The sequence below is a fragment of the Lynx canadensis genome, chromosome E2 (assembly GCF_007474595.2).
Source record: "Lynx canadensis isolate LIC74 chromosome E2, mLynCan4.pri.v2, whole genome shotgun sequence".
Lineage (NCBI taxonomy): Eukaryota > Metazoa > Chordata > Mammalia > Carnivora > Felidae > Lynx > Lynx canadensis.
This window is the reverse complement of record NC_044317.1, coordinates 18,789,394-19,923,959: the sequence shown is the minus strand read 5'-3', so window position 1 is coordinate 19,923,959 and position 1,134,566 is coordinate 18,789,394. Positions and strand designations below refer to the sequence as shown.

Here is a 1,134,566-nt window from a genome sequence, read left to right as displayed (position 1 = left end):
TGGAGCAGCACTGGCCTGTGTAAGTAGCTGCAGTTATTACCATTATCATTATCACTGTCACTTTTAGCAGAACGACAAGGTCAAGGGTCAGTGGGAGGGTGCCCCTGCCCACCCAAAGCCTCTTTGGTGATGAAACCACCTCCGCACAGACCACAAAAGGTATCTGGCAGCATGGGCAGACCTTAATGCCAAAGGCCAGACCCACCTTGAGGCTTAAGTCAAGTAAGCCACCCAAGGCGCTCACCCGCTTTTCAGAACCACAGCTTGAAGGAATCGCCTGATCCTAGGGGCCGTCGATGGCCTTCCCTCCTTGAAGGTGTCCACACGGAGACAACACGACCCTCTCTGAAAAACAGGGAAAGGTCTCCACCCGTGGTGGCCAGGCTGTGTCCTGAGCTACTGAGGCAGAGAAGCCCGGTGGGTGTGGGAAAGCAGGGCAGGTATTAGCTGTGCCGCACTGGGTGCCACAGAGGCTGGGCCACCACACGGAGACCGGGGCCCTGTACGAACTCAGAAGAGCACTTGCCCCAAGAGACAGAACGCAGCAGCAAGGTGAATTTCCACGTTACACATTATCTTCGAAACTCATCTCCTTAAAAAAAATAAAATAAAATAAAATAAAATAAAATAAAATAAAATAAAATAAAAAATAAAAATAAAAAAAAAAAAAGAAACTCATCTCCTTAATTCGGAAGGATTGAAAGTCAAATCTCCTTTTCCAGTGTCTCTGAGAGCCCTCGGACAGGGGTTCTTTCCTCAAAGGGGAGAAATAAAATTAAAACCTTGCCTTCTCCTGCCAAAGCCCATACTTTCTTCCATTCAGGAGCCCCGCTGACCATATTCCCCCAAATACCCTTAGAAAATCAAGTCAGCTGTGCCAGCAGGCGATGACGGGACACCTGGCAGGTGAGGTCAAGGCTACTTCACCCAGGCACTTTGTGACCCAACCGGGTATCTCCATGTTTGGAAGAGCTTCTCTCCCTCTGCCCTTTTCTTAAAGACAATAACAGTAACAGCACAATCCAAACTTTGTTTTGTTGGAGGTCAGTCTGTTTACTGAACAAAGGTCTAGGTTTGGGAATACCTGGACACTGTGGGTAAAGAAGGATGTGGAGTTCTGTGGGCTTTTATTTATTTACTTGTTTAGACAGACAGAGAGAGAGAGAGAGAGAGCTCAAAAGCAGGGGAGGGGCTGAAAGAGAGGGAGAGAGAGAATCCCAAGCAGGCTCCGAGATACCACCACAGAGCCTGACTCGGGGCTTGAACTCATGAACCGTGAGATCATGACCTGAGCCAAAATCAAGAATCAGACACTAAACTGAATGAGTCACCCAGGTGCCCCTGGAGTTTTTGTTTTTTTAAAGTCTTGGGAGCTTTGCTACCAGGCCAGGGGGCTCACAGCACCAGGATCATGTCAGAATCACCGGGGCAGCCTTAAGAAATACCAATACCTGACTCCATGCCAGGCAATGAAATTGGAATCTCTGGGCATGTGATGGAGGGCAGATAAATCAACCAAACCCTGGCTCTCCCGATATCAGGTGACAGGAACAGTTACAGCCTTCCCCACCCATATAATGGGGGAAGCAATGTGCCAATCTCATAGGGCCATTGCAAAGATTAAATAAGTCAGCTCGTGGGAAGTGCTTAATAGCATGCGCCCAGCTCTTCCCAAGACCGTGAGGGGGATGAGTGCTAATACTGGGCTGTGTGCAACACCTTGACATCATCGCATAGGTGGGAAGCTCTCTCAAGCTCAGCAGTGTAAAGCGGGGGCCCGTGCCTGAGTCCCAGCGTCCTCACCTGTGAAATGGGGTAATGACCCCCAGAAAGTCATTCCGAAGATTAGGTGACACGAGTTATGGAAAGTTTAAGACACGCACAGCCCAGTGCACACCAACACACGTTGGCTCTCACTGTTGCAAAAGGTGACGTACCACCTGGAAGTGCCCCATTATGGAGATGCTGGGTTGAGGGACTGGCCAAAGGTCACCAACTGAGAAACAGAACACCCAAGATCTGAACCTCAGACTGTCTTTTCTCCAAAGTCCACATTTCCCCTCCTTGTCAATCTCCGCTCTTACAGTGGGTTGGTCGCTTCTTGCACAAGAGCTTCAGCCCTCAGGCTGGCATTCGAGGCCTTTGAGGTTGGGCTCCAACCAGCCTTCCCAATCCTACCTGCACTCACATCCGCTGTTCCTGGAATGTGCACTGCGCACCGTCGCCCTGGGGCCTCAAGTCCTACTTCTGTGCATGCCTCTTCCAGAGCCTGGTCCAGACGCCTGCCCCCCAATGATCTGCCTGCCAGCATGTGCTTCTCCCTCCGCTGAGGTCCCTTGTCAATTATTTTAGTGTTTCGGATACATTGCATGTCGCTTACAGGCATATCTGTCCTACTGGACTGTGGGCTCTCAGGACTGGAATTTGTCCTTATTTCTGTTCTGGCCGCTGCCTCCAGTAATCCAACCTAATGCCTTCGGTTTTCAAATGGGGGTTGAGGGAAACATGTTGTCATAAACTGACCCATCTGATTCACAAGAGATGTCACAGACATACTTAACACTATTAATTTTCCGTGAGGTTTGGCTGTGAGGCGTTTGGCAAACTGTCCATGATGAGTATTTGACAGCCAGTCATGCTGGGAATTCGGGGCGGCAGATGTGGTGGGTTGGCAGCATATGGCTGAGTGTAGGTTCGGTGTTTATGCATTTTTACAAACTATGACTTTATATTTAAGCGTAAAGAAGGGAAAGAATTCAAAATTAAGTTGTGCATTTTGAGGAGTTGTGTTCATGCTTTTAAATGAGAAGCAAGTTTAGGGATACACACAGGATCGCTCTCTGGGACCATCATGGAGGGGAAAAGCTTTGAATGTTCTTGCCTCAGAATGACCTCTGGTGCTGATAAGGGGCCTACCTGATTGAGTCCCTATATTTTCTGGATTCATTGGACAGACAGATTCTAAACTCTTTCCAATAAGGAACACATTGCCCCATAGGATCTGGGCTTTGGGGGGAAAAGATTAGATTCCATTTGTTTTACAGAAATACATCCAGACCTCAGCTACCTTTTAACTCCAAGAGGGAGTATTAAATCTTGACTTTTGGAGATCAGCCTATCCAACAACTGCCTTGTTCTATGGATTGGGAGAGTGAGCCCAGGAAGGGCAGTGACTTACCCAAGGTCACTACCCAAGGTGGGTAGAGCTGGGGCAAGGATCCTCTTCTCTTAGTTCAGGCGACCACCTCCCTGCACACACTGTGCTGTGTAACTGAATGTAGCATGGCTGGGGTTGGGAAAGACCCTGAGCCATCTTGGGAGGGGGGTTTGGATACAGAGCCACATGAACCCTTCGTCCCATCTCTCCTGGGTCAAGCAGGTCAGAGCTGAGGGGCATTGGAGAATGTCTAGCCCCGTGTTGTGTTCCCAGGCTGGAAGGAGGAGGCAGTGAGCCAGGAGCAAGAAAATCCCAAGCCCAATAATGTTGAAGGTGCTAATGACATTTTTTGGGGGGGGAAGCCTTTGGGAAGTAATTAGGGTCAGATGAGGTCACGAGGTAGGATCCTCAGGATGAGAGCCACGCCTGGATAAAAAGAGGAGGAGACATGGAATGTTGCTCAATGCTCTCTACCATATGAGGACACAACAGGAAGACGGCCATCTGCAGGCCAAGGAAAGTGCTCTCTCCAGGTCCTTGATCTGCTAGGGCCCTGATTTTGGACTTCCAGCTGCCAGAACTGTGAGCAGTCAATATTTGCTATTTAAGTCACCCAGGATATGGTAACTTGTTATAGAAGCCTGAGCTGAAACACTAATCTCATACAACCTCTTCATTTTATAAATGAATAGACCGAAGCCAGACAGGGTAAGTGACTTTTTCAAAGCCACACAAGACCCAGGACATTCAGCCAAACCACACGTTTGTCTTTCTGCCCCACACCCTTGCTAAAGGGTCAGAAAATTCTCCACCCTTATGGGTACATCCAGAAAAGGCTAGAACCATTCCACACATCCTCTGAGGCGTTAGAATGCTCAAGTCAGGAGGACTTGAAAGATTTCCTGTTTTTAAAAAACTCAAATCGAAAAGTGCTGTCATTTTCCTTAAATACATTCTTTTGAATAAAACATCTATTCTTGATGCCAGCAGCAGGCTTCGAAACATGTTCAAGATGACATGATTGATAACAAGAAGGCTTTTTCAAGATGTTTCTAATTTCATCTTCCTGGTTAAAGAATGCGAACTTTCTCACATGATGTATGGTCTAATAAGAAGGTGTGCTTGAACCAAAGTTATTTATTTATGCTTCCATCTTTGACAGATGAATATTAACTACTGAGAAAATTGTAAAGCCAATTAGTAAAAGCTGAATAACGTCCATATGAGAATGTGAGCACACAAAACACCGGTTACTTGGCTTCCAAATGCGGAGCCACAGACATTCCCTGCCTTCCTCTGGGAGGCAGTAGCCCTGCAGGGCACGGTGGCCCTCTCCCCCCACCCCCCCAGTGCCCTTGGGTTGGCCTTGATGACGCCCAATCCGAGAGCTCATTCTGGGATGCACAAGGGAGGGGCACCCGTGCCGTTGAATTTCCTCCACGCAGGAGCTGCAGAAAAATCACACTGCTCAGCCACTGACCCCCAGCACCGCAGGCAGATGAGCGAGAACAAAGAGAAGCTCCAGAGATGAGCTCTGCTCTCCTCTGCCTCCGGGAGGGAGTCTGCAGGGGGGAAATGGGGGTCACAAGCTGTCTCACCCACTCACCTCCTCCTAGTCTGGTCTGGTCTGCTCTTCATGAAGAGCTTGCTCCCAGGAGCTTGGCGTGCTACGAGCATTTACTGAGCACCCACGATGTGCCAGGCACCAGAAACACAAAACAGACACAGTCCCTGCTCTCATGGGGCTTCCAGTCCAGAAGACAGTGAGACAGTAGTATTGCAATACCCGGGGACCCCATGAGAGAGCTCTGAGGCAGGCGGGGACAGGGTCGTTCCGCACCCCCCTGCACACCCCTCTCATGGCTGAAGCTGAGAAAGGGAGGGGAGGACAGCAGCTTCCAACATTAACAAAAGGTTAATTTATCCAATACGTGCTGCAAATGTTGTGTTGTGCTTCCAGAAGTGCAGAACAAACAACCTGAGATTTCACTTGAAGGCTGTAAATTATTCTTTCCCCCAGCACCCCGGGCACCAATCTGTCATCCTGCATTTCCTCGGTCCATTGCTAATTTTTAATAATTTCTTGACAACTGCTTGCTCCGTATCAACATCACAATACCACGTTGCAGTTCAAAAAAGCAGTGTAGCAGGACACCCCCCCTTCAGTCATCCCCTCAATGCCCCGCCTATTTAGCCAATGATCAGATCTGCCCACAGACTGACCTGCATGCTTTTTTCCATTACAAGCACCCTGTCTTTAAAGGAAAAGGCCTTTCTCCAACCTGAACCACCAGTGGTAATTAAAAACCCAGCAGAGCTACCATTTCGCTCCGTCCCCTGACTCTCCTTGTCTTGTCTGGGGCCCTCACTAAAGTATGGGAATGAATTTTCCATTAAGGATCCCTTGCCTGCTTGATGAGTCCCAGATGATACAGTGGACTCTGCAAGAAGGAACAGAGATCAGACCTAGGGTTGTAGACTCCTAGCCTATCTGAACGGAGAGGAACCTTGGGGCTATTCCCATCCTAACCCTTGATTTTTTTTTTCCCTTGTCCAGAGAAGGACAGTGCCTCTATCCACAGAGGAATGTCACACACACAAGAATGTCAGGCCTGGGGCATTAACACCGCTCTTGGCCATTACTAGATCACTCTGACCAAAGCACACTGCTACTCCCCATTCAGCCGTGTCCACCTCCTCGCCCCAATTCATCTTCCTGGGATTTGACACCCTAAATAAACTACATGAAATTCCCAGCAGCTCGTTAAGAATCCAGTCCCATGTGTGTGATGGAAAACACTAGCAATTGTGAACAAGGCGTTTGCACGTTTGATTATGTATAGCAGTTTCTCAGCCCCCTCTGGACTAAAATCTCTGGTGTTCCAGAGGAGAGTACATGGAATTTCAATTTCTCCCTGGGCTTAAGTACAGAACGTGCAAAGTCACAAACTGCTTTTCATGGCCAAATTGATTAGCTTCTCTACATCCTCACCTAAGGAAATGCAAGGGGTCCAAGCGCTCAGTTTCAGCACAGAATCTATCCTTAAGTTAAATGCAAACGTTGTTCGTCATTACTCAGCTGGCTCTTCTTTGAGAGGAATTTCATTGTAATACGATTGGACAAACCCGTGGAATAATATTAAAACCATAAACTATATAGAAGTACATATGATGGCAGGCAGAGGGGATAAGTCAGGAACTCTGAAAAGTTATTATCATGCTCCAAATTGAGTGTCACAGCATCTAACTACAACTCATAATGTTAACTCTCAGACTCTTTAGACATCTTTATTTCTTGTCGGGGAAGTTATCATTTGTCATGTTGGACCGCCTGAGTATCCATTTTATATCAAAGACAACAAAAATATGTAATTTTATATGTTCCTGTACCCATCATTTTAGCACAAAAGGACTTTATACTCAAATTAATACACTTGTGCAGAATGCTAGTTTTGAAAACCACAGCACAGCAGTAAATGAAGAACATTACATGACACATGCAACTCCTTCTGCCATTTTTTTTAGATAAGACAGAAGGAGAGGAAAAGGGAGTGTGTATCATTATAAGTCACTTCCTAAAGTGTAGAAATCTCCTTTTCATCACTGTCATTTGGTGATCAGCTTCATTAACATGTAATTATCTGTTAGTGGGAGGTGAGACTTTTTTTTTTTCTGTCATGGGATTTGCAAAGAAATATACCAGCCCCACCCAAGTTCCGGGTGCCCTGCGCGTCTTCTGGATTTGGGCTTTGGTGGTGCATCAGGACCAGAGAAATGGGGTAATGAGGAAACAAGACAGAGAAAGACAAATACTGTATGTTGTCACCCACATGTGGAATCTTAAAAAGCCGAACTCATAGAAACAGAGACCAGAATGGTGGTTTCCAGGGGCTGCAGAGTTGGGGGAAGTGGGGAGATGTCAGTCCAAAGGTACAAACTTCAGTTATAAGATGAGTCGGTTCTGGGATCTATCGTACAGCATAATGATTAGAGTTCGCAATACTGTATTGTACACTTGAAAGCTTCTAAGAGAGTAGCTTTTAAATGCTTTCATCACAAAAAGAAATGGTAATTATGTGAGGTGATGGAGGTGTTAACTAACCCTATTGTGGTGATGATTTCACAACATAAACATGTATCAAATCATTATGTACACCTTAAATTTACACCACGTTGCATGCCAATTATATCTCGGTAAAGCTGGGGGGGGGGGGCGGTAGCTTGTTTTTTTAAGAAGATACAGAGGTGAGAGTCACATGACAAGGCTAAGTGAAGAAATGAGGTCGAGATAGGCACTGACCTTAGAGAACTTACTTCTACTAGTTCCACCACAGTCCTATAACTTGTGGTAGCTTACCTAATACCTTCCTGAGCCTCTTATTCCTCATTTGTAAACCCAGGATAATCATTTCACCTCCTCCATAGCAGTGCGGAAGTAAATGACTGGAAAACCTTCATCGACAGCCGGGATCATAGTAAGTGCTCAATAATGTTAGCTGTTCATCCCTTGCTAACACCTGAGAAATTCTTTCCTTATGTCTCTTAATCTCTCTTTAATACCTTCTCCTTTTGCCTTCCAAGCATGAAAGTACCCGAATTTCATGAAACTGTTGGGTCGAAATCTACATGCCTTGTTGATTTCACTAACGGTTCCAAATTGCCCCTTCAAAAACACTAGTATATTTTGCATTTGGCATTCACACGATGCTGACAAGAGAAACCAATAAGTGATTTCAAGACCATGAGAAAGTTACTAAGTGTGTAGAAGCTTCTGAGGTGTATTTATTTTCGATCAAAGAACATAGTCATCTTGATAGCTAAGAGAGGTGTTTCTGTATAAATGGAAATAAACTATTCTTGCTCACATAACTCAAAAACATAGAATAAATGGGGTGACAATGCCAATGCCCCCCCACCTCTCTCCATTCACTCCTTTGTCCTGACCTTGCCTATATCTCCCTGAAAAACTAAAGGCATTAACCAAGCTCATGAATCATCCCTTACCATCCCCTTGAGCTGGTCCACCTCCCCTCCCCTCCCTCATTTCACAGCTCAAAAGAGGCTCTCAACTTCCCACAGACCAGTCACTCCGTGTGTGTCTGGACTCTAGCCTCTAATCTGTCTTCAAATTTTCACACGTCCAATCTTCCCTCCTGGATCATCCATTCTGCACCACCCACCACCGCCTCACCCCCTGAGCGTTCCCATCAGTGCAAAAGCACGCTCCTAAGTCTCCCATCTGGGGACAGAACGCTGTCTCCTGACCCCAGGCTCCCACCTGCTTCACTCAGGAGATGTCCTCATGTCAGTTCCGCTCCTATTGCTTGTCTGTCAGCAACTCCCTCCACTGGGGCTTCTCTGCGCCCACCCCTCCACGGAAACTGCCCCCTCTGAAGTCACCCGGACCTCCTCCCCTCACTCAGATCTGAGAGCTGGCATGCCCTGGGGTCCCACCTTCTCTCCCTATTCCCTCAGCACTACCACACTGAGCAAGCAGACCCAATGGCTTCAACTACAAGCACCTGGCTATGCTGGTGGTGGACTTTTCTGGGCACTGGAGCATGCTCAGCTCACACAGGAGACCAGAAGCCCCGGGGAGTTAGCACTTCCTCGAAGCAGCCCTTCACCCATGACTGCCAGGATCCAGGGGGTAAACAGCCCAGCTCCCTCACCTTTCGTGGGGGATAACCTTGAGGCATATTTTTACATTATCTCTAGAATTCCCAGGCTAGGCTGAGCCCCCAGTGTGCTGATTATGGTCAGAGGTTGCTATGGATTGAATTGTGCCCTCCCAAAATTCCTATGCCAAAGCCCTAATCCTCTCTCACTCTCTTTCACTCTCCCCAGCCCCACTAGGTGAGGCCACAGCAAGGAGATAGTCGTCTGCAACACAGGAAGAGGAGCTCCCCATAACCTGCTCGTGCTGGCCCCTTGATCTCAGGTGTCCAGCCCCCAGAACTACGAGAAATAAAGGACTGATGAGCAAGCTTCCCCCTCCCCGCCCCCGCCATCTGTGGCATTTTATTATGGGAGCCTGGACTCATACAGGCGTTATATGATTAGAACTGACAGACACCGAAGCCGGCTGATTCAAGGGCGAGGTCCAGGCTGGAGATACAAACCCAGGAGGCCTCAGCACGCGGACAAGTTAGTACAACAAAAGGGGGGTAATATACTTCCTACCTCACAGGTGGCTGTGAGGACTGAAACAGATACTTCACATGGCCTGCTTAGCACTGTGGTAGGGCACGTACGAAAGCTTGGTAAATGGGACTGTTACCTGCAGAAGATCACACAAGGATATGCTCTTGGAATCACAGAATTCTGGATAGATTCTCTAGCTCCAAAACCTTAATTTGTAGCTAGGGAAACTAAGCTAAGCCAAGATTATTGACTTGCCTGGCATTTTTCTACCATTAACGATTGTTTTTTTTAAGATTTACAGACCCAGCCATAAAGGAGGAAGGTGAAGTTTAACCGTACCTTGATATTCAATTAGACAGAAGGGTACCAATAAACCTTGGAAATGCCAACGCCAAAGAGCACTCTTTAGTCCTGATTTTGTGACTCCTTCTTCATCCAATGCTGCTGGCCAGTCTCCTAATTTGGTTTCCATGAAATGATGCTCTCTCGATTTCCTGAAGAGAATTCTAGAGAGGGAAAGAGGAAACATTAAAAGGCAAAAGGGAAAGCGACTGGGGTTGCATCCCCTGGAAGCAGAGCCCATGACAGGATTGTAGGGTCCTGAGTCAGTGAAGGAAGCAGCACGGGGCAGTGCGGGTACCAAGAAGGATGTGACCTCAAGTGGAGACGAGCCTCGTCTCCCGGGCAGCTCCAGAGTAGGAACTGCACCAGAAGTGGGTCCCACCTGGCGGAAGGAGAGCAGCTGCGCGCGCTCGCATTGGTCAGTCAATGGAATGGGCAGTCAGGGCAGCGAGGGCGCATTCCAGGGCGGGTTGTTCATAGGCAGCCCCTGTCTCACTGAGGGCAATTCTGCGGGAAGGGGGCGGCTGTGAATTAGCCTCCAACACTCACAGCAGCTAGAAGGTGGGTGCACCTGCTCCCCAGAAAGGGGATCTGGGTAGAGACCCCATTATGCCCACCACGGAGACAGGGAGGGCAGAAGGAAGGACCGCTGTATTCACCGATCATCAGAGAAGTGCCCTAGAGGCTTCATTCTCATGACTGCCATCCTTCCTAAAACCCAACAAGGTCAGTGCGTAGGCGTTACTAATTCCAGCTTATTGATGAGGAAAAAGGGAGCGTTTGTCCAAAATTTCGAAGGAACAATGAAGTGACCCCCCACCCCCAGAAAACAACCAACCAATGTGAGAAAGTGTCAAATTATTCACTTTTAAAGACCAGCCCACAGGTCCCAGAAGGACCTCAAAACCTCAATTCTAGGATTAGGGAGAAGGCTTCAGACATCGATTTCCTATACTGCTTAAATTTTCCAGGCCCCAAGTTCCAAGTCTGTCAAATGGGCATGGCATTAACGGACTGTGGTAGGCTGAGTAATCGTCTCCAAAGATTCCTACAGCCTACTTTTGGGAACCTGTGAATGTTACCTTACATGGCACAGGGGATTTTACAGATGTGATTAAAGTAAGGGTCTTGAGGTGGAAATTATCCTGGATTATCTGGTGAATTCTAAATGTAGTCACAAATGTCCTTAGAGAGAGAAGCAGAGAGAGACTGGCAACAGAAAAGAAGAAGGCCATGTGACAACAGAAGCAGATTCAGAGAAAGAAGATGCCAAGCCTCTGGCTTTGAAGATGAAGAAGGGGCCCACGAGCCAAGGAATACTCTAGAAGCAACAAACGTAAGGAAATGGGACTCTCCTGGAGCCTCCAGAAGGAACTAGCCAATACTTTTATTTTAGCCCCGTAAGACTCTCTTTGAACTTCTGACTTCCAGAATTGAGGATAAATCTGAATTATTCCAAGCCACTGAGTCTGTGATCATCTGTAACAGCAGCAAGAAGAAAACAAATACACTGGATGTCAGTTCACTCTTAGGAAAATCATGCACCTGGCTGGCTCACAGACTAGTGCTCTCAAGGCCTGGGGCAGGGCCAGGGGAGACGGGGAAAGGGGTTGTAGATCCAGTTCCCCCGATCCACAGCTGCTGGACTCCCCTGCCTCGCTTGGGGGCTCCCTGGGTGTTCCCACTGCACAGCCTCCCCTCAGCCAGGAGCCGGGCAGGAGAAGGACTTTAAGGCACGTCTGCTGAGTGACTGAGTTCTGGGTGTTTGCAGCTCAGGCGGCCTGGGCACGAATGAGGCCAGGTTCGAGCTGGACCAGCAGCAGGAGTTGTGCACCCACAGAAAGGCGTGCAGGCCTGCAGAATGAATGAGCGCAGCCCCGATGAACAAGGCCAGAACAACACTCAGGCTCCCTCAGGGCCCTCAGAGACCCAGCTGAGAGCAGGACACGGAGCCGGAGCCGAACGGAGGGATACTGTCCAACCCCCTCTGCCACCGATGTGCCCGTGACTTCAGACAACGTCTCCCCCGACCCCTGCTCGCTGGGCCCCATCTCCCAGCCTGTGGGCAGCGTGCGAGCTGGGTGACGCCCAAGGAGCCAGCCCGCTCTGATGCTGGGTAGCCCCAGACTCCAGCCAGGCTGACCCCAGTGGACACTCAGCACTTGGAGTTCACAGAGTCAAAGGCTCGGGGAGAGCACATCCCAGACCTGCAAAAGCCAGGTGAAAGAGGCAATGCCAGGAATGCACCGTCAAAATGTTTTGTCTAAAAACGGGCCGACGCAGCCTGCAAAATGCCTATTGTACATGGATCCTAAACCAACAGAGACTGAACGGAGCATGCCAGATAAATGTACAGAAAACGGGAGCGGCCCACTGTGGGCAGAAAACACATGAACCGGTTCCTAGGAGAGAAAGGTGGCTGAGAAGGGGCCCAGGGCTCTGGGCTCTGGGCTCTTCTCAGTGACAGCACTGACCAAGAATCTTCCAAGACTCCCTCTCAACCGCCTGGGAAGAGAGAGGCCTCTTAACCAGCACGGAGTGAGCTGGTGTGTTATTTGCATTTATGGTAATCCCCTGTGGCCGGTTAGGGAGCTGAACTCGGAGAGGAAAGGCACCTGCTCAAGGTCAGAAGGCTACAAAGTGGCTGAAATAGGATTCAACACCACGGCTGTTGAACCCCAAACCCCAAAGCTTTTAGCCACTAGGCAAACTACAGAGATGAAGTAAGACAATGTTTCCCACAGTAGACCATCCCGGACCACTAACAGAAAGTTTTGGAGGTTACAGCACATGCCTAAGCTTTGGAGTGGTCATGGGAAAGGAAGTGATCACGCTTGTCCAACAAACAAATGTCCATCACTCTATCAAGGACACAAACAAGGACAAAAGGACTGAGCATGGTATGGGATTGTCCCTCAGGAACCCCCGAGGCCACCAGTGGGCACTGGCTTGCTCTCAGAAAGGACTTTACTATGGGTCAGAGCTGAAGGTGGAATGGGCCCCCAGAGGTAGTGAGCTTCCCATCACAAGGGATGTTCACAGAAAACCTTTCCGGGGTGCCCGGGTGGCTCAGTCGGTTAAGCGTCCGACTTCGGCTCAGGTCATGAGTTCCAGCCCCGCATCGGTCCTCTGTGCTGACAGCTCAGAGCCTGGAGCCTCCTCAGATTCTATGTCTCCCTCTCTCTCTGCCCCTCCCCAGCTTGCTCCTCTCTCTCTCTCTCTCTCCCTCTCTCTCTCTCTCTCTCTCTCTCTCTCCCAAAAATAAACATTTAAAAAAAAAACCTTTTTTTAAAGAAAACCTTTCCAAAACACAGACTTGACACTATCTGCCTCATCCGCGGTGTTACAGGCTCTTCCCAGTCTCACACACATCCCTTTGCCACCAGCCTATTCTCTACACACTGGAACCTCTTACCAAGTTCAGGCCTCTCAGCCCTCAACCACACTGCCCCTCTGCTGAAACATCCGTGAGCCCTTCTGACTCCTCCAGACTCCACAGTTTTTATGGATCTGCTCAAACACCGCTCCTTGGCCAGCCACACCGCAAGCAGGTCTGGGGACACGATGTCTACGCTCCCGTAAAATCAACTTCCTATTTGCCTCCTTCCCCACCTCTCTGGTGGTCATCCAACAGCAGTAACTTTGCTCCCATTACCTACCACCACGCCTAACTCTAAGTCGGCCCCTATTAATGTTTTTGCATGACAGTAACTGGCTTATGGTTTGCACCCCTAAGCCAGGCTTGCTGCCTTCCCGTCTTCCTGGAGAGAAAAGCCAGCACGCCCACAGCGCTGCTCCTGAAAGCTCTGAACTCAGAGTGAAAGCCGGCTCTGCTCTGCCGGGAAGCCTGCGGCTGGGTAGCTAATCAGGTCATCTATGAAGCTGAGACCACAACAATTTTATTTAAAAAAATTAAAAAGCTCAAGGAAGAAATAATCAAGGAGCTCAATTAGGGACATCTGGGCTCAGAAATCATAAAAGTCAGTGATATTTTACAAATAAGAAGGCTTTCCCGATTCTCAAGGGACACACCAAGGTTCGTCGGTGTCCAACCATTTGCACCTCCTCCCTCATGGAGATTAAGACACATCTCCCCAGCCTCTCTCTGCATCTCTGCTGTTTCAACACTGAAGACAATCCTCTGGCACACGGCCGTATGGGCCAGATGGTTAGCACTTCTTCAGGCAGGATACAGTTCCATTCCTTCCTCACGACGGGAATGTGGGGGCTGGCTCTTGGTGGAACCCACTGACGGACGGAAGCAACAGTCCCCTCTCTTCCAATGAAATGTGCGTGGAGAGCCACCCAGGGCCCTGACATCAGCCAATTCCAATTCAATGTCTCTGACCAAGTCATCCCATGGAATACCCCAGTAAGCTCTCATGGGAACACATGGGCACAATCAGGGGTGACCTTCAAGCGGACAGCATCGGACTCAATAATATTTCAAACCCTCCATGCTTGTACAGACCTTTGTTATTTGCAAATGGCTTGTGCACACCCCGTTTCATTCAGCGGCCCCAGAATGTTCAGAGAAGATGCCACCGGTCTCTCCCTGTTGCACATACGGAGCCCAAGTCCCAGAGAAGGGAAGAGACTTTCCCAGACTGTTTCCTGATTTCTAACTCCAAGGTCTCCTTATGGTGCCTTCACCATCTCTGCAGCACAGAGTAAGAGATCAGTAAGTGTTTTCAGTTTAATTGTATTTCTGCACTGAAACAACGAAAAGATGGCTCTTGGTGTTGGTGTGGATCTATTTTAGGGAGCACGGGATAAGGTGTTCAAATGGTGGGGGTGCATCCTGAGTGCCCCACTCACGACCCAGCAGAGACATTCACACATCTCATGAACCGAGCCAATGCACTCTCGTGGCCCAGAACAATCCACCCTCCCCCTGGGGATCACACGGCTGCCAGGGGGCAAGAGCAAGTTTTGAACCCAAGCTGCCCGACCACAAAGTCCCTGCATCACCTCCCAGAGGAGGCTTGACTTATTGCCCATCCCGGCCACCAATCTCCTCTTTCAGTGTCCCTTTTGACTCCTGAGGCTCTGTCGCTCAGATTTTTGGCATTTGTATCTTGTGGCTCACCTCCACTGACATAGTGGGGTGTTGAATGACTCTATATTTGTCACCTATACCTTAAGAGAAACGACTGTGGGTCACACATCAGCTCCTTCAGGAGGACCAGGGTTTTCTACCGTCTTCTCCGGTGATCCCTTGCATAGGGAACCAGAGAGTCGCCAGGGAGGGGTGTTCGGGTCTGGGCCCTTCTCTGGCGGCCCTGCCCCGGAAGCACACCTGTGGATTTGGCAGGGAGCAGGTGCAGAGGAGTTTCTGCCAGGCCACCTCGAGGGAGTGCAGTTTCAAATTCCTCATGAACACTGATCCTCGGGAGTCACTTGGAAGTTCACACTGCAAGATGCATGAACAGCCCACTCTTTGCAGAGAACTAGGTGGGGGCAGTTCAGGCAGAGGACCAACTGGTTCCAAAGAAGTGGTGCACAGCTGCAATCTGGGCCCTGGTCTGTGCAGCCTCCCACACATCCCAATCCTTCCAGTCGGAGGGAGGAGGGTGCTGGGTCTGCCTGCTCTCATCACTCCACTGGACAAAATCGTCCTCCTTTGCCCTCTCTTCTCCCTCTCCAGGTGACAAGGCAGAAGGCCATTTGCCACCCACGGTGTCGCCACACCGGGGCCGGCCCACGCGTAGCAGTCAGGAGAAGCCAGGTTGTGTCACTGCGACAACTGGCCCCCACTCAGTGGCTTCTCCCCACGCACGGTTTGTCACTTGCACGTATGCGCAGGGCAGAGTTTGTCCTCACCCCTCCCGTGGCAGGAGAAGCAAACGTAGCAAAGCATACTCCAGCCCTGAGAACTTCTGTCCAGGGTGATACACACATTTTTCCTTATGTTTCATTGGCTCCAAGCAAGCCGGAGGCGATGCCTAATTTTAATGGATCAGAAGTATGGTTCTACCACTTGCCCAGAGGCGAACGGCAAATATTGGGTGAACAGCATGAAGGACTACCACACCGTGATAGCAGAAACAATAACAATGATAAAATATTAAAAGAAGCTGACATTTATTGGTATTTACCATACACCAGGCATTGGGCTAAGTGCTTTGTATCCTTTATTTCATTTAATATTTACAACAAGGTGGATGTTAATATAAAGCCTGAATTTATAGGTGAAGAAATGGAGGCTCGTGACTCCAAGGGACTTGCCCAAGGTCAGCTGGTACGTAATGGCCTGGGACTTAAACCCAGGACCCTGAGGCGCTAAGACCATGATGTTAATCTCTCCGCCACCCCTGCGCCCACACATATTTAGGGACACTTGGAATGGGCAAAAGACAACCACGCTGACTTTGAGGGAATAGTCAGAAACACTGCTTTTTCATCTTACTCTCAAGCCACGGAGCCCTGTCACATGTAGCAGGTGGCTTCAAGGCCCAGGAGGAAAGCACCCTTCTTGAATCAAAGCAGTTCAGATTTGCTGATCATCCAATCAGCTTGCCATGGTGTGCCAGGACCCACACCCGGCAGCTATGTGACTCCTCGCTCATCGAATTCTCGTGCCTCTGACAGGTAAGTCTCACTGGCCCCATTTTGCAACTGAGAAATCCAAGGCCCACAGCTAATCAGAACAGGTCGTGAACCCAGATCTGCTGGCTCTAAGGCTTGTGATGACCAAGGAAGATCTTTTTGTGGGGAGGCCAGCCCAGGGGCGTGTGTGACTGGAGAGGACCAGCTCAGGGAAGGAGTCCCTGAGTCCGTACAAATGTGGGTATGCTTCTCCAAGCCAGCCCCTTCCTTTCTCAGACTCGGAGGAAGGCCTGAGGAAGAAGGTGGCCCTGGACAGGGCGGCCTCTGGGTGATTGGTAAGCCCCCACTGGAGACACCTTCCTCTTAGTGAAAGGCACCTGTGCCTCTGGGAGTCCTCCTGGGAAGGCAAACAGGAAGTCCCTGCCAGGCAGTTCAGTGCAATGAAAGCAGATGGCTTTGGAGTCCAGGGCAGATACCATCTCTACCGCTTGAAAGCTGTGTGACTCCGGGCAAGTCACTTAACCTCTCTGAGCCCTGGTTTCCACAAAACAACAGAGTGGGGCAGGATCTTCCTGAGGGTTTCATCCTTGGTCTTGTTTCAGGAACCAACTATTCTCTGATGAACTCAAGCAAAGGCCCTGGGGCAACAAAAGGTAAGTGGGAGAGTCAGTGAATGGAACTCCACGGGATGGCGGGAGGTAGCTAACGCTTATGAGCCACTTCAGCGTGCAAGGGGTGGCCCTGAGCGCACTCCCCTCATTAGCACCTACGACTCTCTCTACCGCCCTGTGAGAAGAGCTCTTGTGATCCAGCGTGCCAGGCAGGAATCACTAGAAGCAGGATGAGTCCCCAGACCTGCAAAGGCCAGAGTGTGTGTGTTGGGGGTATTAACAGCGCGTATGAGAGTGTGATTGCAGGGGCGCCTGGGTGGCTCAGTTGGTTGAGTGTCTGGCTTTTGGTTTCAGCTCAGGTCATAATCTCACGGTTTTGTGGGTTTGGGCCCCGTGTCGAGCTCTGCGCTGGCAGAGAGAAGCCTGCTTGGAATTCTCTGTCTCCTCTCTCTTTAATGCTCCACCACTCATGCTGTCTCTGTCTCTCTCAAAATAAACAAATACACTTAAAAAAAAAAAAAAGTGTGATTGTAGGGGAAGAGTATGAAGGGATATTTTTTTCCAATTATTTTGGTTTTTAGTCTGATCACAAAAATAATTTAAACCCATGACAAATTCAAACAATACAGAAACGTACAAGATACCACTGGGTGTCTCATCCCTTCTCAGCCACTTCTACCCCAAACAGGCAGTCACTCTGTTAACATTTTCATGAAGTTCCTTCCAAATATTCTCTATGCTTCTATGTGATATCTTACAAAGTAGGATTCACTCATCATTTCTTTATGGCCTGCTGACAACAGTAAGAGTAGCCACATTTATAGAGCACTTCCTGGGGCCAGGTTCCATCCCAGGTGCTGGGGACAGCTGTGAACAAGGGGCATGGCCCCTGCTCTGCTGGGACATCAGCAACACTGTGCCACTCACTTCACCCCCCACCTACGAACACATCACGGACTATCACCCAAATCATCACCGATAAATCCACTATGCTTTTCTAAAATGGGAAGTTTTGTTGCATTTTGTAAGTATATCGCCTTTGATTCGACCAATCCCCTACTGATAGTTATTTCCGATTTTTTGCTCTTACCAAAAAAGAGTGCATCTTTCACGCACACGTGCTAGTATTTACATAAATTTTACAGATTCCTCAGATGTAAATTTTTATTTTATCCAGACAATGCCAACCTCCTTTCCAAAAAGAAGTGTGGCCCAATGCACTCTCCCACAGATAGTAGACAAGAATGTCATTTTGTAGCAGCCTTGACAGCACTGGGTTTTATTAATTTTTTGGATTTTGCCAATCATTTAGGGGAAAAAACAAATCTCATTTTTGTTTTAATGTGAAGGGTTCCTTAATACCAAACTCAGTCCTTTCATAGAGAGAAGCAGGATGTGGTGAAGGTTTGTGGTGAGGATGACAGGTTCCAGGCAGGATTTGGGGGACACCCTACCCCTCTGTGTACTAGGCAGGAAAAGCAGCTGTGGTTCTCTCTTTCCTTCTCTGCAGAACTGAACTCTTAATAGAAAGGGCACATATTGACGTTGCAAATCCCCCTTTCTGCTTTCCCATTAAGGGACACATCATCTGCTAATCAGGATTAATGGCCTCCATCCATCGCAACGATGAGGAAAGCATAACGAAGGAGAATCAGGCTGAGGTGCAAGACAAACGACACAAAGTGCTGGAGCTGCTGCCCTGGGGGCCCCACCTCCTGAGGCTCATGACACCCAAAGCCAGCTCCTGGGTCCCTGAGGGCAAGGCTCAAGGCTGGCATGTGTGTTGCCCCCACGAGCCATTACCCTGAGACGGACCACACTGTTGGCGCTCAATCAATATTCGTTGCAACAGCCCGGTTCCTGGCAAGCGTTACTAACACCTCAAATTCACAAATGGCGGCTGGGCCCCTGAAATGGACCACTCTCCCCAAGGAAGGGACATGGGATCCTGCTAGACAGAGAGAGCAAATCGGGGGTTGATGGGAGAACTTCCCACTGTTGGAGCGGTCTGGGGAGGCATTCTGGAACAAGTGAGACCGGAGGTTAGACTGGGGAAGGGGGAAGATTTGAATAAACACAGACCAGAGGAGAGAGCACGCCAGGCAGGGGAGGACGCGGACAAAGACAGAAGTCTTCAAGCGGTGCCAGGCGCCCTGTGAGAGCTACGCAGCGATGGGCCAGAGTCACTGCTGCCACTCATCGACAGCCATTGCTGAGTATTCCGAGTGCCGCCAGCAGAAGGCTGCAGCCTGAAACAGTGGGAATCTTTACACCACGGCAATCAGCAAATACAATAAAATCGGGACTTTTCTTTTTCCGCTGGTTTGCCAGCACATGACAGTTTATAGATAGATGTACGCTATTATTATGGGGAAGCACAAGAGGGTTTAAGTGGGAGGATGACTCGGGTCAGGTTTGCATTTGTGGAAGGGTCACTCCGGGGCCAGCGTGGGAGGGACAGTTGGGGACAGGAGGAGAAGCAGAGAAACAGCCAGAAGTCTCCTCCCGTTATCCAGGCGAGTGATGCGGAAAGGAGCCAAGGGATAGATTCTATTGAAGGAGGAGGATTGATGCCTTGGAGACTGGAGGGGCGTGGGGGAGGGGAAAAGGGAAGAGCAAAGGCTATTTGAGCTTTTAAAGGATAAAAAGCCTTTCTCAACTTGGCAAACGTCTGACCTCCTCTATCTGATCTCCCGTCTACCCAAAGAAGAAAGGAGACATGTAGAATGGGTTCTAGAAAACCCAGAGGGGCTGGTCCCGTGCGGGCTAGCAAGAGAAAGGAAGCAATCCCCCTCTATCTCCTCTTTTCCTCCCTCCTCCTCCACTTCCTCCCTACTCCTACTCCGCTAACAAAGCCCTCTCATCTGAAGGATAAATATCGCAGCTGCCTTAGCTCTTGTGGTCCACCCCCACCATTTACGTCTCCACTGGAAACCCTGAGTCTCAGACACAAACGCCCAAGGTTTACGATCAGTGCCTGCCATTAAAAATACATTCCTGAAATACTCCTCTCCCTGTGCTGTCTGCTTTGGGATATAAAAGAGGAAAGTTTAGGAAAAGGGAATACGCCGGCTATCCAGATAGACTGGATACAGAGTCACAGCGACCTAGGGCCAGAGCTTGGATCTGTCCCTGGAACCTCTCAGAACCTCAATCTCCTCATCTGAAAAGGGAAAGTGCATTCTCCAGCTTAGAGGATCTTTGTGAGAACAAAATGCAGAGGGGAGGGGAGAGGAGGGGAGGGGAAGGGATGGAAGGGGAGGGGAGGGGAGGGATGCCCCACTGTCACTACCACCACCACCACCACCGCACACAGAGCCTGACAACAGCAGGCACCCACTCCAGGTAGTTGGCCAGGGGAGAGAACATGGATTCAACAGAAAGATAAGCCTGGGGTCTGGCTGACTCTCTCCTGCTGGCTCTGTGCCATGCGCCTCTGGGCCATTTACCTAACTTCTCTGTACTACAATCTCCACCTTCATGGTTATTGTCTCGGGCCAGCCAACTTGCCTCAGTGATCTTGTCTGTAAAATGGGGCCATGCTGTCTGCTCATTGCAGAATTTAGGTGAGACCCAGATCCACATAAAAGCGCTTTGGGAGGCGCTCACCCTATGCAAAGGCAAGATATTATTCGAGAAATTCTTTTATATATTTTGTTTGGCCAAGGAAGGAAAAATCTGTAAAACACAGAAAACACTATTTGCTGCCGTTTCTAAGCCCCAAACGCTAATGCTTGCAAGGGTCCATCACGTCGGCACCCTAAACGAGGGTCTGCTGAACCCCTACTATGGGCCGGCGCTGTGCCAGCCAGCCACCGGATACGCAGACGTGAACGTACCGCCCCCGGATGCCGAGGGGACCCACTCCCCGGAACCACACTGACAAGCTGAGAGATTATATACCAAGCAGCAAGTCCGCCAGAGGACAGAGCCAGACGCCATGGGAGCACAGAGCAAGGCAGCCTCTGTCGGGGAAGGCTGGGCAGGAAAGCCTGAGATGAGAACCAGGTGGGAGAAGTTAGTGCTCCAGACAGAAGGAAGGAGCAGATGTGGCACAGTTTGGGATCCCCCCAGAGCAGACCCGAGATTAGAATGTGGGTGCGAAGGAGCACTTAGGGGGTGATCCCAGGAAGCTGGTGGGCGGTTGGGGCAGTAAGACAGATGTTCTACAGATGTGAGCTCAGGCTGCTATAACAAAATAGCATAGGCTGAGTGACTTAAAAACAACAGAAATGGAGTCCTCACAGCTCTGGGGGCTGGAGATCCGAGATCGGGGTCAACAGAGCCGGTGGTGGTGGGAGCCTCCTCCAGGTGGCCCACTGCTGCAGAGAACAGAAAAGGGAAGCAAGCTCCTTCAGAAACCTTAAAAGAGCACCAATCTCATCATGAGGGGGCCACCCTGCTCACTCGATCACCTCCTAAAAGCGCTGCCTCCCGGTCCCATCACGTGGCAGGTTAGAGGTTCACCATATGAATTCTGGGAGACACAAACATTCAGCCCAAACCAACAGGGAGAAGAGGAAAGCATGCGTTTATGAACAAGTGGGACACTGTAAAGGCAACTGGGGCCCAATCGCCCCGCGAACGCTCTGAGAGGCTGTGAAGGACGTGCCTCAGAGTCGTCCCATCGAGGCCCTCGAAAGCTGGTTATTTCGCCTCCAATTCCTGCTCCTCATTCACTGATTGCGGGTGGCTCCTGAGTCATCCCAATCACTCCCCCCCGCACCCTCCCACGGCTATCCTACTTGGTAAGCAGGCAGGGCATCTTCCCGAGACCAGACCAAGTCTTCAGGCAGAGACTTGCAAGTTCTTGAGGTCTGAAGCCATCTGAGACACAGAACCATCCATCACAGATGGGGGTATCTTGGGGGTAAACGGAGGCAATCAGGGCGGGGCATTGACAGTGGCTGTAACAACATGCAGACAGACAGTGTGTGGTATTGTGTGCCAGCAAGCTGTGTACCCCGCACCCCAGGGTGGAAGGGCTGAGGGAACAGAGAGTACAAGAGGGGCTGCAGAAGGTGTATATAACACCTTACAGAGTTTACAGAACTCTTTCCCAGAAGTAACTGGGAACCATGGGAGAGATTCAGGGGAGAGTCAGTGGCACGGTCAGATCTGTGATTACATGGGCCACTCTGGCTGCCTTCTGGAAAAGAGACTGCAGCCAAAAAGACTAGAGACACGAGACCAGGTAGGGGAGAGAAGAGAGAACTGGAAGACTTGAAGCCAGAGGGGACAGCACGTGTCCCCTACTGACCACCCTCCAAACCTGAAGGAAGGCCTCCCCGGCCCCTCTCTCCCTGCACCGCCCCTCCCAGGAAGCCAGGTGCTGTGCTACCTTGGAAAGTCAGGGCTCCCACTTCCGTGCCCTGTTACATGGAGTCACAACGCATCTTGCGTGGACGCCCAGAGTTGTGGGGTGAGGGGCTGCCCTCGCGGGGGGCTGACCTAGCAAAGACCTAACATGCCGCACCAGCGGGGAGTCCCCTCCTGCTCTCCCTACTGCCCCTGCCCCTGCCCAGGGCCTCGCCTCCCCTCCCCATCCCCCTCCCCCAGGGGCCTTTTGTGGGAAGCGGGGGATCCCACCTTCTGCCCATGTTCCTAGAACCCCTCTTGGCTCCAGGAAGGCACCTCGCCTTGCCGGTCCTTTCTTACCATAAAAGTCCTGCCTTTCTTTTTATCCTTTAATAAGGTTACAGCAGGACTGGGGGAGGCAAATTGAGGCCTCAGGCTACATCTGCCTTCATTTAAAACTACCCGACTCCTGAAAGGCCGAAAAAAAGTCTCTGAACCTCTCTTTTATAGTCTTTGTTAGATCCAAGTCCAGAGTTAGTCTCGCCAGCAGATTGTATCAGCCTGGATGGGGCCCATATGCCTCCAGGAACTGACCCTCTTACAGCTTACCCCCTACACTCCCAGGTACCCCAATTTCTGCCCGTCCCTGGCCCCTGGGAGTGGCCTCAACTTCTGAATGTCATTTAAGAAAACCTGGAAGCTTTTTCTCTCCGCCTGGAAGCTCCAGGATTCCTCCACTGCCCCCAAAACCCTGCATCAGCCACGTCCTCTGAATTCTCCTGTGGCGTGCAGTTCCGGATGAGAAAATGTGTTTTTATTTTCCACTAAAAATATATAGAAGGGGGAGTTTATTGTTGTTCGTAATTACACTGGGCTATTTGACAAAGAGCATCTGGACAAAGGCAATGCGTGCACACTTAAAGGGGGAAACTCTGTCATTTACAACAGAATAAAGGGAAAAAGTAAGACAGCACCTCCAACTGCTCAGCGCTCAGAGGCAGCGGCTCCTCCCCTCTCCTGGAGCTGGAGGGGCCCTGACAGTCTTCTGCTGTTACTAATTTACCAGGCTGGGCCCAGACCCCAAGGCCAGGCCTGCCTGCAGGAGAGGCAGAGCTAAAAACAGCTACAGCCTCCAGGAGGGGCCGGTGAGTTGTCTAATCGCTCAGCTTTCTCCTTGCCCTCCCCGCCAACTCTGCTCTGAGGCAGGCAGCAGAGAGCGAAGGCATGCTTTGATTTGGCAAGGAGGGAAAAAAGAAGACTGTGTGCAGGTGTAGAGACAAAATTGTCCGGGCAACCTGGGGGAAAATGCCTCTGGGCTGCCACTGGTGCGCGAGAAGCGATCGATCGGAGGAGTTGTTTGTGGGCGCAGTGAGGGGTGCGGCTTCCCGGAGCCCAGAAGCAGGGTGGGGTGTTACTAATGCATCCACATGCCCCGGTCACAAGGGGGCTGTGGCTGGGAGGTTTCTTGTTATGAAAGTTAGCCACAGTTAATGGGTTTTCTTAGATCCTTTGTATATTTTATTGGGGCCAGGATGGGGAGGGAGTGAGCATTCATTACGCACGTTTGGCTGAAAGTTGCTCAGACACTCACTCATCTAGGCAACCCCTCAGCCTACATTTATTATTAATAATAATAGCTACCATTCAGTGACATCCATTGCGGGGCAGGTGCTGCACTAAGCACTTTACCTTTGGTATCTGATTCAGGCCTCACAGCTTCCCCGTAAGACAGACATTATCGTCCCCATTTTGTCAATAATCAAGCGGGCTCAGGAAAGGACAGTGACTCGCCCCAAAGCCCGTAGCCTGTAAGAGCAGAGATTCAAAGCCAGGCCCGTCTGATTTCAAAGTCCAAGCTGTTAACTGGTACCGTATCCAGGCTCCCTGCGTGGGTCTCTATGCCTGGCCTTGGGCTGGGTGCTAGAATAAATGTTTGATGCAAGTAATGTTTCTGGAATGACAGATTACAGGTCTACCCTGAACGTATAAGTACTAAAAGCTGGGTTCTGCCTTCACCTCTCACAGCAAGACTACCCCCGGACAGAGAGGACAGCAAAGAACAGCGGGGAACTTCTCCGACCAGGCCAAGAAACGGGTAGGCTGTGGATAGGCTGTCAGCACAAGTGGCCCCAGTTCTCTGCCTCTCCTGTGACCACGCCCCATGCAATGTGACCTTGCAGCTCCCCATCCGGACACTGTCTACTGGCCCATCCCTCGATTCCAGGCTACTCTAGGGCCTTGCTCTGGTCAAAAGAATGCAAAGGAAGTGATGGCCTCAAAACGCCTGTGGCTTCGGCTTTGGAGCCCTACCATCGTCATGTGACAGCCCCCCTTCACTGGCCTACTATAGGATTTGAGACATCTAATCACATTTCTCAGTCAGCCCAATGATCCTAAGCCACAGCCAGCCAATCACCACCCAAGGAGGCCACGGTAGATCAGTCCACCTCCAGGCAAGCTGGCACACGGCCACACACGGGTGAGTGAGCCCAGACAACACCGGAACTGCCTGACGGGCCCCAAAGTGCTGACTGCAGAATCATGAGGTTCGTAAATGTTGCTGTTTAAGGGACCAGGTCTGGGGGTGGCTTGTTATGCAGCAAATGCTAACTGATACGTTGCTCATCTGTTAGCTGAGAAGCCATGTGAAGTGTGGTCACGGCCTGGAACAGCCCTGGTGCCCCGGGACCTGCCAGAATCCATCCAGGCTGCTAAAGCAAGGATATTTCTGGACAACCAGGTTTGCCCTTTGCCTGTTGTTTGTTTCTTTGCTGCCTCCTCCCTTACTGGATATAATGTGAAGGAAAGAAAATATCGCAGGCTGGGAGGCAGAGAGCAGAGGCAAAGATCTATCAGCGGATTCAGTGAGTTGAGTGTCCCAACCCCTGTAACACCCACACATGTCACATTGTGTATAACAGTTTTTTTCATGTGTGAAACATTGGCTTTTTGTAGCATATGCGTATGAGAGAAGACGCTGTGTGAGGAAGCTTTGGGAGCACAGGGAGGAGGACAAGGAAGGTCAGTGACCCCAAACACCCTGCACGTGTATCCTGCAGCCGCTGTAACAAATTACCACAAGATTGCTGGCGTAAAACATAAATATGCACTCTCACACTTCTGAGGCCAGACATCCGAAATCAAGGTGTCTATGGGAGCGGTTCCTTCTAGAGACTTTGCAGGAGGACCTCTTCCATGCCTCTTCCTAGCTTCTGGAGGCACCTGGCAATCCTCGGCACTCTTTGGCTTATAATCTCATCACTCCACCTCTGTCTTCACATGGCCTTCCTCCTGTGCTTCTGTGGGTCCACTCTTGGTCTTAGAAGGGCACCAGTGATTGGGGTTGGCACCCACCCTAAACCCAGGATGACTTCATCTTAAGATCCTTAACTAATTGTAATTGCAAAGATCCTATTTCCAAATAAGGTCACATTTGGAGGTTCTGGGTGGACACGAATTTGGGGGAATGCTGTTCCTTCCGCCTACAACAGGCCCCTCATTGTTCCTGGAGCATCGGCCTGTAGGGACGTTGCCAGAGGAGCTCCGCCCTCACCAGGCCGGCCTGTGTCCGCTCCTGAGGTGTGCTCCAGGCTCCAGGTTTTGTCTTCGGCCAACACAAGCCTGAGGTACTAGGGATGCAATCCCACCCCAGGTTTTCCCTCCTGCCCATTATACTTGAGAAGGTGGGGGTCCAAGCCAGGCCTCTCCACCCCAGGCTTGCAAAGGGCAGAAACGGAGGCTTACAACCAGGTGTTGTATGTAAGTGATGAATCACTAAATTCTATTCCTGAAATCACTGTTACATTATATGTTAACTAACTTGGGCATAGATTAAAAAAAAGAAAAAGAAATGGAGGCTTACCTATTAGCTCTCTCATTTCTAAGGAAAATGGAAACCAAGATGAAAGCTTACAACAGGGCCTGGGGTCCCCAAATACAAGAATGGTCTAGTGGACCAGCTGGAGGAGCCACAGGAAAAACCTGCCTGCTCTCCAGGGGAGGAGCGCCCCAGCGCCTCCATGGTACGCACAGGCCCTCGGCCACACGCACACGTATCTATCCTTCCACTCAGCCCCCATCGTGTGCGCATGGGCTGGAGCTGGGATGTGGTTCCTGCCCTCCCGGGACCTAAGGTCCCCAGCAGCAGAGACACACGGGACCACTGAGCATAGGGGTCGGCGGAGGGCAGCCCAGGACGGAGAGTAAGGCTTCTCGCGGAGCCGGCACCTGAGCTGGGGTGGACAGGCCTGGGAGTATACGTAGCGGGCAGCGAGGACAGGGCAGTCCTGGCAGAAGGAACAGCTTGTGCTCAGACACGGCAGGGCAGACGAACCCGGTGTCCCAGAACAGTGTGTTCTCACAGCAGAGGGTGTGAACGCTCAGGAGCAGAGCAAGAGACCATAGTGGGCGGGAAGCTTGGTAGAAGCATCATCACAGACTGGACACCCGGGGAAATAGGTGGTGGAGAGTGACAGTAACCAGGACCCATGCATGCCTTGTTCAGCCCTGCCCCTGGAGTCCTAAGTCCTGGCGGGATGTGGACTCAGCTAGAGGCTGTAAGGAGATGACACTAAGTGGTGTGGCACACCATGTAAGAGCCAGGTAACTGATTCCTTGGTTCAAACCTGAGCCTGAGAAAGACAACTTCAGAAAACAGAAGCACCGACATGGCTTCTCAAGTGCTTCTCGCTGGGTCCGTGTGTCTCCCAACCCAACACTGTGAGCACCCACTTCCAGGACGGAAGGCAGAGAGGACGGGGAGAGAAGTTGCTGGAAGCCTCATCTCTGATTCTGCCCATTCTTATTTCACGTCTTGAGCATCACCAGACATTTGGTGTGTGACACAAACCTCAAGAATTCTGAATTCTGCACTGAATTCCCACACCTGAAGTCCAACAGGCTTCTCTGCCTGCTTTCCCCACCTTGACTTCTGCTCCCAGACTTACATCTCCAAGGCCTGAGGCCTGTTTTCTTGGAGGCTGTAAGATTAGCTAGGAAAGGAAGATCCCACCTACCCTAAGAAAACAGCAGCACCTGGAGAGATAAGAGGAACGTGAAGAAAAACCTGGAAGCCTTCTGCCCAGGTTCTTTTTAACACTATGCTTGCTTGAGATTAATCACGCCATACCCCAGCTGCCTGATCCTTGTCTGAGGTTTGCTCCTACTTGGCATCATTCGCTCCAAGCTCCAGGATTCAGTTCAGCTCCAGACCTTGAACACAAGCCTGAACTATTGATGTACAAGTCAGTCACTCACCGGGCCTGAACTGTGGGGCTTGGGGGTCTTCTGGATGGAGGGGGAGCCACAGAAGAGGCAGGGCTCCTAGAGGCAGGTTAAAGTTGCACCAGAACAGGAAAAAAAGGATGACGGGGATGCCCCAATTCTGTCACCACGACCAGCCTTGGTGAGCAACACAGAAAATGGTCTTATTCATCCAGTCTGTCCTCTCCCTTTGCACATTCCAGACCCTCTGCCCAGCACTCTATACCCTCTCTACTTGAAAACCTCTCCCATCAAGTTGCAGCTTCATGGGTCCTCTAAGAAGCTGTCTTTACTCCCCCAGACCCAGTTATCTGTCCCCTCCTCTGCATTCACACCCCACACACAGCCTCCTCTATAGGAGACAACATCATTCATGTATCTGACTTTCACCCCCTGTGCTCAAGGCTGTAGACTCCTTCCCACAGGGCCTAAGACTTACTCGACTCACTCACTGTTGCATCCCGGAGATTTGTCAGGGAATCTTGCCCTTAGTAGGTGCTCAGCAAATCTGGGGAAAGGGGGAAGGAAGGAAGGAAGGAAGGAAGGAAGGAAGGAAGGAAGGAAGGAAGGAAGGAAGGAAAAGGAAGGGAAACAAAGGCAGGTAGGTAGGTGGAGAGGGGCAGGAGCAGGGAGGGAGGGACGATACATGCATTCAAATGATGAATATCTGTACTTGGAAAGGAAAGGCACATGAGCTTGTGGATGAGGAAGAATAGGAGTTCTGCAGCTTTGACCCCTTGTTAATATTTCATAGGAAGTAATATCCCCATCACTGCTGACCTGACTCTTCAGCATCTAATAGACACCCAAGGGTTCCCCTGACAGCTGCTTCCCAAGAGCATGGGCCCTGGTGAAGGCCAAGATCTCTGTAGTGTTGGCAGAGAGGTTGTCTGAGTACAAGGAGAGAAGTTAAGCCCTTGGAGGAGGCTCCCCTTGCCCCTTAGAAAGCAAGGGGGAGGCGGGGGGGGGGCGCATTGGACAGAACAGGCCACCCCCAGCTGCCTCTGTTCTCAGCAAAACAAGTCCGCCACACTCACCCAGGTCCCACCTCCAAGACTTTGAGGCCAGGGCCCAATATCACTATGATAGGGGATCCCCTCCTTCATCTGTGGTCCCTGAGGTCACCAGGGTAATGTAATGAAACAAAGACATGTCAGGCTCCCAGCACTGGGAAGCCTTTCTTAGTCCCACACTGACCACCTGTCAAACCAGGATCACCAAGGTGTTGCCTAAAGCCCAGCTCTAAGAGAAACTGGGGCAATGGCTGCATTATGTCAAAATTCTATATCCCTGTTGTAACTTTACTCCCTAGGTTTTCTCCCAGATTAGGCCCCTTTCCATCAGCAGAGCAACCCACCTCCCTGACAAGGTTCAAGGGTGTAAGTAGGGGTGATGGGATGGGGAGAACATGTAGCCTTCACAAGCAGTGCTCGTGTCCATTCAGAGGACCCCCCTGGGGATCTGGACATCCCCTGTGAGTTCTTGGCACCTTGGACCACATAGCAGCCACCCCAGGAACTGAGAAAACATCCCCACTCCTTATCCGCAAATCATCTGTTGAGTGTGATTTTACTGGACCATAGTATGCTGTTCAGGACCCCCTGCATAAAGACGTACTAGAAATCTGGAATTAAACTTTCTCTAATTAATACTTCTTCTCCGTCTCTCCTGTCCCATAAATCAAGGCTTCACTTCTCTGCCAAATGTACTCCCTGATTCATCAAGCAGTGAGACCAGATGATAACCAACTCTCCCACGGTATCTTAGCACACATTCCCTGGTTGGCGTGGAGCGTCCGCATAGTTCCAGTATATATATCTCTGACTTATTGACCCTGGACACGGAGAAATTCCCTACAAGTAATCCTCTGCTGAGATTTTAGGAAAAACCCGGATGCTTTCAAGGGGCCCCTCAGATGACAAATTCACACCAGGAGGCAAGTTCCGAGGCTCGGCATCAGAAGGTGACAAGTCTGTCCCAGTGATAAACCTACCTGGGTTTGCCCTGGTGATGTGAAGGACCCACACAGGACCAGGTCCAGGATATACTGCAGTGGCTCAAGAGGTTTCTGGGATAAACTTGAGCAAGACATCCACAGCTGATCTTTTATGCTGCTGCAATAACCTGAGACAGCCTTTCTCCTGGCGCTGTGAGACCACCCCTCCCGGGGCTCTTTCTTCTGCATTTCACTCAAAGCCTACAGAAGACATTGTCTCACTATAAAAGGGGCCCTGGCACACGTGCAAGATCCACAGTGGGTCCCCTGACAGGCATCCGTAGATAAGACAAATACCAAGATTCTGGAAGTATCCTCGAAGATTCAGAAAAAACTGCAGGGAGCCTGTTCTATGGCTGCAAAATTTCTAAGACAAACTGGGCTTTAGGTGATTGTGGCAGGCCATGGTGGCTGTCAGCAGCAAGGAAGCAGGTCCGTGCCTGACCTGGAGAACAAAGGCCGGTGGTAGGGCAGGGGGTCATGAGATCGGCCGGGGGGTCAGACCCCACTCTTGAGCAGGTGCCCGGTGCGGCCTCTGCGTTTCTGCTAGAGTGAGCCTCAGCAGGCCACTGCTCCCTCAGGCACCAGGGACAGAGAACATCACAGAGGACTCCTCAGGGATCAGGGGCCAGGTCATCTCTTCTCTTTCCATCCAAGACGGGACCTAGGGTCACTTCAACTGCTGTGCTACTGAAAAGTTGCCTGGGTTGAGGATTCAGGGCCTCGAGGTGGGCTCCTGGGGAAAGCAGGCTGGCTTTATTCTCAGGTCAACGGTTTTCAGATTGTGCTCTCAAGATTTCCTAAAGTGCCCCTCACCCAGACACACTGAAGGGGGGAGAAGGGCTGGGTGAGCAGAACTGACAGCCCCCATCCCCCTTCCACTGGTCTCCTCACTTTTCTGCATTTTACACAATTACAAACATGAATGTGTCTACAGAAGGTTTTTGTTTCAAAACTGGGTTCTACTGCCTTAAAGAAAGTTTGGAGACCACTCTTAGATTTTCAAAGCAAAACAATGAGCTGGCTCTGTCTGTTCCTTGCGCATTCGCGTTTTATAATCGCACTGTCATTTTTCTAAGTATGAAACAAGATTTTATGAAAGCTGGGCCATCAGGCCAGGCTCTGCAAACTGTTCCAAATGCAGGACTAGACTCCACAGGCTGATTTATGGTCTCGTGGTTACTTGTAACAGAACACCAGCACTGAGCTGTAGTGGCTCAGCTCTCCAGGTGCCAGGGCTGTGCAGACTGGGAGACATCTCTAACCACGTGTGTGTGTGTGTGTGTGTGTGTGTGTGTGTGTGTGTGTGTACCTGTGTGTGCATGCATGCAGGCACACATACGTGCACAGCGGAGGCAGAGAGTCAGTACTGTGGGGGCATCGACTTGGATGTCTCCCCTGCACGTCTCTGGGCTGTTCCTGAGCTCCAGCTCTCTGCATTTCAGGAAATCTGCCTTCACAATTCACGGAGCCAGTCCTGGTTTGGGAAAGTATGGTGAGGGTCCCCTGTCCACCGTCCTTGAGGGCCCACAAGACAGAACTAGGGCCACCTAGAAGCTTATGGAGGGATCCACTGAGTGTCAATGGAAGCAAGACCCTGTGACGACAGGAGTTGTTAGGGAAACAAAGGCAAGCAAGGTTCATTCGCAGAGGTCAGAGGACTCGATTACTCTCTGCTGTTGACCCAGGGCTCTACTCCATCGTCCGTGCCTGGCTGGAGGCAGAGACCGGGCTTAGGGCACACTGCTGACAGTTTAGTGAAGGGATGGGTTTGAGGAGACTCGTGTCTTTTTCAGAGCATAGGGAGGTCTGACTCTCCAGCTCAGGCTCCTGCAGACAAGAGAGCTGGGGCTAGCCTCCCCCAAGAAACAAAGGGAATGCAAGCAGATAGAGCTTCCCCCCATGCTGTCTTGAACCCAGTGTTGATGAGACTGCTCAGCACAGATCCCTTGGCCCAGGCTCCCTGCCCCAAAGTCCAATCCAGAGGCAGGCGCTGGCTCTCCAAGAACATCAGCCTTCAAGGGAAAATCCTGCAAAAGACAGGAGGTGTGAATTTTGGCAACACTGTTGTTGTGTGTGTATATATATCTGTTGTTTTCCAAAATACACAGGGTAAATGAGCCAGGATTAAAATAGATGGCAGCAAAGAAACAGAAATGATGCAGCCTCGCTTACAGGTGCAAATGACTATCGTGCAGGTTCCTTCTCAAAAAACAGAACACAACACTTCCCAGGAGGGAACAGCACTGCCACACCCAGCCTCTGACTCTAGGGAAGCCCCTCTAGGTGGAGGAACGGGGCCAGGGTGGATGCAAGACAAGAGTGGCCATGCCCTTGGTCACCAAGAAATCTGTCCCCACCTGGGGCCTGACACCAGGAAGCATAGGCTGGATTCTGCAATTCCCCAGTGTAGGCTGGCATCTCCTTTTCCTCCATGAACTGGTGAAGTGGCCTTTTTGGTTCCTAGTCTAGAGCAGAAGCCCTTTGCTAAATCCGAGACTATGGAAATAGTCATGGAATGGAGTGTTCCTGCTTGGAAATGTGGACTCTTTCCCAAACAGGAGTCCTGAAGAGCTACTACCTGAATCGAGGTCAGTGGGTCAGCATCAGCCTCAATCCTCGCTGAGATCATTAGGAAAAATGGTCTCCAGCAAACACGCTCTCATTCATTAAGTGAGACAACAGGTCCTCTTGGGACAGGAAGTAAAGGGAGTCATCCATCCACCTATGAAATACATTTACTGAAGGTCTGCTCTACCCCAGGTTCTGTGCCAGGCCTGGGTCCTTGCCCCTGGGGAGAAGGGGCAGGAGTCTAGATCCTTGGTGGATATTGGTACTATTATTCTTCTAAAGAAGAAGCCATCTTGGGAGGGGAGAGGTTGGGTCTCATCATGGACACACTGAGTTCGAAGGGCTTGTACGATGTCAAGACTAGTAAACCGTTAGGATTTGTGGTCTGGAGCAGGGCGGGAAGGACTGAGCCAGCAAGGCCTATGGAAGTCATGAGCGAGGCTGGTGGAGTCTCTGAGGTGGGTGAACATCCCTGGGGGGAACAGAGGTAAACACCAACACTCACGGGATAAAAGGGGAAGAAAAGAGTCTGAGAAGGAGCGTCCAAAGGCCAAGAGGAAACGAGAGAGGGTTCAGAGGGGGAGGAAAGGGGCATCTGAGTCCATCAGTACCAAGAGGTCAAATAAGACAGACTCACTGGAAATCCTAATGAGAAGAATGTGAGTGTCAGGCCAGGGACATGGCCGTGTTCTGGTGGACTGAGCTGTGAGTAGGGGAGACCGTGTAAGCTACAACAGTGAGGAGAGGCAACAGAGAGTGGCTGGAGGGGAAAGTGGGGTCAAGCAAGGTTTATGATTTGGTTCTGTTAGGATGCAAGGACTTAGCACGGTTCAAGGCTGTTGAGAAGGAGAGAGCAAGTTAAGAAGCAAGAGGGTCTAGCAAGAAAATGATTACGAAGCCCAGGCAGGCAGGAACACGAAGTTGAGCCCAGGGAGACTGGCCCATGGCAGGAAAAGATGCTGTCTGGCCCATACGGGAAAGGAGGAAGGGAGGGACCGCTGGGAAAGCTTCCAGATGTGCAGGCAGATCTCGCCTGTGGTCAGGAAGCATTTATCAGAAGACCTAGGACAGAGGAGCAACTGGAAGGAAAGGTCTTTAGGAGGGCAGGTGACCTGCCCACATTCGCAGAGCTAGTGAGCCACAGAGTCAGGACTCAAACTCAGATCCAGGTGTCTCCAAAATCTACACTCTTAATCCCACAGGACCAGTGAGAGGATAAAAGTAGCTTAATTTCCCCTCTGGGTCCCTTTTCTGAGTTTCCTTCTAAAAGTTACCTCTTGCTGGGGGAGAAGAAGAAGAAAAGAGAGCAAGGCTGGCTTTGTCATTTTGCTCTGGCGCTGAGAAGGGTATGAGCCCGGGGAGTGAGGGCTGCGCTTAGCCCTTCGTTGCGACAGGCGGGAGTCTTCCCGGCCTTCCCGTGAAATGATAAAGCAATTCATAAACACAAGACTTGCAGGGGAGGGCAATGAATCTCGGGGGCCCTGCTAATTAAAAAGCCCGTATTACATTACTTCCTCAAGGGCTCATCCTCTAATTTTTAGGATTATGGTACATTGATTAATTTATACAAGTTTTTAATCCCTCTGTGCTTAATGAAGTCCAGGAACATGGGAACAGGAGCATAATTGAGCTTCATATTATTTTATTAGGGAGAATTATGGCCCAACGTGTCGTGAAGAAGTTTGAGAGGGTGGGGAGGCAGTGCTCATGCTGTTAACCAGTTGCTTTCCAAATGCCAGTGGGGACATTCCCGCGGGGGCAGGCACAGAGGGAGTTCATCTGTCTAAGACCTGCTGTTCTGTGGCTCCTGGTGGCCATAAGGAAAAACACCCCATCTTTGGTATGGGGCACAGTGCCCACAATGGCAGGGCCACCTTCTCATAACTGTTCCCTCACCACCCCCCAGCACTCTGTCACCAGTTGCACAAAACCGCCCCTCCCTCAAGCCCTCCCTCTGCCCCAAATGCTCTTCTGTTCTCATCTCTTTATCTCTCTCTCTTTTAATGTATGTTTATTTTTGAGAGAGAGAGAGAGAGAGAGCAGGGGAGGGGCAGAGAGAGAAGGAGACACAGAATCCAAAGCAGGCTGCAGGCTCTGACCTGTCAGCACAGAGCCTGACGCAGGGCTCGAACTCATGAGCTATGAGATCATGACCTGAGCCTAAGTCGGACGCTTAACCGACTGAGCCACCCAGGCACCCCCCTGTTCTCGTCTCTTGATTCAGGCTCACGCGCTGTCTGGGGAGCCCTCCTCGAACCAGTCCCCTTCCAGGCAGAACCCATCTGCGGCAGAAGGCCTTGTCTCCCCCAGGCTCCCCAAGCTTTTCAAAATCAAGAGAGCTTGGGCTGAAAGACCTCCTATGTTTCCTGCAGGCCTAAGAGCCTGTGTCTCTGTCTTGGGAGCTTGCATCCCGAGGGAATTTACTTAGTTACTTAGAATGACTCAAAAGGCTAGAACGCTTCATGATAAACAAGGTGGATGAGCCAAAAGGGTAGACAGGTGGGGGAGACCTCCTCCCCAGAGCCGCGTCTCCCCGTCACCCAGGGTTTGCAAAAGGCCTGAACTGGGGGCCTTCTGACTTGGGCTCCATCCCTGGCATCCCTGCCTTCTAAGTCTCCATGTGACCTTAGTCAGTTCCCTTCTCTAAGCCTCAATTTCCCCAGCTGTGACCTCAGGGCAAGAGACCTAATGACGCCTCCTGGGGCCCTCTTCTACAGGTACTTTCAAGACTTCCAGAACTCCCCACAAATCTGCAGGATTCTGGTCCAGGGGCCCTGGAGTTTGGGTCCCACACCCTCTAGAGGCCAGAACTGGAGTTGCAGGTGTGGAACCAATGGAGAGGCTGGCCAGTTTTTCTGACTCTGGTAGATTCCAGGATAAATCCTTCACCCCAGAGAGCTGGCCCATCTCTGGTTCCTAAGGAAGCAGAGCTCAGAATCTGTGTTGCATTTTGATTCTTTCTGCCTCCATCAATTCATCGCTGCTCAAAAGCTCTCTCTCTGTGTCACGCTCCTCCCCATGGAAAGAAAGGAAGGTCCATCAAACTAGAGAGAAGGTAAAAAGGATTTTCTGGAGCTCTTGATGCCCCTAAAATCACAGCCCAGAATAAGCTCCTTGTTCATTAGGGAGACTGAGAGTGGCGCTGGTGGCCCAGCATCTCTCTCACCTCTTCTCCAAGCAAGCAATGCTGCTCTAATAGAAGTGTCCCCAGGGGATGTTTTTCAAGTAAACTGATCACTGACTAAAATTATTCTGCCATGGGATAGATAGAAAAGGGAACTTGTGCTTGAGAAAGAATCCAAATCCTGGACCATGATTCAAGGTCATATAATTCTCTACCTCTGTTGTACAGATGAGGAAACTGAGGCAGTCAGAGAGAGTCATTGTACTGGAACAGATCGAGATTCCTGACCCTCAATCCCATGCTAGACCCCCAAAACCCTGCTACCTCCCACTTCAGAAAACTTTCTAAATGGACCTTGAAATAAATCAGGCCTCCATCCACAGCATACTCTGTCCAAAGTGAAACAGAAAGGGCCAAGCAAAAGCTAGAGGGAGCATTTGTCCAGATGACCATTTTATAATCAGGGATTCAAAGTCCCCCAGGGTTCACAACGCATTCCAGGGTTTCCTGTCATCATAACAGTAAAACCGCCTGTTTTGGTTTTATTCTTAAAAAAACAATAAAGAGATTATCAGTGTCCTGTTTTCTTTCTCTTTCAAGCAGAATGGTTCATGAGTCTTCCAGGGCTGGCCAAGGGAGCCCACGCCAGGGTCAGTGGGGGTCAGCTGGCCAAGGGACTCAAAGCTCAAACACTGGGTCCTTTCGCCATGGGAAGTGGGAATTCACAGGGAAGGTACAGTGATGATGATCCTGCAAATTCCTCAGCAGACGATCTCAACAAGACCTAGAAACTGCATTCAGCTACACAGAATTCTAAAGAAGCACCTCGAGATGCCTCCAGAGCACCAAGTCACTTTCTAAAGAGAAAAGAGCAACCATTCTGTCTGATTGACACTTTATTATAAATGGAAGACACCTATGGCCCATGATGTGTTATTAGTGGGGACCGGCTCACCGTGACCTGAAACCCTCTCTCTTATGTCATTTGGAAGCAAAACACTAAATTTACTTTTAAAAGAACAGTTTTCATTTTAAGTCAAGTTTCAGACATGACAAATGTCAGGTCATGAAAACAATGCACATCTGTTTCTGCTGCTGTAATATATAGTCGAATTCTGGATCCCATTAAATATACATTTGGTCCGAAATCCAAACATGATGTCAAATGTCAATTTTTAATCTACATGCCAACAAATCACGCTTTTTCCTACTTCAGGAAGCATCATTGGTCACTTATTAATTGGAGAAAGGTCAACATTTGCCTGTTTTGATATTATAAATATTTGTAATTTTATTTAAAATGGATTTTAAGTCCAACATCAATAATACACTGATTTAATATCATTTCTTACTGAAAATCATGTTTTTAGCTTCTACCACATGAAAATGTTGTTTTCAAAAATTCTTAAGGGGTTTTCTGATTTAATTTTTTTTTAATGTTTATTCAGTTTTGAGAGAGCACAAGTGGGGCAAGGGCAGAGAGAGAGGGAGACGCGGAATGTGCAGCAGGCTCCAGGCTCTGAGCTGTCAGCACAGAACCCGATGCGGAGCTCGAACTCACAAACCGTGAGATCATAACCTGAGCCGAAGTCGAACACTTCACCGACTGAGCCACCCAGGCACCCCAGGGGTTTTCTGATTTAAGTACACCACTGTGAAGAAAATCTTCAAGCCAACAAATGTTAGGAAGCACAGGTCTGATAACCACGTATAGGTGAAACCACGAAGCTGGCTTCTCTAAATGGCCTCAAAGTTCTCCATGACGTGGGGTACACCAGCCTGAAATGTAAATGGCACGCGGTGAAGTCACCTGTTGTCCACTGGGTGCGGCCTTCCCAGGAAACGTATGACAGGGAAGGGCTTCTTCCCAACGTGAGAGCTAAAGGCAACGTGTAGGGAGTCTAGAACCCCACATCTGACCACAGACTTCAACCTTTGGGTGCCTTTGTCTGCAACCTCACTAAGTTTCCCAAACATTCAGCTGCCTGGCTGGTAGGAGCCCAAGTTGGTAGAGCCTTAAAAGCACCAAAAGCATGAACCCAATTACTATCCATCTGGGACTCTCCTAGGGAAATGACCAGATGCAGACAAATCTTCAAGCACAAAGAGTCACTGCAAGGTTTTGACAATGATACCAAATCCACAAAGAACCTATAAACATTCAAAATCAGGGGATCACTTAAGAGCATCATTGGTGCAGGCATTCACTGGACTACAGCACAGTCACATAGTGTGCAAGCCGTGTGCACACCCATTCACACTGCCAGTGACAGAATCCAAGAGCCTGTGAGCACCTTGCTTACCAATGTTTGTTTCACAAGGTAAAATGCAAGGGCATGATGTTTTGAAAAGATAGGCTCAAAATTCCATCTGTAAGTTGACATGGTGATCAAGGGCACAAACTACTGACCATGTGGCCAGAGAGCGTGGCGTCTCAGGTCCCCTCATCTACAAAACGGAGCTCATGTAGGCAGGGCCATTGTGAGCACTAAATGAGATAAAGATATTTAAAATGTTTAGGCAAAGGCTTGGTTTCTGCTGCTATTAATGCTTCCTTGTGGCATTATTATTGTTATTATCCTGCCTTGATTGCTTTTATTAAGATAACTAGATCCTTTACAGCCTATGCTGTGAATAGATGTTCTCTCTGGTTTATAAGAATCAGGACAATTTTCACTTTCTGCCTCACACTCTTCGGTAATTTCATAACTTTTTTATTTTACGAGGAACACATTTACTTCTATAACCAGGAAAAAGATGAATTTTAACTAAAAGCAGAAAGTAAGTTATTTCCCAGAGGAAAGCTCCCAAGTTTGCCTGGTCTTAGGGGAGGGCTGGTGCTCAATTTGTGACTTGGGCACTTTGATATCTCAGTTGGAATGATCCCATTTTGCAGATGAGAAAACTGGAAGGCAGAAAAGCGACAATTTTGGCCCAAGGTTACTCAGCCAATGAGTGATGGAGCCAGCACTAAAACCAGGACTCCTGACTCCCCAGCTCTGTGAACAACGAAATCAAAGATCTGCTTCCTCTATAGGTGGTGAGATCCCCATCACCTGTCAGAGACGAATGCTCATCTCTGAGAACAGCTACAGGAAAGATTCCTTCCACCTGAGTGAAGTGACCACTAAAGATTTCTCTAGTACTGTGATTCTGTAATAGAATTCTAGACAGACCAAACTTTAAAAAGCCAATCATGAGGACAATGCCTTCTAACAAAAGAGTAGAAGTTCAGAAGAGAAGAAAAAGATCTCATTTACAGTGGAGGGAAAAAGGACAGAACTGTAACACTGGCAGAGATAAACAACCTTCCCAATATGAAAAGCTCAGAAAGAAACGTGATTAAATTTTGTGCTTCCTGCCCCACCCTCCTTCCTTCATTGTGTGTGTGTGTGTGTATGTGTGTGTGTGTGTGTGTGTGTGTGTAAAGAATACTTAACATGAGATCTACCCTCTCAACAAATTTTTAAGTGTACAATATACTGTTGTTGACTATAGGTACAATGTTGTACAGCAGATCTCAAGAGCTTATTCACCTCGCTTGACTGAAACAGCACTGTTCACAATAGGCAAGATGTGGAAACTACATAAATGTCCCTGCATTGCTATTGGTGTGCGTGTTTTTTAAGGAAATGTAAGTTGCACCCTCATCTCTTCAGAACCTTGGGGGCAGGAATGGCTGCCGGCTTTTTACATGGAGGGTCCCTCTTCATGGCCACAAAAAGCAATGTAAGCAGAGCTTTAGCATTCGTAATTTTCAGATAAGGAAAGGAGCTCGGGGAGGTCAAACGACTCACCTCAAGTCGAAAGGATTTGGATCTCCAGTTACCAGGCGGTCCACTCCACGGCAATGTTAAGGGGCAGCCAGAGGGCTGAGACACAGCATCCAGGGATGTGGCGCCTTCACCTCAGAGAGGCCAGACACCTCTCAAATCCGGTCATCCTCGAACGTGCCTTGGCTTTCCAAGCCCACCTCATCCCACTGACACTTGTATGGGCAAATGGGAGCATCTGGTCCCAGGAAAGTACAACAGAAACCATCTACGGCAAGCTCTTTCTCTGCTTCCTGCCTCCTGGTCTTATGGGAGCAAAAGAGACAAGAAAAGAAGGACCATTTTAGAAAGAGGCTCTCAGTCCTGGAGGCCTGGAGCAGGGTTTCATGAGTGTGAACAGTGTAGTGATTTGAGGTGGACACCTAGACGCATCATCAAATTACACGGAATCACACAAGAGGCCCTCTCCTTTTTAAAAAAATTTTTTTAATCTTTATTCATTTTTGAGAGACAGAGCATGAGCAGGGAGGGGCATAGAAAGAGGGAGACACAGAACCCTAAGCAGGCCCCAGGCTCTGAGCGCTCATCACAGAGCCCCACGTGGGGCTGGAACCCACGAATCGTGAGATCATGACCTGAGCCGAAGTTGGACGCTCAACCAACTGAGCCTCCCAGGCACCCCGGCCCTCTCCTCTCTTGAAGTCTCTTTTATTTTGTGTTAGTTTCAAGTATATTATGAGATATTTAGATACACTAAAAGGTATATGAAATATTACCATAGTCATTCAGGTACCTACTATTCTGCTTAAAAAATGAAACCTTATTGGGGCACCTGGGTGGCTCAGTGGGTTAGGTGTCCAACTTCAGCTCAGATCATAATCTCATGGGTTATGAGTTCGAGCCCTGCATCGGGCTCTGTGCTGACAACGCAGAGCCTCGAGCCTGCTTACGATTCTGTGTCTCCCTCTCTCTCTGCCCCTCCCCTGCTTGTGCTCTAATTCTCTCTCAAAAATAAATGAGCATTGTAAAAAAGAAATAAAACCTTATTAATAGAGCTGAAGTCCCCAGAACACCCTCCCAGCTGCATCACGCTGACCTCACCCCCACCCCCAAGATGGAACTACCTTGAATTTGAGTGTTTATCATTCCCATGCGTTTTTTCATATTGTACTGTATACACTTGTGCCCCAAGCAATATGTATTTCTTGGGGTTCTCCAGAGAAACAAAACCAATAGACATACAGAAAGAGACTTATTTTGAAGAATTGGCTCATGTGATCATGCAAGCTGGAGGCCCTAGAAAGCCAGTGGTATATAGTTCCAGTCCAAATCTGAAGGCCTAAGAACTAGGGAAGCCAATGGTATTCCCAGTCCAAGTCCAAAGGTCCAAGAACCAGGAGTGTTGCTGTCCAAGGGCAGGAGAAAATGGATGTCTCAGCTCTAACCAAGATAGCAAATTACCCTGTTCTATTTATTCTATTCAGACCCTCAATGGATTAGATGATGCCCATCCACACTGATGAGGGTCTTTCTTTACTACATCTACCCATTCAAATGCTCTTCTGGAAACAGGCCCACAGTCACACCCAGTAATTTTATACCAGCTATTTGGGCATCCCTGAGTCCAGTCGGGTTGACACATAAAATTAACCACCAGACACTATTTGGTAGTTTTTGCATGTTTTTAAAGAACTTTATTAAGCGGTATCATACATATATTTTACTCTGCAACTTTTTTTGCCACTTAACCTCAAATTAACAGGATTCATCCATCTTGATATATGTCACTCTAGTGGATTCATTCTTCTCTCTGGCCAAATCCAGCTGGCCACCTGTTTTTTGTAAGCAAAGTTATAAGAACACATCCACACTTGTTCATTTAAGTATTGTCTATGACTTCATTACCATTAAAATGGCAAAACCGAATAGTTATGTTAGAGACTGCATGGCCTGCAAAGCCTAAAATATTTTCTATCTGGACCTTTCTTGATGCCTTACCATGGAGTGTTCCATTATTACTATTATCCAGCTAATTCATTCATTCTTCTCTTGATGGATATTTAGGTTGTTTCTATTTGATGGGATTACAAACTGTGGTTGTAAACTTCCTCATACACATCTGTTTGTGAGGTCACATGAGAGTTTCTCTAGGGTTTATGTCTATTGGTGGAAGCACTGGGCCTTAGGGTTTATGCCTATTAAACTTCTATGGAAATTCAAAAAATGTTTTCCTAATTGATTTTACTAATTTACATTCCCAAAAAGAATGTAAAATAGTTTTGTGGCACCAAATTCTCACCAACATGTGAGAATAGTACTGTGGCACATTTTATTGTTGTCGTTAGTCTGATCAGTATGAAATACCTTATCATAGGTTTTCATTTGCATTCTTCCGGGTTACGTGTGAGGTAGAATTATATTTGCTTATTAGCCATTTGTGCTCTTCCATCGTTTGCCCATTCACACCTTGGGCCCCCTTCCCATGATGGTGTTTGTCTTCTTCTCATTGATTTATGTCAGTTCTTTCCATGTTCTGGATACTGATCTTTTGTCGGTAATATTGCTAATATCTTCTCCCAGGCAGTTTGCTCTTCACTTTCAATGGTGTCTTTGGTTAACAGAGGTTTAAAATAAATAGTTAGGAGTAGAAATTACTGAGCTTTTTTTATGGTTTGTGCTTCTTTGTCTCAGGGAGTAAGTATATATGAAGTTTAACTTCAGGCAATAAAGATGAAATGTTTTCCAGTCTTACACCAATAGGGCAGTGTCTCAGAAAACTTATGGCCCCAGATTCATCCAATGCTAGGTATTTTCATCCTTTTAATTTGTGCCAATTGAGTGGATGAAAATGATCTCACTGTGACCTTAATTTGCATTTCCCAGACCACAGATGTTAAAGAAATGTTAAATATCTCTTTGTGTGTTTATTGGCCTTCTATACGGTATTGAATGCCAAATGTTGATTCACATCTTGTACCCATTTTTAATTTTGTTTTTGGAGTTTTCTTTTGATCTGTAAGAGCTATTTTATATTCTTAATAGTAATCCATTTCAGGCTGTGCATATTGTAAATATCTCCCCCCCAGTTCATAACTTGTCTGTTGAATAACAAAAGTTCTTAATTGTAATAAAGCCAAATTTACCAATCTTTGTTATAATGAATACATTTTATATCTTTAAGAAATCTTTTCCTGCGTCTAAGGTTACCCAAGATAAACTCTTGCAAATGTACAGCAGGAGACTATACAAAACTGTTCTTAACAGCATGGTTCAAAGAAGCAAACATCCTGGAAACAACCAAATGCCCATCACCGGGACAGTGAATCAACAAACCGGTATACTCACACATGGAATATTATAAAACAGTCAAACAAATTAACCACAGTGAGACATAATAATACAGAAAAATCTTAGCAATATAAAGTGAATAAAGTAATTCTCAGAAGATCGAAAACACCATGACACCCTTTTTAAAAAGTTAAGAACAATTCCATTAAAAACACACAGTTTTAGGAAATTTTAAGTAGAATAAAACTGTATACAAAATAAACCAGAATAATGAGCATTTAGTACAGGGATATGGTTTCCTTGTGCTGCAGAGACAAAGGGATGGGATGTAGGGAGACCACACGATTAGATATAGGCTATTATATCAAGGTCCTAGTTTTTATTTTAGGTGGTATGTTCATAAGTGCTTGCTGCGTTATTAATAATAGCTGAATATAACAAAAGCAAGCCAAAATTATGGTGAGAGTGTTCCACAAACTTATGATTATAATTAATCCAATTCTGTGTACCTAAAATTAAACAAAATAAATAACTATGGGGGTGGCTGGGTGGCTCAGCTGGTTAAGCACCCGACTTTGGCTGAAGTCATGATCTCACAGTTCGGGAGTTCAAGCCCTGCATTGGGCTCTCTGTTGTCAGCACAGAGCCTGCTTTGGATCCTCTGTCTCCTTCTTTCTGCTCCTCCCTTACTTGCTCTCTCTCTCTCTCAAAAATAAATAAATAAATAAATAAATAAATAAATATTTCCTACACTAAAGTTGTGATAATATCCTTATAAAAGATTTTCTTAGTTTTGCCTTTTAGGTGTTTAATTCACATGGAATTTATTTTTGTGTGTGAGTGAGCGAGCTGATTGTTTTCCATACAAATAATTAATTGTCCCCAAACCATTCATTAATCTGTTACATCATCTCTGTCACTAGGAGGCTTGCATAGGTGTGTGCCTGACTTCTCAATTCTGTTCTGTTCATCTATTTGTCTAGCCCCACAATAATATTACAGCTTCTTAATAACTATAGCTTTATAACAAGTCTTGATGCCTGACTGAGTGAGTCTACACCTTATTCATCTCCAAAAGTGCCCTAGCTATTCTTAGCCCTTTGTTATTCTATATCCTATATTAGGATATATCCTATATTCTATATCCTATATTCTATATCCTATATATAGAATATATATATTCTATATCTATATCTATATTTAGAATAAGCCTATCATTCTCTACCAATAACCTGTTAGGATTTTTATTGAAATTGTATTAAATTGATTAATTTGGGAAGAACCAACATCTTTTAAATATAAGGTCTACATATCCTTGAACATGGTATATCTCTGTGTTTATTTAGGTTTTCTTTTAGTATTATAATTTTCTTTCGAAGAAATCATATACAGCCTGCATTATATTTATTCCTAAGCAAGTTACTTTTGTGCTGCTATCATAAATAGTGGTTTTAATGGCTTAATGCTGATGTACAGAATACAACTGATTTATGTAGATAGATCTTATATCTAGCTAACTTAATGAGCTCTTAGTAACCCTAATTATTATTTTTAGAGTCTCTTGGATTTTCTCTGTAGATAATCATAGTTGTCCATGAAGAATAGAAGCCTTACTTCTTCTTTACAGTTCTTACCCTCCTGTTTTATACACTTCTTGTACTATGCTGGCCAACACTGCCAATGTAATATTGAAAAGAAAAGGTAAGAATAGACATCCTTGTCTCCTTCTCAACTTTAAGAGAAATGTATATTTCCTCCCTGAGTGTGAGGGGTTTTTAATATATGTTTGACACATATACTTTGTCAGGTTAAGGAAGTTTCCCATCACAAGGGTTGTACAAGTACAGAAGGTAGCATGCCTATATGTCCCAATTTGCCAAATTTATACCTGTCATCCCACGATGACAGGGGTTTAGTTTGGACAATAAATTACATGTTCCCTCTAATAGAAGGGTAATGTTACATGGCAATGATAGTGAGGCAATGTGATCTATGATTATGAGATGAATGAGAGGACCTTGGAGGTTTTTGTCAGCCTAGAAGCTCCAGCATGTTTTCTGCCTAACTGGGAAATTTCCAACCTCAAGTAACAAAGCGGTAACTACCTACTCCTTCCCTGTGCAAATTCATCAGGAGAAATGCTCTGGAGACAGCCCCAGTATTGCCCAAGTTGCCATAAGAGAAGCAAGAAACACACACAAAATGGAGTGATTATCTTATCAAAAAACCAGCACGATCGGCAATCTGAGAATGAAGCTGACAACAACCTGGCTTGTCACATGCTCTATTTTGTCACTTACATGCCCAATATAAATGCAAAAATGTGAAAACCAAGGGCGAGATTGAATGGCAATGGATCCATTCTGACGCTGGGCATGAGCCACTTATTGAAGACATAAATTATAGTGCTGTCACCATCTCCCTTCCTATTTGCAAATAAATGTTGTCATCTAATTGTACAAGACTTGGAGATTGTTTAACAAATTTCTCTGAGGAAGGGCTCACAGCAGCTCGGATTCCCTGGACACCCAGATTCTATCTTTCTACTTTGGCTGTCTCTCTGCACGTGGTTCTTTTTGTTTTGCATGACAGGCACTGTTATCCTCTCTTCTCAGCCTTTTATGGAGATACAGTTACAAAGATCTGATGTGTTTCTTGACTGATTCCATTAAGGAATCATTAAGGATGAGAGATGGAGAGAGGCAGGCTCTAAAAAAGTAGTGAAGGGAAGGTCTTCCTTGATGCAAGAGGTGATTCACCAAGCACAATCACCAAGTATGGGGACTCTGCAGAAGAAAAGCTCTTCTTGCCCTCTTTATCAAGACAGAAAAACAAGGAACACAAAGACAATCAAAGGCTGAGGATGAGGCCTGGAGTTCTAGGACGTGGGGTACGTTTCTGAGTCTGTAGACTCCCCACTTGCTACCTATGCACAAAAGGCTTCAGGAATGACAGGACAAGGGATAAGAGCAGTGACATTGGCTGGCTCCAACTCATACATTTATTCACTACCCAAGAATGGACCATTGAGCACTGGCTGGTTTGGATTCTCCCAGGAGCAGACCCTCAGGTAAGAATTCAAGTGCTAGCAGTCTGGGAGACAAAAAACAAAAACCAAAAAAACAAAACAAACAAACAAAAAACATCAGAAGAGGAGTGTGACAGTTAGTAAGAAAAAGAAAGTTCGTAATAGGGGGGCATCTGGGTGGCTCAGCTGGTTAAGTGTCCAACTCGGTTTGGCTCCTGGTTTGTGGGTCCAAGCCCCACATTCAGTTTCGCACTGACAGTGCAGAGCCTGAGTGGGACTCTCTCTCTCTCTCCTGCTCTCTCTGCCCCTCCCCTGCTCATTCTCTCTCTAAATAAATAAACAAACAAACAAACAAACACTGAAAAAAAAGAAAAAGGAATGTGGCCAATAAGGATGCATTATCAAGTTCCTCCTATGGTGACCTCTGAGATTCAGTGTGTGGCCTGTGTCTTAGACTTACCCCTTCGGGGAGGGGAGAGAGCTGGGGTATTTACACACTCTGGCATTAGCTGAAGGCTGCTTTTCCAGGGGTGTTAATTTCCCCATTTCTGGTCTTCCACACAAAAGTCTACTCTGCCTCACACCTTCAGCGGGGCGGAGCAGGCTTCAGTAACCTAAGAGAATCCGCCGGCAAAGAAGCATCGAAACTGGCAGTTGGAAAACAGGCCGAGGAACCATAAAATGGTAAGGGTTAGGAGATATGGACAGGGCATCAAGGTCTGCTACCAGATCCTACTATTCCCAAGAACTGTGCTACATGCCCTGGCTATACCCATCAACAAGTGAGAAATGGTCTCTGATCATGTGGAGCTTGCTGGAGACAGAGAGCAGGTTATGTGTCCTGCACCTCTTCTTTCCTCTTCCCAGGGCAGACAGGAGGCTGCCACAAACCTGTGCCTTGTGTGTGCTCTACGGTCATCTCTAAATTGCCTGAGTCTTTTACTTCTGCCCCGTCCTATGTCTTCATCTCCATCCCTCCCTGTCTCAGCGCCTCTAACTGAGGCTCTGAAATGTCTCCTTTCCCTTCATCCACATTATCTGATAATAACAGTGATGTTATGGTTACACCAAAAATAACAAAATACCAGGGCACGTGGGTGGCTCACTCAGTTAAGCTCTGACCCTTGATTTCAGCTCAGGTCATGATCCCACGGTTTGTGAGATCAAGCACTGTGTCAAGATTCTGTGCTGGCAGTGCAGAGCCTGCTTGGGATTCTCGTTCTCTCCCCTTCTTTCTCTGCCCCTCCCCTGCTCATTCATTCTCTCTCTCTCTCTCTCAAAATAAATAAACTTTAATAATAATAATAAAATACCTAGGAATAAACTTAACCAAGAAGATGAAAGACCTGTATATTAAAAACTATACAAATAAATGGAAAGATACTCCATGCTCATGAACTGGAAGAATTAATACTGTTGAAATGAACATACTACCCAAAGCAATCTATCGACTCAATGCAATCCTTATCAAAATTCCAATGGCATTTTCCAGAGATATAGAACGAAAAATCCTAAGATTCGTATAAAACCATAAAAGACCATTAATAGCCAAAGCAATCCTGTGAAAGAAGAACAAAGCTGGAGGCATCATACTCCCTGCTTTCAAACAATATTAAAAAGCTATAGTGAATAAGACAGAATGGTATTGGCATAAAAACACATAGATCAGTGCAAGAGAATAGAGAACCCAGAAATAAACCCACATAAAGAAGATCAATTAATTGATGACAAATGAGCAAGAATATACAAAGGAGAAAGGTCAGTCTCTTCAATAAATAGTACTGGGAAAACTGGAAAAACACATGCAAAGGAATGAAATCAGACCACTCTCTTCCACCATACACAGAAATTAACTGAAAATGGATTAAGGACATAATTGTGAGACCTGAAAGTGTTAAACTTCTAGAAGAACACAGGCAGTAAGCTCTTTAACATTGGTCTTGGTGATGGCACTTTTTTAAATTTTTAAAAATGTTTTATTTATTATTTTTGAGAGAGAGACAGAGATAGAGTATGAGCAGGGGAGGGGCACAGAGAAGGGGAGACACAGAATCCAAAGCAGGGTCCAGGCTCTGAGCTGTCAGCACAGAGCCCAAGGAGGGGCTCAAACTCACAAATGTGAGATCATGACCTGAGCCAAAGTCAGATGCTTAACCAACTGAGCCACCCAGATGTCCCTTGAGTGATGGTGTTTTGAATCTTACACCAAAAGCAAAAGCAACAGAAGCAAAAATAAATATGGAGGACTACAACAAACTAAAAAGTTTCTGCACAGCAAAGGAATCCACTAACAAAATGAAAAGACAACCTATTGAATAGGAGAAAATATTTGCAAATCATATATCTAATAAGGGGCTAATATGCAAAATGTATTAAGAACTTATATAACTCAATAGCAAAAAAATTTCAATTAAAAATGGGCAGAAGCTCTAAATAGACATTCTTTTCAAAGAAGACATAAAGTACGTGGAAAGATGCTCTACATCATTAATCATCAGGGAAAGGCAAAGCAAAACCACAATGAGATATCCCTGTTAGAATGGCTATTATCAAAAAACCAAAAAAAAAAAAAAAAAAACAAAAAAAATAGAAATAACAAGTGTTGGCAAGGATGCAGAGAAAGGGAAACCCTCATGCACTGTTCATGGGACTATAAATTGGTGCAACCACTATGGAGAACAGTGTGGAGATTCTTCACCAAAGTAAAAATACAGCTACCATATGATACAGTAATTCCACTCCTGGGTATTTAGCCAAAGAAAACAAAAACACTAACTCAAAATGGCATATGTACCCTAATATTCATTGTAGCATTATTTACAGTAGCCAAGATATGGAAACAACCCAAGTGTCCATCAATGGATGAACAGATAAAGAAATTGTGACATATATATACAATGGAATGTTATTCAGTCGTAAAAAAGAATGAAATCTTGCTATTTGCAAGAACACAGATGGATCTCAAGGGCATTATGCTAAGTGAAATAAGTCAACAGAGAAAGACAAATACCATGTGATTTGTCTCATATGGGGTTTAAAATAAAATTTTAAAAATTAAAAAAAAAAAAGCTCATAGATACAAAGGCAGTTGCCAGAGGTGGGGGTAGAGAGGTGAGAGAAATGGGTGAACTGTTTTAAGTTTGTTTGTTTGTTTAATTTAAAACAAATTGATAAATAAATAACAGTGATGAATGATACCATTTATTGAGCACATGCTATATACTAGTTAATGGGTTAACCTATGGTTATTATCTCATTTAAATCCCCTAAACAACCAGAGCCTCATGCTGATGCTCCCAACCCTGCTCCTGTCTTATTCCACCTGCTAGATGGGACCTCGTTGGAAAACAGGCATGTCCCAAATTAAGTGCAAGGTGCCCCAGGCCAACTGGTCACACTCCCTTACATGGGCGAGCCAGGCAGGGCCTGCCAAGCACTGCCTCTGTGGTCTCATGCAGCTGGAGTCCCAGCATGCCCTGCATCCTCCAGAAGGGACCTTCTGCTCCTTTCCAGTGACTCCCCATCTCCCAAGGGTAGACCATGCCCCGCATCCCCCGTGTTAGGAACTCCAGAGGCAGGAGAATGGACAAAATGGCCTCTGCAGTCCTTCTTAGTTGCTTTAGGCAGATGTCACATTTTGCCTCCCTCTCCTCTATGCTTCTATCTTTGCAGCCTGAAAATGGGGGACTTGACTAAATCAGTAATTCTCAGACCCTACTCCCATAGGACATGATTCCCCTTCTCATGGATTAATGCATTACCTTGTCCCCGATGATGCATTTTCATGGTGCTTTCTAGACACGGTGCCCTTATGATGGTTTTCATGGTAGGGATCCAGGCACAGTGGCAAGGTAGTTAGAAGAGTATCAGGAAGGGGGGTGGGAAGGGGGGGGTATAGTTGGGTGTCCCCTTGTCTGCTGGTGCAGCAAAAGAGCTCAAAGTCAGAGCCTGGGAAATTCAGGCCAAGAAGGGTCAATGACAACGAAAGGAAAGATAATCACTCTCTACTGGGGAAAAAAGCAAAAGAGGGCAGCCCTGCTTATCTTGCATTCTGGCAGAACTGCAGACCACCAGCTCGGATACTTCAAAAGACCCCTGGCTCAGCTCCCCAGCCCCTCCCCTGAGGTTCTGCAGCGAGAACATCATAATATATCTCCTCATTTTCTTCTGCACTTTTGAAGTCAAAGTGTGGTCTGGTTAATTAGATGTTAGTGGGGGCCTGGGGACACTGGAATCCAAACTCAATAAATTTCATTTCTGAAAGACAAAGAAGTCAAGAGCATATTAAATTTGAGCACCCACTGAGCTCTGCCGGGGCATTTATTTAGCCGGGCTCCTTACAGTTTAGGCAGAGAGAGAGCACCGGGCGGCTTTTGGAGGCTGGCTGGGTGCGGGGGCAGGCCTGGAAGTGTGCCCGTCTTACATTGTGGAAAAGAGGGGGGGCAAGTCATTCAAATGTTTTCAATATAAATAGCTCGGTCCCACAGTCAGAATTTGAAATTTCTGCCAATATCCGACTCCCTTCAAGAGTCTAGCCGGGTAAACAGCCTGGCCCTTCCTTTCACTTCCTGCTGAAATTAAACCCACCAGCTCCGCTGTCTCTCCGGGGGAGGCCAGCACCGAGCAGAGCCCACTCGGAGCCACTTCGAGCCCAGTGGGCCGGACACCCCCTCTTCCCACGCTCCGCTATTTCTCAAATTATCTCAGAGCCATAGCCACAGAACGGGAAGTTCTGCCGCTTAAACTCCATCCCCCCATTTCCTTGACCCCCACAACAAGGAAACATAAACACACAACTCCCCAGCTCTGTGGCTGCAAGCCTCCATGGCTCTGGGAAAACCAATTCATGCCAGATGTCCACAGGGCAAGAGACCTTGGTCCCAGCAGGAAAGTGTGGTGTGGCGCAGGCCCAGGGGCGAGACAGCGAGGTCACTCCTGGCCCCTCCGCTTGTCAACTTCTAAGCTCAGGGTGTTTCTCTAGGACTCTCCCACCTCCCGTCATGAGTGAGCACTGCCTGCTATCTTTGCCAGGATTCTGATCCGCATTCTGCCAACCTCATAAAATGCAATGGGCGACTTTCTCCGCACTTTCTAACTCAGCTACAAGTTTATAATAAAATGTGCGGAGTCTGAGGCTAAATCTTAAGGGTGCATTTTGAAATATCCCTGTTGCTTTGCTTTGTTTTGTTTGTTTTCTTCTTTCCTTTAGTGTGTTTTGATTGGGGAGCGAAGGTGTTAGTCACGCATGAGGTGTCTACATTTAGAAAATTACTGATTCGGCAGTTTAATTACATTTGGAGGCCACTGAATAGGACTGTTTCCCTTTATTTAGACAGCCTGAATCTTCTTAGTCATGATTTAGGAATGTGATAATCCAAGTGTAGCTTTATCTTGAAAACTTACCAAACCACCAGAGCAGTCTCTCCAAGCAAACAAAATGTCACGGTGAGACACTCGAGTTTGGACATCCCTAAAACCCGCTACTTAAGACTTCTCGTCTGGCAAAATCCACCAGTGCCTGCTGCAGCGCTGGGTGGGTGGTAACTGTCTCTGACTGTGGCTCTCCTCTCTATTTCTGTAGCACAGAGTCACGCAGCCACAATTATTCCTTACTTCTGCACCCCGGGCTTTCTGCTGTTTTGAGAGGGGCCCTTTTTGGTTTTAAACTTTAGCAAGAGGCAGTCTGTCGTAGTTGGAAGAGTTCCGCTGAACCTCAAGGTCTGGACCCAAGGTCTGCATTTATCACCAGCTTTAAAAATCAGAGACCCTTGGGGCGCCTGGGTGGCTCAGTGGGTGAAGCGTCCAACTTCAGCACAGGTCATGATCTCACGGTTCATGGGTTTGAGCCCCACGTCAGGCTCTGTGCTGACAGCTGGGAGCCTGGAGCCTGCTTCAGATTCTCTGTCTCCCTCTCTCTCTCTGCCCCTCCCCCACTCATTCTCTCTCTCTCTCTCCCCCCCCCCTCTCTCTCTCTCTCTCCCCCTCAAAAATAAATAAGAAATTTTTTTAAAATCAGAGATCCAGGGTAGGAAATCCCCAAGAGCTCTTTCCAGGTAAACCACCTAATATTCTTAACCAAGAAATCTGAAGAAACCATTCAGTGATGAACTTGGTGGCCTCCATCTGCCTACTTTTTGCTTCCTGAAAATAGTTTGCCAGAAATTTCAGAGCTGTGTCTGAGAGGGAGGAATATTATGAAGAAGGTTTTCAGTCAAAGAAAGTATTCCCTCCCCTGGGGGAAGTGCCAGTGATCTGGAGAAGCAGGGGCCCAGAACCTTGGGAGGCAAGAGAGCCTCAAAGAACTGTCTTCTCAATGCAGTCGAACCCTTCTCAATGCAAGCCCAGTGGGAAGTGACTCACAGCCCAGACTGAGCCTCTCCTGACACTGGGTAGGCTCCTCCCACCAAGACAGAGACTTCTCTCAGGGTAAGGCTGGGAATTCTGTAGGGTGGTACACCCCACCCAAAAGGGGAGATTCTGATCTGTCCACAGCCTGTCCCGGGAAGTTTGAATAAATTTAACTTCCTATATTAGAACTGGGAGGAGTCAGTTTCAATGTAATTAATACCCTATCCCGAAGCAGAATTCCCAGGTAGAAAGTCTGCTGTGGGCCTGTGTTCCACAGTCATGTTCAGCTACTAGCAGTAAGTGTCAGAGTCCCAAACCTCTTCTCATAAGAGCCTTGGGCGCCCACCATCGGCTGTCACCTCGCCCCTCACCTCTCCAGTTTCCTCATCTATCAAGCCCTGACCCTCTGGATTTTTTGCCTATGTCTGTGGGTTACAGGCGGTTGTGTGTGATGGCTAGGGTCTAGAAACCTGACCTCTAAATCCTCTACAGTTGGGACACCTGGGTGACTCAGTCAGTTGAGTGTCTGACTCTCGATTTCAGCTCAGGTCATGATGCCAGGGTTGTGGGGTTGAGCCCTGTGTTGGGCTCCACACTGAGCATGGAGCCTGCTTAAGATTCTCTCTCCCTCCCCACCTCGGCCCCTCTCCCCTGCTCATACTCTCGCACTTTCTCTCTCTAAAATAAATAAACAAAAATTTAAAAATAAATCATAAATCCTCTACAGTCACAGCCCCCACCCACCTCACTGAGGTCCCCTGAGGGAGATGTGTGCTCAGTGGTCAGAGATCACAAAGATGATGTATGCTTCCTACAGACTCCTGATGAACCAGGCTGAGCCACGAGGATAGCAATTCTACTATGTGAATTGTGAGAGGCAGCAAGGTAGTCACTTTTCCCTTTTCCCTTCCCTGCTCACATATCAGCCCCCTACGTCTCCGTGGCTGGGAAAAGGGAGATCAAGGAGAGCAGGAGAAAGAAGGCATTTTCTGGGGCACCTGGGTGGCTCAGTCAGTTAAGCATCTGACTTCGGCTCAGGTCATGACCTCATGGTCCGTGAGTTCGAGCCCCATGTCGGGCTCTGTGCTGACAGCTCAGAGCCTGGAACCTGCTTCGGATTCTGTGTCTCCCTCTCTCTCTGACCCTCCCCCGTTCATGCTCTGTCTCTCTCTGTCTCAAAAATAAATAAACATTAAAAAAAAAAAGAAGGCATTTTCCTGTAGTGTGCCCCAAACCAACAAGTTCTATCTGCAAACCTTACCCCATTCAGTGAACCTATGCAGTGTGCTTTTGGCTAGATAATGTGTTGAGATGTATTTCTCTTTTGAAAAAAAATATTTTCTTAAATTGTTCTTCAAAAAGTTTAAATATTAGAGTTCTTCCGCCAGCCATAACTAAGTAAATGGACAAAACATATGAAACAACTGTTTCTCCATTATTAGATAAGAGGCAATGCAGGTCTGTGATCCATGAGAGAGGGAAACACGAGCTTCACAATGCCCTGGCTTTCTGTTTGAACTTTCTGTCCAGACCATGCAAGGTGATGGAGCCCTTATAGACCAGAGTGGTTTCTGCGAGCTGAGAAGGCAAAGATCAGAGTTCTGTTGAGGCAGCTGGAATCTGTGGGTGAAATCCTGGACAGAAAGGAGCAGAACCAAAAATGAAGCTTCAGAAATAAGTATAAAGGTCCCCGTAAGTCTTTGGTCAAATGCTAACCTACATGTGCACAGGGTAAGACACCAAGAGGCTTGGCCAAAAACAACTACTGAGTAGTTGTGAGCTGAATGCTGATCCCACAGTACTGGGAGACACAGTGGTTCCAGCCACCAAGAGTTGAGATAAATCCCTGAACACCCTCGCCATCCAGCAGAGACTGCAGAGAGAACACACCTCACGCTCTAACTCAGTGTACTACTTTAAAACCACCTCGGGGCGCCTGGGTGGCGCAGTCAGTTGAGCGTCCGACTTCAGCCAGGTCACGATCTCGCGGTCCGTGAGTTCGAGCCCTGCGTCGGGCTCTGGGCTGATGGCTCGGAGCCTGGAGCCTGTTTCCGATTCTGTGTCTCCCTCTCTCTCTGCCCCTACCCCGTTCATGCTCTGTCTCTCTCTGTCCCAAAAAAAATGGATGAACGTTGAAAAAAAAAAAAAATTAAAAAAAATTAAAACCACCTCAAAAAAGTTTTTTTTTAAACCTAAGATGATTAAGTTATTTTTAAACATAAATTAATTGACTACCAGAAAACAAATCTACATTCCTTAAAGGAAAATAACAAGATCCAAAAGCTCAACAGTGTGCTATCCGTAATCTCCAGCCTATGATCAAAAATCACTAGCCATGTGATGTAACATGTGACCCATAATCAAGAGAAAAAGAAGTCAAAAGAAACAGACCAATGGGAGTAGGGAGATGGGCAAAATGGACGAAGGGGAGAAGGAGGTACAGGCTTCCAGTTACAGAATGAGTAAGTCACAGGGATAAAAGGTGCAGCACAGGGAATATAATTAATGGTATTGTAATGGTACTGTATGGTGACAGGTGGCAGCTACACTTGTGGTACACACAGCATGACACAGAGCTATCGAATCACTATGTTGTACACCTGAAACTCATGTAACATTGTATGTAAACTGTACTTCAATTTTAAAAAAAGAAAACAGACCAAGAAATAATAGATATATTGAAATTAGCACACAAGGGTTTTAAAATAACTATCATAAATACTTGCAAAGATTTAAAGGAAAATATGAGGCAACAGAAATGCAGAATTTTAATAGAGATATGGAGACTATAAAAAAGAACCAAAGAGAAATTTAAGAACCCCAAAATAAAATATCTGAATTGAAAAATTCAGTAGATTGGCATAAAAACAGATCAAACACTATAGCAGAAAAGATCAGTGCAAAAGACAGAGTAACATAAAACTATCCAAACGAAACACAGAGACCTAAAAACAAAACAAAACAAAACACAACAAAATGGCAGACACAAATACAATCAACTAATCTTCAACAAAGGAACAAAGGCAATTCAATGGAGAAGAAGTACTCTTCTCAACAAATGTAGCTAAAACAACTGGACATCTACATGCAAAGATTTAATCTAGACACACACGTTACATCTTCCACAAAAATAAACTCAAAACCATAAAAGTCCTAGACCAACGACCGGAGGAGAGAATGTTGGCAACCTTAGGTTTGGCAATGACTTTTTAAATATAATACCAAAAGCATGATCTGTGAAAGAAAAAATTGCTAAGTTGGGTTTCATTATAATTAAAAACTTCTGCTCTGTGAAAGATAATGTTAAGAGTATGAAAATACAAAACACAAACTAGGAGAAAATCACTGCAAAACACATATCTAATAAAGAATCTGTTTCTAAAATATACAAAAAACTCTTACAACTCAACAATAAGGAAACAACCCAACTTATAATTGGGTAAAAGATCTGAACAGACACTTCACCAACAAAGAGATACAGATTATGGATAAACATATGGAAAGATGCTCAACATCAGGCCATTGAAGAATTACAAATTAAAACAACGAGATACCACATCATACCTATTAGAATGGCTAAAATATAAAACACTGATAATGCCAAGGTTCTAGATCAAAAGCAACACCTATTCATTGCTGGTAGGAATGCAAAATGGTACAACCACTCTGGAAGACAGTTCGGCAGTTTCTTACAAAACTAAACATGCTTTTACCATAGGATCTACCAACCAGACTCACTGGTGTTTACCCAAAAGAGTTGAAAACTTACGTTCACAAAAAGGCTACACTTTAATGTCTACAGCAGCTTTATTCATAATTGTCGAAACCCGAAGGCAACAAAAATGTCCTTCAATAGGTGAATGGATAAATAAATCATTGTACATCCACACAATGGAATATTAGCGCTGAAAAGAGACAAACTATCAAGCCACATGGAAGAAACATAAATACGTATTGCCAAGTGAAAGAAGCCAATCTGAAAAAGTTACATACTGTATGATTCCAACTTCAAAACATTCTCAAAGGGCAAAACCATAGAGACAGTAAAAAGATCAGTGTTTGCCATAGTTTGTGGGGAGAGAGGGAGAGATGAATAGGTGGAACACAGGAATTTCTAGGATGGTGAACTATTCCGTATGACACTATAATGGTGGACACATTATTATACATTCGTCAAAATCCATAGAATGTACAACCCAGAGTATTTCCTAATGTAAACTGTGGACTTAGGATGACATTGGCACATCAACGTAGAGTCATCAGTTGTAATAAATGTACCATTCTAATGCAAGATGTTAAAAAAAGCAGAAACAGGCAAATGTGGTGGGCTATATGACAGCTCTCTGTACTTTCCATTCAATATTTCTTTAAATCGAAAACTGCTCCAGGGGCACCTGGGTGGCTCATTTGGTTAAATGTCTGACTTTAGCTCAGGTCATGATCTCGCAGTTCGTGAGTTCGAGCCCTGCTTCGGGCCCTCTGCTGTCAGAGCAGAGCCCACTTCAGATCCTCTGTCTTCTTCTCTCTCTGCCCCTCCCCTGTATGCTTGCATACTCGCTCTCTCCCTCTCTCTCTCTCAAAAATAAAATAATCTTTTAAAAACAAATAAACAAATCCAAAACTGCTCCCCAAAAAAGTCTATTAATTTTTTAAATGGACAAAGCTTCAGTGTCCTATGGGGTAAAAAACTAGAGGGCCAAAATAAGAGAGAGAGTTGGATAGAAGGAAGGAAGGAAGGAAGGAAGGAAGGAAGGAAGGAAGGAAGGAGAAAGGAAGGAAAGGAAAGGAAGGAGGGAAAGAAAGAAAGAAAGAAAGAAAGAAAGAAAGAAAGAAAGAAAGAAAGAAAGAAAGAAAGAAAGATGGAGGAAGGAAGGAAGGAAGGAAGGAAGGAAGGAAGGAAGGAAGGAAGGAAGATGGATGGAGGAAGGAAGGAAGGAAGAGGGAGGAAGGAAGGAAGGAAAGAAAAGAAAGAGAGGAAGGAAGGAAGGAAGGAAGGAAGGAAGGAAGGAAGGAAGGAAGGAAGGAAGGAAGGAAGGAAGAGGGAGGGAGGGAGGGAAAGAAACTAACAAAACATTAACGCCAAAGATTGTCCAAAATTGATGAAAAATACCAACCCACAGATACAAGATGTTCAACAAAATCCAAGCAGGATAAACTTAAAGAAAACCATACCTGGGGCGCCTGGGTGGCGCAGTCGGTTAAGCGTCCGACTTCAGCCAGGTCACGATCTCGCGGTCCGGGAGTTCGAGCCCCGCGTCAGGCTCTGGGCTGATGGCTCGGAGCCTGGAGCCTGTTTCCGATTCTGTGTCTCCCTCTCTCTCTGCCCCTCCCCCGTTCATGCTCTGTCTCTCTCTGTCCCAAAAATAAATAAACGTTGAAAAAAAAATTTAAAAAAAAAATTAAAAAAAAAAAAAAAAAAAAAGAAAACCATACCTAAACACATCATAATCAAATAGGCGAAAACCAAAGATAAAGAGAAAACCTTCAAAGGAGTCAGGTGTGGAGGAGGGTCACATGATGGTGAAGGAAACAGGACCAATCACTGACTCCTAATCAGCAACAATGCAAACCAGAAAATAATGGAACATTTTTAAAGTGGAAAAAAATAATTGTAAAGCCCTGCCAATTGCAAATTCTAAATCCAGTAAAAACATCTTTCACAATGAAAGTAAAATAAGCATTTTAAAATAAAAACTAAGAAATTTTGTCACTAGCAGACTGAACTCCAAAAAGATTTTTTTTTTCTTTAGGAAGTTATTCAGACTGAAGGAAAATGATACCAGATGAAAACTCACATCTGCACCGCAGGAAGAAAGTATGCACTGCAAACAGTAAATATGTGGTTAAATAGAAAAGACTTTTTTCTCACTTCTTAATTTCTTTAAAATTCAATTGACTATTTATAAAACTAACAACAGTGTATTTCAGGAAACATAACTTATATAAAAGTAAAATGTACGTGCACAGTAGCATGAAGAACAGGAGGGGCATATGACTATACCACTGCAAGGTTATTAAATCATTCAGTAATTGTTCCATATGACATTAACAAATAAGTCTAGGTAAAAATCCAATCCAATACACAAAATGTAACATCAAAAACAAATGCCCAATTAATTCAAAAGAAGCAAGAAAGGAGGAAAAAAAACAGGAAGACAAAGGAAAAATAAATGGAAAGATGGTAGGGTTAAATATAGTCATACAAATAATTATGTTAAATGTAAAGGCAGAGTTTTTCAGATTAAATTTTTGATTGATTGATTGATTGATTGATTTTAGAGAGAGCATGAACAGGGGAGGGAGCAGTGGAAGAGAGAAAGAATCTTAAGCAGGCTCTACTCTCAGCCCAGAGCCTGACATGGGACTCGATCCCACGCCCCTGGGATCATGACCTGAGCCGAAATCAAGAGTTGGAATGTTTGACTGAGCCACCCAGGCGCCCCCAGAATAAATTTTTAAAAGTAAACTCCAAACATATGCTGCTTACAAGGGATTCACTTTAAATATAAAGTGACAAAAAAGATGAGGAAAACGTATGCCATGCAACAACATAAATCTCCCAGTAACAGAAACAAAAGAGAGGCCATCCCTAACTATACTCCAGACGTTGAAAGGAAAAGGAGAGAATATTCTAAATGATTTTATGCCACAAAATTTGGTAATCTGATGAAACTAACAAATTTCTTGTAAAACACAAATTACCAAAATGGATACAAGAAGAAACAGGAAATATAAACAGCCCTATATCTATTTAAAAATTTAATTTAGTATAGAAAACCTTCCCACCAAGAAAACATCAGGTCCCGAATGCTTTACTATTCAATTTTATAAAACATTTAGGAAAAAATAATGCCAATTCTACATAAACTCTTCCAGAAAATAGGAGTAAAAAAACACTTCCAAACTCCTTCTTTGAGACCAACATGACTGAAACAAAACCATACGAAAGGGGAATTATAAGAAAAGAAAACCACAGACCAACATGAATATAGATATAAATGAATATAGATATAATAGATGAATATAGATATAAATGAATATAGATATAAAATCCTTAATAAAAGGATTACTAAGAAATTAATATGTAATTTAACATATTAATAGCTTAACAAGAAAATGTATATGAGCATCTCAATAGATGCAAAAAAAGTACTTGACAAAATTAAGCAAAAAAGAAGAAAGAAATGAACCTTCGTCAACCTGATAAAGGTTATCAATAGAAAATTTACAGCTGATGTCATCAATAGAAAACTTACAGATGATGAAATGAATACTGAATTCTTTCTCCCTAAGACAGAGAACAAGGCAGGGATTCCTACTCTCAATACTTCAGCATTTTACTAGATGTATTAGCCAGTGCATCAGAGCAAGGAAAAGAAATAAAAGGTAGACAGATTGGAAAGGAAGAAGTAAAATGGTCTTTATTTGCAGGTAACATACTCCTTTATGTAGAAAATCCTAAGAAAGCTACAAAAAAAAAAAAAAAAAAAGCAGTAGAGCTACAAAGTGAGTTTAGTACAGCTGCAGGATACAGGCTCAACTTACAATAATTAATTGTGTTTCCATACTCTAGCAACAAACAATTGGAAATTGTAATTTTAACCATGTTTATGATAGCACAAAATATTTATGAAATATATTTTCATGAAAACATGAAATATTTAGTGATAAATTTAACAAAATATATGCAAGAATTGCAAACAAAACTTCGAAAATATAAGGTTACCACCTAAATAAAGGGAGAGATACACCATGCACATGGATTGCAAACTCACTATTGTAAAGATGGCAATTTTACCTAGAGCTGCACTGTCCAATACAGTAGGCACAAGGGGATTGGGCACTTGAAATATGGATACTTTGATTTGAGATGTGCTATAAGTGTAAAATGCATACCATATTTCAAAGCCAATATAAACAATAATGCAAAATACCTCATAAAACATTTTTAATATCTACATTGTACATTGAAATGACAATAATCTGGATATATTGGTTAGATAAAATTAGCATTAAAATAAATTTCAACTTGTATTTTTTTTACTTCTTTTAAAGTGATTACAGGAAATTTTAAAATTATATATGTGGCTCACATTATGTTTCTAGTGAAGAGCACTGATCCATGGTTTTAGGGCATACAACAGGCTTTTTGTAGAAATTACAAGGCTAATTCTAAACTTTATGTAGACACTCAAAAGACCCAGAGCAGAACAACTTTGAAAAAGAAGAAAAAAACTGAAGGACTTACACTACCTGATTTTAAAACTTACAAGGCTACAGTAATCAAGAAAGTGTGATATTGATGTAAAATTAAACCCATAGCTGGAATCATGCAATCTGGCTTTAAATAAGGACATGAAAAAGTGCTAGACATGATGAATCACGATGAAACAGTAAGTTAACCCCAAATAACCAAATTAATGTTGAAAAAGAAAACCAAAGCTGGAGGCATCACAAGTCTGGACTTCAAGCTGTATTACAAAGCTGTAATCATCATGACAGTATGGAACTGGCACAATAACAGACACACAGATCAATGGAACAGAATAGAGAGCCCAGAAATGGACCCAAAAATGCATGGCCAACTAATCAACAAAGAAGAAAGAATATCCAAAGGCAAAAAGTCTCTTCACCAAAAGGTATTGGGAAAACTGGACAGCGACATGCAGGAGAATGAACCTGGACCACTTTCTTACACCATACACAAAAACAAACACAAAATGGATGAAAGACCTAAATGTAAGACAGGAAACCATCAAAATCCTAGAGGAGAAAACGGGCAACAACCTCTTTGACCTTGGCTGCAGCAACTTCTTACTAGATTTGTCTCCAGAGACAAGGGAAGCAAAAGCAAAAATGAACTATTGGGATCTCATCAAGACACAAAGCTTCTGCACAATGAAGGAAACAATGAACAAAACTAAAAGACAACCAATGGAATGGGAGAAGATATTTGCAAATGACATATCAGATAAAGGGTTAATATCCAAAATCTATACAGAACTTATCAAACTCAACACCCAAAAACAAATAATCCAGTGAAGAAATGGGCAAAAGACATGAACAGAAACTTTTCCAAAGAAGACATCAGATGGCTAACAGACACATGAAAAAGATGTTCAACATCACTCACCATCAGGGAAATACAAATCAAAACCACAGTGAGATACCACATCATGCCTGTCAGAATGGCTAAAATGGACAACTCAGGAAACAACATATGTTGGCTAGGATGCAGAGAAAGGGAAACCCTTTTGCACTGCTGGTGTGGATGCAAACTGGTGCAGCCACTCTGCAGAATAGTATGACGGTTCCCCAGAAAATTAAAAATAGAACTACCCTACAACCCAGCAACTGTACTACTAGGTATTCATCCAAGGGATACAAAAGTGCTGATTCAAAGGGGCACAAGCACATCAATGTTTATAGCAGCACTATCAACAATAGCCAAATTACGGAAAGAGCCCAAATGTCCGTCGACTGACAAACAGGTAAAGAAGACATGGTGTATATATACAATGGAAAATTACTCAGTGATCAAAAAGATGAAATCTTGCCGTTTGTAACAACGTGGATGGAACTAGAGTGTATTATGCTAAGCGAAATAAGTCAGGCAGAGAAAGACAAATATATGATTTCACTCATATGTGAAATTGAAGAAACACAACAGATGAACATAGGGGGAGGGAAGGAAAAATAAAATAAAAACAGAGAGAAAAGCAAACCACAAGAGACAGAGAGAACAAATACAGAGAGAACAAACTGAGAGTTGCTGAGGGGGAGGTGGGGAGGATGGCTAAATGGGCAATGGGTATTAAGGAAGGCACTTGCTAGAATGAACACTGAGTGTTATATGTAAGTGATGAATCACTAAATTCTACTCTTGAAACCATTATCACACTCTATGTTAAGTAATTTGGATTTAAATTTTTAAAAAAGGATGTGGGGATGGGGCGCCTGGGTGACTCAGTTGGTTAAGCGTCCAACTTTGGCTCACATCATAATCTCACGGTTCAAGCACAACGCTGAGCGCTGTGCTGACAGCTCAGAGCCTGAGCCTGCTTCCGATTCTGTGTCTCCCTTTCTCTCTGCCCCTCCCCCAGCCATGCTCTGTCTCTCTTTCTCTCAAAATTAAACATAAAAAAAATTTTTTAAAGAAGGTGGGGATAAAGAATATGTATATTTTGTATATATGTATGAATAAAATACCTCTGGAAATATTTTTAAATACCAAAAAATAAACTGCCTAAAAATTTCAAATAAATAAATAGATAAGTTAAAGCTATAATAAAATACTATTATATACCCAATAGACTGGCTAATACAAAGCTAATCGTGTCAAAGTGCCAGGCAAGGATGTGGCACAATCTAGAGTTTAGAAACTAAACTGGTTGTAAAATGTTACAACCAGTTTGGGAAACTTAGAGAACTAAGCATATGTCTACTCTTCAACCCAGCAATTCTGCTTCTACTTCTAGGTATTTATCCAAAAGAAGTAGAAGTACATGTACAAAAAAAAAGAAAAAAACTTGTATAAGAATCTTCATAAAAACTTGCTCATAAGAGCCAAAAACTGGTAACAACCCAAATGTCCGTCAACAGGATAATGGATAAACAGATTTTGGAATATTCATACAACGGAATGTACTCAGCATTAAAAAAGAATGGCCTACTGATGCATGTTGCAAAGTGGACGAATCTCAGAAACATTGTGTTGAGCAAAGGAAACCACACACAAAAAAGTACGCACTGTATCATACCATTTACACGAAGTTCTAAAACAGGAAAAGCTAACCTATAGTGAAAGAAATCAGAATAGTGGTTGCTTCTGGTAGAAGGAGTGACAGGGACTGCCTGAGAGGGGCGCAAAGCAGCTTAATGGGGTGTTGGAAGTGTCCTACGTCTTGATAGGGATGTGGGTTACGTGGATGTAAGCATTTGTCAAAACCAATGGAACTATCCAGTTAAGATGATATTGCACACGCCCATACTGAACTGAGCACTCAGTGAACTATACTTCAATTGCTTTAAGTTTCTTTAAAAGCTTCAAAAGTACTACATGTGCGAACAACACAGAGAATTAATAGTGCGCTCCAACTTCATTCTTCCCCCTGCATTACCCTCACCTCCCGTGTAATAAACATTAACAGCCTGGAGTGAGTTCTTCCACACTCTTCTTGCTTCTAAGACTCACAGAGTCAAATCCACATTAGGTAGGAAAGGGTGCCGGCGCTCGTTTGGGTTGTTTGTTTGTTTGTGTAATGAGTGTTCCCTATGCATGGGTTTCTGCTACCTGCTCCTGTCACTCACCATACTGCAGGCCAGAGCTACACAACATTCTATTGTACGGGCAAACCACAATTTCTCGATCTTTTCACTTATCTCTACTCCCTCCATCCCAGGGATGGGCTGTCAGCCTCACCCCACTTTTGGTCATAATAAGCAACGTTGCAAAAACTTCCCCAATCATATACCTAATCTCCCTGGTGCTTTTGTTTCTATAGGAGAATTTCCTAAAGTGGGACTGGTGAATGAAAAAGACAAGTGGGTTATTTGCTTTAATAGATATTGCAGATTACATTGTGCAAAGGGTTGTAGAAACCTCACTCAGCGTTCAGTCTGATATATTTTAAGTTTCTGCAGACTGGCTCCAGAAATGGAAATAAATTATGTACATAGCACAATAATCATTGTAGGCAACTCATCTATGCTTTGAAGGGGAAAAATTCAGCAACATATATAAGTCCACAAATAACCGAGTTATTCTATCAAAATACATTCTGGGACAGGGTGCCTGGGTGGCTCAGTCGGTGAGTGTCCGACTTTGACTCAGGTCATGATCTCATGGTTCGTGGCTTCAAGCTTCACATCAGGCTCTGTGCTGACAGTCAGCTCAGAGCCTGGGGCCTGCTTCAGATTCTGTGTCTCCCTCTCTCTCTGCCCTTCCCCCCGCCCCCACCTTCTGTCTCTCACTCTCAAAAAATGAATAAACATTAAAAAAATATTTTGTTACTACATCATGAGAGGTAGGATAGCATGATGGTTGAGAACTGAGTCAACCTTAGCTAAGGAAGTGTCCAAACCTGTCATACATCATTTCCATGACCTTGAATAAGTTACTTGACCTGTTCGTACCTGAGTTTCCTCATAAACAGAAATGTAAATAATAATAGTGCCTATATCATGAAGATGAAGTAAAGATAATATGAAGAACCCCGTACATGGAGAGTGGAAAATGTCTAATACATGGAATGAGCTTTAGAAGTGTTAGTTATTGGGGTGCCTGGGTGACTTAGTTAAGCATCCGACTTCAGCTCAGGTCATAATCTCATGGTTCGTGAGTTTGAGTCAGACTCTGTGCCAACAGCTCAGAGCCTGGAGCCTACTTCAGATCCTGTCTTTCTCTCTCTCTCTCTCTCTCTCTTCCCCGTTCACACTCTATCTCTCAAAAAGAAGTAAACATTAAAAAACTTTTTTAAGAAAGTGTTAGAAATTATTGGACAATTTGCTTAACTTCTCTGGATGTCTGTTTTCTCTTGCCTGTAAAATGGGGACAAATAGCACTATCCATCTCAAGGGCACATTAGAACAATGTATATGGCAGGTTAAGCTTTCAACACAATTACTGAATATTAAAATACAATACAAACATGAAGGAGCCAGGTTTAGGCAGAAGTATAAATGATGTGGTTGGCACGCAAACCTTCCAAAATTCAGAAGAAAGCTAAGTTCCCGCCAGGCCTGTTGATGATAGTGAATTCTTGGAAGGCCATGCAAATCTTCCAGAATGCAGAAAGAAATGGATAGGAACCCTTGGAAGACCTGTAACTGTGGCCTTCATGAGGCACACGTGCCCAGGTGAACAACGTGGCACCTGAGGCTAGCAGATGGCTCAGTGTGCAGGTGACCTGGAGCGTCAGGAGAAAGCGCATCATTCACATTACCTACACTGACTGAGCACTCGCTGTGCCACAGGGCCCAGACTCTGGACTAAAAGCGGGAACCGGGGGGGGATGCAGAGTCCCTTCCCTACGTGATGAAGCCAAGAGCCCCCCATTGGGCCACATCCACTACGGGCTGCCATTCAGTAGAGGTGCCTGTATTGTCAATTTGGGGGGTTTCAACTCTATTTATTAACTCAATTGTAGATTTTATCTATTCAAAAAAAAAAAAAAAGCCCTAAGTCAAGTCAATGTTTGTATTTGGGAAAAGCAACCATATACAAGCCCATTTTATCTCCTTCCAGGGTCAAACAAACAAATAAACTTGGCTTTGATTTACTAAAGGCTCCTAATGATGCTTTTCGCTGAAAATTAAATGTCCCTTAGCTTGGAGACAGAAATATCAGGCCAGGCAGTCAATTGGACTGCTGGTTGTTGACATGAGCCTGGTGCCTGATGCCCCTCGATGACAGGGGTAGACGAGCTATCAGCAGTGGGGTGCAGGGAAAGAGCTGTGGCTGCACAGGGCTGGACATTCAGGTTTGTCCAGGTGCCCTGAGGTGACCAGATCCCATGAAGCTCCTCAAACAGATCCCACTCACATTTCCCTGATCCCCACTGCGGAGCGGACTATCCCCACAATTGCAACACTCGTGCCTATTCCCAGAGAGCTTTAGTCCCACTATCAAGGGACCAGGGAAGCCCAGCTTGTGGCCAGCAAGTAAAGTGTGGGATCTCGACAAAGGATGATGGCTGCTCTTGGATGATATCGGACCCAGCCTGGTGATTACACCCAGGTTCATGCTCTTCTAGCATCTAATCCTTTCCCGATGGCAGGGAGGGGCCAGGTCCACCGAAGGAAAAGCATATCTGCACCCTAGGATATGGCTTTCTGCCCATGCCTGGGGCCTACAGGCCACAGGAACAGAGCTACATTTTGATTGTAGAGCTCACAGGAAACAAAATGTGATGTTTTTTCATATTTGATGCCCATAAAATTCAGTCACATTTCAATAAGCTATCTCCATGACAGGTGTTTCAAGGCTATCTCCATGACATGTGCATGATGGGGGAAGGGGCCTAGAAAAATACATCAACATGTAGGTCCTTGATTGTACTAGGAAGAAAATAGGATAAAATAAAGCCCACCAGGCAACATAAACAAGTTAAAATTAAATTGAATTAAATTAAACAAAACAAAATACATTCTCAGGTGCTTCACATGACATCAAACCTGGATCATGGCCCAGATTATCTGGCCAAAGGCTCATGAAACACAAGTGAATTGCTTATTAATTAGAAGCTGAATGATTAAAAGTCTTTTAAACAATATCCCCATCTCCTCCCTCCACCACCCTCACCAACTTGTCCTCTACACCCACTGTCAGAGTGACCTTTTAAAAATATAGTCACTCACCTGCTCGAAAGACTTCTCTAGTTTATCAGGACTACAGGGTAAAATCCAAATGTCTGAGGCACACAATTCAAGATACTACCAGTCCAATCTCTCTCCCAGGAATCCCTGCCTTACACCCTCTGCCCTAGCTGCCCCAAAGATACCTCTGTGTCTCTGAAAAGCAAGTTCACCCACCTGGTTCCACTTTCTCCATCTTGTCTACCTATCACTTAATCCCAATGTCATCCCATCCCTTGATTCTTCTACTATGCCTTTCAGAGTTTGTTCCTGTATTTCTCACATCGTGTTACAACTCCTTGTCCTCCTGTGCTTCCTGTTTTTCTTTATTCCATCTCCCCGAAAAGAGCCTGGAGTAAGTGCTAGTAAACACTGGTGGGTGGGTAGATGAGATGGATAGTTGAATGAATAGCAAACAGAGAAGGTCTAGCTAATGATAGAAAAAGACAGAGATAGATAAATAGACGGATGGATGGATGGATAAGTAGGTAGGTAGGTAGACAGACAGACAAGACAGACAGACACAACAGAATAGATAACACAGATTTCCTAGGCCTTTGCTACTCTTCCTCTGATCTCCAAATGATTCATATATTCTATTATCTAGAAAGGAAAAAAAATGTTATTTTTGTCTCAGGTAAAAATTGGTAGGATTTTTTTTGGCAAAAGAAATGGGGCACAGATAGCTGACCTAATTTCTTTTCTCTGAGTGAAACCTACTTTGGGCAAATTTCAGTTTGCAGGGAAGCTCCAGAAGACAGAAGGACCTCAGAAGAAGCCAGGCCTAGGCCTGGAGAAACACAAAAGGATTTTATGATGGAAGCCAGCATTGCCTTCGAAAAGTCTCTCACACTCCCACATAATGCATCTCAGGGACAAATCCATCAAGAGTCTTTGAATATTTCTGGAGATTTGAGTCGAGCCACACTCACTGTCCCCAGCTCTGGCCAAGCTCTGCGTTGAAGTCTGGGCTGCAAACTGAGTCAGTCTCCTACATCTGTGTGCCATTCTTCACCCGCTACTTCTCAATCATACCCCAGAAGTGGACATTTCAGTGGCCAAAGGCTATGCAGATGTCCTCATTGACAGGTTTCCATTCCTACAGGAGGCCAATAAGGTTACTGCTATTGATAACAGGCTGAGCCAGGGACCCTGTTTCATGTGCTATCATGTGAGCACAAGAGCATCGTAAGGAAGATACTAGGTGTTAGTATCTCCCCATTTTACTGATGATGACACCAAAGCATGAGAGGTTAAGTAATTTAGTCAAGGTCCACAACTAGTTAGCAGTGAGGCCGGATGCCAACCTATACAGGCCCAGCCTACGGTCTGCTCTTAAGCACTACACTGAGTAATTGAGGTAGTAAGAATGCATTTTCTCTCATAGGACTAAACTCATTTACTTTTTTTCCTACCTTTTAGAAATTCAACTCACAGATTTGTTTATTTTTCCTGATGTGTCCCTAATGCCAAGCCTCCACTGCTCGAGGCAATCCAAGAAGAGAAGTGGGCATCTAAAGGCCTCCGCAGGGTCCCCAACACACCACACCCCACCCCCAACCTTAACCTGCCTTCGAGGAGAAGAAGTATCAATGCCCATCATGTTTAAGAAAGTTGTGGTCAAAAATTAAGTATAGAAGTACCTGGGTGGCTCAGTCAGTTAAACGTCCAGCCTCGGCTCAGGTCATGATCTCATGGCTTGTGGGTTCAAGTCCCACTCTGGGCTCTGTGCTGACAGTTCAGAGCCTGGAGCCTGCCTTAGATTCTGTGTCTCCCTCTCTCCCTGCCCCTCCCCGGCTTATTCATATTCTCTCTCTCTCTCTCTCTCTCTCTCTCTCTCTCTCTCTCAAAAATAAACATTTAAAAAATTTTTAAGATAATTAAATATAGAGTTACTCTATAACACAGCAATTGCACTGCAATGCATCTTCCCAAGAGAGATGAAAACACCTGCCCACAAAAAAAAAATTTTTACATGAATGTTTGTAGCAGCATTTCTCACAATGGCCAAAATATGGAAATAACCCAAACGTCCATCAATTTATGGATTAACAAAATGTGGTATATCCATACGATGGAGTATTATTAGCTCTATAAAGGAATATAGACTAAAACATGCTTCAAAATGGATGAAACTTGACATCATTACACTAAATGGAAGAAGTCAACCAACAAAGGTCACACACTGTATGACTCCTTTTATCCAAAATGTTTAGAATAGGTAGATCCATAGGGACAGAAAGTAGAACAGTCGTTGCCAGGGACTGAGACACAGAAAAATGAGAAGCAACTGCTAATGAGCACAGAGCTTCTTTTGGGGGTGATGTAAATGGTCTCGAATTACACAGTATTGGTGCTTATACAATTTTGCCAATCAGACACTTTAAAGGGATGAATTTTACGATATGTGAATTATATCTCAATAAAAAATAAATATTTTTGAACGATTAGCAAATGCATAAAAAATGTGAATGCCCCTCAATTGTTCAGTGATCCCATGTGTAAGAAACTTGATAGATGCTTTCCTAAATTTGGTGACCTTCCTAAAAATGCACATACTATTACCAATAAAAAGTAGTAAGGCAAAAAATAAACCTGTTCTAAAGCATTAATAATAAATACATTTCGATCAGTCATGCTAGAGGAAGGACTGGATTATCATCCTCTCTAGGGAAATTATTAGAAATTCCTTGTCATATGAAGAGGCAATGACAGGATGCAGCCAAAGATTATAGGAGAAAAATATTAGAGATTGTCAAAAAATAATAAAATTATCTTATTTTTCTGAGTTTCCATCATGGTTTTTTTGCATTTGGAAGTTGTTTAAATGAGTGATTTGTTACATCTCTTCTTTTCCTAAATAAAAAACTTTTGTACCTAAAAAAGGAGGCTGGGGGTGAGGAGTCTAGTCTCTCTGGGCTGGGAGTGGCATCACCTCCCTATGCATATGGCCCCTTCTCTCTCTCTTCCTTCCATGCAACCACAGTGGCAAGACCTCCAGCAGAGCCATGGCTGGCTGTCCCTTTTGTCTGTTTTCCCTTCTCCATCAGAGCCCCGGCTCAGGTGCCACCCTAGACCAACAAGCCAGGTGGTGACAACCTGGGACAGCTCTGCCCCAGGAATGGGGCCCTCCTTCTGGTGCTGATGCTCTCAGACCATCCCTTGAGGGCCCGTGGGTGGATTCCTTTCCCTCGACAAGGGGGGCCTGCTAAGCCTGGGTCTGGTCTTAAGGCATATGGATGGACATACTACTCTGATGTCCACTTGGACCGTTGAAGAAGAGTCCTTCACAATGCCTAGCCTGGTGCACCAGAAACCCACCTTAGTTCTTGGGGTTCAACCCATATTAACAACATTTTTTTTTTCATTGTCCTGGGAATAGATTCCTCTCCTGGACATCGTAGAAGGGAGAAGAGATGGAGAACAGGATTTAGGGACCCCTGGGTCCTCTAGCTGTGGTAAAATCTTAGACTTGGCACAACTTCTCTCTCGGATAAAAGAAGAGTGTGATCCAAGATAGAGGGAAAGGATCAGACTAAATGGGTTCCTGGAAGGATGAGAACTTATCTCGACACTGTGGATGGGTAAGTCTAGAGAAGACAAAAGTGTGGTTGTAAAAATGGAAAGTGGAGAAGGGGTGCTGCTAGAAGGCTTTGAATGCCAGTAATTCTCTCCTCACAGGACTAATGAGCTTCATAGTCTAAGAGCGCCCCTTAGCAATCTATACACACACACCCAGCCAGAAATGCTAAAACCATGTCAATTTTGCACCTGCCCACCGCTCCTTACATCCGAGAGACTCAGACACAGTAATTGTGAAGAGATAGACGTCTGGGGATAAATGTCATTGGTCCCATTAATTCTCCAGGTCACTCTGCAGATCTCCTCTGTTCTGAAATGGATGGTTGGTGCTGTGTTCATAATAATGACCATCAAACCTTAGCATTTGCTTAACATTTTACAATTTATATGAACTTATTTGATCCCCACAGCTCCACGAAGCAAGTAGGACAGTATAATTCTAACATGTGTACAGACAAGAAAACTCAGACCCAGGCAAGTAAAGTGATGGCCTGGCCAAAGATTGCCAAGTTTGTAAGTATTTTAATGTCTAAAAAGTTATCTCAGTCTCTCTAATATGAATAAAAACCTCCCAGGTTTGAGAGATCAGATTGACTAACATGAGGTTTTCTTTGGGTATCTTTTATACATGGAGGGTGAGAGTTGCCTCCAATTTACAATTACTCCTTGGGGAAAAGGCCACCTCCTTGCCCTTCAGACAAAAGTACATACGTGTCTTGCATAAAATGGATCTTCAGGATCCCTGAATCAACAGAGCTCTCTCCTTTAAGGGCCATGGATTCTATAAAACCTGTTGATGGTCAGCTCTCTTTCCAGACAATAGAGTAAAATTCAGCCTTCCTCTTCAGCCTCAATCCAGCCTCAATAGATGAAAGAGAGGAGGAATACGTAAAGCACGTCACACAGGGGTGTCCGTCTGAAAGCCGGTGTGCGCTTAGCAGCAACCGATCAATACCTTCCAAGCATCCCAGCCAGTGGGCAAGGCAGGCTGTCTGGCTCTGAACTCACGCCCCTTCTCTGGCCCTGCACGAGTAGGAACTGTCCACAGGGCCGTGCCCTCCTCTGATGCTGCCATTCCTGAGCTCACCCAAACCTGGGAGGTCCTGCAGAGGCTCATCCAGGTCAAATCAGAAAAAACAAACAAACAAAAAAAAAAAACACTCAGATCCTATCAGGAGACCACGGCAGGGAAGAGAGATGAGGCCACAGGAGGTGAGCAGTCCAGCCCCAGAGCAGGAAGTGGAGTGAGTGAACTCTGAAGCTCTGAAAGAAACAGGACAAAGGGGCACTGTCCTCTACATGTGGTCCTCAAAAATATTTCCCAGACAGTCCACCTAGTCGGGGTTAATAAATTCTATTTATGAAATGTATCACAGAAGATTATGGGCTCCCACTTGCTCACCCATTAGTATCTCCTTCTCTGTCTCTGTCTCTCTCTCCCTCTCTTTCTTTCTTTTCTTTTCTATCTGTCTATCTATCATCTACCCCATTCATGCCACATGTGAGCCCTGTATCCACAGGTGTTGAGCATTCAAAGACAACACAAACCTGGAGGTGGACAGCATCTCTGACTAAAGCAAGAGGCAGAGATGCTCAATTATTCTACAAACTCATCCATCCATCTCTCCCTGCCTTTCTCCATCCATTTGTCCACTCACTTGTCCGCCAATTATCAATAATCCCCACTACATGCCAGGGCGGTTGAATCAGATCAGTACTCTTTCCCAAGAACTGGACAATCTACAGGGAGAGACAGATACATGAGCAATACAACATGACAAGCACACAGTAGGGATAAGGAGCAGCACGGAAGGCTTCTAAGAGGAGGCTACAGGTGAGCAGGGCCCTCAACGACAAGTAGGAGTCGGCCAGGAGGTCAAAGTAATCAAAAGACATTCCAGATAGAGAAAACAGCAGGCGAAAAGTCAGAGAGTCTGGGAATATCAGGGCCAAATGCAGAGTTAACCTTGGGAAGAATTCTCTTTTATTGCTGGTTTGAGCCAATAACTGAAATAAAGTTTCCCTCATTTTCCAGTCATGGGTCCTGTTTGGATTGTGGTCAAAGTTAAAACGGTAATACTAGGAGAAAGAAAAGGCATAGGAAACAACACCACAGAGGTAGGAATGAGTAGATCAAGTTCCAGGAATACTGAATGAGCAAGCCAAGTTGCTTTGGTTAATTCAACCGACCCTCCTGTCCTGTAAAGAAGATGGGAAACTTTGTCAAGTCAGTGGCTTGGATGGGAGAGACCACAGTGGCAGCCTTTCAAAATTAAAGTGTTACATTACTGACACGTTATCCCTCTTTCTGGGGTTCACTTAGAAGAAAGGGATACTGTCTTAGTCTGTTTGGGCTGCGATAACAAAATACCATAGACTGAGTGGCTTATAAACAACAGAAAGCTATTTTTGCACAGTTGTGGAGGCTGGAGAATCCACGATCGAGGTGCCAGCAGATTCAGTGTCTTGTGAGAGCCTGCCTCCTGGTGCACAGATGGCCATCTTTCTTCTGTGTCCTCATGTGGCAGAAGGGATGACGGAGCTCAGTCGGGGGTCTTTAATCAGGGCACCAATCCTGTCCATGAGGGTTCACAATCCCCTCCCAACAGCCCCATCGCCAACTACCATGAAATTAGGTTTCAACATATGAATTTGGGGTGGGGGACACAAACATTCAGCCATAGCAGCTACTGTCCCCCAGATCCAGACCACAGGAAGTACTTCCCACATCCACACCATCAAGCGGAACTTCTCTAAAGTTAACAAACTCTATTTTTAAAAATGGTAAGACCTCAGGGAACATTATGAACTATCATCTGGTTGCACCTTTGGGTAAGTTTTTAAAATCATATTGCTTTCTGGGGCACCTGGGTGGCTCAGTCGGTTAAGGGTCCAACTTCGGCTCAGGTCATGATCTCACAGTTTGTGAGTTCGAGCCCCGCATCGGGCTCTGTGCTGACAGCTCAGAGCCTGGAGTCTGCTTTGGATTCTGTGTCTCCCTCTCTCTGCTCCTCCTCCCCTCACACTCTATTTCAAAAATAAATAAAAACGTTAAAAAAAAAATTTTTAATAAATAAATAAGTAAAATCATATTGCTTTCCTAGCATAGGCATCCCTTGTAGATGAACTAGAAACCTGAGCGTGTCTGTAGGAAAAGAGGGAAAGACAATTATGAGAAAGAGGTCCTCAGCACAGAGCAAGCACAGTTCAGAGTGCAGAGGTTAGGAAAAGCCCGGAATCTGCGAAAGATAGCCAGCCCTTGGGTCAGGCAAGAGGATGATGGAGCAGGCCAATGACAAGCTTGTCCATTCTCCACGTGCTAAGTTTCAGCCATGGGAGATCAACTTTGGTGCCACTGAGTATCTTCTCCCACAATCTGTCATCAGCAAGCCACTAAATGCCTGCAGCTGAAGAAGACAGCTGTTGGATAGGATAATATTAATCATAATCGATCATGGCTGATCAGTGCTAAGCACTTCAGATGCATGTTCTCACGTCTCCACAGCGTCCCGGGAGGGAGGTGTTCTAATCCTCACTTTACAGACATGGAAATCAAGGATGTTGCCCGTCCTGGCTCACATAGCTTGCAGAGCCGGCATTCAGTCCAGGCCTGCTTTTCTGTGAGGAATCTGCTCTTCCTCACCGGTGGGGAGTGTGCCACTTTTCCCGGGACCTGGACGGAGCAGGCACATATGCAGGCTGGCCTAACTGCTATACGCTAAATATCTGAATGAGTAGGCATCACTCTTGAGAGAGTGACTGCCTCCCCCATGTGTGTGCCAAAGATAAGGAGCGCCTGGGTGGCTCAGTCGGTTGGGCGTCCAACTTCAGCTCAGGTCATGATCTCACAGCTCGTGAGTTCGAGCCCCACGTCGGGCTCTGTGCTGACCGCTCGGAGCCCGGAGCCTGCTTCGGATTCTGTGTCTTCCTCTCTCTCTGCCCCTAACCCACTCCCATTCTGTCTCTGTCTCTCTCAAAAGTAAATAAACATTTTAAAAAATTAAAAAAAAAAATAGCATGCCTTTGTCTTAATGGGGAGACTTGAGAAGCCAAGTGCTCCTCACTAAAAGCACCTTCAATTAGTTTCCTAAGGCTGTTGTAACAAAGTACCAAAAACTGCTGGCTTTAAACAACAGAAACTCACTATCTTGTGGTTCTGGAGACTAAGAACCAAGAAGTCCAAACTTGTATTGTTGCAGGGCGATGTGCGAAGCGATGCTCTCTCTCTCTCTCTCTCTGACAAATCTGGGGAAGAATCCCTCCTTGTCTCTTCTAGCTTCTGCTGTTTGCCAGCAAGCCTGGGGGGGGAGGTCCCCTGGCTTGTAGACGCATCACCCCGGTCATATAGGGGACCGTCTTCCCCATCTGTGTCTTCACACCATTTCCCTCTGTGCGCCTCTGTCTCTGTGTTCAAAGTTCTCCTTTTTATGGGGACAGCAGTCATACTGGATTAGGATCCACTCTAATGATCTCACTTTAACTTGATCCCCTCTGGAAAGACCCCATCCCCAAATAAGATCACATCCTGAAGTACTGAGAGGTAGGACTTCAACACCTCTCTTTGGGGAACCTAAGTCAACCCATAATATACCTCAACTGCTAATCCTCAGAGTTGAACTTTGATTCGTTTAACTGCCTGCCACTGGCTCCCACCTGTGCCCGACCTGACATGATGATGTCCTCCAGCCCCCCACGGTGCTGGAGGTCATCTACGGTCAAGACACCCCACCCCATCCAAGCTCCATCTCTCTTGAGCTTCCCCCAGGGTTTCTATGAGGTGCAAAGAGGCTCTTTTTTCCTGGCAATTCACTAATTTCACTTTTGTTTCCAGTTGCTAACAGCATCTGGCAGCTCAGTGCTAACGGCCCGGTGCCACTCTGTCATAATCAGCTCTTTGTCTGCTGCTTCCGGTTGGGTATTTACATGCAGCTGGGGACAGTCAGCTGTTTCCCCAAACACTATTGTGTGCTTAGGAAGAAAAACTTAAGTCCTTTTCATTAACCACCATCTTTCAACATGGAAGCCAAAAGCATATCCACTTTACCTCACTTCACCCCACAGATGTATTCCTGAGGTAATGACAATATGGTAGAGGCCGTACTGTACTATTTTTTCTAAGCACTTTCCCACCCACAATGTCTTGGAGATAAGCAGGAGGGCAGGAATCCCCACTGGGCAGATGCACTAATGGAGGTCCATCTCTGGTTAAATAACCGGCAGGTGGTCTCTTGGGCCAGGCCTCATTCTATTTTGTCACATCTCTCCTGTCCACAAAGCTGATAAAAAATCCATTATTTAAACAAACACTGAGCAAGGATGACATCTGATTTCCAAGAAGTCCCAGGCTCTTCTAGCTACACTAAGCTTTCATTTGGAGGAATTCACTAAGTTCCATTGTGCCCCTGGGCCATTGCACTTGCTGTTGCTGCTACCTGGAATGCTCTTCCCTCCAGTACTACTCCTTCGAGGGTCAGCTCATGAGTCATAGCCTAAAAGAAGCATTTCTTCCTTTTTAACTTTATTGAGGAATGACCGACAAATATAATCACATATATTTAAAGTATACAATGTTATGATTTGATACACACATATATATAGAATGATTACCAAGATCAAGGTTATGGACACAACCATGACCTCAAATGATTAACATGGTTATGTCTTTTTGTGTATGTCTGGTGAGAATGCTTAATATCTACCACCAGCAACTTTCGAGGATGTAGTACCATATTATCAATTACACTCACCATGCTATACATGAGCTCCTCAGAACTTTTTCTTCTTATAACTAAAAATTTGTATGCCCTTTGACCTATGGCTGAATGGATAAAGAAAATGTGGTGGGTGTACATATATACAATGGAATATTATTCATCCATAAAAAGATAAGGAAACCATGGCATTTGTGACAACATGGATGAATCTGGAGGACATTTATGCTGAGTAAGCTAGACAGTGAAAGATAAATACTGTATGGTATCATTTATATGTGGAATCCAAAAACAAAACACTGATTTCACAGAAATAGAGAATACAATGGTGGTAGCCGGGAGTTGGGGGGGAGGGAAAATAAGTAATATGGGTCAAAAGGTACAAATTTTCAGTTATAAGAGAAGCATTTCTTGATGTTTCAGGCAGAGTCACCCCTCTCATCACTTACTCTCATAAAACTCTCCACCTCTCCAAACATTTGTCACGAATGAAACTGGTTGACTTGCGTGATTATATATTTAACAGCATCTTCCCTTGTACACAAAGGGCAGGAACCAAGGATGTCTTGTTGATTCCTAATCCCCAATTCTGTAATCCCCCTCATCCTGTGCCTGGCATGTGGTGAGCTCAATAAATATCTGTCAGATGAATGAATGAAGGTTATCATCCCCATGAATTGTCCCCCTGCCAAACAGAGCCATCCCTTCCTTTGTAACACTCTCCTATCCCTAAGCACTTTGTTGATAACTAGAATATGATGAACATGATACTACACTTCAGATAAAAAAAAACTTGACACTCGCATGATACATGGTCTGTGCACTGAACAAGATGCTTGAAACTGGGACCAGCAGAAAAGCCTGGGACCAGCAGAAAATTCTGTGTCACAGAAGGACTGTAATTTACCACATACTAAATTGGGTTATAAGTTGGGTTATAATTTACCTCATACTAAGTTGGGTTTATTTGTCTCCTCTTTCAGACCTCCTTCAGAACTCCTGACTCCTGATAGTGACCATGCCTTACTCCTCTGTGCTCTCAGGACATAACATAGGCAACAAATGATTGTGGAAAGAGCGCATTGCTGAATGAATAAGCACACCCAGTAGTTAAAAAAGAAAATACTTTGCAAAGCCAGCAAACATTGCCCAATAAATTGGCTTGGTAATTTGGGTTGCTTTTCAACATTAGAATTTTCAGTAATAAGAGACCACTAGAAAACATGTTAGAACAAAGAATTTTCTATTCTACTTGCTGTGAGGACTTTCTCATAGCCTTACAAGTTTGGGAGCCTCATATGCTATTTTCCATTCCGATCGGTCACAAAGCATATCAGCACATTAAACCCAGAACTTACATCATAAGTAGAAATATGCACCCACTTAATATCCTTGGCCAAAACTGCTCATGACATTTGGGAATAAACCCAGTAGCCAAAGAGTGGAGGCAACATGGGGTCTTAGAAAGAGAAGAAACTTGATCTGGCTTTTTAAGGGGCCAAAGCTTCTCATATCTTTATTAATCATGGAATCACCCCGGGAGAAGAATACCTTGTTAATGTGCAGACTGGTTCCCTAGTTCTAAGGTGGGGCCTGGGAATCTGCATTTGCAACAAGCTCCAATGTGATGCTAATGATGCTGACCGTCTATCACTCTTTAAGTAGCAAGAATCTAAAATCTATTGCTTAATGGGCCCAAACCTCAAAGCCCTCACCTCTAAGATAGTATTGGTAACCCATCTATGTTAAGAGGCTGTTGTGAAATGGCATTGTGATCAATTGTGAACACCGCCCTAATTTCCTCTCCCTCCACTTTGGTGGGGTGAGGGCTCAGGTTCATAAATTCTGGAAAGGAACCCATGGGGGACTCTATTTCCTCACCATTTTATAGACTGATGAAATAGATGGAGCTCTGATGCAGGTAACTGGTCCACCTCCTGGAAGCCCACACTATCTGAAGGCAGCAAGGAGTTTCCTTTGCGTAAATGACATTATTTCCATTCAGGGCCTCTCTTAACTGTTTTATGTTCAATAGTAGATGTTGTCTACACTAAAATATAGCAAACATGTGAACAGATAAGTAAGCCGAAAAACGCATAAACAAGCGATCAAACTTAATTCAAAGTTTTTATGTCACGTGTATGTCATTCTCAAGCCTGAGACTTTACACTGTGTTTTATAGTATATAAACAAGGCTGAAATTTCTAAAAGGGGGAAGAAGAGAAAAGCTGGACCTGGATTGAGCTTTTGGGAAAACATTAAGCTCCTTGTCAGGGCATTTAAGACCACCCGTAATACAACCCCACCTGATTCTCTGGCCTCCCTTCTCACCACAGGCCCCTCCCACCATGTTCAGTCTATGCTATAGTACTTTCTAGTCCTGAACAATCTGTTCTCTCAATTCCCCACCCCCACATGGGCCTTTGCACTCTATTCCCACCGCTGAATGTTCTTTCCCACCTCCTGCCCAGGATGATATGTGCCCATCTTTTAAGACTCAGCTCAAGCACCACTTCACCAATGAAGGAAGACTTTCCTGATTCTCCTACATGAGGTGACCTCTCCCTGCTCTGGCCTGACTCACCATATCTCCTACAGATTGCCATAGCTTATATTTAATTATAATCTGTTTATATGTCTGTTTTCTGCTCCTAGACTTAGCTCCCTAAAGTAGGCACTGTGTCCTGTATCTGCAGAGGCCATACCTTTATCTTTGCAAATCTCAGTCTTCGTTGGATGAGAGAATGAATGAATCTTAGTGGCAACACTACATCAATGCTTGCTTAACTCTATCACTGCCCTAGTCACATTAAATTGCAACTTTTTGCTTAGATCTCTACTTCCCTATCAGACTGTGAGCTCCTTGAAGACAGGTTCTGGGCCCTACATTTTTAGCACCTATCAATGTTCATATTTATTTAATGAATGTGAGTTGCTCTGGATTGAAGTCAGATGAGTCTCCTTCGGAACACAAAGGATAAATGCCTGATGATAAAGATTTTAAAGGGCTGTCAAGTTCATCTGTTGATTTATGAAGCAAATTAATACAACAGCATCAACACTTCCAGCCATCCCCAATCAGTTTCAGCAATTATGTGTACCCGGGGCAGGGCACAGCTGTTTGTGAGGCATGACACGACAAAGGTCTCCCTTGGTTTACTCAAAGGTCTTCAAGATATTTTTAGTTGACAAACAACCATGTGTCACTCATCAGACATCCCATTAAACCAAATTGTACAACTTGTTAGACAGTTTCCTATATTAGCTGTGAAGGCTCTGTATGTGATTTTAATCCTGCTGGGTGCAGGGCCTCCCGCAAAGCAGGGATGATGGTGTATATGTATGTGTGTATATACACTCCCTCCGCCTCCTCTCTCTCTCTCTCTCTCTCTCTCTCTCTCTCTCTCTCTCTCTCTCACACACACACACACACACACACACACATATATGCACATACATACACAAACAACTATATATATACATATGTGTATACATATGTGTGGAGAGAGAGAGAGAGAGAGCAATAGAGCATATATGCCCTGAAAAATACTGACCCCATGGCTTCTCTTACCACCTATGGTCTTGTCCCACCCATGTCAGTATAATTTTGCAACAATTTCCACAGGGAATTAGCAACATGGAATATAATCAGCTGGCAAATTCTCTGACCCAGAACTCCTGGTAATATCTAATGTTACAGGGACTGGCTAAACTTTCTTGCCATAAGTAGATTTAGAAGTTTTATCACAACAAGAGAGACTATATAACACATATTAAATGTTGAGTTGTGTGATGCATATAGACACTGCTAATTCTGGGCCACCGGTAATGTCATGGAGACCCCATCTCTGAGTATGGGAGGAGAGGTTTGGGAAAGGGAAGTGTAGCATTTTGGTACAAATCTCACAGGTGCCTGAAGATTCCAGAAGGTCCCTGAGCAAACTGGTGTGCTGACTTCGTGGTATCCAAGCACTAACAAGGTAAAAATTCATCTTGGAATGAGGCTTCACCTTGTCACAGAGCCAGCCCTCAAATGTGGGAGAAGAGCAAAAAGTCACCCTCCCAACAAAGCTGCTCCCCCACCAACTCCAACTGTCTCCCCCATCAAGCTCTCCGTGAGAATGGACTCTCCCTCCTGCCTTCTGGAGGTAAATATTTTTAAGTGTTATAGCTTAACTTCATATACGCACAAATCAGTTGTAAAATATAGTGGGAAAAACACAGTGAAAAGCAGAACCACATTCAAAATATCTACAGCAATTACAACGCATCTAAAAATGTGTTTAACAAGAAACATGCAAGCACTTCCTATGAAAATGTACCAAATGGCATTTTTGAAAGACCTAGGATGAGAGATACGCTTGTTTGTGAAGATACACAATGTACATTTCTTTACCTTTTCCCACATCAATTCATTAATACAATGCTATTTTGATGAGAATCTAATAGCTATTTTAATTTAACAAATTGGTAATTAAAGTCACCTAGAAAACAAATATGCAAGCATAGCGAAGACATATGTAAGAGAATAATACTGAGGGGAACTTGAAAACAAGTTCCAAATGCTGAAATTTATATTAATCTAAAACAACTCAAAGAGTCCAGTATGGATCCAGTCAGAGGGTAGCCATACCAGAGACCACAGGGACCCAGGGAGCCAGGAGGAGGACCCAGGAAGTCAGAAGGATGAGCTGAAATGGCAGCCTAGGATTTACAGAGCAGATTGCCCTTACAATAAGGTCCATTTGCTGAGTCTTTTCACAGGTCTCTCATCCTATTTACATGTGTAATGGAGGAAAGGAAGGAAGGAAGGAAGGGAAGGAAGGGAAGGAAGGGAAGGAAGGAAGGAAGGAAGGAAGGAAGGAAGGAAGGAAGGAAGGAAGGAAAAGGGAGAGAAAGAGAGAGAAAGAAAGAAAGGAAGAAAGAGAGAGAGAGAGAAAAGGATGGAAGGAAAGGAAGGAAGAAAGAAGAAAAGAAATTCACAAACTCTCCCTGTCCCTTTTGGGGGGGGGGGGGCAGGAAGATGGTAACAGCAAGGAGACAGGCATAGATCAGTGTAACAGAATGTAATACAAACAACACTTATTACATACGATAATTTAATTTTTTTGAGTGCAAAGTGGCTGTTCAAATCAATGAGGAATAGACTAACACAGGGTATTAGAAAAATTGGCTTTTGGTTGGAAAGACTGATGAAAGATAGAAACAATTCATAGATAGGGTTCATACATACATATATACATACATTCCTATTTTACTTCACACATAAATGTTCAGTGGGTTAAAAATCTAAATGTAAAATAAAGAATTCTAAAACCACCAGAAGGAAATATAAGAGAATGATAATGACTTGGAGGTAAAGAAGACCTTTTTTTAAAAAATGTTACAGAAAACCCAAGAGCCATTAAAAGGGGAACGAGAATTGACAAGTCTGGCTATAAAGAAATGTAAAGCTTCTCCATGTTAAAATAAGTGCCAGATTAATGAAAAATATTTATAAAATGTATAACCAGAAAAGGATAAACATCCGTAATACGCTCAAAGTGTCTACAGATAAACAATAAAAAGATAAAAAGCACTCAACTTTAAAGGAGTCAAATTTTAAGTAGGCAATTGGCAAAAGAAAAAATAGAAATGGCCTATAAACTTGTAAAAAAGATTCTCTTTTTTGGCCAAATCTTTTTATGGTAGAATAAATATGTATCAAAACAGTATTTTCACTGAAAATAGGTTGGTGTGTTTGTGGAAAAACAGTGCTCTCATCCTTTCATGGTAGAAATTGAAACTGATGAAACCTTTTTGGAAGGCAATTATCTAATATCTATTGAAAAGCATATCCTTGAGCCTGCATTTTATTTCTAGGAATTTCCCATTCAAAAATATTTCCTCATATACTCAGGGATACGCTGCCACATGATTTGTAATAGTGAAATTTTGGGAGCAAATATATATTTATGTACATGAAAAATATAATAAATATTAAATATTAAATTATACATAGTTCCACAAACAATATTATAAATATTAAATATTAAATTATATATATACATGAACAAATTGTGGTAGAACCATATCATGGACTATTCTTCAGCCAACAGAAAGCATTAGTTACATCTAAGTAAAAATTTATACACACACACACACACACACACATATATATATATCATGTGTATGGTATGGGCATAAACCATGTGTATCCCATGGGCATGTGTATATATGCATGTACACTGACTGACACTTCCAATTTGAACTCAAGACTGGGATTTGCACACAACCACTTTTAGATTACATCTGTGTCTTCTCTCTTCCATGTGAAGAATAATTCTCAAGACCCGGGAAGTGATAAAACACAAGCAACTCATAAGTATTCATTTGCATTGTTGCATGTGACAAACATAACAATTTCAGGGTATCAGTATCAATACTGCCATCATCGATATTGAAAGTTAAAAAGAAACTGGTTTTTTTGTAGTTTAGCTACTCATTCTTCTCCCATTTTTATAGCTGGACTTTTATTTACACTGTCAGAGGATGTAGCTGCTACAGACTATTCTCCTTCTCATTAATTTTGTTATTTTTGTTAGTTCCGCAAGTAACTATATACTTAACGCCTACCACCGTTTCTTATGTTAATGTCTTGCATGTAATGTGGGCAGCCTGAAGCTCATTTGTCAGTAGAGTCCTCTCTTACGGTCTCAAAGGAGCTATATTCTCTGAGTTCTTACACACATAACAGTCCATTCTCTTTTATACTTTGAACGTCACTGTTGACGGACATAAAATCCTTGGCTCACGTGTGTTTCCTCAAGTATACTAAACACACTACTCCATTTTGTCCTGGAATGAAGAAGCACTTTCTAGAACTCTGACGATGATCTAATTGTATTTCCTTTTAAAGTTATTAGCCCTTTGGACCTAGCTACCCAAAGGATTTTTCTCTTTTTATGACACAGTAATTTTATTAGAATGTGTCTTGTGGTTGGTTGTTTTGTGCCGATATTCTCAGGAACAGGGTGTGCTCTTTCAATTTGTAGTCTTAAATCATAGTTTATTTCAGAAAAGTTGTATTGAATTATAGCTGGGGTGTTTGTTCTTTCATTCTGTTTTCTTTCTTTGTTTTTCAGCTCCAGGGCCTCCTATTGCCCCTATGTTGGATTGTCTTTCTTATCTTCACATCTGCCTCTCTCTCCTGAACGCTTTTTCTTTTTATGTTTCCATTTGTCTTTGATTTTTAATTTCTTCTTTTCACCCTCTATTTCTAATTAAGATACATGTGGTGTTTTTATTCTCTTCTGCTCCTTAGTTTAGTCTTTATTTCTATTTCTCATCCTTTCCTAGCTCCATTGCTGTGTTTCCGTTTTTCTAATTCTGATGTATAGATTTTTTTTTTTTTTTAATTTTGGGAGAGGGAGAGAGAGAGTGCGTGGAGGAGGGGAGCAAAAGGAGAGAGAGAGCTCCAGGCTCAGAGAGGAGCCCAACACAGGGCTCAATCCCACCTGGGATCATCACCTGAGCCAAAATCAAGAGTCAGATGTTCAACCTAATGAGCCACCCAGGCGCCCCTAGAATTCTTTCATAGCCTGTAGCATAATGTCTTCTACCCATTTGAAATACAGAGTTATGCTTCTGTTTTGCAGTACGTCTCTTGGTTATGCATAAATGTCCTTCTCTTCCTTATTCTCTTATGTTCTTACAACTTGATATTGGATTTGGTCTTGATTTTTTTTCTGTGGCCCATTCGTATGTGAAAGCAATCTCCCCAAACTTTTCACAGGCATCGTTCACAAGTTAGAAACATTAACCTCCTAGGGATCCTCCTTCTATTGTTTCTGCAATGTTTGTGGCTTGCTTTCTGACATCTCCTGGCCCATTCTCTCCTGCCACAGTCATCCAGACTTTCTCTGTCTTTGTCTTTAAGGTCCCCATCTTGCTCAATTTTGATTCCATAATCAACACCTTCTCAAGGGCATGGGCCCTGTTCTGGAAAAGAGTGTTGGATGGGTAGTGTTAAGAGGGATAGAAATCTAATCCTTAGGGCTTCCCTTGTGCTCTCCCACTATTGGATTGAGCATAATCTTTGCACAGCAGCTGGGTTCTCGAATCTGTCTGCTGTGTTCTCCAGTCAATACAGGAGAAAGGAGTAGCGACCCAGAGTCTTCTGAGGTTTTAGCTATGTTTGGCTTATTTCCCCCTCTTTAACTGTATCCTCTATGCATATAATCCCTGCTGTTGTTCTGAGTCTCAAGATTTGCCTGGCAACTTTGTCAGAAGGGTCAGCAGTAAGACCATGAAGACAGCTGAGATCTCATCATTCACTAGGGAAAACCACAGGGCCACCAGCATCTTATCGGCTCTGCAGCTCATTATTTAATGGCATCCCTTGGTAAGGTGACTGGGGTGACTGGGTGGCTCAGTCAGTTGAGCATCCGAGTTCGGCTCAGGTTATGATCTCGCAGTTCGTGGCTTTGAGCCCCGCACCTGTGCTGACAGCTCAGCGCCTGGAGCCTGCTTTGGTTTCTGTGTCTCCCTCTCTCTGCCCCTCCCCAGCTCACATTCATTCATTCATTCATTCATTCTCTCTCAAAACTAAACATTAAAAAACTTTTTAATAAAAAATTTTAAATAAAGAACTTGGTTTGCATATTAGGAAACACCACACCTTCAACCAAACAAGTGACTTTCTAACAGCAGGGTCTCAGCACCATGGCAGGTCAATAAAGAGATGGATGCCACGTCTGCCATCTTCTGACACTCACTGACTAAAGCCCAGGTATCCAAGCCAGATGAAGGGGTGGGGGCTGGTCTGGGCAGGAACCCCCACAGAAAGAGGGTGGAGGTTGCACGTTGGGAGCAGCGAGGACGGATGACTTGGGTGGGGGTGAAGAGTCCCGGATCCTCAACTATGGAGACAAGCAGACCATCTCTGACCTTCCAGACCAGGACAGAGATGCCTTGAAGATGGAAAAATTTGGAAAATGTCATAAAGTAAAACCAGAATCCGGCGCAGGGAGCTATGTCCACACTCTTCCGTAACCAGCTACAGGAGACTGGCCAGCAGGGGCAAGGCACAGGTCCGTTCCCAGCTGCGACTGACCCACAGGGAAATAAAAGGCAGCCAGAATTCCCTTCCTGGAGGGCAGGGGTGGGGGTGGGAAGGTTGAGAGTGGAGAGGCCCTGGGAGAGGAGGGCCTGGAAAGTAGCATATCATTACAGGGATACACTGAGCATTCTCTACCTGCCTAACACTATGTTAGCAGCTACTCATCCAGATCCGAAGGAACATCCTAAATGATGTCATCCTCACATTTAAGCTGAAGAAATAAGACTCAAAGAGGCCAAGTGACCTGCCAAGGGTCATATGATGACAACTCAGTTGGTGACAGGTTCAAATCCAAGGTGTCCTCCCGCTCCAAAGATTTCGCTTCTCACAACTGGACTTGGGTTAACTTCTAGCTCTATCACCAAGTGGCTGTGTGACCTTGTTTGATTGCTTGACTTCTTTGAACCTCAATTTCTTCGTCTCGGAAATGGAGAGAATTCACAGAATTATTTCAGAAATGAAAGGATTCATTCGCGTCCCATGTAGGTCACCTTAGGACGGTGTCTGGTGCAGGGTAAGCCCTTGGCCTCTATGTGCCAGCTCTCTGTCCATCATCAGCTGCCATCTGCGCATCATCTTTCAAGAGACCATTAATATGCTGCCATTTTCCACCTTACCTGCTTCATCCTCTTCATTAAATCTATAGAAACTGTCTCGCAGAAAGAGTTATATGGCATTCGGGGAAAATACATGGGGAAGGATTACAGTCTCATCAATGAATTCCAATGATTTCCCCCCATGACATTTCAGAGCAGGCAAGAAATTTGCTTTTCCTAGAGAGTCAAATGACATTTAGAGAATTATGTTTTCTGTCTTATCGCAGGGAGATAATCCATCTAACCCTTCAACGTCTGATAGTCAATAAACCTCAGGAAGAAACCAAGTGAAAGGTAAACCCTCCAGAACGGCCCCCAAAGCCTTGTCTAGAAATTGCACCGGAGACCTGGCTGTACTGTGGAAGGGAGAGTGTAGGAGGGACCCCTGAGGACTGTCACCAATGAATTCTCAGCCTCGGTTTGAGAGCCAGAGGGGCTCTCAGAGATGTTCTAACCCATTCTTTTGTTTTTCTGTTTTTAATTTTACTATTTATTTTGAGTGAGACAGGGACAGCGCCAGTGGGGGAGGGGCGGAGAGGGGGTGGGGAGAGAGACAGAGAATCGCAAACAGACTCTGCACTGCCAGCACAGAGCCCAGTGCAGGGCTCAGACCCATGAAGCCACAAGATCATGACCTGAGCCAACACCAAGAGTTGGACACTTAATGCACCCCTGTTCTAACCCATTTCTATACACTTCACAGATAGGGAAATTGGGACTCAGGGAGGGGAAGTAACTTGTCCAATTAACTGCTATGCCTGAAACTTGCACCCAGGTCTCCTGACTCCCAGTCTGAGGCTCATCCTGGCACATTCAGCAACCTGGCCTTTGGGAACTGGTATTGGCCCCAAATCATAAGTCCTGGCTCCACCACTTAATGGGAGAAGGAGGGGGGCCTTAGCAGGTGGTCTGGCCTTCATTCCCTCACACGGTCAAAGGGGAATGCTAAAGTCAGCCTCACAGGCTGACTGTGAACAGAGTCCTGAGGTGAAGATATGAACAGCCTGGCACAGACAGCTACAGCAGAAAGACCAGGTGAAGAAACGGAGAAAAGACGGCCACCGAGAAGCCCTTAAAAGAAAGCCAACCTGCAGATACCTTCATCTTGCCTCCAGAACTGTGAGAACAAACTTCTCTTGTCGAACCCCGGTGCCACACCCACTATTGATTGTGGTTATCTCTAGGTTTGGAAGCTCCAAGAGGTGCCCCAGTGCATCCCCTGAATTCCAGTTGTACTCTTTCCTGCCCCCATTATACAGCAACAACCCCACCTCCCTGTGGTAACCAGTCATTCCCCTGCCGGGATTACAACTCCTTTCTCTGGCAGCTGGGGTACCTATGTGAGCCCAGTGTGACCAGGCAAAGGCTGTCACTTTAGGGGAGTCCTCACTGTGCCCTGAGTCCAGGAGGGCATTAAGTTATAGGGATGGAAAGCGCACAATCCCCAGACGGCCCACTGGGAGTGATGGGGAAAGAATCCACCCCTGCTTCCACCTCCTGTCCCCAGTCCAAGAAGCCATATCATCCCCGGCTGCAACCCAGCCACCCTCTACTTATTGGTGGGTCTCACAGGCTTTGTGTCAGTGACTGAGAGTAGTTCCATGATCCGTCAGCCCCCACCTTCTTCTGTTAGCATGCCACAGATTGGGTTCGGGGAGGGAGTCAACAGCCTGAGCTGCCATCTGATCCAAAGCAGTGTTTGATGCCTTAAATAAAATATACACTGGGGGCACCTAGGTGGCCCAGTCGGTCAGGCATCCAACTTGATTTCAGCTCAGGTCATGATCTCACGGTTTGTGGGCTCAAGCCCCGCATCGGGCTCTGTGCTGACAGTGTCGAATCAGCTTGGGATTCTCTCTCTCTCTCTCTCTCTCTCTGCCCCTTCCCTGTAGCGCCCTCTCTCAAAAATAAATACAAACATTTAAAACTTTGAAAAAAATACATACTGAGAATACAAACGTGGTGGAATGGTGGACGCCCGGTGACGGACGGATGTGCTTTACAGAAGGAAGCGCCCCCACCCCATTCCCTGGGGGGCTCTGACCCACCACCGGCCCAGCTCTGCCAACTCTCTCCTCCCCGAGGCCGTCCGGACCTGGAAACTAGACAGTGATAGTCACACACTGATTGCAAAAGTAACATAAAATTACTCAGGTCTTACTCTTCTATCCAACGTGAAGCGGACGCATTTTCTCCTTTACCTGTGTGAGCTGAGCCCCTGTAGGCGAGGAAACAGTGACTTGCAGATGTGAGGTCACCTGGCCCTCAGGGGCAGACCTGAGATTGGAATGAAAGCCGTTTCCTCAGAGCCCCTGCTCCTCACATAAAAAGAGGTGAGGCAAAGGCTGCCTCCCCCTCCCCCACCCTGCTGGGTCCCCTCCCCCTTTCACTGCACCCAATGCCGTCCTACCTGTCCTTACCGGCAAAATATATGTTCAGTTTGTCTAAACATCTAAGTTGACCCCAAAACAGCCCCCACCCTGCAGAAGGACCCCTCCCTGAGCAACCAGATTTATGAAATCTGGTGCTGAAATCTGGCTTGGGGTGGGGGGCAGCCAAACTCCCCACAAATGCTCTTTCAATGTATAAACTTAAAAGTAGCTTTTAGGAAACGGGTGTTTATTCCAAACCAGAAACTAAACATTTGTTCCCCCCGCCTTCTTTTTGTATCTTTGAGACGGTAATGGCTGTGAAGGCAATTGGGGTGGCATTTACAATTATAAGCAGGTTGATGCTGTTCATCCACTGAGGGAGCACATCGGGGAACAGAAAAGAGCAGTTTCGGGGGTGACAGGATGTCATACAGCCCCATGTGGTTCCCCAGCCACTGGGTGGTGGGGGCTGCGGGAGCTCTTCGAGAACCCGAACATTGCTTCAGCACGACGCGTGACCTCTGCTCTAGCTTCACGTGGATAAAAGGATAGAGGAGATTCTGACATTCTGCCGTATTTAATGGCTTCCATAGAATACACTGCTTAACTGTCTTATGACCAAAATAAAAAAGAAACAGTGTCCTGAGAGGTGCTTAGGTGTCAGGTGAAGCACTGGAATCCTGGGGCTGGCGTGGCAATTAGATCCTCGAGCATTTTGCTGCACAAACAAAGGGATCCAGGCCTAGAGACTTTGACTGAGAAGGGGTAGGTGGGGTGGTCTAGAACTGCCCCCAGCTGGTTCCCACACTTGAAGGGGCTGGGGCTGCCTGAGGATCACGCCACTCCCCCACCCCCAGCCTCAGGGCAGCCCTTCCTCAAGGACGGCTCTTGCCTGCTGGGGCATCTCCCTGAGGATCTGGTGAAAATGCAGATTCTGATTCAGTAGTTTTAGAGGGCCTCAAAATTGGCTGGGAAGGAGAGAACACGATGAAACAAGACGCTGGGCCCAGCCAAGGTGACTGAGCACAGGTGGAGGACCACCTGACAAATGGCGGAATGAGGGGAGCTGGGGTCTGGAGGACGAGCAGATCTACACGGAGGCCCCTCTCTGCCACTTACTGGCTGTGTGACCTTGTACCAGTTACTTTCCTTCTCTGAGCTTCAGTTTCCTCTTCTGTGAACTGGGAATGGCATTACCTACCTCACAGGATCTATAAATGCCTTAGATCAGGTTCCCGAAAAGCAGACCATGAGATGAGGCTATGGATCAGTGATTTTGCAGAGAACGTCCTCAGGAAAAAGAAAGAGAGAGGGAAAGGGGAATCCGAAAGAAAGGTGAAGCAAGGATGCCGTAGCAAGGTCTTTGCTACCTGAAGTTCGGCCCAAGGATCTGCAGCAACAATCACACCTGGAGTTTGTTAGAAATGCAGAATTTCAAGGTCCACTCTAGAACTACTAAATCAGAATCTGCATTAACAAGATCCCCAGGGAATATGAAGAGCATTGGTAGAGGACAAGACCAGAGATGCCCCAGCAGGGAAGAGCCGTCCTTGAGGAAGGGCTACCCTGAGGCTGGGGGTGGGGGAGTGGCAGGAACCTCACGCAGCCCCCCTGGGCACCTCCCACCCTGGCAGCCCCTGGGCAGCCCTCTGAGGACAGGGATGCAGGTGTTGGAAGTGAAAGCAGAGGAGCAAGGGCATAGAAACAGCCACTGTGAACCAGAGGGGACAAAGTGGGACACTGACAATACCTGCCATAGGTGACCACTAAAGAGAGCAATGAATCCTTTAGGACTTCACCTCACATCTGTTCCCTGCCCTTTGTTTCCCGGTTCCTTGATGCCTTCTCTCCCTCTTTTCAGGCCATGAGCACCCAGTGGGTCAGACAGAGCCATACCGAGTACCTATTTGTCCTGGCTTCCTCCCTATGGGAGAAAGGACCACGACTGGGCTTGGCAAGTGAGGGCAAGTGGACCTCTGTTTAGGGATCATCCGTTTGGTTTGGGGTCTTATCACCCTCCTCAACTGCCTCTGCTGATGGCACCCAGCCCTCAGCCCACACTTGCAGTCTCAGGGGCTTGGAGCAGGCACCCTTCAGCTCCTTCCAGCAGGTGGCACTGGCTCCAGTCACATGGCCATGAGACAAGTCACCTGCTTCTCCCTCTCACCGGGCTTGCCAGGGCCTCTTGCCTTCACTCCTACCTCAGTTTCCCTTTCTTTCACACCATGTCGCCCCGGTGTGAAGCTCAGTCTACTGACTCAGGACCTAAATACAGTCTGCCTGGCTCTCCTAACACCCCCTGCCCGCTCTGGGCTGGATTCTGTTCTCCAGACACACACGCTGGTCAGAGCTTTCCTCCACAGAAGAACATGGTCTGAAATACCCTGCTACCTGCCCCACTTGCTCCCCAGCAGACACTGATGCTCTATTCCCTGAGCATGACCGTGGCCATGACACTTCCTTCCACCCAGGAGAAAGCTTACCACTAGGTTGCTTCCCTAATCTCAGCCCCATCTGGACGTGGCCCCCCATCCCTTCTAAGTCCTGGGGGCCTATGAAACTCCAAAGTAATAGGCAGGTCTGGCTCACGGGTGCAGAACTGACCTGTCTGGTCACACGGGGCCCTGCATTTTGGGTTGGATGTCCTGCTGTCCCCATCTTGCAAGTGTTAATTTTTATAGGGGTTTCCCATTTCCATTTTGCACTGGGCCCCCCAAATTAGCCAGCCGATCCTGATAACACATGATACCTTGCCAGACACTCCCCCAAGTGATCTAACGGACATGCTGACCCCTGGCCCAAAGCACTAGGGAGGGTGAGCATTGTGCCCCCACACTCCACACTCCCCCAGCCCTCCTCACCCCCTTGTGGCCCTGCCCCAAGAGCCCAGTAGATGACCCCTTAGCTAGGATGGCAAGATTGTCACAGGTCAAGAGTGGCCCGTGTTGGGTAGAAGAATCCATTCTGGTCCCAGTAATCTTCATCTAGAATCCCATGCATCAGAACAACTCCTTGAGATGTTTTATCCTGAAGTTTTCCCCTTTCCTACTCCCGTTCAGATGGAGAGCACTGGCTTTTAATTCCAAAGCCAAAGATGAGGGTTGCAGAGAGTTAAGAAGAGAAGGAGGGAACAGGGGCAGGGAGGCCTATGTTCTGCCCCCACCTGCTACATGTGCCTGACACTTATGCTCACTAAACTCAGGTCCCATTAATCAGGCTAAGATTCAGGGACTCTGGCAGCCACCCGCAAAGGAAATCTTGAGCAACCTAAGATTCTCAGCCAACATTTACAGCTGCATTATTGCACCCTAGAGACAGAATTCCCAGCCCTGGCTGTATGTGCACGTCACCAGGGAGCTTTCAAACATCCACCTCCACCAGGTACCCTAACTCTGTTGGGTGGAACCCAGGGATGGGGGAGTCTGAAAAGTCCCCCAGGTGATACTCAAGTGCAGCTGAAGTTAAGCGATGCTGACCCAAGGGCCACACTGGAGGCGTTCTGAGTCTCTGCCCTCCTGCCTACCCTTTCCTCCCAGCACAATTGGATCTACTTAGCTGCACTGAGCAGCCAAGCCCCATCCACACTGGGTCAGAGGTCACCCGAAGTCAGCAGACCAAGGAGCAGTCGGGGTTCTGGATGTTCTCAGGCAGCTAGTCTGTTCTGGTCACTGGTTCTACTGGGACCCTGAGGCTCAGCCCCTGCTCTGCCCCAACTCTGGTCACTGGATCCCCTGCCCTGGGTACTTCTTTCTGGAGTAGCCAGTGAGTGTGGATGGAAGAACCCAGAGGGTTGGGACAGAAGCTCTACATTCAAGCTCCTGGCCCTGCCACTTACCATGGACATTCAACAATGGGTAAGAAGATGGTGTGAGACAGCTGTTGCTTTTGCCTGGGCAGCATCCCATATGGTCTTGGTGGGACTACAGGTCAATGAGCCCCCTCCCTAGGCAGGAGGTGGACCCTTGACCCAAATGAGGCCAATCAGACTCTCTCTCCCAAGAATGTATATCTTGGGCAGAGTGACCCAATCATTTAAGACAAATTACTCTGCCTGTTCCTTCCAGCAGAGGTCTGCTGGCTAAATCCGGGGTGCCACAGCTTCTGTCCTTTCAGGGAAGTTCCTCAGGTTAGGATGGCTATCATCAAATAACATCAAGGGAATATCAGACAAGAAACAAGTGTTGGCAAGGATGTGGAGAAAAGAGAACCCTTGTGCACAGTTGGTGGGAATGTAAACTGGTGCAGCCACTGTGGAAAACAGAATGGAGGTTCCTCAAAAAATTAAAAATACAACTACCCTATGATCCAGCAATCCCACTTCTGGGAATATATCCAAAGGAAACAAAATCAGGATCTCAAAGAGATATATGCACTGCCATGTTCATTGCAGCATTAGTCACAATAGCCAAGGTATGGAGACGGCCTAGGCATCCATCTGCAGATGAATGGCTTCACACACACACACATGCACGCACATAAATACATGGAAATATTATTCAGGGGCGCCTCAGTGCATCAGTCGGTTAAGCATCTGACTCTTGATTTCAGCTCAGATCATGATCTTACAATTCATGAGTTTGAGCCCTTTGTCAAGCTCCATGCTGACAGTGTTGAGCCTTCTTGGGATTCTCTCTCTCTCCCTCTCTCACTGCCCCTCCCCTGCTTGCTCACTCTCTTTCTCAAAATGAATAAATAAACATTAAAAAAGAAAAGAAGTATTATTCAGCCATGAGAAAGAAAGGAATCCTGCCATTTGCAACAACATAGTTGGACTCTGAGGGCATTATGCTAGGTGAAATGAGTCAGACAGAGAAAGACAAATACTGTATTACTACTTACATGTGGAATCTAAAAACATAAAACACATAGAAACAGAGGAGGATGGTGGTTTTCCACGTGCTGGGGAAGAGAGGAAATGGAGAGAGGTTAGTAAAAGGGTACAAACTTTCAGCTGTAAGATGAATAAGGTCTGGGGATCTAATGTACAACATGGTGATTATAGTTAACAATATTGTATTATATACTTGAAAGTTACTAAGAGAGTAGATCTTAAATGTTCCCACCACAAAAAAAGAAATGGTAAATTTGTGAGGTGATGGAGGTATTAACGAACCCTGGCAATCATTTTGTAATATAGGTGTATGTATCAAATCATCACATTGTATCCCTTGAACTTACACAATGTTATAGGTCAATTATATCTCAATAAAGCAGAAAAAAAACAAATTAGGGCAACAGTAAAAAAACAAACAAAAAAAAAGAGGTAACACAAAACTAGAGATCATCCTTTTTTTAAAAGAAATATCTGTGACAACTGTATATAATTTTCAAGGTTAATGGCATCTTGATTCACAATAATGAAAGTCTTGTTTATCTACATATTAGTGTCCTGAAGCTAGCTTAATTTACATAATCATAAACTGCATTTCAACTGTCCTCATCAGCTTGTTCCCCATTTGATGAAAATGTAAATGGTAATTTTATTTGGGCTCAATTGCATATATACTGCATTTATGCAGCGTCAGAAAATAGCATTTTAATTTAACCAGCAAGTTGGGCTCATTACCAAAAAAAAAGAATATTGGTTAAAACACCAAGTCAGTTCCCCAAATGTCTTTGAAGGCTCTAGTCATTGTTGTATTATTACCCAGTGGGTTTTAATTGTATTTGCTCAATGCCGGAAAAAGCTAGGACTTCACAATGAAAATGTCCTGTAGACTCCAAGCTACAGGTAGCCAGTGGACCCCAGGATTCCAAGATGGCTGGCTGGAAGGAGGCCACAATCGTGCAGGTACTATAGCCGGGTACTATAGCTCAGAAGAGTGAAGCCACTGCTTAGGTCCATTTGCACAGCTCTAACAGAACAGCACAGACTGCCAGGTGTCTTAGCCCATTTGGGAAACTCTAATAGAACAGTACAGACTTGGTGGCTTATCACAAAAGAAATCTACTTCTCACAGTTCAGGATGCTGAGAAGTCCAAGATCAAGGCACTGGCAGGTTCAGGGTCTGGTGAGAGCCCATCCCTGGTTGACAGACAGCCATCCGCACTCCGTGTCCTTACTTGGCAGAAGAAACAAGGGAACTCTCCAGGATGTCTTTTTTATAAGGACACTAATCCCATTCATGAGAGCATCACCCTTCGGACCTAACCACCTTCCAAAGGCCTCACCTCAAACGCCATCTCAGTGGGGTTGGGATTTCAACATACATATCTTGGGGAGAACGCAAACATTCAGTCCATAACACCCGACCAAGGCCAGAGTGATGATGCAAGTTCAGAGGGACAGGCAGAAAGTCTTTAACGTTCACTAGGAATGTCGAGCTCGGGTTCCCAGGGAAGCAAAGGCAAAAGCAAGTTGAAAGGGTGGCCGGGGGCAGAGCTGAAGCAGGGTTCCCTGTGACACTACCCTTCACCACTGCCACCGCAGCGGGCGTTAGCCCACACGTCAGTACCTACAGCTCCCACCTCAGCTGGGGGCTTTGGCACTGCTCTCTGCCAGACGTGGTAAGAGTGTGAGAAAGGCAGAGCTCACAGGCATATCCTCAGAGCCCCCTGAGTTCACACCATCCCTGCACTCCACGGAAGTGGGACACGTTTCTTGCTAATCAAAGTTCTGCCTGACAGCTGTGTCCGACACACTGGCCACCACAACCGTATGACCCACAGCTGGGAGCAGATTGCACTACAGAGAAAACGGCCAAACGCCTGTTGGGGGCAAGGAAGCTGTTCTCGGCTGTGGACCAGCATGTGTTCCTAAGGCACAGTGGGCAAGACCAGAGGTTTCTCTAAGCACAGAGCGGGTCAAAGTGGAGAGGAGGGATGCATTTACTTACGGTGACTGTGAACAGCGCGTCGAGCCCTTTAGAGAGGATTCTCAGACTCTACGGTTCTCGGTAGACCAGAGACAAGACAGAGGCTGCAAGCCCTCACAGCTCCCACGCCTCTCCGCACACGTGAGACAGTTTTCCCATTTCACAGCGCTTTTGTGACCTGCGCACACCTATGCCTTGTTAGCACTCCACAAGGCAGGCTTTCTCAAACATGCATCTCCTGGGGAGCCTGTTAAAACCGCGGAGGCCCAGGCCCCATCCAACACCTTCTGAATCTCTGCTGCATTAACAGGCATCACAGGTGGCTCTGGGGACCCTGATGAGAAAACAGCTCTTTATCCCTTATGGCCGGCTCAGGACCCAGGACCCCAGGACCCCAGGCCCCAACCAAATTCCTAGTCCCCTTGGTGCAGAAAGCCTTTGTAATACCTTCCAAGGGCAGCTTTCTCTCCTGACTTTAAAATGACAGCAAAAAGTTCTGGTGAGCAAGATCGAGGCCACATTCTCTAAGAACTCTTTGCTGTAATTTACTCTCTCAGATTTACAGGCAAATATCTGATGAGTGAATGGGACTGGGCACTCAGTGATTTCCAAGCTCCAGCTTTTCCCTTCTAAGGACTGGTAATGACCTTAACTAGCACAGCAGGGGAGTTAGCCTCCACCTTGATCTGGTCTGCAAATGTCTGCATGAATCACATTGTTCTTGCAACAAACCCTGAGCTGGGACACTTGCTTCTTGTTCCTGGACCCCCGGATCCTGTGTGTTTACACATCTATTGCTTAGGGCAGACTGCAGAGACCTTCTAGTCACTATTCAGGTGCTTGGGGGCAGCCACGTTTCCCTGCATCTGATCTGTATTCTCTCGGCACAATCAACAGCTTCCTGGGTGCCATGGCTCAGGGCTGTGTCATCTTAACCCTGGATCCCAAACTGAAACACACGGAGGCTGTGATACTTCCCGTGTGACACCATTAAACATACCCACTAGCAATAACTCAGGGCTAACGTTACGGTAGTGAGCTCCCTGTCACCGGAGGTATCCAAGCAATAATCGATCTACCATAGATCCGGAATGCCAGCAGCCACCAGCTAAAGCATTAGACCTCTTAACCAGTGGAGTCCTTCTGACTCCAGGTGTGTTTGATTCTGTGAATTTCAAATTTGACTTCTGCCAATGCATCATTAAAAACATCCCAATTCTGCCCACACAGCTCTCTGATACTGAGACTGGTTTTGCACAAAGTGGTAAAATGCAATTTAAATATCTTCTAAGTGTCAGAACCAGGAGAAAGAAAAACAAATTAATCCACAAAGAATTCCTTTTCAGTGGTTTTCAAGCCAGCTTGTGTCTGTCACCAAACCACAGGTGAAATGCTAATAAAACTCAGCCTGCAACAACAGCATAACAATTTAAATATGGCCTATTTTTCCAAAGAAATAGAGAGAATGTATTTCCAAACATGGCCTTTTTAATGAGTGCCAACTTTCTTATAAGAAGATGATTACAAAAGAGCCAAGGTCTCCTCAAGACTGAGATGAGGTGGAGTCCACAGTGAGTGGCAGAGGGGATGACCCAAGAGGCCCGCGGGTGGGATGGAAGACCCCCCTTTAGGGGATCTAGCAGGAGGGGTCCTGAGAGAAGAGGCAACTGGCAAAACATGGTGATGAAGCCGCTACACCTTTCAGCCTAATTTGAAGAGACAGGGCCGCGGGGACCTCCCACTTTGCACACTGAGCGCTCACAGCAGCACGGGAAGGGGTGTGCTGGCTGTCCCCGTCACAGGGTCAGAGCACGCATGCGGGGTCCCGCAGCACAGACGCTGGCCGCCTGCTGCCCACATCAGCCTCCCCTATGCCCTGCACCGCCTACCCCGCCTTTCTCAAACACACAGATCTTTCTCCACTTCCCCGCTGTCACGCCTTCTCTTCTTATCTACCTCGGCCTTGCTCCAAACACAGTTTCAAAAATCACCTCCTCCGTGTCGTCTTCCGTGATTTGCTGTGTAATGTTGAATACTGCCTGCTGGGGACTTAGGAGCCTCCAAATTTGTCCTCTGCCCGCCCCTTCCTGAGGGTTCCCACTGGGATGAGGCTATTAAAAGATATGCCCAAGCAATCCAGCCATTTTCCGAAACTTGCAGAGACATGGATACTATGCTCATGGCCTGGAAGGCAAGGACCTGGGCCTGTGCTCTGGAGTCAGGCAGGGTCACAATCACAGTCCAGTGGGCACCCTGCTGTGTGATCTCCGAGTCTCAATTCCCTCAGCCGAGACACAGAGATAACAGTTCCTCCATTGAGTTGCTGAAAGGTCGTAATGAAATAAAATCGGCGGGAGCACCCAGCAGCACGGTTCTCAGTAAATGCCATTGTCTTCCCCTTCGTGCAGAGCTACCTACTGTGCGATTTTAGATCACACGGTACCTCAATCTTATCATCTGTAGAAAAGGCAGGCATGCTCTCAGCTGCTTATTTCACTGCTCAAGAGAGAAGCTTATGTAAAAAAAAAAAATTATAATGGACTTCATTTATTCCAATATTTACTGAATATTCCATTTATTCACACTATCATGTCAGTGTGAAATAGTCATCCATTCTTCCTAAACAACGCAGGAATTACCGGCTGTCATTTCTAAGAGGATTAAGAGATCGTCACCCATTAAGGACACGCTGTTAGCAGGGAAAAGCAAGGCCCCTGGAAGAGGCCTGGTTCCTGGGTGTGGGAGGAGGAAGGGCCCACACTCCTTCTGCTGCCCAGGGGTCCCCCCAGCTGTGTGTGTAAAAGGGTCTCACATAATCCCCACCACAACATTTGAGGCTGGTTGCATACTCCATTTTACAGATGAGGAAACTGAGGTTCAGAAAGGTTTGCTGGGTTCAGGCTCAGAGCTCTCGGCTCACCTCTGCCCGAGCCACTGCGGAGGGATAGCTGCACTGTAGAGAAGGTGGAGGCGCATGTGAGATTCTCCAGCGCCACACAAGGGATATGGAAGGACAGGAGTTCCTGGAGCACCCACCTCCCTCCACTTTCAGAGGGGGGAGGGGAGATGCACACAAGGAGAAAAGCGGGGCTGTTGCAAACAGCAGGACTCAAGATCAGATTCATGACACTCTCCTATAATCCTCTGCAATACTGTAGAAGCGCCAGTGTTTGAATCCACATAGGAAAGAAAAGCAAAATTCGAGTATCTTCATGCACTCATAGAAGACAATTCTCAAGGTTAAACTAGAACCGTCCCAGTTTATGCAAAATAACGGTTTACTGTTGCCCCACTTGCTCTCAAGAGTATCCAGATATATAAGATCATCCCACATCTGTGGTTCTCAACCTTGGTGACACATTACAATCACCTGGGAAGCTTTGTAAACAAGATTAAGTCAAAATCTATGGAGGTGAGATCCAGTCATTGGTCATTCTTTTTAAGCTTTTCCCAGCGATTTTAATTGTGCTGCTAAGACTGAAGGCCGCTGTCCCGGGTAGAAGAAACGACTCCCTTCTTTTGCAAAGGGGACTCAGGTGCAACGATGGCAGTTCACAGGTGGGACCCCAAGGAGCTCGGAGCTGCTCTGCCCACGGGAGAATCGGGCAGCCGAGCAGGGAGCAGGTGGCTGGGTCCAGCTGACCCCAATCAGGCTACACCTGCTGTTCATCTGCCTGATTGAATTTACTTACCTGCCTACTTCTGGAAAGATCGGAAGCTCTGTGGCGGTTCCTGTTGGGCACCAGCAGATCATTAGTGCTCACCCGGCTCCCACAGAGGCAATGCGGGAAGTCACTGGTTTCACCTTGAAGTGAAGAAGGAGGACCTGGAGAGACAGATTTTCCACACATTTTGGAGAGGTTCTGCCAGAGAATTCCATCGAGGCATGTGAAGTCAGGCTACTACTGGCAAGAGCAGCACCAGAGCCCAGGGTACAAATGTGTCCTGCACAGGGTCTCCGGAACAGATTGTCTCCAAAACTGCATCTATCCTAATTAAGGCTGCCAGGCAAGTCTCTGGCCCCTCATCCAACTCCAGGGAGGTTCTTGGGGAGAGGAGGGCTGCCCTCTCCTTGTCCCCGCCACAGAGAGCAGAGTCTGTCCTCAGGCGGCTCCCCTGGGTTTTGAATCATTTTTACAGCTCTGGCATTTGCATTCCGGACTACAAGACGTTTCCAAGAGCAGAACATAACAGGGGAGGTTTGAGAGATTTCCTCTTTCTAAAGAGGGGCAGCAAACATCACTGCAGCTAGACCCGGACGGATACATTCCAGCTACATAACACATTACACTTCTCAGTGTTTTTCAGACTGTATCCCTAACAAACTCTCTGAGAGTGTATTAGGAGGTTGTGTTCATGAAATACTATTTGGGAAGCTTCAGAGTATATGGGAAACCTTTGTCATTCATGGATGGAACACTCACAATTTTGACTCAGGAGTGAGAAACGTTACCAAATTACTTCCCCATAAAAGTAAAACAATTTATCACACACACACACACACACACACACACACACACACACATCTGTCTTGTGATTTTCAAACTTTCTGATCTTTGCCAATCTGGAAAATGAAAACGATTACCTCCATGTCATTATAACTCTCCTCTTTTATTAGCGAGACTGAGTAATTTTTCACATGCCTAAGAAACAGTTTTACTTCCTTCTCCGTGGATTCCATTTATATCCTTTGCCCACTTTTCTACTGGGCTCATAATTCTTGCTTATTTATTTGTAGACTCTCTTTCTATATGAGAGAAACCAGCCCTTCCTCTGCAGTATGCAAACAACTTTGCAGTTTGATGTCTTATTTTGATTTTATTTACGGTCCAAATAGCTGAGTCCATTTTAATGTAACTGAATGTATTGATATTTTCCTTTGTGGTTTCCGGGTTTTGAAACTTTAGAAAGTCTTATAAGGAAAACAACTTTCATTGTTTCTTTAGTATGAGATTTTGATGGGACTAAGCCAGGCCCGAAAGCATTCAGTTGAAAAATATTCAAAGAAAATCATGACCAAATGTCACTCTTTCTGTGTGTCAAGATCATGGCACCCAAAGAGAAAGCCGACAAAATACATCATCCATTATCAGATTTGGTCCACGGTGGAGCTTCCCATCTGAGGGACTATTTCCCATGAGATATCATGATCTAGAATTCCCAGCTCCTGGGCAATTAAATGCCCCTCCATACCGAGGTCCTGGTTACATTACTCTTATTTATTTGTAAGCCATTCTAGAAATTCTTCTAAGATTAGGGGGGGTCTCTTTCTATCAAACCCACAACTGCCATGTCAGTTGGGGTCTCCCAGAAGACATCAAATGTAATAACTGCATGCCACAAGTGAGACAGGGTCAACATATATACCAGGGAGACTTCTTCTGTAGGCATTTAGATGTGCTCATCTGTTTCTAGGGATTCCACTGCTCTCCTGAGTCACCAAACCCTTCTGCCTCAGTTGCCTGTTTGGTCTTCAAATACACCCCTAGACATGGATGCCTGCCCTGAGCATCGGCACGGCAGCTGGTGGTCTGACGTCAACCTGCCCCAGCCCACGCCACCCTGTCAGTCCTGCCTTCTCCCTCCAGCCAGTCCAGACTCTGGGTCAAAGAACCCCTCCTGGAGGCGTGTGAAGAAACACCCACATGTGGGGACAGGCTTTGCCCAACTGACTCTTACACTGTCATGCAGATGCTGGGGAAACTGAGGCACAGGACAGGTATGAATCTCCTGGTGGTAAGGGAGCCTAGAGCCTCTCTTCAGCATTAAAACAGAGACTCCTAGGAATGGAAACCTGGCTTTACCCTCATCACAGCACCTGTTTTCCCTTCCAAGTCCCCAGAGCCTCTGGACTTCAACCTGGGACCCAAGCATGTGACTGTGTATCCTGAACCCTTTCAAGGTCCTGCAAACAGAGCTGGTCCGTTTGCTCAGACTTCCTCGCTTGGGTCTCCAGGACACCTCCTTGCTCTTCTGAGACCTCTCCTCAAAAGTCCCTGGCCATTTCTCAAGTTTTCATGGGGTACAGAAACATCCCCACCAATTGATCTTGTGGTTAGGATAGCATAGTTCCTAAATGAGAGTACTCCTAGCCCGAGTGATCATTTATTAGTGCAGAAGAAAGCTAAAGCTTCAGAGAGGGTGAGCCTTGCCCAAGGTCAAAATCTTGTTGGCTTCCAAGCCAGAATCAGAGCCCAAGCCTGCTGATTCCCAGCCCAGTGCCACTCCACAACCCGCTGTGGCTCCCAGACCAACTGTCTCCCACTTTCTTGAGGGACTCTCCTGGTGAGAACTCTGGGGGTTTTTTTGTTTGTTTGTTTGTTTGTTTTTAATTCTATCTGGGACGAAAAGAGAACAGGTTGACTTTGTAATGTCGTCAAATATTAAGCTTGATTTCCCAGCTACTGACATCCAAATTGCCAGTGAGCTTGAAAGTCCCGGTGGAGGCTGCTGGCTGTGCTGATAGAATGAGGCTTGCAGCTAGGGAGGAGGGGAAGCATCCCTCAGCTTCAAGGGGAGACGAGCAAGAGTGAGGGGCGGGGGGTGGGGACTGCAGAGCAGGTGGCCGCCAGGAAGCCAGGGACAGGGCAGCAGCCCATTAAAACAGATCAGGGTAAGGGTCCTCCATTAAAATTTTAAGCCACAGGCACTCCATGACCACGCACACTTGAAATGCCGTCCCTGGGAGACGGAAGCCAAGAGGCTGTTAAGGTTATTGTGTGAAGTTGCCAAAAATTGAAACCATAACGCATCCCTTGTCCTTCGGAAATTTTTCGAAAGAAAAGTTCTCCACGACATGGAACACACTGTGCAAATGGAGGAAGGAAAAGAAAGTTTTTCTGAGAGTCACGCCAATGTGTCCTCATTATTTGAGAGGGCAGAGTCAGAAAAATGCCTGGAGTTAGAAAAATGGGCTCTCGACACTAGAAAACTCTGGATTTGGTCTCTGGCCTCACAAATTTGTTTACTGGGCAGGAAACAACCCCTTGGAACCTTGGTTGCCCCATTTGTAAAATGAGGCTAATAGCGCTTTCCTCCAAGGGTTGTATTGAGGCGTAAATGGACTGTGTTACAAAGCACCTGGAATGGGAGCCCACTTCATGAGCTGGTCGTGCCTCCTCTCCTTTTAGAGCTTGAAATGGCCTTTATGATGTGCTTATCTCAATGCGTTCATTTTTCATACGGGGAAACTGAGTCCCAGATGTGAAGTGACTTACCCGTGGCCCTCAGCAAGCTCCAGGCAGAATCGAAGTCAATTCTTCTGATTCTCCCGCATCAAGAAACACCTCCTCTCAAACTACCCCCTCCCTGCTTCTCCCCAGAAGTTCACCATCTCTTAAATAGTCAGCAGGAGGGAGGGGGAGACAGGTGGCTGGGTGCCACTGCCGTCTATCTTCAGCAACTGCTTTCTAAGGCAAGGCTGATAGTTAACCCTGCAACCCAAGCGATCCCTGTGTGACCGCCTCCGAGAAATCTGAGTCCAGTGAGAGGAGGCATAGAAGGAAAAGAGACAGAGGGGCAGAGGGAGGAGAGACAACGAACAGCGGGGAGCGCCAGAGGGATTCCTCGTGAGATGAAGATTCGCTCTGACATTGTTTTCAAACGAGCGCAGGGAAGAGAACCACAGACAGCGATGGCCAGATACGCAGAACCAATGAGGGAGAGTACAAATGCCCCTGAACTGAGAACACATCTTCGGAGAGGAGTCCCTGTGAGCAAACGGTGCTTGCTGACGTACAAAGGGATTGGAGGCCCGGCCAGGCTTCCAACAGTGAGTGACGTCACGGTGGAGGCGTTATCTGGAGTTGAGTAAGGCAAAGAGCTCTTGTTTTTGTTTCTTTCTGTCCTCTGTCTTGATGGAATGTTCTGATCTTTGCACTGCCACATACAAGTAGAATTTAGCTCTTTCCACACATTTTTGTGTAGCATTGGGGGTATTTCCGATAACTAAAACATTTTCTCCTCTAAGAAGCTGAGGGATGGAGTGGAGCCATGTGCCCACCACCCACCCACACCCCGATTTTACTGCCCTGCAACCTAAGTTGGCAAAACACTCCCACGTGTGTCCTCAACTACTCTCTATTACCACATTCATGACACGTCTGACACCACGTGGGGCTTTTCCATACATCAAGTGTCACAGACTATGAGTCTGGAGTTCTCTCTTGTCCAGCAAGAGAACAGAGGTAGAACTGAATATGAGAGAAGCTAATGTCTGGGAGGAGACAAAAACCCTGAACAAGGGTTTCGTCTCCATATTTATAGAGCTCACAAGATATTACCCATGTGGTGAACATGAAGAAAACAAGATCTCACACATGCGAACGTGGAGAAGACAACTGGTCATCATCAACTTGTGTGTATAAGAAGCAAAGGGTCGGGGGGCGCCTAGGTGGCTCAGTCGGTTAGGCGGCCGACTTTGGCTCAGGTCATGATCTCGCAGTTTGTGGGTTCGAGCCCCGCGTCGGGCTCTGTGCTGACAGCTCGGAGCCTGGAGTCTGCTTCTGTGTCTCCCTCTCTCTCTGCCCCTCCCCCATTTGCTCTCTGTCTGTCTCTGCCTTTCAAAAATGAATAAATGTTAAAAAAGAAAAAAAAGAAGAAGAAGAAGAAGAAGCAAAGGGTCAGGACACCTGGGTGGCTCAATGGGTTGAGCACCTGACTTCAGCTCAGGCCATGATCTCCGAGTTCAGGAGTTCAAGCCCTGCATCCGGCTCCACACTGACAGTGCGGAGCCTGCTTGGGATTCTCTCTCTCTGCCCCCACCCTGCTTGCTTGCTCTCTCTGTCTCTTTCTCTCTCACAATAAGTAAACCTAAAAATTTTTTTAAAAAAAGAATCAAAGGGTCTGGGGGGAGAGTGGAGTTTGTGATCAAAGTATAATAGTATATTGGCATCAGATGGAAAGATATTTTACTCATGATCCCATTAAATATCTCACCAGCTAACCTCGGGCGTTTTCACCCCGTGATGGCGGCTTCCCACTCTAAGTTTTTTCTAACCCATTTATGTAAGTAGAGCCTATTCCCCCCCCCCCGCCAATCGAGCACTTCTCCGACCCCAGCTGTGTATCCTGCAATTCATGTGTCCTGTGTGTCTCCCCAGAGACAGCATCAGGTCCCACAGATTAAGGACTCAGTCCCACAAGACCGACCCCACCTCAGATGCCAACTGCCAAGTCCAGGTTGCCTCCTAGACTTCTGACCAACTGGCTATAAATGGGGCTTTCTGTGACACCCCTCCCCCACCTTGGGTTCCATCATGTATTAGAACAGCTTGCAGAACTCAGAGAAACACTCACCTATGTTTATTATAAAGGATACGATAAAGGATACAGATGAACATCCAGATGAAAAGATGTATCTGAGGTACCTTTTTGACCCTTTCTGGGTCCAGAGGGTCCCGAGCATGGGAGCTTCTGTCCCCATGGAGTTGGGGTGTTCCTCCCTCTCAGCATATGGATGTGGTCACCAATCCAGAAGCTCTCTGAACGCCTTTCTTGGGATTTTTATGACAGCTTCATCACATACACACGATCAGTCATTAACTCAATCTCCAGCCCCTCTCCCCTCCCTAGAGGATGGGAGGTAAAGCTGAAAGTTCTAAGTTTCTAATCATGCTTAGTCTTTCTGGCAACCAGTCCCCATCCTGAAGCTATCCTAGAGCCCACCGAGAGTTTCCTCATTAGATAAAAGACACTCTTGGGGTGCCTGGGTGGCTCAGTTGGTTAAGCACTGACTCTTGATTTCAGCTCAGGTCATGATCTCACAGGTTCATAAGACCGAGCCTGATGCGCAGAACCTGCTTGGGATTCTCTCTCTCCCTCTCTCTCTGACCTTCCCACTTGTATGTGCTCTCTCTCTCTGTCTGTCTCTCTCTCTCTGTCTCTCTCTCAAAATAAACATTAAAAAAGAATACTCTTATCACCTAGGAAATGCCAAAGGATTTAAGAGCTCTGTGCCAGGAATCAGGGGCAGAGATAAGATATTAGATCCAAAGATGTTCCTGGTGCTCTTATCACTTGGGAAATTATAAGGCTTTTAAGAGCTCTGTGTCAGGAATCAGGGCAGAGACCAATATGTCTATTTTCTATTATTTCATGCAACCCAGACCCTGATTCCACATGTGTGAGGTATCTACTAGACCCTTCTAGGGAGGATGCTTGGCCTCACAGAGGGTACGTTTTAGCTGGAAGGCAACGAAGAGATTTGGAATAAGATTGTTTATGAATAAGAAAGAGATGATACCCAGAAAATCACGGAATGAGGGGAAAATGAGAGATCTTAGGAATAATTCAATCCAATTCTCCAATATTACAACAGACACTTAGTGGACCAGAGAGGAGAAGTGACTTTCCCGAGGTCACACAGCTAGTCTGTGATATAATGGAGACTAGAACCTGCGTGCCTCACCCAGCTTGTTCTCATTGGTGACTAAAAGGACTAGAGGGGGTTTCATCCATCTTCTTGTGCAGATAAGACTCTCCTTCTGAGCCCAGACCACCGCTCAATCAGAAAGAACCAGAATTTGCATGTGGGTTTGTCCTTGTCTGTCACAGTGAGCTAAAAAACCCTGGGCTACTCACTCTGCCTCCCCTGGTCTCTGTTTCTGCAACTGGACACCTAGGAGACTGCCACTTGGGCCACAACATGGGCAGAGTCTAGCAAGAGCTAGCACCGACCACCTCATTGTCCAATCCGAGGCACGGACTTGATTTTACTGTGTATTGCGCACTATTCTCAATGCTTGAACTTGCATGTCTTTCCATCCTTAGTACAACACTATGCAGCCGGTGCTTCTCTGACCCCCATTGTACAGTTAAAGAAACTGAGACCCAGAGAAGCCAAAAAGTCTTCCCAAGACCATGCAGCTGGCAAAGGGCAGACCCATACTTAACCTTAGTCTCGCGTGCATACTTGCTATTGACAAACTCCTAATCCTCTCCCTTATACCACGTCCCATCCATTCATCACCATGACCCACCTGGGTGGTTACTGACCCCATTTTCCAGTCACAGAAACCAGCCTCAGAAAGACTGAGTGACTCACTCAAGAACAGGAAGCTCTGGGGCGCCTGGGTGGCGCAGTCGGTTAAGCGTCCGACTTCAGCCAGGTCACGATCTCGCGGTCCGTGAGTTCGAGCCCCGCGTCGGGCTCTGGGCTGATGGCTCGGAGCCTGGAGCCTGTTTCCGATTCTGTGTCTCCCTCTCTCTCTGCCCCTCCCCCGTTCATGCTCTGTCTCTCTCTGTCCCAAAAATAAATAAACGTTGAAAAAAAAAAAAAATTTTAAAAAAAAAAAAAAAAAAAAAAAAAAAGAACAGGAAGCTCATGTCAGGCACAGTTGGGTCCAGGAATCCATACGTATGACTCTGCATCCTTGTTTTGAAGACGGCTGCCAATTCCAATGTGTTTTGATGCTGTGGCTTACTTCTGGCTACGGGGAGCGGGGGGTGGGGGGAATGGGTCAGTAAAAGTCTGAAGCTGGAGGTGAGTGTAGGATCTGCCCGGCAGAAGCGGGCAGAAGAAAACAAGGATTTGGGGACTGCAGCTCTCGACTTCCTGGTTTTGCAGCAGACATGGTATTAAGCGATAAAAGTCTGGTTGGCACATACGACAGGGTGACAAGACTCTAAATGACGCCCACGAACTAATTACCACCATGTCCCGTGTAATGTATAACTGGGTCTCACTGTGTCCGTTAAAACGCCACAATGGAGACATTGCCCACTGGACCTCACCCTGCCCTGTAAGACTGTTTGGAGGAGGGCTGGCGCTGCCCGGGCCACCTATGGTTTCATAAACCAGAGCTCCCCGATGTCGTATAAACATACGTGTTCTTGTGACCCGGCTTCATGGCTCTCACCTTTTACCTTCAACCAACGGAACCACCCCAGCCCCACTTCTGGTCTGCTGGACACTGGCCATAATAATGTCTACTGGCAATTGCAATAAGAAATATATTTTCTACATCAACTGAAATTTTGTGGTGAACCCACAAAGCATTTCTGGCATGCTGGGCCCAGGGACCTGCAAGGAATACCCTTCATCCACAGGTCCGTGACAGAGGGTGTTTTTAACAGCTGGCATTAGCACATGGGCTGGCTGGGGACTGAGGGTCCCTTCCCCTGGCGGGGGCCTTAGGACACGGATCATGCTGAAGTGGCCATGGCAGGCTGAAACCCTCCAGAAAAGACTGTCCACCAGGGGACTCTGATGATTTGTAATCAAATTGTGTTTTATTAAAGAGAAAGTATCCAGAGGTTTCCCGTGGCCGCGTTCTTGCAAATTAAAGATAATGGAGTTAACAAAGAACAACTGGAAGTCAGATGCCAACATGTGAAATGAGCCCAAGGCAGCTTCATCTCCTTGGATGCTCACGTGTGGAATGTGGGTCCTGCTCAGACAGGAGCCAGGCGGGATTCTACCTTTGTCCAAAATCACAGGCACCCATTAAAAACAACTCTGGTGCCAGCTGCCTTTGACCATAGCCGTCTCTGACTCTGAGCCAGTCTCTGACCCTGCCTCTCATCTTTAAAAGACGGAAAGTTTGTAGGGTGACCAATGTCCCATTTTGCCTAGCACTTGGGGGATGAGGAGGATTGGTTCTGGGGCACAGGATTCCGTTGCAAGAATCAGGAAACTTCTGGACAAAATAGGACAAGTTGGCCACCCTATTGGGCCTCCCACAATCCCTGACTGTGTCGACATTCTGGGATTATTATATTATGACTGACTCTAATATCTTTACATTACAGATCTGTAAGAACCCTTGAGCCTATAACAAATGTGTCATGAGCCCAGTAGAGTTTCCAGTACACAGCAGGGACTCTCAAGTGCTGTCCCCTCCTGTGTTCCTGGCCAAGCACAGTGGCCTCTGGCTATTCTGAAACCTTGGGAGTCCTGTGATGGTAAAGTCTCCAGAATGTTACCACCTGCAACCCCCACCCCAACCCCAAAGGCTGGCAAATGTCTCTGTTCCAGGTGAAGAAACAGATGCCCAAAGCAGGTGTGTGATTTGCTCGAAGCCAAATGAGCTCTGACTCCATCCTATGTCCTGTATTCTAAGCCCAGTGGCCCCTTGGCCAAACCAGGCTGCTGTGTGCCCCCTCCGCCACACACACACTCAGGTGTGAGCCCAGGGGGCTGCAGACTGGTGAGCCCTTGCCTCTATTGTGTCTGGGTTTCCCCCTACCTAGAAGCACCTGCTTACTGCCTGCTTCTTTCCTCCAGAGCACCCCACTTCCTCTGTGCCCACTCGCAACCACACGGGCACCTTGTTACCCAGTGGAGGGAGGGGTGGTCAGAGTCCCAGCAGCCCTGTGTCCAGGGATCAGCCTCACCCCACAGCAGGAAATCCAGGCCCTCCTTATGTCACCAGGAACTCAGTTCTCGCTCCCCACTCATCACCCCCCAAAACCACCCCGGAGAAAGGGAAGGGCCTGGAAGGGTAGGCAGGCAGAGGGCAGGGCAAGCAACACCCTGCCATAGACAGGGGCTCCAGGAGCATAACCGCTGCAGCTACGCATCCGCTGAGGCCCAACTGGGCTAGAGAAACCTGCAATCCCAGCCAAGAGGGATGGAGACCCAGGAGGAGCCAGGCCTGGGAGAAGGCGGCAGTGTGTGATTTTTAATTTACTTTTTCTTGCCCTGAGACAAAAATTAATTTGACTTGGGAAAAAAAAAAAGGTAACTTTTTACTTGACTTTTGAAAGTAAAATTTCTGCAACTCTTTTTCCACTTAACAGAACATTTCCTCAACTTCTGAGGCATAATGTTAATATGCGCCAAAGATGGGGAATTCCCTGAGCTCAGCTCACATATCACTGAACTGATTTTTTTCTTAATTTCCCAGTAATACTGGCTGGGTTATGCTAACAGGAGAGTTAACAGCTAATTTTGCTACAGGGAAGATAATAACAGGAAATGATCTTTAATAATGAATTAAACAGACTCCTTGGATCCCGATTCCTTTTATTAGATAAGGTCAATGGCATCTTAAATGAGCAAATCTATCCTAGGCTGGCAACAAGATACAGAGAAAATTGTCAAGCTGACTTACAGGGGAGGGCGTGAGCTCTGGAAGAGAATCTGATGCAGCAGTCAGAGCACGAGCTTCAGACACAAAACTGGACGCCAACCCACACTAGCTGTGTGACTGCCCCCACCTCTCTGAAGCTCTCTCAGCTGTTCCTGGGGACAATAATCCCCACCCTCCGGGGCTTCGTGATCATTACACACTGCGTAAAGTGTGTAAAGCCCAGCACAGTGCCCGGTGTGAACAACACCACTGTATTTGCCAGCGGGTAGAGAATGTAGTTTACAAAACCATTTCGTATGCATTCTGTACTTCAGCCTTCAGGAAAAAAATGGACCATCCGGACACAATGAACCTCATTTCAGGACAAGGAAGGTCCAACATTGCCAGAGGGAGGATCAGGATCCTAAGGCAAGTCTTCTGATTCCAATTTATGTCCTCTATGTGGTTCTCAGTCTGCCAACTACTCATCTCCTTTTTTTTTAATCATGCAGATTTCTTAGTAAAAATTTTTCTCAGGACACAGCACCAACCAGTGTTTATTTATTGGGTGTATGCATGTTCTACTCTATTGATATCACACACACTCCTCCATTCTAGAATACTCCGTTCTACTCTGTTAAAATTTTACGTATACACACACACACACACACACACACACACACACACACACACCTATGTATAGGCAAGCACACACAAAAGTAGAAGAAACAGACACCAACTATGAACTGAAGGTCTAGTGTGTTCTTGCAGGAGAGTGAAACCACTGAAAAGGATAAAGTTGAACAAAAATCAAAATGGCTGCACTAAAGCTTCAGGGAAGCTTGATTTTAAAGGAACCTTTTTCCTCCCTTCCACAAACCTCCCTCCTGCCTTCTTACACTTTTGTTTCAGGAACCTGGCACCACCCTAAGGACAGAACGAAGGCAGCTGGTACCACATACACAATTTCAGTCAAAACCAGTTAAATCCTGTATGTCCCTATAAAACCCCCCAGCCCCTTCCTCCAGGAGGGTTTGCAGGTTTTGAAGACCCTACCCTGCTGCAGCCTCCTTTGCCCTGCAAAGCAATGAAGCTATTGTTCCTCTTTATCCCAAACTCTGTCTTTGCATTACATTTCGCCTCTGAAGAACAGAGGTCGGTTTTCAACAAGAGGGAGCTGTGCATAAGCTGGAGGGAAGAAGACAGCCAGTCTAAGGTCATGGAAAGTGGCACTGCCTCGGGGCTGGGGATAGCTAGTCCTGCCTCCTTGCTGCAACAAAGAGGAAGCAGGGGTGTGGAGATTTATTAAGGGTTCGCTCAAGGTCACACAGATCTCACCTCTCCAGGCTCCCTGCCCAGTCCCCTTTCCACTGAAGACAGTGCAGTTGCTACTGATGCCAGCAAGCCCTAGGGGAGCCACTGAAGGTGTCTGAGCGAGGGGAGGGCAAGACACATCCTGCTGCTGAATGCTTACCCCAGGAACTTCCACAGGCCGGTAGTTTCGTGCCAGCCAAAGCACTGGCTCACTCTTAGCCAAAACCCACGTGTGGAGGTTCCGGTTCCCAGAAGTTTCCAAAGCGGGGGATGTAATTACAATGTTTCAAAGCAAACAAATACACACCCAAGTGGGAGAAGAGCATATTTATTTGACTAATTAGAGGGAATTCACTGAAAGGATGTACGATAACATCAGCTTCTTTTTTTTAGTAATACTAATTGACATTTTCTTTTGACATTTTACTAGTAGCTCATCTTTATTTTTATTGCGCTCTCGATAAGGTACCAAGGTGAAGCGTCATACTCTGGCAGTGAGCGAGTGTGAATCATGCACCACATAAACAGCAGGGGCTCGGGAGCTGAAGAGGCGCACGGAGCGCCAGCTATCAGCCTGCTGCAGGGAGGGGAGGGCAGCGCGCTGATCATCGCGCCCGACCGGGAGCCCTGCCAATTTGCTGCCTGGCTGCCGAGGGCGCTGGTTCTGCCCGACCCAGCTCCCAAAGGGGCCGCCGCCAGCCCTCCTGGGCTCCAAGCTGGTATCGCACCCCGATGACCAGGAAGGACATGTGAGTGTGCAGACAGCCCGCACCTCCTAGCGCTGCCCCGTGACGCTGAGCCGGGAAACTGAGGTCTCAGTTCAACACAGTTAACTCGTGTTCTCTGAGAACGTAGAGCACGCCCAGCTAAGGGGCTGGACACAGTATGGCTGAAGGGGCGATTTGGAATCCAACAGATCTGGGAGCAGGTCAGTCTCTCTGAGTTCCCATTTTCCATCCATAAGTGGGGATTAAATGCCTACCTCATGGGTTGTACTGAGAACTAAGTCAGAAAATTACACAAAGCATTTTACACAATGCCTGATGCATTCATGTGTCCCAGGAAGATTTGCTGAGGGCCGATGGAAAATACAATTATCATAGCTCGGGGAACTTCTCATCAGGACACACAAGTGCGCTGTCGGACCCCATAAAAACTCAGCGTTGGAGAGAGAGGCAGAAACAGAAATCACTGTGATATAGGGATGGCTCCAACAGGTTGGGCAATGGGGAGCCAGTGAAGTTCTTTGAGTACAGGAAGGTGATCAGAGCTGTACTAGACAGAGAACCAATGGCTACTGAGCACTTAAATATGGCTCGCCTGAACTGAGATGTGCCCCATGTGTAAAATACACCCTGGATTTCCACTTGATACAATAAAAAGAATATAAAATTACTCATTAATACTTTTCATATGGATTACTCGTTGAAATGATAGTATTTTGAATATGGTAGGTTAAATGAAATGTTATTAAAATAGAGTTTACCAACTTCCTTTGTGGCTGCTAGAAAATTTAAGACTGTATACATGAATCAGATTATGTTTCTATTGGACAGCACTGCCCAGGAGCATTTGCCGGACGTATCAGAGCAAAGAGGAGCTGGAGGCAGCAACATCTGGGCCATTTCATTCCAGCCAAAGTGCTGATGTCCTCTCAGCCTGGCCCTGCCTCTCCAGCTGCCAGTTCATGGAGTAATTAAAATGCCTTGAAGCAAAGAGCCCAGCCCTTGAGTGTGCTTGACAATGCTCAGAGTTTTGCAAAGCTGTTTCGGCAGGGAACATCCGAGCAGTGTTCTCAAACACCCCACATTATCTGGAGCAGGGATCAGGTGCCAAAGTGCCTGGCTCTCAGCCCCGGTGATCTGGTGGCCAGAGCTCACACCCAGAAGCAGCCGTTTCACAGGTAAATTAAAAAGCAACCAGCATTTTCCTCTCTAACTGGTACAAAGTGGAGTGTTTTTCTGAGAGTATTCCTCTTGTGGAGAGATCTCCAAAACCTGCAAGATTTATCCCAACAGATCCCATGCACGGTGCTCCCAGGGACAGAGAATGGACAAAGTAGATATTGCTGCCCTGCATTCAGCCTTGGTCCGTAAGCTCCAGGCTCAGACGTAAAATTAAACCAATAATGCCACTGACCTTCTGGGTGGGGACTTTGAACCTATGCCTCCACTTTTCTCCCTCGGCAAAATCTGGAAGCTGGATTGCATGGTCTAGAACATTTGGGAGGGGAGACAAAGGAAGGGGTGGGGGAGGGAGGGCCTGCCACCACCACAGTGGTTAAGTACCTGTGCTTTGCAGTGGGCAGGTCTCCGTTTAAGCACCTGCCCTGACACCTGAGGGGGGGGCGTACTGTCTGGGGAAAATTATTTAGCCAGCCTGAGCCTCTTGTTTCTGTTTTGTAAAACAGGGATATGTATAGTGGCAACCTCATGGGTTGTTGGGATAGTTAAATTAGGGATGGGGGAAAGATGCACAGTGCAATAATTGGCACCTAGGAAGCACCAAATAAAGTCATCTAGGAAACAGACCACACAGTTTGCTTTGGAAACATTAGTCCAGGCCTCAGGAGGCCTTGGTCAGCACCGGAGTTTGACATCTCTTCCAACTGCTAACTCAGCAGAGGGATTCTGATGCTTCTTCCAGTACAAAGGGTCTGCACCCAGTAGAGGCAGGGGCAGAACAGGTAAAAGTGACTCTCTTTGGAAACGGCTGTCCCGGGCAGGCACAACTGGGGCTGGAGATCAGGAAATCTGGATAAGATATGAAGTACGACCAAGATGTAGGGGGCGCTGTTGCTCATTCACTGTGGTAGGCAGAATCCAGGGGGCTCTACGATTCCCACCCCCCTGTGCGTACTCCCCCTTCTTAAATATGGGCAGAATCTGTGAATATGGTGGGGTATCACTCCCCTGACTACATTACATTATATGGCAAAGGTGAAGAGATGTTGCAGATATAAATAGGGTCCCTAGGGCACCTGGGTGGCTCAGTTGATTAAGTGGCCAACTTCGGCTCAGGTCATGACCTCACAGTTCAAGAGTTCAAGCCCCACATGGGCCCTGTGCTGACACCTCAGAGTCTGGAGGCTGCTTCAGATTCTGTCTCTCCCTCTCACTCTCTGCCCCTCTCCCACTCGTGCTCTCTCTCTCTCTCTCTCTCTCTCTCTCTGTCTCAAAAAATGAATAAGTATTTTTAAAAAGTTGTAATAAATAAATAAAGTCCCTAATATGTTGACTTTTGAGTTAATCACAAGAGAGATTTTTTTTTTGGTGGGCCTGACTTAATCAGGTGAGTGGTGAGGGTGTAGAGTCAGAGATGGGAGAAGTCCGAAGGCTGTACCCTGCTGGCCTGGAGGAAGCACACAGCTATGCTTCTGTTATGGTGCAAGAACTCGAGGACAGTCTCTCGGAGATAAGAGCAGTCTCTTGCCACAGCCAGCAAGGTAGCCGGGACCTCGGTCCTACAGCACGAGGAAATGGATTCTGCCAACCACCAGTACACTTGCAAAAGGTCCACAAGGCTTAGATTAGAACATATCCCCCGCTGACACCTTGGGTTCGGCTCTGTGAGTCCCTGAGCAGAAAACCCACCTAACCCAAACCCAGACTCCTGACCCATGGAAACTGTGAGATAGTAAATGTGTGTTGTTTCAAGCCACTAACCGTGATGATCTGTTACGAAGAAATCGAAGATGAATACTCCCAACCAGCCCATGCTGGACTCCATTCCACCTATCCCTCTTGGGTCACAGAGAACCCGTTTGGTCAACCTGATTTGCCTAAACCACTCAGCTGAATCCCATCCTGGGCGCAGGACCCAATGGGATCCCTGTGCAGCCCAGGACATCAGTTTGGTGGCTGGACGAAGAGAATCTCTCTCCTGGCTCTGAGTGGTAGAGTGGGAGGGAATGAACAGCTACGGCCCATGAGGAAGCGGGCTGGGATAGAAGCAGGCATGTGGGGAGGGCGACCGCGTCACCTCCCAGACTTGGACGCACACTGCATGTAATCCCCCCCAATTTTGGTCTCTCTGGACACGTGAGCCAATGAACCCCCTTAATTCCCCGTATCACTTAAGCCATTTTATGTTGATTTTTTCTATTCCTCACAACCTGCAACTGAACTGGTTGCAGTACAAGAGCTGGTACAAGAGCTGTGGGAGCATGCTCTATGCAGGCCCTGACTGGACCCAGCAGCTTCCTCACTCGCCCTTGGGTCCTAACAAGAATAATAATGCAGGGGCGCCTGGGTGGCGCAGTCGGTTAAGCATCCGACTTCAGCCAGGTCACGATCTCGCGGTCCGTGAGTTCGAGCCCCGCGTCAGGCTCTGGGCTGATGGCTCAGAGCCTGGAGCCTGTTTCCGATTCTGTGTCTCCCTCTCTCTCTGCCCCTCCCCCGTTCATGCTCTGTCTCTCTCTGTCCCAAAAATAAATAAAAAACGTTGAAAAAAAAATTAAAAAAAAAAAAAGAATAATAATGCCTCACGCTCTACTTTGTTCGTTCAACAAGAATTGGTTGAGGGCTTATTACATGCGCCGGAACGCAGAGCAGTGATGCGGCACCACAGTCCCTGCCCCATGCATGTCGGGGTCCAGTGGGGCTACAAATAAGCAAGCCAGCAATTGCACAAAGCCCGTGACTTTGGCCGAACGGCTGGATGTCAAAACTTGCACCTAGTCCCTGCTGAGGCTAAATGACACCATCATGGAACTTACTTCTGGGATAAAAGAACAATTCTGGCATTTTATTTTAAAAATTCACTGTTTTACAGGAGCACCTGTGTGGCTCAGTCAGTTAAGCATCCGACCCTTGATTTCGGCTCGGGTCATGATGTCATGGTCATGGGATCAAGTCCCATGTCGGGCTCTGCACTGACAGTAGAGCAGCAGAGCCTGCTTGGGATTGAGTCTCTCTTTCTTCCCCCCACCCCTCAAAATAAATAAACATTTAAAAAATAAAAAGCCATTATTTTACAATTTTCTCATTTCTGTTTTTGTAGTCGCATTTTGAACATTAGGAACAACAATTCCTCGGACTATCGGAGGTCAGGTGGCCCTGTGACCTCTTAGCTCACATCTGTGGTATTAACTAAGTGCTCCCTCCCAGCAGAAGTCGGGGGAGAAGCCAGATCTTTGAGGGCTGCCTCACCTTTTGCTTTTTCTTTATACTCTACAGTTTTTCTTTTTTGTGGGTTTTTTTTTTTTTACTTTTATTTTAGAGAGAGAGTGTGTGTGAGTGGGGTAGAGGGGCAGAGGGAGAGACAGAGAAACTAGGTCACACCCTGGATCCCCCACACATCTCCCAACCCAGGAGAAGGATGGTCAAGACCCTGGAGGCCCAGCCCGACACGTCCCTGTGCCCTCCCGTTCTCACTTTCTCCGATTTATTATAAAGTAATATGGCAATTATCACAAAGAATTTAGAAAATCCCCGAACAGAATTCCTTCTAATCCTACCACGCAGAGACAACCAGGGCTACAGACTTTTTCCTTTCATGTCTTTTTTCGATACATAATAGCCATCTTCCCCTGTGAACTTGGGATCGGGCTGGACTTGTAGTTCTGGGTCTTGATTTTTCCATCTCCACGGTTAAAGTGGCTGGCAGAGTGGCACACGGTGAGAAGCAGTTGAGGTTCAAAACCCCTCAGTGCACATGGGCAAGTAAGTTTGGCTTTCCATCTTACAGGGCTGCTACGTCCCGATCTGTAACGTGGTCATTATTCTGATATGGCACCTGCGTTCCAGGGTTGCTGCAAGGGTTGAGTCACTCCCTGCAAAGCCTTAGAGCAGTACCAGGCCCACTGTAAATTATGATGATTATTATGTTTCCATAGCAGCAAAAATGCACCTGAGCATCGTTTTAATAGATGCATACCACCATTCCATTAAACGGATGCACGATGGGTGACGTAAGTTACGTAACTACTTCTCTGTTGTTGGATACTTAGGGTCTTTCCAAAGTTCTGCTACTCTCCCCAATCTTAAACTCACACATAAATCTTTTTGAATCTGTTGATTTAGCTGACTTCCACCCTAGAAGAAAAACTGCCAGATCAAAGGGTAGGAGCTTGCTGAAATCTCAACGCACGATGCTGAATTACTCTTTAGAGAAATTGTGCCATTTTTATTCCGCGGTGGTGGGGTGAGACCATGCAGCCTGGGCATTATCAAGTACTTGTTTCATTGTTGTTAGTTTTGAATCAGTGCCAAGCAGATGGGCAAAAAATGATATGCGGTCCTCCTAGTTGCTATGTCTTCGCCTCGGCTACCTCAGTGAAGCCCTTCTGCCCCATTTCTCAGCACCCCCACCACTACCCGTGTCTTTTCTTCCCACACACCCAGCACAAACAAAACATCAGTCTCCCACTCATTGGTTGACATGTTTAAGAACAGCTGCTCCCAGGGGCCCGAGGACACTGAAGACGACCATCCTGGTTGCTCCTGGGATTGGTCAACAAGAGTGGCAGAAATCAGAAAGAAGACGACGAACAACTTTCTAAAGCACCTGGAAGAGAATCTCCTGGGATCAAAGCTCGTGATAAAACAGGACCAGTAGCCATGAGGCATGTGCTTTCACTCAGGAAAGGGGCAAATGTCACCAGGAAGATATGGGTGGACAGGCAGCCCCCTCCAGGGCTCAAAGGCCACAGGAGAACAGGAATTAGGGGCGTGACTCCTGGCCGAGAGGGGAGGTTTCCAGCTGTGGCTGCTGGGCTCCCTCGAGGCCACTTCAGAGGCTACTCTGTTTTTACCCAAATACCAATAAAAAACTACCTTTTCAAAACCATGGATATAATTAGAGTCTATTCCTGATAAGACTGAGAAAATAACCCTGCTGCATGTCCTCGGTAACAGGGACTCTCAGCAAATGTTTACAGAATAAATAAATCAACAGACTAGGGAAGATTGGTTTGGGATTTGTCAAAAGTTCTGATTGAACTGAACTCTCTTGTCAAGACTTAAGAGATCATTAACGGATGCAAAAATCATTATGTTTTCACTGGCTGTTCCGTGCAAGGCACTCAAGACACAGACACAACAGAGAAAAGAAGTGGGTCCGGCCCTCATAACTGCTCCTGGACAGGGTTGTGGTAACAACGTGCCCTTGGGTTTGAGTCTCAGCTCCCCAACTCAGTGGCTTTGGGGGTATGGACTGAAGTCTGTAAGCCTCAGCTTTCTCATCTGTGAAATGGGGCGTTAACAATGACCACCTTACAGGGCCATGTGAGATCAAGGAGCCTGGCAGTGAACACACAGCAAATGTCAGGTGCTGTTAGTCTACTTTTATGAAGAAGGAAGAGAAGGGGCTACTGCTCAGCTCTGTCCACCAGCCCCAGGTAAAGTCATGCCAGTCTCCATCAGTGACCGCACCTAGGGCCCATCCTCTTGTCTTTCATTTCACTTTCATCTGCAAAGATCCTACCTCCAGTTAGGTCTTATCAGCAGGTGCCAAGGGACGGGATTTGAATGTATCTTTGGGGGGGGAAACAAACAACAACAACTAGGAACACCCCTTCCTGTGGTATCTGCGTGGTTCACTCACTCTTTTGCTTCATTCCAGGATCGGCTCAAATGTCACCCCCTCACAGAGGCTTCTGGACCCACCTTAGCTGAGGCAGCCCTCCCCACGCCCTGCTCTGCTTCACTTTTCTCCATAGAACTTGTCACTTTCTTTTCTGTACATATTTTAATGTGTGTTGTTGGTCTCTCCCACTAGGACGCAAGCTCCCCAAGAGTAGGGCTCAGTCTAGCATATAGTTGGCACTCAATAAATGTTTCTGGAATGACTCAGACAGTGAGTGATGGCTGTTTAGTCGCTCTGCTGGGACACTGGGGGACACCCATGCTATGGCCAAACACTCTTCATTTGTTTTTAAAGTTTATTTATTTATTTTGAGGTTTGGGGGAGAAGAGAAGAGAGGGGGAGACAGAGAACCTGAAGCATGCTCTGCGCTGTCAGTGCAGAGCCCGATGCGGGGCTTGAACTCACGAAGGGTAAGATTATGACCTGAGCCAAGATCAAGAGTCAGATGCTTAACCAACTGAGCCACCCAGGTACCCCAAAGAGTCTTCATTTCAAGCTGGGTAATGCCCCCCAAAGATGTCCACATCCTAATCCCCAGAACCTGTGAAGTCCTGGAAAAAGGACTTTGCAGATGTAATTAAATTAATGCTAGCGATGGGAGATTGTCCTGGATTATCAGGCTCACAAGAGTCTGTAGAAAGGGGAGCTGTGAGGGCCAGGGACAGAGGAGACATGACAGGGGAGGCACAGGTTGGAGTCATATGCTTTGAGGATGCAGGAAGGGCTCACAAGCCAAGGAATGCAGGCCCCTCTACAAGTTACAAAAAGCAAAGAAAACAGATTCTCCCCTGGAGCCTCCAGAAAGAACACAGCTCTGCCAAAATCTCAATTTTCAGCCCAGCGAGAGCCGTGTCAGACTTCTGACCTCCAGACCTATGAGAAAGTAGTAATTTTCTATTGTTTTAAGCCACTCAGTGTGTGCTGAGTTGTTACAGCAGCAAGAGGAAACTAATACTGACACCTTGTCCTAACTCCCCAGAACAGCTCCTCCTGAGCCACGCAGGTCAGCCAGTCAGCAAGGATCTGCAGGTGAAGAACGGAGGCCCAGAAAGGTCAAGGAGCTTGCCCAGGTCACACAGCTGGGGAGTGGCCAACCCAGGATTTGAGTCCAGTTTATCTGCCTCTGAAGTCCTTGCTTTTGCCTCAGCACCAGTGCGGAGGGTATGCACGGATCTGCAGTTTCCCGTGGCCTCTCGGCCCTGCCCCAGCTCCCAACAGCCACCCCGTGGTCCACTCAGAGACAGCCATGTGAGTAGGGTTCTGTTTCTAAATGGCTTTTCCTGGTAGAGATACATTTCGAGTGTATTTGTGGACACATCTGGTCACCGTGCAGTCCAGGCTATAGCCTGATTGTTCAGGGAGCAAGGAGAGCAGCTGGTGCGATGTGCCCAGTGTCTTCACATGTGACACTCCACAGAGCCAGCCTCCAAGAACACCCTGGAGCCCGGGAGGGGCTAGAACAGGGAGGGAACGACAGGAAGCCCCCAGGGCTCATGCACCACAGAGCATCCTCCTGCCCACAGCTCCTCTGGGTCTCACAACAACCTGCAGGGGTTCTTATTACCCCATTTTACAGATCAGGAAACAGAAGCTTGAGGAGACTGCTAATCTGCCCAAGGTTACTCAGGCTTTGCCTCCAGAGCCTGAGTAACTCTCTTAGAAATAAGAGAGTTTTGGGGGAACTGGCTGGCTCGGTCGGTTAAGCATCTGACTCTTGATTTCAGCTCAGGTCATGATGTCATGGTTCATGAGATCGAGCCCCACATTGGGCTCTGTACGGACAGTGTGGAGCCTGCTTGGAATTCTCTCTCTCCCTCTCTCTCTGCCTCTTCCTTGCTTGTGCACACATGCTCTCTCGCTCTCTCAATAAAATAAATAAAAACTTAAAAAAAAAAAAGAGCCCTGGAAAGAAACAATCCCAGCTTCATACACCCATCCCTCTCTCTGTCTCTCTCTCTCTCTCTCTCTCACACACACACACACACTTACCCACACACAAATGCACACACTTATATACACACATATATACACCCTGACACAAACATATTTACACTCACAGACACACACACACCCACTTACACAGACATGTCCATACACTTACCAAGATAACCGTATGCACACGCATACACACACATACACCTGCACACATGTACACATACACATGCGCACACGTACACGTACACCCACGTACACCTGCACACACGAACACCTGCACACACGTGCACGTACACCCACGTATACCTGCACACACGAACACCTGCACACACGTACACCTGCACACACAAACACCTGCACACACGTGCACGTACACCCACGTACACCTGCACACATGAACACCTGCACACACGGGCACGTACACCCACGAACACCTGCACACACGTACACGTACACCCACGTACACCTACACACATGAACACCTGCACACACGCACACCTGCACACACAAACACCTGCACACACGTGCACGTACACCCACGAACACCACACATGTACATCTGCACACATGTACACATACACCCACGTATACCTACACACACGAACACCTACACACACGTACATGTACACCCACGGACACCCGCACACACGTACACCTGCACACATGAACACCTGCACACACGCACACCTGCACACACGAACACCTGCACACACATGCACGTACACCCACGAACACCTGCACACATGTACACCTGCACACACATACACCTGCACACACGTACACGTACACCCATGAACACCTGCACACACGAACACCTGCACACACATACACCTGCACACACGTACACCTGCACACACGAACACCTGCACACACGTACACCTGCACACACGAACACCTGCACACACGTACACATACACCCACGTACACCTGCACACACGAACACCTGCACACACATGCACGTACACCCACGAACACCTGCACACACGTACACCTGCACACACGCACACCTGCACACACGCACACCTGCACACACGAACACCTGCACACACGTGCATGTACACCCACAAACACCTGCACACATGTACACCTGCACACACGAACACCTGCACACACGTACACGTACATCCACGTATACCTGCACACACGAACACCTACACACACATACACGTACACCCACGAACACCTGCACACACGTACACCTGCACACATGAACACCTGCACACACGTACACGTACACCCACGAACACCTGCACACACGAACACCTGCACACACGTACACGTACACCCACGAACACCTGCACACACGAACACCTGCACACACATACACCTGCACACACGAACACCTGCACACACGTATACCACATACGTACACCTGCACACACGAACACCTGCACACACGTACACATACACCCACATACACCTGCACACACGAACACCTGCACACACGTGCACGTACACCCACGAACACCTGCACACATGTACACCTGCACACACGTACACGTACACCCACGTATACCTGCACACACGAACACCTGCACACACGAACACCTGCACACACGTACACGTACACACACGTACATGTGCACACATATACGCATACACCCATGTACACCTGCATACATGTACACATATGTGTATTACACGTACACTCATGTACACATACACATGTACACCTGCACACACCTACATGCCTACATTCAAAACACCATGTGCACACATGCACCTGTACATTCATAAATGACACATATGTGTAAACACGGAGACACATGCTTACGTTCTCCCCCTCACAGACACACAGACACACACATGTGCACACTCATGCATGCACACGCACACTCCCCAACACAAGCACGCACATACACAGTGGGGCCACAGCTGCTCTTCCTGATACTCACCTGCTTATTTATTCAGGAAGATGAAACAACCCTGGCCCATTGCTCACCCTCCTGGCAGAAAGACAGACTCATAAAATCCTCGGCTTAACATCATTTAATCCGGCCTCCCCACCCATCGATTCCCCTCTGATGCTGCCGTCAAGCTGTCTATTTCTGCGGGACGTGCATCTGATCTTGGAGAAATCACAAGATTAGTCACCTGGCCTTACACGCACCCCGCTTACCCCAAATGGGGCTCTCCTGGGCCCGACACCATCTCTCTGAGCCATTTTCTAGTACAGCAGGTTTTTTCCTTCTTCAGCAGGATGAGGAACAGAGGGATGTATGCACCAAGGCCAGGAGGGGGTCCACCGCTCTCTCTCCAGCCGCGACTATGGGCACAGATGCCCCAGCGTCCTTGGTTTCCCTTCTGTGACTTGGAGATAAAGATCCCTCCCCTCGGGATGGAGAAGAGGGATGAGGCAGAGATCCACTGGAGTCCAGAGAGCAGGACAGAAAATGCCAAAAAGCAGGTGGAGGAGGTTCCGGGAAAGGTGTGGATGCAGCAGAAGTAAGAGTGATGGCTGAATTTAATCCTGCATCTGGTCAGCTTTTCCAGAGCTGAGCATTTCCTGGGCAGTTCTAAAGACTTATCAAAGAGCCCTTTCACCGCCCTGGTTTCAGCCACTCTGGGGTTGACTGTCGCCACTTTGCAGCACTTGTTTCCAGGACCCACCAATACAAATTCCGGACATACACAGAAACTCGTATTTTTAAGTTAAACCATGCAAGACCTATCTGCCAATGAGGTGAAATTCTGAAGCCATGCACCCTCCTGAGATGCAGTACCATGATGGCGCTTAAAATAAATGTTCTACAACCAACCCCTAGAGCACTAGGAAGACATCCCTGGCTCCTGGAAGGATCTGGGGGCGGAGGCAGATGGATCTGAGTTCAGAGCCCAGATCTGCCACCCACCTGCCAAGTGAGTGGCCTTAAACAAGTTTTTTGCACTCTCAGTGTATCTGGCTTTCTCATCTACTAAATGGGAGCACCACCCGTTCCTACCTCACAGGGTCTTGAGAGGGCATGATGACGTGCCCTACACAAAGCACCAGCACAGGGTCTGGCACACAGTGGGTGCACGTAAAGGGGAGACCCTCTCCTCTCCTCTCCTCTGAGCACTTACCAGCCAGTCCTGGTACAGGGCTGGAGTAAAGGCCAGCTCTGAAGTCAGACACTCTCTGGGCTGGGAGCTTGGCTCTGCCCCTGGACAAGTCACTTTGCCCTATCATGCCTGGGATCCCAGGAGAGATGCTCTGTCTGTGATGCAGAACATGCCTCCGGGTCCACCCCAGCTCAGTGCCAGGACCACAGACTCTCCTGTCCTCCCCTCAGTATTACTCATCTGGTCTCTTCCTGTCTGCTGTGGCAGGGATGGAGAGAACAGAAGCTTCAACATAAGTGCCTCTAGGAAACTGTCACCGCACCTCAGCATTGCCCCCCCGGAGAGATTCCCTCACTTATTACTAACTAAGGCTTGGTTGCTCCTGGAGACAGTAGTCCCAGCACCTCTAACAGCTGGAGAACAGACACCCTCAAGAACAGAGAGCCGGGTGCTCCAGGTGGGAGGTCCCCGCTGTGTTCAGGAACTGTCCACCGAGGCTGCAGGTGACATCCAGCGGGCCAAGAAGATTAAGTGCAGAGCTGGGAGACCTGGGGTTATGGAGCTAGGCACTCCGCCGGCCCTCAGGTATCTTCTCAGGGATGCCCCTCTCTATCAGCCTGGGTCCTGACACCTGAATGGGGAGACTGAGGAATGTGTAATGAAGGGCCTTGTGTGTATTCATTTCCTAGGGCTGCCGCTAAAACAGCAGCAATTCATTAGCCCACAGCTCTGGACAGAGGCCAAAACTCCAAAATCGAGGTGTGGGCAGGACCGCAGTCCCTCTGAAGGCTCCAGGTTGAAGCCTGTACGCCTCTCCAGCTTCTGGAGCACCGGGCGCTCCGCTCAGCCTCCACTGCCACCTTCACATGGCCTCTCCCTGTGTCTCTGTGTCTCCTCCTCGTCTGGTTCTTATAAGGGGTCTTGTCACTGGGGGCTCAGCTGGACCATCCAGGATGATCTCACCTTGAGATCTTTAACTTAATTACATTTATGAAGACCCCTTTTCCAAATCAGGTCACATTCATAAGTAAAAGGGCTTAGGACACAGGCATATCTTTTGGGGGCCACTAGTCAATCCATTACAGGACAATTTACAGAGGTGCAGGCAGCCTGAAGGCGGACCAACAAGGGAGGGCAGACTTGGTAGCAGCCCTAGAGGGTGAGGGGAGGGGAAAGGACGGGGCTGTGGAAAGCATGTGAGCTGGCTGCCTGGCTCAGCCACCGCTAACCCTCAGCTTAGCAGGGAGAAGCCAGGGTTCTCCCTGGCCCCCTGCAGCTGCCCCCCACTGGCGACACTGAGCCTGAAGCCAGAGGGCAGGGGAGCCCAAGTGATGCAGGCAGATCCCCGGCACATAGCAGCGTGAAGAATTCTCTAGAAAGGCAAATGTGAATATCCTGCACACCCCAGTCTCTTGCTTCAAAGTCCTCTGGTGCAAAGTCTCCTGAATGAGCATCTCATTACAGGAGAAACATAAAAACTGGGTATCTGTTGAATTTGCATTTTCTTCAAGTTGCTCCAGACGTTACCCTCTTGTGTCAAACTCCTGAAACCCCTTCCCATGCCTGTCCTAAGTCCATGATGTCCCAGACCGGGGACCTCTCCGGGCGAGGGCAGGCCCCACCCACATCCCTGCCACACCAGACGGGGAGACCAAATGAGTAATACTGAGGGGAGGACCGGAGAGTCTGTGGTCCTAGGACTGAGTTGGGGTGGAGCCGGAGATACGTTCTGCATCACAGACAGAGCAAGGAGGCTGGAACCAGTGGAGCCCGGCCAAGCCGCTGCCAGTACCACGCACCAAGCCCATCTCTGCCCACCCTCGGGTGCCAGGGCAGCGAGGGGCTGCCAAAGATGAAGTCAATGGCCCAGGACCCGCCAGAAGTGCCACCTTCTCACCCGATGCGGAGGCACAGAATCCTAGCCCCTGGGCCGCTGGGCCCTGCTCCGATGAGCAAAACTCAACCTTGCAAATCACCTCCGCTGCTATTTCATCAAGCGCCATGAACAAAATACACTGCAGAAATCACAGGGAGCCTCTGTGGAGGGGCCGAACAGCCCTCCAATTACTGTCACATAACCTTCTCCAACTTGATCTCCCTTATCTTATCTATAATAGATAAATGCCCAGCCCCAGGGAAGGCACATATTTTTAAAAGCTGAGGATACTAAACCGGAAAAGTGCCAGCTGTCACCGGCAGGAAGCAGTGCCCATCAGTGGGCTCAGAGCAGTCTTCACGGCCTCCACCAAGCCCCTGGCCCAGGGAGAGTGCGCTCTGGAGGCCCCCTGCTCGCCAGGAAGAGCTCACTCCCAGCCAGGCCGAAGGAGAAGCGAGCGCCATGCCTGCTGTCTGCCCGCAGCTCACAGTGCGGGGGAAGACTGTGTCTGAGCTGCAAGCAGCCAGCCCACAGAAGATGTCCTTGTCGCCCCGAATGTCGTGGACACAGACCCTGCACTCTCTCTCCCCGACCTCCTGTCAGTGGCTTGGAAGGGTGCGGGCAGGCCAGCCAGCAGGAAGCTTGGCTAAATCCACCCTCTCTGCGGGAGCTGCAGAGTCTAATTTTGCCTTGGCAGAGATGGGGGCAGCCAACAGGCCTGGCCACCAAGAGGGACGACAGCACAGAGCCAGCCGCCAAGGGGGGAACGGGAGAAAAGGTGGCCAGTGAGCGCGCGCCCATCCTGCAGGCGCCTGCTCCGAGCCACCTCCTGAGCCCTTCTGTGAGGCCGGGGACTCCGGGAGTGCAGGGGGGCCTGCCAGAAGGACCGCAAGCTTGGGGGCTTCTGCCCCGAGTCCATTCTGGGCCCCCATCACCACCAGAGCTCTGCTGCTCAAATGGTGAGCGTGGGCCTTTACACGTAGCCTATCCAAGGTCCCTGTAAACCTTCCCCTCAGGCTCGGGGACACAGGAAAGAGCTGCCAGCAAGAGGGTGGCCACCTCTGGTGGCCCGGGTCCCACTCCTGACTCCATGTCTTGGACAGGTCACCTAACCTGTCTGAGCCTCAGTTGCCTTATCTGCAGAGAAGGGCAGCTAATAGGATCCACCTGAAAGAGATGAGGGGTAAAGGGAGAAGAGCTGCGGGAAGGGCACACAGTAGGCGTTAGTTAAATGGCAAATGGTAGTATCGTTACTTCTGTTTTATGACTTTCAAACGGGGAGCCAGGCGAACGATAGCCAACAACACACAGCAGGGAAGTGAGGTGCGGACCCCAACCCAGGGTGCAGAGCCAAGACCACTCCCTGCTGGCCCCAGCCGGTGCCTCCCACGATAAGGCCTCCGCACTCTGCACAGACGCAGCTCAGTCACAAAGAAGATGCATTTCCGGTCATTCTGGGGAAGCTGTCAAACAGCTTACTGGACACAGCTGAGCCCAGAGCCCTCCTGCACGGTGTCATTTCAGGGAGAATCCTGGCTGTGTGACCGCACCTCTCCAGGCTGGTTCTCCACCTACAAGGTGAGGGGGCAGAACTAGATGGCTCTGTCACTCTCTGTGACCTAACAACCAACCATCTCAATCCCAGACCCCCGTCCCCTGCCGTCCCACACCTCCCGGTCCCCAGTGAACGTGGACACCCTGGCACCACTGAATGAGGCCCTTTGCTGCCTGAGGGCAGTGTAAGAGATGTCTAGTTGCTGGAAATTTTTAAGTCATGGAAACAAATATTTCTGGGAGAGGGTGGAACACGAGCCGTTTTCAATATGTATTTTTAGGACCCTGAACAGGCCTGAAGTCCCTTTGATTAGTTTAGAACCAAAAACACGTGTGTCAGTTTTGCCTGATTTGGACGTGGGCGTGACCGGAGTAAAAACAGCTTCCCCCGCCGCGTTTTCTGATTTGTTGGGAAAAGCCAAAAGGTTCTTCAGAACAAAAAGACAGGCTTTGCCCCCCTCCTTCAGCCCATGTCCCATTCTTCTCTTTCTCCTGGCCTTCCCTGTTCTGAGGGGGTGTCTGAGGGCCCCGGGGAGGTCTCCAAAGCTGGGGTGTCCAGTCCCGCCCACAGCCCGAGCCCCGCCCGGCAGCTGGAGACCAACAGCTTCCAGATGTTGTGCGTGGGCCAGCAGCTGCCCCGCGCAAGCTGGAGAGTCTAGGGGTGAGGGCCCCCACCCGCCTGCCTCCCTGAGACATTCCTCTCAAACCCTGTCAGGAAACCTCCAGAAAGATCAGGGTATTGACCCCAGACTGTGCCGCGCCGCCCCGGAGCCCACGCCCCATCCGGCACCCTGCCCCAGGCACGCTGCATCTGATCCCCACAGGGAGGACTCCAGCCAGCTGCAGGCCTGCTCCCCTGGTCTGTCGGGAAGCACGTGCGCCCACGTCGTGTGCGTGTCCACTTCATGGCGAAGCGAGGACTGTGGGTCTGTCCAGACGGAGGCCACTAAGGCCTCCCGATCCCCACAAGGCAGCCTGGCACAGAGCCCCCTACCCGCCTTCTCTCCTTGGAGCCTTACAACTGTCCTATTCAGACATTTTTAGACCACTTCCAGATAAGCCCGGGGAGCTCAGAAATACGAAGGGGCTAGAAGGCAAGAGAGCCGGGGGGCGACCCAAGTCTGTGTCCCCCAGCTAAGTCCCCCAGCTATATGTCCCTCAAAGGCACACGTCCTGCAGGCAGATGCTGGGGCGGAGCAAGGCTAGCCAGCCACCTATGGGGCGGGCAGAGAGGGAGCCTGGGTGATGAAGGCCCCTCCCACACACACAGCTGGGGCCATGGCTGAGGGAGGTCAGGACTCAGGGACCCACCACCCCCACGCACACACGACCACACACATGCACAAACATCCTCCCACCCTCTTCTGCTTCCCGTCCTTCAAAGCGTCCCGTGGATGATTTTGAAACTTCCTGCCTGCTCCTTTACTCTAAAGGACTCTCAGCCTTTCTGGAACTGGACAGCACATAAATGATGACTACTAACATGTATTCATACCCCCAGGCAGCACATATATGGAGACCCAGATGCAGGAAGGACACAATCGCACACATACAGTTCTCACACAGGTGGACCCACAGACACACACATTCTCCCCTGCAGGGCCACCCTCCTACACCTGGGGGTAGTTCAGTCTGTGCCCCCTGGAAGGCACCAGACATCAGTCCAAAAGTACAAGGTCTAGATAAAGGGAGGGGGGACATAAGGAAAGAGACTTAGAAGGGAACAAAAGGAAAAGGAGAAGAAAAAAAGGAAGGAGGAGAGGGAAGGGAGGGAAGAAGGAAAGAGGGAGAGGGAGGAGACAGAGTGCTGGAGCAGGCCCCCTTTTGTGCCCCAGGGAGTACACAGGGTGTACCCCATTAACCTTGAGGTCTGGAATCAGATATACAATAAATCACATTTTTTTTTAGCTGTGTGATCTTATGCAACTTACTTAACATCTTTGAGTCTCAGCTTGTTTTTCTGTAAAATGAGGATAATACAGTAGCTGTATCAGAGAACAGCACACAACACAGAACAGCGCCAGGCACGTAGAAGGTACTTCATGAAGTTGAAAGAAAGACCAGACATGGTTCCTAGAAGTGCAGTGAGGCCATACACGTCCCATGCCAGGAACATGCTCACTGCTCAGAGGATATTAACTGCTGTTGTTTCTATATTATCATCACCTTTATCACATGCCAGGCACTGTTCCAGGTGCCTTTGTAGCCATTATCTCAACTGACCCTCCAACAACCTTGCAAGGTATTATATCATCATCCCTGTATTGCAGATGGGTTAGGCAGAGGCCCAAAAAGGTTGAAAAATCCTTTGTTCAAGGACACATTGCTAGCTGGCAAGTAACAAAGGCAGGACGTAAGGAGGACCCTGGACCCTGTCTCTCTTCCACAACACCACCACGGGGCAGGGCATCGTGAGTTTAAATTGTGCTTTTAAAAATTTAAAGTAGGAGCACTGGGGTGGCTCAGTGGGCTAAGCATCTGACTTCAGCTAAGGTCATTATCTTGTGGTTTGTGAGTTCAAGCCTCACGTCGGGCTCTGTGCTGACAGCTCAGAGCCTGGAGCCTGCTTTGGATTCTGTATGTGTGTGTCTCTCTCTCTGCCCCTCCCCTGCTCATACACTGTCTCTCTCTCCCTCTCTTTCTCTCTCAAGAATAAGTAAACATTTTTAAAAAATAAAAGCTCTGATTTAAAAAAAAAAAAAGTTTTTTAAGGAGGGGCTCCTGGGTGGTTCAGTCATTTGAGCATCTGACTTTGGCTCAGGTCATGATCTTGTAGTTCATTGGTTCAGGCCCCACATCAGGATCTATGCTGACAGCTCAGAACCTGGAGTCTGCTTCAAATTCTGTGTCTCCCTGTCTCTCTGCACCTCCCCTGCTTGTGCTCCGTGTCTCTCTCAAAAATAAATAAACATTAAACAATAAATAAATAAATAAATAAATAAATAAATAAATAAATAAAGGAATGATTTGATACTTAACATTTATTGAGCATTTACTGCACACAGAAGCCTATGTGGAATGTTTTTGCCCTTGAGTCTTCACAATGACCTCATGAAATAAGTATTATTATGCTTATTTTTTAAATGAGGAAACTGGAGCCCAGAATGGTTAAATAATTTGCCCAGGGTCACCAGCTAGTAAGTGAGGACCCCGATTCAAGTACAAGCAGGGTCCCCAGAGATGAGCTCCTAACTACTCAGCTGGACACAGATCAACCTCACCTAGTGATACAGAAAAGTCTCTAAAACCTTTTTTTAAATATATTTTAAGTCAAAAGCAGGGTGCAGAACAGCCTGTCTAACGTGCTGTATGTTTAAAAGGCGACAGAAGGAGGTAGACACTTTCATCTGTGCAGAGTATCTGGGAAGCCTTGTAGGAAGCTGGCCACAATTGTTGCCTCCAGAAAGAGGAACCAGGAAGCTGGGGTTGAGGATGGGGGAGATTCACACATTTGTACCCTCTACATTTTTATAGATGCCTTTAAAAGTACGAACGTGTCATTCCCCCGTTCAGAAAAAAATTTTTTATTACTTAGTCAGCTTAATGGAAATATGGTGTTAGCATGTACCTCAAGGTGGCTTGGGAAGGAGTCCCAGGCAGGGATAGAGGTGACGCCCCTGACTGGAGGCCCCCACAAAGATGAGCAGTAAAGGTGTGGCACATTCACATCCGTGTCCACAACCTCCAAATAACACTAACCACGGCTCCAGGGTCCTTCCCTGTTACCTCTGCGCCAGCCCAGGACTCAGATTACAGAGAGAGGCCCACAGACTCTCCAGTTGGAGAAATGATTTCTTCATCCTGGAGAGTACTCTAGAACTTTCTGTGGCTCACTATTGCCTTTCCCATACGAGTGGGCAGTGGGAAGACCTCTGACCAGGGGCTGCCTGCCCTTCCTCACTGTTGACCTTCACAGGACGGTTTTCCCCTCTGGGCCAGCGTCCCCACCAACAGAGTGATGACAGCCTAGGATGAGAGCTCCCTCCCAGCTGTAAAGACATTAAGGCCCAAGGACTCCAGTGCCCCCCTGCCAGCCCCAGACCCCCACAAGCACTTACTGGGGTCCACACAGACTCACACCTGATGGGCTTCCATTTAGATGTGGTTACAAGTAGCCCAGTACATATTTTCAGCCTAACCCTTCAACAGTACATTCACACACCTGTTTCAGAGGCTCATACTCTGAGTGGCCACAGGGAACTTTGAGCAGCAGCTCTCAGAGCTCAGTGTCACGGGGGCCCTTGTTCAAACTGCACATTCAGGACCCACCAGGGAGACTCAGCTTCAACCAGCGGTCTGGAGCAGGGCCCCCAAAGTCCACATTTTAACAACGCCCTCCATTCTGATGCAGGTGGTCCATGGGCTTCAGGACAGGGCAGCTCCACCCCGTTGGCTCTCAGAAGCCCCAAGGTTCTGTCCCTTCTCAGGGCTGTGGGGCTGAAACAGTCCCTGGAAGAGGGGCAGCCTTCTGGGGAAGAGTGCCAAGTCCGGCTCTGGACCCACCAAATCAAAGGCGCCTGTGGGGAGAGGGTATGGGGGCGCCAGGGAGAGGGTATGGGGGCAGCAGGACGGACGCTCCAGGGCACAGGTAAGCATCTCCTCTAAAGACAAGAAACTTCAAATCAAATCCATATTCTTCTGCGGAACCCACAGCAAGAAAGAAAGAAAGAAGAAAAGGGAGGGAGGCCAACTGCAGGGAGGAAGAAGCAGCTAGCTCTGACTGGGCGAGGGAAGGGACCAGCGTATGGTGAGCGCAGCCAGTTCCAGGGCGCAGTGACCCTCAGAACACAAACCAGAAACTAGAAGGCCTGGAGCGGAGCAGGGGCCGCCAGGGGAGCAAGCGGCGCCACCTCCAAGATGAGCAAACTGAGGCCGCAGGAAGAGCGGAGGCTCTCCCGCGGGCCCCACTTGGGGCCAGGGGCTGACGGCGGTGACGGCGTTGTGGACACGGGGCTGCAGCGGGCGGCCCGCGTAGAGCCGAGCAGGCTGCGCTCCGCTGGGTTGCGGTTCGTAAGGGCTCGGCAGCAGCACCACGGGGAGGTGGGTGTCCGGGCAGCCATGTGGCCACAGCGCCCCCTGGCGGCCATGGGGAGCAAGCAGCAGCCCCGTCTCCGTGCCGCCGCTTGGGGACAGAAGGTCGCCCGCCGCCTGTGCCCGCAGATACCCCACCCACCCCATGAGCACTGAAGTGGCTGCCTTCTGGCATCAGCCCCCGGGGAAAACAAAGTCCTCTCCTCTCTGTACACATATTTTTTTAAGGGAAAGAAGATGCCCACTGCTAACACACACACACACACACACACACACACACACACACACACACGAGAAACACACAGCAAACACCTCATCCTTCCTCAAGTGCCAGGGCTATGTAAGCACTTTCCAGGTATGCTTTTTCACATCAACCTATTATTATTCCCATATGGATGAGGCAGCTGAGGCACAGAGAGGTTAAGGAACTTGCCCGAAGTCACACAGGTAGAGGGGAAGATAGGATTTTTAACTCCAGCAGTCTTGATTCCAAAAGAGAAAGGGAAATATTAGGTGGGGGCGGTGGGTGGGAGTGAGAAAAAAGTCACTTCTAAAACAGGGCAATGCACAAATGCTTGGGGCCTCCGTTTTGTGTGTGAGTCCAGGGTGCCTCATTGAAAGTTCTCTGTCTTCAGGGATGCCCCCGGAGTGGGCTCACCCACAGTGAACTGCCCAGCCCAAGTTCTGGACAGCTAGATGGAGGGAAGGAGAGGGAGTGGAGTTCTGCCTCGCCCCCCACCCCCAGGCCTCTCTGTCCATCTCCACTAGCTGGGATGGTGCCTGAGGATGGAGAAGGAAAGAGGCTGCGGGGAAGAAGGGGACAAGGAGATTTTGCCTGTCAAAACAGTTTCTCTGAGCTCTTTCAAATGCCTGCAACACAATGGCTCACTGTGGCTTCACATTCAGCCATAGGCCTCCTCTCCCCTTCCCCAGGCCCAGGCTAGAGATGCTGGAACAGAATTCTCCCTAGGCGCCTGATTTCTCTGTCTGGCCTCAAGCACAGAGGGCTGAGGTCTATAACTTCCAGAGCTGCTTCCTCCCTGACTGAGGTCTGAAGTCTCAAAGTTTCCCCATCCAGCTGCTGTAAACCCACTCAGGTCTCCGCACGCCTCTCCCCATGGCCTGTTGTCGGCAGGCTGAAGAGCTGAGCCCAGTGGAATAGACAGGCCAGCAGGGGAGGAAGGGGGAGCTAGAGCAAGGAAGAAGGGGCCACTACAAGACTGGATCTGCTAAACTAACCAGAACCATCTCTGAGGTTGAAAAACTAACACAGGACCCACTTTCCCCCTTGTGGGTGAGTTGGAAACCAAGCAAGACCTCATGGTGCCAGCTGGGCCCCTCAGCCCCAGGAGCAAGAGATGGGAAGTTTTGGAAGGGAGGAAGACAAGCCGAGGGGGTGGGAGTAGGGTACCACTTATCCATACCATCTGTCTGATGGTTCCCTACTATTAACACTACCCTGGAGAAAGAGGCCAAATTGCACTGCTTATTCAAACAAATCACCTGAGTTTCTCTGGCCTTCTCCCTTATGGGAACTCACCCAGCAATTCCCCCCAGAACACCCCAAAATCGAAGCAGGAATTGTCACACTCAGATATACTCTCCCCTTTGTTCTAAATAGCTAAACCTTGGTGCAAGGCATGCTGGGATCTTGATTCTGTGGAGCAGTGGGGACAAACAATGTGGAACCAGCAGGACTAGAGGCCGGGGGGGGCCCTTTGATGTCTTCTTAGAACAGGCCATACTCCCCCTGCCAGCCTCAGAACCTCTGCACATGCAGCTTTCCTGTGCCTGGACTGCTTTCCACCCACCCTTCTCACCCATTAAATGATGAGTTTTTCTTCACCTGTAGGAAAAATGTCACTTTCTCAAAGAAGCTTTCCTGATACACGTCTCCCCTGAGTGCAGTGTAAACCCTCTGGGCAGCAGAAGTCAGGTGGCTTATGGGGGTTTCCAGAAGGCACAGCCTAAGACCAGGACGGGGATTCAGGTAGTTTATTTGGAAGAAGTCCCTAAGGAGCGGGTGGGAGGGAGGGAGGGTGAAAAAGACCAACAGGGGCTCTGTTGGGACCTCCAGAGAAGCAGTGAGGAGACCCCAGAATTGCCCCCTGAAGGACAGGCGCATTTATCCTCTGGTGCACTCATGAAGTGGATGCTGTAAGAGCAAAGTGACAGGGAAATGGCCGCCAGCCACCGTCACGGAGCTGAACTCCTAGCTGGCCAAGGAATGTGAGGAGCAGGTACCATGCCTTGTGCCTATCTGCTTGTTTTCCTCGCCACTGAACCCCCAGGGGCTAGCAGAATGCTGGCATCGTGTGCAGATGTAATGATTACCTTCTGAATTAATGGACTGGGTGACTGGATGAATGAACGCTGTAAGACTGAACCCCAAAAGAGAAAGACTAACAGTCCAATATAAGTCATTCCAAGGCTCCCAGTCAGTACATCAGAGGATACTATCAACAGAGTGAAAGGCAACCAACATAATGAGAGAAAATATTTGTAAATCATGTGTCTGTGGCAGGGTTGTTATCCAGAATATAGGAAGAACCCCTACACCCCAACAAACAAAAATCAAATAACCTGTTTTAAAAATGGGCAAAGGACTTGAATAGAGATTTCTCCAAAGATGACATACAAACCACCAACAAGCATATGAAAAGATGCTCAATGTTACTAATCATTACAGAAATGCAAATCAAAAACCACACTGAGTGGGCACCTGGGTGGCTTAGTCGGTTGAACGTCCGACTTTGGCTCAGGTTATGATCTCATGATTCATAAGCTCGAGACCCATGTTGGGCTCTGTGCTGACAACTCGGAGCTTGGAGCCTGCTTCGGATTCTGTGTCTCCCTGACTCTCTCTGCCCTTCCCCCGCTTGTGCTCTGTTTCTCTCACTCTCAAAAATAAATAAACATTAAACATTTTTAAAAAACACACTGAGATATCACCTCACACTTATTAGGATGGCTAGCTACTATCAGAAAAAAAAAATATATCAAGGATACTGAGAAATGGAAACCCTTGTACAAACTGGAATGTAAAATGGTGCAACCACTATGGAAAACAGTATGACAGTTCTTCAAAAAAAAAATAGATATTGCCATATGATTACCAGAAAACCCATTTCAGGGTAAATTTTCAAAAACAAATGAAAGCAAGGTGTTGAAGAGATATTTGCACCCTCATGTTCATAGCACCACCATTCACAATAGCCAAGGGTTGGAAGGAGCCCACTGACATATAAGTGGATAAATAAAGTGAGATACACACACACACACACACACACACACACACGTATACACAGGGGTATATTCAATCTTAAAAAGGCAGGAAATCGTGTCATTGGCTAAAACATGGGTGGACCTTAGGACATTATGCTAAGTGAAATAAACCAGTCACAAAAGGTCACATGCTATACGACTCCACTTATAACAAGGTATCTAATATTGCCAAATTCACAGAGACCAAAGTACAAGGGTGGTTGCCAGGAACTGGGGGGAGGGGGGCGTGGGGAGGTGTTGTTTAATGAGTGTAAAGTTTCAGTTTTGCAAGATGAAAGAGTTCTGGAGGCCTATTACACAACAATGTGAATGTATGTTACACTCCCGAACTGATGAGAATGCTTAAGATGTTAAATTTTCTGTTACACGTTTTTACCACAACTTAACAAGAGAAAGGGACCCTTGAATTACTATCCATAGACCCAGGTGAGAGGGGTTCCTGCCTCAGATCAGCTTTATAGAATGCCCCATGTTATACAAACATCAAGATATTTGTATTTGTTTTGGTCCCTTAGGACATTTTTTTTTTTTTTGAAAGTTCAGTGACCAACCATCAAATGAAGAGAATAAGAGCCAAAAGGGCCACCACGGCAGAGGGTGCCGGGCTGAGGGTGTGGGTGGGATGGCGGTGTGGGGGACCGGGGAGGGTGTGAGATAGACATGGGGATGGCATCTAGTGGGGGGGTGTAGGGTGGGGGTGGACACAGGGACTGCGTGAGGAGGGCGGCTCGGCTTGAGGGGCTGGCAGACACCGAGTAAAGGGGCCAAGGTGGGGAAGCACGGGACATGTTCAACGCCAGGCAGTCTGCCCCACCCCCGCCCCGCGCCATGTGGCAGCACCTCAAGGGCACCAGGGGAGATGCTGCTGGAAAGGAGGGTGAGGGTCAGGTGGAGAAAGACATGAGCATCAGGCTAAGGGGTGGCTGAGGTAGCCATCGCAGGTTTGGACCCTGGCGTGTGAAGCAAAGAAATGTATGCTTAGGTGAGCACCGCCCCCTGCTCATCTCATTTGGGGAACAGAGAAATTGAAGACAGCACGCAAGCTCAACTTTTGGTGCCTCGCTCACTAGCTGGACGAGTCACCCCAGCCTTGCCCCATGTGATAAGTAGAGGGTGGACAAATCACTCAAACCCTGACTTTGTATCTGGGCCCCTCCCTCTAACCCTGAGCCCCCCCAACACACACACAGCAATATCACTCACATCATTGTATGTGATGGGCATGGAAGGCTACACAGCCAAACCCCCAGATAAGGTGGGAAAAGGGGACATCACATGAGAAGAGCCATGGAGTCAAGGACTCCTGCATAGCAGAGAAGGCTTTTTCGGGTACCACTCAATTCTAGAGGCTATTTTGCCCTGAGAGAGAGAAGTGGGAGGGGAGTTGACAAATCAGGCAATGGACAATTTGCAAGGTGTGCACTGACTATTGCAGTAACCAATTAGGAACAGCAGTAGCCAGACCTGTGAGGATACTGTTGCTACACGCTCTGTACTTGAAGGGTTTTCCATCAAGAAATTGCAGATGGAGAGACTGAGCATCCCTTGTAGTTGACAGTAAAGGCTCGGACTCAGGAGAGCCAGCACTGCAATGCACCTGAGTGCGGGAAATGGATGGTGACCAACCAGCCCAACTCTTTCAAAGGCTCCAGCTCACGTGTACTCCACCCAGCATCCCTTCCTTCGTGCCTCAGCTCTGCCCCTGGGTCCCGCCCCCAAGCCCCTCTCATTTCCATCACCACCCCTTCACTCTGACCTTTCCTGTCCACTGATTCTGAATAACTCCAAGTTTCAGTTGCCAGAGCGTTTCTTCTGTGACCCCGGCTGTAATAGCCACCCAGACGTGGCTCCCGAGATACCTGTACAGGCTCCATTTCCAGGCTCTGTTCATCTAGGCGATGAGGGGAGGCAAATGGTGTGAGGAACCAGGAGAAACATCTCCCTTGGCCTCCCCACAGGTCCCTGAGACGAAGATGAGAGACAAAACTCAGGACTGTAGAGAATCGCTCCTATACTCAGTCCCCAGTCTTTCAGGCAGGTCCACACATTACTAATAAATCTTCCTGTCATCTTTGTCAGAACCCGAGTTCAGAAGGCCCCTTTGGATACTGTGATGATGGCAGGTGTATTAGTTAGCCACTGCTACATAACAAATTACCCCCAAACTCGATGACTTACAAGAACAATCAACATTCATTACCTCTCACAGTTTGTGAGTCAGGAATTCGGGAGCGGCTAAGCTGGGAGTTCTGGCAAGAGGTCTCTGCAAGGTTGCGGTCAGGATTTCATCAGGGCCTCCCCCGTCTGAAGGCCTAGAAGAGCCATTCATATGCCTGACGGGCTGGTATTGGCGGCTGGTGGGAGGCCTCAGCACCTTGCCCTGTGGGCTCCTCCACAGGGCTTCTCAGGGCTTCCCCCTGAGCGAGCCATGCATGTCCCCACCCCTACACAAGCCACCCGAGAGAAGAAAGCAGATGCTGCAACACCCATTTGAGCCTAACATCAGAAGTCGTACGTCGTCACCTGCCCCATAACCTACCAGTGATGCAGACCAGCCCAGACTCAGTGTGGAGGAGACTACGCGGGACGTGGATGCCCGGAGGACACTGGGGCCACCTTGGAGACAGGCTACCACAACAGCAGGGCAGAGCAGGAGAAGAGGCCCCTCCCAGGCCTGCCTGTCTAGGAAGGCTGCGGGTCATGGGTCCACAGCATGGGTCTTCCCAGGGCCCATTGTCTGCCTCTGGGGCATGTGTCTTGTTGGGGAGAAACTGCCCAATATTTGGGGGTTGTCAGGAGAAATCAGGAGAGACATCGTGGGCCAGGAGCCCTGAGACAAGAAAAATGGAGGTGAGCACCTAAACTGTCCTGCTTCTCATTCCAGAATTATGCAGAAATACAGCCCATAGTCCACTATTTGGTCACGTGGGACACAGCATGTGGGACCACCCAGGGGCAGAGACCACATCTCAAAGTCTTTTTATTCCTCTAACCCAGTGGTTCTCAGCTGGGAAAAGTTTTATCCCCCAGGGGGCATTTAGCAATGTCTGGAGACATCTGTGTCACAGCTTGTGGGAAGGGGAGGTTCTACTGGCATCTAGCGGGTAGAGGCCAGGGATGCTACTGAACAGTCTGTAAAGCACAGGACAGCCCCCACAACGAAGAACTATCTGGCCTAAAATGGGCCAAGATTCAGAACCCCTCACTAACCCTGCTTATAAATAGGGGCACTTGGGTGGCTCTGTCCGTTGAGCATCCAGCTTCGGCTCAGGTCACGATCTCGCGGTCCGTGAGTTCGAGCCCCGCGTCGGGCTCTGTGCCGACAGCTCGGAGCCTGGAGCCTGCTTCTGATTCTGTGTCTCCCTCTCTCTCTGCTCCTCCCCAGCTTGTGCCCTGTCTGTGTCTCTCTCTCTCTCAAAAATAAATAAACATTAAAAAAATTCTTTTATAAAAAAAGGCTGTGACCAGGTGTGGGAAAGACACTGTGGCTGGTGTACAATGAGATCTGTCCAAACACAACCAAAGCCGCCATCAGGCTCGGCTGGCCACCTGGTATGGAGGGAAGTTTCTGTGGGCAGGCAGCCCTGCAGAGCCCCCAACACAACTTTTTTTTTTAATTCTTCTCACTGAAGTACGGTTGACACACAAGGTTATACTGGTTCCAGGTGTGCGACATAGGTGATTTGACAATTCTGTCCATTATACAGTGCTCGCCGTAAGTGTGGGCACCATCTGCCACCATATAATGTTATCACAATATGGTTGACTATGTTCCCTATGCTCTGCCTTTCATCCTTGTGACTTATTTATTTCCTAACTGGAAGTCTGTACCTCTTCACCCTTCACCTTTCCCTCAGAATTGAGGGGAATGACCCTATGCCAGGAGATGAAGGCGGCCGTAAGGACGGGTTCCTGGGGGTACTGCCCAAAAGGCCCTTAAAAGCCACCATCCGGGACCCATCTCCCCAAAGGATCCCAAAGTGCGAAGCCCTAAGGAGCCAAAATATTCACGCCCATGTGATCGTTGACCTGGTTAAAGCGGGGAGAGCGTCACACCCACACGCCTACACCCGCACGGTCACAAGCGCACGGGCACATGCAGGCACACGCGGTCCCCAGGGGCAGGCCGCAGCTCCCCGCACTATTTCTATGAAGGGAACGGAGACCCAAAGGAATTACATTCCTGCACCATTCTAAGCTGTGAAATTTGTCCAGGTGGGAAAAGGGACGCTGGTACCAAGCTTCTCAGACCGACCCCCTCTCCCCAAGACCCCAGTGCTTTCCGGGCAAAGCTCCATCTGTGCCCACAGCAGGCTGAGGGCATGACTGGCCCCAGCTACTGATGCACCCAGTTCCTTCCTTCCTTTGAGAAATACTTACTGAGCTCCTGCCTCACGTCAAGCACAGTGCAGTGAACAAGGCAGAGACTGTCCCTGCTCTCAGGGGGCACACGCCTCATGATGGGGACAGAACTTCACAACTGGCCACACACACGAAAATGTCACTACCGTTGTCCTAACGGTAGCCGCCACCTGCCAGTGGGCAGCTGCTCTGTGCCCAGAACTGTGCCAGGTGAGTTACTATCCCGTTCAAACTCGTCAACGAGCCAGGTAGACCAAGGTGCCGCCCTCAGCTCCTTCCCCTCCATCAAGTCAACTGTCCTGCTGGTTTGGCTCCCACTCCTCCCCTCCCCCATCTCTCCTTCCCTCTGCCTCCCCCAGGTGCCCTGTCTCTGGTCCCACCCCCTCTAATCCAGCATGCACGCTTCAGTCAGAGGGAGCCTTTGACCATGTCACTGTCCCCCTCAACGTCTCGGTGGCTCCTATCTTCTACCCTCAGCTTGTCCTGTGCTCCACAGCTCAGCCCCTACCTCCACCGCGCTGAGCTCCCGGCAGCTCCCCAACCTGCTCCACCTTCCCCCCGACACCCCCAGTGCGGCTGCAAAGCAACGGGGCTGTGCCGCATGCACGGAGCCACAGTCCTGCAAGCAAAATGGATTTAATGGTGATTCAAATCTTCACCTGCCCCTCCCAAAGACCCAGAAGAGGCTCGAAGTCACAACTGGCCCTCCTGAGGCTTCCTCAGCTCTTCTTTCTGCTTTCCCCCTTCTCTCCAAGCCTGCAGCTGCTCAGGACTTGTGACCCCGGACCCTCAGCTCTCCCCGACGCCCTGGGGCCCTGGTCATGCCAGATCTTGTAAGGCCTCCGTCCATTTTTCTTTCTGTTCTGTCTGGTCTTCATAATAAAAGCTGAGGACCCACGGGAAAGGCCCACCTGTCCTTGGAGCACACGCCACAGGGACAGGGTGAGGTCTCTCTAGCAGGGAGGAGGCAAGCTCACACCATCCATCCCACCCTGTTTCACCAACGTCAACCCACAAGCCCTCGCTGTTGCTGCTTCCAGCTCAGGGAGTCCCTCTGAGCTCCAGGCAGGCAAGTGCCCCTCCTCCACACCCGCAGCGGCTCTGTCACAGACCTCGCCTCCCCCTCCTCAGACGGCCTGTGGGCTGTGTCCTCCTGGCCCCAGGTGAGGGCTGGGCAGGCCCTGCTCCTCCCCCCACTCACCCCACCCCATAACCTCCCCTGGGTGGACTCCACTGAAACCAACAAAGAGCCCGGCAGCACCGTGAAAGCCAAGGGAAGTGTGGGGCAGGGAGGAAGCCCCCCAGGAACACACAAGTGGCTGTCAGATGAAAGGCGTCCTCATGGGTTCCCACCATGTGGGGCCACCCATGCTACAGGCCAAGAAGGGTCATTTTCTGGCTCAGTGGAAGGAGCTTCCAAGTGATATCTGGCACCAACAGGTGTCAAAGCAAGCAAACTGGTGCATTTCTTCCCCTCTGATCTGATCTGATAAGGAAATACCTTCCTGCCTCTTCTGGGCATGAATCAGGACGTTGGCGATAGCTAAAAAATTATTATAATAAATCTTAAAAGCATATAAAAGACCTTTTCCTTAGGAGGTAGGATTTTTTTTTCCTCTCTCCCCCACAGCCATCCCCTTCTTAGGATGTGGCCCCTCCCCAGGGCTGCAGTAACAGAAGGAGGCATTTGATCAAGGCAGCAAAGGGAGCCCATGTGCCTTCAGTATCATCACATGGAGATATAAGGGAAGGCCAGTGTTGGCCAACTGAGCCCCTGCTCCCTGCACAGAAGAACCAGAGGCAGCTGCAAGCTTCAGGCCCACAGCAGAGACCGGGTTCACAAAGAGAAGAACACCAGGGACAGACGGTCAAGGAACCACAGAGCATGAGAGACAAGGAAGAAAATCCAAAGGTAAAGGGTGCCGTGGTCACATGTGGAGGTGGCCCCAAAAGCCGAGACCGGAAGACCCACACCAGCAGATGGGGAACAAGGACGGAACAATTCTGTGCTCCTCTGGGCTCTGCGTATCCCGAGCCGCTTGAGGAAAAGACGACTGGTAACGAAGCGTCTCACCCTTCTTGTCCCCAGGTAAGACTCCACTACAGGGGCCGCGTTTATACTTCTATTGATAGACAGGGGGCTGGCTCATTCTCACTGGGCTTAGTAGAGGGACAGCCTGTTTCCCAACGGCCACAGCAATATCCCTCTTCTGCAACGTGGCCTTGGCAGTTCTGCCACTGGGAAGTGGGGTCGACTTCACCCCTCTTGGAAGGAGGTTGGCAGGCAACAATGTCGACAGTGGAATACACGGAAAGGATGCTGTGCGACTTCCAAGGCTGAGTCACTATGGCCAGCAGGCTTTCCCCATATTCCCTAAGACATCCACCTTGGAGTCTTGGAGCTCTGAGCCACCATGTGAGGAGTTTTGCTACTCTGAGGCTCATGGGTGGAAGGCAGCCAAGCTACACGGAGAGGCCACAGCCAGGCGGTCTGGGTGCCAATCCTAGTCTTCTGCTCATGCCGGCCCGGCTAGTGGACAAATGAGTGAGTGAGTGAGTGAGTGAATGATCCTCCAGGTCATTCCAGACCCTGCCATCAAGTCACCCTCCACTTGGGAGTGTCCCCAGCTGACGAGCAAGCCCCGTTACTCTATCTCAACTCCAACCCAGAGAAGCTATGAATGAAATCGAAGTACTGTTTTCCACTGCTTTGTGTTGCTGTGATTTGTCACACAGCAATACTGACTGGAACAGGTTAGGTCCGGGGATGTGCCACGTAAATCAAGAGGCTGGAAAAAACCCTTGCTATTAGAACAATCACACCTACGCTCAAATTTAAGTTCACTCAGGCCAGTTGCTTTACCTCCCTGCCCTGGTTTCCTCCTCTGTCAAGTGGGAACAGCACCGTCCTTGTTGTTAGGATTTAAGTAGCTGTGAAAATTATCCCTGTGAACTCTGAGGGAGGTGGAGCCGGTGCAGATGTGAGCGCTGTTTGGATTAGGACACTCAACATCAATTTGTGGGTGACAGAGCCTGTTCTGACATTTACACTGAATTGACCCAGTTCTGTGGGTAATCAAGATTCCATGGCTTCTCAGACGAAATGAAGAACCCGGGGCATTGCCCTCATGGCAAAAATCAGCGAAATTTAATTTATCTCCTGTATGCGTTCTGCTTTAATTCTGCTGGAAATTTTTTTTAATACGTGGAGAAATTCACTGTCAAAATACAGAAAAACTGTGCACAAATAAGCTCAAGAAGCAATCATGAGATAAACTCTCCAATACAATTTTTCCAAAATGGCAACTGAACTGGTGTCGCGGTTCAGCAAAGGGGCTGCTGGAATCTTGAGACTTTGAAAATAGCATGGCCGGTGTCTCAAACTGGGGAGGGAGAGAAGGTCCCAGCCCTTGGAATGGACCTGGCAGAATGCTTGGAGCCTGTCTTTATTCCTGCCGCAGGGGGGGGGCCCACCACATGGAATCCCAAGTCCAGGTAGGAGAGGTGAGCCGGCACGGGAGCCCCCCAGGGAACAAATTCCAACACCAGGTAAGAGAGGCACTCTGCTGATTTCTGCATGCTTCACAGCATAGCGCATGGAGGACTCAGGGAATGGAGACCTTGAGGGGAGACAGCCTGATAAGCCTCAGCAGAGAGCTGTGAGCACGACACCACATTCCTGGGTGATTCCCCCAAGATGTTACGATCCGTAGATGCCAACAAGGTGGGCAGGAGCAGGAAGGAATTAAAGAGTGCCGTGACAGGGCAGAGAGGGACTCACATGACATATCGGGGCACTGAGAATCCCCAGGTGAGGTTTGAAGGTCCTACTATAGTGGATGGAGCCAAAAACTCAGAGAAATAGAAGGTGGCTGCAATCACACAAACAGACACGCCCAGGAGGCTGGGACGAGACGAGACAGTCCAGGATTTTATAGAAGGATATTAGTGGCTGCCAGAGAAGCCAGTTGGGGGACCGAACGAGAGCATTCATTCATCTGTTCACAAAATAGCTACTGAGCACCTGCAAAGTGCCAGACACAGAGCACAGCACACACATGGCCCGGCCCTCGGGGGATGGAACGATCAGGAATAGAGTAGGCTGGTTTCCTCCCCCTCCCCCAAGACCACATTCTCATCTCCTGGGACTCAGTCATTCTTCGGGATATCTGCTCCTGAAGCCGAGAAACAGGTGGAAAACGTGTTTCCTTTAATAAATAAAATAAAATCTCCTTCGCCTCACCCTTGCCTCCAGGCGGATGCTGGTAATACTAAGTCAAGTGGGTTCTGTCGTGTATGTATGTTTTAATAAATAGAAACCATCTCCCCAGCCTCATGTTAAACAAAAATCTTCTTCAGCACGATTCCATGGTGTGTTTTCGAAAACAAAAATCCACACATTTTAAGGGCCTCTGCCATCACCCAGAAGACAGAACAGTCCCTCCCGAAGCAGGGCTGATGGACGGGGTGGGGGTTCATTGAAGCGACCCCCACCCCACGCCACCCTAGAGTGCCTCACACCTGGCCGGATGACCCAGACTCACCTCCAACTGACGGCATCCACAGTGGCTTCCTCAAAGCCGTGTCCGCGGCCCTGGTGGGTCACCAAGGGCCCCTCCGTCATCTGTGTCCTTGGCACTCTCCGGCCTCCACTTCTCCCCTGGTGCCTCTGAGACTTGCAAACAATGGGGCCAGGGCTGCACCCAGTGTTTGTTGTGATTCTTCTTTAACTAGGTAAATAATATCTCAGAGGCAGACATCTATAAAATGAGCTGTTCCGCCCCACTGAGGCTTGTCGCGAATATGAGGGCTTGTTCTTTTCAAAATACTCCAACATCCCGCAGGTATGAAAAATATAATCCCCTCTCGACTGATTGACTCAGAGCGGTGTTTGAGCAGGAGCCACAGCGGCTGACTGGCGGAGCACTTCATAAAGGACACGGTCCCGGGGCCAGTCCTCCTGAAGGCCCCGCACCACGCTCCCGCTCACCCGGTGTCAACAGGCCAGCTCACTCGCACGAGGAGGCTCTGGGGGCCAGTGTCCGGGATCTCACAGCCCCAGACAGGAAGCCGCGCTGGTTGCGGGACGTGGGCTTGACCTCCTGATGCAGCCGGACACAGGTTTCCTGTCCCAGGCTGCCTGCACACCCATCAGAGAGAACGAGGGGCCTGTTTTGCAGTGGAGAAAGCATTTAATCAGCTAGCGAGTGCCCGGCCATAGCAAGGGCTGTGATGAGGAAAGTCTCCCTTAGGACAGAAAAGGAGTGATCCTGAGGGAAAGGTCCAGAATGTGCTCCACGTCGGTGAGGACTAGAAGACGATTCGTTAGCAACCACGTCACTATTGAGGAAAACCTCCACCAAAAGGAAAAAGAATTTTCAGTTCTCGTAGTGATGGAGACTAATCAAAACCAGCTTCAAGTCTGAAGTGTATTAAGGATCCAATAAATAATCTTGATTCAAGCAATTACTTAAAATTGAAATTTGCTAAGTGAGGAGAATGAGTCATTCATTAGCACCGTGACACCTGTTACGCGGCAGGAGCAGGGAGCCCTGGGGGCCGAAAGAGACGAATGGGTGGAGGTTGGAGGCTGCACGGACCTCAGTGTTTCCTTCTGCAGGACCGGACCCAGGGGCACTGACGGGAACCAGGCCCGTCACAACTCACTGCTCTCAGTCTTGCTTCTTTAGAGCCCCTGGTCACTTTTACCCTTGCACTGGGCTTTTAATCTGAAAGCTGTGCGGAGTGTATTAGTTTGATTCCCCCATCCCAGAAGAAGACCCTGAGACAAGGTTTCAGGTGCAAATGGTGTGCATGGTGGGAAGGTGACACTGAGAGAAAAGAAGAGAGCCAGTAAAGGATGTGCGGGTAACCAGTGACTACAGGGATGATGACATGGGAGGCAGACTAATGGCCCCCAAAGACGCCTGCCTCCTAATCCACAGAACCTGAGAATATACTACGCTTCCTGGGAACAGACATTTAAAGTCAGATCGCAGGTGGATTAGGCTGCTCATGAGCTTGATGTTGAGACGGGGAAATTAGCCTGGAGCAGCCAGGTGGGACCAACGGAATCGTAAGCGTCCTTACAACGTGGAAGGAGAATGGTTAGCTGAGGAGCCACTTGATATGAACAAGACGCAACTGACCATTGCCGGCCTTGAAGATGGAAAGGGAGGCCACGAGCCAAGGAATGCAGGAGGCTCCAAAAGCCAGAAAAGACAAGGAAATGGATTCCCCACCCAACCCCAGTGCCTCCCGAGAGGTCCTGCCGGCACCACGATTTTGACGCAGCAAGACCGATTTCATATTTCTGGTCTCAAGATAGTAAATCTGTGTGGTTAAGCCACTAAGTTTGTCATGATTTGTTACAGCAGCAGTGGCGAACACAAGTGACGTTAGGAAACCCTCCTGTGCTTCCTGCATCCGCGAGTGTCCTAGTAAGATCGGGCTGCTACAACAAAGGTACCGGGGACCGGGTGGCTCATAAACGTAATTGGAATTTCTTCCTCATGGTGCTGACGTCCAAGATCAAGGCACTAGAAGACTCAGTGTCTGCTAAGACCCGCTTCTTGGTCCTTAGACGGTTCTCTCTGTGTCCTCATGTGGGGGGAAGGGGTGAGGGAGTTCTGGGGGGTCTCTTTGGTAAGGACGCCAATCCCATGCATGACCTCTACCCTCACAACCCAGTCACCTCCCAAAGTCCCCACCTCCAAATACCCACCCCCCACCTTGGGGATTAGGATCAACCCAGGACTCTGGAGAGGACACAAACATTCAGTCTGTGGCATTGTGAGAACAGGAAGACACAGGATGGCCATTCCCATCTATGTGGCCATCCTGGATTCATTGGTGGGATCTAGGAACTTCCTGCAGGCCTGATGGCCAAGCTGAGTCCCCCAACCAGCTTTTACCGAAGGCCGTCACATGCTCACCCAGCTCATTAACAAGCCTTGCGTGTGACCCTCTCTCAGGCAAAATCCCAAGCCAGAGACAAACTCAGAGCTCGTGGGGTCGGGCCTGTGGCCAGGCTGCGGTGGAGCCTACAGGAACCAGGTCCAGGGCAAGGAGAGGGAGGCAAGACTCTATTAACAGCTTGTCAGAGATGTCCTTTCTGTGCCGTCTCATGATCCACACCCTCTTGATTGCTCCTCCCTAGCTGGCAGCCAGGAGGCCACTCTTAACTAACAGATGAGGGAGTATCTAAGACTGGATTTCCCGGACACGGGAAAGAATGTTTATGGCCAAGTGGGCCCGGGAGACACGCGGGGGTAGCTAGAAAGGTGGGGCTGGGCAGAGGGAGAAGGTGACCGCAATGTGGGGGGCTACACTGTGGCCACTGAGGCCTCAGCTGATTCCAGGGGAACCTTAGAGCCAGAATGGACCCTTGGAGCTATCCCAGTGAGAGGCCAGAGGGACCAGCCCTTCAGAATTGCACCCTCTCCTCCGACAGCCAGGCATTAGCTAATGGGATGAGCACCTGGGGTGAGGCAGGTTCCCATGACCGAGGGCAATTTCCAGTGAAGGGTGCAGCTGGAAGATAATCCCAGCATCTGGGGAATGGGTGTGAGGGCGCTGAAGATGCAGGGGTCTGTGCAGAAGCCCCAGCATCCACTCGAGAGGAGACAGCACGCTGGCCAAGGCAGGCAGTGGATGGGGCCTGGATGGAAGGGGTGTCCCCTTGTCACCTCCACTCCTGGCAGAGGGCCCCACAGCCCTCCACTCCTCCCAGGATCCCACAGGGGTGCTGCCTCCCCTGTCCTCGGTCCCAGGCAACCCCAGCGAGCCAGTCTGTCTCCCCCACGGAGGTGCTAACAGAGACATCAAAGCTGCGGCATTTCATTTTCAAGAAGCTTTGAACAACACTTCTGAAATGGCTGTGCCCAGGAAGATTAAAAGTCTTCCTATTGAAGAATCAGAGGGTCTCTAGCATCAGAACAGAGTGGGTGGGTGGGCTCACGGATATAGAGTGCTTTGTGCACCAGACAGTGGAACAGAAAAGCCAGAATAAGAATATGTGGAGAACCTAAGCAATAAAGTCTTAGTTCCAAAATCTCTAAAGCAGTGATCTAAGCTGGCAGGACCCCAGGTCGGGAAAGTGAGCACCTTGCCAGGAAAGAAGCAAAGCCCTGTATTAATTCACTCAATCATTCATTCATGCAGAAATGATTAATGAGCACCTACTAAGTGCCAGGCACTATGCTAGGGCCTAGGGGTACAGAAGGAATTGTAGAGACCTGCCCCTGCCCCCAAGTTGCTGACAGCCTAGTGGGGGAGCCAGACAGACAGTCAAGTGTGAAATATGCTGAGATGGGGAAGCACAGGGGCCATGGGACTCCAAAGGAATCAGGGAGGGCTTCCAGGAGGCGGCAAAGCCTGAGTGGAGCCCTAAAGGATGCATAAGAGTGAATCAGGTGAAGGGCAGTGGGGAGAAGAGAGTAGAAGTGAGGCAGGAAGGAAGGTTTGAAAGAGATGTGTGGCTGGGGTGGGGGTGGGGGTGTGTGTGATCAGAACACAGAAGGCCACGAAGAACAGACAAAAAGTGTGGAATTTTCAAGAGGGCAGTGAGGAGCCATGGAAGGGCCTTCAGCAGCAGTGACAGGATTCCATCTGGGATTAAGGCAATGAAAACAGCCCTGCCAGCCCCTGAAGACACCTCTGGGTCCATAACCCATAGCTCTGACCCAGGATTGGAGAGGCCTGGACTCATGGGGGCAGTGGGAGCTCAGAGGATATGGATCGAAGCCCTTTATAATCTTGCCCTTGTCTACAAATCCAGCCCCTCTCACACAGCTCCCTGATTTAAAAAATGTCATGCTCCACATACCTAAGTCCTCGAACCCTCCCTCAAACCGTGTTGTTCTCCTACTGTTCTACTCCTCCAGGCCTTTGCTCTGCCTCAGATCCCCTCTCCCGACCTGCCTCCCCTGGCTGACTCCTCCATGTCCTTAACCACCTGCCACAGGTAGGCCAGGCCCTTCCTCTCAGAGCCCACCCAGGCCCAGTGTGTCCCCGGGCACAATTCCCTGCTACAGCCACCTGTTTACATGTCTGTGAGTCTACCGGTCTACCTGTGTATCTACCTGTAAGAGCTGAACTCCCCAAGGGCAGGGACCTCACCAATGCAGACCCCCTAAGACACACCAGGCCCAGCTCTGCCTGGTCCTTGCAGCCCTGGAACAGGAGGAATCGTCAAAGAACGTCTTGTCCACACCACCTTTCCAAGCGAGCAGACATAGGAAGAGAACAGTGGTGCTGGGTTCCTACTGGTGCCAGGCCTTTTGTGGACACCATCTCTTGTCATCCTCAAATATGTCTGCCAGCAGGTGCTATGAGTCCTGCTCCGTGTGCTCAGGGGACAGGTACCAGCCGAAGCCACAGAGCTGGTCAAGAACAGACCAGTCACACTTGGCCCTTTGCAAATCCCGTCCTTCATCACTGTCCAACCCAGTTCTCATGGAATAGCGGGCCACATAGCCAGCAAGTAGCCTTCTGTGTATTCACATAGACTGGTCCCACGGCCTCAACAGGGCTACAGATCTTTCAATGCGACTGATTCGGGAGAGAAAGGAAAAGCCTCCCTTGGGCCATGACTGTGGTGTCCTGGGAGCACACACGCCTCATGGCCTCCCAGCAAGGAGAACTCTGCATCCTCACAAAAACCTTCCCCTATCCTTCAAGGCCTGAGGCTCACAAACCCAACCCATGACAATGTTTCCTCAAAACAAGGAAAGCGGGGCGCCTGGGTGGCTCAGTCAGTTGAGAGTCCAACTTCGGCTCAGGTCATGATCACAGGGTTTGTGAGTTCAAGCCCCGCGTTGGGCTCTGTGCTGACAGTTGGGAGCCTAGAGCCTGCTTCGGATTCTGAGTCTCCTTCTCTCTCTGCCCTTTCCCTATTTTCTCTCTCTCTCTCTCTCTCTCTCTCTTTCTCTCAAAAAATAATAAACATTAAAAAAAAAAAAAGACACAGAAAGCAAATGGAGCACTGGATAGTTCTCCGTGGTCTGTGGGACCCAGGATGGACCAGCACCCACGTGACTCAGCAGACCAGTACAGCTGCGCCTGGCCAGGGCCCTCCTTGGGGCAGCCTCTGGGCCCAAGCGAATTCTCTGCAAGAGGAGAGACATTGCCCCTTTCCATAACATTTTCCTCATGCCTGGAAAGCCACTGGGTTACAGCCAGAGGGCAAGGCCACCTCATTGGCCTAAGAAGGCCGATCAAGAACAAGAGATGAGCACTAAGAAGGCTGATGGTGACCCACGTCTTTCAAATCAGCTAACTCTGGGAACTGAAATCTGCTAACAGTCATAACCTGGGGGGAGCCTGGGAAAAGTCTTGAATCTTTACATTTAAACCCAGAGGTCACAAAGCACGGTGTGTTTTTACTCAAATTATGTAAGGGGCCTGGCCTTTCTGAACAGAAAGAGTGGGGAAGTGAGGCCAGTCTGGTCCATGAAGGCCGATCAGATGCAAGAAATATCATGTTGCGATGTGGACAGCGCATGTTGTTCTTAATTGTATTTTATTATGACTTCACGGAATGTTTTCTTACAGGTCACCTCAAATCCTTCAGGGAATAAAGCAAAGCAAACATAAATAAATACTTTAAATTAAAGCGTAGGCAAGCCAGCATTCCAGTGACAGAAGCGGGTGTTCAGGTAATCAGGGAGGGGCTTCTCGTGGAGACACTGGCCTCCGAAACAGGCAGGAGCAGCTAGTCTAGATGTGGTAATACTTGCTTAAGCCTACCAGGCGTTTCCACATTAAGTCCGTCCCCAGCACTGAAACCCAACATCCAGGCAGCCTGGGCGTACAGACACCCCCTCCGTCCGTCCTCAGCTCCCTCCAGGCCTGCACCATGCAGAAGGAGGGCCAGGAGGGTAGAGGAGTGTTTTGGAGCGTGGGGTGGGGCCCTGGAGCCCTCTGTCCCAACCCTGGCTCCATTTCTTCCAGGCTCCATGACTTTGAACACACCTCTTACCCTTCTGCTCCTGAAATGGGGTCAGTAGAGCACCTGTCTCAACAGGAGGGTTTTGAGCTCGTACACAGAAAGCGTGGAGCTGGACATATAATGAGTGCTCAACAAATCTCAGGGTTTTTTTTAATTTTTTTATGTTTATTTATTTTTGAGAGAGAGAGAGACAGAGTCCAAGTGGGGGAGGGAAAGAGAGAGAGGGAGACACAACACCCGAAGCAGGCTCTAGGCTCTGAGCTGTCAGCACAGAGCCCGATGCGGAGCTGGAACCCACAAACCTCGAGATCATGACCTGAGCTGAAGTCAGATGCTCAACCGACTGAGCCACCCAGGCACCCCAACAAATCTCAGTTCTAAGACCGGGGCCTGGCTGCTGGGAGTCAGCGTCCCCACTGGGGAATAAAGCTGTTTATAGCCTGAGACAGTGGGGGAACTCAGATGACTCAGGGCCACCGGGCCCGTGGTGGGGCCTAGACGCTAGGTATGGTGGGGTCTCAGAGCAGGAAAGGACTGGAAAGTCTCAGGAGGGTTTCACAGAGATAGGAGGGCCCAGGGTGTTTCAGAAAGTGAAGAGGAGAAGAGCAGCACCCCAGAGCATGCACAAAGGCTTGGAAACCAGAGGGCAGAGTAGGCGTAGAAGACAGTAAGGAGCCAGCCTGGCTGGGCGGTCAGGCTCAAGGCTGCCCAGGGGAAGATGGGAAGCTGGCTATCCTGCCTGAAGGTTGAAAACTAAGCAAACAGACCAACAAGATTAATGCACACAGGCAGACAACTCAAAGCAGTGTGTGTGTGTGTGTGTGTGTGTGTGTGTGTGTGTGTGACCTGGATGTTGTGTAAATACTGGAAGAAGATGAACAAGAGAAGAATTCTTTGATTGATCCAGCTGACACGGATTCTAGAATTTCTGCCTTTTGCTTGTGTTTAAAGAACTGAAATTAGGCCTTTGCCAGAGAAGGAGGCACTCCTAGTTTTGGCAAAGATGAAAATATTAGTACTCAGTATGCCCTCAATAAATACTTGTGGAAGGAAGAGAAGGAGAGAGGAGGCGGGGGGGGGGGGGGGGGGGGCGGGGGGGAGGGGAGGGGCAGGAAGGAAGGAACTGAAAGCTCATTAAAATTTTTCAGGTGCCCCCCTCCTGCCTGCAAGTTGGAAACCAATCGTAATTCTCATCAGCTGGAGCCCCCTGGCTCCCAGCGGAGACTGAGACTGTTCTCACTGGTGTGTTAATATTGAACTTCAGCATAAAATGGGGCCTCCCAGGCTAGGAACCTCCAAGGTTAACATTGCCAGGATCTTATTAGGAGCACTTGTAATTGTGAATTAAAATCTTGAAAGAAGGGAAACTGGAGTGGCAGGGCAGGGGTAGAAAGGCTCTCCAGCCGGGAGGAGAAACAGTATGGAGCCCCAGCTCCCTGTTCAAAACCAGCTCAGAGTACGATGCACTCGCCACCTGCCTTGATCTACGGGTTGGGTCATGCCGTCTGGGTTCCCTGGTCCCTCCAAGACCATTCCTCAGGCATCCCACTGCCTTCTCCCTCCACCCCCAAGGGGCATGCTCCCCTGGGCTCTGGCTTGAACTCTACGATCCCCACCACCACCCCCCCCCACCCCGCTGGAAAACAAATCATTGAGGAATGCAGTTACCAAGTTTCTACTGTGTGCCTAGCCCTGTGCTAAGTACTTTCCATGCATTATCTCTTTTGCTCCTCAGAGCAACCCTCCCAACGAGGTATTTTGAGGCCTGTTTTACAGATAAGGAAACTGAAGCGCAGAGGTCCAAGTTCACACCACTGCAAGAGTCTGAGCCAGTGCTCCCAACCCCATGAAGTGGTTCGTGTACAAGCATCGGGATGTTTGCTGTATTCACGCACCTCCTGCACTATTGTTTACTTAACATTTTTCTTTAAACAGACTCCCTTTATGTTTAACTGAAATGAACATATTCAAAGAAAACAACATATCACTGTGATATGTGTAAAAATAGTATCTCTCATCAAAAATGACCGGGAAAGAAGACAGTGGGTATGAATGGCCGCTGGATCCTGGGGCCTGCTGAAAACACCCACCTCAGCCCTCTCTTCATTCAAAAGGGAGATTCAGCAAAACTCAGAGGATTCACTGGCACCAAACTGTCTCCTTCACTGAGACAAGATGGACAGAGATCAAAGGGGTCCCCTTCTCATCCTGTGACCCAGCACTGTAAATACTGTGTCTGGGCCCTGATGACATCCCCCTAGGACCCACCTGTGGTAAAAGCTCTTCCCTCCTGTCCTAGAACCCACCGATTCCCATGGCTCTGACCCCCAACACGTGTGGACAGCCCAGACTCAGACTCCTGTGGCGAACTTCTCAACAGTCAGGTTCTGAACCCTCCCAGGGAGCACCTGAGAGCCAAGCCCACAGACAGTGAGTACTGACACGTACCTGACCACCCACACACCCAGATGACATCACCCTCAGCCCAGAGGCCCAAACTAGAAAGGAGGGGGGGTAATGTTCACCTCCTTGCTCACCCCAACATCTGTCCCGTCCCTACAGAGTGCCAGGCTGTTGTGAGCTGGGTGGGGATGGGTTAGACATACCCATCCCTGCTTGGATGGGGTTCTCCATTCAGCGACAGGTAAGTAAGAACAGTGCATCCCGGACAGCTCTAACTGGGCAAGGAGGAGGTTTGGGAAGACAGACAAGAGAATCATTGTTTAACTTGGGCGGAGGTGGGGAGGGGGTTGAGGAAGCTCACAAAAGAGGTGATGCTCACTTAGCAGTTAAGAAAGCCTCCCTTGGAGTGCCTGGGTGGCTCAGTCAGTTGAGCACCAACTTCGGCTCAGATCATGATCTCACAGTTCATGAGTTCAAGCCCCATATCGGGCTCGCTGCTGGGCTCACTGCCATGAGAAAAGAGCCTGCTTCAGATCCTCTGTGTCCCTCTCTCCTCTGCCCCTTCCCTGCTCACACCCTCTCTCTCTCTCTAAAAAAAAAAACAAAAAACAAAACAAAACAAAACCATGAAAGAAAGAAAGAAAGAAAGAAAGAAAGAAAGAAAGAAAGAAAGCAAGCAAGCAAGCAAGCAAGCCTCTCTTTTCCATCACCGTATGTGATTCTCAGAATAGGGCTGTGGCAGTGGGTAGTTTTATAGATGACTAAATAAAGACCCAGCAGGCTTAAGTAACAGTGTCATGCCCCTGACTGAAAGTCAGCCACCAACCTGGTCTCTTTTCCCCAGACTCTACTGTTTCTCAAATGGGCACTCAGGAAACATTCAGTGACTCGAATCCAATTCCTGCATCTCCAAACCGAGTGGCAAGCCCCTGAATACGAGAGCCACTCCTTATACTCTGTCTCCTCCACCATCCTCCAGTTCCCAATGGCGTCCTCACAGCACCAAGCACACAGCTAGTTCCCTGCAGATCAGAGGTGCTCTATCAAGTGGGAGTGGGGAGTGCTAAGAACAGGAAGAGAAGAGGAGGAAGCAACAGAGCACGGTCTGTGGCTTCCTTCTTGCCGTGGAACACAATGCCCAGGGACCCGGAGCAGTTCACAAGGCAGGTGCCTCTGGAAGGCCTCCCCAGAAAGGTCATTTTGAAATTGGCCGAGGGCCGTCCAAAAACGTAACTGTGCTTTTCACATTTAAGGCGGAGGCAGATTGGTGACGACGGATGGGGACATGGCTTAGAGACGACAGGGGCTCCTTCAAATACTGCCAAATATTGCACACCTCTGCCAGGCAGGTCAGCAGCCACACGGTCCCCATTCCATCCCCGCTTTGGGAATCCCGGATGGAAAAGCCAGTGATGGAGAACGCCTCCTCTGGCTTCGCGGTGTGGGAGAGCGGCCCTTTGCAGAGAACCTGGGCTCCCTCTAGTGGCCACGTGCGGCAGCGGCGCCGGGGAGGGCGCGGCTGAACTAGGATCTGAGACCTCTGGCCGGAGAAAATAGAAGGTCAGGCCCAGCCTGAGACACCTCACACCAGAGGGTGCAGAAGTCAGGGACTGAACAGCGCCCTGGATGCCCACGGAAGTTTCATTAGCCCAGCTTCTGCAAGTTGTGAAGGTTCCCCTCCTCCAAAGCGCTTTCATAACCCATGGTTTGAATACTATCTTTGAGCAGGATATTAATAACACTACTATTGACACTAAGCGGGCTTTCAAAATGCCTCCAAGAGCTTTTCCCCCAGTTTCCCATATCTAAATAACTGAAAGTTTTTAGCAGCTCTTGTTGAACCAATGGCAGCCACTTATTAAGGCACTTATCAGAGTTAGATTCTGCCTCCTTTTGCCCTGGAGGTAAGGGAGAAAGTTTTCTGGTTTTCCCTAATAACAGTGTTTTTCCAGGCAGTCTTTGCACTATTCGTGGGCCTGAGCCTCCCACCACCCTGCAGGCGGGGAGAGACAATCACAACCTGGCACAGACCTTCCCCATCGTCCACCGAGCCAAGCCGGCTCCATCCATCCCTGGTCGAGAGAACCACGCAGGTGGCCCAGTGGGTCGGGTCCTGGTGACTGCAGGCATCGCACAGGTAGGGGCAGGAAGGGCACCTCCTGGCAGGGAGTCAGCACAAATGACCCATAAAACAGCCCTCAGGGAGAAACTGCTTTTAGAATTTCAGTTCCTTAACTGCCTAGTGGGCACAGCCGGGAAAACCTGCCAGGGGGTGATGTTTATTTAACTAGAACAGGGACAGAGAGGCCTTCATCTAAAGAGGTGCAAACAACTCTTGCCAAGGCCCTACAGGTTACGGCTGTGGGTTGAGGGAGGAGGGGCCGGCGCCCTGGTGATGCATTTTCCTGGGAAACTGCTCCCACGCCTGTGCCTTGCACCAGCTGGGCACCGGAGAGCCGGCAGGGCAGGCGGCAGCACAGGGCAGCTGTAGCGGTGCCCTCTGAAGACGTCCCGGAGCCTGGCGCACATGGAGAGTAACTGCAGGCCAGATGCTTTCCTTACGCCTTAACGTGCATTTTCGCGCTTAATCCCAAATCCAAAGCAGAGGCTGTTACTAATCCTCTTTCAGAGATGAGGAGACTGTGACTTAGAGGTTAAGGGATTTATTCAAAGAGCACAGTTCCAGAGGCGGGAGGCAAACCCACGTCTGACCACACAAAACTTCCAGATGTCAGGTGCCTGGGAGGCTCAGTCAGTTTAGCATCTGACTCTTGGTTTCGGCTCAGATCATGATCTCACAGTTGTGAGATGGAGCCCCACATCGGGCTCTGTGCTGACAGCGCAGAGATTCTTGGGATTTTTCTCTCTCCCTCTCCCCCTCCCGGCTCACGTGCACTCTCTCTCTCAAAATAAATAAACTTTAGGGGCGCCTGGGTGGCTCGGTCAGTTAAGCGTCCGACTTCGGCTCAGGTTATGATCTCGTGGTCCATGAGTTCGAGCCCCGCGTCAGGCTCTGTGCTGACGGCTCGGGGCCTGGAGCCTGCTTCAGATTCTCTGTCTCCCTCTCTCTCTGCCCCTCCCCCTTCATGCTCCGTCTCTGTCTCAAAAATAAACAAACATTAAAAAACAAACAAACAGGGGCGCCTGGGTGGCTCAGTCAGTTAAGCGTCCGACTTCAGCTCAGGTCACGATCTCATGGTCTGTGAGTTAGAGCCCCGCATCAGGCTCTGTGCTGACAGCTCAGAGCCTGGAGCCCGCTTCGGATTCTGTGTCTCCCTCTCTCTCTGCCCCTCCCCTGTTCATGCTCTGTCTCTCTAAACAAACGTAAAAAAAAAAAATAAATTAAAAAAAATAAAATAAACTTAAAAAAAATTTTTTTTTCAACGTTTATTTATTTTTGGGACAGAGAGAGACAGAGCATGAATGGGGGAGGGGCAGAGAGAGAGGGAGACACAGAATCGGAAACAGGCTCCAGGCTCTGAGCCATCAGCCCAGAGCCCGACGCGGGGCTCGAACTCACGGACCGCGAGATCGTGACCTGGCTGAAGTCGGACGCTTAACCGACTGCGCCACCCAGGCGCCCCAGAATAAATAAACTTTAAAAATAAAAAGCTTCCAGATGCCAACCAGGCCCCGCCCACTCCTCCCCCACCCCCAGGCTCTCTGACACACTACACACACACACACACACACACACACACACACGTCTCGTGCCTATGCACCCAAACTCACCACTGGCTCATCCAAAGCCACCTCTGGGGCCAACATACAGACACACCTGTTCCTAATCAGATACTCAGATACCCACGGTCCTACTTGTCACCATCAAAAGGGCATGATGTTTCTCACCATTAAACTTAACAATCTGCCCTCTGTGGATGGTGATCGTATTGTGTTACGGTGACTATAACTGTGTCCTGCTTACATCATGCCAGCAGCTCACCAGGGTGGGGGAGATCTCACCCATGCTCTCTGCCCTGGGTCAGCCCTTGTCACCTCTGCCTGCACCAGCTATGGGAAGTGTCCCGCAGGCCTCATGTTAAAGCAGTCTGCCCCGTCCACTGGCTTAACGACCACCACCAACCACCACCGATGGGCTCCCGGCATTTAATCCCATGCCCCCCACATCTTCAAATCCTCCGAAAGCTCCCCATTGCTTTCAGGATAACACCCAAGTGCTTGACACTCGAAGAATCTGTGGTGAGTTAGCAGGTAGGGAGATGGCACCACCAAGGTCCACGCAGGGTGTGAGGAGGCCCAGGATGGAGTCCGTGGGGTGGGGGGAGCAGGTGAGAGTGCCCAGGCACTTGAAGACTCCCTCACCATCGTGGCTGTACCAGTAACTACAGATGAACCACACGACCTTTCTTCTTCTAGCCCTCAGTGTCTTCATCAGCAAAACAGGCTCTAACAACACAGTGTCCAATCTCTCACACCCTCCCAGAAGCTGATGAGAAACACGCGGCCCTTAGTAGGACTCACTGCTACTGGATCCAGCTTTGGGGTTGCTTCTGTGGACTGAGGCATTCTAAGGAGCTTGGTGCCAGAGGCCCGTGTTAAACTAGGCTTTCAAGGATGAGTAAAAGGTGGGAAGATGGATGGAGAGGAGAAGAAATCTGTTCTAGTCAGGGCAAGTAATCTAGGGAGACCATGGCAGGAAGGAGAAGGAGAAAAAAGGAAATAAGCCCCTTCTGAGCACCTACTATATTCCTGGTTGGTTACATTCTTATTTCACACTCCCCAGATTCATCTACAATCAAAGGCAGTCAATTTCTGGTCACCAATGCTGCCTTTACAATGAATGAATAAACCAGCCACCAACTGGGAAAAAATATCCATATGCAGAATATATAAAAGAACTCCTAGACATCAACCATAAAAAGACAACCAACCCAATGTTTTAAGTGGGCAAATGACTGGAACAGACACATCACAAAACAAAATACAGGAATGGCCAAGAGGCACATGACTAATGAGAATTATTATCCATCACGGAAATGTAGATTAGAACCAGATGAGACGCCACCACACGTCCACTAAAGTGGCTAAAATAAAAAACCAGCATCACCAAATGTTGGCAAGAATGCGGAGCAACTAGAACTCCCTTGCACTGTGAGCAGGAGTTAAAATGGTCCAGCCCCTTTAGAACGTGCCTGGCGATTAAAAAGTTAAACATACACCTACCTGTAACCCAGCAATGCTACTCCAGTATCTACTCAAGAGAAATGAAGACAGACGTCCATACAAAGCTTTGTGTGTGAATGTTCTCAGCAGCTTTGGTCATCATAGCTCCAAACTGGAAAAAACCCCCAAATGTCCATCAGTAAGGGAAAGGACTAAACATCTTGTGGTGTGTCAGTACAAATGCAATGCTACTTGGCAATAAAAGCAATTGACTTTTGATATGTGTGACAATATGGATAAATCTCAAAAACCTTGAGCTGACTGAAAGAAGCAGTTATATAAAAGTATAGACAGTAAATATGAGGAGTGTGTGGTATATAATTCCATTCCTACAAAATCCAAGAACAAAGTTGGCCTTGACAAAGTTTACCACCCAGAACAGTGGGTGCCTCCACACGGGGGTGGGCAGGGATTGACAGAGAAGAGGCATGAAGAGTGACGGAAGTATTGTATATCTCTCTTAGAGAACTAGTTACATGGGTGAATACATTGGTCAACAATCATTGAGCTGAATGCCTGAGATCTATGCATTGTGTTGTATTGTAAGTATCCCTCCATTAAAAAAAAAAAAAAAAGACTGTATAGTCAGGCCATCTAGGTTCAGATCCTAATTCCAACCCTTACAAGCTCTGTGACCCAGGCTAATCTCTGAGACTCCATTTCTCATCTATAAAATGGGGATGGTAATAGCTCTTACCTGGGCACATCTCAGCTATTAAGTGAGATAATAAATGTGTGTGAAGGGTCTGCCTCAGCGCCCTGGGACTTGGAAAAGCATGCAATACATGGGAAGTGAGTGAAAGCGGCTTGCACAAGGTCCTGCAGTGGTGCAAACAGACGCACAGGTGAGGATGACCCCAACGGGGTTGGTGGGGGGGGTGGGGAATAGTCGCAGGGACGAGGACCAGGAATAAGCCAGGTAGATTGCCCCCAGCCCATGCATTGCCTCAGGAGGGTGAGGTGAGGCCAGAAACTTTGGGGGAAAACACACAGTGCCGGGAGCCCTGTGGGCACCATGGCCCCAGACATAAATAGAGGTTGGCATTATTGTCTGTGAGTGGGTAGTGATTTCTGGGTTGTTGGAAGCTGTAAGGAGAAGACAGATAGGTGCTGTCCAATGATTTGTTGTGGGAGCTCTTGGCAGGAAGAGCAGACAGCCCAGCCCTGAAAACGGACTAGGCCACGGGACACACAGACTCGGAAAGCAGATTGGAATGCAGTGTAGGGAAACTGAGGCAGATGCACTGCCTATACATCAGGGTGAGGGTGGGGAAGTTTTCTTGCCTCGGCTTCCGTGAGCCCATGGGGTGTGACTGAGCCCAGACCCACCTGCCAAACATGCAGGGGCACCCTGTGTGACCCTAAGAGCACCCACCTCCTGCTGATGTTAATGGGGCTCACCCCTCTGCACAGCTATGAGTGCTAAGGTCAGATGCCCGTGGGCCTGGCTTGTCCTCATCAAGCCTGTCGAAGGGTCCCTCTCCGCAAAGGACACTAATTAATGTGTGATCCCCGGCAGGGGTCCGCCGCATCCTGCATCTGCCAACCTAATTATAAGATAGCTCTTCCAGGCTGGCTCACGGCCCCGGGTGATTCCAGCGCAGGCACCAACAGCTGGAGGGAACAACAATGACTACGAAAAGAAAGGATTAAAAATCAGGGCTGCTAATGATGATAACGATCACCATACTAACTTGTTTATCAAGCGCCTGTTAGGTGCCCTGTACTTTACAGATATTATCCCCAATATTCCCAGTGACCCTAAAGGTATCATCAGCGTTGTTTTCCAAACCCAGAAACTAAGATTCAGAAAGGCTACGGAATTTGTCCGAGTTCACAAAGCCAGTTAGCACCAGACCTAAGATTTGAACGCAAGGATGTCTTACTCCAGAGCTCTTGTTCTCACAGGGCAGCAGACCTCCAGAGGAGTCCCTTCCCCTATTGCTGGGGGGGCTTCAGTCTCCCCACAAGTACATGGGGTTGAGCCTGGTCCCTCAGCCCCAGCTGCAGAAACACAGCCGGGTTTACCTTCCATATCAATGGCCAGATGGGCCCCAGTGGCAACTCAGTAAGAGTCCACTTCCTAGAGACAAGATTTGGGGTCAGCACCACAGAGAACATTCTATTTCACTGACTGAGGCCATGAGGCCTCTGTCCTGCAGCCAAATGCCAGTCTTGAAAGTTACGTGTGTTCTACACCATGATCTGTGCAGCTGTGAGTAACTAAGCACCTAGTGCGCACCGGTCAGCCCCCGGGGTGCCAGGCACCACGCAGACTCGTGGAAGCGAACAGTATGGAAAAACAAACGTGGGAATGCACAAAGGTAAAAGAGGGTAGACTGAAAAGTTGCTCAGGATTCAGGACAAACTGTAGTGGGAGCATGAAAGGAGAAGGGGTTTCTTCCAGCTCGGGAAGCTGACGGCTGAAGCACGTGCACTGTGCACCTAGGACAGGGAGGAAGCACATAATCAGGGCAGGGCAAAGAGCAGAAGCAAAGGTCCAAAGAAGATGGGTCTATTCCACACAAGTGCAGGAATGATTCATTCACATGGTCAACAAATAACTGACCCAGGAAACTGAGGGCACGCGAAGGGAGAGTGAATGCCAGGCCACATGCAATCTAACCCCGGGGCCATGCAGAGTACAGAAGGGTACTGAGCAGGCGACTAGGACCGTGTAGATGTTGCATACAAGGACAAGACAGGTGGTTAGAGAAGCTGCTGGAGGGCGCAGAGGACTGGTCTAGTTAGGGTGAAGCTGAGCTTGTCATCCTGCACCCCGTCAGCCCCTGAGCACCCCCTTCTCCTTGACTACTCCCAGGCAGCGGCCCGGCCCTCGAGGCAATGGGATGGCCTACAAGCCACAGCCCCGTGGCCTACACCAGGTTTGAAGTCTTCACTTCTTAATTCCTGTAAATTATCGATTTTTTTTTCTCTCCACTCATTTACTTGATGTCTCTGACACCTGTTCAATGGAGAGAAAAAGAATCTGCAAACAGAATGGCACAGCAGCATATCATATTTGAGCATTACAAGAATAAAACTGACGCACAAAGAAAAGCTGCTTTGAAGCCAGCACGAGCATACACACTCCCTGTTTGCAGAGCCGCATTCCTCCCCTGGGAAAATAGGGGTGTCCAAGGGGGACCAACAGGAGGCTCAGAGAGTAGGAAGGGGTGTGGAAAGTGCTCTAGGGGAACAAGGTGGGCTCCGTGGCCAGAGACGGGTGGGGGGGGGCGGGTAGTTAGGAGACACGGTGAGGGAGTCTGGGATGCTCCACATTTACTGGGCACAGCCTGGCTCCTGCCTTCTCAACCCCCTGACTCTCAGATTTCAGGGACCCTCACAATCGCCTGGGCAGCTTATTGACAATGCATATTCCCAGGTTCCCAGACCTCCTCTATCCAAATCTGAGGTGGGGCCTGAGAACTGTATTTTTAACAAACTCCCCAGTTCATCCTGAATGCCCATATTGATTTGGGAAGCACACTCCAGCCCTGCCTCCCAATCAGGTTTTGCTTTCTCCTTCCTCCCTGGGCCACTTCCGGGGCCCCTGGGGGTCCCTAACTATAGCCCCCAATGCCTTATGCTGAAAGCCCTGCTCTAGGGATGAGATCCTGCCCCACAAGGTTATGGAAAATTCCATCTCTGTTTCTTAGGGTGGAGATGGGAGTGGCCTTGTGTAGGCTGGGTGGCAAGAGCCCCCTGGCCCTCAGAGCATTCTTACTACCTTGAGTTCATGGCCTGTTGTTCAACACGGGGAAGTGGGGGTAAGCTGCCTCAGGTATCCCACAAAACCCATTTCTCTTAGGTCCAGCTACCTCTCCCTTCCCCCAAAATTCTATGAGCGGTGCACTAAAAACACGATGCCCTGCCCAGTCCAAGAAATCTCCTCCCATGGGCTACACCAGTCTACTCCACTTCTACCTACCAGAATATTCTTCCCTCCATTTTCTCCTCCTCTTTCCTGGACACAGGGGTGGGCAAAGAAGACACCAAAACTGGCCAATTTTTCCTTACTGACTTACCTTTTACATGGGCATGTTTCTATTTCTTTCTCTTATTAAGGATTTCTTTTATTATTAATGAAGCTCTTCTTAATCCACCAGTTTCAAGTGAGTGACTTAAAATGCAATGCCATTAGAAAAATGAACCTGGGCCACTTTCTTACACCATACACAAAAATAAACTCAAAATGGATGAAAGACCTAAATGTAAGACAGGAAGCCATCAAAATCCTCGAGGAGAAAGCAGGCAAAAACCTCTTTGACCTTGGCCACAGCAACTTCTTACTCAACACATCTCTGGAGGCAAAGGAAACAAAAGCAAAAATGAACTACTGGGACCTCATCAAAACAAAAAGCTTCTGCACAGCGAAGGAAACAACCAGCAAAACTAAAAGGCAACCGATGGAATGGAAGAAGATATTTGCAAACAACATATCAGATAAAGGGTTAGTATCCAAAATCTGTAAAGAACTTATCGAACTCAACACCCAAAAAACAAATAATCCAGTGAAGAGATAGGCAAAACACATGAATAGACACTTTTCCAAAGAAGACATCCAGATGGCCAATCGACACATGAAAAGATGTTCAACATCACTCATCACAGGGAAATAAAAATCAAAACCAGACTGAGATACCACCTCACACCTGTCAGAATGGCTAACGTTAACAACTCAGGCAACAACAGATGTTGGTGAGGATGCAGAGAAAGAGGATCTCTTTTGCACTGCTGGTGGGATTGCAAACTGGTGCGGTCACTCTGGAAAACAGTATAGAGGCTCTTTAAAAAATTAAAAAAAGAACTACCCAGCAACTGCACTACTAGGTATTTATCCAAAGGACACAGGTATGCTGTTTCGAAGGGGCACATGCACCCCAAGATTTATAGCAGCACTACCCACAATAGCCAAAGTATGGAAAGAGCCTAAACGTCCACCGATGGATGAATGGTTAAAGAAGATGTGGAGTATATATACAGTGGAGTATTACTTGGCAATGAAAAAGAATGAAATCTTGCCATTTGCAACTACACGGATAGAACTAGAGGGTATTATGCTAAGCGAAATTAGTCAGAGAAAGACAAATATGACTTCACTCATATGAGTCCTCATATGAGGACTTTAAGAGACAAAACAGATGAACACAAGGGAAGGGAAGCAAAAATAATACAAAAACAGGGAGGGGGATAAAACATAAGAGACTCTTAAATACGGAGAACAAACAGGGCTGCTGGAGGGGTTGTGGGAGGGGGGATGGGCTAAATGGAGGGGTTGTGGGAGGGGGGATGGGCTAAGGGGTGTTAAGGAATCTACTCCTGAAATCACTGTTGCACTATATGCTAACTTGGATGTAAATTAAAAAAATAAATTTTAAATAAATTTTAAAAATGCAATGCCATTGAACACTCGTAACACAATAAGCAATAATGAAACAAGGACTCTCCTTTGTGGAAGGTCTGCCATGTGCCAAACTCTGTAACAGAAGCTTCCCATAGGAAGGAAGGACTAGTGCTTGTTCTTAGCTGCACAGTGGAATCACCTGGCAGCTTTTTTTTTTAAATGCTTCTGTCCAGATCCCATTCCCAGAAATCCTGATGAAATTGGTCCAGGTGGGACTCAGGGTGGACCCCAGCATTTGGTACTTGTTTTAATCACCCTGGTGATTCTAAATACACAACAAGGATTGAGGACCACTGGCTTGATTCTGGCCAGGGCCCTTGTTGGTGGTGTCTCCATTATGCAGATGGAGAAACTGAGGTCTTAGGAAGAGGTGGAGGTGGCAAGAGGGGATACGGAGCCAGGGGGTAACAGACTGGGTAATTGGTCCGGTGGTGGGGGTTGGGGCCGGGCATGGGGGAGCTCTGCCCCCACTCTGGCACTGTCTAAGCAGATCCTGTCTGGGGGTGAGGATGCCCTTGGACCATTCACAGCAAGTCAGTAGTAGGTGGCTGCAGGTAGGGGAAATGGGCTCCAGCCAGCAAGAAAGCAGGAAGCCTAGACAGGTGCTCCTGACTGCTTACGCATCAACCTCCCCACGGGAATGACTGGAAGTCCCCCCAGACAAGGACCAAGTGGGTTCCTCTCCTTCCCCCAGGGCCAGGCTACCACAAGAGATCACAGCTGGCTGGGTGGGGCCGGCTGAGGCGGAAAAGAAGAACAAATCTCAGATAGGAGTGAATTTTGCAATATCCAAAAAAGAAAGCAGCCCTGTGAATAAAATAACATTTGGGGACTGGGGCGGCGGGGGGAGGTGGTAGTTTTCCCGGCCCCAAAACCATCCTGCTTCAGTCCCCACAACCAGCAGCATGGCAATAGCAGGGATATAGAATTAGCAGCTGTTATTACATTAGCTTGTGGGATGCATGCTGATGAGAAGCCTCATCCGGGAGGGGGCTTCAGGCCAGGAAGGCGGTCGGAAGATGGGGGGTGGGTTGGAGGATCCCCCTGGCTCGGCCCCCAGGCCTCTCACAGTGGCCAAATCACACCCGGGACATCCCGCCCACCCCCTCCCGCTGGCCTCCGCCTCTGGGGACTGATCTTTCTCCGCGAGGATGAAGCGTGCCCTCCTGCCCCTCAGCCTGGCAGATCGACATCCGCTTCCCCCCAGAGCATCACTGCGGGGCCGACAAGGACACTTAATATTCCCCATCAAGCTCTTGCAAGACGTTCCGCGTGTTAATAAATTCAGGACACTTTGGGATTCTGAGCAGCTGGTTATTTCAAAGCAGCACTAAACACGGTCTAACGGCAAACCCTGCCCAGAGCTGAGACCAGACGGGTCTGGGCATCAGAGCAACTTCTCCTGGTGTCTACTGGGCTGGGGCAGGCTCTTTCTCAAAGCTACCACTCCACCAGTTAGTAGAGTTGAGCCCCAGAGGTTGAGAGAGGATCCTGGGTCTCCCTTGGGGGTGTCTAAGCCATGATTCTCAAAGTGTCTTCCATGAGTCACCCGTGTCACCCACGGTGCCGGTCATCAGGCAGATTCCGGGGTCGAGCCCTGCTGAAATACTTGGGAGGGCCTGGGAATCTGTATTTTTAGCAAGTTCCCGAGATGATTTTGATTCACATAGAGATTTGGGAAGCCCTAAACTGAGGATGTGGTAACAGGCCACAGGGTTGGTCACCAGTGAGGACAAGCAGATGCTGAGAGGGGACTTGTCCGAGGCCCAGGGGCCAAGCTGCTGCAACGTGCCAGCCCCTTTACATACATAGTCTTGCTTATGCACATACAACATGAAGGAGGGGGCTCCATCACCATTTTACAGACTAGGAAACTGACTGTCACAAAGGTTCAGGCCTCAGCTCAAAGGTGTCACTTCCTTCCAGAGGCCGTGACCTCCCAGGTCAGCATAGCCCCCAGTCATTTCCTCTCACCGGATTTGACCACAACACTTTAAACTGTTCAAAATTATTTTGTTTGGCAGTGTCTCTGTGCCTACAGTGACCTTGACAATAGTGTTTGTCATTACGACCCCAGTACCCAGCACCAAGCCTGGCAACCAGTTGACATGCACTGGATGATGGAGGCAAAGAGGTCAGGGGTCACGCCCAGGTTTGATGACTCCAGAGGCATCCTGAGATGGTGGCCCAGAGCAAGGTCATGGGTAGAATGGGGTGGGGGGAGGGGCGGCAGGGCAGGCACCCAGACCCTACTCTGAGCCAGGCACAAGTCAGCAGGCATCTCCTCTACCTTCATGGTGCTGCCAGTCAAGAAGCAGGTTTAAAAGCACAAAGAAGGGTAGGGTCAGCTCCTGGTATGCAGATGAGGAGCCTGATACTAGAAGGTGAAGTGAGGGACCCAGGGCTTCCCAGCACAATCTCATCAGGCATGCCCCCCTACCCCCACACACTGTCCTCCTCTCTCTTCTGCTTGGGGGCAGAGTGCTCCTCCAGGGGGGTTTTGGGGGCCCAATCCCAAGTTGGACAGAGGTCAGCCAACACCTAGCCTTGCAGGGTCCTGAAGGGTCTGCTGAGCCGGGGCGGGGTGGAGAAGAATGTGGGCAAACAGCCCGGTCACGTCCGTGGGCCAAAGACAATTGCAGCAGAGCCTCTTTGTCGGAGAGACCGGTATTTATGCTGCATGTTAAGCAGCTGCGGCAGCTGGTCCACAGCGAGGCCTTCAAACCCGCCCCGCCGGCGCCTGCTCGGGCCAGAAAATGGACTTTGAACACGCAGCAAATGAACATGTCAAGCCCAATCATTCCACAGCCGGAGACCAGGACTGTTGGGGGTGGGGGACAGCTGAGGGACGCTGACCTCATGGCCCAGCTGTTCCCGCTAGTGCTGGCTCACCCCTGGGCTTGGTAATCTGCTGAGCCCACAGGCCCTTCAGCTCCATCCCCACACCTCTCAGCCTGGGCTGAGGGGCATCTGTCAGGGGAGATCTGGGTGGTGACACAGGCAGGGAAGGGGACAGGCTGGTGTGGGGGAAGGGGCAGGAGGCTCTGGGGGCGGGCAGGGTGGAACAAGGCCTACCCAAGGCTTAACTGGGCAAGCCTATAGCCCAAAGGCAGGGAGGTATTAGCCCTCTCCACCCCACTCCAGGTCAGTAGGGGCCTGTGCTCTCTAGGCCGTCCAGAAAGGCTTCGAGGGAAAAGCCCTGCTTCAAAGTAAACCATCAGAGCTCTTAATGACTGTTTATAAATGACCCAAACCCTCCTGAGAGGCTCCCCTTAGCCCCACTCTGCAGGCTCAGCATCAGTTACTGAAGGTGTCAGGGAGCCACCCCCATCCCAGTCCCACCTCTGCCCTAAGGACTCCAACATCCCCTGCAGCCTCCCCCCAGCCCCAGTCCCACCTCCTCCTGCAGCCCTGACCTCATGGCCCGGCATGGGGTTGCCTCTCTGTTTAGATCAGAACTTCCTGAAAGGAGGATGGAATGTCTCTCCTACCCCCACAACGCATCCCTAGGCCTAACCCCAGCCAAGTCTCTCCTGAATGAAGGCAGGAAAAGGCACCAATTGCGTGGCAGGGATCAGGCTGGGTGCTTTACCTCTGCTGAGCTCTTTAGATGCTACACTGACCTGGACAGGAGCTCCCCAGCATGACCATTTTATCAGAAAAACTGAGGTCATGGGGGCCTAGGAGACTCACTGAAGTCACACACCACATACACATGGCATACACAGGATACCCCAGGATACCCCAGAAGCAAGCAGCACCCCCAGGACACCCCAGGGCACCCCAGGAGTAGGCAATACCCCCCAGGACACCCAGGGGCACCCCAGGAGTATGAAACACCCCCAGGACACCCAGGGGCACCCCAGGAGCATGCAGTACCCCAGGACACCCTGGGGGCACCCCAGGACCAAGCAGAATCCCCAGGACACCCAAGGGCACCCCAGGAGCATGCAGCAACCCCCAGACAACAGGACTAGAAGCCAGGTGTCCTTTCACCCACCACAAGGTTCTTCCCACCAGGGAGTCTGGCCTCACCTCACCACCAAGGGCTCATTCAGGCATTTTGTCTTTTTTTTTTTTTTTTTTAATTTTTTTTTTTTAACGTTTATTTATTTTTGAGACAGAGAGAGACAGAGCATGAATGGGGAAGGGGCAGAGAGAGAGGGAGACACAGAATCGGAAGCAGGCTCCAGGCTCTGAGCCATCAGCCCAGAGCCCGACGCGGGGCTCGAACCCACGGACCGCGAGATCGTGACCTGAGCTGAAGCCGGACGCTTAACCGACTGAGCCACCCAGGCACCCCCAGGCATTTTGTCTTTAAGATTTCAGCAGAGGGGCGCCTGGGTGGCTCAGTCGGTTAAGCGTCCGACTTCAGCTCAGGTCACGATCTCGCGGTCCGTGGGTTCGAGCCCCGCGTCGGGCTCTGGGCTGATGGCTCGGAGCCTGGAGCCTGTTTCCGATTCTGTGTCTCCCTCTCTCTCTGCCCCTCCCCCGTTCATGCTCTGTCTCTCTCTGTCCCAAAAAAAAAAAAAAAAAAAAAAAGATTTCAGCAGAGGACAGCTTCCATTCCTTTCATATAGAGGCGTAGTCCCTTTTTAAACCAACCATCAGAAACCAGCCCCATTTGTGCAGGCTCTTATTCCTCACCTGCTCAGATTCCACAGTGACAAACCCATCCACCCCACCCACCTGCCTTGTCACCCCTCACCCAAACCTTGACCTACAGCCACAGACCTCAGCCAGATTCTGTCCCACAGGCAAAGGCAGCAACTGGCTGGGAGGATGTTGCCCACATCTGGATCTCCTGCCAGATGGCCACCAGATGGTCCTTCTGAGACCTCATTCAGGGACAACAGCCCTCGGTCTGCCCGGAGATGTGGCCTGTCCCTCGGCTCCATTCTGAAGGAGAGAGGAGAACCCCATGGACCGGGATCAGGCATGAAGCAGGCCTGGGACACTCCAGCACAGATGGACAAGGAAGGGTATGTCTCTAGGTCCCATCGATTTCTGGGGGCTATATGGGGTGCAGGCGGTGTTGGAGACCTCTAGAACCCCTAGAGTGGAGCCAGCTCTCTCTTTTACAGACTGGGAAACTAAGGAGAGAAAGGGAGGAAGAGGGTCCATCCAAAGTCACACAGTAATTTAGTGGCCCTGGCAGAACTACAAACAGCACACTGAGGCACAGCTCACAAGCACCCACACACTATCCCACCGACCGGCTCTGAATAGGGGGCCTGGGCTATACTACCCACCCCAGCCCACACGGCCCAGGCTGCAGCCAGCTCTGGCTCTCCCAGAGTTACTAAGGAGTTTTAAGATAAGTACTTTCAGGGCACCTGGGTGGTTCAGCTGGCTAAGCATCTGACCTCAGCTCAAGTCATGATCTCACAGTCCATGAGTTCAAGCCCCACATCGGGCTCTGTGCTGACAGCTTAGAGCCTTCTTTGGATTCTGTATCTCCTTCTCTCTTTGCCCCTCTGGCACTCATGTTCTCTCTCTGTCTTTCAAAAATAATAAGTATTAAAAAATGTTAAAGATGAGTACTTTCATCTTTTTAAATTGAGATAGAACTGACATATAACATTAGATTTGTTTCAGGAGTTCAATGTAATGATTCAACATTTGTATATATGGCAAAATGATCACCACAATAAGTCTAGGTGACATCCATGACCACACAGTAACAAATTTTTTCTTGTGATAAGAACTTTTAAAAATCTACTCTCTTAGCAAGTTTCAAATATACAATACAGCATTATTAACCATGCTATATTATATATTTGAAACTATTATTATGTTATTAACTATAGTCACCACACTGTACATGACATCCTCAGGACTTATTCACCTTATAATTGGGAGTTTGTACCTTCTCACCCCCTTCACCCACTTCACCCACCCCCGCCTCTGTCTTCTGTATCTACGAGTTTGGGGTTTGTTCATTTTTTAGATTCCACGTATAAGTGAGGTCATATAGCACTTGTCTTTCTCGGTCTTATTTCACTTAGCAAATGCCTTCAAGGGCCATCTGTGTTGTTGCCAATGGCAAGATTTCCTTCTTTTTCTTTCGTCTTTAATGAAGAAAGAAATTGAGGTGCTAGGCCGGACTATAGAACTCAGCGAGGGTTCCGAAAAAAGGACAGACAGCGCTCTGCCTCACAGCCAGGCGCCAGTCACTCCCGGGGCCTCAGTGATGCTCACACCAATCCTAAGGGAGGCAGGCAGCACGTCTTTGACAATCTCATACAGGAAAAAAAGTGGCATTACCTGACTAGGGGTGTCAGAGTCAGTATATAAAAATATAGGATGCCCCATTACATTTGAACTTCAGATAAACAGTGAGTAATTTTTATAAATGTATTAGCTTCCTAGGACTGTTGTGACAAAAAGCACAAACCGGGTGGCTTTATTTATTCTCTTACAGTTCTTGAGGCTGAAAGTCTGAAATCAAGGTGTCACGCTCCCTCAGAAGGCTCTAGGGGAGAATCTATTCTATGCCTTTCTTGTAGCTTCTGGTGTTACCATCGATCCCTGGCTTATAGACACATCACTCCAACCTCTGCCTCTGTCATCACATGACATTCTGCCCGTGTGTGTTTTCCTGTGGCCATCTTCCCTTTCTGTGGCTCTTTGCCTCTTAGTATAAGAACAGTCATATTGGATTTAGGGCCCACCCTACTCCAGCATGACCTCACCTTGACTTCATCACTCCTGCAAAGATCCTATTTCCAAATAAGGTCACCTTCATAGTTATCAAAGGGTAGGACTGGAACCTATTTTTTTAGGATACACAATTCAACCCACAACAGTAAGTTTGCCTCAAATACTGCACGGGACATACTTATTTCTGTTGCAGTCCATTCCGGGCTGCCGTGACAAAATACCATAGACTGGTGGGCTTACACAACAAATGTTTATTTCTCACAGCTGTGGAGGCTGGGAAGTCCAAGGCCAAGGTGCCAGCAGATCTCTCTGGTGAGAGCCTGTTTCCTGGTTCACAGATGGCTCTCACTGGGTCCTCATGTGGCAGAAGTGGCAAGGTCGCTCCCTGTTACAAGGGCACTAGACCCGTTCATGAGGGCTCCACCCTCATGACCTAATCACCTCCCAAAGGACCCACCTCCAAATACTATCATCTTGGGAGTTCAGATTTCAACGAACTGGGGTGGGGGGAGGACACAAATATTCAGTCTATTGTAGCAACTAAAAACCTATTTGTAATTTATCTGAAATTCAAATGTAACAGAGCATCCTATATGTAATCTGGCAACCTTATACCTGAGTCCTATGATCTTGCCCAAATTCCCACAACCTGGTCCTGGTTCTGCCCTCTAGAAAGTAAACTACTATAAAATAGGGAGGAATGGGGATGAACAAAAGGTTAGTGTCCAACTTTTTCATGAACAAAAGGTTAGTGTCCAAAATCACTTAAAAATGCTTCCACCAGAGGTGGAAGCAGGGGTGGGGGGCAGATATTCATGCCTGCTCCACATCCCAGATCTGTGCTGGGTGCTCAAGACAAAGATGGGGGAGCAGGGCAGGGTGGGCACTGGGTTTCAAATGGCCAGAGGCCATGCAGAATCAGAAGGGTGCTCCAGGCACTGCACTGGCCTGGGACCTGAGCACGTGCTTGGACAGAGCATCTCCAGTCCTGACATCAGGGTCATTAACACCTTAGACCCTCAACTCTGCCCCGATAGAACATCCCGGAGCCCTGTTCCTCAGTCTGTGCCTTTCTCACTGTGATGCATGTCCTAGAAAAGGCACCCAGAAGGCCTCAGTTCCACGTGGTCCTCAAATCCAGCTGAGCAGGATCATTGAGCTACACACATTAGGCTGGAACCTGCCTAGGTCTCCCCTTTGGGTCTCTGTGAGGAGTGAGGACTGGCAGACAGCAGGGGGGACAGACCTGGATCCCTACCTTGGAGGATGGACACTTCTAAGTGATGCAAGACTCAGCACATGATTCAAGTTGATTAAAACCTGCCTGAGCCACCCCACTCTAGGTGAGGGTAAGGCTGACCTCGCCGGTAGGGGTCTTGGGGGCTGGCTGCAGTTTCTCATCTACTCAGGAGGTGAAACTGAAGCCAGTGGGAAGAGTAGAGCCCTGGGCCCAGAACGAAGAGCTGAAAGCTATAAAGGAAAGCAGTAAGCTCGCTGACCTCCCGCACCAACAACCTGTACTAGGGACCCAATAAGCAGGTTGGCGCCATGATAACTCTGAGCATTCCTTCTCCCTCTAAACTGGAAGAGCTGGGAGAGTCAGGAGTGCCCAGAGTATCGCTTTGCTACATTAAAGGGCAATTATCAGAGTGACCAGGTAACATGGGGCCGGTCTTGAGCCATGTCCAGAATAGACCCAGGTGACAGGTGGGCACAGCCTGGATGGTGTGAGTGGGGCTCCAGTGCCCCCCACCTCTCAGAATGGAATGTGCAGAGCAGCGGGGGCCTTTGCAGCCAGGCTCCTTGGCAGAGGGATGCCGCTTGTGTTTCCAAGCTCTGGGTGAAGACAGCGTGCTTGAGACCAGACAAGCAGGACAGACGCGGGAAGTTGGCACTTCTGCCTCTAAACACGGACCTGGAAGCCTGTAGCAGAAAGAGCTGACTGTTCATCCTGCAGCGTACCTCCCCCAGGGTCTTGCATCCAACCAGGCACACTCTGACCGCTTCCCCCGCCCGCCAAAGACCCAGCGTCATGGGCCACGGACCCACACACGCACACACACTCACGTACGCCGTCCCACCTATCTGTGCGCACATGCATAGATCCACACTGAGGCGCACACACACACTTGCCACAGATAGATGCAGGCGCATGTGCGTGCACACCCTAGCCCACTACCATAGTTGGAAGCTATGGGCTCCAAACTACGGATTTACACACACACACACACACACACACACACACACACACACACACATACACATATACGGGGCTCTCACACCATGCCCAACTTCACAACCACACCCACGGCGTATATTTAAAGCGTTTCCTTGGCTCACCAGTGGAAAATACATTTCTTTTCTCACTTTCCAGATTTTCAATCCTCAACCTGGTGCCAATTTCCATTTGTGAGATGACACCCAAGAAAGACCAAGAACCTAGAAAGGGAAATGAATCTGAGCCCAACAGGTGCTGGCTTCCTGACAATGCGGCTGATGCTGTTACAGCCCTCTTGTGGCTGAGATTAAAGGGCACCGGCCAAGGGGAATATCTGAACGGGAGTACCAAACTGCTGCTGAGGCCAGTCACCAGTGGAAATGAAAGGGGTGAGGGCTGACAGGAGGTGGTATCGGGGCAGTAAAGCCAGCAGGGTAGAGGGAGGAGAAGGAAGAGGGCAGGGTGGCAGGAGAGCCCGTGAACAAGCACAAGGCTAACTTGAGCACAGCCACACAGGTGGTGCCACTGCTGAACTACTTAAGACAGCGGGGACGGGGGTTGGGGGGGGATGCCGAACAGTTTTCCAGAAAGTAGTGTGACAGGCTGGACTCAAATCAAGAAGTAACTTCTACCCCTGTGTGGCAGTGCAGGCAGGATGAAAAGAATGACAAGGCTTGCCCAAACTCAGAGCACTGAAATGAGAGCAAACAACGTCCTGATAAAGTATTAGCGTTCTAGGGCTGCCGAACAGAATCACCCCACACTGGGAGGCTTATCCAACAGAAGTGGACTGTCTCACAGCTCGGGAGGCTGGAAGCTGGAGATCAAGGTGCTGGCAGGGCTGATTCCTTCTGAGGGCTGGGAAGGAAGGACCCGTCCCAGACCTCTCTCCTTGACCTGTACACCACCATCTCCTCCCTGCCTCTTCACACCGTTTTCTTTCCATGTGTCTCTGTGTCCAAATTTCCCCTTCTTATAAGGAATCTGGGCACACTGGAGGGGGGCCCACCCTAAATAGCCTCACTTTAACCTTATTTCCTCTGCAATCACATTCTTCTGACAGACAGGGTGGTGGGGGAGGAGCTGGTTAGGACACTAACTTATCTTTGGGGCAGGTGGGACACAATTTAGCCAATATCAAGTTGAGACTGAACCACCATAATAGCCGAACTAACAAAGACCCTGGGGTTCAACTTAACACTGAGGGTCACGACTGAGTGGGTCGGCAATCAGAAACATGGACCCCAATTATAGGGGACCTCTAATGGCAGAAAGCCAGGACTCCGCACCATGTTTTAAAGACTGCTTTCAGTCACTTCCTTATTTTTCTTGCAGAATAACCTTTCTACGAGAATGAATGGCTTTATCTGTGTTTGCAACTGGGCTCATTAGAAGTGGATGTGCAAGGTCCACATATGGGCTCATCTTCACAAAGTTGGTGAGTAAAGCATCCTCTTACCAAAATCATAGTTTACAACTATGTAAAAGTAAATAAGTAAATAAACACGGTTTTCTACAAGCATTCTAACAAGTTTCGTTTTCTATAATAAATATTCAGTCTCAAATGTTAACAGTCCACAGCCCTTGGGACTATTAAAATAAACCTCTCAATGTTTCAGGAACACTCTTTGTCCCCTTAGGAAACACACTTGGACAGAAAATCAACTTTATGATGACAAGATACTGGACAAATACAGATTTCACTTGAATTTCATAGTAACTGTATGTAAATATTTGTTGCACTTCTCTATTTCAAAAAAGGCTAATGCTTAATCCAGGGTCTGGCATTCTCAAAAGTGCTCTACCCTCTCAGGGCACCTGCTACGGAAGCTTGAAGCCTCTGGCCTCAAGTTAATTTTTTTTTAAGTTTATTTGTTTATTTTGAGAGGGAGAGCATGAACGGGGCAGAGGCAGAGAGAGGGGGAAAGAGACAGAGAATCCCAAGCAGGTTCCATGTTCACAGCGCGGAGCTCGATGCAGGACTCGACCCCAAGAACCGCGACACCACAACCTGAGCCGAATTCAAGAGTCGGATGCTTAACCAACTCAGCCACTCAGGCGCCCTTCAACTTAATTTTAATCAAGTCTGATTTTAAAGTGTTTGGAGTTTATAATTTTTAACTCTGTATAGCTCCTAGGAAACACTTTCAGGGCCCCTTTTTCAAAAATCATGACCTTGAAGTGGTCTTGGGGGCAACTAAGTAAGACAATGCCTGGTTCATGAGCAAAGACTTTGGGGCTAGTCTGCTTGGGCTGGACTCCCAGCTCTGCCATGCACTAGCCACATGGCCTTGAGCAAAGTGTTAACTTCTCTGAGGCTTGCTTTCCATTTGTAAAACTGGGACAATAATACCAAGTTCTCCCAGTCCCTGTGAGAACTGAACGAGATCACATATGGGCGGTGGCTGCTGTGGTGTGCCTCTGCTCAGAAACACAAGCCTAATTCCCCAGCTGCCAGGCACACTGCCAGAACACAGCCTTCAGCTGTCAGCCCTCTTGGGGGGTTGCCTCAGCTGCAGAAAACTGCCCGAGGTCACACCTCTTTCCAGGGGCGACCTGCGTGAATAACTGATCGACGTAGGGCTGTAAAGACTTGGCATCCTTGTCTCCACTCAGGCAACTCTGCAGCACCATCCCAGTTCCAGGGCTTCCCATGGGACTGCCTGACCCTGCCCAACCCTGCATTGTCCCCTCCCTTCCCTGTCCCGGTGTTGACCCCAAGACCCTCCCTCCAACTTCATAAACATCCTGAGCTCTAATCTTTGACTCAGAGTCGGCTTCCCCAATAAGAACAGTATGTGACCATATGTGAGGCCCTCAGAAAAGTTCCTGGCACATAGTAAGCATGACTTAAGGGCCTGTCAAATAAAAAGCTGAAGAACACAGTGACCAGAAGTTGTTCCCCATGCCTTGGAAGTCAAGTGGTATCTGGATCCAAATCTGCCTTAGAGGCAGAGGTCTGGGGATGACCTTGTAATGGGACACAGGGGACATCATCGGACTGCACACCTCTGGGCCAGGGGAGGTGGGGGCCTGGGGGCTTTGACACAATACCCTGGGAAGAAGAGAAGGTAGGTAAGATTTGAGGATGCTCTATATCTCCCTGCCTTGATGCTGTCTGCCAGAAAGGTGAGAGATGTGGAACTTTCTTCCTGAACTTTTCAAATTCTATTTTAATACAAGATCTCTGGATGCTTTCTACTATTTATACAATATTGTAGCTCAATATTGTCCCAGAGCAAGAACATCTGGGACAACCAGGAGAGCAGAATTCAGACCAGAGCAAAGCAGACATCTGGGATGGCTGTTAGCCAAAGATGCCTGGGACAGTGTGAATTTTTCATTTAAAAGTTAGAAACGCCCAGCTTTGAAAGAGAGCATCTCTCTCCACTGTGATATAGGGCCAAATCCTGCCCAAGGGATAAACGGATGACCATGTAGACCCTCTTAACCACTGGTTGACTTAGACAAATGTCCATTAACCTCCACTGAAAGCAGATATCAAGGGCATGAGACTGGTGCTATGCCAAGAAAGGGCTTTACATGCAGTGGAAGCCCAGTGGAAGACAGAGATTAATTCTGTCTAGAGCAGGAAAGGTGGGCTTCCTAAAGGAGGTGATGTTTGAAGTGGCTTTTGAGAGATGAATAGAAGTTCTCCAATCACACAAAGTGCAGAGGGGTTTCTAGGTAGAAGGAAACAGCACAAACAAGCAGGGAATGCTCAAGAAAGGTTTAGGTGATTTGGTTTGGCTGGAACTTGGAATGCTTGGGAAGAACTGGCTGGAGTGGGGATTAAAGAATCACACAGGAAGCTGAGGAATGACAGGATCATGGCTGGCCCGGGATCCCAGATCAGAGAACTTGGATTTTATTCTGAATACGGTGAGGCACCCACAGGAGCTCCTGAGCAGGGGACTTTCCAGCCCAGACATGGTTTCTGGAAATATAATTCTTGTGGTTAGCCTGGGGAAATGGGGTGAAGGGTGCACCCGGCCACAGGGCACATCTTTCCAGTTTGCACTGCTCAAGCAGGAGGAAGCAACCTGGGTTTTGCATTTCCAAGTGAAAACCAGAAGACAAACACGGGTCTGGAAAAGACAGAAGGCCCACAGTTGGAGACAACCAGGGAGCTGGAGCAGTTTCCTTCTAAACAGCTGTGGTGTACAAGCGTTTGGATTTGGCTTGATTATTTAAATGGAATGTACTTCTCACTGCCTCTCCTTGTTTTATATCAACATCTGAGGTGGCCGCAACAGTATCCAAATGATCCGGGGACTTGCTCAGCACATAGCAGACGCTCAGCCACAAGCCACAGCTGGAGAGCCCATCTTTCTATGGAATTTCCAGTCATAAAAAGACCCAGATGTTCTAAGATGATTATCTTGGTGCTGAAAAGATGCCAGGTCTTAGCAAAGACCTGCCAAGAAGATGGGTGTCTTAGAGTCGGTTCCCTGGAAACAAATTCTCGGATGGATACTTGCGTACAAGAGGTTTGGCGGGGAGTGTTTTGGGGAGATACACCCTTTAGGAAGGCAAGGTTGAGTGCAGGGAGAGCCCCACTTGCAATGCAGCGGCAGTGGAGGCCTCAGCCAATCTTGTGAGAGCTCTGGGGCTGAGAGGACCCCGAGGTGAGGCAAGGAGGCAGGACTTGATTTCACTGCCACAGGCTTTTATCTAGGAGGAGCATAATGTTGTGTAAGAAGTTTCCACAAGCCAAGGGTAAGTCTCAGTGACTGACAGAGCTATTAAGTGATGTACTCAGCAGCTGAGGGATGGGGGTATGAGCCCTGAAGTGGGGAACTGGGCCAAGCACTCCAATACCCTGCACGGGGAGATCTAAGTTGGCCTCCCAGCCCATAAGCCTCCAAACGATAGACTGTGCAGCTAGAGCTGGACTCAGGAACAAGCCACATTCAAAAGAGGGGACCCTCTGCCCAATTCAATCCACAAACTATGGCCTCTGCAGTCCTCTGGGTCAACAAAGTGACATCCAGACTCAGGGGCTGCCCTGTTGGGCACTGATGCCAGGAACCTATGGGCAGCCACAAAGCCAGGCTGAACATCCAAGATTATTCCCAAGAGCCAATCCTACTGTGAACAATCCACATGGGGTAGTGCGTCTAGACAAATGTCACCAAGTTTCCGATACTGATTACATGTCTATCAGGGTACCACCAGACTCAAGTGTGAAACTTTTTTAATATGCACATGCTCCCCCACCCTGTTCCTGCTTCAGAAAGTCTGAGTCTGGGATGAGCCCAGCCCAGGAATCCATACATCTCAGAAGCGCATGGTTGATTCTAACGTGCAGACCTCTTTGATACCTCTCTCCTAGACCAACCTGGACCGCCTCATGCACAGACCTGTGTCAACCTGGGGTCACAGACTCAAAATCTGCCCCCCCCCCCCCGCCGAGGGCATACTCAGGTATCCCTATTGTGTGAAAGGAGCTGAATGAAGCCATCATAAATGCAAAGTGGAGAGAGCACATGCCCCACACAAGAGGAAATCAGGACCCAGTCCCAACTGATAGTTGCTAAATGGGAATGGAGTCTCACGAAGGCCATGCGCCTTCCAGATTAAAAAAATAATAATAAAATAAATCCAGATTTTTATGAAAATCTTCTGATTTTAAAATGCTAGCAATTAGCTCAAATATTCTTAAACATTTTATAAGCCACATAATACCAATCTGTAGGTCTGGTTTTGTTCTTGGGGCACCAATTCATCATTTCTGCTGTAGATCTTCCCAGATCAAGCAGGGTGAGGAGTCCTATATATAGACAGTATAGACCAGGGGGTGACCAATATGGACAGTCATGAACCAGACAGGCTAGCTATCCTGGATTTGACAGCGAGGGTAGTTTTGGATTAAACTGTGTGGACCAATGAATGTGAAAACACAGTAGTACTGGATTGGAGAGTGTAGACTATCTTGGATTTGACAGCAGGGACAGCCCTAAGTTAGACAATATAGACCCGTGGTTCTCAAACGGGGGTTATTTTATCCTGCAGGGGATACTGTCAATGTCTGAAGACATTTTCACTGTCACAACTCAGTGCGGAGAGGCACATGGGCATCTAGTGGGTAGAAGGCAAAGATGCTGCTAAATATCCTGCAATGTATGGAACAGCCACCCTCAACCCCAGCAAAGAAGTATCCATTCAAAACGTCAACAGTTCCAGGGGCTCCTGGGTGGCTCAGTTGGTTAAGCGTCCGACTTCGGCTAAAGTCATGATCTCGTGGTTTGTGGGCTCAAGCCCCACATCACGCTCTGTGCTGACAACTCGGAGCCTGGAGGCTGCTTCTGATTCTGTGTCTCCCTCTCTCTCTGCCCCTCCCCCACTCATGCGCGTACGTGCGCACGCGCTCTCTCTCTCTCTCTCAATAATGAATGTTAAAAATTTAAAAGAAAAAAAAAGTCAACAGTGCCACTATTGAGAAACACACAATCAGACCATCCTGGATAAAAGCATGGATAGTGCTGCGTAGAACAGTGTGGAACCATGCAATCCAAAATGGTAGCCATAGTCACATATGACAATTGATCATTTGCAATGTAGCTAGTGAAACTAAGGAAGTCAATGTTCATTTTATTTTAATTCAATTTATATTTTATAAAATCTCAATACTAATCAAGGATTTCCAATGAAACATGAACACCTGAATTAAGATGGGCTATAAATATGAAATACGCACCAAATTTCAAAGATACAATCCAAAAAAAAGGTAAAATTATCTCACTGATAATTTTATATTGATTATATGTTGATAATAGTTTTGATCTACTCAGTTAAATAAATATTATTAAAATTGATTTCACCTGTTTCTTTTTACCTTTTTGAATGTGGCTACTAGAAAATTGTGAGTATGTGCACACATTATATTTCTATTGGACAGAGTGGGAATACAACATCTTGAATTCTCTAGAACAGATGGCCCTGGGTTGGACAGAACAGACCACCCTGAATTTATTAACATGGGTTTGCTCTGGGTAGGACGATGCAGACCATCCTGAATGGGGAGAGGGGGAGGGGAGGAGGAGGAGATGTACGGAGATGACATAAGGAGGTCACGAGAGGGTAGGTCTCCCAGGGTAAGGCAGGCTCTGATGAGAAGTTTGTATTCCCTGTGACCTAAGTGAACAGGGAGGCCCCGAAGGGTTGAAGAGCCTGATGTAATTGGATTTGTGTTTTAGGACAATCCCTCTGGCAACAGAGTGAAAAGTGGATTAGAAAAAGACAAGTCTGGCTCTTACATAGAAGATGCCCCAGCAGATTCTATGACTGCATTTTGCTCCCCCATTGCATCCCTCATGCCACCTAGCACATGGGTGACACCAAATAAATTCCCGAATGAATCAACTGATCAATCGATACCTTTGGTATGCTATTCCCTAGTTCAAGATCAAGCAGGTAGTGGATGGAGCCTTTTTCTTACCTTCTCTGAATACAAATTAATTCCCAGCTCCCACACTCCTACATGAAAAAAGAGGAGAGTAAAGAAGAATATCGTTTCTTGGAAGGAAAAACCTCTCTGTGGCTGTTTTCCTTCTTCAAATTCTAAAGCGAGAATATATTATTCAGAGAGAGAGATAAAAGGCATAAAACCCAGCCTCCAAGTCCCCTAAACAATTTGCTTCTTTTCTGTACACAGGGAAGAGAGAGGATAGTGTGGGCAGCCGGAATCTCCAGCAGCCAGGGAATGGGTAACTGGAGAGACACAGGGAGAGGGAAGGGCCCCCCAGCCAGGGTTGGGGGGGGGGGAACAGATGCTACCTGAGGGTGACGCCAGGGATGGGGTAGAGCACTGTCCCAGGACCCTAACACCAAGCCCAGAGCAGATACTTTCTAGGCTGTGTGACCCTGGGCAAGTCTGCACAACCTCTCTGGGCTTGCCTTGCTCTCCAGGGGAGTTGCCTTAGCACAGGTGGCAGCACTGAGGCTGCTCTGACAGAAGTCACTAGAGCCCATAAATGCACTGATGGCAAGGCAGTGGGCACAGGGATGGCAGACAGAAGCCCTGGCTCTATCCTAGCTCGGGTGTGCACTGTGTGGGCCCCCGACTCACTGGGCCACATTTTCCCCAGAAGGAGGGGGTGACTGGGATTGTCCCTAAGTCCCCAGCAAGGCTGAGCAGGCACCAAGATCTCTGTGAGTGCCAGACGTCTGAAGCCCAGGAGAGACCAGCGAGCCGTAGCTGCCTCTCCCAGAGGGGACACGGGCTCCTCTGGAGGCCCAGATGGACCCCACTTCCCACAGGCAGTCAGACAAGGCCTCCGCCCCACCCTCCATTAGGTGGTTGACAGCCAGGTCTGGTGGCAGGAGTTTGTCTCCATTCCACTTCCTGCAGCCCGGCACTGCCCACCCTACCCTCCACCCATGAGCTTCGCTTAACAGCAGGCAGGACACTTTTTACTATAACTCAAGGGCAAGGGGGAGCAGACCCTCCTCCACATAACAAGGTCTGTGAGAAATGCCAGCAACGGCGTGAGAGCTCTGTTGGTTTTCAGATACTATGCCCTGAAGTGGGCACCCGTTGAGGGGTTCTCCCCACCACATCCCACCTCCAACTTCAGAATCCAGCCCCCCCACAACACTGCCATCCAGCAGGGGGACAACAAGAAACCCTACGTGGGGCTCAACTCAGGAGAAAATGGGATCTTAGGAAGAGGGGATGAAAGGGAAAATATGATGGACGGACAGGGGAGGCCAGAAACATTGTGCCCACACTTAGAAGAAGAGGACGGAATCCCCACACCCAACACCAGAGCCTGGGAGATGCTGAAGGGACCACAGAAGTCACCCTAGCAGCGTGTGTGATCATCAGGTGGTGACCCATGAAACTGGACTGGATAAAAGTGATGTTCATTCTCTGCGACTTTTTTTTTCCCTTCCACAATAAGAGACAGGCCTAGAGAACACACACCAAAATATTTACTGACCGCTTCCCGTGTGTGCCCCACCCGGCCTCCTCTAGGACGGTCCTCTGCCATATTCCAGAGACGGCTCCCGGGCCTGCAGTCTCCTCCACTGGCCTCTCTGCTACATTCCCCGGGGGCCTTCGAGGCTTTCACAGGCGGCTGGACCACCTTTCCCACGGTGCCTCCCCCAGCTCACAGGACTCCTTTATCTGAATGCTTATTGCTTTTTAGACATTTAACAATTGTTCACTTTGTGAGACATGTGCACAATGAAAATCCTGTTTTAATCATCATAGCAAGGTTTTGAGGCTGACTGCACCATTAGTCCCACTTTTCAGATAAGGACACTGAGACTCAAGGTGGCAACAGCAAGCAGTTCATGGTGGCTAGAAGAGACTCGGGCTGTGTGTTCCTCCTCACTGTCACCAGAATTGCCATCCCCACCGTCTGAGCAGGAAAGAGCCCACGCAGGCTGGCGTGCTAAAGAGAAAACGTACAGACTTTGGAGTTAGACCTGGGTTCAACTCCTGCCTCTGCCGTGCACCAGCTCTGTGATCTGGGTAACTTGCCCCATCTGCCAGGGACTCAGAAGTCTTATCTGCAAACTGGGATCCTGTCATCCCAATCCCATCAGGTAGCCAAAAGGAGAAGATGAGGCTGTGTGGACAAGCTCCTTGCCAGGACTGGTAAAGACGGCATTTTGTCATCACCACTTCGACGGCATGCCACAGGTGAGGAAAGGGAGGCCCAGAGATGCCAAGCCATTTGCCTAAAATACGAGGAAAGATAGCAAGCATCTGAGCAGGGTGGCAGCCTTGAGTCTCCTGACTCCAGATTCAGGGCTGTTCTTCCTCATTTTCTCACTGAGCATGGTTTCAGAACAAAGCAGGCTGAGTACCCAGAGCCCAACTTCTGCAGAGACCAATAAACAGGGATTTTCAAATGTCTTGGACTTGGATTTGGCTACAGAGCAGCCATGTGCCCCCCTTCCCCTCAGCTCAGGCAAAGCTCAGTAGAGATGGTTCTTCTGCTCACCCCCACCCCCCCCAAACTCCCCCACTCCCACCCCTCCACCCCTCCACCCCCCTCACCGCCCCCCGCCCAAGGCTGGCTGGGCATGGGCCACAAGGGGAACTTTGGTAAGAGATTCAGGAAGTCACCATGCAGGGAGCATTTAGGAAGTGCTGGGCATTTTGTACACATTGCTGCCCTCTAGTGTCCTTGTGAAGAAGGTTAGTAGCTTCCAGGCTTGGTGGTCATGGGCCAAAAGAGAAAATAAAAAATGAAGGGAGAGCCAAAGAAGAGCTGCTAATGCTTTATTATTTGGAAGAAACAGGATTGTACTACTTCCACTGCTTGAAATCCTCTAGTGCTGCCCTCTGGTGGTAGATCCAATACGGTGGCCATTAGTCGCAGGTGGCGATCTGAATTCAGATTTAATTAAAATAAAACTAAAATTTCAGTTCCTCTGTTGCATTAACCACGTTCCAAGTGCTCAGTAAGCACATATAGAAGTGGCTACCATACGGCACCTGGGTGGCTCAGTCAGTTGAGCATCTGACTTTGGCTCAGGTCATGATCTCAAGGTTCATGGGTCCAAGCCCCAAGTCGGGCTCTGTGCTGATGGCTCAGAGCCTGCAGCCTGCTTCCGATTCTGTGTCTCCCTCTCTCTCTGACCCTCCCCCCTCGTGCTCTGTCTCTGTCTTCCTCTCTCTCAAAAATAGATAAACATTTAAAAAAATTTTTTTAATAAAACAAATAAGTGCCCACTGTATTGGACAGCTCAGATATACAATGTTTCCATCATCACAGAAATTTCTGTTAGTGCTGCTCCAGCAGCTCCCCACTGTTGTACTTGAGATGAAATTCCTTCTCCCACAGTGGCCTACAGGTGCCTTTCTCTCCAGCTTCATCTTGGGCCACTGTCTGCCTCTTTCACTCTCTGCCTAATGATGTACGTCTCATTACCTCCATTTGGCAGATGAGAAAGTGAAGCTCAGACAGGTTCAGTGATATTCCCAAATCAGCGCAGCTAATAAATGCTTCAAGTCCAGACTTGAAACCATGTCCGGCCCATAAGCCTTCACCGTCTCTCAGGTTCCTTATCACCCCACAAGATAAGGAAGAGCCCTTCATTCTGCTCTTCCAAGCACAGCTCGACCCCCTTCAGGCTCCTGTCCCAACAGCCTCTACATGGCAGGAGCTGAGATTCTGCCCATGACCGCGCCAAGGTCAAAGGCAGAATATCCAGGGTGTGGCCAAAAAGAGATTTGCCCTAGTTCCTGGCTTTTATTGGCCAAGAGCCCAGAGTGGACAGAGGAGTGACAGGGGGAATTCTTTTCAGACAGGAAAACAGCTTTGAAGACATTTCCCGATGACAATACATGTAAGCACATGTTCACAGGCAGGAACACATACAGTGGCCGGCACAAACTCACACACGTACACACACACACCAGCTGGCACACTCTCACAAGTGTACACAGATGAGCATATCCAAGGATGCACGAGCTTCTTAATACAGAAGGCAGGGTCCACACCTGAAGCAGTTCAGAAAGACAGCTGGGAAAGTGTGCCCCAACTTAATGCTGAGCTGTGTCTCTGAAGCAGTGGCCTTCCAGTTTTGTCTCTGATGAATCTCCACACTCCAGAGACAAGCACCTACAAAGGCTGTTCAGAAGCACACAAACGGCCATAAAGATTGACTGACAACCAGAAATGCAGGGTACAGTGACAGTGACAGGGCAGGAACAGCCTGGTGCTGAAAAGGGGCCCACAGGTGACAATCCGGGTGGGGGACGGCAATGACAGCACACAGGGAAGCAAACACACCAGTCTGTCCAGTGTTCTGGCCACAAAGCAGATGCCAGAGTCCCCTGTAGGCCTCCCTGGGTTAGGCGCCAGTGCCCACGGCATGGTTATGAGCCCGATTAAAGCCTCCTAAACGAAAGCAGCCAAACAGGGGCCACAGGGCGAAGAAGGGGAGTTGGTCAGGTTGGGTATGCAAGAGGAAGTTTCCAAAGCTGATGAACGGTGGCAAAAAAACCCAGACCAAGGAAATGCTGTGACCTTCCATAATAGTCCGAAACAGGAAAGACCCAAAGTATCCATCCATGAAAGAATGGACGTGGTATATTCCATGTGGAATACAATGGAATGTTACTCAGTGATTAAATAAGCAAGTACTGACACACACAACAACATGAACGAAGCTCACAGGCACAACACAGAGGCAGAGAAGCTAGCCAGAGAGGGAAGCAGACTGCATGACTCCCTTTTATAAAAGTCCATAATTTTACGGACAGCAACACTAACCTGTGCTATTAAAAGCCAAAAGCGTAGTGACCTCTGGTGGGGAAGGTGTTAGATACACACTTAGAAGGATCATGAAAGAAATTTCTGGGCTGCTGGAATTCTTTTTTTTTTTTTCCACTGAGCTGTTCATTTCAGATGTGTAGCCATAAGTATACATGGTATATACTTCAACAATTTTTCTAAGGGAGAGGGAAGGAACATGCTGGCCAGCCGGTGAGTGTGTCAGAGCCAAGGCCCTGGGGTGTCCCCACAAGTGAGGGCTGTTACACCTGTTGGACGGACCCCTTCAGGGGGTGCTCTTCCTGCCCACTTGGTCCTGCCATGCCCTCGTCCCCAGAGGCATGTGAACCTTAGCCCCAGCAGAACTCACAAAGGGGGTCTTGTAGGAACTATTCCAAGTGAGGATGGACCCCACCCCAGCCCAGAGGTGTTCTCAGTCACTCACACACACACACACACACACACACACACACACATACACACACACACACAGCACCCTGCTGGGGCTGAACTGCAGGGCCCACATACGGCCCACATAGGGGAATGCAGTCTTGAGGAGGGACAGGGTGGGTTCAGTCACACAGAACTTCAGGGCATCAGGGTCAGGAAGAGAAACCGAGCCTCCGCCTCCACCTCAAGGCAGGGTCCCTGCAGTGCGGCCCCACTTCCTGGCGCAGCTCTCAGCTCCAGGACCCTGTACGCTACCTGCCCCTGCCTCAGCCTCCAGGGCTTCAGTTCTCCTCCTGCCTCTTGGGGCCTCAGTTTTTCCCATCTCTAAAATGGGGTCCTTACCCCCTTGAAAAATGGCTGTGAGGACACAGTGTGGCCCAGCACCTGGCACACAGAACATGCCCAGTCCACATGTCTGTCCCCTTCGGTCTTCCCCCTTCCCTTGCAAACTGACCAGTGTGACAGGGTCTCCTGGGCTGAGAACAGAATCACCTGGATCCATATTACCCACGAAGTGGCCTCCCAGGCCCTCCCAAGAGGTTGGGGCTCCGTGGAACTAGGGAACTGTGTTTTTCATGAGTTCCCTGGTGACTCTCACATTGGACACATCCGGGAAACTCTGCTGGCCAGGACAGAGTGACGAGACTCGGGACAGAATGCTGGATTGGTATGACTGTACCTATCTTACCTGGCGGTTTCAAGGACTCGAAGATGTTACTATTCTGAGGGGTGTGTTAATGAGTTTTCAGACCCCCAACCTCAAATGCAAGCACAGAGCAGGGGCTCACAGTCAACTGTACTGTTGCTGGAGACCCAGCAATGGATCTAGGCACTGGGGGACCAGGAGAAAGGGTCCCCCATTAGCTATATGGCAAGCCAGGGTTGGGCCCCAACAGACCTCTTAGGGTCAGTGAGGTGCCAGACAGAAGATGAGGGGGCCCAGCAGAAGGATGCAAAGGTGCGGGACAGTACAGTCCCCCAGTGGGGATCCTGGACGCTAGGAGAGGAAACTGACCACGACCAGAAAAACCACCCTCACCATTTCTGACTCCCCCTAAGTGAGCTGCTGGCTCTAGGGGATGCTTTCCCACATCCTCTGACTTTAAGCCCATTGCACGCTGTGAGGCAATAAGCATCGGGGCTGCATTCTGACCTCCACGGGTCCTCAGGGCTTTTCCTTCTGTGGGTAACTTCCTCCAGAAAACAAATTGTTTAAACCATAGTTTACAACTGCCTTGTACAAAGATGAATATAATCCAGTCTGGGTTACATTGACTTTTCTTCTGATTTAAAAAGAAATTAGAGGGGCACATGGGTGGTTCAGTCAGTTGAGCATTTGACTCTTCATTTAGGCTCAGGTCGCAATCTCATCATTGATGAGACTGAGCCCCGCATCATCAGGCTCTGTGCTGACAGCACAGAACCTGCTTGGGATTCTCTTTCCCTCCCTTTATGCCCCTCCCCCACTCATTCTCTTTCTCTCTCTCTCTCTCTCTCTCTCTCAAAATAAATCAATAAACATTTTTTTTTAATTTTTAAAAAGAAATTAGAACATGTCTGTGGACTCATGTATTCATTTCCTATTGCTGCTATAACCAGCTACCACAAACGTAGTGGCTTAAAACAACACAGATTTATTATTTTACAGTGTTGGAGGTCAGAAGACCAAAATGGGTCTCAGTGGGCTAAAATCAAGGTGTGGTCAGGCTGCAATCTTTGCCAGGGGGGTCTAGGGGAGAATACCCTCCCCTGCCTCTCCCAGCCTCTAGAGGCAGCCACATTCCTGGCTACGGCCCCTCCCCCATCTTCAAGTCCACCTACACTCCCGCCCATCTAAGGACCCTTGGGATGACACTGGGCCCCCCAGGATAATCTAAACTAATCTCTCTACTTCGAGGTCAGCTGACCACCATCCCTAATTCCTCTGCAATGTTAGTTTCCCTTTGCCACGTAGTATAATCACAGTTTCCAGGGATTAAGACATGAGACTCTTTGGAAGGCCATTTTTCTGCCTACAGCCCCTGCTTTAGTATCTTGGGCTCTAGCCGCTGTCCCTACTAAGCCTAATGGGAAAATTGGCCCTGAGCATCAGTGTTCCCACTCTGTAGCTGAGAAAGCTGAAGCTCAGAGAGCACAAGCAATTTACTAGCAGTCGCACAGTGTAGAGCTGAGAGGCCAGCTCACACATGCCTGCCTCTGAGTCCGGGAATGGGGTCAGGATCTGGGGGAAGTCCATGCTGGGCCACTAAAGTTGTCTGCACCAACAGCACCTGGAAGGGCCTGGCTTTGGTGGGGAAGGGGCCTGGATACGAAGGCGGACCTAACTCTTTGAAGCTCCCAGTTCTGAAGCAGGAAGGCAATGCCTGCAGGCACTGACAATGTGGGGGAGTGGGGGGCGGGGGACGGGGGTACCAGGGGCTCCATGATTCACGGTCCAGCAGATGCCTCCCTGTACCAATGTGCTGATTCTTCATAAAACAGATTCATTTATCTCTGACATTTATGACCAGAGACAGAAATCATGTTGGGGGAAATGTATTACTTTTCAAATACACGTTTGTTTTTTCCTCATCACCTAGCAGTAAGCAGGTGTGGGTAAGAGTTATTTATTTGAGGTTCCTATTAACCGGTATTATAGTTACTAACACACTACGAAAAACGCAGTTGTGCAGGTGAGAGTATCCTCTTCAGGACAGACAAGCCAGGCTGCAGAACTGGATGGAGACCCTGCCACATTCCTGCAACATGGGGACTGTGACCCAGTGAGCCCAGAGAGGCCAGCAGCACGTGGGGAGTTGTCCAGCGGAAGTCAAGGACCCTGAGCTCCGAGAAGGAACTGAGAAATGCTGGATCATCCTGGGGCCACAGCAGGGCTGGAAGCAGGACACGAGTGTGGTGAAGAAGAAGGGTCCAGGACGTGAGGGTGGGGTGCCAAAAAGCCCATTAGCGCACACCCCAGAATAGTAACACCTGCTGTTCACAGAGTGCCTGCTGTGTGTTGGGTACTTGGCAGACGGCCGTGGGGTGCCTGGTGGCTCAATCGGTTAGGCGTCCCACTTCGGCCCAGGTCATGATCTCGCAGTTCGTGAGGTCGAGCCCCGCGTCGGGCTCTGTGCTGACAGCTCGGAGCCTGGAGCCTGCTTCGGATTCTGTGTCTCCCTCTCTCTCTGCCCCTCCCTCACTCACACTCACACTCTTTCTCTCCCTGTCAGAAATAAATAAACTTCAAAAAAAAAAAAAAAAAAGGCAGACAGCCACTTTAACCTCCACAGTGTGATTGCCACAGCTGACAGGTACTGGTGTGCTAACTGTGGTGGTCCCATCCCTGTGTCTCATATGATGCCTGCCAGAAGCTCCCCTAATTTTCCAGGTGAGAAAACCAAGGTGCAGAGAAATTAATTCACCTGCCCACGCTGCCAAGCTCAGGGGCTGAGATTCATACTTAAGTGGGTAGGCACCAAAGGCAAAAGGGGCAGGCCTCTCCCTGCTCTGCCCGGCTGCTCTGAGCACCCAAGAGTCTCAAGGAGGCCCCACACCCTCCCCACTTCTCCAAACCGACCACACACATCAGGCAGCCCAGCCTAGGTCCTGTTGCTGCCGTCACCCGACTGCTGACAAGGGACTCAGGCAAGGAACAGAAGGGAGGCAGGGGAGGGAGGCAGGAATCTCCCCCCACCCAGATGCCTGCCCCAAACCCCTCACAGATAATTTTCTCTAATGTTTATTGCCTTTCCCTTATTTATTAGGCAGGCTGTCTCAAAATTTATGCCAAATCAATGTCGCAGCAACAGCTCAGCTGCAAAGATTGATTTCTTTTATGTAGGGTGAAACTAGTTTACTGTGGAGGCCCCAGCAAAATCCTAAGTCTGCTGAAAAGAAGCTGTTTGGCAAGAAGATTCCTGGAAGGAACCCCAAACCTGGTGCCCCCTGGGAAAGCTGACAGCCTTCAAGGCTAGTGTTTTCCAAGGCAATACCATCAATGCCAAGAAGGACCAAAGAGCAGGAACCAGGGCCACTGAGGAGGACAGTACCACATGCACCACCTCAGAATGCCGGGAAGGGCGTGCCTCCTCCCCTTCAATTCCTAAATGAGGAAACGGAGGCACAGAAAAGTGGAGAAACTCAACCAAGCCACCTAGCGCTACATCTAAATATATGGTCCTTTTCTGAACCTGGTGACTGAGGGAAGTTTCCCCCAAAGTAAATTCTCTGAGTTTCTGAAACCACATCATAAAATGAATTGTCATAAAGCAGGACATGCTTTCCCACAGAAATGCTGTAAGATATTCAGCTTGGGTTTCTGATCAATGACTGGGCATCCAGTGCATCATAAATATGACAAAACCTGTATCATAAATATAAATGTACAATAACTATAAATGTCTCAATAATCAACTGAAATGTAAAACCTAAACGGTCATGTAAAATTTGTCACGAGCCCTAAAACTTGGAAATAAACACAGTGTACATGTTTGTCATAGGAGAAACCCTGAAGGATTATAAATAATGCATACAGGCAGTGCATAAAAAACAGAGTTCTCCCATATCATACACTTGGTTTTAAAGTAATAAGTTGCTTTGGCAGAATTACAGAATTGCAGAGGAAGGGGAGACCTTGAATTGTATTTATCCTAGTCCTCATCTGATGCTGGGATCCTCACCACAACAGCACTGCCAGGGTCTTCTGGCCTCTGCGTGAACATCCCAGGTACAGGGAACCCACTACTTCCATGGGTTCCTAGTCCACTTTAGGTTAAACTTCCCTGTAGCCATCCCCCATACAACCTACAGTTACTTGAAAGGAATGAACACAGCACACTCCAATCAGAGTCTGGCCAGGGTGGAGCCAGCAGACCTCAGGGGGAGGTCCTGTCCTTGATTAAAGCTCTGTCACCTACTAGCTATGTGACCCTAGGTAAGTTACTTCACCTCTATGAGCCTCAATTTCTCCATCTGTTGAATGGGCACTGATAGTAGTATCTACATCATACGTTGTTATAAGGGCACAATAAGGTCATCCATGTTAGCTATCATTATTTTTCATATTTTTATTATTATCCCAAACATTGACCAAGAGCCCTCAATTTCTCTCATGTGTCTCCCTATCTTTGGGCAATGGCTCCTGATCTGTTTTTTAAATGTCAGTGCAAGCAAGGCCTTCAACGCATACTTGTAATGTTACATAGTGTTATTCTGAAATACTTCTTCACCCTGTTAAGACATCCTGACCCTGCCGCCCAATGCACTCCCCAGTCTTTCCAAGTTGGAATCGCTCATTGGGTTGATTAGCAGACAATCAATGTCTTCCTCTAAGTCATTGATGAAAAATGCTGATCTCGATGGACTTGCGATGGAGCCCTCTGACCACTGGAGATCTGCCTCTGGCATGATATCTACCATTTCGAGGCTAGATGGTTTATCTTACAACAGCATGAACCCTTAGATCTCATTTGTCCACTAAGATTTAATTCTACATGAGTTGTACATGACATGAAAAGATGCTCAACATCACTAGTCATTACATATATCTAAATCAAAACCACAGTGAAATCCCATTTCGCACCCATCAAGATGACTACTAAGAAATTAAAATTAAAATTAAAAAAAAACACACAGGAAATAACAAATGTTGGTGAAGACATGGAGAAATTAGAAGCCAGGTGCACTGCTGGCAGGAATGGAAAAAGGAAAATAGTATAGTGGTTCCTTTAAAAAAGTACAAATATGATTACCATATGATCCAGCAATTCCACTTCTGAGTATACACCCAAAGAACTGAGGGTAGAGACTCAAACAGATATGTTATACACTGTATTTGTAGCAGCATTATTCACAACAGCCAAAAGGTAGAAGCAACCCAAGTGTCTACGGACAGATGAATGGATAAGCCAGATGTGGTATACATATATACAATGGAACATTACTCAGTCTTCAAAAGGCAGGAAGTTCTGACCCATGCTATAACATGGATGAACCCCAAGGTCATTCTGCTAGGCAAAATAAGCCAGACACAAAAGGATGAACACCGTATGATTCCACTTCTAGAAGGTACCTAGAGTAGTCAGATTCCTAGAGACAGAAAGCAGAATGGTGGTTGCCAGGGGCTGAGGTGAGGGGAAGGAAGAAAGGGAAGTTAGTGTTTAATTGGTATAGACTTTCCATTTTGCAAGATGGAAAGAGTTCTGGAGATGGATGATGGTAATGGTTGCTCAACAATTGTGAATATACTTAATGCCGCCAAACTACACACTTCAAAATGCCCTGCCTGTAGCCAGTCACCCCCACCTTCCTCAGATGCTTTATTTCTCTCAATGCCCCTACCCCTGGTGAAAAGCCCTGCCACTCCAGCACCTGAGAGGTTTCAAGCATTTCCTGGGATGATCCCACTGGAGCCAGCAGGACAGGCAGCAGCCATCGATTCTGACTCACCTCTGTGCTCACCTCTTCAGATCCTGGACACCAACTCCAAGAGGCTTCCCCCTCCCCAGCCACTTCAGCTCCCCCAACTGGGGGCACCACCCCCTCCCCACCTCACCTGCCTCCGCTAAAGCCTCTCCCAGGGCTGACAACAGAACTGCTTAGACCAAAAGAAACTGAGTACCCCAAATATGCTTCTCCCACTGATGTCTGAGACCCAGTACCCCTTTCAGACCTGACCCACTGTAGATACCTATCAAATGAACCAGTGCCCAAACACAGGTCTGACAGCCCCGAGGGTGGCTCAGCTTTCTTGCCCCAGTGCATCTCCATCATTTCAGATTCCTCTCTGCTTCCCCTTCCAGTCCTGCCTGGGACCCAGATTCTCCAGTATTAAATATATATACAGGGGCGTCTGAGTGGCTCAGTTCATTAAGCGTCTGACTCTTGATTTCAGCTCAGGTAACGGTCTCACGGTTTGTGGGTTTGAGCCCTGTGTGGGGCTCTGTGCTGACAGCATAGAGCCTGCTTGGGATTCTCTCTCTCCCTCTCTGTGTCTCCCCTGCATGTGCGCTCTCTCTCTCACACACATAATAAACACTGTATGTATGTGTGTGTGTGTGTATATGTGTGTGTATATACATATATATTTCTGACACTTGCTAAAAATGGTAAAGCAGACTCTATGTAGGACCATCATGATAGTTATAGGGACCGCTGCAGTGGGGTTCTGGAGGAGAGCAGGCTCAAATTCAAACACAGCAAGGACGAGAGAGGACTTACAGCCAAGGAGCAAGCTGAGTGGGAGGCAATGGATAGGAACTTGCTAAGACAAACATCAGGGGTAATGGGGATTCTGGCTAAAATGATCTAAACAGGACTCTTGCTGAAGGCAGGCCAGGGAGAGGGGGGATTGAGGGGGAGGAGGGGGAGGGACCTGACCGGATATCCAGGGTCAGGGGTTCTGGCTAAGGTGATTTGGCAGGGCTCTTGCTAAAACTAGATTTCACAGAGAAGTACACAGATGGGCCTGGGAGAAAGTCATGGAACCTGCCCACAGTGCAATCAAGAAGACAGTCTCCTCCCCAGCCTCTCTCTGGCTTTGTGAATAGACTTTCATCAACAGTGTTTAAACACGAAGCCTGCCATCATTCCACTATTCTTTTCTCAAAAGATGTCTTTTAGAAAGATGGGCCCAAGTCTCCCAAACACATCTGTCTTAAGTAACTGTAAATGGCTGCCTTTCCTCTTCCCTATGTGTCCCCTGAGAACTGTTAGAAGTCCTGAAGATGCTCACTAGTTCTCATCAATGGCCACTAGATGGCAACATTATGCACCAGTTAAAATTTCCCAAAGCGCACAGCTAGAGAAACCAACAGAGGCTCTAAATTCAGCAAAAAGTAATGAATGGGAGTTAGAAGGGGAAGTGGAAAACAGGGACTTTAAATTCCGGCTCCCCCTCCTTCTCCATGGCTATGTAACCTTGGACATGTCCTTTATCCTCCCAGAGCTTCTGCACCTATAAAATGGAGTTGTGGGGGCACCTACTCCTAAGGAAGTGATTAATGCCCCTTTAGGTGCATCTTAGGACCTTCTGGGGAACTTTTAAAAACTGTGAAGTCCAGCCTCTACCAAGTCCATTTAAATCAGAATCTCTAGGTGTGCCTCCCCCCCCTCCATGTGGTACTTAGAAAGACAAACAAGAAAAGCCTCTCCAGACAAATGCAGTGAGGGCCTTTAGGGCAGTAGTTCTCTAAGCTTGAGCACATCAAAATCACTTGAAGCTCTTAAATAACACAGATTGCTGGCCCCACCCAAGTTTCTGATGTAGCAGGAATAGGGTAGGGCTCAAGAACTGGCCGATGCTGCTGGTCAGGGCCACCCTTTGAGAACCACGGCCACGGAGGGAGAAAGTGAGATAATGCACATACAGCAATGAGCCCTGCACCTGGCACAAAGCAAGTCCTCCATGAATGTCAGTTTACTCTTTTCCTTAACCCACTGCTAGGGTTCCAATGGTGTGTGTGGGTCACCTTGGCACCCACCTAAGCCCAGCCTGACACTAGACACTCTGCCATATACTAGCTATATGCCTCAATTTCACATCTGTAAAATGGGAGTGAAAACTATCTTGTCAGGATGTGATGTGAGGAAATAATATATGTAAAGTACCTGACACAGGAAAGGTCTCAAGAAGTGATAGCTAATCTTCATGACCATGGATTAGGGAATAGTTTCTTCAGTTTGATACCACAGGTACAAAAGACAAAAGAAAAAAACGTATATAAACTGGACTTCACTAAAATAAAAAGCTTTTGTGTTTCAAAGCACACAATCAAGAAAGTAACGACAACTCAAAGAATAGGAGGAAACATTTGCAAGCCACATATTTGCTAAGGGACTTATTTCTTGACATGGAAAAAAACTTCCAATACAACAACAAAAAAAGACAACCCAATTAAAAATGGGCAAGTGACTTGAACAGACATTCGTCAAGAACAAAAGATACACAAACAGCAATAAGTATGAAAAGATGCTTAACGGCATTAGTCATTTGGGAAATGTGAATTAAAATCGTGTTGAGATAGCACTTCATACCCACCGGGACAGATATTAACAAATGTTGGTGAGGGTGTGGAGAAACTGGAGACCCTATACATTTCTGGTGCAAGTATAAAGCAGACTAAACGATTAAATTTAGAGGTTACCATATGACCCAGCAATCCCACTCTTAAATATATGCTCCAAGAGAATTAAAAAAACATCCTCATTCCAAAACCTGTACACAAGTGTTCATAGCAGTTCATAACAACCAAAAAGGGGCAGCATCCCAGATGTCCACTAAGTGATGAAAGAATAAACAGACATGGTCTATCCACACATGAGAATATGATTCAGCCGTGAAAAGAAATGGCAGTTCTGATACATGTTAAGTGAAAGAAGCCAGTCACAAAAGGTCACATGTTGTATGATTCCATCTGTATGAAATGTCCAGAATAGGCAAATCCACAGAGACAGAAAAGTAGATTAGTGGTGGCCAGAGGCTGTGGGGAAGAGGAATGGGGAGACACTGCTAATGGGTACCAGGTTTCTTCTGGGGTGATGCAAATGTTCTAGAATTAGACGATAGTGACTGATGTACGACTCTGTGAATATACAAAAAAGACCAAAAAAACCACATTGAACTGTTTACAGTTCAATTTACAAGATGAACTTTATGATATATTAATTATATCTCAATAAAGCTCTTATTTTTTTTATTATTTTAAATGTTTTTATTATTTGAGAGAGAGACAGAGAGCAATCAGGAGAGGGGTAGAGAGAGGGGGAGACACAGAATCAGAAGCAGGCTCCAGGCTCTAAGCTGCCAGCACAGAGCCCGACACAGGGCTTGAACCCACAGACCACAAGATCGTGACCTGAGCTGAAGTCAGTTGTCAGTTGCCCAACCGACTGAGCCACCTACGTGCCCCTAAAGCTCTTATTTTTAAAAGGGAAGTATCTATGGGTACCTGGGTGCTAAGTTCGTTGAGCATCCTACTCTTGATTTCAGCTCAGGTCACGATCCCAGAGTTGTGAGATCAAGCTCCACACTGAGCTCTGAACTGACCATGGAGCCTGCTTAAGATCCTCTCTCTCTCCCACTGTCCCTTTCCCCCACTCATGCACTCACACACTCTCTCTCTCTAAAATAATAAATAAATAAATAAATAAATAAATAAATAAATAAATAAAATGGGAAGTATCTATATTCTTTATTGGTATTGTTTGTCATGGAGAGAATGACATTTGGATTGAATTTCAGGGAGTTGGGAGGGCCTGGAGGTTCTTGGGGAGATGGAATCCAGGCAGTGGAGATGTCATGTGCAAAGGTCCTGTGGCCCAACAGAGCACTGTGCTTGTAGAGAACTCAATCCTCCAGCATGGTTGGAGCTGAGAAGTAGGGAGTGGGGCTACACGGGCATCAGGGTACTGAATGCCAGGCCCAGGAGCTTGGACTTTGTCCCAAGGAGTAAAAGATGGTGGCTGTCATGCAGGAACTGGCACCAAACAGCAGACCAATGGGAATAGAGGGGGAATGGGTTAGAGGGATAGGGTGAGGGACAGTAGGGGTCCCAGATATGAAGGCATTTCAGTGCTGGTCTTTGGGGCAGAAGTGGAGACAAACCATCCCCCATCAAGCCTTCCTAGTCCCCAGGAGTCTAGACACTGCCCCCCCAACCCACTGCCCTGACCCCAGCCTCCCTCACCCAGGCTAAGGACCACCATGTTTCCCCACAAGTGCCCCCAGCCAGGACTCAGAACTAGAAAGAAACTTTCCCAGAAGCACAAACAGTCCGGAGGGAGCTGTTCTCAGGATGATCCCTCAGCCCGAGGCAGAGGCAGAGGAACCCCTAACGGCAACCAGATTCTCAGACACAAGGAGGTGCAAAAACAGCCAAAGGTTTTAAAGAGCTGTCCACATAAACAAAAGACCCCCAGGTTCCTCATCTCCATAGGTTTGGCTGCCCCCGCCCCCCAGAGAGGCCCAGTTTGAGTGCCACAGCCCCATCCGGTCCCTTCCATGCCACCAGGCTTGTGAAAACAGTACATAAACACAGAGGCAATAGGTCAGAGACACCCTGTGAGTATGAGCTTCAGCGCAGGGGCTGGGGAGGATTTCTTTCGGCTGGTTAGTCTCTCTTGTTTCCCTCCTGGTTCTCATGACAGGTGGGTGAAGCCAGGGGATCTCCAAGATCTCTGCCAGCCTGAGTGATTAGTCCCGTCCAATCCGCCCTGAGTTCTCTCCAGCAGCCTCCTTCTCCAGGACGAGCTGGACTGTGCCCACAAGACCTGACTCGGGCCATAGGGGATGGGGAGGGGAGCAGGGGGCAGTGTGTGCTGAGGGGTGTGGAGGTGGCCTGAATAAGGGATGGACCTGCACGGGCAGGAGGCAGACGTCCCAGGTCGGCCAGGTTCCGGCTCCGCTGTCACACTGCTGGGCCCAGAACTGGGGCCGGAGCCCTGTTGGCCCCATCGAGAGGCAAGACTGACCTGCCCCTGACCCACCTTCCTGCCCCACAGATGGCAAAGACTCTGACCCATTGTTCTCCAAGACACTTTGACGGAGGACACAAGGAATGTGCGGCCTGGAGACAGGAAGTCCTGGCTTTCAAGGGGCCAGTGCTCTGCCAGACTCAGGCCTGCCCCCCAGACAGGGAAGCGGGGGCTTTAGTCTCCACCTTTGAGCCAGGCTTTGACTTCTCTGGCCTCCGCAGGAGAGAAGGGTGCAGAAGGACTGGTCAATGGGATAATGTGGCAGATGATTCCAGATGATGGGGGAGGAAGGTGCTGCCCCAAGGCCTGGCCCTCCCTTGGGCAGCTGTACCCACTCACGCACCTATCAACACGTACACAGTCAATCCAGATGGGTGCCTTACATGCTCTATGTGCGCTCTTACACATACACATGCAGCCACCCGGCTGCCCAGCAAACGCTATGCTCATGTGGTGCCCCGCCCACACCCTCAAGTGTGTCCCACTATCAACTTCTATGGACATCATTGTCACGACTAATGTTTATCAAGCACTTACTGATGCCAGGGACTGCTCCATGCACTTTCCACCAACCCCATGAGAAACGCATGCGATCACCCTCATTTTACAGAAGGAGAAACTGAGGCACCAAAGGCTGTATGGCTCAGCCGGGATCGGCAGGACGGTAAGTGGCAGGCATTCTCAGGACATAACCACGGGGACCCTTCGGAACCCTCACCGACTGCTCCTTGGTCCCCTCAGCCCCAAAGCACGGGAGCGTGGCTTCCTACCAGCGTCCCCCGGATGTTGTGGGAGAAAAGTGAGAAACATCTGGGAAAGTGCTCGGCGGATAAGGTATTGTTCTCGCTGTCGGGAATTCAATTCCCGCTCAGCTAGTCCTTTCCTGGCTGAGGAGAGGCCTCAGTCGGGCTCCAGCAACGGCACCTGCCCAGCAGCGGTGGCCTGAGGTCCCCAGCCTGCAGCCTCTCCCTGGCCTGACCGCAGGATGCTACCCTGGGCCGGGCAATTCTCCTAAAACTCAGGGCTCTGCAGGTCCCTGACAAGTGAGAGGCCTCGGGTGTGCCCCTGCCCAAGCTCCTCAGGGAGGCAGGAGCGGCTCTCCGCCACTGGCCTCATCCAGCCAGTCCCCGATTCACCCTCACAGAACCTCAGTGCTTCCCTCCACGGGATGGCTTCTTGCCAAGGAGGCCTCCGCACCTTCGGCCTTAACCATGCCCTCTGCTTGGCCAGTCCTTCCTCCTGCTCTGTGCTTGGGCAGCACGTGCCTATCCTTTCAACATCTTGGGGACTCCCATCCTCCGCAGCTCCCCAGGGCCACCTCCAAGCACCCTCGGCATGGGGCACACACCTCTGTTCCCACCCCAGCCCTACCCAATGCAGCTCACACTAATGTGAAACATCAAAGGCAGGGACCAAAGCCTGGGTCATGTCTGCATCCCCCATGCCCAGAACAAAGCTAGGCAAAGACTGGACACCATTAACAGTATATTTTAATAATAGATGAGCATAAAACATTGCTACCCAATGACAACTCATCAGGAGTAGGATGGTGTAAAGTGAGCACTAAACTGGGAACCAGAAGATGAGCACTGGAATCCTGGCTCTGCTACTTGAGAGCTGTGTGACCTTGGGCAAGTTCCTCAGCCTCTCTGAGCCTTGGCTCCCTCTTAAGAAAAATGGGCATATGAACAGCATTGACACTTCTCAGGGCTATAGTGAGGAATCATTACACAAGAAAACAGGCAAGGGGCCCTATAGGTTTTGGAACGGAACAAGTGGGGGGCAGGTGGAGTGGAAGCTTCCCAGGGGGCATGACGCTCCCAGAATGGGAATCTGGGCAGGCTGGATGGAGGGGCAGTATGTCTGAGCTGGGCACTGAAGCGCTGGGCCGGAGGTTTGGGCAGGCAGAGCTGGGAAGCGAAGAGCATCCTCGGAGGCAGTGGCTGCAGCAGCTCAGCCTGCGATGGGATGGAGGCAGTGGGGCAGGGCTGGCACGCTCACGGGAGCCCTGGTCTGAGCCAGGCGCTGCCATGCTGGGCCACGTACATGATGCTGCAGCAGGGGCAGAGCCATACCCCCCTCACAGGGCCACCGGGAATACTGAAAAGAAAGCACAGGGCCTGGAGCGGAGGTGGCACATAACTGGTGCTGAGTTCACAGCAGTGTCGGTGACCGCAACGGCTCCACCCCAGACTCAGAGTTTATCACGGGCCGGCCTCTTTTCTTCCCTGGGCGCCCACCCGGAGCCAGACACAGAGCTGTGCGCCCAGCGGGGCTGAGAGTTGGATGGATGGATTGAGTCAGAGCCTCTTTGAAGGCTTCAAGAAGAGGCCCCACCGTGTGCCGGGATATACCACAGAACACAGGTGTATACCCAACCCCGCGCCTTGTGTCTGCCTCAACATGCCAGTGGTCGTTGACCCATTCCGTCCCTCACTCATGCATTCTTTCATTCAACGAAATGGGCAGGAAAGCCTGGGCGTGGGGGAGGGGTGGGCAGCGAGGACATGACCTCAGGAAACAGAGGCCCTGGGTCAGAATTTCCATTCTACCACTGACAAGCTCTGATCGTGGAAAGCAGTTCATTCCCAGTCTCTGTTTCCCCCTCCGCATAACGGGGATGACGACAGTCCTGCCCCTCAGGGTTGCTCTGAGGACTGAAAGAGGAGTCCCTGGAAAGAGAGCTCAGGGCTCTGAGGACACGCATGCCGTGACTCCCAAACCTGAGCATCCAGAGAGCTACAAATGCATCGCAGTCCTCAGGGCTCCGCTGCCAGCCATTCTGACTCCATCAGTCTGCGTGTGAGGGCCAGGAATCTGCATTTTCAACAAGCGCCGCCCCCCCCCCCCCAGGTGGCTGGGAGGCAGCTGGCCTGAGGACCACACTGTAAGAAATTTTACCTGCTTGGTAAAATGCTTGTCCCTGCAGTCATTTATTTATGCTGTCTTATTTGATCCTCTGGACGGCCCTGCCAAGTGTGGACTGCAACCCATTTCACAGGTAAAGAAACAGGCTCAGAGCGGCACGTCAACCACCCTGGGTCACACAGCCAGTGAGAGGCCAGGGTAGGATCTGAACCAGGTCAGCCGACACCCAAGTCTGAACCTCTCCAAGCAGGACACCACAGGGCCGAGTCTCCAGTCAGCTTTCGTCCTGGCAGAGGCTAGGTGGGTGTCCCCAGGCCTCACTGCCACACTCCCAGTCCACCCCACCATCCTGATTGTCGCTTCCTCCTCCACTGCTAATCAGGTCTCACAGACCATCCCGTTTCCTGCCGGCCCACCGGCTGCCTCCTTTGCTCCTGATGGCACTTCCCGGCCTCGTGCCTTCCCAGTGCCTCTTGTGCCTCCAGAGGGGTTGGAGCAGGGGCTGGGTGGTGGCAGAAATCGGACATGAGCTCCCCAGGAGCCCCAAGGGCACTAGCCTTCCTCCCATGGCCTGGACTACCTCTTCGGGGTGACCACATCCCTGCCCCAGGGCACATGCCTGGATAGCCATCCCTTTGTTTACAGATGACAGGAACAGCAGGCTTCGGGGCAGAGTCAACTTTCCTGTGGACTGGGAGTACAAAGGGAATCAGCAGATGGTGCCAACACAGACCCTGTCCCCATCTGCCACCAGCGACAAGTCTGAGACCCCACGGGAAGTGAGGCCAGGCCCAGCCCGGTCCCACAGGCACGTACACCACAGAGCAGGCAGAGAGCCCAGGCTGGGGCGTGCAGAGCCAGGAGCATGGGGCTGAGGGACCAGCTGGCCTGGGGCCACATCCACCCTCTGGCTGGGGAAGACAGAGTTAAGCCTGTTGGGGAAGAAAATAAGAAAACGCTGCGCCTTTGTTTGTTCATTCCACCAAAAGTGATGGAATGTGCTGGATCCTGTGCAGAGGCCCGCCTCAGGACCGTCCTCCCTCCACAGGTCGCTCTTCTCCCTCCAGCATCATCTAGAAGTCCCCTCCACACAAACATAACTTTAAACACACACACACACACACACACACACACACACACACACACACACAGAATCTCTCTCCCATTTCTTGCTCCTTGTTCACTGCGAAGCCGTGATCACACTCATCTCCCCCTCTTCATCCCTGTTCACCAGCCCCTCTAATCTGCCTTGTCTACCCCATTCCACTTAACCTGCTCTGTCCACAGCTGTCTGTGACTTCCAGCTTCCAAATCTGCCCTCCCCTTACCCAGCTGACACCCTGTCCTCGTCTTTGCCTGCTCTCCACAGCCCTGCCCTCTCCCGGCTTTCCCTTTTCCCCGCCAGGCTCTCCTAGAAGATATACAAATCTCAGATGCCAGGGGCCTCCCTCCCTCTAAGTTCATCCACTCCCACAGCCTCACGGAAATAAGCCATAAGATCAGAGCTTCTAAACCTCATCTCTAAGCCACCTGTATGCACCCGTCTCCAACTGCAAACCTGGCATCACCACCTGGGTGTCCAAAAGCCATCTCCAACTCAACATGCCCCAAAGAGACAGATCTTTATCTCACCTTCCCAAAAATCATTTTCCCACCCCGTTCCCCAGCTCCATACCCATGTCCTCAGACTTACTGAGTGCTTCTGGGCAAGACGTTCTCCCTCTCAGGTCTCTGTCTGCCCAGTCCCGTAAAGGAGCACATTTGGGACTTCCCAACCACTCGCTCAGGAGAAAACGAGAGCAACCATTCAAAGGACACACTCCCACCACCCTGGGAGATTCCCAGTCAGTTGAGCTGATCAGGTCTGTTCAGTTTATAAAAGCTCCTCCTAGGACTCTCCAGGTTCACAGAATCTGTGCTCCTCCCACCCCCAGCTGCTTGGTTCTGACGGACCGGATCCCACCTTCAGTTTCATTTTGACTCTCGCTGATCCCAACACCCATGTGAGTTTGAGGTCTGATTATCCCCATTTACAGATGAGGAAACTGAGCATCGAGCCAGGGAGGGAGATGTGTCTGGCTCCAGGTCCCATCAGGAGCAGAGCTGAGGCCTGGGACTGGGATCTGACCTGAGCGTGCCAGGTCCGGTCCAGGCCCAGGCCTCTACGAGCACAGCCCAGCTGGGCCGAGGCAGCCGCCCACCACAGAGCCTGCCTATCTGCAGCCAGCCCGGCCCTCACAAAGGAACAATAACAGGAAACCATCCCAGGGGGAAGTGGGCCAGGGCCAGCTGGAAAACCTGAAGGGGCGGCAGCCAGGCCTCCCTCATTGACCGGGTGTGGCTCCCCTCGAGAGGCTATCGGCTGAGCTCCACGGAGCTCCACGGCAGCTCAGCCAAACGGACAGACGGAACCAAGACACCTCTCGGTCCGCGAGCTCGGTGAGTGAAGAATCCCCGCCCCTACTCCACCCCAGACGCCTCGCCAAGCACCCGAGCTGAGAGGGCACTTGGCTGCCCCATCTGTAGAGCGGTCGTTGTTGGGGTCCCGGGGAAGAGCCATTCCTTGGGGGCGGACCGAGTCTCCTCCTGGCTCAGAGCGGTGAGCTAGTGGTGGTGTCGTGGGCACAAGCGGGCATTCTCAGGACTTGGTGGGGGAAGTTCTTCCACGTGTAGACCCTCCAACTCCATGAGCCTTGAAGGCCCACTGGCTTCCATCCACGCCACGTTTCAGAGAGCACAGGGGTCTGAGTTGCCAGCACTCAGAGGCAGAAGAGTGGCACCCGGGCCTAGTCTCCTCTTGGGTGGCCCTCCCCCACGGGAGAGGATTTACCAAAGCCTCACATCATCCCTCCTACCAATGTTCTGTTATGGCATTGGAAGAGGAGCCCTGGAAGGGGAGCTCTGAGCCGCGGCCCCTCTCTGTCAGCCAGCACCGCCATTTTTAGAAAAGGCAAGCTGAGGCTTGGCTCTGGGCACCTGAGGCCCTGCCTATGGATCCCTCCCCTCCCGGCCCCGGACACTGCAGGGACCAGGTACAAGCCACGGGAGCTGTGGTTGGCAAAGCGGCCCACCCTTTCTCCCCAGACGCCCCAAGTTTGGGACCCCACAGCCCTCATGTTTTGCGGAAGTTCCCCCAAAACGAATCGAAGGCAGGCAGTTTAGGGTGGGATGCCCAGCTCTATCACTCCTTCCCATGTTACTCCGGGAAAATTACTCAGCACCTCCAAACCTCCATGTTCTCCAAACCTCTGTGTATTTGTCTGAACAAGAGACAGTGACTCTACAAGCCGTTGTGGGAACTGCAGGTGATACAGACAAAAGGTTCTCTTTTTTTATGTTTATTTTTATTTTGAGAGAGAGAGAGAGTGAGTGGGGGAGGGACAGGAAGAGAGGGAGAGGGAGAATCCCAAGCAGGCTCCGCGCTGACACAGGGCCCAATCTCACAAACCATGAGATCATGTCCTGAGCTGAGATCAAAAGTCAGATGCTCAAGCAAATGAGCCAGCCACATGCCCCAGGATAAAAAGTTCTAACTGATGGAGCTCTCAATTCTACTACTGCGAGAGTTAGATGAGTCCTTTCTCCATTCCACAGGGGGTGCGACTGAGACGGGTGAGACTGGGCAAAGTAAGAGCGGGAGTGGGGATGAGAAGCAGGATCTGCACCCCAAAGCCCAGCACCATGCCTCAGCTTTCTCATCTGTACAATGGAGGAAGCAGTCTTCTGGTGAGCCTAGTGAAGAAGGCAATGTACACACCCAGCACTGGCTCCAGGAACGGCTCAGGGGAGGGGTGCCTTCAAGAAATCACAGCTGAATTTACCCGCCACACCAGAGCTGTGAATGTCCTCAAGGTTTTGACCCCCCAAGGTCAGCCATTCCATGGCAGGTGGGAGTGAAGAGGGCGCAGGTGAGAGGATGTTGACTCAGCAATTCCTCTGGCAAGCACTCTGGGCCCCGGGCTCACTCCCCACCCCAAGGATGGTGCTGCTGTGTGAAGGGGGCAGACAGGATCCCCCAAGATGTGAAGGGTCTTCTGGGGGAGGCAGGAAGCCTAGGCAGCTTGGAGGATTTGGGGAGGCTGGCTGGCCACAGGGTTTTTTAGAGCAGGCAGTGCCAGAAAGGCTAGTGACACTGGAGGCCATGAATGCCAGGACCAGGAGCTCTGGCTGCCCGTTAGGTGGTAGGGAGCAGCAGAGTCCGGCCACCTTGGGAGCCCAGCCCAGAGGGCAGCAGGTGGCCTCCAAGGGGCCCAGGAGCTGCTGAGCCCCCAGGCAGCCCTACCAATTCCCACCGACTGTTGCAAGGCAGTAGGGAAGGCGTGCACTGGCATCGCAGGGGTTAAGCTGCCCACCCTGCAGTCTCAACCTGACCAATTGTGCTGCTAAACAAGGGCCGGACATGAGGGCAGGAAACCAGAGGGGCCACACTTATTTTCTTCCAAAGTTGGCTGACTCACAGTTCTGCTGCTGCCTCGGGGACAAGAGGTGAACACAGTGGCCACTCGCTCTGGAAAAATCTTGGGCCCCTCCCTTATGGGGATCCATCCCTGCTACTTCTGGCCGTCTCTGCACCCCCTCGGCATCCTTGAAGCTACTAAAAGAAATCCCATTTGACAGAGGAGACCATAGATGCTGAGAGAGACCAAGCAGCCAGTCCCAGGCTACACAGCAAGCATGAGATGGAAGCAAAAATATGAGTGAGGCCAGCCCCTTCTGACCCCACAGCCCACCGTGTGGGCTTAGACTCCACCGTGAAGCTTAGAGAGGAGAAAAGTCAGAGAGGATTGAACCTGACAGTTCAAGCCACAGAAGCAGGCACGAGGACAAGCTAGGAACCCAATGATCCTGGGAGGAATATTGTAGGAGACAGGTCCTACCCTGAGGAGCTTGGTTTCTGGCTAGAAATACTAAAAAGCCCATCCTGACACAAGCCCAAGCAGATACTGGGTGTAAAAATCCCAGCAGGCTTCCTGGAGGAAGAGCAGGAGCCCAGAGGATATTGAGAGGTATTTCTGGGCTTCAGTCTTCTAATCTCTCTGGGCAGGGGATGGATCAAATGGTCCCTAAACTCATTCAGAGACCTCCAGATTATCTGTCTTGGGACACAGTAACAGTCAGATCCCGGCAGGAAGGAAAAAAAGGGACCCCAGGGACAGGTAGGCAGAGAAAAAGATTTCCTTCTGGAGAACAGAGGGGTGTAGGAGGTGGGCCCAGGGCACAAAGAGGAAATGCAGTCAGGTATGAGTTGGCCAGTCAAGCCCACAGTCACCAGGCTGGAGTGGGTGGGCACATAAAGGTCAAGACACCTGCATACTTACTGAGCACCTACTGTATACCAATTTCTCACCCATGACCTCATTTAATCCTCCTCAATAGGCAGCTATTGTTGCCTCCATTATAGCTGAGTGAGCTGAGGCTCAGAGAGGGCAAGGAATGGGCCTGAGGCCACGCAGCTTTTGAGAAGCTGGGCCATTACAAACAGGCAGGTGTGTGGGCCTTATTCTGTTGCTCCCATTGACAGCCTCAGAGCCCCAGTCAAAGTCACAAAGCCCACAGAAGGCTGGAAAAGTCTCCCTGGTGTGGGTAAGGGGTGTTCTATACTTGAAGCTTGAAGCTGCCCCATTAGAAGACAGGGGTATAGACTGGATGGCCCTAGAACTCAGAAACCCAGTAGGAAATTGTTTCAATTTCAACATTTGGTGAATCGCTACTATCTACTTGAAAGATTGTATTGAGAATTCAGGGGCTGAGTTCAAGTTCAGTGGGGATGAATACTGTAATACTGTGAGCAGTGATGTCTCACAGGTATGGAAAGGGGTGAGTGGCAACTGATGAGTTTGTCTTGCCAGCCATATGTAAGAGGTCCTCTGCTCAGAGATAGGTGTGTGTTCATGTGTCCCCATGCAGGGGAACAGCCTGTGCAAAAAGCCTGCTGGAGAGAGGAAGAGCAATGTGCCTTCCAGAAATGTCTGCTCTCCTCATGGTTGGAAGGAGCAGGGAGATGAGGGAGAGAAAAGCCAGAGAGGTGGGCAGGGGACATGCTATGCTGGGCCTTGAACACAGGCTCAGGAGCTAGGCTTCATCCTACAAGGATGGGGAGCCAGGGAGGAGAGGTCAGCAGGGGAGCAGCATGGTCACCTCGAAGGGAAGTAGAGACAGGGAAGCTATTGGCAGGACCCCAGGGAAGGGGCTCAGGTCTGGGACCCACAGGAGCAGGTCCCTAGGCCGAATTGGGCTGCAAACCAGGAGAAAGCCCCAAGAGGCCAGCTCATAGCTGCCTAATTGCCCCAATACACCCCATGCCCAAGGCTCACAGGGCCCCACCCTTCATCCTCCCAGTGCCCGTGGCTGCGAAGACCCAGCTGTAAATGCTGAGGATCAGGCAGACAATGAGGGGGTCCCTGAAGGAGTCTGTTCTAGACTGAGGCTCAAGGTGGTGGCGTAGGAAGGCAATGAGGAGAGCCATCCACGGCCACACAGGGAGCGGGGGGTGGGGGGGGGGGTGTCCAGCACTTGCCCCTCCCACAGGCACAGCCCCCACGTGTTCTGGGCCTTCCTCCCAAAGTCCAGCCCCTGACCCCTGACCCCGGGCCTCTGGGCTAGAGTCCAGAGCCTGTGGGAGGTTGGGCTGGAACTGATCGTCCTGTCCACCCTGAGGCTTTGCCTGGGGCTGGGTTCAGCTGCCAGATCTTGTCCCAGCTGATGGGGGTATACTGCACGGGTACAGAGGGGCCGCTCTGCATAGCAGAGACTCTTCAGGAGCCGGCGTGGGCAGATGAGTGGACACAGGGTGTGTACTTATGTGGACGTAGGTCAGGGTGTTGTGTGTCCATGCAGCGTGAGGATGTCATGTGTGTATCCCTGACCTGCAAGCTTCCTCTACCCCACTCCAAAGGGCCCTCCAGCTTGCCTGATTACCCCCTCAAGCCCAGACTCAGCCCCTGAGCCTCAAGCTTGAGCAGAGCTCTGGTCAGGTCAAGAAGCAGGGGTCTGCTACTGGTTGGGGGCAAGACGAGCCCAGGGACACCTGCCAGGCTGGCTCACTGAGGGGCTCCCAGCTAGATCCAGGCTTCCTAAGATCTATTTCGCTTAAAAAGGACCAGCTCCAGCCCCTCTGTGTCCCCCTAGCCCTTTTCAAAATCACAGAGCTGAGCGGACTTCACAGCCCCTTCAAGACCAAATCCCAGCGACAGATGGGCCCACAAACAGAAAGGGACCAAAGAAATGTTTGCCTAATGTCTCACAGCAGCTCAGAGAGAGGTAGGACTCACTCTTGGACTGAGACACTCAGCCCAGTCTGGACCCTGCTGGCCCCCACCTCCAGCTTCCTACTCTTCTCCATCAGCACACCTCACAATTTTAAACTGTATGTTTTTTATCAAGCGGTTAGTATACTCCCCCATGGGAGTACAGCCTGTGTTTGCTCCCCGCATGTAGTTCAGTGCCTGGCACACAGTAGGTGTTCAATAAATGTTTGTTGTGTGGCTATGTATGCCCAGGGCTCCAGAGAAAGCTTCAGAGAAGCGGTGACATGTAACTAAATCCAGGCAGAGGAGACAGAATGTCAAGTGCAGAGGCTGGAAGGGTGTGACCAAGCCCAGTGGGTGTTTGTTATTTTAAATGTTTATTTTTGAGAGAGAGAAAGAGAGGGGGGTGGGGAGATGGACAGAGGATCTGAAGCAGGCTCTGAGCTGACAGCAGTGAGCCTGAAGCAGGGCTCAAACTTGCAAACCACGTGATCGTGACCTGGCCAAAGTTGGACATCCAACCGACTGACCCACCCAGGTGCCCCAAACCCGGTGGGTGTTAATGTCCTACAGGCTGGGGCTGCTACTAGAAGCTCACCAAGTACCCTCAAGACCCAGACAGGTAACTGGAGAGGAGCAGACAGAGGCACAGGCACCCGCACTTGGCTCAACCTTCAGAGCCACCCCTCAGTCCTCAGACTCAGCCCAGGCATCAAGGTTCTGACATCAGCAGTCCCACCCACTGTGGACAAAAAGCGGGATCCGAGAGCTCTCTGAGGCCCCAACCTCCCATCCGGGCATAGGTGAGCCGGCTGTCCCCCCAGATTCTCCGAGGCTCCTCTGCCCCTTCTCCTGGGTTCCATGACTGTTCACCTTTGACCACACACTCTGTCCTCTCATTTTGGGTCTCTAAGACCTTCCCAGACCAAGTGAGAGTTCAGTGGGCCCACTCATACCCAGGAGTGCATTTGGAGCTGCCCCCAAAAGCCTCTAGAAAAGCTCCAGGGATGGGGCATGGTCACAAATCTTGGATGACAGGGACATGGGCAGGCACCTGGCCTCCATGTGCCCACCACACACATCTGAGCTGCCAAGTAGATCCCCTTTCCCCTCAAGGCTGTCGTCAGGCAAGTTCCTGGGGCTGCTCAGCTGGGAATTTCTGAGCACAGAAATCACCTCCAAAATCCTCAGACCCTCTGCTCATCTGTCATACCCCAAATCCACCTGGCAGCATTACGACCACTCCAAAAACTTAGTGAAGGTAAAGGGCTTGTGGGGAGGTAAAGGGCTAAAATAAACCTGCCCCCAGTTGTGGCTCTGACCACACCTCCAGAGGTGCGGCCAAGGGAAATTCTGTTTCCAGCTGTGGGCATGACAAATCCTGCCAACTGACTTCCTCTCCATGAGCAGCGGGAAGAGAAACAATTGTCTGATAAAACCCTTCTTCTCAGCCCCCATTTTGGAGGCCAAATTCCTAACACAAAATGCAAAAGACATAAATAAATGTGGCTTTTCAGTTGGAAAAGTCCCTCAGGTCTCTCTGAGTTTGGGTGTAGAAGGAGCCCAGGATTCAGAGAAAGAGCTGGGTGAGGGTTCTAGATCCATCAATTGTTTGGGTCTGTGCCTCAGTTTCTCCCTCTGTGAAATGGGGGCGATAATTCCTATAGCCTGGGGTAACATGACAGCCAAGCGTGGAGAACAGTATTTTATTATCATGCATGTGAATGTCCCCACAGAGACAGAGAGGGGAGGCATGGTAGGGAAAAGCAGTATTTGGGGTGAAAGGCAGACTAAGTTCAAATGCTGGCTCTGTCTCTTGCCGCTATATGACCTGGGATGACTCACTCCACCTCTCTGAGTCTCACCTGTAGAGTGGGGTTACTGCCAACTACCTTGCAGTTTGCAAGGTTTAAATGACATAACATATGCCACTGAGGAGGTGCTCAGGGATGTCAGCCCCCCTCCGCCACCCCAGGCAAGAAGGAACGTCTTGAGACGGCACTCCAGGGTCACACATGGAGACATCCTATCTGCTAAAAGTCCTTTTGCCATAAAGAGTAAAATGTTCGCACATTCCAGGGATTCAGACATGGACATCTTTGGCAGGGGGCGGGCATCACTCAGCCTACCACACTGACCTGGTCACCTCTTCCTGTCCCCCGCCCCCTAATGCTCATTTCTACCTGACCCGGGGGCACACCAACCATTTTTCCACCCCAGGGCCTTTGCACATGCTGGTCCTTCTGCCTGGAACGCCCTTCTTTTCCCTGGCATTCCTACGACTAACATTCAGATGCTGGTTGAAATCTCCTCTATCTGAAAGGCCTCCCTGACCTCACAGTCTCAGTCAGCAACACCCTCCCTCTGTCGCACCCAATGTATCACTAACTGGTACTTTCCCAATTCACTTATTTTCATGGTGTTCCCACCACAGTGTGCACTCCCTGAGGACAGGCCCCATGTGCCTGTTAGCTCAGTGCATGGGCTCTCACTCCATCCTGCCAAAAAGCCTGAGAACTCTCTCTCTCTCCCTATTTCTTGGTTTCACTTCTGTTTGTATTACTTTTTCATTTTTGAGTCACTTCTCACTTGGGAGGAAGAAAGAACCAAGATTCGCAGTTCCTTTGTAGGCAAAGAAGGAAATGACCCGCCAGGCCTGGGCCCTGCAAGGCTAGAGCAGAGGCATGCCGGCCACCTCCCCTGAGTCAGGAGCAGCTTCCCGGCCAGGATGCCCAACCTCCCCAAAGCCTTTGTTCACTGCCTTCCTTCCCTCCTGCAGTGGCCACCCTCTCCACGTCCTACCTCAAAGGACACCAAGCCTCCTCCAGTTCCACCACCTCACAACTGAGGAAACTGAGACCCAGAGCCTCTCTCCAGACACATGGCACGTGCATTGTGGGGACTTCCTCGGAGCCCTGTCCCACCCAACCCTGGGAGCCCACTTCCTCCAGCACCAGCAGCAGGGCCCACAGGGTGGGGATCTCAAACGCTAAGATCAGCAGACCCACAGGCCAGGCTAGCCCAGCGCAGACACCCTGGGCCCTCACTGAGGACAGCCTGGCGCCAACGTCTCAGAGGAAATGTTACTAGAGTTTAGAGACCTCCTGTAATGTGCAGAATCCAGGCTCTCCCATGGGCCAAGGTGGGGGATGACCAGGGTGGTGGCCTCCCATCCAGCATCTCGTGGTCCTTGTCTCTCTCTAGGCAGGCGCCCAGGTTCCCATTCCCATCCACCTGCCCTTTGCCCCTGAACTATCCCAGGAGCCACAGATCAGTGACACAGGGACCCAGCATGAGTAGACTGATGGGGTCAGGGGTGAGAGGGCACAGGGCCAGCAAGGTCACAGCCTGCACCCACCATGGAGCAGTGGGGAAAATCCCTCTTCCTGGAATTCAGGATGAAGCCAGGCCCTCATTTCTGGGTGACCCAAGATCCTGGTTCAGGCTGATCTCTGTCCTAAGAGCTCCCTTCCAGAGCGAGCAAGCACACTGGGCCTGGCGCATGATACCTGCTTTCATGGTCTTCTGTCTCCACCTTGATTGAATTTTTTTTTTTTTTAATTTTTTTTTTTTCAACGTTTATTTATTTTTGGGACAGAGAGAGACAGAGCATGAACGGGGGAGGGGCAGAGAGAGAGGGAGACACAGAATGGGAAACAGGCTCCAGGCTCTGAGCCATCAGCCCAGAGCCCGACACGGGACTCGAACTCACGGACCGCGAGATCGTGACCTGGCTGAAGTCGGACGCTTAACCGACTGCGCCACCCAGGCGCCCCCCTTTTTTTTTTTTTTTTAAGTTTTTTAACATTTATTTATTTTTGAGAGAGAGGGAGACAGAGTGTGGGCAGGGGAGAGGCAGAGAGAGAGGGAGACACTGAATCCCAAGCAGGCTCCAAGCTCTGAGCTGTCAGCACAGAACCCGATGCAGGGCTCAAACTCACAAACCACAAGATCATGACCTGAGCTGAAGTCGGACGCTTAACCAATTGAGCCACCCGGGCGCCCCCATCTTGAAATTCTTAATACTCTTTGAACAGAGGGCCCCACATTTCCATTTTGCACTGGGACCCTTCATTTATGAAGCCAGTCCCGTGAGACCAGCCTTTCAATCCTCCACCCTCCCCCACCCCTGCTCTTGTGATAGTTCCTCAGCTGATCACCAACTGTGAGCTCTGGGCCTAGTGAGGGCCTGACCCTCTGGGTTAAGACATTTGGGTTTCCCAAGCACTTTCTGAAGACAGCATCAAAGCATCTTGCCACAGGGGCTCTCGTGCTGGCCAGGGGGCATGTTTGTTCAGAGGCGTCTTGAAGTCCCACCCCACAGCAGCTGCGAGGACAAGAGAGGCCAGTGGGAAAAAGCTTGAACTTTGGGGCCAGGCAGACTGGGTTCAAGTCTGGCTCTGCCGCTCCCTGCCTAGGTGATCTCAGGAATGTGAACTGAACTCTTCTGTTCCTCGGCTTCTTGGCAAAAGGAGCATAATAATGATATCCACCTGAAGGGTTACTAGGAAAATTAAATGAGATAACACACGTGAAGTGCTTGGAATGGTGTCATGCTTGTCATAAGTACTTGATAAGTGATAGCTGTTGAGGTCAGACACCAAGGCTCCATTCCCAGCCCCACCACTCGCTCCAACGTGAACTTAACCTCATGTGTAACATGGGGATAACTGGGGTCCCCGCTGCGCAGGACTTCGGGAGCCACCATCAGCATCAGCCTCACCCTCTCCTCTAGAAAACCTTCCCCGTCGGGAGCCCTCCTTGGGGCTTCCACGCCAGCACATACGACACTTCGGGAGGAGTTTCTGCGTCTGCCTTCCTCTTCCAGACCGAAGCAATCTGGGGGCAGGAAGAGTATCTGGTTCTGCTGGTATCAGCAGAGAGGGAAGGATGACAGGAGGAAGTTCAGTCGTCCCTGGGAGCTGCTCAGACCCCAGGGTGGTGACTACCATGCCCTCACGGTGTCCCCTCTCTTTGCCCAGATTGGTGCCTCTCGGGAAGATGCAGGTGCTGACGGTGCTGCTCGCCTCGGCAGGCGTGTGCCTGGGCCTGCTGGTGGCACCCGCGGAAGGCACTGACCTTGCCCAACCGGCCGCCCCCCGGCGCCAGAAGAGGGACTGGATTTGGAACCAGATGCACATCGATGAAGAGAAAAACACCTCGCTGCCCCATTATGTGGGCAAGGTAAGGCTCAGGCCCCCGAGCAGGAGTGGCATCAGCGGTGACAGTGGTGGTAAAGGCGGTGGCAGATATTGCGGTGGGTGCAGGGGTGGGGACGACAGCTGTGAGGGGGAATGGTGGCAGAGCTGGGAGAGGCGGGAGAGGCGGGAGAGGCGGTGGCGGTGGTCATGGTCACAACGATGAAGGGAGAGGCGGTGGGAAAGTAAAGGGAAAGGTGAGGGGGCCGTGGTGGTGATGGCAGTAGAGGTCATGACGATTAGGGCAATCATGATGGCAAAGGGGAAGGGGAAGGTGTTGGCGGTGGTGAATGCTCTGGTTCATTTTCTCCTGGGCCTTGGTCTGTGGACTAAAAATCACCAGGGGAAGGGCCCACCTGCACACAGGGGGCCCACCTGGCCTGGAGGTTCAGGGCTTAGGGCAGAAGCAGCCAAGACTGCCATTAAATTCTCCCATCCGAGAAGTCCGGAAGCCCTGAGAAGCCTTCTACAAAAATGTGCTGGTGACAGAATTCATCATCCAGGCCACAGGTTGCCAGCCTGGTCTAGCTCTTTAAACCCGAAAAACCCCCTTCTCTCCGACTATCCCTCCCTGGCTCCCTGTCACCCCACACAAGTCCTCAGATTCTAGGATACCCATAACGTGGTGCCTGACCCAAGCCTGCCCTCCAAGGCAGCACCTAAGGCTCTAACCCTCACTTCCTCCCCCTTCAAAACCTGTTCGTCTCCAGCCACTGTTCTAGGGCTTGGAGCTAATGTGAGTGGCCACTGAACGGTCTTACTGGGTCAAAGTACTACTGATGTCAAATCCATCCATTCTGATTCAAACCAGTGGCTCTACTGGAGGAGTTCCACACACAGTGGCAAACGGCTGGCCCAGGTATTTTGAGAGTTTTTGACATGGAGAAAAACTCCTTACAGGTGTATAAACTCTCACCGTGTCAGTTTCTTGGAATCTGAACGCGATCCACTAAAGAAAAAAATAGATCAATGTGCCAGTAAGAGGAAGCATGGTGTCAAGCATGGGAAAGACAGCAGTGGGCAAAGACAGATAGGGTCCCTACCTTTGTGGAGCTCATGGTCTAAAAGCAAAACTGGCAGAACCAGTTCACTGCCTGGTTTTGTAAAGTTTCACTGGAACAGAGGCAAGGCCATGTACAACAAATCGCCAAAGCTGCTCTGATGGCAGAGTTGAACAGCTGCGACAAACACCACATGACCCACAAAGCTGGAAGTGTTTACTTCCTGGCCCTAATCTATAGGGGCAGCATACGTCAGACAAAGAACCTCACAAAAAGTAGGGTTGGGGGATCCCTCTGGTCACAGAGAAACAGGCTGGAAATACCCTTTGATGGGGGAGGGTGCAGCCTGGCCTTGGCACCAGAAAAGCCACAGCAGCTGGGGGCAGGGCCAACTGGGGAATCTCCACTCACAGGCTGCCCACAACCGACTGTGCCCACAGGCTCTTCCGGCTCCCTAGAATGGCTGGGAACTTTAAATGCCTCACTATGGCTGCTCAGAGAGAAAGATGTTTGACCAGGGTCATACAGGGAGACCGGGACAGAGCCCGAGGAGAACCTAGTCCTAGGAAGGCATAGGGTTCCTGACTCCCAACACAAATGTGAACTGTGTCAGAGAGGAAAATGTCGTCAATCCACCTACATCTTTCCCAATGGGATAACTGTGCCATGAATCAGCCACTGATGAGAATGGCCGGCCCCGAGAAAAATCTGCAGGGTGAGTCAGGAAGAGTCAGCAGAAAGCAGAGGCCACCTGCATCATGCGCAGCCCCGACACGGAAACCTTTAGAGGGCTCTCCCAAGGGTCTTCGAGCAGCAGGAAGAGCGTCAGGCCTGCCATCATCTGCCAACAGCATTTACTTTGCAACTGGCATGGGGCCAGGGGACAGAGGAGCTACACGCAGTCCCCACCCCGAGAAGGAACAGAGTGCTGGGGAGAGCCAAGGACAGGGCTCCAAGGATTACCTCCTCACTCCCAAAGACGTAATCTGAGGGAAGGAAATCCCTGTTTATCAAGGCCGCAGTCCGGAGCCTTTGTTTACAGACTGGTTGGACAATGGGAGGGAGCCCTTGTAGCCTTTTGAATCCACAAATATGGGTCACCATGGTTTGCGGCATTAAGACGTTATGCCCAAATATAGTGATAATTTAAAAAAACACTGCTCCCCAAAACCCATAATCTCAGTCTGATCAGACAAATTTCAGTAGAGAAGCATCCTACAAAATACCTGACCAGTACTTGTCAAAATGGCCAAGGTCATCAAGTCTGAGAAACATTGAAAGTCTGAGAAACTGTGACAGCCAAGAGGAGCCAAAGAAACGTGGTGACTAGATGTAATACGGTGTCCTGGCCAGGCTCCGAGAGCAGAAGAAGGAAATGAAGCAAACACTGAGGACATCGGTATGAACTATGGCCCCCAGTGACTACTAATGTATCAGTATTGGTCCACTAATTGTAATAAAGGCACCATACTAACATAACATTAACATAAGATGGTGATAACAGTGGAAACTGGGACAGGATATATGAGAACTCTCGGTACCATCTTCTCAATTTGTCTATAAATCTAAAACTATTCTAAAAGACGTAAGTTGGAGGGAAGGAGCTTATACTCAAATGGAATCGTATACAGAATTCCAATACAATAGATCAAAGCTCCATTGGTCCCCATCACTACCCTTGCCCATGTGGGTCCTAACACACCCACCCAGAACCAAGTTTGGAACTACCATCCAACCCTGAGCGACTCACACAGAGTCCCAGACTGTCCCTTCTCCTTAAACCCCCACTGTCCCCCCACACCGCAGGCTGCAGAGCTCGGGCATTTGCTTCTCACCTCCTGACCCACTATTCGTCATACATCCTGGCCCATGGGTCCTGGGAACTCCTTATGAAACCACCTGGCCCCTGCACACCACACCTCTGCTCCACCCAAGGCAGAGGGTCCTCACTCCTTGTCTCTACTTCCTCACCTTGTGGCCTCTTCTCCAAGCTCTGTCATCTGGCTTCTCACCCTACTCCCCCACCCTGGCCCAGATGCTGCTCCCACCAAGGGCTCCAATGTCTACACTACCGCTAAACCCTAGGGATGTTTTCCAGACTCACGGGATTTTTTTTAACGTTTATTTATTTATTTTTGAGAGAGAGAGAGATAGACAGCAAGGAGGGGAGGGGCAGAGAGAGAGGGAGACAGAGAATCCCAAGCAGGCTCCTCGCTGTCAGCACAGAGCCCAACGCAGGGCTCAAACCCATGAACCATGAGATCATGAGTTGAAATCAAGAGTCAGACACCGAACTGACTGAGCCACCCAGGCACCCCCAGACTCACGGGATTTGACCACACCCTTCTTGCTGCTCCCTCTCCTGTCTTGAGACCCGCTCTCTCTTGATTCTCCTCATCGGATACCTTCACTCAAGGCTCTTATCCCTGAACCCTTAAATACTGCCCATCCTAAGAGTCTCAGCTTCTGGGGCTTGGGCCCAAGCCCTGAGAGCAAGAATGGGGTCTGGGTTACCTCTGTGCTTCCAGGGTGCTGCTTGGCACCTTATAGGTGTCCAATTTATATATTTTTAATTGAATTGAACTACATTTTTTGAACATTCTAACCATCTGTGAGTGTACCACTGCATGAAATATGATTCTCTGAAGTTCCTAAGAGTCTCTGCTTCTAAGATTCTATAAATGAAATGTTCAGCACTTTTAACCTAATATCTTTTAACATGGATCTATCATAATAGCCTGTGCAAGCTGCTTTATGTATATTAGTTTCCAAATCTTTTTCTAAATCTTGTTCCTTAGGGCACTAATAGTATGTGTTACAAAGAAAATGGGGTCAGTGGTCTAAAAAGCATGGGAAATCCTGAGTTAAAGCTCATTAGAGTTTTTTTCTACAGGACTATACACTATAAATCTCCAAGAAGAGAACATTTTACGTGTCATTCCAAAACTAAATTGACCAGAACCAGTGGTGTGCTGATAAATATTTATCAACCTGTTCTCCAGGAGAAAAACTCCTGATTCATAGCATTTGCTCATTTCCATGGTGTAAATACTTTCGCCGTGTCTGTTTTAAGCTCCCAATTTGATGTCAATGAAGGCAGAGTTGTGAAAAGATATGCATTAACCCAGCACTGTGTGGTATTTCCATCATTCAACACAGTAAACATAACCTCAAGAACACAGAAAAATGCAGTATGATAACGAGGAAGCAATGAATTTTGGGTAGGCTACCTCTGTTTTTTATAGAATTCATTTAATTTATAAGTTTACATAATTGGATTTTTAATAATGGCTGTGTTTAACAACCAGCTCACAAACATCCCTAAACATGTAAGTTGGTTCTAGAGATCCAAGCCAGTGGAAGCCAACTCCCAGTTCCCTGGGACCCGATTTTCATGTGGAGCAGCAGAAGAGACTAGCGTGTCCTGGAATTCACTTTCAGAAGCGCCGTTCTGCTCATGAGAGCAGCTCAACGTCCAAAGCAATATTATCTCCATTTTACAGATGAGGTTACCACAACTCAGAGAGGTTAAGAGACTTCCCAGGGGCAAAATGCCCCTTGCCTTCCACTGGCACCAAGTACACTCCTTCACACACAAAAAAACGTTTTACAAGCACCTACAATGTCCCAAGCACTGGTGGAGGCATATTAGGGCAGTGCGCCGAGCAAGTCATATTGGTGTGGTGTTCGCAGCAACCTGGCTGAGAACAACGTGCTAATGACCAGTCAGAGATTCCTGTAAAAACTGCAGTGTCGCGTTCAGGACCCCTGGCCAGCACCGCACATAAGCGCACATACACACACACACGTGTACATACACACCGACATAACCTACACGCTTGCATGCTCACATGTGTGTGCACACATTCACACACGCACACAGCCACCCCTGCCCATCCGCAGCTCATGGCACCTCTTCTTTCCTAGATCAAATCAAGTGTGAACCGCAAGAACGCCAAGTACCTGCTCAGAGGAGAGTCTGCCGGCAAGGTCTTCCGGGTCAATGAGGACTCAGGGGACGTGTATGCCTTTGAGAGGCTGGACAGGGAGAAGATCCCCGAGTACCACCTTACTGCCCTCGTGGTAGACAAGGACACCAATAATGACTTAGAGTCTCCTTCCAGCTTCACCATCAAAGTTCATGATGTGAATGACAACTGGCCTGTGTTCACGCACCGGTTGTTCAACGCCTCTGTGCCAGAGATGTCGGCCGTGGGTATGTGCCCTGCTTGCCCCTCTCACTCCTCCCCTGCTCATCTCCAGCCTGAAGGTGCCTCTCCTATCAGCAGCTTCACTGTCGGGGATCAGGATTCAGTGAGTTCAGGGCGCTTGAAAGAAACTCTGATCCCTAAAGACTAAACTCTGACCTGGCCCCACACCAAGCCCTGACTTAGTCATAGACTAAGCCCTGACCCCAGTCATGGACTGAATCCTGATCCTCATCATGGACTGAGTTCTGACCGCAATCATGGACTGAGCCCTGATGCTCATCATGGACTGAGCCCTGACCCTGATCATGGACTGAGCACTAACCATCAGAAACATATACATAATAATGTTCTCATTATCCTTCGGAGCAAACCCCACCCACTTCTCTGACTCAGGACTGGCACTCTAAGAGTGCCTTTGCACACGAAGAATACCAACTCTGCCACCACAGCAAAAAGACTCCTCTCTAGGACCCATGCAGGAGTGGAGGGAGGAGACTAGAGCCCTCACCCCAAGATGTGACACCAGCCTGAACCCCAGGCTTCTTGAAATTACTACTTCCTCAATTCTACCCCCAGCCTCTAGGAGGTAACAGAAAAGGATTCCCTTCCCCACCCCTTGGTCCAGGGTTCCTGGCTAAGAACCTGGGAGATCTTAACATACCTCCCTGTTAAGTATGGGGATGGGGGTCCCAGAGTTCAAGAGAAACAGAGATGTGACACTCACCCCTGTGGGGCACCTTCCCATTCTTTTGTTCTCATCTTCCAGAAGAAGGAAGAAGCAGCCTTTCCTCTCCTCTCTCTCTCTCCTCATGACCCTAGCCTTCTGCCTCCTGCCTCACTTCTCCTGTGACTAAAAACCACCTGTTCTCTTTGCCTCCTTCCAAGATGACCAGGCTGAACCTTCAGCACTTTGCCCCCTTGCAGGCTCCTCAGAAAACAAAGCAGTCTTTTCTCCCCCAGGGCCTAAGGAAAGTGGGTTGAGGGAACAGCCTGAGCCCCATCTGTCTTCATCTGGAAATGGGGCACAGGGCTGACAGTCACAAGGCAGTAACCCTGGATTCTCTCTCCTCAGGGACCTCAGTCATCCGTGTGACAGCCGTTGATGCAGATGACCCCACCGTGGCAGACCACGCCAGTGTCATGTACCAAATCCTGAAGGGAGAAGAATATTTTGCTATTGATGGTTCTGGTGTGTGTCACTAACCCTCTTGGGCAGGCGCTGGCTTGGAGCCGGGTAGGGACAGATATTCAAGGTGCAGGCACTGAGGGAAGTCCAGTCTGACAGGTGTCAGCTACCATCCAACCACACGATCCCATGGAAATGGTTCTTATACACATGAAAACAAGGTGGCCGGCGAGGGGAGAAGGAAGCAGACAGCTGCCAAGACATGGACTCCAGTCCAGGGAACAAAATCAGGACCCACGCAGTGACCCAAGAGGCAGAAGAGAATGCTGGTTAGCAGCTCTGGGTGTAGAGTCGGACAGATCTAGTCTCCAAACCCAGTTCTGCTACTCACTCCCTCTAACAACCTGAGGCAAGTCAACTAGCCTCTGCGAGCCTTAGTTCTCTCACCCTGAAAACAGGAAAATGTATGTTCGTTTTGCATAGCAGCTGTGAAGTTTGAATTACATAATGTATAGAGAATACATGGCCCGCAGTAATTATCCACTCAGTGTGACTTCACAAAAACTGTAAGGACAGAGTCTGGGGAGCAAGACAGAAGTCCAGGTGGTCAGACCTGGGACACACTGTCTTTCAGGGGGGTGGCAGGTGCAAAGTACAGGTACCACCACAACCAATGATGTGCCAAGGCAGGCATCGCTAATGAGTCACAGCACTCTCTCCACACTGAGCCCGGATGTGGCCTCGCACTCTTTCTCAACACCATGCTCCCAGCAGCCAGGACCAATCTTGGACCAAACCGTTTGGGAAGCTTTGGTCTAGCAGTGCAGGGTGTGAAGGTGGGTGGTGGCTGGCCGGTGGTTCTCAGCTCTGGTTGCACAGTGGAATCACCTGGGGAGCCTTTAAGTCACATGTTAAGTCACCTTATTTGCATCAGCTTTTACGTTAACTCTGGATAGGGCCCAGGCACCAGTATGTTCTAAAAGCCCTCCAAGTAACATGGCTGCTGCTGGACACTTTTTGCAGGACTCATTTTCACTACAACCAAAAACTTGGACCGAGAGACGCAGGCCAAGTATGAGATCGTGGTGGAAGCACGAGATGCCCAGGGACTCCGAGGGGACTCTGGCACAGCTACGGTGCTGGTCACTCTGCAGGACGTCAATGACAATTTCCCCATCTTCACCCAAAGTGAGCTCCTCCTCCAGGGCCCTGGGGAGGATGGGGGTTGGGATACTCCAGACTCAGTGGCCTGGGGGATCTTGTGGAGAAGCCCAGAGTCCCTCTACCTCTCCCTAAAGCCCAGAAAAGTCATTTTGGTGCCAGGAGGGGGTCTTCTCCCCATCCCTGCACACATTCCCAAGGCTTTCCAAATACCACCTGCCATGGTGCCTTCACAGGCCACAGGGAAATCGCACTCCCTGCTGTGTGCCACCACTTTGCCCAGAGTCCCACTACCAGATAGGAACAGTTTCACCCAGTTTCTATGGGCTCGGAAAAATCCAGGCCCTAGCTAGAAAATCCCTGTGAGCTGGTGAACAGGGATACAGCAAAGTTCCATATCCAGGGCTGAGGCTGAGCCCTGAGCCCACACACAGACTGCTTCTCTCCCCACAAAAAAATGTCTGACAAGAGTTTTTCACACGCCCCGGTTAAGGGTGGGAAGGAAAGTCAGATGGTTCATCACTTGTACCCTCTGATGCTGAGGTGTAATTCAGAGGCTCAGCCATCCCAATGACGGTGGCCTCACTCTTTGTGGCAGAAGCTCCCTCACAGCAGGACTTGACTCTCTTGTCAAATGATAGGTTCCCTAGCAAAAGACCCAGCATACAGTAGGTGTTCAATAACTATTTGTTAAGTGGACGGAGGGATGGAAGGATAGATGGAGCAGAATCTCTTTGCCTTGAGACCCAAAATTCCTGTGGTGGTATTACTACTACTACTACTACTACTATTATTATTATTATTATTATTATTATTTTGTCATGCTGATTTCCTGTATAAAAATGCATTAGGATAGCATGAGGGACAATCACCTTGTCTATCTCATTAATCCAATGCCCTCGGGGGCACCTTATTTGCATCAGCCAAGTACACATTTGCGGTGCCTGAAGACATCCGTGTGGGCAGCTCCTTGGGCTCTCTGTTTGTTGAGGACCCAGATGAGCCCCAGAACCGGATGACCAAGTACAGCATCGTGCAAGGCGAATACAGGGACACCTTCACCATCGAGACGGACCCCAACCACAACGAGGGAATCATCAAGCCCATGAAGGTTTGTAGGCATGCAGCAACGACATCAGATGTGGGGCTTAGGGCTCCTGGCATTTTCAGGACTCACCCAGGGGCTGCTCCAAGGTCAGAAGCCATTGAAGGTGCACATTCTGGGTCAGCTTAGAGCTGGCCAAGTGCTCATGAGCTTGTGACCCTGGAGCTGGGAAAGGGAAGCCAGGAGAGAAGGGTCAGTACCTTAGGCTGAGTTATCCCAGAAGCAGACCTTAAAGCAAGGATTTGAGTGTAAATAATTTACTTGGAAAGCGATCCCAGGAAGTCTCAGGAGCAGTGACACATAAGAAAAAGAATACAGGGGCGCCTGGATGGCTCAGTTGGTTGAGCACCTGACTCTTAATTTCTGCTCAGGTCATGATCTCATCACTCATGAGATCAAGCCCCACATGGGGCTCTACACTCGCAGTGCAGAGCCTGCTTGGGATTCTCACTCTCACTTTTGCTCTCCTCTCTGTCCCTCCCCTATTCGTTCTCTCTCTCAAAATAAATAAATAAGCTTTAAAAAAAAAAAAAGGGAATGATACAGGTTCCTTAACTGTCAGGTTAATAGTGCAGGCAAGTGGGGCACAGTCCCACTGGTAACACCCAGGGCACAGTGTGAAATACGCCTCAGAGTTGCAGGGGCTGAGGGTGAGGGAGCTGCAGGGTCGTCTGAGGGCCCCAGAGGGCATTCACTCTCACACTTTCTGGCCTGCCCTGGGCATCCACCAAAGTAGAGTCCTGGTAGTGATACAGGCACTTGGAGCAGACAACCACAGCATGTAGGAAGCAGGGGAGTACTACAGGGGTGGGGGTGGGAGTGGCTACTGGCAGTGGCTGCTGCATACAGACAGAGTAGTCAGGCCAACTGAATCTGGAAGAGGAGGCAAGAGACATAAAATGCCTCTAGAATGGTCATGCAGAGGACTGGGAGCCCTGGGCCAGGGATGACCCACCTCAAATGGGACATTCTAGAACCTCTCTGCCTGAGCTGGGCCATTCCTGCAGCAGAACTCTCCTGAGGCTATCCCCAGTCTGGCCCCGCACTGGGGACCAGAAGCACCTAGGTGAGTCCCATGGCCTCCACGGCACCAAAGCTGTCAAAGAGCGGGGCAGACAAGCATAGATGAACAGGGTAGCCGCATGTAAGTGCTACAGCAACCCACGCAAGGAGCAATTACCTGTGTCAGGGAGGCAAGATGGGTTCTGAGAAGACATTTGGCCTCTTGAGTAGGGATTGTGAAGTGGGCAAAGGCAGGAGAAGCATCTTGAGCGAAACCACAAAGAAAAGGCACATACTTAAGGACCTGTGGCTAGAACTAGTAGTTGTGATCTCTGAGAGCAGGACTGTGGCTCGCCCACTGTGTGGCCTCAATGCTCAGAAACAGGGCCAGTCACAGAGTTAGGGCTGGGGGTGCCCTAAGGTTGTCGAGATGCAGTGGAGGGAAGCTGAGGACAGACAGAGAGCCCTAGCCACTCTCTGATGACCATGGAAACATCACTTCCCCCATCCGTGAAACTGGTGTCATCCCAGTGCAACCTTGCAAGGTTGCCATGAAGACCACATGTCACGTGCTTGGCTCAGAGCAGGCATTCACTGCACTTCTCCCTTCCACAGCCCCTGGACTATGAATACATTCAGCAATACATCTTCACCATCGAGGCCACGGATCCCACCATCAACCTCCACCACCTAAGCAGTTGCCTCCACCAGAAAAAACTGCCCGAGTCATCATCAACGTCACAGATGTGGATGAACCCCCCACCTTCCAGCAGCCCTTCTACCACTTCCAGCTGTGGGAGAACCAGAAGAAACCTCTGATCGGCTCAGTGAGGGCCAAAGACCCCGACGCAGCTCGGCGGAGCATTGGGTAAGGGGGTAGAGGGTGTAACGAAAATGATGATCACAATGATCCTGGCATCTGCGGGATTGACAATAGGGCCCGGATGGGGAGAATGGCTTCTCCTGGCACACACACGGGCTGTGACAGGGGCAGGACTAGAAGCCCGAGCTCTTCCCACTGACCCCCATGACCAGGCGGGACCCTGTCTTGCCCAGGCACCTCTGCCCAGCTCAGTCCTGGCCATCAGAGCTATCCGCTGGCTGCGCTACCTTGGAGGGGCTATTCTTTGGAATAACTGGCTCTCACAGGTCCATCTAGGGAGATCTGATGGTCAAGAGGGTAACCAACTAGATGACATCTGTGAACATGTTTTATGAAGTTTGTCTTCCCAAAACCAAAAAGGAAAAGTGTTCATTTCACACAGTAAAACAACACAAAGATCTGCAAAGAAACATCAGTAACCCCCACTTCCAGGTAACACTCATGTTTGTGGCTTGATGCTGTTCCATCACCCCTCTTCTTCATGCCCACACAAACATCCACTTACGTTTACAGTAGATTTGATGGTTGCCTGTCTGTCTGTCTGTCTGTCTCTTTGTTCGGGGGTTTTGATTGTTTTCAAAATTTTGGGGGTCACACCATGCCCATTTCATCACCACCTGTTCTTCATCTCCACTAGCTCCCAGCCTCTACCCTCTGGGACCAAAATATGGTTCTAACCCATGCATTCTAGAGCCATGTAACATTGATTTTAACACAGTCTCATTTATTCCAGAGGGCTAGCCAATTGTGGCAGCACCATTTATTAAATAAGTCATCACTTCCCACCTTTTGTTATGCACCTGAACCCATTTCTGAATCCTCTGTTCTAGCCACTGTTCTGTGGCAAAGCCATTCTGTTTTATTGTAGCAGCTTTACAAAAACCTAGTAGATACAAGCCAAGTCCCTCCCTCATGCTTTTTTTTACTTCCTGTAACTTTTATGTGTTCTCAACCATTCACTCTTTCACATGAACTATAAAATTAATTATCTGTTGTTTAAAAAACATTGGGAATTCTTTTTTTTAATTGTTTTAATGTTTGTTTATTTTGAGAGAGAGACAGACAGACAGTGTGAGTGGGGGAGGAGCAGAGAGAGAGGGAGACACTAGAATCTGAAGCAGGCTCCAGGCTCTGAGCTGTCATGAGACAGAGCCTGACATGGAGCTTGACCCACAAACAGTGAGATCATGACCTGAGCCAAAATCAGGACACTTAACCGACTGAGCCACCCAGGCACCCCAAAAACATTGGAATTCTAAGGAGAATTGTTCTATATCAATTTGGGAGAATTAATGTTTCTAAGAAATCAGGTCTTCTTACTAAGATAAAAAAAAATATGTCCCCAAAAATGGAGATTTGGGCCACACTGCACAAGTTTTGGGACTACTGTTTTCATAGCCACACTATTCTAAATAAGCTATAATGATAGTTTTATTTATTTATTGAGCCAAGAATTGATTTTTTAAGTGTATTTATTTATTCTGAGAGAGAGGGAGAGCACAAGCAGGGGAGGGACAGAGAAAGAGAGAGAGAGGAGAGAGGAGAGAGAGAGAGAATCTCAAGTAGGCCTCTGCACTGACAGTGCGTAGCCCAATGTGGGGCTCAAACTCACGAACCTGTGAGATCATGACCTGAGCCAAGATCAAGAGCTGGACACTGAACCGAATGAGCCACCCAGGCACTCTGATCCAAGAATTTATTTAAGAGATTGATTTGATTTTTTTCTTTTCATTTACAAGTGGTAGAGTATTTTTTGTTTTTGCTTTAACTTGCTCTGTGATATAATGCAACTGTATTTGCATCCATTTTTTCTAGAATATTTGAGATTTTGCTTTATATATTTCAATTTTTCTGTTTATAAAGGTTCATAACTATTTTACCTTCATTACAACTTATAACTTTTATCCTTATGAATTACCCAACTTGTTCTGCTAAATACTTTGCCTTCGGTTCCACGTTGCCTGATGTTAAGTTTGCCAGTCCTGTTTTCATATTAGTCCTTTGCCTGATAGAAGTCTTCCAACCTTTACTTTTAACTTTTCTAACTTCTGCTTTTCACTTGGCATATAAGTTGTCTCTCAAAATTAGAATGTAATTGGCTTTGCTTTTTAATCTAAACTGAGATGCTTTGGGTTTAACTTATTTACATTTGTCATCAAAAATCATAGGTTTTGGGGACGCGTGGGTGGCTCAGTTGGTTAATCGCCTGACTTTGGCTCCGGCCATTACCTTGTGGTTCCTGGGTTTCAAACCCCACATCGGGTTCTGTGCTGAGAGCTCAGAGCCTGGAGCCTGCTTCAGACTCTGTGTCTCCCTCTCTCTCTGCCCCTCACTCACTCACATTCTCCCTCAAATAAAATAAACAGTTTTAAAAATGATAGGTTTGAGCTTCCTGTTTTAAACCTTGTTACACATTTCTCATTTCTCAAACTTAATGGCTTTTTCCTTTCCTCCCATATATGCTACAGTCTTTTTTTTTTTTCCTTTTTTTCTCCTAGAGATTGGAATGTGATACATCCATTTTTACTTCTCCCAGTGAAACTTACTTCTACCTGTAAAATTAAAGTGTTTTCCTGGACATTTTCTACTTTGAAATCAGTCTCTCTCTCTCTCTCTCTCTCTCTCTCTCTCTCTCTCTCTCTCTCTCACACACACACACACACACCACACACACACACACACACACACATGATTGCTTTCCTATGTACCAATAAAGAAATCAATCATTTCATTTAATTCTTCTGAAAGCAGGCTTTTTTTGGTGGGGGACGGCGGGGATAGCAGAGAAAGAGGGAGAAAGAGAATCTCAAGGCAGGCTCAGCACTGTCAGCACAGAGACTGATGCAGGGCTCAAACCCACAAACCATGAGATCATGACCTGAGCCAAAAATCAACAGTCAGACACTAACTGACTGAGCTACCCGGTACCCCATCAGGCTTTTATTTTATAATGAGACATTTCTTAGTTAGATGAAATTAAGTTTCATAAAAATTTTCAAGACCCTATTTCTCTGTGCATGATATACTTCCTGAGTTCTTGTATACTTACAAATACCTTAGTCTTTTGCCTTATGTTAATAATACCAGATAGGCTCCTATAATTTTCAGTCTATAGACACTTCCTTTAAAAATACTAAAAATGTGTTCTAGAATTTAATTTTGTGGGGATATCTGAGATAAGTCTGATTTTCTTCACAAGAACATATTTTTCTGTCTGAACTCTGTTTAGTTCCTTCATATAGCCTTAAAACTCAAAAGTGTCATCAGGATATACATAAACATTGATCTCTTTTAGAAATTATGCCTCATATTAATGACCTCTTTAATCTTTTAATCTTAGACTTGTGTCTTCTTTAGATCAGGAATGTTTTCTCTTATTATATCTTTTGTACTACTTCTATTCTATTGTTCTAGAATTTTCCTAAGTAGTAGCAAATATATACTATATATCTCATATATATATATATATATATATCTCATTTTTCATACCTTTTATTGATTTCTGGAAGAACTTTTCAATTTTTACTTCATAAATTTAATTTCTTTTTTAATCATTTTCTATCTATTCCAGCTCCTTTTTTACTTCTTCCTGGCTCTTGCCCAACCACCTTTTCACTAATGACAAAAACCAACCCCAGCTCTGGTGCACCTGATTAAAACTCCTCCTGCCACAGCTCTCAGAGTGCCACTGATGGAGTCTCGAGGCACCACCTCCAGCCCAGTCAGGGCAGCCACTGCTAAAAATCGAAGGGGTTATCTCACCTCCCTGATTCCCTCTAGGTGGTATAGAACACAATGCGCAGTGAGAGGAGGATGGAGAGGACACAAGGGTTAGACCATGAGGGGTCTCCCCAGCAAAGAACAACAGAAAGTCATGAATTTCTCTCCCCTGGCAGATACTCCATCCGCAACGACCAGTGACAAGGGCCTCGTTCTTCCGAATAACCAAACAAGGGGACATTTACAATGAGAAAGAGCTGGACAGAGAAGTCTACCCCTGGTATAACCTGACAGTGGAGGCCAAAGAACTGGATTCCAGCGGTGAGTGGTCCCAGATGCTAGGGGACCTGGGCTTTTCTCCTTTCCCTCATTCCTTCAAAATAGGCATAATCTGTCATTTTGGGGCTCTGGGGGTATCATAAGCTCCCGCTGAAGCACTACTTGGCTGGGATTACTATAGAGCCTCTATCCCCAAGGTGTGGATGGACCAAGCAGCACCCACACCCCCTGCAACCTGGTTGGAAGGGTAGAATCTTGGGCAAACCCCCAGACCGAATCAGAACCTCTTGCACATTACAGCTGAAGAAGCACTGTCATAAAGAGCCTGCTAGATGTCCCTGTGATGAGAATCACCTAAGGCACCTTTTAAAACAGAGCCTTTCCTAGAGGATCACTGGTCCAGTGATCCAGAAATGGGGCCAAGGAATGTGTCTCGAACAAGTACCACATGATTCTTATTATCATGGATGTTTGGAAAGACTGTTTGGGGGGAAAGGAGGGGGACAATTTATATGCCAGTCAGTGGGTTGAATTCAAAATCTGAAGCAGCTTCCAACTTCAAGATTATTAGGTTCTCCAGATTAGTGTAACTTTTGCCAGAGGGAAAGGCAAGTGTTGGGATTTAAAATTTTTTTAATGTTTTATTTTATTTTGAGACAGAGAGAGACAGAGAATGGATGGGGGAAGGTCAGAGAGAGAGAGAGACACAGAATCTGAAGCAGGGTCCAGGCTCTGAGCTGTCAGCATAGAGCCCGACACGGGGCTCGAATTCACAGACCGTGAGGTCATGACCTGAGCCGAAGTTGGAAGCTCAACCAACTGAGCCACCCAGCCACCCAAGTGTTGGGGATTTATATCCTTTACTTACATGAGAAAAATCACAGCTCCAGGAGATAGATTAATATCCTCGCCTTACCCAGGAGACCACCAGGGCCTGGGCGGGGGGCGGTGACTTGACCAAGGCCCCACTGGTGCTACCCTAGAGTGTCCCCCGCCCTCCTTCTGGGCTTCCCAGACTTGGTCATCACCCCTGCCATGGCACACAAGCTCCAACTGTGATGGACTCTTGCGGGTTTTCCAGATCAGTCTTTACCCCCTTTCTTCCCCATCTAATCTCATTCGCACATTTTTAAACGTTAAGTAATGGTTGTTGTTCATTTTAAAATATGGGATGGGGGGGCGCCTGGGTGGCACAGTCGGTTTAAGTGTCCGACTTCAGCCAGGGTCACGATCTCGCGGTCCGTGAGTTCGAGCCCCGCGTCAGGCTCTGGGCTGATGGCTCAGAGCCTGGAGCCTGTTTCCGATTTCTGTGTCTCCCTCTCTCTCTGCCCCTCCCCCGTTCATGCTCTGTCTCTCTCTGTCCCAAAAATAAATAAACGTTGAAAAAAAAATTAAAAAAAAAATATGCGGGGCGCTCTGGGGTGGCGCAGTCGGTTAAGCGTCCGACTTCAGCCAGGTCACGATCTCGCGGTCCGTGAGTTCGAGCCCCGCGTCAGGCTCTGGCTGATGGCTCAGAGCCTGGAGCCTGTTTCCGATTCTGTGTCTCCCTCTCTCTCTGCCCCTCCCCCGTCATTTCTGTCTCTCTCTGTCCCAAAATAAATAAAAAACGTTGAAAAAAAAAAAAATATGGGATGGGGCGCCCTGGATGGCTCAGTCAGTTAAGCGTCTAACTTCGGCTCAGGTCATGATCTCGCGGTCGGTGAGTTCAAGCCCCATGTCAGGCTCTATGCTGACAGTTCAGATCCTAGAGCCTGCTTCGGATTCTGTGTCTCCCTCTCTCTCTGCACTCCCCACCCCACCGCTCGCATTCTGCCTCTCTCTCCCTTAAAAAATAAATAAACGTTAAAAAATGTTTTAAATATGGGGAAAAAACTGAAAAGAAGAAACTCATTCCCCTATAACCCCACCATACAGAGATAATTACTGTTGACACTTCAGTGCACTTTCTCTGGTCTTTTTTTTTTCTATACATATTTTCATGTAAGTGAGACCATAATATTTATATAAAAAACATATCCTGCATTTTACTTAGCCTTATTTCACCAGCCATTTTCATATAATACTAAATATCTTTATTACATTTTTAAATGTAATTACATGGGCATTGTAAATAGCCACATGTTCCTTCTTTGAAAGTGGTTTAATATGTTAACCCCAACTCACTTAGGTGTTTACCCTTTAATTATTTTGTAATAAATAATTTTATTTATTAAATAAATTATATTTGTTTAATTTAATTTAATTAAAACTTTCTTAATTTGCTTGCATTATTTACCTTCTTGACTTCTTACAAGTAACTGTTAGTAAACATCCCTGTGCATGAAGCTTGACGCCCTTCCCTTCCTCTCCCCAGCCCTTTCATCCAGAACACCAACCCTGGCCTCTCTTCCAAAGGTCTATAACCCTCTCTTCTGCAAAAAGGGCACCCCTCCAGGACTCCCCATCCCATACTTTCTACCCCTGGGACTGGCATCAATCTGAGTCAATGGCAGTCAGGAGCCCTTTCTCCCGGCAGGTACTCCACAGGCAAAGCATCCATTGTCCAAGTCCACATGAAGTTATGGATGGAAAATGACAACGCTCCAGAGTTCGCCCAGCCCTACGAGCCCAGAGTGTGTGAGAATGCTGCCAGGGCAAGGTGAGTCCGGCTCAGCTGGGAGGGCGAGCACGCTCACGAAGATGGGCTGAGAGGCAGCACCTCCCACCCAGGGTCAGGCTGGCATTTCACTGAGCTTAATGTAACCTGCACAACAGCCTTGAGGGAAAGGTGATGTTATCCCCACTTTATAGCGACGGAGAAACCTGAGGCTCAGGGAAACGTATGAAGAATACATGGTGGGGAGGTTGGTCCAAAGGGTGGCTTTGTGGAGACTATTAGGTTAGTGTTGCAGAAAAGATGCAGCCACGGTCAGATCTGATACCAAAGTCACCATCACTGATCCCCCAGCCACCCCAACACCACCAATGACTGTCCCCCATTTTCCACATTCCAGCTGGTCGTGCAAATCTCGGCAATAGATAAGGACATACGCCACGAGATGTGAAATTCAAATTCTCTCTGAGCACATGAGGACAGCAACTTCCACCCTGACAGATAATCACGGTAGCGTCAAAGTAGTCAGCTTGGCTACTGGCCAAGGGCAGGGGCCACAGTTATTTGAGTCTTGAAGCACCAGGGTCAAGAACCAAGCCAACCAAGTGGGGGCAAGCCCTCACTGGGGTCTTCAAGTTACAGGATATTTTGTACAACTCCTTACGGGGCTGTGCAATGATCAGAGCTAATCTGGCCAAACTGCCAAGTCCACATTCTCCATAAGATGCTCAGGTCAGCAAGGAATATAGAATAGATATGGGGTGCAGACGCTTGCTCAGTTCACGAACTAGCCAGTGGAGTCCTTCCCACACTGGATCGCTATGCTCAGCACAGCTGCAAATTCTCTATGAATTCTGAGGTCACTACGAAAGAGTCAAAACTGGAAACGTGAAATCCAAATGCCAAGAATACAGTGAACTTTGTCTTATTTCAGCTACAATGACTACTTACCACCAGGTCGGCCCCAGGACAGGACTGGTCCACTCCTCACAGCCCAGAGTCTGTGATATCAGCAGTGCCAGTCAGAGCTTCTGATGAGCATACGCTTACAAGAGTGACGATGCTGAGCTGACTGAATTCCAGGCAAAAGTAGGCATGCTTCCGTTGGCCTCAGTGGCTTCCTGAGGAAAACAGAAAATCCCTCTTGGGTCTAATAGAGCAATCCTTCACCCAGCACAGAGTAGCGTCCTGCCTTTCTCTCGATGGCAAAACTGTGGCGGATAGGATCATTCCTGTATAGAAGAGCAGTGCCACCTGTGAGGAAGGTCAGGGTCCCTGAAGGCGGAGGCAGACCCCAGGGATCAGCCACAGACTCATCCTTAAGGAGCCACTCTTAGAGAAAAGTGGCCACGATGTGTTGACGGTCAATTACAAACCATTCAAACTGTTCAGCTGTCTTTAGTAGTAAACAATGTGGCAAAAATACTTGTCAACCCACCCCCCATCTCCACCTCAATCCCACCTCAGAGGGGGTCTGCATTGGATAGAAAAACTTAAGTGCCACCCCAAAGACACCCCATGTACAACCAGAGGGGGAAGCCTGTGGTGCCAGATTCACTTACAGCATGAATGTCCTGTTATGATATTAAGTGAATGTAGTGAGAAATCCTCTAATTTCTCTCAAAGTATCAATGGCCATATAGCTATTATTTTAATTATAATAGACGTGGTTACTTAATAGCAAAATGTAATCAAGCTTTCATTTGAAATCTAAAAGACGACCCCTTTGCTTTGGGAGCTGACCCAAAGGGAGTCAGCTTCCTGAGGGAGCTGACCCTGCAGGGCTAGATAAATCCTGGAGCAGGGAATCCCTAGACCCTCTGGCCACCAGCATCATAACCTCCCAGAAGCCTACAAAAGGCAGATTATCTGGCGTCTGATAATGAAATGTGGGTGTGGGAGATGGGGGAGGGGTAGGAAAATGGCAGCGAAGGGGGAGCAGGGCTCTGAAAATCTGTTTAAAAATCTCCCTGGGGATTCTTCAGTACATGGAACCACTGACCGGAGCTGGGAGGGGCAGCCAATATTTGGGCCAAAGCGTATGTGCAGTTCCATCCTGCCTAGGACATCCTCAGTTACTGTGTCATCATTCCTTTGGTGCCCCAGGGAACATGTGCATTGTTTTTACTTTCTAATGGATTTTCAGGAATAGCAGAAACAGCCTTCAAAGTTAGCCCAGTGCTGAAAGACTTTGAAAAACTTTATTTTTCCCCATTGTCAAAGCTTGCAAAAATGCATTAATTGAGCCCAAAGAGAACCACCTGTTATTGCAGTAGGGTTAGGAAAGAGGAGGTGGGGGTCAGACGTATCAGTTGCCCACAGAAACAGAAGGCAAGGACTTTATATTTTGGCCAAGCCATTCTTTTTTTTTTTTTTAATTTTTTTTTAACATTTATTATTTCTGAGACACAGAGAGAGACAGAGCATGAGCATGGGAGAGGCAGAGAGAGAGGGAGACACAGAATCCAAAGCAGGCTCCAAGCTGTCAACACAGAGCCTGATGCAGGGCTCGAACTCACAAACTGTGAGTTCGTGACCCTGAGCCAAAGTCGGATGCTTTACCAACTGAGTCACCCAGGCGCCCCCTGGGTGAGCCATTCTTAAAGGCTATGTCAAGGCAGCTGCCCAAAATATCCCCTCTCTGGAGGAACAGACCTGCACTCAAATGGCTGAAACATGAGGCAGGGGATACAAATGGCAGAGAAGCAGACTGCACATGGGCTGGTGCAGTCACGGAGGGTCCCCTGGAGGAGGCAAGCCACATCATCAGTGTGCACGAGGAACAGGCACTCTGAAAGCCAGAGCCTGACTCTGCAGCCCCGGTATTTCCAGATAACACGGCCAACATCACAGTCAAGTACGGACAGTTTGACCGGGAGCGTGCCAAGGTCCACTATCTGCCTGTGCTCATCTCAGACAACGGGAGGCCGAGCCTCACAGGCACCAGCACACTGGTCGTGACTGTCTGCAAATGCAATGAGCATGGCGAGTTCACCTACTGTGAGGAGATGGCTGCCCAGGCAGGTGTCAGCATCCAGGCGCTGGTAGCCATCTTCCTCTGCATCCTCACCATCACAGGTCCGTGCCTAAGATGGGGGAGGGAACGATGGTGGTGAGCGCTTCACAGGAGGAGGAAGAGACCGGGGATTCAGGCGCAAGCCTGCTTCCAGCCCATATCCCAACCTGGGCCTCAGGGTTCCGTAGCAGGACAGAGGAATAAAAGCTCTAGCTCCCTGGATGCCAAAAGGTGGGGGTAGATGTGGGGGGAAAGGGAGAGTTCAAGGGCCTTTCACTTACTTTAAAATACCTCATATATGACATCCATTCATTTGGTTCATTCAATTTATACGTTTTGAGCACTTACAGCATTCTAGGCACTGTTCTAGGCATTTATTTCCATGAAACCTATTTTGAAAAAAAAATCCTCTTTGGGGGGAAAAAAAAATAGAAAATTTAAAAAATTCCAGCTTAGATAGCCGCTAGTGGCTTCCTTTCCTTTTTTAGGATTCCTCCAGGCTTGATATCTTTTTTTTTTTTTTTTCTTGTTTGGGCCTCAGAAATTTTAGGAGCATTTTAGGCCTTGCCTTGGTTTGGGTTACTCAGGGAGCAGACCCTGGGACAAGGACTGGCATACAAGTGGTTTATTTGGGAAGTGCTCCCAGGAAGCCCTAGAAGGAAGAGAGGGGAGTGAAACAGGGAAGGGAGGCAGCTGATGAAGGAAGCATTGTCTCGCAAGTTACTAGTGAGGGTCACTGGCGCTCCCTGTCACTGGGGATGGAGAAGCAGCCGGGCACTGTCAGCAAGAGTTTATCCACCAGTTCCCCTCAGTTGACGGTGGGGGGTTCCTCCCAGTGGAATACATTCTCCTGCACCAGCCCTGAGATGGGGCAGGGGCCGGCCCTTTAGAGGAAAGTTAGAGATCTCCCTGTCACTGAAATGATAGGCCCTGGGGGTGAGGTGGGGTTCCCACGTTATCTCCTCCAGGCTTTTCCTGCCAGTGGCTCTCCTTAGAGGTCCCCTGGGTGTGCACCTTCCTGAGGCTTCTCTGGCAAAGAGTCTAGACTCAGAACCCCTTTAATAATAATTAGTAATAATAATGACAATGACATCACCACCACACATAGAATACACTTAATCTCACAACTACCTTGCCAAATATAAACAAAGCAGGAAAGTCATCACTTCGTCTTATAGACAAGGAAACTAGAGCTCAGACAGGGTGTCCCAGCTTCTCTTACACACGTAACAGTTTGTTAAGTAACTCAAGGCCAGAAGGACAGAGTCTGGGGGATGCTCTGGCCTAATTTTAGGAGCTCTCTGTGCCACATGGACCACCTATCCTCAGGGGTTGGTGACTCTCACAGTCACACCCCTCAGAGCTCTGAGCAGGGTCAATATCTACACCACTGCCCAACCACGGGACCCCAGGCAAGCCACTCAGCCTCCCTGAGGTCAGTTTGCTTAAGGGTTAAAATGGGGAGAATAATACCTGCCCTGAGTGAAATAACACGAGAACGTGTCCAGTATGGAGCCAGCACATATCCAATAGGTGCCCAACAACAGCTGCCGTGAGAGCCATGGGCAGCATGCCTGCCAGCACCACCGTTATCCAGCAGCAGCAGCAGCAGCAGCACGGCCATCAACAAAACGGTTCGGAATCTCCGCACTCCGAATTTCACTCCATTCCCTTCCCCATTTCTTCTCCAACCTCTGGCCTCCCCACCTTTGCACACAACATAGAAGGATTTGCCACAGTGGTAGGGGGAGACAGGAAATGTGGACGTAGGTAGATGGGGTTGAGACTGGCAGGAGAGAATGAACTTATGGGAGTCCCACTCTGTTCCTCTTCCCCCATCTCCACCAGTGGCTATGACAGCCACGTCAGGACCAAATCCCCAGGAAGGAGGGTCTGTCCCAAGGGGGTGGGAGGCACGACTCTAACCCACGGAGGGCGGAGGTTGCAGGGGGGGGAGGCGGGGGGGGGGGGTGGGGGGGAGGCGGGGCGGGTACCCACAAGGTGTCTAGACCAAAACCAACCTCCGCCTTGGCCCAGGTGTCGCTGGGATGCTGGGCTGGCCCGGGAATTTCCAGGGGGAGGGGAGGACGCAGGTGAGCCCCACAGGCCAGGTGGGCCGGGTCTGACTAGCTCTGCTCGCTGCAGTGATTCACCCTCCTCATCTTCCTGCGGCGGCGGCTCCGGAAGCAGGCCCGCGCCCACGGCAAGAGCGTGCTGGAGATCCACGAGCAGCTGGTCACCTATGACGAGGAGGGCGGAGGCGAGATGGACACCACCAGCTACGACGTGTCGGTGCTCAACTCGGTGCGGCAAGGGCGGGGCCAAGCCCCAGCGGCCACACGCTGGAGGCGCGGCCGTCAGTATACGAGCAGGTGCAGAAGCCTCCGCGGCACGGCGCGGTGCACTGCGGGCCGGGGAGATGGCCGCCATGATCGAGGTGGAAGAAGGACGAGGCCGACCACGACGGCGCAGGCCCGCCCTACGACACGCTGCACATCTACGGCTCCGAGGGCTCCGAGTCCATCGCCGAGTCCCTCAGCTCTCTGGGCACCGATTCATCCGACTCGGACGTCGATTACGACTCCTCAACGACTGGGGCCCCAGGTTCAAGATGCTGGCGGAGCTGTACCGCTCAGACCCCCAGGTGGAGCTGGTGTACTAGGGAGACGTGGGCCTCCAGGTCTGGGGACCCAAACCTCTGCAGCGCGGGCCAGTCGGACAACAGGCACTGAGCCCGCAAATTGTAGCACTGACACCCTAGCCCAGCAGCCCTTCCTCGTGGGTCCCAGAGACTTCACCACCTCGGGTAGCAAACTCCAGGTCCCTGAAATGTCCAGGAACATACTTCAAGTGATAGCTACCCCCTAAACTCTGGAAGATCCAGGTTGGTGTTCTGTCTCGGCTTGGACATCCATAACCCTGTCACCTGGGACCACGGGTCCTACTCAACGACTTGCTGTGGCTCCTTAAAGCAGCTTATGGTTCAAAAGCCAAGGGGAGATCTTCCCCAACCCCCCCCCCCCGTAAGGTTGGTGAGATCCTGGTGCCTGTCTGCCTGGAGCAAAGGGCATGGCCTGTGGGGCAAGACTTTCTGCAGCCCAGTCCCACCAGAGACTGGAACCATCCATCATGCCAGCCCTGCTTCAACTTCCTCATGCTCTCCCAAGTCCCCACCACTCCCAGCCTCTCCCCAGGTCTGTCAAGAAGAATGAGTGGGTCCCTTGACAACTACCAAACTTGGGTCCTGAGGTGACCTCGCTGGCCTACCACACCTGTAACTGCTGTACTGAGCACTGAAAATTCAACCAAAGTCAGGAAAACGGCTTGTTGAACTTTGAAGCAACTGTGAATCCATCCTGGAGGGACAGTGGAGACCAAGTGTGACAGATCATATGCTGAGGGCCACCTGCACACCCACACCCTCGGGAGAGGGCCTGGAGTAGCTGTGACCCCCAATTTGAGTCTCATCGACACCCCATCAGTTTTGCCTGGGAAGTGGAGATGTTCCCCAGAGCAGAAGACCTCTCCCCTTATCTTCCTTGCCCAGTCACTCCTTCATGCTCTTTCTCTCTCTCTCTTCTCTCTCTCCATCTACTCCTTATCTCTTGACTTGAAGGCCCTCAAGATGTGACCCTCAGCAACTCTGGTCAAAGTCCAAACCCAAAACATGACTACACAACAGAACTGTGTCATTTGCCTTTACGCACCTCGTTTGTTGCCACATCTCAGGAAACCCTGGCAGGGCCTCATCCCTCGGGCACACCCTGCCTTGCCCATGCCCTGTGGTCATCTGTGCATCTCCCACTTTCAGCCAAATCTGGAACATTCCACTGCAAACACACCCTGGGGAAGTGGCATCACTCAACGGGAGAGGGCAGGAAAGGAGGCAAACTCCAATTCACGCTTGGTCATGGACTGAGGTTCCCCTCAGGGCAAGGGCCCTCACACTTCAGGAGACTGTAGATAACACTTGACTTTTTTTTTAAACCAATAACTACTATATATATCTATATATATATATATATATATATTTTTTTTTTACTAATAATACTTACATATTTCTAGCTCTCACAACATATAGAATAAAGGTTTTTGCATAATAAGTGGGTTGCTATTAGGTTAACAATTTTAATTCAGATTTTTTAGTTGGATGAACAAATTCCTGTACCTTCTTTTTCCTATCATTGTAGTTATTGCTCTAGTGATAATAACTATATATTGGCCACACTGGTGCATGGGACGTACTGTATTTTTTTATACCTAATAAAGAAAATTCTTGAAATCCTTTTATTTCTAGAGCTGAATAAGCTCATGTGAAACACATACACACATACACATTATCACCACCACCACCATCATCAAAAAGGAACCCAGCGTGCAAGGGGATATTTGCAATTAGGATTTCAGAGACACTCACTCTGTATTGCAGCAAAGAATAATAACAGACACCTAATCCAACCCCCTTTCCTCCCAGAGCCCAATGCCTTCACTTGGCGTCTGTACATGCCCCCCAGTCCCACCTCCACCCTACACAGTAGGCAGGGCCTGTGGAAGCTGGAGCTGCCACACCATTTCCATGATGGGGTTAGTGAGAGTCATCAGCAGTGAGGGAGGAAGTCAACCTCTAATTGGCTGATTGACAGGAGTGAACAGGTGGCACTTTATTGGGGGTGTCTGGGCCAATATTGGGGTCCTGCCTTGAAAACCTCACGATCAAAATGAGAAGAAACGTCCTTGTCAGACTCAGGTCTTGAATTGAGGAAGTGGGGGGTTGAAGTTCACTTCATCAAGGCCTCTGCTCCTTGACCCCTACCAGCGGGGAATCCTGGGGATTATTTCTTCCAGGGATGGTATTTTGTAAACTGTGCTCTGGATAAACGCTAGTTCCTGGAGCTCTCAGGGGTCAAGTTGTCCTAATTCCAATTTTGCTCTAACTTCCTTTGTGATTGCCTTTTTGATCCATTGGCTATTTGGAATGCATTATTTAATTTTCACATATTTGTGAATTTTTCAAATTTCCTGCTATTATTGATTTCTAATTTCATTCCCTCATGTTAAGAGAACATAATTTTCATGATTTCAGTCCTTATAAATTTATTGAGGCTTGTTTTATGCCTTAACATGTTTCATCCTGTGCAATATTCTGTGCACCTGAGAGGAATGTGTATTCTGCTGCTGGTAGTGGAGTATTCTGTAGCTGTTAGATGTACCAGTTTATAGTGTTGTTCAAGTCTTTTACCCCCTCACTGATCTTCTGTCTAGTTATATATAGTCTATCCATTACTGAAAGTGGGGTGCTGAAATAGCCCAACTATATTGTTGAGTTGTCTGTTTCTCTCTTCAATTCTGTCAGTTTTTGCTCCATGTATTTGAGTCTCTATTGTTAGGAATGTAAAGGTTTCTAGTTGTTATATCATCCTGAAGGATTGACGCATTTAGCGTTGTTAAACATACTTTTGTATCTGGTAACAATTTTTATCAGTCTATTTTGTCTAATATTAGTATAGTCACTCCAGCTCTCTTTGGTTAGTTTACATAGGATATCTTTTTCCATCCTTTTACTTTCAACCAATATGTGTCTTCTAATACAAAGTGTGTCTTCTGTGGACAAAGTATAATTGGATCATGGCAATTTATCCATCTTACCAATCTCTGCTTTTTGGTTGGCATGTTTAATCCTTTACATTTAATGTAATTACTGATAAGGTAGGATATATGCCTGCTATTTCCTTTTTTTTTCTATGTCTTACATGTTTTTTGTTTCTCTGTTGCCCCATTACTGCCTTCTGTCATGTTAAAGAAGTATTTTCTAGTGTACCATTTTAATTTCTCTTGTCATTTTTTTACCTTTTAAAAATTTCTTTAGTGGTTCCCCTGAGGATTATATTTAAAATCTTAAAACAATTCAGTTAGAATTTTTACCAACTTCAATACTGTACAAAACTTTGCTCCTATATAGCTCCGCCTCCCTCTCCCCTCCTTTGCACTGTCCATTGTTATACATATTACATTTTTATGTATCATATGCCCATCAACATAGATTTATAGTTCTTGCTTTAGGCAGTTGTCTTTTAGATCATAAAGGAGGGGGAAGTTACAAACAAAATATATATATTTAAATTTTTATATCTACCTATACAGTTACCTTTACTGGTGATCTTTATTTCTTCATATGGTTTCAAGTTACTGTCTGTGTCTTTTCATTTCAGTGTGAATGACTCTCCTTAATAATTTTTTTCTTAATAATTTTTAATGTTTATTTATTTTGAGAGGACAGCATAAGCAGGGGAGGGGCAGAGAGAGAGAGAGAGAGAGAGAGAGAAAGAGAGAGAGAGGAGAGAGAGAGAGAGAGAGAGATCCCAAGCAGGCTCCATACTCAGAGCAAGGCTCAATCCCACAAACTGCAAGGTCATGATCTGAGCCAAAACCAAGAGTCAGACATTCAACTGACTGAGTCATCTAGGTGCCCCTCTCCTTAGTAATTCTTGTGGGGAAAGTCTGGTAGTGAGAAATTCTCTCTTATTTTGTTATCTGGGAATTAACTTGTCCTTTATTTTTCCAAAATATAGAATTCTTGACTGATAGCCTTTTTCTTTCAGCACTGTGAATGTCACCCCACTGCCTTTCTGGCCTCCCTGGCTTGATGAAAATTGGCTGTTAATCTTATTAAGGAAACTCTGCATCTGATAAATCAAATCATTTCTCTCTTACTTAAGGCTTTCAATAGTCCCTCTGTCTTTAATCTTCCATAGTTCCATTATGATATGTCTAGGATAAATCCTAGGACTGTATCTTACTTGGAGTTCCTTAAACTTATTGGATGTGTAGATTAATATTTTTATCAAATTTGAAAGTTTGGGGCCATTATCTCTTCAGATATTCTTTCTGCCTCTTTCTTTCTTCTCTGGGACTCTATTATGCATTATAGAGTATGTTTACTGATGTCCAATAGCTATCTAAGGCTCTATTGATTTTCTTCATTCTTTTTGTTGTTGTTGTTCCTCAGACTAGATCATCTCAATTGACCTATATTCAAGTTTACTGATCTTTCTTTAACTCACATCTGCTCTTGAGCTCTTCTCAATTTTTCATTTGTTTATTATATTTGCAACTCCAGAGTTTCTATTTTTTTTTTTTATATTTATTTTTGAGAGGGTGGGAGGGCAGAGAGAGAGGGAGACAGAATCCAAGCAGGCTCCAGGCTCTGAGCTGTCAGCACAGAGCCCGATGTGGGGCTTGAACTCACCAAGGTAAGATCATGACCTGAACCAAAGTCAGGCGCTTAACTGACTGAGCCACCCAGGTGCCCCTTGGTTTTTGTTTGTTTGTTTGTTTTAATAATTTCTACCTCTTACTGATTATTCTCTCTTTGGTGAGACCTAATCTTCACATTTTTCTTTAGTCTTTAGACATGGTTTCCTTTAGTTCTTTGAATATATTTTAAATAAACTGGATTAAACTCTCTCTAGTAAGTCCAACATCTGGGTTTCTTCAGGGATAGTTTTCTATCAATACTATTTTTCCTATGACTGGGCCATACTTTATGGTTTCCTTGTATGTCTCATAATTTTTTTTCTAAAGTTGGATTTTTTTTTTAATTTTAACACTTATTTTATTTATTTTTGAGAGACAGAGTGCAAGATGGGGAGGGGCAGAGAGAGAGGGAGACAGAACTTGAAGTAGGCTCCAGGCTCTGAGCTGTCATCCCAGAGCTCGATGCAGGACTTAAACCCACTAAGTGCAAGATTATGAACTGAGCCAAAGTCGGATGCTTAAGTGACTGAGCCATCCAGGTGCCCCAGAAAGTTGGATAGTTTAAATAATACAGTGTGGCAACTGTGGAAACCACACCCCCTTGACCTCCAAGGTTTCTTGTTTTGGTTTTTTGTTGGTGCTTGCAGTTTGGTTAGTGGCTTTCCTAAACTAATGCTCTAAAAGTTGTACTGTTTGTTGTGTGTGGTCACTGAAGCCCTCTGCTTAATGGTAGTCAGGCAGTGAGTGGTCAGATACCCTCCTTAAATGCCTGGAACCAATAAATTTCTCAGCACTTGCTAAAAGCCTCTGTGTTTATGTTGTAAAACTCCTTCAAAGTTCAGGCAGGCAGTTTACAACTCAGCCTTAGCCTTCCCTTTCTGATTGCACAGAGCCTTAAAGTCAGCCAGAAGTGAGAACTTAGGGTTCCCCCGGTCTTTCCTGGGCATGTGCAGAGCCCTACACAAGTGAGTGGCCTTTTAGATTTCCAGGAACATGCCAAAGTTTTTCAGAGCATTCTGTGGATAGCTCATTCCCCAACTTTTCCTTTTAAGATTTTTGGTCAGTTGCTTGTTTGTCCCAGCTGTTATCACCACCTCAGGCAGCTGTGATGTTAAAAGATTATCGCTGATTGTTTTCAACAAATGCCTCAGGAAGAAAAAAGCTGTTTGCACTGAGCAAATTTCAGGTCAGGTGAAATAAAAGCAAGCTTTCAAATGAGGCCTTCTAGGGACCACCAGACAGGTCAAATAATGACAGTTACCTGAGAATTGTGCTTTGGAGGAGCTCTAACACTGTTCTGCCCCTTCCAGCTGCTATGCTGCTGATTTTCACTCTGATGTGGGGCTATTGGGTTTCAACACTACCATATGGCTGAAGAGAGGGAATGGAGCTAGGGTAAGTTAAAACACCACAAAGATAGTTGTTTTTACAAGACTGAGCTGCTTCTCTTGAATAATACTCCCAGAATTGTGAAAGACTTTGGTTAATTTTCAGACTTCCTAAAAGTTGATTTTGGCAATTTTTTCCAGTGTTCTCATCACTTTTATGGAAGACAGGATTCCTTATTCTGTCATTGCTGTCGATGTCAACCACCCCACCACCACCACCACCCTGGCTGGTTTTTGAGCTCAGTTTCTTACCTGTCTGCCTATCCAAATTCAGGGGCCTGCCCTTTGAACTCACAGTTGCCCAACCCCTGGAGCTCATGAGATCTGTACACTACCTTTTCCTCTAAGAGACTCCCAGGCTTCAAGTTACCTCCAGATCAGGCAGTTCCTATTCCTCCAACCCTCCAGTGGTGGGGCCTGGCTCTGAGCTCTAGGCCACTCTAGCCACCTCCTCTCTTTGGTCCCTGTTTACCCTGAGGTTGGAGGAGTGATCTTTGTGAAGGCAGGAGGCTTGCCTCTGAATTTGCAACCTCTGGTAGACACCACCAGTAGGGCAAAACCCAGTACTCCCTGGATTCTGCTAACCCCACTACACATACTTGCTCCTGCCAACCGCTAGGCCCGGACCTGGCAAAAGTGGGCAGAAGCAAGAGAGAGGCTCAGAGCCCTTCCCTTACCCCAGGTCGAATCTGAGGCTGACATGGCCTTCCTCATTTCACAGAAGACTAAAGTGAGGCCCAGAAAGGGGTGCAATGTGACCAAAGCCACACAGCAAGTTAGAAACTAGAGCTAGAACCCGCCTCCTGACTCCTACAAAACTGTGAACCTGCAGACTTCCCCAGTCCTGGGCGCTGAAGGCTGGACCAGGAAGCACTATCCAGGTCTATTGAGCTGGTCATGGAAAAAAATGACCACTTAGGGGCACACGACACAAACAAATGTTCAGCAGCAACCCAGTACAGCGCACCCAGGTATCCTGATGTGAACCATAGGGTCTGAGAGTTCTGGCCCTTGACAGAGAACCTGGATCACAGAGACAGCCAAAAAGTACAGTCCCACAACCATGTTAGGCTCCCACTCCGTCCCTCCCCTCAAGCCAGGCTCTGATGTGGGAGAGTCAAGGACCTAGTTCTCCACCTTCCCAAGGAAATAGGACACGTACAGCTTCCAGCAGTCCTATTGCACAGAGAATCTCAACCCACAGGAAGATGCTAGCCCTGGCTGAAACAGCCTTGGGCTTGTAAGGGTCACAGTACACTGCATAATCCTCCGGGGCACCAGGGACCCCTCCGTCAGGGTCCACACCCAGCCCTCCTGCTCTGCCCTGACCTTTCACTAAACCAATCCTGGAGCACAGGACTCTGGGCCACAAACAGCGGCCATCCCTGAGTGCCCTGGTTCCAGATACCTCCCAGGTCAAGAATACTTACAACAAATCCTACTGTCCTCAAGGTGTTGAACTGAGTCTCTGATCTTCACAGCCAAACCCTAGTCCACCCAGCAATCTCCCTTCCAAATATTAGCCAAGATGCACACATAGGGTGCCACAGTGTTAATTTCTGGTTATATACAAGGCAAAAAATTGGAAACAATGGAATATCCAACAAGAGATTAGTTAGGTAAATTATGGAAGATCCAGTATTAAAAAAAATACTGGACAGCCATTAAGAGTCATGTTGTCACATGGTGATCTTGAGCTGAACTCAAAGTCAAGCAAAAAGGCAGAATCCAATGCATTATTTATAGTCAGGTCCCAATTTTTTTTTTTTTTTTTTTTACTAGTAGATATTCACCTCCAGGTTTTGGAATTATGAGTAATTTTTTTTCTTCTTAATTCTTTGTTTTCCTAATTTTCTATATCAGCATGCAATATGCTTATAATCAGAAAAGATGTTACTTTAATGTTAATTTGCAAACACTTTCTTCTAATTGCAGATATAATAAGCAGTTTATCTCCAAATATCATTATTTACCATTGAGTTTTTGTTTTAAAAAATGTTTGCGTTTACTACTATTAAAGCAACACTTTTTGTTTTTTAAATTAGCCAAACTGCTTTAAAAACCATTGCTTTTGAACCAGACAAAACTATTGCTGGAAGGTTTATTAATTTTATTGGATTTTTTTTTTTGAAGCATTTATTGAACTTGGCCATGTGGGACCCTGCACCTCTTAGCTTTTGGAGTTTTTTAACACCAAATTTCTAGCAACTTTCTGGATCAGAGCAATTACAGTCCATAAATGAGGAAAACCTGGTTTTCCAGTCAGGTGATCCTCGTGATTCTGCAATGCATAGAAATACCCTACAATACTCTTTCTCAGAGATATAAGAAAAAAAGTTGGGACCAACTTTCCACAGCCCATCCAGAAACCACCTGGGGATGTCTGGGAGAGCTGAGTGTGCACCAACACCCAAGAATTTCACACGACTTTGCAATGTGCTTTTCTGGCTTGGGGTGTTTAAAGCGCAATTAACTTATTGCGCTCCTGAGTAATGGTTGCTGGAGGGATGTTAATGATGTTGTGCAGGAAGCTGTGCAAGGGAGTTTTGTTTACTGATGGGACTCTGAGCAGGAAGTGAGTCTTCCTATCAAAGGGAAAAAAAACAGAAGTCTACCTTTGAATTCAAGGAAATAGGGAAGGCTTTTTCTGACTGAGCATAAGGAGACCTTCAGGCATAGAGTGCTCTGCAGGGGAAAGAAAAGCCCCCACCTGGGGCATCATATAAAGCAGCTAACATTTTGCAGAGCACACAGAAGAATGAAAAGTGATCTGGGGCTTTTCTCTCTCCTCTCTCTCCTCTCTCTCTCTCTTCTCTCTCTCTCTCTCTCTTTTAAACCAATTCTGGTACAGACATATAACGAATACTACCAAGTAACAAAAAGGAAGGAAAAATTGATACGTACAACAACTGAACAGATCTCAGATGCATTATGCTAACTAGAAGAGGATAGACTCCAAAGACTACATATTGTATGATTTCATTTATACGACATCTGACAAAGGCAAAACTAGAGCAAGAGAGAACAGATCAGGATTTCCAGGAGTTGGCAAGGGAGGAGGATTTGACTAACAAAGAGAGGTTGCATGAGGGACACTTTTGGGGTAATGGGATGGTATCTTATTTGTGGCAGTGGCTAAACAAGTCTATGTATCTGTCAAAATCTTAGAATTCTACTCTCCCCAAAAAGTGAATGTTATTGTACGTAAATAGAAATTAAAAAAAAAAACAAACAGGGGAGGTTGGGTGGCTCAGTCGGTTAAGCATCCAACTTTGGCTCGGGTCACGATCTCGCAGTCTGTGAGTTCAAGCCCCACATTGGGCTCTGTGCTGACAACACAGAACCTGGAGCCTGCTTCAAGTTCTGTGTCTCCCTCTCTCTGCCACTCCCCCATTTACTCTCTCTCTCTCTCTCTCTCTCTCTCTCAAAATAAATAATCATTAAAAAATTAACAATTTTTTTTAAATGGAGAGATTTTCCATCAGGATCTCATTTTAAAAGTGATTGGTTATTGGTCACATCATTGGTACACAAGGCCCAAGTGCATGTACTTACTGACTTGTTCATTCTCTCTTTCAAAAGATCTGTTGAACACTGTGCTAATGGACAAATTCCCTTGATTCTATTCCTGATGTCTCCTGAAGTCCTCTCCTCTAAACTGTCCCAGGCTTAGTTGGGGCCCTCTTCATTCTGTACTATAGTACTCCCAAATTTTCCAATTGCTCTCCCTATCTCTAGCCTCAGCCCCTACCAGCCATTCTCCTGCCATCACTGAAATTATTTTTCTAAAATGCAACTAATATCTTGCACTTCTTTATTTTAAACTCCTCAACAGAATTTTTCAAATTTCCATGGCTCTCCGCTGTCAGATCACAGAGTCCAAACTCTTCAGCCTGGTACCCAAGGCCCTGAATGATCTAGCTTCTCCTTAACATTTTAATCTCTTTATTGTCATATCTGCCCTCATGCCAAACACTGTCATTTTTTTATAATGTTATTTATTTATTTGTTTGTTTATTTATTTATTTATTTATGAGATTGAGAGAGAGAATCAGAGTGTGATCAGGGAAGGGAAGGAGAGAGAGGGAGACACAGAATCTGAAGCAGGCTCCAGGCTCCAGGCTCTGAGCCTGTTTTATTGTTTTATTGGTCAAAATATGCACCGCCCCCCTCTGTGGGAGGATTACACATCCCTAACCCACTGATGTCAAGCTTGGCCAGGTGATTTTTTTTTTTTTTTGAAATTTATTGTCAAAAAAAATGAAATTTATTGTCAAATTGGTTTCCATATGGCCAGGTGACTTAATTTGTTAAATAAAATACGGGTGAAAGAGACCCTTGCCACTTTGGAGCACAACTCTGAGAACCAGTTCATGGTTCCACCATTCTGTTCTCTCTGCCATAAGCAATGAACATAGAGCATCAGTGAAAAATAAACCTTCATTTTGGCAAGCTGCTGAGATTTGTTACCACAGCATAACTTAGCCTAAGCTGACTAAAGCACTTCATTAAAACATAACTTAACTTAAGCTGAGGCACTCCATAACTGTTCATTTTGTAACCCCTATGCATAGTACAGACACATGGCTGGCGTTGGTACATATTTGCTGAATGAATGGATATGGTCAGTGAAGGAATGAACACATGACCTCTGGGCCTTTGCACATGTTGCTCTCTCAGTAAAGAGTAGACCACCTCTGCTTCTTCACTTGCCCAACTCCTCCCCAAGTCAAACCTCAAAGATACCCTCTTCCAAGAAGACTTCCCTACCCATCGCTCTCCCCTCCCTAAGAAATATGTGTATATTCCTGCTTTCATAATAACTGTCCGTCTTCTTGCCCTGATGTAAGACCCTTAAGCAAGGCCAGATACCCCTCACTTTGGTGGCCCTGTGCCCAGCACACAGCCTGTCCCACAGCAAACGGGTGGATGAATGAAGAAAGGAGTTAAAGGAGTAGGGAGCTTTCTACTCCTTCAGTCAGTCACAGGCTTTCTCCACCTCAGGACTTTTGCACATGCTATTACCCTTCCTGGAAGATCAGTCCCATCCCTATTTGCTAGCCTAACCCTTCTAAAACCTTTAGGGTCACCTGCCCCATCCATTGCACATCCCTATCACAGTTAAGTCATTCACTCCCCCTTGTTCCCACAAACTTAATACATCCTTCAACACAGCCCTTATCGCACGGCACTGAGATCTCCTGCGGTCTGTCTGTCCCTATGAGCGGTCTGAGGGCAGGGCCTGGGTCTGACTCAACCCTATGTCTCCAAACCTACACAGACTTAGTAACAATGACAGCGACATGAAAAACAATAATAAGATAACCAGCCAAGGTGTATTCTGGTCAGATAAACAGATGAATGAATATTTGAGTGAATTAATTAATTAACATGAATAGGTCCAGGCATGTTCTCCCATTGTCCCTCAGAAAGCCCAGGCTCATAATTAGAGGAGAACTCTGAATGTGATGAGGGCTAAGTTAACTGATGCTTTGTTATCCTAGCTGACTGCTCTCCCAGGCCCCTGCTCCTGTCCGCACCCCATGGGTCACACGATCCCATCAGTGCAGGACACTGTAAGGATCAGCACACGGTCCCATTTTCCAGTCCACCACTGACTGCCTCCTGCGACCTGGCAGAGGTGTCCCAGAGTGTGACTCCAGGGAAGTGTGTGCACCAGGTCTGCCAGCCCTGGAGCCTCCTCTAATCTGTCACCAAGAGGGGACAGATGGAAGAGGGGAGGAATGGAGAACAATTTTCAGAAAAGGAGGAACAAGAGGGAATCTGCATCCATTCCGAAGTCAATATGCATGGTAAATTGCATGATTGACTGTAGATGTGACCGGGAACTCTGAATATGACGGTGAAAACCCAAGGTCAGGAAACACTGATCACCTCCACATAATGCTTGCTCTCCTCTAACTGACTCTTGCTCCAGAGAATCCCAAGGGAACCAAGAAGACTGAGAGGGGAAAAAGAAAAAGCAGCACTTATCCAGAACTCATCCTAAAAGCAGACCTTAGGAACTTAAATCTTCCGGAAACCGACCAGGAACCAGAAACAAATAAAAAGCTTCTATGTAACTGATCAGTACTCATCAGAAATGCCAAGGTCATGAAAGTAAAGAAAGGAGAGATTCTTACAGACTGGAGGAATGTGAGGAGACACAACAACCAGGAGCAAGGTGGGATTCTAAAGCAGATCCTGAAACAGAAGAACATTTGAGAAAAATGGGTGCAATTCATATAAGGTACAATAATTGCATTGTTGGATTGTACTACTGTTAATTTCCTGGTTTTGATCACTGGACTATGGTTATCATGAGGGGAAACTGGATGAAGAATATACATGAATTCTATTTGCAACATTTTCATAAGTCTAAAAGCATCTTAAAATAAAAACTGTGCTTTGTTTTGCTTTCCAAAGGACTTGTACACAGGCATCAATCTCCTGATAAGTCATTCTCACCAAAACTAGTTTTGCTGAATTGTCTGTGAATATAGCTTATTTACTTAGCAGTCACGGATATTGTTCTCTTAAGACACCTACAGTTCTCCTGTGAAGCTTTCAAGTATCAAATGGGAGGAGGAGGAAAGCTAGAAATGACACACTGAGACTAGGCAGGGAGACAGAAAGAGCTACAATGATGCCGTTTGGAGCCATTTAGCACCAGGGCAGATCTGCCTGTGCACCTGAAGGACCTCTGGAGGCAGCTCCTTATCCCAGTTCAGTGGCTGGTGTCTTCATGATTTGACTCCATTTGTGCAGCAAGTGTGTATGGAGCCCTGAGACAGACCCGGAGCTGTGGACACAGTAGTCAACAAAGCTGGGTCCTGCCCTCCAAAGGCTCGCAAACAGGGCCTGTTAGGGAACCCCAGATCCCTAACACAAAGCAATTAATTCAACCTCAGAGAAGACACTGAAGAAGAGGGTGTTTGGATGTTAGAGGCAGCTGGAGCCCAGGAGTTGAGGTGGAAAGTGGTTGGAACAGAACCTAGCAAGGTGGGCAGAAACCAGATCAGAAAGAATCTTCACCATCATTTCCAGTGTGGATTTGACCCTGAATGACAGGAAGCTATTGAAGGTCTGAAGCAAGGCCATGGATTGATTTCAGGAAGCTCCATGGTGGCAGTGGGGAGGGGCATCCTTCCAAGACTGAATTGAGAAGTTACATCAAGGCCACTGTGTGCCCTGCTTTAGGAGGCAGAATGCCTGTGTGAGGGTGAAAATGAACGAGGCAAGAGTCCAGAGATGCTGAGAAACAGCTCCTTCCCCCACAGGGCTGAATTCATAAGGCTCTGCTGTCCACCAGGCTGCCCTGCCTTTCCCCATGTGTAAAGGCTCAGCTGCTCCAGGCTGGGGTGTGAACGGTTCATGCTCTGTGCTGCATTCGGATGGCATGGTTACTGTACCGCTAGGGGACAAGTTCTCCCGGCAGCATTTCAAGTCCGTTCTAGTCAGCTCAAAATGAATAGCAGCCAGAATGCCTCCCAAGGGAGGGAGAAAGAGGGGCCCTACCTCTCTCTGCCCATCCAGGCTTCCAGCTGTCTCAGCAATCCTAAGTCCCCAAGCTACTGTGCCCGCTTAAGAGGGGGCAGATGCAGGGGGGCAGCAAAGACCCCAGAGCGGTCGAATTGGGTTCTAGGATTCCCTGAGTCTTGTGGATGTGTGTGGGTGATATGGAGGTGTTCCTGAGTCCCCAAGAGTCACCAGAAACTCTGGGAGAGAGGACTAGGACAGAAAAGAGAGGCAGGGTTAAGAATCCCCTTCACACTTGCTAGCTGCCCCAGCAGAGGGGGCCATAAGCTGAAGATGCTAGAAACCCAGATCCCAGGCAGGGCCTGCGTAAGACCCTTCCGCTAGACCAAGTTTCCGAAGAGCAAGTGATTTGCCACAGGAAGCACAGCAGGTAAAGGGCAGAACAGGAACAGAACTCAGGTTTTCTGGCTCTAAACCCAGTCCAGAGTGAACTTCTCTGTGCTTTCCGGAACTTAGAGAAAGCAAAGACCTCACGCAATCCCCTGTGTTCCAGCCCTATCTCCCACTGGCAAATGCCTCACAAATGCATTGGGCACCTACTAAGTGCCAGGCCAGCCCCTCCTGAACCACGCCTCCTCCCTGTAACTATCCTCTAAAAAGGATGGTAGAAATGCCTGACACGTACACAGGTTTTCTATAAATGTTTTCTGCACCACTGGTTTATTCATACACCATCTTCTCCCAAAGAGAATCAAAGCCACTTAAAACACACACACACATACTACGTATAATGTTTTCTCTAACAAGTGAGTAACTAGGAGTAAAGGAAACATACACACATCTCAATTTTTTTAAATATGTAAATGAATCAGGACAAGAGAAACACACGCATTACTATATATTTTTTTAAAATAAGTGAGTGAATTGGGGCAAAGGAAAAATAAGGATAAGAAATAAAAGAAAAAACTGAGGATGTCACTGAAAGACAATTCCTGCACTTGCCAGAGGTGGACCCCAAAAACTGACTGTAAGTGACAGCCACCGTAGAGTGAGACACCCTCTGTTGTAAGATTTACAATATTCAAGAGATTATTTTTTAAATATACAAAATGAAAAAAATTTCGTTTAGAAGTGAAACTACTTCTGTGACTAGGCATGGAAAGAAAGTTCACTCATGGACTGAATAAATATTAGCTCCTTCCCTTTGCCCCTCTGCCTGGAATCCCAGTTTCTTTTCCACCTTCCAGCTGGGAACCAGCCTAGACCGCCTCAGATGGGCAGATGCACAAAAATGGGGCACTCTTTTGCTTTTTTAAAGACTTTTTCTCAAAGCATAATATACGTACATTGAAACACACATCAGTGTACTGTTCCATGAATTTTCACAAACAAAATATACCTGTGTACCCAGCACCCAGATCAAGAAACAGCATTACCAGCACACCTAAAGCCCCCTCCCAGCCAATACCTCGCCAAGGGCAAACTGCCCAGACTCCAACACGGTAGATGTGCTTTTCTTATTTTGGAACATTATATAAATAGAATCATTCAGTGTCTGGCTTCTCTCACTCAGCCCTGTTTGTGAGTTGCCCATACATTTCTTGTGGCTATAGTATGTTTATTCTCATTGCTATAGTCCGTATGTGGCTATCCACAATTTATTCTCCTATAGATGGACAGGTTCATCCATTCTTGGTCAGAAAAATAAAGACAATCACAGGTTGTCCATGGGTATTTTTAACTAAGTTAACTCTGTTAATAATAATTTAAGTACTTGAGTTCAGAAGATGCCAATGTTATTTTTCTAAACTTTTAAATTAGACTCAAATGCACCATCTGAAAACTGTCAGTCTGGCAGCTGACATTATTTTGATCACTGAATTCTATTTTTGTAACCAAAGATGTCTCAGTCCGATGGCCAGGGAACCAAAAAACATATAGAAAAGCCATATAATTTTTTTTTTGCTCTTTTGCAATTAGACATTTAGCATTTGTAGGCAACATTTATTGAGACTTCACTATGTGTCAGGAACTGTACTAAACATTTTTCTTGTATGATTCCTTTCAATTCTGACAATGCTGTGAGATAGTTTCACTTTTATTACTCTCATTTTTCAAGCTTTGTCCTCAGCACCTAGTGGAGGGTCTAGGGCACACCAGGTACTCAATAAGTGCTTATTCCACAAGGCAATGAATGAATAATCACAGCTACCATTTATACAGCTTATACATTATACCAGAAATCGTGCCAAAAGCTTACATTCATTATCCTATTAAATCTTCCCCCAAAACCGAGATAACATAGGCAACACCTTTGGAAGTCTTGTCCAACTCACAAAACCCCATTTTCTTTGCAAACTACCCCCTGCTTATGCATACACCCATAAGCTGGGGTGTTTGTGCTAGATGACCCCATCCCTTGGTCACAGGTGATTGGACCAGAGGTAGACACCTAATGCAGCTCAGCCAATCAGATTCTCTCTCAGGAATTCGGACTTGTGATTGAAAGAAGGTCAGTTAGTTTTGCTTGTGGCCAGAATTTAGGTGCTAGGAACTCACCCCCAAGCCACAGTGTGGACTTTTTATGGAATAACGGAGAAAGAGGAGAGGGGTACAGAGATGAGAGGTGGGTTCCCACCTGTTTCTCTATTCTCCACTCCAGGACCTCAAAAAGCCCAGACTTGGATCCTAGTAAATATTCCTCTTTTTTGCTAAAAATAGTTCAAGTTCACTTCCATTAATTGCTACTAAAATATAAATTCTAAACTAAAATAGATAAATATTATTTCTCCTTCCACATATGAATAAACTGAAGCTCAGAGGAAGTAACGTGACTTGCCCAGAGTCACAATCCAGTGAGCAGAGAGCAAAGATTTGAACCCAGGTCTGCCCAAGTCTGCAACCTGAGCTATTTCCCTTTCCACACACTGGTGTTCCTTGGTCCAGATCATTGGGACCCTCCAGATCAATCTTTAATACCTGTTGCAAGGGTGGGGTCATGCTGCAAGTTTTTTGAAGGCTAGGGCTACATCTGACTCACTGTAGCATCTCCACCTGGACTGAATACTGTCAGGTGTCATCGGCCAGTCACCAGGATGGAGATTTCACGGGGCCAAAGGAACCATCGTGGTGTGACTGATGGGAAGTTAATGGATTTTGTGAATACAAATTATAGAGGCAGAAAAGTGGGGCATGGAACTGAGATACTTCCTAATGACCTTGACAGATAAGCCAGTGAGCAACTGATGAAAGTCCACAGAAGCCATAAGCTGGAGAGGGACTACCACAAAACTAAAGACCATGGTGTGGGGATATGGTATGCCACCCTGAAAAATAGAGAATACCTAAATCTTCCTCATGCCACAACCCTCAGCCTGGCTCCTTTGGCAAAATAGGTGAAGTGAAAATTGGGTTTGGGTCCAGGCCAAATGTGGGGGCCTGGCCAACCCCAGGGGCTGAACCAAAAGCACATCACTGGCCCAAGTCCTCATTCTGCAGAGACTGGACCATCTGATCCCCTCGGCACACACATATTCCACCCCATCTTCCACAAGATAGCCAGAAAGATCTCCTAAAACACCAACCTGATCAGGTCATCCCCTCCATAAAACCCTTATGTGGCCCCCAAGGCCCTCAGTCTGTCATTCAAGGCCTTTACGACCTGCTGTGGTACAGTGAGAAATATATTAGGTCTTTGGCTGGGTTCCTGGCATAAAGCTCCTAAAATCCTTGTAATCTCAGGGTGTTAAGAGCGATAGGAGCATCTTTTGTTATACTGGGTTTTGTACAGAGCTCCCAAGATTCTTGGAATTTCCTAAGTGATAGGAGTGTCTTTTGTTAGTATTCATTACAAGCCCTTTTGATCACACCTAAGTATATGCTAATGAGGTGATTTCAAATGAGGCCTCTACAGAGCCTCAGAATGAGTATGGTCACCAGAAAGACCAAATGATTACAGGATTGGAACTTTGAGATCCAACCAAGGACCTATGGGAATAGGAGTGGGGTGGGGGTGGGGAGGTGGGAAGGAAGAAGACCTAGAAATTAAGCTATGTAAAAACTCTTGAACAATGAGATTGGATGAGCTTCCTGGTAGGTGAACATGTCAACATGTCAACATGTCAACATGTCCTGGCTGGGAAGGTGATGTTCCCAGAGAGGTCATGGAAATCACACACTAATCCCCCAAATACCTTGCCCTCTGCATCTCTCCTGTCAGGCTGTTCTTAAGTTGTATTCTTTATAATAAACTGATAAACATAAGTAAAATGTCTCCCTGAGTCTGCGAGCTATTCTAGCAACTTATTGAACCCAAGGAGGGAATCAAAGGAAACCTGTAATTAGAGCCAGAAGTATAGCCTTGTGATTGGGATCTAAAGTGGTGAGCAGTGTTGTGCTACTGAGCCATTAAGTTATAGAGTATCTATGCTAATACCAGGTAGTTAGTGTCAGAATTGAACTGAATTGTTGGACTAGCCCAGTTGGTATCTAGGAAGTTGGAGAATTAGTTGTTGGTGTTGGAAAACACTATGGACCTGCCATTTCAGTCCTCTCATAACATGCCACTCACTCACCCTCAACTTTGCTCCCAATATTCCAAGTTGCTCCATCCCTGACAGTTTAATGGAACTTTAAACTCAACTCAAGGAGTACAACCTCAAAACAGCCTATTATAACCTCCTCACATTGGGTGAAGTATCCTTCCTTTGTGCACATCTGGCACAGAAAATATACTGCTCTGTGACCATTGGTTCACACATCTGCCTCTCCTAACAGATTGCAGGCTCCTTAAGAACAGGGATTTGGTTTTCTACATCATTTTCTTTCTCTTTTCTCTTTCTTTTCTTTTCTTTCTTTTCTTTCTTTCTTTCTTTCTTTCTTTCTTTCTTTCTTTCTTTCTTTCTTTTTCTTTCACCAGTACACAGCAGAGTGCTGGACCTAGAGTAGGAATCAATAAGTACGTATGGTTAAAGGGATAGGAGGGAGAATAAGTGGATGTGTGGGAGAATAGGCAGGGGGATAAATGAGAGGAAGGTTAGATGGATGATGGATGGATGGGTGGATGGGAAGGTAGAAGAAGGGATAGGTAGATAAGGAGAGCATAGAGGGGTGAATGAGTGGATAAATGGGTAGATAATCGAAGATGGGAGAAAGGACACATGGATTCGTGGGAAGATAGATGGATACATGAGTAAATAGACGGTACATCAGTCAATCCCATGCCTGAGTATCTAAGCCTGGGGTTCGGTCCTCAGGTTATCTTTGTGGCCTAGATTGCTCTCAGAGTTCTGCTACCTACCAATGATTCCTAAAATTCAACATGTATAAAATCAAATCCATATTCATCTTCCCCAAACTTCCAGCACTCTGCTCCTCAATGAATGCCAACACCATCCATCCAGCTTCACCAACTAGAAATCCAGGGATGATCCTTAACTCTATCCACTCCTTCAACCCCCATACTCAAGACATCACCAAGTCCTGTTGACCTTACCTCTGACAACTCTTGCCAACTGGTCCATTTCCTTCCATCTCCAGGGCCACCATCGCTTCTCTCCTGCGCCAAGGTGATCATCACCTCACCAGCCTTCCTGCTTCCATTCTGTCTTGCCCTCAACCATCTCCACACTGCCAATAAAGCTGCCTTTTCAAAACTCAGGTCTGATTATGCCACCACCACTCCTCCAATATTGTTTAAAACATTCTAATGCCTTCCATTGCTCTTAGGACCAAAAGCAATCCTGACTCCTGCCCATTTCTTCTGTCTCATCCCACACCCTTACAGGGTCATGCCTCCTATAACACTCTCTCACGGGCTTCTTGTGGCATGTCCCATCATTGCAACTTTACCTCTATCTCTGTGACTCAGTGGTTAATCTCTGTCACACCCTCTAGGCAGTGAGCCCTACAGAGGAGGGACCATGTTAATTTTGGCTTTACTTGTTTTGGGGGTCAGGCAGGCTTGGGTGCAAATCTGAGTTCTGTCCCTAATTAGCCATGTGATATTGAACAAGTTACTTGACCTCCATAAGCCTCTTTGCTGTACATGAAAAATCAGAAAATGTTGTCCCCCTCTACAAGACACTGGAGGATGAAATTAAATAATGCATGTAGTGTGGCTAACAGAAGCTCTGGTCTCTATGAGGACATGTTATGACTGTATTGGGAGCAGCAGCAGAAAGGTCTCTTTGCAGATCCTGCTTGCTCCTCAGCCAGTTTGCCCTTATCAAGCTCTACCGTGAATACAAACTTTCAGGCAAGCCTAGAATTAAGTCCCCCAGAGGAGGCGCTGGCTGCCTTTTATCCTTCATCAGCTGGAGACCTCTCTCAGGGCTCTGGAAGGGCAGCTTTCATCCTACAGGGGAGACAGAGAGGGACAGCCTGTCCCAGCCCCTCCAGTCAGGAGAAAGGGTGGTCAAGGCTTATGAAATCCCCAGAAGAGTTTAGGAACCCAGAAACCAACCTTCTTAACAGTCCATTTCATTAAGCCCCTTCCTCCCACAGGAGCCTATGGTGGCTCTGTTGCCTACAGCATCAGGTGCAGCTTCCTTTACCTAGGCTCTCCCTGCCATCCCCCCCCCCCCGGCTGGCACCTGGCGCCCAGAGCCCACCCTTCATTCAGACAGGCCTCTTTACCAGCCCACAAAGTCCTTCCTTACCCTGGGCTCTGCCCTTCCTCTCTAAATCCTTTCCCCTCTTCCAGAAAGCCCTCTAGGATTGATTGAGCCCACACTAATTTCTTTCTCTTCTGAGAACCCAAGTCCCTGATGCCTCCAATTAAAGACAAAGCTCTGGTGTAAGACCCATCTGGAAGCAATTCCAAGCTCGCTATCCATAAAGGACACATTTTTTTTTGAAGGATAAATCATGGACTGTTATACCAACATAAATGAACACTCATCAAAGACTTTAACTCATTCGTTTAATGAGGGAACCAATAAGATGTTATACACAATTCAAAGGCCAATCCAAAGCATGGCCATATGTATAGCTTTTAGCCCACCCCTAAGATACCAATTGACCTTACCTGATGACATTCATGTGCCTCTCAATAGACAAGAATATTGTGCATTACAATCCGTTTTCTTCAACTTAAGAAATAGGAAAATAGCTCAGAGACAGTGAAAGGCACAAACTCCTACAGAAACAGATAACCACGTGTGAGGTAACACCTAATGTTCAATTTAAAAGACACCTGATCATCTTTTTTGCCTATTTTTGCATCACCTTACTGGGTGCAGCTTAAAGAACCGTGCAACTCTAGGAAGTTGAATTCAGAGGACCTCAGTCTCCTCATCTGTAAAGTGAAGTGACAGTACAGACTCCTCTGAGCTCCCAGCAGGGAGCAGCTCCGGAAGTACATGCTTCAGGTTTTTTGGCACATAGCTCTGACCCCTGAGCTTCCTCCCTCTACCTCAGCACCTGAATCTGAACTTGTCGGCTCATGGACCCTAAAAGGGCCCTGCTCCTGGACCCCACCCCCATGGAGCAGGAACCCAAGCCTCTTCCTTCATCTCTCCTAACACCAGCAAGACACAGTCAAGGGGGCCTTTAACAAGAGTCAAAGGAAAAGAGGAAAAGTCTTTGAAAATCTGGTGGGATAGGTTTCCCTCCCTTACCTCCTTTCTATTAAAAAAATTTTTTTTACATTTATTTATTTTTGATAGACAGAGGACAGAGCACAAGTGGGGGAGGGGCAGAGAGAGAAGAAGACACAGTAACCGAAGCAGGCTCCAGGCTCCGAGCTGTCAGCACAGAGCCCGACTCGGGGCTCGAACTCAAAAACCGCGAGATCATGACCTGAGCCGGAGCCAGACGTCCAACCCACTGAGCCACTCAAGCACCCCCTCCTCTCCATTTTAGAGCATGGTGTGCTCTCCACCCCACATAGCCAAGGCAATCCAGGGAGCAGGGCCCTTTGTAATGTAATTCAAGGCTGGGAAGATGCTTTTGACATAATTCTGTATAAAGGATACACCAGCAAGAGAACTTTCCCGAAAGGGGTAATGGATTTTTAGACAGATACCCACACACGAGCCAGACCATTCTGACAGGTTTTCCCCCTCCCCTGCACAACACTAGTATCAAAAGATTTCCCCCAATAATAGAATCAATAAGTTAACCATAGTCTATGAGTGACAGGGGTAATACAGAGCACACTCTAGGGCAAATCCCCTTAGCCTGGCTCTTGAGGACTCTCTGGGTACTTCACTGTCACTGTGTGACTTCTGAAAGCTTCCTCCCTCCAGCCTCCCTCCCCCTCCCCCTTGGTCAAGCAGACTCTAAACACCACTGTGTTTCTTTGGTGCCCAGGAGATGCCCCTCTTGCAAGTCTGACCCCATCTAGGAGAAAGCCTCAAAAATCTATGGATATATCCATTGAAATAAAGAATAATCATGGACATGCACAAACTTACCCATGAGGATGTTCATCGCAGTATTGTCTTGACATGCAAAAAACTAGAAACAAACTAAGCACCCAGCAATAGAGGATTGGCTAAATAAGGTATAATACAACCATCTGATGCTAAGGAGCCATTAAATGCGTGATCATGGGATAAGAGAGGAGAGATAGTGAGCAAGCTCACTCCATTTAAAGACACTTCTAGAGTTCTACAATGACAAGGAAAGAAAAGGAAACCTCAGTATTAACAGTGACCACTTGTTATGTTCTTCCTTTGCCTTTTGATGTTTCACAAATGTCCCACACTAACATGTATTTGCGGATGCAAAGCTAGACTCAACACCACTAAGCCCAGGGGAAACCAGTTCTGGATTCCAATGTGAAGAATAAGCCAGATTTGTCGGACCACGTGTTCAAATGGAGGGTGGAAGGGAATGAACTCTTAAAGGTTAGAGCCTTCCACAAGTTCTAATTCAAAGTGCCACCCCACAAGACACATACACATAGTCTTGCCATTGGACAGCTCACAGGTAAAACCACTAACAACCAGAATATCCATCCTGCAAAGATCATCTGCAAGGTGTCTGCTCAGGAAGGTCAAGGTCACCTTTATCAGGTTGTGCAGTGGGCACAGTCCTGGCCTGGAAGTCCTAGAACCTCCAATCCTAGCTCTCGGCCCTGGCCTGTCCCCTCTTTTCTCTAGTCCTTTATTTATTCATCCATCCCCCATCCATGGGGGCACATATGCCCCCATAACAACCCCAGAGAAGCTGGAATCCCCCAGCCTGGGTCCTACCCTCTCCTTGTCGGGGGTGGAGGGGTAGAGTAGGCAGAGCCCAGAGTAAACAATTACCAAAGAAGACTGGGAACTGTCCTCATAAGGGAAGGCACTAGATCATATAGGTCCCTCTGCCCCTCCACCCAGGGATGCGCAAGACATGATGGGTAGCAGAACTGGGAGTGAGGTTTGTTTTCTCCCCCAGAGCCTGCTCTGTCCCCACCCTTCTGCAGTACCAGTGGGGCTTGGCTTCTCTTCAGAGCTATCCCATGGCTTCTTCACTTCTCCAAGTTTGATCATAAACAGGTATAGCTCTTTTGTCCTCATGTTGTCCTTTTGAGAACCACTTTCAAGCCACCATCAACAAAATGGGAGTTTGTTGAGAGTTATCAACAAGGTATTTCATTAATTCATTCACCAAATTTAGAGTGCAGGCTCTGTGCAAGGACCCCAGGGGTTTCCCTCCTGGGGCTCCCATTCTAGCAGGGGAGATGTAAATAACTAGAAAGCACCACAAGGTAGCAGGGGTGCAGTAAACAGGAGCTCTATTGTAATGAAATCAGGAGGATGACCCGGACTTGTCCAAGGCCCCAGAATACGGTGTGGACAGAGCAGGTCCATCTGCCAGGACCAAGCTCTGTGCCTGGGTTTGCAGGGAGGAGGGTACAGAGGGCACGGAGTGGGGCGAGGGCGAAGGAAATGGGCAAGCTGATGGCTCAGGAGAGGAAGGCTTCAGCCGGCCCTACCTGACATCCCAACATGCCATGCCTCAGAACTCATCTGTCGTCAACTGGGAGCAGAGGCCCTTCCAGTCTAGGCTGCCCCTCCCACTGGCTGTGACAGGGTCCCCACCACCACCACCAAGTGCCCAGTTTCTCCTCTGACCAAACTGGCCGTCCTTCCCTGCACATGCCATGTCTACCCTTCTCTGCACATGTCTGTGTGTCTGTCCTTCTCTGCTCCCACCTGTCTGTATGTCATTCTCTACACACGCCTGTCCGTCTGACAGGCTGGTCTCCCAGCCGCGCCCGTCCCGCCTGCAGCTGCGTGGGTGTCGGGGTGGCTGCGCACAGAGGGGCGCGGCTCGGCCCTTCCCCCTCCCGCGTCCCCCCATCACAGGGATGACCCGGGCCGCGGCCCAGAGCTGCTGAAGCCCCGAAGCCGCCACACAGCGCTGCTGAGGCCAGGGAGGCGCGCCGCCTAGGGGGCCCGGGAGCGGACGGCTCTGGCTTGGGCGGCGGCGCAGGGCCGACGGGCAAGCGGGCCGGGGCTGCGGCAGGGCAGGGCTGGGACTGGGCTGAGAAGCCGCCGCCGCCGCCTCCGCTGGGGATCGCGGGCAGCAGGTCCGCTCGGCCCGGCCCCGCCCCACCCGCCCCGCCCCTGCGCGACGAGCAAGGAGAGGCGGAGCGGCGCGCCCCCCGCGACGCCCGAGCTCGAGCCCGAGCCCGAGCCCGAGCACGAGCTCGAGCCCGAGCCAGAGCGCAGAGGCATCCGAGCGGGAACCAGAGCAGGAGCGGGAGCGGGAGCGGGAGCGGAGCCGGAGCCCGAGCCGGAGTCAGAGCCGGAGCCCGAGCCCGAGCCCGAGCCGGAGCCAGAGCGGGAAACCGAGCTGGAGCCGAAGCTGGAGCCGGCACTGCGGCGCGTGGAGCGGAGCGAGGCGGCTAAGCCGAGTAAGGGGCGTTGGGCCGGGGGCGGTGCTGGGGAGGGGCGGGTAGGGGGTCCCGGCCCCCTTCCCCGAGCTCTGTGGCGGCCCCGGCGCACGCACACAGCTGGGGCGCCCCGCGCGGAGCCTTGGCGCGCCAGGAGGGCGGACCGGCGGTCCGAAGACGAACCGCAGCGCGCTCCGAATGGATCCCCAGACTCCCGCCCCCGGCCCGCGCGTCTCCGGCCGGGCCAAGGCTACCCCTTGAGCACGCCCGATAGCCACAGGGAAGGGAGGGTCTCTCGGAGCATCCACCTCCTGGGGGGGGGGGGGCACAAGAGAGCCTCCCCCGTCCCGCACCCTCGGTTTCAGGACCCCTGAGCAACCCACCCAAGAAGGGGAAACTAGGACGCACTTTTGGACGGGGTGGAAGAGGGAAGGGGCTCCCGGCTTTGCGGAGTTTGAAGCTAGAACCAACCCCCACCCCTGAGCCAGGAAGTTTGACCCTCCGACGGGCGGGTCACCCTGGCCAAGCCCCCGCTTCGACGCCTATCTCAGCACCAAAGGTGGGAGAGGGGGCGGCCCCGCCGCACCTTCTCTAGCTTTGGGGCAGACTTTCGCTTGCGCGGTAAATGGGACTCGAGGCTGAGTCCGAGGCGGCTGCTCTGGCTGGCTGCGCAGCTCGAAGGGCCACAGTCGCCTCTCCCCAAGAGCCCTCGGAAGCTGGGTAGTGCCCACCCCACCCCCTGGCTGGCTCGCGCAGCCTTTCCTCCCCCCCCTCCCACACTCCCCCCCCCCATCGGCTCTGCGGTCTGGAGGCTGGCGCAGAAGACCTAGGGCTGCCCTCTTGATCCACGCGGGTGTCAGTGGGGGTGGCCAAGCGGGGGTGGCAGGGAAGGCGACGGCATAAGTGACAGGTGTGACAGGCAGGGGCTCCAGGAAACTGATCCTTGGTCTAGACCCACACAGTCCCATGGGCACCTGTCTTGAGGATGCCCCTCTAGACCCTCTCCTCAAACACCCTGACTTCACCTCCTGTGCCCTCAGTTTCCTCCGCTGACTAGTAGGCAAGATTCTGTTGTGAGCAGAATGTTTAAGGGCTTTGGTACTACAGTATGGTCTTGACTGACTTCCTATTCCTAGCTGTGTGACCTGAGACAAGACACTTAACCTCTCTTGAGCCCTTAGTTTCCCCATCTGAAACACGGGGAATGCGCGTTGAAAAGATTAAATGAGATGCTGCTGGCGGGGGGGGGGGGGCGGCGGCTACCATGGTGCTTGGCACACAGCCAGGACTCAAATCAGGTTGGCTACAGGTGTCATTTGATGAAGTGTCCAGCACAGTAGATGCTGAAACAGTGAATTCGCCTGAGATGGCGGGGACTAGACCCCCGCCAACCCCCCTTTGCGGAGGGCTTTGAATCCCCTCAAGGCCTTGTTGACATCTAATTGTGATGCAAAACTTGGGGCCTGCCCTTTCTCAGGACATTCCCTCCTCCCCAAGCTTTCTACTGCCTGGCCGGGCTTTCTCCTCCCTACCACACCATATCCATGCAGGATGGAAAAGACTGTATCTGACTGGCTTTTCTTTTGCCCTTGGCTGATGTCTGCGTGCCCCGGTGGAGGGCTTCTCACGCATCTCTCACAGTGGGTGCAAGGGAATTCTGCACACCTCTCTCCACTCTGCGGTTTTGGGAGGGGGTGGGGCAGGGAGGATTGCTTTCCCTGAGGAGCCATCAGGCTGTCAGGTGGCATGGATGTTCCAGTAGTGATGGTTCAGACAGGCAGCAGAAAGCAGCAGGGGGAGCAGCCGCCAGGGCAAGGAGACAGCAGGTCTGAGGGGTCCCAACCCTGTTTCCATGCTGACCATCCAGCCCATTGAGCCAGGAGGGACCAGAAATGATGAACCTTGGGAGGAAATGGAGCCAGTGGCTGACCAAGAGGTTAGAACTTCAGAGCCAAGGTCCCCAGGAAGAGATCTGCCTGTCTGTGCAGCTGGGGTCTCGGGTTCAGAGTAGAGCAGGCAAGGCCCAGGATCTAGGGGAGGATGCTGGGATCTTTCAGGTGGCATGGAGGGTGTAGGTGCCAGGAGCACTGTTGAGAAGAAAACAAGGTCCAGCTTGTGGACATCCATGCTTGTCCTGGCCACCTGTGGCCCATCTGCCCAGAACAGGGCAGGGGAGGGGTGAGTCTGTCCACACGTTGCCTGATGGGGACTTGGTAATATAGGGAGAATGGGCTCCTTCTATACAGAACCGCCTTGCTCTTCTTCCTATGTACCCCGCCCCCATTCGCCCACTTGGGTGTCACATCCCTGCATCTTCCATAATTCTCACTCCTCTTCTTCCCAAAAGAGTTAATCAGGAACTGATTAGGAGGTGAGTATCTCCTGGTCCACCTCAGTTTTTGGATCACAGCCCACAGGGAACGTGATGGAGATATGGACATTATCTTAAGTCTTTGGGAATAAACAGACACATTCTGGCCTATTACCTGAAGCCTTTGCCTGGAAGTTCTCAGAGCACAAGGTAAGGGGTGGGGAAAGTCTAAATCTGCTCTCAGCCTCCTAAATGTAGAAACTGAGGCCAGGAGGGCTTCTGGAGCCCCTGGGCAAGTGAGCACTAATGGAGCTATGGCTGAGAACATGGCTACTTGGAGCCAACTGCCTAGGCTTAGAGCATAGGATTCTGGGCAGAAGATTTACCTTTCAGAGCCTCAATTTCCTCTTGAAAGTGGGAACAAATATTACGTACCTCCCATTACATTTGTGGGGACTGAAGAAGTAATATACAGGAAACACGTGGCAGTGTCAGATGGACCATTCCCAGTGGCCTTGCTGCATCTGCATTATGAACATATCCTGAACACATACTGTTTTCCATGCATAAGCACTTCTCTTTGGATTCCGACAACAGTCCTCTGATTTAGGTACTGAAATTGCCCCCATTTTATAGATGAGAACACTGAGGCTGGGAAAGGTTAAGGGCTATCTAACGTTGCTAAGTATAGAATACTTAAAACATCCCTATGACTCATCATAATTTTATGAGTTTATAAAATTGATAATTAGCACATTGTATCTTAGATGATATGTAATTAGTTATTGGAATGCTTCCTCCAGGGATATCATCAATCATTTTATACCTCATGTTAACTGTCCACGGGCCAGAGAATTTTTAGAGACACCTTCATGTTTTGTATTCTAACAGTAATCAAACTGATTTAAAAGAGCAACCCCCCCCCCAATTTATTCCCTGTCACTCCTCTCCATTTTTTTCCTGTAGCACTATCACCTCTAACACCTCTATATCATATTCATTTGTTTATTGTCTACTCTCATCAATATAAATTCCCCAAAGGCAGGGACTTTTAACCATTTTGTTCATGATGATATCTTCTATATTCAGAGCCTAGAATAGTACCCAGCACTTAGTATGCTTTGCAAATTATAAAGTGTTTTACAAACATAAGGTCTATTGTTATTATTTTTGCCAAGTGTATAGCTTGCCTGAAAATAAAACATTAAGGTTTGTGGCAGAAAACCATTCCCTCAAAAATTTGGCAAATAGGACTTGCTCAAGAGCCAGGGAAATTTTGATGAGGGTTAAAAAAATGGAAATTATTTACCTAACATTTTAATAAAGCTCCTTACCAGTAAGTTCAAAGACAAGTTATTTTTTTTAATCTTTACAATAACAAATGGTATGGTCAAAGGCAATTAAGTTAGCTTTAAAATTTTTCAATTAACTATCACTGACTTATCACTTAATTATTCTTTGTTAGCATGAAAGGTTTTTTCAAATCTTCATTTTAATGATTTTTCAGATTATAAAATACATGTTCATTGTAGAAAATTTGGAAAATCATAAAAAATGTAAAACACAAAAATCCTCTACCCCACCACTGCCCAGAGAGCCCAATGACGGTGAATATTGCATCTATTTCCTCCCCAAATTTTTCTATATATGAATATTTTCTTTAGGTTTTTTTTCTTTTACAAAATAAGGATCATGTTGTATGCAGAGTTCTGTAACCTGCCTTTTTATATATAACCTGGGTCTTTTTTCCTTCTTAACATTCCACTAAAAGTCTTTACCTATGTTATTAAAATGTCTTTAAACTATTATTTCATGGCTATATATTATTCCATTATAATTTTCTCAGCCTATCCTCTTATTGGACAGTGAGGTTATCCCTCGTGTTTCACTGCCATAAATATGCTTTGTGGTGCCCTCTGTGTGGTTTTTCCTGAGCCTTAAATCATGCTTCTCTACCCACTTGCCAGACCTATTTGCCAGTTTGTAGATGGACTGGTTTATGCAGGTAGACAGTACATCAACCCTTAGAGGTTGTACCTTGGTGGCAGTGAGGAAGGAGGTAGCAGTTGATTCTACAGAAGGCTACTTGCCAAGTAATGTTCTTCTCCATTGGGAAAGACACCAGCTGGGTACCAGCCTCATATAAAGACCTTCCTGCAGAGGAGGAAGGTTTTCTGCCACCTGGGGACCCCCCTCCCCCCGCAGCCCCAGAAATTAGCCCCTGCCTGGTGAGGTAGATGCAACCCTTTAAGATCAGTGTGTCTCACCACAGTCCAGAATCTCTGACTTTCTTCTGGCTCTGCGCAATCACCTGCACACCCACAGGTTCATGGAATCTCTGTTATGGCATCATTCATTCATTCACTAAACAGTCCCTGAGCATGTACTGTGGTTAGGACAGAAAGAACCAGTACTTATCTGGCCTGTCTAGATCTGGAGTCTCCACCTCACCCACCTTTGGAAGGGCCTCCATTTCTCCACCATCCCCCCTCCCCCCACACCTACAGACACCCAAGCAGACACAGGGAACCATCTTTAAGGCTCCCTCTTCCTCACCCTCTACATCTGATCCATCTGTCCTGCTTCTTAAATATCCCTACACAAACCGCCCTATTTCTCAAACCCACCCAGCATGCTCCTGCCCAGGGGCCTTCTGTCTGGTCCCTCTACCATGGGATACCCTTCTCCCACATACCCACCCAGCTGTTCACCCAGCTAGCTCCCTTGCTCCAGTCTTGGCTTACAGATCACCCTCTCACCAAGGCCTTCTGCAGCCACTGTATCTAAATGTTCAGTCTCCACCTACACACTGCCTCTGTTCCTCCCCTTACTGCTATCTAACAAACACCACCATTATATGTGCGTCTCCTCCACTAGCAGGAAGCTTGGTGAGGACAGGCAGTCAGTGTTTGCTTCACTTCTCTATTCTCAGCACCCAAAACGTGGTTCACAAGGGGCTCTGAATAAATACTGTCAAACCAAAGAATGTAGCCTCTCACTTTGCTCCATTTACCATCGCCTTCATTTAAGCCCATCATCTCCTACCACAGCTTCCCTGCTCCCCTGTCACCTGCCTCCAACCCCTGGACCCCCTCCTCACTGAGCCCAGGGAGACCTTCTTAAAAGGTGACCGTGCAATTCCCCTGCTTAAAATCTTACAAAGGGTAGTCGTGGGGCCGGGAGCTCATGATCTCACCCAACCCCCTTCGTTTCTCTGAATCTCAGTGTTGACATCTGCAAAATGGGGGGTTTGTTTTGAGATCCCCTGGGCTGACGACACGTGACTGCGGTAGAGCCAGTGCCGCATCAGCGTCACGGAGTCACGTGGCCTCTTCCACAGGCCAGCCCACTCCTGCGGCCCCTCTCTGTCCGCGGTCTACCGCGGTGCCGCAGAACCCTCCCGGGTCCGACTGCCGCGCATGCGCCGTGCCGCCCCTGCACACTGCGCCAGCCGGCTCCGCCAGCCCAGCTCTGCCCGCCAGGGGCGCGGCGCCGCCCCCCCTCAACCACATACGCATTTGCCCAGGTCTGAGTGTCGCAGTGGGCCCCAGACGAGGTATTCTGGGAGCGGGGACGTGAGGCGGAATGGGAGTGACGTGGACTTGCCGCACACCATTAAGCCACTTCAGAGCCTGGAGTGCCGCCGCCGCCCGCCCTCCGATTTCTAGCCAGACAATACAGTCGCAGATGAGTCACAGGCAGGAACGCGCCTCGCCTCGGATGCTGGGCTCCGAGACAGGCGGGCAGGGGGGAGACGTGACCTGAGAGTGGGTCCAAGCCCAACCCCCACTCCTGCAGTCCCTGCTCCGGAACACCTCGCCCAGCAAAGCACAATCTCAGACCATTCGTGACGAACCTGGCCATCCACTACCCCCATCACTATGTCCTCACAGCAGCTCTGGTCACATGTGGGGAGAGTGGAGTGGGTACTTGCACACATAGATACCTGACATCCAGTTCCTTTGTCTTGATAACCCAACCAAAGCTCCACCCAAGCAGAGGGTCTGATGCCACCATGAAATGGTTTTCCTGTAGGTCCTCATGTTGAAATCCACAAGTGGGGGAGGGGAGGAGGAAACAGTAAGGTTGAGATTGCTGTTTTAGGACCCTAAAAGCCCCTCCTTTTGTTTTCCAAGGGTTTTGTGGGACACACCCTAGGTGCTTGGTAAATATTGAATAAACTGATGCAATCCAGGAATGCTGTGAGAATGCAGCAAGAAGATGTATGTGAAGTGCAGACTGAGTTACATGATGCGGGGAATGGTACCCTAGCTAACGTCAGCATCATTGTCACCCACGATGTCGGGGAGCATCTCAGTTCCTTACATGGGCGTCCTTTTCCTCAGGAAGTTGAGCATCATTAAAAGGCAGCTTCAACACTGCAGTCCTATGCTGACATCAGGCCAAGGTGGATTTGTTCTAGAATCCACATACTTTTAAATGTGCCCAGCCCCGAGTGAGTTCCCAGAGGCCACACTGGCCCTCCATACCCACAAGAAGCTAACAATCTGGAACAAGTTAGAACCAAAGTCATCCTGGAAGGATGTCCATGTGCTGTGGAGGCATAGTCAGAATGGCTATTCTGTCTCCAGCAGTCAAAGAGGGCTTCACTGAAGAGGTTTCTTCAGCCGGTGATGACAGCCACATGGGAGTTTGCCAGGAGGAGAGGAAAGGAAAGGCATGCCAAGGAAATGGCATGAGAGACCCAGTGTGTCCAAGAAGCTGGCCAGCCAGAGCCCTGGGTGGGGTGACACCCAGGGTGTCAGATCTCTGTAGGGTGTCCCTGCTGTAACTGAGGAACACTGGGGGACAAGATCCCTCCTGCATAGCCCTTCCACCATCTTTTCTCTGTGACAATGGGTGGATCAAATCACTGAGCCTCAGTTTTCTCATCTGCAAATGAAAATGGTATTACCCACATCAGGGAACATTGCAATAATGTGATGATGTCATCTGGCACAAGCAGGTGTTTGGTGAGTGTGGGTCACACCTGAAAAAGCTGGAGTGCCCAGAATGCTTTCCATATACACAAATGTCTATCTGAACCCAGCCCTTGCCAGCCTCTTGAGCCATTTGGAAACTTACACATAGTCTGCCAAACATCCAAACTGACCACAAAATATACAATGTGAGGGTTCTTGGCCCCTGCCCTAGGCAGCCCATCTCCCGCCTCCCCCACACCCCATGCTGTCTCAACCTTCACCTCAGAATCAGAGGGCCCACAAGGAGGAAAGAGGGGGTACAGGGGGCCTCTAGGAGAAGCAAGACCTTGGAGACAACCCCTTGGAGTTTAGAGGGTGGGCAGCACCCTCTACAGCGTCAGGAGCCACCACGGTGACCCTATAGGAAGTGTACATGCAGCGTATTTTTATTATGCACTCACATTACACCAGTTCACTAGAGAGGCAGGCAGAGCACCAGGGCAGTGGAGGTAGTGGTACAAGCCAGTTCATTTTCCTAGGGACACTGAGGATTTATGGAAGGGTTTTCGGCAAAAGAATGACATGATCCATTGTGCCTTTAAGAAAGACCTCTCTGGAAGCAGCATGAAAGATGGCCTGTCAGCCTGCTTAAGTCTCCCTCCAGACACACACGTGGCCACATTGCACACGGGCATACCCACAAACGTGAACACAGATACATGTACACACATGTATTTTAGAAAGTATAGATCCCAGGCCCTGAGACTCTTCAGAATTTTCTGGTGTGAAATCACAGTTCCCCAAGCAGCCTGCCATGCCAGAGAGACTTCTCTACCGGGCCTAGGGAGATCACATCCTACCCTCCATTCCCCCATCAAAACTCTTGTTGGTTTCTGTAGGGATGGGGAATATGCATCAGGCCACCTGGGGTTCACACCCAGAAGACTGAGCCGCAAGGAGCCATCTGGAGAGAGGGACCCCAGGGTCAGTGGCAGCAATGGCTCCCTCCCCCTGACCCCCTCGGACAACAGAATGAACATGACATACGTACCCACCCCCCATCCTCAAAGCCAGTCAAGTGCCCTACCCTGATTTCCCCCTGAGGACACTGCAGCTCAGACAGGTGAAGTACTGTGCCTAAAGGCACACTCCAGGAAGTGACAGGACTTGGACTTCTGAGTTCAGGCTCTCCAAAGATAGGTCTTGGATTCATCTATTAAATAGAAAAAGTGTTATTAATCAGTGCAACTTGGCCAATGGTCTCCATCAAAACATGGAACCCATTTGGAGGAAAAACTGTATATAATGAAAAGGGTTCCTGAGGGAAACAAGGGTGGGAATCTTGGGACCTGAGTCCTAGACAAAAGCTCTGTCCACAGTGTCACCCCCAGGATCAGGGAGGTCAGCTGCCTCCTGGGACCCAGAGGGGCCATGCTGTTTTCCTGTTGGTTCCTGGCTGCAAGCTCTCCCCAACAGGAACCCACCAAACTCCACATCCACAGGTTCCCGCTCAGCAACCCCCAAAGGTGCAGTTTGGTTTTCTGCAAGTCTAGTGACCACACTCCCTACAAAATAACTGTATCTCCCTGCTGTTCATACAGCCCCCATGTCACTTGGAGCTTGGGAGAGACAGAACCAGCACGGGAGGCTGGGGCATTTTTTGAAAATGTTTCCTCTCTTGCAAATGGGTGTTAGAGTGACCCTTGCTGCTCATTCAGGTGTCACACCAAGTTTAAGGTTGAAGGGGAGGGGAGGCAGGGAGATTGGGGGAAGAGACATTTTCATTCTCTTGGCCTTTATTAGGTGCCTTCCAAGTGATATGCTTGCTGACAATGGATGGAGGCTTGGGGTAAAAAAGACCTGGGTTCTAGTCCCAGCCTGAAATTAGAAGTTGTGTGACCTTGGACAAGCTACATAACCTCTGAGCTCAACTTCCTTATTTATAAAATGGGAATGAAAAGAGCATCATCCCCTTAAAAGTGTTGGGATAATATAATAATAATAAGGTTTCAGTTAGGCAAACTCTGAATACCCTTCCAAAGCCAGCTCTAGGACCTTGAACCGGCACCTTACCCCTTTCTACGTCTGTTCCCCTTCTGTGATATGAGGACATTGGGCTGGTCTTTAAGGGTCCTTCCAGGTATAAAATGCTCAGAATGCCATGATCTATTGCAATTGTCCCAAGCAGGTTCATGAGACAGGAGAACACCAGGGTATCTCTCATTCCTGTTTTAGGGTCCACCCAGAGGAGATATTCCCCACTCCACCCACCACTGACACCCCAGCATGCATTTGCCCCACCCCTGCCCCAGAACCCCCACACTCTGCCACTCAGAGCTCCCTCAGACCCCTGCCCAGACTGGGCACATGCTGTCCACAGTCACCACCCTTCCCCAGAGGTTAACAGCCCAGGGACCTGAATGCCAAGCTCACAGGGTCAGTGGGTACCATGTGGGCGCCCATCACCTGTCTGTTTTGTGTTTCTGCAGGTGAGCGGAGGATCCTTTTCTACAAGAAGTTGGAACTGTACAAGTGGGCAGGCTGGCTCCGCTATTTTGCTCCAAGGATTACATGTCCTCAAACGCCCCTGCCCCTGTAAGTCTTCTCTTCACATCCTTCATGGCTCGGGGCCAGGCAAGGGCCGGCTTAGAGTCAAGTTTGCAGAGAATGTTTCTAGGATGTTTAGCCAAAGAGCCCCAAGGGGTCTGATCAGGGGCTGATGTGATATGATGGGTGGGGGGAGGGCAACACAGAAGACCCCTGACACAGAAGAGACATCCCACTTTTACCAATCCCTCTGTATCAGCACTGACAAAGTGTGGGTCGGGATTCCTCTGAGGGATATTAATGGGATTGTTTTTTGTTTTTTTTTTAATTTTGTGGCCAAATGAATGTGGGAAATGCTGAGTGAGACAAGTTAAGTAGCTTTGTTACCACAGGACTTTTCAGAGCCTTTAATGTGGTGATGTGTGTTGTGAGGCTGCCATAGGAAAGCGAAAGCCCAGTGGCCTTCCCAAATTTGACCACAAGGAGGGTCTCACAGGATGGGCGCTCCAGAACACACTCCTTGGAGTTCACTGTCCTAAGGAAACCTTTCCTGAAGCCCCTCATTTACTAATTAATTCATTTAATCTGCTGGAGCCTTGAGATGATTTTGTCCATAACATTCATGTCTTGGCTCCCTGATGTCCATGAGTCCAGGCGATGGGCTCAGTCAGGTGTACCCCTGGGGCTCGAGGCTGCATCTCCCTTAGTCTCCACCAGCCCCACCTTCGCTGACTCATGCTCCCACCCTTACTGTGGCGTCCCCTTTACCTGTCCCCATGGCAGCCACCTGCTTTCTCTTGTGATATCCCCTGTGCCCCCCCAAAACCGTCATCACTTGGTGCCACTTGGGAGGACTTGCATAACACCCCCCCCCATCCCTTCTCCTTGATGAGTCAGGACTGTGAGTCTGTGTGAAATCAAGGGCCTCGCCCTAGCCCTCCTCTATCTATTTGTCATCTCCCCCTCTACCGTGCTCACTCTAGCTAATCCCTCACCCCCACTCACCAATGTCTGTTCTAATGTGCACCACTGGTTACATGTCACTGCTTCGGGTTGGGGTCCCTCTTCTAAATGGTAGAAACCTCAGTTGTGAAACCTTTGAACCTCAAGGGACTGCTGCTGTGGGTGGGCAGAGGAAGCTGGTGTATCCCGTTGGGGTGGGGCCATCACCAGGTATGCCCTGGGGAAGAAGGGGCTGGTGGGATTCATTGTCCCAGGATCGGTGTTGGGGGGGAGGGGGTCGGTACTAGTACAAGCTCAGTAAGTTACTGTTACTGTTGTCACTGCTGCTGCAGCATAATCAGGAAATCGGAGCCCAAGTTCGGGCCAGGTAAGAAGGCTACCCATTCAGGGACACGTTGGAGCCCAGGGGACAACCTGCCCCACAGAGGGCTAGAATGGCCACATCCTCACCCCCTTGAGCAGCTGGGAATGGAGAAGGCTGGTAAAGAGTAAAACTGGGTTGCTGAGTGTAGAGCGCATTCCAGAACTTTCTGGGTCAAGCCAGACCCCGCAAAGCCCTGCCTGTCTGCATAAACAGAGGCTATCAGCACAGGACAGTCCTCTGCATACTCACCTCCTGAGGTTAACAGGGTGTGGTCATCGATATTCGGGGCTGTTCAGAAGCAGTTCCTACACATCCCTACAGGCCCAGTGCCTGGCCATGCAGTAAGCACTCAATAAATGTCTGTTGAATGAATAAATGTAGTTAACACTCTGATGAGGAGCTGAAAGCAGTGGATGGGGGAGGAGCTGAAGCTCCTGACTGTGCCATCGGAGTCTCCCCATGGCTTTGGCTGGCCAGTCCTCCTTTGTAAGATGAAGGGGTGGTCTGAGGCCAGTGGGCTCTGGGAGCTCGGGGCTGCTGTGAGGCTCCACAGAAAGCAAGGGGCACATGTGCGGGCAGAACCCTTGCCCCTCCACCCCACCCCACCCCACTGCTTCAGCCAGTGCAGCTCTACTCACATCTATATATAGGTTGGGATCTGTTCAGATTTTACGGAGAAGGGGTCCCTGGCAATGGCAGGCCCAGCACTGTGGGGCTGTCCAGACCTACCCCTTCCTCCATCATCCCTCTCCTTCTCTGCCAGATTTTTCTTACGTCTTCCAGTCTGACTCCTTCCCTTTCCTCTGGAAAGTGTTCACTGCCCCTCCTTTCAGCAACCCCAGCCCACTTCAGTCTGGCTTCTGCACCCCCACCACACATCCCATTGACTTCTGTGTCACTAAACCCATTCTGTAGCTTCCGGTTCTCCCTGTTGGTCACTTCAGCTTTCTTGAAGACTTCTCCCTTTCATTCCCTGACCCTGAGCCCTCTGGGTTCTCTTCCGGCCCCTCTAGCCATCTGGTCCTCCTCTCACTGTCCACTGGTGGTGTCCTTTGGCAGTGGGAGAGGGTGGATTCTTGCCGTGCCTGCCCCGGGATGCTGGGGCCCAAGCCTCGCCCCTGGCCTTCCCCCTGCACACACTCTAGACCTTCTCATCCCCTCTCTGCTTTCAGCTGAAGCTTCTAGGCCAGCAGCTTCCAAGGCTCTTTCCCAGCCCGGTTTCTGCCCACCTTCAGATTCCTTCTTCTGCCTTTTGCTGCCTGTCTCCCCTGGGCAGCCCATACCTCTTTTTTAAGTTTGTTTTTTTTTTTATTTTTATTTTTTTATTTTTTAATTTATTTTTGACAGAGACAGAGTGTGAGCATGACCTGGGGAGGGGCAGAGAGAGAGGGAGACACAGAATCAGAAGCAGGCTCCAGGCTCTGAGCTGTCAGCACAGAGCCTGACTTGGGGCTCGAACTCACAGACTGTGAGATCATGACCTGGGCCGAAGTCAGACGCTCAACCGACTGAGCCACCCAGGCGCCCCAGGGCAGCCCCTACCTCTACACCTCGGATTCAGCCTGTCCCAGACACAGTTCTTCACTCCAACTGGCTTGGCTTGGTTACTGTGTTGGTTTAGGGCACCACCATGTACTCAGTCCCTCAGGCCAGAAATCTGTGAGGGACCTTCAGTTCCCCTCCAACACACCTCAGCACCAACTGCCTGAGGAGACCGGGAGGGGGGTGGGGTGGGGTCCAAATTGGGTCATCAGGTTGCCATTGAGACTCTGCCTCCGTCTGGGCCACACTTCAGATTCAACCTGGAAATTGCTGCCTCAGTAAATGTTTATCGCACAACCAGACACGTAAATCAAGATGAAGCAGATGCCTTGTGGGCAGCCCCCTCAGCTCAGACAAGAGACCCTCACACAAGTTCTGGAAGGGACGCAGAACCACAGAACTCCAGACATCCTAAAAACACTTGACACAGGAACATTCTAAGGGATGGAACCGGAAGTACCGAGGCCCTGACCCTGACATGAACACACCACTCTTTTGTAACACCTCCTTTCCTGTACTGTGAACTTAGACATCTAATGGAATTTATTTAACTTTCTTAGCTCATAAATTATCTTTCCCAGTACATGTGAAGATACCAAAGCCCATTAAAACCTGGAAAAGTTAGGGGAGGAGCCATAGCTTGTTCCCATTTGGGTTTCCCTACACCTAATCCCCTGCCAATGGGGAAAAGTCCCCAGAAGGAAAAACAAACCCTAAAGGTTCCTAAGCAAGACCCCACTCCTAGCAGGGGGGTCCGGAGACTGAGGAGAGTGAGCGGGGAAAGGTAACCAGTGTAGGGGGAGAGCCAGGCAACAGACATGGGTCTGCCCAGTTTCCACAGCTTCAGACACTGGGCAAAGCAGGACCGTCCATTGGCCTCTTGGGAGATGAGCAGGAGTTAACCAGACCAGGCTGGGTCAACTCCTCCCAGGCACTGCCCACACCGCACACTTCCCACTCCCTCCACCCCATCTCACCCACCTTGTGGGCACTGCAGCTCATCCCTGGCTTCCAGAGACAGCCCCCTCCCCCAAGTTCTGCAGGTAAGAAGACTTAAGGCAGAGGGTGGAGGCAAGAACAGGAAGGAGAAGCTCAGTAGGCTTCGACCACTGCGAGAGAGAAGTCAGGTCTTCTGTCTGTGACTGCCAGGCCAGTGAGCCATTTTCCAGCCTTAAGCCACTCTGTGAGGTAGAGGACCAGCCTGGCTCCTCAGGAAAACTGGAGACATGGGAGTCTTCTCCATCTGCCTCCAGCTGGGCAGCGTGGCCCAGGATTCACCCGGGACCCAGGTTCCAAGAACAGATGCTTCACAACCTCTTCTTAGCCCCTGGCAGAGTCCTGTGGAGCTCCCTGTGACATGGGGGTGGCCTGCTTCCCACTGGCCTTGGGAGATAGATCTGGGGAAGGAGGGGCTTTGGGGACCCCGGAGAGACTGAGCCTGTACCAAAGCAGGAAGGAGGGGGTTAGGGTTGCATCCACTGATCCACGGAGAAGTCAGCTGGGACTTGTCTCTGCTAAGCTCTTGGGCTGCCGACAGGCTGGCAGGAACTGCAGTCTGGCAGAGCCTCTGGGTGGGTGTGGGTCTCTCGCAGAATCAGTGTTACGTGGTAGACGGTGCTTGGGTTCGTGTACAACCTAGTGCTGACACTTACCAGCTATTACATCTGGAGCAAGCTATTTAACAACTACAAGTCCCAATTTGCTCCTCTATAACATGGAAATAGTCCTACCAGCCTTTTGGTTTGATGTTCAGATTTAACCTGCTCCACGAGGAGAATCTAGCTTGATGCCAGACACTGAGAAGATGCTCAAGAAGCTTGAAAGTCCTGTCCTTTTGACCACCTCCTCCCTACACAGCTTAGTGTTACCCACGCCTTTAGTGATAGAGCAGGGAAAACAGAGACACATGGGAATTTTGGAGGTAAATTTGGGATTCGGACCAGATACTACTATTTTCTGCTCTGCTCATTATAATAAGAGTTACCTCTGCAGAGACTTAGCTATCAATAGAAGGAAGGACTTGAGGACAAGGAACACAAATGACAGGACACGTTCACAATTTGCCACTACTGTTCCTAGAGCAGACATTGCCTATCAATTGCAGCACTCCTTCCTACTGAGCCTGGATGCAACATGAGACTCCCTTAAACACACACAAGCACCACGCAATGATCATTGGCCTGTGGGATGAAACCCCTATTCGTTCCTTGCTGTGGCCTGACTTTGGAGTGGGCAAGAGAATAGCAGAAGTGACTTCAGGTAGACATTTCTCTCTGAGTCTCAGTTTTTTCCTCTGTAAGATGGAAGTTAATTAAAGGCTCCACCTCAGAGGGTTGCTGTAAGGATCAAATGAGATATTGTAGATAAAGGGCTCACAAGGCCTATGATCATTTCTTCACATGGCTTCCTTGAAGCAGTCCTGCAAGGGAAGGATGAGTGTGCTCATTCCACACATGAAAAAGCTGAACCTCGAGGACAGGGGGAGACTATGCTAGGTGACACAGCTAGAAAACGATGGGGCCAGGGATACAACCCAGGTGGGTCTTTCCAGGGCTCAATTGTAGCTAAACCACAGATGGACAAAAGGACAAGGGCGGAGTCCAGTCCAGTCCTTCATCCCCACCCCTTGGATGGAGAGTCCACTCTGCAGCAGGACCATGAATGCCCTGGCTACCTGTCCTCAGAGTTCTCTGGTCTGGCAGGGTCTGACTACAGCAAGTGCTCAGTCTCTGAGAGCTAATCTTAATTTGAAATGCACATTTTATATTAGAATCCCTGGCAGGAAGGCAACTTCAGCTTAAACACCTAATGTTTTCTGTACTACAGGTATTCCCCAGTGTTTGAAAGTTTGAGTTATGCCACTTCACTTTTACAAAAGAGCCAAGTTAGTACCTGTTTTCACTAACCGAAAGAAATCGGAAGACAATTTCGCTTTTGTGAAAAAAGGCGAGAAGTGAAAACTGTTCAGCATTTCTTTCAAAAGCAAGCCATGATAGAAGCAGCGCACACCCCAAACAGCAAGAGTGGGCCCACCAAGCTCCTTCCCCAGAACCACACCCAGCATCTCCTCATCCAGCCGCCATAGCTTTGAACTCTGTCTGGGAGCACCTGTGCCCTATCTTGATTTTGTGCATCCGTTAGCAAGATGTGTCCTAAGTTATCAGAAAAGCCTAAAAGAGGTTATTTTGGGGGTCTGGGGACACTAAAACCTTTTTTTCCAAATAAATTAATGATAATTTCTTCTTCACTTTACGCCATTTTGGCTATGAAAGGTTTCATGGGAACCCTTTACTTTCAGAGAGCGGGGAAAACCTGTGATGACACAGTACCCCCAGCCTTTGCAGGGCACTCACAGCTGGCAACGTTCTTGCATTTCACTGTCCCCCACCCCCCTTGGCAGCGAGCTCCCTAGGTGGTATCATCCAGCCTCATGGCATTGAGCAGCACCCATACACTGACAGCCCCCAAATTTACATCTCTGGCTCCAGACTCTCCCTGAGCTCCAGACTCCTATATCCGACGGTCTGGCCCACTCAGATGTATCTCCACTCAGATGTCTGTTCAGTGTCTCTCCAGAGCATCTCAGATGTAACATGTCAAAACCTTAAATCTTGACTCCCGGTCCCCCACCAAACCTGCCCGTCATCCTCCCCATCTCCGTAAATGGCAGCTCAGTCCTTTCTTGTGTTCAGGCTCCAAACTTGGTCAATTCTTAGTGCTCTCTTTCTCATCCACCACCACTCCGTTTAATCTGCAGATCCTAATGGTTTTACCTTCAAATCGGACTCCATCTTTCCTCCTGGACCCAGGCACCATTGCCATCACTTGGACCACTGTCCAGACTCTTCTGCCACAACCAGGGAGTATTGGAAAAGGAAAAATCTAAAAACTGAGCCCTAGGTTGGTGGAGGGGAAAATGGCTTCTGTATCTAGAAATCTTGTTAAGGGAAGCATGATCTTCAGAGTCGTCACCTGTGGCATCACAGGGCCAAGTGCACTGGGAGAGAGGAGATGGATTTTCCTGCAAATAGAAATGTGTAAGGACACTGCCATTTCTCTGCCAAGAGCTACCCTAGATTAGCTACCTGAAACTCAGCTCTGCCTGCACCTGGAACTGTGCCCAGGGTGACTGGGAAAAACTGGTTGTCCTCTGTGATGTCACTGCAGAAGCGTGCAGGCCCGCTTGCTTTCCAGAGAGAAGAAAGAGGCCCCAAGAGAGACAAGTCACGTGCCCAGGGACCCGCCAGGGGAGGAGATAGGATTCAAAAGCAGGGCTTCTGGATCTAAGCCCAGGGCACTGGCCACACTGATCCCTCTGGGAGCTTGAGTACATTTCACCTCCCAGAGTTCTCTCTCTTCGCTTCTCTCTACATGTAAACACCACGTCCCCCATCAACCCCCTGACAGTCGGCTTCTCGGGGCTGCTCCCTCTGCCCCTGTGCCACAACTGGACTCCATGTCTGTAGGTAATCTCTAGTCCTTGCCAGAGACAGTCATTCCAGAGCTATTCTCTGCCCATCCCCGGGCCCTTCATCCCCTGGATGATACTTGTCTCCCCTAGGAATGGGGGTAAATGTGAGGATTGGGGAAGGGGTGTTGCAAGAAAAACAGCGAGAATAAAATTTTATCAATGTAAAAGCCAAGGTGGGCCCCTTTTAAGATGGATGGCAGCCTTATTAAGAGTTTTTGTCTATTTTTGAAATTTCAGGTTTTTGATTCAATGAAATTTAAAGGATTGCTCATGAAATAGTTTAAATTTTTTCAAAAATCTCATTTCTTCGAGATAAAAAGCGACCTCCAACATTTTAAAGTATTGACAGTGATCCCAACAGTTTAAGTACTGTCCTTACCATACATGTGGCTATTGTGCGTGCAGCGTGTCACTGACACTTCCTAAACAATGGGAGTCATGGCACCGTGGCACTCTCCTGTGTTCCCCTCACAATGGGGCAGGGTGATCAATTATACCTGCACGAAACCAGTGCACTGGCGTATCTACCAAGCATAAAATCCAATTATCTAAAACAACATGACTCTCAAATTCTCAGACACTATGTAATTTATAACTGGATCTGTATATTCAGAAACCTGTGGAGTGTTCTTTGAATTCTTTTCAAATATAAATTATATTGAGTATTAACTAAAAACACTGAACTAAATAGCTTAACCACAAGAGGGGCTGAAGTTTGGTGTATGATTCAATGAATGTTTACCCATCATTTCAGTCTCAATTTTGGCTCAGTCCTAGCACATCCACCCATTTCTCTCACAGTAGAATTTATTTTTAAGTGCACAAGAGTGAGAGGCCAGCTATACACCATTGTCTTGTTACGAGGGCCACAGGGATGGCCAGCTGACAAAAGGCGCGTGAGAAGGGAAAGGTGCACACGGTATTTTCCCCTTGTTCAGCAGCAGCTTTGACTTAGAACGCAAAAACATATTATAAAAACAGAACGAGGGTCTGTTTCTAGGTTTGAATCACCAAGGACTGCACTTCTGCTGCAGAAGCCATTGCAGGAGGGAGGTACCAAAGGGACGCTAATACTAAAACATAGGTGATCAGAGGCACCGAAGGCACTGGTTATGTGAGGCATCATCAAAAGACAGCCCTGGGTAAATATCGCACGTTTCCGGTCAGCTGCTAAGACTTGCATTTTTCCAACCGAAAAGCAATCCTGCAGGACTTTTTACTTATCACTTGTTTGGAGAAAGGCTGTCTTAGGTCCCTTCATTGAACATGAAGCCTAGATTCCCAAGTTAGTTTTCCTGTATCACCACAAGACGTACTACACTCTGTTAACACTGTTTGACACTGACCTGTTGTAATTGACGGTGTCGCTATTCTCTTGGGTATCCCGCAAAGAACAAACCCATTAGAGGGAAACAGCTCATTGTGAAACAGTGGATTGTTCCACAAAGATGTGAAGAAGGACTCTTGCATCTTGGCATCTATTAACCACTTCCAGGCATCCATACAGACAGGAACCTCCATGGGAAGCATTCTCCAGTGTCCTGCGCAGGTTGCAAATGATGAATGTATTTAGAAAGTCTTTCACAACTTTCTTCCTGCTCCAGCCATGGCCTTGATCCTGTTCCCATCTCAGTCCTGGGCAGCTCCTTGGCCCCCTGCCCACCTCCCATGAAGCTCAAACTCCTACCAAAGATCTTTAATATAGCCCAACTTACCCATTTTTTTTATGGTTAGTATCTGTGTATCTATTTAAGAAACACAAGGTCATGAAGATATACTGCAGTGTTTTCCTCTTGAAGCTTTACTGTTTTGCCTTTCATATTTAGATCTATGTCTAGGGGATATTCTTAAGATTTTAAGGTTTAAAATCTTGAGTCTTGAAGTAATAGAGGTTCCAAGGGGTGAACTGCTCAGAGGGTACTGCCTGCAAGAAGCAGGGCCAGGATTTGAACCCAGGACTATGTGTCTTACTTAGCTAGAGCCTAGGACAAGATGCGCTGACAGGGGAGCTCTAGGCTTCCCCCCAAGGAAGGTGGCTGAGGAGTCATCCCTTCTCCCAAAGGACCATAGGCCACTCACATCAGGATACAGAATACTGGTGAATAAAGGGCCTGATACTGGGGCTGGTTTGGCTCCTAAGACGGCTCAGGGCTGCAAAGCAATCTTGGGGGGGCAAACATCCCATAATGTTCTTAGGAGTTCATGTTCCATGAACCACCTGCTGAGAAACTCTTCCAAAGCTCTGTGGTTCAATGTGATGTTGACATGCAATTAAGATCACTGGATTTATCATGGCCAAGAGGTCTCTGGCTTTGCCTAGTCTATTAGTTTTTCTCATCCTACTTACTGAAGTGACATATTAATAGATTTCCTGGTCTTAAACCATTCTTGCATTCCTAGAATAAGCCCTCTCTACATATGGGATACTATTTTTTTTTTCATTTAAAGGTGTTTTTTTTTTTTTTTTTTTTTTTTTGAGAGAGAGAGAGAGAGAGAGAGAGAGAGAGAGAGAGAGAGAATCCCAAGCAGGCTCAGCACTGTGAGTGCAGAGCCTGACGTGGGGCTCGGTCTCACAAACCACGAGATTATGACCTGAGCCAAAATCAAGAGTCAGATGCTTAACTGATTCAGCCACCCAGGCGCCCCTGGGATATTATTTTCCACATGCTGCTGCCCTCGTGCTGGTTTCCCAGGTGCCCTTGTAAATTCTGGGAGGTGAAGGAACCTCTGTGGAGCAGGGGACAAAGTCCCATCACCTGTAACGTTTTCCAGGATCAGAACCCACAAAAGCAAAAGGCCAAAGCAAAACTTGAGGAAGATGATACTGTGGCCCAAGTACACAGCCCTAGCCTGGCCCAGCTATGGTGGGAAAGCCAAGGATAATTTGCAGCATTCATAAATTTAACATTTTATCTATCAATTATTCATTGAACTTCCTGGAAAGTCCATGTTGTAGTAAATGGTCGTTTTTCCAAGCTATGATTTTGAGTCTTGTAATGCAAGCTGATGAGTGGGCCAAGCCAGCCCCCCAGCATCTGCTTCTCAACACAGTTCCACGATTTCCTACTCATCGAGTATGACAGTGACTCACCTGGTGTTATATAACCCTGTGTTCTTTGTGGGAAATAGCCTAAGAGCCAACTCTAGGTGTGGACAAAAGAGGAAGGAAAATGAGGAGATCAGGGCCAGTGATGATTCTAGCAAGAAAATGAGAGTTTGGTGTGGGTTCAAGTGGAAAGCCTAATTCTGTCATGGCTTTGGTTCTGTAACATAGGCCAGTTCACCATTTCCTCTGCAGAAATAGGGAAAAGTGGTTTGTGATGCTGTTACAGTGAGTTTGCCAGCCATTAAATAATCCATCAAACCAGAGATAAAACCTTAGTGAATGATGACAAGACAGTAAACTTGCAGAATTTAGATATGTAGAAGTACATGTGAGTTAATTTTGGTGAGTTTATTTAAGTGGCATCTTAATAATATCTTACAGGGTCTCTTAATAGTGGAATAAATCACTTTCATCTTATATTTATGGAACCATGAAAGGCCTGTGGGTAGTCACTTATATTTTCCAGTTATTTTTTAATGCAGTGGTTGAAAATCTTCTAGGCAGTGGAGCACTCTCCTATTACCCCTGATATGGAAATCAGATGGAAGCAGGGCTCTTCCGTGTGGAGGGAGAGCAGTGAGCTCCATCCTGTACCAGCCTTTCCCCCTCAGCACTGGGGCACCTGTGTGGGACCTCTTGCCTTCCACAGTTTGAGAGGTTCATTTTCATCTGACTCATATCATGTCTCCACTGTCTAGAACATGTCCAGGCATGGACTGCGCACTTAGTATTGGTGAGTGGATGGATGGATGGATGGATGGATGGATATATGGATGGATGAATGATCAAGTGAATGGTGAGTGGATGCCTAGGTAGGTAAATACATAGGAGGATGGATGATTGGTTGGCTGAGTGAATTTATAGAGGATTGATGGTAGATGACTTTATATTCCAATCTTTCTATCTACTATATTCTGCCCCACTTGTAATGCCACAAATGGCCAAATAAAAGGTTTCAGGACCCTGACATGACATTAGCTGACTTCTTATAGAGATGTATCCTCATTATAAGAATCCTGTACACCAAGTAGCCTTTTCCTCACCCCCATAATCCCAACATTCAGCTGCCATCAAGATGACATCCTACAGCCTCGCCCCAGGAGCACCTCCTCCTTTCCTGAGCTCTGTTGGCACCTCACCCCTCTGTGCACCTTCCTCCCTCCTCTGATGTTGTCCTGCTGGTTTGTCCCCCAAGACCCAGCACCCCTGCATGGATGTCCCTGACCAGCCCCCGGCACTCTGACATCTCTCCATTACAGTTGCCTGGCAACCAGAGGATAGGGATCAGGAAGTGGGCTGAGAGGCCACCCTAAAAAGCAGAGAAGGAGACCCAGAAATGCCTAAGCAAGTGGCCTCCCTTGCCGTGTCTCCTGCCCCAGCCCCTCCCACATCCCTGCTGGGAGGCTGGGACCAGCCAAAGGCGAGCAGAGAGAAGATAGTGCCTGAATCCTCTTCTCCATATTCTGTGCAGTGACCGCACGGCCTCACCCTGGTGGTGTTAGCAGTATAGGAAGAAGTACACTGCCAAGGCCAGACTTGCCAGGGAAGTGGACCTGTGACAAATGTCTTCAGACTTTTTGTGACAGGAGTCATCAGTCAGATTTGAGTCTGTGGCCCCCCCCTTTGTCTTCTAGCCAGCCTCTCAGAGGGGGCGGGCAGGACTCTAGGTCCAAAGATGTTAGCTTAGCACCTCCAGTGTCTCAGTGCCCTTTCTTTATCACTGCTCCTTAGGTGGCTTCAGTCTGCAAAGACCGCCTCCCTGTACAGTCCCCAGACAGAGGGACTGTAGACTGCCTGTACACTACACTCAGCAAGGACGTGATAATGATCATCAGCCTCATTTTCCCTACCCTGCATGTTCCCCAGACTGAAGCCAGCCCTGACCCCATTCCCCTGACACAGGACTGGATCTTCCTGCCCCTCCTCATACCCTCTGTGCTCACCTGGCTGCCACCACCCTCCCCACCCCTCTCAGACCCATTCACCCATTCACCCATTCACCCATTCACTGGAGGGAGGACCGTTTGAGAATAAGTGTCTCTTTGGACAGCTGGCAAGCAAGTCCAGAGAGGGCAGAGGCATGCCAAAGGTCACACAGCAAGCGAGTGATAGAACCAGGAACAGAATCAGTTCTTCCACCTTACCCCTACCACGTCCTGCTCTCTTCCCTGCTCTGTGCCACTGTTTGATGAATTATTAGACATGCCTGGGTTCAAATCCAGATCTTCCTAAAACTAGGCAAATCTTCAGCTCACCAAGACCCAGTGTCCTCCTCTATAAATGAGGGGAACAAAGGCATCTGCACAGAGGAGAAGCAAGCCCTAGACTCAGCTCCACATCCAGGCCTGGGTCATGTAGAACCTTCTGGACTCAGTTGTGGTTCCCAGTCCCAGCCTGGACCAGAAGTCTGGAGGCAGAGGCTTCTGCCTGGCACAGCAGTGCCATTGGACCCAGGCACCACCCCAGCCCCAGAGAGGCTTGGGACCCCATCTGCAGAGAGGGGGAAGCATCAGGCCTGTCTCTGAGGCCTGCTCTGGGCACATCAACTCGGAGAGGCAAAGGAACTCTCTGCAGTGGCCTTATGCCCATCAGTGAGATCAACTGAGCCCTGCTCCATGCTCAGCTCTGCACAGTATGGGCCGCGGGCCTCAGCCTCCTCCACCCCAGCTCTGTGCTCACATGGACCCTGACTGCAGCCTCCTCACTGGTCTCCACTTCCCACCCTGCCCCCCTTCTGCAGCCAGAGGGCTCTCCTAAAACACTCTGAACACGCTCTTCATCCATGTCTCTTCTTTGCCCTCGGGATAAAGGATTAACTCTTGATTCGACATTCAAGATCCCTCATGGTCTGGCCAATGTCAGCCCCTCTAACCCTCAGCCTCTACCTCTCTCATGATTTCCTCAAATGCACCGAGCCCTCGTTGGGGGCCCCACAGTTCTTCTATGGTGGAATTTGCCAGACTGACTTACCATTGATCTGGAGCCCACCCCAGACCCAGACTCCTCAGTTAAGCCCTGATTTACTCCCTATATGCTAGCACCTCCTCCATTCCAACAATCTTCCAGTGCTTGTAAACAGCTGTAGATCCCGTGTCTGGGCTAGACAATTGGGTGAGTGATGGAAGAAGGAAGGGCCAGTGGGTGAATGAGAATGACTGAGAGCAGCTCATGTGGTCCACCCCCACACACTCAAGCACACAGAGCAAGCCAACTCTGACTTCCCTCCATGCCATTCAAATGGCTCCTGGGCTCCCTTTCTGTGCTGGCCTTGCCCAAAGCACTGGAGAAACCTGGTGACAAGACAGATAGGACTCACGTCCTGCCCTCCAGGGGCCCTCGGCCTACCAGGAACCAGAGCGAGTATGAGTGGAGGCTTGGGGATTGCATACAACAGGCTGAATCTAAGTTCTGGCTCCACTTTGACTAGATCTGTGCCTCAGCTTCCCCATCTATAAACTGGGGGGAAAGACAACACCTACCTCTCAGGTTGCTGTGATGGTAAATGAGATAATGGTGCTTATAAAGGGTGTAGAGCCTGACCAGTCCTGATAGATCCTCAGTGAGAGCTACCATATCATTCACATTGTTCCTTGGTGGGGAAATTGCCCCAGGGCCCCTCATCACAGTCCCAAGCACACCTCTGGAACAGATGCAGAGATAGAAGATATACAGAATAGAGGGCCCCTCCCCAGCCCTCGATTGTTTGCTCTCTTCCTGAATACCTGCTTGCTGTGATCTGTCTCTTCCCAACACGCACTGGCTCCCTTCTCTGGAATCCCGGTGTCTTATCAGCAATGTTCAGCTGTTGATATGCCTTCACGCTGGATAAGCCATAGGTCATAGCCTGCTTTGACTATAATAAAGTGATCCAGAAGCAGCAAAGCATCATTTTAGGGATAGGAACATTTTCATTTATCAAGATCAAAAAAAAAAAAAAGAAAGAAAGAAAGAAAGAAAAGAAAAGAAACGAGCTCTCAGAGCCTAGTACCTGATAATCACAGAATAGCACCTTGGCTAAGAGCATGGGGCTTAGGCTGTCCACTGCCCCAGGTCCCTCTGTGGGCTATGTGACTTTGGGCAAGTTACTTAACTTGCCTGGGGCTCAGTTTCCGCACCTATTAAATTGGGGATCCCATCACAGTCCATCATGAGAATTGAGGTAATCTAGTGTGTGAGACCTACCGAGCATGGTGGGGGACACACAGTAAATGTTCCAGAGACAGTACCTACTCCTGCTGGTATGTCGAGCGGGGTGGGGGGAGGCAGCCTCTCAGGGAAGAGATGGTATTTTGAGGTACAATTTCCTTTTGATCATGGGCACTTGTAGAAGGAGCTTGGGAAGAAAGTTCAAGATAGAGGCAAAGCTTGCTTTATCCTCTGTCCTTGTGCAGCTGGTGTGCGGTGGGCAGAGAGGCAGAGGGGTGGGGCACAGGGGCTGTCAGAGAGGTCATATATATCTTGTTGATAAAATGGATGCTGTGTTTAGAAATTGGGAGACTTTCCCTCATAATTTAAAGCAGCACCTACCTCTGCTGGTCGCGGTGACTGGAAGATTAATTTCTCAACTGGCCATGCAGGCAGGCACCTGTGCCAACTGGCTCCATCTGCAGGCACGGGTGATGCCATCTCTGTGCCCAACTGGTAATGAGACAGGCACTGCCGGGGGGGGGGGGTGTGAGGCTCTCATCTGATGCCAAGGCCGTGGAGGGAGGAGCATCCTCAAGGTGACCCTGAGGGGCCAGCACCTTGCTGCATGCTGAGGAGGACAGGCACGTGTGCACACATCCAACTCTAGGGGTTCACGCTGGGCACCTGCAGCCTTGATGGGCCAGCTCTCTGGTGCCATGTCTGCCTTGAGTCATGGGTGACCAGTGTGTCCCAAGTCATGCACACACTGAACAGGACAGTGTGTGGACCCCATACACTTCTACCTTCTCCAAGGAGAGCTGATACTGTGGGACACTCCTAAGTCCTGCTCTTGGCTTTGGATGTGAGAGGCCACATGTGAGGAGGAAGAGGGTGACATTGGTTGGACAGCTGGCTGGCCTGTACTTTAATGGAGAGAATATGGTAGCAGGTGGCCACTGGCTTAGCTCTAGTCCAAGCCAAAGCCCTAGCCCCACCCAGCTCAGGAGTGGTAGCATGGGGCACTGAGGTCACACTAGATGAGTGGGGCCAAAAGCTCCATTTCATGCCCAGGTATAGTCACTGTGTGGAGTGCTGTGTTGAAAAAGATGCTGAGGCTGCCTCCTGGACCAACAGGAAACAGAACCACTGTCAGTAGCTTCTGCCACTGCCCAGCTTGAGGGAAGAGTGGTGGGCTTGTTCCATGTCCACAGCCAAAGACTGATTCCTCCTAAACTGAGGTCACACTGGACAACTGAAGCAGATCTCTTTTGCCTGAGACACGGACAAGGCGGGGAGCCTCATTTTGCCACCTTTCATCTCTGGGTCCTTGAAGAAAAATGGAAACTTTAGCTTAGGGTAGCTAGCTGACAGCCAAGGGAATAAAAATAAGAAGCTGGAACTTCATCAAAACCTTAAGCCGTCACAACCAGTCAAGAGCAGACACAAAACCAAATTCTGTACCTTGTTGAAAGTGGGGTACTGAAGTCTCCAACTGTTACTGTTGCATCGTGGGTTTCTCCCTTCAGCCTTTGTTCCATGTATCTTAGGACTGTGTTCTTAGGTGCATATATGTGTATAATTGCTATAGCTTTCTGATGGGTTGACCCTTTGTCATAAAATGTCCCTCTCATCTCTAATGGCATTTTTTGTTTTATTTATTTTTTATTTTTTTTTTTTCAACGTTTATTTATTTTGGGACAGAGAGAGACAGAGCATGAACGGGGGAGGGGCAGAGAGAGAGGGAGACACAGAATCGGAAACAGGCTCCAGGCTCTGAGCCATCAGCCCAGAGCCCGACGCGGGGCTCGAACTCACGGACCGCGAGATCGTGACCTGGCTGAAGTCGGACGCTTAACCGACTGCGCCACCCAGGCGCCCCGGCATTTTTTGGTTTAGATTAAAGTCTATTTTTTTCTAATATTAGTATAGCCACTCTGGGAGGCCTCCTCTGATCTGATCTGATCTGACCCCCTGACACATCTGGGTCAGTTACCACTTGATCTCCCTAGAGTGCCCCGGGTAAGGTTTCATCCCAGAGCAGGAGGCCAGCGTTAGAGGCCAACAGAGTTGGTCTTCATACTTTGACCTTCTGTGCATTCCCCACCCTTGCCAAGACCTTGGTAAGGTTATGCTGACCTTCCAACCTCATGTCTTGGTGGAATGGAGTCCCTGTCTAGTACTGAGTCTTGGGTTCCAGCCTCAGCTCTGCCACTCATTTGCTGTGTGGCTTGGGCAAGTTCATTGCCCTCTCTGAGCTTCTCTTTTGCTATCTGTGAGTTAGCTGCGCTCTCAGGACAGAGGCTGGAGAGGAGGGGAGGTCAGCCGCCATTGGCAGAGGCTCCCGCAGGCCACAGGACACAGCGCTGCTCCCTTCCTCCCTGGCACGAGAACAGCTAGGACACAGTCCATGGGGCGGACCCCAGACGGTCCTCCATTTATTTAGGGACAAATAACTCACAGGGCAGCATGTATGGAGGAGAAATTGTGGCAGGTTCTGTGCCTTAGTTCAGTGTCCTCTCTCTTTGTTCCCAGTAGCTCGCTACAACCGTACCAGCTATTTCTACCCCACGTTCTCAGAAAGTTCGGAGCACAGCCACCTGCTCGTGTCTCCTGTGCTGGTGGCAAGTGCAGTCATAGGTGTGGTCATCATCCTCTCCTGCATTACCATCATCGTTGGCAGCATCCGCAGGGACCGGCAGGCCCGGCTCCAGCGTCACCGCCACCGCCACCGCCGCCACCATCACCACCACCATCACCACCGCCGCCGCCGCCATCGAGAGTATGAGCAAGGCTACGGTGAGCTTGCCGTCCACCCCGGGCCCAGCCTCCCATCCAGCTGTGACAACCCGTCGGGGAGGGGGCAGCCCTGTCATGGTGGGGGCGGGCAGGGTGGTTGGCAGGGCATCCAGGAGGTGGTCAGGAAGAGACCAGAGGCACTCACCAGAATGTTCTTGGGGGCCTGAGAAGTCCAGTAGTCTGCCAAGGGTGAGGCTGAAGGTCAAAGAGAGGATGTGGTGCTACTCCTCAGCCTTGGCCACTGTTGGTCCAGGCTTTACTGACAGCTGGTCCAGCTGGTGCCTGGATGGAGAGACAGATGGAGAGAGGGATGGGGGAGCAGGATGACAGGAAAGATCAGTAGGGGGTAAGGACATGGATAGGTGGGGGCACTGGGTGGGATGAGTGAGTGGATGGACCAGAAGCTGGATGGAAAGACGGATACGTGGGTTGGGATGGGGATGGATGGCTAAATGGGAGGGTGAAAGGTGGACGAATGAAGAGATGGATGGATGGTTGGATGGGGGTGGACAGAGGTGTGGACTGGGTGGGATGTGCGAGTGCATGGATAGAGGCGATAGGTGTGGATGGACGGAAGATGGGTAGATAGGAAGGTAGAGGGATGGGTAGTGGGGGGGTTGGATGGGTACATGAATAAGTGGATGGATGAATGATGGCATGAATTACGAGTGAATGAATCTATCCCCAGAGAACTGGCAAAATGCAAACAGAACTGGTCTGAGAGTTTCTCCATTAGGGGAATTACCCTTACACAGATTTGGTTGCAATTCTTTGGCTGACCCGTTCCAGAAGTGTCCATCTGGCCAGAAGGCCTGAACTTTTTACAGATTCCAGCCACCTGACTCTGCCTTACACTTGGAAGGGGCCAGTTATCTAAAAGCTGCAGGAAGGAACTCAATCCATTCAATTCTCAGACCATTGTCAATGGCAGGAAAAAGCCTGCCCTGAGGCCTGATGGGACCTCTGCCGGACTTTGGGGGTGGTATATCCCCAGAGGCCACCATCACACTATATATACAGTAGGCAATCTGGAGGCTCCAGAGCCGTAGCAGGGCCCAAGAGCCTTCCCTCCTACAGGGCAGACAGAGCTTGAGAGAAAGAAAGAAAGGAAAAATTTAAAAACAGGTTAGATGGGATCTCATCAGCCTGGACCTTGGGAGGCCTGAAATCCACAGCCCCCTCCCAACATGCCCTGATTAGCCGGAAGCTTTGGGCCACTTCCTGTCCCTTTCCACACAGTTAACTGATTGAGGAAGGTGACACCTTTTAGGGATTAAGGATACCCACAGTTGGTGTGCTAAAGCAGGTAGGAACAGGGAGGTGGGCGCTCACTGCAGGTCTGGCCCTTCTCACGCAGAATCTCATTTAATCCTCACAGCAGTCCTGGAGGCAGCTGCTGTTTATTGCCTTCCCAACTCACAGATAAGGAAGTTGAGGTTGGGGTGTTCAGGCTATCGTAACAAAAATACCATAAACTGGAAGGCTTGTAAACAAGAGAAATTTATTCCTCAGCTCTGGAGGCTGGGGACTCCCAAGATCAAAGCACCTGCAGATTTGGTATCTTGTGAGGGTCTGCCTCTGACTCATAGGGGAGCCTTCTCCCTGTGTCCTCACATGGTAGAAGGGACAAGCTAGCTCTCTGTGGTCTCAGGACACTGATCCCAACTATAAGGGGTCTACCCTCATGATGTAATCACCTCCCAAAGGCCCCACCCCCAATTAGTAGCACCTTGGAGGTTCAGATTTCAATATACAAATGGGTGAGGGGGTGGAAAGAAACATTCAGACCAAAGCAGGGTGGCTAAGTAACCTACCTAGGGTCACACAGCCAGGTGGACCCCAGATTTGAGCCCAGGTGGCCTGATCTGGATTCCTGCAGGATAATCACTGCACAGCACTGCCTTGGAGGGGCCGGTGCTCACGCCCCTGAGGGAGGTTGCTGGTGTGGGGGCAATGCCAGCAGGGGCCCTGCATGAGCTCAGGGCACTGTCTGGCAGACACACTCAAGACCTAGGGGCCCTTCAGACCTAGATGTTGCTCCTGCGGCAATGCGGTCAGGAGAAGTCAAAGAGCAGGAAGCTGGGCCTCCGGACAAGACACGGAGAGACATCACCGTGGCAGGGATGGTGCAATGGAAGAAAAGATGCGGCAGGTCAGTGGTTCACCCTCACTGCCCAACAGTGGAGACTAAACAGAAAAGTCAGCATTAATAAAGCAGATGTCGAAAGCTCAGCCAGCCCAGTGTCCTCTAGAGTCCCCAGAAGCCAAGGACTCTCCAAGAAGCCAAGCCAGGAGCATTGCCCGGACCAGCCTGACCCTCAGGGAGGGCAGGACTCCTGCCCAGAGAATGCCCACCCCTGGCAAGGAGCCCAGGTCCCACTCTCAGCCTCCCACTATGCTGCTGGTCAGGCCCAGGATGGCCACCCTGCCAGCCTCCCATGGCCCCACTCTTGCCGTCCCTTCCTCCAGCTTGTCCCCAAGCACTTCTTTTGTGCTCCTTCCCAACTCCACTCCTTTGCACATGCCCTTCCTAGGCCGAGAGTGCCATTCCCTGTACTTCCCCCACTGACAAAAGCCTGCTTGTCCTTCCAGACACAATTCAAATGTCATTTCCTTTTGCGAGCTGCTCTGGCCCCCTCATCCCTTCCAGGCAGGGTTGAATCAGCCTTCCCTGCACTTCCTTGACTTACCCACACTTCTCCCAATGCTCCTGTCATGGGATGACAGGGAAAGCAGGGCTGTGTTACATCAGGGAGAGCAGGGCCTGTGAGTAGCTCTCACCCAGCAGGGCCCATAGCCCCACACAGGATCTGGCCCAGAGAACATGCTCCACAGGCAAGGGTAAGGACGACCTCATTTCCTCCTCACGGCAAGAGCTGTGTTAGCCCATTTTAAAGACTGGGCAACCAAAGCAGCTTGTTGAACAGCCTGAAAGCACCAGGCCTGGGCCTGGTACTTAGAGCATAGGGGAGGGGCCCACGGTAGATCCCAAGCTGAAGTCTGAGAGGTCAACCTTGGCCTCGAGGAGGCAAATGGCCCTGGGGGTAACAGGGCCAGTGCCACACAAGCAAGGCCCTGGCCAGATCTCTGGAGTAGGTGGGTTGACGGCAGGTTAGAGCCAGGCCAGGTCTGGGGACAGGCCTCTGCTGCCGTGTGCTGACAGACAGCAGCCCAGCGTCCCTGTCACGATGGGTACCCATTTTGGGGGCTCCCGCCTCCCTGCCCCACTTCTCTTCTCAGCTCTTGCCTTGGCACCTCCCTGGGGCCCCAGTGGGGAGCCCAGAGGCACTGATGCCCCCCCACAGCTTCCTCCGGCCTTCTGGAGGGAACACAGAGACAGCCAGGAGCCTTGGAAAGATGCCAAGGAGGAGAAGGAAGCCTGCTGTGGTGCGCAGCTGTGGGGAGAACAAAATAGCAGAGCACCCACAAGCATCCACCTGTTGGCACTGGGGGCCCCTCTGTCCTACAGACACCCCCTCCCCCTGGTGCTAGTGATCGAGGCTCTCCTGGTCTCACTCCTGCCACGCTGCCTGCTCCTTCTCAGACTTCTTTGTAGATTCCCATTCTCTGAGGAGAGGAATGTCAAGGTCCCTCAGAGCCCAACCCTTGGCCCTGGGCCCTCTAGAGAGGGCCCTCCCCGCTCCATCTCAGCCACCTGCCAGCTTCTAGCACCACCCATCAGCCTCGGCCAGGCCCCCCCCCCCCCCAGGTATCTCTCCTTGAGGGCTTATGGGCCCCTCAGACCCCAGATTCCAAAGTGGCCTTCAACTTCTACATCCCACTGTACAACCTCGGGGAAGTTGTTCAACCACTCACTGTGCACCACAGGTGAGTCATCTATATGATGGGTGGGTACACAGGGATCCTGAACTGTGGACACTTCCACCCTCTGCTCGACACCCCTCAGTGGCTCCCCACTGCCCTCAGGACCAAGCTGGCCCTCCTCCGCCTATCCACAGGACCCTCCTGCAGTCTGGCCAGGCACAGAAAGAGGAGCCAATAAATGACTGAGAATGAATGAATGAATGAATGAATGAAACCCTATTTCCATAAGATGGGAAGATCTTGCGTTTTAGGAGACAGATCTGCTCTCCTCTTACTTGCTGGGGTTTGGAGAAAGTGGCCCCACCTCTCAGTTTCTACGTCTGAGAGCAGGAGATGGCCACCGTGCCCCCACGGTTGTGAAGGTGAGTGTGGTCATGAGGATAGCACACAGGAGGTGCCCATGGATGTAAATTCCTGCTCCCCACTCCCAGGCTTGTCAAGGGATGTGCACTGGGGTTTGGGCTAAATCATGAACCAAGGTGTTTCTAACTTTTGGTAAAGAAAGGGACAAGGGGTGTCACTTTCCATGAGGGGGTTAGGGGGGGCTTCTGGAGGCCTGGACCATCTGGATCTGTGCTGACATGGAAGATGGGGAAGGAGAAATTACTAAGAAAGTAATTTGGGGAGTTCAAATGAGGGGTCAGGGGAGTCTTTCCAACTGTTCCTCAGGAGCTCTGTTGGGAGTGAGCTGGGTCATTTTGGGATTTGGGGTCTGAGCTAGGTGAGTGCCTCAGAGCAGTCCCAGTCTCCCTAAGTTGCTGAGCCCCCAGGATGCCCAAGAAAAGCAGCCAAGGAGAGAGGCGAACGAACCGCAGTGTGGCTTGGCCTTATCAGCTCTTAGGCCTACCTACCAGGGCCACTCCCACTTGGTTCCAGGGACCGGCCTCTGCCTTCCTAGGTTTGGACGGCCACAACCCCCTGCATGGTGGAGGGGGCCCTCCCCGGCACCGGAGCCCCAAGGCCTAGGCTCCACTTCAGTCTTCACCTTGTTTCATGCTTCCTTCTTTCCCGAGTTTCTTCTTCAAATTCTTCCAGAAATTCTCACCCTTCAGCTGCCGCCCTAAAGGGAAACAAATCTCATTTCAGCTCCTTTTTATAGCATGTGTTATCGGGTACCTCTTCCCTAGTACAAAAGTAATATGTGTTCACCATGGAAAATTTTAAAATACATAAAATCTAAAGAAGAAAATAAGGGTCACAATCTTGTCGTCAAGACAGAGCCACTGTTAATGTGTTTGGAATATTCTCTTCTGAGAGCTTTCTCGATGTCAGTAGATAACCTTGGGATTACATCTGCAGATAGAGTTTCACGTCCAGATTTTTCTACTCACCATGGTATCATGAGTGGGAAAAAGAAATTAGGGAAGAAGGAGCAGTCTTTATGGTTATACAGACTGCGCAGGAATTCCAGCTCCATGAGCCTGAGCCTCAGCTTTTTAGTCTGCCTGTAGAATGGGGACGGGCAGTGCTGCTGATCCAAAAGAAAGGTCATGAGCCCCACCCCGGACAGATAAGCCCCACCCCTGGTGTTGCTCTCTGAGGGGAGGAGCCATCTGAGAGCCCACTGTGGGCAGGGGACTTCATGCCTCAGTCGTCTTTGCAGCTCCCACTGTCCCATAGCCCCTGCTAGAACTGTCAGAAACGGGGCGATGGAGAGCTGAGAGTGAGGAGACAGGATATCCAGCTGCCCTCTGGCCCTACCAATAATTTGCTTTGTGGCCTCTGGCAAGTCACTGAGCCTCTCTGAACCACACTGGTAGAATGAGAAGATTGTGCTCTATCAGCACTTCCTAAGCAGTGTTACTAGATCTAAGAAAAGAAGATTCTGTCGTCAGATGTTGCATAAGCACAGTCAAATGTGTTTCTCAGCCGCAGGACTTCTCAGAGCCTTTGATGTGCTGATATATGTGATGTGTACACACACACGCACGCACAGAAGAGAATGCAGTATATGGAGCCATTAGAAATCACAGAAGCACCTTTTCTCTTGGATAATTGCAGTGAATGATGTGTGCAGGGAGTAGGGAGGCCTGACCCCAGAGACCTCTGTAGCCCTCACTCCCTAACTCTCCAGTTTCATGCCCAGCCTTTCTCCATAGTTCAAAGCTTCCGTTTCACACCACACTCTTCTTTCTAATCTCCTTCCTTGGCTCAAGCTGGTCTGTTCCCTCTGCCTTGCTTGTCCCCCTTTTCTTGGCTAATTCCTAGATAAGACTCAGCTTTAGGAGCCCCTCCTCCAGGAAGCCCTCCCCAACCTCCAGGCTGGGTCGGCCCATCTCTGCCACAGGACTGGTACTGCATCTATCAAATCTCATGACACACTGCTCAGTACGGAGCTGTCCCCAGGCCAGGCTGCTTACCACCCTGGGAGCCCCACTTTCTCTCTGAGACCCCAAGCCCAGTGCAGCATCAGTGCTCACATTCTGGGGCTGTCTCTGAGAGGATGGTAGGCAGCTGTGCTTGGTGAGGGACCAGGCAGTGAGCTGGAGAAAACAGAGTCTCAGTGGCCTCAGGTAGACACGTAAGGACCTCCCTGGCCCCGGCCTAAAGCCCAGGCTGACTGTCTGTCCTCTGCAGTGTCTGATGGGACCTACAGCCGCTCGAGCCACAGGATTCGCTACAGCTGCAGCCCTGTCGAAGACTGGTCCCCGCCCTTAGATCTCAGCTCTGATGGGGACGTGGATGTCACAGTGCTTCGAGACCTGTACCCAGATTCTCCCCCAGGGTAAGCAGGCCACTTGAAGGAGGAGGCCATGAGAGAGAGGGCCATTGGGTGTGAATCCCAGCCACCAAGGGAAATAGCAACACTTCCCCCAAATGGTGTAAATGCAGAAAATATCTTCTCAGTGGGTGTGGCCATCTACTGACCAAGCAGGTCCCAGTGGGGCAGATAGACTCAACAGATGTCACCACAAGACACTAGAGAAGGAAGAGAAAGGTTCAGCTCCTTCAGACTGGGGTCGAGAGTAGAGGGTCCAGGCCCCAGCCCCTTACTATGCACCCAAAGCCCAAATCACACCCACTGGGTCAGGGGTCATTATGTCTAAACTGCACCTGTGGCCATGAGGTGGGACTGTCCCATTGGGGGATTCTTCTCTGGGGGGGGGGGGGGGCTTTGGATTCTCCCTGCCCCCCTCGGGCAGATCACCCACAGGTTAGTATTTGAAAAAAGAAGAGAGGTCAGGGCCTCCATCACCTCCCTACCAGGAGACCCCTCAGGCCCCAGAAACAGCCATATACCCCCATCACCCTTTACCCCCTGGGGGGCAGTGGGTGCTTTTGTGGCCCTGCAGCTTCGGGTCTGGAAGGGCCACTTTGGGGTGACTTGAGACCCAAGAGGGTCAGGCAGCCCGAGGTTGCTCCCACTAGCACTGCTCACACTGGAAGATGCTCCATCAGCAGGGGCCACGGTTGTTCTGAGCAGTCTGAGACCCAGGGTTCGGTGACAGGCCCCCCCCATATCCACACAAGTTCAGGACCAGAATCCGGCCTCAGTGGTTCTGGGGTGCCTTTCCTGGGGGAGTTGAGGGTTTCATTAGAGCCGGCATGGCAGAGGCCTGGCTTGGTCCACACCAGGGCAGCTGTCCCTGCTGATGGGCTCCCGGCCCTTGGGGAAAGACATCTGCACCTGCCCCTAAGGCCAGGTTCCGCAGGGCCCTGAGGGAACCTCTTCTCTTGTAGTTATGAGGAGTGTATGGGGCCAGGTGCCACCCAGCTGTACATCCCCACGGATGCACCACCACCCTACTCGCTGACCGACTCCTACCCCGTGCTGGATGGCATCATCGATGTGGGCGGTGGCCGTCACCAGCAGGCACAGAGGATCCTGGGCCAGGGTGGCCTCCGCACCGTCTCCATGGATACCCTGCCCCCTTACGAGGCTGTGTGTGGGGTCAACCCCCCATCAGGTCTGCTGCCGCTGCCAGGACCAGAACCAGGGCCAAGGAGCCCCCAGGGCTCACCCATCACAACCTGGGCCCTGGTCTCTGGCCCAGAAAGGATTCTGTGAGTGACCCAGCTAGCTAGGTCCTCCCGGTCCCTCGGGCTGAGCCACAAAGGGCGTGCACACACACACACACACACACACACACACACACACACACAAGGGCATGCACACACACACATACACTGATATGCACACACAGCACTCTCACATGCACACACATATACACAATCGTACACACACATACACACTGACACACCCATGTGCGCACACACACATCCAGATATGCACCACACATGTACAGACATGTGCATACACACAGCCCCCCCCCCCCCACATCCACACAAAACCATCTGCTAAGGTTTCATTAAAAATGAAGCTTTCTTGACCTCCCGTCTCCTCCCCAGCCTGTTGGCCACGCCTCTGCAGACAATGCTGGGAGAAGACAGGTGGAGAAGGGACAAGAGCTTGCTCTTCCCTCTCCCTGGCCTGTTTGCCTCTGCCCTCACCTGGCAGGCTGTGCCCAAATTCTGATTCTGCCTCCAGAAACTGCTCGACCATTCCAGGTCAGCCGCTTGCCCCCTCCACCGCGGGGCAGCGTGCCCTCCTGGCTGGTGGGACAGGCTTCAGTGAGGTTCAGCTATACACTGTACCTCTCCCTCAATTCCAGGGCAGCCACAACATCACCACCCTGCCACTTATGGGGCAAGGGACACGGGTCTGGGGGCTCAGGCACAACCTGGAGGTCCTCACCACCCACCTTGCCCCCTCCCTAACCCAGCGCCCGCAGCCTGGTTGTGCTGGCGGAGTTATTTAGGAGGCCCCCACCCCAAGCGGCAGGTGATAAGCAGGGTCCTTGGTGGGCGTGTGACGATGGTGGTGGTGGGTCAGAGCTGTCCCCATGTGAGTCCAAACACTGCCCAGGGCTGAGGGTCTTCGAAGAGGAAGGCGGCCTAGGCACAGCTCTGAGGCAAAGAAGTGGCCCCTTGCGAAGTGTGCATGCCCAGCTGACCATTATGACCCAAGTGTGGGCTGTCCTCCTGGGTGGCCGCTCCTGGTTGAGAATTATGAGCCGATGTGTTCTGGTCCTGCCCTCCAGGGTGTGTGCAGATGTACAAGAAAGGGGAAGCGGGCCCCCTAAATACTAGCATGCCACCACGAGAGGCCGCATCTGGGCCTCACTGCCAGGGGCTCCACAGAAGGAGATATATGGGCATGACTGCTCATAGAGCGGCCCACAAATCCCAGCAAATTCCATCCGAGACCACGCAAGTAACAGAGCTGATTTCTGAAGACCCAGCCTGCCAGAGAGGGGCAGCCGAACATCTTCACGGAATGTCCCGCCAGCATTGCCGACGGCAGGAAGTGGAGCCTGGAGCCCACCCTGCCCCCCACCCCCATCCATCCCCTACCCACATTCCAATTCCTCTATTGAAGGGCTAAGATATTTCAGTAATCCCTTTCTTGAGAAGGAGGGTATCCAGGATGGCAATCGTGAATTTTATTTTCTGTAGAAATAGGATTTCTTCTGGTGCAGAACTGAAAGAAATCCGTCCAGAGGTTCTGTGGCATCCTGGCACGCCCGACTCCCACTAGGAAAGGGACCTTGTTTACAAGCAGTTCTGTCCGCCTCTGTGGTGTACTGTTTTCTAGGCAAAAAATATCTGTCTGTTGTACTGTATAGCCTTTAAATGCACTCCAGGGATGAGACTTTTAAGAAATGCATCCTGCTTCTGCAACCCTAGAGAGTACTGGGGGGAAAAAAAGATTAAAATCCCTAAGTACTCATCAGTGTTTGAGGGGTGGAGCTAAACAGCTTTTCTTGTTCCTGGATTAAGCGCTACATAAGCAACAATGTATCTTTTCTGTGTTCAAAATAAATATATCATATCAATAAAAATGTTGCAAGAAATAACATTCTCAAAGAGTGCATGGACTGCAGGAGGGGGGGTGGTGCAGGGCAGCCGGTGGGCTCGCACCATCTGACAAAACAAACAGCAGCAAACTGAAATATCTTATTTCCCCCAAGATGGGCAGCCCTGGAAGCGTCACTTTCCTATTGACATGGATATTTGGCAAGTCGGTGCCTTACACGAGTTCCTTTTTTTTTTCTTAACCTCACTGAAACCCGACATCCTCTCTCAGAGACTTGTCCAGCGTAAACATCACCAAGACAGGCCATAAGTTTTGGACTTGACTCCGGGAACTCCAGGGACTGCACATCTTCCTTTCACAGCGGTTGACTCTCAGCACCCTGATGGCTTCTTCAACTCCGAGAAAGGGGGGGTGGGAGAATTTGTAATTGGACTGAAGTGAGTTGTTTCCTTTTCCTTGAAAAGATTCTTTCCCGTGCTCTCAGCTTTGGTGGTTGGTCCCTTGGCCGACAGAGGCTGGTTCCCTTCCACTGTCATCCTGCCCTCCCACTCAGACTCAAGCGTCCTCCACCAGCATAGTCCTAGACCCCTGAACGCCCTGAAAGCGGGTCGATCCTGAGGAAAGGCCAGGTCCTAGCCGTCCTGCATCCAGTCCAAGCCCACACTGCCACCTGCTGGCTGCCTGCTGTCAGTGCTCAAAGCAAACACGTCGGGCCCCAGGAGAGGAGCACTTCCCTTCGCCCACTTCCAAATCTACTGACCGCGGCCATTAGCAGTTGGAGACAGGACTTGGTTGGGTTTTGAGCTGGTCTGCCACCTTTGCGATGTTCCATGAGGTTTAACCATTCAAGCATTCCATTTTCAGGAGTCCCTCCTGCTCGTCAGTTTCTCTCTCTGGGCACAACAGCCCGATGCCCTAAGTAAGCCCATCTCCCCGTATGCAAAATAATTATTCCTCGGTCTGAAACACCACTGTGGTGGCTCGGGTGCCACCTCCGTGCTCTGGGGCCCTCTCCCTGGGAACGAATGTAGCGGCCCTCATGGTGATGGTGTCCAGTCCCGTGCTGACTCCAACCTGAACCACCCCACACCAACACCCGGTTCCAACAACACACAGGATCCCCCTGGATGGGGTGGGCTTGGCATTTCCTGCCTCCACCCATCCATGACACAGCCCATGTCCACATACAGTGCCACATGCAATGTCCTTCTGCACACTCCTACAAGGAAACTAGCCCCCTCTCTCTGCCAGGGCCTGAGAGAGCCAAAGAGCACACCCCAGGCAGTGGGCTCAGCCTGGGGCTCATTAGGGCCCCAGTGAGATCGGAGGTGACAATTCTCAGGATGGCAGGAACAGGAGGGGGCAGGACCAGACCCTGGGACAGGAGGAGGGTGCAAGGGATTGATGAGGAAGGTGACCCGGGAAGCACCAAAAGCGAGGGGGCCGTGGAACAAGGAAGGGAAGGAAGCCGATTCAGGGTGTTGTAGTCACGCGGGTCCCCTTCCGAGGGGCACGAAGTGGAGAGCACACCTCACAGCCCCCTGCCAGGAAGAGGGGGTGGACTTCTCCCACTGGCTCTCAGACTCTCAAGGGTCACTGTTTGAGGCCACCCTTCAGAGAACATTAGCCCTGCCCCCCTGTGCAGCTGAGCGGACTTCTCTGGCCAGAGAAAGTCTTCAGACAGGGGGGTTGCAGCTGCTGGCAGATAAAGTCCTCTCCATGGTCAGCATGGTCTGCCACTGTGCCAGCACCTATGGGCACGGTGCGTTCCAGGGTCTCGGACAGGGCGTCGTCAACATCTGCCTCACGCGCGCAGCAGAAACCACCAGAGGAAGGACCGTTGATACAACGTATGGCTGCCCGCAGCTGCTCCTTGGGACACCGACCGGCTCCACCTGGCCAACCCCACCCGCACACATACACCCAGGGCTCTCTCACACCAAGTTCCTCGCGACACCCTCAGACGCACGCCCACGGGGAGCATCACTCAGCTCCCACTACGCTTGCGCAGGTGGCTTTGGGGCACACACACTAGTGCCCCACACTCAGAGCTCACACCCTCCGGGGTCCCACATGCACACTCCAAGTCCACCCACTCAATTCAGGCGTCACCGCTGGCGTCCACCTGATGACTGACCAGGTTGTGGGCCACGAACCGTGGAAGGACAGGCAGCTTCGATGCGTGAGATGGCAAATCTTCTGTCGTGGGCTCTGCTCTGCTTGACCTCACGCTGAACCTCTCAGGCCAGGTGAACGCTCTCAGTCAGAGCCAATTACCGGGGTCAGGCCGGTATTTCCGGGCTGCAGCAGGCTGGGCACGCCCTTGCCCCCAGGGTCACAGCCCAGCTGCGCCTGCTCAGCGTCTCTCCTAGGAATCCCGGGGCTCCAGGCGCCCAGGCCCAACGGTCACAGCCCCAGCCATGCCACACTGACTCCCCACCCGCCTGACCCCTGTGGTCCTGGGGCCGCCCAGCCTTCTGCTCCTTAGCTTGTGGCTGCCTGGTCCATGACCCCCCACAAAACTGGCACTACTTGGATTACAGGGTAAAAGAAGGCGGCTTTGGGGGAACCCTCCACCCCCCCGGCAAGCTCTGAGCACCGTCACCCACCCCCGGGACTCACTGCAAGAGACAGAAACCCAATTTGAAACTTCTTAAGCAAGAAAAGATATTTATTGGCTCACAGAACTAAATTGTCTAAGTGACAATTCTGACTTCAGGCATGGCCAGATCCAGGCAGTCCAAGAATATGGGCAGGTGTATTGTCTCTCTTGGTTCTGCTGCCCACCTTCATCCTCCCACAGGAGCAGTGGCTGTGGGCACCCCAAGTCTATGTTGGCAGGCTCATGATCCAGCCTCAAGGGTTATCTTACTGCCGGGCTCCGACATCTCTCCCTCCCCCCAGCCCTTCCCTTGCTGGACTGTTCCTGTGTGTCTGAACCATCCTTGCCAGACTGCGGGCCCAGGGTCAGGATTCAAGCTGGTTCTTCTCCGGGTGGTAGTGGGCCCCGGGTGGGGGGAGGTGGCGGTTTGTGGAGTGGACAACTAGCGAGAATATTCAGTTCAATTCTGATGGAAACAGATTCCTCCCTGTGTTTCACGGCCTTGAGGACAGTAAGGACAGCGGTCCAGACCTGGGAGCCCCAGACCAGACAGCACCCACCCCTGTTCTCCCCGTGGCCTCTGAGCTGCTAGGCTTGGCAGGGGATTTGGGAGGCTCTGGGCAGCAGGGACAGCTCTGAGGGAAGGCTAGGTGCTAGGACCCAGGATGCTTGGCTGCCCCCTCTTCTGTCATCAGCTCACCGTGTGACCTTTGGCCAGATCCTTTCCTTCTCTGGGCCTCAGGACCAGCCCCCCAACATATCCCCAGTGCTCCCCTCACCTCCCTCTGCCCCCTGCATTGTCACCAAAGTTAGTCACCCCGGCAGGGAGAGAAAGCAGGTTCTCACTAAGCCAGTTACTCCCCGAGGGCCCAGAAAGTGTGAACACGAAGCCCACAGTTCAAGGGGCTACAGAGGCCCAGTGGGGAGGAAGCAGGCACTGGAGGAGCTGAGCTGACCCCAGCACCGAGAGCACAGGGAGGGGAATGGTTCCAGGCACCCTGCCCGGCTTCCCCCATCGTGATCTCGGTCCACCCTGGAGAGACAGTTCACAGGCACGATAGGTTCCCTGAGAACCGAGGAGCAAGATGTCCAGAAAGTGTGAAGTAGTTACATCAATAAGTAACTAACGCACGGTGTGGGTGTGGTGGCGGAGATTAAATTGTGTGTACCAAGTTGTTACACTTTGGCTATGAATAGGAAAAAAGATACACACTGTTTTATACACATACCACCACCACCACCACCACCACCACCTTCCTTGGCCTGGTGACTGCCTCTTCAGCACAACTCGGTGGCCTGCAACTCTGTATATCCCCCTCCCCCAAATCTGCCATTTCCATTCAGTGCTCTTATAAATCTTTGGTATCAAGGAAAAAGCATGGCCTTGGGTTTCAGATAGTTTGGGTGTGGTAAACTATGTCCTCCAAAGGTGTCCAGGCCTGAATCCCCAGAACCTGGGAATATGTTACCTTCCGTGGCAAAGACACTTTGCAGGTGTGATTAAGGACCTTGAAATGAGGCGATTAGCCTGGGTCATCCAGGTGGGCCCAATGTGATCATAAGGGTCCTCACCAGAGGGAGGCCACAGGGTCAAAGTCAGAGAAGATATGATGAACTGAAGCAGCAGGAAGAGAGAAATGAGAGATTTACACCCACTACATTCCAGAATGGAATGTAGCGGGGTCCATTTTCAAGCAGTACTCCAATTGGGAAATGACTTCCCAACCACAGGGACAGGAATCTCCCTGGCCACTGAGCTCAGCAAAGACTGCAGGAGGCAGGGGAGCTAGAGACAGGAAGCAGAGGGCTCCCAGATGTGGTGAGCCCAGGTCTCAGGCAGGTCCAAGGCCAAGAACAAGGCAGATGCCCTTTCCGGTGACTGGAGGGCCAGGAGGCCAGCAGAGTCACAAAGCAACCTTTGGATCAAGAAAGCTTGGCTGTGTAGAGAGCGTGGGTGGCTCAGTCGGTTGAACATCCAACTGCTGCTCAGGTCATGATCTCGCACGCAGTTCATGAGTTTGAGCCCCTGTGCTGACAGCTCGGAGCCTGGAGCCTGCTTCAGATTCTGTGTCTCCCTCTCTCTCTGTACCTACCCCCGCTTACATTCTGTCTCTCTCTCTCTCAAAAATGAATGAACATTAAAACAATTTTTTAAAGAATGCTTGGTGGTGTTACTACAAAGTCATAACGCCCCCCCAGTGGGGCTCTCCAGGCTGCGAGCCACCCAAGGGCAGGGACTTTATCTCCTTTGCTTCTGAAGCCCCCAGGCTGGCATGGACCGGGGACATGGGCTGGCTGCTCAAGGAGAGCACTTCCCCCAAATAGCACAGGAGAACATGGAAAGGGACCCCGCATCTAAGAAGTTGGGAGATAGAACGCATGCCGCTCCCTCCCAGCAACTCACACCTGCTCTGTGAGAAGTCCTAAAGCCGAGAAGCCGAGGGACCATAATTAAACCAGCAGAATCTATTTGGCCACAGGAAACTGTTACTCCCATAAGACTGATTACAAACCCCACCAAGTGCTCCTTATGGAGCACACTTTGAGAAATGCTGACCCACATGGAAGGAGTGAGTCACCGAGTGGCTGAGTGAGTGAATGATGACTTAATTAAGTATTGGGTGAATGAATGGAAGGAAGGAAGGGAGGGAAGAGAGCTGAAGGGAAGGAAGGAAGGAAAGCAGGTAGGGAGGGGGGAGGGAGGAAGCCTGGCTCTAAATATTGCTCCCTACTCCTATCTCCCCAAATTCACTTTGCCCTGCCTGGTGGTAAGGGGCTCAGACAGTGGGGGTGAATCAGGATCCTAATGGGTGCTGCCCTATTTATACCTGGGTCTGTTTTAAAGGGAAAATCCTGTTGTTTATTTAATGTGCTTCCTCCTTAGGCAAGGCTAGGGTATGATGAAAGACATTCTAGCATGATCATGACTCCTCCAGGGCCATAGGGCATAAATGGGATCTCAGGTCTGAGAATAAGCCAGTGAACTGTAAAAGGACCAAAAAAAAAAAAAAAAAAAAAAAAAAAAAAAAAAAAAGGGGGAAAAAGCAGGGAGGGAGGGAGATTGTTCCCCCAAAGCAGTCCCAGGATTTGCGTACGGATCATCTGGGAGGCAATCCTGGGAAGCACAACAGGAATCGGGAATTAAAACAAGGGTGGGAGAAGAGCCACTCATGAGGAGGTGTGCACTCATGAGCAGGTTACTGCAGGGGACAACCGGGGATGATCCCACTGGGGACCCCCTAAGAGAGTGGAGAACACACCCCAGAACTGTCCTGCCTGGGGCAAGAAGCTGGGAGTTCTATCCACCCACCCTCCTTGGCTGGTGTTAATACCCTGGGACTTGGAGCCTGTCCCACACACACCTGCAGCCCGAGAACATTCTCAAGCATGAGGCATAAGGAGCCTTAGCTGGTGGCATCCAAAGTGGGCTGGGAGTTATGGGCAGGCACGCAGTGTCGGCTACAGAGGGGTGTAGACGGCTGTGGGCACCGCTGTCTCTGTTTCCCCATTTGTTTAGGGGACGGGGCAAGGACCGAGCCCGATCTCAGCTCTGCTCCACTAGAAGGAGGTGGCACAGCCCCAGCAACCCTCGGGTCTGAGCCCCTCAGAGCGACAAGCAAAGGCAGAGCCGGGCTGTGTGTGGCTTTCTCTTTTGCTAGCACAACTTCCTCTTCAGCTTCCTGACTGAGCAGTGGGGCAGGACGGAGGCGGGCCAGCCTGGGCCTGGCCTAGAAAGGCCCACACAGCTCTCCTCGGCACCCAGCCCCTTGGAGCCACCATGAGCCAGCCCCAACACCCTGGGCCGGGTGAGGCTGCTCCAGAGACCCTCCTGGGTGACCTCATCAGCTACTACCAAGAGGAGGCAGGGGCCGGCCGGCTCCGGGTCTGCAGGCAAGCAGCCCTCACCCACAGGGCCCGGCGGTTCTCCGACATGGGGCCCCCCCTTCAGCTCTATCCGCCTGAACTTGTGGCCTCCAATCTGCGGGCCACTCACTCCCAGGGGGCACCCAGCCCTACCCAGCCTGTCTGCCATGAACTGGTGCAGGCACTAGAGTTCCTGGAGCTAATATCTGTCAACCTACTTCTGTTTCCCTGGAGGAAGGAAATCAGGTCCCTGAAGGTAGGCACCACCATGCCTCTGAGCAAGGGGGTCTCGGGTTGGAGACGGAGCTCTGCCTCTGGGGGAAACAGCGTGTCCATCATGCCCACTGACTTTGGTCCCATTTTATAGTTGGATAAACTGAGAGCCAAAGAGGTTAATGCAACTTGCCTATGGTCACCAGCTAATAAGTAGAAGAGACAGACCTCAAACTCAGGCAGCACACCTTCCAACCGCTAAACTCTATGGCCTCTCTAAAGACAAGGAACCAAGGAGCTCATAATAAACAGGGGAAGGAGTCTAGCTTTGGAAAGCTTTAATCTCTTCTGACTCCAGGCCAGGACTCCTGGGTTGGGAGCCAGGATATCGGAGCCTCACCCCAGCTCAATCTCTTGCTATGTGACTTGCGACAGGTCCTGTCCTGTCTCTGGGCCTCAGTGTGCCCTTCTATAAAATGGGACAGAGGATAACATGATCATGGACCAGAGGTCCCTTTGGCCAAATGCCCCAGCCCAACGGCTTCTCAGGAGCCTCCAGTGCCCCCCTGGGCATCGGCCCTTGGTCCTGCCTGGCCATTCACAGCCACTTTGCTGGGCTGTGTCCCACCTCTAATAAACATCCCTGTTTGTTCCAGACATACACTGGAAACTTTGCCTACCGGGTGCAGCCTGTGCTTTCTGAACAAACACTGCACACCATTCTGGGCAGGCTGGGCTATGTGGCCACCTCTGAGGCGGAGTTTTCGCTGGTCCAGGCCATCAGCAAGGAGGACGCCGAGCAGATGGTGTTTGAAATCTTCCTGGCGAGAGTTACATGTGAGGCCATTCTGGGGACCTCGAGCAGGCAGGTCCTGGGACTGGGCAGAGAGAAACCCTACCGCAGGTGCAGCTCCAAGAGAAAGCTGGCGAAGGCCCACAACTGCCCCGAGGGGGCCCAGCCAGGCCCTCAAGAAGGGCTGGGATCTGAGAGGGCCCTGGCTGAGGGCCCTGACCATCAGAGCACTGTGCCAACGGCCCCGAGCCTGTCTGAGGTCTCAACATCCCCCCGCACCCTCCGTGCCAGCCCCCAGCTCCCCCTGGACTCCCAGCGCCGTGCCAGCACACGCTCGGACAGTGAGGAGTTCTTGACCTGCTACAGTGACCTTGTTCTGCACCGGACACCCCTGTTCCCCAGGGACTTTCCCCTGCGCGGCCTGAAGGGAGACCAAGCCCAGGGCCTAGCCCTGGCTCCCAGCCCACCTGCAGGTGAAGCGCTCACCTCCTTGGGCAGCAGCGGTGAGTGGTCCCTGGTCCCCAGTGCAGCTCCTGAGAGCAGAGTGGTCACCATCCCCAGGCAGCCCCGGCTAACACCAGGCCCCCAGTTGTCAGGGAAACCCTTAGACCCAAAGCCAGAAGCACAGCCGGAGCCGACCGCCCCTGACGCAGACACTGTTCCTCCAAACACTTCCTCTGAGTTGGACGAGCTCTGTGAACACCTCTCCCACCTCCTCGGACCCCCAACTCTAGCAGACCATCCTGGGGGCCTCCCAGGCCCTGGGGTTGAGGACACTAGACAATCAGAACCTCTCACGGGGCCAGAGCCAGCCGCTGAGGCCGGGGGCCCAGACAGTAGGATCACCCAACTCTGGAGGCCTACTCAGAACCCCCTCATGTATGAGGGCCCCCGACATTATGTTCCCCCAGGGGAGCTGGAGGGGCCAGTTCTGACCCAAGAACACCACCCAGGCAATAGCTAAAAAATGTCACCCCTGGATAATACAGGGACAGAGACCCAGACTGCTCTTCCACCAGGGAAGCAACCCCTTGGAGAGGTGGCAGATCTGGAACCCACAGCTTGTCAGGGGTAGGGATCAATCTGCTAAGCAATCCATCTGGTCTCAAGTCCCACCTACTGACTGTGTGACTTTGGGCCACTCGCTCCGGCTCTCTGAGCCTTGTTTCCTCACCTGTGTGGTCGGACCTGCTCACAGGAGGCTGGGAAGTGTCCGTGAGGTGAGGTGAGGTGTGCACAGTGCCCCTCGGTGCTTCCCTTGGCGGGGGGTGCTTCCGGTCCCTTCCCATCCCCACTAAGTGTATGACCCTGGGCATCTCTGAGGGGCAGTTTCCTCCAGCATCCTCAAGGGAACTGTCACAGGACAGGTGAAGAAAGCTGTGTAGATAACTACACCCTTAATGCGCTTAGACTACTCTGTCAGCCTCCCTGCTCTGTCTGCTAACTTCTGGTTAATAGAGAACAAAACCATTCCCGGGAGCACAGGATCACACGCGGGCTCTGCATCCATGGGTTGGGGGCTCCACTCATCTGGGCTGCGGCGCCCCCTCCCCCAGCCATCTCTTGCCCCCACATGTGCACACGCACCTCACAAGTGGGCACATCCAGAGGTGCTGCTCTTCCCACAGTATTTCCACCCGCTCGCTCCAAGCAAAAGACCCCATCTCTTTGTGAGCTAAAGCCAGAGAGGATCCTGTCTGAACCAAGTCCTGTGACTTTCTTGCTCAATTCTCCCCAGGGGCTCCCAAGGCCACACCAAGCCCCACAGGCCCCTCACTATCCTTTTGATCTCATTTCCTGCCTCTTTCCCCCCAGCCTACTGCAGACAAGACAAACTGGCCTCTTACGGGTTCTCAAACAAGCTAAGCCCACCCCTACCTCCCAGCCTCTGTGCAAACTGTTCCCTTTCCCCACTTCGCATCCCGTCTCTATCTTTCCTGTTATTCACAACTCACCTTAAATGTCACCTCCTGGAGAGGCCTTCCATGGCCACCCATCTATCACATCAACTTAATTTTCTGCACAGACATTTTATTTATTTATTTTTTTTTAATTATACAGAAAGCCACAAAGCCAAATGTGTTTATTATTTTCCCACTAAACATAAACTCATATCATATTGCTTGGCTTTAGACATATTGTACATTTTTATCAGTAGCTAACATTGTGAAATAAACATACTAAGCAAAATTCTGTCATTTGTTTTTCATATAAAATTCATAATTATATGTGTATACTTTTTTGCTTTGTACTGAAGGAAGAATTGGGGCCTTTTACTTTTGTAAGAAAACCAATTATATAGCTAAAATTATGCTACAGACACACATTATAGATACATGCAACAATGAATTTGCCCCAAATTGCTATTTTTTTCTACTCTCAATGAAAATCCAATTTCCATTTTAATGATGTTTTCTGCAAAAACCATATACATATATGTTTTAGTATCAAAATCTATGCAAGTTCTACTCTGTTGGTAAAGTATTTTTATTTATGTTATATCAAATCTGTCTATATCTTATAGCTTGTCCTTTGTATATAATGGTAACACTATTAACTGGCCATTAACTGGGCAAGTGCATTTACTTGTTTTGTCAGTAACAGTGAAAGTTTTGCCCTGAGTAAACTGAATTCATACATCCATTTCCTTTTGTGATACATGGCATACTTTTGTGAGATATGAATGTTTGCAAGTCTATGACTAGAGAAAGTAATCATGCTGTTTTTGATTTAGCCAGGTCTCCATATCAGAACTGAAAATAATTTCAAATAATGAAATACTTTATAAAAACTGCATTACATAGGAGTTTAACAATAATTGAGACAAGGATGTTTTACAGAAATTAGTAACATTTAAGCTGTCTGCACAGACATTTTAAATGTACTTATTCATTTTCCATCCCCACCCCCGCCCTCCTAGAATATAAGCTCTTCGAGAAACTTCATCTTGTCTCATTCACCTGTTTCCAGGGATCCATCAAATGAGTACAAAACTTAGAAAATACAGATGGACATAAAAACAAAGCAGCAGTTACCATAATATCCACCACTGGGAGACACCCAATGTTAGGATGTTAATGCAATTCCTTCTGGTCTTTTTTTTTTTTTCTAAATTTGGGATTGTAGTATTTACAGTGTTGTGTTCTGCTTTTCTTTACCACGAAGGGAGTTATTGTAACTAATTTTAGATTTAAAGAAAAGTTGTGAAATAAGGCAAGGAATTCCTTTGGAACCCTCACCTTGTGTCCCCTGAAAATGACATCTTATATAACTAGAGTATGATGATCAAGAACAGGCAATTAACACGAAGACAGTATGATTAACTAAACTACAAACCTTTTTTAAATGTGACCAGTTTTCCCATGACTACCCTTTCTCCATTCCAGGATCCTTTCCAGGACCCCATAGGGCATTTGTCCTTTTTCCTTCATCCCCGCCGGTCTCTGCCCCAGTCTGTTACAGTTCCTTAGCCTTAGTTTTGTCTTTCCTCATCTTGATGCTTTTGGTCAAAACTTAATACTGATTTTGTTGAATGTCCCTCAGTTTGAGTTTGTCTGTTTTTTTTTTTTTTATAGTTGAAGTGAGGTTATGCATTTTTGGCAAGAATACCATTAAAAATGATGCTGTGTCCTCGGTGCATCTTACCAAAGGGTTCATCTTATTACTGGTGATACTAACGTGCTGCATCCCTGGAATAAACCGCTTGTCCTAGGAGCCCTGGTGCCTCTTACTGGAAAATGATGTTTAGACACCAAGACCCAGGTGCCAGGTGTGCTGTTACTGGGTGTCATTGCTTCCAAGCCCACTCAGGGGGGCAGTCAGGAAACATATGGATGTGTACTAACCCAGGCATATACATATGTGAGTTTATTTCCAAATCTATATAGAATTTTAAAACCATGAGTGTTTATGGATTCCTCTGATTTTAAGCCAATGACACAGGGTTGCTTCTACCTCACCCCTTTTACTTATAAGTTCTTTCTGTAGAAGAGAATGAAACCTGGCTCTTTTAATCTACGGTCTACTTGTTTGTTCAGGTCCAATACTATAGTTTTAGAATTGCTGACCACACCTCCGTGAGAAACACTTTTAAAACTCTATCATAGCATTTATGAAGACTAACTTTTACCTTCACTCTCGCCGCATCAAGGTACTGTTTTCCACAGTTACTCAGGCGACTTCCTTACTTCCCCACCCCTCTGGTGTGGTCGTTTTTCACTTGTGATGCTCTTAGGGTCAGCTGTGTCTGTATTCCGTTTTCCATTCCCCCTACATCCTAGTTGATCTTGTTTGTTTATTTCGGGGGTAATGGGACACTTTTCTATGGTTCTAAGAGTCAGTTATACAAAAAGACACATTCACACAAGTGTCATTCCCTTCTCCTCCCTGCAACCACACCTCATCCTTCCCTCTCTACAGCCTCTGCCCACCAACCTATTTAGTTTCTGGATCATCCTTCATTTCCTTTGCATCTGTGTATTTTTTTTAAGTTTTTATTTATTTTTGAGAGAGAGACAGAGCACCAGCAGAGGACGGGCAGAGAGAGAGGGAGACACAGAATCCGAAGCAGGATCCAGGCTCTGAGCTGTCAGCAAAGAGCCCAACATGGAACTCGAACTCACAAACAGTGAGACGTGACCTGAGCCAGAGTCAGATGCCTAACCGACTGAGCCACCCAGGCGCCCCTGCATCTGTGTATTTTCTTGGGTCTCTTCTTATACAAAGGGTAGTGTACCAGAGATACTCATTTGGACGTTGTTTTTCACTCAAGATTGCTTTATGTCCTGGAAATCATATCTGTTCAGAAAGAGCTTCTTCATTCTTTTTTCCACTCCACTGTGTGGCGGTGCCATAGTTTATTTGACCACTCTGTTACGTACAGGTCTTTAGGCTGTTTCCAGTTATTTTGCAGTTAAAACCAATGCTGCAATAAATAACCTTGTGCATAGATATTTTTATATTGTAGAAAGTATATATTCGATACCACGAGTGGGATCCCTGGGTCGCAGTGTAAGTGCATACGTACTTTGTCGGATGTTGTCAAACTTCTCTCCAAAAGGGTTGTACAAAGTTACACTCCCACCAGCGATGTACGTGAGTACTTGTTCCCCACAGCCTCACCAAAAGAATGTGGTTTGTTTCCCCCCACACACCCCTGTCTGGTAGGTGAGTCAGTGTTCTTTCAGTCCGTCTGGGCTTTTATAACAAAATACTACACACCAGTGGCTTATACACAACAGAAATTTATTTCTCACAGTTCTGGAGGCTACAAGTCCAACATCATGGTGCCAGTATGGTGGTGTTCTGGCGAAGGTCCTCTGCCGGGCTGCAGACTGCAGACTGCCGACTTCTTGCGGTGTCCCCACACGGTGGAAGAGGCACGGGAGCTCTGTGGGGTTCTTTTACAACAGCACTGAATCTATTCATGAGGTTCCATTCTCACGCCTAATCTCTTCCTCTTGAAGGTCCCCTTCCTAATACCATGGCCTTAAGCATTAAGTTTTCAACATATGAATGGGGGATGGGGGGACTACAAATATTCAGATCATAGCATCTGCTTTTCTCTGAATGAATGTGAGTGTTTTTCACATGTTTAAGGGCCATTTTTATATCTTTTTTGTAAATTGTCTTTCACATCTTTTCCTCAGTTTTCTATTTGGTTTTTGGTCCTTTGTCCTTCAATTTTAAAGAATTCTTCATGGATATTTAGGAATATTAGCCCTTTGTTACATAAGTTGCATTTTTCTCCCAGTTTGTTAACTGTCTTTTGATTTTGTTCATGCTAGGTTTTATCACACAAGTTTTAAAATTTTTACTTAGCCAGAATGATTAACATTTGGTTGCCCCTGGATTTTGAATCATCATTAGGAAGCTTTCCCTACATCAAGGTTTTAGAGATGAATTCATCCACATTTTCTTCTGGTACTTGAATGGTTCCAATTTCTACATTTAGATCCCTAACCCCTTGGGAGTTTATATGGCATTAAAATACGGATCTTTTATCTTTTTCCAAATGGTGACCTTAGCCACCATTTTTGTTAAAAAGTCCATCTTTACCCCAATGATTTGAGATGGCATTTTTATCATGTAAATTTCTATATGTACTTATGTCTATTTCTGGGCTATTTTATTTCACTCTTCTACTTATCTATTCATGCATCAGTTCCACACCGTTTTAATGATACAGGTTTTACAGTATGTTTTACTGTCTAGCAAGGCTAGTTCTCCATCACAGTTTTTTTTTCCAGTGGTTTCCAGGTTATTCCTTAATGTTTGTGTTTCTATATAAAATTTAGAATAATGTGTGTAATTCCATAAAATAGACCGTGGTGTTTCTAACTGAGATTGTATTAAATTTGGAATTTAATTTAAGGGAGAACAGACATCTTTATGTTGAGTCCCCCTATCCAAGAATGGGATGTCTTCACATTTGTTCGTCTTATTTGGTGTCTTTGAGGAGTGCTTTAGCATATTTCTTGTATGTTTTTATATGTATCTTGTTAAATTTATTCCAAAGTATTTAATCTTCTTTGTTACCACTGTAAATGGGATTTTCACTACCGTTATAACCTGTTTATCATTTGCATATGCTAGTGTTGTATCCTGCTACTTCAGTAAAATTCTATAGTTGGTGTTGGTTTTATCACTGAGTCTTTGGTGTTAATTCTCTACCCCAACAGAAGGGAGTGCTGAGGCTGCAGGTGCCTTCCTGCCTTAGTGTGGGTTTTCTCAGGGATTATTTCAGGATGGGGGGTAGCTATGAGGAGCTAAACTACATGCTTCATGAGTGGAGGGAGGTGTCTGTCCTGGCCACCAGTGTGCACCTGTCAGCCAGCACAGGGCCTGGCATACGGCTGATGCAGGGGAAGTGCTGTCAAAAGACAGGGAGAGAATAGAGGCCTGCTGACAGACTGCCTGGGGACAGACTGCAAAGATGCTGAAATAATATTTCCCCCATAACCCTGATAAACATTCCCCCCTCCAGGAAGGTGCAAGAGTGTCTGGTCTCCTCTCCAGCCAACTACAGAGACGTGGAAAGGGTTTGAAGGAGCAAGAACACCTGGGGTCTGGCACCGCTCCAGACTCTCTATGTCCATCACTCATTTAACTCACCCCTTTGTAGTCTGTGCAGCCTCTCTCCTCGTGAGGGAGAAAACAGAATCCCAGTGTCCAAAGGAGGAAGAAACAGAACCAGAGAAGCAAGGTGAGCTGCCCCAGGTCTTGCAGCCAATAACCGGGGAAACTGGGATCCCAGCCCATATTCTGACCCCAAAGCCCAAGTCCCATCCACAAAGCCAAGTGGATCCCAAAAGGTAAGATTCACTGAACACTTAACAACTGGTCACTGTTCATTTTCCTGGGCATTTCCTAAGATGAGCCTGGAGTTGCCAACATCTACCCATCCCTGGCTACAAATAAACCTGCTCTGTGCCTTAGGGAAAGGGTGAGTGAGAGGTCACCTGAGCCCATGGGGAAAGAGGTCTGCCGGCAAATGAGCAAGAAAACCATTCGTTTATTGTGTAAGGAACTCCAGGGCCTTGCTGGTACAAGAAGCAGTGTCATTTCTCACGGCCTGAGGAGCAGTTATGTCTCTCCCAGCTCTCCCTCTCACGCCTCAGGATGCCAGGCGCAGACCCAGAGTCCCCACAAGAAACAGGAGCATTTATAAAAAGAAAAGAAAGGCCAGTTGGTTGCTCCATACTCTGCTATTCTAGAAAGGTCATGAGGCACTTTACAGAGGTAAAGTCCCGAAGGTCAGCCTCAACCAGGCCTGTGACCTGTGCCTACTGAACAGATACATCAAGGTGGTCCCAATTAATTGGTGAGAGCGTGTGCCCACGCCGCTCTGACGGAAAGTGCCAGTCACTGCAGCTGCTGCCATTACTTGGCCAACGAACTGCATTCCAGTCAGTTTTCCAGGAAACATCAGATGAACTAACATTTATGGGACACTTACTGCCTACCAGGCCCTGGTCCAGACCCCTTCCATATGCCAGGTCAGTTATCCTCACAGCCCTGAGAAATGAGCAATGCTCCCATTTGATTGATATGATAACCAACACTCACAAGACATTCAACCACCACCAAGATGCCAAGTTTTCTTGGAACTCTGGGATGTCCAGTCCTAGAAACTTTAAACCCAGGGAGTTCCCTGGACTCATCATCCCCGGGAATGGTGTTAGAAAACAGTCTCAGGCCCACCCCAGAACTGGATTCCACTCAATTGGAAACTCTGTGGGTGGACCTGGTAATCCATGTTTTAACATGCCCTCTGGGGATTCAGATGTACTGAACCTGGAGAACCAAGAGCTAGAGATTCCCAAAGGGCACAAAAGCCAAGAGTCATCAGCAGCTGCAGACTCCCTAAAACAGTGCTTTTCCCAATGTGTGTTCCGAGGAACACTGGCACTTCTGGAGATTGCTAACGGATATCCCCCAAATGAGGGGTTCTACTGTCAATGCGTCTGAGAGTCCCTGGCTTAAATAAGGGTGAAAAGGTGTTTTTATCACAGGACTGCTTGAGTTTATCTATACTAATGTATCTTGTGCATCTTAGAGAAAATACCCAGGTGGTGCTTCCCAAATTTCCTGGACTACGGAACCCTCTTTTCTCAGAACACCTGTTACTCTCTCCTAGAACACCTGTGTTCCACGGACCTCAGCCTTGAAGAACAACAAGCCAAGAAATGCAGAAATTCGGGAAGAGAGCAGCAAAAGTGGATACCCACTCTGGATTCGGCAAGACTAGCTCTCTCTTAGCTTCTGTTTAATGACAGCCTTTGGCAAGCTCACTATCTTATGTAAACTAAAGGAACACAGAGTTCACTCCGCCTTCTTAGAGGAGCTGCGCGGGGTTGGGGTTATTAGGAAAAGAAAGCCCTGTGCCAGTGACCCTGGGGCTCTGGGTGAGTAATCCACCACCAAAGCCCAGAGGCACCAGGCGGGGTATTATTATTATTAGATTTCCAACAATGGAGGGCTGACATTTCCAAGAGCTCGTCAATTACTTTAATAACTGTAATTCTTCTGGGTGGAGAGGCCACGGGGATAAGTATTACTCATTCCACAGATATGTGAGCATTTGATGTGAGCGCCCCCATCCGGCCCCAGGGCTCTAGGAAAACAAGATGGCACAGATTCAACAGCACCCAGGGGGTAGGCAGGTTCTGGAAATACCTTCTACCTTTTCTCAGAGTTGTACACACTTCAATCCTTCCCCAGGTCTGATGGTGGGGGCCTGGGGGAGTCCCGGCTAAAGGTCTCCAACTGATATATCCCACAGGCAGGGACGGGTACACTTATCTAGGTAAGCAGCTCAGGTGGAAATGAAAGAGGACAGGAAGAGAAATGAAAGATGACATTCTTTCCCAGGAACCACGGTTTAGGGAGGGCCTCCTGAGAGCCAAGCTGTGGGAGTGCATTATACTGGTGGCCTCTGCCCTTTCCGGGCTACACCCAGCGCAGGAGGCGGGTTGAGCTGAGGACACTGTGGTCCCTGGCAGTGAGGGTGAGGTGATGTGAGGGCACAAAGGAGGGAGAGAGGGTGCCACAGCACTGACACCACATCTGTGGCCCAGCCTGTGGGTCCTGACTTCCTTTCTGTCTTTCCCCCACCTCTAAGGCCTCTAGAAAAATCCTGTTAGAACCTTCTGGCTTATCTTAGTTGTGCCTTGCAAAGGTCCTCATCCACATGAGAATTAAAGTATGAATGGGGGACAGACAATATGTCCTGATGCCTTCATTAGCCAGGGTAGGAACTCTGGCACCATCTTGGACAGGGAAGTCCCTGGAGGAAGGAAGCCACAAACCAGGAAGTTGAGCTGGGAACAGAAAGCCAGAGAGAGCCCGGGATCCCATGGCCTCGGAGCCACCATACCAGTCCTGGATCACCCACCTCTGCCCTTTGACGTGCAAGAGAAATACACTTCTATCTCATTTTTTTTTTTAATCACCAGGTACATGAACTATTTCTGAATGATTCTAATCATGCATTATGCATATAAAATTAAAAATATGAAGTATAAATCAGAATTATTTCACTAAACATGCTGAGTACAAGAAGATGTATATGCTATTAAACATTTTTTTTTTTTAATTACCAAGGGTCAAAGCCGCTGAGGTGGCTCTGGGGTATACTCATGCAATGCTCTACAGAACCCCACCTCAGGGTAAGAATGGGGCAACACCAATAAATCTGGAACGTCACTGCCCTGGCTTGCCCTGTCAGCAATTCAAGGAGCCAGCCCCTGCCATGACCCTCCGAGCCATTCCTGGGAGTCCCTGAGGAGTGCCTCCCTCAGCTCTAAAAACTAGGTGTCATGCCTACCGTGTGCCATCTGCCCTTTTCCTGCCCTGCTCCATGACTCCTGATGTCACCAGCCCTGCCTGCCACATGGGGAAGGCAAGCCTCATATATGCAAGCTGAGCACCAGCCATTTTGTGTGACATACGTAGGCTGGGAGATTTCTGCCACCTGCACTGGCCGCTGCAGGTACACGGCATCCTGTCCGTGGTGTCAGAGCAAGAGGATGGCGAGCTTTTTTGGACCCAAACCTCCCATGTTAGGAAAGATGGGGTTTAGAAAATGAAACCACATTATCCTACTGGCAAAAGGATGCTGCAGGGAGCTAAAATCACTGGCCTAGGAAGCACTCCAAAATTAACCTCAGGTTTTCAGTGAAGAATTTATTGGCTACTACAGAGCAAGATTTTATTTATTTTTTAAAATTACATTTCCCCCAAAACAGATGCTCAAATTAAGCTGTGGGGAAAATACTGGACTGTTCATCTACAAATTCCCAGAGACTTCCCTGGCCCGTCAAGATCCCCGGTAGCACAGGCTCTCGCCTCCCTTGGGCATCTAGTCAATCACTGACATTTGGGCTGAGAGGCTCATCCCCACGGGGCTGCCCCTCATCCTGCCCGCGTAGCCCAAGATTTGGTCCAGGAGTCACAGTCTTGCCCCCTTAGTGCTCCCTCTGGAACTGGACCACCAGAGCACCTGTAACCCACGCAGAGTCAGACAGCTGCACGCACAGGTGCCACACTCCCGCAGAGGCCGTGGCGAGGCCTTCCAACCTGCGTTTACACCAACCGCTGCTCAGGAGAGCTGAGGCCTGCTTCCCCAAAGCTCACAACTGGCCCTTCTCTGTGTCGACAACAATCTTCTGATCTCCACCCACCTCCAAAATATCAGGAATACCAGTGCTCCAAGAGCCTTTGCTTGCGAGCCCTGACCTTCTTGTCCAGACTGTCTCCTAAGAGAATGTTATTTCTCTCTACTTCCCACTGGACTCAAGAGGCAGCTATGGCTGTGATGTATTGTTACAGCTGAGAGGCTAAGATATATTCTGAACCAATAAAGATGAGTTCATGCTCTATGATCCAAGGTGTCCCCTTCATGGAAAAACATTTCAAAAAGACTTAAGGCCACTCAGGCCTCTCCCACAGCCCAAAGACTCTCAGTAATTCCAAGGGCAAAGCTCCTCACACAGGCCATCACAAGGTAAGAGAGCCTAAGAAGCCAGGGCACTGGTGCCCCTTGCCCCAGCTTGGCACCGGGCAAACCACCCAGGCACCAAAAGCCATGTCCCTGACATGGAATTGGCAGCAGCTCAGGCAGGCCTTTGTCACCAAGGACACCAAGCACCGTGCAGAAGTCAAAGCACGATTCTCTCAAGGACACGGAAGTCCAGATGATGAGGTGGTAAATGCCGCAGCAGCCTCATGCTGGGAAAGCACCGGACGCTGGGCTCAAGCCAAACACAGCACAATTTTGTGAAGGTCTAGGAATGCTGACTGTCCTCGAGAACTGCTCACATAATGAGAAAATGAGGATGCTGGCTCCACACACTGCTGGCTCTCCCCACACAGACGTGAGATCTCTAGCAAGGGAAGACAGGCTCTCAGGATGAGAGGCAGAGAACGTTTCAGAGTCGCCAAAAGTCTGAATTGTGCCAACTCCACTGTCACTGGCTGTGTGACCCTGGGGAGTCCCTTGGCCTCGCTGAGTTTCAACTTCCTCCCTGGGATGTAAGGGCCACTACCCCACCCTCCTGGGAGGCGGGGAAGGGTTAGAGACTCCAAACCCAGCATGAGGTCAGGAGGCTCTTCCCTTAATCAGAGGGACCCAGCAGTGGGAAACCACCAGGAGAGGCACTGGGGGAATGCAAGGCTACGACCACCAAAGGGCATGACAAACCCACTGGTCCCATTTGTCATTTACCTGCAAGGACCAGAGACCCAGGATGAAGACACTGGCAAAGAGGAAGAGACCATCAGGAAAACAATGTGGACAAATATAAAGCCCTCCCGAAAGTTGATTTTCCCAAATTGCTCCTAACAGCTAACTTGGCAGCAGTGGGCATTTTTCTGGCATGATCTTTCCTGTTCTATGAGCCATGTTTCTGATTCTCTGGAGTTAGTATGCGGTCCCGGTTTTGTTCAAAGAGTTCTAACATTTTCTTCCTGTCGTGGTCAGCCTCAATCACCTGGAAATTAAACACATGGATCACCGGGCTGCACTTGACCTCAACATCCTCCTCCCTTCACGATGAAGGGGGGAGAGGTAGAGACAGGCAGGATGAAGCGGGAGAGGCAGAGAAGCCCAAGGTCACAGGCAGAGAAAATGGAAGCATAAAAGCAAAACAGCACCTGGTTCTAGGTCAATTCATATTATCAACTGTGTTTTCACTTAAGAATCCACTACAGCTGTCCCTGTGGCCAGCCCACGAATGATGTTTTTTTTTCCCCATCATGTTACATTATCCAATCATAAGGGGGAAAAAATAGATTTTACTTCTTCAAAACTCCAGCACAGTAATATCTTACTTTTCGGCAACCTCATGGCCCGCAAGCACCGTGAGTAGAAGTATTTGAGAAGCCCAAACAGATGTCCCTCAGGCCATGCACCAAAGTCTGTGTGCGGCCCTCCCTTGCATCCCACACTGTGCACGCACTCCTGACAGTCTTAGCACCCATCTGCCTGCCTCAAGAAATTCAGCAGCAGCAAATCGGAAAACGAGGGGACAGGGAAGCAGGGAAACACGGATGGAGCGGAAATGGTGACACAGTTAGAAGTGGCGAGTGTCAGCAGGAGAAAAGGGGGCGGCTATACAAAGCCAACGTGGGAGCTCAAACACGTGAGTGGTGTGGGGCAAACAGTCCTACACACCTCAGCACCTCCTAAGGGCATCGCTGGGTAACAGCCCAGGACAGCAAGTGGTGCTCCTCCAGACGCCCTGGGTCACCAAGAAAGGGGGCAGTGAGGCTCTGCGCCTGCTATCCACTGAAGAAGGGACGGCTGCATCGCAAAGAGCCAGCTCAGCTCGAGTGCTTAAAGCCAAAACACACGTCTAGAGGCTTCAGCCATCGGGGACACTCCTTCCCTGGTGAGGCTGGATAAGTGAGATGCTACTGTGGCCACCGATGTAATGACACTGGAACAGGTCACCTTCTCTCAGGACTGTCCAACTGACTCTGAGACTCGGTCCAGAATGGGGACCGGGCCAGAGAAAGAGCCCTTTCCACCCTCCCTGCTTCCTCCTTCTCGATCCTCCAGCTATGAAAGAACTCATGCTTCCCCTGACTACAGAGTGGCTGGCATTCCCTGGGTCACTCCTCCTTCTAGAAAAGAAGGGGAACTTACCAGAACAGGGGCTGCCACAGGGAAAAGGCCTCCTTTGAAGAGCCACTCCTCATAGAGGCGGTGAAGAGCATCCAAGTATTCCTGCCAGGAAACACACACACACAGACACACACAGACACAGGCTGTCAGGAGCAGGGAGGGGGACAAACCTCTCCACCAAGGGTCTCAGGCAGGGGGGTGAATGTTGATGACCACAGGGCAGTGGCTTGGACAAAGGAGCCTACAACCGCTGACCTGGTCCAGGCGGACAGCAGTAAATGCAGCGGCTCCCTCTCCCAGCTCGGGCAGGGCAACAGTCAGAGGCTTCACTAGGGCCGTGGGCTCCACCCCTCCCTGCTCCACTGGTGCCTTACGCACACCCTCCCACCTCGCTTCTCACACTTCCTGCCACTTCTCCAGCAGCAGGGCCATCAGCTCCTTCATGGTGGAGCCCACAGCTGCCCCACAGCTGGACAGCCCAGCCCTGGGCAGCCTCTGACTCCTCCCCTCTGACCTTCCCTCCAAGAGGACAATGACCCTCACTGGCCTAGGGAATCCCATTCCTGCTGCTCCTACTCCCTAGATGACTTACAACCTGTGGACCCTCTAGACCATGAAGACCAACTTCATTTAAAAATTTTTTAATGTTTATTTATTTTTGACAGAGAGAGAGAGAGAGAGAGACAAAGCATGAGCAGGGGAGGGGCAGAGAGAGAGGGAGACACAGAATCTGAAGCAGGCTCCAGGCTCTGAGCTGTCAGCACAGAGCCCGACACAGGGCTCGAACTCACAGACTGCAAGATCATGACCTAAGCCCAAGTCGGACGCTCAACCAACTGAGCCACCCAGGCGCCCCATGAAGACCAACTTCAGAAAGCCCCACGAGGTGGAACCCAAGGGAAAAGAGGCCCGGACATGCCCCTAAGCCATTAGTGCCTCTGCACAGGCAGGACTGGACAGCACACACTTCCACATGCACAGGCCAAGGTGCTTTGGCTGCCCGTGACCACCTCCCCAAGCAGCAATTTACTGCCAGCCCGGAAGTTCTTAGAGAAACCGCACTGACACCTTTTCATCCACCACTGAGTTCTCCCTTGGCAACAACAGGTTTGTCCTATAGGCCATGTCAGAAATGTTAGGATAATGGCTTGGCTAATGGCTTAGAGGGACTCCAGACTTGTCATTTCTTCAGAACATCTGTGTCACTGCACAGAGTGGCCATGCCCTACCTTGGCATGGCCCAGCCCCACTCCACTGCACCCTTCACTCCTGTCTCTGGATTTCAAAGGAGCTGCCTAGAGAGAGGCCCATGCCTTCACGGCTGGAATCAACCTTTCTGGTGCCCAAGGAAAACAAGGCTAGGCAGGCCTCAGGAGCAGGACAGGTCTTCCAGGGCCCCAAGTCCAGCCCATCCTGAGCTCAGACCCCCATGACACCCCAGTAAATGCCTGCCAGCCTCTGTCTGTGTACCGCCAGAGGCATTCGTGTAGGGCATTCAGTTCAGTACTAACTGAGCAACTCCTAGGTGCCAAGTCCTGGGAAACATGCTGGGGATGCAAAGGGAATAAGATCTAATCTTAAAAAGCTCACAGTTTGATGATAGATGGGGAACAAACATACAGACAAATAGTTTCAGTATGCTTGTCCTTAGGGGTGTGATCATAATACACCCAGAGGCTAGAGGAGCACAATGGAGGGAAGGTCAGGGAAGGCCTGCTGGAGAAAGTGACATCTGAGCTGAACTTGGAAGGCAAAAGAAACCACCATACAGAGGCACATTTATGTAACTACATGGTGAGTGTGTTTGTGTGTGTGTGCCCCACCAATCGGGCAGTGGGGACTTCAGCCTAGACAGCGGCAAGGCACTGAGGGCTTATGGCTGGGAAACTGCATGAATGGCATTCTATACTGGACACATCACCCAAGCAGCAATGTGGAGACCAGATTTTGGAGGGAACGTGCGGAGTGAAGGACCAGGACAAGGAGGGCAGTCCAATGGCTACAACAGTCCTGACTACAGTCCATGTGGCCCTGAGCCAGGACCCAGAAGGGCAAGATGCTGGGCAAGTCGTAGAGAAGGCCACCGCCAAGCCCAGCACTGCACTAAGCACTGGGGATGCAGTGCAGGTGGGAGGGCACGTTCTAGCGAGGACCCAGAGCTGGGCCCAGAGGCAGGTCACCTTCAGGAGGTGGACAGGACGAGCCCTGGGGGCACCTGGACAGGGAGTGGAGAAGGGACGCCTCTGAGCACAGAAGGCGCCAAGCAATGAGTCCCGAGCCACAGGAAGTGAGGTCGATCTGGACTCTGCACAGGGTCTCCAGCCACAGAGGAAGTCAGAGTTTACCCTCCTGCATGCTCAGTTCCCGTTTCTTCCTCTGTGACAACAGCACAGTGACCTCACAGAGGGAAGGGCCGGGCTGCAATGGACATGGTTTCCTGGTCATTTTGAAGCAGGTTAAAGAGGGCTCTTACCAAGGAAATGACTGTCTCCTCCTCCCTGCATCTCATCTGTAACCTCTGATAACAGGTCTCAGGGGTGGTCCGGAGATAAACTGAAATTAAAAAAAATCATACATGGTTCTAATTACTTTGGTCATGGCTTGGAAGTCAAAGCCGAGGGGAGGGGGAAGGAAGGTGTGTGGGCAAGACGTGGAGAGAAACATCCGCCAGCAGCTCTGAGCAGAAGACACAGACCACAGCCAGCTCACAGCCCAACCACTAACCAGCTGTGTGGCCTGACAGGCATCTTGACCCTCATCCCAACTTTAATTTTCCTTCCATGTCACCAGCCCCACAGGGTTGTTCTGAGGCTGAATGAGCTTCCACGCATACACAAAGCTTAGCACAGGGTCTGGCACAGTGGGTCTCAGTAAATGCCCAGATCCTGTCCCTCCTCCTTCTCATATAAACTGGAAAAAACAACATCAAATCACAATGGACCAGGGGAGAGCAGCTTGAGTAACAAAGCCCAGGGAGGGTGCTTCTATAGGAGGAACCAAAATGCCCCCAGATTCTGTCTGCCATTGGACAGAAGGCTGAATTGGTGTGGGAAAAGAATCACCAGTGGTTAGGGCCCCGCCCACTGTCCCTGCTGGTTGGCGGTCCAGCCAAGTGCGTCCTCACTGGGGGAGGAAGGTCGGGAGGGGCCTCTCACCTATCAAATCAATGGACACGTCGATGTTCCTCACAATCCAATCAAACCATTCTGCCAGAATCACATAGTCCACTTCAGGCATCTTCCCACTATAATGAGAGTTATTAGGGTTTTATTCATCAGAAGGACCTGTGGATGGCTTCCGTATAAAGGGCATGACCCAGGGCACAATGGTATACCGCGATCCATGTGACATTGGGCCCGAAACACCTCGGACCCTCCACCGCTGGGGCACAGCTTATGGTCTAATGCAGCAAGAGTCATGGAACTGTTCGATGGGAGAGCTCATTTGGGATCTGAACTACAGGCAGAGAAAGGGACTCTGAAGCCTGTCCCCAGAGAACAGGGATAGCACTCAGTTTGGAAGGTGGAGCAGCAAATCAATTCCACCTCTAGAAGTTTATTTCGTGGAAATAATCATGGATGTCCACCACAGCACCCCCCCCCAAAACAATGAAAAGCGAAACCTTGGCCCATTGACAGAACAGTTTGGATAAAGAGTTAGTATCCAAAGTCTATAAAGAACTTATCAAACTCAACACCCAAAAAAACAAATAATCCAGGGAAGAAATGAGCAAAAGTCATGAGTAGACACTTCTCCAAAGAAGACATCCAGATGGCTAACCAACACATGAGAAAATGCTTAACATCACTCATCATCAGGGAAATACAAATCAAAACCACAATGAGGTACCACCTCACACCTGTCAGAATGGCTAACATTAACAACTCAGGCAACCACAGATGTTGGCGTGGATGTGGAGAAAGAGGATCTCTTTTGCACTGTTGGTGGGAATGCAAGCTGGTGCAGCCACTCTGGAAAACAGTATGGAGGTTCCTCAAAAAATTAAAAATAGAACTACCCTACGACCCAGCAATTGCACTACTAGGCATTTATCCAAGGGATACAGGTGTGCTGTTTCAAAGGGGAACATGCACCCCCATGTTTATAGCAGCACTGTCAACAATAGCCAAAGTATGGAAAGAGCCCAAATGTCCATCGATGGATGAATGGATAAAGAAGATGCGGTACATGTATACAATGGAGTATTACTCGGCAATCAAAAAGAATGAAATCTTGCCACTTGCAACTATGTGGATGGGACTGGAGGGTATTATGCTAAGTGAAATTAGTCAGAGGAAGACAAAAATCATATGACTTCACTCACATGAGGACTTTAAGAGACAAAACAGATGAACATAAGGGACGGAAAGCAAAAATAATATCAAAACAGGGAGGGGGACAAAACAGAAGAGACTCATAAATATGGAGAACAAACTGAGGGTTACTGGAGGGGTTGTGGGAGGGGGGATGGGCTAAATGGGTAAGGGGCATTAAAGAATCTACTCCTGAAATCATTGTTGCACTATATACTAACTAATTTGGACGTAAATTTGAAAAAACAAAAAATAAAATTAAAAAATAAAATTAAAAATAAAAAACATTAAAAAAAAAAAAACTTAAAAAAAAAAGTAGCCCATTATTTATTCAGGTCTGAGTGTTCCAGGGAAACCTGACCCCACCCCAAGCTTCTGGGGAGGCCCAGTTGGTCTAAGGGAAGTACTGTCCTCTCACAAGCTGCACCAATCAGTACAAGGCATCCCCTGGTCACACGGGCCCAGCCTGGGCCAGTGAGACATGAGGGAGGCCTGCAGGGGTTGATAGAAACCATGCTTTCTCACACTCAGAGGAAAGCCACTGGCAAGACACCTACTCTGGCTAGCAAGTGAGAAACCTGGTTCTGCCACAGCCATTTCGTCACCATGGAGGAATCATATTGAGGATATGAATGAGACACAAGAGTAGGAAAACAAGGCTGGAGCCACTGAATGAAACCAACCCTGCCTGCCATTAAGATAACCACTAATGACCTCATCCTTCAGGTTACTTGGAGCTGGGTTTCAGTTAGTCGCAGCTCAGAGTATCTGATTTCAGGAAACCAAACCACTCTCTCTGCATGTGTTTTCCTTCACTGGGAAACAAAGTTTCATTGTCCAGAACAAAATTGACTCTGAGGGAATGAGGGTTTCCCGAAAGCAAGCTGCTAATCGGCCCCTCCCCTTCTCCACTAAAACACAGACCAAATAGCCTGAAGGCACAGAACAGACTAGCAACGTAGGGCTGTGGACTAGTGAGTGGGGCCAGAGGCAGAACTGCCCAGTGCCTCCCAAGTCACTGATGCTTGCTGGACAGTCAGGTGTCATACTTTGCCCTGCAGAACTTCACATGTGTCTGCAAGGCTCAAGGCAGATTTTGCCAAATCCCAGAGCTGGGAAGATCCCGGAAGCTGGAACTGCTGAATTGAGTCACCATGCAGAACATATGCAGCACAGTGTTAACTGAAAAACCAGACCAACACTACCAGAAAAAAGGGTCAGGATGTGCATGGAAGGACGCAGAGACATGGGGATGGGGCTCACATCTGCGGGAGTCTCTGGAGCCTGCCTGAGAGCCACTATTCCCCTGGAAATCAGTTCCAGATAATCTCAGGATACTTCCTGAGGGGCACAGGGACCTCCTGGTCCCACCCCAACCCAGCCCAAACTGGCAGCTTCCCCCCACAGACAGGAAGAAGGATATCCCTTTCCAGCGTTCTCCTGGAGAGGTCCTCCATGGGGGCAGCCTCCCTGCCAGCCGGGTTGGCAGGAAGACCTCCAGGAAACCCTTCCGAGATTGCTGGGAGCACTGTGCTAGGGGGTCCAGGACAACCTGTCACTGGCTAAGCTGAGTGAGGAAACAGAGGCCTGGTTTCTGTTACTCTGAGGAATGTCAGACAGCAGGTGCTGCTTTATCCATATTCGCAGTTTTCCTCCTGGAAATTCTGCCTGGCTCCTCCTGTGTCTGCCTCTAGATTGGGGCACCCAGCACCACCAATAAGCCACTGTTTTAATTTTTTTTTTTAATTTTTTTAAAAATGTTTATTTATTTTTGAAGGAGAGAGACAGATAGACAGAGCATGAGTGGGGCAGGGGCAGAGAGAAGCAGACACAGAATCCAAAGCAGGCTCCGGGTTCTGAGGTGTTAGCACAGAGCACGAGGTGAGGCTCAAATTCACGAACTGCAAGATCATGACCTGAGCCAAAGTCAGACACTTAACCGACTAAGCCACTCAGGTGCCCCCAAGCCACTGCTTTTATTTCCACAGAACATACAGTGGGCAGCGCCTCTCTACAGAAAATTCAACCACTTGACTCCCCAACAGTGGAATGGGTGGAATGAGAGGATTTCGTGGTGCCGTCCCCTTACCCAGGGTGGCAAAACCGAGGTCTTGGATCCACACGAATCCTGCTGGCTGTTTTGCTTGGCACAGTTTGCTGCTATCTTCCTCCTGAGGCCCTCAGAGGCCCCAGTTTGCACAGCACAGGCTGGAACAGAAACCTCTCATTCACATGCCAGTCTCCCTGTATACATGATTGTCTCTTGTTTTCACAAGACCTTATATGATCAATTTTAGTCCCAAATTTGCAGATGAGGAAAACTGAGGCCCAGAGCAGTGAAACACACCTCAGTCTGAGCAGGAATTAAAGCCTGGCTCTCTGTGGCCCCAAAACTCACATGCTCTGCATTACATCACTTGCCCTTCCTGTCTGTCAAGTGAGGGGGCTGTTCTGGACACTCCTGTGTCTCTGTGGCCGCAGCTGGAGGAAAGGCACAGCTCTCAGGGTCAAGACCCAGGCCTAAGTCCCCCTTTGGACCAGAGCAGGGATAGAGTCCCAGCCCCTAGGCCAGCTAGGGAGGTAGGTGGGCCTGCTTACTGTTCCAAATGCAGGGTCTTCATCAATGTCCCTGATCTGCAACCCCAGGCGAGTCAGCTGTCACTTCTCCAGTTGGGCCCCACTCAGTTCCCCTACTTCTTCGAAAATGCCAACCAATCTAGTAAAACCTTGGCATTCAATTATTCAGCCCACAAGGTTTGGGCCACACAATTGCCTGCGTGGCCACTTTAGCTACATGAGTCCTTCTCACCACCTTCAGCTTTTCACTTCAGCGCGGTGCCCAGGCCTCACAAGTGCCTGTTCGTTAAGGAGGCTATGTAACTGGAATCTTCCTCTTCAGCAATTAACACCATGCTCTCACACCCCTAGCAGCATAATTGCACTCACATCCTGCCTGCCCCAAACTCGCTGCAATGGGGGGGGGCCAGAAGAGGCAGGTCTCTCCCTAGGAGAGCTCCTTACTTGTTCAAGGTCCAAAAGGCAAGGATACCTTCAAGAAATTTTGCTTTGGGGGATGCAGAATGCCAGTATGTGGCCTGGCGTACTCCCTTCCACCCAGCCCCCCTCCCCAAGGTTGCAATGGCTTTTAAGAAAGAGAAAAGGTTCAACCCCAACACCGAAGGGGCAGCAGCAACTTGTACCCGTCCCCATCAGTACACATCAGGAAGCTTTTTCCTGGAGCACCTGAGGATGGGGGAGCAGAAAACTCTCAAAACATCTCCTTTCTCAGTAACACTTCACTGTGGCTGACCCACTACATCAAGGAAAGCTGGGGATGGACGGAGAGCGACGGAGAAGAAAGCCCACATTCCACGCTACCTTGCTCTCATCACCTCGTTAGCTCCGGCTACAAACACTCCAATGTGCCCCCACACAGAAAACCTTTGGCCTATGGCTGCACCTGGCTGCACCTTTCCTGGCCCAGGAATAAACTTGGAGACCCTTAAAACAAAGAGAACACAACAAAACCCCCAACAACTAAAACTTGAAACAACAAATGTGAAATGGACAAACAGCAAGGAATGCAGGAAACAGGACCCCCAGCCCCTGCACTGAAGAACTTTCACCAGGGCGGACTGCCTGCCCCCAAGAAAGCCTACAGGACTGGGCTCTTACTCTCCTGACCCCAAGGAAGCCACAGAAACAAAACTCTCGAGGAAAAGGGCTGGGCACTAGAGCGGAGAGCTCTTTGCCGGCTGGCTGCAGGCTTCTTCTAAAGCCTTGTGCCTCCAAGTGTGCTCCTCCCAGGATGGTGGCCACCTAGGGTGCTTGTTATAAATTCAGGTTCTCAGGCCCCACCCTGGACTCAGCAAAGCAGCATCTACATGTTAACAAGATGTACAGTGATCTCTGGGAGAAGCCCACTATAAGGCCTGGGTGGAAAGAGGCAGAGGCCTGACTCGCCTGAGTAGACTCCTCAGGGCCTCCAGCCAGTCTGAAGCCTCTGGCCTTAAGGAGAAAAATCTCGATGCCTCCCACGGCTCCCTCATAATTGCTCCCCACACAGCAGGGCACAGGGCAGCTCCCCCTGCTCAGTCACCCGCCTGGTCAGGAAGGAGCATGGGTCTTCTGAGCCCATCTCAGTTCCTACTCTGCCAAACAGGGTCCCCAGTACCTACACCACAGGGCTGCCCTGAGGACTCAAAGAGGAGTATGAAGAACCAGACAATAAATGTGGCTCCTGGCCTGCCCTTCAACCACTTGAGCAAACGCCCTCATTTCCAGGGAACACGGATAACCTGGTCCGGGTCATAGCTGAATCACCCGCACTGTGGAGGTCCTACTCAGACCCCCTCTCCTTGAGTTCCCCACCTCCAGAATCTGGGGACTCTAGGGTACGTGGCTGAGGGAGGAGGTACTCCAAACCACATGCTCAGTATGGTGTTTGTTACAGATACAAACAGAAGAACAGAGCAGAATGCAAAATCCATATGAATTTTTAAGATAAAAGAGGGGACTTCAAAGCAACTTCCGGTTTGTTAGTGGGCTTCTTTGGGCTATATGGTCTGGGAGGGCAAGTGGGGAAGCAGCCACCTGTGTGAGCATTCCTTCGCCTCTGGGAGGCTTCAGTCAAAGGGTTTGAGGAGCACCACCTTCTCTGATTTCCCTGAAACTGAAGTGGCAGATGGCCTCACCCCCCCCCCACCCCCCCGCAGGCTGCCACAGTGTTCCCAGCAGCCTCTGGAGTGCCCAATGCCATGCACCAACCAACAGCTTTTAGCCTGAATCAAGTGATACCAGCAACCAGCCTTGAGGTTCCAACGAGGTCTTCAGGGGAACCCACGTTCTCTGAAGGTTGTATGAACTTGAAACAATTAGATCCCGAGAACAGAAACATGGACACAGTAAATTTCTCCTGTGGTTCACTGTCCCACCGAAATCCTAACCACAGATGCCAGGCATTCTGGGAGGGCCAGGGGAGGGGTAAAAATGAAGCTAACAGGGCAGGAAAAGAGTTTAAAAAAACAAAACTAAAAGCTATGGTCTTTTCCTACATTACCCACAAAACAGCCAGGGCAAGGCCCACGTTTTCTGGACCTATGACCTCAACCACAGCCGCAGAGATTAGGAAATCAGAACCACCCATCAGAAGTGCTGGAATGAACAACTATGGGCATGAGTAACCAAAGCCCATGACATCAGCTAAAACCACCTGCTGGGACAGGCAGAGACAATGGCTCCTGGGGAAACTCACTAGGCCTCGGGCAGCCTGCAGGCAGGGGCTGGGGGGGTTAACTGGCAAATTTGGCAAAGATCAGGGTAGACAAGGACCTACATAAGAGGCACAAACCCTAAACTAGGCAACTGTTCCATAGGCTCTCTAGATGGACAACAGGAATTAGAGATAAGAAAGGCTCAGGGAGGTTTAGGAACTCGGCTGTGTGCACAAAGACAGCAAATTCCAGAGCCAGGATGGGATGCAGGTGCCCCGAACTCCACACCTCACTCTCTCCCCTGGGCCTCCGGTCATTCCATTCCAGGTTACCCACTTCAAAAAGAGCCACTGGCTGCCACACAGAAATGGCCAAGCTGACAACAAGTACAAAACAGAGAGCCTCGTCAGGTGAAGTCCCACCCTGCTGCCCAGGGTCCATACGTCAGAGCAATAAACAAACACCAGCAGGGCTTCTCTATTCTTTCTCTTCTCTCCTCTGCCTGTCCTCCCTCTGGCTAAGGCACTGATGAGCAGGGAGCAAAGGAAAGTGTAGTGGACACCTGGGCTCCACTGAAACCCCAGGCAGCTGGGGGAGGATGGGGCTCTAGCATCAGGACCACTCCTGCTGGAAGGCTGGGGGACAAAGCCATAGTCATGACTTGCCCTGGCTGCTATCCTGACTCATGGCATGAGTCTAACGCTCGGAATGGATGGGAGCAGAAGCTGTTGTTTTGGGGGCCACACAGGCAGACGGGCACAATACACACCAGCTCGGGACCAACAGAGAAGCCTTTTTAGTGGTCCCCTCAAAGGAGAGGATGTGAAACAGCTGGGGCCAGAGCCTGGGAAATGTGCCAGGCAGGAGACCCAAGAATGGCTGCAAGTCCCATTGCCCAGCAAGAGCTCACGATATGGCCCAGGTGCTGGCCCCACGCTGTGTGCATGCTAGGCAAGTATACCTGCCACAGGGCCCAAGGAGCTTATGGTCCAGCTGGCGGGGGTGGGCAGGGGAACCACAACAGACAACTGAACAAATAAACATAGACAAAGTTGAACCATGTGTAACTGCCATTTTGTGGGTCAAATTTGGTCCAAATTAATACTTTCATACAGTTCAACCTGATCAGAAGTTGTCTCACACATTATGAAGAAAGCCTAACAGCAGTAATTAAAAATAAGAAAGAAGTCCGACCCATCCAGACAGGGTGGTTGGGGAGAGATGGGAGAGGTGACAGGACAGTTGCAGAGGAGAGGGACGGGGGAGCCAGCATGTAGAGCCAGCACACAGGCCAAAGCCTGCAGCCCATCTCCCTAAGATCCCTAAAATCATCAGTAAACTGAGCACAGAAATCAGGAGGGTCCCAAGCCTCTGAGGCCTCAGCACTGTGGGCCACCAGAAGTCCCCTAACCATGTCTATATGACAGAGTCCACACCCATGAGGACAAAAGACGGTTTTGGGTGAAAGGGTAATAGCCTGACCACTCCATTGCCCTGGGTCTTCACTCTGCCCCATATCCTCCCACTCTGCCATGTGATCCACATGGGCCCTCCACAACTCTCAGACTGGGGTCAGCTGGCATGACCTGTTTTGGCCAATGGGGTGACAGCAAATCTGTAGCCAAGGACTGAAAAGTGCTCGTGCATTTCTGCTGGTGCCTCTGCTCTCCGCCATCACCATGAGAAGTGAATGTCCAGACTAGCTTGCTGGTCCCAGAAGGAGGATGAGAGGCACAAAGAGGAGAGATGAGTCACCCCAGTCACCCTGGCTGGAGCCGTCCTAGACCAGCCGACCCCCAGACATGACGGACAGCAGAGCCACCACCTGGCCAGCCACCCCAGATGACTGAGCAAAATCCACGCAGAAAGCTGTCTGCCACTGAGGCTTTGTGGTTGGTTGTTACACAGCAGGCCTATGGCAGTACATGCGAGAGACCGTACAGGAGGTACTCAATATCTGTCACGGGAGTAAACAAGTTCCAATTTCATTTCTAAAAAATTAAGGGTTTAATAATTTATCAACTGTGTAAACTACAGTACCTTCTATACAGGTTTTCTACAAAAACATATCTTGCGCTGTGAATCGACCGCTCCATCAATCGTACCGGTGATGTCTAAAAGAAAACAAAGTGATTCATTGACTCAGGTCAGGAGGGCTTGAAGGATGCTTGTTGCTCCCCCCGCCTACGGTCTGTGCTGAACACAAGAATAGAGAAGTTATGGGATGGTGAGGCAATCACCAGAGCAGAAATGTGGGTCTAACATGGGGCTCAGCTGTGCTCCGCACCCCCCGCCCCGCCCTCGCCACGCCCCGAAGCTCTCGGTGGCCGCTGCAGCAATGCAGGGACAGAGGGCTCATCAGCAGCAGCCTCTTTCATAGGAGAGGTGAGGCTCAAATGGATTATCAGTTTGGGGAAATGCTAGAAAAACCACCAAGTGCTGTCCAGCAGAGTGCTGTCCAGTGGAAAGTGTGTGAGGGCTTTCCCGAGAGGGCTGGAGTGTGTGTGACATGCTGGGGACTCTGCCCTCAGTGACTGAGGGCCTGGCTTTCCGGAACCCCACAAAGATGTGAGACCTTTGTGCCTCTGCACAGGGCTGGCTGGGGATCACTGCAGACCTTTGCAAACCGGGAAGGACTGTGCCCAAGTGGGCAAACACTGCCTCACTCAGCCTGGCCCACAGCACCCACGGGACCTGGACTAGCAAATCAGAGGCATATTCAAAGCCGTAACCCAGGAATTTCCTGGGTGTTTATGTCCATCCATCTTCCTTTCCATTTTTTTCCATCCTCTCCTCACTTATGACCCTCTGCTACCCATATGTTGCTAGCACCCCACTCATCCAACTCTCCTTCCGTTCCTCCTTCCTTGTCTGTCTTTCTTCCTCTCCCATGGCAGACTTCCTTAAACGGAGAAACACACATATGTCCCCTTATAGTCAGATATATTAGACACAATTTAGATTTGCGGTTGAGTGCCTGTTCAGGAAAAATAGGGTGAGTAAAGGGGGAAAAGTGCCAACCGCAGATGCTCTGACCTGTATCACTTAGGTATTTGGGGAGACAGAAACTCATACAGTTCTGCTCATATCTTTCCATCTTTAAAAGATACAGATTTGGGGGCGCCTGGGTGGCGCAGTCGGTTAAGCGTCCGACTTCAGCCAGGTCACGATCTCGCGGTCCGTGAGTTCGAGCCCCGCGTCGGGCTCTGGGCTGATGGCTCAGAGCCTGGAGCCTGTTTCCGATTCTGTGTCTCCCTCTCTCTCTGCCCCTCCCCCGTTCATGCTCTGTCTCTCTCTGTCCCAAAAATAAATAAAAAAACGTTGAAAAAAAAATTTAAAAAAATAAATAAATAAATAAAAAATAAAAGATACAGATTTGTGGAAGGATAGCTATAGTCACAACTGCCCAGCTCTGGATCAAACCACTCAGCTGAGTGGCTGTGTCAACATAACAGGCTATAGGGACCTCCCATCTCCTTCATGGACAGCATCCATGCTGGTCTTCCAGGTTGTGCTTACAATTTTGAACCACAGGTGCCGATCAGGCTCTCTTCAGTCAGCTCTCTTTTAAGAGACTCTGTCCCTATTCACATGCCAGCTAATAGAGGGGGTCTAAGCGGCATGTTTGTGCCCTGTGATCTGTGCCAACACCTGATTGGCCCACGGGTAGACACAGGGACCAAGCTGAGCCAATCAAATTCTTTCTCCCAAGAATTTGAACCAAGAGCCAAAGGTGAAGGTTAGATCAGTGGTTCTCAAGAGTGGCTAAAATGAACAAATCAGGAGACTATAGATGCTGGCGAGGATGTAGAGAAACGGGAACCATCTGGCACTGTTGGTGGGAAAGCAAACTGGTGCAGCCGCTCTGGAAAACAGTGTGGAAGTTCCTCAAAAAATTAAAAATAGATCTACTCTATGACCCAGCAATAGCACTGCTAGGAATTTACCCAAGGGATACAGGAGTGCTGATGCATAGGGGCACTTGTACCCCAATGTTTATAGCAGCACTTTCCACAATAGCCAAATTACGGAAAGAGCCTAAATATCCATCAACTGACGAATGGATAAAGAAGATGTGGTTTATACATACAATGGAACACTACTTGATAATGAGAAAGAATGAAATCTGGCCATTTGTAGCAACGTGGATGGAACTGGAGAGTGTTATGCTAAGTGAAATAAGTCAGGCTGAGAAAGACAGATACCATATGCTTTCACTCATATTGGATCCTAAGAAACTCAATAGAAGACCGGGGGGAGGGGAAGGGGGAAAAAAAGAAAAGTTACAGAGAGGGAAGGAGGCAAACCATAAGAGACTCTTAAATACTGAGAACAAACTGAGGGCTGATAGGGGGTGGGCGGGTGGCGGGGGAGGGGAAAGTGGATGATGGGCATTGAGGAGGGCACCTGTTGGGATGAGCACTGGGTGTTGTATGGAAACCAATTTGACAGTAAATTTCATACCAAAAAAAAAAACCATGCAAACAAACAAAGCATGCATTAAAATCACCTGGAGAGCTTGATAAAACACAGATTGCTGGGCCTCATCTCTAGAATTTCCGATTCAGCAGGTCTGAGATGGGGCCAGAAAATTTCTAACACGTTCCCAGATGTTCCTGCTGCTCCAGGTCTAGGCACACTTGGAGAAGAACTGAGTTAAATAATGTTGAGCCCAGAAGGAGTCAGGTTGTGAACACTCAGGCTCACAGGGACATCCCTACCAGCTTAGTGGCTAGCTGAGGCTGGTGGGGGAGGGCACTAGAGGCTGGAACTCAGAGAGCCAGGAACAGGAAGCCTTGGCCCCAAAGACAGAGAAGGCTGAGCAGTGCTGAAGGTCCAGCGAGGCTTCCTTGCAAGGTTCCCCTTCCTGGAAATCATATACCCACCACGGCAAGAACATTTTCAGAAGGCTAAAGCTGAGCATCTGAATGTACCTGGGGACGAGTGTGGTGGTCCAGCATCGTGAGCTGCACATATGTCTGCAGCGTGAAGCCCCATCGACAAGCATCACGGTACAGCAGACCCTGCAGAAGGGAGAACGCAGCACTTTACCCCCAAAACCTCGAGCTGTAGAACTCTGGTCTCTTCAGTCACTGATGGTCATCTCGTGAAACCCACATGGGGCTGTGATGGGGCCAGGGATGAAGCCAACATGGTTGCAGGGCCCTCAGGACAGTGTGGACAGACTAGAGAGATTATAGAACAACCAAGTAACAGCTGTAATAGGAGCCTATATAAAGTCGGAGGGAACAGTCATTCGGTGTTTACTGAGTCCCCTGCAGTCAGTTCTCTATCCAGCACTCAAAGTGAGCCCGTTAAACCTCACCCAGCTCTTGATGTTCCTCCACTCAGAACCTTCCAGGGGCTTCCCACTGAATTCAGAATGAAAACCAAACCCCTTACCAAAGCCCACAGGGCCCTAGAAAATCACTTCCATCTTCCCTTGTCTCCTACGACCCTTCCTCTGACTCAATGTGCTTCCAACCACACAAGCCTCCTGAGTGTTCCCCCTAAACACCCAAGCATGACCCCACCTCAGGGCCTTTGCATTTGCTATGACTTGTAACTGAACACTTTTGCTCCAGAAATCTGTACTGCTCACTCTCTATGTTTAAGTCCGTGCTCAAGTGTCCCCTTGGCAGAGATGCCTTCCCCAACTATCTTATCCAAAAGAACAGCCCCATGCCCATCATTCTTTGTTGCCAGTATATATAAAACAGTCCATGTTCCATTTTTCATTTGCTAATAATCTTAAATTCTGCTCGTTTCCACATTTTCCCTTTTTTTCTCTCTCTCTCGGTGCTAACTAATGAAATTCCAGTGCTCCGCATAGAAAACTGCAAACTCCTACCTGCAGATGAAAGAAAATCTCAGAAAGCTTAGGGGAAACACTCTCCATCTGAAGGCTGAACAAACATCTCCCTGCATCAGAAAGCCAATTCAGATAAAGTGATGAATTGACACTTCACAAAACTACCAATCTTGCCCTTCTGTCCAGAGCAGAAACGTGTCTAGAAATACCTAATTCTATCATATTCTGTATTATAAAACTGTCTTTGGAGATGCTCTTTGTCCTGAGGAGACTCAGACTCTTGAGACCGGGACTGTGTCCTGTACAATGTCACCTCTGAGCCCTAACATCTATGACCTAACTATCTTAGCTGGTTCCTAAAGAATATGAATGTTTCTGAGGCTTCTTTATTATGCCCAAAGAGAACGACTGGCATTCTATCTTCTCCCACATGCACAGAGGTGAAACTATTTTCACGTCTCTGGGATTCTTTATTCAAAGGCTCTGAGAACTTCTGCCTTATTTAATTAATACCCTTTTGCCTGCTTCAGGTATCTTCACAGCTCCCATCACCACCTACCAAATCACTACCGAATTGTCTTCTGCCTCCCCACACCAGAATATTAAGGCCAAGAGAGCAAGAGCTTTGAGATGTCACTGCTCCAGAGTCTAAACAGTGCCTGGCACATGGCAGGCATTCAATAAATACTGGTTGAATGAACGAATGAATGAGCACCTACTAGGTGCCTGACAGAGCGCTATGTTGTAGCAAACACAGTCAGCCATATTAGACATAGTCCCTGCTGCTAGTGCAACTCAGAGTCTAATGAACCACACAAGGAGATGTCACTTGTGTTGCCAGAAATGAGGAGCCAGCACAAGCTCCCCCTGCTCCACGGGTCAGAGCTACTAGCTCTGTCATTTACCAGAGGTATATGACCTTGGGCAACTTATTTCAGCTGCAGTTTCCTCACCTGAGAAGTGAAACTAATCATCCCTACAACACGGGGCAGGAGCCCAGAACCATCATCCCTTTCTTAAGCTCCCTCTTACCAGACTCAAACTCCACCCATCTCTTCCAAGCAGCCAGAGCAGAGCCTCCCTCATGGGGATGGAAGGAAGGAGCTCAGGCACACTGTAGCCCCTGCTTGCTAGGTCCACCCTTGGCAAAGCAAGAGGTAGCTACAGGGTGAGCCGAATTCAGCCCCTGGGCATCGCCAAGTGCAAACCCAAATCAGAGGTTTACCGAGCAACTCTGTTACTTAGAGACAGGTCCTAGGGGAGACCTAGGTTCTACTGGGTTCCTTCTAGAAGAGGATACGGGTAGAATGAGCCACAGGAAATGGGCACCCCTGGCAGCTGAGGCTGACCACCTGGGACAGTTTAGGATAGTTGACAGAAGGTCCCTGTGATCTGCAAATGCCCAGCCAGGCCTCAGAGCTCCTTGACCTCAGAACACCAATATGCTGCCATCTTCCAATTGCCCCTCCCTCTTTTCTTCCACCCCAGCTAAGAGATAGGAAAATGCCTGGGCAGGGAGGGGGCAAACTCAAACACTGGCACACCATCCGCAGCCACTTAAACCAAAGCTGGCAGTTCACGCAGAAGACAACACACCCACCAGAGGATTATGGCCACGGACATTTCTCCACTTGGGCACTGGCTCCTGTAACACCTGCAAGGAAAGAAAATATCAGAAGTCTACTGTTCCTCACGATTTGGGCACCCAGGGTAGACCAAAATAGTGGGGCAATCCTCTCTTTGAAGCCACAACTCTGTCTAGACATGGCTTTCTCACAGGACTTCCAAAAATGAGCTGAGAACTCTGTGCATCCCTGAATACACACATACCACCCTTCTGGGTGCCCTGGGAGCTGAGGGCAAGGAAGGTTCTCTCAATATCTCCTTCAAGTGTTCCATCCCAGCCCTTAACGTCCCCATGCCAGGCTGGGCAGACAGGGGATAGAAGCCAAGACAGAAGCTACTTGAGGCACTTCCGGCTGTGGTTTAAGGCCCAGCTTGCCAGCTTGGGGGCTCTCGTGTGACCTCAGCAATTTGCTCTGCCTCCATTTCCTCCTTTGAACTCTGCATTGGGCCCACTGACAGCTAAGAGTCACGTTTCATTAGTTTACTCCCTAAACTGTTCCAGAGCCTTTCTAGGGGTACAGGTATGTGCTGGAAAGGATTTAAATGGTACTCTCAGGGCCAAGAATTTGAGAGTACCCAGATCTATCTGGAGGCCTGAAAGTGCATGTAAGCAGGTTCTATAGGTCACAAAAGACCAAAGGAAAGCAATGCATGGAACCCATGAAGAGTAACGTCCTCTGACACTTTATACCTCTGTGCCTTTGCTCATGCTGTTCCTTCTGCCCAATATGCCCATCTCACCTCAGTTCACATCAACTTTCATGACATAGAAAATTCCTACATATCCTTCAAAATCCAGCTCAAATATCCTTTCCTCTGTGAATCACTGCCTGCCCCTCAGCCCTCCATTGCTGTCCTGAGTAGCATATGCTGCACCACTCAGGCCCACCAGAGGCTGGTCACAGGCAGCCTTGACCTGTGCTCAATCTATGGCACTGCCATCCAATACTTACTGAGGACTCACTGTGCCAGGTGCCATGCTAGGCAAGAACAAAAACCACCTCCGCCTCTGCTTTTACGGAACTTGAAACTTACTGGGAGAAGCAGACCTTAATCGGATCATCACAGAAATCACATATTTTCAAACTTCAAGAAGAGGTATAAAACAAAGATACAGAGGGGCCAGAAAAATCTACACCAAGGTGGGTAACCTAGCTGGGGAGGTCAAAGAGCACTGAGCTGATATCTGAAGGCTGAGTTCTTCCCAAAGCCACCAAAGCCCTTCTTCACGCTACACAAAAACCAAACAAGGGTGTGGCCCCTGGAGCCAGACAGCCTGGACTGGGACCTGGCTCTCTGCCACACACTAGCAGTGTGACCCTGGCCATTCATGTAGCCTCACTGAGCCTTGGTTTCCTCCTCTGCAAATGAGGTGATAATTGCACCGACCTCACTGGGACTACTCTTATGAGGATGAAATCAATTAGATAATATATTGAAGCCTCAACACAGGCATATAGTGCCTGGCATATAGTATTATCCTCATTAGATGTGAACTCCCATTGTTGTTATTTTTATTATTGTTGTCCATTGGCCCCAAGGTCTTACATAAGAACGTTAAGTGTTCCTAAAGTGCCATGTGGAGTTACACCACTCAGGTGTGTCAGGAGTCCCTAAGACCCCTGCCTCCCAAGGTTTGATGATTCACTACGAGGACTCACAGGACACAGAATATAGTGGTAATCACAGCTGAGATTTGTTACAGAGAAAGGGTACTAAACAAAATCAGCAAAGAAAAAGGGTGAACAAAGTCTACGAGGAAACCAGGCACAAGTGTCCAAAGGGCCTCTTCCAGGGGAGTCACCCAGGAAGCACTTAACTCCCCCAGTAGCAACCTGTGACAAGATGTGTGAGGTGGTGTTCCACCAGGGAAGCTGGCCCGAGCCTGGGAGTTCAGGGTTTTGGTCAGAGCGCAGGCATGTAGGCAGTCTCTGGCCGGCACATCCAAAAATTCCAGACTCCCAGAAAGAAAGCAGGTGTCCAGACTAAACCATATTGCTTGCACAGACAGTTTAGGCACAGAGAGCCACTTCTATCAGTTGGGAAATGGTGGAATTCTCCCAAAATTGAAGTTCCTACACGCCAGTCAAGGGCCAACCTCGCAAACAAGCCTCTCCGAGGACAGCAGTCTTGGGCTTGTGAACTCTTTCCTGCACAAGCAAGACAAGGGCTACAGAATGTTTATTCTTTTTACCAAACCATATATATGTTTAATAGAAGTAAAAAGCAAGAAGGGAAAGAAGGAAAGAAAAGACTCCAAAGGTATGAAAATTGTAGGATCTATAGTGACAAAAAAGAGCCATAAACAGAAAAAATTACACCGCAGGTAATTACACCGGATAGATTTTAATCTACGAGGAAGAAAAGTCAGGGTCTTAGTGTAGAGGCACTTCTTCAAGATCTGTAAGGTCATTTTGAGTGACTGGCTGTAAATGAACTAGAGATTATGTTAACTGGCTCCCCATGGCAATACTCTGTAGCGTGCACATGGATATCACAGATGTGACACCATAATATGTTCCCCACTCTCAACAGTCTGACTTCCTTCTCCACATGCAGACGCCTCTTAACCAGAAGGCAGGAAAGTCTATACCTGCACTGTCTGACACGGTGGCCAGGAGCCACTTAGAGCTATTACAAACTTCAAATGTGACTAGTCCAAATTGAGATACACTGTAACTATAAAATATGTTCCATATTCCAAAGACCTGGCATGAAAACCAGAACGTGAAATAATTCACTGATGATTTTTATATTGATTACATGTTGACATGACAACATTTAGATTATGTAAAATTAAATATTTGGGTTTGTTCGGGTTTTTTTTTTTTTTTTAGCAAAACCATTAGAATTTTACATTACATATGTGGCCTGCATTATATTTCTATTGGATACGGCTGTTATACACCCTCTGTAAGTCACTCCATCAAGCTTTTACAGGTTCTTTCAGAGCTGGTGCGGAGGCCGTACCTCAATCCCTGTTGTTTTGGAGAAGAACTCGAGGCATGTCGTCTTCCCACTTGCAATATTGCCCTCAACACAGATCTAACAAAAGACAAATACAGATTAGAACCGAAAGTCGAGCATCTAGGTGAGCATCAGGGAAGAATTTCTAGGGAATGGCCCACGTGAACAGCATAACTGGTTCAGTCCAAGAGTTCAATGTGCACACAGAATTCCCTCCACAGAAAATACCCAAGGTCCCACCATTAGTAGTAACAAACTGATTCCCAACCTTGGTGGTCAGCTCCAGGCCCACGATTGGTGGCCGCTGGTGGCCACTGGGCCACTGCCCTCCGAGACAGACCCTCCCTTACATTACTTCCTAGGCCATACATTGCTTGCCACTGGCCACCCTAGCTCTGCCCTTCCCTTGCTCAACCCCTCAGACCATCAGATTTTAGGCCTAAGGGTCCAGCCTCCTTAACAAGAGCCTAATGGCTTTGAGGTTGGGAAGCATGTATATGTTATCCAGAACTTTTTTTTTGTAAATTTAAAAAAAAATTTTTTTTTAACGTTTATATTCATTTTTGAGAGGCAGAGAGAGACAGAGTATGAGCAGAGAAGGGGCAGAGAGAGAGGGAGACACAGAATCTGAAGCAGGCTCCAGGCTCTGAGCTGTCGGCACAGAGCCCGACACGGGGCTCGAACTCACCAACTGTGAGATCATGACCTGAGCTGAAGTCAGACGCTCAACCGACTGAGCCACCCAGGCGCCCCTGTTATCTAGAACTTAACTCACTGCTTTACATGGAAGAACACACTCAGCTATGGACTGGAAAGTATTCAGACTGGAGAGAAGGTTGAGCACCTTGCAGTAGGCCAGGCCCAAAGATGGGCAACATACACAGTTACCACATTTCACCTTGCCAGAACCCAAGCAATGGGTCCTAACACTTTCACAGAAGTGAAAAATGAGGTTTGTAGAAGGGCATAAAGCAGAAAGGACAGCTGGAACCCACACTCTGCTGACACTAACTGCAGTGGGAGAGAGGGCTCACAGACAGCCATGAGGGCACAGTGACCTTTAAACTCAGGCCGGAGGCACCCAGAGAGACATGGCCCACGTATGTGACTTGCCCAAGGCACCAGGCCTGGCGGAGGGAAAAGACGGAATCACACCTAGGTCTGGCAGACCCCTTTTCACCACCCCAGGGAAGCCTCAGTCACACCCCACATAAAACGCGGGGTCACAGTGGGCCATCTCACCTTGTTCCCTCACTATAAATTCTGCCAGTCAGCTGTGACTATTTCCTCCTGCCCTGATCCTAATGGGTATCGAGGAAGGCTAGACAACGACACTTCTAACAGATGCCAGCTCTCTCCCGTAGAACTCAAAACACCGCAAAATGAACTCAACCGAGTGCACAAAAGGCATATCCCATCAGGGCAACTAATGGATGTGATGTTTTATTGCTGTTCTGTAAAGGAAACAAATTATTCTCTTCCCAGAAAATGAGAACAAGCTCAGCCTAGACACTGCTCTGCACAGACTGTTTCTTTCCTGTTCACTGCAGGAAACAGATTGCTTGGATGAGACCTTCCTCCAAAAGGGCGTGTTCCTATTCCGTGGTGGTGACTAACTTCACGGTTGCAGGTCAGCAAAGGTGAGGACTTGAAGCGTCCTGTCTGGTGGCTTGTCCCCTGCGCACCTCAGTTTGTCACCTCCCAATACCCACATATGGCTCTTCTTCCTGTTCCAGTCCTCAGGAAAGGCTGCACCATCCACCCAGACAACCCAACACCCTGGTGTCTTCTGTCCTCACCCAGTAACTCAGCAACTCCTCTGGACCCTGCTTCCTACTCATCTGCAGAACCTGGGCCTGTCTCCCTGGCCCCTACCCTATGTGGCTGGAGTGGCTTCCCCACTGGCCTCTCTGCCTTCCACTCTGGCCCGGCAGTGACCCTCAACTCCACCCATGGCCCACCACCATCTCTTCCTGAGAGGCAAAGTCTTTTAGTGGCTCCAGGTGTTGGGACCTGTCTCCACGCCCCCATGCCAGCTCTCAGGGGACCGGCCAAAGCTTTGGGCCTACGGGGTCTCTTCCTTCTATGACTCACACTTGCAGCTCCCTCTGCTCCAACACTCCAGCCTCCCCCTTTCCTTCATCTCCCAGGAGGCCTCAAGGCTCCGCAAGGCTCCCCTCAGTCACTGTCCTCTGGACGCTCTGCCCTCTACTCACAGCCCCCAGAATCACTGCTGTTCCAGATCCACCATGGCCCTATTTACTGCTGTCTCTCCCATCAGACCAGGGACTCACTAGTGACAGGGGCTGCTTGGTCCCCAGATCCACACAGGAACGGAGAAGATTTGAACGATGTAAACAATAGCCATGGGCCTAAATGCAGGCTCCATACCACTTCTAATGGACCTACTGTGTGCCTGAGGGCATGTTGAACCATACCCAGAAAGCAGCCAGGGTAACTCTGGCTCACATCAGTGCCTAGCTCGATAGTTAACAGCACAATAATGTATCAATTCTCATTCAGCTCAACATTCTACCCCCTTCTCTCTCATTTCAACACACTTTGGTAAATCTCAAGGCTCCCAATCACCAATCCTCTCCACGTGACTTTATTCCATCCTTGGCCTTCTCCATCATCCCGAATACCCAGGGCGCTTGCTCACCTTTTCTGCCCTCTGCAGATACCAGCCAAGGTATTCCTGCCACCATTCACCAAGCCACTTTCTCCTGAGCCACAGAAGCTACCGACTTCTGGCTCCCTCAAGAAACTGAGCCTCTGGATTGATGGTGACCACAATATCGTTCCTCACCCCAGCCAGCTAAAGTCTCCAACATCCCCATGAACATGTCCAGCTTGGCCCTCCTTTGACCTTCAACCTCACACCAGTCCCAGTCCCATGCCAGAGCTGGCATCTCAAAGTCACTACACTGACTGAACCCATGTCTGGGGACCCACATGGATTCTCTCTGGTACCCCCCCCCCCCATCTCAGCACTGGAGGACAGGGAGCAGCAGTCAGCAGATCTCCCCTCACAGCCAGGCTGCCGACCACTAACCCAGAGTGAAACCAATCTTTGCCAGACGGTGAGCATTTTTCAAACCCCTTTGTAATCATTCATCAAGCTGACAATCCAAATCTACCTAAAGGCTGTGAGTACATGTATGCTCCTACCTGCGTAGACTCTTGATATGGAACCTCGTAAGAGGTGGCCTCTGGGAAGGGGGTCTGAGGCCCAGGTTCAGTGAAGACAGACTTCCTCATCCCTGGAGATCCTCTTATATTTTTGTTTTTTACTATGTGCACATATTTCTTCACTCACCTCTTCTCTCTCCTCTCTCTCTCCCTGTGCATATACAATCCTCCCGCTCTCTCTCTGTATTTAATCCTACACTGAGGAGTGCACATAAAAGAGGGACTTACCACTGATTTTTTCTCTTTTTCATTTTCTCTATCTTTATCTATAAAAGAAAGGAAATCAATTTTTAAAGTCAGCTTTAAGTAATTCACTCTTCTTTGTCCTAGTTTTCAAAACCACCACAAAAAAGTCATGTTTACACTTACTCCCTGGCCTAAAAACGTTTTCCGATGACATCTGAGTCCCTCCGTGGGTGGATGGAGGCAGACCCACCACTGCCGTCTACCTACATGGACACTGTGCAGCTGCTGCCTGGATCCTGTTGGCACCTCCGGGCCCCAACTGTGCTCAGCTTTTTTCACGTACTATATCATACTTTCCATTTTCCATATATTTCATATTTATGGTCCTCACAGATGGGTCCAGTAAGTTCAAACAGAGTAGCCTCCAGTGGGACGCGACGGTTAAGAGTGGACAGCAGGCATGGGTTTCAGCCCAGGGCTGACACCTTGGCCCAACCACCACACAGGCGCCACCCAACAACCCAAGGCCAAAGAACGCTAGGATTTGGCTATAATGGTGACTCCCATTTCTGAAAGGGGAAGTCCCTAGTCCCAGGGGAAGCAAAAAAGGCTCAGAGCCTAAACCACCCACCACCCACCGGGAACTTGTTAACTGCAGCTGCCAGCCTCCGTCTTCCCCAAGGCCAAAAGAATCAGGACCAGGAGTGGGACGGGGACTGGGGCAGCGCGCACTCGCGGGGGTAGCGGATCCTTCTGCTCTCTATAGGGCTCCCCAGCTCCGAACAGAGAGGGGCCGGGGCCCCACGGCCCCACCCACTGGCGGCCACCCACTGGCGGCCGGCTGGGGTCCGGAGTAGCTGCCAACGATTGCCCTCGCCCCTCCACGCCCCCGCAGGAAATCCCGGAGGCTTGGAGTAGTTTCGGGTTCAGGCCAGAGGGCGGGGAGTGAGACGGGCAGCCGCTGAGACCCAAGGCGCGGGTCGCTAGACATGGAACCGAAAGACGCGTTACCCAGAGGCCAGGCCCGGCGCTGCGCCCCCCGCGTCCCGGAGCCCGAGGCGGGGCTCCCAGTCCCTCCGCGCCGCAGCGCCTGGGCGGCCCAGCACCGCAGCGACCGCAGCAGCATAGCCCGGCGGGCGGATCCGGCGGCCCCGTTTCCTTCCTGCGCCACTCAGCGCCAGCGCAGCGCGCCGCCTCCATCCCCGCGCCGGCTGCCGGGGCGCCTGCTGGCTCCGGGCTCTTAAAGAGACCCTGTCGTATTTCACCCTCTCTCCCACCCGGAAAGTACTTCAAGGTGTGGGCAAAGCCGTTTGCAGCCAGGACATCTTCCCGCCAACGGGACCCCTGACTTGGCAAGACTTGAGGGACGGATGGCCAACAATACCAACGACTGGTTGGTTAATAAATTATTGGAGATTACTTAATCGAGCACGTGTTCTATCCAGGCACCTGGCACATACTTAGGGTATCATTTATTCTTCTCAACGATGATCCTCCAAAACTTAGGTAACTTGATTAAAATGATCAGAAGCATTCATTAAAGGGATGAAGCCATGTTTCTTGCTTCACAGCCTCTTCCCTCTGAACTTTGACATGTCCAGGGTCTAGACTGTAAATGTACTAGATCCCTCAAGAAAGTGTTAAAAAAAAAAAAAAAAAAAAAAAAAACCAGGAAACAGGTCCAAAATGGGAGTTGCTTATGCTAAGCCCTAGCTGACCAAACCAAGATTTAATTGTAGTTTGGCCTCTCCCAGAAATGAACCCTTAAGCCAGTCCATCAGGAATCGCCTGATCAACACTAGTTATGTAATCTGCCCGATAGACCCCTGCCATCCCCTACAGCACAGTAACCTTAAAATAACCAACCCGCTTTTTTGCCAGTGTAGCTTCCTTGTTCTCACTTCCTTTTGCCTATAAAAGTTTTTTATTTTGTACAGCTCCTCGGAGCTCCTTTCTATTTGCTAGACTGGATGCCACCTGAATCATATCGATTTTTGCTCAAACTCTTAAAATTTTAATATACCTCAGTTTATCTTTTAACAAAGAAAGGCACAACCAATATGCCAACTGTGCAGACAACAGGGGGTGGGAAGGAAGCCTGTAAATCCCATCCATAGTCAGGTAGCAAAAATTCAGCCCAGGTGTGAGGTAGATGGGTATATATAATTCAACAGGCCCAGGCCCTGAAACCCAAGCTGCTGCAGTAAGAACTGTGTGTGCATGCCCATTCCAGTGCTTAAGTGGAGGGATTTCCCACCTCTCCCAGAAGTGCAAGGTGCTAGCAGTCACCTCTAGGACAGGGAAGAGGACGTCATTTATGAGAGGTTTCACTCAGTCTCTAAATCAGCTACCCGAAAGCCACAACCTCATCTAGTGCTTTCTGTGATATCTGCCACAGACCTAGCACAGGGCAAACGTGCCCTCCACAAACTTCAGGATTAAGTGCAACATTTTTGGGACTTGGGAAGAAGCTGTTAGATCAGACTGTGATCCCCTGGGGACAAGGACAGGGTATAAGGCCCAGGCCATTAGTTTAGATTACACATATTCTACATCTATTATGTGTCAGACCCTGGGGACCTTGCAAGGAGAGAAACAGACACAGGCAAGCCCCTGGTTTTGTGCAATTTATATTCTTAAATATATCACCTAGTGATAAGTACTATGAAGAGAAAGTGATGGTGGCTACTCTAGACGGAGTGACCAAGGGAAATCCTCTCTGAGGGGTGTTATTTGAGATTCCCAAAGTCTGGGGTTGCCCAGCAGGCATTCCTGAACTCCACCCCCCCTCCCACCCCCATCCCGCACCCACCTCCGGAAGCACTCCCAGACAGGAAAACCCATATGGACTGCTGGAGAGCAGTTGTCATTGGTGCCTGGTAGTGCGGGATGGGGCGGCATTAAGAGGGACCAGCCAGCGTGGTTCCCCATAGGCCAGTGGAAATGTAGCAGGCAAACCCCACCAGTTCGGGGAGAGAGGGAGAGAGAGGGAGTAAGAGGGAGAGAGAGAGAGAGAAGGCGAGAGACGGGAGCAATCCGCTCCCGTGGGGCGCATGCGCCCGAGTGCAGACCGCGGTGACGTGCGCGCGGGCGGGAACCCTAGAAGGGCCGCGGGCGGTGGCTGTGACAGTTGCGGTCGCCGCGCGAGGACTGGCGGAGCCGTGCGCTGAGGAGAAGGTCTGAAGGAAAGAAGCGTTGTTGCTGGGTCGGCTGCGAGCGCGATGCAGACGCTGAAGCAGAAGCATCGCCCCTTCTGCTTAAGCGTGAAAGGCCAAGTGAAGATGCTGCGGCTGGTGAGGCCAGGCCACCGGGTGGGGGCGGTGTTGAAGCGTGCTCAAGGGCAGCAGCGGGAGATGGCTCTCAAGTACAAAGCGGAATCCCCTGCCTTCTCTTTCTTTTAAGTTTTGTGGGGTTTTTTTTGTTGTTGTTGTTTATTTATTTTTGAGAGACAGAGACACAGCGCGAGTGGGACAGGGGCAGAGAGAGAAGGAGACACAGAATCTGAAGCAGGCTCCAGGCTCTGAACAGCACAGAGCTTGAGGTGGGGCTCGAGCCCTCAGAGCCGAAGTGGGAGGCTCAACCGACTGAGCCACCCAGGCGCCCCCCCTGCCTTGTCGTTCACCCTAGGCCTGCCGAGAGGCAAGGCAGTTGACTGTGCACCCCGGGGGCAGAAGGAGAGAAGGCACTGTCTGCCCTTCAGGGGTTCACGGACACAGTCACAAAGCAAAGTGCGCAGGTCTGCACGAGTGGCCTCCACTTGGCCCTGCACACCAGCCACCCAGGTTACCAGGCCACGCAGCTGTGCTTATAGCCCGCAGAGGACAGTGGGGCTGCCCGCTTCGTGGCGTCAGGCATGGCGAGCGCCCTGCACTCAGTTCTGAACAGAGGTCTGGAGAGAATGAGCCATGATTTGGAGGAAGGTGCCCTGGCTGGTTAGAGCAGTAGAGACTGTCACGGGAGAATATGTTGAAGGAACTCAAGAAAAGAAAAGGAGAAGGAAAAAATAATGTTTACATTTTAAAGCGATGACCTCTCTCTTTAAAGGAGGGGATGGAAATAGAAGTTACAGGGAAACAGTTCTACTTAATACGAGGGAGAATTGTCTATCGGGAAAGTTGCCCAAATTAAGTGGCCACACCACTTGGGAAGGGAGTACATTCCTGAACAGCCAAAGCTAACAGGCGTAGATGAGCGAGGATGCTGTAAAGGAGATTCACACTTCAGGTGAGTGGGTAGAACAAATTGCACACAAGGTCCCTCCCACACCAAAAGTCTGTGATTCTGAGAAACAACTATAACTTAATACAAGTCAGAATGAGTAAGAGAGGTTTAGAAAATTACTTTAGAGTTCGAAGAACAGAGAGATTACTTTGGGTTAGGAGTAAATAATCAGGGAAGAAGTGGCCTCAGGGTCTGGAGTTTTATGCCCACTACTGGAAGCTCTGGAACACTGGAGGAGAAACAAGATCTTGTGAGAAAGGTTTAGTTTCAGACATATCAGTTCCTGCAACAAACATCTGGAGTATTTAGTTATATTCTAAAGATCTGACTTGGGCCCTGGAACAACAAAGACAACCAAAACAAAAGTCTCTGACTCACGGAATTTCTTCAGTGTAGTCAAAGAGACAGACCTATGAGCAGAGCCATAGGTCTATGTGAGAAGATGGGGATAGGCCAGAGAGTGAGACATATAACCAAGGACAAGATAAAGAGAGGTATCATGAAACTTCCTAGAGGAACAAAGGGTGGGGTCTGAAGGACAGCCACCTGAGCAAATACATGGAGGCAAAAAAACCCAGCATGATTTATGCAGCAAATTTTTTTTTGACTTGTGTAATGTTTTTACTTTTGAGAGAGAGAGGACATATGGGGGAAGTGCAGAGAGAGTGGGGGAAAGAGGATCTGAAGCAGGCTCCGCGCTGACAGCAGCCACCCGATGTGAGGCTCAAACTCACAAACCGCAAGATCATGACCTGAGCCAAAGTCAGACACTCAACCGACTGAGCCACCCAGGTGCCCCTGTGCAGCAAATTTTAACAAGTTGAGCATTGTTTTATTTTTTTCATTCAACAAATATTTATTGAAAGCCTACCATGTTCCAGGCTCTGAGATATCAGTGAACAAAGCAAAGATCCCTAGCCCTTAACAGAGTTTACATATTGGGGTGGGAGGGTGGGGAGACAGACGGTAAACACAATAAATAAATAAATGATGCAGTATTCTAAAAAGTGGTACATGCTGTGGAACAAGAGACAAGTAAAGCCAGGGAAAGGAGTGTAAGGGGAGGAAGGTTGCAGGTTGCAGTAATAGAGTGATCAGGTTAGGCCTTGTTGAGATGACAACTGAGCAGTTGAGTGAGGCTAGGGTGTTAGCTATGAGAATATCTGGAGGAAAAGAGTTTAAGGCAAAGGAACATCCATGGCTCTGTGACAGCAATGTACCTGAAGGTTCAAGAAAAAGCAAGGAAACCAATGTGGATGGAGTAGAGTGACACAGTAGGGGGACACAGTGAGAGATGAGGAAGGTTTTGAGTAAGGTTGTACATGAGCTGACATTAAAAAAAAAAAAAATAGGCCAGCTGCTATGTTGACAATAGATTGGTCAGGGGGAACAGGAGGTGGGGTGGGGTGGGAATTGCTGCAAGGGCAAGGGTAGAACCAAGGAGACCAGTTAGAGCTCTTGCAGTAATCTGGGCAATGAGATAGTAGCTCAAGAATGATCATATTTGGGATACATTTTGAAAGTAGCCCCAACACAATTTGCTGATGAACCAGATGAGGTGTAAGAAAAAGAGGAGTCAAGATAACTCCCAAGTTTTTGGCCTAAGCAACTGGAAGGGTGGAGTTGCCATCCACTGAAAGCTTGTAGGTGAAGCAAATGTAGGCAGAGGATCAGAAGTTTAATTTCAGAATTAAACACTGGATTAAACAATTTATGTGGATAAATTGTGAAGAAACTCTGCTAGAGAAGTGGACAGGAGCTGAATCCTTTGAGACTGAATACCATGGTGAGAGGTAGGCTCTATTCTCAAGACCACAGGGAGCCCTTGAGAAATGCACTTGCATTTTAGAAATTTTACTGTAATACCTACCTTTGTCATCATAGTTCAGGGAAGATATTGAAGGGCATTAGTTTAGGGATGAAGAGGAGGGAGTAAGTTCCCAAGACATTAGGCATCAAATCAGCAGGAACTGATGATTGATCAGTTGTGAGGAGTAATTAGGAACACTGATATTAGGATTTTAGGGTGGGTGATAAGATAGATGGTGGTATCTGGGGCGCCTGGGTGGCTCGGTTGGGCATCGGACTGTTGATTTTGACTCAGGTCATGACCTCACAGTTCATGGGATCGAGCCCTGCATCAGGCTCTGTGCTCACAGTGCAGAGCCTGCTTGGGATGCTCTCTCTTCCTCTCTCTCTGCTCCTCCCTCACTGGCTCTCTTGCTCTCTCTCTCTCAAAATAAATAAATTACACTTAAAAAAAAAGATAGATGGTGGTATCACCAATTAAGATAGTGCATACAGGAGGGAAAGGCAAGGTGAGTTCAATTTTGGTGATGGTGAATTTGAGATTCCTGCAGGTACTCAGAGATTGCAGATGGCTAGTTACATGTAAGATGTTGAGGACAGACCTGGGAGAAAGACCCACATTCACTGAGTGGGTCATAGACAGAATCTAAAGGAATGCCAGCATTTTAAAAGAATGGGTAAAGGCAGAGAAGCCCACCAAGGGAGAATAGTTGCAGAGATATAAGAACTAGGAGAGGTGACATGCCAGCCCAAGGAGTAGAAAAACAGGAAAAGACAGCCAATGACAAGTCATGAGGGTCCAGTAGCATAAGGAGTAAAAAATGTTCATTAAATTTAGTATTTCTGAAATCACTGATGATCTGAGGAAAAGCAATTTCCATAGAGTGGTAAAAGAAATGTTTGAGATATTAGTGGGATATTTAAAAGAGAACAGGAGACAAAGGCCAAGAGTTAGTAAAGATAGAAGAGCTGTAAATAATGGAACGGGGGAGAACTCAGTGTAACTGAAATCATGGGAACCTGTAAGAAAATGGATTAAACACCAATGTCAAATTCCTTGGTGTGGAAAGTTTAAAGGGGATGAGGGCTGAAAAAGTGACCCTACGTATCATAACCCATGAGCTCAAGGGGGCGGTTCAGTAGAGTAAATGAAGTGGTTTGAGGTGACATGTTGCTAAGAGTAATTATGTTAATTACAAAGAATGACTTATTTAGTTACTGGTTACATTTGCTACATACTCAAACTGACCAATTTAGAAGGTAGGCTGTTTGTATACGAATACGGTAATTGAAAGAATCATAAATAAGTAGCCTGAATAGATTTAAGGTCAAAAAGACTATGTAGATGGTACTGGCTGACAGACTAATCATAAAAGTCTAGCCAGGGAAAACTTTTGACAAAACCATTTTCCAAGAACATAGAGACTTTGGATAGAGCTGTAACATGACAGCTCCTAAGAACATGATGTTGACAGACTCCCTGGAACTTATCAGCTTATTTTTCTTTTAGTTCACTTTAACATTTCTGTGTTCTGTATCTTCACTTGGAAATAAGGTGATTGGATTAGATTAATTATCAAGGTTTTTTTCACTTAAAATTTTCATCCATTCTGATTGCATTCTATCTAGGTAAGAGAAAGTATGTAAAAAAAAAAGTGAAGCATCAGAATTGTTGCATTTTTTTAATCCCCCCCATAGGGTTCTTTGGAGAATTGTTTTTCTTTTTTTTTTTTTTTTTTTTTAAATTTTTTTTTTTTTCAACGTTTATTTATTTTTGGGACAGAGAGAGACAGAGCATGAATGGGCGAGGGGCAGAGAGAGAGGGAGACACAGAATCGGAAACAGGCTCCAGGCTCTGAGCCATCAGCCCAGAGCCCGACGCGGGGCTCGAACCCACAGACCGCGAGATCGTGACCTGGCTGAAGTCGGACGCTTAACCGACTGCGCCACCCAGGCGCCCCGAGAATTGTTTTTCTTAACAATTTATTTTAAAATTTTCTCCCCAGTATTTTTCATGGTAACATTCTAAGTTTAAATTTGATAGTAGATGTGCTCGCTTCGGCAGCACATATACTAAAATTTGATAGTAGATTCCAGACTGCTAAGAGTTAAGGAGTGATGAGCAGATGATAAGGAATTCTAGGAGTCAGTATACAGACTTTTTTGAAAAGCATTACAGCGAGAAGTAAAAAACAGGAGTTTATTTGGGGAGCAGGATGAATGGAAGGTGTGTGTGTGTGTGTGTGTGTGTGTGTTTTAAGAGAGGACAACTTGGATATGTTTATAGTATGATGAAGAAAGGAACCAATGAGAAGATATTGAAGGTCTCAGAAAAGAAGATAGGTAGTAAAGAAAGATCAAGGGAACAAATGTGGGAAGTGATGGTATTAGTTGTGCAAGTGGAATAACAGAGAGGGACACCTAGTTCTCTAAAACAGAAGGAGAAGTCAGCATCCATACATTTTGGTCATTCCTCTTTTAGATGTGTGTATATATGGCATAAACCCATTTATTTAGTTACTTTAGAAATGATCATTTTTACAATTTAAACTTGGCATTCAATAATCATTGAATAAATCATGTTTGTCTGTTTGTTTTTATCCTTATAGGCACTAACTGTGACATCTATGGCTTTTTTTATCATTGCACAAGCCCCTGAACCGTACATTGTCATCACTGGATTTGAAGTCGCTGTTATTTTCTTTTTCATAATTTTATATATGCTGAGACTGGATCGATTAATAGACTGTTTGTTTTGGCCTTTGCTTGTAAGTGTTCAGTTTTATTAGACTTTTTTCCTGTCATAGTGAGACATCTTAATAAACTATGCTTTGGTTTTCTTAAGCCTTTAGGTAATGTCTGATAGGCTTAGAAGGAGGAATTCTATCCACTGCTAATGTGTTCTGTATTGTCCCTGGTGCAACCACAGAGCATAAATCTGAGCTCCATCTATTAGATGTGACTGACCCTTCTGTCAGGAGAATTCACTGAACTGTAGATCTTCTAAAGAAATTTAAACTTAAGATCCTAGTTAATTATAGCAGATTCTTAATCTCTACCTCCCTTTTAAATACATGTTGATATGGCCTCAAAATTGGGGGGAGAGATGGAGGCAGATACCCAAGTATCCACGTCTTGCACATCTCTGACCACCAAACGGAAAACTGAGATAATCTGGGAGACTGAATAAAGCACAATGTTATCTTACTTAATTCTGGAAACACTAATGCTAAATAATGAACTTATATTGTACAACCTTATTTAGTAGCATATGAACTTCACCTGTCATACTTATAGCATTAAGAATAACTGCCCAGTGTAGTGCCTAAATGATTCTAGAAACTGTCAAAATAGGCAAGTTGAAGATACTAGTTAAGGTGAATGTGTCCCTGGATTGTTATCCAGTTCTAGGAAAAACAGAGTGTCTTTACCTCTCTCTCCTCTTTCAAGTCTTATCCTCAATATCCTGTCTCTATAGGTCTCCCTTCTGAGACCTCCTGCTGCCCTTCCCACCTTTAGACTGGTAGCTGCACTGAAGTCTTCCTCTGCTGCACTTGTCTCATCCTCCTGGGTTCCAAAATGCTGATAGCCAAGCTGATAACCCCTAGTTAAGGAGGGAGGACTTTAGAGCTATTCTCAAACCATAAGCATGCCTTCAGGTGGTACCTTCTAGAACCACTTTTGAAGGCCAGTGAGGAATGTTTCAAGCTAATCACAAGCTGAACAGATCCCAAAAGGGGAAAGCTGGGAAACAGAGAAGATCTTCATAGCATCTCTCCAAAGTACTTGATCACACTTTAGAGCTGGACCTGACTGGAGGGAAGTCTAGGAAAAGAGATCACAATGCCTTCATCAGTTGACCCTCAGAGTACATAATGTCATTTAGTAGCAGAAAGGGCTAAGCTAAATTATTCCAGAGATTTCTGCAAGGACATGAACAGCATGGTCCATATCCTCTTTACTCAAAAAATGGTATAGGTGCTCTTCACAGTCTGCTTTCCAAGGTTAATAAAACTATTTATTTTTCTCCAAACTATAAATCTCTTGAGCTTATTACATGTCCCAGTAATACACTTGGAGCTCTAAGCTGAACAGAATACATTGGGAGGGAGAGTGTCCTATGTGTACCACACTGAAATTTAGTCTCCAAATCTGAGGATCAAACTTTGCTGATATTGTAATCTCTTAGAAATGGTGCTATACTGGGGCACCTGGGTGGCTCAGTCAGTCATGTCTGACTCTTGATTTCATCTCGGGTTTTGATCTCAGGTTCATGTGTTCAGTCCCTGTGTTGGGCTCTGCGCTGGGCATGAAACCTATTTAAAAAAAAAGAAAAGAAATGGTGCTGCATGGTCAACTACGGGATTATTATTCCATTATGAAAAGATTCCTCTCTGCTCTTGATCTAATGGAATCATTTGTTCAACAAGTGTTAAGTGTCTGCTAATCCCAGCTTCTGTAACAGGTTCTTTGATAAAACACAAATCTTACACCTGTGAGATTTTCAATGTAGTCAAGAAGCAAAATAGATGAGCCATTCAGTGTAACAGGTGCTACAATAGATGTATACCCAGGATAGTGTGGAGGCACCAAACCAGGGAAGGGGACCAAATCATCATAGGCTTGCCTGGTAGAAGAAGCAGCATATGAGGGTCTAGTGGGGGGAAAGAGCATGACCTCGAGCAGCTGCGCGTAGTTCTGAATGGCTGGGATATTGAGTTGTGGAGAAGAGAGGACAAGAGTGGAAGCTTGGGAGGCAGGAGGAGGTCAGAGCATACAAGGCTTTATATGCCCTGTGTTTTAACCCAAAGGCCATTGGAAGCTTTTAGAGTTTTTTAAGTAGGAGAATGACATGAGCAGCTTACAATTTAGGGGATTGCTGGTGGCAGTATCAATAATGGCTTAATGAGCAACAAAACTAGAGGTAGGTCTCAGAGACCACTTAAAAGTTTGGTTCTATAACCCTAACATGAAAATTATGAAGGCCTGGACTAAGGTCATGACAGTAGCTGGAGAGAAAGGTGTTAATGGGGTAGAATTGATACGAATAGGTAAATAAGAAAAACTAAGAATACCTGCCACTTAAATATCTTGAGATGATAATGAGATAAGAAGTACAGGAAGAAGAATAGGTTTAAGGAAGGGCCAGGGAGACAAATGGAATGAGTTTAGTTAGACAAATACTAGGTTCTAGTTGCTTATGGGGTATTCAGATGGAAATGTTCAAAACAGGTCTGAAGCTCAGGAGCGAGAAGAGTTAAACCTGGAAGTCACCACCTTGTGATGGTAAATGATCTCTGAGACTGGTCTAACTGGCACAGAGGGAAGAGCAAGCTGAAGGTAAAACTGGGAAAGATGAACATATGGGGTGAAAAGGAAGAGTAGCCAGAGAAGGACAGGAGAGAACCCAAGGGAGGCCCGTGTCACAGAAGGCAAGAGAGGAAAACATTTCAAAAAGGAGTGGTGAATATTACCACATGTAAAGAAAGAAAAATAAGTCCTGGAAAAATATATATATTCACTGACTGTGTTAATAGAGGCCCCTTTACCAGAGTGGTGTGCCTTGAGTGGAGAGGTGATAGTAAAGCTGAGGCAATAGATTGAGCAGGAGAAGAGAGACAACTATAATTACAGTTGTAACTAGAGTTGTAACTCAGGGCTACTGAGTTGAAACCTGGCCAGGGACAAAGAAGGGTAATGAATAGAATAAGGTGCCTGCAGAGTGGTGGATGGGAATAGGAGCCAGAGCACAGATGGAGGAGATGCCTGGACCTCTTTTACTGTAACAAAAGTGAAGGAGACAAAAATGGCTGAAGATTCCAATTAATCTTGCAGTTGTAACTTGTAAGTACCTCTGCCTCATGACCACTGTCTTTACTAATTTAGGAAAGGGCTTGGTCATATGCATTCACATTTATTATGTTTATCATTGTCCGAAAGTTGCAGTAACCGACACAGTGTGTAGAGCTGGCCTTCTCTGACTGTTAACCTTAAGTGTTCCAATGACAGAAAACACAAAGTAAACCAGCCCAGGGCTTTGCAGTGGTATCCAAGTGCAGGCTCAAAATTTCTGTGAAATCTCCATTTTTGTAATTAAATTAACATTCTACACCATGGTATATTGATGTTTGGTTTTCATTATAAACACAATGCTTTAAATGACTATTAAGGATCATTGATGTTTCGAGACAGGTACATCCTTTTCTATCCTGTGGTTCTCTACATTCCCTAGAATACCACCTTTACCCAAGGCCATTCATATACACTTACCTGAATTACTCACTGGAGGCAGGGTTGTCTACCTGAAGTAGAGGTGTGGCTTGCCTTGAAGCAGAGCAAAGTATCCAACACAGAGAAGCATTAATCTAGGACAGTTAATATTTCTTGCAAATGTGAACTTTTTTTCTTCTTTTGTGCATCTAATCTTGCCCTGTCCCCATTGAACCTCTTCCTATTTTCTTTTTAATAACTATGTTTCTAAGTTACCACGGGTTTAAAGTCTGATATTTCTATGTTAACAATACCTTCCTGCCTACAGTTACCTGCAAACAGATGTAAACCATCCAGAATAGACCATTTTTCTTTTCCACACTATACATCCATTCAAAATATAAGTTGCTTCCTTTAAAGCCATTGTTCAGAAGGCAAATGCTTTGTTTCTAGAAATTATAAATGAATGAGCTACATCATCAAATAATAGCATAATCAGCCAGCCATTTCATGCAAATCTGTGAAAGTTTTTTCCTGAAAATTACCACTTTCTGCCAAGTGTGTATAGCTTTTCTTATTAATTGCATTTTACTAACGTTATAAAGTTGTTTCATTTACAGTTTAAACTATTCCACATTTTCTCTTAGCATTTCGGCTTCCCAGTGTGCCATTCTATTGTAAACCTTCCACACAATATATCATCTACTCCCAACTAGATGAGTTCTCCCTCCACCTACATTTAAATAAAAAAGAAATAGATTAGGATGGCAGAGGAGTAGGGCAACCCTAAGCTTGTCTTCTCCCCCAAACAGCTAGAGAAATCAATTTGAACACCTAAGAAATCAATCAGAAGTTTTAGAGAACGAAGCTGCACATCTACAAATGGAAAAACAACCTGTTGGAGATGGAGGAATTCACACCAAAAGAACAGGAAGAAAAAATGGCCAAGGATTTAATCATACAGATATAAATAAGATGTTGGAACTAGAATTTAAAACAACAATTACAAGGATTCTAGCTGGGCTTGGAAAAGCATAGAAGACTCTAGAGAATCCATTTCTTCAGAGATAAAAGAGCTAAAGTCTACTCAGGCTGAAAATAAAAATGCTATAACCCCCAAGATGCAAACCTGAATGGATGTCATAACAGCAAGGGTGGACAAAGCAGAGGAAAAAATGAGTGATATAGAAGATAAAATTATGGAAAATAGTGAAGCTGAAGAGGGAAACAAAGATAATAGATCATGAAGGTAGACTTAGGGAACTCAATGACTTATTAAAATAGAATAACATTCGGGGCGCCTGGGTGGCGCAGTCGGTTGGGCGTCCGACTTCAGCCAGGTCACGATCTCGCGGTCCGTGAGTTCGAGCCCCGCGTCGGGCTCTGGGCTGATGGCTCAGAGCCTGGAGCCTGTTTCCGATTCTGTGTCTCCCTCTCTCTCTGCCCCTCCCCCGTTCATGCTCTGTCTCTCTCTGTCCCAAAAAAAAAATAAAATTTGAAAAAAAAAAAAAAATTTAAAATAGAATAACATTCATAGGAGTCCCAGAAAATGAATAGAGAGAAAAAGGGGCTGAAGGTTTATTTGGGCAAATTACGGCTGAAAACTTCCCTAATCTGGAGAAGGGCACAGACATCAAAATCCAAGAAACAGAGAACTGCCATTAAATTCAAAAGCTGGCCATCGCCAAGGCGTATCATAGAAGAATCCTGAAATCAACAAGGGGGGAAAAGTCAACCTACAGGGGAAGATGGATCAGGTTTGAGGCAGATCTGTCCAAGGAAACTTGGCAGGCCAGAAGGGAATGGCAGGATATAGCCAATGTGCTGACTGGGAAAAACATGCAGGCAGGAATACTTTAAACAGCAAGACATTCAGAATAAAAAGATAAAGAGTTTCCCAGACAAAAGCTAAAGGAGTTCATGATCACTAAACCAGCCCTATAAGAAATACTAACAGGGACTCCTTGGGGGTGGGGAGGAGAGACCAAAAGCAACAAAGACTAGAAAGGAACACAGAACGTCACCAGAAACACCAACTTTATAGGTGACACAATGACACTAAATTCCTGTATCTTTTAATAATCACCCTGAATGTAAATGGACTAAGTGCTCCAAATCAAAGGACACAGGCTATCAGAATGGATTAAAAAACAAACAAACAAAAAAAACAAAAAAACACTATCTATATGCTGCCTACATTTAGACCTAAATGTAGACTCATTTTAGACCTAAAGACATAGGCAGATTGAAAGTGATAAGATGGAGAACCATCTATCTAATTTGGCTAATATCTTTTGGCTAAGGGATGCCAAAAGAAAGCTGGAGTAACCATAATTATTTCAGACAAACTCGATTTTTAAACCAAAGACTGTAACAAGAGATGAAGAAGAGCATTATATCATAATTAAGGGGTATATCCATCAACAAGATCGAACAATCAGGGTACCTGGGTGGCTTAGTTGGTTGAACGTCTGACTCTTGATTTCAGCTCAGGTCATGATCTCACAGTTTTGTGACTTCAAGCCCCACACATGCTCTGCATCGATAGCGCGCAGCCTGCTTGAGAGTCTCCCTTCTGCCCCTCCCCCACTCACACTGTCTCAAAATTAATTAATTAATTAAAGATCTAACCATTGTAAATATTTATGCCCCAGCTTGGAACACCCAAATATATAAATCAATTACTAACAAACATAAACTCATCGATAATGATAACAATAATAGTAGAGGACTTTAAACAACCACAAGAAAAAATTTGGAAAGACCACAAATACATGGAAGTTAAAGAACACCCTACTAAAGAATTAATGGGTTAGCCAGAAAATTAAAGAAGAAATTTAAAAAGTATATTGAAGCAAATGAAAAGAAAACATGACAGTCCAAAATCTTTGGGATGCAGCAAAGGCAGTCCTAAGAGGGAAATACATTGCAATACAGGTCTACTTCAAGAAGCAAGAAAGGTCTCAAATACACAATCCATCCTTACACTTAAAAGAGCAGGTAAAGGAAGAGCAAATAAAGCCTAAAGCCAACAGAAGAAGAAAAATAATAAAGACTAGACCAGAAATAAATGATATAGAAACAACAACAACAACAACAACAATAGTAGAATGGATCAACAAAAGTTAAGAGTTGGTTCTTTGAAAGAATAAAATTGATAAACCCCTAGTTAGACTTATATCAAAAATAAAAGAGAAAGAACCTAAATAAATAAAATCACAAATGAAAGGAGAGAGATCACAACGAATACCTCAGAAATACAATTAGAATACTATGAAAAATTAAATGCCAACAAACTGGGCAATCTGGAAGAAATGGATAAATTCCTAGAAACATGCAAACTACCAAAACTGAAACAGGAAGAAATAAAAAAATTTAACACACCCATAACCAGCAAAGAAATTGAAATAGCAATCAAAAATCTTCCAACAAATGGGGCGCTTGGGTGGCTCAGTTGGTTAAGTGTCTGAATCTTGATTTCTACTCATGTCATGATCTCACAGATCATGGGTTCAAGTCCTGAGTTTGAGCACTATCAGTGCAGAACGTGCTTGGGATTCTCTCTCTCTCTCTCTCTCTCTCTCTCTCTCTCTCTCTCTCCCCCCAACCCCCACCCTCTGCCCCGCAAATAAACTTTAAAAAAACATCTCCCAACAAACAAAAAGTCCAGGGCCAGATGGCTTCCCAGGGGAATTCTACCAGACATTTAAAGAGTTAATACAGGGTGCCTGGGTGGCTCAGTTGGTTGAGCATCCAACTTTAGCTCAGGTCATGATCTTGTGGTTTGTGGGTTCAAGCCCCACATCAGACTCTGTGCTGACAGCTCAGAGCCTGGAGCCTGCTTTGGATTCTGTGTCTCCCTCTCTCTCTACCCCTCCCCTGCTCATTCTCTCCCCTCCCCGCCCCACCCTCTCTCTCTCTCTCTCTCTCTCTCTTTCTCTCCTTCTCTCTCTCTCTCAAAAATAAACATTTAAAAAGTTTTTAAGGGACGCCTGGGTGGCGCAGTCGGTTAAGCGTCCAACTTCAGCCAGGTCACGATCTCGCGGTCTGTGAGTTCGAGCCCCGCGTCAGGCTCTGGGCTGATGGCTCAGAGCCTGGAGCCTGTTTCTGATTCTGTGTCTCCCTCTCTCTCTGCCCCTCCCCCGTTCATGCTCTGTCTCTCTCTGTCCCAAAAATAAATAAACGTTGAAAAAAAAAAATTAAAAAAAAAAAAAAGGATGGAAATCATGATCCACTCAGTAGATGCAGAAAAAGCTGACAAAATACAGCATCCATTCATGATAAAAGCCCTCAACAAAGTAGGGATTGATGGAATATATCTCAACATCATAAAGGCCATATACAAAAGAGTCACAACTAATATCCTCAATGGGGAAAAATGGAAAGCCTTTCCCTTACAGTCAGGAATAAAACAAGGATGTCCACTCTCACCATTACCATTTAACATAGTACTGGAAGTCTTAGCCTCAGCAATCAGACAACAAAAATAAATAAAAGACATCCAAATCAGCAAGGAAGAAATCAAACTCTCACTATTTGCAGATGACATAATACTCTATGTAGAAAACCCAGAAGACTCCACCAAAATAATTGCTAGAACTAATATATTCAGCAAAGTCGCAAGATATAAAATCAACATGCAGAAATCTATTGCTTTCTATAAACCAATAATGAACCAGGAGAAAAATAAATCAAGGAATTGATCCTATTAGCAGCTGCACCAAAAACAATTAGATACCTAGGAATAAACCTAACCAAAGAAGAAAAAGATCTGTACTCTGAAAATTATAGAACACTTATGAAATAAAGAAATGGAAAAGCATTCCATGCTCATGGGTTGGAAGAACAAACATTGTTAAAACGTCTATTCTACCCAAAGCAATCTACACATTTAATGCAATCCCCATCAAAATACCACCAGCATTTTTCAGAGAGCTAGAATAAATAATCATAAATTTGTATGGAACCACAAAAGACCCCAAATAGCCAAAGCAATCCTGAAAAATAAAAAATAAAACTGAAGAATAAAAAATAAACTAAAATAAAAATCCATCACAATGCTGGATTTCAAGCTATATTATAAAACTGCAGTCATCAAGACAGTATGGTATTGGCACAAAAACAGACACATAGATCAATGTGGAAAACAGGAAAGAACATTCAACTGAAAAAAAGATAGTCTCTTCAACAAATGGTGTTGGGAAAACTGGACAACAACATGCAGAAGAATGAAACTGGACCACTTTCTTACACCATACACAAAAATAAATTCAAAATGGATGAAAGACCTAAATGTGAGACAGGAAACCATCAAAATCCTACAGGAGAACACAGGCAACAACCTCTTTGACCTTGGCTAGAGCAACTTCTTACTAGAAATGTCTCTGGAGGCAAGGGAAACAAGAGCAAAAATGAACTATTGGGACTTCATCAAGATAAAAAGCCTCTACACAGTGAAAGAAGTGATTAAAAAAAATTAAAAGGCAGCACACAGAAGATATTTGCAAATGATGTATCAGATAAAGGGTTAGTATCCAAAATCTATAAAGAACTTACCAAACTCAACACCCAAAAAACAAATAATCCAGTGAAGAAATGGGCAGAGGACATGAATAGACATGTTTCCAAAGAAGATATCCAGATGGCTAACAGATACATGAAAAGATGGTCAACATCACTCATCATCAGGGAAATACAAATCAAAACCACAATGAGATACCACCTCACACCTGTCAGAATGGCTAAAATTAACAAGACAGGAAACAATGGATGTTGGCAAGGATGTGGAGAAAGGGGAACCCTCTTATACTGTTGGTGGGAATGTAAACTGGTATAGCCAGTCTGGAAAACAGTGACCCAGAAGTTGCACTACTAGGTATTTTATCAAAAGGATACAAAAATACTGATTCAAAGGGGCACATGCACCCTGATGTTTATAGCAGCATTATCAACAAAAGCCAAATTATGGAAAGAACCCAAATGTCTATCAACTGATGAATGGATAAAGAAGTTGTGGTATGTGTGTATAGATAGATTAGATATAGATACATGTAGATATAGATATATAGATCTATAATGGAATATTACTCAGCCATCAAAAAGAATGAAGTCTTACCATTTGCAATGATGTGGATGGGGCTAGAGTGTTTTATGCTAGACAAAATAAGTCAGTCAGAGACAGACAAATACCATATGATTTCACTCATAAGTGGAATTTAAGAAACAAAACAGATGAACATAGGGGAAGAGGGGGAAAAAGAGAGGGAGGCAAACCACAAGAGAGACAACTAGAGAACAAACTAAGGGTTGATGGAGGGAGGGAGGTGGAGGATGGACTAAATGGATGATGGGTATTAAGGAGGGCACTTGTTGTGATGAGTACTGGGTTTCTTGAACAAAGAAATAAGCCTAAGCAGTTAAATGATTGGTATATCATGGGTTAAGAGAACCACTAGGCATCACTATAGACCAAATTCAATATAGGTGTCATCCTATAGTGGCAGTTTGATTTCCTAAAAAAAGAACCCACTAAATTTATTTAATAAAATGGAAGTTTCAAAATCTGTTGGCAGCTAATTCTTTTTTTTTTTTTTTTTTTTTTTTTTTTTTTTTTGATGATCTTCATGCAGAGCTGACCTTTCTATTCTGTGTTTTAGGATATTATCAACTCAATGGTAACAGCAATATTCATGATAATCATATCTGTGTTGGCACTGATACCAGAAACTACAACATTTATAGTCCTTGGAGGGGTAAGTGGAGGTCTTCCTGATTTCTTCTTGCTTTAGGTTTGATTAGAATTAAATTTTGCTTGAAAAAAAAAATATATATATATACATATATATATGAACAGAACTCTACATTATAATCATCCTTGGATTTCCTAGGCCAGTATATAGTACCTAGTGGCTTAATATTTTTTGTATGAGTATATGCCCTGATTAACGTGGAAGAATATGACTTCACCCTAAAACTGAAATTCACCAAATAGAAGTTCCTATATATTCCACCTCTATGTAGGGCTAGACTAGACTGAGAAAAGCTACTGGAATCCGTTACACTTAGCTCTGAGAAACCTGATGTCAAGCAAAAAGCCACGGATGACTTTCACGGCGCTTCCTTTTAAAGAAAAGGATACATACCACTTGTTAAGGTGAGACAGACTGCTCTGAACTCAGTTATTTTTTGTCCAGATCCTTCTTCAGATGGAATGTAATACAAAATGTCTCATGATAAGGTTGGAAGAAGCCTTATATTATTTTGAACATTGCTTGAAGAGAAGCAAGCCAGCTTAATCAGACTTGATCCTGGAAGGCAATCCAAAATAAAAAAGAGTAAAATAATATGGTTTTAGTTCCATCTGATACTCTTCTGAGATTTCTTATAGGAGGTTCAAAATCATTTGGCTTTCCTAGACTCTGATCTAAAGATGTGAATTAGGAACTTCTTATATAAACCTCCATCCTACTTCTTTGTCTTTCCATGGTATGGGCCACTGGGAGAACCAACCATTCTCAGCCAGCCATGTATGTCAGAATCCATAGTTTTTCATCTCCTTCCTAAGCCCTAAGCAACTTCATAGGGATAAGAATTATTCTAGAAATGAGATAGTGCTGTAATAGCAATTTTCCCCAGTTGTCTTTACTCTTATCCCTCTACTATGGAGAAAGAGGGACAGGGCATAGAATTTATAGTTAACCCTTTACAAAGTTGACCTCCCACACAGTTGAAACTTTTTAAACTTTGACTTCTTAAGAACTTAACTACTAATAGCCTACTGTTGCCAGAAGTACCGATAACATAAACAGTTAACACATATTTTCTGTATCATATGTATTATATACTGTATCTTACAATAAAGTGAGCTAGAGAAAAGAAAATGTTTTTAAGAAAATCAGAGGAGAAATTACATTTATAGTACTCTACTACATCAAAAAAAATCCGTACATAAGTGACCTATGCAGTTCAAACCCATGTTGTTCAAAGGTCAAGTGTACTTTCATTCACTTATTTTATTCATTCACTGATTCATTCTTTTAAAAGGTGCACTTTGCAGGGGGTGCCTGCGTGGCTCAGTCAGTTAAGCGACCGACTTTGGCTCAGGTCATAATCTCACGGTTCATGAGTTTGAGCCCTGCATCAGGCTCTCCACTCCCAGCACAGAACCTGCTTCAAATCCTCTGTCTCCCCCTCTGCCCCTCCTCAGCTCACGCTCTCTCTCTCTCTCAAAAATAAACAAACACTGAAAGAATAAAATGGTGCACTTTGGTGGATGCTGACAAAGTATAGAGCTGTTGCTGTCCAATGCAGCAGCCACAAGCCACATGTGGCTACCAAGCAATGGAAATGTGGCTGGTCTGATTGAGATGAGCTATACAGGTAAAATATACACTGGATTTCAAAGACTTACTATGAAAAAAACATAGAATATTTCATAATAACTTTATTATATTGATGACATGTCAAAATTATATTTTGGATACACTGGGCTAAACAAAATATTCTCTTAAAATTAATTTCACTTGTTTTTTTCTTTTTAATGTGGCTATTAGAAACTTTTAAATTATGTGGCTTACATTGGTGACTCACATTGTATTTTTTGGACAGCACTAGACTAGAATGTGAGCCCACCCTATCCTCACCTTGCTTAGAGCCTAATACAGGAAAGAGAAATGAAAACAGCTGTGTATAAGCTATTGACAGAGTACTGCGGGGTACAGAAAAAAGGAAGCAACTACCTCTCTTTGGCAGCGGAATCTCAATTTGTCAGGAATACAGGGGAGGAAAGGGGAATGGTTCCAGGCAGAGGAACCGGCAACGTGCAGGGTACCAGAGTCACAGGATAGGTAGGAGGTAATGAGTGTGGTCAGAACCTAAGAAGCTGAGTTTGAGATTCAGGATGCGAAACGGAGTGGTTATCTAGAGCCAAGAAGCCCAACTTCCAGGCCATGGGATGGAACTGACCAAATAGTATGCAAGAAATGATATCCCTCTTTTCCAGCCCAGGCGCCAGCTCTCAAATAGCCATCAGAGTACCTAAAGACCTGGTTCTAGTTTATTCCCTTTACCGTAATTTTTTTTTTCCCCTGAGGCCTATTTAGAATCCTATCCATTAAGTGTATGATCTTCAGTAGGGCTCTAATACATGTCAGAGCAAGTCAAGACATCCAGACAAGTATTTATTTCAGAGCCTACACCACCTCAATATTATTTCTGCTCACTTAAGTTATCTTTTCTCTTTCTCTAGGCAGACTTGGAAATGAGAATAAAATGATTTCTGAAGTCTCTTCCCGTTTTAGTATTAGGTGGAAGCAGAGGGAGCAATCTTGGTACCCTAGCCGGAGAGGAAGCCAGTGGGCACACACTTAAAACCTGTGTGAATGACCCAAGGCCAGACCATGGTCACAGCAATGACAAAGTGTGTTTGTTTCCAGGTGTTCGGACTCCTGGCAGCAGTGTGCTGTATTGCCGACGGGGCCCTTATTTACCGGAAACTTCTATTTAATCCAAGTGGTCCTTATCAAAAAAAGCCTATTCATGACAAAATATAAGTTTTGTAATTTTATATTACTTTTTAGTTGATGCTAAGTATTAAATATATTTCTTTATTCTTTCACATATTTTCTGCAGTTGTTCTCACTTTAATCTCAATATGGGAGCTGGAAGAAGAGATGTAGGAATTCTGTGCCCAGCGCTCACCCATACTGTAACTTCCAAGGGAGCGCTGGGAGCACCAGGACCTGATGGGACTGGGTTTTCCTGCTCTGGGGCCTGGGTGGCAGAGAAGAAGGCGCCTAGGCCGCCCAAAATGGTCTCCGGAGCCCTCTTCCTGGCTGGCTGGCTGGCAGCACCGAGGCGTGGGATTGCAGGGATAGTGAGTTCCCAGCCTAGGCAGCGGCATCGCGTCCCAGGTGGCAAGGAGGGTGGCTGGAGGGCTTGGTCTGTCGGCGGCGGGCAGCAAGAGCTGGGTGCGCGCGAGGCATAGGCGGACGGCGGCCGTTGGGCACGACGCTGGTTCCCAGGGGACAGCCTGGCCGCCGCCGCCGCCATGCAGGCTCAGAGCGGCAGGGCCAGCCTGACAAAGCCAGGCTCGGGGACCACCATGAATGCCCCAAACACCAGGGCATCCTCAGGGAACTTGCAACAACAGCAGCTTACAGGACTCCCAGGGCAATCTGCAGCTGCGGTGCAAGCCTCACGCTCAGGGCAGGGCTCACGATCAAGGCAGAGCTCACGCTCAGGGCAGCCCACACGCCCGGCGAATCCAGCACCCAGTACGCCGCAGCCTGCAGTCGCAAGGGCGCAGCCTGCAGTCTCAAAGACGCCCCCAGGAAAGCAACAGCAGGTGACCCAGAGCGCAGGGGAGAAGGCCGCCATCCAAAAGCGTGCTGAAGAACAGGCCAAAGTCCCGTTCAAATTCAGGGACAGCTTCAAGCAGTTTTTCTTCTTGCCCACGGGAGTGTTGAAGATCCTGAGGCTGGTGAGCAGAGAGAGCTGGTGATGCAGGGTGGGTGCGGCCTCAGGGAGTGATTCCCAGGAGGTGCCACCTCGGGAAAGCTTCCCTACTTCCCTTTGCCAGTCACCTCTGTTTTGCCCTACCTTTCCTCCCCTTCTCCCCTCGCTCCTCCTCTCACTCAACCCTTAATACTAAATCAGCGCTGTTTTTCCTGTCTTACTTTTATATTCCTCAGGTTTTCCCTCACAAAGGGAATGAGGAAGCAGTGAAGATAATATCAGAAATGTATAAATTAGCAAACAAAACTAATAGAATTGACCAAAACTGATAAACCAATAGCCTATAATAGGGGGAAAAGGGTGAAGAGAGAACATATATTTAAAGTTAGAAACCAGACAGGGAAAATAATCACAAAGGATGAAGAAACTGAGAAGATACCCAAGATTACCTTGCAAAACAAATAAACAACTAATTGAATGAAATAGTTGATTTTCTAGGAAAACATAATTACCAAAACTGACCCCAGAATAGAGAAAAGCCAATGTAAATACAGACCAATATAAATACAGAAGAAAATGAGAACTAAGCAAATGAGTATCCTTCACAGTATATCAGGGCCAGACTTTTTCACACAATTAACTCAAACTTTCATGGGATGTAATTCTGATACTACTGAAACTTTTTCAAAGTATGGAAAAGGAAAAAAGCCCTTCTGAATTATTTTTGAAAGTTGTATATAACACTGGGGCACCTAGGTGGCTCAGTCGGTTAAGTGTCTGACTCTTGATTTTGACTCAGGTCACGATCCCAGGATCATGGGATCGAGCCCCAGATGGAGCTCCACACTTGGTATGGAGCCTGCTTAAGATTCTCTCTCCCTCTCCCTCTGCCCCTCCCTTGCTTGTTCTCTCTCTCTCTCTCTCTTTCTCAAAAAAGAAAAAAAAAAGTAATGGAACACTGATATAAAAACCTGACCAAGTCAGAAAAAGGAAATTAGAAATCTCACTTGTATCACAGCAATAAGTATCAATATATTAGCAGAAAATATTCATCAGTACTTTAAAAAAATACACTATAATGATTCAGTATTAGGACTCTATTAAACTAACCCAACATATTATAGGTAAAAGGAGAACAAATTAGATTACATCAAATAAGGAAAAGAACACATTTGACAAAATTCAACATTTATTTCTGATAGCAAAAAAAGAGAGAGAGAAGAAAGGGACCCATAAAAAATAGGAATACATAGATATTTTGTTGACATTATAAAAATAAACCCAAAAGTCTGCATCATATATGATTAGATATCAAAAGTATTCCCATTAAATAAAGAACAGAGAGGATGCCCTTATCAATACTAGTGTTCAGTATTTTTCTGGAACAGCTAATCATCACAATTAGACAGGAAAAATAAAGAACAGTTGAAAATAAGAGGCAAAATATATCATTTTTTCAGCTGATATCACTGTATATCTAAAGAACTCAAAATGAACTGGGAAACAATTTAGAACAACATACTTTCTACTAACTCATTAGGAGTTAGTAGAACAACACTTAAAATAGAAGAAAATATTCCTCTTTACAAGAGCAATAAAATGATAAAATATCTAAGATTAAATTAAATAAATTTGAAAGACCTATATGAAGAAAACTTTAAAAACTCAGAGATACTTTTAAACCACTAAAATAGCTGGGAAGACATACTTTATTCTTGAGTAAATTTTTTAATCTTTCCAAATTAGAAGTTAAATGAAATCCCAATTAAATACCAACAGGCTTTAAAATGAAATCCCAATGAAAATACTAACAGGCTTGGGTGCCTGGGTGGCTCAGTCAGTTAAGCATTTGACTTCAGCTCAGGTTATGATCTCACGATTCACAAGCTCGAGCCCGGGTTTGAATGAACACATACCCACTTCTCTCTCTCTCTCTTTCTTCCCCTTATGGGATTCTCTCTCTTTCTCTCTCTCTCTCTCTCTCTCTCTCTCTCTCTGACCCTTGTTCACTTGTGCCCTATCTCTCTCTCTCTCTCTGCCCCTCATGGGATTCTCTCTCTCTACCCCTCACTCACTTGCTCTCTCTGTCGTTCTCTCTCTTTCTCTCTCTCTCTCTCTCAAAAAAATAAAAATGCTAACAGGCTTATGGGGCACCTGAGTGGCTCAGTCTGTTGAGCAACCAACTCTTAATTTTGGCTCAGATCATGATCACAGGGTTGTGAGATCAAGGCTTGCATCCAGCTCCATGCTGAGAGCCTGTGGAATTGAGCTCCATGTGGAACCTGCTTAAGAGTTTCTCTCTCTCTCTCTCTCTCTCTCTCTCTCCCTCTCCCTCTGCCCCTCTCCCTTGCTCTCAATGTTTCTCTTTCTCTCTCTCTCTCTCTCTCTCTCTCTCTCAAAACACACACAAAAAGCCAAAAAAAAAAAAATTCCAACAGGCTTAGTTTGGGGAACTAGACCAAGACAAACATGGGATTTATAAAGAATCTGAGAATGAGTGCTGAAAAGGGGACTAGGTCAGACAATAATATAAAATTAATTTCCTGTAATTTCAAAAGTACTAGAAAAGAATCGGCAACTCAGTAGGAGAGGATAGTCTCAAATAGACCCAAATACATGTGAGAATTTAGTACATGATAAAGGTAGGATTTCAGATGAGCAGGGAAAATAACTGGTGTTTCCCAATGAATGATGTTGGGATAATCAACAGTTTGGAAAGAAAACTGGAGCTCTACCTCACTCTATCAAATCAGCATATATTTACTCTACTCGTATGTACTTCTTTCCAGTATGAAGTAAACACTGTGAACAGCTGTTACTTTTAAGGAAATAGACTAGGATTGGGTTGAGGAAGAAGAAAGAAATCAGTATTATTTTTAATTCTTCTATACTTAAATGTCCATTTTAATTATTTCCATGTATTATTTCATTTCTTGAAAAAAAGAAATTTTACACATAAACTGTACGTACAAAATCATACAGGCAATTGCCATATAGTCAGATTTACTTCCTAACAGTTTATGGGTTAGCTTTGTTTTTTAATAGTCCATGTGACTTAAAACAAATCCTGTTTCTTTCATTGCAGGGTCTTATCATAAGAGCATTAGTTTGTTTCATCACTGCCAAAGCCCATGAGTTGTATATAGCCATCACAGTTCTGGAAATGTGCATCGTTCTTTTTTTTATTATAATATATATACTAGACATTCACCACTTGCTGATTTGTTTAGATTGGTCCTTACTTGTAAGTGTTCACTTTCGTAATTCAAATATAAGCTCTGCCCTTGGTCCCAGAGTAGTGTCTCTCCTCAAGTGAAAACCAAAGAGCTATCTTTCTGGACAAGGACATAACTCATCTATGACAGGGTGTTGCCCTAGTCCCAGGGGAGAAACTAGTCTAATACCCAGAAAGATTCCTTGGACCTCTCTGTCTACGGCAGAACGAATGCATACACCTGCTTCTGTCTCATTATGCACTGAACATGATAGTCTGCAGCTTGTCCTAACGAAAATTTCAATTAGTATATTCATTAGGTAAAAACACTTCTCATCTATTGCTCGTAAAACAGTACATGCTGCTACTTTTCAAACAGCAACTACTCTAACAAATTATTAAACATTTCACCCCTGCAAAAGCAAGAGCTGGCACGGCGAAGTTGTAGAAAATTGTCACACATACCCAGAAAGATTGCAGGAGTCCATCGTTTCATGGGTATAAAGGGTCCACACTCCTAAAAGGGTGCCATACGATGGTGTTGCCTTCTTCAGTAGCTTTTTCCAGAGTTTCCTATTCTTTACCAACTGAAAGCTTCCTGAAGCTAACCCCTCAGGTCTCAGATAAATCCTATTTCTTTTTTTATTTATTAAAAAAAACTTTTTTTAATGTTTTTATTATTTTTGAGACAGAGAGAGACTGAGCATGAGCAGGGAAGGGGCAGAGAGAGGGAGAGACACACAGAATCTGAAGCGGGCTCCAGGCTCTGAGCTGTCAGCACAGAGCCCGACACAGGGCTCGAACTCACAGAGTGTGAGATCATGACCTGAGCTGAAGTCAGACGCTTAACCGACTGAGCCACCCAGGCGCCCTGATAAATCCTATTTCTTGTGGAGCCTGAGGTTCTACATCCTCGCAGACTAGAGAACTACAGTTGTGGCCAGATACAGACGTGGGCCCCTTCCTAGCTGTGTGAACTTTAGCCTCAGTTTCCCCATCTAGGAAATTCAGCAAAGGAAAAGGGTGATCATAGTAACTCCCTGACAGGGTTTCTGTAACACTTAAATGTGTTTAAAGCAAATAACACAATGCTCAGCACAAAGTGAACATTCACTTACAAAGTGTCTATCAGACCCCATAATGTAGTTGGATGGCTTTTACCATTTCATCTTGCACCGTGAAATCCCAACTCAGAGTTCAGGCCTCTCCCACATCCCACTTCCTTATAGTACCTTTTTCTAACCTTAAGGTAGGATTGGTTGCTATTGAGCTAAAACTCAAAATATTTCCTTCAAGGTGTGAGGGATTTTCTGAAAAGGCTGCCGGGCTCTCTTTATCCCACAGAGTGCAGAGCAACAGGAAGCAGACAAAGCAAAATATGAGCAGCTCTGGACGTACGGAAGATCCTCTTAGCTATGGAGAGCATAACAATAAAGAGGTTTCTAAAGGGAAACTAAAATCTCTGCCCATAGAGATTTTCAAGGAGGGAAGGTAAATGAACTGTTTTAAGCACATACCATGTGCCAGATACTTTTTCATATGTGTTACCGTATTTAATCCTCACAACAAGCCAGTGAGGTTGTAGTTGCCCCCACTCCCTATTTAACAGATGCGAAAACTAGATTAAGTCGCCGGTGGCAATATGCACTCACATGGAAACTCAGATTTGAGCCCAGCCTGTCTGACTCAGGCCTGGCTTTCAACCAGACTTTTTGCCCTATTGCCTTACAAGGTTTCTCTATCTCCATCCCCCTTCATGGTTGTCGTCCTCGGAGTCTCTACATGTTATGTTCTCTGTATCTTCTCCTGTTTCCTCATGGTTTCCTTAAAATGCAGAGCCAGAAGTGAATTGATTATCCTGGGGGGTGGGTACAGGTCCTTAAGGTAGGTGACTGAGGGCTCCACAGCACCAAGGTCAGCAGCTGCGGTCAGGAGGACTAGAGCCCTCTGAGAAAAGGTCCACTGCCGTAAAGCTAGAGAGCTGGAGGGAGCCTCAAGGCACCATGCTTTGCTGTAGTGTCCAGGGGAAGTATCTAGGAAGTGTCTCAAGCAAAGGCAAGAACTGGGGGCTCCTAAGAATAAGCCAAGAAGGTCCTGTGAGAGGAGCTGTTCCTACAGTGGTCACAGATAGCTGAGGTCAGCTTTTATAGAATTGCAGGCCTTTGGTCAACTTTGATAAAGCCAGGCCCCCTTTTGCTACCTCTATCCTTGGGTCAGAACAGTCTCTTTCCTTTGGATGACTCTGGAAGCCCAAAGTGTGATTCAGAGTCCCTGCCTTTTTCTTACTACTATCTTCCAATATATGGGCCAGAGTCTGGAAGAGCACATAAATATGCCTGGTAAGCTCCCAGGAGCTTCACAGTCGGGGAAACTAAGTAGGATGCTCAGTTATTCTAATGTTCCATTGACTAACAGTACACATACTAAGCCACCACGTGCTAACCAACATAATTGGTCGGATGGTGTGCGATCTAATTGACTTGGAAGGTTTTTTTCAAAGACTTATCAACACAGGATCCAAACTGTCTTCTCCTATCCTGTCCCTTCCTTTCTAATCTTCCCTTTCAGATTCTGTAAGATGAAGGACATGTACATATGAGACTGTTCAGAAAGGTAGTTACCACTGGGTGGTAACAGGGAGGCCTTGGCCCCGGGAGGCATGGTGCTGGTTTAGGGACAGCACAAACCAAACACTGGCTTGGTGCCTAGGAGATAACTCCTTGTCACTTCAGAGAGTAGGTGGACTTGGAGATGTGTCGGCATCAAGCTGTAGAAGTCCCTTGGGACCTTATGGAAAGGGCAGTGTGGGAAGCCCGAGAACACATGCCTTATTTCATGCTGTACCAGTTTTAGGGCTCCGTATACGTTCAAAGGCCGGCCCACACACCGGAGGGATCCAGCAAGCATAGCTGTCACTTCTTTCAGTCCTTCGTTCCTAGCAAGACGGTTTGGTGCCCCCAAGGCATAGGATGAGAGTAAGTAGTACTGATTTTAAGTGGCGATTTCCTTAAAGGCTCACATGAATACAGAGTTCCTTATTCCTCTTTCCCATTCTTGTTTGGTAAGGGGCTAATGATGAAAATTCCCAGCAGGGAAACAGAAAGTTTGATAAATCAGGACTTCGGATGCTCAGCAGGGCAGCATCAAGAGTACTGGCCTCACATACAGGCTGAGATCTGTGGATTCTGGGGCCATATTTTGGCAATGCCTCTTTCTCTGAAGAGACGACGTGGCCTGGGCTTGGGGACGGTTGCATCTTCTTGCTTCTGTGAAGGCAGTGACCCTGACAACCAAGGGTCTCACCTCTCAGCCTCCTTGACTTATTATCATGGGTCTTCATCAGAGCTAGTGAGAATACAGCTTTCCTCACCCCACCCATGGTGGGGTCACTGTCTTCATTTTTAGACTTCATCACCAATTTTATATTCTAGTATCCGTCAACGTACCCAAGAAAAGTATGAACTATACTATCTTCTGAATTGTCTGTATTTTTAACACTTCTACATTACAAAAAAATATTATCCAATACGTTCAGAGAAACTGAGTTCTGGTCAAGCAGATGTTTTTGCCACTAGAAAACAATTTTTTTAAAAAAAGAGCATAATAAATAAAACTCTGTAGAAGTGACGATTCCAAAACTACCAGCAATATCTTTACATTTGTAAGTAGGAGATATCAGCTTTAGAATGTCCCCTTCAAATAAGATTAATGACAAAGCACAGTTCTGGCCATTTCTGATCAGGTTACGCCACATGTTTGGAGAACTCCAGGCACAAATGGAATCAACGGAAGTTGCAGATAGTTGAATACTATATAATGTTTATTATATACAAATTCTTGTTACAAATACCATATTTTATGAAACAAATTGTCAGTGTTCAAAATTTTTTCTAATATGCAGTGATGTTTAAAAATAAGCATTCACCATTAAAGCATCTCTTTCTGGCCCAGTTATACTTCTACACAATTTTGTTTATGGAAACAATTTGGGAGCTTTATGGAAAAATAATAGTCGAGTAACAAATCCATCTCTCATTTTAGTCAGAGAAGGCTACTTGAGTCAATAGGGTATTTAGTCAACAGGAAAAGAAAAGACAATGAGTAAAGACGGCATTCATGGGGAAACCAGAGTCTTCCTGCACATGAAAAGGCTTAGACGCAATTTTATTCCATCAGAAAGAACATTTCTCTGTCTCTGTCTGTCTCTGTCTCTATCTCTGTCTCTCTCTCTCTCTCTCTCCATCAGAGATGAGGCCAACAACAAGAATGATGTGCTTAAGACAAAAGGGAGAAGGGGGGTTAGTCCAGAGAAGGCCCCCGGATACTCAAGTCAGGCTGCAGAGGGTCCTAGCCACTTACTGGGTGAGCAACCCCAAGCATGTTGCTTAGCCATCTGTAAACTGGGGACAATGAGTTTGTTGTGAGAATCAAATGAGATTAACACCCTGGCACAGTATGTGACACACAGGGAGTGCACAAGAAAATGTGAGCTATGAGAGAAATGTTAGAAATAAGGCAAACATTAGCGCCAAAGGACAGTCCAGGGGAGCACTTCCTTGTAAGCAAGGACCAGAGGAAACTATGGTAAGGACAGACTAAACAAATGTCTAGTATTCCAATGAGGAGATTGGAATTATGACAGGTAATCAACGATTGGTTACCGAAGCCTAGTCTGCATTAGTAGTATTATTTATTTGCTTTCATCTAAATTCTCAATGATCTATGGCCACAGCTAGTTAATTTTAAAAAGTTTAGTTTTAAAAATTTTACACTCTGCCTCTTAGTTGTAAGAGTGAGCCCTTGTTCACATTTTTTAATATCTTGGTTTACACAATCCTAAAGCACTAAGCTCCTTGCAAAACTGTAAACCAGTGTACCTACCCCACTGTGGGCAGACCTCTCATTCAGCCCACAGAACCCAGCTGGAACTTACTTCTAACCTTCACCATCCCTGCACCTTGTCCCCCTTTCAGTGTTACCCACCAGGTACCCAAATAATTAGTGCCTCTCCAAGAGGCAAGTCACATTCCATGATGGGGTAGGGCTCCTTGCTCAGCAATCCCAACAGGAAGAACACCTGAGGTTTTCAGAAAGTTTACCAACTGCGTACATTTTGAAGGCAAATATTCTAAGTCCACATTGTGATGAACTCTCACGACCCGCTAGATGCCAGGCATTTATCATCTGGTATTTTCAGATTCATTACACCATTTAATCCTCAGATCAACCCAATGAACCCCAATCATTATCCCCATATTAAAAATGAGCATGTTTACACAGAGGGATGATAAAACATGCCCCAGATCACACATTTAGGAATTGGCAGAGCAAAAGAGTTCATCAACAAAACACACTCCCACCTTATATGTCCCACACCATTTTCACCCTCCGTGGCCCATTATCCACAGAAAATGCCCAAGATGGATGCTGCCTTCCAACCTGGGGTGGGGGGGGGGGTGGGGAACAGTTCATTTCCTCCTTATTTGAGTGTCTCTGGTGGGAGGCAATAGTGAGACACTAGGGAGTTCTGACTCCTTGGCAGATATCCAGTCTTAGGCAATTTAATAAACCTCTCTAAGCCTCTGCTATGTCCTTTTAAAATAGAGATCATAACAATGCTGACTTTGGAAGGTGTTTGTGAGGGTTAAAGATAATGACTTGGAGGGGCGCCTGGGTGGCGCAGTCGGTTAAGCGTCCGACTTCAGCCAGGTCATGATCTCGCGGTCCGGGAGTTCGAACCCCGCGTCAGGCTCTGGGCTGATGGCTCAGAGCCTGGAGCCTGTTTCCGATTCTGTGTCTCCCTCTCTCTCTGCCCCTCCCCCGTTCATGCTCTGTCTCTCTCTGTCCCAAAAATAAATAAAAACGTGGAAAAAAAAGATAATGACTTGGAAACACTTGGCACATTGAAGAGCTCCGTTAGAGCCATTTATGATTCTGTACACTGGATGGCAGGGTTCCCTGATGTATTTGGGCAGGTGCACCAGACAGGCTGATGCTACCAAGTCAAGAAATCAAGACTTAAGGACTTAAAATGTTCCAATCAGACATCAGGGCCACGGTTCTACCTCCCCAGGCTTTTGACCCTCCCCACACTAGTGCCACTGACAGGTTGTGCACCCACTTTTCTTATTGCTCTAATACCAAAGTCCAGCCTCTGCTTATCCTCATGAGTGGCCTCCATCTACTCATCCTCACACTTTATTTAGCACACAAAGCAGTAGACTGGGCTAGCAATGAAAGAACTCAGTACTGAAATCCAGAAGGAAGGACAAAGACAGCCTATAAATGCCAGGGCACACTCAATTCTAGCCATTTCTTAGGAAAAGCTCAAAAGTCAACAGCACAAGCATTCACTCAAGAATACCAGGTCTGCTCCTCAGATGAGTTCCATCCTTTTTGGAATATGTGAACCTTCAGAATAAATAAGATCCAACTTCCAGAGTATTAATTCTACCTGCAGATTTGGGAGTGCAATTAAATCAGTAAAGTGCTAATCTAAAATTTAATTTTTATATTAAAAATGTATTATGGAATAGAAATGCAGAATTTACATTAGGTTAATATATGTTTTTTAAAAATCACATTTATGGAAGTCCAATTTGGGTAGGCCCCCATACCTCTAGGTTTTTTCCATGCTCATTTTCCTGTGCCCTTTAAGAAGACAATGATGAGGAAGTTGTCAGCTTTTTTTTTTTTAATGGCATTCTTTAATGAAACTAAATCCATTTTTGTTGACAAAGGACCTTAAAATCACATAAACTCATGTCTTGGAAGATACAAGAACTATGCTGCTAATGGTTCCTCTTAATAGTAATCAAAGGTAAAGTCTTAAAAAGGCATCCATCCTTAGGTAGGTAATTGGTCAACTTAAGTATTTTGTGAAATCACATTTTCATGTAAAGTTGACAGTTTTTTTTATTTTTTTTTATTTTTTATTTTTAATTTTTTTTTCAACGTTTTTTATTTATTTTTGGGACAGAGAGAGACAGAGCATGAATGGGGGAGGGGCAGAGAGAGAGGGAGACACAGAATCGGAAACAGGCTCCAGGCTCCGAGCCATCAGCCCAGAGCCTGACGCGGGGCTCGAACTCACGGACCGCGAGATCATGACCTGGCTGAAGTCGGATGCTTAACCGACTGCGCCATCCAGGCGCCCCTTTTTATTTTTTTTTAACGTTTATTTATTTTTGAGACAGAGAGAGACAGAGCATGAACGGGGGAGGGGCAGAGAGAGAGGGAGACACAGAATCCGAAACAGGCTCCAGGCTCCGAGCTGTCAGCACAGAGCCCAACGTGGGGCTCAAACTCACGGACTGTGAGAGTATGACCTGAGCCGAAGTCGGACGCTTAACCGACCGAGCCAACCAGGCACCCCTAAAGTTGACAGTTTTCAATTCTGTGTTACAGGATATTATCAACAGTTTCATTACAGCTGTGTTCCTTCTAATAGTTGCCATCTTGGCGATGCAAGAAATGGAAAGAAGGCATTTATTCTATGTTGGAGGGGTAAGTTGAAGCCTTCATGACCCCAGTTAAGACCAGTATTTCAAAACTCTTTGCAAAGGAAAACTGACAGACCATAAGTATTTCATTTACACAATAACATCCATACCACCACCCCTTCTCTTTCTTGCACTTACTTCTTCAGAAGGTGTGAAGTGGCATAAACTCTAAGCTCATGAAAATCTTCATTCTAATACTCATTCTCCAAATAGGTACAAACTCCCCTTTTGAGAATCATACACACTATTTTTTGAAATATTGCAACACGGTGTTCTTTTCTATAAATAGGACTTTGACTTTTCAGGACTAGAGAATTGTATTTTAAAAGCACATGAGGGGGGCGCCTGGGTGGCGCAGTCGGTTAGGCGTCCGACTTCAGCCAGGTCACGATCTCGCGGTCCGGGAGTTCGAGCCCCGTGTCGGGCTCTGGGCTGATGGCTCAGAGCCTGGAGCCTGTTTCCCATTCTGTGTCTCCCTCTCTCTCTGCCCCTCCCTCGTTCATGCTCTGTCTCTCTCTGTCCCAAAAATAAATAAACGTTGAAAAAAAAAAAAAATTAAAAAAAAAATAAAAAAAAAAATAAATAAATAAAAGCACATGAGGGGGGCCTGGGTGGCTTAGTGGGTTAAGTGTCTGACTCTTGATCTCTACTCATGTCATGATCTCACAGTTTGTGGGATCAAGCCCCATGTCAGGCTCTGCAATGTCAGTGCAAGTCTGCTTGGGATTCTCTCTCTCCCACTCTCTCTGCCCCTCCCCTGCTTGCACTCCCTCTCACTCTCTCTCAAAAAAATAAACAAGCATTTAAAAAAATATTTTTTTAAGCACATGAAAAGGAAAACACATGAATAGAAAAAAAAAAGTGCATTGTTAAAAGTGAATGGCCCAGCCTATTCAGGAAGGAAGGAAGCTAGCTCCCAGCATGTGCCCCACACATGGCCAGGCATGTTCTGACTTAATCTTTACAATTCTCATTTTTACAGATATGAGAACTGGGGTTAAATACCTTACCCTGGGACACAAGGCTGGGACAAACTGAGACTCAAATCTTCATCATATGAAGAGCACAAGAAATGGCAGATTAAATGCTTTGAAGATGGAGGGTGGGAAGTGGGGAGGTGAGACTTTAGTTTAAGAAGTTAAGCACTGGGAACAGAAATTAATCCAGAAAAAAAAGTTTGAGTTCTTTCAATTCATCCCATAATCAGTAGATATTTGTCAGTCCCATTGGATTGTGCCAGGCCCAGGCTGGGGATAAAGTCCCTTATCCCTGTGGGAGCCCACAGATTAGCTGAGGCAAGACATACCTAGAAAATGTTAAGTGACGCTAAAGAGAAACACCTAAAGTGGGCAGGATTTGGGGAGCACCTAGAATCTTGGGTGCTTGCTATGGGCTGCTGGTCCCCATCTGCTAACTCAGCCACCAAGCCTTCTCCTACCTGCCAGGGGCTCCCACACTCTGGTCTCTATCGATTTCTACCTGAATAGCAGGAGCCCCAACCACATCTCACTGGTTTCCCTGCCTCCAGTCTGATTCACCTCATGGCTACTGCACGTGGGCTTTCTGACTCTGGCACCTGAACTTTCCTTTTTTTTTTTTTTTTTAAAGTTTTATTTATTTTTGAGACAGGGAGAGACAGAGCATGAACAGGGGAGGGTCAGAGAGAGGGAGACACAGAATCTGAAACAGGCTCCAGGCTCTGGGCTGTCAGCACAGAGCCCGACCCGTGGCTCGAACTCATGGACCGCGAGATCATGACCTGAGCCGAAGTCGGCCGTTTAACCGACTGAGCCACCCAGGCGCCCCTTCTAGCCTCAATTCTGCCACCTCCTTCACCAGCTCCAGAGGTCTCAGGTACACTACAATCCTTGGAGACCTCTGGCCAGTGTCTGAAGTTTTCTTCCTCCCAGTTGGTCCCCTTGGGAATTCCTTCCTGCCCTTTACAAACATAGCCCAGGAGTCCTTTCCACTAAGGGTCCTCCTCAGGACCCCATCCCTGTCTGGAGCCTCCCTAAGGCCAGCAATCTTCTCTGGTCCTTTCCTGGTGCCTCAGGCATCAGGCGAGGTCATTACCGGCAGCAAAACCCCCCATTTCCAAAATCCTTTTCTCTGGGAATAGCAGAATGAGCCGCAGCAGCCAGCTGGGCAGACACCAAGAAGGTAGTGCAGGGTCAGAGGGGGACAGGAGGCCACCTGCAGCCCCCGCCTGGGATGGGATAGGGAAGACAGGTTGCTGTTAAGCTGCCAAGTAACGCAGCCTTTCCTTTCCGTATATGGTCTTGCGTCTGACAGTCCCTGTGTCTCACCGCGGCAATCGGCAATCGTGTGTATCTTCGATGGGACTCTGGTTGCCAAGTTGGTGAGGAATACGGTGAAAAGTGTTCTGGGAATCGAACTTGAATGTCTTCCAGCCCGCGGAACCCACCGCACGGGCACCAGCAAAAGCACCCGCGCGGGCACGGGCACCGGCACAAGCACCTGTGGCCACGCCAGCCAAACCACCCCAGCCAGCGCAGGGGCCCGCCAAACCACCCCAGTCCGCACCGTCGCCGGGACCCGCCTCCAGGCGCCCATCCTCCCGGGCATCCTCGGGCATCCTCGGCGGGCACCGTTCAAGACCAAGGCTGAACCTTCAAAGGGGGCACCCTCGCGGACATAAGCGTCTGTGCCTCATCCCTCCGGGTAATCCCACCACTGAGCTTGCATATGCTGTCACCCATTCTGGCCCACAGGCGATCATAAAATCAGAGCTGCTAAATCGGGAACATCTCTGCTGCCTCGCGTCGCCTTGTGTAAAAGTCGAGTTTCATTTTCCTGCGGCCGCTGCGCCCTCGCGGCGCAGGACGAATCCGACCCAGGACGCCGTGGCCAGGGTCTTGACCCCAGCCGGGTTCCAGCCAACGCGAGCACGGCGGTACAACCCTGAGGCCACCTCCCGCGCAGGCGGGAGCCCCCCTCCCCCCTCGCAGGGGGCCCGGGCTGGGGCCGAGGCTCCCGCGTGGGGGTGGGCGGCCCTGGCTAGGGCCGGGCCCTTGACGCCCACTCCGGTCCTCTAGGTGTGAGCGAGGTGCGACCGCAGGGAGACGTGGCGCGCGGGGCAGCGCCGGGCGTTGGCATTCGCGCGTCCCGGCCGTTGAGCGGGACCTGGGAGCCGGTGGGTGGGCACCAGTCTCGCTCAGAGGCCAGGCCTGTCCGGCGCCAGCAGGAGAGAGATCGCGCAGGAGGTGAGAAGTTAAGAACTCCCACGCAAAGATCGCCAGCAGGAGAGAGATCGCGCAGGAGGTGAGAAGTTAAGAACTCCCACGCAAAGATGGCTGACAAAGGCAAAAAGGGCAAGAAGGCGGTGGCGGCGGCGGCGGCACCTGCATCGGCGCCCACAGCTGCGCCGCCGTCCCCTCCTCCAGCTGACGAACCAGGGGACAAGAAAGACCAAGAGGACAAGGAGATCAAGAAAAAGCCAAAGTCGGTGCAGCCCAAGGATGAAGTGGGCACCAGGAAGGGGTGTCGCCGCTACATGTGGGAATTCAAGAAAGGCAATAGAGAGTTCTGGGTGATCGGACACGCCGAGGTCAAGATCCTGAGCTTGGTAAGTTGGGCTGGTACCCAGGGCGGAGGCCCAACCATGAAAAGAGGGTGAAGGAGCAGGCTCCAGAGGGGCTCCAGAAGGGCTCTAGAGTAGGGGAGAGCCCTTTGCGGTAGCTCAGGTGTATGTCTCCCGGCAGGGCTGCCTGATAGCTGCACTGGTACTGTTGACGGGGACCAGCGTGCACCCTCTCCTGATGCTCATCGTCACCATGGAGATGTCCATCTTCTGCTTCTTCTTCATCACCTACACCCTCGCCATCAACAGATACATACCCTTCATCCTGTGGCCCATTTCTGTAAGTGAGAGGAGGTGGGGACCGCCTGAGGCTGGTGTGCATTCATGGGTGTGTCCTGAACAGTGACTGAACAGAGAAACACCCTGCACCCTCCATATTTGTGCCCCGGCCTTGGGTTCAGCACCTCCAGGGGGGCCAGGGTAGGGGAAGCTGAAGTTAGGTTACAAAAGGCTCTCAAAAACCCCAGCTTGGGGGCGGGGAGGCCTCTTACCTACCTGGTGGTCAAAGGAAGAGGTCTCTGCCTTCCTGGGGCTTTGCTCTCCTCAGGAGGGGTGGCGTAGCAACTAGCTGTATCCCCCCCAACTTCTGTGCCAGCTAACAATTGAGTGGAGAGATCACCCCAGAAGGTACCCCATCCCCAGAATTCAAAGAAGAAAACCCATCTTCCCATAAATCAGTAAAATAAAATGAGAATTTTTAAAAAATCACTTTTAAGCAGTCTTAGATCTCTAGTGACTATCCCTGTAAAAGATGTTAAGCCCAGAAGAATGTTCAGCCCAAAGCAGGCATCCATTGGAACAGGAGCTGGGCAAGTTACCCAATCACTCATAGCCTGTTTCCTTCATCTGTAATATGAGGACAGTAATAATCTCTCATGGGATGGTGCCTGAGAAATAAATACAAAGTGCTTGATGCTGTGCCTGAGGACTTCTGGACTTGAATCGTAGAGCACACCCACCTAACTCCCACCTCACTGCACATTCACAGCAAGCCTCCAGAGTTTCACTTACTTTACATATGAAATGGTCCCAGAATGGCCACCTAACTTACCCCCAGGTAACTCAGCTAGTAAGTGGTGGAAAAAGGATTCAAACCCAGCTTTGTCAGTGGAGTCTGAGTTCCTAACTACACGCCGTCCTGCTTCCTTGTCAAAAGTTATTAGGGCCAAGGGATTCATAGGTCTCAGGGAGGTAGGCGAGAACCCCCAATATAGGGAGAAAGGAGAGGAGGACCAAATACGACTCTTGGGAAAGGGGTAAGCAGAGGACAAAGTAAAGGAACAAGCAGAGGGCAAGCTCCCAGCCAAGGAACTTGAAAGATACTTTTAGTTCCAGCAAGATGAAAACTCAATAAACCCTGAAAATCCTCCTGCTGCACTTACCTAAAACTACTACGGAAAGTGCAAACACAACTGCTATAAATGAATGGCTGAGCTGGTAAAAAGGGAAACACACAAGTGCCAAAAATGAAAAACAGGAGCAGTGATCAAATAACCTGCTGAAGTGTGGGTAGCAATGGCCTACGAAGTATTACCCCAGGAACCTGGAGAATGGATTTTCATACACTCTTGAGTTAAAGGAGATGAGGCCTTGGTCCTAAGCAAAATGGGGATTTAGAACTGAGACCCCTATGTAAAGCCAGCACCCTGCAAAGACTGAACCCTTAGGGAAAAGACAGGCAGAGAAGACACCTTTCCCCACCAAACAGAGGAACAAGAGGCCTGTTCACCTCTGCCTGAGCTTGGAGTGGAAAAAACAAAAAAGACCACTTTGAGGAATAGAAGCCTTGAACCTGCATTTTGTACAGATTTGGTTTGAATTTTTACCATCTTCATCCTGGAAACCTTCATGCAGCCTAGAAAACTTGTGCCTTGGAATTAGAATAAAATGATCCCAATTTAATGACGTTCTGATAATGTCCTTGGGACTCCTGACAGAAACAAATGCAAAGTCACAATCAAAGAATAAAGACTGGAGTGCTTGGGTGGCTCAGTCAGTTGGGGGTCTGACTTCGGCTCAGGTCATGATCTCGTGGTCCATGAGTTCAAGCCCCGCGTCAGGCTCTGTGCTGACAGCTCAGAGCCTGGAGCCTTCCTCAGATTCTGTTTCCCTCTCTCTGCCCCTCCCCTATTCACACTCTGTCTCTCTCTCTCTCTCTCTATGAAAAATAAATAAACATAAATTTTTTAAAAAAGCATAAAGAAATTCTCACAGTACAGGTGGGGGTGGGGAGAGACTTGTCAAAAATGAATGCACAGTTCAAAACTACAAAACACCTGATTTTAAAATCCCCATGTCTAAGAATTGACAATCAGCAAACATTAAAAAAAAAAAAAGAGGAGGATTAGAACCCTGAGAATATGAGATTAACAGAAGAGCTGTCTGAAAATAATAAGAAATATACTTAAAATAATTAAAGACATAAACAGAGCCTTAAGAACAGGAAAAGACATTATAAAGACAGAATAAAAAGATCTTTTTTTAAGTACAAAATACAATGTCTAGAATTAAACATATAGTTTTTGAATTAAAAATGTCAATAGATGGGTTATAAAGCATATCAGACAAAGCTGGAGAATGAGCAAACTGAAAGATGTGGGGAAATGACCCAGGATATAGCCCTGAGAGATAAGGACAGAAAATAGAAGAGAAGTTGAGACAGAGAAAATAGAATGAGAAAGTCCATCATAAGCCTAATAGGAATTCCAGAAGAAAAGACTCAAAAGAAGGGAAGAGAGGAGGGGCACCTGGGAGGCTCAGTCAGTTAAGCGTCCAACTTCAGCTAAGGTCATGATCTCCCAGTTTGTGAGTTTGAGCCCCATGTCAGGCTCTGTGCTGACAGCTCAGAGCCTGGAGCCTGCTTCTGATTCTGTGTTTCCCTCTCTCTCTGCCCCTGACCTGCTTGTGCGCTCTCTCTCTCTCTCTCTCTCTCTCTCTCTCTCTCTCTCAAAAAATAAATAAATAAATAAATATTAAAATTTTTTTTTAAAAAAGAATGGAGGAGGGGAAACAAAGTGATAATGACTGAGAACTCTCCAGGTTTAATGAGTGACATCACTAAATATGGCAGTGTCAGAAATGCCAAAACTCTGTCCCTCCACTAAAGCAATGATTAGGCTGTCAAAAACCATCAGAAACAACTTTTTCAGAACTCTGGAATCCAATTTTAGAAGCTTACAACCGAGGGAAGGTTAATAAAGAAAGAAGCTGTTGGGTGTGATAAGAGAGTGTTGTGCCATTTTAACATACCTCCCCGCCATCCTTCATACCCAAGCTTCTCTGTTACCATGAAGATAACAGCCCACATTCCTGGTCACACTCTTTGCTGGTAGCAGAAGGAACAACACAGACCTTGCTCTCAAAGAATTATGGTTGTGTGTTTTTAACCTGTCTGGTGACTCTTTGAGGGATGGGCCCTCACCTGCCTCAGAGCTTTCTCGAGGCTGAAGTGGCCTCCTGGACAGCATTTGTCAAAAGCATTTAAAGGCCTATCTACTAACCATAACCACATCTGATTGGGCAAGGGACATCAAATGAGGTAACCAATAGACAGACCAGAAGTCTGGGAAAGAAGAGGCTGGGGAAAGAGATGCATGGGGGAATAAGAACTCTGAAAAGCTACCACATATACCAGGGAATCCAGAAGGCTACACACATGCCAAGGACTGGACACATGCTCAGAAAAGACCCTAAGCTTTTGCCTCTTGCTGACCTTTATGCTCTGTACAAGCAGCAAGGGAAAACCGAGAGTTCTAAACATCCTGGACAATTGTTGAAGGAATACCTCAAAACAAAGCCAATTTGAAAAGACTGGTAGAGTATTTTTGTTTGTTTTCAGATATTTAAGGAAATCTCCTTCAAATCACTACCTGATTTCCTAGCAAAACAGGGACTTCAGTTGCAGTATGGAAAAGAATAGTCTTAAAAAAATAGTTTAGAAAAAGTCATCAAACATACAAATGAGTACAGCTCACAACAATCAACAGCAACAAATCCTGGGAAGGAAGGAGAACATGGTTTACAGAGTAACTATATGATAATATTCAAAATGCCCACAATTATAAGGCATGCAAAGAAACAAGAAAGTATGGCCCATTCACGGGGAAAAAAATTAATAGAGACTGCCTCTGAGAAAGCCCAGATATTAGACTTACTAGACAAAGAGTTTCAATCAGCTGTCTTAAAAATTCTTAAAGAACTAAAACCAGGAGAACAATTTATGAACAAGTAGAAAATAACAGCAAAGAGAAATTACAAAAAGGAACCAAAAGGAAATTCTGGAACTAAAAGTAATATAACTGAAATGAAAAACTGACTAGTTTGGTTTAACAGCAGATTTGAGCAGACAGAAGAATGAATCCATGAACTTGAAGATAGATCGATTGAGATTATCCAGCCTGAGGAACAGAAAAACAAAAAGAATGAAGAAAAATGGAGAAACCTATGCGACACCCATCAAGCATACTAACATATGCTGAATCCGCCCCCAAAAAAAAGAAAGAGAAAAAGGAAGAAAGAATATTAGAAGAAATGGCCAAAAGCTTTCCAAAGTTTATAAAAGAATACAAATTTACACATCCAAAAAGGACCAAGTAGGATAAAGTCAAAGTAATCCACACTGAGACACTCATAATCAAAATGTCCAAAGATAAAGACAAAGTCTTGAAAGTCACAAGGGCGAAGCAACTAATGTCATATAAGGGGCCTTTAATAAGATTAACAGTCAATTTCTCATCAGAAACCATGGAGACCTGAGGCAATGGAATGATGTACTTAAAGTCCTGCAAGAAAGAAGATAAAAACTGTCAACTAAAGATTCTATCTTTCAAATTTGCTATCTGTTATGAGTTGAATTGTGTCCCCTAAAAATATGTTGAAGTCCTAACTCACAGTACCTGTGAATGTGACCTTACTTGTACATAAGGCCTTTGCAGATGATCTAGTTAAGATGACATATTAGAGTGGGTTCTAATCCAATATGACTAGTATCTTTACAAAAAGGAGAAATTTAGACACAGAGACAAACACGTCCAGAGGGAAGATGATGTGAAGTGACACGGGAAGAAGATAGGATGGTGAGGCAAGCCAAGGAACACCTAAAGTTACTAGAAGCTAGAAGAGAGGCCAGAACAGATCATTTCTTAGCATCTTCAGAGGGAGCATGACCCTGCCAACACCTTGATTTTGGACTTCTGGCCCCAGAACTGTGAGACAATAAATTAATGTTGTTCTAAGCCACTTAGTTGGTGGTACCGTCTTATGGCAACTCCAGGAAATGAATACAATATCCTTCAAAATTTATCCTTCAAAAATGGAGGAGAAATTAAGACATTCCTAGATAAACAAAAGTTGAGGGAGTTTGTTGCTAGTAGAACCACCCTACAAGAAATGCTAAAAGGAGGGGCGCCTGGGTGGCGCAGTCGGTTAAGCGTCCGACTTCAGCCAGGTCACGATCTCGCGGTCCGTGAGTTCGAGCCCCGCGTCGGGCTCTGGGCTGATGGCTCAGAGCCTGGAGCCTGTTTCCGATTCTGTGTCTCCCTCTCTCTCTGCCCCTCCCCCGTTCATGCTCTGTCTCTCTCTGTCCCAAAAATAAATAAACATTGAAAAAAAAAATTAAAAAAAAAAAATGCTAAAAGGAGTCCTTCGGGCTCAAACAATAGGATACTAGACAATAACTTGAAGCCATAAAAGAAATAAGGAACACTAGTAAAGGTAACTACATAGGTAAATATAAAAGCCAGTATTGGGGCACCTGGGTGGCTCAGTTAGTTGAGCGGCCAACTTCGGCTCAGGTCATGATCTTGCGGTTTGTGAGTTCGAGCGCCGTGTCGGGCTCTGTGCTGACAGCTCAGAGCCTGGAGCCTGCTTCGGATTCTGTGTCTCCTCTTCTCTCTGCCCCTCCCCTGCTCATGCTCTGTCTCTCTCTCAATAATAAATAAATATTAAAAAAAAATTTTTTTTAAAAAGCCAGTATTATTGGGGCACCTGGGTGGCTCAGTCGGTTGAGCGTCTGACTTCAGCTCAGGTCATGATCTCACAGTTTGGGAGTTCAAGCCTAACATCAGACTCTGTGCTGACAGCTCAGAGCCTGGAGCCTGCTTTGGATTCTGTGTCTCCTTCTCTCTCTGCCCCTCACCCCCTGCCACCAAAATAAATAAACATTAAAATAATTATTTTTTAAAAAGCTGGTATTATTGTATTTTCAGTTTGTAACTTCTTTTTTCTGATACAATTTATTTTTTTTTTAATTTTTTTTTCAACGTTTATTTATTTTTGGGACAGAGAGAGACAGAGCATGAACGGGGGAGGGGCAGAGAGAGAGGGAGACACAGAATCGGAAACAGGCTCCAGTCTCCGAGCCATCAGCCCAGAGCCTGACGCGGGGCTCGAACTCACGGACCGCGAGATCGTGACCTGGCTGAAGTCGGACGCTTAACCGACTGCGCCACCCAGGCGCCCCTTCTGATACAATTTAAAAGACAAATGCATAAAACAATAATTATAAATCTACGTTAATGGGCCTGTATGTATAAAGATATAATTTGTGACAAAAAACAATAAGTTTTTGTGTACTACTGACACTAAGTTGGTATCAATTCAAACTGAATGATTGTAAGTTTAAGATATTAATTGTAACCCCAAGGTAACCACTAAGAAATGAACTCAATAATATATAGAAAAAGAAATGAGCAGGGAATTATATTGATACATTACAAAAAATTAAACACAAAAGAAAGTAATAATGGAAGAATTGAAGGACAACAAGATATGATATATAAAAAACAAACGGCAAAATGACAGAAATAAGTCCTTATCAGCAATTACTTTAAGTGCACATGGATTAAACTCTCCAATTAAGGCAGAGATGATCTGAATGGATTTTTTAAATGATCCTATAATATGAAGACAAGAGACTCACTTTAGTCCAAAGATACAAATAGGTTGAAAGTGAAAATGGAAAAAGATACTCCATGTAAATAGTCACCAAAAAAGAGCTGAGGTGGCCATATCAATATCAGATTTAATGAAAGACATGAAGTGTCAAAACCACACTTAGGCATGTCATCATGGAGGCACTGCTGATCACCAGAAACAAAGGAAAACTTAAAATCAAACCAAGAGAAAAGCCAATTTACCTCAAAAAAAAAAAAAAAAAAAACCCTCAAACTACTAGACTAACTTCATATTTTTCAACAGCAGTGACAGTGGCCAGAAAACACTAGACTAATTTCCTTAAAGGGATGAGCTGGCAAGAGTAAACTAAAGACACTTTTAAACAAAGAATGAAACAATTTCTTTTTGCTGACCCTCACTGAAAGAACTACTAAAAGATGTACTTCAGGAAGAAGTAAATCAAATCAAAACCAAACCAAACCAAACCAAACCAAAACAAAACAAGTGTGCAAGGTAAAAAAGGAACAGTAAGCAAAGAGCCTAGTGAGCTTGTGGACTGACCTAAATAAACACTAAGACAGAATTGAGGTTTTAAAAAATATATTAATAGTTTTTGGTTTTTGGTTTTTTTTTTTGCAAGGGGAGGGAGGGAACACGATAACAAGGTAGAACTAAAGGTACAACAACACAATAACATGTAAGACCACAGTACTGTATATGATAAGAATGAAAAGTTCTTGATTTGGGGGGAATGATTTGGCAATAATACTAACACTAACATATTAAAACTTAATACTGAATTCTACTAAAGAATAGAATTCCAGGATATATAAAATCAAACCTGTTGAGGAGAAAGAGTGAAAAGAGAATAAAGAGAGCTAACTCAATAAAATGGAAAAATAAAAAGAAATAAGTGTGGTATATGTTAAATAGAAAAAAGTAAAGTTAAATGGTACAAATAGATCCATTACTATATCAGAAAAGATGACAAATATGAATGGAATATATTCTTCGTTTAAAAGACAGAGGACTCTAAGAATCGATTTTTAAAATCCAGCTACATACTAAAGTACAAGACATGTGGAGAACAGTTATGAGAGATGGAAAAAATAATAAAAGGAAAATACTAACCAAAAGAAAGCTGGCATAGCTTTAATACCAGATTAAGCCAATTGTATGTGGTTTATGTTGTTTTTTTTTTTTTTAATGTTCATCTACCTTTGACAGAGAGAGAGGCAGAGAATGAACAGGGGCAGAGAGAGAGGGAGACACAGAATCCGAAGCAGGCTCCAGGCTCTGAGTTGTCAGCACAGAACCCGATGCGGGGCTTGAACCCACAGACCGCGAGATCATGACCTGAGCCGAAGTCAGACGCTTAACCGACTGAGCCACCCAGGCATCCCTGTATGTGTTTTTTAATTATATGAAGAAGATCACTACTTACAGCAATTCTAAACTTGTATGCACCTAACAATATAACCCCCAAATATAAAAAACAGAAATGAATTATAAGGAATTAAAAGAAGTTATAAGAAAGAACTGGCAAATAGCAACCATGTGGGAGATTTTAACATGCCTCCTTCAGCAATTGATAGCTTGATCTAATGACATACACAGAACATATTGAACCCTATACCCAACATAAACAGGCTATATATTCCTTTCAAGTACATTTGCAACAATCATAAAAATTATCCTCAATAAGACCACAAAGGAAATGTAAATAAATAACAAGTAATTGATATCCATACAGACCATTCTCTAACTTCAATATAATATAATTAAAAATCAATCAGTAAAATTTAACTAAATCCCCAAGTATTTGGGGGGAAATCTAATGTGTTCCCCAAACATATGAGGATTTCATGTTTATGTAGTATTCACAGATACTACCTGTAGAATGTCCCTAAACTGTTCAAATTCAAATCTATATAATTAGAAGGCTGAAAATTAACAGTATCAAGAAGGTACCAAAACAAAATAAAAAAATGGAACTAAAAAGAAGGCAATGCCAAAGATAAGAGTTAACATTAAGGAAATAGGAAACAGAGATCCATAGTGAGGACTAATAAAACCAAATATCTAGTTCTTCAAAAAGACTACTAAAGCAGATAGACCCCAAGGAAAAAAAGAGAGAACGAACAAGGAAAAATATTAGTAAAAATACCAACAGGAGATTTTTAAAGATTACAGGGAAAATATGAACTTTTACGCCAATAAATTGGAAAGTTTATTTAGATAATAATTTCCTACAAAAAATATCACATAAAAATTGATTCAAAAGAAATAGAAAAACAGGTTATAAAAAATTCATCCATGTTTTCATCTGGCACTTGTTTCACTTTTTACATTTAAATCTTCTGATTCATTTGGAGTCATTTTGGTACATGGTGTGAACCATGGCTCCAATTTTATATCCTGATGGCTATCCAGTTGTTATACCCTATCATTCAATTTATTCAGTTATTAAATAGTATAACTTTTCCCCACTGATTTTAAATGGCATTTCTGTTAAATGTTAAAATCCCAAATGCAGGGTTTATTTCCAGACTTTATATTCAGTTTAATTGGTCTGTCCCTTTTTTCTTTTCTGTTTTAAATGCTTTATAATATGTTGTACTATCTAATAGGCTTTTGATATTAAAACCAGATATTATAAGGAATGTAAAGTATATACACCTAGGTTACCTAAATATGGCTATAAAAATCCTCAATAAAATACAGGCAAACTGAATCAAGCAATCTATAAGCAAGCAATACATCATGATCAAGCAGGGTATGTGTGAGGAATACAAAGATGATTTAATCTTCAACATTCTATCGGTACAATTTGCCATCTCTTATCTAAAGGAGAAAACCATTTCATCATCTCATGAACTTCAGAAAAACTATTTAGTTCATCTCATGAACTTCAGAAATACTAATTTTAAGAAAACTCTTAGCAAACTAGGGGCACCTGGGTGGCTCAGTCAAATAAGCGTCCAACTCTTGATTTTGGCTCAGGTCATGATCTCACCATCATGAGATCGAGCCCCACCTCAGGCTCTGCGCTGGGCATGGAGCCCGCTTAAGACTTTCTCTCTCCCTCTGCCTCTCTATCTCTCTAAAAAAAAATAAAGAGGGGCACCTGGGTGGCTCAGTCAGTTGAGTGTCTAACTTCGGCTCAGGTCATGATCTTATGGTTCATGGGTTCAAGCCATGAACAGAAACTACAAGGTGTCTTAGAATAAACCCATTCAAAGATGTATAAGACTTTACATAGAGATTATAATTTATTAACAGACATAAAAGTCTGCATAAGTGGAAATATACACCATATTCACAGGTCTGAAGAGTTACTATCATAAAGATGACAATTTAAGGGGCACCTGGGTGGCTCAATTGGTTATGCATCTGACTCTTGATCTCAGCTCAAGTCATGATCTCACAGTTCGTGAGATCAAGCCCCATGTCAGTCTCTGTGCTGACAGTGCAGAGCCAGCTTGGGATTCTCTCTCTTTCCCTCTATCTCTGCCCCTCCCCGGCTCATGCACTCATACGTGTGCTCTCTCCCTCTCTCTCAAATAAATAAACTTAAAAAAAAGATGGCAATTTAATTCCATAGTAATCAATAAATCAAATGGAACTTCAACCTGACAGAGGTTCTTCCTGGAATCTCCAGGAACGTTTACAAGGTGATTCTAAAATTCTTACAAGGATAGACTCACCCAACAAGATATCAGAATTACTATAAAGCTTTGGTACTAGCTCAGGGATCAACAAAAAGACTAACGGAATTGTTATGGACTGAATGTATACCCCCAAAGTACATATGCTGAAATCCTAACCCCCAAAGTGACTATGCTTACAGATGAGGCCTTTAGAGTTTGCTAGCATTTTACTGAGGCTTTCTACATTTCTGTTCATCAGGGATGATGGTCTGAAATTTTCTTTTCTAGTAGTGTCCTTTGCTAGTCTTGGTATCGGGAAAATGCTGGTTTCATAAAATGAGTTTGGGAGTGGCTCCCTCCTTTTCAATTTTTTTGGAAGAGTTTGAGGATTGGTGTTTATTCTCCTCGAGATGTTTGGTAGAAATCACCAGTAAAGCCATCTGGTTCTGAGCTTTTCTTCATTGGGAGATTTTCTATTACTGATTCACACCAGGAGGAAATATGCATAGGAGACACAGACCAGAGTGTTCATTGTAGCAGACTTTGTAATAATAATTTCCTAAAAGGTAGAAACAGCCTAATGTCTCTAGTTTGGTTTATAAACAGACTTCATCAGTTAAAATTAATTAATTCAATCTGTGTTCTCAAAATTGATCAATCTCACAAACTTTAAGTTTAAAAAGCCAATGATAGAAGACACCTTTTATTTAAATTTAAATTTGTGAAACGCACAAAATAGTATATACTATTTATGAACATATAATGTGGAAGAAAATACTAATACACTCTTGGGAAAAGTACCCATCAGTTCCACTGTGTGTAGTTGCCTCTGAGTGAGAGGCATAAAAGGGCCGGAATGGTGACACTGTGTCTTACTCCACAAAGTTTTACTTCCGGCTTTGTTTTCTTTTTTAAGAGATCTAAGCAAATCTTGCAAGATCTTAACATCTGTTTCATCTCAATAGTTCATGGCTACCAGAGGTGGGAGTGGGGATGAGTGTTCTATTATTTTCTGTGTGTTTGAAATGTATTAAAATTCAAAAAACTGAAAAGGAAAAGAAAATGCCCAAGTAGCCAGGGAAGGTCAACCTGCAGAAAATAGCATCATGGAAACCAAGGGGAAGGGTGGGCCTTACTCAGTGCTGCAGAGCTGGCTGCTGCCCACAGGATTGAGAGGGTGCACAAGCTCTGGGTTAGCATCACCCCATGAGTGACGCGAGAGGAAGCCGGCTCTCTGTGGCCACGCTTTGCCCAACTCTAAGTCTGGCTATGCCAGGGAGTGACAGCAGGTGGTACTTGCAGGGAAAGTAGCCCTTCTGCGCGGTCTGGGAACATCTGGACCTTATCAGTAAGGTAAGGGAAACAAGTGTACAGGGCAAGGGTAAGACTGAGGCCACAAGGGATGGGAAGGAAGGCTGCCACTTAGGGTGGCCGGAATCCAACAGAGCCTCCTGCCAGCAACACAGCCCACCCTCGATCCAGAAAGGAGAGCTGGTCCTGAGAGCATAAAGATGATGGGGGGTTGTACTCACCGTTAAGTTGTATAGTTGTGCAGTTACTTAAATGAGTATTCAAGGAAAAAAAATCAAAACATAACTAGCTACCGTGTGAGTTCAGGTGAGAGGCAGCAGCAGGGGAGCCTATGAAGGCAGTTAAACACCCTGGGCTTTGCATCTCAACTCAAAGACCCCAGCCCTGCGGACCACAGCACGTCCATGCAGCCCATGTGTATTTATCTCCACCTATACTTTTAAAAGCAGTCAGAAGTTTGGAAACCATCCCCTTTGGAGGAAGCTATGCTAGGCTGGGTGTTGATGGGGGTCTTGGCTCTGTTTGAGGCTGACTTGCCTATCTCTCATGCTTCTAGGACCTTCTCAACGACCTGTTTGCCATTATTTTCCTTGTGGGGGCCGTGGTCATAGCTGTGAAAAGTCGACAAACCATGCCACTGCACTACTTTATTGCTGTGGTGAGTCTTTAATGTTGGGCAGTTTATTTGCTCAGAAATCACCTCTTTTAGGGACGCCTGGGTGGCTCAGTCAGTGGCTCAGGTCATGATCTTACGGTTTGTGAGTTCAAGCCATGGGTCGGCTCTCTGCTGTCAGTGTGGAGGCCATTTGGGATCCTGTCTCCCTCTCTCTCTGCCTCTTCCCCACTCTCACTCTCTCTCTCTCAAAAATAAACATTAAAAAAAAAAAAAGAAAGAAAGAAAGAAAAGAAATCACCTCTTTTGGAGAATGGGTGTTTTCCACTGATTTAAGGAAAGGGCTTCTTTTCACAAAATCTTGGGACCCATGCAAAGTTTAAAACTAAAGGTGGTAAATGCTTCCAATGAAAAAACCACTTAAATAAAGATGATGTCCAGGGAGCCAGCCAATCTAATGGCTTTCTCCTCCTAGCTGCCCCAATCCCTGAGGCAAAGGGTCACACCCAGGCCGCTAACCATGGGTTTTAAGAGACAGGCACAGGTGGAGAGGGGTGGGGCAGGGAGGAGAGGGAGGCTGAAGCTGGAGGAGGGGCAAACTCAGAATGTCTCTGGTTGAGAAGTCTACGAAGAGGAAAGGACGTGTTAATCAGCACCCGCAGACGAATTAGAAACAAGGAGGGAATATGCCAGCTTTGGAATGAAAAGCAAAAGTAATGGGCATCCTTTTTTCCCCCAGATCCTTATTGGTATGGCTGGAATGTTTGCTTTAATGGATATGTGTCTTCAAAGAAAACATTTCAAAGGCAAGAGGCTCAAAACCAATGTGCTGTTTCCTCCAAAAAATGAACGAAAGGTTGAAAAGCCAAAGGAAGCAGAAAACCCACCAGAAAAGGCACCAGAAAAGGCACCACAAAAAGCAGAAAAGCCAAAGGAAAAAGTAAAGGGAGGCAAGAAATGACGCAAAGGAGGCCCCTGTTATCAAAAGTGGCAGTGCGTTTTACGACAAATATTTCCAGTTTATTGTCTTCTCTCTAGAATGGTTTTCTTTTCCATCCTAATAACCAACTTTGCTTGAAAAAGAAATTCCTCTTTAAATGGATTTTAAAGCTTAATGTTGATCTAAACTTTATTTTGTTCATTCAACAAAAGTTACTGAAAGTTTTGGTGCAGAGGGCAAGACCAGAGATGGGCCTCTCAGGGTGCCTATAGGCCACAGGGCACACAAGGTTTGGGGTACCCGTAGTGTGGGTGACAGAGGCTGTCAACAGTGACCAGCCAAAGGGGCCAGAGGAAAACAACAGACTGGAAAACAAAATGGACATTTTATTCACATTAATTTTTTTTTTTTTTTTTTTTGAGGTTGGGAAGAGAGAGTAGAGGAGGGGCAGAGGGAAGAGAGAGAGTCCCAAGCAGGCTCTGCATCGGTCAGAGCTCATGACCTGAACCAAATTCAAGAGTCGGGTGCTTAACCGACTGAGCCACCCAGGTGCTCCCACATTGATATTTACATTTTTAAAAAGCATCCAGGTAGTCGCTATGAGAAAAACAGGTTGCTGGCCTCTCTTACTTTTACTTTGTAGCTTAGCATCGGTTCTCATTTGAGGTGTACTCAGGAAGAGGGCAACAGGGGTGGTATCATCCCCTCAGGGCTCAGGGCCTCTACCAGCCAGAGTCAGGCTCGCATCTGGGCCAGTCAGCCTGGGCACAGGAGGGACTGGGGGCACTCAGGTTCCCTCAGAGATGGCCAGCCAACCCTCTGGGACCTGCAGGGTCTCCCTCAATAAGGACCTGGGCATAAGCCCTGAGCTAGGCTCAGCTGGGCACCACAGCCACAGTTCCCACTCACAGGCCTCGGTCAGGGCCCCAGTCTCACTGGACAGACCGACCACGAGGCAGGAGAAGGGTCATCCTCATGAGAGGAAAGCAAGGTCCCACACTGATGCATGAGGAGCTGGAAGAGATGGGGGGTGGGGAGTAATGGGGTGCCCCCCCCCCAGCCTAGCCAGGAACAATGTGAGAGACAGGCTGAGAGGGTCAACTGGGCCGTGAGAGCCATGCTAGTGGCTTGGGCCTTTGTCCTAAGTGCCACAGGGAACCTCTGAAGTGGCAGGGCCCACCTCTACCAGGAGATCCCATACTTGGCTGCTGCTGAGAATGAAGCGAGGCTGAAAAGAGGCTGCTGCCTGGCATTCAGGTGGGGAAGCAGGCGGAGCCCAAACTTGGATGGTCCCAGCCATAGGGCCTCCACCATTCCAGTCATTACTCCCTCTGTAGCCCCCACAGCACCCCCTGCAGGCCAGGCAGGGTGAGGCAACCCTGCTGAGAGTGGGAGCAACTACAGGGAGTTACATTGTAAAGAAAAACTCAAAAATGCACCCTATCCTGCCATGTGACCCCAAATTCCTCTCCTAGGTATTGAGCCAGGAGGAATGGTGTATTAGAATTTTCATAATAGCCAAAAGGCAAAAAAGAGCCTACAGGTTCAAAAGGAGATAAACCCAACTGTGCTACCTTCATAAGATAGAAATCTATTCAGCAATAAAAAAGGATAGTAATACAACACGGTAATAATGATAAAAATAAAAGATTCACAATGACTCTCACATATTGAGTGAAAGAAGGCAGACTCAAAAGACATATCCTATGATTCATATCTATGAAGTTCAAGGACAGGGAAAAATACAGCGGTTGCCTCAGGAGGTGAAGTTTGGGGACTGATTATAAAGGGGCACAAGGAGGGGGAGCCTGGGTAGCTCAGTCAGTTAAGCATCCGACTTTGGCCCAGGTCATGATCTCGCAGTTGGTGGGTTCAAGCCCTGCATCTGGCTCTGTCCTGACAGCACAGAGCCTGCTTCAGATTCTGTGTCTCTCTCTCTGCCCCTCCTCTGCTCACACTCGAGCTCTCTCAAAATAAATAAACTTTAAAAAAAAAGTGGGGGGGCATGAGGGCATGAGAAAGTTCTTTATTTTCATTAGGGAAGTGGTCATATAGGTATATACATGTGTCAAAACATTCAACTATATACATAACGCCTGTGTATTTCATAGTATGTAAATTTTATCTAAAAATGTAAGTGAAACATGACTGTGTTCAGAATCTAATGGAAAAGGGTAGACCTTGCTGAACTCCTTTGTGTGGCCATTCCTCTCAATCCCTGGAGGCGGCTCTCTGAAGCAGGCAGAGGTTTTCCATGTCCAGACGGAGAAGGCATGCAGTGGGGTGGAGCGTGACTTGATGCAGCCACCTGTCATACTGAGGAGAACCTGGGACAGGGTTGTGGTCACCACAGACTTCAGGAAGATGCCTCTTTGGACCAAAACTACATCCGGTGAGTATCTTCCAGGAGTAAGGAATGACCTGGGGCATATCACCCATGGAAATGGTCAAAATGCAAATTCGGAAAAATCCTAACTACAGGGTAAAGATACCATGTCCTTAAAACAAGGGACTGTAAAGACGACAATAAGCTAACAACAGTTCTTGGGAGGCGGGAGGGAGTAGATTATGAGAAAGATTTTAAAATTTAACAGAAGGGTTGAATAATAGAACGGACAGGGGCATCTGGGTATGCTGGGTGTGGAGGCTCCTTAAGATTCTCTCTCTCCCTTTCTCTGTGCCCCTCCCCTGCTGGTATACTCTCTCTCTAAAAAAAAAAAAAAAAAAAAGACTAGCAAAAGAAAACAACAGAGATTGGAGTACAGATAAATAAAACATAGAGTAGAAAAATAATAGAATCAAGAACAAAAAGTTGGTTCTTTGAAAATATCAACAAAAAAAAGATCAACAAATCTTTAGGTAGTGATGAAGAAAAAAAGGGAGAGAACACATAACAAAAACCAGAATTGAAAGTGCAAACATTACTAATGATGATAGAAAAATAAAAACGAATACAAGATTATAACAACTGTATGCCAACAAACTAGATGAAATGGACAAACTAGAAACATACAAATTACCTAAAGTGATTCAAGAAGAAACAGAAAATGTCAACAGATCTACAAAAGATCAAAATAGTAACCAAAAACCTCCCAGTGAAGTCCAGTACCAGAGAGTTTCACTGGTGAATCCCACCAAACATTTATTTATTTTTAATTTATACTTTTTAAAGTTTTTTTGAGAGAGTATACAAGTGGGGGAGGGACAGAGAGAGAAGGAGAGAATCCCACTGATGGTGCAGAGCCTGATGCGGGGCTCAAACTCACGAACTGTGAGATCATGACCTGAGCCAAAGTCAGATGCTTAACTGACTGAGCCACCCAGACACCCCTCTACCAAACACTTAAAGCAGAATGAATACCAACCCTTTGCAAACTCTTCCAAAAACCAGAAGACAAGGGAACACTTCCTAAGTCATTATATGGGGCCAGAATTACCCCAATAACAAAGCTAGATGAAGACATCACAAGAAAACTATATACCAGCATTCATTGACTGTAGATGTAAAAATCCTCGACAAAATATTAGCAAACCAACTCTAACAACATATTAAAATTATTATATACTATGACCAAGTGGTATTTACCCCAGAATAGTACTGCAAAGTTTTTGAAAACGGAACTGCCACTGGAGTCACAGTCCAATGGCAGGTAGGATATTGTGGCCTGAATCTAACCAGTTGATTGCCTGCTTAAAAAAACAAACAACAACAACAACAACAACTAAAAACCAATGCTCTCTATAGGAATTAAGTAAATCCAGAGTTCATAGCATAATATTCAAAATGTCCAAAATACAATAATTACTTGACATATTAAGAGACAGAAAAATCTGGGGCACCTGGGTGGCTCAGCTGGTTAAGCATTCAACTCTTGATTTCAGCTCAGGTCATGATCTTGTGGTTCATGGTATCAAGCCCCATGTTGGGCTCTGTGCTGAATAGCACAGGATCTGCTTGGGATTCTCTCTCTCCCTTGCTCTCTGCCCCTCCCCCACTCATATGTGCTCTCACTCTCTCAAACATTTAAAAAAAAATGTTAAAAGAAACAGAAAAATCTCAAAATTTCATGAGAGAAAAGACAATGAATAAACAACCCTAAATATAACAACAAATGTTAGATGATTAGGCAGAAACTTTAAAGAGAATATTATAGCCATGCGCTAAGTGAAATAATTGGAATGATAGAAAGTCTTAGTGGAGAAATATAAAATATTTTTAAAAATCAGATGGAAATTTTAGAACTGAATACAATAACCAAAATAAAAAATCTCACTGGATGTGCTTAATAACAGAATGGAAATGACAGAACAAGGAGTTCATGAACTTGAAGACAAATCAAAAGAAATTATCCAGTCTCAGAAGACATGAATAGATACTTTTCCAAAGAAGACATCCAAATGGCCAACAGACATATGAAAAGATGCTCAACATCATTCATCCTCAGGGAAATACAAATCAAAACCACAATGAGATACCACCTCACACCTGTCAGAATGGCTAAAATTACAACTCATGAAACAACAGATGTTGGCAAGGATGTGGAGAAACAAGAACCCCTTTGCAAGGAATGCAAACTGGTGCAGCCACTCTGGAAAACAATATGGTGGTTCCTCAAAAAATTAAAAATAGAACTGTTCTATGACCCAGCAATTGTACTACTAGGTATTTACCCAAAGGATACAAAAATGCTGATTCATAGGGGCACATGCACCCCAATGTTTACAGCAGCACTATCAACAACAGCCAAATTATGGAAAGAGCCCAAATGTCCATCAACTGATAAATGAATAAAGACGATGTGGTATATATATACAATGGAATACTACTCAGTGATCAAAAAGAATGAAATCTTGCCATTTGCAATGACATGGATGGAAGTAGAGTATACTATGCAAAGCAAAATAAGTCAGAGAAAGACAAATACATGATTTCATTCATAGGTGGAAGTTAAGAAACAAAACAGATGAACACAGGGGAAGGAAAGGAAAACAAGATAAAAACAGAGAGAGAGGCAAACCATAACAGACTCTTAGATACAGAGAACAAACTCAGGGTTGCTAGAGGGAGATGGGTGGGGGGATAGACTAAATGAGTGATGGGCATTAAGGAGGGCACTTGTAGGGATGAGCACTGGGTGTTATATGTACGTGATGAATCACTGGTTCCTACTCCTGAAATCAACACTACACTGTATGTTAATTAACTTGAATTTAAATAAATTGTTTAAATATAAATAATTGTTTAAATAAAGTAAATTTAAAAAGAAAGTATCCAATTTCAACAAAAAAAGAGTAATAAGATTGAAAAACAAAAGAAGAAGAAGAAGAAGAAACTTCCAGAACTTTAGAGACAATACCAAAAGAATACTTGTATCACTGGATTCCCACAAAGTATGGAGTGAGAGTGTGGCACAAAAACTTCTTGAAGAAATGATGGCCGACAACTTCCTCAAATAAGCAAAAGACACAAATTTACAGATTCAAGAAATTCAGTAAATTTCTAACAGAAGAAGCAAAGAAATCATACTCGGGTACATCCTAATCAAATTTCTCAATACTGAATATGAAGAAAAAAATATTGAGAGCACCTATAGGAAAATGATGCAACAATTTGAATAACTGAGGATTTGCCATCAGAGACCGTGGAGCCCAGAAAGAAGTAGCACAATTTTCAAGTGTTAAAGGAAAATAACCATCAAACCAGAATGCTTTATCCAGTGAAAATACCCTTCTTTCATCAATGAAGGCAAAAAAAAAAAAAAAAAGACATTCTCAAAAAAAGGAAGACTAAAAGAACACATTGCCAGTAGATCTGCTCTGAAAGAAGTGCCAAAGGAAGTTCTTTAGACAGTAGGGAAATTATACCGGAAGGAAACATGGCACTGAAAAGATAAAGAAGGAGCAACAAAAATAGTAAATATCTTAAAAATTAAAAACAGAACTACCATATGATCCAGCAATCCCACTCCTGGATATATGTCCAAAGAAAACAAAATTATGTTGAAGAGATATCTGCACCCCCCTGTTTATTACAGCATTATTTATACGTGGAAACAATCTAAGAGTCCATCAATGGATAAATGGATAAAGAAAATATGGCATATATGTATATATATATATACATATATATCATATATATGTATATACACATACACACACAATGGAATATTATTCAGCCTTTAAAAAGAAGGAAAACGTGCCATTTGTGGCAAAATAGAGGACATTATGCTAAGTGAAATAAATTAGAAAAAGACAAATACTGATCTCACTTATATGCAGAATTTAAAACAAGAAAAAAGAAAAAATGAAACTCAGAAAATGAGATCAGATTTGTGGTCACCAAAGACAAGTGATGGAGGGAGAGAGAATTAGATGAAGGCAGTCAAAAGGTACAAACTTCCAGTTATAAGAGACATAAGTATTAAAGATGTAATGTGCAACATAACTATAGTTAATATCGCTGTATGCCATATTTGAAAGTTGATAAGAGACTAAATCCTGAAAGTTCTCATCACAGGTTAAAAAACACTTTTCTCTTTTTTTGTATTTATATTTGATGATGGATGTTAACTAAACTTATTGTGTTAGTCACTTAACCATACACATACATCAACTTCTTATGCTGTGCACTTTAAACTTATATGTCAATTATTATTGTGTGTCAGTTATATATCAATATAAAACTGGTAAAAAAGAAATAGTAAATATCTGGACAAATAGAATATTCTTCTCAAGTTCTTTAAAATATGTTTGATGTTTGAAAGCAAAAATCTTCTTTTTTAAATGTCTTAATGTTTATTTATTTTTGAGAGAGAGAGACAGACAGACAGAGTGTAAGCAGGGGAGGGGCAGAGAGAGAGAGGGAGACACAGAATCCAAAGCAGGCTCCAGGCTCTGAGCTGTCAGCACAGAGGCCAACACAGGGCTTGAACCCATGAACTGTGAGATCATGACATGAGCCAAAGTCGGATGCTTAACCAACTGGGCCACCCAAGAAACCCCACAAGCAAAAATCTTAACATCATCTGATGGGATTTCCAGTATAGGTACATGTAATACATGCGACAGCCACAACATAAAGAGGGGAGGTTAAAATGACATATATGATGTTCAAGTTTCTGCATTGCATTTGAAGTGGTAAAATATTAATTCTAAACAGACTGTGAAAAGTTAAGCATGTATATATTAATCCCTATAGAAAACACTAAAAAACAGTACAAAGAGAGTAAAAAGCTCAATAGATGTAGTAAGAGAAGACTAAAAAATATTTAATCCAAAAGAAGGCAGGAAAGAATGGACAAATAAAGAAGGAACAAACGAAATTGTAGACCTAAATCCAAATATAAATAATTACATTAAATATAGATGGTCTAAACATACCAATTAAAATAGATGGTCAGATAAATTTTTTTAAAGACTCAATCATATTCCATCTACAGGAAACTCTACTTTTTTTAAGTTCTTATTTATTTATTTTTGAGACAGGCAGGTAGGGGCAGAGAGAGGGAGTGAGAGAATCCCAAGCAGGCTCCAGGCTGTCGGTGCAGAGTCCAACATGGTGCTTGAACTCACAAACTGTGGGATCCTGACCTAAACTGAAATCAAGAGTCAGACACTTAATCGACTGACCACCCGGGTGCCCCAGGAAACTCATTTTAAACATAACGGTATAGGTAGATTAAAAATAAAAGAATGGAAATAGATACTGCATTTGAACACCAATCAAAAGAAAACTGTAATGGTTGTACTCACATCATACAAAGCAAAAAGCAAAAAAACAAAATCACCAGGGATAAAAGAGACACTACATAAGGATAAAATGATAAATCCACTTTATGAAAATACAACAATCCTAAATCTTCCTAATAACAGAGCCTCAAAATGCATAAAGCAAAAACTGAAAGAACTGAACAAAAACATGGACAAATCTACACATATTGTTGAGGATGTCAACTTTTCTCTCCCAGTAATTGATAGAACAAGTACACAGGAAACCAGCAAGGATCCAGAAAAACTAAATACCACAAATCAACTGGATCTAAATGGCATTTATAGATCACTTCACTCAATAATACATTCTTTTCAAGTGTACGGCAAGCATTCACCAAGATGGCCCATATCCTGAATTATAAGACAAATCTCCATAAACTTAAAAGAATTGAAATCATACAGAGTATATTCTCTGGCATAATGGAATTAATGGAAATTAAACTGGAAATCAATAACAGAAAGATGACTAGAAAATCTCCAAATGTTTAAACATTGAACAATATACCACCAAATAATCTGCAGTTCAAAGATAACGTCTTGGGAAAAATTAGAAAATATTTTGAAGTGAACAAAAATGAAAATACAACATATCTAAGTTGGTAACATAAAACAAAAGTAGTAGAGAGATAGTTTTAGCATTAAATGGTTCTATGAGAAAAACAGAGACAAGATATAAAAATGCCAACAAAAAGAAAGTAGGTGTGGTGAAATTAATATTAAATGAAATAGAATTAAAAGCTAAAAGCATTCACTAGGGAAAACAGAGATATCAAAATGATAGTTAATAAATAAATGCCAGGTACTATTCTAAGGTATTTTTATGTATTATCTCATTTAATCCTTACAATAATCATATGACTGGGGTGCCTGGATGGTTCAGTCGGTTCAATGTCCCAGCTCTTGATTTAGGCTCAGGTCATGATCCCAGGGTTGTGGGATTCAGCTCTGCGTCAGGCTCCATGCTGAGCATGGAGTCTGCCTCAGATTCTTTCTCTGCCCCTCTGCCCTGTTCACACACACACACTCCTGCTCTCTGTCTAAATAAATAAATAAATATATAAATTAATCTAAATTGTATACATAAATTATAATACATAAATTAATAATTTATAAATTTTAAATTTATAATAGATAAAATTTAAATTTATAATAAATTTATATATATATATATATAAACATTTTTTAATAGTAATCATACGACTTAAGTAATGTCACCATCACCATTTTGTGAATGGAGAAACTGAGGACAGAGAAGAAAGTCGTACAACCGGGATTTAAACACTTGGCTTATGCTCTTAATTGCTATCCTACTGAACAAAACATATGTTAACTCCTGTTCATCCAACATTATAACTTAAAAACAAAAACAAGAAAACATTAGAAATCCAAAGAAAAGTAATACATGGAAAACTTTAGTGAGGAGCTTTAATATATCTGTTTCAGTAAATCAACACATCAAGCAAAAGAAGGGTAAGTACACAGAGAGTTTCAATTACATAATTAAAAAGATACATAGTAGATACATAGGTAAGTTTTGTACCCAACTAGGAGAGAGTATTCAATCTTTTTAAACACACATGGAACATTTACCAAGCTTGACTATCAGGACACAAAATCTCAACAAGTTCCAAAAAAGGAGAACATATAGACCTATTCTCTAAATAAAATAAATAATAAAATTAGAAATTCACCAGAAAAGTCTAACATTTCTCTAACTAAAAACTTTAAAATACCCTTTTAAATTATTCTTGGATTACAGAGGAAATTAAAATGGAAACTACAAGCTAATTAGAAGTGAATAAAAATTAGAGCAATATTTTGGGGATGTGTCCTAAGTGGTCCTCAAAGAAAAATTTATAGCTTTAAATGCCTTCATTAGGAAAAAAGAAAGACCTAAATAAAGCACAACACAACACACAAGAAATAAAATATAATGAAATAAAAACTAGCGGTCAATTCTATTTATGAAAATAAAGGCAAAAATCCCAAATAAAATACTAGCAAAATGAATCCAAAGGTTTATCAAAAGAGCAAAACACTATGGGTATTAAAGGTACATCCCACAAATGTAAGGATGGTGAGTCAGGAAAACTGCTCTTGGAGCACTTGGGTGGCTCAGTTGGTTAAGCGTCCCACTCTTGATTTTGGCTCAGGTCATGATCTCAGAGTCACAAGATCAAGCCCACCGTCAGGCTCCGTGCTAGGCACGGAGCCTGCTTGAGATTTCCCTCCCTCTCCTTTTGCCCCTCCCCACTAACACCCCTCCCCACCACCACCCCTCCCCCCTCCTGCACACTCACACAGGGCCTGCTCGAGTGCTCTCATCTCTCTCAAAAAATGAAAATTAAAAAAAAATTAAGAAAAAAGAAAAAACTGCTATTGTCAGTCATCACATTCCTAGATTAAAGGAAAAAAAACACCAGGTTCTAGAAGGAAAAATCTGTATGGCAAAAGTGCCAAGTAAAAGGCAAATGACAAACCAGGAAAAACTATTCATAACTCACATTTCAGAAAAAGGATATCTCCTTTTATAATCTCCTGAATATAGGCGTTCTTATGCATCAATTTTTTTAAACAATTAATAGAAAAACATACAAAGGATGTGAAAAGCAGTTCTCGGAAAAGCAAAAGCAACTGGCTGTTACATATGCAAAAACAAAACAAAAAAAAAAACCCTTGATCCACTCATAACTAGAGAAATGCAAATCAACACTGCCCAGGGGGTTTTGTTTCTAAATACCATTCTCCAATAAAAGAACCTGAGTTTCCTGGAGGAACCCTGACTCTAGGGCTGAAATGGGGGAGAATACAATATGACCCTGAAGCACCTTATAGGGTCAGAAAATAAGCAAATGAGGGAAAAAAGATGAGGGATGGGTACACAGGAGCCCACCTGAAGGAGCTAATAAAGGCCAAAGATGAAACAATTTAACCAACAAAATTAAGCATGATAGTATTTAATTATAACCCAAAGACTAAAATAAATCAGTGTAGGAGAACAGAAAATATTCCTTACACAGGAATGTAAAAGGAATAGAGAGAGCCACCCTCCTTCATTCCAGAGCAGACATTTCCTGCTGCCATCCCATGTGATAGGTTCTGCGCTGGGCTATATGACTGGATCCCATGGAGCTCACAGTCCATGGTGGGAGGCACAGTGGTCACAGGCATCCAGTCACCTCAAGCAGGGGCACCCCTTGGGTTCTACTTGCCCTCTCCCTGGACTCTCTCAGCCACCCGGGTGAGTCACCACATTTTGTGTGAGTATGAGTTCCCTTTCAGTAAAGTGAGATCTGAATTACATGACATAAAATGCAACCATTTTAAGTGCATTTGATATGCTTTGACAAGTGTATGTTCCTGTGTAGTCACCACCCTAGTCAAAATAAAAAACACTTCCAGCACACCAGAAAGCTTCCTCCTGCCCCTACTGATGTGACTTCCGTCACGATAGCTTAGTTTCACCTGTTCTAGAAATTCATAAAAATGTAGTCATGCAATATGTCCCTTTTGAGCCTGGCTTCCTTCATTCAACATAGTATCTGCAAAATGCATCTATATTGTTGCATTTGTCAATGATTTCTTCCTTCTGGGGTGCCTGGGTGGCTCAGTCACTTTAGAGTCTCTTACTAGTTTTAGCATAGGTCATGATCTGGAGGCTTCGTGGGTTTGAACACTGCATTAGGCCCCTGGCTGGCAGCTGACTCCTCGTGGGCAGCACTGAGCCTGCTTGAGAGTCTTGCTCTCTCCCTCCCTCTCTGCCCCTCTGCTGTCTCTGTCTCTCTCCAAATAAATAAATATTTTTTAAAAATGATTTATTCTTTTTTCTCACTGAGAAGTATTCCAGTGTATGCATACCCCACAGTTTATTCTCTCTGCTATAATGAACCACCAGGCGGTGTGCAGTTTGAGCTACGAAAAAGACAGCTGCTGTGAACATTCACGTCCAAGCCTTTGCACTGACGTTGGGTAAATACCTACAAGTAAAATGCCTGAGTCATACGGTTGGCCTCTGTTTAACATTTTAGGAAACTGTCAAACTGTCTTCCGACGTGGAGGTAATCGTTTCCACCCCCATCAGGGGTGTAGGAGAGTTCCAGCTGCTCCACGGTGCCTCCCCAGCACTGCAATAGTAGCATCCCCTTTTACGAAGCCATTTTAATAGGTATAAAATTGTATCTCATTGTGGCTTTAATTTGCCTTCCTAGACGTCTGATGATATCGAATATCTTTTCCTGTGCTTACTGGACATCGTATATCTTTGTTGGATTATCTGTTCAAAACTTTGGCCCATTTAAGTTATTGGGGTGTTTTCTTCTTAATAATGAGTTACAGTTTTGAGCTGTGATTTAATTAACACTGATCGATATCAGGTTGTCCTCTGTTCTAACCTTCACCTGGCCTCTTTCCAGGCAATCTAGAGTAAGATCCAAACACCAGGGCCGGGTTCTCCACAAACTGTCTCCTCCTCCTGGCCCTTTGTTAGTTCTTTCTTCTACACAGGCTCCTGGCAACCCTCTGAATCAGCCATAGCCAGCCAGACATCTATTACCAGGAATTATTTTATTCAGGGATCTGTGGACACATTTAGTTCACTCACTCCCCGCAGATAAGTTGAGGCTCCCTTGCATCCTGCAAATGAAATCTTTCTAGCACTGCTGTTTAATAAATAAATGAGCAAATGAATACCTCTTACCTGGTGGGAGAGATCAGCAAAGTCTTCTTTGAGGAAGTGAAACCACAGTATGACCACAGAATAAAAAAGAGTTCATCACATAACAAGATGGAGAAGAGCATTCCAGGTAGCAGGGTCAGCATGTACAAAGGCCCCGTGGTAGGAGGGAGCATGGCTTGTTCAAGAAACTGTAAGAAAGACTATGAGTGGGAGAGACAAGGAGCAGAGGACAGCAAGAAATTATGGTTTTAGGCTCTTTACCAAGACTCTGAGCAAAATGGGAAACTCCCAAGATTTGGGGGGTAAGGGAAATGGAGGTGATCCTGATTGAAGATTTAAGCATCCTTCTGCCTGCCAAGGAAGGAGGCAGAGAGGCCTCTTAAAGACACCCTCCTAGGAGTCCAGGGAGGAGGCAGGAGTACTCTGGGACGTAGTCGAGGCCTTGGTGGCGGTGAGCAGTGAACAGAAACAAAGCTTTAGAAGATGAAGATGTGCAGGCCTGGTCACGGACTGATGGTGACGGTGAGGGAGAACGAGGACAGCCTCAGGCTCAGATCTTGGGGTGGAAGGATGGATGGCAGTGCCCTTCACTGGGGCTCAGGCGCCATCTGGGTATCCTCCAGGGATGAACGGGGAGAGGGAGCAGAGGGCAGGCCAGGACAGCCAATGCAGAGGCCCAGGAGATGGGCTGGCCAGGGATGGGAGGGCAGGCTAGGGGAGAAAGAGAGAGTGAGGTCGGGGAGCTGACAGCGCGATCAAAGCCGCAGGGGGACCAGACAGAGATCTTGGAGTTTGGGCGCTTCGGTTTCTGGGTCCCGGACACAAGCAGTGACGCGGGCAGGAAGCTAGACGACGCAGCGCGAGTACACAGCCCGAAGCAGGGAATGGAATCCCCGACGGGGTGTTCAGGGACGGCAATTAAGAAGGTCTCGCGGGTGAGGGGAGAGTGCGGGCGTCTAAGGAGGCCCCAGCCCAGCACCAAGAACCGCAGAAAGGGCAGCCGGGAGCCAAGAGAAGTAGGAGAGGAGGGGGGGCGGAGCGGAAGGGAGCGGGACGGCGGGGGAGCGGGAGACAGAGAGGACGGGAGGAGGGGGCAGAGCAGGAGGGGCGGGGCGGGGGCGGGGCGGCGGGGGGATGCTCCCCCGCTCTCGGGTCTCGCCTTTTTCTCCTTCCGCACTGTCTGGGTTTCCGCTTCCCTCCCGGGCGCGGGGTGAGGGAGCGGGGCCGCGCCTCGGTCCCGGCCGCCGCCGCCATGTGGCCCCCAGACCAGGAACCCGACCCGGACCCCGACCCGGCCCCGGCGCGCGCCGGACGCTCCCCGCCGGGCGCGGCGATGCCCGGGCTCCGCGCCCTCCTGCCGGCGCGCGCCTACCTCTGCTCGCTCAAAGGCCGCCTCCTGCTGGCAGAGTCGGTGAGTGCGACGCGGGGCCGGGGCTGGGGCCCGGGTCCGCGGAGGCGCCGTCGAGACTCCCGGCCCCGCCAACCCCTCGGAGCCGAGGAAGGCGGGCGGATCTGGGTGCATTCCCCAGGCGTCGGGTGGCGCTGACCCTCAGCGCGCGAGACCGAGGCGAGATGGGGTCTGAATCCAGGCCCTCCCGGCTCCCTAAACCAACATGGGGGAGCCGTCGAGAAGCCTGGGGCCGGGTCCCGTCCACGCGACGGCCGGGCCACTGGAAACCCAACCCAGATCTGTGTGACTCCGGGCGCCCCCGCTCTCGCTGGGCCCCCGAGACGGGTTGCGTCCCTGCATCTTCTGGCCTCCGTCGCGGGCGCTCCGCTCCGCAAACCCTCCTGCCATCCCTGGCTGCGCCCGGGGAGGAACTGGGCCCCTTCGGCGCTTCACGACGCTGGGGTGGGGGGCCAGGGTCAGTTCTCTGCGCTCTCGCCCGCTTTCCTGGGCGCAGGGAGGGCCGGCCGGGCCTCGAGCTGCGGGGCAGAGGCCAGAGTGGACTCCTGCCAGCTGAGACGGGGAACAGCGGGTAGTGGGAAGGGGACCCCCGGGACTGGGTGAGGCTAAGGCTCGCAGGCAGACCCCTCCCCCCGGGTGCACGGGGCCGGGGCGGGAACCCAGCGGGGTGACTTCATCCTCCTCCTCCCCTCCCTCGCTCGGATCCAGCCGCCCCGCCCCCTCCGAGTCCTTCCTCCTTTTCGCAACCCCCACCCCTGCCCGTCAGGCCTTTGTCTTCGGGACACTCCGAAAACTCCGGCGCAGTCAAGTGTGTGGGGTGGGGGGTTGGTGCTGGCCTCCGTGCAGTACCGGGGAGGAAGAGGCCGGGCACAGGGGAGGCGAGGTAGGGAGGAGCTCTTGTACCTTAGATTTCCCAGCAGTTTGACAGCCCCTATCCTTACTCCCACTTTGCAGACAAGAAAGCTGAGGCCTGAGCATAGGGGATTTGACAGGTGGGTCACTTGAGGGCTGGGTGACGCCAAGGATGGGAGTGGAGATCAGAGGAAGGAGGCTTCTGCCCCCACACTTCTTCCTACTGCCCGGGGCAGATGTCCCCGGCCCGCGTCGCAGTCACTTGACTCAGCAAGCAGGAGGCCGACTTTGAACGGACAGATGCCAGTTCAGCCCTGGAAATTGATGGGAACCTCTTTTGCAGAGAAGCCTTTAATCCACAGGCCACTGAGGGGCCCCAATCCCAACCCACTCAGCCCACCTCATAGAGGAAGCCCTTGGCACATAGCTGGGTGTCAGGAATCCAGACCTAGGAAGATAAAGAAGTGGGGAGGTAGGGTTAGGGGTGATCACTGAAGACACAGGGGAGCCATTCTGGTCCCTCTTGGCTCCCTCTGGTCACCTCCGGCTGCCTCCAGGCCCCAGCAAGTAGGGAGACTGACATGGACGGGAAAGGCAAGGAAGTAGCCACCAGGAATTAGGGAATGAGGAAACAAGAACGGAGAGGGGGATCCCCAAAATCTGGCTTTGGGGGCGGTGGACAGGAAGGGGAGAGACACAAGAACAGCCCTCTCTTGAGGAAGTACAGCTGGGGACAGAATTTGGTCGGGGTCCCATGGACTTGCTTTCCTGGGAGACCTCTCTCTATGCCTTTATTTCCCATCTGTTCCACTTGAACTTAGCTACTTCCATGGCCATGTTCAGGGCTGACTTGTGCCCTGGGGACTCCCCGGGATCTCTTCATTTGTCTGAAGTGCATTTGTCTGAAGCAGCCACAGTGTTTCCTGTGTGGCATCTGGGTGTCCCTCCAGGGCCCCTAGGCCCCACTCCAAGCTACTCAACCATGGGCATGCTGAGCCCAGCCCAGCCATAGTGACAGAAACCAGGACAGATAAAGGCCAGCAACCGTGGGGCAAGAACTACAGCTGTGTGGTCAGCCAGCCCTGGGTTCAAATTCTGGTGCCTTTTTTATTGCATGACACTGAGCAAACGTCACTTCACCTGTCTGCACCTGTTTTCTCATCTGTAAAGTGGGCTGTGAGCAAGCACCTGTGCATAGGTGGTTGTGAACATCCCACAGACCTCAGCGGGCACTGGCCTGAGGAACAACAGCCCCGTCAGTCAGCGTGGTCTGCCCTGCAGCGCACCACATGGTCTGCAGAACTAGCTAGGGGCCTCCGCATCTTCCCGCATCAGTTCCCACCCACAGCACATGTGGAGGGCTGCGGAGAACTCCAGTTCTTGCTCCTTAATGCAGTGTGCCCTTTTCACAAAGGCTGGAGGGGTGATGCAGCAGGGCCTCAAGTGTCAGGGTCAACACTCCCTCCTGGATGTTTTTTTCTTCTTATGAAAATTTGCAAATCTCTAAAAAACCCGAACGGTTTTACTGTTAATGCCCATATACCCACCGCCATGCTTGCTTTATCACATATCTTACCCATTTACCTGTCCACCAAGCGAATTTAGTTTTTGATGCAAAGTAAAAATATACTTTGCCCGCATCAGTACATTTTACCTCTGAACACTTCAGCATGCATATCATTAACTAAAGCTCCAGATTTATATATTTTTTCAGCTAACATTTACATTTTGGGGAGTTGGGGGTAATTTTTTGAAACTGGTTCCTGCTTAGCGACTGCTTAGGTTTGATTTGCCCTGTTGGACGCCGTCTGAGCTGGGTGCCCTGTTGGGTGGTTTCTGCCTTAGAGCCCGCTGGGGTGGGGGTGGGGTGAGCCTGGCCGGGTGGGGGTGGGGAGTGCTGGCGCTGGACACACATCAGAAGCTGGGGCTTCCTGACTGGGTCCTGGCAGGGAGCTGGTGTAGGGTCCAGATGCAGAGCCATGCCCAGGGGCTTAGGGGGCAGCGTGGGCATGGGCCAGCGCCCCACGACAGGGTTCTAATCCTGGCAGCTGTGGGACTGTGGGCAGGTCACCTCCCCTGTTCCTGACTGCAGAGCACTGGGCCAGGGGTTGTGCAAGGGCACTGACTTTCCCTTGCCTCACCTCCAGGGTCTGTCGTTCATCACCTTTGTCTGCTATGTGGCATCCTCTGCATCCGCCTTCCTCGCGGCACCCCTGCTGGAGTTCCTGCTGGCGCTCTACTTCCTCTTTGCTGATGCCATGCAGCTGAATGACAAGTGGCAGGGATTGTGCTGGCCCATGATGGTGAGGGCTGGGCCCCAGGAGGGAGGGGTTTGGCTGCATTTCGGCCCTCACCTTTCACTGTGCTGGAGGGGCTGTTTGCCGCAGGTTGGAGCCAGGCCCCACCACTCAACAGCCGCGTGACCCAGAGCAGGTTATCTTAACCTCCAGGGCCTCCAGTGCCCCTCCCTGAGGCAGGGAACCTTAGCCGGCATCATGGCCCCTGGCCACCAGGTGGCGCTGGTGTTCCCAGCTGGGCCTGCCGGAATGACCCTCCGCCGCAGGAATTCAAGCCATTTCCAAAAGGGCAAGGCAGGTTAACTGAGGGCTTGCGGGGCTTGCCCAGGCCTTAGCCATCTGGCAACTCGTTTTGTCACCTTGGGAGGCCTCAGAGCCCCACCTCAAACCTTGCTGTTTGAAAAGGGGCAGAAAAGCTCTCATTCAACCCTGGTCTCTTGACTTCGTATCCCATATACTTCCTGATGGGCTACAACCTGTGTCCCCATTGTAGAGACAGGGGAGCAGAAACCATGATGCATAAATGGATCTGCCGCAAGTATGTGGCACAGTGAAGCCCAGGGCCAGTTCTCCCCGTTGGAGAGCAAGCAGGGAGCAGATGAGCAGGTTTCCAACTTCCCCTTTCTTGCGGAACAGGGAGACCTGCATGTGGGCCAAGCCGCAGGGCAGGTGCAGCCTGTTGTCCACGGGGCAGTGGAAGGCCAGCTGGACCGGGGACAAGGCAGCCTCAGCTGCTCGAAGCCCGCAGGGGCACCTAGGCAGGGGCAGGAATGGGGGTGGGACGAGGACCAGGGAGTGCAAACAGAGAGCCCGAGGATGCCAGATCTGCAGGACCAGCTGTGTTTCCAGGCTGCCGGGCCCATCATCCCCTGGCCAACAGTGGGTTCCAGCCCCATTCCTGCCGCCTGGTGCCCTTCTGAGCCCCTGTCCCCTGCCTGGGCTCCCAGCTGCCCCTCCCCAGTGCTGTCCTCCACTCCTGGGAGGCCAGGGCAGTGACTGTGCCCACCGCTCCCCAGGACTTCCTGCGCTGCGTCACAGCAGCCCTCATCTACTTCGCCATCTCCATCACAGCTGTTGCCAAGTACTCGGACGGGGCTTCCAAAGCAGCTGGGGTGAGTAGCCGCCCTCTCCCTGGAAGGGGTTGCCCAGCAACGCCCCCTTGGGTTCACCCCACCCCAGATGCCCCTCGGACGCTCCATGGCTGGGGCACAGTCTGTCCCAGCTTAGGCCCCTCGGGGCTTCACGTGGATCTCAGCTATTCCAAAGTCCTCTTATTGGAGATTTAATCCACCCTGAGTTTTGAAGGCTGTTTGCCCAGCCAAGATAACAGCTCATTTTCCTCCTTGTCGGTACCGGGAGGGGTCTGTGCTTGCCAATCGGAGCTGCTTTTCCAAGCAGATAAAGCCAGGCGGTAGCTTCTCAGGCCGGCCCCCCCGTTCCCAGGCTCTTGGACCAGGGACTCCCAGCTCCCGATGACGGACTCCATCCACCTTGTGTCCTATCCCACAGGTGTTTGGCTTCTTTGCCACCATCGTGTTTGCAATTGACTTCTATCTGATCTTTAATGATGTGGCCAAATTTCTCAAACAAGGGGACTCCGCAGACGAGAACACAGCTGACAAGGCAGAAGGTGGGTGGCCACCCTGTGGGTTTTTACCTGGGAACCTGGCTTATCACCCCCGGGGACCCTGCTCTCCCTGAGGGATACCCAGCCAGTTTGCGGCTCCAGGAGGAGCGTCCCCACAGGCCGAGAGTGTCTTCACAGCCTGGTTCTCCTGCTCCTTCATGCAGCTGGCTCTCCAGGGACCCTGCCCTTGCAGGAATGGTGAGCTGAGGGCAGGCCTGGCATTCCTCTTCTGTGACACCTTCGCTGATGAGCCCCCGGGGGTAGCCAGTCACTGGGCTGCAGAGCTGCCACCGGCTCGGACCAATGCACCTGCCCACCCCCCACCCCAATCTCACCTGCCTGTGGCTCAGGGACCAGAGAACCAAGCTCTCCTCCTTACCTGCAGCACCGAAACAAGCTCAGTCAGGCTTATGAGCCAGCAGAACCCACCCTTCTGCTAAAAATATATGAGGCTCATCTCGTCCCATCCCATACTAAGGCTAAAGCTAGGTTAAATGTTCCTAGATGTTTTCCTTAGGTCTTTGTGACCTGCTTACCAGTTGCCTGCCTGCTATGGATGCTTCTAGACAACCACTCTAGTGGACGAGTAGGAAGTAGCAGTGGAGACATGTGTTTGAATATTTTGTGAGCTTTAAATATTTGAAGGTACATAGTTATATATAGTAATTTTTTTTGCTATAAAATTATTCCTAGCTTATGTGTTAGAATGAATACAGCAAAACCACAAAGTCATGCCAGTCCAGCCCTTGGCACAGGGAGTTAAGGTTTATGGAGGCTCTCTGAGCTTGTCCATGACCCAGGAACAGTATGAGGACTGACTGGGGTTCTAAGGGACAGAGATTGGTCCCTCCCTGAAAATAGCAATTGGCACTGCTGGGGGAGGTGCGGGAGGTTTATGACTTAGGTGCTTTTCCTTCCTGAAGGTTCCAGAAGGCTCTATAGAGTACTCTTCAGTATTGGGATTCTAGGAACCTTGGAGTTACACCGCATAGATAGGCCCTTAACGTTATAAAATGTGTCTGATTACTATATAAAATTAGGATTGGGGCAAGGAGGATGGAAACTATAAGGTGGCTAAAAAGAGGCTTCCTTATTTTCTAGTATATTTTAGTTTCTTGGGCCAGAAAATAGCTGTCCCCACCTTGCCCTGCTGAATTGCAGAGTAGGGTTGGGTTTGGGGTGCAGACATACCTCCCTGACACCCCGAAGTGAGAATAGCCCAGGATGACCCGGGAGAGCCTAGAGCAGAGGCATCCGGGCTCCACCCCCTCCACGTGGCCATGCCCTGGAGGTGACAGCAACCGCCTGTCCCAGGTCCCAGGCACGGGTATTGGGGGGAGGGCAGCCTTCACACCAAGTAGATACCACCATCACAGTCAGCTGCAGGAGGGGCCTGAGTCCAGAGCTCCAGCCAACAGCCAGAAACCCAGCCAATCTCCCCAGAAACAGCTTCCAGGCACCGCTGGTCTGGAAGCTCCCACCAAGCATCCTCTTTGCTTTCCTTTCCTTTCAGAAGAGAATTCCGACTCTGACTCTGACTGAAGGCCTACCCTGCCCTGGCAACCCGAGCCTCATGGGCCTTGACTGCTGCACCTTCTGACCAGGAGAGCCGGGACGTGGTCAGGGGACCGTGTGTGTTGGGAGAGAGGCTGTGACCTCAGCAGCAGTGGGAGTTGCTGAGGGAGCCAGCCTCCTCACAGCCCCAAGGTGACGTTCCCAAGCCCAGCATACAAATCGGCACCCCTTGGCTTAGCCCCGTCCAACCGCCCCATACACAGGGGCTTCGTGAATATTCTGCCACTTCTCATTTCTGCCCCGCAGACCTTAAGCCTTGTAACCTCCCTGCCAAAAATCAGCACAAGGGGACAGAGCTGATGGAGCCTTGTTACGGGAGGCATTTCATGCTACAAAGCCAGCAGGGGGTGAGGGGGGGGGGCGGGTAGATGTAGGGCAGAAACCACCACAAGGCCAACCTGCTGGGCCCCAGGGGGGTTTGTCTGCATTTGCTCACAACAGGCACTTTGTGGAGAATAATCCTTCTAAGATTCTTTTGTTCAAGGAGTACCAGCTGCCTCTTCGTTTCTTTTTGTTTTTGTTCTTAGGGTTTATTTTTGAGAGAGAAAGACAGAGCATGAGCAGGGAAGGGGTAGAGAGAGGGAGGGAGACAGAATCCAAAGCAGGCTCCAGGCTCTGAGCTGTCAGCCCAGAGCCCGATGAGGGTCTCGAATTCATGAACCTCGAAATCGTGACCTGAGCCCAAGTCGGACCATTAACCAACTGAACCACCCAGGCGCCCCTGCCTCTTCATTCTTGAAGCAGGGAGAAAACTGACCTTGGCTCTCATCTGGGAGAGAGCGGGTCCCTAACGGGCACCTCACGCCCTCGGAAACCACGTCTTCTCTGGGCAACATGCCAGTTGTAGATTAGCTTACTAGGTCCAAAGGAGCGAGGGTACCTAACAGTGAAGTAACTGACAGCGTCCTGGGCAGCTGGGCGGGCCCAGCCAAACCCTCTTGCCCGCCAGCAGGCGAGAGGCTCCCAGGCACTCAGCATGACGTGTTTCTCGACCCCAGAGCAGGTCTCCTGACCACCTCTCCAGAGGTGAAATGTGCCTTCTGTGTTCGCCTGAGGACCTGTGCTGTGTATGTATGTTCAATAGGATTTTGTAACTGTATGTATTTTTTTTTTTTTTTTTTTTACACAACAGTACCTTCTTTAAATGGCCTTTCCTGTGACCCAAGAGGCCTCATGAATGAGCCAGACGTGGACCCATGTCTTGGGCATTTGTAACCTTTGTTCTTCTCTTGCATGTGAAAAAAGCCATAATGGATTAAACCAGACTACCTGCTTGGAGTGTATGTGTTTGAAAACCCCTCACACTCCCCAGAGCATGCGGTCCAGGGTCACGCTTCAGCACAGACTGGGCACATACACGGTGAGTCCCGACAGCGCCAGGCTTCGATAGCACACGCACATTTGCTCCACACCAGGCACACCTAAGCATCGGACGCCTGTGCTCTCATCTAGTCTTCACACGATCCTGTTTCACTGTCCAGGAAACTGACAGAAGGTTCAGGAACTTGCCCAAATCATCATGGCCCCTTTGAGGAGGGCCTCTCACTTATCTATCAGGATAACCACCCACGGCACCTCTGAGATAGCCAGAACCTGGGCCTCTCGTGGTTTGGAAACTGGTCGCACGAGGGACCCCACTTGAAGACTGGGAGAGCGCCGGGTCGGCATTTGGCCCAGGTATCCTGCCCCAGCTTTGACACACGTTCTGAAAATACATCCGAAAGCTGATGTGCAGAAACCGAGAGGGGTACACGGTGGGACCTTGCCTGCCCAGCTCAGCCAGCCAGGCTGCCTGTCCACACCCATACCCCGGCCTGTGCCACGGAGGCGGGCTGTGTTCAGCCACCACCTCACAAGCTTGTTTCGGGAACTAGGTCCGCGGCCTGTGAAGGGACGGGAGGGAAGTCGGAGCGAGGAGACAATGCCATTTTTACATGTCCATTTATTAAACAAGAACTCCTTCGTGACAATTTAATACAATATTTATTAACGATTAGTGCTGAGAAAATTATTTCCCTCTACATACAAAAATACAGATTTGAACACTATGAAAACAATCAGGACGAGTACCATGAAAAATAGGTCCTTCAAAAGAAACAAAGGGGCAAAACTGAGGGCAACGTGAGGCTCTGTCTGCTGTCGGGGACAAACCCACAGGAGCAAAGGCTTTGGGGCCCCAACACCACTCCAAATGGATAGCGTCAAACCTACAAGCCAGGGTTTGAGAAGCCAGGAAACCCACCAACAGCATAAACCAATGTTTGCCAAATGGGCATCACCTCAGAATGCCCCACAGCTGTGCCTAAACGATTAAAGGAAAAAGACTTCTAAGAAGCAAAATGTAATCGTTACTAAGTTAACATTGCCCCCCAAAAGTGCCACCCGGCCAAGTACCAATGAATAATCATACTGGAGCTATTAGCCATCTGATTTCATCTCCTTTGTTAAAATAATGACATCTTCTGGCCCTTCCAAAGGACAAAAAAGAAGCTACAGTTTGAGTAAATCTATTCCTTCATTTTGCAGTGGCTCAGCTAGTTCACTCAAAGAATTTTCTTCACACAGAACTCGCGTCCTATAGATATGGGAGGGGTGGGAAAGCCAACAGAGCAGCTAGAGCGTTATCTAATGTCAGCAAGCTCCTCATAGCAGGGAGTCTATTTTGTCCAAGCGCAAAACCAGAAAGGGCCACTGAGCCCACCCCGGGGAGTCCACAAACCAAAGTCAGTGGAGGCCCCTTGGGCAGCCCCTCTCTCCCAGGCAGGGCTGGAGGTGGGCCTGAGCTGGTCCTCTGCTTCACCAGCCCGCCAGCAAGGGAGATCTTCACTGTGTCAGACCTAAAGGGGAAAATCAGAGCGCCACGGATGTTCCATGCTTTTCCTTTCTACAGAACCACTTTCCTCTTACCGTTTGAGGCGAGCAGTGGCTCTCCCTAACTGAACAAGTGGTTTAAAAAAGCCAAATGCAGTTATACTGATTAATTATTTCACAGAAATATACGCTTACTCTCAGACTGTTGAAATAAGCAGAAACAAGTCATTGGGGAGAAAGCAGCAGAGAGGAGACAGCAAGAGCCAAGGTGGGTGTGGTTTTTTCTCTTTTTTAAAATACATAACGAAGTTTAAAGGGATAATGGCTAAACCTCAAAGCCATCATTGCTAAAAGCAATATTAAAAGGACACGATCTAACATCATGCTACAAAAATAGTGTCATCTGGTTGAACTAAATGTACATCTTTTTTTCAGTTCCATGATTGACAAGTGTTTATGTGACTGACACACAGAAGGCACCGAAGGTGAAGTGATTATTATTTGTCTTAAAATATACAAAGACAGAATTACCTACTTCGGGGGAAAAAAAATACAGTCATACCTGTAATAAATAGTTAAGTGTTTTTGCCACGGGTTCCCGAACCCCTACAGATTTCAACATATACAAATAGTTTCGATCCCTACATTCTCTTAGAGGGAACCACATCAAAATCAAGTCAACAAAAGCATTGGTTTTATCCACATGTGTCAGTTTCATCATGAGGCAGGATTTGAAAACTCGTTTTTAAACGGGTTACAGAGTGAAGGAGCTGGAAGCAGTCAGCCCCCGTGCAGGTCTAGGCCAGCTTGGGGGGCCATCTGGGCCTCCTGCCCTCGTCCTTCCCCACGAGCCAGCCTTCCCCCAGCCTTTGGACCAGCCAATTCTCCCTTCAAGCTCTGATTCTTTGCCTCCTTCACTTCTGCAGAAAGGGAAACTTGCGAAATCAATTCTGGAAAAGGCAGGAAAGCAAAATGGCCCACTGAAGGAGGCAGGCATCAGTTAGACCTGGCCCTGCTTGATACAGGCACCAACCGGGTCCCCACACTGTCCTCATTTCCTGGTAACAGGAAATGCTTTCTACTGGGGTTCAGCAGCATTCTCCAGAGACAACTCCGATGTGACAGTTTTGGACTGAGTTCCATACAAACCAGTACCCGAATCAACTGTGTCCTACCTTCTCTGGTCTGAGGCACAATTATGAAAAGAAACCTCACCTCACCCTAATCCCGTCAACAAAGCTGATTAAGGTCATTTGAGACCAGTTCCTACTGGAAATTGGAACCAGAAAGGTTCTGACAGCCCACTAGAGTCCAGGCTATTAACTCCTTAATGAAGGCTCTCTGGCCTCTGCGTACAATGCATCCCAAGGAAAACTTGCCGCTCCAAGGTGTCTAGATGAGCAAGCAGGTCACCCTAATTAAAGTCTTGGCATGAAAATGCGGACAACAAACTGACCCTAGGAACAAGATGCACTATTCAAGGATCCATAAGCTAAACTTTATTTTAGGCAAGTTGCTGTTGCTTCAACCTCAGTGGGCTTGTAGGTAACTTTTTTCTTTATTGTTACATTTATGGGATAAGAGAAACCAGAGAGGGAAAAAAAATCCCCAAGGTTCAGAAATTGCACCGAAATGGGACAGAAATATAATCTAGACCAAAGAAGGAAGAACACATCGGCCCCATTCCTCTGTTTCAAGCCTAAGAGTGTATAAATGCCACTAATGCCACTTACTGGTGTGAAGGAAAGTCAAACGGAACATTCATTTTCAGAAGAAAATTCTTCTAGATCTAACAGAGATTAAGGGTATTTTCTATCAGGGACAGTTTCTAAATAAAAGCAACAGACAGGGTCAAATGTTTCAAATAACCTTTCAACCACACAGTTCTTATGATCTCAATAATATCTGCTGAGAGAGGAGGAAACACGAGATTTTATAAAAAGCCAGGAAAGGTGACAAAGCTCAAGGAGGCCTGTGTTAGGTCTGCGTCCTCTCTAAGGTGGACCCAAACCAGAATCTGAGTCCCCTGTCCAGACCTCAAGAGCCGACCCAGAGCTCCAAGGCATACTGGTCCCAACATCCAGCTTTGGCTCTCAGGCTGAATGCAAACCTCAGCCCTCACTTTTCCAAAGACAAGAGAAAAGGAAGGTAGTTAACCGAGCACATTTTTTCAAAATGGCCTGGGTCGGTGACCACATGCAGGGTGATGGCCAGTTCCCCGGAGGCACGCAGTCTGGGTGTGCTGGGCCCCTCTCTCCTATCACCTCCCATTCTTGCCCCTGTTTTACTCTCCAGTCTGTTGCCCAGCTGGTCCTGAGAGTGGGTGCTGATAAGGTAAGAAAAATTTGAGGCAGACAGAAGTCCTGGGTTCTGCAAAGTTCACTAGGAACCAAAAAAGGTGTCTGGGGACCTCAAAAGCTAATGACAGTCCCTTGGGGCAGAGAACAACTTTTTATTTTCCTAGAGAGAATCAATTGGCAGTAGCCTTTACCTAGAAAGTGCTTTTTGCCTTTACCTGTTTAATGTCCTTATTTTCCTGTAAACAAGATATGGAGAAAATGACAGTCGGGAAGTAGCAGGATGACTTCCCGGTTGCCTGGTTTTGAACACGGATGGCACAGTGGGAACCACTTAAGTCATCACTGCCTTCCAGAATCACTAAATTGGCCACACATTGCCTCCACACACTACTTACGTTAGGGCTGGTTCTGAGAACTCACAGAAAATCTTGCACAGCCAGAGATTAGAACTTGGGCCACCTCTTAGACACGTGGAGAGGTGAGGAGTTTCTTCCAAACAGCACACGATTGCACGACGAGGTGAGCTTGGACCGCACACAGGACATAATACACGGAGGCCTTATTCCAGGCTCGTTCGTTGCAAGCAAGAATCCATACACACGTGCAGACAAAAGAGTGCCTCCTCGCCTCAAGAGACTGCCTGTGGCTGAACCCAAGTCTGAATCGCTAAGAAACCATCAAAGGAAGGCAGAGGAAGTGGCAAACTTTTTAAAAGAGTAGACATGTTTTCAATGGAGTCAAAAGCTCTCACCATCTAACACGTCGGATACACTTCATGCCTACCCACAGGCGTGCGCCTCCCTGCCAGGGGACAGTCGTGGTGCCCTGAGGGCCGGGGCTGTGGTCCGCCCCCGAGAGTCAAGCCTTCAGAGCCGGTGAGTCCCGCTGGCTCCCATGTGACCAGCCAGGCTCTGTCCCCGCTGGCTTTTCAGTTCCAGCCGCCAAGACCGGGACTGGACAGGCCACTACATCCTTGCCTTTTTGTAGGCAAAGGTAACCTCTCTGGGATGAGTGTTTCTGCACAGAGTAAAAATCTAAAATAAAATACTCTGAATCAAACTTGTCCTAGAGAGTTTTAATCTGTGACTACCTTTGTCCTTCCCTGGCTTTATATGGGACCAACGAGCGACTTTCGGCCTCCATGACTGTAATCTTTCTGTATGAAAAGAAAAAGACCTCTCCCTCCCTCCACGCCTTCAACCCTGTAGAGAAACATACAGGAGAATCCGAGGGAGAAAATACCACATCAACCAAAATCGGTGCCAAGATCGACTTTCTCTGAAGACGTCGGTGTGCATCTATCTAAAACCACCAGGGGGGGGCGCCTGGGTGGCGCAGTCGGTTAAGCGTCCGACTTCAGCCAGGTCACGATCTCGCGGTCCGTGAGTTCGAGCCCCGCGTCAGGCTCTGGGCTGATGGCTCAGAGCCTGGAGCCTGTTTCCGATTCTGTGTCTCCCTCTCTCTCTGCCCCTCCCCCGTTCCTGCTCTGTCTCTCTCTGTCCCAAAAATAAATAAACGTTGAAAAAAAAATTAAAAAAAAATAAAACCACCAGGGGTTCCACCGGAGGCTGGAAGGTCGCCACCACACGGTCTCCAGGCACAAAGTCCAATCTACACAGCAACTACAGTTCCCATCAAGTTTGGCACAAACTAGGAAAGCCAGCATCCTCCTACCAGAAAATTGAGAAACACTGAGATTGCCTCAGCCTTAAAATACCCCAAACCAAATGGATGTGGTCCACATTGGAACCATTACATGCACAAATAGGCTTCCTTCAATTTGCAAAAACAAAACTAAAGTCCTGCTAAGCGCCCCCTAAATCTAGATTGTCCTGTTTGCACACAGAGGCAACAAGAAAAACAAGTGTCGTCACATTCGCCCTAGACAACCACACTCTCCTCTCAGAACTGCCCCCGCCACGCTGCCGCGAGAGGAGGTCTCCTCCCGGGCTCTGCGCCACACCAATAAGAGAGCTGGCTGCTTCTGGCTGTAGTGGGAGCTAATTAAATATAAAGAAATATATTTACAGAAACCATGGGGGAGCCTCATGGCACAAAGGATATTAAATAGTTACAGGGACATAAATAATTCCGAAGATTCTAACACTAAGATGCAAAGTGACCACTACGTCCCTCGGTGGCACAAGGGATCATCACTTTTTATCACCTATAAGCATTTACAATTGCAATGGGCTTCAGAACCACTACTTGCAGCTTTCAACACATCCTCGGGAGGCCAACAGGCCCTTTTCCACCAGGTGATAAACTGGTTTTATTGCAGCCACTTGGAAAAACTTGGGCAACAATCCTGCCCGAGTGGTATTCTTTTTTCTTGATCTCACTTCAAAGGCGGCTTTTTACTGAGGCCAAGTAACATGACTCCCAGCAGATTCCTGATAAAGCTCAGGGTGGTCCTTCCACGTGGGCCCCACTCAATGCGAGGCTGGGTCTTTGTGGCCCTGTTTCTAAGTGGAAATCTCAGAGGGAGAGAAGCCCGTTTCAGACTATGCAGACACAGTCGACAAATGCAAAATAAATACATAAAAATGAACAGATAAAATCCAGATGTCATCATCTCCTCAGAAGTCACTACACATAAGAAGTTCAAAGTTTGTGAGGCGTGACTGGTGCCGCCTCACAACACGCATGGGAAGGGGGCTCGATCGGACCCGTGTGGGTGCAGGGGAGGTGCGTGACCACCGGGCCGGCGGGGTCTGCACCGACAGCCCACCGCCCCTGACGCGGACAAGGAACCACAGCAGAATTCGGCCAGTTCCGGACGGTCGGTTCAGGCGGCTGACCCCTAGCCCCGACCCTTCAGACGTGGAAGGTACCGTTTCCCCTAGAACCGCCTGCCTAGCAGTGGTCCCTGCGCTGGGAAATGAGATGCTGCTCTTCTGCGAGGCGTGCGATGCCACGGGTGCATGGATGACACCCTCTCGCACCTGCTCTGCTCCCCACCTCCGAGCACACACTCGTGTTCGCTCTCTCCTCACGCAGCACGCGGCGAAAGCTGCAGTCATTCACTACTAGACAAGATCCTGGGGATCCTCCGCGGGCGGCAAACCCGCTGCCGCCCCCCACCCCCATCCCCACCGGGGCAGGGCGGGTTTCCTCCCTGGTGACAGCCAGACACAGAATAGTAGAGAGACACGGAGGTTTGTAAACATTCAAAACAGTTCAGAGAGTGAAAACCCAACAAGTTACGGGCAATTTTTCCATGAAAGATACAATTATAGTTTCCCGACGAGAAAAAAAACAAAACCAAAAACAAACAAAAAAACCTACAGCCTCAAAGGGGTTCATGTAACACATTCACCACAATCATCTTCACTTTATCAAGAATCCATCCAAAACCTTACATAACTAGAATTTTCCCCAGCAACTTCCGAGGTCGATGTTCATAGTCATGACCCTGAGGCACAAAAGCCACAACCCGTGCCTTCTGGAACATCAGTGAAAGGGTGTGTCGTGCTGGAAATTCAAGTATTTTCAAATCCTGGACAAACCTACTCAGAATCACTTTAGAACTGTCCTCAGGCATTTAAAAATTCGCACACATCCCTAAAACAGGTGTGTCCCCACCTGTGGTCCATGAAGCCAGCAAAGGTGCCGGCATTCTGGTTGGTGGAATGTTTTGTTTTGTTTTGTTTTGTTTTGTTTTTTGTGGCTTTTACCTGAGAAGGCAAAATTGCAGGAAGCCTGCAATTCAGCCTCCAAGTAGTAAGGGTGGGTCTGAAACTGGAAAACAAGATGGTCCCCACGGTCCTGGAGGAGAATCTGGGATTCAGAGAAGTGACGCATTTCAGGAAGAATTGAGTGACTTCTCAGCAGGGTGGGAACCGAAAGGTGACCTTCCCGCATGTCAGCAGTCCCACTGAACGGCCCCAAGAGGGCAGCAGCTTTTCCCATCCCCGTAAAGTCTGGGCCCGGCAAAGAGCTCCACCAGCGCCCCCATCACCAAGACCCTCAGCATCACGCGTGGCTTTCTGGGCCTGTGCTGGGTGTGTCGACGCCCCAAGAGTGGAAGACGAGGAGCAGGGGAGGCTCCGGGCAGCAAGACTAAATGGTGCCCCGGAGCTCGCGAGGGGGCTGCCCGGCGATCGCTGCCAACCCCACACCTTCATTCCTTGATTTCCACCCCCTCCTAGCAGCCCCCATTAATCCAAAGTCTTGAGCTGTCACAAAAATATATGACAGGGTGGCTCGGAGTCAGATGTGAAGCCTGTGCTTGGGGACAGCGAAAACCTAAAGCAGACGCGGCAGCCGGAAAGGTCGGCGGCAACCACGGCCACCCAATGCTGGACCGATCGGCAGGCCTCTGCCACCGGCCTCGGTCAGAACAGCTGGGCGCGGCGGCTCCCTGCCTCAAATACCTGCCAACGGGGGCTCTGAAAACCCTTTCCCAGGATGAACTTTCACCAAAGAGGACAAAATTCAACTTAATCACGGGAAAATCTGACATGATGAGGGAAAGAAAACTTGTCTGAAAGGATGGGCACGGGGACAAGAGGGAGGAGGATGGCAGCTGCTCATGTGTCCAGGCGCTGGATCTCAGGGCGACCGTCCACGTCTCTGGACTCCGTGCGGGCTCGGATGTAGTCACTGGCACTCTGCTGGTGGATGCTGACTCTCCATTTCTGCACCGCCAGGAACGTGTTCACTGCATATACCGCGGTTGCCAAGAAGCCAAATATCTGCAAAACACGGGCACGGTCAGTCCTCAGACACGTCAGCCACGTACCGGGTGTGAGGGCAGGACCTGCCCTGAGCAGCTCACATTCACCCGAGATGTGTGCAACTGTCCCAGCTGTACCCACAATGCCCAGACCCACTGATGTTCAGCTGTCTGACTGTGGCCAAGTGCGCAGTGAACATGACCCACATAAAGTTCTGCATCACCTGAAGACAGCCCAAGACTTCTTTTAAAGTATTTTGGATCTATTAAAAACAAACAAACAGGGGTGGCCTGGGTGGCTCAGTCGGTTAAGCGGCCAACTCTTGGTTTTGGCTCAGGTCGTGATCTCGGGGATTGTGGGTTTGAGCCCCGTGTCGGGCTCTTCTATGCTCACTGCGCAGAGCCTGCTTCGGATCCTCTGTCTCCCTCTTTCTGGCCCTCCTGTGCACGTTCTCTCTCAAAAATAAATAAACGTTAAAAAAAGTTAAAAAACAATCACAGAAGTGCCTCTTTTACAACACCTTCATGGCCACCGGTCCCAGGTAAGAAAGTAAAATGTAGACCAAAATACCATATAGACAGAAAATGAGGGTCTCAGGTGTCAGCCCCTAATCAAGCCATAATGCCTGACTTTCCAAATCACAGCCCCCCAGCCTCTGTCTGCTGTCCAGCTGCCTCGCCCCTGGGCAGCTCCAGGTGGTCAGCTCCGGGGTAAAAAGCAGTATAATCTTAATGATTCGAAAGGACTGATGATGAATCCACTGAGTGACACTAGGGACAGTAGCTGGCTTAATATTTTTTACAAACGTTTCAAACCAGCAGCCCCCCCACCATGGCAAAAGTGCTACATGTTCATTATAAATACAGAGCAATATAGAAATGCAAAACACAGAGCATGAAAGTCTTAAGGTTATCTGGTTCCCACCCTCCCCCGAAGGCATTCCACCTCAAAGAACAAAAACATGTCACCTGACTGCTACATGGAGTCAGGCCTACTTCTTCTTCATTAAGATTCTCCCCCACACATTGACAGATAAGGCTCTTAAAAGTAACATCACTAACAGACACGCAGGGCTCTGGAAACAGACTAAAGCAGTGATTCTCAAATTTGAGCATGCACCTGAATCACGCGGAGGGCTTATTACTGGGGATCTCTAATTCAGTGGCTCTGGGGGAGCCTGGGAATGGCATTTCTAACAAGTTCCTTGGTGATGCTGAGGCTGCCCTTCTGGGGACCACACTTTGAGAACCACAGCGCTGAAGGAACCAGGACCTCCACTGACTCAGTAAGAACATCGTTAGCAAAGAAAAAGCTAGGGAAGAACGAGCAGGACGCAGGCTAGGGGACAGAGGAGAGCAAGTCACAGGGTGCACAAATCAGCCTGAGTTCACTTACCACGGCAGCAATTTCTGCTCCGGTTTTGTGGTTTAAAGCAGCCAGTACAATCGAAGCAATAAAGAAAAAGAAAGTGCTGAGTCCAGTGTTGACCAAATCCTAAAGAAGAAGATAAAGTCACTTGGAAAGAATGATTTCCTGCTTTGCCCTAAAAGCAGCACAAGGCCCAGCCTCTCTGATGACACCACATTTTAGTCTCAATGGCCCAGGGGTACTGGTCCCACAAAGGAAGGCAAAGATGACACCAGCTTATGATGATGCTACTTGATACGTCACCACAGCAAAATCCACATTTTAATCAACCACGTTGTCATTTCTTAATGAATTATTACAGAAACCCAAACTGCTAACCCATTAAGGACACGCACGTTAATTACCATTTTGAGTTCTACTGTCATCTTTTCAAACTAAGTTAAAATCACCTCAGCATGGGCAGCACTCCCCAGAAGTCCAGAATGTACTGTAACTGGCCAAGTGCCCTCCATCGCCACCCCCCCCCCCCATTCATTTGTGACTTGGCAAGTGCATGGGTTTTTAGACCTAGAGAACTCACTTAGCCAGACCTCACGCTCTTTCTTATGCATGGTCTTTCATGGGTCTCTATGGCTAAAACCTAGAGGATTTTCTCCTAAGTTTTTTGCAAAGCAAATGAGGTTAGGTATCCAATGCTTCCAAGATTTAACTCCTGTCTCAGCTGTGAAGACAAACAGAGCACATCGATTAAGTGTCACAGCCTGACGTGGGTCCTTACCCACCATGACTTGGGACAAGCCATTTTGCTTCTTATGTCTCATGTGGGGACAGTACCCCCACCTCACAGAGTTATTCTAGGGGTCAGGTGGAGACACTCACAGCTACGGTTCCCTGTACATTAATTGCTGCTTCTGTAATCGCCAATGTGACAATGGGATGCTGACAGCCGGGGTCATACCAGAGTCTATATAATCTCTACAGGGAAGCAAAATCCAGGGGAAATGCTGGACTGTTTGTGCATCAACACCAGGTGGGTCCTCAAGGGCCAACTCCTTTTTTTAAAAAATGTTTATTTATTTTGAGAGCGACATAGAATGCGCGTGCTAACGCGCGCGCGCGCGCGCACACACACACACACACACACACACACACACACACACAGACGTGTGTGTATGTGTGCCGGAGTTGGGGAGGGGAAGAGAGAGGGAGAGAGAGAGAGAATCCCAATCAAGTTCCGTGATGAGAGCACAGAGCCCAACATGGGGCTTGATCCCACAATCCTGGGATCATGACCTGAGCTGAAATCAAGAGTCGGACGCTCGACCAAATGAGCCACCCAGGTGCCCCGTCATCTCTTTCCAAAGTTGCAAAAAAGCAACGTTCTCATCACAGAGGTACTGAGCCTACGCAGCAGGAACCCCAGCACACTGCTGGTGCGGGCTTCCCTAGGGGCTCACAGAGCGAAGCAAGCGCCGACTACAAAACTCTGTTCAGAAACCGTCTGCCAGCACAACAGTTTTCAGCTGTGACCAATGTGAAGTAAGGGCAAGTTTTTCACAAATTCAAACCAGGAAGTGTTCAGTTAAAATGCTCAGGTCTGGGTAAGGTGCTGTAGGAATAAAGAATATAAAATGTACTTTCCAAAACAAACACTATTCAGAAGTGGGGGGAGTTTTGTGATACATGCTGGGGCCAAACATCAAACCAAATAGTATGTACATTATTGGTGACAGTGTAAAAATATAAATTGGTCAAGGGCCTATATGCATCAAAGGTTTTAAAAAGGTTCGTGTTGCCTATGATTTCCACATTTGGAAATTCATCTTAAATATCACACTAGTGCAAAGGTCTCAGTATAAGGATGTTCGTCATAATCCTTAACATAGCAAAAAAAAAAAAAAAAACCCAAAAAAACAAAAACAAAAAAAACCCTCAAAAACTGGAAACAGGGGCGCCTGGGTGGCGCAGTCGGTTAAGCGTCCGACTTCAGCCAGGTCACGATCTCGCGGTCCGTGAGTTCGAGCCCCACGTCGGGCTCTGGGCTGATGGCTCAGAGCCTGGAGCCTGTTTCTGATTCTGTGTCTCCCTCTCTCTCTGCCCCTCGCCCATTCATGCTCTGTCTCTCTCTGTCCCAAAAATAAATAAACGTTGAAAAAAAAAAATTAAAAAAAAAAAAACTGGAAACAAACAAAATGCTCAAGAATAAAGGAGTTGTTAAATAAAATGTTTTCTCCACAATGGAACACTATGCAGTCATTAAAATAATGGTGAAGTTGTATATTTAACATGAAATATACTTAAAATAGTTTAAGTGAAAAAGCATAATTCTAATGATTCCATTTCACACCACCCCCCACACACATATCACAACATACATGCCTAGGTGAAAGATAGTCTACATAGTCTGGAAGCTTATATCAAGTTTTACAAGTGGTTATCCCAATGGTTTGTATCACGTATGACTTTTTAATAACTTTATTGAGATAGAACTCATATGCCATATAATATACCCAATTAAGATGTGCAATTCAATTACCATGATCTAATTTTATTTTATTTTTTTAATGTTTATTTATTTATTTGAGAGAGGGTGAGAGAGAGAGAGGAAGAGAGAGAGAGAGAGAGAGAGAGAGAGAGAGAGGTGGGGAGGGACAAAGACAGAGGAGAGAGAACCCCAAGCAGGCTCCATGCTGTCAGCACAGAGCCAGACATGGGGCTCGAACTCACAAACCATGAGATCATGACCTGAGCTGAAACCAAGAGTCAGATACTTAACCAACTGAGCCACCCAGGCGCACCTACCATTATCTAATTTTAGAACATTTTCAGCACCAAAAAGAAACTCATTAGCAGTTAATTCTTCATCCCTCTCCTAATCCTAGGCAACCACTAACCCGCTTTCTGTCTCTTTGGATCTTCCTATTCTGGACATTTCATATAAATAGAATTATATATTATGTGCTCTTTTGGATTGGCTTCTCCCACTCAGTTTAAGATTTCTAAGGTTCATTCAGGATGGAGCACAGATCAACACTTCATTCCCTTCTCTTACTATATAGTATTCCATTGTACAGGTACTCCACATGTTATTTACCTTTTCATCAGTTTTTGGACATCTGAGTTGTTTCCACTTTCCGGTTGTTTTAAACAATGCTATTATGAACTTACTAGCTTTTGTGTAGACGTATGTTTTCATTTGTGTTGGATCATCACATGATTTTTTTTTCCTTTATCTGTATCTTCCCGTTTTTCTGTAACAAACACTTATTCCCCTACATGGCTTTATTAAAAGGCTTAAAAGTGGAATACTGCACATGTTCATCAGCATCAACTACATGAGTTCCTCATCCATGAAACAAACATCAGGCCTTGTAGGTTCGTCCTTCACATTAGGGGGCGCACATGGACATGACCTGAGAACAGGCTTTGGGGGGAGTAGTCAACAGTGGTGTTTAACTTTCTTTAATGCTTTTTTTTTTTTAATGTTTATTTTTGAGAGAGAGACAGAGACAGAGACAGAGATAACGAGTGGGGGAGGGGCAGAGAGAGAGGGAGACACAGAATCAGAAGCAGGCTCTAGCTCTGAGCTGTCAGCACAGAGCCCCCGACAACAGGCTCAAGCCCATGAACTGCGAGATCATGACCTGAGCCAAAGTCAGGATGCTTAACCAAATGAGCCACCCAGGCTCATGAAAAGGATGAAAACCACCCTCACATACACACACACTTGGGTCCCTTCTTCAGTGACACACCAGGAGGTACAGATGTGAACCCCTGTAACTCCAAGAACAGATCAACAGGGTGTGGCCTAGAGGGTGCGAACCCGAGACCTACTGACCATATCTGGCCCACAGACAGGTTTGACTTGCACGGCTTTCAAAGCAAATTTGAACACGCCGACATTTAAACACCAGAAGACTGTACGTAAAAAACTAAGTTCTTAAAAACAAACAAACAAACAAACAAACAAACAAACAACCTTCTAGCTGCCTTTGAAAAACCGTTCCAGAAGTGCCCTATGGCAACCACAGGGTCAGCGGGGGCTGAGTAGGAGAACCACCTGCCTGCCTCCCCGGTCTCCAGCCCCAGAGGCCCCGAGTCTACAAGCCCAAGCCAGTCCCCGAGAACGGGCCGTCCTGTAACGTGCCCCACCCTTCCACACTCTGTGCCCAGGAGTCACCCACTCATCTCTCAAGGCCCAGCTGGAATCTGGCGTTTTCTCTGAACTTCCCCTGACTGACCCACTCCAGGCTCCTGCCCAGGGAATCCACCACCTCCTTGCCTGTGTCCTGCCAGGCCACACACAAAACTGGATCTGATGGAGCACACCTGTCCACAGGCAAGCAGCTTGCATCCACCTGCCGTGTGCTTTCAGTTCCAAGTCCTGGCACAAAGTAGGTATCCGGTTCATGTTTGCCGGACTGGTAACAGGTGAGATAGTTGTGAACAGGTTGGGCCCCAGCCTGTCACTGCAATTGCTCCCAAACCACGGGGCTCCGTGGCTGGCTCCGGCATCGGTTCTACACAAGGATGAGAGAGCAAATTCACAGCCACTCAGTCTATACCATGCACGGACTTGTGCTCGAATGGCCCCAGTATCAAAGGGACAATCCTAATACCGATGATAGTGGCAAATACTCTCCATGGAGTCCCTGTTGTGCCAACTCTGTGTGTGTGTGTGTGTGCGCGCGCACATGTGTGTATAACTTCACAGATCCTAACCTAATTATGACCCAAAATATGTATAAAGTAGGACACGTGTTATTTTGTTCTGCTTTTATGGGGAAAGAAACGGAGTACCAGAAAGGATGAGTGTGGGATAATAAAAAAAATATGTATTTGGTCTTTGTCCCCAGTTCCTTGGCATTTTCTGGGATGACGGGAGTATCTTTTGTGGTTCATAAGGAGCCCCTCTCAACCATAAACAACCATTAGTTTGTGCTAATGAGGTGACTCTCTGGAGCCCCTGGATAGTTTCAGGATGGGAGGTGGTTACCAGAAAAACCAACCAGGCTGTTAGAGGGTTAGAACTTTCTGCCTCATCTGCACCAACCTCCAGGGAGGGGAGAAGGGCTAGAGATTGGGTTCAACCTCCAAACGACCAACGATTTTAACCAATCATGCCTACATAATGAAACCTCCCTAAAAACCTCCGAATGACGGGGTTCAGGGAGCTTCCGAGCTGGTGACTACACACCCAGGCCGGGAGGGTGCTGCACCCCAACTCCAGGAGGTCAGAGGCTCCAGCACGTTGAGACTTCTGGATCCTGACCTCCACATAACACATCTCTTCCACGTGGCTGTTCCTGCGTTGTATCCTTTACAACAAACCAGTAATCATAAGTAAGCACTTTTCCCAAGCTCTGTAAGCTACTCTAGAGAACTACGAGCCTGAGGAGGCAGCTGTGAGAACGCCCAAATCTGCAGTTGGTGCAGGTAACCTGGGAGCTCCATTTGTGGCAGGTGTGTGAAGTGGGGGCAGTCTCGAGGAACTAAGCCCTTCGCCTGGGGATCTGTGTCAACTGTAGGCGTTAGTGTCGGAATGGAGTTGAGTTTTTGGACACCTAGTTAGTGTCAGAGAATTAGAGAACTGCTCGGTCTGGAAAAACTACACAGATTTAGTGTCAGAAAAAAAAAAAAAAAAAGACACACATTTGGTGTAAAAAGTTGTGTCAGAAACCCCACACAATGAGTCACAACCAAGTCCTTGGGGCTCTTCAGGTGGCTCCTCTGGGTGACTCAGACTGTCCCAACTCAACACCCAACCAACCTGGGTTTTTGATCCGGAGAGGTCTGTGGGATGAGCGAGGGCCTCTAAGGCACTGAGAAGGAAACCAAGGAGGAAGGAGAAAAGCCAGGACAGGGTAGTATCAGGGCAGGCAAGAGTGGAGAGTACAGCAGCAAGAACAGAGCGTTCCATGGCAGATTCCGCTCAAATGTTCAGTGAGGAGATGGGCGGGCGCCTGGGTGGCTCAGTCAGTTAGGTGTCTGACTCTCGGTCATGATCTCGCGGTTTCGTGGGTTGGAGCCGCGCATCAGCCTCTGTGCTGGCAGCGTGGAGCCTGCTTGGGATTTTCTCTCCTTCTCTCTCTGCCCCTCCCCCACTGGCACTGTTTCTGTCTCTCTCAAATGAAAAAAATATATATTTAAAACATGTTCAGTGAGGGGAGAACTGAGGAATAGCCTGGGGATCCAGGAACATGGAGGCCCCAGAGATCACGACCAGAGTACTCTCAAGAACGTCAAATTTACCTTTTGACCCAAGCGGTGACTCCACCGTCTTTATCATTCTTCATTCAACTGTACATTTTAATGAATTTTTCTGAATGATCTGTATTTGACAGTGAAAGGTGGGAAAACACAGATTGGGAGTAGGGCAGGAGAGACAGCACGTGCAGACCTCCCTGCTGGTTACGAAGTTAGGCTGAGCAGGCCCTGACGGGCTCGTAGCACCAGCTAGGGAGACTGGGAGCCGCTAGTGGGCTTTCAGTGGTGGGAAAGGGATGAGAGAAGAGAAGGAAGGGGTGGGGCAAGAGGCCTGGGACACTAACCAAGGTAAACACAGATAGGACACACAGGCATATGAGCCCCTGATATACAGAGAAAAACAAACACCACGTGGTAAGTCCCATAGATTCATCAACAAACAAACAAGCAAACCCAGAGCTAACAGAATCTTTCTGCTTGCATCAAATAATGCTTGTATAAAATACACACTTTGCAACCTCCTCCTTATGTGCATTTTTCATGAATATTTTTATGTCAATGTAGGCTCCTGAACGACCGTTTTGCTAAATCTATACTAATCACACCCTATTTCATTCACTAGCAAGCTCTGTTGATGACAATAACTCCTACCGCCTTGTTAGAAAAACACAACACAGCCAAGGCCAACCCTCTGTAGGGATTCCAACTGGGAAACCCAATCCCAATAAGCTGTGTCCAGCCCTGAAGAGCTCACTTTTTCTCCCCTCCCAAAGAATAGATGACCTGAGCTCTCCTCAGTAAGTACTACCTCCTCAAGTTCATGTACTCACATACTCTTCTGTTGGATAAGCAAACACCTTCATCTGCTCTAAAAGGTTGGAAATTCTCGGCGCGTCTGGGTGGCTCAGGTGGTTGGGCATCCAACTCTTGGTTTCGGTTCAGGTCATGATGTCATGGCTCCATGAGTTCGAGCCCCACATCGGGCTCTGCACTGATGACGTGGAGCCTGCTAGGGGTTCCCTCCCTCCCTCTCTTTCTCTCTCAAAATAAATAAACTTAAAAAAAAATGGGGGGGTGGAAATTCTGGAAAACGGATCCCAAAAAATTGAAAGCATTCTCAAGTGACCACATCACTCACTCAGGTGTTTGCTCCACCAACACCGTCCAGAAGAAAATGATGTATGTTAACTTCCCAGTGAAAAAGAGGCACTTCAGTACGACTGAATAATGTGGTAGTCACCAAGCAGAAAGCCCTTCATGATTAACATAGGAAAATCCAGGACGCCTGAGTGGCTCAGTTGGGTAAGTGTCCAACTCTTGATTTCGGCTCGGGTCGTGATCTCTCGGTTCATGAGGTCGAGCCCCGCGTTGGGCTCTGTGCTGACAGCACAGAGCCTGCTTGAGATTCTCTGTCTCCCTGTCTCTCTGCCTCTCCCTGCTTGCGCCCTCTCTTTCTCTCAAAAAATAAGTAAACTTTAAAAAAAAATAGAAAAAATGTGAATTCCAGAAAGCTCACTAAGTAGGTATTTCTGGGGATAAAGACCAATATGAATTAGTTATAAAGCTGCAGTGTGAAGTCTTTTAACAGATTCACAGCTGTCAAATCAGAAGATAAGACCGAATTAAGGGAGTAAAGCCAATCCTGGCAGAAGTCTGCAGGAGAAAGATGTGGCTGATAGAAAACAACTCTCGTGGGGCACCTGGGTGGCTCAGTGAGTTCAGTGTCCAACTTCGGCTCAGGTCATGATCTCACAGTTCATGAGTTCAAGCCCCGCGTTGGGTTCTGTGCTAACAGCTCAGAGCCTGGAGCCTGCTTTGGATTCTGTGTCTCCTCTCTCTGTCCCTCACCCACTTGCTTGTTCTCTCTCTCAAAAATAAACAAATATTTAAAAAATTTTGTTAATAGTTAAAAAAAAAAAAAAAAGAAAACCACTCTCACTTGTGATAATATTAATACTTCTTATACAGGGTTATGGGAGGGGGGATGGGATAAATGGGTAAGGAATTAAGGAATTTACTCCTGAAGTCACTGCTTCACTACATACTAATTTGGATGTAAATCTTAAAAAATAAAGTTAAATTATAAAAAAAAAATACTTCTTATGCAGGCAGCAGCGCACACTGGCTTGAGGTCCCCTTATACACATTGTTTCATTTCCTTCTTAAAACAAGCCTGTAAAATACTATCGCCTCCACCTTAACAATGGTGGCCTTCAACATGCGGCTGTAAGTGACCTGCCCAGAGTCACACACAGACCTTAAGAACCACCTTGCACTTGAACCCAAAAATGTCTAATTCAAAGTCCCTGGTCTTCCTGGCAGCCACTTCTTTGTCAAACGGGTCCTCCGGCACTTTGCATTCTGGTTGGAGGAGGCTAATGAGGTTGTCCTATGCTCTCTGTCTACTACACTGTCAATTTAAATGGATAAATGCTCACAACTCTGTGAACATTTTTTAATGGAGAACACAAACTTTATCTTAAAAATACTTGAGGGGCGCCTGGGTGGCTCAGTCGGTTGGGCGTCCGACTTCGGCTCAGGTCATGATCTCACAGTCCGTGGGTTCGAGCCCCGCATCGGGCTCTGTGCTGACGGCTCAGAGCCTGGAGCCTGCTTCGGATTCTGTGTCTCCCTCTCTCTCTGACCCTCCCCCATTCATGCTCTGTCTCTCTCTGTCTCAAAAATAAATAAACATTAAAAAAAAAATTAAAAATACTTGAGATGCTGGGGCACCTGGGTGGCTCAGTCGGTTAAGCGTCTGACTTCGGCTCACGTCATGATCTCAAGGTTTGTGAGTTCAATCCCCGTGTCGGGCTCAGTGCTGACAGCTCAGAGCCTGGAGCCTGCTTCAGATTCTGTGTCTCCCTCTCTCTGGCCCTCCCCTGCTCATACTGTGTCTCTCTCAAAAATAAACAAACATTAAAAAAATAAAAATAAAAACCACCTGAGATGCTAAAACCTGTCACAAAACCAGGGCAAATCCAGCTGAGTTTTCGACTGAAATCAGCTTTTCTAGTTCAGCTCTCCTTTTATATTCCCTCCCAGGAGTTCGAACAACACACAGAGTATTCTGCCAGGAAGACCCGCTCCTCTCCGTACCCCACAGGATCACCATGGGGGTGGCCTTCCCAGGCAAGGGGACCTCCTCCCTGGCTCCTGCACCCGGGGCACACTTTCCATGCTGCCGCACACACCCAGCACTAGGCAGCAAGACAGGAGCTCACACAAGGGTGGGCGGTCTGCAGCACCCTCCCTGCTCCTGCCACCCTGCAGCTTCTCAGGAGGCACAGAGGGGGAGGCAGCTGACTGTGCTTTCTTGTGTCTCTGACCGATTTCCTTTGGGCTCTTGCACATGAGTGTTTGCAAGGAAACATCAAGAAAACCAAGTGCTATTATGAAGTTTCCTTTCTCATTCAGCAGGGTAAGGAAAAGTAACACAAGTCCAGGAACAGGGGCCCGGGAGGGACCAGGCCTGAGCTTCCCATGCTGATCAGAGGGTGAGCCCGTCATTAAGAACCCAAACCGTCGAGAGGGCACGCTTTTTCCACTCAAGACTCTGATCAAACCACCAAACCCTCTGCGTCCTACCAGTTGCTTTGAATTTAATGATAATCCTAGGCTTTGCAACTCATTGGTCATTTTCATTCATAATTTCAATTCTTCCTGAATCAATACTTTTGTAAATGGCTTCTGGGTCCAGTGTGAAAAAAAAATAAAGGTATTAATTCCATTTTCTCTTTCCAGATTCTGTAAATATCAACATTACCAATCTTCTCTGGGGATCATAAAATTGAAATGACATCTTTAAAGGGGTCAAAATAATTTTTATGATGGTTTTACCATTAGTGAAGATTCAAATTACCTTATAGTTTCATCCAACCCAGTAAAGAAATTTAAAATTTCACAGTTGAATTACAACGAAATATTTAAGTATCAAAATGAACTGGAACCAAACAGCACATGGAGAGGTTCCAAATTTCCCTCGGAGCCGAGCGGCACCCAGGGTCAGAGAGTGGTGACCTATACTCACTGTCAGGTTCCAGTTGATCTGGGGGATCCTCATGTGAAGGTTCAGACTGAACAGAATCAGCAAGACTCCAGTCACCACAAATGCACTACAGCTCACAAACTCAAAGAAGTAGAGGCCTTCACACGGAGAGCACTCCATGATGGTCTCTATGCAGATGAAAGCAATCAGGGCCAAAATCTAGGAAGAAAATTGGAAACACACATGTATGTGTATATTTAGTACATGGCCGTGGACGTATGTGCCTGCCACGTTTAACTACAACTCCACCACCACCATATGCAGCCAGAGTTTTCCTCTGGGGACGACAGCATCACCGTCAGGAACACAACCTGATGAAATTCTTACGAAACAGGTATAGAGGGTAGAATTCCTGATGCGGACACCTCGCATGACAGCCCCCCGACACCGTCTGGGTGTGGCCCTCGTGAGGAAACAGAAAGGAACATCTCTGTGATGTTTTCAGTTCTGCCTCTGCCACCAGTAAGTGGACTCTGACTACACACGTTTCCAATTTATAGTCCCCACCACAATTATGCCAAACACGGAGAGGGCAGGGTCCAAATGGTGTCCGTTTATGCCATCTGCAACTGCCCGGGTGGTTCAAGCGGAGGTCACGCAGGCCGACTGGGACCCCTGAGGGCTTTAAGACAGGGACGAATATAATCCCTCCTTCTCCCAGTTACAAGTCCCTAAAAGTGAGGCCTACCTAATTAATTCATGAGCTACGTTTTTTAAAAGTTATCACTGGAGGGGCGCCTGGGTGGCTCAGACAGGCAAGAGTCTGACTCCGGATTTTGGCTCAGGTCATGATCTCACAGTTCCCGGGTTTGAACCCCACACTGGGCTCCGTGCTGACAGTGCAGAGCCTACTTGGGATTCTCTCTCCCTCCTTCTCTCTCTGCCTCTTCTCTGCTTGCCTTTTCTCTCAAAATAAATGAACTTTAAAAAACTTTTTTAATAAAAAATAAAAAAATAAAAGTTATCACTGTACTTGGTCAGAAACAGTTGGAACGGCAGCTTATAAAAACATTGAAAATTTTACCAGTAATGGCATCGATTTCTTTCTGAAGAACCAAAGTAATATTCCAGCAATATGTCCCCGGATATCAGAGCTCATAGTTAAACAGGTATCAGTGGAAATTACCAGGTAAGCTTTTAAAAGATTTCAGGATGGGGAGTGCCTGGGTGGCTCAGTGAAGCGTCTGATTCTTGGTTTCTGCTCAGGTCATGATCAGATGGTTAATGTGTTCGAGCCCTGAATCGGGCTTCGCGCAGACAGCATGGAGCCTGCTTGGGATTCTCTCTCTCCCTCTCTCTCTCTGCCCCTCCGTCACTCACTCTCTCTGTCTCTCTCTCAAAATAAATAAATCAAAACTTAAAAAAAAAAAAAAAAAAAGATTTCAGGACCAGGTGCCTGGGTGGCTCAGTAGGTTGGGCAGCCGACTTGGGCTCAGGTCAGGATTTCACAGTTGATGATTTCAATCCCCAAGTCGGGCTCTGTGCTGACAGCTCAGAGCCTGGAGCCTGCTTTGGAGTGTGTGTGTGTGTGTGTGTGTGTGTGTGTGTGTGTGTGTGTCGCGCTCTCTCTCTCTCTCTCTCTCCAAAATAAACAAATATTAATTTTTTTTTTTTTTTTTTAATTTCAGGAGAAGGAGGAGGAGGGGTTCCAATGGCTGAATTAATGGGCCAATGACCAGGACAGGTCAGGTGGTCTTTTACCTAAAACCTAAAACCTAAGATCAGTCTTAGTCTCCCAGCCTCTACTCTACCGCTTCTCTAACAGAGCACTTCTCAGACCACCACATGTCAAGCCTGGGCCAGAACCTGAGGTGAGCCCCCACTTCAAAGGTCCAGGAGGTACAGGCAGGCGACTCGGTGGTCCCAGATTTGTACTTAGAGCCACCAACAGCAGCATCACGAGAGAGCCCATCAGAAGTGCAGAATTTTTTTTTTTTAATGTTTATGTATTTTTGAAAGACAGAGAGCTGGCAACAGGCAGAGAGAGAGACACACACAGAATGCGAAGCAGGCTCCAGGCTCTGAGCTGTCGGCACAGAGCCCGACATGAGCCTAGAACTCAGGAACCATGAGATCATGACCTGAGCTGAAGCCGGACGCTTAACTGACTAACCCACCTAGGCGCCCAAGATGTGCAGAATCTCTGCCTCTCCTCCTTGACTTACAGAGTCAGAATGTTGTTGTTGTTTGACAAGATCCCCAGATAATTAAACTTTGGGAAAACCCCAAGGCATGGGCTGCTCTGTGACCTCTGACTACTGGAGTCCCACATGTGCCTTTCAGTGCGGGACTCAATGCCACCTCCTCCCCATGCCTTCCCAGATTGTCTCTCTCCCTGCCAGACATTATTTGATTGCCCCTTCTCCTGGGAAGGCTTGTTCATCTGTGATTGCATTCTACCCTTTTTTAAACTTGCTATTATGTCTCTCTCTGCCTCGTGAGCTTTTTGAAGGCAGGGAGGGGCCAGCCCATCTCTTTCCTCCTGAGGCACCAAAGCACAGTTACTTGCACACTGCCAGCAAACAGGGCCTCGGGAGCCACGAAAAACCCACACCCACGATTGCTAACTTGCTTGGCAGGATCTCCACGTGAAAGGCAGGACAGGGTGGCGCCACTCTATCCACTATCAACATCAATACTTCCACACTGGGGTGCTTGGGTGACTCATTCAGTTAAAAGTCTCTGGCTCTTGATTTCGGCTCAGGTCACGATCTCACAGTTCATGGAATTGAGCCCCATGTCGGGCTCCGCGCTGACAGCTCAGAGCCTGCTTGGGATTCTCTCTCTTCGCTCCCACCCCCTCCTGCCCCGCTTGTGCCCTCTCTCTCTCTCTCAAAATAAAAATAAACATTAAAAAAAATATATATTTCCACACAGCAATCATAAAAGACACTTCTATCAATACATGGTTTGTGCTTCTATTTTAAGTCAGAGCATGCTGAGACGGGGGTCTTTAAGCACACATTTTGTGCGTCTCCTGATCGCTCTTGTTACAATTCTCTGCAGAAGCAGAGACTTGGAATTCTCCATCTGAATTTCATGCCTGACTTGCAATCAGTTCACAAAGAAGTAGTTCATATAAGGGAAACTCCTCAACTTTTTTCTTCCCCCTGTAATTGGATCTAGTAATCCTGGGCAAGAAATAACACTGTACTGATGAGTTACAAATGTTTCTGGTATGCTAACTTCAACCATATTTGTGTGGGAAGGTAACACCTACAATCTTAAATATTAAAAACGGTTTCAAGAATATGCAAATCTAATAGGCCACTCAATACAGCAGTGAACAAAACAAACAATCTCTGCTCTCTAGCCCATATTCTAATGAAGGAGAAGCTTTTAAAAATTAAATTAAAAATACGGTACGCGAGGCAGTGTTAAGTGCAAAGGGGGAAAAAAATCCAAGCAGGGAAGGAGAATGCAGTGTAACTAGGGCAAAGGTGTTTGAAATGTTAGGCAGAGTGACATGAAAGCCTCACCGAGAATATTCTAGATTTATATGAAGTTTATCATTTATCACAGTCTATTACAAACGATATTCAAATGAAAGAGAATTTCGACTGCCCCCATTCTGACCTCAGTCTGTTCTGATTGAGTTCTTCTTTCCAGTTTATCTCTTAACTTGGGCCAAACACCCTGTGAGCAAAGCATCCTGTGACGGAAACCGAAACTGTCCCCTCAAGCAACAGGCACTGCCTTGAGCCAGCAAGAGCCAGCAAGAGCCAGTGGGGCTGACCCCAAGACAATGATCAACCTGACCTTTACTGACCAACTGCAAGTACCCACCGACTTTTGTCCCACATTTTCCTTCTATAAACCTGGAAGCATTTTCAGCACATGGGAGATGTCTTTGAGTCGTCGTTCCTGGTCTTCCCAGGGCGCGCCTCCCTGAAATCAATTCCTTTCTTCTTTCCCCGCCACTCACCTCTGCCTTTGGACTTTGTCAGCGGCCAGTGGCTGAACCCAGTCTGTCTGGAACCCCCGGAGCCAGGTGCTCTTGCACCCCAGTTACAAAAGGATAAAATTAAACAGCAAATGGAGAGATACACAGGGCAAGGTCCAAAAGCGTCTCTAACACAGGAGCTCTGTCCTGCAGAGTTTGGAATGCACGGCCCTCCTGGCACGTACATACACATTTTGGTTTACCAGCCTGGAAGCTGTCAACTCTTGCCTTCAGAGTTTTTAGAGCTCGGTTTGCAGCCCCTTCCTAGAGGCCGGTGGGTGGGGCTGAACTCTCTATCACAAGGTCGCTTCGCCTGGCAACCAGCCTCCATCCTTGGGTGCCTTCCGCAACAGTCCTCTCACTAACACAAACTCAGGTGTGGTTGAAAGGGAGTTGCTAAGAAGAGCAAAAGACACCTCTCATCATTTGGGAAACTTCAAGGGTTTTAAGAGCTCTGTGCCAGAAATGAGATGAAGACCAAATATATTATTTCCTGTTATAAATCACAGCATCATGAGTATTCATAGGTAGACAGAGATACAGATAGATACACACACACACAGCTATACACATACATTAATCAATCCCCTTTTGATAGGTATTTAAGCAGCTTCTACTATTGTTTCGAATAAGCAGTACACTTTTTTGCCTGCCTTTTGGCACAGCAAATGTCAAATTTTCCTCCAGCACAGTGAAGTCTACTGCTAACGTAAAACCTACCTATTGACGAACAAGAAGAAAGTACGAACTCAAAGTTAATGCTGGAAGCCAACAACTTCAAGGCAACCCAAGAGTCAGAAGTAATTCAACTTATAACAGTTTTGCAATAGACAAATATTACAATGTAAAATAGTACGGAGTTGTTCAAAAAGGTGCAAATAAGTAACAGCCCTTGCATTTGCTAATTGAGGATCATGTGTGTCCTTGACAGGGCCCTTTCCATGTAGCACCTACCAACTGACCAAGAGTATTTTTTCATAGTTGGCAAACAAATTCATACTAAAAGGTTGTCAGCAGCTAATTATGACTGGCAAACTCAAAAAGCAGGAAGGGAAAAAAATGTTGACTGATTAAGTTACTATTAAAACTTTTCAAAATTTTGGGGCGCCTGGGTGGCTCAGTCGGTTAAGCGTCCGGCTCTTGGCTTTGGTTCACGTCATGATCTCACGGTTAGTGAGTTCGAGTCCCATATTGGGCTCTGTGCTGACAGTGCAGAGCCTGCTTGGGATTCTCTCTCTCCCCTCCCCTCTCTCTGCCCTTCCCCCAATTGGCACACACTCTCTCTCAAATAAGTAAACTTTAAAAATAAATAAATAAAACATAAAAATTTCACAGGACCCCTGTTACTATTGGTGGAAGTGTCCAGCGTCAGGACCTTTCTGGAGGCCACAGTAATCAACGGCACTGTTCACCAGTACATCCCATTCTCCCCCTTGCAGACACACTGTAGGGTTGGAGGCTTGTGGTGTGAGATGTTCCCCATGCAGATTTATTCTCAAGATGATGGAGTTTCTGCCTCAGAACTCCACAAGTGCCACTCCAGCTTGCTATCATGACTCCTCACCAGTTGGCAATGGAGTATCAATGGGCATTCTGGGGATTTGGCTGATTGGAAGCTGAGTGAGAGACAGGTTACATTTGGGTTCGGTTGTCACTTCCACACATAGTTACTGTAAATCCCCCCACCACAGGAATGGCTTCCAGATACACTCTGAGCTGACATCATGAAGAAGAAACAGGCCCTAAAATTCACAAGATAGACCAAGATTATATTCAATAATGCAGAGTATGTAATTATAAGCACATACATATGTTCTCCCTTTTTGGTGGGAATCACATGAAATAGAACTGATCAGGGAATGCAAACTGGTGGTTTGAGGAGGTTCCTCAAAAAGTTAAAAATAGAACTACCCTATAACCCAGATATTGCACTACTAGGTATATACCCAAGGGATACAGGTGTGCTATTTCGAACGAGCATATGCACCCCAATGTTTATAGCAGCACTACTGACAATAGCCAAGGTATGGAAAGAGCCCAAATGTCCATCAATGGATGCATGGATAAAGAAGATGTGGTGTATATATACAATGGAGTATTACTCGGCAATCAAAAAGAATGAAATCCTGCCATTTGCAACGACGTGGATGGAACCGGAGGATATTGTGCTAAGTGAAGTCAGTCAGTCAGAGAAAGACAAAAATCATTTGACTTCACTCATATGAGGACTTTAAGAGACAAAACAGATGAACATAAGGAAAGGGAAGCAAAAATAATATAAAAACGGGGAGAGACACAAAACATCAGAGACTCTTAAATACTGAGAACAAACTGAGGGTTGCAGGATGGGTTTGGGAGGGGGGGATGGGCTCAGTGGGTAAGGGGATGAAACACTGGAATCTACTCCAGAAATCATTACTGCACTCTATGCTAACTTGGATGAAACAAACAAACAAATTAATTAATTAATTAAAATAAAATAAAATAAAATAGATCAGAATTCCAGGGTGTATGGCAGGAACCTACAGCAGTGCTACAAAGAATGAGAACGTGTGTGGAAGATGACAATTCATGCATCCCAATTTGTAAGACACTATCTGACAAACCCTGGAATGATGCGGTCGGAAAGCCCCAAAGACAATGGCGCTCAAAATGGCCTCCAGTGCATTGAAACCAACCGAAGAAGCCAACGTGCCAGTGACAACCTGCTACACCCATTCACCCATAAGAGGATGTACAGAGCATAGCAGCCTAACAGCACAAGTAATGGTGCTGCTCAATACAAAATAGTGGCAATTTAAAATGTGAGTTGCTCGGGGCACCTGTCTGGCTCAGTTGGTGCAGGCTGTAATTCTTGATCTTGGGGTTGTGAGTTCGAGCCCCACACTGGGCATACAGATTATTTAAAAAGAAAATCTTAAAAAATAATAATAAAATTTAAATTGTTCTAGTGTATGCCTACATTTTTGTATACTCTGATTGATTCTGTATACTTTTTCAATATTAAACTGATCATACTAAAAATTCAAATATGACCTATATTAGTGGAGGTCTAAAAACAAAAAGAAAACAGTTCTTAAATTCATAATTTTGTGTGTTTCTCATTAAAAATATTCATTCTTGGGGCGCCTGGGTGGCGCAGTCGGTTAAGCGTCCAACTTCAGCCAGGTCACGATCTCGCGGTCCGTGAGTTCGAGCCCCGCGTCAGGCTCTGGGCTGATGGCTCGGAGCCTGGAGCCTGTTTCCGATTCTGTGTCTCCCTCTCTCTCTGCCCCTCCCCCGTTCATGCTCTGTCTCTCTCTGTCCCAAAAAAAAATAATAAAAAAAACGTTGAAAAAAAAATTAAAAAAAAAAATTCATTCTTGTACCTAGCTTTCTATTTTTAATTTAATATATTTTTCCTGTGGGAAAAGTGGGCCTACAACGTCACATGAGTCTCAAGCCACTTACAGCCTGCAACTACTTCTGGTTTGAATAACAAAAGGTTCGAATGGGTGAGAGATCTGGCAAAGGCCAGTGGGGACGCTCCCTCTCCCTGCCTCAGCAGCCAGCAGTGTTCCGGGAGGGGGTGGCCTCTGAGCAAGGCTCATGGGAGATGTGTACTATTCGTGAAAAGAAAACCCCCCTTGTGTTAAGCCATTGAGATTTTAGTTTGTTTGTTGCTGAAGCATAATCCAGCTCATACAGACTGGGAAGGGAACTCCTAGGAAGGAAATTTCACAACATGTTCTAGGTCTCTAGTACAAAACTGCTTATTTTACTAGATGAATATGTCATTCACTCTTTTTCTTTTCTTTTTTTTTTAAGGTTATTTATTTTGAGAGCGAGCATGCGCACAAGTGAGGGAAGGGCAGACAGAGTGAGGGAGAGGGAAAAGCCCAAGCAGAATGTGGGGCTTGAACTCACAAACCTTAAGATCATGATCTGAGCCAAAGCTGGATGCTTAACCAAGCCACCCAGATGCCCGTTACCACTCGTAAAGACACCAGATCCAAACGGGTTTACAAACTCTTACCAGATTGTCAAGGTAAAGATATAGAGATATTGACTATGGTATTTAAACTTTTAAAACAAAAGCATAAAATATTTGGAATTTCAGGAATCCGTCTATGTGGTAGGACTGTGGATAGATTTTTTTTTTTAAGATTTTATTAAGTAATCTCTACACCCAACATGGGGCTCGAACTCACAACCCCAAGATCAAGAGTTGCACATTGCACTAATGGAACCAGCCAGGCACCCCATGTAGGCTTCTTTGACTTTCCAGAATTTCCACAATGAGGATGTGTGCTTTTATTTTAAAAAATTAAATATTCCATGTATAAACACTTTCTGAAACACACTGGCTTATTATGAGTTAAATGTTAGTGACCTCTAAGAATCAATCCTTGTTTTGAAACCATTCATGAATATTTAAAATCGACATTAAAAGCTCTAATGGAAAATGAAAGTCACTCTGCAAGTCCATGTTGGTCCCATTTCTTTATCAGAAGACTTCATCATTCCTAAACCCTTCCTGAGAGCACACAACCCCTCTCCTGGAAGCCACTGCACTGTAAGTGCAGGGAGTGAGCACAGAACAACCTGGAGACCAGCACGTAATAAAAAGGCCGGCCTTACTCTAATGTGATGGCAGGGACCCCCATGAAGGAAGAGTAACCCTAATAGGTATGAAGATATCTTCAAAGATCAGACGAAATCCTAACCTTCCTTGATTATTAGTTTATCAAAGGATCTAATCAAACTCACTTAAAGATATGCATACAAGTCGGTGAAGCATCTGACTTGGGGTCAGGTCATGATCTCACAGTTCGTGGGTTTGAGCCCCGCATCGGGATCTGTGCTGACAGCTCAGGGCCTGGAGCCTGCTTCCGATTCTGTCTCCCTCTCTGTCTGCCCCTCCCCCACTTGTGCTCGCTCACTCTCTCTCTCTCTCTCTCAAAAATAAAATAAACACACACACAAAAATTTAAGATATACATACAAACAAAAATCACAATATTTAAAAATAGTTTTAAGGAGTCTCAAAACCACCAGATGCAAAATGACTGTCCAAATGAAGACTATCTCCAACAATCTGAATCTGCAGTGGCTCCTATGTGGCCACACAACTTCTCCAGTGACCCTGACTGTTCTGTGGCACCTAGAGGCTTGCTGGGATTAGGGTCTCAGTTCCAACACAGCCAACACACCTCATTATACACACAAAGACAGGTAACTGTCCAGGTGCCAAGGCTCAGTGCCCAGAGAAGTGCTGAGGTTTGGAAAACCGACAGTCGCCGAGAGCTTGGGCAGCAGCAGAGGTCTTGAGAAGTCTTCCTAGGAGCAACTGGACTCAGGGGGTCTCAGAGGAGAAGCAGGAGAGAATGCTTGTGTGAGGTGGTGACTCACTTTCAAACTGAGACCCTTGGTTGGGGGTAAAGTGGAGGGCAGGGACAGAACCCAGTCCTTGACCAAAGTACCTCAGTTTTCATGTTTATACTCCCATTAACAGTCGGTCCTAAACTTCGCTGACCAAACAACAGAACACCTCTTTATACGCTTCTCAACTAATGTTCCAGGAAGCATCCAAATCATGAGCATGGTTTCTACACTGGGAAATTATTTCTGTTGTGCTTTAAAAAACAGTATTTTGGGGGTGCCTGGGTGGCTCAGTCGGTTAAGCATCTGACTTCGGCTCAGGTCATGATTGCTTCAGATCCTCTGTCCCCCTCTGCCCCTCCCCAACTGGCGTGGGCGTACATGCTGTCTCTCTCTCTGTCTCTCTCTCTCTGTCTCTCTCTCTCTCTCTGTCTCTCAAAAATAAATAAATCTTAGGAATGAATCAATGAATCAATGGATCAAATGTCCCTCTTCCCACCAAAACTGAAAAAAATATTTGAAAGATGAGACATGGCTTGTATTTAGCCTCAAAGACCTGACGCTGCTTCTGCTGTAAGCCTTCCTGATGAGCAGAAGGGAGAAGCGAGAGAGGGCAGGAGAGGTGCAAGGCAGTGACCACGCCTCAGAACCAGCTCCATTCTTAACCACCTCACAGCAGAGGCTGAGACGGGAGCCGGAGCTAGAAGCGCAGAAGGGCCACGAGGTCTTTCCCCCGCCATCTTTCTGCATCCTGAGGCCAGGGGTTGTAAGCTGCTCTCCATATGTATAGGCTTTTAAATGACAGAGCACCTTAAAACAGAAGCTGCCAGGCCAGAAGCCATGCTGCGTGTTCTGCAGAGGGCCTCCAATGGCTGGCCGTGTGCTGCCAGCCACCTCAGAATAGCAATGCATGTAGGAGCATCTGTAAGGTAAGGATGCTCTCAGGCCCCGTGCTGGGCACGGTCCATTCGCTGTCTGATACTCACTCAGGAAGAAGGTGGCATCTCCATCGTGTGGCCAGAAGACTGGTCCAAGCCCCCAAAGCTGTGGTTCCACAGACCTCGTTCTCCTAGGCCAGATGTCTAACATAGAACTTACTTACCAGGGTCTAGTTCCTCCCCACACTCTTGGAAAAAAGCAACACTGTATGACTTCTCTTCAAGGAACACAGTAGGAGACCCGGCAACCAGTGCCACAAGGCTCCCTGACAAAGCAAACAACTTTGATCATTCTCAAAGGGATCTAACTAGAGTAACATCTTAATTTGCCTAAACAGAATAACCCACTGAGTTGCCACTCTCAAGGGAGGCCATTCCCTGAGGAAAGTAGATTTAAAATATTTCCCTCCTCTCTCCCCTGAGACAATCAAGCACTGAGCAAATCTGGGGGAAGAGGGTGGTTCTCAAACAAAGGAGCTAATGGTGTCAAGGGATTTGAGCTATGGATTTGAGAGAGGCGGAGATTTAAAACAGAACTACCTGCTCAGGAAGGGCAAGGACCCCCTCAGGTGCTAAAGCCACCAAGGCTGGCCGGGAGCACTGTTTAGGCAGAATTAGTTTAAGCAAAGGAGCCAAGGGGCAGAGGCAAATAAGTGCCTTATTGTTGAGAAGAAAGGGAGAGACAGACAAAAGGGGGAAGGGAGGCTGCCAAGGACTCAGGGCAGAAAGAAGAAAACCGGAGACCAGGGCAAGGTGACCAGCACCTCCACCAGCTCTGTTAGGCATGCCCCGCGGGTAGCCACATTCGGAGCAGTGCCCGCTTCAAACCCCGAAGGCTTTGTTTTCTGCGAAGGACAGAAGGCTCGAGCTGCTGTCTGCTGTCAGCCTGGTCTGGTCTGAGCCGGGGTTGTTACAAGGCCAACCCAACAGGTGTTCCTGATAGATTTTCCAAGCCAGGGTCTACTGTGTAAATAATTTTGCCATTTTGAAATCCTGAAGCCATACACATAAGAGTTGAACTCAGGGGATTGCATTTCAAGTTCTTTTTTTCTTTTCTTTTCTTTTCTTTTTTTTTTTTTTTTTTTTTTTGACAAGACTCTCACCTTTAACATAAATTATCAGACTTGTAGCGTAAGTGAGCTCGATCACACACACATTAAACCCACAGGTCACTTGTACACAGTGGCTGGCCATGGCATACCACGGTGTTAGATCAAAACAGGTCTATTTTTAGATGTCCAACTACGTACGGCACATAACAGTATTCCCGATGAAGTGCAAAACATCTTGTTTTTTAAAAAAGTTTAGAAAATCTTATTATGTGGTTTGATGATAGAATTGCACATGACTTCAGAAAACCACAGGACGGTCAGCATCTTTCTTGCCAAAAAAATGCCCACAACATTTTCCTGCAAATGCCACCCTGCCCAAAAAGCTACATTTTCAGACCGTTTAAAGTAGTAACGGAGCAAAAACAATGCACATGTAGATGTGGAGGACACAAGAGAAGAGCTGCCTTCAAACCACACACATGTGAAGATGGTTAACGATGCTGCTGGCATTCGGGTTTCCTTTCCCCTCCCTTCCTTTCTCATGTCCTTGCTTCATGGACAAAGCTGAAATCCCAGGAAGTAGCCTCCCACCCCTCATGATTCAAAAGTAAAACCTGCCCCCTCTCCTTCATCTCTGCTTTAACTCTTGGGCACCTCCCCACCGTAGCATCTCTGAAAAACACCTTAACCAAATGGCAAGAAGGGCACTGTTTTTCTCATTGAATGAGAAACTAGCAGTCCAAGAGGAGCTTTTTTCCTCCTCTTGGATTAATTTGGGGTCAAAATAGTGAAATGCATATCCTAAGAGACCAGGAGATAGATAGACAGAAAGATAGATAAAATAGATAATATATATAAATGTATATATTTGAACAACATTCAAATCTTGGTTTCTAAATACTATTATTTTCCAGTGAAAGGAACCAGGGCTCCCTTGGAGAATTCGAGGGCTGAGGTAGGGAAATCTAAGAGGAGTCTGGATATCTTGTGTCTGAGGATGAAGGGAACATGTCTAAAGGACATTGGAGACAGTTCCAAAGGGCTCCCACTGGCCAAATCTGGGACAATTTGAGCACCAAAATAAATAATAACAGTTAAATATTAAAAGACTGTGAATAAAACATGAACCCATGAGCCCATACTGACATAAATAAACAGGGGAGAAGAGAAAACTCTTCCTTACAGTTGAAATCCAGCTAATAAATACAGAAGGAATGATGGATTCAGACAATCGCCATTTGGCAACCATCATAACCTACTGAATTCGAGCAAGAATCAATGGATATTAAAACTCATGAGGAAAAGTTTGAGGAGCTACAGGATATTTACATGCTCTAAAAGTATCTCCCCACAAAAAATACTTACTAATTATAGAGGAAAAAACAGTAACTTGACAGTGGAGAAGCCTGGCAGATATCACTTTAACCAAGTTCGGATTACCAGTAATGGAACGAATCTAGCTCATTTGCCTCTGATATGAGGCACTAAGAAAAATGCCCCAGCATTTCTGTGGTATTCCTGACAATACCACAAAATAAGCAGCATCTAAACATGAGAAAACGTCAAACTCAAATTGAGGGGCTTCTACAAAATAAATGGCCTGTATTCCTCTAAAATGTCAATGTCACAGAACACAAAGGCTGTGGAACTATTCCAGATTCAAGGAGATTAAAAAGACGTGACGGCTGAACGCAATACATGACCCAGGATTTTCTTGTACTATATAGAGCAGTCTTGAGACAACCAGAGAAACATGAATAAGGTCTAAAGTTTAGCTTCAGTATTTTATCAGTGTTAATTTCCTGACTTTGATCATCTTCCTGCGGTTTTGTAACAACACCTTTGTAACAACACCAGTCTTACCTTTAAAGACATTGACATATTGAAGGATAAATAGGCATCAAGTATGCACTACACGCTCAAAAGAGTTAAAATATTATATAAATATACACATACACACACATACACCTACACACAGAAAGAAAGGATAAAGTAAATGTGGTAAAAAGTTAACATTTGGAGAATCCAGGAGAAAGTATGTATTATTCAGTACCATCCTTGCAACCTTTGTGTAAGTCTGAAATTATTTCAAAACCAAAGGTCTTTTTAAACGACCAAAAATACTGAAATCTATTAAATATAGAAAAATCCATGAGTTTTTAACGGGTCATTTCAAGGGGGTGAAACCCCACTGTTTACCTTTGGGGGTTGCTAAAGCATCAGCTTATTATTAGAAAGCAAGTAAAGGACAAAGACCAAGCAGGTACCTTGCTTGCCTTTCCAGTACAAACTGTATTTGAAGGCAATCAAATGGGTGATGAGGGAAAGTTCCTTACCAGAATTCCAGCTAGTAAATGCAGAAGGAATGACAGAATTAGAAAATTACCAGTTGGTAATAGACCTGGGCCAGTTTCTGAACCCACCTGAAAGCTAGATGTTGGGGCGCCTGGGTGGCTCAGTCGGTTAAGCGGCCGACTTCGCTCAGGTCATGATCTCGCAGTCCGTGAGTTCGAGCCCCGCGTCGGGCTCTGTGCTGACGGCTCAGAGCCTGGAGCCTGTTTCAGATTCTGTGTCTCCCTCTCTCTGACCCTCCCCCGTTCATGGTCTGCCTCTCTCTGTCTCAAAAATAAATAAACGTTGAAAAAAAAAATTAAAAAAAAAAAAAGCTAGATGTTAACTTGGTTGTATTCAATAAATATATATATATATATATTTTTTTTTTCCCTCTGCCAACTTATCAAAATCATCCTTCTAACCCCCATTTGTGTCACCCTCCACTAAAGCTTTCTATGGCGCTTCAGCTCAATTACCCTCCCCTCACTCAGACTTCTGTAGCTCTTGGTCTAAAACCAATGGTTCACATACTTGGTTCACATGGAGACCTTTTCAAAATTCTGAAACCAATACTCTACTCCAGAACAAAGTTTCCCAAACTTGGCACTACTGACACTTCGGACTGGAGAATTCTTTGTTGTGGGGGTTGTCCTGTGCATCGTCTGATGTTTAGCAGCATCCCTGGCCTCTACCCGCCAGGTGCCAGTACTCAACCCACCCCTGTGGTGGCAACCAAAAATGTCTCCAAATACTGTCACATGTTCCCTGAGGGGCAAAATCTCCCACTTCCAAGGAGAACCACTGATCCAGGTTACGATCATCATTGGCTGTTAAGCTATTAAGTAAAAGGTCAACGAGGAGTTTTAAATAGCTGGATCCGGCTCAAAACAGCTGTACCCACCAGTCAATCCTGGCATCACTGAAAGTGAGACAATCAGACACTGCTTTCTGATGTCGATGCAATAGGTTGTACACAGCAGGACCTAGAAAACTTTCTTGCCACCCCCTAAAATCGAGCCTCCAGAGCTAACCCTAGTGTACAGGAAATGGAAGTTAGAAAAGCATGTTGGGGCACCTGGGTGGCTCAGCTGGTTGAGCGTCCAACTCTTGGTTTCAGCCCAGGTCATGGTCTCATGGTTCATGGGTTTGAGCCCCACGTTGGGCTCTATACTGAGAGTGTGGAGCCTGCTTGGGATTCTCTCTCTCTCCCTCTCTCCCTGCCCCTCCCCCACTCACTCTCTCTGTCTCTCCCTCAAAAATAAGTAAACTTGAAATCAGAAAAAGAAAGAAAAGCATGTTAAAATTACACTGAGGAGGCCATCAACCAAATTCAAAATGTGAGAAATGCTACACAACAAACGACCTAATGTCATCAACAAATCAATAGCATAAAAGGAGGGGGTGCTGCTGTTGCAGACTAAGAGACACTAAGAGGGGCGCCTGAGTGGCTCAGTCAGTTAAGTGTCTGACTTCGGCTCAGGTCGTGATCCCACGGTCCGTGAGTTTGAGCCCCACATCTGGCTCTGTGCTAACAGCTCAGAGCCTGGAGCCTGCTTCAGATTCTGTGTCTCCCTCTCTCTCTGCCCTTCCCCGATTCACTCTCTGTCCCTCTCTCTCTCTCAAAATAAATAAACATTAAAAGAGACAGAGAGAGACAGAGAGAGAGAGACTAAGAAACATATCAAGCAGAAGCAACATGCAGATCTTCTTTAGATTCTGACTCAAACAAACCTAAAAGGCACTTTTGCGATCCCTGGAGAAAAAGAAACACATACTAGATTTTAGATGATATTAAGGAACTATTAATTATTTAGATGTGATAACATTGTGCATGTGTCATTTAGGGGAAAAAGTCTTCAACTGTTAGAGATGTATACTAAGTAGTTACAGTTGAAATGCTATCATATCTGAGACCAGCTTTAGAATATGACAGCCAGAAAAATGGGAGGAGTTGATAAAGAAGAAAATAAGGGGCTCCGAGATGGCTCAGTCAGTTAAGCAGTTAAGCGTCCAACTCTTGGTATCGGCTTAGGTGGTGATCCTGAGGTCGTGCAATAGAGCCCTGTAACGGGCTCTGCACTGAGCACGGAACCTGCTTGGGATGCTCTCTCTCTCCTTCTCTCTCTGCCCCTCCCACTCTCTAAATAGAATAGATAGACAGACAGACAGACAGACAGATAAGTAAAATGTTGATGACCACTGAAGATGGGTGAAGGGTATACAGGGATACATAACACTATCCTCTGTACTAACACAAAGGTTAGTTTTATGTCAATTTGAGTGGGCCACAGTGTGCCCAGAGTAAACATTGTTTCTGGGTCTGTCTGTGAGGGTGGCTGAGGGCCTGAATAGAACAAAAGGGAGAGAAAGGAAGAATTCACCCCTTTTTTCCTGCCTCACCGCTTGAGTCACATCTTCTCATGCCCTTGGGCTGGAATTTATGTCATCAGCTCTAGGCTCATAGTCCTCCAACTGAATTACACCACCGGCTTTCCTGGATCTCCAGCTTGCAGACAGCAGATCATGGGACTTCTCTGCCTCCATAACCACGGGAGCCAATTTCTCACAATAAATCTCTTTTTATATCCCACTAGTCTGTTTCTCTGGAGAACCCTGATTAATACAACTAGTAAATGTTTATAAGTTTCCATTATAAAAACCTAAATTTAAAAAGAATGTTGAAGGACTGGGGCGCCTGGGTGGCGCAGTCGGTTGAGCGTCCGACTTTAGCCAGGTCACGATCTCGCGGTCCGGGAGTTCGAGCCCCGCGTCAGGCTCTGGGCTGATGGCTCAGAGCCTGGAGCCTGTTTCCGATTCTGTGTCTCCCTCTCTCTCTGCCCCTCCCCCATTCATGCTCTGTCTCTCTCTGTCCCAAAAATAAATAAACGTTGAAAAAAAAAAAATTAAAAAAAAAAAAAGAATGTTGAAGGACTTATATCTAGAATATACAAATAACTCTCAAATCTTTACAATAAGAAAACAATCCAATTTAAAAGTAGGTACAAGAGGGGGCCCCTAGGTGGCTCAGTGGTTAAGGTCTAGCTCTTGGTTTTGGCTCAGGTTTGTGGGTTTGAGCCCTGTATCAGGCTCCGTGCTGACAGTGCAGAGCCTGCTTGGGATTCTCTCTCTCTCACTCTCTGTCTCTCCCTCCCTCTCATGCTCTACATGCATGCTCGCGCGCTCTCTCTCTCTCTCTCTCTCTCTGTCTCTCACACACACACACACAAAATAAACTTAAAAAAAAAGTTGGGGGAGTCTGGGTGGCTCAGTTGGTTGGGCATCTGGCTCTGGCTCAGGTCATGATCTCACGGTTCATGGGGTCAAGCCCTGCGTAGAGCTCTGTGTTAACAGCTCAGAGCCTGGAGCCTGCTCAGATTCTGTGTCTCCCTCTCTCTCTGCCCCTCCCCTGTTCACACTCTGTCTTTCTCTGTCTCTCAAAAATAAATAAATGTAAAAAAAATTTTTTAATTAAAGTTCAAATTAAAAATTAAAAAAAAGTGGGTAGAAGACACCACACAAAAGAAGACACAGATGGCAAACAGCCACATGAAAAGATCCTCAACATTATTAGCCATTAGAGAAATGCAAATTAAAATCACAATGATACACCATTTTACACTCACCAGAGTGGCTACATACCCAGTGATGGCAAGGATGCAAAGCCACTAGAACTCTCACACACTGCTGGTGAGAATACAAAATGGTACACAGCCACTCTGGAAATGGTGTGGCAGTTTCTTACAGAGTTAAACATACACTTATGCCCTATGGCCCAGTAATCCCACTCGTAGGTGCTTGCCCTAGAGAAATGAAAATTATGATCACACAAATACCTATACGTAATGTTTACTACACCTCTGCTTACAATCACCCCAAACCGGAAACAATCTAAGTGGCCTTGGATGAATGGATAAGCAAATAGTGGTATGTCCATAAAATGAAATATTACTTAGCCAAAAAAAAAAAAGATAAACTACTGATACACACAGCAACACAGAAGAATATTTCAAATGCATCATGCTAAGTGAAAAAAGCCAGACTCAAAGACAACAACACTGTATGATTCTATTTATGTGACATCCTGGAAAAGGCTCAAATATAGGGATAGAAACAAGATATACTGGTTGCCACAGACTGGATAGAAGTAGAGGGAATGATTAACAAGAAAATGGCAGCATGAGACAAGTCTGAGGGGTGATGCAACCATTCTGAACTTTGATTGCAGAGGTAGACAAATGACTACATATTTGTCAAAATTCACAGATCGGTATACCATAAAAAGTGAAATTTGTTGTATTCAAATTAAAAATAAAAATGAAAACCACTGTATGTCAACTTTACTCAAAAAAATTTAAGATAAAAATGAAAAACAAGAAAACGCTGTGAAGCCTATTGATAAAGAGAAGTATGCAATCATGTTATAAAGGAACCTGTATTTTGTGTGTGTTTATGTGTGTGTGTATACACATCCATACATACATATATAATAAACACACACACAGAAGTGTTATACACAACGTGAATACTGCTCATCTCTGATTAGTAAGATTCCAGGAAATTTGTTTTTTTCTTTTAAGGTACTACTACTTTCTCTTTTTTTCTAAAATAAAGTAGCAGTACTTGTATGATTTCTTTAAAAAGTAATTTTGAGGGGCGCCTGGGTGGCTCAGTCGGTTAAGCGGCCGACTTCGCTCAGGTCATGATCTCGCGGTCCATGAGTTCGAGCCCCGCGTCGGGTTCTGTGCTGACAGCTCAGAGCCTGGAGCCTGTTTCAGATTCTGTGTCTCCCTCTCTCTGACCCTCCCCCATTCATGCTCTGTCTCTCTCTGTCTCAAAAAAAAAATAAATAAACCGTTAAAAAAAAAATTTTTAAAAACAATTAAAAAATAAAAAGTAATTTTGAGGGGTGCCTGGGTGGCTCAGTTGGTTGAGCATCCAACTTCAGCTCAGGTCATGATCTCACAATCCATGAGTTCGAGCCCCACGTTGGGCTCACTGCTGTCAGTGCAGAGCCTGCTTCGGATCCTCTGTGCCCCGCCCCCCACTCCGCCCCTCCCCTGCTTGTGCTCTCTCTCTCAAAAATAAACATTTAAAAAAATTTTTTAATAAAAAGTAATTTTGAGGAGCACCAGGGTGGCTCAGTCAGTTAAGCGTCTGACTCTTGGTTTCAGCTCAGGTCATGATCTCACGGATCATGGGATTAAGTCCCACATTCGGGCTCTGCACTGACATCATGGAGCCTGCTTGGATTCTCTCTCTCCCTCTCTCTGACCCTCCCCTGCCCTCTCTCATGCTCTCTCTCTCTCTCTCAAAATAAATAAACATCTTTTTAAAAAGTAATTTTTAGGGGTACCTGTGTGGCTCAGTCGGTTAAGAGTCCAACTTCAGCTCAGGTCATGATCTCGCGGTCCGATCCATGGGTTCAAGCCCCGCATCGGGCTCTGTGCTGACAGCTTGGAGCCTGGAGGTTGCTTTAGAGTCTGTGTCTCCTTCTCTCTCTCTGCCCCTCCCCCACTTATGCTCTGTCTCTCTCTCAAAAATAAACATTAAAAACAATTTTTTAGGGGCGCCTGGGTGGCGCAGTCGGTTAAGCGTCCGACTTCAGCCAGGTCACGATCTCGCGGTCTGTGAGTTCGAGCCCCGCGTCAGGCTCTGGGCTGATGGCTCAGAGCCTGGAGCCTGTTTCCGATTCTATGTCTCCCTCTCTCTCTGCCCCTCCCCCGTTCATGCTCTGTCTCTCTCTGTCCCAAAAATAAATAAACGTTGAAAAAAAAAAAAAATTAAAAAAAAAAAACAAAAAACAAAAAACAATTTTTTAAAAAAGGAATTTTGAAACAAGCAGATAAAAAGATAAACACAAGTTCCTCTGGGAGGCTTTTCCTGATCTTAGCCCTCCCCCTCCAGGCTTCCTTTCGATGTCCTCCAAGCAGGCTACCCTTAGTCTCATTTTCTCCATAGCCTTAGCTTCTCCTGCTGACTGAAGGAGGAAATGCCTCCAACGTGACTTGTTCCTGTATTCACTGCACCTTACTGCATGGTGGCACCTGTCTCAGGAATCATGTCTATCTAGTTCCCTGCTCTATGCCCCCGAGCAGGTATTCAGTAAACAGCTGGTTAAGACTGACTGACCAACTAGAAATGCACAGGCATCTAATAATGACCATTAAACCATACCCACAGGTAACTGGACACTATCCAAAGGCTGATCATTAATGTTTCATGTCAACCTAGAACAGAGGTTCAGGTGAAACGCTTTGGGGATGGCTGCTGCCCATGTAAGTTTCTAACTATTTGCAGAAAACGTGCAAGGCTGGCCTATCCACTGCCATATTTGTGGATAAGAGACTCGGGATTGTTCGTATGTAAGGTAAGCTTCAAAATTATCCCAACAGGATAGAGGGCCAGGCTAATGCCATGAGGTAGACTCTGGCACACACTTAAGATTAAAGATTCAGCTACAGGAACAAGGGGGAGAGCAGACTTGATAAAAGCAGCCAAATGAAAAACAGAAAATTTAGGTGATTTTAGGTGATGTCACTCACACTGAAGCTAAATGTCAGTAAAGGATGAAGTAAAAGACTTAAATGTTGGTGATAGGACTGAACTGAGTGGTCACAAACCTTTTTGCATCTGGGACATTCCATTTTCACAACTACAGGCTGAAGTCTGTTCATTCATTTGAAAAAATATTAAGACCAAACTCATTTAAACGTGTATTTTTGTGATTCCTTGCACATGCCAGGAATATCCAGAGTGATATTTTAAACATGTTCTTACTTCTAAAACAAAAATAAACAAAAAACAAACAAAACCACCACAGCACTATGATTTATCTCAGACTAAGCAGGCCAAGGTCCCTGTAGCCTGCAAGCGAATAGCCTATTTGCTATAGAAAGTAAAAAACAAATTAGAAAGCTTCCAAACATCACAACATGAGAATTCCAGTTCCAGTTAATGGAAGAAGTACAATGCACCCTCTCTCACTAAATGTGGCTATAAAATCTGGAAACAAGGCATGGAGCAGCTACTTCAGGACTCTAAAAACTGAACAGTAGTGGGCAGATAAGGGAAGAAGACAGAATTCAGAGTTCATTGAACCAACCAGCAGTCAGTTTCCTATTTTTCCTCCCAGTATTACCCAACTTGGACCCAAGGCAACCTCAAACTCAGAAAAGGGAACCACGTGTGGACAGAATGAGCTCCAAGCCAATCCCTCCAGTTCTGGCTAGAGAAGTGGCCAAGGGGATTCTGAATACCATAGACGCTGGGGGGAAAGCCTGTTTTTTATTTTCCTGAATTTTTTTTTTTTTTTTTTTGGTCCGGGGTACCTGGGTGGCCAGTCAGTTAAGCATCTGACTTCAGCTCAGGTCATGATCTCACTGCTTATGAGTTCGAGCTCTGCGTCGGGCTCTGTGCTGACAGCTTGGAGCCTAGCCTGCTTCAGATTCTGTCTCCATCTCTCTGCCCCTCCCCTGCTCGTGCTCTTTCTCTCCCTCTCAAATATAAAAAATAAGTAAATAAAACATAAAAAAAATAATTAAAAATTTTTTGTCCTGGGGTGCCTGGGTGGCTCAGTCGAGTGGGTTTCCAACTCTTGATTTTGGCTCAGGTCATGATCTCACTCTCTCTCTCTCTCTCTCTCTCAAAATAAATAAATAAAAATTTTAAAAAAGAAGATTTATTAAAAAAAATTTTTTTTAATTTGTTTTGTCCTTCATTCTCATACTCCAGACCCGAGCCAAGCCTCAAGTGGTGGACACAACTGCAGCAGCAGAAGCCTGCAGATGCCTGAAACTCTGAGGAAGGGACTCCTTGTACAATCCGAGGAAGCAGAGTTCCAAGAGGAGCGAGTCCCACTTCTTTTTCCTTTCCCTGTCTTCCCACTGCTTGACCTTGGGTGTGGACTGAGTTGTGGGACGAGGGCAACAGTGGGGTGTCTGGGTGGCTCAGTCAGTTAAGCATCTGACTCCCTTTTTAAAAAATATTTATTTATTTATTTTAAGAGAGAAATAGAGTGAGCAGGGGAGGGGCAGAGAGAGAGGAAGAGAGAGAATCCCAAGCAGGCTCTGTGCTACCTGCACAGAGCCTGAAGCGGGGCTTGATCTCATGCACTGTGAGATTGTGACCTAAGCCAAAATCAAGAGTGGGATGATTAACCGACTGAGCCACACAGACTGACCCTTGGGTAGCACACACAAGGAAAGATCAAAATAGCACCACAAAGGCTTTGAAACAGAACTGACATTGAATCCTCAACCCCACAGAAGATTGGTCAGAACTTGCCACCTGAATCCAAGCAGGCTGACTGCCTTCTAAAACCAAACTAAACAAAAATCAACATTCTTCACAGGATTTAAACAAGACCAGGGTCTCAAAACATAATAATCAAATGTCCATGATATAATCCAAAATTACTTGGCATACAAAGAACCAGAAAAATCTCAAATCACATGGGAAAAGACAACCAACAGATGCTAGTGTTGAAATGGCACAGTGCTGGAACTCTCAGATTACAAAGCAGCTACAGTAAAAATAATCCAAGGGAAAAGGATGGATGAGTACTCTTGAAACAAATATAAAGGCAAAAATCTCAGCAAAGAAACTGAGATACAAAGAGGAACTAAATGGAAATGTTAGAAGTATAAAATATAGTATCCAAAATAAAAAAACTCAATAAATGGGCTAAAAAGCAGAATGGAGCTGACCAAGTAAAAGAATCAATGAACCTCAAGATAAATCAATAGAAATTACCATATCTCAACAATGAAGAGAAAAATAATGCACAGAGCCTCAGGGACCTATGAGACAATACCAAAAGGTCTATTATTTCTGTCACTGGAGTCCCAAAAGGAGAAAAAAACATGTAATAGAAAAAAGTTTTTGAAGAGATAATGGCAGACAACTTCCTGTATTTGACAAAAGATAAATTTAAAGACTCAAAAGCTCAGCAAGTCCTAACCAAAAAATTAAACAAGGCTGTGCCTGGATGCATCCTAATCAAACTGCTCAAAACTAAGGGGAAAAAAAAGTCCTAAAAACAGCCAGAGAAAAAATGATGCATTCTACATAGTGAAACAATGATTTGAATGATACAGGTTTATCATCAGAAACCATGGAAGCCAGAAGGAAAGGGAATAACATTTTTAAAGTACAGAGAAACAAATTGACAACCCAGAATTCTATATCCAGCAAAACTATCCTTTATGAATAAAGGTGAAATAAAGACATTCTTAGAAAAAAGAAAATTAAAAGAATTCATAGCCAGCAGACCTGCTTTAAATGAAATGCTAATATTTCAAATCTTCAGGGGCGCCTGGGTGGCGCAGTCGGTTAGGCGTCCGACTTCAGCCAGGTCACGATCTCGCGGTCCGGGAGTTCGAGCCCCGCGTCAGGCTCTGGGCTGATGGCTCAGAGCCTGGAGCCTGTTTCTGATTCTGTGTCTCCCTCTCTCTCTGCTCCTCCCCCGTTCATGCTCTGTCTCTCTCTGTCCCAAAAATAAATAAACGCTGAAAAAAAAAAAAAAAAAAAAAAAAAAAAAAAAAAAATTCAGCTAGAATGGAAATGATCCCAGAGGGAAACTTGCAACATTAGGAATGAAAGAACAACAGCAATGGTAAAAATCTGGGTAAATACAACAGACAATTCTTCTCCTCTTAAGTTCTTTAAAATATGCAAGATGGTTTAGAGCAAAATTTCTAACATTGTTTTATGGGGTTGCAATGTATATGACAACTAAAATGAGGAAGGAGGGTAAAGAGGTAAATAAACCTATGTGATGGTAAGGTTTCTATACTTCACCTGAAGAAGTAAAACGGTAACTATAATTAAACTGTAAAATGTTATAAAATAATTCTTAGAGCAAACACTTTAAAAAACTACAAAAAGACACATACAGTGAAAACTCTGCAGATCAATTACAATGGGATACTAGCAAATGCTCAAATAAACCAAAGGAAAAGAGGAAAGGGAAAACCCAGGAACAAAGCACAAAAGGAACAAACAGAAAATAAATCATAAAATGGTAGGCCTAAATCAAAACACAATAATAGCATGAGATGTAAATAGTCTAAACGCACACCAATTAAAGATGGATATTGCCATGGGTGCTTGGGTGGTTCAGTCGGTTGAGTGTCTGACTTTGGCTCAGGTTTTGATCTCAGTTCGTCCAGATCCCACATTGGGCTCTGTGCTGACAGCGTGGAGCCCACTTTAGATTCTCTGTCCCCCCCCCCCCAACTCTCTCTTTGCACCTCTCCTGCTAGTATTCTCTCTCTCTCTCTCTCTCTCTCTCTCTAAAATAAATAAACATTTTTTAAGAAGATGGATTTTGTCAGAAAGGATTAAAAATATAGGACTTATCTGTATGCTGTCTTTAAGAAACTCACTTCAAATATATAGGTAGGTTTGAAGGAAAATAATGGAAAAAAGATACACCATACAAACACCAGTAAGAGAAAGCTGGCATGGCTATATTAATACCAGAAAAAGGACACATCAGAGCATGGAAAATTACCAGGGATATAAAGGGAGATTATATAAAAATAAAAGCTTCAATTCGCTAAAAAGGCATAATGATCCTAAATGTGTATACAATAACAGAGCCTCAAAATACGTGAAAGAAAAACTGATCAAACTGACAGAAGAAATGAACAAATATAGTTTAAGCCTTCAACATTCCTCTCTCCATAACTGATAGAACTAGTAGACAAAAAAAAAGTCAGCAAGAATATAGAAGTAATGATGGATCAAAGACTGAAATATAAGACCTAAAACAATAAAACTCTCAGAAGAAAATCTAGGGGAAAAGCTTCATGACACTGGATTTAGCAATGATTTCTTGGGTGTGGATAACAAAAGCAAAAACAGATAAACTAAACTACATCAAAATTTAAATCTTCTGTACATCAGAAGACACAATTAATAGAGTAAAAAGACAACCTACAGAATGGGAGAAAATATTTGCAAATTATGTATCTGATAAGGGGTTAATATCTGGAACATATAAAGAACTCCCACATCTCACAACAACCACCACCAGATTAAAAAATGGACAAAGGGCTTAAATAGACATATTTCTCCAAAGATATATAAATGGCCACCAAGCACATGAAAAGATGCTCAGCATCACTAGTCATTAAAGAAATGCAAAACAAAACCACAATGAGATATCACCTCATAGCCATTAGAATGGCTACTATCAAATAAAACAAAACAAAACAAAAATAGAGAAAATAAAAAGTGTTGGTGAGGATGTGGAGAAAGGGAACTCTTGTGCACTGCTGAGAATGTAAAGCAGTATAGCCACTATGAAAAATAGTATGGTGGTTCCTCAGGAATTTTTGAATAGAATTACCACATGACCCAGAAATTCCACTGTTGCATATACATCCAAAAAAATTAAAAGCAGGGCCTGGGAGTACCGGGTGGCTCAGTCAGTTAAGTATCCGACGCTTGGTTTTGGCTCAGGTCATGATCTTGCGGTGTGTGAGTTGGAGCCCCGCATCGGGCTCCGTGCAGACAGTGCAGAGAATGCTCAGGATTCTCTCTCTCTCCCTCTCTCTGACCCTTCCCCACTCGCTCTTTCTGTCTCTGTCTCAAAATAAATAAATAAACTTAAAAAAATAAATAAAAGCAGAATCTGAAGGAAATACTGTATACCGATGTTCACAGCAGCATTATTCACAATAGCAAAAAGGTGGAAGCAACCCAAGCATCCACTGAAGATGAATGGATGAATAAAATGTAGTGTATATGTATAACAGAATATTACTCAGCCATAAAAAGGAAGGAAATTCTGACATATGCTATACTATGGATGAACCCTGAAAGCATTATGCCACGTGAAATAAGTGAGTCACACAAAGATAAATATTATATGATTCCATTTGCAGGAGATATCTAGGAACAGAAAGTAGAACGGTGGCTTCCAGAAGCTAGAGGAAAAGGGAAATGGGTAGATATTTAATGGGTGTAGTACTTCAGTTTTGTGAGATGAAAAAGTTTTGGAGATTGGTTGTACAATAATGTGAATATACTTAACACTACTGAACTGTACTTTTAAAAATGGTTATAACAAGGGCACTTGGGTGGCTCAGTCAGTTAAGCGCCTGACTCTCCATCTCAGCACAGGTATTGATCTCAGAGGGGTGAGTTCAAGCCCTGCACTGGGCTCCATGCTGGGCGTGAAGCCTACTTAAAAAAAAAAAAAAATGGTTATAACGGTAACTTTCATATTATGTATATCTTATCACAATTTATTTTATTTACTTTTAATTTTTTTAATGTTTATTTATTTTTGAGAAGGTGAGAGACAGAATGCAAGTGAGGGAGGGGCTGAGAGAGAGGGAGACACAGAATCCAAAGCAGGCTTTGGCTCAGGTCATGATCTCACGGTTCGTGAGTTTGAGCCCCACATCCGGGCTCTGTGCTGACAGCGTGGAGCCTGGAGCCTGCTTCAGATTTTGTGTCTCCCTCTCTCTCTCTGCCCCTCCCCCCACTCACACTCTGTCTCTCTCTCTCTCTCAAAAGTAAATAAACAAAGCCACAAACTACCAAAACTCACCCAGGAAGTAAAAGAGAACTTAAATAGTCTTAGATCTATCAAACAAATTGGATTAGTTTAAAATCTTTCTAAAAAAATAAAACTCCAAACCTAGATGGTCTCACTGGCAAATATTAAAAAAAAGAAATAATACCAACTCCATAAAAATATCTCCCAGAAAATAAAAGAAGAAGAACACTTTCCAACCCATTTTATAAGGCCAGCATTACATCGATGACACAACCAAAGACAGTTAAGGAAAGACAACTAGACCTATATTCCTCATGAACGTAGACACAAAATTCCTCAACAAAATACTAGGAAATCAAATCCAGCAATTTGTAAAAAGAATAGTAGATCACAACCAATCATGATTTAATCCAGGAATAAAAGGCTGGTTCAACTTTCGAAAATCAACAGATATATCCCATCATATTGACAGCTTAAATAACAAAAAAACACATGATTATGTCAATGGCTGCAGAAAAAACATTTCACAGAATTCAACATCCATTCGTGACAAATGCTGCCAGCAAACTAGGAAGAGAAGGGAACTTCTTCAACCCAAAAAAGGGCATATACCAAAAACGTACGGCTAACGTACTTAGTGGTGAAAATGAACGCTTTCCCCCTAAGGGGAACGAAGCAACAATCTCTACTCTCACCATTGATACTCAACATCGTACTGGAAGTGCTAGCCAGTGCAAGAAAAATAAATGGAAGGCATACAGATTGGAAAGAGAGAACAACTGTCCCTATTTGCAGATGGCATGATTGTCTATGCAGATAATCTCATGGGAATCTCTAAAGACGCTCCTACAACTGAGTGAGCTAGCACAGTTGTAAGATACAAGGCCAACACACAAAAAAATCAATCCTATTTCTACATCCTACCAATAAATCATCAGAAACCAAAGTTAAAACAACAACAAAAACCCACATCAGTTACAAGAGCTGAAAAGAGTGAAACACTTACATATAAATCTAACAAAATATGCAGAGGATCCACACACTGAAAAGTACAAAACACAGAAGAAAGCCATCAGAGATGACCTAAATACGTGGACAGTCATACTGTGTTCCTGGATTGGAAGATTCAGTATACTTACAATGTCAATTCCCCACAAAATGATCTGTAGGTTTAACACAATCTCAAAATCCCAACAAGATTTTTTATAGAAACAAGTTGATTATAAAATTTATATGGAAAAATCAAAGGAACTAAAATAGTCAAAATAATTTTGAAAAAAGAACTAAGGTGGAGGACCCAGACTACCTGATTTAAGAATTACTATAAAGCGGGGCACCTGGGTGGCTCAGCTGATTGAGCGTCTGACTTTGGCTCAGGTCATGATCTCACAGCTCATGGGTTTGAGCCCCGCATCGGGCTCTGTGCTGACAGCTCAGAGCCTGGAGCCTGCTTCAGATTCTATGTCTCCCTCTCTATCATCCCCTCCCCCACTCCTGCTCCATCTCTCTCTCAAAAATAAATAAACATTAAGAAAAAAATTTTTTAAAAAGAATTACTATAAAGCTACAGTAATCAAGACAGTGTAATATTGATGAAAGGATGGACACAGAGATCAATGGAACTGAACCAAGAGCCCAGAAAGAGACACACATAAATATGGCCAAATGATTTTTGACAAAGGCGGAAAGGAAATTCAATGGAGAAAGAATAGCCCTTTCAACAAATAGTATTGGAACAGCTTCATGTTAATAGGCATATATATAAACATCAACCTAAATTTTTCACCTTATATAAAAATGAACTCAAAATGGATTATAGATCTAAATGTAAAATATGAAACTATAATTCCTAGATGAAAACATGGGAAACAATTTTCATGACCTGAGATTCTTAGATATGACACCCGAAGCACAATCCATGAGAAAAAAATTGACAAGCTAAATTTCATCAAAACTAAAAAACTTGTTCTACAAAAGACTTTGTTAAGAGAGTGAAAAGACCAGAAGACACAGAATGAGCTACAATTTTTGCAGGTCATGTATCTGACAAAGGTCTTATATCCAAAGTATATAGAGAACTCCCCAAATTCAAACAGTACAAAAATAAATTGTCCAATTAAAAATGAGTAAAGGACTTGAACAGATTCTTCACCAAAGAGAAATATACGGATGGCAAATAAACACAAGATGTTTGACATCATTAGCCACTTAGGGACACGCAAATTAAAACCACAATGAGAGCAAACAACAACAACACAACATGATGAGATGTCACCACACACCTATTACAATGGCTTAAAAAAAAAAAAAAAGCGGGGAGGGGGCGCCTGGGTGGCTCAGTCACTTAAGCGTCCAACTTCAGCTCAGGTCATGATCTCGTGGTTCATGAGTTCGAGCCCCGCGTCGGGCTCTGTGCTGACAGCTCAGAGCCTGGAGCCTGCTTCAGATTGTGTCTCCCTCTCTTTCTGCCTCTCCCCTGCTCACGCTCTTTCTGTCTCTCTCAAAAATAAACGTTAAAAAAATTAAAACACAAACAAAAAAAGACAATACCAAGTGCTGGCCCAGATACAGAGCAACTACAACACTCAGACACTGCCAGTAGAATAGAATGCAATATGACAGTTCCTCTGGAAAAGAGTGCAGCCATTTCTTATACAGTTAAACATACACTTACGATATGATCAGCAAATCCACTCCTAGGTATTAATTGCAGTGAAATAAAAATCTATGTGCACAGAAAAACTCTCTATGAATGTTTATAGGCGCTCCATTCATCATCACTAAAACTTGGAAACACCCCAAACGTCATTCAACAGGTCAATGAAGAAACTGTTGCAATCTACCTACAATGCAAAACTGTTCAGCAAGAAAAAAGGATGAACTATGAACAAAACACAACATGAATGAATCTTAAATGCATTATACCAAGTGAAAGTCTCGGAAGTTTGCATATTCTGTGATTCCACATATAGGGTATTCTACCTTCTGGAAAAGACACAACTATAGCGATGGGCCGTCAAGGGTTGGGTGTGATTTCAAAGAAGAGTGAAAGTTTTGTGGCCTGATGAAACTGTTCTGTATCCTAATTGTGGTAGTGGTTACATGAATGTATATGTGTTAAAAAAATCATAGAACTGTTACACACAAAAAAAGTCCATTTTACTGTATTTTAATTGGAAAAACTAGAACACATGGAGACCACCAATATCCTTGGCATGTGCCCAAACCTCTAGAGCTCAAACTTCTGTCAGTTTTCTTATGTTCTAAGAAAGAAAATGGTGTGCACTCCCTAAATTTTTTTCTTGCTGATTTAATTCAAAACCGTAATATGACAAATTCTAAATTAGCTTTTAAATGATGTTTTTCCAGACTCAAAATATAAGATAAAAGCCTTCAATTCTTCCAATTCAGTCATGAAACAAAACAAAAGTAATCTAAAGAAAGAAATAGATCAGGGAGCCTGGGTGGCTCAGTAGGTTAAGTGTCCTACTTCAGCTCAGGTCATGATCTCACAGCCCGTGAGTTCGAGCTACGCATTGGGCTCTGTGCTGACAGCTCAGAGCCTGGACACTGCTTCAGATTCTGTGTCTCCCTCTCTCTCTGCTTGTGCTCTGTCTCTCTCTCTCAAAAATAAATAAACACTAAAAAAAAAAATTCAAAAAAGAATTCAATTTCCAAATGGCAACCAAAAGCAAGCCAGAGTCTAATGGACAGAGCCAATCAGAGACAGTCTAAAGCATCATGAAGCAATGCTCAGATGTTAGCTGTTTTTTTGCACAGTGTTCAATTTTCACATGTTCAATGTTCAGAGTGTTAATATTCAGATGGAGTGTTTTTGGAGTTAAAAATATACCCAAAATCAAATTACAGAATAGCATGCATAATACTCCATTTTTACAAGCATGCACACAGGAACAAAGTCTAAAACGATATATACCCGTTAATGGAAGTTCTCTGTAACATTGAAAAAACTGTACTGGTGATTTTTACTTTTTTTCTTCATTTTTCTATAGTTGTCTGATCTCTAAACAACAGACACAAAATACCTTTATAACCAAAAAGTAAGTTTTCCCATTTTCGAAAACAGTTTTCAAGTGAAAAATGTATTATATGTATTACAGATCAATTTATGTATGACTTAAGACTGTGCTCTTGGACATAAAGGAGCTTTGTAAGCCTCACATAGTACCAGATCCCAAGAGACACTTTACCAGATGGGTGGCTGGAGAAGACCAGGAATATAGAAGTTTCTCAAGAAAAGTGGTACCTTCTCTGGTGTCTCTCAATAAAGAAGGGGGAGGGAATCAAGCCAATGGCAAAGATGTTTGGATGGAAGGAGGCCTGTGAGTGCTGGTGAGCAGGCAGAACGGATCCTGACAAAGGCAGGGAGGCAGACCAAGGAGGAGACCAGGAAATTTGGAAGAGGTGTGAAGGAAGGTAGAGTTGAAGAAAGGCTTGTGATGGAGAGTAACAGCAGTTTCATAGGAAAAGGTCAGTGTGCTCACTGATGCCTCAGAGAGCTAACTATTCCATCCCTCTCCCCTCCTCTAGGAGAAGTGACCCCAGGCTGACCCTTGCACAGGGGTGTCATGCTCAGGACCCTGAGTACACAAGACGGGTGGGCACCTGACCCACGGGCATCCAGCCCACAGACTGGCCAGGCAGCTCTAATTTGGCCTAGCCGGGAAAGCTCCACCCAAATAAAGTCAGTGGTAATCAGGCCAATCAGATGCTCTCTGAAATTCGACTTCAGTCAGTGAGTTAGCAGCAGAGAGAGCAGACAGACCTGGGATGAACATTTTAAATAACCTATCAGAACTGGGGCACCTGGCTGGCTCAGTCAGTAGAGCACGTGACTCTTGATCTTGGGGTTGTGAATTCAAGCCCCACATTGGGTATAGAGTTTACTTAAAAATAAATAAAACCTTGGGGCGCCTGGGTGGCTCAGTTGGGTGGGTGTTGGACTTCAGCTCAGGTCATGATCTCATGGTTCATGGGTTCAAGCCCCACGTCGGGCTCTGAGCTGAGAGCCTGGAGCCTGCTTCAGATTCTCACCTCCCTCTCTCTTTGCCCCTCTCCCCCCGACATGCATGCATGTGTTCTCTCAAAAATAAATATCAAAAAAATAAAATCTTTATTTTATTTTTTTTTTAATTTGAGAGAGGGAGACAGAGAGAGATGGGAGGGGGAGGAGCAGAGAAAGAGGGAGAAGGAGAAACTTAAGTAGACTCCACAGTTCTCTTAGCACAGAACCTAACTCGAGGCTCACTCTCACAACCGTGGAATCATGACCTGAGCTGAAATCCAGAGACAGACACTCAACCGGCTGAACCACCTGGTGCCCCTGTTTTGTTGTTTTTTAAGATTTTATTTATTGGGGTGCCTGGGTAGCTCAGTCGGTTGAGGTCCAACTCTGGATTTCCGCTCAGGTCAGGATCTCACGGTCCGTGGAATCGAGCCCCCAGAAAGGGCTCCATGCTGACAGTGTGGAGCCTGCTTGGGATTTTCTCTCTCTGCCCATCTCCCGCTCACACACATGCATGTGCACTCTCTCTCACAAAATTAAAAAAAAATTTTTTTTAATTAAAAATAAAATAACCTATCAGAATATATTTACAATATATTTCTCTATGAGAAGACGACACAACTGCAACTTTGCCTAAGCATTCTTTTAGGATTCTTCTGGCCTTTAAGAGCTGCTTTTTGGGTTATGCGATCACTTGCAGAAAATACCTAAGTGCACACGCTGCAAAGTCTGAACGTTGTCCTGCTCTTGAATGCAGCTACTTAACTGTGAAGTGTGGTTTGTTCACAGGGCCTCTTTGTATGGCATTCCTTACGGCACAAGATTGTGCCTCTCACTGCAAACAAGTTAGGCGGCACTGTTTTTAACACTCCTCCCTGCAGCCTGTGTACTTTAAAGCAGTATTTTTTGTCAGCCAGTTTTCTCTTCCTGGAAGCAACCAAGAAGAGTGTTCACATTTTATTAAGACAACTACCTTCCTTCACCATGGTTTTCTACTTCCACTCAGGTCCTTGACCAGACTTGCTCCCAGAATTCTTTTGGGTGTTTGGCTATGTGAGACAGACACAGTGCCACATGCTGCCCTCCACAGTGGGGTCATGGTCCTCGGGCCCCACCATGTTTTGGCCCCCATGTTCTCAGGCCAAGTTAGTGCTCATAGCCCCTGCCAGATTTGCCCAGTGACAGATACCCGTCCCCAGGCTGGCCCAGGTGGCAGAGGATGAAGCACTTGGAGGCCTCAGGTTAGAATGGGGCCAGCCAAAGCAGAGCTCACTCCTCTTTCAGACACGATCGGGTCACAGTCCAGTCTATGAAGGGAGGACATGGCCCTTTGTGGCCCAGGAGCCACGGGATGCCCTTGATTGGGCAGCTAGGAAGAAAAGCTGAGTCCCGTATACTCAGCTCCAGTAAAACCCTCAAACGCTGTTGCGTGGCCCTCCCAGGGTTCCCTCCAAGGCCTGGTTTACCGGTCCTGCAGCAAACCCAAAAGAACCCATGTGCTTATTCTTGGCCAACTGCGAGCTGACTGACACTGCAGGGATGGGCTCAGCCTTGGGGGAAGCCCACCCAGCTGGTCACAAAGGCCCCTCGGTGCACACACCTAACAAGAACTCCTAGAGTGAAAGTTGTATAGGGTTATGTGCACCAACCTCTACTATAATCACACACCATCAATTGTCTGACGGATTCTCTGAGCAGGATTGAAGGTTTTTAATTTCAACAATATGGGAGCTCTTGACAAAATGAGTCAGCTAATTACTTTTTTTATCTGTCTTCACTCATTCGGTCATGTAGTACCAAATACATCATCATGTGTATACCTCACAGAGGACCACACAAGATGCTGGAAGGCCCTGCACATGCACATGATTATTAATTCAAAATAAATCTGCTTAAAACACTGTATCTGGAAGATTTAATTTAAAGTTTATATTCGGAGCACCTGGGTGGCTCAATCAGTTAAGCGTCCAACTCTTGATTTCGGCTCAGGTCACGATCTCACGGTTTGTGGGTTCAAGCCTCGTGTCGGGCCCCGCGCTGATAGCACAGAGCCTGCTTGGGAAATCTCTCTCTCCCTTTCTCTCCAGCCCTCCCCCACTTGTGCTCACTCATGTGCATATGCACTCTCTCTCTCTCTCAAAAAAATAAATAAAATTTTTAAAAATACACTTTCCCATCTAGCTTAATACCACAGCTAAGCCATGTCTCAAATAGGTTTCCCAATTAAATAATCAAGACATAAGCTGCTCCATATAGCACCTTTGTGTCAGTTACAAACAGATTCTGGTCTCGATGGGGGCTTGGCTTGGTAAGAGGATAGCAAATTAAAAATGGCGCGCACACACACACACACACACACACACACGCACACATACTCACCCCCAGGGCTGATGAATTGGAAACAGGCAACCTTTCTTCCCAGTGGACACTGCCCAGTGCTAGGGCATGTGTGTTGGCAAGCAGAGTGTGCAGGCTGGATCTCAGCCTCCTTTACCCTCTCAGACCTACTGTGCGCACACAACCTACCCAACTGTATATAGTAGCTTTGGACAATAAAGATTTAGAGCAGGATGTTGAGGACTTTCTCTGTTCCTCTGTGACAATAATATTGCTGGATCAATCTGGCTAAATCCTGTATCTGGCAGGTCTTAATGATCTCTGTGTTAAGTATTAAGAAGTTTACTATTGCAAACAGGTAAAATTTAAAAAAAAATTTTTTTTTAACTTTGTTTTTTATTTATATTGATCTGGTCTGAGACACAATGGTAGATTTTATAGTCTGGGGAAAAAAGGGGAAAAAAAGAACTGCAGGCCTCCTACAGAATTCCGTGGAGTGGGGCGCCTGGGTGGCTCAGCTGGTTCCACGTTTGACTTCGGCTCAGGTCATGATCTCGCGGTCCGTGAATTCAAGTTCAAGCCCCGTGTCAGGCTCTGTGCTGACAGCTCAGAGCCTGGAGCCTGCTTCAGATTCTGTGTCTCCCTCTCGTTCTGCCTCTTCCCTGCTCACGTTCTCTCTCTCTCTCTCTCTCTCTCAAAAATAAAGAAATATTAAAAAAATGAAAAAGAAAGAATTCCATGGAGCTAGACATAGAGGAGGGGTTCCACAAACTACTGACCCTACTGGGCTCCCCCAGGCTTCCCTCAATCTGGCAATTCATCATTCTTTGTGGGCTTCACTCATCTGATAACTTGGCAGCCCCTAAGTCCCCCCCGAAAGTCCCAGACCAACAGTCGAAGCTTTTCCAAAGCATCTAGTGAAGTTGAGGTGTATGCAGTGTCTCTCCAACTACCTCACCAGAATCACCTTGACCACGGCACCACAATGCCAGTAACTCTGACTACCCCTCCACTGCCATCACATATTTCAAGGCCATGCATAAAGCCATGTGCATGTATTCTCCTGTGACAAATGGGGGTCTGTTTTCCCAGTTTCAGCTCCAAAACCATATTCCAAAAGAAGATAGACCAATTTGCTGGCAAATTATCCTGATCTCAATTTATCATCAGAGAAATTAAGGAACTAAAAGGCAACTTTGTATCTACCAACATTAGGGGCTTTGTTACAATTCATACTTTAGGGCTCCAGGTCAGCTGCCCATCCCAGGACATTCACTTGGGGAGTTTGCCAGGACTGGTTAAATACCTGCACTTTCAACAGAATATCACAGGAGTTCCTGGGTGGCTCAGTTGGTTGAGTGTCCAACTCTTGATTTCAGCTCGGGTCATGATATCAAGGTCATGAGTTCAAGCCCCACATCGGGCTCCACGCTGAGTCTAGAGCCTGCTTAAGATTGTCTCCCTCTGCCCTTCTCCCTGGCTAGCACTGTCTAAATCAAAATAACAAGTTTAAAAATAAATAAATGAACAGATCATCACAAAGACTTGATTTGTCCTATATAGTCTTTACTAACCTACTAACCTAAAAAGTGCCCGAGGACATTTACTACTCATCCTCTCTTCCCATAATCATATAAAGGGTAAGAAAGATCTGAATTCAGAGAGCTGTTCCACAACTGTCTTCACAGAAGGGAAGCAAATCATCACCACCATAGCAACGGCTAAGTCATGGGGAAGGAATGTCAGCCTTAGGCTCAGGTTCCAGGGCAACCGACAAACTGGGTAGCCATAGGTGAGCCACAGGTTCCCGAGGCGTCAGGTTTGTTACACGTAAAACACAGGAGGGGCACATATGACTGGCTTCAGGATTCCTTCCAGTCTAAAATTCTGAGTTTCTGAATTTCAAGGTGTTTAGAGCCATCTTGAACCTCCACTATCGATTTACACCATGCTCTCGTTTTGCTATGGACTTAAGCTTATCTCCCTTCCTCCCAAATGCATATGTTAAAGCCCTAACTTAAACTGTGATGGTATCTGGAGATGGGGTCTTGGAAGATAATTAGGGTTGGGTGAAGTCAGGAGGATGGAGACCTCGTGATGAGATCAGTGCCCTTATAAGAAGGGGAAGAGAGAGGGATGCCTGAGTGGCTCAGCCAGTTAAACATCCAACTCTTGGTTTCAGCTCAGGTCACGATCTCATGAGTTCAAACCCCACAGCAGGCTATGCACTGATAGAGAGGATCCTGCTTGGGACTCTCTCTCTCCCTCTCTCTATGCTCCTCTCTCAAAAATAAATATACTTTAAAAAAATGGGGGGAGGGGGGAATCTTTCTCTCTCTATGCATGCACAAAGAGACGATGTGAGCACAGAGCAAGATGGCTGTCACCTACAAGCCAAGAGAAAAGACCTCAGGATGAAGTTAACTTGCAGGTACCCTGACCTTGGCCCAGCCTCCAGAACTGTGAGAAATAAACTGCTATTGTTTAAGCCACCCAATATATGATATTTTGTATGGCAGATGAAGACACACCCTCAATACGAATTAGCTGTTTTTCTTTTCTTCCTGGATAATATATCAAACTGAACCTGGATGAATTGGCAAGTGCTCACCAAGCAGCCACGTGTTCACCACTATGAACACTAAATAGAAGAAAACTGGGGCTCTGCCTCACAGGTGTTTAGAGACTTATTACAATAGACTGTAAGCATACCCAAATCTGTTCTGAAAGCCAGAGTCCAGAGGTGCCTGGCTGGCTCAATCAGGGAATGTGAGATTTGTGATCTCGGGGTTGAGAGTTCGAGTCCCATGTTGGGTGTGGAGATTACTTAAATAAATACAACTTTAAAATAAATTAATTAAAAATAAATTTAAAAAGAAAGTCAGAGAGTCCAGAGAGTGAGGGACACATGTAATGTAAGCTAGTGCTCCATCATAGGACATCACAGGACACAGGATATCAATCAGAACAAAGAAAACCCAGGATGGGCATGGCAGGGCCAGTAAGAAGAGGGGTAGAGGAGAGCAAACAGGGAAAAGGTATAGAGGACCCGGTCTCACGCCAGCCCACTCACTGCCGGGGAATCCTCTGGCTGTGCCCTTGCGGCATCAGTGTGTTACGAGGGAGGAACAAGAAGCTAAGGAGCTTACGGCCAGGATGAGGTGGCAGATCCAGGTGAAGAGAGCCTGAATGGGAGAGTGACTCAACTAGAACCTGGCTGGATGAGCCAGGACACATCAGCATGAAGGATAATGGCTAACATTCACCAGGTGCTTCTCTCGGCCAAGCTCCACGCTAGGCACTTTCCATTCAACCTCACACCAACCCTTATGGCAGCAAGTAATCCTCCTACCTGCAGTCCTTGCCATTCTGGCTTGACTCAGGCCCCTAAAGACCAGGCTGAGGATTAAAGGGCATGGCCCTGAGTGTAGGGGATCAAGATCTACTTCTGTGAAGGAAAGTGACCAAGGAAAACCAAGAAAACAACAGGGAAATCCAGGGTGGGGTGCAGGAGGCCATAAGAGACGCTCTTCCAGCAAGCCAACAGCAGAGCTGGAGGAGCAGAGGACACAGAGAGAAAGGGACAAATGAAACTTGGGGGGGGGGGGGGGGGCGGCGCTGATATGCATCAGTTGTATAAAAATCTAGCTCACACGGGCCCCGCCCCAGATATTCCCCATCTCAGAACAAATTGTGAAAGATTTTGAAATGGACCAAAAGGGTTACTGAGTATCTTCAACGGAAGAATGGGCCTTGTTAGAACATAACTTTCCAAGTTATCTGATCCTATGGGATGTGTGCATTTTGTGGCCTTGGAGATATTCTGCAACTCTGTTAACTTGTATGTAACTGATACGCAACCATATGCAACACAAATGATTCTTGTCTGTAGACAGGCAAATTTAGTAGAGAGACAAGTGATTCCCCTCAAAGCTACAGTAGCATCTATTCGAAATCATTTCATGGTGTGTGTGTGTGTGTGTGTGTGTGTGTGTGTGTGTGTGTATGGATGTGCACGTGTGCGAACATGCACACACATGGTCTTTGTGTGCAAACTCCTTGAATTTTCCTTTGAACAGGTTGTAATACCTTACTGGTTCCCTCATTAATTAATAAAAATCTTTTATATTTGTATAAGAATCGTGATTTTATCTTTAAAAATTATCTTATAATACCCATAAACAAGCTAAAGTCCAAACAGATGCCAATATTCTATGGCAGGTGTGCTACGAAGGGAAAAAAAGGTTCCAGAAATCAGTAATTCTTCCAACACCAAATACTTTGAGGTGCTGGCTCAAGCAAACAGGAGATAATCAAGCCTCAATTTTTATCTCTCTACACCCCCTCCACCAGCAAACATGGTCTCCAGCTTCCTCACGACTTGCATTAGCTCTGATCTCAGAAATTCTTAAATTTCAGTGGTAACCCAAGGAGCTCAAAGAGAAGGGCTGAGGGGCTCCCCTTTCTAATGAAACCAACACCTCTCCAGACTCTGACAGATGTGACCCATTCATTGTGGAAGAATCGGGAGCCAGAGGGGCTCTGCAGGCTAGCAGACCTACCAGGACCAGGAGCAGTGCTGGCAGAAGGAAAACAGAAATGGACTGAGTCTCTGCAGGATGGGGAAGACGACTGACGATGGAACAAAGCTCATAAACTGCCTAATGGTCATAGAAACACACACGCAAGGGGCGGGGGGCAGTGTTCCCGGTGTGGTCTCTGAAGGTTGGCTGCATAGCTCTGTACCTACTAGCAGTGGGGACCGTGAGCAAATTAGTGATATCAAAAAGCCTGTTTCCTCATCTGTAAAACACCTGCCTCACAGGATTGCCCTGAGCGGTAAATGAGAGAACACACATAAAACACTTAGCAGTCTGACACACAATCAGTGTTCAGTGAATGTTAGCTTCAACAGTTTTTTGACTGAGAGATGAATATAATGTAAAATAAAAAACAGGGACTATAATAAAACATAATTGTGGGGCGCCTGGGTGGCCCAGTCGGTTAAGCGTCTGACTTCGGCTCAGGTTGTGATCTCACGGTTGGTGAGTTCGAGCCCCGTGTCGGGGTCTGTGCTGACAGCTCAGAGCCTGGAGCCTGCTTTGGATTCTGTGTCTCCCTCTCTCTGTGCCCCTCCCCAACTTGCACTCTGTCTCTGTCTCTCTCTCTCTCTCTCTCTCTGTCTCTCTCTCTCTGTCTCTCTCGAAAATAAATAAAACATTAAAAAAAATTTAAACATAATTGCCACCTATAATTCCCACTTGTCACATTCTTCCCACTCCCATTGCCAAAAGACCACCTGCGTCTTCATTTCTCACCTGAATTACTCAAGGTCTCCTATGGCGCAGGGACCTTCTCAAAGCCATTCCTCACCCGCTTTAACTGAGCGACAGCCAAGAGAAATATGGGAACCACGGAAGTGAGTTTACATTTTCTAATAGACAGATTTTTAAGTAAAAAGAAACAGAATTATTTTAGTAGTGTATTTATCCCATTATGTCCAAAGTAGTATTTCAACACGCAATATAAAAAATTGAGATATTTTACATTCTTTCTTTTCTTATTACAGCTTTAAAATCCAGCATGTGTTTTATACTTACGTACATCTCAATCTGTACTGGCCACATTTCAAGTTGCCAGGAGCCTCAGCACCAACCATTACCCATCTCTTTCAGAAAATTTAAATTCATTGGCCTAACAAATCAGGGCCTTTCCAACAGGGTCCTCCTCATCCCTCTCTGTGCCCTCCTCCCCTTCCATACTTTTGCCTGGGCTTAACCCTCTTCCTTATCCACTCCCAGCACCTGGTATATTCCTCTCCCACAGGACACACCACACCTTTATGTCAGCCACTGGCTACTCAACACTCAGCATGTAAAGTGCTCGTTTCCCACAAAGGCTTCTTTGCCAACCTGTCCTCTCTGAGATCCCCTGGCTCTGGGGATAAGAACAATTTGAGTGCTTTTCCATCGCATACCAAACCCTCACTCCCCAAGTGGACTGTGAGCCCAGTGGAGGCAAAAGGATTCTTATCCTGTTTATGTATAACAGTAGCTGGCCCAGCCGAGGCATTCAAATATATATAAAGTATAGGTTTTTTGTGGTTTTTTTTTTTAAAGGGGAAGACTACATTAAACATTTTACATTTAGCTACTGATCTTGATCTAACTCTACAGTCATTCAGCCAACTCTTAATCTCAAAGCATACACATGTACAAGGTTTGGACCAAAAATGGTTGAAAGAAAGCAGGCAAGCTAAAGAAGCAACTACCACTGGGAGAGTCATTGTTCCTGGGGTTTGGGTTGGTTTTTTTTGTTTTTTGTTTTTTATTGGCACAAAAATCTTTTAGACTTAAATTGTTTTTCATAGCTGCACTGGAATAAATGGGAAACCACAAAAATGAAGCCTTCCACAGTGCCAGTCATCAAATTGTAGTGGTAAGAAAGGAGCCATCCAAAACTATCCACATCTGATTGAACTCTAAACATTTTAAATGTTTATTAACCCATATAATTCCCAAATTTAACCAATCATTTGAAACGCTCATAGACAAAATTCTGGACTTCAGTATTTCCTACAGCCCCCTCCAGCCTCAAGAAGATAAAAGCCTCCCTTCTCGGGGCCCCATGGAACTGCTGTTCTTTTATTTTAATCAGAGAGCTTTATAAAGACAACCACTTAGGACCCTCAGCCTCAGTCCTAGTTGCAACTTTTTCTTTACACGTACATGTTTGAGTGCGTGCTCCAAGGGCTCCCAAAGAGCTGGCTCGGTGGACCCTGAGCAACCCTCTCTCTCAACATGTTGATCAGGAAGCAGACAACTTCGTTAATAATTAGAGAATCCCTAGTTTTCATCTTACACTTTCCTAAGCAAAAAGCTTGGCAGGGCCTCTTATGGTTTCCCCTTCTCTTACAAAAATCTGCCTTCTAAGCAAATGCTTCTGTTTCCTAGTAGCAGTAGATACCCTTTTAAAACTCACAGTTAAAAAAAGCAAAAAGAATTACAGCGGTATTTTGTTTCCATACTTTCTTCCTAATATTTTCCACTTAGAACTGAGTCCAGAAGTTTACTGGTAAATACACCAATACAGGTTATTTTCCCTTATGGATCCCATATTGTCAAATAATCTGACCTTATAAACTACACTGAGCAATATTCCATTATTTTTCTTTTATTAAACAGTTATGTATACTCAACTGGTTGATCAGGGCCTTACTATGCGCTAGGCACTGTTATAGACCGTGGGGATAGAAGGAAACTTAACACACAACACCTCTGGTCTCACGGTCTAGTCAGGTGGTAAAAGCCATGAAGAAAAATTCAGCAGAAGAAGAGGAAAAAGAGTGGGGACAGGGGTGTCCTACTTTACACAGCATGGTCACGGAAGGTCTCTTTTAAACAGAACAGAAGAACAACAGTGCTGAAGAACACAGCCAAGTGATATTTTTGGGAGGGGGCAGGGAGCAGAGGGTGCAAGAATATATCTCAAATGCAAAGACTCTGAGGCAGGGGTATGATACTCAAATGTTAATCAAAGCTTCTGATCAACATAAAACAACCTGTACCATAAAATTCTCGTCAAAAAAGAAATTGGCCTGATTACTATTTAATGCAGTTATATTATTCTTTTTGAAATACAATTATACCTAGTCCCTCAGTCTCTCAATCCCCCATTTCTACATTAGTAAGTTCTAGGGCTCCCAGGGGACCTCACTCTGAAAACCAGTGACAGACCCCACTATCTAATGTGTGGAGACAAGACCACACAGGAGAGGCACAGAGGTGAACACTGGGCCCTCCTGTAAGTGAGAATTTTTCACATAAAAATCGTCCCCATCAAGTTAAACTGCTTACAAATAAAGCAAGATCTTCTCCCGAAGGAGGTGTTGCCTTCTAAATTCTGTATCCTTCCACTCATCTGTCCCTTCCTCAGCAGCTGCAGGCCTGCTCTCAGGCCTGGACCACTTTGAACGGAGCCTTTGAAAGTTTATGTTGGCTTTTTGCCACCACAAGAGATGCTGAGGCCATCCCCTTGTCTGGGGGTGCCTTATTCTCTTATTCTCTCCCGGTCTAGCTTTCCTCCTCCTGGGCTCTCTGAAGTCCCACCTCGCTAATGAATCCAAATTCCAGCTCATCTCACCCTGCTTTTTACTTCTCTTGCACACACAGCCTGTCCCCTGGGAGATACTCTTATTTTCCAAACAAAAATATCAGGACACATTGTCCGTATGTGGGTACTTGTTACGTACGTGAATCACTATAATGTCAATGCTTGGAATATTTCATAATTTAAAGTAAAATCATTAAGAAAAAAAAAAAACTTAGGACGTACTTACACATAGTCTGATGAGACAGCACAGGAAATTGGGACTGTCTGGGAAGGTTCAGGATCTGTGATCACAGTCACAGGCCTTTGACTACAGCTCTGTCCTCTAACAAACAACTTGATTTTCCAAAGAAATCTGACATCACCCTACAAAAGGATTTGAAGCTACTTCCAGCAATAAGGATAAGGAGGCAGTGACAGCAGCTGTGGGTTGAAGGCCAGAACGCTGGCGTTTCCAGGTTATTTCAACAGTGCACGGAGCTAGCAGGACCACCATACAAAATACCCAGCCCTGGCTGTCACACATCCCTCGACCCTTTATGCAGTGGACCACCAATGGTCCTGAGCTGTAGCTCAGGTATTTCCACAACTACCTCTAGACTGGAAATATGACTCTCTTGAGCACCCGAGTAGGCATCCGTTTTACCAGGAGGGGGAAATATCCTGAACCGGGCAGTGCACATACACCCCTGTCTTCCCTCCTCTAAGCATCCTTCTCAAGTGCCATGACCCGGAAAAGGCTCTTTCCACTTTCCAATTAAGAAAAAAAAAAGGTCCTCCAGGGCTGTCAAGGAAGAATTGATTTGGCCCCGTGACTCAGAAGGAGTCAGAAGGTCTTCCTGAGCTCACCAGTTCCCACTAGTAAGTACTTGTGGGTACGTGCACTGGAAACTGGAATAAACTATGACCTTCAGGCATATTGTAGAGACATGCTGACCAATTCCACAATTTTTTTAATGCTCAGAAATTTAATGATACTGCCTTTTGATCTAGTAAAAGCATTCCATGAAATTTAACAAAAAACAGTCACAAATCAAAAGAAGAGTGAAAGACTTTTACTGAAGCATTCTTCTTATTAGCAAAGAAAAAAAAGAAAAAAAAAAAAGGAAACCATCTTGTTGAGCCTTTGGAAAAGAGAAACTCCAAAGATCTTTTCATTTGATCTGTCATACTAAGATTTTTTTTTCCTCATTTCCTGTATGTTACAATTCTTCTAACGGAGATATAACGGACATATTATATTAGCTTCAGACGTACATGATTGAATATTTGTATAACTGGGAAATGATCACAATAACTCTACTTAATATGTGTCACTATACATAGCTACAAAATTTATTTTCTTGTGATGAGTCCTTTTAAGATCTACTCCCTTACAACTCTCAAATATGCAATATAGTACTAACTATGACCACCATGCTATAGCACTTTACAACCCCAAATAACGTATTAACTAATAAAATTAGGGTAGGAGCGCCTGGATGGCTCAGTCGGTTACACCTCCGACTTGAGCTCAGGTTCGAGCCCTGTGTCGGGCTCTGTTCTGACAGTTCAGAGCCTGCAGCCTGCTTCGAATTCTGTGTCTCCCTCTCTCTCTGCCTCTCCCCTGCTCATGCTCTGTCTCTCTCTCTCAAGGAATAAACATTAAAAAAAGTTTGTTTAATTAGGGTAAATTACTTGCAAATGAAAGAAATGTTACCTTTAGCAAATAAATTAAACAGATAAATTAAGTGCCTGCAATCTTGCAGAATGCTTGCTTTTTTTTTTTACAGGAAAATGTATTGAAAACATTTTCAAACTTTAAGCTTCTTCAAGAGGTCTATATTGTCTAAATCATTCTCCCTAAGGCCCTCCAAATTACAAAGTAAGCAAAAGGTTAAAGGTTATGGTCAGTATATTTGCTTTCAGGCTAATGTATGTTAAGATAGAGCTAACAACAGGTAACATTTTAATAATTTTTTAATAGAAGATATTTGCATGCGGCATACAATTCAAAAAGTACAAAAAGTCATACACTAAATCTAAGTCTCCCTTCCACCTGGCCCTCCACCACTCAGTTTCCCAGCTTGTATCATTTCAGGGATATTCTATAGTGCCCACAGGTTTGTAACACTTTGTATGTGAGACACTTTGCTCAGGATTTTGTATGGGAGGCTCATCAGTGCAAGCAATACTATCATCAGCCCCAATTTATAAGTGAAGAGACCTGCTTGTGGCATGAAGTGAACTAGTAACTGGCCAAAAGTCTCATACTCCCAGAACCCATCCCCATCTTCCTACTCCCCAACACAACAAAGGTGACCTGATGTTATGTTGTTCCCTCTTCCCTGAACACTCTCCCACCAACCTTCACCATCCCTTTGCCTGGATAACTTGACTTTCCATATACATTTCAGAATCAGGGGCACCTGGCTGGCTCAGTCAGTAGAGCATGCTACTTTTGATTTGGGAGTTGTGGGTTTGAGCCCCATAATGGATGTAGAGGTTACTTAAAAAAATAAAATCCTTGGGGCACCTAGGCGGCTCCGTTGGTTAAGCGTCCCACTCTTGATTTCAGCTCAGGTCATGATTTCCCAGTCTGCGAGTTCAAGCCCCATGTCAAGCTCTGCTCTGCTTGGGATTCGCTCTCTTCATCTTTCTCTGCCCCTCCCCTGCTCATGCACACTATCAAAATAAATAAATAAGCATTTTTTTAATTTAAAAAAATAAAATCCTTAATACACTTTAGAATCATTTGTCTCTGTCTTAAGAAACTTTGCAGGGGGGCGCCTGGGTGGCTCGGTCAGTTAAGCGTCCGACTTCGGCTCAGGTCATGATCTTGAGGTCCGTGAGCTCGAGCCCCGCGTCGGGCTCTGTGCTGACCGCTCAGAGCCTGCAGCCTGTTTCCGATTCTGTGTCTCCCTCTCTCTCTCTGCCCCTCCCCTGTTCATGCTCTGTCTCTCTCTGTCTCAAAAATAAATAAACGTTAAAAAAAAATTTTTTTTAATAAAAAAAATAATAAATAAAAATAAAAAACTTTGCAGGGATTTTAGGACGGTGTTAAACACAATCAATTTGTAGACAATTAATATTATAACTATACTGAGTCTTCCAATTCATGAACATGGTATGTCAATCCACTTAGGTTGTCTTTAATTTTTCTTCAGTGTTTTGTAATTTTCAGCATGCAGATCCATCCTCTGCATATTTTGTTAGATTTATACTAAGTATTCCATTCCTTTCAGAGCTACTGTAACTGATAGGATTTTTTGGTTTCGTTTTTTCCTGTTTCCAATGATGTATTGCTTTTATTGCTAGGATACAGAAATACTGATTTTTTGTGTGTGTTGACCTTGTATTTTACAACTGTGCTAACACATTTATTAGTTCTAGGAGCTTTTTCTAGAGATTCCCATGAGATTATCTGCATAGACAATCATGCCATCTGCAAATAGGGACAGTTGTTCTCTCTTTCCAATCTGTATGCCTTCCATTTATTTTTCTTGCACTGGCTAGCACTTCCAGTACGATGTTGAGTATCAGTGGTGAGAGTAGAGATTGTTGCTTCGTTCCCCTTAGGGGGAAAGCGTTCATTTTCACCACTAAGTACGTTAGCTGTACATTTTTGGTAGATGCCCTTTTTTGGGCTGAAGAAGTTCCCTTCTCTTCCTAGTTTGCTGGCAGCATTTATCATGAATGAATGTTGAATTCTGTGAAATGTTTTTTCTGCAGGCAATGACATAATCATGTGGGGTTTTTTTTAGTCAGCTGTTCATATGGTGGGTTACATCTATTGATTTTGGAAAACTGAACCAGTCTTTTACACCTGAGATAAATCACAATTGGTTGCGGTGTACTATTCTTTTTACATAATACCGCTGGATTTGATTTCCTGGTATTTTTTTGAGGATTTTTGTGCCCCTGTTCATGAGAACAATTGGTCTGTAGTATTCTTTTCTTGAACTGTCTTTGTTGGTTTTGTAAAAATGGATGTGTACTATACAGTTTTCTGAGGTCTGGGATGATAATTTTACTACTTCTAACATCATCAAAGAGTGGTATTAACTTTGCTTTTCTGTTAGAATTAATTTTAAGTCTTTGAGCAGGAAGACAATTCCCAAAGATAACAATAATTCCCTAAGTGAAAATAAGACCATTTTACAAAGAGCCACTTTAAGGTAGATCTGAGAATCCAATGCAGTGAAACCTATTACTTCACCTACATGCCCTGTCACATCCCCCACAGAGCAGGAATGGTGAGGAGCTTTGCCCTACTGGCTGGAGATAAGAAACTGACAAGGTTTCCATCAAATAAAAGATATGTTATTACCCAACCCTGAAATGCAAATACACACATTTGCCTTTGAGTTACCTAAGAAAGCGCCTCTTAACCTCTTAGTTCTTACAATTCCTAAAATGCTCAGTCATTTCTACCCACATTATACTACTGAGAAAGCCAAGACAAGGATACGGTTAAGAGATTTCACGTTCAGCAGAGCTAAAATTTGAATTTAAACACCTTCTATCACCCAACTTGTTACAAAAAGTCCTAAACACAGGCAATGCAATGTCAGAAGGTCAATCAGGTATGAGAGGGGCTGAAGAAAAGGATCTGAGGCAAAAGAGTTTCTGGGGAGGTCTTTTTTTTTTTTTTTTTTTAATGTTTCATTCATTTTTTTTGAGAGAGAGAGAGAGAAACAGAGACAGAATAAGCAAGCAGGTGAGGGACGGAGAGGGAGGGAGACACAGAATCCGAAGAAGGCTCCTGAGCTTTCAGCACAGAGCCCAGCATGGGACTCGAACTCACCAACCGTGAGATCGTGACCCGAGCCGAAGTTGGACGTTTAACCCACTGAGCCACCCAGGTGCCCCAACACATAACCATTTTTTCTGTAACTTTTTATTATGAAAAATTTTTAACACTTGCACAAGTAGAAAGAATAGTGTAAGGAACTCCTAGATACCACCCAGGTGCCCCCAGAGAGGTCTTTTTAGAACTGAAATGCTGAATCTCCTCTTGGCACTTTTGAGAAGCCCCATCTCCTCATTGAGGTGAGTGGACAGGTCTGTTGGGTGAGGGGCAGGCTACCACAGACTAGCTGCACACCTCCACAATGGCCAATGAGAAACTGAAATCCTTTTAAGTCTCACTTAAGTATCTAAGAGTCACCCAAATCATCACCAGGCTAGCCAAAGACCAGAGAAGTGTCCTTGGAATCAAAGTCGCCCTCTCTGTGGCACTCAAAATGATGTGTTCAGGAGGCAGTAAAGAGCACACTGCCAATCAGACTGCTTGGGTTCAAACCCCAGCACTACTACCCACTAGCCGTGTGACCTTGAAGAAGTCACAACCTGTGTGCCTCGGTTTCCTCATCCATAAAATGGGGGTAGCAACAAGAGTGTAAGCTCTCACTAAATGATGCCTGCTGTTGTTTTTATTCAGAAAGTCTTGGCCAATCCAAGACCGGTCCTCTTCTACACTGCCCTAGATCATGGTGTATATGCCAATATGCCCTTCCCCAACCACCACCACTCCCCTCTTGCACCAACCCAAGAGCAAAACTCTGCTTTCAATCAAGCTGATGGAAAAAAGCAAAAGACCTAAATGAACTATTTCATTAAATGATGTCTAGGAGCTAAAAACCAATAAGCACTCACAGGATCCACATTCACAAGAAGGAAGAAAGCATTTAAATCAAGAGTTTAAACCAACTCTTCTCCCACAAAAAGTACATTTTATTGTTTTATATAACCACATGAGACATTCTCCCCAACTAAGGGATAGGTAGAAGTTCCATTTTAAAAATTTTAATCTATGGAAATACACTGATTAATTTTCATATTTTAGATTAGTTTTGCTATCAAAAGAATTCCATTTAAAATATCAACTTAAGGGGCGCCTGGGTGGCGCAGTCGGTTAAGCGTCCGACTTCAGCCAGGTCACGATCTCGCGCTCCGTGAGTTCGAGCCCCGCGTCGGGCTCTGGGCTGATGGCTCGGAGCCTGGAGCCTGTTTCCGATTCTGTGTCTCCCTCTCTCTCTGCCCCTCCCCCGTTCATGCTCTGTCTCTCTCTGTCCCAAAAATAAATAAACGTTGAAAAAAAATAAAAATAAAAATAAAATAAAATAAAATATCAACTTAACTTTTAAATCACTAGGAAGCAAACTGTCTTTAATTCAAATATATAATTGTAATTTGGGGGTGACAATTTCACCAAGTTTCTTGAAAGCCAGGAAATATTAATTGGCAACAATGATAGCTATCTTTTATTGCACACTAACTAAGCGCCTAACACACAAGGTGCTAAATTCTACATGTCACCTCATTCTCTTAATCCTTTCAGGAGGTACAAGCTCGTTTTACAGAAAAACCTCAGCCTTGAGGTTCACTATTAATGGTTCTGATAAAGAACTGATTGCTAGCACCTGTGTGAGGCTTTAACACTAAAATGATATAGAAAGGTAAGTCTGAAACTTGAATGTGCACGTGAATCACTGGGGGAATCCTGTTAAACTTCAAATTATGATTCAGAAGGTCTAGGGTAAGCCCTCCGATTCTGCATTTTTTTCTTTTTTTTTTTTTTAAGTTAATTTATCTATTTTGAGAGAGAGAAAGTGCAAGAGTGTGAGGGAGGGTTAGAGAGAGAGGGGGACAGAGAGCATCCCAAGCAGGCTCTGCACTGTCAGCACAGAGCTCAATGTGGGGCTTGAAGTCACAAGCCAATAGATCATGACCTGAACCAAAATCGAAAGTCGGACGCTTAACCGACTGAGCTTCCAGGCACCCCGATTCTGCGTTTCTAACACGCTCTCTGATGCTGACAATGCCGCTGTTCTGGGGACCACACCCAAAGTAGGGAGGATGGCTACAGGTTGCAATAGGCCACAAACCACAAAAAAATGTCCATTAAACACTAAAATGAAAAACAGTCAAATTTTTCTCAAAAACAGTAAGTTAACCATAATATAAACTCTAATATAAGAATTATAACATCCAGGGGCGCCTGGGTGGCTCAGTTGGTTAAATGTCTGACTTCAGCTCAGGTCATGATCTCGAGGTTTGTGGGTTTGAGCCCCGTGTCAGGCTCTGCGCTGACAGCTCAGAGCCTGGAACCTGCTTCGGATTCTGTGTCTCCCTCTCTCTCTGCCCCTCCCCTTCTCACGCTCTGTCTCTCAAAAATAAGTGAGATTAAAAAAAAAAAATTGTAACATCCATATTTGTAGTGGGATTTTGAGCTTTGTAACATCTTAAAAATATCTTCATAATGACTTCTTGTTTAAATCTATAGTTCAATTTCCTGGAGCTTTGAGGGGGGCTTTTCTCCCCTAAAAACCCTGACTTATATCAGGGCTGAGAAGCCACGTACATGGAAGACTGTTTCAAGTTGCCATAACCTCCAAGCAGGTCCCTTTTTTCACTCACCCATCCTCTTGCTGTTTAAATCCAATACATTAGACAAATGGCAGAGTTAGGTGAGATTTTAGGGGCTGGGACCCCAAATTTTTCCAGATGAAAAGTAAATTTCTACAACAAAACAGGACCTTACCACAAGGCAGTAACAAATACCACTGGCTTCCATTTCTGGCTTTAGGTGACCAAGTTCCGGCAATGAGATGGCAATTAGCATTTTATACAACTACTGATTTTCATTCTTTTACCAGATCCTTGGAGTGGCAAGTTCTATTTACTTTCAAAAGTCCACAGAATAAACAAAGCAAGGTACTTCACAAGGCCCTATTTTCCACCTGGGTCCAAGTTCACCGTGATCTTTTTTACTCATTTCTGATTATCTGTGCTATACTCAAACATTGGCTAGCTGCCTTTTAAAAGGCAGTTAGACACTACCACCAGCCCTCTCCCTCCCCCACTCTCTTTGCTAGCACCAGTGCCTAACAACAGAACCAACACATCTCTGAGGACATTCCAGCTTACCAGATAAGGTCAGTTTAAAATTCTAGATAGGGAGGGGCGCCTGGGTGGCGCAGTCGGTTAAGCGTCCGACTTCAGCCTGGTCACGATCTCACGGTCCGTGAGTTCGAGCCCCGCGTCAGGCTCTGGGCTGATGGCTCGGAGCCTGGAGCCTGTTTCTGATTCTGTGTCTCCCTCTCTCTCTGCCCCTCGCCCGTTCATGCTCTGTCTCTCTCTGTCCCAAAAATAAATAAACTTTGAAAAAAAAAAATTAAAAAAAAAATAATAAAATAAAATTCTAGATAGGGATAACCCATTCCATTTGTCTTTCCTTAGAGCCCTTCAAAAATATCCCCTGGCAATCAGCAGAACAAGCCTTTCACCAGAGAGAAAATAGTCTATGATTCTGCAATTTACAAACACTGAGACCTTTATTTAAAGGGTGTCCACATTTTATATTACTCCCAAGGGACGCTTATCTATGGACTCAAGTAAGCACCAGCCCAATGCTTGGAAGAAACAAAATGTACATACACTGGGGCTCCATGCAAATGGCTTCTCGGGCTAGAAGGCTATAAAGTTTTGCTGCCGGGCCTCAGAGGAAGGCCTACCTGTGACAGGGTATAATATTGGGACACAGTTTTCTTCTGAATTTGGAGCATGCCCTGTCCACAAGAGAGCCAGGCAACTGCCCAGAGAGGCTTGTTACAAAAACCATGAAAGAGGGGCAGAGGTGCCAGGCCACTGCCCTGTATACCCTGGAAGCTGAAAACAATTCTGAGAAATGATCTCTACTATCGACAAGTCCGACAGAAAGTTGTCTCTGTTGCCTCCAAAACTGGCTGTCCTCCTCGAATGATTTAACTCTGGGTACCAATTGGGCAATGCCAGCCACCGTGCTGGGGCGGAGGATTCAGGGATGCTGGTTCTGTCTTCTAGGTTAAGTAGGCGGATTCAAACCTCTGCGGTATAAACTGGAGACTTTGGGGGTTAGATCTGGGCACCCCCACTGCATCTAGGCTACATGCTTCCATTCAACAAACATTTACTGAGCCTCTGCCCTAAGCCCGGCACTCTGCTAGGTGCGGAGGAGGAAGCCAAGCCACAGTCCCCAGAAGTGGAAGCAGACACAGAGAAGGGCCTTCAGGGGAGGTGTAGGTTGTGCGGGCCCCGAAAACCTGCCACAAATTGCTGTGATCAGTAGTTAATCGGGGGTCAGCATGACCTTCGCGCCGGGCTCCGCGGACCACCAAGCCCAATAATGAAAAAGGCTCCCGACAGCGAAGGCGGGAGTGGACAGGTAGGCCCGGGGGCAGGTGTTCAGGTAGGAGGCGCACGGCTGAGGCTGCAAGTCTGGAGAGGGCAGGGTCCCCAAGGAAGGTGGAAGGGCAGCCCAGGACCCCGCGAGGAAGAAGGGGGTGCGAGGAACTGGGGTCTGGCCCCGGGAAGCGGGTGCGCGGCGGCGGCCGGCCGGGCCTGAGCCCCCGAAGCGAGAGAGGGGAGGGAAGACTCCCGGCTAGGCCGCCAGCCCGCACCTGGGGCCCCGCCCGGCACCTACCACTTGGGCGACCTTGAGACAGCCGAGCGCTCCGCGCAGGTAGTCGGGGTCGCAGCGCAGGCCGGCCAGCCCGCGGCGCTGGCTCACCGGCTCGGTGGTGGGCTGGTACGGGCTGCTGGCGCCCGAAATCATGGAGGTGCTCGAGGCCTCGCCCTCGAAGCCGTCCAGCTCCTCGCCGCTCCGCATGCTGCCGCCCGGCCCGGGCCGCCTCGCGCGGCCGGCCCCCGGCGCCCGGAGCTGGCCGGCTCAGCGGGGCCGCCGCATCGCCGCCGCCGCCGCCGGACTGACCGCCCGCGGCCCGCCCCGCCGCCGCCTCCTCCTCCTCCTCTGAGCCCGCCGCCCGGCTGCAGCCGCGACTCGGTCAGCTTGGGATCGGCTCCCGCCGCCTCGGCAGCGGAAAGGGAGGGAGGCGGGAGCAGGAGGAGAGAGAAGGAGGCGGGAGCCGGCGGAGCGGGCCGGGAGGGGGCGGAGCGAGTGCCCACCCGCCAGCCGCTCGGCGGCGCTCCGCGGCTAGGGCGAGACGGAGGCGGCCGCCCGCGCCTAGGGGCCTCGGGAGGCGGGGCCTCGGGGCGGGGCGGGACGCCGTCTCCTCGGACCCCGCCCTCACCTGCCTGTGCGCAGGGGCCCAGGAGGCTCTCTGCAAGCCCTGCCATGCCCGCCTGCGAGGGGCGGGGGTCGCGGGGACCGAGAGGAATGGGGGCTAAGGGGAGGGTCTAAGTGGACTTAAAGGACACGGAGTTGCTTTCCCAGGGCGCTACCTTAGTTTCTCTTCTGGAAGAAGTGGGGTTCTCTGCAGGTAGGCTGGGAGACTTACCGGCGAAGACCAAAAAGTGCTGTGCGAACCCTGCTGCCAACCGTGATTGGCCCAGGGTGGGTCTGGCGAGAGGAGTCCAAGGGTCTGGGTTCCCACCCTGGACGCCTTGCAACAAGCCAGTACAGAGAGGCCAGGGACTAAGCGCGGCGGTAGTGAAACTACAATGAGTGAGGGGTCGCTCAGCACGGGGTCTGCAAGACTTACACGGTAAATACTTACGAATAATTCCCAGTTTAAGTTCTACATCCACCGGCCTGACCGAGGAGGGGCGCTAGCACATTGTAGACCCTCGATAAGCAACAGTAGTCGCCTCTCAGCTGACAAGATTTTGTAATCGCTATCTAATCATCAAGTCAAGTTAAACAGATTTTTGCTCTGACGGGCATTAATTAAGAACCAATTTGCAATTCAAGTGTGAAGGCTAATTTTAAGCTTAAGTAAAACACTGACTTCTAAGAATTGTCGCTTTGGTATTGAACTCTTACACACCACAAATATTGAGAGCTTCCCATGCTGTAGGCACTGAGGAAGACACTTGAAGAAAGTATTATTGTTCCCATTTTACAGAAGGGCAGACTAAGTGTGGCGAGTGGTAGTAGTTTGTCCCAGGCCACACAGTTTGGTGGTGAGTGGAGCCCAGGTTCCAACTTTTTACACCACACAATATTGCTTAATATATAAGTTAGATAGTTCACAATATAATTGGTGAACTCCAAGCTGAGATGCAGTAAACATCATAACTAACAAGATTTCCATTTAAAGGGTTTTCATCTTTGGCTTACCAAAGATGGGAAAGACAGTATTTCTAATACTCAATTCAACCAACAAATCTGTATTGCGCACTTACTATGTGCTAAGAAATATACTAGGAACTGGAGATAAACTGCCAGGTAAAGACAGCAAGTTGGATGTAGGCCTTGGCCCCTGTTGTTTCCCAAAATCCCAGTGAAATGACAGTTACAGGGATTGATTGATTGATTGATTGATTTTAGGGCATAAAACCACCGCAACAAAGAATGGTAAAGAAGACAATGGCAACAAAGTTGGAATCAGAATAGCAACTAGGCAAGTGATAACTGACTTAGCAGCTCCAAGAAAGCTAAACCCTAAAATGCACAGGGAAAGGCTGAACTGCAACTTACATTATATCACAGAACAAAAGGTTCTGGGATGGGCAGCACCAAGCACATGTAGAAGTGGAGGTGGAAGCAAGGAAAAAAAGAAAAAAATCAATTGAAAGTCTTTTTAAGAAGCAATTGGATCCCTGAAACTCTTCTCATGCCCATCCTCCAAGACTGGAGTTTTATTCTCTGGAGAGGATAAAACAGAGTCTCTTAGCTAGGGATCATGAGGCATAGTTGAGGACAGGGGTACTATATTGAAAAGTGTGTGTGTGTGTGTGTGTGTGTGTGTGTGTGTGTGTGTGTGTGTGTCTCCTAATAACTAATGCTAACTAATATGAAAGCAAAAAAAAAAAATTAAAAATTCATTAGAATTAAAGAAAAGGAAATCTTACAGGAAGTAGAGCTGAAAGACAAAGAGATGGAAAATGAGAGAAAAGATAAGAAAATTAGAGGAATAGACCGAGAGAATAATAGAATAGTAAGACTTGCATGGAATTAAAATCCAGAAAATTGGAGGGAAGAGAACATAAAATAATAATTTAGTAACATTATTCTGAACCATAGGACATGAGTTTTGGATTTAAAGGACCCACCAGTGCCCAGCACAGTGCCCAGCACAGACTTGCACCCATGCACATCGGCCCGGGCAAGGACAAGATGCTCAAAGCTCCAGAGAGGAACAGAGCAGGTTTCATTATAAAAGATCAGGAATCAGAAAGGCATCAGACTTTTCTACAGCAACTTTGGGCGCTACAAGGAAATGAAGCAAAGTCTTCCATATCCTGAGGAAAAATGATCCTCACCTTGAAATCTGATTCCATCTGGAGTATCAATCAGGTATGATTGATGTCTCTTTCAGACATGCAAAGATTCCCTTTATCCTTTTCTTAGGAGACTGCTGGAGGACACCATCAGAACAAGGATTTAAACCACGGAAGCAAAGGATGCAGGATCCAGCAAAGGGTGGGTGCAGCCTAGAAAGAGGTGGTAAGGATCACAGGGTGAGTGGGCAGAGGCCCCTCTGCATCAGGGCTGTGAGTCAGCCAGCCCAGCCTGGAGGAGCCAGAGGCTTTGAGACACTTCTTCAAGATGAAATTAATGTGTTGAATATACAGACAGAAAGATACATAGTTTGGGGAGAGTTTTGAGATCAATTAGGGATAAACGTATAGAGAACTAAGCAAATATTCATATATATTTATTAACTGCAGGAAAAATAAAAGGATGCAGAGAAAAGAAGTATGGTAAATCACATGGCTCAGTTGTCAATAATATTTGCATAACTATAATAATGTAAACAATGAATGCTGATCTAGCCAGAAGTAAGTAACCCTTGTAGAAAGGAAAGGATAGAGGGACAGGATGTGTGCAGGTGTGATGAGAAGGGCAGTGTGTGCAAGAGATCTAAATACTCATCATCTATTGTGAGAGATCAGTAGATGCTTAAAACTGAAAAATCAAGAGGTAGCAGTATATGCTTGTTAATTAAAAATATAAAGAAAAGTACAAAAATAATCTTAAAAGTTTCAAAGTGTTGCCTCTGGGGATCAGGAAATGTTAATGAGGGTTATAGGCCTTACAGAACTATTTGATTCTCTTAACTCTGTGTGCACATATAACTTTAACAAAAATAAAAGCTAAGTTGGGGTACCTTGCTGGCTCAGTCGGTGGAGCATGTGACTCTTCATCTTGGGGTCATGAGTTCAAGCCCCACGCTGGGTATAGCGATTACTTTAAAAAGTAAAATAAAAAATTGAAAATAAAAGCTAAGTTAAAGACAATTTTTTAAAAAGGAACTTGAGACTCAGTGGTGAGCAAGGCAGATGGAGTCCCTGCCAGCAAGGACGTGGAGAGTAAGTATTAAAACCAGTAAGTATAGCTGAGCTATGGGAATTTCCAGCAAGGATTTAACTGAATCTCTGGATCAGAATTTCAGCTGATTTGAAATGTGAACGGCAGCTAGCTAAGCAAAGAGATGATAAGGGTTGCTGGAAGAGTGTTCCAGGCAGAGGGAACAACATGTGAAAAGGCCCAGAGAAGAGGCTCAAATGCAGAATTCAGAGGGAGGAGGATGGCAGACAAGACCTGAAGCTGGAGGGAAGCCTCGGGCTGGTCCCTGTGCAGTCTTGTGGGCCATGCGACAGGGTGGACTCTGAACAGAGGAGTATTAAAGGGGAGAGTGGCCCAGGAGGCCTGACTTTTAGAGCTCTCTCTCTGGCTTCATGAGGGAGAAGGATTGAGTGGAAGCAAGATTAGAGGCTTCCTCCAGTACTTATTAACTGTTCCCTGTTCCTGGACACTAGCCTAGTTTATTTTTAGTTCTGGGGACAGACTCAAAATTTTTACTTCTGGTTTTTAACAGAAGTTAAACAGACTTCCAAAGGATGTCGTTAGGAATCCCACATAGTAATGGTAGGTAAAACTTGGTATTATGGTACCTTCCTCAGTTTTAAGTTGTAATACATCATGAGTCTGTGGCTGTAGCTGTGCCTCCAAGTGTCTATCAGTGCTGAGATCAAAATGCAGATGATAAATGATAGAGAAGCTGGCAGCCTTCTGACAGGTCCCTGGGTTTCAGGGCCTGGTCCACATATCCAAGGCTGACTTAAGGCAACCAGACTCAGGGAGCCTGATGAATAAACCAGATGTTACTTTACTAATTGCTGCCAGCGGATAGACTCTGCCAACAATCATATTGCTGATTCATATCTCAATCCCTGAACTCATCCTGAAAGAGCTGCTCAGAGTGTATAGCATCTTTCGATACGGGCTATTCCCCAGGTTACCCTGGCTCACCTTGATCAGGCCCAGCCCCACCCAAGCCCCTGAGCCTCTCATTTAGCTCTGGGCTTGGTTCCCTCCAAGGGCAACCACCTCCAAGTCTGGAGGCCTCCTCACTCTAGCCCCCCTCCACAAGCACAATGATTCCATGGACTCATGGAAAAAGTTCTAACCTCAAGAGCATTGGTCCTACAAGGACTTTAGTTCTAAATTCCATTAAGGACTGGAAGCAAACAAAACACCTTCCCAAATGGTGGTCCCTGGTGTTCTATACCTGGAGGCAGTGCCTAGTGTTGCTGAGGGTGGGGGGGGGTTCACATTTCACTTCATTTCTTACTGAGGTCTCCCTAGTGCATCTCTGTGAGTGTTGCAGATGGGCATAGTTTTTCCTGTAATGTCAATTAAGCAATAGATCTAATCTACTTCTAATAAGCTCAGTAATTAGCAGGATCCCTACAGACTTCTCCCTCAAACAAAAATACAGACATTGGTGGTGATGTAGAACATCTCAAGCATGAAGTATATGGTGGGAAGACAAATTAAGTTTATCATGAACAATTATCAATGTTGATATCATCCTTTTTAAAGTTTATTTACTTAGAGAGAGAAAGAGATTGGGAGACAGAGAATCCCAACCAGGCTCTACACTGTCAGCACAGAGCCCGATGTGGGGCTCAAAACCATGAACCGCAAGATCATGACCTGAGCTGAAATCGAGAGCCAGTCACTTAACCCACTGAGCCACCCAGGCGCCCCATCAGTGTTAATATCAAAATGAACCAAATGCACAAGAAAATCTTACGTTTAATGTCACAAGACTAACAACTTAGTTTGAAACAATTTCACTTTTAAACAGCCTTTAAAGGAAAAGTACCCATACAAATTCCTTGTGTCTGAAGGATTAGACTCAAAGATGTAAAAATAAACACGCCATTTTTGTGTTTGAAAGAAGCAGATGCCCCTGTTGTCCCAAGGCAGGGGTGGGGGGTAGTGACCGGACCCCTCCGGCTGTGCGCTGTGCTGCTGTGCATTCCCACATGCCTGGAGGGAGGGCTGGGCCTGGGCGAATTCCAGCCGGGAGCAGTTCAGATGCTGCAGCCCTGAACTGCAGTTAACTGCTGCTTCTGAAAAAACTTGTCACTCCAGCCAGAAAAATGCTCTCCAAGTCTTCTCTAAAAATAGTGCTTGCTGGGATTTTCCAGTTTGACATTCCTTCAGTTCCTATGACCAAGGACAACTCAAGCCAATCCATCTGCGCCCCTTCCCGGAGACTCCGGTGGAATCCCACCCTCCGTGGGATGCCAGTTTGCAGGTCCTGCTGCCACCAAACCCTGCGGGCACTTGATGATTTGGGGAAAGATTTGCCTGCTCGCCAGCTGCCTTGCTTCTCCCTGGCTGCTCTCCACCTTCTCTTCCCGTGGCAGAGAAGGGGGAATGGTTTTCTAGAGAAGGTGGAAAGTGTGACTGTAAGAAAACGTGGGTGCTGCCTTCCCTCCAGTACCCGTGGTCATCCCAGGCCGGATGCTGACTAAACTAGCCTGGGAACTTCGGAGAGTCACTGCGGTAGCCAGGGGATAACATACATAAACCAAACATTTGCTGATGGCCCGATTCCATGTGCCGGCCACTGGGCCACATGCTGCAGCCTTGAGTCTCTCACAAAAGAATTGTGGGGGTAGCCACTGTGGGACCAGAGTGGGCATGCTTGCTTCCATCTGCCTAGCATCTATGCCCCTGCTTCTAAGGACAGCACCCCCACCTTGTTCTGGACTGCTCCTTCTCTAATCCAACACCCACCTCCCACCTCCCTGCTGATGCTCACCTAGGAAGAGTAGGCACTTGACCCAAGATTGATCAGTCATGGTTCCCTCCTACCAGGGTGGGCCTGGGATGTGAGTTAAGCCAATGAGAATCCTATCCTGGGCTTTTTCTCTGTAGAACACAGAGGTATATACAAACTTCAGTAAGCACAGGAATCATTCAAGAAGATTTTTTTTTTTTTTTGAGAGAGAGAGAGAGAGAGAGAGAGAGAGAGCATGAGCAGGGGAGGAGAGAGAGAGAGAGAGAGAGAGAGAGAGAGAGAGAGAGAGAGAGAATCCCAAGCAGGCTCTGCACTGTAAGCGCAGAGCCCCACACAGGGCTTGAAGCCATAAACTGTGAGATCATGACCCAAGTGGAAATTAAGAGTCGCTTAACCAACTGAGCCACCCAGGCGCCCCTAGGGGTAGATTTTCAGGACCTCCTGAAGGGTCTGATGCTTAAGCCTAAGGTGTGGACAGGAATCTGCTGCTGCAAATATCTATAGGACAAGGCCAGTGCAATTGCCTGGATTAGGAGAGGTCAGGGAAAGCTTCAAGGAGCTAACGTGGGTCTTAAAGGTGAAATAGGAATTCACTCATTAGCATGTGATCCTGCCACCTGTTCTACCTTCTGGAAGCAGTCTCATTGGCTGACCTATATGGTCCCAGGCTCTCCTGACTTTCCTCCTACCTCTCTGGCTGCACTTTTCAGTCATCTGTATAGGTTTGGTCCCTGGAGTTCAGTGTTTCTCAGGGTACTAGCTTCATCACCTTTCCCATGACTCGAGACCATCCTCCTGAGCTCCAGTCACTTAGATCCAGTTGCCCACTAGATATTACCCTTGGGTGTCCTGAATTCCACGAGGCTAAAACATAATTCATAATGCCACTTGCTGGCCCCCCAAACCTGCAATATGAACACCCATTCCTTTCTGAGGCCAAGGAGGAGGAGAAGGCACTTTTAAAATGCATTCCATGTACCAGACATGGCTCTACTTGGTTGTCATAAATTAACTCATTTAACACTCAAAATAGCACAATGAAGAGGGCTAACTCCTAGTTATCCTGTAGGGCTCAGGCTAGATGCCAACTCATCCAGGAATATCTTCCTGAGCCCCCAGGCTGGGTCAGATGCTCCTGCCCTGGCTTCCACAGCCCCTTGCATCAAAGTATGTACTACACGATGTATAACTCGCTGTTTACCCACCCATCTGCAGCTCTTCCAGACCATGATCTGTGTTGTGTCCTCTGGGCCTCGCCCAGGGCCAGACGCGGGGTAGGCATGCCAGTAACCATTGGGGGAACACAGAACTATAGTCACTGGCTGTGTAACCTCAGAAAAGATGTTAACATCTGTGGGCTGTTTCCCCATCTGCCAATTGTGAAGCGTTTAGAATGGTGATGGAGACAAAGTAGACACTCAGCAAATATTCACTCATTATTGTTGTCATTATTCTGAACAAGCAGGACAAGGCATTCTGGAACAAGGAGCTAGCCTGAGCAAAGGCTTGACAGAAAGGGATTCATAAAAAGGTGAGCAGCCTGAGTTTGTGTTCAGACAGGGAGGGTTGAAGGGTATGCGAAGGGCAAGGGGAGGGATAGATGAGCAGGGTAGGTTGGGAACACATTGTGAAGGCCCCCGCACTCAGGTGAGCCATTAGAGTTGAACTGGGCTCTTTAAGCAGGGGACTGACCCGATCAGATTTGAGTGAAAACAAAAAGTACAGATAAATAATTCAGTCTTATCTTCTCTATCAAATTGGTAGCAGTCTCCATTACGTTAAATAATGGATACAACCCTTTAAAAGAAAAAAGGTCTCAGGGCCCCCAAGAGACCATCTGTGGATGCCTAGGGATCCCCAGACCCATTCAAGGAAACCCTGGTGCAACCAGAAACATCCCAAGAGTGCAGGGAGTCTGATTCTTGAAGGGGGGACTGGAGGTCCCCGGATTCATGGGCACCTGAGCTAAGCCTCAAAGGATGGACAGGCCTTAGGTAAGTGGTCAGAAAGGGCAGGAAAGTATGATAGTAGGACAAGCCTAGGGCAGAGTCTGGGAGCTCAGGAGATTAGAGGAGGGAATGAAGTAGTGGCGGAAGGACATAGTTAGTAAAGAAGTCATGGGGGTGGAGAGGTTTTAAGAGCTATTGTCAGAGGCCTGAATGGTACACAGCTTTTGATCTTTAGCCTGTGTACATGGGCCGACTTGAAGGCTGTTTGTTTTAATTCAATGTATTTACTTGGAAACAATCTCAAAATTACAAACAAAAAAGCCTGTAAGTACAGTAAAAAGAACTTCTTTTCCTCTGAACTATTTGAAAGTAAGCTGCCAACCTAGTATCCTATCACACCTAAATACTTTAGTAGTGCATACATCCTACAGAGACATTCTCCTCCTTTAGCAGAATACAACCATCAAAGCCAGGAAATTATGGACACATTACTACCATCTAATCTTTGGATCCCATTCAAGTTTTGCCAAATGTCCCTACATCTTTGTAGCTAAATGATCGCAGTAAGGATCATGTGTTGCCTTATTATCTTTTTAGTCTCCTTCACACTGGAACAGTTCCTCAGACTTGTCTTGACTTTCACGACCTTCACACTTTGGAAGATTACAGCCAATTATTTTGCAGAAATATCCTCCAATCTGAGTTTCTCTGATGTTTCCTTGGGATTAGATTCAGGTCATACATTTTTGGCACCCTAGAAATTATATGCTTCTCAGTACAGCCTATCGGGAGGCACATGATTGAGGTTTGTCCTATTACTAATGATGTTCACTTTCATAGTAGCTGAGGCTTGTATCTACCAGGCTTCTCCACTATTAAGTTACTCTTTTTACCCCTTGTAATGAACACACCTGAGTCAATTTAAGAATCCAAATAAATATTGATTGTAATGAATTATAACCCACTGAATAAATCATATAAATTGAAATGCTGATGAGAAATGGAATGCCAGTTCTGACGTATAATTTATTACTTTATATCAAATATAGACTCATGATTTTCTATTCTTTTAATGAGTTATAATCCATTATTATTTTTTTAAATGCTCAAATTGCCTTTGAATTAATTAGCAAGCTGATCAATGTGGGTTTTTTGTTTTTGTGTGTGTGTGTGTTTTTTTTTTTTTTTTGATGTCTCCCTATTCTTTGAGCTCTTTCTTACTTTCCAGCACAGATCTCCCAAGCTGACACTTCCCCTGCCCCGGTTCTAGAATCAGCTATTTCTCCAAGGAACCCTGATTTATTTTACTGGAGAATAGTACTTAGGAGCCAAAATCTAGGCATGAAGTATGCTCACTTGGGCTGTTGGTGCTCCCAGACCCTCTCAGTGCAGATAGCTAGGGAATATACATATGTATATAAATACACACATCTGTGTGTGTGTGTGTGTGTGTGTGTGTGTGTATTGAAAACCACGAGCTTACCCTAATGTCTCTAGCTCCATTCCAATACTCTAGTTTTCTATTTCCATTATTTATTACTCTTCCCATTATTTGTTACTCCCTTCTCTGGCAGTGAGAAGCCTGGTTATCATCTTTCATACATTAATTTACATGACCGATGCCCCCGTATGTAACCACTTTCCAATCTCCATCTCTCCAATCCCTCCACAGGTGCCCTCCTGCCATATGACCCCATATTGGGCCCCTCGTCTCACACAGAGACTCACTTCACTGGGCTCAGGTTCTGACACTCCATGCGATGCCCTCCTTCCTCCTTCTGGATGGATACCTGAGTCAGGCCAGCCTCCCATGGGTTTGCTGTCTTCACACCACTTGGGCTCTGATGCCCTGTGCCCTTCTCCTAAGATGCCCTCTTCACCCTGAAAAGAGTTTTTGTTTGTTTGTTTGTTTAACACCTGGCCATTCCCTCATCCCCACCTATAGGGACATTCTCTTCACCCTGCTCAGGTTCCAGAAACCACCTTTGGGTCACCATAGCTTCCCACCCCAGCCCCAGACACATACCATGCTCTGCCCACCTAGACTTTAGGGCCAGGGGTGCCTGGGTGGCTCAGTCAGCTAAGCATTCAACTCTTGATCTCGGCTCAGGTCATGACCTCATGGTTCATGGGGCAAGGAGCCTGCTTCGGATTTAGTCTCTCCTCTCTCTCTGCCCCTCCCACTCTCTCAAAATAAACTAAAAAAAAAAAAGACTTTAGGGCCAAATCAGTGGGGACGGGGAAAAGTGCCAGTGATTTGGGGGTTTGTTTTGAGCAAAGATGACTGTGGTGTTAGACACATTGCTTGCCTTAGCTGTTGCTCCCAGAGGACTATTAGTCCTGGAGGGGCAGAACCTACCTTGTTTACATTATCAGCAATATCTCCTGTCACCCAATCATGCCCACTATTCTTTGGAAGATGGCAATGGTTGCTGAGGAGAGGCAGGGGGAGGCCCCAAAAAGTCACAAACCTCAACCACGTATTTGGAAGCCCACGCATGCAGATGGCGGAGAGCTGCCTTGCCCAAGAAACCAGGCAGTTGCCCAGGTGATGGAATTTATAGTGTGTTGAAAGCTTGTCTGCCCTAAAATAGCTCTCTTGCTTGGTGTCTAAACTAGCAATTTATTTCTTCGTATTTAAGTCTGGTGTTTAGCACTGCCCCTGCTGGGGAAAAGTGTGCAGATTAGGTAGAAGAAGGCAGCGAGACAGAAGCAAGGACACCTGGATTCTCAGTCCTAGCTCTGCTCCCTTCCTGTGTGACGGTGATGAGTAACTTCCCAACCTGGGTTTATCTCTCCATCTTGAAAGTGGTGATTTCCAGCACTAAGGCCTCTCTCTCACACAATCGGTTCAGGGCTGGTTCTGTTTCAGGACCATCTGCACACTTGGCACTGCAAGAGGCACTCACCTCAATGCATCCAGCCTCCCTGTGAGATATGAGGATGCTAAGATTCAGAGAGGTCACGTGTCTCAGTTGTCCACAATTACACAACTGTTAAGTTCTGGAGCCAGGACTCAAACACAAGCCCACCTGACAGCCCACGTGTCAGGGCTCGGACTGTGGGCTACAGTTTTCCTTTTATGTCAGAGCAGTTCCGGTTCAGCTCAGTGCCAGAAATACTTATGGTTCTGAGCGTGGGTGAGAACCATCTGGCAGAGTGGCTGGTTTGAGGCTGTTTGGTGATGCCTCCCTTGAGAACTCGAGCCAGAAGCGAGATGTGTGCTGGATTGCCCTTTGTGCCTGTGACCATGCCGTCCACGGGAGTCACAGAAACCCACTCCCGGGGGCAAAATTTCCCAGGGGGTGTTCCTATTATGGCAAACCCACCAATTTACAAATGCTGATTTCCCTGGGAGCAGGTAAAGTGAGAGGGAAGAGAAGGTGGGGCAAGGGAAAGGAAACTGAGAGTCCACACAGAAATATCACCAGAGTCCAAATTCCAACAGTCATAAAAATAGGGATCTTGACTGAGCCTTAGTAGCCCTGCATGTGAATGTTCTCAAAGGGCATTCTGTGGAACCTGGAAGATGTCCATAGTCACAGCTAGCTGGGAAAGCCAACACTTGAGCCCTTCTGAAGAGCTATACCTACCCAGTTACCCATAAAACAAATCGGAACAAGAATCTATTGGGGTGTCTGGGTGGTTCAGTCGGTTAAGTGTCCCAACTCAATTTCAGCTCAGGTCATGATGTTGAGCCCCGCGGGGGGCTCAGTGCTGACAGCATGGATCCTGCTCGGGATTCTCTCTGCCCCTCCTCTGCTCACATGTACATGCTCACTCTTTCTCAAAATAAATACACTTTAAAAATATAATTAGTTCGTGGGGGTGCCTGAGTGGCTCAGTCGGTTAAGAGTCCAACTTCGGCTCACATCACGATCTCACAGTTCAATTTGTGAGTTCGAGCCCCACACTGGGCTCTCGGCTATCAGGGCAGAGCCCACTTTGGATCCTCTGTTCCCTCCTGGGCTCATGCTCTCTCTCTCTCAAATATAAATAAACATTAAAAAAAAAAAAGTTGGGGCACCTGGTGGCTCAGTTGGTTAAGCATCTGACTTCAGCTCAGGTGCCCTGAGCTCAGGAGCCCTTCAGCTCACGGTTCGTGGGTTCAAGCCCCATGTCGGGCTCTGTGCTGGCAGTTCAGAGCCTGGAGCCCACCTCAGATTCTGTGTCACTCTTTATCCTTTATCTGTGTCTCTCTTTATCCCTCCCCTGCTCATGCTGTGTTCGTCTCTCTCTCAAAAATAAACAATAAACACTAAAAAAAATTTTTTAAAGAAAGTAAATAAAATAAATACATGAGTTCAAAAAATAATTAAAAAAAATCTATTTAATTTAGTTTACCCTTGAATCTTCTAATCCCATTTGACCATCTAAAATTTGATATGCCCAGAACACACCTTGGGAAGCCGAGATTTAAACTTTTACAAATGGAGAGAGGAATGTCAAGAGCAAGGCTACCCGGTGAGGGGCAGAGCCTGCACCAGAACCAGCGGCATTCTTCTGCAGTTATGGCAGTGCAGGGCAAATCCTTGCTGTTTGTTCCCTCCTGTACTGTGAGAGAGAATATGCCTCTAAGATGGGTTTTCAGGGTGCAAGCCACCTAACATTAATTGGAACCTCTGAAATACCTTCTCAACATGTATGTATTATTTGTATACAAAGTCTAAACAACTAGAGTGTTTAGTTTCCTATATACTCCCAAGTTTAATTCCAGGCTAGCATTTGTTAGCTGATTCTGAGTAAGTCAAAAATGGATTCACAGTAAAATGGCGCCAAATATTTTAAATATCAAGGACAGATGTAACATGCCACAGTCTCCTGGCAGATGTACAAGCACCGCCACTCTTTAAATCATTGCCTTAAAAAAGGACAGTTTTAAAGGGAGTTCTTCCCCAAACAAAAATTAAGATGCTTACAATCTGAAGTTCACATCTTGCTTGCCTTTTCTAGAACTTTAAAGAGTTCTTTCAAGAAGCTGACTGGGTGAGATGGGTTTGGAGGGGAGGCAGGGTGGGGGAAGACAGAGAAGACTGATGATCATTTACAAATGTAAATTCAGTTCTATCCAAGAAACAAGTTCAATTAAATGTTCTAAAAAAACCTCACATATGAAGATATCTTAATGGTCTTATGATTTGAGTTGCTTAATGAAAAGATGGAATGAACACAAAGTTAAATGTTAACAGTACTGGAAAAAGATTTTAACTTTACCCACATTAGAATTTCTTAAGATTGGAAACACTAGAAAGGTTAGATAACTCCTGGCTAAAATGTTGCCCAAGGTTGGGGAAGGGACTTCATGACCTCAAACTTCCCACACAGAACCCTAGTCCCGCCTCTACTGGCCTCTCAAACTCCTGCTACCTCGGCAGTGTCTCCTCTTCTCACGCTGCAAGATCCCCTTAGAATCAGAACCCAGGGAGACTTCTGGGCTGCATCTCGGCTATGTTCTGGCTCTTTGTACCAGCAGGGTGCACTGGCCATCCATGGTGAGTGTTTTGGCTTCTTCCTTCCTCCTGCTCTCAACCACACCGCTACAGGCCTGCTGTTTCTCCTAATCAGAACACACCACCTGCGCCTCAAGTGGCAGAGCATCAGGATGGCACTTTGCATCCTTGTGGCTTATCTGCAGGCCTTGCAGGGTAAGAAATACAGTACTAAATAGCAAGCACTGTCCTTGCCTCCAGGATCCAGGGTCAGATGTGGCATCCTGTGGGAACTGCACCAGGTGACTGGTTACAGGTTGTCCATCCCTTCTACCTGTATTCTTTATAGATGAGATATTTAAACTACAAAATGTGAAATGCCACAAATGGAATGGGTAGATTCTCCACAGGTACAAATGGAGTTGCTGGAACAATGCAGAGTTTCCAAAAGGTATCTTCAGGGCCAAAAATCACATTGAAGACCGACCATATGCCAAGTGCACGTGTACCTCCTCTACTATTCACAATGACCGCAAAGAAATTTTATACCACTTTTACAGAGGAAGTAGGCCCAAAAGGGATGAAGTTCCCCAGTTTGGGCTGCTTTCTGGTTCTGCTTCTTAATCAGTTCTTCATCTGTCCAAACTGTACTTGCCTGGGGCGCCTAGGTAGCTCAGTCAGTTAAGCATCCAAGTTCAGCTCAGGTCATGATCTCGCGGTTTGTGGGTTTGAGCCCCATGATGGGCTTTGTGCTGACAGCTCAGAGCCTGGAGCCTGCTTCAGATTCTGTGTCTCCCTCTCTCTACCCCTTCCCTGCTTGCGCTCTCTCTCTCAAAAATAAACATTAAAAAAAATTAAAATGGTAAATTTTATGTTGTGAGTTATATCTCAATAAAAAGAGAAAAGGATGGTTGGTTGAGAGGGCTCCCACTCATAAAATCTAGGGCAATGTGAGCATCAAAAAGAATGAGTTATTAGATTGTAACACTCTGAATCTAAAAATTCACAGTAAAAACAACTACCCAAAAAGAGCAGAAGGAAGAGAACTCCTTTTTATAGATGAATGCCGGCTAATAAATGCAGGAGGAATGATGGGATAAGAAAATTATCACTTAAGACTCCTAATGAGGGGCAATTGGATGGCTCAGTAGGTTAAGCATCTGATTTTCGCCCAGGTCGTGATCTCACAGTTCGTGATTAAAGCCCCACCCCACATCAGGCTCTCTGCTGTCAGCGGAGAGAGCTTTGGACCCTTTTGTCTCCCTCTCTTTGTGACCCTCGAGTGTTCTCTCTCAAAAAATAAACAAACATTAAAAAAAAAAAAAAAGACTCCTAATGAGATAACGGATTTAGGCAAAAAATCATCAGCAGGTGCTATAACCAATGGGTAAAAAGGTGGCTGAAGACCAAGATACTCAATAGTACCACCCACAGTTTACTGGATAGATCTGGGGGGCACCACCTTAATCAAAGAGAATCAAACCTGGGAGGGAGGGGAGGGTGGGTGATGGGTATTGAGGAGGGCACCTTTTGGGATGAGCACTGGGTGTTGTATGGAAACCAATTTGTCAATAAATTTCATAAAAAAAAAAAAAAAAAAAAAAAAAAAAAAAAAAAAGAGAATCAAACCTAACATCCCAATACAGGGACAACCTAATGTGATGCACTAGAACATATGTAACATCACTTATGTAGCATCCTTGCAAAAGCCATTTAACCTGAATCAAATCATGAACAATGAGACAAACCCAGAATGTGGGATTTTCTATGACCTGAACTTATTCAACACACTTAAAATAAGTGTAAGAAACAGAAAGGGGGCATCTCTAAAATGACAAATCCGATTTTCTTGAACATATTTTACTGTTCTCTATTTAAATAGATAAAAAGGATTATGATACAGTTGCTCTGAAACTCCTCTACGAAGCCCAAGTCTTCCAAATTAGCTAAGTGAAAACGAGCTCAATTCAGACAATCAAGAATTTATCTAAGAGGCAAGAAAATATGTTGGATAACTCACAAACACCACTATACTTTACCTGCAGCTTAGAACTCCACATACTTCAAAATATGGATTTAACAGTTTTCTTAACAGAATGTCTAATAATTTTTAGTGAGAGAGGTAAACATTTTTTGCCACATGGTAGGTATGCCATATGATTAGCAGACAATTCAATCTCTCTCCAGTGAGATAATTTATCATAAAGAAAGTCACCAAAAATTGTAAGCAGTCTGGATTCGTGTTTATTGAAGCCAGTAATTAGAGACATCTTCTTTTCCAGCACTAGAAAGCAAGGTTCCACATGACTGCATAACTGTATCCGGTTAGAGCCACACCCCTGGACTAAGGCTGGTGGGGGAATAATCTGCAGTCCAAATTTTAAGTTAAAAACACCAATAAACTCAGTATAGAGACAACAGTGAACTTTCACTTACAGCATCAACATTGTTAAGGTCATGATGTACAGAGCAGTCACTTGCAACTTTGTTAAACTCATAAAATACGACATCATCAGTTTAAATAGTGATTTTTAAAATGCCAATCAAAAAAAAAAGTGCAAACAAAATTAAATAATTCTAGCAGCATACCCGTTGCATTTTTAGGAAAGACCAATTCATGGCCACATCTTCAAGGTTGGGCTTATTTCTTTGATTTTTCCATTTTAAAGACAAACAGCAGATGTAACCACTATAATATATATAAATAGTCAGAAAATTGTCTTTAATAGTCTACCATACAAGTGTATTCTGCAAATAAAATGAATTTTACTTTAAAAAGTAAAGGCTGTTTATTGTTCGGCCTTTGGTTCCACTGCTTGAAAACCCCAAAATAACAAAAAATATCTCCCCTCCTCCCACCCCCCCAAAAAGAACCCTGCAGCTCCCCAAAGTTGGTAGACTTTGGCAACCACTGAGCACATGACATATTACGCGCACCAGCGTCTTCCGCTACTAGGAGCAGCCACTCGTTACGAGAAACTCAAAGTGATCCCCAAGAAATCTTCCCTCACAAGACAGGTGTCTTAGCACTTCATCAGTTTTAGTACATCTTATATTGACACAAAAGTGCTTATTAGTTTAAATGACAAAAAAAAAACTTTGTAAAAAGTAAAATTTTGCATTAAAATTTGAAATCACACTGTATCCCCCACAGGCATGTGCCTTTCAAATAATTTTGTCTTGTTTCTGAGGTCAATCATTTTGCCCCTACCCCCACCCGAGCTGCTGTAGAGAGAGGGACTAAGTGACCCCCCCATCAGTGTGGCCACAGCTGTTGGGCATCTACTGGTCACTACACCACAACTATCCTTATATAGTCAGTTTACTGTCATTACGTGGACAATCTGGTGATTGGAAGCCACAATACATTAAACAAATAACTGAATTTAAAAAGGGGTGGAAAAGTGTATTTTTAACAATAAAACTGGCACAAAAAACATGTTTTTATGTTTGTCAGAAAGGCAACTAAATACTCAGCTTTCTCCTTAACAGTGTTCAGACCTTTACAAAAAAAGCAATTCAAGACAGTCTTATTAGAGTCTTTGTATATACAACACAGGATATTAAGTTATGCCCAGTACTATGTTAGTGGTCAATCAAATCTGGTATGTAAAAGTGATGACGTTAGGGAAGTTATTTTCAGACACAGTACAACAAACATTCATATAAAAAAAGTAAACTCCACATAAGTGAACTGTGGTTTTTTTCCCTTGGTTTGACAACAAATGTTTTATATATTAAATCAATGGTAGTGTTTGCATTCAAATGTTGTGTCGCATATAAAATTAAAAGTGCCATTTCAAATCCACAGAAGTCATTTCTAGAATGGTGGTATGACATGATGATGTGCATGAATTTGCTCTACACGGAGACACGGAAACTCTTGTTTCCATAAGAAAGAAATGCTACATTTTATGAAAAACACAAGTAAGAGAAATGTATCATTTCCATTTGCAATATAAAACATTCACACTTATTTGTCCATCTGATAGCACTGATCAGACCAGAGAGCTAGGACAAGACCCTTTTGCATCAATGGAACTCTGTGAAGGTATCCACAGACCATAAGGCAGGGATTGGTGCAAGCCAATTCATCAGAGTGCAATTACATTACAAACCTCCCTCAAACTTTCTGTAGCACACTGCATTATGGTAAAATGAGAGGTTGGTCACCCATTCTCTGTTAGTAGGCCAGCCTGTGGTAGTATAAAATTTTTTTCTTTAATTTAAAAAACAAAGCAGGAGCTATTTAGAAAACACAATGCAAAGTTAAACTAATTTTGTAACTGCTGACTTTAAACACACTCCACAGTGAATGCCCCCCCGACGCACATGCGTGGAGCCCAGCTCGTCCTGAGGACACGGCCTGGGCCACACGTGTGAGTCTCAGGCAGCTGCCATCTTCCCTACCCGTGTCAGCTCCACCTGACTCAGGCACCCCCACACTTTACACATCTTTCTTAAGTTAGAGATGCATTCAGAACAAATCTTATTCCCATTTTCTCAGTATTTAGTTTGGAAATACTTTTAAATCTTAAAAATGATTATTCGACTTTCTACCGAACACACGGTATTTACTAACACCGCTCGTCTCCTCCTTCCTCATCTCCTCCAACGTTCAGCTTCCCCACCGTCACTTCTCGAATTCCTCCTTTCCGTCGTTCTCTTTCCTGGACTTGCTGCTACTTAATCTGCTTCCCAAGAACAAGTGAATTTGCTAACACGCAACTGGTCAGACTAACCGCCCTCTGATCATTGATTTCCTGGTCTCATATGCTCCACCCTGAAAGAAAGTGGGCCATCTTTCTCTCGATCTACCCTCCCTTTCACAAAAGGCCCTGCTGCGCTTGCTTCTCACAAGAGAGCCACATGCCTGAGAGTCCAAGGGTTATCCTTAACAAAGGGGTCTGACACGTAACTTTCCTAAATGTGCATTTCATATTTGGACAAGCCAATGAAGTATTTTTTAAGTTCATCTCCCCTGCCCCAAAAAACTGATAGCATGTGCCATATCAGAAAAATCCTTGTCTTAGCAGATCAATATACATAGTTATTTGGTCATTTTACATATGCACTTTTTAAGGAGGATCAGGCTTCATTTTCTGTTGAAGAGTTTGTTACCATGGAGTCTGGTTTTCGAGTCATTCTATCCAGTTCTTCCTGAACATTTGTCAACACAGTCTTTTGTCCTTAAAAAAAAAAAAGAAAAGAAAGAAAGAAAAAGCAGCAGTGATGGGAAACAGAAAAGAATTTTTTAAAAGGAACATTTAAAATGATACAGATTTCTGTAATCACTTGTGGTGATAATAACCTCAGTAAGAATGAAAGCAAGCCTTTTTTTCATTGCAGTGATGACGAGGAGATACCCTAATTCAACCCTTCCTTCCAAACATGACAGGTCCGTGTTCCTCTGACTACATAACTGCCCCCTGCCTGGGCAAGCCTTTGTGCCAAATATAAGGGCCTTTCTGAAAACACTCTCACCACCCACCCCTGACCCCATGCACTGTCATCACCTCCTTCTTAGAGGTGGTGTGTGAGTTTCTGGCATAAGGCAAACTACTTTCTGTGCCTCAGACAGAACAGGTGTTTAGGTTTTGTTTTTAATTACAATACTTTAACTCATATGAGTACCCTGGAAACACCATGCTTCAATAAGAATATAAGACTAAGGTCAGACGTTTCAATCCTGCACAAAGTCAGTGCTCATATTTTTTTGTTTTCAAATGCTAGCTGGGACCTGGAAATGACCCTTCTCTCCTATCAGAAATACCAGCCCACAGCCTAGGCCACCAGACCAGGTGGAGTCTCTAAGAACTCAGGAGCCCCTGAAGGACCGGCTGACCTGAGGATGGAGTGATCTCCTGAGGGACTCCTTTGATCTGAAAACACCAATTAGGGAAAACACTGTATAGGATAGTATAGTCAAAGGAAAGTTAAAAACAAACCCATTTTAAAATGGCCTAGTGGGGCGCGTGGGGCGCTCAGCCAGTTAGTGTCTGACTTCGGCTCAGGTCATGATCTCATGGTCCCTGAGTTTAAGCCCCACGCCGGGCTATGTGCTGACAGCTCAGAGCCTAGAGCCTGGAGCCTGCTTCGGATTCTGTGTCTCCTTCTCTCTCTGTCCCTCCCCTGCTCACACTCTGTCTCTCAGAAATAAATAAACGTTTAAAAAAAAAGAAAAGAAAAGAAAAGAAAAAAAGCCTGGAGCTTCCCAGCAAAATGGGTAATTCCCAAGGAACTCGGCTCTTTTGTTTCAGAGGCCTCAAGACATACACTTGCTCTACTGGCCCACACGAAAGGAGTGTGGGTTGCCACAGAGAGTGTGCCTGTGACAAGGGGGGAGCTTCATGGAGCAGGAATTGATGACCCTCCAGTGAGACAGGCTCAGCTCATGGCAAGACTGGGGACAGTGAACAAATATCCTTATAAAACATAACAGAAAATTAAATATAATAAATAAAATATCAGTGCCACACCCTAGACCATGACCTCCAACAAACAGTTCCAATACCAGGGTCACATATTCAGTTTAGGATATAACTCAACTCACCCAATAGTCAGTTCCTGAGAACCCAATGTATACAAATCCCACCTTTAAATGTGCCAAAGAAACCTGCATGCTGTAAAGTGTACTGCTCAGTACAAGGTGGAGATGTGCTTACTTGCTTGGCTGTTGGGAACACGGAGGACGTGCACATCAGGGAAAGGCATACGCTCCTGTCCACTCCCCCACCTCCAGCACTGCTCAACCACAAGAATCATAGGTTTCCAAGGGCCCTTTAGTACCTGACTTCTTGGCTGCGCTCTGCACACCACCAGCACCAGGACTTCCAGGAGAACCTGTCTTTTTACTCAGCAGACTATTGAAGAAGCTGGCCAACACACCTTCACTTGCTGCGTTATCTAAGGAAACATTAAGAAAAAAAGCCTTACACCACCAGGATGACTCAATTACCACCACCACAAAACTAGTTTTCAGCTTGGAATTATCCATCTGTGGCTATCATCTTCCCAGGACACTGAGCACATTCATTATTGCCACTGCCAAGGCTACTTCCCTATTAACATGGTAAGTGCAAATCTGTTTAGATTTCCCACCTATCTGGGGACATAATAGAACTCATGCTCCACATCATCTCCCTGTCCATGAGGCAGTGTTTCCCAAAGTTTTATAAGCCCTTAACATTCCAAGGCTGATGTGAAAAGGTCTCATTCTGAGTTGGAGATAGCTACTGTACACATAAGAATTAAATAAAATTTTGTTTTGCGAGTTTTATTGTAACCAACACATTTAGATATTACTAAGTCACTAAGATAAGGGCTACTTAAACTTCTAAGTAACTGAGCTTGAAAAGAGAAGTGAAGGGGGAAGAAAATGCCATAGTTCATATATGATAATTATTTAAAAATGAGAAACAAAATCAAGGACTCAAAATATACACTGTATTTTATTTTACTTATTTTTAAATTTTTTTTTTTTTCAACGTTTATTTATTTTGGGGACAGAGAGAGACAGAACATGAACGGGGGAGGGGCAGAGAGAGAGGGAGACACAGAATCGGAAACAGGCTCCAGGCTCTGAGCCACCAGCCCAGAGCCCGACGCGGGGCTCGAACTCACGGACCGCGAGATCGTGACCTGGCTGAAGTCGGACGCTTAACCGACTGCGCCACCCAGGTGCCCCTATTTTACTTATTTTTAAAAGTACTCACCACACCCAATATGGGGCTTGAACTCACAACCCCAAGATCAAGAGTCGCATGCCCTAGGGGCACCTGGGTGGCTCAGTCAATTAAGCATCCGACTTCGGCTCAGGTCACGATCTCATGGTTTGTGGGTTTAAGCCCTCCATCAGGCTCTGTGCTGACAGCTCAGAGCCTGGAGCTGGCTTCGGATTCTGTGTCAATCTCTCTCTCTGTCCCTCCCTTACTCGTGCGCTCTCTCAAAAATAAATAAACATTAAAAAAAAAAAAAAAAGTTGCATGCTCAACCAGCTGAGCCAGCCAGCCAGGGGCCCCTCAAATTACACATTTTTAAAAATTTACTACTTATTTACTTAAGACTTATTTTTATTTTGGGGCACCTGGGTGGCTCAGTCAGTTAAGCATCCAACTTCAGCTCAGGTCATAATCTTGCAGTCTGTGAGTTTGAGCCCCGCGTCAGGCTCTGTGCTGACAGCTCAGAGCCTGGAGCCTGCTTCGGATTCTGTGTCTTCTCCTGTCTCTGCCCCTCCCATGCTCATGCTCTGTCTCTCTCTCTCTCTCTCTCTCTCTCTCAATAATAAACATTAAAAAAAAAAAAAAGATTTATTTTTATCTTGTTTTGAGAGAGAGAGAGAGAGAGAGAGAGAGAGAGAGAGAAGTGGGGCTCACCCAAAGTGGGGGCTCATGCTCACCTGAAGCGGGGCTCAAACTCCCAAACGGTGAGATCACGACCTGACTCAAAGTCAGATGCTTAACCAACTGAGCCACCCAAGCGCCCTTATTTATTTTAAAAGTTTATTTAAGAGAGACACACAGTGAGCGGAGGAGGGGCAGGGAGACAGGGGAACAGAGGATCAGAAGCGGGCTCCGTGCTGACAGCAGAGAGCCCAATGTGGGTCTCGAGCTCTGAAACTGCAAGATCATGCATGACCTGAGCCGAAGTCAGACGTTCAATTGACTGAGCTACTCAGACGCCCCCTTATTTATTTTTAATGTTTATTTAGTTTGAGAGAGCGAGCGAGCATGCAAGTGTCAGGGGAAGAGAAAGAGAGAGAATCCCATACTGACAGTGTGGAGCTTGATCCCATGAACTGTGAGATTATGACCTGAGCCAAAATCAAGAGTTAGACATTCAACAGACTGAGTCACCCAGACACCCCTCAAAATACACATTATAAAGTGATTATGTTGTATTCCTCTTTGAAAGAACCTGCATGGCCTGATACAGAACCAAGTGTAAGGGCCATTGATTCCAACAAAGGAACCAGCCTTAGTGTCTGCCAACCACGAGCCCCTTCCCTTTGAGCGAAGGAAAGTGGAAAGCAGCCCCTTCTTGGGGAAGAGAACAGCCCAGTTGCCACGGGCCTCCACGTTCCAAACCCAGCCACATAGCCCCTTCAGAGCTCAGGCCCAAGACTAAACACTCTCCACAGAGGCAGGATACATACTTTTGATGTTTGGGTCCGGCTTCTTTACTGATGTGCCTGGGGAGGCACTAGGCACACTTGCTGGCCCTCCCCGGCCCTGAGTTCTTGGAGAGCCAGAGGGTCCTCTCGCAGGGGATTCCTAAGTCCAAAACCAGCTCAAGTTACATACAGGCATAAAAATAACAGGAAATACACATCCCCAAAACGAAGACATGCTCTGCAGGATATTTTTCACAGCGTAAGGAGAAGGGAGGTAGGACTGGGAGTTTGCCCCCAGCTCAGTCTCTTTCTAGACCTTAGTTTCTCCTTAGAGAAGAGACATCAAGATAATGAAACCTGCACACTCTATTTCCCAGAGCTGTATTCCTTTCCTGAGTCTCCTACTATGTTCCTGGCCCTGGGCTTTTAGGGAAACCAAATTCCCTTTGAAAATACAAAAACCCACACAAATGTAAGTTCTTACAAATGATGGCATAAAGTGTGAAGACACCTACAACACTGAGCCTTGACCCCATTTAGTTTAAGGTACTCACAGAAGCTCTCGTGGGCGTGGCTGGCTGCTTGGCAAGGAGTGACTGCAAAGAGAGGGACACACTGGCCATTAATAGAGGCCTGCAGAGTGGACGGAAAGTCTGGAGAAACACTTCCCAGTACTCCACTAGAGGGCGCCATTAATAACAACCAAGTCACGTTTTATATTATACATGCAAAATGTTTAAATTCAGAAATTTGCTACATGGTGAAAAAAATAATTCAAGTAACCAGTTTTGGAAGCAAGGAGATCACAGAAAGGAGGACCAGCTGGCAAAAAAACCCCATCAACACCCTCCGCAGAGCTGCCTGGACCATCAGGAAGACCTATGACAGGTCTAAGTGGCATGTCTAACAATAGTCCTAGTAAAACAGGAAGGAGAGACTGGGTTTGCATTCTGAACTGTCAGCTTGTGGAAGTTACTCTCCTCACCTACAAAATGGGTACATCAGCTCACCTGCCTTCATGCACAGGGCTGTGTGGGGCTATGTGAAATAATGGAAGTGAAGTCAGGGCACTTGGTAAACTGTCAACACAGGAAGTATTATGCCAAAAAACCTAATTTCCAGAAAGAAAGGGTACTTAAAATGATACCAAGCCTATCATTGTTGAGAATCTGCAAGCAGACAGGGGATCACCTGAGGCAGCTGGTCTAACTCCTACTCTGTACCAATGCCAGAAATGGGAGGGAACAAGGAGACCTGGTAGCAATCCCTTTAACGCTGCAAGCTCTTTGTGATGCCCTCCACCTCATCCCAGGGGACTGGCATTTCATGCAAGAGAAGGCCTCTGCTCTGGCCTCACTGGTTTTTCTTACCTGTTGCTTCATTAGGAACACCTGCTCATCCTCGGCTGCCAACTCTTTGTCATGGACCAGCTGTGAAGTGAAGTGACATACTCATTTGTGGTCACAGGCCAAGAACACCCGAACTACTGTCAAAATTCTCACTGAAAGAAGAATCTTGGGCTCAGGTCTCAACACGGGTCCAGGGAGAATCCCTGCAGCAACAGCGCAATTATGTTTTTTTAGCCTGGCACCAACTCTATTCCAAGACCAGCCATGCCATGTGGCCAACTGACATTTTTTTTTTTTAATTTTTTTTTCAATGTTTATTTATTTTTGGGACAGAGAGAGACAGAGCACGAATGGGGGAGGGGCAGAGAGAGGGAGACACAGAATCGGAAACAGGCTCCAGGCTCTGAGCCATCAGCCCAGAGCCTGACGCGGGGCTCGAACTCACGGACCGTTCCAACTGACATTTTTAAGTGGCAGGTTCTCAACAACCCCTCTCAGATCAGGGCCTGAAGATCAGGGGAGCACAGGGATCTCCTAACAGTAATCCCGAGGTAGCGGTGGCATTGTCAGGACTTAGTAGGAAACTTCAACCCAACTCCTTGTGGCCTTGTGGGCCCTCCAGCACTCACATCCCACCACCTGGAGCCATTTACATTCACACCAGGCTTCACCTAAACTTTTTTTAAGAGGCTCTTGGATTACATTTTTCTTCCCCCCAAAATGGTTCAATGTGTAAGACATATCTCTTTAAATGTTTCTTTTCCCATAAAAAAAAAAAAAAAAAAAACAACAACAAAAAACACAGAAAAACGCCTACAACTCAAAGTGACTGATCTGGGTACCTTTCTCACAGGAGGTTTCACAATAAAATCTTCATATGCATCTTCTGGCTTCACAGTTGTGAAATTTTCATGTAAAATAGCTATTTTCTTTTCGTTGTCCCAGCCTGCAGGTCTAAAAGCAAAGAGACAGGGATTGATTTGCTTTTCCTGGGACTGCCTTATAGCACATGTTAGGTAACATTCCGGGTTAGCGAGGACTCCTAGGTGAGACCCATTCCCACAAAATCTGGCCTGTAGCTGCTGGGGCTGGCTTGTAGCTTGTGGCAGGAAAGCCAAAATTTACTGCCGGCATAACCAATCAGATCGACATGGCAGGTTCTGTCCTGTACTGAGCTCATGGGGCCCAAAACCTAGGAGCCAGAGTCAGATCTTACTGACTCCACATGCTGACCCACAGGAAGTGTTCAGAGTTTTCACACAACTCCACCCAGAAGAGCAAGGACACAATGGGGCCTTGTTCCCACAGAGCGGAGGACATAGAGAGCAGCACAGACACAGCTCCGGATGAGACCGTTTCTCTTGGGCTTTGGTGTAGAAGAACTCAGAAGTCTTCTGAAAACAGTTTTCTTGTGGACTAGTTCATTAATTTTACTGGTGTGGGAAGATGTACCGTGGAACAAAGCAGGGCAGCAGGATCTGCACTCTCCTGGGCTGCAAACCAGAGGGACACAAGGAGTCCTTGAGGCTCCTACATAGGTGCTGCCCTGCTTGAGATCACTAAGCAGGATGGCATCCACGTTCCATTAAGTTAAGCCACGGTAGCCTACTGTTCCCAGATTCTCACAGGTCTCCCTTTCTCCACCTAAGTCCTACTTCACTGCTCCACAACCAAGAGGGCGCTCTTACCCAGGGTGCTCCACCCAAATGGTTTTGCTGACTTCACCAGTTCCCAAACAGGCAAACTACCAAAGGATCAAAGATTCAAAGGGACAGGGTATGATCAAGATACAGCCACAACCCAAGCAACCTTCGGAAGGTGTGAGATGCTTCTCCTCTCCAGACCAGCCCTGATCCTCAACCTGTCTTCCTGGGGCGTCCTGTTCCTCAGGATCACAAGTAATTTGGGCACTCACGTATCATTCACTGAGCTTGTGTCTTTGATGCCTGTGTGATTGCTCTGGACAACAATCCTCTAAAAGCCACCCAAGGCTCTAGCTCTGCCATCTGTGAGGAGCCCAAATGAGGCTCTCCCTAAATGTTCAGGAAGCAACCTATTCAGTGCCAAGAGCTCTTGGCTATCACCATCTTCAGCCTTCTGAGAGGCTGTTCCTCCTACCCCTCCATTCCTTCTAGCCTGCCTAGCACACACACACACTCAGCCTTCCAGCATCACCCCTCTGCCCTCCCTGCCACACTGCCTCCACTACCACTCCATTACTGCTCCACCCCTGCCCTCCAGTGCTGTGTGCAGGGACCATATCTTGTTCACTTCTGTGTCCTTAGCACAGAACCCAGACACCTAGGAAGTACTCGGCAATTGCTGAATGAACTGTAATTCTGAAGTCAAGAGGATATCGAAGCCTACAAACACTGATCTACTAGCACAAGTCCTCTCCGAGGCCACACAGCTTCATCATTCATTCACACATCCAAAACACTCATCATTTTCCAGTGACAGAAAAACACAAACTGGAGCAGACAGGTATCTAAGTCTCTGCCCAGGACAGCAGCCCCCGTGGCTCCAAAGTACCAAAAATACAACACGCATTCAGTATAGCCAAAGCCCATGCTGACGGGTACACCAACAAGGGTGCCTGCAATCATCTCTGCCAATGGGCAGAGAGATCACATGCTTCAACAGAAGGCATCAGGGTCCCCAAAGCCCAATTCCCTATACTTCAACTCCTTCCTCCAGCCAGTATTCTACCGGAGTTGACAATAAGTGGCAAAAAAGTCTGGCTTAAGTTTTGGTACCTTGCTCTCAATGATGAAAGGCAGCACCCATGACCTCACCCCACCTACTTCCCTTAGACTGAAGCAGAATGGCAAACAGTCTAGAAAGGATCTGGGTATATCTATCCCCTGTGAGGTCCAGGCCAAGCACTTTGCCCCAAGGCAGCAGAAAGCTGGCGGTGTACGAAAGAGACAGAAGGCACCTTACATGGAAGGATAAAAAGAAAAGAGCAAATGTACTATGAAAAGAAGCATTTGAAATCACCTATAAGGAACTCACATAAAAACTGCATCCTTTTCCACAACTAAGGCAGGTGTGATAAAGTGGAAGCCATACGTTTTATGAACAATGTACTTATACAACAAGTCGAGGTTTTTCTCCTCCTTCACTGATGTGTAAATCAAGGCTGCTCCATCTAATCAATCTGCTTAAGGAAAACCAATTCACTGCAAGAGACAAAAGCAAACATAGCCAACCATAATCCTCAAAGTACTACTCACAGGCTAATTAGTTTTTGATCAATACATGATCAACAGAAAGTGTTAAAACTTTTAAAACTAAAACGGTAATAATGACAGATGAACTATGTCAAAAGCATAAAGGATGTCAATGGTGGCAGGCCATGTGGTTCATTTTTTAACATGCAGACTGTTGTCTTTTGACCCGTCAGGTTGGTTCATAAGCAGTCAAGTTAATGGCTCTGAGATTAGCCCAGGAAAACACCCTCAGCATATCCAGGGTGCAGATTCTTTCCTAGACACAGATGTTCACACGTGATCCAGTTTATTATTAAGCACATCTTCTGTAAGAGATGGGTACCTACATGTATCAGCACCCTCCACTGAGCTGGACAAGATAAAAGGCCCAGAGGAAGTGGTATGGGGATGTAGCACCACTTGCTACTGTATTTTCACAGAAGTATAACTCAAAAGACTGCTGACGCAGTATCTCTCATGGACACCACACAACATGAACATATGGGAAACTCTTTGTAGCATCTATAACAATATCGTGTTGGGTAATTAACCTTTTTGCAAAAAAGCAAAGTTTAAAAAGATTTCCAAGATATGATGAAAGTAGTTTTGGTAGTAAGACTATCCATATCAGCTTTCTTCTTAATATGAAAGCCTATCAAATGTACAGCATTAAAAATAAAAATAAATGAAAGGCAGACACAAATCAGTAAGTCTCAAATTCCAATACAGTAAAATACAAAACTAATAAAAAGATGTATACAATTTTTCCCCGGCAGAAGACCATTCTAGATTCAGGAAGTTCTTTATCTTTTTGAAGATACCAATCTAGAGGGAAGCCTGAATTAGCACAGAAGGGAGCCTGTGCTCCTGTGCCCTGACACAGCGCTCCAAGGATACACTGGAGGCAGAACCTCCGTAGGTGTGACTGGATGAAGTCAAAGTGCTCGTCCCTGTAATCATGCTCCTTCTCCAGGACACTCACTGCATCACACTGCAGGGAAGACAGAAAGAGAAAGGAGTCACCTCTTTGCTTCTCTGCCTGCTGAGGATGGGAATGGTGTCTTCTACAGAATTAAACTATCATAGTTCCAAAGAAGAAAGCCACAGCCAAGGGTCTAAACATTAATTAGACAAAAGTGAAAGTGAGTGAAAAGAGTGAAAAGTGAAAGAGTGAAAAGCAACTGGAGATTTCTCTTTCATCCTGGGCCACAGTTTCCAGAGCTGCAAAGTGGGGACGTAACAGTCTGATCACCTCACAGTTGTTCTAAGAATCAAACACGGTCACAGCAGGAAGCAGGCCATGGGACATAGCTGTGCACTGCACCCTCCAAAGAACTCTCATCTCACAGAATATAATGTGAATGGCACATTGTGTGGTTGGGAATAAAGTACTTTTAAAATCCAAAAAAATTTTTTTTTAAGTTTATTTATTTTTAAATAATCTCTACACCCAACACGGGGCTCAAACTCATGACCCTGAGATTAAGAGTTGCATGCTCTTCTGACTGAGCAAGGCAGGCGCCCCATAAACCCAAAATGGTTTTAAAGCTACTTTTTTCTTTTCTAAGAGAAACAATTATTTCTCTACGACTCAACTTAATTTTCATTCCCACATCATCATCCTACAGGGCAGAAGAAAGTGCGTTCCCTTCCTTCTTTTTCCAGTGTTATGTTCTTCCTGAAAACCATCTCAAATCCAACAGACTTTAAATGACCAAAACCCCAAAAGAATTCTGCTCTTCTATTTTTTAGCCATCAGTTTAGGCTAGACCAACTGGTTTACGGAGCCTTAAAAAAACTGCTTTTAGTTCTGAGTTTGAATCACTCAATAGACAGTACTTCATGGAGAGATAAACTATGAACAGAGTAATGCCATGTTTCCAGCAGCAACATTAAATGACAATATTTTCTAGACTGACATATTCAATGTACCTTATGAATCCTGAATTAGTCCAACTCTCCCATGGGAAGACACCCAACAAGAGCCTCTAAGTTTCTTTTAGATGGTAATTGTTCACTGGCCAAACCCAGCCAGATTTATAATTCCTGGCACATACCTTTGTGCACACCACCAACACTGGGATTCCCAGGTTATGAGTCAGCATATTGTCACCAAGAGGCAGGGCAACATTTTCTTCGTCAGGACCTGAGGTCAGAGGTCCTCTTCTCTGCGGGGAACCTTGACAACCTTCTTCAGGCTCAATATAGTCTTGAAAATCTTTCACAACTACAGGTGAAAAAGTAAAAGAAAAATCACACAAATAAAAATACACACGCCAGTTTTAGAAAACTGAAAAAGGTAGTAATAAGCACAAAAAATAGAGTTCTGACAAACTTCCCCACTCTGCCTTACTGTAATATTAGGGATTTGGAGGTGGTGATACAAAATGCCAATTCTAACATATTGTCTGAGCATTATAACTTCAGAGCAGCAAAGATATTCCCCTGGACATGTTTAATTATATCCAACTCTTAAACAGGTTTTATTTATTTTTTTATTCTTCTACTTTTTAAAAAAAAAAAATTTTTTTTAATTTTTTATTTTTGAGACAGAGAGAGACAGAGCACGAGCAGGGGAGGGGCAGAGAGAGAGGGAGACACAGAATCTGAAGGAGGCTCCAGGCTCCGAGCTGTCAGCACAGAGCCGGACGTGGGGCTCGAACTCGTCAACCACGAGATCATGACCTCTGCCGAAGTCGGACGCTCAACCGACTGAGCCACCCAGGCACCCCAAGATTTAATTTTTTAAAAAAAGATTTTAGGGGCGCCTGGGTGGCGCAGTCGGTTAAGCGTCCGACTTCAGCCAGGTCACGATCTCGCGGTCCGTGAGTTCGAGCCCCGCATCGGGCTCTGGGCTGATGGCTCGGAGCCTGGAGCCTGCTTCCGATTCTGTGTCTCCCTCTCTCTCTGCCCCTCCCCCGTTCATGCTCTGTCTCTCTCTGTCCCAAAAAAATAAATAAACGTTGAAAAAAAAAAATAAAAATAAAAAAAGATTTTATTTTCAAGTAATCTCTACACCCAACATGGGGGCTTGAACTCACAACCCCGAGGTCAAGAACTGTACGCTCTTCCAACATACAGGGGCTTCCCAGGCGTCCCTTAAAGAGGTTTTAAAAACATCTAAGGTTTTAGTAGTTTCTATTATTTAACAGTTTCTATGAAAAAAGCCACATTTCTTATGTATCTAACATTTTCAAAAAATCAGAAGAGTAAAACCATCTGAATTCCACAAGAACATGCTGTTTTCATACAGCTATGTCTGTACTAAGGAGCACCATCCACGTCTCCTCATCATCCTGACTCTTGTGGACCCAGTGTCATCTTTAGGAGATCCTGAGTCACTGTGCAGTGTTGGCGGACCTGTTCCTAACACAAGAAGGGGTCAGGAGTAAAATGTCCACTTCTTTTTTTTTTTTTTTTTTTTTTTTTTTATTTATTTTTGGGACAGAGAGAGACAGAGCATGAACGGGGGAGGGGCAGAGAGAGAGGGAGACACAGAATCGGAAACAGGCTCCAGGCTCCGAGCCATCAGCCCCGAGCCTGACGCGGGGCTCGAACTCACGGACCGCGAGATCGTGACCTGGCTGAAGTCGGACGCTTAACCGACTGCGCCACCCAGGCGCCCCTAAAATGTCCACTTCTTAGCACACACAGTCACTAGCGTATCAATAGTGCAATCCCATAGGAGGGCCCTGAAGCTGAGAGTGGTTCATGGGCCTGGTTAAGCCAAGTGAACCAAAGCCCACAGACCCATACCTTTTCATGGGTACTTCAAGGCTCACATGTCAGGCCAGAGAACAGCCCACAAATTAAAACTGCTATGAGCTAGAGCAGCAAACAGGCAGCTCTACCTTCTACACACAACAGGACGAAAGGATCAAAATGCCTTTCGGTCTCATCCACAACATGCTCATTAAGAAAATGCAAATAACTGGATTAAAGAGAACCTAGGGAAAGGTGCACATACTTCTCTTCATCCACAGAACAAGTTTCAAACATTTTAAAACAATGAGTTTTAACCGATAGAGATTTTACGTTATCATTACATGAGCTCCTAGAATTAATCTAAAGAGTACAATGTCTTTCCTAAAATATTGGGCAAGTTGAAAACCATCTCAACTGGGGCGCCTGGGTGGCGCAGTCGGTTAAGCGTCCGACTTCAGCCAGGTCACGATCTCGCGGTCCGTGAGTTCGAGCCCCGCGTCGGGCTCTGGGCTGATGGCTCAGAGCCTGGAGCCTGTTTCCGATTCTGTGTCTCCCTCTCTCTCTGCCCCTCCCCCGTTCATGCTCTGTCTCTCTCTGTCCCAAAAATAAATAAACGTTGAAAAAAAAAATTTAAAAAAAAAAAAAAAAAAAAAAAAAAAAAAAAAAAAAAAAAAAAAAAAAAAAAGAAAACCATCTCAACTAAGACCTAAAGTGCAGACATAATTAACATTTCATTTCTACAGCTTCTCTTTAATTAAGCTCATTCATATAATTTCATCGTCAATATAAACACTAGAGATCTCTACTGCATTTTAGAAAAAAACAGACAGAGAAGGGTTTTCTGATTAATTAGTGTGGTTATTGAAGGATCTTGAAGAAATCAAAGGTTCTCACATGAATCTCCTTCAACGTATTTTAACAAATCTTCAACTCATTGAAAAATACAACGGTTTAAGTTTGGGTCATACCTATCACTGCCCAATATCACATGAGGCACTCAACCAGGGATTGCACGACAGTGAGCACGGCAGAGCCTGGGGTGTTACAGGTGAGCTAAGTGGCTGTGGCAGGAAGCAGAGGCGGGCAGCCCCAGAGGTTTGTTCCATAGAACTCCATTACCCAGTGTGCTGCACAAACTGCTGTATTCTACATATGCCATGATATGAAAATAGGTGGGAAGCCCTGGGTTGGACTGGTCACTCTCTAAAGGAATAACTTAACTGTGGCTATCCAGTAGCCATAGGAAATACACATGTGTTTTTAATAACTCAGCATTTCAGAAAATAAGTTGGGAGACAGAATAAGTATTCATGACATAGATAGAGGTTGGTGAAGGGAAGGATAATAAGAACATAGTGAGCACTGTGCAATTCAGATAATAAAATGTGCATTTCCCTTAGGGTGCACACTTACCACAGTATTAACAATTTCTCTCCAATGGTGAGATGGCCAGTATTTCACAGCAGGAGCCAACAGCCCACCTGGGGGCTCCCCCTTTAGCATCACGTAATAGTTGGTAGCAAAAGGGGATCAGAGTGCTCTACCCTACCTGCTGCTATCTCTCTCTCATCTTCTTCTTCTTCCTACCTCACTGATCACCCACTGGTTGCACAGTCCTGAAAAATCACACAGACAGCACCTAATCTTTTTTCTCTATTTGATAAGTAAGGGAAGCCCAGACATAAAGCAGGGAAGACAAGACTAACCTACATAAGCGCCACCTTCTGAAGGCTCTGGGGTTGCTCTGCCTTCCCCTCACTGCCAGTCAAACAGCTGCCACAGATTTAGGACTACTGGGGAACCAAATCCTGAAAAAGTGACCCCCCCCCCCCCCCCATGGAGCAGCTTTCCAAACCCAGCAGACTGGAGACTGGTATTGATTGGAAACTAGGTTGAGTGACAGCCCTTCACTCATTCAATACAATACCTAGAGTCCAATTAATCTGCAAAGAGGGAGTCTGATAAGCAAGATGGCGGCCAACTGCTTTATTAAAATGTAACCTAAAACCAGCACTAACAAAGACATTCCTTCAACATGCAACACAAAGGCGTGACTATCATTCCAAACATTTCAGAGGAAGGGTGGTGAAAACAAGAGAGGCCTTCAGAAGGTTAACGAGAGTCATGAGGCATGGACGAGGTTACAGCAATTGCTAGTTGCCCTCCTATGTCCTTTCTCCTCTTCTTCCTTATAACCAAACCAAATCCGGATACCTAGAACACATGGCCATACAAACTACACTTCCCAACCTCCTTAGAAAGACAATAGGCGTGTACCCTTCAGCCCTTCTTTCTTCTTCCTCCATCCTGCTGCCTGGAACACGGATGTGAAGGCGGTGACAGTTCTAGTTGTCAAGAGGAAGAGAACCACACCCTAGAGATGACAAAGCAATAAGCAGAAAGGAGCCAGGATCCTTGACCTGACTTCCCAGAGCTGCCTTCTAGGCTTGAACTGCCTATCTCCAGATTTCATTTACAGGAGAGAGAAATAAACTTCAGTCTTGTTTAAACCACTGTTATTTTGGTTTTGTGTCACAAGCAGCTGAATCTAATCCTAAGTGACACAGACAGCAATGACGAAGCAAAAAATGAATTCAATAGTTTATGGGAACGAAAGATCCCCAGAGGCAGGCATCTTATCTGCTAGGTGCATCTCCAGTGCATAGAACAGACCTGGTATAAGGCAGACACTTTTCCTATCTGGGAAAGGACAATATCCGTGGCTCAACCTTGTTTTGTTTGTTTTAAAAATCTTTACAAGGTTAAAAAAAAAAAATCTTTATAAGTTTATAACACTAAGAAAACAGATTCAGAGACTGAAATCTCCAGGGCATTAACCCATTAATCTGGGCAAGATGCTAAATATGCAGTGAAAGACAAACAGCTCTTCAGCCTCAGAACTATTCTAAGAAGTTGTCTTTAGGGTCTCTATTCCAGGGGAAAAAGAGGCATTATCTAGAAAGGTCAGCAGCTGAAGGCAGACCAGCCGAGCTGCATAACAACCACTGTAGCACACATGCACACGGCACACCATAGAATTTAAATTCCCCGTTTTAGCTAATGTGGGACAGGAGCAAGAGGAATTTATGACAGGAAGACACACAGCAAGAGATCTGATTTAAAAAGCACATCAAAATTTCTGAACCCTTTTGCCAGTAAGTGTGAAGATCCCGTGTGCCATGCCCTAGAAGCCCTCATTAATTCACTGAAGAGAGTGATGTCATCCTGTGGAAAAAAGCCAGGCTGAGCCAAGCCTGCCCTGGCCAAGATTGCTGCTGCTGAACATTGCCATGGCTCCAGCCCCTGCCCCTCCCATTTCCCTGGCAAGGGGACAGAAGCTGATGTAAGTGCAGAAGCAAGGGAAAGCAAAAATAAGCTTCTGAATCACATTAAGGAAAAACAAAACAAACAAACTTCCTTTAATTTGAAAGTTCTTTGTTGTCAAAAGGACTTGGGTGTCCTTAGTATTAAAACAGCCTTTCATTTTAATGACAAAAAAATGACTTTCCTATTTCTAACTAAAATCATACTTGCTTGATGGCAAAATGAACTAAGGCAGAAGCTGAAAGATTTGTCTCCTTTAAAGGGCTTCCTTTAAACCTGTCAACAAGAGAGTCCCTAGGACCTCAATGGAATCCCAGAGCAATGGACTCAAGCTGCATGCTGATCGAAGTCTCCACATCCACTGATGCTAACTCAGCAGCCAGAGTAACAGAAAAGCAAAAAGACCCACAGACTGATCAAACTTTGAGGGATGAGAGAATAATCTTTAAATTTTTTTAATGTTTATTTATTTTTGAGAGAGAGAGATCGAGTGTGAGCAGGGGAAAGGCAAAGAGAAAGGGAGACATAGAATCTGAAGCAGGCTCCAGGTTCTGAGCTGTCAGCACTGAACCCAACACAGAGCTCAAACCCACAAACACAAGATCATGACCTGAGCCAAAGTCGGACACTTAACCGACCGAGCCACCCAGAAGCCCCAAAGAATCTTTATTTTAAAAAAAGAACCAACGGAGATAAAAAGGAATATGGTTTCATTTACTTTCTGCAACTGTGATGCTTGAGAGTAAGACTGCTTTAAGTACTTTTTGACTATTGAATTTACAAGAGAAACTCTGAAATAAACGGTACAAACAAAACCAAATATTCTGTAAAGGAAGCTTTGTAACCTCTTGACACTGTGAAAAGGAAGGTGGCTTGAACCATCTCAAGAGACTAGTCAATTTTCCAATTGAGAAAATCCTATTTTACTTACACTTCCGTTCCAGCTCCCTCATTTCTTCTGGTGGAATTTTCATTTTATCAATGTGCTCACGTAAAACACTAGCCCATTTCTGAAGAGATTCCATCACAGTCCAAGGCCTAGACATGTCTGCAACAAAAATGACCAGGGTCTCCGGCAAGGACTCAGCAGAAACTGCAAACTTCAGCAGACCTTTATGATACAGGTCTCCATCCAGAATCCACACGTTGCAGCGTGTATGATCTAAAAAAAGAAGTAAAGCGAAGTTACAACCTCACAATGACCATCACCACAGCTGAAAAAAAGCCACATCAAGAGGAACTTAAAAGTGACAAACACAGAATACCATACAAAACGCAACAAGAAATCCTAATCAGAAAAGAGGTCAAGTGCTCAGTGGGCAGTAACCTTTGGTCAAGGTGTCTGATAAACCATTTAACCTTAAAGATTTCTAAATTGTCATGATATATTATATCCACATGTAAACAGATTCCAGCAATGTATAGTAGAATAAAGAGTGAAGGACATTTTAGCTTTTAATAAGAATCAAGACACATACAAAAGCTAAAATGTTCACTGGTCAACTGCACTACCATCTACATAACCCATTCTCCTCAGATATCAGCAATGTATGAGGCAGCCAAGCTGTGCCAAGCAGCCTGTGGTTAAATAAGGTCTTCTTGTCAGGCATACTAAACAGTGCGTTCACATACTACAAAGGGTACCAAAGAGACAGGACCTTTGTGTTTAAATGCCAAGATAAAATCATTACTTATACACACTGAAGTATGAGTTACTGGATGCCTGGTGATATTGAGGAATTAGTTATTCTTGGTATAAGAATATGGTTATGTTTTTAAAAATCCTTATCTTTTAAGGGTTCCTGAGTGGCTCACTCGGTTGAACGTGTGACTCTTGATATGAGCTCAGGTCATGATCCCAGAGTCATGGGATCAAGCTCTGTGTCAGGCTCCGTGCTGAGCATGGAGCCTGCTTATGATATTCTCTCTCCCTCTGCCCCTCTTCCCAGCTTATACTCTTTCTCTCTCTCTAAAAAAAATTAAAAATTAAATTTAAAAAAAATCCTTATGGGATACCTGGCACCTGGGTGGCTCAGTCTGTCAAGCACTTGACTCCTGATTTTGGCTCAGGTCATTATCTCATGGTTCGTGAGTTCAAGCCCTGTGTTGGGCTCCATGCTGACAGTGCAGAGCCTGCTTGGGATTCTCTCTCTCTTCCTCTCTCTCCCTCCCTCCCTCCCCCGCTTGTGTGCATACACTCTCTCTCAAAATAAACTTTTAAAAAATTATTATCTTTTAGACATACAGATGGAAATATATGCAGATGAAATGACATAATGTCTGAAATTTGCTTCAACATAATCCAGTGTGAAGTGAAAGGAGAAGCAGGTGAGAGTATAGTTGAAATAAAATTGGTAAAGAACTGATAACTGTTTAAGGCAAATAACACATACGTTGGGGTTTATGATTCTAATCTATGTTGTACCTTTTTTTGTTTTCCACAATTAAAAGCTAAACATACACACAAATGTGCAACTGCTGACATTTCATGAAACATGTGCTTCCAAAATCATAACTGGATGATCAAACCATAGAAGGTACTTCTCCAAAATGATAATCTATTTTTTTTTTAATTTTTTTTTATTATTTTTTTTTTAATTTTTTTTTTTTCAATGTTTATTTATTTTTGGGACAGAGAGAGACAGAGCATGAACGGGGGAGGGGCAGAGAGAGAGGGAGACACAGAATCGGAAACAGGCTCCAGGCTCTGAGCCATCAGCCCAGAGCCCGACGCGGGGCTCGAACTCACAGACTGCGAGATCGTGACCTGGCTGAAGTCGGACGCTTAACCGACTGCGCCACCCAGGCGCCCCAATGATAATCTATTTTTAAAAGCTTTAGATACCATTTTTGAGAAATATTTTTCTTACAAAAGTGCACTGAGGGAAAACTCCTACAATCAAAAATATCATTTCACTAACTTTTTCCCCAATAAATTCCAAAATATACTTAAAAATCTATCTTCTGCTACCTACCCTTTTTTGTGTAGTCAATTCATTAAAACATATGCTGTAAAAAATTTAATATTCACAACTTTATTTCAACAGCATAATAAGGTATCTACTATCTACTGTCTAGCTATACTCTCAAAATTCTAATACATTTTAGACAGTGGTTTTGGTTTGGGTTCTGTGAATGCCTTCAAAGATATTGCTCTGTACCTGAAGCCCACTGATTTTGATGCCTTCCCCTCACTAAGCATCATTCCTTTCTTCAGCCTCTCTTCCCACTGCCCACTACACATTATCATCCACGTGCATGGAGATCACACATACCACATGTGACGTTAAACAGACGTCCACAACCATGGAGGCAGTGATGCTTCGACATGTCATGCCCTACCACAAACCAGGGACAAGAGACCATTTTTTCTATCTGTGTGATTATCTGCAAAATGTATATTTATAACTCGGTCACATCACAAAAAACAAAACAAAACAAAACAAAAAAAAAAACCCAAAACCTACTGAAAGAAGTATAATTAACTACTGGTAAGGGCAACTCTTCCATCAAAAAAAGACCTGCAAAAACAAAAACAGACCTGCAAGTAGCAAGTAGGTGGCCTAAAAATGCAGAGACCAGGAATTTTTTAAGGCAACCTTAAGGAATCTGAAATAAATGCTAACACGTCCTTCAACTCAGAGGCAAGTAAATATGGTTAATATGATGCTTTGGCATGATATATGCTTATGCCATCTTGATAAAAGCAGCTATAGAGATTCACAGAGTATCTATACCACATTTTATACTTTCAAAAGGGTACTAGAGCTACCACCACTGTGTCTCAAGTAGTCGGCTACACCTAACACGTGCCACCTCTCATTGTGTCAACTTACAAAACAGGTATGGTTACCCAGTTCTACAAATGAGGAAACTGAGGTGCGGAGTGCTTAGGTCAGTCACAACTAGCAATTATGGGAGCAGGACTCTGAACCAGTTCTGGTGGCTCCAAAACCCAGGTGCTTCCACAATAACCACACTGCCCAACGAAAACTGGATGCAAAAGGCTCAGACAATATGAGGCCCTCCCTCTAAGTCTAGCTCAACGGCCCCTCTGTCCCACCCCTACCCGCACTGATGCCAGTGGGCCCAGCTGGGCACCTGAAAGCCTCTGTCTTCCTTATACAAGAAGAGCCCTTGGCACCAGGCCCATCTCCTACCTTTCTTTCACATCTTTCAGGCAACGTTCGGTGCAGCAAAGGAAGCCAGGAGAGTAAGAACAGGTATAAAGTCTCTGGGGTTCTAAAATGACCATTACCTTAACATTAATACAATGCAGCTCTCCAAGCTTTAACAAGAGATCCCGATCCATGACCTCTATGAAATGACTCTTGGAGATCAAAGAATTATACTGCTGGAAGGGACTTGGGTCCAACTTCTTCATGATAGCAAAAAGGAAATGGGGAACCAGAAGTGGTAGGATTTAGTCCCTTATATAATCACCCTTACACTGTGATCCTTACTGTTTAAATGGATAAAGGCAAATACAAAGAAAGTAATCTAAAACAGATATTTCACCCTTACGCTACACAGATAATCTTCCTACATATGAAAAGACTAGGCACCAATGATTATTTATTTTAGAGCCATTCATAAAGCTTTAAAGTTTATAAAGGAAGCATTACTGAGCAGTGGTAACCAAAAGCCATTACTCCAATCCAACTCAAAATGATAAGAATTTTAAGAAATACCTAATCCTTATGAATGCTTCTCATATAATGTTAATATTCCCAACTACCCTGCAGGTAGAAACTATTACTATCCACATTCTAGAGATAAGGAATTAGAGAGAACATCCTCACCCCTGAGCCTCTGTCCTCCACTGAAAGAAACATGGGAAATGAGCATTTCTAACATTGTCACAAAGAGACCTAGAAAATTCTCCTGTGAATATCTGTTAAACTGTTACTCTCTGAATCATACCAATTTCAGATTCTCCACTAGAACCGGCAAAGTAACAACGTGTCCAAATCAATCTGCTAAATATTTCTCTCATAGAAAAGTCCAAAGGTTTTAAAAACATCTTTCATAGTACCTATATGTGCATCTGAAACTTTACCTTCAATATCTCCTTTTAACTGGGGGTTACCCAGAACAACAGCTAACAGCCTCATTTCTCATTTTTACTAACATACTATAAAAAGGAAAGAGGGAAGGGGCATCTGGCTGGCTTAGTCAGAAAAGCATGCTACTTTTTTTCTCTTTTTTTTAATGTTTATTCATTTTTTTTTGAAAGAGAGAGACAGTGTGTGAGGGAGGGAGTGGCAGAGATAGAGGGAGACACAGAATCCGAAGCAGGCTCTAGGCTCTGAGGTGTCAGCACAGAGCCCCATGCGAGGCCCAAGCCCGTGAACTGTGAGATCATGACCTGAGCCCCAAGTCAAACACTTAACCGAATGAGCAATCCAGGCACCCATAAAAACATGCAACTCTTGATCTCACGGTCATGAGTTCGAGCCCCACACTGGGTGTAGAGATTACTTACGTAAATAAATAAACTTTTAAAAAGTGGGTTAAGTCCTACAAAGACATACACTTCATCTATTCCCCTGTGACTAATTCTCTTAGAACTAAACAGAAAATAGGAGCCACAACAGCAGAGTCTGAGCTATGCATTTACCCCTTACCACAGATCAACACATCACTCACCATCTCGGTCCTCATCATGGATGCTGAGGTAGAGATACTCTAGGCCTCTTCCTTTTTTGCCATGCTCAGCTCCTTGAAGTTTAGTCATGAGGGTTGTTTTACCAGAACCATCTTCACCTACGAAGGATGTACAAGAGAAGGCAAAGTGTGCTGTTTATTCTAGGCAAGGATGGGGAATCTTGACACACAAGTGACAACGAAGGTTTCACACAAAGCCTGCTGCTGAGGTCTCACTTGCACTCATCATAAACAAAACAGGCTTTGCTGTAAGAATGGAGGGGGGATAGTGGTGACAAAGGTGACAAATTCCAAGATATAAAATGACATTCTACTGCAGTCATCCTTATTTCACAAGGGAAGGAATAAGGCAGGTCCACAGGTCTATATGTCCAATTTATAAGACATATATTTGGAGAAGTGAAAGTAAAAGGTGGGGTTAGTTTCACACAAAATAAAGTTTTACCACAAGAAAAGCAAGAAATCTTCAAAATATAATTAAACTTACAGTCCAGAACTTTGAACTAAAAAAAGTCTGATCCTGCCTCACAATCATGAAGAATAGAAGCTATTATTCACTTTTGATTTTAGTACCTCTCTTTCATAAGCATCCTGAAGGCTAGGAAACTGATAAAAATAATTACGGACCCAAGCAAAACTCCTAAGCACAATCTCAGTAATTATCAAGTGCCTCCTCATACCCCTCCAACCAACAACCACCTGTACCCTCTAAAGAGAAACCTTAAACATTAAGAAGAACCACCACCCAGAAACATTACTAGGCACCCCTGGTATTTAATAATATGGAATTACAAGACATAAGAATTAAGAAGCATTCCACAGATCAAAGACCTCCTGTCCATCCCCAATGTCACTACTGTATTCAGAGACTCCACATCCCCATCCGAGCTTTGGTGAACAACTCTCAGCCTGACTTCAATACCTGCTCATTTTGAGCCACCTGCAACTCTGCTGCCAGAATTCCCTTTGTAAAACACAGATCTGGTGACCTTGGTTCCTCACTTCTTAAAGATCTCTAAAGGTCCTCTATTACCTTCTGCAGTGATCACCACCTAAAGAAGACCATAAGCTCCCCTCAAAAATGCTGGGAGGGGCACTTAGGTGGCTCAGTCGGTTAAGCATCCGACTTCGGCTCAAGTCATGATCTCGTGGTCCGTGGGTTCGAGCCCCGCGTCAGGCTCTGTGCTGACAGCTCGGGGCCTGGAGCCTGCTTCAGATTCTGTGTCTCCCTCTCTCTCTCTGACCCTCCCCCATTCATGCTCTGTCTCTGTCTCAAAAATAAACAAACATTAAAAAACAAACAAACAGGGGCGCCTGGGTGGCTCAGTCGGTTAAGCGTCCGACTTCGGCTCAGGTCACGATCTCGCAGTCCGTGAGTTCGAGCCCTGCGTCGGGCTCTGGGCTGATGGCTCAGAGCCTGGAGCCTGCTTCCGATTCTGTGTCTCCCTCTCTCTCTGTCCCTCCCCCATTCATGCTCTGTCTCTCTCTGTCTCAAAAATAAATAAAAGTTAAAAAAAAAATTAAAAAATAAATAAATAAATAAAATAACAAACAAACAAACAAACAAAACCACTGGGAAAACCACCCTCACAGTGATTCCCAAGAGGATTAGGGGATGGAAGTGAAACAAAGGCCTTGAGAATCAGGGGCCTCCAGGAAAAAGCATTATCAACTCTTCAGCCTTCCACGATCTGACCCAACTTATCTCATCAGTCACCTACAAGGAGCTTCTGGCATCTTCCAAACCCCCACACTTTCCTGTCACTTCTGTGTCACTGCAAACACTCTGTGCCCCTGCATGTTAACACTTATCCTTCAAAACACCTGACCCCTAAAGTACCCTCTTGCAAAACAGCATCAAATAATGTGATGCCCTACAATAATCTTCCCATGCCAGCATGGTGTAGTGTAATTACCAACATATCTGTCTCTCTTGTGCAATGTGTGAGGGATGCCTGTGCTCTCCAGTGCCCAGCCGATAGGAATCTCTCAACAAATGGATTCTCTGGATGAATGAACCTGATCAAACTCCCTCACTTATGGACAGAAACTGAGACCAGACACAATAAGGGACCTGACCCAGGGAACCCAGCAGTGAGGGCTGGAATAATGCAGTCAAGTCCCTAGTGAGGACCCCAGGACCTCCTGTCCTTTGCAGAGTCTCTGCGACTGTGCCCTGCTCATGAAGATGGAGGAACGGTTCCGGTGGCATCTCCCCATACCCCTGACTCCCAAGTCACCTCATTTCCCCCCACCTCCTCCACCTAACCTTCTCATATACTCATCCCCCTCTCCACACCTGCAATTTGGTAAACTTTGAGACTATGACCACACAGAACCAGTGACATTTAAAGTAAGGCTGATGTTGCGGCCAAATGACTAAGGAATGTGCCGACAACTCCACGCCAGCATCACTGACTCTCCAAAAGAGATATCCCAACCTCAGGCACGGTGGACTTGGCCACTCTCCGGCTGTCCAGCCAGGATCTCCAAGCCCTCCTGGGCGAGGCAGGCTGCGGGCAGGAGAAAGGAAGGCTGGGACCTGTGAGAGGGGCGCCCGTCTCGCCCACCCCAGCTCCCCGGGCAACGCCCCACCTCCGGCGCTCACCGAAGACCAGGATGTTCTTGCCGGACGGCAGCTTGGATCTAGCGCGAGTGGACACCTCGCTCAGAATCGAGGACCTGTGGCGATAACAGCAAAGCGGTCAGTCCAAGGGCTAGCCTGGACCTGACTGGCCCGCAACGGCCCGTCAGTCTGTCCGACGGTGCAGCCCAGTCCGGACAGCTCCCCACTCGGCCGCACACTCCCCGGCCCCGCCGGCCCCGCCCGGCCGCCTCGCGGTCTTACCATAGGCTCTGGCCCTCTTCCTCCTCGCTGGTCAGGTCGCCGGCAGCCGCCACGGCGGGCCCGTTGGGGCCCAGCAGCAGCTTCTTCTCCACCCCCACCGGCGCCATCTTGCCAACTGCAGCCACAAAGAGGGCCCTCCCCCGGGTCCGCCGAGGACCCGCGAGGACCCTGGCCGGGCCGCCCACTCTCCGCCGCCCTCGCGCCGCCCCTCGCGCCGCCCACCCCGCAGGGTCCGCACCGCCCGCCGCGCTTCGCTGGGCCCACGAAGGTCCGCCAGCTCCCACAGGGTCGTGAGGCCGCTGCGGCGGCGGAAGGTGGGGGGCGGTCAGGCAACAGCCGGGGCAGCCATGCGCAGAGAGGCGACGGCGGCGGGACCTGGAGCCGCCGGGACGGAGGGCGCGCGGGCGGCCTCTGCCGGCCAAGGGGAGTAGTGGCACTAGCCTCGGGTCCTCGCCGAGCTATCCGCTAGCGATGCGCCGTCGAGGGCCCAGGCTAAGGAGAAAAGCTCAGGCTTTGGAGTGAGACTATTACACGATAGCGCCATTTATCTGGCGCTGATCTGTGCCAGTCACACATTATCTCATTGAATCGTATCTAACCCTTTTACAGACTAGAAACCTGAAGCTCAGAAAACTTAAGAAACCTGGCCAAGGATCCCAGTGCTAAAAGGTAGCATCCCAGTACTTCAATCCTATTCACTGAACTTAAGCTATCATGAATTTTGCCTAATTCTTAGCCCCGCAATGAAAGACCCATCTTAAACTAGACCCCCAAGTCCTCATAAATATCCCGCTTTTCACCTCACTCCTTATTGAGTGCAAGGTAGTAATCTTTACTGCAGCAAACAATACAATTGTGTTTATTAACTTTTTTTTTTTAAGTTTATTTGAGAGAGAGGGCACGAGAGCACGCTAGCAGGGGAGGGGCAGAGATAGAGAATCCCAGGCAGGGTCCAAGCTTTCAGTGCAGAGCTCCACACGGGGCTGGATCTCCCAATCTGTGAGATCATGACCTGAGCTGAAATCAAGAGTCAGATGCTTAACCAACTGAGCCACCAAGGGTTTTCAAAATGATATTTCCAGGGAGACAGCATTTCACAACAGAAATAGGCAGCTTTGATTTCCTTTCTTGGGGGTGGGGGTAGTGACAAGAAAGATATGTGAAAGGATAAAAGGTCAGGGAGACAAGGGGAAGGAAAAGGGTAATGGAAGGAAAAAAAATACACTTCACTCATGGAGCTTAACTTTAGTGGCCTTTGAGGGTTCTTGCTATCCTCTGTGGAAAACGCTCACTTTACAAGGCATTTCTAAATATCACAAGGAAGTGGGATATGGCAGAAAAGCAACCACCTACGTGAGTTTCAAAGGAGTAGAATTCTGATCCTGGCTCTGCCAAAATGTTGGCAGCATGAGTTACAGGATCCAACAAATGGGCATAGCATCGGCCAACCTGAATGTAAGGTTCAAACAAGGCAGTGAGAGTGAAAATCCATGAAGAGTTACACCCTTAGAAGTCTGGAAAGTATTGTAAGTCATAAAAAGGCAGTGTCTGGATTTCCGTAGGACAGAAGATGGAGTTTAAAACTCCAGGCCAGTGAACTTCATCAGCCCTAGCTGAAATTCTCTAAATGTGACTAGATAGAAAAGGAAAAGATAGGACAAGATTCACAGTCTCTCTCTCTCTCTCTTTTTTTTTTTTTGCAGGAATGCCAGGCAAGAGGATGCTAGACATAGCAAATGCAGATTTCAACGGGGCATTTGACAATTCACTCAAAGTGAAATGTAGCCTGGATGATAGCATTGCAGCAGGTCAAAGACCAGGCCCAAAGGGAACCGATGAACAGGGATAACCAGAGGCTGCTAGGAGCCTGCCCAGCCTCTCACCCTGGCCCAGCACCTCAAGTTACCCTCAGTGACTTGGATGAGAATGCAGCATCACACTCAAAGCTGTGGATGATCTGAAGTAGGAAGAGATGCCTAATATACTAGATGACAAACTGGGTACAGACATACTCTGGCAGTAAAGCCACATTTCTTTCTGGACACATTTTTTTTTTATGTTTATTTTTGAGACAGAGAGAAAGACAGAGTGTGAACGGGGGAGGGGCAAAGAGAGAGGGAGACACAGAATCTGAAGCAGGCTAGAGGCTCTGAGCTGGCAGCACAGAGCCTGACGTGGGGCTCGAACTCCCTAGCTGTGAGATCATGATTGGAGCTGAAGTCGGACACTCAACTGACTGAACCACCCACGCACTCCCTGGACACATTTTATCAAGACAAGTAAGTGTCCAGTGGTCAGTGACTAAGCCCATAAGGAGACATGACACTGTTCTGCTGAAGCATGAAGTAACTGGGCTTATCAGCATGAAGGATAGAGAATGTAGAGGGAAAAGGAGAAAGTGATGAATAGCTATCTTTTCCTTTCTCAAGGATTGGCATGTAGAAAAGAAATTCAACTTTTGTGGTTCTACAGAAGGTGCTTGAAGAGGGCACATTTCATTTTAATCTAAGTTAGAACTGACCACCAATTATCACCTTGTGAAGTAGTAAATTCCAGGTTTCTGAGGATTTATGCAAAATTAAAGACAGCCACAAATGTTGAGATTGTTGTACAGCAGTTCATGCCTCTGGCAGGGAACTATAACTGAGGTCAATTCCAACTCCAAAGGTCTGTCATTATTAAAATCATTTTTTATTCCCTGTTGATTTTGTCATGTCTAAATTCCTAAAGCTATACAGTTCTCTAATATGTCATCGTTCTTCCACTTTCCTTTTGATGTGTCTTCATCTATTTTATTACCAAATATTTCCATCTGAGGGGAAAAAAAGCAGCTCATGTTAACCAAGTTAGTGAAGAGTTAGGATAAAATTTCAAGGTTTCAGAAGGCAATATAGCATTGGTTAATTTTTTTTAATGTTTATTTATTTTGAGAGAGAGACAGAGCATGAGTGGGGGAGGAGCAGAGAGAGGGAGAGAGAATCTCAAGGAGGCCATGCACTGTCAGCACAGAGCCTGACTTGGCTCGATCTCATGAACTGAGTGATCATGACCTGAGCCAAAATCAAGAGGCCAACACCTAATGGACTGAGCCACCCAGGTGCCCCAGTATTGGTTATTTTAAATATAGTCTCAGTAACTGACACAAATCAGTGTCTAACCGACAGTATATCATATTCTTGGGGATGCTTGAGTTAAGCAGTGTTTGATTTTTCTGTTAATTTCCGATCAATAAAAGAACTATTACCTGAGACCCACTTAAAGTAGAAAAACATGTTTAAATCCTTTCTGAACATCTGTAAGAAACAACTCCTGATTAAGCCAATAAGACTGACAAAACAATGTTTTCCCCTTTGACCTAAAACAACTTTCCTAAGTCTTGAGAAGTGCAAATCAAAAAGCCTATTTAAATGGACAAGATTTGGGGCGCCTGGGTGGCGCAGTCGGTTAAGCGTCCGACTTCAGCCAGGTCACGATCTCGCGGTCCGGGAGTTCGAGCCCCGTGTCAGGCTCTGGGCTGATGGCTCAGAGCCTGGAGCCTGTTTCCGATTCTGTGTCTCCCTCTCTCTCTGCCCCTCCCCCGTTCATGCTCTGTCTCTCTCTGTCCCAAAAATAAATAAACGTTGGAAAAAAAAAAATTAAAAAAAAAAATAAATGGACAAGATTCATTCACACTTGAGATGCTATAAGGAATTTTCCTAACTTTAATTTTTTTTTAATCTTTATTTATTTTTGAGAGAGAGAGAGAGAGCGAGAGAGAGAGAGAGAGAGAGCAAGCAGGGGAGGGGCAGAGAGAGGGAGGCACAGAATCCCAAGCAGGCTCCAAGCTGTCAGCTGGGAGCCAGATGCGGGGCTGGAACTCATGAACTGTGAGATCATGACCTGAACCGAAGTCGGACGCTTAACTGACTGAGCCACCCAGGCACCCCTTTGTAATTTTAAATTATTCTTGTATTCAGGGGCGCCTGGGTGGCTCAGTTGGTTAAGCGGCCGACTTCGGCTCAGGTCATGATCTCGTGGTCTGTAGTTTCGAGCCCCAGGTCGGGCTCTGTGCTGACAGCTCAGAGCCTGGAGCCTGCTTCGGATTCTGTGTCTCCCTCTCTCTGACCCTCCCCCGTTCATGCTCTGTCTCTGTCTCAAAAATAAATAAACGTTAAAAAAAATAAAAAAAAATATTCTTTTATTTAAAGGAAATTTTGAATTTAAAGAAAATTTTCTGCTTATTGGCTCTCTGCAATTTTCATTATGGATCAGAAAATTAGAAATTTAGTAAAAATTCTGGGGCACCTAGGTGGCTCAGTCGTTTGAGTGTCCGACTTTGGCTCAGGTCATGATCTCGTGATTTGTGAGTTTGAGCCCCACATTGGGCTCACTGCTGTCAGTGTAGAGCCCACCTCGGATCCTCTGTCCCTCTTTCTCTGCCCCTCCTTGCTTTGTGCTCTCTCAAAAATAAATAAAACATTAAAAAATAAATTTAATAAAAATTCTTAATTTATCCAAGTAGATATAGTCATGATGTGAAAAGGTCAAAGAATACAAACTTTTCTGGAAATACCTTTTGGGACTGAAGAAATCTATTACAATGACACGAAGCAGTGAACCAACGGGTATATAAGAACAGGTGAGCTTTAAGGCTCTGATACTTGATCCCTTTGCCACAGCAACAGCATATTAAGTTTAATAAAGGCTGCAACAGCATCCTTTGGGGATCAGGATAGGAATATAAAAAGAGTAAGAAAAATAGACAACTGAGGTCAAATAGCTTGGTTTTCCACTAGAAGAAAACTAACTTAAATGATAAAAATTTGTTCTAAGCTTTTAAAAAGCAAAGGCAAATAAACATACACCAAAAAAGTGAACCTGACCATAGAATTTGGGGATATTCAAAGGAACTGCACAATTAGCCTCTAGAAGAGGAAACATTTTAGTTTAGCTAACAAAATGTCAAACATTGATTTAATATGTGGGAACTTCATTTGAACAGCTTGGGAAACTATTCTAAATTCTGGGGAGGAACTTACACAGGGTGAGAATATATACTAAAATCCAAATGTCTCACATGGTATCCATTACAATATATTGTCAAATAATGCTTAAAGGCTGATTTTTTTTTCTCTGACCTGTATTCTTTGAGCTTAAGGAAAAATAAAAGCATATTCCTAAACAAATGTTTGACCTTATAAAGGAATTTTGCTTACTAATCTACACATTAAAAAGTGTATTTGTTTTATAAATTACTTTAATAATTCAAAGAGATACAGAATCACAAGGAGTATTTAATTAAAACAGTATTGTTTTCACGTTCTCTGTTTCATGAGAGTTTAGAAGATTTTAAATTGTGTTTCAAGCCATTGTATTCTATTAGTTAAACCTAAAAACTGACAAGTATTCTGATCAAGGAGCTTCATGCTTGGAGCCTTTGGTCAGCTTGTGGTATTTGTGAGCAAGATCCACAGCCTTCCGTCCTTGCTGAAAGGGGAAAGACCACAAAATTAAATTCCAGTGATTTCCCATTTTCTTAACTCCATTGAAAAGGTAATTTACTTCTTCTTTGGTAAAATTTTTACGAATTCTTCTTTTTTCTGTAATTAATGAGAATCGTAGAATATATAAGTACTTGCTGAAAAAAGGGATCTTCTTAACTTACTCTAAGGATAAGTTCTTAACTTACTCTAAGGATATGAACTATGTAGTGAGAAAGCTTCATGCCTGCATTACTCATCATATAGAAATTCATTTCAATTTTAAAAATTGAGTGCCTACTATTAAGCTAGGTCTTATCACTGTGAATTCTTCAATAATTTTAACAATTCTATTGCAATACGTGGAACATCTTTCAATCAAGAAGCACAAGAATTTATAAACATTTGATTTTTAATTCTCTCAACATTCCTGTGAGGACAATTAACAGACAGCTTACCTATCTTACAGATACAGTCTTCCCAAAGGGCTCCAAAACTTCATAGAATAAAAAAGAATATCGACACTTGTTACTTTAATTATCAGCCTTGATAAATATTTTTTTTAAAAAGGGTCTTTTGAAATTCACTTTTAAAAACATTCACTACCTGTATGGGTGCTCAGCTTGATTAAAACTCAAAAAATAGGCTGCACAAGGGAGAAGGAAGTTTTTAACTATCTGGTTATTAGGGATACTTTCTACAACAGAAAGAATATGCAGTTGGTATCTGTGTACATAAATATCTTCTGGTGATGATTACTAGGAAATAGTTTTCTTGTAAGGTTTTTTGTTCATTGCTAACTCATGTTATCATTGTAGATAGATGTTGATAGGAGGAGTTTTCTCTACTTCCACTTAAGGCTGCTATTTACTTTAGAAGGAATTGAAACAGTGGTGCTGGGACAACTTTAGAAAATCTTGCCCTTGCAGGTCAAGACTGTGAGCCATTTGTCTACTTCTCCTAGGATAGGAGGCATGGTTCAGATCTTTTAAAACAGAAATGAAAATCTTGCCAGAAGAAGGCTGAGAAATCACTGAAAATAATGTCTGATGATTACTTAATGGTATTACTTAGAATGCAAGGTCCAGGAAGATAAGAATTATTGTCTGTTTTGCTCACCGTTATATCTCCAGTGCCTAAAATAATATCTGGCACATAGTAGATGATCAACAAATATTTGTTAAAAAAAAAAACCTAATTATTGGTAAAAAGTGTTTCAAACTTTTAGCTCTACTAGAGCTTACTTTTAGCTCTACTAGAAAGCTGTCATCTAAGAAATAGAGGATTTCAATTTCACTTGCTTAATGATTTGAACTCATAATCAGGAGTGGACGGGTTATTATAATGTTCAGGATACTGGGGTCCAGGAATTGTTCATGTAAAGCCAATTCTCACTTTTCCAATACAGCTGCCATCTCACTGACTCCTACATCTGTGCCCAATTCCTCAAAGGTTATTGCAGCAGAGTATTGAGCAGCCTAGAAGGAGGAAGCAGCTCTACCCTACAGGGCTCCCCTTTGTGAGTGACTATCTCAGGGCTCCCCTTCTTTAGTGACTATCTTTTTATTTTTAATGCTTGGTTACTTTTGAGAGAGAGAGAGAGAGAGAGAGAGAGAGAGAGAGAGAGACCATGAGCAGGGGAGGGGAAGAGAGACAGGGACAGAGGATCCGAAGCAGGCTCTACACTGACAGCAGCCAGCAGGAGAGGGAGTGGGGGGAGGGGGCGTAGCTTGAATTCATGAACCACGAGATCATGGCCCGGAGCCTAAGTCAGATGCTCAACCAACACAGCCACTCAGGAACCCCTTTAGTGCTAGTCTTAACATTGATCAGGCTTTAGGAAAGGGTAAGGGAAAGTAGGCAAGAAGGTTCAATTCTAGGGACTCTTATTTTGCAAAATCTCTCAAGACACCAGTCTATCCTAAAAGAGAGCCAAGTCTCTTTAAATGCTTAGATGCTGCAATGGTCTCTTCTCAAAAGAATGGTTTCAAATTTGAATGCAACCTACAACCAAATGAATGCTCATAAATGTGTCTTGAAACGAAAGGGAAATCAAGGAGGAAAAATGGCAATGTACCAAACATTCTTAGCGTACTTATGAAAGAGAAGTTCAATCTAATCAGTATCTCAAGATGCCTTTCTAAATTCTAAAAAAGCAGACCAAATTATTAGCCTTTTGGCGTTAGCTAAAGCAATTCTAATCTACAAAAAAGATGTATGTACTTATGAGCTGAATGTCACTTAACAGTATTTAGGATCCCTCCGTATAATCAATGTACAACCACAATTATGTGCTTTTCATGAGGCTTTACAAATGATTTTACTATGTAAAATGATTATAGGATATTTAAAAAAAATTTTTTTTAACATTTACTTATTTTTGAGAGAGACGGACAGAGTGTGAGCAGGGGAGGGGCAGAGAGAGAGGGAGACACAGAATCCGAAGCAGGCTCCAGGCTCCGAGGTGTCAGCACAGAGAATGATACAGGGCTCGAACCCACAAACTGCAAAATCATGACCTGAGCCGAAATTGGATGCCCAACTGACAGAGCCACCCAGGTGCCCCAATTATAGGATATTTTAAATTGTTACACATTTGTTTTTAAGTCATGTTGCTGAAAAAAATCCATTATTCATTTGATGCCAACTCCTTGTCAAAAGCAAGTTTTCCAAGTGCAACATGTTTCTATGGAAAAACAACCATTTTCTAACAGTTTCTACGCAAAATATTACTTCAAAAAGTGGGCTGCCCCAAAGCATAAGAGACTGTTAAAAACTGAGAACAAACTGAGGGTTGATGGGGGGTGGGAGGGAGGGGAGGGTGGGTGATGGGTATTGAGGAGGGCACCTTTTGGGATGAGCACTGGGTGTTGTATGGAAACCAATTTGACAATAAATTTCATATATTAAAAAAAATAATAAATAATAAATAAATAAATAAATAAATAAATAAATAAATAAATTGCATGTGAAAAAAACAAAACAAAACAAAAAGTGGGCTGCCCTAGAGGAGTACTGTAGTTAATTTTAATTTGCATGCAGAATTTTTAATTAATTTTTTAATGTTTATTTTTGAGAGAGAGACAGAGTGTGAGTGGGGGAGGGGCAGAAAGAGAGGGAGACACAGAATCTGAAGCAGGCTCCAGGCTCTGAGCTGTCAGCACAGAGCCCGACGAGGACCTCAAACTCACAAACTGTGAGATCATGACCCGAGCCAAAGTTGGATGCTTAACCGACTGAGCCACCCAGGCACCCCGGAACGCAGAACTTTTAACATAGAAAAAGACCCAGATATAAAAAATAAATTTCAGGGGTGCCTGGCTGGTTCAGTCAGTAAGAGTGTGTAACTCTTGATCTCAGGGTTGTGAGTTCAAGCCCCATGTTGGGTAGAGAGATTATAAATAAACTTAAAAAAAACCACAATATTAAAAATAAATTTGAAATTTCTTTTAAGGCTTTAGCAGTGAAAATGGCCAAATAAAAGTATATGGTAAAATGTTTCCATATGAATGTCTAAATATCTTTGCAATAAATAACAGAATAATTCAATAAATGTTACTAAATTCCAGGTTACTTTGACAAGTAAAGTACTTAACTGCTTATTCTTACTCTGCAGGTATTAATTTCATATGAAGAGAAGAAAATGGTAATGTTCACTAAGTCTCTGTAATAAATTTGGAATGGTGATAAACCTGAAATTTTAATCCTGTAGTTAAATATAAATTCCCATAAATTAACTCATCATTTAAGAAGCATTTTGGTTTTTTTAAGTTTAGTTTTTATTTTTACTATTTTTTTTTAATATCCATTTATTTTTGAGACAGAGAGAGAGAGAGAGATAGAGCACGAGTGGAAGAGGAGCAGACGGAGAGGGAGACACAGGATCCAGAATCTGAAGCAGGCTCCAGGCTCTGAGCTGTCAGCACAGAGCCCGATGCAGGACTCTAGCCCACAAACCGTGAGATCGTGACCTGAGCCGAAGTCAGATGCTTAACTGACTCAGGCACCCTTGTTTATTTTTAGAGAGAGAGAGAACGTGAGTGGAAGCGGGGCAGAGAGAGTGGAAGAGACAGAATCCCAAACAGGCTCCACACTCTCAGCGCAGAACCAGATATGAGGCTCGATCCCATGAACCATGAGATCATGACCTGAGCTGAAATCAAGAGTGAGATGCTCAACCGGCTGAGCCACCCACGTACCCCAAGAAGTATTTTGATTTTTAAGCAGGGCTTTAAAGGTTTATACTATTTGTCTCTTAAATTTTGATTGTTTGAAGTGCTGTAGTTATGAACCAAAATCTTTTGCAAAATCTCTCTGAAGCACTTATACATAGGAGAATAATTTTGTTCTTAAAATAGAAATGTGATCAGGAGGATAGGACAGGGACTTCTGGAGAAAGACAGGCTTGCATTTGAATGTAAGCTCTGCCATTTGCCAACTCATTATGCCTTAAAGGGGAAATAAAATACTACACACCTTATAATGTTATTATAAGAATCAAAGGAAATATCCATAAAATACCTAACACCTAGTAAGTGCTTAATAAATGTTAGTGTCCTCCTGCTTCTTCCCCAGTGGGCAAGCAATGAGTGAGAAAGCAACATGAGGAAGGGAAGTGGGAAGCCCCTTTTCTTAGGAACTATGACCCTCATCAGACCCAACGGTTATCATTTAAGAACCATCAATGGGACTGAGAAACCATCATTTAGCTGTCCTCTTTTTCTCAGAACTATATGAAATTTAGGTTTATTTAATAATTAAATATATTAACTTATTCCTCCAGAGGTAGTAGATTCACTACTGAGTTGTCGTCTCCTACGTGGGGTCAGCAGAATTTCTGAAAAATACAGAAAACATTTAGTGTACTTAGAGTATCAATCTGCACATTAATTCCATTAGTATGATAGTTCCTTTTCCCCCCTTCTAATGGGAATCCTTAGATGGATTAGGAAGAATTTTTAAATGACCAGAGACTAAATCTTTTCCCTGGGTACATCTTAAAACACTGGTTGCTCTAAGATACTTTCTTTTCAACATGATTTTACCCGCTAACTTTTTAATATACTTCGTGTTCTAGATTACAGTTCAAAAGGTAGAGTCATAATAACAGTTTCAAAGCTGCTGAATTAATTACTTTTGTTACAGATAAGTGATTTCCTTAGTTCACTTTTATATCTGTCTTCAGCTTCCACAATGACTTTGTGACGATCACATTGGTATGGGCAAGAGTGCAAGAGCTTGCTAAAATTTCGGCTATTCAGGGATTTTCCTACTGCTATGCAACCTAAAAGAAAACAAATTAAAGTGATGCATAGGTATTACAAAATATCTAGTAACAAATCTATGAAAGCAAATATCTTTATGATGATAACTGAAGTAAAATCAGGAACTTAATTATAAATATGTCAAGAAGGTCAGTCATGTTAAGATTAAAGACAATACAATACAGTGAAAAAAGTGTTGCAATAGAGGTATGAACAGTCAGGATGATATAGAAAAGGAGCATCTAGTTTGGTCAGGTTCTCAGCAGGAGTCACCATTAGGAAAAATACCCAGAAGAAGTGACTCTTATGCCCAGTCATCTCTTTTTGTCTCAGTGTTTTATTATGAAATTTTCAAACACACAAGAGTAAAGGGAAAAGTATAATGAACTTCCACATATCCATCATTCACCTTCAATAATTATTAAGTTATGGTCAGTCATATTTTGTCTATAACCCACTTATTCTGCTCTGCCCTCCATGTATACACTAGATTATGGAGCCTGGAATTTGCATGAAACTATAATTTCATCTGTAAATACTTCATATTCATCCCTAACAGAGAAGGACTTTTTTTAAACACACAAAACCATTATCAAACCTTAAAAAATTATGTCTAATATAATCTAATATCCAGTCAGTGCTTAAATTTCCCCATCATTTCAAAACTTTCTTTTTACAATTGGTTTGTTTAAACCAGGATCCATGGGGCGCCTGGGTGGCGCAGTCGGTTAAGCGTCCGACTTCAGCCAGGTCACCATCTCGCGGTCCGGGAGTTCGAGCCCCGCGTCGGGCTCTGGGCTGATGGCTCAGAGCTTGGAGCCTGTTTCCGATTCTGTGTCTCCCTCTCTCTCTGTCCCTCCCCCGTTCATGCTCTGTCTCTCTCTGTCCCAAAAATAAATAAACGTTGAAAAAAAAAATTAAAAAAAAAAAAAAAAAAACAAAAAACCAGGATCCAAAGAAGGTCCATCATTACCTTCAGTTGAAATGCCTCAAGTTTATTTTAATCAATCTATTCTCCTCTCTTCCTCCTTGTCATTTACTTGATATAGACACTAGATCATTTATACTATGGAGTTACCCAAAGGCTAGGTTTCATTGATTATATCCTAGGTGCATGCTTTAAAATGTTCCTGTGTGTCCAATAAACTAGTAATTAGATCTGGATGATTGATTAGATTCAGATTCAATTGTTTTTAGTAGAATTCCTCACAGGCAGTATTGAGGACCTCTCACTGTATCATATTAAGAGGCACATAAAGTCTGACTATCTCTCTTTTTTTTTTAATGTTAAGATTGATCACTAGGTTCAGGTGATGTTAGCCACATCCATCCATTATAAAGTTCCCCGTCTGCCTGTCGCCTAATGGTATTAGTGGCCCACTACTAAAAGACTAGAAGTTAGCCAGGCAGGAAGTTGGCTAGGATGAGGACATTTCAAGTACCATAAACATGTGTAAAAGAACAAAAAAGTTGAAAAAGCATAGCGTGTTCAGAGAATTATAGGTACTTTGGTGTGGCTGGAGTATAAAGTATGAGAAAAATGTAGGAGGAAAGTTGAGTCTTGTGAGGGCTGCAGGGGGCCAGATGACAATGGTCTTGAAAGCCATGCTATTTCTATCTGCAAGTCAATGGGGAAGGAACTAGAGGGTATTTATTAAGCAGGGAAATGACATGATTTCATTTGTGTCATAGAAAGTTTAGCTGAAGGTAAGAGGTTCAGTTGAGGGGTTACTTCAACAGTCCAGAATATAAATGAGGAATTCTGAAACAAGACATTTACAGGGAGAATGTAGAGATTTCTGAGGTAAAAACTGGTGAATAATGAGCTACTGGGGTAAGGGAAAAGTTTAGGATAATTCTTAAGTAATTTGATAGTTGATTGAATGACAAAGTTTGGAATAAGCATAGCAACTTTCTGGCAGACTTAAAGAGAACAAATATGCAATAAAATTTAACAAGTGGAAGCAGAATAAAAGTCCACAAAAATTTAAAAGTCAGGCAGAGAGGCTGAGTCAGTGAGTTACAGAGAAGCACTGAGGGGCCTTTAGCTCGGTAACATGATAAAAAGCACATATTAGAAAGAGAAGTTAACAGCAATATGCTCATTACAGTTGGGGGTTGGTGAGACTTAAAACTGAAAAACAAAAAAGTGTAATTGAAAGTTGCTAGAAAGTTGCTGGTGTAATTGAAGCATGAAGCAAAAAGGGCCTATGTGGGAAAGAAGAAAAAATGAAATTTGACAGACTAGAAATAGGGGATATAAAGAGAAAAAATGGTTATAAATGATTTAAAGTTTGAAATCTGGGAGGCCAAAAGAATAGTGACCACACTAATAGAAATGGAGTGGCTGGAGGGAAGGCAATTTAAAAGGGAGAAAGATGCTGTGTTTTAAATACATTAACCTTGAAGTAAAAACAAGATATTGAAATATGTCTTAGGTGTAGCTAGAAAAGGAGGATGAGGCTATATATAATCCAAGGTAGAAGCCAAGTGTAGAGATAAAGATTTGAAAATTATCAGTATGATAGGTGATGCCACAAAAGCAGATGTTGAAACAGCATTGAGTAAGTGCTATAGATTATGTCTTGGGGAAATATGCAGAAATTTGGCAGGAAGAGAAAGATAAAGTAATAAAGGTGATAAAATGAAGTGTTTTTCAGACTTCTTGAGATGAGGACTAGTTCTATTAATCTGATCCCCATGCCTGCCAAAGAATAAACACTCCTTAAGTGTCTGTGAAGTGAGTGAATCATCATTAAAGAAGGGAACTAGGAAAGAACCATCTCAAACAAACTAAGATATGAAAGGGAGTTAACAGTAATAAAGTATCTCCTCTGCCCTGTGGAATACTTCCCACCAGAGGTTCCCAAACTTTCTCACGTCATGGCATCCTTGAGATCTTGGTGACTTTTTATGGCACTCCTAGGCCAAAAGAAATACCAATCTTCTGTTAAGTCCCAAACAACTTAATAAGCATTTATGTTCTAATAACTTAGTAGCCATTTGAAAAAATAATACACTTAAATTGAAAAATATTTAGATTTCATTCTTATTAACCACAATTACTCCTTTGTTTTTAAAAGATTTTATTTTTAAGTAATCTCTATAAGCATCATGGGGTTCAAACTCACAACCCTGAGATCGAGAGTCACACTGCTCTACTGACTGAGCCAGCTAAGCACCCCTAATCACAGTTACTCCTAATGCGATATATGCACTTACTAGGTACGGAACAAATTCTCCTATCTTGGAATCTGACTGACACTGCCACCCTCATTTCCTGTTCCACATTATTTTTATGTAGTGCTTGCTTTTTATCACAACCACTGGAAACTCAGGTCCACAATGACATGAAATCATCAAAAGGAATGCAGTGCAAGCTAATGGTGAAACTGTAACGACTCTGAGCTAGTAGTTCCTGTGGTATCCAAAAGATGTTGATTATTATGTATTTCACTTATAAAATTTATTTTTTTAATGTTTTTTTTTTTTGAGAGACAGACACAGAGACAGAGAGAGAGACAGACAGAGAGAGAGAGAGAGAGAGAAATTGCTTGTGTATGCAAGTGGAGGAGGGGCAGAGAGAGAGGGAGAGAGAGAATCCCGAGCAGGCTCCTCGCTGTCAGCACAGAGCCTGACACAGGGCTCAATCCCACAAACTGTGAGCTCATGACCTGAGCTGAAATCAAGAGTCATATGCTTAACAGACTCAACCACCCAGGCGCCACTCATTTATAAAATTTAAAGTATTTTGTCATGCCCTTTCAAGTTCACCACAGACCTCCTGGGAGTCTGGGTGGATAGTTTGGGAACTGTGTCTTTAAACTATTGAGAGGAGAGGATTCCACGAAATGGTTATCAACAGTGTAGAGATACTAAAGAGGAGAAGAATTTTTTAAAAAGTCATTGGTTTGGCAGAAAAAAAGAGGCTTCAGATAATCTTTAACATTAAAGTTTAGTAGAATGGCAATAAAAGAAGCCAGATTGCAAGGAACTAAGAAGGAAATTAATACATTGAAAGAGAAAGGAGAAAGAGCAAGTATCTGGTAATGATGAAAGAAAGAGCAGATGAATATTTGAAGGGACAGCAAGTCACATAAAGTATTTAAATTTTTCCTTTTTAAGTTTTAATTTTATTTTATTTTATTTTAAGTAATCTCTACACCCAACGTGGGGCTCAAATCCATGATCCCAAGATCGAGAGTCACATGCTCCTCCAACTGAGCCAGCCAGGCACCTCTAGATTTTTCTCTTTAAGACAAGAAGAAATGAACATAGTTTAAGTGGGGACAAAAGAAGTTAATGGATAGAAAGGTAATGAAGAGAAAGATTTCACAAGTATTAAAATGGGGAAGAAAAAAGAGATGGCATTCAGATCATAGTTAGGTATTGCTAGTTTTAGAGTAATAGAGACAAACTCTACATCCAAGACTAAAGAATACTGATATTTTGAGCCTAACATGAGCCTGAATTTTATCCACGTAACAGAGTGTGACACTAAAACAAAGAGGAAATACCAGGGTATGGAGGAGGAAAAGGGATGAATTAAGCGTCCTTTGGATGGATGGAACATTTACAGGGCCCCTGCAGAACAAATAACTAATGGAGCAACTACATGGATAGAACTAGAGGGTGTTATGCTAAGTGAAATTAGTCGGAGAAAGACAAATATCATATGACTGCACTCATATGAGGACTTTAAGACACAAAACAGGTGAACATAAGGGAGGGGAAGCAAAAATAACATATAAACTGGGAGGGGTGGGTGTCTGGGTGGCTCAGTCGGTTGAGTGTCCTACTTCAGCCCAGGTCATGATCTCATGCTCTTGAGTTCGAGCCCCGCGTCTGGCTCTATGCTGACAGCTCAGAGCCTGGAGCCTGCTTTGGATTCTCTGTCTCCCTCTCTCTCTGTCCCTCACCTGCTTGCGCTCTGTCTCTCTCTCTCAAAAATAAATAAACATGAAAAAAATTAAAAATAAAATAAAATAAAAACAGGAGGGGGACAAAAACATAAGAGATTTTTAAATATGGAGAATAAACAGAGGGTTGCTGAAGGGGTTGTGGGAGGGGGGATGGGCTAAATGGGTAAGGGGCAGTAAGGAATCTACTCCTGAAATCATTGTTGCACCATATGCTAACTAACTTGGATGTAAATTAAAAATAAATAAATTATTAATAAAAAATAACTAATGGGGCATATAATACTAGAAACATTTATATACTAACTACAGATGTAAAAATAGATATTGTTTAACACTTAATGCCTAATGTGTACAGCATTATCCAGAATATACACCCACTGATGCTCTCTGAAAATATACAAAACGTTTACCTTACTCAGAAAAGCTAAACTCATAGATGGTATTAATTGTGACAAAAACAGAATAATAAAGTAATTAAAAAAAATGTTAGCTATGGTGATTCAGATAATGAATACTGGAAGCACCGGCTAATGCAGATAAGAGGTATTAATTTGAATGTTTTATGATATTCCAGATTGTTACTTCTCTAATGGAAATGAAGTGTTTTTTTTTAATGTTTATTTATTAAAAAAAAATTTTTTTTTAACGTTTATTTATTTGTGAGACAGAGAGAGACAGAGCATGAATGGGGGAGGGTCAGAGAGAGAGGGAGACACAGAATCTGAAACAGGCTCCAGGCTCTGAGCAGTCAGCACAGAGCCCGACGCAGGGCTCGAACTCACGGACCGTGAGATCATGACCTGAGCCGAAGTTGGCTGCTCAACCGACTGAGCCACCCAGGCGCCCCAATGTTTATTTATTTTTAAGAGAGAAAGTGAGAGTGTGCGTGTGTGCAGGCAACAGAAAGGAGACAGGATCTGAAGCAGGCCCCACACTGACAGCAGAGAGCCTGATGTGGGGCTCAAACTCATGAACCACGAGATCATGACCTGAGCTGAAGTCAGATGCTTAACCGACTGAGCCACCCAGGTGATCCTAAAGGCAATGAAGTTTAAATCACACAGGCAGAATTATTGTAAAGTCTAGTTAACTAATATCATATAAAGTTTTAATTACAAAATAACTGTATAAAAAATATTTACCTGAGCATCTATACTTTAACATTTTAGAATGACTGTCAGTTGCTAGAAAAGTGATGACTTCTTTATTTATTATATCTGAACATAATGTAAATGGATCTGGAAAAAAATTGCAATATTTAAGATTCTTTTGATTAATGAAAAGGACCTGACATTTACATGATATATTAATTCTCAAGATTTTCATAAACTTTAGTACAGTACTACATATTCAGTCATCTTGTTGGATAAACAGAAAGGTTCTGGATGTCAATAGGTGATTAAAGTATTTACACCAGAAAGGAGTCACAAGTGTGGTTTATATGTTAGAGGGCAAATATACCAATTACATTTTTAGCTGTATTAGTCACCTAAATATGTTTTCTTAAAAAATCAAAGAAGAAATATTTTTAATCATACCTGTTACTGGTAACTCCTGCTTTCTATTTTTGACAACAGGAATTGGAGGTTTAAAAACATGGTCACTAAAAGAAAACAGACACCAGAAATTAAAAGTAAACATACTGCTCAGTGTGTGCACAAATGTTTCTGTAAGCAGTGGTGTGATTCTGGGTGTTTGGCAGGCAGGAGATGGAACCAGGATCTACCAAAGTCTATCAAATTCTACCAAAGTAGCGTTTGTAATGGTTATAGCCTCCTTTCTAAAAGTAGAGCTAAATAAGATTCCAAAAGGCAATAATACTGATGCCAACAGAAACACAGGGAAAAAGTTATAAAAGAGAAAAACATAGGGTGCCTGTCTGGCTCAGTTGGAAGAAGAACATGCGACTCTTGATCTTGGGGTCACGGGTTCGAGCCCCATGTTGGGTGGAGAGATTACTTAAATAAACAAGCAAACAAACGTAAAAAAAAAAAAAAAAAGGAGAGAACAAAAGCAATGGGACAGAAAGCAAGAGAGCTGGCCCAAGGGCATATTTCAATGCTTTCCAATTCCACATCCCTGAGAAATCAGGTTAAAATTAATATCAAGAATGGTTTTATAAAGGAAAAAAAGGAGTGGTGATGATGTAATCCATCTCCCTAATATTCCGTTTACATTGCAACCTTCCCAGAATATAGCAGCAATACTCTTCAGTTTCCCTACTAGCTCAGTATCCATCAGAGGAGAGAACACAAGTAAATTTTTAAGAAAAGCTACATCTCAGGTCCAGCCCCACAGGCTATCTGAGGGAGCAAGGTCATGAACTGGAGGTGAGGTGAAAGGAACAAATGAAAAGGTAATCCTGAGCCATATTTTCATCACACACTACTCCTTTTTATCAAATTAAATTTACAAACTGGTTTTTGCTACATTGCCGATGGATTATTAATGCATGTGTTGTTACTTCAGGTATAGGGTTTCAGGTTAAGTTCTCTGAGTATCCTTTCTAAAATGCAAATCTGATGTCACACAATTTAAAATTGTCAATGGCTCCCTACGCCCTATGAGTGAAAACCAAAAATCCTGACTGTGACATACAAGGCCCTAGATGAACTGGTCCATACCTCCCCATCCAAACTCCATTCCCAACATTTCCATTTAGGCTCCTCCCAAGACCATTTTTTATCATTTCTATATCCCAGGGCTTAATAACATAGTACTACAAAAAAAAATACTTGAATAAATAAAGTTAGAAACAATTATTAAACTATACCTTGATTGAGAAACAGAATTCTTTTTTTCAAAATTTGTTCTTTCATGTAAGTTTTGACTATAGCTTGAATCGGCTTTATATAAAGTTTTATTTTGTCCACTCTCCCTATAACAAGCATCAACTGGATTTGTACTCTTTAACAGGGTCTTCATTTGGTGATCATTTGTACACGCTGTAGTTAGAATTCCATGGGATTTACAACTCGGAAGCTTTCTAGACTGGCTTTTATCCTTATCTTCTGCTTCAGGGCCTTTGCCAATACTATCTCCATGGAGGTGTTTCAATGTATTTTGAATATTTATGTTCATAGATGAAACATTATCCTTGTATTTTTCTCTTTGTATTTTTTCCTATAATGTAAAAATGACAAGTAAATAATTTCAAGATAATCCATTTGTTTTATAATCCAATTTATACTTTCTTTAAATAATATAGGAAAAGTTCATGATTGTCAACAGAATATACATAATAAAAGGGACAGTTTACATTAACAGGAAAGGGGAATTTATTTAGTAAATGAACTGGGGACAACTGGGTAGCCATCTGGGGAAAAATAAATTGGATCCATATCTCACAATTCACACAAAAACAAAGTCAAAATGAGGGGAGCCTGGTGGCTCAGTAGGGTAAGCATTCAACTCTTGATTTTGGCTCAGGTTATGATCTCACAGTTCGTGAGTTTGAGCCCCATATCAGACTCTGTGCTGACAGTGTGAAGCCTGCTTGGGATTCTCTCTCTGCCTCTCTCTCTGTCCTTACCCCATTCATGCTCTCTCTCTTAAAATAAATAAACTTAAAAAAAGTCAAAATGAGCTAAATATTGATATATAAAAAACTGAACTTGTGTGTATATATATGTATATACACACACATATAAGTGTGTGTGTGTGCATGTGTGGTTTTTTTTAATGTTTATTTTTGAACTAGAGACGGCGTGAGTGGGGAAGAGACAGAGAGAGACAGAAGATCCGAAGTGGGCTCTGCACTCAGAGTAGAGAGCCCAATGTGGGAATCAAATTCATGAACCACAAGGTCATGACCTGAGCTGAAGTCAGACACTTAACTGACTCAGCCACCCAGGTGCCCCAGAAATTGTATATATTTTAAAAGAAGACATAATATTTTAACATTCCTGAGGGGAAGAAGGCCTTTCTAAATATCACACAGAATCAATAAATCATGAAGAAAAGAAACTAATATAGTTGACCCCATGAAAAATTTTTTTCAAAGCTCTACTATAGACCAAGAATAATATGGGTGGCTGGGGCGGTTGTGGGGAGGGCGGACTCAGAAGAAAAAAAGGTCAGAAGCAAACCAAATGATTATCAAAACATCTAGAAAGACTATGTATAAATCATGTCTTGGGGTATGATTTTTCTATCAACATTTATGAAAAGCTACTATAATGAAATATGAAGAAGATCAACAACAGTATAGAAAAATAGGAAAAGGAGATGAACAGTTAATGGGAAAGGAAACATAAATAGCTCCTAAACTTATGAAAAAATGCCCCATCCCACATGCAATAAGAGAAATGCACAATAAAGCTACACTGAGACAGCATTCATCTAGGACACTGGCAAAAATTGAAAGGGTATACACTCTCATAACTTACAGGTGAGAGCATAAATTGCACAACTTCTATGGAGAAACAATTTGACAGGATTGTTCATAATAAAACTTGCACATCTTTACAAAAAAATCCTATAGATAGGGGAACCTTGGTGGTTCAGTTTGTTAAGCGTCTGACTCTTAATTTTGGATCAGGTCATGAGCTCACAGTTCATGGAATCAAGCTCTGTGTCAGGCTCTTGCTGACAGCAAGGAGCCTGCTTGGGATTCTCTCTCTCCCTCCCTCTCTCTGCCCCTCCCCTGCTCACACATATACACACACATGGCTGGGAATGGAGAATGCAAGGAAATACCTAAAAGGTACAGAGTTCCTTTCTGAGATGATAAAAATATTGTAAATGACTATAGTTGCATATACTGTAAATATACTAAACACTACTGAATTGTACACTTTAAATGGGCAAATGGTATGGTGTGTGAATAACATCTCAATAAAGCTTTTTAAAAAAAGATGAAATACTAATATAAACATGCATAAACCTTGAAAACATTATTCTAAATGAAAGAAGCCAGTCACAAAAGACCATGTGCTCTATGATTCAATTTATATAAAAAGTACAGAATAGACAAATACATAGACACAGAAAATAGTTTAGTGGTTGCCTAGGCTGGGAAGGTGGGAAGAATGGATGGGGAAATAGGGAGGGTGACTGCTAAAAGGTATGGGGTTTTTTGGGGGGCGTGATAAAAATGTTCTAAGATTGATTGTGGTAATGGTTGCACAATTCTGTGGTTATACTAAAAGCCAATGAAATGTACACTTTAAACAAGTCAACTGTATGGAATGTGATTTACATCTTAGTAAGGTGGTTACAAATATATATATTTACCACCTGGGTGGCTCAGTCGCTTAAGCGTCTCTTAATTTCAGCTCAGGTCATAATTTCATGGTTCATGAGTTCGAGCTCTACATTGGGCTCTGCAGTGACAGCATGGAGCCTGCTTGGAATTCTGTCTCCTTCTCTCTCTGCCCCCCTACACTGCTCGCTCTCTCTCAAAAGAAATAAAAATAAACAACAAAAATTTTAGTGTTTTATTTATTTTTGAGAGAGAGACACACACATAGCATGAGCAGAAGAGGGGCAGAGAGAGAGGGAGACACACAATCCAAAGTAGGCTCCATCCAGGCTCTGAGCTGTCAGCACAGAGCCTGATGCAGGGCTCAAACTCACGAACCACAAGATCATGACCTTAGCCAAAGTTGGACACTCAATCAAATGAGCCACCCAGGCTCTCCAATAAAAATAAACTTAACAACAACAAAATATATTATATATATTTTTATTATATATATATTTATATATGTTTATATATATTTTACATATATATATAAAAAATATAGGGTAGCAAGACATTTACTCTAGAGTTGTTTACACTTGTGAGGGATTGAATATAATCTAAATGTCTCTCAATTAAGTACTAGTTAAATAAATTTATAATAATCTTTAATATTGAATACTACTCAGTCATTTAAAAGAATGAAATTACTATACTATTATACTAAGTTGAGCACTATGCTTTTATTTTTAAAAATACATGCACAGGGGCGCCTGGGTGGCGCAGTCGGTTAAGCGTCCGACTTCAGCCAGGTCACGATCTCGCAGTCCGTGAGTTCGAGCCCCGCGTCGCGCTCTGGGCTGATGGCTCAGAGCCTGGAGCCTGTTTCCGATTCTGTGTCCCCCTCTCTCTCTGCCCCTCGCCCGTTCATGCTCTGTCTCTCTCTGTCCCAAAAATAAATAAACGTTGGAAAAAAAAATTTAAAAATACATGCACAAAGGAGCACCTGGGTGGTTCAGTTGGTTGAGCATCCAACTTCAGCTCAGGTCATGATCTCCTGGCTCGTGAGTTTGAGCCCTGCATGGAGCTCTCTGCTATCAGCACAGAGTCCACTTCGGATCCTCTGTCCCCCATTTTCTCTGTACCCCTCCTGCTTGTTCTCTCTCTCTCAAAAATAAATAAACATTTAAAAAAATTTTTGAGAGACACAGCATGAGTGAGCGAGGGGTAGAGAGAGAGAGGAGAGAGAATCTCACGAGGTGCAGAGAGAGAGGGAGAGAGACTGCAGAGCCCAAAGCAGGGCTTGAGCTCACACATGCGGGACTAGAACTCAAAAACCAAAAGATCATGACCTGAGACAAAGACGGGTGCTCAACCGACTGAACCACCCAGGCGCCCCATCAAAAATAAACATTTTTAAAAAGTACACACACACAAAGACACAAATTGTACATACATAAAAAAATATAGAAACATGTATATGTGTGTATATATACATACATACATATACATATATAAGAGAGAGAGATTACTTCTCCATCCTTTCTCTTTCTTGAACCCTTATTATACAGATGTTAGATCTCTATCTTCCGTGTCTCTTATTTTTTCAGTCATCATTTCCATTTCTTAAAAATCTTTTCTTTCTGGGGGCGCCGGGGTGGCGCAGTCGGTTAAGCGTCCGACTTCAGCCAGGTCACGATCTCGCGGTCCGGGAGTTCGAGCCCCGCGTCGGGCTCTGGGCTGATGGCTCAGAGCCTGGAGCCTGTTTCCGATTCTGTGTCTCCCTCTCTCTCTGCCCCTCCCCCGTTCATGCTCTGTCTCTCTCTGTCCCAAAAATAAATAAACGTTGAAAAAAAAAATTAAAAAAAAAAAAAATAAATTAAAAAAAAAAAAATCTTTTCTTTCTGTGCTCAAAGATGGTTACTCAAGTATCACTACTTAATTTTGAATTTAAAACCAATAAAACTTAAAAAATAACTTAGCAGGAAAAATATTTTACCCTCTAACCTCTACTGAAAAAACAAAACAAAAAACCTTGAAAAAAGTTCTATATTCTTTGAAACAAAAAAACCCCACCTCATTTCCTTCTCTTTCAAGCTGTTCTATTCTGTGTAGAATTTCCTTTGCTTTCTTCCAGTACTCTTCAAGATTCTTCTCTTTCATATTTATGTCTTCTAATTGTTTTTCATTCTCATCAAAAGAATATTCTCCTAGACTTAGACATAATTTTTCAGCTTCATAATATGGGGAAAAATAGTTAATTTATCCATTACTGGAAATGTTTTTTTTACACTTTAAACATAATTTTAACACTAAATACAGACAACCTCATGCCCCACACCCCCTTCTCTAAATTTGGCCCATCTAGACTAAATTAACTGTCTAAATGGTATAGAAAATAAACACAAAGCAAGTGCTAGGCAGAGGCCCAAGCCCCGGTCATAAATTAGACTTTAATCTGCAGAGTTATAGGAGAAAGAATATCATGAAAATATGTTATGCCAGATACACGAACACCCTCAGGTATATGGATACTGGTTTTAAAGTAGTTTTTTTTCAACAGCTTTCATAGAGTGGTTCCTTCCTATAATCTTTTAAGTTTTCTTTTTGCATTTTGCAGCAGCAATTTTTCTTCCATGAAGACTAATTCAATGGCCATTAATCCTTCAATGCATGCTCCCTCCTAACACAGGGTCTTTGTGCCTCACTGTTGCTCATACCTGAGACATTTGCCATAACAAATTCCCTTCTTTTCACCTAGTTAGTTAATGCTACATATTCAGATCTCAGCTCAAGAATCACTTCTTCCAAAGCCTTTTCTGCTCCAAGTCTAAAACACAGTCTTTTGTTCTATGCTCTCTAAGCTCTATTGCTCCATCCATTCCTAGCCCTTAGGTTAATATATAACAATTCATTCATTTTTGAGATTATTAATGACTACCTGTTTATCTAGTTAAACTAAGCTCTATGAGTGCAGACTGTTGTTTCTTAATCATTGTATCCCTAAAACCTAGCAGAGTGCCTGGCAAATAAAGGCACTCAGTTTTTAAAATAAATGAAATGTACTTTATAATTTAACCACAAGTCACCTGTAGACCTCAAGTTTAAGTCCTACAACTAAATTTGTCCACAATGCATAAAATAAGTAAATTCTCTATATTGTTGCTCTCTTCCAGATAGATTTTTAATATGATGAAACACTCTAGTCATGTCCAAATCATATACTCTGCTTTTCAAATGTAAGAAGAGCCTGGGGACCTTAAGGGGTTTGGCTCATTCAGCAGATACAAATTCCCTTTCATAAACTTTGGTATTTTTTTAAAGTAACAATATACTTACTAATTTTTTTGCAATTGTGAAGCACAAAAGTGGCAGCTTTGTTTAGTTCCTCACTCTGTGATTCAGTTAAGGCTTGTATCATGAGTGGAAGCCCATTGTTTTTAAAAAGGTCATACTGATTTTCCTCTGGAAAATATATCAAAAATGAGAGTAGAAGATAGTAAATCCTAAGCAAGAGACAGCAAAGCAAGGAGAATGGAAAAGTGGAGCAGGGAGCAAAGAGGAGAGAAGAGATTGCAAGGAGAGAGAGCGAGGAATGTAGAAAGGGTTGGAAAAGAGGAAAATGGACAGAGAGAGAGCAGGAGAAGAATGGAAAGAGGGAGGAAAATGGAAGAGGAGGAGAAAAAAGAGAGTGATAAGTAGAGAAAGAAAGATAGGACTTTCAAAGGTTTTCAGTAAGGGAGAACAGGATTGGATCTGTGCAGCAGTATAAGAGTGGATTGAAAAATGGAGATACGAGAGAGGGAACACAGGAGAAATCTATTCCAATAACATTGGTGAAAGATGTTGAGGGGCTAAGGGCCTAAATTGGAACTGGGCAGAAAGGGATAAGGAAGAGTATGGATGAAGAAGGATGAAGAGCAAAATGACTAGCTTGGGGCCTGAATGGCTTGGAGAAAGGCAGTACTTTTAAGCCTTTCACATGAAAATGAGGGAAAAGTGGATTTCCACTCCACTGTTCTAATAAGCACACTGAATAAATTTAATACTTACCACAATCCTCTGTGCAATGACCAAGAGTAAGTATGATGCTAAATTTTTCTCCTGAATCCAGACTTTCATGAAGCAGTAATGTCAGAAGTTTTGAAACAATCTGATACTTGGATAGTATTACTCCAAAAGTAGCTATTAGTATAAAATAGAGGGAAAAAAGTATAAACTTCAAACTCATAACTATATATATATATACTATATGTTAGATCTTATCCTGGGAGAATGATCTCATAACTATATAATATCTAATATTCATAGCTCATATAATATCTAATATGTATGTGTATGTGTATATAAATAAATACATTGTAATAATATGGTGATTTACATAGTCCTCATTAATCCCACTTCCCAAGATAGGGACAGTTTACTAAAGCCTATTTTATGAAGAATGGTTTCTTCTCAATTATCCTGCATAATGCTGTGAGTATGAAGTAATAATACTACCTCCCTAAAAGCTGAATATGCTTACTCTCACCTTATACACCTGTTCTTATCTAGATGGACTATAGACCTTCCTATGTAACTAACTCCTGCCCGTAACTGAAATACATTATTAACTGCCATGGTCCTAATGTTAATGACACAGTGAAGCATCCCTGAAGCTGTCACAGTGAGATATATATGTCACAAAATTCAAGAAGCTGCCATTTTGTTATACTTCTCCTAACAGCATTTTTAACAGAGTTCACCCAGTGTCTAACAATATTGATATCAATAGTAAGGTTGTAAATTCTTCAAGGTACTAGGTCTTAATCATTTTTGTGTCTCTAGAGCTCACTAAGAGCCCAGCACATAGCAGGCCCTTAAAAGCTGATCTTTGGGAATGCAAGCTGGTGCAGCCACTCTGGAAAACAGTATGGAGTTTCCTCAAAAAAACTAAAAATAGAACTACCCTATGACCCAGCAATTGCACTACTAGGCATATATCCAAGGGATACAGGTGTGCTGTTTCAAAGGGACACATGCACCCCCATGTTTATAGCAGCACTATCAACAATAGCCAAAGTATGGGAAGAGCCCAATGTCCATTGATGGATGAATGGATAAAGAAGATGTGGTATATATGTACAATGGAGTATTACTTGGCAATCAAAAAGAATGAAATGTTGCCATTTGCAACTACGTGGATGGAACTGGAGGGCATCATGCTAAGTGAAATTAGTCAGTCAGAGAAAGACAAAAATCATATGATTTCACTCACATGAGGACTTTAAGAGACAAAACAGATGAACATAAGGGAAGGGAAACAAAAATAATATAAAAACAGGGAGGGGGACAAAACAGAAGAGACTCATAAATATGGAGAACAAACTGAGGGTTACTGGAGGGGTTGTGGGAGGGGAGATGGGCTAAATGGGTAAGGGGCATTAAGGAATCTACTCCTGAAATCATTGTGGCACTATATGCTAACTAATTTGGTTGTATATTTAAAAAGATAAAAAATAAAATAAGTCAAAATAAAAAAAATAACTGATTTTTTAAAAATCACCTACTTATTTTTCAGTTTTTTGTGAATGTTAAAAGCATTGGTTATTACGGAGATTTACAGACTATCATTCCTCAGTGTCTGTACATGTGAGAAGCAGCCATGGGTTCAAGTCTGAGTCTGCCACACACTAGTTATGGTTGGGTAAGTCAGACCTCATACTTATTAGAAAGAGGCATAACTTAATTCTTTATATAATTTTTTAAAATCTATAAATTGGGTTTTCCATTCCTTATGTTTCCCAAATGTCCATTTCTAACTTAAAGTTTTTAACTTAATATTGCTCTTTTGTTGAAACAAAGGTTTAGAAATAACAGAATCTTATCTTGATTCTATCATTAGACAAAGTCGGAAGTCCTAGTTTTGAACCCTTAGGGAAGTCATAACCTTCATGGGAAAACAAGGAGTTGGACTAGATAAGTTTTAAGATTCCTCCCACATGTGAGAAACTGGAAGTCCAAACCATGTTTGTGTTCCATCTACCATTTCAACACCTACCATGTTGAATTCAAACAAAACGCAATTATATAAAAATTACTAAGCATGTTTACTCACGATTATCAGCAATACACGCATCCACTGTCTTTGTCACCACCACTGCAAGCTTAGCACTGGAAACAGTCTTGTGTGAATCAGATTCCAGTTGCACAAGAACTTGAGACAATACATCCAGTCCACCCACAGATATAAAATATTTCTGAACAAATGCTTAAGGAATAAAGTAGCAAGACTATTAATATCGCAAACAAGTGTATGGTTCCATTCAATTATTTTGCACTAAATATGACATTAACTTGACTTTTTCAAGTACTAAAAATCCCAAAATTAAAGAATGAAAAAATCTAATCTTTACCTTTAATCATAAAATAGGTCATTTACTTAAGTAAGAAATGCACTTTCACATGGAACAACTACACACACAGTACAGTGTTTCTCATGTGTTAGATATCTTTCTTATTTAGCAAGAACTGGTATATCTTGCAAGAATGGCATTAGTAAACTCAAGTCCTTCAATAGAGCTATGAAGAATAGATTAATTCATTTAGTGTGATATTGCAATTAGCAAGCTGCCTATTTTCTGAATTCCAACTTAACTCATTCCTTAGATTGCTTAAATCTACAAAGGGCAAAGTAATTTAACTATTCCAAAAGAACACATATTTTATCCATCTTATTTAAGCCTAATTGTTTTAGTTCTTAGAACATAAAATTATAACATATTATTGAGAGTCATAACAACTATTCCAAACAAAGACTCAGTGAAAAATACATTTTTTAAAAGTTGAAGTATCTTGTTCCCCCTTTGAAAATGATTCTGATGGGAAAGTATCCCATGGGTCTGTGTATTCAACAGTCTCTACAGCCCCTATCCCAGCAGTGGGCTTACAACAAATGGATACATGGATTAATGATTATAATTCTGCCACGAACCTTCTTCCCAGTATACCCTAGTACTACAAATTGAGCCAAGATGATTTAAACAAAAAAATTACTTTTTGTATTGTTCAACAAAACACAAAGATCTTAATCTGAAAAAACATCATGGTCAGAATTTTCTACATTTGGGAAAGGAACTGTTAGGAAATGTTATCAAAGGATAAGCAAACATTTTCGATATTATGGAGACTCCAAAACAGGTTTCTTTACTGCAAAATATTTTCATTAAAAAAAATTCTTGAAAAAAGAAGTATTTTTATTTTTATATTTATTTGTTTTATGGGGGGAGAAGGAGAGAGAATGCATACATGAACAGGGAAGAGGCGGGGGGGGGGAAGAATCCCAAAGAGGATCTGCACCTGCAGCACAGACCTGACATGGGGCTCGAACCCACAAACTGTGAGATCATGACCTGAGCTGAAACCAAGAGCCAGACCCTTAACCAAATGAGTCACCCAAGTACCCCTAGGAAGTATTTTTAAATGCTTAAATGAAAATGGCACTGTATTACCATGATTTCTAGTTATGGCCCATGTAATAAAAATTTATAAACACAAGAACATCCTAGTCTACACTTGTATGCTGAATATTTCAAATTTCATCTTTTATTTCATACCAGTTTGCTGACAGTAATGAGGTTCTAAAATTATTATTCATCCAAGTTGACTCTTAGATAAAAAGGAAATGTCAAAGCATCATGGAGAGAATCCAATTTTTGGAATTATAGAGCTAAGTTCCTTTGCATGTGAAACATGACTATTTGCTTTAAATGTGTGAATACAGAAATATACCAACAACATGTGAGAAAGTTCTAGTTGCTCCACAACCTCATCAACATTTAATATTACTAGCCCTTCCCCTTTCAGCCATTGCAGTGAGTGTGTAGTGGTATCCTTTGGGTTTTAGTTTGGATTTCTCTAATAACAATAATTCTGATTATCTTTTCAAACATGTTTTCAATGCTTATGTATAATTTAATATTCATATCTCCTTTGGTGACATATCTGACCAAATCTTGCCTCTTTTTTTTAATCATTAGGTTGTTTTTTTGTCCCACTGATTTGTAAGAATTCTCTATATATCTTAGGTGTAAGTTCTTTACCAGGCGTACATTTCACAGATATTTTCTCCCAGTCTATGGCTTTCCTTTTCAGCTTTTAATTTCAGTGAAGTCCAATTTACCATTTTCTCTTTAGTGGCTCATACTTTCTGTGTTCTAAGAAAGCTTTGTCTTCTCCCAAGTTATGAAGATTTGCTCCTATGTTTTCGTCGAGAAGTTTTGAAGTTTTAGTTCTTACATTTAGGTCTATGGATCATTTCAGGTTCATTTTTGTATACAGTGTAAAATTAGGGTTGAGATTCATATTTTGTGTATGGATATCCACTCTTTCCAGCACCATTTGTTGAAAAGATTATCTTTTCCCACATGGAATTATTATGGCACCTTTGTAGAAAATCAACGACTATCCATGTATGGGTCTATATATGGGCTATTTTGCTGCATTGACCTAATATGTCTACACTTACATCAATGCCACACTTTCTTGATTACTGTATAATAAGTATTGAAATCAAGTTATATAAATCCCATAATTTTGACCTGTTTCAAAAAGTTTCGACTATCCTGGCCCTTTTGCATTTCCATGTAAATTTTAGAATCAGCTTGTCCGCCAATTTCTACAGCAATGCCTGCTGGTATTTTGATGGGGAATGTCTTGAATCAAGAAATGAAATTCAGAAGTGACATTCCAATAATACTGAGCATTACAATCCATGAGTGTAGGGTATCTCCCATTAACCTAGGTTTTCTTTATCTCAGCAAAGTTTCATATTTTTAAGCATATAGACATTGCACAGATTTCATTAAATTTATCCCTAGTTTTTTTTTTTTTAAGTAGGCTTCACACCCAGCATGGAGTCCAACTTCAGGCTCGAACTCACAATGCTGAGATCAAGCCCTGAGCTAAGATCAAGACTCAGACGCTCAACTGACTGAGCCACCTTGCTACTATTTAGAAATACAGTTTATTTCTGTATGTGACCTTGGATCCTACAACCATGCTAAAATCATTTATTCATTCCTACAACTTTATTTTCGATTCTTCAGACAATCGTGTCAGCTATGAATAAACACTGTATTTTCTTCTTCCTTTTCAATCTCTATGCATTTTTACTTTCCTGCCTTATTTCACTGGCTGAAATACCCAGGAAAATCTTAAAGTAATGAGAGTGGCTATCATTTTTTTTCCAATCTTGGCAGAGTGGGGAAGGAGGAGGGGATTAAGTTTTTCACCATTAAATACGCTAGCTGTAGTGTTTTGTAGAGGCCCTTTATTACATTGAGAAGTTCTGTCTATTCCTAGTTTACCAAAAGTTTTTGTCATAAATACATACTGAACTATGTAAAAGCTTTTCTTATATCTTTTTAGATCATCATATAGTTTTTCTTTTCTGTCATAGCCTGTGAAAATGGTGAATTTTCCAATGTTGAACCAATCTTGCATTCCTAGGATAAATGCCACTTGGTCATAATATATTACCTTTTCTATATATTACTGGATTTAATATTTTTTATGTTAAAAGAATGTTTATTTATTTATTGAGAAAGACAGAGTGGTGGAGGGGAAGAGAGGGAGAGAGAGAAATCCCAAGCAGATTCTGCACTGCCAGTAAAGAGCATGATGCAGGACTTGACCTCACAAACCGTGAGATCACGATCTGAGCCAAAATCAAGAGGATGCTTAACCAACTGAGCTAACCAGGCACCCCAATGTTTTTTTAATTTTAATTTTTTTATTTTAAAAATTATTTATTTATTAAATTTACATCCAAGTTAGTTAGCAGATAGTGCAACAGTGATTTCAGGAGTAGATTCCTTACTGCCCCTTACCCATTTGGCCCATCTCCCCCTCCCACAACCCCTCTGGTAACTCTGTTTGTTCTCCATATTTAAGAGTCACTTAGGCTTCATCCCCCCTCCCTGTTTTTATATTATTTGTGCTTCCCTTCCCCTATGTTCATCGGTTTTGTACCTTAAATTCCTCATATGAGTGAAGTCATATATTTGTCTTTCTCTGACTAATTTCGCTTAGCATAATACCCTCTAGTTCCATCCACGTAGGTGCAAATGGCAAGATTTCATTCATTTTGATTGCTGAGTAATACTCCATTGTATATATATACCACATCTTTTTTATCCATGTGTCCATCAATGGACATTTGAGCTCTTTCCATACTTTGGCTATTGTTGATAATGCTATCAACATTGGGGTACATGTGCCCCTCCGAAAGAGCATACCTGTGTCCCTTGGATAAATACCTAGTAGTGCAATTGCTGCATCATAGGGTAGTTCTATTCTTAATTTATGAGAGACCTCCATACCATTTTCCAGAATGGCTGCACCAGTTTGCATTCCCAACAGCTGTCCAAAAGAGATCCTCTCTCTCTGCATCCTTGCCAATATCTGTGGTTGCCTGAGTTGTTAATGTTAGCCATTCTGACAGGTGTGAGGTGGTATCTCATTGTGGTTTTGATTTGTATCTCCCTGATGATGAATGATGTTGAGCATTTTTTCATGTGTCAGTTGGCCATCTGGATGTCTTCTTTGGAGAAGTGTCTATTCATGTCTTTTGTCCATTTCTTCACTGGATTATTTGTTTTTTGGGTGTTGAGTTTGGTAAGTTCTTTATAGATTTTGGACACTAACCCTTTATCTGATATGTCATTTGCAAATATCTTCTCCCATTCTGTTGGTTGCCTTTTAGTTTTGCTGATTGTTCCCTTCACTGTGCAGAAGCTTGTTATTTTGATGAGGTCCCAAAAGTTCATTTTTGCTTTTGTTTCCCTTACCTCTGGAGACATGTTGAGTAAGAAGTTGCTGCGGCCGGGGCGCCTGGCTGGCGCAGTCGGTTAAGCATCCGACTTCAGCCAGGTCATGATCTCGCGGTCCGTGAGTTCGAGCCCCGCGTCGGGCTCTGGGCTGATGGCTCGGAGCCTGGAGCCTGTTTCCGATTCTGTGTCTCCCTCTCTCTCTGCCCCTCGCCCATTCATGCTCTGTCTCTCTCTGTCCCAAAAATAAATAAACGTTGAAAAAAAAAAATTAAAAAAAAAAAAAAAAAAGAAGTTGCTGCGGCCAAGATCAAAGAGGTTTTTGCCTGCTTTCTCCTCAAGGATTTTGATGGCTTCCTGTCTTTCATTTAGATCTTCCATCCATTTTGAGTTTATTTTTGTGTGTGGTATAACAAAGTGGTCCAGGTTCATTTTTCTGCATGTTGCTGTCCAGTTTTCGCAGCACCACTTGCTGAAGAGACTGTTTTTATTCCATTGGATATTCTTTCCTGCTTTGTCAAAGATCAGTTGGCCATACGTTTGTAGGTCCATTTCTGGGTACTCTATTCTGTTCCATTGATCTGAGTGTCTGTTTTTATGCCAGTACCATACTGTCTTGATGATTACAGCTTTGTAATATAGCTTGAAGTCCGTAAAAAAATTTTTTTTTTAAATAAGCTCTGTGCCCATCATGGGGTTTGAACTCATGACCCCAAGATCAAGAGTCACATGCTCTACCAACAGAGCCAGCCAGGCACCACTGATTTGTTAATATTTTCTTAAGGATGTTTGCATCTATGTTCATATATAGTCTTCTTGTAATGTCTTTTTCTTTTTTAAAAAAAAGTTTGTTTATTGGGGTGCCTGGATGGCTCAGTTGGTTAAGCGTATGACTTCAGCTCAGGTCATGATCTCACAGTTCATGGGTTTGAGCCCCGTGTCAGGCTCTGTGCTGACAGCTCAGGGCCTGGAGCCTGCTTCAGATTTCGTGCCTCCCTCCTCTCTCTGCCCCTCCCCCACTTGCTTTCTCTTAGTCTCTCAAAAATAAACATGTAAAAAAAATGTTTTTTACTATTTATTTATTTTGAGAGAGATAAAGTGCACAAATGGGAAAGGGCAGAGAGAGGGGGAGAGAGAATCCCAAGCAGTCTCCTCACTGTCAGCACAGAGCCTGACAAGGAGCTTGATCCCATGAACTATGAGATCATGACCTGAGCCAAAAACAAAAGTTGGACGCTTAACTGAATGAGCCACCCAGGCACCCCTCTTGTAACGTCTTTTTCAAGCTCTAGTGTGGGAATAATTCTGGCCTTTTAAAATGTGTTGGGAGGTATATTTTGTACTTCCATTTCCTGGCAATTAATGTAGATTTTTTTTTTTTTTCTCTAAATGTTTGGTATAATTCGCCAGTGAAGCCATCAGGGCCTGGAAATTCCTGTTTTAGGTTTTAAACTACATATTCAACTTCTTTAATACATATAATAATATTCAAATTATCTATTCTTTTTCATTTTAGAGAGAGAGTGCATGCACATGAGCAGGGAAGAGGGGCAGAGAGAGAATCTTAAGCAGGCTCCCAGGCTCAGCAGAGAGCCCAACACAGGGCTCAAACTCCAGACCCTGAGATCATGACCTGAGTCAAAATTAAGAGACAGACACTCAACTGACTGAGCCGCCCAGGTCCCCCTGGAAGGTATCTATTTCTTCTGAGTTGGTGTTTTTCAAAGAATTTGTCTAGTTCCTGTTGGTTGTCAAATTTAGTAGCATAAAGTTGTTTCTATTATTCCTTTATTATCCTAATACCTGTTAAGATCTAGAGTGATGTCACTTCTTATTCATGATATTAGTAATTTGGGCCTTCTTTTTTTATTTTGTAGTTAGTCTGGCTAAAGGATCCGTTTATTGATCTTTTTAAAGAATCAGCTTTTGGCTTCACTGATTTTCCCCTGCTGTGTTATTTTTCTATTTCATTGGTTTCTGATATTCTCTTTATTATTTCCTTCTTTGAGTTAAACTTGGTTTATTTTCTAGTTTCTTAGGTGGAAACAAATATAAATTGATTTGAGACCTTTCTTCTTTCCTTATGCAAACTATAGTGCGAAAAATTTCCTTCCAAACACTGCTTTTGCAGCAACCCAGTTTTTTTTTTTAAGTTTATTTATTTATTTTTGAGAGAGAGAGAGAGAAGGTGCACGAGCATGAGTGGGGGAGAGGCAGAGACAGAGGGAGAGAATCCCAAGGAGGATCCATACTAGTGGGGATCAAATTCATGAACCATAAGATCATGACCTAAGCTGAAATCAAGAGTTGGCACTTAACCGACTCAGCCACCCAGGTGCCCCACAGCAACCCAGTTTTTTCATGTTGTGTTTTCATTATCATTCAGTTAAAAACATTTCTAATTGCTTTATCATTTATTTTTTTCTACTCATGGTTTTGTGGTTATTCTTGTTTTTGGTCTTTGTTTTAGCATGGACTTGTTTACTTTTCAGATATTTGGGACTTTTCTAGATGTTTGATTTTTATTCATTTATAATTTAATTCTATTTAGTCAGAGAACACCCTCTGTCGGGTTTTAGTTTTGCTGTCTAGTTGTTCTGTTTTATGAGGCTATCTGGGGACATTCAAAACTATGCTGCTACCTCCAGTTTCCCAGTCATCTTCCTAACAATGTCTCCTTTCAAGATTTTCCCATCTGCAGTAGTCTAAATGCATTCAAAATGACCCAACTTACTATAATAAAATTATTCCATTAATTCAATTAATTCAATAATTAACTCAATAGGTTTCTGTTATGCTTTGAAATATGTTTCTTCAAGTGTAACTAGACATTAATGAATACTTACTGTTATTTGCAAGAGTAAGCCCAATAAATGAGCAAACAGGGCGAATTACCTCAGGTGTGATGCAATTTATTAGCCAGTCATTAGCATGTGGAAAAAGTGAACAGCAAAGCATCTGATTTTCATCTGAAAGAAGACAAAGTCACTTGTGTTTTAATATATTTGGAAAACATCAGTTCATTTGTTTTTATTTTATTTTAATATTTAAATATTTGAGGTAATTACCATTTTGAGGATTGTTGACACAGACACATAAAGTACTACACACTGAAGACCATAACTGATAACTCTGGAACACATTTTTATCTGACAAATTCAACTCATATTTTGAAAGAACTGTCCTATTTGGTTAAAAAAAAAAAGAAGCAAATTAATACAAATGAGTTAAAGTCTTAAGTAGTGAATAATAACAAGAAATTTATATTTGCTTACCTGAACAACTGTGTCAGAACTGTAATACAACCTGTTTCTCTCACAAGTGTTTGTCCAGTCCCTTAAAAAAACACCCATATTAGCACACAAATATGACTTTTGCTTATAAATAATTTTGTAGAGGGGCACCTGGGTGGCTCAGTCGGTTAAGTGTCCGACTTCGGCTCAGGTCATGATCTCATGGTCTGTGAGTTCGAGCCTCGCGTCGGGCTCTGTGCTGACAGCTCAGAGCCTGGAGCCTGTTTCGGATTCTGTGTCTCCCTCTCTCTCTGACCCTCCCCTGTTCATGCTCTGTCTCTCTCTGTCTCAAAAATAAATAAACGTTAAAAAAAATTTTTAAAAAAAATTTTTGTAGAAATGAAAAACATTTAAGTAATATTTCTAATAAATAACTTTTAATCACTTTAAAGTAGTACTAAGTATAACAGAGAATTACAGTAGATAAAAATCTGTAATCACAATTATTATGGAAAATACATTACCTATGCTTATAGAATGACAGCATTCAAATTTCCTCCAAAAATGAAACAAAATTTTAGCCACAAGCTACATGAAATTTTAGGCCACTGTTGGCTGATACAGTAAGCACTGTAACTAAATGACTAATTCAGTGGAAAATCAATCAAACTAATCATCAAATGTCTTTTGCTTTTAAAGCTGTTCTTTTTTTAATGTTATTTAAGTAACACAAATCACTTTACTATTTATTAAAATTAATAAATATCAAACAATATATGCTATTCTCTTTTCTTTAAAGCTAGTAGTTCTCAGGGGCACCTGGGTGGTTCAGTCAGTTGAGTGTCTGACTTTGGCTCAGGTCATGATTTCTCAGTCCGTGAGTTCGGGCCCCGTGTCGGGCTCTGTGCTGACAGCTCAGAGCCCAGAGCCTGCTTTGGATTTTGTCTTCCTCTCTCTCTGCCCTTCCCCTGCTCACACTCTGTTCTTTCTGTCTCTTAAAAATAAATAAACGTTAAAAAAATTAAAAATAAATCAATAAATAAAGCTAGTAGTTCTCAGAAGTTAGTGAGATTTTTTAAAAGATACTGATATAAAAGGAACAACTATTTCAATTTATTATTTTTAAATGTTTCTGCAACATACAAGAATGTACTTACTATTATTTGAAACCAGCACCAATATGACATAGACAGACATTCTTTTCAAATTTGTGTTTGAATCATTATTAGATAAGAACCAAGTTAAGTCTTCAAACAATTCGGAAGTGCACAAAGTCTGCTGACAGTAAACTGAAAAATAAAAAAAATATAATTTCAATTTCTATGCATTAGCACAAGTTTTAAAGTATGCTAAACAAAATGTAAAGTTGTCGACTGGGTGGCTCAGTTGGTTGAGCGTCTGACTTCAGCTCAGGTCGTGATCTCACAGCTCATGGGTTCGAGCCCTGTGTCGGGCTCTGTGCTGAGAGCTCAGAGCCTGGAGCCTGCTTCAGATTCTGTGTCTCCCTCTCTCTCCTCCCCTAACCCACTCACATTCTGTCTCTCGCAAAAATAAATAAATCATTTAAAAAAAATTTTTTTAAAAGCAATATCTTAATCAGAAGTATACTTGATTGAGGTGCTACAACATGTGCACAGTCCCTTAGAATTTCTAATAAAAACCTAACTAAAAAAAAATTAAAACATAAAAAAAATTTAAGATGAGTAAGTAACAAAACATAGCAAGAGAAAACTTTTAGAAAATTCATAAACCTGCTTTAGAAAATAGAGACAAATGATACTTGTGCTATTAAGGACTTTCTAAAAATAAAAGTATCTTTCCAAAAAGCAAACATGATACCTGACAGTAGGTGTGTGTATATGTGTATGCGTGTGTGTGCGTTATAATAATGCAATAAACAGAATTTTCAAAAAATAATTTGAGGGGTGCCTGGGTGGCTCAGTCAGTTAAGCATCCGACTTTGGCTCAGGTCATGAACTCATGGTTCGTGGGTTTGAGTCCCGCGTTGGGCTCTGTGCTGACAGTGTGGTGCCTGGAGCCTGCCTCAGATTCTGACTCTCCCTCTCTCTCTTCCCTCCCCCGCTCATGCTCTCTCTCTCTCAAAAATAAATAAACATTAAAAAAATTTTGTTTGAATAATAATTTGAGGGGGCACCTGGCTGGCTCAGTCTGAAGAGCATGTGATCCTTGATCTTGGGGTTGTGAGTTTGAGGGTGTATAAATTATTAAAAAAATAAACTTTAAAAAAATAAAATCTTTAAAAAGGTAATAATTTGAACACAGAGGTATAATTAGTATTTGATCCAGTATTTAGAACCAGCTATTGGACATTCTCTCAAAGGCAAAGACAATGTCTTATTTATCCCAATGACTAGCACATAGCTTGGTTCTTACCAAATGATGAAGAAATATTTAATGGATGAAAATTTAAGGATAGAAAGTTGTTTGACAAACTAAAACTTTAGATTCAACTTCATCTTGGCTATACTACAGAAAAATGTTTTGACCAACATGAATTTCTATACCCAGAGTATATTTTTCTATACACAAGATGTTGTAGGTTATCTTCGTCTTTTGATTCAAGTACTTAGATATATAATGAACTTAATAGAAAAATCAAAGATACATATATGCATATGCAAATTCATGAAGTACAAATAGTATCTTAAATCAATGTGAAAAAGATCTTTTTTTAATGTTTATTTATTTTTTGAGAGAGAGACAGACAGAGCATGAGTGGGGGAGGGGCAGAGAGAGAGAAAGAGAGAGAGAAACAATCTGAAGCAGTCTCCAGGATCTGAGCTGTCAGCGCAGAGCCCGACATGGGGCTTGAACTCATGAACCGCGACATCATGACCTGAGCTAAAGTCAGACACTTAACCAACTGAGCCACCCAGATACCCCGAAGTTTCTTTATTTAAAGAGAGACAGAGAGAAAGAATGCATGTGGGGGAGGGGACAGAGAGAGGGAGAGAGAGAGAATCCCAAGGAGACTCCACACTGTCAGTGCAGAGCCCAATGCAGGGCTCAAACTCAGGAACTAGGAGATTATGACCTGAGCCAAAGTTGGATGCTTAACCAACTGAACCACCCAGGCACCCCTAAAATTACTTTTTAGTAGTCTGTTAAAATATAACACGATGCTTGAAGGATAATGAAAAAAAGTTTTCATATTTTACCATTTTGTTCTGCAACAGCTCCTAATGTATATAAGGCTGCTTCTTTTACCATGCTATGTTCACTTGACTTTGCAAGATTTCTTACAAACATCAAACCACCAATTTCTCGAAAGTAAACACCTGCATTACCTACAAGAGGTGCAGACAAAACAGAACATAAATGATACTATGATTCTTTTAAGGAGAAAATAAATCACATGAATATAGTAACATAACAAGTAGAGTGAGTTGAAGAAAAAGAGCTATGCATATTTCATATTTCAAAATACTAAAGAACTACAATCACAGATAAAAATTCACTATCACATCTTACTGTTTTGTTGACAAATTGAATGAATAGTGACCAAAGCTTCTTTTTGTGAAAAAGGGTTGTCCATTTGATACTTCAGACACTCCAATAGTAAGTTCAGATCAGTCTTCATTTCTAAAGAACAAAAATTTCACTTTTTTAAACCAAGTGTTATCTTTCAAAAACTAACCATTTAAATTTCACTTTTTAAATTTCACTTTTTAAATACATATATTTATCATGTCTGTTTTCAAGATAATGAGTACATATTCCTTTTATAATCTATCCAACAGTAAAGATAAAAAAAAAAAAAAAGAAAGAAAGATGTTGCTTAAATAAAAGAACTTGAAATGAACTTCTTGTAATTATTTGATTTTCCCCTCACATGAAATATAAGAATAGAAAATCCATGGGGTGCTTGGGTGGCTCAGTCAGTTAAGCATCCAACTTCAGCTCAGGTTGTGATCTTGCAGTTTGTGAGTTCAAGCCCCGCGTCAGGCTCTGTGCTGACAGCTCAGAGCCCAGAGCCTGCTCCGGATTCTGTGTCTCCCTCTCTCTCTCTCTCAAAAACAAATAAAACATTAAAAAATTTTTTTTGAAGAACAGAAAATCCAAATGCAGTATTATTCTCTTTAAATAAAGCTACACTGGTTTAAATATCTGCCATTTAGAAATAAAGTGAATGAAAATGAAAATACAACATATTAGAATTTGTGGGATGCTACCAACAGTATTTGAGAGGAAATTTACAACACTAAATGTTTATATTATAAAAGAAGAAAGGTCTCAAATTAATGACCTCAGCTTCAACCTTAAGAAACTATAAAAACAGTAAATTAAACCCAAAGTAAGTAGAAGGAAGGTAATAAAGATCAAAGCTAAAATTGATACTGAAAGCAGGAAAACAATACAACTGGCTTTTGAGAAGATCAATAAAACTGATAAACCTCTAGACAAACTGATCAGGAGAAAGGAGCAAAGACACAAACTACAAATATCAGAATGAGAGATAAGGCACCATCATAGATTCTATAAATATTCAAAAGATAATGTTATGTGCAACTTCATATCTATAGATTCAATGGCTGAATGGTGAAGTGGACAAGTGAAATTAACAAAGTGCTTTGAAGATACAAATCATCTCACCCAAGAAGAAACAGACAACCTAAATAGTACTACATCTATAAAAGAAATTGAAATCGTAGTTTAAAAACCTTCCTGTGAAGAAACCTCCAAGTTCAGATGGCTTCATTTGTAAACTCTCCCAAATGTTTAAGGAAGAAGTAATATCAACTCTACACAAACTTTCCCCAAAAGTTTGGAGAGAAGGAACGCTTCCCAACTTGCTCTATGAGGTTAGCCTTATCCTTATACCGAAACCAAAGCCATTAGAAAGGAAAAAAAAGAAAACTACAGACCAATATCCTTCATGAACATTCATGTAAAAAGTCTAAACAATTTTAGCAAACCGAATCTAACAACATATTAAATAATAATACATCATGAACAAGTGGGTTTATCCTAAGAATGCATAGTTGGTTAAGATTTGAAAAATCAATTGATGTAATGTGATAAACTAACATGGAAAGCCATATGATCACCTCAATAGATGCAGAAAAAGCATTTGATAAAATCCAACATTCATTTCTATTTAAAATTTTTTTTTTTTCAACGTTTTTATTTATTTTTGGGACAGAGAGAGACAGAGCATGAACGGGGGAGGGGCAGAGAGAGAGAGACACAGAACCGGAAACAGGCTCCAGGCTCCGAGCCATCAGCCCAGAGCCTGACGCGGGGCTCGAACCCACGGACCGCGAGATCATGACCTGGCTGAAGTCGGACGCTTAACCGACTGCGCCACCCAGGCGCCCCTTATTTCTATTTAAAAAAAAATTTCAACAAACTTGGAATGGAAGAAAAACTCCTCAACCTGTAAAAGTATATCCACAAAAACAAAACAAAACAAAAGCCCTATAGTAAACATAATACTTAATAGAGAAAGACTGAATTCTTTCTCTCTGAGATCAGGAATAAGACAGAGATGTTTAACATTATACTGGGGAGTGTATCATTCTATTTAGCATTCCTCTTAATATTGTACTAGAGAACCTAGCCAGTGCCATCAAGTGAGAAAGAAATAAAAGGCATTCAAATTGGTAAGAAGGTAGTAAAACTAACTGCCTTCATGTGCAACATGATCTTCTATATAGATAACCCGATGGAATCTACAAAAAAGCTACTAGACTAATAATGGAGTATAGTAGGATTTCAGCATATCCATTTAACATACAGAAATCAATTATATTTCTATGTCCCTGTGGTAAAGTAATTGGAAATTGGTGTTTAAAAACAATGCCATTTATAATAGTATCAAAAATATGAAATAATTAGAGATATACCTAACAAAAGATATAAACAACATGTATACTAAAACCTCAAAAATATTGCTGAGAATTATTAAACAAGACTGAAATAAAGGGAGTGAAACACCTTTTTCATGGACTGGAGGACTAAATATTAAGATGTCAATTCCCCCAAATTGATCTATAGATTCAATTTAATCCCAACAGACTTTTTAAAAATATGAATTGACAAGATGAACCCAAAATTCATATGGAAATGCAAGGGACCTATTAGCCAAACAATTCTGAAAAAGAAGAATAAAGCTTGAAGACTAAAACTATCTGATTTCAAGACTTCTTATAAAGCTACAGTAATCAAAAGAGTATAGTATTGCATTAGCATACACAAATAGATCAATAAACTAGAATGCAGTCCAAAAATAAACTCACGCATATATGAATAGCTGATTTTTTACAAAGGCACAAATGCAATGCAGAGAAGAAAGGATAGCCTTTCCAACAAATGATGCTATAACAAACAGATATCTGTATTCAAAAACGTAACAAACCAAACTTGAATCAAACCATATACAAAAAGAAACTCAAAAGGGATTCAGATGTAATGTAAAATCTGGAACTATAAAACTTTAAAAAGATAACACAGGAGAAAAACTTTGCTACTTGGGCTTACATGAAAATTTCTTAGACACAGTATTATTAATACAATCTGTAGAAAAATAATGAATAAATTGTATTTCATCAAAATTTAAAACTTCATTCTCTTAGCAGTATTTTCCTTTTAAAAAAAATTAATGTATTTATTTCTGGGGGAGAGAGAGAGAGAGAGAGAGAGAAAGAGAGAGACAGAGCACAAGCAGGGGAGGGCCAGACAGAAAGGAGAACACAGAAACTGAAGCAGGTTCCAGGTTCCGAGCTGTCAGCACAGAGCCCAAAGCAGGGCTCAAGGATGCAATATTTGGCAAGGATGCAAAAGAAGTGGAACTCTCATATATTGCTGGTGGATACATAAAATGGTACAGCCACTTTGAAAGTTCAGCAGTTTCATAAATTGTTAAACATACACCTACCATTTGATCCAGCCATTTCACTCCTAAGAATTTACCCAAAAGGAAAGCAGGTTATGTGTCCATACAAAGACTTGTACACAAATGTTCATGGCAGCATTGTATGTAATAGCCAAAAACTGAAAACAACTGAAATGTCCATCAACAGATGAATGGATAAACAAATGACCATAAAATGGAATACTACTTAGCAATAAAAAGGAATTAACTATTGATATACACAACAACATGGATGAACCTCAAAATAATTACGCTGAGGGAAAGAAACCACACACAAAGAATATGTACTGTATTATTCCATGTACTGAAAAAAAAATTAAACTACTCTATAGTAACAGAAGGCAGATCAGTGGTCGTTTGGGGAAAGTGGGTCAAGGAAGGGACGAAAAGAAGTATTATAAAGGTGCATGAGGCTATATTCCCTATCCTGATTGTTGCTACTGTTTGCATGGATACGTGTGTGTGTGTGTGTGTGTGTGTGTGTGTGTGTGACTTATCAAAATATAAACTTGAAATATTTATTTGCAACTAAAAATGAAAGATAATCATTTTCCCATAAAATTTTTTACCATACCCTTTAAACAATTTCTTCTCTTGGTTTTAAGGATTTTAAGTTGTATGTAGATTTTGACATAATGCTTGAATTAACATTTAAAGTTCTCAAAGATAGGGGCACCTGGGTGGCTCAAGTTGGTTAAGTGTCCAACTTTGGCTCACGGTTCATGGGTTCAAGCCCCGGGTCGGACTCTGTGCTGACAGCTCAGAACCTAGAGCCTGCTTCAGATTCTGTCTCCCTCTCTCTTTGCCCCTCCCCCGCTCATGCTCGCTCACGTGCTCTCTAAGTAAAATAAAAACATTAAATAAAATTTTAATAGAAAAATTTTTTTCAAAAAAGAAATAAAGCTTTCAAAGATAAAGAATGAAGACAGGACATAAAAGTACAGAGGAACACACTAAAAGAAACTTAGATTTATTGTCAATATTTAGTCTTCCTCTTAAAGGAAATTCAACTGACAATTTGGTTTAATGAAATAATTCATGACCCAATTTGTTAGTGAAAAACCATAATACAAAGGTTATCACTAAGTTGTCTTGAAGCAATAGCAATCATTTATTGATCTTATTCTACATTAATAGAAACTGTAAAAAGGTTAGTTTGCCTGTATGGGTTATCAATAAACCTCTCATCAGCAACAACATGCCAAACAGGATTTTTGATGGAGCATAGTCATTTTCAATTCTAGGCACAACTGAAGAAAACAAGACACTTCTTTATGTATTCCTCTATTCTCTCCTATACTCCCCTCTCATATTTTGATACTTTCAATTATAATCCCTCCCTTCCCAAAGCACCTAATGACATCTTCAACTCAAGTTTTATCTTCCCCAGGCTATGAAACCTAGTTTCTTCAATAATTCCTGAAGAAAATAAACAAAAACTCAAGAATATACAATACAAAAGCACAAGCAATAAAAGAAAACTGGATAAATTGGACTTAAAATTGAAATTTTTTGAGCTTCAAAAGATATCATTAAGAATGTGAAAAGAGGGGCGCCTGGGTGGCGCAGTCGGTTAAGCGTCCGACTTCAGCCAGGTCACGATCTCGCGGTCCGTGAGTTCGAGCCCCGCATCAGGCTCTGGGCTGATGGCTCGGAGCCTGGAGCCTGTTTCCGATTCTGTGTCTCCCTCTCTCTCTGCCCCTCCCCCGTTCATGCTCTGTCTCTCTCTGTCCCAAAAATAAATAAAAACGTTGAAAAAAAAATTAAAAAAAAAAAGAATGTGAAAAGATAATTCACATATAAGGAAGGGAAGAATATACCTATAAATAAGGTATCTGATAAGGGGCTTGTGTTCATAACATATAAAGAACTCTAAAACCTCAATAATAAAAAGATAATCCAATTAAAAAGCAAAGAATGGACATTTCTCCAAAAAAGATACACAAATGGTCAATTAAGTATATGAAAAGATGCTCAACAGCATTAGTCATTGAGGAAATACAAACCAGAACCACAATTAGAAACCACTTCACATCCACTAGGATGGCTACAATCGAAAAGACAGATTATGTCAAGTGTTGACCAAGGATCTGAAGAAATTGGGGCCCTTCTATATTGCTGCAGGAATATAAAATGGTACAGCCACTTTGGCAAAAAGTCTGGCAATTCCTCAAAAGGCTAAACATAAATTTACCATAGACTCAGCAATTCTACTACCAAATATATACCCAAGAGAAATGAAAACCTATGGCACACAAAAACTTACACATGAACATTCATAGCAGCATTACTTGTAACTGCCAAACAGTGGAAACCCAAATTTCCACCAACTCTTAAATGGATAAACAAAATATGATATATCCATTCAATGAAATATTATTTGGCAATAAAAAGGAATGAAGATACTGGTACAACTTGAATAATTCTTGAAAATATTACACTAAGGGGCACCTGGGTGGCTCAGTCGGTTGGGCAAAAAACACTAAATTTTAGCTCAGATCATGATCTCAGGGTTCATGAGATCAAGCCCAACATCAGGCTCTATGAGCCAGCTTGGAATTCCCTCTCCCTCTCTCTCTGCCCACCCCCCTGCACATACTCTCTCTTTCTCTCAAAATAAATAAACAAACTTTAAAAAAAAGAAAAAAAAAGAGTTAGGTATTCATAATGTCTCCAGATCCTTATTTCCCACCTAAATGTCAATATACTGCAATCTGGCTGAAATATATTAAATGTACTGTTTTTTTTTAAGTTTATCTATTTATTTTGAGAGAGAGAGAAAGGGGGGGTACAGAAGGGGCAGAGGGGATGGGGGAGAGAGAGAATTTCAAACAGGCTCCACACTGGCAGTGCAGAGCCTGACATGGGGCTCGAACCCACGAACCGTGAGATCATGACCTGAGACAAAACCAAGAGTTGGATGCTTAACTAACTGAGCCACTCAGACACCCCTACTAAATTGACTATTAATAAAACAAATGGCCTCCTAAATACAAAATCTAGTGGACAATTCAGTCATCATCTATGGACACTTGACACTGAATAGCTCAAGCAATCTCTCTCATGGAAGTATTCTCCTAAAGCTGATTTCCAAAATTCCACATTCCTGACTCTCCATTCACCTTCCTGAAAAGTTTTTCTCACACTATAGATTTGAAGGGGTATGTGCACCCCACCAATGTTTACAGCAGCATTATCAACAATAGCTATCAAACTATGGAGAGAGCCCAAATGTCTATCAACTGATAAATGGATAAAAAACATGTGGCATATATATAATGGAACATTACTTAACCATCAAAAAAAAAAAGAAATCTTGTCATGTGTAACAACTTGGATGGAGCTAGACAGAATGTATTATGCTAAGTAAAATAAATCAATCAGAGAAAGACAAATACATGATTCCACTCATGTGGAATTTAAAAAGCAAAACAGATGAACATATGAGGGAGGGAGGAGAAGAAAGGGAAACACACCACAAGAGACTTAACGATAGAGAACTGAGGGTTGATGGAGGGAGTTGCATAGGAGATGGGCTGGATGCGTGATGAGGATTAAGTGGGGCACTTGTGATGAGTAATGAGTATTGTATGTAAGTAATGAATCACTGAATTCTACTTCTGAAACCAATACTGCATTGCATATTAACTAACTAAAATAGGGGTGCCTGGGTGGTTCAGTAGGTTAAGTGTCCAACTTCGGCTCAGGTCATGATCTCATGGTTCATAGGTTCGAGCCCCACGTCGGGCTCTGTGCTGACAGCTGAGAGCCTGGAACCTGCTTTGGATTCTGTGTCTCCTCCTCTCTCTGACCCTCCCCTGCTCATGCTCTGTCTCTCAATAATAAATAAAAGTTAAAAAATATTTTTAAAAAATTTAATTAACTAAAATATAAAAAATTTAAAAAAAATACATAAATGTTTTGGGATGCCTGGGTGGCTCAGTCAGTTAAGCATCTGACTTCAGCTCAGGTCATGATCTCACAGTTTGTGAGTTCAAGCCCGTGTTGGGCTCTGTGCTGACAGCTCAGAGCCCTGGAGCCAGCTTCTGATTCTGTGTCTCCCTTTCTCTCTCTACTCCTTCACCTTTCACGCTCTATCTCTCTTTCTCTTTCAAAAATAAACAAACGTTAAAAAAAAAAAAGAAATGTTTTTCTCAGTCTTTTTTTGAGGGCCCTCTTCCTCAGCCAAATCCTTATGTGATGGTGTCCATTAAGGAACACCATTCCCCATCCTTTTCTTTTTTAATATTTAATATTTCTGATTAACCTCCTCCATGTCCATGGATTTAATTTCCATCTTTCAAAGGACAACTCTAAAATCTATACCTCCATGCATACTGTCATGGTGGTTCTCTCAGATTCCCAGTATTCTTGTCTATGTCTCTATTAAAATGGCTATCGGGGCGCCTGGGTGGCGCAGTCGGTTAAGCGTCCGACTTCAGCCAGGTCACGATCTCACGCTCTGTGAGTTCGAGCCCCGCGTCAGGCTCTGGGCTGATGGCTCGGAGCCTGGAGCCTGTTTCCGATTCTGTGTCTCCCTCTCTCTCTGCCCCTCCCCCGTTCATGCTCTGTCTCTCTCTGTCCCAAAAATAAATAAAAAACGTTGGAAAAAAATAAAATAAAATAAAATGGCTATCATATGGTATTCTAATTATCAGCATGCCTTTTCCCATCAGAATGTCAGTGTCCTGAAATCAGTGTGACATGCAGGGTAGATGCACAATAAATATGCATGTAAATTGTTGAATGACTCTTTCATTTCCTGGATCCTGTGAGATAATCTGCAATATATCCTACAAATAGATTATAAAATTAATTCCAGATATATAATCCATTAATTTCTCACCTTGTATCTTCTTTGTGTCTTCACTTTCCATGCTTGTCTGTATTCTTTTTCCTTATATTTCATCTATAAGATAAAGATATTTTCTCAATTTAAATCAATGTTTGAGAATTCCAGAATCATAAATGCAAAAGTGTAGGGAAAAAACAATTTTCTTGAAGACAGAAGAGCAGGGACTGAATCTACAACTTATTAAATATGTGATACTGGGTGTGCTTAAGTTCCCTAAGGCTCAGTTTCCTCTTCTGTAAAATAGGAAATCCCTCCTTCATAAAGTTGTTACAAGAATTAAATTTGAAAAATACATAAATGCATATGGCATTCTCAAGTATTACAGGCCTTCAACATAGTTTATTAAGTAAATATACACATTTGGTTGACTGAATCTAAATGACCCTCTTGTGGTTCTGCTTCCTTATTTTCTTTTCTTTCCTGTAAATTTTCATCCCATCATTTCTGATTGGTCACTTCATGAATTGGAAATTTAAAACACACACACACACACACTTTAGAACTGCATTTCTCTACACAAGCTAAGCTTAATACTAAAATTTTGTTTTTCAACAATCCATGGTTTTTTCTTTTTTTTAATTTTTTTTTCAATATATGAAATTTATTGTCAAATTGGTTTCCATACAACACCCAGTGCTCACCCCAAAAGGTGCCCTCCTCAATACCCATCACCCACCCTCCTCTCCCTCCCACCCCCCATCAACCCTGTTTGTCTCAGAATCCATGGTTTTTTCAACATAGTATTCCACTATTAAGCTAAAATCCTTGTTTATATACCACTTGTTAGAATTTTTAAAATAACTGGGAACCCTGATATGGCATTTCACATGCTAAACTGATTTTTTAGAAAAACTATCAGAGTCCAATTAACTTCTTAAAGCAATGAATCAGGACTCACAGAACTCTAGAATTCTTTTTTATTCCAACACTACATGGTTAAAAGGAGACAGCTACTGGGGCACCTGGGTGGCTCAGTTGGTTGAGCACCCAACTTTGGCTCAGGTCATGATCTCGCAGTCAGTGAATATGAACCCCAAGTCCGGCTCTGTGCTGACAGCTCAGAGCCTGGAGCCTGCTTCAGATTCTGTGTCTCCTTCTCTCTCTCTCTGCCCCTCCCCAACTCATGCTCTCTTTCTGTCTCTCACAAATAAACATTAAAAAAAAAAAAAAAAACTAGGGGCGCCTGGGTGGCTCAGTCGGTTAAGCATCCGACTTCGGCACAGGTCATGATCTCGCGGTCTGTGAGTTGGAGTCCCGCGTCAGGTTCTGTGCTGACAGCTCAGAGCTTGGAGCCTGTTTCAGATTCTGTGTCTCCCTCTCTCTGACCCTCCCCCTTTCATGCTCTGTCTCTCTCTGTCTCAAAAATAAATAAATGTTAAAAAAAAAAAATTAAAAAAAAGAAAATGTAGATTTAAAAAAAACAACAAAAAAAAACTAAAAATAAGATAGCTACTTATCCTTTCTATTTTTTCTCACTCTCAAAATGAATATAAAATTCCCAAATAAAAAAATTAATAGTAAATGTGAGAATCTTTTATAAAATAATATATAAATGTATACCAGGTTTGCCATTTTTTTAAACCTAAATATTCCATTAAAAGAAGGATGCTTGGGTACATTACAGTATATTTACAGGATACTGTTACAAGAATACTGATGTTTACTTGAAATGTTTAATAACAAGGAAAAATGCTTATGTTACAATTAATCAACAATGGCAAGACTCAAGCTTTTATCTACAGCATGATCCCAATTATGCAGAGGAAATCATAAAATAAAACTACATGGAAAACATGTTAACACTTGTTTTAAGCTGGTGGTTCTATGGTGTCTTATCCCACTTTTTTCTATTTTTCACAATTTTTATAATAATAAAAGCTTCTAACATTCAAGTCCTATAATAGGCCAGGCTATGTTCTGTAAACCTTACAAATATTATCCTTCTAGTTTTTACAACAACCCTAAGAGGGAGTTATAAAGATGAAGACTGACAAGGAGAGGGTAAACAATTTGCCCAACTTCAAACGGCTAGTGAGTGCCAGAGCTGGAATGAGCACCAAGAAAATCTGAGGCCATGCCCTACACTCTTATCCTCTACTACACCTTCTTCCATATGTAAACATACATTACCTTTGAGAAAATGGGTTAGGATTTGGAATAGGAAGAGTAAATTAAAAAAAAAAAAACTTTAAAAAAATGGACTATGGACTACATGTATCACATGTGGAGGTTTTTTTTTTGCTTTGTGAAGGAGTATAAGGACTATTTCTTTAGTTTTAATTAGTCAACCTATTCTGCCTTTAAATATAATTTTATTTTTACAAAGCTTTAAAAACTAAATGTATTGAAATTGAAACTGACAGAACACATTACCTTCTATTCCCCTTTGTCTTTCTTATACTGTTTTCTAATAAGTGACACAATAAAATGGAACTTTCCAGGGGCTCCTGGGTGGCTCAGTTGGTTAAGCATCCCATTTCAGTCATGATCTCATGGCTCATGAGTTCGAGACCCACATTGAGGCCTGTGCTGACAGCTTGGAGCCTGGAGCCTCCTTCAGATTCTGTGTCTACCTCTCTCTCTCTGTCTCCCCATTTCCTGCTCGTGCTCTGTCTGTCTCTCTCTCAAAAAAAAAAAAAAAAAAAAAAATTAAAAAATTTTTTGAAAAAAAAAATTAAAGTTTTCCAAGTACGTAGTAGCATTAATACAAGTCATTTATTTACTAGCTAAGTGCTTAGAAACATCAACAGCAAAGGGCAAGTTATAACTTTAAAGGGATAATTATAAAACTATATTTTAAATTATGAAATATAGACTATTCCCCAAAACAAAAGCATCTGTTCAATAAAACAGTGTTTTCAGGAATTTAGTGAAGATGCAAATTGTGAGAAGATTGCAAAATTATTTGCTGTATTCTCACAAGGGGAAAAAAAGGATTTTTCCAGGTAACAGAAGAAACTATTCCATTTACAGGTTTAACTCAATGTACTCCCCAAAACAGTGCTGTTAAATTCAAATTTAAGCAAGAAAACTAGCTGAACGTTACTCTTTTACTTGGCATAGAAAATGTTAACATGAAAAGCTTTTTTGAAATTTAAGTACTACCCCAAAATATCAGAACGATAAATGAAATCTTTCTGTATAAGGCTGGCAGGCTGAAAATCCCACCACTAAATGCCATCACTAAGTTCTTGACAGTGGATGCCCAGCTTGGACTCACGCACAGTGGAAATTTTCCTGAAACTAGGGGAAACAAGGGGGAAAGGGCCAATAGGCAAAAAAATTTGCTGTTACAGTTTAGCTTGAGAAATAAGAGGTGCAGAAAACAAGCTGAATGAGGGTACGAGGAGCTCGCTCTGCATTCACATTCCCAGACTCAGTAGACTGGAGCAGCCGTTCGTTATGCATTAAAACTCATCACCTCTTCCCAGTTTGCACAGGAAGGCGATGCCCGATCTTTCCAAGTAGGGAAGGCTACCCCCACCCCCTTTTCCCAGTTTGCACTCATTAACACCAAGGCCTGGCTCACCTAAAGAGCTGGGAGAACTCCTTTCGAAGAGCAGTGGTCTTCCCCAGGCTCGTGTTAGGCCAGGACTCTGCAACTCCTGCCAGGGACCGGGTACCGGTTAAGGGCGTGAGTCCCACCCCGCCACCCTTGACTCCTGAGCAGCGGGCGCGCCGCTCAAGTGCTGTGGCCCACGCGGTCCGGCCCACGGTCTGAGAAAGGGCCTCACCAGTGGTTCCCACCCCTCCGATACACCAGAATCATCTGGCGAGAGGCCTGTGGATTCTCAAGTACAATCAGGGTCGGAAACTGCCGGGCTCCAGAGGCCTGACCAAATGGTACGTGGCAATTCTCTTTTTCCCATGAGCTGCTGTGGGGGCTGCGGCCGGGTCGGCCGCTTCCTGAGGAAGGCCCCTTCCGGCCAGTTCAATCCCCTCAACGGGTTAGGAAGGGAATAGGGAGGCATCCCTCATCCCAGCCGCTGTGAGGGCCGACCGGGGCCTACTGGCTGCAGTCTACCTTCCACAGGAGACCACTGACAGATTCCGGGGCGGGGGCAGGGCAGGGCCCGCACGCGCGGTGAGTGGAGGCCGTGACTTTTACCGTCAAGTCGCGGCGTGCCGTTTCCGTGCTTCCCCCCTCGAAGCCCGCCTACAAACAAGACGCTCCACTCCGTTTCCCGCCCAGCAGGCCAGGCATACTTCCGCTGGGCGGAACTGGGACTTCCGGCCGCTCTCGCCCGCCCACACGCGGTGTCTCCCCACAGACAGACGCTCCCCGAAGTCCCCAGGGCGGGTCGTGGGTAGCAAGAGTACGAATGCAGTGTCCACGAGTGGTGGAAAGTCACAACGTGGAGGGGAAATCTTCTGAGCTCATCGCTTCGGGTTTTTAGGGCTTTTCTTTGCTCAGAGGGGCTTTCGCCACAAGGAGTTAGGAGAGCCGGCTCCAGGTCCATGAGACCAGGTCAGAGACTGTGGCAGCAGGGCACAGCATGGGTTAAGGGGCCCTCCGAGCTCCAAGCCTGGCCCTCAGTCCTCTCTCCCAATCTTCTTGTCTTTGTTTTCTGATAAAACTATACATCTGAAATATCTGCCTTTTCTTGTAGTCATGGTTGGAAGATGTCCTTTGCTAAAATCTACACATGGGATAAATTCATTATTTAATTAAGACTGTAAGAAAAAATACACTTAAAGCTGTTTCTAATGAAACACAAGAGATTTTTATAAGTAACTAATTAGCAAGCCAGAAATAATGAACTCAATTAGAAATGGTAACTTTTATTCTCCCAGAAAATGACTGCTTCCTTTCCCCTCCCCCACAGAGAACAAGACATTATTACAAATGAGAACAATGAGGGGCGCCTGGGTGGCGCAGTCGGTTAAGCGTCCGACTTCAGCCAGGTCACGATCTTGCGGTCCGTGAGTTCGAGCCCCGCGTCGGGCTCTGGGCTGATGGCTCAGAGCCTGGAGCCTGTTTCTGATTCTGTGTCTCCCTCTCTCTCTGCCCCTCCCCCGTTCATGCTCTGTCTCTCTCTGTCCCAAAAATAAATAAACGTTGAAAAAAAAAAAAAAATTTTAAAAAAAACAAATGAGAACAATGTTTATTAAGGAAACAATTTAACACTTCTCCCTTAGCAGAATTTTACAGACTAGAGCACAACCTGAAGGCCATTACAGTTTAAATCACTGACACACGACATAGGGTGCTTATTCTACAACTGGAAAGTTGCTGAAGTTTGTGACATGCCACTATAGATGTAAGTATTATTAAAAATTACAAACTGTTTGGTGATTATTTTGATAACCTCCTGAGCAGCAGCTCCTGCAAGGAAAAAGAAGAGCAAATCTTTGAAAAAGGTAAATTTCAAGTTATATAAAAATATTCAATTATGTAAAGAAAACCTTTCTGTTCCAAAAAGAAAGGTGTTTAAAAATAAGCCAAAATAGGAGCGCCTGGGTGGCTCAGTCGGTTAAGCGTCCGACTTCGGCTCAGGTCATGATCTCGCGGTCTGTGGGTTCGTGCCCCGCGTCGGGCTCTGTGCTGACAGCTCAGAGCCTGGAGCCTGTTTCAGATTCTGTGTCTCCCTCTTCCTCTGACCCTCCCCTGTTCATGCTCTCTCTCTCTCTCTGTCTCAAAAATAAATAAATGTTAAAAAAAATTTTTTTTTAAATAAGCCAAAACAAAGCTTACTGAGTCACATCAAAATCAAGAACTACAATTTTTTATAACTATGTTATTAAAGGAAATAAAAATCTGTCCTATACATTCACACATTGGGATATTATGCCACAGATTAAAAGAATGAATTATTTTTAATTGTGGTGGCAAGATATACTACGTAAAAAGTCAAAACAGTAGTATGGTTGATTGTACTTTTTAAAAAAATACATATAGACAGAAAAGATTCTCAAAGACCACCCAGACCACCCTTCTGTTGCATTTGAATCTTACCTTGTGCATATTTTACTTTTATAATAAAACAGGGGTAAAGGTATATTTGTTCTAAATACATCTATAATTTGGAAACGATCCACATTAAATACTGCCAGGTTGCCATATTATACTCAGTAATAGACTTATACAGTAGTGAGTTTTGAGCAATTACTCAAAGAAAACAATAGAAAAAACAAAAAACTACCAACAAAAAAATTCTTCATCTTTTATAATATTCACATTCATTGATTCAATAAAATAGGAGACTCTATTACATACCAGATCCTCTTCTAGGCGCTAGGAATAAAGAACAAAAGACAAAAACCCTTGCCTTCATGGATCTTACTTTTAACTAGTAAGGGAAAGATAATTTGCAAATTAGTAAAATGTATAGAAATGTATAGAAATGACCCTAAGGACTAAGGAGAAAAAGCAAGGAAGGGGGATACATATGAGTGGAAGAACAGGGACTCAGTTTTAAATTGAGGAGTCAGGAATGGCCTCATGCAACGAAAGTAACATTTAAACAAAGACCTGAAAGAAGTGAGGGAATATAATGGTGTTGTGCAGAATACAAAACACACATGTTAGGGACTGAATGTCCTCAAAATTCATGTTAAATCTGTAATACCCAATGTGATAATATTTGGAGGTGAAGAGGATACTGGAGGTCTTTGGGAAGTAAACAGAGTTAGATGAGGTCATGGGCTGGGGTCCTCACAAAGGGTTTAGTGCCCATATAAGAAGAGACCCCCAAGAGCTGTGTCCCATCTGTCCTCTCCCCTCCCTGCACAAAAAGGTTATGGCACACAGCAAGATGATAGCCGCCTACAAGCCCTGAACAGGCTTCCTAGAAACCAACCGTGCTGGCCCTGACCTTGGACTTCCAGCTTCCAAAGTTTTTTGTTTTTTGTTTTAAAGTTTATTTATTTATTTTGAGAGAGAGACAGAGAGAGCAAGTGGAGGAGGGGCAGGGAGAGAGGAAGAGAAAGAACCCCCAGCAGGCTCCTTGCTGTCAGCACAGAGCCTGATGCAGGGCTTGAACCCACAAACTGTAAGATCATGACCAGAGCCAAAACCAAGAGTCAGACACTTAACTGACTGAGCCACCCAGGCACTCTTCAACTTCCAAAGTTTTTATGAAAGAGTGGTAATTTTCATTTAAAAAGTATTTATTTATTTGAGAGAGAGAGAGGGGGAGAGAGGGAGAGGGAGAGAGAGACAGAGAGAGAAAGTGGGGAAGGGGCAGGGAAAGAGGGAATCCCAAGCCAACTCCACTCTGTCAGCACAGAGCCCAATGCAGGGCTCGAACCCACGAATCATGAGATCATGACCTGAGCCAAAACCAAGAGTTGGATGCTTAACCAACTGAACCACCCAGGTGCCCCAGAGATGGTAATTTTCAGCTGGGCCTTGAAGAACAGGAAGATTTTAGACGTGCCAGAAATAAGGAGATTTAAGGCAAATGGCCCTGAAAGTTAAGGATTGAAGGAACAGGAAATCAAAGGCATGTCTGGGGGAAAAGGAAGTCGCTTGAAAAAACCAAGGGCAGAAAGGCTGAGTGGAATCAGAACACAGTGTATTTTTAATGTTAAATAAGGGACTCTAGACTTGTTTTCTGAAGACCATTGTAGTGTGTATGTGTTTACTGGCAGGGCAGAAGGTTAATTAAGTGAGAGACATGATCAGAGCTATGCTTTAGAAAAATTAATGACTCTTCACTTTAAGATGGACAGCGGTGGGAGAGCTGCAAAGCAGAAAGACCAGTGAAATAAACAGAACATCCTGCTTCACTGACTTCCCTAGTTAAAATAGCTATAAAAACAAAAGTTCATAATTGTACTGTGTAACCACAGATGCCAGTCTTCTCATCTGTGGAACTCACCTCCTAAAAACGCAGCAATGGTGTGTGGCTCAGCAGCTCCATATCGGCAACTACAGAAAAGGATGGAGACGTGAACTTAGATTAGCCTTATGACAGGACAGGTATTATCTCTCATATGCCTTAGAAAATACTCACAATTCATGGACATAATCATCTTTCACCATTACAGATAATCCATATTCCTGAAGGAAGCCAGTGAGACAAGACTTCAGCTTTCCTATATCTTCTTCAACCTGGTAGTTAGATACCCCTACAAATACATAATGTAAATCAATTTTCATTAAAGTAAATATGCAATTCAAAACCAATGGCTCTTGGGGCGCCTGGGTGGCGCAGTCGGTTAAGCGTCTGACTTCAGCCAGGTCACGATCTCACGGTCCGTGAGTTCGAGCCCCGCGTCTGGCTCTGGGCTGATGGCTCGGAGCCTGGAGCCTGTTTCCGATTCTGTGTCTCCCTCTCTCTCTGCCCCTCCCCCGTTCATGCTCTGTCTCTCTCTGTCCCAAAAATAAATAAACGTTGAAAAAAAAAAATTTTATTAAAAAAAATAAAAAAAAAAACCAATGGCTCTTTTTAAAATCCAGTTTTAGGTGTTCTAATCAATACAGTAAGGTATGAAACTGAAGAACAAAAATAACAGAAAGCATGAGACCAATATTTACTATCACAAAGCTGTAACAATCAAAGAAACCATCTAAAACCTATTAAAAATTCAAGTTAGGCAAATCTGCTTTGTTTACTGCTCTATATCCAGTATCTAGAAGAGTATCCAGCACATAGTTGGTGTCCAAGAATTATTTGATGGAAGAATTGAATGAATAAGTAATGTCTTATTTACACAATTTATAAAAAATTAGGGTGTTTAAAAAATATTATGGTGTTTATTATCCATTTCCAGGAAATTAAATGACACTGAAGACATAGCTATAATAATAAGTAACATTTATTGAATTAATAAATGCTGGACAGTGTTCTAAGTACCATTTATATTAATTGATTTAATCCTTACAACACTCCTATGAAATAGGTACTATCATTATCCCTGTTTATAGGTGAGAAAACTGAGGCACAGACAGATTAAATTATTTGCCTGAGTTACTTAGCTCGTAAGTAGCAAAACTGGGATATGAGCCCAGGCAGTTCTTAATGATTAAACTGTAATGTTTCCAAACATTATTTCCAAGCTATTATTATTTCTTCTAGAAGGAAAAATATAATTGCTGTAATATTCAAGTGTTTTTAAAATATCAATATTTTTGGGGGTGCCTGGATGACTTAGTCAGTTGAACGTTTAACTTCGGCTCAGGTCATGATCTCATGGCTCATGGGTTCAAGCCCTGAGTTAGGCTCTGTGCTGGCAGCTAAGAGCCTGGAGCCTGCTTTGGATTCTGTCTCCATCTCTCTCTGCCCCTCCCCTGCTCACACTCTACTTCTCTCTCAAAAATAAACATTAAAAAAAATTTTAAATATCAGTATTTTTTGGCTCCTCTAGTTTAAAAACTATCACTACTCTTCCTCATGATAACACCAACCCTTTACTACTTACAAGGTGTCACATAGTATTAAGTGATTTTCACACATTACCTATATAACCTTTACAAACTGGTAAATACTATTATCACTATTCCATAAATGAGAGAACTGAGATTTGAAGGGAAATAGTGATTCACCCAAGGTCAAGAGACAGTAAGTGACAGAGCTTGGAAGCCTGTGCTCTATGTGGTAGCTAGTCTCCCAAGATGGCTCCCCAATGAACGCTCCTTTGTGCCCTCATGTAGTCCCATCCCACTGTTAATCTAAACTGGCCCGGTGAAGCCAACAGAACATGATGTAAGTGATGCCGTGTTCTAAGGCTTCTGAGGCTAACTCCTAAAATACCTTGTACTTTCCACCTGGATCTTTTGGAATGTTAACTTTGGGGAAGCAAGCCACCATGTAAACAGTCTACCCTAGGAATACTATGCTAAAAGGAAGCCCCAGTTAGCCATGGAGAGATACCTGACTAGCCTCCAAGCAGTTCCAACTATCCCAACTAAAGTGCCAGTCAATGAGTGAAAATGTCATCTTGGATGTCCAGTTCAGTGAAACCTTCAGAATGACTCCAGCCCCAGGCATCATGCAACTCCATGAGTTCCCCTCTCCCCAGTGAGAACTGCCTAACTGAGCCCAGCCAATCCACAAAATCACAAGATAATAATTTACTGTTTTAACTATTTTGGGGATGATTTGTTATGCAATAAACCAAAAATACAAGCTAATCAAACAATACACATAAAGTAATACATATTCGGTGTTTATTCCTTTTCTTTCTTTGGTAAGCTTGCTCATTAAGACTGTAACTCAGACATTTGGGGCAACAGACTTTATGATATTCCTAGAATGTGCTGCTATGCAGTAAACTGGTACAGTTAAAATTTTCATCTTTTTGTTTGTTTTTAATTTTTATTTATTTTGAGAGAAAGCCTGTGAGCAAGAGCAGAGAAGGGGCAGAGAGAGGGAGAGAGAGAATCTCAAGCAGGCCCCGTGCTGTTAACTCAGGGCCCAACATGGGGCTCGATCTCAAGAACCTTGAGATCATGACCTGAGCCAAAATCAAGAGTCTAATGTTCAACTGACTGAGCCACCCAGGTGCCCTTATCATCTTTTTTCTTTGAAGTTTATTTATTTATTTACAGAGAGAGTGTATGTGGAGGAGGGACCATGGGGGGGGGGCTGGGGGGGGGGGGGTGTAGGGAGTGGCAAAGAGAGGGAGAAAGAGAGAACCCCAAGCAGGGTCTGCACTGTCAGCACGGAGCCTGATGTGGGGCTCAAACCCACAAACCGTGAGATCATGACCTAAGCCAAAGTCAGTCGCTTAACTGACTGAGCCACCCAGGCGCCCCTAAAATTATCATCTTAATAAAAATATTCTGGGCAACTGACGATCCTTGTGTTTATACCGATTCTCCAATTACTACATTTACAGACAAAATTCAAGTCATTAGCATACTTTTTATGGCTTTCTCATTCCACTAAATTAAACTCATTCTGAGTCTTAGAAGTAAACTATGGAAACTGACAGAAAAAAATAGTTTTATCCTATATGCATTCAACCAACATTCCCCTGTAATAGTTTAGAATCAAACACCATCTGCAAATACTTAAAAAACAAATGGTATTTCCTCACTGAGATGAACTAGGTGTAAATTGTTTACGATGTAAAATTCAAGCACCACTACTGTAAACACCCAAGAAACTTCAAGAATTAATTCAATTTAAGTATTTATTCAAGACTTTATTGTAGATGATAATGCGACTGCTATTCTTACCTGGATATCTACCATGTTGTTTATGAAATCTATCAATAGCCCGTAACATTAAGTATAATACTATCTCATTATCGGGATTGTCCATGCTAGAAACTGAAAGGGAAAAAAAAATTTCAGTATAGTGTGGATAATTCATTACATAAAAACAATGCAGAACTGCATTTACTATATGCTCAAGTTTCAGGATACAAGGCAATTCTATTACAAAATTTAAATATTTTGTGACAATAAAATAGAAAATGATAAATAACAGTAAAACAAAGGCAGATATGTTAAAATGAAACCCAATGGTCTTATGGACGATCAATTATAGTCACATAATCTCTATTAATGTAGTAACGTTCTGACTTTAGCTCATCTTCGTATCACATGACTTATTCAGTAACCTAAACATGGTTTTATGTACATATTAAGTTTCATAATTTGCAATTATAACTACTTAGAAGTAGGACTACTTCTTGGTTTATAGAATAAAATTTAGAGTATAATATTTATATTATCCTGTATATTATCACCATATACTCACTATTATATACAAAATATTTATATCTCTAAAATTAATTAAAATTAATAACCTAGCATCAAAAGTTATTACACTTACTTATTTCATCCTTGTTAATTGTATCCAAGCCATATTCTTCAGCTAAGGATCGACATCTTACCACTCGAAGAAATGCAGAATTGGTGCCTGAACACAGGGAAGACATTATGGAAGTAACCAGGTGAGACATGTGAATATTCCAAATCACAAGTCACTTTAAGAACAGGAAATTTTGTGCATACTCTTTACAGACATGGAAATGTGAAGAGATGTCTCTTCAGTTCTAATGATTAGCAGAGAAGGCATTTAGAACACAAGTCATCTGAAATTCACATCCTTGGCACTACAACCAGCTCAGCACTGAGTAAGAAGGTGATGGCACCTCTCTGAGCTTGTTTTCGTTTGTAAAACAGGGATAATATTACCTATGAAAGTTGTTCTGTGGATCAAATGTGCAAGTGTATGAAGTGCATACTTAGCACAATGCCTGATAGGACTCAGTGAACAGTAGTGTTTACCATATTATGGATAAGTAGTCATAAAGGAGAGCATTATATATGTTGTGTTCTTGGCATATGTAAGACTTTCTAAAACAACAACTTTGTATTAGGGAAATTTTCAAACATACCCCTAAGTAGAGAAAACAGAATAAACTCTCAAATACCCAACACCCAGCTTCTAATCTGGGATCACATAATCTAGTAGAACAAACACAAATGCAAAAACAAGATGCAAGATTGGTGGTAGCAGAAAACATTAAAACTTGGCCTAAATAAGCACTATGGTAGAGCCATTAAAGGGAGAACATGGATAAATGTATTTTAAGGATGGAGACATACAGAATATAGATTTTTGCAGAAGCTTAGGGCAATAGCTACAGGGAAAAATCCTCAGCATGTAGAACAAATTTTATTACTCTTAAACAAATTCTTAAATAAAAGAAAATGCTTTGGTCTCCTGAGGAGTTGTCAAGAAGACCCCAGGAGCCGACCCACTCTGAAACTAGATGACAAAATTCTTAATTCCATCACAGTCATTTAACACAGATCAAAGTAAGTATTTAAACCAATACTATCAATGTACATGTGACTCAAGACTTCACATCCAAAGTCTCCAGATAAAACTTTTCCAAATTATTTAATAGTAGTAAGCTGAAATAATTCTGTATCAATGACAATTTTCAATTAATTGACCTTCATGTCTTTTTAGCCCTGCCATACATAGATATACTCTATCTCTGACCCAGTTTTGTTTTGTTTTTTTTTTTAAGTTTATTTATTTTGAGAGAGAGAGAGAGTGTGCACAAGTTGGGGAGGGGCAGAGAGAGAAGAGGAGAGAGAATCCCAAGCAGGCTCCGTGCTGTCAGCACAGAGCCCAACGCAGGGCTAGATCTCATGAACCACGGTATCATGACCTGAGCCAAGATCAAGAGTTGGATGCTTAACCAACTGAGCCACCCAGACACACCTGACCCAGTCTTAAAATACCTTCTCTATTTATTATGAGAGAAAAAAAAAAAAAAAGCAGCTTACTCAGTAATTATCTATACCACTGAGACCATGAAAAATTTTAAATTTTAAACATTTAAAATTTCTGCAAACATTTTGTGGCACATTTTTATCAAGCAAAATGAGGAAATTAATTCAAGGGGACTTACAGAGTAATTTTAATTCTTTCTCTGAAATGGACTCTGGTGCCTGTAAAGAGATAAATGCAGGTTTCACTCCAGTGTAAAAAAGAAGATGAAGAGAGGTGCAGCACAAACCCAATCACTGTGAGATGGGGAGGCTTTCCCCAAGCTCTGGAAGAGGACTATAAAAACACCTTGTTTGCTTAGTGAAGGTCTTTCTCATTAGGCAGGTAAGTGAGTGATCCCTCTAAAGAAGCCCAGAACCAGTACCACACCCTCTATCTCTAAACTTTTTTAGCTCCCAACTTACACGATCAAGCCAAATGGAGCTGTACCATCCATCACAGGCACAGTGCGCTCAGTTCAGCAGCTTACCTGGCCGATAGACTGCAACAATTTGGCAACATGATTACCCACAGCAGCAGCATCTTTCTTTGCTTTTTCACGGTAACTGGAAAAGAATAATAAAAGGCTATTTTTAGGGGCACCTGGGTGGCGCAGTCGGTTAAGCCTCCGACTTCAGCCAGGTCACGATCTCGCAGTCCGTGAGTTCGAGCCCCGCGTCGGGCTCTGGGCTGATGGCTCAGAGCCTGGAGCCTGTTTCCGGTTCTGTGTCTCCCTCTCTCTCTGCCCCTCCCCCGTTCATGCTCTGTCTCTCTGTCCCAAAAATAAATAAACGTTGAAAAAAAAAAAAAATTTAAAAAAAAAGGCTATTTTTAACAAATTTTAAAATTAGCAAAATTAAAATTTTTTTAATGTTTATTTATTTTTGAGAGAGAGACAGAGCACGAGCAGAGGAAGGGCAGAGAGAGAGGGAGACACAAAATGTGAAGCAGGCTCCAGGCTCTGAGCTGTCAGCACAGAGCCTGATGTGGGGCTGAAACTCACAAACCGTGAGATCATGACCTGAGCTGAAGTCAGAAGCTTAACCGACTGAGCCACCCAGACGCCCCTAAAATTAGCAAAATTTAAATATCACCATGAAGTAAACAAAATCTCTTTCCTTTTCATGAAAAAATACTGGTCTGGTAACATACAGAATGTGAAAATGCCATGGAAACCCTACCAGCAAGAGCTGTTAGTGGCTGGAAATCTTCCCAGTGTTAGTGATGGACTCTTGCAATCTACTAATAACTGGGCTCCCTCTGTAATTAATAGCAACTTAAAAACTACCCTCCTAGAGGGATCCATGATCCACGCTTCTGAGAGGACCTGACAAAATACATTACTGAAGAACATGATTTATCTCCTTAAAGTCCAAGGAAAGTTAAATACTTCAAAATTGTCCATCTACAATTCATGTAAAAACTTTAAGTCTATTTACATTTTCACCCTCTTGTAGATGATCAGATTGTACTATCTCCAGTGTGAAGTCATGGTTCTATCTATCTTCAGTTGACTTTTCCCAAGTTTTAAGTAGTTGAACTTTTAGGCTAAGACAACAAAGATGTAGCAGATGTGAAGAGTGTAAGATGTCTAGAGAACAGAGATCTTCTGTGTGACATCATTTGGTTCTTGAGGAGCCCAAGTCAGCAGCCCTGGATTCATGAGCAACGTGCTAAACTACATAAGAGTTTACAGTGAGACCCATACTTATGACAGTCTATCTGGGTTCAGGCTAGTGATACCTAGAGAGCTGGTGTCTATCTAGTCACAAACTCTTTAAATTATGAAACATTATGATTAAAAATTAATCAAACTAAAGACTTTAAAGTTTTAAGTTACAGACAAAAGATCCTACAGCACCATGGTTAAAAGTATGGAGCTGAGTTGCATGGGTTCAAATCCTGGTTCTGCCATTTACCAGCTATCTGGCTCTGAATAAATTACCTCTTCTATGTTTCAGTTTCCACATCTATAAAACTGGGACAATAATAGTATCTCTCTCATGGGGTTGTTGTAAATATTACATTAGTTAATACACAGAACAGTTCATTGCAGAGTGAAGTGCTCAAATAATAGGTTTTTGTCACGAAATATGAAAGAAAAAGTCTGCCCCCTAGAGAGTATATATGGGAACCATCTGTACTTTCTGCTCAGTTTTGCTATAAACCTAAAACTATTCTTTTTTTTTTTTCCTTTTTTTTTTTAATGTTTATTTTGGGGAGACAGAGAGACAGAGTGGGGGAGGGGCAGAGAGACAGGGAGACACAGAATCCGAAGCAGGCTCCAGGCTCCCAACCATCAGCAAAGAGCCCGATGTGAGGCTCGAACTGAAGCCGGATGCTCGACCGACTGAGCCACCTAGGTGCCCCAACCTAAAATTATTCTAAAAATAGAATATTTTTAAAAATCTGCCCCTAAGTTTTTAAGCTTATTTTTAGACAAATTACAACAGACTTTCATTTGATTTCTGATAGAGTGGTAAAATATATTCATCTGTACTATAAACAGATTTTCTGTTACATAGTTTGAAAACAGTGACTTACACATTTTGCAGCTTTATATATTTGCTTGAATCTGCGATCATATCAGGAATTGTGCCTCGAACAGGTAAATTTCCTTGACCCTCTTTGGCCACAAATTCCTTTAAGGCGCGAGCTAAAATCCAAAATGATGGAGTCTAAAAGAAAAAAAATTAGCATTAAGCAGTATCTGAATTTGACTGAAAGGTTAAGACAGCACTATTTACTTTATGTTGTTACCTGTTTGGTGATATTTATGCAGCGATCATCATTAAATATATCTTCAATACTGCTTGGGATCTAACAAAGGAACATGATACATTTACTAAGAACATGCCCATCTGTATTTTCACTATTTCCCCAAACAAGTTCTTAGAATTTCCACATAGTAATCAAATACAAACTTCTGATGTGCTTATTAGACTTTTATTAAGAATCAGTACCAGACGGGAGATTTGATGAGGAAAAAGAATGGAAGAAAAGTCCCCTTCTGCCCACTGGTGTCAGCATTAAAGACTGACCATTCTCTTCCATCATGATTAGAGTAAAAAAGGAGCCAAAATAAACCTGTTTATATAGTTACATTTGAAGATATAACAAAGATTTCAGACATCACTACCAAGCTAGGTTTGTAGTGATGTCCTTCATGTGTTTCCATCTTGTCAAAAATTTGAAACCCTTACACTCTAAGTTAGTTATTATTAGAAGAGACAACAACTCTGACAAAAACTACATAGTAAATTAAGTACTCATAATGCTGGCAAGATCATCATACATTAATGAAAACTACCGAAATTGTAGGCTTGGACTCTTACAGCTGTGTGGAAAAAAGAAATCTCTTACCAAAACCCTCCTAACTGGTCTGCTTCTGTTCTCCTTACAAGAGCCGGAATGATTTTTCAGAAACATAAATCAGGTCACTCCACTCCCCACTTAAAACACTTCGATGCCCCCCACCCGATCCTAGAACTTCTCATCCTTTTGTTCTACTCGAATTTTGTTAATAGCACCTGGTGCATTATCTGTTTGCTTAGTTCACTGTCCCCCAACTATAAGAACCTCGTTCTTTTTTTTTAACTGGAGTAAATTTTACATTCAGTGAAATGAATTTTAAATGTACAGTTTGATGCATGTCTTTTTAATCATCACCTCAATCAAGACACAGAAAACTTTCATCACCCTAGAAAATTGACAAAGCACATATTTTTAATTACTCAGCAACACGATCTCATTGTCTCCAAAAAGTTTGTAATGACAGCTAAGTGCTTTCCTAATACAAAAGGCAGCATTTTTTGCCGTTTTAAATTACAAGAAAATTCTATCTTAAAGTAACAGCTGTGTTATTCCAAATTTTCCAAAAACCTCACTGGCAAGACTTTAACAACAAAACAAAGGGCATATAAACTGAGTTATCTTACAAATAATGTTTTACAGTGTCATTAAGAACATCTTCCATTATATCCAAACAACTACTATCAAAAGCAAATGCAGGATAAGATTTAACTTTTGAGCAACCTATTTCGTACCAGCAAAATATCACCCTCGTTATAAAATTCCTACACCCAAACTGTTACTATTCACAAATCATGTACTTCAAATAATTTATATGAATCATTGTATCACTACTCTATGATGAAGCACTGATACCCATTTTAACAAGGATGATATAAAATCTTATTAAAGAAGATTCAATCGATATGATAGGTATTAATTTCTAATTATGAAACAGTTGTCTACGAAACAACTATTTCATATGAGGACTTCAGAAAACACCTTTCTTGTATGAATGCCTCAGCAAAACTTTTTTTTTTTTTTTTTAAGTAGGCTTCACGCCCAGTGCGGAACCCAACGTGGAGCCCAAACTCACGACCCTGAGATCAAGACCTGAACTGAGATCAAGAGTCTGACGATCAACCAAATGAGCCACCCAGGCGCCCCTCCTCAGCAACACATTTAATACCTGAGTTGTATTTAGTGCTGTGTTCACATTTTTAATAGCTTCTTCAAAATTCTCTTCATCTTCCGGAGTCCCATTTTCATTCTTTAGAATTCCTAGAAAAATAGAAATTGGCTAGCAAAATAGCCCTTTTCTTCTCACCCCTTTTCTCTACCTAACATTATGGAAATAACTTCATCAGATCTTTCTTTTGAGAGAGAAGGAGTGCGCTAGGGGAAGGAGCAGAGGGAGAGGCAATCTTTTTTGTTGTTGTTGTTTCTTAATGTTTTTAATTTGCATCCAAGTTAGTTAGCATATAGTGCAATAATGATTTCAGCAGTAGATTCCTTAATGCCCCTTACCCATTTAGCTCATCCCCCCTCCCACAACCCCTCCAGTAACCCTCTGTTTGTTCTCCATATTTAAGAGTCTCTTATGTTTTGTCCCCCTCCCTGTTTTTATATTATTTTTGCTTCCCTTCCCCTATGTTCATCTGTTTTGTATCTTAAAGTCCTCATATGAGTTAAGTCATATGATATTTGTCTTTGTCTAATTTCGCTTGGCATAATACTCTCTAGTTCCATCCAGGTAGTTGCAAATGGCAAGATTTCATTCTTTTCGATTGCTCAGTAATGCTCCATTGTATTATATACCCCACCTTTATTCATTCATCTGTCGATGGACATTTGGGCTCTTTCCATACTTTGGCTATTGTGGATAGTGCTGCTACAAATGTTGCAGTGCATGTGCCCCTTCGAAACAGCACACCTGTATCCCTTGGATAAATACTAGTAGTGCAATTGCTGGGTCGTAGGGTAGTTCTATTTTTAAACAGGGAGAGGCAATCTTAAGCAGGCTCCACGCCCAGCACAGAGCCCAGCTGGGGGCTCTATCCCAGACCCGGGGATCGTGACCTGAACCAAAATCAAGAGTCGGATGCTCAGCCGACTGAGCTACCCAGGGACTCCAAACCTTATCAGATCTTAAAAGAAGGATTGGATATTGAAACTTAAGAACAAACAGGCTTATTGTTACTCAAATTATTTTTAGTAATATTAGTAGCTAACCTTTATTTTTTACTCTGTATCAGACATGGTTAAATGTACTTCAGATTTTACTGTATGAATGAATCCTCACAACAACTCTATGAGCAGTCCCCAATTCCTCCTCTACTGATGAGGAAACTATCATTAGTCATTTTAAAAACTATACAAGGAGTGGCTCCAAACCTCCTCTGAGGAAAAATAAAATAAAAACTCATGATGCCGTCAGTCTGACAAAGCTGCTGACAGAAATCCAATAAACAACCTCAAGCAATTTGTTTTTCAAACTTTATACAACATTCAGTTATATCCCAACATATTACCTTGTCTAATCAAATCTCTGAAGTCTTCTTTTTCCTTATACGTTTTAGGTATTCGTCCATTTGTCTAAATTGGTTAAAAATTTTAAATTCTAGTTATAAAAAACCAAAACATGGAAATTGAGAGTCCAAACTTCTCCCCATTCTCCCATCCACATGAGATTTCATCAGCAAATACATACCTCAGTGAAATCAGAGGCTGACTTGAAAGAAAACAAAAACTGCGAGCCATTTTTCTACATTCCCCACTGCCAGTTTCAGAATAACATTTATTGATATTTGATTTCGGTAGTAAAAGTATCAGTATCAAAAGAGGAACTGCCAGATTTAAACAGAAAAGCACCCACCTGCCCAATTACCACATAAGGAAAAAAGTTAATCTCCTACTCTCCTTCACTGAAATCCTTTATAATAAATTGAAAATACAGTCACATATGGAATTTGTTTTTAAAAAAAGACATACTTCACTATACCACTGTGCTAAATATTTAGCTACGATCACAATCCATGGAGTATGGCTGTGGTCCTAAAAATGAAAGAAATATCGAAGAAAACGTCAGTATTAGTTAACATTAATTAATTTACAGTTATTCTTCATTAAACCATCTCATTTTCAACAAATCCAATAATATATATGATCATCTTCCAGTACATGTAGTATAATGAATGAAGGAAAATGAACTGGGTTAATGAAATTGCTTTATAAGCTTTTTTATAAGCAGTGTCCAATTTAATCCTGAACTGGCAGGCTTGTACAATGATTAAGTTTTTCTAAGTTTATTTATTTTTGAGAAAGACAGAGTGTGAGTAGGGGAGAGGCAGAGAGAAAGGGAGACACAGAAACCGAAGCAGGCTCCGGGTTCCAGGCTGACAGCACAGACCCCGACACTGGGCTCAAACTCACAAACCGTGAGATCATGACCTGAAGTGAAGTCAGATGCTTAACCGATTGAGCCACCCAGGCGCCCCAGGTTTGTACTATGTGGGTCCCCATTTTCCCATCAAGAAAACAGTCTCAGCGACTGCCGCCCAAAAAGAAAACTCAAATCTCTTGATTTCAGAAACTAATCCTAGACTGAGAAAACTGTCTCTTGTGATGAAACAAATAACCAAATACCCACATTTTAATTAATACATGGGTAGGAAAAAACACATACTCCTTTACTTATATAGTCTGTTATAAATATCATTGTTTCTATAATGAAATATGGAGTTGCCTTGGTAACTCTTCAAACATTAAAAATAAGTTTCAAAAGCAATCAATTTCAACAAACACCTACCCCAAATTCATACTATTTTAAAAAGTACATCTAATTGTTTAGAAACGGGCCATGAAGAGGTCTGCTGGGATATGTTAATGTCTAATTTCTTGACCTGGGTGTTGATTACACAGATATAGTCAGCTAATGAACTTCTCTTCAATAAAAAAGCTTTTTAAATTTTGGTCAAAAACAAATTTATTTCAAAACAATTAAGTACAATGTTGTTACTACATAATCTGGATGACATGAATATGGATGTTTATAGTATTTTCTCACTTCAGTGTAATTCAAAAACCTTAGGTTAAAAAAAAAACTTTTTATCTATCTATAAATTGAAGGTTATATATACTACCAACCTTTTTTTCCATATGATCCAAATCATATGACTGAAAATGTTCTCTCAGTTCAGGAAATGGTTTATCCAGTCGTAGATCCTCTAATGCATTATCTGGATGAGATTCTATTACTGTGAAACAAATAATCCCAAAAGATAAACTTCTTTAGTGATACTTCTGGAATACACTACACTATAGAAACTTAAGAAATCTAGTTTCTAAATGGGCATAGGGCCTACAGGTTTTTTTCTGTTCATTTTTTTTTTTAACCAAGAAACTGATTTTATTTATTTATTTTTATTTTATTTTATTTTTAATCTTTATTTATTTTTGAGAGAGAGACAGAGTGCGAGTGGAGGAGGAACAGAGAGAGGGAGACACAGAATCCGAAGCAGGCTGCACAGAGCCCGATGCAGGGCTCGAACCCACAAACTGTGAGATCATGACCTGAGCTGAAGTCAGATGCCCAACCGACTGAGACACCCAGGCGCCCCATGATTTTATTTATTTTTTTAAGTAAGTTCCACACCCAACGTGGGGCTCATATTCACAACCCCGAGATCAAGAGCTGCATGCTCCACCAACTGAGCCAGCCAGGTGCCCCTTTTCTGTTCATTATTGAGATAAATTTACATACAGATATATATTCATATTTTACTAAATGCACAAATCATAAGTTGACTATAGTTTTAATAAAAGTAAAATAGAACTGAATTATCTTGCCATTATAATTGAAAAAGATCAAAATTGATAAAATATATGTTCAGATAGCATTTAACAATCCACCCTTCCCTTCCTGTGGCCTTCAATAGACATCATCACCATCTTCCTAGACCTCTTCTCTAGAAAGCTGATGGTTATCCTTGACTTTTTTTTTTTAAGACTTTAGTTTTTTTTGGTTTTTTTTTTTCAACGTTTATTTATTTTTGGGACAGAGAGAGACAGAGCATGAACGGGGGAGGGGCAAAGAGAGAGGGAGACACAGAATCGGAAGCAGGCTCCAGGCTCTGGGCCATCATCAGCCCAGAGCCCGACGCGGGGCTCGAACTCACGGACCGCGAGATCGTGACCTGGCTGAAGTCGGACGCTTAACCGACTGCGCCACCCAGGCGCCCCAAGACTTTAGTTTTAAGTAATCTCCACACCCAAAGTGGGGCTCAAACTTACAACCCCAAGATCAAGAGTCGCATGCTCTTCTGACTGAGCCAGCCAGGTGCCTCTATCCTTGACTTCTTTCTTCCTTGGCCCAACATCAGTCACACCACATGTCCTGGTATCACTTCATACACAGTTCCCCACATGAGGGGAGTACAGGAACATGTAATTTCAGTGAGTGGTTAGGGCTAGGCCTAGTTCTGTTACTTGCTAGCTGTGTGACCTTGGGCAAATAACTTAATCTCTCTGTGCCTCAGCATCCTCATCTGCAAAAAGCAGATGTGTAATAGTATCTACCTTATAAGAATTTTAGAAAGATTATATGAAATAATCCACATTAAGGCAGGCACACAGCTAGCAATATTAACCCTCATTACTATCTACCTCTTCTTCCCTATCCTTATAATATCTGCCTTAAGGCAGGGGCTCAGGGGGCCCCAGGGTGGCTCAGTTGGATAAGCTTCTGACTTCAGCTCAGATCATGATCTCACACTCCGTGGGTTCGAGCCCCGCATCGGGCTCTGTGCTGACAGCTCAGAGCCTGGAACCTGCTTCCAACTCTGTGTCTCCCCCTCTCTCTGCCCCTCCCCCACTCACGCTCTGTCTCTGTTTCTCAAAAATGAAAAAATGTTTAAAAGAAAAAAAAAAAATGGGGCGCCTGGGTGGCGCAGTCGGTTAAGCGTCCGACTTCAGCCAGGTCACGATCTCGTGGTCCGTGAGTTCGAGCCCCGCGTCGGGCTCTGGGCTGATGGCTCAGAGCCTGGAGCCTGTTTCCGGTTCTGTGTCTCCCTCTCTCTCTGCCCCTCCCCCATTCATGCTCTGTCTCTCTCTGTCCCAAAAATAAATAAACGTTGAAAAAAAAAAAAAAAAAAAAAAGCCCCACAGGGGCTTAGTCTCTGTCTCTCTCAACTAGCTACACAACCAGAAATTTCCTAACAGCAACACTTGCCTCTAATTTTCACCTCTTCAAATCCATTCATTTTCTACCCCACTTTAGGGTGACACATTTGAAATAAATTTTTCACCCTGTCACTCTCCCACTTACAACTCTTAAAGAGCCTACCACCACCTGCCAGAAGTTTATCCCACAAGCCACTCCCAAACTACCAAGCAGATACTACTCCCCAGTGATACTACCAACACCAATGACTATCAACTGCTCTAGCAGAGTACCTGCCTCAGAGCAATGCAGAATACTGAATGAAAACTGTCCAATAATTTAAGATCAAACAGTTGTAAGTAAAGGGCTAATATCATTCTTGAGCTCATGCCAACCTGCCTATGAATGACCTCAATCTCCTAAAACACTGTTTCCTTGGAACAATAAGGTAAATGCTTTGCTTATTATGTAGAACTGTCCCTGAACTGGGGGAGCCTATTGTCAATATGAGAATGGAATGAAAGATTGGAGAAAAAGTGGTATGACATCTATCTGTGTCACTGTGGCCCACACACCATGGCTCTCACCTATAGTAGCCCTATGTGCCCTATGAGGGTTAGGAGGCAAAAAAAAAAAAAAAAAGCAAAAGCTAGGGACTTGCATAGCTGCTGGGCCTCCTAATAAGATGAAAAAGCTGTATCTGTTGTATTTCCTGCTTTGCATCCTTCTATAGTGCTAAGTAAAGGAAATATTAGATTAACGTCTGTTGATTCTGATTGCCACTCTGAACCTATAACCGTAGTCGTGCTGTTACAAATTTACTTTGTAATTTAAAACGGACTTCCTAAATTGTCAAGTTTCTAAAACTGTAGCTAAAGCAACCAATGGCAAGCACCATATGTGCAACAGTTTTACCTGGATGTTCTTTTATAATGATCCTCATATAACCAACTAGTCCATATGTCCTACAGATCAAAAGAGGGATTTGGGAATTCCAGAGGACATCTGCTAAACGTAGTAATGTACTGTAAAAGGAAAGCACAATAAGTAAGACCGTAAGCAAATGGATATATGCCAAACATGAAAGCACATTAAAATAAAGGAATTTTCTTACTAATTAATGCAAAGATAGATCTATTACATTTACATATGCAGGTCATGGATACACTGAAAAACAAGCAATTCCAGAAGGTTGCAGTCTCACAGAAAGTATATCTTTTGGACTAGAGGGATATGAAAGCCTCTTTTTTGTATTAGGGACAATGTTCTTGAACGACACTTCCTGACATTTCCATAACAAAGAGGAAAATATGTATTTAAAACTCTAGTATACATCAAGCACACTATAATTCTAATTAGGTTTTTTTCACTAAAAAAATAACCAAGGTTTAATTTAACTGGTCTAAATATGTATTAAGAAAAGTTTCACATCTCAGTACTTTTCTCTTTCCTATCTTTTCGATGTTGGAGATTTATAAGTACTTCCAATTAAAGGTTTCTGTGGAGTTTAAGAATTTTAAAAACTATAGACTCTGCAGAGAAAACAAAAACTATTCAAATCTAATAAGAGACTAAAATAAAAACAAATTATCATAAAAATTTACCTTTCAGGAAGCTGAGTTGCAACCACAATGGTAAACCTACAGAAAAATGAAGGATCATTGTCTAGAAGGTTTTCTGGACTCTAAATAGGACACAGGAAAAGAATTCAACAATTTCACAATCACATTAAACATGTCAGAAACAGTTAAGGTATTTAAGAACAAATGAGGCAACATGCTAGACTCCAATTTTAAGTAATTCAACTCTCAATTAAACATAAATATACAAAAGGTTCAAAATTCTAAATTCTGTGGTGCCTGGCTGGCTCAGTCAGAAGAGCATGTGACTCTTGATCTCAGGGTCAGAAGTTCGAGGCCCACGCTGGTTGTAGAGATTATTAAAATAAATAAACTCAAAATTCTAAATTCTTAGGGCTCTGAATTATTAAAAAGTTACATTTCTACACAGAAATAATAATGTGTATACATATATACCTCTTCCACAAAACTTCCAGAGACGTCGTTATTTAATTCTTGTAAGAATTCCATGGCAGCTTGAGCTCGGTTCTTTTTAAAAACAAAGCATTTGACTCGAATTAGAAAAAATTTGGTTAAAATGTAACCCCTCAATTTACAGATCAAGCAAACATACTATAAAACTACCCAAATTTCATGCATAGATATGACAGTTCTGTTTTTCATAGTATTTAAACTGAGGCCAAACCAGAGTATTATTTAAACGACTAAATTATTTGCACCCTACTTTTCTGATTAGGCAAATGACCAGAAAACCTTGGGTAGCAGGCAGAGATATTCTGGACCAAGTCTAGGTTCACTCTAAGCTCCTACATTTACAATCCTATATAAGAGAAAACAATCAAAGAAACAGTCATTTCCTTTGAGAATATTGTACTAAGTTTACCATTATACCTTTTAAGATTTTTAATATGGAATACACAAAAATAAAAGATATGCTAACTTTTAGTTAAAAATTTTGTTAAATAGAATATTCCACCCTCTAAACATTAACATCACTCAAGGTTTAGCTTTAATACAAGTTACATCATAAAAACAGTACTTTTAAGTTCTTAAACTACCAAGCATATAAAGAGTTGCAAGATATTAAAAAAAAGAGCTAATTTAACTTTTTTCTCAGAGAAATAATAAGCTCTTTCAAAGTCAAAGCTTTTCAAGCAATCAAAACATAGTGGCATCATGAGATGCTTAACACAACTATAGTCTGTAATAAATTGATGTTTACCTTGCCGATGCTGCTTCGCTGAAGGAAAAAACTAAAATAGAATTAAAAAAAAATTAAGGGCTTCTTTGACTCTAAAGGAAAGGTTATATTTCATTCATATTATGAAACAAACTGTATTTTGATTACAGGTTATAACAACCTTGCTGGAGAAAGATAACGAGATGAAACTTCTAATCAAAGACCAGGCTAACATATCAATGTTTCCAAAGTGTGTACCACAGCATACGAATTTCATAAGATGCTATGAGAGGAAAAAAAGTTCCCTGGTTTTACAAAGTTTAGGAAACACAATATGTTCTATTTCCCTCTTGGAAATTCATAATATATATAATACACATGACATTAAAGTCTTATAGAAATGCTTAACTTCATTTGGCCCATTTCCCAAACTTATTGGACCATGAAATACTTTTACCCATTTAGCACCTATTAACATCCCCCAGAGCCAGTGTTCCACAGACCACACGGGAAATGCTATATTGAACTGCTTGTTTTTGTAGGTAACTCTAATTGACTTATTCAAGCTTCTTCCCACACATCCCCTTTTTTTTTTTTTTTTTTTTCATTTTTTTTTTTTCAACGTTTATTTTATTTTTGGGACAGAGAGAGACAGAGCATGAACGGGGGAGGGGCAGAGAGAGAGGGAGACACAGAATCGGAAACAGGCTCCAGGCTCTGAGCCATCAGCCCAGAGCCCGACGCGGGGCTCGAACTCACGGACCGCGAGATCGTGACCTGGCTGAAGTCGGACGCTTAACCGACTGTGCCACCCAGGCGCCCCACACATACCCTTTTCATGTGTCAAGGTCCAGATCTGAGGCTGGGTACCATTTTGTAGCACAAAATTAGTGGCTCCATAAAAAAAAGAAATCTTATTCTTATCACACACTGCTCTAACCAACCAAGTAAGCAAAGATAATGGGACTTTTTCTTTAGAGATACCAATAAAAGGACGCTGTTGTGGATATACTATAGCCCAATATCAAAGTTCAATATGAACTAAATTCTGACTTTCCTTGAGTGTACTCATTGTTGTCACATACTAACAAATATAATGAGAGATTCCAGCCTCTAAGTCCCTGAAAAGAGCTTGAAATCCAAATCTGGGAATGCTTTGGAAGCTAAATTACGATCATCTTTTAAAAAATGATACACAGGCCATCTTTAAAATAGCACTTTTATAGAGACAGTGGAGTGTACAGAGAGATATACCTGGACTAAGCTCAGAAGAAATACAAATAAAAGGTAGTTTTTATTATTCTTATAATCCAAAAAATACAATTAATTTAATTATTAAAAAAATTATATATATATATACACACATATATATGTGTGTGTGTGTGTGTGTGTGTGTGTGTGTATATATATATATATATATATATAAAATAAACACCTTCCCTAACAGGCATGTGTTTGAAAAGATTAGAACATACTTATTTCCAGCATCTTCTCCGCTGACCTGATTTCCATCAATAATTGTAAATGAACCAATACCTGGAAGACAAAACAGAGTCAGTCAAGAATACATATTGCTAGTTCAAAACCATAAGGGGTAAATTTACAACCACAAAACAACATTACCTGGTAGTACCAAGTTTTTTAGAATTTCAGTTCCTGTGGCTGTTGCATTTATTAGGCAAACGTGAGCAGATTCTAAAGCCTCTTGCCCATGATCACCCCACAACCTATAAAACAAGACACAAATTCAACATTTTTAAAACTTTCATACAAATGCAACTTTCTTAATTGGATGCTGACCTGTGATCTTCAAAGTGTTCTTGCATAGAATGGCTGCTGTGATGACCACAGCAAACATGTGAGACAGGAACAGCAGCAGGTGTTATGGGGATTATATAGCTAAGTAACCTGAGACTCAGACAGGTTGATGCCTGGCATGCATGATTACAAGGAGGTCAAATCAGCACTAAAAACCTTGCCTTCCAGCTCCTTGTCCACTACCCTTTTCAAGTCAGACAACTTACAGAACAGAGTCTTTAGATATATTCATTAACATTACAGAAGTACCTTAAAACCTATTCTGTTCTCTGTTTCATTTCTCCTCAAATTATATAGACTATTATATTTAAGATCTTGACATAGAATTTACCACTGTGACATCTGCAAGAGTGAGATAAGGTTTACCAAGAAAACTGAATTATTGTCATCTGAAAGGCCTCACATTGACTTCTACAGGAGTGCTTTAAAATATAATACCAGGGACACCTGGGTGGCTTAGTCGGTTGAGTGTCTGACTCTTGATTTCAGCTCAGGTCATGAGATCGAGCCTCGCATGGGGCTCCATGCTGGGTGTGGAGCCTGCTTGAGATCCTCAAGCCCCACCCCCACTCTCTCTCCTGCCCTTTTCCCCTGCTCGCTCTCTCTAAAAAAATAAAATAAAAAAATATAATACCCAATGCTCACTTTAGTAGCATGATTAATAAATGCATAAAACGCATACATTAACAAACACAAACATATAATAAGGATTAGACAGATATATTTTATAACCTGATTCACACTGGCATATCATTAACGGGGCAAGGTACATGATCACACATGCACCATGGCATCTGGGCCAACCTGGTTACCTTCACCCAGAAAGCCCATTATCTTTTCTTGTCAGTATGGAAAGTATAGGGGGAGCCCAAACCATTAGAAAAATGCTACAGGGTGGAGGATGATAGGCTTTAATGGGCTTTCCCTGTCACCTAATCTAAAGCAGATTCCCTGTTATTGTGTAGCCAGTATGTCCTCCAAAGCATATCACAACTGTTTTTTATTTGCTGAACATCCATCTTTCTATTCCACTCTAAGCTCCATGAGGGCCCAGATGACTCCCTATATGCACTGCTGGAGACCCAATGCCTGGCACACTGCCTTGCCCAGGGTAAGTGATCACTGAACAGCTGTCAAATGAAAGGAGGAATAGCACAGAAGAACCAGACAGACTGGAAACATCTGTTTTGTTTTTGTTTTTTTTTTCTATGAAAGTAGGGCACACAGAAGACACCTGACATATTTGGTTGATGTCTACTTGGGTAGTCAGACAGTGAGTCTAAGAGAATGCTGATGAATCTCTAGGTAACATGTTTCAAGAAAGAGGCCACACAAGAAATCAATCCTCTTTGCTCCCTTGCTGGCTTAGCTATGGAACACAAGGCCTTGTTGATTGTTGCCCAGCTGCACAACTTTGCTTCTAGCTGCCTCACTCTGACATTTTAAAACCAATAGCCAAGTCTCATCATGAAAAGTAAAATTTGGTCCTTAACTGGACTGGACTCAGCAAAAACTCTCTTTTGTTAAAGTTTCTTAGTAACCTAAAATACCTTCTCAGCTCTGTCTTGTGTGGTTATAACTGAACATTCAAAACACAAGCAATGTTGGGGTGCATGGGTGGCTCAGTCAGTTAAGCATCCGACTTCAGCTCAGGTCATGATCTCACGGTTCATGGGTTCGAGCCCCATGTTGGGCTCTGTGCTGAGAGCTCAGAGCCTGGAGCCTGCTTTGGATTCTGTGTCTCCCTGTCTTTCTGCCCCTCTCCTGCTCACATTCTCACTCTGCCTCTTTCTCAAAAATAAACATTAAAAAATTAAAAAAAAAAAAACACAAGCAATGCCAAAAATTTATAAGAGAACACAAGCTGGTTATAAGGGCTCTGTCACCTTGCTACCTTTCCCAGAAGCTTGGGAACAGAGTGATATGAATGAGTACAGGCTCTGAAAAAGCCAGAAGGGCCTGTTTGTTTGTTTGAATTTTTTATTTTTTTTAATGTTTATTTATTTTTGAGAGAGAAATAGAAAGAGAGAGCCAGGTAGGGGCAGATAGAGAGGGAGACAGAATCTGAAGCAGGTTCCAGGCTCTGTCTGAGCTGTCAGCACAGAGCCTGATGCAGGGCTCAAACCCACAAGCCGTGAGGTCATGACCTGAGCTGAAGTTGAATGCTTAACCGACTGAGCCACCCAGGTGCCCCTAAATTTTTTTTAATGTTTATTTATTTTTGAGAGAGAGAGACAGAATCTGAAGTAGGCTCCAGGCTCTGAGCTGTTAACACAGAGCTGGACGCGGGGCTCAAACTCACATACCCAAGATCATGTTCTGAGCCAAAGTCAAACACTTAACCAATTGAGCCACCCAGGAGCTCCAGAAGGGCCTATGTTTAATTTACATCCTAGCTCAAATATATGGAAGACTTCAGACAAGTTATCTAACTTCTCCAAGACTGTTTCTCCATCTATAAAGCCAAGAGAATGTCTGCCTTCAAAGCTGCTCTCAGAATTAAGTGTCTAAAGCCTCTTAATACAGCAGTAGACTGGAGGTACAAATGGGAGTTCAAGGGGACATAGGGACATACTGTAACTTCTCCCGGCCTGGGGGCTCCAAAAGAGGATGGGGACCAAGCATTTGTGTTACTTCCACTGCCTTAACATATAGAAAATGCTCAATAAATAAGGAATGGGGAATGTAAGGAGAAAAAGCAAGGCAGAAGAATTAGCCAAGGACCTGCCTGATGGCTTAGACCTGCAGTGTCTATTAAGGTAGCCTGTAGCCACGTTTGGCTACTGAGCACTAAAAATGAGGCTAGTCGGAACTAAGATGTGCTTACAGGTATCAAATGCCAGGTTTCGAAGACAATATGGAAAAAAAAAAGTAAAGTATGCCTAACAAATTTGTATATTAAGTGTTAAAATGGTGTATTTTAGGCATAGTGGGTTTAAATAAACTGTATTTTCCACCTGTTTGTTTTTTTTAATGTGGCTGCTAGCAAATGTGTAATTACATATGCAGCTCACACAATACTGGCATTATATTCCTACTGGACAGCGCTGGCTGTCCCTAACACTCGGCGCCGCTCTCAGCAGACAGGACGGGGTACTCGCGATTCCCCAATTCTGCTAAATGAGGAGTGAGAGCGCAGCGAGGCGGGGCCGGCTGCCGCCCTGGTGACCGGGCCGACGCTGGGACCGCGCACCTCGAACTGCACACCTCGTGGCGGACGGGCGCGCCCCCTGGAGAAGTGGAGTCCCGACCCTCAAAGGGTATCTCAGGGGCCCCCAGTCTGGGAAGCCCCCAGAGCCGGCTCCCCAACGCCGGGACTGCCCGCCCTGGCCTAGAGGGAGGCCTGTAAGAGGCCCGCCCGCGCCGCCCGCTGGCTTAGGCCCGGCCGCGACGTAGAAGAGCCCGCCGGCCGGCCCGCCCGACTCGGTGAGCCCTGGCTCACCTCAGCTGCCGGTCGTACTTCTGCTCCTTGAGCAGCTTCCCCGGTTGCGCCATGGCCGCACCCGCCGCGCGAACAGCCGAGCCCCTACCGAACACCGCCACCACTTCCACGAGTGCGCAGGCGCATTGAGCCCCTTCGTCGCCGCTGCCTCCCGCGCGCCGCCCGCAGGGGGCGCCACTACCTCACTGCGCACGCGTCGCCAGTACACCTGGGGCGTATGCGGGCCCAGCCGGAACCCAGAGTAGTGTCTTTTCCCCGAGGCTCCAGCCCTGGTAGGCTGCCGGTCCGTGACTTTGTACGTGCAGTAACTGTGGGGGATTCTGGCTTTGGAATCAGGCAGATTTGGTCTTTAACCACGTACTAGTTGTGAAGTATGCTCTTTACCTCTCAAATCCTCTGTTTGCTCATCTGTGCATTGGGGATAAATGGATCTCCATCACCGGGTCTTAAATGAGATTTTGAATACACAGAGCCAAACTCACAAAAAATCCTGAATGGATAATAACTTTCATTATTATGATCATTATTGTTCACTCATTTCTTCCATCCTCTCCATGCAACAAGCCCACACAAGGGCCTGTTTCAAACCACAAAGTTAGCTGCTCCCAACTACAGATATAAAGACAAAGAAGTCCGAGATCCTGTTCTTGAGAAGTTCACGGTCTTGAGAAGGGAGAGAGACAATAAATAAGTACTTACTAGACAATGTGGCCCTCCTATAAATCGAGGGAAGCTGGGGTGCTGAAAGGTGCACAGAGGAACTCCACCCACTCCCCCCTCCTCTCTCCAGGAATGTTTCACATGGTGTGGGCAAGGAAGAACTTTTAAAGCAGAAGGAATAGCAGGTGTCATTCTTGGGAGGCAGAGAAGGCATGGCAGGATGGAGGCTTTAAAGGAAATTTGGTGTAGTGGGGAGTTAGACAAAGAGTAGGAAGAGGTCAGGGGAGGCTTGATAGACAGCAGGGGCCAGGTTGTGAGGCCGTGAACATAAAAGCGAGAAGGAATTTAAAGCCCTCTACTTTCTGAAAAGAGCCACTTTTGGGGGGAAGAGGATGGCTGCCCTGTGAGGATGGGTGCCAAGGAAGAGGGTTGCTCCAAGAGGAAGAGGGAGAGGAGACTGGAAGCCAATCAAACAGCAGGGAGGAAGGTGAGGATTCTTTCCCCCTCTATCTTCCAGATCCTACAGGCACCTTCAGGTTAATAATTGCCTGAAACAAGGTGAAAATGAGCACAGATCCCCATCCCAACCCACCATGGGATGATGACAAGGGAGGAGGCACAGTTTGACGGTAATAATGCAGTGATGATAGATGCAATTCCCCTGAGTGCTGTCTCCAGGATCAGTGTGGGGCACACCCTCCTATAACTTCCCAGGCACCCATGGAATACAACTGATGGGAAACAAAGGCATGAGGCTCTCCCAGCTCGTCATGTACTTATGCTGTCACATTTCCTTCTCCAGTTGGACAGGTGAAATATAAGGGATAATAAAATACACCCAGGAATGTGAGGAGCTCAAAAGGCAACAGGTGAGAGTTCACTGCTTAGCTTCTCATGTTCTGTGTAGTCATGGACTGCATGGACTACATCCCCAAATTTGGTAGTAGAAGTCATAATACCTATGAAGAAATGCATGGTTTTGACAAAGTTTCACGTTGGTGGTGTCTGTAAAAGGATACTTCACAGTATTAGTTTCCTACAACTGCTGTAACAAAGTACCACAAACTTAGTGGCTTAAAACTACAGAAATGTAGGGACTCCTGGCTGGTTCAGTCATTAGAGCATGTGACCCTTGATCTCGGGGTTGTAAGTTCGAGATCCAAGTTGGGTATATTACTTAAAAATAAAATCTTTAAGAAAAAAAAATCTTAAATTAAAAAAAAAAACTACAGAAATGTATAGTCTCACAGTAAAGCTAGAAGTCTGAAATCAAAGTGTGGGCAGTTTGTTCCCTCTGAAGCCTGAAGGAGAAAATCCTTCTTGGCCTTCCTAACTTCTAGTGGTTGGCTGTCAATCCTTGGCTTACAGCCACAACACTTCAGTCTCCACCTCCATCATCACATGGCATTCTCCTTTCATGTCTCTGTCTGGATCCCTTCTCATAAGGACATCAGTCACACTGGATCAGGGCTCTCCCTAAAATTACCTCATCTTAACCTGATTACGTCTGCAAAACCACTATTTCCAAATAATATCACATTCATAGGTGCTGGCAACTTTTTGGGGGGAGGGAGGATGGCCAGCAGTGGGGTGGGGTGGGGAATGACCCAATTCAACCAGTAATAGCATATAAAGGTCCTTGTGCTGGATCCATGGAGGTTGACTTGATCAGACACAAACCTTGCCATCTGAGAACTCAGGGCCCACTGATGACTTTTTCCTATTGTGGAGGACAGAGAAACTAGGTCTCAAACTAGGAAACCGTGGCCTCATGCATTTAAGCCGTTGGTTTTCAAAGTGTGGTCCTGGACCACCAGAAACAGCAGCACTTTGGAACTCATTAGAAATGCAAATTCTCAGGCCCCATCCCAGACCAGCTGAATCAGAAACTCTGGGATAGGGTAAGGCCCAGGGAATCATTTTAACAAGCGCTCCGGGTGGTTCTGAGGCACACTCAAGTTTGATAACCACTGACCTAGCCCAACTTCCCACTGAGCAAACAAGTGGGAAAACTGAGCCCCATAACTACAATAGTACCCCCATTTATCAAGCACTGATACTATATGCCAGGCAGGCCCTTGCCATGCATCACCTCATTTTGTGCTCATCCAAAGCAACAGATATCACCCCATTTCATAGATGAGAGCAGAGGCTTGAAGAGGTGAGTAAAATTCCAAAGCCTCACAGATATTAAAAGGTGGTACAAGAATTAGAAACAAACACCCCAACAGATCTCGCCAGACACCAGATCAGGTCGATTATTTTACCCATCTTGGTTGGCCTTAGCTGGGGGAGCCTGGATCCTTGGGTTCCCAAGTGGTCTGGGGCTAGCTCTGCCCTGGAAGAGCTTACAATCCATGAGAAACCAGGCAGAAAGAATAAGTCACAACCCAGGACACCTTCCCAGGCCTCTACCATGATCTCTCCTGTCCTTGCCTATCCTAGCCCTTCTCATCCTGGTGTTCCTTAGCCAATCTCTCGCCTTTCACCCCCACTCCTCCCCGAGGCAGGTGTGGGTCTGTAATGTTCACAGTTGTATCTCCCATGCCTGACCTGGAATGTGGCATTAGTAAGTCTTTGATCAATGCATATCGTGTGAGTGAGTTGGGGAGGAGCAGAGAGAGCAGGAGACACAGAATCTGGAACAGGCTCCAGGCTCCGAGCTGTCAGCACAGAGCCTGATGCGGGGCTTAAACCCACAAACCGCCAAATCATGACCTGAGCTGCAGTCGGACACTTAACCGACTGAGCCACCCAGGTGCCCCAAAAGAATAAATTTCTGCAACTACTTCCACCATACTTTCTCACTCTAAAATGTCTTACTGGCAATATGTATATCATCCGATTTGGTAATTCCACGTGTAGCAATCTGTCCCAAGGAAATTATCAGACACACACACACACACACACACACGCACACACGCACACACGCACACATACACAAAGATGTATAAATAAGAATGTTCACTGTAGTGCTATTTACAATAGTGAAAAACAGAAATAATCTATACACTAGAGATTATTAAGTGTTGAGCTCTCGAAGGCAGGGAAATGCTTACCATAGGGCATTAGATGAAAAAAAAAAAAAAAGGTCACAAAGCTATATATATGATTCTCATTATCTTTTCAGTACTACTCAGACATACCTAAAAAGCCTGGCAGGATAGTCACTAAAATGTTAATAGTGATAATTCTTGGGTAATAACATAACCAGTGGTTTTAACTTTCTTCTCTGTGTTTTTCTGATTCTTCCAAGTTTCCTACAATGAATAGATGTAATTAGAAATGGGATGTTTGGGGTTCTAAATGTGCCCAGCAAACTAAGGAAAAGGGGCAACAATAGACATTCTAGGGTCCGAGGAGTACATCCTTGATACCAGGAGTCTCACAGACATCATGTCACCTGACCATCCTATTAGCCTTCTAGACTCTCTATTTCTGTTTTGTAGATGAGAAGACAGGTTCAGAGAGGTAAAGTAACTTGCTCCAAGTCACACAGCCAGGTATGCTTGGAGCCATGCATGAGATCATTCCATCTGACTGTATGCACACATAAACATACGTACTTTGAGTGGAAATGTTTTTTAAAAAATATGACAAACTGTAATTTTGATTTTAGAGTCTCCAGGCCACAGGGATTCTGGCCTGGCCTGTTGGCCCTGTGCATTAGGTACAATGAGAAGTACACCTGACTTTACTTGTTGCTAGGGCATTGGGCAGCTATTGTCTCAACCAATGCTCACAGGGATCCCCATGAGGAAGGCTGGGCAGGGACAATCCCTTCAGTTATCTTGTAGAGCAAAGACATTGTACCTTCCAGAGAGGAAGTGAGATCTGGTCAAGATCACTTGATGAATGAGATATGACTGTGTAAACTGTCCCTGCCCTCCTCCTCCAGCCCTCCATCATAGCCCTCATACCCACTCACCCCCTCCTCATGTTCCCCTTCCCCATCAACAGTGAACCACTAATGCCGTGAGACCAAAGAGTAAATTTTGGGGCAGTGAAATCAATTCATTTGTAAAGACAACACAGAATAGAAATGGGAGGTGCCTGAATGGGGCCCTAGGCTTTCCCAAGTTGACCTGAGTGGGCTGCTGGGGCAACTGGGCTTCACTTGAAAGGGGCAGAGTGCATCGGCTCCTTCACCTGCCTGAGTGCCCAGCACTCCAGAACCTGGAGTAAACTGCTGAAGACAGGCTGCAGGAAGGAAACAAACCAGATCAACTTTTATTTTGTTGTTAAAGAGGTAATAGTTTCTTTCAGAAGGTACAAAGGAGTAAGCAGTAGTGTCCCTCCTACCCCCATTCAGCACCCTCCCCCACCCTCCCTGTCTCCCAGTCTCCTTCCTGGAGGCACTCTCCCAAGCTTTCTTAAGTCCTTCCAGAGAAAGTCTTGCATATATGCAAATGACAATCAAATTTAAAATCCATTTCCTCCCCCTCTCTGTGCTTTTAGACGTGTTGAATAAGGGACTCAACAGCTCTGGATTTTTATCTTTGCTCTGTCACTGTGTTCCCTAACTCTTCCCTAACTCAACTTCTCTAAGCCTTCCTTTCCTCATCTGTAAAACGGGACAAAAATCCACCTACGGTTGCTGTGATTGGATGCAAGCTGTATGAATAATTCCAACTTTATTTTTTTAATACTATAAATAACTATGGAAAAGGCCTGGGTCACTCTAAAGGAGAAGCAGATCAATAAAGTAGATATATTTGGGCCCCCTCCCCAGGCCCTGAGAGTGTTGCGACTCCCCCGGGAGAAGGGTGGCTGCCTCCTCTGGGATGGAGCAAGCATGTCTTCTTGGTCTGAGGATGACAGTTCTGGCTTAGACCTGGAGCCTTGACAGTGTTGTATTCTCTGTCACACGCTGCCCTTGGGGGCCCCATCCCCTGAATCTCTATCACAAGTCCCCTGCCGCTGCCTGATGGCCATATTTGTAGCAAAAACCCCTTCCAGCTCCTGGGTCAGAGAAAGGTAGCTAGCTAGGCAGGCTGGGAAGTCAGTGACTGACGTTGGCCCAGCCAAGGAGTTATCAATTAATCTCTGCAACTCTAGCTTGTGGAACTGAGGTTCAGGGCCTAGAAGAGGGAAACTGAGATAGCCACAGAGATGCAGGGGAGCCAGCAGACAAGATGGCAGACTCCTTCCCAAGGTCAGCCAAGAGCAGGGCCTGAAATAGTCTCCTCTGGTCAAGGTCAAATGGCCCTTCACCTCCTGTTGGGTACAGGACCCTGGGTGGGATCATTGGTCTGTCCTTCCATCCACCCATCTGTGTGTCTTCCCAAAACTGCCTGCTGAGGCCTAGTCAGAGACAAGACCTATCCTTGGCACAAGGCCACATCCTAGGATGAATCAGATTGGGCCGCCTGAAGCCAGTGGGTGGAAGACAGAGGAGGGCACAGCAAGGATCAAGGCTTGTGGGCGGGAAAATGTTGGGCCAAGGCAGGCAGTGAGATTGAGTGCAGGGTGGAGGGCCTGAGCTCCCAGTTGGTGTGCCAAAGGTCATGAGGAGGCAAGGAGAGGAAGGACAAATAGCAGGTTGTAGAGGGACAGGCAAAGAGTCCTGGAGGGAAGGAGGAAGCAATGGAGAGAATAAGAGGGTGGGAACCTCAGTCTTGGTTCTATGAGGGAGCCAGCTCTTGACTGTCTGTCCTCATGCCCGCGGGTTGATGCTACTTCCTTCCCATTCTCCCTTTGAGGCTCTGGTTCCACCAGGGCCAGGGGTTTGGATTGCCAGTCCTGTCCCTTCTCCTACCCAAAGCTCCTAGATCCCCATAACCACAGGACCCCTGCCCCAGCACCAAAGGGAAGTGGTAAAGAGCAAAGTCTGGAGTGAGACAAACTGGGAGTGAATCCCTTGCACGATGTGCAGGTCATTTTACCTCTCTAGGCCTCAGCCCTCTCTCTGTGAAAGAGGGGCCACGGAAGTACCACTCAATGTCGTAGGGTAGATACGAGAGGTAGATGACAGAAAGCTTGGCCTGGCGCCTGCCCTAGTGTCTGGCAAACAGGGGAAGCTCCACTTCTGGTGACTTGATGGTCAAGGCACTTTGCATATTAGAGGGGACTTTCTAATTCCAGAGGACTCAGGGCCCAGAGTCCAGGTCCCTGGGAATTGGATTTACGGCTCAGGGACAAGCGCAGGGATGGGGTGGGATGTGGGGAAACCTGGGCAGTTCTCAGCACAGGACAGTCCGGAGCCCGTACACGTGAAAAGGGAGAGTCGTCCAGCCAGGGAGGGGGGATGGGGAGTAGGGAGAGAGGTTTACGTCCCCTGACCCCCCCCCCCCCCATCTCGACTCAACTCTGGGGTTCAACTGGCCAGCGGGCGGGCGGGCGGGGGCGGGGCACCGCCGGCCTCTTTCGCCCTGCCGGGGGTTGGGGGGGGGCGGGTCCCCCGGGAACTGCTCCTCCCGCGCGCCGCAGCTTTAAGAGGCTGCTCGGCGGTAGCGAGCGGGGCTGGAGCCGCAGCCAGAGCCAGCGGAACTGAGAGGAAGGAGCAGGCAGGTGCACGGCTGCGGGGACGACAGCGGCATGACCGGCCACCACGGCTGGGGCTACGGCCAGAACGACGGTAGGCGCAGACCCTGGCCAGCCCCGACCCGCTGGATCTAACCCACGAGCCCAGCCGGATTTCCCGGACTTCAAGCCCCCCACCGTCAGGGAGGAACCGGGACCCCCCTCTGGCCCAGCCCCCCGAATCCAGCCCACCCGCCCGGCGCAAGCTCTGGCTCCCCCACTCGCCCAAAGTCCGCGCTGCGACCCGGCCTGCCCCGCCACCAGCTAGCCACCCCCTGGCTGAGCGCGCGTCCTGCCGCCTCCTCCGCGCAGCCCCTGACTGCTGTGCTCGCCCGGACCTGGGCCCCAACACTCACTCACCCGCCGCAGGCACAGGGGGCGGAGGTGGCCCTGGGCAGCTGGGGGCGGTCCGGGCGGAGCGCTGTGCGCGGGTGTCTATGGCGGGGAGCGCGCACGGCGTGTGTGCGGGGACCTCCCGGGAGCCGGGCTCTGCTGGACAAGGGCGCGATGTCCCCGGGAGAGTTTCCCCGGGGAAGTGTCCGGGCTCTCCTGCTGGCAGGTACGTGCGGGAAGGGGGCATTTGTGGGCGCGCGCGTGTGTCTAGGTGTCTACATCGAGCAGAGTGTCTGAGCACGTCCTGGTGTGAAGCGTGGGAGCCCGTGGCCCACACGAGCCTCCTGGTTTGATTGGGAAAATAGCACCCGATCCTGCCTCAGTTTCCTTAGGATGCATAGGAAGGGAAAAGAGGCAGAGTTAGAGCCAGATGGCTTGAATGTGAGTCTGGGACAGGTCAGTTACCCTTCGGGCTATTTCTTACCAAGGGGGTATAGGGGTGTGGGGTAAGTGTTTCCCCCTTTCCCTCCGGTGAACAGCCAGGACTCAAAACCTACCCTGCCAGGAGAAAATGCTAGGCAGGGCAGGTGGATGTGGGGAGAAAGGAAGGTGCTGGTGACAGGAACACTCCTCGCCTTCCCTCTCTGGAGAGAGACAGTCACTCTTTGTGGGAGGATGGGGGTCCTGGGCTAATTGGGAGGAGGTTGGGAGGGGGTTGGGAGGTTGCAGTGGGTCAGAAGGAGTTAGGGAGGGGCTGTTGTGTGTCTGGCTCCCTCTGGGATCCAGGGACACAAGAGCATATTTTGGAGGGGAGACCCCCAGAGCTGGGCATGCAAAAGCTAGAGACATTCAGAAAAAGGCAACAGAGACCAGCAAAGTGGGAGAGAGAGGCAGAGAAGGGGCAGGTTGACAGAACCCATAGATCATCTTCCTTCCAGCACCCGCTTTGAGACAGTTTCTGGGTGTTTCCTCCAGAGTCAGAGTCCCCTGACTGTATCCATCTGCTAGTCTTGCCCACCAGCTCTGAGCACCCAGTATCCTATAGGGCCTGCCCCATGGGCCTACCACCCTCAGGCCACTGCCCCTCACCCAGCCAGACCTGGGTCATTCAGGTTAGGGACAATGAAAGAGGGAAGGACAGAGAATAGAGGTGCCGGCATGCGGCATGCTCACAGGACTTCAAAAATAACCCAGTGGGTCTGGGCCACGATTCTGAGTCATCCATTGGGGACACAGCTCTGTCGGCACCTGCTGCTGTTTTCTCAGGAAAACTTAAGAAGCCAAAAACGGGGAGAAGCACCAGCCGGCAATAGCTCTAAAAATAGGTTGCATCTCAGGATGTTCCCCAGGGAGATGCCGAGCCTCTAGGCTGCAGATGGAGCCTCTGGGAGGCAGGTGGTGGGCGCTCGTGGGTGTGCATGCAGGTGTATGTGTATGTGCTTGCACGAGCACGTATTTTGCTGTAGTCTTTTATTGCAGACCTGGGTTTGCAACAGGGAGTGTTTGTGTGTGACGGTGTATATGCGTGTGTCAGGTGTAGGTGGCAGCGCTGTGTGTGTTTATACACACGTATGTTGCTGGCCCTGGCCACTCTGGGCCCGATGAACCCAGGTCACTGTGCATATATGTATGTACCCATTAAAATCTCTATAGTCTGTAGGCACGTGCCAGACATGCACGTGCTGTGTGTTTATATTGGTACCGAAGTGTGTGTGCGAAGTGTGGGTGAATTGCCCTCAGTTCTTTCATCTATGAAATGGGGATCATGCTGGTATCTGCTTCACAATGTGATTGTGAGGAACGAACACATGTCTCAGAGGCAAGGCTAGGTCGATGTTAGCTTATGTTATTATTTTCACAAACACCAACACGAACATGCTCAAGGTGCAGGAAGAGGCCAGATACGTGGTACGGTCAGGTCAGGGACTTCAGATGCCTGGGGCCCTCTGTGAGCACTATTGGGAATTGGGGAGGAGTCACTGCCTAGAACCGCCCCTTGGCTTGTGACTATATTGGCTCCCTTCCATAAATTACCTCACGGGGCCTCTTATCAGCTCTGGGAGATGAGTTTTAGTAAGGCCATTTTGCAGACAAGGAAATGGAGGCGGAGAGGGGAAGTGGCAGAGCTGGGACTAGAACCCCAAAGTAGGGGCTAACCTCTGAAGGGATACCAGGGAGACCGTCCCCCACAGGTGTCCTCAGCCCATGGCCCAGAGATCCAGGCTAGCCTGAGTCCTTGCCCTCTCCCCATCTGCAGGCCCCTCACAGTGGCACAAGCTGTATCCCATTGCCCAGGGAGACCGCCAGTCACCAATCAACATCGTGTCCAGCCAGGCTGTGTACTCGCCCAGCCTGAAGCCACTGGAGCTTTCCTACGAGGCCTGCATATCCCTCAGCATCACCAACAATGGCCACTCTGTCCAAGTGGACTTCAATGACAGCGACGACCGAACTGGTGAGTGGCCCTTGGCGGAGGCTGGCCCCCTCCCCCTGGGCTCCTCACCCTGTGTTGGACAGGCTCAGGAAGGCTGGCGTGCTGTGGCGGGGAAGGAAGGCTCCACTTCTCACCAGCTCTGAAGGCTTGGGCTGAGCCTCAGTCAGCTTATGCACAAAACGGGATGCTCTTTTCCTCTCTAGGGTCATAGGGAGGAAAAATGAAAAACGGAAGTGATGTTTGTAGTGCTGGCATATAGCAAATGCTCAAGAAATGTGAATTCCCTTCCTTCTCTTCCATTTACTGCTTTAGGTCAGGTTTGTTTTCACTCTGGGCCCTGTGAGTCACCTGCTGTGTGGCCTAAGGCCAAACCCTCCTCCCTGTGTGATCTGGCCAAGCCCAGCAGAGACAGAAAGGAGCTAATGTGTTCTGTGTGCCAGGCCCTTTGCTAAGGTCTTAGGCAGTTCTTTTATTCTCTCAAGAACCCACCTCTAAAACGGGCAAATAGAGACTCAATGGGGAGTTTGCCCCATTGCTGGGGAGTTCCAAACAAGCCTGGTCCAACTCCAAAGGTCTTCTCTCCAACTCACCCACGAGCTCAAGATTCCAACCAGCCTGCACCAGAGAGCGGCCAGCGGGAACGTATGGCATCTCTTTACCCTGGGATGAGAGTCCAGGTTCTTTCCTAATCAATTCCTAGGTGGAGGCCTCAGGAATGCTCCTCAGTGAAGAGATTTTATCCTTATAAACAGGCCTGTGAAAGGTAGAGTGGGGCAAGGAGGGAACCTGCTAGAGTTTTTTGTGTAAGGGAGTAACTGGTACTCTGCCTCTCCGTCTCCACCTCTCATCCTGCATACAATGAAAGCACACAAAGGAAATTAAGTTTCAAGTAAAAAATCAAAAAGCAGAGAAGAGGAAGGAAACCACAGAGGAGTGATCTTAGTTGCTTAGCCCTGAGTTCCCTGGTAGGTTAGGAAAAAAGGGAAAGAGGGTCAGCTATAGTTCTTGTTGTAGAGGGGAGGAAATCCAGCGGATTCTCAGAAGAAAGACATTTCCTGGAACTGAATTTTTAGAAAAGCATCTCACCCAGAGCTTTGGGGCTCTTGATGACCCTAAATGACAGTTTGTGATGGAGCAGTTTTCATATGACTGTACCTCCTAACAGCTTGCAGAGGGCATTAAGGATTCAGTTCAGACATCTGTAGCTTCGTGAAGGCCACTGTTGTTGGGAAGGGAGAAAGGAAGCCAAGGGGGTATGCCTCTGGACCAGTGATCCAGCCGCTTACTTTCAGGCCTGGATGGAGCTCCCTCCCTACCAGAATACCCAGGCCTGAGGGGACAGGGAACCAGCAGAAAGAGAGTAGGCTTGGGAGTGCGACATTTGGGGCTCTGCCACTCACCAGCTGTGTGACTTTGGGCAGGACACCTGCTTTTCCAAGTCTCAGTCATACATCTGTCCAATAAGGGATAACAATGTGTTCCTCTCAAGGACACTATGGGGGTTGATGCCAGCAGAGTGCTGAACACATGGTGAGTGCACAGTGAACAGTAGTGTGTTCTGTAGTTAGGACAGGGAGAGGAGGAGAAGGGAGCCAAGCTCAAGGGGTTTACTCCCCGAGAGGCCACACTGCAGCATCCCAGGTGGGGCATGCTCAGAGGGGTGGGCCCCCACAGGTCATATCAGACCCTGCTGCTCCTGCCTCTCCCGGACGGAGCAGCCTGATTGGGCCCCTGCCACGGCCATACCCCCACCTCCCGCTCCAGACTTCTTTTGTCCACCAGCCAGCAATGCTTATGGACAGGCCCTGCTTCTCAGATAGGGCAAGGTAGCAAAGAATGGCCTTTGGACTGTTCAGTCATCCTCCTCACGGGGCCCCCAGGGGACAAGGCCCTGCCCTGGTCACCCATCCTGGAGGGGCCTAGTAGAACTCTGAGCCTGGGGCAGTCACCTGATCCAGCGACTCACATTCAAGCCTCGCTGGGGCTCCCTCGACTGCCTGATCCCTTTCACCTGGAAATTCAATCAGTCCCAGGAGGCCTTGTGCCTGGCTCTAGCTCACCAGGTATCAGGGTGAGAAAGTCACAAAACCAGCACAAGTAGGGACCTCCAAAGAGACCACAGGGAATGGCCCAGGCCCGGCCATTAGAGTGGGAACTGTCAGGGAGTTGGCCTTTGGACAACACCAGGTCTTGGGAAGGCTAAAGGTTCTAGGGAGACAGTGTGGCCTGATGATTAGGGGATTGGGCTCTGGACTTATGAAGGAGATACAGGCTTATATCCTAACTTAGTGCCTTGCTGAATGATCTTGACAAAATGTCTTGCCCTCTCTGTGCCTCATTTTCCTCCAATGTAAGATAGAGAAAACACAAAGTTCTGTCTCTTATGACTTCTATAAGGCTTCTAGAAGGATTAAACAAAAGAAGCCCCCAATCTAACCCTGGGTCCAGGGTCCAGGGGATCCAGACATGAAAGGCCTATTGTTAGCGATAACGGGAGCTTGGGAGACAAGGGCCCAGCTTCTGTGCACAAGTGGGCAGAAACGGGGAGGGTGGCCAATTGGAGTGGTGCACTCTGTCACTACCGGACTCCTCTTCCACCTGCAGGCTGCCTGGATTCCTGCCCTGGCCCCGCAAAGGGCCCACGGCACTGGGTGAAGACTGACCCGAGCCCACTTAGCCCAACAAATTTTCCAAGTGAAAACTTTATCCCTCTCCTGGGCACTGGCCTGGTCCTGGCACTACCAGCTGCCGGGCCGTGTAGACTCTCTCACATAAATTACTACACTTCTTCTTGCAGTGGTGACTGGGGGGCCCTTGGACGGGCCATACCGACTCAAACAGTTCCATTTCCACTGGGGCAAGAAACACAGTGTGGGCTCAGAGCACACGGTGGATGGCAAGTCGTTCCCCAGCGAGGTAAAGGCCCTCTACCTGAGCCCTCCCTTTATTATTTGGAGAAGGCCAGGATGGTCACGCGCCTGGTGTGGGGGTCGAGAGAGGGTGAGGAGGAACAGCCAGAGGTTTGGGAGAGACCACCCCTGGCACAGGGTATTCCACCAGAACTCTGCCCCCTGGTCTGTGACTCGAGAAGCAGTTTTCTGAAGGACAAGTCCAGTCCTACCACACCCTGCTGACAACCCTTCAAGGACTGAGCCTGGTGTTCAAGGCCCTGCAGAAAGTGGCTTTATCTGGCCTCATCTTTTCCTGACCTGCCCCCATATTGACCAGCATGTGAAGAATCTCCTGTCCATACCTGGCTCTCTCAAACCTCCCAGGCTTTTTGCCTATGCTGTTCTCTCTACCTGGGGTATCTTTCCCCAGGGTTCTGTCTGATAACCCCTTACTTATTCTTTGGACTCAGCTGCACGCACCATCTTCTCGCATGGATGGCCATTACCTATTTCGCAGTTCACCCAGGGCAGGACCTGAGCCAGATTTCTCTTTGGGTCACCTGGGGCTCAGGAAAGGGTTGGGCCCAGAGCAGTGTGGATGTTATCTGTGGCCCCTGGGGGCTTCCTACCCCTCTTGCAGAGGGAAGCCCGACTTTGAGCTCCCACGGCCCCTCGGAGGCGCTAAGCACTGGCCTGGCCTGGCCTGTTGTTGCCCCTATAGCTGCACCTCGTTCACTGGAACGCCAAGAAGTATAGCACCTTTGGGGAGGCAGCCTCAGCGCCCGATGGCCTGGCTGTGGTCGGTGTCTTCTTGGAGGTAAGGGGTGGTTATCAGGGCCAAGAGGGGCACGGGGAAGCCAGCATTGCCCCTAGTTCCAGACATGCTGGGTGCTGGGCTCACACTACCCTTTCCCTGACAGACAGGGGATGAGCACCCCAGCATGAACCGTCTGACAGACGCGCTCTACATGGTTCGGTTTAAGGTGAGACCAAGGGTCCATGGTCTTGACCCAGAGCAGCCTGGTGGGAGGAAGAGGCTGGAGCACAGAGTGGGCCCATCCACTGCAGCCTGACAGCAAACTCTCGCTGAGATGAAGAGTACAGGTTAGCAGCTGCAGTGCCCTGCAAATGACTCCTCTTCATTGGAGTCAGTGGCCTCGCTCAGTGCCCAGGTGACAACCTGGTTGGTATAGGATTGATAAGATGGCTTGTTGTGTTAATGGGCATCCTACAGCCAGCTCCGCTAAGGGTAGTTGAAGGAAAAGGCAGAGAGAGAACATGGTGCCCAGAGAGCCCTAGGCACCACAGCTTTTACATACCAGCAAACAGGTGGACAGGGCCGGGTCCAGGGTGGGGGGTGGCATCTGGTATCACAGACCTATGCCCACAATTTGCATCATTGGGCCAAGGAGAAGACTAAATCTTGCCGACAGGAAAGAGTGGGGAGGATGCTGGTCTGGTCCCGGAGGCGGGTCTATGCTGATTCCTGGGTTTGCCTGCTCTGCCCCAGGGAACCAAGGCCCAATTCAGCTGCTTCAACCCCAAGTGCCTCCTGCCTGCCAGCCGGCACTACTGGACCTACCCGGGCTCCCTGACAACGCCCCCGCTGAGCGAGAGTGTCACCTGGATCGTGCTCCGGGAACCTATCAGCATCTCTGAGAGGCAGGTGAGTTCTCCCAGAGTACCAATCGGAGGGCTGGGGCACTCTCAACCAGCAAGCTACAGCTTATAGTCCCACCATCAAGTCTCCCATCTTTTGCTAATAAACATTTAGGTTCTTGTTTGGGAGTTCACTTGATTATTAGTCATTAGGACCTCACCACAGGCTGAGAGGGGAGACCCCTGCATCCTGGGACCACCCTTGCTGTGTTAGAATCTGAATCCTGCATTTGTTGACAAGTCTTAGCTACATGGAGTTGGAACTAAAGCCAGGTGGAGCAGGGTCCAGGTTCAAAGGCCCTTTTGTGGGTAACTGACATCAGGATCCCAAAGAAAGAGAACGAGTGGGTAGCAAGAGGAGAGAGGGGTAGAGCTGGCTGGCAAGGTATGTCAGATGATGTGTCAGGGATCAAAGAGAACGACAGCACCCCTGCTCTGCCCTGAGTATCTCTTCTGTCTTCTCAAGATGGAGAAGTTCCGGAGCCTGCTTTTCACCTCAGAGGATGATGAGAGGATTCACATGGTAAACAACTTCCGGCCGCCACAGCCACTGAAGGGCCGTGTGGTCAAGGCCTCTTTCCAGGCCTGAGCCGCCTACCTGCCCAGCTGGCCACTAGAGCACCATTTTCCCAAGGGCTTCCACGTCAGCAGACACCAAACCATCTGAGGCTCCCTGCCTGGGGGGTGCTGTGGACCCCCCTCCCATTCAGCTGGCTTGCTCCTTGGCCACCCTGGAGGATTCTTAATGGGACCCTCAAGTCAAGGGACACCCTTCGGCTGGGGACAGGAAGGACAGGAGCTGAGCATGGTCCAAGCCTGAGGCTGCCTCTGCTCTCCAAGACCCAAAGGTCCCTGGGAATCTCCTCCCGTCTTCCCCACTGGCAGTGACAGCAGCCCCACCCTGAGCTCACACTGTGATGGACGAGACCGAGCTCCCTGGGGCAGGCAGCTGACATTTCCAGAAAGACTCAAGCAATAATTAGAGGTGGGCAGAGCTGCCCTCTCGGCGTTACCTCTTCTGCAGGCCTCCGCCATGCACGAACCTCACTGCCGGGCCATTAAAATCAGCACCCAGACTGCTGGAGATGACATGGCCTTTTCCCTCCAGCCACCTGCTGCCATGGGCAGACACTGGCTATGGCTTAGGTAGTTTCTTCCCTCATCCCCTCCCAGCCACCAAAGCCACCTACATGACAATCCATCCATGCAATGATTAATAAACTCATTTATTCCTGCAACAAATACCCACTGAGTACCTGTGCTATGTCAAGTACTGTTGTAGACATTGGGAGGAATTGATGGTGATAAGTCAAGCACAGTATGTGGGGAGGGACATCAGTATGAGCAGGCGAGGGTTATATAGAGGGCCCAGAAAAGGGGGGGGGGTACCTCATCTGGTGAAGAAATTAAATTCCAGCCAGTATTCCAAGGCAGATATAAAGGATCAGTAAGTTGGAAGCCAAGGGGAGAGTAGGTGTGCAAACTCAAAGATGAAAGAGAGCCCAGAGTGTAAAACTGAAAAGGACCAGGGGGGCTGGAGGCCTGGGGGAGAGCCTGGGCCCCCTCCCAAGGCTAATGGGAGTCATAAAGAGTCTTGGGTATAGGCTGGGAAGAGCCAGAAGGGCAAAGGGGGAAGATCCCTGAAGAGTGTAGATGAGCAGGCAGAAGTAGCAGCAGGGAGAAGGTGGTGGCCAGCAGCCAGGAAAGAGGAGACAGGGTGGTAGAGGTGGGGAGCGGTGGGACTGGATGAGACAAGTTTAGGAGGTAAAGCACAAAGACAGGGTTTGGCTATCAGAGAGGAAGAGGGGGTCCAAGGGCAGGACCTCCACATGGGCTGGGGAGCCTGGGCAGGAGCTGACCAGGGTGGACATAGGATTCACAGGGCCCTAGCTGAGGAATGCTAGGAACTGGTGTGATGTTGGGGTGTTAGCCAGGAGAGAGGTAGAGAGTCAGGCTGCTTTGAAATGTCCTAAGGTGCTGGAGGGGAGGGGGCCCAGGATGGCCAGAGGAACAGTACGAACCCCTGAGGAGGAGCTGCTGAGAGGTAGGAGAAAAGTCACAGAGTAGGGCCCAACACATCTAGGGGAAAGGGGCATGCTGGGGACTGCTGAGGAGTCTGAGGCAGGGCTGGAGTGAGGATGAGGCTAGGGAGCAAAATTAAAGAGGCATGCACCCTCGGGCTCAATCCTGCATTTATAAGATGCCCCTGAGAGTGGGCATCTTCTGAAATTTGTACCCTAACGGCCTCCTCGCCTCACCCTAGTCCAGCCCAAATCTGGAGGGCTCCCTAAGGAAAGTGCCCAGGTGGATTTAGAGACCCAGTCATCACTGCAACCCAGACAGACGGGTAGGGAAGGCAGCAGGCAGCCTGGAGGCTGAGGAGTGAGGGAGGACAGTAAACAGGAAGCAGAGAGATATACTGCTGAGGGGGCACTCGTTCAGGGCCTTTGGAGAGACGGCTGAGGACCCGTATGAACAACCTTGGGAAGAAGGCTGAGCTGCTGAGATTGGAGAGGCTGGTGACACATCTGTCTGCTCACTTCACCACAGCTCCTGTCATTGTCACTATTACCAGAAGGGCCTTCCTGGGTTATGAGGTACTTCTGGACTTTGGGTGAGGCCACAAGGAGAGGAAGAAACTGGGTCTTAGACTTTCAGCTTCCAGCCAGGGATGCAGGGAAGGGAGAGGCTTGTTCTGTTGACCCTTCTCACTCCCATGCTCAGGACAAATCTGTCTCCAGACTGGGTTGAAGTTGAAGAACAGAAGGGACAGAGCCCTTTGATGGGAGGCCAGGCACAGCTTTGCCCTTGCAGGCACCCCTGGCCCGATCTAAGGGCCATTTTCTCCCTCTACGTTTCCGGAGACGTTAAGAAGGGTGGTGTCTGGAGGACGGTGTTTGCTCAGCTTGGGGGCAGGCAGCAGCAGAAAAGCAATGCTAGTGGCGTGCCTGGTGGCTCAGTGGGTTGAGCATCTGACTTTGGCTCAGGCCATGATCTCACAGCTGGTGAGTTCGAGCCTCACTGTCAGCGTGGCAGTATGTCAGCGTAGAGCCTACTTGGGATCCTCTGTCTCCCTCTCTCTCTCCCCCTCCCCTGCTCTCTGTCTCTAAAAATAAATAAAACATTAAAAAAAAAAAAAAGAAAAGTAATGCTAGTAAAGCTTCCTCTTAAGACAGGCCAAGGGCCAGGGGCAGATGACTGACTCTCTCCCTAGGATACAAGAACTGTCTTCACCCCCCGTTTTACGGACAGTGATGATGTGCCTGGGGGAGGGTTAACTAGGCAAGTGGCAGAGTGGGATTTGAACCTGAATCTGTCCCACAACTCTCCTGCTCTGTGCCACAGCAACTGGGCCCACCCACGGGAGGGAGGGATGGGCACGGTGGCGGCCACGTGGAGTTGAAACAACAGGACTGACGCTGCTGGCAATGCCAGGGACCTCGGCCAGCCCCTCGCAGGCATGGTGGCAAGACAGGCCTGGCACCAAAGAGGACTTGAGAAATGGGAGCTGGCTTTATAGTAATTATCCCAAGGCTGCCAAGAATCCTCACTCCTTAAATCTTTCCCCTTAATTTGTTTTTTAATTTAAAACTATTTTAAAATCAAAAGTGGCCTCCTTATGATCACAGCCCAAGATTTGACCCTTTTACATCTAAATGGGATGCCCCAGCTGGATCCCAAATGCCTCCAGCAAACCTGGCCTCAAGGGACCCAGGACTGTGTCCTGAATCCTCACCCAGGACAAGATTGCCTCCTGAAGCTGATGCAGGGCACATTCAGAGCACTCAAGACAAGATAGGCTCTGCTCGCTCCCAGGTTCCCAGACAGCCCTCCCTGGTATCCAGGGTAGCCCACGCCAGTGGCCACAGCATAGACTTTGTGCCCAGGCTAGGGGCATAGACTTCCCTCCAAAGCTGGAGGATGCAGGCCCTGGGTCTCCCTTCTCCGGGCCTCGGGAGATGGGGTGGCTGTAAAGACCCAGCCCCCTGGAGCTCTGTCTGCAGAGGATCTGCTCCCAATCCCAGTTACCTCTAGAGCTGCTATTGCTGCAGGGGTCTGAGAGGTCCCCATAGGGCTGGCTGGGGACACTATCTGCCCAAGGGCTCGTCTATGGGGACAGTGATCTGTGGTCTGAGCAAAGGTTGGGGATATGGACAGAAACGGGTCTGAGGTGAAGGCTGCAAGGTAAGCTGACAGCATTGTTGTCAGAGCTGATGTCTGGTGGGGGTGGGGACTCATGTCCCCTTGGACTCATGTCCAAGCTAAGGGGGCCTGGAGCAGGATGCAGGCCTTGGCTGCAGCCAGAGCTGACCTAAGGATGGAAGGAAGGTGAGATAACAGTATCTGCCCATCCTGGATACCTTGGGCTGTGTCCCCCCATGTCCATGTGTCACAACATCAACTCTGATCTCACCCTCAAGGGCAAAATGAACCCCTGGTTAGTCAAGACTCTGAGGGGAAGGGAGAATGTGATTCTGTGAGCACGGATGGTATCTGGCCTGCAGCCAGAGGCAGGGGCTGGGGAATGCATCCCTTTTGGAGGCTTTTCTGCTCACACACTTAGGGCAGATGCACCGGCCTTTGCACCATATGTCACTCGAGCCCTCAAAAGTTTGTGTTCTCCTCTATAAAACAGACATGATATAATGTGAGCCACACATGTAATTTAAAATTTTCTAGTAGCTCTGTTTTAAAAGGTAAAAAGAAACAAGTGTATTTAATTTGAACAATATATCTTATTTAACTTAATTATGTCCAAAGTATATTATCATTTCAACATGTCATCCGTATATAAAAATTAATGAGATATTTTACATTATTTTTTGTGCTAAGTTTTTGAAATCCAGTGTGTATTTTACACTCATAGCATATCTTGATTCACAGTAGCTACATTTCAAGTGCCTAAGAGCACATGTGGCCAGTGGCTACCATATTGGATAGCCTAGCCGAAAACAGATGTTTCCCTTTGCAGGGCCATCTGCTAGCACGGTATCCAAATAGGCCCTCTGGCAGGGCCTGTAGCCAGGCAAGGTGGTGGCCGGAATGAGTCAGATCTGCTCCGAGCCTGTGTCCTCCACAAGGGCAGTTTCAGAACATTTGATGCCAAATTGGCTCCCTCTATTGGGGCCTTCCACCTCCAGGAAACCTCCAGCCTGGCTGGCCCTGCCCCAGGTCACCCTGCAGGACCTTCGCTGTTCCTCTGAGGGAAAGGCCAAGACCTTCAGCAAGGAACTGACTACAAAAGACCGTCAAGAGTAGGGGAAGGTGGTAGTGTCTCTGGGAAGAGTCCTGGCTTGGTCGAGGAGACTTGGTTAGTTTGAGAGGGCTTCCTGGAAGAGGGGTCCAAAGCCAAAGTAGTTGGCATCACAGCAGAGGCACAGAAGCCTCAGCAGCAGTGAACATTTACCAGACAGAGAGAAGAAGGCCTGGCTATCACCCAGCAGGTATCAACAAAGAGGGGATGTGTGGCTGGAGACACAGGGCTCCCCAGGCTCTGAAGGCCTCAAATGTCAGGGAGAAGTTTACTTTTATATCCGGGTGCCATGAGGAGCTACTGGAGGTCTAGAGCAGGAGCTGAGGGCCTCCTGGATTGGAGGAAGAGGATTCTCTCTGAGGCTCAGAAAGCACTAGGCATCATTTGGCCTGAATCCACCTTCTAACACAGGCTCAAGTGCAAATTCTGACAGGTACAATTCATTACCTCCTCCAGCTACCCTCCTTGGCCCTGCAGAAGGGACTCATTCCTGGACCCTGGTCGTTCTTGGCTTGGCCATCTGTGAGTCTAATCTAAATCCCTCCAGTTGCAGCTCAAATGTTTTCACCTGCAGAAATGTGGAAGGGGGAGCAGGTGACTCTTTAGACCCAATGAGTTACTCTCTCGGGATAGGCACTGCAGGAAAGGCATAGGGACACAGAGGCTCCAGGGTGACCTGGGCTCCCAGGGATCCCTCAGGTTTTCAGGAACGAGCTGCTCCTCCTCCTCCTCCTCTCTCAAGTCCTGCTGTGAGTGACAACTCCTTGGTTGCTCTGGGCATGGGTATCCCCTGAGGGCACACAGTCGTATCTCTCCAGCTACCCAGGCCTCCCTGGGGAACTGGGAACTGGGTCCTTGCTGCCGCTGCTACTGTTCATGAGTGTTCAGGAGTAGAGTTTAGAAGGTATGACTTTTTCAATCAGAGGAAGCCATGGTAAGGATCAGTAAGCTGCCCAGGGAATCCCAGAGTATCCACACCAAAAGAATTCCTGTTCTGATCGCCCTATACAGATAGAACAACTGAGGCCCAAAGAAGGAACAGAGTCTGCCTAAGTAAGTCGGTGGGAGAGCAAGGATTTATGACTCCTGGTCCAGTGCTCATCAGGAGAGCCTTACTCCGCAGAAAGGTCCCTACACAGAATAACTCTGTGCTTACCTGTTGCGGAGTCTGAAATCTTGCCAGTTGAGCTTCAGTGCTCAGTTGACATGGTCCCCTGATGAAATGCCTCCCTTGGGAGGCAGTAACACCTTATGGGGGAATGATCTTATCACCTCCTTTTCAGTCTTCCGTGTGACCTCTTCTCTCCACCTCAGTTCCCCATCTGTAAAATGTATCAGTGGGAGGACTTGAGGGAGGAGAGAAAGCAGATTTCCCAGAAGTAGAGCCAAGCCATGGCCAAGCTGGGGGGCAGACAGCTCTGGATCCCAGGATGTGGGTCACCCCATGTGCCCCCTAAATTGCAAGGGGCGTGATGCTGGGCCCAAACTGGCAGGGACAGATGACTGGAAGAATCTCCCAAGACCCCCAGACCTTTGCCCATCAGTGTGACAGGAGAATACCTGGGCTGAATTTCCAGCCAGCCCGATGTAATGGGGGCTCAGAGCTGGATTGAAATGATTTATAGAAAATAAGTAATTCCATGTGTTTCACATACCCAATTCCGTGAACTATGACCCATAGGACAAAGGGTCATTGTCTGCACTGCACTTTAGAAGTCAGTGCTTGGAAGTGATTTCTCTCCTAGGAGGGCAGAGCTCTAATGGTATAATTTGAGGCAGAGGCAGGTGAGCTGAAAAGGTATTTTGGGGGCAGCCAAGCCTTTGAAGCCCCGGCCCCAGCACTAAATCTGGAAGCCTGTGGTTTCTGGGGCAGGCAAATGGACCTGGAGGGGAGCTCCTCACTCCTGTGCAGCTCAGGTCTACTAGGTGCAGAGCTGACCACATGGGCCCCATGACCCCAGGTTGGGGGTGGAGGAGTCTGCGCCAATCTGGCTGCTTTAGCTGGTGCCTGTGGTGGCTCCAGCCACTCCCGGGGGCTCAGATCAGGGCAGCAGCAGCCAGCTCTACAGCCGTGGGGGGCGCCTCCCTCAATCCCAGGGCTCCCTGAGGTCAGAGGTCATGCTGAGGAAAGAAAGCCAGGTGTCTGGCTGCAGGCAAGAGCTTGATCAACCTCAGCCAAATTTACTAAGCCCTTGCTGTAAAGCTGAGGCCTCTAGAGATGGACCCTCAGTGCCCGTGGCACACAGGACTTAGCCATGTCAGGAAATGTCAGGCTTCGGAATTTTCTTTTTCTGCCCCTTTTCACACTGACACCCGGGAAAACTGGGGTTGCTGCCATGGGAACAGGAATAGCCAATGTTTAGGGTTTCCACTAGCAGACTCAGAACCCCCACCCCAAAATCTTTTTGCTTTAGCATAATTTCAGACTTAAGAAAAGTTTAAAAAATAATACAGTGAATATACTATAGACTGGTACTGGACCCCCCATTTTATCACATTTGCTTTCTCTCTCTCCCTCTCTCTCTCCATATGTATACATTTTTTTTGCCAGTGGCTTTCCTAAAAATGAGGACATTCTCTTATATAACCACAGTATAAGAATCAAAAGCAGGAAATTAACATTATTATGTTATCATTTTTTTACATTTTTAAAAAAATTTTTGGAAAAAATTGTTTAATGTTTATTTATTTTTGAGAGAGAGAGAGCGTGCAAGGTGGGGAGGGGCAGAGACACAGAATCCAAAGCAGGCTGACAGTGCCTGACACGGGGCTCGAAAACACGAACCCTGAGATCGTGATCTGAGCTGAAGTCAGATGTGCAACTGACTGAGCCACCCAGGCGCCCCAATATTGTTATGTTACTATTATCCAATCAACGTACCTTATTCATACTGTGCTAATTGTCCCAATAATGTCTTTTGTAACAATAACAACAAAAAATCCCAGATCATACCTTGCATTCAGTTGTCCAGTCCATTTAGTGTCCTTTTCTTTGGTCAGTTCCTCTGTCTTTGTCTTTCACAACATTGGTATGATCAGAGGGTACAGGCCAGTTAGTAGTAGGATGTCCCTCAGCTGGGTTTGTCGGGTGCTTCTTCATGAGGAGACTCGGGTTATTTGGTTTTCATAGGAATATCACAAGAAAGGTTCCCACGTTGTTCTTAGGTAGATGATGCTGATTTGTCTCATTACTGGTGATGTAACTTTTTGTTTTTGTTTTAATTGAAGCACAACATATATACAGAGAAGTACATATGCTTGATGAACTTTCACAGTCTGCACACACCTATGGAACCAGCACTTAGGTCAGCAATAGCACATCTCCAGCACCCCCCACCCCTGCATCTTCATCAAGTTCCTACCTCCCAAAAGTACTCACCATCCTGACTCCTAATAGCATAAATTACATTTGTCTGGTTTTGAACTTCAAATAAATGAAATCATTCATTCCAGAAACCTCTTTAGTTTCTGGATTTATGTCTGCAAGATTCTCAGAGCCTACTTTTTTTTTTCCAGAGCCTACTTTTTATAATAATAAATGCAATACCTCCTACTATGAGCCTTCAGTGAAAATCAAAGAAAATACAATTTATCTACACACTTGATTCCAAAAAATTACTTTGATGCCTTAGTTGTAATATAAAGCCCTTTATAATACATGTTTATATACGCAAAAAGCATAATTTTCAATAAAATAATAGGTGTTTCAGAACATAAATGCTAGCTCACAAGGTTGTGATGAGGTCTTCTGAGGCTTGTACCTATATTCAGAAGCCTCAGAACATGGCAACTACAAATTCATTCCAGCCCGAGGGACATGAGTATTGCTGCCTTCAGGATATGATTTTCCCAGACAGTGAACTCCTCTATTTTTTAGAACAGACATGAAAATATCCCATCTACTCACTGAATTTGAAAAATTTGTGTATTCATTGTACAATATTTTATAAGTCATCAAATTCTAAAATGTGTTAATGTTTATTTATTTTTGAGAGAGAGAGAGTGAGCAGGGGAGGGGCAGAGAGAGAGGGAGACAGAATCCAAAGCAGGCCCGGCTCTGTCACCACAAAGTCTGATGTGGGGCTCAAACTCATGAACCGCAAGATCATGACCTGAGCCCAAGTCAGACACTCAACCAACTGAGCCACCCAGGTGCCCCTAAGTCATCATATTTTAACTCATAGGAGGTGACATTTTGTCTCTTAAGATTATGAGTGGAACAGTGCTCAAATTAGGCATAAGTGGTAAAATTCCAGGCAACATAAAGTACAATAATTCACTATATATTAAAACTGTGCAAGCATTACTCTGTGTTTCCAAATAAAATGGAACAAAGCTGCATGGAATGAATAAGTCACAGGGATAAAACACAGAGCATAGGGAATATAGTCAATGGTATTGTAATAGTGTACTATGATGATAGATGGTTCTAAGCTTGTGGTGAGCATAACGGAATGTATAGATTTGTTCACCATGTTGCACAAATGAAACATTGTAAATCAACTATACTTCAGTTTTAAAAAAGAATTAAAAAATATTTTTTAATGTTTATTTTTGAGAGAGAGTGTGTGAGAGAGAGACAGGGTGTGGGTGGGGGAGGGGCAGAGGACAAAGGAGACATAGAATGCAAAGCAGTCTCTAGGCTCTGAGCTGTCAGCACAAAGCCTGACACAGGGCTCGAACCCAGGAACTGTGAGATCATGACCTGAGCCAAAGTCGGACACTTAGCCGACTGAGCTATTCAGGTGCCCCTAAAAAAAGAATGTTAAAAAAGGAACAATGTTGCAGGCTCAGATGAAGATAAACAGATTCTTCACCTGTTTGAATATCCAGGTGAGATGTTCGAAGGTAGGGCAGGTCTCAGATAATCTTTTGTTATGCAAAACTGTCCTGTAGGACTTCTAGCACCCCTGACAACCCCAAATGCCAGGGTTCTCCCCAACCATGTGACAACTGCCCCCTAGATGCCCTACATGCTCTCTGGGGTGTACCACAAGTCTAGGGGACAAAAGAGGAGGCCATCTGGAGGTCAAAGAACCACAGGGAGGGGCACCTGAGTAGGGCACAGGGTCGAGGGTTGGGCAGAGCCTGAAGGAAGTAAGGGCCCAGGTGACAGAACTAACGGGGGACTATAAGGTAGATCCTCTCCGTAGGCAGCTCCTGAGGGAGTAGGTCGGTCCTAAAGATGGAGGGTTGCAGATCCTCTGTGGACTTTGCTACCTATCATTGAGTCTTCCTTCGGAGGAAGCCACAGGACCTACACTTTCCTGGGCCCTGCATGGATACCTGCTCAACTACTCTGAGCCCCCTCAGGAACTGCACCTCCTAACAGACATAGGGGACCCCATCATCTGCAGCCCCGATGGGGGCCTCCATGAGCTGAAAACCCATCTAAGCCACACACTGAAAGGATTATGGGGCCTTCACATATGTAATTAAATATAAGAACAGTCCAAGATGATACTAAACTGATAGGTAACTATAAGGAAGGTAAACATAATTCTCATTTCTCTCATCACACTTTTATTTTAATAAAATATGAACTAACCGATTATTTTAAGGCACCTTCCTTTGGACTCCCTGAGAACACGCTCCATGTGCCTGTGGCATGACCCACCAGTGAACACAATCCGTGAACTGTTTTTTTTTTTTTTTTTCATGGATTGACTCAATTAACTCATTTCCTGAATTGACCCAAGACCTTTTGAAGTGGGTACCATTCTTATTCCCATTTTGCCGATGAGATACTGAGGATCAGATTGAGATACTTGCTCCAGGTCACATAGTTGGAGCTGGGGCCAGATTGGCCTACCTTGGAGCCAAGCCTATGCCACCACTCTCTGGGCCCCTTGAAAGGCATTAGTCGGTCTTCCCACTAATGACAGTATCACAATAAGCAATGTGGAATGATGCATACAAGTGTGCGCACATACACACACACACACACACACACTCCCTCCACCAGCTCTAGGCAGTGAGATGCTCAGGCGCTTTCTGCAGTGTATTTACGCCCCCTTGTGGCCACGTGTGAGCCTGTAGCTTGGTCTCTGGCCATCTTCGTATTCACTAGCAAGAGCCCAGCCTAGCCAAGCTAGGAAAGAACCCTTGCCCAGCCGGTTACCACTTGTCAAAATATTTAAAATATTTTTGCTGCTGTTTGTGCTCCTGCTTTGCTTGACACCCTAAGCTCTTGCTTCTTCTGCTGTCCAAGGCCTCCAGTGCTGGGTGAAGCTGGGTGAACTTGTCAGTGCCACTGAGCACCACTGGGCTCTTGGGGAAAGGGCATGTGGAGGTCTGAGGTAATGGCCCCACTGTTTGCCAAAGGTATGGAGGATGGGGAGGGCATTCCGGGGAGGGGGGGAACAGCAGGGGCTTTGCCCTGGGAATCGACAGTAAGTGTGAAAATAAAAGGCTGAATTAAATTTGACCCAGTCTCCAGCATAGCCTGGGGATGGGGGTGCCCTGATTACATTGACAGGTCCTAGTTCTTCAGACAGAAATAGCTTCAGAGCCAAGAAAGGAGGACAGCTCTGCTTCAGCACCCTCACATACTCCTTTCTGCCCCCATTCTGTAGTCACTATACAGCTAGGAGGAGGGATATGCCCCCACAACATACATGGGAATGGCTGCCCCCATTCAGCAGATGGAGATACAGAGGCTCTAAATTTGACTGAGGTCCGTTGCCCAAGCATGCATCCGGTTAATGACAGCACTGGGGTTCTCATGTCTGCCTCACCCGCAGTCCAGCCTCTGAAACCACCACATTACATGGGGTGCTTTGTGCTAGAGGAGGCTCTTGTCTTTTGGAAAGAAATGCTCAAGAGGGGCCTGGATGGCTCAGTTTGTTAAGCATTTGACTTCGGCTCAGGTCATGATCTCACAGTTCAGGATTTCAAGCTCCAAGTCAGATTCTGCGCTGACAGCTCAGAGCCTGGAGCCTGCTTTGGATTTTGTGTCTCCCTCTCTTTCTCTCTCTCTCTGCCCCTCCCCCACTTGTGTGTACACTCTCTCTCTCTCTCTCTCTCTCTCTCTCAAAAACAAATAAGTAAATTAGAAAAATTTAAAAAATTAAAATAAAAAGATGGCTAAACAAAAATACAGTATGCTGAGAGGGTAACTGTCTTCCCTCAGGAGAACTCTTCCTCTGGCTTCAGAGAAGCTCAGATTGGCCCCTCAGGCTATTAAATGTGGAAAGTTTCTAGAAGAGTGGCTTGGAAGTGAGTCCAGAGAGTAGGACCCAGACTCTTCTTAGCCACAAGCTTAAAGTGGGACCCCCAGGAACCTGGTGAAGTCAGTTCAGGTTTCTGGACTTTATTTTGTGCTTCGGATATATGGGCATCTCATGAAGTACATGGGTTCTGTTAGATGGGATTTTAGAGCAAAAAGGAGGTTCATGGGGAAATGTTTGGAATTGCTGCAATAAAGTTGGATGAATTCCTTTTACTGCACCATTTCTCAGGGCCTTAACTAAGTTGTTCATTGTGAATCTCTTCCAGGGGTGGGTAGTAGAGACATGGTTCTTTTCTCTCAAAACATTTTCTGGGATGGTGCTCCATGGAGCACACTTTCAGAAGGCATGGGTGAGATGATCTCAAGTTCTTTCCAGCTCTGGCCCAAGGGTTGGAGACGGGGCAGGCAGCCCTGGCCATAAAATTCAAGCCCTTCCCTTGGTTCACAAGGTGAAGACCTTTGTCCTTACCGTTCTCTCTCCATGGAATGCTCTTTCCCAGATAGGCCAGGCTCACTAACTTCCTTCAGATCTCTCTCCAAAGCCTATCTTATCAGAAGAACCTTCCCTGATTTCCAGACATAAAATAGCCCTCTGGTCCCCACCCCTCTCCCTAGCTGCCTCCCTTGCCCCAGAACAGCCCACTCTGCCTTCTTCTCTCCCACTCTTAGGTGTAAGTGTGTGGGACAGACATTATTGGGGGTTTTCCTGATTATTAAATACATGCTGCATGTTAAAAAAGAAAAAAAAAAGCATATAAAGAAATACATGGAAAAGGAAAGAATGTGAAAGTTTCATGACCCAGAGATAAGCATTGTTAACTGTCGGCATGTGTCCTGCTAGATTTTTCTTTACACGCAAAGAGGCATGCACAAAGGAAAAAAGAGGAGAAGAAATGCATACATGAAATATCGTTATTAACAAAACCAAACTCTCTGTTGTAATCTGGTTTTTGATTTGATGTTCTGTTCTGTCCTAATAGCTCCTTCCTGGCCTTTCCAACCCCACATTTGGCATCTTGTTGGATGCTGGGGACAATTGCTCAGGTGACACTGCACCCCCCACCCCTGAACCTAGCTCACTGTGTTCTCTGGTCGCTCAAGGAGTTGACCCTGGGCCTGAAAAGGGTGCTCCAGGTACCGGGGGTGGGACCTCCACAGGGATGGCACACAGCAGCGGCTGGGCACCCTCAGTTTCTTGGACAATGTCATAGGGTAGCACAAGCCACGCCACAGGACCACTGCTTGCTGACTGAACCTATTCCATACCCTGCAGCTTCAAGAGAAAGCAGGAAAACCATGTGCCTCCAGGGGCTCCAGGGCTTCCAACTTCCTCTTGCCTCCTCTTACCCACACCAGACCCCTTGAGCTGTTCTTCTGCTCCATTCCCAATTTACTTTCAAGAAAGAATATGAGTCATAGGCAACTTGGAGTGCTAGTGACAAGTACAAGGCCCACAAAATTGCCCCTTCCAAGCAAGGAGCTCTACAGAGGCTCAGAGAGAGGAAGTAAGTGACTGGGCCAGGATCACACAGCAAATAAGTGCCAGAACTGGGTCTTAGGCTTGGGACTTGAGGACGATGGAAAATTCTGGGCCTGCCAGTGGTTAAGTCTGAGTAGAGACAGCTGTAGGATGATGGTGGAAAAGGGAATGATTATTTTGGGGTCACAGGGGAAGACCTCTGGCCTACATCATCAGAGCCTTGGGTGCAGCTGATCTGTCAAACAGGTGAAAGACATTGATCTGCGTTTGGAGAAGCGTTAAAGAGACTGAAACACAGGTTGTATTTCCCCCAAAGGGTCTGCCCATCCTCCTCTAGTGAAGGGAAATCTTTAGCTTTGGCTCTATGAGCTAGGAGCTTAACACAACCACTTTGAGGCTTCCTAATTGCCCGCAAGCTCTGTTGCTTCAGAGCAGGTTTGAGAGGAGGGCTGAGACAAGATTTGTGTTTTTTAAAAATTCCCATGGGGCGCCTGGGTGGTTCAGTCAGTTAAGCTCAGGTCATGATCTTGTAGTTCATGAGTTTGAGCCCCGAGTCAGGTTCTGTGCTGACAGCTCAGAGCCTGGAGCCTGCTTCCGATTCTGTGTCTCGCTCTCTCTCTGCCCCTTCCCTGCTCACACTCTGTCTCTTTCTGTCTCTTAAAAATAAATACAACATTAAAAAAAAATTCCCAAGCCTTTGTCACTATCATCCTCAAGACTTGTGAAATATGTTCTTGAGGTTGCTGCTCTGCAGGGAATGGTTACCGTTACCATTCCCTCTGAAGGAAAAGGGGCCCTGGGGAGGCGGGGGGGGGGGGGGGCATACACACACGTGTGTTCATGTGCGTGGTCAATGTGGGAGGAGACAGTGCCAGGAAAAGTCACCTGTTTGGCCAGAGGTGGTGAAGTTGAATTACTTGATTTAGGATGACACTGGTCTGTGAGACGACTGTCGGAGGGCACAGATGTGCTCAGATCAGCAGGAAGGCTTTTCTGGGTTTATTCAGTTGCACTGGGGAGCACTAAGGTCACAGAACTGCTCCAAGGGGAAGCATGTCTGCTCGGCCACAAAGAAACATATCTGGGGTTTTTACAAACTCTTACAGATATCGGGCCTAGATGTATAGTTTTGACAGTTGGACAAAAAGCTATCTGCTACTCTCTCAGTTCCTCCTGACACAAGATAATCTCAGATCCAGCTTTCCTAACATTCCACGGAAGCCCCTATTTGTATGGCTATAAAATCAGGGAATTTTGCCAGAATCATCCAAGGGATCTAACTCCCTACTCCGGTTAGGCCTGTGGTTGTTTTTTAAAATATAGTTTTGCTGCTGCTGCTGCTGCTGCTTCTCTCCCTCCTCCTCCTCTTTCTTCTTCTTGATTATACAAGAAATGCCAGATGGAGTAATATATGTGTATGTTTACTGTAGAAAATTTCTCTTTCTCTCTCTCTCTCTCTGCCCCTCACTCATTTGTGCCCTCTTTCTCTCTCAAAAGAAAAGAAAAAGAAAATTTCTAATGTTTACCTTTGACAGTCTATTTAGGGTAAATTAAAGTAAGTAGAATTGGAGCACCTGGGTGGTTGTGTCAGGCAAGCTGTCTAACTTCAGCTCAGGTCATGATCTCAAGGTCTATGGGTTTGAACTCCGAGTAGGGCTCTGTGCTGACAGCTCAGACCCTGAGCTTTCTTCAGATTCTATGTCTCCCTCTCTCTCTGTTCCTCCCCCGCTAATGCTCTGTCTCTGTCTCAAAAATAAATAAAACACATTAAAAAAAAAGAAGTAGAATTAGCGGATCAAAAATCTGTCCATTGGGTAGCCTCAATTTACACTCCTACCTGCCCAGAAGGCAATGCCTACTCACCAACATGAAGTACTAATCTGTTTTAATGATTGTCATGTTGTTTGACAAAAACCAGTACCTTGTTTTAATTCTTATTTGCTTGGTTTTGACTGAGGCTGAATCTTTTTAAATTTCCTCAGAAAATGACAGCTGAGCTGCTGCTTTTCCTTTCTTAAGGAGAGGTCAGACCTTTTCCTTCATTTTTCTTCTTTTAAGACCTTGAGACAAGAAGCACTGGGAGACTGGCTGGGGTTCTTGGGCTAGCCATCCTATGTTGGTGACTGAGCTAGCTACAGCCTCTAAATGAAAGCTCCAGTGCACACAAAATCCTCAAAGATACATTTTTACTTTGGAATTGTTGTGTGTGGTAACTTAAAAAAAACTCTGTGGTTTCAGACTTAGCAGGGTGATGTAATTTCTCTCAGGAAAGTGTGGTGGGGGCAGCCATCTGTGTGCCTCCAGTAGTCACCTCAGGCACCCATAAATGCCTGCAGATGAAGTGATTAAACTGTGCTGACTCTGTCCTTAAGGATGACCCTTTGTCACCCCAAATGAACTATCTATACAAAACCTAAAAATAAAACTTACGCCCATTTATTTAGAATGCCTTAGAGTTATCTTTACTTTCAGTCTGAAACAGCCTTCTCAATATCCAGGAAGAGAGATATTGCAAATTCTGACTTACCAGAAAACTTCCTGAAAGGGCCAAGGGTGAGTGGCAGTATAAACGTCAAACCAGATGCAAGTCTGACAGGAGCGGTATTATGGCAGGCATGTCCTCGGGTCCAGGTGGGCTGGCCAGGCTCTCCAGGTAAACCAGTGTGTCTCGCTTCCAGAAGACTACATTCTCAGGGCTCCAAGTGGCATTTCTGGTCTCTGCCTCCAGGGGAGGACTGTACTTGCCTTGCGATAATAAGGAAGCAGGGGATAACTGGAATCCCACAATACGAGGGACTGAGAGGTTATCTGGTGTCTTGGTTCTCAGTCTTTCTCAACCTACCAACCGGTAACCATTTCTAGTAACTGTCAGTGGTCAGATCAATATAAATGTCTTTTGAAGGCCCAACGGCCCCTGGGAACCAATGAAAACTTTAGAGCAGGAGTTTGAGTTTTAGAAGGGTCACTGCCTGTTCCGTACAGGAAGAGCAGCTGAGTCGTAAAGTGAACGTAGGGAGACCAGATGAGAGGATTGGAATTGGGTAGCTGGAGGCAAATGTGTGGATTGCAGAGACACTCGGGAGATAAGATAGCAGGATTAGATAACAGGAGAGGGGCTGGAAAGAGGGAGCAGTTAAGACTCCCAGGATTCTGGTTTAGGCTATCTGGGAAGATGGTGGGGCCATTATTGGGTTAGGGTAGGAGAGGAAGGGCGAGTTTGGTAGGAAGGTGAGTTCTGAGCGAGATGTGTTCGAGGCGTACATAGGGCCTCCAAAGGGAGGCGTCCAAGTGGTTGAACACAAGGCTGTGACGCTTGGGAGAGAGGTCTGGATTTGGTGGGCAAAGCAAAGGAGAGGAAACCGTGCGGCATTACCAACAGTAAAGAATTGGAGAGGATGCTGGGTTTGGGGTGTGCAGAGTGTGGGCCATCACGTGGCGGGGTAGCTCGGTCCCTGATTGCCTGGTCGCGTAGCCGGGAACTCTGCTCACCCACGGTCGGAGCCCAGAAGGGTGCTGATGGGTGGGGAGGAACTGGATTTAGCTCCTCCCGCCCTGCCTGCCCTGTCGCCCTCCTCAGCCATTGGGTAATTCTTCTGTCCTTCAAAGGCCCGCCTCCGCAGGTGAACCAATAAGAGCTGGAGAGAGGATGCTTCCTTTTCCATCTGGATCTGCACAAGGGGACGCTTCAAGGAGGTGAGGCGGGAGTGGCGGCTGCCGCAGCACTGTGCGCAGGCGTGGAACTGACGGGACGGACCCGGTGGCAGTGGCGCAAGCTGGTGAGTGGGGAGCGAGGGTCCGAGGTAGGGAAGGGAGCGATCGCAGGATGGGGACCCCTCCAGCCCCGCCGGGCGTCCCCGGAGCCCAGCCCTTTGCGGCCGTCAGAATCGGTTCAGATGATGAGGTGGAAAGCGGAGGTGAGGTGAAATGAGGTGAGGGGGCGGGCCCGCAGTCACGGTCACCCCACCGCGCGCACGCGCCACGTGGGCTCTCGGACTCGCCAAGGACCCTTGGCTTCGGACCCCGGCACACGCACTAGCTGCGTTAGCCCTTGGAGCACCCCTGTGAGTTCGGCGCCTCGACTGAATTTCCCTATTTTACAGGCTGGGAAGCTGGAGCTCAGGGATGTGGCCGCGCCGGGGTATGGGCGCGATCGGGCTTGATAGACTCCCGAGACCGCACTCTTATCTATGAGGCTGTGGGGCAGAGACTTGAACTTGGGACCTGTGTTTTCTTCAGGGACGCGAAATTGTTTGGGTCCCGGCTGCGCCGGACCAACTTGCGTCCGGCACTGCTCCCTCATTTCTCTGCAGGGCCCTGGAGGGTGGGAGGTGCCAGGCGGCCTCTGTGGGCGTTGACCTACCGTTCCTGCCCCAAGTTCAGCGGGGTGGGCTGGCGGGGAGGAGCACGGTCCTCAGTTCTGAGAGTTCCCAGTGCCCCAACAGGCAAACTGGCAGAGGGCAGGTCTCCTGAACGAAATCCGAAAACACGTGGGAAACGCTCCTCTTAGGTCACCCGGGAAAATACAAAATAGAGCGGGTTTGTTTGTTTGTTTGTTTGTTTTGCTTTGCTTTTTGTCTAAGAAGAGGTATCCTCAGCGTCTGTTGAAGGTGGTAGGAAACTGTTCCCTTCGTGTCCTTGTGGAGGCAGATGTGAACATTTTGGAGATCAGTTTGGCATTATGAGTCTACACCCTCTGACCTACTGATTCCTCCTTTGGGAAATAAGTAGATTAAAACCTAAGTAGGGAAAAGGTTGGTGCATAAGGCAGTGCAATTTGGTGTTTTATCCATAGCCAGTAGAAACGACTTCTAAATCTACGACAATGGAGAACAGTTAAGGAAATTGAGATTGTTTATGCCAAAATAGGGTAGTACACATCCCTGAAATGTCTTTATCATGAATAAAATGCTTAAAAGAAAAAAAAAAAAGATTGTAAGTTGTGGTTTCAGTTGTATAAAAATGTATACAGAGTGACCAGAACAGTCACTTAATGATAAAAGTTTAACTACCTTTTTGGAGCAGAAGGGTCATATTTCATTGAATCCTCACAAAACCTTATAAGACGGGTATTCCCATCCCCCTGACAGACCTCTGGAGCTCAGGCAAGTGAAGCAGTGTGTCTGATGTTAGACAGCTGGTGTCACACCTGGTGTGCTATTGGGCCTTTGGAAATGCTGCGTCTAGCCAGTATTTGAGGACCTGTTGCGTGTTGTATGGGGCTGGAGAGCCACCGGTGAGTAAGGGTTCCTGAATTCATGGAGCGTATAGACTAGTGGAGAAGCAGATAGATATTTAAATAAACACTTACAGTCTGTTGGGGAAAGCGAACATGGGAGCTAGACACTGGGCTCTGGCAAGGGAAAGATTTGGGAAGGAAAATATAAAGGGGCCCCTGGGCCAGCTGTGAGCAATGAGGGAGTTCTGTGGGGAAGCCTTCAGTGGCTCGGTATGAATGGAGATCATATAAAAATCCTGTTTTTTCTCATTTTCTGAAATGTTATTTATGTGTTGTAATGGGAGGTAGGGAGACTTGCTTAAGTATTTTGAATTTAGTCAACTGTTTTACTATTTTTTTAAATTTTGTTTTTTGAGAGAGAGAGCTCAAAGAGAGAGAGAGCACAAGCAGGGGAGGGGCAGAAAGAGGGGGGAGGTGAAGGATCCAAAGCAGGCTCCTCATTGACAGCAGAGAACCTGAAATCAGGAATTCAGGGTCAGGAACCATAAGATCACGACCTAAGCCGAAGCCGGTCACTTAACCCACAGAACCACCCAACTCTTTTAAGGTTTATCTTAAAACACTTTTGTTCAGAATAGTAGCAAAATAAATGTTTTCAGAAGTCTGTTTTTAAGAAATTAAATTTGAATTTTCTTCAACTCTTTAATTTTCAGGTTTAAAGAAAGCCCCTTTTGCGGAAGGAACACATTTGCCGGTATCGCTGCATAATGTCAAGTACTTTGCCCTTCTGGATCTTAAATTCTGCAAGGAACAGCATTGCCACGTTACAAGGGGGCAGACGTTTGTATTCAAGGTGTGCCTCAAATAGAAATAAATCAAGATGGAGACTCTTTTCCCAGGGACCAGGCGCCCTGAAGAGCAGTGCCCCGTGCAGTGGCTTTGCCCTGCAGAAAGCCTACAGACACACATCAACAGAGGAAGACGATTTCCACTTGCAACTCAGCCCTGAGCAGGTAAATGAAGTGCTGCGAGCCGGTGAGTCGGCTCACAAGATCCTCGACCTCGTCAGTGGAGCCCCAAATTCAGTGTTACGGTTTGAGAGCAACCAACTGGCTGCCAATTCCCCAGTGGAGGACCGGCGAGGTGTGGCTTCCTGCCTGCAGACCAGCGGGCTGATGTTTGGCATCTTCGATGGACATGGTGGCCATGCGTGTGCTCAAGCAGTGAGCGAGAGGCTCTTCTACTATGTGGCGGTGTCGCTGATGTCCCAGCAGACCCTGGAGCGGATGGAGGGAGCCATGGAAAGCATGAAGCCCCTGATGCCCATCCTGCAATGGCTCAAGCACCCAGGGGACAGTATCTACAAGGATGTCACGTCAGTGCACCTTGATCACCTCCGTGTCTACTGGCAGGAACTGCTTGACCTGCACATGGAAATGGGACTCAACATTAAGGAAGCATTAATGTATTCCTTCCAGAGACTGGATTCTGACATCTCGCTGGAAGTCCAGGCCCCCCTGGAAGATGAGATGACGAGGAACCTTTCACTCCAGGTGGCCTTCTCTGGGGCTACAGCTTGCATGGCCCATGTTGATGGAGTTCACTTGCATGTGGCAAACGCTGGTGACTGTCGGGCCATCCTTGGGGTCCAGGAGGACAATGGCATGTGGTCTTGTCTGCCCCTCACACGCGACCACAATGCCTGGAACCAAGCTGAGCTGTCACGGCTAAAGAGGGAGCACCCTGAATCAGAGGACAGGACAGTCATTGTGGACAACAGGCTGCTGGGCGTGCTCATGCCCTGCAGGGCCTTCGGGGATGTCCAGCTGAAGTGGAGTAAAGAGCTGCAGCGCAGTGTCCTGGAGAGGGGCTTTGACACCGAGGCCCTCAACATTTACCAGTTCACCCCCCCACACTACCACACTCCACCCTACCTGACTGCTGAGCCTGAGGTCACCTACCACCGGCTGAGGCCCCAGGATAAGTTCCTTGTGTTGGCCTCAGATGGCCTGTGGGACGTGCTGGACAATGAGGATGTGGTGAGGCTGGTGGTGGAGCACCTGGCAGAAGCAAGTCGGCACAAGCCAGACCTGGCCCAGAGACCCGCCAACCTAGGACTCATGCAGAGCCTGCTGCAGCAGAGGAGAGCCCAGGGGCTGCGCGCGGCCGACCAAAATGCAGCCACACGTCTGATCAGACACGCCATAGGGAGCAATGAGTATGGGGAGATGGAACCGGAGCGGCTAACAGCGATGCTGACTTTGCCAGAGGACTTGGCGAGGATGTACAGGGATGACATCACTGTCACCGTGGTGTATTTTAACTCAGACTCAATTGACGCATATTACAAAGGGGGTTAAGAGTGTCCCGTATTGCCAAGGTTAACTTAAATGCTTTTTCTAAGACATTTTCACTTACTCTTAAACTGGCTATTCAGACCTTACTGTTAAAAAGGCAGGCCGAGGTAGCTGGGCTTAATAATAGACTGACATGAGGAAAAGCCAGGCTCGGTTTAAAAACGGTAGCAGTGATTTCATGCCACAGTGTGTTTTGGTCACTGCTTCTGCATAGAGAGGGCAGAGCATTGAGACCACAGAATTGGCTTGGGCCCATAGCCAAAGTCCTTTTGTAAAGACGCTGTTGTCGTTAAGCCATCATCAGCCTGAGCCTTCAAAGGGTAAATGTAATCATCGTCCTAAGACTATGAAGAACTTCAGGACTTCCTGATGTTGTGCAGAATCTGCAAACTTGGTAGTTTTCCTCAATTTACAATCGCGGACTTATTTTTAAATTACTAAGACCTAGGTTTACAGAGAATACTCTTTTCTATGCAATATTCTAACTTTTTTGTGTGATTATACTTGTGAAAACATTTTGTGATGCTGCATCCTGGTGTGTTTTTGTTTATGTTAAAACAGTCCTCAAACTTGCAAACAGGCCTGCTGTAAGCATGCTTGGAATGATTTGTCTTGGTTTTCAGCTGAGAGTGAGGGGGCGAGGCCTCTGGACCAGCTGATGAATTGACTCGTGCCACTTGTGATACCTTCCACTGTGTCCCACCCCTTGAACCTTGAGCCACACTAGGAGGTAACTTCTATCTAAGCCTTAACTCCTCGCCTTCCCGGCATTAATAAAATATGCTCCAGGGCTTAGCCTCTGTGGGGCTATTTATAGCACTTAGCCTTTCTGATTATACCTCTCAAACGTTCTTCTGTTCATTCCACCTAATATTCCTACCTCTGCTCTGCCAAACTCCCTCACTCTACTGCTACTGACTATATGCACGCAATATCGTCCGGAAAGAAGGCTCCCTCTTCAAATGGTTACAGGGGAGGAGAAAATGTGATCGTGTAATATGGTAGTTGTGACAGATGTGCAGGCAGGACTGGCTTATGCAGTGGATTATGGACCTAAGATTCAGCCCAAATCTGGACAGGTGAAAACATGAAGAGCTTGAGAAGTCACTAACCAGGGCTGCCTGTCTGTGTCCTGAGAGGCAGTGGGGAAGAAGGAGTGAGATTTGTCAGATGGGATGCTTGCCCTAAGTCTGTGGGATAAACCGCCATGGCTTCTCCTCAGGAGCCAGACCATATTTAGTATAGGAGTTGGGGCAAAAATAAACTGCAACCTGTAATGGCTTCTGTGGGCAGCACAGTCTTTGTGTTTATTTCAAATTAAACCCTGTGGATCCTTTTTGGGGGAAAGAATTTTGTGTTCTCGTGAAATGCTCCGGCATTTACACAACAGGAAATGTGTCCCTAAATGGAAACACAAATATAATCCCACAAAGCTGACAGTTCTGTCTTCCTGCACTACGTTAGTTGATCCCTCTCCTCCTCTTCCACCTTGTACCATCCACTGAAAGAAAAAAGAAAGTTTGACTTTTCACGTCCCAGTGATACTCATTCAAGTGTTGGAGTGCTTTTAACTTGGGGACATTTCCCTGTCTGTTTTCCAGTGCAGCTCTTCAGTGATTGGGCTTCAGCTCCAGTCAGTGCTTAAGCCTTGGTCCTTTTATTCTGAAATCATTAGTGTTCCTTTTGACCTCCTGGATCATAACTGAGAAATAAAACGTGAATGACTGCCATTGTGCTCGCATGAAGGTTTGTTGCTAAAGTTGAAGACTGCTTGTCTGCCATCCTTTGTTCTTTATGTCAGCTAAACCCTGGCACACCGTCGGAGCATTTACGGGGATTACAGAGTATGAATCCCGTTTTGGAGCCTAGCAAAGGCCATAAAATGCGTCTGACTCAGTAACTTGCGGGACAGCTGAGAGAATACAGACTTCCCACCTGCTTCTCCAAGCTTATCTGTGTTTTTTCTCTGCCTAATATATTTCCTGCTTTCTAATTGTAGTACATCGAGATGGAAGAAAGGCCAGTTTATTGTCTGCCTTTTTCTACTGTGAACTCTGTCAGCCCTTTCCATGAATGCTCCAAGGAGAGTCTCCTGGTTAACCCCCAGCATGTCTGTCTCCTTGACCACAATTGTGGTGTCTGTGGCCTCTCTGAGACCTGGGCTACTGCCAGAGGACACTGGAATTTGAGAGGGGGTTGGTGGTACTTGTCAGTCTTCTAAAGCATTTATTATTCCTTTTAGTAAAGATTTCCATATTGAGACCTCTAAAATCAACTAAAAAATAAGATTGAACATTTAATATTTTGGATATACCTTGAATAAAGTATGCTTTGCTTCTTTAAATTGCATATAATTTTAGGTAAGAAACTTTGTAATATTGGCATAATTTCGATATTGTTTTATGTATAAATATCACAGCTCCGCTAACTGGGAATTGGTCAAAATGGTTGAGAAGATGGTATTCATTTTAAATGCGGGTTAGTAGCCTCAGTCAAGTTACTTAGATTGGGTTTTCTGAAATATTATTTGTAACATTAAAGCTAATTTGTTATATATTAAAAAAAGCTAATGTGTTATAATGAAAATGTGAACTTTGAGGTATGTTAATATATAAACACAGTTTTCCAGAAGTATGATTGGCCTAAAAGGTCTTTAGTATTGGGCACACTGGCTAAAAGTTCAGGCTAAACACAACTGAGCTGGCACCCTTTTAGGCCTAAGAGAAATATAAACAGCTTGAACTTGAGTCAGTTAAAGAAGAAAATAATGGATTGTATGGAATAAGAACATGTGTTCAGAATGAATCTGGCTTGACTCTTTCATCCATCGGTACCTGGTAACCTATCTTCATTTGACAGTTCTTGGGAGGCCTTGACTTCCCAGATTAAACCAGAGTATCTTGGAACTGAGCCATCCTAGTGTCATCTTAAAGTGGTGCATTTGTCTCTGACATGACTCCTTCCCCTGGTGGAAAAAGCCCAAGTAGGTTTGGAGCTGGGGTCTAAAGCCTGGTGGTACAGCTGTCATGCAAGCAGACTCGCGCATCGCCGAGGGGGAAAGGACTGCTATGCAACCATTTCCCGAGCAGCCTGGAGCTCCGTCCCTTATACTTTGGGCACCTCATGTTGAACTTGCTTCCTGGAAAATAATTTGTTATCAAGCATTTACTTGGACAAATTACTAACCATGTTCTTTAATATTTACTGACATTTGTATTTTAAGCTGTACTCCCATGATCTTATTTGACATTGATTTTCTGACTATTAGAGATATTTAAATGAAACTCGTAAATAAAAGGCAAAATGAAATTTGGTTTCTTTTGGTTTGATATTAATTTCTTTAGGTCTGTAGGGTACTAGATTACACCAGCCCTTGTTTCACCACCTTTATCTGGCCAAGGAAGATTTTAGTCTGTAAGAATCCACCCTGCCAAAGGAGAGGTCTTCTCTGCAAATTTGTGATGGCTGCTGACCACACAGGAAGTGCTCATTGAGTGTTAATTATGTGTGTGAGCACCTGAAATGAAGGAAAAGGAAATTAAGGCTTTTGTTCTAAGGGTCTCCCCACACTCAGTGCCGAGGCCTGCTGGGATTTCATATTTAACTGAGCTTGTGAAACCAGCTTTTGTTAAATGCAGAGCCAGCTTTGGGGAAACGTTCCAGACAGCTACTTCCATAGTGTTGGAGACCCTCTCCACCTCTTCCCACCACCCTCCCCGCCCCCGCCGCCGCACCTGAGCTGTATCTCCCTGCTGCTGGAGAGATAAAGTTCCTAAGGACGGCCTCTATGGGTGCTTCTTAAAATGCAATCCAACTATTAAGTTATTAACACTTTAGGGTGGACTTGAAGAAGAGCAGATTTGAGGGAGGGAAAAGTGGAAAAGGGGATGTCTGAGGTTTGATGAGGATAACAGGAAGAGCTATTTCCCTCTTTTTAATGACATAAAACAAGCCCAGAGACTGAAAAACTTGCCCCTGACATCATGGTAGGGCCAGGATTTGAACTGAGTCCACAGACCATCCACTTGTCCCTATACTGGCCCCTTTAGAAAAGGAACATGATGCACGAAAAATCTTTTCATTGCACAATTTTTGCCCAGGGTGGGTGGGGATGGGATAGAGAAGTAGGTGGTGCTGAAAACAAGCTAGATATACTTAACATATGTGTTCCAATATCCCATCATTTCGGAACATGATAAAAATATAAGGGAAAAAATACAAGGGAAACAAAATTAAATTTTAAAAATTGAGTTCTTTGGGCTCTTTCCAGGGGGAGGAAGTAAATTTATGCTATTTCTTTCATCTCTATAGATTTTTTGTTTTTATTTTACTTGATGCTACTCAATGCCCTAAAGTAGTTCCTGTCCTGCTGATTGTAGAATGAGTGAAGAAGGATTGGGGGGGGGAGGGACAGATGGGTGGATGATTAAGGGAGCAGCAGATAAGAGGAACCAGCAAAAGAGAGGTCAGAGGAGTAGCAGGAAAACTGTGAGTGGTGGTGTAAAAGTGAGGAGAGGGGTCAGGAGCTCTGTGACCAGAAAAACTGCAGGTGTGGATAGATGGAAATGAACAAGTGATTTTAAAGGCATTGCTAAGGAGAGGAATTCTCGTTTGGGGGACTCAGGACACAGGATGGGCCTGGCTGCGAGGTGGAGATGATGGGTTGGCTCTGTGACAAGAGGCTGGCTGAGTTGCTGGGATGACCCTTCCTCTGAGACAAAGGTGTGCAGCAGGTAGGGGGATAGGGGAACATCATCAAGCCAACATGTCCTTGCCTTTTGGGAGGGGAGAGTATCCATGGGTGGTTCATTTGGCGTTTCCAGGGCTTTGCTAACTCCAAAATTGGCTTTGGCATGGAGGCATGGAGTGGCTGGGCCTTTTCTGAGCTCTGCCTTTTGGCTCACTCGATCCTAAGGATGATGGGAACTCCAATGGGGAGCCCTCGGCTTGGCTGGCACCTCCAGCGCAGGCCCTTTGCTGTGGGATTCTGCCGAGAAGCCGTGTGAGACAGGAAGCTGCCTCTAGATGTCGCCATCTGGCCATGTTGGTGCCGGCCGCAGCTGGAGTGGGAAGATCATATTCCATGAGGCCCTGAGGCACTGCCCTGCCAGAGCAGGGGCTCCCTGGGACTGCAGCCTGGGACAACTTTCAGGGAGCCTCATCAGACCCCAGACATCCTTGGGGCTGGAATGAATGTGGGGTGGGAGAAGGGCCCTGTCCTGTAATCACTCAGCCCTGCTTTGTGGGAAGAGGGCTGCTGGGGACCTAAGACAGCCAGAGCCAGGTGGTGAGCTTTACGTGGGGAGGAAGTAGCTGCTACCTTTTCCAGTCTGCCCCAATGTGGATGTTCCCCTCTGTGGACTGCCCCTCACTTTTGAACGCTTCCCACCTCCTCTTCCTGCTTCCTGCAGCCAGTCCCCTCAGCCACCCTCCCAGCAGCTCGGGGGTCTACTTTCTCTTGCCCAGCCCCAAGAATGGTCCAAACCACCTTTACCCTCCCACCCATACACAGCAGCTGCCCCTCCAGTCAACTCCACCCAGCACAAGGCAGCCAGAGTGATCTGGGTCAGACCCAAATATTATGTATCACTCATCTGCTCCGTACCTTCCAGGCTATCCCTCACCCTTGGGAGAAAGCTCAGCATCTTCCCCCCCTGCCTCCTTGGACTCCTCCCCAGGTGTGCAGATACCATAGTCATGCAGGGAGAAAGGAGAGAAAAGAAAGAGGTCTTTCCTCCATAATCTGAGGTCACGTCTTCCAAGAGTCAGGCTGCTCCCTGGTCACTCCTGGCAGGGAGCCTGGAACCCTCCACCTCTTGCTCCTTGTGGCAGTTTTAAGGATGACCACAGATTCTTTGCTGCTCCTCCCACCGAGCTGTAGGGTCTAATTCTCCTCCTCTTGAATCTGGGCTGAACTTAGCAACTGTGACCCTGGGGATTGACATTAGTGTGCAGCAGTCTTGATAATTGGTAAGTCTGAGAGATGGTTGTGATGGTTAATCATATGTGCTAACCTGACTGGGCTAAGGGATGCCTAGAAAACTGGTAAAATATTATTTCTGAGTGTGCTGTGAGGATGTTTTCAGAAGAGATTAAATCAGTAGACTGAGTAAAGGAGTGGGTGGGCATCAGACAGTCCACCCAGGGCTGGAATGGAGCAAAAACGACAGAAACATGCTGTCCGTTGAGCTGGGACATCCATCTTCTGCCCTTAGACATCTGGTGCTCCCCGTTCTCGGGTCTGTGGACTCTGACTGGGACTTACACCATTGGCTCCTCTCGTTCTTAGGCCTTCAGCTTTGGACTGGAACCACGCCACTGGCTTTCTTGGGTCTCCAGCTTGCAGAGAGCAGAGCGTTGGATTTCTCAGCCTCCATAACCACATGAACCAGTCCCTCACAATAAATCTGGCAACCCTATGAAGCAAGTATTTTTTTTAATGTTTATTCATTTTTGAGAGAGACAGACAGACATACAGACAGAGCATGAGCAGGGGAAGGGGAGAGGGAGAGAGGGAGACACAGAACTCAAAGGAGGCTCCAGGCTCTGTGCTGTCAGCACAGAGCCCGACGGGGGGCTTGAACTCACTAACTGAGATCACGACCCAAGCTGAAGCTGGACGCTTAACTGACAAAGCCACCCAGATGCCCCGAAGCAAATATTATGAACCCATTTTACAGATGGTGAAACTGAGCCTGGAAAAGAAAAACGATATGCTCAAGGTCACAAAACTAGTAAATGTGGAGCTGAGTTTCGAGCCCTGGTATCTGACTTCAAAACTTCCTCTTAGCTTTCATGTGATTGTCTAAGCAATCACGCAATTCTGTTGAATACCTATTCATCTGGTAAAAAACAAACAAAAAAACCCCAAAATTCCAAACAAAAATATGCTCTACCCATTTCCTTAAAGCCTGGCAGGAAGGAGTGAGCTGTTGGTCAGTGGAAGCATTCTAGCAGAAGCCAGAGGAGTATTTGGCAAGATGTGGATTGGATGGACTGCGGGGAGTCCCATCCTGAGGCTGGACCCTCTGCTTCTGCCTGGAGTGGGGCTGTGTGCATGCAACACGAGATGGCCTCTGTGTATGGCCTTTACTTGTATCCCTGGTCAGCCTGGCCTGTGGGGGTTGGGAGGGCAAGAGCAGGTGGAAGCGGGGGGTGGGGGAGGGAGGGAAGGGGTTGCTTGTCTCGAGCAGGCAGGAGGGACTAGCAGATCACAGCCTGCCTTGCTTTCCTGCCCTGGTGGCCCTGGACTGGTCTCTGCCCCTCCCCCCCCCCCCTGCCCTGGGCTTGGAACCTCTGGCTTGGGGGAGAGCCCAGAACTATTCACCCACACTGTGAAGCCTGCTCTCCCGCCCAGCACCTGTCAGAATTTATCAGAGAGAGAAAGAGAGGGAGAGGGTCAGCCAACTTCATAAGGGGGGTTGAACAAAAATGGCCATGGCACTGGTGTTGGTTAAGAAAGAGAAACTGAATACTGCTGACATGTCCTTCCTCAACATACTGGACAAAGACATTCTGGTGCATCCATCTGGTGGACTTTAAGTGACAGTTTAAAAAGCAGTCTTTATTATTAGACAGGAAATTGCTAAATGTAAATACTGTAAGTGGGGGTGGGATGGGAAATCACATTATGAAACAGAATGTACAGTGTGACCCCAAGTGAAAATCCTTTCCCCCAGCCCTCACACATGCCCCCTCCACCAGCTCCCTCGTGACTTAGCCCACGGGCCAGGGGCTGGAGGAGGGGAGTATGACTATATTGGGAAGGGGATGAGATCACGGAGAGGCTGGCTGATTTAGAACCGGGTAACTTTTTCCACCCATGTGGCTCTCAGAGGTTTCTGCACTGGCTCATAAACCTTGGTGCCCGCCTGCAGGGTGGAGGGGAGTCATGTTCCCCTCCACAGGGGTGAAGAAGGTGGCTGCAGCTGGAGAGGGCACAGGTGCTGGGCTAAAGTTGAAATAAAATGACAGAGTAGGTCTGGGAGTACCCAGGGCCCTGGGGGGACCTTCCAAGAGCTTTGCTCCCAGCAGATCTGAGTGTTCCAATGACTCCCTGGAGAACTTTGTGGGCAGAACGTGCATTTTGTGGGTGCAGGAATATCCCAGAGGTGGCCACCTTGCGGCAAGCTGAGCTGGATTCCCCTGGGCCCAGCTGTAACACCCTGTTATGTTTTGAGATTCCTATTTGGCAGCCTGGCCCCCTTGCTGAGAGGACTCCCCACCCGCCTCATCCCACCCACACCCCCCACACCCCCCTCATTCTCCCACCTCCCTACTCCCCACCCACACACCTGGTTCCTGGACAAACCCTGGGAAAACCCTGGTGGGAGTACCTGTGAAGGAAGAGGCCTGGGCTGGGAAAGCAACTGGTTCCAATTCCAGCTCAGCAACTAACTGAGTCAAGTTCAACTACCACCCTTGACCTCAGTGCCCATCAGACTCCCTCAAACCTGTGCTTCAGCCTCACAGAAATGTCACAGTATGCCACAGCATGTCCCAGTCTTCTGAGATTTTGCCCAGGCAGTTGTCCCAGCCCGGCTACCCTTCCCTACTTCAGCTCCATTTGTCAGCTCCCACGCCCTGAACTGGGTCAGGCGCCATCTCTCCCTAAGTCAGCGTCCATCACACTGGCTGGTCCATGTCCATCGAGGCTGACCCTGAGGGCAGGGGCTGGCTCCAGGGAAAATGCTAGGACATGTGGATGAGGGAAGGGGAGGGCGCCTGGAAGGCTTGAGGAGTCAGGGGAGGACCAACTGTGAACCCATACTGTCCTGTGCTGGGGCCTCGAGCAGGACCTTGGGAGCCTCAGACCCCACACTGCACAGCAAACAGTGAAAGAACATTGTTTGAGGTACCCTGACCTGGACTTTGTAGGCGAGGAGCAGGAGCTGGACAGAACCGGAATGAACCAGACCGTCCCCTCCTTAGCCTGAGCCCTGGGCAGCAGGGCTGGGAATGGAATTCTCCAGTTGGATGGAGTTTTTCCTGGAAAATCCCCACAAGCCCTTCCAGAAACGTGCTTTTGTGCCTGACTCTGACTCCTTCAGAATGGTGGGTAAGAGGCCTTTTGGCAGCTGGGGTATGCAGACAAGCCCCTTGTCTTCTCTGGACCCCGAGGCTTGCACTCTGGGACAGCAGAAATGGAGGTTCACACATATATTGATCACATCTGTCAGCTTCACAGAGTTCTCTCAACTACCCTGAGAGGCAAGGATTAAGATCCCTATCATTTGAGCAGGAAGCTGATGCTTGGAGATGCCAAGTGGCTTGCCCAAAGTCACACAGCTGAGTCAGGAATCGAGTGAAGCCCACCTATCGAGGGTCGGCCTGAGGATGACTCCAGTTCTCACATCCTGTTCAGGATTCCTGAAAGGGCAGGGTGAACCTGCAGGCCAAGGATGTCACTTCCAGCTCAGTCCACTTGACCAAGCCTGGCCTGGCTCTGTGCCTGCCACTCTCAGAATAACCCTGGTGGTTCTGGGCATGGATTGCTGGCCATCACCTGGGACCTATTTCTGTCCTTTGGGTAACAAGGAAGTCTCACCTTGTGCAGTAACCACCGGGAGCAAGGGTGGAACATGTGACCCCCCAACCCTAGCTGACCTTGCTGCCCTGCTGGGAAATGACACCAGAAGGGAAGGGGGAAACCTGGCTCAGCCACTCTCCCTGTGTCTCCCTTCCCAGCCACTTCCCAGAATCTGGCTTTCTACCCCATCCCTTCTCCCCCTCTTCTTGGCAAACCCCATTCTCATGCCCCCGCCCCTGCCCTGCCACCACACACTACGACCAGGAAGCCAAGAGTATCTTCATTTCTCCTCATGACCCATTGCCAAACCTTATGCACCTGAACAGCCAGAAAATTCTTCCTCACATCTAACTGTGGAAACAAGCTCATTTCTGTAGGTTTAATCCAGACGGTTCTAGAATCCAGGTGCAGGAGCCATATGGGGATCCAGCATTTAGAACTTGACTTTCAAAATCTGGAGCCCTGAAATCCTATGGGGCAGGGATTGATGGTATTGGAGATGACATAAGCTATACCCCAGACATTCAGAAAGGTCGAGTGCAATCTCAGGGATCCGGGATGCATAGATGGTACCCCAGTACAGTCGGAGGGGCTCCTTTCTGCTGCAACCAGGTGTGTGTGTGGCCAGGGCGGGGTGAGTATTGTTACCTGAACTCAGCAACATAAGATAAATGCATTAAAAAAAAAAAAAAAAGACCAGAAGGAAACCAGATAAAAATGTTACTGTAACAACAAAAACAAGAATGACTGTAGCTGTCATGACACTAATAAATAATAGTAGCTATTGCCATTTTTTGAGGGCCAGTGATGTGCCAGCCCCTGCACTAAGGGCTTTGCTTGTATTATCTCAGTTAATCCCCACAATGTGCTTTTCTCTTCGCAGTGGTAGCCAGCGGCCTGTGGGTGAGCTCTGTAAATGAGGTTGGTTTTTGCCTGGTCTGCAGCTTCCCTGGAGGCAGACAGACAAGCCCTCAGCCCAATACACAGGGGATGCAGTGCTCTCCTGACAGGCAGTGCTGAGTGTCAGAGGGCGTGGCTAGCCCCCTAGAGGATGCCTTCCAGGAGCCAGCCAGGCCCACAGAGCTGACTTCGGCCCCCACTTGGCCCTACTCCTGTAGGCGTTGGGGCTTGAAATAGTGGCCGTTTGAGAGCTGACAATCAAAGGGCAGCTAAAAAAAGTCCCCTCAGTCTGGGCTCTGTCGCACACGGCTCTTAAGGCCTATTTTGGGGGAGAGGGTGCCGACGTGCCAATGGAAAATCCATGAGGCGGGAGTCTCCAAGGTGGGGGACCTATGCACCTCCCTCTCCCCATCCTGGCGGCCCACCGGAGCATACGTGCATGCACATGTGCACACACACACACACACACACATTTGCAGCCCTTAGCCCGGATTCCTAACAACTGGACTTTGTCATTCTTACAACATCCCAGAAAAGGGATGAGGAAACCGAATCTCAGAGAGGGGAAGCAGCTTGCACAAGGTCACACAGCCTAGAAGTGGGCAGGACACAGTACTCACAGTATTGTGCTCACAAGACTGTGCTCTTCTCATAGAGGCAGCCTCCACCTACAGCCTCACCAGGGAAACCAACACATTGTCTTCAGGGGCATCAGAGGCTTCAAGGTTGTGTCTTATGGTTGGGACTGGGTAAGAAGCTGAGGATGACCTGTGGGTCTTGATGACCACATGGGAGGAAGTCCCACTGGAAGTCCCAGTTCTGATGGGACTTGCCTGGCTGTCAGAGAGGCAGCTGGTGCGGGGCCCTGTCCCAAATGAGCCCATCCCCCAAAACGTATTCATGTGACCATCCCAATGCCCCCCTGCCCAGGCCCCCAAAGCCTGACAGTCCCTGCCAAGTTTCCAGAGAATGTGTCAGATAAGGGGCTGGTGCTCATGACTCCCTCCCACCCAGCCACTATCTCTGACCCTGTGGCCACCACTAAGTAGGTAAGAATAGCAACTGAGACTGGGCATGCACACGGGGACAGAACGGCAACGTCTTCAGGGAGGTACCAGGCCCCCAGTCCTATCAGTTCTGGCCCCATCCAGCTCCTGCATCGTCCTGGGCCCGAAGTCCCACAACATCTTATGAGACAGCATCAGACCTTGTCCTCTGTCTCTGCTGCCTCAGTGGATGCAATCTGGAAGGCAGCACGCCACCTTGTGGATGCCTGCCCTGAACCTGGCCCTCCCCTGAGGAGCTGTGTGACCTAGAGCTGGACACTTGTCCCTCTCTGGTTCCATAAGCAGGAGAAGGCGGCATAGCAGCACCCCTGGAACATGGGAAACATCCAGCAAGGCCTCTCCTGGGGCTACGGCTCCTCGTTGTCCTGGTAACCACAGGCTGGCCATCAAATACCCCCATGAACTTTGACCCTTTGACTTCCTGATGAGCGGGGATGTGGATGGGGTAAAGTTGTGGGAGTGCCTGGGATATGATCACAAGGTGGGGGGGCGGGGCATGTTGTGACTGAGTCCCCTCTCTGAGTCTCCCTGTGACACCCCGGTGGGTGTGCTCCACTGTGTAGCATGAGTGTGCGAGGGTGGCTGCATCACTCAGAGAGAAGAGGCTGTTGTCATAGAACCCAGGGTGAGCGTCACCGTGACATCCAGAGTGGTGAGATGTAGGGAGTTTTGTGTCCAAGTTCCTGAGTCACTGTGACACCTGGGGGTAATCAGCCCTCCCCCACCCCCAACCACCATCATGTCAGTGGCCCCTACATCTCCCACAGACTGACTCACTGCATAGCTCAGACCTGGACCCAGGCCCTCCCCCAGCCTCCTCACCTCTGCTCCCAGCCTCTTTCCCCTCCTCATCTTCCCCTCAACACTAGCCCTGCCAGGTAGGCCCCCACAACCCTAGAAACCCTTTGGGCCCTCCCATATCTCTTAGGTCATCTCATTAGAAACATGCTATTCCGGGGCGCCTGGGTGGGTCAGTTGGTTGAGCGTTTGACTTCAGATCAGGTCATGATCTCACAGTTCGTGAGTTCGAGCCCCACGTCGGGCTCTGTGTGGACAGCTCGGAGTCTGGAGCCTGCTTCGGATTCTATGTATCCCTTCTCTCTCTGCCCCTCCCCAGCTTGCACTCTGTCTCTCCCTCTCTCAAAAATAAATAAACATTTAAAAAAAATTTTTTTTTTTTTTAAAGAAGAAGAAACATGCTATCCGCAGCAGCAGGACCTCTGGAAATGAAATCAGAGGAAGAACTGCCCTGGGATGCAAGCTAGAGTCCTGGGGTGGGTACAGGTAGGTGTGGGTGGGGTGGGAGTCTCAGAGGTCCCCACACTCTTTTTTTGTGAGGGCCAGACCAGTCTCTGGGCCTCTCCCTTCAAGAGCCTTAATCTCTGGGGCTGGAAAAAGTTTAAAAATATCCTCATGTTTACATTCTTTCCAAGCCCGCCTCCCAATCCTCAGTGCTGGGTCCCTTTGATCTGGCCCTGTGCCTCTGGAAGGGGCCTGGGAGAGGGGGAGAATGAGCTCCCCACCGGGGCAGGCCCTGTGACTCCCTGAAGCTCTAGACCAGTCTGAACCCTATAAGACCTCTCAACATCCCCTAGAGACAGCTTTAGAGCTGGCAGGGAGCCAACGGTTGAAGGGGGGTGTCTTGCCCAGGGTCACCCAGCAGGGCCGTGTCGGGGCTAGAGTTGGGGCTCCCCTTCATATTCCCTTCCTTTTTTTCTTTTTTTAATGTTTATTTTGTTTTTGAGAGAGAGAGAATAAGGGAGGGAGGGACAGAGAGAGAGTGAGACACAGAATCTGAAGTAGGCTCCAAGCTGTCAGCACAGAGCCCTACATGGGCTCGAACCCACGAACCATGAGATCAGAACCTGAACTGAAGTCAGACGCTTAACCGACTGAGCCACCCAGGTGCCCCTCATATTCCCTTCCTAAACCTTGGCCCTCATAGGGCCCCTGGGGAATGTGAGAGTACATGGCTATAGGCATCTGTAGTAGGTACCCCACCCCCCACAGTCTGTGGGCCAAGGAAAGCCACACGTACTGAACTCCTGCTGTGTGCCCAGCACTATGTTAAACACATTTTCTGGTGATTATCTCATGTGGTCCTCTCAACAACTCCATTTTCGTGAAGCCCATCTTATTAACAAGGAAACCAAGACTCAGAGAGATGAAGCGACTCATCTGGGAGCACACAGCAAAGATGGGGCAGAGCCTGGATCATATGTTCGACCCATACTGAGCCACAGGTTTTCCCTCACCTTGTCTTAGAAGCTAGGCCGTGCCTGCAGAATGAGGCCCACCTCCCTAGTGTAATCTCTACTGACACTCACTGACCCATGGCCAAGCCCACAGACCAGTGCCAGCTCTCTGTTTCTCTCCCTCTGTGACCCAAGAGAAGCCACGCCCCCTGACACTTGCTTTCCTCTAAGCAAGGAAATAGGCTGGGGATCATGGAGAGGCTTATGTCCCCAGATTCTAGGGGAAACAGAGCCTGCATCCCTGGGGATTATGAACCTTATGGTCAGCCCCAAAACTGACACAGTCAGAGGGTGCCTGGGGCCTGGAAGCCAAAGACAAAATCCCTCAAACTGGGGCAGGTGCCTTAATTCACCTCGGTGTCCTGTCATTCACTCTTCCCTTGTTGGTACCCCACCAACCCGCTTACCAACCCATCCACCCATTTACCCATCTACAATCCGCCGACCTGCTCACCCATTCACTCCGCCAATCATCTGCCCGCCCACCTATCCACCTATCTGTCCATCCAGAATTAAGGACCTGAGAGCAGGGTGATTCCAGGGTTCCAGCTCAGGTACTGCATCCCACTGGCTGGATGAATTTGGGAAGGTTTCTTTACCTTTTTGTGATTCACTTTCTCAACTTTACAAAAAGGAACTGGCCCAGATGATCTCCAATGCCCTTCTCAGGGATTTTGTGGGAGCAGAGGCCCGCCGAAGGCTGTGGACACTTCAGGAGAGGTAACTCGAACCTCTGCCAGATAGTCCCACCTTGCACTCTGCTTCCAAGACTCTCAGCTGCAGCCCCGAACCTCTCTGACCTTCAAGAAACTCCACTAGCATGGGACGTCTGGGTGGCTCAGTCTGTTAAGCATCTGACTTCACCTAAGGTCACGATCTCACAGTTTGTAGTTTGAGCCCCATGTTGGGCTCTGTGCTGACAGCTCAGAGCCTAGAGCCTGCTTTGGATTCTGTGTTTCCCTCTCTCTCTGCCCTTCCCCTTCTTGCACTGTGTCTCTTTCAAAAATAAACAAACAAACAAACAAACATTTTTTAAAAAAAGAAGAAGCTCCACTGGCAAATGGGGCCAATAATCCTGCCCTTCCAGGTTGGTGGGAAGATAAGATGCCACCTTCAAAGAGCTTTGCACCTTGGAGACTTCTAAGTGGGTGCAGGAGGAGTAGAGGATCCTGGGAGAGGAGCAGGAAGCTCTGCTTGGACCGAGTTGGCAGAGCCTTATGTTGGGGAGTGTGTGTGTGTGTGTGTGTACGTGTGCACGCCCTGGGCGGAGAATGGCTGGGACCAGCCTCAGAGTTCATCCCTGGGCTGGGGATCCTCCCTGAGTCAGGCTCTAGAGGCCAGCCAGGATGCCCATCCCATCTCTCTTGGCTGCACTTGGCCCCCATCCCACAGAATCTGCCAGGAGTGGAGAGATTATCTCCTAAAAATAGGGACTGGGCCTCACAGAGGTTGTTTTTCTCCCTTCCCCGTGATCTACCATCATCAGCTAAGGGTGCCTGGGACAGCAAGTCCCACCCTAGTTCCCCAGAGACTGTTGGGATGGGTGTATAGGAGATCAGCATGTGTCTGGGGCCAGTCATGGGTCAGGGATTGGAGGTCGGCCTCAGCAGGGCACCAGGGCCAAGGCTTAATCTTGGGCAAGGGGAAAGGGTTCATTTGGGGCGGGGGGAACTCCAGGGTGAGCCATGGGGGTTCCCAGTGCTGCCCCTTCTCTGACTTTCTGCAGAGCCCCTCATGTACTCACCAGCCTGTATATGAAATCCAAAGGTGCTCTGGGGTCTGCACTGGGGCAGAGGGACCCATTCCCAAGCTTACCTCTCTTGTTCCAGCCACATTAGGCCCTCATGATTTCTTTTCAGCCCTATTTAGGCCCCACTTAAGACTGTGGGACCTCTGTCCACTCATGTGTAGGTGACTCACACAGATACAGGAGTGTGCTCACGCAGGAGCACAGGACATGGACTCACTGATGCCCTCCCCTAGCAAATATGATGTCCCAGAAAACACAGAATACACTTTCAAGGACATCCTCCTCAACCGTCACCTAGTCAGAGTTGACCCAGCAAGGGGCTGCAGCCATGGTCTCCAAATGCCCATAGAAATAACCCACCTTGGGGTGTCTGGGTGGCTCAGTCCGTTAAACATCTGACTCTTGATTTCAGCTCAGGTCATGATCTCACGGTTCATGGGTTCGAGGCCCCCACGGGGGTCTGTGCTGACAGCATGGCGTCTGCTTGGGATTCTCCCTCTCTCTGCCCCGCCCCCATGCACGTGTGCATCACCCCCAAATAAATAACTATTTTTAAAAAAGAAATGACCCACTTTGCTCCAACCTCAAGTTTTCACCAAAAACCAATATGATGTCCCCATCTTCTTCCTCAAAGGGGACCCCAGGCTTGTCCCTCAAGCCCCTAGATCCTTTCTGTGCAGCAGGAGATGGGAAAAGACTCAAGGTACATGGGTACCTTGGACATGGGTAATGCACACACGCACATGACAGACACAGGCACAGCAGCCCCTTAGAACACATGCCCTGCTCTCTGAGGCTTTATTATTGGACAAATGTGCCACCATTTGGAGCACTCCCATGGGCAGCCCATAAAGTCAGTGGTCAGGCTCTACAGACTTGTGTGGTGATGTTTCCTCCACTCTAGGGCGGTGAAGGGGCTTTTACACTGTCCTAGCCCCCGGTGATCAGCAGTCCTGGGCCCCTCCCAGTGGACTCAGATGGAAAGGCCAAGTTCCCAACTGGGTCTGGCTGGACCATTCAAACCACCGCCTTCAGGGGCACGCTGTCCACTGGCTGATCTAGGTCCTTCTTCCTTGCCAGGCTCAAGTGAGTGAAGATGAGGATAAGGAAGATGCCTGAGGGGCCCAAGAGGGATGGATCAGCTCTCAGAAGGGGCCATGGGACTTGTCCACCACCAAAAACTGCCTGCTTTGGTATTGGTTTAATAAGGAAGCAAGGTTTCCTAGCTAGACAGCATCCCCAAGTCTAGACTGGGTTTGGCTGTCGTCCTGGTGCCAGAAGAAGCCTGACTGCTTGGCCTGCAGCTGCCCCAGAACACCCCCACCTCCAAAGTCCCCTCCTCTGGGGAACAGTTTGGGTGGGAGTCATACGGGAGCCAGTGAGTTGTTCCCATGGATCTCTGAGAGACAGGCACATGGTCGCATTCGGGTAGAATTGACAAAAAAAACCACCCAAAACCAAACAACAACAACAACAACAGCCAGGAAAAAAATCTATAGGGATAAAAAAAAAATCAAGGGGATAGAGAGGGAGGCTTGGACTAAAGGGAATAGGCTGGAAAGACCTGGGCTCTGTCATATTCTGGCTGTGTAACCTCTGACAAGTCACTTAACCTCTCTGAGCCTCAGTGACCTCAAATGGAAAATAGGGAGATGCCAGGATCTACCTCACAGGGTCGTGGGGAGAATTCAGTGTGACAATCCTATATTGCACAGCCAACGTATAATAATATAATAGTAAATGCTGTTATCAGCGATGACGGTGATGATGACTGTGATGGCAGGAAACAGGAGCATAATGACTAGGACAGTTGTGGGGTTCCCTCTCCAGTCCTGGGGGGCATCAGGGGACAGGGCACTGTGCATCTGGAGGCTGTGACTCCAACCATCCATCACCCTCCCCCACTCAAGAGCTCAGCATCCATTACCTATCGCCATCAAGGTGCCCACGAGGATGCCCACGGCTGACAGCTTCGTGGGCATGCCCTTCATGCGGCCCACCTTTCGCATGCACTGTCCCTCTACGTTGCAGCGACACACGATCACTAGGGGACAGGGGGCAGGGGACGAAGGTAAAGGCGGTGGGGGAGGGTTCTCCAGCTGCTCGGCAGCCCCAGTGCAGCCGGCTAATACACACTTTTGTGCACACATACGTATTTGTGTTGGGGGGGGGAGCACACTCCTCTATGTGTGTGTCTGTGTGCACGAGCATCCGTGCTCCTGATCACAGATGTGCAGGCATGCACAGGTATTTGCAGTCCGTGTGAACCAACATTCATGTGTACCCAGCCCCTCCCCCTGCATCAAAATGGTTCCCTCAGGAACTGCAGGCACACGGAGCCCTGGCCTTACCTCGGATCAGGAGCTGCCACATCCGGGCATTGTGGCTGACAACTATGGGTACTACGTGCTCACGTGGCTCCACCCAATGCAGGGCCAGAGTGAGGTAGGCATGGGAACCTGTTGGGACCATAAGCAGTGACCAGAGTCAGTAGCCTGAATAGGCCCTAAGCCCAGCCCCACCCTCACAGTGGAAGGGCATCTCACTTCCAAGTGCCACACCACTTCCTGCCTTAGCCACAGTCTCCCCCGCTGCCCCACCACACACCGTTGAGAGCCTGGAGGTGCCAATCCCGCTGCACTGTCGGGTTGGGACCAAGGGCAAAGCTGTAGGGACCATGTCCACCAGCCATATCAGGGTCCTCGCTGGGTCCACTGATAACCACACCATGGTCCTGGCGGGGTGTGCAGAGGTGTCGGGTGGGCACGTGGTTCAGAGTTGGGGCCCGGGAAGAAGGGGCCTTCAGAAAGTGGATCACGAGGGTTGCAGAGGCGCTCAGTGTCGGCTCATCTGCAGAGGAGGCAGTGCTGAGCTAGCCCCAGGCCCACTGATCTCACCCTGCTGAGTCTTGGCTTCATCTGCCCTACTCTACCCCTCCTGTCCATCCCCATCAGCATCCCCACACCTGTCTCCTCCTCACAGTGCACCTTGCCCCCTTCACCATCCAAACAGCTGTCAGACCTTCCTGTGCTTTTCTGGATGCCAGGCATCCCCTCACCTCCTCCCAAGCCCCCAACCACCAGTTTCATGGCCCAACCGTGTGGAGATGCCCTGACTGTAGGGGAGTTCAGCTCTGTTGGGTCTGTCATTTACCGCAGGATAGTCCAGCCCAGACCCGAGACCTGCTGCCCTAACATACCCACCCCTGGGCCAGCTTTTCATCCTGTCAAAGTGGCATTCAGAGTTCTGGCTCACCTGCCATAGACACAGCCCCTGGCACTCCTTCCGCTTGCACAGGCCCCCAGCCTCTGCTCCTAACCTATATCTGAAGCCAACACCTGAGAGGCCCTCTAGGGCTAAGGGGCAGTGTTGGAGGACTGTAAGTATCTGAGGGAGGAGGGTGGTCTGAAAGGGCAGGCATCTCAGAGACTGACATTGGCCCCAGCCCTCACTCCTCTTTCCTGCCTGGGCAGAGTAGATGCCAGTAAGGAGCCTGGGAAGAAAGCTCAGTCCTGCCCATCTATCTCTCTGCCTGAGGCTTACTCTCCCTCCCAGAGGCCCCACCACTGCCTGGCCGTACCTTCATACTGGGCCTCCACAAGCACTGTGTACATGTCCCCAGGCTGGGCACCTTGTAGGGGCCGCGCGGTGTGCACCTCCCCAGAGACCTCCTTGATGCAGAGCCAGCCCTCTGAGTCATTGACCAGGGAGAACCTAAGGCCCAGAGAAGATGGGGGGCAGGGAGGCACTGAAACCATATATGGGGTCTTACTCAGGGACCCCCAGGGCCATGTGACCTGCTCAAGTTCCACATCATCTCTGTGACTCACTGCTAGGCAGCAGTGCCCAAGGTGCCTAGTCTCCCTCCCCAGCTTCAGGGGCTTGTTGAGGGACAAGGCTTAAATCATGGATACTGTGAGCGTTACTATCAGAGCCTGGGGGGCCTGACTCAACACCACTAGTCCTGGGTCACCCCAAAAAGGGACAGGATGGGGCCAGGGAACATCCTCATCTGTGCTGCGGTCTGGGTGGGGCATGGGGGAGGGCCCAGTTCAAGACAGCATGGGGAGGTGTCTTCTGAGCACCTAACACTCCTCTCCATGGCCTGTCCAGCTCATCCAGCTCTGACCCAACCTCAGGAGTCACAACCTTGGCATTAGCCATGGTTTGAGAAATATTCCAGGCCACAGATAATGTCAGTCCTCTCTGAGGCCCTGGGGGTCATCCCCTGGGAGCAGGGGAGGTCCAGCCCAGTAAGGCTCACCTGAGGGGACTGCTCATGCGGTCTGAGGGTCGGATGGTCAGCAGGAGGGAGCCAGCTGGGGTGCTGACTGGAACACTGGCCTCGTAGCTCTCCTGGTCCAACTTGGGGGGTGGCACCACCCTTTCCACAAGAACCGTCACTGTGGCTGTGGCTCCAGGGCCTGGGCCTGGCCCTACCAACTCTGCCACGCTCCGAACCACTACCACCAACTTGTGGCTTGAAGCTGCCTCATAGCTGAGGTTCTAGAACCAATGCAGCTGGGTCACTATTTGGGCCAGGGCATGGCACACTTGTGCATGCATATGAGTATACGCATAAACCTTCCCACCCCCCAGCCCCTTACCTTGAGGAGTCGAAGTTGGACATGACTGGAGTCTGGTTCCCAATCCAGGCCGAAGGTCCCCTCCACGTCCTCCACCTCAATGGCAAAGTCCATGAGGCGGAAGGCAGGCTCAAGGTCAGCATCAGTGGCTGTGAGTGTGGCCACCAGAGTCCCAGGCTCTGCATCCTCAGGGAGGCTTATAGGCTCAATCTGGAGAGATTGTGGAGGGGCTGTGAGCCCCTCATCAGTGCCTTCCCAAGGTCTTCTCCCCTGTTCCTGCTTACCTGGGAATTGGTGAACTCGGGGGCATGGTCATTGATGTCTGTGATTGTGACAGTGACCTCACATGTGCTGCTGAGGCCTGAGGCAGGAGAGGACATGTTGGAGAGACCAGGATAGAAATAGAGGGAGAGAACATGGGTCACCATCAGGGCACTTACCACCCTCTGCTCCTCCTAGGTCAGCAGCCATCACCTGAAGCAAGATGCTCTGGCCAGCCTGGAGGGGGGCGTCCCCGACTGTCACACTGCCTGAGGTGGAGTCCAGTTTGAAGGCTCTTCCCTCTGCTCCCTCCTCAGGCTCAGAGCTCAGCAGCCGATACACAATGTAGGAATTTGGGGAACCGGGGGCATCCAGGTCCTCTGCCAACAGCCTAGTCACCTTAGTGCCTGTAAAGACAGTACCCACCTGGGTGGGACCACAGGCCAATCTGCAGGCCTCACTTTGCCCACTCCTCTTTTGGGCTGGACTGAACCTGAACTTGTGGAAGGGTAGGGACATTGATATAGGGGCCTGAGGCTAGTCCCATCCCAGAGAAGAGCAAGATGGGATGGTTCACAAGGACTTCAACCCTCCCGCATCCCCTGACAAGGCCCATAGCCCACCTGGAGGGCTGAGCTCAGGAATGCTGATTGGGGAACCATGTAGGGGGCAGACAGGTGCATTGTCATTCTCATCCATCACTACCACACGCAGCTCCAGAGGTTCTGTGTAGTCCTCACCACGGGTATTCTGAGCCTGCACCTGGAGCAGGTACTGAGGTGGACAGTGGGGGTCTTCAGATGAAGGCCAAAGGCAGTTCCAGCCTGGCCTCAGTCTGGGTCCCTTCCGGCGGCCAGCTCCAGCTCTTCTGGGTGCTCTTCCACTGCCTCAGTGCCTGTGGGGGATGTGACACCCCCAGAAGCCAACTGGACAGTGACCAGGCACCCCTCAGCCTGCCCTCCTGGCTTCCCCCTCACCTCACCTCACCTCAGCCTGGGATTCTCGGTCCAGCTCCTTGGTCACGTAGAGTGTCCCCTCTGCATCCACATCAAAGGGTCCAGGGGGCTGGCTCTCCAGATGATAATGTACATCTCCCCCACTCCAGTGTACCTGGGAGGGGTCACAGAATAAGGGCACCCCAGGATGAGGGGCAGGAACAGCCCACATCTGCTCTTATGTCTCAACTGTGCCTGGGTAGGGAGCCTGGGCCCCTGCTCCTGTGTGACGTCAGGTAAGCTGCTATCCTCCCTGGAGTCCAGGTAGGGTCTTTTTGTTTGGGACACTCGTTGTTGTAGCAAGTCCAGGGTGGCCTTGCCCTGGTCCGAGCCCAGACCCTGCCCAAAATGCCTGAATGACCAGGTTGTTATTCTGTGCCCTCTCAGGCTGGGCCAGACCCGGGGCATTCCTCGAGAAGGTCTGAGACATTCCAAGCCCGGGTGACAATCCCCATGGCAGCAGAGGGTGGCAGCTGTTCCCCCTAAGGAACCTGGGGCAAGCTCAGGTCAGGGCCCAGAGCCACGCTTGCCAGAGGATAGCAGGTGAGGGGCTGTGGGCCTGGTTCTGGGGCCTTGGATGCCCTACTCCATGATGGGAACTGATGGGGACAGTCGAGGGAAGAACATAGGTAGGAGGGGAGCAGGGGTCAAGCTGGGCCTCAGACCCACCCCCCAAATCTTGAGACTGAGGCCCAGATGTACCATCCATGGGGCTACTTCAGCCACTGACAGGCACTTACTCACCTGGGCAATGTGGTGTGGGTATGGAACTTTCAGATTCTCTGCCAGGTGGACAGGATCTAGGGGCACCCAGGTGTTCTCTACCACAGAGACATCTACGGTGGCTGTGGCCTGGTGGCCCGAAGCCTGGTCACCCATGTCCTTGACCTGTACCAATAGCTGGTAGGGCCCTTCCATATCCTGGTCTAGGCTGGTGCTTCCTAGAAGGGTCAGGACGGTCAGCTGAGCAGGAGTCCAGGACATCCTTCTCAGTGAGTTACCAAACACAAAGCCAAGCATATGGCAGGTGTCCAGGATACTTTCTTGGCCCAAGGGTAACTCTTTCAACACCATAGTGAGCACTCAAGCAGGACCTGAAAATTTGCAAAGCCATTTCCATATCTATCCACACAATGAATAGTTGATGGACTGGATGACTAGGATGGGGGTAGGGACACATGAGTGGTTGGGTAGTGATTAGATGACCAGTTAGATGCATGGATGGTTGACCAAGTAAATGCATGGGAATTTGGGTGTGTGGATGGGTTAATCTGCATAGATGTTTGAATAGATGGACTACATGTGTAACGGTTGGGTGGTAGATGGGTGAATGGGTGACTGGCTGGGCAGATATATGGTTAGCTTTTCTTTCCCTATCATGTGCCTCTGGTCTGAATTCCCAGGTTCAGGTCTCCCTTACAATCAGTCCAAAGGTCTCCCAGCAACATCCTGGGCTACAACCCCTCAGGTTTCTCCTAGCCTTGTCCCTTAGACTCAGGTGTCCAGGGTATAGGGCTAAGGTACAACATTCACACCATTTTTTCTCTCCATGCACAAGGTTCAAGCCTTGTGCTTTGCTCTTCTCCACCCAGAATACTCTTTCTTCATCTCTAGCTCCAACTCATCCTACTGTTACGGCTCACATGCTGCCTTCCCCAGCTTTCTCTGACCTCTCTCCTCCTTACACCCAGCTCAGGCTCACCCTCAGGACTGAGGGCCAGAGCCCCCAGCCGAGGCTCCAGCTGGAACATGTCTGGGGAAGGCCGGGCTGGAGCCTGGTTCAGGATGTAGAATCGGAGATCTGAGTTGGCTGTGCCTGGCTCATCCTCGTCCAAAGCCTCAAGGAAGAGGAAGGGGACGCCTGGTGTGTGTGGAGAGGACAAACCATGAAAGGAGAAGGGGTTAGGGAGGGTTTCCCAAGCCTCCCCTATCTCTCCCTGGTACTTCCTTTCATATTCTTCATCATATCAGGACTCTGGATGGGAGCCACAGCTTTTCACCCCACTTTTCAGGTGAACAGAGGCCAAGACTGGATGGGGCCAGAGGACTCTAAGGAGGGTGGGGGGAGAAGGTTGGGACAGAAATAGGAGGGGGGGCACCTTGGATCCTGGCTGCCCTGTGCTTATGCTGGGTGTCTGGCCACCTCTTTACTCTCTCATCATTGCCCACATCATTGCCCACATGACCTTGTTGTTAGCCCGTTGCCCTGGGCACTCACCAGGCCTGGTGCCCTGGCTCAGCTGAACTCTGTAGATGGACTGAGAGAAGTGGGGCACCTGGTCATTCTCATCCTTCACATGCACAAGCACAGGCTGTGGGCCCCACAAGACATGTCCGTCCTCAGTCTCCAGGGTGACCTGGCAGGGAAGGATAGTCAGTGCCCCGCCCTGCCTTCACTGTTCTCCCCTACATCTGGCCCAGCCATACCTGTAGCCGGTACTCCGCTTGCTCCTCGCGATCCAGGACCCTGGTCACCAGCAAGAAGCCAGACCCTGCATCCACAGCAAAGGGGCCCTCGGCTGTCATGTCCGGGTTTCCTGACAGCACCATCTTACCTTCAGTCTCCTCAGGGGGCAGTGGTAGCTGTTGGGGAGAACAGAGGTAAAGGCAGTGGGAGCCAGGCCTGGGGGATGCCCCTCCACCCAATGACCCCATTATATATGTGGGGAGACTGAAGCTCAGAGAGGGCTAGCGCTTGCCTGAGGTCAAACAGCCATGAAGTCATAGGACTGAGATTCAAAGCCGGAGCTCTTTCCCCTGTACCTGATGCACCCCAATACTCCCTGCCTTCCTTTCTAAACCTTGAAACCCCACCACCAATTGTTTATTTTTCTTTTTTTTTAGAAATTTATTTTTATTTTTTTAAGAGACAGAGAGGGAGAGCAGGAGAGGTGCAGAGAGAGAGAAGAGACACAGAATCCGAAGCAGGCTCCAGGCTCTGACCTGTCAGCACAGAGCCTGATGTGGGGCTTGAACTCGTGAACTGTGAGATCATGACCTGAGCTGAAGTCGGTCGCTCAACCGAGCCACCCAAGCGCCCCAACCAATTATTTATTTTTCAACTTAAAACTCTACTTTCTTCTGGAATTGAAATTTTGTTACTCACTCACTATAGCACATCTTCCTGGGGAAGCAGGATTAAAAGAAAGAGATAAAATGCTGGAGGTAGGGGAAGCAGGACTTGGGGGTGGATAACACACCCAGCTTTCAGGCTTACCTTGATCAGGTACAAAGGGAAATTTCCACCATAGTTTTCTGGGACTTCCACGTATAGTTCTGCAGGCTGGGCCTCTGGGAGAACCTGGGGGAGGATTCTCACCTTGTCTCACAGGCAGCTGACAAGGAAGGGGAATTTCTGCCCCTTCCATAGGCCTGGCCATACCTTAACCCATCCACCCTCTGGTCTTTGACCTCCTGATCCCACAACAGGCCTATAGCCAGCTCTGAACGCCCTCCCACAACTAGTCTCTTCCATGGTCAGTGCAACTAGTCCAGGTGGAGTGGGGGACAATGGTGCCAACACCCAGGGCCAGGATCTGAAGGAGTCGAGCAGGGTCCAGCTCACCTGGGCAACAGAGAGGTAAAGCAGCCACAGCCAGGAAGGGACCATGGTCAGGATGGGCCTGAAGGACACGGCAGTGAGGGCACAGCCAGGATCAGTAGGCACGGGGTCCCTCCCATTACTCTCCTCCTAGAGAGTATCCCTCCTCTCATCGCCACTCAGCCCAAGCCATGGCTTCCTCAAGCCCCACAGGTGCAACTTTCCCTTCTTCAGCTGGACCTCCTGCTACCTGTCACTATGGGGCAGTCAGCCAGGTCTCCTCCTGTCTCCTGTCCTTCTATTCTCCCAGAGATGCCCCTCCCCATCCCACCCACTTGGACATTGCTCTCCACCCACTCTCATCCTTGTCCCCTGCCTCAGCCCATTCCACACAAATAGCCAGTGGGACCTCACGACAGACTGCGCTCCACTTTCTCCTCTTGGAGGGGCCTGTGGCTCCCCACTGCCTGCAGGGTAGCATCCAGCTCCTTGACCAGGCCCACCTAGGCCCCTAGGCCCAGCCATCCTGCCTCTTGGTTCTTGGCCCCACAAGGATCTCCATGGGAGTTTCACCTCCAGACCTTTGTCTCCTTCCCAACATAGCCTCCCCAGCCTGTATGTAGATCCCAAAGTCCTAATTGCCCAGCAGCCCTGAATATCCCAAAAACTTGAATCTGGAAAGGCCCTGAGGACTCTAAGGGTCACTTCCTGCAGTCACCTCATGTTGCAGGTAAAGCCTCAAAGGCAAGACCTGACCAAGGTCACAGAGGACTTGACCACAGGACAATCCCTCCTGGAACAGAGGACTCATGGTTCAGGGTCTTGAGGCCTGTTTTTCTACACACTGCCATCCTTCAGACACAGAATCCCCTCGGGACAGGAGTCCTGCCCTCATCTTGGCATTTTTCAGCACTCAGCTTGGAGCTGAGCATGCAGAGCATGGACAACCACTCCAACTGCTCCTGGGAATTCTTCCCCGAACAGGGGCTGGACAGGGCAGTGTTTGTCCTTCCCCTACCACCAACCCCCAGCCTCAGCCCTGCTCACCCCTCCACTCCAGGGACCTCACCCTCTGGTGCCTCAGGCGGGCTCCCTTGGTCCAGCCGCCAGGCGAGAGGACTCCTTCTCCAGGGAGCACCGGCCAGGCCGGGATGGGTGGGGTAGGGCAGGGCGGACACTTGAGCAGGTAGGCGGTCCAGCCAGGCTTGCTCAGGAGTGGAAAACACCACTGGCCCACAGCAGCAGACCCGGCCCTGCCCAGCCCCCCAAAGTTACTCATTGACTTTAGAAAGCTGGGGGCTGCTCAGCATCCATGACTGCCAGCCCCAGGAGGTGGGGAGATCATTGGCCTGGCACTTCTCCCATTCCTACACAGCCCAATGGGTATTTCTTGGCCCTTTGGGCTTGGACATTACTTCTTTTTCTGTGGTTTCAGACTCGATCCCACTTCTCCTCCATGTACCAGCATCTGCAGCTCTATCTTGGCCCACTCTGTTCCTTTCGTAGGGAATGTCCTTCCCTCCCTTCATCTGTCTGGTGAACATCTACTCAGGCTTCAGTACTCAGCTATTTCTTTCTCCAGGAAACCTTCCCTGGGATCCCACGCTTGTTCAGGATTCTCTTCTGGGAATAATCTCTACCCCATGTAATGTGCTACCTCTATCAGAGCAGAGAAGACACCAGACTGCCATTGTCTCTTCTATCAGACTGGGAGCCCTCCAGGGCAAGTCTCAGGGACGCAGTAATGACCTTGCCCTTGCTTGGCCCTGGCAGCTCCTGACTGGATCAAAAACAAGGAGGTTGCACGTGAAGGATAAATGAATATGACCTGAACTGGGTATTTGGGGCTCTAGACCACCCACCACTGGGACCAATGGGTGGAGCAATCAGCAGCCTTTGAGATCCCCTGAGGCTCCCTAAGGGTTCACACTAGCTGCTGACACTGACAGGGCTGGGAAAATGGACTGTCTCATGCCTCTGAGAAGGAAGAGAAGATTGAGCCAGCTCAGGTGACCTTGAGGGAATTGCAGGGATTGCAAGAGGCCCCTCCCCCCATGAGGGCAGCCAAGTGGAGCCAGGAAAAGTTTCTGGGGCCTGGGAGTCCACAAGGAGGATGTGTGGGAAGGGTCAGGGATACCATCTCCAGTCCTTCCTTGTTCTCAGAGTTTCCCATGGTCTTCCCTGAGTCCTTCCCACTGCATATCTGGAGGATGGGCAGAAACTCCTCACCTGCCTCCAGCCTTGTCTGCCACAAGCCAAGTGTAACTCAGGCACCCCAGGCACCACAGCCCGAAGCAGTGCACTGTGGGGTGGTTGAAGGGCTCTCGTGTATGTTAAGCTCCTACTATGCACCTGGCATTGCTCTGAGCGCATACCTTCACTATTACCCTAACTCCCTTCTGAAGGGGCATTGTTCCCATGTCACTTACTGGGGCACAGAGATGCTGAGTGGGTTGCCCAGGGTCACAAAGCTAATAAGTAGCAGAGCCAGGAAGGCCTGGATTTTTCTTCAGGCCTCAGGACCTTCACTTGCTTTGAGAAAACCATGCCTTCCACATGCCTCTAAGTATGTTGCAGGCTGGGAGTGGGGAGCGGCAAAGCTCTGTGCACTTAACATCGCCCTGGGGAGCACGTGCGTCAGCCAAGATGGGTTCTGCACACTGCAGGTTGTGCACGTTGAACAACTGCCAATGAACAACTCAACACCTTCTGCCAATGAACAACTGCAGTGTTCTAACCAGGTTGCAAGAGCACCTAGGAGTCTGTGGAATAAATAAATTGAACTAATGAAGGAATTGTATGGACCCTTGACCAAGCCTCGCCCTAGGCTGCCTTTGGGCTCTGGAGACCAGCAGACTAGTATACCAGTCCCCACTCAGCCACTTCTACCTGTGTGACCTCAGTCAACCGCTGCAGTTCCCCATCTATAATTGCCAAATGGAGATACTCATTCCTGAAACAATGTAGGTAAAGTCCCAGCAGTCACCTGTGCCTGGTGTGGGTGGTGGGGAGACAGGCACACTGCCAGCTATCAGCAAACAGGCACACGTTCCCACACCAATGCAAGGCCTCTCATTCCGGGCAGGGAGGGTTCCAGGGAGCTGTTCCTGCCAACACCACATTAGCCAGTGCTAAGCTTGGGATGCTCTGGCCTGGCCCCTCCCAGAGGAGAGAAGAGTGAGGCCCTCCCTTTCTCAGTATCCCAGCCTCAGACACTAGCCTCCTTCTCTCCCAGCCAGGGAGTCTCAGAAGTCTTCCACAGCTACCCCACTTAAGCAACTTTCCAGCCACTCTCAGCAGGGAGCAGGACGGAGACACCAGCCCAGGACCCAGCCAGACCCAGGGCTCTTGTTTGCCCATGAGACCTGGGGCAGGGCATGGTACCTCAGACAGCCTCAGTTTCCCTGACCCACAGTGGAGAGATTGAACCTTTAATCAGCTGGGCATTGCTAGGCCCCAGTGCAAGAGAAAAATCTGGATAACAAGCTGGGAGGGGCTATTATCTCCTCCTGCTGCTTGGATCCCCAACCAGGCCACAACCACACCTGCCGCTCTGATTCAGCTGAATATATCAGAGCTCAAATATTAGGATAATCAAGGCCACACACCAGGGAAGGGCAGTGAGGCCCTATCCCTTAACCTCAAGAACACTTCCTCCTCCTACAACCCCCTACTGGGAGGAAATACAGAGTTAACAGCCCTGATCTATCAGGAAATAGTCTTTATTACAAAAATTTGCATGTAAACAAATAACCACTGCACTGAACAGCCTCCCTCCAGAGCATGCACACCCCAAGTGTGGAGAAAGATAGAGTCTTTTCCTCACACAGAGGCCTGCCCCACGGGCTGGGCTCAGGCTGCTGCTTGGGACACACACTGGCCTGTACACACATTGCTGTGGGCCCAGCCCTTGATGGTCACTGGGAGCTGCCCCCCTGGGCAGCACTGTCTGTCTGTCCGTAACCATGAGGTGGGGTACGCCCAGAGTCCGAGCCAGCCCTGAGGCACCTAGGGCAGTTGGCTGGGCCAGCCCACCAATCCACCCACGTGTATGCACAACACAGTATGTGCCTGTGGAGTCTAGAGCACGGAGAGATCGTGGCAGGACTTGGACTTGGCGCGAAAGGCCATCTTGCGGCTGTTGCGTGCTACAATGCGGCCCAAGAAACGCTTTGCCTTCTTGCCAAGGCTCTCTCGCCGCCGGGTACCCGCCTGTCGACGTGCATTGGCCTCTTTGCTGTCCCTGCGCAGGCGTATCTGGCGCACGACACCCTCAAACAGGGCCTGGACATTATGGTGCAGCGCTGCTGAGGTCTCAATAAACTTGCAGTCGAAGACCACGGCACACGCCCGGCCCTCTGGTGGGGAAAGGCACATTCTGGTTAAACAAAGCGTGGGTGGGTGAGAAGTCCACTCAAATCCTGGTCACCCCATTGCAGCTGCCACTCAGGAATCTCAGGGTCAGGGAAGGGGGATCCCTGGGTGGTCCCCAGAAACATAGAACGCAGCTCCTGTACAGAGGATCCAGGGCATTGCTGGGTCACCCAACTGGTAGAATGTGCCCACGTTTAAGGAGTTCACAAAGGCCCACAAAAGGAAACTCATTTATTGAAATAATTTGAAGTCAGATATTGAAATAGAAATGCTACAGTACTCAACACAAGAGAATGAGAACCTTGTTGAGCAGCTTAGTGCTTCATGGTTTGGTGTTATATACCAGTGAAACTAGAAGGAGAATGTCACCAAGTCACTGCTAGGTTCCTCTGAGGGGCTCAGTTCTGGGGGGGTCACAGAGGAGAATGCTGAGCCCAAGAGGGGAGAATCCTCCCCAGGCACAAGCCCATGCCAAGACTGGTCCTGGCCCCAAATCCACTCTGTGACCTCCTATCCCAGTTCTCTGCGCTCTCCTCACCCATTGTCTGTCAGGCCAGGGCCAAAAGGGACAGGAGACGAGGACCCTGTGGTGGCCCAGCTCAGTGCTCAGCAGCTTCCACCTCGCCTCGTGCGTTTGGTCCTTTCCCCAGCCCTCTTGGACCTTTGAGAGTCCAGTGGGAGGGCAGCAGTTTTCTCTCTCTCCCCCTCAAGTTTTTTTCCTGAACATTTTTAGCCACTCATGATCCCCAGGGACTTGAGCTGAGCCAAGACTGAATGGACCACAGCCCAGTTAGGATGTTCCTCCCTTTCCGACCCGCTCCCTGCTCACCATCCAAGGAGACCTCTCGAGAGCGCACCAGGTCGCTCTTGTTGCCCACTAGGATAATGGGCACATCGTCCGTCTGCCGTGCCCGCCGCAGCTGGACTCGCAGCTCTGAGGCCTTCTCGAAGCTTTCCTTATCTGTCACTGAGTACACGATGACGTATGCATCGCCCATAGCCATGCAATGACCAGGTAGCCAGCGGCCACTATCCTGGGGAACACATATATACACATATCTACCCAATAATTCTCATGCCCCCAGGCTACAAGGCTGCCACTATCAGCAGGCCTCTATCCCCTGGGTCACGCTCCCACCCTGCCCTGGGTCTCAGCCTGCAGCCTACCTGCTCCCAGATGTCATAGACCATGAGTGATGCCTCCTCTCCATCCACTATGATGGACCGATCATATGTGTGCCCTAGGAAGGAGACTAGTAGTCAGGTTACCTGCTGGCTGCAAGAAGCCACCCTCCCACACCATGTCCCAGGTTTACTGTTCTGGCCACCCCTTCCAACTCCACTCCAGAGCCCCCCTAACCTTTCCCTCCACTTATGGCCACTATGTGACAACAGAAATAACAGGGCTGGGAAGTGGGAAGTAGAGGGCCTTCCTGATCCTCACCTAGACACCTCTTCCCCAAGCTACCAATGTCCTGGGTGGCCAATCCTGATGTCTTGGCCCCAAGGTAGCTCCGACCACAGTGGCGTGAGTTAAAATAGTGACTGTCATATTCTTAGAGCCTTTGTCACCCAGGGCTCTCTCCGAGAAACTCCCTCTGGTTGTGTTCCTGTCAGCCCTGGCAGGGAGGGATGCCCCATTCCTATCCTAAGAGTTGTCTCAGGTATGGGTCTTCTACTCCGGGCATCTCTCCCTCTAGCAAGAGCTGGAGGTCCCCTCTCTCTTAATTTCCCCAACCATGAAACGGGTCAGTAGAAGCATGGTTCTGAAAATGCCTTCAGAATCCCACGGTATGTGCGGCTTTTAATCCAGTTCCCCAGCCCTGTAGCCCTCAGTCCCAACCCTGGCATCTCCCCTCCCTTGAATAGTCCCAGCCCCTCACCTGCGGCCTCTGCTTCAGGCCCATCCTCTACACCACCGAAGATTCGCGCCAGAGCGCTCTTGCCCACGCCAGGCGCCCCCAGCAGCAGCACCTTGTAGACGCTCTCGTCTGAGTCACTGCCCCCTGAGCTGAGCGACTCGGAGGAGCCCTCGTGCCATTCGAGCGTCGCACCCTGGGCCCCGGTCCTGGTCCCGGTCCCGGCCGCTGCCAGAGCGCCCGGAGCCAGCGCCGCCTGCAGGTCCCGCTCGTCCACCGGCATGCTTCGGCGGTGCAGCGGGGGCGCCGGGCCCCAGGGTGTGCTGCCCCGACGGCGCTCGCGCTCCCGGCCCCCGCCGCGGTTCCCGCCCGCTCCGCTGCCGCCGCCATTCAGAGTCATCGCGCCCGACGCCGTCTGGGGAACGGGAGTGGGGAAGGCAGGGTAAGCCGTGGTGTACAGGGTGTGGGAGGCCGGACCCCTGGCGCGCCTGCCCTATCCCCGGCTCAGGCAGGACGCTGGAGCCGAGGACCTGCCGCAGTCCCCTCCCGGCCGTGAAGGCGCTCTGACTCTGAGCCACTCTCCCGACTCGTCCATCCGCACCCCGGACGGTGCGACCACCCGCACCCTGCTACACCAGGACACTCACCCACCCGCACACGGACACGGTCAGAACTAGGTTCCAGGCCCCGATACAGTCCACTCGCAGACCCTGGCTCGGACACCCGACGCTGCTGCAGCCTTCGCCTCCTCAGTCCGCTCTGGGCCCCGGGCTCCAGAGCTGTCTATTTAAGCGTCTGCCCGCCCCCGCCCCCGCCCCCACCCCCCGCGCTCGCCCACGTCCCCGCTGCTGCGGGGGATGACGTGTCCGTCCCCTCCCCCTCGGGGGAATCCCCCACCCCCTCCCAGGACCTCGCACCCACCGAGACCCCGCCCCACCAGACTGGGCAGACAAAGCCTGGGTCTGAGCGTTTGTGGTGGGAGGCAGGGAAGGAGGCAGAAGGAATGGGGGTAGGTTGAATGGTGCGGGGGAGGGGTTTGAAGTTGGGGATACCATCGTGGGTGGGGGTCAAGGGGGAAAACCGGAAGGGCCCACTGTGCCAACTCCCCTCTGGGGAAAAATTAGTTCTGGCCCTTTAACAGTGAACTCTCCCTTTGCTCTCCCCCAGCCCTGGCCTGTTGCCCAAACAAGCAGACCAATACAGGCTGGAAAGACTTGACCCTTCTCTGCTCAGGACACCCACTCCCCACCCTCCCATATCTGAGCTAAAACATAAGGGTCCTAAATCTGGACCTCTGGTCTTAGCACCAAGTCCTCTCTACTCCCCTCCCTGTCCTGGGGAGCTGAAGGTTCTACCTGATGCGCCTCCCCTTCAGGGTGTGGGCTAGTGTCAAAATGTGAGCCCCTGGGGGCACATGGAGAGCTGTTTGGGGGAGGGAGTCAGGGAAGGGAGGTGCTCTGGCAGTGCTTTGCAGGTAGAGGTGCATACTTGATTCTGGGGGAAGGAATACAAGCCCAGAGAAGGGAAAGGATGAACTCAGCACCACCTTACCTCCCAGCACCCTCCAGACAGCTGCCAACAACTCTGCTAAAAATACCTGGCCCTGGCCCTTCTGCTCCTGGCCTTTCCGTTCCTGGTCGTTCTGCTCCTAGGCTGGAGGTTGCCCAAAGTTGGGGAAATACTGGCAGATAGGTGTCAGATGGCGGCAAGAGTGGATGGGGTGGGTGGGACTGGACCAGAGTCAGGGCTGTATCCAGCCACTTTAAGTCTTCAATGGCTCTCTCCTTCCCTCTAGCCCCATAAGGACCTACTGTTCAGGGTATATAACAGGATCTGGAAGTTCAGACTCCCATCTAGGAGGGGCAAGGGGTAGAGCACCCTTGGGGCAGGGCTGGGGGGATGGAATTAGCCACCACTTGATGCCACCACTGCCCAGAGCTCACCCCCTCCTTAGACCTAGGGTGGGGGCCAGGGCAGAGGGGAGATGTCATGGGGAAGCTTGGTTTCTAGACCTGGCTCTGCCTCCAGATTCCTGGGTCTTGCTTCCTCTCCCAGCCTCAGGGTGCCCAGCTATAAAATGATCTGTTCCCCCCTTGCTCATGTCTAGGGTGTATGAGATTGGGAGCAGGCCGGCTATGAGGTACTTTGTGACAGGGATCTGCTATCAGACTCTGACGTTTGATTGTGATGAGTGTAGCTGGGGTGGGGCACCCATTCAGGGCTCAGGTGACATCACGGATGGATGGATGGATCCTAGTGGGCTGTTGTAGGTTGCCATGGAGACCTGGGTGGGGTTCTCTGGCTGCTGTATTAGTTTCCTTGGCAACATGGAAGAGGGCCTTGGAGTGAGGAGGGCCTGGCTAAGTAAGTAAGAGAGGGTTTGTGAGGGCCTCTCTGATCTTGAGGTCCCCAAAGTAGGCAAGGGCTAGACTGAGGGGTGGCCTGCCCACTTGTGTCTTTCCCATGGTCCTGGGGTCTTGGAGGCCTTGGCAACCCTATACTGGCTCTGGCTTCCTGGATGAGGTCCAGTGGCAAGAGGGAGTTGTGGTTTGAACCTCCCGTCAGGACGCAAGTCTCAAGAGCCAGCAAAACACTTCCCATCAGGAATCCTGGATGGACTGCTTATGGCACTCCTACCCACCTCACACATGACCTTGCCACTGAAAATAACCCCTGCATGTCCAGCACAGGGTAGGTATGTGGGGGTAGCTGTGACCCTTCCCAGCAGGGAGCCATGCAAGGAATTAGGGCTGGGTTTCCCCTCAAGTAACCTGAACTCTTGACTTCAGCAGTGTTTCTTCATTGCCAAGGGAACTGCATCCACATTAGGCCAGTCAGGCCCCAAGCATTCCCCCAACAGGCCAGACACACCACAAGCCTAGGTATGGCCAGGGGCCCCAGGAACCAAGAGCAGGACATGACTCTGAGACACCCCCACTCCCACCTCCTGGTCCTCTCAGCTCTCTGGGCTGAGTTTGGCTGTCCAGAAGGAGCAAACTGAGTCCGGAACACACCTAGGACAGCCCAGACTTCAAATCTCAGCTCTGCCACTTGCTAGCTATTTCACCTCTGTTCATTTATCTTGAGTGAGCCTCAGCTTCCTCCATGTAGAACAGGGATAATGTCTTCATGGGTGTTGTTATAAGATACAAATAACGTGAAATGCAAAAGTAAAGTGGTTGGCATAGGTCTGGCATGTAGTCGTATCTCAATAGGAACACTTTTACCATTCTTGTGTGGACAGGACAGGTTGAGTCAATCTGTGGCCCTCTCCTGCTTGTTCTTTCCTGCTTCTGTTCTGTTCTCTCCAAAATAGTGATCTGCCCAGAAGAGGGGCAATGCAGATACCCTCCCCCTCTCCCCCATACCCACCTTCCCTCTGTGGGACCCACACCTTTCCCCCTCCTTCCAGTAGCAAAAGGTCATAAAGGGAACTTGGTTGGGTTCCAGTATCCCCAGCCCTCCTCACACAACAGCCCCCATGTCCCAGTTCCTTTGTTCTAAGGCTCAATTCATTCATTCATCCCATTGGCCTGTACTAATTACCTACTATGTGTCAGGCCCTTTGCTGTGGGCATGACAATAAGCACAAACTGACATAGCTGGGCATGTTCATACATGTTATCTAATCCCTGGGTCAATCTCACCAGCTATTTGTTGTTCCCAAGCCTGAGAAGTCACAGTCCAGAAATAGAAGAGCAAGATACACCTGACAGAGGGCTTCAGAGACCTAAAACTCCACCCCTATCTCATACCCATGTATAACAGCTGGAGTTCCAGAAAGTTGCCTGGGCACTAGCCCAAGGATTCACAGATGGTGTCTCTGCAGGCAGCAGCCAGGGGCCACGAACAGATGAGTCAAGACTGACAAGGGGACTATCTGATATGCCAGCTGTGACATGAGCAGCTTGATGTCCCTTGCCCACCATGGCGTGGCTGCCAGGAGGGCCAGTTGAATGACTCAGTGACACCTGCCTCCCCAGTGACTTCCCACCCCCAAGCCGAACAGGCACCACAGAAACCTTAGATTGGGGTTGTCAGTACAGAGGTACATACATGGTAAAACCTACATCTGGGTACAGGTGGTCGGGGACACTCCCTGGGCCTGAGGGACCCTGGTTGGACACCATGCCTCTCTGGAGCGCTGAGGTTCTTCATCCATGGAAAGGGGCGGGAGGTACAGTGCCTGGAAAATTACCTGAAATAGGTGCAGATCCATTTTAAATCTTCACAGAGCAGTCCCAAGTGATTGTCACAACTATGCCCACGTTACACATGAAGAATCTGGGCAATGTGGGCTGATGACTTCACCTCTCTAAGCATGAGCAGCCAGATCTTGGTTACTGGGTGATGAAGCCACTCTCTCCTAGAATTGGGGACTGAGGGGGTGGGGCAGGCACAGGCCCTTCCATTCAGGCAACAGTACCCCTTGCCAATTGAGCAGTACCTGCTAAACTGCTTAGGTTCCTTTTTACTCCCTGGCTGAGGTCTTGGGGAGTAAATAATTTATTTCAGAAGCTTGTTTCCTCACCTATGAAATAAGGATAATAAAGGGTAGCAACTGCTACACAGGGCTGGGTGGAGGACTGACGGACTAGGTAGTATATGCAAAGCCCTCAGCCAATGCCCACTCTCAGGTCAGGCTCAGCGTTGTCAGCAGACCCTCAACAGATTTTTGAAGAGCCTCTGGAAATCTCTGCCCACAATCACACCTCAGCTTTCGCAGGGATGAAGCGGACATGCTCTTTAATATCCCCACTTATCCCCAGAGAAAGAAACTGAGGCAGGAAATCAGGGCATTACAGTTCCTAACTAGCTGATCCCAGATCTAAGCCCCGGGGTCTGTCCTGGTGACCATCTGTGCTCTGGGCACAGGGCTGAGGGAGGCAGAGGCCCCAGACCTCAGCACCTGAAGTAACACACATCTGTGGGGTTGCTGATGGAGAGGGTACTTCAGGTTCCTTTCCACAGAGAAACCTGTTGTCACTGCCCTGACAAGGGAACCAGAGCAAGTGTCACCAACAGTGAGACAAGCAGGGATCACACAGCTACTGGTGGATGCTAAAGGACACATACAACACTCTTGGGCAAGGTTCTCATTAATAAACTCAGACCTGAACTCAATCAACTTCTAGTTTATAAGAAACATAGCAGACAACGGAGCAAATCAGACTGTGGAACTTCTTCAGGACAACTCACCTGACTTAGAAAAAGTCAGTGTCAATAAAGATTAAAAGATAAGGAGTGGAGAGACAGTTCTAGAAGAGGCTATAGAGATAACCATTGCAATGCATGAAACTTCACTGGAGCCTGATTAAAAAAAAAAAAAAAACACAACAACTATGAATGACATTTTGGGGAAATTCATAAATGATTGGATATTAGACAGTATTAGGGAATTTTTCATTTTTTGGCCAGATAACAGTATTGTGGTTATACAGGATTACTCTTAGGAGACCAGGATGAAGTACTTAGACGTGAAGGTCATGTGTCTGCAGTTGACTCTTAAATACAGTTATATTATACATACACACCTAAAGCCAACGTTGCAACATGTTAACAACTGTTGAATTGATGGGTATACTCGTGTGTTCACTACACTACTCTTTCAATTTTTTTTGTATACTTCCAACTTGTCCTAGAAATCAACCATTAGAAGAAATTTTAAAAATGAACTGCATCTTGGGGTGCCTGGGCGGTTCAGTTGGTTAAGCATCCAACTTCGGTTCAGGTCATGATCTGGCTCACGGTTTATGAGTTCGAGCCCCCATGTCGGGCTCTGTGCTGACAGCTCAGAGCCTGGAGCCCGCTTCAGATTCTGTGTCTCCCTCTCGACCCTCCCCCACTCACAGTCTGTCTCTTTCTCGCTCTCTCAAAAATAAGCAGACATTAAAAAAATGTTTTTAATGAATTGCATTTCATCAACCCAGCCTGTATAGAAACTTGCACTCATGGGGCACCTGGGTGGCTCGGTCAGTTGAGCATCCGACTTCGGCTCAGGTCATGATCTCGCGGTCTGTGAGTTCGAGCCCTGTGTCAGGCTCTGTGCTGACAGCTCAGAGCCTGGAGCCTGCTTCTGATTCTGTGTCTCCCTCTCTCTCTGCTCCTCCCTGACTCATGCTCTGTCTCTCTCTGTCTCAGAAATAAATAAACATTAAAAAAAAAAAAAAAGAAAGAAAGAAACTTGCACTCATAATCACCATCTCCTCTCAAACCCTGAAGGACCCCATCAAGGTGAAAAAGAATCTGAGACGTGCTGGGAAATGAATATAAATTAAGGATTTATTACAAAATGCAAAATGTTAGTTTCTCATTGTCAGTGATCCAAGAAAACAAGGCCATGAGCCCTGGGTGTGGCTGGGGGCAAAAAACCAGGTTTAGGAGCGGGCTGACAGGCACTGGTTCACAACCTCCAACAGGTGGGTATTCTCTAGGGCAGCTGCCACCCGTTCCTTATCCGCAAGCTGCTTGTTCACTGGATAGGAAGGAATAGAGGAGGATCAAAGCCAGGCTCTGGCCAGCCTGCCGGCCAACCCGACTTCTAAGCCTTTGTATGCATATACACACTCGCACCAACCTACTGTCACCTCCTTCCCAGGACCCAGAGCTTTGACCAAGCTACCCAAACCACGTGAACCCACACCTATCCCACCCTATTGAGATCCCTTCCACCTGGCTGCTCATGTCTGTTGCCTCATGTACTATAAAGTCTGGCACACCCTGGTCCTGTGTACTTAGGAGAGGAAAAGGGCAGGGATGGAAGAATGTGGTAAGCACAGGAGACTTAAGTCAGGCCAGCTTCACTCTAGGTTGCCACCTCCAATGAGGAGTCACCCACCCAGTTGGCCTCCTTCCATCTTGCCTTACAACCCACCATGGCAAGGGGGAAGCCACAGGGCCAATGCCTCAACATCAGCCCACACTTACCTGCGTGTTCTGAGGCATGGGTCCCTGGTGTAATGTGCACGTCCATCTGGGAGGGAGACAGGTGAGGCCTGAGCACTCATCCCTGTCTACTCCCTTGTCCCCTCTCCCCCATTCACCACCTTCCACTGATCCTATGTCCTAATCATGACTGTGGACTCTGGACCTTCCATTATGCCCCACACCCACCCACAGCCGGTCCATCATCTCTTTCCAAAGAACTGGCTGACTGCTGTTGATTTAAAGGGTTGCTTGTGCCCCATCCCTGCTCCAAATCTATCTACTTCCCTTCCTGCCAAACTCACTATTTTTCTGCACTTTTCAGCTCAGGCCGTTATACTTGTTGTCCCATTCAAGTGTAAAGGCTCCTCCCAGTTTCATCTCTGCTTGTTGGGATCCTGGCTGGCCTCACTTTGATGTCCATGTTCATGCTCTCCATGTCCTCCTCAGTAGCAGAAGCTCACCCCTGTTCCACCCCTGGGCCCCAGTTCCAATTCACCTTGAAACGCTGGGGAAGAGATCGAAGAAGCTTGACTTTGATGGACAGGCCAATAAGGGTGGCCATGCTGCAGTGTGGAATGGTGGGTGTGAAGGCCACGGCCACCGTGCTCTCGGGGTCGCTCACCTGGTTGAGGTAATGAGATCTCAGGAGGAGGCCCTCCCTCCTCCTTAGTGTGTTGCTTCAAGCAAATCGTCTAACTTCTACAGGCCTCAGTTTCCTCATCCATAAAATGGGCACAGCAATCCCCCCCTTCCCAAGATCCCCTGAGGAGTCCGTGAGCTGAGAGAAGGCCAGCCTCCTGGTGGCCTGCTGGGCTTTTCTGACTCTCCCGAACAACCTGCCCCCTCAGACGCTGGGAACGACTCACCTGAACCCGGACTTGCTCGACTACATTCAATTCTTCCAGCGTCAGTGGATGTTCCGGGTCATTGATGGAGCGAATCAAATGTGGCAAGTGAAGGAAAAGGGAGTCTGCCCCTTGACCCACTCAGAACCCTCCGCCGGGAATGCCTGGCCCTGATACAGCTCTACCAACTACTGGACACTTCAGCCCCCTCCCAGGGCCCCGCGAACGCGCCCGCGCTTAGCAGCGGCGGATATCGAAGATCTCGCGCGCGTCGATGCTGTCTGGAACCTGCTCGTCCTCCTCGCCCGCGGTCACCGGCCGCTCCCCAGAGCGCTCGTAGATGAGGGGGTTAGCGTTCTCCAAGAGGCCGCCCCCCACCCCGCCGCCCCCCACCATCGCGAAACCGCTGCCGGCCGCAGTAGGCATGCACTTCCGCTCTTACCGGAGCACTTCCGGGGGACGGTTAGGGGGCGTGGCGTGGCGACGGGGTCGCAGGAGGGACATGCAGCACCAACCGTTCTAGCTCTGGGGTTTGAGGGGAGCCGTGGCCTCGGTTCACTCTGTGCGCTAACCCGGAGGAATGCAGTCCGCTGGGCAAATACACAGAGAAGCCACTCGAGAGGTGTTGGCCGTTCGAGCCCGCAGGGTGCTGGACGGCGGAGGCCACGGCTGACTCTCGGGGACACTAAAGACCGGCCTGGAGTAGCTTCAGGCACCACTTCCTCCAGAAAGTCTGCCTTTCAGGCTGGGCGGGCGCTCCCGTACCAAATGCCCTCTGTGCTGGCACCGTTTACTGCGTTTCGGAACCTCCCAATGACGCGCCTGCACCCCCCCACCCCATTCCACCTAGGGCCCGGGAGTGCCCTGCCGAGTCCCCAGCACAGGGACTAACAGGCGCTCTTTAAATGTTTGTCAAATAGATAAATGACCTTGAGCTCGATCTTGGCGGGTAGGGGAGGGAGGGGTGGAAAGCTGTGGGATTGGGTTGGGGTTGTCTTTACGATAATGCCACAGTCATGCGTGCACTTCAAAAGGTAGGTGCTGACTGAATAGAGAGGAGGTCCACGGAGACCCTCAGATCAGGGACAATAAGGCCATGAGGGACCTTGAGATGGACCCAGAAACTGAGTCCTGAAAGCAAGAAGGAGCTTTTCAGGATGGGCAGTCACACCTCTCTGACTTTCCTCATGCACTTCCCTTCACCGTGAACAAAGATCACTCCCATTTCTCCATCTGTGGGAATCCTGACCATGCACCTCCTCAAGGAATCTCTTCTGGGTCCCCCAATCACAGGTTATTGCTCCCACTCTCTGGCACCCTTATCAGGTCTGTGACTATAAGGACAGTGAATGCAGTGACTCCAGGTTTGAGGAGAGAGTCGTTGGTATCGTGGAGGTATTGTGGAGGATGCCCAAGGAGGACGGAGCCAAGGGGAAGTGGCCATGTCAGTGCCTGCCTGTCACTGGTTTTTGCGTGTTCAGCAGGCTCTCCTGCCTTTCCCTTCCCAGCTAGCCCCGCCTACTTCCAGCCTAGGTCAAACTCCGTGCCCTGCCGGAGGCACTCACAGAACTGCAGCCTCTGGGCTGTCTTTGGGTGAAAACAGCAGTTGTGCACTGGGTAGACCATGCGACTGGACCTACTTCGCGGGTGTCTGAACGCCGTGGTCTGTGGACTCCTGCTTCTCGTCCTGGGCCAGGGTGAGGCTTCCTTGAGGGGTGGCAAGGGACGGGGTCGCACTTGCCAGATTCTGCAGAGTCAGGACCTGAGGCTGCAGGAGGGAAGGTCCCAGAGAGGTGGGAACGGGTGGAGAACCACAGTGAAGGAAACTTGCACCAGACTGAATGCTGGAGCGATTGTCCGGAAACCGGGGGGTGGGCCCTCACAGGCACAGAGAGAGTTGGGGCTGTCTGAGCATACAACACCAGTGATGCAAGTAGGGCCAGGAGCTCTGAGCAGCGCCTGGTGACGCAGGCGGGGCTGGGGGTGGGGGCATCATTTGGGATGTTTCCTTCTTAGTGTTTGTGGTGGAGCCGGCGCTGCCCCCGAAGAAAAATACCAGTAATAATATTCCTGATGCGGTTTGGCTTTGAGTGTTGTGCCCTTGGCCAGAAGAGCGTCCTGGCACCCACTGAAGACCCCTCTAAAGGGGCCCCAGGCAAGGTTACTGGCCCTTGGGGAATCTGGCTATACAAGCCCAAGCCCCCTGCCTCTGCATCCTAAAGAGGCTGTCTGTTTCCTCTTCACCCCATGCACCCACCTGGAGTGAGGGCACCTCTTGGCCTCAGAGCAAAGGTGTCACAGAGCACTTTGTGTCAGCTTCAGGTTACCAGTAGTTTAGGCTATTCTGGCACCATGCCTCGGTGTCTGCAGCTCCTGTGCCCCCTCTGGCCAGTGTGATCCTCTCACCCAAAACGGCCCCACCTGTGAGACCTGACTGTCCTCCCTCTTCCCAGTTGAATCTGCCCTGGAGACATCCACATTAATCCCTTCCCCACGGCCCACCCCACTTCCACCCTTACTAGCTGCTCACCAGGCTCTCAGCGGTCACCAAGACCTTCCAGCAGGACGATTAAAAGTGTTAATATTTTGGATAGGACCCACTTTCAAGAAGAAATAATAGACAAGCCAGAAGAGGGCATAGGTGATATGTCTGACCCTCTCCTGTCCCATCCGGCCCTGGCTCCCTCAAGGTCCCCAGGGCTTTTTACACACTGCTCAGTTTACCGAAGAATGGATTTGTGCACACATCCTTGGTTTTCACCTAAATGATCACAAATTCCCTCCCTTTCTGGCACCCAGCTTTTCTACTTCCTGACACAGGGGATGACTTCCCTATACCTGTACATGGTAGAGCTTCCTCATACTGTTGCGTAGAACGGTTTCTCTTCAAGGATCCTTGATGTAACTGGCCTCTGATCAGGGACATTTCAGCATTGTGTCCTTTGCTATGACAACATTCAGGCATTGGAGGCCAGTGGCCTCAGTGAATTACATGGACAGATATCGCACCTGGCAAGGAACTGTGTGTGTGTAGGCAGCATGTTACTGAGGAGAGGGGTGGGCCTTTGACTTGGAAAAACATTGCTCAGTTGCCCTCTGTGGAACCTGTGAGTGCTCACTCTGATCTTATCCACATGATACGGCATCAAGCATATTGATCCATGCTGATATGATAAATGATCTGGGTAGAGGTAGGCAGGCAAGCTGGGAAGGGAAAGGTGGGTCTGGCAGGAGAGCCTGACTGAACATGCAAAAACCAGTGACAGGCAGGCACTCGCATGGCCACTTCCCCTCGGCCCAGGCCCCCTTGGGCATCCTCCACAATACCAACAACCCTCTCTTCAAACCTGGAGTCACTGCATTCAATGTCCTTCTGAAAGAAGAGTGGAAGGACACTCCTTTCACTCTTTGATAAGGGTGTTGGGGGCTCAAGAGTGGAAGCAATAAACTGTGATTGGGAAACCCAGGAGAGCTTCCTTGTGGAGGTGCACGGTCAGGATTCCCACAGATGGAGAAATGGGAACGACCTTTGTTCAGGGTAAAGGGAAGTGCATGAGAAAAGACAGGGAGGTGTGACTGCCCATCCTGAAGCTCCTCCTTGCTTTCAGGACTCAGTTTCTGGGTCCACCTTCAAGGTCCCTCATCCCCTGTTGTCTCTGATCTGTAGGTGGTATAAATCCCCAGAGTTGTCTTTTGGGTTTGTTTTTTCCCCTTTTATTATGGAACCAGGTTCAGATTGGCCAAGTTCTGCAGAAGCAGAACCTGAACCTGCCGTAGGGAAAGCTCCAGGGAGTCAGGAGCCAGTGAAGTTAACACCAGGAGTATGGGGAGCCTGACTGGATACCTCCCTGTACCCCAAGGTACAAAGTCAGGGCTGCCTGCAGCCACACAGCATCAAAGGGCTTCCAGTCTCTGGTAGAATAATATAACAAATCTGCTGTATCCATAATCTACCTTCAGTAATTATGACCTGAGCAACCTGGTTTTGTCTAGACTACCACCTCTCCCTCGCACCATTATTTGAAGCAAATCCCAGATATTACATCACGTGTAGATTTTTTATCTCCTATTAAAAGAAAAGGAATATATAGACATAAAACAATGTCATGATTTTTTTAAAGATTTTTTAATTTTTTAAATTTTTTTCAATGTTTTTTTTTTAATTTTTTTTCAACGTTTATTTATTTTGGGGACAGAGAGAGACAGAGCATGAACGGGGGAGGGGCAGAGAGAGAGGGAGACACAGAATCGGAAACAGGCTCCAGGCTCCGAGCCATCAGCCCAGAGCCTGACGCGGGGCTCGAACTCACGGACCGCGAGATCGTGACCTGGCTGAAGTCGGACGCTTAACCGACTGCGCCACCCAGGCGCCCCTCAATGTTTATTTTTGAGAGAGAGACAGAGTGTGAGCAGGTGAGGGGCAGAGAGAGAGGGAGACACAGAATCTGAGGCAGGCTCCAAGCTCTGAGCTGTCAGCACAGAGCCCGACACAGAGCCCAAACTCACAACCTGCGAGATCATGACCTGAGCTGAAGTCGAATGCTTAACTGATTGAGACATCCAGGTTACCCAAGATTTTATTTTTCAGTAATCTCTATACCCAACATGGGGCTCAGACTTACAACCCTGAGGTCAAGAGTTACATGTTTTAACGACTGAGCCAGCCAGGAGCCCCCAATATCATGATTTCTTAATGCAATCAAGCATCTAGCCAAATGTTCTTATTTTGTATTATCTCATAAATGGTATTTACATATTTTTTTTAAATCAGGATTCAAATAAGGTCCATACTTTGGAAATTGGTAGACGTGTTTCTTATAACAGTGTTGAGACATGATTCACATAGCATACCATTCACCCATTTAAGTGTACAATTCAATGGTTTTTAGTATATTCACAGAGTTCACCACATCAATTCCTCCTTTCCTCCAACTTGAGCCCTAGGCAACCATCAGTCTGCTTTATGTTTCTATGGATATGCCAATTCTTGGCATTTTGTATAACTGAAAGCATCCAATATGTGATCCTTTGTGATTGACTTTTTTCACCGAGCATGAGGTTTTCAAGGTTCATCTATGCTGTAGCATGCTCAGTACTTTTTTCTTTGTAGTGCTGAATGATATTCCAACATGTAGATATGATACATTTTATTGATCCATTTAACAGTTGATGGACATTTAGACTGTTTCCACTTTTTGGCTATTATAAGTAATCCTGCTATGAGCATTCATGTGCAAGTTTTTGTGTGGACATATGTCTTCAATTCTCTTGGGTTTATAGCTAGGAGTAGAATTTCTGGGTCATATGGTAACTCCATGTTTTACTCTTTCAAGTACTGCCAGATATTTTTCCAAAGCATATACACCACTTTATCTCCTCACCAGCAATATGTGAAGGTTCCAGTTTTTCTACATCCTTACTAACATTTGTTATTATTAGTCTTTAAAAAAAAAAAGTTTTATTTCTTTAAGTAATCTCTACACCCCACGTGGGGCTTGAACTCATGACCCCAAGATAAAGCGTCATATGCTCCTCTGACTGAGACAGCCAGGAGCCCCATTATCCATCTTTTTTTATGTGAATCTCTTTTAATCTTCAGCATCTTCCTCTGCTTCTCTTTTATTTTCTTTATAATTTCGTTGTTACATTGAAGAAACCAATTTAGTTGTTCTGGAGAGGATCCCAGAGTTTGGCCTTCGTTGATTATATCCATATGGTGTCTTTTAACTATTTCTCTGTCCCCAGTATGCTTGTCAACTTGTATTCATGCATTTATATTCTCAAGGCTTGACCAGATTTCAATTTTACGTTCTGCTTTGTCATGTTTTGGGGCAAGACTACTTCACATAGCGCTATGGACTCTTCCAATAGAAAACACACATTGTCTGATTGTCTTGCTTTTTGTGACAAAGTAAGTTGTTGACGTCACAGTGAGATTTCAATGAGCGTTTCTCTTAGCACGAGTGAGGTGAACACTTCTTCGTGTGTGTATGAGCCATTTATTTGTATTCCTTACTCTGTCTGAACATATTGTCTCATCATTTCCTATTCTTTCACCAAGTACATGCAGCTGGCATATTTCTTACTCATTTGTAGAAATTCTACAATTTATGATGTTAAGTATATCAGCTTGGGGACACCTGGGTGGCTCAGTCAGCTGAATGTCCGACTGCGGCTCAAATCATGATCTGACAGTTCGTGAGTTCAAGCCCCACACCGGGCTCTCTGCTGTCAGCGTAGAGCCTGCTTTGGATCCTATGTCCCACCCACCACCACCACCACCCCCCGCCCCTTCCTCGCTCACACGTTCTCTCTGAAAAATGAATAAACATTTATTAAACAAAAAAAAAGAATATCAGCTTGGCCCCTTGTGTTAGGTGACTTTCAGTCACTTCCTCCCGTCCCTGATCCCCACAGTAGGAGAGGTTGTACTCCCCTCATAACATCATCACTTTGTTTGAAGGATGCTTGCTTTTTTTTTTTTAACTTTTTATTTATTTATTTTAGAGAGAGAGAGAGAACGAGCAGGGGAAGGACGGGGGGGGGGGGCAGAGGATCTGAAGCGTGCTCTGTGCTGACAGCAGAGTCCGATCTGGGGCTTGATCTAACAAACTGAGAGATCATGACCTAAGCCGAAGTTGGACGCTTAACCGACCGAGCCACCCAGGTGCACCTGTTCTAAGGATGCTTTCTCTATGTCATTTCTTGCCACCTAGAGCATGAGATCCTTAAGCACAGGAGCCTTGGGTGTCCAACTGCCACAGTTCTACTGCCTCACTGTCAGCAGAAAGGACACTCTCACCCCTTCAAGCTTATGTGACCATATGTTTGAAGCTCCTGGAGGTCACCAGGTGCTAAGTCCCAAGGAGCCTCACTGAGTGTGGTAGAAAAGGCCAGGGCCAGACCCAGCAAGGACAGTGGGGGGGGGGGGGGGGGGGGGGAGAGTAGACACACAAAGGTTAAAGGCAGGACATTTGTAAAGCAAGTGTTTATAAGTCAGAGTCCCTTGAGCTGAAGACCAGAAGGAGAGGGCAACATTAGTAGCCTGGGAGGGCAACTAATTGGTAGACTCAACCCTGATGTCCACTTCTCTGCTCACAGGCCAGGACTCTGCCAGCCCCATCCGGACCACACACACGGGGCAGGTGCGGGGGAGCCTCATCCACGTGAAAGGCACTGATGTGGGGGTCCACACCTTCCTGGGAATTCCCTTTGCTAAACCGCCTCTAGGACCACTGCGATTTGCACCCCCTGAGCCCCCTGAATCTTGGAGTGGTGTAAAGGACGGGACCTCCCACCCAGCTATGTAAGCAGGGAGTCCAAGGAACTCCAGTCCCTGGGGTGGAGGGTACTCTGGGCCGGGTTACAGTTGTCATTTCATCTAAGCCTCCACAGCCAGTCTCCCCTCTGAGTTTGATGGGTCCTCACGTGCATTTTTTCCACGAGCATGCAGAGGCTTGGAAGGGCAAAGTAACTTTCCCAGGCTCGGGGCTTGGCACTTAAGGGGCATTAGCTCCAAGTGCTGAAGGGATGAGCAGAGATACAGATGTGCCTAGGTTCTAGTTATGTCAAGTGTTCTCTGCCACCAGGGAAGGTGTCTCTGGGAGAGGTTGAGTTGGCTCCATGAACCCTATGGGAGCCCCTGACTCCAGCAGCAGATACTGTAGATCCCTGAGGAGTAGAGGACCCCCACTGTGTGCAGTTACCGTGCCAGTGGCAGGGCCAACTGCCGTGGGCCAAAGGGCTTGCGTATGTTCTTGCTACTGGAAACCATGTTGGAGTGATGAGGTTCCCTGACAGTCTGACTTGAGATGAGGGATGCCCCACTGCTCTTCTCGTGAGAAATTAATATCCACTCATGCAGGCAGCACATGTGTGTGGGCTACTCCCCTGCTCCCGGCCTGAGTACAGGAAGACAGTGGTGCCTACCAACACATGCAACCCATGGGTCTCAGAGAGACCCCCAAAAGTCAAGATTTCCCAGCCTCAGGAGGATTGGTATCCAAGGCCCTTACAACCTTGAGGCCTCCCTGGAAGACTGGGCTCAATCACAGCTTCCCCAGAGCCTGTGGCCTGTAACTTGGTGCAGAGGGGATTTAGGGAAGGACCATGAGTGAGCAAGTTCTCAGGGGAGGTGGGACTGAGGGAGGCTGGGAGAAAATGTGGGCCCAGGATCTCATTTTGACCGTGGTACGGCCCCACTAGGTGTCTGCAGAACATCACTATCACAAATGAGATATTTCTGAAACTGCTGAATGTGACCTTGCCTTTCACCTCCATGTCTGAAGACTGCCTGTACCTCAGCATTTACACACCGGCCCACGCCAGGGAAGGCTCCAATCTGCCCGTGAGTGCCAGGCCCTAGCTGGCTGGGGTATGGGAGGACATTTCTTCTGCAAGAAGATCAGAAAGAACAAGATCAGACTGGGCACTGCTGCAGCGTGGACCCTGTTGAGAAGCCTCCCACTAGTGGGTCCAAGGGAGTGCTTCTTACTCAGCATTAATGGCTGACCCTTGGGCATGGGGTCATAGAACCCTGACTGCTCCCGGAGGTCACAAGCTGTGGCCCTGGGCTGGACCCAAGGCTCACCCAACCAACTCATGCCCAGGAGACCCACTCGGGTGCTGTATCTGTTGGGCTTATGAGAATGGAGAAACTTTTGTTTGTTTACTTATCTACTTTTGAGAGAAAGAGAGAGAGAGAGGGGAGCAGAGAGAGAGAGGCAAAGAGAAAATCCCAAGCAGGCTCTGTGCTGTCATTGCAGAGCCTGATGCGTGGCTTGAACCCACGAACTGCAAGATCATGACCTGAGCCAAAGTCAAGAGTCAACACTTAACTGACTGAGCCACGCAGGAACCCTGAGAGTGGAGAAACTTTTAATTAATGTGCATGTGGGATGATGCCCCTTTTCTTTCCACATCAGAGAGAGTTCTGGGAGAAATGGAGCCAGGAGGAGAGGGCCCCAAAATATCAGAAGCCAAATTTTCCTGATAGAAATTGGGTCACCCTCAGCCCAGGTCATGAAGACACCACCCTGCCCTGCCTGCATTCTATCTATGTGGTTAGGCAGACAGAGCCAAAGTGGTGGTTAGTCTAGGTAGCAGCCCCAGTGGCTGGATGGGAGCCACATGGTGTCTGTGCTTTAATTTCCCCAGGTGTTGGTGTGGATCCACGGTGGTGGGTTTACGGTCGGCATGGCTTCCATGTATGATGGCTCTGCACTGGCGGCCTTTGAGGACCTGGTGGTGGTCATTATTCAGTACCGCCTGGGTGTACTGGGCTTCTTCAGGTGAGCCTGGGGTTGGGCAGGGCAATGCCGGCTGAGTGAAGCCAGGACAGCCCCATAATCCCTGTCCCTGCCACTCTCAGCACTGGAGACAAGCATGCAACCGGCAACTGGGGCTACCTGGATCAAGTGGCTGCGCTACGCTGGGTCCAGCAAAATATTGCCTATTTTGGAGGAGACCCTGGCCGTGTCACCATTTCTGGCGAGTCTGCAGGTGGCACAAGTGTGTCCTCACATGTCTTGTCCCCCATGTCCAAAGGACTCTTCCATGGTGCCATCATGGAGAGTGGTGTGGCTCTATTGCCCAGCCTCATTGATAGCTCATCTGATGTGGTCTCCACGGTGAGTACCCCCAACTGTGGGAAGCTGCCTCATCTTTTACCTCTCAGCCTCCATTACTCTGTTAAATGAGGACAACGAGGACTACCCTGCCATCAGAGCACCTGGGAAACCGCCACCTCTCCGGGGATGGCGGAGGGGCTCAGGGATCAGAATCCACAGAACTCTGCCATTGCAGAGGCTGAGCATGTTCTATGGCCCGCAAAACTGCTGCCCTAGTACCTGTGAGATTTGTGGTGCACCTGCCCCCAGCTGGGACCTTAGACAAATCATTCACCCTTGCCTGGAAGGATGAGCCAGCCCCTGCCTGGTCTCTTTACAGATGGTGGCAAACATGTCTGCCTGTGGCCAGATTGACTCAGAGGCACTGGTGGACTGCCTGAGGGGCAAGAGTGAAGAGGAGATTCTGGCCATTAATAAGGTCAGGCTGAGTGGATGCATGTATGGAGGAAAAGGACTGACAGGTGTGGGGAACACATCCCTTTCATTCCCTGGGCAAGTTATTCCATCTCCACACATTGGTGTGCTCACAGTCTTGAGCGGGAAGTTGAGGCCAGGCCATGCTAAGCCAGCTGTAGGACCTCCTGAGGGAGAGAGTATGGGTGTCCTGGATGAGCTGGGAAGGAGTGACTGGGATCCAAAAGCCATCAGAAAAAGGGACTTGACTTTGTGGGCCCTCTCAGCCCTTCAGGATCATCCCTGGCGTGGTGGATGGGACCTTCCTGCCCAGGCACCCCCACGAGCTGCTGGCCTCTGCCGACTTTCAACCTGTCCCCAGCATCATTGGTGTCAACAACGATGAGTACGGTTGGCTCATCTCCTCGGTGAGGCTCAGCCCCAAGCTCCCAGGTGCCAGGAGTCCTTTGGGGAGCAGGGCTCTGGGCTTCATAGCTCTATCTAGGCCCATCCTACCCTCAACTTGAGATTCCCCCACTATCCAGGCCTCGGACATCTCTGACACCCAGAAGGACAGAGAGACTGTGAAGGCTGTTCTGCGGAATATGTTGGCAATGTTGGTGAGGCTTCTGGGGTCCTGCCCCAATGAAGAGGGCCTTTACTCCAGTCCAGAGGCAGGGAAGACCTATCCCCAAGATATCGTGTCCATGCATTGTCTCCCGTGAGCAAAGGCTGGGTCACCCTGGAGCTAGGCCCCTTCCTTGCATTCCCTAGACCATTCCAGGATCCGTCTGCCCAGCCCGGACCCTGCTGCCTCCCTGCTGCCACCAGCCCACCTAACCTGACTATTTCTGATCCACCTGGGGTAGGTGTTGCCTCCTCAGTCTGTTGACATATTGATGGAGGAGTACTTAGGGGACAGTGCAGACCCACAGACCCTCCAGGTCCAGTTCCATGAGATGATGGGGGACTATATCTTCGTGATCCCTGCACTCCAAGTAGCCAGTTTTCAACGTGAGTACATCTGTAACTAAAGCCAGACCAATAAGGGGGCAGCTCAGAGCTGTAGGTCCCTGGCAAGGTCTATTGGTGTCCAGGTCCCAACTCATGTCTATTTATTGGGCCCATAGGTGCCAGGCACGTGATGTCCCTTGTTTCAGTAAATCCTCATGGCTAACCTAAGAGACATTCCTCATTTTACAGATGAGGAAACTGAGGTTCAGTGACCTTCAGTGACGTACCTAAAACCACACACAATTTGAATCCAGGTCACAATTTGAACTCAGGTCCTTCCCACTGCTCTTGCTCCAGCCAGTGGCTCCCTCACCCCATTGTTCAGATTCCAACCAGCATTGGACCTAGCTCTCTTGTCACCATGGGTAATGCAGGACGGCCCCAGGGAAGGGACAGCCATATCACGGCCTGTCCACCTCACCCTCTAGGTGTGCATGCCCCCGTCTACTTCTATGAGTTCCAACATCGGCCCAGCTTCTTCAAGGACACCAAGCCGCCCCACGTGAGGGCAGACCATGGTGATGAGATATTCTTTGTCTTCGGAACTGCCTTCTGGAAAGGCTATGGTAAGTGTTCCTGGGTGGGGTCCCTCAGAGACCCCTCATTCTCAGAATGCGGGACAGGGCCTTGGCTGGGTCCCTGAGTGAGGGTGATAGCCCTCACTGTAGAGATGAGAGAGAGGAAAGAATCAGGTGCCCAAATCTTACAGCTAGAAAGGCTGAGCTAGAATTGGAGTCCAAGACTCTCCAGGCTGGGGCCTTCTCTCCCTCCACCTCTCCCCACTTCAACCATGGATGCCTGGCATGGGTGCAGAGGAGGGTGTTTGAAAGGCATATTTGTTTCTTAAATGATTTTGCAATGTCAGAAGGAAGAAGGGAGCCTTCTAGAACAGAGATGAGCCTAGTTTGGGCGGGGAGAGGGCCTGGCTTCCAAGGGCTTCGGGGAGAGTGGGCAGAGAGCCAAGCCTGGGAGGGCAGGGGAGCATCCAGGGAAAAGTTGCACACAGGCTGGCGAGTAAGGTGGGGGCTGACCCGTGTGCTGGGCCGGGGTTGGCGCTCGCTCACCTGGACCCTTGTCCTCTTGCTCCCTATAGTTGAAGTCACTGAGGAGGAAGAGCTGTTGAGCAGGAAGATAATGAAGTACTGGGCTAACTTTGCTCGAAATGGGTGAGCTGGCACGCCCCACCTCAACCTTCAGGGGCTGCGGAGGCTTGAACCATTCAAGGTCCCCCTTTTCTGTTGTGTCTTATTAGCTTACATGTTTCCTTAATTGCATGGTGGTTCCTTCCCTAGCTTCAGGAGCCTGGGAGGGGCCTTGTGGGTGCTGAGCGCTCAGTCCATCTCCAGGGGCCTCCCTCTGACAGGAAGGGAAAAAACAGCCCAGGTTGCCCAGGTGGAGCTGACACTCTAGTGGGAGGTAGTTTCTTTCCTAAGTCTAGAAACATCCCCCTGTCATTCCCCAAGCCCACCCAGCTTATTTGGTACCTTGCCTGACTCCAGTTGGGGTGCCAGGTCTGGGCTCAGCAGGGCTCAGAGTGACTCTCCCCTGCCCTGCTGGGAGGGCATGTCTACAGGAACCCCAACGGCAAGGGGCTGCCCCACTGGCCTGTGTTCGACCAGGAAGAGCAATACTTACAGCTGAACTTGCAGCCTGCGGTGGGCCGAGCCCTGAAGTCCCACAGGCTCCAGTTCTGGACAAAGACCCTACCCCAGAAGATACAGGAGCTAAAGGAGGCGGAGGAAAATCACACAGAGCTGTAACTCCCTGTTACATCCCTGTCTAGGGTGAGAGGGTGGAGGGGTGCATTTGGGTGCAGGTGGGAGTCTACCGCATATGCTCATACACACCCACTGAGGAGCTAGTCGCTTCTGCCTTCGTTCACATAGCCATTCACGCATGATTCAAGCCAGCCAGCCCGCAAACATTTATTAAGGGCCTACCGCATATCACTTGCCAAGCCCCCCATACATCCTCTCATGTTAGACATACTCAGTGAATGAAGCCCGGGATGGGCAAACCCCGATGGAAGTGCACACCCCACTGAGCCTGGGGCCCCACCCCCTCTTCCTCACCTCTACCCCATCCCCACCCTCCCTCCCCCTTCCCTTTGAAGGAGGGTGCTTTGGGAAATGTTAACCACACCTGGCTCTCAACAAGCCCCACATGCTCTCCTAAGTAGAAAATCTGGATGCCAGGAGCCCAGGAGCTCCGAGATCTTGACCACCGAGGCCACCAGCTACTGTGAATGTAAAAGTCCCTGCCCCACCCATTGTCCCCTAGACTAAATGTCATCTATTACTGACATTTAAACACAACACTCAAGGGGCGCCTGGATGGCTCAGTCAGTTAAGCGTCTGACTTCGGCTCAGGTCATGATCTCATGGTTCATGGGTCTGAGCCCCATGTCAGGTGCTACGCTGACAGCTCGGAGTCTGGAGCCTGCTTTGGATTCTGTGCCTCCCTCTCTCTCTGCCCCTTCCCCTCTCACTCTCTCTCTCCATCTTAAAAATAAATAAACATTTAAACACAGCATTCACTCACTCTTATCTGTGTTCCACAGAGGTGACCAACTCCATTTTTTGTAAGAAGAAGGCCTGAGCTTGTCCATGCGGCCCATGGAACCTGGGCCAGGTGTGCAGTGTCCAGGAGAACTGGGTGGGTCCCTCAGCCATCCACCTCCCGAAATTTGCCTTTATTTTCAGTGGTGCTGTGACACCCAAACTTTACAGGATTGTAGCACATCCATGAAGATGTTTATCTGTGAGATGTTTCCTGGAAGTAGGATTGAGGGGCCAGAAAGCCCAGGAGAAGAGACTCTTGTACCCAGACTTCCAAAGGCCTCTCTATCCAAGGAGGGGCTCCTCTTACCTTTTAGAATTCTCCTTGCCAACCCCCCCCCACCCCCACTGAACATCCCCCAACTCACTCTGAGCATCCACATGATCAGTTTTCCTGCGTACCCCATTGCTTTCCCTAAACTTTTCTTTCCCTCACCTTACTCACCCCCCGAAAGAAACCCTGTCTTATATGGTATTTGATCTCAGTGTGCAAAAATACCAAATTGTGTTCACTCTGCCTCTTTGTTTCACCAAAGCACTTTTTCTGCGTCACTAATAGGCTGTATCCCTCTTCTCATGGACCTAGGAGTCCTGCTATGCCCCCACCTCGACCAACTTGCCCTGTCCACACACTAGATTTTCCAGGAGGAAAGAAAGTCCTCCTTTCCCTCCACTACATTTAAGCCCAACCATAGAGCCTCGTGACATGGGGCCTGAAGGATGCAGAGAGGCCACCAGATGGCAGACGAGGATAACCTTAAGCCTGGCTGTCTTAGAGGGAATGGGCTTTCCTTGTGGTGAACTGCTGACTGGTGCATGAAGCTTCTCTTGCATTCTGAAAGCATTTATTGAGCACCCACAGCATGCATGCCTCTGTATGTTTTTCAGGCCTGCAGATGCATAATATACTTTCTAAAAGTGGGTTCCCAGTACTAGTTTTTTAATCATCTTATTTTTTTTAAACAGCTTTATTGTGGAATAATTTACATACAATTAAATTCACCCACTTCAGGAAATATACAGTCACTGTCACATCAAGTTTTAGAATGCTTCTATTGCTCCAAAGAGTTCCTTCATGCCCCTTTGCAGTCAGTCAATCCCCATTCTGACCCTGGCCCACACAACCACTCAATTGCTTTCTATTGCCATAGTTTGCATTTTCTAGAATGTTCTAGAAATGGAATCACTTGTTACAGGTTTCTGTCACTTAGCATAATGTTTTTGAGATGCAACCAGCAGTTTCCTTTTCTTGCAAAGTGGTATTCCATGTATGGTATGCTACGTGGTATCCATTCACCAGTTGGTGGACATTTCAGTGACATTCAATTTTTTAAATTTAATTTCTTTAAAATTTTAAAGAAAATGCTAAGCTGTCTTCTAAGATGACTATACCATTTTTGTACCCCACCAGCCATCTGTGAGAGTTCTAATTGCTCCATAGCCTTGGCAACACTTGGTCTTATCAGTCTTGTACATTTGATTAATTTCAGTAGGTGTGCAGTGGTATCTTACTGTGGTTGGTTCCCTGTTTCATGTCTTTCTCTGTCTCTCTGTCTCTGTTTCTGTGTTTGTCTCTCTCCCTTCCATGCTCTAGCTCTCCTGAATGTGCCTATGGATCAAGGTTCAGGGACAGGAAGGGCCCCCACCAGGGAGGTTGCCAAAGACAATCCAGGAAGGAGCACAGAGGGAAGTTTGATCCTAGGCCTCTCCAGCTCTGAATGCTAGCTGGAACCCCAGGACAGAATCTGGCATCTTCTCTCAACATGACCCTCACCCTGTTCCTCACTGAGCCAGCACTTCTGTTTGAATTAGTAAATATTTGCCAGTGCCTCACACTCCCCACCATCCCAACCCCCACATGCTCCTGACACTAAGACCCAGAGGAGAGTCCTGCCCTTACTTATAGTAGGGGCTGTCCCAGAGAGATGGACACCCTGACAGACCCCTGCCCTGAGGCAAGAACAGGCTTCCAGTGGCTCTGGTTCTGTGCCTTGTGTTTTCACACATGCAACCTCACTTCAACCCTGTGAGGTGGTTCCTATTATCATCACTCTTTTACGGATAACGACACTAGACCCAGAGCCAGCACTTGGCAGAGCCAGGATTTGAACGCAGGAGATCCGGCTCTGAAATCACATCTTCCAGGGATTTGGAGTAGGATAGGAGTTGTGAATAAGAATCTCTCCTGCTCCTCTTCCTCCATTCCTCCCTCTACCTGCAGACCTCAGCTCCTCCTGCCCAGGAACCCAAGCGCCTTGAGGGCAGTGCTCTGCTTCTGCCCTGTCACGTGAGGAGCCTCAAGAGAGTGGGCCTACATGAAAAAGCCACCCCCAAAATACACCCTGGGTATACTGGGTTCACTGAGTCAGGAGAACTGGTATTTGAACCCAGAACTGCAGAGCTCCACGGCCCAGGCTCTTTCCCTTCTTTGGGATTGTCACATCACCCACACTCCTGCAGGGCACTCTCTGAGCCCTCCTCCCCCAGCCGAGGCACTAAGCACTGCGTGTTAGGGCTGGCCACCAGCCAGATGGGGCTGTCCACCGAGGTTTTTGTAATACAGCCCTTTAGAGATTGGCTGTGCCAAAGGACGGAGGCTTTATTATAACTTGCACCACTTCTGCCTATAGTCAGTTGTGAGGAGCATGGGGACAGTGGTAAGAATTGGGCCTAGGGTCCTGGGCTGGGTGGCCTGTCTGCTCCTGGCATTCCCTGCTACAGCCACTGGTAAGACACACCAGCAGGGCCTGCAGAGCTGGGAGCTTCGGGGTTGTTGGGAGGACTAGAGTAGAAGGCAAGAGTGAGGTAGGGATGGGGAGGGTTGGGCAGCCTACTCCGAGAAGGAGCCTTCAGTTCCAAGAAATGCCGGGGGGATGTGCATCCTCTCCAGGCAGGGGTTGTGTGTGTGTGTGATCTCCAGAGCAGCCCTGCCAGAGAACACGATTGTCCTTAGGTTTCAAGGGCACCCAGGATTCGTGTAATCACTAAGATAGACACAGAAATCATTGTAATGAAAAGAGGTTTACTCACAGTTCCTAGAAACAAGAGGCATGCAGGGAAGCATGGGGTCTGCTCTGTCAGGAGGGAGAGGACACAAGAGGAAAACGTGGTCAAGAGGCTTTGTTGTTTCCCAGAGAAGGAACAGGTAAGGCAGGCAAAGGTGAAGCAGGTTTCAGATTAGTTAATTTGAAGATTTTCAGTGGGCTCTGGGGCATAGGGCTGTCTCTAGTTGTGTGGCACCTGGCCCTCGGGTGATTAGGGCAGGTGGCTAGTGGTGGAAGAATCTGAGAAGCCCACAGAGGAGGTGGCTGGGAGCATGGACTCTGGATTGGTTGGTTTGTCTCGGGAACGCACACCTCTCAGTGAATTGTTTACTATTTCTAAGAATTGGCTAGCCCTGAGACCTACAGTCCCTCCAGAGTCTGCAAGGCTCCCCTATGTCAAAACATCAAAATAAAGAAAATGAACAGATGTGATTATTGCACTTAACTGAGCAGATGAGGAATCTGAGGGTGAATGGCTAGCCCAAGCAAAGCCCCAGAGCAGGTCTGTGAGTCCGGGAGAGCCTCCCTCGGGGAACTGGTCTGGTCTGGAGAAGAGTGGTAGCCATGCTGAGGCAGGAGGAGAAAGTGGGAGGTAGTCATAGGGTCCATCCCACGGGCTTGCTGGGAAGGTAGTCAGAGCGCTGTGTGCAAAGAGCTCAGAACAAGGCCCACAGAGTAGGTGCTCAGAGAGCCAGTGTTGAGTGAGTACATTTGCCACTCCATACCCTGTGGAGGCTGCAAACTCACTCCATGGCCCTCCGTCCTACTCTCAGGGCCTGAGGTCACTCAGCCTGAAGTGGACACCACCCTGGGCCGTGTGCGAGGCCAGCAAGTGGGCGTGAAGGGCACAGACCGCCTTGTGAATGTCTTCCTGGGCATCCCGTTTGCCAAGCCGCCTCTGGGGCCTGGCCGATTCTCAGCCCCACGCCCAGCGCAGTCCTGGGAGGGTGTGCGGGATGCCAGCACTGCCCCTGCAATGTGAGTAGCCACAGCGGAGGTGGGCAAGCAGGCAGGCTGTTGGGGGGGTGGGCCTAGATGCCAGGACCGGTGGGCTGAGCTGCTGGCCCTGGGTTCATCCTTCGCCACAGGTGCCTGCAGGATCTGGAGAGAATGGACAACAGCAGATTTGTGTTGAACGGAAAGCACCAGCACTTCCCTATTTCAGAGGACTGTCTGATCCTCAACATCTACAGCCCGGCTAAGGCCACCGTGGGGGCCAGGAGGCCGGTGTGCAGCCCAGGGGGCCCTGTTTGCCCATGTAGCTGTGCCCTGCCTAACCTCTCTCCAGCCCTGTTTCCGTACTGAGGGGGGTTCCCAAGAATGCCCTAGGTTGATGGCAGGGCAACTGGTGTCCCGGGAGCTTGGGGTCACCGCCCCATGGCTTCTCTGCAGGTCATGGTATGGATCCATGGGGGCGCTCTGGTGGCCGGCGCCGCCACCTCCCAGGACGGGTCAGCCCTGGCCGCCTATGGGGATGTGGTAGTGGTCACGGTCCAGTACCGCCTGGGGCTCCTTGGCTTCCTCAGGTGAGGTGACTGGCTTGGTGGAGGGCACTGCTGGCACTGGGGAGAGGAGCTTGTGAGGGGAGTTGGGGAACTAGGGTGGAGGTCCAGAGCTTGAATGCAGATTTCTCAGGCAAGCAGAGTGTCAGGAGACCAAGGGCCCTCCCCCATGCCATCTGGGGCAGAGAAGGAGGTTCCCCATTGCTCCACCTTGGAGAAGGGCTCGATCAAAGCCAGAATTATACAGAGAACTTGGTCCTTTGGACAGAAAGTGTTGGCTCCTGGTCTGGGGCCAGGATCCCAGCAAGGGCTGGAGGCAGGGAGCAACAGCTCTGGCAGCCACTTGAGAACCAGCCCCAGCTGGCTGGGTCCCCCCATACCATGTGCTGGGCACATGCCTAGTAAGCATGCCTCATAACTAAGCCAGACTTGGTGAACGGGAGAGGGTGTGCCGTCCTGGTGGCTGGTTCAGGGCCAACCTGCAAGGGCTGAGGACAATCTATGAGGGGAGCCAGGCTGCGCTAACCTCTGCCCCCCTGCGCCCCGCCCCCAGCACTGGAGACGAGCACGCCCCTGGCAACTGGGGCTTCCTAGATGTGGTGGCTGCTCTGCACTGGGTGCAGGGGAACATCTCCCCCTTTGGAGGTGACCCCAACTCTGTCACCATCTTTGGCGGTTCTGCCGGTGCCTGCATCGTCTCTGCCCTGGTGAGTCACCTCAGGGGACTAGCAACAGTATCTCCTGCGGCCCCAGACCTCCCAGCTCTCCTGCCCTCCTCTGACAGCCATCTGTCCTCCATATTGCTTCCAGGTCCTGTCCCCGCTGGCTGCAGGGCTATTCCACAGAGCCATAGCCCAGAGTGGAGTCATCACCATTCCCGGCTTACAGGCTTCGAACCCAAGGCTCCTGGCTCAAGTCTGCCTCTCTTTCATCCTCTTACCCCACATGTACCTACCACACCCCCACCCTGCACTTGCCCTGATGTCCCAGAATGGATGTCCCTGGCAGGGAGCCCCTCGTTAGCAGAGACGAAGGAAGCACACTGCCTACGGAAGCTCAGAGAAAAGCACCAGTGCCACCTGGGCACAAAATGATTCGGGGACCTGCACCTCCAGCCTCACTTCCTGCTGACTCCCCAACCCTGCTCAGGCCTCGGCACCCACTATCATCCCCTCCCTGCCACACTGGCCATGCTGGAATCCCTCCTCTCTGAACCCTATCTCATTTCCATATTCACTCTGGCAAAACTTTCCTGACCCCACTGGGTCTGGAAATATAGTTAACTAGTTAATGACACTGTTCTCAGATTGGCAAGGAGGACTCAGCTACCCACACAAATAATGACAGTATGATGTAATGGGGGACACACAAGGTGCCTAGGGACCACCCAAGCTGGTGGCTTGGTGGCAGTTCTCTGGTCAGTCCCAAGTTCCCATCTCTGACATCACTGTCCCATTTTCCCTACAGATGTACCTCTTCTCTATGGGAGGCAGAGGGCTGGGGGTGAAGGGTGAGGGGTGAGGAGGGAGGGAGAGGCAAGACTCTTATCTGTCCCCAGAGCTTCGCGGACTCCATGGCCTGCAGCTCTACCTCCTCAGCTGAGATGTTGGAGTGCCTTCGGGAGAAGGCAAACAAGGAGCAGATCCTTAACATGAAGTTGGTATGCCTACCTCTTGGGGGACAGTGGCAGGCAATAGCACAGAGGGGTCCTGTCCAGCTTCTGTGAGAGCCGAGAGGCAATCAGCAGTCTGGGGTGAGGCTTGGGGCAGCCACCCCTGATGGGAAGGGGCTGAGGGCCCAACTTGGCCTGGGGGGTGTGAATGCAGAGGCACCCCTGCCCCGAGGGCAGGCCCTGTCTTCCAGGGAAGAGGCCTGCTTAGAAGGTCTCCCTATTCCCCCTGGGTCCTCTAACCCTGGTGACTTCTACCCCCTCTAAATAAGGCTCAGGCATGCAGCCATGCGACCCCTGGGATGCCATCTTTTAAGGCATGGGCCTGACTGGGAAGACCCCTGCCTTGCTTTCTCCTACAGAACACTACAGCTACCTACACCATTGATGGCACCTTCTTTCCCAAGAGCCCCAGGGAGCTCTTGAGGGAGAGGCAGTTCCATTCTGTGCCCTTCCTCCTGGGTGTCAACAATCACGAGTTTGGCTGGCTCATCCCCAAGGTGAGTGTCCTCTGGCTCCTGTGTCCTTCAAGGCCCTATCCCAGCCAATCCTCTGCTACCCTGTCATTATCACAGCCTGTGAGGTGACACTCCCACTTGATAGGTGAGAAAGCAAAGCTCAGAGAGGTTTAAGGGACTTGCTCCAGGTTATGCAGATTAATTTTCCCAAAGCAAATGTTTCCTTCTGGGGACCAAGCTTTTGCACAAAGTGGCCTTCTGGGCAGTACTGATTTGCAGCATATTTGGCTTGGGGTCTGGTTTATACATCAAGCTCTATGAGACTGGTGAGTATGACTGTGTCTGAGAGACTAATTACCTGAGACTTTCAGGTTTCAAACAACAGCAAGCCAGTGAGGAACAGCATGGCCCATGTGCCTTCCAGTCCCTTCCAGGTGTACAGGACTCCCCACACAGAGCGTTAACATCATGCTTTCCTTCTGGGCATCTTCCCTATCATTCTTCTACCCATCTTCACAGTGATTGACTTTAATGACTGCAAAACCTTCCACAAGGGAATCATAATAGTCCTTAATTTCTACACTTGGGCACTTTCTAGTTTTACGACTGAAGCTAAGAGGGCAGTGAACATTTTCATGTCCACAGCTTTTGTCCTTTTATTTATTCCTTTGGAATTGATCCCCAGGAGGGGGGCATTTGGGTGTTTGCTGGATGATAGGCTCATGCAATCTTGACACTCAAGGACAAAGCTTGTAGGCCAGACGTGTGTGCGTGTGCGTGTGTGTGTGTGTAATGACTGGTGAGTGTTAAGAGGAAACAGTACCCTGGGCTCTGGCAGGCAGCCTTGGCCCCACATGGTCTACTTAGAGTCATGAGTGGAAGAGTGAGAAAGAGCCAAAGGCTGGCTCCCAAGACCTGGACAAGCCTGCCTGGAGCAGAATGCTGTGCCCGGGACTTTGTAGGCAGGATGTGTCTCAGGAATTGGGTGGCTCAGGGGGCTGTTCACCTCCTTGCTGGTGCAGAAATTCTCTTCAGTCCCCTTGTCATCCATGTGGACCCAACTATAGATTTTTCAGCCAACCAGATGTTTACTAAATGTCCATGGTGTTAACTTTAACCATGGAAAGCAATTCATACATTTTCTGGACATCTCTCCACCTCTAATGTATTGCCACTGGCTGAGCACTTTGTGAAATTGCTACTACGCCAATTTAAACTGCTGCCAGTGACTAAAGTCTCCAAGTTTTATTGCAACTTTACCAGCTTTGCAGATGATAATTTTTTAAATACCAACTTTATTGAGATGTAATTTACATACCATAAAATTTACCCTTTAAAAAAGTGTGTAATTCAGTGGGTTTTAGTGCATCCACGAAGTCATGCAACCATCACCACTATCTTATTCCAGAACATTTGCATCCCCCTAAAATTCAGCCCATACCTGTTTGCAGTCACTTCGCATCCCTCCTCCCCCAGGCCCTGGCAGCCACTAATGTACTCTCTATCAAATCTGTGAATTTGCCTATTCTGTACATTTCAAATAAGTAGAATCCTACAATGTTTTTTGTGTGTGTGTGTGTCTGACCTCTTTCACCTAAAATGATGTTTTCAAGTTTCATCCATCTTGTATCTCGTGTTAGTATTCTTTCTTTTTTATGACTAAATAGACCCTTGTGTGGATACAGCACGTTTTGTTTATCCATTCATCAGTTGATAGGCATTTGGGTCATTTCTACCTTTTTGGCTATTATGGATAATCCTACTATGAACATTCATGTACAAGTTTTTATGCAATTATAGGTTTTAATTTCTCTTGGTTATATACCTAGAAGTGGAATTGCTGGGTCCCATAGTAACTCTGTTTAATCGTTTGTGGAATTGCCTGTTTTCCAAAGTACCATTCACTGTACCATTTCACATCCCCCCCCCCCCAGCAATGTAGGAGGATTTCGGTTAGTCCACATCCTCAACAACACTCACTAGCTCTCGTTTTGATTATAGTCATCCTAGTGGGTGTGAAGTGGTATCTCGTTGTGGTTTTGATTTGCATTTCCCTAATGACTTACCATGTTGAGTATCTTTTTATGTGATGATTGGCCATTTTTATATCTTCTTTGGAAAAATGTCTATTAAAATCTTTGCCCATTTTTAAATTGGATTATCTTTTTATCATTGAGTTGTAAGTTTCTCATATAGTCTAGATACAAGTCCCTGTCAGATGTATGATTTGTAAATCTTGTTTCCCATGCCGTGGGTTGTCTTTTCACTTTGTTACGGTGTTCTTAACAACACAAAAAACTTAACATTTTGATGAAGTCCAATTTATTTTCTCTTTTGTTGCTTGTCCTTTGGGAGTAATATCTAAGAATTGATTGCTTAATCAGATTTACCTCTACTTTTTCTCGAAGAGTTTCATAGTTTTAGCTCTTATGTTTAGGTTTATGATTCATTTGAAGTTAAAACTGTGCATATGGTATGACTGAGGGATTTTTTGTATGTGGTTATCCAGCTGTTCTTGAATCAGTTGTTGAAACACTTTTTTTTTCCTTATTGAACTGTCTTGATACGCTTCCTGAAAATCATTGGCCATAAACTTAAGGGTTTATCTCTGGACTCTCAGTTCTATTTGGTTAATTATATGTCTATCCTTATGCCAGTACCACACCATACTGATTAGTTTTGTACTAAGTTTTGAAATGGAGAAGTGTGAGTCCTCCACCTTTGTTCTTCTTTGTTCTTCAAGATTGCTGTGTTACTTTGCTAGGGTTGCCATAACAAAGGACCACAATCTGGGTGGTTTAAACAACAGAAATTTGGTTCCTTCTGAGTCCTGTGAGAGAGAGTCCATGCTTCTCTACTATGTTCTGGTTGCATCAGGCGTTCCGTGGCATTCTCCCTCTGTCTTCACATTCTGTGCCATCTGTCTCTGTGTCCGAATTGCTCCTTTTCACAAGGACATTAGTCATATTGGACTAGGGCCCACCCTAATGATTACCTTTGCAATCGTCTTAACTTGACTACCTCTCTAAAGGCCTCATCTTTAAATAAGGTCACATTCTGAAGTACTGGGGGTTATGCCTGTGCATATCTTTTTGTGAAGATACAAATCAATCCCTAACAGTTGTTCTGGTTATTCCAGGTCCCTTACATTTCCATATGAATTCTGATCAGCTTATCAATTTCTGCAAAAAAAAAAAAAAAAAAAAAAAAGTGGCTGAGATTTTGGTAGGGATCATGCTGAATCTATAGACCAGTTTAGGAAGTATTGCCATCTTAACAAGATGAAGTCTTCCAACCCATGAACATAGGATGTCTTTCCATTTACTTAGGTCCTCTTTAGTTTCTCTAGTTTTTAATGTACAAGGTACATACTTTGTTAATGAAGTTGATTCCTAAGGATTTTATTTTTCGATGCTCTTGTAAATGAAATTGTTTTCTTCACAACACCTTCAGGCTGTTCATTGCCGCTGTATAGAAACACAACTGATTTTTGTCTATTGTTCTTATCATTTTAAAGAACTTTGCTCCTTTAGCTTTTTTAGTTTAGTCCTTTAATGTTTAGTGCAGGTTAACATCCCCCTGTGGGTATGCACTCTTTGTATTTGCTCATCCATGAGTTTTCTGTTCCTGTTTTCACAATGATTAACCAAGAGCCCCACAGCCATGAAACTAACTTTAATAGCGAACACTTTACGGTGCTTACTGTATGTCAGGGTCTTCATAGTTACTACTCCGATCTTCATAACAATCCTATGAGGCAGGTTATTGCCATTCCTCTTTCACGGATTAAGAAACTGAGACACCAAGAGTTTAAGCAATGGGCCCAGGTCATGGATTTAGCAAGTGGCAGAGCTGGGATTTGAACCCAAAGACTGTGCCCTTAAAAACCTAACATATAAAGCCAACATTTCGCTTTAAAAACAACATTTTGGGGCGCCTGGGTGGCTTGGTCGGTCGAGCGTCTGACTTCGGCTCAGGTCATGATCTCACAGTCCATGAGTTCAAGCCCCGCATCTTGACATCTGCTGACAGCTCAGAGCCTGGAGCCTGTTTCGGATTCTGTGTCTCCCTCTCTCTCTGCCCCTCCCCTGTTCATGCTCTGTCTCTGTCTCAAAAATAAATAAACGTTAAAAAAATAAAAAAATAAATAAAAACAAAAACAACATTTTAACTTTCCCTGTAGGCCTTGCTAAGCACCCGGGGGTCTTGATACTGCTATGACCCACGTGCTTGTTGTATTTGGCGCTGTTTCCTCCCTCCTCGATTTGAGGTTTATCTTTTCAAGTCTATGGACTTGTGGACTTCAACACACTTGGCTCTGTTCACAGGACTGTGAACACTCGCCTGCTCATAGCTGGGAGTAGGGGGTGGGCAGTAATCAGGCTGTGCTGAGAAGACCCTGATGTCCCCACAGGGCTGGGGTTTCCTGGATAAGATGAGGCAGATGAGCGTGGAGGATATGCTGGCCATATTAAGACCCCACTTGACCATTCTGGTGAGTCAACAAGGGAGGAAGAGGTAGTCCAGTGGGTATCCTATCCAGAATAGTAGGGCACCCTCTTCCTCCTACCCTTCAACCCCCACAGCTACCCACACACCACCAAACCCCCTGGCCCAACTGCTGACTTTTAGTTCCACCTAGAAATCCCCTTGGACATGAGTCAGTATGGTTCCCAAAGGAAGATCATCATCATCATTTTCATCATTTCATCATTTTCATCATATGCCCCTTAATGAGCCCATATTATGTGCCAGAGACTATGCTGTGCTGTGCTGAGCACTAGGACAGGGATTCATTTCCTTCAATTCTTACTATATCCCTGTGAAATAGACACTTTCATTTTCCCCATTTTACAGATGGGTCAAGGTCTCATGATAAGTAAAGGGCAGAGGCAGAGCTTGAGCCAGCTCTGTCTGACCCCACAGCTTCAGCTGTTAAGATCATCCTGTCAGATGTGGAGTAAGTTGGATCTGGAGTCCAATCCAAGCCCTGGCTACCTGTCCTCAGTGAGCCTAATCCCTTTGAGCCCATTTCCTCCCCTGTAAATGGGGATATACCTCCCATATGAGGAAACTGGATGCTGTATTTGAAAACTCTACTAGGGAGCTGGTATTGAAAGATGCTCAATCTATGCATATTTCCCTCCCTTCTTTGGACCCCCCCAGAGCCCTCTCCATTCATACAACCTCATCACTATTCTCTGGAGCTCTATGGAGCCCCCATGATTTGTTCTTTTACCAACTTGCTGGTTAACTTCAACCAGGCAACTGCTCAAGATCAGAACCCTTAGCTGGGAACTTCACGTAGGCTGCCAAACAACACTGCCAGGCAGGAACTGACTTTCTGGGAGGCTCAGCAACGTATCTGAGATCACACAGCAAAGCAGCAATCGCAGAGCTAGGATTTGACTCCAGGTCTGACCTTACCCTGCCTAGACATTATCCAGAACCCCAAAGGGAGGCAAGGGCTGGGCCCTGGCACATGAGCCCTGGAATATGAAGAGGCTGTGCTGAAGGGTGTGAGGTTTCTTTGGAGGGTCTGCTGGGCTGTGGGACCTGAGCATGCCTAAGCCTGGTTTCCTGCCCCAGGATATACCCCACGAGGTGATGCCCACCATCATAGATGAATACCTAGGCGGCAGTTTCGACGCAGAAGCCAGACGCAATGCCGTCCAGGAATTCTGGGCTGACCTTATGGTTATCTTTCCCACCTTGAATTTCTCAAGAAACCTCCGAGGTGAGCCTATCCCTGTTCACCTGCCCTACCCTTCCCATTTTGGCTTAGGAGTTGGGTTATCATAGACATCATGGCCCCACACCCTGCTGCTACCCCCACACCTCGCTTTCTCTCTGAGATGCAGCGTTAACAGTAATGAGAGGTGACTCTGGCAGGTCACTCTGCAGGGGAGAAAACCAAGGCTCAGAGATGTGCAGTAGAGATTTGAAGGTGATCTGGCTGTGACATCTGTCACCTCATTGATCGCCAGGGTTGATTCAGCTGATCTGACTGGCTAGGTGGGTGTCCCCTTCCTCCCTCATCGCTGCATTATGTCCTTCCCAAAGCTGCACTATCAGTCAAGGACGACCTTCCCCAATAGAGGAAGACCATTCATTCTTCAGTCAAGGGAATATGAGTAGCTGCGCTCTCCTGCTAGAACCTCCAAACAAGCTCTCAGAGAGGCGCAGTGACTTGTCTAAGGTCACCCAGCAGGGCCCATCCCCAATTCTCAGGCATTCATTGATTTTTCCCACATTCAGCACTTCTCCTGGGAGAAAAGTCTTGCTTCCCCCAAGCCTAGTGGCTAGTCCCTGACACAGCCCTAGAATAGCACCAAGTTCCTATCTTTGTGACCTTAGGCAAGATACCTAACCCCTCTGTGCCTCAGTTTCCTCATTTGCAAAATGGCAACAATAATAGGCTCTAACCCATAGGTTGTTGTGAGGATGAAATTAATGATTGCACATAAAGCACATGGAATGGTGCACAATGGCCAGCAAGTGCTCAGTAAATGCTTGCTGATAATTATGGTGTCATCATCAGTATTGTTACTGGTGTTAGTGTTATTGGTGTTACTATGAGCCAGTCCTGTTAGAGGTAGGACCTGGTCAGGCTGAGGGTACCTAACTCTGATGCCACCCTCTCTCTGCAGATTCTGGAGCCCCCGTCTTTTTCTATGAGTTCCAGCATCGACCCAGTTCTTTTGCGAAGATCAAACCAGACTGGGTGAGGGCTGACCATGGGGCTGAGATTGCCTTCATATTCGGAGGTCCTTTCCTCATGGATGAGAGCTCCCTGCTGGGTGAGGACAGATAGACATCGATCCCTGGGCTGTAGGCTCCACAGGCTAGGGTGGGGCTTGCAGGCACAGAGGTCTCCAGTCAGCACAGGGAACCCTTGGGTTCTCTCCAAAACCCACCTGACCTTGATCTAGGTCTGTTCCTCCCCTAGCCTTTCCAGAAGCTACACAGGAGGAGAAGCAGCTGAGCCTCACCATGATGGCCCAGTGGACCCAATTTGCCCGGACAGGGTGAGTGAGCAAGTGGGAACACCTGGCTTTGGGCCTCTACTATGCAGATCTTCCCCCAGGGGATAAAGCAGGCGGCCCTGGACTTCATTCATTTTTCCTACCCAGGGACCCCAATGGTGAGGGGTTGCCTCCTTGGCCTGCATTCAAGCAGTTGGAGCAATACCTGGAAATCAGCCCGACACCACGAGTTGGCCAGAAGCTAAGAGAAGCCCAAATGCAGTTCTGGGCAGAGATACTTTCTGCCAACTTCCGGCAGTGGCAGCAGAAGCAGAAGGGCAGGAAGGCCCAGGAGGAGCTCTGAGGCAGGGCATGGGCCTTCTTGGCTGGAGGCCAACCCTAGGGGTGGCAGAGTCCCAGCAAAACAGCTTCTTTCTCCCCCTGCTAAGAAACTTTAACTCAAACCAAGCTGATGTATGGACATGTCCCTTAAGGAATCAGCCCCTCCATGACTGACATTGTGCTGTTGAAATGTCACCTGCTTCCCAGTTTAAGGGCCTCTGTACAAACTCCTCCCTCTTCTTTCCCCCTTGCTTCCTAGCAAGTTCCAGCTCTTTCCTTAAGCTCCCTCCTCCATGAAGCTTTCCCTGCCTTCTCTAGGCCCGAGTGTATGTCCGTTACAGCATAGCCCACTCCAGGCTAGCACTGTCTGTATCTGTGTCTCTTTCCCTTCTCTGAGAGTAGAAATCAACCTGACCCCACTCTGCATCTTCCCCACAAGGATCAGGAGGACTTGGAGTCAGGAATGTTTGATGAGCGAGTAAAAGACTGAGAGAGTGTGTGAATGGTGGCTGCTGGATGTGAACCCAGGCTCTTCAGCCACCAAAGCTATGCTCAGGCCTACACAGATGTGCCCCTTGGCCAGAAGGGTGAATGGACTCCAAAGGCAGTCCTGGGGTAGGAGGAAGTCCTGAGACCTCAAAGAATTCTCTAGAATGGATCTCAGCCCCCAAAGGCCTCTAACTCAGGCTAAAGGAGATCCTTTTCTCTGTGCTGCCCAGACTTGTTCCCCTGCTCCCCTGCACAAGACACAGCAGAATCCAGCAGGGCCAGAGCCCTGACTCTTAGCTTATGAGATGTCAGCTTCCCAGTCCTAGTGCTTCAATGCTTTATGGCCTGCTAGGCTCCTCCCTGCCCTCCCAGCTTGGGGAGACCAACTTCTGGGGGAACTGAGCACAGCTCCACAGCACCTACTAGGACACAGGAGAGGAGACTGGGGGAGGGTGTCTGGACTAGTGCATCAGTCAGACTATTGTCACAGAGAAAAGAAGAGGCCTACCCACTCAGGCCACAACAAATGAAGAGGAGCCAGAGGCTTTTGAGGCAAACATTTCTTCTTTTTGAGAATCAATGCACCACTCCCTTGGCGCATCTGGATTTTAATACATGCCACAAGGACTTTCTTTCCCTGCCCCCACTATCTCATCCTACAGGTCTAATCCCACATATACCCTTCTTCCATCAGACTCAGTTCCTGGCTGCTGAGGGTTACATGAAAGCACTTGCAATCGGGACCAGTGCTGTTCAGGGAAGTCCTTTTTGGGCAAGGAGGAGACACATAAAGCCAGAGGGACACTAAGTCATACCACTACCCTGCTCAAGAGCTCCTTGTGATTCTCTGTCACCCTTAGGGCAAGTCCAAGTTCTTCACATGGCATTGAAAGCCTTCTGTTCTCATCCCCCTTCTCCACCAGGGAAGTATGTCCCCACAAGCCAGTAGAGAGCCTGGCAAGTACATAAGCCCCAATCACGGTGTGCCACTAGGGACACAGAGGGCTGTAGGAGCACAGAGGCATAGTCCAGCCCTGACATGTGCCTTCTCTAAATAAATAAATAAATAAATAAATAAATAAATAAATAAATAAACCTTAAAAAAATAAAGGGTAAAATTAAGTGATTTTTTTTTGTATCTAACTACTTTCTGTGTTTATTGCTTTCCCTATTCTGGACACTTCATATAAATGGAATCATATTATATGCAGTCTTTTGTGATTGGTTTCTTTCACTTAGCATAATGTTTAGATGTTCAGCCATGGTGTAGCATGTATCAGTATTTCATTTCTTTTGGCCAAATAATATTTCATTTTATCAATATACCACATTTTGCTTACTCATTCATCAGTTGATGGACATTTGGATTGTTTCTACCTTGTAGCTATTATGAATAATACTGCTCTAAATGTGTACAAATTTTGTGTGGACATGTTTTCATTTCTCTTGGAGATACACACATACACATACACAGAGGAGTCAAATTACTAAGTTATATGGTAACTCTTATAATCATTTGAGGAACTGCCAGACTGTTTTCCAAAGTGGCTGCCCCATTTCACATCCTGACCAGAAGTCTATAGGATTTAGATTTCCCTACATTATCTGAATTTTTTATTCCAGATGCCCTAGTGGGTATGAAGTGGCATCTAATGTTGGTCTGATTTGCATTTCCCTGATGTCTAATGATGTTGAACATCTTTTCATATATTTATTAACCTTTCAAATATATTCCTTGGAAAAATATCTTTGTATCCTTTGCCCGTTTTTTAATTGGGTTGTTTGTCTTTTTGTTAAGTTGTAAGATCCTTTATATATTCCAAATGTAAGTCCCTTAACAGCAACTTGTATATGATTTGCAAATATTCTCTCCCATTCCATGGGTTGTCTTCATTTTCTTTATTTTTTGCATGGAGCTATCCAGTCGTCTAACACCGTTTGTTGAAAAGAATGTTCTTCCCACCACTGAATGGTCTTGGCACCCTTGTCGAAAATCAACCAAGCATAGATACGATGGATTTATGGATGGACTCTTAATTCTGTTCCATTATTTTATATGTTTGGCTTATGCCAACACCTACCACCCTCTCTTGATTACCATTCGTAATAAGTTTTGAAATAGGAAGCTAGGAGTCCTCCTACTTTATCCTTGTTCATGCTTGTTTTGGCTATGCCGGGTCCCTTGCAATTCCATACAAATTTTAGAATCCAGCTGCCAATTTCTACCAAGAAGTCAGCTGAGATTCTTATAGGGATGGCATTGAATCTGCAGATCAATTTGGGGAGTGTAACTTTACCAACTTAACAATATTAAGTCCTTTCACACAAACATGGGGTGTCTTCCCATTTGTTTACATCTACTTTAATTTCTTACAAAATGTTTTGTAGTTTTTAGAGTATAAGTTTTGGACTTCTTTTGTTTGGGAGCCTCCAGTTCATGGAGGTGCCCCAGGAGTTATCAAGTCCACAGCTGAGCTGAGGCTGTGCTTTTCTGAGAAACACCTGTGAATACAGAAGTGGCCAAGTACACTGGCCAAACCCCTCTTGGGGGGTCCTATCTGTTATCCCTCATCCATGGCTTGGTATTGCCTACCCCCACCCCTGGCACTGGCTTCTAGGGATCCTCAGTGCTGGCCATCTATGAACCCTTGCTAGCCAGAAGGTCCTGAAGGTTCCTTACTGGTGCCATTCTGACAGACACAAACTCTCCCTAGGTCTGTAACTACTACCTTTGATGCTGTTTGGAATAGAGAAGGTTAACTCCCCCCGTTTTGATATACCCTGGTGAGGGTCATTGCTGACCTGCTTGAGCATAGGATCTCAGCTCAGTGAGAGGATTCTTCCATCATTGCAGGTACCTTTACTGCCCCCCTGTGGGTGGGATGTCATGTCAGAACCATGATGGGTCCAGAACCATGCCCTCTAACTTCGTCCCAGGCCCAACTGCTAGGCCAGCTCCAAGAGGCTCCTCTCTCCAGGACCTGAGATCAGTCCTCTAAGAATACTCCACCCCTGAGGCACCTGGGTGGCTCAGTCAGTTAAATGTCCAAATTTGGGTCAGGTCATGATCTCAAGGTTTGTGAGTTTGAGCCCTGCATTGGGCTCTCCGCTGTCAGCACAGAGCCCGCTTCGGATCCTCTCTGCCCCTCCCCAGCTTGCACACACACTCCCTCCCTTTCTCTAAAGTAAATAAACATTTTTAAAAATCTTTTTTTAATATTTTTTTTGAACATTTATTTATTTTTTTGGGGACAGAGAGAGACAGAGCATGAGCGGGGGAGGGGCAGAGAGAGACGGAGACACAGAATCGGAAACAGGCTCCAGGCTCTGAGCCATCAGCCCAGAGGCTGATGCGGGGCTCGAACTCACGGACCGCGAGATCGTGACCTGGCTGAAGTCGGACGCTTAACCGACTGCGCCACCCAGGTGCCCCTAAAAATCTTTTTTTAAAAAAAAGAACACTCCACCCACTTGTCAGACATGTCTACTTAGGGCTAAAGCCCAGTAGTGGACCAGATGACGCTTCAGTCTTCTCCCACAAAAAGAGGAAGCTGGGTGACTCAGGACAGGAGCCACTTAGTGCTACACATCAGAATCACAGATCCTTAACCCTAAGATAAGGTTGCATCAAGGACATCTGGCTGACCCAGCTACCCATTCATCATCCCCCATGCCCCATGTGAACTCTGAATGGAGCACCTATCTACTGAGGCACCTGGCCTGGCACAACTGCTCCCTATAGGGACAGGTGAAAGGTTGTTTCTTTTTTCAGGGAGAGATGGCAGGAGTGGAGCCAGCTGTTGGCAGGACCACACCTTAAAGCCCACATAGAACCAGCCAAGTTGCTGCACAGCTGGGTAGAAGAATCTATATGTGACTGGCACCCAGACCTAGCAGGTGGATTCACAGTCCTATCTGCCTTCTCTACCACCCCCTTCCCTTGTCCTCCCTCCCCCAGTTTGGCCCTTGCTTTGAGTGACACATGCTTAGTGCATTCAGGTAAACTAACCTTGTCAGGTCCTAGGCAGAAGAAACAAGTGGCTCTGCCGCCTCCCTCAAATAGGGCTCCATACTCCTAATGATGCGGCCATGCACAGCCCACAGGGGAGGCTGGCAGAGTGAGGAAATGAGGAGGTGAATGTGGTCCAGAAAGAGGGATGTATGTGGTCCGAACCAGATGGAGCCACGGGTAGTCACTACTTCCTTGGTTCTGCCTTCCCTGTCCTCCCATCCCTGCTCTCTTGAAACCCACACTGATGGTGAACTCTCCACTAATGTTGTTAAAGAAAATATAGAAAATACAGAAAAATTAAAGAAAAAAAGAGAAAAAAATCAAGATCATTAATGACTCTGCAACTCAGAGGCAACCAGACACTATTTTGACATTAATCCTTCCTGTTTCTTTAGACAGCTTTGGAGTGCACTCTCCATGGCTAATCTGCTCGTATTCAATATACAATTCCAAATTCTGCCTTTTTCCAGTTATTAAACCACAGCAGCCTTTTCCCAAGTACTGATGACAACAGCTGACATAATGGGTTTCCCCTGTTTTAAGTAATTTCCCTGTGTTAGCTCATTTAACTCTCACTGCAACTGTATGAGTTAAGTACTGTTATTATGCTGATTTTACAGAAGGAGTAACTCAGGTTCAGAGAAGGTAAGTGACTTTCCCAAGGTCACACAGCTCATGATGGGTAGGGCTGGGATTCAAACCCAGCAGCCTGGCTCAGAACCACCACACTAAGCCATCTGCTGCTATACTGAGTCTTACAGAACATGTCATTACTGACTGTGTAGCATATATTATATAATGTAGATGCAACGTCCCTTATTCACCTATCCCTTCTGGTCATGTTGGGGTAAGACTGTTGTCAACAAGGCTATAGGACGCTCATCACATAAACAATTTTTTGTGTATTTTGGATGGTCTCCCAGAACAAATTTCTCGGTCAAAGGATGAGGCAGTTTTAAGTTTCTTGCTCCATGTTGTTCAATGATGTTAGGAAAGTCTGTGAGTAACATGCCTGCCACCAGAGTACGAAGGCACCTACTTTGTCAACAGTAAAGTTGTAACAGGGAGGGAACTTTGATGTGTTAACCAAGACCCCAGGATGCAGTAGACATGGAAGTCCCCAAGCCACAGCAGCACATGAGAATTTTAGACCATAGAAAATGGTCTGAGAACCATTTCTGCAATTCCCAGGCCCCTTGGCCATTCAAGGCTTGAAAAAAGAAAGTTTGGGGGCACCTGTGTGGCTTAGTCAGTTAAGCATCTGACTCTTGAATTTGGCACAGGTCATGATCCCAGGGTCATGGGATCGAGCCCCATACCAGGCTCCGTGTTGACCATAGAGACTGCTTGGGATATTTTCTCTCTCTCTCTCTCTCTCTCTCTCTCTCTGAAAAATAAATCTTTAAAAAAATGTTTGGAGGTGGGGGATTTAGGAGAGAGATTTTCTCTGGAGAGAGCTGTTACCTCCCTGTGAATCCTCATCCCACTTCCTTCCTCTCAAGCTGTGGGGCTCCTTTTCGGGAGACCATGGAGGAGGGCGAGAAGTGCTGCCCACCATGGGGAAGTTCAGCCAACTGGAGCTTGACTCCATCAGCTTGTGACCACAGTGGGTAGGGTAGTGGGGCTGCAATGGGAGGGGCCATGCCTCTCCTGGAGTGGGGCAAGGGGTGTCAGAGGGTTGCCCACAAAGACCCTGCAGGATTGGAGGTCACCTCTGGCCTGTCTCAGGCCTCTTTCTTAGAGGGGCATAGAGCCTGGGAAGAAATGTTGGGCAGAAAATGCCACACTCTGGAGACTGAGGAAGGATCACAGGATAGGAACTGGGGGACAGGTATCCCAAGGAAGGGACATCTCTGATGAACCCACAAAATTGGCCATGAGAGAAGGAGTAAGCTTTAACCATCTGCCAGGCCTCCAGAGCAGGAGGCCATGGGTCGAGGAAGAATGGCACTGTTCCCTTACCTTTCCCTCTCTGCTCATTCTACCCTGCTGAGCAGAGGCATCTCAGAAACCCAGCAGACCCCTGTTCTCAAAGGACTCCAGGCTTCGATGGGAGATTGGGAAGGGAACAGTCTTAACTGTGAATTAAGATGAAACTCCACCTTCCTCCTGTCCCCACCCCCTGCTCCAGGCCCAGGTGCTTCCAGATCTGGCTGCCCCAACAGGACCTTGAGCCTGTGAGGACAGCGACCATGCAGGAACACCCCCCCCTTCCCCGCCCCGCCACCAGGGACTTTTGATTCTTGGCACAGAGCCTGCCACTTCATGATGGTCCTGGCTGAGAGCTGGGATGTGTGAGGAAGGGTGAAGCATTGCCTATAAAAAGAGACTGGGCAAAACAAAGGGGAGCAGGGAGGCCTGAGACCCTTAAATCCACAGTGAATACACCTGGGGATTGAGGGGCCTTGTAACCAGGTCCTCTGCTGCAATCTTAGCACCTACTGTGCACTCAGAGCTTGACTCACACTGCAGCTGTAAGCCTATTGCACAGACGAACACATCAGGCAGAGATTGCAGACTGGTCAGTTTTTTGAAGAGCCAAGACTATCTATCATGTGCTGTCACTCCAAGGCAGACAATCAAGGCTGTGGGCTGGCCAGAGGGCTGGTCACAATTTCTTCTGCCCCTGCACCTGCTGATGGGATTTAGGGAAGATAAAAGTGGGACCTTCCAGTGCTCACTGGACACTGCAGACACAGCTACCAACTGGTACCCACAGTGTGGATGTCACCCCAGCCTGTGGCAGGAGCTGGCTGGCCAGAACATGAGTTGGATTCTATACCTGAGCCTCACCCTTTGCCTGATGGTGCTGACAGCCCTGGGTAAGCCCCAACTCCATCCTGAGGGTGTCAGGCAAGAGGGACATGAGAGACACAGGGGCAGGCCCTCAGCTCAACCTCTCCTGGTGCAGTGGGGCAAGGGCATTTCAACAAGGTCTGGGCAGATGGGGGGGGTTGTTTCAGGGCACTGATCCTCCCATCAGCTAAGAGTCTAGACATTTATGTTTATATATTAAAATAAAATATATTTTATAATTTACATAACTTTATGTATTTATAATTTGTTAATTTATATTTGTATTCCTTATAAAATTAATATTATATAAAATTACTACTATATTAGTATATACATTAGTGTGTATGTATATGTTACCACCAACCAGACTGAGATCTAGAACCTTTCCAGCACCCCACATGCTCCTTCCCAATCAATACCCTCAAAGTAGCCACTATTCTGACTTCTATCACAAATTAGTTTTGCCTATATAAGTGCATTTAAATTTTTTTTAATGTTTTATTTATCTTTAAGACAGAGACAGAGTGCGAGCAGCGGAAGGGCAGAGAGAGAGGGAGACACAGAATCTGAAGCAGGCTCCAGGCTATGAACTGTCAGCACAGAGCCCAATCTGGGGCTTAAACTTGTGAACCACAAGATCATGACCTGAGCCAAAGTCATACGCCTAACCGACTGAGCTACCCAGGCACCCTGTTTAAGTGCATTTAAATTTTTTTATTTGCGAGAAACTTTGCTAAATCACTTTTACCATTTTGGCACATTTTCTTTTAGTTTTTTTTATTTCATGTTTGTACACAGCTACAATATTAGCATGTATACAACTTTATACACTGCTTTTTTTCACTTAGAATCTTATCACAAGCAGCTTATAACTTTAGTTTATAGTTAAAATTTTTTTGCCTGGTCCTGTGACATAAATGATGCTTCTAGTACTCACTATGGTATATTTAACTATGGTTCATAAAGGTCTTCGTTTTAATGCCTTTCTGACTCTTTTCTGAAGGGAGGGACCTGAAAGTGAAATTACTGAGTCAAAATAAACTTTTAAAAACTTTAAAAAAGGTTGGGGGGGTACCTGGGTGGCTCAGTTGGTTAAGCGGGTGATTCTCAATTTCGGTTGAGGTCAGGCTCTCACCATTCGTGAGCTGGAGCCCTACATCTGGCTCTGCACTGACAGCATGGAACCTGCTTGGGATTCTGTTTCTCCCTCTCTCTGCCCCTCCCCTGCCCTCTCTCATGTGCTCTCTAAATAAATAAATAAATAAGTAAAAACTTAAAAAAAAAGAAATCACTGAGTCAAAGCATGTGAACGTGGCTCTTATACATTATGCCAAATTATTTCTCCAAGGCATTGTATTAATTTATCCTGCACCAACCTGTACCAACAGTATATGTGAATATCCTTTTCACATATACTGTTTCTTTGCCAGAATTGGAGGCCATCATTTTTAATTTCTTAGGTGGAAGTTGTCTCTCCTGGTTTTAATTAGCATTTTATGCTTATTAAGAAGGTGGAATGGGGAGCCTGGGTGGCTCAGTCGGTTGGGTGTCCGACTTCAGCTCAGGTCATGATCTCACAGTTCGTGGGTTCGAGCCCTGCATAGGGCTCTGTGCTGACAGCTCAGAGCCTGGAGCTTGCTTCGGATTCTGTGTCTCTCTCTTTGCCCATCCCCACTTGCACTCTGTCTCTCACCCTCTCAAAAATAAACATTAAAAAAAAAAAGAAGGTGGAATGTTTTCATAAGTGCTCACATACTGTCTCCGGGTAGCAAGGCTGGAGTGGGGACCACTCCATGGCAGTTCTTGTTCAGGGGTGTAAAGCACTCTGCCACATGCTTAGGTGTCCCCAGAGACTGGGATGAGGACAACAGAACATCACCGCTTAGAGTAGAACTCTGAGAAGAACCTCACTCTGTGTGACCTTGAGCAAGTTCTATAACCCCTTTGAGCTTCATTTTCCACATTTGTATTGTGCAATAATAACATTTACTCTCTACAGTTTTTAGGAGGATGAGGTGAGATAATCCATGTAAAGTGTTTGGCACAATGCTAGGCTATAATAAAGGATCAATAAATTATAGTTGTAGGCTAGTCAGGCTTCAGGGCAAATCCAAGTAATATGATAGACCTCTGCCTCTTTGCTGTGTCCTCTGAGACCTCTGGCTGGTTGCTGCCCCTGTCTGGGCCCTTAGTCCTCCCCTAGCTCTCCCCAGGGCCAATGAGGACTTGATGTGAGAGAACCATGTGAAAGGCTGTGTAAACTGCAAAGAACTGCACACATAGAGGAGGTTTGAGATGGCCCTTTGCCTGCACTGGCCTGCCTACATGCTTGCAGGCCACCATTGTAGTCACTCCTTGTGCACAGATACTGCTTTTGTCAGACGTGCAGAGACTTGGGAACATGGACGGAGTGGTACTTTGGGTCACCTGCAGCTGGAGGTGCGAGGGTGTGCTCTACCACACCAATTCCAAATGCGGTGCCCAAAATCAAATGCATCAAAATCTCACGGAGGTATTTGTAAATCTACTTTCCCGGTGCAACCCTGAGATTCTCATTCAGAGGGCAGGCCTAGGAATCTGTATTTCAGCAATGATTTCCTCAGATGATTCTGATACACAGCCAAGTTCAATAATACTCGGACCAGATTTGCTTTCTGTCATTTGCAGAGTGAGTTCCAGGGGACCAGGGTATAGAACGATTCAGTTTTGATAAGAAAGGAGGAAGAGAAATGACAGGGGTGCTTCAGGAAAGGGCAATAGATGTGAGGCAGAGCAATGCTTGGCAATAGCAATAGGGCAAGATGAGAGCTGAGAAGAGGAAGAAATGCCCATAGGCAGCCATTAAATTCAAGTCGCTCTAGTTTGTATATAGTCCAAGAGCTGGCTAAGGTGTGGATATAGGTCTAATGTATCTGTGTGCCCGTGTGTAATATATGAATATATGCCACATATGGATACAATGTAACCTTTATATAACCGTACTTACATGCATGCATATGTATGTATGCATATGTGTGTGCACTTAACCCTTGTATTTCTACATGCTTTGTTGTAAATAAGCTGTGTTCACATATACCTATGTATGTATAGATTTGTATGTACATGTGAGTATTACTGTGAGTATACATACGAATGAGAATGTCAATAATGTGTGTGATTTCTTCCCAGAAGTATGCCAGGTAAATGTCAGCAACAAGAAAGAGGTACTGGAATACCAATATGAGACAAGAAAAAATCAAAATAAATGACATGATTATTGACATTAAATGATACATTAAATGACAGAAAAATAATTCATATAATAGACATGAACCTTTATGCACCTACCAACATAGCATTGAAACCTTAAATAATGAGAGAGAAAAATACTGAGAGAAACACAGAAAAAGTAGGCAAAATACATAATTGTGAAAAGCTTCAAGCTGCAACTGGTGCCATGGCAGACAGGCCAGAGTCCTTTCAGTGGCCAGAGTGACCCTTCTCCTCTCTTCCTAGGTGCTCAGCACACCAAGGAACCTCTAGTGATTACCAAATATGGGACCCTCCAAGGAAAACAGATGCACGTCGGGAAGACACCCATCAATGTCTTCCTAGGAGTGCCCTTCTCCAGACCGCCTGTGGGTGTCCGCAGGTTTGCTGCCCCAGAGCCCCCAGAGCCCTGGGAAGGAATCAAAACCGCCACCACCTATGCCCCTGCGTAAGAGCCAAATGACTGTTGGCTGGGAGGTGGACAGACTCTAAGGGGGGTAGGGGGGTAGATCTATGCCGGCCTCTGGGCCAGAGTTTGAACAACTCACTAAAAAGAGTGTACTGTATGACTGTAAGTAGCCTGGGGTCCATTCCGGCCCTCAGTTTCCAAACCTATATAATGAAGTAGTTGGCCCAGATGATGTTTACAGGACTGTTAATGCTGTTTGTTCTTGGCTTTCTTATGGGAAAGCTCCAGACAAGGAGGAGGTGCTCACTGATGTGCCTCCAGGATCTTCTGGGAACCTAAGTTTTCCTAAAAGTATGTGAGGAGGAGTTCTCTCTGTCTCTGTCTGTCTGTGTCTCTGTCTCTGTCTCTGTCTCTGTCTCTCTCTCTCTCTCTCTCACACACACACACACACACACACACACACACACACACACACACACCATACCCAGTGAACCCTGAGCTCTTCCCTCTCACTTGGGGCTTGAGCCCCAGAACAAGCCCACATGACACCATCAGCCCTTCCCTGCAGAAGGAGCTCCAAGATAGGGAGTCACAGACTCAGTTTCAGTTTTAATGTCCCAGAATTTTTTCTTTTTCAGACAGAGAGAGAGAGAGAGAGAGAGAGCGCGCGCACGTACGAGTGTTTGAGCAAGGGAGGGGCAGAGGGAGAGAGAGAATCTTAAGCAGGCTCCACATGCAGCACAGAGCCCCATGCAGGGCTCAATCCCATGACCCTGAGATCATGACCTGAACCCAACCGAGTCACCCAAGCACCCCAAAGTCCCAGAATCTTAATGCAACCTCTAACAGGGCTCAAATCCTGAGTCACATGAGCATGTTGAGATAATGACTGCCCTTTGAAGCACTAGGCTTGGCAATTTACCCAGAACAAGTGTATTTATTATTTATTCAGATCATTGAGTAACCCACTGAGCAGAATATTCTGTGGCAATCATTAACAATTAGTTGGATACAGCACTGGGTTTAGAAAAATGTCTACTGTGAGAACCTGGGTGTCAGTTGATATCTAAAAACTATAACCACCACCCAGGGTGTCTAACTGTTGAGAACAGGGCATCCACTGTTAGAACATGAATGGCTATTAGTAGAACACTGGGGTGTTAGTTTTTAGAACACTGACCACCAGTGAGAGAAACCAAGACATCTGAACCTTCTGTGATTGTTATGTGGAATCCCATGGAACAGGTGACAGAACAGGGGATGACCATTATTAGAGCCCCGAGGATCAGGGGTTTAGAGATTGGGGTGCCCATTGCATAGAAGTCCAGGTGTCAATTGTTGGAACGTTGGCCATGAGCTGTCAGACAATAGCTGTTTGGAACACAGAGTGACAGGTAGAAGAATTTGTGGATGGCTTACAACAGACTGTGGGATGGTAGTTAAGGAGACAAGAAGACTAGTGGCCAGTTTGGATAATGACTAGCTTCAGGCCAGAGCAGCAAGGGAACAAGTGGAGAAAGGAGTAGAATAGACAGGCTTTCCTGCAGCCAGTCAGATGGGCCCAGCCCCAACTATTGGCAATAGCCACACTCCAGGCTGGGACAGCAGGGAGAAAGGATGAGGTGGCCCAACAGCCCAAGCTCCACAAGTACACCAAATGTTCACATGGTACAAGGCACTGGGCTGAGTGCCAGGACTCAGACAAATCCACATCCATCCCTGCCCCTAGGGAGTGCATGGTTGCTTGGGGAGAATAACAACCAAACCAATCGAAACAACTCTAACCCAGCACTATAATCAGCGTGGATAGAACTTTGGGAAGCACAGACAGGAAGTGCCCAGCAGAGGGGGCGCCACTTTAGCTGAGCCTTAAACATAAGCAGGAGTTTGCCAGGCAGAGAAAACATTAGGCAGAAAGGGACATAAGCAAAAGGGCTTAGAGATGGGAGACAAGGCAGGGTCCGTGGGCATCTAGAGCAAAGAGTGCCAGGAAGACTAGATGGAGAGGGCCTGCGTCAGTATGGGTGAATCTGGACCTTATCCTGAGCGCAGGGGGGCCCAGGAAGGTTTTAAGGAGGGAAGTGAAATAGGTTTTTGTTTTCTGTCAATCCCTCCGGTCAGGGTGTGGAGGATGAGTTGGAAGCGATGTCAAAGAGGCTGGGGCAGTGTCCTGGCCAGTGTAGGTAATGGCCTTTACAAGGCAGCATCTCTGGGATGGAGAAGGCCTATTTAAGAGCTGTTTGGGAGACAGAAAAGAGCCTGAAGGACGGGGGCATGAAATCCCAGGACACCCAGGTTTCTGGCTTGACAGCACCAAAAGGGTCTCCAACAGAAGCATGGAACCTCTCCCCAGGCAGATTCCTGGGACCGGGGGCAAGACAGAGGGGTGGATCTTGCCCTGGGTCTGACCTGGCGCTGCACTCACCCTGGACCCTAATGCTAGTGGAGGCTATTCGGACACAGATACACACACGCACGCGCGCGCATCCTAAATTTTGCTTTTGGTTCTATTTCCTCAATTGCGGAACCTGGGTTTGCAACCATTCTCCCGTTTTTGGCCACCACGTTGGGCCCAAACTCACATCGTGACCGCAGGTGCCTTCAGGAGTCCTGGGGACAGATCACCTCCATGTACTTCAACACGCGGAAACAGTACAAGTGGCTGCGCTTCAGTGAGGACTGTCTGTACCTGAACGTGTACGCTCCAGTGCGCGCGCGTGGGGATGCTCCGTTGCCGGTGAGTATTCATCCTCTTCCACGCACCATCCCACTCAGGCACCCCACCGCCCAGCTCAGGCCTCCGCTTTCCATGTCCAGGTGATGGTCTGGTTCCCAGGAGGTGCCTTCCTCGTGGGCTCCGCTTCCACGTACGATGGCACGCAGCTGGCCTCTCGCGAGAAAGTGGTGCTCGTCCTTCTGCAGCACAGGCTCGGCATCCTGGGTTTCCTGAGGTGGGCGGGGCCGGGGGCCGGAGCGGGGAATCAGGGGCCCGGCTTCCCAGCGACTTGGGCGGAAGGATAGAGGAGGGGGTGTGGGGGCGTGGTTACAAGAGGTGCGTGCAGGGGCGGGGCCTAATTTCTTCTGGAGAGGGCGGTCACTCCCAAGTGCCGCCAGAGGGGGATCTAACACTAGGGAAAGAGGTGTGGTCGCAAGACCTGGTGCCTGAGGGACCAGGCAGGGTGAGGTGGGGCCAGGCAGAACCAGGCTGGAGCCCTGAGTAACCAGACGGTCGGGGGGCTCCGGACCCTGATTATAAGCCCCGCGCGTCCAGCACGGGCGACAGCCAGGCCCGCGGGAACTGGGCGCTGCTGGACCAGGTGGCTGCTTTGCGCTGGGTACAAGAGAACATTGCGGCCTTCGGCGGAGACCCACGCTGCGTGACCCTGTTTGGCCAGTCTTCGGGGGCCATGTGTATTTCGGGACTGGTGAGTGCAGCGCCAGGTCAGACCCAGCACAGACGCAGGTCCCCGTGTTCCCATGAGTGCATCCTCCACTGCACACACACCTATGCAGATTTGTGTGTACAGGTACATGCCGGTGCACAGACTTGCCCTCACCCCTGCAAAGGGTACTACTCCATCCAGGGGTAGCACTGATGAGAAAACCAAGCCAGCAGAGCGGGCAACGCTGAGAGTAGGGATACTCAACCAATCCGTGGTGGGCCAGAAAGATAACCCAGCACCTCCTGCCTCCCTACCTACCCCCAGAGCTCTATCCCCTGAACAGAATGCATCATCCGCCTTATGGGCAAGGCTGGGGCCACAGACCAAGCCTGGGAGTCAGGGGCCTGGGTTGGAGACTCGGGCGACCACTGACCTGGAGTGTGCCTGGAGTGTAGGTGTAAGGTCAGGTACACCCTGTGGGACACATGTTAGGGAGGTGAGCTGGGACCACATAACACAGGGCTTTACCCGCCACAGTAATAATACTCAAACGCTCAAGCACTTTCTGTGTGTCAAACACTCTTCCAAGCACTGTATGTATATTCATTCAATTCCCTCAACAATCCAGAAATAGAAGCATCCTCTTTCTACAGTTCTACCAAAAGAGAAGTTTTCTCCATTGTGCAGATGGATAAATTGAAGTCCAGAAAAGTTAAGCAGCTTTATTCAAAATACATTGGAGAACAGGGAAAGATTTGAAGCAGAGAAGTGCCACAGCCAGAAGTGCATTTAGAGAGATGGCTCAGTGTGCTGGAACTGAGTTAGGAAGAAGCAGGAGGAGAGGCCTGGAGGCCATCTGGGAGTGGAGGTGGGGTATATCTTAGAAGAGAGGATGAGGCCTGCCTCTGAAACAGAAGCAAGAAGACTGGAAAGTAGAAGGTAGCTGAAGAGGGATGCAGGAAGCCAGATGAACAGGACTAGGGCAGCTGGGTGGAGGGGTGAGCAGAGATGACAGGAAAGGCCCCTGGGGCTGGATGGATGGTGTAGTGTGAGGGATGCCACTCAGATGGGAACCAGCTAGAACAAGTTTGGGGCACATGAAGTTTGAAGTGTCCAAGAGACAAGATGAGGGGTCCCAGTTATAGTTGCTCTTCCAACTTGGGCAGCAAAGAAAGTTAAGAACTGTCAATACAGGTTAAAGGGGCCATAGGAACCAACACCCCCCCCCCCATTTCTAACCCAGAAGCATAGAGAGTCTCTTTCCTACACCAGCAGAACCCTTCCCACAAGCTCAGATCCCCTCTGGAACTGCTGGGGCCCATTGCAGGGGCCGGGATAGGGGGGCCCACAGGCATGAAGGCACCGGCTGTAGGTCCAGGACTCCAACCCAGGACTCTTGACTCCCTCCCAAGCTGCCTGCACTCTTTGGGCCCCTTCACGCTGCCCAGCCCTGGCCAGAAAGGCACCCAAAACTGCCCAAGTGACTTCTACTTGTGCCTCTCATGGGTACTACACTCCCCACCCCTGCAGATGATGTCACCCCTAGCCCGCGGTCTCTTTCATCGGGCCATTTCCCAGAGTGGCACCGCAGCACTCAGAGCCTTCATCACTCCTGACCCGCTGAAGGTGGCCAAGGTGGGTGTCTCCTCTCCCCCAGGGCTCAGCAAGAAGGGGCAGGATGGGCCTGAACACCTCTTCTCCACAGACAGTTGCCCGCCTGGCAGGCTGTACCTACAACAGCACACGGATTCTGGTAGACTGCCTGAGGGCACGATCAGGGGCTGAGGTGATGCATGTATCTAAGAAGATGGTAGGTAAAACTTCCTTCTAGCTCCTTCACCTGGCCACCTGTAAGCCACCTACCTGACCTAATACCCGGCTGCCCCCAGGGACCCTGTCTAAGGAGCACAGTGGGGAGACTTTCTTTAACTCTAGTTCCCTCCTCTCCCCTACAGGGATTCTTCCACCTGAACTCCCAGAAAGACCCTCAGGAGGTGAGCAGGCCCTGTTCTGTGATACAGTATTTATTGAACACCTCCTCCTATGTGCCAGGCATTCAGGATACTAAGTGAACTGTTCAGACCAAGATTCCTTCCCGAGTAGGACGAGTAGGATGTTCCAGTGGAGACAGGCAGTAATCACTATACATAAATAAACTCATTTACCTCTTTAGAAGGAAAGTGAATAGTGACAAATGGAGCAGGGTAAGTAAGGCATAGAATTTTAAATAGGAGGGACAAAGAAAGCTTCATTCAGAAGGTGACATTCAGCAAAGATTGTCAAGAGGTGAGGAAAGTAGATACCTGGGGGTGAGCATCTCCTGCCCTCCAAGGGGTCACTGAAGCCCAGCTTTTCCCAAAGGGCCTATGGATAAAGAAATCTCTGGATGGGGACCTGCTGAGCTGGGAACCCTAGGCTACAGGGATCCTGGGAGGATATGTGGGAAGACTATTTGGAAATGCCCCTTGCCTTGTAGGTTGTGTGGTTCATGAGCCCGGTGGTGGATGGTGTGGTGTTCCCAGATGACCCAGCGGTGCTCCTGAGCCAGGGGCAAGTTGCACCTGTGCCCTATCTTCTGGGTGTCAACAACATGGAGTTCAGTTGGCTCTTACCTTTTGTAAGTCAATAGGAGGGGTGCCCACCCCAGCGGGAGTAGCAGAGGATTCCTCTTGGGTAGTACTGTGCATGAGATCAGATCCCATTGGCTCTTCTGGGAATGTCCAAGTGCTTGGGTACATCCTGCAGTCCCGGAGCAGTGAGAGCTGGCCAGAAATGATGGGAGGAAGAGAAGTATTGGCCTCTTGGAGGTTTGAGGACCCCAAATCTTCAGATCATAGTTTGGATGGATCATCCTATCCACTGTTTAGCCTCCAGGCAGCTGCAAATCCTGCCCCCTATCCCCACCCCCACAACTGCTCCTAGGTCAGGATAGTTGTCCCCAGTCCCCACTTCAGCTCTGACCTGGGTAGTAGTGATGGACAGGTTGAGAACAGGAGGGCAGGAAATAGTCATGGGCCCTTCCTGGGCTGTGTGCTCTGAGAACTCACCACTTAGATGGGTGAGAGCCTTGGAGCCTGGTGTAGCTCTGGCTGGAATCCCTCCTGATGTTTGGGCCTAACTCACACCTGGGTCCTTATATTGTGGGCAGATCATGAAGATCTCACTAAACCAGTTCATGATGAGAAAAGGAATCATCACCAAGCTGCTCTGGAGAACCAGTACCCTGTTGGTGAGGAGCCATGCTGTTAGGGGTGCTCAGTTTGGTTGGACAAAGCTAACTCCCCTTTTGGTGGGGCTTGGAGTTTGGTATGGGATCAGATGGCTGCTGGTGAGCAGGTTCCCCCCACCCCCCCCACCCCCCACAACCCCGCCACCGCACTGGCCTCAGGGTCATGGCAGGCAGTTCTCATGCAGTCTAAACACAGGGGTAAGAATCAGCAAAGATCTTCCCAGAAGTTCCCCTCTCTCCCCCACTCTCCCAGACCAAAAACTCCTGAGGATGCTGAGTGTAAGTCACTAGTGTGCGCATTTCTGCTCAGCTGGCACCCCAGGCCTCAGGGTGGGTATGAATTCCCCACCCAGAATATCACCAAAGAGCAGTTACCACTGGTGATAGAGGAGTACCTGGGTGACATTGATGACCGTGACTGGAAAATGTTAAGAAACCGTTTAATGGACCTAGCTGGGGATGCGATCTTTGTGTACTCCACACTACAGGCTGCCCACCACCACAGAGGTATGTGGGGTCCCCAAGAGTGGCCACACTCTGTCTACTGATGCTGCTTACCAACTGCTCAACCACCTTCTTGCACCTCTGGGCTGGTATAGGATTCTAAGATGGCATAGAAAAAGTAGTGGGCTGTCAACTGAGAGAGAAAGGGAGAAGGAGGGCAGGGCAGAGTCCAGCCCAGAGGACATAGCCTAGGGTGGTCAGGGAAGGCTTCCTGGCTGGGAGGACAGGCTGAGGGGGCACATTGGAGATCCTGTCCAGGCTGAATGGGGCTTGGAGAACACATGGGTGAGAGTTCAAAGGTGGGGCTGGAGAGCACAGACACCAAAGAACCTTAAATGCCCAAGAGAGGAACTGTTCAGAGAAGGAATAGGAAGGGTCTGTGATCCTGCTACAATCCCCATCTGCAGATGAGGAATTGCAGCTCAGAGACTGTTGAGTGAGTGACTTGCCCCAGGACATGGGACTGATGAGTAGTGTAGACAGGACTCAAATCTGCTCCTGAGATTCTGGAGCCCAAGCACTTTTCCCTGCTTGATGCAGGTAGGTGGGATGTGTGGGGTGGATGAGAATCCCAGCCCAGGACTTTTCCTGCAGCCCTCCTCAGTTTCCCTATTCCTAGATGCTGGCTTCCCTGTCTACCTGTATGAGTTTGAGCACCACACTCCCACCGGCGTCATCATCAAGCCCTGCACTGATGGGGCAGACCACGGGGATGAGATCCACTTCATCTTTGGGAATCCCTTCTCCAAAGGTGCTACAGCCCCACCTGACACCCTCACTGGGTGTCTAGTCTCCCCACCTTTGTATCCGGACTCACCTCTCCATTGGCTGACCCTAAGGGTCTAGGCATTTCCTAATCTAGAATGTTCCTGGAAATGAAAGCCTCCCAGTATGGAAGAAATAGTGGAAGGAGAAGGGTGGGATGTTACCACCCCATGCTCTATTCCAAATGTCACATCCTATTCTGACCCCAGGCCATTCCACGGTTGAGGAGAAAGCACTGAGCCTCCAGATGATGAAATACTGGGCCAACTTTGCCCGTACAGGGTGAGTCTGGTCCCCCAACACATCTGGGCAGTCTTCCTGCCCAACGCTAGACCCATTGGCCAGCTGCTTCAGGTATTTGTCCCTCTGTGTCCCATAGGAAATACATGATCAGCCTAAGCAAACTGCACCTTCTCCCTCACCTTTTCCTAGCCAGTGACCAGGTCCTAAATGTCCCTAGGATGCGTCCCTCTCTGTCCCATGACTACACTCTTCATTCACTCAAGCATTCAACCCAAGTCATTCATCATGCACTGTTTTTCACCCAGCCCTATACTGGGAGCTGGAATTCAAGAATCTTGCAAACATGGCCCGCATCCTTCAGCAGCTTGTTAATGTTATAATGAAAACATTAAGTTGCTGTACTGGGGAAGAAGGTACTATGAGAGCACATAGGAGGTGTCTGACCGAGCTCAGATGGGCAGGAGCGGCTTCCTGGCAGAGGTGACATCTGGGCTGAGCTTTGGCTAGCCTTGTGACTGGTTTCCCATCTCCACATTCTCTATCCTTTCTCTCCACCCCTCTTATGATACTCAAAAGATCTTTCTGAAATACTATCTGACCAAGTCACTCACCTGTTTAAAACTCTTCCTGGCTTCCCTCTGCCCCCAGACTAAAGTCCCCACCCCTTAGCCCGTTGGCATGAAAATTTTCAAAATCTTTACTGGGTCATCTTCTATCCACAGCCATCCTCTTGACACAGCCCATGTTTTTCTGTAAACTTATACTTGTGCTTCCTCCAAAAGCCCTGGTCTTTCATACCTCCAACCCTTTGCACATACTCTTCCCTCTGCCTGTTTCCTTTTGCCACCACACACTCTTCTATTCTTTCTTAAAGATCTAAATATCATCCCTGTAAGGAATTCTTGGACTCCAACTTCCAAAGGGAAGGTGAATAAGGGCAGGGTGAGAGAAGGAGGCAGGGTGAAGACGAACATGAACAACCCTCTCTCCTTCTTCCTTCTGGGCAGAAACCCCAATGGTGGGAAGCTGCCTTACTGGCCACGCTATAACGAGGAGGAGAAGTACCTGCAGTTGGATTTCATCACGAGGGTGGGTGTGAAGCTCAAGGAGGAGAAGATGGCCTTTTGGATGAGACTATACCAGCATTAAGGACCTGAAAAGCAGAGGCACTTCTGAGAGTAGCTGTGCAGGAGGGCGTCTAAGGTATTTCCCCACCACCTAAGCTTTGGGGAGACTGGCCATGGACACATCTGGGACAAGCGTCCTGCCTTCCCCAATGTAGGACCTGCAGAGACTCCCTACTATCTCCAGGCCAGAGCTAGAGCCTAAGCCAGTTGTTTGGGGCTCTGCACTACACTCTTCAGCCTGACATCCCATGATGCCCCCCTGTCTCACTGATTCTAGCAGGTTAGGCCAGGTTATATTACTGATCCATTGTGCCCAGCCACCCAGCCTCAGGACAAACCCAACTCTTCCTTCTCCAAATCCTCCCACCCTTCAAAGTCTACTTGAACCCTTTGTTTAGATTTCTTTGGGGAAATCCACCCAGACTGCCACTGCCCTTACCATTGCACCCAGCTTGTCATTGACCTTTCATCCTGCTCAGCCTTGTGCCTGTTCACATTACATTGGCCTGAGGCCTTGGTCAGATTATTTGTTATGTGGGGTGAAGCTTTGATAGCTTAGGGTCTTCTCCTCCTTGCATACTCACCTCCCCTGAAACCCCTCCAAAGCCTGGACACAGGGATGGTCCTCAATAAAAACATGTTGAATTGACCTGAATTTCTCCATCTGTAAAATGCTTGAGTGAAGCAGAGGACATCTTGATTTGAGCCATCAGAGAGAGGGTGTGTTGCTGCCTGCTCCTTGTTGGGCCCAGCCTGCTGTGCTACATTCAGACAAAGGGAGCTGTGGCAAAGTTGCCTGGATTGCAATATACCTGGCTTTTTTCTTCATTATCTCAGAAGGGACCTCAGGATATCCATACTCCATCCTCGCTCGTCCATTGGTGTAGGTCTTGGTGCTACATCCAGACTCCTCACTCTGGCCTCTCCTGCAACTCGACCTGGGCATACCGCAGCCTGTCCCATAGGTTTTTTTTGGTTCAGTTTAGTTTGCTGTTGGTTTTTTGGTGGTAAAATATACATAACACAATATTTACCATTTCAACCATATTTAAATGTCCAGTTTAATAGCATTAAGTACATTCATGTTGTTATGTAACCATCACACCATACATCTCCAGAACTTTTTCATCATCCCAAACTGAAACTCTGCATCCCTTAATTAACTGCCTATTTCCCCTCATTTCCAAACACTGGTACCCACTATTCTACTTTCCACCCTATGAATTTGACTATCTCAGGTACCTCATAGAAGTGGAGTCATACAATATTTGTCCTTTTGTGTCTGGCTTATTTCCCTTAGCATAATGTCTTCAAAATTCATCCATATTGTAGCATGTATCAGAATTTCATACCTTTTTAAACTGAATAATATTCCATTGTATGTAAATAACATATTTTGTTTATCCATTTATTTGTTGATGGACATTTGGGTTGTTTCTACCTTTTGGCTATTGTGAATAATGCTGCTACGAACAATAGTGTAGCATCCCATAGGTTTTATGTCCCAAACTACAATGTTGATTAGACTCTATTCCTAAGGGTTCCTGAGTTGTCTCTGAGGCAACTAGAAGCTGCAGACCTGTGGGGTCAGGGGCACTCATTCCTCCAGCATCTAAGCCCCCAAAACAAAGGGGTGGTTGGAAGAAGGGGACAAAGCCCCTTTCAAGCAGATTCATGTTCACAACAACCCTGTCATAGATTTTATTACCCTATATTATAGATGAGGCAACTAGGACACAAGACATAAAAGGTCTTGCTCAAGGTCATTACCTAGTTGTGGAAGAATGGAAATTTGATACAGCCTTGTCTGACTCACCCTGCCACCTCCATCCAAACCTGGAACAGTCCCTGAGAGAGGATGGCCCCAGAGGACATGTGGCAGCTCTACTCTCTGGGAGGCATAACCAGCAGAACATCCCTGCCCCCCTCTAGCCAGGGGATAGTTAACCAAATAGCAGTTCAATGGGACCCTGAGTGAGAGGCTGGATGCTCAACCCCCTGGAAAGCGATCCTGGGTAACCTGTGCAGAAACTCAGCAGGGACCAGCTGGGCTTGATTCATCCCAGTGCCTACAGGATACCCTGACCTGGGGGTCCAAAGGTCTGACTGCAGGTCAGTCCAGGCCTGCTTGTGAGGGTCCCTCAGTTCCGTCCTCAGACTCTCACACATCTGGGGAAGGAACCTTCTCCAAAGAGCCACTTGCCCAGAGGCTGCTCCCTACCCCCACCCCCCAGGCTACTGTCTCCTAAATCAGTGGGAGTGAAGCTGAGGAGGAGCTAGGGTACAGTCAGGGCCCCACCAGACCACACCAGATGCCAGGATCATAAACGACTCCCAGGGAAACCCTAGGACCTTATCTCAGAATTTGAGCATGGAGGGATTCCAGTGGACACCCTGGATGGTTGACTGGCCCCCTGCCTCCCACAGCCCCAGCCCCACACCACCCTGTCCTCTTCCTGATGGAAGAGGGAGGCAGGGAGGGCTACCTACTGCTCTGTCTCCACCTCCGCTTCCCGGCTGCACTGAAGTCTCCGGTGGCCCACCCAAAGGCGTTCCTAAAGTCCCTGCCAGGCTCCACGGCGCTCCACTCCGCAGGGAGCGGTTCACAGAACTGACTGGATCTTGGTGAAGGCCCTAGGACACTTGAGTGGCTTTTCCCTGGGTTCATCGCTGTGTGCCAGGGCCGCCAAGAGTTAGAAGACGCACCGGTGTAAAGCCAGCTCTTGGAACAGCGTGGACACGCGTCTCCTGCCAGCCCCACGGCTCAGCTCAGGCTGAGCCTGACTCCCCAGCTCCAGAAGCGGAGCCCCTTGCTCTCCTCCAACACCCCGCCTGCCCCCGCCCCGCGAAGCAGCAATTACTACCAAGGCAGCTGAGGGCCAATTAGTGCGGGAGACTCGGCGTGTGGGTGGTGCCCGCGCTGACCGCAGTCCCCGCAGCGCCGCCGCCGCCCTCCTTGCCCGGCAGACAGCGCCAGCGGCCTGGGAGCCTCTGGGGACGCGCCGTCCGCCTCCCGCCAAAGGCAGTGAAGGATCAGTCGCCTGGCGCGGGGCCAGAGCCCGGGCGGACGCTAGGGCGCCGGGAGCTGAAACTCGCAGCCGCTGGGGGTGGGGGCGAGGGGAACCGGGCCTCTCTCCCAGTGAGGGCTCCTGCGCCCCTGACCGCCTGTGCCCAGGCGCCAGCCAGTAGTCGCCTGGCGGGCCGGCGGCAGGAGGCGCGGTGAGGCCGAGCCGCCCCAGTCTCAGGCAGGCGACACAAACGCTCTGGGCAGGGGCGGGCTCTTCCAAGCCCCTTGCGGTCTCATGGTCCTCCTGGCTTCTCGCTCTCCAAACAAAGCCCCGCCTGGGCTGGCCGCCCCCAGGGCAGTTTCCTGCTGGTGGCCGTGGAGGCCTGCGCTGGCTGGTGCCCTTTGGCAGGAAGGTGGGCAGGAGTTTGGGTGGGCAGTGCAGGGCCACAGGCTCATCACCAATGGGCTTCCTCTCCTGGGTCCCTGCGGTGCAAAACCTGACTGGCCACCTGTGGGCTTTGGGAGACCCAAGAGGTATCAATCCTGCCTTCCAGAAGCCCACAGGCTTCCAGGAGAGATACTCCAGGGGCCTAGCGAGAACCCCAAGCTACTAGAAGCTCTGAGGTCCAGAGAGGCATCAGGTGAAGGAAAGAGGGGCTCGAAGAGGAGCAGTGGGGTCAGATGCCACCACTTCAAGGCTTCTCCTTCCCCAATTGACCCCTTCCCAGCCCAGCTGGACACACTGGAGCCCTGTCCTGAGGGACAAGGTAAGCCTATGCCCAAGACACGCTACATGAGGCTGAAGTTTCTAGAAGAGAGGAAGCAGTTGGGGGAAGGGTTCAGGAAGAAGTTTCACAAATGGGGTTGACCAAAGAGATCTGCTGTTTCCCCCATCAGTGCCACAAGGGGCTGGGTTAGAGGTGCTGAGGTCCCTGACCAGTACTGGGTACAGTGGCATGGGTTTCAGGGTGGCCTTTACTCTGTGCCCTCTGCCCCCACCCCTCTCATGTCTGGCCTTAGTAGGAAGGGGCTGGCGACCTGCTATGTGCCCCGAAGGGCCAGATTTCCTGTGAGTGAGAGGATATCACTCTTCTAAAGGAGTCAGAACTCTCCTTCTGAACTCTCCTTCCACATACCAAATTCATTGACTGTGTGGAGAGAGAGTGACTGCGAGAAATTGGGTTATGGGGATTGAGGGAGGAAGGGATGCAGTGACAAAGACACCACCTTGAGTCCTTCATGAAATGAGGTGGAAGTATATTAAAGCATGAGGAGAGAAACAGAAGCAGATGAAAAAGACAGTGGAACAATCCGCCAAGAAAGTCAAGGGGTAGAGGGAAGAAACAGAAGCAGGTGAACACACACCCAGACGGGCAAATGGACAGAGAGCCAGGGCGGTGCTGAGGCTGTTCAGGCTGGAAAAGAGAAGTACCCGGGTACTCAGAAGATGGCAGTAAGCATGGATTTGTTTCTCATCCCCGTTGCCTGGCCACTGAGACCTTGGAGGGGGATGATAGAAAGGGTCAGCTGGAAAGGCTGTGAGAGCACGGTGGAGATGCTGACCTAACGTGGGTGAGGTGGTGAGTCAGAGAAGTCTTCTGGAGGAGCACGTGAAAGGACCAGTAGGAAAGAGTGGAAGGTCTGGAGGCAGAGAGGGAGGGGAAGCTACGTCAGCTAGAAGGCACAACAGGAGCAAAGGCCTGGAGATTGGAATTAGCCTGTTCCATCCTAGTAGCTCTGTGTATGTGTGGCCCATGCAGAAAGGCAGGGGAAGCAGGGCCCAGAGCTGGAACACCAGCCCTATAAGCCTGGGAGGGAGCATGGACTCTACCTTGAGGCACTGGGGAGCCATGGGAGGGACATGTCCTGGTTAGACTTATCTTCCAGAAAGATCTCTAAGATTACAAAGTACAGACAAACTGAAGGAAGAGAGAATAGAAGTGGGAACACCAGGGCAGAACAATGCAAAACTAGACAGTGAGTCCTTCGTGGAAGAGAGCAAGCAAGTTCATAAAGCTGATGGACAGGACTTGGTGACAGATGAGGAAAGAGGAGGTAGAAGTTGAGAGAGACTCCTAGATGTCCTATTGTACCAAGGAGCTTTTGACAAAAGCAGGCCAGCTCTGACCCTTCCCCTCCTCTACCTACCAGATGGCCCCTGGGGCACTCTGGCTGAGAGCTCCCCCACCCAACCCAGCCTGGGGACTCATCACTCCTCTCCAGGAGCCTGGGAGACCTCAGCCCCTACCTACTGGATCCAGGAAAAGTCCCAAGGGGGAGTCCTGTCCAGGATGGGGACACAAGCAAGGCCTAGTGTTGCTGGGGAAGCCCCTTTTCTCTCCCTTCCCTCCATGGAAAGCTAATCCAGACAGGACTTTAGCCTATTACCACTGACTCCATAAAATCACAGTAACTCCATGGCTGCAAGGAGTTGGGTTTGAGCCTATTGGTCTGTGGGGCAAAATGGAAGGGGAGGAAAACCCATTTGAACCCCGAAAGAACTCAAGATCAGATGGTCTCACAGAGCAGAGTTCAGCATGCCTCTTTTAGGCTGAATTTGGAAGCTGGATATTCCTGTCTGGGCCTATTTTTCTGTGTGTGTCCTCAGGCAAGCCACTTGTCTCTCTGGGCCTGGTTCTCATCTGTGCATCTGGGAACAATCCCGGTAGGACACTACTCCAACCTCAGGCCCCTCCAGCTGTGGTCTAGGACTCATCCACAACCAGCTCTTTCAGCCACAGACACTGGTGAAGAGCATGATGGTGACCTCAACAAGGAGCCACTGGGCGATCATTATGAATTTCCTACCATTAGGGAGTAAGAACGCTTTTGAGGGGGGCCTGAATGTGGAAGAAAAGCCTTTCAGGAAATTAGCACCAGTGGCAGAAAAATTCATCAAAAGCTGGCAGAGGCGTCTGTGGCTGATTCATGTTTCTTAACTAAGGAGCAGCTCTTCTGGCCTGGAGGAAGGACTGATATCCTCCAGGGCCTTCCAGAGACTCCAGATCCAAGACTCTAAAACTCTGGTTTTGTTGCTGGGCTTCTCAGGAGCACCACCAGGAGCACTACCATCAATTTGCTACTTCTGAAACATGGAATTCTGGAGTTCAGTGGTAGAAAAGGCCACTGGTAGGCAGGGATCTTGAGTTTTAATACAACTGTTTCCTCTGCTGTGTGACCTGAGACATTCATTTGGCCTCGCTGATCCTCCCTGCCAGAAGAAATCCTGACTGCCTGGCTTTTAGGTGACTAATTTATCTACAATACTCAGCACATCTGGGAAAAGAATAATTTTTTCAAAAAGTGAAGATGTAAACGTACCCAAAAAACTCTTGGTAACGGAAATCTAATGTGAGAAACAGGGAAACAATCAGGAGCCCATTGTGCCGGGTGGTATAGGCCTCCCTCCCACATCGCCCAGGTTATGGTAGACAAAAGAGCCATTGCAGCATGCACCTCCAGGGGGCACCACTTACTTGTTTTACAGGGTGAATGAAAGCCAGGCTGGCACCTGAGTTCCAGCCCTGCCTCCTCTGGGCTTGCCACCTGTACATGCGCTTACACCACACGTGCCTCAGAGAAGGCTCTGACTGGGCGATTGCTTGGTCACCACCTAACCAAAGCATCCACATCGGGCAGTCTTTGGAGGCCAGTGGACTCCCCTCAGTCCATCCAAGGCTGTCTTTGGCTACCAGAGTGGTCCTTCTCAGTCATTTGACGCTAAAAGAAGCAGAATCCTTTGATGTAGCAGCCCCCAGCGCCTCAGGGAATCCCTTCCAGGGCCACACACTGATTCTGTCATTGCCACCTTCCCTGGCTCACTACAAAAGAAGGCAAGCCAGAGGCAGTTACCCTCTGCTATAGAAGAGCATGCACTCCCAGCCTTGCTCTGCCAGCTTCCTTTTCATTTTCAGGCCCCTTCTCAGCTCATTTTATGGTATTTTGACTGGACCTTGAATGAACTCAAATTGTTACCCAGGGCATCCCTTGACTGCCAATATTTATAGTTGGATTTGTATCAAAGTACAGAGTTGTAAAAATCCTAGAATTTCAGAGCCAGATGGGACCTTTAAGATTGTCATAGCCACCATTCTTTGAGAGCTTGTAACTTTGTGCCAGACACTAACCAAGGTACCATCTGGTGTTTTTGCCTGTCCAATACATCCATTCCTTTTCCTGCTATATTGCCCTGTTGACAGCAATTCAGTGTCCACAGTTCAGGTATGAACAGATAACCTAAACATGGCCTATTAAAGTCAACCCCAGATTTTTGTGGGAGTATCAGGAAAGGGCAGTCCTCACCACTGGGGGGTGGGGGAGGGTAAGTCAGCATGTGAATGAAGCTAAAACAGAAAAACAGAACCAAGAGACTGAGAGAGATAGACAGACAGACAGATTTCTGGTGTCAGTGCTTGAATACCTGGATCCAGCCATGCCTGAAGTCACTTACACACGCAGAGCTTTCAGTTAAATGAGCTAATACTTTCCCTTTTTTGTGTGAGCCAATTTTAATTGGGCTTCCATTACTTGAAACCAAAACAGTCCTGACAGATACAAGTAGATGTCTTTGTCCTCAATTTATAGATTTAAAAACTGAGGGTGGCACCTGGGTGCCTCAATCGGTTAAGCATCTGACTCTTGATTTCGGCTCAGGTCACAATCCCAGGGTTGTGGGATCAAGACCCAAGCTGGGCCCTGTGCTTGGCATGGAGTCTGCTTAAGATTCTCTCTCTCTCTCTCTCTCTCTCTCTCTCATTCTCTAATTAAAAAACAAAAACAAAAAACTGAGGAACCACCTAGCTCTGGGATCTTAGAGAAGTCACTAAAATCCTCTAACATCAGGTTGCTCTAACAAAGAATAAAGGGACTGAATTTCTTCAACTTCAGGACACCTTTGCTCTTCTGGAATCTTTCTCTCCGGGTCTATCTAGCCATATGCTCTTAAATGAGATGGCCACTTGTTCTGAATCCCAATTTTCTGAGCTGCAAAATAGGACATTAATTCCTTCCCTCCTTACCTTGAAGACACTTGGGAGAGTCCAATGAGAAAGTGTTTAGAAAATTACTTTTACTAAAGCAAATGTTATATAGTGTCCATATTTGATGGATGACAAATCTCAAGTCATACCAGACAACCATTCTCATCCCAAAGTGGCTCATGTCTCTTCCAAACAACTTTTAAAAGACTTTTTAAAAGAAAACTAAGGAAGCACCTGCATGGCTCAGTCAGTGAAGCGTCCAACTTTGGCTCAGGTAATGATCTCATGGTTCGTGAATTCAAACCCTGCATTGGGCTCTGGGCTGGCAGCTCAGAGCCTGCTTCAGATCCTCTCTCTCTCTCTCTCTCTGCCTCACCTCCCCCACTTCTCCCTCTTCTCTCTCTTTCAAAATATAAATAAACATTTTTAAACTTTATTTATTTTGAGAAAGAGAGAGATGAGACAGCATGAGTGGGGGAAGGGCAGAGAGAGAGGGAGAGAGATTCCCAAGCAGGCTCCAAACAGCACAGAGGCCAATGCAGGGCTCAAACCCACAAACCCTGAGATCATGACCTGAGCCAAAGTCAGATGCTTAACCAAGCCACTCAGGTGCCCCAATAAATAAGCATTTTTTAAAAAATGAAAAAAACAAAACTTAAAAAGGGGCACCAAGCTGGCTCAGCCAGTGGGGTATAAGTTTGAGCCCCTCATTGGGTGTAGAGATTAGTTAAAAATAAAACCAATCAATCAATAAAACTTAACAAGACCTTAAAACACTTTTATAAAGTGACTTCTCCACAGCATCTTATTGGCCAGAATCCAAGTCAGGCCAGATCCAAGTATACTAAGGGAGATGGCACCAGGTGAAGCTCTCTTTCAAATAACTCTTAGTCACTGTCACAGATCAAGTTCTCTAGAAAGTTTCACTTGCAAGGTATTTATTAAGAAGTGCCCTTGGGATTAAATGTATTGCTAGCAAGGCCCCTGGGTGGTTCAGTCGGTTAGGCATCTGATCCTTGATTTTGGCTGAGGTCAAGATCTCATAGTCCGTGAGATCGAGCCCCGAGTTCAGTCTCCATGCTGGGCGTGCAGCCTGCTTAAGATTCTCTCTCTTGGGCGCCTGGCTGACTCAGTCTGTTGGCTCAGGTCATGATCTCACGAAAACCCCCGTCGGGCTCTGTGCTGGCAGGGTAGAGCCTGCTTGGAATTCTCTTTCCCTCTCTGCCCCTCTCTGACTTACTCTCATCCATGCACACTCTCTAGGTCTCTCTCAAAATAAATAAACGCTAAAAAAAAAAAAAAAAGAAAAGATTCTCTCTCTTCCTCTCCCTCTGCCCCTCCCCTCTCAAAAATAATTAACTAATTACTTATTTATTTATTTAAAAAACCCAAAATGTGTTGATGGGAGAGGAAAAAAGCAGAATTGGGTAGAGGGAGAAGTCAAGCTACACTGCAGCCCAACAACAGCTTGAGGTGACTCCACAGAGAGCCCTGGAGCTCATGTGGCCTATCAGGATTGCTCTGCTGGGCCTTTATACTCCCATCACCAGTCTTTGTTTTTTTGTTGTTGCTGTTTGTTTGTTAAAGTTTATTTATTTTGAGGAAGGAAGGGGCAGAGAGAGGGGGAGAGAGAGAACCTCAAGCAGGCTCCACAATGTCAGCACAGAGGCCCACCAGGGACTTGATCCCATGACCCTGGGATCATGACCTGAGCCGAAATCAAGTCAGACACTTAACTGACTGAGCCACCCAGGCACCTCTCCCATCTCCAGTCATTGGATGTAAGCTGCCCAGAAAGGAAGACTTGAAGGTAGCTCTCTATAGCTCAGGGAACCCCAGAAAGGAGTGAGAGCAATCCCAGCTGCTAGGTAGCAGACCTTCAGTGAAGAGGGATCTAGGTGGCTCATCTGTGTCCATCTCAATCACTGACACTACTTAAGCTTCAAGGCATCCTGGGAGCTCCCCTGGGGCAGAAGGAGCAAGCTTTCCTAGCATCAGGTGGGCTAGGGAAGCTATCAACTATGGGGCACCTTTGAGGAGGCTTGGTCTGGTCTCCAGGTCAGGCATTGGTGTGGAGCAGTCATTCTCCCAGCAGTTCTCAGAGGCCTCTGAGCCCATGTTTAGTGAAAGAGCATGAATTTGCCTGGCTGAGAATGGGGAAAGAAGCAAGGTAGACAGCGGAGGTTAACCAGGGCTAGAACAGTCTGAAGCTGAGCTCCTTGCCTATTCACTCAGAAGTATCATCTAGAAGAAGAGAATTATTGTCTGCTTTATTAATTGCTCCGTTTGTGTTCCTAGAGGAAAGGCAGTCTGATGAGGAGGCTGTGGGCTAGTAATTCTGTCTGCCTACTTGCAAGACAAGTCAGGGAAACCCTGACTGTCAGGATGGTTTAGAGCTTGGGAAATTTGGGAAAGAACCCAAGAACAGTTCATGGTATCAAGGCATCATCAACATGGAGCAAAAGGGAGAGAAGGTAAAAGAGGATGCATTTGGATTCAAGAGTCAATAATGAGCCAGAAGTGAATGTTGAATTATTCAACCTCCTTTATTGATCCATTGATCTCTATCTGCAGGTCTTGGTTTATTCTTGGTTGGCATTTCCTGTGTCTCAGACACTGAGAAGAAAAATGGGGGGAGGAAGGATTTTTAAGACTCAAGAAGAGAGAAGAGGCAGTGCCAAAGAGAAATTTGACTAGCAACAAATATCAAGAATCTTAAAATACCCATACTTTTTGATATAGGGGTTCTGCTTCTGGATATTGACCCTAAAATCACTATCAAAAACATTAAGAAAAATCCTTAAGCACCACAATGTTCACAGAAGCCTATTTTATAACAGTAAATAATGGGAAACAACCTGAATAAATGCCCAACAATAGGAGATCAGCCAGGATGTCATTAGTTTTATATAATTACATGGGAAAATACTTATGCCATAGGTTAGGTAATAAAGACCATTCAAAACTGTACCATAGAACATCATAACTACGTGCAGGGCACCTGGGTGGCTCAGTCGGTTTCGTTAGGTGTCTGACTCTTTTTTTTTTTTTTTTAATGTTTATTTATTTTTGAGATAGAGCGTGAACGAAGGAGGGTCAGAGAGAGAGGGAGACACAGAATCCGAAGCAAGCTCCAGGCTCTGAGCTGTCAGCACAGAGCCCGACATAGGGCTCGAACTCACAGACTGCGAGATCATGACCTGAGCTGGAGTTGGAAGCTCAACTGACTGAGCCACCCAGGAGCCCCAAGGTGTCCGACTCTTGATATGGGTTCAGGTCCTGATCTTGTCATGAGATCAAGGCTCGAGTTGGGCTCTGCACTGATTCTCTCTCTCCCTCTCTCTCTGCCCCTCCCCTGCTCACGCTCCCTGTCTTGCTCTCAAAATAAATAACTAAAAAAAAAAAAAAAAAAAAAAAAACCAGCATAGTTATGTGAAGAAACATAGCTGGAGAAAGGCCAAAGAAAATATACTTAAATGCATGTTTAATTATTAAAAAATTTTTTTAATCTTTTTTTTTTTTTTTTGAGAGAGACAGACAGACAGAACATAAGCAGGGGACGGGCAGAGAGAGAGGGAGACACAGAATCTGAAGCAGGCTCCAGGCTCTGAGCTGTCAGCACAGAGCTCGATGCAGGGCTCGAACTTGAGAACTGTGAGATCATGACCTGAGCTGAAGTCGGACGCTTAACTGACTGAGCCACCCAGGCACCCTACTGTATATTTAATTATAATTAAATTATTGTTTTGAGGTGGTAAGACTATCTTCTTTTCCTGTATTCCTATATTTCCTCAGTTTTCTACAAAAAATATGCACGAGTTTTAAATAATTAAAAAAATGTAAGGGTGAGGCAAAAGACACTCATATGAAGACTTCACAGTAGTAAAACGAACACAAATTAGTGGGGAGCCAAATCCTCCCAGGATGCTACTACTATGTCCTAGGTGTACTGGCCATCTCCTTGATGCATCATCGTATGGCCCAAATGATACAATAAGGGACACTGTGGAGTGGTCTATGGAGGACAATCAAAGGCCCCTGAACTTATATTCAAAGAAAAAATGTGAGTTATTGCAGCAGAGAAAGGGGAGGAAGTCATGCTAGATAGAGGGTATATACAGTAAGAGCAAAGGCACTGAGGCATGTGGGAAATGTAACAGGTCAGTATGGCTGGATTGCCACATACCACAGGGAGAAATGATGAGAGACGGGATTGGAAAGGAAAGGGAGTCATGAATGCTGGGCTGACAGTCCTTGCCTCTCTGCCATAGGCAAATGAGAGACTTGAGGGAGGGGCTCGGGGGAGGGGTGGTGCGGTTAGAGCTCACCACTGCCATTCTCTAGTCCCCTAGTCTCGTCTGTTTCCCATCACCCGCCAGAAACTTGAGAGAGCAGGGGAGGAGAAGGGGAGCAGTCCCAAACAGCCCTCCAAGACTGGTCAGCTAGGCCTCCTGACCCCAGCCTGGCCCTCTTCCCAGTACACAAGGCTCGGTCCCCATCCTCAGGCACCCAGACAAACCCCTCCGCCTCCCATGACAAAGAGGCTCCTTAGGCCCGGGCAAGATTTGCAAACGTCAAACTTGTAATTATAAGGATGAAATCATCTGGTTCCTTTTAAGCAAACGGGTTTATTGATCCCAACACTGAAGAAATGCTATTCTGGGGAAACTTACTCCTCTCAGTTTTCCTCTCCTAGTGGGATGGCTGAGCTGGTGGGGGAGGGTGGCAGGGGAGCTAAGAAGTGGAAGAACCTCCTGGGAGGGGAAATTCTTAAGGACCTAGGGGTGAGTTTTATGGTGTACTTAAATTATATCTCAAAAAAAAAATTCTTTAGGGCCCAGAAAACTGCCTCAATTAGGCAGATGACACCCTCACCCCAGACTTAGGCACATCTCCATCCCCAGACTAGAAGCTAGGTAGAGCTGGGGCTTTAGGAACTGTGCCAACCATTAATTTCCCTTCTCTCTCACCCCCATCAAGTCTCATTTGTGACTCCAGATCCTATTTGTTTCAAGATGGCACAATATTTCCCTAGTAACTGAAGGGAAACTGTTTCCTTAGAAAAAAATACACTAGAGGCTCAGGGGCGTGGGAAGACCCCACCCTCTCTTTGAGGAGACGCAGATGTGGGGAGCTGCTGACACCATACCTAGATAAAGCCATACTTTCTGCTGGACTTAGGGAGAAAGGATGTCTAGGCCTTGACCTTCCAAGCCAAGGAAAGACAAACAATTGGGCTCAGGGGCAGGAATGTAAAACCATCAAGGGCAAGGAACTGATTCTGCCATAAGGCCCATGATAGGATTCCTTCATTCTACCTGTTGGGGACCCTTTGGGAGCATGGCAGGGTGCTTGAGGGGCTTTGGCCGCAACTCTGCATGAGCTGGCAGTTCAGCTAGAGAGACAAGCAGGGCTTTTGGCATCTTCACCAGCAGATGCCTTAGGCTGGAATAGTTAAGAGCACAGACCTGGGATTGCCAGCACCCCTCTGCCCCCTCCCCTCCCCCCCCCCGTGCCTCAGTTTTTCTTCATCTGTAAAATAGAGTCAATAATACCAAACTTGCAGGATTATAGTAAGGAGTAAATGAAGATGATATACCCCAATGCCATTTTGTTATCTCTGATGGGTCAAGGTCTTGTCATTGTCCTGTGGTCAGTTATTTATATTTTCAGACTTTCTATTTCTTCATCTGTCAGATTGGGACAAGAAGACTTGTCTTGGAAAGTGGTTCTCTGAATGAACTTTGAGATAAGGGACATAAAAACACCTAGCTCACAGCTTCGCAGTTGGGTCAAACAATTGAGGGTTCCCATCCCCTGCTCAGTGTTTCTATGCATTTTCTGTCCACCCATTCAAGATTGGTCAGGGAGTCCTATAGGAGCAGCTGCTCCAGGAAGACAGGGAAGAAGAGGCCCTAGGCTGGCTGAATCCTCAGGAAAGGAAGACTCCAAGCAGCAGGGCTTCAGAAAGAATTCAGCTAGGTTTGGGGAGTGGGAAGGGTGTTTCTAGGCAAAGAACAGATACACACAGTCCACAGTTGGATCCTATTAGAGGTGGTTCTTAGCAAACATCTCCATGGGGTAGTGCCTGGACCAATCCATACCGAGCTGGACAGAAACACAGAGTTAAACATACCTAAATTTCACATGGGTGAAATTTGCCTTTATTAATTTCCTTTAATGTAACTTTTTTAAATAAGTGAAAATTTTTTTCACAAGAAAAAAAGGCATACAGAGGTCAGCCGAGGAGATGGCCTCCTTCAGCCTGCGGCTTGTTTCCCAGGCGTCCTGGCTGGTTGGATGCCAGACAATGCCGAGTGGGTTATCCTGTGGCCTGGAGTGGCCAAAGGCTGTCTGTGGTGCTGCTGTTCTGGATCTGCCTCGCAGGCTTTCTCATCCCTTTCCCTCAAGACATCACTCCCTACCCCCATGAGGCTGACAATTTGTGTACTCTGTCCTGCTCTGTACTCCCACCCTCCGCCAAGATCAGCTGTAGGTCTATGAGCCCTACCTGGACCCATTGTGGAGTAAGAGTGCTGCCTTGTGGATCATTCTTTAGAGACAGAAATGGAAAGTTTTATACTAAAGTATACCTAAATGACTATGATGGCGCTGAATGGTGCAACATGGGATATACTCTTTTCCTACTGTAGAGGCTGACCCCCAAACTCTGCTCCCCTGACCACTGGCCTTCAGACAGTCCTGTTGACTGGTACCAAAGTCATCGTTTGCCTCTTATTTAGACAATGGCTGCATTGTCCTAGCGTCCGAAGGTCTTTGCTGGACTGGAAAGACTTAAAGCAGAGGCAGCAGATGGATGAAAGCTTCTGTTTCTTGTGGCTTAATTCTACTTCTACCTTGGTGCCTTGGAGTGGATGCTGCCTCACCCACCTCTCAACATAAGATGCAGATGTTTTAAGGCTGGTTTTGTCTACACTTTTCCTATGATGATTTGGAGCTCCCCCTCCAGTTTCACCAGAACCTTTAGGCAGCAAAATAAAAATGGCAACCTTGGGGCACCTGGGTGGCTCAGTTGGTTAAGTGTCTGACTCTTGATTTCAGCTCAGGTCATGATCTCATGGTTTGTGAGATTAAGCCCCTGAGTCAGCCTCTGCACTGACAGTGAGGAGCCCACTTGGAGTTCTCTCTCTCCCTCTCTCTCTCTGCCCCTCCCGAGCTCTCTCTTTCTTTCCCTTTCAAAACAATAAACATTTTAAAAAATGGCATCTTTTGCCAGCTGTAGCTGATACAAACTGCTCAGTAGGCCCACAATGCACTTTCACTCCTTCCTTTTGGAGAAACTGCTCTTCCCTTCTTTCAACTCATCAGGGTCTATCTGAAGCTGCCCATTCCAGGCCTCTAACAGTCCTGATGGGAAAGCCTGTGTAATAAGCTGACCAATGTCATCATGTCAGCCTGGACATGGTGATTTGGTAGAGGGGAGAGTATGTGACTCAGACTGGGCCAAAGTCCTTCCCAGAAATAATGACTTAGAAATGGAGAAGTAGCTGCTCCCATCCTTTGCCAGGAAATGAATGGCATTGAAGAGAGCATGAGAAAGTTAAACAGTGACAAGAAATGGAGAAATAGAAAAGAAAAAGAGACTATCTATCCCTCTCTTTGATTTATTTACTTAAAATAAAACGGTCCCTTTGTACCTTTAAGTTTACTTGACTTGGGTTTTTGTCACTTGCAACTGAAAGAGACTTGAGGGAAGAATCTGAGATAGATGGAGGCCCATCTGTATCTATACCCTTTCTATTTGTGCACACTCATATATTCACACAGGTTTGCTGTGGGCCAGGGAAGCATGCCCTTGGAAAGAGTTGATTCTATGTTTGCTATTCAGAAAGTGTGTTTGTTAAAACCACTAACCTACAGGTCCCACTCTACTGAAAACTCCCTTCCTGACCTTGGGAAATTGATTAATCTCTGGACCTCAGTTAGGGTGACCTACCATCCTTGTTTGCCAGGGACAGAGTGGTTTCCTAGGACATGGAACTTTCATTGTTAAAACCAGGATTGTGTCTGGAAAAGCTGGACAGTTGGTTACCCTAGCTCACTTCCATATCTGTAAAACTGAGATTAAACTAGACAGGGTTAGGAAATTCTGCCCCACCCTGCATTCAGGTCTACATTGCCAATTGCCCTCAACACTTATTCTTGCAAGTTTTAAATTTGCAATATGGCCAGCTACTATCAATCAGAGTTGGCACCTATTTGCCATCTTTTTTTTTTTCCCTTTATTTATTTTGAGAGAGAGAGAGAGAGAGAGAGAGAGAGAGAGAATCCCAAGCAGGTTCCAGGCTGACAGCTTGAAGCCCAAACTCACCAACTTTAAGATCATTACCTGAGCAGAAATCAAGAGTCAGACGCTTAACTGACTGAGCCACTCAGGCACCCTGTATTTACCATCTCTGTACTGAATTTTTGACTAGCTGGAATTTTAAGGATCAGAATTTATTGGGGACCAACTCTGAGTCAGGCTCTGCCATAAATCCCATGTAAGACTCTCTCCAGCTTGGGCTAAATAACTTGCCTATAACTTGCGAATCTTTTTTAGGGCTTGATTGCACATTTGCGTAAATATATGGACTGGCCTTAGGTTATATAATTCAACTTTTCTTCTTTAGAAACTTAAATTTACTGGGTGCTCATTATGTGTTAGACCTACATAAAGACTCAACGCCAACACTGAGAGCTTGTGAGTGTCTGCATTTTGCGAATAGGCAAACTGAGGCTTAGCATCCAGTGCTTGTGTAAGGTTTGTGTAAGCAGTGGAGTGAAATCCCAGCTAAGGCCTGACTCCCACCAGCTCAGACCTTTCCACCATGATGCGGATTCAGCGAGATTCTCTGGTTTGTTTCCACCTTTAATCTTTGATAGGCACAGCCTACACCCCTCCCTGTCGGTTTTCGGACACAAAGTCCCCAAGGACTTAAGTTTCCTCACTCACGTTCAGGTGACAATCTGGGGTCACTCCAAGCAGCTGAGAAGCCCCAAAGTTTCATACAGTCGACAGAAAGGAACCGCGCGAGCGGCTCCCTCTCTCCAAGGTCCGGGCAGATGTCCGCAGAGCAGTTCTACACAGAGGAAACCGCGGGCCCGCAAGGGTGAGAGGGCCGCACCTCTGGCTCGCTGCAGTCCAGCCGCCCCGCAAGCGGGTGGGCGGCGCATGCGCGGCTCCGGTCGCAGAGTTGTGAATGGTGCGTTTTGTTTGCCAGAGTTTGGGGCGGGCGGGCGCACGAGGAGGAGGGGTGGGGCCGACCGGGGCGGGGCGGACGGGCGGGCTTGCGAGGTGGGCGGCGAGAGGAAGTGGCGGCGGCGGCGGCCAGGGGCGGCGAGTGCTGGGTCGGCGCGGGCGGTAGGCAACGGCTAAGGCGGCGGCGGCGTGGGCTGGGCTCGAGCGGGCGGCGGCACCTCAGACTCCCGGGAGCTGGAGCCCACGCGGGCGGGCGCCTGAAACAAAGGGAAGCGAGAGTCAGGGCGCCGCGGGTGGGCGGTCAGTCGGTCAGCGCGGAGCTGGCCAGCGGGTGCCGCGCAAGTCCGGAGCCCGGCCGGCCGGCGCGGCCTCAGGGCGGGAAGATGCCGCGCGTCGTGCCTGACCAGAGAAGCAAGTTCGAGAACGAGGAGTTCTTCAGGAAGCTGAGCCGCGAATGCGAGGTGAGGCAGACAGGCGGCCCGGAGGCCGCGGCGCGCCCCGAGTGGGCCCGGGCAGAGAAAAGTTTGGGTGGCGCGCCCGCAGAGGGGCAATCTCGCCCGGGCAGCCGCCTGCCCGCAGACTCTGCTTGTCCTTATCTGCGCCGCGCGGGGCGGGCGGGCGCGCAGGCGGCGGTCGCGGATTTGGCTCCTGATTTCGGGTCGTCTCTGCCTTGCAGATTAAGTACACGGGCTTCAGGGACCGGCCCCACGAGGAGCGCCAGGCGCGCTTCCAGAACGCCTGCCGCGACGGCCGCTCGGAAATCGTAAGTCGGCGGGGCAAGGGAACGGGGGGCTCAGGGCGCGGGGACCGAGGCGCGCGCGGGTCACTTGTTGCGCGGGGGCCGCCGCGGCCCAGGCCGGTTCCGGACGGCGCCGCGGACGCCGCGGCTCCCGGAACTGAGCGGGCGCCGTCTCACTTCCTACTCGGGATTCAAAATGAGAAACCAGACACTGGCGGGCCGCGTCCTCGCGGGGAGACGCTTCCCTGTGGCCCTCTGCGGGTCGGTTATGTTTCCCAGGCACGACTCGACAGTTTGCCGCGTGTGGAACTCACACCGGAGCCCAACTGTACAAGGAAAGCTCATTGTACAGGCTGTGACACTGATAAAGGGGTTGGCGTGTTTGTACGGAAGAAAACACCCATTCGGAAAAAGAATTCGGCTTCATTCAAAGATCTGATTCCTGGACGATAGTTTGTTTCTAAGACGCGGGATTTGTTGGTAAATCTGTAGGTGAAGCTGTTTCACTCCCATTATAGCTTAGAATAAATCTTTATGCCAGTTATCTATTGTCTTTAGTAGAGGGGGAAAAGCCCTAAAGAATGAGCCATCTTCTTAGAATGTTAAGCCTCGGGAGAATCAGAAAGAAACCATTGTCTTTCTTCAAACCTGAAACACATACCCTGTTTAGTGCTGGAGTTCCCAAAGAATTGCATGGATTTGCGAAACCCACAGTTGATTTGAGGCCATGTTTTAGGTGGTAGATTTAGTGCTTCGTGTCCACCAAAGCTTCAAGTGTCTCATCTTTTGGGTTGTCCTATTGGAGGTGCTAATGAGGAGGCAGTGAAGAAGCCAAAGAGTAAGTAGGAAGAAGCTAAAAAAAAGAGATCGATAATTAATTAAAAAAGTAAAAAAGTTGAAATACCAGTTATCTACTCTGAACTGGATCCATTTGCATTTGCAGAGACTTGAAGCTAGGGTGCAGTTTGAATTTGGGTTAACAATAGGAAGACATGTTGAAACATTAACTTCTCCCCTCTCCTTTAGATGATATACTTTATTGAGATACAATTCACATGCCATGAAATTCACCCTTTTCATCACATAAATCAACTTTGTTTTTAAAGAATATTTAAAATGAATATTTTGCTATTTAAAATGAAGGCTTTTTCGAATTCTGTTACAGGTAATGTGAAAGGTACTGGCTAAATTTATTAGGAGCTCTAGAATATTTGGTCATTAGTGAATGTTATGAAAGAAAATCTCTAGCTTTTAGCCCACTTCCAAGTTTCTTGAGTAGTTATAATAATTATGTGATTAAAATGCCTAAGACATATTTTCGGTTTTGGCACTGAGTAGTAGAAGAATCATTCATTAGTTGGTCCGGTGATTGTATCATCCTTTGTCTGGGTTTCCTTTTGCAAAAGGTGGATGGTATACCTAACCAGTGGGTTTCCTGGAGTTAATTGATGTAAGTGTGAAAGATAAGGCACAAAGTACTGTCATGATTTTTTAGAGCTGAGGGTTTTTTTTTTTTTTTTTGGAAACCTAGTGAAGCATAGCTATTAGGGTGTTTTCTGTCATATCAGAGACTTTGCTGTATTTAATTATGAATTGGGAGTATAATTTATCCCACAGTATATCTGAATTGCTGTATTATAGTATTATAAATAGTTGCTTGTATTTACCATATATTTCTTCCAGGGATAAATCGGACAAACATTCTAGGCCTTCTTCTCTTCCAAATATCTGGTCTGCAAATTTTAATAAGTTCTTAATATCTGACAAGTATTAAAAGTTAAAGGGTAGGTTGAATTCTGTATAAGATGTACACTTAAGGTAGCATGCATGTCTTAATTCGTTGAATAATGTAACTATTTGTATTTGGGAAGGAATTTCACATTCCCCCTCTGTTTAGTCCCCCCCCCCCCTTAATTCAGTATTCTCCACGTTTAAGTAATGAGGTCCCTAGCTCCTAGAGGGTGGAGACCACATTAATTCTGTGGTGTATGCATTAATATACTCCCCCCTAAACAGGTACTTGGCATAATGCCTTTTGTATCATAGGTACTTGATTAATTGAATTTAGAGGTTACCTAATATAATGTCTAAAATTTATTTTTTTTACTTAGGAACAGGCTGTGGCTTTTATTTATTTGGTTGTGGAAAGTAGGTGTGGAAAAGGCATTATTTTGCCTGTGTTTTGACAGCAGCTATGTATAGTATATAGGCATAGTTTCCAAAACTATTACCAACCTTCCCTCTCCTCTTATTCTTTTAATTTTGAACATCCCCTTAGTGTGTCACTGAAGTTAATGAATTTATTTTGTATTTAGATAGATGTGATTATAACTATAAAACTTATTAGACTCCATATCATAGCATGAATAAAAATGATTATGGGTGAGGGGTAGAATCTGTTGGGTAAAGTCTGATTTATTCCTGGTAAGTTCTTATTGTGGTAAGAGTGTTGGAGAAGTCTTCAACGCCAATGATTAATAAAAGAGAAGAATACTTAGGTATGGTGACTACTCTGACAGCAGTAAAAATTATATTTTTAATCCTGATGATGGCAGGATAAACGTATGTTGGATCAACACAAGGGGTGTTATTTTATAATTTGTGAAATCTGTAAAATAATTGCCGGGACAACCTGGAAATCTTATATATAGTCAGTGATAACATTGTAGCATTTTTATGTTTTTGAACCAATTTTCCCAGTTATGTGTGCATAGATATTCCATTAAAAAAGAGTTCTGTGGTCAAATAAATTCATGAAATGCTATTCTAGAATGATCTGTTTTTTACCACTTCTCTCTGAAAGAGGGATCTTGATGAGATAATGGGCATGAAGTGATGAAGCAGGAAATCTCTTCTGAGGTTGGTCTTCAGACAGGAGGTGAGGTAATAAGATCTGTAGACTGTCTTTACTTAGCACTGAGCTGATTTGGGGTACACTGCTGGTGGAAGGATTTGTTTACTAGGTGAATACTAAAGAAACACGCCTGGGGATTTGGACACAAGGCATTCATTCATGGGCTGCATCGCTTATCTGCCTGCCACCACTCCACTCTGAGAATTTATTATCTGAGGCTGAAAAAGTTAGCTCTCTTATCCAGTTCCAAATGATTTATGTTATTTAGTAAATACTTAAATAGCATTTACTTGGTACTATTGTAAGTATTTTACAAATATTAATTACTGGAGAAACTGAGGTACAGCTAAGTCACTTACTTCAGCCTAGGCAGTTTGCCTTCTAGAGTCTGCTTTTCTTTTGAACCCTAGGTTCATTTCACTCCATTTGATTGTTTTTTTAAACTTGGTTTTATTAATGGGGGAAGATTTTTATTTTAAGGTTAATGTTGTAATATTGTTGTTTGTTTAGTCCCTATTCACATAAAATATTTGCCACAAGAAAGAGTATCCAGATGATTAGGGAAATACTATCAAGAATATCTGTAGTTGGGGCGCCTGGGTGGCGCAGTCGGTTAAGCGTCCGACTTCAGCCAGGTCACGATCTCGTGGTCTTGGGAGTTCGAGCCCCGCGTCAGGCTCTGGGCTGATGGCTCAGAGCCTGGAGCCTGTTTCCGATTCTGTGACTCCCTCTCTCTCTGCCCCTCACCCGTTCATGCTCTGTCTCTCTCTGTCCCAAAAATAAATAAACATTGAAAAAAAAAAAAAAAGAATATCTGTAGAGATTTAGTAATTATGTTGACAGTTTTACCTGAAATACCAATAATAGAAATAGGGAATAAATTTTTACCTCTAAAGAATCTAAGCTATAAATTCTCAGGGGTACTAGCAGGTAGCTGACTCAGCCAGTGGCTTTAAACAAATTACCCCAGATGTGAACCCCTTGCTTTTTCAGATGAAGACTCCTTGATGGGAAACACAAAGTATGTTGTAGAACTTTAATTAGTAAAATAAAACAAAAACGTTCTCTCGTTTCAACAAAGAAAGAAGAGTTTACATTTAGATGATTAAAAAGTTTGTTTTTTTTTTTCAAAATGTTTTTTACTTATTTCTTTCTCTCTGAATTTCCCTTGGGAAGAGGGACGCCGTTATTTCCATTTTTTACTTGGAGAAAATATAAATCGCTTAGGGGCTACACAGAATACTTTATTGAAATGGTTTTAGATTGTTCCATATGTTGAACCATGCATCCAAATCTTATTATAAATATTAGATGAATACTCGTTTGTATAGTCAGATCCAGTTCTCCTAAAATTAAATTTTAGAAAATGCATATTTTTTAAATCACCTAAGGTTGTAGCCAGATGAGAAGTTCCATCACATCATACGCTAATGTATTGTTTATCCGAAGAGACAGTCGCGAGCATTTTTAACCTGAGCTTTAAAGCATAGTGTTTCATTGAGCAAGGGAAATCAAGAGAAATTAAAATGTCTCCATTTATACAACTTTAAATTGTGGTATGCTTTAAAATTCAAAATGTTTAGATCTTCAGTGTTTTTCACATTTAAAAATAGAAGTTTTTAAATTCAAGGAGATGGCTTCTGGTTAGACATTAGCAATGCAAGATCCTAACGTCAGCAAAAAATGACCTGAAAGAAAGTATTGATTCCATGTCTGATTTTATATTTAAGCAGCCAATGGCAAATGTCCTCAAAATGGAATCAGATGTTTGTAACTTAATACTTAAGAAAAATGATGAGTGTGTGTTTTTTTACTTTTAAGTATTCTCGGTGCTGCCTGGCTTAAGACAGAAACTGATGTAAAAATAAATGACTGCCTGCATAATTTATGTAATGTCCTGCTCCTGATCCTGTTTGTATTGATTTTTCTAAAAGGCTTTTGTGGCCACAGGAACCAATCTATCTCTCCAGTTTTTTCCGGCCAGCTGGCAGGGAGAACAACGACAGACACCTAGCCGGGAGTATGTGGACTTAGAAAGAGAAGCAGGCAAGGTAGGAAACATTTCTTTGCAATTTGAAATACTGTGGATTGTTGTATTAGAGATTATCGGAAGATTTACAGTTTAATGAAGAGATCACAGGTGTGATTATATAGGCATATGGTTAGATTTGTTTTCATGTTATAAGAATGTAGTACAATTTTAAAAATTGCTGTCAAATTTTTTATGTGATTTTATAACTAATTTCATGTACATGATATTCATCATAGAAACTTCTAGCCCTTAAAGATGAGTAGTGTGCTTTCTTACATGTAACATATAAAACTTAATTCCTTTAAAAGTGTTAACAGGAATTTTTTGTTTTACTAACCTAGGTGACTACCATGCTATAAAAAAATAAAAAGAAGAGAAAAATGGGAAAAGGCATAAAATGTAATAATATTTAGAAATACCTCATGGGTAACTTTCTACTTCTGTTACTACTTCAAATTTAATTTTGATAAGAACAGTGAAAACTTTAACCTGGAAATAATGTTTTTATTTTGAGGAAAAGCTGGGAAAATAAATCAATGCCTTAAATTTTTTATGGTGGAAGTTTAGTTTGAAGCTGTAAAATGTGTAAGCTGAGAGCTCTATTAAATTCTGGTTTAAATGTATGACATTTTGGTGAAATTTTATTGAATAATATCTCGGATTGGTTCATCTTTTTATGTAGAAGTTGACTCTTATGGAAATAAAATATTTAAAGAGAAATCTTTTTTGGCTTCATTTTATACTCAGTATTTCTTGGATTTCCTTTACAGTGTGTTTCCATACCTGTTTTTATCAACTTGCTCAATTTTTTAAGTGTCGTCATGAATAGCATAACCTGTCACTTTATTTGCAAAACATAATACATATTGTAATTCAAAGATCTTTGTATTAGTTTGTATTAGGAAAAAGATTTCTGGTTTTGTGTATGTATAATGAAGAATTTTTTGTTTTAATCTTATGAAATAAGGTATGATTTTTTTGTGGGTGATGAACCAACTAGTCTTTGGAAAAGAAGAGGGAAAATAGATTACAGAATTTTTAGAATGAGTAATAAGTAATTTGCTTTCCTATGTATTAGCTTGCTTGCTTGCAAGATTACAAGCATATGATCCAAGTTTTACTATCTTGTAATTCTTGTATATAAGGAAGAAGTTGGGAAGTCATTGTAGGATTATTGCTTTTTTGGTCTGTTTTTGTGTGTGTAAGTGTAACTCAATGAAGAAGTTATTTTTTTCTTGTTCAAAACACTTTTTTTAATGCTAATTTATTTTGAGAGAGAGACAAAACACAAGCAGGGGAGGGGCGGGGGGGGGGGGGGGGGGAGAATCCCAAGCAGGCTCCACACTCAGTGTGGAGCCCGATGTCGGGCTCAATCTCAGGACTGTGCGATCATGACCTGAGCTGAAATCAAGAGTCAGGCACTTAACTGACTGGGCCACTCAGGTACCCCCAAAACACTTTTTTAATGTTTGTTTAACATGGTAGATCAGAGACAACAGATGGAAACCAAAAAAAGCTTTTTCTTCACCTTTGATGCTAAACTTAAGAATGGACATCTCAGAGTTACCCAAGTCTTCCTGTATTTAATAACTAATAAATGGGTGTTAACTCTACTAGAAAGTATGTTTGCTTAAATTAATTTAATGGTAACTGTTTACCGGATTGAAGTCCACATTATTCTTGGACTTAAGCCATTGATATGTTTTCAGTTACATGACCAATAATAACAAAAATGTTGTATGGCTATTGTAGCATTTGGGGGATGTGTTTTCAGATATACCTGGAAAATTGATAGAACTGATGCAAGTTATCAGGAAACTTATATTTTATTAACATTTGTTTTAGAAGTTTTTTTCTGTTAAAGGGCACATATCAAATATTTTCAATTTTGCAAGCATATGGACTCTATTGCAGCTGCTCAAGTCAGTTGTTATAGTGGAAAAGGAGCCATAGACAATATGTAAACAAATGAGTGTGGCTGTATCCCAAGAGTAGTAACAGTGGCAAATTCAGTATCTTTCCCACAGATTTAAATCTATAAATGTTTATACGTAGATCATGTACTTTTTAAATATACTTTTCAACACCTGTAGTGTACCAATAGAATCCAGAAGGAAAAAACATGTTAAGGCACAAAAAACAAAAGTAAGAAACTACTACTATATTGCTCCATTCCAGTGGGATAAAGTATACCAGTGAATTTAGAGAAAAGATACTGACCCATGTTTTCTCAACCATGGAGCTCAAACTATGGGGTCTCTTATTTTTCTTATTCCTTTTTTATGGTCTCCTGATAACCATTAGCTTTTAAATCTGTCCCCATAGGATTAGGACTAGGACTAGAAGCAAAGAAAAATGGAAGTAATTTCCCCCCATGTTAATTATTTGCCTCTGCTTTTTATATTGGATCGCAGATCAGTGTCTTCTACAAATTCTCAGCCTAGTCACCTCCTCACGCAGCTTAGTTCTCTTCCCATTCACACCCAACTTTGAGAAAACTATGGTCAAGGCTTTGGAGTTAGGCATACTTGAGGAGTTAAGTCCTGGCTTCATTTAGAAAAGTGTATCTTTGCACAATTTATTTAACCTTTATGGTCCTCAATTATAACATGAGGTTAATGCGTACTTCCCAAGGTTGCCCTAGTGATTAAATGAAATAGTGTATATAAAGTACTTAGCCCGGTACCTGACAGAGGAGTTCATTCATTCAGAATGTACTTGTTTTACATCTGTTGTGTATACTAGGCACTGTCCTAGGCGCTTGAGATGCATCAGTGAACAAAATAAAGATCCTGCCCTGGGGGTTGTTTTATGGAAGGAGTGGAGAATAGACAGTATACGTAATAAGTAAGTTGTATAATACGTCACAAAGTGGTTAGTGCTCTGGAAAAAAAGGAAAAATCGAATAGAATAAGGATGATCGATGAGAATGTTAAATGGAATGATCTGGATAAAGAAAGTCATATATTTGAGCAGAGACCTGAAGGAGGTTAGGGAATGATGAGCCATGCAGGTATCAGGGGAAAGATATTCAAGACAGAGGAGACACCCACTGTAAGGGTCGTAGAGTGGGAGCATGTGTTTGATAAACAGCAGACAACCCAGTGTGCCCGGAGTAGACTGTGCAAGGAGGAGGGTAATAGGAGATGAGGTCAGGGAGATAACAAGGAGTCAGTTTATGTGACCTTGAAACAACATGGACTTTTATTCTGAATGAAATGGGGGAGCGGTTTCAGATTTTTGAGCAGATGAACAATGGGATTTGCCTTAGGTTTTGAAAGGATCTAAGTTAATAGACTGTAGAGGGGCAGGAGTGAGGCAGGGAGACCATTTTGGCTGTTGCAGTGATCTTGGCGAGAAGCTCGAGTAGCAGCAGTGGAGGTGGTGAGAAGTGATCATAGTCTGAATGTATGTGTGATGTGAGAGTCAAGAAGGACTCCAGCGTTTTTGGCAAGAGCAACTGGGAGTATGGGATTGCTGCCATCTGAGATAGGAAAGGCTGTGGGTGGAGCAATTTTGAGGAGCCGTTTAGGACATGTGTGTTTGTGGTGGTCACTTGTTAATGCACTTATTTTCTTACCGCCCACCCTTTACTTACTAAGTTATGGCACAGCTTTTTCATAAGTGACCCTTCATTTGCTTATCCCAAGGATTCAGTGATCTGTTAAAAACAATCAGCTTTAGCGATGTATACTTTCCATACAATAGAATGCACCCCTTTTAATTGTATATATAGATTTGAGTTTTGACAAACGTATACATCCATGCCAACACTATCCACATTCGAGATAGAGTTTCAGTCACTGGCTCAGGCCGGGGGCTGTGCAGTCTCTGAAGATGACTGGAGCTGAGGCATCCACTTTCAAGCTCACTCACGTGACTGTTAGTAGGTGGCTTCACTTCCTGGTCATGTGTGCCCCTCCATAGAGAGAAAAAGAATGAAGTCACCCTGCTTTTTATGACCTGTTCTCCAGTTATATCTTATTCTGTTCATTAGAAGGGAGTCACTAAGTCTAGCCCACACTCAGCAGGGAAGGAGGAGTATTTATTCATGTACATGGGTGTGAATACCAGGAGACTGGGATCATTGGGGCTATCTTAGAGGCTGGCTACCCCAATAATTCACTTTAATTTAGTGAATTCTGAAAATATTAGAATGTTAATAGGAAACGGAAGCTATGTATTTTCTTTGATTTGAAACACGGCTTTCTTAGAAGAGATTTAAAATAATATAGTATAATATAGTATACACTATATATACTATACTGATACGCTATAATGAAAAGAGCTGATTTAAGTCAAAAGATAACCGTAACTTTTTTACCTGTTAATGGGAACCAAAATGTCTGTCCTATTCATATACCTTATGTCAGGATTAAATGAGGTACCAGAATATGTGAAAATGCTTTTAAAATTGTAAAGCACTATGTAAAATGAGGCTATCTGATGATTTTGTAGGGTGAAATTATGGATAATTTAATTATGGAGTTTCAGTGCTATCCTGTGCCTTAGGTCAGCTTCACTTGTAGCTGTACAGTTTTGGAACACCACATTTTTCCCAAGTGGTCCATCCTGGTGTATTATAAACCCAGATAGCGAAAATGTTTGTAATTCTTCCTTAATCTAAACTGCTTTTCTCTAATTTCAGTTTAAGAAGACAAAGGAAAGCAACCAATCAGAATTTAAGTTATTCTTAGTTAAATTTTTGTATGCCAAGCAAATCCCAATTCCTCTGATCTTTCCTCTTAAGACCCATTTTCAATTACTCTTTATTTCAAACAAATGCAAATGATTATGGTTCACCGTAAGTTATTAGTCTTGAATGGTCAGATTGATGGTTTTTCATGCATTCTGTATTTTGTAAAGCCTCATTGGGGTTTCAAGTTAATTATTGTATATGCTTACTACATGATCCTAGTTTTTGAGTAGAAAGATAAAGGGTATGAAAAATATTCTATAAACTGAAAAAAAAATGAACTTTACAGCGCTACTGTTTGTTTTCTATGGAAATTGAATATACTATCTAGTGTTACTACACTCACCCAATACAGTTGTTGTATTTCTATTTATAACTTCTGATTTTATTTGATAGTCAAATAACATTACTAGCAGACATTGAGAAGTAGTTATGAAGTATATGTCATTAGAGCAGATGCTTTAAGAAATTTTGGTTCTATTTTTTCTCCTCTGAACTTTTGTACTTAAAAATCTTTTATCTTTCATTTTCATGAACATAAGTAAAGCAAAATTTAACAGCATTTGATTTAATGAATGAAGACAGATTCTTCTTTTAAATGCTTTTTCCAAAGTTCTGTGATTCTGCTGCTTCTGGAGTATTTTGCTTACTTGCCTGCAGGATCTTTGTCCCAAAATAAATATTGTGTCTGTTTATATACCATCCACAATTTGGCAGGGTTTAGAGGACTCCTTGATGTTAGCTTTGAGAAATCCCTATTCAAGCTCAACAAGTTCCTTCTCCTCCTCAGGCAGCCCAGTCACTCCAAATAAAAGATAGCTGTGGTAAAGCTTTGGAATGTGATTTTCCCCAAGAGAAATTGACACAACTTTTTCAACTAGTTTGTCAAATCCAGATTTTAAGTATGTATTTCTATTCAATTAAAACATGAAGTATATTTTCTAGCATTTAGTTATCAGGAATTTAGTGCATAGGAATAAGTAATCTGTTTTAAAGCTGACTTCCAGGGCGCCTGAGTGGCTCAGTTGGTTAAGCATCTGACTTCTTCAGCTCAGGTCATGATCTCTCGGCTTGTGAGTTTGAGCCCCGCATCCAGCTCTGTGCTGACAGCTAAGAGCCTGGAGCCTGCTTCAGATTCTGTGTCTCCCCCTCTCTCTGCCCGTCCCATGCTCATGCTCTGTCTTTCTCTGTCTCTCAATAATAAATAAACGTTAAAAAATTCTTTTCTAAAAAGCTGACTTCCATGTAATTATTTTTATTATTTTATTTTTTTCATCATAAGTATACCCTTTAATCCCCATCATCTATTTCACCCATTCCCCTCACCCTCTCCCCTCTGATAACCATCAGTTTGTTTTCTGTAGTTAAGAGTTTGTTTCTTGGTTTGTCTGGTTTTTTAAAGTATATTTTAAGCATACTATAATATTTTAATAACTGAATTATAAAATTTAGAATTGACAGCCTTATGCTTATATTTTTAAAGACAAGTTTTCATTTTAATAATTTTTAAATCTAGGAGAGTTGACTGACTTCATGCATAAACAAGATGGTTTAAAAATTAGGATGTCTGGGGCACCTGGGTGGCTCAGTCAGTTAAGCGTCCAAGTCTTCATTTCAGCTCAGGTCATGATCTCACAGTTTGTGGGATCGAGCCTCCCATCGAGTTCTGCACTGACAGTGTAGAGCCTGCTTGGGATTCTCTCCCTCTCTCTCTGACCCTTCCCCTCTCATGCTCTTTTTCTCTCTCTTTTTCTCTCAAAGTAAATAAATAAATTTCAAAAAAAAATTAAATTTAGGATGTCCTAGTACCTTCCAGTTAGAGTTACATTAATTTGCATATATGGTAAATGTTCCTCCAGAGTATTTGAAGATTGTATATTCTCTTTCTCTTCTCTTGAATTGTATCATTTGCATGGATTTACCTTTAGTGTAAGGGTAAAATTTTAGTTGTGGCCTTATCTGAATTATATATTCCAAGTTAAAGAAGACAGTAGGTCTGAGGGGACCTCTGTAGGCTGCTACATCCTAATTTTTCTGCTCATTTTCTTTCATAATTTTTTTTCAAATATTTCTATTTATGAGACAAAATTCACCTACCTTAGGTGTACAATTCAGTAAAGAAATGTATACGGTCAGTGGTGTAACCACCACCACAATCAAGATGTAGAACATTTCCATAACCTCAAAAAGTTTCCTCATGTCCTTTTGCAGTCAGTCCTCTCACCCCCTGGACCAGGCAATCACTGATCTGCTTTCTATTACTATAGTTTTGTCTTTTCTAGAATTTCATATAAACATAGTCACACAGTATATAGACTTTTGTGTCTAGCTGTCACTTAGCAACACGCTTTTGAAATGCATCCATGTTGTGTGTATAGTAGTCCATTTCTTATTACTGAGTAGTATTCCATTGTGTGGATATGCTACATTTTGTTTATCCAGTAATATTCATCTGTGTGTGTGTGTGTGTGTGTGTGTGTGTGTACACCACATCTTTTTTATCCATTCATCATCGATACACACACCACATCTTTATCCATTCATCAGTTGATTGACATTTGAGCTCTTTCCATACTTTGGCTATCACCAGTAGGGCTACTATAAACATTGGGGTGCATGTGCCCCTTCAAATCCGCATTTTTGTATCCTTTGGATAAATACCTAGTAGTGCAATTGCTGGGTCATAGGGTAGTTCTATTTTTAATATTTTGAGGAACCGCCATACTATTTTCCAAAGTGGCTGCACCAGTTGGCATTCCTACCAGCACTGCACAAGGGTTCCTCTTTCTCTGTGTCCTCGCCAACATCTGTTGTTGCCTCAGTTGTTAATTTTAGTCATTCTGACAGGTGTGAGGTAGTATCTCATTGTGCTTTTGATTATATTTCATTGATGATGAGTGATGTTGAGCATCTTTTCATGTCAGTTGGCCATTTGGATATCTTTAGAAAAGTGTCTATTCATGTCTTTTGCCCATTTCTCCACTGGATTGTTTTTTGGGTATTGAATTTGATAAGTTCTTTATAGATTTTGGATACTAACCTTTTATCTGGTATGTCATTTGCAGATATCTTCTCCTGTTTCTTCAGTTGCCTTTTAGTTTTGCTGATTGTTTTCTTTGCTGTGCAGAAGCTTTTTATCTTGATGAGGTTCCAGTAGTTCATTTTTGCTTGTTTCCCTTGCCTGCCACATTTTTTTAAATGTGTGAGAACACTCATGAGTTGGGGTAGGAGCAGAGAGAGAGGAGTGAGAGAATCCTAAGCAGGCGGGGCTTGATCCCACAAACCCGTGAGATCATGACCTGAACTGAAATCAAGAGTTGGACTCTCAACTGACTCAGCTACCCAGGCACCCCTACACCACATCTTCTTTATCTGTTTATCAATTGATGGACATTTCGGCCATTTCCATAATTTGGCTATTGTAGGTAATGCTACTATAAACATCAGAGTTCATGTACTCCTTTGAATTAATATTTTTGTGTTATTTGGGTAAATACCTAGTAGTGAAATTGCTGGATCTTAGGGTAGTTCTATTTTTAACTTTTTGAAAAACCCCAGTACTATTTTCCAGAGTGACTACATGAGTTTGCATTCCCACCAACAGTGCAAGAGGGTTCACCTTTCTCCACATCCTCATCAATACTTTTTGTTTCTTGTGTTTATTTTATTTTATTTTATTTTTTAATGTTTATTCAGTTTTTTGAGAGAGAGTGTGTGCACGTGCGTGCAAGCAGGGGAGAGACAGAAAAGAGGGAGGGAGACACCGAATCCAAAGCTGGCTCCAGGCTTTGAGCTGTCAGCCCAAAGCCTGATGACAGGCTGGAACTCACAGACCTTGAGATAATGACCTGAGCTGAAGTTGGACCCAGGTGCCCCATTGTGTTGTTGGTTTTAGCAGAGGGGAGGTGGATGGGCGGGATTGGTTAAATTGGTGATGGGGATTAAGGAGAGCATTTGTTGTGATGAGAACCGGGTATTTTATGGAAGTGTTGAATCATATTGTACAACTGAAACTAATAACACACTGTATGCTAACAAACTGAAATTAAAATTAAAACTTAAAAAAAAAAAAAAGAATTATGGGGCACCTGGATGGCTCAGTTAGTTAAGGGTCTGACTCTTGATTTTGGCTCAGGTCATGATCTCACAGTTCATGAGATTGAGCTCTGCGCTGATGATGCAGAGCCTGCTTGGGATTCTTTCTCTCTCTCTCTCTCTCTCTATCCCTTCAGTTGTCTCTAATTGATACATAAATAACATACACTGATACTTGCATAATTTCCATTTTACTGGTAAGAAAACATTTGTAAATTTTAATACTTTTAGCTTGAGCAAGCTCAGAGACTTTTTATTTCTTTGATAACACTTCTCAGATACTTAGTTTTCTACAGAGGATTAGAAGCCATAGCCTGGCTAACAAGTTCTTCATGTTATAGACTGTGCTATGGTAAGGAGTTTAATTAATGTTACTTTCTTTTATGAAAGTATACAATATGAACAGTTGGAAATTATTATCCATCATAAACTTTTCACTTTGAAAATTGATATGTATTTAGGAACCAAGAATTTAAAATAACACTTAAAATGTGCCTTCTGGTAGTATAACTGTGCTTTTAGGACTCATACTGTCCTATACTGTGTGTCCTGAGAAGGAGAGGGCCAAGTCTGGGAATGTTTGCCAGGTTGTTTTTGTGGATGAAAACCTTTCTTCCACAAATATAACCAATACTGAGCCCTTTTGTGTTTTAAAATTTCAGATGATAAATAAATAAATAAATAAATAAGTAAATAAGTAAATAAATAAAATTTCAGATGTAAAGTCAGGTTGATCTTCAGATTAAAACAAAAGGATAGCTCAGAACATGTGACTTCAACATTTCCATTAGGAAAATTTAGGTGTTTTTCAAGCAAACAAAATATTCTACACATATTAAGCCATAATTTTTAATAAATGTCTGGCCTCACTTACAAAATATTGCTTTAAAAATAATGGTCCTTTGGGGCGCCTGGGTGGCGCAGTCGGTTAAGCGTCCGACTTCAGCCAGGTCACGATCTCGCGGTCCGTGAGTTCGAGCCCCGCGTCGGGCTCTGGGCTGATGGCTCAGAGCCTGGAGCCTGTTTCCGATTCTGTGTCTCCCTCTCTCTCTGCCCCTCGCCCGTTCATGCTCTGTCTCTCTCTGTCCCAAAAATAAATAAACGTTGGAAAAAAAAAAAAATAATAATGGCCCTTTGAGGTGCCTGGGTGGCTCAGTCGGTTGAGCGTCCAACTTTGGCTCGGGTCATGATCTCGCGGTTCGTGAGTTCAAGCCCCACATCGGTCTCTGTGCTGACAGCTCAGAGCCTGGAGCCTGCTTCGGATTCTGTGTCTCCCTCTCTCTCTGCCCCTCCCCTGCTTATACTCTGTTTCTCTCTCACTCTCTCTCTCTCAAAAATAAATAAACATTAAAATTTAAAAAAAAAAATTAATGGCCCTTTGGGAGAACCCTCCGCTTTTTTTGAGGGTATTGCTTATTCATGGCAGCCTTTCAGTCCTTGCTGTTCCTTTGCTATCCAGAACATTTCTGGGCCATTTTAAAAAATTGAAGTAAAACGCACATAACAAAATTCGCCATCTTACCCATTTTAAAGTATACGATTCATTGGTTTTTAATATATTCGTCACATGCATCCTTCCCCACCATCTAATTCTGGAATATTTTCAGAACTTGAGACCATTTTAAATACGTTTTGAAAATCTGTAGACCAGTTTTATGGTGATCATTGCCAGGCCCTGTGGTAGATGATTTACATTATCATAGATTCTCTGAAACCTGCAGTATATAGTGAAGTCCTCTGTTGGATTTTAGAACACATTTGGTGATAGCTAGATTTTACAGCCAAGGAGCCTGGGGCCCAGAGAGGTCAGAAAAATCTTCAGAAATCATGTAATCTACTTCTTAGGGACAGCCAGGATCCAGACTCAAGTTTTGTTTTGTTTTTTTTTTCCCCAGAATCTGTGTTGTTTGCAACACACCATACTGTTGCTAATAAATAATCATTAGGTAGGTTGCCAGGAATTCCACATACCACCTCATATTATTTTAGCCTACTAAGTTACTCTTTCCATTACACTGGATAATCACTGATATTGTAATGTGGTCTTTTTACATCTCATTTTGATGTCTTCAAAACAACCTTATCCTTCATCTTTTTCTTTTTAACCTTTTAACTTTACTTGACTTGTTTTTCTAACTTGTAGGGCAAGTGATGTTCAATATGACAATTGAGCTGCTAGATAACTGCACATAATTCTTCCATGTTAATAGTGTGTTAATAATAATAATGTTAGTAAAAGTAGTTCTGATGTTTTAAAAAGTAATTGTCACAGAGTTGACTGGGGAATGGGCTACAGTAAACAGCATCTGCCTCTTTTATTACTTTTTTTTCCTAAGAAGCAAATAATTCTGTCATTTAGTTTTAGAAGGTTTTCACTTGAAATTGTACCTCTTTAGTACAGTTCAAGACTGTCTTAAACATGCATTGTTTACTTTGAATCATAGAATGAAGATAGCAGAACTAGTAAGATATTTTGGGGTGGGGGGAAGTATTCATATATTTCTGTGGTCATATAAAGAGTTCATAATATTAACTGTTGTAGGGGCGCCTGGGTGGCGCAGTCGGTTAAGCGTCCGACTTCAGCCAGGTCACGATCTCGCGGTCCGGGAGTTCGAGCCCCGCGTCAGGCTCTGGGCTGATGGCTCAGAGCCTGGAGCCTGTTTCCGATTCTGTGTCTCCCTCTCTCTCTGCCCCTCCCCCGTTCATGCTCTGTCTCTCTCTGTCCCAAAAATAAATAAACGTTGAAAAAAAAAAATTAAAAAAAAAAAAAATATTAACTGTTGTAAATGCTGTGGAGTTACGCATTAAATTGACTGTCCAGCCTCTTATTTATTCTTTAGGAAAATTGTCTGTTTTCACACTTCCTGAAATACTTCGAAAACATTAATAATGCAGTTCATTAATGCCACTGTGGTTTAAGTGAATATATAGAGTTAGGAGTTCTGAGTGCCAACTTCTGCCTCCTAACTAACTTTGCAACCTTCTGCAAATGAATTATTTAATATCTCTCACTTTTATGTATGTATGTGTGTAATCTCTGCACTCAGTGTGGGGCTCAAACTCATAACCCCAAGATCAAGAGTCACATGCTCTACTGAGCTAGCCAGACACACCAATATCTCTCACTTTTAATTTCTTTGTTTTAAAATTTTACCTGTTGGATGGTTATAAAGGTCAGATAGGACTTGGAAAAGTTTTGAAAGCTGTAGAGAATTTATATGAACTTAAGGTGGTAATACTAGTTAAACTTGAGTGAAAAAGTGTTAGGAAAAGAGAATTAAGAAATGAAGGAAGGTATATAGAGCTGTTTGGGACTGGGGTGAGGATTTCTTTAAAGTAAAGTGAGTTCAAAGTAGAGGCATGGAGGCGCACCTGGGTGGCTCTGTCGATTGACCATCCAACTCTTTTTTTTTTTTTCCAAAAATTTTTTAATGTTTTTATTTTATTTTTGAGAGAGAGAGAGAGAGAGAGAGAGTGAGAGTGTGAGCAGGGGAAGGGCAGGGAGAGAGGGAGACACAGAATCTGAAGCAGGCTCCAGGCTCCAAGCTGACAGCACAGAGCCTGACGCGGGGCTAGAACTCACGAACCGTGAGATCGTGATCTGAGCTGATGTCGTTGCTTAACCACCTGAGCCACCCAGGCGCCCCTGACCATCCAACTCTTGATTTCAGCTGAGGTCATGATCTCAGGGTCGTGGGAGTCGCCCCCATGCTGAGCCTGGAGCCTGCTTGGGATTCTCTCTCTCCTTCTGTTCCTCTCGCCTGTCACTCGTGTGCACATGCACACGTGCTTTTTCTCTCTCAAAATGAAGGAAAAGAAAAAAACAAAGTAGAGGCATGGAGTTGCAGAGTCTAGAAATAGCATTCGTGGTCTTAGCAGTGTTCAAGTTTTTGGTGGTTTGTGATGCTTAGGCTAATGTTACTTTTTTATGCAGTAAGAAAGTAGGTATTTTAAATATATACCTCCATGAAGAAAAAAATTATGTAAGAATATAATCATATTATAAATTTCTAAGTTTTAGATTAGACTAGACATGTTTTCTCCTTAATCTCAGAGTACAAGTATTATTGGGATGTAAGAATCTTTTCAGATTGCTCACCAAAAGGAATGGCTTTTCCAGATGTTGGACCATCAGTGTTTCTAGGTGGAACATTCTTCTGAAAAATGACGTTTAGAGGAAATTTTCAACACTTGACATTAACTTTGTGTGGCATGGTACAATAAAACCAGTGTAATGTTTCAGCATGCTTTTTCTGCTGTAGAGTTTACTGCAGTGTGATTTTTAAGTACCGTAAAATACCTTACAAGAGGTTCCAAATTAGGTGGGCTAGTTCTACATATAATTCTATATAGTTTTTTAAATATGTTCATTAATGCATTTTTCCCTTAAATGCCAGTCATCTTTGCATTTGTTAAGTTTATCTTACAAATAAAAGAGTGGATAAAAATGTATGTACAGTTTTAGAAATAACAAACCGAGTGTCCATGTACTTGTTACTGAAGATAACAGTATATCTACACTAGAACTGTGATGTCTAGCATGGTAGCCACTGGCCACATGTGACTGTTGAGCACTTGAAATGTGATTGGTCTGATTGACATTTGCTGTTTGTGAAAGAGTACACACTGGATTTTGAAAACTTGGTACAAAAAAAAGAATGTAAGATTTCTCAATTTTTATATTATGTATCGAAATAATGTTTTAGATACATTTGGTTAAATAACAGTATTATAATTAATTTCACCTGTTTCTTTTTAATTTTTTGAATATGTCCTAGAAAGTTTACATTTACCTCTGTGACTTGTATTTGTGGTTCCCGCTATATTTCTATTGGACACTGATGCCTTAGAAAACTCCACAGTCCTCTACCCCTCTTCACAAAAACAAAACAAAAAACAACCCACTATCCTGACTGATATATTTATTCCCTTGCTTTCCTTTGTCATTTTATTCTTATGCACATGTTTCTAGACAATGCATTGTTTAGTTTTGAAACTGAACATAGCAAGCACAGACTTCATGGCAGTATCAGTGAAAGACTGTAATGTAGTTTTTAACGTGAAAGCTCCTAGGAGATAAGCTGAACAGAGTCTCAGAGTCAAGTCTGGATTTTCAGCTTCTTTGCAAATTTGAAAAGCCCTTCTGGGGAAGTTTGTGAGCAGAGTCATGAGTAGGTTGTAGAAAACCTAAGGCTCACACTGGAATTGGGACGTGTGCATAATGTGAGCCAATGTTCACAGCATGCTAGAGATCCGGAGGAAATAATGGTCAGAGGGAGTGGGCTACTCTGTATTTTCTGATTCTGTTTTTTGATTCTACCTCCTTTTCACAGGAGTTTCTCCATAAATCTTTTCATTTTATAAAACTGAAACTGTAAACCCATTAAATAATAACTTCCCATTCTCCTTTCCCCAAGCCCTTGGCATCCACCATTCTTTTTTTTTTTTTTAAGTTTTATTTATTTATTTTGAGAGAGAGAGAGCAAGTGCATGAGCAGGGGAGATGTGGAGAGAGGGAGAGAGAGAATCCCAAGCAGGCTCCACACCGTCCACGCAGAGCCCAACACGGGGTTTGAATTCACAAACTGAGATCGATCATGACCTGAGCCGAAAACAAGAGTCAGATGCTTAACTGACTGAGCCACCCAGGCACCCCTGGCATCTACCATTCTACTTTTTATGATATTGACTAAGTACCTCATGTAGGTGAAATCATATAGTATTTGTCTTTTTAGTACTGGCTTATTTCACTTAGTATAATGTTCTGAAGATTCATCCATCGTGTAGCATATTGTAAAATTTTCTTAAAAGGCTCAATAATACTACTTTGTATGTTTTATACCACATTTTGCTTATCCATTCATTTGTCAGTGGACACTTGGATGGTTTCCATGTTTTAGATGTGAATTATGCTGCAGTGAACATGAATATACATATATGTCTTTGAGATCCTTGCTTTCAGTTCTTCTGAATGTTTACCCAGAATTGGAATTGCTGGATCATAATTTCAAAAAATGTTTTTTTAATGTTTATTTTTGAGAGAGAGAGACAGAGCGTGAGCAGGGGAGAGGCAGAGAGGGAGAGGGAGACACAGAATCCGAAGCAGGCGCCAGGCTCTGAGGTGTCAGCACAGAGCCCTGACACAAGTCTCGAACGCATGAACCATGAGATCATGACCCGAGCTGAAGTTGGATGCCTAACCGACTGTGCCACCCAGGTGCCCCTCTGGATCATAATTTTTTTTTTTTTTTAACGTTTATTTATTTTTGAGACAGAGAGAGACAGAGCATGAATGGGGGAGGGTCAGAGAGAGGGAGACACAGAATCTGAAACAGGCTCCACGCTCTGAGCTGTCAGCACAGAGCCCGACGCGGGGCTCGAACTCACGGACCGTGAGATCATGACCCGAGCCGAAGTCGGCCGCTCAACCGACTGAGCCACCCAGGTGCCCCATGGATCATAATTTTTTGAGGAACCACCATACTGTTTTCCACCGCAGATGAATGTTCTTTCTGTGTTCCCACCAGCACTGCACCAGGGTTCCAGTTTCTCATTCTTAACCAACATGTGCTTTCTATTTTTATGACAGTAACCATGCTAATGTGGGGTAGTATCTGTCATTATAGTTTTGATTTGTGTTTCCCTAATGATTAGTGATGTTGAGCATCTTTTCATGTACTGATTGGCTATTTGTGTATCTTCAGAGAAATGACTGTTCCGGTTCTTTGCCCATTTTTTAATTGAATTTTTTGTTGTTGAGTTTTAGGAATTCTCTATATTAATTTTGGATGTGAATCCCTTAACATATATATCTTTTGCACATACTTTCTTCCATTCTGTGGGTTGCCTTTTTACTCTGTTGATAGTGTCTTTAGATGCACAAAAGTTTTTAATGTTCATTGAGTCCTGTTTGTGTTTTTTTTTGTTATCTGTGTCTTTGGTGTCATCTCCAAGAAATCATTGTCAGATCCAGTGTCATGAAGCTTTTATGCTATGTTTACTTCTAAAAGTTTTATAATTTCAGGTCTTACATTTAAGGGTTTGATCTGTTTTGAGTTAGTTTTTGTATATAGTGTTAGGTAAGGGTCCAGCTTCATTCTTTGCATGTGGATATCCATTTTCCCAGCACCGTTTGTTGAAAAAGACTGTTCTTTCACTGTTGGATGGTCTTGACACTCTTGTCAGAGATCATCTGACCATATACAAGATGGTTTATTCCTTGGCTTTCTATTCTATTCCATCAGTCTGTATGTTTATCTTTGTGTCAGAACTATACTTTTTTTGATTATACAGTAGCTTTGTAGTAAATTCTGAAATCAGGAACTATGAGTCCTCACATTTTTTTCTTTTTCAAGATTGTTTTGGCTATCCATGGTCCCTTGAGATTCCATGTAAATTTTAAGATGGGTTTTTCTATTTGGCTAACGCATGCATTTCTTGAATATGTACACACATACAATCTCAGTTCCAGGTACATTCTGAATTAAACTGTATTATGATTTCTCTTTTGAATTATAAGGAGTAGATGGTAAATTGCATTAAATCACTACAGAAGAAGCTATTTTTTACACTTACATGCAACCCAATTATGATTCAGAGGCAAGTGAAATTGAATGACTGTCTTAGTGATTATCCAACAGGCAAGCAGTTGACTGCATTCATGAACAGGGAGGAGCATGTGGCTAAAGGAAGATGAGTCAGAACCAAGTATCTTCCAAAGGAATCTGTTAAATAGACTACAGAAACAATTAAAATTAAAAGGCAGGGTACATACTTCATTAGCAGAATATCTTGTTTTCCTTGGTGTCTATGCCATCCTGGTATTACTGCATATCTGTTGATTCATTGGTGAGAACCTTTGTTCAGTTCTCTCAAAAAAAAAAGGCTTTTTTCCCTTGGAAAGAAATTGCTGTGTAAAACATTGGTGGTAATGTGCATGCACGCAGTCAGTATGTTTGTGGTGCTCTATGTGTCTCATATGTTTTATGAATGTTTATGTCTTAACTAATTTTTACTCTCACCTGTGAAAGAGGTATTATTTAGCTCTGATTTTATATGTAAGGAATCTGAGGCTTATTAGCAAACTTAAATTTGTCTCAGACACACTGATAAAGCTAGAATTTAAATCCAGGTTTTATCTGATTCCAAAGCACATTTTATCACTCTTCCTATTATAGTGATAATATTCCTTTTCTTTTACCAATATTTACAGTTGGACCCCCTTGATGGCTCAGTCTGTAGACCTTGTGCCTCTTTTTTTTTGTTTTTGTTTTGTTTTTTATGTTTGTTTATTTTTGAGAGAGAGAGTGCTCGAGCCCATGAGCGGGGGAGGGCAAAGACAGGGAGAGAAAATCTCAAGCAGGCTCCACACTGTCCGCTCAGAGCCTGACATCACGCTCAAATTCACAAACTGAGATCATGACCTGAGCCGAAATCAAGAAATAAAGAGTTGGACACTCAACCAACTGAGCCACCCAGGCACCCCTGTAGAGCACATGCTTCTTGAGTGCAAGCCCCAGATTGGGCGTAGACCTTACTTAAAAAATAAATACAGGGGCGCCTGGGTGGCGCAGTCGGTTAAGCGTCCGACTTCAGCCAGGTCAGATCTCGCGGTCCGTGAGTTCGAGCCCCGCGTCGGGCTCTGGGCTGATGGCTCAGAGCCTGGAGCCTGTTTCCGATTCTGTGTCTCCCTCTCTCTCTGCCCCTCCCCCATTCATGCTCTGTCTCTCTCTGTCCCAAAAATAAATAAACGTTGAAAAAAAAAATAAATAAATACATTAATTCATTAAAAATAAATAAAAATAATTACAGTTGATTTTCATTGTACGGTAGTTATCTTCTATAGTGGCTGCAGACACTGAATTAGTACTAAACAGCTGCTTGCCAGGATGTTACAGAGTTAGGTTCCGGCAAGCCCCGGGTCATAACATTTTCCTCTATCAATACATAAACTTGTTTTATGTGTGTTTCTGTTTAAGGAAAACTTGTTTAATATATATTGTTTATTCATTAACACTGAACAATGGTAAAATGTTAGGCATCTAGGTTACTTATAATCTTTTGCCATTTTGAAAAAAAAAAAACCTTACAGGTGAACATCCTTATAATCAAATATTTTGTGTACATCTTTGATTAAACTTTAAGATATAGTCATAAGGCATGACATTATTTGATCAAAGGAAAATTCACACTGCTAAAAAAAATGCCTTCCCAAAATTGTTAACCAGTTTATACTCCTGACAATATAGTAGAACCTGGTTTCTCGTCTTGTAGACTTGAAGTTCTTTTTTATTTTTTACATTTGTTTAGAAATAGATACAGTTATCTTGTTTTAATTTTATAGATTTGGTTATCGTTAGTGAATTTTTTTCAGGTCTTTGGCCATTTTATTTATTTTCTTTTAAACTTATTTTTTTTTTTTTTTAATTTTTTTTTTTCAACGTTTATTTATTTTTGGTACAGAGAGAGATAGAGCATGAACGGGGGAGGGGCAGAGAGAGAGTGGGACACAGAATCGGAAACAGGCTCCAGGCTCCGAGCCATCAGCCCAGAGCCTGACGCGGGGCTCGAACTCACAGACCGCGAGATCGTGACCTGGCTGAAGTCGGACGCTTAACCGACTGCGCCACCCAGGCGCCCCAAACTTATTTTTTTCATATGGTTAGCCATTTTTCCTATTTCACTAGTTAAATAAAATATCCTTTTACCATTGATTTGAAATGTTGCCTTTTTCATTTATTAAATACTTGGTTTCATTTCTGATTTTTTCTTTATTCTAGTAAGTTTCTTCTGACTTCCGTAGCACTGGTACCTATGTACTGGTTGCATTGTTACATGTTTTAATATCTGAAAGGGCAGAAAAATACTTTCTAATATTTTCTTGGATAGTCTGATTCTTTTTTATGAATTATAGGCTTATTTCTCAAATTCCAGAAAACATTATTTTGAGATTTCATTGGAATTTTGTTAGAATAAAGATTACTTTGGGATAAATTGGCATTTGTAGTCTTACCATTAGAGAATATCACACCTCACCAGTTATTAAAATCATTTGCTTTGTTTCAGAAATTAGCTATTTTCTTTTTATAAAGTCTACATGTTCCTTCTTAAATTCACTCTTAGTAGTTGATACTTTTATTGATATTTTAAAATAAGGTGTTTTTTTTCCATCTTATTTTCTAAAGAGTTACTATTGTAATATAGGAAAGTTGTTGGTTTTTGCATATTATTTTTATCAGCAGCCACTTTATTTTTTTTTAATTAATTTATTTATTTTGAGAGAGACAGAGACAGCACGAGTTGGGGAGAGGCAGAGAGAGAGAGAGAGAAGAGAGAATCCCAAGCAGGCTCTGAGCCTCCAGCACAAGGCCCAGCGTGGGGCTTCAACTCAGGAAACCTCAAGATCATGACCTGAGCTGAAACCAAGAGTCGGATGCTTAACTGGCTGAGTCACCCAGGTGCCCCATCCAGCCACTTTATTGAATTCATTAATTCACTTGGTTTTTTAGTTGAATATTCTGGATTTTTCAGGTAGATAATCTTCAGTCTTATTTATGTACAAGTTTGCTAGAACTGTAGTCTTTCTAAATTTTTATTTATTTATTTATTTATTTATTTATTTATTTATTTATTTATTTTGAGAGAGAGCACGAGCAGGAGAAAGGGGCAGAGAGAGAGAATCTTTGAGCAAACTCCATGTGGAGCCTGATGAGGGGGCTTGATCCGAAGACCCTGGGATCATGACCTGAGCCAAAATCAAGAGTTAGCTCAACCTTCTGAGCCACCCAGGTGCCCCAGAACTGTAGTCTGGGGACATTGGAAAGCTGACGGATTTAAACTTCTTACAGTTTTACTATCATTTGGTACATTCCGTTAACCTTAAGAGTTAAGTGAGTCCTACTTAATGTAAGGGGTGAATTCAGTTTTGATTCTTACAGTTCTTTATTTATGTAGTCAGCTCTTCCTCCTTAAAGACTTTAAGTTGACTGGTGTTGGAATCTTTTTTGGATGGTAGGATGTACATCTTTTTTAAATGCCTGGTATATTCACACTGCCCTGGATAATCATACCCTGCACAAAATGATAGGTAGTAAACGTTTGTTGAATAGGTGGATCTTTTCAAATTGAAATTAGAAGCTACAAGAAACCATTTCTAATTCCAGCTCTGTTTCTGCTCTTCTATTAATCATTGTTTAAATATTTACCGAATACCTGAGGGGCTGATCATTCCCTCTTACTGTTTTCTCTAATAACTCAATTTCTAGATTTTAGTTAACAAGTGTTTTAAGTTCTAGCAGTTTATTATAGAGAAGTGAACTATTCTTTCTGATTGAAATGGTTTTTTTGACAATAAAGTTTTCTCTTTGTTTTTGGCAATAGCTTTGGCACTTAGTTTCTGTCTCTAGATGTATCTTTTTCTCTTTTCTCTTTTTCTTTTTTTTTTACTTTGAGAGAGAGAGCACTAGTGAGCAAGGGGCAGAGAGGGAGAGAGAGAATCCCACAAGGGGCAGAGAGAGAGAGAGAGAGAGAGAGAGAAGTGGGCCTCAACCAGGGCTCCTGTTTTACCCAAAGTGGGGCTTGAGCTCACCTGATACGGGGCTCAAGCTCACCCAGTGTGGGGAGTTTCTGTCTATATTGATTTTGTGGCTTAGTACTGGTGTGGTGGGAGTCTTCTTTGCAAATCTACCGTTTTTCTATTTTGATTATCTTGAAATTATTTTCTTTAGAACTTCTCAGAAGAGACAACTCTTTCTGCTGTCCTGTTGTACCCTCAATTTCTATTCTTAGTGCAGCTACCCAGGAGCTAGAAACACTAAATAAACTTCTATAAATATATAGTATTTTAGAAGGGCAATTGAGGATGCCACTGCTTATTCCAAATTTAGATATTCTCAGAATAAGTAGAGTCCAGACTCTCAGAGATAGAACTGTTTGTACAGGTTGATAAATGAGAAGTTTACTAGGTTCTCTTATATGTCTCTTATGTCTTTCCTCTGACATTTATGTTGCAAAATACAAAATAACTAATTTTTAGCTATTTAGGAAGTTTGGTCAATTTAAGTGAAGACTGTTTATCATCTTTCTGGCTCTCTGCTACAAAGATCTTGGTGCCTATGAGGGAAGAGGAAGAATGAAGTTTTTACTGTCATGATTGAATCTTTTTGCCTTGTACAGTCTTGAGAATGTGGTGAAAGTAGTGAACTTACAAAAAAAATGCACATGGGCTCAGTCAAACACACACATTTTTACATAGAATTTCAAGGTGTTTCTGGTCTTTTTGAAACTTCCATAAACCCAAACTCCTGTAGGTTCTCTGAACTCCAGACTAAGAACTCCTACCTTAAATAAAAGCAATCCTAAAAGTTATGAGTGACCTAAGATCCTGTAAGATAATACTTAGGTATCTAATGCATCCAACAAAGGGGAAATTTTTCCGTGGGGTCCTATAACTTAACCTTTAGCCACTAGGTTCCTTATGTGTTTTTCTTTCTCTTCACTGGCTGTTTATAGCCTGCTCTGATGGGTTCTTTTCTTTTATCCAGCATCTAGACATTGGATGTCCTCAGAGTTCTTCCTGGCCCCCCTTCTTTTCTCCTTCTACTTATTGCTTGGCCAATGTCTTCCTCTCCCTTGGATTTAAATACCACTGTATTGTTGATGGCTGCTAGATTTATATCACCAGCCCATATCTTCTCAGAGTGCTAGTATCCCATATGCAACTGTAAAGTTATTATTATAAGTATTTTTATAATTGTTTTATTGAGATAAAATTCATATACCATAAAATTCATGCTTTAAGAATGTACAATTCAGGGATTTTTAGTATATTCACAGAATTGTGCAACCATTACCACTGTCTAATTCCAAAACATTTTCATCATCCAGAAAGAAACTCTGTACCTATTAGCAATCACTTATCCCTCCCCCACCTTCCCTCGCCATCAGCCCCTGGCAACCACTAATCTCCTTTCTGTCTCTCTCTGTAATTGCACATTTGTATGTGCCAATGTATATTCACATCTCAAATAAATGGAATCATGTAATATGTGAGCCTTTTCTGATTTCTTTCACTTAGCATAATGTTTTCAAAATTGAACAGGCGCACCTGGGTGGCTCAGTCGGTTAAGCGTCGGACTTCAGCTCAGGTCATGATCTCACGGTTCGTGAGTTCGAGCCCCGCATCGGGTTCTGTGCTGACAGCTCAGAGCCTGGAGCCTGTTTCAGATTCTGTGTCTCCCTCTCTGTCTGACCCTCCCCCATTCATGCTCTGTCTCTCTCTGTCTCAAAAGTAAATAAACGTTAAAAATTTTTTTTTTTTTTTTTTTTTTAAATTGAATATTGTAGCATGGGGCACCTGGGTGGTTCAGTCAGTTAGGTGGCCGACTTTGGCTCAGGTCATGATCTTGCGGTCCGTGAGTTCGAGCTCCGCATCAGGCTCTGTGCTGACAGCTAGAGCCTGGAGCCTGCTTTGGATTCTGTGACTCCCTCTCTGTCTGCCCCTCTCCCACTCATGCTCTGTCTCTCTTGCTCTCAAAACTAAATAAACATAAAAAATCTTTTTTAAAAACAATATTGTAGCATGTATCAATACTTTATTCCTTTTTGTGGGTGAATTGTATCCCAGTATGTGGATAATGCCAAGCTGACAGTGCATACCTGTTTTTGCTGAAGCTCTACTGCTACAGTGATGTGGTATTTAAAGCTACAGAAGGTGACAGTAAGGTCATATTATGCATAATTTGGATTGAATGTAATGTCACACCTGATATTTAGAGATTGATTTTATTAAAAATTACATAATACTATTACCTTATTTCCAGAAGAATACAATGTGAGGCTGTAGTCATTTTGAACTTTCTGTGAAGTCTCACATTCCCTGCTACTTTACTTTTGGAAAAATAAGCAGGCTATTTTGTTGTTTCTGTGTGTGATTAGCTGAATCTGTTTAATACTTTTTTTTAAAAGTTGATTTATTTAGGGGCGCCTGGGTGGCGCAGTCGGTTAAGCGTCCGACTTCAGCCAGGTCACGATCTCGCGGTCCGTGAGTTCGAGCCCCGCGTCGGGCTCTGTGCTGACGGCTCAGAGCCTGGAGCCTGTTTCCGATTCTGTGTCTCCCTCTCTCTCTGCCCCTCCCCCGTTCATGCTCTGTCTCTCTCTGTCCCAAAAATAAATAAACGTTGGAAAAAAAAAAAAATTAAAAGTTGATTTATTTAATCTCTATACCCAACATGGGGCTTGAACTCATGACCCCAAAATCAAGAATACATGCTTTTCCAACTGAGCCAACCAGGCACCCCTGAATCGATTGTTTTTTACTTTTAAAGGCTTTATAGAATACATTTCGTTTAAAATATTTAATTGTTCTAGGACAATAGATTTAATCCCTAGGTCACATTCTAATACATTTTCTTTTCACAGTTTGAAATAAGTCATCATTATCTTCAGTGAAAAATATCTTAGTGTTTAAATTGTATTATTAGATTATACTACGAAATGCTGAACTGTTAAGAGACAGAATTTTATTTTCTTCATACTTTGAGGTTTGGTATTCATGAAATGTATGAAAGTGCCGAACATTTGAAGATCTAAATGTAAAACTGTATTTTTGAATGTGAACATCTAAATAAATCACCAGAGTCATCTAAATATTATTTTACATTATGATTCTAGGCACTAGCCTTGACTAAGAACTATAGTCTTTTTCCGAATCCACTTAGGAATTTCCCGAAACAGATTGGTGGTTTTCTTTGTTGTGAGAGAATGTTTATAAAGAAGTAATGAATGGGCTTTTTAAAAATTCAGTAATTTCATAAGGAAAATAATTTTGATTATAGAGTTAATATGAATAAGCTAGATTATGGAGTCTTTGATTCTAAATGATATAAATCATGTGATGAAGAACATAGAATCTAATCATGAAGTTGACCTTTCTCTCCTGTTAGAAGAGGAGAATTCTGTGCATGATTAGTGTGAGAATTTAATGAGGTACTTTGATAGGTGAAATGTTACAGTCCTCACTGTGTGGCACCCTCCCATGTCAGAAAGAGTAGGTGGAGATCTTGATTAGAAGATGTGTTAAGTCAAGTTACATTGATAGGCAGTGAGGAGAGCTATTGTTTTTAGGTTTTAAGGTGTTGAAAGTGAGGTTGTCATAGTCACTTGTCTGACGAGGTGCACTTTAGTGGAGTTTTAAATTCACAATGTGGAAGAGAATGAGCACTTATCAGAACAGAAGGAAATATGTGGTTAAACGGTTTCAGCTATAACTGTAGACTACTTCCCTTGGTCCAAATGGGAGGAGAAATGGAACCTTATGTTTTGGACTTTTTTTCCCAATATAAATAGAAGTTAGTTCAGGGTGGTTTATTGGAGCCCTTAACAAGAAAAAAAGTTGTGTTAATAGTAGAGGGGAATGACAAAAATAAGATGGCATAAATCCTGTAGGTTTTATTTTACAGGTGTCTCAGTTGTAATTTTTTGAGCATATTTGTAATTGTTGACAGTCAATTATTCTTATTAAACCTTTCTAAAAACAAGAATGCCCCAAAATTTTTGAAGAAACTGCTGAATTGAGAAAAGAAAAAGTTGATGTTTACAGCTTTTTACTTAAAATGAAGACTGTCTTAACCAATTTTATATAATTACAAGTAATAAATAATGCTAATTTTAGCTCACAAAAGCACTTGGATTACTTAAATAAAATATATTTGGTGTAGACAAATGAAGACCTTATTTATAAATGTATATTTGATAACCTGGAGTTTTGAAAAGTCATTGAAGTCCTGCTTCTTCTGCATTTAAGAAATCTTATTAAGGCATTAAATGATAAACATCTATGCTGATTTTTATTCTGAAGCCCATGTTTTCTTTTTGTTTTAATTTTTTTTAAGTTCACTTATTTACTTAGAGCATGCATGCAAGTCAGGGAGGGACAGAGAGGGAGAGGGAGAGGGGGAGAGGGGGAGAGGGGGAGAGGGGGAGAGAGAGAGAGAGAGAGAGAGAGAGAGAGAGAGAGAGAGAGAGAATCCCAAGCAGGCTCCATACTGTTAGTGCAGAGCCTGGTGCAGGGCTCAAACTCATGAACTGTGAGATCATAACCTGAGCCAAAATCAAGGGTCAGAGGCTTAACCAACTAAGCCACCCAGGTGCCTCTGAAGCCCATGTTAAATAAGGTAGAGAAGATCTAAAATAACAATGTTTTGTTTGTTTGTTTGTTTTTTCCTAAAGTCACTATTAGGATAGTGTGATATTAGGATGGGGGAAGAGTGTGGGAATTATAATAAATTTTTTATATTTCTTACTGTTTCCCAATAAAATTTTCACCTTAAAATGACAGTATTAGCACCTTTCCTTTCTTGGTGGATCCTTAATTGTTCTTGAGCACAGTTATATTTTCAGGCAGTATCAGAATTTGGTGGTTGAAAATGAAACTGGTCTGAATTTTGAAATCATACCTAAAGTGTCTTTTAATCTAGAATGATTTATGTTTACTTGAAAAATAATGGTGAATAAATAAATGTTGTATCAGTTAAGTTTCTTTGGTTAAAAGCAGACTAACTGGCTAACTGAAGTTAGAAAAAAAGGAAAAAAGCTGCATTACTTCATAGGAAGCAATGAGGTAGCTTATAAAACTGAAGGGAAGTATGAAGAGCCCGACTCTGGGTGGCTCCAGGTTTCCAAATAGAGGGAAACTGTGTGTGCTGTCTTTAGGGGCTTGTGAATTCCAGTTGTTTTCCATCTTTATAGCTTTTTACCCGAGGTTCAAAAATCAAGGCAAAGTACCTATTGTCCTAGCTTCAGTTTCAACTATGTCTATTTCAAGTATCATTTTATTATAGTTTTTATAAAATTTGTATCACTTTTTTTAAAAAACAATTTGAGAGAATTGTGACTAGAAATAAAATCCTGGTAAACCAGATTAACTTAACTTCTAGAATTTGGTCAGAGCTATGGTTTATATACCTTCCTATAATTCTTAATTTTATAATTGTATTCATCTTTTTTTCCCCCAAGAAAACCACAGGTTTCCTTAAAGCTTATTCTTCGTTTTTCATGTATCTGATGGCTTATCATTGGTTTTCATGTGTCTTTTCTGTGTCTTAGGTGTATTTGAAGGCTCCCATGATTCTGAATGGAGTCTGTGTTATCTGGAAAGGCTGGATTGACCTCCAGAGACTGGATGGTATGGGGTGCCTGGAGTTTGATGAGGAGCGAGCCCAGGTAGGGTGACTTCAGGCTCTACTGAACATGGTCCCTTTCTGTACCCCTAATCTTCAACTAGACATCTATTTTACCCCATCTCTAAGAGTAAGTATAAAAAGTCTCATGTTGAAGTGATGTTGAGGAATCTTTAAGATGTGCAGACTTGGGGCGCCTGGGTGGCGCAGTCGGTTAAGCGTCCGACTTCAGCCAGGTCACGATCTCGCGGTCCGTGAGTTCGAGCCCCGCGTCGGGCTCTGGGCTGATGGCTCAGAGCCTGGAGCCTGTTTCCGATTCTGTGTCTCCCTCTCTCTCTGCCCCTCCCCCGTTCATGCTCTGTCTCTCTCTGTCCCAAAAATAAATAAACGTTGAAAAAAAAAAAAATTTACAAAAAAAAAAAAAAAAGATGTGCAGACTCATTTCGGTCCTGGTTTTGGGGAAAGTTTTTCCTTCAGTGGTTCTAAATTTCATTGGATTATTCCTGTCTGCTCAGTGGGGGCACTTCAAAGTCCAGTAAATGGTTCTGTTTAATATTTGTTCTTGATCTTTAGAACATTAGATCGGGTAGAAGAGTTCAAAATAAAATGTAGCATTTCTGAAATGGAGCAGCACTTCTGGAATGACTTGGTGAGGAGTTTGGTAAATCCTCTCCCCAAAAAGCAGTGCTTAAACTGGACAAATTGTTTAAAACACATACTCGTGCATACACACACACACACACACACACACACATATATTTAAGGTCTCTGGAAATTAACCAAAGGACATGCATTGAGAGGTATTTATTCAGAAAAAGCTACTGAATTTCAATAAGGACAGTGATAACTTGTGTCAGTAGCTGCTTCCATTAGTTCCCTCAGCTCTGTGGTCCCTCAGGTTAGACAGGCAGGTGGGACAAGCCAGAGGACTGGCAACTCTATTGTCCTGTCAGAAGGAGCTGACCTTATTTAGAGCAGTGCATGAAAAAATCCATACCCAGGAATGTCATCAAAAATAATAGAGGTCTCTGTGGCAAATGTTCTGGGAAGGCTAATGATGTGGGAAGCAACAAAATGACCAACTAGCCAGAAATTTATCAGAAATCTAGGGAAAGAGTTTGCTAATGTGGGCCCTATTAAAATCACACTTACTTCTCAGTTCATGGGTTTGAACCCCGCATCAGGCTCTGTGCTGATGGCTCAGAGCCTGGAGCCTGCTTCAGATTCTGTGTCTCCCTCTGTCTCTCTCTCTGCCCCTCCCCTGCTGATGCTCTGTCTCTCTCTCCTTCAAAAATAAACGTTAAAAAAAAAATTTTTTTTTTAAATCACACTTACTTCTCATGTTCCAGAAGACTATGCATATATAAAGCTGCACTGGCTCAGGAGAGGACAAAGAGGGCCCTTCCAAGCTACCAGTCTACCAGGGTAGAGTGATGAACTCCCTGCACTTTGAAAGTATCCCTTAAGCTGCACACAGATCTGGTGGCAAAAGAACGAAGTGCTGATTCAAGGTGTTTAAGCTAAACCTCTCAACAGTCATTGGCTGACTATTAAGTTATGCTGACCTAGGGCAGCCCCCTAGAAAGCTAGACTTAAAAAGAAAACAAAACAAAACTAAGCAGGGACATGCAGAGGCTACACATTACTGGAGAAGCAAACTACAGAATTAGTCCAGGTAAGTCACTAAACAGATAAAAACAGCAACAACACAGTGGAGGCAGGGGTCGGAATTCAGAGTTGCTACAAAATATTGTCTAAAATGTCCAATTTTAAACCAAAAAATTAAAGAGACATGTAAATAGACATGAAAATATTACTGATACTCAGGGAAAAAAACAGCCAATAGACACTATCTTTGAGGGATCCCAAATGTTGCTTCTTAGTGACAAAGGCTTAAAAGCAGTTATTTATCAGTATGTTCAAAGAATTCAAGGAAGATTCTTCTTTAAAGGATTAAAGGCAAATTACAGTGACAGTGACTCATCAAACGGAGCATATCAGTAGAGATCACTCAACAGCAAATTTGAGTTGGTAAAAGAAAGGTGTAGTGAATATGAACATAGATTAATAGAAATTATCCAGTCTGAAGAACAGAAAGAAAAACACCAAAAACAGTCTTAGAGAGTATGGGACTCCAGCATGTGTACCAATGTGTACATGTCATGAAAATTCTAGGAAAAGAGAGAAAGGGGCAGAAAGTTTAAGAATTAATAGCAGATGAAAACTTCCAATCATTAAAAATAGTTATCTTCATATCCAAGAAATTCAATAAACTTCAAATTGTATAAACACAAAGCAATCTACACCTAGATGTATCATAGTCAGATTTTGAAAAAACAAAGAATCTCAAGAGCAGCAATAAAACGGACTCATCACATGCAAGGGAGCCACAATAAGTTTAACAACTGACTTGTCTTTTGAAATTATGGAAACCAGAAGGTAATGGGATGGCAGTGACATTCAAAATGCTAAAAGAACATGTAAAAATGTCCATTTATTAGTAGGTGTTGATTTCTTTTGATTGTTTTTATATTCTTTTTTTTTTTTATGTTTATTTATTTTTGAGAGAGACAGAGACAGAATGTGAGTGGGTTAGGGGCAGAGAGAGAGGGAGACACAGAATCCGAAGCAGGCACCAGGCTCTGAGCTGTCAGCACAGAGCCCGATGTGGAGCTCGAACCCACAAGCTGTGAGATCATGACCTAAGCCAAAATCAAGTGTCATACGCTCAACCAGCTGAGCCACCCAGGCTCCCCTATATTAATCCTCATAATAAAGTTAAAATAATGACAGGAATAAAAAAGAATCCTTTTTTTTGTTGTTGTTTTCCTCTATTGTCTGTTTCTGTGTTCTCCATATATGGAAATGTGAGAATTTTCCTATCAAGAGATAAAAAGCCAAAACCTTTCTAGTAAAAAATTAAGGTTCATAGTTAAAATTCTTGGGATGCCTGGCTGGCTCAATCAGTAGAGCATGCAACTCTTGATCTTGGGGTCATATGTTCAAGCCCCACATTAGGTGTAGAGATTGCTTTAAAAACAAGTAAGTAAGTAAATAAGTAAATTTAAAATTTTTAAATTAATTGATTTTGAGAAAGAGAGAGCGCACAAGTGGGGGGAGGGGCACAAAGAGAGAAAGAATCTCATGTGGGGCTCAAACTTATGAACCTGTGCATGAGATCATGACCTGGGCCGAAATCAGGAGTCAGACACTTAACCGACTGAGCCACCCAGATGCCCCCCAAATTAAAATTCTTTTTTTTTTTTTTTAAATTTTTTAACGTTTATTTATTTTTGATAGAGAGACACAGTGCAAGCAGAGGAGGTGCAGAGAGGGGGACATAGAATCTGAAGTAGGCTCTGAGCTATCAGCACAGAGCCTGATGCCGGGCTCCCAGCTCACAGACCCCAAGATCATGACCTAAGCCAAACTTGGACCTTAACTGACTGAGCCACCCAGCTGCCCCGAAAATTAAAATTCTTTTTTTTTTTTTTTTTAATTTTTTTTTAACATTTTTTATTATTTATTTTCGAGACAGAGAGAGACAGAGCATGAACAGGGGAGGGGCAGAGAGAGAGGGAGACACAGAATCTGAAACAGGCTCCAGGCTCTGAGCTGTCAGCACAGAGCCCGACGCGGGGCTCGAACTCACGGACTGTGAGATCATGACCTGAGCCGAAGTCGGACACTTAACCGACTGAGCCACCCAGGTGCCCCGAAAATTAAAATTCTTAAGAAGGAATCCCTGCTACCTTGATTTCCACAGGGATAAGGAGTGACCAACTGTTTCAGAGAAATAGTAAATAATCAGCAATTTACAAGGCTGTTTCTGTAAGAAGTGATACAGCAGATTGAATTTATATGAGGTAAAATTTCAGATTTAGTTGACTTTTAAAACTGAAATATTTTATTAAATGATAGGTAAAAATTTTAAGTTTAACCCATAGCATTTTCCATACTTAGAATTTTCCAAGTTTTCCGGTCTATAAACTGAGCTTTATAACTACAAAGTAAGTACCATCTGTTGTGATAGCAAACTAATACAATAATTGGTCTTATATAATGTAAAAACTTTAAAGCAGGGGATTCCAAACATTCAGTGTACAGTAAGCACTTTTCTATAACCTTCCCTATCCCAAAATCATCTGTACAATATGTAGTAGTTAGGATTAGGGGCTTCATTGTCATATAATTGTGTGAATCCTGATCCTACTGCTTACATCTGTTATGGACAATGTTTCTGTTCCCCTAAAATTAATTTGTTAAAGCTTCAACACCCAATGTGACTACATTTGGAGATAAGGTCTTTATGGGGGTAATTAAAATTATATGAGGTCATGAGAGTGGGGCCCTGATAGGAGTAGTGTCCTGATAAGAGATACACAAGAGAGCTTGCTTATTCTCTCTCTCTGCTGTATGAGGACAGTATTCTCTCTCTCTCTCTCTCTCTCTCTTTCTCTCTTTAAATTGGGAAATTTTTAATTCTACTCAAGGGGATGAGGACAATATTCTCTAACAGATGCTGAGGTAAGGCACCTGGTAAGCTAAGACAGTAAAGAGTATGGTCACAATTCATTTTAATTAAAGTTTGTTGAGTGTTTCAGCTGAAATATTTTCACAGGTATTTTCTCCGTTCAGAGTACCTTTGACAAATGTTGGCAAGGATATGAAACAACAGTTGGTATATTGGTTATGTAAAATTAACACAACATTTGAAAAACTGGCAATACATGCTAAAACTGCAAATTACATATACCTGTGATCCAGCAATTCTACTCTAAGTTTCATGGTATGCAAGAGGAATAAATACATATATTCATCAAAATATATGTACTGGACATTTATGGCAGCATTATTAGTAATATCCAGAAACTGCAAACTGCCCAAATGCCCATTAACAGTAGAATGGGTAAATTGCTTATCCACACAAAGAAGTACAGTGATAATGAAAATCTACAACTAGCACACCAGTATGGGTGGATTTCACAAATATATTGAGTGTACCCAAAAAGCACATGTTGTATGAATCCCTTCATATGAAAGTACAGAAATGGGCAAAACTGATAATATGTGTTGTTAGCAATAAGGATAGTGGTTTATCCTTGAGAGAGGAGAGGAGGTTAGTTATTGGAATGGAGCTGAAGGAAACTCCCAAGGTGTTATTACTGCTCTCTTTCTTCCAATGGATTCTAGTTACATGGAAAGTTCAGTTTGTGGAAATTCATTGAGCTGTAATTTAGGACAGTGCTGTCCGGTATAATTCAAATGTGAACCACATAATGTAATTTAAGTTTTTCTAGAAGCCACATTAAAAAAGATAAAAAGAAGCAATTGTATTTAATTTTTATATTGTATTTTGTTTGACCCGGGATATCCAAAATATCATACTTGAACATAAAATTAATATAAAAAATTTATTGAGATGTCCCACATTTTTTTTCTTTGAAACAAGTTCTTGAAATTTGGTGTGTATTTCAAGTGTTCATTGGCCACATGTGGTTCCCATATTGGACAGTAAAGCCTTACTGTAAGTGTACTTTTTTGTATGTATAATATAATACAATAAAATGTTTTGAAAGCTCCCCGCAAATTAATATCATTCTTAGTATAATTATAGAAACAAATCACATTTGCTGATTGTATTTTCATCTTTCTATTTATTTTCTGTAATTTGTAGGGATAAAATTCAACATCCTCTTTATGCCTTTGGTTTTCAATAATTGTAACTCTTTAAAAGCTTAAAAATCAAATTTTGGGGGGCATCAGTGTGGCTTAGTTGGTGAAGCCTCCAATTCTTGGTTTCGGCTCAGGTCATGATCTCACTGTTCCAAGGATCGAACCCGGCATTGTTCTCCACACTGACAGCACAGAGCCTGCTTGGGATTCTCTCCCATGCCCCTGTGCGTGCGTGTGTGTGCATATGTGTGTGAGTGTATGCACAAAATAAATAAACTTTTTTTAAAAAGTCAAATTTTTGGCATTTCACCTTTGGATACTTTAATCAGATTTCCAACTAATTTTGAGCAAAGCATAACTATGAGGACTCATTTGCCTTAAAAAAGTTCAGTGCCATTGTAGGAACTATTTTGATTTAGAGTAGTTCTTCAAAAGCTCAAAGTGTGGGGGTACTGTCTTGATGTATTTTTTATATTCGGCATCAGCTTTGTCACATTTTACAGTTCAGTTACTTCGTAGATAAATATATTTCTAATTTATGCAACTATAAACTAAGTGATTGGCAGACCAGTTATGAGTTATATGTGCCACAACTAGTTTCTAATAAATTTCTAAACTTTTTTTTTAATGTTTTTATTTATTTTTGAGAGACAGAAAGAGAGCACAAGTGGGGAAGGGGAAGAGAGAGAGGGAGACACAGAATCTGAAGCAGGCTGCAGGCTCCAGGCTCTGAGCTGTTAGCACAGAGCCCGACGCGGGGCTCGAACTCACAAACCGTGAGATCATGATCTGAGCTGAGGTTGGATACTTAACCGACTGAGCCACCCAGGCACCCCCTAATAAATTTCTATTTCATAGTTTTTAGAAATTCACTGAGAATGTTATTCTTTATACAGTGTGCTCCACCAGCATCTATATTTGTATTATCAGTATAAGAGCCAATAGTTTTATCTTCACTGTTGTATTTTTTTACTTTGCATGTTTCACCTTCAATGTAGTACCCTTTCAAAAGTTTAATTTTAGTTCTGTGATCAGGTTAGAAAGACTGAACCATTATTTGAATTAACAGATACTCTACACCTGATGACACTGATGTAAAACTGGTGTCCTTTAGTTATTTGCAAGGTTTTTGTTAATGATATCAGCATATGAACAGCTTTGCTTTTTACATGTGCATTATAATGTGAATTGAATCATTTGTCATTTGTCAGTGAATTAAATCACATGATTTAAATGAAGTTATTTGCAGGGTGGTGTTAAATGTACCGTTTGCAGCTGCACGTGTTAAATTGTCGCCCTTGAAGTATATATTGAAGCTTCTTCAGCAGTTTTATTTCTTTTGGCTTTCATGTGATCAGTGATACCATTCTGGTCCCCACAGAGAATAGTAAATGTCGTTATTTTGTGCAAATTACATCTTCATCATCAACTTTCTTGGAAATGAATTAACTTTTCATTAAACATGCACTTCCAGTTTTTAAATTCATAACTGCAGAAAGGTATTACCAAACCATAAAATAAGTATCGTTGTAGATTTAGGCAGTACAATAAAGACAAAATCACCGCAGCAAGAATGGTCAGAATATTCTATATATTCTCTATGAGAGAACTGCAAAGCCTTTATTTGCCACATGGGTTTCACATGCACCCACCTTTTATGATGACCCCACCTGGCTACTTTGTGCAGATCATGGTTAAGACCACGGAGTAACAAACTAGTATAACATGGAGCTGGTGGGGACCAAAGTGTTGAAAGCTGCTCCCACTACCATCTGAGATTGGATAGAGTTAGTTGTCCCTAGCTCATTTGACCACACTTTATGGATGAGTATGTAGTTTTATCAGGAGTTGCCCTTTATACTGCCCTTGAAGCGGATAGGTGTTAGTTAAGGTTGCAACAGGAAAGGATCAAGACAATGCTGGTAATTGCCAGTTGTCTTTCAAATTAAAGTACAAACTCTTATCTCTGCACATCTATTTCACACCTTGCTAGAAACGACCAAAAGAGAAGCTGGAATTAGAAAGCAGAGGGCTACCAAATCCCTCCTGGCTTATTTTACTACAACTATTAGTAATAATATTATTTTTTCTTTTAATGAAATAAAAATCTGACCATTGCTAGAATACACATTAATGGCTGTTAACTTCCTTAGGGAATTAGGTCACATCTCCTGTTATGTGCTCTCATTTCATCATGTAATATTCCTTTACTGTACTTAATCACAGTTGACATATATTTTTTTTGGTAATTATTTGTTCATCATCTACTTGCCCCACTAGACCAGAAACTGTGAGGAAAAGCACCATTTGTTTCTCATATTGTATTCATGGTACCTTAACACAGTGACTTGGACATATTAAAAACTCAAACATTTGTGGAACAAATGAAAACGTGAATGAATGCACAGGACAGAAGGAGTATCCTGTTACCAGATGTGTCCCAGTTGATCATTAGCTAAATAATAGAAAACGCTTGGCAGTTGGAAACAGCGTTCTTTTGCAGGTACCTCTAGCTTATATGGTACATTCTGAGAATACAGTAGGAACGTGTAATGATATTTAGTCAGATGTGTAAATTTGATATGTCTGTAAATGCTTGTAAGATACCAGCACTTATTGAAGATTGTCAAGTATGCTTAAGCACATTTTATATGTTACCTCATTTAATCTTCACAGTAATCTTGTGAAGTATTATTACTGTGCCCATTTTACGTGTGAGTTTGCAGAAGCTTACAGAAATGAAATGCCTTCCTCCGGGTCATAAAGCTAGTAAATGTATCATAAGAATGGAAATTTGATTACATCTTTCAATTTTGTTTAGGTTATAGACATTGTGTCAGTGAAAATTGTAAGTATTAAACAGCCTTACTAATAGTGACAAATAAAAGATTTCTCACAGAGAACAAGATACCAAGCAGTGTAGGTATAGTCCAGGTCTGGTGTAGCACTTAATTATATTACAGGAGCTCTGGGTCTTTCATCTTCCTGCTGTGCTATGCTCAGTGTGTGACTGCATCCCCACTATTATGTTTGCATGATGACTACTGTATCTCTGGGCATTGCATCAGTTCATAGGAAGGAGAAAAATTGAAATACCTCTTAAAGGACTTTCTTAGAACCCCAGTTAGGTGACTTATCCTTCTGTCTCATTGGTTTGAATTGAGTTACTGGCCACCCCTTGCTGCAGTGAATCTAGGAAGGTGAATATTGATGACTTTTTTGGTATTTTTATCTTTTAGTTTCTTCAAGTGTACCATCAGAAATCCTGGTATTGAGGGGCGCCTGGGTGGCGCAGTCGGTTAAGTGTCCGACTTCAGCCAGGTCACGATCTCGCGGTCCGTGAGTTCGAGCCCCGCATCAGGCTCTGGGCTGATGGCTCAGAGCCTGGAGCCTGTTTCCGATTCTGTGTCTCCCTCTCTCTCTGCCCCTCCCCCGTTCATGCTCTGTCTCTCTCTGTCCCAAAAATAAAATAAACGTTGAAAAAAAAGAAAAAAAAAATTCAAAAAAAAAAAAAATCCTGGTATTGAGAAGTGTGTGACTGCAAAAGTTGAGCATCCAGTGCTATGTACCATGAGGAAGCTTTTTTAAGTTGGGGGTGTTTTGGTCAGATTGTGCCTAAGGCATGCTCTGATGGCTGGGTGGTAGACTGGGGATGACAGAATGGAAGCAGGAAGAGACTGTTTAGGAGACCTTTGTAGTAATTTTAGTAAGAGATCTTAGAAGCCCGAACTGGAAAAATGTAGGAAATAAAAGGAGACTAAGATTGCAAAAATATTTAGGAGGTCAGATGGTTAGGACTTGGTGATTGATTGGCTCTGTGGAGAAAAGAGGAGAGCAAAGAGTCAAAGGTGTCTCAGGTTTCTGTCAGAAATGAATGAGGGATGCCATGAATGGAGACTAGGGAAGAGTAAAGGAGAAGGTTTCAATCGGTTGCCCCTTTAGACACGATGAGTTTGAGGTATCTGGGTTTTCTTCATGTGCAGATCTTTATTAATTGGGAAAATTCAGATAAATTTGTTATATGTTACAAATATTTTTCCTTGGTGACATCCTTTGGACTTTTATTTACTTTCTGTTGTTCAGCAGTTTCAAACGTTTTTATCATTAATTCTGTTAATATTCTCTTTTCTATTTCTGGCTTTAGTGTCCTAATTTGAGGGCCTGGCCTGTCAATAGCAAGTTATAGAAGTATATACCAAATTTTTTTCTTGATCTTCTGTGGTTTAAGTATTGACTTGTACAGGATTTTATTTTGGTGAATAGATGAGGTAAGGAAAGGAAAGATCATGAACACAGTTACTGTTTCCAAAGTGTGATGTAAAACATGAACAAACTGAAGTTTTCTTTTAAAAGTAGCTTCAGTGTTAGCTTTTTTAAATGGTTTTGATATTTGAAGATATACACTGCTGTTCATTTCCTCCAAAAAATAACAGATTAAAAATTTTTATTATAGATCAAAATTGAAATATCCTTTTCATGTATTCTGACAGCAGGAGGATGCATTAGCACAACAGGCCTTTGAAGAGGCCCGGAGAAGGACGCGTGAATTTGAAGACAGAGACAGGTCTCATCGGGAGGAAATGGAGGTGAGAGTTTCACAGCTGCTGGCAGTAACTGGTTAGTACTTTCCCCCAAACTCTCAGGCTCTCTTTGTCATGTTTGTGTATAATGTTTTTAAATAGTTTAATTTTGTCTTTCATTTTTCAAAAGTTGTACTGTGTCTTTGTATTTATTAAATGTAATTGCTATAAAGAAACTTGGTCTTAATTTTAAGGTTGTACATGAATTCCTCATTCATTGATCCTCATAAAAATAATTTACTGTCATGTATATATTCTCTTAGTTCATTGATCCAAATATCTTACCTCTTTTTTGTCTCAATTATTTGTCAGATTATTTGTAAAAATTACCTTATGTTATCCTAGAATACATACTAACTCTTTGGGAATAATATTACTTTACATTTTTTTATGAATGTCTTGATTTTGTAACTAATTTTTAGCCATTTGTGTATTCTCCTTACTAAAGGGAAAATTTAATATTTTCAAACTACTCAAAGAATTGAATTAAGTAGCCCACTTTTAACTTTTTTATGGTACAGATATAGAAATCTACACAAAAGAAATATGTAGCTTAATTATTACAAGGCTAACACCCTAATCACTACCATCGAGATCAAAAATATCAAACGTTCACAGCTCTCCCAGCAGCACCCCCTCCACGTATGCATCTAATTATGACCTTGTCCCTCCCCTCAAAAGTACTCATTACTTCAGTTTTTATAGCAATCACTGTCTTGTGTCTCTTTTACTCCTGTCACTTCAGTCTTCAACGGAAGACTGAGGTTTAGTCTTAAGCATTATTTAAATTTGATATGACTTTTAATTTACATGGATTTTTTTTCTATATAAAATTGTACCCTGCTTTAAGCAGACTTTAATTATGAGACTACTATTTAAAGTATCTATACATTGTTCAAAAATCCAATTTCTATAAAAAGTATACTCTAACAAACAAAAACAATCAAGATGAGAACTAATGTGTTTGAAAAAGAATATTGTCAAATGTTAACATCCTATGCTTCAAGTTTATAAGCTTACTTACTGATGTATACATTTCACACAAAAAGAAATAGGAAGTTAGCACACATTCACCTTTGATAATCAAAAGAAATAGAATTAAAATATATTACATGAACTAAATAGAATAATTTCCGGGCATTAAAAAGAGTTCTACAGATTGGTTGCTCAACAAAATAAAGGTACTTAATACTTAGCACTTCTGAACTGTGCACTTAAAAATGGCTAAGATGGTAATTTTTATGTTCTATGTATTTTAGCACATTAAAAAAATGTTTTAATCAGTGTTACATACAGAAAATTTGTGGGGTTTCCATACACAAAATTATATGTGCACTATTATTTAAATTAACATGAAAATTTAATGTTATTTTAAACATTATGCAATGCAGTTGTTTTTGGTTTTTTTGAAGCTTTTCAATTCCTGTGATCAGACTTCCCATGCCATTTTCTTTTGGAGTGCTTGTATCTGTAATAGTAAGAAAGTTTTAAACATATAATATGCATTTACCTTATACTTCTGAACTTTTTTGCTCATACTGTTTATTCCGTGCCTAGTAATATACCTTTCTACTCATTCATTAAAACCCAACTTAAATGTTATCTGTCGGTCGGTCTCTTCTTTAGCCTTCTTAATTATAACTGGCCCTTCCACTTTGTAGAATCCAGAGCACTTCTGTTATTGTTCTTACTGAACAATATGTTGAAACAATTAAAAAGTGTCTTCTACTGTATTGTAGATTCCCAATGAGATGGGGCCCTGATATTTTAACCCTCACATTACTCATCACAGTGGTTTTTTTTGTACATTGTGTTTAGTTGTCAAATGGAGATCTTCAGAAAACAGTTTCTATCCTGCCTGTCTGAAAACTAGAGTTACAGGATAGCCTAGAAGTTAGTTGAAGTCGAATAATACATGTTAATGATCTCTGGAAAGATTTTAAATGTTTATAATTTGTTGGTTTATGTTAGGTAAGTACTAAGTAATGAACCCCAACTATGTTGTGCAGGATTCTGCATTAGGGACTGGGAAATATATAGATGAAAATGCACGGTTTCTGTCCTTCAGCAACTGTCAGTCTTGAGGGAAAATAGATACATAAACACACAATTGGAGACTACTTTAGCAGCAGGCATTCATAATGGAGGTTCAGAAGGGGAACAGTGGCACTGTAGAGGAATGAGTGTTTATGTCTGCCTCTATCTGGGGAATTCACAGGGGAATACCCTTGCAGGGGTTTGAAGGAAGAGTGGGAGTTTGCTCACTGGACAAGCTAGGGAAAGCATTCTGGGCAGAAAGAGCAGTGTATGCAAAGGCATTAAAGTAGTAAGAGATCTTGTCATGTCTGAGAACATGATTGGTCAGTCTTTCTGGAATAAGCCAATATGTCTTTAAATGAATGTAAGAAAAAAAATGTTTTATAAAAGGTGCTCTTCAGCTAGGGGCACCTGGGTGACGTAGTCAGTTATGCATCCGACTCTTGATCTCGGCTCAGGTCATGATCTCACAGTTCTTGAGTTCGAGCCCCACGTCGGGCTCTGTGCTGACAGCTTGGAGCCTGGAATCTGGTTCGGATTCTGTCTCCCCCTCTCTCTGCCCCCCCCCCCACGCACGCGCGCGCGCACACACACCCACACACACACACAATACACACTCTCTCTGTCTCTCTGTCTCTGTCTCTATCTCAAAACTAAATAAAAACATTTTTTAAGAAGTGCTGTTCAGGTACATTATATATGAAGAATAATTATTTGAGGGGTGCCTAGGTGGCTCAATCGGTTAAGCCTCTGACTTTGACTTGGGTCATGGTCTCACATTCATGAATTTGATCCCCTCATCAGACTCTGCTCTGACAGTGTGTAGCCTGCTTGGGATTCTCTCTGTCTCCCTCTCTCTCTGTGCCCCTTACCTACTCGCACACTCTCTCTCAAAATAAACAAACTTTAAAAAACATAAGTGAAGGGGCCCCTGGGTGACTCAGTCAGTTAAGCGACCAACTTTGGCTCAGGTCATGATCTCAAGGTTCTCGAGTTCGAGCCCCATGTCGGGTTCTGTGCTGACAGCTCAGAGCCTGGAGCCTCCTTCAGATTCTGTGACTCCCTCTCTCCCTTACCCTTCCCTGCTCATGCTCTCTCTTTCTCAAAAATAAATAAACATTAAAAAAATTTTTTTTAAATAAACATAAGTGAAGAATATTTGATAATTAATGGAACAGTTATTTAGGAAGTTTTTGTATATATTTTGCTTTAAATAAAATTCTAGATTAGTTAATACTAAGGGTTGTCTTTTCTTAAATGCTAATTTGATGATTCTTATAAATAATGCTACTTGAAGGGGTGCCTAGGTGGCTCAGTTGGTTACACATCCGATTCTTGATCTCCACTCAAGTCTTGATCGCAGGGTCGTGGGTTCAAGTCCCACCTTGGGTTCCACACTGGGCATGGAGCCTACTTAAAAAATAAATAAATAAAAAATAACGCTACTTGAAGAAAATCATTCTGGTGTATGAATTTTATATGTATGTGTTTATATTTGTGTATGAACAAAAACATATTCTGTTGACAGAGGTATTAAATAATTTGTTGCTTGGATAGATTGTTTTTTAGTTGGTTTTATGTCCGTGATTTGAGAACATGGACTTTGTAATCAGGCCTAGTAGAGATTCCTGTTCCATTGCTGGCCAATCTCTCTTAAGCTTGTTTTCTCATAGAAAGAAATCATTGTGAGAATTAAATGGGGGAAATGCTTGTAAAAGCACTTAGTATGGTGGTTGGGTTGTGTATGCCTACAGTAAATAATAGCTCTACAGTACTTCTTTAGCACTAAGAGCTTGATGACTGTGCTGGTTCCAGTTAATTGAATGATCTGGCGAAGAACATCCTTTTAGCTCTCTAAAAGTATGTCAGGGCACTTTCCCTGCATTATGACCTGGAGCATAGCAAAAATGGTTAGATTGTCATCAATGATTTAAGATCCTGTAGTCTCTTATGGCAAAAATTAAACCATCCGTTCTTGTAGAGAACTTTCATCTACAAAGCTGGACTGAAATCTGTCTCCAGAGCTTGCAGTACTGGCAGTCACTTAGGGGAGTTTTGGGTATGTGTGTCTTTTGGTACTTTGTGCATATATATTTAAAAAAAGAAAAATCCATAACAGATTCCTAGTATCAGCTTGTTTCCTTACAGTTTACCTTCTTTTTCCTAAAAGGAGAACATCAGGGAAAATTACTGTTTCCCCCTTTTAATTTGAACATCCATAGGGGACATTATGCCATGTACTCTAAAATTCTTATTACAGTTGAAACTGATACTGAGAAAAATTGACTTGCTCTTTCAAGTAGTTGGTTAATGGAAGGAGGAGCAAAGACTTAAACCAGATTCCTAACCAGAAGGTCTCTACAAATACAGCCTAGCACTGGGAAATTAATTTCCACATCACCCATAAAGATGATTAAGTTGAAAAATAAAACCTGCCAGGAGAGGTTACAAACCATTTTGCCTGGAAAAGAAAAGGCTGAGGCAAAAAAAGAATAATAATAGTTCCAGTGGGTGGTCCTGATGCCTGACTAGAGGCAAGGGCCAAGGAGCAGTGGTAACTCGTGGGTGGCAGTAACCCAGTAAATGGTCCTTGGAAGTTTTAGATCCTGGCAGTACAGAGGCTTAGGGATGTCCCAGCCCTGTTTGGATAACCTCTGAGGCGTCTAGCCCTGCAGTGCTAAATTTGTAATGGTGGTGCTCATGAACATTTAATATATGTCTAAGGTTAAGATTACAAAGGGTTTCGGTATGTGTTGGTGTCTTTTAACCTGTATTCAGTTATAAAACTCCTTGAGCAGGTTTCTCTTTTACTGTCTGTAAAATTTAGAGAGTTTTTTTTTTTTAAGTTTATTTATTTTTGAGAGAGAAGGAGCACACATGAGTGGAAGGAGGGAGAGAGAGAGCGAAAGAGAGGGGGTATATCCCAAGCAGGCTCCACATTGAGCCCAGCATGGGGCTCAAACCCACAAACCGTGAGATCATGATGTCAGTCAAAATCAAGAGTTGGACACTTAACCAACTGAGACACCCAGGTGCCCCTAGAAATTTTTCAATCCATCATTCATGGTAGGATTTAGTATTTTCTTTTTCTGGTTTTCTGGAAAAAGATATTTTAGTAGTATGATATTTTCTTGTTCCTTTTTTTTTTTAATGTTTATTTATTTTGAGAGAGAGAGAGACAGAGTGCAAGCAGGGGAGGGGCAGAGAAAGAGGGAGACACAGAATCCGAAGCAGGCTCCAGGCTCTGAGCTGTTAGCACAGATCCCAACGCAGGGCTTGAACTCACGAACCGTGAGATTGTGACCGAGCTGAAGTTGGACGCTTAACCTACTGAGCCACCCAGGTGCCCCAGTATATGATATTTTCTTTACCTTTCAGAGGTCATAGCAGATTATTACTAATTTGGCAAATGAAAAACTATAGTAAAATGAAGAAACATTGTTTATGTTAGTAACCTTATCCAAATACTGTTAAATCTTTGGTGTACAATAAAATGGTATGCAAAGGTACATAACATCTTTTACCCTTTGGGTATTTTTAAAAAAAAGAGTACATACACATATTTGCTTGAATATATACATAGTCTCTCTTTAGTAGGACATGTAGGAAACTAATTGAAAACTGGGGGCCACATGGGAGGGTGATTCCTTTTCACTGTTTATCTTCTATACCTTTTGAATTTTGTATCATGTGCATCTATTACCTCTTTAGGAAAGAAAGTGGTTTTTTTGGGGGGGGGTGTTTTTAGTGTTAACACAAAATGATGCAACTAGAAGAGTCTAGAACTTGCTATATGTATTCTCTGGCATATGGGCTTTTTCTAAAAATGTGAAATCCTTCCTTCATTTGAAATTTTATAGAGAACCCCAAATAATAGATAAAAGAGGCATTGTTCTGGATGAAGTGGGGGTAGGGATTATTCTGTTTTCCTTCTGTAGTCCCAGGGTGTTTTCATGGAACCCAGCAGCTTGCAGAATATAACTTGAAAACCTTTGATGTAGTAGAATGAACATGAGGTTTGTAATAGATTGCTCTGATTTTGAATCCTGGCTCCACTATTTGTTGCCTTGTGACATTAGAAAAGTTACTTATCCTTGTGAGTCTCATCTGTAAAACAGCTAACGTCCTACTTCCCAGGTTGCTGCCTAGCTCAGTATCTGACATTTAAAATGGGCTCACTTCCTCACTTTGGTTCACAGTGTATCTGGAGTAGCAGTAAAAGCAGGCATATCCTATCTTTAGACTGTGAAAGTCAGATCTTTTGCCGAGCTATTTTATATTCTGGTGTTGGTTGTTTGGTTTTTAACAGTAGTAAAGGGCTTTAAACTTTTCTGGGTTCTGTTGGAGGTCAAGATAGCAGTTACCTTGATTGAGTAGTGACTAGGGGGTTGTGGGGGGAGCACAAGAGGAACTTCCCAAGTTTGGGTAATACTGTATTTCTTGATCTAGGTGCTAGTTACATGGGTGTAACTTAGTGGGAAATTCATCAAGTTACATCAAGTTACATATTTATGATCTGTGTACTCTCTTGTATTTTAATAAAAATTAGATGTTAAAAAAAGAAAAAATAATCACAGACATTTCTTCTGCCTCTCATTCCTGTCTGTTGCCACATGAAAGGAGGCAAGTACCTTGTTATCTGAGAATCCTTCCATGATTTGAAAATGTTGATGTGTTACTGATGACGGTTCTCTTCAGGTCACATATCTGTACATCTGAATTCAAATGCCTTACTTTGGGATTTTTGTGAAATAAGATTGAAATTCATAAAGGACAGAATGAGTGCTTTGGTCATAAATAAATTGGAAAGATGCCTCCATTATCTGTTTGGCAGCAGCTCGTGTATACTCCCTGTCTAGAGACTGCCTTCAAGTTGATTGGCCTCTTAACTTTCTAAAGCTGTTGGTTCTTAATTCGGCTGCATGGTGACAGGGTGCTGAAAGATTTTCTCTGTCATTATGTAGAAAATACTTTCATCTGGTTGGTTTATAAAGTGTTAGCAAATAAATTCTTGTCTTTAATGTCAGAGAATGAGTAAATAATTATTGCTTATTTTACTATAGGCAGTTTTAATACAATTCAAATCACAGGAGAATTTTAGGTGGAAACTATTTGGAAATAAAAACAGGCAAAAGGCTTTATGTGGTTTTTATATTTGTTTTGTATGTTTTTGGAGCCTTCGATTCTGTGTGGTCCAAGAAGAAAAATCTCAGCCACTATTTTAAATTCCCGCAGACTTCAGTGTTCAAATCACTTTAACTGCACCAACACTCTTTTTTGTGTGAGGACAAACTAACATAAAAATCTGTCTATCCTAGGCCTTCCTGACGTGTCTTCTGGTAAAGGCAGTAGATGAGAGTGAAGTGGGAATATGAACTCAGACTGAGAATGAGAATCAGAAGGGGATTGACAAGGAGGAAGAGGGTGCTAGATTAGCGGTCTCCCACACCGAGACAGAAAGACAGTCTTGGTTTGCTCTCTAGCATAGGAGATGCAAAACTCCATTAAGATTTATTTTGTTCCAACCTTATTTATTTCTTAAAAATTACTCTTATCTGCAGGATATACAAGGTTGTTGTGTTTTTTTTTTAACATTGCAAATGCTCCTATAGATAAATTGGGAAGTGATGAGCAGCTTTGTTGTAATAATGACAGCGTGAGTACTTACTGCATGCCAGGCAGTATACACCACAATATTTGTTTTACACTTGGTTCTTAAAGCACTCTTACAAGGTGTATCTCCATTTTGAGGAACTGAGGCTGAAAGAGAATAAGAAACTTGTCTAAGATCACATAGCTAAAGTGGCAGAGCCATCCCAGTCCACGCTCAGAAATGTAGATTATTTCTACTATCTCTTTTATATTGAAATGTCACTTTATTTGTAAAGTTTTCCTAAAGTTGTATACTTTATAAGAAGTATATATACACATATGTATATGTATACATATATACTTTAAGTAGGCTTCACCCCACCATGGAGCTAAACATGGGTCTTGAACTCATGACCCTGAGATCAAGACCTGAGCTGAGAGGGGCACCTGGGTGGCTCAGTCAGTTGGGCATCCAACTTCAGCTCAGGTCATGATCTCATGATTTGTGGGTTTGAGCTCCACATTGGGCTGTGTGCTGACAGCTCAGAACCTGGAGCCTGCTTCGGATTCCGTCTCCCTTTCCCTCTGCCCCTCCCCTGCTCGTACTCTCTCTGTCTCTCAAAAATAAACTTTTTTTCCTTAATTAAAAAAATAAATAAGTTGGGGCGTCTGGGTGGCTCAGTCAGCTAAGTGTCCAATTCTAGGTTTCAGCTCAGGTCATGATCTCCTGGTTCGTGAGTTCGAGCTCCACATCGGGTTCCGTGCCGACAGTGTGGAGCCTGCTTGGGATTCTCTCTTTCTCTCTCTGCCCCTCCTCCACTTGCTCTCTCTGTCTCTCTCTCTCAAAAAAATAAATAAACTTAAAAAATAAAAGACCTGAGTTGAGATTAAGAGTCAGATGCTTAACCAACTGAGCCACCCAGGCACCCCAGAACTATATTTTTTTACATGCCCATTAGATCAGCTCTTGCATTCTCCTTACCTGACAAGTGTTTATGATTGTCTGCTGACTTGGTTTTTACCTTTTTAATGAGTTTGGAGAAAGTACACTCCCTTCTGTCATATTACTAGCACTTAAAATTTCTGCTTTGTGTCTCATCCAGCTTTAGCAGTTGGAAGAAATAGCCATGACTTAGGTTGACATTAATGCTGATTGTGAGTTTAAAGTTCTGACTGCCACCAGCTAACTGTGAAACCTTGGGGAATCACTTAACCTTCCTGGTCATAGGCTTACCATCTGTCAGATAAGAGTTGAACTAAAAATCTCTGACATACTTTGCCACTTTAAAATTCTGTGATTCTGTGTTCTGACATTGAGTCAAGTGTCAGACATATAAAATAGTAAGCACAGTGTGTGAACACAGTATATACTCAGTAAGTTGAAGCTATTTTGAAATATTAGGGCATTTTCTCACAAGTTTTCAGGATTTTGATGATCTTGATAATAAAAGAGTAGAAATCATGCAAGAAGTTTTATTCATTTTTATTTGGGTATCCCTGCTCTTGGCTACTTCTGCACAGCCCTGGCCAGTAGGGAAAACTCCAGTGCCTGGTGACTATTCTTTTTCTCTACATTTTGGACTCATCTCATGACTGCCTCCTCAAAACTATTTGGGCAATAGCATATTGAAAGGAAGAAAACAGGAGCAACTGGTAGTAGGAGGTCTGTAGTAAAGTGTCTCGATTACTTCTTTATAAATATTAAAAACATATTTGTATCCTGAACAGGCTTGTGGGTATCTGCTTTATATTAAAACTATTCTGAAATAGCTGTTAATAAAAAGTTAGAATCAAGTGCCCATGTGGATTGACAGAGGAAAAAGAAACTAGAAATTATGGACTTGATGCTGGTAGAATAATAGAGTTCAGAGAGTTTCTTAGCCACCATCTAGTCTAACTGATTACTCATAGAATTCCTTCTAAAACATTGAGCTCTCATTACAAAACTGTCACAGTAGGGACGCCTGGGTGGTTAAGCGTCCAATTTTGGCTCAGGTCATGATCTCATGGTTTGTGGGTTTGAGCCCCGCATCAGGCTCTGTGCTGACAGCTCAGAGCCTAAAGGCTGTTTTGCGTTCTGTGTCTCCCTCTCTCTCTGCCCCTACCCCACTCACACTCTCTCTTTCTCAAAAATAAACATAAAAAAAAAGTTTTAAAAACTACGACAACAGAAAGCACTGCTTCTCAAGGCAGTTCATCCAATTGTTGAATTCCGATCTTATGGAAGCTATTTCACTGAACATAAATCTGTTTTTCTGTGCTTATTTCCTTCATGTGACAGCCCATACCTCTTCCCTGTGAGCATTAAATTTCATTCCAGTCTCCAGCTCTTACTCCTCTCCTGCTCTCCCGCTATTGACTTCCCCCGCTGTCTGTATTTATCTTATTTTTGCTTTTCCCTCACAGTGTCTTCCCTTACATCTTTCTGACTCCATCTTCACAATGTAAATGGAAACTGCAAACACAAATAAGTAGCAAAACAACTTTACTCCTCTCATGCCTTTACCAAAATATATTTTAAACAAACAAATCCCTGGCAACTTCTGCACAGCCATGACCAGAAAGGAGAACTCCAGCTGCTGATGACTGCTGCTGACATGCTGTCACTCATTTGAAGTCATCCCATTATTAAGATAACTACTCTTATCTCAAGACCAAAGCTGAAATACCCTTTTCACAAAGTATTATTGGTAGGTTAATAGTGATTTGTAAATATATAATTAGGATTGATTTTTCTCAGTGTTTCTTCACTGCTCAGCCCCTTTCTAACCTTCATTGACTGAAACCAGATGCTTAAATCACCATCTCTGATTTTGCAGAATCGATCCATCCTTACACTACATTTAACATTGATTCTTCATGGAAACTCAAATTGGTTTTGTTTTTGTTTTTGGTGAATATGCATTCCATTGGTTTTTCAGCCTGTACCATGCAGTGTAACTTTAACCTGACTTGTTAATTGAAAGAAATAGGCTAAAATTCAGTCAGTGAGCAGTATGCTAATAAAAAATAGTTAAAATCTCCTATCAATATTTATAAGAAGGACTACAGAAGTTAGTGTTGGGTTTTATTTGATTTGTTTGAAAGGAACAAGGAAGGTTCATTTCTGTCTAAACAGAACCCTCTTGAGAAATGACACAGCTGGAGCTTCTGACTAAAACTTGATCATACAGTACAAGTATGATTTGTTTAGATGCTTGTTTGAAGGTCAAGGATGCTCTTTCTGTAACAACTGTTTTAGATCTTAAGAACTGAAATGAGACTGTTTCAACTTTTGGTTAGATTTTGGTTAGATTTGTTGCCAAAAACAGACAATGAAGAATCAGTTGGCGATAATAGTACAGTATTCCATTTACCTAAAGATTCCATAGGTAATTTGAAGAAGTCTCAGCTACTGGCATATATCAGAGGTGACTCCAGAGAAGATCCAGATTAAGAATGGTGGTGGCATAGACTGGGGTGAGAGAGGTGGGGGCAGTTAGAAGTGGTCACATGCAGAATATGGTTAATGTAGAGCTGTTAGAATCTAAAGGTGAGTGTGAGAGAAAGAGGTGTTAGGGTGACCTCAGGCTTTTGTGCCTGAACTACTGGTAAAATGGAGTTGCCAGTGTATAATATCATCTAACCAAGGTTGCTGAAGGAAACAGGTTCTGTATACAGTCAGACATTTGTGCTCCACTGACATTGGTAGTCCCTGAAGAAAGCTTATGTAGGAAACACACATTGGAATTTGTGAAAGACACTGAGAGTTAATGTTGTATGTAAACCACAGGGGTACTAGGTTCCATAAAAACTTAATAGTGGCAGAGAGTGTCATGCAGGACCTGTTAGTTGTTAGATGTGCTCTATTAAGTAATTTGCCATCAGTTTGACTAGAAATGTTTATTCTAAAGTGAAACTTGAAAACCTCAGTGTTTATAATTGTCTAACCTCTTAGTTGTTAATACTGTTATAAAAATACTTCTGTGTATGTAAGTGGATCAGGGACTGTAATTTTGTCCCTATTTTGTTTTGTTTTGAATTTTATTCAATTTATTTTATTATTTTTTTAATGTTTGTTTATTTTTGAGAGAGAGCATGAGCAGGGAGGGGCAGAGAGAGGGGGATAGGATACAAAGCGGGCTCTGCATTGACAGCAGACAGTCTGATGCAGGGCTCAAACTCATAAACTGTGAGATCATGACCTGAGCTGAAGTTGGGGGTTAACCAACTGAGATACCCAGGCGCTCCTAGATTTTATTTAAAAAAAAAAATTATAATATTTAGAGAGAGCACGAGTCAGAGAGAGAGAGAGAGAGAGAGAGAGAGAGAGAGAATCTTTTGTAGGCTCCATGCTAAACACAGAGTCCCACACAGGGCTCAATCCCATAACCCTGGTACTATGCCCTGAGCCAGTATCAAGAGTTGGACATTCAACCATCTGAGCCACCCAGGTGCCTGGCCCTTACTCAAATTTATTCATTAAGAATTGCATTTGTTTTTTTTTTTTGGGAGGGGGGGATAGGTTATTTTTTAAGAATTGCACTTGTTAAGTAACAAATTTTCGTGTTGTACTCCTGTCTTTCTTTCCTCCATATTTATGCAATCATATAAAGGTATTTGTAAATACAGTCATGTCCATTATTTCTACATTGGAAAAATAGAACCTGGCCTTTCAATTTTGATGTATATAACCAAAGGAGTTAAAATTCTGTTTACTTGTACTCTTAGATTGTGACCTCCTTGAAGCAATTCTTCTTAGTGGAAGCTCTAAGAGTACCCATTTTTGCTTTTAAGCCAATTCTTTATCCATAGTAATGATTTTATTATCGGAGGTAGAGATTTTTAGTTACAGCTTGGTTGGCAGAGATGGCATTGTGTAAGATGAAATTCACTACTACATTATTCAATCATACAGTTGGTAGCCTCTATACTTTTGTGTGACTATAAAATAGATAAACAGTAGCGCCTATGTTATAGGTTGCTGACAGGGTTTTAATCAGTTCATCTATGAAAAGTGCTTAGAACAGTGCCCCGGATATAGTTCGTGTTCAATAAGTGTCAGCTATTATTCAAAGGGGAAGTTTGATTCTAAGGTAAATGGATGATGTGTTTAACCCTGTAGTCCAAAAACTATAAACATGGATTTGTTGTTCTTTTATACATAGTACATATTTTGATAATGTTCTTTTGAATATAATGAGATTTTTATTCTTGGTTTTTTGGAAACTTTAGCAAAATATTTAATACACAATTTAAATTGTTCTTTTTCCTCTTACATGTAAAGATGGTTGTAAACATTTTTTAAATGCTACTGTGTCTTATACTGTATTTATCTAGCACTTTGATTTTCAAAACACGTTTTGACCCCAAATTATAATTTTGTCATTGCAGGCAAGAAGACAACAAGACCCTAGTCCTGGTTCCAATTTAGGTGGTGGTGATGACCTCAAACTTCGTTAATTAGCACAGTAGATGTGCCCACCTATCTTTACATTTACATTGTTTCTAGTCAGCAGAAATAATCATTAAAAGACCAGAAACTGTGATAACTGGAGGTACCGCAGTCTATTTCTCAACCTTAGGCAGTAACAAGACATCACAAACTGCCATGGTTTTGCACTATGATTATAATACCTGCATTTCTAATTTTGTATGCATGTAGCCAGTAATTTGACATTTTTTTCTATGCAAGCTTACCTTGTTGGCATTATTTTAAATGAGTTGAAACTATCCACTTGTAAAGCTCTTTTCCTCCATTTTAATTTAAAAGTTTATGTCATTTAAAAACAAGTCAAGAAATTAAAATTTTTTCAGAGGGTTTTTCCCCCTAATTGGTTGTTCTAATTATTTTTGGAATTTTAGATGTGTTGGTTACACAGCTTCATTTTAGATAGACATTCTTGGTTATTTGTTTTGTGTCTGTGTTTTTATAGTCTATGGCATTTTAAAACTGCTGATGTGTTTGCATTATTTACAAGCTAAAGACCTAGTAGCATAGAGCTGTCTGCCACAGCCTTTTAACACAAAGTTTACAGTTGTTAAAGTTGCAGTATCCTTTTAAATGTTGATAATCAGCTCCTTTTTCTTTCCTCCTTAAACATAAAAAATTTTAATTGGTATTAACTCTAATCTGCCCCAGATCTGTTTTACATTCTGTTCTGTAATCATGAGTTTCTGTGGAGATACTCTCCACAGATGGTAATACTCTACTGAAATGCCTAAAGAAGTCACAGGCTGGCTTCTGTTTTATTCAGGGATTTTTTTTTAAGTCAATCAGAAAAGGGATACTGGAGCTCCTTCATGTATGTAACAGCATATTAAACTGGAGACAGTGATGAATCAGCTACCAAGGTAATATTGTATTAAAATCATGTTTAAGATAGCTGCTTTTATGTGTATTTTATAATGCATGCTTTTGTAAAAACAATGCTGGGTGATGAAAGATTAGTCTTAGAGAGAAAATGTTCATCTGTGCAGAGGATACATTTTCTTCATTAATTATTCTGGGAAAAACCTCACAGGTTATATATATGGTATTTTCCAGAAGAACTATTAATAGAACCTTTTGAGATGAATTAGTATAAGAATATTTTTAAAATAGGCTCACTATCAAATTGAATGCAACTTTTTTTTTTAATACAAGACTGGAAAAAAGTGCTAAGTCATTTGGAACCTCCTTACAAATATTTTTCATGGTCACATTCATTAAATGTTACTACATTTCTGAATTTTTGCAAAAATATATTTTATCGTAATAGAATGGCATTATTTTAAAGAGTGAAAAACTGACATGGTCAATTCAGAAAAGGAACTGAAGTATGAATAAGGTCATCGCATTTAAAACACACACACACACACACACACACACACACACACACACACACTTGATTGATGAGGGAGGTGTGACTTTCGTTGTATATAGGTCTTATGATTCATAAACATATCCTGTATCTCAGAATAAAAATATTTGTTATATATTTGAAGTCATGCATGGTAAGGAGTGTGTTTAAATTGTTATAAACAATAATGCATCATAACGGACCATGCTGATCTTGTGTAACTAAGTACTATGAATGAATTTGGTTGGTATTTGGTGTTGTGCAGTTCACATGTTTACACACTCAGTGCCCTAATTTCCCCTGAGGGAATCACCTTTTAAGTGGCCCTTAAAGTGGTGTTTTAAGGTTACTTTATCACAGAGCTCCTTGGTTTTTTGACTTCTGCACTTAATTTTTTTAATAACATGATGGTGATGGTACATTTTCCTCTACTGCTTCTAGCTAAGGGCTTTCATTCCACCGGTAACTAAGATCAAATGTTATTAAATGTTCATATTGCCACCCTTCTGTAAATATTCGACTCTTCCTGTCATTTAGCACAGTGCTGTTTCCATCTGTCTTAATGCTGGCATTAAGATCATAAGCCCTTTTTCTCCGGTAGTGCAGGCTTTGAAAACTTTTATTAAGTTATTGATGCAATTTGATATTTTTCCATGATCTATATTTAAACAAAATTACATCATTGCATCATCTTTTCTAAATTCATCTCCATTAAAACTTGCCTTAAGCTGCCAGATTGCTTTTGCCACCATTAGCCATATTGTATGTTTGTATGTTTAATTTACTTTCACAATAAACTTATGTGTAGTGAAAAAAAGTTCTTGGCTCTTCATTGACATTTTCCAACAATTTCTGTTCTGGTGCTCATTATGACATGAAAATTGACTTAGGTTGTTTCTGAAATGTTCTTTCATCCCTTTTTTTTTTTTTTTTTTTTTTTTAACCTTAACAACAGTGGCATCTAGTGGTCATTTCCACTGATTTCAAAGAAAGCCTTTAATAGAACTATCACGAAGAATACTAAGTGCCCAATGTATATTATGGTTTTTTAAAAATCTGGTTTGATATACCCATCCTATGAGATACAACTATGAAGTACTGACCTTGCAGGAGAGGAAGAATTTCAAAAATTACACATTCAGATTAGTACCATTATTCAAGGTAGTCATTGTAGGAATACACAGTTTGATTGTGCTGGTGTTATATCAACCATACTTAGGACTTTTTTTTTTTTTAATGTTTATTTTTGAGAGAGAGCATGAGCCAGGGAGGGCCAGGGAGAGAGAGGGAAACACAGAATCCAAAGTGGGCTCCAAGCACCAAGCTGTAAGCACAGAGCCCGACATGGAGCTCATCTCACAGACTGTGAGATGATGATCTGAACTGAAGTCCGACACTTAACCAACTGAACCATACAGGCGCCCCAGCTTAGGACTTTTCTTGGCATTTTTCCTACACCAGCCTTTCACTTTAGAAGCATGCCTGAAGCTTGATTCATAATGAAACAATTCATTATTCACCACCAGATTTACTGCAAATAACAAATACAAATGGTGAACTGGTACCATTAAGGAAAATTCCAAAGAATAATGAGGGTTAATTTCAAAAATTGAGCAGTAGCATCATGGTTTTAGTAAGCATATCATCTCTAGAACTGGGTATTTGGATATGCCAGTTTTGGGTTACTTGGGAAAATAAGTATCTTAATTGATTTATGTTTTATTTGGCAATGGGGAACATTTTCAAGTTATAAGCCCTTGTATGAATTATCCATTGCTGCATAACACATTACTCCAAATCCTAGCAGCCTAAAACAATAACCATCATCTCAGTTTCTATGGGTTAGAAATCTGAAAGAAGCAGGGGAGCCTGGGGGGGCTCAGTTGGTTGAGCATCTGACTCTTGATTTTGGCTCAGGTCATGAATCTAGGGTTGTGGGATTGAGCCTCCCCACCCCCCCCCCCATGCTCAGCATAGAGCCTGTTTAGGATCTTCTATCTTTCTATATCTCTCTCTCCCTCTGCCCTTCTTTCCCACTTGTGTACTCTCAAAAAAAAAAAAAAAAAAAAGCTGGAAGAAGCGAAGTTCAGTGGTCTGATCTCTGGTCTCTTCTGAGGTTAGAGTCAAGTTTTCAGCCCAGGCTACAGTCATCTCCAGGCTTGCCTGTGGCTGAAGGATCCCCTTCCAAGCCCACTCATTGCCTGGCCTCAGTTTCTGAGACACCATTGGGTGAAAGCCCTGGATTTCTTGCTAGGTTTTGGAATGGAGACCTCCTTCCGTTCCTTGCCATGTGAGTGTCTCCACAGGACAGCTCACAGCTTAGCAGCTTGATTTCCATGGAGCTAGTGATTCAAGATGAAAGCCAGTCTTTTTAATAACCTAATCTTGGAGTGCCATATTCTATGTTAGAAGTGAGTCGCTATGTCAGGCCCACAACTCAAATGGAGGAGTATTAAGCTTCATCTCTCTTCAAAGGTGGTATAGTGAGAGTTTGTGGACATATTTTTTTTTTTTTTTCAACGTTTATTCATTTTTGGGACAGAGAGAGACAGAGCATGAACGGGGGAGGGGCAGAGAGAGAGGGAGACACAGAATCGGAAACAGGCTCCAGGCTCTGAGCCATCAGCCCAGAGCCCGACGCGGGGCTCGAACTCACGGACCGCGAGATCGTGACCTGGCTGAAGTCGGACGCTTTACCGACTGCGCCACCCAGGCGCCCCTGTGGACATATTTTTAAACCACCACAGCCACACTGCCACGTGTGTGTGTGTGTGTGTGTGTGTGTGTGTGTGTGTATAATTGGGTATTACAAGACAACATTGGTGTTTTGATCTCCCAAATATTTCAGTCTTGCAAGCAGATTTCAAGGCATGATTAACTCTAGATAGCAATAGTTCTCTTTCTTAGAGCACTACCACATATATAGCATTCCAAAAATGTGTCTAGGCTAAAAAATTACAAATGGGGGATGGGATTGTGGGTGAAAATGGTAGTTTGGCTTTTTTTTTCTTTTTTTTATGTTTTTAATTTAGAGAGAGTGTGTGTGAGCAGGGGAGGGGCAGAGAGAGGGAGACACCAAATCTGAAGCAGACTCCACGCTCTGAGCTGTCATCACAGAGCCTGACATGGGGCTTGAACTCGTAAACTGCAAGCTCATGACCTGAGCCGAAGTCAGATGCTCAACAGACTGAGCTACCCAGGGGCCCCATAGTTTGGCTTTTTAAAATATAGGATACTTTTTAAACAGTTGCTGTATTAGTTAACTCTCAATTAATTTCAGCAACTTAGGGTCATCATTGGCCTTATTCAGGTTTCAGAAACATTAGGAAATGTGAGTAGAAAAGACAAAGAGAAATCTTTGATTAGAGAAGACAATCTCTATCCACAGTGTCTCCAGTATGGTAGCTGCTAGCCACGTGTGGCTATAGAATGGCTGAAACGGGGCTAGTACAACCAAGGAACTTATTTTTTAATATTTTTTTTATTTGACAAGTATTTATTGTAAGCCAACTATGTGCCAGGCAGTTTTCTAGAGATGAATAAAATGGACAAAGTTCCTCTTTAATGAAGTTTACATCTGCTGGAGCAGAGGAACAATTAGTAATTAGTTAAATGGTAAGGTGATAGATGGCTGTGAATAAACTAAAATAGCATCATGGTATAAATGGTGATTAGGTCATACAAAGGCAGAAATAGGGTGGGAAGAGAAGATGTGTCAGGAAGTAACATTTTTGCTGGGACCTAAATAAGGGAGCCAATCAGGGAAAGTTTTGAGGGAAGGGGGTTTTAAGTGGGAGAGCTAAGGTGATGCTTGATCTTGTAGCTGGAACTCCTGGATGTGTTTTTGTTTTTAATGTTTATTGAGAGAGAGGGAGTGTGAGTGGGGGAGGGGCAGAGAGAATCCCAAGCACGTCCCATGCTGTCAGCATAGAGCCCGATGAAGGGCTCTATCCCACAAAGTAAGATCATGACCTGAGCCAAAACCAAGAGTCAGACACTTAACTGAGTCACTCAGGTGCCCCTGGATCTGATTTTAATTTTTTTATTTAAATTTAAAAACTGAGGCAATATAAAATATTTTTTCTCTTAAAACTTTGTTTTAGGGGACTATTACACTTTAGCCTTTGAAAATTTAGTGTCTGAGTTGATACACGCTGCTAACAATACCAGATAGCAAAGATCTAGTACCAAGAAAAGTAAGATATTTCACTAATTTTTATTTTGATTACATATAAATGATCATGCTTTTGTATACGGGGTATATTGATATTTGATGTATTGGGCTAAAGATAGTAATTTTATCTTTTTTTAATGTGGCTACTAGGAGGTTTTTAATTGCATATATTGGTTCACATCAATATAAAAATTGTGAGATGGACATAGATCATACAACCAAAAAAAGTCAGTTTAATATAAAAAAGGAAAATGTTGAGGCTTACTATTACTGTTTTTTAAAAAAATATTAAAGTATGACTACTTGCTAGGATTATTGGGGGGGAAATGAGTATCTAGTGCCTAAAACGTATCACAGTTCCCTTCGAAAACCTACAGCAAAGCTCAAAACTGACCAAAAGCGGTACCACTTTTTTTTTTAATGTTTACTTATTTTGAGAAAGAGAACTCGTGAGCACAAGTAGAGAGAGGGAGAAAGAGAATCTCAAGCAGGCTTCACTCTGTCACACAGAGCTGATGTGGGGCTTGAACTCACAAACCATGAGATCTTGACCTGAGCTAAGATCAACAAGAGTCAGACATGTAACCGACTGAGCCATTCAGATGCCCCCAAAAGCAGTAACATTTAAGTTACACTGCAAGCACTGACTGTTAGGTGGTACATCGAACCTGGTCTAGGTGGTCAAAAAAGGTTTCCTTTAGACTTAGACCTGAAATCTCAAGAATGGAAGACATTACATTAGCAAAGAGGTGACAAAAGTATTACAGGCAGCGAGGCATGAGTATGGTAAGTTTGAGAAACTAAGAGCAATTGAGTATTGCTGAAACATGGAAATGAAGGAGGCTGCAGCCATGAGATAAATCTGAAAGGGTCAGTATAGGCCAGGGGGAGGATCACAAGCAGTGCTGAATGGACCTTTAAGCCATGTTAAAACACTGAGGCTGTTCCCACAGGCAAACAGGAAACCACTAAGAGGTTGTGAGCTTGAGGGAATGGACTCTTAAAAAAGCTCATTTTGGTTGATTGGAGAGAAGACTAGAAGCACGAAGTCCTATTGATCATATAGTGACCCAGTAGAGAGTTTAGGGGTAGCTTAGTGGGCGTGGAGACATTTCAAACCTGAGAAAATGTACAGTTCTGACAATTTTCCCAGTTTTTCTTATCAGGCTGGTTGTATTGCCCTAAAATTCCTAAAATTTCATTAGTTGTGACAGTTTCTTATTGGCTAGGCTATTGCCCAGAGAGGAGGAAACCTTCCTTCTACCTGCTTGGTTAGTAAAATAGTAAAGTAATATGGATTTACAAGGTACGTCTGGTCTCCTTGGGTCTGCATTTGACCATCAGGGGTTGGATGTGAGAGCTCCCCCTGCTGGCCCCGTCTCCATTCTAAACAAGTTTCCTTTTATTAATTTTCACATCTATTTTCTAAGCTGAGACGGTCCCTGCTTGCCCAGCTTAAACTGTTGAAATACCACCTGTGCTCCCTCTTAGTGGTCCACCAGCAGCCAGTTCAATATATCTGAACATCCTCACCCTCAGTGATGGGAATGGCAGTTGCTGACATTCTCCCAAGTTGGCCTACTCCCCTGAGGCCCCTCATACTTCCGAGCCGTGTACCAGGCTCTGAACAATGGCCTCCTCCCAGATCACCATCCCAGAACTGTCACTCCCACCCCTGACAAAAACCTAGGTAGATCGCACTTAAGCCAAAGGTTTAGGGATAACACAATGAGCAAAGATAATCATTTGTTGTTGACTGACATTGTTCACAGAAACCTATCTGCCTATCACCCCGATAGGAAATTTCTTAGGGGCTTCCCTGTCCTTGTTCCTCCTGTAACTTGGATTTTCCAGACTAAAAATCTTTTTCATGTTGTCATCCATGTGGCTTTCTCTGCCTCTGTCTTTCCCACACCCCTCACGACCTGCCCCACCCCTCTTTGTTCACCAAAAATAAATCCCTCCAAGTAGTTTTTTAATATAAGAACAAGTCTTAGTTGGGTTGGATTTTATTTCAATTCAAACATTTTAGATTGACTAAGATTAATCCTCACCAATGCCAGATGTTTTTCCTAGGTCTATTCCCATGCTATTCTAGGCCATCCACCCAACTAACCTTTCCTAAACCTATCCTATCCACATATAATCCAAACTATCTACATCTTTTTTTAAAAAAAGTTATTTATTTTTGAGAGAGAGAGCTGGGGAGGAGCAGAGAATCCCAAGCAGGCTCCATGCCATCAGCCCATACTCTGGGCCCGAACTCACAAACTGTGAGAGCATGGCCTGAGCCAAAATTAAGAGTCAGACACTTAACCGAGCCACCAAGGTGCCTCATAGCCTATCTACATCTTTAATGTTTGCCATGCATGGTAAGAAGTAAATGTCCCCCTTAACCCTGAGTCTCTCCCTGTATTAGGTATTACTGATAATTTTTGTTTATCTTTCCAGGAATGTTCTTTTTGGTATGACCAATGTTTCTTTTATTTGTTTTTACATACTAGTACAGTTTACACCTGCCTTTTTTCTCTTACAGCTCCTTCTAAATCAGCATACAGGGATATAACGTACTTCTGATTTTTAAACGCATTCTTTTATATATATATATATATATATATATATACACACACATATATATACACATATATGTATACACATATATATACACACATATATGTATATATATGTGTATATATATATTTATATCACAGTTTATATATATATATACACACACACACACATATATACACATATATATGTATATATATGTGTATATATGTGTGTGTGTGTGTATATATATATATATATTTATATCACAGTTTAGTTAGCCACTTCCCTACTGATGTACATCTCAATGACTCAGTTATATTGTTTTGGCATATGATGCTGCAATGGACATCCTTCTCCGTGTTGTTTTAATGCCAGCAGCAGTGACTTCAAGTTTTTTTTTTTTTTTTACATTTATTTATTTGAGAGACAGAGAGAGACAGTGTGAACAGGGGAGGGGCAGAGAGAGAGGGAGACACAGAATCTGAAGCAGGCTCCAGGCTCTGAGCTGTCAGCACAGAGCCCATGTGGGGCTCGAACCCATGAACCATGAGATCATGACCTGAGCTGAAGTCAGATGCTTAACCAACTGAGCCACCCAGGTGCCCCGTGACTTCAAGTTTTGATGGAGCCTCCCAAGTTACATTCCTACCAAGCCAGTTTGAGAATTTAGCATGTCATTCTCTACTCTGCTAAAATTCTTCCTCGAAGGGCAGTGTAATGTAAAGAACTCGGGTTCTACCGCCTAGCATCACAAGGCCATTGACTTCTCTGTGCCTCATTTTTTTCGCTTGTAAAGTGAGGTATAATCTGACATCTCAGGGTGGTTGTGAGAATCCAGAGTCTGCTTCCATGAAGATTTATCTTTACAAGAGGTCGTGATTGCCTTGTAGTTTTTGAGTGCCCCAGGTCATGGACCAAAAGCTCAGGTTCAACAGACTAGAGGAGCCCCTCCTCCGACCTATAGATGAGGAGAATGAAGCAAAAAGGGCACCAGAGATTTGGTCAAGACCACAGAGCATTGACGGCAAAGCTGGCTCTGGCTAGAGTCTGAGCTGCTGCCAACGACCTCTGGATACCGACCCCAGGAGGCTGTGTACATCTGCACTAGGTCAATGGGAGGTCTGGCCTAGCTCCTCCCCCCTCAACCCTCTACCCCACCTCCCTGCCCCTACCCAAACACTCAAGCACACTACGCACTCACTTTGAAGTCCGTGTCCTCCCTCCCCGCTGGGCCTCAGACGTTGCACCCTCAGAAGTCGCCTTTTGCGCCCAGTATCAGTAGGACATACGTGTAGACAGCAGACAGATGTCGTATAACCACGTCACATTTGTGTGTTGCGTGGCGTGCACATCTTTGTGCAGACGTGTAAAACGTGTATGGTGTGATGTGCAGATGTGGGGGTTCACGGAGCACGGGGTCCCTCGTTATGCAAGCACCCACCCTTCCGCGTCGTACTGTCTGGCCTCCCTCACGCCACTATGCGACTTTCACAGCATTTTGCGCGTGCGCGACTCCGCCTTGGGCTCCTTCCCCCGACCCCGCGATTGAAATCTCGCCTTAGCCCCGCCCCCGCCACGCTTTACGGCTCGGCACGCCAGTTTTGCCGCAGACGCTCCGGCTACCGCCGCTGCCCCTGCCGCCGAGGCTGCTACCGGTGAGCCGAGCTGAGCTGAGCTGAGCTGAGGTGTAGTATTGGGTTAGTGCCGCCGGCGGTCGAGGAGCAGGTAGAGAGCCACGCCGGCGGAGCCGGCGGGTTAGTCGCTGCTTTGTCTCCTCAGTTTCGGTCCCGTTTGCGTTGCTGCAGGGAGGCCGCCTCGGCCCGGCGAACTGAACCAATGCTGGATCTGGAGGTGGTGCCGGAGCGCTCTCTGGGAAACGAGCAATGGGAATTCACGCTGGGTGAGTGTGGGGTTCTACCTCAGGACTATGCTTTCTTCTCTCCAGGCCCTTCCTGCCTCTGGTCTCTGCCTCTTATTCCCCTGCGCCCGCGGCTCCTCGTCTTTTCCGTCCTCACAGTTCTTTGGGCTCCAGGCACTGACTTACCTGCTCCTACCGGCCAGACCCACCCGTCTGTCGCTCAGCCTGGCCTAGATGCCCTCGCCTCAGGCCTCAGCAGGGCTCCTCCTGGAGCAGTGGTAAGGTAGTAATAATAACAATGGTGGACACGCCCCAAACACTTACCCAAGGCCAGGCCCTCCTTCCCTGTGCGTAATTACCTCAAGTATGCCTCCTTGGGATCTGAGGGTCCATACTTTGTTTTTCCTATTTCTATTTTGCACCCTTAATAGCTAAGAAGTTACACTCTAAAACGCCACAGTAGTCTGTCTCCCTTTGCTTTTCTGGGCTGTGAGTTGCCTTGTCGGAAGGGGAAACCTAGGCTTAGATCCCATAATCACGTGTTAGGGATCTAGTCAAGGGAGGTGAGAAGAGTTTGTATCTTAAAGGAAATTGTGACTTGTTTCTTGTTTTTAATGTGGTCGATGTGTGATTTAATCCTAAACCCAGACCTTAGCAGAGAGAGATGAAGGTTGAATGACATGAGCGTTCAGGGAAAGTAATGTTCAGTTTGTATAAAATGTAGTTTGGCCATTTTTGGTGTTTGGGGCCAGTTTTAACTACCCCCAACGTCGCTGCCTTTATGTGTAGAAGTATGTGCATTCAGTAAGTCCAGTGTGTGTTTACACTTATCCAGCACTAGGAAAAAGGGGTGTGGACCAGGTGTTGGTGCTGTTTGTGCAGATCTGAACTTTTGTCGCACTAATTTGGGCTACTGGGCTGAGTCACCTACTCCTTTGGGCTATAGCTTATCCTTGAATCTGGAATACTCATCTATGGAGATAGCATAAATGAGGAACTGGAGAATAGATGCTGGTAGGACCCTACTGTGCTCAATGTTTCCAAGAACTAACTGAACTACAAGCCTCTGGGTTTGAGCCAGTTTTATTGAGTGGTCGGAGCCAACTTCTCTCATAACTTAAACCACACCTGCAGAGTTCTTCCCCAAATTTTAGCTGGTGTGAAACACTCTGGCCTGTTGTGAAGCACCAAGAATTTGACTGGGAGGCCAGTGATATATTTACCTCCAGATCCATTCATCATGCTGTTGCTGTTTGGCTTCTAGTTAAGAAAGAACCTCCCTCACAGCTTCTCATACCAGTATTTCACAGGGCAGAGTGAGAACCACAACCATAGCTTCAAACTGTACTTGATGGTGTGACTAGGTTGTGGATCTCTGTGGTAGTCTCTTGGCCAAAAGTTGAGGGGTGCCTGGTTGGCTCAATGAGTAGAGCATGCAACTCTTAACCTCAGGAGTTGTGAGTTCGAGCCCCATGTTGGGGCCAGAGTTTACTCAAAGTAAAATAAAGATATTATTTGAAACCAGGATTTCAAAAAAAAAAAAAAGCTGGGTGGAAGGGCAACGTTTCTTCTGTCAACTATTTAGATACCTTAACCCTTACTCCTAACTTTGCCAGTTCCCAGAAATCAAGGGTTAGGGTAGTTCTTTCAAATTGTCTAAATAACAACAGTGAGAAGAGAATTTCTTTCTTTCTTTTTTTTTTTTTTAATGTTTATTTATTTATTTTGAGAGAGAGAGTGCTCAGACGAGTGGGGGAAGGGGCAGAGAGAGAAGAGAGGGAGAATTCCAAGCAGGCTCTGTGCTGTCAGCACAGAGCCCAGCACTGGGCTCGATGTCGTGAATTGTGAGATCATGACCTGAGCTGAAATCAAGAGTCAGACACTTAACTGACTGAGCCACCCAGGTACCCCAAAAACAGCATTTCTGTACGGTGGGCCCAGAATTGAACTTTGAGGGAAACCTCATAGAGGCAGCTTGGCCTTGATGATTCTTTTGTGGATCTTAAAAATCCACATTTTTAAATCATGTCTGCCTGAGAGATGATGATCATTTTTAACTTCCTCAAGCTTAAAAAAAAAAAAGATTTTTCTCTCTCTCAGTCTTCTTCCCAGCCCTCAACACATCTAAGCTGCTGTTGTGGCTGATAGGTAGGGATAGGTCTAAGGTGGATCTATGCTTTAGAATTACATTCCTAGAGAACCAGGCAGTGCTTAACTAAAGTTACCACAGCCCTGTAAGGTAATCTTCATTTCCCAGATGAGGAGCAGGCTCAGAAAGGTAGGGATGATGAAAAGTAGGTAGCTGAACAGGGATTCCCTGCTTCCCACCACTCTGCCCTTCTAAGGATGGGCTCAGCTTTGTTTCTAGGTTTCTTTTTGGAATCTCTGCAAATGCAGATGCATCAAGCCCTTGCCATCATCTGCCTGGCATCACAGTGGGGATCTGCATCCAGCTTCTTGGCTGCCTTCCTGGCCTTTGTGTAATGTTGGGAGATTAGGGAAATGCCAACAACATAGGGAAAGGCAAACCTAGGCAAAGAGGACTCTCTGGTAATGCCACTGATGGCTTGACTAATGGTGAAGTAAAGGCAGTGCAAACTTGAAATGTTTTCATTAAGACTTGGAGAATGTATTGGTGTGGAAGCATATCTCTGAATTGTTCTAGAGAGACTGAAGGCTTACTCTGTTGAAGGCAACATATGTACCCCTGCGGACTCTGCTTACTAACATCAAAAGTTGAATAAGAAATGCTCCTGTGCCCTGAAGAAGTTAGTCTCATGTGGGTTAAGGGATAAAGAAATAGTTCATTTTATTAAAATGAGGGAGAGGTCATGTAGGGTGCTTTGGAAGGGGAGAAGGGACTTGACCTGACGGGATTCAGGGAGGGCTTCCTATCAAACTACAGAAGTCAATATCATTCCTGGAGCCAGTGAGCACCAGGAAAGCCCTATCAGAAATCGGCCATGGGGCATCTGGGTGGCTCAGTCGGTTAAGTGGCTGACTTTGGCTCAGGTCATGCTTTCATGGTTTGTTTTTTATTTTTGTTTTTGTTTTTTATTTTTTTTAATGCTTATTTATTTTTGAAGGAGAGAGAGAGCATGAGCAGGGGAGAGGGAGAGAAAGAGGGAGACACAGAATCCGAAGCAGGCTCTAGGCTCTGAGCTGTAAGCACAGAGCCTGATGTGGGACTTGAGCTCACTAGCCATGAGAACATGACCCAACCGACTGAACTACCCAGGTGCCCCATGATCTCATCATTTTTGAGTTCAAGCCCCATATCGGGCTCTGCACTGGCAGTACAGAGCCTGCCTGGGATTCTCTCTCTTTCCCTCTCTCTCTGCCCCTCTCCCACTTGCACACACACACACACACACACACTCTCTCTCTCTCTCTCTCTCTCTCTCTCTCTCTCTCTTTCAGTAAACAAACAAACAAACTTAAAAGTAGGAAATTCTAGGAGCACCTGGGTGGCTCAACCGACTGAGCATCCGACTTTGGCTCGGGTCATGATCTCACAGTTGGTGAGTTCAAGCCCCACGTCGGGCTCTGTGCAGACAGCTCAGAGCCTGGAGCCTCCTTTGGATTCTGTGTCTCCCTCTCTGTCTGCTTCTCCCCCACTTGCACTCTGTATCTCTCTCTCTCTCTCTCTCTCTCTCTCTCTCTCTCTCTCTCTCTCTCTCAAAAATAAAGATTAAAAAAAATTTTTTTTTTTTAAATAGGAAATTCTACCGCCAGATTTCTCTTCTACGGTGTCTCCATAAACATAAATCTTACAGTCAAATTCAAAACAAAACACTGGGAAAGATAGTGTGTGTAGGGAACTATAAGCAGTTTGGTATTATAATGAGAGTGTGATGTACTGGTGGAAGAAGAAAATGGGTTCTCCAAATTCCCAATTCTTTCTCGTGATAGCTGCCTGGGACACTATCAAGGAGCTTTTGGGTCCATTGGAAAAGTGGGTATCTATTAATGAAGTGTGTTGCAGACACAGGTTTAGGAAGAAAGTTAGAGGCTAGATTTGGGGAGGTGGAGAAGGAGAAGGAATCTAGAGGTTTCTGGCTTGAGTGACTGGGTACATGTTAGAGGTATGGAGACCCAGAATACAGAGGAGAACTCAGATTGAAAAGAAGGTGAAAAAGTCTCTTTTAATCTGTTAACTTCTTATTTGCCTTTTTTTTTTTTAATGTTTATTTTTGAGAGAGAGAGAGCACACAAGCAGGGAAGGGGCAGAGAGAGAGGGAGACACTGAATCTGAAGCAGGCTTCAGGCTCTGAGCTGTCACCACAGAGCCCGATGCAGCCTCAGACTCAGGAACCGCAAGATCATGACCAGAGCCGAAGTCAAATGCTTAACCAACTGAGCCACCCAGGTGGCCCTATTTGCCTGTAGATATCTATGTAGATATATAGATATATAGAAAGCAGAATAAGATATGAATCAGAAACTAGGTGGTTGGTTGGATGAGTGTATGAAGGATGAGCAGAAGGAAACATTGCCCATCATAGAGATCTGGGGAAGTTAGAGGAACAGCAAGAAAGAGTGGTGTTAGTAGAGACAAGATGAGGGTGCTCAGAGTGAGAGAGTGGTCACCAGGGTCTATGGTACAGGACCTACATGTCCTATAATAGCTTTTTTTCACTTAGAGTTCAGCAGATATGTAGGACCACCTACTGTTGTGCCAGGCATGGTGATTGGGTGCTAGGTGTATGACAGTGAGTAAAACAGGCAGTGTTTCTATCCTCAAGGTATAGGGGAAACTAACAGAAATAAACAGGGGGCATCTGGGTGGCTCAGTTGGTTGAGCATCTAACTTCTGCTCAGGTCATGATCTGGTTTGTGTGTTCAAGCCCCCACGTTGTGCTCTGTGCTGACGGTGCGGAGCCTAGAGCCTGCTTTGAGTTCTATGTCTCCCTCTCTTTCTGCCCCTCCCCTGCTCACACTCTGTCTCTCTCTCTCTCTGTCTCAAAATTAAATAAACATTAAAAATTAAAAAAAAAATAGATAAATAGGATGGGAGGCTTCATTAGATAAGGCAGTTGGGGAAGTGAGATGTGAGTCAAGACCTGAAGAATGAGACGGAACCAACCATGGAAAGGACATTCCAGCAGAATCTGAGCTAGCACAGAGGCCTAAGTTAGCAAAGAGCTTAACAAATGTGCTGGGAACAAAGGGAGGCATGATGAGCAGTGGAAAGAAAGATGGAGGTAGATAAGATCGAGAATATTCAGGGACTTTAGGTGGTGACATGCTGTTTGGGTTTTATAACCCCGTATTGGGAAATCATTGAAGGGTTGTAAGCAGACAAATGATGAGATCTATAATACATAGGATGTATACAGTTTAGAAAGCTGACATACACTCCATACCCTTTTTTGGGTCTAGGTAACTCTGTTCGGACTGGACAGTGCTCTAGTGTCCTTGTCATACATATGTTTGGTTCCCTTTAGAGGCCTTTTGTAGCCTTCCTTTATCAGCAGCTGTGTGACAACTGGTCCTTGTAGCTGCTTTGTCTCCTCCAGATGGGGTTTCTCCCCAGGTGACTCAAGACCTGAGGATCCGAAGATTCCAAGGCCAGGGATTTGATGTAGTTAGGTGGAGAAGAATCCTCTCTTGAGAAACTGATTTGTGCCATGTAGGTGAGAGAAACCATGTGGCCTTCTGTTTCTCAGCACATAACCAAGCTTATCTGTCTTCTCCACATGGATGTTTGCCCATTCCTTCTGGGAGAGTATAGATGCTTCTCCATTTCAGGAATGGCAAAGCTGAGTGATGCATCCAACTGGTTCATATTCTCAACAAACATTTATTAAGCTTCTACTATGTATCAAGCCCTATGTTACCGAAGGCTGGAAAGAGCATGTGTTAAGGTGTGGTGTCCTCCAACTTTCTTCAAATTATAGAATGGACCGTCAAATGAAGGCAAGGTTAGATCATTGTTTAAATGTAGATAGACCATGCATTTTTTTTTTAAGCTTTCTTTTTTTTTTTTTATTTTAATTTTTTTTTTTCAACGTTTATTTATTTTTGGGACAGAGAGAGACAGAGCATGAACGGGGGAGGAGCAGAGAGAGAGGGAGACACAGAATCGGAAACAGGCTCCAGGCTCTGAGCCATCAGCCCAGAGCCTGACGCGGGGCTCGAACTCCCGGACCGCGAGATCGTGACCTGGCTGAAGTCGGACGCTTAACCGACTGCGCCACCCAGGCGCCCCTAGACCATGCATTTTTATAACCTTCTTTTTCTTTGTATGCAAGCTCTTTTCTGCACATCTGTCCGAAGATCAGAGGTAAACTGATCTTGAATGTGAGCCACTGTGTGCTTCCCTGAGGTCATATGGTGGTCCCTCTCTCTCCCTTTCTCTTATTACCTACTCCATAATCCTTCAGCTCTGCTGAATAAATATTTATTCAACAGCCACTGTGTGGTCAGCCCTGTACTGGGTACTGGGGATCCAGAGAGTGGTGAATAGCACAATACTGTCCTTGGATTCAGAAAGCTGTGAGTCTTTGGATTTTGTCTGAGACTTTGTTTTGGATTGTCTCTCTTTGAGTTTCTTCTTGTTTGAAATATAATGGACTCTGAAAACATACTTTTTGGTATTCCCTGGGAGTCCTGGGATCTTAGACATATTGTTGGCATTTGGATTTCTTAAACTGGGTGCATATATAAATTTGTTTACAATGGGCCATGAGTTCAACAATCAGGTATTAAGATTTAGAGGATTTGTGGGTTGATAAGTAAGGATCCAGTGAAATCTTTAGTAAAATGAATTAATTCTGGTAGATGTGATGTTTTAAGTGTATTTATTTATTTTGAGAGAGAGAGAAAGTGAGCAGGTGAGGGGCAGAGAACAGAGGGAGAGAATCCTAAGCAGGAGCCTGCAGAGCTGGAAACAGCCTCAGTCTCATGAACCTTGGGATCATGACCTGAGCCAAAACCAAGAGTTAGACAGTTAACCAACTGAGCCACCCAGGTGCCCCTCTAAGGGCTCATTTAAAAAGTTAAATAAAAGTAAATTGGGGCACCTGGGTGGCTCAGTCACTTAGGTGTCTGACTTCAGCTCAGGTCATGATCTCGCAGTCCATGAGTTGGAGCCCCGCGTTGGGCTGTGTGCAGACAGCTCAGAGCCTGGAGTCTGCTTTGGATTATGTGTCTCCCTCTCTCTGCTCCTCCCCCATTCTCCCAAACTCCCTCCCTCCATTTCTCTCTCTCTCTCTCTCTCTCTCTCTCTCTCTCTCTCAAAAATAAACATTAAAAAATTAATTATTTTAGAAATAAAAAGTTAAAAATCACACATCCAGGGGCACCTGGATGGTTCAGTCGGTAAAGCGCCTGACTCTTGGTTTTAGCTCAGGTCATGATCTCACAGTTTGTGAGATTGAGCCCTACATTGGATTCTGTGCTGACAGTGCAGAGCCTGCTTAGAATTCTCACTCTCTTCTCAATAAACAAAAAAAATTTTTTAATGAGCTCTTACAAGTCATGTGCTCCTGCAGAGTCTCATTTGAGAGATGAGGAGACATGCCAGAAAGAAAGAGAGGAAGGAACCTGCCCTAGGTTATATGTAATTCACAGAAGAGTGAGAACCAGAACCTTGGTCTCCATATCCAGAGTCATGCAGTCAGTGCTTTTCTCACTGTTTTTTGGTTCATGCTGACTTTGCCTTCTCTGAGCCCCTTTTCTGCTTGGGATCAGCATAGTAGTTCCCATTTCCAGAAATCTTTTTTTTGTATTCACTCCCTTCCCTTATACAACCCGACTGTTCCCTTAGTACTTGCTGCTGACTTTATTCTAGCTTTTGCTGCTTACTGAACTTTTATTTACTCATATGTTTGTAGACCTTAATGGCCCCTGTTCCCTCCCCAGGTTTTACTGTGGGGTCTAATGTCTAGTACAAAGATAAATGTCAGTAAATGGATAGCCCAGGTAACCACACAGTTGTTCTTGCTTTATTTCAGGAATGCCTCTGGCTCAAGCAGTAGCCATTCTTCAGAAGCACTGTCGCATCATCAAAAATGTCCAGGTTCTCTACAGTGAACAGGTGAGTGGTAGCTGATTTGTTTACTGAAATAGCATTCCTAATCGTTGAGTCACTCCAGAGGTTGATGCTCTGGGAGAGGCAGACTGGCAGGAATTGCTGGGTCAGTGTGTTTGAATGGGAGAATCTCCAGCACTGGTCAGTTACCAAGTACATTTTGACTCTGAAACTTTTGGTCTTGATAATGTAGTGCTGTCAGGTTTGGAAAGGCAATAATAACTGAACTTGTTTTTTGATGTGTTTGACTTAGCTGATCCTTAGGGACATTTCAGTGGGAGGTCACCTCAGGGACTGTCTTGTCTTCTAGAGTGCTTGCCTCTTCTACTTTTGTGTTTAAAATGGTCTTTTCTGCCTTTGTTGATTGCTTTCATTTGTGTTCAGAGTTGTTGCAGTGCAGAGCACGCCAGACTTGAAAAGAAACAGGTGTAGCTCATTCCTTTGGTGAGAATGAACTGATACATAAGATCATATATCAAAATATTGGCTCCAAATTAATGGACATATTTTACTCTTTTTTTTTTTTTTAATCTGACTTATGGTGGTCTCTATTAAATGTTGGTCAGTTGTGCCAGGAATTAACACCTATAATATAATGTATTATATTATACATGTTGCATGTGCTTACAAAGAACTTTTCTGTTTCCAGAAAGAGTGTATACGTTAGCACTAGAGAACTTTCTGAACATCAGGATTTTTTGTATTTGGTTTTATAAGCAGAGTTGGGGACTGTTTTATTATGGGCTTTTAGAAATAAGATGCTTCTTGTCTCTTTAAAAATGCAGTCTCGGGGCGCCTGGGTGGCGCAGTCGGTTAAGCGTCCGACTTCAGCCAGGTCACGATCTCACGGTCCGGGAGTTCGAGCCCCGCGTCAGGCTCTGGGCTGACAGCTCAGAGCCTGGAGCCTGTTTCCGATTCTGTGTCTCCCTCTCTCTCGGCCCCTCCCCCGTTCATGCTCTGTCTCTCTCTGTCCCAAAAATAAATAAAAACGTTGAAAAAAAAAAATAAAAATAAAAATGCAATCTCCCTTCTACTGAACTCTGAAATCTATGATTCTTTTGTGACACAGACCATGTGTTGCTGTGTGTAGCAACTTTTATGGTGTCCTATGTGTCACAAACCTCAGGGAATAGTTTTGAGCCTATCTAGGCTACAGGATGTTCTCACTGTCTTTTCTGATACCTTATAAGTACCATTTTGATTATTTTAGTTCCATTTGTCCCATTTAGTTTCAAATCCTAAAGCAAATGACTGTTTATTTTCGACATGAAAAATGTTGTGGATTAGAGGAAGGTGAGATTTCTGTGAGTCTTTCCAGTTTGCCTAGTGTCAAAGTTGAGCCTCTTATCTATGTCCAGACATTACTTTCTGCAGTGCAATACCCCTCTGCCAGCCTACTGAAAGAGTTCCCATGTGAAGAGTCCTCATGAGACAGAGAATGCATAATCTCCAAGCAAGTTCTTGGATATTTTTGTGGTACCTAACACGGAACAAGGGACTTCTAGGAGTAGGACAAAGATGCCTTGAGCCACAGTGCCAAAGTACTTCCTCATTTATAAAGTGAAGAATGGTGACTTTTCCACTTTGTTGCACTCAGATCATCCCTAACCTACTCTGACTTTCAGTGTTAGACCATGAGGGAATTACTCATGACAATTAGCAACCATCAAAATAGGGATAATGGGTTTGCTTCTTGAGCTTTTAGCTTCCTGCACATTCAGTTAAATCAGATTTGGGTACCCCAAGAGTAGATAAAATTGAACATAGGCTTTAAACTTGTAATTTTTTTAAAAGTGTTTTTAATGTTTATTTTTGAGAGAGAGACAGAGCATGAGAAGGAGAGGGGCAGAGAGAGAGGGAGACACAGACTCTGAAGCAGGCTTCAGGCTCTGAGCCGTCAGCGCAAAGCCCAACACAGAGCTCGAACTCATGAACCATGAGATCATGACCTGAGCCGAAGTCGGATGTTTAACTGACTGAGCCACCCAGGTGCCTCTTAATTTTTTTTTAACATTTATTTATTTATTTATTTTCTAGAGAGAAAGAGAGCATGAGTGGGGGAGGGGCAGAGACAGAGAGAGAGAGAGAGAGAGAGACACCCAGAATCCAAAGTAGGCTCTAGGCTCTGTCCGCACAGAGCCCCACGTAGGGCTCGAACCAATGAACCAAGAGATCATGACCTGAGCTGAAGTTGGACGTTTAACCACCTGAGCCACCCAGGTGCCCCTTTAATTCTTTTTTTAATGTTTTTTTATTTATTTTTGAGACAGAGAGAGACAGAACAAGAGCAGGGGAGGGGCAGAGAGAGAGGGAGACACAGAATCTGAAGCAGGCTCCAGGCTCTGAGCTGTCAGCACAGAGCCCAACACGGGGCTCGAACTCACAGACTGTGACATCATGACCTGAGCTGGAGTTGGACGCGCAACTGACTGAGCCACCCAGGCGCCCCTTTAATTTTTTTTTTTTTAATGTTTAGTTTTATTTTGAGAGAGCAAAGAGTGTGGATGGGGGAGGGGCAGAGAGAGAGGGAGGCACAGAATCCGAAGCAGGCTCCAGGCTCTGAGCTGTCAGCACAGAGCCCAATGTGGGGCTCAAATTCAGGAACTGCAAGATCATGACCTGAGCCGAAGTCAGATGCTTAACCACCTGAGCCACCCAGGTGTCCCGGCTTTAAACTTTTTAAACAAATTTTTAAGAATGAAGTTTATATCTTCCATCACTACTTTTGTTGTCTGTTGTACCTTTGGGTACAAATAGTTTTAGCATTAAGCTCATTTTCCCTGATGTCTTCTAAGGATCTGGAATCAGTTGGAAAACATGGATTTTTGAGTCCAGTTCTTGGTTCAGATCCTTGTTCTTCCCATTTTTTAGCTATGCAACTTTTGACAAGTTAATAACCAGTCTGGTTCTCCTTCTGTAATGTGGTTATTGTTTCCTTGTAATAGAATAATCTTTTAAGAGAATCAAGAGGAGATGGTCTCTCAGAGCTCTGATATAGTGCTTCTTAAATGTGGGTCCTGTCCTCTTCTGCCTTCCTTTCCATTTCTTCCCATTTGTCTTCTTGCTCCCCATCAAGTGCAAAGAATAGTTTGGCCCCATTAAATGTTTCAGAAATATCTTCTTATCTCTAACAAATCACACCTTGGAGGTTAAATGTGCATATCAAGTGGGTCCCATCTTTCTTAGAGGGAAAAGTATGAATGACTAGGAGCAGACAGCTTTACTAAACTATTTCATATGGAGAACTGTGTAATTCTGGGATCACTGGAAGAGCCTGCTTACACACCATATAGTACATGTATATTTTAATTCCAGAGATACTTAGGATTTACTAGTAAAATATTGATTGTGAGGATAATTTACTTGCTTTTGAAAATTATCTAGTTATGTCCTGAATTGTAACAGTGCCGGGAGAAAAATGATCAGATCTTGGGAGAGTGTAAGAAAATTCCGATCCTCCCATTGTTCCTACTCCAAACAAGGATCTTAAAGGATGCTAAAAGGTTGCTTCATCCTGCTTAATGCTGTGGAATAGCCCTCTTAGAAATGTGTTCTGGGTTGAGAATAAGTGACCTAAGGTCAGAGTTCATCATTCTATTATCTTGCTTGAGACCTGATGGTTTTAGACATTCATACAGACCTACTGGAAAATTACAACATTCTTTCTTCTAGTGTTTGCCAGGCATGGTGGTACCTCCTAGGCTTGCTACCTTGTGAAGATCAGTGGGGTAGGAGGGAGGAGATAGTCTTAACTAATCCCAGAAGGCTCTGGAGAGAATTTTTCCACTGAGGCCCACACCAGTGGCACCTGGCCTTCCAGCCTACAGTTCTGTCTCTGACAGCCACACTTCTTTGATTCACTGTGCCTGCCTTGGGAGGCTCTATAAAGAAACTTCTGTAAACATTTGAGAGCTTTGTGCCAGTTTCAAGGAGTGGCAGGTTTTGGATGTTGGTGTTTTTCTTCTGCGGGGCAGCTTGGTTTAGGGCTGTGGAGTGTCTTCAGATGTCGAGTCCTTGAATTGATTGCACTGGAACAGAAGCAGGCAAGTGAGACAGATGTGACGTAACAGTGTTGTATGCTCAGTGCTATGCTTGGTGCCTTCTACCTTACTATCTAGACCTACTATCTCCGTTCCCACAACAACCCTAGAGGGAAGAGATGATGGTATTCCCATGAAGAAACTACAGCTCAGAGAAGTTTTGAGAGTCAGTTAAGGTCACCAGCTCACCCGTACCCAAGCCCAGCTCTGTTCACTCCTTTGTGCTGCTGCTCCCTTCCCCCCAGGACTTAGAAGGGGCAAATGTAGAAATACGACTCCTTAGATCTTAGATTTGGGCTTTACAGAAAGAAGCACATCTGATATGGGATGGTGAGGGGAAGGAAGGAAGGAATAAGAGTATCATCTCATACATAAACATCACAAAGTATTTCTTTGTCCTGGAATATGGCCTGAAGCAGTCAAAGTATAGGATATGTTTTCTGTAGATGGTACAGACAACCTTGGGAACAAATGGACATAGGTTCAGCTGACATGCATTGAACATTACCTGCCAAGTTTGGGTCCTGACTAGACCTTTTTACATGGCCTGCGTTCCTCATTGACTGCTCTCTAGGTTTGACAGGGAAACCCATGCTGTAGATGTGGACCCTGACCCTCAAAAGAAAATGGCCTACATACTCACATAATTTTGGCCCTTTCCCCCAGGTATTATTTCTCAAAGCCTAGAAGAAGGAGTCTCTTTTCAGCCATTGTTAGGAAGCAGCAGCTTCAGGCTGGAAGTAGCAGACACTGCATTCACACAACAGTTTGTTAGTTGGGCCAGGGAGGGGCTGTCTGCACTTACATATTCTCTGTGCATTGCATTTAGACTTGTGAGTTTTTGGTAGGTGCTGTTGAGTAAGTTGTTGAGTGTTTTATTTTTGTTTTGCAGTCTCCTCTAAGCCATGACCTCATCCTTAACCTGACTCAGGACGGGATCAAACTGCTGTTTGATGCTTTCAATCAGAGGCTTAAGGTAACTGTGAATGACAACTAAAGTTTCATGTCAGGCTGATTACTACGTGCTATTGTGAGATGTTTCTGAAACTCATAAGTGGGGGTAGACTCCTGTGATTCGGTGTACCACAGTACTGGGGACTGGAAGCTGTGCCTGGTCCTCTAAAAAGAGGGAAGCTTGGGATGGGGTGGTTGGAAAGTGGCTGGGAGGGACTCCAATCATAGGCTGCAGAGGTGGAGGGGAAAGAGTGTTAAAAGCTTTGGGGAAATACTATGGGGAGGGGGATTCTAAGTCATTCAACTTAAGGAAAGCAAGAGAAGAGCTAACTATTGGCACAGATTATCCCAGATCTTAACAGGTGTACTAAAAATGGGGCCTAACTGCAGAATAGGATCAAAAGACTTTAGTCAGGTTTTTGTATCTTGCTTTACTTCATTCTTAGGTCAAGCAATATGACTTGGAAGGTGAAAAACGCAACTGTTCTTCCTAAAATGCTGGAATTTACAGCTTAACACCACCAGTGATGAATTGATTCTTTAACCCCATTGAGGATATGTAAACAAACAACTTGATGGTGTATAGGGTTGTCTTAAGTTCAAGTGCAATTTACTAACACCTGTTTCACTCCAGGATGTTTTTAATACACTATTTACAAATGCCTGGGCTTCACAGATTAGTCATGTGACACCAGACTCATGCCTCAGAGTCACAAGGTTGAATGTGGCTCTAGGCATTGGCATACCAGAGTGCTTATCCTGGTTAGGTTATGGAGTAGCCTTTCCAAAAGACTTGGTACTTCCTAGTTCTCATCATCCCATCACAAGTGAGCTCCTAAGAAGACAAGATAGAACATGGAAAAGGAATCTGTACACAGAATGGGAATTCTTCGTTTATGATGGTTTTTCAAAAGCAAATGTGAACATTCTTAGCCCCATAGTTACCTTGCCTCTCCTTGTGGACTCAGTCATCCTGTCTTCGCTGACCAGAAGATTCACAGTGGGAAAAGGGAGAGAATGGTCATCAGTGTGGCTTCATTACAAATCAGGGAAAATTAATCTGGAAACACCTTTACAAAGAGTTATTTGTTTTAGCTAGGTAAGTCCACTTTAGGAGACATAACCCCAGAAGATTATAAGGAAGGTAATGTTGACAGATACGTATAGCAGGGCTTTTCATAGTAATGAAAAGCTGGAAATAACCTACATGGACAGCAAAAGGGGATGGCTAGGCAGCCCATCATAGAATCACAGCATGATGAGGACAGTATCAAATATTAAGTGAGTACTTGGTACAGATTAGGCGCATCGCTGAATGCTTCCCGTGCATTTCCCAATTTAACAAGCCTGTGAGCTGTACTGTTTCCCAGTGAGACAAAGGAAGGACAGAGGATGAGTGGTCTGCCAAGCTTTTAACCCTGAATTACCAGTGTGTGATAGCCACTGGGAGTAGAAATGACTTAGCTTCTGTTGATGTATATGGGAAATAAATGTGATAAAAGCTGAAGAAAATTGTGTGAGCACACTCTGGAGAAATGTGAAGAATGAGAAGTACAATTTGAATGAAAAAGGAAGTAATTAGAACCTTCTCTTCTGCTTTCTGTGGGGTCCCTATGAAGAGGAGGGGCTGGGACCCTGCTGGAGCCTCTGGAAACTGAGGAAGTGATTCTCAGGTACCCTTGGTCAGCATCAGGTTTGACCTGACCCATATGCCTGCCCCTCCATCCAAGCACTTAAGAATACTCTTCTCAGGGTGCCTGGGTATCTCAGTCGGTTAAGCGTCTGACTCTTGACTTCAGCTCAGGTCGTGGTCTTACATGACTTCGAGCCCTGCGTCGGGTTTTTTCCTGGCAGCGCGGAGCCTGCTTGGCATTCTTTCTCTCTCTCCCTCTCTCTCTCTGCCCTCTCCTTCTTGTGCAGTCTTTCTCAAAATAAATAAACATAAAAAAATAAAAAGAATCCACTTTTCCCTGATGCTGTCTCTTGCAGTTTCCTCATCCCCTCACTCCCTGCCTATGAGAAAGCCCTACAGAATGAGGCTTCACAAATTTCAACCTTCACAGCTACCTGTCTTTTCCTTTCCTATCTTGGCTGCTGCCATGGCTTCTCCTCTGGGGAAATCAAGGTCTTTTCCAGCCCAGTGGGTGGTAAATCATGAAGTTCAGACTTCCCCAGCTGCTTGTCCCCGTGGCCCAGCAAGCTCCATGGGCCAGATCTGCTTGTTGATTCTCCTGGTGACATGAAGGACTCCAAGATGGTTGGTACTCTGGGTCTCTTGCCACAAGTGCCATCCTACATATGCCCTGTGGTTAACTCTGGTCCATTGTTTTCCCATTAGGCAGGCAGGGTTGAAACACCCATAAATGTTGGTCGGGGTTATTGGCAGGTGGGTGACAGCGACACAGAAGGAACATCCTGGAGGCCCACCGCCACAGGGTGAGTGGTGGGAAGCCCTTGGGTGGTCATTGGCCAGCTGTAGGGGTGGCAATAAGGGAGGCAGAGTGCCTGTTCCTGCTATACAAGCAAGGCTTCTGGCTAAAGGGTGAGGCTTTCTGCCAGCATGGGGCCCTGGCCTTGGTGAAATGATATACCAGTTTGGCATGATATACTGCCATGCCGGAGCTTTCTGAAGGGACACTGAGTATCTTATGAATCACAGCTGTTCCCCTGTTCTTCTTTTAATGACCTCTCTTGGCACCTCCTTTCATGTTTTCTAGTTTCACATTGCCCTTAGCTGACTTCATAACAGTCAGACTTGTCTGATGTTTTGAGTACCTTTCCTGTGCAAACTAATGAGCCAGACCTTAAAAAGAGCTTAACTTAGTCTGGTACTGGTGAATGGCATACACAAATAGTATAGGAAAGAGTTGATTGAAGTGCTGTGTCTGCCCAGCAGAGGGAGTTACTCTTAGCAAGTAGGATTAGAAGAGCTGCATTATAATTCAGAGGTGCCCAACTTGTGGTTCAGTGTTATGACCACTAAACAAAGTTAGAGATAAGGTCTGGCCAAGAGTAAACTAATATGTCTCATTTTCTTTGGTAGTTCCAGATGCTTCTGCATGCAGGGCCCCACAGCTCCTTCTAGGATGAAGCCCATATTGTCAGGGCAAACAGACACTGACCCAGCTCTGCTTGTTCCTCTACAGTAAGGGCCAGAACTCCCAACTGGAGGGTAGTAGCTGGTTCTTCAGGCCTTGGCCAGCCATGTTTCTTGCGTAGAAGACTTCATAGTGCTCATTATTTGGCACCACTAGTAGCTGAGTGTTTTAGCAATACCTTTGTCTTTGCCCTGAGTTCTTGGCATTTAATTAAAGGCTGAACCCCTTGAAACTACACAAGGGCACTGATGTTCTCCAGGTACCCTTCAATAGAGATATGTATACATATTTGAATATTGTCACACTTGTCCTAAACTAATATGACTTGTTTTCTAGCAGGATAGACATCCCTCCATCTTTTTTGTTTTGTAAACCACAGTATTTTAAAGCTGATTTTGAAAGTGACTGGGTCTGGGGTCTTTTTAATGCAGCAAAGTGTGCAATAGCAGGAAGGGGGCTCAGTATCCAAGGTTTTGTCCATAGTTTTAACCTTTATACTATGTGAATTTGTTTCTGTGGAGGTTTCCACTGTTCTGTATGTACAATCTTCTATATGACCCAGCAGTAGATTAGATAAAGGATCTTTGACCCACAGCTTCCATGGGCATCTGTTCAACAATCTGGATGAAGGGAAAGGAGAGGTTATGCTGTGTGTGTGGTATCAGTTTTTCCTCCAGATTTAAAATGAGAATAAAATGTAATATGCAGTGCTTCAGGAGAATTTTGGTTAGTGATAGATTTTTTTTCTTCACTATTCTATAAATGTCTTTTTTATTAAGATTTTATTTCTAAGTAATCTTTACACCCAATGAGTAGCTAGAGCTCACAACCCCGAGATCAGGAGTTGTGTATTCTATCAACTGAGCCAGCCAGGTGCCCCACAATAAGTGTCTTTTCTTTTCTTTCTTTTTCTTTTTTTTTTTTTTTTTTAATTTTATTTTAGAGAGATACCGTACATGAGTTGAGGAGAGGGGCAGAGGAGGGTAGAGAGAGGGAATCTCAAGTAGGCTCCACATCGAGCACAGAGCCCAATGAGGGACTCAGTCCCACGACCCTGGGATTGTGACCTGAGCCAAAATCCAGAGTCGGACACTCAACTGACTGAGCCTCTCAGGCACCCCTATAAATGCCTTTTTAATCCATCTCTTTCAACTGCAGAGCATTACCAATGCTTAAAATTTGATTTTTTTTCTTTTAGGTGATTGAAGTATATGACTTGACTAAAGTAAAGTTAAAATATTGGTAAGTTTTCTCCCCTGTTGCTCTATGTCACAGGATTGGTACAAATGGACTTTATTACCCTCATTAAGTTAATAAAGAATTCCCATTCCTAGCAGTTCCAGGATTACAACCTGGTACCATGATTTCCTCAGGCAGCCTCCAAACCTACTTAGCTTCCCAAGGAAGAGAAAGAAGTGTTGTTAAGAACATGCTCTGTGTAAAACACTTCTCATATATGTCAGTTCATTTAATCCTTACAGCAAAGCAGGACCTCAGCTTAGAGGTGGTGACGTGACTGTCTTCTGGGTCATAGCTGCCCTCCCCAAATAGGTCTGACCCCAAAGCCTCTATGCTAAAGGGAATGCCAAAGGGACCTCTATTTGGGGGCCAAAATCTACTTCTTTTTTAAGAGTTTTTTTTTTTTTTAATGTTTATTTATTTTTCAGACAGAGAGAAACAGAACATGAACGGGGGGAGGGTCAGAGAGAGGGAGACACAGAATCTGAAACAGGCTCCAGGCGGTCAGCACAGAGCCTGACGCAGGACTCGAACTCGTTACCACAAGATCATGACCTGAGCCAAAGCCGGATGCCCAACCAACTGAGCCACCCTGGCGCCCCAAAATCTACTTCTTAGAATGAAAATGGGGGTGGCCTATATCATGAACTAATATTTGAGCACCTTTATGGCAAGGTGCTGTGCTACCATCTAGAATACTCCGTTTAGTAAGCTTCCTTAACGGGCTTCCCTTTCCCTTTGTGAGGGCATGAAAGGGTCCAATTCCTGGGGCTGGCTCAAGCAGCATTTGCCAATAGAGAAGTGGATAAAGCAAATGTGTAATAGTACTGGCCCCTTGCAGATTTCTTTTTGTCTTTTAGTTTTGTTGGAGCCTTTCTTTGTCTTTTCCCTCTTAAGAGTTAGTGGTAGGTACCTTTGACCCAGCAATAGCACTACTAGGAATTTACCCAAGGGATACAGTAGTGCTGATGCATAGGGGCATATGTACCCCAATGTTTATAGCAGTGCTTTCAACAATAGCCAAATTATGGAAAGAGCCTAAATGTCCATCGACTGATGACTGGATAAAGGAGATGTCGTTTATATATACAAAGGAATACTACTTGGCAATGAGAAAGAATGAAATCATGCCATTTGTAGTAACATGGATGGAACTGGAGGGGATTATGCTGAGTGAAATAAGTCAGAGAAGAACAGATATCATATGTTTTCACTCATATGTGGATCTTGAGAAAGTTAACAGAAGTCCGTGGGAGAAAGGAAGGGGAAAAAATAGTTACAAACAGAGGGAGGGAGGCAAACCACAAGAGACTCTCAAATACAGAGAACAAACTGAGGGTGGATGTGGGGGTTGGGGAGAGGGGGAAATCGGTGATAGGCATTGAGGAGGGCACTTGTTGGGATGAGCCCTGGGTGTTGTATGTAAGCCAATTTGACAATAAATTATATTAAAAAAAAAAAAAAACTACTACAATGAGATACCACCTCATACTTGTTTTTTTTTTTTTTTTTTTTAAGGTGGTAGGTAAAATTAAATAAATAACAAGAATTAGTGGTGGGTAAAATCATGAGGTTCTGGGTTAGACTGCCCTGTGTTCATCATTCTGTTACCTCTGTGACCTTGGGCAAGTCACTTAACCTCTCTAGGCTTGTTTTTCCATCAGAGAAATGAAGCCGGTACGTGACTAGTAGGTTAGGAAGATGACATGAGATACTGCTGGCAAAGCACTTGTCACCATGCCTGGTTAAAAAAAGAGGTGTTCCATGAATTATACTAATTTTTAAATTAACCTTTAAGCATTCTCCTTACATGCTCATCATCTGAAATCATGTGTTGCTCTTCATTCCCAAGCCCCTGCCCCTTGGGTTTTTCCTCTTTGCATGGGATCTGCCCCTCACCCCCAACCTACCTGTTCACCTAGTCCATGGGTGCTGGCTGGTTCTTCTGCCTAGTAAGAAAGCAAGCTGCTTTGCTTGGTTATACACTGTTCTCTTAAGATGTTCATCCCTTTTTAAGAAAGTTCCTTTTCAAGCCAAACTGCTAATAGGCATCCTGAGAAAACACATTCATACTCTCTATTCCTGGGGCCCCTCTTTATCCAAGTCCAAATGCCATAGGGCTGAGACTGAATTTATTTCCTTCTAAATTGTGCCTGGTGACCACACGTGTCTTGGGAGGCCCTAGAGGATCAATTCAATATGTCAGTCTCAGGAGACTTGATTTATTCTGACCCCATTAATTATCCTTCACTTAAAAGTTCTTTAATTAGGGGCGCCTGGGTGGCTCAGTTGGTTGAGCGTCCGACTTCGGCTCAGGTCATGATCTCATGGTCTGTGGGTTCGAGCCCCGCATCGGGCTCTGTTCTGACAGCTCAGAGCCTGGAGCCTGTGCCTGTTTTGGATTCTGTGTCTCCGTCTCTCTCTGACCCTCCCCCATTCATGCTCTGTCTCTCTCTGTCTCAAAAATAAACATTAAAAAAAAAAAAGTTCTTTAATTAAACTTGTGTTTTGACATACTTGTAGGCTCACCTGCCTGTGTTTTAAGAATAACTCTTCCAGCCACCATCTTCAGTGATCTGAAAAGCATCTTTGTTTTTCAGTGGAGTGCATTTTAACTCTCAGGCCATAGCTCCCACCATTGAGCAGATTGACCAGTCTTTTGGTGCGACCCATCCTGGAGGTAAGCCAAGTCTATCTGTTTCCTCTGTCACAGCCTATAATGATAAGCCTGGCAAGTGGCACCATCCCAGCCCTAGTGCCCCTTCCTACAGGAAGCCAGGTTCTGGTAGAATTTGTGGGTTGATACTTGGGTGTGAGGGAAAGCTTCTCCCTCTTGTTTTCACCCTAGTAAGTCAGTTCAAGAATCAGGCACAAGGAAGGTGTTACCAGGCTAGTTTGTATTCTCATCTCTGGTACCATGCAACCATGTCGTTTTCTCCTCCCCACTCTTACAGTGTACAACTCCGCTGAGCAGCTCTTCCACCTCAACTTCAGAGGACTGTCTTTCTCTTTTCAGTTAGACTCGTGGACTGAGGCTCCCAAGTACGAGGTTAGCCCTTCCCTTCCCACGGTATTTGTCACCCAGTACCCAGGTGATATGGGCCCAGCAGACAGTGCCACTGGGGAGGTTGGATAGGTACCCTTTCTTTGGTTTCCTCATCTCTGAGGTCTTTAGGGGCCAACATGGATAGGACTGATAGCAAGAACAAAGCCTGAGCCAGCATTCCCAGGGGGAGGGTACTTCCCACTGCAGAGTGAGGATTTTCAGAGATAAATCCAGTTTGCCTTGCTTTAAAACTAAATCACTGTGTTTTTTTCAGTAACCTAGAGTTTGAGATAATTCATTCTGGATTTTCAGTTATTTATTGCTTTTAGCAAAATGTTTCATTCATCCTTAGGTAGCAGCATCCTTAGGGTTGTGAAATGATAGATGTTTGTAAGGCTTACATTTTATTAAAGGAAGCATTCCTGCATGTTTTTCTTGATGAAGGAAAGAAAAACTGAGTAAAATGAAAGATGAACTTGAATGGATGGGGTGAGTTTATTGACCTGGAGCCAGGTTTAACTGTTGTTTAGCTTTGACCTGGCCAGTTCTTGAAGACCATGAGTGCTGGAGAAATGCCAGAGCCTGGGCCATATGGCCTGCAGTGGGCTCTCAGTAAAACTTTGTCCTATGTTTGCAGCCCAATTTTGCCCATGGTCTAGCTTCTCTCCAGATACCCCACGGAGCAACTGTGAAACGAATGTACATCTACAGTGGAAACAGCCTACAGGATACCAAGTGCGTTTGGGGAGCACAAGCTTCATGGGCCATGGGCTCCCTGGGAGGGAGGGTGAAGCCTCTGCTCATTCTGTGCCTGCCTCCAGGGCTCCCGTGATGCCCCTGAGCTGTTTCCTTGGCAATGTGTATGCTGAGAGTGTAGATGTTCTTCGAGATGGAACTGGACCCTCAGGTTTACGACTTCGGCTACTTGCTGCAGGTCAGTTACTGGCCTTGGGGTGGTGGATTATATTCATGTTGAGGCGGTCTAAAATCCCACATGCTTAGAGGTAGTTGGTACAAGATAATGTAGATGCTTATGGTTAAAGCTTTCTTTTAAATTTAATGAAAAAGGACAAGACACAGTTTTGTCATTAGTAAATCTTAATAAGTAACAGTAGCATTGCTTCTCCTAGCATGTATATAGCCTTCTGTGTGCTTATGTAGATTTTCAGTTGTTCCCAGGCTGTTTACTAGAGATGCATGTTATGAGCTTCGATATTGGAGTGTTCTGCCCTTTTCTACCCCTTATGCCCAGTTCTCAGGAGGCTGGCAGAAGGGACTTCTTGAATTCTGGTTTGGCCACATCCACTGAGAGTTTTGCTGACTATGAACAAAAAAAGAGCTGCTGTCTTCAATGGCTGGTCTCTCTAGGATCCATGTCTCATTTGTGATTTCCTTGTGTGGCATGGCCAATCTCAGCTACTTTGGACCTTGGGTCATGCTTCGTATTAGTAGTACGGGGATCTCCTATGTCGAGTTTGCCTCCGTGCCTTTGGCCTGGGTGCCAGCATAGGGGCTATGCCTAGCCAGTGTTTGTTCATAAATTGGGGTCTTGCATTCGTTTCTAAGGCACTAGTTCTTAACTATGAAGAATCTGGTGTATGAACTCTGAAGTCACTCCCCTGAGCAGTTAGATAGTTCCCCACCTCCAGGTTAGAAATTTCTAAAAGTGTGGTTTTCTAGCCAAGCAGAAAACTAATGTTGCACTTGAGCTATACTGTTTGAGAGAATTGAGATGTAGCAACAAGGTCAATCTAGGGTCTTTCTTGTCAGAAGGATCACTCCTTGAAACGCTGAGGTAGTCAAGGATGGCACAGTTATCCCAAGTGACAGCAGGAGGAGTCTGTTGGGAGCAGGGACTCTCCAATTCTGACTTCCACCTTGTATAGCACACTCCCAGCAGTCACATCTCACTGCTTGCCGGATGAGTTGGGGAGACACTTTAAGTCAGGGACTCACCCAAGTTACTGTCCAATCTAGTACTCACTGAGAGTTTCCTTTGGCAAGCGTAACTTGTCTCAGCCAACCCATTTCTCACATGTTTCCTGTGGAGTGCAGCTACGGTGATGTTTTTAAGATAAGAACACAGTTCCATCTATCTTGGTCCTCACAATAATTTATAGGAAGATTCACTCCAGGGAATCAGAAGCTAAAATAGGCTCCTAAAACTAAGGGTACTTTTACCTGGGTAGGCTTCAGGTAGAGTGAGACAAGAGAGAAGACTCACCTGTGAAGAGTGCCTTCCTAGTAGCCCCATCTGCATATTCACAAGTGTACCTGGGGACTTTGGGCTTACAGTATAGGACTTTTGGTGGTCAGCCAGGATTGCCAAAACTGCAAGATATATAGACTGAGGTTAATGTGGACTATGGTTTTCCCAGGACCTAGTTAATTTAAACACAACCTTATTTGTGCTGTGACTGAAGATTCTTGGATTAGTTGAAGAACTCGGTACCAACTTATTTCAGATTGTGGATTCCTGAAGTCTTCCCTATATAACAAATGGATTATTATAAAGAGCCTTGTCAATTATAAAGTTCTGTGCAGAGTAAGGTGATGGTGGTTATCATGGACCAGGAAATTCAGTCTTCCTCAGGTTCCTGCCTTTTACTAAAGAAAAAAAAAGTTTATTTTGAGAAAAAGAACATGAGCAGGGTAGGGGCAGAGAGGGAGAGAATCCCAAGCAGGCTCTGTGATGTCAGCGCCAAGCCCAACACAGGGCTCAGTCCCATGAACAGGGAAATCATAACCTGAGCCAAGATCAAGAGTCAGAAGCTTAACCAACTGAGCCACCCAGGTACCTCCCCCACCTTTTTTTTCCCCGCCCCCCCCGGTGGAGGAGACAGAAAATACTTTGTCTTTCCATCCACAGAATGGGGAAAATCTTCCTGTTAGGAGTGTCTATTGCTATTCCACAGCTGCTGCTATGTGTGTGTTTAACTGGAACTGTTTCTGAAATGTATTAGAGTCAGGGTTTAAAGATTCTTCCCAAAGAAGAAACTCGTGGCAAATCGGGTTTTCTTATCCTCCCACTTCTCTGGTTTTCGTTTTTGAGTGTTAGTGGGTCTATCAGTGTTTGTAGAATTAGGGATGAGTTAATGGATGTTTCACTCTTGGCTTTTTTATAGAGTGCTTTTTTTCTTTAGGTCCAGTCTCTGGTTGGAGGTTACCATTGAGAAGCCCCTCTTAACATAAATTCTTGTATCTTGTCAGGACCTAGAAAGTGGCAAGAGATAGAACCTCATTCTATACTTCCATAGCACCTATGCTGCTGTTTATTGTACCACAGTTGTGTGGTGTGGGATTGGGATCTTCACACCATAAGCTCCAATAAGGACAGAGACTGCACTTGTTTTGCCCAGCATGTTTCCTCAATATCTAACAAAGTGTGTATCCCATCGTAGTTAATAAGTAAATATTTGGTGACTGAATAAAGTTTCCAGAGCTCCACATCACTTTTGTGGGATTGAATGAGTCTCTGGGATTATTTCAAGTAGATGGTGATCTCTCATAACATCACAAGCTGTATGACTTGGTATTTCCGCTTATATGCAGTCTTGCCCCTCAGCCAGAGCTAATAATGCAGCATGCAGCAAGTGGCCTCTCTGGGAGCCCCTGGGCCTTAGGCTGCAGCATCTCAGTCCCCTGGCTGGGAACCTGACCACCTCCCCCTTCTCCTCTGCAGGTTGTGGACCTGGCCTATTAGCAGATGCCAAGATGCGGGTATTTGAACGTTCAGTGTATTTTGGTGATTCCTGCCAAGATGTTCTTAGCATGCTTGGCTCTCCACACAAGGTCTTCTATAAGTCAGAAGACAAGGTAGGGGAAATGTGTTTCTAAAGTCAAAAAGGCAGTCTCTCTCTTTTTTTAAGTACACACTACTCCCAACATGGGGCTCTAACTTGCAACCCCAATGTCAAGAGTCACATGCTCTACCTACTGACTGAGCCAGCTCCACTTTTCTTTTTTAATCAATATTAACTTAATATCAAGTACATATAAATTGTTATTTTTCCATAGAACCTGTTCTATTACAGTTGACAAAGAATTAAATTGAAAGCTCTTGTCTGATCCTGTTGATCAGATTGTCCTGCCTTTTCTTGGACACCAGGGCTTAGTCTGTAGTCAACCAAAGCTCAGTGTTATTCAGCACTAGCAGCAGAGACTCTGACACTCTTGCTCACCTGATAGCTTAATGTTACACACAAAGCACAATTTGTAGACTTTCAGTTAATCCAAGAACTGTATTAAGGGGTTGGATTTTATTTTATTTTTTTCCTAACAGATGAAAATTCATTCTCCTTCCCCTCACAAACAAGTTCCATCCAAGTGCAATGACTACTTTTTTAACTACTTCACTCTTGGAGTGGTAAGTTCTGATTCCTGGGAGAAATGTTGGATTTCTGTGGTGGTGGACCATGCACCTGGGCATACCTTTGTGTACACATGGAGCTTGTAACCATGCCTGGCAGCAGGAAAACTAGCCCCAGCTGGCTTTGCCCAGTGCTGCTTTGCATTGGTACCCCAAAGTGGGCCTTCCCTGCCACCAAGATTGCTTAGAAACACAGGTTCCCTGGTATGTCTTGGCTTCTTTATTGAGGGAAGCGTGCTGCAAAGGTGGCGGCTGTGGGAGTCATCCCAATTAACCTATTTTGGGATCTGCCTGTTTGTAGAACACAGGACCCTCTTCTGGAGTCACAAAATAGGGAGACTAAAAAGTAGGGGTGTGCTTATGTATTTGCAGGGGATCACCCCAGAGGCATTGCTGTGGCCCTGTGTTCTGGATGTAGGCTGCTGAACAGAGCTTGTGGCCACTGTCAGTGCTGACAGTCCTGCTAGTAGATGGGATGTGTGTGAGAGAAGTTGTGTAAACCCTGCCCTAGCAGGATACATCTCTTAGGGCAGGGTTGGCCTGGACCTTGATTCTTCTAACCTTTGAGCCTTCTAGGGCCTGAGTTCCTGAAACAGCAAAGAAAGGATAGATTCTGGAGAGGGAGAGAGGAGATACTGGGTCTGCCTATGTGGATAAAAACCAAAGGAGCCAGGGGTAGTAGGGGCACGGCAGCAGGCTCATAAACTCTTGAGGTAGGACAGTGGCAGAGAGAATGGTGCTTTGTAAACTGAACCTCTTGAGGTCAAGGACCAGTGATGATAAGTGACAAGAAAGATGGAACAAATGGCCCGGCCCTAATAGGACTTAATGTAGCTAATGTAGGAATGGAATCAGAGGGAAATCTGGGGTCACAGGCCTGAACAGCTGTCAGAGTGTGAAACTGGGAAGGGTGTGGTGAATAGGAGAGAGTGTTCGATAGGCAGCATCAACTCCAAGTCTGAGTCCTGGTCAGAGGCTGGATTTTCATTTCCCAGGGTCACTGATTCTCACAGAGAGGGCCTAATGGAAGCCAGAAGGGTCTTGCGGTCATGGCATTCAGAGTAATTAGATGCCTTGAGCCTCTGAAAAGTCAGGTGGTCGCTGAATCTTCTTGGTGACCTTTAAGCCAAGAGTTTTTAATCGAGTGCTTGTTAGGCAAGATCTCCATGATAGGTTTGAGTTCCCAAGCATTGGCAGCTGTAGCCCACAAACCTGCTTGGCCTGCTGCTACCAAGTTTGGAATGGGAGACCCACAGATGATTGGGTCCCCCTCCTTTACTGAAAATGTCCAGTTAAGGCTGCTTGCCTCAGCTGCTCCCTTGACTGTTGTTTGGCAGAAGGCTGTTGTCCAGAGGCATCTCTATTATGAAGTGGCCATCTCTGAGTTGGACATGTCCTTTCCCAACCTCAGTAACTTTCCCTACTTGGAAATCCTTGTTTTCTATCCCAGGATATCCTCTTTGACGCAAATACACACAAAGTGAAGAAGTTTGTCCTACACACCAATTACCCTGGGCATTATAATTTTAACATGTGAGTATACCTGTACCTGCCCCTCCAAAAATGAGCTTTGAACTAAAAATTCCCAGTAAAAGAGAGCTGTGGCTTTGAATGCTCACTAATTTGTACCTAAATTCTTAGTTTTATGGGAAGCAGACATTTCTTGAGTGTTTGTTCTGTTCCTGGTACAATGTCCAATACCTTTTATCTCTCCATTTGTACCCATTTTACAAATAGGGAAATAGGTTCAGAGAGCTTGGTATCTTATCCAAGATGATAGGGTCTTTAGACCCCAGAGCCAGGGCTTTGGGGGACAGATTCATTATGTTTTTCCTGGGTTGCAGGGTTGAGATGCACAGGGGGTCAGGCCTCTCATGGGGCCCAGCCTTTACCTATCTGACTTCTCTCTCTAGTTATCATCGCTGTGAGTTCAAGATCCCACTAGCCATAAAGAAAGGTAAGTAGTGAATATCTTCAGAGTAAAGGAAGTGTTTTGGAGAGTTAGTCTCTCATGATGAGAAGAGACCGTGATCCAAACCGAAATGCTAGTGGTTGGGTTTATGGAGCCTTTGCCCTTAGCCTCAGCTCCTCTGGGTTGGGCTCTTTGTTCTGGGGCTGTATTGTTCTGGTCTGTAGTCTCCTGAAGGTTCTAAAGGTCTTTTCCTTTGACCATGGGATTGATGAGTGGGGATTGGTTGTCTCTGACGGGGAGTTTCCTATACATGATTATCCAGGTGCTTCCAGGTCAGTCTTGTGACTGCTGTCCATCTGCTGGTTCACTACCCTCTTCCATCCAAGAACTCTGAAATAGCCCATCTGCCTTCCCTCTGTACTCCAACCCCAATGCACAGGGTGGCCAGGTTTGGATTCCGCCTAGGGCTGGGGTCACAGGTGTGCTGGGCCAGCTACCAACCCACCCTATGTTTCTTTTCAGAAAATGCAGATGGTCAGACAGAAACATGCACAACCTACAGCAAGGTGAGCTCATATTTTTCCACCTGATGTAGCCCCAAAATGAAGTGGGTGTGAGCCCACCAGCAGTCTGGGGCCCACATCCTATGGGCCAGCCACTGGTCACAGGCATGGTTAGGTCTCTGCTAAGCTCTTGCCACCCCCATCCCTTTTGCAGTGGGACAGTATCCAAGAGCTCCTGGGCCACCCTGTGGAGAAGCCTGTTGTCCTACACAGGTGAGCGGGAGGCTGCTGTCTCTGATGACCCCATCCTGCTCCTCACAGCCCAGATGGGGTAGGGAAGCCTAGCAGTGCCTATGGCTTAGAAATGACAGAAGTTGCTAGTGTTGCCACAGACATTATTTCCTGCCCCCACCCTGCACATTACAACAGGGCCAGCTATTCTGCATGTTTACCTGTACTAGAGAGGTTGCCCCCTGTGATAGCCCCCCTCCAGCTACCTCCAGATAGAGGGACCCTTTCACCCCTAGTTATTCAGAAAGTAAAGCACTTTTCATTGGCTTCCCTGGACTCTTTTTTCCCATCAGAGTTTCACAGGCTGCAGCCCACAGCTTTGTACTCAGTTGCCATGCTGCATGTGGCTCCTCCTTCCTAACTTCTTGCCACGCCACTCTAACTTCGTAATAACCTTCTGTGTACCACTAGACTGTGTAGGATTCAGAGCTTGAATAAGACCTGTCACCACCCTTGGGACCTCAAGGGCCTTTGTGGGAAACAGATAAAGCCATGAGAGACCAGTGGACAATAGCCCCCATCCCAAAAGGGACTGGATGCCCTGCCTGGCCTCGGCTTTTGTCTGCCCCTCTAATTCTGGCTTCCCTGGCCTCAGGTCCTCCTCCCCAAACAACACCAACCCATTTGGCTCCACATTCTGCTTTGGTCTTCAGCGGATGATCTTTGAGGTAAGCCCTGGGGGTTAAGGGGCTGGTGGCCATGCCAGGGATGGGCAAGTGATGGAGAAAGGTTGGGGAGGGCCTAACGGCTCTGCTGGGTGAGTTAATCCTTCCACAGTAACCCTGTCTGCTAAGAATCTGACCTACCCACATTCAACAGTAAGGGTTCAGAAACTATGTTGGGGAAATTTGGGATCATGGAGGCTAAAGCAGTGATCTGTATCCAACAAGGTGAGAGGTGGTGGCGATCCCACATATTTGAGAATGTAAATACAGTAGGAGAGGAAATGCCAGGGGGCAAGTGGGGCTCACCACAAGAGTGTTGGGTACCTTTGCATGCCATATGAAAGAATGTGCTATGGGTAAGTGTCTATAGAGGCCCCACTGGCTTGGGAGAGGAATGGGCTGTCCCTGTTTTCTCTTTTGGTTGCTACACCCAAATAACTTCAGTAGGCCCCAAGCAGTTCCAGAAGGACTGGATAAATAGGTATAGTGAAGTTGATGTATTCCATGAAGAGCAGGCAGTTTCTGGGCCAGAGATGAGCTCTAACATGAGTTGGGGGTGTTTAGGGATCAGCCCACCCCTGTGTGCAGGTGTTTTGTACATGGAACAATCCACTGTGCACAGGAGCTGCTTCAAATCCTTTCTCTGCAGTCACAGCCCCAGTACTAGCCTCACTGGTGGTTTTTATGGATGATTGCCTGCCCTGCCTACATCCCTTCTTCTCCTTCCCTTTGATTCCTTGTCCTCTACTCACACCAGGTCATGCAGAATAACCATATTGCCTCGGTGACCCTGTATGGCCCCCCCAGGCCTGGTGCCCACCTGAGAACAGCGGAGCTCCCCTAAGGACATCACCGCCCATGCCCCTCTGCCCTGTGGAGATGTGCATCGCATCCTATTCAGCAGGCTTCCATGTGCCACCCTGTGGGTTTTCTTGGACACCCTGCCAGTGTTGAAGGGCTGTTGTGATGTTCTGAGGTGGGGCTCAGACTGGGTGCTCTGCCATGGAGTGAGAGGCCCAGATATTCCTCTGTCTGTCCTCGGCTTGCTGGTGCCAACAGAGGACACCGACTGCAAAGAGAAGCACAAACTCTGAGCCTTGATACCTGGACCCAGGAGACCTCGACTAACACATAAGGAGGCAGGGTTCTTTCTCCCCTGCCCCACACACGTTGGGAAAAGTTGGGACTCTTTCTGTGGCTGAGGTCACAGGCACCGAGGACGAGGATGAGGTCCTGCCTTTGGCCCATTGTTGCCATGTGACCCTTAAGGCAAGCAGGTAGCATGTCCATAGTACTTGGTTGCAACTTTTGCACTACATCTACTTTAGTTACTTGATGAGCTGGCTGTGGCCAACGTGGCCCACCTGCCCTTCCCTGTTCCTTCCTTGCACGCGCTCCCTACCAGGCCCAGTAGGCACGCCCAACTGGTTGAAACACAACTTTTTACCATCTAGGTATGTGCCCAGGCCTTGTTCCTACCCCTCTTGGAGCCAGCCTTCAAGGTCACCTGTGCCCCCACTCTTCCCCAACATGGCTGGCAGGCTGCATGTTTCCATCCTGTTTGCCTCTTTTATTTAATGCCAAAGTTTTAGCCAAAGACATCTTCCTCCTTTTGTTGTTTCAGCATTCTGTTCTGCACTGAGGGCTGGCTCTCTTGCCCCAACCCTGGGCAGTGTCCCCTGGCCAGGCCCATTCATGGTTCAAGGCCTCTGGGGCTCAAGGAAAGCTGGGCTGCTCAGTCTTTACATGGGTCTTACTAAGGAAAGTAGCATATGTGCTTTAAAAATAATCCTTTTGAAAAGAATTGAGAAGAGAAATGTATAATTTTACCCATTTTTAATATTTTGGTCTAGCAACTTGTGATACATAGATGACAATTTTGTGAGTTTTTCAAATGTGTGTACATATTTTTGTAAATATGACTCTTTTGTAATTAACTCATGTACAGCCTCATCCTGTAGAGTTTAACAATGAATGTGCAGGGGACCTGCCCCAGGCTCCTAAGTGGTTCCTGGGTTACAGCCAGGCTTGTGTGGCGCTCCCATAACTTTGTGACTGACTGGTGTCTTCCTATTTGGACTGTGGCCTGGCCGGAGGACCCCCCCTCCCCCCAGCCCACATTACATCCCACTGTTGGGGCAGCCAGGACTATTCCCATCCTCCTAGAATAGGGGAACCTTCCTCATGCCCTGCCCATACCCCTCCAATAAAGGCCTATGCCCTCAGCAGCAGCTTACCACGTGCTGTTGCTGGGATGTTTGTACTAAAATAAACATGGGGGTGTTGATTTTTGAGAAACTGGGTGGTTGAAGAATATGGGTAGTTTTATGGTGGTAGCTTTATCTTAGGTTCTTTGGCTCCTCTGGAGTGGGGCAGCATAGCCTCTAGTAGGAGACTGGCATTGTTGTATGGGTGAAAGTTCTGCAGTGGGGAGACTCTAGGTGGGACCATGCACTCAGCTGTCCCTGTGTGCCTCTGTCCCTGGTGTTCCAGCCAGACCAGGGCCCAGGAGGGGTTGGCTTCAGGAAAGACCTCAGAAGATTTAAAGATCTGCCCAGGGCTGAAAATCTGATTTGGAGGCGCAGGTGGGAAGCCAAATGCCTGCCTGGAGGACCGAGGCCAGGCCCCCACACCTCCTCCAGCCTTGGAGAAAAGAAAAAACAAAACAAAAAAAAAAAAAAAACCTGCATCTGCAGCATTCTAGGGCCTCCAAACCAAGGACTAGGGTCAGATTACGTGAGCCTCTTACCACCACCCATCCCAGCTCCCCAAAACCTATTTGGTAGTAGGAGGACCAAACATGTCCCTATTTGGCAGAGCCTGGTGCTCTATGGCCTCAGCCCTGGCTGTCTCAAAGGACTACTGTTCGAATGGTTCCAGGCCAGCAGGAGCCAAGCACAATCTTAGTTCCTTGGGGCCCTGTGGAGGCCAATTCCTGGTGAAACGGGGCTACAGTTTGAACTCTTCAGCCTCTGGGAGAGAATTACATACACGGCAATAATTATCCTGGGTCTGAATGAAGGGGATCTTGGGGCCATGAAGTTACCTAGGAGTCCCACCGGAAAGAGCCAGCAGCGGCAGGCCAAGGACGCGCACAGGCTGGGCCATGGGGCCCGTTCAGCAGGCGCCACATAAGCCAGATGTCGGCCGCCGAGAGCCCGTGCACTACAACTAGCTCCCGGTAAAAGCAGGGGTCAAAGGTGCGCAGGTGCGGCGCGGCTGAAGGACGAGGGATGCCAAATGTGCGGAAAGCAGGGTGAGGTTCCGGTGTGAGCCGAAGGCGCTGTAGACACATGCCTAGAAAGACGTCGTCAATGGGGAAAAGCTCAACCTGTGCACAGGCGCCGGCCAGGCGACGCAGCGTAACCCCTGAAAGCACAAAGCCACCACCACCCGCGTAGGCCGGGTAGGCGGGCAAGCCATACACAGCCTCTGGGATGTAGTATTTGCTAGCCCGCGCGCGGATTGGCCGAGCCTGCACAATCACGTCACCCGCAAGCAGGTCCTGCGCCGGGTCCCGCGGCGCCAGGAACTCCAGCAGGTTTCCCACGTGCACAAACACATCTGCGTCGCCCTTAAAAACGAAGCGCACCTCGGGACAGTAGGCCGAGGCCCAGGCCAGAAAGTGGATCTCTTTGAGCGTTAGGTTGAAGAAAGTGTCGTCAAAAGCCCAGAGCAGGATGTCCGCGTATGCCCGGCTTTCGGCACGCAGCAGGGCTGGCCAGTGGGTTCGCGTGCCCTCCCCCTCGGCGTCTGCCCTGTCAGTGCCCGTGCTCCTGGGCACGCCCAGCAAGAACACGCGGCGCACGAGCGCCCCCTGCACACGGCCCTCAGCACCCCACGTCTGGCGCACGGCCTGGCGCCGCTCGAAGTCCGCCGCCACTGACTTGACGGCGATGAGCAAGTCGGGTCCACCTTCAGGTGCGCCATCTCCTCGGCATTTGTGCGGCTGATTAATGAGCAAGGGGAAGCGCCGCTGGTCCTTGGCGCGTAGGTAGCGGCCAAAGTCAAAGGGTCCCGTGGGTGTGGGCGGCTCCGGTGTGTCCCCTTCGTAGACCAGAGGGGCTGGGACTGCGTCCGCGTCCCGTGCCTGGAAGACTCGGAGTCCCGGAGTAGGCGCTTCCTCTACCTTCCCTTGCGCTCGGGGTGCGTTGGTCGTCAGGGTCGCGCCCTCGCGCTGTGTGTAGAGCAGGAGGCCGAGGGCGGTGCCAAGGAGAAGCGTGATCGACGCGTCCCCGCGTAGGCGCAGCCTCCGCCTCATGTCCGCGTGGCTCACGCCCCCGCCCCCTGCGGAGAAACTCAGTCAGGGGCCCCTGCCGCGAAAGCCAGCGGCTGGTAGGGGCTCCCAGCCCCTCTCTCCCCAGGGGGAGGGGGCTGAGACCACAAGCCGAGGGTCTCCGCTACCAGCCATTCGTCCTCCGGCGTTTTCCTTCTCCGGGCCGTGGCACCCCACCCCCCCCCCCCACCAACACTGGGATGGGCACCCTGAAGGGGCTGGAAGTTCCTCCTAGTAGCCAATTCCCACCCCTCAACCCCGGCCCAGGACGGTTCCTCAAGGCCGGGAGGCCTCGGCCCGATTCCCAACCCGCCCTTCCCGCGCTGAAGCCGAATCCCTTCCACCCCTCCCTGCCCACCACGTCCTTGGGATCCCGACACTCACTCTCGTCCCTTGGGAGCGGCGCGGCCCCGGACGCCAGGGCTCCGGGGCTCAGCGCAGGGTCCCAAGGGCAGCCATGAACCGGGCCTGGGCCAAATGCAGCGTTGGCAGGAAGGGGGGCCGGGGCCGCTGCCACGTGACCCTCCAGCTGTGCGCGCCGGGACATCTGGAGCTCAGCTCCGCCCTGGCGCCTCAGGGAGCGCTGTCTCCAAGTGGGGACTAATCTCTGAGAAGAATCCCCACAGGCAACTCTCTGGGAAGGTCTGAGAAGGTGGGTTCTGGTCTCAGTGTGGGCTCAAATGCCCCAAATCTGCCTTTCCGTGAGGGCAGGAAGAAACATTAGCCTTTCTGGTTAAGCTCCACACCCCCACCTCTTCGGAGTGGGACAGGGTCTTGGCTGGCAGGAGCCCGGGGCAGATGGGTCCCAAATCCCTGAGGCCCAGCGTCTTAGACATCTCTTTGGCCACTGTCCCAGACTATCTTGGAAGAGCCTCTCCTCAGCTCACCAGCAGCCCTGGTTCTACCAGGCAGGGCCTATAAATTATAAATGGCCCCGGACACGTGGCTGCCTCCCTACTCCTGGTTCTATGCTCCCCCACCCCCACCCTCCAGCGGGCGTGCACACACACACACACACACACACACACCAAAGACAGGGCATTCAGTTCTCACAACGCTGGTAGCAGCTTTCATTGCTCATGTCCAGGCGGGGACAGTGCCTTTCAGGGAGTTAAGTGACTTGCCCAGCATCATATAAGCAGAAGTAAGAGCACTGCCCCAGGTCTTCTGGAACTCGGTCTGGAACTCTTCCCTCTGTCCTCCTTTGCCCCCTCTCTCCATCTATCCACTAGGACACAGGACAGGGGGTCAACCCCCTCTGCTTTAACTTCACAGTGAGCACTTAAGTCTGTTACCCCAGAGGCACCTCTTGGGCCCCCTGGTCCCTAGTGCCCCAAATCAGCATAGCCTCCTGCAGGCCTGGGCCACTGCAGGCCAGATTGGATGGACAGGGATGGTTCAGCTAGGGGATTCCTGAAGCGTGCCGTGAGCAAAGGGTTTGATCCGGGACCCAGATGGGCAGAGAGTTGTTCTGGAGATTGAGGGCCCCCATCTCAGCAGGCAACCCCACCCTCCATCTAGCTGACAAAAGCTGAAACCCTGAGGTCCTCCTTCACTCTCACTCCTCATCCAGTGTCATTAGGCCTGCTATCTTTCATCCTAAACTGCTCCTAGTGTTCATCCCTTCCCTCCATCTCTGCTGCCAGGGCCCTAGCCTAGACCCTCTCTCTCCTCCTCTCCCCTCTCTCCATCCTCCTCCCTCCCCATCTCCCTCCTCACCAGCCTCCCAACCTTAACTCCCCAAACCCTCTAAATGCTTCTCACTGGCCTCAGTATAAAATCCAAACTATAAAATGGCTCACCAGTCCCCAAGCTATCTGCCTCCCATACTCACCAACTGGTCTGGTCTCTCTACAAACCCACCCACCCCTAGATGCAGCCATTCCAAACTTCCTGTTCTTCTAACATTCCCCAAGACCTCACCTGAGGCTGGCTATGCCCAGAATGTTGCCATTCTCTCAAACCCCCACCGTCTCCCCTATTCACACTCCTATCTCTCCCCAGAAGCTTAACCCCTATTTTTCACATCAAAAAACAGGTGATATTTTATTACAGTTGCTTAATATCTGCAGTCCGACACTGAGTATGAACTGGGGGCAGGCAGTTTCATGTATCTTGTTCACCACAGTATTTACAGCACCAGGATGATAACTAGGACACAGCAAGTGCTTAATGAGCAGTTACCTGTTCAGTGAATGAAGAGGTAAGGGCTGGCCAGAAGCCCTTCATTTGGGGTGGGCAGACTGCTGCCGCAGGTCACCCATGCACTCTGTCTCTGTCATAGTATCTGGAGCCAAATCCCCAGTGGCACCCCAGTAGGCATGGTGGGTGCTTGCCCAACTCTTGAAGAAGGCAATCAACACTGCCCAGCAGCTCCAACAGTTCGGCTAAGTGGGGTTATAAGTGTGGTCTCAGAGTCCCATGGATGGACAGAGCTCAGAAGTAGCAGCAGAAGGGACTCTAGGGTCATCCAAGTGCTCCAAACCTGGGCTGGACAACTGGCCGTTCGTCCCTTTCTCTGGTACCCAGCCTAGGCCAGGCCGCCATCGGGATTCGCCAGGCCCAGCAAGTCCTCTGCCAGGCTGGTGAGCTCGTTCTCCTCTAGTGCCTCTACCAGGCGCTGCAGCGTGGCGCGGCGACCCTCGGCCTGCACGAAGCGCCGCAGCAGCTGGAAGGCCTGCTCGTACAGCCCGTCGCGCTCGTACTCATAGGCCAGTGAGTCGAGCGCCGGGTCCCGCAGCGCACGACAGCCTCGCTGCAAGGAGCGCCCCACTTTGCGCCACTTGAGGCCTACTGAGCGCGCGAACGTCTGTTGGTCCTGCAGGCTCAGCGGCCGGTTCACTGCGGGGGGAGCGGGAAGCAGAATGAGCTCGGGAAACCAGGAGCGGTACCCTCCATTCCCACCCAGGTACTACCCGGCCCAGACCTTGCTCCTTCCCAAACTCCATCTTCCCAGTGACCCTGCCTGCGCCTCTGAGCGCGCCTCACCTATGGGCTGACCCTGGAACAGAAAAGTCTGGCCAGATGGCGGCGGCGGCTTCTCGTCTGAGAGAGAGGCATCCAGGGACTGCGAGGGCACCGGAGCGACCTCCACGTCGCTACCCTGGCCCCCTGAGCCGCATGTCAGATTCCGGAGCGCATCCTCTAACTCAGAGAGCTCGTCGTCCCGGAGCCGGTCAGGCTAGGGAGGGCAGTGGGGGGTCGTCGGTAGGTGTGTTAGCTGCGGATCCCCCGCCCCACCCCAACCTGGCCCTGGCCCAGCCGCACCTTCTGGGCGAAGATGCAACTCAAACAGCGCTCTTCATCCGTCAGCAAGGTATCCAGTCGCTCCACGCCAGCGCGCAGCTCCAGTTCCAACGGCACCGAATGCTGGGCGAGTGCTGCTGCCAAGCACCCTTGCAGCGCGGCGCGCAGCGCCCCCTCGCGATAAGCGCGCAGGAAGCGGCTGCAGGGCTGGCGTCCGCAGAAACGCACCTGCACAATCAGCTGCGGTTCACTGCGGTGGATCTTGAGCATCTGCAGCACCTCCGGACTCCCAACACTCTCTGCGGAGGCGGACAGTCAGGCGACAGGCGGTCCCCATGCGAGGCCGCTCTCCAAGCGACCGTAGTGGGGTGAAGCCCGCGCAGACTCCCTCCCTGTTCCTAGCTCCCAGCTGGGAAACAAAACTGGCATGCACACAGCAACAACTCAAAATGAAAGCCAGAACCTATCACAGGGAGCACCGTAAGACGGAATGGGTGCCACCCCAGCCCCATCGTTGAAGCCTCAAATGAGGGTGGGCAAAAGGGACATAGGGAGAGGCTTTGCAGCACAGAGAGGGGCGTATGCCCAGGGCAGCCAAGCCTTCTGGGTGGGTACCCGGCAGGACAGTGGAGGGAGAGGTCTCAGGTCTTCAGGCTCCACCAACTGTGGCTCCCACTGCCCGGGAAGGAAGCGGATCCCCCAAACGGCTTCAGCTTCCTGTGGCCTCTGCCCTGAGAAGGGAAAGGGGGGCTCCCCCGAAAGGTAGGTACTAGGGAGGGGTCTTGGGCAAGGAGTGCTGCAGTGAGAGAGGAAAAGAGAGAGATGGGCGATTAGTAGAAAGCAGAGAGCTGGCTGGTCTGGTGAGTAGAGGGCATCAAGCAGGTGGAGGGGCGTTAGTGCACATATAGGTAGATCATACACAGAGACGGGGACACATGTCTACAACCAAGGGCACACATGCATAAACAGAGAAGACAGACTTATGAAACCAAGCACCCCTCTCCCCTCCTCCCCACCCCATCATATCTTTTCCTTAACACGGTGGTTAAGCAAGGGGCCCACAGAGTTCAGGAGGTGGGGCCTCAGCCCCTGGCCCCGCCCACAAAGGCCCAAGTTCCCCTCCCTCTTCAAGTACCCCCCCCCCCCACGCACCTGCCAGCGCAGTCCGCAGAGCCCTGTACACCGCCACCTTCTGCTGGGGGTGAGCGTAGGCATCAGACAGGACCACTTTATCCAGCGAGGACTCCACAAACAGGTATGCGCTGCCCACCCACTCCTCGAGCCCATTTGGCCCACTCGCCATCTTGCCTCCTGGAGACACAGACAGGCATCCAGATCACCCCAGCCCAGCCCTGGAGACAAGTGTCCAGTCCTGCATGGCCCAGCTGTCCCCACCCAGCTGGCACACTTGTGAGGGGAAGTTTATCATCCCACAGGCAGCCCCTTGTGCTTCTGTCTCTGCACAGCCCAGCCCAGCTCAGCTCAGCCCAGACTTGGAGAGAGTACTGTCCATCCACTATCTTCTCAGAGAAAGCCCAGGGTCACAGTGGCAGAAAAAGAGAGATACTATACTGCAGTGGAGGCAGAGAAGTTCTGCTCCCCAACCCCCACCCCGCCCTCAGGCCAGGATGTCTCCCTTATCAAAGCTGATAGGAGACATCCTTATCCTGGGCAGTGTCCATGCCCCACAGCCAACCGAACCCATGTCCTGGTATGCCTTCAGCTTAAACTTGAGCCCCGAGTATCCCTTTGGGACCACAGCCCCCCCATTAGGTTTTCTCACCTGCATTCCTACCATACCTCCTGGCTTCACTTCCAAGGATACCTGTTAGTGTTGACCTGTGCCCAGATTCCCTCCCCCAATCCTGGCTGAACTTTTGGGGCCTTCCCTCTTCTACCCATGTGCCTGTTGGGGGCGCTAACCCCACTCCCTAGCTCCAGGTGTGAGCGAGAGAAATAGGCCTGGCCAATCTTCATATTCCACTCCCCTTCCTGAAATAATTAGTTCAGAGTTGGGTATAGGATTCAGGTGAATCAGAATCAACCTGCAACCTTGGCTGGACCAATAAGAAAGAGACATTAGTTTCCCTTCCCATGGGGCTGAGCTGGAAGGAAGGATAAGGACTCCTTTGCCACTGCCTGGAAAGAGCCTGGCTGAGAATAAAACTGACACAGAAGGAGACAGAGCCAAGGGATGAAGAGATGCATGCCTAACCATACTATGCCCCTGGCTCTAGCTGCACCCTGAACTCAGTTATGTGAGCTAAATCATTCCTTTTTTGTTCTAAAGTCCTTGGAGCTGGGCTCTTGTCTTACACAACTCAAATTGTTCTATTACAGATTCCCTCCTTGTCCAGACAGAGCCAGGGCCCCTTGGTGCTAGTATCTCCTCCATCTATCTTCTGACCAAACCCTAGCCCTAGACCGGGGCGGGGGGGGGGGGGGGTGCGCATGGGGAATTCCCATGAGGCAGCATGGTGCAGCATGATTCTTCCTCCCCACCTTCCCTGGGGCAACATCTTACCCTTTTCCTAGAAACATTGGCTCAAGACCCCACCTCCTGCCTCACCAGTCACACTTCTTTATCTCTGATCGTCTTCGTCTGTATTTATATACAGTGGGCTAGGAGGGCGTGCTGAGCCCCAGCTGTAAGCACCCAAGATGTCTTTGCTGTAGGCAGAACAGATGGGATGGCCCCAGCTGGCATCCATTTACATGAGGAACAGGGAGCCTCAGCAGTGTGTGTGTGTGGAGGTGGGGGGGGGGGGGGGCCAGAGGGTCCCTTGGACTTTGTTGGTTAGGGAGTAGGAATCCTGACCTCAAAACAGAGGTTGCATTTCAGATCTGCCCCCAGATCGTAACCTGAGAGCCACAGCTGGGAAAGTAACTAGCCAGGCAGGGACCCTCCAACATCACCCAGACCTGATGATGGTCCGTCCCACCCTCAGTATGAGCACAGGGGACATGCATTTTGAGCCTCCCTCCCCCATAACCTTTTGGTAGAAAATATATTAATACTTGTGTATTTATCCAAAGCAATAGTCTGGAAATTAACAGGAAGCTAGCTAGCAGTATTTACCTCTGCAGGGGGTGGAGAAGGAGATTGGGGGGCGGGTATTTTCATTGTATTTAGCAACATTCTAATTTATGTAAAATAGACATATTTGCTTTGTATTAAAAAGCAACATAAATTCGAAGCAAAAAAAAACCAAAAAAACAACGGGGTAAGACTCTATAGGTGATAAGTGGGACCAAGAGCAGTACAAGACAAGTGACAAAAGTGAGGAGCCCAGGGGGAGTGCCCAGAGGGCAGGAAAGGAAAGTGTGGGAACCTGCCCTGAAACGTTTCTTCTTCCATGTCTTCTTAGCCCCCTGACTTGAGGGTGCTGACCTCATGAATGTGGAAGTTGCAGCGGTGGGGGTCTGGGACTGGGCCAGAGTCTGCCCATCAGGACTGTCAGGGCGGGTGGGCCCTGGAAACCTGAAGGAAGGGGGGGGATGTTCTATCACACTCACTAGTGGACTAATGGGAGAATTCAAACAGGTTGGGCTGGAGGTCTGGAGGGTCAAATAATAGGATTGAGACGAGGACGGGGACCCTTGGCTCGAGTTATCCACTGAGGAACCTCTTCCTGCGTGTCGTTCTACAGAAGCCCCTCCTCGGGAAGCCCCGCGCGCGTCATCCACCCGCAGTCCGCCTCTCTGAGGGCGGGGCCGGGCTGGGTCAAGAAGACTCTTCACTGAGCTGAGACTGAGAGGGACACGCGGGTACCAACTAAAGAAAATAGGCCCCTACTACCAGAGGCCAACCAGGCGCAGGGTCCCATTAATATAGCCTAACTGTCCTGGGGCAGCTCCACCTCCGGGTGGGTGGACAGCAAAGGCCCGTGGCCAGAGCCTCTCAAGAACTGCATCCATCCTGGCGCGTCCCCCTAGTCAGCTGCCCCTCTGCCCAGCCTCCAGTTGCGCCCACCCTCGTGCTGCGGTTTCGCAAGTGCAATTGGCTAGGGCGGGAACAGGTCTCTGCTCACAGACAAAGTCAGAACGAGCCCCGCCCCGCCTTCCCACCAGTAGGAACTTGACCACCCGCCCCCCCGCCGCCACCGAAAGACCCTAGCTGGGATGAGGAACGCTAGTACCAACATCCGTACGCTCTCTTTCGCCTGCCAAGGAAACACCCCAATAGGCCACCGCCACCAGCTGGCCCGGGCAGCAGCGGGTGACAACCGCGCTGCACCCACGCTCCTGAGCCGGGATCCGCCTCTGTTTCTGCTGGCACCCGGGAAAGCCCACCCATTCTCTGCACTAACCTGGCGGCCTGGGCCCAGCCCGGATTCCCACGCCCGCCCTGCTCCACTGGACTAGGCTGCTTCCGGGTGTGCGCGGAGCGCAGGGGTGGCGCCCCAGCCGGAGCAGCCCCGTCAGCCCGGGCGTCCCGCCCCCCGTGCTCCCTGTGACTCCTTCCCTCCCACTGTCCTCAGGCGCCAGTCCACAGCCTCTGGGCAAAGCCCCCTTGGTCCGTTGAGCAGGTAAGACACTGGCGCCCAGGGTTAGAAAGCGGGAAGAACTGCCCACAGCAAGAGACTTTGGGCACTTGCGGCACTTACGCGCCCAGGGGACCCCAAGGGAGAGCGCTGCCTCGCTTTCTCAGGCAGGAAACAGATCAACAAAGAGGCACTCCCTGGGCACCATAATTTTCTAGTGCCGCCTGGAGGCTTGATCTCGATGATCTCTGACCTCTCCTACTCCTTGACACTCAGAACGGGGTGCCGGTGGGTCCAAGTTCAAGCCTGGCCGAGGGTATCTGAAGCCCTAAGGGTAACGAGGCGCAAATTGCAGCAGGGACAGTTAACCTGGAGAATATGGGAAAACAGAAAACTAGCAAGTGGTGTGAAACGTGTAGGAAAACCTTCAAGCACTCTAAAATAAATTGTCAACTTCGAAGAGGATGCACACTTTCCAACAAAGGCCGCGCTCCGGGATGGGTCTGCGGAATTCCTGCTGAACCTAAATCGCCCAACCTGAGCCCGTACTGCTCCGGGATCAGGATTGAAACTTGAACCCAGGGCCCCTCAGGTCTCAAAGCCCGAAGCTTTTCTCCGCCCCTCCGGCCTTTCTCAGGAAGCACACGGGACTTCTCCCCAGGGAGGGGAGAAAAGGAAGGAGCCTTCACTCAGAGCCGTTTCAGCAGTGCCCCACCCGCGCCCCCGCTTCCTGATTGGCTGGTGGTCCCTGCCAATTAAAAGTATTCTCCAATGCTTTCGCCCTATTAACCCTATCGTCACTCTCTAGTGACTGGCAAGGCTAGGACGTGGTTTCTCAATTGTGACCGGTGCAGTCAACTGGCACTTCTTAAAATTCAGATTACTGGGTCCTAGTCTTTCCAGAGAGCCTGATTTAGTATGTGGGCAGTGGGATCTGTATTGTGAACAAGTGTGCGGGTGATTCTACTGCCCCTGCCATCTGAGATGCCCTCATTTCAAGGGCCCTTGAGGCGAGTCTTGGGCCCAGTCCTTCCCTGGAACTTAGAGTTCAGGGAAGGAAGCAGTTCTGGAAGATGTCTGGGAGACTAGTCTGGGTGGTCCGGGTGGGGAGTGTGTGTATGGGGAGGCAGTTAGAGGCGAGACGAGCTCTTTGAGCTGGGGAGGGGGTGGGCAGGGAGGGAAGGACGATTTGTCCCAAGTCATGTACAGTGCAGCCCTCCACCTTCCCCAGGGTAAACCTTAGTAACTAGGAGAAAGACCCGATAGCATTTTCCAAATCTACATGTTCGGCTTTATCAACTTCGCACATAGGTCATAGCTGTATTTCTTCTGGTATAGCATAAAATGCAGATTTGTTCAACAAGTGAGGATGTAGTGTGAAAGAATCTTTAAGCATCCAGGGCCAACCTCATGGTTCTGAGGCCTGTTCAGTGAGAGGCACAGGGTCTCATGCTTAGTTTAACACCTTGGTCAAATGCTCTGCTGTCACTGTCTTGAGATTATTAATAATATTTTCAGCAAAGAGTCCTGTATTTTCATTTTGCACTGGGTTCTGCAAATTATGTAGCAATTCCTGGGCCACAAGCATTTCTACACATAGGTTCTGGTGGTCCCCTCAACATTTTGGCTTTCTTGAGCCCAGAGACGCCCTTCTCTCTCCAGGCAAGAACTGCTGTTAGCACGGAGCTCCCACCCCGCCCACGGTCATGACAGAGCCTGGAGAGCAACTGCCAGAGGAGGTGCTGGCGCTTATCTTTCGCCACCTGCCCCTGCGGGACCGTGCCACTGCCTCCAGGGTCTGCAGAGCCTGGGCTGCTGCTGCTACCTGCAGCGCGGTGTGGCACGACACGATCATCAGGTGAGCGGCCCCTCCCTCTCCCTCCTCCCCACCGCCCTCCTGCCTTCTCCCTTTCTCCATGGAGTTGGGGGTTAGGGATATTAAAAAGCACAATCATTACTAACATTTATTGGCCACCTATTATGTACTAACTGGTGTTCTAAGTGCCTTATGTATATTAATTTATTTAATCCCCACGAAAACCTTATGGGGTAAATAGGTAGTATTATTATGTCCATTGCACAGATAAGAAATTGAGGCAGAGATTTAATCACTTTCTACAGGTCACTCAGGTAAGGAGTAGCTGAGTCAGAATGGGAACCTGACAGTTCAGAAGCCATGCCACGCCTCTGTAGAGACCTCGGAGAAAGCTCAGTTCCTAAAATATCATTGGCTCTCGCTGCCAGAGTTTCAACTAGTGACAGGCGTATCGCATCTTAAGTCTTCTAAAGGGATAGGGTGGGAGGTCCCCCTAGAATCAGCGGCTACTTTGGGGCAACCAGGAATGATCAGGAATGGGAGGTGTATTGTGGGGACAGTAGGGTGAGGGACAGGCAGAGGCCTCTCGAGGCCAATGCCTTTTCTTCACCGTTCTAACCACAAGTTACGACTGTGAGCGAGAAGGTACGCTGCTACCATATCTGTCCGCCTGCCTGGACCACGTTCACAATCTACGGCTGGAATTTGAGCCGTCGAGGGAGCCGAGCCGCAGGGCGGCCACTGAGTTGCTGACGGCACTGGCGGGTCGTACCCCAGGGCTTCGAAGCCTGCTCCTGAATTGCCACGGAGAAAAGCCCCTCTTCGACGCAGGCCGCGACATCCTGGACGCCGTGCACGCCATCTGTCGGGCCTCCTGCGCGCTGCGTCACCTCGACCTTCGGCGCTTGCCTTTCACACTGGACGACGCACTGGTGCTGCAGGCGTCACGCGGCTGTCCCGAGCTCCGAAGCCTTTTCCTAAACAACTGTACGCTGGTGGGCAGCGTGAGTCCAGACTCCGTGCTAGAGCTACTGAAGGCCTGCCCGCGTCTGCGCGCCCTTGGGCTGCACCTGGCCAGCCTGTCGGGCACCGCCCTCCAGGTGTTAGCGGCGCCAGACCGCGCGCCTTTCGCTCACTTGGCCCTACGGTGCGCGTGCCCCGAGGACGCACGCGCGCCCCCCTTGCCCGAGGAAGCCTGGGCCGCAGTGCGCCGCCGCCACCCAAGACTGGTCGTGGAGCTGGAGCTGGAGCCAGCGCTGCCTGACGAGAGCGTGACGCGGGTCCTGCAGCCTGCCGTGCCAGTGGCTGCGCTGCGCCTCAGTCTCTCTGGGGACACCGTAGGTCCGGTGCGCTTTGCTGCGCGCCACTATGCCTCAACCTTGCGCGCGCTCGAGGTGCGCGCCGCTGCCTCAGCGGAGTTGGACGCCGCGCTGGAGTTACTGGCTGTGCGCTGTACGGACCTGCGCGAAGTACACTGCTTCTGCGTCGTGCGACCCTCCGTGCTGCACGCCTTCCGCGCGCACTGTCCGCGCCTGCGCAGCTACACGCTCAAACTAACCCGGGAGCCACATCCCTGGCTGCCCACTCTTGTGGCGTGATGGCGTAGCCGCCTCCCCAGCAGATATGTGGCCACTGAGATGCTGGATGCATTTGCCTAGGCGTGCACCTACTACTAGCCCGCTCCTTCAGGACTCTGTTGCCTCGGGACCAGCCCCTGCGTCCTGAGTCCACTGGGTGTATTTCCGTAGTGGGATCACCCTCCTTCAACCCCACTTCCCTATGGAAGCTACGCTAGCGCCGCGTCCCTGGCATGGGGAGCGGGGCGGTGGGGAGACAGGACACAGGCTCAGGCGGCGCCTCTGGGGAGAGTGTGAAATAAAAAAAATCCTGCAGCAACACTGCGTCCTGTGCAAGACGGCGCTGGCTCTTAACAGGGAGAGCAGGGAACCCGCAGAGGCCAGAGGACCCCACCAGGTAGGCGTAGGAGAGATCATTTGTACTGATAAGCTACGGCTGCGGCTGCGGCTGCGGCGGTCAGGGACCGGGCACTCCGCATCCTTGGAAAGACCATGTCTCAGAGTTCTTCGGGAGGGTGCCAGCTTCTCCCCTCCGCACCCCCACCCCTTCACTTCTATCTGCCCTCTCTATCCAGGCCATGACCATCACCGTCTAGACTTTTTCAGCCCACACCAGGCCGCGCACGGGCGATTTCTCCCTAAGAACAAAGGGTGGCACTCGAACCCAGGTCTCCGTCCCCACCGCACCCTCCACTCAGATCGGATCCCAGCCTTCCCTTTCTGTCCGCTGTTGCTGCGGCCGCGGCCTGAGCCCCGCCCCGTGGGTTCGCACGTGGCCCCCGCCTGACCCGGCGCCCGGAGGCGGAGTAGGGAGGGGCGGGCGGCAAACGCAGCACTTTCCGCGGCTTTGACAAGCCCGCGGCGCCCGGGCCCGAGCGCTTAGCCGGGCCGAGACTGCGCCATGCAGGAAGCGCCAGCAGCGCTGCCCACGGAGCCGGGCCCCAGCCCCGTGCCTGCCTTCCTCGGCAAGCTGTGGGCGCTGGTGGGTGACCCGGGGACCGACCATCTGATCCGCTGGAGCCCGGTGAGGGCTGGGGCCCCTTGATTTCCCCAGTGGTCCCCGGGATCCTTCCACGTCAGTGAACATCCACGGCCACCCAACCCCCGCCTGGGATAGGGCTGTGGGTCCCCCGATTCAGCTGTCCCGGGTAGTTTACCTTGGAGGGGGTGTGCGAGATGGAGGTGAGGCGACTTCCTACGGACCGAGGAAAGGGTAGGTAGGAGCCTTCTGGAGACCTAGAGCCTGAGGGATCTTTGAGGTCAGTTCCCACCCCACCCCAGCAGACAGATCGGAAAACAGAGACCAGAAGAGGGAGGGAAGGGCTGGGGCTGGTTCTAGCTCAAAGTAACATCTTGGGTCTGGGACCCGTCCAGGGCTGGAACCCAAAAACCCTGGCCTTTGCTCCTCCTTTCCGAGAATCCAGTAGAGATTTTTGGGTTGGGCTAGGGTAAGAATACACTGTGGTGGCCCCAGGCTAGGCCTCATAGCTGGTGCAGTTCTGGTCTCGTCCCATGTCTCCAGGAGTGGCCGGTCCCCAGCGGAGTGAGAGAGAGAGAGAGAGAGAGAGAGAGAGAGAGAGAGAGAGAGAGAGAGTGTGTGTGTGTGCGTGCGCGCGCGCCAGAGCGCGCGCCTGGCCGTGGGCGGGCACGCCTCACTGTGTTGTCCCGTCTCCGCCCGCACGGTGGGTGGGCGGGCGGCGTTCTTGGCAGAGCGGGACCAGTTTCCTCGTAAGCGACCAGAGCCGCTTCGCCAAGGAAGTGCTGCCCCAATACTTCAAACACAGCAACATGGCGAGCTTTGTGCGGCAACTCAACATGTGTGAGTCCTTAGGGCGAGACGGGAATTGGGTGTGAGTGACTTGGTGAGAGGGGATGGGGCAGTTCACTCCCCCACGCCCCACTCCCTAGACGGTTTTCGGAAGGTGGTGAGCATCGAGCAGGGCGGCCTGCTGAGGCCAGAGCGCGACCACGTCGAATTCCAGCACCCGAGCTTCGTACGCGGCCGAGAGCAACTACTGGAACGCGTGCGGCGCAAGGTGGGTACGGCATGCAGGAACCAGCACCCCCGGTAGAGGTGTTGAGACGGCTGGCCGTGTTCTAGATGACTCTGATCCGATGGTGCTTCCCACCTACAGGTGCCTGCGCTGCGCAGCGACGACGGCCGCTGGCGCCCCGAGGACTTGGGCCGGCTGCTGGGCGAGGTGCAGGCTTTGCGGGGAGTGCAGGAGAGCACCGAGGCGCGGCTGCGGGAGCTCAGGCAGTGCGGGGGGGGAGGGGGCATAGGAGGGGGGAAGGGAGGAAGGGGAGTCTGGACGAGAGAACACTAGCTACCAGGCTGTTCTTCTGCACAGCTCCTTCCTCTCTCGTGTCTTGGTGCCTCCATCCAGACAAATGGGCTGAACTGTGGAACTCTATTCTCTATGGATGGACGATCGTCTGAGTGGTCGTGGGTTCAGGCCTGCCATTCTGTGGGGGGTGGTGACTGGGCGGACTCTCAGGTGCCTCAGCACCCCTCCCCCACGCCTTCCCGCAGGCAGAACGAGATCTTATGGAGGGAGGTGGTGACTTTACGGCAGAGCCATGGTCAGCAGCACCGGGTCATTGGCAAGGTGTTCCTCTCCCCCTACCCCACTTCTCTCTTCCACTCCTGAACACACCCACCTCCTCTGCGGGGGCGGCGAATCCACCTGGAAGTGCCTTGGGTTGGGGCAAGGTCCGAAGTATGAATTAACCCTTTGCTTCCTCTTTAGCTGATCCAGTGCCTCTTCGGGCCACTTCAGACAGGGCCCAGCAACGCAGGAGCTAAGAGAAAGCTGTGAGTGAGAAAGTCCGGGATGACGCCCCCCTTCCACACTCACTTCCAGGAGCCTCTCTGTCAGAGGCCCCATGCCTGAACTCCATCTCCTCCAGTAGACCCCTCACTGGGAATCCTCATTCTTCTTCCCTGCAATACCGTTTTTCTTCACTCCATGGCAATGTCCCCAAGGGCCCACCTCCAGGGCTTTCCCCCTCTCTCCCCAACTCTACCACCAAGTACCCCCATTCCCAGATCCCTATGTTCCAGGACCTTCTCCCCCAATTCCACCACCCCCAGCAATCCCTTCCCCCTCACTCCAAAGCATCCCAACAGCAGAGGGTCTGGGGCTGAAACCATGCTCCCTCCCTCCCCTCTCCACCCCCAAAGGGCCCCCATCTCTGGGTGGAGCCCCTTCGGCCTCCAGCATGTGACTGATGCCCTGGCAACAGGCCTCAGCTCTGCTGACTTGGCTGCTGGGGCCTGAGGGAGGGAGGTGCAGGCTGAGAGGCATGGGGGATGAACCTGCCCCGCCCCCCTGCACAGGTCCCTGATGCTGGATGAGGGGAGCTCATGCCCAACAGCAGCCAAATTCAGTGCCTGCCCCCTACCTGGTGCCCTCCTTCAGGATCCCTACTTTATCCAGTCGGTAGGTTTTTGCTCCTCCTCCCTTCCCTAGGGCATAGCTGGGATTATGGAGAGCCTATTGTTTTCCTCCATTCCCAAAAAGGAAGAGAAGGTGGGGTCCGGCTTCTCCTCCCCATGGCCCAAGACCCAGGTTCCCCAGCATGGACTGAGCCTACCCCCTCAAACCTTACTCCGTAGACCTGGTCCATGTGGGTACTGGTTGGGTTCTGACTCTTCCTGTGACTTGAAGGACTGGGCCTAGTTGTCTTCTTACAGCCCCTCCCAGAGACCACCTTGGGCCTCACCAGCTCTCACAGGGCCAGGGGCCCTATCATTTCTGACATCCATGAAGACTCTCCATCCCCTGATGGGACCAGGCTTTCTCCTTCCAGTGGTGGCAGGAGGTAAGACAGACAGGGCTGCCCACTGGGGAGCCTGTGGGGGATGACCCGACAGCCCAGATGGCTATGGGGGAATGGAGGGAAGTCAGTGCAAGGGTCTGGTTGAAGCTTTTCTCTGGTGCAGGGAGAAGGGCCTGGCACTGCTCAAAGAAGAGCCGGCCAGTCCAGGGGGGGAAGGCGAGGCCGGGCTGGCCCTGGCCCCAAACGAGTGTGACTTCTGCGTGACAGCACCCCCACCGCTGCCTGTGGCTGTGGTGCAGGCCATCCTGGAAGGGAAAGGGAGCTTCAGCCCTGACGGGCCCAGGAATGCCCAACAGCCTGAACCAAGAGGTCCCAGGGAGGTACCTGACAGGTGAGCAAAAGAGTCCATTCTTGACTGTGAGCCCTATGGGCTACTTTTCCAGACAGACCACCACTAACTAACTTCCCAGCCCTGTCTGCTCCTTGGTGGCTGAGGGGGAGGTCCGGCACTATGAGCTGAACTAATTTCCCAGAGTTGCTCTAAAGAGTACCTGCATCACAGTTCCCTGAAAAGCAGAAATTCCCATCAGGTCAATCAGCATATCTATGGTAGGGTTCAGGAACCCAGGAACACTTATTGTGAAGGAATTCATTGGGGTGAATGGAAACATTGTAAAGTACACAATAGTTTAAGAACCATTGATGTTGACAACTGCAAAGAGAGGGTATATATCCCAAGACCCTACCTCCATAACCCAAACCTCAGGTCAAAGGTAGGAGGCAGAGGCATTCTTTAAGTATACTCTAGGTGGGGAGTCCTCTCCTACCATTTTGTAGATGTCAGATTTTGATCCTGATGTATCCAGAATCCTTGGGAATCTAATGGGGGTGAACACTGCAGGCCGACAGCAGTTCTCTGTGCACAGGGGAACTCTGGGCCTGGACAGGGGGATGCGGAGCCCAGAGAATCTTCTGCCTCCCATGCTGCTTCGGGCCCCCCCTGAAAGTGTGGAGCCTGCGGGGCCCCTGGATGTGAGTACACCTTCAGCAGGGCAGGGGCATGGGGCTTGGTGGGGTTTGTGTAGTCGGGAAGGCACCACTGACCCAGAGCTTCCCCCAGGTGCTAGGCCCCAGCCACCAAGGGCGAGAATGGACCCTGATGGACTTGGACATGGAGCTGTCCCTGGTAAGGTGAAGGTGGGGAGGGCAGGGGTTAGGGTTGCTGAGCCAAGCCCTTAGCCAGTGCCCGAGAGCTCCCCTTCTCAGTTCTCTTGGTTGGCCAGCTGCTTCCTGGGGTTTTCCTATGCAGATGCAGCCATTGGTTCCAGAGAGGAGTGAGAATGAGCTGGCAGTCAAGGGGTTAAATTCTCCAGGGCCAGGTAACAGTTGTGGTGACTCAGGACTAGGGGGGAGGCCCTAACTGGTCTGAGCTACCAGGATTGGGTAGGCTGGGCAGTTTGTGTTTTGGAGGGAAATCCCCAGAGTTCTGGCAGCCCTCTGAGAGCCACCCACCCTCTTGCTGTTGGGTGAAAGCAGGGAGGTTAAGAATGGATGTTTCATCCTAACTGACCAGAGGGTAGGGCAGGCAAGGCTCTCCTTCCTCAAAGATAGAAGGAAGAGCTGTTTCTCCCTGCTGAGCACAGTCCAATTCTCCTAGGGAAGGACTCCACACTTGGGGCACCACTCCTGCTGGATGTCCAAGCAGCTTTGGGAAGCCCAGCTCTCGGCCTTCCTGGAGCTTTAACGATTTACAGCGCCCCTGAGAGCCGAGCCTCCTACCTGGGCCCAGGGGCCAATCCCTCCCCCTGAAACCCGCTCTGCTCTGAAGCCAGCCCTTCTCAGCTTCCTCGTGCCCCCCTAGAAGAGGCTGATTGAAGACCCTGTTACTTCTCCATTACTGAACCCTGCACATAAACTGCATTTTTTTTTCTGTGTTTCTGGTCTCTTTTCTCTACTGACCAGGGAGCATAGAACTCATGGGGGGGGGGGGGACTTTGCATTTACAGAAATTTCCAGCTCCTAAGGCTTTAATAGTGGAACCCGTGGAGAGTGGAGGTTAGCTCCACTCCCTGCTTAGCTCTGGCCTCATCCAGGGCTAGCATGTGGCCACTGCAACCTCCAGAACTCAGGGGCTTTTGGGGTCACATCCAACCTTCTAATGCATCTGCTCTGTGATCGTGGGTAAGCTGGTCCCCTTCTCTGAGCCTTATCTGCGACAAGCAGAATTCAAGGAGAAGATGGATGTAAAGCATCTGGTAATTGCCAGGCCAAGAGACTGGGCGCTGGATATTTGGGGCCGCAGGCCGAACCACCCGCTCGCTGACTCAGCCGATGCACCCTGGGTGGAGAGGGAAAACGGACTACGTGTGTGAGCCCAGCGGGTGCTCGGCCTCTGCGGCCTGCTTCCCGGTGTCCTAAGAAGAACGCCCCCCTCTTCTCCACCCCTTCCCAGTTCCCGGCAGCCCTGGCCGCCCCGCCCCCTCAGCAGCTGCTGTTCCCACCCCCTCCCTGCCCAGCCCATTCTGCCTCGTCATCTACTGCCCCGCGGAGGCTCGACTCTTGAGTGGGGCCGCCCGGAACGCACAGAACCGGGAGCCCCCCCCCCCCCTCCCCGGCACCTGGCTGGAGGAGGGAAGAGAAACTGATTGGGCAGAATCTGCGCCCCCTCATCACCAGCCGCGCTCGAAGGAGGTCTGTGAGCCCCGCCCCTCCGCCGGACTCTAGCTCTGGGACTGGGTGGAGGGGAGGTAAGGGGAGCCTTGTGATCTCACTTTCGCAAAAGCTCCCGCAGTTTCCCACAACCCTTGCTCCCTAGCGTTAAGAGCCTGCGCAGCGAGGTGGGAAGGAGACCCAGACCCCTCTGGATGCGTGGCACCTGTAACCTCCTGAAGCTCCGGGAAGAATATGGTCTGTGACCCTTGAAGGACTAGCCACGACAAAACTTTGGTATTCACTTCTGAGCATTGGGTCGCAGGCGGAGACCCAGACTAGCTAGGGTCTCTGCACCTCAGACTGAGGTGCACAAAGTGCAGGACTTGGCATAATGTGGGAAGGAGGTTAACATGAAAATAAGTTGGGGAGCAATGAGGGAAAAGGAGGGGCCAGTTCAATCTGTCCCCCCCCCCCCAGTTCTCTGCACTTGTACAGAGTAGGTCCTGCACCTGTGACTGGGGGGACAGTCTTTGGAGGTCTCTGCCAAAGAGGGCAGAGGGTCCGTGTACACAGTGCAGTGATGTCCCCGCAGTTGTGAGGGTGTATGCTGTTCACTGGTTCCACAAGAGAAGGAGCCAGTCTGCTTTTGGGACATTCTGGCACTGGGGTGGAAAAGGGGACATTTGAGTCACGGAGGATGCGTCCACAGCATGGAGGTAAGGAAAGGGTATTCCAGGCTTAGGGAACAGCATCTGCATCTGGTTCAGATGTGCCAGGGGCTTGCAGGGTTCTCCCAGCACTGTGTGGTGGAGGGAGGTGGGAGAAACCCCAGCTGTCCAGAAGGTTAGGAGGTGGCCTAGAGCAGCCAGGCCAGATAATCTTGATTCTCTCTGATGGGCAGTGGGGGGAAACAGGCCATTAGGGCTGATGTTCTGCTTCGCAGGAGATCTTGTTGTAGTTCAAGTTAGAGCAAATAAGATCCCAGTTCTGCCACTTGGTCTCTCTGAACCTGTCTCCTCACCTGTAAAATGGGGATAATAAATCCTGTCCCAGGGGCTTGTCAAAGTCACTATGTGGTGGGAGTGATGGGATGGGACTGAGATGTACTTAGAAAGACTGTCATAGGAAATGAGGTGACTATGGTGGGGTTGAGGGGGATACTAATAGAGACCACTGAGAGGTAGAGGAGTAGCATTTGTCAGAGATGTGACATGAAGGGAGAGGGAGGGGTGGGGGTAGTTCTGGTCTCTGGTCAGTGGCCTGGGGGAAGGGCTGACACTTCAGTATAGCTAGGAGGGTGAAATGGCCAGGGAGGCACAGCTTGACACCAGGTGGTAGTGAGAGAGACCTGGGAGGCAGGATGGGAGCTAGGACCAAAGGCGCTCACCCAGACCTGGAGCCAGGTAGGGAGGTAGCAGAGTGACCCCAAAAGGAGGATGAGACCCGGGAGGGTGCTGTGTGAACAAAGCCAAGGCTGGTGTAGGTGGGCTGAAGGAGGGAGTGGTTCAGGGCCTGACCTATTTTGCCCCTTAATGCCAGGGGCTTTGCTGCCTGGGTCAGGCCACTCCAAAAGTGATGGACCTTTATCCTTGGTTGTTAATAAATGGACACAGCAGATTAACTTCTGCCTAAGACCTGCTGCTTGCCAGAGACAGTCTCTCAAAATGGGAGGATCCATGGAGGAAAACAGAAAAGTTCAGCAAGCATTTGTTGGTGGCTTTTATGAGTTGGGTCTGTGGTACCTAAAGATGAAGCATTCCCAGGGAAGATTCCCAGGGAATCAGGGAGACGTTGGGTCTCAGGTAATGTCAGGAGGTCTTGGTCAGAGCTAGGTCTCAAGAGGATTCAGGCATCCCTGCTCAGGTATTAGGGAGCCAGGAAGCGCCATCAGACCAATGTCAGGGTTACAACATGGTGGTATTGGTGAGGGACTGCAGGGGTGGAGCCTCCCCCAGAAAGATGGGCCTCAGGATCAGGATAAGGAACCTAGACTTCCTTCAGTTGGTGAGGGAAGGCTCTCAGCACTTGTGCTCTGAGTGCAGAGGGGATTCAGCACTCAGCAGAGTCTAAGCTGTACATGAAAGGCTAGACTAAGTAAGAGGTTAGGATGACAGAGAAATACTCAGCAGATAGACTGAAAAGGACCTGACTGCAAACTGGGTGTTGAGTATCCAGGTCAATTGTAGGTCTTTCTGCTTGTTAAGGTGGGGAAGCAGGCTGGGAAAAAGAATTTAGTTTGGATAAACGGTCTGAATCAAATGCAGGATCTGCAGGCAGCGGGGACACAGGAGGGACGTCCTGACTGGGGAGAGTGGTCGATAGTAAATAAGGGCCCAGGGATAGCATAGAGGAGAGGGGAGCCACAGCTGACGTTTAGGAACCCAAGGAGAAGCCTGAGGAGGAGACGGGACAGAAGCAGCCTGAAAGGCAGGAGGTCCAAGTCCTGTGCTGAGGAGCTGTCCGGCTGCCCGGGTCAAGGTGAACTTAAATCCCAGCCACGAGTGTTCACGGAGACCCTGGGAGAGAGGTCAAGGGCAGGGGAGTCCTTGCCCTATTACCTCTCTCCCCTCCCCCATGCAGCCCCCACCATGGGCAATGCGCAGGAGCGGCCCTCAGAGACGATCGATCGCGAGCGGAAACGCCTAGTGGAGACGCTGCAGGACGACTCCGGGCTGCTGCTGGATGCACTGCTGGCGCGTGGCGTGCTCACCGGGCCTGAGTATGAGGCGTTGGACGCGCTGCCTGATGCCGAGCGCAGGGTGCGTCGCCTGCTGTTGCTGGTACAAAGCAAGGGCGAGGCCGCCTGCCAGGAGCTGCTGCACTGCGCCCAGCGTACTACGCGCGCGCCAGACCCAGCCTGGGACTGGCAGCACGTGGGCACTGGTGAGCGCGAGAGGGGCGGGGCCTGGGCCAGAGCACGGGGCTTGGCGGGAAGGGTAGAGTGTGGAGCTGAGTTGTAGATGGCCGTGTGCCAAGGATACCGCTGAGGCCTTAAAATGAGATACTCAGATACTCCCACCTCCAATCCAGGCTACCGGGAACGCAGCTACGACTCTCCATGCCCTCGCCACTGGACGCCTGAGGCACCTGACTTGAGGACCGCTTGCCCCGAACCGCCCAGAGCTTCAGACTGCGACGAGGCTGGGGTTTCAGGGGGCTCGGAGGCAGTATCCGGAACCCTCGAGGAACTCGATCCGGAAGTGGAAGCTGAAGTCTCTGAAGGGGCTGAGCCAGAGTTGGAACCCCAAATGGATCCGGAACCAGAGCCAGCACCTGAACTGGAGCCAGAGCCAGAGCCAGAGCCCGACTTTGAGGCGGGTGACGAGTCTGAAGGTGTGAGGCTACCGAAACCTGGTGTCGGATTGGCGGGAGGGTCCCCGGATTGGCGGGAGGGTCCCCCCCCCCCACGCGACTACTTTTTCCCCCCCATCATTTCTAGATTCCTGAATGTCAGAGTGCTGATAGGCTGCTGCTCTCTGCCCAAAGCAGACAGGACCTGGGATCCTGCTCTGGCATTGGGGAGGATGCCACCAAGTCTCCACCTGACCCAGTACCACTGGAAGTGAATAAACTCCGGTGGGTCACCTTGGGCCCTCTCTGTGACTCTGACTTTTTGCCCAGGAACTAGGGTGAAGATCCATACCCCTAAGTCTTAGCAACCTGGGAAGCCCTGTGCCCCACTGCCTTGTCCTTAGCCCCTTTTCATCCTCAGTAGCCCAAGCCACACTCCCCTGGAGCCCTCAGTTCCAGGCCCCCAGTGGGATGACGGCCATACCCTAGGGCCCTGCCCTACAGCCCTTTTCCTCTCATGAACCAATTGGGGGGGTAGGGTGCTGTGTAGTCACCAGTCCCACTTCAGGGAAGTCGTTGGGCCTGGTGCAGAGAGCCAGAGGAACGGAGATTTCTCTCCACTTAGGACAGGCTAGAGCTCACAGCCCTGGGAAGTGAGATTAGAAGTGAGAGAGGAAGAGGAAGGGATCTTGGGTAGACAGAGCCCACACACTTCATTGTGATTGTTGTTTTAATTGTCTGGCTTCTCTCTGGACCGGGAGCTCTGTGAGGGTTCTGACGATTAACTGGCACACAGAAGGTTATCTACACGTATTCACTGACTAAATGAATAAGGACTTTCCAACTGCATTTCTGAATTTTACAGGTGGGAAAACCAAGGGCAAGGGTAGGGGTGGGAACGGGTCAATGTCACACAGTTGAGTGAGGTGAAAATGGAAGCAACAACCACCTCTACACCTCTCCTGGTCCAAGAGGGGCTCGGACTTAGGACGATGGCTAGGGGCCTGCCCCTCAGGCTTGAGTGTGACTGCTGCCAGGCAATGTCACCCTCTGCCAGAGACCAGCTGTGAGGGTATGGGCAAAGACAGGAATAGCACAGGCCAATGGTGGGGGGTAGGGGCAGGGCCAGGTGAACTCTTGGGCTTGACTCACAAGTCCTGAAGAACTGTGTGTGTGTGTGTGTGTGTGTGTGTGTGTGTGTGTGTGTATGAGGGAGAAAGAGAGGGAGGGAGATGAGAGTGGGGCTAGGAACAGTTGGTGCCTTCCAGAGGAGCTCTGTTCCCTCCACCAAACCTTCAGAAGCTGCTGCCTCCCAAGACCCAGGATGCAGAGCACATAAATAGGGAATAAATACATGACCAGTGGGAGAGGCAAAATGCTGGAAAGCACACCCCAGCCCAGCTGGGTCTCTACCACCAGGATCCCTGCCCCTTGAGTCTGTGTGAAAGCCAGGCCCTCAGGCTCAGGCAGTCACCCCAGGAGAAGGGAGATCCCCACCAGGACCCAGTGAGAGGTAGACAGCGTGAAAGCTGAAGGAGCACCAAGGGGCCAGGTGGGGGAAGGGAGAGACTGGAGTATGCAGACACTCAAAGCCATCTCATGCAAGAACAAGTTTCTACTCCCAAACCACCCCCCATCCCCATCATGCTCAGCTTCCCTCCTGCACTCAGGCTTACCTTCTGCTCAAGAGAGAACTAGAGGTAGGAGGGCAGACTCAGTTTGCCTGACATGCTGCTGCTGGTCCCTAGGTCCCAGCGAGGCTACCAAGGGACACAAACCCTCTGATGCCATCCCTACCTCCTGGGATGCTCCTGCCCTCCCAGTTCCCCAAGAAACATCTAGGCCATGGAAGCACAGAACAGTCAGCTTCATGTTCGGGGAGCTGATCTGGGGCCCTCTGTCCAGGGCCTCTGCCTACAGCCCTTAACCAGCATCAGTCAGGCAGCAGGCGGCCCAGTTCTGCTTCATCCAGCCGGTTGGTGGCCATGATGTGCTCCAGCTGCTGCCGGTAGCGTGCCAAGTCCTGCATGAAGTGGGGCACCCGGGTATTGTCCAGCACCCCATGGGGCCGCAGATGGTCTACATCCTCATAGGACACCTGCAGGAAGGAAGCTGGGCCTCAGGGGTAGCCAGAGTGATGTGGCTTTCAGGTAGCTGGTCCTAGCTCTCTATGAATTGCTCATTGCCCTCTGCTCCTGGAATGCCTCCTTCTACCCTCTGGATCCACTGCAAGGTTACATACCCTGAGGCTCAGTCCTGGATGTGTTTGTTCTCTCTTCGAACACTTGGTATCGTCCGTGCCCCACAGCCCCACTCTTGTCTCCAGCCCAGCTTTTCCCCTCACCTCCAAATGCAGGTATCAAGCTGACTCCTCAGCACCTTCCCCTGGATCTCCCTCAGACACCTCAGATCCCACACCCAATGCTGAACTGGGTGCCAACTTATGCCAGCCCCACCTTCCGCAAAGTTCTCTAGGCCAGCTCAAGGCAAAGAACCTGGAATATGTCACCCTCCAACTCAGGGTGGTCTTTTGAGTTAGAGGGATTCCATTCTCTGAAGAGTGTTCCCCAGCTTGCTCCTCCCTCTGTATGGCTACTGTCCAGTTAGGCCAGACCACCAATTCTTCAGAAGTGATTGGAGAGGTGGCTTCCTCCTCCCCCCACACTCCCTTCCCTAGGCCTCTCCAATCCACCTCCCACTTAACATCCACAGGAAGCCTTCTAAAGTAAAAATGACATTTCTCTGCTTAAAGCTCTACTGATTTCCCATTGCTTCAGATGGAAGTCCATCTTCCTCAGCCTGGCACAAAAACCCAGAGCCAGAGACTTGGTCTCTGGCCACTTCTCCAGCCTCCTTCCCCAGCCTTTCCTGACTGCTCCCCTGGCCTGAATGCTCACCTCCTTTGAAATGCAGTATCCACCCGCACACCTGAAGTCTAGGTCAGGTACCTACTTTTGCTGCCAGGTTGTCACTTCACTTTTGTTCACCTCCACCCAGGTTCCCCCCACCAGAGGAGCTTGGCACCCAGTCCTTAGTCGAGCACCCATCAGAGGCTCAGGGAACACTGCAGTGACAAGGAGAGCTGACTGGGATCTCTTAGAGGTCCGTGGCCCCCTACCTTGCCCAGTGAAGTCAGCAGTGGGAAATCGATGGTCTGGCGGTGCCGGAGAATGCGCACGATGCCATCCAGGTACACCTGATCCTTGCTGAAGCAGCCTGTGGGCACGGGAGGGCCGTGAGCCCCTGGCCGGAAGCCCACCCTCCTCGCCCCTGCTCAGGGCACTACCCCCCACCCCGCACCCCCAGGTTTCCCTCAGGGCAACCCTCCCAACACAGCACGGGTGCCCACCAGGTAGCGAGGTGTCAGTCTGCCCGCGCTTGGCGCGCACACAGTACTCCCAGCGCACGTCAGCATCCTGTACGTAGCGCGCCAGGTCCTGGAAGAGCTGGCGGAAGGACATGCGTGAGGCGCGGTGGATGGTGTAGTAGAGCAGTGCGGCACGCCACAGAAATGGCTGCTTGCGGAACAGCACGCTGTGCAGGCTGGCCAAGCCCTCCTCCGTGGGGTTCGCTGGCCGCAGACCGTACTGCAGCCGGCCCTCGGCGCTGTGCCACGGCTGCCGGGCGTTGTTCACTCCCCGCAGGTAGTGAGTGCCTGCAGGGAAGGCGAGGGGAAGGCGACACTGGGTGGGGCATCCAGGGGACCAACCTGTGTCCTGCTACATCCTGCAGGACCTCTAGCAGGTGAAGGTGACTCACGTACACTCCAGCCCCTAAACTCAGGCTCTCATGCAAGTTCTCCCCACCCCCATTCCCTGCCCCAGACAAATGCATACTCACCCAACCCCAGGCAGCGGGAAGACCCTCCTCAGGTGAACTTGCACCCAAAGATTCAGAGTCCCACACACAAGAATCCTCCCCACCTATCCAGGGCTACACACACAAACAACTCTCCCAAACGCACACTGCCTCCCTATGTTGCCCCCTCTACCCCCTGAGAAGCAGGAACTCACAAACCACCCCGGGCCCCACATCCTGCATGCCCATATCATGTTGAAAGTCATGCTGATGACCCCCAGTGATAAACACTTTTGCCCAGAGCTACAGAATTCTTGATGAGGAGACACAGACAGAAAGGAATAGTAATTAGTGTCCCATGTTCTCCATTTCAGCTCAGCCTATCCCCTCCTAAAACCTGGCTTTGTGTCCTCAACCAATTCCATTCCTAGGATCTGGCCTTCCACCCACCCTGGAGGGCCTCCATGTTGGCTGGGCTAGTGCAACCCTCAGGGTACTCCCTCTGGCCTGTCCAGGCCTCAGCAACCTTGTCCCCACTGTCAAGGGAAATCAGAAAGGAAGCAGAGGGACAAAAGATACCCAAAGGGAGCAAGAGATGAGGGTGAGCCCAGAGAGTGGGCAGGCATGTTCTGGCCTACCTCTGTGAGCCAGAGGGAGTAGGTAGCTGCTCACGAAGGGAAAGGGCCCGTCCTCCGGAAGGAAGGGGAAGAAAGAGAGGGGGTGGGGTTACTGGGGCCCCTCACTGCCCACCACCCCATCCCAGCCCCCTCTCATCCTACCCACCCACCCACCTACCCACACCCTGACCTATCTCGTGCCGCAGCATGCCCTCCAACCAATACTGGCGGGCTCCAGTCAGGTTGATGGCCAATGTTGGTCGGCTGTTCTCCACCATCATCACTGCCTGGGACAGCAGGTCCTCACTCAGCTGCACAACAACCTGCAGGTGGTAGTGACCTAAGCCATGGCCACCAGCCCTGGGGCCAGTATGCAGGTGGACATGCTGATGCCAAAGGGTAGCCAGGCCACACACCTGGCCAGGGCACCCACACTTTACCACCTTTGCTCAGAGCCAGCTCCCACCTTACTGGGGCAGGGATAGGGGCTTGGCTGGGGTCACTATCTGGCCACGTGTAGAGCTGGGCCTGGCATCAGCAGACTGGTTTGGGGCACATAGAAAAGGGGCCCGGAAGACCGGGCTGGCTCACCTCCCCAACGCAGCCCTCCTTCTGCATGTATTTGCGCACAATAGACCAGATCTGGCACTTGGTCAGCAGCTGGCCCCCCGTTGCAGCTTCAAAGTGTTCATAGGTACCAAATTTCTCCAGGACAGCCTCAATGATGCCTACTGCCTGCACATAGGGTTGCAATGGCTGGTCAGACCAGGCCTCTTGGGTGGTCAGGCCAGGGTGAGGTGGGCAGGCTAGACTGACCTGATGGATGAACTGTCCAGAAGCCTCACAGTACTTCTCCAGCACAGCCGTGGGCATGGGCTCCTGGTATTCGAACTGTGGGTTGTAGGTATAGTGGGACTGGAAGAACTTGTCCCGCTCACGGTCCATGTTAGTTGGCCGCAAAGCCACCAACATGCAAGGGCTCTTGCTGGCACCACGGCCTGCATCCTTTCGACTCTTAGCAATATGAGGAAGAGAGGCTGCAGACCTCAGGGTGCCCCCACCTGGGTCCCGTCCCCGTCCAGGTGGGGCCCGACCCTGGGTGCCACCCCCCCGCCGGCCAGTACTATTTACAGTATAGGTGCTCTCACTGCGACGCATGTGGCCACGGTGGCCCAAGTGCAGCTCTGAGAAGGGATGCAGCTCAGGCTGGGGCCGCAGGGCTGAGGGGATTGACAGAGCCAGGGGCAAGGCCAGGGACCGAGGCCAGGGGTACAGCAGTGTCCCATCTCGGTCTGAGGGCTTCAGCCTATGGCGCAAGGACGAGGGACTGGCTGGTGGGCTGGGGGGTGCCTGCTCATACACCTGAGCCCCTGAGTCCAGCACCATTCTGTCCTGGGGGTCACATCCAGCCGAGTCACTCCAACTCCCCACACTGTCGACTTCTGGGGACAAAGAAGGGCATGTGGAGGCCAGTATGAGTGGCTGTGGCCTAAGAATCAGCAGGCCTGTGCTCCATACTGTCCATGCTGGGTGGGTGCTTAGTGGGCTCAGGGTCTGCCACCAAGGGTCTGGGGAGCTGCCCCCTCCCTCACCTCCATCCCAGTGTCCATGCCTTCCAGCAGGCTCACCCAAGGAAGCTGGACTGGGGGAAAGCAGGAGGCAGAACTTATACACCCACCTCGACAGCGGTTAGTTACTGGAATCCCCTTAGCCTATGAGCTGCTGAGAACAAGGCCTGAGCCTCTACTCATGGTTTTATCTCCTGTGCTCAGCACCCACACAGGCTGGGAGCTGGGACAGTATAGCCTCAGTTAACTGGGGTGATCAGTGAGGGGCTCTCACCACCTTCTACCTGCCTTCCATCTATGGCCCTTTGTCAGTCTCATCCCTCCCCTCCCACCTGCTCCACCACTCCTCCAGCCCAGTTGGCCTCAGTCAGTTTGAATGCCTGCATGCTCCTTGCTTATGTTAGTCTCTCCACCTGGAATGCTCTCTTTCCTCTGGATCATCTGTGCAAATCCAAATTAGAATCAGCTTTTGGGGAGCAGAGGGAGACTTTAGCAAACTCAAGCCAATCCCTAGTCTGTCTCCTCTCAGAGGCCTCTTTCTAGTGGTCATCCAAGGCCAGTGTTTGGACCTTTACTCCTGACTCTGTACTAGGGCTCAGAACAATCCAGTCTCTCCCCGAAAGTCTGACTGAAGTCTCCAGATTCTGAACTCTCTTGCCTATTCAGGGATACAATTCCAGCATTTCTCCAACATCGTCAATCTCTTCCTCTACTAGATTCTTTCCATCAGCATAAACACTTGCTGTTATTTCTGTCTTAAAAAATCAAAAGCAAACCCTCACTTGACCCCACACTCTCCCAGGCCCACCGCATTTCCCTCCAGCTGCTCCTTATTGCAGCACAACATCCCAAGTCATCTGCATGTAGTCGCTGACTCCTTCTTTCCCGTTCTCTCTTACATTTCACTCCAGCTAGGCATTTGCCCCACTCTCCATTGAAACTGATCTGACCAAGGTCATCAGTGATCACATATTGATCAGCGCATTCAACATAATTAATCATTTCATCTTGGAAACACGTTCTCTACTTGGCTTCCCAAATACACTCAAACATATTCTCCTACCTCACTGGCTGTTCATTCTTGGTCTTCATTGTTCATCATTCCTATCTTCCTGATCTCTTAATGTTGTCATGCCTCAGGGCTTGGAAACTTCTATGGAAACTTCTCTCCTCTTCTCCATTTATGCTTACTTCCAAGGGTGATCTCATTCACTTTCATGGTTTCAAAAACATCAGCCCAAACTTCTATAAACTTCAAGCTGGTGTTGCCAGTTCTCAAGTCAACATCTTTACTTGAATTTACAACAGGCATCTCAAACTGAACATGTCCCCTGTCTGGAATGCTTCCCCCTCATATTAACTGCAGGGCTCACTCTCCCACTTTCCTCAGATCTCTGCACAAATATGTTATTAGACAAGTTTCCCTAACACACTCTCTGTAAAATAGTAAACCTCCCCCTTTCCTCTCCGCCACAATCTTCCCTTCCCCACGTTATTTTCTGAAGCAGTTATCACCATCTGAAGTACAGTGTATGTCATTACTAGTTACCTCCCTTCTCCTTTTGAATATTCACAGCTGTGTCCTCAGAACCCAGAATAGTATCTGACCCAGAGCAGTTACTCAATAAATGGGATGAACCCAAGAGCCGTGCTCCTTTGCAGAACTGGAATCATTCCTTCCACACACTCTGTTTCCCTGTATAGATCTGATCCCCCATCCCTACCTCCCTCCGTTCTGCCTAGTAACCACCTGTTTGAAAAAATTTCAGGCCTCAGGCTTCATTCTTCTCAACTAACTGTACACTTTTCTGGACTCCTCACTGATCTCTGGGCCTCTCCCTAGACCAGTCCCCTTCATCTCCCCCACCCCTTCTTTCATTCGACCTAGCTCTTCATTCGACCAAGAATACGCCTGCTTCTCTCACGTCTCAGTTCTTTTGCCAAGAATGCCCTCCCAATGTCTCCCTGTAGCAAACTCCTAACCATTTTTCAGGGTTCGGTTTAGGCCTCACCTCCTCCCGGAAGCCTTCCTGGCGTCTTGGAGGCTCCCAGTGTCTAGGCGGCTTCTTTACCACTGTGTCACTGTCGGAGCCTAGGTCTGTGTCTCCCTACCTCCCCCTTAACTCCTTGAGTGCAGGGACGGGTCTGATTGACCCCCATGTCTTAAACACCCAGCACTACAAGCAGAATGAATGAAAGATGGCTGGGGAGGAGCCCAGACAGAAGGCGGAGTCTAGTGACAAATAAGAGGGTGTGGCCTACGCCAATAAAAAACTCCGGGAGAGGGTAACGTGGAAGAGGAGCCAATGGGGACGGAGAGATGGAGGAGGGGCGTGACCTGTAGCCAATAAGTGGCGGAGGATGGGGCAAAGGGCGTGGCCAATCGAGGGCGGAGCCAGCGGACAATAGAGCGGGGGGGAGGGGGGGTACCCGCTCAGATGAGTAGGGGTCGCGCCGCATGCCTTCGCGGCCTCTCGGAGGTGGAGGGTTCCGTCCGCGTACCGCGCCCCCACCTGTTCGTTCCTCTTCTCGCCACCACCGTTCCCGCTCCGCAACACCAATCGCCAGCCGCCCACCCCGCGGAAGCCGACGCTGGTGACGCACGCACTTGGGTGCGCGCACGCTCACACGAAGGCGCGCGTTTTCGCGTCAATCTCGGCGGCGGCGCGCACCCAAGAACACAGCTGGGGGTGGGACCAGTCAAAGCAGAGGGGGCGGTGTCCGCCACTAGGTCCCGCCCCTGGGCGCGGCGATGTCCTAAGCCCGCCCCCTCCACGAGGGCTGGGGGGGTTTCAGGGCTTCAGGTGCTACTCAGCTTCAGAGTCAGGGCCTGGAGACCCGAGCTCACTGCCCTGGTGCGGATAGGTGGGTCTGTAGTCTGCGTACAGCGGCAGAAGCTCCCGTACTTGAGAATGCGGTCCATACAGGGCTGATGCCGGGATAGGTGAGACGCAGCCCATATCAGGACTGGAGCCAGGATACCTTAGGCGTATTCACTGAGCGTGGACCCCCTAGTCTTTACACTTTTATTTCATCCCCCTTCCCCAATACACAATTCAGACATCCAGGGGCTGTGGCTGTATTCCGGGGGCAGCCGGGCGTCAGGCACAGGGCCCGGAGGGAAGGCAGGAGGACAGCGCAGGAGTAGGTACTGGCACGAGGCTAAAGAGTGCGCGGTGACCCGCAGAGAGAGAGGGCTGTGGGCCGGCCTGCAGGGAGCTGAGTGCGGCCAGGCGCTGCTCTCGGGACACATCCCCGCGCAGGTCCAGGAGGGCAGAGACATGATCCTCGCTATGGGGACCCCAAAGAGGTGTGTGTCAGCTCCGCCCCGTTCCTCCTCCCCGTCCCCCCACCAACACCAGTCTTCGCACCTCACGTCGGGAAATTTTTGTTGTAGGCCTGCCACCTCGAGGCCGAGCAGCATGGGGTCACGGAGGTTCAGTAGATCCCGCAGAGAGAGGAGCACCGGTGCGCACTGAACACTCTCCTCCAGGCCCTGAGCACCCCAGAGTAGGTCTCGAACCCGCCCTCGACTCCCACCCAACCACTGAGACTCCCGCCGATCTGCTCGCCTAAGGAGCTCTCACCAAACCAAGGAAAAGCTCCCGAAGCTGGGCCGCATCGTTCTGCAGGCGCTGCGCTGCCTGGATCCTCTCGTCGGCTCCTCGGCACACAAGGCGGCCCTGCATCAACGCACGTAGGTACTGCAGTACCACCGTGCGCTCCGCCTCAGCCAGGAGAAGCTGCAGAGAACGCAATGAGTCCAAGACGCCTTTCCTATGGGCGCTTCCCTGCTTCCCAGCCTCTCCCTTAAGCGCACCTGGACTGCAGGATTCCGCACTCGCCTGAAATCCTGGCAGAAGCGCACCGTCCGCTCGCATACATCGTCCAGCAGCTCTGGGCTCGACAGCCACCGGCGCGAGGGCAGAGCTTCGAACAGGGGCTGGGGGGTGGGGTTGGGCAGAGACGGGGCTGGAGGAACGTTCAGACCTAACATTTCCCCATCAGAGACCCATACATATATATGCTGTATCTCCTCCTCCCACCCCCATCCCCACCTGAAGACTTACCTGGAGCTCCGCCAGCAGCGCCTCCAACACCAGGCGGCAGATCCTCCTCTGCAACTCGTCCAGCCCTGCCTCCACCGGAGCCAAGTCTCCTGACGCCGCCCCGTCGGGCTGCAGGACGGACACGGAGGAGCTGGACCGACCAAAAGTTATGGCTTCAGGACCAAGGCCAAGGCCCTCACGGCCCTCTGTTGTCTAGCCACGCTGACGCCACCTACTGGCATAAGTTTGTGGAGGGAGGGGGCACTACCAAAGATCTGGGCCTTAGATTGAAGCTGGGAGTGATAGGCTCCGACAGCTAGAAGAAACCCAGCCAGAACTGCCTCTAATTTGCAGTGTAACTTTGCGCAAATCATGTCTTTTGGTTTCTGTTTAGGTAAGGGAAGCCTTAGGAGTGAATAAAAAATCATCACTAACTTGTTTGTCCTCTCTGCCCCCACCTCAGAGAACATAAGACCTAAAAGGAAGGGAATTTTTTTTCTGTTATGCTCACAGTTGCAACCACAGCCATTATTATGTGGCACGGAGTAGGACTTTGATATGATACTATGTGCTAGGTAGGCACTGTGGTAGGTACTTCACATCTATTTTCTTATGTGATTTTCAGAACGTACCATTATTACCCACATGATACTTATGAAAACAAGATTCAGAGAGATTAGGTAACTCACTCAAGGTCACACAGCAATTAGTAGAACTAGGATTGGACTCCCAGGGTTAAGTGAGACCAAAATTTCTAATGGTCTAGTGTGGACTGCGTCCATACCTAATTGGGGTTCAATCAGTGGTTCTGTGGGGGCCTCCTAGTACCTGAGTGCTGACTGGTAGTTGAGGGTGGCCAGTAGGTAGGGCACGTAATGAGGAGCCATTGCTTCCCCCCTGATGTGGTCTCGGGAGAATCGGATCAGAGCATCACTAAAGCTGCAAAGGGCAGAGATAGTTCCTGTACCTGTCACTCTGGTGCCCCCACAACCTGAGTCCCTGGTACTCCAGCCCCACCTCCAAGAGACTCAAGACCTTGTTTTGAAGGAGCCCCTTCCCACTGGTGTGCCTTATTCACTCAGAGACCCTTTAGGCAACCCCAGGAGCCGGGCAAGGGGTTGGGAGTGGGTCAACGCCTTGGCAGACCTCCTCAGGAATGTGCCCAGTTCTGACAGCGCCATGCCATGCACCCGCCGCTGCAGTGACTCACTGACCAGGCTGGTCACGCGAATGTTCTCTTCCAGGATCTACAGGCAGAAATGGGTGGCCCTCAGCAGAGTCCTAGTCCTTCTCTCCTCCCCTTTCCCTAGGGGGGCTTCCCACCTGCCTGGTCTCTTCCCACCCACCTGGAGCACTATGGCCGGCAAAGGTGAGTGATAGAAGCCAGAAGAGTCTGTGCCAGGTTCCTGCTCTCGGTTCCACTCAGCTACCTCCCCATCCAGTGCCTTCTGAAGCCACTGGGCCACATTAACCTGGGGGAAGGGGCAAAGGGCAGCAGGATACTGCTGTAGCAAGGCACTGCTGCTGCTAGAGACAGGGAGACCTGTAACTCTACAGATACAGGCCAACAGCTGGTGGCAGAGCTTCTCTGTGCCTGGGCCCCAACTACTCACCTGGATTTGGGTCACAAACATTGCCTCCAGCTGTTCAATATTCTCCGGGGTCAGGAGGGGCTCCAGCTGAGACACATCAGCCTCAGGCCCCAACTCCAGGCTCCCCATCATTTCTGGCCTGGAGGTGGGTAGCCCAGTGTCACTCTGAGCACCAGCCTCTGATCCACCCACTTCTCATTGCCCCAAGGGTACTGACCCCAGGTACACATGCAGTGTCCAATGCAGTAAGGCGAAGGCGTCAGCAGCTCCTAGCTTAGGCCCTTCCAGCAGTTGCTGCAGGCAGCGACGCAGTCCACTGTGCAGGGTGTGGGCCCAGAGCCGGACTACCTTGTAGTGTGGTGGGCAGCAGGGTGCCACTAGTGCTTCAGCTGTGGCCAACTCAGCTGGTAGAGCCACCCGTAGAGCCTCCAGCCACCCTGCCAAGGCCCCTGGCTCAAGCAGCAGAGGTGTCCCAAAGTGGGTCCTCTCCAGGCCCTCCTGTAGTGCCTGCAGACAGCGCCGCCGCCAGTCCCGGGGGGGCAGCTCCAGGGAGGTTGTGTGCCTAGCATCCACCTCTGCCACACGCACAGCAGCCACCAGCAAGGCTGGGTCCTCCCGTGCCAGCCGCCCTGCCACCCCCGCAGCCGCCTCCACAGCCTGGCCCAATGCCTCAGCTAGAGGGCCCAACCCCTCGAAGACTGGCAACTCCAGGCCCCCCAGAGGTGCCCACGTCTCCTCTTGCAGCTGCTCCAGCTCCCGAAGGCACACATATGCCTCCAAGAGCCGCTGGGCACCAATCAGGGTCCGTGCGTGGGCCACTGCAGCTGGCACTAAGAGGGGAGAAGATGAAACAGCCCTGAGTCTCAACCCTCCCACCTGTGCAATGGGTACAACAGTGGATGCTGAAGCCCTAGGGCTGGAGTGATGTGTAAAATGTTTGACAACCAGTACAGCAGAGCACTGACCAATCTGAAAGGACCCAGGGAAGGGCCTAGAGGCCTGGTAGGCCAGGTGTAAATCCCTGAGCTGATGAAACAAGAGGAAGTGAGGGATCCTGGAGGCAAGGCAGGGAGGAACTCGGCGGGGGGGGGGGGGGGGGGGGGGGGGGGGGCATGCTAATGGCTATTTACTCACTCTGTTAGGGAAGTATTTCAAAAAATTAGCAACCAGGGTGGCCAGAGCCACTTGATTGGGTCTCAGTCCTGACTCACACAACCTATGCTTGAGAATCCCAGAATAAGCTAATTTGTATCCTGCTTCATATGCCATTTGAGGCCTGAGTTACTCTCTTGGAGGTCCCTGCTGTGTTCCTCCATGCTATCTTCCACTAGTGCCCCAGCCCCTTGATCAGTGATGGGTGTTTACTGACTGTTAGTGGGCTGAGGCCCAGGGCCCCCACATACTCACCTGCCCGCAGCCGGGGCAGCAGCTGAGACAGGACCTGCAGCTGCTTGTGCTGTGCAACTTGTTCTCGCAGTGGTTTTAGGGTCTCTGTGGCCTCCGCCATACCCTGGAGCAACCCATGGGCCTGGTCTAGGGCCTCACGGGTTCCCTGCACAGCCTCAAAAGCCTGGGCCAGCTGCCACACACCAGTCTTCACGCCCTCCAGGTAGGACTGCACCACCGACTGTAGTGGGGAGACAGCTAGTGAGGCCTAGTCAGTCCTGCAGCCCATCCCCAGCTCTCCTACCCCCTGACCGATTGACCAATGCCCACCTTAATGCGTGCTTCCAGGGAACAGGTACGTTGAACTTCACGGCTGCGGTACTGGCCCAGCCTGGCCAGCTGCTCTGGCCGGTAGAAGATGCCCGAGGCCCATTTGAGTGCTGCTCCTCTGGCCAGCTGCTCCGCCCTCTCTTGCTCTGGCCACTCAGGCCCTGGGCAGGAAGACCCTGGGCAGCCTCATCAGCTGGGCAGGGCCTACAGGAAACGGCCCAAACCTGCTCCCCTTCCTACTTCTCAGACTGTCCCCCTAAGGCAGTCTGATCCATTCCTCTTGCTGCCCCGTGGAGCTCCAGCCAGACCTGGCAAGGAGGCTCCAACCCTGACATTCCCATCTTTCTTGCCACCGTCCCTCCCTTAGCCCACCCAGGACTCATACCAGGGGGAAGTGAGGGCTGCATTTCATCCTTGGTTGCTGAGTCCATGGCACTCCCTGGAAGCACTGGAGATGAGGTAGGAGTGGGAGCAAGAGTCTGGGTTAGAGCAGGCAGAGTGGATTCTCTGAGCTGCAGCCTTGGTCTAGGCCCCTCTGAGAAGGAGGAAGGAGGTTCTTGCCAAGCCCCTCAGAAAATGGGAGGGAGGTGGGTGTGATGGGGAGGCAGCTGAGAAGCTTTTGCCTGCTCAGTTTCTCAGTTTTGCCCCTGCAGATGCCAAGCAAGGCAGGGAAGGCACAGGCCTCTGCTGGCCCCAGCTCCTGCTCTGAATTGCAGAGGACAGTTTGGTATGGAACTCACCAGGCTTGACCAGGCATCCAGTTCTTTCTCCTTTGAAAATAGTCTTGGCCTTGAAGATGGCCCTCTCCCCAGTCCTCAGAGCAAAGCTAGGTATTCTCTTCACTGTCTCAAGAGGCCTTGGTGGCTCCAGCCCACATCTTGGCACGCAGCAAAATTCCTCTCTCCAAGGAAACCTCTGTCCCACTCTGGGCCTAGGAGCACCCTCCTCCTTCCAAGGCCCCTCCCTCCCCAAGGCCAAATGCCTGAAAGGAAGGAAGCTGAGTCTGGCCCTTTATTCCCAACAGGAAAGAGCATCTGCATTGTGGGATGGTGTAGGGAGGGCTGGGCACCACTTCCTTGGGGGGAGGGGGTGTACTCCCTGTAACAATTGAGTCCTGACCAGCCCAAATAGGACCCCTTAGTGCTCAGGACACAGACGTGAACTAGAGGGCCCCAAACAGGGGTGGAGAGCAGGGTGTGCAAATACGGGTGCAGACAACATCACAGTAGGGAACCTGTGCCAATGTCCCCTCAGAGGAGGGTTGCACCTCTGCAGAGGACTAAGAGGCTACAGGCTATTGTGAGGAACGTGTATGATGGGTGGTAGTGACAGAGAGGTAGAAGGGCTATGAAACCTATGTTTGTCTTGAGAGTTAAAGGGGGCCATGGAGAGAACCACAGGGTAGTAATAATATAGTGGAAGCTGGTTACCACCCAAATCCATCCTTCAGGACAAAGCCACCTGTTGCCCTAGCTGCCAGGAGTGTAGGTTGCTGAGGTGTCACAGCTGAGTCTCTCTGGTACCCTTGCCTCGACAGAGACCACCTTGGAAGAGCCACCCCAGTCTCAGTGCTCCTAGTCAGATAGTCTGAGGCCTCTATATAACTGCATCACAGTTTAATTCCCCCCTCTGCCCAGTTCTGCATGTCTTACTCTAAACTTCCCTGTAGGCCTGGCTCAAAGTCAGCTTCCCAAAGATCTTAAAATAAATGAAAATAGATAATGATGATATCAAGCATAACAAAATGGTGTCGGCCAACACATAATCCTTCCTACCTGCCAGGAGCTGCTCTAAGTGTTTCACATATATGTATGCATAGGTAAGCATGTTTGCATTGGCAGAAAAATGGTTATAATTTCAGGGCCTAGGAGCACTGCAGTGTGGAGACAAGAGAAAGATGAGGCTGGGATCAGGGATGGGGAGTGGGAATGGAGACAAGTGGGCAAGCTACATGTAGTTACTGCTTGCTGTTTGGCAGGAAGTGAGGGACAGGAATAGGGTGAGTAAACCCACATACTTGGGCAGCTTCCAGGAGCAGGTTTGGGGAAACATATTGGGTTCATCAGGCAGCATGGTCTCCTCTCCTGAAATGGGGACAGGGTGGCCACCAGGAAAGTTCCGGTGGCTCTCCATTCTCTACTGCCAGGGCTGCCCACCGACTTTTTCCACCTCCCTCTGCCCCCTGTCCTCTCATCCGGGATCCCGGGGTTGTTTTCGTCCTCTTCGGCGGCTGGATATTTGTTGATAGTCCCCGAAGTTTTGCTGCCGTGTCCACCGAGAGGAATTGCGCCGGATTCCCTGGGAGGGCGCGGAGCGGAAGCGGAAACAGCGACGCTGGCGCCGGCGGCCTGGTGGCCAGGAACGGAAGCGGAAGTGGCGGCGGCGCCGGCCTGGCCTGGCCTGGCTGAAGGGAGGCGGCGGGCGGGCGCGATGGCGGAGGCCGGGCCGCAAGCGCCGCCTCCCCCGGGCACCCCAAGCCGGCACGAGAAGAGCCTGGGACTTCTCACCACCAAGTTCGTGTCGCTTCTCCAGGAGGCCAAGGATGGTGTGCTTGACCTCAAGCTGGTGCGGCCTGGGCTAAGGGGCGACCGGGAGGATAGTGGACCAGGCAGGCCTGGACCGGTAGCGGGAATCCCTGGGACGGCCCAGCTGAGCTCTCAGAGAGCAGGCAGCCATCCGTGCGCTTTCTCACAGGAGGGAGGCTGGGAGCTGTTCCATTCAGTCAGTCGAGGCCATTGGGTGTCAGCTATGTGCCAGGCTCAGGGCTGCAAGTGCTAGTCCTCGTGGCCCTCCTCGGCTGATGGGAGAACAGCATCAGAACATCAGTTCAGGCTGCACCAGGCCTTTTCCTGCCCCGCGGTCTTGAGCCGGTTTAGTGCCTGGAAAGAGGGTTGGGACTCAGGCCACCCTTTTTTCAGATCTTTTCCAGACCAAGTCTCAAAGTAGCTGGGGCTACACCTGAGAGCAGGGATAAGTATCCTTCACTCTTTTCTGTCTGCCAGGCAGCTGACACCCTTGCCGTGCGCCAGAAGCGGCGGATTTACGACATTACTAACGTGCTGGAAGGTATCGGGCTGATCGAGAAAAAATCCAAGAATAGCATCCAGTGGAAGTGAGTGGGGGTATCTGGGAGGGCAGTGGCATCTCCTACCCAGAAGTGTCAGGGGTGTGGGGAGAAGGATGCAGGAGAGAGCATGGGCCATGGGACCCAGAGTTCCTGGTGGCTCCTCTCAGCCCTACTCCCTGGGCTCAGGGGCGTGGGGCCTGGCTGCAATACCCGGGAGATTGCGGACAAGCTGATTGAGCTCAAGGCTGAGATCGAGGAGCTGCAACAGCGGGAGCAAGAATTGGACAAGCACAAGGTGTGGGTGCAGCAGAGCATCCGGAACGTCACAGAGGACGTGCAGAACAGCTGATATCCTCCTGGCGGTCCCTGCTCCCAGGGAGTGGGTGAGGGGCCCTTTAGTCCAGCTGGGTTTGTTCTGTGGTGCCCAAGGCACTATCCACCTTGGGAGGATGATCCTGCAGTTCCTCACCAGGTCCCTGCTTCAGCCTCCCTCCTCAAAGCCCCTCCCCAACCAGTCTTGTCCTGTGATCCTTCCCCATGTAGACCCGAGGACTTTCTCTTGAGAGCTTGTATGTCAGATCTCTGCTAAAGAGCTGGGTTTTCTCTGTGGTCTGCCATTTATCACCATAGGCAGGGCATCAGCCGTTCTCCTTAACCCCCACACCTTGGCCTACGTGACTCATGAGGACATCTGCAGATGCTTTGCTGGTGAGCAGAGCCTGGGTAGGGGGAATTGGGGGTGGGGCTGGGCTGAACCACAGCCCTGAGCAGTGGGTTCAGTGCCAAAGGAGAGTTTTGTCTCTTAAGAGGGTTCCTTGGGCCTGCCCAAAGAGGAATCAGGCAGGGTAAGTCCTGGGTTTGAGGGTCACTGGGACCCCATGGAGGCCAACTGTATTGAAAGTGTACATGAATTCTGGGCTGAGTCCCTGGGTCAGTCCCCCTCTCCACTGTTCCCTGGGTTTGTCTTCTCAGGCATGACAGAAACCTAAGGGGGAGAGAGAATGTGTATGCTCTTGCATTCTTGTATCCAGGGGACAGTGGTGTTCACTTTCAGCCTGTAGTTAGTTGCATTATGGGTACAGGAACTGTTCCTTCTCCATTTTGCATTCCCCAGACTGATTTGGGGAAGGAACATTGGCCTTGGCCAGAACTTCTAGGAAACAGTCCCATCAATCAGGGAGTGAGATGCCCATGGCCAGCAATCCTTTGATCCACATGTTTGAACCCAGATTTTGTGGTTACTGACCCTTGGGCTCTTGGGAGGAGAAAAGCTTTAGTTCTCTGCCCCAGCCACTGTGGGGGTTGGGTGAAGCCTACTGTCCCTAAGAGACCATGATTTCCTTTCTTGATCCAAGGGATAGCCACCCCCATTCTCAGATTAGATTGAGCCCATGGGCCCTGACCTATTCTCTTTGTCATTCTAGGAGATACTCTACTGGCCATCCGGGCCCCATCGGGCACCAGCCTCGAGGTGCCCATCCCAGAGGTGGGTGCTCAGCCTGGGCAGGCGGGGTTGATTGAGGGTGGGTGCTGGCTGTGGAGCTTGATAAGTGCCGGGTGGGGCAAGTAGGGGGAAGCCTGGGTTTTAGGGTTATCTAGAAAAACGGGCAGCCTAGGGTGGAAGAGGACCCTGGCCCAGGGTCAGGCAGGAGCCAAGTGTGCTTCTAATTCTACCTGTCCCCCATCCCCCACCTCCAGGGCCTCAATGGGCAGAAGAAGTACCAGATTCACCTGAAGAGTGTAAGCGGCCCCATTGAGGTGCTGCTGGTGAACAAGGAGGCATGGAGCTCACCGCCTGTGGCAGTGCCTGTGCCGCCACCTGAAGATCTGCTCCAGAGCCCACCTGCGGTCCCTACCCCTCCACCTCTGCCCAAGCCTACCCTGGCCCAGCCCCAGGATACCTCACGCCCAAGCAGTCCCCATGTGACCACCCCCACCCCTGTTCCTGGCATCATCGAAACCCAGGGGGTGCCTGGTCCAGCAACTGAGATCACAGGTGAGGTGTAACGGGCAGCTGGTGATGGGATGATTTTGGGGGCCCAAATGGCAACATCTCTGTTGTGAAATGTGTACTCAGAGTTGGAAAAGACTTCGTGGGGGTTGTCCTTTTCCTGGTCTCTAGTTGGCCTCCCTTTGCTATGGTTATGAGTCCTTTTTAATAGGGAAGCTCTGACTGTGAAAGGGTATATCAGTGGTGACAATTTTCCCCTAGATCCGTCTACGTCTCCCTTTCCCTGGTCACCCCTCTTAAAGAGTAGTCACAGCAGCCATGTTTTCTGGAAGTCTTCCTCTTGGAGGTCTCAAGCTCCTGTCTCTTTTCGTGGCTCATTTCTAAGTTACCTCTTCAGGAACCTTGACAGTTCTTATCTCTCCTTGGGCTATCGTCATCCTGACTGGGTTCTAGCACAAAGCTTCAGTGTCTCACTTCCTGCTCCCAAGTGACTGGGTTCTGGGGATCTGATTGCAGTGAGTGGTGGCCCTGGAACCAATAGCAAGGACAGTGGTGAGCTTAGCTCCCTCCCACTGGGCCTGACAGCACTGGACACCCGGCCGCTACAGTCCTCTGCCCTGCTAGACAGTAGCAGCAGCAGCAGCAGCAGCAATAGCAGCTCATCTGGACCCAACCCTTCTACCTCCTTTGAGCCCATCAAGGCAGACCCCACGGGAGGTAAGTGCTTGTCTCCTGAGGAGTAGGGGGAACCTAGCCTCAGCCAGTCCTAGGTCAGAAACAGTATGGGGACTGGAACCAGCTCATCTGTCTCCTCAGCCAGAGCTGGCCAGCCCAAGGGTCAGCCCTGGCATCAACTCTTGCCTTGACACCAGAGCTCTGCCAGGTTGGGTGAGGAGCCTGGCCTTCAGCTTGGCAATGGTGCCCCTTTGCTCCCCTTCCTGGGTTACATGGAACTCCTGGGTCCCTCTCAAGCCCTGCCTGTCACCCCTTGCACTCAGGTGTCACGAAGGCATTACTGCTGTCCTGGAGAAGGGGCTGTGGTAAGGCCCTCAGTCTCCAAAGGTGGGCAGTGCCTTCCCAGGGGAGGTGATGTCATCTGCCTGGAGTCTTCTCTCCATCTTTTGATGTGAGTGTTTGCTTCCTCCAGGACTTTGTCTTCTTGGCCCACAAACACTGCTAAGTTTCTTCTCGCTAAATGACACTTTATCCTTCGTGTTTCCTCTGTCCCCTTCACTGTCTCCTCTCTGGACTCCTTGAACAAGTGATCTCTATTCCATTCTGTATCTTGGTCCCCTAGTCCCCCTTCAGGTTGCAGCAGTCAAGATCCCTGTATGCCAACCCCACGGTATGCCTGTGCTACTTCTGAGAAATTTCCTAGCCTTGACTACCGGCTCCAGCAGGTTTCTGGGCTAATTTATTCAGGTGCTTCTTTACTCCATGTTGATGCTTTTTACGTCTTTTGGCATTTATGATGCCAATTCTCGTTCTTATCTCTTGCTGGCTTCTTCTGACCTCTCCCTGGCACTCCTATAAACCTTGGTGCTTCCCAGATCTCTGTCCTATTCTACAGCTGTGGAGGGCACCTATTCAGGGTAGATGAGTCCCCAACTTTCAGCTTGCCTAGTTATTTTGCCTGAACTCCACACCTGTGCCCATGTGCCTTCCTGTGCACATCCAATGGGCATTTCGTTCCTGTGTCCTCAACTGAAACTTGCTTTTGCTTTTTTGCTTTTTCTGGTTTTTTTTTTTTTTTAATATTTATTTTTGAGAGACAGAGAGACAGAGCACAAGTGGGGGAGGGGCAGAGAGAGAGGGAGACACAGAATCCAAAGCAGGCTCCAGGCTCCAACCTGTCAGCCCAGAGCCCAATGCGGGGCTCGAACTCACAGACTGCGAGATCACAACCAGAGCCGAAGTCAGACACTTAACTGACTCAGCCATCCAGGCTCCCCGAAACTTGCTTTTTCTACTTCTGTGTCTACCCTATCATTGACCCTGGTCCCCCAGGCCTGACACCTGCATGTCACTCCTTTTCTATCTCCTGCTCCCCATCTTGCATTAGCTGAGTTTTGTTCCAGACATCTCCCATCACTGGCTTCTATTTATCCTCAACACTCAGGGTCACTACTGGCTATCTCTATTCTAAACTCTTCAGCATCCTCCTTTTACTGTGACATTTCTGTCTTTACAGAGTACTTCTAATGGCTTCTTAAGCCCTGCTGGATAAAACCAGAATCCCTACACCTAGCATATGAAATCCTCATGAACCAGCCCCAGCACTCCTGTCTGGTGTCATTTTCCTCTGCTTCCCACGTGCATCCTCCCAGTCAGACCTTTGTAGCAGATTTGTCACCCTGTAGCACCAGCCCCCCTATAAGTGTCTGCTTCCTGCCCTGCCCAGTGACCTGGTCCCCAGGGTGTGATCTCTGAGCCTGGCATTGAGCAGGTGCTCAGCAAGGGCAGGGGTGAATGGGGCATCTTCCATCAGACAGGGCATACCTGCTGAACCCATAAAGGGAGGAAGTCTGCTGCCCTTCTGCAGCATTTCTGAGTTAGGAGGGCTATACCAGTTACCCACAATGGGCCTTTATTACCCTGAGCCCAGCACTGAGGAATTCACGTCTAGGAGGGGAGACTGACAATGCCAGCTTTGCCTGGGGCAGGGCCTCCATCTCCTCAGTTGTGTGGAGCCCCAAGATGGGTGATAGAAGATCTGAGGATGAAGGTTAGGGTGGGACCAGAATGGATCTCTGTGCTCTTGAGCATGGCTTTCTTGTCTTTCAGTTCTGGAACTCCCCAAAGAACTGTCAGAAATCTTCGATCCCACACGAGGTAGGGCTGCATTCTTCCATGGGGTAAAGGGTAGCTCATTCAGTCTTACGGCTGTTTGCTTGCGCTTCTGAGGATCTATGATTGTGCTTGGTCCCTGGGCAAAGCGTAAAGTTCCTAAGGAATGGCTAGGGGGGTCCCCTTCATGGGCTTTGGTGGGTAGAGAGGCAGGAGCCAGAATGTAACTGAACTCTCCCTTTCTCCCCAGAATGCATGAGCTCAGAGCTGCTGGAGGAGCTGATGTCTTCAGAAGGTGGGTGGCCCAGGAAGGTGGGGAGCGGCGGTTGGCAGGGGGTGGGCAGCTGCTGGGAGGGGCCTTGGCCCAGAGTCTCAGCCTGATGCTCTCTGCAGTGTTTGCCCCTCTCCTCCGCCTTTCTCCACCCCCTGGAGACCACGATTACATCTACAACCTGGACGAGAGTGAAGGTGTCTGTGACCTCTTCGACGTGCCTGTTCTGAATCTCTGACTGACAGAGACATGCTCTGTGTGGCTGGGACACAGACTGTGTGACCTGGGGGCTGCCTGAGGACGTCCCCCATTCTACCCCTACACAGCTTGAGAGCCACAGACTCCTGGCTTCCCCAGCTTTCCCTCACTGCAGTTCTGAACACAACTCCCGCTCCTGCACGAGCACCTGTACCGTGCTAGGAAAGTAGGGGAAAGGGGCTCAGCCCCCTTCACCGTGGAGCCAACGTTTGCCTCTTCTTTTCTGGGGCTTTCCTCCACTTAATGCCCTCTCAGAGCCCAGGCTCAGCTACCACTCAGTGGCACAGAACCGAAGACCTGCCATCACCCCAATAGGGCAGCTTGTCCAACCCTACTGCCCTGTTCCAGCCAACCCCCACTCCCCCCCACTCTGAGGTGGGGAGCCTAGGGTGGAGCCTGATGCTCTCCGGCACCACCCCAGCCTCCTTCACTTTTCCCCACCCCCTGAACCTGCAGCTCCCCTTGGACCTCTGTGTGTATCCCCCATCTGCCTGGCCCTTAGCCCTGAGAACCTATAGGTAGGGTTGGGGTGGGGGGAGTGCTAACAGGAAAGAACAGAGAGGTCTTTAGCTAGAAATCTGGGCAAGTGAGTCCCTAAGGATTGGTCCAATCTCCTGCTGCCCTGTAGGTCTCCCTCTCCTCTGCCTGCCCCACCCTTGTTTATTCATTTATCCTCATTTAGAGCCATTTCCAGAGATTTAGAAAGATTTGCAGTAACGAATGGATTCCTATATAAAGATTATTTTTATACTTTTTGCAGCAAAAGGAAATTGTAATATTTGTACAGTGTGCGAGTGAATAAAGACCGTGCCTAAGGCTGTATCTGATCTGGTTCTTTCTGGGCCCCTCCCTGGAATTCTGCTGGATAGGTGGTGGGACCGGGTGGGTCACCTTGCCGGAAAGGGAGGTGTGGCTGCTCTGGCAACCCATCCTCCCCGCCCCCACCTGCCGCACCTTGGGGCGGGGCGGGGCCGCCTCTTGGGGCGGGGCAGGCGCCTACCCCCGGGACTCCAACCCGGAACTAGTCTGGCTCCCTTGGGAAGGCCGCGGCGCTTGGCCTGGAGCGAGCCTGACCGTTGAGTGCGGGCCACGGGGTCCAGGCCTTGGACAGGGAGACGCCCTCGTTCTCGGAGGCACCAGACCAGGCACGCCCTCGGCCGGAGGTTGGACAGTCTGGAAACTACAGGCGTCCCCGCCCAGCCGGACCATGGCGCCCCCGAGGAACGTGGTGAAGATCGCGGTCCAGATGCGTGACGCCATCCCGCAACTCATCCGGCTGGACCAGGTCACTAGGCCTGTCTGGCCTCCATTCACCCCACCACTCACCTCTGGGCCGCCCCCCTTCCCCTCGGAACTCCCAGGTTCCTTCCCAACTCCTCCCCACACCTGCCCCATAAGTGACCTCTTCACTTGCAGGCAAAGCCTCTGGCTGCTGTGCTGAAGGAGGTGTGCGACGCGTAAGTGCAGGCTAGCCAGGCGGGGGAGGGGATTGGGAGATGGGAGGGCAGAAGGGAGGGGCGCCCCCTACCTGCCTCACTGAGTCTCTGCTGCCCGCAGGTGGAGCTTGGTTCACTCTGAACGCTATGCCCTGCAGTTTGCTGATGGACATAGGAAATACATCACTGAGAACGTGAGTCTTCCACTCCCCGCCAGGCCCATATTCCACTGTGTGACATCCCCACCCCCTGCAAGCACACCTGGTCTTGATTACTCAGACTCATCCCACTGTCTGGAATGTGATCTTTTCCTGACTCCCAAACCCTCCCTCACCGAGAACCCCAATTGACCAGTCCTCAGAGCCCTTTTTGACTTCTCTCCCTTTCTTTCCATCTTCTCCAGAACCGTACAGAGATCAAGAATGGCAGCATCCTGTGCCTCAGCACTGCCCCAGTAATGCCCTTACTGATCCCACCCTCTTTTCCTGCTCTTCTTCTATGCCTCCTTCCTGCCCACCTTCCTCTCTGCCCCAGATCTGGAGGCCGGGACTCCAACTCCGCAGTGCCCCACCTAGTGGACATCTGAGTCCCCACACCTCAGTTCTTCTACCCAACCTCCTCACCTCTCCCACCCCTGCCAGGACCTTGAGGCTGAGCGACTGTTGGGTGGGCTGCAGTGTGGGAGCCGTGAAAGGCGCCGGGAAACTCTGCAGCACCTCGTCTTGCTGGCCCCAGACATGACCTTTGCCCAGGAGGTCATCAGCCGTGATGGGCTTCAGAGACTAGGCACCATCATTGAGGATGGAGATGAGTGAGCACAGGACTGTGGTGGGTGGTGGACATGGTGGGGCTGGGGGTCCTGGTCTGGTCCTGCTCAGCCCCATATGTCCCCCCAGCTTAGGGGAATTGCTGGCCCTTGCACTGAGGGCCTTCTTGGAGCTCATGGAACATGGCATGGTGTCTTGGGAGACGCTCAGCATCCCTTTTGTTAGGAAGGTGGGTTGCCTCTTCTAGGGGCAGCAGGGGTGGGGTCAGGATCTGGCCTTCCATGGTGGTGAAATGCTAACAATCCCCTTCCCCTGTTACAGGTGGTATGCTATGTGAACATGAACTTGATGGATGCAACTGTGCAGCCCCTGGCTCTCAGGCTGTTGGAGAGTGTGACTTTGAGCAGCCCTGCCCTGGGCCAGCTGGTCAAAAGTGAGGTGCCACTGGATAGGCTGCTGGTACACCTACAGGTGTAAGTGTCTGGGGGTGGGGATGGAATACAGATGAGGGGTGTGGACCGAGACCCTGGAGAGCCAGCTGAGCCCTCCTTTTCTTGCCCCAGGATGAACCAGCAGCTACAAACCAAGGCTATGGCCTTGCTGACAGCCTTGCTGCAGGGGGCCAGCTCTACTGAACGCAAGGTGAGTGTCCCATCTGGTGGCTGGCTGTGGGGGCAGGAGCTGTTGGGTACTGTGCTCTATCCTGGGACTGCAGGGTGGGTGCTCATGGTGGGGCTAAATCATCTAAGTCCCTTTCCCACCCAACTCAGCACATGCTTGACTACCTGTGGCAGAGAAACCTTCGCCAGTTCATCTATAAGGTAGGAAGGACTGGGCTAGGCAGACCCCTCCCCACTTTCCCTCTCCCAGTAAGCCGACACTCACACCCGTGGGCTGGCTGTTCTGCAGAACATCATCCACAGTGCAGCACCGCTGGGCGATGAGATGGCTCATCATTTGTACGTACTGCAGGCCCTTATGTTGGGGCTGCTGGAGCCACGTATGCGGTCACCACTGGACCCCTACAGCCAGGTGGGTGCTTTTGGAGTGCACAAGGCTGGGGCCAGCTAGAGAATGGCCTTGAATCTATGATCCTGATACTCCCTTATTCCACAACAATGACCCCAGGAACAGCGGGAGCAGCTGCAGGCCCTGCGCCAGGCTGCCTTTGATCCTGAAGGGGAGTCTTTGGGCACCGGGCTGAGTGCTGACCGTCGCCGTTCCCTCTGTGCCCGCGAGTTTCGAAAACTGGGCTTCTCCGTGAGCAACCCCTCCCTAGCTCCCCACCCCTGCCTCAACCCAGGGCTGCTCTGTTCCAGAGGCCTGGAGTCCTTACTGAGCTACCTGTCCCTCTTTCCCCAGAACAGCAACCCTGCACAGGATCTAGAGCGAGTGCCCCCCGGCCTGTTGGCCCTGGACAACATGCTTTACTTCTCCAGACATGCACCTAGTGCTTACAGCCGGGTCAGTGATAGGGTGGAAGGGATACAGTAGGATGCCACCTAAGCAGAGTCTGTATTGCCTTAGCTGCGACTTCTATCCCATTCTCTGTTTCCACTACCCCAGTTTGTGTTGGAGAACAGCAGCCGTGAGGACAAGCATGAGTGCCCCTTTGCCCGGAGCAGCATCCAGCTGACTGTGCTGCTGTGTGAGCTGCTCCGCATTGGGGAGCCCTGTGAGTGGACTGGGCACAGCGTGTCCAGGAACGGGGGACGGAAGGGCAGAGAGGGCCAGGGGCTGCACACACTTTCTCCCTGAGCCCCTCCTGCCCCCCTGCTCCAGGCTCCGAAACAGCCCAGGATTTTTCACCCATGTTCTTCAGCCAAGACCAGAGTTTCCATGAGCTCTTCTGTGTGAGCATCCAGCTGCTTAATAAGACCTGGAAGGAGATGCGGGCCACCCAGGAGGACTTTGACAAGGTGGGTGGGGTGGAAGCTAGGAGACCTGAGCCAGGGCAGGGGCTCTTCTGAGTAGGGGTCCAGAGCATAGTACTGAGCTGAATTGGTGACTCCAGGTCATGCAAGTGGTGCGGGAGCAGCTGGCCCGCACGCTGGCCTTGAAGCCCAGCTCCCTGGAGCTTTTCCGAACCAAGGTGAACGCGCTCCCCTACGGGGAGGTCCTGCGGCTGAGACAGACAGAGCGGCTGCATCAGGAGGGCACACTGGCCCCTCCCATACTGTGAGTAGATGGGAGTGGATCCCCGTCCTGGCTCCACCTTCCTTAGTGCCCATGGGCCTTGCCCCAGTCCCAGTCACCAAGCACCTCCTCCCCACCCCTGCCCCACCAGGGAGCTTCGGGAGAAGCTGAAGCCGGAACTCATGGGCCTGATCCGCCAGCAGCGTTTGCTCCGCCTCTGCGAGGGGACACTCTTCCGCAAGATCAGCAGCCGGCGACGCCAGGGTGGTTGAGGGGAGGGTGGGCAGAGAGTGGCTGGGTGGCTGGGTGGCTGGGTTGGGGTCAGGGCCCCTCTTGTCACTCCTTCCATCTTCTCTTTCTACCCACAGACAAGTTGTGGTTCTGCTGCCTGTCCCCTAACCACAAGGTGCTGCAGTATGGGGACGTGGAGGAGGGTTCCAGCCCACCCACCCCTGAGAGCCTACCTGAGCAGCGTAAGAATGGGGCAAGGGTCAGGATCAGCCACCTGCTCTCCCCAGACCATGTCGCAGGACCACCTGGGTCCCAGTGATCAGCCTAGCCTTCTTCCTGCAGTCCCTGTGGCTGATATCAAGGCAGTGCTAACAGGCAAAGACTGCCCCCACGTCCGGGAGAAAGGCTCAGGGAAGCAGAACAAGGTGAGTGTAGTGGAAGACAGGGGCTCCTTCCCACCCACATCTGCCCTGCCCTGTTCCCTGCTCAGTGCTCTCAGCTCCCTGGCTTCCCCAGGATCTCTATGAGTTAGCCTTCTCAGTCAGCTATGACCATGGGGAGGAGGAGGCATACCTCAACTTCATCGCCCCATCCAAACGGGAGGTAAGTGTCTGGGCCAGGCTGAGCTGACTTGGGCAGATGGGCCGGGGAAGAGATGGGCAGGCCCTCATGGAGCTGGCCCTGTCCCCAGTTCCACCTGTGGACAGATGGGCTGAGCGCCCTGCTGGGAAGTCCCATGGGTAGTGAGCAGACTCGGCTGGACCTGGAACAGCTGTTGACGATGGAGACCAAGCTGCGGTTGTTGGAGCTGGAGAATGTGCCCATTCCTGAGCAGCCACCTCCCATCCCCCCGCCCCCCACCAATTTCAACTTCTGCTATGACTGCAGCATCCCTGAACCTTGACAGTGAGGTTGGCCGTGGGCCACAGCTGCTGGCACTGCGGCAACCATGAAGAGTGGAGGGTGGAAAAGCCCAGATATCCGGACAAACAGAGGCTGCAGCAGAAATAAAGTCTGCTTGGCTCTTATGTATGTGTCGAGCCAGTTCTGAACCTGTGGGCCAAGCCTGCCTTCAAGCTTAGCTGGCAAATGAGATGGGGCATCAGGTCAAGGTCACTGCTTGGGGCCACAAACCTGGGGAGCCGTAGCTGAGGGTATTCTGCAGGAGGCTGGAGACAAGCTGGACCTATTGTCCTTCCACAAGATGAGTCCTCAGCCTTCCTGAGTGCTGGGCCTGCAGAGAGGGATGGCCTATGGTCTGGGGGGTCAGTTGAGGGACCTGTGGCAAGGCAGAAGGTGTTGTCCTAAGTGGATGCCTTCCTGGGCAACATGAGCAGGGGCCTAGTCTGAAAGCCATGTTTCTAAAAGGCTCCTAACAGTTTGAACTCAGTCCTCAGCCCTGGTTGGCCCTGCTCTTTGTCCTTTTCGAGGCCCTCTGGTGAGAGGCATGAAGGAATAGATGTGAAGCTGGGTCTGCTTTGTGCTGAAGGGCAAACTCAAGATTTCAAACCTGTCCCCTGGTGGTGGAAGGATGTGTTGATTCTGATGAGGGAATTCAGTGCAAGCCTTGCATTCTGATTCAAATCCACTGCAGCAGCAGGGTGTGGTGGTGGCCACGGACAGGCAAGACCACTGGGGACAGAAAGTGGTGAGGGGTATTGGGCCCAGCTGGAGGTCAATCTCAGAGGCTAGCACACCAAGCCACAGGGCAGGCTGAAAGCTGCCACCACTCTGACCTTCTCTGTGCCTCTCACTACCGCTATTTCTCAACACCATCTCAGTACCTTTTTAACAGTATTGACCATCAACATGTTACCTTGAAAACTGATGAAATGGCATCTCTTTGGAGAATGTGCTGGGAGAGCACCTGCTTCTGACTCAGGCCTCCAGGGCCCAACATGCCCACTCCTACATTCAGAGACTTCCCACCACAGTTGGAATAGTTCAACTTGCTATTGAGTTCAAAATGGAAATTGAGGTCAGGATCCCAGATGCAGTTAAGCCTTCTAATAGCATCAGTTCCTCCTCCCCAATGTCTCCACTCCTTTGTCCAGGCCACCAACATCTTGGCAAGAATCTCCTGACTTCCTGCCTTGCTCCTCTGGTCCTCAATACCCCAAGTCTTTCTCAAACATGAAGTTGATCTGATTATACACTCACATGCACACTACCCCCAACCTGTATTTTTCAGTGCCTCCCTGTTGTCCATGGGATGATGGTCACAGTTTCCCAACTGAGCAGAGTTGAGCTAAGATGGGCTGCAGACACGTGGTTTATGCCATCTAATAAAAGGCCTGTGGCTTGCAGAGTTCTCTGTGCTTGATCCAAGCTGGCATCCTCCCTACATCCTGTGAGACCCGCCCTTTCCTCCCCAGTGCCAGCTCTGGCCTGCACTGTGCATTTCCCTGGTCCTTTCTGATTGCCCTCTTCCTTCCCTTCTCGCTTTTCACTGCCTTGAGTCTTTCCTTGATCTCCCAGGGTATGTTCATTGCTCCCCTGGGCTCCCAGTTCCAGGTGCTTCTCTATTTATGCATGCCCTGCACACTGGACTGTCCCTGTCTGTTGGCTAATTTGCCTCCCCCAGTGACCGGGGCGCTGGGAAAGCTTTGGCACCTCTGAATCCCCACATAAAGTACAGTGCTGCAGGCACTCAGGCAGCCATGCTAGCTGTTCCTAGAACTGATGGATAGATGGACAAAGTGTGGGTGGACACATGAAGGGCCAAGTGGCTTCTCAGAGCTGCTGTTGAGAAGTCACTGGCACTGTTTAGGAGGTTGGACTAGATGCCCTCTAATGACCCTTCCAAGCCAGAGATCCTGTCCTCTCTCTTTTTTTCTTTCTGAAGACCACTGCATCCTTAATCATTGTGCTCCTCGGGTCTGTCTGGGATGTGCCTTTCCTGCAAGACATGCTTGGAGGCTCATGCTGGGAGAGGCCTCCAGGCTTCTAGTCTCCAACCATGTTGGGGAAGAAGTTAGGACTTGCTGGTGGTGCCTGTGGTGCTTTAGGTCAGGTGTAAGGAAGAAATTGTCTATGTGCCTCTGGTGTTTTGTCCACGTTGTCCCTGGGCTAGGCTGGGCTGCTTCAACTGAGGTAGGGAGGGGAGGGAGCCCTTTAGCCTGAGAACTTCAGACAAGGAGGTAAGATCTGGAATTTTTAATCTTGTTTGAGTTTACAACAAAGTCTGTGGCTTGGCTGCTAAAACTCCGTGCTGGTAAGGGCTGGGAGAGCTCCTTATAGGGAACAAGGTGAGGCACAGGCCTTAGGTGTGAGAAGTGGGCAGGGCAAGTGGCACAAGGTCGGCTCCTCCCCAACATCAGAGGCATCCCACCTGTGGGCCTGGCCTCCGGACCTAGGCCTGGTCAGGAGAGCAGGAGCTGGCATTTCTATGGGCCTGTGGCAGCAGCCTATAGCTGGAAGAGGTGCTTGCTGGGCTGTAGGGCAGACTGGAGCAGGAAGCCCCTTGTGCTGCCCCGGATTAGTTCTATCCCCAGTCCTAGAAAAGGAGTTTGTAGCTTGGGGTATGTGGCAGAGGAGGGTAGGAGGCATTCGGTCAAACTCCAGGTCAAGAGGTCAGGGCTGGGGACTCAGGGCAATGGAGGCTGGGCCAAAGGGTTGGTTACTGACCTGCCCCTAGAGCGTCAAGGTCAGGTCAGCCCCTCCCACGAAGCGGGACTGGATGCAGGCCACCTGAGGCAGTTGGGCTTGGAAGTGCCTGATGGCAGCCATGCTGATACCAGGGCACATGGACACATCTAACATCCGGAGCTGCTTGCACGCCTGCCCAATGGTATCCAGAGTTCTGTGGGGACGCCTCCAGTGAGTGCCTGACCTGGCATGGGGACCCAGCCCAGCCCCTGTACTGACTTGTGGCATCATCAGACAACTCACTGCTCTGTGAGCTGACTGCAGCTGGATAGGTTGAGGTGCCGCAGCCTCGGCCAGGAGCTGGCTGCCTGGGCCCAGCCCTCATCACTGAGGAGGCTGCAGTGACTCAGCACCAAGTGCTCCAGGCTGGGGCAGCCCTTGGCCACAGCCACCAAACCCTTGTCTGTGAGTGCTGGCAACAGGCTCAGTGACAGTTGCCTCAGCTGGGGGAACCGGAGCACCTGCAAGGATGGGGTGAGGAGTGGGAGGGTATGATAGGGCACTGGAGCCAGGGCTCTTCCAGGTTCCCCCACCCCCAGCCAGAGGTAGCAGAAGCCAAAGAGAATGGAACTTCTTCCAAGCAAAGAGTGGGTTGGCCTGGGCCTGGGTCTAGTGCCAGGATCATCAGCCTATCCACACCTCCAGTCCCAATCCCACACCTTGGCCAAACTGGCATCAGTTAGCTTGCTGCAGGCTGTGAGGTCCAACTCCTGCAAGGCCCGCAGCATGAGCAGGGAAGGGCCCTGTGGCTGGGGAGGCTCCTTGGGGCCTGAGGCCTGATGCTCCAACTCTTGATGTAGCTGTGGGAAGAGGCTCCTGCTTCTCAGGTTCCTCCTGAGTTTGGCCCTCAAATGGTCCTAGAGAGACATTCAGGAGGGGCGGGGGGTGGGGGTGGGTAGCTGAATCCAGGGACCGCCCCCGCCTTCCATGACCTGCACCTGGGGCTCCTGTGTAGGCTCTTCACTTGGTTCCCCCAGCCCCAGAAGTCCCCAGTCTTGGAGCTCCTTACACCAGGCCAGGCGCAGGACTGAGAGGTGGGTTAGGTAGGCACAGATGGCCTGCAGGGTCCTGTTGGTGAGGGCCACACAGGAAGATAAGTCTAGCACCCTGAGGCTTGGGCTCAGCACTGAGATCAGGGAGAGCACTGAGGCATCCTAGGAGGGAAGTGGAGAAAGGAGAGAGCAATGAGCAGGTGACTTCTGCAAGGGTCCCTATGCAGGTTCTACTCAAGATTCCAGCCCCACAGGCAACAGAGAGGTACCAGTGGGTCCATAGAGGGAAGCAACAATGTTCCTGTGTTGGTGAAAGGTAGGGACACCAGGAGGAGTTTGCTGGAGGACAAAGGCCTAGATTGTCTGGGGCAGGAAGGATGCAGGTGGAAGTTTCTAAAGTATCTGCCCTGCCTGTACTCCAGGCCCCTCCTGAAGGTGTGGGCTGAGGCAGCCCTCTGACCACAGCTTATTGGACCCTCATTGGACATCTGACCCTAGCTGAGCCAGTCAGGTATGCTCCCTCTAGAATGTGAAGCAGAACTCTGAGGTCACTGTGGGGGTAGGGCTGCCACCTGCCAGAAGCAGGAGCTAAGGGCAGAGTAGAGGAAGCTGGTTTGTAAAGAGATGCAGAGATACGTGGGAGAGCTGATAAAGAGACACATGGCGGTAACAGGAAGACAGAGTGGGGCAGGGCAAGAGAAGCACTTGTGGGGGAAAGGAGACGGTGTTCAGGTTGGAATGCCCTGGGTACATTGACAGTTTGAAGGAATGATCCACTAAAGAGGGAGAGGCTGATACTGCCAAGTTAGGGATGCCACCCAGAGGGACAGGGCTGAGTCCTAATGAACTGGCTGCAGCCAAGAAATGACCCTGTGACACATCATATTACCTCTGTCAGGCCCTGCCTGAGCAACCTCCCTGTGTAGCCTCGGTGCCCATTCCCTGCAGACCCCTTCTTTCATCTTTCCTGCCTCCAGAACGAACACCTGCACTCAGTACCCCTACCCAGACTGCCCGGGTCACCGAGCACTTTGCATACAAGGTGTGTGCCACCTTGTGGGCTGGGCCAGCCTGGTGTCCTGGACCTCCCTCCATGCAGGCACATGGTAGGGGCTGAGCAGGGGAGTGCTGGCAGCAGCACTGTCTGTCCAGGCTCCTTTCCCCTTGTGTCCTAAGTTCTGTTGTCACTACTGTTCCTTGGACATAAACATTGGGCAGTTCCTCCCTGCTGCCACATGTGCAACTCCCCCAGCCACAGCCCTGGAGAGGAAGGAAGGAGATGGTGTGCTCACCTTGAGTGAGGCGCAGTAGGCCAGGCTGAGGGAGGCCAGTGGGGCTGGGGCTCTGTGCCCTGAACCCAGGGCCTGAGCCAGGCCCCACCCACTCACCAGGCAGCACTCTGCCAGGTCCAAGCTCTGCAGCTCCTGCAGGCCCCCCAGGGCCGTACATCCTGCGTCTGTCAGCCGCTGCAGCTTCCTCAGGCTGAGGCGCTGCAGGTGTCCCAGGCCCCAGCTTATGGCCACGAGTGCCCCGTCAGCCAGTCCTGAGCAGCCGCCGAGGTCCAGGGAGATCAGGCCCGATTGCAGGCGGCAAAGGGCAGCCACAGCCTCTGTGGAGAGGTCCTGGCAGCCATGCAGGCTCAGTTCCTGCAGCTGCAGCCCGGCCACCTGACCCAGAGCCTGCAGGGCCTCAGGGAGCAAGCCAGTGCCACTCAGGTCCAGGGCATGCAGCCTACCAGCCCTTTCCTTCACGAACCGCAGCAGGTTGTGGAAGGAGAGTTGGGAGGGGGAGGAGTCTTGGGGGCCAAGGGAGCCCCAGGCTGGGCCTAATTCAAAGGTGAGGTGACAGTAGGCCAAGGAGAGGCGCTCCAAGCTGGGGGCACAGCTGCTGAGCCGGTTGAAGCTGAGGTCGGTCAGGTCCCACAGGCCAGCCAAGTTGAGCTCACAGAGGCCACTCAACACCTGCTGGACCCGCTGTGCCGTCTCAGGCTGAGCTAGTAGCATGCCCGATGTGAAGAGGCTGTTGCAGCCACTGAGGTCAAGGATACGCAGGGCTGGGCAGCCTAGGATCAGGGCCACAAAGGCGGCCTCCGAGGGGCTGCCCCCACTGAGGCACAAGCTCTGCAGATGCGGGCCCAAGTGGTAGGCAACACACTCCAGCACCTCATGCGAAGCTGGTGAGTCATCCAGGTTGGTCAGGCTGATGCAGGTGATGCCCCTGAGGCCCAGGCTCTTGATGGCCGGGAGGGAGGCAGAGGACACAGGGATGTTGTACTGCACATTGGTCTAAGGGGCAGCAATAGGACTGGGGTTAGCCCTCTGGCTTCAGAGAGGGTTGGCCATCAGGTCTCTGAAGCCAGAGATCAGGGAAGGACCCTGTCACAATGGAGACCGCTGTGCTGTGCGGTGTCATGTGTGGTCGAAGGGGACAAGTCACTCTGGGGGTCAAAGGGGATGACTTGAGGGGAGGGCAGGAAGGTTAGTGATGGATGGGACTGGATGCCTACAGAGGGGTGGGGCATTGGCATGCTGGGGACAGGGGGCTGGGGGTGGCCTAGAGGAGAGCCAGTGAAGCCCCCAGGAGGCAGAAGGACAAAGTATGATAGATCCCAAACTTTGGGCCTTTCAGAAGGTGGCCCTGAGACCCACAGACTCAGGTCCTACTCCAGAGAGTCAGAGCTCAGCATTAGCTAAGCAACCAGCCTCCTTCACTTTCTCGAGCATATAAATAGCCCTCAGAACAGCCGAAGGCAGTAAGAAGCAAAGCAATTGTCACCACCACGCCCTGGGTGGCCCAGGTGCCAGAAGTCTAGGGCAGGCAGTGAGGCCTTGGTCCCCTGGTGGCTTCAGTATCTTAGCCACATGAATGTTTGCAAAAATGGGTTTTGTGTGTCAGCAAAAACGTGTGCATACATGTGTGCATATGTGTGTGCGCACCAACATGTGTGGGTCCTGCAGGTTCCAGAGTTCAAGATGTGCTTGAGATCCCCGGGGTTCATCTCTGGAGTGTCCATCTTCTTTGTCCAGGTAAGGAAGGAGAAGTCTCCTATTTCTGTGGTCAGAAGCTAAGAGAATGAATCTTGTGGTGCCAAGAAAGTGGGGCTGGCCCTGCTGTGGAGGAACAGGGGAGAGTGAAGAGTCCATGGCTGGTGTGGGGTGGAGCTCAGAGGCGAGCTCAGGGTTAAGTCAGGAGAACAGGCTGGCTTGCGTAGACATTTGGGGAGTCCCAGTTTTCACAGAAACTTCCCTGATTTTGTGCCAAAGGGAAGTTGGGACAGGTCTGTGAGGAACAGGTATGGGGGAGGTTTTTTCTACCTTTGATGGAAGCCCAGGGTGCAGGCAAGCAGTACTCAAAAGCTCTTGCTTTAATCCATCAACAGGATGGATGCAGGAAAGCAAGCTCTCTAAAAAACCTGTCCTGTAAGTTACTGCAAGAACAAGCGATGTTCCCCACTTCTACCCCACAGAACATCATCAAAAGGAAGTCAGAAAGGTAGAAATGACACATAATACACACTCCTACAAGACACTTATTACAGGATTCTCCCAGGAAGACACATGAAACTCATTCCCGGGTACAGAAACTAGGCTGGTTTCTGTCACAGAGAGAAACAGATACCTATGGCTGTCCTCATGGGAAGGAGTGTGTGGTGAGAAATGGGGGCCTGGGGCACCTGGCTGGCTCAATCGGCAGAGCACGTGACTCTGGATCTCAGGGTCATGAGTTCAAGCCCCACTTTGGGCATGGAGCCTAAAAGGAAGGGAAGGGAAGAAATGGGGGCCGGCTCCTGACTACTTCCACGGGAATCAGGGGTCAAACCGGGCTCCCTGTCCAGATCCCATTCCAGGAATGTAGGGATTGTGGGCCAGAGGATCACTTCCCACAGCCCCCTCTCGTGGACACTGGGAGACAATGGAGTAGTGGGAACCCCAAGGGCCTGCGTTCTTCTCTAAGATTTAAGGAGAGTGGGAAGATCCCACTGGGTGGGGAAGGTAATACAAAATGATGAAAAGAGCAGGGAGAAAAGGTTCTAGAAGAGAATGGTAAAGCAGACCTCCAGCCATTTGAAAGCCCTGCCTGACAGAGGAAGCATTCTGATGATGAAGAGTATGCCGTGGCTGCCAAGCGCAGAGCAGGGCTGGCTGCCGAGGCAGTACTACCTCCACCTTCACATCTTGTGCCCCCACCCTCCCACCCCCAGGGGCCTGCCGTAGTCCTTGTTTCTCTTGCTTCCTGAGCCTTGGCAGCCAGGAATGTTCTCATGTTCTTCCCTCTCCCACAACCTCCCTATGAACAGGCAGATGAACAGCTGAGGGGGGGCAATGGTAGTCAGCCTAGAGTCCAAGTCCAGGGTTGGTTGGTGGCAATAAAACCCATCAAATAAAGGCACAGGACCTGATGTAAAGCAGGTCTTAGCAGCTACTGGGAGGGGTGTGTGTGTGTGTGTGTGTGTGTGTGTGTGTTGAGATTTAAGACCGCCTCCTTGCTCCCCACTGTTTTTCTTGGTGGTGTGGGGGCAGCCTCTAAGCCATCACCCAGGTGGTCTGCCTTAGACTCAAAGTGCAGGTGCCCAGGAGCAGCCTTTTAGTGATATTTTTCATTTGTGGGGAGCAGAGCAGCAGACAGAAGAAGCAGGCTCCTGGATTCTGGTCTTTAGCCCCAGTGTAGGAAGGTACCCTTCCTAGGCCCTAGGAAGATGCTTCTAGAGGTCCAAAGGAGGACTGCAAGCATATCTGCTCTAGTTCCAGCTGCCTCATCCACAAAGGAGCCAACTAAGTCCCATGTCCTTTTTTCACAATGCTGGCATCTTAACAGTCAATGCCAAGTCATTTGGAAAATGCCCTAAATCTGCTAAAAGGGGCACATATCCCTTGACTGTGAGAGGCCAAGACTTCATTGTACCTAATGAAGCCCTGAGCTGAAACTGCAGGCTTGTGGGCAAGATTGGAAACCCATCTGATAGAGAAATGGCTCTCCCATCTGCTGGCATAGGGATCCCAAACGGCATGCTGTTCTCCAGAAGAAAGTGTATGCTCTGGCACCCAGGGGCTTTGGTCTATAGAGAGGAGCTAGACCTTGGGGGTCATTTCCAGAGGCTCCTGGGGGCCTTTATAAACACCCCAAGCAAGAGAAGGCAGTGGAGGGCAGAAGCTGAGCTGTCCTGAGTTCTTCACAGAGACCAACCCAGTGGCAGGCAACCAGGCTCTCACCGGAATGGGCAGATCCTGTGTTGGGGGGAGGGCAGGGGGGCACTGCCTTTGTCTATCTTCTTATTTGAGAAAAACTGGGATTAAGTGGGGGTAGGTCAGGGAGAATAACAAGTCATCAATCCAGCATCCTAGCTTGGTCTGGTGAGGCATGAATGAACCCCAGTCATGCTTTGGTGAACCAGTATCTTTGGTAGCACATACTAGCAGGGGGCGCTGCTTCCTTATCAACCTGCCCACATATGAGCCCTGGAAGATGGTTCCTGACGATGAATTCTGAAAATTGCTCTCTGGGACATGGTTGTGGTGGGATGTCAGCAGAACCCTAGATGCCATGTACCTGTGGCCTGGCCTTCCAGTGCTCCCAGCCCGGGTGGGGCTGAGTTTTGCAGAGCCACCAAATAGGTCTTTGTCAGTATCCCATCTAGGCCTCACAGTTAGCTGGAGGAGCCCCAGTGCTGAGATGGTGGATTCTACGGTCTCAAACTCTGCCCTGGCCTCTTTCTCCTCACTCCCTTATCCTATTCTAATCTATTCCTTCCTGACTGGCCACTTTTCTTCTCCTGCCCTCTCCTTATTTGCTGGACTCAAAGAACCTCTGCCCTGATTGCTTCTCCTTGGGGTCCTGTGGCCCTGCCTGCCATGCTGCCGTGCCCATTCTTCTTGCCCCCAGCCCTGCCAGGGACTATGAGACTGCTGCCTCCTCTGGGTCTATGCTGGGAGTACAGAATTCTGCCTGTGGAAGCCACAGTCTCCCCTCTTGCCTCCCCCACTGCCACCTCCTCCCCACCTTCTGGCTCTCTTCTCATCCCTCTCAAGGTTTCTCTCCATGCCCACCATTCTCTCCAGCCCCTGACACAAGTGCACCACCCTCCCCTCACTCCAACCTTCCCAGAGATGACCTGTTGTGTTTCAGAGAGAAGCCAAAGCCATCAGGTGGGAAGGCCCTCCCTTTGCCCTGTTCATATTCACCAGTTGTCAGGACCCATCCTAATCTCCTTCCCTCTCTTGCTCCTAATCCCCTTCTCTGGGCCTACTGGGCCTGCCCCACCTTCTTCCATAGTAACCCGCAGTCCACTGCCCCTTCCTCAGTTTACAAATGCCCCAGAGTCACAAAAAAGGCCTCCCTTGATCCTGCCTCCCTCTCCTCATTACTCTTGCTTCTCCCCTTTCCTCTGATGTCAGGTCTCTTGGAAGCATGTGGGCACACCTATACCTGAGCTAGCCGCCTTTTTACCCCTTGCCTCACCCACTTACCCCTCCCATCCAGCAAGGTCGTCAACACCTGGGGGCTCCTCTCAGACCTCCTACAAGTGTCCTTTCTGCCATGCCACCTGCTGTGGATGGCCAGTTTCCTCCATGCTATGTCCCACTGGGGGCTCTGTGGCTCTGCCTGCCTGGCTCTCCTCCTACTGTCTTCTCCTCCTACTGTCTAGCCTGTTTCCCATCAGCCTCTTTTGGGGTCACCAAAGAAGAGAGAGAGTGAGTTCCTCATGGTATGTTCCACCCCACCACACACACACACACGTACATGCACACACTCTCTGCTGTCCTCCCTGTGCGCCCTGGCAGACTGCACTTCATCCCAGTCCAACGACTTTATCTGCGGACCCTGGGAATTAGTTACCCGATGGAACTTGCCAGATACACAGGTGTAACATGACCACATCTGAATTCACTGTCTTATCCCCCACTGATGCCCCTTTTTCTTAACTCTTAGTGCCCTCTACCAAGTCACCCAAGTCAGAGATCTGGGAGCCATTCTAGACCCTTCTCTCACACTCCACATTTATGGTGACCAAAGTCCCTTCCATCTTATCTCTCTGACACACTGTACCATGCATGTCCCTCTGCTCCTGCCTCATAGCTTGTGCCCTAGATCAGGTTCCTGTATTGTCTCTCAGAAATACATTACAGCAGTTGTCCCCTTTTGAAGGTCCTGGCCCTCAGTCTTTCTGGCTCCATTCTAGTCTTGGTACTGTCACCAGGTGATCCTTATAAAAGGCAAATTGACTATGCTCTTCAGACCCCTTGAAGGTTCTCTACTCCATGCGACGGAGGCTGAGCTTCTCTGCCAGCACTGGAGCCCTGCCTACTTCTTTGCGCCCAGCTTTCCCACACCTGCCCCCGCTCCCCCTCCCTCCCGCCCCCAGCCCTGGCTCTGGGAATGGCACTTCTTATTGGTGCCTCATGGTGCCATGCCTCCACTTGGCTGCTTTTTCTGTTTGGTTGTAGTGATGAGTGTGAGGGTTGTCTCACCTCTCACCTACTCCTATTTGTCTATTTGGCAAATATTTATTCCCCTCTCTAGCCTCATCCCAGGCACGCCCTTCTCCATGAAGTCTTTTCTGAATCTTCTCTGATCCCCTGTGTCCCATACAAGACTCCAAATGCAGCACTACTACTACCTACCCACTCCTTTGGCTTGTGCTTACTACCAACTCACAAGTGCTGTGCCTCCCCCAGCCCTGCAGCCCCAGGGCCCAGCACAGGGCTAGGCACAGACAGGCAGCATCAGTATCTGAGTGAGTGAGGGCTCTCTGAGCAGCTCTGGTAACTCTCCCACTTCCTTCTGCCCTGGAAGATTCCAAGCCTTTGTGCTGAGGGCCCTGCCTCTACCTCTCTTTTTACTTCCCTATGACAATGTGGCCCCCAGATTCACCCAGCAAAGAGGCCACTAGCTTCAGAGGAGCTTCCTCAGCACTGCCACTTCCTGAGAAGCGACATCCTCCCCACCCTATCGAAGACCAGGCCTGTATCACCTCAGGTGGCATCCACCATTTCTCACCTCTCTTCTTCATTCATTCACATTCGCCCCTCCTTTATTACTCTCCGCAGCATAAGAACACATTTGAGACTTCTCCCAATGGAAACCCTTTTGTCAAGTCCCCTTAACCTCTCATCATTGCCCCATTTATTTCCTTCCTTTCGTGGGGAAATTTCTTGCAAAGGAGGTCAACTGTCTACACTGTCCTTATCTCATTCATTCCTCCACACACCTGGCTTTTCCTCCAGATGCCAAGTGTTGCTGAAGTCACTGGGGACCTCTCTGGACATTGGACATCACAGACACTATCTGCTCTTTATTTTCTGGACTCTTCATGGGATATGACACTGTTAGTCATCCACTCAACACTGTAAATGCTCTCCACTTATGACTTCTGCCCCCTCTTCTCACTGGAATCTCCTCTATGCCTCACTGGTGCCTCCTCCATACCATGCCCTTAGACTGGTGTACTCCCCCTGGGGATTCTGCGGCCTGCTCTTCCTATGGATCGTCATGTGCTCCCTGGGGCAAGTTACTTAGATCCATGTTTCAACCTCTACCCATTCTGTAATGATACCCAACTCTGTATTTATTACTGAGACATTTCTCTTGAACTCCTCATTCAGAAATTCAACAACCAACTGCATCTCACCATCTAGATGTCTCATACTTCAATTTTCCACAAGTCCAACTATCTTTACACACTAACTAAGCTCAATGATACAGGACAGATTACATGACAACAGACCCTATGTGTATACACACATTTAATGTGTGACAGAGGAGAAGTCCAACCCAGAAAGGAAGGGGAAGATTATATATAAATGGTATGAGGGCTATTTGAAAACTAATTAGTTTAGTTTCTTATCTGACAGCATAAATCAAAATAAATTTCGCCAATTAAAAAAATTACTATAAAAATTGAAACCATAAAATAGAAGAAAAAATTGTGTTGTGAACTTAAAACCTCTCTAAAAAATAGAGTCTAATAAAAAAAAGGAGAGAAATATGAGGTACATCAAATCACTGAGGAGGCAAGGGGTCTCCAAATTTAAAAAGCAAGAAAACAAAAGATGTTCAGGATCCACAACATAGAAATTTAACCTCTGTATCTCATAAATAAGCACATACCTACAAATCAAATTCAAAGGCAAATATGTTAGGAATATATTTCAATGAATATGTAAAAGATTAATCTCTTTAATATATAAAAGGTTCATACAAATGGATAAGGAAAATACTACGATGCTAATGATTAAATGGATAAAGAACGTGAATAAACAAGAGAAGGAAATAGAAATGGTCAGCTAATGAGAAAACTGTTCAACCTCAGGAATATTCAAAGAAGTCAAAATTAAAACAAACAAGGAGCTTTCACTGCTTGCCTTTCAAACTGTCACAGATGTCTGCATGCACTTCTGAGCTGGGCTGTCTCCCCACACCCCGACTCATCCTCTCCAGTCCACTCTGCACTGCAGAGATCTAAGACACATCACACCTTGTCACTCCCCTGCCTTAACATTCCTTTAAAGGCTCCGTGATGGTAATCAGGATGGAACCCCAGCAATAGTGCCAGTTTGCAGCCTGACCTCTCTTTAGCTTCATCTCCCACCACTTCTATCTAAGTTCTAGTCACATGGAACTTGTGTGGTCATATCCAGAACTGTTTCACACCTTGGCGCCTTCACCTGTGCTGTTACCAGTATGGAAGACCAACCTTCACCCTTATCCTATTCCATGAGGAAACTTTCCCTGATGCTGCTGCTCTCCTTTGGATGCCCTTCTTCCTGTTCTTGTTGCACCCTTCATTCCAATGTCATAGCACCCAACACACGACATCACGATCACTAACGTACTTGTCTTTCTCCTTCACTGGACTATGAGCTCCTCTGGGCAGGGGACTATGTCTTATTCATCTGTAAAGTCCCAGCACTGTACCCAGAGCCAAGTATGTATGAATGTAACATATGTGTGAACAAGTGTGCATGGATAGATGGATGGATGGATGGATGGATGATGTATGAGCAGGGCCACAAGCAAACTGAAGTGACAGACAACTGAGAATGGGCCAGATGAGGGTGGCCACCTTACCTCCCGAAGAGCATTCTGGGCTGCACAGTACCAAGCCCGACTCACGAGGGAGGCCTCTTTCTGATCTGACAGAGGCAGGAAGCTCAGAATATATGTGAGCATCTGAGGGAAAAAGACAGGACATTGGAAACTGTAAGAACTGGGGGCCTTTGGAACCTTCTCCACCTGGTAGAATAGTAGGTCTGAGGGGACTGGAATACTGGCTTCTAGTTCATCTTTAATCCTAAGCTTCATGGGATCTTCACTTCCCCTCTCCAGCCTCTAAGGATCTTTCCTGTGAACAAACCATTCCTGAGCCCCGCCTGGATGCAGGTTTGTACTGATTGATAAAAAGCAAACTTCCCACTCAGTTTGGTAAAAAAGAGCCTGGGCACTGGGACTAGATAAACCTAGTTCAATTGCTTATCTATCACCTGACCTCTCTGAGTCTTGCTTTCTAATCTATAAAATGGCAAATGTAGTGAGATCTAAATGGGTTATGGTGAGCATCAAGTAACGTAGTAAAGGGTCTGGCATAGGACCTCAGACACAGCAAGTCAGGTCTCCTCCTCTGATCTTCAGAAGCCACACCCCATCCACCTGCCATCACGGGTCAGGCTCTGGGTCTTCCCTCTTTCCCCATCTTCTCCACTGCCAACCTGCTTTCTCAGCTGGCTGTTAAGCTATGATCCCAGCAGGACCCAGCCCAGGTGCTCAGGCCGTCACTCCACACATGCTCTGTGAGCCTGGAAGCCCTATAAGGGACCGGGAATGGAGTCGCCTGTGAGGCCAGGAATGATCTAATATTAACTATTCTTTTCTTCTGGAATCTTCTCTCCTGGACCATTGTGACACTGTGTTTTCCAGGGCTCCACTCACCACTCCAATTGCCCTGTTTCCAGATTCTTCTGTGGCACCCAGGGTTCAGACCTGGGTCTTTCAATCTGAGGTTTATTTCCGAGGATAATAAATTTGTTTGCATGGCTTCAACAGTTACCTCTACAGGAATAACCAACAATTCAGTATCCCCCTATTGTCTCATCATTCATGTGCTGGTCCAGTGTTGCCAATTGTCCACAGGATCCTTCATCTAAATGTTTTACTATCACCTTTATCTCAACCAAAATTCATATTCTCAGTCTAAAGCATCCCTTATTCCCAACTTTCCAGTATCTGAACTTCAGTGCCAACAGTGCATCTCACCTGAAGATCTTGATACTTTGAACTCTTCATGCTCTTCTGTCCCTTGCTGTCAGATACAGGTGTACAGCACAAGCTTTAGGCCAGGCTAACTTAGACTCATTCAAATCCCCACTCTACTGCTTCTGAGCTCTGTGACTTATGTGGCCTCAGGCAAGGTAATTGACCTCTCTCAGCTTCAGTTTCCATACCATATACATATATACAGGTATATATACATATATTTAATAGATATAATGTGCTTGACAACTAGTAGATGTTCCATAAATGGTTGCTGGATTGCTGCTACTAATATTTTTACCACTGAAACTTTAGAACCTCAGCAGCCCAGATCTTCATTACCCCAGACGTGGGGCGCTTCTACAATCTCCCACCTGCCTCCAGGCTCATCCTTGCTAGTCATTCTGCACACTGCAACAAGGTTAACTTTCCTTAAAAAAAAAACAGCATTCAGTCTTAGGATATCCCTGATGAAAACCTGCAGGGTACCCTAATGCCCTGAGGACAAAATCTCCACTCTTGGGTCAGCACTGCCAGGCCCTATGCCTGACCGGATCCCTGATTCCAGAGCTTCCCCAGTTCAGTCTCCCCACTGTCCTATAAACATAGCATGCCTATTACTTTTTGCCTATGTGGGTCTCTTTCCTGGAATGCCCTTCCTTAACCTTGATCTCACCAGTGCATTCTAATCTCTTCTTCCTTTCTTTGATTCCTAGCACCAGAAGGTACTCAGCCAATACTTAACTGGATTGAACTAAAGATGGACAGTCCTATATCTCTATTTTCACCAAAGCCCTCTACCTCTATTTTCACCAAAGGTTTGCTAAGGGAAGGGATGGGGAGATAAAGCAGATCATTTTACCTGAGAGAAGTACTGGGGACTGGGGAGAACAGCCTTCTAGGCCAGGAAGGCTAGGCATGGGGAAGAGAACACTGATGAGATTGGGACTGACTAAGCCCCCAATCCCAGGGGAAGGCAGGGAAACCTATCTGAGCCAAGTTAAGACAGTGGCCATCCTGTCTTCTGGGGCTCAGCAACCAACCCAAAAAGCAAAGGGAGAGGGCAGTACACCTGTCCTCTCTGAGGGGAGGGAGCATGATTCTTTGAACTGAGAAGGGGGTAGCTTTTCTAGAGGGAAGAAGAGGCAGTGATAAGGATGAAGAGGCCATCCCATGAACCCCATCCTAAGGGGCTACTAGAGATAAAACTGGTCATTCCTAGGATCTATGGAGATGGAACAAACATCCTCTGGAGCCCAGGAGATAAAGGATGCCATGGCAGGGGAGTCAGCGGAGTGGGAGCTGTCTTATTCTTGCTAAGGAGAAGGACCACCGTTCCCGGGCCAATGAGTAAAGGGTGACTTGCCTCTCACGGACAGCAGGAGGGGGCTGCCAACTCTCAAGGCAAAAGGGATGGAGAGACCATCCCAAGAGACCACTGGCAACAAAACCTGTTCTCTGTCTCTGGCCAATGGCGACAGAGTGCTCTTGCTCCAGGCTAAGGAAAAGGCGCAAACATCCCATGGGGTGAAGGAGGTAGGGGCAGCCATCACTAGGGGCCTAGGGAGTGGGGAGCAGGCCTGTCTTCGGTGAAGTAATTCAGCGACTGTGCCTGGAATTGATTGAAGGGGGCAGTCTGCTTCCCACCGCCAGGGGGAGGGGCAAAGGGAATGAAGTGATCACCCCAAAGAGGCCAACGAGGATACGGCCGGTTACCCTTCGGGGACGATTGTATGAAACGGACATCTTCCAGAACTGAGGGGGAAGGGGCGGCCATCTCTAGAGAGGTGGGTAGGCTGAGACCCTGTCCTGATTGAGGTGACGAGGCAACCAAATCGTGGGGCCGATGGGGGTGGAGAGAATGGTTCCCCCAAGCTAAGGTGATAGGGTGGCCCAAAGGCGGGGCCGTTACCCATAGCCAGCAGATCCTGGGATCTCCCCGGCGGGTCGTTTCAGCCAGGCGGGCAGAGCCGGGCGAGCTGTCTGACAGCCCCTCCCCACAGCCCGGGACCCCGAGGGCGGAGCCTGTCCCAAGCTAAGCCTGAGGGCGGACTCCTCTCACCTCCTGGGGCAGCGACTCCGCCATCGCATCCCAGCCGCCACCGCCCCCGTGCAAGCCTTTCTGGGAAATGTAGTCTTACCGACTTTCGGGGGGAGGGTCTTGGGAAGGAAGTGGATCCCCCACTTCCGTCACAGTTGTGACGATTTGGGTCTGCACCGGAAGTGCCTGTGCTGCCGATGTGGTACCTTTTGACTGCGGTTTCGGTTGCTCTGCCTTGTTTTCCTTGCTGGGTGTTTGCGTCGCGCCATGGCGGTAAGGAGGGCGGGTAGGGCGGGGTTCGCAATGGCCGAACCTTCCCGGGGTCGGGAGACTGAAAACAGAGGAAGGACATCAAGGGAAGCGGGTCAGCCAGAGGGGGGCGCCGTGAGGTGGCCCTACCGTACTAGAGCTAGCGGGCGGAATGGAGCCGCGCACGACCATAGGAGAAGTGGTCCGGGAGGGGAGTGAGCGTCAGTACCAGGCTGTCCCAGACCTGGCCGGAGATCTTAGGGGCCTGAAAGGGGGTGGGCGTCAGCCAAGATCTGGACTACTCCAGCAAAGGCCGGAAGGGCGCACCATTCAGCGCCCCTCAGGAGTCCCCCTTGAAGGGGTTGGTCAGCCCAAAGCTGGACCAGGGGAACCAGGACATACCAGCCTAGTGTTGGAATTTTCCAGGGTGAGCAAGAGGCGATCGTAGCTAAGGGGCGCAGCACAGATGGTGTCAGCTCTAACCAGGATGGAATGGAGGAGGGGTGGACATCTTTAGGATTGTGCTAGATTGAGCACCATGGGGATCTGGGTTAGGTGCAGGAGTAATTCTGTAGCTAATCAGAGTGGTGGGCAGGGTGAGGAGGACCCTGGCTGAGGAGGGCTCTGACAGTATCTTACCATCCCTCTGCAGCCCAAGGGCAAAGTGGGCACGAGAGGGAAGAAGCAGATATTTGAAGAGAACAGAGAGACTCTGAAGTTCTATTTGCGGATCATACTGGGGGCAAATGTAAGTGCCTTCCTCCTTTCTTCTGTGCCCACCCAAGGTCCCATTGTCCTCATTTCTGGGTGTGTGTGTGTGAGTGAGTGAGTGAGTGGGTGGTATGTGACAGCCATGTGTAGTTTTCCAGAAGAAAACTACAATTAAAGAAAGGAGAATGGACCCTGGCACAAAGAAAGTGCTGAGTAGTCAAAACAAAACAAAACCAAAAAAACCAAATGAGGGTTTGAGTCTCAGATGAACTTGAGCCCATTCTTCTGATCCCAAATACACAGGGCCTTCTTTCCTGGACTGACACATCAGAGGGGAGCCGGGGTACTCAGGACACAGGGAACAGACCCCTTTCCCCCACAACCCTATGAGAAACAACTTGTCTCTTTCCACAGCCTAGCCTAACTTTTGGTCACAGTCTAGGGAGACCCGTGGTTTAGGGTAGGTTTTGATTCCAGCCTGACCATGTATCTGCTTACAGGCCATTTACTGTCTTGTGACCTTGGTGTTCTTCTACTCATCTGCCTCATTTTGGGCCTGGGTAAGTGTCCCCTTTCCTGGGGAGTGGGTGAGTGTGTAGGGTTAGTGGCTGGTCTTTGATACCATTCTTATTCTGCAGATGGCCCTGGGCTTTAGCCTGGCAGTATATGGGGCCAGCTACCACTCTATGAGCTCAATGGCACGGGCAGCCTTTTCTGAGGATGGGGCCCTGATGGATGGTGGAATGGACCTCAACATGGAGCAGGGCATGGCAGAGTGAGTGTCCCCCGCTGCCAGCCCAGGTGAGCGGCCCCAGGGCTGGGGTTTTGGGGCCCAGATAGCCCAAGACCCACAATTGCCCACAACTTGAAAGAGTAGAAGGGAGATGAACTGGGGCCCATCTCCTATTTTTGGCCCTTGCAGCCTCCTTTCTATTCACAGGCACCTTAAGGATGTGATTCTACTGACAGCCATCGTGCAAGTGCTCAGCTGCTTCTCCCTCTACATCTGGTCCTTCTGGCTTCTGGTGCGTGGGTTGTAGGGCTCCCAAGAAGAGACTGGGGCATCTAAACTTTCTATTCTTTCATTTCCTGCACCAGGCTTCAAGTTAACTTTTCTGTCCTAGGCTCCGGGCCGGGCCCTTTACCTTCTGTGGGTGAATGTGTTGGGCCCTTGGTTCACAGCAGACAGTGGCACCCCAGCACCAGAGCACAATGAGAAACGGCAACGCCGACAGGAGCGGCGGCAGATGAAGCGGTTATAGCCACTGACATTATGGCCACAGGCTGCACGGCCCCCATGCCAGGAGCAAGGAGGGCCTCGTCCAGGGCCCAAAAGCGGTCTGAGGTATAGGATTGTTAAATAAATGGCTCAGAATGTGGCTAATGGCTGTGTGGGTGATAATGAGGGCGAGACAGGAAGAGCCAGTCGTTTGATATTAGCCTCCTGCTACAGACTGAGTGTGGTACCTTCAAAGAAGGAAGAGAGTCTTGGATTGGCTAGGAAAACTTTATTATACTCCATGCATTCAGGGAGCTCATACAAGTACATATACACACACAAACACACAATTGCATACAGGCACACACAGCTAATACTGCTCAAGGCACTGTCCACTGGGCACACAGTGGCCTTAGGGTTGAGAAAAGGCCCAGAATTCTGCTTTGATTCCTCCTCATTCTCTAGTCTCTTACATTGCAGGCTGAGGCCCGTCCATGCTCTAGAGGCAGTACCTTCACACCTCCAGGCCAGGACCCTTGCTCAGTCCCAGTGCCTGCACCAGGTCCTCTCCGAGCCCGCTCTTCAACGTCCGTCTCACTGCAGGAACAGAGCAGAGTTAGAGAGGGTTGATGTGGTTAAGGCGGGTAGTGGGCGTTTGGGGAGTACTCACAAGACTTGCGGTTGCCACGGGACCGCTTGCGCTCCCGAGCAGCTAAGGCACGAGGACTGCTCTTGGTCACTGACTGTACCAGCAGGTCCATGATCTCATCTGAAGTGTCACTGGGTAAATTGGAGACTGGGGGTTCTTCTGGGGGTGCAGTGGAGGGCCCCATTGCTGTAGGCATGACTGGGGAGGTGCTCTGGACCATTCCTGAGAGAGGCCAGATAGAGAAGTCAGGATAAGGTGACCCCAAAGCCCATTGCCCCCAGTGGCCATAGGTCCCACCTCTGCTGCGGCGGCCATGTGTGGTGTCCTCCGGCTTGCTGGTCAGCAGACTCTTCATGCTGGCGTGACTGTCAGCATCACCCCGCCCTGGCCCACTGCCCACGGCCACTGGGACAGATGGGTTGCTGGGGACTTCCCCAGCCACACCTGAGAACTTTTCTGTCTGTAGAGGGGAGAAGGGTGAGCTGGGCGCAGGGGAAGGAAACCACGGGGGTGGCAGTCCAAACCTGGAAAAGGTACCTACCTCAGTGATCATGCGGCCCCGTGTCTTGTTGCGCTCACGGTACGTGGCCCGCTTTTGCTGCTGCTGTAGCACCCGTTCCCGGCAAGTCCGATACTCCAGTGCAAACTCACGCAGCGTGTGGCAGAACTGCATGATGCGCACTTCCCGGGCTGCCTGGGCCGTGTACCCCAGGTATAACAGGAAGGCATGGAACCTAGGCAGGTTGGGGTGGGGAGGGATGGTGAGTCCTGCTTAGGGTGTGAGGGATGGTGATAGCAGTCCTGCCCTCTGCCCATGTCCCCACCTGTTGCAGACACGGCGGTGTACTACCCGCAGCATGGCAACACGGCGGCCACACTGGGCCAGGAAGTGGGTGAGGCGGGCACGTAGGGCTGGGGCCAGCTCGTGTTTGGCCAAGTTCCGTAGACTCTCCTCAGCTGCCCGGCTCCGACGCTCCAGCTGCCCCAGGTTCTCAGTCAGCTGCTCAAAGTCCACCTGGAAAGGCAGGGGGTATGCATGTTGTCCCCCCAAAGACAGGCACCACCTGAGGCTGCCTCTGTCAGGCCAGCCAATCTGGTCCCTAGAGATATAGAGAGCCAAAAAGCCTCCGCCTGCCCTCCAAAAGCTCACAGTCTAATCCAGGAAAGAGACAAGTCCATTTGATCTAATGGGGAATGGAAAAGCTCTCTTGAGGGAAGTGGTGGCTAAATGAAGACCCACAGACAGTAGGTGTAGCCAGGCCAATAGAGGAAAGAATGTTTCTGGCAGAGGATACAGCCCACACAACACCTGTAGCTGAGCACACTCTGGCACAGTAGCCCGAACACGGAGGAAAAGCCAGCCCCAGAAAGCAGCACTCCCTTTTGCCATGGCTGGTCTTAGTCAAGCCTCTGGCTGGTGCTAACCTTGGCACAGCGCGTCAGGGCGGGTATTTCTGAGTAGAGGTCAGAGGAATCAGGCCGGGTCTGGAGAACCAAGGAACAGAGATGGTGCAGCAGTGACTGTCGGCGCACTGTGTCCTTCACCTCTGACACCTTCTCCAGGTAGCTCAGCTCAAAGCCGCTGCTCTGAAAGGACCCCATCTGAGCCTGGGCCTAGCAGGCTCCAGAGCCCTGGCCCCCAGCCCTCATGCACTCCCACTAACCTGGGAACCGTTGAGGAAGTTGCCCACAGCCAACAGGGTGGCCAGGATACAGCGGAAGGTGGCATTTTGCACCAGCTGTTCCATGCCCACTTTCAGGTCAAATAGCGGCTCTGCAATTTCCTGGAGTGGGAGACAAAGGACTCTCAAACTACCTGGTCCTTGTGCTCACCTGCCCCACTTCCTGCCACATGCCATGACCTAAGTACCCGTTCCATGCTGTCATAGTCCAGCTTGAAGGCCCAGAGTTGTAGACGTGCGGCCAGGCCCCCAATGGAGGCAAGGGTCATCAGGAAATTCTCAGCTGGGCCCAGGGGTATGTCAGGATTGGCCAGCTGGGCCTCCTCAATCTTCTGCCGCTCCTCTTCCGTGGGCATCATAGTCAGCAGTTTCTGAGGATGCAACCACCACCCCACACAAAGTCCCCTCAGTGCTGGCCTGAGGCCTCAGATGTTGGTCTTGACTCATCCCTAGGTCATTTGGTCATTTGGGGTATCCCCAGGGCCTGGGGAACTGCTCTATAGAAATGCTAAGCCCATGCCCACCATTGGGAGGGACAGGAAATGCCCACTGACCAAAGGAGAGGGCCAGACCTCGCACCTCCCTGTCACACCCTTAGCTGGTATCCCTACCTCAATGCCATCCTTGCTGACAGCAAACTCATCAAAGTTGAGCAGGGCAGCCTTAATGACATGCACAGGTGGCAGGGTGGTTAGGCCAATGTTGATAGCGTTGCTGCGCTTGGGGTCCAGCACTGTGGTCATTGTCCGGCGGCCCTCACCAGCTTTCTTTAAAGTTGGCAAGAGGGCAGTGTAAGATTGGGAAAGGGACTAGCTGGGGCAACAATCTACAAGGGCACTCTAAATAGCCCCTCTAAATAGCCAGATGGTGGGGGCACCCCACAACCAGGGATCTGGGATATGTAAGGCCTTGGGATGAGCTTAGATTCTAGTTAGGGCTAGGCTCTGCTGGTTCCTTGTTGAGAAACCTCTGACAAGACTCAATGCCTTTCTTTGCCTTGGTTTCCCCATGTGGGAAATGAGTGGCTGTCCCTGGCAGTTCAGACCCTTCAGTTCTGATTCCCTCCTCTTTCCGCTGGGGTTACCTTGCAGATGAGGGTGGGTTTACCTTGGAAGGCAGCACATCTTTGGCACGGGACTCAAACAAGTGTTCCAGCCGGGCTGTGTCCACCGAGACAGGTTCCAGTGAGGCCCACAGTGTGGGGCAGGGCCCAAAGCGGCTCCCAGAGCCTTCATGACCCCCAGCCAGCTTTAGCTCCCGCCAGAAGAGTTTTACTGTCTTCCTCTTGGTGGGGAGGGCTAAACCATCGGGTGCTGAGGGAGGAAGGGGAGTGGTGGGAGGTGGAGGTGGTGGGAGTGAGCCTTTGATGGGTGGGGGAGGTGGGGGTGGAGGAGGTGGGCCACCTCCAGAGAGCACAGGCAGTGGGGGCGGTGGGGGTGGGACCCCTTTCCCAGCCTCCACAGCCTCCATGTTCAGCATGTCCTCGTCTTCATCCTCCCCCAAATCTGAGAAGTCCAGGTCTCCAATGCAGAGCTTAGGTACACGGATAGGGAATTCCTGAATGGGCTCAGCCTTGGGGCTTGGTGGGGCCAGTGGCTCCTTGGGCTCTGGCTCAAGGCTCCGCTGGGCCCGGAGCAGACTTCGGGGGGCAGGGCTCTGGGGTGTTCTGGGTGCAGGGCCTGGTTCTGGGGAGCCCCATAGTTCCCGGGTATCTAGAGAAGAGAAGCAGCTGTCAGTGTCACGCCCTCTGGAGCAATAGGGCAACATGAGTGGATTCTGCCCACCCACCTACTCACCTGGGTGTCCATCAGCCTCATCAGGCATGGCCTCAGCCAGTGTCTCTGCTCGGCCCTGGGCCAGTGCAGCCTGCTTCTCTGTTTCTGCTGCTGCCACATTCTCCAGGAACCGGGCTCTGAGGGGAGGTACTTGTCAGTGAGGGTGTCTGACACACCCCAGCCCAGGGTGGTGTACATGCCTTGCTGGGCCCCTGGGCACTGCCCCAAATTGCAGGCACACACAGACATACAGAGAACAGTCCATGCGCTGAGCAGACCCAGGACTTGCCCTCCCAAGGCAGCCCCTGTTCATTCCTCCACATCTGGGGAGGGTCACTGCCAACCCAGCATTCCCAGGTCAACATATGGGGAGAAGTTCTACTTAACAGCTAACTTGCAACCTTGCTGCTGTTCACATTCACTGTCTGATTCTAGACACTTAGAGCAGGGGAAGGGGATAGCTGTTCCAATGGGCACACCAGGCTGTCCCATGTCTGGTAGCTTCTGAGAGCTATGACCCATGTCTAGAAAAGGGCCTGGGAAACAAGCATTCAGCTCAAGAGTCCCATGCTTTACTGAGTGAGCTACCACAACAGGCATTCAATTTATGTTGGAATAATGAATGTGATCCAGTGTCTATTTTTCAGCCCCTCTAGCCTTTGTTGGCCTTCAGTCCCTGCCCTTCTTCCCTCAGCCCTAGGTTGCTCCTCCACCCCTATATCACACAGCACCCTAGATCCTAGCCCCCTTCCCTATTCCTGGGCTGAGGACATGGAAGAATGGGCTCCAGATTGGGAGTCCGTATCTTCATTTCTGGTTGAAACTCGTTAAGGTGTCACTATTGAACACTATGACCCCAGTGAACTGCTTCCCAGTGCTTGGTCCTTGGGTAACAAAGGAGGGCTATGTATGGGAGAGGATGGGCCTGAGAGTCCCCCAGCTCTGGCTGCATGAGGCACATGGAACCCCCGCTGGGGGAAGCAATGCTGAAGCCCTGAGCAAATGGCAGGCCTGGCAGGCTGGCCTCTGTACTTACTCCAGCACTGCCTGCTCAGTAGGGGACTGAGAGTCAGGTGGGCTCTCAGGGGCCCTGGGTAGGGGGGATGAGAGGAAGAGATGGTAATTATGGTGCTTGCTCCACTCCAAAGCCCAGTTGCTTGTACCCACACACAGCTGGGCAGTAATATCAGGGGTTCCTTCCCAGCCCCAGTGGAAAGAGGAGGGGTGGGGGTCACAGGACATGAAGAAACTGGAAATGGAGGGGACAGACTGACATGAAGCAGGACAGGGCATAGTAAGAGACAAAGAACAAGAGAGTCAAGAGACAGTGACAGAGAAATAAAGAAGGGGGGCAAGGAGATAGATGACAAAGAGCAAAGACAGGCAGAATGCCAGAAAGAGATGAGGAGACAAGCAGGAGGAGTAAGAGGTCCAGTCAGGGCTGAACCCCACTCCCCAGCAGTCACTTACCAAACAGGAGCAGTTTGGTGAAGTCTGGAAAGAAAGAGAAAGCATGCGTTTGGGCAGAGGAGTTTGGACAGAGGAGGCGGAGGGCCTGTGGAGGGGCTCAGTGGAGGGACAGCTGGAGAGAGGACTCTAGGGGTGGCCTCCACTATCTTCCTACTTACTTATAGATGCTCCTCTCGCTGGAGCTGTCGGCTGATGGCCCCACAGAGATGGCAGGAAAGAGGTTCACCGAGGTAAGGAGGCCAGAAGCAGGGCCCACGAGGCTGGAGTTCAAGCTTGTCGACAGGGCAGGGCCAGTGGAGTAGGTGGAGGTTACCGTTGAGGCCAGGTCTGAGGGGCTGGAGGTGGGGCCTGTCTGTGAGGCGGGGCCTGCGCGGCTAGAGACAGGGCCTGTGGGGCTGGAGGCGGGGCTTATCAACAGACAAGGCCACTGCAGGCAGATACACACCTCCCCAAGTGCTAGGGCAAGTTCTATCTTACCCAGGCTCCGTGGAGCGCAAAGGGCAGCTCCCGCCTTCTAGAGATCGGCGGCTCCTCTTGCCCTCCTCTGAAGAGGGCTTTCTGCGTTCCCGCCTTCCACCTGCAGCGGCTTCATCGATGTCCCCATCCTCCAACCGCAGGGCATTCTAGTGGAGGTAGACCCAGATGTGAGCCGCTGGCGAACTGCACCTCCTTCTTCCCCGCCAGTTGTGCCCAGGTGACCCAGCCCACCTCATAGAGCACAAGCTGTGTGCGCAGGTCCACATCAGTACCCGAGGTGCCCAAATGGCGCTGGACCAGGGCCTCCATGCCTTGCTGCTCCAGTGCATCTGTCACATCATAGAAGGTGTCCTGGTCCGGGAGTGCTGCCAGTGTCTAGAGGGTGGGGATGGGAGGGCAAGGCTAAGGCTGGTGGAGACTGGAAGTCAGGAACCTAAGGGGCCCAGAATTGGCACCTGGTTCCCCCCTATTCGGCCATACCCACCTTGTTGATGAGGGTGACTGTGTACACCAACAACTCAGGGTCAGCGCCATTCTTCTCCTCCAGGATGGACACCAGATTGGCCCAAGGAAGACAGCCTGACACAGAAAGGGGAGCAGTCATGCGGGGACAGGTAGGAGAGAGGGCTCTGAGTGGGGGTTGAGGGGGGAGAAGGAACAGTCTCTCACCTGTAGAGCTGGCCACAGAACTGACAGCATGGATAAGCAGCGGTGCATTGTTCTCAGAGTATTCCACAAACACCAGCAGCAGCTTCAGGGCTGTCTTCACCACCAAGCGGGACTAGGGGGAGGGGTCACCACATATGAGTGGGGCTTGGGCCAGACTTGTATCAGCTCCTGGTGGGGAGGGGTAAGGGCTTCTGGGGCTGGACTTAAAGAGGAGAGTCTAGGCAGAAAGTCCCTGGCCCCAGAACCAGGTGTTGGAGTACGTTCTAGACTTAGACGAGCCTCAGACTCATTCAATTCCAGCCCACTTTGCAGAATAGGAGACTGAGGTCCAGAGAGAGGCAGTGGGAAAAGGGTGCATGGCTGTGTGGAGGGCCACTTACCATGCTGGCACACAGTGTGTACAGCCACTGTACAGTCTCGCTGTGGGCCACCACCCCTAGCATCCCATCCACAAAAAGCATCAGCTGGCCTAGTGCTGGGGACACAGAGACAAGAAGAGGTCAGTAAGGGGTCACTGAAGGCAGGGGTCATGGGGGAGGAGTTGGACTTACCTCGGAGGATGTAGGTCTGGTAGTTGTGGTCGGCAGCAGCACCCACACGGATCAGGCAACTAAGCCCCTCTGAGTGTACAAATTCAGGCACCAGGTCCTTGTCCTCCTGGGGGCACCATGGGGAAATTTAAGCAGGGCTCAGGCTGGACACCCACCCCCAGCCCACTTCTGGGCCTCACCTGGAAGATCTGCTTTAGTGAGAAGAGGGAACGGCGGAGCTCAGGGCCACTGGAGCCATACAACTTTTCTGCAAGGGGTAGGTGGGCATGGAAACCTCAAGGGGACACAACCCCCCACCAAAGAATATTCTAGTGCCTGAGCCCCCTACCTCCTCCTCCACTCCCTGACTCTGGGCAACCCCCAATCCGGTTTAGTTGCAACATCAGCCCTGACCCTGAAAGGAGAGGTCAGGATAGGAGTGGGAAGGGGCCACACATCCTGTCTCCCATGTGCTTTGTCCACTGTCCAGCACAGGCCTGAAAGAAACTGAGCCAGCAGCGCTGGGGAGGGGCATTCTTGGACACTAATGTCCTTATACACTCACCCAAGATGGCAGTGACCCTCACGGAGAGTTGAGTACGCAGGATAAGTGTAGGCTTTCGCCCTTTGCTGGAATTAAGCAGCCTAGTCAGCAGTTTTCAGGCCATTCCTCAGGGTCCCTGCCCCCCACACCAAGGCAGCTAAACACCACCCCACATGCCACTCCTGGCCCAACTCCCTTCTCCTCAACAGGAGGGTTTGTGCAAACATAGGTATCTCAGGTATGTGGGAGATCACACACGTCCCACCCCCCCCCCCCATCCCAGGCATCAGGTAACACTGGCCAGGGATTCCCCTGGCACAGTCGTGTGGGGTGGCGTGGCAGGAGGTGACTCTCAGCCTAGGCTAGAGATCAGGTGTCTTGGCTGCTGACACCTGAGCCAGCCCCTGGTGGAGGCAAGGGTAGGGGCCAGCCTTGCCTTCCTGGTCCCATGAGCTCTGACCTGATCTCTTCATAGAAGCCCTCCAGCATCTCCCGCTGCTCTTCCAGAGAAAGCTCAGGGTCCAGGTAGTATCCAGAGGGAGACACTTGTAGAGCACAGTCCTCCAGCTGGGGGCAAAGGGAATAGTTGTCAGGGCTGGGAAAGAGGTGGTAGAGATATGTATGGAGACCCCATGACCTTCTACTTCCACTCAGAGAGCCAGCAGAGCGGCATACCACAGGGTGTATGCTGCAGCCATGCATTCCTTCAGCAGTCATTTCTCATGGGCCTACCGTGCATGAAGCCCATCTACCTCAGGTGCCAGGCTTTCTTGCCCTTTGAATGTGCTATGTCTTCTGGCTAACACCTACCATTCTGCATGTTTCAGATTAGGTAATGCTTTTTTGGAACACTTTCCTGAACTCCTGAAGCCAGTGCTATGCAACCCGTTCCACCCCATGTGTGAGGCCTTCCATACAGCATTATAATATCCTAGACACTAGTCTCCTTCCCCACTAACCATGAGATCTCTGGATTCAGGCAGCATGTCTGTCTTGCCCCATGCTATATCTGCAGAGCCTAGCACAGCCCTATGGCTCACAGTAAGTGCTCACTAAACATGTTGAGCTCATGAACATGAATAAGGAAAGGGAATGGAATATGGGAGGAAGTTCCTGCCTTCAAGGAAGTTCACAGCCCTGCGGGTGATAAGCTGCATCCACAAAGCGTTCAAGCCCAGGGAGAAAGTGTTAAGAATATTGGTGCAAACCCAGCTGGAAGGAGTGTGTGTGTGTGTGTGTGTGTGTGTGTGTGTGTGTGTGTGTGGTATGTGTGTCTCCCTGAATTTAGACAGCGAGGAACAGTGAGTAATCCATAGGCTATCAGTCCCTTCAGGCCTCAGGGTCTTTGCCCTGCCCCAAGTGAGCTAGACCTCAGAGGCCTCCAAGGGGCCTGTTAAAAACTAGGTTTTAGGGTCTGACTCTATCAGTCTGTAGCAGGTCCCTGAAACCTGCATTGTACGAGGCACACATTCTATCCGTGTGTGTGCTTCCCAAGTATCTCTATCATGCCCCCGGCCCAGCTCGCCTCTACTACCACCAGGCATGACACTTGGCCTCTTGAGAAGTACCTGTAGAGAAGTGACTCCTGAGAGTCTGAGGGCAGCACTGTGCCTCTCCCAGACACTTCCCCCATAGCACAGAGCCAGTATGCAGGGCTCAGCAAAGTCCCCTTGTATTGAGTGGCCCTGCTCCTTGGGTTCCTATGGCCCAGGGAGAGCCCACCTCTGGAGAAGCAGAGTATTTTCTGGTTTCCATCTTACTGGGAAAGTCAGTCCCAACATCTGTCCCACTGTTCTGTCAGCACTGCCCTGCTCTGGGCCCAGTCCAAGGACTTACAGCTGCTGTTGGTCCCCTGGGAGAAAGGGAGCCCAGCTCCTACCCCTACCCGTTTCTGCTTTATACTCTGCTCATGTCTGAGAGACTGACCTAGCTCCTTCCTGGCAGTTCAGCCTGTGAGGCCCTTGGGTGACACCCCCTCTCCTTCCCCCACTCCCCCCACCCCCGCCTTGCCTGGGACATGGGACATAGGACAAACACTCCAGCCTGTTCTCTGTCCCACTTCCTGCCTGGCTGCCTGCCCTCCCTTGGGCGCCTTGGGCGGGCCTGGCCTCTCTCCCCTCCCTGAGAGCAGAGTCATCTTCTCCAGGGCCTAGTGGGAACAGGCCTGAGATGGGGCGGCAAGGCCCCAGGCCTGGGGTACTTTATCTTCGGCCAGCTCAGCTGAGGGCAGCCCCACATTCCTCCTGATCCCTCTTCCCACATGGTGACTCAGCAGCCTACCCACTCCACCCCCATCCAGGCATAGCTGCATCTCCTTCCACCTTGGACTAGAGGATTCTAGGACCCTAGAGAAACATATCCACACAGCCTGGCACAGCCCCAGAGAAACAAACCCCTTCAGGGATCCCCCAAGTCACACATATATGGAATAGCTCATTCATGCAAACATTCGTGAACCAGGCTGATTTTAGGTGCTGAAGACATAGTGGGGAGCCCAGCTGGGGAGGGCCAGCAGCCTTACCTCAGAAAAAGGCCACAAGTGGCTGCCTGGGTGGCTCAGTTGGTTAAGTGTCCAATTTGATTTCAGCTCAGGTCATGATCTCATGGTTTGTGGGATTGAGCCCCCATCAGGCTCTGCACTGACAGTGGGAAGCCTACTTGGGATTCTCTCTCTCCCCCTCTCTGTCCCTTCCCCATGCTTGTGCTATCTCTCTCAAAATAAATAAATAAACATTAAAAAAAAAAAAAAGACCACAGGGGCACCTGGGTGGCTCAGTCGGTTAAGCGTCCGACTTTGGCTCAGGTCATGATCTCGTGGTCTGTGAGTTCGAGCCCCACGTCTGGCTCTGTGCTGACAGCTCAGAGCCTGGAGCCTGCTTCGGATTCTGTGTCTTCCTCTCTCTCTGACCCTCCCCCGTTCATGCTCTGTCTCTCTCTGTCTCAAAAATAAATAAACGTTTAAAAAAAATAAAAAAATACCACAAATAAATATAGAAGCACAACTGCCATGAGTGCTAAGAAAGGAGAGGGGCAGAGTGCCATAAAGGTAAACACTGGAGGGTGATTATATTATACCTGGTATGTACTTCCACACCCAGGTTTACGATCTGGTGTGTGTGTGTGTGTGTGTGCGCGCGCACATACACGCTCTGGAGGAGCACAAGCCCAAGAAGCACACGTACAGAAAGCTCGGATCAAGCAGGATGTCTTCCCCTCCTGCAAGCACACTTACATGCTATAATCCCAAGTAAGCAAAGAATGGCCCTCTCCTTCCAGGATACTTGCATCTATTTGGGGTGGAGTCCTGAAGGCCAAGAGCTCTATCACCCAGCCTCCTCAGATGAGCATATTTAAACCCTTTCCCTCCATGGTGGCAGCAGTGGCCTCCCTAGCCACTTTGTCTTATTCTTCCAGGGCCCCATTTCTAGGAAGAAGTCCAGAGGTAACAGCCAGCCCAGAGCCTCCAGGTTGGTGCCCCTCTCCCCTAACCTAGTTGCCTGTCCTGGGTAGAGATGGGGGGTGATAGGCTAGGATAGCAAAGAACAGAGACTTCCTGTCAGCTGGATGGTGCTTGTCCCTCACACCCCTGCCCCCTTCCTCGGGTCACCCTTCTGAGAGCCAAACCTCTGGTACTTGTTTCTCACACCCTGGGGCTGGGCCAGGCTAGAGTAAGCCTGAACCCTGGTCCCTGCTGACAGCGCTTAGGGTCAGCACAGGGCCAGCATGGGCTCATATCCTTAACTCCCTCCTGGCTCTTGTCTTTCATGCTTCTCTGTGTCTTAGAGTGGAGTCCTCTCCATTCTTCCCAGGCTCAGACCCTCCCTTCAGCATCCAGCCCAATTTTTCTTGGTTCTCTGGGCTCAAGCTTTTCTGGCAGCCGAAACCAACTTGTTACATATGATTTTAAATGCAGGGCCAAACTGAGGAGACCATGGTGTCTACTCCCCAGTATTTTTCATAACTGCAAATCAGTCAAGAATGGTCACGCCAGGGGCAGGGAAAGAAGATGGAGAAGAGGGCAGGATTATATGCTGAAGGACTCCTATTTTAGGAAATGATTTTGTTGCTTTTTTCTTCTGCTTTCCTATAAACACAAGACCCTTGGGGCACCTGGCTGGCTCAATCGGAGGAACTCTAGATTTCAGGGTCATGATTTGAGCCCCATGTTGGGTATAGAGATCGCTTAAATAATAACTAATGAAATAAATAAATAAATAAATAAATAAATAAATTTTAAACACGAGAGAGACCCTGTGCTCTAACAACCCTCCTTCTCCTGTTATCTTGGGTTTCCAATTAGACCATGACTTCCTAGATGAGACACTATGGATGGGCCTTGAGGAGGGAAATCCATATTAGTTATGCCTCCTCTGTGTCACATACCAGCTTGCCTAGTTGTTTGAATCTCCTGATAATCCTTTTTTTAATGTTTATTTATTTATTTTGAGAGAGAGGGAGTGCACGTGTGCACATGTGTGAGCACAGGCACATGTAGGGGAGTGGCAGAGAGGAGAGGGAGAATCCTAAGTAGGCTCCACTGTCAGCACAGAGCCTGACACAGGGCTAGATCAGGAATTGTGAGATCATGACCTGAGCCAAATCAAGAGGCAGATGCCTGGGGCACCTGGGTGGCTCAGTCGGGTAAGCATCGACTTCAGCTCAGGTCATGATCTCGTGATTTGTGAATTCAAGACCCATGTCAGGCTCTGAGCTAGCTCAGAGCCTGGAGCCTGCTTCAAACTGTGTCTCCCTCTCTCTCTGCCCCTCCCCTGCTCATGCTCTGTCTCTGTGTGTGTGTCTCTTTCTCTCAAAAATAAATACACACTTAGGAAAAAAAAAGAGTTGGGTGCTTAACTGACTAAGCAATCCAGGTGTCCCAGACAATTTTTTTTTTTAACTTTTATTTACTTAAGTAATCTCTGCACTCACCATGGGGCTCCAATTCATGACCCTGAGATCAAGAGTCACATGCTCTTCCAACTGAGCCTGCCAAGCCCCCTTCTCCTGATAATCCTTTTATAGGTGAGGAAACCAAAGCTCAGAACCTCAGTGAATATGCCCTAGGCTGCACAACCAGGATTGGAACCAGGGCTAACTGAGGCTAGATCTTGAATGGATGGACTTTGGAAGTGCTCCAGGAAACCCTGGAGGGGAGGTGGAGGGAGGGTTGGAGACTGTAGTGTTGTCAAGGGCGAAAGACCACCCCTCAGCTTTCTGGACTCTGCAAATACCCCAAACTGGTCCTCAAATTTGTAGCAAGCAAAGGAACACCAGTGAACACACACACATCATACACACTAAGGTAACAGTGCCTAAATCTGCAAGGATCTAAGTCCTGAGGTTGCTCACCAGGCTGCAGCCCAGGCTCCCTACCCCAGAATGACCAGTAAATTGGACATGGTGGTCCCAGGAAAAGCTGGAAGAAGGCCATGATCCATGCCCACATCCCAATCTTCTAGTATCCCCCAAAGACCTCCATATCAGGAGAATAAATGGCTCAATTCATCACCAGATCACCTCATCTTACCCTTAAGAATCCTCTGGGACCCCTCCAGTTGGTCCCTGTCCAAGCAGGTCAGGTTCACACTTTAGCCCCCTTGCAACAACTGCTCCTGAGGGGTAAACTGGGGCTGGAGTAGGGATGGTGCAAGGTCAGGAAATATTCCAGGACAGTGCCACCCCTGTCCTTCTCTAATGTTTAGCCACAGCTGGGGAAACAGAGTTACTGGTGACAGAAAGTTTTCTAGGGTTATCCCTGCTGCTAGAAGTAGGGGGCTCCTCTGGCCTTTGCATCAGGGACCGAGCAGCATTTGGGTCTCTCTGCCCAGAGTCCACGGAGAAGTCAGTGCTATCTCAGATGTGGCAGGGTTTATAGGTGTCCGAGAGGGGCTCCTGAGGCATTGCCCAGAAGAGCAAAAGGTAGCAGAACTCTGGGTAAAGAGATAAAATGCAGGGCCAGAGGGCCAGGTCTCCTCTGGGCAGAAGCAGGTCCCTGGACTGGGAGAGGCTTGCAACAGAGGGAAGACAGATACTTCTAAATTCCCCTGGGGACACCAGGCATGGCCCAAGGCATTGCCAGGACCCTCTCCACCCCCTTCCACCGGCCCCCTTCCCAAGGCCAGGAGATGAGTCAGAGGCTGTGGCTAGGAGCTTCCTCCTAGACTAGGAGGAAATGAGCAAGGCCTTCTCAGATCTGAAAGCTCTAAACAGTTTAAAAAGGAAGCCCCCAGGGGAACTCTAGTGGCTGGGCCCAGCCCAATGGGGTGCATGGGGTGGAGCCCCAGAGAGAAAGTGGGCTGGGCCTTTGTGCTTTCCCAGGGTCTGCAGGGATGACAGTCAGTGCCCAGAATGGGAGGGTAGATGTCCACTTGGCTGTGTCCTGTTCCCCTACTAGACAAATGTACAGAGGATAAAGCATTGAGTAAGTAGAGACCCCCTCCCGCTTATTTCTGCTCTCAGCCTAGAATGGGAATGCCTGGGTTTCTGGGCCACCTTTCCTCTCTATAGGGCTATCTAGGCAGGTTTGAGTCGTGTCTGTGCCCCTGGGGCACACCCTTATAGGACTCGGGGAGGAACCAGCTGTTGACATTTCCTGCAAGGAGGAGCCCTGCTCCCCTTCTCTCAGCTCTCTGATGTTCCTCCCCCTACCCTATTCTCAGCCCTTCTTCCTTCAGCCTTCTATTCTGGGGCTGTGGTCACAGTTTATATTTGGGATGAACACATCACAGTGTATCTGACCATTCCTGGCAGAACTGCCAGCCCCAGGAAGTCCTGGCTACAGGCACAGTAGTAACCCAGTGTGCCCACCAGCATATCCTGCCTGTGTCCTCAGGTACACCAAGTGGAATATCCTAAAAGTGAGGAGCCCAGGAATGTCTACGCTGGGGGGTACTTAACACATTCTCAATCTGAGCTCAGGGGTGTCCTTAGCTAGGGAGCACAGAACAGAGGGCAGAACACCTGGTGCAGTAGGGAGATGGGTCCCTAAATGAGAGGAAGTAAGGGGTGGTTTCTTCCTGTCCCTGACCTCCTAAATCTGCCCCTAATTGGGAAGAGGCGTGTTAGGGCTAAATCCTGCCCTAGAGTAGCAGTAGAAGGAATACTATGTTCTCTGTAATGCTCCAGGCTTATTTCAGCACCTTATTTCAAGAGTTTCATGAGCCTGAAGGCAGGAATCTGGCCTCAGTTTAGCAGCCCTCTCTCTCCAGTGCCTATCCTGAATTGAAAGTGGCCTCGGCTGGATGTGCTTCTTCCAGGTGCACCTCAGTTTCCCCCTTTGAACAGGGCAGCACAAAAAGGGTTGCATCAAAATTCTAAAGTGGGCAGTGTACTGCAACCTTCAAGCCGTGGCCTTGAAGCTCGGGCTCTGCCCGGACACGGGCCGCTCCCCGGGGCCAATAATCTCACCAACTCTCCCGCCCGCGCTCAGAGGCGGGGCGGGCCTGCAGAGCAAGGAATGCAGGCTGGGGGCCCGGCGCCCGGGGCACATTCCAGGGGAGACCCCGGGCCCAGGGGGCAAGTTTGCGCAATTCGCCCCCCAGCTAAGGCTGAGAGCAAGGGAGGGCACCCCCACCAACTCCCTCTCCTTTTTCTCGCCACTCGGTGAGGACTGGCCGCGGGGAACCCTGGGGGGTGGTAGCGCACCTCCCAGAGTCCTGGCCCGGAAACCCAGAGCGCCGGAAAGGGCTGCCTGCGGGGGGCTGAGCTCAGGGAGCCGGAGGGGAGGTAGGGCCAACCATCTGGAAAAGGGCCTCTCCCAGCACTGTGCGCTAGTCGGCTCTGGTACGCAGGCAAACTAGGGCAGGCCGGCGGTTTAAAATTAGCCGGGCTCGCCCCCTCCCTTCTAGCCGTGGGCTGGTGGAGGCTGGAGTACGGGATGGTGGGGACCGTGACTCAAAGGGCTTTTCCACCAGTGCAGCCACTGGCTCTCTGCGTGTCCCGGGCCAGGTCGCTTCCCGGGGACTCCCCTCACCCCGTGAAGTCTCTCTTCTACTCTCAGTCCCTACCCAGGCCCCCACCTACAGGGGCAACGCTCTATGGGGCAGGACCCAATCCAGCCAACAGAAACCGCTCGAAGCTTTTGCCACCCCCAGTGGCCCGCCCCGGTCCGCCCCTCCTCCTGGTCCCGCCCCACCTCACCTGAAGCAGGTGGAAGCTGGTCCTTCCCCAGCTCCGAACTCCTTGTCCGCTACCACCCAAACATCTACCGTCACCTTATCCAGATCGGTTACCCAAGCAGACAGGCAGCGAATGGACCCCGAACACCTCCCCAGATGGGCCTCACTTTGAGGGGGCAGCCAAAGTGGCGCAGACAACAAGCTCCCACCTCCCTTCTTGAGCTTCCCTCAACTTGAGAGGCGTCCCGCGAAAGCGAGGCAGCTTGGACCGTAGGTCCCCAGCCCAAGACTTTCCCGCAGGAACGCACCCACTCCCGCCTCTCCCCGAGGGGTACCTCCCAAAGGCTTTCATGGCGCCGACCATGAACCTTTGATCGCCCCCAACCTTTCTTTAGGCCCCCTCACCTTCAGCGGCGCCGCCAACAGGCGATGCAGCGCGGGTATCTGCGCACTCAGGGGCAGCGCCCCGTCCAGGCTACAGGTGGGGGCTCGGCGCGGCTCCGGGAAGTTGGCACATGCGAAGGGGTCGGTGTCCTCCAAGTACTGCACCCGCACGGTCACCGCTGATACCGGGTCCCCATCTCCGCGGTCTTCCTCGCCCGCCATGGTTCTGTCACGGGCTCGCGCCGCGCGCCTCCGGTAGGATCCCGGCTACGCAGCGGCGCCTACTCCACTAGCTCGGCTGTCTGGGCCGGGCCGGACCGGACGCTGCTGAGGGGAGGAGCCAGACGGAGGCGGGGCCGAGGAAGGAGGTGGAGCTAAGAGTAGTCCCAGAACACGCAGTGGGGAGCTACCACTGCCGGAGGCGAGGCTTGTCGCCAGCCAGTCAGAGGGCGCGATCGTGATTCCGTTAGTTCACTGGCTCGGCCGGCGGGAAAACCCAAGCTCGCGCCCCGCCTTCAAGAGCGCACCCACGTCAGGGAGGCTTTCTTTGGGCTTGGGGGCGATGAGGCTGCGCTCTGGTCAAGGAATTCTTCGGGCAGGTGGCGCGGATATTTCTTCAAATAGTGGCCAGCCAGGTCTCCCTGGGTTTAGGGATGAGATGGCCCCGATTCCTTCAGTTTGAGGGATGAAGTGGATGGGATTACATCATTTGGGGAAAACATGCAGATGGGTCCCTTTAAGTTTGGAGCAAGAGGTGAAAATACATTCCACTCAGTATGAAGGAAGAGGTGGGATGATTTCCCTTCAGTTGGGGTAAGAAGATGCCCCTCAGCTCTGGGGAAATGATGTGATGACTCAGTTTGAGTGGGGAGGTAGAACATATTTTTCCTCAGTTTGGGCGAAGAAGTGGGGTGGTTGCTTCTCAGCTTGAATGAAAAATGGAGTCGGTCCTCCTCAGTTTGGGGCGAGATTAGCCGAATGCCTCCTCAGGTTTGGGGGAAAAGGTGAGTGGATCCCTCTTAGTTTGAAGGGAATTGATAGGCTGGGTTTTCCATAGTTTAGGGAAAGAAGATACGTTCCCTTCAGTTTCAAGAAAAAGGTGAGGAGACTTCCTTGTAGTTTGATGGAAAGTGTGGCCGGGTGCTCCTCGGTTTGGGAGATAAAGAGGAACAGTTTTCTTTTCAGCCTGGGGAGAGCCGGGCCTAATCTAGGCCTTGGAGTTTCTGGGGACTTTGAGGACAGCGTTGTCCCTCACGGCTTTCTGGGCGCGCCCAATGCGCGTGCGCAGCTCTGGTCTGGGCGGGGGCCCGTAGGGGGTCCTAGGCTCCGGAGGGCGGCGGCGCACTGCCACCTGCCGTCTGCACGGGGCAGCGTCGGGGCCTGAGCCTTTGGTAACAGCAGTGGGCAGCTCGCCGCGGGTCCGCACTAGCTGTGGAGACGAGCCCCTCGGGCCTGGACCCCGCCCCTCCCCCCCCCCCCCCCGCAGGCTGCAGCCTTGGGCGGGTGGGACAGTAGTGCCTCTGGAAGGCTGTGGGGGCTTACAGTTCTGAAACCGGGTCGAGGGAGCTTTGAGGAAGGTTTGGAGGAGCGGACTCGAAGGAATAGGTTTCGGGACTTGGGGGAGAGCTGCACTGGGGGATTTCCAGAGCTGAGAATGGTTTAGTGGGGGAGGAGCAGGGGTCCAGAGTCCGGGCGCCCGGAGCACGGTCTCGGAGTCCGGACCCGGCTTGGGGGTTTCGGAGCCAGGATTGGGGGGAGCGGGCCCCACGTGCTCGTGACGCGGGGGCGGCCGGTAGGCGCGGCGGCGACGCGAGGCCGGCGGCCGTGCGGTGCCGGGAGGGCGGCTAGGCAGTCGGCAGGATGCTGTGCGCAGCACTACCGCTGCTCTGGCTGCCCCTGGCGGGGGCGGCCGCAACCGAAGAGCCCACCCGGGAGCCGGGGTCGCCCGGCGAGCCTCCTCCAGGGCTGGCGCTCTTCCGCTGGCAGTGGCACGAGGTGGAGGCGCCCTACCTGGTAGCCCTGTGGATCCTGGTGGCCAGCCTGGCCAAAATAGGTGAGTGCGTCTGTGGGAAAGCCAGTCCGGTGGCTGGCAGCGGACCCATCCCCACCCCTTAGTCGCCAGATCTGGGCCGGCTTCTTGCACAGTGCCAGGACTCAGGCTCCGATTCCACAAATCCGGGCTCTCACAGAGTTCCTGCGCCCTCTCTTGTGGCTCTGCCTCCTCCCCTTCGCGCGGGGGAGGTCTGAGGCTTTGCCTTCCCTAAGGGCTGCCTTTGCTCTCTCCAGCCTCATCCCTAGACTCCTTTGCCCTCTCTGCCCCCCTCTTACCCTTGCAGTAAACCCTTCGGTCTGGCCCCTCCTCCAGCAATCTCCAGCCTCCTAGAACCCTCTGTCAGCGACGAGGATGAGTGGGGACATTGAAGGGATAGTGTTCTCCGGAAAGCTCAGGCATCTTGGTCCTGAAGAAGCAGTCTTCCCAGGAGACCACGTCCAAGTGTCCACTTTCTTGGGATACTAGACTGTCAGTTTTTCTCTAGTCCCCTTCTGCTCCCCTATAGATGCACTGTTCTTTAGGTGTGCTTAGCGGCACCCCCCCCCCCCCCCATAATTCAGGTCTACATTCTTCCCACTTCAGGGGTAAAACAAACAAACAAAACAACAACAACAAAAACCCACCTTATTTATCAGGGCCTTGCTTACTATATGCTGCCTACACTACTAGGTGGTTTCGGACAGCCGACCTCCTTCTGTCTGCACAACTTGTGCTTCACATTGCTTACCTTGAATAGAGCTGCTTTTCCTTACTTCTGCCCCTGCCTCCCCACTTCTGAGCAGCCAGTGGCCCCTCCTCCCACCAGAGACCCTCCTCCCTCTCCCTGTTCTGCAGGCTCTGCTCTGGGGGTGACTAATTATAGCTGAGCGTTGCTACTCACTCCCCAGCTATGCTGGCACAGCCTGTACTCCAGTCTCACCAATACAGTCTTCATGTAGGAATTACGCAGCTTAGAATTTGCCCCTCTACTGCCCACCCCCCCCCCCCCCCCCCCAGGGACTCTGTTGGTGGGGAGGAGTTGCTGGGCAGGGACAGAAGAACTTTCCACTCTGTTCTGTCAGCCCATTAATAATGGAAAATGGGGGCTGAAATGCCTTCAGGGAGCCTACTTCTGCCTGAGAGCAGACTTTGGTGATGGGTTTTGGATTGCATTGTGGGGGCTGATGCATGCTGTGGAGGTGAGGATGGAATAGAGTCCCTGAAGGAGAGGAGAGGGAAACTAAAAGTAGGGAGGGATGTGTATGGGCAGATCTATGACTGAATTTGCCTTAGGGTCTGTCAGCAGTGAGAGCAAGGTGGGAGAAGCGTCAGATTTGGGAACCAAGAATTGGGTTTACTGAGGATCTATGGGTTGTAGGAAAGTTCTTGCCTTATTTAGGGTTTATAGTAATGACTGTAGTTTCCCCCATAATTGGATGCCAACTCCTCTGGGGGTAGGCAAAGATAGCCTATTCAACAGCCACACACACACACACACACACACACACACACACACACACACACCACAAAAAACAAAAAACCTTCTCACAGAGGAGGGGAGAGATTGGAATACCTTCCCTCAGCTTTATTACTAGGAGGTTTGTTTTCTTTTGTTTTCCTTTTTATTCAACAAATATTTATATAGATCCCACTATGTACCAGGAACTGCCTGAAGCCCTTTGGATATGACTTCCAAAGGGCACTGTCTTGGCATTGGGTCTCACATAGGCTAACATGGAGGCTTCTTCACTACCTGCCACTCCAAGTATGGGGAGAGTTGTTCACTTGAGATCTCAGGGCCCAAGGGAGAGACAAAATGACTTATTTTAGTGGGGAAAGGTAGGAGTGGCGATAGTGCTAGAAACCCATTACATGCTTTGTCTTCTTTTCCTGGGGGACAGGTCTGTCATTATTTTCCCCCAGAGTCATTTTTTTTAAGATTTTTTATTAAAAAAATTTTTTTAACGTTTATTTACCTTTGAGACAGAGACAGAGTGTGAGCGGAGGAGGGGTAGAGAGAGAGGGAGACACAGAATCCGAAGCAGGCTCCAGGCTACGAGCTGTCAGAACAGAGCCCACCGCGGGGCTCGAACCCATGAGCCGTGAGATCATGACTTGAGCCGAAGTTGGCCGCCCAACCAACTGAGCCACCAAGACATCCCTAAAGATTTTTTATTTTTAAGTAATCTCTGTACCCAACTTGAACTCACAACCCCAAGATTAAGAGTCACATGCTCCACCTACTCAACTGGCCAGGTGTCCCTTCCTCAGAGTCATTTTTAATTAATATTTGTTGAGAACCTACTATATGTGTGATATCCTGGTGGGCACATTCACACTGTATCATTTTATACCCACCTTGTGTAATAGGTATTTTTTTCATATTATAGGAGAAGAGATTGAAGTTCAGGTAAATTAGTTTGTGATCATACAATTAGAAAGTGACAGAGCCTGATGAATGAGGGATCGTCTTACCGCTAAACCCAATGTTTTTCAACTACTGTTTCCTTAGTTGAGGCATTATAATGAAAAGCACATTGGGCTAGGAGGTCTACAGTGCTGTTAGGAGGTATAATATGCATAATGGTCTAGTTAGGGAGGCAGGACTCAATAATATATTAGGTAACATTTATTGAGTGATTACGATAAAGCATTGGGCTAAGTGCTATTGAGTAGATTGCTTTATTTAAACATCACAACAATCCTATGAGATCACTACTGTTTTTATTCCTATTTTGCTGATGAGAAAACTGAAAGAGAGGTGAAGTTATGTGCTCTGAGGTCACAGAACTAGTAAATAGAGGAGGTAGTCTTCAAACCCAGGCAGCCTGGATCTAGAGGCCCTGATTTTTACAGCTATGTTGTTATACACAGAAATATACCAAATAACATTTGCTGAGGCTCAAATAATGGTTACGGATAAGGGAGATCAGAGAAAGGTGAGATGCCCTGAGGATGAGATTAGAGAGGAGGGGGCATTGCCAGAAATGGAAATAACAAGCAAAGGCCTAGGTTACCATGACAGGAACACCAAGAAACAGACAACTTTAGCTGCAGTGGAGGGTTTATGGGCATGGAGGTTGGAGATTCTAGTAGTCCTGCATTTCTTTTCTCTTTCCTTGGTCTCAGGGTCAGGGTTCCTGACCTTGGATAACCTTCTAAGAGTGGGAGGTTATAGGCCAGTGTATATGTGTTGTGCGCACGTGTGTGTGTGTGTGTGTGTGTCCAATAAGCTGATGCATCCTGCCCTCTTCTTGCATTGTAGTGTTTCACTTGTCTCGGAAGGTGACATCACTGGTCCCTGAGAGCTGCCTGCTGATTTTGCTGGGACTGGTGCTTGGAGGCATTGTCTTGGCTGTGGCCAAGAAAGCTGAGTACCAGCTGGAGCCAGGCACGTTCTTCCTCTTCCTGCTGCCTCCTATTGTGCTGGACTCAGGCTATTTCATGCCTAGCCGGCTGTTCTTTGATAATTTGGGTGCCATCCTCACCTATGCTGTGGTGGGCACACTCTGGAATGCCTTCACAACAGGTGCTGCCCTCTGGGGCCTGCAGCAGGCTGGACTTGTGGGTGAGTGACCCTAGAACCTGGACCAACCCCCTTCTCCACCTCTGGAGATCCCATATTGGCAAGAGCCATGCCCTGAGAGTTCTTAGGTCCCTCCCACCTGGAGTGCAAGGCAATACTCCAGATGGGCCTACAGCCTTCATTTAGGTCTCTGCCAGTTGAGTCTGGGCTTCTGCAGCATGACAGCTGAGCAGAGGCCTGGCTCCCAGCTGTGTGTGGGCTGCTGAGGCTGGGAAGCCTGCATTACTACTGCTGCCTCCTGCCCTCTGTTACCACACTGCCATTTGCCAGCCTTGCTCCCTTGAGGCACAATTCACCATTCCTGCGAGGGCCAGCCATCCTGGCTCTGCCCAGGCCACATTAGGGTGGTTTTCTGTTATTATTATTTTTTTTATTAAGATCTATTTATTTATTATAATAATTTTTTAAGATTTTAGTTTTAAGTAATCTCTATATGCAACGTGGGGCTTGAACGTACAACCCCAAGATCAAGGGTTGCATGCTTTTCTGACTGAGCCAGCCAGACACCCCTTTAAATTTTTTAAAAAGTAATCTCTACACCCAGCATGGAGCTCAAACTCACAACCCTGAGATCAAGAGTCACATGCTCTTCTGATTGAGCCAGCCAGGTGCCTTTATTATTTTTGATAAATCCATATTATACATCCACAGAATGCAATACATTACCCTGGATATTATATCTTTACTTATCACATGGACTCTTTATAGCTACTCTGTTGGGGGTATAATTTGTCCCATTTAATAGATGAAGAAATAGAGGCCCTTAAACTCATTTGATAAAGGTTAGCAGGAGAGGTCTGTTTTACTGAGGTTCTTTGCCCTCAGACTGCCTTTCCTGCTCCCTTCTTCCTCATTTCCTGCACCAAAATCCATTCAACTCGGAATGTTGATAATTCAGACTTCTTCCAAGGTACAAAGGGAGGTTTGCAATTTCTACTTGAGGCCTCCTACCTGGTTTTCCTAATGGGTGAGTGAACTCTTTGGGGCAGGAAGGGAAGGGAGGACATCAGACCATAATAATAGTACCAATAATAGTAATAATAATAATCCTAAAATAGGTAATATCTATTAGGTACTTACTTTGTGTTAGACTCTGGCTAAATAAAGCACTTTTTGAGGTAGATACTGTTATTATTCACAATATATACATGAGGAAACAGGCTAACAGAGACTCTATGACATGTTCAAGTTCTCCCAACGGTGGGTGCTTTTCCTACCATACTTAGCCCTCACAGATCGACAGCCCCTACCCCTCCTGCTGAGTATTGTGAGTGTCATATCCTTTAGGCTGAGAACCACAAGGGTGGGAGAAAGCACTATCTCCCTAATAAAGCCAGTCAGCAGCCAATTTCCACCTGCTGGTGGTTCTTATTACTGTAGCTGCAGATTTTATTGTCAGTGCCACCTTAACTTTTCAGGTTATATAGAGCTTTCTTAGCCATCTCCTGGGTTGATTTTGCAGCAATCTCGTGAGGTAGGCAGATGAGGAGGCATGGCTTAAGAGAAGTCATGTGACAGTGACAGCACCAACATCACAGAGCTGGTAAGTGGCAAAGCCAGGCCCTAGGCTCAAGTGTCCTGACCTGCGGGCTGATGCTGTGTTCACCATCCCAAGTCCTCTCTGGGCATCCTTGTTTCCACAGTGGGGGTGGAGCCAGGGCTTGTCACAGGGAATGCTGTGGGAAACTGGATACCTCGCCAACTGCTGTCCCCCATCTATCCCTCAAAAGCCCCTCGAGTGCAGGCCAGCTTGCTGGACTTTCTGCTATTTGGGAGCCTCATCTCAGCAGTGGACCCTGTGGCTGTGCTGGCTGTCTTTGAGGAGGTGCATGTCAACGACACTCTCTTTATCATCGTCTTTGGCGAGTCCCTGCTCAATGATGCTGTCACCGTGGTGAGAGTGCTCAGCTGGCTGCCATTCCCTGACCCCTGTTGCCATGCTCTGACTAGTTGGGTGTCTGAGCATGCTCAGACCCTTCCCTGGGTTCCCTGGGTAAGAAATACCACCTCAGATTTCACCCTCTCCCAGTAGTCCCAGTTGAACCTTCCCTCTCCTTTCTCCTGACTCTCATCTTCTCACTCAGGTGCTGTACAAGGTCTGCAACTCCTTTGTGGAGATGGGCTCTGCCAATGTGCAGGCCACTGACTACCTGAAAGGAGTCGGTCAGTATTTCCCCGCTTTGGCTGGGTTGCTGAGTCCTGCCCCCTACTGCATCAGGACAGAGGAGGCTGTTGGGTTGCCTCATTCTCCTCTATAGAGAAATGGGGCCCTGAGAACCTGAGAAGGAGGGGCTTTCCTGGGATCCTGGCTCTGGGATCCTGACCCCTGGGAGTACAGTGGGCATTGTCCTCTACTCCCTGCCAGGCAGCAGTCTTATCCGCCCGGGTGGGGTCCAGGCCAAGGGTCACACTGACAACCCACTCCTCCCCCAGCCTCCCTGTTTGTGGTCAGTCTGGGCGGGGCAGCCGTGGGCTTAGTCTTTGCCTTCCTCCTGGCCCTGACCACACGCTTCACCAAGCGGGTCCGCATCATCGAGCCGCTGCTGGTCTTCCTCCTCGCCTATGCAGCCTACCTCACTGCTGAAATGGCCTCTCTCTCTGCTATTCTTGCGTGAGTCCTGGGGGCCTTGCATGCAGGCAGCTGGGAGGGGGCATTGGAGACGGTTGCCCCTCACATGGACAGAAGCAAGACCCTAAGGAGGCAATAGGTTTCCCTGTGCCCTTGTGGTAGTGGGAGCCTCAAATTCCCCTGGGAAGACAGTAAACCTCACGTCATATTTCACGATCTACCTCTAGAACTGCCCTGGGCACTGCAGAACCTAGTCTTCCTCTTCCTGAAGTGCTCTCTGGGGTATAGGCTGAGCTAGAAGTGGATCTCAAGGCCTGGTGCCACTGGCTCTAGTGGCTACAGTACTGCAAAAGGTGCCTAGAAAGGATGCTAGTCAGAGCATGTTTCTCCCACCTTCCTCTCCAGGAGGCACTGAATGGGAACTTGGAGACTTGGACCCTTATCCTAAGACCCCCACTAGTTGTTCTGAGACTATCTCCATGCCTCCTTGGGCTTCAGCCCTGATGGTCTGACATCCTGTGATGGGCAACACCCCTCCTGCAGCACACTTGAACCCCAGAGGCTGTGCTTCTGCAACCACTCCTTACTTGTCCTGTCTGTCAATTCCTCTTCCAGGGTGACTATGTGTGGCCTGGGCTGTAAGAAGTACGTGGAGGCCAACATCTCCCATAAGTCACGCACGGCTGTCAAATACACAATGAAGACTCTAGCCAGCTGTGCTGAGACAGTCATCTTCATGCTGCTTGGCATCTCGGCTGTGGACTCTTCTAAGTGGGCCTGGGATTCTGGGCTGGTGCTGGGCACCCTCTTCTTCATCCTGTTCTTCCGAGCCCTCGGTATTGCCAGCACCCTCTGCTTTCCCACTCTACTTCCTGCCCTGCCCCAGCTCATCTCCTAGTCTGAGTCCATATCCTTGTCAATTCCTAAGCCTCCCCACTATTGTTCATCCTTCCTAGCCCCTGTCAGACCTTAGCCCAGATACTTGGTATCATCCACTCCTGGGTCCTCCACTACCAAAGCCCTGCTCCCACTGGCCTCCCTCCTGCTGTAGGCGTAGTCCTGCAGACGTGGGTGCTGAATCAGTTCCGGCTGGTCCCTCTGGACAAGATTGACCAGGTGGTGATGTCCTATGGGGGCCTGCGTGGGGCTGTGGCCTTCGCTCTCGTCATCCTACTGGACAAGACCAAGGTCCCTGCCAAGGACTACTTTGTGGCCACCACTATTGTGGTGGTCTTCTTCACAGTCATTGTGCAGGTGGGAGAGCCCATGAGGCTGGGTAGGGAGAAGGTCCAACAGGCCCTGGGGGAGGCATGGAGCCTTTGGGACAGGGGCTCCTCTTTCTATTGGGGGATACAGGGGCCTGACTTCTCAGATCTTGAGTGCAGTGAGGTGGAGGTACTGAAGCTGAGGCCTAATTATGGGGAGAGAAAGGCAGGGAACTGGATAGGGCAGGGCTCACCTGCTGCCTGTCCATAGGGCTTAACCATCAAGCCACTGGTCAAGTGGCTGAAGGTGAAGAGGAGTGAGCATCACAAACCCACCCTGAACCAGGAGCTGCATGAGCACGTGGGTACCAGAACCCCATCCCTCCACCTATACCTCTCTTCCTTCTATTTTAAGCAGAGTCCTGATCCAGTCCCCCTACCCACCCCCCTTCTAGACTTTTGACCACATTCTGGCTGCAGTGGAGGACGTTGTGGGGCACCATGGCTATCACTACTGGAGGGACAGGTGAGGGAGCTCCCCCAAGGCTCCTTCAGCAGCAGCAGACCCACCAGCCAGGGCAGCACTGGGGATGTGCCACACTTCTGAGAAGGGGCACAGCCAGGCTTGGGCTGGGTGACCTCTGCCAGGAGCCCTTTCAGTGGCATCCCAGTACTCTCAGGATAAGACAAGTCTTCACAGTGAGGCCTGCCTGGCCCTGTGTGGTCTGGCACCTTCCAGACTCCAGCCTCATCATGCTGTGCTCTGTCCTTGACTGTCTGCCTGCTAATTACATGGACCCTGGTTTAGAACCTCAGGACTCATTGTGCTCCCCTACCCTGCCATTGGGACCTTTGCACATATTCTGTGTATTAGAACATTTTCTCACCTTCTCACCTTCTTAACCACTGTTTCTCCTTCAGATCTCACTATAGGCATCAAGTCCCTAGGGAGGCATTCCCTGGCCTCGCTGACTAGGACGAATCCCTATCATACTCTATAATTATCCTTTGTAGTTCTTGTTATTGTTGCAATTCTGGTTATTTGTAATAACTTCAATTTAATGTCAGGCTTTCCTATAACGCTGTAAGTTCCATAAGGGCGGGGACTAGCTTCAATATTCTCCCTGGCTGAGAGGCCTATACCAAGAGAGCCAGGCTGATGCTGGCAGTGCCCCTACCTCATCTGAGGAAGGGCCAGCCAGCTGGGCCTTGGGGATGGGACTCAGGCCTGGGCCTGACATCTTCTGTAGGTGGGAACAGTTTGACAAGAAGTACCTGAGTCAGCTGCTGATGCGACGGTCAGCCTACCGCATCCGGGACCAGATCTGGGATGTGTACTATCGACTCAACATCCGGGATGCCATCAGCTTCGTGGACCAGGTGGGCCAGCAGCCAGTGGTGGGTAGCCAGCAGAGCAGGGCAGGAAGGAGTGACAAGCAGGTAGGACCTGAGCGGGGAATTGGGAATTCCTAGCAGACTGGTAAAGTGGCACCTGCAGAAACCAGCCTGACCTGATGCTGAATTCAGAGTCTGGCAAGGAGTAGAGAAAGTTGAGAAACAGCTAGACTCTAGAGTCAGCAGATGCAGTTCAAGTCTTATCACTTACAGACTTGTGACCTTGGTTAAGTCCCTTATCCTCTCTCAGCCTGTTTCCTCTGTTGTAAGAAAGCAGGAATAAGAATACATATGTCACAGAATTTTGTGGATTCAATATGTAAAGTGCATAGCATAGTACCTAGATGATCAAAAGAACAGAATAAGTGTTAACTCTTGTTCTTTTTATTACCCTTTGACTGTCTGGGGTGCCCTCAATCTGCTTGCTTTCTGACCTCTGTCTTGGCCCCAGCAGGGAGGCCATATCTTGTCCTCCACAGGTCTCACTCTGCCCTCTATGCCCAGCCGCAATTCTATGGCAGAGACATCTGTCACGAACCTGTTGTAAGTCCTTGAACCCCCCTCCAGTTCCTCAAGCTCCTCTCTCTTGGGCCCTCTCTCTGCATCCCTTCTGGGAAAGATTTGTGGGCACTTTTGCTTTTTGCCCTTCCCCTGGCCTGTGCCTCCTGGCCCCTCCTTAGCACACATGTTCCCTGCTTCCTGCAGGAGGGAGAGTGGCAGTGGAGCGTGTCTGGATCTGCAGGTGATTGACACAGTGCGCAGCGGCCGGGACCGTGAGGATGCTGTGATGCACCATCTGCTCTGTGGAGGCCTCTACAAGCCACGCCGCAGGGTGAGAGCAGGGAGGGTGTAAGAGTTCCAAAGGGGAGTGGAGGTGGGGGGCAGTTGGGGGAGTGGTCTGGGGAGACCATGACTGCAGGCTCAAGAGGCAATTGGCACCAGCTAGTGAAGAGCTATAAGTGCCCAGTGGAAGAGCATGGGCATTATCTTGTAATAACATTTAGCTTTTTTTTTTTTTTTTTTTGGAAAGGGTTGGGCTGATATAAGCACTGTTTAAAGATATCTTCCTCTGGTAGCAGAGCATAGACCAAATTGGAGGGGCGAGGTGCGAGGCTGGGAGAGCCAGTTGGGAGGCTGGAGTGAAACACTGGATCAGAGTTGGGTGGTGGTAAAGGAGAGGAGCACATAGGATTGAGTGGTTGTCTTGAGGGGGAGAGGAGGGGATGGACTACAGAAGGCTTGATGGGGTCACAGGCAGAAACAGAAGTGCTGAGGAAGCCTGTGGGACCAGCTTAGTATGGGGAAGGCAGACATCTCTTGTAGGTAGTGTTAGTCTAATGCAGGTCAGGAAGCTCAGGCTGGAATGGTCCAACCCATTCAGGAAGGAATCTGTTGCAACCCCACAAGGGGGCAGCATGCCATTACCTTGAACTTTTCAGAAATGGGAAGGCAGCTGTTACCATTCCTGGCAGTTTTAACAGTCAAGATTGTTTCTACGGTTGAGACAGAACTGGCTTCCTTTAACTTGCTGGCACGGGTTATAATTTGACTCTCTGCAGCTCTGCAGAATAAGCCTTCAAAGGTTTCAAGACAGTTCCTTTTCACACAGTCCTTCTTGCCCTCAGGCCAGCATCCCCTCTCCCTTGTCTCCCTATGTCTTCTCTGGTCATAAGAAACAAGGCCCTGAATGCTGCTATAGATGTGGTTGACCACAGCAGGGCATAGAGGCTTTCTTACCTTTTTAGTTCTAGAACTTGCAAGTCTCTTCCCGATGTTCTGAATCCCTCCAGCTTTGTCTTACAATCAGGCATACTCACATGTCTTCCTCAGTTAATGGCTATTCGACTCTGTCTCATCCAACCTGTGGGGGTTTTTGTTTCATTTTGTTTACTTTTTTCTTAAGGCACATCTCACTCACAAAACTAGACAGAATAAAATAACTGATTTATGCATTACTCAGCTCCCCTAATTATCGATGCATGGTTGATCTTGTTACATTCTGTACCTCTACCTCATCCCATCCACACTTTTTTATCTTAAAGCAAACTCCAGACATAGCTTATCACCTCTAAATATTTCAATATGTATCTCTATGTGGCAAGAAGTCTACGTATACAATGTATGTATAAAATAGTAGTGTGATTATCGCTTATAACAAATAACAATAATTTCTTCTCACATGAAATATCCAGTCAGTATTCATAATCATCTTTTTTCCAGGTGGTTTGTTTAAATCAGGATCCAAATAAAGCCCACATTTTGCATTTGGTAAATATTTCTCTTTATTAAAGAAAAAAATCTCTAATACTTCCTTCTCCTTTTCTCCCACTTGCTATTTATTTATTGAAAAAACTGGATACTTTGTCTCAGGGAATTTCCCATTTTGTAGATTTTGCTAATTATATTCCAGTGGCGATGTTTAACATGTTCCTCCATCCCCTGTATTTCCTGGTACTTAAATCTAGAGGCCTGGTCAGATTCAGGAACATTCAGTAGGTGTGCTTTGTATTATGTATTGTATCACATCAGGTTGTACATAACGATTGGTTGTCTATGGATGTGTGTGCATAAGATTGGTCAATGGGTGCAGTTCAACCAGTTCTTATGTAATCAATTAGAAAACAAAACAAAACTGGAGTAAGACTGTGCTTATCCCCGTTAAATGTCATTTTATTTGATTTAGCTCATCAGTGCATCATTTGGATCCCATGTCTGGCACCAAATATCTGTTCAGATTCACATCATGTGAAAATTTGCTAAGCCTGTTAACTTTATATTTATCCAAATCAACATAAAAAGTTGAACAGGATAGAGCTGAGGACAGAGCCCTGTGGCATGCTACTAAAGACTTTCCTCTAGACTGACATGGATCAAGCATTTTTGGGTATGGTTACTCAACTAGTTCTGAATCCATTTAGTTATACCATAACACAATCCATAATTCTTCATGTTCTTCACAGAAATGTTATCCGAGAGAGAGAGACAGAGTGTTTAGTATGGAGTTACAAATATGAGATTATAGTTTCAGAGATGAGGGCTGGAAATAAACATAAATAGTCTTTATTGTCAGAGATTTCCTCACCTGGAAACATCAGAATCCCTTGGGAGAGCTTGCTAGACTACGTATTCCTGGCTTTACCTCCTGGAGATTCTGATTTTGTAGTGTGGAATGGGACTAAGAATCTATGGCCTTAATAAATCGCCCAGGTGATTAAATGCAGCTGGTGTGATGGCTGCATGATGTCTGTGACTGGGCTAGCTGAAGCTGGGGGAATGGAGAGTTCACTGAAGAGAGCTTTTGGAGGTGAGACAGGAAGGCCAAGGACAACACTGTGAGAAATGCACATGGGAGAAAAGGAATGGGAACCAGCGAAGGAGAGATGCGCAGTAGCAGATGGTGTCTTGGAGGCCTGGGCCAGAAGGACGGCTGGATGCTGCACAGAAGTCAGGCCAGCGCCTAACCAGAGATCATGCCATGGCACTGGTGACCATGGAGAAAGCACTGTGGACTTGTGGACCCTGGAGTTGTATTTCTGGTATTTAAGAAAGTAATGGGTATAAGGGAAAGTATCAGAATCAAAGTATAAAAGTTTGGCAGCAAAAGGGAAGCAGTGGCCTTAATGAAAAGGCTTTCTTCAGGGGAGAATGGGCCAGGGGCATGCTTAAAAGCAGGGTGGTGGGCTGGTTGGCATGATGAGAGAAGGAGTGAAGGTGCTGGAGGGCCAGGAAGTGGGAGGGAGCAGGGAGCTGATGGAGGCAGGGAGGAGTGGGCTGAGCAAAGTGGAGGCCAGGGTTCAGGGTACGCCTGTGAGGGAGCTGGATTCCTGCACCCCCAGCAAAGAGGGATCCCTCTCGGTGATTAGGTGGGGGAAGGCAGATGGAAAACTTGAAGGGAGCTCTTAGAACTGGATTGGGGCAGCAGAAAATACAAGTTGTAAGAAAGGGTCGTACTAGGGAGGTGAGCCCAGATAAGGTGATTTGGACCAGATGGCAGTACTTCTTTTTGGCACTCTAGGTCTGTATGTAATGGGCTTGGTCTTGGTGAGAAAGAGTGGGAAGGAATAGATGATGGGAGTGGTCCTAAATTGGGTGCAGGTGGCTTTTGGGATCAAAAGAGTCCAGGGTGTCAGGAGAGATAGTTCTGGAAGTCCAAGGTTGTTGCAGAAATGGCTGGCTGGAGAGTTTCTCGTAGAGGGAGAATCCTATATAGCTGGATAGGGGTGTGTGGGCCAGGCACAAGGACCAGGCTCCTTAAATGGAAGGGCAAAGAAGGAAATGTCCCCCACAGTCTCATTGCAGCCCCAAGGGACAAGATACAGGGTCCCCTGCCTCTTGTTACTTCATATCAGAGAAAATTGGGGAAGGGTAGTGTGGAGGATAGGGACAGCCAGATTTGGGGGGATAGGTTCAGTGATAAAGGGAAGTTATTCCCCCAGTGAATTGAGAATGCAGAGTGTCTGGCTGAGTTCCTTTTTGTTTTTTTAATCCGTGGCTAGTTCTGGAAAAATGGGGCTGGGAGGGTCTATCGTGCACATGGTGCTATGGCCTGGTCTCCTGTGGGAGGCCAAGGCTCCTGGCCTCATGGCAGGGTGGGCCTGTCATTGCCAGTACAAAGCCAGCTGCAGCCGCCACTTCATCTCAGAGGATGCGCAGGAACGGCAGGACAAGGAGATCTTCCAGCAGAACATGAAACGGCGGCTGGAGTCCTTTAAGTCCACCAAGCACAACATCTGCTTCACCAAGAGCAAGCCACGACCTCGCAAGACCAGTCGCAAGAAGGCATGTGCTTTCTCTGGGACTTCTGTTTGGGGCTGGAGGCTGATGGCACATAGTTTTGAGCTCCCAAGTATTGGAATCCAGCCCAGGGGAACCCCTAGTTGGTTAACCCTCAGAGTCTTGGTGGCTGCAATAGTTTGGGTTCCCTTTTGTATCTTCCTAGAGTCCCAGAAGGGTAAGGTGAGCCCTTTTGAGGGAGATCTGCATCTTGCTTTGTGGTCACATCCTGGGAGGCAGCAGGACCTCCTACCAGAAGTGACCCAGCATGAGAAAGGCAGGTTCCTGAGGTCAGGGGGAGGGGGTGCTCCAGGAGTGCCTAATTCAGCCCAGGCTGAGGCATCCAGAGCCCTTGCTGGGGCATAGGTTACTTAGACTCTACAGTTGGCTGGGGGGCCAAGGGCTGATGGAACCACTGGGATTGATATAGATTCCCTCCCCAACTGTGTCAGGAAGACCCTACCAGACAACAGGGTTGGGATTTTGAGCCAGGGCCAGAGACTTAGGGTTTTTTTTCTTGGTCCTCAGAAGGATGGTTTAGCTAACACTGAGGCCACAAATGGGAAACCTCCTCGAAACCTGAGTGTTCAGGACACAGGCAAGCAGGGAGTGGGGGTGGGGGGGGGCTGAGGATGGGGTGGGGGGCAGAGGCCCATCAGCCAAAACCTGGAGGATCTCCTCTGTGCTACATTCAGTGCCATGGACTGAGGCTCCTTCCCTCAGGGACCTCTTGGGCTTACCTGATTTCAAAGCTTACATGTTCTAAGCAGTTCTTAATTTGTGACAGGAGGTATCTAGTAGATAACTACAGGTTAGAGGCCTTAAGGACAGGGAGAAGGTGTCATGGAGAAGGGGGGAGCTTGAAGGATGGGTCACCCATGGGGCCCAGTGTCCTGCCTACAAAACCAGGAGTTTTTTGGATGAGCTGAGCATTGATGGGTCTTCCAGCTCTCCTGATGCTCATGTTTTCAGTTGATGATGGGGCTTCAGGGCTGAGAGAAGATGATGGAGGAGCTAGAAAGTACGACTTCCCTCCTGGCTTCCTCTGAGGACTCTGCTTTCTCTGGTGGCCTCCTAGGGCTCTTTAGCCCCACTTAGCTTCCTCTTCAGCCCCAACCCACTAGTCCAGTGCTGAAAGAGCCAGAGGATAAGGTGGGGAGGCTCTGCCAGCCGTGGGCTCTGCCTGGGTGGACAGGGAGCTGGTTTGGCATCGTGCAATACCAAGAGGCAGCTGCTGGGCTGGCCACCCCCACTCAGCTCTTGTCCCTGTCCAGCTGCTGTGATCTTAACTGTGGAGTCTGAGGAGGAGGAAGAGAGTGACAGTTCGGAGACAGAGAAGGAGGACGACGAGGGGATCATCTTTGTGGCTCGGGCCACCAGTGAGGTTCTTCAAGAGGTCAAGGTCTCAGGTAATGGCTTCCTCCCAGCCCCCCACCCCCACCTGGGGCAAGCGGGAGCTGTGCAGCTGCCTTCTTCCCTCTTCACGAATGGCCTTTCCTCCAGACAACTCCCTTTTCCTACTCATTTCTTAACCAACCAGCATTTCCTGAGCATCTCCTTTATATCAGAAATCTGACATACCTGATCTAATTCAATCCTCACAATAACCAAGGTGGGGAAACTGAGTTCATAGAGAAAAAAGGGACTTAGGATTTGTCCAGCAACCCACAGCAGAACTGGAATTTGAACCTGACCCATCTGACTCCTAAAACCTACACCTTTTTCACTGCCTCTTTGCCTCCCTTTACAGTCTAGCTAGGAATATGAGGTGACAAGCAAACCTAACACCAGGCTCTGTTGTGACTCATGCTCAGCACACCTGCCCTCAGGTAGAGAGCACCTGGTGAAAGTGGCCGCCTGACCTGGGGGAGGAGCCTGAATTCATCAAAATGGCATTATAGCAGATAAAAAACAATACATACATGTTTCCATATGTGGAGACCTAACTTACTCATATCATTGCTAGTTGGCTCCAGCATCCTCAGGTGTCGTTTAAATGTCTTCTTATAGAAAATAACAAAATATATAATAGACAGAATCATAAAGTTAACTGCCTATTACCCTGCTTCAATAATTACCTACTCCTAACCAATCTTATTTCATCTCTCCCCTCACCTATGCCCCTCTCTTCACTGGCTTCTTTTGAAGCAAATCTCAAATATATCACCTTGTCAATAAATACTTAAGCATGCATCTTTAAAAGATAAGGGTTCTTCTTAAAAAATACAACTGCAGTACTATTGTTATATCTAAAGTCCCTGTCGTCAAATATCCAGTGTTCAAATTTCTCTGATTGTCTTAATATTCTTTTTTTTACAGTAGGTTTGTTAAAATAAAAATCCAGATAAGGCCCTCACATGACATTTGGTTGATAAGTCTCTTTTAACCTACAGCAATGGTTCTCAAGGGGGTGGTAGTGGAGTGATTTTGCCCACAGGGGACATCTGGCAATATCTGGAGACATTTTTGGTTGCTACAGCTGAAGAGGTGCACTTGCATGTAGTGGGTAGAAGCCAGGGATGCTGCTACATACCCTGTGATACACAGGACAGCCCTACAACAAAGTATCTGTGTCCCATCTTGTCAGTGGTGTCAAGTTTGAAAAGCCCTGATTTACAGGTCCCCATACCTCCTTTTTCCCCTTCCAATGTATTTATTTATTCATTATTACCTTTTTATTTATTTATTTATTTATTTTATTAAAAAAATTTTTTTTAACGTTTAGTTATTTTTGAGACAGAGAGAGACAGAGCATGAACGGGGGAGGGTCAGAGAGAGGGAGACACAGAATCTGAAACAGGCTCCAGACTCTGAGCTGTCAGCACAGAGCCCGACGCGGGGCTCGAACTCACGGACTGCGAGATCATGACCTGAGCCGAAGTCGGCCGCTTAACCGACTGAGCCACCCAGGCGCCCCCATTATTACCTTTTTAAAAGGCTCTTCTTAAAAAATATTTATTTATTTATTTATTTATTTATTTATTTATTTATTTAGAGAGAGACAATATGCACGCACGTGAGCAGTGGAGGGGCAGAGAGAGAGAGAGGGAGAGGCAGAATCCCAGACAGGCTCCATGTTACACCACAGACTCCATCACAGGGATTGGTCTCACAACTGTGAGATCATGACCTGAGCCAAAATCAAGAGTCAGATGCTCAACCGACGAGCCACCCAGGTGTCCCTCCAATGTATTTATTGAAATAATCTGGTTATTTGTCCCACAGTCTTTCCTTGTCTGGATTTTGCTGATTGCATCCCCAAAGCATAATTTGATATGTTCCACCATGCCTTATATTTCCTTTAAACCAGCAATTAAATCTAGGTCAGATTTCAGTTTAGATGTTTTGGTAAGAATACTTACTTGAGAGGCAGTGATGGTGTAGTTTGTATCACATCAGGAAACACATCCCATGTCACTGTTTCTCTTTTGTGAGGTTAATATTGATTGTTGGGTTCAGATGTTAGCCCCGTCCATTATGAAGTTCGCCATCAGTGTTTCACCAGTCTTAGCAGTCACTGATGATCATTGCTAGATCCAACATTTCATCCAGGGTTGTACAGTGGTCATATTCTACATTGTTTTTTCGTCTGCGTTACTAGCAATTCTTCTATTAAAAAAACTTCTCGTCAATGACTTTGTTACTTTGAGGTACAGTTCATACTGGACTAGATAAATGCTTGATTTTATTCCTTTCACTAATTGGTTTTCAAACCGATGAAGCATCCTCCAAAGGTGAAGACTGAATTCTTTTGTTGTTTTAGTTTGGTCGTTGTTGTGAAAATGTAATATTCCAGGTCTTTTAAGAGAGGTAGTTTTACTTCCAATCACAGCATCAATACATTTCATACTGTACTTGACTGCTCAGGACTTTATCAATGAGCAGGTATGTATGTGCACCTGTTATACGCAAGGCATCATGCTTGACTTGGAGAGCAGGGGGTGGTAGGTGTCCAGGGGTTTCTCTTTCCCAGGATTCCTCTTTCAGAACCTCCAACTTCCTGCCATGCAGTGGCCCAGTCTTCCATCCTGGCTGCCAGCAGTCCTGGGACTCCTGGCTCAGGTCCCCTTTGTGGCACAGTGTTAGCCTACTATTGGGTTTGCATGAGCTCACACTCCTGGGCTCTGTCCCACCAAAGGGCTGTTATGGGTGCTCAGGCAGGGTGTCCAGCACCAAAGCCTTTGGTGTAGAGCCTCGAGATATTCCTCACCCTCATTGCTGTCTCCTCTGGGATGGGCCTGGCAGGATATGGTTTCCTATGCCAGTGCTGCAACTCGGTGAGGGCTGATTGCAGATGCACTTTTTTCCTGCCTGGCTCCTGCTTTCTCTTGCTTTAGTTATTTTCATTTGTTTAGTCAGTATTTGCCAAGCAACTACTATGTGCCTAGGCCTGTTCTAGGTGCTGAGGATACAATGAGAGCAAAACCAGCTATAGTGCTTTCCCTCGGCAAGGCATTCATCAACTAATTACACAAATGGATGTAATAGGGCAAATGTGGAATGAATTTATTTATAAAAATGCAGTTATACTTGAGAAGGATTCCAATGTGTTACTAATGAGTTCGTGTGTATTCTCTGTCCCTAGGGAGCGTTGAGGTGTGCCCAAGCCCACGCATCATCCCCCCCTCCCCAACCTGTGCAGAGAAGGAGCTACCCTGGAAGAGTGGGCAGGGAGATCTGGCAGTCTACGTGTCCTCGGAAACCACCAAGATTGTGCCTGTGGACATGCAGACAGGCTGGAACCAAAGCATCTCATCCCTGGAGAGCCTGGCATCCCCACCCTGTACCCAAGCCCCAACTGTGACCCGCTTGCCTCCTTGCCCACTGGCTGCTGAAGAGCCTCAGCACCCTTTCAACCTGCCGTATGATCCACGCCCTAGCTTCGCCTTTCCCCCAAGCCTGGCCAAAGCTGGCCGCTCTCGCAGTGAAAGCAGCGCTGACATCCCCCAGCAGCAGGAGCTACAGCCCCTCATGGGATATGAGGACCGCACCCATCTTAGTCCAGGCACAGCCAACTCCCACTGGTGCATCCAGTTCAACAAAGGTAGCCGGCTGTAGCCCAAGACTCAAGGAGGAGTAGGAGGCTGGATCCCCCATGGGAAGTCTTCCCTGGGCAATAGGCAGAGGCAGAGGAGTCCACTTAGCCTGACAGGGGGCCAGAGGAGCCTGAACTAGCAACTGGGCTTCCTTGTGGCAGGTCAGAAGGGTGTTGGGCTGGTCCTCACAGCGACACTTTCACTACCCTCCCTGCTCCTAATTCCTGCCATCTTCCCTTTCACTAAGGCCCTTACCCTGGCTAAAGACCCAGTCCAGAGCTTCTAGGAGCTAGGCCCACCCAGTTGGGAAGCTGATGCTCTTTCCCCAGTGGATCCCCTGGGAGTCACTCTAGGCAGCTGTTCCTGCCCCCAAAGCAAGGCATCATTCCACAGCTAATGCTGGCCTTTCCTGCCCTTCACTCACCCCAGCACCAGCTCAAGGACAGTACCCTGGCAACGAGGCTCCTTGAGGGGCTGGTCCTCAGAGGCACTGGGGTGGGAGGTGGAGCAGGTCTCAACGTTAGGCTTTGTTACCTGTTGGGTCAGCTACCTATAGCCAATTTTTGAGGGGCAGTGGGAATCTGTGTCCAATTCTTGCTTTATCTCCTACACTTTGCTGACATTTATTGGGGCCATAGTTCTTTCTTTTACAGGATCAAGGCCACAGGGCTGGGCCTGGCTTCAGATCAGGGCTGTTTCTTGGCAGGGGTCACTCTGAAGATATGCTGCTCTGCATCTAAGTCTGGAACTTTCAGATCTCTGGGTCTATATTTTCTAAGGAGGGGAGATAGTGGCCTCTGGGACACTACCACCTTGACATTCCCCAAATAGGAAAGAAGCCAGGTATTCCAGGGCCACCACTCCACTGCTCTGGGGGCTGGGATGCCTGGCTGAAGTAATAAGGAGGCTGACTGGGTGGCAGGTAACTTTCCTGGGGTTAATACCTGCTTTGTATCTTGTATCTTGAACCTGAGACACATTAAATATCTCTCAGATGGATGGGTGTCCTGTGTCCGTCGGGTGGGGGGAGTGGCTCTAGGGGTGGGGGTGGGAGCAACTGGGGTATCTAGTGAGGGAAGCAGAAACTTGCAACTGCCTGCCTTGGGGCTTTTAGGATAGAGAATGGAGGGGGATCCTGGGAAGGACTGTTAGGCGTGCTGGCCCTCTTCCCTTCTCCTTCCTCCCTTCCCAATATGGTCCCCTGAGCAGGGGGCCTGCAGTAGTAGTCCAGGGATCACTGTATGGGCACAGAGCCACAGAAAATGGGGAGACCAGCAGGGAAAGAGACCCCAGAAGATAGATCCCCAGGTACCCAAAGATGCAGCCACTACATACTGGGACCAGATAAGCCTTCCTTGAAAACCTGGAGGCACGTGTAGGACAAATAAACAGAAATACTCTGCACATGGCAGATGGGAGGCCAATATCCAGGGAGCTGGTTACCCTATGAGTTTACACTACAAATTAGGTAGTGTGGGGTCCAAAAACATCTAGGAACAGAAAGGAGACCCTTAGGTAATAGCAGTCCCAAATTTAATTTCCACTGTGTCTGAAGAACTTTTAAGAAAATATCCGACTTTATTGAGATATAACATATGCTATATATATAACATATAGTTATATAACATATAGTATATAACATACTGTAAAACTCACCCATTTAAAATATACAGATTGGTGGTTTTTAATATATTTACGAGTTGTGCAACCCTCATCACAATCTAAGTTTGGAACATTTTAATTATCCCCAGAAAACCCTGTGCCTATTGGCAGCCACTCCTCATCCCCTACTGCCCAGCCCTGGGTAATCACTAACCTACTTTCTGTTTCTATAGATCTGAAGGACTCTGGATGCTGTGAAGGTTACATATTTAGTCAACAAGCATTTACTTTTTCTGTGTTATGAATGGGAAAATGGGAGGAGGAGTGACTTGAGCTTTGCCCTCACATTGTTTATACTTGGCAGTGATAGGGCCTGGTAGTTAAACAGTCCACTTGACAGTTATGTCAGCTTAGGCATGCTACATATACTCTGTGAGCCTCAGTGTCCTCATCTTTAAGACAGAATAACAGTTATTTTATAAGTTTGCTGTCAGGATGAAATGACAAAATAAGAATCTAGTACACAGCATGGCCCACAGTAAGGGATCATAAATGTTTGCCATTACAGGTCTTTTTTTTTTAAGTTTATTTTGAGAGAACATGCTCAGGAGGGGCAGAGAGAAGGGGAGAGAGAATCTCAAGCAGGCTCTATGCTGCCAGCACAGAGCCCAATGCAAAGCTCCATCTCACAAACCATGAGATCATGACCTGAGCTGAAATCAGCCAACAGCCACCCAGGTACCCCAAGAAGTATTTTGAGCCACCTGGGCACCCCATGCCACTACAGGTCTTATATCGCAAGGCAAGGAGCAAGGAAAGTGCTGTGGGGCCCTGAGGAGATTTGGGAAGGCTTTGGGAGGAGCTAGTGTGGGTGAGAGTGTGTGTAGGGATTCAGACAATATAGGCAAAGCTGGGTGGGTGCATTCCAGGTAGAACAGCATAAACAAAGGACGCCCAGAGAACACATGGCAAAAAGCTAGGAGCAGTGGGTGTTGTACTCTGGAGAGACCAGCCAGGGACACAAAAGCTTGAGGGTGACACTGCTGAATTTCGGAGGTGGCAGAAAGTTGGTCTGGGAGAATTGTGATCTGGAGTGTGGTGTGGGCAGTAAGGTGCTTTTTGGGAGCTCAAACACAATTGGTGTCAGATGGAATGAATGAAACCCCAGGTAGAGGATGGACTGGTAGAAAAGAAGGCTGGGGATGGGAGGCCTGTATCTGTTCAAGCAGCCTGGGGACATGAAGACGCTGGAGAGGGCAGGCAGCCATTCTCAGACTTTAGAATCACAATCACTGAGAATCTGTCAAACATGCAGATTCCTGGGCCTGCCCTAAGGTTCTGACTCAGCAAGGCTATGCAGACCCAGAAATCTGTAATCTTTTTTTTTTAAGTTCATTTATTTTGAGAGCATGCGTGCAGAAGCGGGGGAGGGACAGAGAGAGAGGGAGACAGATTCCCAAGCAGGATCTGCACCATCAGCACAGAGCCCAATGCAGGGCTTGAACCTACAAACTGTGAGGTCATGACCTGAGCTGAAATTAAGAGTCGGATGCTCAACTGACTGAGCCACCCAGGTACCCCTCAGAAATCTGTAATCTTAATCAGCTCCCTTCAAGGGAGACAACAGAGACCACATCCTTTGAGAATTTCTAGATTAGAAACGTAGTAGAAGTCAAATTCACACAATCACACTACCAAAGGTGTAGGTGAGGGTACAGGCGGCTCCTGGCTTGGTCCTGGGTAACTAAGGATGGTGGGACAGCCAGGAAGACAGAGTTAGTTAGAGATAGAGGGGGAGGAAGCAGGTGAACACAGCCAGGGAGAGGCAGGCACCTGGGATGTAGGAGAGTGAGCAAGTCAGGGGCTTGTCTGCAGTTCACCACCTAACTGGGCAAGATGGCAGACATGGCCTTCAGGGCACCCTGAGCTGCATCCAGACCTTGAAGGAAGAAGGATTTTGACCAGGGGAGATGGGCATGGGCTTTCCAGGTAGAGGAAACAGACAAGATTTGTGATCAGATGAGTTTTTCAGGCCAGTATGGAGTATGGAGTTTATTTTGGCCCAAAGTGAGAGAGATCTGGAAGGTTTGGGGATATTGTCACCCTTGCTATCTAGGGCAGTACTTAAGAGAGTGTGCAAGTTTTGGGATGGAGTGAGTGCAATGACTTTGGGTCTCATCACTAGGCCCATAGCCCCTCTCCTGTTTTTGATTGATTCATGTTGGCAAGGAATGGGAGGCTGAGGGAAGGCTAGGGAAGGGGCAAGAGAGGGAGGTCCAACCCTATTTTATGATCTCAGTGGAAAAAGCTGTTGTGAGTAGTTTTTGTTGCCAGCAGAGCCACAGAGATGGGCCCCATGAGTCACTGCTCAGTCCTGCAAACTCAGCCCATACAGCCTCCTGTGGTCAGCATCCTGGGCTTGTTCCAGGTCCAGCCCCTAGTGTTCCCCTCTAGGCCTCAGTATGTCCCCATTTCTATCTATATCTTTGCCATCCTAGGACTGTGCATCCTGCAGCTCTCTGCCTTTTCTGTTTCCTTTTCAGACTGAGCCTCTGAATCTATTTGTGACTCTGGTTTACATCTGGCTCAAGGATAGGGAGCCTCATGGGGACAGGAGTAACGTGACCACTCTCAGGCGCCCCTAAGCATTTGTTCTATGCCAGGCCATATGTTAAGTGCTGGAAGTACAGAAGTGACAACACTGTTTTCATGTAGCTACAATGCACATTGTATTGTGGAGTGAATAAACTAAGGCCTGACCCTGACCCTCGATCTGTCTGCCTGTGCCCAGCAGTGCTGGGGTCAGCTATGGCCTGTGGCTTGGGGACTCTTACCTGCTTCTGGTATTGAAGGGGTATGTGTGCCTGCCAGCAGGTCTCCCCAGCTCTTAGGGCTCTTAGGAGGCCTGGCTGGTGGCTGGAGGTGGGCAGACACTGGGCAACAGAAGGAGAGGGAGGGAGCAGGAGGCAATGACTCAATGGGGCGGCCCTGGGACAGTTGGGGAGGGAGCCAAGGTTGGTCCTGATGCTCACTAAAGCTCTAGGAGGGTGGGACCAGAGGACCCGGCTGGGAGCTGGGGATGGAGCAGGACAATTCCAAAGCTCCTCTGGCAGCCAGATCAGCTCATGAAGAAGGCTCCTAGGAACATGGTCTGAGAATCTGGACTTTGGGGGCTGATGTGGCAGCTAGGATGGGGCGGGCAGGATGCTGTTCCCACCGTGCCTGCTTCTGACACTCTGGTTTGCTCCTCCGGCAACTTCCAGGCTCATGCTTTAGAGCCAAGGAAGTCATTGTACCCACTGCCCCCTCCCCTCCCAGGAACCAAGGGCCAGAGCATGTTGTGGGCACAGTGTGTTCTTCTGGCCACACAGCCTACCTTCTTACAATCTTCCCACAAATTTTGGGGAGTGTCAGGCCAGGCACACATGCCCTAAAGGGACCTCAAACCTCTGAGCTGGGAGGGATCTCACAGGTCAAGTCTCCAGGTAACTTTCACCAGTTCAGGATCCCCTGACTGAGGGTGAAATGATGGGGAGGGCATGAATATAGCCCAAATGCTGGCAGCGAGTGGACGTTGACATATGGGAGGGTCTTTCCGAGTCCTGTGGCAACCCCAGGGGGAAAAAAAGGAATGACTTTATTTTTTTACAGGCAAGTAAGGCTTAAAGAGAACTGAGTTGCTGGAGCTCACCCAAAAGGTAAGTGCAAGAGCAGGCCTGGGTTAGTATCTCTGGCTCCAGGACCCTGACCCCAGTCCCAGCCTCCTTGGCTGGACTTTGTGGGGAGGGGGTGTAGGTGAAAGTGACAGGAATGCACCAGAGTGGAGGGTCTGGGCCTGGTGGATTCTGGCAGGCCTGGGTAGTTCCTACCCCAGAGGCCTCCCTGCCCCCATCCTCCCTCCAGCCCAGACAGCAGTCCCTCATCTGGTCTTGGAATCATACAAACCTGTGTCTTGGGGCCTGGGCCTGGGCAGAAGATTGAGGACTGCAAAGGAGGGGCCCTTTCCTCCTACCCTCCATGAAGATACCCCTACTGGTTCCCAGCAGCCCCAAGCTGCTGGTTTGGGCTTAGGAAGTTTCTCTTTCCAGGGGACTCCTGGGATCTTGGGCCCACACTTTTCTTCTCGTGAGTTGTGAATGCTCCCAGTTTTGCTGACAGAGAGTGGGGCACCCCCCCCCATACTTCGTGCATTCAAGAGCAGATTCCCCCCACTCCCAAAAACCCTTTCCCTTGACCCTCCCGGCCCAGGCACCCACTCATGCACCCTCCGGCATCTACACCACTTCTGCCGGCGGCGGACCGCTTCTGGCGCTCTCCAGCAGTCCGGAGAGTGGGCACCTTGGAACGGCTGGGCTGGTAGTCGTTGCTCCTCCGGGCCGATAGAGCAGTCGAATCAAGTAAGCGGGCCCCGAAGGTGGGAGTGGAGCCAAGCCGCCTGGCCCGGAGGGTGGGAGGAGGCGGCGGCGGGCTTAGGACGCTGCGAGGGCCGCGCGCCTCAGTGCTTTCACTGGAGTCCGGGCAGCTGCCGTCGGGCCTGGGGGTGGGATGTAGCTCTGTCCTCCGGCCCCTAGGGGGCGACGCGGTGCCGGGTCTTCCGCCGCCCTGCGTTCCCTCCCCGCGGCCAGGAGGCGGCGCCAGTGGACGCCGGGGCGTCACGCTGTACCCGCCGTCCATGGCGGTGTGGAAGGTTCGAGGGCTCGCATGTGCGGCTTCTCGGCTTCGCGGTTCCGCGTGCGGGGGTGTGAGGGCTAAAGACAGGCGAGGGATGGGGTGTGCGAGTGTTGCGGCGAGGCAGGGCCGGGTTGGGCGGGCGTCAGCAGGAGGCAGCCCCGCGCCCACGCCTTGAGCGTGCCACATGCGTAGGCCGGCCAAGCGTGGTGGTGAGTGCGCGTCCGAGCGTGGGGGCGCTCTTGGCTGAGGCTGATGTGAGCACGGACGCGCGGGGACAGATCCTTGTCATTCTCTGTCGTTTCAGGCCTGAACTTCAGGCGCATTTGCGCTATACCTCTACCCGGGCACCAAGACTGGCCCCTCCTGTGGCCTAGTGCCTTCTATCTGGGTCACCCACCGAGCCCTACCGGAACATCTTCAATCCATTTCCTGGACGAGCAGAACCTCACAGTGAGGGCCCAGCCCCTCTCCCACTTGTCCTGAGCAGGCCTACTCTTAAGGAGAGGGTGATGGAAGGGCCCTTGGAAGTTGGGGATAAGTCCCCAGACTCCCAGGGACACGCCACTGACTCGAGGTTTGCTGTGTGCAGTTTCAGGGATGCCTGGGATGAGGAGGAACCTGTTCCCCACGTGCAGGTTAAGGACCCTAATCCTCCAAGATCACCAGCAGGGACAGCCCAGGGAGAAGGGCTTCTTGGCAGCTCCGTGCCTGGGGATCTTCAGTCACCCCTAGGACCGATGGCTGCAGATGGGCCGGGGGAAGGGCAGGGGGACACATTAGGAGGTTCCTCAGTTCAGTTAGAGGAACCCACCCCATCTAGAGTGGAGAGCCTCCCATATCCAGTGTCCTCCCACCTCAGCCTCGCACAGGGCAAGAGTGATAGTCGAGGGGGAGACTTGGCAAGAGACCAAGTTCCAGACAGGTTAGTGCCAGCTGGCTTGGGTCCTGAGGGGTTGGACAGCGATCCTGTGGACCTTGGAGGCCCTTTATCTGAGACATCTTCAGAACTACTGGAGCCAGGTAAGGGAGGCTGGGCCAAGGAAGTCAAGTGGAAGTTCCTAAAGATGGGTACCAAGACTGGGGGAGGGCTCTGACCCTACTCAGGCTGAAGCCCAGGTCTGAGGAGGGGTCTCTGGGTGAGTGCCCAATGCACACCCAAGCCATTTTCCTTCCCAAGACCCCAGTGGATCTTGCCTCCCTAAGCCTGCTAATTACCTCCTGGCCCAAGACCTCTCCTGGGAGCTGCTGGCTAGTGGCATGGCTACCTTACCAGGTAGTTGGGAGAGACTGGAGGTAGTGGAAGTGGGGTGACTTGATTGGGCAGGTGTTCATTGTCTTCTCCCCACAGGGACTCGGGATGTAGAAGGCCGGGCAGTGCTGCTTCTGTGTGCCCATAGCCCAGCCTGGCTCTACCCCAAGTGCAGTAGCCATGAACTTATCCGCCTCCTGCTGTACCTGCGAAGCATTCCCAGGTTATAGAGAGGAGGTTGGGGGGAGCTGGAGCAAGGAGGTGGCAAGGTTGGGGAATTAGATACTTAACTGAAGTCTGCCTCTTTAGGCCTGAAGTACAGGCCCTGGGATTGACCGTGCTGGTGGATGCCCGAGTTTGTTCCCCAAGTTCTTCTCTCTTCTGGGGGCTCAGCCAACTACAAGTGAGTACAGGGTTGTATCTTTCCCTGCCTTCAGCCATTCCTTTTAAATAGGGTTGGGGAGGGGCGCCTGGGTGGCGCAGTCGGTTAAGCGTCCGACTTCAGCCAGGTCACGATCTCGCGGTCCGTGAGTTCGAGCCCCGCGTCAGGCTCTGGGCTGATGGCTCAGAGCCTGGAGCCTGTTTCCGATTCTGTGTCTCCCTCTCTCTCTGCCCCTCCCCCGTTCATGCTCTGTCTCTCTCTGTCCCAAAAATAAATAAACGTTGAAAAAAAAAATAAATAAATAGGGTTGGGGACATGGCTAAACTCAAATTCCTTGCAGGAAGCAGCCCCAGGGTCAGTATACCAGGTGCTGCTGGTGGGAAAGATGCCAGAGGAGGTGCCTTCCAGGCTGCAGGTACTGAGCCATTTTGGCTAGAGGTGGAGGTGGGATGCTTTCCCACCAGGCAGGAGCCATTACACCGTCTTTTCTTGCAGCTGCAGCAGCTGCCCTCTCATCAGAGCCTGCTGACCTACATCTCCACTTCTCGGTTGCCAGCTTCAATGGGAGGAGGCCTGCCTTACTGCCACCAGACCTGGCTGGACTTCCGGATGGTCAGTGCAGTGGGTCAGGGCATAGGGTGGGTGGCAGGCAACCTGGCCAGCAGAGGAGCCTCTCCTGGGTCGGTTTGAGCAGTGCAAAGCTGGCTGCAGTGGCCTGGGATCCAGGATGCCTGGGACCAGCACTGCACTAATCTGGTCATGCCTACCTTTGTTCACAGCGTCTGGAAGCCCTACTGCAAAGCTTCCAGGTGGTTTGTACCTTGCTCCAGGAGGCCATTGAGAGCATGAAGGCTGTGCCCCAGCCCATGGAGTCTGGGGTGAGTATCCCCTCAACACCTCTCCAGATGCTCCCTATCTTCCTCCTTTTCTCCGATGCTCACCTCCACTGACTGTTGCCCTTAATCATAGGAAGTTGGTCGGCTGCTCCAGCAGACACAAGTCCTGATGCAGCACGTGCTAGACTCACCCTGGCTAGCATGGCTACAGTTCCAGGGGGGGTTGGAGCTGGCATGGTTGAAGCAAGAGGTCCCAGAGGTGACCCTGAGCCCAGACTACAGGTAGACGCAAACTCAGATCCCCGCTCTTGCCCCAGCCCACCATATTCCATGCCAAGGACTCAGCTGGCTGGCTCAGAACGAGCCAGGATTGTGGTCCCAGGACAGGGTGGAGTGAAACAAGGCATCTAATAGGAGTCGTAAGACCATGTACCCTGTACCAGGCCAGCAGTGGATGAAGTTGATGAGCTCTATGGCCGTGTAGATGGACTGCTGCACCAACTGACCCTGCAGAGCAACCGGCGAGTACAGGCACTAGAGTTGGTCCAGACTCTGGAGGCCCAGGAGGGCAGGCTGCACCAGGTGGGAACTATCTGCTCAGATGGGCCCTGCCTCTGATCTCAAGCATGACCTTCACCCCACAGCAGTATTCTTTTCCCTGTTTGTGCCCCTCCAGATTGAAGTATGGCTACAGCAGGTGGGCTGGCCAGCACTTGAGGAGCTAAGGGAGCCCTCACTGGACATGCTGCTCCAGGCCCAAGGCCCTTTTCAGGAGCTGGACCAGGTTGCTCAGGTGAGTTTGGTTACTTGTTTATTCCCTAGGTATTGGGTCAGTTTGCTAGGGAATAGGAATGCAGGATGGGTGAGAGCAAATCTATCCATTTCTCTCTTGGAATTTACAATCCAGCAGACATCAATTGTAGTCAGAGGTTCAGAGCCACGTATGTGTGATTGCAAACTGAGGCAAAAGCTCCGGAAAGAACGTAGGTGGTTCTGAGTTTATTACAAAAGACCTGAGGGGGGCCTGGGTGGCTCAGTTGGTTAAGCGTCCGACTTCGGCTCAGGTCTCACGGTCCGTGAGTTCGAGCCCCACGTCGGGCTCTGCTGACAGCTCAGAGCCTGGTGCCTACATCGGATTCTATGTCTCCCTCTCTCTCTCTGACCCTCCCCCGTTCATGGTCTGTCTCCTTCTGTCTCAAAAATAAACGTAAAAAAAAAAAAAAAAAAAAAAAAAAAAACCTGACCCAGAAGGGGTGTTGGTCTAGCTTTCTTGAGATACTGACTTTTGAGATGAGAGCTGAAGAATAGGTTAACCAGGAGAAAGAGGGATTGGGGTTGAGAGACATTCCCAGCTGAGGGAACAAAGAGCATGTGCAAAGGTTCTGTGGCAGGAAGGAGCACGGCTTGCCTGAGGAGCCATAAGAAGGATAGTGAGGTTGAAATGCAGGGCAGTAGAAGGAGAGGGAGTGAAATAAGATGAGGTAAAATGAAGCTGGAAAAACAGTGGCCAGATTGCTGGGTCCCGTAGCAGTATAAAATTTAAGTGGAAAAATCACAATCAGATCCATGTTCTATGAAGATTATCTTAGTTTTTGGTTAGACAGTGATTTGAAGGACTGACATGTAGAGTCCACAGAGGCATTTTAATGGCCCAGTGGGAATGATGCTTTCTCTAGCCAGATGGTGGCAGAGGAGACTGATTTTAGAAATTGCCGGGATTTGCTATGTGGGGTAAGTAGGAGAAGGAAGGGGCGCCTGGGTGGCACAGTTTGTTGAGCGTCTGACTCTTGATTTTGGCTCAGGTCGTGATCCCAGGGTTGTGGGATCGAGCACTGCATTATGTGGACCCTGCTGGGGATTCTCTCTCTCTCTCTCTCTCTCTCTCTCTCCCTTCACCCCCCTCCCATGCTTGCACATGTGTGCTGTCTCTTTCTCAAATAAAATTAAAAAGCAAAAAAAGAAGGAGAGGGAGGTTGTAGGGGTGAGTGGACGTCTCTTCTGAGAGAGCGACCAGGAGACAAGGGCCTTCTGAGGCAAGGGGATTCATCAGTCCAGTCTTGGGTGTGCTCTGGAGATGACCATAAGTGACTGAGACCCATGGGGATTGGCCTGGAACTCAGAAGAAAGACCTGGCCATACAGGGTCACTTGGTGGACACAGGTGTGTGGATGATATTTGACGGTCACATAAGATTGCCTGAGGAGAGAAAGTGTGGACTGTGTTCAGGAACACCAGTGTTGAATGGCTCTGGTGAGGGATGGGGAGCAGGAGGAGAATAGGGTGAGTGGGGAGGAGTCGGGGAGCTGTAAGAGAGAGGATTGGAGGCTGCTGAGCAATGGTCAGACGAAGCCTGACAATTGCTGGGGATGGAGGTGGCAGTGAGGTTGCACTAGGCTGATGAGGTGAAGAAACAGTGATACCTGATACCGAGGAGAATAATTCCTCCAGGAAGTTTGTGTAGAGAGGCACAGAGACAGGGGAGTGGATGGGGGTGTGGGGGGAGGGTCTTCAGTCATAAGAGAGACTCGACAATGACGTGTAGATATCTGTGGAAAGGACTGCTCAGGGGCTAGACCATGGCCCAGATTTGCTAAGCCCAGTCTTTGTCTCCAGGAGCAGGTCCGGCGAGGGGAGAGGTTTCTGCAGCCACTGGCTGGCTGGGAGGCTGCTGAGCTGGGCCCTGCTGGGGCCCGCTTTCTGGCCCTGCAAGCCCAGCTGACTGACTTCTCCAGGGCTTTGGCCCAGCGGCGGCAGCGGCTGGCAGATGCTCAGAGGCTGTTGCATTTTTTCAAGCAGGTAGGTGCGGTGTCCTGTCCCTGGCTCCAGGTGGTCAGTGGGGATGAAGGGGTGGCTTCCTGGCTTCACCACAGCCTGAGCTCTTTCAGGACATCCTGCCTCTTCTCTTTCCTTGTCTTTGGTCTGACCCCAAAATTCAACCACTGGGGGTGTGGCCTGAGCCATCATTCTGTGGGCTGGGGGAGTGGGTAGAAGAGAAGGCTCAATGGTTTTGGTGGGCTCTGCCTTCAGTGCCTCTCTGGCCTTGGTGTTACAGGCCTCGACATGGGCTGAGGAGGGGCAGAGGGTGTTGGCAGAGCTGGAGCAGGAGCGCCCAGGGGTCGTGCTGCAACGGCTGCAGCTGCATTGGACCAAGCACCCTGACTTGCCTCCTGCCCACTTCCGAAAGATGTGGGCTCTGGCCACAGGGTTGGGCTCCGAGGGCATTCGCCAGGAGTGCCGCTGGGCCTGGGCACGATGCCAGGACACCTGGCTGGCCCTGGACCAGAAGCTAGAGGCTGCACTGGAGCCACCACTGACGACGACCACAACGGGCAGCACAGCTAGCCTGTGTGTCAGCCGTTTCCCTGCTGCATCTGCCACCCCTCCCCTGAGGAAGGCATATAGCCTCGATCAGAATCTGGGGCAGAGTCTCAGAGAGCCTGCCCACCACTGCCACCGTGCGGCTCTTGTGGCTGCTTCCCACGGACCAGACGCTGAAGGTGGTGCCCAGCCAGGGTCATCCCCTACCATGCTTCCACCAGGCAGTTCTGACCCCAGGACCCCCAACAGGTGCAGGCAGAGGGCAGGGCAGGGAGGGCAGTGGCAGGAGAGATGTCTTGAATCTTGACTCCACCTGTCTGGTAGGCTCCAGCTGGTATTGGCAGAGATGGTGGCTACGGAGCGGGAGTATGTCCGAGCTCTTGATTACACCGTGGAGAACTACTTCCCTGAGCTGGATCGCCCCGATGTGCCCCAGGGCCTCCGTGGCCAGCGTGCCCACCTCTTTGGCAACCTGGAGAAGCTGCGGGACTTCCATTGTCATTTCTTCCTGCGTGAGCTGGAGGCCTGTACCCAGCACCCATCCCGGGTAGCCTATGCGTTCCTGCGCCATGTAAGCCCACAGGTCACACAGCCCCTACCTGATTCTGCCACGCTCGATAAAGAGATCTTAGCACATGCCTGGTGCCAGGGTCTGTGCTGGGTATAGCTATGAGCAAGACCAGTAAGGTCCCTGTCCCTGTAGGTAATCACGTTTAGTAGAGGAGACAAAAGTAAAAAAGGTAATTCCAGGTGGTAGTTGGGGTCAGGAAGAAAATAATCAGGATATATACATGATCGTGATTTAGTAGTGGGGTTGGGGGGTGGGGCAGTTAGAGGCCTCTTTGAGAGGCTGAGGCCAGGGGAGGGGCTGGACTCAGAGCGTTCTATCCAGAGGAAAGATCAAGTGTAAAGCTTTGGGGCAGGGAAGAGGCTCAGTGGTTAAGGAAAAGACAGGTCAAAGTGGCTGAGTGTAGTGAGCAAGAGAAGGAGTAGTCCAAGGTGAGGGAGCCCAGAGTGGTGGTCCAAGACAGTGGGAGGAGCAGAGGCCCTGTGGGCAAGCCCCATTCGGCACACTGCCTGTTCTTTCCAGGTTACCCCTCATTCAAAGCCAGGCAGACTGGATCTGCAGGGGGAATCTTCCCGGGGAATTGTTTGTTGGCATTTTGGTCCTCTCAGGCTGAGGGTATCTGGCCCCCTTGCACCTGGACTGATCTGTGTGTCCTCACAGAGGTTGCAGTTTGGGATGTACGCACTCTACAGCAAGAATAAACCTCGCTCTGATGCCCTGATGACCAGCTTCGGTCATTCCTTCTTCAAGGTAGATGAGCCTGAGACTAGGGGAGGAGGGGACGGAGGAAGTAAGTACCTTGAAGCCACCTGATGGTTTCCTACCCACCTGGCAGGACAAGCAGCAAGCACTGGGGGACCACCTGGACTTGGCCTCCTACCTGCTGAAGCCCATCCAGCGTATGAGCAAGTATGCATTGCTGCTGCAGGAACTGGCAAGGGCCTGCGGGGGTGCTGTGCAGGAGCTGAGTGCCCTGCGGGCTGCCCAGAGCCTTGTGCGCTTCCAGTTGCGACATGGCAATGACCTGCTAGCTATGGACGCCATCCAGGGCTGTGATGTGAGTCATGCCAGGCCATGGTGGGCAGGTGCGGTGGGTGTGAAGAGAGGGGGCAGGAGAGGCTGGGCACTCACTGGGCCCCACCTTGGCAGGTTAACCTGAAGGAACAGGGTCAGCTGGTGCGACAGGATGAGTTCATGGTACGTGCTGGGCGCCGTAAGTCCTTGCGCCGTGTTTTCCTCTTTGAGGAGCTACTGCTCTTCAGCAAGCCTCGCCGAGGACCCACGGGCATTGACACATACGCCTACAAGCGTTCCTTCAAGGTAGGCCCACTCGACCCCTCCTATGCTCCCTGCCCTACCCTCACCCCCTCTGGCCTCACCAAGCCCCTCTCCTGGCTACACAGACGGCAGACTTGGGCCTCACTGAGTGCTGTGGGGATAACAACCTGCGGTTTGAGATCTGGTTCCGCCGTCGCAAGGCCAGGGACACCTTTGTGCTGCAGGCTGCCAGCTTGGCCACCAAGCAGGCTTGGACAGCTGACATTTCTCGTCTGCTCTGGAGGCAGGCCATCTACAACAAGGGTGGGTCCCTGCCCCTACTTCTTCCAACGGTCCCCTTCCTGGAGAGCTTATGTCCCACAGGGCCCCATACAGGGCCTAGGGACCTGGAAATGCTTGGGAGCAGGGAGGTCCAACAGCAGCAGCCAGTGTAGGAAAGGAACTTCAAAGTCAGGCAGTCCCGCTGTCACTGTCCCTGACTGTGGACACAGTGTTAACCTGAGTATGACACCTGTCCCCAGGATTGTTGGGAGGAGAATATGGCACCAGAAAGGCTCAGTGCACAGGATGGCTAATATGCTGGGTATGGATGTACAGGAAGGACTTACTCAAGGGGGTGGTAGACACAGAGGCCTAAGGGCAAGGCTGATGTCCAGAGAGGCCCCACCTATGCTCACTCTCCACCCAGAGGTTCGCATGGCTGAGATGGTGTCCATGGGTGTGGGGAACAAGGCCTTGCAGGACATCTACCCCAGCGAGGAAGCTATCAACGACCGCACTGTCAACTACATCCTGAAGTGCCGAGGTAGCAGGCAGGCTACAGGGGAGTGCGGGTGTGGAATGCTGCATGGGAGATAATAATGACCTCTGTCAGCCTGTGCTCCCTTCAGGACCTTGGCCCAGGTGGGCTCTGGCCTGTCCCAACCTGACCCTCTCTCTTACACAGAAGTTCGCTCTCGGGCCTCTGTTGCTGTGGCCCCGTTTGACTATGAGAGCCCCTATCTGGGGCCCTTGAGCTCCCTTCCTGGAGACCCTGCCTCTTGCTCTATGCTGGGGTCCCTCAACCTGCATCTGTACAGAGACCCGGCTCTTCTGGGACTCCGCTGGCCCCTGTATTCTACCAGCTTCCCAGAAGAAGCAGCACTGGAGGCTGAAGCGGAGCTGGGCAGCCAGCTGTCTTTGAGTAGGTCTGGGCTTAGCCAGAGGCAAGAGGGCATTGCTTAGGGTCTGGCCCTCCCCTGTGACAGCTCACTTTCCTCCTCCCCAGCTCCTGAAGACTCAGAGGTGTCATCCCAGTGCCAATCAGCCAGTGGATCCAGTGGCTCTGACAGCAGCTATATGTCAGGGCGGGCCCTGGGCAGAGGTCTTGAGGACTTGTCCTATGTGAGTATCATTTTGTCCTCTTTCTACCAGCCCCAGCTCAGGCCTATGCCTGTCTTTCCTTTAGGAGGAAATGGGGGTGTGTGGGCCAGGGCCATACCCCAGAGATCCCACCTGGACCTTTAGTTGAGGAAACAGGCAGTCACACCTAGCTTGTCAACCGCAGGTCTGAGACTGGGCTGGAAGGCAGGCAGCGGATCCAGCAGCTTGTAGCTCCAAGAAATATCACCTCTCTCAGGATCTGCTATGACCAGAACGTGACTGGTACGTGGGCCACCTCCAGCCCACATGCACTGCCCTATTGACTACTCTTTCTGATGTCTGTGCCCATTGGCAGACTGGCAGGGACCTCTCCTAGGGAGCCTGGCAGCAAAGCCTGAATGAGTGCCCTGATCCTGAGCCTCTGGCCCCATGTCCCCTTTTATTCCCTTTCCGGCTTCCACCCCAATTACACGTTAGGTTTAGGCTAGAGCAGAGTGTGTGGGTGTTTCCACGCTGTAGGCTGGTGGGGCACCAAGTTGCTCTGGACAGTGATTGGGCTGCCCCACCTCTCAGGAGGAACATAGTGGGGTTCCCAGCAGTTGCTTCCCAATCCCTGGTCTCAAAGCCAAGCTTCTCAAACTTAGGGGCAAGCCCACCTCTATTGTACCCTTAACTCTTGACTGCCTTGGTTGCCCAAGCCCAGCCCTTCTTTCTTGGGTCAGTTTGGTTATATTGATTCAACACCTTTTGAAGAGCTTTCAATTAGAGCTGTTCTTTAAAATTATTTCACTTGTTGGTCTTTGGTGTTTCAGAGAGTCCAGGCCCTTGACTCATAAATTACTCTTTATTTATAATAAAAATAGACTGATACACTTTCATATGGGTACATGCATTCTTTAAATGAGCCTTGGCAGATGGGGGTATTGTGAGGGCAGCATCTCTGGTCACCCTAGCTGTCTTGTAAGTACTTGCCCAGGACAGAGTAAGAGACAGACCTAGACAGGCCCCTCTGGATGAGCAGGTCCACGCAGCGGCCATATTTCCTGGCGAAAGGCAGCGTGAGCTAGAAGGAAAGTCCCATCTTATCCCTTACTTCTTGGCTGGTTGCCTATTGTAACTGAGTAGGCGGGGTCCTCCCCATGTGGGCAGGGGTAGGGCAAGGCCTATCGGGGACTTTTGATGTTCTGGGCTCAGTTCTGCCCAAAGGTATCTCACAAGCTATGAATGGCTACCAGAATGACCAGAGGGTCAAAAATACACGTTTCCAGCCACTGGTTTTCTACTTTTCTAGCTGCATATGCTGACATTACCTTTCTAATCAATAGACTAGCCAGAGGTCTAATAGTAACTGGGCACCAGCGTATTTAGAGTGAAAAGTATTATAATAACGTACTTGATTACAAAAAATACCAGATTAATGAGAAATTAGCTAAATCTTTTTCAGCTATAATGTTAAGATGAAAACTTTAAACCCTAAAATTATTTTAAGGAATCAAAAAGCAAAAATAAAAAACCTGGGTTATTCCTTTGATCTCATTGAACATTTTTTTTTTCTGGGTAAAGAATACTTTAAAGCAGCTTATATATGAAAGGAATGTGCGAAAGTGGTGATATGGCTCAGTAGGTGAAGTTGGTATTAGTGGTCAAAAAGGTCTGACTCCCAATAGTTTCTCTGATTTCAACACCCTAAAAGCTTGAGCTCATGTGATGTGCTTCCCAAGCATGGCCGGGGTGTTAGTGATAAAGGCAAAATTGGTACCATTGGAGGAAAACTTACAAAAACCAGTGGCCTGAATACTGCTTTTTGATCACTCTGGACTGATTAATTTCAACCATTGTTTCTCCCTCCTTGGGACCAGGGACCAGAGGTCTAGCTGCCTGCCTTGCCTTCTGGGCAGTGCTGGCCTGGCAGCAAGACAGTGTCCATTTGAGGTGTCCACAGGGTCAACTTTCCCAGTGGGGTACAAGCGGCCCTCACCTCCACCCAGCTGTACAGGCGTTCTTGGGTGTGCCGGTCATCCTTGAAGCCGGTGATGGCCAGCAAATCCACCACAAACTGCTTGGGGCTGATGTGCAGGGTCTGCCAGGAAAGCCCCTGGTCAGGCAGGGCTGGAAGCAGTTGCCTGACACACATTTACTTCCTGCCTTTAAGAGTGGGATGCAGAACAGGGGCTTCCCTGGGTCTGCAGGAGCTGCAGGGATCGGAGGCTACTGTTATTCCAAGCTACTTCTCGGTCAAGGCTTGGTCCAGATGCTGCTGCCCTGTCTTCATATCCCTACTCTTCTTGCCACCCTTGTGCCCCTGACCTATTCCCATTGGCTGGCACCACTTATCATGTGGACAGGGGGACAGACAAAGAGCAAGGTCTGGGGCCTGTCACACATACCCATAGCTGGTTGGCCAGAGAGACCACCTTGGCTGTCATGGCTTTGGGGTCCTTTTGCCTGATGGAATCCAGGATGATGTCAGTCAGGAAACGGTGACATTTTTGTGCATAAAACATCTCTTCCCAGGATAGAGAGAAACTCAGGAAAGTCACCTCTGTGGAGGAGAGAGTGGATATGGCCACATCTGCTGTGGCTAAGGCCTTAGAGCCAGCCTGGAAGGAGAGAGGTGTAAGGTTCCCGAGGGAGAGTGTTTTCCTGAAGCACCCTGTCTAGGGGCTTAGGCACCTCCACAAGGAAATGCAGGGCCAGGTATGGCTCGAGTCTCACCTCTGGGCTGGGGGCTGGCTGTAGGCGGCGTATGCTTGAGGTTGTCCATCTGTGTAGTGTAGATGATGCTGTCCTCAAAGAACATGCAGGAGCCATCGCTGCCCACCACGGGGGGGTGGGTCACTTTGAGGATGATCCCTGCGCTGTCCACCTCATTGGCCTCAGGCAAAGGCTGCTCAGGGCCAGGGCTTTCTGTGAAAATGACATGGGGTGGGAGTTCTCCTTGAACCACTTCAGAGTCCAAGCGGGGAGGGGACCAGGACAGTGAGTCACCCCAACCTTCCAGCGGCCTCTGCTGCCAGCTTCTCAGAAGTGGCACCCTTTGCTGACAGGAGCGTGTCCTGGCTCGCCTCTCTCCATTGTCCTAGAAACATTATAAGTCCAATCCTACATTTTAGAACTCCAGGGAACTCCTCTTGAACTAAGACTGGTGTCAACTAGAACTGATAATACCCTAGCTGGGGGACTGGAAATCATGGAAAACTGTAAAATGAGAGGAGCTTTTTGGGTGAGCTGTTGATGCATGTCCACTCTGAAGAGTATGTTTGACAGACCAACTCAGGGCTCATAGGCAGGGCCCAAGAAGGCCCCTCCAAGCAGGACCTAAACCTTTGAAAGGGAAAGCACCAGAACACTGTAGAAAGAATTTGAGGGAGCAAAGGAAACAGCCCAACATGGCAGTTCTCAGCAAACCCCTCTAGGTTGTCTCCACACTGCCCCACCATACACAACACGCCTCTCTCTTTAGCTCCTCCTGTCCATCCCACTTCAGTAATCACTCACTCCACTGCAGTCACACAAGCCAGAAATCTGGCCCCTCTTTGGCCAGATCCTTCCCAACTTCCTCTCCCAACTGCCCAGCCTGTTTGACCTTACGCTTGTAATACTTCTACTTCTGCTGCTGCATTTCCTCTACTCCTAGAGCAAGCTTTCTGAATGCACACCTGACTTCTTGCTCCATTGTTTAAAATGCTTCAGTGGCTGCCCACGCCCCTTAGGGTCAGAACAATGTACCAGGTCCTGAACTTGGCCCACAAGACCTGTCCTGATGAATTATGTCTTCAGCTCTGTTTCCCATCACTTTTCCACATGAAGCCTGGCCTCCAGCTAGACCTGTTTCCCTAAGCACCTGAGACTTCTTCCTTCCCCCTGCTCACTCCTCAGCCCCTAACCTCCTTTGTGCTCCTATTATTTCATAAACACCCTCTTCCTATATGCTTCATGCAGATTCTTAGCCTCACAAGCCATGCCAATGTACTGGTCATCTCTGTATACTGCTTGGCAGAGCTGTGAACAGAGGATTCTAGCCCCACTTTGTCACTAATTCACTCTGGTCACGGCCAAGTTTTGCCCTCTGTTGTTGTTTTTTAATGTTTATTTTTGAGAGAGCGTGTGCACATGGGCAGGGGAGGGACAGAGAGAAGGGGACAGAGGATCCGAAGAAGGCTCTGTGCCGACAACAGAAAGCCCGATGCAGGACTCATGAATCATGAGATCATGACCTAAGCTGAAGTCAGATGCTTAACTGATGGAGCCACCCAGGTGCCCCTACCCTCTCTGTTTTATAAGACTTAGGTAAAGGATGAGAGAGGACTCACCTTTCTCCCTTGGCTTCTGCTTGCCCCAATCCTTCAGGGTGACAGCTTTTTTCACAGGGAAATATGGCTTAAAGGTTGGCTCTGGCCCCTTGTCTTTGGCTCCAGCTCCAGCCCCTGCCTGCAGAGCTGGGTCCTTCTCTGAGCCTGTGGAATGGCTTTTCCAGGAAGCTGAGGTGCTGGGCTGGGAAGCAGCCTCACTTCCCGAAGGGAGCTGCAGAGTGGCTTCCTCCGTGAAGCTGCTCCGGGGGACTGGCATTGGCTGGAATTCCCACTGTTTGCAGTTGACCATGTCCCATTCCCTAACGAGGGAGATGAGTTTTTGCATGGGAGTGACAGGAGGGTCTTTGGTTTCAGGTTTCTGTGTGAGGTTGACTGTACTACATTTCTTCTTGGGAGGACTTTCGGGGTGGGCCCCCCAGTATTTGGGGTTGGCACAAAGACCAGGACAGTGGGAGTATGTGCTGGGATTGCCCGCCCTCTTGGCACCTCGGCAAAGGGACACCTGGATGGTTTGGGAGTACTGCTCAGGTTCTTCCATCTGGCTGGATCTGGTCAGGATCCCTTTGGCCTTATTCCATGAAGTCCTTTCATTGCAGTCTTGGAAGTCCATGGGCATGCAGGCTGTGGTCTGGAGAGGGAGGACACAGCAGCTCTGGGAATGTTGTGCTTCCACATTGAAGCCTCACCCAAGACCTAATAATTTGGACTTCCAAGATTTAATTTATTCATCCAGATCCTGTCTTCCTGTCTTCCACATAGATCAGCCCTTTGCTTTGCTCAGCCTGAGTGGGGGTGGTGCCAGCCCAGGGGCCTCACATACTCCAAAGGAGCATATTATCAGCATCCTAGACCACGAGTGGCAAACACATCCCTGTGCCCTTCAATGTCCAAAAACCAATTACCATGTTAGGAATCCATGTAGGCTCTGCCCTTTAATTTTGCCATGCCCCTCAATAATAGAGCCTACCCCTCAACACTGTGGTGGTTCTTTGAGGACACCACCAAACCAAAGAAGGTTGAGACTTACTTCTTTGGCATCTCTACTGAACTCCACCAGTGACCCTGGCCCTTCTGTTACCACGCGCAGTCTCCTGATGGGAAAAGCTTCTTCATTTTCAGATTCTTTCTCCTGGGTCCATGACCTGCAGACTCCCAAGAGGGAGTCAGTGAGCAGAAGCCTCTACTAGTTCATCTACTAGTTGGTCAGGTCTGCCCTTTGGCTAGTTAGCTCTAGACAGTGGCAGTGAAGGGCTCTTAAAGGGTTTCATTTAGGTCACTGGCCAATCCTGGGCCTGTTCCACCCCCTCTGCCCAAAGGAGAACAGGGAGATGGGACTTAGGATTCTCAAGAATACTATAAAGGTCCAAACGCCAGAACATGGTGTCCAGAGCAAAGTTTCCTTACTTGTATGCCTCACATTGGGCAAGGGCTTCTGAAAGGGATGGGATGTGGTATTCTTCAACCTCCTGGCAGAAGAGGGGCCATTCCCTGCAAATGACAAGATCTCGTCAGGCTGGGCAGCTGGGTGTGAGGAGGCATAGCCTTCAGAGCTGCTGCCTTGACAGCAATTTACATATTGGAAATAATATAACCTCCTTGAAGGCTGCAATCTGAAGGTTTTTCTATTATACAAGGAAGGGATTTCATCACGTGATTTCCTTCCATTTATCACTTACTTAAATTCAGATGGTAAAAACAGTTTTCCAAGTCTCAGGAAATTAAGAATGTGTCGGAACATTTGGCCATCCCCGTGGATCAGCAGGGTCTGTCCGTATGTGATCCAGTATACTCTCTGAGGGTTGGACAGAAGTTCTGGATACTGCAAGAGGTTGTACACCAGACCTTGTCAGTCTGTTAGTTAAAGGGCTTGGTCTTTAGTAAGGGGCAGGTCAGTCTTCTTTTACTTCATTTTCTTGACCTTTCTAGGCTTTTGGATTTCCAGCTCCCTATCTTTTTAGCCACAGGGAGCGATAGTGGGGAGCTGAGCATCCAGGGACAAGAACAACCCTGCTTCAGTTTTACTGCCCCTAAACCACCCTCTCAAGTCATTTGTAACCCTACCCTGTGTCTTGCTCAGTCCAGGCCCCTCAGACTGGTCTCCTCCCTACCCAAACTCCTGAGGGCCTTTGTAGCATGCTGTTCATACAATATGGGCACTTTGGGCCATGGGGTAGGGGGAAGGTCTTATTCTAAGCAGGTGCTAGAGACTGTGTGACAGATGACAGGTTCTAAAGCAGCTCAGCCACAGAAGCCAAAAGGAAAAGGGCAGCTCCGGGGCCAGCATACCTTCAGCAAGGTCTGCAGGGTGGTTGCATACCAGTGGCTTCCAACATAAACTTTGACGATCTGTTGGGGGGAATATACAGTGATTTCTGCTGTCCACTCTGCATCTAAGGAAACCAATGAAAAGGAATGTATCACATGGCCAGAAGGGAAATTAGGACATTTTAGTTAATAATGCATGTTAAGACTCAGTATCTTCAGTCATGTTGTGTTGCCTCTTCTGAGAAGCAGAAGAAATAGAAATCTCTGACACCAATCTTCTCTCGGGCCTTCCCTGCAGCTCACTACAATTTCCTGGGTGGTGAGATGGATTTGGAATGGCAGCTTGGGGGACAGCTGATGACTCTGGGAGTGGGAAGGATAAGCCCTCTAAAATCCCAACCCCAAGAGCACTGATGCTCTTCCCCCAACCCACCTCTCTCAACAAAGCTGGACTAATGTTCCTGTCTACCTACATTGCCAGCTGCCTCTGGTTTCTGGCTGGGTGTGTCCTTGGTGTATAACTCTTCATGTGGTGAGAAGTCCCTCTTTATGTTTGTGCTTATAGTTTAGCTAATGTCACACTGCCAGCACTCATCAAATCTGTCACTGGTATAGAGACCAAGCCTCTAGGCATGTCTGGAGAATGGGGCTTCATTTTGGGGAGATGAATCCATGACCCTCTTCCTGGGGGAGACTAGACTTAGGCTTTGTTCTGATGTTTGGGAACCAGTTTCTAATGAGCTTTGTAATAAGTGAAAGGTATATGTTATGTAACGAAGAGGCAAGAGGTGTATCACTAGATTGTGAACTCCATGAAGATAAGGACTGGGTCTCTTGTGTTCACTTCTATACTCCCAGTATCTCCTCCTTTCCTGGTATATGGTAGGTGCTCAATAAATATTGAATGTTGCTGAATGATGGAATGCAGTGGAAACTTGATCTAAAAACTTTTTGTTAATAGTTACAGGCAGCTGGTGAAAACAACATTAGTTTTGGACCCAGATTCAAACTCCAGCTTGATCACTAGCTCACTGAGTAATTTGAGGTTTATCTGTTAAATGGACCCAGGGACTGTTCTTCCCAGGATGGTTATGAGGATCAAATGAGCACAGCATGTCAGCTCTCAAAGACCCATGTGGCCCCCTACTGAGGTCAGTCTGTACTACTTGAGGCTACTCATGGGCTTGAGGTGAGGAGGGGTACCTTAACAGGAAAATTTCCCTCTAGGAAAACCTACAAATGTTGGATTTCCTCTCCTCTTCCATCTACAATTCCTGGCCCTGGCCAGCCTCAACTTTCCTTTTTGATACCCAAGCCCTCCTCTGATGCTAAATTCAAATAAAGAAGCTTCCTCATTTACTGAGCACATCCACGGGTGCCAGACTCTTCGGCTCCAGATGAGTCTTCAGGGCTACTTTCATTGGCTCATAGGTGATATCCCTTTTGTCCAGGAAGGCACAGAGCTCGTACACCTCGGAAATAGTCTCAGTCAGGGGCAGTCGACAAGTCCCTAGCCAGTTCCTGCCCAGAGGAAAGGCCTGTTAGAGAGAGCCTCAGCACTGCACACCTAGGGAGCTTGCCAACTTTTCATGCATAGAATGTCTTGTCCCTAACACTGGCTGAAACCTGTGGCTACTAACCTCATTTCCTTGATTTAACCAGAAATCTGGTGATGTCTTATAGGAGAATGAGCTTGGACACACAGACTCACCATCTTGGAGCTGAGCTTGACCTACTTCAGAAAAGCCCTCTAAATCAACTAACTGTAAGCTTCTAGGTCTGCCTGAAGTTCCAGAAGCCAGGCCAGGGACCACCCACTCCCATTCTGCCCCCACTAAGTGTCTTACCATGACATCGCAGTGACTGTGTGGCAGCCTGCCATAGTCTGGGAGATTACTAATACTGTTTGTGCCCAGGAAAGAGGCTGGGGGTCTGAATATCAATCCCTGCCTCTAAAGGCATTTGTGACATCAGGGATGGGACATCTCTGGGAGAGATGGATGGTGTGGGCCACAAAGGCCCAAAGGGCCTAGAGTTGGCTAACCTCCCCAGGGGCTCAGGAAAACCTACTTTCACATTTAGTTTTGGTACCAGTATATTTTGTGACCCTAAAAGAGTTAATTGCTCCACTCCAAACATCAGTTTACTTTTCTATAAAACAGGATTAGAATCCATGCTTCTGCACTAATGGGGACACTCTAAGCTTATTCCCTGAGGCACAGGCCAGGTATCACCTCTTTTGGGAAGCCTGCCTTACTTCGCTTCTGGAGCTCACCCCCAGTTCTGGCATTTCTGTGTATCTAGCAAGACTCCCAAGGGTTTCAGGGAGGGCCTTTGTAGGAGGGTCTGCATGGCAGGGGAAATATCTAGCATCCTGAGGGTTGTGACTGTGACCTGGTCATCTCAGCCCTAGCATAGGGCTGAAAACAGCAGTGGATTGCAGAAAACAGAAATATGAAACAGTCTGAAGCCTTTGAACCTTGGGAACCCTTATACCTTTGAAACCAGTCCTCTCCTCTAAGGCCTAGGTTTAGTGGTGGTAGTGGGAGTAGCTAAAATGATGGGTTTGCCTCCAAGGACACTACTTTCCTCTGGCTCATGGGCGGGGCCCCAGGTTGGTTTCTGGAGAAAGGCAGAGACCAGCCTGAGTGGAACTGAGCTATTCACTGAGGAGGGCCTTACTTGACGTGCTGAAAGAGAACCCCATTCCCTGTGATGTACAGTCTACTTCCATCCAGCGTGCTTTCGATGCGGAGCTGTCCCAGTGCCGAGTCTGGGTACTTGACAAGCAGACCCAGGGCCATCGTGTACAACGGCTTCATAGACTCCAGGCCTGCTGCACGGCCCCCTTTCCCAGGGCTCAGGGGAGAACAGGAGGTCCGGGAACAGCCACCTGTGCCGGCGAGAAGGGGGTGACTCCTAGACTCCTCACAGTCATAATTGTATTGGAAGCTTTGGGTCTTGCTTCCTACTCCTGCCTTGAATTAGTACTAAAGAAACTTAGAGGAAGCTTATTTCCTTGCATAGCCAAATCTGATTCTTCTCAAAATCTGCATAATTTTAGGATACATAGGTTTAGAGGCCAAAGCTATTTGTTGGGAGGTAGGGTTGGGCGGTGGATTACTTTGCTGAATCATTAACATTTGAATTTCAGAAGTTTCAGTACAGCAGCCATTTGGCCCCATCCTCTGCAGGAATCTTCCTTTGTTCCAAGCTCTGCTCTAATTAATCATCTATGGGGAAGGCGACCCCATAGCACAGAACCTGATATGCATTACAGGCTTCTCAGACTCACAGCCCCTATCACTCCTGGGCAGAATTTCTCCTAGAGACAAACTATGTGGTATTACTTTTAGATTGGGTATTGGGATTGCTAGCTCACAGGCAGGACCTTGTTCTCCTGAAGTGGGTACAATGCACAGTCTATAAAATCCTGTCCCAGTGGCAACAGTGGGCCAGCAGGCAAGCTGCTGGGTGATTTTCATGGATCGTACAAGAGGGGTCATACCATCCTTATCACAGAGGAGGAAACTATCCTGAGAGGCTAATTAAGTACCTTGCCCCAAACCGTAAAGCTAGATGGGGCAGAGCTGGGATTTGAGGGCAGCTTGTCCATCTCCAAAGCTACTAGAGCCGTTTCCCTTAGTTATGGTGCTTTTCAAAAGACAAAAACCACACTTTGTATTTGGGGGCTGCTGCATGATTTACAGAGCCTGTCTGCAAACATTTTTTCCCTCCATCTTTACATAGCTCTTGTGGAACAGACACCACTCTGCTCATCTCTCAATGACCCATATTCTCTGAGAAATAGAAGCCCTTGAAGGAGGGATTTGAACTCAGCCCTCTTAAGTGGATTGTAGACCCTGGAACAGGCTCCTGAGACCTGCTTCAGGATGCCACTAGTCCCATTTTTGCCTGGGGAAGAGGCTGGGAAAGTTAGGCCTAATCACAGGGAAAGACCTTATTCGATGCACAGACCAAACTTCACATGTGCAAGACAGTTTATATGTTCTCAGAATGCCAGCTGAGGCCACACTGCAACACAGCTAGCTCCCTGCAGCATGCACAGTAGCTTCCACAGATGTGCAGGATTTGGGAAATGGGATGGTGGAAGGCAAATAAAAACATGAGGATGAAACCAGAATGAGGTAGGGCTGGGAGCATAAAGGCCTGGATTGGACCAGGTCAAGAAGTGTTAGGAGTAGTCCTTTTGGGCTGGAACCGCCATCTTCCAGTAATTCGCCAAGATGACCAACACAAAGGGAGAGAGGAGAAGAACTCGCTGTATGTTTTCTAGGCCTTTTAGAAAACATGGAGTTGTTCCTTTGGCAACACACATGCGAATCCACAAGAAAGGTGATATTGTGAACATCAAGGGAATGGGCACATTCAAAAAGGAATACACCACAAATGTTACCATGGCAAAACTGGAAGAGTCTGCAATGTTACCCAACATGCTATTGGCATTGTTGTAAACAAACAAGGGCAAGATTCTTGCTAAGAGAATTAATGTACATATTGAGCATATTAAGCACTCAAAGAGCCAAGATAGCGTGTGAAGGAAAATGGTCAGAAAAAGAAGGAAGCCAAGGAGAAAGGTACTTGGGTTCAACTGAAGTGCCAGCCTGCCCCACCCAGAGAAGCACACTTTGTGAGAACCAATGGAAAGGAGCCTGAGCTGCTGGAACCCATTCCCCGTGAATTCATGGCATGATAAATACAAAAAAAAAAAAATAAAAGACCTCAAGACTGTTTGGAAAAAAAAAAAAAAAAAGTGTCGGGAGCAGGCAGAGACAGGCACAACAGCCAGAGGATTTGAACTAGGGAAACAAGGGAATTTGGAGATGGGTAAGATAACTGGAGCACTAATAGAGAATTTGCTTGAGAGTTTCCCACGCCCTCCAGCTATGCCTGGAAGAGGAAGGATGGCAGAGGCAGTCAGATGCTGCAAGTTGCTCCCCACTTCCTCAAGCAGAACAAACCTCCCCTACCCTTGGGAAGCTTGCCCTTGGGCCCAACCTCCCTCCCTAGGACATTCAGGCCTGGTTTCCCCACCCAGGCTGGGCTGACCTACGTACAGCTCAATGGGAAGGCTGAGCAGACAGGGTGTACAAGGTTTCAGGCTGAAATTGTTCTTCTCAGATTCTAAGTCAGCCAAAACACCCGCTTCTCCCACCACCACCCAAAGCCCAAAGTGGTTGTGGGAGGGGAGATGTCTGTTCTTGGCTTTAACAGCTCAAGCCTCAACTGCCCCAGATTGTCAAGGGCAGGGCAAGGTTCCTCTGGTGACATACCCATGTTCATCCGGTACAACCTTACAGCTTCAGTGAGCTCAGGGATTTCCAGAATTTCTACTTCTGCTTCTAACACATCTATGTTGGAGAAATTATCTGGTAGTAAAATCTTCTGTGAGCGTAGAAAATTCACTTGAAAAGCAAAGGGAAACAACATGAGATAAGATTATTTCTGATTTAACTGTAGGTCCAGGTTTGGGCAGGTTTGTGGTACTGCAACATATCCTACGCCCTCCTTGTTCTGAAACAACTTCTAAGCATACCTGGTTAGATAGGCTTTGAGTCTGTGGTTTCAAGGTGAAAGACCGCAAATTACTCTGTTTTCCTGTGTCTGAGTCCATGGGTGTGGCCTCCCTTGGCCTGGCCTGGAGCTCCCAGGTGAGCATACTGGCCTTGAGACTTACCCTGTGAGTCTTGACCCCAGAGCAGGTCATTCCAAAAGAGGGAGTTGTCTTGCTGCTTACAGAGGAAAGGCCCAGCTGTGCCTGGGCTGGCAGGTGGCACTTGCAGTTTGTCCCTGCCTGGATTGCAGTGTGGGAGGCAGAGATGGAGCCAACACTAACGTCCTGTGTGAATCAACTTGGAGATTCAGAAGCACATCACAGACAACTTTCCAGGTTACTGTAAGTAGGAATGGCTGGGGTTCCAGGCATTTGGGCCCCAGTACAACTTGGGTGTTTCCTGTCCTATTCATCTAGGCAGCAGTAGCATCTTGGAATCAGAAAGCTCATTCAGTTCACACCCTAACCAGACCTTGTCCTAGGGTGGTGGGGGGAGGGAGGCTCGCTCTGTCCAGGGTTGAAGATTTCATCCCTCCTTAGGCCACTAGTTCAAGTAATTTTACAATAATTTGACTATATACTCTCCTTCCCTTTTATTCTGGTTTTAGTGGAAATGAGAGCAGGTAGGGACCATTCTTTGAAACAAAGGAATAGGAATAGGAAACCCTATTTCCTCAGTTTATGGTGAGAGGAACTGAGGCCAGGAGCCCAGGTGGATACATAAAGGCAAGCTAGAGAGTAGCTGACTTTGGAGCCCAGCTCAGGGCCTTGTCCTTCACACCAACTCCTGTGTTCTCTGATCACTGCAGGTAGTTTCCAGTGCCCCTTTACACCCAGGCCATCCCCAAATGAACAGGGAATAATATAGCCCTGAGGCTTGTGGGAGTCTAATGCTGAGAATCTGCTAGCCTTCCAGAAGGCCCTGTCATGCTTTCACCTCCTCAACCCAGGGAAGCTCCTGAGGCCTTAAGCACCAAGCTGAGCCACCAGGGTGTGTGGGATAGGGAGGGGTGGATAGGCCCTACCTATCAGCCCTCCACCCCCAGGATAGAGCAATCACCAATGAAGCGGAATTCACTGCACTCGCACTCGATTAGGGCCACAGTTTCAGCCAGCCACAGCAGATTGTCTTCAGTCACCAGGCTTGGATACTTGGCCACTAGGTCTAGGGGCAGAAAGCAGTAGTGCACTTCCTCTTCTGTGTCTAACAATGGTGTGTCCATGAGTCCCAAAGGTGCCTTATCATGGAGGCCTGGAAGAGAATGTGCAGAGGGGCATCACCACCTCTCAGAGGTTAGGGCTCTCACTGACCCAGGGGTCCCAGAGGAAGATGGAGAGATCACCCCAGAGATGGTCCCTGCCAGGTGCCTCCTTTCTCTCTCTCTCTCTCTCTCTCTCTCTCTCCCTCCCTCCCTCCCTCCCTCTCCTGTCTATCTGTCTGTCTCTGGATGTAACTCTAATGTCAAATGCAGGAGTGTGGTGGGGAGAAAGACACAGAAATCTATTTTTTCTATACTGAAGGGCAGTAGGTATGTTGTAACATTTTGGCTTATGTACCCAACGTCATTAAGTTCATACTTGTTACCTGTCTAGTTCTAATTGATCAAACCAACTATTGTGACCCACAGCCAAAATAAATGCTTTTGACTCTCTTGGAAGCTCAAGACCCATCAGCAGTCGTGAATGGCTGTTCTCATGTCCCAGAGAGGCCAATCTATACTGCAAGGCATGCATCAGACAGTGATCATTTGGGGACATTCCTTGTGTGGTGGTTAGAGCTGACTTGAAAGGTTAGTGGAGTTCTCTGACTACTAGGAGGGGGCAGAATGCAGCCCAGCCTTGCCCAAGTAAAACCACTATGCAGAGAAATGAACGTGGAAGAGGATGTTTAGTTCCAGGGGGTAAGCAGCCTTGAAGAAGGCATGTGGCAAGGTACAAGATCAAAGGAGATGACGGAGAGGTAAAGAAATCATCCAGAACTAGTTCAAAAATCAGAGTATTCTCTGGATGGAAGCCACTTCTGTTAGGATGAGGAGAAGGGAAGCTGGTGTGGGCTATAGGATGGGTCAGCCTGTGGGTATACCTGTGAAGGCTGGGCTTTTTATAGGAAATTCTGAGGGTTTGCTGATACACTTCCACGTTCGCCAGTAGTTCAAAGATGCTCTCTCAGCAACAGGTATGTCTGCAGGCCGTACACGTAGGTGGTGTTTCCCTTCCTTCAGATTATCTAGAATCTGTAGATACAGAAAATTACTACCTTGAAAATTCTAAATCATGTAACTATCTACCAGTTCTAGGGCAAAGTACCAGGAAAGATAGTATGTGTTTTACTTTGATAAAGTGTTTTGAAATAAATTTAGTCAATCATACATAAATATAAAAATTTAGGTCTATAAGATGACATGCTAATATTCAAAATTTCAGGGACTATTTCTCTTATTTTTTTTAAACAATCTTTTTGGGTTATAATTTTATGCTGATTGATAGAAAGTTATCTTACATAAGCTAAAGAGTAATTTATATTTAATCATTAAAAGCTTGAGATTTTCTATCATTTCCCCTCAACAGTTTAAAAACCCTTTTGAACTGTTAGAGTTGCTGGGATATGCTTATTGTTTGTGTTCATCCTAATCCTGGAACGTGATCTAAGCAGGGAATTGGAGGTAGCACAGGGTACCACATTTTTCAAAGCACTTTCACATACATTTGCTCATTTACCCTGACATAGCTCTGTGAGATAGATGTGGTAAATGTCTGCATTCCCATTTTACTGATGAGACAGTTGAGGTTAAAGGATTTGTGACTTGCTCAAGTAGTCTTTCACGTCCAGAGTTTCTGTACCTGAAGGAGCAGGTGACCAGGGTGGGCTGAGGCTCGAGTGGAGCACCCCAGATAGGCAGGGATGAAGTTCAGAGCAGAGGGTGGGCTCATGCCGCCCTTCACTCAAGGACCCATTTTCCTTCAAAAGTCCTGTACAGGGGGCAGCTTATCATAACATCAAGCCCATTTTTCCTGTACCTACTCTAGAAGAAAATAGTATTTTCCCATCAAATACTAGCGATAGCTGGAAAAGTTGTCTTTGAAAGGCATCATGTGACAACTTTTTTCTCTAAGAGCCTCAAAATCAACAGAACACCTTAGATTCAGTATGATACTAATAAAATAACCTGCTTCTAATCTAAACTACCAGATGAAACTCTGGTGAAGCTGGTCATAGGAATCCCGAGCTTTGAGAGGGCCCTCTGGTGGCCATACCTATAAAGTGCACCCACATAACTGCTTAAACTCTGAAAGGAGACTAGAAGTGGGAGAATTCTTCCTCACTTTAGGTGGCTGGTGGACTTGTGGAAGGATCGGAAAATGTCGGGGTTGTTGGAAGTGCTTTTCTGGGAGCACTGAGTAATGGGAGAGAAGAATAGTGTGTGTGTGACACCAGAAGAGAGTCTGTCATTCATTCATTTAAGAAATGCTTGTGTATCACCAGGGCCACAGATACTGCGCCTGGACTCAAGGAGCTCTCAGTTTGAGGGAAAGATGAGAAAAGACAAGAAAACCAACAATTTATATATACTGAGATAAGAGCCAGCATTGTTTTTGAAGTTTCAGGAGCTCCAGGAACCTAGGATTTCTTTCCACAGCACTGGAAGAAAATATAGGCTTTCTTGTCCCTCTTTGCTCAGGATTGCACACAACTTTAGCTTCTATGTGAAGCTGTCAGCTATCCTGAGGAGGGAAACTGGTGAGAGATGGATTTCTGTATGAGGGAGTAGTTGGCCTCGGGCAAAGAAATAAAACTGAGGTTCTAGGAAGGTGACAGACTGGAACAGTTTCTGCATCAGTGAGTGAGCAGGATTATTGAGTTAAAATGAGATGATAACGATGATGATGATAATAATAATAAATTATATTATTATAATATATAATGTAGTATTTGTACTGAGAAAAGGGACAAAGAAAACAGTGACTGCACAGGAGGGACAGGACAGGGTGGGAAGATGGTAGGTAGAGATATACACTAAGTCACCTGCCTCTGTGCCTTGATTGTAGCTTTAAGGTGTATGGAGGTTGAGGAAGTGAGGGAGATGAGTCTAGAGCAGTAAACAAGAGCCAGAGAGTGAACAGCTCTGTAAGCTGAGCTGAGGAGTTTCATATATCTCCTGGTTAAGTGAAGCCATTGAAGGATTTAAAGCAGGAACTGTAACTTGACTGATAGTCACACTATCTCCACTCAGTCAGTCAGCAAGCCCTGTGACTCCATCCCCTGCTTTCTGCTCCACCCTCTTCCTCCTTTCCCTTTCCCCAGTCCTGGTCCTCTCATCCCCAGGTCCTTTCCATACAGTGTATCTTTCGAACATGCAAATGAGTCCAAACCAGTCTCCATCTTAAAAAACTTCGGTGCTCCCCACTACCTGTGGGGCATCCAAATTCTTTTTAGCATTGCATGCGAGGTCCTTCACAATCATTGGAGGCAGCAGGATATACACAACAAGCATGGAGCCTTGAACTCAGACAGACTGGGGTTTGAAGCTTGCTTGGTCACTTAAGAGCAGGCACTTTTTTTTTTTTTTAAGATTTTATCTTTTAAGAAATCTCTACATCCAATGTGGGGTTTGAACTCACACCCCCAAGATCAAGAGTCTCACACTCTACTAACTGATCCAGTCAGGCACCCCTACCCAGGCATTTTAAAACTGAATTCTCGGGGCGCCTGGGTGGCGCAGTTGGTTAAGCGTCTGACTTCAGCCAGGTCACGATCTCGCGGTCTGTGAGTTCGAGCCCCGCGTCAGGCTCTGGGCTGATGGCTCAGAGCCTGGAGCCTGTTTCCAATTCTGTGTTTCCTTCTCTCTCTGCCCCTCCCCCGTTCATGCTCTGTCTCTCTCTGTCCCAAAAATAAATAAACGTTGAAAAAAAAAATAATAAAATAAAACTGAATTCTCCTAATGCCCCCCTTACACACACAAAGTAGGTTTTACTATTATCATTCCCTTTTAGCAAATGGGAAACAAGACCCAAGAAGAGAATGAGTACTCAGTGCCCCAAGTAAGAGGAAATGCTACAAATGGAACCCAGGATTCTAGAGTCCGTGCTCTTAACCACTGCTCTTGACCACCTGCCTCCCATCTGTCACTTAACATCTAGAAGCCTCAGGCTCCTCATAGGCAAAGTCGAGATAGTAAAATCTGGAAGATGTTGTAGGGATTAAAGGAAATAATATAATGTTAATTTCCTTTTTTTAAGTTTATTTATTTATTTTGAAGAGAGAGAGTGCAAGTGGGGGAAGGACAGAGAGACAGAGGAGGAGAGAGAGAATCCCAAGCAGACTCTGTACTGTCAGCACAGAGCCTGATACAGGGCTCAAACCCACAAACCACGAGATCATGACCTGAGCCAAAGTCAGATGCTTGACTGAAACACCCAGGTGCCCCTAATTTCCTTCCACTTAATGGTCAGATCCCAAACTACCTTTCCAGCTTCATCTTCTACCATTCTGTCTGCACTCCATCATCAGTGATACTCAAGTCCACAAAACTCCAAAGACACACCATGTTCTGTAATGACTCCTCAATTTTATATATACCATTTCCTCTTCCCAGAACACTTCTCTCCTCCCTTCACTGCCTGAAAAGCCTGGAGCCTACCCTAGCTAGAGCAGGTCATCCTGTTTTGTTCCCATAGACCCTTCTGAACTTCTCCATCTGGGTCTCTGTGGCTTGATTTCAGGCCTGTTCTTTCAGGCTTTGGGAGGAAGGACTGACTTGATGCATCCCAGCTTCTAGTCTAGAGCCCGATGTGTAGTAAGTGCTTAACTGCTGTGTGAAATGAAAGAATTCACATAAATGGAGAGCTAGAAGGCTGAGTCCTCTGGAAATAAAAGCAAAATGAGACATGAGGGAGCCCAAAATGAGCTGGCAGAGAAGCAGACTACATTCACAAAAACTGAGTATCCAAAGATGTTGAATATCCAAAACCATAGGAAAAGCTAACATAGGATTACAATGGGCAGTGCTCAGAGAGTTCAGAGGGCAGTGAAGACAGTGATTCCAACTTGGGACCTAGAGTCCAGAGGGAAGATCTAAGGGGGAGAGGGACAAGGATGAAGGAGAAGGAGGAGACAGGATGACAGGAAGAAGAGTCTCAACTTCAGTCTGATTGGTGATGGATCAAAAGATGTTGGGTGAAGTAGCAAGAAAAAAGAGTAAAACTAGGGAGAGCCTGCAAGCGACAGTGGACCATTCAAAACCCATACTAAGCTGACAGCATCAGAAGAACTTGAACTTGCCATTTGTGTTTCACTTGCAGATTCAAATCCTGAAATTCTGTCCCAATGGAGGAAACAACAGTGCCTTTGATCAACTCTGTATTGGCCATTGTGGAAGGGACCTACTGGGGGAGGGAAATCCCTGTCTGGGAGAACAACCTATTGTTCTGGGCCTAGATGCCCTTTTTGGAAGTGCTGTTTGGTACCCAGGTATATCCTGTGGGGTGGGTCAGTACTGATAGTCCAACTAGCTTGAGAGATGTATTAGCTGAGGGGAGAATGACCTATTTTGTAGACATGAAATCTCCATTTCTTGCCATTTCTGTAAATGTGAAGTGTGAGCTGTACCATTCTCTCCAAGAAAGGTATGTTTGAAAAATCTTAAAAAAGAAAAACATACAAATAAATCCTAAGAGATCACAATTCCTGCCAGTCAAGTCGTGCTGCATGCACTAGGCCCAGGAGCCTTAACTGGGTTGTCTTCTTCTTTTTTTTGAGAGAGAGAGAGAGATGGAGTGCAAGCAGGGGAGGTGCAGAGAGAGAGGGAGACACAGAATCCAAAGCAGGCTCCAGGCTCTGAGCTGTCAGCACAGAGCCCGACGTGGGGCTCAAACCCACAGACGGCAAGATCATGACCTGAGCCGAAGTTAGATGCTCAACCAACTGAGCCACCCAGGTGTTCCAACTGGGTTGTCTTCTAAATTCTCTCAGCCAGTCCTTGCTCTGGCTTCTAGAAACACAAGGCCTTCTTGTGGGAAGCCATTTAGGTGCTATAGGAACCCAAAGAACACATTCCCTAAACCCCTCACTCTGCTTTATTGTTCTCAATAACACCTACTTATTTATTTAACATCTGCTAGTCTCCCCTAGTAGATAAAACCTCCAATACCATGATGATCTTGCCTGGTTTGTTCTCTGCTTTATTTGCAGCACCCACAACAGTGCCTCAGGAATCTCAATACATTTTCATGGAATGAATGAAGTAATGAATGAGTGAAGAGAATTTCAGAGAGCCTAGCTTCCTAGTGTTCTTTGGGTTTGTTAACTGAAATTGTCACAGAGTATTTGACTAGTCTTCTGTGGACTTCAATTCTACTTCTATCTGCCTGAATATTACTTCTATGACTTTTACTATTCATATGCTATGACCTAGAAAGTTACTAAAGGGAGGATTTCTTTAGGGAAATATAGATGTAAATTCAAATGGCTAATTACTAGCACAGGGATAATTAATGTCACTTTTGGTCTAGATAGTAGTGAAAAAATTTGTCAATCAGAAGCAATGTAAGACTAATGGCATGGGGGCAAGTGTGTATGTGTATATGTATGGCTGCCAAAAGATGGCTGACAAATGCACTACTGGAAGAACTCTGGGACTTAATGGAGGTTTTCCAAGTACAACCAGTGCTTAGAGATGCCTTAAGCTCTGATGTGGGCTGTTGGAGGGATCTGGGGGTGGGGGAGTGGGGACTTGCAACTGTCTTGTAAAAACAAGGAAGGCCAGCATCAATCTGCAGCTCAAGGGAAGCAAGGTTAGTAGAACAAAAGGATATGCAGAACAGCTGCAATCAGCCAAGGAAGTCAAATAAGACACAAACCTGTCCCTCCACTGCCAGTTCCAGTGCCCTGACCCTGCAGAAGTAGATTTAGCCTTCATGGGTCATCTTGGGTGCATCATTCAGTGTTCTCTCAGTGGATGTTTGTTAAACACCTGTTACAGGTTGGGTACTATGAGATACTAGAAATGCAAACATGAAAAGAATACAGGCCAGTGAGGGAGAAAGACCTATGAATACTTGATCCAAACAGAATTAACATTGATAGGTGACAGGAATTAACTCTGAGAGCAGAGAGACAAAAACTCCGCCTGGAAGTGTCAGGCTAGACTTCCCTTGGACCACATTTAGGGTAAATCTTAAAGGGGAAGCATTCTAGGAAGAAGGAACACCAAGTAAAAAGGTGTGGAGAGGTGGTGTTTGGGGTGCTTAGGGACATGGCTGGATTTCGAAGTGTGTGTGTGAGTGCCCACACAAGAACATAGGTTTGGGTATGTGTTAGGCTATGAGTCCAGGCAAGCAGTTGCCAGGTCCAGGGTTGTCCACTTACCCATATCTACAGACAAGCTACACTGTCGGGATGAATATCTACTGTTTATGTAATCTTCCTTTCCAAGACCACAGTGGTAATCTGTCTTAACATCGTGAGTAATAGAAACTGTGAGACTGTCCCTTGTCTGTTTTCTTGAAAGCATCATTTGTGTGATCAACATAAAAACTCTCTGGCTCCCTTGAACACAAGAAATGCAGGTGTATTCGGGTTGCTTGCTGGTAGCAGAATGCTTATAGGAAGAATAATTTAAGTTTCCGAGCGTAGAAGTCGCCAGATGGTGATGGAAAAGGAAACACAAGTAGCATGTACTATCATACTAAGTCCTCAGTGGGGTTCAAGGGGGCAAGTAAAGGAATCGACAGTCTGCCAAGAACTTTGAACTCTTGTGAGTGACCCTGAAGAGAAATTTCACACTGCAGTAGCAGCTATGACTCTCAACCAGGCTGATAGCTTGTGAGAGGCTTGAAGCAGTTTACATTTAGGCAAAGGGGACTCCCCAAATTACAGAGAAAGTTCTAGGAAGCACTATAATGTTAATGTACAGACCTGGAATAGCTACTCTGTACTTCCTCTGTGAACATCCAGGCTAATAGATTTACATACCAGCTTTGATGACTCCCAGATTTATACCTCTAGATCAGATTGCTCCCATGAATTCCAAAACTTATACAATTGAGCTGCCTTCTCACCATGACCACTTGGATGTTTAATAAATACCCTTTTCTTGCCTCTCAAACTTAACACATTCAAATCCTAACTCCTGATTTCTCCCCCTAAACCTGCACATTCTTTGGAATCCACCATTCATCTTACTGCTCAGTATACAAAAGAATTATCTATTCTTTCTCATTCTACCAACGATTCATTAGCAAACTGTGTCAGTTTTATCAAGATACATCCAGAATTTGAACACTTCTTTTACCACCTTAGGCCAAACTACCACTATCTTTTATCTGGATGCTATAGGAACCTCCTAACTAACTGGTCTTCCTGCTTCTTCCTGTGTCCCACTCTTCACTGGCCAGGGGTCAGCAAATTTTTTTCTGTAAAAGGGCAGAGAGCAAATATTTTAGGCTTTGAGAATATGGTTCCTGTTGCCACTATTCAACTCTGTATTGTATGTAGCTCAAGAGCAGCTATAAATAATACATAAACAAATGAGCATGGCTGTGTTCCAGTAAAACTTAATGGACACAGGGGTGCCTGGGTGGCTCTGTCAGTTGGGCGTCTGACTTCAGCTTAGGTCATGATTTCACTGCTCGTGAGTTCGAGCCTCACATCGGGCTTTGTGCTGACAGCTCAGAGCCTACAACCTGCTTTGGATTCTATCTCCCTCTCTCTCTGCCCCTGCTCATGCTCTGTCTCTCTCTCTCCTTCAAAAATAAATAAAATTAAAGAAAAAACTTAATGGACACTGAAGTTTGAGTTTCATATAATTTTTATGTGCCACAAAATATTTTTCTTTTGGTTTTTCAACCATCTAAAAAATGTAAAAATCAGTCATAGCTAACAGGTTGTATAAAAAGGTAGTGGGCTGAATTTCGTCTATGGGCTATAGTTTGATGATTCCTCGTCTAATATCAGGACAGAAGTCGATTTTTTAAATAGTGTTATTGAAATATATTTAATGTGAAATGTATTCACATATATAATATGAATGATAAAATCTCCAATTTAAATTGTACAGTTCAATGGTTTTTAATGTGTTCACAGAATTGTGCAATCATCACCACAATCTATTTCAACATCCTAAAAAGTAACTCTGCACCCATTAACAGTCATTGCCAATCCTGCCCACCCTAGCCTTCCCACCCTCTACCTTAGCGCCAGGCAACAGCTAATCTACTTTCTGTCTCTATAACTTTACCTATTATGTACATTTTATATAAATGGAATCATACAATATATTTGAGTCTGGCTTCTTTAACTTAGCATAATGTTTCAAAGTTTATCCTTGTTGTTACATGTATCAGTACTTCATTCCTTAAAAATTTTTTTAGGGGGTGCCTGGGTGGCTCAGTCGGTTAAGTGGCCAACTTCGGCTCAGGTCATGATCTTGCGGTCCGTGAGTTTGAGCCCCACGTAGGGCTCTGTGCTGACAGCTCAGAGCCTGGAGCCTGTTTCAGATTCTGTGTCTCCCTCTCTCTGACCCTCCCCTTTCATGCTCTGTCTCTCCCTGTCTCAAAAATAAATTAAAAAACGTTAAAAAAATTTTTTTAATGTTTATTTTTGAGAGAGAGACAGAGTGTGAGCAGGGGAGGGGCAGAAAGAGAGGGAGACACAGAATCCAGAAGGCTCCAGGCCCTGAGCTGTTGGCACACAGTGCGATGTGGGGCTCGAACTCTTGAACTGCAAGATCATGACCTGAGCCAAAGTCGGATGCTCAACTGACTGAACCACCCAGACACTTCACTTCATCTCTTTTTATTGACAAATAATATTCATTTGTATAGATGGATATACATTTGTTTGCCTATTTATCAGCTTATGAACATAAGGATTGCTTCTACTCTTTGACTACTATGAGTAATGCTGCTATGAACATTTGTCTACAAGTTTTTGTGTGGACATAAGTTTTAATTTTTCTTGGGTATATACCTAGAAGGGGAATTAACTGGGTCACATCATAACTCTTTAACTTTTTTAGAAACTGTCAGACTGTTTTCCAAAGAAACTGTACAAATTTACATTCCCATTAGCAGTGTATGAAGGTTCCGATTTCTCCACATCCTTGCCAACACCTGTTATTGCCTCTCTCTCTCTCTCTCTCTCTCTCTCTCTTATTTACTCATCTCTTTTGAGAGAGAGAGAGGGAGGGAGGAACAGGAGGGAGAGAGAGAGAGGGAGGGAGGCAGATAGAGAGGGAGAGAGAGAATCCCAAGCAGGTTTGGCACTGTCAGTGCACACTGGGCTCCATCTCAGGACGGTGAGATCATAACTTGAGCCAAGATCAAGAGGGAGGCTTAACCAACTGAGCCCCCTAGGCACCCTTAGCCTGTCTTTTTGATGATAGCCATCTTAGTGGTGTGAAGTGATATCTCATTGTGGTTTGCATTTGCATTTCCCTGATGGCTAACTATGTTAAACATTTTTTCATGTGCTTATTCCCCATTTGTATATATTCTTTGGAGAAATGTCTACTCAAATCCTTTACACATTTTAAAATATGATTGTCTTTTTATTGTTTAGTTGTAAGAGTGCTTTATATATTCTGGTTACAGGTCCCTTATCAGATATGTGATTTGCAAATTTTTTGTTTCATTCTCTGGGTTGTCTTTTTCACTTTCTTGATGGTGTCCTTTGAAGCACAAAAGTTTTTAACTTTGATGAAGTCCAATTTATCTACATTTTTTCTTTGGTTGCTTATGCTTTTGGTGTTGAACCTGAGAAACCATTGCTTAACCCAAGGTCCAATAATCTTTTAAAACTTAAATTTGATCAGTTTACTTCTTTAAGTATCTCCCAAAGCTACCTATAACATTTGGAATAGATCTTATATCTTTAATGTGGCCTATAAGACTCTGTAAGATCTGCCCCCTGGCTTCCTCTGACCTCACCATCTATCTACCTTCGATCTTCTACCTTTCATTGTACCAGCCTCTGAGATTGCCTCTTTCAAGTCACTGTAACCTCAGGGTGTTTTTATGTGCCTTTCCTTATGCCTGGAAGCTCTTAACTCAGACATCAGCATAACTTATTTCTCCTGCAGGTTTTGCTCAAATGTTGCCTTGTCATTGAGGCCCACCCTTACCACTCTTTCTAAAGGAGTAGCTTCCTTGGTCTCAGTCACTTGCTATCTCCTTTCCACATACTACACATTTGTACATTTAAAAACAAGCAGGTTAGATATAAATGTTTTATTCTTTCAACTAAGCTCCAATACTACAAAGGCAGTGACTGACAGAATAAAAACTACACGCACAAAAAGAAAATCATATAAGCACACTCTGAAACCTCAAGAAGTCCTACAATACAGAAATGCCCTCTTCCTTCACTATTACACATGAAGCACTGCTCTATTCTTCATAGTATTTACCTCTACCTGACATTGTATGGCTATATGGTTCATTCCTGTATCTCCAGTGCTTGGCCCTTGATTGGTGCTCAATACACAATAAATGTTACACTTGGAAGCAAGCGTAGATAGATTCTGAGTGTAATAGATACTGAGTGTGTCCTTTGGAGGCCAAAGCTACAGACTGAAAGGAGGTAGAGTGGGCAGGTGAAGAAGGGTGGGAAAGAGAAAGAATGGAAATGTGGGGGGATAAGGAGTGGTGGAGAGTATAGCAGCAGTGTGAGACAAGGTGTCTGTACTCCAGAAGCTTCCCATCTCATTCTGGTGGTTTGCTCTTCTACATGGCTTTCCAAAAAAAGCCTACTGTGTAACAGAAAATTCTGAGTACGATATGTGATCTGCTGAGTGTGTAGTAACTTTAGTTACTTTAGCCATTAGTTAGCAGGTGGCAGAGTCCCATTTTTTTTACTAGGAGTTAAATCTGAGGGATGCTACAGTGAGGAGTGCCAACACTTAAGAACAGTTTAGATATGTGCTAATATGATAGCCATTAGCCACATGTGACTACTTAGTACTTGAAATGCAATCATCTGAATCTGAGATGTATTATAAGTATAAAACACGTCAGATTTTGAAGATTTAGTACAAAAAATGTAAAATATATCAGTTTTAAAATACTTATTACATGTTGAAATAATAGTATTTTTTTTAATTTTTTTTTTAACATTTATTTATTTTTGAGACAGAGAGAGACAGAGCATGAACGGGGGAGGGGCAGAGAGAGAGGGAGACACAGAATCAGAAGCAGGCTCCAGGCTCTGAGCCATCAGCCCAGAGCCCGACGCGGGGCTCGAACCCACGGACCGCGAGATCGTGACCTGAGCCGAAGTCGGACGCTCAACCGACTGAGCCACCCAGGCGCCCCGAAATGATAGTATTTTAAGTATATTGAGTTAAATAAGATATATTATTAAATTTAGTGTCACTTTTTAATTTTTTAAATATGGCTGCTGAAAGTTTAAAATTACTTGTGACATCTTATTTTTATTGGTTCATACCATGTTTTTCTTAAAGCCCACAGGAATAATTTCTGGTACCCAAAATGTTTTCAGTAAATACTGGCTGAATGAATTAAATTGCGCTGCCTGCGGAAAGTCTTTAGACTAATAATTGGAAAATTCCATTTTCTCCAAGCAAAGCATCTGTACATTTATGAAAGAACCTGAATATATGGGCAGGCCTTAGCAATGGGGAAAGTGATGGAAATGTGTGAGACTGTTGATTTGCTTGAGATGGCCATTGATTCTTCAGCTGTATTTATACTCTTCTTCAAAGAATAAACATCACTTCAGTTAGCCCAGCCTAAATGTTTATTTCTTTGAAAACACTATTTCCCAAACATAAGCACTTGTTTTATTATATCTTTTAGGGAGGCAGATCCACATGATTCTTCAAATACTTCTGCTCACACAACTTGGAACTTGGGAACTGGACCAGCTCATTGGCCTCTAAGTTGCTACATCCCATTCTGAAGTTGCTTCCCAGACAGATGTTGTTTCAATGGGAAGTGAGGACAGGAAAGGACTTAAAGGGCTTTATAAACTGTTTGTATAATAGGCTTGTCTTCTTTAAAATGGTTCAAAAATTGCCTTGATCTCTTTGATTTTCTGCAATGAACAAATGATTCCCTTCTTTTCCTCACAAAATGGTGCCTTGGCATAAAGTCATCAGTAATCCTGACATGTGAGGCCATTTAAGTAATTTTGAAGCCACTTGTAAGCAATTCTAGCACTCCACTCCAAGGGTAGTTGAAAAAAATTTTGTTTCAGGTGGGTAGCTTTAAACAAATAAAAAGAAGGGGTGCCTGGGTGGTTCAGTCGATTAAGCATCTGATTCAGTTCAGGTCATGATCTCATGGTTTCATGGAATCGAGCCCCACATCTCCCTTGAGACTCTCCCTCTTGAGACTCTCCCTCTTTCTCTGCCCCAGCCCTGCTTGCTCTCTCTCTCTCTCAAAATAAATAAATAAACTTTAAAAAATAAAAGAAAAATAAATGAAAAGAATACTACCATCAACTTGCATTGGAGTATGTGAAGGGTTTTGATTTCCAAATACATAGTAACTTATGAAAAAAAAACATTAAATTACTTAGAAAGGAATATCTATAAAAACACACAGTATGAAATGTTCTTATTCCTATATGACCCAAACATGCACTGTCTATTTCAATTTTCTTCTAAGATGTGTTGGGGAGGCACAGCTGGTAGTGCCCTAAGCTGAACTGTGACTTGCTGGCTCAGTGCTTGTGGAGATGGAGTAAACAACACTTTGTCCAGACAGTGCAATTAATATGGAGCATGGCCAATGGTCCTTTCTAGCCATAATATTTAGCTTTTCTAGTTAAAAAAAAAAAATCATTGTCCAAAAACTAAGAATAAACTACTTAAGAGAAGCCACAGAAGTGGTTTCTGTAGTTAGGAGGAAAGTTAAGATTCAAGAAGAATCTTAAAATAGGATTTTCAAAAGTCAAGGGCACCCTCTCAGCAGTTGGTTAAGTCCTATCCTGGGTCTGTGGTGGGTACTGGTATAGATAAGGCAGAGTCAGGATGAAAGCCTTTATTCAGGACATGCATTTCCAGTGTATTATTTATTACTTTAACTCACTCATCACACTTCCCCATTAACAGGGTCATCCCAGAAACCAGTATCTGAAAGGACACAACATTTAGTGCTATAAGGCCTATGTTACTGATCACTCCTGGAAGACAAGAGTATCTTACCTGCAGCAAAGGCATCAGCTGCAAACCCAGTGCTTGCTCATAGAGTAAGTTCAGTTCAGCACAACTGGAGAAGGAGAGTTTGGAGGTGTAGAGGTAATAGTGCACGTGCCTAAATGTGGAACCATCTCTGTCGATGAATAGCCTCTGGCTTTCCAAAGAAGTCAAGGCTGAAGCCTCTTTCCACAGCAAGGAGTCTGGGAACTGAGCAAGTTTACTTCTGGGAACTGAGAAATGCCAGCCCCCAACGTTGAAATGAAACAAATCCTCTGCTGATTCATGAGGCATGCCAGGCTCCTCCTAAAGGGAGAATGAAAACAGAGCTATGCAAGAAAAAGAAACAAAAAGCGTCCATACTGAAATGGAAGAAGTAAAACTATCTCTATTTGTAGATGATGTGATCTTGCATATAGAAAATCCTAAGGAATTCACTAGAAAATTATGAGAAATGAACTCAACGGGGTGAAGGGTATAGATCAATATATCATCAATTGTATTTTTATATACTAGCAATGAACAATCCAAAAATGAGATTAAGAAAACAATATATCAAAAAAACAAAATATTTAGGAATACATTTACAAAAGAAGTGTAACACTTGTACTCTGAAAAGTTCAAAACACTGTTGAAAAAAAATTTTTTTTAATTTTTTTAATGTTTTTATTTATTTTTGAAGGAGAGAGACAGAGCATGAGCAGGGGAGGAGCAGAGAGAGAGGGAGACACAGAATTCGAAGCAGGCTCCAAGCTGTCAGCACAGAGCCCGATGTGGGGCTGGAACACACAAACTGTGAGATCATGACCTGAGCCAAAGCCAGACGCTCAACCAAGTGAGCCACCCAGGCGCCCCTGTTGAAAAAAAAAATTTAAAGACCTAAGTAAATGGAAAAACATCTCATACTTATGAATCAGAAGACTTAATACTGCTAAGACTGCAATACCCTCCAAATTGATCTATAGATTGAACACAATCCCTATAAAAATTCCAGCTGCCTTTTTTCTGCAAAAATTGACAAGCTGATGTTAAAATCCATATGGAAATACAAAGGACGCAGAATAGTAAAAAAAAAAAAAAAAAAAAAAAAAAAATCTTGAAAAAGGAGAACGAAATTTGATGATTCATACTTCCCACTTTCAAAACTAACTAAAAAGGTATAGTAATCAAGATAGTGTGCTATTAGTGTAAGGAAACATATGGTTATGAATTTGATAAGGGAGTCAAGCAATTCAATGGGTAAAGAATACCTTTTCAAAAAATGATGCTAGGACAATTGGACATCCACATGCAAAAAGAAAACCAACCAAACTAAAAACTCTACCTCACACCATACACAAAAATTAATACTAAGTGGACCAAACCTAAAAAATAAGAGCTAAAAATATAAAACCTTTAGAAGGAAACACAAAATCTTTATAATCTTGGATTAGGCAATGCTTTCTTAGATAAGATACAAAATGACAAGTGAAATAAATAAAAGTCCATCAAAATTAAAAATGTTTGCGCTTCAAAGGACACCATCAAGAAAGTAAAAAGACAACCCATATGATAGATCAAAATATTCACAAATCACATATCTAATAAAGAACTTGTATTTAGACTACATAAAAAACTTACAACTCGAGTGCCTGGGTGGCTCAGTCAGTTAAGCAGTTAAGCATTCCACCTTTGGCTCAGGTCATATCTTGTGGTTTGTGAGTTCAAGGCCCATGTTGGGCTCTGTGCTGACAGTTCAGAACCTGGAGCCTACTTCAGATCCTCTGTCTCCCTACTCTTGCTCCCCCCTCCACACTATTCCCCCTCCCCCACCGCTCTTGCTCTTTATCCCTCTCTCAAAAATAAACATTTTTTTTTTAAAAAAGAACTCTTACAATTCAATAATAGAAATAAGATGAACAAGCAAATTTAAAGGGAGGCGGGTAAAAACTCTAAAAAGACATTTCTCCAAAGTAGATACACAAATGTCAATAGCATATGAAATGATACTTAACATCAGTAGGTATCAGGGATATGCAAATCAAAACTTGCAGTGAGATACCACTTCACCACCCAGTAGGAGGACCTGAATCAAAGTGATAGGTAACAACAAGTGTTGACAAGGACTGGAGAAATCGGAACTCCTTTACACTGCTGGTGGGAGTGTAAAATGGTGCAGCTGCTCTGGAAAACAGTTCAGTCGTTCCTCAAAATGTTAAATACGTAGTTACTATATGGCCCAGCAATTCCACTTCAAGGTATAAACTCAAGAAAAATGAAAACCTAGGTCTATACAAAAACTTACAGACAAATGTTCATAGAAGCATTATTCATAACAGTAGAAACAACCCAATGTCAATCAACTGATGAATGAGTAAACAAAATGTAGTGTATCCATACAATGGAATATTATTTGTCAATAAAAAGGAAGTACCGATATGTGCTACAACTCAGATGAAACCTTGAAATGTTATGCTAAGTAAAAGAAGGCCAGCAACAAAAGACCACATATTACATGATTCCATCTATGTGTAATGTGCAGAATAGGCAAATTTGTAGAGAGTAGATTAGTGGTGGCTCAGGGTTGGAGAGGTTGTGGGGGAAATGGGCAGTGACTAGTAACAGGTATGGAATTTCCTTCTCAGATAATGTAACTGTTGTAAAATTGATTGTGGTACTACTTGCACAACTCTGTAAATATACTAAAACCCACTGGATTGTAAACTTTAAAATGGTAAATTGTAGTATGGGAATTATATGTTAATAAAGCCATTTAAAAAAGAGAATTATGAGGAAGGCACTCCCCACCCCACTGAGCATATGCAGAGCTCTCTTGGGGTCATACCTGCAGAGACATCACATTATTGACGCCATAACAGGATAGCTGAATGCTGTGGTTTCCTTTTAATATATACAAAGACAGCAAAGATCATTAACCTTCCTCAGCTCATTGTTAAAAGTTCAAGGTTATCTATTCGTAAGTGAATTGTCTATTTTGCCTTAAGATGACCTAGCTTATCAACACTATAGAAAAGTAGAACATATAAACATACAAATCATCAAACATACACATCATCTGTTTCAGATTTTAAAATAAACACTCAAGGAGCACTACTCTTGTAAACAAAATTTAAAAGGTGGCAAATAGTACATAAAATAATACCTAAAAAAGAACCATAAAACAATTTTGAATTCTAGGTAAAAATTATGCATGCTGAAGCAACTGGGGTGCAATGTATTGATACTTACAACATTTTGAAATGCATCAAAAAGCAATGTGGATTGATAAAGGGATAAATACATGGACATGTGATAAAACATATACAGCAAAATGTTAACTATAGAATCTAGGTGGTGACTATATAGTTCTTTCAACCTATCTAAATGTTTCAAAATTTGCATTAAAATGGTGGGGGGAAAAAGTGTTAAAGAGGTGGTTGTTTAAGAAAGGAAAAGCCCACTTCAACAAAACCTGCATCTCCTATTTTAATAGTTGAGGAAGGCAAATAAATGCATGCAACAAAGAAGGGGGTGGAGTTCTTTTATAATAAGCCTGGTCTAAATATTCATATATAAAGAAGAACAATTATATATGCCATATTTGAGGCTAGAAGAGTTAAAGGGGCCATGAGAAAGATTACAAATTTTTCAACGTTTATTTATTTTTGGGACAGAGAGAGACAGAGCATGAACGGGGGAGGGGCAGAGAGAGAGGGAGACACAGAATCGGAAACAGGCTCCAGGCTCTGAGCCATCAGCCCAGAGCCTGACGCGGGGCTCGAACTCACGGACCGCGAGATCGTGACCTGGCTGAAGTCGGACGCTTAACCGACTGCGCCACCCAGGCGCCCCAAGATTACAAATTTTTAAATGGTGCCATGATTCACAGAACCAGAGGAACAAAAGCCCATCTAATGAGCTAATCTAGGCTTTTGAGCCCTGGCCTTCTTAAACACAGCTAAGGCTGAACATGACAAACTGATGGTAACTAAGGTCCCCACCTAGACCAGAAAGCATAAACATGCAAGGACTCTTGATTTTACTTTCTGTTGTCCTTAAAGGTGACTAGCTGGTTGAGAGCTCAGTGTAAGTGTTCCTAGTGTATGGATTTGGGCTGCCAGAGAAAACCCACTAGCTCCTTGAAGCTGAGTCACAGTTCTGTTCTCTTTTGTTATTAAGGGTAGGGTTTGACAGGGGCGCCTGGGTGGCTCTGTCGGTTAAGCGTCCGACTTTGGCTCAGGTCATGATCTCCTGGTTTGTGGGTTTGAGCTCCGTGTCAGGCTTTGTGCTGACAGCTCGGAGCCTGGAGCCTGCTTTGGAATCTGTGTCTCCCTCTCTCTCTGCCCCCAACCCACTCGCATTCTGTCTCTGTCTCTCAAAAATAAATAAATATTTTTAAAAATTAAAAAAAAAAAAAAAAGGATAGGCTTAGGGGTTGTGGAAGGGGGGATGGGCTAATTGGGTAAGGGGCATTAAGGAATCTACTCCTGAAATCACTGTTGCACTATATGCTAATTTGGATGTAGATTAAATAAAATAAAATAAAATTTAAAAAAGGCTTTGACAAGAGTGTATTGGCTCAAGAGCTTGCCTCCTTCTTACACATATATGTCCTATCCACAGGTGAGCTCTCAAGAGGTGCCCACTGAAGTGAAGGTAGGAGTTAAGGGTATGGCTGTTCTTTCTAGAGTTTTCTTCCCAAAGACTGCACAGGAGTTTGTTAGAACTATCCCAGTCTGGGAAGAGCCCTCGGTCATAGGCAAGCTTGAGGATCTGTAGTACTTGAAGGGCAAAAGGCTTCTTGTCAGACTGACTACAGGAAATGGGGTAGCCCTAGCATAATCATCTCTACCCCATTCCAACGTTTATTTATTTTTGGGACAGAGAGAGACAGAGCATGAACGGGGGAGGGGCAGACAGAGAGGGAGACACAGAATCGGAAACAGGCTCCAGGCTCTGAGCCATCAGCCCAGAGCCTGACGCGGGGCTCGAACTCACGGACCGAGAGATCGTGACCTGGCTGAAGTCGGACGCTTAACCGACAGCGCCACCCAGGCGCCCCATCTCTACCCCATTCCAAAGAGTATCTCTCTTTTCCACACTGATCCCTATTTCCCAAAGAAGCGCCTTCCAAATCAATTTCTAGAGCTAGAACTAGCCCATGATCTAAAGACAGGACTTCAACTCCCCACAGCCAAATTCCCCAACGGTTCAGATCTGGGGCTCCCTCCCTATCATGCCTCAGAGAGCTGCCTCCCACCCCCTACCCCAATCCTTCAGATCTGGACACCAGTTCATTCACACGGCCGTCACTGCCTGGCCTCAGTGTCAACAGCTCCAAGCACTGAGATATGAAGACCTTCACCTCTCCAAGAGGCACACCACCAACCCCTCAGACCTGAAGTTCCCCAAATCCTCAGAGCAGAACACTTCATCCCTCAAAACAGGAGCATTCTACCAGTTCCTCAGAGCCAGCCCCCACATCCTACAAAGTTGGGGCCATAACCTACCCCACATCCCAGAGCTACGTCCCTAACCCCAAAGCTCTAATCCTCGACCGCAACGCCACCCTATCTGCTTTATTGTTTTTGGCGCCCCCGCCAGGGATGGCTCCATACCATAGTCGGGACTCCAGAGGCTGGCGGGTAGGCGCGTGACCTAGGCAATAACGGCCCGGAGGAGATCGGCCGCTCGCGCGGGGGGCGGGGCCTGGTAGGGGGCGGAGCCTGGCGCGCGCCAGCCTGTCTCGCGGGCGGAGACAGGTGAGAGGCGGGCAGGGATGGCGGAGCAGTGGGATCTGGACGAGGAAGGCGTCCGCCGCCTGGGGGCGCTGACCCTGGAGCAGCCCGGTAGGGCCAGGCTGGGAGGGCTTGTGCCGGGAGTTTGGGGTCTGAGGCTGAGGGGAGAAAACTGAGGTGGAAGCTGGGAAACCTGAAGTGGACGCGGGGGAAGGGTGGCGAACGGTCCCTGAGGCGGAGGACAGGTTACTGAGGCAAAAGAGTTACACTAAGGTAGAGGTGAAGGAAGTAAATAACCCGAGTCTGGGGAGGAGGGCGAGAAATTGAAGGAGAGGAATGGAGTCTGAAGTGGAGAAGGAGAAACTAGATTAACGGGACACTGAGGCCAGGAACACAAAACTGGACAGAGTCTGAACTAGCGGAAGAAAACGGAGCCCCAAGAGGGGCATTGATGGGAAAAGGGACGTGCTGAGAAGCGACTTTGAGGTCGTGGTGCTCCTGAGGAGGCACGAAGGGAGTTCATTTTGGCATTTTCTGAAATTTCAGACCCAGGAGGGCTTTTCCTGTTTGGGGCAAAATGGAAAAGGGTGTTTCCTTCATCAACCCTTCTCTTCGTCCAGTCTCAGCCTCAAGAGCTTGGCCATTTGTTTAGTCCACTAGGATGCGTGGCACTCAGAAAGGGGCCTGTTGTGAAAGCAGTGGCAAGCCGCTCATCTTTCAGGGCGCTTATGGCAGTGCCCCAGCCTTGACTTCGTCCTGGAGGTGCAACTGGCTGAGTGACTGCAGACCCCACCTTTGACCTGGGGTCTAACTCACACAGATTGTTTTCTGAGTTTCTAGGAATAGAAATGTTGGGAAAGTTATCAGCATTCCTACTTCAACTTTTATTCTTACTAAATTTACTGTGTCATTAACGCCAGGTCCTGAGTTAAACGCTTCCCCTCCCACCTCCTGCAATATTTAATCCTCATAACAAACCTATAAAGCAGATGCTGTTATTGTGCCTGTTTTACAGGTGGTTTAAAATTTAGGTTTAGACTTCTGCCCAAAGTTTCCCAGCCCAAAGTGACACAGCTGGGGTTTATTAACCCAGGACCCTTGAGTCCAGAGCCTGTGCTTTAACCATAACAAAAAGTTGCCCTTCTTGCTTCCTCTAGTACTTTTTATTTGTGGGGTATGACATAATTTGGTTTTATTTTATTTAAAACATATTAATTAGAGGCACCTGGGTGGCTCAGTGGGTTAAGCATGTGACTCTTGATTTCCTCCCAGGTCATGATCTCACCCTCATGAGATCAGCCCTCGGGGAGCATCACCTCCCCCCACCAACGCCAGGGGTGGAAGAAGCTGCTTAAGATTTTCTCCCTCTCCCTCTGCCCCTTCTCTGCTTGTGCTGTCTCTCTTTCAAAAAATTTTTTTATTATTTAAAATTTATAAAAATTAGGGCATGCTAGTAACAAACATTACATGAGTGAACAAAGAGGGTATTAATCTTTCCTTCCTCTGGAAATCCCTCCACCCCAGCCAAAGGTAACTGTTTGGTGTGTGTATAAATAGACTTATGCAGATATTTCAGGTTTGGCTTTTCTTTTCCAAACTACTTTGAACTCCCCTATTTTACAAGTTAGGTAAGAAAAGCTTTATTGGTTTGATATGCTTCTGTATTTTTCTTGCCTTTAAAAAAAAATATATTGATTCGGTTTTATTTGGTGGAGGGGCATGTACTTACATTCTCTAGCTAGAACAATATATGGCAGATTTTTTGTTATTTTGTTTTTGTTTGTTTCCTAGTTTTATTACAATCATTTGAATAACAGAATTGTGCTCATTCTGATAATTCAAACAATGCAAAAGTATCTAAAGTGAAAGAATATTATTCCCTCTCCCTCTTTCCATACCTTTTCCAATATTTATAGAAATGTATACATATAGGCATCTTTTTTTTTTTTTTAAGGAATAAGAGCATCTATATTCTTTGGAAATTTGCTTTTTTAAAAACCTATCAACAAAACAGACATTTTTCAATTAAATTAATGTGTTGGTATATGCATTATAAAATTATGTGAGAAATCGCAGTGGTCATCTTTGGAGAGAAAGGCTTTTACTTTTATTCTGTACTTTTCTGTACTGTTGGAATTTTCTGGCTACTCTTTCTTTTTAATGTCCAAAGGGATAATCTTGTGGTGCAGTTACAGATTGTGTTGTATGTTTGTTTTTTGGTATATTTCTCTGTCCTAAAAAAATTCCCATAAATGTTTAAGTTATCCTTTGTCATGCAGAAAGTTTCCATCTTAAGGTAATCAAGTTTATTTTTCCTTATGATTTGTGATTTTTGTGTCTTATTTTTGAAGTTTTTCCCTACACTGATGAATAAATTTTTTTCTAAAAATTCTGCAGCTTTGCTCTTCACATTAAGTCTAATCTACCTGGAATTTATTTTTATATATGAGGTGTGACTTGGTATAATTGTATTTTTTTAATACTGATAGCCAGTTTCTCTGGAACCTATTTATAGTATCTCTGCTGTATTCCAAGTTCCTTTGTAAACATGGGTCTATTTCTAGGCTCTCTGTTCTGTTCCACTGTTCTGTTTGTCTATTTCTACACCAATATCACCCTTTTGTAACTATCATGGCTTAGCAGTAGGTTTTGATTACACTTTACTTTCCTCTTTTCTCCTTCAAAGTCATGTAGGCTATTCTTGGTCCTTTATTCTCATTTAGAATTTTAGAATCAGCTTGTCAGTTTTCATGAAAACATTTTAAGCAGGGGTGTGTCCTGATCTAATACTTATTTTTAAAATATGACTCTCACCCATTAGAAGCCTGTTACAGTCATCCAGATAAGAGATAATGAATAGCTTGGACTGGGAGGATGACAGTGGAGATAAAAAGAAATGGACAGAGTCAAGGTGTATTTTGTGGGTAGACCGGACAGGATTTACAAAAAAAATTGAATATGGAACACAAGGAAAGGGAAGATTCAAAAGTAACACTTAGCCTTGGCTTAAGTTATTGCTACATGGATGATGGTGCTATTTAGAGAGATCTCTCTAGAGAGCAAAGACTATGGGAAAGATTGGTTTGGGGAAGGGGAATCAAGAGTGCTGTATTGGATATACAAGTCTGGATCTCAGAGGAGAGAAGTCGGGGTTAGAGATGTAAATTTGGGGAGACATTAGCAAATAAATAAGTGGTATTTAAAGCAATGGGACTGGATGAACTCACCTAACCAGAGAATATGGGTGGAGAACAGAAGAAGGTTTAAGACTCATTTTGGGGCATTTCAGTGTTTAGAGGTTGAATAGAGAGGGAAGAACATGGTGTCTTGGAATTTAAGAAATGATAGTGCACCAAGGAAGTAATAGCTGTGCCAAATGCTATTGACAAGCTAAGAAAGCAGAGAAGTATCTGTTAGATTTGGCAACATGGAATTCATTGGTCACTTTAAGGGGGTTTCTGGAGAATGGGGAGGAAGGCTAGCCTGGGTTGGTATGAACAGGGAATGATAGGGGTGCCTAAGTGGCTCAGTCAGTTGAGCGTCCAACTCTTGATTTAGGTTCAGGTTATGATCTGATTGAGCCCTGAGTTCATGGGATCGAGCCCTGAGTAGGGCTCTTCGCTGCTTGGGATTCTTTCTCTCCCTCTCTCTCTCTGCCCCTCCCCCTTTGTTCTCTTTGTCTCTCTCAAAATAAATAAGCTTTAAAAAAAAAAGGGAATGGGGGGCGCCTGGGTGGCGCAGTCGGTTAAGCGTCCGACTTCAGCCAGGTCACGATCTCGCGGTCCGTGAGTTTGAGCCCCGCGTCGGGCTCTGGGCTGATGGCTCGGAGCCTGTTTCCGATTCTGTGTCTCCCTCTCTCTCTGCCCCTCCCCCGTTCATGCTCTGTCTCTCTCTGTCCCAAAAATAAATAAACGTTGAAAAAAAAAATTTAAAAAAAAAAAAAAAAAAAGGGAATGGTATGTGAGGGAGAAGAGAGAGTGAAGGTAAGAACCTTTCCTGAGAAATTTGGTTATAAAAGAGGACACAAAAGTAGAATATTAGTTGAGGGATATGATGTGGGATCAAGAACAAGTTTTTTAAAGGCACAATATACTAGAACATATTTGTATGCTGCTAATAATTATTTGGTAAAGAGAGAAAATATATAATTATATACTTTTTTGGCTTTAAAAAATAATTCCATTAATTTATTATATAGGTAATATATTGTTTTAAGTTTATTCATTTTTGAGAGAGAGAGAGATGGGTAGGGGCAGAGAGAGAGAGAGAGAGAGAGAGAGAGAGAGAGAGAAAGAATCCCAAGAGAAAGAATCTGACGGTGCAGAGCCTGACTAGGGTTGTGATCCCACAAACCATGAGATCATGACCTGAGCCAAAATCAAGAGTTGGATGCTTAACTGACTGAGCCACACAGGCACCCCACCTCACTCCTATTTCTGCCCACCCCTAAGTCTGTCTTCTACGTGGATGATGAACAGACTGAACTTCTAAGACATAGACATGATTAAGAGCTCCTTTCTTTCTCTTTACTATTATCTTTTTCAGAATGTCCTGTAGTTGTAGTCATTTATATGTAATTTCTGACAACCAGTAATCTTTTAAAAAATTTTTTTGAAAAATTTTATTTATTTTTTTAAGCTTATTTATTATTTGAGAAACAGATCATGTGTGTTAGTGGGGGAGGGGCAGAGAGAGAGAGAGAGACAGAGACAGACAGAATTCCACTACCAATGTGGAGCCCAACGTGGGGCTCAAACCCACAAACCATGGGACCATAACCTGAGCCAAAATCAAAAGTCGGACACTCAACCAACTGATTAAAAGTCTTTTAATTGAGATAATTGACATATACCATTATAAACTAGTCACCTTTTTCAGAATGTTATATAGTTGGAATCATACAAGTAACCTTTTCAGACTGGCTTCTTTCACTTAGCAATATGTATTTAAGGTACTTTCATGTATTTACATGGCTCAATGGATAGCTCATTTCTTTTTATTGCTGAATAATATTCCACTGTGTGGAGGTACCATAGTTTGTTTATCCATTTACTTAATGAAGGACTTCTTGGTCACTTCTAAGTTTGGGCAGTTATAAATAAAGCTACTATAAACATTCAGGTTTATGGATTTAAGCCTCTATGTATAGGTGCTATAAACATAGAGGGGTCTGTGTGGACATAAACTTTCAAGTCACTTGAGCAAGTATCAAGGCACATGATTGCTAGATCATTGGGTAAGCTGTGTTTTGCTTTATCAGACACTGCCAAGCTATCTTCCAAAGTGGCTACACCTTTGCATTCCACCGGCAATGAATGAGAGTTCCTGTTAACACATACTATGGTCTGAATATTTGTGTGCCCCCTCTCCATTTGTATGTGGAAATCCTAATGCCTAATGTGATGATATTAAGAGGTGGGGCCTTTCAGAGGTAATTGGGCCATGAGGGCACAGCCTTTATAAAAGAAATTAATGACCTTATAAAAGAGGCCAGAGAGAAAGCTCCCTTTCCCCCTTCCACCATGTGAGGATACATGGCTAAGTAGGTAGTCTGCAACCTGGAAAAAGGCTTTCACCAGAACCCAACCATGCTGACACCCTGATCTTGGACTTTTAGACTCCAGAACTGTGAGAAATAAATGTTTGTTGTTTATAAGCCACTCTGTGGTATTTTGTTATAGCAGCCCAAACAGACAAAGACATCCCACATCCTCACCAACATTTGGCTGTCAGTGTTTTGGATTTGGGCCATTCTAATAAGTATATGGTTGTATCTCACTTTTAATTTGAAATTTCCTAATGACTTATAATGTTGAGTATATTTTTATATGTTTATTTGCCAGCTGAATATCTTCTCTGGTGAGGTTTCCAACTGTTTTGCCTATTTTTTAATTGAGTTTTTTGTTTCTTAATGTTGAGTTTTAAGAGTTCTTTGTATATTTTGGATATCAGTTCTTTTTCGATATGTGCTTTATATATATTTTCTCCCACTCTGTATCTTGTCTTTTCATTATCTTAACAGTGTGTCAGTGTCTTTTGAAGAGCACAGGTTTTAAATTTTAATGAAGTCCCATGTTTCTCTTTCATGGGTCATGCTTTTAGTGTTGCATTTAAAAACTTATTGCCAAACCCAAGCTCACCTAGATTTTCTTTTGTGTTATCTTTTAGAAGTTTTATAGTTTTGTGTTTTACATTTAGGTCCATTTTGAGTTAATTATTGTGAAAGTGTCTAGATTCTTCTCCCTCCCCCTCTTCTTCCACCTCCTCCTCCTCCTCCATCTGTAGATGTCCAGTTACACTAGTGTTCTAGCACCATTTGTTGAAAGAATATCCTTTTTCCACTGAATTGGCTTTACTCCTTTGTCAAAGATCAGTTGACTGTATATGTGTAGGTCTATTTCTGGACTCTGTTCTGTCCATCAGTCTATTTGTCTTTTTTGCTTTCTTCCAACTCCACACTGTCTTGATTATTATAGCTCTACAGTAAGATTCGAAGTCAGATAGTACCAGTCTTCTGACTGTTTTCCTCCCTCAATGTTGTATTGAGTGTTCTGAGTCTTGCTTTTATACATAAATCTTAGAATCAGTTTGTTGATATTTTCAAAATAACTTGCTGGAATATTATTCCTTTTTATGACTAATATTCCCTTGTATGGATACACATACACACACACATACACACACACATATGCACACCCCACGTTTTGTTTATCCATTCATCCATTAATAGACATTTGGGTTGTTTCCACCTTTTGGCTATTGTGAATAAAGCTGTTTTGAATATGGGTGTATACATACCTGTTAGAGTTCTTGCTTTCAGTTCTTTTGGATATATACCCAGAAATAGAATTGTTTTAGTGTTTTGGTTTTTTTTTGCTCTAATCTTCATTTTTGAAATGACCTTTTATTATTGTTTGAATTCTATCTTTATTTTCAAATTTTCCTTTTCTTTCCAATAATTGTTCTGAATTTTTCTATTTCTAATTTACATTTTTCAGCAGTTTTTAAAATTTTTGGTTTCAGAATTCCTTTACACTCTTAAAAATATGAATTTCAAAGGGCTTTTGTTAATGTGGAGTATATCTACTTATATTTACTATATTTAAAATTGAAACTGAGAAAAAATTTAAATATCTATTTATTAATTCCTTAAAAGATAACCATAACATATCCATTGCATTAACATTACATTATATTAACATAAATAATGTTTTTGAAAAATAACTATATTTTCCAAAAAAAATAGAGTGGCATTCTTTTATATTCCTACAAATACCTTTAATGTCTTTAAAAATTTTTTTTCTATGTTTATTTATTTTTGAGAGCAAGAGAGAAAGAGCATGAACAGGGTAGAGGCAGAGAGAGAGGGAGACACATGTCCAAAGCAGGCTCCAGGCTGTGAGCTGTCAGCACAGAGCCCGATGCGGGCTCTCAGACTGTGAGACCATGACCTGTGCTGAAGTCAGTCGCTTAACCAACTGAGCCACCCAGGCGCCCCATTATCTTTAATGTCTTTTTTTTCTTTTTAAATTTTTTTAAAATTTACATCCAAATTAGTTAGCATATAGTGAAACAATGATTTCAGGAGTAGATTCCTTAATGCCCTTTACCCATTTAGCCCATCCCCCCACCCACAACCCCTCCAGCAACCCTCAGTTTGTTCTCCATATTTATGAGTCTCTTCTGTTTTGTCCCGCTCCCTGTTTTTGTATTATTTTTGTTTCCCTTCCCTTATGTTCATCCGTTTTGTCTCTTAAAGTCTTCATATGAGTGAAGTCATATGATTTTTGTCTTTCTCTGACTAATTTCACTTAGCATAGTATGTTTAATGTCTTAATTGAAGACGTCTAGATTCTCATATCTCCTTTATTAAATCTGTTATGATATGTTGTTTTGGTTGAAATATGTGTACACATTTTATTATTTTATTTATTTATTTTTTAGAGACTTTTTTTTTAATGTTTTTTATTTTTTGAGAGAGCCAGAGACAGAATGCGAGTGGGTTGGGGCAGAGAGAGAGGGAGACACAGAATCGGAAACAGGCTCCAGGCTCTGAGCTGTCAGCACAGAGCCCAACGCAGGGCTCGAACTCAACAAGCTGCAAGATCATGTCCTGAGCCGAATTCGGACGCTCAACCGACTGAGCCACCCAGGCCCCCCCCCTTTTTTTTTGAAATATATGTACATATTTTAAGATTTTATTTTTAAGTAATCTCTGTACCCAGTGGGGGCTTGAACTCACAACTCTGAGATCAAGAGTTGCATGCTCCACTGACTGAACCAGCCAGGCATCCCTAGTTGAAATATATTTTTTTAAAATGATGCATCACACAGATAAGCAGTTGGAAAAGGGAAGAGTATTTTATAGCCTTTTCAAGAGATTGTGGATATTCTTCTTTTATATGACATGAAAACTGGACAAATGGTAGTTTCTTAAAGTTTAGTTGTATGTAGAGTCTGAAACCATTGTCAGTGTACTTTGTACTCTTGCATTAAAATTCATCGGTAACATCTTGCATTTAACTGGATCTTTTACCCATGCGTGATTTTGTGACATCATGCATTGGTCATTTGAAAGATATTAACTCAATGAGTTATGTAGATCTTCCCAATGCTGACAAATTTCATTCTGTATAACATTTAAAAATCATGTTTGTTAATGTCATCAATCTCATTAGAAAGATCTTTCAGTGTTGGGAAGCTGTCAAGTTCATAGTGGCAGATACAAATTTTCCAAAATTCCCATTTCTGCTTGAAAACTCAAATGTTATAATTGACAACAATTACTGTCACTTGTTTTCCTGAAGTAACAACCTCACTTTGTTTTCAAGAAAATGTCTGCCAAATAGTCAAGTCTGAATAACCATCATATATCAAGTTTTTATTTTTTTCAAATAAAAATGGTATTCCATAAAAAAGTAGCTAGTTAAGCTGGCATCTCAAAAATCACACAAATGTTTTCTCTCAGGGCATCCACCATACTTCAGTATGCAGCAGAAGTACTTCATGCATATTTCTAATTTAATCAGACAAATAAAAAGGACATGTACTCAAGATTCAAAAATTAATAAAGTTAACCATTTTTACTGCTTTTTAAAGGACATTCTTAAATGAAACTGGCTATTTTAAAAAGCCATGGTAAAGAACACAGTGACTGTGAGTGAAGTTTGATGCCACTGCCTTGAGTCATCCTAAGGCCCCAGTACTGTTTCCTTTTGCACCATGAGTGAAACAGTGGAAAAGCTAATTAATATTTTAATATTATTATGCAAATAATTAAAAAAATACTTTTGATTTTGTGGACCCCTGTGTATGTGTCAGGGAACTTGAGGGATCCACACTGTGAGGTTTGCTACATTTTGTTTTGGTATCTTTTAACTTGTTTCAAAATATTAAGTTACAATTTTCATTTGTGTTGTAGCTTTCTGGAGTGTTTTCATTCTTTAAGGATGTTATTCTTTTTTTTTCTTTTATTAACCTCATATAAAATTTGACTGTAATCTTTTTCTGTGGCTCTTTTAAGTAGTAAGTTTTCCTATACTTTTAGATAGTAAGGGTGGGCCAGAATAGCCTTTCCAGTTTCAGGGTTTTGGAGCTCCCTCTTCTGTTTTGTTCACAAAGTACTAAAAAATGGAGCTTTATGCTTCCTGTTATCTGCCATCTTTTCTTCTCTCCCAACTTGTATCTGGACCTTCTCTTTCCTTTGAACCTGTTGTCTCTGTCCCATTCAATGTGGATTCTACTCCCGCTCTACTTCTCTTTCTCCCTGATGTGGGTCTTGTCTTGAAAGGGATCTTCACTTTATTACTTTTCAGATTTTATATGGTCCAGACTGTTCTAACACCTTAAAACCTTATTTCAGTGCAGTCCTCTGGCACCTATCTACAAATTGGATCTTGCAATACCTCCTTCCGGCTTTGATTGGTATTGTATTTGGCCCACCACACTTGCCAGTGAGTTCCTATTGACAGTTTTGAGATTCTCCTCTTTTCAGTGCTGTTAGAAGTCTAGTTGACTTTCTTCCATACATATAAATATATTATATAAATATATATGTATATACTTTAAAACAGTTACACACATACGTTTCCCTCACTTAATGTCTTGGAGATCTTCCATATGATCATCTACAAATTGACCTCATTCTTTTTAATGACTGCATAACAATAATTAACACATATATAACAATGGTCATGTATCAGGTACTATTCTAAATTTTGTATATATATTCATTTAATTATTACTGTTCACACCTTATTAGTTAAGTACTGTTATTATCCCCATTTTGCAGATAAGGAAACTGAAGTACAGAGAGATGAAGTGACTTGTACAAGGCCACAGATCTAGTACTTTGTTCATTGTATCAGTGTACTGTTATTTAGGACATTAAGTTCTACGCTTTTTTAAAAAATTTTTAATGTTTATTTATTTTTGAGAGAGAGAGGGACAGAGCGCAAGCCGGGGAGAGGCAGAGAGAGGGAGACACAGAATCCAAAGCAGACTCCAGGCTCTGAGCTGTCAGCACAGAGCCAGACGTGGGGCTTGAACTCATGAGCTGTGAGATCATGACCTGAGCCAAAGTCAGACACTTAACTGACTGAGCCACCCAGGGGCCCCTAAGTTCTACTCTTCTGCTGATAAATTCTGTGATAGTTTCCTTTTTCTTCTTTCTTTCTTTTTTTAAAAACTATTCTAAAACCTCTCTGGAATTGATACCTATATGTGTAAATTATATATCCTAGTGAAAATTTTTGAGTATTATCTATAGGGCTAAATTCTAGCAGTAGGATTACTGAATTTCTTTTTAAATTTTGTTTTGAGAACTTTGGGAGACTTTTATTACATCCTTCAGGGTGAATAGAGAAACACAGGGGTTCTGTAAAACCAAGGTTTGATATCAATATATTAGGTGATAATGCTGCTTTTAAAAGGAAGATGAGGGGCGCCTGGGTGGCGCAGTCGGTTAAGCGTCCGACTTCAGCCAGGTCACGATCTCGCGGTCCGTGAGTTCGAGCCCCGCGTCGGGCTCTGGGCTGATGGCTCGGAGCCTGGAGCCTGTTTCCGATTCTGTGTCTCCCTCTCTCTCTGCCCCTCCCCCGTTCATGCTCTGTCTCTCTCTGTCCCAAAAATAAATAAACGTTGAAAAAAAAAAATTAAAAAAAAAAAAAAAAAGGAAGATGATCTTCTTTTTTTTTTTTTTAACGTTTATTTATTTTTGGGACAGAGAGAGACAGAGCATGAACGGGGGAGGGGCAGAGAGAGAGGGAGACACAGAATCGGAAACAGGCTCCAGGCTCCGAGCCATCAGCCCAGAGCCCGACGCGGGGCTCGAACTCACGGACCGCGAGATCGTGACCTGGCTGAAGTCGGACGCTTAACCGACTGCGCCACCCAGGCGCCCCAAGATGATCTTCTTAGAAGCTTTGAATGTAGGGCCTTTTACAAATGGGATATGGGAGGAAGCAAGGCCTATTTTCACTGACTGTTGTTTATATAAGCAGAGATCATAATATATCTACTGATGATCTCTTTTCAGAACTGGTGGAGTCTCTTTCATTGCAGGGATCTTATGCCGGAAAAATTCATTCCATTGGTGATGCCTTCAGAAATTTTAAAAACCTCCGATCCTTAGATTTATCAAGAAATTTGATCACTAGCCTGAAGGTAAGTTCTATATTCTATGACTAGTCAGTTCAGCCCTATCTATCTATCTATCTATCTATCTATCTATCTATCTATCACTGTTTGTTTTGATGGGAAGAAATAAGAGATAGGTAATACCAGCCTGGGGAATATAGCATCTTCCTTTTAAATGTTTCCAAACTAAATTTTATTATTTACTGTAAAATTCATTTGACTCTATTCTATATTTGAATTTTTTAGAATAAAATATTGGGGAAAATTTCTTTTGTACTTAGGGAAAATTATATTAAATGATCACAGCGTAAGGCAATAGTACAAATTTTTTATGTGTGTAAAAAAATTACAAGAAGGACTTGTGAAAATACAGATTCTTAGTTCTTACTCTGAGAGAGATTCTGAGTTAGTGGGTCTGGGGTGGGCTCAGGATATACCCGGGGATTCTGATGATGTGGGTACATGGAGTACGCATGGAGAAACACTGGTCTGTATTGTTACTGGATTGTTACTGGTTGTTAGTAAATAATTTTTTCACAGAGGAAGAGGAAATGGTGGTATTGAAAACAAAGAAAAATGTCTGGATCAGGGGATGGTAGAAGAGAGAGCAGGACAGGAAAGTAGGGTGAGAGCAGGCTTGAGCAGAGTGTGTGAGGATTAGCAAATACACTAAGAGCTCTACAAACATCAGTGTGCACACACAGAAATGGAAGTTCTGTTTTCTTAGTGGTAGACCCCCAGATGGTGTTTCTTCCACATGTTCCCATTTTACCCAGTTTTGTGCTGGTCTTGATTAAGCCCTTCTTTTCGAGACTCAAGGTGAAGGACTCAACGGATGCTATTCAGGATTAGTTAATGATCTCCTGGATTATTCCACCCATTTTGTGCTTTTTAGGGGATACTTGTTCAACAATACAAGCCAGACCCAATCTCAAGGTCTAAATGAAGGGTCCTAAAAGAGGAAGTCCAAGCAGGATTTCCAACTAGGATTCTAAAAATAGAAACTGCAAGTTAAACTAGGTCTTTAGACTATTTGGTAGCAGCCATTTGTATTTGGCCCATCAGTTTCAGAAAACATTAATTCAGAGTTGTTTAAGTCTCCTCTTTTCACATGTATGTATGTTAATTTTCAAGCTAAAAAATTGAATGAACATTGCCATTATTTGTTTTTATACTCACTTTCTTTCCGCTTCTGTAACTTGGACAAAAAGCTATTGCGAAGATTAATCAAATTAGCATGTGTACACTGCTTGGCATATAGGAAGCACTTGGTAAATGTTTTCTACATTCTTTTCATCTATGACTTATCTGCATATATTTATCTCTAGCAGTTCTGAATGGTTTTGCTTAATTTTCTCAGGGGATAAATGTTTTGTGGTTATTTCTAGTGTAACTTTGGGGAATACATGAATTCATGCAAACAGGAAAAGTGAGAGGAGGATAGAAGACATTTCCTTGCCATTTACACATTTAAATAGAATCCTAATGGTGTATTGCCTGGAAAGTGTGGCCAAAGTCACTGACAACTATTCCTAACCAGTGACCCTTTCACAATGTAGAAGTTAGTGGAATTGAAAAAAGCCAGAAATAAATGCATCAAAGTATAAACAGTGTTTTATTCAGAAATGCTTTGAGTTTTCTAAATTTTTTTTGCAACAAAAAATGGTAATTTTAAATGAGAGGAGGACAAAAAACATATTTTATAAATACATGATGGAAAATAATTTTACCATTCTGAAATAGCTCTTAATGACAGAGTTCCTTCTATAGTAAGCATTTTTACTACTAAAAGTATATGATTGTACATATATATATATATACATGTTTTGGATTACTGTCCTGAAATTTAGTGTTGGGCTAAAGCAGCTAACTAGCCAAATACATGAAAATTAATTGTTTTCAATAGATTTCAGCAAAGGAGGAAAATGTGACTTTTCTTCTCCAGTATCCCAGAGAAATGGAAGGGTAGGGTAATTCTGAAAGGAGAAACAAGGACAAGAAAGGTTCCAGACTGTTCCAGGAGGGAAGACTTAGAGATAGCATTGTTTTGTTTTCCATATAATCCCTTGACCCTAAACATGAGGCATTGAGATATAAGAACACAACAATACACACACACATTTAATTTTTTTTATTATGCCCTTCTCCTCCGGTGCTGTCTCTTTTGCCTATTTCCTTTCCTCCTGAAAATTGAGGTGCTTCTGGGGTCAGGTGAGTGGACGTGACAAAGGTGAGAGAAGGGCAAAAGTGACTCAGCCTAACTACCACTGGAAGGGAGAATTATCAGGGAGCAACAGAAGTAGAGAATTGACTGCAGATATTTCTATGTCAGACTTTGTAAGGAGGAAATGTATGATATCTATGAATTATTTAATATAGAGAACATCTAGTGCCCATGGGATACTTTGTTCTTATTCTCAGACATCTTACTTTTTTTCATAATGTTTATTTATTTTTGAAAGAGAGACAGAGCATGAGCAGGGGAGGGGCAGAGAGAGAGGGAGACACAGAACAGGCTCCAGGCTCTGAGCTGTGAGCACAGAGCCTGACGTGGGGCTCAAACTCACGAGCTGTGAGATCATGACCTCAGATGCTTAACCAACTGAGCCACCCAGGGACTCCTCGGGCATCTTAAATGGGAGTTTCAACCCTGCCTTTCTCATGGGTGACCCAGGTAACATGTTTAAGGATCGAAGTAATAGATATATTTCCATCTGTATCTATGAGATTCCTAGTCCTTACCAATGTGCAGTTTCATAATGTGGTCTTTTCCTTGCAGGGCATCCAGTATTTATGTTTACTCCAAGACCTGAATTTATATTATAACAACATTCCTTCATTAGTGGAGGTGTCCCGCCTACAGTCTTTACCCTTCCTCAAAGAACTAGATTTGAGACTCAATCCTGTTGTCAGGAAAGATACAGATTATAGGCTCTTTGCTGTGTACACGCTACAAACTCTGGAGAAACTGGGTGAGACCCTCCTCCCCTGTTCCTTGTCCCTGAATTTACATTAAACCAGCTGCCTCCTAACTTTTTGGGTGTTGGCCCAGAGTGTGCACTGGCAGGATATATTTGTTTATTAGTCAATATTTATGTAACTCTTTTGTGTTGGCAGGATGTATGGCAAGTCCTTTTTTTATTGAATGACAATCTATGATTTTTATCAGTTACTTCCAGCTTTAGTTTTCTTCAGTTGATGGTTTCACCACCACTTCCTCTCCAACAAAGAGTTTCCAGTTGAGATTTATTTTTCCAGGTGCCCCAAATTTGCAACTATATTAGCAATAGAAAATGAATATGACTCTCTGGGGCTTAGTTGGTAAGGAATAATAATTATTCTTTCAAATGAGGTAGTCCACATTTCTTTATAATTTTATTGTTGAAATTGAAATATACATTTCTTAATGATACAAACTTGGATTTCACATGCCCCTAGGAAAGTTATTATAGGGAAACTAAATAATGTCTGTCAGAAACAGTGTAACTTTTGACATTAGTATTAGGTCTTTTGGATTGTTTGCTGCGGTAAACTACTCTCCTGTAGGGGTAATTACACCTATGTGGCAGTTGTTGCTATGGCATCCCTGTGGTCTCCCTGAGTTACTACTTGCTCTAGTGACAACATAATAGCAGTATTTTGTGACCTGTCTCTAACAAAAGAATATGAGACTGATCTTTAGTTTTTACTCTGTGAATATGTTTTTCTGACTTACTGCTGTTTACTCCAAAAAAGAAACATGCTCAGACCACGCTTTTTGCCTCCAGATGACCGAGCAGTGCGAGCAAGTGAGAGAAAAGCTGCCAAGCTGCATTTTAGTCAGTTGGGCAACAGTGAAAATTTTCTTTTAGAGGTGGAAAAAAGGTAAGACAATCCTTTACAAAAAAAGTTTTAGTTTGGTTCTGGACATAGCAGTGAATTACTGCTTAATGTCTTCACTTTCCAGTAGAAATCTCCACAAGTTTTAAGAATCCTCAGATCAGGAATAAAAGTATCTATTCAATATATTGAGATTTATCTAGGACGAGAATCTGGCCCTCAGGGGGAGCATTTCTGCTTTGTTGAACCATTGCGTCTGCTTTGGATATGATTGTTGAAAATTCTCTAGAGCTGCTGTTCAAAGCTTATAGATAGGGATACCATGAAATGACTTATAAATGCTTACCAAATCTTTCTTGGAGTTATAAATCAGTACATGGTCTTTTCCTATTGAATTAGAAGGTTTACATTACCACAGAGATAAATTTGTTAGAAGGTAAGGGAACCATTTTTCTATAAAACTTTTCTACAAAAGTTTGTAAAAAACTTTTTCTACAAAAGTAAACAGACCTTGAAGCTCTACAGTATTGGAAAGGTAGGTTTTTCTACTTCTTGTTACTAAAATCTGAACAAAATAAGATACCATATCTTCTACAAAACCCATGCTCTTTATCTTAAAAAGGTAGCTTTATTTTTGAAAAACAGAAATCGATTACAATTTACACAATACAGAAAAATACAGTGTAAAAAGTAAAAGTCACCCCATAGTCTGCTACCAAGAGTTAACCTCTTGTAATGTTTGGTATACATCCTTATAGACATCTGTGTACCTACCTATAGACACATGTACATGTGTCTATTAGTATTGTTTTCTGATGATAAAAGTAGTGCATGCTTGCTATTGAGAACCTGGAAAGTGTAGAAAAACCACAAGAGGGGTACCTGGGTGGCTCAGTTGGTTAAGTGTCCAACTTTGGCTCAGGTAATGATACCACAGTTTGTGGGTTTGAGCCCAACATTGGGCTCTGCATTGGTGGTGCGGAGCCTGCTTGGGATTTCTCTCTCTTCCTCTCTCTGCACGTCCTTTACTTGTGCTCACTCTCTCTCTCAAAATAAATAAATAAACATTTAAAAACCACAAGAAATAGACAAGCAACTCATAATTTCACTACCCAGAAATAAACACTAATTATATTATGGTAAATATCCTCTTAATCTTAGGTATGTGTATGTGTGTGTGTGTGTGCTTATCTCCAATGTTACATGTTATATAATGGATATCTAAATACATATTAATAATAAAAATAATACATTATAATATTTATTTTAAAGTAATTTGCTTCCTATATGTACCATTTTTAGTTTGTTAAGATATCATGAACATATCTCCACAGCATTAAATATTGTTCCCAAAATGAGTTTTTCTTTATTTGTTTATTACCTTTCCCCGCCATGAGAACTAGGACTTTGCTTGTCTTGTTTATTGCAGTATCCCTAGTGCTTAGAATAGCCTGGCACATATAAGGTATTAAGAAACAATTTGTTGAATAGTGAATGAATGAAGTCAGTGTCTGTTGGTCTTGGATCCTTCTCTTTGCCTATCTCTGCTCTTATCCCTTATAAGTTTTTTTTCTTTTCTCTTTTAAGTTTATTTATTTTGAGAGAGAGAGAGAGAGAGTGAGAGCACAAGTGGGGGAGGGGCAGAGAGAGAGGGAGAGAGAATCCCAAGCAGGCTCCATGCTGTCAGTGCAGAGCCCAATATGGGGCTCAAACTCAAGAACCATGAGATCATGACCTGAGCCGAAACCAAGAGTTGGACGCTTAAACACGATTGAGCCAGCTAGGCACCCCTAACCCCTTATATGTTTATAACATAGCCCTCAGAGAGCATTTTTAGTTCCCTATATATTTTTTTAGTTCTCTATTTTTTTAAGTTAATTATTTTGAGATTTTTACATAGAGTAAAATTTATCCTGCTGTAGAAAGAAATGGAATGTTTCTAAAAAGTTATTTGTATATATATATATTATGACCTAATTCTTATTTTAATTCATTGGGGGTACCCTGTTTACTGTAGAAATACAGAGATGAATTAATGTGTAACTGAATACATTTTCTAGTAAGGCAGATAGTTAGCACTATCATATTTCTTTTTAGTTATCACATAGTGATTGCAAAACCAGAGGTAAAATGGTACTCAAGTGCCCAGTCCTAACATTAATATCTTAGCTCTCCAACCTTGGGTAAATATTTTTTTTAAGTTTGTTTGTTTGTTTGTTTGTTTATTTATAACCAAGTTAATTAACATGTAGAGTAATAATGATTTCAGGAATAGAGTTTAGTGATTCATCACTTACATACAACACCCAGTGCTCATCCCAACAAGTGCTCTCCTTAATGCCCATTGCCCATTTAGCCCATCCCCTCACCCAACACCCTGCCAACAACCCTCAATTTGTTCTCTGTATTTAAGAGTCTCTTATGGTTTGTCTCCCTCTCTGTTTTTATCTTATTTTTGCTTCCCTTCCCCTATGTTCATCTGTTTTGTTTGGGTAAAGATTTTTCTTTAAGTCTTTCTGAGTCCCAGTTCCTCCAACCTATAAAATGGAGATAATAGATAATAGGGGAGCTTTTATGATTAAATAAAATGGTGGGTGTAAAGTGCCTAGCTCATAGTCTAGGCTGTCTGTACTTCCCAATCTGTACTTACTGTAGTTATATTTTACTATACTACTTCAATCAAATGTAAAACTTGCCTTTCTTGTCTGTTTTTGTTTTTTTAAACTAATGGCTGTGGTTGTCCACACTGTAATTGTTGGCAGCAGAACCTTCCTTTCTGTGTCCTATGAGTTTTTTAATTCAAAAGAAAATATTCCCTTAATCATTCAGACCTAAGTTTGTGTCAAGAAAACGGTGTCTGAATGTTCTGGCTTTCATTCTTTAAAGGCTGAACTATAGTGTCCTCCTCTCTCACTATTTCCAGTAAAAATATTATGACCTTAAAAGTAGGGTTTAACTGGAGGTACCTGGGTGGCTCAGTCAGTTAAGTGTCTGACTTTGGCTCAGGTCATGATCTCACGGTTCATGAGTTCGAGCCCTGTGTCGGGCTCTGGGCTGACAGCTTAGAGCCTGGAGCCTGCTTCAGATTCTGTGTCTCCCTTTCCCTCTACCCCTTGTCCACTCACATTCTGTCTGTCTCTCTCTCAAAAATAAACACTAATTTTTTTTTTTAATTTTTTTTTTTTCAACGTTTATTTATTTTTGGGACAGAGAGAGACAGAGCATGAATGGGGGAGGGGCAGAGAGAGAGGGAGACACAGAATCGGAAACAGGCTCCAGGCTCCGAGCCATCAGCCCAGAGCCCGACGCGGGTCTCGAACTCACGGACCGCGAGATCGTGACCTGGCTGAAGTCGGACGCTTAACCGACTGCGCCACCCAGGCGCCCCTAAATTTTTTTTTAAAAAATAGGTTTTAACTGAAACACTTTGTGAAATTAATATTTTCTAGATCATTTGGGGAAAAAATCTGATCACCATGAATTAATGTTTTCTAAATAGCATTTAGTGGTGATCTCAGAAACCTTCTTTTGAGTTTTCTTTTAAATTGGGGTTTTAAATAAATTATTCTATGTGGCAGCTCTAGGGAGAAGACAATGAAAAACTGCATGACAGATGAGAGTTCTGCATCAAAAGTCAATGCTGATATTGATAACAGAGTTGAAACTGGTAAGTTTTGTCTCTGATCACAAAATGCTTAAGACATAAGTTATTTCAGTTTTTATGGGCAGTCTTGGGTAGGATGAGGACGAAATAGTTGAGAAATAACAGATTTGCAGTAAGCACAAGATTCACTGACTGTGCTTTTCCTCCCTTCTCTCACTGCCAGAAGGAGCCCTATTTATTGAGCAGGCATAAACCAGAACCTATTAAGTACAAGCTATAGTCAGAATTCAATTTCATTTATATCAGTTTACATTCAGTGCATTCTGAAAGTTGCATTGCCAGCCCCCATGACTCCTGAGCATTGCTTACGGTGATTGATTCATTGGCCAGAGACTGGTGACTCGTCTGCATCAATGTAGCTTAAAACCTGGACCTTCTGTGCTTCTCCACCTTGAACCTTTGCAACTGAAGAATCTCTTGTGTTTGTGTTATATTTCTGGTGAGTGTTGCCTGTAAGCACTATTGGTAGTGCAATATAATTTAAGTGGTTATACCACATTAATGGTTGTGGCACAGGCTAGGAGAAAGCTTTCCACAAGAGAATACATGCAGTGGACCTTTATGGATTAACCTAGCACTCATTAGATGACCTTTTACTTGAGAAAATTTTATTTTGTAGAGGCCTCTGTCCCCTTAAGGATATACCAAATTATTTACAACCTCTAAAAATTAATCCCTAAAATCCCAGCAATAACTGTAATAGATGGAGTATGTAGTTTAGACATTAAGAATTTCCAGTTTATAACATACTGTATTTTGTTTTCCTTACTGCTTATCTATCCTAGCTGACATTTATTGACAAGTAATTTTAACATAATTTCATAGTAAAATAAGCCATAGTGAAGTGTGATTTTTATTTTTCTTTCTCGGAAGCCTCATTGCACACATGCCATGGAGCATGGATTGCTTTATTTCATTTTATTATTTAATTTTTTTAATGTTTTTTTATTTTTTGAGAGAAAGATGCAGTGCAAGTGGGGGAGGGTCAGAGAGAGAGGTAGACACAGAATCTGAAACAGGCTCCAGGCTCTGAGCTGTCAGCACAGAGCTGGACGTGGGGCTCGAACTCATGAACTGTGAGATCATGACCTGAGCCGAAGTCGAATGTTTAACCTACTGAGGTACCCAGGCTCTCCCTTTATTTCATTTTAAATAGCATTTTTTTATATTTAAAGTTTGATGAAATTCTATTGTAATAATTGTGGAAAATACTGAAAAGCATGAAGAACAGCATTGTAATCATTTATTAGCCTGTCCTCTAGAGAGAATCCCAATGAATAAGTTGGTATACAACCTTCCTGTCTTTTTTCTAGGTAAAAACATTTATATATCAATTTCCAGAATGACAAAGATACACTGAAGTGTAATTTGACTGTCTCTTTGTATTAGCTGAATTAAACTTCATTTATGTTATATTACATCATTAGCACACATAAAAATTCACTCCATGAATTAAAATGTTTTAAAGTGCACAGTCTCCCCTGAGAAAAAACTGCTCTGCTAGACACAGGGCCCATTTCTAAAGGTTCTTGGAAGCTCCAGCTGTTGCCTGGATTTTTTTTTTTAATATAAAATTTATGTTGCTACTTTGAAACGTTAAACAGCTTTGCTTTCCACTGAAAATCATGTTTGTGCTAGACCCCTGGGGATTATTGCCTGTAAGCACTGTTGGTAATTCAATATGACTAAAGTGGTTATGCCATGCTAATCGTTGTGCCACAAGCTAGGAGAAAACTTTCTGGAGGACAGTTTCCACTAGCTCAGTTCCAAACAGTGCTTTCCCACCAATCATTTAGAATGGGCAGCAAAACTATTGTCTTAGATCTTCATCCTATTCTCCTAACCACATGATCTTTGACTCTTTCGAAGGTTCCTCTCTCTTTTCTCATAGCCCCAAAATAAACATACCTAGCCTATGTCTTTAGACCTCTTCTTTCTTTCTTTTTTACATTTATTTATTTTTGAGAGACAGAGCACAAGTGGGGGAGGGGCAGAGAGAGAATGAGACACAGAATCCAAAGCAGGCTCTGAGCTGTCAGCACAGAGCTCGATGCAGGGCTCCAACTCACCAACTGTGAGATCATGACCTGATCCGAAGTCAGATGCTAAACCAGCTGAGCCACCCAGGTGCCTCTAGGCTCTCTTCTTTCTTTATTTGCCCTTATTGATCTATTTGTAAAACTTGCTTTATTCCCTCCCTCTAGATGACTCTTAAATATATTGATCTCAGGTCACCTGGCTGGATCAGTCAGTAGAATGTGTGGCTCTTGATCTTGGGCTTTTAAGTTTGGGCCTCATGTTGGGTGTAGAGATTACTTAAAAATAAAATCTTAATATAGATAGATAGATCGATCTAACTTTGTATATACTTAGAATCTCCACTAGAAAACTTTCCAGTCCTTCAACCAAACATGTTAAAACACCAAATGAACCCCTTTCCTCCAGCCCTAAACAGTAGCTAGGGTTTCCTCAGTGTTACCACCACTTTCCTAGTACTCGGGCTTAGAACCATACTGAGATTTGATGCTGCTCCTTTCCTAAAGACCAGCTCAACATTTATACTCTATAGTATGATCCACAGTTGATGAGCCTTCCTTTTCCTTTCCTAATGGTCTCTTAATAGGCATGCGTAATAGCTATCATTTATTGAGTGTAAACTCTGGGCCAGGCTCTGTGCATTATCTCTTGTAATCCTCACAACATCCTTGAAGGTGGTTATAATTATCCTTATTTTACAGTTGAGGAAACTGAGACCCAAAAAGGTAAAATAACTTGTTCTAGTCGTACAGCAAGTGGCAGAGCTGGAATGCAAACTCTGGTCCATCTGTCGTCAAAGTCCTCTTAAGCATTACACCATGCTACCTCCTGGTCTCTTCCTTCAGTTCATTTTGTACTTTCCTGTCAGATTAATTTTCATAAAACTCAGCTGTGATAATTATACTTGCCTGCTCAAAAATTTACATGGCTCCTCTCACCTACTAAATTAAGACTCCTTAATTTGACATACAAGATTCCCTTAAACTATGACCACAGTTTATATCTTCAGCCTAACCTGAAACCTGTCTCCTGTTTCTGAACTACAGTTTCCAATTCTGCAATCACATCAAACCACTGTCTCCTCCTCGGATAGTTATTCTTTTCTCCCTCTTCTGCCCCTGAACTAATTCTGTCTTGATATGCTTTAATCAAAATCCTACCCTTTTTTAAGTGACCCAACTCAAAGTCCATTGTCTTTAGTGAAGTGTTTTTGATTCTTCAACCAAAAAAATTTTCGTGTTTTTGTAAATCCACATAATGCATATATATATCCTGGTATATATACTCTGGAAATAGAAAATGCAACCACTCCCTGAATCACTTGCAGCATCATTAGGAACATGAGACAAACACGAAAGACCTAAGTAACATAATCCCAGGTGATGCATATGAAAACATCAAGTGAATGGTAGAGATCAGTGTTCCTCAAACTCAGCGCTAAGGACTCAGTCCAGGGATACACTCAGAGGTCCACAGGCAGTGTGAGATCCCTTACTTTTGCGTTCTTGTTTGATGCAAAAAGCTGACTTTATTCACTGTGTATTCTCAGTGTATTCACTGTGTATTCACTGTGTATTCTCCCTTGCCTCCACACACACACAGCCTCCACCACTACCAACATCCTGAACCAGAGTGGTACTTTTGTTACAATTGCTGAGCCTATATTAACGTGTCATTATCACCCAAAGCCCATGGTTTACAATAGGGTTCATTCTTGGTGTTGTACATCTTACAGGTTTGACAAATATATAGTGATATGTAGCCACCATTTTAGTATCCTACAGCATAGTTTCACTGCCCTAATCTCTGCTTACCTAGGCATCCCTTCTTCCCCTCAAACCTCTGGCAACCATTGATCTTTTTACTATCTCCATAGTTTTGGTTTTTTTCCCAATTATTTTTATTGTGGCAAAATACATATAACATAAAATTTACCATCTTAACCATTTTTAAGTGTACAGTTCAGTGGTATTAAATACATTCATAATGTTGTGCAACCATTACCACCATCATCTCTGGAACTCTTTTCATCTTGTAAAACTGAAACTATATCTATTAAATGATAACTCTGTATTTCCCCCTCTCTGCAGTCCCTGGCAACCACCATTCTATTTTCTCTATGATTTTAACTGCTTTAAGTACCTCATATAAGTGGAATCATACAGTATTTGTCTTTTTGTGACTGGCTAATTTTGCTTAGCATAATGTCTTTAAGGCTCATCCATGTTATAGCATATGTCAGAATTTCCTTCCTTTTAAGAGTGAATAACATTCCACTGTTTGTATATATCACATTTTGCTTATCCATTCATCTGTTGATGGTCACTTGGATTGCTTCCATGTTTTAGCTATTGTGAATAATGCTGTTATGAACATGGGTACACAAATACCTCTTCAAGACCCTGCTTTCACTTCTTTGAGGATAGGCCCATAATTACTGCCTCATATGGTAATTTTATTTTATTTTATTTATTTATTTATTTTTTTAACATTTATTTATTTTTGGGACAGAGAGAGACAGAGCATGAATGGGGGAGGGGCAGAGAGAGAGGGAGACACAGAATCGGAAGCAGGCTCCAGGCTCTGAGCCATCAGCCCAGAGCCCGATGCGGGGCTGGAACTCACGGACCGCAAGATCGTGACCTGAGCTGAAGTCGGACGCTTAACCGACTGAGCCACCCAGGCGCCCCTATTTTTAATTTTTTCAGAAACTGCGATACTATTGTCCATATCATCTGTACCATTTTACGTTCCCACCATACAGTTGGACCAGCAATTCCAATTTCTCCACGTGCTTACCAACACGTGTTATTTTCTGTTTTTTGTTTGTTTGTTTGTTTGTTTGTTTAATAGTAGCCATGCTAGTGAGTATGAGGTAGTATCTGGTGGTTTTAATTTGAATTTCCCTAATGATTAGTGATGTTGGGAATCTTTTTTTTTGGGGGGGGCACAAGTGAGCGAGGGGCAGAGAGAGAGAAACGGGGCCGACCCAAAGCAGAGTTCATGCTCACCCAAAGCAGGGCTCAAGCTCACCCAATGTGAGACTCGAACTCACAAACTGTGAGATCATGACCTGAGCCGAAGTCAGATGCTTAACGACTGAGCCACCCAGGTGCTCTGTTGAGCATCTTTCACACGCTTATTGACCATTTGTATATCTTCTTTTGGCAAAATATCTGTTCAAGTCCAATGCCCACTTTTATTAATTTTTAATTTTTTTTGAATATTTATTTTTGAGAGAGAAAGAGACAGAGGGTGAATGGGAGGGGTGGGGCTACAGAGAGAGGGAAACACAGAAACTGAAGCAGGCTCCAGGCTCTGAGCTGTCAGCACAGAGCCAGATGCGGGGTTCAAACCCATGAACAGCAAGATCATGACCTGGGCCAAAGTGAGATACTCAACCAACTGAGCCACCCAGTTGTCCCTAATGCCCACTTTTAAGTTGTTTTTGTTGTTGTTGAGTTTTAGGAGTTCTCTATATATTCTGGATATTAATCCCTTATCATATATATGATTTGCAAATATTTTCTCCTATTCAGTGAATTTCCTTTTTACCATGTGGATATTGTTTTTAGATGCACAACATTTTAAATTTTCATGAAGTTCGATTTGTCTGTTTTTTTTCTTTTGTTGCTTTGCCTTTGGTGTCTCATCCAAAAAAATAATTGCCAAATCCAATGTCATGAAGCACTTGTCCTGTTTTCTTCTAAGAGTTTTATAGTTTTAGGTCTTACGTTTAGGTCTGATCCATTCTCAGTCAATTTTTATATGTGATCTTAGGTAAGAGTCCAACTTCATTCTTTTGCATGAGGGGTGGGACATGAGTAGTTGCTATTGCTACTGCTAAGAACTGAACTTGACTGAAGTTAACTTCAATTTAACTTCCATGTCTTCCCCTGGAAACTGAAAGCCTTCAATAGACTCCAGAATTCCAAAATAGTTACATCAGACAGATTCTGCCAATGTAATTGTTGCGCTTGCAGAAGACAGATGCAGAGTGTTGTTTACTCTGCTATCTTCCCTGTCTCCATAGTTTTGCCTTTTCCAGAACGGCATATAGTTGGAATCATTAAGTATGTAGCCTTTTCAGATTGGCTTCTTAGTATTATCAACTTAAGATTCCTTTATGTCTTTTCATGGCTTGATAGCTCCTTTCTTTCTAGTGCTGAATAATATTATGTTGTCTGGATATACCACAGTTTATCCATTCACCTACTGAAAGACATCTTGGTTGCTTCTAAGGTTTGGCAATTTTGAAAAAAGCTGTTATAAACATCCATGTGCAGTCTTTGTGTGGACATAAGTTTTCAATTCTTTTGATTAAATACCAAGTGTTTAGTTTGCAAGAAACTGCCAAACTGTCACCCATACAATCTGCTTTTTAAAGTATCTTTTTATATACTGAGCTTCTTAAATTGAAGTTTCTCAAACTGGATTCATATTCTCAGAGTTTATGAGAACATTGAATTTGAGAAACACTGATGTGGATGGACACATGCTATAGAAGCTCAGACTGCTAGGAGCAGAGGTGAAAAGGTTTTGTAGCAGATGTGGAAACAAAGTCATCAGCCCTTAAAGGCTGGTGAACCCTGGGATAGCCTAAGAAGAGGAGGAGGGCATCGTGGTTGGTGGGATTTGTGTGAACAGCTGTGTGAAAGTGGTAATGAGTATAGCAGGTCATAGAGACAATTGAATGACCATGTAGTTTGAGTAGAAAGTTTATGTTGGGTAAAAAGGTCAATTATTGAAGAACAATGAATGCCTTACTAAAGATAATATGTGTGCATATAGCACACATACTCTGTGAATTGAAAGGGGCCCTGCTCACTCTTTTAGCCATTTCCTTTTACCTGTAAGTAGAATTACATCTAAAACATACTGATCTAATGGGTATCTTATTTTGAAACAGCAAAGGGGCGCCTGGCTGCCTCAGTTGGTAGAGCATGTTATTCTTGGTCTTCTGGTTGTGAGTTCAAGCCCCATGTTGGGTACAGAGATTACTTAAAGTAAAGTAAAATCTTAAGGAAAATAGAATAGCAAGGAAAAATTCACCACAATCATCCTTGTACAAGAATGAAAGCAGCATTATCTATAATAGCCCAAAAGTCTGTCAGCTGATGAATGGATAAACAAAATATTGTATATGCATATAAGGCATATTATTCAGCTATAAAAAAGAATAAAGTACTGATACATGTACAGTATGTATCTTGAAAAAATCATGCTAAGTGATAGGAGCCAGACACAAAAGGCCAAATACTATGTTATTTCATTTATATGAAATGTCCAGAATAGGAAAATCCATAGAGACATAAAGTATATTGATGGTTGCCAAAGGCTGGGAAGGAGAAGAGAATTAAAAGTGATAGCTAACTGGGTTTCTTTTTGGATAATGAAATTAGATAGTGTTGTGGTTGACAACTTTGTGAATATACTAAAAACCACTGAATTGTATACTGTAAAGGGTTAATTATATGGTGTGTGAACGAAGTTAAAACAAAGATTCTCCTCTCCCCCAAAAAACTGACTCTAGGGGTGTCTGGGTGGCTCGGTTGAGCGTCCAACTTCAGCTCAGGTCATGGTCTCACGGTTGGTGCGTTCAAGCCCCACATTGACCTCTCTGCTGTCAGCACAGAGCTTGCTTCGGATCCTCTGTCTCCCTGTCTCTCTGCCCTTCCCCTGCTCGTGCTCTCTCTCTTTGTCTCTCTCAAAAATAAACATTAAAAAAAGTGATTCTATAACACTTGTTAATTGATTAGTATGTGAGATGGGTGAGAGTCAAAGAATTAGTTTCTATCTTGAGAGACTGGTTGAGTAGTAATCCCAATAGAGATGCAGTTTGGGGTGGAGGGTGGGGGAGCATCCATAAAAGTAGGCTTAGAAGTGAAGATAATGAGTTTGGTTTAGAAAATATCAACTTCTTATTTGTCTGGGAGGGAGGCACTCCTTGAACAAAGTTCAAGAACCTTAGGTCTGGACATCAAATCAGAGATCAGAATGGAGATTTAGATTTAGGGTCATCCAGATTTAAGTGATAAAGGGAAGGTCTGGTAGCATTCATCAAAGAGTTTGGACATTGGGAAATTTGCTTAAAGAGGTGCGTTGAAAGAAAAAGAACCTGTGAATCTGAAAAAGAATATAAGTACAGTAGAAGGAAACAGGATGGAGCAGGGTCTTGGACACCTGGGAAGTGTAAGTGTTGTTCCATAGGATAAGAGTAAGAGGAGGCCTGAACCCAAAGTCACAGCTTACTAACCATTCTCATTATCTACTAAGAATCAGGTTAAGATCAGTAATTTTTGCTTTACTTTTTTTTTTTTTCTGTGTTACTACTGCAGTAGGAGCCAAGGAGCACAAAATTTTAAGAGCTTATAAGTAATTCTGTCAAATACAATGGTAGAAGAGCATTTCATATTGAAGTAATAGGCTATTTCAATGCCATAAGGCAACTCAGAAGTAGGAAGTATTTGGGGCACCTGGGTGGCTCAGTCGGTTAAGCGTCATACTCTTGGTTTCAGCTTGGGTCATGATCTCATGCCATGTGGGTTCGAGCCCCACACTGGACTCCATGCTGACAGTATGGAGCCTGCTTAGGATTCTCTCTCTCCCTGTCTGTCTGCCCCTCTCCCTCTCTCGCTGCCCCTCTCCCTCTCTCTCTCTCAAAAATAAATTTTAAAAAATAAACTTAAAAAAAAAAAAAAGGAGTAGGAAGCATTTTAGAGCCCCAAATGAACTAAGGGGCCTGGATTTTCAAAAAGCTGACTTTATTCACTGTGTATTCTCAGTTGCCCTGGCTTACAGCAGCTTTCTGTTGCCAGAGCCTACAAATAAAAAACTAGCAGAAGAACACGTTGTTTGACTAAGGCTCAAGTTTTTGAAACTATCTTAATGCTTACATAATCCTGCTAGGGGGAAACACCTCCCCAAACAAGAAACTCTTATTTTCATTCAAGTTCCCCCCAGAAGACTCCAGATCCCAGAATTCTACAATTAATAAGTATTGATCAAGAGTGTGCAGGGGCGCCTGGGTGGCTCAGTCGGTTAAGTGTCCGACTTCAGCCAGGTCACGATCTCGCGGTCCGTGAGTTCGAGCCCCGCATCAGGCTCTGGGCTGATGGCTCAGAGCCTGGAGCCTGTTTCCGATTCTGTGTCTCCCTCTCTCTGTGCCCCTACCCCGTTCATGCTCTGTCTCTCTCTGTCCCAAAAATAAATTAAAAAAAAAAAAAAAAAACGTGGAAAAGAGTGTGCAAAAACTTCTGTACAAGTCTTCCAATCTAATAAAAATCCTAACTGGCTCTCTCTCTCTTTTTTTTTTTAATGTTTATTCATTTTGAGAGAGAGAGAGAGAGAGAGAGAGAGAGGCAGAGAGAGAAGGAGACACAGAATACGAAGCAGGCTCCAGGTTCCGAGCTGTCAGCACAGAGCCTGACGCGGGGCTCGAACTCATAAGCCATGAGATCATGACCTGAGCCGAAGTGCGACACTTAACCAACTGAGCCACCCAGGCGCCCCCCAACTGGCTCTTTTTGATAACAGCTTCTAGGGTGGCTAGGACTAGTATATAGTTTTGTTTATTTGTTTTTAAGATTTATTTTTAAGTAATCTCTACACCCAGTGTGGGGCTCGAACTCACAACCCCACGATCAAGAGTTGCACACTCCATGTTCCACCAACTGAGCCAACTTGACATACCCCATTACTTTGTTTTAACCTTACCTCAACCCTAAGAGATAGGTAGTCTAGATTTTATCATCACTGTTTTACAATGGAGAAAATCAGAGAGGTTAAGCAGTTTGCCCAAGTTTACATGGTTTCCAGGTGGTGGCACCAGAACTAACTCTCAATCTTGTGACTTGCCTTCCAGTAGTATCTTTCCATAAGACATATTGCCTTTGAAATCTGGTCAGTGCTTCATTGTATGCCTTTTCTTTTAACACAGACTCAAACAAAGGACTTTTTATTCCCTTCCCCAACCGGGAAATAAAGGATTCTCTAACGAGTACTTCTGCAACCCAGGGCAATGGTATAGCAGATCAGAAATTGGACACTTACTCACTGGGGACACAGGTAATGTATTCACTTTACTGCTGATTTATTGACTACTCAATGATTAATACCAATAATTCATTGGACTCTCTATTTATGAAGGTCTAAGAGCATTTGTTTGATAAAGGCATTTTAGACCCTTTAAAAGGAAAAAAGGGCAAAAAAGTAAGTAAATAAATAAATAAATAAAATTAAAGGAAAGAACAGACAATACAGAGGACCTTCTCCATTAATTTCAATCTCCCTTTTCCCTCTCCCCTACTAATTTGTTATCAAATGTAGTATATTTATGTATACAACTTTTAGCACATTTTATGCCAAGTATTTTGGCTCTCAAACAGATGTTTTGGCTAGTTTTAAAATTTCTCCTCTCAGTGCACCTGGGTGGCTCAGTCAGTTAAGCGTGGGACTCTTGATTTTGGCTTAGGCCATGACCTTGCAGTTTGTGGGTTTGAGCCCCACATCCAGCTCCATGCTGCTTGGGATTAGCTTTCTCCCTCTCTCTCTGTTCCTCCCCCACTTGTTTCTCTCTCTCAAAATAAAGAAAATAAACATAAAATTTCTCTTTTCTATCCAATGTCTCCATCTCCTGTTACCTTACTTCCTTAAATTTTCTACCTCTGACTTTTCATTACTGAATCTTAACATCTCAAGGGTAGCTTTCCCAAAGCTGCCTGTTCATTGGAACATAAAAGAAGAAAAGTTAGGGGTAAATAAAGGTGGCATAGAAGTTGTGGACAATGGAGAGGTAGAGATTATTTATGCAAGATGAGGCAAAAATTAATGAGCTTTTAGTGAAAAAAATTGGTTAGGGGAATACAACCATTATATAAGCCTCATTTATATGAGTGAGTATGGGGCGCCTGTGTGGCTCAGTCAGTTAAGCATCCAATTCTTGATTTAGGCTCAGGTCACGATCTCATGATCATGAGATTAAGTCCCATGTCCAGCTCTGTGCTGGGCACAGAGCCTGCTTAAGGTTCTCTCTCTCTCTCTCTCTCTCTCTCTCTCTCTCTCTGCCCCTCCCCTGCTCTCTCTCTCTCCCAAAATAAATAAATAAATAAAATTTAAAAATAATAAAGGAAATGGAGACAAAGAATAATATACAGTTAAAATTAAATAACACTTTTTAAATTTTTTTTTTCAACGTTTATTTATTTTTGGGACAGAGAGAAACAGAGCATGAACGGGGGAGGGGCAGAGAGAGAGGGAGACACAGAATGGGAAACAGGCTCCAGGCTCTGAGCCATCAGCCCAGAGCCTGACGCGGGGCTCGAACTCACGGACCGTGAGATCGTGACCTGGCTGAAGTCGGACGCTTAACCGACTGCGCCACCCAGGCGCCCCTAAATAACACTTTTTAAACTAAAAAACACAATTTCATTGAAACTACTGGAAGTGACAGACAAAAAGGAAATCAAATAGCTTGCTATATATTCTTTTAGTTCAAGAAATAAGTAGGATTTCTTCTTCTCTATAACTACCAAACTGAAAACTTGAAGATGATATTTAAAAAAGCAAACCCTAGATGGCTTTCTCTTTTGTATTAATCCTTGCTTAATTATGCCCTAAATTAATTTTCAATCTCTTAAAACTCTCAGTAACACCTGTAGTTGATGCTCAGCTTTATCAGAAGGTAAAATAAATACAAGAGTTCTTTATTTTTATTTATTTATTTTTAAAGTTTATTTATTTTTGAGACAGAGACAGAGCATGAACGGGGGAGGGTCAGAGAGAAGGAGACACAGAATCCGAAACAGGCTCCAGGTTCTGAGCTGTCAGCACAGAGCCCGACGCGGGGCTCAAACTCACGGACTGTGAGATCGTGACCCGAGCCGAAGTCGGCCGCTTAACCGACTGAGCCATCCAGGCGCCCCTACAAGAGTTCTTTAAACAGAAAAAATAAAGTTGGAAAATGTGAACCATCTAACTTCTATGCTGAGCTATTTAAAGCAGAAAAAATACAGTATTTCACTGGTATGTCTTTTACCAACTGAGGCTATTTTGTCTTTTCAGAGAGTCTCCTTACCTACTCCAAAGCAGCTCTAGAATCTTTTTGGATTGTGGCTATTTAAAAATAGGCTTAAGAGGCACCTGGGTGGCTCAGTCAGTTAAGTGTCTGACTTCAGCTCAGGTCATGATCTCATGGTTCATGGGTTCAAGCCCCACGTCAGGCTCTGCACTGACAACTCAGAGCCTGCAGCCTGTTTCAGATTCTGTGTCTCCCTCTTTCTGCTCCTCCCCTGCTTGTGCTGTCTCTCAGAAATAAACATTAAAAAAAAATTTTAAACAGGCTTAAACTAGGACCTTTGCTTGAAGGTCTGTTTCCCTAGGTTGTAAGGATAGACTTGGTTACTAATAGGAAAGTATTCTGAACCCCTGGTCTATCTAGTAAGCTCATGTTTGGATGCCCATTGACTGCCTTTTCCTAAACATTCAAACTTTTTTTTCATTGCAGGAAGTGGCAAGAAGGGAGGTCCCAAGTGACAATCACCAAGAAGATGGTAAATATTTTGTGCAGGGAGTATTTTTCTCCACACTAATCCGAGAAATCCAGATGTTATGAGATTTGGGAGCAGATGGAGGTGTCTCAGCCCTAGGGCCCTACAGGGTCAACTAATTCTTTTCTGCTTTTGTAGGGGGCTGCCCTGGAAGCTTAGTGACCTGTAAGGCTTTACTGGTTGAAGAGTGGATATTCTGACTTCCTTTGTTCTTGATTTTTTGTACTGGCTGACTGTTTCTTTTTACTTTTTCTTATCTTTCTTGTCCTCTTTTGGATTTATTATGTTTTTATTCATCCATTTTTTCCCACCTACTGGTTTATAAGTTATATACTGTTTCAATATTTTTACTATTATTCCCTAAACTACAATATGTGCCCTTCACTATTATAATTAAAAAATTAATCAATACCTTAGGCTGCCTGGCCGGCTCAGTTGGTTAAGCATCTGACTTTGGCTCAGGTCATGATCTCCCAGTTTGTGAGTCTGAGCCCCTCGTTGGGCTCTGTGCTGACAGTGTGGAGCCTGCTGCAGCTTCTGTGTCTCCCTCTTTCTCTGCCCCTCCCCCCTCGCACTCTGCGCTCTCTCTCTCTCTCTCAAAAATAAACATAAAAAATTAAAAAATAATTAATCAATACCTTAACTTTTCTCTTGGATAATTTAAAGAACTTAAAGTACTTTACTTCTTTTACTCCCTCCCAATTTATGTATTATTATTATAGATTTTAGTTCTCTATACTTTCTAAACCCATATGAAATAGTTTTTATACAGCCAGTGCTCATTTAGATTTATCTTTGTATTTACCACTTTGTTTATTTCTTTTTTTCATCCTAGATTTCCCTTTTGAGATCATTTTTCTCTAGCTTATAGTACATCTTTTAGAATTTCCTTTAGTGCGGGTTTACTGTGTTGAATTCTTTTAGTTTTTGTTTGTATGAAAATGCCTCTCTTTCACCATTATTCTTTTTTTTTTTTTAATTCTTTTGAGAGAGAGAAAATGAGAGTGTGAGTGGGGGAGAGGGTGAGGGAGAGGGAGAGAGAGAATGTTAAGCAGGCTCCATGCCCAGCATAGAGCCCAACGTGGGGCTGGATCTCACAACTGTGAGATCATGACGTGAGCAGAAATTAAGAGTCAGATGCTTAACCAACTGAGTCACCCAGTCACCCCCATTACCATTATTCTTAAAAAGTATTTTGGCCGGTTATAAATTTCTAAGTTGGCAGTTATTTCTTTCTGAAAATTGAAGTTATTCCACTGTATTCTTTTGTTTTTGCTTTTGAGAAGTCAGCTGGAGGTCTGTCATTCCTGCAAGGATATTGTCTTTTTTTCTCTGGCTGCTTTTAAGATTTTCCAATTGTCTTTGGTTTTCTTCAGTTTCAGTATGATATGTGGATTTTTTTTTATTTATTCTGTTTGGTAGTTATTACACTTGAATCTGTGAATTGTGTCTCAAAAATTCTGGAAAGTGCTTCAAATGTTGTTTGTGTCCTTATGTCCTGTCCTTTCTTTCTGTCCTTTTGGGAATTTTGATTAAATAAATATATGTTAGAGATCTTTACTTTGTCCTCTTTGTCTCTTATTCTTTTGTATTTTTCATCTTTGGTTTTTGTTTTTCTTTGGTCTGATCTGCACTTTGGATAATTCCTCCTGATCCATCTTAAGTTCACTAACCTTGTCTTCAGTTGTGTCTAATCTGCTTGCTTGCTGAGTTCTTAATTTCAATAGTTTTATTTTTTAGTTCTATAAGTTCTGTTTCTTTTTCCAAGTCTTCTGGGTCAGTTTGTATAAACAGAAAATTTAAAGCTTTTTTAATATTTCTTTAAACATAGTAAACATAGCTGTTGCATACACTGGATGTTAATTCTGATATCTGAAGTTGTTGTCATTTTGTTTTTTCCTCATACTTGTGTTGTCTTATTTCCTTTTTTGTTCCTTTGCTTTGGTTATTTGCTATATATTTGAAAAACTATTTGTAGGAATCATTTAAAGTCTTACATAAAGGTATCTTTTCCAGATCAGATTTTCATTTGCTTCTACCAGGTACCAGGGACACTCTCATTCTGGGATCACTTTATTTTTTTTTTTTAATTTTTTTTTTTTAATTTTTTTTTTCAACGTTTGTTTATTTTTGGGACAGAGAGAGACAGAGCATGAACGGGGGAGGGGCAGAGAGAGAGGAAGACACAGAATCGGAAACAGGCTCCAGGCTCCGAGCCATCAGCCCAGAGCCTGACGCGAGGCTCGAACTCACGGACTGCGAGATCGTGACCTGGCTGAAGTCGGACGCTTAACCGACTGCACCACCCAGGCGTCCCTCATTCTGGGATCACTTTAATCCAAGCTCAAAGCTTGAGGTTCCCTGGACCCACTCAGATGATGCAAACCTGGATTACCTGTCAATACAAGGACTGGCTTATTTCCAGTTTACCTTTACTCTGAAGGTTGCATCCTGCTTGGGGTTCCATCTTCATATGTATGTGGGGAGGGTAGGGGAGAGGAATGGTTTGTCATACTCCTCACTTTGGATGGATGCTGAACTTTACTTCCGTCCCTGTCACCCTAAAACTTCTGAGGGTAAAAGTGACTTTAAGTGCTAGACTTACCTATGTGAGTCCTTGTTGTCAACTAGATTTTGGCCTAGAAATTCCTTACTAGCTAACAAGTTTTTTGATGTTTATTTATTATATTTATTATAAATGTTTATAATACATTTATACATACATATTTATACATAATTTTTTTTTAATTTTTTTTTTCAACGTTTGTTTATTTTTGGGACAGAGAGAGACAGAGCATGAACGGGGGAGGGGCAGAGAGAGAGGAAGACACAGAATCGGAAACAGGCTCCAGGCTCCAAGCTGTCAGCACAGAGCCCGACGCAGGGCTAGAACTCACAAACTACAAGATCATGCCCTGAGCGACCTGAGTCAGATGCTTAACCGACTGAGCCACCCAGGTGCCCCCTCTTTGATGCGTTTAAGAACATGTACCATCCCACTTTTTTAGTATCTTCAACAGGAAGCACAGTCTGAATTACCTAATCTCATCACTTGTTGTTAGATTATTTTTGTTATGTAAAAATATTGTTCTACAACCTTTCCCCCACTGTATAGGCTGGCCCTGGGTAAAACGTTGATATTCTATAGATCCTATACAGATAAAAAGTGATTGGTTCCACTTTTTTAAGTTAATATGACTAAGTCAGGGATAGTATTTTTTGCTTCCTAAGGAAGACCTTTAAGCATATGAAACTCTGAAAACTTAAGAGCACAAAGACTTCTAGTTGCTCCACTCTGAGGCTTTTTAGAGATGACACATATAGCTGTCTGAAAGAAATGCTTTGTAGCTAGTTAGGGATTCTCATAAGTTTTGGATTCCCTGCCATTTAATTGGCTTAGAATACTGGTTCCCAGTGTATGAACCTAGAACCTCTGAGTGAAGTTTGGGGGTGGGAATGGGCTTAGTTTTATTGCAAGAAGTCTATGAAATCATAGACTTACCAACTATTGACTATACACTGAACACATAAGATTACAACTATTGTCATATGGGATGCACCAAATTTTTTATATGAAAAAAGCATCTAGAGGAGCTCCTAGTTGGCTCAGTCAGAAGAAAATGTGACTCTTGATCTTGGAGTCATGAGTTCAAGCCCCACATTGTGTGTAGAGTTTATTTAAAATAAATAAAATAAAATAGAAAGCAGCATTTAGAAAACTCTGATACTGCAGCTTTAAGAGGAAATTCCTAGGGGATTAGGGTGACATGAAGTTTATCTCCAGAATGTTAGAGATTCTTTACTGTTTACTCAGTATCCATCATGTTTTATTGTTGTCCCATGTAAAAAGTCCTTTTATCACTTTATGCTACTACTTATCAAAATTATAAACCATCTCTTCCTGAGAACTTTTTCTGGTAGACAGAGGTATGTCCAGTGAACAGAGGTACCCTAATTGAGCCAACAATTCTCATTGTATTTTGTGTTTTCTTTTCCCCTTGGTGGTGGTTAGACTTCAGACGCTACTCTCCTCATCAGTCCACAGTCCGATCCCCAGAGAAGATGGATAGAGAAGGGTACCGACTATCTTTTTTGAACAATAAGTCTTCAGGTTCTTCTCCAGAAAAGGACTTGATACTAAAGGCTGATACTTACCAGCTTACCCATGATGTCTCAGTGGGTAAACGCCTGGATGTGGGTGATTCTAGCCAGATCCATCCCCATCAGTTACCTTCAGATGTTGGTCTAGAAAATTATGATAGTCATTATTCTCAAAATCTATCCCTGCATGGAAGTCTTGGCAAAAGGCCTCAGAGAAGCAAGAACTATCGAGAATATAGCATAAAACCTTCAAATGACATGAAGGCCACCACATCCCATTCCTGTGGAGACTTTCTGACTTCTCTGTCAAACCCTGACTTCAGCACCGGAAGGCTTTTGAAGCTTAGTTCAGGTAATAGCTTCCTGTCAGAATTTATATATATATATATATATATATATATATATATATATATGTATTAAATGTTATATATAACATTTATTTATTTTTGAGAGACAGAGCACAAGTCGGGGAGGGGCAGAAAGAGAATGAGACAGAGAATCCAAAGCATCCAAAGCAGACTCCAGGCTCTGAGTTGTCAGCACAGAGCCTGACATGGGGCTTGAACTCACAAACCGTGAGATCATGACCTGAGCCGAAGTTGGACACTTAACCAACTGAGCCATCCAGGTGCCCCTGGAATTAACATTTCTTAAATTGCATTAGGATTTTTTAAATTCTTATTTTGGGGTATCAGTAGCCCATGAAACCTCCAGAAATCTGCAGGATGTAAGTTTAACATAACAGATATATTAAAGAAAATTCATAGAAATATGAGCTCTATAACTATATGTTATTGTAGCTAAATAGCATCCCAGAACGTATTTCTAGTAGCAGTTAGTCTTCTCTAGGCACAGTCACTTCTATTCTGAGTTATTTTTTCAGAAAAAGGTAGTTTCAGGGTAATTAATTTATTCAGCAGAATTTATTGATACCTACTATGTGCCAAATGATGCTGCTCTGCAGATAAAGTAACAAACAAAAATAAAGTTCCATTTATCTTTTGCCACAATAAAAAAAAGTTCCTACTTTTATGGAGCTTCCATTCTAAAGGGGTAAGACATGATAGACAAGTTAGCATATAAATATATGTCAAGTTATGATAAATGCTGTGAAGGAAAATAATAATAATAAATAATAAATAATAATAAAGAGGAAGTGATGTTTTAGATAGAATGGTCAGGAAAAACTTCTCCGATGAGACGTATGGTATTTGGCAATATGTTAGAAAGTAGCTTTAAGAGACACATAGTTAATAAAAGACTTATTGAGGTGAATTCAAGAAAGAATTGAAGGAGAAGCAATAGAGTTATAAAATATATACAATGCTTTCAAGGAGATTTGCAGAGAATGGGAACTATAGATGGAGGGGGAATGGGATCAAGGAAATTCTAATGGAAATTATCCAGTAGAGGGAAAACCAATGATGCAAGAGAGAAAAGGGACAATTACATGGAAAAAAATCCTTAGGTAGTCATGAAGATAGAATCCACTCCACCAGTGGAGAGGTTGGCCTTAGATAGAAGCACAGATAGTTTAATTTTTATTATGAAAGGAAGGCAGAGAATTTATAAATACAAATATAGATGAGTTGGTAGATTTAGTGGTGGGATCATGTAGATGTTTTCTTTGATTGCTTGTTTTTCTCGGCAAAATAAAGAGGTCAGAATCTAAGAATGAGGAAGGAGGAGAAGGTGTTGAAAGTTTGAGGGGAAGAGAGGTGTGAAATAGTCATTTCAGAGAATAGAACAGTAAATTGACTAAAGTAGTGTATTAGGATAGCTGGGCAGTAGAGGGCTCAGTCAAGACAGTGGTCATCAACTTAAAGTGAAGACAGTGAGAAGAGATGCATGTTGTTCTCCAGCCACTGCCTACTGCCCTCATGTAGGCTTAGAGTATGTGGACAGTTGGATTTAGCCAGAGGTGGGTTTTGTCAGATAGAGGGTTGGAACAGAAAGGATCCAGAGAGTTGAGGGTGTATCGTAGGAAGATGTTATGACCATTGGACTCCAGGCGGGGTAAGGTTGTAAGTGAGACATGAGAATGTTAAAAGGCAGGGTCATCTCCCAGGCTGTTTCCTTCACAGATCTGTATGCCACAACCCATTTCAACAGTGACCCTGCTTTGCTGGTCAATGTAGAGCAACAATTATCTACCAGTCTCGGTGATTTAACACCAGCACGTGGTTCTTTCCCAAACAACTCCACCCTGGGAGACTCTCTACGGACACTGCTATTGCCTACTGTGACCTCAGAAAACAGAGAGAGTTTGACCAAGGGGTCATTAAGCCCATCAAGGAGAGGATTCAAACGGAAGGACAATCTCCTTGCCACCTTGAATCCAAAGATTGGTTTCCAAGATGCTACCGGCAGCGAGGCAAGTATTGGTTTGTTTGCTTGTACAAGAAACACGTCAGATCCAAGACCACAGTGGGGTTCTGTTGGGGGTGGCAGTGATTCTGACCAAGGGTACTACAAATTCAAAGGGATTTTTGGAGGCCAGTGGTTAATACTGCCAGGCCAAAGCCTATCATTCTTCTGCCCTTGGGAAAGTCATTCCCCTTCTGCTGCATTTTCTCATTTCCATCACAGTGAGACATTCCCTAATCTACTTCCAGAGCATAAATATTGTAGGGACATACTTTGATAATAAGAAGTAGCAGACAGTTTACCATAGCAGGAAATGCAGAAGTTGCTGGGGGTTCTGGATTGGCTGAAGAGTGAGCTCTGTAGCATTGATATTTATAATCTTACCATGCTTACACATTTGCTCTGACCACACGTGACTAACTTGCTAGAGACCTTTATTCTGAATGCACTGCTTTTCTGTCTAGAAATTAAAATTATTCCAATTTTTTTCCAAAGTAGGAGCAAGCAGAAGATGAATTAGATTATCCAAAGGATTTTTAGCTGAGAGTGGTTCAGAGAATGAACAACAAATCAAGAACCATTCCAACATATAGTACAATAGTGTTGTACAATAGAACTTAATTGCTATTCAGTTCTTATTAAGTTTTGTCACTGCTTTTGCTGACATCCCTCCCTGAAGAATGCCTTCCATTCTCATCTGTTTGAATATTAATTTTTCTTCAGGTCCTAGTTCCATCATAAAGCCTTCTTCTCTTTAAAGGAACCACACTTTCAGAGCCCTGTTTTCCCTTGAACCCATGATGTTTCGTCATATGAACCATTTGTCATTCAATCATTTACTACCCTGTAAGGAAGCAGAGGATTTAGTAAAAAAAAAAAAAAAAAAAAAAAAAAAAAACCCAAAACAAAAACCAGCTACTACATATTTTGCAATTTTTGGACATTTTTTTGCACATTGGCATGGGTTTACAAGGTTTTGTTTTGGTTTAGTTATTGGGTTTTTTTACTCTACTATTCAGTTTTCAAATTTTTTGGAGGTTGTTATAATTTTTATGCACTAAAGGGGGCAGTCTTGTGGTACTTTCTTGGCTTTTTGGTCCCTTTTTTCCCATTTTCAGCCACTGATGCCTATTTTTCCAGGCAAGAGCACTGTGTTAATGTTTTTAGGGTGAAGGTTCAGCAACACTTAGGATATTTGGGATGCTATGTTAATAACACATATTCTAGGAATTTCTTTAATGTTTTTATTTATTTTTGAGAGATAGAGACAGAGCATGAATGGGGGAGGGGCAGAGAGAAAGGGAGACACAGAATCCAAAGCAGGCTCCAGGATCTGAGCTGTCAGCACAGAGCCCCACTTGGGGCTCAAACTCACAAACTGTAAGGTCATGACCTGAGCTGAAGTCAGACATTTAACCAACTGAGCCACCCAGGAGCACCATCTAAGACATTTTTTTTTAACCTCTATTTCAAGTTACAGGTTTAAAAGAGGAATTAAAACCTCAATACATTTTCCTGGACCATCTTAAAAATTTTCATTTCTCTTTTCCTTTTAGATACTATTTTTTTAATAAAGTTTATTTTGAGAGAGAGAGGGCTGGGGAGGGACAGAGAGAGGGGGAGAAGAGAATCCCAAGCAGGCTTCATGCTGTCAGCACACAGCCCAATGTGGAGCCTGAATTCACAAACCATGAGATTGTGACCTAAGCCGAAATCAAGAGTCAGATGCTCAACCAACTGAGCCACCCAGGCGCCCCAATACTATTTTTCTTTATATGGAAAGCTATGAAAGAGCTGCTTGAATATAAATATTTTAACAAATATACCTCAGTTTCTAGAAAGGCATTAAGTCAGAAAATTGCTTAAAAGAACATTTACAAAGTTAAGAAAATAATTGCATGATACACAAAATTAAACCGAACATGAATTTGTGTTTAGAAATTTTGAACAACTGACTTTGGAATCATAGGCCAAATATAAAAATTAACTTAAAAAAAAGCCATGAGGTGGGGCATCTGGGTGGTGCAGACTGCTAACCGTCTGACTTCAGCTCAGGTCATGATCTCACAGTTCGTGGTTCAAACCCTGCGTCGGGCTCTGTGCTATCAGCTCAGAGCCTGCTTCGGATATTTTTATATTACATACTGTAATATATTGAGTCATAGATGTAGGTGTCAAAACTTAAGTTTTCTTCTAAAACTCTCTACAGAAAACTATGATTGAATATACCATTATCTTTTAAATTATCCTTGAATATACTACCATACTTACCTTGGACATAAATAATATTCTATTCAAATCCAAACCAAGATGAACCCATCTCTTTTTTAAAAAAATTTGTTTAACGTTTGTTTATTTTTTGAGAGAGTGCACATGCACACAAGTGGGGGAGGGGCAGAGAGAGAGGGAGACACAGAATCTGAAGCAGGCTCCAGGCTCTGAGCTATCAACACAGAGCCCAAAGCGGGGCTTGAACTCACAAACTGTGAGATCATGACCTGAGCTGAAGTCAAACGCTTAACGACTGAACCACCCAGGGGCTCCTTTTTTCTTTTTTTAAATGTTAACACTTTAAATATTCCAGATTCTTACTTCCCTTATTGTGTAAGAATGACAAATGGTTGTGTGTGTGTGTTCTTTTTTTTCTTGAGCCTCTCTCTAGTGACCTGGGCAGTTTGCATGGTTTGCCAGGGAACCACAGTCCCCTGATTTCTGCCAGAACTTCCCATGTGGCCACTGTCCTCAGACAGCTCTTGGAGCTTGTGGATAAGCACTGGAATGGCTCTGGCTCCCTCCTCCTTAACAAGAAGTTTCTTGGTAAGTGAATGCATTTTCAGCTTCTGGAGAAGGACTCAGACCTTGGTTCCTCTCTATGTTCCTATAAAAGCCACCAAGCCCCCTTAAGTTGCAAGGAAAATTGTTCTCATGAGCCCTTACTAAAATTTCTCAGTGGCATGGTAATTGACAAATCTGTATTTTTTTCTCATAATCTTCCCTGTTGGTTTTATCAACACTCTTCCTTCATGTACTAATTGTTTTGTCCCTTCTGTGGCTTTTTTGGTAATCTCTGGGTAATATGTAGAGCAACAAGATGTAAAACAGCATGGTAGTGTTAATGATTACAAAAGGGTTTTATGATCCTTGGGACAGTGAATACAACAAAAATTGGGTTTGATCATCAGAATTCTGAGATGCCTGTTGAAATGTTATGATTTGAAAAATTTGAATGAGTAAATGACTTGGACTCTTTCCAGGGCTTCTTTTTTAGGAACTTGGGGGAAAAAGTCATTCTGCAAATGTTGCCCCAAGTGTTTATTTGTTGCTTAATGGAAGAAGAGTTCAAGGAGCTTTTGTTGGTGGTAAACATTTAGGAAAAAGTAGAAACTTTAAAGTTGTTTGGGCTTAATTTTTCTAATTTAAATGTCTAAAGGGACATATAGGAAAAAAGTTACTTTCCTTCCCACATTGGCTCTTTGCTCTCATTTTGTAGGAAATTATCCTCAGGAGCCACTCATCATTGACTAGAGAATAGCATAGGGTATTGAGGGTCTACTCATGAGGGTCTACTATTGTTTCTCCACAGAGGACATGGGATAGAATTTCTTATCCATTATGAAACACCTCTTACAGCCACTTACTAAATTATATTTTTTAATTTTTTCAAGTTTATTTATTTTGAGAGAGAGAGAGAGAGAGAGAGCACAATCAGGGGAGGGCTGGGGGTGGGGGAGAGAATCCCAAGCAGGCTCCATGCTGTCAGCACAGAGCCTGATACGGGGCTCAGTCCCATGAACCATGAGATCATGACCTGAGCCAAAATCAAGAGTCGGACGTTTAACTGACTGAGCCACCCAGGCACCCCTAAATTCTTGTCAAAAGGAAATATTAGATTACTGTGTTTGTCCTACAGAGCTGGTAGTTATTGATTAGGAATTCTATGCTTTAGTTTTTAAGATTGGGCCGTGTGCCCAACCTGAATTTTTGGCAGGTCCTGCCCGAGATTTACTTCTGACTTTGGTAGTCCCTGCTCCTTCCCAGCAGTGGTGTCACTCGCATCCTGAAGACACATCAAAAACCTTCCACAGCAGAGAGATGGAACTGAAGGAGGCCGGGCAGGTGGTCCCTAATGACATGGTATGCCTCACTCATCTTCCTTTCCTACTCTTCCTTTACTAGAAAAGAACAGAGCAACAAGACTAGAGCAGCTTTGTGCCATAAAGGTCATCACCATGGACCTAGATGTTCCTGAACCAAAATACAGAGAAGTCAGTCTGGGAAAATCAGGAACACAAAACTTTTTGCCAGCATAGGGACAACTTGGAAGTTCTGCAGGGATAACTCCCTACTCCTAGCCCTATTCCAAAAATTCTAAAGAAAGACTTGGAAAAAGGGGGAAAAATGACCCTAGAATGAAAATACTTAGGTTCATACTTTGGAAGATTATGGTTTAATTCTAATGAGGGAAGATAGATGTCTTGGGGATTGTCTTTCCTCCCTTCTGATGGAACAGAGAGTCCTGAACCGGGAGCCATTCCTAGAGCATCAGGCTATTGACTTTGGGAAATGAAGAAGGGACTTATATCCTTAGGCTTTCCCCCGCTTTTCTTAACATCAGAGAATTTTCACATACCAAATTGAGTTTCTAGAAACTTTAGATAAGTGACTCAGAATGCTGGCCACTGGTCAAAAGAAGCCCTTGTTCTGTAAGAGTAGTGGATAACTTACAGGAAAGATTGCAACTCCAAGTAGTGCTCATGTTTACCAGTGAATTAAAATTCTAATGAGAAAGAGAGATGCTGACCTCCATTCAGTTCATCACTAAACAGAGAAAAGTGTCTTTTAGTCTTCTAAAAGCACTCCTCAGAATTTCAGATTCTTAATGTACTTGTATTTTGTTTTCTGATCTAAAGGAAAGTTTGAAGCAAAAACTGGTCAGAGTGCTAGAGGAAAACCTCATTTTGTCAGAAAAAATCCAGCAGTTGGAGGAAGGTGCTGCCACCTCGATTGTGAGTGGGCACCAGCCCCACACTTATGGTGAGTTCAGGAAAGCAACATGTGGTGTGTTTATAGATGACCCATTTAATTAGCTTCATCATCTAGAGGTCACATGGAACCAATCATCTTGCCTCAGAGAGCTGTAATGCAAGTGGCTTGAGTTACCTTATGAAGCTGTCAGTGTAAAGCAAGTGCAGATGTTATTATTTTTTTTTTAACGTTTATTTATTTTTGAGACAGAGAGAGACAGAGCATGAACGGGGGAGGGTCAGAGAGAGGGAGATACAGAATCTGAAACAGGCTCCAGGCTCTGAGCTGTCAGCACAGAGCCCGACGCGGGGCTCGAGCTCACAGACCGCGAGATCATGACCTGAGCCGAAGTCGGCCGTTTAACCGACTGAGCCACCCAGGCGCCCCTATCATTTTTGATATTGACACTTTCTGATTATAGAAGAAGATCATGTTCTATGAACACCTGCCTGGCTCAGTCAGTAGAGCATGCCATCTTGATCTTGGGGTTGTGCGTTCCAGCCCCACACTGGGTATAGAGATTTACTTAAAAAAAAAAAAAAAAAAAGATCATGTTCTTTATAGAAAGACTGAAAAATATAAGAAAAATATAACCCCATTATCCTGAAATAACTGCCACTTTTATTTTTCATATATTTTCTTTCACCATACCCATATACATATATTTTTTCAACTTAAAATTAAATTTTGTGAGGGGCAGCTGGCTGGCTCAGTTGGTAGAATATGGTACTCTTGATATTGGGGTTGTGAGTTTGAGCCCCACGTTGGGTGTAGAGATTACTTAAAAATAAAATCTTGAAAAAGATAAATAAAATTTGTGACTTGATTTTTTTTAAGTTTATTTACTTGGAGAGGGTGGGGGAGGAGCAGAGAGAGGGAGAGAGAGAATCCCAAGCAGGCTTAGCACTGTCAGTGAAGAACCTGATGCACGGCTTAAACTCACAAACTGTGAGATCATGACCTGAGCCAAATTCCAGAGTTGGTTGCTTAACCAACTGAGCCACCCAGGCACCCCAGTGACTTGATGTTTTAAAAACTAAATTACATGCAATAAAATGCACACATTTTAAGTTTGATGCGTTTTGACAAATACATACACTCTTTTAATTTCATCCCAATCAAAATATAGAACATTTCTGTTTCTCTAGAAAGTTCCCTGAGACCCTTGTGCAGTGAGTTTCCCCTACTCTCTACCCTAGGCAATTACCAATCTGATTTTTACATCCTAATATTTTTAATTTAATAGCAAAGGCATTTCATATAATATCACATAAATAATTCTAAAGAATTTCCAAACATTCAGAAGACTTGAAATGAAATGCTTGAATGAAGACCTGAGTGGAAATGCTTCTCTGAAATTGTCTCTTCCCTTCTGATGGAGCTGAGAGTCTTAATATTCATGCTATGATAAATAGTGCAGCTGTTTATGTACATAAATTTCACACTGTTTTCCTAGGAGACATTCCTAGAAGTAGAATTAGTAGGTCAAAATATGTGGACATTTTTGAGGTTTTTGTTGCATATTATCAAATCACTCCCAAGCAAGGTTATTTCACATCAGCAGTGAGTGTATTTAAATGCCATTTTCACTCCATCCTTGCCCACACTCGGGGGTTTTTTTGTGTATTTTTTTCTTTTTTTTCCATTGTGATAAGTGAAAATTAATATCTCACTGACATCTTGATTTGTACTACTTTATTATTAGCATAGTTTAGACCATAATTTTATTTTTTAAATATTTTTTTGAGGGGGTGGGTAGAGAGAGAGAGAATACCATGAGGTGCAGAGAGAGGGAGAGAGAGTGCAGAGCCCTGAGTGGGGCTCGAGCTCACAAACCATGAGATCATGACCTGAGCCAAAGTCAGATGCTTAAGCTACTGAGCCACCCAGGTGGCCCAGGCCAGTATCTTAGATAAAGTCTACCCTTGACATTAAACCTCTAGCTCAGCACCCCTAAGCAAACATTATGGGCATTTGGATTTATATGAGGAACTTGATTTGGAAGTCTGCACAGAATTTCTAGAATTGAAACTCATCACTGTCTGATTCTCTCAAGCCTGAATAATTGAGATTTCTCCACTTACGTGTTCTGAAAATAAACAGATGCTCACTAGATACCTACTTTCAATCACCCATGAGACCCAGTACTGTATTTTACCTTACTGGTGATAAATAAAGCTATTGCAGCCCTATTTTCCACCTTCTGGAATGTGCCACTCAAAGGGTGAGTCATAGATCAGAAATATTAGCTTCACCTGGGAGCTTAGACATGTAGAATATTGGACTTCATCTCAGACCTACTGAATCAGAATCTGTTTTTAACAAGATCCCCAGGTGTAAGCATATTAATGTTTAAGAAGTACTGTTCTAGAAGACTGACTTCCTTAGGACCAGAGTTCCTGCGCTTTTACCTACTTCATTAAAAAAAACCCAAAACCCTTTTTTTTTTTTAATGTTTTTTTTGAAAGACAGAGTGCGAGTGGGGGAGGGACAAAGAGAGGGAGACACAGAATCTGAAGCAGGCTCTGGGCTCTGAGCTGTTAGCACAGAGCTCGATGGGGGGCTCAAACTCATGAACTGCGAGATCATGACCTGAGCCGAAGTTGGATGCTTAACCGACTAAGCCACCCAGGTACCCCATCTACTTCATTTTTGCAGGCAGTGGTAACATAGTTGGGGACCTAGGTATGAATGTCTTGACTACAAATTCAGTTTCTGTAAGTGCTCAGTGCCTGTAAGCACTATATGCCTGACACAGTTCTAGATGTTTTCACATATACTATAGAGAGTGAAGGATATACATACATTCACAAACTAAAATGGAGAATACAGAGATACCTAATATGTGTTAACTATGCTAAGTGAGGATTGGATCCTCACAACAGTGGTGGGGTAGGGTTATTGCTCTAGTGAAACTCAGAAAAATAAACTAACATGGGGTGCCTGGGTGGCTCAGTCGGTTAAGCGTCTGACTTTGGCTCAGGTCATGATCTCACGGTCCGTGAGTTTGAGCCCCGTGTTGGGCTCTGTGCTGACAGCTCAGAGCCTGGAGCCCGTTTCAGATTCTGTGTCTCCCTCTCTCTCTGACCTTCCCCCGTTCATGCTCTGTCTCTCTCTGTCTCAAAAATAAATAAACATTAAAAAGAAAAGAAAAGAAAAATAAACTAACATGAAATATTAAATGGTTGAATTTTAATTCAGGTTGGATACTCCAACCACTGTATCCGCTGTCTCTAAGGAAGGGAATAGTGAATGGAGTGTGGAGGTGCGTGCAGAATTGGGGCCCCCAATTCTTTTTTTTTTTTTTTTTTTTTAAATTTTTTTTTCCAACGTTTATTTATTTTTGGGACAGAGAGAGACAGAGCATGAACGGGGGAGGGGCAGAGAGAGAGGGAGACACAGAATCGGAAACAGGCTCCAGGCTCTGAGCCATCAGCCCAGAGCCCGACGCGGGGCTCGAACTCACGGACCGCGAGATCGTGACCTGGCTGAAGTCGGACGCTTAACCAACTGCGCCACCCAGGTGCCCCTGGGGCCCCCAATTCTTTAAGATGTCCACCTGATTGCTTAAGCTCTGCTCAAAGGTAGTGGCTTGGAATCTTGTTCACATCTGGCTCCTGTACCCTTTGCAGATGATCTTCTGCGCAAAAACCAACAGCTGACCATGCAGGTGGCTTGCCTCAACCAGGAGCTTGCCCAGCTGAAAAAGCTGGAGGAGACAGTGGCCCTTCTCCATGAAAGTCAAAGGTAGGAGAGGGTCTATCTAGCTCACTTCTAGAAGCCAATATTTACTTTCCTTTAACTGTTTTGTCTTATTTGATAAGTTAATACCTATATACTTTTCAAATTAACTTCATTCTGTGTGTAATCTCATGTATCTAGATGTATCTGTGTGTAAACTTCCTGTATTCCAGGACACACAAGAGACTAAAGATCTTTGCTGGCTTTAGTAGGTCACAACACCTCAATAATAAGTAGTTTCTCACTGGATCCAATAGGGCCCAGGTTTGAGTCAGCTAGCTTTCCTTGGTCACTATGTGCCCCTAAAACCAGCCATCTGTCTCTTCTGGAAAATGCCTGCCTCCTAATGCTCTCAGAAGAGACATCAAGCACTTAGGAAGAGTGGTTGAATGTCCAATGTATGTGTTCTCTTCAGAGCTGCTCAACAGTATCAGCCTCTTCAAAGAACAGTACCCTCAGCATGCCAGCTAGACAAATCAGAAGAGGCCTCAAGTCTTTTGGTACATTTACAGAAGTTCTTGACATTTTGATTTGCAAAACACCTTCACTATGACTTTCAATGAAGTTTAAATATAAGAACCCCATCCCCAAACCTTTGTCCCCAAACTTCACTTCCTGAGTAGCTAGTGAATTAGGATAGCTTCATATTCAGAGGATTAGACCCAGACCCATTCTAGATGGCTTTTTTTAACTTTTCATTATAGTTATTTCAATACACACAAAGGTAGAGGAAGTAGAATCAAATCATCCTTCTCAAACTGGGGTATTAGAATCACCTGAAAAACTTGTTGAAATGCAGATTCCTGGGTCCCTACCCCCAGAGTTTCTGATTCAGCAGGTCTGGGTTGGGGACAGAGAATTTACATTCTAATAAGTTTCCAGGTGATGCTGTTGTTGTTGATTTGGGGATCACATTTTGAGAACAATAGGGTATATCTCAAAGTGATATACAAATTGCTATATCTTAAAGTAAATCTTCTGTGGAGGACACCTGGGTGGATCAGTCCATTAAGCGTCCGACTTCGGCTCAGGTCATGATCTCATGGTTTGTGAGTTAGAGCCCCGCGTCAGGCTCTGTGCTGACAGCTCAGAGCCTGGAGCCTGTTTCAGATTCTGTGTCACCCTTTCTCTCTGCCCCTCCCCGTTCACGCTCTGTCTCTCGCTCTCTCTGAAAAATAAATATTAAGGGGTGCCTGGGTGGCTCAGTCAGTCGAGCGTCTGACTTCGGCTCAGGTCACGATCTCACGGTTTGTGGGTTTGAGCCCCATGTCAGGCTCTGTGCTGACAGCTTGGAGCCTGGAGCCTGCTTCAGATTCTGTGTCTCCCTCTCTCTCTGCCCCTCCCCTGCTCGTGCTCTGTCTCTCTCTGTCTCTCAAAAGTGAATAAAGATTTTAAAAAAGTTTTAAAATAAAATAAATAAACATTAAAATATTTTTGAAAGAAATAATTCTGCATGTTGTTAAACCATCAATTCAATATATAGCTTTAATTTGTTTCATTTTGCTTTTGATTCATAAGCAATTTTCAAATTATTTTTATTTAATCTTGTTGTTTTTTTTTTTTAACATTTATTTATTTTTGAGAGACAGAAAGAGACAGAGCATGGGCAGGGGAGGGACAGAGAGAGAGGAAGACAGAATCCGAAGCAGGTTCCAGACTCTGAGCTGTTAGCACCGAGTCCGACACAGGGCTCAAACTCACAAACTATGAGATCATGACCTGAGCCGAAGTCAGACTCTTAACCGACTAAAGCACCCAGGCACCGCAATCTTGTTTTATAATTATGTAAAACATTTACACGGTTCCAAAGTCAAATCTACAAAATAAGATAAATTCAGACAAATATAAAAAGTAAGCATAGTGTTGTTTTAACTTTTATCTTAGAAATCAGTTCACAGTAGTGTATAGAGTTAGTTCTCATTCATTTTTATAACTGCATAGGACTAGGACTCCACTCTGCATTTATTTAATTAGTCCTCTATTGACAGACATTTAGATTGACAGTATTTTTGCTATTATAAAGTGTTGCAATGAATAGCATTGTGCATGCATTTTTTTTTTTTTGGCTAGTCTCTGATAGCTTTTAATATTACATAGTATTACAGAGCTCAAGAATACAGTCATGACTAACACCATTAGTTAATTAATATCCTGCAAACGCAGGATAGATTAGAAGAAGTAGAAGTTAAGATCTGGGGATAGAAATTGGAGGCCTGGTCAGATGCCAATCTTCCAGTGCTTCTACTTACCTCATCATGAAAGTGCTTTAGAAAGGATAGAACAATCACTATATAAAGTGTGAACTATGTTATTGCTACAGTCAGTCTGGAACATAATCAAACAGAACTGTAATGAAGAAAGAAACTGTCAGCCTGCCTCTAAAATAACCCACTCATAAATCGGTCAGTTCTTTCTATTTAAAGATGTTACTTCATTTTATATTTGTCTTTAGTAAACATCTCAGGTCTGAATGGCATCTACTTTGTTTTTACGATTTCATGACTGTCTTTCCCCACCTCCCCACCCGTGCCTCAGATCCCTGGTGGTAACTAATGAGTATCTGCTGCAGCAGCTGAATAAAGAGCAAAAAGGTTATTCTGGGAAAGCACTCCTGCCTCCTGAGAAGAGTCATCATTTGGGGAGATCGTCACCCTTTGGGAAAAGGACGCTGTCTTCCCCCTCACCAGTGGCACATGACACGGGTCAGTATCTAATACAGAGTGTTTCAGACTCTGTTCCAGAGCCTAGTTTATGGAGCTAGCGCTAAACACCTTCTCTGTGGCTTCCCTCTCAGCCCCAGGGGGGTGTCACTAGTGTCATTGCCACTAGTATGGTAGTATTTACCCACAAGATTAAGAGAAAATCTTATTCTGATTACATTGTATTGGTCCTTTTTATTTCTCTTTTTATCTCCTCCCATCAAGTCTTTCTTTCTTCCTGCCCTCAGAAATAGTTGGCACTTAATCCTAGGCATCATATCACATAGAAACATTTGGTTAAAAATGTCTTGGCACCTGTGCCTGGGTGGCTCAGTTGGTTAAGCATCTGGCTCGTGGTTTCAGCTCAGGTCATGATCTCACAGCTCGTGAGTTCAAGCCCCACATCAGCCTCCATGCTGATAGTGCAGAGCCTGCTTGGGATTCTCTTTCTCTGCCTCTCCTCTGTTTGCTCTCTCTCTCTCAAATAAATAAACTTAAAAGTGTGTGTGTGTATACACACACACACACATATACACAAAAGAGAAGAAACATTTGGCTAAAAATGTCAAAAAGGAAAAAAATCAGACATTTTTCTGAGTGTCACTTGAAACTATGTGGTAGAAGGTTTTAAAAGATCATCACTGGCCAGGTGTATTTTGTGTTAGAAGAAATTTCAGAGAATCTATATTGATTGGCTCATCAATCATGTTTTGAGTTTCTTCCCACCATAGTGAAAAGGTGACAATGTCTGGTGTCAGCTTAGGAGCAGCCAACAGTTTAGTTGAGGAGATGAGCAAAACTCATGTGATGAAGCTCAAAGATTGGTATTGGTACGAAACAGGTCTAAATTCAAGCCCAGGGGTGCCTGAGTGGCTCAGTCAATTAAGTGTCTGACTCTCAATTTCAACTCAGGTCATGATCTCACAGGTTGAGAGTTCGAGCCCTGCATCTGGCTCTCTGCTGTTAGCACAGAGCCCACTTCGAATCCTCTGTCCCCCTCTCTCTCTGCCCCTTCCCCACTCGCTCTCTCTCTCAAAACAAACATTAAAAAATATTTAAATACATACATACATACAAACACACATGCCCAAAAATGCCCTAGAGAAAGAGGAGGGGAGGCAGAGGAAGGAATTCCCACTCTGGGGAATTGGAGAAGGCATCAGTGAGGACTTGTTGTTTGAGTGGAAGCTTGAAGAATGAGTACCATGGTAACAGAGGGGGTAGGCAGAGTCCCCCAGGCCAAGAATGCAGAGTAAAAGAGTCTGGAGCCCCTAGAGGGATTGTAGGGCAGGGAAGATGTGGGAGGAAATGTGCTGGGAGAATATATTAAATAGGGGAGCTGTCGTAGTCTGGGAGGTGTAGTGTCAAGAAATGTCCTCTTTTTTTTTTTTTTTTTAATTTTTTTTCAACGTTTTTATTTATTTTTGGGACAGAGAGAGACAGAGCATGAACGGGGGAGGGGCAGAGAGAGAGGGAGACACAGAATCGGAAACAGGCTCCAGGCTCTGAGCCATCAGCCCAGAGCCTGATGCGGGGCTCGAACTCACGGACCGCGAGATCGTGACCTGGCTGAAGTCGGACGCTTAACCGACTGCGCCACCCAGGCGCCCCAAGAAATGTCCTCTTAAAGAAATGATCTTTTTAAAAAATTTTGTTTAAAAATTTAAAAATTAATAATTTAATAAATTAAATTTAATTTATGATGAGTAGGAGCTAGGCTTCATGACTCCTTGAAGATTTTAGATTAGGAAAGCAAAGGAGTGACATTTGTGTTTGAGAAACTTTCTCTATAAGAGGAATGGATTGAGGACCATGTGGAGTAGGGGAGGACCAATGAGGAGTTAGAAATAAAAGAGAAGACTGGTGTGATCCAGACCAGAGATAAAGCTTCCGAATGTTAGCTCTGGGCTCACTTTACACATGAGTACCTTGCCTTTCAGACCTGAGACACAATGTTTCTTTTAATCCTGTTTAGTCGGGCATTTAAAAATCCGTGGTAGGGGTGCCTGGGTGGCTCAATCAGTTAAGTGTCTGACTTCAGCTCAGGTCATGATCTTGCGGTTCATGGGTTTGAGTCCTGCATCAGGCTCTGTGCTGACAGCTCCAACTTAGAGCCTGGAGCCTGCTTCAGATTGTCTCCCTCTCTCTCTGCCCCTCCGTTGCTCACACTCTCTCTCTCAAAAGTAAATATTTTAAAAAAATTTTTAATCAATGGTAGAGATAATGAAAGTGATTCTGCTTCAGGGTCACCCAGATAGCTAGCTAATGTTGCTGGAGCATGTAAAGGGCGAAGGACTGTCAGCCTAACTCCATGTTGTGCTTCTCTTCATCTCCAGGGTCATGTCAGAGAGAGAGACAGGTGGGAAGATTACACACTTATTTGCTCCTCTGACCCAGGTACTCTTCAGGGAAGGCAAGCTATTGCCACAGTAATGAGACATGAAGATCACAACCAAGTTCACACACTTCTGAGTTATAAATTAAATCCACAGGCCTCTGAATTTTATGGGGGTTCCCAAAAGGAGAATGTAGAGAGGAGCCCTAAGTTTCTTTGAGTTGCATGTCTTTGTAGAACCTAAAGTGAGCTCATACTCTGTGGAAATAGTAAAACAACCCACTTTCCTACTTTTCTAGGCCTGTCTTGGCTCTGTTGAGAGGCCTCAAACAAGTCTAAGCCTTGCCCAGGTAGGGTAGCCTCAGCCAGTAGCCCTATAGCTCTGAGTTGTCATATTTCAGCGTCCCAGCACGGTACATAGGCCAACTTACTGGGCTAAACCACTGAGGGAAAAATAATGAATTTTCCCTCCAACTCCAGCTCTCCCTTTCTTGCCCTATGAATGTCTAATAATGCCAGACCCAGAACCTATTCAGGGTACCTCTAAGGAGGAGCAAACTGAGTCAGTCACCTTCTACCCTATTTTCTATTGTCACTGAAAGTGGCTGGCCCTGCCCCTCTCTAGGGTTGCTGGCTACTTCTGGGAAAGTCAGCTGTTTCTTAATTTCCCTATGTGGCCCTTGGTCTAGAAGGCAGGGGCAAGAATTGGTGGTGTCAAAGAAAGGGGCATAGAGTTGTTGCCCTGTGGGGCTAAGTGAGCTCAACATGGAGTGGGTGGAGTTTCTGGGCTCAGCCTGTTCTCTCTCTGGGCTGCTCTAAGCCACATTGCCAGCAGCTGAGCTGCTGCTCCCCTATACATTGGATAGTATTCTCACCTGAGCTTAATAACCTGATCAAATTGCAATACAGTTAAATTCTTTTTCACTATGAGGATATTTTAGTAAATGAAGGCCAGAAGGATTTGGATTTCACTCTTAACTGTGCTCACTTAAGTAAGTTCACAATTCAGCAAATTCTACAGGGCTGGAGGAATCATTCCTGTTACTGTTTGCTGGTGGGAGAGGTAAAGCTCTCTGAAACTCTTCCCTGGGCAATGCAAAGCAACATAGTCAACTGAGTCAGGAGGAGCCCACAGCTGTCAGCTGTTAGGTAAGGCTCTGCTGTGGCCAGGTGCTGACCTCCACTTTCTAATTCCCACCTTGTCTCTGCAGTGTTCCTACCCCAAACCATACTATTCCTCTCCAACCCCACTCAAGGGACTCTGCCTGGGGCAGGGACATCCCAGAACAGCCTGTGGGATGAGGGAATGAACCCTTGTACTGCTTTGCCACCTTATCTGGATCAGAAAAAAAAGGTATTTGTGAGTATCTGTTAAGCCTTTTCTAGAACCCTTGGGAGCTGCCCACTCCTGGGCAGGCCCTAAGTCCCATCCAGTCTGCTTGTCAGCAGGAAAGAAGGAGAGTTGGCCCCAAAGCCTTGGGGTTGGGAATAGCTATGGCCTAACAACCAGGGCCTCACAGAAGAAAAAATGTTGATCTGGAAACTTCCAGGAGTCCTCAAGGACCAGAGATTTCTCTCCCTCCTCACAACATGGGATGTTGAACAGATGGGAGGGAATCAGCAAGAAGCCCCTTCACTGTTGGACACCCTGCTCACATGCCAAAGGCTGGTGTTGGATGCCAGGCTCTATCACTGGCCATGGAACCCCATTTTTGGAAATCACTGTTGGGGACTGCTGTGTTAGAAAGAGCCTGGCCTGGGAGGCAAGAGGCATGGTTCTTGGCTCTGTTCTGCAAAATTCCCCTCACTCTCTGGGCCTCAGTTTCCTCAGCTATAAAATTATGGAGTTGGACTATCCACTCTTGAAGGTTCTTGCTGCTCCTGCATTATCTGGTATTCTGAGCTGGACCCCAGAAATGACTTACCTTGGTAGCCCCATCAAGTTGAGGACCTGTCAGCAGGCTTAGACTTGAGACCTGGCACTGGACCCTGCCCAGCACCTTGGCCAGGCCTAGTCTGCTGTCTCATTCCTCTCTCCTAGAGAGGCCAAGACTGAGCCCTAATTGCAGGAGAGCAAGATATGATGTTAGGATTGTGGGTCAGGGCTGAGGTGAAAGGCCTTATATTTCCCTAAGAAGCATCCTCAGGTAATTTGGCTCTGTGTTAATGGAAGGGACCTGGTATGTGTCGTCTTCTGGGCAGGGCTGCCAGTGGAAAGATCAGCAGAGTGTGATCTGCAAGCGGGTGGTAACACTGAGAGGTCAGCAGGATGTGAATGTCATTATCCCCATTACCATATACCTGACCAGGTTATATTGGTACAAAAGGTATCTTTATTGAGGTCTGGGTAAGAATTAGGCACTTGGCCAGAGCAGCAGCTTAAATATGAGGCAAGCACGCAAGGGGTTAGCCATGCCCAGGGCTAGGTTGGGGCAGTGAGGCTACAGGCACAGACCCTCCCCAGACAGCCAGAAGTCAGGGAGGGAAGGGGAAGGGGATGCAGAGCAGTCTGGGTCAGAGGTCTGGTGGGCTAGCCCTTGGGGCTGGGCAGGAAGCACTGGGTGGAGGTCCAGCAGGGAAGGGACAGGGCTCTCTCGCTCCATGTGCCCTTTAGGCCCAGGCCTGAGCCTCTGCTGGGGGCAGCCATGCTGTGGGCCTTCCCAGGCCTTACTTCTTCACCTTTGCATCATAGGTGCCTGCGTTCTTGTAGGCACTCACATAGCCACTGTCATCCAGGATGTCCTGACGCCCAGCAATGCCCTTGCCCTTGCCGCTCTCGTCGAAGCGCTCCTTGTGGGAACCTGTGTACTTGCTGGTGTCAGTCAGCCGTTCCACAGCACCTCCTGTCTTTGCTTTCTGTTTGGACAGAATTGTTCCTCCAAGGGCACCTGGCATTGGGAAGCCCAGACCGCCACCCCCAGCTGTGATTCCCCATATCCCCCTCAGTGGCCACCCGAGACCAGCAGGGTACTTACGGTGACGCCCACATTGGCTGGTTCCTTGCCTGCCACCAGCTGGCAGATGGCATCGAAGGCTTCCTCCTTACTCTTCCCCTTGAATCGCTTCATTGCCAGCTCTTCTAGAGCCTTCTTGAACTCCTCATAGTTGATAACCCGAGCAGACTTTCCTCTGCAAGGTATGTGGACACCATGAGTTTTCCCCCTTCTCCATGTCTTCCCTGGTTCCAGCCTCCCAGTTCCCCACCTTCTGGGAACATTAGAAGCAAGGACTGCCTGGGGCTCACTTGACTTTGGAGAAGACGATGTCGACATCGGTCCCTGTCACGGCCTTTCCATCAGCCACCTTGCAGTCCTTGCACAGCTTGGCCCAGTTCTTGCCATTCATCTCTTGCCCACTGGCCTTGGGGTCACCATGGATGGCAAACTTGCGGAAGCTTTCCTCCAGCCCAGCCACATCTGTGCTTGCTGCCATGCTACCCTGTAGGGGGGGGACCCACCTCAGTCACCTCCCAGCCAAGCTGCCCCTCCTCTCCCCAAGGCAGAGAACATCACTGCCTCTACCTCAAAACCTACCAAGGTCTGAGTTATGGGGCGCTTATGCCACATACCCTCAGAGTTGGAGATGGAGTTGCCTGGGGAGAGGGGCCAGCACTCAGTGTGTCCCTGGGCCTCAGAGTCCCAAGGAGAAGCCCTGAAAGGTCCTGTCACTTAATGCCAGCCCTGGCTTAGAGTGGAGTTCAGAAGGTGAAATCATGATGCCCACACCAGGCTGGGAACAGAGTGGCACTGTCCAGAAAGACTCTGAGGGCAACAGCTGGGGCCATGGCTTTGTCTGACCCTGGCACAAGGCCTGCTTGGGTGGAAGTGAGGGTGGCAGAGCAGGCGCCCCTCCCTGGGAGTTCCATGCCAAGCTAGGTCAGGGCCAGGCCAGGCTGCTGGTTGGGCAGGTATTTAGTAAGGACAGGGTCTCTGTCAGAGTCATGAGGACCCAGAAAGACCCAGTCCATGCTGAAAAGGGAGCCAGATCATGGGCAGGGGTGCATGCCCTAGGCAGGGGTGCAGCTAGCCCAGCCAGGACCTTGTTACTATTTGCTGTTAAACAAAAACACGAGGGGAGCGGGAGTTTGGGGCTGGCCTGGCCACAGTTTGTGAAGCCTGGAGACAGTTGCTAAGGGAGGGTAGTACTGCTTGGAGAATGTTGCTAAGGGCAGGATGGTGTCAGGGCGGCTCAGGGAGAAGCTCCCAGTGTTGCTGGGCTGGGCTGGGCTAGGGAACGGGCCCACGGGTGGGGCACAGCAGCACTCCCAGTGCCTGGGGCACAACCGTGGCCTCCTGGTCCCTTGCCATCCATTTGGGGCTGTAACCTCCCAGTCTGTAGAGTTTAAGAGGAGCAGGTGATTAGGAGACTAGACTGGGTAGGGGTTGTAGAGTTATCAACCCCCAGAGGCATGTTGGCAACTGCAGGTATGGCCTTGGTCCTGTAATCCTCACACCTATGCCCTACAGTGAAGCACACTTCCCCAGTGTCTACACCTTCAGTCTTCCATGGAAGCCCCTGGCCACACCCTGAGCACTGTCACACCAGTCCACATTCCCACAGCTGAATGCATGTAGCCCTGGCTCTCCACATTCTCAGCCTTATTCCCCCCACCAGACCCTTAACCAGTCTCGGGACTGAGGGCCCGGACCATTTCCTCAGCACCCACGGCCACACATATACTAACAGCCCCATACAGAAACCCGCCAATAATACTCTTAGCCCTGCAATAAAGTGTCCCTCCTACACCCCTCACAGCCTCCCTGCAGCCCCTTGCCCACACCTACAGCCCTGCACTGCAGCTATGACGTGTGACACAGCCCAGTACTGAGGCCTCCTTGACCACACCTTCAGACCTCCACTGCAGCTACCCCCGTCCACACACACACCCCAGCCCTGGGACTAAGGCTCATTATCCACATACCCACAGCCCTTACTGAGCCCCCTAAACAGAGCTTCACAACTCACCCCCTCTCTATACACTTGTAGCCTCTGACCACATCCTTACACCCACAAGCCTTCTGGCCTCATGCTCAACCCTGCCCTGAAACCCCTCAGTGTCCAAACCCACAGACTTGCATTTTCAGACTCCCAGGTATTACACTGAGAGACCCCATGTTGAGACTCCCCGAACACACCCCAAACCTCCACTGCAGCCTCCTGAACACACCCTAAGTCATGTCCTCAGCAAACAGCTTCTACCTCTGCCTTTTATCTATCCTAAGGCCTCCAGTTACCATAGCCTGGGCCCCTACAGAACTACACCCCCTTCCATTTACCACTGGCCTTAACAATGAAAGCCCCCTCCCAGTGACCATCCTCACTATCCCTAAGTTGCAATTTCTGGGCCTAGGGGTCCCCGCTGTCCCCACATTGTCGCGACTCTATGGACCCACAATCCCAGGTTCACACAGCACTCCTCTTCCCTCTCTCTACACTCCAACCTCCCACTACAGATCCAGAGACGCCACCCAACTGTAAAGTCTCGGGGAGGTTTTGGGGCACAGATGCTTGTCCCAGACTGACTGACAGGATCCTGCATCCAGTGCTCACTCCTGTTATGGGAAGAAGGGATTCTTGGTACTGATTAGGTGGAGCCAGGTCGCAGGCCATAGTCCCAGGAGTCTGCAGGCCAAGGATGGAGCGGCCACACCCAAGAACTGGGGCCACCCGCGGACTCCCACTGGGACAGCTGGCGTCATCAATCAGCAGGGCAAGGAGGTGGGGGGAGGAACGCTTGGGGCCCAGGGCAGGGCCGCTCAGCTGGTGTCCTCAGTTCGGTACCATCTGGGGTTGGGACCCCTTCCAGGGCGCTCCCACCCCACCCTCTTCCTTATTGTGCAGGATACTGATTAGAGTGGTCGGCGCTGTAGTCTCTTACCTTCTACCTCGTGGCTGCTCCTACTGTGCTCGTTCGATGGACAGAAGGACGCAAGAATGGACCGACGGACGCGGGAGACCAAGGCGGCTCCGCAGCTCTGCTCCCTGCCGGCTCCAGGGAGGGACTGCAGCCTGGGCGGTTCCGCCGTATTATCCCCTGTTTCTCGGTCTCCATAGAGACGGCGAGTCCCACCCCCAGGGCTGTCTCGGCGGGAGAATGACCAAGGTCACGCTAGCCCCACCCACCGGACCCCTCCCCCTCTGCGCTCAGCGGGGGCGGAGCTGCTGCGATATCATCATCCCCGCAGCTCGCAGGGCAGCTCCACGGCCTTCACGCCCGTTGGAGACCAGCCCTCCGCAGCTCTGGACGTCCTCGGATGAACCCCTAACGGGAAAAGAGCCTCATCTGGGGCTTTGCCCAAAGTTCAAGGCAGGCCCCCACCTCCATAGGGAAGATGAAGATTCCCAGAGCGGCAACCGAAGGCCGTTTGGGAACAGGAGGGGGAGCCAGAGTGAAGGGGGGGGGGGGGAGGGGAGGGGGGGGCAGAGGGCTGGCAGAGGAGCGAGAAAGCCCTTCCTCTCAATGGCAGTGGGTTCTAGAGCTGGCTCAAGGCCACAGCTCTCCCAATAACGTGTGGCATCCCCAGGCCACAACTCAAAAGCACTGAGAGCAGGAGGGACCAATGCACTAATCACGAATCCCCAAGCCCCCCAACAGTAATCCCCACATCAGGAAGAAGTTTAAAGACTTCTGAGGTCTTCTATTCCCACTCCACCCCGGTGCCGGCCTCACAGTCCCTGCCCCCTCTGCTGCCTCCGGATCCCAAAGCCTGTTTTCCCTTTCAAGTATAAACCCTATTTTCAAGACAAATAACCTCCTCCAGGCAGCCTTCCAGGACTTTTCACAACGGGGGCCCTGTACCTGAGCACCTTAGGTCCTCGTGTACCTCTCTATATGACAACTTAGGTGGCCACTCAGTGTATGAGGGGGCTCATCCTACCCTCTGCCCCTAGACCGACTGACAATGGTCCAGTTCCAGGAGGGCCTATGGCCCTTGCCATTAAGAAGTATGCACTAAGTCCGCAAAAGCATTAAAAAAAAAAAAAAAAAGTTTATTGGAGCATCATGGCCGGTTGGGGGGGAGGGGGTATTGCTGAGTCATGGGAGAAGGGGACCCATCCCGCTGGCCATAGGGGCCCCTAAAGTGCACTCGGTGCGGCAAGGGTGGGGGTGTTGCATAGAGAGTCGGGATGGCCGGTCCTCCTTGGCCCTCCTGCCTCTCCGCCCTGCTAAGGTAGGCCGGTCTCTGGACCGCCCCGCGCCCCGGGCTCGCCGCTGCTTGGGCTCACGAAAACAGCGGGCGCACGCACCTGCAGCGCCAGCCCCGGCTCTCGGCCCCTGCCTCCAGGGGTGGCCAGAGCAGCGCTGCCCAGGCGTGTCTGCGCCACTGGAATCTCATCCATGGACTCTGCTGACGCCGAGTGGTAGGCGCCTGCAGGTCCAGTGGCATGCACTGGGCTGGCGCCCGCGGAATCTGATGATGAGCTGGAGCTGCGACCTGGGCCCCTGGGCCCTGCATGGATGGAGGAAAATGTGAAACTTAGGGCTGTGAACACTCTCAGGGCCCTACCTTTCCTTCCCTCGGAGTTCAGGATCTGGTCAGAAAGGGACACTCACCCGACAGCCTGGGCAGCGGCGATTCCCGATCCGAGGTGCCAGAGGTTGGCACCTTATACACACGCCGCTTCCTCTTTTTCTGCAGAGACATGGGGAGCCTGAGTGCCCCTTCCCCAAACCCCACTTCACCCAAAGAAGGAGAGGAGTGGGGCAGGGTAGAGGCTTCTTTCCCATACCCTTCCTCATGGGCCCAGCACAGTCCCCCTCACCTGGGGTCGGATCCGGGGAGGCAGAGTCTCTGGGGAGGAGGGTTGGGGGGGCTCCATTTGGCCTCGGGTGGCAAGGAACTGAGAAAGACTAAGGGGAAGTGGAAGGGTAAGTGCTGGATGCCCATTGTTTCCTCAAATCCCACCCCTCTGGATGTTCTGAAATAAGCCACCCTTCCTAGCACACAGAAAGGGGCATTGATTTGTCCAAGGGCATGCCAGGCTGGACCCAGACCTATACTTTGGCCTTGACCTACCCCTTTTCTCCCACCTTGGATGTCCCTGCCATGCCAATGAGAGATGTTCAGGTGGCACATGCCCAGGTTGCACTCACTTGGCATTCACGGTGGCAGGCCTGGCCTGGCCAGGGGGTTCTGGGCGCACATGGCTGAAGGTCCGCATGTAGAACTCCATCTCCTGGGGAAGGTGGGGGTCAGGGAGGCTGGGGCCAGGTGTGGATCCAAGGCCTTCTGGGTACTGAGCCCACCCCATCCTGTATCCAACACCCCATCCTGTACACAATACCCCACTTCTCACTGGTCTCTGTGGGAGGTCTGGGCACAGAGGTTTCCGACTGTCCTCCAGGATTCCCAGCTATGCTGGGAAAACCCCTCTGTAGGCTGAGGCTTAAAACACCCATTTCCGGGCCTTACCCCATCCCTACCATCTTCCTCACTTCATCTAGTCAAACTACCTCCTCCAGAGAACCCCCAGCCTCATAGGTCCAATGTACTCAGTCTGCTCTGCCAAGGTGGGTGGTGGGGAAAAGGCTCTCAGAGCAACCCTCTCCTACTTCTTGCTCCTCCCAGGGCTCTAGTCTCCCTGATTGTTTCCCTGGCTGGGAGACTGGCCAGACATTCATACGCTGGGGTGTGCACCTGAGGCTATGTGCATGACTGGATGGGAGCTGAGTCCTCAGGGTACCAGCCACAATCTTAGCTACCTGGGTGGGGGAACTAGTGGGACCATGCGAGGTCTCCCCCACCCCAAAAGAGAAGGCAGTTAAAGAGGTGGGAAAAAACAGCACCACAGCCCCCATCTGGGACCAGGCTTATGGGCAAGTTCTGTGTCTACTTTAGTCACTGATCCTCACAGTGACACTGTAGTGGCAGCACCAACCCCTGAAAGTGAGGGGACCTGAAGCCAGGAGGACACAGAAGTGGCCTAAGCCTGCCACCGAGCACAAAGGACGCTCATAAGGACTACAGGTGAGGAGACAAAAGCGAGGAAAAAGCCAACCCTGGTGGGGTGTGGAGGCAGGGGGGGCACCGGGACAGCTGTCGCCTGTTCAACAGTTGTTTCCATGGAGACCGAGGCGTCCTGACTAATGCAGAGATGACACTGTAACAGCAACGCCGTCTCTAAAACAAGCCTATGTTTGGGGGCAACGGCTCTAGAGTGGGGCCCCTCCCGCATTCCTGCTCAGGGTGGGGGTGGGGAGGCTGCCTTCAGGGCCCTGGAAGATCTGGGGGATAGAGCCCAGCTGGCCATGGGCTGCCTGCACAGATGCAGAGATTGAAGCCCAGAGTAAGTCTCATGCCCAACCAAGGCCCAGACTAGCCCTTTGTAAAGTAGTGTGGGGGCGCCAGCCTCAGGAGAGGAGCACTGGGAAAGAAGCGTTCAGAGGCCAGTCACAAGAACTAGAACCTCAAGGTAATGACTGGGACCTCACGGTAATCTGGCCTCCCCCATCTTTTCTCTTCCCCCAGTATGGACTCGGCACCCCTCCAGGGCCCAGCAAAGAGGGGCAAAGTATTTCTTGGTGCCCCTGGGCTCCAGAAGCAAGGCAGGGTGGGAGGAGCAGCAGTTAGAGGATGGTCCCAGAAGCCTGAGGGGCCAGGGTGGGACAGGAGCCAGGTCCTAGCCAGCTGGGGAAATTTGAGGGTATACCAGGGTATCCCCATTCAAACCCCCTTCCCTTCATCACAGCTGTCCCCAGGATCCTCTCTCAGCTTCAAAATGTGTACATTCCTCCAAAAAACTAAAAACAGAACTACTCTACGACCCAGCAATTGCACTACTGGGCATTTATCCAAGGAATACAAGTGTGCTGTTTCGAAGGGACACATGCACCCCCATGTTTATAGCAGCACTATCAACAATAGCCGAAGTATGGAAAGAGCCCAAATGTCCACTGATGGATGAATGGATAAAGAAGATGTGGTATATATATATATATATATATATATATATATACACACATACATACACACACACATATATACATACAGTGGAGTATTACTCGGCAATCAAAAAGAATGAAATCTTGCCATTTGCAACTCTGTGGATGGAACTGGAGGGTATTATGCTAAGTGAAATTAGTCAGAGAAAGACAAAAATCATATGACTTCACTCATCTGAGGACTTTAAGAGACAAAACAGATGAACATAAGGGAAGGGAAACAAAAATAATATAAAAACAGGGACGGGGACAAAACAGAAGAGACTCATAAATATGGAGAACAAACAGGGTTACGGGTGGGGTTGTGGGAGGGGGGATGGGCTAAATGGGTAAGGGGCACTAAGGAATCTACCCCTGAAATCATTGTGGCACTGCATGCTAACTAATTTGGATGTAAACTTTAAAAAATAAAACAAGTTAAAAAAATTTTTTTAAATGTATACATTCCTCAAACAGCGTTGATGGAGGGAGGTGGGTAGGGGATGGGCTAAATGGATGATGGGTATTAAGAAGGCACTTATGATTAGCACTGGATGTTGTATGTAAGTGATTAAATTCTATTCCCGAAACCAATATTACACTATATGTTAACTAGAATTTAAATAAAAATTTGACCAAAAAAAAAAAGTGCACATTCCTGAATGGTAAATGGCACTTCTCAGCCTCAGAACTCTCCTCTGTGCAATGGGACAAACACATCCCTCCTCTTCCTGGGGAGGCCTCCCTCAGGTCACATACAGATGGTATTAAATGCCCTTGCTGGCACACCTGACTCCAAAGCCTAGGCAAGCAGTGACTACAGGGCAGGGGCCTAGATCCCTGTAGTCTAAGCATCTTAGGACCAGTCCTGCCTCAGTGGGTAATGACTATGAAGCTTGAGAAAGTCTCCTGCCTAGGGAATGCCCACTCCGAGGATAGCTGCCACTGCACTTACAAGGGTTCAATGCCAGGCACCAGTGTGTGTACATAGTGGTGTGGCAGGAGGGTCACCACCAAAAGTCAACACTCCCCCCGGGCCTCCCAGGCCCTACCCCTGGCAATGAGAACAGAAGAGGCCGGGTCCCAAGCCTTCTCCCAACCCGCCCACCAGCCTGTGTTTGTGTCTAGTTGCCATGAGGACTTGGGATCCAGAGTTCAGCCTTCCCAGCAAGGCCTGCCTGGGCCCCCTGCCTTCCCAGTCCCCGGGGCCTCCAAGAACTGGACCACCCCCACCTCCAGCTGCTGACCTCAGGAAGCCATGGGGCGTGGGAATGGGGATAGACTGGTCAGTAGCTGGGCTACAGGGTTCCTGCTTCAGAGTGTAGGGACTTTAACTCTTCGCAGACCCAGCGTTAGGCTCATCTGCAACACGGTTGCAGTTATATTACCTGCCTCATGGGCTCTTTTAAGGATTAAAGAAGGTGATGAGTCTAAGGTCTCAGGGTCACGGGTAGAGAGAATTGACATCTCCATCCTGGTGACCCAGTCGCTGACCCATCTCTCTTCTGCAGCCCCAACCTGCCCGCTTCCAAGCTCCCACATCCCATGCCCTCCAGCACATACTCGGAGCCCAGACAGGCATGTACATGGGGTCGGGAAAACACGGGGCTTCCTCTGGCTGTGCTCACACTTGAGCAAACAGACATGTGTTCAGTACAGGCTTGGCCTTGCCCCTCTTGCCTCCAGGTGCTCCCCTGCTCCAACTGTGATTCCAGGCCTGCTTTCCTTTGCCCTGTCTCATTGCTGCTTGCTGCACAGCCACCGCCCCTCCCACACCCAGGCCCCATCTCCCATCCCCTCAGCCCTCTGGGCGACTTCTATACCTGAATGGGCCGCATCTTGGGGGGACATGACTCGAGCTCCCTGTGGGCCCCCTTTGCCTCCTGTGGCAGGCGATGCTGCACGATGTACTCATAGGTGGTGAGCTTGTGCCACACTGAGGGGGTGAGGAGAGGGCTCAGTGCAGTGGAAAGGGGATCCTAGAGTTCAGAAGGTAAGGGAGGGTACCCAGCCCCAGCCTGAAAACTACTGTCCCCATATACACTAATCCATTAAGTGAGACCAGGCCACCATCAAAAGCCAATACTGAAAAAGGAGCATGGCTTCAGGGTTCTATGGCCCAAGTGGTACCTCCCTGCAGGCTAGGGACCCCTATCCACCGCAAGGCAGGTATAGGTATATGTGAGTGGGGGCTGGGGGACTTACTGAGATAAATGTGGAAGCACAGCAGGTGGCCAAGCAGGGCTGTGGAAAGCAGGCCCAGAAGGATGAGTAGGGCAGCCAGGGCTAGGATGGCAGGAGCCTGGGTCTCCACAGGGGCAGCGGGCAGGAACACGAACCACACATCTGTGTGATTCTTCAGGACTGCAAGGCACAGGCAGACTGCTCATCCGGGCTGTGACCAATGACTAGGACAGGCCCAGGGTTGGAAGGTGGAAGTGGGCCTGGAGCCGGGACTGACCTTCAAAGTGGCGATTGGTGCGCAGCCGCATGGGGTTGACAAAGAACTCCACAAAGACATAAGTGGCCACCAGCACGAGGAGCAGGACACCCAGTAAAGCAGATGCCACACTGTGTAGAAAGAGCCTGGGCCCAGCCGTGGGCAGCTGTCAGCACCCAGGTGCTCCAGCTGGATAAGGGCCCAGAACTCAGAAGGGCCCATGGTTGGGAGGGGAGCCAGGCCTCTGACCCCACAGCCCCAACTCCTCACGAAGCCAATGACTTAGGGCAAAGATCAGTTTGGGCAGCCACCCCAGCAGCATTCCCACCATTCTGTGGACCCACAGGAGAAAGCCCCCAAACCTTCCCTCAGCAGTCCCAGGTGGCAGCCATCAGGAGCATCACCCTCAGACCAACACATTAATGCACACCAGCGCACAGGTCCACCAAGCACCGCACCCCCCGCCCCCTGCCCCGCCTCATACGCAAGCTCAGGGTTCCTGGCTCACACTCGGACCTGTGCATCCGCAGGCACCCTTGCGGCCCGTGCCGCGCTCTCACCTGTAGTTCCTCTCGCCCACGCAGTTGTTGAGCCACTTGCAGTGGTGGTCGAAACCGCACACGCACTTGTTGCAGGCGCTGCAGTGCTTGGAGCGAGCGCTCCTGCGGGAGGGGGTGGAGGAGCACAAGGCGGTCGGCTAGCTTTTCCCGCACTTCGCCACCGGCCTGGCTGGGGCCACGGAAGACCGGAACGCCGGGCCTGGAGCGCGTTACCCACCCCACACTCCACCGGAACCTGGAAACGGCGACGGGGAGCGCGCACGCCCTCTGGTGGCACTGCGAAGCAGAGCACCCACAGGAGGTCTGGCTTCTGAAGAGCCAGGGTAGGAGGTAGAGGGGTTGGGAGGCATTACACTTAACCGCTAAGGGATTGCGCACCTGCGTGATGGTGGCATGAAACGGAAATGGGGCTTCTTTTCCAAGCAAGGACCCCTGCGCCAAGCCAGGAGACGATGCAGGTGTGGCACCAAGGAGCAGAAGAGAGCAAGGCTGCTGGGTCCGGGGCCTGCGTTGCTTTTTCTGACATCTCCATTTTTTGAGTCCCTATTTCCCTGCCAGTCTATGGGAATTTTACTGGCATTCTTCCAGAAAACCTCTGCCAGAAAAAGTCTGTCTAGGCTAACCCAAAGGGAGCCAAAGGAAGAGGAGCAAGCTGACATCTGGGTGAACAGCAGTTGGCTGCAGGGGGTCAGAGGAGGTGAGGCCACATTAGGAATGCAAGCCCAAAGGGGTGTGGGAGAGTGAGCTGCAGCCCCTTCCCCAGAACAGAGTGGGCGGCCATTGCCACAGCATCCACTTAAGAGCAATGCACTGACTGGTGCCTAGTGAAGGAAAGGATGATCAGACACCAAACTCCTCAGTGCCTTAATGCCATTGCCTCTTTCTCTGTCCTGGGGACATACCCCTTCAACAGGCTGTGAACATTAAGATTAGAAATGTAGAGCTAGCCTTGGACCATACCGCCATCCCCAATCCCCTGCCTGAGGCTGGAAGCTCCAGGAGAGTAGGGAGGGACCTAGGGAGGCAGTCCAGAACAGCCAAGGAGGCATGGGCTCTGCAAATTCTGACTGTCCTTCCCACTAGCAGCATGATCTGGAGTAAGTCACTTGGCCTCTTTGGGCTTCAGATTCCTCATGGGTAACTGAGGATAACAGTATGGGCTTGGGGGCCAGGCAGGCTGGATTGTGAATCTAGCTCTGCTACCCGATAGCCATATGACCTCAGGCATAGGTCATATGGGAGCACTGGGCTCCCATATGAGCATTGGGCACTTCCTCTTCTGTGACGTGAGGTGCTGCCCACCCTGCAGGGTTGTTCATAAGCACTTAGCACATAGTAAGTACTCAAGCATTAGTGCCCCTCCCCGTCCCTATCTGGGAATGCTTGTGAGAGATGGGGGTAGGGGAGTCACTGGCAGAGTCAGTCAGCAGAAAAGTCTGTGGCAGTGCCAAGTGTCTCCTACTGTAACTGTTGGAAATGCCATTCCTCATCTTCTGTTTCCAATCTCCTCCTTCACCCAATTCTCTGTCACTCTGTCAAGATTCTTGACTGTGTAAAACACGAGGTTTCTGAGGCATCAGCATAACTATAAAGCCCTGGGCATGCCCTCTCCGCCTTGAACGTATGCTGGCAGTTCCCCGGGGCACAATCACCACCCACACACACCCTCAGTCCACACTCACTCACACATCTACGTCGCACAAGTTGCAATGCAGGTCTTCAATGACGTGTGCATGTTGGCTGCGGTTGAAAATGGGCAGGGGGCCTGCATAGCTCTTGTCCCTCACATTGGCATCTGCTGGATCGATGGAGACAGCAGTCAGGTGAACCACAAGGTGGCCGGCAAAGATGGCGCCCATGCACTGGCCCAGAAGGTTAAAGACTCACTCCACACTCTGCTGGCTGGAAGCCCCTCTTCCCCACTTTCCAGGGCCAGGTAGCAGCTCTCCACCTCCATATGACTCCCTCATGCAGAGACTCTCTGCCTGTGCCACCTCTTACCTCCAGCCCCACAAGAGCTTCCTTGAAAGGCCTCTTCAGCATACCCATGCCCCAGATGGAAGAGAGGAGCCATCTGGTAATGGAGCTCACAAGGCACTGCCTACTGTCGCTGAGCGGCCCAACCACAGGGCCCTGGCCTCACTGCTCCAGTCCTGGCACAGGCCATAGGCTGGTCTGATGTTGGAATCTGATCTGGTTTCAGATTCTAAATGGTGAAATGAGACTGAAAGAGATTATCCTCTAAGGCCCAAGGACCCAAAATATAAGTTCTAAGTTTGTTTCTCTTCCCTTCATAGGAATTCGGATCTGAGAGGGAAGCAGCCATCCTTTCTCAGCAGCTGGGCCAGATGGAGAATCACTTGTAGGTAGGGTCCAATATACCCACCGCCTCCCTGACTGGAGTCCAGGTACTTGGAGCCCTAGGGCTGAGGATTCTGGGATGGCTTGACATATTCAGCGCCTGGCCAGGGGCAGCCTGGCTAATTCCTGGGGCTGAAACACAGATCATTCAGGACCTATCTGCTCAGTGAATAGAACAAATGCAGGGGACGAGTATCCTGACAATTTGCTGCAAAGTCTACATTTGTAAAAATTCACCAATAGGTTCCAGACAGCCATCTGCCCTCCCTCCCTCCATCTGTCCTCTTGATAACCAGGCAGACCTCATATCCTTCCATCATTCATCCCTCCATCAGTCGGCTGCCTAACCTCCTTTTTCCTTCTTCCTCCTCCTCCCAGTGGCCAAATTTCCATACATGTCTGTGTGAGTCAGGCTCTGCCCTAATATGCTACACCACTGCTGAACACGAGGACCACAGCCCACGAAGGCCAGACAGCCCTGGCTGTGGGTCAGGCCTTCACTTCTTCCCTGGGTACTCCACAGTCTCCTGACTCTGTTCCTCTGGCCTCAGTGCCCTTGAGCCTGCCCTTCACTTGATCCCAAAGTGAGCACTGAATAGCTTAAATAAAGCCTTGCCTGCTTCAATTTTTACAGTGGCTCTCGATGGCTCTCAAGTTAAAGTTTACTGTTCTGTTCAGTGCCAAGGCTTCTCTTGCTCTGGCTCCTGTCACACCTGTCTGATATCACCACCCACTACTCCTCACCATTCCAGCCTCTCTTCAGACACACTGAATGTAGGCAAACATTTAGTTTTCTGCTCCAACACTCCTCCCATACCACTCCCTGGTTCATTCATTTGACTGTTCACTCAGGTCTTTCTCTGCGCCAAGCTCTGAGGGCTATGCCAGGGGCAAGACAGACTTGGGCCCTCGCCCCAAGGAGCCTACAGTCTGATGGGAAACACATATGTTAATCAAATAATGGGTTGATTACAATGAAGGAAGTTCATGGGACCATGTGAATTTACAACTGAGTAACCTCATCTAATCTGAAGGGATCCGGAAAGCTGAAGCATCATCTCAGCTGAGACTTGGAGAGGAACAGATAATGTAAATAGGAGGGGCTTGGCTGGGTACTGGGACCAAGTAGAGTCCCGGCCAGAGGGGTGGCTGGTGTGTGGTTCCAGCTCAGCTCGTTGCTGCCATGCTAGAATAAGGGCACACACCACCATATTCTAACTTTTCAAAAGGAACTAGAAATCTGGATTTTTATGAGGTCTCATTTTTTAAATGTTGACAAAAAATAAATAATTCTTAAAATACACCTGCTAAAGGAACACTTAAGACTGTCCATTTTGTGTGTTAACTGTCCCCCAATTAAAAAAGAAAATCTGGGGGCGCCTGGGTGGCGCAGTCGGTTAAGCGTCCGACTTCAGCCAGGTCACGATCTCGCGGTCCGTGAGTTCGAGCCCCACGTCGGGCTCTGGGCTGATGGCTCAGAGCCTGGAGCCTGTTTCCGATTCTGTGTCTCCCTCTCTCTCTGCCCCTCCCCCGTTCATGCTCTGTCTCTCTCTGTCCCAAAAATAAATAAACGTTGAAAAAAAAAATTTTTTTAAAAGAAAATCTGGAGGCACCTGGATGGCTCAGTCAGTTAAGCGTCTGACTTCAGCTCAGGTCATGATCTCACAGTTCCTTGAGTTTGAGCCCCACATTGGGCTCTCTGATGTCAGCGTGGAGCCTGCTTCGGATCTGTCTCTCTCTCTCTGCCTCTCCCTCACTCGTGTGTGTGTACGCTCCTTCTCTGTCTCTCAAAAATAAATAAACATTAAAAAATTTTTTTAATAAAAAAGAAAATCTGGTGGCAGCTGGGTGGCTCAGTTGGTTGAGTGTGTGACTCTTGATCTTGGGGTCGTGAGTTCAAGCCACACTCTGGGCATAGAGCCTACTTTAAAAAAGAAAAGAAAAGAAAATCTGTAGGCCAAACAGGCCTGTGGGCTGCCGGTTCTGGACTTCTTATTTAGCTGGGTGTTCGGGTAGGGAGAGAGTCAAGAGCCTTCCAGCCAAGAGACCAGTGGTGTCAGAGGAAATAATGTAAGAGGCTGGGGAGATGGACAGAACCCAGAACATGAAGAGTCCTGAGGATCTTGAACATCATTTCTTAAGACAGGAAGAAGCCATTATGGGATGTTAAGCTGGGGAGCTACTTTATCAGATTTGGATTTTGAAAGGGCAATCTGCTGCAGGAACACGGGTGGACACAGATGGATTGGCCCAAGAGTGTGTGGGGGGAGACCTATTTGGAAACAAAACAGTCATCTAGGTAAGAGAGGCAGATGGCAGTGGGGAGGAAAGAGGGCAAGCTTGGATAGCTATTTAGGAGCTAACATCCACAGAACTTGATGACTGACTGGATATAGATGATGAAGGAAAGGGGCAGAGCCAAGAGTACCCAGAGAGGTGACTACAGAGGAGGATGGGCACATAGCAGATCCGCATCTGAGCCCACGGTGGTGTTGGTCTAGACAGCCCTCCTCCTACACCCATAATCTGTTGTATGGCTCCTACCCTCATACCTACCATGTGATGATCTCTAATCTACAAGGCTTTCCCCCAGCGGCAGGCTGAGCACCCCAGGGCTGGGGGCCTGTCTGACTCATCTTTGCAACGGTAGGTCCCAGGCCACTTCCAGGCCCCAAGTAGATACTTGCTACACACCATTACCCTACCTCATTCCTCAGGGGCCCTGAGGAAGTTTTCATAAGGAAGGTGGCTTTGATGGAAGGAAGGAGAAGCATACAGGCCTAGAAGTGGGAGTGCCAATCCTGGTGGCTCTGTGAGCCTCCACGTTGCCCAAAGGAATCAATGTGGAGAGGACAAAACCCTTAAATCGTCCCACTGCCTCAGAGTCAGGTTGCCTGAGCAGCCCTTCTTGTCTCGGTGGGTATCAGCTGTGTGACCTCAGGAAGTCGCTTAAACTCTCTGAGCCCTGACTTCTTCATTAGTAAAGTGGGGAGAACACCTTCCTTATAGATTATTATGAGGATTGAATGATATAATCCACATACAGGGCTTGGCACAGTGCCGGGCACATATACATGCTCAACAGATGCTAGCTACTCTTGTTTACTGTTTTTACTCTGACTGTACTCACTGCAACCACATGGTTATGAATCTGGCTTCCCAGGTACCCTGGTGGTAGAAGCCCAGATAATCCTGAGTGAGGGGTATGCCCATTCCAGATCATGGGAGGAATATTTCACGAACCACTCTACTTAAGAGCACTAAGGCCTAAGTCCTGTTGGTCCCCTCAGGGAAAGGCCAGTGTTCCATTTACACAGCTGATGACTAGGCCCTGGGTCCTAGTGAACCAGGAAGCCCCCCCAGCGATATTGCTGGTGTCTGAGAACAACAACCTTCTCTACAGTCCTTCTCCACATGTTTGTCCTTGTCACTCACCAGCCAAGGGCTCTGTGGTTTCCCAAGAAAGCACACTCACACTTCTGGCTCACATATTCTGGTGCTCACACACACACCCTCGGTGCTCCTTTCCTCTGCGAAGCAGGCAGGACTCCTGTCAGACAGAGGAGGAGGCTGAGAACCGGGGAGCCGGCCGAAGCTGCTCAGCCTTGTCTGACCCCTGAAGGGCTGAGCTGTGACCAACCTCGGCTGCTGACCCTACGCCCGGAGCTTTCAAGTTAATCTCTGCTAACCTCCTTTAGCCCACCCTCGCCCTTCTCCCCCAGGAAGCCCAAGAAATCATTTTCATGAAGAACACACATGAGGGCACCCTCTTCTGGGCACCCTCCGGACAGGGGCACATAGCCACCTGTTGCACCCCAATCTCCTAGCCTTGCAGCCATGTCCTCGGCTCCTGGAGGTTGTGGCCAAGGCTGGGGGAGTCATACCACTGGGCTCAGGCAAGTTTGTGTTTGTCACTGTTCCCATGAGTTTCCAGGGCATCTCTATCCCTCCTCTTGTCAACTCAGCCTCACACTAAGAGTCTGGTTTACAAAACCAATGAGCTCCTAAACAGTCCTGGGTACAGCATAATTATCTGACTGTACACAAAACCACATTTTAAATATACCAGGAAACTTACTATGTAAAAGAATTCTACCATGACTCTTTTTGAAAAGTGAAAGATTCTTTTGTAAATGGAATAATTACTCTCTATCCCTTGTCGAGCTCTGGACACAATTAACATTAAGGCTCTCTTCTGTGATCACTCTTGCGGTATCTCAGTTGACAAGGTTCCTAGCTGTGTGGGCTTTAAATGCTCCAAGGTACATTAGGTCCATCTGCTCACCCCATCAGGCAGAGGGGTCAGATGGGGATTGGAAACCAGGCAGGGAGGCAGCTGGTGCTCCTGGGCAGAGAGGGGGCCTGCCTGCACTCTGTGGGGCTCTGGAGCCCAGCTTCAGGCCTCTGCCATGTTCCTCCATCCACTGCCCCAGTTCTTCCATGTACTAGCCCCACACTTTCCCAAGGATACAGCATAGCCAGCGGGCACCCAGTGGTGAGGCAGGAGGGGAACAAGGACCCCAAAGCCAATCACAGCGAAGAAGAGGTACAGCAGCCAAGCCACAATCTGGAGCGGGTGAGGGGGCCAGCTCCACCCATTCCGGCGGGACCGCTGGCCCTGCAGCTCCAGGGAGGGTCTGCTGGCCTGTGCAGGCGCTGTCCACACACTCTTCTCAGGGGCTGTCTTGTTGGAGGGCTTGTTGCAGACGTTCATCTCCAGAGGAAGGAAAAGTAGAGAAAGCATTAGCCTAAGGAGGCCTGGGCTGGAGCCCAGAGCCCCATGTGGAGAGCAGGCTGGGATGTCAAGTCATCTCCCAGCTACTCGGCAGAAGAACTGGGGCCCTAGCATGATGAAGACAGGCCATGGGGGAAGGTGTAGTGGAGTGTTTCTCAAAGCCCCAGAGCAAGCTCTGGCCCCAGCCCTGGCCAGGACAAGATAGGAGGGTCCAGGGTTTATTCAGAACACAGTGTGGCTGCCTGTTACTCAAAGTGCTGTCTCCACAGCCATCAGAGTTAAACCCAGTAAGACATGTTCTCATCTGGTAACAATATCAGGCTGGGGCCAGAGCAATGAGAACACATGCTGATTCTGTTAGTCACCTCTGTCCTGAGGCCCAAATGCAAGTGTCAGAAAGGGCCCCCTTACTCTTTGCTAGAGGAAACATGGACTAGGGGTGCTCAGAAGGGGTTCTGGTGTCTGCCCCTGGGCTAGCACGTAATCCCTTTAGGAGAGAGGCTGGGAACAGCGGGGATGGGGCGTGGGGGAGCCCTTAAACCATCTCCCCTGTGCCTCAGACTTCTTGGCTGGGGAGGGGCCAGCATGCAAGAGAAGGAAGGATCCCCCCTTGCTTCCTTCCAGCAGCAAAAAAGACCATGTTTCTCTAGGTAAATTTGGGCCTAGTGCACTGAGAAGAGACAAGTGGGCTGATGGCCTTTGACTCACTTGAGAGCTCGCTCAGAGAAGGGTGGGCCTCCTCCACAGCCAGACCACCAGATGGCAGCACTCCCCCACCCCTGTCCCACCATCCTTTAGTCTAAGACCTGGCCTAGGGGCCAAAATCACATGTAAGGCAGGCAGGGTGTGCTGTCATTACTGGAGGAAGAGCCCCACCTCCAGAATCTTCTGGGCCTGAGGGAGGACTAGCGCCTGGGCAGGCAGCGCCACACCTGGGGAGACAGGCCAACTCAGAGCCCTTGATGGGATGGCCAGGAGTAAGGGACAAAACCCTGGCAGCTGGACTCTCCTTTCGGGAGCCCATGCCTGTGGGCCAAGGAGTCTGACTATATCAGAAAGTACAGCAGACCCCCCTCAGCACATCTACCCGGAACACCCTCCTCACATCTTGGCCCAACAAAATGTGATTTGGCCTTCAGTGCCCACTTTAAGCATCACCAATCCAGGAAGCTTTCCCTGATGCCCGAAACAGAGTCAGGGGGCCCTCATGCTCAGTCTTTCATGGGCAAGTCACTTTGCCACTTGGAACCCTGTGTCAGCCCCACATCTGCTCCCTGTTATGCCAATTTTCCCTAAGGGTAGCAACTGTACTGTGATTCACTTACCCCTGCTCCCCACATGCCATTCCCCAAGCACCCAAAACATACCTTGTACATAGTAGGTGCTCAGTAAATGTTGACTTGAAATCATCTGAAATAAAGGGAAATGTGGGTGCGATAAATGGTGTGGAATCCTGGTCCACCCAGAGCCATCTGGCCCACTCTGCCCTGCCTTCGATCTGCACAGCCACCATGCAGAGACATACCTCTTGCCCAGCTCCCCCTGCCACTGGCTATTATTACCCTGACTGCCGGACATTCACACTTAGCCACTGCTTCATCCCACCTGAGGCTCAGAGCCTCCTGTAAGCCAAGCCCACCATATTCATCTCTGAGCAGCCTTATCTCAAAGCTAAATGGGATGACCTTAGTTTTCTCCCAGGGACTCATTTGGAATCCCCTGGTCATTTGCTTTGTCTTCAAAAAGAAACAGTGAAAAGTGAAAAAAGAGCCCCAGCTTTGCAGGTAACAGATTTAGGTTCAAGTCCTGGCTCTGCACTTACTAGCTGAGTGGCTTGTTTCTTCATTTGAAAAATGGGGGTAGGGATGGCTACCTAGTGCTGTGTATAGATCAGCAACACTGTAAGTAAAGCCCTGACACATAAATGCTTCGTAAATGATAGATATTATAATTACCCTTAAAATAGCCCTCTGGGTTCTCCTGATCTCTCTGAAGGAAGGCTGCTGCATCTGATATTTTACAAGGTTAATTTCCAAAGTAATGGGATTGGTTGAAGCTGCTTTCTTAAACCAGTGGTCCCAAGGAACATGTTGTCATAAGAGCTGGGCCACTGGATGGTCATTCTAACCGTCTCACCTTTGATCAAAGTGACAATGGTAATTAAAAAAAAAAAAAAAAAAGCAGGTACCACTTTATTTTCAATGTCCCCAGAGGTAGCAAATCTGTCCTTGATTTTTGGGAATTCAAAGGTCTTTAGGTAAAGCCCTGTAAATACAGTTGAGGTGGGTGGTTCTGCTCAGGGGCAAATCCCTGTGGCTTGCACATCCATTCTCCAGTGACACCATCACCAGGGAAACTCCTTTGAAGGGAACCCATGAATTAGGATCCTTAAATTCTAGCTTTCCTTTTGCCATCTTCACACCTGTGCAGCCCTACACCTTGAGGAAGTTTTTAAAGAAAGCAGCAGAGGCATATGACTGACATGTCCCCACTGCTCAGAGTGGCAGTGGTCACAGGCACCCCCAGTGCTGCTGTCTCCCCGATATCTGAAGTGGGAGGACTCATCATCTGAGGCCTGGGGGTGGCTCTGACTCCAAACCCGGGGACAACTGGCCCAGGGAGGTGCCCCTCATGTGAGACAGAGGGCAGGGGAATGGTGCTATTGGGTGAGTCCTGTACAGCAGTAGCAGCACCCCAGAGCAGACACCCAAGCTGGCCAGGAGGCATGCCACCTGCCCGGAAAACCTGGGCCAGCCAGCTCTTACCTGATGACGTTTTCCCTTGTGGGGTTGGTGGCTACAAATTCTTTTGGCCCAAAAGGCTTTGATTAAAAGGGCTGGGAGGTAGGAGAGAATCCAAGATAGGGCCTCAGGCAGCGATGGGACCAAGCACTGTCATCAGACCCAGGAACTTCTCTGGCTTTTCTTCCCCTCTCGGCACTTCTCTAGAAGACCAGAATGAAAGATGCATGGCTCTGCTCCCGGACAGCTTGGCCAGCCTGTGCATTTACACCTTGGCCCAGTCAGCACTTTTGGGGCCCAGCCCCCTGTGTGCACTAAAGATATAAACACAGATGAGACCAGGCTCCTGCCCTCAGGGCCTTGCTTTCTGGGGGCCCAGACAGACATGAAGACAGTGGGTGAATGGGTCATACAAGGGTGAGCCATTCAGAGTGACAGAACACAGGGTGCACGGAGGGGGGATCTAGAGAAGGAGATGAGCCCTGAGGAGCTGAAGGGTCAGATCCCATGGGGCTTAGGAGGCCAGGCAAGGAAGTCTGGCTACTATTGAAAGAGCCACAAGGAGTCATAAGAAGTTTAAAGCAGGGGAATGACACAAAGGTGGTGGGTGTTTTAGAAAGCTTTCTTCTAGTCCAGTAGGGAAGAGGGCACGAGCAAGAGGGGAAAGGTGACACAACAGCAGGCTGGCCCAGGGAGGGCAGCAGCCCAGCAGCCTTGTGCTTTGGGAAGAATTGGCCAGAAGATGGAGGCCAAGCCCACAAGGTCCCCTAAACCACCGATGCCTCCAGCTGCATCTCTGGTGGGCTGAGAGGTATGTGTGCCTTGGTAAAAGTTTCTTCATGTACCTTCTGCTGCCACAGAACAAACCACAGAGTTAAACTGGTGGAGATGGAGACAAGAGTGAAGAGGTCCCAAGGAGTGTTAAGGCCAAAAGTCGCCACCTTTGGGTAAAGGTCACCTTGGGTAAGCCAAGGACCCACCTGGCTTCTGAGGTGGGCTAGAGGGGCTGTATAGCCCCCTCCCTTGTCCCAATAAGGTAAAGGTCATTGCCAAGATGACACTAATCTCTTCCTGTTAACATTCCTATGCTAAAACCCTAAAATAGCGTTTTCAAAAGAAAGTTAGGCTACCTTACTTTATGTGCCTAATTTAAATGAGGGAAGTCAACATTTCAAGTTCTCATTATGAACTGTAGAATAGTTCTATGACTGATCCACTTCCCTCTTGCCCACCTCTGCTCCCACCAAAAAAGTATTTAGGAATGTTTCCTAAGATTTATGAATGGCGTTGTCAAAACAACCAGACCAAAGTGAAAAATACTAGCCCTGGAGAGGCTGTGGGCACCCCTGTGTTCCTGAAAAATGTTTGAGGATTTCAGAAAAGAATCAATTTCATTACTAAAGAGTCTTTTTAGGAGGAGGCCACTGACCTGGCAGGGTAGAATGATGGGGTTAGAGAAGAAGAGACAGGGCTCTTAGAGGGGGATTGAGGGCCTGGGGACCTGAGCCATCAAGGGAGAGAGGCAGGTTGGAGCTAGGCCAGAGCACAAGGCCTGGAAACAGATCCTGGCTCTGGTTCCTGCACTGCCACTCACAGATTGGGTAACCCGGAGGCAAATTTCAGAGGCAACTCTTTGGGTGTCTTCTTTACTCAGCTTTTTAAAAAGTTAGCTGGGGGGTGCCTGTCTGGCTCAATCACTAGAGCATGCCACTCTTGGGTCTCGGGGTTATGAGTTCAAGCCCACTTAAAAAAAAAAAAAAAAAAAGGTAGCTGGAAGGCAATTTGGCAATGTCTACCAAACTTTAGAACACATATACCCTTGGGCCCAGTCATTCCATTTCTAGGTATTTATCTTATACATATAGTCACAAAGTACACAAAGATTCACAGCAGTCTTGTTTGCAATAATAAAGAACAAAAAACAATATAAACAAACTATGGCACAGTCACACAATGAAATGCTACACAATATCAAAACAATGAGGGATGAAATGACCTTCGATACACAGTGAAGTGAAAAAGCAAGATGTGGGCAGTTGTAGAACATGCTATATCAAGTAAGTGAAAACAAACAGGGATGGGTATGTTCCAATTTGCATAGATTCTCTCTGGAAAGAAATGCAAAAAGGCAAACACAGGGACAGCCTCTGGGAAGATCTAGTGGCTGCAGTGAAAGAGACTTGCTTTTACTGTGCAGTGTTTGAAATTTTTTTACCATATGCATCAATGCTTTTGAAAAAAAGAATGTGTCAGATAAATAATTAAGGGGTGTCACCTCTTACCCTCCTGGCCCACTGGGCTGCCACGTAGACCAAACGTGCTTGTGGGCTCCAGAGCCCTGTACCACACCTGACAAACAAGGAAATCCCACCTAACTACCATGCAAAAAGAGCGCTCAGTTTTATTTCGGTGCTTCCTCACTCCTCGAAAGCAACTCTGAATCATTCCACTGCAGAGCTGTGAGGAAGAACCACAGAGCTCCCTATGAGCTGTTGGGAGTCTTGTCAAAGTTGGAATCAGACCTCTGGGCAGCACAAGAGGAGTTGCTGGGCAGGACCCTGTTCCAGTGCTCAGCCAAAAGTCAGCTCAGCTTCCTGTGACTCCAGAACCCAAAGGGAAGGTGCATGCAACAGGATGGTTTTGCTCACAACCATCTTTTCTATTTGCTAAGAAAAGCTAGAGGATTTACAGGAATTATTTTCTATGGATATTTCTTTTGCTTTCTTGCAGGGCTTGAACTCATGACCCTGAGATCAAGACCTTAGCTGAGATAAAGAGTCATACACTTAACCGACTGAGCCGTCCTGGCACCCGTCTATGGATATTTCTAAACAACTTTTCCTTGCATCTGCTTTTAAAATAATTTTCACTAAGGGTGCTTGGGTGGCTCAGTCAGTTTTGGCTTGGGTTGTGATCTCATAGTTCGTGGGTTCAAACCCCATGTGGGCGCTGTGCTGACACCATGGAGCCTGCTTGGGATTCTCTCTCTCTCTCTCTCTCTCTCTCTCTCTCTCTCTCTCTCTCTCTCCCCTCCCCCAAGCTCGCTTGCTCACTCTCTCTCTCAAGATAAATAAATAAACTTAAATTTTTTTTAATAAAATAAAATAATTTTCACTAAGATTTAACAGATGTCCACTTTAAACCTAAACAGAGGCTGGAAAAAAAAAATGCTGCATGGTACACACTGTTTTACAGTGCAAAAAAAGTCATTTATAAAAGAAGTTTTGGGCAAATACTTTATTAAAATTCCCTCCAGGTACCAGAGAAGTCTCTGGCCTTAAAATTCTGGGAAGTGGCTCCAGTTTGACTAAGATATGCACCTCACAACAATGCCCAGAAAATAAATTGGAACTTCAAGCTGTTCTCATAGACCCGTCCAGTCACTGGCCTCAGATGTAGCTGGGCTCTTCACATAAACAACAACACAGAAATCTGATGCTAGAGCAAGAAAACCCTGAAATCTCACTCATTCCTGAGTTGATGTGGTGTGCAAACATTTTCTGTGCCATTCTCCTCCTGAAGCAACCAGTGCAACTGTTTGGGATTCAGGTTTAGCCAGGGAAAGGGGACAAGAAGGAAGGAGTAACAATGGAGAGAAAAAAGGCCAATGAGAGGAGCCAACGGTTGTTGATTTTAACCAGGAAATCAACTCACATGATTGTAGGAGCAAGCCTGGAGGAACACCCACCAAGAAACAGTCGTTAAGAGCAAAGTTGTGACAAAACAAAGTAAGAAAAACAAAAGAAAAAAAAAAAACTAAGCACCAATGTTGCTTTTATTGCAACTCATGGTGATTATCCGTTTACAAACCCATCTTCCATGGTGAACCACCAGTTCCACAAAAGCAAAGACCACCCCACACCTATCTCTAAATCCAGCTTTCCTTCAATAAAAGAAATTAAACCATTTGTTACCATCTCTGCTGCCATCACCCTAATCCAACCCTCCATCATTGCTCCCCTGTAGCAATGTAGTTTCAGTAATAATGGCCATTTGGAGGGAACTTTTTCTGTGTCAGGAACCACTTTAACAGAATGCACTTATAAGCCCTCACAACTCTCTGAGGTAGGTAGGTCCTGTCATTTCAAACTGTTCCCAAAGACCTCCTCTGTCATTGGTCTCGGATGGACTGGTCTCTCACTTTCTCTCTCATAAACAACATGCAGAATAACATCCCCCTTTCACAGATGAAGACACTGAGGCTCAGAGAGACTAAGTTCTTCTAGGAGACACAGTTAGACTGGCAGAATTACGATGGCCCTCGAATGACTTGCTGGTGTGCCCTGTCATAAGGACACTGCCCACAGCAGCCAGAGGAAGGTGAGCTTTTCAAAACTTCAAATTCATCAAAACTTTTCAATGGTTTCCTCCTGCTTCTAGGACAAAGTTGAAACCTCCATCGCATCCTTCAATGCTCCCCTCATCCTTTCTGTTCCTTAATAGTACTTTGCTGCCTTTGCATTTACTTTTCCCTCTTCCAGAAACACCCTTCCCCTACTTACAATGCTGGTTCCTTTCAACCTTCGGGTCTTAGCTTCAAAGTCACCTTTTATAGGAGACCCTGCCAGAACACCACCCCCGCCCCCTCCATGACGTCACCAGAGTACTTATCTCGAGCGAAAATCACACAGTCGTCTATCTGGAGCCTGCCCACCCCACCCCCCTTAATATTCTGTGGGTTCTGGAGATCGTGCCGTTTCCTGGAATCCTCAGTGACCCCGTCCCTGGCACACAGTATTGAGAATACTGTGTATATTGAGTATCTGCTCAATGCAGATATGTGAACCTGATGAATACTAGAACGAAGCCCCGCGTTCTGCCCTGTCCCTTGAAGCCCAGGCCGCGGGCTCCAGGCCAAGGTGAGCGCAGAGCACAGCCGGGCGGCTGCAGCCACAACCCCGTGGCTCGTGCCAGGTTTCGAGGTGAGAACCGCGGTGGGGGCTACTCACCTGCGCGTCGCGTCGACCGAGCCAGATCGGCCCTGCCAAGGTCACCCGGTAGTTCAGCCCCCGCGCCTGGCCGTCCACCCTCCCACGGTGGCTGCACTTCAGACCCTCACAACGGAGATGGTCCTCGGGACCAGGCGGTGGCGCAGCCCGGAGCGGGGCCCCATCCCGGGCCGCGCGACGGAGGCCGGGCGGGCAAGTCCTCGGGCACCGGCTGGAGCGGGCTGGCTGTACAGCCCCGCCAGGCCAGGCCGAGGCGGGATGGAACTCTTCAGGAGCTGGGCCCGTTCCCCTGGCAACGGCGCGGGCTACGGCGCCCCACAGCGGCCAAACCGCGCTGCGTCACTTCGCGCCGGCACCAAGGTTCGGGGCGGGGCTCACCAGGGACCCCTGGGATCCCTGGAACCCGAGCCTCCGCGTTCCCCGTTCCCTTTCAACTATTGTCCTCGAAAACCCACTTTCCCCCACCCTCACTCCGCAGCTGTCTTCTCGAAATCGTAACTTGTCCCAAACGTGCCCCCCTTCAGTTTCTCCCTGAGACTACCACTGTCGGGGAGACCCCCCAGTCAGCCTGCACACTTTAATGAGTATGTGCTGGGCACTGGGCATACCATGGGGAACACGAGATCCCTACCCCTCAGGGAGATTACAGGCTAAGGGAAAGACAGGTATAGACAAATACACAAATAAATATGCAGGTTTCCCCATAATATAAAATGTGAAGTATAAAAGAAAATATGCAGCACAAAATATCTCCTTTCTATATTTCCTTTAAATTAAGCAGAAATCCTACTGGGAGCCCCCTCTTCCAGACTGGTGGGACATTCAGTCTTGGTCTCTGCTGGGCTCCTATTACCGAGGTTATTCCAAGGACTCAGGATCTCCTGCAATAGCAGCCTGAGAAACATGCTCTAGTCATGGGTCCTCTCTGGTACTGAGGCCACAGCCATTGTCCCAGCCACAGGACTTCCAGGTTTGGCCTCTAAGGGGCCATGCCTGATGCCCCAAGATTGCCAGGGGATAGGTGCCTGCTTCCCTGGTTGCAGGGCCTGAAGACTCTTCCTTTCCCCTGCCTTGGAGACCTCCCTGCTGGACCCAGCTTCCCTGAAAGCTCCCTCTCCCTTTCTCCTTGGGAACACTGGAAATGGACCCTCCCATGAGCTCAGGCTTTCTCAAAAAACAGGAAGAACCTTTGTCTTCCAAATCTCCAAGGCCCTAAAATGGTGAGCAGCTGGCTGCTATCAGCTTAGAATGGGCTGGACAGAAAACATCCCTATGCCTAAAATGCATGAGCCACATGCATTAACAACTCCTACTCTGCCACAGGCCAGTTGTGAGTCCTTGTGCAAGTGATTGAATCTCTCTATCATATAAATTCTTGTTTCCAGTCCTGATAAACTCAAACTTATTGTGGAATAAATATCTCTGTACTCTGGCCTCAGAAATGCAAGATGACTTCTCTTGTTAAGATGTCAATCAAGATGACTCTTACCTGGAATTGGAGAACTTTCGGGTCCAACAGAGATGATGACCTAGAAATCAATGTGGAGGATAAGCCCATATACGCCCACAGGGAGAGGAGGGACCTGAGAGTCACAGCCATCTAGACTTTGGGTCCACCTGCTTCCCAATCACCTCTCCTAGATGTCTCATGGGTATCTAGATGCAACACATCCCTGTATGCCCTCTTTGTCTTTGCCACAAATCTGTTCTTCCCCCTCAGACCCTCCCAAGGGCACCACTATCTACTCAGTCTCCTGGTCCTTGCCCATTTAACCCAGACAGTCCCCAAGACCAAGCCATCCTCCCTCTGAAACATGGCCGGTGTCCATTCTTCCCACTCTACTCCAGCCCAGACCACCAGCATCTTCCTTGCTGATTCTGCCCCAACCTCCTGTCTAACATCTGCCTGCCTACTTCTAGTCCATTCTTCTCCCAGTTTCCAGGTTTATCACTCTTTCTCGTTTTTTTTTTAAAGATTTTTATTTTTAAGTAATCTCTACACCCAACATGGGGCTCAAATTTGTAACCCCGAGATCAAGAGTTGCACACTCTACTGACTAAGCCAGCCAGGCATCCCCTTTCTCTTTATTTGGTTAAAGTGTGTGGTAGTCTGAACAATGGCTTTTCAAAGATGTCCACATCCTAATCTCTGAAACCTCTGAGTATGTTACCTTACAAAGCAAAAGGGACTTTGATCAAAATAAGGAGCTTGAAATGGCGGTGATTAGGGCACCTGGGTGTCTCAGTCCATTAAGCGTCTGACTCTTGATTTCAGAAGAGGTCATGGTTTCATGGTTCATGGGATCGAGCCCCGTGTCTGGTTCTGCACTCTCAGCACAAAGCCTGCTTGAGATTCTCTCTCTCTCTCCCTGTCTCTCTGCCCCTCCCCCCACTGGCTCTCTCCCTCCCTCCCCCTCTCTCCCTTTCTCTCTCTCTCAAAATAAATAAATTAATTTTTTAAAAAAAGAAATGAGGGAGATTATCCTGGATTATCAAGAGAGGCTCAGTGTAATCACAGGGCCTTTATAAGAGGAAGGCCAAAGGGTCAGAATGGAAGAAGGTGACATGATGATGAAAGCAGAGGTCAAAGAGATATGACAACACTGCACTACTGGCTTTGAAGGTGGAGGAAGAAGCCATGAGCTGAGGAATGCAGGAGTCCTCTAGAAGATACAAAAGGCAAGGAAACTGATTTTTGCATAGAACCTCCAGAAGAAACCAGCCTGCTGACTCCTTGACTTTAGCCCCTTGAGACCCATTTCAAACTTCTAGAAATAGAAGATTAAAAATTCGTGTTGTTTTTAATGTGTGTTGTGGTAATAGGTTATTGCAGCAACAGGAAACTAATATAGTGGGTTTCAAGTAGGGTTAAACATACATACATTAAACAAATTAAAGCTGGTTTTATCTGAAACAAAAATCCAGGTGACAGCTCAGATTCCCTCAATGTCTGTCCGAGTGATTCCAGGTCAGGCTGTCTGAGAAAAGGACTCCCTCTGGCCAAATCTGCTTTTTAAAAGCACAGGTAGTTTGATCATGTTCTTCCTGAGTCTGTCAACATAGTGTGGTCCCCAGTCCAGAACCTGACACTGCCTAGGGCCTCACCTAGTAAAGAAGGCAACATGTTGCCTGCTCCCAGGGCCGGCACATGGCAGAGAAATTTTCTCAACATGAAAACACCATCTTATCAGTTGCCTGTGTAAGACACTTCCAGGGCTCCCTTTTGCCTTTGGGATGAACTTAAACACCAAAGCATGGCTTCCAAGGACCTGCTTGGCAGGCTCGTATCCACCTCCTCGTCCCTGCCCTCTCTGAGGATTATGCAGCTCCAGGAACCCACAGCATTTGCTGCCACCCCCAGGGCTTTTCCCACAGGGTTCCCTTTACTTGGAGTGTTGTTCCAGCTCCTCCTGCCCCCTTTGGCCAACTTCTATGAAACGTGAGGCACATTTTTCTGGGACAGAAGTCACCCCCTCAGGCAGGACTTGTTCCTGCCCAGAGCGGGTGCCCCTGACCCGCAAGGCAGGTCTGCCCAGGGTGGAAGAGCCCAGGCCAGGGGGAGAAGAGGCCCCACTGTGATATTAAGGGCTTGCACATATGTGTGTGGGGATTCCAAACTGGTTTACATGACTCCTAGAACCGTCGCCAGAAGAGACCTCTGGAGTGGGGAAAAAGCAGTTCACCTCGCCCTATGCTGAACCAGCACCCCAGCCTTAATTAGACCCATTGTATGCATGGGCTCCCTGACACTTGCCACTTGTCCCAGGGCAGATCAGTAGTTGCCAGGCTTCAATCCCAGCTCTGCCAGTCACCAGTTGAGCAAATTTCTTAACCTCTGTGGCTCTCAATTTGCTCCTTTGTGAAATGAGGGTAACAATAACTACTACATGAGGATGATGAGGGCTGAAAATGTGCTCAGACTCCTAAAACACACAAGTTGGTAGTAGACATTGATACATATAATCTCGACCTTGTCTTTCCACCAGGAAATGATGCTATCCATTTTATCAACTAATGAAATTAAATTTTAATTGTGAAACTCGCCTGGGTGGGATGTGGTCAGCCACGGCTCTTGTTCTCTGGGTTCACTTTGTCTGGGTCACAGTACCCTTTCCAATGGACACTTGGATGAGTTGGCCCATTCCACTTGGCTTGTCCCCATGGCCACCAGCATTTCTTGCCCTGGCAAGCTCAGTGGCCTCCTGACTGGTCTTTCTGCCTCTACTGTGGGTTCCCCACCCCCATCAGTCCATTCTCCTCACAGCTTGTGACTGTCAGAAAAAAAGGAAAAGAAAAGAAAAGAAAAAAAGTGCCTAACTGATTATTTTACTTCCTGCTTACAATCCTCATGACTCTCCCTGCTCCCCAGGGAGCAATATTTCCATGTACCATGAAATTAGAATCTAAACCTCCTCCTTACAGCAGCCTCCAAGACCTCCTGTGCCCCCTGGCTCCGGTTGACCTCTGTGGCCTCATGGCCTCCCTTTCCTCGAAGGACCAGGCTTGCTGTTATAGTAGGGCCTTTGCGCTGATGCTCTTGCTACCTGGAACATCACTTCTTTTGGGAAAGCTTTCTCTGGCCCTCAGAATAGAAGAGGCTGTTATTCCCATAGCACCATGGGACTCTGGCTTCTGCTATCAGTGGCTTCTTGATTGTGTAGTGATCTGATTAGGGGCTGTCCCTCCAGCTGGCCAGAGAGACCACAAGGGGAGGAACAATGTTTATCTAGCTCACCATGGCTTCCCTAGCACAGAGTCTAGAACACAGTAAGCACTCAGTAGATGTTTGATGAAGGCAGGCAGGAGTTAGGAAGGAAGGAAGGAAGGAAGGAAGGAAGGAAGGAAGGAAGGAAGGAAGGAAACCATAGTGCTTCTTATAGGAGTTCTTTTGTGAAGCCTTTTGTAAAGTAAATGATACTTGTTGAATTATTTTTGGTGTAAAAATTGACTTTCCTGTATTAAGAGCCACATCCTTTCAACATAGTAAATCTATTTTTTTCCGTATCCCTTGCAAAGCCTTTTTTTTTTTTTTTTTTTTTTTTCTACACTTAGGACATTTTCCTCCCATTAATTTTTCCTTGTTAAGTGGTTTTTATGACTACTTTGTGCTTTAAGAAAGAAGTACTGCTCGGTATTTAGAACATTCTCTCAGCTTCCTTGGTGAGAAGGTTTTGGCATCTTTCCCACTGTTGACTATAACCAGTGCAGCTTGGAACACGATGTCACCCCTCCAGAACACTCTCGGACCTAGATAAAACTTATTCTGTGTCTCTACTTGGGGACAAGGTGTTTGGAAACAGCACCTTATGCAACCGAGCCGCTGCAGGGCCGTCCCTTGGAGGCAAATGTAATAAAAATCATGGTGTGTGGAAAATGTGCCCACAGAGTCCTAGGAACTAAAGCTTTTAAAGCTTCTCTGCCAGTAATTCAGCTTTTATTTTATGTTTCTTGGAAAACTGAAGGCCTGTATTTACCACATGTGTTACCAAAGATGCAGGGGAGGGTGGGGTAGTGAAAGGTATCTTGGGCTGGTAAGAATGTCTATGGCTGCCTGGTCAAAGCTCTCCTCTTTGCAGCTGACCTCCACTCGGCCCTGCCTGTGCTCCCCAGGGAGGGGTATTTCCATCCATCATGAAATCTATCTCTTTGCTCGCTCACTTCTATGGGGAATGGTATATGCGAGCAAAGTTGTTGGCTGTTGTTACTTTATTTCAGAAATGTGCAGGCCTGAGACACCTGAATTTTTCCTCGAATACTTGAAAGCAAATTATGTGCCGGAACCTCTCAGGCCTGTTCCCAGCGGAATTTCCTTTGAGTGTTCATATCTTGAAACCTTATGTAACCTGACACAATTATCTGAAAGGGCTCAGAATCTAAAAAAACAGCGTTCTGAGCTAGGAATGAAGTTTGGAGCTGGGAAAGAACTGTTCTACCCTGCCAGGGGACTGGGTCATACCTCACTATGACAATACCCAATTTACATTCCAAAGAAAAATGCTAAACCCCTGGCACTGTGATCAGTGGGTGTACTTGCTACATCTCTGAACAAGCAATCACTTAACGAGGTGCTCAAGGGACATGACAAAAGTCCTAGACCTGGCTGGTGGTTAAAAATATTTCGATAACCACCTTGAGCAACTGGTCTTCCTGGGATGGAAGCAAGAGTGGCTTGGGCCCTTTCAGGAGATAACTGCCTCCACTGACTCAAAAATCAGCCTATCTGGAGAGTTGGGGTCTCATGCCAGCGGTTAGCACTGCAAATGGAATATATGCGCCGGTCTGGAACCCATACTTTCACCAAGTGGTCGGTCAGGGTGATTCTGACTCTTGCCCAGCCCAAGACTCCACCCCTCCAGCCCAACCCCCAACTCTAGGGAGAAGGGGAGAGTGAGGACACAAACTCTAAATGCAGACCTAAAGTTGGGGCTCCACCAGGGGATGGCCCCGCATTCTCGAAAGCCCTTGACCCAAGAGCTTCTGTTCCCTCTCCTTTTGTTTCACTTTTAGAAATCCCAACCCTGCTCTCCATTTGCATACCAGCGGTGAGAGATCTCCAAGGAGAACAGGCACCACTCATAGGTGGTTGGCTTTTCAAGGAATTTGCTGGAGAAAATTGTAGGCAAGGCTGTGAACAAAACTCCCCTCCATCTGGTTTCAGTTTATTTAAAAAACAACACACACAGGCCTCCCCACCAGCAATCAGAAAACAGCCGCAGCTTCCCCCAGGGGGGTATTAGCCACCAGGGGTGGGGCTGAATTATATATATGCAAATAAATTAAACCAGCTAGCCAACAGCAACTAATTTTTGTATCTTTTGCAGTTGTTCTGCCAAAAAACAAACAAACAAACAAACAAACAAAAAAGGGCCTAAATCAGGGGTGATAGAAGCTGTAAAGAAGCAAGTTTCAGAATTAGTTTTAACAACTTGCCTTAATTCTACCATTGGGAGACATGTTTCTAATACAAAAGCAAATAAAAAAAGGTTGTTAGTCTTCCACCTGGGTATTGCCAACCCCCTACGCTTAAGGCCAGGGGGGCAGTGTGAATGGATGGTTAGGAGTATAGAGTTTGGATGGCTGTGTGACCTATGGCATGTCATTTAATCTCTCTGAGCTTGTTTCCTTATGTATGGGAAGGGGATAATGATAGTACCTGCTTCACAGGGATGACGTGAGCATAGTAAATAAAATAAAGGACAAGCAAACCGAACACAAGGACTGGCATACACAAACACACAGTAAATATGACAGAGGATTATGAGTAACTCAAAGCCACACTGCAGGATCCAAGACAGCCAGTTTCACCTGGAGTCAGCCAAGCTCTCCTGGCAAATGTTCTCAAGTGGGGCTTGCCTTTCCTCCGGAGTTGGTCCAGAAAACCCTTCCGAGCACATTCTCTTAGTGTCTCCCAAACTCGAGGGCCCTAATCCCCAAATATCTTCCTTCAATCCTGGAGACAAAAGAAAAGAAGTTCAGAGGAGGGTGCATGACAGTCTGGAAATACAAGTGATGCCACTGGCTTCCCTGCCTCATCATTCCCCCTCCCTGATAACCAAAGGGCCTGATTTCCAGTTGCACAGCCTAGATGGGGTACCTCTGAAAATAGGGGGATTTCACTTCATGCCCAGGGCATGCAGAGGTGAATCAGCAATCTCCTGGGCTCCCATGCCACGTGAGTGATGTGCTGGAGATCACAAGCATCCAGCTGCCTCTGGGCTTAGCCCTTGCAAGTCCATGAGCATCTTGGGCCCAGTTTGCCCCAAGCAGACCTCTGTTTCTTTCTCTTGTCTTGATGCAGCAATAGGACTCCCAGCCTCCACTCTTCCCCCATCCCCAAATCCATTTCCTGGCCAATTGGGACAGGGATCTCATTTGCTCAAGACCATTCCCAGCTCTCCTTTGCCCTCAGAATGAACTGTAAGAGGCCACATGTGGCAAACGTGGTCCTGCATTAGCACAGTTCTCAAGATCGGAGACTTTGGACTCAAGTAGGCTGAGTCTGAATCCAGGGACTGGTCTAAGATTCAAACTCAAGTGTACCTGAGTTTAAGACCTTGAACAATTTTCTGAGTGTCTGGAAGTCTCAATTTCCTTGAATATAAAAGAATAATGATGATATCTACTACAAAAGGCTATTGTGAGGCCTCTGTATGCAACCTAGGGAGGCCAGCGCATGGAATGAAGACTCAGGATGAGATAGGGAAGGAGTGGCTGCCAGAACTACGGAAGATGGTGACACCAGCTTTGGATAAAGGCCAAGTGTAAGGAGCCTACAGGTGTTCAGGGGAGGCATCCAGGGGTAGCTGGACACACAGGCCTGGAGTCATGAGCAAGAACTTGGCCAGAAAGGAGGGTGGGAGTCACTAGCATGTGAGTAGGAAGCTGAACTCATGGGGCAGGGATGGGGAGAACCTGAGCATGAGGTCTCCACAGCCAGAGGTTTATCCACAAGGAAGAGTAGCTCAAGAAAGAGACCAAGAAGGAAAGCCAGAGAGGTAGGAGGAAACCCAGTAGCAGTGGTTTCATGGCTGCCAGAAGGAGAAAGGGCTTAGAGCAGTGACGAATGACCAGCAGGGCAGAGGCTTCGAGGAAGCCAAGTTAACTATAGCAGATGTGTGTTTAAGGTTTTTGGGGACTAGGATGTCATTCTCTGGTGACCTTTGGCGAGGTTGGGAGGGGGAGATGATGCAGAGCTAGAGTGGGGAGTGGAGGCAGGGAGTGGAGATGGTGATTGTAGACTACTTTAGAGAAATGTAGCTGAGAAGAGGGCAGCACAAGAACAGTGCTGGAGGAAAGTGGTACCAGATTGAGGTGGAAGAAGTTCTCCATTGTGGCTCCCAGTGGGAGAGGCCAATGGTTGTTATGACACCCAGGGGACACAGCACAGGGCCCAGCACACAGTAGAAACTCAATAAAAGTTTGTTATCTTTGAGGATGGGGAGGGATGGGGTCTGGGGCCCGGTGGGGGTACTGGCCACTGGCAGGGAGAGGGGCTCCACCGCCCTTGTGCTGGGGGGATGGCGGTGCAGTGCCAGGAGGGAGCAGTGCACCAGGCAGGGGCCTCCTTGGGACTTTGCTGCCTCTGAGCTGCACCACCGAGGGAGGAAGAGGTAACAATGGAGTCTTGGCTCCAGGAGCTCCAGTGTGGTCAGGGGACAGAGGTTGAACTCTTGGTGACTGCTGCTGGGCACCGGGCATCAGCTTCTGTTCCTCCCATCCTCAGATCCAGCAGTCACCTTCACTCTATCACCCTCAGAGCCGCCCCCTCCTGGAAAAGCCAGCAGATGGTGCCAGTGAGCTGCCAGACTCAGCTTGAGCCGACTGGAGCTAGCCTGCCAGCCACCCCCCTCCCCAACCCCTGACCCTCTAGCACCAGGGGCAATCTAAGGGTTTGGCTCACCAGGTTTCTGACCAAGGTGGGGGGAGGGAGGCGTCAGACTCAGGACTAAGAGAGACTATGGGCTAAGGGCTTAGGGGCGGGGTGGCTCAGGGGCTCTGAACTTCTGGTTGCCCTTCATTCCTCTGCCCCTGCCAGGCCTTGCCTTATCTACTGGGGCTCCTGCCCTCTGCCCCCCCCCCCCCTTCCCTTCTCTTCCCTGGAGGCCCCTACCAGCCCAGACTCCTGGTTCTGGCAGAAGCTGGTTCTCTGCCCCTGGGCAGGCACAAGCTGGCACTAGGCCTCAGACAGGGTTGGGCCAGCCCCTCCCAGTCATGACTGCCTGAACCACCTTCTTTCTACTTCTAGAATGTCTCCGCCTGATGAGGGGTAAGGGTTCAGCTGCTGAGGAGGCTGCAGGGGGCTGCACCATAGATCCTAGGAAGGAAGCCTGGCCTTGGAAGTAGGATGAATTGGGGTGGGGTGGATGGGCACATATAAAAGCATGGCAGATCATTCTGTTCCAAAAGACCCAAATCACATAAGACTGATGGGTCTCCAAGGTGGCAGAGAATCCCAGAAGATAAACCGGAAACACCTCTCCCCATCCCAGCCATCCTGTACCATGCAGCCAAAGGCAATTCCCTTATACCCTCTCTCAGCAAGTCTTTATCCTCATCATAGCCTTCTCAGCGAGCCAGAATCCTTCATGTTTCCTTCCTGGGACAGTGCAGGATCCTGCTTTTCAGTCTCTGTTCTCACCTTGCTGTCCCACTTCCACTTCCCCTACTTTCAATTCCTCTTTGGGCAAGTGCTGGTACTACCTGCATGGGCTTAACCTTGAAGACTGCCTGGGACCCCCTGCCCCATCTCCTCCTCTATACCCCCTCCCCAGCTCCAAAGGGAAGCCCTTAATTTGAAAAACCATAACCAGACTTTCAGTAGAGTGCCAGAGTTGTGTGTGTGTGTGGTAGAGGTGGGGGGAGGGGTTGTCCCACGAATCCACAGTCTACAGATCAGGTCAGGAAGCCAGGCCAAGGATGCTGTGTCTACATGTGAGCCTGGACCATAGGTTCAGGACAACAGGAGTCACCACATTTTGGAAAAGGAATGTTTCCCTGACTTTCCAAAGGATGACCCAGACTGAGGGAGAGTCACCAGAAGCATACACAACACACACAAATGTACTCACACGCACATACAGGGTCATGACACGGGACATGGACACAAGTGTACACAAATACAGGCACACAAGGTCATGTACTCAAGGTAGGCACATCCTCTCCAGGTAAGTCCTGCCTCCTAGGGCCAGGGCTAGCCTGCCATCTGTGCTTATAAGAGGGCACAGAAGTGGCTCTGGGCAATTGAGTCCTCCACCCAGAGCCTCTCCTCTTAAGTGGCTCCCAGCCCCCTCCCTAAGACCCCCCTGGCCCACCAGGGAGCCACGCCTGGGTGGCAGAGAAGGTTTTGGAGGAGGCATTGCCTCAAAGCCCTGGCACAGAGCCTGAGCACCTAAGATAGAGAATGGGCACAGGGCTGGGGGATCCATGACCTCCCAGGACCTAGTGCAGGCATAGATGAGGCACTGGGCAAAGTCCAAAGGCCCACAGGAAGCAGGGACTCCTTCTGCCATGGGCTGCACCTACTGCCCTCAGAATAGGGCCTGGGAGCCAGGTGCTGGCACCAACTCCTAGTGCCTGGCAGAGCCCTAGCATGGATGCCAAACACAGGGTGCCAGACACGGGGGTGTGCAGGATGGGGGGCCGCTGGGCCACACACAAACACAGATCTTCATACATACAGGTAGGGAAATGCACCCACATTCATAGCACTTATTTTATAACCTGGGGAATCATGGGAGTAGGGCAGGGGATTACCTTGTCCTAGAGGCTGCCCTTACTGACTCCCCAGGTGTCCCCACTGGCCTGGTCCTAGAAGTGCCAGTCGGAGGGTGGGCTGGAGGTAATGCAAAGCCTAGACACTTTCTGTGAGCCCCAGCCCCCGCAACACACACACAAACGCACACGCACCTGCACTCCCACACACGTACACTTGTGTGGCAGGAGGAGGTGGGGTTGGTGCATCCCCAGGACTGGGCCCTGAAGGAAAGGGGGAAGGCGGGGCAGAGACTCCCTAGAACCCGGGCAGTCATCTTGCTCCCTCCAGCCCCCGCAGCAAGCCGGTTTTGTGGCCGCCGGCAGCTTAGGTGTGAGCGCGCGTCAGGGCGTGTGTGTGCGCGTGGGACCTGCGGCCGCGCATGGCGTGGGAGTGCGGCGCGTGTGCCCGCGGCGGCTGCTGCGGCCGGGTAAGGGCGGTCTGTTTCCCCGCGGGGTTCCGGCAGGCCCGGAGGTCGCGGCGGTGCTGTCAGTGTGAGAAGCTGAGGGAAGTTGTGCGTGTCCTCAGGTGTCCTGAGCAAGTGTGAGCTGGGTGTGCTCACCTGGGAGCGGCGGCTCAACTGCTCTCGCAGCGTGGGGGTGGGGGTGGGCGCAGGGGTGAGCAGATGCAAAGCACTAGGGCTACACAGACTGGCCTGGTTCCCGGCACGGTCCGCGGCAAGGCGGCTCCCTCTGTAGCAGCAACTTCGGGACTTTGTTCCGGCTTCTTAGAAAGCAGATCTGGCCGCGGGGGCGGGGCGGAGCGGGGGAGGGGGGGCACCTGCCCGGAGGAGGGTGCGGGGTGCGAAGTGGAGGGAAGCCCCGCCCCTGCCCCGCCTCCGCCCCGCCCTCTCCCCGCCCCCGGGGCTCTTTATAAGCTCGGCCCGAGGGCGAACAGAGAAAGCGAGTATCCCTTCCGCCCCTGGCTGGTGTCCTCCTGCACCGCGCGCCCCTCGCTCCGGCCTCAAGTCCCTTTCCCTGCTCCCCAGCCCGGCCCCCGCCCCGCCCCGGCCCAGCCCAGCCCGGCCCGGCCGCCATGGAGCGCTGGCCTTGGCCGTCGGGCGGCGCCTGGCTGCTCGTGGCGGCCCGTGCGCTGCTGCAGCTGCTGCGCGCAGACCTGCGTCTGGGCCGCCCGCTGCTGGCGGCGCTGGCGCTGCTGGCTGCGCTCGACTGGCTGTGCCAGCGCCTGCTGCCCCCGCCGGCCGCACTCGCCGTGCTGGCCGCCGCCGGCTGGATCGCGTTGTCCCGCCTGGCGCGCCCTCCGCGCCTGCCGGTGGCCACTCGCGCGGTGCTCATCACCGGTGAGTGCGCGGAGCGCGGGGACTCCAGGCTCGAGGGCGGGACCAGACACCCAGAGGGCTCCCCTCTAGCGCGCCAAGGCAAGGCGGAACCCCCAGCACAGGAATGGGAGTGTCGTTCTCCCCTGGGTGCCGGGAGCGAGCCAAGTAGGAAGCGCAAGGCACCTCCTTAAGTCCGGGTTAACTACCTGCCGCTGTGGAGTGTTGGAGGGAAAATGAGGCCGGGAGTGGGCAGGTGCGCAGGAACAACTGCTGGCTGAGAAAGGTGGAACCTCCTGGAGTCTGAGGTTTATGCTATGCCCCTCCCCAAGAGAGCAGTCTTGGGGCAGGGGGCAGTGCTCTGAGGGACTGAAGAGGATGGTCACCCCTTGGATTCTGCCCAACATGCCCACGTGGGACGCCTCATCTCCTCTTCCCCAGGGCCAGAGGAAGGCGCTTAGATGGGGAGTTGGGGCACCCACTCCTCCTCCCCCGCCCCGTTTGCTGGGGTCCTTGGAATCCATAAAAGCTTGAGGTCACCATAAGAGGCAGCTGGGCATTCAGCTGCCTCTTAGAATGTGCCACCCACCCCCAAACTGCTGAGGTAGCCTTCCATATCTGCAGCCAGCACACACAACGCCACATTCCTCCTGGTCTTCAGTGCCCAGGAAGGAGGTCGTGGAGAGCTGTACTCAGGTGCCTCTGGTTGCCTGGCAGAGTTCCCTTTGTCTGGAGCAGGGAATAAATCTGTCACCAGAAGGGGGGGGGGGGCGAACTGAGACCCAGCCGGAAGCGGGGAGGGAGAGAAAGGCCAGGGGGCACTGGCTCCATTGTATGTGTGGGGGGAGGGGCAGCCTGGTCTCTCCCCCCCAACCCCCATGGCTTTGGACAGGTTCTCAGAGCCCTGCCCTCACCATCAGAGTGGCTTCCCAGAGGTCTTGGTCCAGTAGGGGGCCCTGCATGATCACAAGGACAGACCTGGGAGAATTTCTCAGAGGAGGCCATCCTTGAGCTGGGCCTGGGATGATGAGTCAAGATAGGTGAAGTGTGGAAGGTGTTTCGGATCAAAGTGTGGATGTGGGACAAAGGCTTGAGGCAACAATGAGAGTGGCCTGGGTAGGGGACAGTCAGTAACCAGCCTGGCTGCTGAGATGTGGTGTGATGTGAGGTTGTTTCCTCAAAAGGGGCCTGGAATGCCAGGCAAGAAGGTTGACTGTTGAGGTGGGGTGGGAACACCGGTGGCACTAGGGCTTTGGGTTTCAGCAAGAGGGTGGAGTTAGAGCAGGGGTCAGGTTTGATGAGTGGAACCTGAATTCAGAGTATAGTGTGAAGTTTTAGGGGATTGAGGAAGGAAAGATACAGTGGCCCTCCTGGTCTGAAGCAGGAACTAGGTTGTGAGCTCTGCTCCCAGGGACTGGGCAGTTCCCCTCCTGCTGTCTAATTTGTGAGTTGCCTCAACAGTATCTGGGCCATCTGCTGGTAGTAGTGACTCAGTGGGCAGTCTTTCCTGAGATCTCCCCTCAGGCCTTCATGCTGCTGCTGTTACTTCTCCTTGCCTTGAGCTGGAGAGTGAGGGAAGAGGAGGGATGCCTTCTGAGGCTTGGGCTCCCCCATATCTGGTTGTAAAGCCCTGCAATGGGGGAGGGGAAGAGTCCTGCCCAACCCACTCCTGCTAAGCATCAGGAGTAGACCAGCAAGCTTCCCGATGTCCAAACACTCTGCGGTTTCCTCTCTCACTACCTGACTGCAAGACAAATAAGTGACTAGGCCCTGCCTCACCTGCTAAGAACAATGTCTTCAGCCTGCCAGAGCTGTTACCCACCCCTCCTTGAGAATACCCCTGAGAACCACAGCCCAAGGCTACATCCAGAGCTCAACTGTGGAGTCAGAGTTTGGGCTGAGTGGCTGGGTGCCATGTGTGCACATCTGCTCATGGATGGTGGCTGGGGGTCTCCTGGGAGTGAATCCCTGTGTGAATATGCAGGCAGTTTGGAAGTGTGTGTACAGGTGTCTGTGTGCAGATAAACAAGAGGGTGTGCGAGGCATGGGTGACTGTTGGGACTGTAGAGCTGAGGCTCTGGGAGGCCTCAGTTTCCCAGTGAAGGGCCCTCCAGAGTAGGGAGCTTAGGCAAGTGGACACACATGTGCTCACTGGCCTACCCCAGCCAGGCTTGCCCTGGAAGGACTTGTCAGCCCAGCCCAGCCCAGCCCAGACCAGACTGCCTTAGTCTGCAGGCCCCCAGCCACACAAAGCCTAGTTCACAGCCCCTGTCCCAGCTTTGTTCTCTGCCTCAGCAGAGGGGGCGGGGCTGAGGTGGGGAGGGGCTGCAGAGCCTGTCCAGAAGTGAGTGGGACCACCAGGGAGGTAGGCTCCAGAGAGCCTCCTCTCACTGGCCTCCCCCTCCCCTTGCCACCCTCAGAGCCAGGATCTGGATGGGAACAATCAAGGAAGCAGGGTCTTATCAGACCCCCACTCTGGGTCTGCCTGGTGGTTCCACTCTCCACATACCAAACACAGGAAATTAAGTCTCCAAGAGTGGTAACTGACCTCAGGTCACAATTGTTGGGTGTGGGAAGAGATTCAAATGCAGGTCTGTTCTCTTCTCCATCCATCATCTTCTCTGTCCTGGGGGCAAGTGGTCTGGGGCTCAGAGAATGCCCCACTGTTGCCACTGATTGGAATTCCAAGAGTGGGGGTCAGTGGTGAGGTAGGTATGAGCCTCCAGCTTGCCTAGAGCCTGGAACAATAGTAGGGTGCTGGTGGGGAAGGGAGGTGGGGCTCAGGTTGTGATGATGGGAGCAGAGGGCTTGGGGCTTCATCCCAAGGGTTGTGGGGGCCTTGGAAAGGCTTTCAGCCGCAGAGTGATATTGTCAGTTTTGGAAAGATCCCTCTGGCTGCTGAGGTAAGAGAATGGATTCAAGGGGGCAAGATGGGACAGGACCAAAGAGGGGGCTGCTGCCTAGTCCAGGTAAGAGGAAGAAGCCTGGGCAAGGGCAGAGAGGCTGAGCAGTAATACTGCACAGGCAAGCTTAGACCTGATAGCAAAGCAGGCAGGACACCAGGACTGGTACTGGGTCTCGGGCTGACCTCCAGTAGAGTCCTGATCTTACTCTCTGCTGGCTGAATGACTTTGGGAAGCAACTTAGCATTCATAGGTCTCAGTGTCCTCATCTGTAAAGTGGGAATCATTAAGCCATGTTTGGGGTAGCTCTGGGGAGTCAGGGAGGTGACAGCTGTAAGAGAGCTAGTGCTCAGCCAGAGGGGCAAAGCCTACAGAGATGAACCTGGGATGGGAGGGAAGGCTGCTGAAGACTGGGTATCCAGAGGCTTGGATCCTGTATGGACCCTGATGATCCTAGAGTTGTCTCAGGCTGGACTGGGCCACAGTGGGAGTTCACTGGCTGCCCTGCCCTGGCCAGGCTGTGACTCTGGTTTTGGCAAGGAGACGGCAAAGAAGCTAGACGCTATGGGCTTCACGGTGCTGGCCACCGTGTTGGAGTTGGATGGCCCTGGTGCCCTAGAGCTGCGTGCCTGCTGTTCCCCTCGCCTAAGGCTGCTGCAGCTGGACCTGACCAAGCCAGCAGACATCAGCCGAGCACTGGAGTTCACAAAGGCCCACACCACCAGCACAGGTCAGTGGGCCTAGATCCCCCAGGAGAGGGTGTGCTTGGGTGGGTGTGAATGGGCGGAGGTTTGCTGCTGGGCAGACTCAACTCTGAGCTTCCTTTCTTTGTCCCCCTTCTCCGTGCCCTCAGGCTTGTGGGGCCTGGTCAACAATGCAGGCCACAACAATGTAGTGGCCGATGTGGAGCTGTCTCCAGTGGCCACATTCCGCAGCTGCATGGAGGTGAATTTCTTCGGCGCGCTTGAACTAACCAAGGGCCTGTTGCCACTGCTGCGGCGTTCTAGGGGTCGCATCGTGACTGTGGGCAGCCCAGCAGGTGAGTGCCCTTCCCTACTGGAGTAGAAAAGGTGCTGCTGCAGAGCAGGGAGGGTTGCTGGAGCCCCTGGTCCATGCTGAGCTGCCTCCCTCCCAATCCATCCCCAGGAGACATGCCATACCCATGCTTGGCGGCCTATGGGACCTCCAAAGCGGCCATGGCACTGCTCATGGACACATTTAGCTGTGAACTTCTGCCCTGGGGGGTCAAGGTCAGCATCATCCAGCCTGGCTGCTTCAAGACAGGTGGGCATCGAGTTTGGGATACGGTGTGTGGGTGTGTTCATATCTGGGGTGGAGTCAGGTCTAAGGAATGGGCCTGGCTCTGTCTGGAGGCAAGGATCGGTTTTGAGGTAGACTGACCTGAGTCTGGCTTTGGCTTCCCTAAGTGAACCCACCCTGACCTTGTGGCTCCTTCCTCAGAGTCTGTGCAGAATGTGGGCCAGTGGGAGCAGCGTAAACAGCTGCTGCTGGCCAGCCTGCCCCGAGAGCTGCTCCAGGCCTACGGTGAGGACTACATCGAGCACTTACATGGGCAGTTCCTGCATTCGCTGCGCCTGGCGCTGCCAGACCTCAGCCCAGTTGTAGATGCCATCACCGACGCACTGCTGGCAGCTCAGCCACGCCGCCGCTATTACCCAGGCCGTGGCCTGGGGCTCATGTACTTCATCCACTACTACCTGCCTGAGGGCCTGCGGCGCCGCTTCCTGCAGACCTTCTTCATCAATCACTGTCTGCCAAGAGCACTGCGGCCTGGCCAGCCTGGCTCTACCCCAGCCCAGGATGCAGCCCTGGACCCAGACCCAAACCCAGGCTCTTCCCCCATGACGGCCCAATGAGCAGTGCACACAGATGGCTTAGCTGCTCTAGCAGACAAGGTCCCATGAGCCCTTGGCCCTCCCCTGGGCCATTGTGACCCCCCCCCCAAGTCTGCCCTAGAGCCTGGCCTAAAGGACCCCAGCCCTACCCACTCAGTCATTGCCCCGGGCCAGGCCTGGTGAAGCTGAGGCTTCCCAGTGAACCTCCAGGCCTTTCTTCTGCTTCATGAGCCCACACAGACCCTCCTGGGCACAAGGCTCCACCCTGTAGCTTGGAGAACCCAACTGGATGGGGAGTTTTGTGCAAGACTTAGCTGTAGCCTTTGACAGGATCCCGCAGACAGTGCCTCTGCAAACTAAGGAGTCACTGGGTGGGGTGGGGACCACCCTCAGGATTTTTTCAAGGCACCAGTGCCTCAGTGCTGCGATTCAAAGGGTAAATCCTGTTTCTTGACTGGCTCAAGAATTAGGGTCCCGACCACCCACCCCAAACCCCCCTAGCCATAGGAGGTTCCATACCCTACTTGCCTGATTGCCATCTTTGAAATAAAGACAAATTTTTATTTCTCCTAGAATGGGGGAGATGCTGTGTTTGGAGGGTGTGACTGTCTGAGTGCCAGTCTGTGACTGTGTGACAGATTGGGAACTGCCTGGGGAACCCCTGGTGGTCAGCATGGGCCAAGGCTCTGGACAAAGATTCTGTGCTTCATACCTTTTCCTGTTCGTTGACTGTGGGCAGGTCATTTATCCACAGGTTTGGGTTTCAACCTAGTGAAATGGGGGTAATGCCCTTGGACTAGGGTGCAGTGGGGCTCATTGAGGCAAACAGGGAGACCTGTGGCCCGCTAGGGCCAGCACCCAGTTCCACAGCCCTGTGTGAGCCTCCAGTGACTTCCCCCATCCTGCAGAACGTGAAAGCACAGAGAGAGGGCCAGCAAAGGAGGTAGAAAGCTTGGAGTGGGGGTGGCTTGACAAGGATGGCACCCAAAGGAGACAGACAGCCAGGCTTAGAGAGGGCAGTTTATTGTCTCAGAGGGCAGAGCTGAGGGACAGGGTGGCAGAGCTATTTCCCCTATGCCCCAAGGACACACTCTATCCTTCCCCTGGGCCATGGCTCTGCGGGTGACCCACAGAAGGGAGAGGAGGCTCACGCTGCCCCAGGGGTTCTCAGGGAAGCACACAAAGTGACCACATGCTTCTCAGGCGTGTCAGTGGCTGTAAACATAGGGCTGAGGGGGCCTCCTTTTTTTTGGGGGGGGGGGGGGAGTTGGTCCAACCTTGGTAGGGGGAACAGGTGCCCAGCCCCTTTTCAGGCCCAAGAACCATCCCAGGGAGGGTCAGGAATACCGGCAGCCACTAGGACAATGTGCTATCCCCCAGGGCAGGCATGTGAGCTGTGGGCTTGGTCACAGCACACGCAGACACACACACTTGTGGGGAGCCTTGGGCCAGGGCGCTAGAAGATGGGGATGTAGTTGTCAATCTTGGCGCGGTGGCGCTGGGCAATGCACTCGGCAATCCATACGATGTTGCGACATTCTTGCTCCTTGAGCTTCACAAAGGCGTAGAAAACACCAAAGTGGAACTGGTTCAGGAAGGCCAACTTGTTCAGTTTCACCTATAGACAGAGGCAGGCGTGGTGTGCAGGTGGCCGTGATGGCAGAGTCAGGCCTGGGCCACCAACCCCTCCCTATGACACGCAGGTGAGCAACCCCTCACCTCATGCTCAAAGAATCGGTCTTCCAGGGTCTTGTCTCCGGGGTTGCTGCCTGCACCCTCAAAGAGCAGCTTATACTCCTGGCCCAGAAAAGGGATGGGAAGCATGAGCACAAGGGCAATGTTGGGTGTGGGGTGGGGATGCAGATGCCAGTATGCCCGCCCATCATCCTGTGGCCAGGGCACTCACCGGGTAGTAGTCGGCCACGTTCTTGACCTGCTCATAGTCATCAGCCCGAGCCAGCTGGGCGAGACCCTCTGGGTACAGTCTCCCGCAGTGTGGAAAGAGCTTGGCACGGTCCTCCTTGGAGAGCTCTGTGCCGAAGGAGTTGATGGTGATGATGAAGGCTCGTCGGTCGGCTTCAAACTGTGGGGCCAGTACACAGGCAAGGCGAGAGGGAGGGGGAAGGAGGCAGCAGCCAGTCAGCTGGCGGGGCTTCCCCCAGGCCCAGGCTACCAGGGACTAGTGGGCAGGAAGGTGGGCAAGCACTCACCTCCAGGATGGGACACATGGCATCGGCTGTGGTCCCGCCCAGTAGGGTGCAGAACTTGTAGAAGGACTCCAGGTAGGCCTGCGCAGAGCATGGGGCTCGCTCACCTGAGGCAGGGAGCTGGGGGACTTGCCAAGCCTTCTCCTCACAGTTGCCTCTTTCCCTCCCCAGTCCCTTGCATGGTGAGTCCATACATCACACCCATCAATTGGCCAGGGCAGCCCCCCATGTCAGAACCTCGGAAACATCTGCAAATTCCAACTATTAATCAGTTGGCCGGCTGCCTCACTGCACCCAGGAGCAATAGAGCAATTTCTGACCTACTGACGGCTTCATGGTGCAGTGCCCCCTACGTGCCCTTATGTCCTCATCCCACAGAGGACCAGGCTCAGAGAGGGGGTCTGTCTGCCCCCAGCTGCTCTGCCTGCCTTTCCCCCAAACCTCCCCTCCTCAGCCTCAGAAAACTACATGTTGATGGGCTAGTGAAGGAAGGTTACTCCTGAGAGTTCATGGAAGTGGCCTGGACTGGGTGCCCTGGCCCCTCTTGGCACCCCACCTCACGGAACTCCTTCCATCCCCCAAGCAGCTCCCAGGCATCATGAAGCAGGAAGCAAATGTCAGCTCAGTTCCTGCTGAGGAATGGTTATTGCCTGCACAGACGTCAGCCCTGCAGTGCAATGGCTGGACACATGGGCTGTGGTGGGAACGAGCACTTCCTGCCCAGGCAAACTGGATCTTCTGGGCATGAGGAAAAGACAGGTCAGCCCAGTCCCTCGTTTCCTCCCAGTACTCACTCATAAAAGTGGCTAGGCACAGGCTTCCTTCCCCAAACCTCTCTGTGTCAAGACAGGGGGGGATGGTCTTGTGGCCCCTCTGGGGAACTCCCTTCACTCAGATCCTCCTGAGTCCCTTCTGGTGGCATGGTCACAGGGACTCTGGCTCCACAGGCTAGAGATTATTTTTCAGAGTTGGGGCTGAAGCTGAAGCTTTCAGCACCAAGGTCTGATCGCCAAGGTTCAGAGACCTTTCTACCTACCACAAGCTGACTTGGGCCACAGGCTTTGCTCCCCCAAGGGAGGAGGTGAGATGAAACCCAGGAGTCCACGAGCACAGGCATAGCCTGGCCAGCAGCACTGGGCAAGCTGTGCTCAGAAGGCCTGTGGTGACCAATGAGGTCACAGGAAACAAAAGTCTAGAACAGGTCAGAGAGGAAGAAGCCTGGAAGGGGAGAGTGGACCCCAGCATAATACATCCCCAGGAATCAGAGGGCTTGGGTGGTAGAAACAGCTGCCAATCCTACCATGGCTCACTGGTAATTCAGTCCCTCTAGGACTGTCCCTAGCCACTTTCTTCCCCATGGCCAGGCCAAGTTCCCCATGGCCTGCCCAAATCTCGAGGCCTGCCCTAGTGGGGCCTGCAGTTCCAATCTGTGGGGAAGCCACCAGCCTTCACTGAGCTACACCAATCCCTGGAAAGGCTGACCCTAGGCTCAGAGGAGATGATGGGATGGGCTCAAACTCTTCTGGAAGTTAGGGCAGTTGAAGAAACTGGCAAGACCTCAAAGGCTCAGGTACCAAGGTTGCCTCCCCATCCCCACCCTGTCCCCTGGAGCCTGCTAGTCCATGGCTGCTGTACCAGCTGCCTACAGTTCCTGCCTGCCAGGCGGCTGAGGGTCCATCTAATCTCCCATCTGTGGCCACTGGGCTGGGAAACTGCCTGTCGAGCGGGCAGTGTTGGCATGGCGCCCTCAGCCTCGGATCAGTGTTTACGGAGCTGGTGTCCGGGCAGCCCTCACCAGTGACTCCAGCTAGAACCAGTCAGGCCCGGTGAGGGTGTGGGTGAGGCTAGGGGGACAGCCGCACCCCTCACCCTGTCTCAGGGCAGGGAACCGGCAGCAGGCCAGTTGGGCGGGCAGGAGCACTCAGATCATGTGCGCATGCACATTCTCGGCTGATTGCCTGGCCTGCCTCCTTGTTAGCGGGGCAGATGAGAGCACGTGCTTTGCAAACAGGCTGAGCCAGGTGTGATCCCAGTGCTGCCAGAGTATAGCAAGTGGTTTCAGGAAACCCACCCTGCTTCTTTGAGCCCTTAGTTTTCTCATCTTACCAATTCAGATATTCATGCCTACCTAGCTCCTAGGGTGATCCTGACGATTAAAGAAGTTGACGATCTTCCTACCTCTAGTCTCTCCCCTCTACTCCATGCTCCACACCATAGCCAGAGGGGGGCTTTCTGATGATACTCTGCCCTGTTGCAAACCTTTATTGGCTGACCCTGCCCACAGGATACAGTTCAAACTCTGGCCTGGCACTCCAGGCCCTCGGTGACTTCATCCTGTGTCTGCCTCTTTTTCCAGACCTGTCTCCGGCTGTCTATCTGGAACCTGCACTTCCATGGCAAACTGCCTGTCACTTGGCCCATGCTCCATGCTTGCTTCTGCATGGGCTGTTCCCCTGCCCACACCACTGCAACATATGCAGGCTCCTCACCTATTACCAGACCTCCCCTTGCACTCTGGCCCAGATTCCTGGAGGGAGACTGGAGGCCTAGCCTCTCAGGCTGCAGCTGAGTGTCAGCCACCTAGCTCCAACTCAGGCAGGAGAAGACACTCAGTATAAAGATCTGATTGCCAGATGTTCTCAGGGTTAGGTCAGCAGGGCCCGTGACTTAGGTTATACTCAGTCCCCCTTCAGGGCCTGCCTATTGCTGATCCATGTTCCTGGCTGCAGCCCATCAGTACCTCACTGTGCCCAGAGCCTAGTCTGTCCCAAATGCCCTTCACTGGTCCCTGGCCGGCCCCCTGCCTTGGCTCCCAGCCCTGCTCCTAATCTCTTTGGGCCAGGGCAGTGCTGACCCAGGAATCCCAAGCTCACTCTGTCTCCAGGGGTCACCAACCTGTGCCATAGTCAGGGGTGAAGCAGAAAGTGGTTAAGGGATAAGGATGCTGTGACGTGGCACTGGCTCTAGGCCTAGGAACCTGAGAAGGATGTGGTGACCTGGCTACACCTGGCTGGGTCCCTCCCCCCATCATAATAAGCACACTGTTGCCTCTGCTCAAATGCCTGTCCTTGCTGGCAACAGTCTAGGTGGGGTAAACCTGAAAGCTATGATCTGGGTGGCGGCCCCGTGACCCTCCTGGATGCAGGGGGAGTGGCCATCCAGGAGCCAGCTCTGACAGGCCAAGCTGTGGGGCACCAGCCACTCCTGCTGATCTTATCAGGGCCTGCCGCAGGCGCCACGAGATGGAGAACCTGTTCCATGCAGCCTGTGCCCATCATGGGAGCCAGAAAGTGGCTAAGCCTGCGGATAAGGTTAAGCCTGCGGGATAGAAGCCTGGTGCAGCTGCGTCCCGTCCCAGCACCCCACATAAACCATGAGCCCACCATACCGTGGCCCCACCCTTGCCCACAGGCCAGCCCCCACCTCTGATGAGGGCACTACCTTGTAGAGTGTGTTCCGGATGATCTCGATGTTCATCTCATCAAGGTCCTGCTCTGAGATGCAGTCCTGGAAAAAGGCCGCTGGGAAAGAAAGACGTGGGGGTGAGGGTGGGCGACTAGATTCAGCCTAGGCAAGAATCCTGCTGCTGTTTAACCACCCCTGCAGGGCATAGAGGGCCCCTGTCACAAGGCCCAGCTGGCCAGGGGTTGGGGGGCCTCCCGAACCAGCCTGGGCAATTGCCTTGCAAGTGGCAGAAGCAATACACTGGGCCATGTACACTGACCTGAGCTTCTCCTGCATCCTTGCTCCTAAAACTGATTTATAAAGGAGGCGGCCAGCCATAACATGATCTAATCGCCTCTGGGGCAGACCCAAGCTCAGACCATGCCAAAGACAGACTTGCATAAGAGGCCATGACATCCTCCTTTCTTGAGGGGCAGCTGTGGATTTGGGGCCTGATGCCCATGTATCTATAACCCCCAGGGGGGGCCTGGGGCCCACATTTGGAAAACCAGCCTACTTCTTAAGGAATGAGCTGAGTGGGCCTGGACCAGGGACCCAGAGGGCCACTGTCAGGCTGAAAGTAGAGGCCAGAACAGAATAGAGCTCCCTCCCCTGACAGGGGCCCACAGACTCTCTAGTCTATCTCTTCTTTAAAGATGGAGAAACTAGGGGGAGAGAGGGAGCAAAAAAATAAAATAAAATAAAATAAAATAAAATAAAATAAAATAAAATAAAATAAAATAAGAAATAAAATAAAATAAAATAAAATAAAATAAAAATGGAGAAACTGAGAAGCCACAAATAGCCCAGAACTAGCTCAGAGTTACTGGAAGAGTCTATGGCAGATAGGCCTAGCAAGTAGGGCTCAGGAACCCTTGTACAGGAACAAGTGCAACTTAGAACCCAGTGTTTAACCCTGGAGGCTTCCTGGAGGTGGTGCTCTGAGGACAAAGATTGTGGCTACGAGGGCACTAGCTGGTGACAGCCTTAGTGCCTTCTCCCCAGCCTCCAAGATAGGCAGGAGCCAGCACTGCCTAGGTGGGGCCCTGCAGGAAGCTCCCAGTTCCCCTTCCTCTCTTGGCCTCTGACACGAACCCTGCATCCTGCCGGACACTGCCTGACCTGGCCCCTGGGACCTGTTCTGTGGAGGCAAGTGAAGCTATTTGCTTCCCTCCTCTGCCTCACAGGCAGCCAGCCACTCTGGTCCAGCTTGGGGCCACAGTGTGTTCGAGTCCCAAGACTCTGAGGGACCTGGGCCTCTCCCCACTCCATGAGCTCAGCCTTTCTCTGCATTCTGAGAAATTGGCCAGTTTCACAAAGTTACATGGTCTGAATCAGGCCCTGGTGGTAGTCTGTCTAGCCCAGCAAAAGCAACAGGAAAGGAACTGAAGGTAGGGCAACAGAATGGGAGGGAAGTTAAGGGAAACATAAAGGTAAGCAGCAGGGGCAAGCCTTCTTTTATGGCTCAGTATCACCCCCCCACCACCCAGGGGTCCACAAACCCCACACTTGGAGGCGGTGTCCACCTCCTCCCCCCTCCACCCCAGTGGCTCACCCAGGGGCGTGTCCACCAGAATGGCATTGTAGAGCTCAGCAGGTGTCTGTGCAATGTTCACAGCCTCCATCTGCTCAAAGCTGCCTAGTGGGTGGCACTTGGGCACAAGTTCGGCGATAGACCGCTGGTGCAACGTGCCCGTGATAAGCAGGATTACGTTGTCAATCATGTAGCTGTAACTGCGGGAGGCACACAACAGCAGGGGGTTTGGAAGTCCTGGCCCAGCACTGTGACCCTGCCCCCACCCTGCACAGGCCACCCTCAACAAAGAGCACCACCTCAATGGTGTTGCTGACCAGCACCACTGGTTCACCTCCCTGCCCGGTTGCAGCCCTACTCCAGCACCAGGAGTCTGAGACATACACGGCCCCTCCCTTGGGAGTGTGGCACAGATTCATGCCCCTTGAGTGTCTGGGAAGAGGTAACTACCCCACGGTGTGAACAGAGTTCTGGCAGGGAACACAGAAGGAGGTGCAAGGCCAGCCTGGGGATGAAAAAACTGGGAGATGTAATTGTGTTCTGGGAAGAGGGAACAGTGTGTGCAAAGGCCTGGAGGCATTCACCGAGTGCCTGCCGCATTCGAGGAACTGAGCACAGTTCAGGGTTGGCAGAAGGAGGGAACCAGGGCAGTGCTCCTAGCTTGCTGGTGCCTGGTCGCTGGTCCTGCAGGCCAGGCTGAGGGTCCTGACTACATTTTGAGCACTAGAGATCCATGAGCAGGATGTAAGCAGGGAGTATTACAGTCCTGTTAGAGTCATTCTGGCTGCTGGGTGGGGATGCGGGGAGGGGGAGATGGCAAGGGGAGGAAAGGCTGAAGAGTAGGGTGGGGAAAAGCCAGAGAAAAAGGGAAGGCCAGAAAGGAGCTAGCGGGAGGGCCCCTCTGGAGTAAGGCCCCAGGTCAGGCAGAGATGGAGCAGGTAGATAGCTGCCCTGCACAGTTCCACTCCAAAGGCAGAGCACCGCCTCCTTCTTCAGCCGGAGGCCTAGGCCAGGTATCCGCGCAGGAGGCCTAGAGGGGACCCAGAGGCCTGGATAGGGAGGCTGGGCTCAAGTTGTCCTAGGCCTAAGCTCCTTGGCTCTCCGCTCTGGATAGCACATGAGCAGCAGAGGGGGCTGTGGAGCTGGGGAGGGTGGGGCTTCCCGGTTCAGACTTGGCAAGGGGCAGGGCAAGCTCTGCTTCTGAACTTTAAGACAATGGCACAAAGGAGCCGGGGCAGAGCTCTGTCTAGTCACCTACATGGGAATGGGGTGAAGCCAGGAGCGGCGGGGGGGGGGGGGGGGGAGTGAGGAAGGCCCCAGGCACAGTCAGGTGGCATTAACCACAACATTCCTCCAGCCTGTCACCAGTGATGAACTCAGGGTACACGAGTGGATGAGGCCTGTGGGGAGGGGCACCACTGAAGGGTCAGAGCTAAGGTGCAGGCTGCTGCCCTGAATGGGCACTTAGCACAGGACTTGCCCTAGTTTTTGGGTGGCCCACAACTAGGCCCCTCTCCTGGGAAAGTGTTTTAAGCACCCAACGCTGAGGCTGTCCATGGAAGACCCCTGGTGGGCATTGGCCCTAAATACCAAGGGAAGAAAGGGAAAGGGGTGGCCCAGGCCTCAACTCAGAGGGCCAGCTATTGGGGGAGCTCCCACAAGGCCCTCCAGGAAGGCGACAGGAAGAAAAAGCCACAGCTCCAGTCCTGACCTGACCCCCTACTCCCCCTGCTTGCTGCACCCTCCCCCAGCTCCCACCCAGCCCAGCGCCTTGCTGTGACCTCTGCTCTCCTGGGCTTGGGGCCAGGCAGCTGCCCTCTCTCCGCCCCCAAACCGGCTGGGTCAGTGACAGGATGTGCACTGAGAAGAGACAGGCCCTCCCCTTCTCAAACTGAGGGCTTCAGGCGGGGCCCATTGTAGCTGCAAGGCAAGAAGCCCAATGGCCAGCCTTCTGCCCCGAACCTGACAGAGCTGGCAGAGCAGAGGGACCTCAGAAAAAGCTCACTAGAGTTCTGGGCCTTGGCCTCCAGCCAGAGCCTGCATCCCCTCCACCCTGGACAGCATCCCTTGTTCCCAATGCCTCCAGAATCTCATGTACCACAGGACCTGTGCTACATGTCACTTCCTGCAGCCCTCTACCTGCACCCCAACCAGCCCCACTCCAGTCTTCCTGTTCTCTGAGACAGCCACAAAGACTCCTGTCCCCGGCCTGAGGATGCTCTTCTCCACTCTCACAACCTTGTGGACAGGGACAGAGAGAAGGGTACCCCTCTTAGGCCTATACTATCTGATTGACCCCGCGGCCACCAGCATCACCAAACCCAGTATCCAAGGAAGAGAGAGTATAGGCACTCGGCCCTGTCACACCATCAGACAGATGACCTCCATGTCCCATTTCTAGGGTCCCCATGCCCTGGCACTGCACTCCCCATCTAGCTCTGTCTTTTCAGAGGTATCCCCACAAGCCAGTTTTCTTTCTCTAAATCTCCCCACTCCCTCTGCCCACAACCCAGGGTATTCGTTTATGTTGGGGATGGGGCTGGAGGCAGGGCTCAGGGGAGGCCCTGATACTCCTCAGGGCCCTGGCCTGGACTTAGAGGAGAGCCCGTGGGAAGACTCTACCAATTGGCTTTTCTGTTGTCCCTCCAATGATGTGGAACAGGCCAGCTATGAGTCACTTTTCAGCCTTGACAGCAAATGTCGGGGCCAGTAGTAGTACCTCCTAGCTGCCCCCAGCCTCTCCTGCTAGAAGTCCAGTCTGGGTACCAAGGAAAATGCCGAGCCAGTTAAGGGCCACTTACGATCACATACTCCCAGCACCTTCCAGGGCCCCCTTCTAACCCAGTCTAGGCCAGCACTGGATAATCCTGTGCCAGACCCAGCTCTTCCTTCTCCCTGAGTCAACTACGAGGTTACTGCAGAAGCAGCCCCTGCTTTTCTCCCCAGCCCAATGAGAGCCCAAATCTTCTTTCCTGGGAGAAAGGAAGCAGGGCAGGCCTGGCAGAGATGGTGCTGGCTAGGCTGTTTGCTTTTCCCCCAAGGCCAAGGCCTTCAGCAGACAGGGACATCCTCCTCCTCCTCGCCTGGCTTGAGCAGCTGCCTCCCTGCCCCCAAAAAGCCACTCCACCAGTCCTCCCCTCATTTGGCCTCAACAGCAGAGAATGAGGTTCCAGCTGGTCAGCGTCTCCCTCCAGAGGAAGACAGCTGGGGAGTGGACAGGCGGCTGCCCGCCAGGCCAAAGAGGCCCTTGTGGGGTGGGAGTAGGGAGTCTGTATTCCTCTACCCAGAGGCCCTCCCTCACCCTGTGCCTTTAAGACTCAGCTTGGGCCCATAGAAGTCTCGGGTTGGGGTTTAGGAAGCCCCTTCTTCCAAGAAGTCTTCAGAGCCCCCAGCCAAGCCCCATTCTTCTGCTGTGCCCTTTGGCGCCACCTGCTGGAGAAGCATGGCTTGCTTCCACATTCTTACCGTCTTGGCGCCGGGGGCTGGCCTAGCACTGGTGAGGAGGCCAAGATGACTAGGTACCTCTGCCAGTCTGTCTATCCTACAGCTCCCAGCAGAGGCTGCTCATAACAGTATCTGTGCTTAATCAATCAGAGTCCTGCAAAGCCCTGCCTAGGGCAGAAAGGGAATAGAGATATTAAGCTATGGCCTCAGCATACAACTTGCCAAGCCTCAGTTTCTCAGTTTCTCAGTTTTAATCAGGATAACTAAAATGCAGCCCATAGCAGAGCTAGTAAGGCCCTGACCTTCTCATTAAAATCCTGCTCTTCCCCAGAAGCCTGATTGGGTCTTCCCACTTGACTTAAGCCTTCTAGGCCTTAAAGAACTCCTGTGTGCTCTCCCTTAGTCAGTGTCACTGCTGGCTCTCCCGCAAGGCAGGAGCCAGGTCTAGCCCATGACCCAGAAATCATGGCAGGCCTAGAGCCCCAGCCTGTATAGACCGTGCTATGACCCAAAAACAGTGGATGTAGAGAGAGAGGGCTAGAGGACCAGGATAAGGATAACCACCATGCCTCTGCAACCCATGGTACAAAAAGTTCTGGGGAGAATGGCAGGTATGCTAAAAGGCCTATGGGGCACTTGAGGCCATTGTCCTGGGACAAAGCTGCCTTCCAGCTACCCACTCCAGGTTGGTGGCACTGGAGCCCCTGGTACATAAGAAAGACTGGACTTCACCTCTCCCAGATGATGCAGGTTACCAAGCCCAGGTTCTGCTAATGGGTACCAGGCTGCTGCACACTGGGGATGGCTCATTCCTTTAAAGACAAGGGCCTTTGGGGCCCACCTGAAAATCCCCAGAGGCCAGACTCACCTCTCCCACACGCACCTCTCCCAACTTCCCTTTGAGAGCCTACTTTCCTATGGGAAGCCATCATGGAATGGCCTAGATCAAGATCTCCCCTCCAAAGCCAAAAAAACCCAATAGAGGCTCCATTCCAAGTCACACAGCACGTTAATGGCTACGTCTGGAAAAATCCTTGGTATAGTGACATATTACATGTTATTGCCGTGAAATTGAACTGAATTATCTAAAAACTACATGATTGATGACAGCTTACTTCACAGACTCTCACTCACTCAAGGCCTGTTTCCTCCACACCAGGCAGTGCCACCCACTCTCCTGAGCAGTCTCTTTCACCCCACCTGATCCTTGAGTCCTCTTAATGCCAGGAAGCCTCCTGTGACCCTGGATCCATTTGTAGCAGCTGCCCACAGGCCTCTCCAGGAGCTGTCTACACCACCCCTGACACTCATCCCATTGCATTCATGCATCCCCCTCCCTCCTGGCATAGGGCCTGGCCCAGAGCTGATACTAGTTGTGTTGGCTGAAGGCTCGCTGGGATCAACAAAACCACTGGACGCTGTCTTTCACCATGGGAGGGCAGAAAAGACCTTCATCAGCTTCTGTCTGCACACCTTTAGTGACAAGGAACCCATCACTTCCTGGGAAATCCTGTTCCAGCAATCCAAGGGCAGTTCTATGGGCTACTAAGAGGCTCTGAGGAACAGAGCTAAGTTGACCTTTTGTGGTAGTCCCAACCTCCAACCCAGCTGGGCCAGCTTTGTTTGTGGCCAGCAGTGATGGCACTGTTCCCTCAAGTATTCACACGCAGGATGGAGCCATTAGCTGACGCCTCCCCTACCTGGGGGAACCATGCTCTCCTCTCTAGTTACATTCCTCTGGACATCCCTGGGGTTTGAGGCTCAGGACATGTATGGTTCCCTCAGTCCAGAATCTCCCCTTCCCCAATTCTTCCTTAAACAGCTCCTCAGCCACATAGCCACCTCCTCAGAGAAGCCAGCTATGAGTTCCAAGCCCTGGCCCTGACGGAAGAGATTCCCTCTTTCTGCAACACTGCGGATGACCCAGAAAGGAGGAAGTGGAGGAGGTGGAGGGGAGGAGGAGGAGCAGGCAGAGAGTTAAGAGTTAAATGGCAGAGAAGAAGGAGACTGCTGGAGGGTGGGAGGGCTGTGGCTCCTGATTAGGCCTGCAGACCTTGCCGCACAAAGCTCAGTGGTGACCTTGGTCAGGGCCTTTGCGGTGGAGTGATGGGACAGTTGGGAGCAGACTGGAAGCTCAAAGGATGGGCAGGCGTGGGGGGGGGGGGGGCGGGGGTGAGAGAACACACAGTGAACGTAAAAGCGCAGGCCCTAGGAGACAGTTTTGTTGGGTTTTTTTTGTTTTTTTTTTTTAACGTTTATTTATTTTTGAGACCGAGAGAGACAGAGCATGAACGGGGGAGGGTCAGAGAGAGGGAGACACAGAATCTGAAACAGGCTCCAGGCTCTGAGCTGTCAGCACAGAGCCTGACGCGGGGCTCGAACTCACGGACTGCGAGATGATGACCTGAGCCGAAGTTGGCCACTTAACCGGCTGAGCCACCCAGGCGCCCCCCTAGGAGACAGTTTTAAACAGTGTGAGAGATTTGCACTTGTTCAGTTGTTGATGGGAAGAATCTGAAAGGGACGGTGGCTGCACAGACAGAACAGGTAAGTGGCCACTCAGGGTCCAGGGAGTCGGGTAAGAGAGCTCAGGACTCTGGCAGAAGGACCCAAGAGAAGGAACCTTTGCCATCAGATCAGGGTTGGGGACACAGATGCGGTGCTGGAAGGTGACTGGTTTCTACTGTCTCTGTGGAGGAGGAAGGTGGGCCATCTGCCCAGAGACAAGGCTGGGGGTGGGAGAGAGGTAGTATTTAAAATGGTGAAGTGGTCTTCCCAACCTTGGTGGGGGGGCTGCAGGGTGCTGGGTAGGGAGAACAAATGGCCGGCTTGGCAAAGACAAGCCGAGGCCAGCTGCACTGGTGAGCGTGCACGTCTGGCAGCAGGGATCACCGCTCAAGGCCGGCTTCCCCAGCTTTGCTCCAGGCTGTGGAGGTGGGGGAGGGTGCCTCCAAGCCGGAGGCTGCTGGGATTCCTCCAGGGCTGGGGGGCTGCCAGCCAGGGCGGGACTATAGGACAGGCGGCCAAGAGAGCTGCGGATGCTGGCAGAAAAGTACTCAAATGATGGACCAGGGAACCTCAGCTGGGGAGGGAGGAAAACGAAGACAGAAGGGGCAGCAGGAGAGGAAGCAAGGCCCAGCGTCCTGCTGAGTCCGGAACCAACGTCCCTCAAGGGACTGAGAGTGGGCTGGAGTGCCTGAAGGCTGTGGGTAGAGAGGGGGTGCCTGACTCAGCGATTTCGGGGTGGAACAGTTCCAGTAGTGACATGGCCTTGGGTAGCCATCAGTGGGGGTGGCTGAAGTGGAGAGCAGAGGAGCGGGTCACTGAAGATGACGAGGTCATGGTACGAGCAGCCACAGGCTCAGACAGGCTGACACGTGGCTGCTGAGCTCTTCCTGAGTGAGGGCAGGAGTGAGGAGCTGGGAAGACTAAGCCACAATCACCCATGAATGGAAGGGGCGGGGAAGTGACAGCCTGCCACAGGATAGTGCTTGGCTGCTTTAAGCACGCTTGGTGCTTGCAGCCAACCTCCAGCAAAGAGCTGGCGGCTATGCAGCCTCAGTCACGCTCAGAGCCCTCTCCAGTTTCATGGCCTGGCAGGCTGAGACGAAGCCTCTAAGGGCACCAAGAAAGGCCAGGAGCTAGCTGCACAGGCAGGTGGCCAAGTGGACAGTGAGATGGATGACAACTGCCCTCTGACCACTGGCATGGGTCAGGCCTCCTCTGGCCTGCCTGGCTGGCAAGGCCAGAACATTCACCAGGAAGCTGAGAGAGCCTTGTGCAAATAAGGTGAAGGCTGGGCTCTGGCAATAAATTTGTTGCTTCCTGGTATGTCCCCAGCTCTGGCCTTGAGGCAAGGGATACACAGGCCCAGGCCAGGAGCTAATACATGGGATACTTCGGTGTGACCTCCATCTCAGCAGCACAAGACATGCCCCATCTCTGGCCTCCTGCCCCAGCAGGACTATGTAGTCTATACCTTGACCAGAGCCAAGGAGGTGTAATTACAGGCCCAGCCAGGACAGCAGGGAGGCCCCCAGAAAGGAGGCCTGTAGCCAGGAAAGAGACTGCTTCCCAGCCTGGGTAAGTTCCCTGAGCCCTTCAGGGGTCCCAGCCTGTGGCCTCTACCCAAGGATGGATCCCTTCTGGCTGCAGTCTCCACTTGAGCAAGTGGATCTTAAGTAAGTGGCTGCTGCTTGCTGGGGGTGGGAATCAGGACAGGCAGGAAGCACCCTAGTGGGGCAGGTGTGCCAGTTTTCCAGGAGGAGGGTGGGAGCACCGAAATCAGGGAATGATAAAGGCGCAACAGTACCCAAAAGTACCCAGTACCCGGAAACACTTCCCCACAACACACACTCACACACCACTAATGCAGAGCACATTCATTTAAGTTAGCCACTGATCACACCTCTGGGGCCATCTCTTTGTTAACCAGGCCCTGGCTAATGGCTCCTGGTCTATCCAGGCAGAGACGGCCTATCTCCCTGTTTCCACAGGCATACCTGGCAAGCAGAGGCTGCCTCATCCAAGTGCCCTCCCCTAGCCTGTAGGGTCCTTTCTTCTGCTCAGGTCCTCCAGGAGCTTAGTGGAGGCAGGACTACACCCAAGGGTTAGACAACGGGGAAGTTGGGCAGCCATGGTCATAAACATGTGGGCTTGGTCCAGAATTGGGAAAGGCAGCCAGGTGTTCAGCCTTCCCCACTTCTCCCTGAGACCCAGGGCCATGGACAGAGAAGATGGAGAATGGCCTCAGCCCAGACAGGCCCAGAGGGCCTGAATGGGCCATTCCAAGAACTTGGCTCTTCAGAGCTCTGCCATCCCCTGACCTCTGACTCCAGTCTGGGAAGTCAGGACCTAGTGAGCATTCAGTGTGGATGCTGCAGGGTGAGTGAGGCAAAGTGCTCCCATCATCCTTGGTCTCCTCACCCCAATCTCTGTAATACCAAGGGTGCAGGGAAAGGGGCTTCATCCAACATTACAGTGTGGAATCCACAGCAATGAAGTGGCTGGTGGTGGCTTGGAGGCCCAGGGCTGTTGAATAACCAGCTCAGCTACACAGCCCAGGAAGACTCTGTGGGCAGCTGGCCTAAGCGCATGCTGGCCCAGATGCAGGAGGAGCAGCTATCCTGCCCAGTGGGAGGGGAAGGCACTATAGGGCACACTTACGTAATGAAGTCCAGGAAGCTGGAGAGTGGCTCATAGGCGTGGTTCCTCATGTGGCGGAACTCCACCACCATCTTCTCTTTGAGCCGGTCATCAATAACTGACACTGTTAGCGGCGATGCCTCATTGGCCAGGAAGTTGCCATAGTCAGTACTCTGCAGGTGCAGCTTCAGGTCTGAAACCCAAGGCAGGGGCGTGGGGAGTATGAGGGCTAGCCACACTGAACCTCCCCAGGACCCCAAAACCCCATCCGCACCCAACTCTGAGCCCCAGCTTCTCTGCTGTTGTGTCCTGCTGCTACCCTGACCTGCTGTCCCCACCTTCACCTCCCTGTTGGCTCAGGGCCTACTCCAGGGCAGTCAGACCAAGGCCCTAGAGATATCCCAGACTCTTGGGCCATTAGCCAGTACACTGGGCCCCAGAGTCCAAGCACAAGTAGAACAAAATGTTCCTCCAAATGACAAGAAGGCCTGGGAAACCCCAACCCAAGGTGCCATTCACCACCGCCTTTGAGGCCCTTCTGCATGGCAGATTCTGGGATGGCTCTAACCTAGAGTAGAGTAAGACCTGGGCCCTACACTCCATAGCTGCAGGGTTAGAAGGGCAAGCCCACACACTCTAGGCATAAATGATGCAAATGAAATAAAGAAGAGGCCACAAGTGCGAGTAAGGTGGAGAGGACACCAAGACAGGACCGAGAGGAGGAGAGAGCATGCCAGGCTGGGCCACATCAACGGGCAGGGACAGGAACATACAAAGGTAACAGCCAGCAGGATGGCCTGAGTGACAAGTGGCCTGGAGGACGAATGAGTGACATGAGGGGGAGATGAGTCTGGGAAAGGAGACAGCCACTGTACAAGTGGCTGGAGGCAGACAGGCCGATCCTCTGGGCTCTTCTGAGCAATTAGGGATGGGGCAAGGGAAAAGGGAGGAGAGGACAGAGAAGAAGGGCCTGGGTGGGCAGGACAGGTGAGACCCAGTGAGATCAGGGCAACAACCTAACAGCTGCCTGGGTTTTGCCCTTGTCTCCCACCCCCGAGGTTATTCTCCAACCAGCAGCCAGAGCGATTTTAAAACACAAGGCAGAGCACATCAGTCATCTATACATCCTCATCTCAGGGCCTTCCCTGTCCCTCTGCCTAAAAAGGGGTGATCTCTCCTCACACATCCCCTCTTCAGAGACCTCTCCCACAGCCCCATCACCCTGTCCCTTCACTTGTGCCTCCTTTCTTTGTTAACACTTACTCCACCTGTCACAGGACACATAAGCTCCATGATGGCAGGGATTTGGGGTCACTGCAGGACCCTAGAGCCTAGAACAGAGTATGTCCTGGTATGTTTTCATGCTCATTAAATATTTGGAGAATGGACAGAAGTCTGAGAAGAGTGTTGGTGAAGACAGCAGGGGGGTTTACTCCTGAATTTGGAAATGGGGGACACTGTAGCAGTGATGGCAGTACCAAGGACAGTGGCTGGGAAGGTACCCGTGTGTGCGTGCACACGTGTGTGTGAAGGCCCAACAACCAAGGCCAGCTTCTGCTGTAAGGGACTGCATGCTTTACGTCCCCTGGGGAGGTTGCCCAGGGAAGGACAGAAAGGGTCACATTTGTGAACTTCTCCACAAGCCTCCCTGATCAAGCCTTCCGACGTGTCTGTGGGCCTGGAGGGCCTTGCTACCTTGGGCTGCCGAGAAGGAAGGGACGGTGTGGCACATAATCCCCAGCGAAGCCCCTACTCCTGCAATCCCAGCAGGAGAATGTTCCCAACCTGGAGTTAGGAGTGCTAAAGGAGAGATGGAAGAATATGTGAAAGGGAGAGGTGAGAGGGAGGGAGGAGTCGGCATGCCCCTGGGTTAGATGCCTTCTGCCTGCAGCTCTGGGTGGCACCCAGGTGGCAGGCAACACTCATGTCCTCTGTAGTTCTCGGGCCCTCACAGAGTGAACTGTAACCTCCTGAGGCCTGTAGAAGGCCTTCACCATCTGCTGCTTTTGCCACCGTCCTCCCACTCACACCCACTTCTCTCTACGGCCACCTAAAAGTGGGACAGAGCCGAGGGTGAGGTGGGGCAGGGAGAAGCCACCAGCCCTCTGCTTCACCCCCCATGAACTTGCTGCCTTTTTGACAAGGAAGTGTTCACACCCCTATGTCCTCAACCCAGGCCATCTGCCACGAGTCCCTGGCCTAGGTTCCATCCTCACCATGGTCTGGCCAAAGTCCACCTATACTTAGAATAAGGCCTGGGTAAGAGAAGGTGTTCTGCTCAGTAGTACTCAAGTTGTTGCAATATTTCATTACCCCCTTGGTTGTCAGAGAAAAATTCTTAACCACAACTGATAGTCATAACTGATGGTTGTGTAATGGTACCTCACCTTGTATTCTACCTCTAGTAATGGGCTTTATGTGCTAGATTTTAATATCCTCAACCCTGGGAAAATGCACAATTCTTTTGAACAGAAACATGGTTTATTTGCACACAACTGATCAGTTCTGAGAGATCGTTAATGTTCTCCAAGTGGTTTTCATGGGTGTGAGAGTGAGAATATGAATCGATCCCTCTTCTTATAGTATTGAAATTAATCCCACTTAGTTTATCAAGTCACATTCATGCCCTGATTTTATACACTTGTATCTATCAAACATGATGATACTTGAAAAACAAAGTGGGCAAGGGGTTCTGGCCAGGGCACAGCAGGTGCCCAAATCCCCACTAGGGGAAGCTGCGGAGCGGACAGCAGCTGGAAGCCGGGGCTGAAATGTGGTGTTCTGGGTCAGAGCGTCTAGCACAGCAGCTGCCAGACCAAACCTGTTCGTTTATCCACTCAACAACTGCAGCCAGCAGAGAACCCATCTCAGGCGATGACTCCTTCCTCTGCAGCTCACAGCTGGGCCTGGGGGCCAGGCCAGATGTGCAGGCCAAAAACCAGAGCAAAACCCAGTCCCCGTGCCAGGGACCCTCATGTAAATGACCCACTATTCTCTGGGATATCGAGTCCACGCCGTGGGCCCCCACCCAGGCCCCTGCCTCCTACCCTCCAAAGGATCTTTGCATCACACTGCTGGAGGCTTCCCTGAACGCTGTCCCCTACCACCCTGGCCTCAGCTCTCCAGAAGTGGGCCCAGCCTCGCCTTTCTCTACAGGGCTTCTCTTCACTGGGAAGGTGTGCTCAGCAACTGCCCCACTGCCAAGTACCCTCTCCCCTCTCCAGCTCCCATGGACTCTCCATGCAATACACTGGTCAAGTGGGAGTCAGCACCCCAACACTGGGGGGAGAAGCCCAGACCCATTCTAATTGGAAACAAATGGGTCCCTGCTGCGTACTCAGCCCCCTGCCAGGAGCAACCTGTGTGTCTGACCTCTCAGCCATGCCCATTTCAGATTTAGAAAAGAGCAACCAAGGGGAACACAAAACTTGTCTAGAGTCCCAGTCAGGTGTATAGAGGGGCTGGGATGTGGATCAAGCCTGGTGGTTTCTGTCATCTCCAACTCTGGCCTCCTCTCCTCCCCTACCATCTATGACCACATTCTCCCAAGGCCCTTGGCCCATTTATGGACCCAGCTTCCTAGACAGACTCTAGTCCTAGAAGAGTGGGCAGGTTGCAGAGGAGTGAGAGAAGCCAGGATATGTCCCTTACATGACCTGGAGACAGCCTGGACACTCACTGTCCACCTGACGTCATGACTCAGGGACAAGCACCTCTGGTATGACTTGTGGCAACAGCTATTCTTAGAGAAGCCAGGAACACGTTCATGCGAATGAGAGGAGCAAAGCTGGGGGTGGGCTCTTCTTTGCACACCCCCACCCCACTTTGCATGCATGGGCCTTAGCACAGGCCTTAAAGCAAACACCCCTGTGCCTTGGCTGCTGCGTTCTGCTGACGCTGCATCTGGGGAAGCCACGGCTCCCAGCAGTGCTGGAACACAGACGGGTGGGTGGTTTCTGCTGGCGTTTGTGAGATCAGAGCAAACCCGGGAGATTCTACCCAGAATCCTGCCCAAAGCCCAAGGAGTCTTCCTTACCAGGAAACTCATTTTTAAAAGCCCCCAGGGATGATGTCAAAGGGCCGTTCCAGACCACTTTCCCTGGCCAAGCCCTGCGTTTCCCTGTGACCCAGGGAGAGGGGACAGCCTGTCAGCCAAGAAGGCGACTTGGAGGCAGGCAGGCTAGCCGATCTCTCTGCTTGGACCACACAGGGTTTCTGAACCAGCTTTGACCCTGTTCAAGAAACCTGGCGCCCAGAACCAGTTACTGGCAGCCCCAAGCCCTTTAGACAGTCCTCAGAGCTGGGACAAGGCCTGCTAGAACCCCACCACCACCAGCAGCTTCCTGCTCTCTCTGAGGGATGCAGAGAAGGGGGTGTGACTGGGGGTGGGATCTGAACACAGGAGGAGAAGCCTGGAACTTGTTGAGAGCTTCGTGGGAGACCAGGCCACCCAGCCCTGGCCAAGGCCCCAAGGGCAGCCAAGGACGCCAGGGGCTCTGGGAAGGCAGGAGCTAGTTCTGCTCTGCGCCCTGAGCTGAGCAGCCTAACAGCCTCAATGACAGCCCCTGAGAGCTTCAGACGTGCCTGGGCTGAGGCATGAGCAGTGTTCTGGTTAGCACACACTCAGGGGACCGCTCTAGTCTACCCACAAGCCCAGCTGTCTACCCCAAATCCTCCCATCCGTGGCCCGGCACCAGGAATGTCTGGCCAGCTTGGGAGCTCTCATAGCAAAAAACTTCCTCAGAGGCTGATTTCTCATGTCCAAGAAGATACTGCCGCTATTAGGAAGTTCTCTCTGCAGTCTGACCTAAACCCCTCCTCAAAGGAAGCCCACCAACTTGGTTTCCCAGTGCCTCTAGCCTCCCCTGAGGGCCTTGGGTTTGCTTCTCAGCACGCCTCACCCCACCCAGGACCTTCCCATACCTCCTCTGCTTCCCAGGGTCACCTGTCCCGATCTTACCGTGACTCTCCCCACAACTCTTATCTTCCGGCGCCATCCAGGCCTCCTCACCACCATGATGCCCTTTTGCTGGCCTCCTGCCCCACATGTTGACTCCCTGATCCCAAGTCAATTCTCACACCAGCACTAGAGTGAAGTCATCCAACTCCCAACATGTTGTCACCTTTACCCAGCGGCCTCTGTGGCCTCAGAGCTAGAGCCCTGCCTCCTCCCCGCAGCCTGTGAGGTCCCATGCCCTCAACCCTAGCACCACCTCAGCCTCAGCCCTCGACTCTCTGCTCCACTGGTCCCGTGCTTTGAGTAGGGTGACCTGTCTATGATCTCTGCCCCAAACAAGTGTTTCAGGGAAGTCTACAGGATGCCCTAGGGAAAAGCCCCTGAAGTACAGGAAACAGGGCTGATTCCTCAGGCCCAGTTAGAGAGGCCTCTGCCCTCCCTCCTCCACAGGGTGTCCCTCTCAGCCTTGAGGTTGCCTGTGTCCGAGACCATTGCCCTGGCTCCAGCAGGGTCCAGCTGAGCAATCTGAGGGCTCCTGGGCTGCAGCTCCACACCCATCCAGCATGGCTGTTCCCTCAGGGCTCATGGGGCGCACCACAATCAAGCTGGCTCCATAGTTTCCCTGTCCTTCCACCCTCTGCCTGTCCCTCAGTCTACGTCTTTAAGGCCAGAACCTCTCAGCAGCAGAGTCCTGGCCCCAGATGGCACCTCTGATTACCACCCAACTCCTGCTTAGCAAGAAGGCATGGGGACCGCTAGCCTGATCAGCAGCACTCTCTTCTCTGTGTGGGCCAAAGTGTGGGCTTGGCAGCCAGTCCCAGCCAGGCCTGGAGAGGTGGCAGCTGGGCAGCCCTATTCCCCATCCACTTCCTGAAACCCTTCCCAGATCCTGCCAGCCCTGAAAGTGATCTTTCAGCCCCTCCAGGACTCCCAGGGACAGGCAGCACATGGCCTCTCCAGCCCCCAAGCCTCTAGAGTCCCTCCCCAAGGGCTCCAGGGAGGCAGGAAGGGAGGGTTTTGGCCCATGCCAGGGGTTGGTCCCACATTGCCCCAGGGGCCCAGCAGGCACAGAGGCAGCTCCTGGCACAGTACACTAGGCGGGGCGGCCCCCTGCTCTAGACTCACCCACGGCCTCATGGCCCATGGAGGGGCCCTGCTGGCCAGCTGGCCACGGCATAGTGTGAGAGGACAGTGTGTTCCCAGACTTCACTTCTGCTTTTCCAGAGGTCACTCAACGATGCTCTCCTGGGGAGCTCAGGGGTTTTCAGGAATTGAGGACCGCTGAGTAAAACCAGATGTGCAAATATGCTCCCTAGAGCCCAGCATGCCCACCCTGCCACTCCCTTCTAGGGTGATGGAGCCTCAGAGATTGTTCTACCACTCCCCTCTGTCCAGGTGAGGGGTCTACTTTGAAGAGACTGAACGTGGGTCCTACCTCCAATGCTTGCTCTGCACCAAAGGCTCCCTAAGGCTGCAACTTCCAAGGCTCAAAGCAGGCAAACTCAGACAGATGGACAGATGTGGATAGATGGCCAGGCTGGTGGCCCAATGGAGCCACAGCCCCGCCTCAGCAAATGTGCTATGCCTGAGTCTCCTCCCCAGGCTCTAGGGGTGGGTGAGACCTCTTCTTCATATCAGCTCCAAAGCAGATGTGTGCACTGGCTGGCTGGCTCTTCAGGGTCAGAGCATCACAGCTGGAACTCCCAACATGGAAACCATTAACCCTGAGTTTACCTGGGGCCTGCAGCATAAACTAAGCATCCTTTTCGCCCCCAGACCTCTGCCAGGGTCTGTCACAGGCCCCCCGCAAACTTCACATAACATCAGCTGATTAGTCCTGAGTTCCAACACGTCCTATCAAATGTCTATTCTTCCTCTGCTCCCTCAGGTGCTGCCTGCCATTCCCCATCCAGACATCCAGAAGCCTGTCACTGTCCACCTCCCCACCAACTGACATGTCCATAGTCTCTTGCTCACCAGTACAGGTCTACCCATTATCCAGCAGCTGGTGCATGCCACAGCCCCTGCCACCTGTGCCCCCTCTGCAGCCTAATTTTGTCAGATCACTGCTTTTAAGACATCACTCCTTAGGTGGCTGAGTGGGGTAGGGGAGTGAGAACCTGGGCTTTGGAGCTACAGTGACCTGGCTTCAAATCCTGTTTTGCAGCTTGGCTCTGAGCAGCTTGTGGATCCCACTGGATCCAGGCTCTTGGCTGGTCACCTGGTGAAAGGCTATGCAGTGCCAGCCTTCCAGGGCACCCGTGACAGACACCGAACAGAGGCAGTATTAGAACTGAGCACAGAATACCATACTCCATCTCTCCTGGCAGAGAGGATCCCACCCAGAGCTTCCCAACCACGACCCTCAGCCCCAGTCAGGTGGTATGTGTTCTCGTCTCCAGCCTACTGCTCAGGCTGTCCTATTCAATACTCCACAGAATGCCCCTGCCCTTCCTCTTCCTGGTTTGTCCCAATCCTTCCCCTCTGGCATGTTCTCCTCCCCACTGTAAAGGTTATGGGGGGTCTTGTGCAGCATGGGCATGCAAACACACAGGTCCTGTTCTGCTGAAGGAGCAACAGAGCTGACTCAAAATCTGGGACTCCTGGGGCGCCTGGGTGGCGCAGTCGGTTAAGCGTCCGACTTCAGCCAGGTCACGATCTCGCGGTCCGGGAGTTCGAGCCCCGCGTCGGGCTCTGGGCTGATGGCTCAGAGCCTGGAGCCTGTTTCCGATTCTGTGTCTCCCTCTCTCTCTGCCCCTCCCCCGTTCATGCTCTGTCTCTCTCTGTCCCAAAAATAAATAAACATTGAAAAAAAAAATTAAAAAAAAAAAAAATCTGGGACTCCTGTCCCCAAGCTCAGCTCTCACCTCACCTACCAGCAAGATCACATAGAGTTCTGGGCAGCCCCATGGATGTGGACAGAGGCTAGGACCCAACTCTGCACCATCCACCACACCCTGAGCTGCTACCCTGAGGGCCTGGTGAGCAGGCAGGAGGTGGCGCAGCCAAGGGCAGCTCCTGCTCCGTGGGAAGCCCCCAGGCTGGCGGGCCAGCAGTCTCGGGAAGAACCTGGAGTCCGCTGCTGGCATGGCCACATGCAAGTTACTGAGTTTCAGCTGGCGTGAAGCAGAGCCCCTGCAGGGAAAGGACAGTGAGTTCTCCTTCCTCGGTCCCTGGACCAGCATTTTGTTTCATGCTGGAGGCCTTTCAGAGAGGTGAGGCTTTCACGGAGGGGGATGGGACTGATCCACAGAGGTGGTCCAGCTGACACTAGGGACCCATGGCACTACTTGCCAGCATATCAGATACAGGGATCAAATGAGAGTGTCACTCCCCATGTCCAGGAGGCAGCAGGATGTCCGACCCAGGTTTACCACCCTCCTCTCTGCTCTAAGACAGGTGGCAGGTGGTGGTAGAGCCACATTTAATTACACTTAAGTTCTTAGGAACACCTTGTCCTTGAGGTGAGAGAATGAAAGCATCCCTCACATCCCATGAGGAAGTCCACCTATCCGACAGTCAGGAGGGTGCCAGGCAGGCGATAGACCCACATGCCAAAGGGAGGGGCAAAACTGGTTATTGCTGCACCCAGGGCAAGTTCCAAGTAACTCTCCTCTGAGCGGAGATCCGCCTGGATATCCCCTCACCAGAACATCCCCACCCAGGCCCTAAGGCTCCATTGGGACTGGCATGGGACTGGCTCCATTGGGACTGCTTGGAAGGCAGCTTGCCTGTGTTCCCCTGCCACAGCCCAGCCTGAGAACCAAGCGGCCCAGCTTCGCCCTGGGAGGTAGGGGCCACACCTCTGCAGCTGCCCTGCACTTTGACCTTGAGCAAGCTCTTCCCCAGGCTTGCCACCACAGTTGTAGAACCTGCAGGTGGCAGTGGATCTGGGCCTGCAAGGAAGAGCTTCTTTTCATTTTACCAAAGATGTTAGGTTTGCTTGGGTGTGAGTGAGAGAGGTAAAGTGGTCCGGCATGGCCAGGGGCCAGGCAGCCCAGAGAGGGCCAGCTGTGGCACTGAGCTTGCTCAAAAGCCGGCCCATGCCGATGTCTGGTTCCCAGGGCCCACTGGCCTGTACTGCCTGAGTGATCCTGTCAGCCTTTGATGGTGGGCTTCTGTTCTATAAGCATAGGCCTCTGGAGGAAGGATGCTAAGAAAAGCTGAGACTCACTCGGATGGGGGAAGGGCAGGTTTAGGGCCCCCAGTGGCTACTGTTCACAGTGAGATTAAGTCAGGTCAGGCTGGAGTATCCTGCCAGCTCCGCGGTGCTTAGAGCTAAAGCTATGGAAATAGTCGTTTTGCTGAGACTTAGGCCCTACGGATGGGCTCACTGGATCAAACCTCATTTGGGGCTATAAGCCACGCTGCTCTTAGCACAAAGTTGCATTTACTGCAGCTCACAGAAACTGGAAACAGCCCAGGCCAGAAGCAGAGTTGACCCATTTTATACCCATGACCAGCAGAGCCAAGAAGCTTAGGCCAGACAGGAAGTGGCAGGAGCAGTAAGCATCCAGGCTGGTCCTGGATAGCACCCTCACACCCATTTACCCAACCTGCTCAAGGACCTGGCAGGACATGTACAGGGTAAGCAGTAACACGCCAGACTGAACATGATCAGTGTGTGGATTTGGGCCAGCCCTGGGATAGGTGGGCACCTGCTCAGGGAGCCTCACAGCAGAGGCTAGGTTCAAATGACAGAAGCCAATGGAGGAATGGGGGTGACAGTGAGGCATGGAGCCTGGGCCAATAGAAAAGGGGGACCCCATCTTCCTCCCAGGCCTTGCCATGTGGTATCTGCCTTGGAACTTAAAAGGGTAAGGGGGTGGTGAAGATGGATGAGCTACCACCCATGACCTGGCAGCCTTAGGGCCCTGTGTGCTGGGTCATGTGTTGTAGCTCATTCCTTGACTCCCAACCCTTTAATGTCTACATTAGATGACATATGGCAAGGCCTGGGAGAATGGTGAGGGGCCTCAAAAGCAGGGCCTCTTTCACCTGACCACCACTTTCTGAATGGGGGGCCAGGCACACAGAGGCATGATTTAGGCATCCTTTAGCGAACATATGCAGGAATAAGAAAGAAAGGACCAAAGAATATAGAGTGATTGGATAGGAGGAGCCAAGACAGGTGTCAGGAGGTTGTAAGCAAACCCTTGGCCCTCACCTGGACCCAACTTCCCAGGTAAAATAAGAGGGCTGAATAGGGTTACCTCCAGGGGGTTGGCCAGCTCTGAAACTGTCTACCTGGTCAGACCTAGGTCACATTGACTCTCCACAACTCAGCCCCTGAGGGCCACTCAAGGGCCTAGGGTGAGCCTAGAGGCCTGGCTACCCAAGAAGCAGCCTTGGCAGAACCAACGGCAGGTGCAGGGGAGGTCTGGCTTTGTGGAGCCTCTGAGCAGCCACCAGAGCAGGGCCAGGCAGGAAAGGCTGAGTTGCAACAGTGAGGACACCAAGATGACTCCTTAGAGGGGAAAGCCCCATTCACCAGCCAAATGCAAAGCCTCAGCTGAGGTTAAGGCCTGAAAAAAACTGCTGCCTGAGTAGCCAAGGAGAGACAAAATCTGGGCAAGTGCCCAGGGCCAGGCCAGAGTTGGCCAGGAAAGCAGTGCCCAGCACCCAGTCAGGGCCGTTCCTCCACATACCCCTTTCCCCTGCCACAAGTTTGCCTCCCATTCCTCAGGACCACACAAGTTCACTAGGGGGCAGCCCCAGTCCAGGCTCTCAAGCTACAGGGTGCTGGATGCAGATAGGTAGAGCAGGTATCAGGCTACACAAGAGCAATCTAACCTACTAATTGGACCTTCAGAGCCTTGACCCTCCTGCCTCTAAAAGAGGAGGAATATTCCAGTGCAGGACAGATTTTAAAAAAAAAATCAGCCAAGAAGTGTTAAATGAGGCAGAAGCCAGGGAGGTCAATGGAAAGATCCCTCAAATTGGGGTGCAAAGGGGAGAGTTGTCAATCACCTGATAACAACTCCTTTCCAGCGTGACTGTAACATACCTACAGTGCCTACAGAGTTTGGGGTGCCTGGTGTGGACCTCTCCCAGAGTCACTCTACCCACACGCTCCTATATATGTGCCACATGAACACCTATGCGTCCTAAAGTGCTGAAAGAAGTTGGGAGGAGTCTGTCCTGAGGATCAATTTTCCCTCTCCTGGAGGGACCAGGGTTGCAGGACAAAAGTGGAAGCCACCTGGGGAAGAGTGGTGCTCCTGGGAGGAAATATGGCCCTGACCCCAGGCAGCCTCAAACTCCTGCTTGGGGCCTATAAGACCCCTGGTTCATGGCTAGTACACTGTCCTCTGCTACTCTGACTGAGAGTTGCCAGCATGACCCAGGTGGGGGTAAATGAGGACAGATTGACGGTTAAGGCTGGAGCATTGTGCACTGAGCATGAAGGTGGAGAGCCTCAGAGAATGTCCCCTGGCCTCTCCTTTCCAACCCAGGAAGCCGGGGCACCAGGAGGTGAGAGCAGGAAGAAATGGACAGGAGACACCTAGCCGTGAGTCCTACTTAATCTGAGAAGGCCAAATGGTACTTGGGTGAGGGAGAGAAGTAGAGCCCAGGACAGAGTCCCAAGGGACAGTGGCCACAGGCAGGTGCTGTGCAGAAAAGCAGAGAGGCAGCCTGGGTGACTCACTAGTCCAGCCACACCTCTCTCCCGGGCTCTCTACCAGCCAAGTGGTCCTGGCACACCCCCTTGTGGCCACAGGGAGGATGGCTTTGTAAACAGCAAGGGGCTCCACTCTTCCTCCCTCTCAATGCCCCACCAATTTAACCCCTGCCTCAGACTTCTGGTCCCAATCCCCCCCCAGCCAGCAATCCCTGGGGGAGGAGGCTACAGGCACCCATAGAGCCACATAGGAATGTGTCATAAAGAATCAAGGTAGACAGGAGTCTGAGAAAGCCAGAATGGAGACAAGGTGGGCTTGACTCTAGTCATGAGGGATTGGTTGGCCGAGGAGCAAGACTGGAGAGACTGGAGAGGAAGTCTGGGCATCCTCAGTCCCCGATGCTTGTTTACTAGCTCAGCCAGATCCTCCCAAGTCTCCAAATCCCTTTATCCAGCTCTCTACCAGACCCCACCCCACCCCCTCTGCTGCCTAATGCTGTATCTTAAAAAAGCAGGTGCTGGGGCCCATGCCTGGCTCAGTCAACTCTTGATCTCAAGGTTGTGAGTCTGAGTTCCACGTTGGGTGTAGCGATTTCTTAAAAATTAAAAATAAAAAACACTTAAAAGCAGGTGCTCAATAACCCAGAAACAGGACAATCTATGCCATGGCACACCCCTCCAAGATGGGAACCTTAGCTTTTCCTCCCCTGTACACCAAAGCCCAGTACTCTGCCAGCACAAATAATGAGCTGTCACCCATCTGATCACATAAGTATCTATTGAGCATTCACTCTGGCTAGGCATTGTGCTATTGAATCCTCACAGCCTATAAGCGATTTCATTCCACAGGTGGGCAAATAAGCTTCGAGATGCTAAATCACATGCTTAGCATCACATAGCTGGCCAGAAAGGAAGCCATGGTCTGCCTGATGCCCTGCCTCAGGTCCCGGCAACCCAGGCTCCTGACCCCAAGCAAGCACAGATGAGTTACAGGAGAGGCCACTACATCATGTCCTCACACCTATTCATTCTTGATGCAGACCCTCCAACAACCTGGAGTGTGTTTGACCGCTGAGCCCAAAGCACAAGAACAGCTACAAGTCAGTAAAAGGGGCTGGGGTGCTGTAGCAGGCACCGTGACTACAGTAGGGTGGCTGAGTGGGAGGTCTGACAGGGGGGCCAGGGACGAAACTAGTGGAAGCATATTGGGCACTCAGGGACAAAGGTTCCTTCCATCTCATTTCAAATCTAACAGCCCTGATGTGAGCTTGCTCAGTGTGTGCCACTAAGAAAGAAGGAAGGGGAGACTAATACATTCCAGAAGGGTTTTATGCAAAATATTTAAACTAAGATGTTGGGACCTTTCCTTCTCTACCATCCTGAAACCCTGGTCACACAGAAAGCCTATCTTCAAGAGTCCTGGATGGCTTACATTTGCCTATGCTGATGCCACCTCAAAAGGCCCTAGTCTTGGGTACAGTCACTGGCTCCACCTCAGAAACCAGGCCCGAGAAATCACTGAGTAAATCCATGAAAAAGTGTGTTCTCGCCCAGCAGAGCAAGTTCTGACACGACCCCTGGGGCAGGGCTTGTGAAACAGGGGCTAGAAGGTCCCTGTGCTACAGTACATACATACAAACTGCAAGATGTAATCAGGGAACAGAGAGCAAGAAGGGGGGTGTGGAGCAGGTGAAAAAGGCAAGAGAAAAACAGCTGAAAGAGAGGTAAGCAAAACAAAAACCCAGGGGCCCTGGGTCACCAGCCCTCAACTACCATCTGGGCTCTGAGTCTTCAGGTGTAAAGAGAAGGGGCCCAAAGGGGGTTCCATAAGACACAGAGCAGCCCCACAAGGCTATGAACCAAAATCTGGAAGTCAAATGCTCAGGGTCACCAGCAGAGATCTCATCTTGGGTGGCTGTTGGGTGTGAACAGCTTCTCTGCATACTTACATGTTCTAATTTCCCTTATTTTAGATACCTTTATCAGATGTCTTAAATTATAAAATATTTGTTCACTGCAATACATCCAAAGAGTACATAAAATAAAAATGCACATGTTCCTCCCTAGCCTCTCCGATCCCTCTCTCCAGAGGCTGCTACTCTAGACCAATTGGCATCTGGGCTTCTCAATACTTTTCCATGTGCATATAATATCTTATTAAAACGGGAACACATTAACAAAATATTTCTAAATCAGTCCTTATAGAACTCCATGCTTTGCAACACTTGGCATGGTATCCTACGGTAAGGACAGAACATGGTTTATTTAACCACACCCCTGTCGATGAATATCCTGTTGGTTCTAACAGGTTGCTGTTACCACCAAGGCTGGTGTGAACACCTCTATACATGGCATCCTGTGCTAATCTAGAGGGGCACAATCCTGTGAGCGGGGCTATAGGGACGCAAGAGAACATATACAGGCATGTTTTAACAAGGTGGGTAAAACCTGTCCCCCAAAAGGTCCACACTGAGTCACCCTTCCACCAACTCTATTTTTAGAATTAAAAAAAGAAAATATGTTTAGTCAAAAACAAAAACAAAACCACCAGCATGCCCAGTCATGCAACAGAACGCACGGCAGGGATCAGAAGGGGAATCCCTGGCTGTTGCTCTCCCTTCGCCACTTGCCAAATTAGGCTCCACGCCAGGTGTCCTCATCAGACCACACTTGTGTCCACTTGGCCTGTCCTTAAGGCTGTTCCCCAGCCTCCTGGCAGGACTCACGGGCAGCACTGGGCTTCTAAGGGAGACATGCCCTGGCTGCGAGCCAATAGATGGCCGAGTGTGGGCTGAAATGCTGCCAGCCAGCCAGCGTACTGACGACTTCCAGATTGGTATCTTTAGTGCTACTTCCCCTGAGACCCACACAGCCACCTCCCTCTGACTCTCCCAACTCAGCACATCTGAGACAGAACACTTCCTCTTCCACCACCCTATCCATACCCCAAACCATCTCCTCCTCTGGTGGAGGACCCACCAATAATCCGTGCCAGCTCATCGATTACTGGGTATCAAGGGTCTCTTCACTCAGCGATGCCACTGCCTAGGGACATGGGACAACATGGATCCTCAAACGCTGAGGGGAACACTTCAGGTGTGTATGGGGCCAGGCCCTCATAGCTCAGAGACTCCAGGTGCTTGTTCCCTTCATTCTGCAGTGCAAACTCTCCTGAGTTATTGCCTTCTCCCAATGCCCCTGAGCTCCTCTCCCTTGCTTGTGGCCAGTGTTCTGTCAGGACCGTGTTATCTCTTCCTTCAAAACACATCCGACTCAGAGGAATTTGGACTGAGCTAAGCTCGTCTTCCTGTCCAAACAATGGTCCTCTAACTTCAATAATTCAATACAGTCTCCTTTGACCAACAAAATGCAATATACAAAATATTTCCAGGCAAAACTATAAACAGACATTTCCCACATATCGACCTTGACCCTAACCCTAAGAATCTCTATACCTTCCCTTCTTTTTTTTATCTTTTTACACATCCCGCCTGAACTGTGTGTCCAAGACACCCACAGCTTTTTCACGAACCAGCCTGATGCACCTATCCATACATACTCAGCCATGCACATCCCTGACATGTGTCCTACTCTCTCTTCCCAGTTCCTAAAACTCCTCTGACACCCTATGAAGTTTCATGTTTCTGAGACTGCTAGCGCCATTATTCTTCCCACCTCCTTGGCCTTGCTGATTTTTTTAAATAACAGCTTTACTGAGATACAATTCATATGCTATACAATTTTCCCATTTAATGTGTATAATTCAATCAGTCTTAGCATGTTCACAAAATTGTGTGATCATCACCACCATCAATTTTAGAACATTTCGTTCAAAATAAACCCTGTACCCTTTTAGCCATCATTCCCCACCTGCTCCCGTCCCACCAAAATGTACCCTATGCCTACTGTATATTCGATACTATCTGTCCATTAGACAGGCACACTTGCCCTCAGGCAAAACCTGTGTGACATGTTTTCTTTACCCACTCAGAGGCCCAGTGTGGCAACTGTCTTCTAGGAGTGATGGGAGGGAATGACCATGGTGGGAACAGCTGGCTTCCCTAACTGTTCACCTGGCACCAGGCCCTGCACTTACACTTCACCCATGTCTCAAAGAGATGCTATTAATATTTCCCACAGTACAGCTGAGGACAAATGACTTGCCCAAGGTCACAAAGCCAGTAAGCGGCTGAGCTGGGATTAGTTCCCTAGTGAGCTCTGCTCTGTCCATATGTTATCTCTGCCCATACACTCCATGCACTGCTGTCACCTTCTAGTCCCACTCTCCTCTGTTCTCATTAAGGTCACCATGACCTCTAAAAAAAAGGTCACCATGACCTCTGAATGGTAAAACCAAGTGGAAGGCTGTCTGACTTTACTTCAATCTCTTGGCCACATTTGGCATTCATCACTGTTTCTTTTTCAGGTTCTCTGCTGGGGCTACCCACCTGTTAGGGGATGCCTTTCACCTTTCTGGAAGGACCCCTTTCCTGGGGGAGGGTCCCATGTTGAGCCTCTCCTCTTCTGACTCTAAGCTCTCTCTTGGAGACAGCAGCCACACTACTACCCTGATTCCCAAGGCTGTATCCCAAGTTCACACTCACTCCAGAACACCAAAAATAGCCTGCACATCATCACTCAAATGGCTCACAGATCCCTTAATCCCATCTTTTCAGTCTTTCTCCAAACTTCTTTTCTACATCCCACCATCATTTCACTCTGCCACCTACACAGCTGCCTATGCCAGAGATGAAGACATCAGCTTTGACTTTTCCTTCCTCCTCAGTTCCTTATCCAACCCCTCAAGTCCTATCAATTCCTCTTCCTAAAATTCCCCCACGCTCATCCTTGCCAATGCCAAAGGCAAGCTGTCATCATCTCTGACCTGTATTGCTTACAAAATTCTGCAAATTGTTCTTCCCACCTCTGGTATGGCCTCCACCTCCAATCCACTTTTCACACTGCAGGTACATTCTAAAGGACAAGTCCAATAGTTTTACCTGCCCATCCCTCACTCAGGACAAAGCACTTCCTCTACAGCTTTTGCAATCCTTCAAGAGCTGATCTCTGTCTTACTCTGCAGCCACACTCCTAGCCATACCACGACTTGCCACTCCCAGAAGACACCACTTACATTAGCATTTGCAGTTTCACGTGACTAGAGATTGGCCAAGCCCCGCCTACAGTATTGCTTTCTTCTTCCCATAAGACACTGTCTCTTGTGAAAAGATGTTGAAATGCAGAAGGAGATGTTGTAATGAAGACAAGGAACTCAGAACAAAGAGGGATAAAGTGTTCTAGAAGACAGCCAGCACATCATACATAGGGACTCTCAATTATGGTCCCTGAGTATCTAATTCACTAGCTTTCCTCCTCCTGAATATTAATTATATCTCTTTACAAGAAGGAGGAGATGGCCTGACTGGCCTAGGTGCCTCCATTCCAAATTAGAAAACTGGCATCTGGCATCCATCAGCTGAATTGTGACTGCATTAACTAGCCATATGCTTTTCTCTATTTTCCAAGTTCCTAGTAAGAAGAGAGCTAATCCAAAGAAAAATCCTGCAAACAATGACCACCCCAGTAGCAATGAGAACTCCTTAGACTCATTCTGATCTAAATACCATTTTCCAATAAAAAGAACCAGGTATCTGGGGCACCTGGGTGGCTCAGTTGGTTGAGCGTCCAACTCCAGCTCAGGTCATGATCTCACGGTCTGTGAGTTCGAGCCCCACGTCAGGCTCTGTGCTGACAGCTCAGAGCCTGGAGCCTGCTTCAGATTCTGTGTCTCCCTGTCTCTCTGCCCCTCCCCAGCTCGTGCTCTGTCTCTCTCTGTCAAAAATAAATAAACATTAAAAAAAAAAAAAAGAACCAGGTATCCTAAAAGAAATGATGACAGTAGGTCTGGGTCAGGAAATGTATGAGATAAAATTAGAACATACTGTGGGGTGCCTGGGTGGCTCAGTCGGTTAAGCATCCGACTCTTTATTTCAGCTCAGGTTATGATCTCACAGTCGTGAGATTGAGACCCGGATTGGGCTTCATGCCGGATGTAGAGTCTGCTTAAGAGTCTCTCTTTCCCTCTGCCCCTTCCCCACACACGTGTGCTCTCTCGCTCTCCCTCTCTCAAAAAAGAAAAAATTGAACATACTGTCATCTCGGAAGTAAGAAAAGCTCTCAAGGGCTACAGGGTTGTGTCATAAAGACTTGACAGCCTGGGGCACCTGGGTGGCTCAGTTGGTTAGGCAACCAACTCTCGATTTTGGTTCCAGTCATGGTCTCACGGTTAGGGGGTTCAAGCCCCAAACTCTCAGCGTGGAGCCTGTTTGGGATTCTCTCTCTCTCTCTCTCTCTCTCTCTCTCTCTCCTTCTCACTCTCTGTCCCTCCCCTACTTGCACATGTGCACTCTCTCTCAAAATAAATAAACTTAAAAAAAAAAAAAAAGACTCAACAGCCTATTGAATAAGCTCCCACTGGACAAGGGACAATTCAAGCATCAATACAAAGATAGAAAGACAACAAAAAATATCAAAATCCATGTGTGCATTATGATACTATACAAACAAAAAGACCAAACAAACCTCATTAGTCATCTTTGAAGGATTTTGGAGAACCAACTCATTGTTTTGAAAATTGATAAATACAGGAAAGAACCAAGCATTTATCCTATCTTGCTTATACAAACTGTATTTCAGGGTTAAAATTGGTAGAAGTTTCCAATCATAGAAGTATTCAAGCTAGCAAATGCAGAATGAAACATAGGATTAGAAAATCACCATTTTGTAACACCTAATAAAATAATGGTTCTAGGCAATAAATGTCCATGATTCCTTATGTCACAAAAAGAGAAACAACTAGATATTATGTGTCTCCCAATGGAAGTACAAAATCACCTACTAAATATTCTTTTCAAAAAAAACTGAACTACAATCTGATCAAGCCTCTAAATCTAACTACCATTTTACAGGAAAAACATGGACAGAGGAACATGTTCAATTATAAACACATCAAGGATGGAGTCAGCAAAACTGAGATGCAGGGGGAAATCCATAAATCAAATGACCCAGTTTCTTCAATAAGTAAAAGGAGGGGTGCCTGGGTGCCTCAGTCGTTTAAGTGTCTGACTTTGACTCAGGTCATGGTTTCATGGTTCGTGAGTTCAAGCCCCGGGTTGGGCTCTGTGCTGACAGCTCAGAGCCTGGAGCCTGCTTTGGATTCTGTGTCTCCCCTTTTCTGTGCCCCTCCCTTGCTCACACTGTGTGTGTGTGTGTGTGTGTGTGTGTGTGTGTGTGTGTGAAAAATAAATAAACGTTAAACAAAATTTTTTTAATAAGTAAAAGGAAAAATAAGAGACAGAGAATCTATATATTAAAAGACCTGAGGCTCCTGGGTGGCTCAATCAGTTAAGTGTCTGACTCTTGGTTTCAGCTCAGGTCATGATTTCACAGTTCATGAGTTCGAGTCCCACATTAGCTCTGCACTAACAGTGCAGAGCCTGCTTGGGATTCTCTCTCTCCCTCTCTCTCTCTCTGCCCCACCCCTGCTTGCTCTCTCTGTGTCTCTCAAAAATAAATAAATAAACTTAAAAAAATTTTTTTAAATAAAAGACCTAAGGGGCGCCTGGGTGGCTCAGCTGGTTGAGCATCTGATTCCTGATTTTGGCTCAGGTCATGATCTCACGGTTCATGAGATCAAGCCCCATATCGGGCTCTGCACTGAGAGCACAGAGCCTACTTGGGATTCTCTTTCCATCTCTCTCTGCCCCTCCTGTACTCGCACATACTTTCTCTCTAAAAATAAATAAATAAACATTTAAAATGAATAAATGAATGAATGAATGACCTGAGACCGCATCAACCAGTTAAAATGTATGGATCATATTTGGATCCTGATTGAAAAAAATCATATGTTTTTTTCAAAGTTTATTTATTTATTTTGAGACAGAGAGAAAGTACGAGTAGGGGAGGGGCAGAGAGAGAGAAGAGAGCAAGAATCCCAAGCATGCTCCGCACCAGTGCAGACTCCCATGCAGGGCTCGAACCCATGAACTGTGAGATCATGACCTGAGCCAAAGTTTGATGCTCAACAAACTGAGCCACCCAGATGCCCCTGAAACATATCATATTAAAATAAACACAAACATCTGGGGGGCACCTGGGTGGCTCAGTCAGTTAAGTGTCCAACTTCAGCTCAGGTCATGATCTCGTGGTTCGTGGGTTCAAGCTCCATGTTGGGCTCTGTGCTGACAGTGCTGAGCTGCTTGGAATTCTCTCTCCCTCTCTCTACTCCTTCCTGCCTCTCTCCCCCTTAAAATTTTTTTTAAAAAATCGGAGGTAACCAGAGAAATCCAAACACTAAATGGATATTAGATGATATTAACACATTATTTTTTCTTTTACAGGAAGAATAATAGTGTTGCAGGGTTTTTTAAAAAATTAGTCACGACCTTTTTCAGAGATATTGAAATATTTACAACTGAAATGATTTGTTGTCTTGGATTTACTGCAAAATAATTTAGGAGTTAGGGAGCAAGTAGAGCTATTATTGAAACAAGACTGATAACTGTCATGATGACAAGAATCGATCATTGTTGCAGTTTATGATTATTACTTATGGGTTCATTCTACTATTCCTTCTAGTTTGTAGATGTTTGACAATATCCATAGTAAATAGTTTTAAAGAGAAAAGAGGAAGGGAGAAACTCCAGAGGCCAGAACTGGAGCCTCGCTCACACCTGAATTTCCCACATCCAGACAGACAAATTAACACCAATGCTCTTAGGCTGAACCCAGGGTCAAAGCTAAGAGTTCAGGTTCAGAACTATTATAATGCCTGAAATAGCTGCTTGGCTTGTTTATATGGCCCAGTGGCTGGCACACAGTAGGCCTTCAGGAAGTGTTTCTTGAATGAGCAAACAAACATTGGAACACTGAAGGAACACTATATATGCTCCTAACGTCCGAAATACATCATACAACCCAAAATTTGGCAGGCCTTTGTGGAAGGTGGTGCTCCATACCATCAGTATCTGCTCCCACAGTCGATGCTAAGGAGTCAGAGGCTTCCTCCCCTGGGCTAAGCCTCTTTTTCAAAACAAGGGTCTGGGTTCCCAAAAGATTTGTACCCTTGTCCCCCACAATCTGCCACCCAGGGCTTCTTTTGGTCCCTGTGTCCGGCCCAACAATTTCTGCCTTGACATGCTGGTCTCTCTGCCTGAAATGCTCTTCCCCCCAGCTCTCTGCATGGCTGGCTCCTTCTCATTGTTCACATCTCAGCTCAAATATCCTTATCTCAGCAGGGCCTTAAGCCGCCACACTCTCTAAATAAAGTTCCCTTGTGATTCTCTATCACTTCTCCACTGTCACTTTCATGGGTATTGTCTTCAATATGTAATTATATATTTACTTCACTTTAAAATATCATTAACAGGGGTACTTAGCTGGCTCAGTCAGAAGAGCATGACTCTTGATCTCAGGGTCATGAGTTCGAGCCTCATGCAGCATGTAGAGATTACGTAAATAAATAAAACTTTTTAAAAAATAAAATAATAACAGCAGCTAACACACTGACTCAGCACTTACCATGTGCCAAGTTCATGCTAAGGGCTTTATATGAATTATCTTGTTTAACCTTCATAACCAGGCCATGAAGTAGGTGCCGTTATTAATACCATTTTACACATGATAAAACTCTGGATAGAGATGTTACATGGACACAGAGCCATGAAGTAGTAAAACTACATTTGTAACTTCTATGCAATACTGATCTCTTAATATCTTCCCCCTGCCCCCACTGACCTCCATCCCCAGACTATGAAGGTCAGGAGAATATCATGCCACAAAATATCTCAGCCCCTATCACAGTACCTGGCATAAAATATGTGCTTCATAAGTATATGCTGAACAAATGAAAACATTCAAAGTAATACTATATGATTTCTCTTTGTGTATCTCTGACCCACCTCCTCTTCCCTAAAATTCCCAGCACAAGACTCAGCTCCCAGAAGGTTCTATACATATCTAGAAACACTCAGAGTTAAAAAGTGCTTCTGAGACCAACCAACTCTGCTCCCTAAGTTCACCAAAAAGATAGGACCTCTCCGGGTTCTTTCCCCTACCTCTGAGTATAGACTATCAAGCAAGATGGACAATGGAGAACATATGAGCTTCAGAGGTCCTAAGAGACTGAGTTCTAGCAGAAGAGATCAGTAGCAGAGGCCCTTATGGAGTGGAATCCAGGGAGGAAGGCTAGGGTATGGTGGAGGGTATGCACTTACCCTCTGCCCAATGCCCTGTGCCTTCTGGGAACTGTCCAACACCTGATGCAGATTCTTTGGAAACCTCGTCACTTCAGGACACACCTACTGATCTCACTAAGGACCAAAAGCTTTGTTAGTCTCCCCTCCCCTCTCTTCTTTCCCCTGGAGATAGGAAGGCAAAAACACCCAGCAACAAAGTCCGCTGGTATCAACTTCAGAAGAAAAGAACTTTATGCAGAGGATAATGGGGTTTCCGGTCACTCCTGCTTCTGGTTATCCCCAGCCCCTGAAAGTTTTGAGCATCTCCAACACACAGGATCCCAAGAATCCCAAATTCAATGTTGAGAAACTTCTAGGTAAGAGCACAGACAACCACAGGAAATGTAACTAGGTGTAGAGGACAACATTCTAGGCTAGCATGATCACAAAGAGGCTCTAACATGGGGTGCTACTGGGGCTGGGCCTTGAAGAGTGGGAATCACCGGGTTTCATGGAGATGAGAAGGACACAGAGGGAATGGCAGGTGCAATGTAGTGGAAACAAGAGCTAGCATTTATCTAGCACATATTCTGTGCCTGGTGCTGGGCTTCATATTCACATGTAAAAGCTTGTTCACATGTAAAATCTTATGAAATAGTTGATGATAATATACCAGATGAAGAATCTAAGGCCCAGAGGTGTTAAATAACTTGTCTAAGGTAATCCAGTAATTACCAGGGCTGGAATTCAAACTCAAATTTGTCCATCCCTGGGGTCCATCACACCATACGCACCAAGAGTCTCAGGGTGGAATGGCTTGTGTGAGGGAGAGGAGTATGTATGGAAGAGCAAGGGAATCCTTGAATGAGACCCTAAAGATCTAGATGGTATGCCACAAGGCAGGCCATGTGCTGAGCAGTGCTGCAGGAAGAATGCCCTAACACATTTATGGAGGATAATGGTGGAAGGGGCTGTTGGGAAGATGGGAACCCAATGCCCCCAGAAGCTCTACACAAAGAGGAAGGACAGGCAACAGCATGAGTGAGGAAAGCCTAGAAAAGAACAAGTTTGCCAAATGCCAGTTGGTAATCAATGGTGTTCACCTTCGGATTTAAGCAAAGAATGATCTCCTTCCAGTCCCAGCCAGTCCACAAAACTCACATTGAATGCCAACTGTATGTCAGGCCCTGCCCCTGGCAGCCTCCCTCATTTCTCCTCCTTTTCCCAGGGAGGAAAATCAGGTGGCTGGCAGGCCCCTACAACCCAGCACCCTGAAATGCTCTCCTCTCTGTCCCACCACCACTCTCAAAAGGGAGAGGAACAGCTTTTCTTGTATATTTATGTTAAAATCACAAAGTCCACAATTATTGTATTTTAATTTCAATAAGTTTTAAAATTTAAAGATATTTATTTTCACTTTGCTGGTCTAGTTTGCAAGATAAACAATAGCTGATTTTTAAAAATTGAATTGTCTTTTAACCTCAATAAGTTTTTGATGAGAAAAGTGTCTCAGGATGGTAAATCATCTTCCCCCTCCAGCTATCAACCATGGGGCCAGCAGTACCTCTGCTCAAGGCTATCTCTTGAGGATCAGGAATGAGAACTTACATCCCAGCCACAATGCCCTTCACTATCACCTGGGAAAGTGGGGACGCAGGGACACTTCTAAATCAGTGAATCTGATGCAGCTGTGCCTTGGGGAATCAAAACCAGTTGAGAGTGGAAGAAAGGGGAACTCATCTTCCCATCATTCTTGTGCTTTTTAAAATTTTTGTTCCAAGAGCAACCTTCTTGCTGAGGAGGTGGGATTTATTAGCCAAAGACAAGTATAGGAACTTGGAGGGTCACCTCTTGCTCTCCGAATCACTGACTTCAGAAGACTCTGCACAGCCAGTGGTTCGGGGATGGGAGGAAACTCTCACTAGGTTGGCTCAGCGATTCCCCAGAAAGGCTCACCCCGCCGACCAGGACTAAGACACAGTGATCCAATATGCCTCGATGTATGTCAGGCGGGAAGTGGAGGACTTTTCCGCTTAGGTTTCCTAAACGTTGCCAAGGGGCAGTTCTCCGGCCACGTCAGAGTAAAGAGGTTTGGATGGACACCTCTCGCATCGACCAACCACTCTCGAGAGACCCTCTTTTCCAAACTACACGGCAGGCATACGGGGGAAGAGGCTGCCCCAAACGGAGGCTAACCACTGTTTTTCCTTTTTAAAGACTTGGTTGCGTTTGGGCCTGCGCGGAGCCGCAGGTCGAGGCAGATTCCCTTCTGGGGCCCCCGCCATCGGCCCTTGCATTCCCAGCGAGACCACTTAGGCCCTTCGAGAACCCCCGCCTCCGGCTTCCCCGCCCAGATCTCGGAACCCTGAGGCCTGGGCTAGTCTCCTTGCCGGCCTTTCAAGGCCCAGCCGTCAGGCCCCGCGGCTCACCCTCGAGCGTCTCGCACTGCACCAGGTTGAGGTAGTCCGCCTGGCTGAGCACCCCGGCCTTCAAGCCGCGCACCAGTCCCTCCAAGTAGCCATTGTCCACGTTGAAGTAAAGCTCCGGGAAGAACGACATGGCTGCGGCGCGGGCGGCGAGACCGGAGAACCCCGATCGGCCGGCAGACAGCACGATTCCAAGATCAGCTGACGCAGCGCCAGCAGCGGACTGTCAAGCAGGTCAGGTGATGAGCGAACGTATCACGTGACCACAATGGGGCGGAGCCCTAGTGGCGCCCGACTTCCGGGTGGTTTCCTACGAAAGCATTGCGCAAGTGTGGGCCCTCTGGCGCCTGCGCGGCTGGGGTTGGCTTGCCTCGCGTCGGGGCTTGACCTGCTTGGAGTGTCGGAGGCCGGCCGCGTGGTGGCGCACGTGGCCGCGAGGATTCGAGTGGGCCCTCTAGCTTTCCAGGGTCTGGTAGACCTGGCACTAAGGGGCAGGAGGAGTTAAGATGGGAGTGAGCGGTGGTTCTTATGCTTGGAAATATTCCAGACTGTTGAGTCAGTCTTCTCCCGAAAGGAACTACGGTTGGCGGCGGGGGGAGAAGGCAGGCTTCGCTGGGGTCGCACGTCCAGTTAGCTGCAAGCCGACCCTAGAGCCTAATGCTTACTGGCCAGCCTGGAGTTACAGCCCCTATGTGCACCGCGCGCTGCACCCGCATTTATTGTACAAGATTATGGAAGGCTGGAGCCCGGCCCTTCTCTGGCTCCCCAGCTGTGCCTGGCACCATGAAAGCATGCATGTAAGTGATTCAGATGATGGTAACCTAGACCCTGCGGTAGGTGTGTGTGTGTGGTTTCTTGGCTTGGCGGCAACCCCACCCCTGCTGTGACTTCCATGACCTCCCTCCTCCGACGGCCACGTTCGAAATAACGCCACAGCCTTGGGGTTGGTCCCAACCTTTATTCGCTACCCCTGTCCAGCCTCGACCCCGCGTCGGCCCACTAGGTACGGCTGCAAGGGATCGTGGCAGTACCCAGCTTGCGGCAATAGCAGAAGGCGTTGAAGAAACGGCAGTAGCATGTGGCACATGGGTCGCAACACGATACCTGGTGTCCCAGACAGGACTCCTGCAGCCTTACACAGCGTCGCGGGGAGCGTGGCTCGCGGCCCTCCGGATCTAGTACCTACAGGAGTTGGGGAGCAGGAATGTAGGCATGGGCCTCCAAAGGCAGGTGCAGGGATCTCACCTACCTCAGTCCAGGCTGGATGGCAGTGGAGCATGGAGAGAATGGTCTGCAGTATCACCTCAGGTGAGGGTGTCATGAGGTGGAGAGTGGGGATGATTGTTTGCCTGATGTCCCCTCCCAAGGTCTGTGGCCTCACCCCTTTCCCTGAGCAATTACCTCTGTCAAGGCCTCAGCCTCCTGTAGCAGAGCTTCTATGGACTGTTCTGCGCTCGTCCGTTTCAGTGGAGGCTGCTGGCCCAGGCCTGGAACAGATGATGTGAGGCCAGAGCCCTGCCCGCCTCCCCGCACACCCCCCTCCCCCCATGCACAAAACACCCACCTCCCAGGTCTGGGATGGGAAAGGGGGAAGGAGGGCTCATACCAAGCAGGATAATTTGTGGCCAGAGATATCCAGGCTCCACCCAGCTCCACCCCTGCCCATACTGACCTGGCAGCTCTGGGAACAGGGCCTGGTCAGGCCTTCTGATGCCTTCCAGAGGGGCCAAGCCCCTCTGAGCTTCCTGCATAGGGGGAAGTGTCAGCAGCAGGGCCCAGCTCAGCAGCACTGCAGTCAGCATGACCTGACCATCAGGAAGACCCACCACTTAGTCCTTCCTCATCCTTGATGCACCCTCCAGGTGCCCTACCCCAGAGAGAGACCTCCCAAAGAGCAGGAGTCTCTGCCCAACCGGAGGACTTACCTCTGCTTGCTGGATCCTTGCCTGGAGAGTTTCTGGCCACCCTGAGCCCACAGCTTATATGTCAGGGTCTAATGAAGGCCCCACACGTGACTGCTGCCTTCAGCCAGGGCATGAAGGTGGGGGCATAGCTCAGGCCTCTCTCCCTACACCTGGGTTTTTGGGTGCTCTGTAAGAGGGGTGCCCAGCTCTAATTTTTGGTGAGGTCCCCAGGTGCTAATCAAAGTTTGGGAACAAGAGAGGGTGCCCAGAACCCCCAAATTTCTGCAGGACAGGGACCTGGGTAGGGATGGGGAGGTTGGACAGGCTGGAGCCATTAGCAATAACAAGGCAGGCAGCCCTGAGAACTTAATTTAATTTGTGGCCCCGGAGATGCTCACTCAGACCCTGTGTGGCATGTTGTTTCCTTTGCTTCCAGGAATTTTGGTCAAGGGCATTGAAGAGGGTGATGGGCCAGTGGCCAGAGTGGGGTGCAGACCTAAACCCTGGGGGTTTTTTGGAGGGAAAAAGGAGGGGAGAAGTCCACTTAGCCAAAACCAGGCCCTCCTGCCTCCATTCCTGGTCCTCCCCCCCCCCCCCGTGTCCCTCCAAGCTTCTCCAAGACCCCCACCCTTGCTTCTTCTCCCAAACCCTTTTCCGCCTGGGGTTCCTGGAAGCCAAGGAGGCAGAACGGACTGTTCCCTGGGTGGGCGAGCAGCTTCAAAGTAAAAAGCTTTCAGGCCGCCTGTCTCATTAGTGCTAATGGCTGTTCCTTTCCGCCCTGCTTTGTCAGGCCTGTGCCCACGCCTGGTCTCATCAGCATGAGGCCAGGGTGAGGACTGCCCGTTTGTGAAGATGGTAGAACACAAAGGACCCCACCTGCCTCTGCTTTCCCTCTCCCCTCTGGAGGCCTCTAACATACACTTGCCCATCAGGGAAATGGGTACAGGCTGAATCACCTTTAAGGCCTCACTGTACAAACAGCTGGTCTGGGCCAGTAGGAGGATGAAGAGGCTGTTGGGGTTTGCCATCTGGGTTCACGCAGGCTATTCTGCCCAGGATGAAGCCTGAGGAAGTCCTCCCAACAGCGGGTATAAACCATATATTATCAGCTGACAGCCTTTGGCCTTCGGCACCAACAATCACTCTTGGGGTTTGGTTGCATGGGGAGGCACCCCTCTGCAGATGGTGGGGCTATGGCAGCTCCTTTCACAGATGGGCACTGATGTCTATCGGGCTGGCACTGGGCTCACTTGTGGTTGACACAAGGTAACAGTCCTAGGAGCTCGGAGAGTCACATACTCCTGCCCAGAGGGAGGAGGCTAGGAAGTGAGGGAAAGCCTCAATGAAGAGCTGGTCCCTGGATAATCCAGCAAAGGGCCAACCCCGTTTCTCCCCCTGACAATGCTACTGGCTATTTTGGTGACTCTGTCATAAAGTTGACCTGGTGTCGAGGCCTCCCTGGCAACGGACATTGACCTTTATTTCCCAGAGGCTACAGCTGGGCACAGTCGTCTACCCCAGGGCTTTCTCTTCTCAGAGTGGTATCAGGCACCAAGATCAGGCCCCCATCTTGGTGGGACCACTTGGAGCTCAAGAAGGGCAATGCATGAAACATACCTGAAGCACATTCCCCAAACCTTGTCCCCTGGCCCCATCCTTGGAGATTGTGGCTGAAGAGCTGGTGGTGGGGAGCAGGGACTGCATGTGGATTTTGGAAAGGTGCCCTAGATGAGTTGAGGTAAGGGCTGTGAGCACTTGCCTGAGCCTGATCAGCATCCATGCTGAGAATAGTTCTTCCTGTTCCAGGGGGCAACAGGGGGAGGTTGGTCACCCCTCAGTGTCTTTGCTCATCTATAGAGCGATGACTGTCTTCACCTGGATGTGTGCAGGTGAAGACATGGACAGTGATGGACAAGGACTGAAGCAATCCTAAGGGCATCCCAGGTCTCTAGTCAGGTCCAATGGGGGAGACAGTTGAGAAAAACAACCATCAAAACACAGTAGAATGATGAGAGAATTATAAACATTGGACATTGGATGATGTTAAGGAATAATTGTTAATTTTTTTAGTTGTGATAATGGTATTGTGGTTACAATACCATTTTTTAAAGTACTATTATCTTTTAGAGAAACATAATGAAGTATTTACTGATAAAATGTTATGAAACAATCGAAGGTAGGGGGAAATAGCAAGATACAATATAGATGAAACCAAATTTTTCACAAGTTGATAATTTGTTGAAATTGGGTGATGAGTACATGGGCTTCGCTAACCTATTACTGTTACCCTTGTGTATTAATTAAGAATAGGAAAAAATTAAGAATAGGAAATTAAGAATAGGAAAAGGGGGTGGGCACCTGGGTGGCTCAGTTAAACATCCCACTTTGGCTCAGGTCATGATCTCACAGTTCGTGGGTTTGAGCCCCACGTCAGGCTCTGTGCTGGCAGCTCAGAGCCTGGAGCCTGTTTCAGATTCTGTATCTCCCTCTCTGTCTGCCCTTCCCCTGCTCATGCTCTGTCTCTCTCTGTCTCAAAAATAAATAAACGTTTTTAAAAATTTTTTTTTAATTTTTTTTTTTTTTAATTAAAAAAGGGGCACCTGGGTGGCTCAGTCAGTTAAGTGTCTTACTTTGGCTCAGGTCATGATCTCACAGTTCATGTGAATTCGAACCCCTCTGTGCTGACAGCTCAGAGCCTGGAGCCTGCTTTGGATTCTTTCTGCGTCTCCCTCTCTCTCGGCCCCTCCCCTGCTCTCATTCTGTCTTTGTCTCTGTCTCTCTCAAAAATAAATAAACATTAAAAAAAATTTTTAATTAAAAACAAAGGGAATTATTTAAAACCCAGTGGGATAAATTTGTTGATAGAAGAATGCCCCAGGGGCATGTGGGACCAGGAAAGGTACCTACCCCAGCTGAGGGAGGGGCAGGAAGTTGGCTAGGGAAGCCTTTCTGGGACAGGAAACTTTACTCATTCATGAAGCTTGAGTAAGAATCAAGGAAGGAGCCAGGCAAGGGACAATATAAGTTTCCTGGACCCATAACTGGCACATGGTTTACCAAGCTGCCTAGTTCTACAGCTTAACACTGGTACAGGCTTTGCTCCAAGACTGACTCTGGCCTGATGAACCCCAGACTGATAAGCAGTCAGTAGACTCTCCCCTGGGGTCAGGGAGCCAGCTGAATCCCAGAGTTGATTCAATCAGTGAGTGAGTCAGCAGCCATCTATAGCCACCTCTACATTGTGCTACTACTGTGAGTGCCCACAGGCTCAGACCATAGCCACAGGAGCCTAGCAACCCTGTGCCACACAATTGGAATCCAGAGGAGGAGATCAACATTGATTTATATCTTTCCCACCCTGCCTTCATGCCTTCCAACACTGTCACCTGGCCCCCTCCAACCACCACTGAATTGACCCAAAACAATTCTGTGGGCTTCTTGTCATAGCTCTTTGTATATATCTATACCTATATCTAAAGTGAAATTTCCATTGTCTTATCAAATTTTATTTGTTTTTGCAAATAACCAATCTTTGGCTTGATTTATCAAATTTTGTTACAACTAAATTTCTGCCTTTCTCCTATTTTCTATTTTCCTTGGCTTTGTCCATCCTTACATTTATCTTTCCTCCTGATGAACACAGTTGCCTACATCAGTAGTCTGTAAAATGCCCCTTGGGAGCCCATTTCATTTGTTAATAACTATAAACACTGTGTGGGTGATTTTATTTGTCAGGAACTGGCCTGATGTTCCCAGAACAATGCTTGTTGACAAAAAGTCCTAGAAATGTTCTAGGTGGTGAATTTGGGAGACCTGGTGGGATGCAAAGCCTGCTTGGTGAGGCTGGGGACCAAACATAGGAGACCTGTCTTCAGGGAGGAGAAAGAGGGGAATGTGGTTGCTATGTGCCAGAGTCCACGTTTAAGGACAAGGAGGGGGACTTGAACCCTGCCTTTCCTCTTTTTCCTCCTGTAAGGTAGTCCTCACCTCCAAGGGCACTGTTCCTACTTTTTCCAGCAGGGGGCAGCAGAGCACCCACTGGGTCTCTCAATCCAACTTTTCTGGAAACCAGATCCTGCAGGACTTCCAAAAGGCAGAAGTT

The 1,134,566-nt window shown here is 47.3% G+C and overlaps 41 protein-coding genes and 3 long non-coding RNA genes across 99 annotated transcripts; 22 read left to right on the top strand and 22 right to left on the bottom strand.

Moving 5' to 3' along the window:
* The first annotated feature begins 200,177 nt into the window (after positions 1 to 200,177).
* Positions 200,178 to 234,400, top strand: CDH5 (cadherin 5). Its single transcript, XM_030298781.1, is given in 17 exon segments — positions 200,178 to 200,296; positions 210,087 to 210,288; positions 215,231 to 215,519; positions 216,587 to 216,703; positions 217,664 to 217,828; positions 218,725 to 218,912; positions 220,524 to 220,607; positions 220,610 to 220,784; positions 224,710 to 224,832; positions 227,305 to 227,432; positions 227,784 to 227,814; positions 227,817 to 227,860; positions 227,863 to 227,893; positions 230,216 to 230,464; positions 232,549 to 232,715; positions 232,718 to 232,979; positions 232,982 to 234,400. Coding segments are annotated over 16 exon segments (2,316 nt in total). The 5' UTR covers positions 200,178 to 200,296; positions 210,087 to 210,105; the 3' UTR covers positions 233,062 to 234,400.
* On the bottom strand, positions 228,057 to 268,819 carry LOC115502937. Its single transcript, XR_003965244.2, has 3 exons — positions 268,708 to 268,819; positions 265,672 to 265,797; positions 228,057 to 228,504 (listed from the first exon to the last, which is right to left on the bottom strand). It is a non-coding gene; the product is annotated as an uncharacterized LOC115502937 (long non-coding RNA).
* A 15,352-nt stretch (positions 268,820 to 284,171) lies between these two features.
* BEAN1 (brain expressed associated with NEDD4 1) lies at positions 284,172 to 308,259 on the top strand. Its single transcript, XM_030297306.1, has 8 exons — positions 284,172 to 284,196; positions 284,238 to 284,501; positions 290,904 to 291,051; positions 292,008 to 292,331; positions 295,812 to 295,906; positions 300,439 to 300,866; positions 301,480 to 302,119; positions 306,874 to 308,259. Exons 1-8 carry the CDS (start codon positions 284,172 to 284,174, stop codon positions 307,077 to 307,079), a joined length of 2,130 nt encoding a protein of 709 aa, XP_030153166.1. The 3' UTR covers positions 307,080 to 308,259.
* Positions 306,844 to 339,721, bottom strand: TK2 (thymidine kinase 2). 8 transcript variants are annotated; one of them, XM_030298769.1, is made up of 11 exons: positions 339,564 to 339,721; positions 338,595 to 338,632; positions 335,178 to 335,252; positions 332,182 to 332,235; positions 329,704 to 329,793; positions 326,810 to 326,883; positions 318,399 to 318,487; positions 317,717 to 317,796; positions 315,265 to 315,345; positions 314,791 to 314,857; positions 314,020 to 314,107 (listed from the first exon to the last, which is right to left on the bottom strand). In XM_030298769.1, the coding sequence occupies exons 1-10, from the start codon at positions 339,676 to 339,678 to the stop codon at positions 314,792 to 314,794; spliced, it is 762 nt and encodes a 253-aa protein (XP_030154629.1). In that variant the 5' UTR covers positions 339,679 to 339,721; the 3' UTR covers positions 314,020 to 314,107; position 314,791. The 8 variants fall into 8 exon arrangements, with proteins under 8 accessions (XP_030154628.1, XP_030154627.1, XP_030154635.1 ...); XM_030298768.2 differs by lacking the exon at positions 314,791 to 314,857 and having other exon boundaries at positions 306,844 to 314,107; positions 339,564 to 339,712; XM_030298767.2 differs by lacking the exon at positions 314,791 to 314,857 and having other exon boundaries at positions 306,844 to 314,107; positions 338,595 to 338,626; positions 339,564 to 339,696.
* Positions 339,722 to 341,604: 1,883 nt separating this feature from the next.
* Positions 341,605 to 360,371, top strand: LOC115502935 (chemokine-like factor). The gene is made up of 4 exons (XM_030298779.1): positions 341,605 to 341,845; positions 347,192 to 347,350; positions 357,449 to 357,544; positions 360,227 to 360,371. The coding sequence occupies exons 1-4, from the start codon at positions 341,774 to 341,776 to the stop codon at positions 360,341 to 360,343; spliced, it is 444 nt and encodes a 147-aa protein (XP_030154639.1). The 5' UTR covers positions 341,605 to 341,773; the 3' UTR covers positions 360,344 to 360,371.
* Positions 360,372 to 375,273: 14,902 nt separating this feature from the next.
* On the top strand, positions 375,274 to 388,993 carry CMTM2 (CKLF like MARVEL transmembrane domain containing 2). Its single transcript, XM_030297305.1, has 4 exons — positions 375,274 to 375,549; positions 375,686 to 375,844; positions 387,976 to 388,077; positions 388,772 to 388,993. The coding sequence occupies exons 1-4, from the start codon at positions 375,274 to 375,276 to the stop codon at positions 388,991 to 388,993; spliced, it is 759 nt and encodes a 252-aa protein (XP_030153165.1).
* Positions 388,994 to 402,573: 13,580 nt separating this feature from the next.
* CMTM3 (CKLF like MARVEL transmembrane domain containing 3) lies at positions 402,574 to 411,146 on the top strand. Of its 3 annotated transcripts, XR_003965242.1 has the most exons (7): positions 402,574 to 402,828; positions 405,825 to 405,980; positions 406,991 to 407,086; positions 407,484 to 407,604; positions 409,115 to 409,308; positions 410,309 to 410,536; positions 410,658 to 411,146. XR_003965242.1 is itself a non-coding variant. In XM_030298777.1 (5 exons), exons 1-5 carry the CDS (start codon positions 402,670 to 402,672, stop codon positions 409,141 to 409,143), a joined length of 561 nt encoding a protein of 186 aa, XP_030154637.1. In that variant the 5' UTR covers positions 402,574 to 402,669; the 3' UTR covers positions 409,144 to 409,665. The 3 variants fall into 3 exon arrangements, 1 of the variants encoding a protein (XP_030154637.1); XR_003965241.1 differs by having other exon boundaries at positions 410,309 to 411,146; XM_030298777.1 differs by lacking the exons at positions 410,309 to 410,536; positions 410,658 to 411,146 and having other exon boundaries at positions 409,115 to 409,665.
* Positions 411,147 to 417,947: 6,801 nt separating this feature from the next.
* On the bottom strand, positions 417,948 to 481,831 carry CMTM4 (CKLF like MARVEL transmembrane domain containing 4). The gene is made up of 4 exons (XM_030298776.1): positions 481,646 to 481,831; positions 430,572 to 430,748; positions 420,362 to 420,460; positions 417,948 to 418,984 (listed from the first exon to the last, which is right to left on the bottom strand). The coding sequence occupies exons 1-4, from the start codon at positions 481,829 to 481,831 to the stop codon at positions 418,820 to 418,822; spliced, it is 627 nt and encodes a 208-aa protein (XP_030154636.1). The 3' UTR covers positions 417,948 to 418,819.
* Positions 481,832 to 487,093: 5,262 nt separating this feature from the next.
* On the bottom strand, positions 487,094 to 524,892 carry DYNC1LI2 (dynein cytoplasmic 1 light intermediate chain 2). Of its 4 annotated transcripts, XM_030297785.1 has the most exons (14): positions 524,761 to 524,892; positions 524,521 to 524,594; positions 521,895 to 522,011; positions 517,177 to 517,407; positions 511,274 to 511,443; positions 510,114 to 510,207; positions 509,020 to 509,155; positions 506,847 to 506,958; positions 506,026 to 506,085; positions 505,210 to 505,251; positions 504,698 to 504,815; positions 502,333 to 502,449; positions 502,209 to 502,216; positions 500,624 to 500,732 (listed from the first exon to the last, which is right to left on the bottom strand). In XM_030297785.1, exons 1-14 carry the CDS (start codon positions 524,865 to 524,867, stop codon positions 500,715 to 500,717), a joined length of 1,404 nt encoding a protein of 467 aa, XP_030153645.1. In that variant the 5' UTR covers positions 524,868 to 524,892; the 3' UTR covers positions 500,624 to 500,714. The 4 variants fall into 4 exon arrangements, with proteins under 4 accessions (XP_030153642.1, XP_030153644.1, XP_030153645.1 ...); XM_030297782.1 differs by lacking the exons at positions 500,624 to 500,732; positions 502,209 to 502,216 and adding an exon at positions 487,094 to 487,806; XM_030297784.1 differs by lacking the exon at positions 502,209 to 502,216 and having other exon boundaries at positions 497,765 to 500,732.
* A 5,195-nt stretch (positions 524,893 to 530,087) lies between these two features.
* On the bottom strand, positions 530,088 to 571,400 carry TERB1 (telomere repeat binding bouquet formation protein 1). Its single transcript, XM_030298970.1, has 17 exons — positions 571,370 to 571,400; positions 563,121 to 563,231; positions 562,808 to 562,936; positions 560,786 to 560,917; positions 559,671 to 559,731; positions 559,464 to 559,579; positions 559,242 to 559,364; positions 551,685 to 551,837; positions 549,641 to 549,772; positions 548,927 to 549,052; positions 547,664 to 547,821; positions 543,179 to 543,528; positions 541,944 to 542,008; positions 541,548 to 541,643; positions 535,354 to 535,503; positions 534,991 to 535,056; positions 530,088 to 530,339 (listed from the first exon to the last, which is right to left on the bottom strand). The coding sequence occupies exons 1-17, from the start codon at positions 571,398 to 571,400 to the stop codon at positions 530,152 to 530,154; spliced, it is 2,187 nt and encodes a 728-aa protein (XP_030154830.1). The 3' UTR covers positions 530,088 to 530,151.
* A 5,066-nt stretch (positions 571,401 to 576,466) lies between these two features.
* NAE1 (NEDD8 activating enzyme E1 subunit 1) lies at positions 576,467 to 602,154 on the bottom strand. 2 transcript variants are annotated; one of them, XM_030298617.2, is made up of 20 exons: positions 602,034 to 602,154; positions 598,397 to 598,500; positions 598,249 to 598,309; positions 596,816 to 596,846; positions 596,050 to 596,121; positions 595,618 to 595,697; positions 594,929 to 595,038; positions 592,000 to 592,109; positions 590,845 to 590,907; positions 590,385 to 590,448; positions 589,043 to 589,134; positions 587,323 to 587,382; positions 587,107 to 587,240; positions 585,053 to 585,128; positions 584,705 to 584,744; positions 583,108 to 583,194; positions 582,507 to 582,599; positions 579,337 to 579,451; positions 579,202 to 579,251; positions 576,467 to 576,704 (listed from the first exon to the last, which is right to left on the bottom strand). In XM_030298617.2, the coding sequence occupies exons 1-20, from the start codon at positions 602,084 to 602,086 to the stop codon at positions 576,595 to 576,597; spliced, it is 1,605 nt and encodes a 534-aa protein (XP_030154477.1). In that variant the 5' UTR covers positions 602,087 to 602,154; the 3' UTR covers positions 576,467 to 576,594. The 2 variants fall into 2 exon arrangements, 1 of the variants encoding a protein (XP_030154477.1); XR_004342970.1 differs by having other exon boundaries at positions 590,385 to 590,907; positions 595,618 to 595,653; positions 602,034 to 602,141.
* Positions 602,155 to 609,168: 7,014 nt separating this feature from the next.
* Positions 609,169 to 617,751, top strand: CA7 (carbonic anhydrase 7). 2 transcript variants are annotated; one of them, XM_030298619.1, is made up of 7 exons: positions 609,169 to 609,270; positions 611,806 to 612,003; positions 614,780 to 614,898; positions 615,595 to 615,690; positions 615,794 to 615,856; positions 616,384 to 616,539; positions 616,999 to 617,751. In XM_030298619.1, exons 1-7 carry the CDS (start codon positions 609,231 to 609,233, stop codon positions 617,119 to 617,121), a joined length of 795 nt encoding a protein of 264 aa, XP_030154479.1. In that variant the 5' UTR covers positions 609,169 to 609,230; the 3' UTR covers positions 617,122 to 617,751. The 2 variants fall into 2 exon arrangements, with proteins under 2 accessions (XP_030154479.1, XP_030154478.1); XM_030298618.1 differs by lacking the exon at positions 609,169 to 609,270 and adding an exon at positions 609,665 to 609,774.
* LOC115502833 lies at positions 611,935 to 633,971 on the bottom strand. Its single transcript, XR_003965203.2, has 4 exons — positions 633,025 to 633,971; positions 624,740 to 625,072; positions 622,943 to 623,108; positions 611,935 to 612,181 (listed from the first exon to the last, which is right to left on the bottom strand). It is a non-coding gene; the product is annotated as an uncharacterized LOC115502833 (long non-coding RNA).
* A 201-nt stretch (positions 633,972 to 634,172) lies between these two features.
* On the top strand, positions 634,173 to 641,344 carry PDP2 (pyruvate dehyrogenase phosphatase catalytic subunit 2). Its single transcript, XM_030298868.2, has 2 exons — positions 634,173 to 634,273; positions 636,387 to 641,344. The coding sequence occupies exon 2, from the start codon at positions 636,441 to 636,443 to the stop codon at positions 638,031 to 638,033; it is 1,593 nt and encodes a 530-aa protein (XP_030154728.1). The 5' UTR covers positions 634,173 to 634,273; positions 636,387 to 636,440; the 3' UTR covers positions 638,034 to 641,344.
* Positions 641,345 to 641,483: 139 nt separating this feature from the next.
* Positions 641,484 to 664,063, bottom strand: CDH16 (cadherin 16). 6 transcript variants are annotated; one of them, XR_003965268.1, is made up of 19 exons: positions 663,984 to 664,063; positions 662,939 to 662,996; positions 662,591 to 662,674; positions 661,801 to 661,956; positions 661,592 to 661,730; positions 661,076 to 661,234; positions 660,118 to 660,314; positions 659,366 to 659,488; positions 659,002 to 659,152; positions 658,558 to 658,785; positions 658,402 to 658,478; positions 658,139 to 658,327; positions 657,796 to 658,037; positions 657,112 to 657,245; positions 656,139 to 656,381; positions 655,883 to 655,990; positions 655,459 to 655,575; positions 644,296 to 644,446; positions 641,484 to 641,547 (listed from the first exon to the last, which is right to left on the bottom strand). XR_003965268.1 is itself a non-coding variant. In XM_030298866.1 (18 exons), the coding sequence occupies exons 2-18, from the start codon at positions 662,981 to 662,983 to the stop codon at positions 644,427 to 644,429; spliced, it is 2,412 nt and encodes an 803-aa protein (XP_030154726.1). In that variant the 5' UTR covers positions 662,984 to 662,996; positions 663,984 to 664,063; the 3' UTR covers positions 642,263 to 644,426. The 6 variants fall into 6 exon arrangements, 3 of the variants coding, with proteins under 3 accessions (XP_030154726.1, XP_030154727.1, XP_030154724.1); XR_003965266.1 differs by lacking the exon at positions 641,484 to 641,547 and adding an exon at positions 642,263 to 643,961; XR_003965267.1 differs by lacking the exon at positions 641,484 to 641,547 and adding an exon at positions 642,263 to 643,090.
* A 2,554-nt stretch (positions 664,064 to 666,617) lies between these two features.
* On the bottom strand, positions 666,618 to 676,564 carry RRAD (RRAD, Ras related glycolysis inhibitor and calcium channel regulator). 3 transcript variants are annotated; one of them, XM_030299063.1, is made up of 7 exons: positions 676,377 to 676,564; positions 676,075 to 676,120; positions 673,204 to 673,345; positions 669,172 to 669,562; positions 668,456 to 668,529; positions 668,118 to 668,322; positions 666,618 to 667,272 (listed from the first exon to the last, which is right to left on the bottom strand). In XM_030299063.1, exons 3-7 carry the CDS (start codon positions 673,303 to 673,305, stop codon positions 666,995 to 666,997), a joined length of 1,050 nt encoding a protein of 349 aa, XP_030154923.1. In that variant the 5' UTR covers positions 673,306 to 673,345; positions 676,075 to 676,120; positions 676,377 to 676,564; the 3' UTR covers positions 666,618 to 666,994. The 3 variants fall into 3 exon arrangements, with proteins under 3 accessions (XP_030154923.1, XP_030154924.1, XP_030154925.1); XM_030299064.1 differs by lacking the exons at positions 673,204 to 673,345; positions 676,075 to 676,120; positions 676,377 to 676,564 and adding an exon at positions 669,795 to 669,907; XM_030299065.1 differs by lacking the exons at positions 673,204 to 673,345; positions 676,075 to 676,120; positions 676,377 to 676,564 and adding an exon at positions 669,799 to 669,907.
* Positions 675,405 to 677,633, bottom strand: CIAO2B (cytosolic iron-sulfur assembly component 2B). The gene is made up of 5 exons (XM_030299066.1): positions 677,174 to 677,633; positions 676,941 to 677,020; positions 676,571 to 676,696; positions 676,075 to 676,120; positions 675,405 to 675,622 (listed from the first exon to the last, which is right to left on the bottom strand). The coding sequence occupies exons 1-5, from the start codon at positions 677,343 to 677,345 to the stop codon at positions 675,525 to 675,527; spliced, it is 522 nt and encodes a 173-aa protein (XP_030154926.1). The 5' UTR covers positions 677,346 to 677,633; the 3' UTR covers positions 675,405 to 675,524.
* Positions 677,634 to 678,450: 817 nt separating this feature from the next.
* On the top strand, positions 678,451 to 690,223 carry CES2 (carboxylesterase 2). Its single transcript, XM_030299145.2, has 12 exons — positions 678,451 to 678,616; positions 684,021 to 684,225; positions 685,125 to 685,266; positions 686,076 to 686,209; positions 686,290 to 686,548; positions 686,868 to 686,966; positions 687,229 to 687,369; positions 687,487 to 687,561; positions 687,811 to 687,955; positions 688,384 to 688,521; positions 689,049 to 689,121; positions 689,529 to 690,223. The coding sequence occupies exons 1-12, from the start codon at positions 678,544 to 678,546 to the stop codon at positions 689,713 to 689,715; spliced, it is 1,671 nt and encodes a 556-aa protein (XP_030155005.1). The 5' UTR covers positions 678,451 to 678,543; the 3' UTR covers positions 689,716 to 690,223.
* Positions 690,224 to 692,083: 1,860 nt separating this feature from the next.
* CES3 (carboxylesterase 3) lies at positions 692,084 to 706,070 on the top strand. Its single transcript, XM_030298732.1, has 13 exons — positions 692,084 to 693,240; positions 694,331 to 694,535; positions 694,646 to 694,784; positions 694,950 to 695,083; positions 695,613 to 695,766; positions 695,870 to 695,974; positions 696,618 to 696,719; positions 697,091 to 697,228; positions 701,601 to 701,681; positions 702,776 to 702,923; positions 703,837 to 703,986; positions 704,136 to 704,214; positions 704,320 to 706,070. The coding sequence occupies exons 1-13, from the start codon at positions 693,159 to 693,161 to the stop codon at positions 704,513 to 704,515; spliced, it is 1,713 nt and encodes a 570-aa protein (XP_030154592.1). The 5' UTR covers positions 692,084 to 693,158; the 3' UTR covers positions 704,516 to 706,070.
* Positions 699,306 to 741,976, bottom strand: LOC115502919. Of its 2 annotated transcripts, none has more exons than XR_003965231.1 (5): positions 741,642 to 741,976; positions 725,512 to 725,689; positions 724,638 to 724,725; positions 721,444 to 721,593; positions 699,306 to 700,368 (listed from the first exon to the last, which is right to left on the bottom strand). It is a non-coding gene; the product is annotated as an uncharacterized LOC115502919 (long non-coding RNA). The 2 variants fall into 2 exon arrangements; XR_003965230.1 differs by lacking the exon at positions 699,306 to 700,368 and adding an exon at positions 716,366 to 718,394.
* Positions 711,314 to 724,721, top strand: CES4A (carboxylesterase 4A). Its single transcript, XM_030298757.1, has 14 exons — positions 711,314 to 711,816; positions 715,286 to 715,487; positions 718,044 to 718,185; positions 718,266 to 718,399; positions 718,720 to 718,873; positions 720,362 to 720,466; positions 720,537 to 720,641; positions 720,787 to 720,825; positions 721,308 to 721,448; positions 721,980 to 722,060; positions 722,414 to 722,567; positions 723,169 to 723,315; positions 723,539 to 723,611; positions 724,580 to 724,721. The coding sequence occupies exons 1-14, from the start codon at positions 711,633 to 711,635 to the stop codon at positions 724,719 to 724,721; spliced, it is 1,803 nt and encodes a 600-aa protein (XP_030154617.1). The 5' UTR covers positions 711,314 to 711,632.
* Positions 741,977 to 742,021: 45 nt separating the features above from the next.
* CBFB (core-binding factor subunit beta) lies at positions 742,022 to 799,003 on the top strand. 2 transcript variants are annotated; one of them, XM_030298755.1, is made up of 6 exons: positions 742,022 to 742,348; positions 742,564 to 742,650; positions 747,415 to 747,531; positions 773,407 to 773,523; positions 783,647 to 783,742; positions 796,739 to 799,003. In XM_030298755.1, exons 1-6 carry the CDS (start codon positions 742,271 to 742,273, stop codon positions 796,805 to 796,807), a joined length of 564 nt encoding a protein of 187 aa, XP_030154615.1. In that variant the 5' UTR covers positions 742,022 to 742,270; the 3' UTR covers positions 796,808 to 799,003. The 2 variants fall into 2 exon arrangements, with proteins under 2 accessions (XP_030154615.1, XP_030154616.1); XM_030298756.1 differs by having other exon boundaries at positions 783,647 to 783,773.
* A 7,534-nt stretch (positions 799,004 to 806,537) lies between these two features.
* On the top strand, positions 806,538 to 837,207 carry CE2H16orf70 (chromosome E2 C16orf70 homolog). Of its 4 annotated transcripts, none has more exons than XM_030298749.1 (17): positions 806,538 to 806,595; positions 806,716 to 806,810; positions 814,727 to 814,809; positions 819,736 to 819,819; positions 824,094 to 824,137; positions 826,735 to 826,814; positions 827,089 to 827,183; positions 827,818 to 827,915; positions 828,002 to 828,114; positions 830,863 to 830,996; positions 831,463 to 831,546; positions 833,000 to 833,082; positions 833,463 to 833,506; positions 833,984 to 834,027; positions 834,179 to 834,237; positions 834,851 to 834,923; positions 835,678 to 837,207. In XM_030298749.1, exons 2-17 carry the CDS (start codon positions 806,747 to 806,749, stop codon positions 835,762 to 835,764), a joined length of 1,269 nt encoding a protein of 422 aa, XP_030154609.1. In that variant the 5' UTR covers positions 806,538 to 806,595; positions 806,716 to 806,746; the 3' UTR covers positions 835,765 to 837,207. The 4 variants fall into 4 exon arrangements, with proteins under 4 accessions (XP_030154609.1, XP_030154607.1, XP_030154606.1 ...); XM_030298747.2 differs by having other exon boundaries at positions 806,540 to 806,607; XM_030298746.1 differs by having other exon boundaries at positions 806,541 to 806,595; positions 806,690 to 806,810.
* Positions 836,742 to 840,899, bottom strand: B3GNT9 (UDP-GlcNAc:betaGal beta-1,3-N-acetylglucosaminyltransferase 9). The gene has a single exon (XM_032591487.1). The coding sequence runs from the start codon at positions 839,179 to 839,181 to the stop codon at positions 837,967 to 837,969; it is 1,215 nt and encodes a 404-aa protein (XP_032447378.1). The 5' UTR covers positions 839,182 to 840,899; the 3' UTR covers positions 836,742 to 837,966.
* A 315-nt stretch (positions 840,900 to 841,214) lies between these two features.
* Positions 841,215 to 846,849, bottom strand: TRADD (TNFRSF1A associated via death domain). 2 transcript variants are annotated; one of them, XM_030298753.1, is made up of 5 exons: positions 846,753 to 846,849; positions 843,595 to 843,753; positions 842,464 to 842,741; positions 842,185 to 842,377; positions 841,215 to 842,037 (listed from the first exon to the last, which is right to left on the bottom strand). In XM_030298753.1, the coding sequence occupies exons 2-5, from the start codon at positions 843,743 to 843,745 to the stop codon at positions 841,727 to 841,729; spliced, it is 933 nt and encodes a 310-aa protein (XP_030154613.1). In that variant the 5' UTR covers positions 843,746 to 843,753; positions 846,753 to 846,849; the 3' UTR covers positions 841,215 to 841,726. The 2 variants fall into 2 exon arrangements, with proteins under 2 accessions (XP_030154613.1, XP_030154614.1); XM_030298754.1 differs by lacking the exon at positions 846,753 to 846,849 and adding an exon at positions 844,226 to 844,369.
* A 24-nt stretch (positions 846,850 to 846,873) lies between these two features.
* On the top strand, positions 846,874 to 850,363 carry FBXL8 (F-box and leucine rich repeat protein 8). The gene is made up of 3 exons (XM_030298751.1): positions 846,874 to 846,971; positions 848,589 to 848,784; positions 849,368 to 850,363. Exons 2-3 carry the CDS (start codon positions 848,633 to 848,635, stop codon positions 850,338 to 850,340), a joined length of 1,125 nt encoding a protein of 374 aa, XP_030154611.1. The 5' UTR covers positions 846,874 to 846,971; positions 848,589 to 848,632; the 3' UTR covers positions 850,341 to 850,363.
* Positions 850,364 to 850,366: 3 nt separating this feature from the next.
* On the top strand, positions 850,367 to 856,036 carry HSF4 (heat shock transcription factor 4). 5 transcript variants are annotated; one of them, XM_030298736.1, is made up of 14 exons: positions 850,632 to 850,716; positions 850,895 to 851,343; positions 852,030 to 852,138; positions 852,228 to 852,355; positions 852,455 to 852,579; positions 852,853 to 852,928; positions 853,070 to 853,134; positions 853,660 to 853,762; positions 854,017 to 854,144; positions 854,266 to 854,493; positions 855,029 to 855,134; positions 855,223 to 855,288; positions 855,412 to 855,481; positions 855,760 to 856,036. In XM_030298736.1, the coding sequence occupies exons 2-14, from the start codon at positions 851,221 to 851,223 to the stop codon at positions 855,909 to 855,911; spliced, it is 1,479 nt and encodes a 492-aa protein (XP_030154596.1). In that variant the 5' UTR covers positions 850,632 to 850,716; positions 850,895 to 851,220; the 3' UTR covers positions 855,912 to 856,036. The 5 variants fall into 5 exon arrangements, with proteins under 5 accessions (XP_030154597.1, XP_030154593.1, XP_030154594.1 ...); XM_030298735.1 differs by having other exon boundaries at positions 854,969 to 855,134; XM_030298733.1 differs by lacking the exon at positions 850,895 to 851,343 and having other exon boundaries at positions 850,371 to 850,716; positions 854,969 to 855,134.
* A 763-nt stretch (positions 856,037 to 856,799) lies between these two features.
* On the top strand, positions 856,800 to 860,357 carry NOL3 (nucleolar protein 3). Its single transcript, XM_030298752.1, has 4 exons — positions 856,800 to 857,009; positions 859,335 to 859,637; positions 859,785 to 860,087; positions 860,194 to 860,357. Exons 1-4 carry the CDS (start codon positions 856,967 to 856,969, stop codon positions 860,199 to 860,201), a joined length of 657 nt encoding a protein of 218 aa, XP_030154612.1. The 5' UTR covers positions 856,800 to 856,966; the 3' UTR covers positions 860,202 to 860,357.
* A 404-nt stretch (positions 860,358 to 860,761) lies between these two features.
* KIAA0895L (KIAA0895 like) lies at positions 860,762 to 868,628 on the bottom strand. Of its 5 annotated transcripts, none has more exons than XM_030298738.1 (7): positions 868,542 to 868,628; positions 865,277 to 865,902; positions 865,052 to 865,195; positions 864,651 to 864,783; positions 863,395 to 863,700; positions 863,164 to 863,261; positions 860,762 to 862,143 (listed from the first exon to the last, which is right to left on the bottom strand). In XM_030298738.1, exons 2-7 carry the CDS (start codon positions 865,844 to 865,846, stop codon positions 861,979 to 861,981), a joined length of 1,416 nt encoding a protein of 471 aa, XP_030154598.1. In that variant the 5' UTR covers positions 865,847 to 865,902; positions 868,542 to 868,628; the 3' UTR covers positions 860,762 to 861,978. The 5 variants fall into 5 exon arrangements, 4 of the variants coding, with proteins under 4 accessions (XP_030154598.1, XP_030154603.1, XP_030154602.1 ...); XM_030298743.1 differs by having other exon boundaries at positions 865,277 to 865,351; XM_030298742.2 differs by lacking the exon at positions 868,542 to 868,628 and adding an exon at positions 868,041 to 868,508.
* Positions 868,629 to 869,040: 412 nt separating this feature from the next.
* On the bottom strand, positions 869,041 to 875,735 carry EXOC3L1 (exocyst complex component 3 like 1). 4 transcript variants are annotated; one of them, XM_032591329.1, is made up of 14 exons: positions 874,126 to 875,731; positions 873,771 to 873,833; positions 873,386 to 873,589; positions 873,077 to 873,296; positions 871,887 to 872,499; positions 871,691 to 871,808; positions 871,424 to 871,549; positions 871,224 to 871,324; positions 870,906 to 871,016; positions 870,099 to 870,228; positions 869,849 to 869,971; positions 869,616 to 869,771; positions 869,400 to 869,524; positions 869,041 to 869,319 (listed from the first exon to the last, which is right to left on the bottom strand). In XM_032591329.1, exons 4-14 carry the CDS (start codon positions 873,174 to 873,176, stop codon positions 869,130 to 869,132), a joined length of 1,893 nt encoding a protein of 630 aa, XP_032447220.1. In that variant the 5' UTR covers positions 873,177 to 873,296; positions 873,386 to 873,589; positions 873,771 to 873,833; positions 874,126 to 875,731; the 3' UTR covers positions 869,041 to 869,129. The 4 variants fall into 4 exon arrangements, with proteins under 4 accessions (XP_032447220.1, XP_030153949.1, XP_030153951.1 ...); XM_030298089.1 differs by having other exon boundaries at positions 873,386 to 873,561; XM_030298091.1 differs by lacking the exon at positions 871,424 to 871,549 and having other exon boundaries at positions 873,386 to 873,561; positions 874,126 to 875,735.
* Positions 875,736 to 875,763: 28 nt separating this feature from the next.
* Positions 875,764 to 882,539, top strand: E2F4 (E2F transcription factor 4). Its single transcript, XM_030298094.1, has 10 exons — positions 875,764 to 875,950; positions 876,388 to 876,497; positions 876,639 to 876,800; positions 877,117 to 877,160; positions 877,877 to 877,938; positions 878,151 to 878,448; positions 878,920 to 879,120; positions 881,188 to 881,235; positions 881,441 to 881,485; positions 881,584 to 882,539. Exons 1-10 carry the CDS (start codon positions 875,816 to 875,818, stop codon positions 881,697 to 881,699), a joined length of 1,221 nt encoding a protein of 406 aa, XP_030153954.1. The 5' UTR covers positions 875,764 to 875,815; the 3' UTR covers positions 881,700 to 882,539.
* A 56-nt stretch (positions 882,540 to 882,595) lies between these two features.
* On the top strand, positions 882,596 to 887,317 carry ELMO3 (engulfment and cell motility 3). Of its 7 annotated transcripts, XM_030298087.1 has the most exons (20): positions 882,596 to 883,004; positions 883,136 to 883,176; positions 883,277 to 883,349; positions 883,559 to 883,609; positions 883,797 to 883,966; positions 884,052 to 884,151; positions 884,244 to 884,395; positions 884,486 to 884,564; positions 884,693 to 884,743; positions 884,832 to 884,954; positions 885,051 to 885,182; positions 885,285 to 885,386; positions 885,489 to 885,597; positions 885,705 to 885,841; positions 885,937 to 886,100; positions 886,210 to 886,322; positions 886,427 to 886,531; positions 886,632 to 886,714; positions 886,806 to 886,892; positions 886,981 to 887,317. In XM_030298087.1, exons 1-20 carry the CDS (start codon positions 882,927 to 882,929, stop codon positions 887,191 to 887,193), a joined length of 2,163 nt encoding a protein of 720 aa, XP_030153947.1. In that variant the 5' UTR covers positions 882,596 to 882,926; the 3' UTR covers positions 887,194 to 887,317. The 7 variants fall into 7 exon arrangements, 6 of the variants coding, with proteins under 6 accessions (XP_030153947.1, XP_032447217.1, XP_030153944.1 ...); XR_003965133.1 differs by lacking the exon at positions 886,981 to 887,317 and having other exon boundaries at positions 886,618 to 886,714; XM_032591326.1 differs by lacking the exon at positions 883,559 to 883,609.
* Positions 887,318 to 889,436: 2,119 nt separating this feature from the next.
* On the bottom strand, positions 889,437 to 904,672 carry LRRC29 (leucine rich repeat containing 29). Its single transcript, XM_030297215.1, has 8 exons — positions 904,315 to 904,672; positions 900,995 to 901,096; positions 893,866 to 894,039; positions 892,222 to 893,214; positions 890,876 to 891,091; positions 890,597 to 890,737; positions 890,181 to 890,398; positions 889,437 to 890,091 (listed from the first exon to the last, which is right to left on the bottom strand). The coding sequence occupies exons 1-8, from the start codon at positions 904,564 to 904,566 to the stop codon at positions 889,923 to 889,925; spliced, it is 2,265 nt and encodes a 754-aa protein (XP_030153075.1). The 5' UTR covers positions 904,567 to 904,672; the 3' UTR covers positions 889,437 to 889,922.
* TMEM208 (transmembrane protein 208) lies at positions 904,365 to 906,558 on the top strand. Of its 2 annotated transcripts, none has more exons than XM_030297217.2 (6): positions 904,365 to 904,487; positions 905,116 to 905,211; positions 905,675 to 905,734; positions 905,813 to 905,949; positions 906,115 to 906,199; positions 906,299 to 906,558. In XM_030297217.2, exons 1-6 carry the CDS (start codon positions 904,482 to 904,484, stop codon positions 906,434 to 906,436), a joined length of 522 nt encoding a protein of 173 aa, XP_030153077.1. In that variant the 5' UTR covers positions 904,365 to 904,481; the 3' UTR covers positions 906,437 to 906,558. The 2 variants fall into 2 exon arrangements, with proteins under 2 accessions (XP_030153077.1, XP_030153076.1); XM_030297216.1 differs by having other exon boundaries at positions 904,402 to 904,487; positions 906,097 to 906,199.
* Positions 906,559 to 906,662: 104 nt separating this feature from the next.
* FHOD1 (formin homology 2 domain containing 1) lies at positions 906,663 to 923,006 on the bottom strand. Of its 2 annotated transcripts, XM_030297208.1 has the most exons (24): positions 922,712 to 923,006; positions 914,650 to 914,756; positions 914,211 to 914,275; positions 913,846 to 913,913; positions 913,667 to 913,772; positions 913,496 to 913,590; positions 913,116 to 913,227; positions 912,931 to 913,025; positions 912,678 to 912,821; positions 912,447 to 912,592; positions 912,128 to 912,364; positions 911,970 to 911,993; positions 911,536 to 911,589; positions 910,521 to 910,636; positions 909,832 to 910,436; positions 909,336 to 909,491; positions 908,913 to 909,095; positions 908,707 to 908,826; positions 908,468 to 908,629; positions 907,867 to 908,057; positions 907,584 to 907,776; positions 907,340 to 907,502; positions 907,064 to 907,264; positions 906,663 to 906,990 (listed from the first exon to the last, which is right to left on the bottom strand). In XM_030297208.1, exons 1-24 carry the CDS (start codon positions 922,910 to 922,912, stop codon positions 906,908 to 906,910), a joined length of 3,627 nt encoding a protein of 1,208 aa, XP_030153068.1. In that variant the 5' UTR covers positions 922,913 to 923,006; the 3' UTR covers positions 906,663 to 906,907. The 2 variants fall into 2 exon arrangements, with proteins under 2 accessions (XP_030153068.1, XP_030153069.1); XM_030297209.1 differs by lacking the exons at positions 911,536 to 911,589; positions 911,970 to 911,993.
* A 203-nt stretch (positions 923,007 to 923,209) lies between these two features.
* On the top strand, positions 923,210 to 944,285 carry SLC9A5 (solute carrier family 9 member A5). 2 transcript variants are annotated; one of them, XM_030297210.1, is made up of 16 exons: positions 923,218 to 924,743; positions 927,988 to 928,290; positions 930,039 to 930,202; positions 930,393 to 930,471; positions 930,742 to 930,919; positions 931,493 to 931,713; positions 931,929 to 932,131; positions 932,354 to 932,443; positions 932,538 to 932,608; positions 933,333 to 933,462; positions 933,932 to 934,020; positions 934,183 to 934,309; positions 938,086 to 938,256; positions 938,779 to 938,848; positions 939,525 to 939,659; positions 942,836 to 944,285. In XM_030297210.1, exons 1-16 carry the CDS (start codon positions 924,551 to 924,553, stop codon positions 943,306 to 943,308), a joined length of 2,697 nt encoding a protein of 898 aa, XP_030153070.1. In that variant the 5' UTR covers positions 923,218 to 924,550; the 3' UTR covers positions 943,309 to 944,285. The 2 variants fall into 2 exon arrangements, with proteins under 2 accessions (XP_030153073.1, XP_030153070.1); XM_030297213.1 differs by lacking the exons at positions 938,086 to 938,256; positions 938,779 to 938,848; positions 939,525 to 939,659 and having other exon boundaries at positions 923,210 to 924,743; positions 942,836 to 943,149.
* Positions 944,286 to 950,068: 5,783 nt separating this feature from the next.
* Positions 950,069 to 958,928, top strand: PLEKHG4 (pleckstrin homology and RhoGEF domain containing G4). Its single transcript, XM_032591270.1, has 21 exons — positions 950,069 to 950,579; positions 950,737 to 950,832; positions 950,908 to 951,031; positions 951,118 to 951,211; positions 951,531 to 951,605; positions 951,686 to 951,802; positions 951,970 to 952,068; positions 952,160 to 952,308; positions 952,470 to 952,608; positions 952,703 to 952,819; positions 954,640 to 954,822; positions 955,079 to 955,593; positions 955,669 to 955,915; positions 956,573 to 956,662; positions 956,748 to 956,969; positions 957,062 to 957,232; positions 957,316 to 957,493; positions 957,879 to 957,995; positions 958,137 to 958,373; positions 958,458 to 958,573; positions 958,908 to 958,928. The coding sequence occupies exons 1-21, from the start codon at positions 950,069 to 950,071 to the stop codon at positions 958,926 to 958,928; spliced, it is 3,618 nt and encodes a 1,205-aa protein (XP_032447161.1).
* A 462-nt stretch (positions 958,929 to 959,390) lies between these two features.
* On the bottom strand, positions 959,391 to 988,696 carry KCTD19 (potassium channel tetramerization domain containing 19). The gene is made up of 16 exons (XM_032591269.1): positions 988,685 to 988,696; positions 985,870 to 986,166; positions 972,789 to 972,939; positions 971,766 to 971,957; positions 970,425 to 970,556; positions 967,813 to 968,023; positions 966,491 to 966,651; positions 965,152 to 965,255; positions 964,542 to 964,684; positions 964,270 to 964,353; positions 963,893 to 964,007; positions 962,866 to 963,493; positions 961,268 to 961,459; positions 960,940 to 961,094; positions 960,531 to 960,632; positions 959,391 to 959,615 (listed from the first exon to the last, which is right to left on the bottom strand). The coding sequence occupies exons 1-16, from the start codon at positions 988,694 to 988,696 to the stop codon at positions 959,502 to 959,504; spliced, it is 2,793 nt and encodes a 930-aa protein (XP_032447160.1). The 3' UTR covers positions 959,391 to 959,501.
* Positions 988,697 to 991,606: 2,910 nt separating this feature from the next.
* LRRC36 (leucine rich repeat containing 36) lies at positions 991,607 to 1,049,471 on the top strand. Of its 6 annotated transcripts, XM_030298447.1 has the most exons (14): positions 991,607 to 991,688; positions 1,003,114 to 1,003,241; positions 1,005,994 to 1,006,186; positions 1,006,982 to 1,007,078; positions 1,010,612 to 1,010,700; positions 1,020,674 to 1,020,801; positions 1,023,239 to 1,023,284; positions 1,027,294 to 1,027,734; positions 1,029,467 to 1,029,756; positions 1,032,401 to 1,032,566; positions 1,033,738 to 1,033,883; positions 1,034,660 to 1,034,783; positions 1,038,407 to 1,038,521; positions 1,041,051 to 1,041,389. In XM_030298447.1, exons 1-14 carry the CDS (start codon positions 991,619 to 991,621, stop codon positions 1,041,274 to 1,041,276), a joined length of 2,259 nt encoding a protein of 752 aa, XP_030154307.1. In that variant the 5' UTR covers positions 991,607 to 991,618; the 3' UTR covers positions 1,041,277 to 1,041,389. The 6 variants fall into 6 exon arrangements, with proteins under 6 accessions (XP_030154307.1, XP_032447243.1, XP_032447244.1 ...); XM_032591353.1 differs by lacking the exons at positions 991,607 to 991,688; positions 1,003,114 to 1,003,241; positions 1,005,994 to 1,006,186 and adding exons at positions 1,044,761 to 1,044,903; positions 1,049,391 to 1,049,439 and having other exon boundaries at positions 1,006,638 to 1,007,078; positions 1,041,051 to 1,041,217; XM_032591355.1 differs by lacking the exons at positions 991,607 to 991,688; positions 1,003,114 to 1,003,241; positions 1,005,994 to 1,006,186 and adding exons at positions 1,043,551 to 1,043,611; positions 1,044,761 to 1,044,815 and having other exon boundaries at positions 1,006,639 to 1,007,078; positions 1,041,051 to 1,041,217.
* TPPP3 (tubulin polymerization promoting protein family member 3) lies at positions 1,045,865 to 1,049,512 on the bottom strand. The gene is made up of 4 exons (XM_030298460.1): positions 1,049,428 to 1,049,512; positions 1,046,794 to 1,046,987; positions 1,046,525 to 1,046,678; positions 1,045,865 to 1,046,405 (listed from the first exon to the last, which is right to left on the bottom strand). The coding sequence occupies exons 2-4, from the start codon at positions 1,046,979 to 1,046,981 to the stop codon at positions 1,046,217 to 1,046,219; spliced, it is 531 nt and encodes a 176-aa protein (XP_030154320.1). The 5' UTR covers positions 1,046,982 to 1,046,987; positions 1,049,428 to 1,049,512; the 3' UTR covers positions 1,045,865 to 1,046,216.
* A 443-nt stretch (positions 1,049,513 to 1,049,955) lies between these two features.
* Positions 1,049,956 to 1,064,966, bottom strand: ZDHHC1 (zinc finger DHHC-type containing 1). 4 transcript variants are annotated; one of them, XM_030298452.1, is made up of 11 exons: positions 1,064,935 to 1,064,966; positions 1,063,304 to 1,063,546; positions 1,058,158 to 1,058,333; positions 1,056,472 to 1,056,573; positions 1,055,933 to 1,056,057; positions 1,055,677 to 1,055,853; positions 1,055,295 to 1,055,407; positions 1,051,645 to 1,051,727; positions 1,051,314 to 1,051,401; positions 1,051,105 to 1,051,183; positions 1,049,956 to 1,051,000 (listed from the first exon to the last, which is right to left on the bottom strand). In XM_030298452.1, the coding sequence occupies exons 1-11, from the start codon at positions 1,064,941 to 1,064,943 to the stop codon at positions 1,050,717 to 1,050,719; spliced, it is 1,479 nt and encodes a 492-aa protein (XP_030154312.1). In that variant the 5' UTR covers positions 1,064,944 to 1,064,966; the 3' UTR covers positions 1,049,956 to 1,050,716. The 4 variants fall into 4 exon arrangements, with proteins under 4 accessions (XP_030154312.1, XP_030154313.1, XP_030154319.1 ...); XM_030298453.1 differs by having other exon boundaries at positions 1,055,677 to 1,055,835; XM_030298459.1 differs by having other exon boundaries at positions 1,051,105 to 1,051,342; positions 1,055,677 to 1,055,835.
* Positions 1,064,967 to 1,083,543: 18,577 nt separating this feature from the next.
* On the top strand, positions 1,083,544 to 1,089,287 carry HSD11B2 (hydroxysteroid 11-beta dehydrogenase 2). The gene is made up of 5 exons (XM_030297127.1): positions 1,083,544 to 1,083,808; positions 1,087,205 to 1,087,417; positions 1,087,541 to 1,087,726; positions 1,087,834 to 1,087,971; positions 1,088,149 to 1,089,287. Exons 1-5 carry the CDS (start codon positions 1,083,544 to 1,083,546, stop codon positions 1,088,562 to 1,088,564), a joined length of 1,218 nt encoding a protein of 405 aa, XP_030152987.1. The 3' UTR covers positions 1,088,565 to 1,089,287.
* Positions 1,089,288 to 1,089,545: 258 nt separating this feature from the next.
* ATP6V0D1 (ATPase H+ transporting V0 subunit d1) lies at positions 1,089,546 to 1,128,783 on the bottom strand. The gene is made up of 8 exons (XM_030297128.2): positions 1,128,564 to 1,128,783; positions 1,104,339 to 1,104,510; positions 1,095,750 to 1,095,928; positions 1,094,192 to 1,094,271; positions 1,090,754 to 1,090,831; positions 1,090,450 to 1,090,626; positions 1,090,263 to 1,090,340; positions 1,089,546 to 1,090,161 (listed from the first exon to the last, which is right to left on the bottom strand). The coding sequence occupies exons 1-8, from the start codon at positions 1,128,691 to 1,128,693 to the stop codon at positions 1,090,000 to 1,090,002; spliced, it is 1,056 nt and encodes a 351-aa protein (XP_030152988.1). The 5' UTR covers positions 1,128,694 to 1,128,783; the 3' UTR covers positions 1,089,546 to 1,089,999.
* Positions 1,128,784 to 1,129,513: 730 nt separating this feature from the next.
* LOC115502773 (agouti related neuropeptide) lies at positions 1,129,514 to 1,130,964 on the bottom strand. The gene is made up of 3 exons (XM_032591439.1): positions 1,130,233 to 1,130,964; positions 1,129,962 to 1,130,047; positions 1,129,514 to 1,129,742 (listed from the first exon to the last, which is right to left on the bottom strand). Exons 1-3 carry the CDS (start codon positions 1,130,360 to 1,130,362, stop codon positions 1,129,560 to 1,129,562), a joined length of 399 nt encoding a protein of 132 aa, XP_032447330.1. The 5' UTR covers positions 1,130,363 to 1,130,964; the 3' UTR covers positions 1,129,514 to 1,129,559.
* Positions 1,130,965 to 1,134,566: the final 3,602 nt, after the last annotated feature.

Bases quoted from the DNA above. Each gene is read 5' to 3' on its own strand.
- BEAN1 (XM_030297306.1), top strand. From the start codon at position 284,172: ATGTATGGAGGAGAAATTGTGGCAG. The intron at 292,332-295,811 runs GTGAGTGACCCA...TTCTCTGGCCAG, and splicing joins TCTGGCCCAGAAAGGATTCT to AGAAAGTCTTCAGACAGGGG. The intron at 302,120-306,873 runs GTGAGTGGTCCC...TATTTCTCACAG, and splicing joins CACCTCCTTGGGCAGCAGCG to TTCTGGAGGCTACAAGTCCA.
- TK2 (XM_030298775.2), bottom strand. From the start codon at position 339,543: ATGTCTAGCGACCCGCGCCTTGGGTCTCAGCGGCTGCCCGTCTCACTC. The intron at 332,236-335,177 runs GTACGGCCTCCG...CTTTCCTTGCAG, and splicing joins CCAAAACAACAGGGATTGAG to GTGTTACAGGAGCCAGTGCC. The intron at 317,797-318,398 runs GTGAGAGGCCCC...TTTTAATTTCAG, and splicing joins CGTGTCCATTGATTTGATAG to TTTATCTCCGGACCACCCCT.
- LOC115502935 (XM_030298779.1), top strand. From the start codon at position 341,774: ATGCAGACGCTGAAGCAGAAGCATCGCCCCTTCTGCTTAAGCGTGAAA. The intron at 341,846-347,191 runs GTGAGGCCAGGC...TTATCCTTATAG, and splicing joins AAGTGAAGATGCTGCGGCTG to GCACTAACTGTGACATCTAT. The intron at 357,545-360,226 runs GTAAGTGGAGGT...GTTTGTTTCCAG, and splicing joins CATTTATAGTCCTTGGAGGG to GTGTTCGGACTCCTGGCAGC.
- CMTM2 (XM_030297305.1), top strand. From the start codon at position 375,274: ATGGCTGACAAAGGCAAAAAGGGCAAGAAGGCGGTGGCGGCGGCGGCG. The intron at 375,550-375,685 runs GTAAGTTGGGCT...GTCTCCCGGCAG, and splicing joins AGGTCAAGATCCTGAGCTTG to GGCTGCCTGATAGCTGCACT. The intron at 388,078-388,771 runs GTGAGTCTTTAA...TTTTTCCCCCAG, and splicing joins TGCACTACTTTATTGCTGTG to ATCCTTATTGGTATGGCTGG.
- CMTM3 (XM_030298777.1), top strand. From the start codon at position 402,670: ATGTGGCCCCCAGACCAGGAACCCGACCCGGACCCCGACCCGGCCCCG. The intron at 405,981-406,990 runs GTGAGGGCTGGG...ACCGCTCCCCAG, and splicing joins GATTGTGCTGGCCCATGATG to GACTTCCTGCGCTGCGTCAC. The intron at 407,087-407,483 runs GTGAGTAGCCGC...CCTATCCCACAG, and splicing joins GGGCTTCCAAAGCAGCTGGG to GTGTTTGGCTTCTTTGCCAC.
- CMTM4 (XM_030298776.1), bottom strand. From the start codon at position 481,831: ATGCGGAGCGGCGAGGAGCTGGACGGCTTCGAGGGCGAGGCCTCGAGC. The intron at 420,461-430,571 runs GTGAGTATAGGT...CTTCTTCTTTAG, and splicing joins AGATCAACTGGAACCTGACA to GATTTGGTCAACACTGGACT. The intron at 418,985-420,361 runs GTAAGTGAACTC...CGTGTTTTGCAG, and splicing joins GAGCAGAAATTGCTGCCGTG to ATATTTGGCTTCTTGGCAAC.
- DYNC1LI2 (XM_030297782.1), bottom strand. From the start codon at position 524,867: ATGGCGCCGGTGGGGGTGGAGAAGAAGCTGCTGCTGGGCCCCAACGGG. The intron at 524,595-524,760 runs GTAAGACCGCGA...TTATCGCCACAG, and splicing joins GAAGAGGGCCAGAGCCTATG to GTCCTCGATTCTGAGCGAGG. The intron at 511,444-517,176 runs GTAAGTAAAATA...TTTCACCTGTAG, and splicing joins GAGGGAGCTGGAACGGAAGT to TTGTGAAAGATTTTCAAGAC.
- TERB1 (XM_030298970.1), bottom strand. From the start codon at position 571,400: ATGGAAAGTGAAGACACAAAGAAGATACAAG. The intron at 559,365-559,463 runs GTAATTACCTCA...GTCTTCTTTCAG, and splicing joins TGTCAACAATCCTCAAAATG to ATGAAAATCAGATGCTTTGC. The intron at 542,009-543,178 runs GTATAGTTTAAT...GTTTTCTTTTAG, and splicing joins AATTCTGTTTCTCAATCAAG to TGACCATGTTTTTAAACCTC.
- NAE1 (XM_030298617.2), bottom strand. From the start codon at position 602,086: ATGGCGCAACCGGGGAAGCTGCTCAAGGAGCAGAAGTACGACCGGCAG. The intron at 598,501-602,033 runs GTGAGCCAGGGC...CTTGTTTTATAG, and splicing joins AAGTACGACCGGCAGCTGAG to GTTGTGGGGTGATCATGGGC. The intron at 595,039-595,617 runs GTAAATTTTTAT...TTCCTTTTACAG, and splicing joins GCAACTCAGCTTCCTGAAAG to TACATTACTACGTTTAGCAG.
- CA7 (XM_030298618.1), top strand. From the start codon at position 609,723: ATGTCCCCGGGAGAGTTTCCCCGGGGAAGTGTCCGGGCTCTCCTGCTG. The intron at 609,775-611,805 runs GTACGTGCGGGA...CCCCATCTGCAG, and splicing joins CCGGGCTCTCCTGCTGGCAG to GCCCCTCACAGTGGCACAAG. The intron at 615,691-615,793 runs GTAAGGGGTGGT...TTTCCCTGACAG, and splicing joins TGGTCGGTGTCTTCTTGGAG to ACAGGGGATGAGCACCCCAG.
- PDP2 (XM_030298868.2), top strand. From the start codon at position 636,441: ATGTCAAGTACTTTGCCCTTCTGGATCTTAAATTCTGCAAGGAACAGC.
- CDH16 (XM_030298864.1), bottom strand. From the start codon at position 662,983: ATGGTCCCTTCCTGGCTGTGGCTGCTTTACCTCTCTGTTGCCCAG. The intron at 659,153-659,365 runs GTGAGGTGAGGT...TGTCCACCTCAG, and splicing joins ACCGAGAATCCCAGGCTGAG to TACCTGCTCCAGGTGCAGGC. The intron at 658,786-659,001 runs GTGGGCTATGGG...CTGTCTTTACAG, and splicing joins TCCTGAGCTCAGCCCTCCAG to GCACTAAGGTGACTAGGCTG.
- RRAD (XM_030299063.1), bottom strand. From the start codon at position 673,305: ATGAAGAACCTCAGCGCTCCAGAGAGGCATGGTGTCCAACCAGGGTCC. The intron at 668,323-668,455 runs GTAGGCTGCAGG...TGTGTTCCCCAG, and splicing joins TCTATGACATCTGGGAGCAG to GATAGTGGCCGCTGGCTACC. The intron at 667,273-668,117 runs GTGAGCAGGGAG...TTTCCCCACCAG, and splicing joins TCGAGAGGTCTCCTTGGATG to AGGGCCGGGCGTGTGCCGTG.
- CIAO2B (XM_030299066.1), bottom strand. From the start codon at position 677,345: ATGCCTACTGCGGCCGGCAGCGGTTTCGCGATGGTGGGGGGCGGCGGG. The intron at 676,697-676,940 runs GTGAGTCGTTCC...TACCTCAACCAG, and splicing joins TCGAGCAAGTCCGGGTTCAG to GTGAGCGACCCCGAGAGCAC. The intron at 676,121-676,570 runs GTGAATTGGAAC...TCTCCCTCCCAG, and splicing joins CTCTTCCCCAGCGTTTCAAG to ATGGACGTGCACATTACACC.
- CES2 (XM_030299145.2), top strand. From the start codon at position 678,544: ATGCGACTGGACCTACTTCGCGGGTGTCTGAACGCCGTGGTCTGTGGA. The intron at 678,617-684,020 runs GTGAGGCTTCCT...CTCTGCTCACAG, and splicing joins GCTTCTCGTCCTGGGCCAGG to GCCAGGACTCTGCCAGCCCC. The intron at 687,370-687,486 runs GTGAGGCTCAGC...CCCACTATCCAG, and splicing joins ACGGTTGGCTCATCTCCTCG to GCCTCGGACATCTCTGACAC.
- CES3 (XM_030298732.1), top strand. From the start codon at position 693,159: ATGGGGACAGTGGTAAGAATTGGGCCTAGGGTCCTGGGCTGGGTGGCC. The intron at 695,084-695,612 runs GTGAGGTGACTG...CCCCGCCCCCAG, and splicing joins GGGCTCCTTGGCTTCCTCAG to CACTGGAGACGAGCACGCCC. The intron at 695,767-695,869 runs GTGAGTCACCTC...TATTGCTTCCAG, and splicing joins CCTGCATCGTCTCTGCCCTG to GTCCTGTCCCCGCTGGCTGC.
- CES4A (XM_030298757.1), top strand. From the start codon at position 711,633: ATGGGATTTAGGGAAGATAAAAGTGGGACCTTCCAGTGCTCACTGGAC. The intron at 718,400-718,719 runs GTGGGCGGGGCC...CCGCGCGTCCAG, and splicing joins GGCATCCTGGGTTTCCTGAG to CACGGGCGACAGCCAGGCCC. The intron at 720,467-720,536 runs GTGGGTGTCTCC...TCTTCTCCACAG, and splicing joins ACCCGCTGAAGGTGGCCAAG to ACAGTTGCCCGCCTGGCAGG.
- CBFB (XM_030298755.1), top strand. From the start codon at position 742,271: ATGCCGCGCGTCGTGCCTGACCAGAGAAGCAAGTTCGAGAACGAGGAG. The intron at 742,651-747,414 runs GTAAGTCGGCGG...TTTTTCTAAAAG, and splicing joins GCGACGGCCGCTCGGAAATC to GCTTTTGTGGCCACAGGAAC. The intron at 773,524-783,646 runs GTAGGGTGACTT...GTATTCTGACAG, and splicing joins TTGATGAGGAGCGAGCCCAG to CAGGAGGATGCATTAGCACA.
- CE2H16orf70 (XM_030298749.1), top strand. From the start codon at position 806,747: ATGCTGGATCTGGAGGTGGTGCCGGAGCGCTCTCTGGGAAACGAGCAA. The intron at 814,810-819,735 runs GTGAGTGGTAGC...TTTGTTTTGCAG, and splicing joins AGGTTCTCTACAGTGAACAG to TCTCCTCTAAGCCATGACCT. The intron at 827,184-827,817 runs GTTAGCCCTTCC...CTATGTTTGCAG, and splicing joins CTGAGGCTCCCAAGTACGAG to CCCAATTTTGCCCATGGTCT.
- B3GNT9 (XM_032591487.1), bottom strand. From the start codon at position 839,181: ATGAGGCGGAGGCTGCGCCTACGCGGGGACGCGTCGATCACGCTTCTC.
- TRADD (XM_030298753.1), bottom strand. From the start codon at position 843,745: ATGGCGAGTGGGCCAAATGGGCTCGAGGAGTGGGTGGGCAGCGCATAC. The intron at 842,742-843,594 runs GTGCGTGGGGGG...CCGCCTCCGCAG, and splicing joins TCTGCGGACTGCGCTGGCAG to AGAGTGTTGGGAGTCCGGAG. The intron at 842,378-842,463 runs GTGCGGCTGGGC...TGCCCTCCCTAG, and splicing joins GTTGCATCTTCGCCCAGAAG to CCTGACCGGCTCCGGGACGA.
- FBXL8 (XM_030298751.1), top strand. From the start codon at position 848,633: ATGACAGAGCCTGGAGAGCAACTGCCAGAGGAGGTGCTGGCGCTTATC. The intron at 848,785-849,367 runs GTGAGCGGCCCC...TCTAACCACAAG, and splicing joins TGGCACGACACGATCATCAG to TTACGACTGTGAGCGAGAAG.
- HSF4 (XM_030298733.1), top strand. From the start codon at position 850,522: ATGGAAGCTACGCTAGCGCCGCGTCCCTGGCATGGGGAGCGGGGCGGT. The intron at 850,717-852,029 runs GTAGGCGTAGGA...CGTTCTTGGCAG, and splicing joins AGGCCAGAGGACCCCACCAG to AGCGGGACCAGTTTCCTCGT. The intron at 855,289-855,411 runs GTAAGGTGAAGG...TTTCCTATGCAG, and splicing joins TGGACATGGAGCTGTCCCTG to ATGCAGCCATTGGTTCCAGA.
- NOL3 (XM_030298752.1), top strand. From the start codon at position 856,967: ATGCGTGGCACCTGTAACCTCCTGAAGCTCCGGGAAGAATATG. The intron at 857,010-859,334 runs GTCTGTGACCCT...TCCCCCATGCAG, and splicing joins GAAGCTCCGGGAAGAATATG to CCCCCACCATGGGCAATGCG. The intron at 859,638-859,784 runs GTGAGCGCGAGA...CCTCCAATCCAG, and splicing joins CTGGCAGCACGTGGGCACTG to GCTACCGGGAACGCAGCTAC.
- KIAA0895L (XM_030298738.1), bottom strand. From the start codon at position 865,846: ATGGTGCTGGACTCAGGGGCTCAGGTGTATGAGCAGGCACCCCCCAGC. The intron at 864,784-865,051 runs GTGAGCCAGCCC...TACCACCTGCAG, and splicing joins AGGAGGGCTGCGTTGGGGAG to GTTGTTGTGCAGCTGAGTGA. The intron at 863,701-864,650 runs GTCAGGGTGTGG...CCTTCCCTGCAG, and splicing joins CATGCTGCGGCACGAGATAG to GCACTCACTACCTGCGGGGA.
- EXOC3L1 (XM_030298089.1), bottom strand. From the start codon at position 873,816: ATGGACTCAGCAACCAAGGATGAAATGCAGCCCTCACTTCCCCCTG. The intron at 873,297-873,385 runs GTGGGCATTGGT...TCCCCACTACAG, and splicing joins CCCTGGAAGCACGCATTAAG to TCGGTGGTGCAGTCCTACCT. The intron at 869,525-869,615 runs GTGAGAGCTCCT...TGGGGTGCTCAG, and splicing joins GGGAGCTTTTCCTTGGTTTG to GGCCTGGAGGAGAGTGTTCA.
- E2F4 (XM_030298094.1), top strand. From the start codon at position 875,816: ATGGCGGAGGCCGGGCCGCAAGCGCCGCCTCCCCCGGGCACCCCAAGC. The intron at 875,951-876,387 runs GTGCGGCCTGGG...TCTGTCTGCCAG, and splicing joins GTGTGCTTGACCTCAAGCTG to GCAGCTGACACCCTTGCCGT. The intron at 876,498-876,638 runs GTGAGTGGGGGT...CCCTGGGCTCAG, and splicing joins AAGAATAGCATCCAGTGGAA to GGGCGTGGGGCCTGGCTGCA.
- ELMO3 (XM_030298084.1), top strand. From the start codon at position 882,927: ATGGCGCCCCCGAGGAACGTGGTGAAGATCGCGGTCCAGATGCGTGAC. The intron at 886,532-886,631 runs GTAAGAATGGGG...TTCTTCCTGCAG, and splicing joins TGAGAGCCTACCTGAGCAGC to TCCCTGTGGCTGATATCAAG. The intron at 886,715-886,805 runs GTGAGTGTAGTG...TGGCTTCCCCAG, and splicing joins GCTCAGGGAAGCAGAACAAG to GATCTCTATGAGTTAGCCTT.
- TMEM208 (XM_030297216.1), top strand. The intron at 905,735-905,812 runs GTAAGTGTCCCC...CTTATTCTGCAG, and splicing joins CTGCCTCATTTTGGGCCTGG to ATGGCCCTGGGCTTTAGCCT. The intron at 905,950-906,096 runs GTGAGTGTCCCC...TGGCCCTTGCAG, and splicing joins ATGGAGCAGGGCATGGCAGA to CCTCCTTTCTATTCACAGGC.
- LRRC29 (XM_030297215.1), bottom strand. From the start codon at position 904,566: ATGTCCTTCCTCTGTTTTCAGTCTCCCGACCCCGGGAAGGTTCGGCCA. The intron at 894,040-900,994 runs GTAAGGTGGCCA...GTTCCTCCACAG, and splicing joins CCCAGAATGCTCTTCGGGAG to CAGGGCCAGCCCCACTTTCT. The intron at 890,092-890,180 runs GTGAGTTGTCTG...GCGTCCCCACAG, and splicing joins TGCAGTCAGCTCACAGAGCA to AACTCTGGATACCATTGGGC.
- FHOD1 (XM_030297208.1), bottom strand. From the start codon at position 922,912: ATGGCGGGCGAGGAAGACCGCGGAGATGGGGACCCGGTATCAGCGGTG. The intron at 910,437-910,520 runs GTGAGTAGGTGG...TCTCTTCTCTAG, and splicing joins TGAGGCTGATGGACACCCAG to ATACCCGGGAACTATGGGGC. The intron at 908,058-908,467 runs GTTAGCACCAGC...CTGCCTTTCCAG, and splicing joins CCCTGACGCGCTGTGCCAAG to GTGGACTTTGAGCAGCTGAC.
- SLC9A5 (XM_030297210.1), top strand. From the start codon at position 924,551: ATGCTGTGCGCAGCACTACCGCTGCTCTGGCTGCCCCTGGCGGGGGCG. The intron at 930,203-930,392 runs GTGAGAGTGCTC...CTTCTCACTCAG, and splicing joins TCAATGATGCTGTCACCGTG to GTGCTGTACAAGGTCTGCAA. The intron at 934,310-938,085 runs GTGAGAGCAGGG...TGTCATTGCCAG, and splicing joins TCTACAAGCCACGCCGCAGG to TACAAAGCCAGCTGCAGCCG.
- PLEKHG4 (XM_032591270.1), top strand. From the start codon at position 950,069: ATGGAAGGGCCCTTGGAAGTTGGGGATAAGTCCCCAGACTCCCAGGGA. The intron at 951,032-951,117 runs GTTATAGAGAGG...CTGCCTCTTTAG, and splicing joins TACCTGCGAAGCATTCCCAG to GCCTGAAGTACAGGCCCTGG. The intron at 952,069-952,159 runs GTGAGTATCCCC...CCTTAATCATAG, and splicing joins CCCAGCCCATGGAGTCTGGG to GAAGTTGGTCGGCTGCTCCA.
- KCTD19 (XM_032591269.1), bottom strand. The intron at 964,685-965,151 runs GTATGCTGGCCC...AACCTCTTGCAG, and splicing joins CCCTGCAGACCTTGCTGAAG to TATCCAGAACTTCTGTCCAA. The intron at 964,354-964,541 runs GTAAGTGATAAA...TGTCATTTGCAG, and splicing joins TTTTTACCATCTGAATTTAA to GGAATGGCCCCTCTTCTGCC.
- LRRC36 (XM_030298447.1), top strand. From the start codon at position 991,619: ATGGCGGAGCAGTGGGATCTGGACGAGGAAGGCGTCCGCCGCCTGGGG. The intron at 991,689-1,003,113 runs GTAGGGCCAGGC...ATCTCTTTTCAG, and splicing joins GCTGACCCTGGAGCAGCCCG to AACTGGTGGAGTCTCTTTCA. The intron at 1,027,735-1,029,466 runs GTAATAGCTTCC...TTTCCTTCACAG, and splicing joins GCTTTTGAAGCTTAGTTCAG to ATCTGTATGCCACAACCCAT.
- TPPP3 (XM_030298460.1), bottom strand. From the start codon at position 1,046,981: ATGGCAGCAAGCACAGATGTGGCTGGGCTGGAGGAAAGCTTCCGCAAG. The intron at 1,046,679-1,046,793 runs GTGAGCCCCAGG...CATACCTTGCAG, and splicing joins ATCGTCTTCTCCAAAGTCAA to AGGAAAGTCTGCTCGGGTTA. The intron at 1,046,406-1,046,524 runs GTAAGTACCCTG...CTGTCCAAACAG, and splicing joins CAGCCAATGTGGGCGTCACC to AAAGCAAAGACAGGAGGTGC.
- ZDHHC1 (XM_030298452.1), bottom strand. The intron at 1,051,728-1,055,294 runs GTATAGAAGTCG...CACCTTCCCCAG, and splicing joins CCAAGATGCGGCCCATTCAG to GAGATGGAGTTCTACATGCG. The intron at 1,051,184-1,051,313 runs GTGAGGGGGACT...ATGTCTCTGCAG, and splicing joins CTCCCCGGATCCGACCCCAG to AAAAAGAGGAAGCGGCGTGT.
- HSD11B2 (XM_030297127.1), top strand. From the start codon at position 1,083,544: ATGGAGCGCTGGCCTTGGCCGTCGGGCGGCGCCTGGCTGCTCGTGGCG. The intron at 1,087,418-1,087,540 runs GTCAGTGGGCCT...CCGTGCCCTCAG, and splicing joins GGCCCACACCACCAGCACAG to GCTTGTGGGGCCTGGTCAAC. The intron at 1,087,972-1,088,148 runs GTGGGCATCGAG...CTCCTTCCTCAG, and splicing joins GCCTGGCTGCTTCAAGACAG to AGTCTGTGCAGAATGTGGGC.
- ATP6V0D1 (XM_030297128.2), bottom strand. From the start codon at position 1,128,693: ATGTCGTTCTTCCCGGAGCTTTACTTCAACGTGGACAATGGCTACTTG. The intron at 1,090,627-1,090,753 runs GTGAGTGCTTGC...CTGGCCCCACAG, and splicing joins CCATGTGTCCCATCCTGGAG to TTTGAAGCCGACCGACGAGC. The intron at 1,090,341-1,090,449 runs GTGAGTGCCCTG...TTTCTGGGCCAG, and splicing joins ACGTGGCCGACTACTACCCG to GAGTATAAGCTGCTCTTTGA.
- LOC115502773 (XM_032591439.1), bottom strand. From the start codon at position 1,130,362: ATGCTGACTGCAGTGCTGCTGAGCTGGGCCCTGCTGCTGACACTTCCC. The intron at 1,130,048-1,130,232 runs GTCAGTATGGGC...CATCTGTTCCAG, and splicing joins CCTGTTCCCAGAGCTGCCAG to GCCTGGGCCAGCAGCCTCCA. The intron at 1,129,743-1,129,961 runs GTAATTGCTCAG...CAACTCCTGTAG, and splicing joins AGGCTGAGGCCTTGACAGAG to GTACTAGATCCGGAGGGCCG.